Source organism: Aspergillus heteromorphus (assembly GCF_003184545.1).
Source record: "Aspergillus heteromorphus CBS 117.55 chromosome Unknown BO70scaffold_8, whole genome shotgun sequence".
In the NCBI taxonomy this organism is placed as follows: domain Eukaryota; kingdom Fungi; phylum Ascomycota; class Eurotiomycetes; order Eurotiales; family Aspergillaceae; genus Aspergillus; species Aspergillus heteromorphus.
The window spans coordinates 1-922,722 of NW_020290413.1; the positions used below are offsets into that span (position 1 = coordinate 1).

Here is a 922,722-nt window from a genome sequence, read left to right on the forward strand (position 1 = left end):
AATAATAATCTGAAAAAAAAGATGGTCCTCGGCATCGCCATGATGGCCGCCATGCTGCCAACCATGGTCGGACTCAACGAAGCCACCCAACACACGCGCGACCATGAAACAAACCGCCAGCAATCCTCCCGGAAGCAGCGCTGCCATCTAGTAGCCAGCTGCTCCCTCACCCAGGGGACGACTGCGCAACGCGAGCAGATCCAGAATGCAAAGGCCTTTGTGGGTCAGGACGGTCGGGTGCGTATTACCCTCCATCGATCCTTGTCTGTTTTCCTATTTAGGGGCTCCGCGAGATCTCCGGGCAAGGCATCATGCTACCATCATACGACAGGCGCAGTAGCCAAATGCTAATCGGACATGAGACATGCAGATATACCTCACGAAGTCTCCGACGGAAGGGATGACCCTGTTCAACGGGGGCTTCTTTGCCCATCCGGACTTCCCTCCGGAGAACACGTCCGGGCTGGTGACGATTACGGGGGAGCAGCCGCCCACGCTGCGGTGGGTGTTTCTGGACAAGGAGACGAACGAGCTGCGGTGGGGAGGCCGTCCGGACAGCGAGGGCCAGGTGTGTGGCCCGTTCGACTGGACGAAGGATGAGCAGCGGGTGACGCTGGAGGGGTGGGAGGGGTGGCTGGCGGTGCGGCTGCCGGACGGGCGGGAGGAGCAGCAGAATGAGGGCATTTGGCGCGTGTATTTCGATCGGAACGATGACGGGGCGGATCTGCCGGTGGGGGCCCAGGGGTTGGAGATTGTGTTGAAGCGGGTTGCGGCCGAGAGTTGATGATAGATACTTGATTAATATTATTTTCTTGTTTCGGGTGTAGTCGAGCACCCCGATTGATTCTTTGGCACTGACACTGGACCGGGATGACGAACGGTGGAGCCCTAAGTTGCCCGCTCCACGGCGGATCGGGACGCACGCGCGAACCAGAGACACGGACGGCTGGACTGGGATCGCGACGGCCTCCACGCTCGGCCGAATGCTCCTATCAGCGTGGCATGACGGAGCCGAGCTGAACGGAGCTGAAAAAAGCTGAGGCGGGAGCTTGCTCCACTGCGGTCCTGAAGAGTGATGAGGTCGGTTTGGGGGGGAGCGAGGCTGGAGTCTTGACAGATCGCAATGGAGTCCCATATCAGCCATTGAATTGGCTCAACAGGAGCTCAACAGTATACCGGGTGCTGAAATGGATGCCCTCGTCACGGACGTCATCCTCCCATCGCCGGAGATATCTCGCTGGGCGGATCGAGCGCAGCATCCGAGTCCCTCCGTAGCCGAATCTTAGACCGTCGATCGTCCCGCCCCATCCCTGTCAAGGTGGAGATATTAATCTCTCTCGATCAGACCCAGAATCATACCATTGGTCCTGCCCATGTTTTGCTATGCGCATAATCGTACCCATTATTAATCCAACATCATGCATCCTCAGCCTTTTCTCTGCACCGGTCCAGCCCCTCCTACGGAGTACGAACATTGATAACCTTGACTGAAACAAACTCGATTTCAAAGAGGGGTGCCTTGCTGATGTGCATTAGATGCGGAGATCGCGCATATCTGACGTGCATGCCAGAGGACGGATTTCTAATCTCCACCTGTCAGCATCTCGAGCAGAGGCGTAGGTCGTCATCGTATAGAATCTGTCTTCGGCTTCCTCTGCAAAGACGAGCAGCGTGCAAATGTGATATATCTAACTCCCCCGATATTATCGCCACTATCGGTGTGGGTAGACTATCGAGATCTATACTATGTTTAAGGTAGAACGCACTACCAGCGTCATTCCCACACAGACCCGTTGGGAACAGACTCCGACCCCCACTTCCGTTCATCATGTCCGAGAAACTAACGATTGGCTTCATCTGGCTCGGCCGAATCTCGTACCGCTGCTGCACATTATTGAATAGCCGCCGCCAGCGAGGCACGTATGGATTCCTTTCTTCCGGACTGGAGATGTAGCATGAGACGCAGGATGCAGGGATCTGGGTTTGCATCTCGGGCCCGAACAGCAGTCCTAGAGCCTGGGGGGCTGGGAGCCGAGGAACGCGGTATATTTTGCGTTGACTATGGAATATCTAGACATTGGAGGCAAGGAAGAGTTCCGACGCTTCGGTGGGGCTCATGCTGTGGAGGATCCAGTAGTGGATAGGAATGATGGTCTTCTCTTCGGGCTTCGGACACGAGTCCACCACGGAAATCTATGACACGCATTAGTTCGGTTGGGGAAGAGTGAGGGGAAGGGATTGACCCATTCGTGCGAAGCACCAGGACAGAGCCTGTTCTTCTTTGTCCAAAAAGCTGTTGATCTCGACCGGCTGGATGCGATAGGAAGAGCCGTCGAGGTAGTGACCCCATCGGTTAGAGCTGTCTGTGGCCGGTGTTGGTAAAGTCATGCAGGAGCTCAGGAGGGGTACGGGGCATGTATTGCTTAACGTTTCGAGAGCACGTAAAATCACGCATGACGCGACGGCAGGCGTAGTCTTGCTTTCCAATTCTGGCAGCAGGAGGTGGATGACCTCCTGGTAAATCCAGGGACTCTCCGAATACGACGTTGCATTCCGCTTCCCCTCTGCCTTCCGGGCTGACAAGGCAGGGATTGAGAGGCATAGCTTTTGGTCATCCGAGGGAAGGTCGAAGCGAAGTGTTGGGGGTTGCCAAACATGTCAAGCTATGGGTCGGTATGAGTTTTCCGAGTGTGAAGACAGATGTTCACTCGTAGACGATATAACCGAGGAAGCTCTGCGACAGAGGATTTCCACGATATGGAAAAGTTCTAAGCTCCTGTGTTGGAGTGAATGAATCTACTTGTCATTCGCGTTCATAGGTCATTGTGACGGGGTAGATCACCATATAACAATGCATCAGATGCTGGCATACTGCCCCGACGGAGAACATTAGTCAAGCAGAGGCTGGGAGTAAGAGGCCGCTAGTGAGCGGCAAGGTCATGGACTGGCAGGCTTTACCTCTTTGCCTGTATGAATGTAGCCGGACAGGTTGGGCTGTTTCCGAGGAAATTAGATAAGTGCTCACAATCTAGACGTTGTTGATTGCCATTGCCATAACCCGTGTAGTAGATGCGAATGCGTTTACACAGGAGGATCGGAAGTTTATCGCGGTTTATATCAGAATGCGGAGTCCCTACAGTGATCTGATCACAGCCGGAGAGAGATGAAGAGGGGAGAAATGGGGAAGGAACCGCCAGTGGAGAAAAACCGGGGAAAGAGCCAGAAATGCCCTCATCGTGCCATTCACTTGGTGACTCGTGATCTCCTCCACTCTTCTTGGTCTTCTCGCCCATCCGCTCCCTGACATCCCCAACCACGCCCGTTGACGCGTGCCAGTGAAGCTGAACCTTTTCTCCCATCAAAATCCGATTCGCCCGAGCAATAGGGGAAAGCTGAAATTGACATTGACGGGGGCAGGTCGTTTCGTGAACAGCTCGTACTGCGCGATGCCCTGCTCCAAGAGGACTTCCAGCCCGTCGACGACCACCCAGCCCTTGCATGCGCGACTATACATGGACTCTCTCAGCGGAGTGTGTGGTGTTCCATATGCGACCTGGAGATGTCAGAGAAAACCTTGACCATATCGCATGAGTCACGTACATCGGTCAGTTCCTGCGTGCGGTTGAAGAAATCCAAGTTTGTATTGCCGCAACAGTTGGGGTTCCTCGGTGGTGGAGGGGAGTGGGTGAGAGGCCGACATGGAGAAGTATCTCACACCTCGGGACATCCGGTTGTCGCTCTCTGCAGGATGCAGCTAGTCAGCCCATGAAATGACTTCATCCAGGCTCTCGGCCCCCATCCGTCGCGTAAATTCCTACCCGCTCACCTGATCCGGGCCTGAATTCACACCCGCCCAGCAACCCTCGGTTTATCCCAGCCAGAACAGACGCCCCTCTGGTATAGGCGATAGACCGACTATCATCAGCACGGTCGGTATCATGCCCGGAGCTCCCGCCGCGAAGCGACGACGCATCACTCGCGCGTGCGACCAGTGTCGGCGCCGCAAGTCCAAATGTGACGGGGAACAGCCTGCCTGCTCCATTTGCCGATCGATCGATCGGACCTGTACCTACGACATCGCCATTCGGCATCGCGGATTGCAGCAGGGTTATGTTCGAAGCTTGGAGATGTCCATGGGTCTGTTTTTGGATCAGATCCCGGATAGTGAGAACACGCTGCGGCGCGTGCTGCGGGCTCATCGCGACAAGGCCCGGTCTGCGGCCGGCCAACTGGCAGATCTGTGGCGAAATTCGAAGCTGGCGAAGGATGTTGCAAGACTGTTGAATCCTGAGGCCGATGAGGAGGAGACGGCGAGTGAGCTGGAGCCGGTGCCAGAACCGGTGCCAGTGCCAGAGTCAATACCAGAGCCAGAGTCAATGCCAGAGTCAATGCCAGTGTCAATTCCAGAGCCAGCCCAGGTGCCAGGGCCAGCCCTAGAGCCAGAGCCAGAGCCAGTGTCAGTGCCGGAGCCAGTGTCAGAGCCCTTGCGGCAGCCCGAACAAGAGATCACAGAAGAGAAAGAAGTGATGGTTGTAGAAGACGACGACAACGACGTTGTTTTTGTTGCAGAATATCAAGATGATGAGGACAGCTCCGACCAGCCAGAAACCCCCTGATTCTGAGATTGATGAGTCGGGGAATCCAATAGCCGGGAGGTATACCCATTATCTCGCACTGCCTTTTCCCGAAAACACAGATAAATTGCCGGAGTATTATTTCGCACACATACACAGCTGGCTCCCCATGGTGGAACGCCGGGAGGTCCTCCGCATCAGGCATACTCCTCCAGATGCGATAACCAGGAAGGATGCCACGCCCTTTCTGGCCGGCGATCTTTCCGGTGCATGTCGACTCTCCGGGGAGCTGACCAGGAAGCTGAAGTTGGTGGAGGAAAACGCCATGGTTGGGCGCTATCAGCACACGTTGAACGCGTGTATTCTTCTGGAAAATCTAATAGCGGGTGCTTTCGACATGACACCCCAGGTCACAATCGCTGATCGGAACTACTGCCGCCAGGTGGACGAGAATGACGTGGATGAGTGGGAGAAGTGGTTGATATCGCGCCGACGTGGGCAGACATCTGTCTCGAAGGACGCGTTGCGATCCCTGAGTGCCCTCAATCTCATCCACGACCTTATGACTCGGCTCACTCGAATCCTGCATCCTTGCTCGACGCGAGCTCCGTTCCCGGCGCATGATCTTCTGATCGAACTGAAAGGGATACTGGCGCTGATTGGCGAGCGCTACCCCTATAAGGGCCTCGAGTTCGCCACCCCTACCGTCCTGACGCTGCATCTCACGGCGTCATTCGCCATCTTTGCCCTGGTAAAAAGGTGCGGACTGTTCGAGCCCAGCGTCAAGGATCTCGTCTTCAAGAGCTTTCGCTCCACGCTCGATATGCTGGATGCATATCGCGAATTAACCGGCACGCTCCAGCCCCCGCTGCTCTGCTGCTTTGTTCATCAGATCCATGGGTGTCTGCGTACCACTCTCCTCGACGTGGAAAGCCCAGACAAGGAATTGTTAATATCTCGACTAACGCGGCGTGCTGAAGAGTCGAGGTTCTACGTTGCCACTACCGATCGCCATCTGCAGAAGTCTCCCCACCCCCCTTATATCGTCGGCCCCGAGACTCATCGCCATATGCACGGCCAGTCAGCCAATCGGCCACTCAAGATTCGCGCGTGGATCAGACTCGAGCTACTGATGTACAAGGCGCCACTTCAACGACTACGTTGGCGGAAATCGACCAGCAAGCAATACCCCCGGACCTGTCCATACCCGCTCTGATCGACGCTGCAGGTGGGCGCGACCAACCTGGAAGGCAGACAGAAGGCTTCGGATGCCCTTTTCAAGGAAATGATAGCCTCTTTACCCCAAGCCCGGTACGTGGCACGGCGCATCCTTGCCTGAACGACTCACAACTAACGCGCGAACAGCCATGAGCCGACATTCGCGGAGAATCTAGGGCTCTACGCCGGGAATCTGGACACCGACTTTCTTGCTCAGCTACCAAACATGCAGGATATTGATGGAGCAGGCTCATAAGATATAGTCCTAAAACAGTCAGTAACAGCATTTGACTACAGATCCAGCTCCTTCGCCAGCTGCTCCCACGCCCTGATCGCCCGCTGGGAATGCGAGCGCGGCACCGTCGGATCGGGATCCGCCATTGTCCTGGAGAACAGCTCCATCGACACCCATCCCTCGTATTTCAGCCCCTTCAAGATCACCCGCGCAACTTCCACCACGGGCATATACGCGCCTCGATCCGTCTCATACAGGAACGTCCTGGCATTGCGGCTCCAGCTCATGCGCGGAGGCTGCCCATCGACATGAAACGGGTGACCGGGCAGAAGCGGCTGCTCCATCTTCTCCGCATCAACGACCTGGACATAGAACACCTTCTTCACATCGACTGTCCGGACCAGACGTTCCAACGACTCCGCCAAAGCCATATCCGCATCGGGGGTCCTTCCGTCCCCGCTCGCCGGATCCGCCCAAACCCTGCCCGCGATATTGAACGTATCCAGACAAACACCAAAATTCGGCCGATCGACACGCCGAACGACCTCCCACATCGCGTCCCACGTATCGATATACGTCCCCCAGGCCAACGCCTCGAACGCGAACCGAACCACCGGCTCCTCCTTCAACCCCATACTGCACAACTGCCTGTCTCACCAACACCTCCAACCCATCCTGCACCTCCCACCCCAACCGCCCCGTAACCCTCATCAGCGGCGTAACCTTCGGCGTATCCGCCATCTCCACACAAAGCCCCCTGCGCTTCCCAAACAGCCCCCCCCCCCCCCCGAAATCCTCTTCCGTGGTAACCGTCCCCGGCCCGGAATCGTGCCAATCCCCACATCCACCTCTGCCCCAAATCCACTCTCTTTGAGTCCCCCCAGCCCCTGCACCGCAGGATTCAAGTCCGCGAAATCGTCCACGATGCGCTGCGCCTTGGCGAGTGTCCGGTTGCAGACCATGATCTTGGTGATGGATTTCTCTTGGAAAAGGGCGTAGACGGCTGCGCGGGCGGCGCCGAGGACTAGTCCGGTTGCGTTTGGGGGGGCAGGGAGGGCGCGTAGGAGGTGACGAGGTGCAGTGCGCGAAGGCGGTTAGTTTGTGCGTCATGGTGACGCTGGCGCCGCCGAAGGAGGGGGCGTGGATTAAAGGTAGTTAGGGCGTCGGTTAGGGAGACGCATTTGTGGATGGTGTAGTTGTAGTTGTGGGGGAGGTGGTGGTGCGCGAAGGCGGCGTTGTGGATTATCGGCGAGAGCGATTTGCTGATGTTCGAGCCGAAGATGTGGAAGGTTGGTTTGGGGGGGTGGTCATTTTGAGGGTTGCAATTCACCAGCTCTATGCTACATGGGTTCCCTGATTCCATTCCTCTGGTTTAGTCACTTAACTAGTCTAATCGAGCAGGTTATATTGAGAGTGCAAAGCTCGGCACCTCGACACCAGGCGGCTGTCTTGTCTCTGGTGCCCTGTCTCTCAGCCCTAACGGGTGTCTCTCGGCCCTGCATAGTACAGTACCCTGGCCTCGGCAATGGTCGCCCAGTCGCATGGGTCACCCCTAATGAATAAGTGAGATGCAACGGGCCATATGCAGGCAATAAAGCTCTTCTTCGTTTGGGGGATAAGATGGGGGACGAGCTGAGCTGTGCACTAATTTAGGATGCCACTAGCCCGTGCACTAACTGACTGGCACCGTCACATCACATCTCAACTCCCGAGCATCCTGACAGACCAAACAGAACACTCGACTAAAAAGGTGTCCAAACGCCTAAGTAGGCATGATACTGAATGATACTAGGTTTGACACATCCCCTACTAGTCAGTCCGCCGGGTCTCCGCGGATGACACTCTGATTTCCTAGCTGGCCCAAAACGAACCGGCTTTCGGGAGTCCGGCACTTGAAATCTGGAGCTTGATCGTTCCATCGGCCGAAGCGGGAGGTTTGGCCTCTGACAGGCCCCCGGTTGCTGGCACCCCAGCCCCTGGCCGGGAGCGCGGACCGCTCGCTCACAGACTCTATAATATGCCTATTAAGCAGCGCCGCAAGTTGTCATCGACGCCAATTGGCGCTGTTTGCCAGGTGGACTGGGGCTGGTGGGCTGGACATTCGGTGATCGGCAACGGATTATTTGTGATACAGATGGCAAGCTATGCCCTCGGTCAGGATGCCGAATCTTATGGATTTCTTTATTTCTTTTCGTTCGGTTTCATTCAGTGATGTGATAGTGATATAGCGACTCAGACCATCAGGGTATGCAGACTTGGGTAAGACTGATATAATTTCATACTTCCTGAACTATCATACTGAAGTTTTGCTAATGTGATGATTTGGATTTCGCGTTTTGCCCAGGATAGTAGCACTTTTATGAAAGAAACTTAATTTGAAAAGCCACCCAAGCCCTCAGGCAAATGTCGCCCCTATTCCCCCGCGGATATATGTGCCCTCTTTACATTGGAATGGGCCCATATCTGGACCGGGGGCCTTTTTGTCGACTACATTGTCCCTTCGGAGCATGTCTCCCATGAACGTCCAGACAAGACAATCTGATCAACCGCCGCTGTCCCACTATGGCTACCATTGATACAGATGTGGACTTCAGCGAGAGTCGAGCGACCGAAATCAATGTTCTTGGGTGGGTGTTCACGGGCACTGCGACTGCGACCGTCTTCCTCAAGCTCCTTGCCCGTGGCCATGTCGCCAAAGACCTCGGCTGGGATGACTTCTTCATTCTATTCTCCTTGGTAGGCAAGGTAACCATGTGAAAGTAGACGAGCACTAATGTCTCCATTAGACCCTTAGTGTCATTGCCGCTGGGATCGTGTCCCACTCGGTCTTCCTGGGCCTGGGACGACACACAGCCGCAGTGATTGCAGAACATGGCATGGAGGGATTCGAGATGGCATCCAAATGGCATGTATTGGCATTCCGTATGTACCGATACCCTCACAATAAGTGCCACCCCGGCTTCGCAGCGACTAAGCTAATATTGTCAGCCTTCAACATCGGTCCGTCCAGCCATACAGGTTAACAGATTGGAGCCCAAAAGCTAACCTGGATCATTCAGCTTCCTTCAGCTTCCCCAACATCGCCATCGCCATTCTCGTGAGCCGCCTCCTTGACCCGAATCCTCTCCGCACCCGATGCCTTTACGCCATGGTCGCCCTGCAAGTTGTCTTTGCCATGGTCTCCATCATCCTGCTTTTCCTACAATGCAAGCCAACACAAATGCTCTGGAAACCCTCCATTGAAGGCAAATGCTGGGACGAGTCCGTCTTCAATGCATACCTTTACTGGGTCAGCGCGTACACAACAGTCACGGACATCGTGCTGGCCGTTGTGCCCATCAGCGCGTTTTGGAATCTGCAGATGCGAGCGTCAACCAAGTGGGCGGTATGCGTCATGATGGGACTGACCTTTCTCTCGGCGCTTGTCACCATCGTCAAGGCAACATACATACACCTGTTCTCGAACCGTACGGATCCTCGTCAGTAGACCCACCTCCTTGTCGAATCTGGTAGACAGATCGCTAAATCAAGCAGTATACAAGATCGTTCCGTTGGTTCTTTGGGGCCTGTACGCGCCGCTTCCTTCCCTCCCCCTGTCTTGTCTGCAACTTCTAATCGTCCCAGTGTCGAACAAAACGTGGTCATCGTCGCTGCCTGCATCCCCACCCTCCGCCCATTATTCCGCAAGGCCTTCGAGTCCAGGAACTCCCGCTCGGGCACCAACTCACGCCCGCGTTTGGGATTCACCTTCACGCTGCCATCGACCCCCGGCCCCGAGCGTCTTCATTCCGAGCCCGAGTCAACCATCCCTCTCGGGTCCCGAAAAACCGGCTTCGACGCAAAGAGCGACAACAGCCAGCACGGTATCCTGCGCACGGTAGACGTGGACGTGGATAGCGACGAGGGGAATGATCTGGAGGGAAACGTGGACGGGACATACATTCAGCATCCGAGTGCCGCAGGGAGATGACGATACAATATTCTGTACACTATTAATAGTATTATAAAAAAGCGCCAGCCACTATGTACTTACTGAGCGCTTCCAACGAATCTCCTGCCCGAATAGGCAGATAATGAACACGAGCGACACACACTGTCGGGCACCGCGTGGGGTTTAGCGTGCGTCAGCAGCATCCACTTTCCCACCCCGCGAGACGGCAGTTTTGTCCGCATATATAAAGTGCTGTCTACCCCCCTTGCTTCTACAAATCTTCTTGGTACTGATATCTTTGGTCATAATCGGACTAGGCCGACCCTCTTCCACGGTTCATCACCCCAGACTGCCCTTATCTGCCCCCAATCTTCGCCACGCGACTGCATATCTCCGGCTTCCTTCCCGGTTAGTTCGCCTTTAGGGCCGGGACCACGCCAATCACCGAACCCCCCCTTCCCCCCGCGTCCAGAAGTGACTCACGGGGTGATCCTTTCGAGTCACTCTACAGACGGACATTTAACACTCATTAAAGAGGTGTACATAACCCTACCAAACACCCCTCAATTCCTCCTCAACCACTCCCCCCCCAAACCCCTCAAAATGCCCTTCACCATCCGCTACGCGACAGAGCAAGACGCTCCCAACCTCGCCATAATCAACATCGTCAGTTTCCGGCACCAACCCATGTGGGACAACCTCTTCCCGAGCGTCAACATCGACGGCGTCCTCCCCCTCAAGACCGCCCGGTGCCTCGACAAGCTCGTCTCGCCCCAGGTCCACGTCGTGGCCGCGGTCGACGACGAAACGGGCCAGATCATCGGGTACGCGCGGTGGGTGATCCCCGGCGAGCCGACAAGCGTGGTGGAGTTATCTCCCGTGGGGGCCGAGACCCTCGCGGGGCATGCCAACGGGAAGGCCTACCCCGAGAACATGAGGAAGGATGTCCACGCCCGGTTTTGGGACATGTTGAAGGGCAAGCAGGAGAGTTATGTCCAGGAGGATGATTTTGGTATGGCTAACCCAACCCCTTCCTTCCCTCTCTCGCTTTTTCTTTTTTTGGTATTCCATCTCGAACCCGATTTCCCTACAGGAGAGTTTGTGGTTAATATAATGGCTGCTGACTCGTTCCAGTCCTTGAATTCCTAGCCACCATCCCCGAGGCACAAGGGAAGGGTGTCGGGACGGCGCTTCTCCGGTGGGGCCTGGAGCGCGCGGACGCCAGGAACGCCAGGGTGTATCTTGAAGCCACCACGGATGGATACTCGCTGTATCGCAAGTTTGGGTGGGAGGATCTGGAGGAGATGAGGATGGATTTCACGGAGCTTGGGGGGAGGGGGGCGCAGTCTTGGTTTGCGATGCGGAGGGAGAGGAGGGTCGTGGCTTAGACTTTATGTATACTATACATAAAGTCTATATATAGTATAGAGAGTGATACATGTACGGCTGTCTATCAAGTACTGGGCGAGGGTTCGTGTATATATTTTTGATGTGATGAATGATGGCTATGATAAATAGATTGATTGCATACCTGCTGACAGATAAATTCGCACACCGGTGCCTGCTTTTGCATAATCAATTATTTTTACCTCCTCGTCGAGGCTGTCTAGATATCTGGAGTCAGAAGGCAATAGGTCTGTTCGTGGTGACTGTTCGTGGTGGGTCCGAAGCAACGGTAAGTTATACCTGAGATCGATGGTTTGGGTCCTTCTTAGGTCGCGTGGGAGGGTTTTGTGGACGGACTATCGGTAGATTATGGTTTTCCTTGAGGGTAGAATAGTAATGAAGTAGTAGGGCCTGGTGAATAACTTTTAATAAAATGTATGGTGGTTTAGGGTTGGCGCGCGATCAACTTCAGGTGATACAATTTCTACGTCTGAATGATGTAATCAAAAAAATACATCACTTCAACAAGAATCCGATATGGTGTAGTGGCTAACATCGCCGTCTCTCACACGGCAGCCGGGGGTTCGATTCCCCCTATCGGAGAGCGATTCTTCTTTTTGTCTTGTTTTTTTTTTTTTTTTTTTTTTTTCGGTTGTACTCCGTACAGATGTAGCCGTGGCTCGGTAGCGCCGCAATGCCGTGTGCCCAGCCACCGCTTTTGTCTCCGGCCGTCTGGCTCCCTCCCTCCCTCCTCCAACCAACCCTTACTATATCCCAGTGAGCTACGCCGAAGGCTGACTTACCATCAAATAACACATGTGGAGAGAAAGAAGCTGTGACGAACCCTCAGGGTTATCAAGATATAAACGCCATGGAATTCTCTTTCTTATCCTGCGTTAACAGAATACAGATGCCCATCTGACGAGCGCCACTGCGGCAAAAGGAGTATTCCTGCGCATGGCGCTGCGGAAGAGGGACACCTGCGGTCCTGACACCATCTCCATCAAAACCGTCTGCAGATTCATTGATGGCATATCTTGGGCGAAGGGTCACAATATGGCGGGAAATGCGACCAAGGGCCAGTGACCCCATCTCCCCGGGGGCAATGATGCCAAATCGAACCTCCGAGTCGCCTAAAGAGCAATAATTCGTCAACACCAGCATGGGATTATTCTCCAGGCCAACAAATGTGATGATGTCACTAAGGTCTCTCAGGCACACACATATATACAGCCATAGGATTTTGGCCAAGGCCGAGCTGGAAGAATCATTCAAAGCCAACGACTGAGAGGGTTGCGAAAGAAGTATTGGGATGCTTTCCCTTCTGACAGAACTTCTTTATTGTTTTATACATAGAACATTGCTAAGTAGACATGATACCAGCAGTAAACATTATACAGAATAGTGAAAGGCGGCCTCTATTTAAGTAGACAAAAGGTAATGGACATGACGAAAGGATATGAATGCAGTCGCAGTGAAAGGCCTTGCCAGGCGCCTATAAAAAAAATGTGCCTCTCACTTCAAACCCTCAAAAACTTAGACTCTTCACCATCCATCAATCTATACATATTGCTAGGCAACAAGCGCTACTGGCTCAAGATGTCATCCATCTTCCAATTTCAACCTCTTGCTTGGTTTATATCTCCAACATAATGTCCCGGTCGGATATGGTGGACCCATTGTACAGTCAATTTATAAAAGACAGCCGGGCTCTTATGTAGTCTCCCAGGGAGTATCAGGGGCCTCAAAGAAAAGAGACAGGTATGGGTTAAGGGACGTTGTTATCGCACCAGGTAATATCCCCTGGATCTTGGCAGCGAGAAACTAGGGTTCTGTGACAACATTTTCCCTTGGTGTCTGGTAACTCACATGAGAAACGCTAGTGAGATATATTATCGCTTTACATGTTATATTATATATCCTCGACGCTGGAACCCCGAAATCGTTGGTCGCTCAAAGAGTGAGTGTATATTCAATGCCATACGGCCGAATTCGGCATGTTGCAGAAACGTGCATCTATAGAATGCCTTGGCCTGACTGTAAACGGAAGCCTGCCAGTGGGAACAGCAAAAGATGAAAGACGTTCTCTAGAATATTAAACAAGGCGATGTTATTTTCGACAAGGCCAGCTTCTATCGGACGCCGAGGTCCTACGAGCTAGGTCAGAGCAGCGATGCAATACCAACGCTATGTATACAGGATGTTGGAAAGACGAATATCAAAAAGATCTTTTCGAGAAGGACGAGCAAATCCTCAACATTGCGTGCAAAATTATTCGAAACGGAAGCTGGGTTGGGAAATCGGCATGCGAGATCGCCATATCGATATGTCGAGGGGTTTGATAACGCCAGAATTTTTCCGGGTGGTGTGTGACGAAGGCCACTGTGCAAAAAGCGATAGTCTGGACACGTTACCTACTGAGTACTCACGATATCCCAACTTTGAAAGGCAGGGATCGTGATGCAATATGTGCCATCACATCAACCCCGGCTGAACATGTTGGTGTTTTTTATATTTATCCTTTTTCAATTAGGACCCGGAACAGCCCTGAAGTTGTTGACCTTTAGGTAATATTCAAAGACTTTTGGTCTAAGGAAAAGGTTGAGAAATGGTAAGATGCTCTCTTTGGGGACAGCAAGACAGAAAATATCGAGAAGTTACTCTATATAAACCATGGCAAGAGATTCTTTGCTCCATAGTTACTGGGTGTGAACACTGAAAAATATATTTCTCCAAGAGGTTTTAGTGGCCAAGCCAGGATAATACTAAAAGCGATCACCCGGAATTCCCGGATGACGAAGATCCACAAAATACGGTGTGGGGGTCTGGAATATGGTGTCGAAGAAGAGAATTGCCAGTAGCGATGATAACTATCCCTACCCGATACACGTCTTTTGAGCCTTCAATTTGAGCCTTCAGTGGCCCATTGTCTATTTCTATTCTGCACATATTAAAAAGCAGCCCAGACCGCACGTTCAGATAGAAAAGTTCTTCAAATGGGGGGGGGGGGGTTGTGGAAAAGACCATTAAATAGATTTTGGCAATAGGATCAGGGATAATGTATCGGTTCATAAGCATGTCTATCTGGTTGCTTCTCGGTCTGCCCATCTGTGGCAATGATTACTCCGGATCATATAGTCCGGCTTTGGCGTGTGAAAACCATTTTGGCCAAGCGGTCATCCCGGTGCTAGCTTTGTCCCTGCTCCTACGGCACGATTCACATATTCCCGGCATCCTGTGTTGGTGACGGTGAGTGTGACGAAATAGTTCGTCCTTCTCAGCACCATGATAGCCAGCCCTCTTAGGACCAAATTTATTTGTTAGCACTTGTTGATAGCCAAGCAAGCTGACGTCAAGATATCTGCCACCCTGTACCGTTTTTAGCTGAGCCAACTTACCCCGAATTTTAGGAGGGGGCCGGTCAATCGCCTCTGACCCTAACTTGGTCCAAAGCAGTGTTTCACTTTGACTGAGACCCTTTCTCCACTGCGGCAGATGCCATCTCTAACGGGAGAGATAAAAAGAAAAAGCAAAAAGTAATGGAGCTGCGGGGAATCGAACCCCGGACCTCTCCCATGCTAAGGGAATATTATACCACTAAACCACAGCCCCATTTGTTGAGGTGAGAGGCTTAAAGTATAATATAATAATGACAGCATAGTGATGGTTGTTTCTTTTGTCATGTGATCAGGTTGATATACACTGCGCAGAGCTGATGATGTATGTTTTTTCGTTTGTGGAAATATAATTGCATAGTATTGTGCATATAAAAGTATGTCTGTAAAAAAAGATAAGAAGTAAAAGCTGAAAATGGTCTGGAATTCTTCAGTTCCCTACCAACGATCCTCCACCGTCCCAAAAGATATAAATTGTCAACCCTAAAACACAGAATGTCCCAACCACATCCAAATACCCACGCTTAATCAAACCGCAATAACCCCCTTCCTCCTTTAAATCTGAACCAATACCCTTCCCAGAAAAAAAAACCTTCATCTCATTCTTTTCTTACTTCTACCCCGGACTAGAGAATTGTATCTTAGCACGCATTTTTAATACAGATTTATGGGCATATTCAGTCTACATATCAAGACATCACGTCCACTATTACCTGTCGCCTCTATGACCTTCCCCTTATTAGTCGACGTGATACTGCTAAACCGGGAGATCCTCACTGAGCATGTCCTAAGATGGTAGCTCCCAGCAAGATGGCCCCGAACAGGCGGTGTCCGATGACAGATAGCCCTGCGGACCCTCATCCCTTGCATCGGCACGAGATGGTACTGGTAGAGGGTGTTCTGCGGGGAAAGCTTATACTGGATACAACTCCACCTATGGTGATGATGCTAGCTACATCGGCCATGTTTGCATGTACATCTTCAAACGCCGTTTAGGACCATTTACGGAGAAGTCACCCTCGAGATATCTCCCCCATTTCCCGATTTAATTCGAGGAAGTGCGGTTCCATAATAAAGAGGATAACGGGGTAATTAATCGGCAACAGTTCAGACATCCGTATTTATATGACAGACGGTTTGGGCATTTAGGTTGTGCCCGACCAATCTTGTTTAGACTATGTTTTTAGATGAGTGAGGTGCCTTTGACAGTCACGCGGACGCGGCGTAGGTTCTTATCTGTAGGTGTAACCCTAACTTTAACCTTAATGTTAATTCCTCCCGTGGAGTGGTATGTGAGGGGGGATGGAGTCGGGTCGGTGAGGAGATGGGTCATGGATGGGCGAAGCGATGAGGATAGGGCGGTGGATGTGGATGCGGATGTGGAGGTGGAGGTGGATGTGGATGGGGATGCGGGTGGATGCGGGTGTGGAGGTAAGGGGAGGCAGGCGGTGTGGATTGACTGACTACTGAGACGAGAGATTGTTGGTGGCTGGTGGGGATGTTGGTGGTTATGCAGGTGGGGGAGGGGGGATAATTATTGGCCCGTCGTGGGGATGGAGGGGGTTTAAGGATTGAGGGTTGAGGGTTGGGGGTGGTAGTGCTACCTAGGTCTGCATGGATGGATGGACGTGTAGGATAGAAGAGAAGGGAGGGGTTGAATGCTGATGGTTGTTGCAGGGTTGTCAGGAGCAAACCTGGATTGCTGGATCAGGCTTGGATCGGGCATGGCATCTACTGCGTCAGTAGCTATTCCGGCCATATACTGGTATGTATGGAGGGGTAGGTAATAGTAGTAGTAGCGCGTCAGTGGAAGATCGCGATCCCCGTAAGGAATGTGTATGTGGCAGAAAATATGTATACCCTCCAACCCGCTCCAGGAATGAACATCACATCACATCACCATGACCATCAGCATGAACATGAACATGAAGTGTAGAAAAAAAAAACCTATATACCAACAAAACCGGGATATGATGAGAGATGAAGATGAAATATACAACGCCGGGTCCAACACCATAAGTCACAGTCGCAAGTGTGGGGTCCCATGATAATCAATGATAAAAAAAAAAAACCTAACCAGTCGGTCGGGTCCGGTCGTGGACCGTGTAATCGTGAATCGTACATGCAGTGTGTGTTTTTAGAAGAGATTCTCTTTTGGTTGTCAAGAATATCGGAAGTGCCGTAGACACGAGGGGTCTAATAATGTGAGGATTCATTTTCGGAGTCTGATTGAAGAGTTATTATTAGTATCTGGGTTTCACGTGGGGTTGGAGATTTTTTGCCCCCATCGCGATAGATAAGGGTAGGTAGGGTATCACAAGGGGAGGGCATGGGAGGGAAACATACACCCTGACTCGACATCTCGTACAACCGGCGCCGGAGGCTTGCCCGTCATGCCCATGGACTCGCGCTGGAAGAAGCCGAGGTTCTTTAGACGCACAGAGCGCATGTACTGCTCCTGCTCGCGGGGGAAGTGGAAGCGGTGTTCAGGCTCGTCGTTCCAGAATTGCTTGGTGAGGGCGGCGCCCAGACAGACGATGGCCAGACAGACCACGATGACGATGACGATGATGGCGGAATCGCTGAGCTTGGCCATGATGGATGGTGGGAGTAGTGCCGATGGGATCGATGGGATGGATAGATCGAGAATCGATGGCGTTCACTAGAGATATTACCCGTGGTCTGTGCTGGGTGCTAGTTGTGTGGAAGTATAGTGGATGCGATGGGTGTGGTAGTGGTGAGCCCGCGAGCGAGATAGAGATAAGGTAGTAGATGCGTCAACGCATAATCCGGGGATGGAAGGAGGAAAGAGGAGGATCGAGGTCGGGGGTCGAGATATAGGGCCGGTGGTTGTCAGACGGAGTTTGACTGGCAGCGACCGACGCAGGCAGGCAGGTAGGCAATGGAATAAGAACGATAAGCCGCGACACACTGAAAAATTCGCGGTGGGCGGTGTTGGGCCCACTGTTTATTTATAAGTGGAGAGTGAGACACTCACGCTGCTGGTTGCCCACGCGGCCAGTCGTGCCCGTCCCAGCCAGTTCCAAGGCTGGACAGGGTGGACCCCGCGCCGTCATTGGCGAGTCCGAGCCTGGAGGGGCCGTGATTGGGTGGGGGACCCGCAGTGGGCGATGATGAAAGCTGTGCGGATGTGCGTATTTGCGTACGGCGTGGATACCAGACGCCCTCCTCAGCTCCGTAGTGCCGCCGGTGTGCATGGCATCCGTGCTGAGGCTGCGATGTACGGTGGTACACAATACACACAGCACAGGACAGTAAGTAGTAGTACTCCGTACGCCGTATTGATCGCCCGGCGGATGATGCAATCAATCAGTCCCTCTCGGCTCTTCTCTCTCCTCCTCCTCTTCTTCTCTTCCCTCTTCCTCTCCCCTCCTCACCTCTCCTCTCCTCATCACTCTCCTCCCTCACTCCTCATTCACCTCCACTCCCACCATCTCCAGTCGCTCCATCATCGATGCATTCTATCCTGTCTCCTCTGCTTGTGTTCCCCTCGCTACCGGGTTTGCAGCAGCCTGGCCCGGTGGATGTCGCGGGGCTCCTCGGGCCCGACCAAGCTGGCAACGCGGTTCCGCCCCTCCCGAAAGCTTGACCTCCGATCGGTGCCTGGCCGCCTGTGGCCACTGGCCACCCCTCGTCATTGGAGGATTTACGCTGACCTGCAAGCAACTGACAGTCGGCCCACCTCACCAGGCAGCAAGCAGACCCTGTTGAGTTGACTCGTTGAGTAGATGGATAGTTTTGTCTTGACTGACTTCTTCTTGCTTTGCCGACGATCGTTCACAGCCTAGTGCTTACTTATGGCTGAGAGGTGGGAATTTTCGGATCCCTGACGCTATCTATTCTCTAGTCTGTGCCCTCCTTCCGCTTTGCGATTGCAGCCTGAAACACGGGTCGACCGTGAAACACGCTTGATCGTTCATCCCAATGACAACCGACGTAATTCGTCCCTCGATCGTCCCCTTCATCCCCGTGGCCGGAAGATCATCTCCAGGGCCCCTAAGTACAACACAAACATATCCCGCGACCGCTGGTCAAAGCTCTCCGCCACAAACCCCGGCGCGTACTGCACGTCGAAGCTCATCACCAATCGCGCCACCGTCGTCCGCAGATTCATCAGCGCCAAGGGCTTGCCAATGCAGTTGTAAGCACCTAAATACTGCTGTCAGTGGCTGCCCCCGACCGGAGGCTAGAGCAGACACTTACCAATCGTGAACGGCGCGAATGCCGACTTGTCGCGGACGAGCTCGGGCTGTTGGTACCACCGCTCAGGGATAAACTCTAGCGGCTTCTGATAGCTCAGTTCCGCTGTTCCGTCGTTAGCCAGTCCCCCATCGTCATCCCCGGGATTGACTTACACCGCCCCATGACATACAGCGGGCAAATCACTGTGGTGTTGCCTGGGATGTATACTCCATCCACATGGATGCCCTCGGGCGGAGTCTCCCGCGGGAGGGCCGAGGGAATACCCGGGTAAAGACGCAGCCCTTCGTTGATGACCCCATTCAAATGCTCCAGGTGACTGATCTTGGCGTCCAGGAACTCCCCCGCGGGTTCGTTTGCATCCACATACGGGGCGAGCTCGGCGCGGAGCTTGCGGACTTCGTCCGGGTGCCTAGCGAGCTGATAGAAAATGCCCGCCAGGGTGGTCGCGGTGGTATCGCTAGGCGGGTGAGCTGACTTCAGGCAACAATAGGCGTAAGCTTACCTTCTTGCAACGATGATCAAGCGGGAATCTCCCCCCAGCCACTGTCGTTCTTCTACAGTGGGTGCTCGGCCCTTCAGCGGTGCCAGTAGCGATGCACTGATGTCGGGGATATCCGGTTCAATCTCTTCGGTCAGCACCGTAGTAGGACGAGAGGGACCAACTCACCTTCATCCTCTCCACTAGTCTCGCCTCGCTGTATTCCAAGAACTTCCAGAATCCGCTTTTCAGCCCTGGGATTGCTGCCACCAGCCGAAAGGACCAAATGGGCAGTCCGGACCCGGCAAACACCATCGTGTCGATCAACAGTCGGATGGCCCAATGCTCCTCACCCCGCTCCAGACTCTCAAACCCTTTACCGAAGGTCAGATCCCCCATCACGTCGAAAGTGTACAGATTGAACCATTTGGTCACGTTCACTGGGTGGCCGTCCTTGCTGGCCAACCGATCTACAAGTTTCTGGCGGTACTTGCGGACGCGCTGCTCGTAGCCCCGCAGCTGTTGGCTCCCGAATGCGGTGCTCCAGACACGCCGTCGCTGTTGATGCTCTGCCGCATCCCTGATTGCCTGCAGGGACTTGCTTGGTTGTGAGTGGTCATACCATGTGGACTTGGCGCATTGACCCTGGATGGCATCAATGGCCTTGGGATCGATGACGGACAGGTCGGACGATCCGATGCGCACATAGGGACCGTATTTCTTGTGCAGTTCGACCAACCTGTGATGGCGGTTGTTGTTCTGCATATGGAAGGGCAGCCACAGGCTGGAGATCCGAGCGAGCAGCGGACCAGGGAATCGGCCCAGGGGGTGCAACAGGAGGCGGTACACGAGCAGACTGCTGAAGAGGCCGACCAGATAGGATGCGGCATGCTGTGCGACGGTGGCCAGGGCCTCCATCCATGCGGTCTCCCGACCGGCATGCAAGGCAGCGGCTGCAGCTGTGAACAGGGCACTGAAAGCCTGTGCATACGCGGTCCCGTAGAAATGGTGTTCGCCTCGATGGAAATAGACAATGTGCGAGAGCCCGCCGGCAAGAGCGGCCATCTGCATGGTGTAAACCATTGTACGATCGATTAGACGTGCGACTGGGACAGCATCAATTACCCCGACGACCGAAGGTAGGAGCTCAACCGTCGTCCGTTTTATATTTACCCAGCAGGAAGGGTTGTGACTCCTCTTTCGAAAAGGAGCGATCCGATCGCCATAATGCCTTCCCCTCTTCCTCCACCCATAGGAATTACTCATGCAGGATGCATGGTGGTAATTTCGAACAGGTCACCGGACGGGATTTAGTCGAATAAATTGACATGGTCTCCGAGTGTCCTGCCCACAGACGCCGCCCACAAGTCCAGCTGGTCGGGACTGCCGAGGTTGGACTGTCAGTGTCGCGCGGGGAATTACCTATAATCGGAACTCCTCATTGGGCTGGCTGCGATCCTCGGTCTCACTGCCAGATGCGCTGCATCTGTCTAAACAAGTTTCGGTCCGTTCCCACTGCGGAAACTCTCCTCCGTCATGTCCAGAGGTCAGATTAAGCCATACCCGGCGCATATCACCCATCTATATGACTCGTACGACGCCAAGGACAGGTGATAGCGATCATGATCCACTCTAACCTGTCAATCGGACCTGATCGATTGGCGCTGTCATATTGCGACGGAGAAACACCCCCGAATATGGTCTAGAAGAGTCGATACTGTCAAATAGTCGGCCTAAACTTTCTTCCTCTCTGATGAGTTTAGCTCCGGTTTGCTGCCAGATGAGGGTTCTCAGATGCGACCTCAGAGATTTATTATTCCCACTCTGGATCATCCGTATCGGCATGCCACTCGATCAAAGTAAATAATGATACCTTCAATTTTGAGCCCACATCGTTCGCTTATGCCATCGCCACCGTCATCATCATTTTGCTCAGTGTCATTGAGCCATACTGACATGGTCCGTGCACCGACTACATGAGGCAGTGATCGTCCACGAAGACCAAAGCACTATCGTCATGAACCTGCAGCTGCATTTGAATTCTTGCTTTTGTGACCTTTGCACAGAACGGTGTTTGGCAGTCTCACTGGCTTAAAATCCCGCTCTGTTGATTTGAAGGTACTCGAGCAATCCAACCACTGATATTGTCGCCATGGCGACCGATGCTGGTTCCAGGCAGCTTCAAGTCCTCGTGCTTCTCCATCGCGATGTTTTGTAAATCTTCTTCTAGACATCGCGTCGTGTCGACCTCGTGGGATTTGCATTGGAATGTGTTAATACTGCCACCGAACCAACGCGAGAAGACCGCATGACCGATGATGCTCTAAGGCCTTGTCCCGGTGATGCGGTGTTACTTGCGACAAACCACTTCCCATTGTATCCAACCAGAAAAACAGGGTCTTTGTGGCTACAAGGTTGTCAAGATACCTTTTCAGTCTGGGGGTATCTTTCGTTTTGTGACACCTTGTGAGGCGTCACCACCCCCTTAACTTTTGATAGGGTGAGGGGAGGCACCAATTGGTGAAGAGTCGGATAGAACTAGGACATGGACCAGTTCTGTGGGACTGACTGACCGACCTTGTTACTCTGCCAAGGGATCTCAGTTGGTTTTCACGGCACGACTCGTCCGTCACTCACACGATACAATTTTCTACCGCCACGGACCATCAGCACATTTGGGCCTCATTTCTTCACCCGGATTGTGCATTCGAAAGCTGGACTGACCACTCAGGGTCAACGAATAGCCTAGATGGCCAAAACTACGGAATACTGCCAGCTGAGCGAAGTTAAACTAATAGAACTTGGATCCAATTTAAATTATGGTTATATCAACAAGGCCTTTCCCATTCTTGACAGCTTTTATCGCAACCAGAGCTGATATCGATTAATAGAGCACAGGCATTCATAAATCACATTACACATCGATCATTCATCGTCTGAGTACCATCCAGCCTTCACATTCGTGTCACGACGCGGGGAAAACCTACTAGGTAGGGAAAAAACCCACGCCAAGGCCCAACGCCATGGAATATTATCACGTATAGAGAGTGAAAATTGGTCGGGCTTTATTTGTGAAGGAGCGGACCAGACGGGCTTGAGAATCCCCCAATTGGCGTCTGGGTATATGGAGCATCGTTTCATCGGCAGTCTCCTTATTGATCTGGTTTCGAGGGTGGCGTTGAGCAGCTGATGACAGTTGAGGACTGTGTACCAGCACATTCGACGTAGCTCATCGTATTAGTTACAGTCACCTCGGGACGGACGGCTTCCGAGTATTGGTAGTAGGTGCTGCAAGCTTGGCAGGTTGGGACGGACGTGCAAGAATCACAGGTTGCGGTTGTCATGGAGTCTACAGAAAACGGCTGGAATTCCGCGGCTCCGTCGTCCTCCTCCTCATCATAGTACTCCGGGATATAATCTTTGATTCTTCTGCCGCCCTGCGTTCCCTTTCCTGCGGCAAGGGCAAGACCGAGGAAGACGAACAAAGCGAAGAGGATCTGGGATAGCTTGATGCCCTGCGCAAAAAGAGGTGTTAGCAAGACCAGCGGGCTGAGTGTGGATGACCGAGCCCAGAATAACGTGCCTGCATTGTGGCTCTGGTTGTGGTATGGCTGCCTTGTAGCTGACTTGAGACCTTGTGTTGTCGTTAATGGATTTCAGTAACGTCTCTGATGGGAGCAGGCATCTTATAGTGTCTTTTGGATATATTGTCAAGTCTGAATGAGCTTGTGTCTTTCTGAGTTTGACCCGACTCTCCATGACATATGAGACGCACTTCGAATAGTCATGGTGACTTATTGGTTCTAGACGTAGAGGATCATAGACATGGGAATGTCCATGCAGTTGTTCCATGGGCCAAGGAGAAAGAGGAGAAAGAGATGTGGTATCGAGGGAGTCAGGATCAATCTCATGCGAGTCACACCGGCCCGGATGCGTGATACCACCTCACACTCGTCCGCCACTTCTGCCGACACAGCCGATCTTGCTCCACGATGACCACTTCTCACGTGAGAAGAAAGCGTCGCTCGTCTAGACTAACCCCCTGCTGGCCTGAGAAAGCCCTTCCCCACATGGAATGCGCGGGAAAAATCCCCGAAAGCAGGGAAGCTACGTCCTGCACATTCCGGAGGACGGTACGGGAGCTCCTTTGGGATGTTTGCTCAAGCCCACATATGCCTCGCCGTTAAAGACGACGATATAATTGGAGGGATCTTTCTCCCTGTTCCACTTTTAGCATCATAGATGTCTACCACAGTCATACTTGTCTGGCTACGGGAGCGTTGACCATTGTTCATCGGTGGTTAAGCAGGCTGAACAACTGTGGAGCCTGTATGAGACCAGCTAGTCCTGTCGGGGCTTTATCCATGAAAGAATTAGGCTTGACACCTAGAAGCAGTCTATACCAGAGACCAATGAACTTTCAAAGGAAACACTTAACCTTGAGGTCATGACCCGTCACTACTGACAGGGTATTCGGCAAGGCTATCATCTGGCCCATCCCCGCACAGTTGTCCATTCTTGAAAAATGTCCGCGGAATCGAATTCTTGAAACATTACCGGGCTTCACGAAACCAGAGCGACAGCTTTCGTGGGAACGAATGGTCCCCGTTCGGAATGCTAGCTTAAGTGGGTACGGGACATGCCGGGCTTTCAACGGCGTCTTCATTCCAATGCTCTCGCTCCGGTGGGTAGTTATTGCTTCCGAAGTGGGGCGGAGGTAAAGCCCCAGTCAAGAATAACAAGACGCGGGGGTTTCTTTCTTGGGGTCTAGTATGGTCATAATCACTTTACTGACTTGGACTTGAGTTGTGACTCGTATATTGGGAGCGGATGCTTCCAATCAAGCAGCTTCCGACAGGTACAGTGTCCTGGTACAGCGGAGGAAGAAAGACATATGATATTATCATGCAGATTAACTTCTCTGTGGTCGTGACGCAGTGTCTCTTTGCCGCGAGAGGCAAAAGGAAGACAAAATGCAGGCTTTCAGGTCAATTTGGCTCGTTGTCTTGAAATGATAGAACATCTCCCTATCAGAAGACAGATTTTGAGTGGGAAGATTGAACGTGTAATTGGTTACATTCGACATTAGCAAACGGTGAACAACCACCGCCGTAAACTGGAGTCTCTGCCTGCACCATGGCTAAGGGACTTGCATTAGCCGGTAGCTAATCAAGCACTAGAAATCCAGTACTGCTGTAGATGATAGTCAATATGCCACTTACCACGACCGCGTGGGGCACATAGACCACTTCTAATTGCGGCAGGTAAGTAGCTAGACCTGCAAGCAGCGAAACATGATATCCAACGGTAGGAGATTACATGACGTCTCGATAGCCGAACTACAGTGAGTGGAGCTTTGACAGCAAGTTTAAAACCTAAGTCTCAATTGGCGCGGATCAAGAGGTCTTTCTGGCCAGAGCAATGGGCAAGTCAAAGCTCCTCCCGTTTACGGATATCGAGGGTGTGTGGGACTGACGCCTCGCGTCTCCTTTGGTCGAACCCTTGGGAGAAAAGAGAGATTTGACTTCCAACCTACCACATCATATCCCTCAAGCCAAACTGTGATACAGAAGGCCGCACCAGAAGCCCATAGATCTCAATAAATAGTTATACCCTAAACCCACCAACACCTTCCTTCCACACAACAATGTTCTATTCCAAATAGCCCCTCCCATCAGCAAGATCAACAATGCACATAATCCCCTCCGTCCTCCTAAGTCTCCTCGTCTTCACGGATCTCGGCCAGTTGGCAAAGGGAGCCCGGAAAGTGGTCAAAAACACCTGCCCCGCTCTCTCGGGATTACCCCTACCCAGCAAAATACTCCCCAGGAGCTCGAGTGCCATAGCGGAATCCTGCTGTCCAGACCAGACCATCTATGACGGGAAGAACTGTGTGCCGCTGATTTGTCCTGCCAGCCAGGCTTGGGATGGGTTAAATTGCGTCCCCGACGCTGATCCGCCGTGCGCGCCGAGACCCGTGTATAACCCCGCTACGAGGCAGTGCGAGGCGACTCCGGTTTATGATTGTCCGATGGGGCGGTATTAGGGATATGTTGTGCCCTGCCAACAGGGGGATACGTGACTTGTGGTCCTGGGTGTAAACGTGGCCAGTTCGTCGGACGTTGAAGCTTCTCCGGATAATTGTCCAGTTGATTAGTACTAGGACGGTGAGCCCAGACCAAGCAAGTGTTACCTGCGAGCGTATGCAAGTATTACAGGGGGCGCTGGGTTGGGATCATTCAACTAATCTAGTGGACAGCATTGTGCCCCTAGACCATTCTTCATCATACACATCTGCCACCACGCTCTGAAGTATGATTCTTGAGCTAGCGGAAACAACCCTGAATTCATGGAAATGAATCTCACCCTACAATTGATAACTTGGGGAAGTATTGAATACACGGACAGATGGTTCGTAGAATTACCTAGACCAAGTCATCCAGCTCTCCCTTGCCCAGTGGGTACGTGAGTTCCGGGATGTTCGGGAGATCAGCCGGATATGACGGACAACCGCCCGCTGCTACCCGCGCATTCCTGCACTCTTGATTGAGGCCGTGGAGTGGAGGATATCATACCCCGGGACTTGAACAGCATTTGTCGGATGCGTAGCAGACCTAAGTTGGTATGTTTCAAAAGTACAGCGTACCGTCTGGATACTGCGGGTATTTTACCTGTTCGTAAACTATCCTGCTGTCTTGGGACTATCTGGCCCCGTTTATACATCTTGTGCATGATGAGTGGAATGTTCCGGATATAACTTACGAGAGGGCGAGGGCGAGGGAAGTCAAGTTATCCCCACAAGGATGTAGGTTGCATCCGATGGTCGAGGGGAAGAGGCCCACAGTGGAAGGGAAAATGTCCGAGACGACATTTAATGTGCACATGCCTGGGAAGAGGATCAGCTATGGTGCTTGGAGTGAATAACCCCAGCCAAAATTTCTGTAATGGAGATAATTGAGCTCAGTGAATACCGCTAAATCTGACTTGAACATGTTCTGTGGGACTTGCCCCCCCCCCCCCCCCCCCCAAGCTTTTTCCTTGAGAATTGCCAATCTACCAACCGCTGATTGCAGCATTAAGGTGTTCGTCCTTGTCAACATTCAAAAGTATCCTGAAAATATCATCATCCGACATAGCATTCACACGCTAACTCACCTGCTTCTACTTAGACCGTTTTAATGCCCAGGGTCGTGCGTACTGTCTCGCTTGTCGATCCATTCTGGACAATTTCGCACTGTTGATCTCACTACACACTGTATCGTTATTGCTCCAGCCGATACCAATAGTGTTCGAGGCATACGAGGCCAGGACTCTTGCATCCAGTCTAGAAAGTGTTACCTGGCAGATTCACCACTACCAGTGACACTTCCGACTCAGTTCTTTTTGTCCGACACTGTCAGATAGACAGACATATAGGGGAAAGCTACCTACAACTGTTGATATTGTCTTGGACCTACATCGTACGATCACCTACACAATGGACTGCGAAAACCCCGTAGAGTGGTTGGAAAAGGGAGACAGTACTTGGATCAAAAGATACGAAACCTAAGACCAACCATCTGCCCGGGACTGTCTTTTGGAAGTACTTTACAAGCTTACAGCCTCCTGAAACTGGTTCTAATCTTGTTGAAAATGGTGTTTAGCATTGTGAGATGCTGCATGTTAAGGATTGGTGCCAAGGTCGCCTAAACATCGTCAGCAGTTCAGTCGGCATTTGAAAAGTACCCCGAATGTGTTCCGCCCATAATAAGAAGCCGTTCTACGCATTGCCACAGATGTTCGATACAACGAAATGTATGATACTCTTGAAAGCTGTCTAAGCTTACTATATTTCTCATCTACTGACAACTATCATCCATTCAGAGCCGATAAAAAACCCTCGATATCCCGACCCATATCAAAGTCTTGTCGGAGCAGGCTACACTGCGCGTGGGAGATGCTTTCGTCCTCTGTCTATGGACTATAAGTACAACTGATCACAGACACGTTACATCACTGAGTGCCGGAGTCCACAGGAACCTCATCATCTGTCCCATGATCATTCACCGGTCCTAGCCAAGATATCCATCACCGGTCTAGAAAGCCTACACAGCGCAATCCAATCAACCTCATCCAAGCCCATTACAGCCGTATCCACGTTATGGCCATCTCACTCACCTCAACCTCGAGCGCACCCTACACCACAGGGCTCACAGATGAGCTCATCAACTACAAACATTCGAACACAGTCCCTAATCCATCATCTTACCAGCGAGATCCAACGGACTCGCTAATTAATTACCCTTACCTTCCACTCCAGGCCACCTCACCACCACCGCCTACACCCTACACTACCCTCTCAATGCAAACGCCTCATTCCTATCCCATCTGCCGTCCCACATGCATATCCGCCCAAACAGCAATGTTCAACCGGACCACCGCCGTGCGAAACAACAATCATCTTGCCTCGGGCCCATCGACGTGGTCAGCGACACGAACACCTCTTTAACGACAAAACAAAGAAATCCAAGCCGGTCACCGACGCTGCCGTCCGGTCCTGTCTCCAGGCACAGATACCCAAGGGATACACGAAATAGTGCATGGCCCTTGCGGGGGTGCAGAAGATCTCGATGAAAGGGTTACACCTGCCTTGTTCGGTGATCACGGGGGATGGGGATCGGGTCTGCCCCGTGGACGCGACCCACCGGCGGGTTCCAAACTCCAACTAAACGTGGAGATTCTACCCGGCACGGGTTATTGGCAATGGCATGTCTCGGCGATCTGGATACGATGGATGTGGGTATGATTGGATAGGTTTGGCTGGCTGGCTGGGGTTTGTTGGCTGAAAGTGCGGTGTGGGGGAGTTTGTGGCTGATTGTTGTCGGTGTTGACTGTTGAGTCGGAGGTGAACGAGATGAACGAGATGAATGATAGCAAAGCATGAGTTGCAGCCTCGGAGCCAGGTGGCTGAGGACAACCCCCAATCTTGACCTTTAGGGCAGGGAGATGCGCTGGCCGACCTCAAGATCTCCGAAATCGAGTCTCCAGCGGAGATCTCCTCCGAATCCGAATTATCCCACATACGGATCCGTTCACCGCACTCAATTCCGCTCGTGGACGGCTGCGTCTGTCTGATTTGTTGCTGCTTTGGTCCAATCAAAAATGGGAGGTCTGGTCCATACTAGTACCGTGCAGCTGCCGCATCTCGGCCGCAACTGCAGGGTGGCAGATACGACGATGATGACGCGACTAGTGCTCTTCCAGAGATCGCGATGTTGATGGAAGCGATGTCATCGTACATCTGAGAATGTTCAGTCCAGAGGCCTTGGAACAGCAATTGCTCGTCATTCCTGTCATCAATTGGGGGTGCCAAGCTTTTCCCCAGCACACGCAACCCAAACCCCCATACAACATCATCCATGGCTTATCTATCATCAGTCCTCCACTGCGTTTACACTAGTGCTGGAACCGAGATTCGGCAGCCGTGGCCCAGCCCCACTCTGAACACCCCCACTTCAGATAGCAGCAAATAGATATATAACTAGTATCTAGTATCTAGATAGATAGACTAATAATAATAGCATCTTCTGCACGGCTGGCCTGCTTATCCCCCGTGACCTGATAAGCTAGCCCCGGCACCACCTGCCGGATGACGCCTAGCGCCTTGGCGATCTGCGATACAGGGCGATCGGAGGCCCCTGATTGGACAGGGAGGGGCCGGAGCGGGGCCGTGAGAGTCCGCGTCGAACTACCCGACCGGGCTAGCGCGGGCTGTCACGGGGTCGGTGTAGGACTTGCCGCATTGGGAGGGCAGGAGATAAAGGCTCCGGGCTTATAACCATCCAGCCAGGCATCGTGTCACTTCCTTCTTCCTCCGTCTGCCTCCCTCCTTACTTCATTCCTGCCTGTCCGTCCCACCGCTGCCACCCCCGACTGACCGTCCCTCCATCCCCCGCCAAGTCTCGCGCTCTGCCTCCGCCCTCCTCCTCTTCATCATCCCGCCAGTCCGTCCGGCAATCAATAGATGGCGCTCTCGCTCTATCCTCTCCGCCGTCATTCTCACGCATACACCATTGCCCTCTCACAACCCATCCGCAGGGCCAGTAGGAATTAAACCTGCCATTATACGTTTTACTACCCACCTACCTACCTACCTACCTACCTATCTATCTATCTACCTGTCAATCCACCACCAATATGGCCATCGAGATCCTCCCCTTGACAAAAGCGGACATCCCCGCGGCCGTAGAATGCATCCAGAAAGCATTTGCCGATGATCCGTACTTCCACTGGGTCTTTAACGATCCGTCCGGAGTGAGTATTTACTTTCCATTCGGACCATCTATCCCCCTCCCCAGGTCGGATCCGAATGATGTACTTGTACCTTAGAACGTACATGTAGAAGAGCCCCAGCTCTCCTCTCCCTCCTCTTTTCCCATCATTTTCTCCATCATCACCATCATCATCCTCTCCCCCCCCCAATCATCCAACCAAACCAGTTCCTAAAATCTCCTCAAATCCCCACAGTTCAACATCGACCGCAACGCCGCCTCCCTCGCCGCGCACTTCCTCTACGGCCTCTCCTGCCAGGACCCCATCTACGTCGCCAAATACACCACCCCGCCCACCAGCGACAAATACACGGCCCCCGCCACCACCACGGGCTCCGTCGTCGGCGTCTGCTGGTGGTTCAACCCGCACCCCCCGACCACGCCCGTCCCCTGGACCACCTGGGCCCAGGACTGGCTCCTCTCCTTCCGCCAGCTCTTCAACAACATCCGCTTCGGCGGCCGCGGCGGCCTCAACGTCCGGCGCTACTGGCTGTGGAAGGAGCTGCAGCAGCAGACCCACGAGAAGGTGTGGACGGACCCCCGGGGATATTACTTCTGTAATGTGCTCGCGGTGGATTCGTCGATGCGGGGCATGGGGGTGGGCCGGAAGTTGGTCGAGGTGGTGACGCAGCAGGCGGATGAGGATGCCGTGCCGTGCTATCTGGAGAGCTCCAAGGGGGTTCCCAATCTGGTCATCTATGAGAAATTGGGCTTTGGGCTCGTTAGTGAGATTGATTGTGTTGATGGGGGGGATGAGTGTAAGGTATGTTTTTTTTTTTTTTTTTTTTTTTTTTTTTTTTTTTTTGCAGCTGGCTGTCGTGGTTATAGTTTTATAGTTGGATGGGAGAGGCTAATATCCATCCAGCTATACTGCATGATCCGCCAGCCGACAGTGAAGGCGTAACGGGATCCTCCAGTTCTCTTGAAATAGACTGGAGTTCATACTACATGGTGAGGCTATTTTGGGTCGGCTTATGCAGAAGCGCGTTTGGGAATGGAATGGAATGGTGCGGCTTATCTATCTTGCTTGGCATTTGCGCTCTGGCATACTTCTCTCCTACTATCGATCTATCATCGCCTCTTCCGGTCGGCTGTTTCTACTTCACAAGCGTCTCTCAATCTCTCTCAATCAATCTGAACTACTACGATATCTATACTGTCTTTGAGCGTCTTCGAGATGTCTCAGATTGAGCTATCTTAATTGCAGTCAGATATTACTTACTTATCCAAGTTGAATTGAAGGATACCAGGGCTTCTATCCCTCGCCTGTTGACGAATACTATTTCTTTTATCTATCATATTCCTGGCACTAAAATCGACACTTTTTATGACGTCAATAGCTATATCTTTTGGGGTTTACTATTGTCGTTTATCATCTGTACAGCAATACTGCTATACAAAACACAGAACAAGGGTAAAAGACGAAAATAAGAAAAAAAAAAAAAGAAATAATCAAGAGAATGGAATTAACAAAAAAGAAATAAGAGTGGAAGAAAGGAAAAGAAGAAAACAAAAAAAAAAAAAAAAAAGCTCTCTGGCATCACACACCTATCACTTCTATTTCCTATGTACCGATAACACCATCAACGTCTTTTCCAAACTGCATCTATGAACATGAACATCAGACCACCCGATCCCAAACAACCAAGCATTATGAAAGACTAGGCAAAATTAATTATCGCACTCCCTGATACGTTCCTGTGATGCTATTCACATTCACATTGCATCGAGTCATTGGCCAGCAATATCTGGAGTGTGCACACCTCCCATCTTGACCAGTGGTCAGAAATACTCTGTTTACTTTTGGTGCGGGGGAGTATCCTTCATCCAGCCTAATGAATCAAACAAACAGTTAAAAAGAATGGAGGATCAGCGAGCGTTATCTATATCTTGGTTTCGGTACCACAGGGTCCCCGCTGGGGAATGCTGGTGACATACCCGATGATATGATATAAAAAAGGGTTGTTGACTGGGCGAGTGTTGTGGTCACAGGAATATAGATTACAGACAGATCTATGTATGCCTATATATGGAGAACTCTCCTTTGTTTTATTATTTTCAATCTTGCCGGGGAGCTGAAAACATGGCAATTACTGTCATGCTAGGCAAGAGTGATGTTGTTTCTCCCTCAACAGTGTAAAAAACTGGTGCTATAATCTGATGGCAATTGGAAAAGACAGTAAAAGTAGATGATATATGCCTATACTGTGTCTTCTATTCCAATATATTATCAAATGATTTATTTTGTTTAATACCATTACACCGAGTCTCTCACCAACCCTAGGTATATACCTAGGTACCTAACCATAACCACGGCCTCCTGACATCAACATTGCTACATCGTCAGATATCCATCCATCCATCCATACCCACAGCCCCATCCACAAAGTACACTCTGGACCTACCTACCTACTTTACCTACCCATCGACCCACCTGCCTTACACTTCCACTTGCAACAATGCACAAAACCCCATCCATCCAGTTACATAAAACAGCACATCTTGTTGATCTCAAAAAAAAATAAAAATAAATTTAGTCTTATTAGAAAAAGGTAATTTTTATACGCCGTATTCCGTTCCAGATCCAACAAAGACCTTCGAACAAGTATAGAATCGAAGAAACATCATCCAGACACCAGCTGAGCGGGACTGGACTGTTTATAGGACAGAGCCAAGGGCAATGCAGGGAAGGGCGATGGTGCTCTGCATATACTCCATTAGCACCGTCAAAAGCAACAGACGGGGAAGAACTAGGCCAAGGGGGTAGTGGTGGTGGAGATGAAGACAAACTTACCGAGTCGCTCCCGCTCTTCTGGCAACACGCCACGTTCTGCTTACATTGCTGGTTGAGGAAGTCCTGGGCGCCGACGGCGATGATGGGGACTGTTCATTCGGGTGTTAGTATTTGTTTATTTGTTTATTTTATTGGTGTCCATGTTCCCGGGGACCGGGGTATAGGGATAGACAGAGACGGGCAAGACGTGTAGTGTAGTGTGGAGTGGAGTGTGGGAAAGGCTGGCTGAGGAGGGAACATACTGTTGACATCAATCTTGGAGCAGTCGTTGGCGACACCCACACCCTGGGAGCCAGAACCTCCGGCAACGAGGTTGCTCAGCAGACCGGCCAGGATGCCGTCGTCGACGTTGGTCGAGTCGCCCGCGTAGGTGGCCTGGTTGCAGCACGACAGCTCCGCCTGGTCACCGCACTTGGCGGCGCCATCGTCGACGGTCCAGTCGTCGGGGATGGGGTACGTGGGCTTGCCGCCGTCCGTCTGGTCCTTCAACGCGGTGGTGCCTGTCGAGGGGCGCGCGACGGCCAGGGTGGCCAGGGCGAGGGCGATGGCAGTGAACTTCATTGTGACCGGGGGTTTGGTGTGGTTGGGAGGGTTGAGGAGTGAGGGTTGGAGAGTTGGTGGTGGCGAGGAGATGGGAACGGGGGGGAGAGGAGGGCTATTTACGTGCTTGGGCGCTCGTTAGGGTTTGTCTCTGGTATGGTTCCTGAAGGGGTGGCATTCCGTAGGCTCTGGCTGTTTGCATCGGCGGCGTTGCATTGGAAACAGGTACGGAGCGTTAGATTGGCGCCTGGTCGGGTCGCATTGGATTGTTTGGCTGGAATTAAGTTTATTTTTTTTTTCTCGTAGTTGCTGCGTTGGGATAGTTGGATGTTGGATCCGGCCATATGGTTGATGGCGGAGGGCGGAACGGCGGGTGATGCTGGTGCAGGTTGCATCCCTTGCTTCTTTCTTGGGGGGTTAGTTATCTGATCCCACCGACAGGGCTAGTCAGATGCCGGCCGATAAGAGCGAGGGAAACGGCACGATGACTCGGTCGGTTTGGGAGAAACATCTAGGGTGGCATTCCGGATCCAGCCAAGCCGACAATGATGCGCAGAGTCAAATTTCGCAGTCTGTTCCTGAACATTGCGCCGAAGAAGCCCGTGCCGCATGTCACACATCCACCCATTCATCTTCCTCGTCGGTATGCTCCTCCGGGCTTCCCCCCCAACGCACTGCACCACGAATTCCACCGCTGCCCTGGTTGTTTCCGGCTGCCTCGGGACGTGGTGTGTCGCGAAGGAGGTCCGCACCTGGGCCTTGCTGCACCGCGCCGCAAGCCGCCTGGTCATCCTGGCCGGGATCATGATGTCCAGTTCCGCAATGTGGTGGAGCACGGGCGTGCGGATCCTCGGGTAGTACAGATCCCTATACTCACGATGGCCCAGCATGAAGCCGCTGTAGCTGAGGACGAACTTGAGTGGGGGGTGGGACGTCTGCAGATCATGTCAATCTCATCGTGCCCTGGTAGGTACCGGAGCGAGATAGTACCCACGGTGAGTCCAAAAAGCCCACACCTCTCTTTCTTCTCCAACAACGCCGCGATCACCATCGCCAGCGTTGCTCCGGTCGAGAATCCTACAATGCCGACGACCGGGTTTATCCGCTCCAGTTGCCGTAGCACCAGCTCGACACTCCGCTGCAGGCCTTGGATCGGCTGGGTGTCAAACATCCCGAAGCCCCACGCCCTGGACCCCAGTTCCGGGCTGACCTCGAACGGTGCTTCGCAGTAGTAGAAGGTGAATCGCGGCAGGACTCGGTCCGGGCACGGCGATGCAGCCGCATTTAGGGCGTCTTGCAGGAAGCCGGTTTTGGGGTGGAAGATCCCTACGGATTGGCCATGGCCTGAGACATCAGTGCTCGGAATACGTTAGACAGTTGCAAGTGCCAGACCGTGGAGCATTAAGATGTTTGCTCGATTGTCGGTTTCCTGTGAGCCGGGGCCATCATCAGCATCCTGCTGCGTTTGCAGTTGATCCAATGAGATAGGCGGGGCGTCTGCCATTTCGACCTTGCTTGCGTTGTTTCTGGAAGAGGTCCCGGGACGCCATCGGTTGGACACGACTACCGTTGCGTACCGATTACGTGGGTTGACGGAATTGCTTTCCTCATGACAGGTCTGGGCCGTGGTCAGCCCAGCGGCCATCAATCTTCGGCTTTCTTTCCCGTGGGGCAAGTAGGTTCAGCCACATACATTCCTTCTGGAGCGTAGTAGTCCTGATGCTGCTGAAGTGTAAAAGGATCGATCGTCATCCAAGACAGCGATTCCCGGGTTATTCCACCTTTCAAATTGGAGCCATTCTGGCCTGATAGACCTTATACCCATCATCCAGTCCAGATACGGATATATATAGAGAAGGGTGGCCTTGAAGCAGCGGGTAAAGGTTTATTATCCCTACCGAGCATTTTTCATCAGGGACCGACTGCAATTCCTGGCCATTTCCCAAGAGAGTGTTGAGGAGGGCCCGGTGTGGGACAGTGGGATAGACACAGTGAAGATATGAAAGACGAGCCAGAAACGAGAACAAAGCGCGGCAGCCCCAGGCAGACCCAGGCAGACCCAGGCAGGAAGGCATCCTGAGGCACCAAGGCGGTGAGGGGGCCCTGGCTTGAAGCCCGGCCAGGTTGCGGGGAGGCGCCCAACGACGTCAGACTCTCCATCTCTCCATCTCTCCATCCCCCTTAATCGCCCATCATGAAGCTCCTCTATCTCGGTGTCAGTACCTCCCGCAGCCCTCTCGCCCCTCCCTCCCTCGTCTCTCCGCTGCTAACCCCGTCCCCCCCTCCCCTCTTCAGATCCTCCAAAATGCCCAAGCCCCCGCCGTGGAGCTGTGCGCCGAGCGCGAGCTCAGCACCTACTCGCGCTTCACCAGGGGCAACATCAGCGAGTTCATGACCATGTTCAGCAAGACGGTGGCGGAGCGGACGAAACAGGGCCAGAGACAGGATATCCAAGAGCAAGGCAAGTGCCACCCGCAGCCCCTGACCCGACCCGATCTCGATCTGACCGCCGGTCGGCCAACAGACTTCACATTCCACGTCTACGCGCGCACCCAAGGCATCGCCGGCGTCATCATCAGCGACAATGAGTACCCCTCCCTGGCGGCCCATCAGGTGCTCTCCAAGATGCTCGACGAGTTCCTCTCCCTCAACCCCAACGCCGGCTCTTCGCGCGACCCTATCCCCTTCCCTTCCCTCAAGACCTACATCCAGTCCTACCAGGACCCCCACCAGGTGGATAGCATCCTGAAGATCCAGAAGGAGCTGGACGAGACCAAGATCGTTCTCCACAAGACCATCGAGAGTGTACGTGCGCGCAGATCGACAGACAGACCACCCTAGAAAGACAGGGAGCCACAGCTGACCCAGACAGGTCCTCGAGCGCGGGGAGAAGATCGACGACCTCGTGTCCAAGTCGGAAGGCCTCAGCGCCCAGTCGAAGATGTTCTACACCTCTGCGAAGAAGCAGAATTCGTGCTGCGTGATTATGTGAGTGTCCCGCGGACACGGCGATGAACGACGACGACAACACCACCACCACCAACAACAACGACAACAACGACAACAGCGACAACATCAACAACAACCACAACCGGGGTGGCTGGGGAACGGGCACATCATCTTCTGCGGGGCTTTATTTGGAAGCGTTCTGTTGCTACAGGCATTCGTTTGTGGTTCTTGACCTTTTGTGTGACTTGCTTCGATTTACGGTAGATTATAACACCTTAGCCCGAGCAATGAAGTGGCTTTGCGATCACGTGATGCGGTCCGGTGGCTGGGGTGGCGCGGGTGAGGCAGTGTCGGGACATGCTGTGTCACGTGTGTATGTGTGCTAAGAAAAGGACGGCCTCGTCACGGCGGTGGATCCAGAGGGGCCATCTGCGGCCCTGCGGCCCTGCGATCCTTATCTCTGGGATGCTCGGGGTGATTGGCCCGCCCGGCTGTAAGTATCTAAGTGTTAGACTTGGTTATTGCAAATCATGGGGAGATTAACTAGCTCATCCGCCTCAGCCTGAGTAAGCTGCCTTGCTGCCTGATGCTGTGTTGGCGGCAGTGTATTCTTCTCTGCAGGACATCCATCCACTGATGTCCTCGGCCCTAACCTTGGTTCCGTTGCAGCAAGATTACATTTACCGCACGGTTGGTTAAGGTTATTTTTTTAAACAGTAAACCCTGCAAATCAACCGATCCAGATTCTCGGCCACCTGTATTTTAACTGACGACTTAGGGCTGGCTGCCCCTCACCCTCGCCCAGTGTGAGACGCAGTGGACCGCCAACGCACCCCTCCGGCCCTCGCCTTCCAATCTTCCAGAACCCAGGGCACTCCACCCACAGCCAAGCCTCCGTTTCCATTAGGTACGGCGATCCAGCTTCGGCAGGGCGCTGCCTATCGAAACCACCGAGGGTACCCGGTCCCGGCCCGGTCGCCTGCCATTGGCTGGGCCCGCCGAGTGCGTTGCCCCCGAATGAGGAGTGTGCAGTGAGTGCATACGGCTGCTTCTCTTATATCGCTTGCTGACCGTCCCTCATTATTCTTCTTCCACTCCTTTGCCCGGTTCAGCGTTGCCTTCAGCGATACATCCCTCCCTCCCTCTCCAGGTGAGTTCCCTGCCTCGCCACGGGACCGATTGACCCTGCTAACCCTGCGTATAGACCCCCCCCTCCCCAACTCCTTACTCCGCTCCTTTGCCTCGAATTTCCTTTGTCCCGATCCGATAGACCGCTCCTGTGCGTCCCGGGCCCAGGGTGACCCGGTGCAAGTCAAGATGGAACAGCTGGAAGACCTCCGTCTCCAACAGGCCCTGCCCTTCCGCATGCACCACAACACGCTGAGCGGGTTCCTGACGGCCGATCTCATGGTTGCTGCGGGTTCAGCAGCCCTGGTCACTCCGGCAGTGATGATTCTGGACAGGTAGCCAGCCCCTCGTCCACCGTCAGGACCTCCCCCCCCGTCCACGATCAGATCACTGACCGACCGGCCCTCAGACTGGTCGTGGAGAAGTCCTCGCACAACCAACCGTTCTTCCCGGCCTTCCGCCGCCATCTCTGGCTGTCCATCACCCAGCCCGCCACCTTCCTGACCTCCCGCCCCAGTCTCCTCGTCTGGTCGCTATACACCGCCACCTTCGCGGCCGCCAATGCCACCGACACCGTGCTGGACCAGGTCTACCCGCACGTCGACCACGCCATCGCCGGCGCGGCCACCTTCCTGAGCACCTTCCTGGTGAACTCCTCCGTCGGCGTGTGGAAGGACGTGCGCTTCGCCCAGCTCTTCGGACAGAGCCACGGCCACAGCCACAACCACAACCACAACCACAACCAGACCCCGGCCCCCAAGCCCGTCCCCGCGGCCCCGGCCCCCCAGCGCAAGATCCTCCGCTTCAGCCGCAGCATCCCGTTCGCAACCTACTCGGCCTTCCTCGTCCGCGACGCCCTGACCATCTTCGGCTCGTTCACCCTCCCCGGGATGGTCTCGGGGTCGATCCCGGACTCGCTCGCCTCGACGGAGCCCCAGAAGATGCTGTTCGCGCAGCTGGCCATCCCCGCAGCCATCCAGCTGGTCAGCACCCCGATCCACCTGCTCGGGCTGGACCTGTATAACCGCCGCGCGGCCCTGCCCAGCTCCGACCGCTTCTCGCGCGTCAGCCGCGACTGGGTGGGCGCGTCCCTGATGCGCATGTGTCGGATCATTCCCGCGTTCGGCATCGGCGGGTTCGCCAACACCGAGGGCCGGGCCTTCCTCCACCGGCAGTTGCGTCGTGAGGACGACTGAGTCAGTCAACACCCACTCACCACCCCCTTTCACCCCAACCCAACCCACAAACCGAAACCGCCGCAATCGGCATATCCTCGGCGGCCGAGCCAAACCTGGACAGTCGGCTGCCCGATCGGGTAGCGGGTCCGCTTCCCCTTCCTTCCCGCCAATCACCGCTGCCCGCGTGACGGAACAGGCCCTAGCCCTAGCCCGGAGCCCGAAAGGGGCCATCCGTCTGCCCAATCACCATGTGCCGTAGACCGGGCCGGTGCGGACGGACCGGACGGGCTTCTCAACCCTCCTCAGCGGGATGTGACTCGCCCTCGCATGATTGTCGGTCAGACACGTCACAGACTCGTGTCTGAGAACCGATAGGAAAGAAAGCACGGCTGGGACTGCCCTCCGAGTCCGGAGTCGGATGAGATTGAGGCGAGTGGACGGAGAATCACAACCGACCGTGCCCGCGGATAACTCAACCATCACACTAACAGCAACACATCCACATCCCACTTAGATGGGCGGAAAGGGATCCGGGACCCACGCTTCACTGCCAGAGCCTTGCGATGGATGGATGGGTGGATGGTTGGCTTGTTATGTGTCTCCCTGCAGTGGTGCATCTCATCGCAGTCTCGTTCAGTCTACCGTCTACCTTGCCCTGTATATACAGCTTCAATGCTACGGCCGTACATGTTTCTCATGTGAAATAAAGCCTGACGGCTGTCTCGATCAACTTATCTTGTAGTGTTGCAGTGTATGCTTGGTTGTAGGATACAGTGGATAGTTGTGTAGGTTACGGTGCTCAGCTGTGTGTTCCTAGTATCTGTGAATTGAGATTACTGGTGTGAAGAGGTGTCCGCCTTCCGAGATAGATGGTGGCAATGATACATCGTCAGTCTGGAAGCATAAATCCCTGGGGGAAGAGAGACTGAAGTATACCAAGATATACTATACACCTGGATCAGATATGGTGTGCTGTTGTACTATATACTTTTGCCAGAGACCGGTAAGTGCGCACCGTTGGAAAAAAAAAAGAAAAAAGCCACACATTATACGACTTAAAGGAGACGAGGTCCAACTATCTGTCACCGGTCTGGGATATTTGGAAAACAAGATCATGACAGGGAATAAAAATGCGCCCTCTCTCTCCTGCCCTTATTCTCAAGGGGCTCAGCACCCCGCACCCCCACCCCCACCCAAGTGAATGGCAATCCCCTGAACTCAAGTCTCTGCAGTGACAGCATGATCATGTTCATTTACCGCCTGGATGAATGGATCCATAGTCTTCTAGATACCATTGATCTTTCACCTGTGTTTGGGCGACGCTCGCGATCTCCGTCGGCTTTAACTGGAAGGTCCCTGGATATCTCCCCTCTCTAAGCTTTTCTGTAGACTCATGTCCAAGATATCAATGGATTTTCAAATGTGAGGACTAGAAAAGAAGTAGATACTGAGATATTGCTCATTCACTTGTCCTGCTTCAGCTATTCTGTTCTGGGACAGAAAACCGCGCACTGAACCGAGATAACACCAGCGTATCTGCCAGAAGCACTTCTACGGCGGAATAGTAATAGAAATCGCTTTATAGCGCCTTTGAGAAATCCCGTCTAGCAGAATATTCTATAAACCTCGAGGATGGAAGGACTATTTACACAAGCATTCAATCCAGGTAGCAGAGCACCCTCCTACTCCTCAACATCAAAGTCCCTATATCAACTGCGAAAGCCCCCTTCACCGAAACAACAAACCCTCCCACACCAGCTCACACATTCCGCCGACGCATCCGCCCGAGATCACGCCGCCTCGGCGCAGCCGAAATGGTCAACGTCTCTGAGATACCAGCCGTGCATACCGTCCCGTCGGCCACGCTCTGAGACGCATCCCACTCGCCGTTGACGCACCGCTGGAAGGCCGTGCCGCCGTTGCAGTACCAGTAGTCCTCCTCACTGCAGGAGCCGCTGAGGACACCGGAGGTGGTGGAGGCCGTGATACTAGAGGTGTTGGAGGTGGGGATGGAGTCGGACACGCTGCTGGTGCTTTCACTGGGGGTGCTGGGTCCAACCATGCCGGGTCGATTCTGGCCGGGCTGGTCGTTGCTTCCGGTAGGCTGGGGGCGGGAGGAGGTAGAGAGAGTTGTCTGGGCGGACAGTGGAGATGGTGTCTCAGTTGTTGAAGCCACAGCCGTGGTAAAAGCGCTGGTGGTCGCTGCAGAAGCAGTAGCAGCAGCAGCGGCAGCAGCAGTAGCCGTCGCCGTGCTACCAGCCGTGTAGAGCGTCGGACCAGGGATGATATAAGTACTCAGCGTCTGCCAGATATCGACATAGATACCGGGATCGGTATCCTTATACAGATGAGTCCCGAGGGTTCCGCTCGGCGTGGCAGTGCCACTGCCCGTGACATTCAGATTAATGCACTGGGGGTAGTTCTGCGCACCATCCAGATCCTCTGCGCCATGGAGGGCAATGATCTCGTGGCGGAGGACGTAATTCCCAGCTTCGATATCGGTCGGAATGGTGATGTTCCGACTATAGCTATCCTCGATCAGCTCGTCCGTGGCCCAGGTCCCGGGCACGTCAGCGTCACTGATCAGCCCGCCGGCGTCGATTTTGAAGAACTGCAGTGCGGTCTTGTCGACGTCCGAGCAGGATCCGTTGCAGTTCGCCAGGTACGTGATCACTGGCCCGTGGTGGTCCGTGGGCCAGGTGTTCCAGGTCATTCGGACGCTTCCACCGGGGACGACCGGGGCGGAGAGCGCGCCTGGCGCTGAGCCCCGGTGGCAGACGATGTTGGAGTTGTCGTACTGCGTGGGCGAGATGTAGCCGTCGTCGGTGGCGTTGGTCGACCAGGCGATTAGCTCTGGGGGGTCCGATTCGAAGTAGTACGTGTCCACGAGGTAGCCGCCGTAGGTGGTCCCGTCGACCTCGATGCTGGAGACGTAGCCGTGTCCGGCGACGAGGGTGACGGACGCTAGGAGGATACTGGATATTTTGGAAAGAGACATGTTTTTTGGTTTCACGCACAGCGGAATGAGTAACTGGGTGGGAAAAGAATGGACGGACTCCAGTCAATGGAGTCTGGAAGCGAAAGAAGGAAAGACGGGGTTCGAAGAGAAGCTGCTGGAGAGGTCGGTTTAGGCTGGACCGATGGCTCTATTTAATATCCCTCGGAAAAGACCTCTTGATGGCCTGAGATCATGCGTCGAGATGAGGCGGATAAGCGAAGGACCGAGTGGTTCCAGCTTGAATCGATTTGATGAAGGATTCTATGGAATTCTCAGCTGCCCAGGATGATGTTGCCCTCTTGTCGAACTAGTTTGTTTCACATTCTCGGTTGTGTATCCGTGGCATCGCATCGAGGCGCTTAGCCAGTGGCTGTCAGATGCCTATACTCTATACTATATGCATGACTGAGACCATGAAGCACTCGAACTGTCGCCTTTGGGAATATGACTAGCGTTTCAGCCTGGCTCATTCATTCCATTATCCACAGAAGATCGGTGCTGTAAAGCAGTTCTTCAGTAAAAACCAGCCTATTCGCCGGGAACAATCCTCGAAGTCTGCTGAACAAACATTCCAGTGCCATCCGGTGGAGAATGCAGACTGTCATCGTCCATCCAACCACGCGGATCGATCGGAATGCGGGATGTCTGAGATTAATTAGGGCCCGGCTAAGCGAGATGGCAGGATCCCCATTCCTCGGGTAGAACGGTAGCGCGGGCTTGGGTCTGTCTCCACCGGCTGCGGAATTCAATCGTAGATTGGCTTTGATGCGGCATTGGCTGGGGAAGGATTTGTTGAACGTGACTGGTAATTGTTGTCAGGTTTGTTAGTAGGCTTGGCACAACTATGAGCAGAGGAGGTAGGTTTCTCGTGGTTGGGAAACATGGCAACATCAAAGTAGGTGTCATAGAGCTCTATATGATTGAGATATCACAGTTGGAGGATGTGGTCAGGTTGAAGGAGGAAACACGATAGTTATGGAGCTGAGGAACTTGGAATTTTGCTGACTAAATATTCACTGATCTGGAGACTGACCCACCCGTGGAGCTCCGATTCCATACATCTGAAGGGACAAACCACCATATCTCCAGCTCTTCCCCACCCCCGCAGTAACACAACTCTCCAGCGTCTGCACAAACCTCGGCCATCGAACAGTGTCCTGGATTGCCTGTTCAATCTCTCGTTGAAGGACAGTACTTCCCACAACCACGCGTCCCATATCCTCGCTTCGACCGCCAAGCCTACCTCGAAACCTATCATAAACCCGTTCCCGAAAAGCACCGGGGAAGTCTTTCGACCAGACCCGCTCGGACACTCGGATCCATAACTATCCTGCTGGATCCTGGCGTTTCCCTCCGTATCAGACAGATCCAATCCCAGAAGCGAAACGCCGCTGGATCCTCGCAGAAAGCCCGAATACGGATCCCGAAAGTGCACCAACTGGTCTCGAACAATATTCTCCACCTTGTGGGGATTGTCGCCCCCGACATCCATTCGCGGGTCTCCTTTGTAAGAGAGCCCCGTGATGGTGGTATACAGCGCCCGCTCCGTGAATGTCTCAGGGAGTAACAGCATCGCCACACGGATAGCGGATCGGAGATTGGATTCATTCGCTTCCTTGACAGCGGGATTATCCGTGAGGACTAGAACTGGCTTTTGCAGTGGGCCGGCCAGATATAATGTTTCCCATCTTGACAGATCCCGATGGGGAGTATATGTGTTTACGACACCGTATTTGATTAGCCGGCTATTGATGTTGATGAACGGGTGAAAGGAGATTCCGGCCCCAAGTTTGTCTTGCAATGCGGAAACGAATCCTGGTCCGAGAGATGCAACTCCTGAGTAGTGGTGTCGGTGCTGTTTGATGATGTTTAATTTGTGGAATTGGTATGTGTCGGGGACTCCGAAGATGAATATCTATCATCTTGGTACTTGATGCCTCGGACTTTGTGCCCTGGGGAAAGACGTTAGAGCCGTAGGCAACAACGTTTTCCAACACCCCTACTTGTCTCAGGGAAGATCTTATGCGGGGAATCAACATGATGGGACTTCTAGAAATGAAGAGACTCAAGGGTGAACTATCTTGACGAGAGAAGGTTCAGCTTCTTCTAGGAAAAATATTTTCCCATTCAAAAGATGCGCTATGCAGGGGTCGAGATGAGCCTAGTCAGTTAGCCCACGACATCCTTGATTAGCGTCCGGTTTAGTCCGGAACTCTTTTTGTTTAAGAAGGAAAAGTCTCTGCATGACAGGAAGACTGAGTGGTAAGCTGCAGATACCTGAAGCTGACCTCTATTTAACGACTATCGGTGTTTGAGCGCAAATGCCGAGGAGATGGAAACGGCTTCTAAGGAAATAGGGTCAACCAGATAGTCCTTTTTGATATCTCTGGCTACCAAATATAATTGAGGAATTTATCGGTAAAATACCTAAATTCATGAGTAAATACTGAGAAAACGCCCGAACGCCAATTCAGCTAGGAGGCCTCTCCCTTTGCCACCTTTTACTCTGGTCTTCTCTTTTCTTTTTTCGTTTTGCAATTTTCCTGGTATAGTTTCTCTTGGCTAGATCTCTTTGTTGTTCACTTCCTCTGTCCGGTGGTCAACGCAGAAATGACCATTCAATATTATAAAAAGCTCAAAGCTCAAAGGATAAGAAAAGGTAAACGTGCATCCCCGTCCCAGTTTTGGCGAAGGACCACTGCATTCCAGTATCCTATCAAAACTGGCTTTCCCAAACTCCCGTTGCCCTGTGAGCTTTTTGAATTTTCACTAATATACTCTAGGGACAATCAACCCATTTTCGCCCAACTCTACGCGTATACCGGTCATCTCATCGTCGTTAAAGAGTTCGGACCCTTCGGAAGAGTCGATACCGTTCCATAAACTCAGAATATCGCGTCTCATGGCACCGATATGCTGGGAGCCGGGGACTGACGACGAAGGTATATTGTAACTTTCAGCAACACGCTCATAGACAATGCAGCTCAGACGTCTTGCCACTTTGAACCAGTCACTTTCATATTCAGCCAGTGAGCTGAAAAGGAAAGCGAAAGGTCTGCTCCCCTCTTTATCCTGGAGCATCTCCAGTGGTCCCTTCCCCCAGATATCTTCCACCCTCGTCCAGATCAAACGTTCTTCCACTTGCGAAGCTTTATCCCGAGAGGCCTTCAGAAACAATCTCTCTTGAGTGACAGACTCCTCCCAATCCGACTCCTCATAGATATCACGATGAAAAAGCAATGGAAGATTGTCGATCTTCTCCGCGAGCGTCACCGCAAGTGCGTAACTCTGCAAATAGAATTCATAGCCCCTCTTGTCAGGCTTCAGATCCGCTTTTTCAACATCCCAGACTTTAACCAGATCCTCGATTTCGGCACTACTTCCATCCAACGAGGAAGCTAGCTCTATTGACTTCATCAAGAAGAAACAACCTCCGGTCTGAGACTGTATCAGCATATTATTCAGACAAGAACGCACGGCTATTTGTGCGAACCCAAGCAAAGTGGAGCCGGTGGAGCCCCGAATAAGCATGAACGTTGATATCCGAATCAGGAGACGTCCCACCATGTTGCCCCTGGTGCTGGCTTTCTGTCTCGCGGGTCTTTCTTGCCGATGGGGCAGAATCATGCCCTCATACAAAACATACATCGTTGAGTTCACTTCTTATCCACGCAGGGGGACAATATCATCACATTTACGGAAATTGCAGGGTTGGATACAGTCTGTCAGCATTCCGCAGCATAGAAGGCGTTGCTACACGAATTACAAACTCCCCAAAGCCAAATTGGAACCAGTCCATGAAATCGAACCAAAAGATTATATAGTATACACCAACCCAAACTCCTCCTCCCGATGAATACCTCTCCCTCCTCACTCAACCACCTCAAACCTCACATCCCTCTCCACGCCAAACGTATCCCTCCACTCCTCCCACAACTCGCCCAACGCCTGGACATACTCGGCATGGACCTGATCGATATATTTCTCATCGGGCTCCCACCTCTGCTGCTGCACCTCGATGGGCCTCCCCACGACGACATTCAGCGGCCGTCTCCACGGGCAGAAGATGCCCCATCTGCCCCTGGAAAACGCAACCCTATGGCCCACGACCCCCTCCCACACCCTCGCCACCAGACCCCCGACACTACTCGACCGCGGATCAACGACATCAAACAGCTCGTTCTCCCCAAACGCCACCACAGGCACCAGATCCGCGCCCGTCTCCACCGCAATCCGCACAAACCCCTTGCGAATCTTGACCACCACGCCCATCGTCCCCGGCCGCGCGACGTTATACTCGCGGCTTCCGCCCACGGTGATCGTGATCGAGCGGCCCATGCCCCGCTCGTCGTGTCCGCCCCGCGTCAGATGCTTCAGGCACGACGAGCGGGACACGCCGCTCGCGCCCAGCGAGAGGAGATACTCCCGCTGCAGCGGCTGATAGAAGAACGTATCCTTCATGAGCAGGGTATTCGTGATCCCGGGGAAAAGCGCGGAGAAATTGACCGAATCGGCCGCGAAGGCGCCCACCGCGCCCCGCAGCGCGATGCCGTGCGGATGGTAGCCGAAGATGTATTTCCGGCGAGGCGAGAGGGGAGCGCTCCGGTAGAGGGCGAGGGGGAAGTACGCGGCGAAGGATTTCCAGATCCAGCTTGTCCGGAACGCGTCGTTGCGGAGCGGCAGCGTCCCCGACTTATGTGCCGTCGAGACGTACCTGATGTACAGGATGTAGAGCAGTGCGAGCAGCCGGAGTCGAGGGACCAGAAGCAGCGAGTATCCCATCACCGGAAGCAGGAACCACGTGTTGCAGAGGAGGGTCATCAGCGTCGTTTGCGCGATGTCGGTCAGGAGGGAGATTCGTCGTGCGGCTTTCCCCTCTGTCCGGGGCTGCTGGGCCGTGGTGAGTTCTTGCCCGGCGCGGTTCGTCAGGGTGTAGAGAGGGGGCAGGTCTTCTTTCAAGACGGTGGGGATGTGGATCGCCGTCGCTTTTTCGGGGTTGCGTGCCAATTCGGCGATTTTCTCGGCCGCCGTGATGCGCCCTTCTTTGCGGCAGAGCTTGGCGATCTCCGTGGCTTTGGCCTTGTAGGACGGGTTGTTCATCACCGTCAGCAGGGCTTTGCTGAGTTCGCGCGAGCTGATGTTTGGCGCTCGGCTCTTGTTGCCGTACACGCCGATTCCTAGCCATTCGGCCCGTGCGGAGTTCTCGTAGCAGTCTTGCCAGGCGGGGAGGACGACATGGGGGACGCCGTTTCTAAGGGGGATTGTTAGTTTTGGGGGGAGAAGGGGATGAGGAGGAGGAGGAGGAGATGGAGAGAAAGAGGGAGAGAATGAGGAAGAGGGGGAGGGGCCCACATACTGGATAGCCTCATACCACGAGTTAGCACCGCCGTGGTGGACGGAGCAGACGATATTCCCCGTCTGCAGCATAGCCATGGGCTCGACTTCAAACCAGGGACGGATGATGACGCTCCCCTCGTCGGTCTCCTGCTTGAGCGGCTTGATGGCGTGGGCGTAGATATCGCCCTCGTCGTGCGGATGCAGGGGCAGCTTCCAGAGGATCTGGATCTTGACGCCCCTCCACCCGTCGAGGAAGCCCTTCAGGCCCGTGGCAATCTCCTCGGCCACCCTGGGGTCGGGCGCGTACAGCGTGCCCAGGTTGACCAGAATGGTGGGCGCGCGGCCCAGCCAGCGCGCCATCTCGGGGTCTTGCTTCTCGACGGACGCTGTGGGTAGCAGGATGGGCCCCGCCGGCAGGATGTTGTCGGGCACGTTGCTGAACGGCCAATCCAGCTCCTTCAGCCCCGGCGAGATGTGGAACCGGTCCGGTCGCCAGGCGTCTGCGAAGGGGAACCGCCCGTGGATCTTGTGCTTGATGCGCCATTCGCGGATCTCCCGACGACGGCCGCTGCCATGGTACATCTTGGCCGTCTTGAGGACGGCGAGGGTGTTGAAGGGGATGAGATGCAGGGGGATCGGGTAGGGGAACCCGGTGCCCGGTCTGTGGGGGGGATTAGCCGGGGAGATGATGATATGGGGGGGGGAGGTTGAATGATATGGGAGTTGGGCAAGACTTACAGTGGGTATTTCCACAGGGCGGCGGAGTAGGGCTGCATACCCAGGACGATGTGGCTCAGGGAGGTGGTGTTGATGAGGATGGCCGTGTGGCCGGTGTTGTAGGCAGCATCGCGGCCCTGCAGGAAGAAGAAGTCGATGGCGATGGCCGACGGCTTCACCTCGTGGATGATGTCGACACAACTCTCGTAGATGTCGACGTACTCGTCCTCGGTCCAGCCCCAGATGTCCTCGCACAGGGACTGGAAGCCCAGGACGGCGCCATGGTAGCCCGGGGGGTGAAACGCCCCGCGCTTGCCGGTGCGGATGAAGACGTCCGTGTTGGATGGGCCCCTCACAGGGTGGAAGTGAATGCGCGACCGGAAGGCGTCGTCATAAGCAGATGCATTGTCTGCCAGAAGCTTCTCCACCCGTCGCTCGAGGACGGGAAACGAGCCGATATGGACCTCGACGTCGCCCTGGACGAGGAGCTCATGCGTGATGGCCAGGATAATGTTCGTTTGGCCATGTTCGCTGTTGGCCAAGAAGAGCACACGGGTCGGATGCTGGGTCATAGTCAGAGGAAACGAATGAATGAATGAATGCTCAATGGCCAGAGTTGCCGTGTCGGGTGGGAACTCGCAGAGAATTTAACCAGAAACCCAATGCGTGTATTCGAAGAATGGAATAAAAGAAAGGGGGGGGAGCCAGTGACCACGCAGAAGTCACGCAGAAGCCACGCAGAAGCCCCGGAGATGTGTCGAAACTAGGGTGAAACAGCTGAGCCCAGCGGATGGATGTGTGTCAGTGCAGGGAGGAGGAAGGGCCGCGGCCGGACCCTTTTTAAACATCCGAACCTGCGACACCTGCGAGTAACGAGGCGGTTTCTGGTAGATGAGATGGAAGCAAGTGCCGCCGGGGGGAAAAGGAGTGGGTCGTGGGTCGTCGGAAACGGAGATCTCCCAAAAATGGGCAGGGGAAACCACTCAACCCTGAATCCGGGGTTCCATTTAACTCTATCCACCACCACACCATGCTTAGCAGATAGGGGGTTTGGGCCGAGGATTTGCCCGATGGGTTTAGGGACCGACGGCTGAAATGAGATTGAAGCAGGGGAAAAAAAAATACATCGCATGACCGGTCTTGCTCTGGCTCTGGCTCCATACCGTTGGGGAATCTAGGTTAGCAACCCCAACCCGGCCCTTGTAGGGTTGTAACATCGCCAAGCCTGGCCAGTAGTTCCTGGCTAGATAAATAGATCAAGAAACAGCGCTGGAGTTCTCCTTCCACAGACTCGGTCTCTGTCGTGTTCATTCATTCTTTGCTGCCCTCGTTATCACAATCGTTTCGTTACTATGGTGTTCGCTATGGCCTTGCCCTCGGGCCAGATGCCCGAATTCCACCCGACCATAATGTCCCTGCCGGTCATGGCCATTGTGTTGGTATGTTCCGCTGAAGAAGCAACCTCGTGTGGCCGGGTGAAGGCTAATTGTCAGGTGCCTTGGATTCTCATCATCCTCATCAAGACCCTCCCTAAGGGCCCGACCATCAAGGGCGTCCCCGGGTCGTTCTTCGACCTGTTCTGCTGCGGTGTATGTCCCATGCGGTCGATGGGCCAGAGACTTTGCCAGCTAATTGTCCTCCAGGCCGGCACCAAGTACCACTTTGTCTTCGGCAAGAGTGCCCACTACTTCCACTCGCTGCACCAGTCGTACGGCAACATTGCTCGCTTTGCCCCGGGCCAGGCCACGACCAACACCCTCAAGGGCCTGCGCAACATCTATGGCGCGGGCACCGGCAAGGGCTCGGCCTTCCTCAAGACGAGCTTCTACAAGGGCATCTCGCGCCGCAACATCTTCACGGCCAGCGACCCGGTCTACCACGCCACGGTCCGCAAGCTCTTCGGCCCTTCGATGACGCCCGGGGCGATGCAGGCGCACGGCAATGTGATCCTTGAATGCACGCAGCGCCTGCACGGCGTCATCAACGCCACGCTGGAGAAGACCCGCACCATCAGCCTCAACCGCCTGCTGTACTGCCACTCGGTCGACACGGTGTCGGAGGTGCTGCTGGGCAAGTCGCTGGGGTGCCTGAAGCGCGGCAAGCCCTACTTCTGGACGGAGCAGCTCAGCCGCATCTTCTTCTGGGCCACCATCCGCGAGCAATTCGCCGGCTCGGGCGTGCCCACCCTGATCAAGCTGATGCTGCGCTACCTGATCCGCAAGGGCGTGCGATCCCGCGCCGAGCAGGCCCGAATGCGTCTCATCAACGAGTAAGTCGGATCCCTCCATCGGGACGAAGACAGGCCACCGGCACTGACTCCGACCCAGACAGCTGATCGCGCCACACAACCGCCGCGACATCATGGTCGAGGTGATGGAACGCGCCAACACCAGCGAGCTGGACGTTCCAGAGATCGCCGAGAACTTCTCGGCCATCATGCTGGCCGGGTTCCACACGACGCAAAACGCCCTCTGCGCCACCATCTACTTCGTCCTGACGCACCCGGAGGCCAACGCCAGGCTGGTGGCCGAGCTGCAGGCCGCCTTCGCCTCCCCGGACGATGTTTCAGGGCACGTCGCCGAGGGCCTGCCCTACCTGAATGCCGTGATCACCGAGTCGCTGCGCCTGTACCCGCCCGTGCCACTGGGTGGACCTCGCGTTTCACCCGGAGCCTATGTCGACGGGACGTACATTCCCGCGGGGGTGAGTGTTCTCCATCCATACTATCTGAATCTGACGTGTTTCGGACCCGGACAGCCCCAACTGACTCGTGACCTGTCGCAGACGGAGATTTGCACCTCGCTGTTCGCGCTGCATCACAACCCGGAGTACTTCAATGAGCCGTACGAGTTCATCCCCGAGCGCTGGACGGAGCCCGGCTCGACCGACAAGAAGGAGGCCGTCCAGCCGTTCCTGGTCGGTAGTCGGTCCTGCGTCGCCAAGTACTTCGCCAAGCAGATGATGCAGCTCACCCTGGCTTCCTTCTTCATGGAGTACGAGGCCGAGTACGTCGGCCCCGTCAAGGACTGGCAGCGCGAGAGTCGCTGCTATGCCTTCTGGGAGGTGCCCGACCTGAAGCTGAAGCTGCAGCGGAGGCAGTATTAACACTCCTTGTGTCTTTACCCATTGCACCCATTCCATGCATTCATTCCATGCATTCATTCCCTGGGGGGTTTATCTTTTTTTTCTTCTTTCGCTGGATATTCGAAAGCCACTTTCCTTCATTGTGATTTTTTTTTTCACTCACACACACGAATCGTCTGTCGTCTCTCATTCATTCCTGGTGGATTTCTGTCCTGGTGGACCGTTTGGATATGTCATTTTTTCATTTTTTATTTTTTATTTTTTTTTTTACCTTTCTACCTATCTCATGTTATACCCACGTCAAAGGTTTCAGTGCAACACCATAGTTTCTAGTATGCAAAATGGCAAAACGTCAATACGAGTATTAGGATTATCCCACACCTGCGTAGACTTAGACTTGGCACAGGGCCGAGTCAAACACGGCGTTGGATGGTGTCATCTGCCAAACCCACGGCTCGACCTCAAAAATGAGTCCCCGCGAAGCGAGTCAATCGCCCGAACCCGCGGGTTTCACCACCACCGTTAGTCAACGGCCAGTGCGGCCAGTGCAATTCCATGCGGGCTGTAATATCCGACAAACCCGATCTACGGCTGAAACGGGAGGCTTGTTCCGGTGGATCATTGCGAGAAACGATAGATCTCAGGGAGTGGCGGAGTGGTGGTGGTGGTGGTGGTGGCCCCCGGCTAGCCCTAATATTGGGGTTTATTGGATCCGTGCCTGGCGATCGGATCAGTGGCGGGCACAGTTGAAACGCCCGGTTCCACCACACGGGCCACTTGCCGGATGACCCAATTTTTCGGTCTTGAGCGATAATAAAGTTGCGACGAGAACGGTTTGCAAGAGTTGCCGCATCGCTGCACCGCTGAGACTCTGGTGGACACTGGAGAATAAGGAGGGTCGCGATCTGCTGACGTTCCGTGGGATTGGAGGGCGTTTCCCAGGACCCTTCATCTCGGTTTCAGGTATAGGTTGGTCGGTCCGTTGGTCCATGTGACTGTTGATACGGATGAAGGGATACCTCCATCCAACTGGGTTGGACTCTCTCTGACTTTCGTCTCCGGGAACCTTTTGGGGCCGTGGTGTTTCGCTTTTTACCTTTTTACCCCGGTCGCAGAGGTCAAATACTATACCGGTACTTCTTTTTCTCAGAGGAATGCTCCAGGCTGGCCGGTGACAGTCAGTGACAGGGACCGCGACAGCTGTAGACATCCTCGCGGCACCATGAAGTGGAATGAGGACATTTCGCTGAAGGAGCTTCCCAAGGTGGGTGATTCTTGGACACATCGACACATCGTGAATGAGACTGATGGATCGATGCAGTCTCCCTCCACCGAGAGCACGGCCATCTCGCTGTCCGACCTGGAGAAGGACATCCTCGACAAGCAACTGCGAGCCCTACCTTCCACCCCGGGCTTCTTCGGCATCTATCGCTATGCCACCGGCTGGGACATTGCCATCATCATCGTCAGCTCTCTCGCCTCCATCGCAGGCGGGGCAGCCCTGCCGTTATTCACTGTGAGAAACCCCCCCCTTTCGGAACAATTCACATTCTGGATCCCACGGCTCATCCTCCCATCCTCCAGGTCCTCTTCGGCAACCTCACCTCGACCTTCCAGGACATCGTCGTCGGCACCATCACGTACGAGCACTTCCACAGCGAGCTCAACCGCTACGTGGTCTACTTCATCTACCTGGCCATCGCCGAGTTCCTGACCATCTACATCGCCACCGCCGGCTTCATCTACACGGGCGACCACGTCGTGCAGCGCATCCGCATCGAGTACCTGCGCGCCATCCTGCGCCAGAACATCGCCTTCTTCGACAACCTCGGGGCCGGCGAGATCACGACGCGCATCACCGCCGACACCAACCTGATCCAGGATGGCATCTCCGAGAAGGTGGGCCTGGCGCTGACGGGGCTGTCGACCTTCGTGACGGCCTTCCTCATCGCGTACATCAAGTACTGGAAGCTGGCGCTGATCTGCAGCGCCACGCTGATCGCCCTGCTGGTCATCATGGGCGGCGGGTCCATGGTGACGACCGTCCACAGCAAGCGAGCGCTGGAGTGCCAGGGGCAGAGCGGCAGCTTCGCCGAGGACATCCTCGACTCGGTGCGCACGGTGGTGGCCTTCGACGCGCAGGAGGTGCTGGCGAGGAAGTACGACGGGCACCTGCAGGCGTCCGAGGGGCCGGCGCGCAGGGCCCAGATCACCTTCGCCATCATGGTGGGCGCGATGCTGTCGTGCATCCATCTGAACTACAGCCTGGGCTTCTGGCGGGGGAGCATCTTCCTGGTGCACGGCGACGACGGCGTGCAGGCGGGCGACATCCTGACCATCCTGATGGCCATCATGCTGGGCTCCTACCACCTGGGCAACGTCGCCCCCAACTCGCAGGCCATCTCCACCGCCGTGGCCGCGGCGTCGAAGCTGTACGGCACCATCGACCGGCCGTCGCCGTTGGATGCCTCGTCCGAGCTGGGCCTGACCCTCCAGCAGGTCAAGGGCAACATCGTGCTGCAGAACATCCGCCACGTCTATCCCTCGCGGCCCGAGGTCATCGTCACCAACGACCTCAGCGTCTACATCCCCGCCGGCAAGACCACGGCCTTCGTGGGCCCCTCGGGGTCGGGCAAGAGCACCGTCATCGGCCTGATCGAGCGCTTCTACAACCCCGTGGCCGGCCGCATCACCCTCGACGGCCACGACCTGCAGCACCTGAACCTGCGCTGGCTGCGCCAGCAGGTGGCCCTGGTGTCGCAGGAGCCCCGGCTGTTCGCCGCCACCATCTACGAGAACATCCGGTTCGGCCTCATCGGGTCGGGCTACGAGCACGAGCCCGAGGCGCGCATGACCCAGCGCATCCACGACGCCGCGCGCATGGCCAACGCCCACGACTTCATCATGGCGCTGCCGGCCCGCTACGAGACCAACATCGGCTCGTGCTCGCTGTCGGGGGGGCAGAAGCAGCGCATCGCCATCGCGCGGGCCGTCGTGAAGGACCCCCGGCTGCTGCTGCTCGACGAGGCCACCTCGGCCCTGGACGCCAAATCCGAGGAGATCGTGCAGGCGGCCCTCGACAAGGCCTCCCAGGGCCGCACCACCATCGTCATCGCGCACCGTCTCGCCACCATCCAGGAGGCCCACAACATCGTCGTCCTCGTCAATGGACACATCGTCGAGCAGGGGCCCCACGGGGAGCTGATGGGCCGGCAAGGCGTCTACCGCGACATGGTCGAGGCGCAGCAGATCAAGCAGCGCGACGCCGCCAAACGCCACGAGTCCATGACCTTCCTCTTCGACGACGACCACCTCCCCCCCACCGAAGACCTCCTGGACGACGACGCCTCGGACATCGGCCTGAAGAGCGGCGCCAGGCGCCGCCACCGCATGACGCGCATGTCGCTCTTCCTGCCCCAGCTGCCCTCCAAGAAGAAGCAGACCTTCTCCCTCTGGGCCCTCTTCGCCTTCCTCGCCTCCTTCAACCGGCCCGAATGGCCCATCATGATCCTGGGCCTCGCCGCCTCCATCGTGGCCGGCGGCATCCAGCCCTCGCAGGCCGTGCTGTTCGCCAAAGCCGTCAACACCCTCAGCCTGCCCCCGACCGAGTACCCCCGACTGCGCCACGAGGCCACCTTCTGGTCGCTCATGTTCCTGATGATGGGCTGCGTGACGCTCTGCGTCTACAGCTTCCAGGGCACCCTCTTCGCCTACAGCTCCGAGCGGATGATCTTCCGGGCCCGCAGCCAGGCCTTCCGCGCCATGCTCCAGCAGGACATCTCCTTCTTCGACAGGGAGGAAAACACCACCGGCGCCCTGACGTCGACGCTCTCGGCGGAGACGAAGCAACTGGCCGGCATCAGCGGCGTCACGCTCGGCACCATCCTGATCGTGACGGTCAACCTGGCCGCCTCGCTGGTCGTGGCGCTGGTCATGGGCTGGAAGCTGGCGCTGGTCTGCATGTCCGCCGTGCCCGTGCTCCTGATGTGCGGCTTCATCCGGGTCTGGATGCTGGACAAGATCCAGCGGCGCGCCAAATCGGCGTACCAGAGATCGGCCAGCTCAGCCTGCGAGGCGGCCTCGGCCATCCGCACCGTCGCCTCCCTCACGATGGAACGCGAGGTCATCGCCTCCTACGAGTCGCAACTGACCCGGCAGCTCCGCGGCGACATCCTCCCCATCCTCAAATCCTCCGCCCTGTACGCCTCCTCCCAAGCGCTCCCCTTCCTCTGCATGGCCCTCGGCTTCTGGTACGGCGGCAGCCTGCTCGGCAGGCACGAATACACCGTCTTCCAGTTCTACGTCTGCTTCAGCGAGGTGATCTTCGGCTCCCAGGCCGCGGGCACCATCTTCTCCCACGCGCCCGACATGGGCAAGGCGAAGAACGCCGCCGTCGAGTTCAAGAAGCTCTTCGCCAGCCGCTCCCTGCACGCCTACCGCGACGGCGGCGTGCACGTCTCCTCCATGCAGGGCGAGGTCGAGTTCCGCGACGTCTCCTTCCGCTATCCGACGCGTCTCGAGCAGCCCGTCCTCCGCCATCTCAACATCACCGTCAAGCCCGGGCAGTACGTGGCGCTGGTCGGGTCCAGCGGCAGCGGGAAGAGCACCACCATCGCGCTGCTGGAGCGGTTCTACGATCCCCAGGTCGGGGAGGTCTACGTCGACGGACGCAACATCACCACCCTGGAGAAGAAGTCCTATCGCAGTCATCTGGCGCTGGTCAGCCAGGAACCCTCCCTTTTCCATGGGACCATCCGCGAGAATATCCTGTTGGGCTGTACGGAGAGGGAGAATGTTCCCGAGAGTGTTCTGGTGCAGGCTTGCAAGGATGCTAATATTTATGATTTTATCATGTCGTTGCCGTATGTTTTTTTTTTTTTTTTTTTTTTTTTTTTTTCCCTTTCTTCTTTCCTTTTCCCCTGACCCTTACTTACCCTAACCCTTACTTACCCTGACCTTTACTTACCCTGACCCTTAAACCCTAACCCCCCCCCCCCCCAAACAAAAAGTTAAAAAAAAACCCATAATGCTAAGATGGATAATCCTCCAGACAAGGCTTCCACACCCTCGTCGGCAACAAAGGCGGCATGCTCTCGGGCGGCCAGAAACAGCGCATCGCCATCGCGCGCGCCCTCATCCGCAACCCGCGCATCCTGCTCCTCGACGAGGCCACCTCTGCCCTGGACTCGGAGTCCGAGAAGGTCGTCCAGGCCGCGCTGGACAAGGCCGCCAAGGGGCGCACGACCATCGCCGTCGCCCATCGCCTGAGTACCATCCAGCGCGCCGATATGATCTATTTCCTCGAGCAGGGGGAGGTCGTCGAGGCGGGCTCACATAAAGAGTTGTTGCGGAAGAGGGGGCGGTATTATGAGATGGTGAATTTGCAGAATTTGAAGTGATTTTTCTTTTTCTGTTGCGGAAGTATATATATATATATATATGTGTGTATAGATAGATAGATACAGGGTTTGAGTAAAGGGGTGTGGGCGTGGAATGTCATCTAGTGAGTGGGTTTCGTTTGGGTTTAGGCATGGTGTTGGGGATATTTTATTTCATGTGGATATAATTGATTGATTGATTGATTTTGTTCTTGCTTAAAAGGGTGCCTTAACAAGTCCTTCCAGAAGGGTCTGGGATAACTATAAGTTAGGGCAGTGAATATCTATACAAGGCGGGGAAGACAGCCCTGCTCTGCCACAAGACTGTATACTTAGATAGGAACACACCATCAAATCAACAAGTAAGCCAGAAACTCTTCCTAATCACCTTCCTACCATCATCCTAAACCCTCCAACACCCACCCAGTTAATTATATCCTGCATCTCCTGTAGTGGAACTGCCTCAGGCACCAACCCCACTATAAGAACTGGCCCGTGCCCACCCCATCCTCATCCAGCCTAGCCCCATCCCCATCCGGCTAGTGCGGGGGCTGACTCAGCCAGGGTGAAGCTGTTTTTTCTGCCCGGGCCATAATTCCTCAAACTCCCCCGCAATCTCTCCTCTCCTCTCCTCTCCTCCCCAATACAACAAACACACACACACATCATGACCCTCCCCGCCTACAAGACCGACTTCCTCGAGTCGTGCCTCTCGGCCAACGTCCTCACCTTCGGCACCTTCACCCTGAAGTCGGGTCGTCGTACGTACATCCATCCATCTCAGGAGGTCCGAGGAGTGTGAGGGTCGGGTCGACTGATCTGATAATAACGATCCTGCAGACTCCCCCTACTTCTTCAACGCCGGCACCTTCCACACCGCCACCCTGCTGTCTTCCCTCTCCACTGCCTACGCCCACACCATCATCCGCTTCTTGAGGGAGAACCCCGCCATCCCGAAGCCGGATGTCATTTTCGGGTGAGATTCGATTATCCCCCCATCCACATCCCAATCCCACCCCTCAATGCACTAACCCCCCTCTTCCCCCAATGGTAGTCCCGCCTACAAAGGCATCCCCCTCGCGTGCGCCACCCTCCTCGAACTCAACCGCCTCGACCCCGCCACCTGGGGCCCCGTGTCCTACAGCTACAACCGCAAAGAGGCCAAAGACCACGGCGAAGGCGGCAACATCGTGGGCGCGGGCCTGAAGGACAAGACCGTGCTGGTGATTGACGACGTGATCACGGCGGGCACGGCCATGCGCGAGACCCTGGATCTGGTGGCCAAGCAGGGCGGCCGGGTCGTCGGGTTCGCGGTCGCGCTGGACCGGCTGGAGAAGATGCCCGGCCCCAAGGATGCGCATGGTGTGGAGGACGATGCGCCGCGCATGAGTGCCATGGGCCAGATCAGGAAGGAGTATGGCGTGCCGACCACGAGTATTGTCACGCTGGATGATTTGATCGTGTTGATGCGGGAGAAGGGCGAGGAGGGCGATATGGCGCGGTTGGAGGGGTATCGGGCCAAGTATCAGGCTTCGGATTAGATGGTAGATTGGAAGAAAGGGGGGGGTGGGGGGTTAAGGGTCTGTTTGGGAATCATGACATGTGAAAAAAATCCATTTGCATTGCATATATAGCAGAGGCTGTATTCATGGTGGGGGGGGTGGTGGGCCTGTCTGTTGTCTGTCTGCATGCCCTCGGGCAGATGTCTGCCGTGTCGGATGACGTTCTCTGTCTGTCGTTCTCGGAAATATGAGCCGCAACGGACCAGTCAGTCAGTCAGTCAGTCTGGAACAGTCTCCTGCAGCTAGGATTTGCGCTCGGGATTTTCTCGAACGAGCTAATAATGCTGCAAATCGCTCGGCCAGCTCGGCCAGCTCGGCATTCCCTCGGTGCCGATCCATCGCCGAGAGATGGCCTGCCCTGCCCTATCCTATCGGCCTCTTCGGCCACTAGATCCTCCCTCACTCACCCAGCTCGACCCTGCCGTTTTGACGTGTCATCGCAGACGGACTCTTCACAGTTCAGTCCGAACTTGGTCCGGTCTGAGCAGAGTTTTTGCAAAACCTTCCAGCAAATCCCGCATGATGAGCGATCTTCCCTGGCGTGGCGGGTTGAGTCCGACTGATTGTTCGGACTGGATGATGTGGATGACGGTGATGGGACCAGATACTGAAGATGAAGGTGCAGTGTAGAGAGATGTTGTGCGACAGATCTGGTGCTACATACCACGTAGCACAGAGATGCCATCTATCGAGCGTGTGACCATGGTGTACACACTCACGAAGAGGTCCACGCGGCAGACCCTGAGTGACCATAACAGTTTTAAGTTTCGGTGTCCCAGGAACAGGACCGTCCACATGCCAGATTGACAAGGGAGAGATCTGATCTGATGTAATGATCCGGCTCGGGATGTTCCACGACGGTGGTGGTGGTGGTGGTGCAGTCGGCATGCACACCTGCCGGCCCTAACTCGGTCGGTCGGCGATGCGTCGGCCAGTTCGGCGATTGCCCGCATCGATGGATGAAGTTATCATCGCACACTCCAGTATATAAGTTGCTGTGTCCTGACTCTCTTAACATCAGCATCAGCATCATATTCTTCTGCTTCAGCTTGGCTTTGAGCTATCATTCAAGGAAAACTCTGCCAACCTCAGGCTATCCGACATCATCGACGCATACTGGATCTATCTGCAACCCATCCTACCGATCGCTTCCCAAGATATCATCCAAATATACTTGATCTATCTACCGCGACTGCCATGTCTCAATCCACACCCCATCCCCCCGAGGACCCCCATCCGGGCATCCTGCGGACCGAAACCCGCGCGAGCCTGCAAAACCAGGGCATCACGCAGACCCCCCCCCCTCTGGACTACAACTATCCCGACGTGGGCCGTCAAGACAACCCCATCTTCCCCGAAGAGTACACCGTCGAGACCAGCACGGGTCTCGTCCCCGAGCAAACCCTCGAACGGATCCGCACCCGCCAGTCCCACCCCGACAACTCCTCCTCGGAAGAAGAAGAAGACCGCGAGAAATCCCGCGACACGGTCGAGTTCGTGACCTTCACCCTCCACGACCCCGAGAACCCCTTCAACTGGTCGCGCACCTACCGGTGGTACGTGACGATGATTGCCTCGCTCCTGGTGGTGTGCATCGCGTACGGCTCGTCCATCGTCACCGGCGGCCTGGGGCTGATCGAGGACAAATACCACGTCTCGCTGGAGGTGGCCATCCTGACCTGCTCCATCATGGTATGCGGCTTCGCCGTGGGCCCGCTGCTGTGGTCGCCTCTCTCCGAGATCATCGGCCGGCGGCCCGTCTACATCATCTCGCTGACGCTCTACCTCCTGTTCAACATCCCGTGCGCGCTCGCCCCCAACATCGGCGGCCTGCTGGTCTCGCGCTTCCTGTGCGGCGTGTTCTCCAGCTCGGGCCTCTCGCTGGCAGGCGGCACCATCGCCGACATCTGGCCGCTGGAAGACCGTGGCATGGCCATCGCCTTCTTCGCGGCGGCGCCCTACTGCGGGCCCGTCATCGGGCCCATCGTGTGCGGCTGGATCAGCGTCGGCACGCACCGTCTGGACCTGTTCTTCTGGACCAACCTGGCCTTCGTCGGCGCCGTCCTCCTGCTGGTCGGCTCCATCCCCGAGACCTACGCGCCCGTGATCCTCAAACGCCGCGCCGCCTCGCTCCGCAAGTCCACCAACAACCCGCTCATCATCACCGAGCAGGAGAAAACCAAGCCCTCGTTCCGCGACATCCTCCGCACCAGCCTGATCCGCCCCATCACCATGATCCTCACCGAGCCCGTCCTCGACCTGATGTGCATGTACATCGTGCTGATCTACGCCATGCTCTACGCCTTCTTCTTCGCCTACCCCGTCATCTTCGGCCAGCTGTACGGCTACAACGACGGCCAGATCGGCCTGATGTTCATCCCCATCCTCATCGGCGCCGCCTTCTCCCTCATCGCCACCCCCTACATCGAGAAACACTTCCGCCGCATCTGTCTCTCCCGTGCCCCCACCCCCGAAGACCGTCTCATCGGCGCCTTGATCGGTGCCCCCTTCGTCCCCATCTCGCTCTTCATCCTCGGCGCCACCTCCTACAAGCATATCATCTGGGTCGGCCCCGCCTCGTCCGGCATCGCCTTCGGCTTCGGCATGGTCCTGTGCTACTACGCCGTCAATAACTATATCATCGATAGTTATCAGAAGTATGCGGCGTCCGCGCTGGCCGCCAAGGTTTTCTTGAGATCGGGCGGTGGTGCGGCCTTTCCGCTGTTTATTACCCAGATGTATGATCGCCTGGGGCTCCAGTGGGCGTCTTGGTTGTTGGCTTTCTTGGGCGTCGGGATGGTGTTTATCCCGTATGGGTTTTATGTGTTTGGGGGGAGGGTGAGGGAGAGGTTTAACGGGGGAAAATAGAGAATGGGGGGATGTGAGGAAAGGAGAAGGGCGAAGGGAGATGATGGATGATCTAAAAGAGGAAATGAAATTACGGACGATGGATAGAAGAAGAGAGGGTAATGGTTTACGTCCAGATTGATTAATAGTAGTGATAGACTCCTACCTTAGTACATAGATATTTAATTAGATTTCGATATTTTAACACGCCTTAATATCCACATAGTCTCCTTGCTCAAATCACTCGAAAAACAATATCAGCCGAAATTTGAATTAAACCACGGCAGCTATCTTCCTTCTACCCTGTTTCGACTTTAAGGATTATATCATATAACTTGTATTCATATACCTTACGCTGAATTGTTTGTTAATCATATCGAAAGCTCACAGACCGCGATCTGTCACTCATGTAATGTCATCGAGATTGACAGGCTTGGTAACAGAGAGACCCGAGTAGAGAAAAGGTGCCCTTATCCACCGTCCGACTACTTTGTCGCCCGGGTTAAACCCTGAGTATTCGGTGACATTCTCTATCAACAGACCGTAATCGAGATCATCTGTACAGATTGTCTCAAGAGCCCCTCTTCTGTACCCCACGGTGCCGTGCTTGCGGAACCCCGCCAGCCAGATAGTTCGCTTGATCGAACCTCTACTGTTGTCGGTATGGATGATGGAAACAGCCTGTGCGGCGATCGTCGTGCGGCGAATTCGATAGAGTACTTTGACCAGTTGCCAAATTTCCGTAGTTCAGGGTCAAGCTGCGACTAAACGTTCGAAGATACCAATTCCACGACCAGCATACCTCAGACCTTTCGCCGCGATGCAAATGCGGTTTCAGGTTAGATGTCTGATTCCCATCAAACACGCCATATCCCATCTTTTCCTATGATAGTTTTTACTTGGAGCAGTAATGCATGTTGACTCGCGTATTGGTTTGCGGCTGGAAAGTGGGAGAATTCGCCGTTATCATTCTGTTCAAGGATATCTGCGCGTTGAGCCAGAGTAAAAATCTTTGGCGTCATTGGCTTGCCGTCTGTTTTTTCCTGGCTTGCGTCAAAGGCAGTCTAATTCTCGCACTTTCCCTTCGCGAGAATCATGAACCCCAAGGTATTTATTATCCGACCATCATTACCTCCGGCTGACAGAGGAAAAAGGTGGTATGCATGATTCCTGATCACGACACGCCTGGACAATGGAAAAGACATTCTGTCTCATGGACTTGAGGTAGAAACAGCTTCAAGAACCGGATGCATCCCAGATAACAACTCTTGCAGGATATTCCGAAGATACCATGATCTGTGCTTCGAAACCGATAGAGCTGGGGGCGCCAGCGGCGCGGCTTCGCGGGTGGTGGGGGTGGCATTTCTCGATCTCTGATACCAGCCAAGCTGGATGATACAAGAGTCGTGTAATCAGCAACACATCATCATTCTGCAAATCTAGGCGACGCTTGCATTTGCTTTAGCCATTAGAGCGCCGTGCAGGTGAGGCAATACCTGTTTAATATAGCACTTATGAGGGATTAAGTCCACACGAATATGTACCAAAACCCCACCCAGCATCTCAGAGCTGGAGGTACATTGGAAGAAGCGGGTATTATGACAATCAGAGTATGCTTGCCAGGTAGCAGTTCTTCGAAGTCTGTTATTGAGAAACTTCAACTGAAACGCATTACGGCTCAAGCGGTGGAGGAACCTTCAAGCCTGGCCGATGTTTGGAAATTTACCAGAAAGACAACCTCATCTGATTCGGCGAATAATCTGCGGCTCGAATCTCCGTGGATTTCGGTTTTGAGTGCATGGCATCTTATAGATATACTTTCACGGTTCCACGGCTTTTAATTCGGGTGTTTGGCGTTGCAATTCTCAGCGCATGTACCAATGTGAATGTACACTTCCATCTAGGTTTGCGGTGCAGTGCGTTGGAGGCCAGTGGTGTATTCCTCTAAGACCTTGCCACTAACTGCACCTGTCCAGTTTGTTGCTTGATGTGGTCGATGATGTAAATTCCAAAATGAGGAATATATACAAATCATGATCGGACCTAGATGATAGAAAGTTCGACACTGTGATATGATAGCGTGTCATTCCCAGCGAAAGAGAAGTACCAGCCAGCCGTGTCACTGCTAAGACCGTCGTTAATTGACCACTTTTGGCGACCTGGAAAGAGCCCGAAGCTCGCGAACCGGTTTCCATCACTGAGGATACTACTTTCATGTGTAGACCTCTCCACATCCACGATGTAGGCAGCTTGAATGCATGCCATATAAGATCTCAAACTTTACCATATCTTACCCATTTCCGGCATCGTATGACCAGACATGCGTTCTAGAAAACACCCACCATCACTAGTGGCGCTGCCAATGTGTATGTCACCTTTATCCTTGTTGTCATTCTCAAGGGACCCTCAGTTGCGTACGGGTGGCGAAGACGGAAGTACAATCCATTCTTGTTGCTTTTTATCTTTCCCAATTTTCTCACTCCAATTTGGCCAAGAAGCCACCAATGAGACTGTTCTAGGGGTACACCCTAGGTGACGTGGATGTTTCGGTCTAAATCGCTAGATATAGATCTTGATTTGATCATCCCAGTCCTTCCTCCAGGATTCAAAATCCTTCCAGACATCATCAATTAAGATTTCCATTTCATCGAGTTTATTGCGTATCTCAACAGTACGCATTCATTATTCCATGAGATATCAACTTTCTGGATTTGAGGGGTGCATGCCGCCCCCATGCTCTGCTCTTTTTTCTCTATCATACAGCAGCTGTATACCCTTTATACCGGTTAGCATTGCGACATAGACTAAGGCTAGTCCCTTGCTTACTAGTTCCTGTAGAGCCAGGGCCGTCCCCCGAAGTTACAGCGGAAGCTATCCCTTATAGTCATGGGTGGTGGCGGGGGCAGGCAGTCCATTCAACACTCCTTAATACTTAGACCTATAGACGACGCCAGAACCTCGTTTTTTGTTGTGGCGCGTGATATTGGCCGCAAATATCTGGAACAGTGGTCGGATTAAAACACTGTGTTGGTGTCAGAGCTATGTGGTGGGCACATCGTTGTCTCGGCATGATGCTCATGATGGACAAGAGCTTTATAGACTTTCTGCGCAGCTTTGGTATTTACCGGCGACGGCTTATCAAAATTAGAAAAGCTTTTTGCCACAATCATCATAACTGTCTCCATTAAGATAATCATCCAGAGCGAACCAGGCCCCTTGGGTATTGTGGACCCTCATCCAGGGGACTTTCAGCTCCTCAGCAATCTTGGACCACAATTGCTAGAGACATCCATTGCGTCTAGTTATATCTCAAGTAATCCTTCTAGATTATGCAACTAGATACCGGATAATGATATTGAATCTCTCGCAGAATATTGCTGCTGTTGCTGCAAGGTCAGCCCGAGATGATCCTTCATACGCCCTTCAAGAGCTTAATCATTTGAGCTAAGCCTTTAAATGCTCAACAGAGTGGCATCGTACCACTTGTTCTGCCAGGACCGAATATTGACAAAGATTGCATACTGGACGGTAAAACTGAAAGATAGTTGCCTTGTCTCCGCTTCGATGTTTGTAAAAGTTCTTCTAATCGAGAGTCGATTCCCTTGCGTGCTCATCTATTCCGCTTGGTCTGTCACAACAACGTGCAGTGCGGGTCCTGATCCCAAAATGTGCTTCTAGATCAAGAGCTTTAGCGCAATCATTGGACTTGGTGTATTCGCAGGCTTCTTGGGCCCTCTTATAATTGTCCCGGCACCGGTGTACAATATTTGCAATGGATAATACGGAAAAAGAGTGATTAAAGCGCTTGCTTGGGTCGAGAGCAACACCATCGAACTTCAGATACCCTCGGGGGCGCAGAAGCATCCGGGGTAGTAGATATAAGCATTTATCGCGTGCTCCAGACAGATTATTCAGCTGCATACATGAAATTGTCTTCTTTGACTCATGAGACACATTTTGATCGACGACGCATCGCCATCGGCGGGCGCGGAGGGGAGGGTGCGTCAGGGGCGTGGACGGGATGCAAAAACAGCCAATGTACCATTAGTGTGGTCTGTCTAGACCTGATGGAATGCGTCCATTGTTTCTAGGCCAGGGTTCTGAGAATGCGCTTGATTTGCTCCACCAAGAGAACTTTCTAACAGTAACTCGATGTGCAAGAATACTGCAGCATAGATTAATTCGTGGGTTTCGAAAGAATCCGAGACAGCCACTCGGACGTGTTGCGGATGAAACGCACATTATTGCTTAATGATAGTGTGACTGGGTGGAACATTTGAGAAAACAATCCTGGAGAGCCAGAGCACACATAAATCTCTCGCTGACTACTGACAGCTCCCCGTTTTCGTTCGGGTGGGGCTTGTCTTAGATTCGATTATGATGGAAGTAGTTATATGGTCATGGCGAGATTCTCGTCAAAAATAGGTTGAGAAACAGTAAGCACGTAATATAAAGCCACACTCGTTTCATCGCCATAACATCTGATCGTTGGAATTGCTATCCAGTTTTATTCCACGCAGAGGTTTACGCAGATCTGGATCTAGCCACTGGCTGATAGACGCCAGCTCAGTAGAAGTATCATCACGAGCGGTCATTGTAGAATCTTGGGCGGGTTGACAGAATTGGTCCGTATCATTGGTGGATGTCAGCCATAGATCGACCAAGGTGCCCTTTTCGAGGACCTCCGGGTGGCTTTGGCAAAGATATGGCATGCATGTGTCAATGAAGTTCTGCATATCCAGCGTAGAGAAAGAGAAGAGATTCCGATTCGAATTCCAATGGTCGGCAAAGGAATACTGTAGAATATTGGCCGTGTTCAAACCACCAGTGGAAACGCATTCCATCCTTATGAGACGGATAATGTCGGGCGAGATGCAAGATAGAACCCATCCCGATACTTGTCGAAGATATATTCGAATGAATTCATGGTGCCAAAAAGGTTCAAAGAGGTTTAGGATGGAAGAGCAGCGCCAAGCTAGGCATAGACTCTTGAAGACCATTATTTTCACCCAGTATTGATGCCATCTCCGCCCAGCTCTCATGTCAGGATTCATCTCCTTCATCAACAGACCCGTTCGGAGGGTCCAGGACATTGAACCCACTGCCTAAACCCGAAATGATGGCGACCAGGGAGTGTCCTTTATACATCCACAGGACATCCCTCTATCCTGGAGCAAAACAGGTCAACAAAGTCCATGACGATCCTCAATGACTTTAATGGTCTTCGAATCATTGGACATGAAACCGAATAGGCACGCAGCGGCAGAAGTCGAAACCATACTTCTGCAACGTACTGAGGTTGACCGGAAGATATCCTTGAGAGATTTTGTGGGGCCAGAAGCGGACTGGCAAAAGACTGAGAAAGCAAAGGCTCTCTTCGAGCAGATAAAAGCGCAAAAGACTTCGAAGAACATGTGTGAAAGGCGTAAAAAGGAGCTGGATCCCGTGTGGTCTCTTGCAGACCCTTGATGGCAGAGCTCGAGTGCGTCAAGCCAGTCGCGGGTCACTTACCTCTTGCGTACAGATGGGCCCGAACTCTGACGTACGGCTTTGTGGTCCGCGACTAGTCATGTCCAAGACGGACAAACGGTGGCTGTTGATCTTTCCGAAGGATGGAAATGTATTTAATTCTGGACATTTTCCAGCGTGTATGGGTTCTCACGCGCCCTTCCCATATGACCTCTGCTTTATTTCCTTGAATGAGACCCATCCCCATCCGAGATGGTTTCGGCGCTTATTGGCTTGACACCGTCCGCCAGAGGCTGATATTAGCGAAGCCAACGGTCTTAGTCTGCAACATATTTGCCACGTATTTTTCTGCCCCTTTACTCGTATTGACCAGGCATTTGAGTCCTCCATCCAATAGGGACTTTGAAATAGGGTCATGTCCCTGCTTCGGAATGAGAGTTTGTAATCGGGGCATCGACTCTTCTGTCAGCGGGAGAGTCAAAAACCAGTATGTACAGAAACACCAGTTGCATAGTAGAGTGCTTCATGGAAGCTATGACAACTCAGAATGCTTGATGTAGTTACCACCTTGAGAAGATGGTACGCCAGAATGTCAGGATTGAGGGAGGTAAGATGATTGTTGAGGAAGGACGGAGAGGATGGGGTCTTGGAGGTCAATATATAGCCGGGAATGGGATGGTGTGAATTGCTGTCTGAAAGAAATTGCCGTCGCTGGAATGAACTGGAATGTGGGTGAATTTGGGGGTGTGGCAAAGCATTCATTTGAGATACTCAAAGGAGAATCCGATTCACCAGTGTGATGACTGTTCCAGGGAGGTAATTATTGTACAAGCTCCTTTCGAAAGAAGATACTGGAACGTGAAACTCATGTACATTATCTTTTTTACTAAGATGACCGCCATGTGCATGTAATGTTCCCTGGATTCGATCGATAGAATTCCAATTCCCGTCGAATATAGCCAGCCTTCTGAAACCATGACAGCGATGGGATAATATGGGAATAGAATGGGAAATGACGTGCCTGTACAATCGACTGGCGCATGTATTTTGCCATTCCGCAATCTGATCATTCAGGGAATATTTGGATATCAATGGCCATCCTAATCAAATTACGACGGGGTCAAACAAGGGATAGGCCGGGAACAAGGGATCCCAATAATTAGGGCTCCCGGACTCGTCCTCATCCTCATCCTCATCCGGCAGTCCGACAACCGCCACATCCCTCGCCTTACGCCCACGCACACCTGCCCCCACCAGCACCAATCGCCGCCCTCCCATCAGCCGACCCACCCGTGTATGCACAAATTATGCGCCATCCGGCTGCATTGGTAGAAGATACATAGATAGATGTCTGACCGCGTCTGGGCGTACAACCCACGTGGAGCTGCCAGCACCAGCACCATCAACCCTGAACCATCATCACGCCCACCCACCATGTCAGAATCCCGATCCCTCTCCTCGGTGGAGAAGAAGCGGCTGCGCGACCGTCGCGCCCAGCAGGCCCTGCGCGATAAGAAGCTGCAGTATACGTCCCAGCTGGAGGACAAGGTGGCGCACTGCGAGCGGTATCACGATGACTCGGCGGCACAGCATCTGCTGCAGGTGATTGAGGGGCTTCAGAGGCAGAATGAGGTTCTCCAGAGGAGACAGGAGGGGCTGAAGGCTCTTGTGCAGGGTTGGGAAGAGGGCACAGATACAGTCCACGATGACCACAGCCACAACCACGACCACAGCCGTCTCGACTCAACCAGCACCCCATATCGCCAGCCAACACTCCCTCCACAGCCACCAATACCTCATAGTCCCATCCATACTGCTCTCCCCGAACTCCCCCTCCCCCTCCCTGTCACCACCACAGGAGACTCCCCTATCCCAAACACCCACACCCACACAGACTCTTCAAAGCCACCCCCACCCCCTCACCCTCACCCTCACCCTCACCCTCAACCCCTCTCCACCCTCCTCCCCCTACACTCCGACCACGGCACGCTGCTCTACCTCTCCAACCGCAGCATGATAATCGCCTCCCCGCCCTCCCCCTCCCCGCTGGACCTATTATACGGCACCAAATCCAACCCCCTCGCCAACGCAATCTACACCTTCTCCCTGCACCGACCCCTCCGGGATCCCGAACGGCTCGCCTTCGGCTGGCTGAGCTACCACTACGCTAAATGGCTGACCAGCCCCTCGCCCACCACATTCATCAAACTCGCGCCCTTCATGCGTCCCACCCCGGAGCAGCTCACCATCCCGCACCCCGCCAGTCTCGATCTGATCATCTGGCCTGCGCTGCGCGGGAACTTGATCAGGGAGTGGGGCGCGTACGCAAGGCAGAAGGATGACTTGTTTGGCATCCTGGCGTGCTGTATTCGGGTCAGATGGCCGTGGGGGCGCAGCGTGTTGGAACGGGATGAGAGGAATGAGTTGGTTATCAGGGGGGAGTTTTTGGAGACCTTTATGAGGTTGGATGGGTGGGGGATTACGAGGGAGTTTGTCAGGTGTTATCCGACTGTGTTGAAGGGGATTGATGTGGGGGGGATTTTGCATGAGGTTTTATGATCATGGATTGTCTTTCTTTCTTTCTCTTTCTCTCTCTCTCTCTCTCTTGGGTTTCTTGATTTTTGCGGAAGTGGATTGGTGGGGTTACTGTTGTTTTTGTGGTGGATGGGGTATGGAGTTGAAAAGTAAATAAAATGTAATATGATATCATAAAATAATCTAATAAGAAATAACCCGTCTATGGAACGCCCTATGTGCATGCATGCATAATCTGTACACCCCCCATCCCAGCCCATCCCATCCCTAACCCTTACCCTTACCCCTCTCCCCCACCCCTACTCTAAACATAACATCCAAAAAAAAATAAATAAATAAAAAATAACCCCCTACTTCTCTAACTCAACCGGATATCTCTCCCTAATCCTCCTCCCATACTTATTAAACAGAATCGGCACCGGCACAAACGCCAACGCAATAAACCCGAGCAACGAATTCCCCCACCCCAGGCCAAGTGAATCAAACATCTTGGGCCCGGCCAACGGCAACAGCGCTCCCACCAGCGACCTTTCCGCCGTGAGCGCGGCATTCGCACTCGCCGCATACGCCGGATAACAGTCGATCACGTACGTCTGGATAGGCATATAGACGCCCATCATGCCGATGCCGAAGGGCGCCATGCCGATGATGGGCACGATCCACTGGACATGATACTTGGCGGACCAGCCGTACCAGAAGAAGCTGACGGGGAGGAGACAGCTGAAGAAGATCATGGTGGGGAGACGCATCTCGGGCTCGAAGACGCCGGCGTTGCGGGCGGTGAGCTTGAGGACGATCTTGTCGGAGGTGAGTGCGATGCAGAGCAGGCCGGTCATGAAGCCGATTCCGATGCCGAGGTAGGCGAGGCCGGAGAGGCCGGTGGAGAAGCCGTAGGTTTCCTCGAAGACGGAGGTGATGGTGGTGAAGAAGAGGTAGAGGAGGCCATAGATGACGGACATGTAGGTTGAGAGGAGGAGGACGATGGGCGATCTGATCAGCAGGAGGAGAGGGCGTTTGAGGCCCTTTTTCAGGGCTTGGGTGACGGTGGGGGGTGTCGTGCCGGTGGAGAGGTCGAAGACGCTGCGGAGGTCGTTCCGGTTCAGGGACTTGGAGAGTTGCGCCGTTTTCCACCGGATGAGCACGGGGGCGTAGGTCTCCCGGTTGAGGATCTCGATTCCGATGGAGATCGTCGCGCCCGCGATGAGAAGAATCCAGAATACCCACCGCCACCCGATCTCTTCGCCCACGAACCCGCCGCAGATGGGCCCGACCACGGGGCCGATCAGCGGGCCCAGGGCCCAGATGGAGGTCGCCATGCCGCGCTTTTCAATCGGGAATAGGTCCGCGATGACCCCCGCGCCGAGCGTGATGGAGCCGACGCCCCCGATGCCCGCGAAGAACCGGAAGATGACGAGCGCGGTGATGTTGGGGGCGAGTGCGCAGCCGATTTGCCAGGCCACGAAGAACCAGTTCGCGCAGCTGAGGATGATCCGTCGGCCGTAGATCTCGCTGAGGGGGGCGAGGAAGAGCGGGCCGAACTGGGAGAAGGTTGGTTGGGGGTGGGTTAGGGTTGCGGGGATAGGGGAGACATACGGTATAGCCGAGGAGGTAGATGGTCACGCTGAAGGAGAGCAGGGTCTCATTGAACACGCCGAACTCTTCGCCCATGTAGCCCACGGCCGGGGAGAACATGCTGGAGGCGAGCGGCGAGATGAAGGTGATGGAGCTGATCAGCACCAGCAACGTCAATTTCTTGCTGTCGGCGAAGTTCTGCGGGTTGGCGGGGTCGTCCTGGCTGTCCCAGCCCACGATGCCTCGAGACAGGTCAGTCTCGGGGAAGAGGGCTTTGGCGGGGGTGGCTGTGGCTGTCGGCGGGGGAGAGCCCTTTTCCGTGTCTTGGTCTTCGAAGTCGGTCATGGTGAGAAGTCTGCAGGGGGGGGGACGGTGTAGACAGGTAGGCAGGTGGTGTGGTGTGTGAGGCAGGGGGGATGCCCGGGAAGCCCTAAGAGAGACCGAGGGGGTGGGAGATGCTGTTGGACACAGGACACAGGACAAGAAAACACGCAGGAAAATAAACAGGGCGATACAATGCGACAGGCATGATATTTAAGGATCCCAGCGCCGACATAAGCAGCTGCATAATCATCAAGGGCGTCAACATCATCCCAACTGCGGTGAGTGGGCATAACAGGCTGGCCATCTGCACGGACGAGTCAGCGGGGGAGTCTGGCAGGGAGTCCAGCCAATGCGCGACCTCTGTCGGGCCCGGAAGGAAGGCGCTGAATCAGTGGCTCCATCGCGAAGGAATGGGGCCCGGGAAGAGGAGTGGAGCCGGGAATACACGATCCAGTCAATTATGGGGCGTCCGTGTCAGTGTTTTTTTCTTTACCGTGTAGATAGATACTGCTTGAGGGATGCATCGCACCCCAGCCTGAATAATGTTCATGATAGGTAAGCAGCCGACACGTGGGGAGGTTTACACCCGAGCAAAACACAGGCTTTGTTATTAGCCGACTGACGATCAGCTGTTGGCCTGGAAATTGCAAATTGCTTGCTGACCAACGATCAAACGCTAGCCAAAAAGTATTCTCCTCAGCCACTCAAGGCCCGCAAGGCTGGCTGGCAATTCCACCCGACGCGAAGACCTTTAATCAGCCGCTGAATCGCCCTCCTGCCCTCCATTTCCCCCCAATCTCGGTCCATTTTGCCGCGCTCTCGTTCGGATGGCGTTCCTGAAAACCTTGTGCTCCCGAACTGCCGGCATCGCCGATGCGATAATAATGCAGAAGAGAACGATTGTCGACGAGCCTCCGACTTGACCCTCGACTCTGACACTCCCTTCGGGCGGAACAGACGAGCAAAGTCGCAACACATCACCTCACCCCCCCCCCATATCGCATCCTTCGAAGCTCCACCTTCACATGCCAACCACCACACAGCCCACCCCCCCTATCTATCTAGATCCTCACTGTCCTCCCATTTCACCTCCAACTCCATAGTAAATGCCCATCCACCAACACAGCCCACCAAACAAAAAAAGCCTCGCCCACTCAAATCCCTTCAAAAAACGCCCTTATCTCCCACACCACCAGCTCATTCCTCTCCAAATGCACCGCATGATTCGCCCCAGCCACAACCACCAGCTTTGCCTCGGGCACTCCACGCGCAATGGTCTCCGACTGCGCCGGCGGACAGATCCAATCCTGCTCGCCCACTCTCACGAGACTCCGGGCCGTGATGCTGCCCAGCTGGGCTCGGTAATCGAACCGTTTCTCGGGTTCGGCGTACAGCGCGTCTGTTTTTCCCCGTTCTGACGGACGAGTTAGTCGGTGTTTTGTTCGGGCCGGGATGCGAGGCTTGAGATGCAGGATGGAAGATGCAGAATGCAAGAGGAACTGGAACTGAAACTGGGACTCTGGAACTTCACTGACTGTGAGCTTCTTCTGCATGGAACACCGTCCCCAGACCATTCCTGAGCGCGACATCCGCGTCGAATGTCTCGCTGAACGGCGACGCAGCGGCGTGCATGACGAGCTGGCATTCGATGTCGCTGGAAAACGAGCCGAAGATTTTGTCGCGGAGCATGGACACGCTCAGGCTGGGGGCGCGGTGGAGGCGCGTTTGCAGGGTTGAGAGGGCTTCGGCTTCGTCTGGTCATGGTTATCTCAGCATCAACTTTGCTAATGACAACGAAGTAAGTCTAGGTATAGGTATAAGTATAAGTATAAGTATAGGATAAGGTTCCTCACGATGATGCGACGCCGCCGTCCCCCGCAGGATCAAGTGCGACACCTTCCCTGCGTGCTGGATCGCGTATTGCAGCGCCAGGAAGCCCCCGAAACTACCCCCGCAGATGATGGCTGGTGGGTCGGGGCCCAGGAAGTGGTGGCGCAGTGCCTCGATGTCGTCGACCAGTTGCTGGAAGGCGTAGGGTGCTGTGCGCAAGCTCTGGCCGTGCCCGCGGTAGTCGAAGGAGAGGAGGCGGTGGGTGGAGGTTAGGGGGGTGTAGGCCCTGAAGTCGGAGGTGTGGTCGCCTGTGGTCTGGTGGTTCGATGGGCTGAATGAACAGAGCAGGGGGATGTGATGGAAGACCGCTGTTGCAAAATGGGGACTCCCCGAAACCGCGGTCGTCGTGGAGGGTGATGATTAAGGGGGCATCGGGGGGGCCGATTAGGATGAAGTCGATCATTTTGATGATTCCGGAGGGGAGGGGGAATGGGAAATGGGGAATGGTGGAGGGAGGGTCTTGTATTGACAGATCGGAGGACGTCCCAGGAATCTCTGATTATTGGAGACATAAGTTTCGCATCGCACGTCAACTGTGGTTTCACCGTGTCATTTTGATTCTTGTTAGACTAGTATCTTTGGTGTTTCATCGCCAAGTAGTGCGACTGGCATCCTCTATGCCAGTCTGACCCTATATCGACCCACCCACGCCATCACATCCAATTCACTCCTCCTCGTCACCATGACATTCACTTCCAATTCCTATCCCATCATTACCCACGCAAGACACACCTTCCCTCCCCCCTTCCCAGCCAAATCTTCCCTCCCCCCTTCCCAGCCAAATCTTCCCTCCCCCCTTCCCAGCCAAATCTCTCGTCCATGTGATAAAGACTGACTGCCCCAGACACATCGGCGGCTCAATCTCTGCTCCATCGCATACCCGCGCCGTCCAGGATGAACATTCTACTGGTGTCGAGGATCGTCTGGTTAGTTGGCGGTGTTATAGGGTGTAACTTGCAATGAGGTCGACATCATGTTCGCAGTCGGGAGTAATTGGTGCGAATGTTCGCGAAATGCGTCATGTCGATGAGGGATACTCTCTGGATATGTGGTGGGAGTTGGATTCTGTCCCCTCCCATCTGAACATCCCCCTCTGCCCTAAATCAGCCAGGAAGCGAGTGCTCCCCACCAAGATACCAGCATCTGGGAGCAGGATAGAAGAATGCCATTCAGTCCATCTCTTCAGCTTCCGACCGCGTCTTCAAGCTACTATCCGAGGATCCAGCCAACTACCGCGACGCCCCGACCGAGGCCATCCGCCGCGCGTTAGAAGCGATCGAAGGGCGCGCGATCCCCCGATCCGAGAACCTCGACGGCTCGCGCATCGCCTCGTGCCGCATTGGCACCACCATCGCCACCAATGCCCTGCTGCAAGGCAAAGGCGAGCGCTTCGCCTTCGTCACCACGCAGGGCTTCAAGGACGTCTGCGTGATCGGCGACCAGACCCCGACCGGAGCTGTTCGATCTGAAGGTCCGCAAGGCGAGGCCCCTGCACGACACGGCGGTGGAGGTCAACAAACGCGTCACCGTCGAGGACTACGATCTCAACCCGTTTCCCATGGATAAGACCGCCGAGCTGACCGATCCGGCACTGGTCCGGACGACCAGCGGTGAGATCATCCGCATCCTGCAGGAGTTGGACCTCGAGGCGGTGCGCGAGACGCTTCTTGGGCTGCAGGCAGAGGCATACACGTCGCTCGCGATCGCGTTCATGCATTCCTACCTCTTCCCCGACCATGAGACTCAGGTTGCGGCGCTGGCTCGCGAGCTTGGGTTCCGATATGTCACCACGTCTGCGGAGGTCAGCCCCGTCGTGAAGTATCTCCGGCGCAGCAATTCGGTCTGCTCGGAGGCGTTCCTGTACCCGATACTTCGAGGATGGGTTCTCTGTCCCCCCACACCGAGTCGACTTCATGTGCTCCGACGGAGGTCTCCGATCGTCTACGAAGTTCAGGGGCAATGAAGCCCTCCTCAGTGGTCCGGCGGGGGGTGTTGTCGGGGTGGCGAAGACCTGCTTCGATCCGAACGAGGGCACGCCGGTCATCGGCTTCGACATGGGAGGCACCAGCACGGACGTCTCGCGGTACGATGGCACATACGACTACCTGAGCGAGACAACGATCGCAGGACGCATCATCACCACTCCGATGCTGAATATTGCCACGGTTGCCGCAGGCGGCGGCTCGATCCTGTTTGCCCGCAATGGGCTCTTCGTCGTCGGGCCGGACAGTGCTGGCGCGCATCCGGGCCCTGCTTGCGATCGAAAAGGAGGGCCTCTCACGGTCACGGACGCGAATCTCTTCCTGGGCAGACTGGTTTTGTCCTCGTTTCCCTCGATATTTGGGCCAAATGCGGACCAGCCTCTGGGTTATGCGGCGACGGTGAGGAAGTTCCAGGAGATCACGCAGGAGATCAACACCCAGACAGGCCAGAATCTCACCCCTGAAGAGGCGGCCCTAGGCTTCATCAACATCGCCAACGAGACCATGAGCCGTCCGATCCGCAACGCTACCGAGGCGCGTGGCTTCCATCCCGAGCGCCATAACCTGGTCAGCTTCGGGGGAGCGGGTGGCCAGCATGCCTGTTCCATTGCGAACCGACTCGGAATCAAGCGCATTCTCATCCACAAGTACTCGTCCATCCTGTCGGCAGTCGGGATCTCCGGGACAGACTTGCAGTCAATGCCCGTTTCAACGCCCTCCGCGCTCGCGTCCAAGATGCCCTAACTGCCCAGGGTGCATCCCCCGAGTCCATCCACTTCGAAAAACGAGTCCTTGAGCCTGCGCTATCAAGGAACGGATACCAACCTGGTCATCCCCAAGCCCGCCGGCGAGGACTACGGCGCTGCATTCCGAGACACGCACACGCGCGAGTTTGCCTTTGCACTGGACCGGCCGGTGATCGTGGATTCCATCCAAGTGCGAGGCAGTGGCAGCAGCGGATCAGATGTGTCCTCCTCCCCATTCACATTCCTCGACCATGTCAAAGCCAAAGCAGTGCATGCCGTTCCCCAATCCTCCCAGTCCGTCTTCGTCGAGACCTCGTGGCAGGACATCCCCGTCTACCACCTCGCCTGGATCCCCCAGTCCATCGTCCACGGCCCCTCCCTCATCATCGACGCCACGCAGACCATCTTCGTCGAACCCTCCTGGCAGGCCATCATCCTGCCCGAACATATCATCCTCGAACGCACCCAGCCCACTCTCCCCCCCCCTCCCTCTCCCCATCCTCCCCCATCAGCCCCATCAGCCCCATCAGCCCCATCCAGCTCTCCATCGTCGCCCACCGCTTCATGGCCATCGCCGAGCCAATGGGCAACATGCTGCAACGCACCTCTATCTCCACCAGCATCAAAGAGCGCCTGGACGTCTCCTGCGCCATCTTCTCTCCCGACGGCAAACTGGTGGCCAACGCCCCGCACATCCCCATCCACCTAGGCAGCATGCAATTCGCCATCCAACACCAGCACCGTCCATGGCACTCGATCCTCGAGCCCGGCGACGTGTTGCTCACCAGCCACCCCTCCTGCGGCGGCACCCACCTCCCAGACCTCACCGTCATCACCCCCGTCTTCACACCCTCCCAGCCCCCAACCCAAATCCTCCCTCTCCTTCTACGTCGCCGCCCGCGACCACCACACCGACATTGGCGGCAAAGGCATCACGGCAATGATTCCCGACTCCACCCACCTCTGGGAAGAAGGCCTTAGCATCACATCCCTCACAATCGTCTCCCGGGGGATCTTCCTCGAAGGCACCATCCGATCCGCCTTCCTATCCGTGGAAAGGGGGGGGTGGGGCGGTCATGGCGGTGGAGGGCAGGGTGAGGTTGAGGTTTAGTATTTTGAGTGATAGGAGGGTTGTTGAGCCGTATGGGGCGGACGGAGGGGAGGGGGGGAAGAGTGGGGAGGAATTGGGTGTATAGGTGGGTGGATGGGGGGAGGGGAGGGGAGGAAGCTGGTGAGGGGGAAGGACGGGGGGAATGGATGGAGGTGGTTAGTCCGGGGGGTGGAGGGTGGGGGGTTGATGATGAGTGATATGTCTGAGATGGATGATGATGGATCTGTGTTTTGACGGCTTTTGGAGTTATTGAGGTGATGTAGGAGTTGAAGTGGATGAATTTAAAGCCAGAAGTCGTCGGCAGATTGATGCTGGGACCTGGATTAGGGCTACGGATCAGGCATCCCCGAGGCCGGATCCGACCAGCCGCTATAATACAAATATTATTACTGAACAGCTAATAAATCAACGAAAGCAATTTCAAGTGGGCCTCAATTCATATCTAGACAGATCTTCCAAAAAGTGATCATTATATCATGCCTACCAAGAACCTTCTCAAATAAAGACCCCAAAGCATATAAACACCCTCAGATGCCTCCCATCACACGCCCCTGTCCCTCTTGATCCGAGTATCAGATCCACTTCCCTTGCTCCATCACCTGCAATCAAACCTTCTATGTTGTCTCTTACTTGTCTCCGCGTCCGCAGTCTGTTGGGCTGATGGGGGTGTAGATGCTGTTTAGTCTGGGTTTGGGGTTGTGGTTTGGGTTGTCGCTGGTGAGCATAGAAGTCAGGGGGTGATTGTTGAGGGTTGATGATCTATGGGTTAGTGTAACCAGAAGTCTGTGAGGTCTCGAGATTACTCCTCTGTGTAGGGGCCACGACGCAATACAAAGTCTGATATATGACTTATCAGATATTCTGGTTGCTTTGGGCATGTACAAAGTCAACACTTACTCTAAACCTAGTTTGACTTAATGCCTTTTGCATCTCGCATAAAGAGCATAAGTCCCTACTACAGACCTGGATATACAACTCTGTGTACTCCGTACCTATCTTACCTAAATAAGATGTTATCCGCGGAGTATATAGTTCAAACCCAGCTAAGTGATCTACTTGAGCATCTAAGCAGTGACATTCATAGCTCTGACATAGACACTCCTTATTTTAAATCATTATAACATCCTCCTCCTACACACAATTAGAACATGAAACCCTTTCTTCCAGTATATCCTGATAGCTGACACCTAAATATATATTCACAACACCTGCCCCCCCCCAACACACCCCCTTTATTGAGTGACAACTTAATAATCCTATACTAAAAATCCATACCACCCGCCATGCCCAATATATATCTCCCACATCCCTATCAACCGGCATGCCATCCGCCGACACAATCTCCTCCGATTCGACCAGCACCCAGCTTATCTTCCAAGTTATGTGCAACCACCCCGTAAGCCGCATACACAGTGTACTGTGTACTGTCACAGGACTCTGCATGGCTGGCTAAGTGGTAACTATGTTGTGTATACTCCGTACTCCGTATGGCAACCGGTAGTATGCGCCGCCGTACTCCGTACCGCCTGCAACATTCCTCACCCGAGGTCCGGCGCGCTCCCGCTGACCCGACCGGGTGCCTGACTGCCTCAGGCATCGAGTACTGATGTATCACCGATACTGTAAGCTTACATTTAGTACCAGGGCGATACATGTATGATACACCAGCACCGTCCCTTCTTCAGTGGGCGGCACCCCCAATCAATTACCCTGGATTCGATTTCCCATGATTATGCTACGCTCCTGCAGATATACATACTTCGTTGTGATCCATGTGTTTAACAGAGAGCATCGCCATTGCGTCCAGCAGCAACAGCAACAGCACCGCAGAAGCAGGAACCGGGTGTTTCAACGGGGGCCCGAGGCCGGCATCCCTGCCCCAGCTGCATGCTTAAATGAGCAGGCGGTTGGCGGTCGCCGTTCAACCGGGACACTGGCCGGTTACGTAATGCTGCTGGAGGATATCTCGATCAATCATGGATCATCTACCTAAGCACAGAGGGGGTTGAGGGAAAGGAGGGGAGAGGGAAAGGGGGGGGGAGGGAGAAATTAAAACCAGTAGTCATAATTTAGGTCGCAGAATTTGCCCCCCTCTTGGGTAGGAGGAACCAACCCTCCTCCCTCCAGATCCAGGTATAAGTATCTAGAGGATGCCTTCATGGGATGGAGTCGAAAAAAAAAAAAAATAGGGGACGGACGGGTGCGGAAGGGAACAGACAGACGAGACAGACAAGACAAACAGCAACACAGCACAGCACCCGGACGATAACAACCAGTGCATTCCCTCGCTAGCGCTGATGGGGGTGGGAAATTTTTGTCCAGTCCGGTTTCGAGCCCGCGGAAGGTTTTCGTGGTGGTGGTGGTGTGTGGCCGCCACCCACACCCACACCCACACCCGCACACACACCACAAACCCCCAACCCCCCCCTCTCCTCTCAAGTGAGCCAATTTCTCTGATCTATCCAAAAGATATATAACCCGCGCACCACCCTCGGACGGAAGACAGATCTGGCAGACAGGAATGGAAGGGGGGGGGGAAGTACGGACAGCTACGGCGAGCTACCCTGCTAGCTTGAGAGAGCTTCGGAAGACTCACGCCGGACGAGCCGGGTTGTCCCAAAACGGGGGGATACCCAAAACGATGAGTCGGTGAGGCATTTCCCGAGGCAAGAGCGACGCTTCGCAGCAGCCAGCAGCCAGCAGCAAGCAGCAAGCAGCAGTAGCAGCAGCAGCAGCCAGCCAGCTCCTTCCAGCCGACGAGGACAGGACCAAACCTGCTTGCGTCTCAGTTTCCCTCCCTGTCCGGGTGAAGTGGAGCCACATGCCCGATTCGGCCCGGTTTAATTGCGACCGAGAAGCTGGCCTGAATTCGAGCTTCCAATTGAGCCCGCTGATAGGCTGTTACCCCGACACCGAGTGGGTCGGGCCCCACTTGCGCGGATCCAGTTGGATGCAGCGATCCACTGAGCCGGCCGGCCTGGTTTTTTGTGCGCCCTCGCCAGCTTCGTCTCATATTTTTTTTTTTTTTGTTTTGTTTTACATACCGTAGACTGTCCCCGGCGAGAAGAAAGGGAGGGAGAGCCAGCCCTTCCGTAGCCCGGGAGGCCGTGGGAGGAGAGCCAATTTATATGTAAGGAAGAATGAAGGGCGTGGGAGGGGGAATGCGGTTGGCCTGCACCAAAGGAAGGGAGGATGGATCGGATCCACCGTGTAAAAAATTACAGAATACCAAACGACCCCATCAGCGAGTACCTCCAGCTCCATCGCGGACCAGCGCGGCCAGGCAGGACCCTGAGACCATTGGCTGGACCAGCAGCAGCGGCCCTTGGCCCCATCCCGAGGGAACCCGACTGAGGGCATGCGGCGTACGAGCTGGGTAACAGGCTGGGTAAAGGGCAGGTAAGAGGCAGGTAAGATAGGGATGGCCAGCAATACGGCGGTACAGGACGATACCAGGCGTCAGGGCCAGGTAGGGCTTTTTGTGTGTCCCAACAAAGCGCACTAACACCCGACGGGGGGGCTGGGTGGGAAAAGGGCAAAAAACCGCGAAAATTTAGCGGGAGAGTATTTATGTGCCGGGCGGCCGTCTGTTGTCACTTTTCCTCCAGCTTTTTCCCTCCAGATAAAAGTTCTCCTCCTCCTTCCTTCCCACCCCCCATCCCATCTCACGAAGAATCCTTTCTCTTCACCACCACCACCACCACCCATCACAATGGCCTCCACTCGTGTCTTCGCCTCTCGCCTGGCCTCCACCATGGCCGCGTCCTCCAAGGTCGCCCGCCCTGCTGCCCGTCTGCAGTTCGCCCCCAAGCGCACCTTCACCACCCAGCGCCAGGCCGTCCCCATGACCCCCTTCCAGACCGTCAAGCGTCAGTCTCCCTCCGGCCTCCTCCAGGCCAACGCCCGCCAGGTCTTCGCTGCCCAGCAGGCCCGCCGCCAGTACTCCTCCGAGATCGCCGACGCCATGGTCCAGGTCTCCCAGAACCTGGGCATGGGTTCCGCCGCCATCGGTCTCGGTGGTGCCGGTATCGGTATCGGTCTCGTCTTCGGTGCCCTCCTCCTCTCCGTCTCCCGCAACCCCGCCCTCCGTGGTCAGCTCTTCTCCTACGCCATTCTGGGCTTTGCCTTCGTTGAGGCCATCGGTCTGTTCGACCTGATGGTTGCCATGATGTGCAAGTACGTTTAAATTATGAACACCCGCGCGGAACAACACATGAATATCGCGGTGTGAGGACCGAATTTTACAACAATCCCGGTCTTTTTTTTTCTTTCATCAACAACCACCCTCCCAGCTTGAGACGACGGAATGCTTTTTTTCTCTCTTGATTTCTGGAAGGAAGTTTGCATCGTTTGCAAGCTGCGAAGACCGAAGAAAAGATCGATATTCTTGGGAAACGAGGGATTCATGCCGTGATAGGAGGTAATTCAAATTTGTGGTGGTCTTTTTATATATCATGTACTACTTTTCCCGTCATCATCTACCAACATCAAATACACTGTACATATAGAGTTTAAAATGGCCACTAAACTCCACGGAGAACCCCCATTCCATGTGCTTTGCCATTTGTCACCAGTTCTTCTGCTGGCATTTCTCTCTCTTTCTACTTTCTTATCATCATCATTTTCAGCCGGAGTCAGCGTTGTACTTTCTTGGTTGGTCGTTTTTCTCACGCGTCGGAATTCCACAACCAAAACAAAACCTGGGGTAGTAAGAGATTCTAGTCGGTGCTCGGTCCAGCTCGAGAACAGATGTGGCCTTTGAGCATCGAATTCTAAGCCAATGATCGTATGATCACGGAGGACGAGCTTGATTGAGCTTGATTGAGCTGAGCTGAACTGAGCTGGCCAAAGCAAGCAGGCAGAGCTATCGACCTACAGACCATACTACGGAACACCCTCCAGTGTGTGAGACTTGAGAAGAAAGTGAGTGAGTGTCCGGCAGAGCTTGATGCCAGCTGTCGAAAACGAAACCTCCGGACCCTCCGGGGAGAGCTCACCAGCTCACCAGCTCGCTCCTTCTCCCTTCCCATGCCCACTCTTCCTTCCGCGTCCCGGGCGTCAAGCGTCAAGGGGCGGGCAGAAGAAACCCCAACCCTCAAGTGCAATTGCAATTGCAGGACCCCAGACCGACTCAATGGATTCATCCAAATTCCTGACGACAAGCTCACGCACCCCCCCAACACGCGACCTGGCTGGCCGTTGCCCTGGCAAAACCAAATTCTTCTCTGGTTGTCTCGTCTCAAGGGCAACCGACCGCCAGCCCAAAACCATTGGGTGGGTGGATAGTGTGTACGGTAGGTAATGTTGTTGTAACAGTTCGATTCCAGTGTAAACGTCACCGCGGATGTGACCGATCGGGTTTGCCTGAGGTGTGTCTGTGCAGACGGCAAGGTTTACTACCAGATAGTCTACTCTGTCGAAGAAATTCTTTTCTCTCGAGGTCGGGATGCTATCAACAGGGTTGAGCTGCTGCAGTAAGTATGATTGATGCATTGGTACTCCGTACTATTGACTATTGCTTGGGGATATCATGAATGTTGTTGAGCTGCCGACGCCGGCGGACTAACGCTGCGCCAAGCCGATGGTGTCGGTGGCGATCTGGATCGTCTCTGTGTTTCTCTCTCTCTCTCTCTCTCTCTCTCTCACAGTCTTTTCCAGGGGAAAGGAAATCGACTGGGAGAGGGATGGAACGTTCAGCATGTGTGGAATTGGTGATAAACAGAGGAGCCATCGATTTGAGTTGTCGAGATGATTCATGACTGTTGACGATGATGGTCCGTCCGGCGGGACCTGACCTGGGAACGAGTCCGGTACGGCGTGTACGGTATGGTGGTAAGGTATGCGTTCCGTATGGTACTCGGTACACTGGTTACGCGGACAACATGTGACCTGTATGTATGTACGGCTGGGCATGTGACCTCGGGGGAGTTGCCGCGTCGGGTTGAGTCGGTTGGGTGGCTGATTAAGGAGTAGAATGGAATTAACTATTCTATCTTTCTTTGTTTGGCAGTTCTGCTGTCGGTGTTCTTAATGTGATGTTTGATCTCATGTCTTTCATCAAGGAATATATCAAGTAGGAGATAGCTTCATCGTAGCAATCCCCATCAATCAAGATGACAACTACTACCACCACCACCTAACTATCCCGACACCACACCCGGAATATATCCTCTCTTCCGCTTCCCGATCCCACCCGATCCGCGCCGACATCCTCATGGCGAGAATAATTCCCGGACCAGTACCGTACATCATAACTCCCCCATTCACTAGTTACAATCTATCTACGTACAGAGTACTCGATACAGTGAATAGCACCAGATCCATCCCATCAACCACACCACTAAAAAAAAAAAAAGAAAAAAGAAAATGTCCCCCGAACCAAAATACTCCCCCCAAGACGTCCCCTTCATCAAGAAAGGCCGGAACCGCCTCGCCGGCACCCGCATGAAGCAGCTCCTGCGGGCCGCGGAGCGCGCGCACGATGACCCCCCTCCGCAGTCTGGGGAGTGCTGTGGGAGCGCGTGCGATCCGTGCGTGACGACCCTGTGGGCGGAGGAGCTGGCCGTTTGGAGGGAGAGGTGGGGGGAGGGGGCGGTGGAGGATGCAGCCGCAGCTGTAGCTGATTCTGGGTCTGGGGTTGATAAGAAGTCTGAGGGGGAGGGGGGTTGTGCAGTGAAGATGAAGATGCCGGGGGGGTGGGAGTGGTGATTCTGCCACATGCTTGGCCTCCTTACCTTCCTGCGTCTTTTAGCTTAAAGAGGAGGGGGGTTCAAGCCATGAGAGGCAATAATTAAGGCGACCAGGGCATGGTAAGTTAGTCCTTAGTGAATCACTGTGGTCTTGGAAGACCTTGACTGATGCTAATATTTCTGTAGGTGGATGATGTCGTCGTGGCTTGACGGCTTAGGGCTGCCGTGAGCCCCGTCCTGTCTTTGGCACGGAGGGTATTTTACTCACCTCGGGGCACTCCAGCTCTTCATCGAAAGAGATTCGAGCTGGCCGTGGGCAGATGATCTGCTGTTCATGGCCTCGACTGTCGGTGGTCTGTGCAAAGATAGCAGTTCTGAAGAGTCTACGACGAACTCAGAAGACGACATACGAGCACAGCTGATACACTGGACTATTAATGGGGAGATGACCATGATATGCAATTGACATGTTACAAAATCATACCCAAACGACAATCCCCCGGCAACCATACAGTCCAGTCTGACATCTTGAAACGATCTTCCTCCGCTTCTAGTTCACATCCATGCGCAGTCAAGCCACACTGACCTCCGTCCCAACGGGCACCTTAGCCCCATACTCCAGCACCAAGCGGACATCCTTGCCCGGCTGCAGACGAACCATCCACTTGACCTCGCCATTCTGCCCCAACCGCGCCGTCCCGTCCACCGGCTTCTCCGGCGTCAATTTCACCTCATCGCCCTCCTTCTCCAGCCCCTTCGGCTCCACAATCTGCACCTTCAGCCTCTCGTCATCACTCACAGGCACCTGATCCAGCACCGTCACATCCACCGCATTCGCCTTGGTATTCTTCACCCAGCACACGCGCCGAAACACTGCCGCATCCTCCTTATTGAAGAACCCGCCGCTCACCCGCCGCACTGTCGGCTTGCCATACGTCACCTGGATGGCTGGATCCACGCCCAGCGACAGCGTGAACGAGTCCTTGGGCGCGCAGCTCGGCACCTGCGCCGCCCCCAGGAACGTCCCGTCGATCGTCATCCCCACCTTTCCGCGCAGGATGCTCACGCTCGAGGTGTTCTTGATCTCCGCCCGCAGGAACGCTGCGGCTCGGTGCTTGGGGACGATCACGTATGCGAGCGTCATGGATTGAAGGTCTAGTTCGGCTAGAACGTGGCGACGGGCAACGCTGGAGGGTGCGAGGGTCCGACGGCCTGGGAGCTCGTATGTCGTTGTCAGGCCGTAGTCCTGTTTGACGGAGTCTTGAACTTCCAGGCTCGGTGCGGCGAGTCCTTCATCTGCACCGTCGTCGGCGTCGTCCTCCTCGTCGTCGTCTTCGGATTCGGGCGCGTCTCTGTTCGGGGTTGGAAGTTGTCTTGCCATCGCCATCATCACTGGTTGAGAATGGACTTGAACTGCTGCTGTCTGTTGCACCGGCTGCGCATTACTGAAAGGATTCACGCTCTGTGGTGGTGCTCCTCCAAACAGACTTGGTCTCGCCTGTCCATTCGGGGGTTGACTCGCCGCCGCTCCAAACAGACTCCCAGACGGGGCTGCCTGTCCAAATGCCGGGGAACTCCCCGGTGCAGCCGGCTGAGCAAACTGAGCAGATCCCGTGGCCTGGCCAAAGAGAGGCTTCGAAGCCGCTGTTCTGCGCCGTGTCGTCGCCTGCTGAATCGCCTGGACTGGTGCAGGCTTGACCTCCGCTCCACTCTTCAGGATATTCTCCCACGACGTCTGCTCCCTGCCCCCCTTGTCCATCGTGTCCACGACCACACTCCACGCCTGCAGCGAGGGGATCTTCTCCCCCAGCCCGGCAAACGACGCCTGCGACGTCGACAGCGTCACCTTGGCGTCCCTCCACGTCTCCGAACTGACATTATAGAACTCCGCCCGATACACCATCTTCGCGGCCGCCGCCGGCGTGTTGATACTCAGGTCATACCGCGGCGACCACGACGACCCCGGAACCACATAACTGAGGCGCAACACCACCTCTCCTGCATCCTCCTCTTTCCTCTCGACAACAACAGCAGCAGCAGCAGCAGAAGGACTGACCACCGAGCTCCGCCGACTCGACCCAGGCGTCATCCCCATCCCCATCCCCTCCAAATGAACAACCACCTGCCCCACAACCGGCAACCGAAACTTCTCCCTCTCCCTCTTCTCCCTTGTCCTCCTCTCCTCCCTCTCCCTCCTCTCCCTGGCCTTTCTCTCTCGCTCCTTCCTCACCCCCTTCAACCTCCGGTTCTTCTCCCTCTCCACCCTGCCTTCCAACCGCTCCACCCGTCCCCTCAACTTCTCCCCCTCCTTCTCCCTCTCCCGCACCTCCACACTCGCCAGGTGATACTTCTCGCCCTCGATCACCCGCTGCGCACTGTACATCTCCATGAACTCGCGCAGAGTTGCCACATCCACCGCTCCACTTCCCATTCCTGTTCCTGCTCCTGTACATGTGACGCCTCTGCCAGTCATATCCTGACTCTGCCGATCCAAAAACCCAATCACCTCCGCCGCAGTATCCCGTCTATCCCTAGCAAGCATATACGCCGCCTCCGCGCGCGCGAAATCCGCTTTTGCGGTTTTCAGCGCCATCCGCGCTTCATTCCCACCGTTCTCATCGTCAGTATCATCTGCATCGGAGAAGGTATCCGAGTCGGAAGAAGAAGAGGACGACGACGACGACGACCACCCATCTTCGCCGTCCGAGTCTGATACTGTGGAACGCGGAAGAAACTCCGTTTGGATGTCGGTGATGGTTGCGGGCCCGGAGCCTTCGATGCGGATGGAGTCTGTGTCCACGTGTCGGTTTAGGCCGTGGATGGTGATTTGGTTGGGGCCCGGCTGTGGGAGGGGGGTTAATGATGTTTGCTTCTCTGTATCTAGGTGGGTGGGTAGGCTATTTGGGGTTTTGGTTTGGGGGGGGATTACCTGGATGGAAATGGGGATCTCGCGGGTGATGGTTGCGCGGGAGGGGTGGAGGGTGACGGATTTGGTGGGGAGGGAGGACAGGGAGATGGTTTTGCGGGTGAGGTCGGTCATTTTCTTGGTTTTCTGTTTCTTTTTTGGGTCTTTGGGTTGGGGGGTGGTGGTAGATCCCACTATGCAGTAACTTGATGAAATAGATGAATAGAATAGATCTATGGATGAATGAATGAATGAAACCGATGGTAAGGGTTGTTTAAATAGCATTTCTTAGGCCGCGATGAGGCCGTAGCCTGTGCCACTGTGCCACTGCGTATCCCCCCCCCCTTCGTTCACAGCCTTGTGGTCTTGGGATACTGATTGGTCCGCTGTGAGACATTCTGATCGGGCGGGTTTCGCGCCCAGACCCTGCGCCACACCAGCAAAAGCCCTGATTGGTCTGTGGGGAGTGCGCGGGGGGTGTGAGTCAGGCTGGGGATATCGGACTTAGGGCTGCGGATGCCTGAGGCTGTCATTCCGGGATTGGTTTGGTGGAGAATGTATGAGTTCTGGTTGTTCTGTTGGGTGGTTTGTTTGTATATTTGAGTGTTGATGGGTAGGTCGAGCGGCAGATTATGTTGTATTTACGTTGAGTTATTGTGGCTCTGGGTGTTGGGTGTGAGTTGTACTGGACTGGATATATATATTGTTAGAACAACATGGCATGGGATATAGTGACGGGTTAATGGTGGCGCTTGGGGATTGCATTACCCAGAGACGATCTTCCCCTTACTACAGATGCTGGGGGGAATGGGGGCAAGAACAGAGACCTACTTCGACAAGGCCGTGACATGGTCAAGTGTGTTGAAGTCAGGGAAGGAGAAAGCAGGATATAGTATATCCAGATATCTTCAACTACTAGTGTACCATCTGAGAGATAAATGACTGTATCTTACGAGGGGAATATGTAATATGTGCTATTTGAGATTGCGGAAAAAGAGAAATATTTATGGTTGTAGATTTGGAACCTTGTAATTAAGGATGGAGAGATGATGAGGAAGAGGTAGAAGTGTGTTGTTACAAAGGGCCATACCTACATAGAATGCTAGTGTCACAATACAACCATTGAAATCTACAGGATAGATTGCAATAAATATGATCAATTGATGATTAGGGCTATATGACAAAGAATGACGCTGAAGCTATAGACAAGTCCAGGGAAGCCGCAGAAAAGACCAGGATCAAGATCAATCAACAGCACGGGCACCAAGGTAACTAACCAGGTCAGACAAGACCCTCACTGCCCAGATCATCAGCATGAGCGACTGAAGACCAGATAGAATGTGTGAGATACATACCGTTTAGTGAGTGTGCTCGCTGTCCGAAGCCTGGCCGTTCTTGAACTCCTCGTCGCCACCGCTCTTCTGGCTGGAGCCGCTCTGCCACTCCTTGACGTCGTGGTCGTACTTGGTGTCATCCTCCTTGCCGGAAGAGTAGTTCTGGGACTCCTGGCCACCGGCCTTGTGGCCCTCCGCTCCGGAGTTCTGGTGCTCCTTGTCGGAACCGCCCCAGGAGTTCGAGCTCTCGTGGGGCTTCTCGGAGCTGCCCCAGGATTGTCCGGTGGTGGTCTCGATCACGTTGTTTCCGACGCCCCAGCCACGACGCTCGATGTTCTGGGTCTGGGCGTAGTGGTCGCCGGAGACTTCGATGGTGGGGGCTACATGGATTAGACATGTGTGGATGGGGATGTGATGGGTTAGTCGCTTACCGTTCTTGGCACCACCGTGTCTGCCAGAGCCCTCGCGGCCCTCACCGCGGGAGGGGTACTCGCCCTGAGGGTATCCGCCCTGAGGGTAGCCACCCTGGGGGTATTCGCCCTGGGGGTAGGCGGGAGCCTCGTCACCGTAGCTGCGAGCGATCTTGCGGTCCCCTGCGAGGGATTAGCATGTCATGACCATGAGGGGTGACAGAAAGGGGAAGAAGTACCAGTGGCGGGGGCAGCAGCAACGAGGCCAGCGACGGCGAGGAGGGAGAAAACAGCGGAGACCTTCATCTTGATGGTTGGTTGATTGAAGATTGGAAGCGACGAGGCTTGGGCTTGAAAGTGAAGGGCTGAGAGGGCTGAGGAGTGCTGAAGAGAGAAGCTTGATGGTGATGAAGAAAGGACTCTGAGGGCGAGGATGGAAGGCCTCTTTATACATTTCCCTTACGCCATCTCAGACACAACGACGCAATGGATGCTCTGCCCTATTTCGCCAGGAGATCTGACATGTGGCCTGTCGGGCAGTGCCATTGATCGACCGAGACGAATCCGGCCAGACCGCTGCGATTGCCCCCCGGCCAGAACGTCGTGGATCTGACTAATATTGGTTGGCTGCGCAGCCGATGACAATAATTGCTGCTGAATCTGTGGTTCTATCACCAATAGTCGAGGGATATCTATGCATGATGCTCCACGGTTGTGCCGAACGGGTGAGTATTGTGTCGATAGAGTCGGATTTGTTTACCGAAGAATGAACGGGTACCTGACGTCTCAATCTGACACAGACGATGCGTTCCGTCTCTGGCCAGGATCTCCAGTTCATCGCGAAACCTGAACCCTAATTAGTCTGCCGCTGCAGCCAAGATGCTCGACCCCGGATTCCGCCCTCATGCAAGGGATCCGCCACATTCAATGTTACGCGGTCTCCCGCCCTCGATGGATGAATCGATCGAGATATCTCGCGGTGGCTGCTGCGGCAAAAGGGGTTTGCCCCGGATTGGGCTGACCCCGGGGTCTCTGTCATGGCGATGGACGTTGCCCCCCTGTCTATCCCAGTTGCCACCGTCTACCCCTGGATATGGACTCCGATCTGTCATGCGGTTTGTTCTGATCTAGGCCATACTCTTCTGCTGATTTGGACTTGATGACTACCCACCGAGGCAAAAGGCTATCCAGAGTCGTGTCGCTCGGACCTGGCAAATCTAGAAAAGCAACCCCCTACTCGATCTCTCAGAGTTTGTACAAAGAAGAAAGAAGAAGATCTCAGAACCAGGAAATCTATTTCCCGAATTACAAATTATACATTCACATCTAGCTTCTAGTTATACAATCGCCTTGCTTCCAAGTACCGGCCTGCAAGTCATCGATATTCTTGACCACCCGAAACCATCGCCAGTCATCCTGCATCCCCGAAATTCAGCTAGACTCCACGGTGTTGGTATACCAGCCATCCAGCCTCGATGCTGACATGAGCAGCATTTAGAGAACACTAGCAACAGCAACCATTAGCACATGCTCAGTCTGAGTATTGACGATCGTAGAAAACTCACTCCTCGTTCAAGTCCTCAGCCAAGGCCACCGCCCGAGTTGCCCGAGCCTCTTGCAGATTAGTTGCGCTTGATGTTCTGGACCTGCTCGTTGACGTGGTCCAGAGTGGCTCCGTTCTCGGTGCCCTTGTTCTCTCCGTAGCGGCTGGGCTCCTCGCGGCCGGAACCGGAACCAGGAAGCACCTTGCCGACGACTCCGTCGAGAGGACCGCCGCGCTTCAGGTGGAGCTTCTCGAGCTGCGCGTTGACATCGATGAGGTGGACATCGTTGAGAAGACCGTCGTTCTTGCCGACCTGGTTGGCGTTGTTGTTGCCGCTGTGGTCATCGTGCTCCTCGGTGGGCCTACCCCAAGGGGCATCATCTCCACCGCGCTTCACGTGGATGTCCTGGACCTGGGCGTTGACGTCGGCCAAGTGAGCGTCGTTAAGGACACCGTCGTTCTTGCCGACCTGGTTGGCGTTGTTGTTGCCGCTGTGGTCATCGTGCTTTTCGGTGGGCTTGTCCCAAGGGTTTCCACCGCGCTTCAGGTGGAGCTTCTCGACCTGAGCGTTGACATCGATCAGGTGGACGTCGTTGAGGAGGCCGTTGTTCTCGCCGACGCGGTTGGCATCGTTGGAGCCGCTGTGGTCGTCGTGGCTCTCAGACTTCCTGGGCTCATCGTCCCACGGGTTTCCGCCGCGCTTCAGGTGGAGCTTCTCGACCTGAGCGTTGACATCGACCAGGTGGACGTCGTTGAGAATGCCGTCGTTCTTGCCGACGCGGTTGGCATCGTTGGAGCCGCTGTGGTCGTCGAACTTCTTGTCGGACTCATCGTCCCAGGGGTTTCCGCCGCGCTTCGCGTGGATGTTCTGGACCTGGGCGTTGACATCGGCCAGGTGGGCGTCGTTGAGAATGCCATCGTTCTTGCCGGTGCGGTTGGCCTCGTCCGAGTCGCTGTGGTCGTCGTGACGGGTGGGCTTGTCAGAGCCGTCGTTCCAAGGGGATCCGGCACCGCGGCGATTGATGGTCTGGATCTGCTCGTTGACATGGTCCTGCTTGGAGCCGTTGAGCACGCCGCTGTTCTTGGGCTGACCGTCGTGGCTGGGAGCCACGCTGGCGGCGGCGCGGTCAGAAGAATCCACTCCCATGCCATCGCCGCGGGGGACTGTCATCAAACGCTGTCAGTATCGACCAGCTGTGTTCGCCGAGTCTGGCCAGATACGTACCAAGGATGGGGGACGCGGCAGCCATGCCAGCGGCGAAGAGGCACAAGACAGGAGAGAACTTCATCTTGATCGGTTCGGTGCGGAGCGAGAACTGGAGACTGAGACTCGGGGAGAGCGAGAGCAGGATTGTTCTGAGCGAGGCGGTTGATGGTAGAGAAAAAGATCCTTGAACAGCGAGACTCAAAGCCCCTTATATACCCATCTCCAGGCAACTTGCACAGCATCCCATTTCCGTATCCTGAGCATCCCATGTCTCAATCCCGACAGAATATCTGACACTGACATCCATGCCTCCCCGATCCAACCCTCCAGGTTACACGACACGCCAATATATTCCCCCCAAAGACTGGTACAACGAGATGTACGACCCCAATAATCGAACCGATCCTGCCAAGGACCGTCCTACTTACGGTAGCATCAGATTCCAAATCCACGAACCATCAATCGGACATGTGCCATCAGCCCCTGAAACAGAAGCCACGCCCCCGCCACGTGCGCCGCCCGGAATCAATATACCGAGTGCGAAGCAGGGCGGGAAACAAATGAATAAAGACGCAGGCACCCCTTGCATGCTGCCCCACTGGGTCTGCCCATCGCATCTTGGAATATCTAAGATCTACGGAGGCAGAGAATCGTCTACCGCGATGCTTTCAGTAAGAAGTCGGCCTCCACAATGATAGACTCCTCCCCACTGGGCATTCGCTCGGTATAGGATCCTCGGTTCGGTCTTCCAGGTCACATATAGTAAGTACCCCATCCGTTCGTACCACGGCACAACGCATACCTGACCCTTGCCGAGCAGCGTGTCCAGAATGGCTATCTTGTTCATCTCGATGTAGTATTGCTTGCTGATTGCGTTCACCGCCACCTATTTGCGTTCTGCGCTGCCGTACGGTTCTGATCTCGCTAATTGCTTCACTTGCTCTATGGTCTGGCGACCGACTCCGCTGGTGGTACTCCGTATTCGGAGAGGATGAAGAACGTCTGGATGGTCACGATGGATCGGTCGGGTTTGGGTGAGCCCCGCGTCAGGGGGATCGGCGTACAAGTCGAATGAGATGTGACCTGCGCGGATGGGGCTGTTGGTGGCGTTCGGGTTGGGGATGGCGATCCAGAATAGGGATTTCAGGTTCGCGGCTTGCTTGGCTCCCCAGGATAGGAGGTGCGGGTCGGAGAAGTGCCAGCCGCTGATTTGGCGTTGGCGTTGGAGTTCGTTGTAGTCGTGTGCGTGGAAGAGGTTGACTGGGGTGAGGGTGAAGGTCATCGTGGTGGTGTTGGAGGTGTGAGGTGGAAATGCAGGTTGGCTGGGGATGGGTATTCACTGGGATTGAGCAGCCCTTAGTGGGAATACCACATGTCTGGTGATTATACTGTCGACTGGACGGAAAGAAATGGCATTTGGTCACTGTTAATACCCTCATCTCGGCCGTACCTAGAGCCCTCTTACTTTCTAGGGTTCTGATGATTTTGTCCCTAACTACATCCCTGGTCCAGGGCAGCGCTAGCCTCGTATGAGATAAAATTCCCAATCAGATGCGATTGCGGAAACGAATGGAGGCCTCCATACTCAACTGATCGTTGGATCGCTCGGAATCCTTCATCCTCTCGCCACAGTACAGTACTCGTGTAAATCTTTATCCCATGACTGGATGGAACGAGGTCCTAGAGCCTCAAAGCCATGGATCCATCCCGTTATTTTGCTACCCGGAGACATGATGTAAATAGACTTGATAATTAGCAAGCGTGGCGTGCTCCATTCATCCAAATATGCCCACATCGAACTGAAGCTGTCAGATCACAGTCATGAGGTTGTCTCAGTTCTGCTCCACTTGTGTCATGTTCATGGAGACTTCCGAGGGAGGCGAGGATACAGAAAGAAGACCTTCTCTGAATCTTGATCGTAAAGTGTAAGCTTAATTAAGGGTCTTCGCGAAGGGGAGGGGGGGGGGCACGGATTTTATATCCGTCGGCTCGTCCACAGTTTATATTCCACTGCCAAATAGCACGAGGCAATCTTTGGCAACTCCCGTCAGTCCATCATCTCTCAAACAAGCCATGTCCTCTGTCCGGTCCAACGGAGTTCTCAGCTCCTGCGAACCATGCTGGAGGTCCAAGGTGCGATGTGACCACGCCGTCCCCTGCAGTCGATGTCGGTGCAGGCGCAAACCAGCCCTCTGCGTGTTTCTCTCCGCTCCGATGACCCGGAGGATCGGAGGGGGGAGGAGGGCACAGAAGCATGAGCAGCAGCAGCACCAGCGAGCAAGGAAATGCAACAACATTCACTGACGATCCCACCGCCACCCCGACAGAATACTTCACCTCCCTCCCCAGCCGGTGGGAGACCATCGGGCTGATATTCTCCGTCCTCTGCATCGGCGCACGTCTTCTCCCCCGACACGACTTGCCACGCCATCCCAGCACGACGATCCACCCTTTCTTTCGATCTGAGCACCGAAAGCGTCCCCTCGTCGCGGTGTATTGTATGGATAAAGGTCTATGTACCTTCCTCGGTCGGCCGCCGCGGATTGTAAAGCGTTTCATTAACACCGATCCGCCGGTGGATGTCCCGTTGGAGACTGTCATGGGTGGTGATTCTGATGCGGTGGTGGTCGGGGTGGCTTCGACGGGATGGAACAAGCGTGGCGTTTTCACGAGGGGATCGTATACGCGGGTTGTGGAGGTTTCGCTGACGGATTATCTCCAGGGTGAGGAGTTGGTGCGGAGTGTTGAGTATGGACATCCATCCATCCATATACCTATCTGTTTATTATCATGTCCTTGGTTTGGAGTTTAACATCTTCGTGAAGGGAAATATGCTCCCAGCAGCGCAAATCCGCAATTCCCTTCCAGCAGGGCTATGCCGCATCAGCAGCACAGAGGACTTCGAGCGCGACCCAGAGACGAGTAAAGTCTCGCTGTGTCTGCATATGGGATCTGTCAGCAGGCGAGAAGGGTCTGTCATTCGACATATCCTTGATCGGGTCTCGGAGGGGCCGCTTCTGAGGGGGACTGACTAAAACCGAATGCAGGCAGGCAGGCACTGACCGTCCCCCCCGCGGGCATCCCCGACGATCCCAGGGGCTGCTGCGAACAGGGCAGACCCCATTGGCCTGGTTTGAGGCTGGTGGGCCTCGAGTGGAGCATTGCATCATGAGTGAGAATGACTCATGCCGGCTTGTCGTCGGCCGGGCGCTTGGCGGGGAGCGGTTTAGTGGCCTTTCCACCCTGTCTCATACCGTATCATTTCGACTCAGGATGGGATGGGGGGATGGGGTTGTGAGTCGAGATGATGGGTGTGATGTGTGATATATATCCATCTGTGTAGCAGCAATGGCAATATTAAGAGATACCTTCACCAGACAGAAATGACTTGGCTCAGAATCAGAGCTGGATGGTGTCAGTGTCCCTCCACTTCCCCATCCCCCAATGATACACCATCTGACCGTCCTGCTGGATGCATGATAAGTTATCTGAGCTGGGTAATGAGGTTGGCTAACAGACATCAACCAGGAATCCCTCGAAAGATAAGGTGTCTAGCGTAGTCATGTAATTTAATTCATGTCCAATGCCTGTACTGTACATCCATCCATTCATAAAAGCCAGCAGCCCTAAACCACCGCCCCCCGCCCAGACCCCACACCCGTCCGGACTCCGCCTCCCCATCCGAGGCCTTATAAGCCCTCACTATTCCCCCTCTCCCTGCGCTCTTCCCTCCCACACCCCATCGCCTCGGCGAACGCACTCCTTCCCTCTCTCATTGTTCCGGCTCCCCCGGGTCCCAGGACCCGGCCTTAAGTATACAAGAATGGACGTCGCGGGAATTACCACCATGCACGCCGTCAGGCAGACCGTCAACTTCATCTACCAGGAGCGGCAGGTCCCAGCCGTCGCCATTTGAACACCATCACTCTCATCACTCGCAATACCCTCAATACCCCTACCCCTCCGACCCCTTCTTCCCCCCCCAGACCTCCTTCAACCTTCCAATCCGCCCCTCGACCTCTCCCCCTCCGACTTTGATTTCGACCTCGACCTCGCCCTCGCCTCGTCAGCGTCCTTCCCCCCCGTTGACCCCACCCTTTTCTATGACTCCCCCGCCGACTCCCTCACGGGCTCCGCCTTGTCCAGTCTGAGTGACACCTGTTACGACCAAGATCAGATCCTCGGCTACCCGGACTTGTCCTGCGCCAACCTCATCCCCGTCCCTGGAGCCGATTCGGATGCGATTGCCTCTCTGCTCAGTTCCCCGGATTTGAGCGAGTCGCTGAATCTCTTCCCGTCGCCCGGTGTGCAATCAGTACCAGGTGAGCCTACCCCCCACTGGACACTCCTATCCCTTTTCCGAGAATAGGGACGGGAAAAGAAGAATTGAAAGCTAACTTGACTTTCTACAGACCCCTCTCACCACCCCTCCACCCAATCCCAACCAAACCCCCAAACCCAGATGCCATCGATCAGCTCATCGACATCTCCCTTCGTGACCACCTCCCGAGCCGAGCCCGCTCCGAAAGAACCTCCCAACCGCGTCAAGAAACGGGAGCTGAACACCCTCGCCGCTCGTCGCTACCGCCAGCGTCGACTGGACCGGATGAGCGAGCTGGAGGCGGAGCTCGAGGCCGTGAAGCGGGAGCGCGATGAGCTGAAGATGCGGGTTTCCAAGTTAGAGGGTGAGACGGATGCGCTGCGAAGTATGGTGAAGGTGCAGGATAAGCAGTAATTCTCTCTCTTTTCCTTTTTTTAAATCTTATTTCAATATTGTTCTGCTATTTTGAGTTTTGAGTTGTAGATTGTAGTTTAAGCTCCGTGTATACCTGTCGCCAGGACAGAGGCGGATACATTCAATTCTATGCTCTAGTCTCCCAGCCCCGAGGGCTTGTTTAGTTCAGTCTATCTCTACTCAAACCTCATTCTTATATACACATCCCCCCTGCCAGGGAATGGATACCAAATCCACTCCCCCACCAACGTCACCTGCGACCCACTCCGCACCACCGCCCCCCCCAATCCTCCTCTCCATGACCATCCCCATGTCTCCTCTGATCCCATGTTCCCATCTCCGTCTCCATTTTCACTTCCTTCCCCCCTCGACTTCTCCCCCAACCCTCTCCCCCCCCTTTGAAGCCCCCACAACCAACGCCCTCCCATCCAAATCATCAAACCCGGGTAGAGCCCTCCACAGCCCCGTCCTCACCGCCTCAGCCCCCACCACCACGGTGACCACAAACACAGCGACGATGTACACCGGCGAGCCGAGCCGCCACGCCTCGACGCGTACTTCGGCCGTCACGGGGTGGTGGGATCCGCCGACGACGAGTACGAGGAGAGGATGTCGTCGACTAGGGAGATGATGGCGTTGCGGATGCCGATGAGGTGGATTTCGGAGGGTGGTGGAGTTGAGTGAGGTAGAGGTAGATCTCAATGTAGTAAGGGAGGTATCATAGTCCGAGATACTGGTATTGAAGGCATCGCCAAGAGTCGAGCGATAGAAGGAGGTGTGGATGTGGGGGGCCGCATCGTTGGATCGGGGAGACATCAGGCCATCGATCAAGTGAGTAGAAGGCAGGAGATGCAGGTGCTAGCGATGCTAGGGCCTGGTTGCCGGATCGCGTCGGGGCCACTCGTCGATAGCCTGCAGCCTGCAGCCTGCAGCTTGCATTATTAATCCGCAGCTGATTAATTGCCTCATGGCGCTCTCTCTCTGTCAGCATCTTTGTGCTTACATGCGCAATTCTTTAGATGCCCACGCAAACTAGCCCAATTCTTGGATAACAGCTGACCAGGACCGGGGGGAGGGGGTACAAGTACCACCATAACCCCCCTGCCCTATCTTACCCTGTAATCCCCTCCATCACCACCACCCAAACAACAACACCAACTCCCCCCACCATGCCCAAAGCAATCGTCCTCACCACCCCCCCCACCCCCTCCCTCGTCCTCGACCACCCCTTTCCTCCCCTCCGGGACGGCTGCATCCGCGTCCAAGTCATCAGCGTGGCCCTCAACCCCACCGACTGGAAAGCCGGCCACCGCAGCCCCGCCGGCGTCGCGGTGGGCTGCGACTACGCGGGGATCGTCGAGGAAGTCGGTCCGGGGGTCACCAAGCCCTTCCGCGTGGGCGACCGCGTCTGCGGATCGGTTTTCGGCTGCAACCCCAAGTACCCAGCCGAGGGCGCCTTCGCCGAATACGGCGTGGCGATTGCAGACACCCAGATGGCCATCCCGGATCGACTTGGCTTCCAGGAGGCCGCGACTCTGGGCGTGGGCATCATCACCGTTGGACAGGCCCTGTATCAGAGTCTGAAGATGGCGCCGCCCGAGGCGCCGCTGACCCAGCCCCAGCCCATCCTGATCTACGGTGGCTCGTCGGCGACGGGCACCCTCGCCATCCAGTATGCCAAGCTGTCCGGGTATACGGTGCTGACGACGTGTTCGCCGGGGAACTTCGAGCTGGTGAAGGGGCTGGGTGCGGATCGGGTCTACGACTATAAGGATCCCGGCGCGGCGGAGGCGATTCGCGAGGATACGGCCGATGGGTTGGTTTTGGTCCTGGATACCATCTCGCTGGAGTCGAGCGCGGAGTTCTGCGGACGTGCGATCTCCTCTCGCGGGGGTGACTACTCGGCTCTCAATAATGTGAACGTTCCCCGCGAGGATGTGCGCAGTCGCTTTACTCTGGGGTATACCGTTTCGGGCGAGGAGTATAACTTCCGCGGAATGGTTATTCCGCCCAAGCCCGAGGATAGGATCTTTGCGAGCGAGTTTGTGGATAGGGCGAGTGGGTTGTTGGCGGAGGGCAAGGTCAGGCCGCATCCGTTGGATGTGAGGGCTGGTGGGCTGCGCGGGGTCTTGGAGGGCTTGAAGGAAATGCAGGAGGGGAGGGTCAGTGGGAGGAAGTTGGTGTATAATGTGGCGGATACGGAGTGAGCTGCTCAAGGTGGATAATGTGGATGTGAAGGGTTGGACCAGGATGTACAGAGCTAACATGTATTCGTTCTATGTGGCAGCGTTCGCTAGTGGAATTTCATGCCCCAGATGACTGGCTCTCGAGTATTGAGAGTGTCGCAGATATCATGATCGGAAACTCCATCGAGAGGCCCGTTGGTCGACTGGTGGTTTGCCACGGGAGATGGCGATGGTTGTTTTGCATCTGCGGATAGGGCTGCGTCATAGCGGAACTTGCCCATCAGACTTGGTCTGGCGAGCACTGTCTTGAGAGAAGATTCCCTCAGCTCGGTGATGTAACCAGGCAACAGAAGAACAAAGAAGGCGTATACTACCTACAAGGAAAATAGGCACAATCCCTGGTTGAACACTCCCACGGCCCGAGCCTTTCATCAACCAGGCCATGGATGATGGAATACTCCTCCAAGGTCGACGACAAGCCATAAACTCTCCATGTTTGACACTGTCGCAATAAACCACAGCCAATGCCCATGTTTCTTTGTTCATCCACGGGGGTATCCACCCCCGAAAGAAGGCCATCTCAAATCCTGGACAGGAAACCTCCGACGAGTCTCCGCCTCACCACCAAACAACGGCGCCCTCAAAACAGGAAGATACCCTTTTCGTTTGACTATAAATGCACCCTCCCCTGCCCGAAGGCATCCGCACCCCATCGCCCACCCACCTACCGGCCCCGTAGCTGCCCACCCACATCCGGAGTAGCACCGCGTCCATCTCTCACTCTAGGCCATCTCCAGACCTCCTCTAGATCACCTCTAGACACCCATCCATCTGGTAACTTATCTCGTAACCTACAACCCACCCAGCCCGCCCATCTCGTACATTTCGTACGTCCTCAACTCCACCCTCCCACGCCCAGCATCGCCATCGCCATCGCCATCGCCATCGCCCTCCCCCTCCCCATACAACAACCACCCACCATGGACTCCGCCATCCAAACCCTACGCAACACCTTCCCACCCCCCCAGGTCCTCGTCCCCACACACTCCCTCTACACCCTCCTCAACAAATCCTACCACGCAGGCCAACAAGCCGACCACCGCCCCGCGGCCATCTTCCTCCCGCGTGGCCGCCAGGACGTCGTGCGCTTCATGCGCCTGATGAAGCCCTTCTTCGTGCAAGGCGACATCACCCTCGCCATCCGCAACGCCGGCCAACAGCTCACCGCCAACTGCGCCAACATCCACAACGGCATCACCATGGACCTGTGTCTGCTCACGGGCATCCGGTTCCGGGCTCATGATAACATCGTAATGATTGGAGCGGGGGAGAGATGGGGACTGGTCTATGAGGTTCTGGCCGGTTTGGGACGGGGGGTGGTGGGGTCGAGGAGGGCGGGCGATGGGGTTGGGGGGGTGGTTTTGGGGGGTAGGTTCTTTCTTTCTTTCTTTCTTTCTTTCTTTTTCCGTCTCCATTGTGATGTTATGGCTACGGGATGCTGACAAATGACCTTTATAAACAGGCGGCCTCTCCCTCCTCTCCCCCCGTGAAGGCTTCGCCTGCGACAATGTCGTCAACTTCGAAATCGTGCTCCCCTGCGGCACCACCGTCCACGCCAACGCGAATCACCGCCGCGACCTCTTCCTTGCGCTCCGCGGCGGCGGGAACAACTTCGGCGTCGTCACCCGCTTCGACATGCGCACGTTCCCGCAGGGTCCCCTGTACGGTGGCTGTCTGTACTATGATCTGGGTGAGATGCCGGGGCAGGTCGAGAAGCTGGTGCGGTTTCTGAAGGATCCGGTGGCCGGTAATGCTGGCGATGTGGATGTGGATGTGAGGATGGGGTTGACGTACGCGAAGAAATGGGACGGCGTGTTGGGGAGGAATGAGGTCTGGTATACGAAGCATGTGGAGGAGGGGGAGGAGGATGTGGTGGAGAGAGGGCTGGAGGGGTGTCCGTTTGTCGAGGTGAAGAGTAGAATGAGCGTTTTGAAGATGGTGAGTCTTTCGGAGGCGGCGCAGGTGAAGGTGGATGATGTGGAGGGGCAGAGGAGGTGTGTTGATCTTTTTTTTTTTCCATCTTTCTTGTTCTTATCCAGAGGGTATATAATATAGTATATGGACTGACACAATCACAGATGCACCACCATGAACACAACCGTCAAAGCACACGCCCCGACTCTCCTCGCTGCCTGCACCACCTTCCTCAACTCCAGCAACACAATGGATCACATCCCCGGCCTGTACTTCTCCCTCACCCTGCAACCCTACCCCGTCGGCATGCTGCACAAGTCCTCCCTCCTGGGCGGCAACTCGCTCGGCCTGAAACCCGCCGACGGCCCGCTCGTCGGCATCATCCTCGTCGCCTACTGGGACGACGCCAACCACGACGAGGAGGTCCTCCGCGCCATGAAGTGGGTGCTCGGCAAGGTCGAGGATGAGGCCGCCGACCGCCGCACCGGCTTCCCCCTCAAGCTGATGAACTATGCGGGCGAGTTTCAGGATCCGATCGCCTCGTATGGACCCCATAATCGGTGGAAGTTGGGGGAGGTCAGTCGGAAATGGGATGCTGAGGGGGTGTTTCAGAAACTCGTGCCGGGGGGGTTTAAGTTGTTGACTTAGTTGCCTTTTCTTGCTCTTGTCTTTTTTGTCTGTCTGTCCTTTTTTTTTTTCGCCTTTTGCTGTTCTTTGAGGTGTGTAGTTAGAGAGACCTTGAATATAGTTTCTTTGTCTGCATGATATTGTACGTGCATTCTGTTCGTAGTGTGTAGTCGTCATCCTTGGGGGTGCGTGTACTACACCCCCACTTCCCAGAATCGTCGTATAGCCCCCAGGAAGACGTTCATTCTAGCACGTGACCCGGTCGAGAATCTCCCAACCGAAAAAGAATGGCTGGTGTCTCAGCACGTCGGCAAAGTATCCGGGATCTTCGCGTAGACACCCCAGATGTGATCCTCTGCGGCGGCACATTTGGCTGCCACGATGCCCCCAGGAGACGGGAGAGATCGAGACTGGCGGGTACACGGTAGGGGGCCTCGGCTGTCATGACGCTGAACAGGTTCATGGCTGACTCTGAGGGGGACAATGCCGGCGGTTCAGGCTGGATGGGCAGATCCGTCTTCGGGATGTCCTCGCGGGCGTACTCGCACAGCAGCTGCATGCAGCACTCGACGAGGAAGCTGTACAGTCGCTCCTGAACCTCCAGACACAGGCCTATTGGTCCCCCTGAATGAGTCAGCGGCTGAGTCAGAACTCGGTCAGCAGAAGATTTAGTCATTTATTCGTCAGGTACCACTAGACCCGAAAGGGAAGTAGGAGCAGTGCTTTTTACAAAGGAAGCGTCCAACTGGGTTGGGGGTGTCGGACATGTTTACTCAGGACAACTACGATATTGCACATGGCGAGGTGATGAATAATCAATTCAGGATGTAATGAAAAGCTATATGAAAAGCTCAGGGAAGCGCCTGAGTGTGGGTGGGTCTCCCACGAACAAAGGAACGAACAAAGGCCAATAGCCTACTCCTCGGACTCGAAACGAGTCTTCAGAACCTCGTCCTTGATCTCGTACAGGAACCCCTCGATCTTATCCCAGTCATCCTTCTGGTGCAGGCCCTGTGGATGATGGATGCTGCTGCGCTCCATCGTCTCCATGTCTCCGTTCCAGCATTCCTTGGCGTAGAACCACACCTTGTCTGCCACCATGTACCCCCCATAAGTCTTGACTTCGAGAGGCACAGTGTCACTGGCCTTCTGCCACCGGCGCAGCAAACGTTCCGCGTTGGCCTTCCTCGGGTCCTCCTCGGCCTCATCCCCAATGACGAAGGAGAAAAAGAGCCCGTGGGCGTAGGTGAAGACGGTCAGGAATTGCCAATGAGGGTCCAAGTATGAGATGTTGTTGCTGACCGTGAAGCCTTCTTCCTCGGGGAAGATGTTGAGCAGGGCTTCATACCACTTCCAGCCCTTCTTTTCCATCGCCGGGGTCGGGGTGTCTAGAATTGGGGTTGTCGGAAGTGGGGTTCCTGGACGGAATGGACGGGTTCGACGGCATCCCTGTTCGTTATCAGACAGTCCGGTGTCTGGATTAGAGTCTTCTTCGAGGTCAGACAAGGTGACTTCGAAGAAGGATGTCTCTCCAATATCAGACATGGTTGTGGTTGAACACGAAACTGCCTTTTTGGGTGATAAGTTCGAATGGGGGGAGCAGTGGCTAGGTACCCAACTGTGACCTGGAGACAGAGGATAGTAGGACCATACTCTGGGAGTTGGACCTCTTTATATACCCCTGAACCGTGGTCAGTCGATGCAGCATGCCATGGCGTCTCAATTCATATGGTGTGTTCCTATAACACCATCAGAAGGTAATATCCACCGCAATCCGAGGAAATCAGGGTACAGGAAGACGCAATATTTGGAATGAAGCTAACTCCCACGTGCCCGCCTCGCGCCTGGGGCCGTAAAACTCCACATATAATATGGTGAGCCAGTATAGTCTGGTCAGACAAGGGAGATTGCCACTATAAGCCATGGAAGGAAACGCAACAATCCGGTTGTTCCATTGACCATTGTGTGATTTTGGATTTCAATGGACAAAGCCGTAGTGTCAGCCGTCTCTCCGTTCAAGTACAAAGAATTCATAATACGCTCCTAGCTAGGAGACTGTCGGCTGTGTCCGAGGTTATCGCCTTTTTCCTCTCTTGCTTCTTCTTCGGGTAGACTAGCACCGCTCCAATGGCCATCATGAGTCCTCCCATTCGCAGTTTACCTTGGTCCGATAGAGATTCGCCCTCCATGTCAATGCACCAGCTTCTGCCCTTAGTGCGGAGGGCAACTTCCCCCTTTGATCGGGACCTTTCACTGGCACACTCTCATCGACATGATACAAGGTGCCTTGGGATGGAAAACCCCCGCGGCAAAAGGAGAATTCCCCCTCCGCGTCTTCCAGGAAGGTGGCCAACATCTTGACAGGCAATTTCCTATTTCAGTAAGCCAGCACTTCATTGATCCAAGGGATAATCGGGACTTTCCCTTTTTGAGAGAGATATTGAGCCCAAAGAAGAACGGAAACCTTCTTAAATGTATGTGCCACCAACGGCAATCCCCGATGGGCCATAGGAACTTCTCGTCGTCTACTCGCATTTCCTAGACAGTATAAAGTCCCCGTAAACATTCACGGTCTATTTCTTCGTTTCAACCGACTTAGCCTTTGTTACGGATACGATAATCCCCCTTCGATCTTGCAATGGCTACACCGTTTGATATCAGGGAAGACTCTTCTGACTCGATGGAAGAGCCTACTCACAGAATGAACGCGGTAGCGGAAGATCCAAGCGAAGACGAAGAAGATGAAGATGAGGAGGAGGAAGAAGACGAAGAAGAAGAAGACGACGAGGAAGAAGGAGAAAAGGAGGAGGAAGAAGAAGAAGAAGAAGAAGAAGAAGAGGAAGAAACCGACTGGCCGAAAGTGTGGAAATCGTTCCTTAGAATTATATTCCCACCGAGGGAAAGTTTCCTGATCCTCGGATCCACTCACCAAGACGGAGACTTCTCCTATGAGGTCATCACAGTCAGTCATGGCTTTGAGAACCCGTTCTTTACTCTGGTCACCGGCTCACTCATATATTTGATGCGTTCCTGGGATGATCTTGACCCTGATCTCCCTGAAGGGTTTCGCTCGTATGGCGCTGTGGTACAGGCCGACCACATTCGGTTCTACCAGCACATGATGGATTGGACCGACGACAAGGAGAACTTGCATCCCGGAGAGATGATTGAAGGGGGCACACCTGGCAGTGCAAACTCATGGCAGTACTTCACTCTCAGAGGAGACAACCTTGGGGGCCAGAACTTCTATCATCTCTTCTTGGACGGAACCCCATCGCGATATTGGACAATTGCTGCTCGGTTCTTTACCGAGATCAAGTATCAGGCCACAGGCTTAGGGGTTGTCGGTAGACCCCTTTGTGCACCGCGTTCTTAGATGCCATGTCTTCTTTTTCGCATCACGTATGAGCCCTGCTATCCAATATTAAATGCCATTGATGTTAAAGCTGAAGACCTACTTGTGCTTTCCTTCTTAGCTCCATGTAGTCGCCGTTCAACGGCCTTTGCGTAGCCAGCACTAATAGTCGACCCTCGCTCCTTCGCTCTATGTAGTTCCAGTACCTGACTGTGAGACACTTTGACACCAACATTGGCACAGTACTCCTATAGCGACAGTCCGATGTGAGAGTCTGAGAGGTAAATGTAATCACTCAGAGGTTGTAAGTCGGGCCCTTTCAAAGTATAATCTTATGAGCTTGGTATTAGCATTCATAACTTTGAAGAAATACCTGATAGTTGTATGATGACCCAGAGGTGCCGGTATCCTCTGCTCCAATAGATCAAGGCCCCCGTGGCTAGACCGCCGCAGCTGTCAAACCCAGTATCATTCAGTATCAAGACTACTTAGGTGTCTGGACATCTTTTTAGCCGAGTGGTCTTTTTGGTCTGTCAGCAGCTCTTTTCCCGGTGATTTTAGTGCCAAGGTGGGTCGATCATTGGTGGGATCGTCTAGTAGCAGATCCAATCCTCCCCCAAGCTGGTCATTTGCTCCATGTCCCCGCCTGATATAATATCCGGGAGCCTTGTGGCCTGCATAGATCAGAGTGGTGTCACTGTAGTGGTGATCCATATTTCGTGTTTTGGTTTTAACATTGCAGGGGAGGGTTTCGTGCTGGGGTGTGGATTGTACAGCCCACACATCCTGTATTCCCGCAATGGGCTTAAGTAAACGGACGGCGTGGGAGGCTGCGACGACAGCCACTCCCCGGTACAATTTGACGCGTTGAGATCAGTAGCTCACAACGCGTTGAATGCCCTTGTAGGCAGTCTCATCTTTGTATTTTTGGCGACTGACGCGTCGCAGCCGGCTGGCAGGGTATCTGATTCCCCTCTGTAGGGGGGCGAGTACGTCGAACTGACTGGGTGTTCCAGGTTGTGGATTTGATATTCCTTGGATGTCTCATAAGAAGCACACGCAGGAGCCACAGATAATGCAGCCAGTCCAAATAATAAGCTGGAAGGATGATATCCAAGACACTGACGGGATGAGTTGCAGATTCAGGGGTGTGGCTGCCAGTGAATAATCCGACAGGAATGGGTCTGTGGCGCAGTCACATGAAACATCCCCAGACTTTAGGAGATTCTATAATTACAATCTTTTTACCTCGCAGAAGCAATACACTGCGCTTTTTGTGTCCAGCTTACTATTCGTGGCTGATGTTCGGATTCGTGTTTTATTCCCGTTGGATCCTTTGCCGCCTTGACTGTTCTCCTTTATATATATTCATCCTGAGCCGTCGGGCAAAAAATGGGAATTGTTCTACTGCACGGAATCAGGCTCTGTCTTGATGTATTTTCTTATTCATTAAACAGTTGCAGCTAAAGTTTCGATATACAGATGACTAGTGAATGGTAGATCCGGCAGACACAAGTCCCGTGGCTCTTTAATTCCAAGGTTCTCGCACGAAAACCAGCTATTCAATTATATATCTGGAGTGGAAATGTGTGTGTTAGGTAAGAAGAATACGAAGATTTCTGTGTTGAGGAGTGGAAAGGATAGATAAATTATACTAAATATAGCAGTGTCCTAGCTACAGAGCTATTACCGCAGCTCAGACGTCCACACATCCCTCTGAGCAACTCAATTGTCACATAAACACATTATAGCAACATTTAGGTCAGGTAATCATAGCACAGGTAGCCACCCATGGGGTTCATCACGGTCTCAACAGTGACGTTGGGGAGGATACCGTACGAGCTCAGCACGTAGTCGAGGGTAGTGTTCTTCCAGCCGGTAGCAGGCTCCACGTTGGCCGACTCGTTGACGGAGGGTCCGCTGATCTGGTACAGACGGGACTCGGGGTCAGCTCTCTGCCAGTCAAACCAGACCTTGTCGATGTAAGTGTGGTGCATGAAGAAAGTCGGGTCACCCGGGGAGGACTTGATATCGGCCATCTGTTGGAGTTGACTCAGCGTTAGCAAGGTACAAGGGCAGCTAGATAGAAAGATGAGTTTAGATTAAGGGGACATACCACTCCACCAACAGCCGTGTGCACACCCTTGTGGGGCAGCTCGGCAATGCAGTACCACCAGGGCGAGTACGTGTTGTACACACCACAGATATCGTAGATGACCGTGCTGTTAGCCATCTCCAGAGCCCAGGCGTTGTCCCAGTCGCGGTTCAGGCAGTAGGTGGTGTCCTCGTTCTGGGGTCCGATGTGCTCGGTGTAGTTGGCGAACGCGCCGTCCACCACACACCCGTCAGCTCCAGAACCGTTGCCACCGAAGGCCTCGGCGTCCCACATGGCGGAATTGAACATATCGCCTGTATCGGCGTCGAGACGCTCGTCCCAGTAGCTATCTTTGTGTTAGTATTGACCGATATCGCTGGGCTTGGAGAGCATACGTAAGGGGACCGGTGTAGTTGCATTCCTCCCTGAGGAGGGTCTCATGCACGTGCATGTAGTACCGGTGCCAAGGGAGGAATTGACCCTGGGGGTGGGGATGTTAGTCTCAGGTCCTCCTAGGGTAAGTAAAAAGGGGGTATACCCACCACATCGTGGATGATATCTCCAACAGCGGTGTTGGTCATGTAGCGATGCAGGGCCTGGAGGTCGCTGAAGCGGTTGGTCGTGGCCGTCAAGCCCGACTTGGCAGGAAGGCTGATGAGGCAGTTCTCCGCATCGAGATAAGCCTTCTGCTGCGTGGTGGTCAGATCCCGCCACTCCTTGCGGATGGACACCTTGTCGGCGGTGCAGGTGCCGTTGTAGTAGTCGAAGGTCGAGGCTGTCTCGGCGGTGCGGGCAGAAGCCTTGGGGATGGATGCCGCGTAGGTGGTCGAGGCCAAAGCCAGGGCACCGTAAACGAGAGGGGAGATGGACTTCATCTTGAAAGACAAGAAAAGGAAAGAACCTTGGAGGGGAGATTGGTCTGATGGATACACAGCAGTGAATGGCTCCGAGAGGCGGTGGTACTCGCACTTTTATAACTCACTGTCCAGCATCACGCCTCAGGCTGCTTTCCTGACCGATTCCTCTCTATCGCTGCAACCCGCGTGCTCGATGCCATGTGGCTTGGCATGAAGCTGCCATACTCCCGATTCATCCTACGGAGTTTGAAGAAATGCCTCGCTGTCGTGGACAAATGGGTCTTGGTAGGGCTGTCAGTCCAATCGGAACTACTTCGGCGAGGGGAATTTGCCCTCCCTCCATTGAAGTCCGAGCGAGGTTTTTCGTTCTGGCCAGGGTCCAGGACCTGAAGGAGTGCCGGAAATTGAATCCATGATACTAGCCTTTCCATCTTCCAAATAGATCAGCGGATATGCTACTCGAACAAGACAGGTAGGGTTTGTCATGCTTACAGCACCCCACGGCAAATGACTCGAGACCCAGGTGGACCCTACTCCAAATAATTGAGGCTAACTGGGGATCGTGTGAAGAAATACGCTCAAGCATTATTGACGGGTCTTAGCTCACTCGGTGATTAACTAGTCGAGAAGGACTTCGTCAGCAGGGGGTAGATTCGGGAATCCCCCGAGACGCTCGGCAAATGATAAGATCTTTTTAGCTGCCGGATATGCAGCGGCAGCAGGGCGCGAGGAGTTGTGTACTCTAGGCATGAGTATCACTGCCCAATTGGCTCCTGACATGATGATTCTCCGGAGGATTTTGGCTTTCGGGATTGTCAGTAGCGATCGTCACAGAATCGGAGGGAGTTCTAGGCTTTTTGTCCGAGCAAACATCCTCAAGGTAAGAAAAACTCTTTCCTACCCGTCCCCCTTGACTCCGACGGCGGGGGCAGAAAACCCTGTCTTTGGCACGCGGACATGGACGAATTTACTTCATTCGTTATCTCCGACCCAACAGGCCCATGCACAGGGTTCGGAGACTCGATCTAGTCTGACGGGCTATCCTCAGGATTAGATAGTTAACCGGAGACAACGCAGTACTAGTCTTCACTAGCCTCGCGGTCGTTGGCCGATACCACCATTCTGTGGGTTCCTCCAGACTTTAGGGGCTTGGGATTGATAGAAGTTGCCAGAAGTATACAACAATCAAGCGTTTGCCGAGGCCACACCTGCCGAGGACCGAGACTAACCCCCGGCGGCCGTCGAGGGAGTTGAAGAGACAATCCCCCGGAAAGGCTATCTACAGAGCTGCATCTCGTCGTCTGGATTGCCTTTTTACTGCAGATTCCCCACCTTATCCCTCCCGAACCAACAGTCCTGGCGCAGGGCAGTAATAGTGGAACCGCCATGCTGCTTGGCCATTCACCCGGCATGCTCTTGGGGATTAGTCGGAGACTAGACTAGATCGGTTGTTGGATTCTTCAAGCTTTCATCTTTAGCAATTTTGTCTCCAGTGTGGTCCCCGCAGCCGCCCCGTCCGTTACGTATGTCTAATCTCTCCCGGGTGGGCCGGCACGCCTTTCAGATTAGGTGCCCTAACCTTGTGCTGAGCGAGACCCCGACTGCCGATCAATTACTGCATCAATCTTAGCCGTCCATTGTCTGCCACGGGGGAAGACAAAAAGAATCTGATAAGATGGACCACCAGCTCGCGACTGAGTCAGGCTCGGTGGGATGGATGGAATGGGCTTATCTTGAGAGTGCAAACAGCGTTTCGCATGAGCACACCGACAATAATAAGCGACGTTATAGCACTGAGTCCATGCTTGGAATGCCCAAACACCACGGAGGACTCCGGATCTAATTAACCGATAAACCTAGACCCTGGCGGCTTTTGTTTCCCCTTATCGCCTCTCTTCCCCCATGCCTCTTGAGGATTAGTTGGGCGCTCCAGCCGAGAATAATAGGCTCGACGCGAATCCCTAGTTCAACGTGTGCTCCACCCGGAACGTGTCAGGACAGGGCGTTAAACCCTGAAAAGTACTTTGTTCCGACCCTACTATATTTAGTCCCACGGGTTAATCAGATGAAAATTATGCTAACGCGCTTGGCCCGGGATCGATAGCGCAGTATGTTAATCAATATAGAGTTTTTGAGCCCTGCGCCGACTCACAGGGGGCTTATGCTGTGTCCTCGTGCTGACATCTGTCAATTCTGCCTTCTTGACTCGGACGAAGTTTACGTACTGTGATACGCTTACTTCCGATTTGTAAATTTACCATGCGTGATCCAAAAGGTATGCTGACTTACTAACTGCTTCTGTGAGACAGAGTGCGTGGGCGTTGCGTATACATTCCCCAGGCACCGGCATTTATTGTCTGGGCACGGGGACTATGGACTAGAGTCCGCCTAGCACCACAAGGCTGCTTCATCTAGTCCGAACTAGATGGCCCACAGCCTGACATTAGATAATAATTTGCTCTAGCGGATTGAGCTGATGTTACTAAGATTTTGCCATGCATACTACTGCAGCTGAAGAAGGGCTAGTCACACGTGGGATCTATTTCCCAGGGATGAATATGCCTGAACTGTTATTGACAACAGATAAGGATTCCAGGGTGGCAAAGCTAGATTTTCCGCCGTCGGGGAATTTTCGATCCTTCTGCCTTGAATACGAACTATCCAAACACTAATTAAGCATAATCGCCGGTCTACGGCGGACTTCCGTGGACCGTGGTGATATAGATGGATTAGAGCCGAGGTTCGCCCTTATCTTGGGAAATTGAATGGTGGCACTTGTTGCATTTCGCGCATTCGCTGGAAATCCCCATTTTGCTGCTGTGTTTCTTATTTTGAAAGTTAACTTGACCAGGTGCTGAAGCTTTTTTTGCGGCTGATGTATCTACACATGGACTATCTCTCATGGAGATCGTCTGGAACTGTGCTGACATGGAGAAAAAAGTTACCAAGGTACTGGCCATCCTGACTGCATGTCATTTCAACAGTGTGTAGGCCAGGGGCTTCTGACACTACACATTGACCGCTCAGTTGGTGGGCAACGGCCGCACACAGCACCCTCCAGCTACTGACAATTTGTGCGCTGTTGAAGGAACATGTTCAAACTGGGTGAATGGTTGATGAGCGACAATGGGAGCCTACAGTAGAGACACGAGGTTGTAAGACCTTGGGATTGATACAAATGATCGGCTACTTGGAGAAAAAGGAGAGAGGAAGAGGAGGCCGCGGAGGAAGTCTCTGGCAGGCGCTAGTCGCAGGAAGCAACCTGTTGACAATGTGTCCCGCGAAGGTTATTGCAAAGTCCTCCATAATCACAACACATACCCGGTAAGGATCGTCCAAAAGAATCCCTGCCGAAATCGATGATCAGGCCTGACAGGGGCTACGGTGGCCACCTGGAAGGTCTGGCTATTCTTTTTTCATTTTGACTCAATCTCCCCTGGGAATCAGCGTTTTCCGTGGCCTATGTGTTTACTCGATCATTACATGCCCCTGGTGCGGGAATGGAAATAAATGCCGGACAGGCCTAGTGATATACTATAACTTTACGAATTCAGGAGATCCGGAGACTAATATGGAAGACTTAGTTGGCTATCACTCTTTATTTCTTGCCCCAAAGTATCCCCGATAACATGACATCTTGGTAGGAGCGGTAAGCATGGGTTCAATCCTCTATTGTGATGCCCCAGCGGGCAACTCAACTCCTCCCTAGTGGAGCGTTATATATAGATGTGTACCGAAATCAAGAACAATCAAACAGTGACATTGTCGTCATCTCGGCTATATCGGATGAGTGTAGGTATGTCTGATGATAAGGCACTATAGCAAAAGGAGAAATCCCGACTTGAGCCTTCCCAAGTTTGGCCTACATGGCGAAGCTGCCCCCGCAGGCTGTCAAAGAGATGGCCTCAACAGTTTCAAAACCAGGTCTCACTGTGTGCTTCCTGAGTGGTCTAACAGGTACAGGAAAGGCTGATACAAGGTTGTATTGTACATTGCACTAGAATTTCTGGGGACTGGGATGGACCGTTGAATGCAAGGATTTGATGATGAAGCTATCCTGGTTGAGTTATTGAAGTAGACACTTTGCATACATGAGGGCTGGTTGGTTGGGATACAGGAAGGTGAGGTGGTGGTGTATCACAAAGAGGAAAACATCGGGGTGCCTGATTATACAATGCACCTGCCAACAATGTCCAGGGATATCTGGTCTTGGTCTGGGGGGAGCGAGCTCCTTTGCGTCTGTGCTCATCATTGCTACTAGTAGCCAGATATATGATATAATGGTGAAGATACTGAAGAGCAGTTTAGAAGGTATCATATTCCATCAATGAAAAGTCTACATGCGTACAGTAGACAAGAGGAATACCCGAGATCAAAACCCCAAGCATCCCTCCAGCAGACACGATACATATATACCCTAACCAAGACAACCACCACACTAGTACTTCAACCAAGCCCTCGCGACCGCCCAAGCCTGCAGCGCAGCGCCGAACCCAACCACCCAGCCATTCTCCTTGATGCCGTGCCGGAAGTACCAGGCAGAACTCGCCCACAGCAATCCGTTCATGATGACCGCGATGGCCTTGTTAGTGGGCTCCTGCAGAAGGCGGGGGTTGGAAGCCCATTGATAGTGGAGGAGACCTATGATTCGGTGAGTTAGGGGGTCTTGACGGTCGCCGGGCTTTTTCCGGGTATCTCCGGGTATCTGGTGTACTACAGGGGAGGTTGGAAATAACTACATACCGGTCATCATGAAGAACGCACTTCCCTGGAGAGGGTGTTAGCATGTATCTAAGATTTGCTTTTTTTGGCGGTAGTGGCGTCTGGAGATACATACCTGAAACCAGCCGACGATGCCGCAGGCCCACGGCTTGGTGCCCGTGATGACGCCAAATGCAGGGTCAGAGGTCCATTGGCGGCCGCCGATCTGGAGACATAAACGGATTGTGTTAGCAACTATCTTTCCCTAGGTCAATTGATTGGGTGGGTGGTTCAGGAATCGCAATTATGGCTGGGATGATGATCATCCGGGTAGTCGCGGATAGCCGCATACCGTGTGTCCGATGGAGAGGCAGGCCATTGATAGGGCCGAGGCCTGCAGGGAGCGAGATGGAGATGCCATTGTTGATTGTGATGGGGTTGAAAGTGTTCGGGAATCGTGTCTATCGCGATGGACGAGGTTATATGGGGGGGGGGCAGCGTGGAGGTGACGTGATGATGGTGTAGCTGGGGTGGAGAGGGAGAACGAGGGAGGGAGAAGGAGAGAGTGAGGGTCATACCACGTCACGGGACCCACCCGCTCCGTTTCAGGCTGGGACCCTGGCTGGGATGAGGGACCGCCTGCCGTTCCCGTTTATTTTGCCGGTTAAAACATGGATTTTCGACGTAAGATGTGAGTCAACCTCGAAAGGGAAGCGGTGGGGTAAAAGACCATATCTCATTGGTCAGCCACTGCACAGTCCAATATACTGTGAATCATAGGGCCTTGGGAATAAGATATATAGATAGAAGTGCACTTTCTTGACAGGTGAACTAAAAACAGTCTTCAATTTACAGTGTTTCAACCCCGTAGCACTGTAAAAACTAAAAAGACTGAATGACCAAAGAGGCTTTGATGAAACATTTTGGGCTAGTAAATTAGCGAACCCTAATAACCGGGCAGGGATTTGATTCCTTCGCCCACAGATGATGCAGATTTCACCAATCGGGTAATATCGACGAAAGATGTCTGATCTAGGTTGTGCATTCACCATAGAACCTTTGCTTAGCTGTTCCCGGGTTCGACTCCACAGACATATCCCGAAACATTCCATTCCGATCCTTTGATCATACATCAATTTCAGACAATAACAGCCCGCACCCCCAGACTCCCCGACCAAGGGACCGGACTAAACAGATCATGGTCATATTTGGCATCTCTCTCGGTGGTCTCATACAGCCGCATATGCGGAAACACCCGGATAACGAGCGTTGTTAACACCAGATAGATTTCGCAAAGCGCCAAACTAACCACCCTCGTTAGCTCTTATTCCTGCGATTAAAAGAAAACCAGAAAGAGTTAATGCACATACTTCACACCAATACAAGCCCTCGAATCTTTCGAAAACGAGAGCAAGCACCGCTCGAGCTCCAGATTCCGCTCCATCTGGTCATCGAGCCACCGCTCAGGACGGAATTCGTGCGAGTCTGGGAATATGTCCTCGTTGTGGTGCGTAATCACCGGCGACATGCCCACTGCGAAGCCGCGCGGGATCGCGTATTCGCCGTTCTCGCCCCGGTATACGAGGTCTTCGTCTGGGACGATTCGGGCCATGCGGATAGATACCCCGTAGGATAGGCGGAGGCCCTCGTGGACGACGGCCCACAGGTAGGGCAGCCTTTCGAGATTCGTCCAGGCTGGAAGAGTGCCGTCGGATGGGAGGATTGTGTTTAGCTCATCGCGCAGATGGGTCAGGTGGTCAGGCTTGGTTAGCAGGTGGAAGGTCATCACGCTCAGGGCCCAGCTGGCGGTTTCAGTGCCGGCGCCGAGCAGTCCCGTTGCTTCGTCGGTTAGTCGTTCCATTGTCTTCTCGGGGGCTGGGAGGTCGGACTCGAGGACGAAGCCGAACACCGTCTGTTCTTTGGCGGTGATGCCGCTGGTGAGGTCGGTTTCGGCTTTGCGGATTCGGTTCGGCACAAGGATCTATTGACATGAGATTTCTTTATTCAAGGGAGCGAGGGAGATCCGCACAGTGAGGGTGTTGATGTTGCTGCTTCCGGAGCTTGAAGGCTCGGATCAATGCAGATGCCATTGATGTGAATGAGACGGATAGAGCTGTTGTTGGTGAAAGAATCCACGATCCGATCAGAGTTTAAACTAGGTGGCTGGACTGTCCGCAGGATGGCTTAGCCATGGGGGTGATGGATTATGAGGGTTCAATAATGAGTTGAGGGGCTGGGTTTTAACCCCCAGTGGAAGAGTGGGGTTGTTAGTGCTTACTTGGGTTGATATCCAGAGCAAGCACCCGACTGTCTTGGATCCCTCGCCTGGGCAGATTGTATGAGCAATTCAGGAGCCTGACTGTGGATTGATGTTGGCGGGAACGCATCAAAAAAAAAGTTTCTTCATCGATGGATTGGAACAAGTGAAAGAAATCCCATGACAGCTGGATGTGCAGGACATCCTCTGTCACCAGTCCCGCGACCACCTAATACTCAAAGTCCTGACCAACCAACCTCTCACTCAACTCCCACAGCCTATCTGCACTCTTCTCGTCGCACGCATGCTCCGCCGGCTCAGTAATTGCACTATTCTGCAAGAAGGCAGGCGCTTTAATCTCCACCTCCGGATCCAACGCCGCGATCAACGGCGTCGCCGCAATTTGCGTGTACGTCTTGAACCTCGGTTCCTCAAACACAAACTCCTTCCCCATGTTGCGCTTAGACGCCGGGAAGATACCAGCATAGTCGTCCCAGGTGAGATGACTTCCCAGTCTGGTATCGCCATTATAGCCGGGATGGGCCGCAGCGGCAACGATGCCCCGGCTGCGGAGTCTCTTTGTCAAGCCCCATGCAAATAGAATGTTGGCAAGCTTGGCCTGCCCATATCCGGTCCAGAGGTCATATACTGCTCCGTCAGAGAAATTATAGTCGTCGAAGCGGAATGGCGTGATTAGATAGCCTGAGCTGGTGAGGTTTACCACGCGGCCAGGTGTCGCTTCCAGCGCGGGAACGAGGAGGTTTGTTAGGAGGAAGTGGCCCATGTGGTTGGCGGATAGTTGGAGCTCGATTCCTTGCTTGTCCAGGGTGTAGTCTTTGACGGCCATGATGCCGGCGCTGTTGATCAGGACGTCGATCGTGGGGGTTGCGCCTAGGATCTCGTTTGCTGCGCGTCGGACGGACGCGTGGTCGGTTAATTCGACCTGAATGGCGGTCGTCTTTATGGTGCTGTCGATGCGAATGATCTCGTCTAGAACTGGCTGTACTCGGCTGAGCGTGCGAGACGCAATCAGGATATGTGCCGGTCCGGCTTTGGCTAGTGAAGTGGCCATTTGACTGCCGATAATAAAGGGCCCCATATAATCACTGCTCAACTGTTGGGAAACCGTCCTCTTATTTCCAACATGAGACTCTTTCTTCTCCGTTGACAAAATATACTCAGGCAAATATGACGAAACGATATCAAGCAAGCGATTCCCCAGAGAAGTCTTCGCAAGCTTTAAATTGGAGCCACTGAATCCTGCCACAACCCCGAGCGGCTATCTTCCCATTTTGGAAGCTGCCATATCTTGAAAAAGCGCGGTACTCGGTTGCCAATGTTTTCCCGGCCCTCTTTTTTTCTCGCTCTGGGCAGAGAACGCGCAGGCTTCCAGGGTTAGCATAGTGGGTTGAAATCATACAGACGAGCCCAAAGGCCATCAGCCATAGTGGTGAAGTCCTGACACCGAACCCATCCGTCGTTTCCCAGTATTTTGAGGTCGTAAAAAGCAATATTTGACCCGAGTGTTGATCGCTGGTAGGGGGCAGAATATTGAACGCACGTAAGTTCTTCATTATAGTAAGTCTGCCAAAGTACGCATAAGAGGCCGCAGCGCATCAAAGCGAAAGAAAAAAATGACCTTGTGCGGTTTGCAGAAAGGTGAATGAATCGTGGACTATCTGTCTCGGTGCCCTCGCTTAACGGTGCAGCGTTGCAGGGTTTCCCAGCTAGGCGGGGTTTTCGTCTGCCCTAATATCCCCAGCGGAAATCAATCCGGGTTTCCCCCTTCCTCAGTTGGACCACCGGTGAAAACATCGGAATAGTTAGAACTCGATGGCAGAAAGGCAGGGTGATTGGAGCCAGAGTGTAGGGTTGCTACTCTAGGAATGGGGTGTCGCCTGAGCAAAAAATATCGGCAAAGGGGATGTGGCGCTACGCTGCTTTGGGATATGTGGGGTGGCAGAATGGGGTGTTTATTTGACGGTGACCGGATATGGGTTCGCATCTGGGAATGGCAGGATGTGCCCCCAGCGGCACCCCCTTCAACCCTGATCAGACATTATCACGTTCGATATAATAAACATCCCCCGTTGATACAAAAGCAGGTATCCCGATCAGCAAACCCCCTTACCCTGGATCATGATCGGGTGGTGGAACCAAGACACATCTACCAGTAACTACCAGCCAGATAAGACGCACCCCGACCCTTTAACCCTGTCTATTATTATATAATGAAATAGCTTGATGTCTCTCAAGAAAGCTCCATGAAAACTGTAAAGCCACCCACAGAGTAGCCTAAGTCCGCCCGAGTGGATCCCCACAAGACAACCCCCGCTCCACGAGCCGAAGGAAGACGAAGGATCGATCGGCAGCCAATGATCTTCGCACGTCATATTGCACAGGGTTTTCGGACCCCTTATCAGGCCATGAGATCGAACACGAGGGAAGGAAGGTCTCACTTGTGAATGCTAAGGATTGGAAGGATGGGGTGGGTGATAAGGGATTTGGGTTTACATTACATCGTTCGTATACGAGGGGATGGGTGGTGATCGGCGGGTGGTCCATTCACCATGAGATGGGGAATGACTCTTTCAGCTGGGGTCATCATGAGGGTGTGACTCCCAGTTGCAGCTCATTCGAGAGAGCGTCTAGTTTGGAGTTGGACACCATGATTGGATTTCTATATTGGTCGCCACAGGACGCGTATCTCTCGAATTGCATCTTCATGGAGAATCATGTTTCAACCCACGAACTTCAACTACATGCCTAACCCAGTAGAACGAAGCAAGCGACACCGGAGTTTCATCGGTAAAACAATACCTACCCTAGCAACACAAGGTGAACTTATTCAAAGTGACACCCACCATATATAGTAAGATCATCAGGATCTTAATCAACTAGGACGATCCTGATCGATCCTCCCCTCCACGCGATCACCAAACCTCCCGCCGACTCCGTCAAGATTACTGCTTCAGGAAACATGCCACTACATCCTCGATAGAGTATACTCATTCTCAAGGTGTCAAAGGGGAAAGAGATAGAGAGTGTCGGTGTGGAAATGGCATCAGGATAGATAACTATGCTTCAGGCTAAGGTATAAAAGAATGGGATTCACCCTGCTTATGGTCCCATCAAGCAACAACCATTCCTCGAGTTTCAAGTCAAGCACTTTTCCAATTTATAACCCTCGTCTTACCTCAACTCATAAAGATGGTCCGCCTTCTGACTCTCGGCCTGTTCCTCATCAGCGCCCTTACTGCGCAGGCCTGCACCTACTGCCAATGCGAGTTCAGCGACGGCAGTCATTGCTGTGTTTATTCGGTGAGCACTATGCCGGGCGTTGTTGCGAGATAGATAAAAAGAAAGTACTAATGAATAGTAGGATGCAAGCGTTGGAGAACTGGATTGCACGACCTACTGTGCCAGTGCGCATCGTGCGGACGGTGTCAGCAACGCTGATGGAACTGCCGGGACTGCCTGCAATGCGGGAGGCGCGTACAAGTGTGCCAGTGCGCTCGAGGCTCAGGACCGGACCTCGTGCTATGCGGAGTGATTGATGGTGTGATTGATGGCGTGATTGATAGTGGTGGATGTCTGATCATGTGTGGATGTATCTGAGGAGGCTCGAGGCCATCCATGTCCGTTCGGAAGTCCTGTTACGTCCATGTAACCATCTTAATTGAGCCATCGCGATAGTCACCTGTATGTAGTCTCAAGACCCATACTCTGGGTTTCAAACCCAACTATTCACCCCCCACTAAGCTCCGAACCCGTGTCGCTTGTAAGTGTCAGCCCGTCCCAATGGGCTAAGATCCGATCCATATCGACCTCCTCCGAGGCACCCTTGTCTTGCCGAATGGCTATGGAGAAGTTTGGATACGCGCTGCTGAAGCTGTTCCAGTCTTCCGGGCGCCAGAAGCCCTGTTCGAAGGTCCTAAAGATCTCAACGATGTCAGGTGGTTGATAAGCGCGGAGCTGCGTCATTGCAATCTGGATCAGGCGGAACATTCCCCTCGCCATCTTCCAGCGTGGAATGTGAACCATCATCGCCTTGGCCAGGTTACGGAACGCGGCGTGGCTTTTCTCGTCGCGCAGATCGTCAAGGAGGTTATATAGCGCCACAGATATAAATTGGATGTCGAATAGTGCCACGCGCTCGATGCCCCATTGGTTTCTGTGGATATTGACAAGGTCGCTGACGATGTGCGCGGATGAGATGCATTTCTCTCGGGCGGATTCTATCGATTTCTCTGTGGTTTCGTCGTCTTGAGGGGCGCGGGTCCGTAGAAAGGCAAATGATACCATGATTATGGAGTGGTAGTATTGACTGGAGTTGTCAGTGTCGAGTGATTTCACCAGGACTGCTAACTCACTGTAAGCTCAGGATCTCTGGAACGGAGTGATCATCGCAATGCAGGCACCCGGGTAGATCGTGCATCCAAATGGTAAGTTGTGAATACGCTCGGGTGACGACCTCCTCCAAGTCAGGCCGTGGGGGCTTCCTCCCGTTTGAGAAAAGCGCCTCGCAGACATCCGTAGCGATTTCGGCGAGCCTTGCTCTGTAGTTCAAGGCGCAGTGCCTGTGGGCCGCGGGAACCGGGTCCATCTGACGAGGGTATGGGGACCATGTTCCGTCATCACCCTGGTGGATGGGAAGTTGGAGACCCTTTGGGGGCTTCATGATCGGCTCTTTCTGTAGGCAGAGGGTACATGCCCTAAGTGAACCATCAGCACCCTGCGTCCATGTCCAAGGAAGGATAGGGTGTACACTGTTGCCCCGAACAGGCCAATCTCCAGGTAATCCAAAGCCCCAGCCATGACATCTCTCGGGACATCAGCAGTGCGGAAGAGTTCATCGGATGTCGATCGTAGATACTCGACCGCGTGAACTGCGCGGGACAAGTACGTCCACCCTTGTCGGTCTTTGCCCATCGCCGACAAACTGGTATAGAGTCAACAGGGTCCGGGTGCTCTACCGTCGGAATAGATCAGTCTCACCAGGTGTACAGCACTGCAATACCCTGGGCAGTCGCGAAGGTGATCTTCCCCTCCTCCGCATCGATGAGTCGCTCGGCCTCGGTGAAAAAGTGTTGCCCCAGGCTGTCGGTATTCCCTGGTTCTGCCCATGCTTCAGGGTAGTCGGAGTAGAGCTGTACCCATGAGAGATGATCGTCAGCAGCTAGGTCTGAGCGGTAAGTAGGGTGACTGACACACGCCACTGCCAGGATGGCATTCACGAGGATGGGTGAGCAAAACGTGCAGTTTACATTCCCAGCGTTCATGTCCCTGAAAAACAGGTCCTGATCGATCCAGTTGCAGAACGCTTGCTGCCAGGTGAAAAACAGGGAGATGAGGTGTGAGACGAAGCCGTTGTCATCGGTGAGCGTGGTCCAGGGGCGCGCCATCCCGAGGAAAGGGGGGTAGTCGCAGAGCTGCGCAATATTCAGGGCCTGATTGCCGCGCTTCGGTATGGGGTCCTGGAATCGCTCGACATCCTGGTAGATCCGGAGGAGCTCTGGGGTTTTTCGGAACTCGTGCGGGGGGAGGTGCTGATCCATGTAGCGTCGAATCGTCGCGAGGTCCGGTTTCTCCTTCTTGATGTAGTCCAGCAGGCCATCGACAACGTGGCTGCGATGGCGGAGGGTGCGGAGGATTCGCAGGAACAGACGCTGCTCTTCCTCGAGTTCGTCGATTCTCCGCCGCAACGGGATTCTCCTCCGCTGGTCATCTTCCGGGTTGAAGACACAGTCTCGGGCTTTGCGGACGCAGGCGGTGCAGGGCTGCTCCCCACTACACTGGAAGGAGATGGTGGTCAGCACGGTGGTGAGGGTCAGAGCCCAATCGAGAGATTGATCATGACCTCGATCACCTTTTCCTTGGCGTTCTTACAGGCCACGCAAGCATTGGTCAGCTTGCGTTTCTTGGGTAGCGAGTCCTCGTGGTCGGAAGGGGGCTCGGGGGGCTCGGGGGCTTGACGGGGCGGATGGACCCCGGGGCTGGGGCTAAGGTGGGCAAGTGAGACATGGCAGGATACCAGAGGCAGTGGAGGTAAGTATTTTGGAATGATGGGAGTAGTAGTTGTAGGGGTTGTAGGGGTTGTAAAAGTTGCCGAGGCAGGAACATGGGCATACTTAGTTATCTGGTGGTGTATATTTTGTCATCATGACATCCATGAGGGCGAAAACGGAGAAATCAGCTGGATATCATTGGCCTCACTGCCGGATCAAGCACTGCAGCCCACCGGCCCACATTAGGGCAGACGGTGGTTGGCCGGTTAATATATCCAACACCCATGTGCCTGGTCTGAATTATTTCCGCCCGGGCCGTCTCGGTTGTGTTTCCCCCATAGATAGTTACTGTACTATCATTCTTCTGTATTCTTTCCTGGGTTTCGGCACCATCGCCGCTTTCTCTGTCTTCGCCTGTCCCACACCTGTCCTACACTGTCTGTCCCTTGTGCGCTGATCGATTCTTACAGCCGTCGGGATCATTCTATAACATATAATCTATAATATATGAAATTGCCTCCGCCAGGATTTCGCATCCCCATGATTTCGCATCCCCGAGGCCCACCGCCGCGACCGCCGCCACTGACTCGCCCCAAGAAAGTCTCGGTGGCCTGCGCAGAGTGCCGTAAACGTAAGACTAAAGTAGGTGCTTTTTTAGTTCCGTTCTTCGGTTCTCATCAGGGGGAGGCGGAGATAATTCTTCACTAACAATCCCTCAGTGCGTCGGGGGCGTCCCGTGCGCGATCTGTCGCCGACACAATGTCGATTGCGTCCTTGACGAAGACACCGATCGTCGTCGGAAAGGTACTCTGGAGCGCCGATTGGAGGCGTTGGAGCAAGATCAAAGCCTTCTTCGGCACCTGCTGGGTACCATTCACGATGATGATCCGACACGGTTTGATCGGATTCTGGAGTTCATTCGCACCGATGCCTCGTTGGATCAAGTGCGCCTGTTTATCACCAACACCTGTTCGCAGCCAGCTGATGGGGAGCAAATTCGGGTGAGAATGGGACAATTTCTTCAAGTTTCACTACCCGGATCTGATGTTGGTCGCTCAACAGCTATTCGACCATCCGGTGTACCTGGTACCCGCCCAGCCGTGGACCTCGTTGACTGAGGATGACGACTATGTGTCGCGTCTTATATCGCTCTATTTCACCTGGAACCACCCCACGCAGATCTGGATCGATCGCGATCTCTTCATCCAAGATATGCAAAGCGGCGACCCGAACGCGTTATTCTGCTCTCCCCTGCTTGTCAATGCCCTCCTGGCGGTCGCCTGCGTAAGGATGTCCTTTCTTCGTCCAAAGCTAGTCCTCACGCGCTCTGATACTCGTTCTTTAGTGTTACCTGGACGTGCCAGACCCAGTCGCCGTGGCAGGTGCACCTCCTGGCCGCCTGAGGTTCTTTAGTGAGGCGAAAGGACTCTTGGGTAAGGAGGAAGGGAAACTTTCCCTCCCCAGCTATCAAGCTTGTTGCGCCCTATATCTCAGGTGCGACACCCCTTTCCCTGCTCCCCGCTGTCCTATCTCGTCTTAACTGCCAATAGTGCGTCCGTCCTGGGGAAATGTATGCTCGCGTGGCAATACTTAGTGGACATTGCCAGGTACGCCCGAGAGCTTATGGAAAAGCACAATATGCTTGTTGCAAGAGCCGGTGAAAGGGTTTCGGAGATGGCTCGAGGCCTGGACACGGCGATCCTTGGCTCGTTTAGCCTCCTGCCGTAAGTGACCTTTGCCCCATGCCGTGGACTGTCTAACCCGGCCAGAGTCGCGGTGCCGAGCTTCCATCAACCATCCAAGATGAAAAAGCCCGCGTGTGGATTTCCGCCGCAAGAACATGACTTGGAGGACACTTGGCACTCCTACCCTATAAAAGGCTCATCCACCCCAGCGCACGCGAATTGTCTAGCCGAAGCATCCTTCGGCCTACAGTTGATCGTGTGGGATATCTCCAACAACTCGTTCGGGAGGGGCCAGGGACATGAGACATCGGGTCATGATTATTATGACCGCCTGAAACAATGGGCATCACAGCTTCCTGAATGCGTGAAATTCAAAGATACAAAAACCCCCGCAACCCTCGACTTACAGTAAGTAGACCCGTCCTGTAAACTGTTCCAATCACTGACATCCCCCCCCCCCCCCAAGAATGCGATATTACAGTGCTGTAATATCTGCCTTTGAGTTCTCGGAAGACACCAATGCTCCCGATGTGCGTATTTTCTCCGCCCACACCATCTGCTCCCTGCTCGGCGAGTTCATGGCTCGTTGGCCCGCTACATACACGCCCGTGAATTATATTCGATACATCAGCGTTGTGCTCTCAACATTACTTCCCCATCTCGGCAAAGAAGAAAACAAGTCCTTATTTATATCGTGTTTCTTCACGCTTCACTCTATGGAGAAGCGACTTCCCATGGCGGCAAAGGTCCTCCAGCACATCCGGGACAAAGCACGACAGTTGCATATCGGTCTTCCCCGGCAGGTCATCTCGCTGGGCTAGAATTTCGAATCGGACGTCGTATCGCCTAATAACGCCACTGTATAATCCCAGCTTTATGTGATCGGAATGATGCCTCTTGTATACACACCGCTTGCCAATGCGGACAGGGGTGTGGCGGGCGGGATCATCAACGTACTCTGCGTCGGCACCCACTATAGAATTATCAATGGAGAATAGCTGTTAGTTACATCACACTAGAAGCTGAATTGGACACGAAATGGGATGCTATGCATACTGACTGAATGAATACGAAGGCAGTGAATGGAGCACATGACACGCGGTAGAAGCTGCAGTCATGCATCGCAGAAATCCTTCTCGGGAATATGGGGCTGCGAGTGTCCGTTTAGTGACTGTAACTTCAACTTTGCCCGCGAAAAGCAGCAACGATTGTTCCACGGCTGTCTGCTGTCCGGAGCTATCCATCTGGTCCAGCCAGTCCAACGGCGGTGGCGTCCCATGGAACGGCGTATCCCGGCTTGGCCCACGTCCCTGACGTGATGGTGAGCTAACGGGCCTGTTGACCTCGGGCAATGTCTTCTGGCGGGGGAAAGGCATTCTTTGCCTATCCACTTTCTTTGCCGTAAAGGCCCTTGCCGGCTTCATATAACCTCCCTTACAGAACCTCTGGACAGGCATCCGCAAAGATGAAAATCCTCCTAACTGGCACGTCGCCGCGCATTATCAACGAACCGTCCATCGCTAACCACCTCCAGGAGCCAGCGGATGCGTGGGCAGTCACGTCCTTCACGAGCTCGGCCGTCGGGGGTACGTCGCGACACTTGAACTCAGCCAAGATTCAAAGCCGACTAACAGATGGACTCTAGCCACGAGGTAGTCGTGACAGCCGACTCCGCCACCAAAGGCGAAGACATTCTTCGGCTGTACACGAAGCTCGGCACCAAGGACACCAGGCTAAGCTACGTGGTGATAGACACCAACATAGCCCAAAAAGGGGCCTTCGACGCGGCGGTTCAATCCAACCCCCCCTTCGACGCCGTCATCCACACCCACGGCCATTTCCCGCCGGATCTCAAGGACCTCGAACAGGACGTGCTACGTCCGATCGTCGACGGAACCACCTCGCTACTGCAGTCCATCAAGGCCCACGCTCCACAGGTGAGGCGGGTGATTCTCATGTCCTCGACCGCGGCGATCATCCGCAGTGACTCGCATCCGGCCATGTACGACGAGTCGGTATGGAACAACACCTCGTATCAGCCTGGGCTGGACCTTGAATCGGTGTACGCTGTTAGCACGACGATGGCCGAGAAAACCGCGTTTATGTTCCTGCGGAAGAAGGGTCCCAATTTCTCCGTCACGACGATCTGTGGATCGGCGCATTTTGGCCCCGTCGTGAATAGGGACAGGGCAGACAAAGCGACTGTCGATCCCTGCGATCGTCCGATTTGGGAGCTCATCGAGGGTAATTACGAAGCGGCTTTGCCCCCTCCTGGTTCCCACTTGTGGACCGATGTCCGGGATGTGGCTCTTGCACACGTCCAAGCACTCGAGGCCCCCGAGGCTCCCAATCAGAGATTCTTGGTGGCCGCGAAGCACTATGATAATAAGAAGGTGGTGCAGATTATGCGTGATGAGCGTCTTCAGCTGGATTCGGCACCACCTCCCACCGACCATCCTATCGATAGTCCGGCAGACTTGTTTAAATTTGATAACACCAAGTCGGTGCGCATTCTTGGGTTGAATTATCGCTCTTTACAGGACTCTGTGAAAGATACAGTTCAAAGCATTCACCAGCTTCGGGGATAGGGGGTATTCATCTGAAAGCAGGCTGTCGTCGAACACAGAAATGTGTAAAGCACGTGAGACTGTGATTACTTATCATGCCAGTGTCAACCCTCCGCGGTAGCCATCATTTGGGAATGACTGCGCATGGCTCTTTTGAACTCCTCTGCGTGACTTCTCTCCCATGGCGCATTTGCTCCCGCAGTCCGGATGAGCCTTTCATGCGCCGGGGACCGAGGTGTAATCTTAACATCAAAGGGCTTGGGGTGGCTCAGGATAGCAGGGATAAAAGCATTCTCGAGATCCACCGTTGCATGACCGGTCTTCGGGGTGATGTTAAACCCCACCAGGATGCGTACAATTGTAAGATAGACCTTGAAGTCCGTCATCACCTGTCCCGGACAAGCGCGCCTTCCAAATCCAAAAACAAATGTGGATGGATCCGTCTCCGGCGTAGAGCCGTCAATGGATAGGAAGCGCTCGGGCCTGAATTCCATTGGGTTGGGGTATACGTCAGGGTCGTGTGCGTATGCCCTAGGCGTGGAGTGTGAGCATGGTAGTTATTCAGCGCTGGGTTGGGGAACGCACCAGATATTAGGCAGGAATACCGATCCTTTCGGGAAGTAGTAGCCTTTATACGTGTCATCCTTGATGAGCATGTGCGGCGATGCGGTGGGGAGGGCTGGATGCCAACGCAGCGCTTCCTTCACGAGTGCGTTTATGTATGGCAGGCTATCGCGATCCTCGTGTCCAGGGAGACGGGATGTTCCGACGACGCGATCGATCTCATCTTGTGCCTTTCTTTGCACTTCTGGGTTCAGGCTCATTGCGAGGAAGAAGCTCAGGATTGTCGACACTGTCTGTGGTTGTGTTAGGGCAAGCAATGGATGCCGAGCAGACAACGTACGGTATCTGACCCCCCGAGGTAAAACTCAACGCCAGACCATTTCAAAACCGTCTCCTCTTCTGACCCCGGCTCCGGCTTGGATTCCCGCAGTTGATTCGACATGTATGATGAGGTGCAGTCCCCCTGGGCCATTCTCTGCCTCACAAACATGTAGGGGATGTCCAGGAAGGCCGCTGCGTGCTTGCGGTATTCTTTGGCGATGCGAACGAATCCAGCACCTGGAAACCAGGGCGGGAGGTATCTCACTGTTCGCTCTTAGCCATCTCCGCTCCTATGATAGTCGACGATCCCAACGTACGAATTGGCACATAATCAACCAGCCAAGTCCCCGGAAGCATCGCCTGACAGATCTGGTCGACGCCCTTCTCCGCCAGGTCCACGAAGGGATCACTTCCCTCCGGCTCGACATTATATCCGTAGGTCATCTTGAGAATGAAAGAGAAAGATTCCCTAGCACCAACTCATTAATTAGTGGAACTCCCTCCGCTCACCATACACCTACCTCTTCAGATGCCCCCGGAACTCTTCCGGGCTTTCCAGCAGCCTCAGCAGGAACCGACTAATCTCCACCTCCATCATGCGATCGAAGCGGGAGAAGGCTCTTTTGGTCCCGATTTCCTGATGCAATGCCTTGCGCATTTTTGCGTAGTGGTGTGTATTCTCCACGGTCGCCATGGTTTTATCCCACCCCGTCCTGCATTCGTTAGCCCGGCTCAGCGCACATCGCATCATGGTCCATTGGCTGTTCACATTGCCATGAAAGGCTGCTCGGGGCGGGCCGAGTAAATTGCAGATCTCTTATCCAGGATCTCGGTGGCGAGACGCGCTTCGTTGAGAATGATGATCGGTTGGCCGAAGACTGTGATGGAACTGATTGGACCTGAGAATGATAGCCATGGGCGTCAGTGTAGTGTGACGTCTGTAGTGGGTAAATTAGAAGGATGTACCGTATAGCTCCTTATGTCTGAGCCAGTGTCGCCATTGTGGCACGCCCTGCGCGGGCATTTCATCCAGGTTTCCGACAAACGGCTTGGGTTTGGGGCCTGGCGGGAGAGGCAGGTTGGATTTCTTTCTGGCTAGGAATATTCTGACCAGGTATAGGCCGACAAGGCCGAGAAGGAGTTGGAACAGCATCCCGTTGCCGCTCTGCTATGTGGTTGTTCGTGTGAGTGAAAGATGCCCGGGGGCAAAACAGCGGGAAAGTAGAAGCGAATTCACCAGTTGCCGATGAAGGTTGGGGAATAGGTGTGAAACATCAAAAGAAGTGGGCAACATGCTGTATATCGGAAAGCCTACAGGAGCCATTCTCATACCCTCCCCTCTAAGCCCCGACTCCACCATTGTGGTATTGGGTCTTCCACTCGGAGATTGCCGCTGAGACGCCTCGCACGGCCAAAGCAAGGAATGTCAGGAATGTACGTTCCCACGTCAAATGTTTCAAAAATTGCCGTATGACTGACAAGCTGAAAGGCGGACTTATTTCCCCGCAGTGGCTTGCAACTGCAAGGCAACCCGTCTGACAAGGCGGTCCTCGGGAATCAGAGTCCCTTGCTCGTGACATACCACGATGACCGATCAGCTTCGGCACGAGCACAGGTGACATGAGATCGCCACTCTCAACAGTGCTGTTCTCAGGATGGCTTCCCCTGAGTAGTCTAGCAGCACTGGCTGATTTAACAGTGAGATCCACCGCACAGAGACAATGTCTCATGTCAGCCCATTACAGTATCCTTTCACCGACTCCTTTCGTGCTGTATATGTCGACTGCTGTCCCCTGGCATCTGACATGGGCAGCAAGGGGTGGCAGTGTGTCCACATATCTTGTTCTTATAGGTGCGAAGCTCGGAAATAAATCTCATATCTTCAGCGACGAGACATACTCTGCATGATGCATGAGATGGACAGCCGTGGCACATTGTAGGTGGTGCCTGGTGGTATTTTACCATCCCAAACTTACTGGCGCAAGGTCGAACACTGACAATGACGGATTGACATGTCAATCTAATAGATAATTTTAATGTCTGGCAGATGTTGTGACTTTGGTCAAGTGAGTCACTCAATGACACAATAGGCTGGGCCAATGAAGGGGTTGTGTTACATGTTCCGAGTCCGTCATTTGAGCTGACATCGGCCTCGGTGCTAGGGCACAATGGCTTTCAGCTGCGCCGCATCGGCTGCAGAATGCGCTAGTTCCGGACTGAGAGAAGGTCCGATTGAACCAATAGACCCAGCTATACAGTTGTGAGATGCCTTGCCTCCAGCTGATGTGGGGGACGCCATCATGTATAGTGTCCCAGAAAGGTAAATGGCAGCTTCAATCAGCTATCTCGCAACAGCAGCGATCGTGATGAACACTCAATCCGATCTTCCTATATATTTGCTTTAGGAAGAGACAGAAGCTTTCAATGACTTATCTGTATGAACTATATCCTGCAAAATATTAGAAAGATTCGAACGTGAACCATTCTTCTTCCATTCCGAAGGCATATCATGACGCTCGCATCTTCCCTCGTCACCCAGTCCTCCCAGGCTACCAAGACCGTAGCCGCCAAACATGAGGAGCCGTGGAAAGTGCTGGATCGGCTACTGCCTTTCCTCAACTCCAGCTGCAGACTCTGGTGGGACGAGATGGCCCCAGTGATCGGGCGGTCGATGCTGCGCACCGGGTACAGCATTGAATCGCAGTACAAATATCTTCTTCTCGTGCAATCGACCCTGATCCCGTTCCTGGGACCGTTTCCCAACCAAGGCCGCTCGAACATCACCTGGCCGTCGTGCATTGCGGGCGACAAAGGTCCTCTGGACATCAGTGTCAATTACCAGGGGAACTCGAAGCCCACCTTCCGAATCACGATCGAGCCCATCGGTCCCTACGCCGGCACAGACACAGACCTGATGAATGAAATTGCCCCGAGACAGCTACTGCACCAACTGAGCCATATCCAACCGGGAGTCGATCTCACCTGGTACGACCAGCTCGAGAAGGTCATCACCATCAGGAACCACGAGGCGCGCCAGAAACAGGATGCCCTGGCCCATTACTCGACCAAGACCCAGACCCTCATCGGTCTCGATTTCCACGAGGGCTCATTCACCGTCAAAGCCTACTTCTTCCCACACCTCAGAGCATCCGTCACAGGCGAAGACTGGGCTCGGATCCTGTTCGACGGCATCAGAACGGTCTGCAACACAGACGCTTTCAACCGCGAGTTGACCAAGATTGAGCAATACATCGGCTCTATCCGCCACAAAGTGCTCGCAGAAAAGCCCAATGTGGCATTCGATTGCAAGGACCCCGCCAAGTCCCGCATCAAGGTCTACGCCGCGGTGGACATGTCGTCTCTGGATGACGTGTACGATTTCTGGACGATTGGAGGCCATCTTCACGGCCCGCATATCGAGAACGGGTTTGAAATCGTCCGCAAAATGTGGAACATGATCTACACGAAGAGTCTTCCCAATGGTAAGCCCAGGGAGTCGATGACGGTTCACTGTAACTGGGAGTTGTCGATTAGCGATCCTACGCCCGCGCCAAAGGCGTATTTCCTGGTTGCGGATGACACGGATCAGCACGTTTCAAGTGCTATTACCAATCTTTTCCGGGATCTCGGATGGGATGAACATGCGAAAACGCACAATATGCTGGAAAAGGAGGCCTAGTAAGTAGTATTCTCGGCTTCACAGTCTGACGTTTCTATCGTCCAGGCGCTGACAGATCTTAGCCCTGCCTTTGACATGAAAACGAGCACCGATGTCTATACTTGGCTTTCATTTGCCCACTCCAAGAAGACTGGTCCGTATATCACGGTTTATACCAAGCCGCTTGGTGGTACAGATGAGCTTTGATTGCATGATTTCATGACGCAGTGATTTGGCATTCAGTTTCCTTCCCTGGGCCAGGCCAATGAAGGCTCGTCGATCCGAGGCAATTCTTGGTTTATGTTGTCAATAGCAATCCGTAGCAAATCGTAGCAGAAAGGAATAGTCTGATCTGTGATTACCGGAATAGTTAATGTTCTCTACCCTGTCTGGTTAATTGCATAGTGCGTCAACCAGCACTGGGAGGACCCATGCGGAGATTTCCACTTCGCTGTAGTTATATTCTACCATCATGTGCTCAATATTTCAAGGGACAGACAATCTGGAATGTGAATTTCCGCCGACAAGGCTACGTCTGACCAGTGGTCCGGCCCGATCCATCGTACTACATGCCAGAGCATGGCGACGTAGGATTCTGAGTGCCTGGGTCTCAATCAAGGGTGAACAAGCCCTTACTTTGTTTGAGGATCTAGATCCACCTGGCATTAGTAAACTCGCCATCGATCCCTGGGGCGCAGCTGGTGATCAACGTCCTGCTGCTACTTTAGTCCTCACCGACCTGCATTTCTTCGTATGACTGATCCGGTCAGCTGCGATGGCACATTCTGGGCAATCCCCCCTGCGTCAAGTACAGGTCGATACGTAGATACAGACATGACGTGGCGACGCAAAGTCGCGCATGCAAGAGTTTGCCCACATACCCTTTCGGGGAAGACGGGGAAGACCGGAACGCTCGCTGATGTGTTGACCGATGAGCATTAATAGTTAACTCTCTGGACCTCTTGAATCGACTGTACGCCTACCTTGCAAATCCAGTCCTGTCACTTTCCGAAGTCAGATCGGTTTCTATCCTTACAATGACACTCTCCTCAACTGTCATATACGATGACCCAGCAGTCTATAAACAATACGAAGAGCTCGTCTTCAGCCAACAAGGCCTCGCCCTGCACCCCGAATGGACCCTCATGAGAGAGATGATAGGCGACGTTCTCGGCCAAAACATCGTCGACCTCGGCTGCGGCTTCGGATGGTTCTGCAAGTGGGCCAGCGACCACGGTGCGACCCTCGTCCACGGCATCGACAACTCGAGCAAGATCCTCGAAAAGGCCCAAGTCGTGAACAGCGGACCCGGGATCACGTACGAGCGGGCGGATCTCGACGAGGTCGTGCTCGCCAAGGAGAAATTCGACCTAGCCTTCAGCTCTCTCACCTTCCACTACGTGAAAGACTTTGATCTGCTTGTTGAGAAGATCCACGGCAGCTTGAAAAGCGGTGGTCGCTTCGTCTTCTCAATCCAGCATCCGATCTGGACGGCCCCGGATGGCGTCTCGTGGCAGGAGACTGCCGACGGACAGCATTACTGGCCGCTCAGCACGTACTGTCAAGAAGGTCCACGGATCAGCAAGTGGATTGCAAATGGGGTGACGGTTTACCATCGCACGGTGCACACCCATTTTGCGGTTTTGCGCAAGCATGGGTTCGAGGTGTTGGATGTCGCCGAGTGGATGATGCAGCCTGGCGAACTCCCGTTGGGTCACCCGGATCATGGGAAGGAGCTGCATCGGCCGTTTTGGCTCATCATGAGTGCGAGGAAGAAGTGATCTGTCCGTTTGTCATTTGAAAATAGAACACTGCAACATTGATTCTGTTGCATCCTTCGAGTGTACCGAGATCAAATCAGAAAGATACAGGCCCAGTGTATGGTACGGCGTCGGAAATGAAACAGTCGTTCGGGTAAAAAAAGAAAAGGGGACAAGGTTTGCCCCGGACTTTCCCCAGAAACGGTCATGTCAACCGAGAGCATTGAGAACTGTGGGGATCGTGTAGACCATCCAGGATGGCAGGGGGCCAAGATGACGACTGCTGCAGCTCCAGAAGGGAGAATCCTCCCCCCCCCCCACCAAATCATCAATAGATACAAACACTAACTATGCCATCCCGTGCGTTAGATTAAGTGGCTGCCAGGATCCGTGCCGGATGGAAGATTTCTTACCCGCCCGGCCAGTGAATCGCATTGTTTTTAGGGCTCCCCCCGCATTCCCATTCTTCCATCCTGCCATTTGTCTCCACTCCACATCCCCCTTCCTCCTCATTTCCCCCACCCTGAGACCCTGATCCCTGCGCTGGCCTACATTATCAATTAATCAGTCGTCATCGATATCGGCCCTGATAATAACGGCTCGGCAGGTTGCTGTCCGGCTGTCAGTATCCCTCATTCGTGCAAAATTCACTCCCTGGCCCAGTTCCGCATATCGCCTCACCATGGTTGGGTTTCCAAAATCGAGTAACAAAAAGACACCCAAGACCAGGATGCCCCGGTCGGACCATGGATTCGGAGTTTAGCAGAAAGTGTGGGGAGGAGACTTTCCGTGATGGACATCCCCACAAAACCACCTCGGGTACGGACTGCGAGGGAATAATGACCCTCTCCTGTGGCGTCTCGCATTAGGCGTTGGGTCCCTCTCGTGGCCATCAGGTCCGACATTTCCCCATGGGGCTTGGAAGCTGTGCGCGGGGGAAAAGTGGGGAGCTCATCAGTCGGCAATAACACGCGGTGCGGTCCGAGCTTCTGGCTGGGTCGAGGCCAAAATGCTCCAATGGAGTCCAACATCCTCGTGTTCTACCCCACAAAGTCAATTCGATGCCGGAGAGTGGGCAGGACCCCGGATGACGAGGCCTGCGAGCAGGGAGTGGGGAAGATGGCTCCCCCGGCTGCCGAAACCTGATATAAAACCTCCCTTGCTTGCCCATTTCCTCTCCAGTGAATCGAGCAGACAGCATCCCCTCTCCTGCCCGTCCACCATCTCCTCTCACCATGCGTTCCTTCATCTGGCTCCCTGCCACTGCGGTCCTCGCGGCTTTGGCCGAGGCCACAACCCTCTCTACTCTCGAAGAACTGTGCACCGAGTCCATTGCTCAGGCAGCCCTGCCGCCCTCCGAATTCATTCAGGGCCTCACGATTGACGCAAGCTCGGTGACGACCAACATCGTCACCAACGACAGCGTCTCCGGCAATGACTACCCTAATGCCGTGATCAGCTACTGCAACGTCACCCTGGCCTACTCCCATGATGGCATCGAGGGTGACCAGGTGCTCCTGGAGATCTGGCTGCCTGCACCCTCCGACTTCCAAAACCGCTGGCTCTCCACCGGTGGAGGCGGATACGCCATCAACTCTGGAGACACCTCCCTCCCCGGCGGCATCATCTACGGCGCCGCCTCGGGCATGACAGACGGCGGGTTTGGGGGCTTCTCAGACCAGGCGGACACCGCGTTGCTGCTTGCCAACGGCACCCTCAACTACGAGGCCCTGTACATGTTTGCCTTCAAAGCCCACCACGAGCTCAGCGCCATTGGCAAAGCCTTCACCCGCAACATCTACGGCCTCGCCGATTCCACCAAGCTCTACTCCTACTACCAGGGATGCTCCGAGGGCGGCCGTGAGGGATGGAGTCAAGTGCAACGGTACGGGGACGAATGGGATGGCGCCGTTATTGGGGCCCCTGCCTTCCGGTGGTCCTTTCAGCAAACCCAGCACCTGTATTCGAACATTGTAGAACAGACGCTGAATCACTATCCCTCACCCTGCGAGTTTGACTTCATCGTGAACGCGACCATCACGGCCTGCGACCCGCTGGACGGCAAAACTGACGGCGTTGTCGCCCGCACCGATCTCTGCCTCCTCGACTACAACATCACCACGCTCATCGGCGAGACCTACTCCTGCGCGGCCTCTCGCGGCTCCCCAGCCGTGAACGGCACCCTGACCGCCGAGACCATCGAAGTCGCTCAAACCATCCTGGACGGCTTGCACGACTCCGAAGGCCGTCGGGTGTACTTCTCCTACCAGCCCAGCGCGGCCTTCGACGACGCTGAAACCCAGTACAACAGCACCACCGGCGAGTGGGAGCTCAACATCGATCAGCTGGGTGGCGAGTACATCGCGCTCCTGGTCAACAAGAACGGCACAACGCTCTCTAGCCTAGAAGGAGTCACCTACGACACACTGAAGGACTGGATGATCTCCGGCTTGCTCGAATACTGGAGCACCCTGCAGACCACCTGGCCCGATCTGACGCCGTACCACAACGCAGGCGGAAAGATCATCCACTACCACGGCGATGCGGACTACAGTATCCCGACTGCCTCGTCGGTGCGGTTCTGGGAGTCCGTGCGGACCACTATGTACCCCGGCCAGGATTACAACACCAGTTCTGACGCTTTGAAGGACTGGTATCGCCTGTACACGGTTCCCGGGGCGGGCCACTGCGCGCCGAATGATGCCATGCCGAACGGGCCCTGGCCGCAGACGAACCTGGGAGTGATGATCGATTGGGTTGAGAAGGGGGTCGTGCCGACGACCCTGAATGCCACGGTCCTGCAGGGCGAGAATCAGGGCCAGAATCAGCAGCTTTGTGCCTGGCCGTTGAGGCCCCTGTGGGTTGATGGCGGGGAGACTCAGGAGTGTGTCTATGATCAGAGATCGATCGACTCGTGGCATTATGATCTGGATGCCGTGCCGGTGGTGGTGTATTAGGCTTGATTTTGAGGGGTTGAGAGGTTCGAGATGCGATGCCGCGGAGGGGAGGAAAGCGGATATTTATTATTATTGTGATGTTAAACAGATGTCTGGGCAAACATGCTCCACGAGTACCCCAATGCCGAAAGCATATTCACATCCACACTCCCATCATTGCAATCTGGACTTGTGTAATGCATACCTCTCCGTCTCACACACTATATCCGGTGCCACATTTCCCACCTTTGTATTCAGGCAGCGATCTTGTTCCCAAAACTCTCTTGATAAAATCAACAAGCCTTAAGTAGCCTAACCGGTGCATCAGAGGATACTCCATCTACTCGGAGTGTCCCTGATTCATCACGCTGAGGGGCGGCGGTGGCACTATTTTCCGTCCTCTCCAGAGGGGAGCTGGCCGTCACTGGCGGGGGGAGGAGGCACCTGGCCGCCGGCGGCCGGGGCAGGGGAGCTTGGTGGAGGGCGGGGGCAGCGGGCTCCTGGTCGGTGGGCGGGGAGGCGGCACCTGGTCTGGGGGGGAGGGAGGGGGCGCTTCGCCGGCGGAGGGGGCGGCACCTGCTGGTGGTGGTGCTGGTGCTGGTGCTGGTGCTGGTGCTGGTGCTGGTGCTGGGCGGGGGGGCGTGGTGGCCACCACTACCACCACGCCCACCACCACGCCCACCTCTTCCTCCTCGCCCTCCTCGCCCTCTTCTCCCTCCTCTTCCTCCACCAATTGCTCCTCTTCCTCCTCCTCCTCCTCCTCCTCCTCCTCTTCCTCCTCCTCGTCCTCCTCCTCCTCCTCCTCGTCCTCGTCCTCGTCCTCGTGCCTCTCGGTCACGCATAATCTCACGCCCCTTCATACTCATTAGCATTGAGACATATCCTATGGCCAGCCCTTTGCTTACCCATGCGCGTAGGCCCAAATAGATGGCATGGCTGGGGCATTCATGGGGCATATGCCCCCCCATTTGGCAATGGAAGCACGTGGGCTACATTACAGAGTGTTAGTCAATGTACAGTCCTTCCAGCCCCAAGGGCACAAAGCAATGAGATATAAGTGGATCACTTACTGTCATGGCTGGGCGGTGGGGTGGCGGGCGGGCGGGGAGTCTTCCTAAAACTTATTAAGATTTCGAACCATACACGACTCGCAAGTCTTCACGGCAATCAGACGATACTCACCCAGGGAAAATAGCAGCAGAAGGAGCAGCAGAAGCAGCAGTAGCAGAAGCGGGGGCAGGAGAAGCTAAGTCAGACATGGTACAGTCAGACTCATGCCTTATTCTCAAGTCTTCACAGTAATCGGACAAGACTCACGCGAATCTCAGCAGCAGCAGCAGCAGCGGACGCAGAAGAAGCTAAGCCGGACATGGTACAGTCAGACTCATGCCTCATTCTCAACTCTTGACAGTAACCAGACAAGACTCACACAAAGCTCAGCAGCAGAAGTAGCAGCAGACGACGTAGAAATCTCTTTCTAAGCCGGACAAGGTACAGTTAGACTTGTACAGCACTCTCAACTCTCACAATGCTCCCACAAGACTCACAACGATTGACGGGGGAACGGGGGGCAGCGCAGGGGCAAAAAGAACGAGGTGGCCAAGGGGAGAAAGGAGAAGAAGAAGAAGAGGGAGAGAAGGAACGAGAAGAAAGGAAATCCGGTGGGAAGAGGGCTAGGGCGAGGGGGTCATGTGTTGTTGAGGGTGTTGGGGGGGGGGGGGTGAATCTACATAGATTGAGCACGGCCAATCATGACCGGGGCGCCAGGCACCGGGTTACACAAGGAGTATACGACCCAGGTGAGGTCAACACCCAAAGTTCTATCCCTTTCATCGAGAATTACAGAGCATTGCATCGACAGATTGGATCAGATGTCCGCAGGTGGATGCAGCTGATCTTTCCGCATCAATTGATACCCATATTGTCTAGTATCAAGCACGGCGCGGGGGACTGATGGCCAAGAGACTGTTCCGATTATCTCACTCGGTACGTAACCCGGATCGGGCGAGGTCCCACGCCGGCGATGGCGCAATCGGTCGCTGGCCTGGTAGCCTGAGGCTGTTGAGCGGGGAAGAGGCAGTTCTGCAATCCAGCCGATAGCACCATGGTTTTGGCAGCGAACCTAGTAGTACTATCAAGTTTCCAACCATTTCTCATGCTCGTTCTCCCCACGCTGGGCTACAGCAAAGTCCATGCAAGATATATAGCCAAATTGAACGCTCATGCAGCTCCCAATCTTCCTGCGAGGATTCCATCTGTTTGACAGGTTGTGAAATGATACGATCCTCAGCCTTAAAACTGGTCCGTGCACCCGGGTCACCGATGTTGCAGAATCCCTCGAGGCCAGGAGTTCAAAAAGGTCAAGGCCCAAGGGTGGAACATACGATGTTATGTTTACATGGTGACACTGCTCGAGATTTCTAGGAATGACATTCGTTCCGATAGTGCGGTTGCGAAAAAAAAAAAAAAAGAAAGAAAACAAAAACAAAAACGGGGACGCCAACCGCAATTTCCGACTACCAGACTTCTGACTGACAATTGCCTTTCCTATTTGACCTCCGCGTACTCCTGCAACGCATCATACAACCGCCCAAAGGCACCGTTGTGCCAGCCCCGGGCCTCTTCCCACTCCGCCTCGGGCATCGTCACGCCCATCATCCGCAGCCAGCCGCCCACGATCAGATCGGCGTAGCTGGCCTGTTGTCCGAGGAGGAACGGCCCGCTCCTATCCCTCGAAAACAGCTTAGCGAGCTCCCCCAGGGCATCGTGGAAGGAAGTCTTGATGTTCTCTCTCATCTCGCTCGTGATCGCAAAATCATCCCAGGAGGAGACGCCCGCCCGCCGGACGAATTCGGCCTTGGTCTGCTCGGCGGTTTCCGGATCCAGCGGCATATTTTGCATGAGCGCCACGTGCGAGGTAAAGAGGGCATCGATGCTGGTGTTGAATCGGGCGTAATCGCCAAACTCGATATCGTTCCGCTCGGAGAGCGGCACCATCAGCGGCCCATCGGTGGTGAAGGTGTAGTCGAGCGATTGTTCGGGGAACAGGTTGCCTGCGCCGGAGTCGGGGTACGTCTTCTGCAGGTAGACGGCGATGTCGAAGGAATCCCCGATCAGGGAGCCGGTGGTGGGATCGGAGACGATGGGGAGCGTGCAGAAGTCCGTCCCGTCGGCAAACTTGCGACCGGCGGGCAGGCCGAGCCCGCGGCGGACGGGGGCCACTTCGGGCAGCTTCACCCACGAGGTCGTGTACGCCACGCCCTTGAAGTTCAGCGCCAGCCGGGCTTTCCACGGGTTCGGGCTGCAGCAGGTCTTGGTCACCGGGGGGCGCATGGCAATGTCGTAGAATGTGAGGGCGGTCATGGTTCCGAGATCTTGATGAGGGAAAGGAGGGAGTAGTGGCAGGGGTTGTATGGTTTTGTGTATAATGGTGTAATGATGAAGAGGAAAGGGAGCTTTTAAGATCTGAAGATCCACATGGACGAACTGCAAACAAGCTAGATACTCATCAGTCAGTCACCTCCAGTCAGATTGACTCATTTCGACTCATCGTCACCGAGTGGGGCTGCCCGCCCCACCTTCCGCGTGCGGTATAGTCGTGCTGGAATGGGCCAAATTGATCAACAGGAGGGTCATGTAGATATTGGTATCTGTAATAATGTCAAAGGCTGTCGCATGAGAAAATGCCTCGCGAGGGGGAATGAATTTGCCTGCCGCGCAAGGCAGCACAGGGCAGTCTCTGGCAGGCACGAACCTCAGGCATCCCCTACACTTTCCTCCTTCCTTTCACCTCCTCCCTCCTAACCTCAACTTCTCAACCGCCTCATCTCTCAGCCATGTCTTACCTCGCAGTCACGTCTTACCCCCAAGCATATTATTCCTGACAAGCAATCTCTGGCCGGGGCTTTATTCCTCTTTTATCCCCTTCCGATGCCCCCGTCACCAGTCCGCAGGTCTCCACGTACTATGTTGACACCATTCTAGCAGAGAATGATGCTGTTGCGCACCTGCACAGTCCGAGTGAGTATTCCAGCGGGTGGGTGGAAGCCAAGAGTCTGACGTCTGCTTATGAAAATGTTTTACCTGCGAGGCAATACGCTGATTGTTACTGTCCAGTGTTCAGTCCTCCTCGGATGCCATCGCACGTCTAACATCACTCCAGCAGTAATAGTGGCCACCACCACCACGCTCCCCCATGGAGCAGATGTTCGATCTTTTGCTGTCGACCGATTGGCTAGACACACCACACTCGTCGCGCCGCTCAAATCCTACCTTTTGGTTTAATTCTGTAATAAATTCCGCCATACCTTCTGCTGGCCGTGCATTCAACAACATCTCAACACAAAGAGCAAATATCCCACACCTCGCATTTTAGATCAAGGGGTGGACCCCATGTTACGGGGCGAAATATATATTTACATCATAGCGAGAAAAGCCTCGTCTCTGGAATCGAGGGGGCGCTTGCACAGCAGGCTGTAGTAGGCCGGATACGTCAGGCTAATGAATCCTACTACTCCTGCTGCTGCTGCTGCTACTGCTGCTATTACCATTATTCCTATGTAAATGGTAAGATAAAAAACGTTTGGTAACAGTCTTACTGTGATGATCAGTAATAATAAGCCTGGAGGTGGGAGGTGACAGCGAGGTCAGAGACAGTGGACAGGTGGTGAGTCATAGATGTGAGAGGTGAGGGGTGTAAGAAGAAGGTGTAATGTCTCGCGATGCGTCAGTAGTACCTGAGATTCACGCCTAAAACTATCAATCGCGGACTATTTCTCTATATTTCTCTTCCCTCGCGACATTGTTGGATACATAAGATACTCATTAGCTGCGTGATATTTCTCTGCAAAGAAGAGGACGATTATTATTAATATAATTACAAGTATTGTATCCTCAGAAGTAATTCTATAGGCATATAATCCACTCCCTCGAACCGATTCATGACCCTTCTTCGACATCAGTTTACTCAATTGCGTCAAAGACAGCGATGATACTATCCGGCAAAAACACACCAACAACGATATTCTTAAAGATGGGCTACGCTAGTTCCACCATTCAAGTATTTTATATCCTCAATCTGCAGTCAACAAACAACAAGTTCAACAGTGGCATCACCAATTATCTGAGTCACTCACTAAATACCAGACGGGCCGACGCATCAGACTATGGCCCCAGTTCTCCCGCGCCGGGGAGAAATCTATCCCCGCCGTGGCCTGAGCAATGGCGGGATCATCGCGATGGGCAATTAGTGATTATTTTTACAGCGAGATCGGCCGTACGGTCCACCCGCGCCGCGCGGGCCGGAGATGTATGACTTTCCCTTCCCCCGGTTTAGTCCTATTCCGAAGTTGGGGTGCGATGCGCGTTCCTTGCTTCTGTCCCGCTAAGATAGCGATCGCATTATGGGTTGTTTTGGTTTTCGAGTCACTACTGCGTCGATACCACATCTCAGGTCCCCGACAGCGGGCGACCAGTGTGCATCCACAGCAGCAGAAGTGTGATGAAGAGGACACAAATGCGGGAGTGAAAATTGTGTCGTTTCACTGCCTACAGTGGATGATGAGGAGTCCAGGGGAAATCTGACCAGGAGTAAAGCAGTCGATTAAGTTGCAATGAAAGGAACTATGGCAGAGATGTCGGAATGGCGAGGCAGGAGCGGAGGAGGACTGAGGCATCCAACGCGGCGTGGTGAGCATCGGCGTTATCTGATCGATCGATAACCTTAAAACGAACGTCGCGCTTCTCCGAGTGCTGGTATGCGGTTTTTTTTCAACCACCCTGCAGAGCTCTGGCTGGCTCATGGAATGTCAATGATATTGTAGAAGAGAAAGCAAGTCTAGCAGAAGAGAAAGAGGTACGGATGACTGAGATACGATCGCTACTGGAGAAGATTGTAAATGTCCAAAGAATGTATATTAAAGTTGAACTTGTCTAGGTAAATATGTTAATGTACAAGTATCAGTAACACTCCACCCTGGCTGTTACATCCCAGGTCGACTGGTCACTCCCGATTCAACCGCTTAAAAGACGGGGGTCTTGAAGGCGGGGAAGTTGTAGTAGAAGGTCTCGGCACCCTCAGCATCGGTCTCACACTCCCACGCGCCGTTCTTCCAGAGGGGACGCTTGGGGAACTGGCAGAGCTGCTGGACCTCACCGTCGTACTGGCCGGCATCGACGGTAGCGTTGAGCCAGGCGGGCTGGACACCGTTCTCGATCCACTGGATCATGGTCTCCATGTTGTCCTCGGGGAAGGGACCGTCGGGCTGGAGGGTGTTGCGGCCACAGTGAGCAGCACCGGGGACGAGGTACAGCTGGTACCAGGTCTTGAGCTTCTCAAGGGCGTCGGCGGTGGACAGAGAGGGGTACATGGTACGGGCAACGGACTGCCAGTAGTGGACGGAAGAAGCGGTGGGGACAGAGGGGTCAGACTCTCCGTGGTAGTGGATGATCTTTCCGCCGGTGGACTCGAAGGTGGTCAGGTCGGGGAGAGTGGTCTGGAGGGTGTCCATGTAGAGAACCATGGCCTCGTTCATCCACTCAATCAGGGTGTCGTAGGTGACTCCCTCGAGGGTGGACAGGTTGTCAACGTCCTGGAGCTCGATGAAACGGCCCACGAACTCCCCGCCGGTTGACGGAATGTCGCTAATTGATCAATTAGCATCGATATAAATGACTGGGAAAGGTTTGGGAAAGGTTTGAGCACTTACACGCCCCAGGTGCCGGTGGTGTTGTCGTAGGCGGTCTCACCATCGGTGAACTCGGCACCGATACGGTAAGAGAGGTACGCACGCTCTCCAGCAGAGGAGAACAGACCGTCGTAGATCTTCTGGGCAACCTCAACACCCTTGGCAGTAACGTTACCGCGCTGGGCGGGGGTGGTGGAGACGGAAGAGCCGTCGTTACGCTTGTTGAAGTTGAAGCCGAGGGAGGCGGAGGTCTCAGCGGCGCAGTAGTAGGACTCGCCGATGATGGAGGTCAGGTTGAACTCCAGCTGGCACAGGTCGGAACGGGAGATGACACCGTCAACACGGCCGTCAAGGGCGTCACAGCCAGCGATGGTGGCGTTGACGATCTTCTCCATCTCGCAGGTGGGGGGGTAGTAGTCCAGGGTCTGCTCGACCACGCTGGAGAACAGGTGGTTCACCTGCTGCTGGCCGTAGCGGAAGGCAGGGGCACCGATGATGGCACCATCGTACTCGGCTCCGTAGCGCTGGATCTGGGACATTCCCTGGCGACCGCCATCGGAGCAACCCTCGTAGTAGGTGTAGATCTTGGCGTCGCTGTCGAGGCCGTAGAAGGCACGGGTGAGGGGCTTTCCGACGGTGGTGAGCTCTCCAAGAGCCTGGTAGGCGAACATGAAGATGGGGTCCCAGTTGATGGTACCGTTACCCTTGATGTTGACCTCATCGACGGTAGTACCGGTCAGAGCGCCGTATCCAGCGTCAGTGGCACCACCGACAGCGCCGTACTCGAGACCACCGGTGCTGGAGGTACCCAGGGAGTAACCGAAGCCACCGGCAACGTAGAAGCGGTTGCTGAAGTCGGCGGGGCTGGGGAAGCCGTAGTTGAGGACGATCTCATCGGTGGTACCGGTGTGAACGTAGGAGACGCTGACGGCACAGTAGTCAGAGCCGGACTGCTGGTCGGAGGAGGTCTCGGCGGTGACGGTGGAGGGGAGCAGGTCGATTCCGAGGAGGGTTCCGTTGGCGGGGAGAGCAGCCTGGACGTTGGCGACGGTGCAGAGAGAGCTCAGGGAGGCAGTGTTGGTGGCCTTCGCGGTGGCAGCCAGTGCCACGGCGGCGGCGGCGGCACGCGAGTACTGACGCATGCTGACGGTTGAAGGGGGGTTGAAGATTAAGAAATCAAGAAAGATTGGAAATCGCAGGAGGAGTGCGAGAGAAAGAATGAATGGGTGGAGAGAAAGAATGTGAATTGCTGGATGGGAAAGTTAGGTTTGGGCCGGGGAAACGAGGTTATTTAAACTGCTGGCCAGCGAGAGAGAGGGGGAGAGAGAGAGAGAGAGCCGGTGATGGCTGTGACGCGGCCTCGGTCACACCATGCATGGCCTTGTTTCTTTTTCCGGGGCGTTCTGGCATCGCTGGCCGGAAAGCTAATCTCTGGCGTCGAGATGTGAGGGTGAGTTGCAGCCATGGCTAGAATGGCTGGAAGGCTTCGGTGGGGGAGCCCCTTAATGATCCTCCACTTCCCGTGCTGAAAGCGTAATCAAGTTAAACACACCGGGTTTCAGTCGGGGTCCCACCCACGGATCAGAGCCTTGATCCGGCCGACTCTAATTTGTTCTGGCTACGGAGGACTTGCTTTCGACTTGCCAGTGGTGGGTGAGTGGCTTGTCCTGAGACGAGGTGAGGTGTTTGGATGAGGAATCTTCATCAGCTACTCTCCTGGCCAGGAGGAGTGAATCAACATGCGTGAATAGTACCGCGTGTCTCTTTTTTCTTTTTTCTTTTTTTTTTTTTTCTTTTCCCCTTCCCTTCCTGCAGGAAGCCGGTTCCTGACCAGTCTGCCGATCTTCGCCCCATACGGTGCATCTGCGGCTCAATTAGAGTAGGGCTACTTCGTCAGATTATTGTGGGACGAGCAACTTGCAACGCGAGTGGTTTGCTGGGAGATAGGGACGTCATCCGGGTCGCTGATTGGGGTTGTTGGTGGGCAGCCCGGATGGGGATGCGTACGTCAGGAAATATGGAAGAAGAATTACCAGAATTGCGGACGCGTAGGCTTGCAGGCGTCGCACTACCGGGGTGGACCGGGTGGAAACGGTGGAAACGTTCTAGGGGTTTCAGGGCCGCGCCAAGAGGGCTGCAGAATCGAACCCCCCGGCACTTAGGCCACCCTTGGCAGGCAGGGTTTGGCAGTCGTGGATGCGTCCAGAAGGCGTTGCCCCTGGTTCGGATAGAGTGCGATCGAAAGCTTGAACCACCGCCCTGATGTGACCATCATTTCTTCCGAAGTATGTGAGGGCCTGCGATCAGCGTAAACCAACCACCACCATCGGCATCGGTATCACCACCTACTTCTCACTCCCCCTCCATCTGTCAGCTCCTGTCAGGTGGATATTCCCTTCGCATCCCAAGAACACCTTCACCCTCCCTCCCTCCCTCCCTCCCTCCCTCATTCCCGCACATCCCGCGCGCTAGAGTCAAAATGCCTCAATCTCACGCTAAGGGGTAAAACCTTTGCAGGAGATCCACAATTCGGTTATCTTCATTCCACTTTTCAAGGCCACCGGACCCACCCGCGAGAGGCACAGCCAGTGCGAATGGCGAACGGTGTGCAATGAATGGACCCCCCCCCCCCCCCCAAAAACCGCTTAGTAGGGTACGAGTACAATCTTTCGTGCCTCTGCCGGGAGGGGCCTTTCTTTGCTGCCTGGATATCTATCTCTCTCCCAGATATCTCGATACGGAGTAGTCTATCTCTCTATCGGAGGTCGTGAACACTCTGCAGACCTGCAGCAGAGGTGCCAAGGGTTCTAGTCTACTCCCTCCGTAGCGCTCCCTTCCTCCCCTATCTGCATGCTGCCGGGGGCTGTGAAGGCTGGTACGCGCACGTTCCCGGCATGGAAATTTGGTTGGGTGGGGGGTCCGGCAGGGTTTAGCGTCTGTAACTGCCCTGCTCAGGGCCCTTGCCATTGTTGCAGGCTGCAGCCCTGCCAACGGTTGATGAAGCATGCCTTGCTTCATGTTCTGTGCCCCGTGACGCGTTGCTTGGATGACATGACAGGAGGAAACTGGCAGGCCCTGGGCCCTAGACCCATTGGGACCAGGGGTTCAACCCGGTTCAACCTTCGAGATCTATCAAGAAACATCAACCCTCGTCATACTGTCTGTCTTGGAGGTAACTTGCTTCCCCTCATAACAGTGTTAGTAGAAGTAGAAGGAAAGAATTGTAGAAGATGAAATTTACATGCGTAACCAAGTAGCTTGATGATGTTTTGTGCCTACCAGTCTCAGGAAATATATATCTGTGGTTGGGGTTCCCCAGAGGGGAATATATACCCGCACCGCAGACATCGATATATATATATATATATATACATAGTATCTATAGTTTCAGTATATCCAAACATCCAGTCACAATTATATCAACCAAGAGATCATGTAGACCGGGAAAAACTACCATACAGATTGAATCTACAACGCCTGTTACCCTACACGTCCACAGCATTCCCCCACAGGCAACATTCCCTCCAAACCACCATCACCATCACCATCACCATATCCAGCCGCCATAGCTGAAGCCTCAGACATCGCCATCGCCCTACAGGTCATGTGATTGCCCGTGGCAGGAGCAAGACTTGTTCCGGCTGCTTCGTTTCCCCATCTAGGGTTCTAGCGCGCGGCGGCGGAGATTAACCGGCGGATGTCGTCCCCAAAGCGTCTCCGGCCCCCTTCGCTCCGTAGAACTCCGTCGGTCATGATATCCGACCATGCAGGTGGCGTAATTTAGCGGCATATCTTCTGATCCCAGCTGACGTTTATCTCGTGCGGTTGCAGGATCACACCCCTGAAGCTGGAAGTATTGCAGTCGGAGATGCTGCGTAATCAATTTCCACCAATTTCATGCATGTAAGAATATAGCATCTCGACCTATATTAGCCAGCCTTACGAGCTATGAAGCGAAATTTGTCACAATAACACCGTCCTTAGTCCGGGACCCTACCCAGACAGACTACTCGAACAGCCCAACTCCCCAACCACGCCACGCACAACCGTGTAGAGAAGAGGCTTGGACGCTGCAAATTACGATTAGTCACCCTACCCATCCAAGATAGTTAACTAGACAGAGGGGTGGAAGTGGGCCAAATCCCGGGGTGTCGAATGTCAACCATTTAGACTTCATGGGTGTGACGCTGCACCTAGATAGGCGCTTGCCTTCTAGCCTGTCCGGTATTCCGTATGGCGTCCGGGTATGAGACGGTCTCGGTCAGACCATTTTGGCGTCTGGGCATGGCTTGCGGTGGCTGATTCACATTTTACCGTTCAAACCCCTGTCTTGGCGATGCAGCAGTGGTTGTGCATTATTTACTAGTGCTCGATGGACTTCTTGCAGAATTTGACAAGTGCTTACTTGCTTGCTCCATGACCAACTGGAACTTTCCCGCCGGAAACCCCCGAGCACTCCGTCGCACTCCGCCGAATCTTCGTATCTGCCGCGTGGAAACTGTAGATAGTTGGTATATTGCCCTTGCCACTAATTCATATGCTACGGAGTTCAGGAGAGGAGATGAAGACATGCAGCCAGTCAGCTAGCTAGCTAGATAGCTAGATAGCTAGATAGATAGATAGATAGCCATCACACCGACTTTGCAGCACTCGGTAGACGAGTGGTGGAAATTGGGTCCACGGGTAGGACCCACGATGCTTCTTCACCCACAGCGGTCAAGTAGATAGGGGGAGAAAAAGGTTAGTTGCATAGGGCAACGGGACGACTCTAATTCCAATGAGGAAGTAGAATGGAAAAGGCAAGGACTTTCAGATTAGTCAGGCGGAGTCCGCCAGGATAGGGGGATTTTCGATTTTCCCACACGTTCCACATCCGCTGGCTGAAACGGCCTGTTCGACCTTCTGGCACACGAATCGCCCATCTGGACGGACACGATCCCCACAATCATACGAATCGGCAGCATGATTGTCCTCTGAAGTAATCCCGCCAGCGCCTCCCGCCGCTCATTCATGCTCGCCAGTTCCAAGGACAGTATCCCATCCAACACCTTGTAGCTCTACATACGCGCGCGGGGCTTCCGTACTCCCCCCCATCAGGCAAGACGATTCCGGTCACCGCCACATCGCTGACGGGCGGGTGCAGCAGCAGGACGGCTTCGATCTCGGTTGGACAGACTTGAGACCTAGATAGTTAGTTAGTTAGTAGATAGTAGATTCGTCAGCGCCTCGCAAGATCCCCATCCGCGAAGCTAAAAACAGCACTAGAAAGAACGACGCGAGGAGGTTATGGGGACATGGCGGGAGGGGGGAAGGATCTTACCCGCGCACTTTAATCAACGCCTTCGACCGGCCCACAATGAAGTATTGCCCGTTCTTCTCGTACGCAACGTCTCCGGTGCGGAACCATCCTTCAGCATCCACGTCCTCCTGCTCCCCGTGGCCGATATGTCCTTTAAACAGTCCCGGCCCGCGGATATACAACTCCCCAGACCTGGCCCGCGCAGGATTGCTCGTGCATGGAATCCTGGAATTTCTCCGTCGAGGAACGTCTACGTATCGCAGTGAAGATATTGATCTGGTTACGTCCAGTGTCTTGGGGGCTTGGTTGATCAAGTGCACCATGGTGGGGACGAGGTAAGTTTCTGTGATTTCGTACTGCCGGATAGCGTCCAGGAAGAGGTGAGGTTTTGAAGCCCCGCTGGATGTAGAGCGGGGGTGGCCGTAGCGGAGAGGAAAGAGGTGCGTCCAGAGGGAGCTGAACAGGTGGAACATAGGGAGGGAGATGAGACGGGACTGGGAGGGGAGGCGAGGTGCCGTGGTGAAGGAGGGTGAGGATGGTGTTTGTTCTGGGGGTCGAGGTCGGGGAGTCTGGGGTTGAGATTGGGCCCCGGGCCTGAGGGAGTTAAGAGTAGATGTCAGGGATACGTCATCCAGGAGGAGAATGTTTTCAGCAGAGATGCTGTTTTTGGCCGAGACGGGAAGAACGGTTGGAAGGGCATCGTCCTCGGCGATGATCCACTGAGGGTTGGTGAGACGGACGAGATGATCAAGTTCATCCCGCTGGCTGTGCGGGCTCGAGCCCATGCAGACGCCTCCTGCCCCGATGATGGAGAGGAATAGGGCCGGGTAGAGGACCTGAAAAGGTGAGATTATGTCGGAAGGGGAAGCGGTGGGACTTAGATGATTTGCCAGGTGGAGGAGGACACAATCTCTTCGCACAGGGGATTGGGCCTTGAACCCGGCGATTAAGGTATGCACGAGCAGTCGGAACTGCGTGGAGTTGAGTGTCCGGGTTGGGTCGTGGGCATCGACGATGAGAGGCTTGGACGCGTCATACTCATGCTGGGCCTTGAGGGCGAAGGACACGAAGTCCTGGGAGGCAGAGGTATGCATGACGATGGCAGCAGGTCAAGAAGGTGCAGACAGGAAGGCATGTAAGGCATGAGGCGAGGACTGACCCGAGATCTATAGAAAGATCAAATCCGCCAACCCAGGGAAACATAAACCGATACCCTAAGTGGATGCCGTGCACGGAAAGTCCGCGGACACCAGACTCTCGACGACATCTGTTGGTAGGATCGACATGTAACCTGTAGCCTGATAAGCTAAACAATCAATGTAACCACTCGGTAAAGGACCACGGGTTGGGAAGACTCCGCGGAACCACAGAAGCCTTGCTTTCAAGAACCATGTTTCGGCTATCAAATCAAATTGGGCTATTATGGCAGTACAAACTTAGCGATACTGGCTAGCCCTTTCATCACCTCCACATTTATAGACACTTCAGGCCGCGGCCAATGCCGTCTGAATCAAAGGAACCAACCCCGGATCGAGGCGATCAGCCGCACCTCCAGCCAGGACATCGATGGATGATCCCCCCAGGAGCTGCAACACCGGCACATCAACCCCCAACTCCTTCACGAACCACATGCGTAGATCGACCGCGACGAGCGAGTCGACTCCAACCTCCGTTAGTAAGGTCGTGCCTGCAAGAGCGGAATCGCCCGGGAGATGCAGCTTGTGGCGCAATTTCCCCCGAAACCCATCGGCGATGATCTCCGCCACATGCGACGAGTTGGCCGCGCCAGCAACTGTGTTTTAATAGGCGCTTGCTCCGAGCCGGCGGTATGCACTTCAGACTGCCGGTAATACTCCACCAATGGCCACATCTTGGGGTTGCGGTACCAGAGCACATTGGGGAACCGAGCCGGGTCTCTCATGTCCAGACCCCCCCATAATCTTCGATAGCTCGTCGTAGAAATGGTCCGAGTCTACAGGCCGCATTCCCGACACGGTTGAGCCCTTGGGAGGCAGAAGTGTGGATTTCTGGGCCCCAAGCGTAACGTCTATGCGTCCCGATGCACAGCAGCGCAGGATACCATCCATAGTAGCCTGACAGGTAAAGGCCGGGCTATCTGTTCCCCATCCGCTCTACCAAGCTGCGAAAGAGTAAAGAGCATTTCCACACCGAGAGTATCATCGGGGATGGTCATCGTGCGATCAATTGCCAGACCATGGATGTCCATGGGTCGAATTGACCGTCGCCCAGTCATGGCCTGGGATGCCTCGAGCGCCATGGTAATATAGCCGGTAGCTGGAAACACGGTCTGGGACTGCACTCGGTATGCGTCCAGGCATTCAAGATCATGCGGCCGCAGGCAGTTCCGCCATCGCCACTCGCCCTCTCCGGTCTCCGGACTGGTCGCTCCCAGCAGAGGGTGGACGGGCAAGGGAAGGTGGATGTAGGCGTCGCTCAGCCGCGGAACGGCAGAGTAATCTGTGTCAATGATCACAAGGGCATGTAGGTAGACCCGGAAGATATATTAGATCCCGCGCCGGGGAGAATAGCCGGACATAGGATGAAATATCAAGAACTCTGCCTCCGAGATACGCGCAGAACGAGCCCACCGCCAGAGCAAGGGCTTCGACGCCGCCATATTTGCGATTAGCTAGGGAAATATAAGGCATATCGGCATGTTCAGGTTGGATCGTGGAGAGAGTCTGTAACGTGGGTCCCTGGAGGGCAGCATGAGGTCCGACTTCCACGATGGCATCGACACCCGAAACATGTTCCATGGCGGCTATTAACGCCTGCGAAAAGCGCACGGGGCGAAGCATATTATTGCACCGGTATTAAGGCTCGACATCCTCCATAACCTGGCCGTCAAAAAAAATGGAGAACCATTTTACGCCAGATGGGGTCTTGCTAGTCTCCATCGGGAACGCCTTCATCGCCTACAGGTAAGGATCGGCGCAGGGAGCCATGTGGTGAGAGTGATAGGCCGTGTCGACTCGCAGACGGCGTGGGGATTGCTCCAGGCTTTCGAAGAGCCATTCCAACTCGGACAACATGTCGCTGTCCCCCGAGAGCCTCACGCTAGTGGGGGAGTTGGAGGCCGCGACAACGACCCACCCAGAGTAGGGAGCTTCGCTGCAGATAGCCTGGGCTTGGTCCCACGAGATACCAAATGCCAGCATGGCACCCGATTGCCCCTGGCATCCCGCATGCGACGCGGGAACTTCACGGAGATACGCAATTCGGATGGCATCCAATGCGGTCAATTGTCCTGCTCCGTACGCTGCGCCAATCTCCCCGGACGAGTGTCCAACAACGGCCGCGAATTCGATCCCGAGAGAACGCAGAATTCGAATTTGGATTATCTGTAGGGCTGTGCGAATAGGAAGCGAGAAAGCTGCGGAGTGGAGCCGGGAGATGACCTCTGGGGCTGACAGCTCATCGAGCAGTGTGAACTTGGGCCAGTCTTGGGCTGGGAGGGTCTCGAAGGAGTCCAGGAGCTCCTGCAACCACGAGGCTGCGTGAGTGCATGTGGATATCACATCCAGGCCCATCTGCGGCCACTGCGCACCCTGACCCGGAAAGACAGCCAAGACACTCTGAGCACCAATCTGGCGCCGCCGTGTAATGGTTGAGGGTTGCTTCGCGGCGCGTTGTCATAACTGCTGCTTGATCTTCTCCTGTGCATCTTAAAACGAGTCAGCCGTGAGAACAAGGCGGTGGCTGAGCACCGATCGTCTGGTCAAGAGTGAGCCGGCCAGATCCAGTAAGTCGATCGTGGGATGCTACGCGAGGAAGCTCTCATACTGCCGCAGAACTGCCTCAAGGGATTCTTCCGATGCAGCGGAGAATGCCAATGGGAGTATCCCCGAACTTAGGGTTTGAACGCCCGAGTCGGCCGCACCCGATCCAGCTTGACTGAAACACTCCAACACGGCATGCGCATTCGCACCATCAAAGCCAAACAAGTTGATTGACACGCGCCGGGGGGTGTTGGATGGGAGATCCGGCCAGGGCAGGGCCTGAGTGGGAACTCGGAGATGAGAGGCATGCTGAGCAACACCAGGGCTGAATTGCTGGAACAGGAGGTTAGGAGGGATGATACCATGCTGAATGGCCAACGAGGCCTTGACGACGCCAGCTAGGCCTGCCGTGGCTTCGGTGTGTCCGGTCAGCATCTTTATCGAACCTGCGCATATGACATCCTCCGCCGGAGACTCCGGGGAGAAGAAGGCGCTCGCAATAGCAGAAGCCTCCGGTGGATCTCCTACTGGTGTGCCCGTGCCATGAGCATCAAAGTATTGACAGCGGTCTTCCACGCGGGTCGGATCCAGTCCTGCACGAGCGTAGGTGGAACGTATCAGCTCGCGTTGGGAATCGTCAGGGACTGATTACGGCCATCGGCATGAAGCCCGGTCGAACGGATGACGCATTCAACCGGGTCGCCAGCTGCCATCGCATCGTTCAGGAGCTTTAGCACCACCGATGCCGTCCCTTCGCCCCGGGCGCATCCATCTACCCGCGCGTCCCACATGTGGCTGCGGCCCTGTGGTGACAGTATCTGCATGTGCGAGCCCTAGATGAAGGAGCCCGGGGTAAGCATCAAACTAGCCCCAGCCGCCACAGCTAGCGTGCACTCTCTGTTGCGCAAAGCCTCCACGGCCAGATACAATGCGGTTAAACCCGAGGAGCACGCCGTGTCGACGGTAAACGAGGGCCCACGCCAGTCAAAGAAGTAGCAGATGCGGTTGGCTACCACGGTCGTCGTGTCTCGGAGAGGAGAAAGGGACGGTGTAGGGCATTGGTGTCCGCCATGAGCAACTTTGCATAGTCACAGGGCATGACTCCACAATAGACTCCCGTCGATGAACCCTCTAGCTGCTCCACTCGCCGTCCGGCTCTTTCGATGGACTCGTGCACGGTTTCCAGGAGCAATCGCTGTTGAGGATCCATGGCTGCCGCCTCGGCCGGTGAGATGTGAAAGGATGAGGCATTAAAGACCCAGACATCCTGGTCGAGGAAGTAGGCCTCCGGGGAGTTCGTCATGCCAGGACGGGCTTGTAGAAAACGTCACTATTGAAGCGATCATGTGGCGGCTTTGACGCGACATTGCGCGGGTTTTGGAGAAAGTCCCATTAATCGAGAAGGCGACGCGGCTGAGCCTGAGAGTTGGCAGCCTGTACCTATGATGGCAATGGATTACGCCGATGTCATGGTGTCTGTCGGGTCTCAACCCAGCACAAACAAGTGGGAGGATGAAGTACTCCTTCAGAGAAATTGCGAGGGAAGTGGAAAAGTAACGGGGTTAACGGTCAGCCTTAACTTCAAAGTTATAGGATCATAGCAGGGTGATAAGGCAGGTTATCAGTCTGAGGCCTTATAGAGACTTCTCTTCCTCTCTTCTCTCCGCGCCTCTGATTTATCTGCTCCCCCCCCTCTGTGGCCATCTAGCCAGTCCGCGGAGCATTCCGCCTATCATCACCTCGAGGTCCCCAGATTCAGCATGTCTTAGTGGTAGAATGAAACGAACGCCGAATTACCACGGTGACAATGGCAACACGGGAGTAGTCGAAGTCAATGATGTAAGAGCTAACCAATAGAAAGGTGGTCCTGTCGTGCAAAAGCAAGCTTCGGGATGCCGACATGACGTCTCCACGTGGGAAACCCTAATACATAGCCGTAGTACTATCCTGTCAACACTGTGTCAATTTCCTGGAAATTTCTCAACGAGATATGGAAGAACCTTCCATGTCCAACGACTGCAGAGGTCTCGCCTCGGCCATGGACTTCGATGATCAGGAACCCCCCCCTTCCCTTCGTCCCCGGATAGTGAGCACACTCCACCGTCCCATTCCTGCCCGTTTCCCGCTGTTTCTTCGCTATCTTCTGTCCTTCAAGTACTCCGCGGTTGCTTGACGTACTATCGACTGCAAATAACTCCGCCGACTCACTGGTGCAATAAAGACACGCGGCTATGATTGGTACTCGGGCTTTTGGCTCCGAGTTTACGATGTCCTCGTGCACTGGTTCAACGACCGCTTTGTCTGGAGATGCCCCCCTTTGTCCTCCACGCGTTCTTTGTGGCCAACACCGGGTCCCGGCATATGGATATTGGCGTCGGAACCGGCCTTTTCCCTGCTGTCTACCGCGACGAGATGCAGCACGAAGGTAAACAATGGCCTCAGCAGTTGACTCTCGTTGACATGAATACCGCATGTTTGGACAAGGCAGCCGCCCGCATGAACTGCCCCGAAAAAACCACCGTCCTCCAAGCGGACATTTTTGAACCCATCCCTGTTCCCGCCGAGACCAAGTTCGATTCCATCACGCTGATGTACCTGCTACACTGTCTTCCCCCTCCTTCGGAGCGCAAATCCACCGTCTTTGCCCATCTGAAGGACAATCTGACCCCCGAGAGGACTTTGTTCGGGGCGACTGTCCTGGGACAGGAAGTCCACCACAATTGGATCGGAAGACTGTGGATCATGCTCTACAACTGGAAGGGGATATTCCACAACGTCGATGATACTGCGCAAGCGTTCGTGAAGTCCTTGGAGCTGGAGCTTGAGGAGGTGGACGCAAACGTCGTGGGGGTGGTGCTGCTATTCCGGGCGAGAAACTCCCGTCTCCCTTGATCCATTGTCAGCACAGATGCCTGGATATGTGCAAAATATGATGCCGTGTCGTGTCCTGCTGTGACATCGAATCTATAATCTTCGAGACGAATTCGGTATTCATGGTAGCCGCTCGCTAACCGCTGAGCTTCATGGTTGCCTGGCCGGTGGAGATGAACCCCACTGGCGGGTGTAACACTCCTTATCGCCATTTCGCCATGGACCAAAGCCCGTCCTTGATCCAGTCAGATTCCCAACTAGATGGGACCGCCACCTCGTTGGTCCTCTTCCACAATGCTTTCTGCCTCGGGAGCTCGGATAGACCGGTTTACGGCATCAGTAATCCTAAGTTTGACAGTGGAGGAGACTGGAGCCATGGCCTGCGCCAAATGAGCGTAGTCTACACGCATCTGGTGAGAACCGGTTGATCATCTCAGTCACATCATGAGGCGTGATGCCTGACCAACTTACCTATCCAGGAGGGTCACTGGGCGGCTGTCTAGCATTAGAAGTTGCCTCCCGACTCATGCAACTCCCCCAAACACCGTGCAAGGTATCATCATGATCGACAGCATCTTTCCCACACCCGAAGTTACCGCCCATTACCCTCAGACGCTCCCCGATGTGATATCCAGCTTCCAGCTGCCAGTCCAGCAGTCGAAGAAACGCAGGGTTCAAACAGTTTCCGGAATCCGTGCTTCCTCCCACGGTGTTCATCCGGGCAGATGACTCCCCTGAAGACACACGCTAGATCGACATTGCGCGCAGCTGCAAGTACCTCGGATGGGATGAATATGGCACCGGCTTCATCCGGGCTTGTTGGGACACTCCGGGGAATCACTTCGCCCTTTTCGATGACCCTCATGTCTGTCTCCCCTCCCCTCCACTGCAGTCCTTTTGGCTGGGATAAACCTGCGTAGGGCGCTGACACCCCCTGCAGGTCGAACAAACCTCGAATCGACTCCGAGACGCATGTGCCTTGTTAGCTTTACGAACTAGAAACCGATAGCTCTTGGTGCAGAGTTTCAAACAGAAGTAAAAGCGCTATTTTAAATTTTTGGGCACGGCACTCCGGCTCTTCATATATCCGTCCTCGGTTGTAGTTATTACCATGCTGTAAGATTCAAAACTGGCCAGTCCTGGCGTGGGAGAGACGCCTGAATGGGAGGTTGAAGTGGGCCGTTGGGGAAAGGATGCGAGGTACTATCATAGATGAAGGGTTAGCCGGATAATCACTGGCAACAGAGGAGTAACCGAAGTTATTCGCATAATTCGACGCGAAGAAGCAAGTCCAAGCCATATATTCGTAGCTAGACGCGTAGCTGGGATTGTCGGTTGGTTGAAGCGAGATCCAGGATGTGGAAGAGGAATAAAAACTTCTGAAGTGGGCATTCACTTGCCCAGCAACCATGGCCTGACGTGCAGTGAATTGAGACCCTGCCTCTGCTGTCCTTCAAAGCCGCACGACGCCACTCCGCTGATCAAGACCCGGTTGCCAAAGGAACCCGCCTGTGCTCGAGGTGCCTGATTTATCTTTAGTCGCTCGAGTATGTCGTGGGACAATGTAAATGGCACCATTTACTGTTTGCTAATACAACCGGCATTGCACCTCTGAAAAAAGAAATTTCGAGTTGTTAAACCATTCCAGCGAGTTCCTTTTGGAAAGGCGATGCTGATCGAAATCATGTATGGCTTCTTGCCTATATTAATATCCGCAAGTCGCAGCATGGGTTTAATTTCAAACAGCGCCTGAGCGTGGACAACGACTTCAAAGTTTGCTATCACTGAGATTGGCGCAGCGTGATGCTTCTCCATGGCTGTATATCTAATAAATTATCGAATTTCAAGCTTTGATTCGAGAAAGCTTATTCTGTTAATACAACAGTAAGTCGAACATTCCCTCCTGTCTCTCGGCACCACGAAGCTGTAGTTCCGACTTAATCGCCTGCACTGGATTATTCACCTTATCCATTTTGCCTCGCAGTTTGAAGCTATATTTGGACTGTTTGAACAACACGTCAGCCTGCAACCATCTCCCACGACCCGAAAACGGTAGCAGACAGGAATAACCCTCACGATATACCCGGGAACGTCCAAACGGCCACATACAGCTCCGCCGCCAGAGCATGCATATCGTTTGTCTTTTGCGCCTTGACAGCCCTCCCAGTTCTCTGGATCAACTTCGGAATCTTCTCGAGAGCATCACACACATCTGACCGCAGGTTCATTATATTCGCAGCCGCCTACTCAATGCCAAACAGCTCGTATGAGCGACAGCCCACACCCAGCAACATAAATTCGAGAACATACATACCCCAGCCATCAGCTTAATCCCCCCACACACCACCGACCCATGCTCCGATTTCGACGGAAGCAAGCCCAACCACCCATCCAGAACCGGGGCAGTCGAGCCAGCTGCCTTGCCAATCGCCAGGAGGCATTTGTGTAGCGACCCCAGCTTCCCCGTGAACTCTTCATATCGCTTCTTCGCCAGCCCGACTGCCTCGATCACCTCGTCCCAGGTGTGTCCGATCCGGATGTCGACGTATGTCTTGTGCTGAGGACCAACTTTGGTCTTCCATTCTACTAACGCTTTGACAAAGCGAGCTTTCTCCTCGTCGGCTTCCTCGAAGAGATAGGAGCTGAAGGCTCGGCTGTTATTCGGGTTTCCTCCGATGAACGAGCAAGAGGCATACTGCGGATCAAGTTTCTTCTCACTAGAGAAAGTCGCAGCACCGCACTTCTCCCCCTCATATCCCGTCATCGCACGTCCATTCAAGCTGCTGCGAATATACAAAGCCAAGATGAAAGACAGTCTCCTGGATCGAGAAAGCCAGGCCGGTGGGGTCTCCGTCACGCCCTCATCCACCGAAACTGTCGAGGCGGAGAACGACCAATTCAGATGCCTGGTGGAGCTGTTGGATAGTCATTACTTGGAGCTGAAACTTTCGTCCTCTATTGCATGCCCGGACCCTTGGCATCTATTCTCCCCCGGGGATCTCATCTCGTCCGCACGGCAGCTGGAGAGCAGACCTTCCGAGTCACCGGAACGAGCATGAATCTGTGTTTGTTCAAAGCGAAGGAGAGGCATACCATCGGGCCTTCCGTGCGGCTAGGCCAGCGAGTCAAGCGCGGGAAGAAATTAGCAGTTTTATAAGTCCGCTGCTATTCCTACGGATGACGGCCGCCAACTAGTTCCGGTCGAGAAAGTCTTCACCATCCCCAGCTATGAAGGACCGTGGCCGGTTCAAAGTTTACCGGGTTATCCGCTAGCGAAATTCTGTGTTGGGGTAGAAGATATCAGATATAAACAGCGTGGTCGGAATAAGGTTCTTTGTACATTAGGGCTTTTGTCTTCCCCGTTGACGAAAGGAAAAGGCGCAGCATTGGTACACCACCGCGCCAGAGCCAACATCAACCAATGAAAAGAAATGACAGCATTCCATCAGGAAAAGAACAAGCCGCGCACTAGCGTCCCCATCCACACCCAAGCCCTGCCCCCCTATCTAGCTCCCGGACTCCCGAGCCTCAGCCCTAAGCCTCTGATTCTCCTGCAGCAGCCCGATAACGCCATCCATCACCAACCCCAGCCCCTGAACCAGCTGCTCCCCCACCAGATCCCCACCCCCTTCCCCCTCCCCCTCCCCACGACTACTCAGATACCCCTCCAACAACGGCCTCAAAACATCCAACCGCTCCCCCAACCTCCTCGCCCCCTCTCCACCACCGGCGTCTCCTCCCTTCCCCCATTCCCCGCACCCCCCTCCCCAAAATCAACCGACACACTCCCAATGAACTGCTCCGAAACCCTCACCACCTTCGGATACAACGGCTTGAGGATCGGATTCCGCCGCATAAGCTTCCGCACCCACTGCTCGCCCACCGGCGGAGCAGGCTCCCCGGTCCCCCGCCGCCCAATAATCTCCCTTGCCATCTCGCGGATGCGTCCGTGCGAGGGCGCCTTCTCCTCGTCCCGCGCGACCTGCAGCACCCACTGCACCAGGCCGTCCTCCTCCTCCTGGGTTAATTTGTAGTTGGCTGTGCGCGCCTGCGGCCCGCGTGGGGAACGGCCCAGGAGGCGCGCGCGGAGGGTCGAGATGGGCACGTTGTGCTGCCGCGCGGCTTCGCGGATGGAGGTCAGTCGGCCTTGTTTGAGGATTGTTATGGCGGTTTGGATGCGGGGTTCTTGGTTGGGGTCTTTGGCCTTTTTGGGGATGGGTGTGTCTGTGGGGGTTGGGGTTGGGGTTGGGGTTGGGGTTGGGTTGGTCATGCTGGGGGTGGTTTTGCGGGGCGCCCGGGGCCGCGTTTGCGGGTACGTTTGGGGGCATCCTGGAGGGTGGTTGTGGTGATGATGTATCTGGTTGATGTTGACGAGACGCGTGATGGTCGGCCGCGGAGCTCGGGTCTCGGCCCGAGGAGCGCGTCTGCATCGCTACGGCATGCGGGAGCGGCCAGAGTGGCAGACAGGCATGACAAAATGCGCATTTCGTCGAGTTCTGAGGATGGTTTTGCTGCCGGTACAGTGTGCTCTGGGTGTATACATATAGCGCCACTCCTATCCTCACACCTGTGTATATGCTGCCACATTAACCCCACCCTTTGCCCAAAGCACCCATATGATATGTACTACGTACAAAGCACCCGATCGATGCCTTGCAGCCTGAGCCATATAGGGCTGGGAACGGACCAGGTTATAAATTCAGAATCCTCCACAGACGCCCATGCCACGTATGATTTGCTAAAACGCGGCTTCAAGCCTGGTAATCCTCGATGATTGATTCCTGATGACACAAACCCCGGTACACCCACGAGCCGTGCCGCTCAAACAGCACTACGGAGTAATTTGTATGCCATCCATGACTCGCCAGCACAAGCAGTGGCTATTGCTATCTAGCGCAACTGTAGCCGGCTTCGATCATTTAGAGTAGCTCAGTAACTGGTGGAATCCGACATCGGGTCCACCCGTAGGCTAGGGAACTAACTCAGCCGGGGAAGATTGATGAGGGGGTTTGTTCGCCTGCGGCGCTAATACTAAGTAAATAGTGCTGGGATGGCGTCGAGCTAATGCACTATTCATGCATCTGCTGTCCGAAGTAGGCGAGGTGATTTGGCAATCGGCTGGTTAGACTAGCTACGGAGTAGTATGGATAGTAGTAGAAGATAGGTAGGTGATTTTCCTGATTGTCAGCTGCAGGCGGATCAATCCTTCGCCTTTGCAATTCGAATGTAACCTAACATCCCGCTTGGATTCTCGATCAGCCGATTGATTGATTTACTTTCGGTTTGTTCTCCGTAGAGTTTTGGTTCTCAAGCCATTTTTCCTACCAGGAGCGTATTCTTTGGAAAACAAACATAGATACATAAATAACCCGATACCACAAAGCAAAACAAAAAGACATCGCTGCATCGCATACGTCATTATCCGTGGACCATTCAAAAGACTCCCCGACCCTTCGACAGAGTATGAGACTCGGCCTGCGCGGTCCCCATATCGGAAAAGGCATGGGCGGTGGTGGTGAACCTCTCCGGGCCATAAAGGGGGGCGATGCGGCCCTGATCATCACTACCATCATCATCTATGGTCTCGAAGACCCTCGTGATCTGCGTCTCCTTCTTGATCCCCTTTCCCCACCCGACCTTTCCGAACTCGAGGTTGGTGGAGCCAGTGGTCGCAAGAGAAGATCGGTGAGCCGAGGTTCGGAGCTGGACGAACGTGCGTAGCGAGGGCAGCGACCCGGTCATGAGCCCGAGGTTGAATTCGATGACCATCCACACGAGGGACTTGGCGGCTGAGTCTGGGGTCGGGGTGAGTAATGAGAGAGGATAGAATAGAGATGGGTGGGTGGGCGTCGTGTCACATACAGGTATAGTCCGTTTCATCGGTGGCGTAGGTCAACGTGCTGAATCGGACGAGGGCGGCGATGCATGCGGCAAAGCCTGGTTTTCGAGGTGGTTAGTGGTTGGTTCTGGATATTGGATGGAAGGTCTGGTACGCGTACCAAGCAAAAGCAGGCCCAGGACTAGGATCCGTTGTCGGAGGGGCATGTTGAGGTTCCAGATACAACGGACGGGGAGGGTCAGAATGACCACGTCCATCACGAACATGATCACTCCCTGGAGGATGAGGATAGCAAAGGATGACTCCACCGTGTAGCACTGGGAATCGGTGATGGACTTGTCATAGACGGCGCGGAATGGTCGACACTGGAAGGCGAGGGCCAGAGTGCCCGAGAGGGTGAAGGCCGCAAGAAACCCTAACATGCATCTGCCGATGGCTTCGATCCGAGGGGTGGGGAAAAGACGCATGACGAAGATGGTCAGGCTGGCCTTGACCGCGAACGCCACTATGAGGTAGCTGCACTGGGCTGCATAGTAGATCTGGAATCCGTCTTTAGCGGTTGTGTCGGGTTATGCTGGGCGGTTGTTCTACTTACTTTGAGCCATATTACCAGATGCGACTCCGAGACGTAGCGGGTCCTCTGCCCCAGTCCGTAGTAGGTGATGGTATAGCCAAGAGCGGAGAACCCATTAACCATTATCTATCCCAGCTCATCAGCATGGAGGGAACTGTCTGATAGATTGCCGGGACACCTACCAGAGCGAACACCACCATCCAGTCGTCCAGCCCAAAGGATCTCAGGATAAACTTGCGCACGTACAGCTGTAACGACAGACATTAGAGGAACCGAGCCTTTTTCTTCATCGACACGCCAGACAGCCTTGCCAACCAACCAGGGCATACCCGTAGACAGCAGACCATCGTGGTCGGGATGGCGAGGACAAGCACAACCGTGCGGACAATAATAGCCATCGGAGGCACACCCCCCGGGTGTTGCAATGTAACCGATCCGTCCACGTTGAGCTCCATGGTGATTCGCAATGGTATAATGGTAGCACAAGAAAGATGTCCGGCCCTGGAAGTGTCATGACAGGAAACCTCCGGGGTTAAAAGCAGACGACTTATTCGCGGGCCCGACGGGAGATCCATAACATCCAGCCGTGGACGCCCAATGTGATTGGAGACAGGCGCCTAATGGGCGCGATCCATTTGGCAATGGGTTAGTCTAGCAGCTAGCAGAGCAGCTAGGGCGAGTCGCGCGGCCGCTAACCATCACATCGTCAATATTGCTTGCGCCAGGCCCGGGTCATCCGTTCGTCTTCCCCTCTTTGGGGGATCCCTGTCATCCCAGCCTCGCGCACGCACGACCTGTCACCATCACCCGCGGCGCAAATTCTGCCCTGCTAGGCGTGGGCGCCGTTGGCCCGAGTAAGGGCAAAAGTCGAATCAGATCCGGCTTTGTGCGCCTGGCGGGGTCTGTTGGCGATGTTGGCTATCTAGCCGTCTCGCCGTGGCCCAAACTTGCATAAATCACGCAATGGAGGAGATGGCAATGCTGCTCTCGAGGGTAATCAACGGGTTTTCGCATGCTGTCATCCCGCATTCATGCAGCGGTGGCTGTGGCTTGCAAAACACACACCACAAGGGACAAAGGAATTGTTTTTCATCGGGTGTTGGTTTGTCGCCGGGAGCCAACTGTCCAACGGCACTAGCAATAGCAGGGGTCGCTAGTCAATCCTAAGCAATATTAATAATCCCTTCTGCTCTGGTACAAAAGGGTCAGGTCGGAACCGGAATAACTCTTCGTGAGAATGAGATAATACATTATTCTGATTCTTATGTAAATTTTCAATAAACTATATTTTATAATTGATTGCTTTTTGTTATAATCTTTACATATATCTTGAATTTCTTTTATGTATATATATATATAATTTCAAACTTTGTCATGATTAATGGACTTCTGACGATACCATTGCCTCGGGAAAAACATCCCACAATCAAAAGGAATCTCCAGGGAAAAAAAAGAATGGAACCCAAAATCATGGCATCTGGTTTCAAAACACTATACTATACTCTCACGCACGATAGATCCCCCTATCCCAACCAATCCGTCTGATCCCGAAGCTCAATGGTTTCACTAGTGACCGAGATCTGCACATCCTTGACGATCTGCAGATCCGAGCGGGAGTGCCGCAAGATGGGATCTTCCATATGATCCAACTGCCGGGAAAGGGTGAGTGTCCTGCGTGATCTGGACCGGGGCTGGCTTTTCCCGCGCGACGACTCGTCCATGTACGCCAGTCCGTCGTCGTCCTCATAGGCAGCGAGGAACAGCTTCGCGGAGGAGAGCGTCAGCAGGAGGATGCTGGTGGAGAGATGCAGCTCTTCGATGACGGTGGCGTATGCGCCTGCCAGCGTGGGATTGCTGGAGGTGATCTGCTCTCGGATGGAGGTATAATGCAGTATGGCGAGGGGGATGAGGCTTCGGGTGGTTAGCCGGTTGTCCCGGTGTCCGTGGGGGACAGGCATCGTCGCATCGAGACTCACATTCCGCGGCAACCCAAGATGGCCAGGACAGTCAGCTTACGGGAGCGCTTGAGGTGCAGGCGGTAGATGAGCTTCACCGGATATAGCAGCAGCATGGCTTCGACGGCAATATCGAGCACGGTGATCACGGTCCAGTGCGTGAGCTGCTGTGAGTTAGTCGGTGCGGACAATGCTCAATCAATTTCCCTCGGAAAGCGGGTATGGTACCAGAGAATCACAGTCATGATTGATATCTTTCCAGGGATCACGGCTACACCGGATGGCGAGAAGGAAAGTCGAGAGAATGGTCCAGGCGACCGACAGTCCGAGCAATCCACGAGTGACCCGGCGGGTGGTGAATGGGGATAGGTGCTGGTAGAAGAGACTGGTGCAGCACTTGGACAGCCCGAGGATGATGATGTAGAGCAGGTCTGACGCATAGACGCTCTATACCAGAGATTAACAAGAAGTGGGGATGGAAACACAAAGGCATCGGGGGAGCACCTTGTCCATAGCCCCGGTGTCCGACGGATTGAGTAGCTCGCCACTCTTGCCCCATCCCACGTGGGCTTCGAAAAGCACCACACTAATTTGCGCCACAGCCACAGCCTATGGAGAAACCAGACAGTGGAGGTTCAGCTTGAATCGTGATGTATGAGAAAACGGGGGGGGGACATACGACTGCAAGGGTGAGGACATAATCGTCGTTCATGACCATCGACCGCTGCGAGACGGCATAGATTCGCATTCCGAGTGAGCTGAGGATCAGAAACAGACAGATGCTGGCAAAAATAATCACCAGCCCGGTATGGTTGTGGGCATTGACCTCCGCTAACGGCGGCGATACCCCCGTTGGCAAGCTGGTATATGTCATGGAAACACTCGGAAGCAGAATTGAGAGATTTTCGCAATAGGGGGGGATGCCACGAAGAGGCAGCCACGGGGTTATAATAACCTCAGATCACTGAGGACTGGTGATGGCGCATGCTAGTCAACCGTAATCGATGCGGGTTTTTTTTTTCCCCATTTCACCCCCCCCCCGGTTGGGACTATGGAGTACATGTGACAGCCTTTTCCTCGAGCTCGCTTTTCCTTGGGGGACATGATACAGCTGAGACGAGATAGGACGATAAGATCCCTGACATGATCCACCCGACCGGCCGTTACTAAGCGGCTAGGGAAGGTTCGCCGTGCATATCCCCGAACTTCGTGGACTGCTGTTTCACTGTTGCCTTGGTGAGCTGATGGATCTGTGGAGATCAGGCCTGGTCAAATCAGCGAGAAGGAAGGGATGGATTGCGTCGCAATTCGGTGGGGCCAACCCGGTCGGCTGGGACGAGTTGACGCTTTGTAATTTTCCATCACTACCTCACCGTCCGTATGTCCTGAGCCAAATATGCCCGCCTGCAGGGATGTAAATTGAGGACTCGGGCCGGAGGACAAGCCATGGCCGCGCCGTCCCGCAGCCACCGATTTAGAGTGCCGCTTAGTCCCGTCCGGGCCCACAATTCCTTATCAGAGTAAGACAATCTAGTCTGTTAGTAGTACTAGTAGATAGTAGTATTGCTGTGCCGCATGCATACCACTAGCCGGGATCTTCGTCTCCCTCCCCTCTCCCTTCCTCGAAAACTCTTCTTCCCTGCCACCTTGTCCCCCCCCCACCCCTCCCTCCCCCCTTTGTGTCTCTCCAGCTCAATTCTACTCCGGTCGGAAGAGCCAGGACTTCGAAAACCATGACCTTCACCCAGGAGATGCAGCCCCCCGTCAAAGAGGCCGTTATCACTGACCTGCAGAGCCACGAGCTCGACGGATCCAACGCGGACGAAGATGGCACGCGATACGACGTCACGGACATGGATCGCATGGGGAAGGCCCAGCAGTTCAAGGTGAGTACTCTGTACCAGGGTGCAATTGGACATTCCCGTGCTCAGACGCTTTCTCGCAGCGAAACATCCGGCCCCTGGCAGCTCTGAGCTTTTCCGCCGTACTGCAGGCCACCTGGGAGTACATCATGCTGTAAGTGCCGCACATCACCAGACAACGACCAACCCTCACCAAGACAACCAGGTCCGACTATGAGGGACTGCAAGACGGCGGACTGGCAGGGATGCTATGGAGTTATGTATGGAGTTCGATCGGATTCGGATTCATCATCGTCTCCCTGGCCGAGATGGCTTCCATGTACGCGAACCGACCCCCCCCCCCGAACGATCCATGACCCGCTAATCCATCCGCCGTCAGAGCCCCCACGTCTGGCGGCCAGTACCATTGGGTCTCGGAATTCGCATCGCCCCGATACCAGAAATTCCTCAGCTACGTGACCGGCTGGATGTCCGTTCTGGCCTGGCAGGCGGGCACCGCGTCCGGCAACTTCCTGGTGGGGACCATCATCCAAGGCCTGATCAGCGTGCGGGACCCCAGCTACGACCCCAAAGGCTGGCAGGGCACCCTGTTCGTCTTCGCCATGATCCTGATCACCTACCTCTTCAACGTGTACGCGGCAGGCCTCATGGCCCGCATGCAGAACCTCCTGCTTGCCACGCATATCTTCTGCTGGGTGGTGGTGGTGGTGGTCCTGTGGGTGCTGGCTCCTCTGCGCTCCGCCGAGGATGTCTTTACCGACTTCCAGAACTTCGGAGGCTGGTCATCCATGGGCTTGACCGTGATGGTCGGCCAGCTGGCGGCCATCTATGGCTGTCTGAGTACGTACACACATACACATACACGCACAAGCAAAACTCACCCCTCCCACTCCCAGGCTCCGATGCATGCGCGCACATGTCCGAGGAGATCAAAGACGCCGGACGCTACGTCCCCATCGCAATCACCTGGTCCTACTTCGCGAACGCGATCATGGGCCTGGTCGCACTGATCGCGATGCTCTTCGCGACGCCGTCCGTGGCAGACGCACTGAACGACGACACCGGCTTCCCCTTCATCTACAGCTTCAAGCAAGCCACCAACACCGCGGGCGTCAACGGCCTGACAGCCATCATCCTGATCCCCGTCATCCTCAGCAACATCCTCTTCAACGCCTCCACAGCGCGCCAGACCTTCTCCTTTGCGCGGGACCGCGGCCTCCCCTTCGCCCGCTGGATGGCCCAAGTCGACCCGAAGCGCAAGCTCCCCGTCAACTCCATCATCGTGACCTGCATCATCAGCTCCCTCCTGTCGCTGATCAACATCGGGTCCGAAACCGCCTTCAACGCCATCGTCTCCCTCAACGTCGCCGCCCTGATGTTTTCCTACAGCATCTCCATGAGCTGTCTGATCTGGCGCAAGATCTTCCACCCGCACACCCTGCCCCCCGCCCGATGGGGCCTCGGCCGCTGGGGTCTCGCCGTCAACATCATCGGCTGGCTGTATGTCCTTTTCGCCCTGTTCTGGTCCTTCTGGCCCGAGTCGACCCCCGTCACCACGGAAACCTTCAACTGGAGCGTGGTCATCTTCGTGGCGGTGTTTCTGGTCAGTCTGGTCGTGTATGTCTTCCAGGGTAGACATGTCTATGATGGTCCGGTCACGGAGGTTAAAACCCATGGTTTGTGAGGTTCGTGTCAGCCAGCTTAGCTCCTTTTCAATCACGGCATGCCACGGTGTGTATCAGCATAATATCTCCCCCGTAGTATATCCCGCTTTTTTTTTAAAAAAAAAAAGAAGAGAGGGAGGGAGGGAGAGAAATGGGGTTGCGCGAGCAAATCACTCTAGACGAGCTGGTTGATCGGCATCTGCTTATGTATCTCTGGCCGTAGTCACATATAGAGCCGTGGGAGGGTACTACCGCCTCGTAACATGAAGTTTCTCTCCCCCGATAGGGCGTGTGGCTCGCGGGAGGGCCGAGAGCAGACCCACCTGTCAGATTCTTATTTCACTTCCGTTTTCAGGCGGACCCACTCCACAAGTGGTAACAATGGCAAGCCCTCTACATGTTCGATCCATGTCACAGCCTAGACATGCGATTCTATCCATCTGGCACCCGTCAGATTACCCTCAAGAATCAAAATCACGATCACAGTTTTCAACATCCAAGTACGGTACAGTAGAGATATCATACAAACTCACAACACAGACAGTACACACATAACATAATCCATCATTTTCGATCCAAATCCCAATCCATCCAAAACGCCAACCCAACTCCCACATTTCCCATAAAGACACCCTCCCAAAGAACCATAAAAGGGAATTGCACCCCCCCCCCAGCTAGACAAGCCCCCCCATCAACGAAACCACCCCCCCAAGCAACGGCCAGACAGCCCTCCCGGCATTCAACCACCCCCACCGAGCCAACAACCCCCTCACCCTCTCCTCCTCCTCCTCCTTGTCGTCTTTCTCAACCCCCTTCCCCTTCTCCTCCCTAACCCCATCCCCACCTCTCTCCGCCCACGCCATCAACTCCCCATTCGTCCCCCCCATGACCACCGCCGTCCACGGCACAATCCCCAGCGTGAGCAGCGCCGACCCCACATACACCGCCATGCTATGCTTCGACGCGAGGGCCTCGACGGGGGTGTTGTGCCGCACGCGCCACGCCAGGTACAGGAAGGTGGAGGCGGTGAGCAGGGCGAGGGGCGGGACGCGGCGTTTTCCGGTCTCGTAGAGCGTGCGCCATTGCTTGGTGATGGGCTGGAGGGGGATGGCGTGGTCGTGGTGTGATTGGAGCAGGACGGGGATGGTGATGTAGGAGAGCGAGAAGATTGTTCCTGGTTGGGTTGGGGTTAGAATATTGGTGGGAGTTGGTTTGGGGGAGGGGTGGGGGAGGGTTTACCGGAGAGCCACGCAGCGCTCGTGAGGCCCACGGCCTGAGCTATGCGGAAGCTCGTTGGGAAGGCGCTCATTTTGGTGATGGGGTGACTTGATTGCTGGATGTGGTCGGCTGATGATGGTGGTAGTGGTAGTGGCGGATGATGGGGTTGGGGGAGAGAGGTGCGGGGGTTTTATAGTTCGGTGCGGCGGGTGGTGACGACATCAGGGAGCTTATTTCATTGTCGGGATTGGGCTGGAATTATTGGTGGTTATGTGCGAAATCAGGCCATGGGTGTTTATTGCTCCACTACTGAGATAGCAAGGGGGGGGGCTAGCCACGATACATGGTGGACAAATGCATGGCTCGGTTTTTGCCGGCTTTTGTCGGCTTTTGGGCCCGGTCGGGGTTTGGCCGCGTGCAAAGTGCGAGGTTGGCTAAAGCTACTATATAAGAGGGGTTCGGACCCTTGGGATATTTTGCAATATTGTATAGGATGGTCTGCCTTGAATGTTTCCGGAATGGAGATTCTATGACTCTTCTTTCGAGAACGTGCGGCATCTACTATCATTCAACTCAACTCTACTCAACCTCGACAACCACCAGCCCAGCCCAAGACCACCACGACAAGCAGACATCGCAACATTCACTGTATCCATCAGATCAGACATCATGTCGACGCGTTCCAGCCCGCCAAGTGGAATTTCGCGATTCCTTGACAACTCGCCCAAGCATGGCCGCTGATTGGTCAGTGTGTTTGCACCGTTTGCACCGTGGCAGATTATCGTTTATCTGATCTCCATCCAATTGCAACAATTATTATATTATCCCTGTAGTCTGCAAGCCAGGACTGCTAATATCTATCTAGGGCTTAGTTAGCTATAGGAATGGTATCATACCCAGAGAAATCCCCAACAACATCGCTTTGACCCCCGCGACGAACAACACCCAAGACCAACTATATAGTTCGCAAGCTCGCATTGACTGCCGTATGGAGTATCTTTTGCGACCTGCAGGACCCAAACCCCACCTCCCATTCCCGACCATCCATCCTATCAGACCGCACGCGCTTAACGCGAATACTGCTGTTATGTCCTACCCCACCCCATGCACCATCCATGGTAAACACCCGACAATAATACTAATAATACTAATAATACTAATAATACTAATAATACTAATAATACTCATAATACTCATAATACTCATAATACTCATAATACTCATAATACTCATAATACTCATAATACTCATAATACTCATAATACTCGTAATACTCATAATACTCATGATACTAATAATACTCATAATACTAATAATGTATCGGCGTTACTGTCTGACTGCAGACGCTAGCCCCCGCATATAGCCTAGGTACAGTCGGTATCGTCTAGTAGTAAGGAACCCGACAAGGCTGAGCTGACAGGAGGTCCACACTGCGCATTTACGGCGACTGAGCTGAGGAATCTCGGAGTAATCACGTCAGGTGTCTTACATCAGCCAATTCCTTATTCCTCATCATCATCATCTTTTTTTTTTTTTTTTTTTTGTTTTCTTTTTCAGGGGGTGTCAGAGATCTGAGGTCTTGTCCGCGTGGCAGGCTGAGGGTTCCATGGAACGACGACGCGCCCGTCGGCGTCGGCGAGGCGGCAAGAAACGCTGCGGCCTCGGCTGTCAACCATGTTTATTCTATCAAACAATCAACAAGAAACATTGGACTATTCCAGAAATCCGGGAAACGAAGACGCAGCGGAGCGGAGCAGAGTCAGAGTCAGAGGCAGTGTCGGAGAAATGACCGACACCGTGACTGAACTCTGAAACGGGCAAACTGGACGGAGACGGGAGAACTGATGGCAGCCCGGCCGGTCGGGGTTCCGGAGAGAAGATAGATGATACTAGGGAGAAAGACGACTCACGCTCGGCGGCCATCGTATCCGTATGCCGATGTCCTGCCCGGTCCAAGTCTAGTGCTATCGGACTATACACTAGGGATAGGGACATCTCCACACCCCCTGAACCCCTCGGCAAATCGCATCCAACCGCACTAAACCCACATCCTCTCGTACCAATCTCCTGCTTCGGTCAAGCCCGACCCCAAAAAAAGAATAAGCATGAAACGGACTTTATTTGCCATGGCTGGCTATCTAATTAATTACCTAGGGAATTCCGACTGCTGCACGGTAAGCGGATCGTCGCTGGGCCGAGCGAGCGCCCGTGCGAGAGGGACGAATACGATGGGGTAGACTAGACTAGGGGTTGTCAGGGCAGATGGGATGTTGGGTTGGATATTTAAGGATGGTGGTACCTGGCTGTCTGTCTTGTCTTACTGTCTTACTTTTGTGTAGCTGTCACCAGCCGAAAACTTGAGAAAAAAGAAAGAAGAAAGAAAGAGAGAAGATGATGATGTCGTCGTCGTCGTCGCAGGATAGCAGTGATGCGGATAGCGCTGTCTCGCCGAGTGTGGTTCAGTGAGTTTAACCCTACTTTCCTCCCTTCCTCCCTTCCTTTCTACCCATCCTCCCAATTCCCAATACAATCATCCCATCCCAAACACCACCCCAACAACAACCATACCACAAACTTATAATAATACCATAACCTAATCATCATCATAATAATAATCATAGAAAACCCCCCAAACTCACCTTCCCCCTCGCCCATCCCCCCCCAAACCCACCCCCTGCATGCGCCTCACCCCGCGCCTGCTGCTACAGATCCAACAACTCTCCTCCTCCAACCGCGCCCTCCCCATCCTGGAGATCTACCAACCCCCAACCCTGGGGAAACATCTCCCCCACTGTCCCCGGAAACTGCACTCGCGCGATCTGTACGTCCTGCAGAGTGACGCGTACACGAATCTGCCGTCCGCAGGCACAGCATCACACCAAGAAGGAGGGAAAAAACAGGACCCATCGTCCTCTGTCGCAGTCGCAGGGGTCATCTACACAAATCCATCATCGGCGGACAAATTAGTCGAGATATTTATCCCGTCTACCTCGCAGACTTGGTCTATTACCCGCACACCAGCGAATGCTACTGCTGCTCCTGCCTCAAACTACAAATTCACCCTCACACCACCCAAAAATACCACCGACTCACCCACACCCACACCCACAACCGCAAACCCGCTTACGTTGGAATGGAAAAAACGCACCCGCTCCCGCACCCGCTCCTCGACCGCTCGATCGAGCCTCAAGTCCGCGTCCGGATCCACATCCACATCCACATCCACATCCACCGACGTCTCCGACGCCAACCAGAATCAGCACGCGGGCGAATCCGAGGAGCGGTTCGTGTTGAGCGTGAGCGGGGCGGCCATGGGTAGTGGTAGTGGTGGTGTTTCGTCGCGACCGACGACGACGACGGTGTTGGCGGGGTTGGAGAGGAAAGGGGTCAGGGTGGGCGGGTGGGATGCGAGACAGGTGAGGGTGTTGGAGGAGGTGCTGGGAGGGGGGGCATGGAAGGGGTGCATAATTTGATTTTGACTCTGGGGGTGTATGTTTGTAGGGCGGAGGGGTGGGTGTGATTTTTTTTATTTTTTATTTTTTTTTATTTTTTTGGTGCTGAAGTTTCAGCCTTTCAGGGCTTGTTGGGATCGGAGTTCTTGGCTGGGCTGGTCGGCGTTTGAAAGGAGAAAGAGAAAGACTTCCCTTCCGCTCCGAAAGCCGTCCGGAGGGTTTCATTATTGGTTGGCGTGCATATTTCGGGATTCCGGTGTAGATCTTGGATTTTTTTTCTTTGTGATACCTATGTAGACTAGTAGTAGGAGCTAGACCATCTCACCAATCAAGGTTGCATCCCTTCTCCTTTCGCGACATAGTGCGAGGTCCTGAACTGGAACTAGCACACGGACGAACCGCTCCGACGAACCGCGCCGACCATTGCATCGCACCGTATTCAACAGACCGAAGCCCCGACCAGCCGCGCCTTAATCTGCAGCGCCAACAGCCGCGAGTAATACCGACACAGCGCCAGATTCCCCCCCATGAACCACAGCCCTGGATGCCCGGATCGCCGCCACATCGTCCGCATTTCCCCTGACGGGTCGAAGCCCCACACGTCGTTGACCCGCTCACCATCCTCGGGCCTGAAGATGCTGCGCGCCGTCGTCGCCATGTTCTGGTACCCCGTGGCCAGCACGATCTCGTCGGCCTCCAGCTGCGTGCCGTCGGAGAACCGCATCCCCCGCGGCAGGATCTCGGTGATCTGCTGGCCATGCTTCACCTTGACCTTGCCGTCGACGATGAGCTGGCTGGCGCCCACGTCGATGTAGTACCCCCCGCCCCGTTGGAGGTACTTGATCAGCAGGCCCGCCTCGTCCGGCCCCCGGTCTACCTTGAACCCGGCCCGCTCCAGCCCGTCCAGCGTCGCCCGGTCGTTCTGGTTCTGCAGCGCGGTGACCTTGACCTGCTGCGCCTTGAATATCTCCGACGGCAGGCTCCACAAGTACAGGTCCGCGTCCTCGGTCGGGGGGGCGTTCTCGTCGTACAGACCCTTCAGACCGATGTCGGTGATCGACTTGGAGGAGACCACGCAGGTCGAACTGCGCTGCACCATCGTCACATCGTACCCCTTCTCGTAGTAGTCCTGCGCGATGTCGTGGCCGGAATTGCAGGCCCCGACCACGATGGCCCTCTTGCCTCGCGACTCGGGGTTGGCGCCGGGGAACTCGCTGCTATGGCAGATGCGATCGCCCTGGAAGGCGTCCAGCCCGGGGATGTCGGGCATGTTCTTCTTCCCGGAATGGCCGGTCGCCTGGACGATGAAGCGCGGCTGGAGGGTGCGAGTCTCGACGGTGCCATCTTCGTTGTGCCGTTCCAGTTGGACATCCCATCGTTCCTCCTCCTCGACCCACCGGGTTCTGTGATGGAGAGTTGTGCCCGTCCACACGTTCAGCTCCAGCAGTTTGACATAGCACTCGAAAAACTCGGCAAGCTTGTCCTTGGGGGTGAAGATGGGCCAGTTGGGCGGAAAGGGGATGTAAGGCAGGTGGTCGAACCAGACGGGGTCGTGCAGCACCAGCTGGTGGTACCGTCTGCGCCAGTTGTCTCCGATGCGTTTCTCTTCGTCGATGATCAGAGAGTCGACGTTGAGCATCTTCAGCCGGGCCGCGATGGTGAGACCCGCCTGCCCGGCGCCTGCTCGCGTTAGCACCTTGGGTCCGCCTCGTCGGGGGGCGGGGGAACATACCTATGATCAAGACGGCCGGGGTGTTACCCTCGCCCTTGATCTCAGCCGTCCGGCGATCCTGCCAGTTCTTGCGACCCTGGTTCGCGCCATGCTGCACGCCTGCCGGTCGGTTGTGGGTGACGGCTTCCGGGTGGCCGACCAGGCCGACCAGCGACGTGAAGAAGGTGAAGATCTTCCACTCGCCATCCGTTTCGGCCAGCCGCACTACCCCTCGTCCCTCGAGGATGGCGCTCGAGAGGGTGACGAAGAACTCGATGCCGGAGACATCGCCGAAGGCATCGATCGGACCCACATGGGGAGCCCTCAAGGGCGACGATCGATCGACCTCGATTTTGGACGGGGAGCGGCCCGCTCGGAGGAGCTGGGCGATGTTGTCGCGGCCTTTGACGGTCTGGAAGTCCCAGGTCAGGCACAGGTGGTCCCGCCAGAAGCCCTCCTCCAGGAACAGGGCAGCGATGTCCTCGGGGCCTCCTCCCTGGGTGAATGCGGTGTTGATCTGGTCCACCAGCTGGGAGGCGACCTGGTCGGCATTCACGTCGGTCGAAGTGCATGTCGGCGGGAAGGTTCCGACGGGGACGTTGACGGAGCCGTTCTCGACCTGGACGATGGGGGGAGGCATGGTGGGGTGGTTGGGAGCGAGAGGATGGAGGAGGGATGGAGGAGGGAGGCAGCGGGGGGGAGGGGTTGTTGTTTAAATGCAGCAGCAGCAGCAGCAGGCAGCCCACCCCGCTTCTCGACAATAAAGCCGGTCGTACAAGAGGGAGGGGCCCGCAGCAGCCATGTCAGCAGTGCAGCAAGGCAGGCTGTCAGTGGCTGGGGGGGATAATAATGGAGCAACAGGGTTGGATGATTCTTGCCTCGGTTGCTGAGGAGGAAGAGGAGGAAGAGGAGGAAGAGTGGGTCCGGGGAGGGGGGGATCGACATGGTTGAGGGAATAACTATTGGAGTAGTAGTGAGGGGACAGTCATGGAGGAAGTGGGCGCAAGTGGATTATGTACCCTAGAATTGACGCTTTACATGTCAACAGCATCATTGGTCTAGTGGTAGAATTCATCGTTGCCATCGATGAGGCCCGTGTTCGATTCACGGATGATGCATCGCATTTCAATTCTTCTTCTTTTTTTTTCCTGTTGGCTATTTATTATCGATTCTGATCAGTTTCCTCTCCGCTCTCTTTTCTTCTTACCAGTTCATCGCGTTTCGTTTCTTTGGTTGATGAAATAGAATAATAATTATTGACATTCCACAGGTGGGGTATGTATATATGTAGCCCTAGCCCATCCAAGTCCAACATATCCACCCAGGATCGTATCGAGGTATCGTAAAATATATACAGCCGAAGAGAAACCACCTCCCGCCCATTATGTACCGCGTCAAAATGCCAGATAGACATATCCCATCCCACCCCTACCAAAGACAGAATAAAATCTCACCCCTCCAACGAAATAACCGGCACAATCTCCCGTCTCCTCCTCCTCGCCGCGCCCGCATACCGACTCTCGACGCCGAGTCTCCCCAACGCCAACGTCTCCAGGGTCTCCGTCTTCCCGCCCCAGAACTGTCCCCTTCCGGTCCCGTCCCGTTTGCGCTGAATCGGCGGGATCCAGTGCGACACCGCGCCGCCCAGGAGCATGCACACGGCAAACACGATCATCATGTACCCGTGGCGCTTGACGGGCTCGTTGCCGAACCCCCCGCCGAAGTTGTAGTACGCCGAGAAGAGCTGCACGGCGACGGAGCCGATTTTACCCGCGCCGGCGCTGAGGCCGTGGCACGTGGCGCGGTAGCGTGTGGGGAAGATTTCGGCGGGGATGATGTAGGTCGTTGCGTTGGGGCCTGAAAGTTCAGCTCTTAGTTGGTTGGGGGACGGGATAAGGAGGGGAGGGGGGCAGTACCAAAGTTGAAGAGGGCCTGTCCGATGACGTAGAGGACGACCGCGACAGGACCCTCCTTTTGGATGCTGATGAGGATGCTTCCCAGGGCGACGAAGAGGGCCGCGAGGGCGAGGAAGGAGTATTTCTGGAGAGCGACTCGGTCGAGTTTGTGGATGAAGAGGATGAGGAGGATGCCGCCGATGAAACTGCCCACGTTGAGGATGACCAGCGCGTGCGTGCAGCTCGCCCAGAACATGTCGTAGACGTTCGCGGTGGCAGTGTCGTTGATTTGCCAGTAGGGGGCGGGCTTCAACAGGTGCAGCGACCCCCAGGTCTTGGCCAAGAACTGCGGGCTGGACAGACTGATGCCGTAGAAGCCGAAGTCGAGGAAGAACCAGGAGATGCTGGTGGCCGCGAGCGTCCGCCAGTTGCCCTCGGTCCAGAAGAACTGGATGATGTCGGAGCGGGTGAGGTGCCAGTGGGAGTTGAGGGTGACGGGTTGCAGGATGCCGGTCTCCGAGGAGGAACAGTCTTCTCCGTTGACGGAGCGGGTGGTGAGCGAGATGGCCGGCTGCGACAGGTTGTTCCAGCTCTCCACATCGAGCGTTGGGGACGAAGAGGCGGCATTGAAGTCGGCGAAGAGCGCCGTGGCGTCGAACTCGGCCTTGACCGGGTCATCGTCAATCTCCAGAACGAAGCGAGGAGACTCAGGGACAAAGAACCGAAAGCAGGTGGCGATGGCGGCTGGAATCACACCGATGCCGACGACGTACCGCCACATCTTGTCCACCGACTGAACCAAGTCACCGCTACTCCTGCGACAGGCGGCAATCACGATGAGCGACACCAGATTGGCCCAAATCTGGCCCAGGGGTTGCATGAAAAACACGGACGCCATCATCCGCGCACGGTGTTTGGTGGGGGCAAATCTATCCTCGTTAGCAAGGCCCAAGCACAGTTTTCGTGAGGCATACTCCGACGTGATAACGGCACTCAGGGGGTAGTCGGCTCCGACACCAATTCCCACCACGATGCGCCACCAAATGAACCAGGCGTAGATGCTCATACTCCCGCTCTCGCCCCTGGACGCCATGACAACCCCCAGTGTCGACGTGATCATGAGAATCAGTTCCAGCCCGTACATCTTCTTGCGCCCATTTCGGTCCGCCAGGTATCCAAACAAAACCTGTCCCAGCAATGTGCCGCAGAGGGTGGCGATGTTGAACAGGGTGATCCTTAATGAGGACATATCCTCTCGCCAGTACACGTAGGAAATCATCGGAAGGGCCATGTTGCTTGCGAATAGCTGTCGTGTCTGTCAGTAGCTGGACCCCCAATCTTGCCACAGGATCCATTCGACTGACCGTGTATCCATCGAGGAAGAAGCCCACTCCCGCCACGAAAACGATCAGGTACTGGAACCCCTGCCTGTCGATTGTGTCGTAAACCTGCCGTGCCCTCACATCTCGATCCTGCTCATGTTCGAAGTCTCCAGCTCGATCAGTCTTGTACCATTTGGTGCGTCCCATGGCAGCCGACGCGGTGATGCTGATGCTGACGTGGATGCCGATGCGCTGTGTAGATGTAGATGCAGTGCGAATCGATAGAAGTCGTGCGATATACCAGATGACATCATGAGAGCCACTGCTATCGCGGTATGCAAAGAACGAAGGAAGAATCCTGCGGCCCCGAGGGGTGGAATTGGGGCGAAGAAAAGGGCCAGGGAGGAGGCAAGATAGGAGAGGGGAAGAGGAGCCCCGTTCACCCGTTCGGAGCCGGTGCAACGGGGGGGGGGGGAAACAATGGGGATGGGGACATTGGGAAGGTTTCACTACGGCGGGAGAGAGGCGGGGATTGGCCAGGGGCAGTGACGGGCGTGCAGTAGCTGCCGGGGCGGGTCCACGTTCTGCGATGGGTCTTCCGGCGCATGGGCCAATTCCTCCCCCCACGTGCCGCACGTGTGGCCTGCGCGGGGATTCATTGGGGGCCGATGCTGGTGGGCCCCCCGGGGGTTCGATCAGACGAGTTTGGTGTACTCGTACTAGTCTTCCGTAAAGTAGCGTGCAGTAGCCCGGAGTGCTCCGTACAGAATGGATAGATAGATAGCATGATCCCGAACCATCGGTAGCCTGGCCACTGCTGAAGGCGCCACTCCCCCTTCCCCCCAGACACGAGACGCAACAATCTCCTTTGAGTTCGCCGAGTCGAGTCCGTGCCTCCGACTGGCCGGCCAGGCCACGTGCGCCTTTGCGACATGGCATGTTGGATCTCTCTCGGACGGTCGGCACGAAAACATAGGGGTATATCATTAACTTTGATGCGAAACCTGACTCGTAACACAATGCAATGCCAACTGCCGGGTACGAACGCCTCCGAACTCCTTGCTCCTAGCTTGTGAAAGCCCGGTGCTAATGGGGTGACGATTGCCTACCCACGTGCCGTGAAAATTCTAGCAATCACGGTCGTCTTATTTGATGCGCTCGGCCAAGAACTCGCAGAACGCTTGCCGGTCTAGACGAGTCAGTGACCAGGCAATAGATCAGTAGAAACACGGGCACGACATACCCAAGTCGTCCAGAAAGAGAATGTTCAAGGTTCTCATCTGCGTCAGAAGATCGAAGTTGGGCTGCAGCTGTAGAACGACTGGCTTTCCGGCCTTCTTGCCGGGCTTGAAGCTGTCAATGCAGTTGACTGGGCCGTCAGCATCCCCATCCCAAAGACATGGCGGTGATCCTTACCCGGTATATGCACGTAGCGCTTCAGGTCCTTCCGCTGCGAGTTGGCGAAGAATAGCAGCACCTCTTTCCCGTTATGCCCACGTAGCACGCGCAGGTTCTGGCTCATGCACTCTTCCCCTCGCCCCTTGGATTTGGCCTCCGCTATCCCCGCAATGAAGACCAATTTCGACCGCAGTATCAACTCCTGGAATTGCACGCAATCTGATCAGAGTGTCAGCGCGAGAGCAATCCTTGGGAACCCGGGAACCTACCCTTCCACTCATCAAAGGTATAGGATATCTGTGTGGTGAACACCGTCTGTGCCGATTGCACGGTTTGCTCGTCCATGAAGGAAATGCGAAGCGAGGGCTCGTTGGGTAGTTTCGGGTGTTCGAGATGAGGAACAGGGAGCTTCGTGCCGTTGACTAGAAGACAGGGACATGAGATGACGGGGCCATGGCTCTGCTCCCCGGGGTTCACTCACAGGTATGGATTAGAGGGGTCTGCTGGCCAACCCCCCCGCCTAGCTCGAAGCACTTGAGGCTTCCCGAAGCATCCTTGCGGATGTCGATGTAGGTGTAACGTAACTTGAAGAGCTTGCCGCTTCGGACAAAGGCGCTGTGAAGAGTCCATCAGCACACGTTACGCAGACACGGCAGGGCGGACGAACATGGTCACGGAGTCGTTCAGCGGGAGGCGGCACACGTCGTCGTACAGGGAAAAGCACGACGCCTGCCTCGACTGGGATCCGATCGAGGAGGCCGTGCGGCTGAGGGCTGGAGGGAGGGTCGGGGAGGTGCTATAGCCGATGGCGCTGGAGGAGCTGGTCGACGAGGAGATGGTGCTGGCGCGCCCGGACAGCGCGATCGGCCAATCCTCCACATCGCAGTGCGAGCCTGGGTGGCTCATTGCAGAAGCAAGGGGTCCAGCAACGGCCCGGACGGATGGTGGGCGCTCTGCAGGGCGACGGGTAGGTCAGGCGACTGACAGGCGACGATCGTGCGGATCCCCAGGAGCTGATCAACGTGCAGGGTCGAGGGCAATTTCATCATCCTCAGAGATGTCTGATGCTCACCGCTCCAACGGCAGCGTCGAGCGACCGGGCTGGCTGATCGAGGGCGAGATATAAGAGGAGTGCTAGGATAGACAGGTGATTTAGATCGGCTGGTGCGGGCGCCATGGAGACGAGCGGCCAGCCCCCGGCGGGGAGAGGGCTGCGAGGGCGGACAACGTGCTCGAAAGGGGGCTTTCTATTCGAAGCCTCAGGCGAGTGGAGCCGCACCCCTGCCGTCGGGTCCCCTCATGGTGATGTGGTTCGAGGGTCGAGATGCCCTTTTCGAGACGAAGTCAGTGCTCCGCACCACCAGCAGCGATCCGGCCAGAAGGTCCGGAGTGTAGATATCTACCCACCCACACGTGTAGTATCGTAAGCGTTGGCGGAAGTCTGGAAGTTCGTGGATACCCCGTCTAGCTGGCCCGGTTAGTGTCGTTTGGCGTTCACGGCGGGTGGGGACGCGAATCATGGGGGAGGAAAAGGGCTGTCTGCGGGCAATGCAATCGGCCGGAATGGATCCAGGATTTGAGGTGCATATCGGACGGCATGGCCATGCTGCTGATCCTGGCAATGGTGGGCAACAATGAGGAAGAGAAGTCAAGTGCCGAAGTCGACGTGACGGTCGGTCTGTCTGCCTGGCGCATCGCGTTGTGGGCCTGAATGCACGTGGTAGGCTTACATAACCTACGCGTGCTGGTGCCTGAGGAAACCACAGCCTTGTCCGCCGCCGTCCACCGCCATCCCTGGCCAGAACTGGCACTGACCGACACACCTCCGCGACTGCTAGATTCACCAGGAGTGCCCGCATTGCCACAAAGAAAAGAGTGCGTAGTATTAGTCTATGTACTTCTATATGGACCACCCCCTCTACTCGGGGTATCCACAACCGGAAGAGAAAAACAACAAACCATATGCAAGACACCAAAACACCGGCCCAGCTTTGCAAGCTCAACAAGTCACAGTCCATGGCCACTCCGAGCGCCAGGGGTGGAAACAGCATGGGATGGGCGGTGCTTCGCCTGGGCCGGGGGGATGGGCATAATTCAAAACAGCGCCCGAAATCAGGGTATATAGATGCGATCGAGAGAAAAGAAAACAACGAAGATCTTCACAACCAGGCCTGAGGGAATTGTGCCGTCGCGGGTGGTGTATGCCTGCGCAGGAGACCAGCGCGGGAGGCACTCACGTTGGGTACAAAATCAGGATGCTGGGGGGGGGGTGACGCGGGGGGGACGGCGGCAGTCGAGTGAGGCGTCCATCCGGTCGGCATGCAGCGTGACGATGCAGTCGTCGCGTCCTCGTCCGGCCAGAGAGCAACGCATGCGATCGCGTGGGCGCTTCACTCCTCTCCTCACCGACCGCGCCCGCGAGGTAGGTGGGTGGACGTGGCCGGGGTGCCCCTTGTTCCGCCCTCCCATCCAGGTACTCCCCCCGCGACCGCGGGGGGAGAGGGGGGGAGGGGGGGCGTCTATTGTAGGGGCTTCTGGGCAATGATGCGGTAGCTGGTGGTGACCAGACGCATAGTATCCATCTTGATGAAGGCCTCGCCGTCGAGGCACAGACGGTTGATCAGGGTCTTGAAGTGGCGGGGGAGGACGTGGGTCTTGACGAGGCCCAGGATGAGCTGGCGCATGGAGCGGAAGTAGAAGTCGACCTTGTCGATGAGGGGGGCCTGCAGGCCGCCGACGCTGGCGTTGTCGGAGCGCAGGACGGTGAAGCCGGCGTGGGTGAGGGCGTCCTCGAGGGAGTCGGGGGTGGGGGTGCCCACGGCGCCGATGAGCGGCTTGACGCGACTCATCAGCTCGGCGTGCTCGGGGTTGCTCGGGTCGTAGGCGGGCAGGCTAGCCCAATCCAGCAGCGACACCTTGGCGCCCGGCTTGAGCACGCGGAACACCTCGCGGAACAGCGCGGGCAGGTCCTTGCACAGGCTGAGGGCCTGGATCTGGTAGAAGGCGTCGAAGCTGGCGTCGGCGAAGGGCAGCGGCAGGGTATTGAAGTCCTGGACGACGAAAGCGTTGGCGTCGAAGCCCAGCTGGCGGTGGAAGGCGCGGGCCTGGGCGATCTGGTTGGGGTCGATGTTGAGGCCGGTGACGTGCGCGCCCGCGTATTGCGTCATGTGGGCGGCGACGCGGCCGCGGCCACACCCGAGATCCAGCACGTGATCGCCGGCGGTGAGCCCGAGGGCCTGCGCGATCGACTCCTCGTACAGCAGCTGGTTCTCCCGCACCGTCGCCTTCTGGCTCATGAACGGCGGGATGTACATCTTCTCCACGTCCCCCAGCGCGCACAGGTGGTTGAGCACCCCATAGTACGCCTTGAGGCAGTCGCCCACCTGCGTCGCGTAGTCGGCCCCCAGCGTCTCGACCATCTGCTTCTCGTCCGACCAGTCGAGGTTGTAGATGACGTAGGACGCCATGAAGTCATCGACCTGCTTGGGCGTCAGGTTGCGCAGATACCGGAACGCCTTCCAGAACGTCGTCCAGCGCTTGGGCGACGCCGAGTTGTGCAGGTCCGGCCGGCTGGATGGGAGCTGCTTGTTGTTGTTGTTCTTGTTGCTGTCCTTGTTGGCCAGCTTCTGCTTCTCGACCACGTCCAGCGAGCTCTCGGAGCTGCGCCCGGACTGGCGCGACGCCAAGACGGGGGGGGTTTCCATTCTATACAACGGCGCAACTGCGGAAATGACAGCAGCAGGGATGAGGAAGAAGACAGCGACAACAGCGCCGGGCTCAAGAGGGATAAGGGGGAAAGAAAGGATGAGGGGGAAGAGGGGAAGAGGGGAAGTGGTTTAGACACGGCGATGGTTGCGCGGTCCAGAAATGGTCATGCCAGAGTCGTCTTTCGTCCCTTTTCCTTCTGTCTTGTCTTGTCTTTTTTTTTTTTTTTCTCTCGATCAGAAAAAAAAGGCGGGGCTGAAGTCCAATTTATAAGCGGTGCACCGGGGGAAGAGGGGACTGTTTTCTGACTCCTCTTTTTTTTTTTTTCTGACGCCGTGACGCTTCTTTGCAACGGCGCAGGGCGGCGCCTCGGGGAGGGGGATTCTTAATAATATTGATTGATTTGCCGTATGACCTGCCATGGCCACAGTGGGTTTATTGTCACCGGATATGGCAAGCATCGGAAGAGTCGGATGTGGCAGGCAGGTCGAAGGGCAGCGCGGGAAGGCACGGCAGCGACGATGATGGTTCTGTGGTTGGCGGTCAGCCTCCTGCTATCTCCTGCTCACTACAGTACTCCGTACAGGGTGAGTCAAGGGTCTCCTGCATCCACCACGGACGGGCCTCTTTCCCCCCTCTGATCACCGGGGGTCTACGTCGTCTCCTCGTCCCTGCCGCTACAGGTCTGCAGGTTCAAACCTGCACTGTTACGGGGACAGCTGCCCTGCTGTCCTTGACTGTGACTTCTTATTATTCCCCTTTGTATCTACACTACCGAGTACTCGTGGATATCACGGAGCTGGAGCTAGCTAGGAGAGCTGGGACTAGGCCCACTTTCGCAGGGTGACTGGCGCCATCGAGGATTCCAGGGTGTTGCTGACGAACCGACTTGGCCACTTGTTCCTGGAGCGCCAAGGCCCTGCCACGGATGAGCTGAGCAATGGGCGTCCGCCATGCCAAATGAGCACGGCCTTGGCGGCCAATGCTTGACTGGCTTGACTGGCTTGACTGGCCATAGATATCAGTCGGGCTCCGGTGTTTCCAGTCCAGAGTTATGACCCCCCGTCCAGACACACGCCGTTTTATGAGGCGCCAGCCTTGTCTGGAATGTCCAAAAAGCAGACTATTATTACCATTACCCAACAGGATCCAATAATGGTTCCCAAGGTTCCCGAGACGCAGAAATTTCATCTTCTGGTGGCTCTCACGGATTGAATTCACCGCGTCTCCGGTCGGACTTGGGTCCCGAGCACCCGCCCCACCCACCCTGCGCCCTGCGTCGCCCGTATTTCCGTTCTTCTCTCTCGCTCTGCGTTCTCGTGCCGCAAGCCGTTCCGCGTCTCGGGTTTTAGCTTTCGGCTGCTCGGACTTTGCGGCCCTCGCCATGGAAACCCCGGGCGCGTGTTTGTCGCGATGATTTGGGGACTCAAGATCGATCATCACGAGGTCCTTCGCTTCGATGCGGAGAGGTTGGGTCGCGCTGGGTCACCTCGCAGATTGCCCACCGTCAACCGTCCGGGGTTCTCGTTGTATTTACCTCATCCAGCATGGATTGACGGGCTCTCGGACTCCGGATCCCACCTCGCCCTCATCTACGGTGTCCGGGTGTGCTCCTGCTCGAGGGACGCCCTCAAATGACGTGGCGGGTCTGGCCATGACATATCCCGGCTCGTGCAGGTGCAGCCAGTGGTCCGACGCCCAGGATGGTCCAGCGCTGGAGACCCATGATCGTCGCGTGCTGGGATACGAGTCAGTCCAACGGGCGGAGTCCACCAACTCATACTATTAATTATTAATTATCATGCGTCTTTTTTTTTTTCTCTCTTTCTCGGCTGTTCCATATTGACAAGTCCCCACTCCGTCCCATCATTCGTCCGATTCTATCCCCCTTCTATCCCCCATCCATCCATCCATCCCAGCAATCCTTCCCAAATTTAATCACACAGCACCACCAATGACCCCTCATCCGATTCATTTTCTTCCCACCACCCTTTCTTTCTAACCCCGACCTCTGCACCAGAACAAGCAAGCCCTACCCAGGCCCCAACCCTTAAAACCGACCCAGCACGTGACCTCCACCGCGACCAACCCCATCCGCACCATCCCGTAACCCTCATCACCACCCCAGACCACCCTCACACCCTCGCACCCCATCCAAAACACTACATGAACGAAGCGGACGTCCAAATAAGCTTATATTTAAACTCCAGTCCCCTACAGCTCCTCGTCCTCCAAACGGAGCGTCCAGCGAGTTCCCCCCGGATCCACTCAGATTAGGCAGCCAGATATCGCAACACGAGACGACGCGATACACGAGCGACCCCGGACTGACTAGGGGGGCGGACGCCTCGCAGCGGGGCGGGAGAGAGATGCGATGCGATGCGATCATCTGTCTGTCGGTGTCCACCTATCGATCGATCAGCTGCCTGCGTGCCTGTCCAGACGGTCTGCCCCTGCCGTGCGAATCGGGTCGGTGGCGATACCGTGCGTAAGGTAGGGTAGCCAGTGATCAGTGCTCAGTGATCTCCGTAGACTGGTAGGGTAGACCGGATGTCTCGGTATCCCACGAGGCGGCGACTAGGGAGGGTTTAAGGGCGAGTGACCAACGTAGTACATGATTAGGGAACTGGCTGCCGCCTCGTGGCGTGTACCCCGTCTGTAGACTGTACTTAGAGGTGGGCATCCATCCCGTCCGCGTGGCTCTGGGTCTGGGTTGGTCAGGTCAGGTCAGGCTCTTGTCCTACAGGACACAGTCCCAGTCCCGGGTCCGGGTCCGGGTCCTTCTCCCATGAGTTCCCATTCGTGCCCGGCCCTCCTTGATGAATAAGTCTTGTCGCCCCGTCGTATGGTGTCTGTCTTGTCTTATCTAAGATTGTTCTTTGTGCTGCCGGGTCGGGTCGTGTATGTAGACTTGTCCACGCGACGGGGTCTGGCTACTTCCGAGTCGCCGGGGGTGTTTCGTTTGCGTTGGAGGTGAGTGGCTTATAGAGGGGTATACTACCGTAGGAGTATACCGAATCTATCAACCGAGGAGAAAGGTATTTCTCCTGCTGGGACTGGGAAACAGCCTGAGGGCGTTGAGTGAGTACTTCTGTCTGTATATATCGGTCCCGCGTGGAGGATAGTCTGCGTGGCATGATATCATAATTATATTATATTTAAGCAGTTACATGCAGCCATGCCGGCGGGAAGGGCATTCAGATGCTTTTGGGGTTGCGGTGAGTTGAGTAGAGTTGTAACGTTGAAGTACTACTCCGTACTGGTACTGGTCCTTCGGGGCTTGGTTGCGGGTTGTAGAATGTACCTTGGTATGTATGTATGTATCTTTTCTGTTAGGGTTTGTTCGCAATCGCGTCCACTAGAGCTGGACTAGACACGTCCCTAATTATTTACTTGTATATACAGCGGGCGAGGTACATGCTATACTATACTATATTATAAAACCGAAGGATATGATCGATGGTCGTTCTGTGATCGGTTGATGCATCTCTGGTGAATGAATTTATATACCAGGCTCTGTTACTATGCATGTGTACAATGGCCGATGGCGAAGATCTGTCGGTTTCCAGTGATAATCTCGAAGACGATAGATAGAAAAAGGAGTTGCTGGTGATACTTTATAGTACGGAGATAATCGTTCCTGTCGCCCTGATGGTTCTGCATGGTTTGTAGAGGCAGAAGAATATATGGTTGGAGGGCGATTACTAATCTGGATATATATGATTCTACTATTTTATTGAGTTTGAAAGACTTGTATCAAACCATGATCATGTCCACAATCATCCTGCCCTCTTTAGCGTCAAACCGGCGGTCCAATTCCAAAACACATCATCAACCACATTTCCCTCTCTCATACCCAGATCATACGTCCACAGTACATACATCAACTGACTCGCGCCGGCTGGTCATGCCTGGATCTGACTGACTTCTGTCCGCACGGTTGGTTCCCTGGTTCCATCTCGTCGATCCCCACCCTCCTTCCCTCGGGAAGGGCCGACCAAGACCCACTCCAACTCTTTTGCTACGATGCGATGCGTTGGTCTTACTATAAGACTACTAGCTTCGATAAAAATCTTGAATTAACTACTAAAATCACTAGGGAATTTCTCAGGACGACGACCCTCTTCCAGAGAGCATCTAGACAGGGAGTTCTCCTTTTGCCAATACCCCCCGGCAAAGCGATATAAACACGCTCGCTATCTGTCGTAAGTATGAATAAGCATTTGGACTGGAATTCAACCACTGGACCAGAAAGCTGTCCAGACATCCGGATATGCTGCATATGTCCTGACAATGTATAATGCTGTGCATAGTTGTGCGTGTCTGTGTATGCTTATGTCATTACCATACTTCCGTATTGCCGTCACGCGCAGTACGGCGTGCTGCTCTTTCTGGCCGATCCCCCATCTTCCCGTTCCACCTCCTTCCATCCACAGGTTGACAAGAAAGACTTGGTCCCAAGAAGGAGATTCAACCATCCTCTCCGGTTCCCATCTGCTGGAAATGGAATAGCCGCACTGCAGAGATCGAGCCATGAATCACTGACTGCCAAGCGACTCCAGTGGGACGGGGACAGCTCATGAAGATGCCACTCGACCCGGAGTCATGAAAAATACGAGGCCAAGTCAGGGTGCCCTGAGCGGCGCGTAGCAGCACGGGCCATGGCCAGTGCGCCCGAAGTGGGGTGGAATGCGAGTGTCCGTCAGCCTTGCTTATCTGCACCCTGCAGCCTTTTAAGGGTCTTTCTGCAGCCACAAGTCTTTCCGTGATGTGTGAGACCCTTGCCATATCGCCATGGAAGACAACCCAGACGGCAAAAAGCCCGATAGGGCTGAAGATGCTCCTGGTTCGTCTTGGATTGGGTTGTCCGATAAGAAACACATGACAATCGCTGACCATCCCCTAGGAGAGTTCCCAATGCCTCTCTCTCACGATGAGATTGTTGAAAAGCTCACGCAAGCGATCAGAGATGGGCGCGTTGATGACCTCGCCGAGCTCGTCGACCTCCACGGCACCGAATTCACATTCGACTACAAATTCCCCAAAGAGTCGGCCACAAAACGACTCACCCCATTCCTCTTTGCGTGTGTATACGGTCATGTCGAGTGCATCGCAGTGCTGCAGAAGAAAAACGCCAACCAGGCCGCAAAGGCGGGAAATGGACTGACGGCGTTCCACATAGCCGCGCTCAACAAGCGAGAAGCTCTGCTTGAAAAGTTCTTGGACGAGGGGTTTGATGTCAACGAGCCGAGGGGCGATAGTGGGACGCCTCTTCACACGGTCGCGCAGCATGGACGCGATGCGATGATCAAGTTCCTCTTGCGCAAGGGTGCGTATATCGGGGCTCTGGATGTCGATGGTTGGACGCCTTTGCATTATGCCTGCGCGAGAGGGCATAAGGCTGCAGCGGAGACTCTGATGAATCGGGGACATAGCTTGATCGATCAGGGGGACTTTGAAGGGAAGACGCCTTTGTTTTGGAGCTGTGCTAAGGGGAGAGCGGAGACTGTGACTGTGTTGTTGGCCGCGAATGCGAATATCGAAACAGCTAGTCATCGTGGAGATACGCCTTTGATTATGGCGAGCAATAATGGGCACGCGGAGACAGTCAGGCTGCTCCTGAACGCAGGGGTCAAAGCGAATCAGAGAGGCCCGGAAGGGAAAACCGCTTTCTTCTTTGCCTGCGCGCACGGGCACCTCGACGTGGTTAGGTTGCTCTTGGAATTTGAGGGCCGACAGGGCGTCGATCGCTGTATGGTGGACAACCGGGGCCTCACTGCCCTTCATTGCGCGGCACGGAACGAGAAGGAGGACATCGTTCGAGAACTCTGCGGGGATGACCAGACCGATATCACGATCCAAGACCCCCAGGGCGGGACTCCATTGAACGAAGCAGCTGAAAAGGGAAATCTGGGAATCATGTTGCAATTTTTGGGGCATCAAGCCCGCTACCCCAAGGATCCCATCAAGAACCCAACCAACCTCTCGACACGGTATGAAGTGGACAAAGTGGAGAAAGCGCTCTTGAACTGCATGGAGGCGCTCTCATCTTCAACCGCAGTCGAACAGGCCATGTATTGGGCCATCTGCAACGGCCGAGAAGAACTAATGGCCTCGTGTATGAAAGCCCCAGGAGCGATGTCATGGAGAAGAGCAGGAGCAACCTGGCTGCACATCGCTGTCAAATACGAGCAATCCGCTTTGTTGACGAGACTACTCCCTCCGGAGAGCGATCTTCCCGGAAGAATCCGGGTGATCTGCCAGGACAGCGATTCAGAGGAATCACCGTTCTCGTTGGCAGCTCAAGGAGGCAACCAGACAATCGAACAGCTATTCTGGTCCACATTCCGCAATTTCAAGTTGAGCTGCAATCGATTCCCAGAGGAGGCTGCTCGCGTGCTGGAGCTGGCTGCGCAATTTGAGAAGCCCGAAGGGACCATACTCCACGAACTTCTCCAAAAGCGAGGCATTGGCCATCCAGATGCAGCCGAGTCTGCCAAATGGAGCGAGCTGGAGTGGGCGATTTTCCGCTGCGAGCCTATGGTGGTATGGTGGCTCTTATCGAGAGGGCGTCATCGCGGCGATTCGAACGCCCTCCAGCTGGCCAAGCAGCAGCTTGTAAAAGTCGACCATGATCGCCCATCTGAGGTCAAAAGACTAAACATCATCATTAGCCTGCTCGAAAAGAACCCCCCGATTATAGGGAACCCGATCAGCCAAGACCGTCCACTTACTATACCCCAACCCCCAGAGGACGACATTCTTCGCTTGGAAGGGCGAGTGGTGGAGTTCTATGCGAAGGATGCGCAGATCCAGTATGATAACGTGGCAAGAAGCCTGCTAGATATAATCTATACCTCAGGCCCCGCAAGCATTATAGCGAATGTCAGAAGCCAGGATATGCGCGACCGACAAGCCATGAGAAATGCCCTTGATGATATCGATCGCGCGGAGGGGTTGTTGCAGAAGGAAGAATCAGAAGAGGAAGAGAAGGAATCGGCCGGGGATAAAACCTCGGAGGGAGATACAGAGATTGGGAATTCATCCGATCATTCACAGGGTCATTCACCTGGGAAAACCCAACTTCGATGGATTCATATGCCAGTGAACTCGGTATGATTCCCTGTCTGCTTATTGCTATAGTTACTGATTCACTCTAGTTGCTGCTTCTGAGGGTAAGTTGACCTGATCGGGCTTCACTCAGGGAATCTTAGTGACTGATTTCCTGTCTTAGCATCTAACTACACGGCTGTGTCGGGATTCAAATGTGATGGAAAGGGGACATGGGCGAATGATGGACTTTTTCGAACAGAGTGCGAACGAGCTGACCGCGGCTGGTAAAAGAATTTATATGAAGGCACAGGGCCTAGTATGCTAATCCCCTACCGGATTATGTCAGGTTTCTAAGGAGGCTAATAAAACTTCTAGCATAAGGAAAGCACGTCCCAAGAGCAGACCAACTCGTCTGCTCACAGAACACACACCGCACTCTATGTAGGTCTTGATATCTCGACATCATCATAAGCAGAATTAATGAGTAGCAGCTTCCGTACCTATGTGTGGCAGACAAACCGGACAGAACAACCAAAAACGAGCCAGCTTCCAGCCTATCCACACACGAACCGGTGACACTGGACCAATTCTACTACACCGCACTCGGAGACACCAGCGCCAGAGACGACGACCAAGTGCTATCCAAATATCTGAAGAAACAGAGCGAGGACAACCCCGGGAACCCCTACGTGCAGCAGAGCAAGTCGGACAAGAAACAGATTTTGATGATCAATCAACTATGGGTGTGGGTTCTCGATGAGAGTACGTCAAACATGCTATAAAATGTCACTCTTATCTGATATTCTACAGAAACGATAATCTCAACAACATCAAACTCTCTGAACCAGTCAGAGAACCTTATCTTCGACAGACTCTCCAGAATCGTGCAGTCCTCGACAATACATCGTCCGGAATCAGCCGAGTCCATGCTCAGCATGCTCATGGGAGTCACAGCGGGGCTGTTCGTGGAGAGAAACGTGCTCGAGCAATTCCCTAGCAAGACAATCCTCGATGTTTTCCGGGAGTCTATCCAAGACAAGGTACACTACCACCGTCACTCTTCCGGGATCTTCAGTCCTAACATTGACAGGCCAACGAAGAAACCAAAGAACTAAAGAAATTCCGCCTGTCCCTCAACAAATCCAGCAAAGGTAGCAAGAACCTCGGATCCGCAAACCCCTACGAGGACATCGGCGCACAGGCAGACCTTCTACACGAGATCAAGGATATATGCGACGAGCTGAACATCCTCAAAGCATTGACTGAAGTGCAAGAGACTGTCTGGAGACAGGTCTTCCAAACGGAGAATCTGGACCGCTTTGCGCTGAATCACGCCCAGTTGCAGCATACACCTACGGCGCGAAGACAGGAGATCGAGGAGATGCTTGTTGAAGCTAAGATGACTCTTGACTCGGTGAGCTATCATTCAAATCTTCTTCTTGGTCATTGCTGATACTTTCCCCCAAAGGTACAAAACCTTCTGGACCTCAGGCAGAAACAGGCTAGTATCCTCGAGGCCGAGTATGCGCGGATACAGGCCGAGGATACGGGGAAGCAGGCGAATACGGTGATGGTTTTTACTATCATTACTATTATATTTGTGAGTATCGAATATACGTATGACTGGCAGTTACTGACGACACTTGGAAAATAGGCCCCGTTATCATTCCTGACCTCCCTGTTTGCGCTGAACGTCACCAACTTCCCACACGACTCCGGCAACGTTGAATATCAGGGATGGTGGCTGTTTCCGGTTCTCTGTACGTCACTCACTCTATTATGCTTTGTCCTATTTCCAGACTCATGTCATCATAGTTGGCTCTTCAATTGCATTCATCATACCAGCATGCTACATCGCCCTCAACATCAACAACATCAGCGAGTCGACAGACGGAGCCAAAGACCGGTGGAAGGGCTGGTGGACACGGCGCAGGAAACCAGCGCCAACATCCACAATCTCCTCTGAGAAGATTGCGAGCTCGCCGCGGATTGAAATTGGACGGCGCCCGCGTTCCGGCTCGAGGGATACTAAGACTGAGATGAGTCAGTATATACTACCGAAATGAGACGCAGGATGTTGATTAGATGTGTTGATGTTCATGCTGTGTTGGGTATGGGGTACGATCGTATAGGTTATGAATCTGTAGAGCGTGCGCGAGCGGGCTCTATATAATTATATTAGTAGATATAAATAGAGAATTATTCAAAATCTCGTGCTTTTTTCAATTAAGTCTATCTGTAGCAGTGTGTGATAATAGAATCAGTGGCTTCTCTTTTTCTTGTTGATGCCTCGAGAATGAGATTTGTCTCCCCGGAGCCAGCCCCAGACGTGCTAAGCACGGTTGGTTCCCTGGTCTCGTTCTGTCGATCCCCATCATTCGGGAAGGGCCGCACCTCCACTATTCTAGTACTCTAACGCCTTTTGTTTGGTCTTATCTTACTGTGAGACTGGCTTCGAGTAAAACCCATGAATTAAATTGACTAATTAAACTGCCACATCACTTTTCCTTCACTAATAGCTATTATTATTATTATTATTGTTATCATTCTTCTTCCTTTTTTTCTTCTTCGCCTTGTTCCTCAAGGGCAGCTTCGTGGATAGGCACAGACATTTCGTCCCAAGGAAGCCGGGTATCTGTCATAGAGATGAGGGAGAACTGGGAGAGGGAAAGTATACTTGATGTGTCCTGTCACTTCTCTTCACTCCTCCTGCTCTTCTTCTTCTTCTTCTTCCTCCTCAAGGGTAACTTCGTGGGTAGACACGGCCCTTTCATCCCCCGGACGACAGGTATCCGTCACTGAGGTAAAGGAGGACTGGGAGGGAAGGAGCAAACTCGATGTATCCATTTCATAGGGTCGTGCAAAGTAATCCAGGCCGTCATCATCGTCATCATCGTCGGAGTAGTCGTCCGGGTCCTGGGGCTCGGCAGCTGCGGCCATGGCAGCGACTCTGTTCATATGCCACTGTAGGCTCATGATACGGGTGTCTGGGAGAGGGAGATTGACGGGATCGGGGGTCTTGAGAGTGAAGGTATCACCACTGATGATTCGTCGATGCGAGATCATATCCCACAAGTTGACGCCGTACTTTGTCGGATCTTCGTTATCGGGGAAGTCCGGTATTTCTCCAATAGAGACATCTTTTGGCGCCTGCTGTTGTTTCAGCCACCAGAACCGGAGAGTCAACCATTTGCCATTAGGATCCCTATCTAAGGGTTCAAAGGCAAAAAAGCTTTTTCCGTGAAGGCGGTGGGCAAATGAATTCATGCAAATCATATTCTCAATCTTTTCCGTATCAGCCCCATCGCCGAAGATCGCATTGTACCAGCTATCCACTTTCTCTTTTGTCCAGAAGAGGCGAATAGTTCTCCAGAATCCAATCACTCCGGGACTATCACGGTTACCCATCAAGGCTGGATACAGATGACACACGTCGATAAGCTCGGCCGGTGTTGAGGTGATAATACACATGCCATCACGGTCCTTGCACTTCAAGTCCAAGATATCATTAGTACTCAATAACAGAAAGCTTTCAGGGATTATCATACTTGCTGGGTCACGGCTGTGCTTCGCCTCCTCTTAGTGCCAGGAGTGACGGGAGAGCTGAGAGGATGCTTTTTTGATAACCGCTCTATTGTCGGAGAAGAAGGAATGTCCAGACGAAGTCGGACGGGGGCCGGTGTTGGTGTCGCGCTTTTAGTGACGGGCAATGATGCCACGGGAGCCGAACCCATTCCAGGCAGAGGGCTTGAGAGAGGAACCGGGGAAGATTCCAGCCTGGGGGACTCCTTGCCCGGAACACGAGACAGAGGTGATGGGGTCGGGGTGCCACGTACTGCCACGGGAGATGCCACCTGGGAGTTAATCTTTTTGTCCAACTGAGACCCTAGACATTATAAAAGAATGTTAACAACAGGATGTCCACCAGTAAGTAATCAGCCTATAACTAACATTTCCCAACAATATTAGTGCTCTCTTTCATGCAAAGACGGTCAAGAAGCACATCTATCGAGCCGTCGAGGAGGGCATGCAGGGCACGCAGGTTCTCGATATCCGACAGCCAGAGACATGCACGCACCATTGGGAGTTGCGTGGGAAGAGGGTCATGGGCCAGGGCATCTGAAATTTCGCTGATCAGGCGGCGTCGCTCTTCTTCTTCAAAGATGGCATTGAGATACACCATTGTGAGACGAAGGGGTCAAACGAGGACAGAGAGAGATAGATTGCTAAGTTGTGGAACGGATGCAGGACGCGGAGAAGTAGAAGGAGAAGTAGAAGCAGAAGTAGAAGCAGAAGCAGAAGCAGAAGGAGAAGGAGAAGCAAAAGCAGAAGCAGAAGCAGAAGCAGAAGCAGAAGCAGAAGTAGAAGGAGAAGTAGAAGCAGAAGCCGAAGCAGAAGCAGAAGGAGAAGGAGAAGCCAAAGCAGAAGCAGAAGCAGAAGTAGAAGGAGAAGTAGAAGCAGAAGTAGAAGGAGAAGTAGAAGTAGAAGGAACAGTAGAAGGAGAAGGAGAAGGAGAAGTAGAAGGAGGGAAATATAGGGAGGATATTCGTGCGATTACGTCATACTCGGAGCATGCGTGATGCGATTATTACCGTATTTCCGCCATACCTGGGTACCTTGCCTGCTACATAATTAGGTATGCCGGGGGAGGTACCTTAGGGTACTGCCCTGTAGGCTATGACAGGACCAGACCGTCAGTGCCTGGAGAACAAATCCCGAGAACAACTAGGCTGCTCGGGCAATTTGGAGTGGTTGGTGAGGATCTAAATCAGGCCTTGACTAGAAGATGATCTGGTTCTGGGGGCTGGATGGCGGACCTGAGAGATTTGAATGTTCGTATAATAATGTCTCTTATTTCGGGGCAGCATGATTACATTGTATAATCACATAAAGGTAAATTAGGATAGGAGTTCTGTACTACTTTTAGGATAACTTCCGGGGTACCCCCGACCCCAGCATAACAGCCCGGGCATACTCCCCCTCCTCCGGAACTCTCCCCGGGAAGCATTCGCAGAGGTAGGTCATAGCGACAGGGAAGATGAACAGGTAGCTGAGGGCGAGGATCGGCCAGGGGATGGTGGTGGTGTACAGGCGGTCGCTCGTGAAGTGGCCGTAGAGCTCGGCGAGGAGGACGCCCACGGTTTGGGTGAATGTGCTCGTGGGGGTTTATTCTCCTCGCCCATGGTGGTTGGGGGGTAAGGATTCTGCACGGCGACGGCGAGGTCCACGAACTGGTATAGAAGGGCCCGCCGCCCCTTGCATCAGCCAGATCGACAGCCAGAAAAAAGCAAGCAGCGATAGCGCATGGATCTGCAACCCGATTCGGCATGCAGGTTCCCTTCTGCAGAGGTGCTGCAACGATACCCGACGACCCGATTACCCCCCCTCCTTGGTCCTGGGATACTTTTACCACCTTCGTGCGACACTCTCTTCCTTCAGCATCGGAATCATGACTGTCACGGAGACGCCCTTTACCATCGACAACCTCCCCTACGGGGTGGTTTCCACCGCCGACAATCCGACTCCCCGCTGTGCCACGGCCCTGGAAGACGATGCCATTGATTTGAGCGCGCTCGAAAGGGTTGGATACTTCAAATCCATCCCGGGGTTCAAGGGCCGGGTATTCTCCAGTGTATGTGCGTGCATTCCCACGGCGCTGTTCACAGTCTGACCTCGCAGCCAACCCTGAACACGTTCGCCTCTCTGCCCAAAGAAACACACGTCTATACGCGAGCGGCCTTGACAGATCTGCTCTCCGACGACGAGATCCGAAAGACCTACGCTATCCCCCTGTCCAGAGTGCAGAACCATCTTCCGATGGAAACGAAGAACTTCAGCGACTTCTATTGCTCGTACGAGCACACCAGGAACGTACGCAACCCTTGATCCTGGTCGAGCCTCAAAGCGGCACTGACAACAGCAGTACTCGGAGCTGTACTCCCTCACCATCCCCCGTTCGTGGTGGTGTATCCCCTCCGTGTACAACGGCCGCCAATCCAGCCTCCGCATCTCGGGCACCCCGATCCGTCGACCCTGGGGCGTGGTAGCCGACTCGCAGAATCCGGAGGGTCTGCCCGTCTTCAAGCCCAGCGCGCGCTTCGACTTCGAGCTGGAGATGGGCGTCTATCTCTCCCGCCCGTATCCCCCGGGCGAGATCCTCGACATAGCCGACGCGAAGGATTATATATTTGGGCTGGTGATATTGAATGATTGGTCCGCGAGGGACATCCAGACCTTCGAGATGACGCCGTTGGGGCCGTTCCATGGCAAGGGGTCGGGGACGAGCATCTCGCCGTGGATCGTCACGATGGAGGCGTTGGAGGGATCGCGGTGTGAGGCCAAGCCACAGAGCCCTGCGCCTTTGAGGCATCTGGCGTGGAAGGGAGAGGCTGGGGAGGCGACGTTTGATATCGAGCTGAAGGCGAGGGTTATTCGTATGTTGCCCATGTCTTCTTCTGTTCTCTTCTGTCCATTTCATTTGTATTACTGACGTGCTTCAGGGAATAAAAAGTCCTACACCGTCACCGAAACCAATCTAAAAGAGCTCTACTGGACCCCCATCCAACAGCTCACTCACCTCTGCAGCGCAGGCGAGGGCCTCTCCGCCGGCGACATCTTCGGAACGGGCACTGTGACCAGCGATGTACGCACCCCATATATAAACATATATAAACATACCCTTGGATAACTGAGAACCCTGCTAACAGAAGCAGCGCATCAACGAGCAAGGAGAGGAGATCGGGGTTGCCTGTCTGATCGAACGGGGGCTAGAGAGGAACGTCCTCTCCGAAGCTCGCAAAGACGGCCTGGTGTTTCTCGACGACGGAGACGAGGTGGTCATGGAGGGCTGGTGCGTCAATCGGCTCACTGGGGGGAGGTTCGGCTTTGGGGAATGTCGCGGCGTTGTGATTCCAGCTTTGATGGAGGGCGAATGGGAGGGGGAGTGAGCTTCTTCTTCTTCTGCTTTGGGGAGTTCCGAATCCGAGAAATAAATGCGAGAAAGAAGTCAGCTGTCTGGTTGATTCAGGCAGTAGTCAGTCAAACAAGTCCAGCGTCGCAGTTCAAGTAGCTACAAGAGTAAGATAGATACCCACGCCAGGCGGTAGAAGAATCCGGTGCCACAAAAGCAAGCATGGCGTGTTGCAGAGCGAGGGATTTAAACGGGGGAATGGGAGTGGCAGGGAGGAGAAAAGAGGGGGAAGAGCGGGGACTATGCAACTATTTGCATAGTCAGTGCTGCTACCACCACTGCTACGACTACGAAAATCTCTCTCGCCCCCTCAACTACAACATTACACCAAAATCCATCTGGTCGGTTGGGAATCTTCTGCATGGGAATTTTCCTAGGGTCATCACGCATAATACAATCATGAATTATCGTCCCGTCGCTTCAACCGTGCGATCGAATACGGCATCTCGCTGCGCCGGGGGTCCGGCGACACGCGACCGGATCCTCCTGCGTGCGCTGGAGCCTTCCACGACGGACGATGGCGTACCAATGTCGGTCTCATACTGTTGAACAGTGACGAGCCACCGTCCTGGTCGGGTGCGTCCGCGCGATGCTGACGAGATCAGACATTGTCGCGGTCGCGTCAATGTGCTGGGTTTGTCCCGATGTCTCCATCGGGACCCGTCCTGCCCTCGGTCGGGGCTTAGTTCTCAAGGCTGACCTTGACCTTCTTCTCCGGCGGGGGGATGATCTGGTCCTCCACGGCACCGGTGAGCGTGGGCAGCTCCGTCACCGCGGCCTTGATAATCTCCAGGGACTTCTGGACCTCCTCGTCGGTGATCACCAGGGGCGGCGCCAGACGGATGATGTTCTCGTGGGTGGGCTTGGCCTGCGGGGGTCAGTGGGTGGTCGCACGGACAACGGTGGGAGTCAACTTACCAGCAATCCCTTCGACTTCAGCAGCATGCACAGATCCCACGCGGAGTGGCCGTTGGTCTTGGACTCGTCGATGACGACGGCGTTGAGCAGACCCTTTCCGCGCACCGTCTCGATCACGGGGCTGCCGATGGCGCGCAGCCCGTCGCGGAAGACGTGGCCCAGCTTCTCGGCACGCTCGACCAGCTGCTCCTCCTGGACGACCTCGAGGGCGCGGATGGCGACGGCACAGGCCAGGGGGTTGCCGCCGTAGGTGGAGCCGTGGGTGCCGGGCTCGATGGTGAGCATGACGTCCTTGCGGCCCAGGACGGCAGAGACGGGGTACATGCCGCCGGAGATGGCCTTGCCCAGCAGCACCATGTCGGGCTTGATGCCGCTCCACTCGTGGCAGAGCAGCTTGCCGGTGCGGGCGATGCCGGTCTGGATCTCGTCGCAGATCAGCAGCACGTTGTGCTTGTCGCACAGGGCGCGGGCCTCCTGGAGGTAGTCGTCGTCGGGGACGACGATGCCGGCCTCGCCCTGGATGGGCTCCACCAGGAAGGCGGCCAGGTTGGGGCCGGCCGTCTCGAAGGCTTCCCGCAGGGCGGCCTTATCGTTGTAGGTGATGGGCTTGTCCGTTCCGGGAATGGCGCAGCCGATACCGGGCAGATACGGGCCATAGTTCTCACGCGACTCGGGGTCGGACGACAGCGAGATGGCCGCAAACTACGCGGGGATCGTCAGTATGGAGAGTGGAATTGCGCTGACGGGGGATCACAGTGCCTACCGTGCGTCCGTGGAAGTTGTTCTCCGCACTCAGAACGAGCGCCTGGTTCTCCGGAATCCCCTTGACCTTGTACCCCCACTTGCGGGCGATCTTGATTCCCGTCTCCACCGCCTCCGCACCGGTGTTCATGGGCAGGACCATGTCGAACCCGAAGTACTGGGTGACGAACTCGGCAAAGCGGGGGAACACATCGTTGTAGAAGGCGCGGGAGCTGAGGGTCAGGCGGGAGGCCTGGTCGACCAGGGCGGCGACCAGCTTGGGGTGGCAGTGGCCCTGGTTGACGGCGGAGTAGGCGGACAGGAAGTCCAGGTACTCGCGGCCCTCGGGGTCCCAGACAGTGGTTCCCTGGGCGCGGGCAAAGACGATGGGCAGGGGGTGGTAGTTGTGAGCGGCGAATTCCTTTTCGGCCTGGATGGCGGCGTGGGTGGAGGGGGCGTGGTAGGAGGTGGCGCCGTTCGCACCGTTCACGCCGTTGGTGCCGTTGGAAGTCATGGTGGGGGAGAGAGGAGAGGGAGAAAGAAGGGAGAAGAGGAGAGGAGATCAAGGATAGATAGATATGTGGAGAGATATAGAGAGAGAGAGAGAGAGAGAGAGGCGTCGCGGACAGAGGAGGGAAGTGGGAGAAGAACAGAGAACAGAGACAGACGGAGGAGGGGGGGGGAAGAGACGGTTTAAAAGGGCAGGAGACCGGAATGAATTGGGGAGTGCAGCGTAGGGAGGAAATGCAAAGATTGAGGCAGAACTAACCCCTAAGTGCAAGTATACGCGGATGACCTCTAAGTGCAGGTGTACCCGGCGAGACGGAGGCTGACTAAGGCGGTTAGTCACCCTCGCCGCCCGCAAGCCACTCACAGCCGCACCATTTGCACTCTTCCTCTTCCACTCTCCACGCGTGGAGCCTCAGTTTAGACTACAGCTCCACTCGCCCCCTAATCCAGGCTAGTCAGTCTGCTGGCCGGAATCTTCGACACGCTGTTCTTGGTTCTGTTGCCATCCTACTGATCGCTCCAGGGGACAGGAATAGTCAGGGTGGAGTAAGTACTGCAGCTGCATCTGTTACATCACCACAACAATAAGAACAACAACACATGTGAGTAGCCATGGCTTGGCCCGGATTCACCCCGGACATGTTCCCCCCCCCACGGCCCCGAGCATCCTCCGTGGGCAGCAACTTCGACTCCGACGACAGCGACTCGCCGTTATTCCTGCCGCGCCCGTTGCGCCCGCCATCGCCCGCGAGCGTGCTGGCCGCCGCCTCCGCCTTCCTGTCCTCCCCGCCGCCCGACGCCGCCCGCCTCTTCCTCTCCCTCCTCGCCTTCCGCCTCCTCAACGCCCTCACCATCCGCACCTTCTTCCAGCCCGATGAGTACTTCCAGTCCCTCGAGCCCGCCTGGGCCACCGCGTTCGGTCACCATCAGGCCCCGTGGATCACCTGGGTAAGTTGATTGTCCCCCCTCCCTGCGCCAGCATCCTCCTGCATCGTCCACAACATCCCCCGTCGCCAATCCCCGACCACCCAGTGACTAATCGGTCACCCCGTGCGGTGTCATCGTACAGGAATGGCGTCACCAACTGAGATCCTCCCTGCATCCCCTGTTCTTTACCGCCGTTTACTCCCTCGCCAGCTGGCTCGCCCAGCTGCTGCGGCTTCCCCCCGTCTGGCGGGCCGACCTGCTCATCGCCGCCCCTAAGGCCGCCCAGGCCGTCATCGCCGCCGTCGGCGACCTGTATACCTGGAGGCTGGCCTGTGGCGTCTACGGCAATGCCTCCCACGCCGCCTGGGCCGCGGTACGTATCGCCTGGCCCGTCCCTGTGTGTCATCCCTGACTGACAACCCCCCCACCCCCCGCAGCTAGCCGTGTCCATCCTAAGTCCATGGCAGTGGTTCTGCTCCACTCGCACCCTGTCCAATTGCCTCGAAACCACCCTCACCGTGGTCGCCCTGTATCACTGGCCGTGGGAGTGGTCTGTGGCGGACGAGGAGTGGGAATTCCCCCAACCCCGTCTGGTGCACGCCCTCCGCGGCCGTGCCAAGCGGGACATGGAGCGGTACATCGCGCGCCACACTCAGCCGGACGTGACCGCGGAGCAGTTTCACGCTGCTGTCCTGGCCAGGTCGGTCTGACCTCCTCCATAGAAACGCCCCGGGCTAATGGATGATAGGTACCGGCGATGCGTCCCACTCGCCGCGCTGGCATGTCTCCTGCGGCCCACCAACATCCTGATCTGGATCCCCATGGCCTGGGTGGCCTTCTACCCGGCCACTCCGCAGCGACGGATGGTCCTCCTGCGGGAGGCATTGGTTGGGGGGTGAGTAGATGCCCGTTGACTGTCCTAAAGAACGGCTGCTAACCCTGCCCAGCTCGGTCGTCCTCGCCGTGTCGCTGCTCGCAGATCGGTATTTCTACGGCTTCTGGACCTTTCCGCCCTTCCATTTTCTATACTTCAATGTCGTGCAGTCCCTCTCCCTCTTCTACGGCAGTAACGATATCCATTACTATGTCTCCCAGGGCTTCCCGCTCCTTCTCACCACCGTCCTGCCGTTCGCCGTCGTGGCCTGGTACAAGAGCTTTTTCGGCCTCTACTGGCAAACGGAGCCGCCGGCCAACCGGCTGCGCGCGCCGGTGCGATTCCAGCTGGCCGTGGCGTGTCTCCTCATGCCGTTGGTCCTCTCCGTCATCTCGCACAAGGAGGTCCGGTTCATCTACCCCTTGCTGCCCGCGCTCCACGTCCTCCTGGGTCCGACGCTGGTGGCCTTCGTTCGCCCCGCCCTGCTCGGGACCGGCGAGTTTCACATCCCCAAGCGGCTCGTGTTGATATTTTTGCTGCTGGTCAACGCCGTCATGGCCGTCTATACGACCACCTACCATGCCTCCGGCCCGATGGCCGTGCTGTCCTACCTCCGCGAGCAACGACAGGCCCACGGCAGCCCGGATCTGAATGACATCACCCAGCCCGGCATCACCGCGGGCTTCCTCATGCCCTGCCACAGCACCCCCTGGCGCTCCCACCTGGTGTACCCCACCATCGGCGCCTGGGCCCTGTCCTGCGAGCCGCCGGTCGGCCTGGACGACCACGAGAAGGCGACCTACCTCGACGAGGCGGACCAGTTCTACGCCCACCCCGGCGATTTCCTGCGCACGCACATGGCCGGCGGTCTGCGCAACTTTCGGCGCCGACCCTCCTACCATGAGAACCCCCCGGCCCATATCTTCCCCGCGCGGTACCAGACCCAGACGCCGCACGACTGGCCCGACTACCTGATCTTCTTCGCTCAGATGGAGCCCACTCTCCGCAGCCAGCTACGCTTCTCCGCGTACGACGAGTGCTTCCGCACGTGGAACTCCCACTGGCACGACGACTGGCGCCGCCAGGGCGACATCGTCGTCTGGTGCGTCGACCCCGACGAGCAGGCCGCCTGGCAGGCCCAGCGATGGGATCGCCAGCGCGCGGAGCGTCGCCAGGTCCAGCAGCCCCGCGACACCCACTTCGACCGCATTATTCAGACCATCAAGGTCCATGCGACCGGTTCGAAGCCGGCCCCCAGCCGATGGACCGCCCTCTTCTCCCGGCCAAACTGGTCGCGGTCGAGGTCGGAGTCCTGGTCAGGGTCCTGGTCCTGGCCATGGCAGCGTCGCCAACGCCCCACCTTCCTGGGGTATGAGCTGCCGGAATGGATGGTCCGGTCTAAGCGTAGGGAGGAGGACTCATGGGCATTGCCCTCCCGGGAGGAATGGAACCGCCGGCTGAATGACCGGCGGAACTGGGCTTAGGGGTTTTTTCGTACTGTCATTTTTGCTATATTTGTATATCTTGTAACTTCTGGGCTTGGGTGACAGTATCGGTTGTCTTTCATTGGTTTCCCGGGGATAGGATTGTGAATATGTGAGATACCATCTATCTATCTATCTATATATCTATCTTTATGTTTCGAACTCCTTCAAACAGCCAACACAACAGCTCTCGGCCAATAACCTATTTACCTACTACATCTACGAAGAAGAAGCTCCCTGAAATACGGAAACTAAGTTAGGATACGGCTAATTTAACCACGATGTCAATTAAATTGGATTGAATTGAATTGATTCGAATTTTCCATAGTATTCCTAAACTCCATCCTTCCGCTCCATACACGACAAATTTATCTCAAGTAACTCTTTATCCATGTCATGCCATAGTAGATAGATAGATATATATATATATGATATATAGTAGCACGATCTTCTCTCTTCTTTTCCCTCTTCTTTCCCTTCTTCAGTTCTTCTCCAACGAAAAACCACCCACTCACTCCCACTCCCACTCCCAGAACAAGATGATATATAGTAGTAAGGTCTCTCTATATGCGAAATCAGCATGCATACTGTTTTTATTGCATGCATGTAACGCCCTCGAATTCAATTTGTAACGTAACACCTGCAACGCCACGCCACGCCACCACTACTATCTATGATCTAAGTATATATCATGAGATCTAACCCAACCCAATCCAATCCAATCCAACTAACTAACTAACCAAACCGGACCGGAGCAGACCGAGATACCACCAAGCAACAACAACAACAACAACCACGGCAACAACCACAGCAACAAGGACTAGCTAGCTAGCTAGCTGGCTACAACATGAATCTGCATGTATGCGCAATGGAGCAAAACTTTTTGAAAGGGAGATATATGCAGACATGATGCACTATCCATCCCATGCATGCGTTCTGATGTATCAGACATGCTAGGCTAGAAGAAAAGGAGCCCTAATTCAAGATGGATGGATGGGTGGATGGATGGATGGATCAGACCAGACTAGATGCATGTACATCAAATTGAGTAAGTATCCTAGATGCTACATCCTATATTCTAGGTAGATGGAGGAGCACAGGAAGTACACAGATAGATAGATGGATGGATGGATAGATGGATCGATCATATCATACCACACCACATCGCACCAACGAACCAACAAACCAACACCAACCCATACATAGATCAGACGTGATCAGATCACACCAGAAGCAGAGAAGGATAATCATCTACCCCACCCAATCCAGTCCAGCCTGACAAATCCACCCACAACCACAAGCACACTTCCGGTCCAAATAGGAGCAAGACGAGAAGAGAAGAAAAACGGTAGAGAGAAATTTACCCATACCGCGCACTCAAACTCGCAAACGCATCCGGACTGTGCCGTCCACTCTGGAACCCATTGACATCGACGCTCTGCTGGCTCATGTGGCCCCGCGGGAAGTTTCCTCCAGGGGCGGCTGGTTTGGGAGCCATTCCCATTCCCATTCCCATGTTCATGTTCATTCCCATACCTGGGTTCTGGGTCGGGCTCGGGTTCATGGTGAAGGGACTGGGAGCTGCGGCTGGTTGTTGTTGCTGTTGTTGGAAGGGTTGAGGCTGAGGCTGGGCTTGACCTTGCGGAGCGGACATGTAGGGCATTCCGGCTCCGGCACCTGCATCCACTCCGGGTCCGACTCCCGGGGCGGCGAGAGGGGCGGTGGTGCGGGGAGCGGGGGTGAAGAAGGGGTTTCTGGTCCCGGTGGGATCGAGGGTGGGTTGTTGGTAGGGCTGCTGCTGCTGCTGCTGTGGTTGTTGCTGCTGCAACTGTTGCGGGGGTTGTTGCTGAGTCTGTGCGTAAGGGTTGAAAGGTTGGGTTTGGGCTGAAGGCTGGAATTGCGGGTTTTCGGGGATCGAAGGAGTCTGCTGCGACAGCTGGTAGAGGGAGAGGATGCTGTTCTTGTCCACGTTTCGGCCGGTGGGCTGCGAGACCAGTCGCTGGGCGGTCGCTTGGTACCCGTACTGAGGGGGGGCGGGGTATCCCGCGCTCTGGGGCGTGGCCGGGGCGGTCATGGACTGGTAGGGGTTGAGGGAGCCTTGGGGTTGCTGGAATTGCACCTGGAATTGCGGTTGCGGGGGCTGCGGTTGGAACTGCGGTTGCTGCTGCTGTTGGAATTGCGCCTGGGGCTGGGGCTGAGATTGAAACTGCGGTTGGGGTTGCTGTTGGGGTTGGGCCTGTGGCTGCGTCTGGAAAGGAGACGTCTGGCCGAATGGCGATGATGAGGACATGATCGGCATGGTGTTTGCGTGTCGGGGCGGTCCGAACGGCGAGGCAGATGCAGCGGCGGGCATCTGGCTCGGGGGCGGCTGCATCTGCGTCTGCGGCGAAACTTGCCCGAAGAAGGGGTTGTTCTGGGCGACTGGAGCGGTCAAGCTGGCCTGCGGCTGGGCTCCGGTCTGGAAGAAAGGGTTGTGACCCCCATCCAGCGGCTGCGGCGAGGAGACGTATGCGCTCTGGGCATAGTTCGCGGGGACGGGGGGAGTGGCCGTCTGCTGGTAGAGGGGCTGAGGAAGCGAAGCCTGCCGCATCGGATAGCCGCCCGTGGAGTGCGGGAACAAGGGCTGGGCGACCTGCAGGTTCTGGAAAGACTGCTCGAGCGATTGCACGGGGGCTTGGGGCTCTGGCGGGGGCGCATCGAAGGGGTTGAAGGAGCTGTTGCCGGGTTGAGTCGGAGGCCGGGCGTCCAGCATGTCGAACGGGTTGGCCGATTTGGCCGCGTCCGCCGCCGACGGAGTCGCTGGGGTCTTCGCCCGCGGCAGAGTCACCGTCCCATTGCCTTCTCCAAGCCGGATCAACGTCTCAATCGTCTTCTCCAGGTTGCCACTCAGCTCTCGCAGCGCAATCGCATTCCGACGCTCGTTCGCAAATCCCATGTCCCGCAGTGTCGCCAACTTAGCATCCAACGAGGCATCCCCGGACCCTTTCCGGACCGAGATGCCCGCCCCAAAGGTATCCGACTGAGGGGAGGTGGCGGAGCCCCGATTCGACATGCGGTTGAGGTTCGTCGCCGATGACGCCGACCTCAGCCCGAACCCAAACGGCCTCGCCGGCTTCGGAGGCAGCGGGGGAGGCGAGCCCTCGGGCGATCCAGGACCACCACCTCGACCACTACCACCTCCCTCCAGCGACCGATCATATCCGGAATCATGGCGACTAGGGGGCTTCTGCTTGTTCTCGTCCAGCGACCGGTACTGATACTTCTGGCGGATAAAGCGCTCCATGCAGGCATCGGACTCATCGACGTCGGACGGGACGGGCGGCTTCACATTCCTCGAGTTGTAGATCTTGTTCATGATGTTGTTGCCGTGCGATTTCATATTCTAAGACAACCCCGCCGTCAGCGATTGCCCTTTCTCTAGTATATAGCAGGGAAATGATTGTCTCGGTCCAACTCACATCAACCTGGTCGTCCGTCCAGGTGTCCATGCTCAGGGACTTGACCTTGGAGATATGCGTGCCCAGCTTCCGGTGTAACGCGGCGCATCGCATGCAGAGGAAGATGCCGATCTAGATTGCGGTCCATCAGTATATACCTTGCCTTTGTTTTCCTATTGTGAGATGTAATCTGCAGGTGCATGCACGGGTCGATCGGACGGAGGGGGGGGAGGGAGGGATGAGACATACGTTCCAACTAGCCCAGCCTGAGGGAGCACACGTTATCGATTAGCCTTCAGGGTCATTCACGAGAATAAAGAAAGACAGTGGTAACTCACCTGGGTTCAGGGCCTGACAATCAGCACAGCGGTCATTGCCGGGCACGGAGCGGATGAGGTCCTGCAGCGCCCGCTCATTGCGGAACTGCTGGCGTTTGCTGATGCCAGCTACCATGATCACGGGAATGAATATTTGGGGACGCGAATTGGGGACGCGAGGCGTGGGATGTTAGGGGGAGTGTGGGGGGGGGGGGGGATAGAGGGGGAGACGGAGTCAAAAGTTCTCAGCGGCCGCAGCAGCCGAGCTTCCGGAAGGGGATTTCGGAGAATGGTTCAGGCTGACAGGCCAAGCATGGTTTGACGTGGGGGATGTAGGTAGGAAGAAGATTGGGGAGAGAGGAGAGAGGAGGAGGAGGAGGAGGAGGAGTAAAAGGAGGGAGGGATGGAAGTGGAAGGGGAAGGGGAAGGGGAAGTGTGGATAGAAAGGAAGAGGAAGAGTGGGTGGAGAGTATTAATCAGGCACTCATGGCGTCTCCGGATATAGTTTTACACCAGATAGATAATTAAATGGAAGATTGAAAGATCAAGATCAATCAATAGCATGAAGAATAAGCATTTAGGGAACAAGAAGAAGACAACGGAGACCACGTTTCTGCAGTCAGCCATGATCTGGAGCCAGTCTGCAAGCGTCAGGGGCAGCCCCCATCACTAGTGACTAGAGAGCTATTTCGAGAAGAACACCAAGATATCTCTCTCTGGAAGACACACGGCCCTCTCGGCCCCTCGTGACAGTTTCTCCGGCGGGCGGAGCAGCAGCCAGCCATGAACCCTGGCCTGCCACTCATGAGACCTGTTCAGCATGTCTTGCATGTCCACATGTGTACAACCCACCAACTGGCCAGACACACACCAATACTGCACGGCCTGTAAACACTCATCACTAAGTACTAACTAGCCTGTCCTCGTAACAGCCGATTTTACCCAAAATTTACAGCGTACACCAAATCTACATCCACAGAAAAAAAACACACAGTGTTTCTAAATAGTAATGTCAGGGCAACCATGACTCCATCCACCATCGCACTCCAGGCCACCCCCCCCAACGAAAGGAAGAAGAAACCCGGTACGGTAGGGGAGTCTAAAGCCGCCCGATGTTGTGAAACGTCATTCTGGACCGCCAATATGACCTGCCATCCTATGGCTCCGACGGAGAGGGAAGTGGAGGTTGATTATGCGTTCGTGAGGTATGATAAGTGTGAAGAAGAAAAGAGGGGGGAAGAAGTTTTTCGCCTTTTATGTGTGCGGGAAGGAGGGGCACGTGATGGGTGGATGGGGCTGACTGCCCCAGGCATCGCTACAGTATCACGTGACTCTTGGGTGGCTGCCGCTCCTCCGCCCGGCGAGCTTCAATCCCATCTCTCGCCCTCTCGCCCTCTCGCCCTCACTCGCTCATCACTGACGCCATCATGGATGGTATCATCGCAAACGGCTCGTCGGAGGCGCCTCCTCATATGCCCCCGCCGGAGCCCGTCGAACGCCCTCCCACCCCCCCTCCACCCCCTCCAGAAGACTCCGCCGCCCCTCCTCCGCCCCCCGACACGTCCGCGCCTCCACCGCCGCCCGAAGACCATCCTCCAGCACCACCCCCCGAGACAGCGCCCAAGAAGCAGAAAGTCGGATGGGCCACAAAACGGCCAACCTCCACACCTCTGAGTGTCGAGGAGCTCGTACGGAAAAAGCGAGAGGCTGATGCCGCCGCAGCCAAGGTACGCCCGCATCACCCACCACCTTCGCGGAGTAGTGAACCCCAAAAGACAAAGAAAGCTAACGGACCCTACTTGCGTGCTTTTTCACAGCCCAAATTCCTATCGAAGAAGGAACGAGAGAAGATCGCGTTGGAAAAGCGCACCAAGGAAGTCGAAGCTGCCCGCAGGATTAAGGAGCAGGCCTCTAATGGCGCTGATCGAAGTGCGACGCATTCGCCCTCTGTCGGCTCGGATGCACGCAATGGTGGTGGTGATTCGCGATTCGTCCCGACGGGTCCGAGAGCTATGCGCGGTCCGGATGCCCATGCCCCGACCGGTCCCGCGGCCATGCGCCATAACCAGTCCCGTGGCAGGCACCACGATATGTCGCCGCCGCCGCCGAAATCTAGGGCTCATGGTGGACGGGGGGATAGGGATAACCGGGACGGTCGCGATGGCCGTGGTGTGAACGATGATGAGGCGACGGCGCAGGCCGCCCTGGTGAAGCAGAAGTACATGGGAGCGGATCAGACGTCGAATTTCTCGGCCAAGAAGAAGCGCAAGAGGACGACGGACCGGAAGTTCAACTTCGAGTGGAACGTCGAGGAGGACACCAGCGGCGATTATAACCCGCTATATCAACACCGGCACGAGGCCAACTTCTACGGGCGTGGTCGTCTGGCGGGCTTCAGCGACGACGTGGCCGACAGCGTGGCGAAGAACTATGCCCGGGCCCTGGAGGACCGCGATCGCGAAGCGGGAGGCATCCGTGCCCGCGAGATCCTGGAGATGGAGCGCCGACGCCGCGAGGAGAGCACGCGCAACCAGCTCGACAAGCACTGGAGCGAGAAGAAGCTCGAGCACATGCGCGAGCGCGACTGGCGTATCTTCAAGGAAGACTTCAACATCGCCACCAAGGGCGGCAGCGTCCCCAACCCCATGCGCTCCTGGGACGAGTCCGGCCTCCCCAAGCGTCTCATGGAGCTCATCAGCCGCGTCGGCTACAAGGAACCCACGCCCATCCAACGCGCCGCCATCCCCATCGCCATGCAGTCCCGCGACCTCATCGGTGTCGCCGTCACCGGTTCCGGTAAAACGGCAGCCTTCCTCCTCCCGCTCCTCTGCTACATCGCAGAGCTCCCTCGCATCGACGAATTCGAATGGCGCAAAAACGACGGACCCTACGCAATCGTCCTCGCACCCACCCGTGAACTGGCACAGCAGATCGAGATTGAGGCCAAGAAATTCACGCAACCCCTTGGCTTCAACGTAGTCAGTATCGTGGGAGGCCACTCCTTCGAAGAACAAGCATACAGCATCCGAGACGGCGCGGAAATCATCATCGCCACCCCGGGCCGTCTAGTCGACTGCATCGAGCGGCGCATGCTCGTGCTCAGCCAATGCTGCTACGTGATCATGGACGAAGCCGACCGAATGATCGACCTGGGCTTCGAGGAACCCGTCAACAAGATCCTCGACGCCCTCCCCGTGACCAACGAGAAGCCCGACTCCGAAGAAGCCGAGAACTCCCTCGCCATGAGCCAGCACATCAACGGCAAAGACCACCGCTACCGCCAAACAATGATGTACACGGCCACCATGCCCACGGCCGTCGAGCGCATCGCGCGCAAGTACCTGCGCCGCCCCGCCATCGTCACCATCGGCTCCGCCGGCGAAGCCGTCGACACCGTCGAGCAGCGCGTCGAGATGGTCGCCGGCGAAGACAAGCGCAAGAAGCGTCTCGGCGACATCCTCTCGTCCGGCGAATTCCGCGCCCCCATCATCGTCTTTGTCAACATCAAGCGCAACTGCGACGCCATCGCCCGCGAGATCAAACACTGGGGCTTTTCCTCCGTCACGCTGCACGGTAGCAAGACCCAGGACCAGCGTGAAGCCGCCCTCGCTTCCGTCCGGAACGGCTCAACCGATGTCCTCGTCGCCACGGATCTGGCCGGTCGTGGTATCGATGTTCCCGACGTCAGTCTCGTCGTGAACTTCAACATGGCCAATTCCATCGAGAGCTATACCCACCGTATCGGTCGTACCGGTCGTGCCGGGAAGAGTGGTGTCGCGATTACCTTTTTGGGTAGTGAGGATGCTGATGTTATGTATGATGTCCCCTTGGCCCCTCCTCCTCCCCCTCCTCCTCCTCCTCCTCTTCTTCTGATCCCCCCCCTTTTTGCTGTCGTTCAAAACCCTATTTACTAATAGTTCATGGATGGATGGATAGGTACGACCTCAAACAAATGCTCATGAAATCGCCCATCTCGCGCGTCCCCGAAGAACTCCGAAAACACGAGGCCGCACAATCGAAACCCACGCGCGGCGGCGCCAGGAAGCCCGTCGAGGAGAGCACCGGGTTTGCGGGCAAGGGGGGCGGGGCGGGCTGGTAACATAGACAGCAGATAGCAGACAGCAGACATGGAATTCTAGCCTAACTGGCCCTAATCCTACCTACTTCTATCCGATTCCTATTCCTATTCCTATTCCTATTCCTATTCCTATTCCTATTCCTATCGAAATCTCAATCTCAATCTCAATCTCATTCTATTGATAATACCTTATGGGTTTCGTCTCGTTTCATCTTCTTTATCGGGACTGGGCTGTCATTTCTGTTTGTCCTATCGTTTATGTGCTGGGTGGGTGTGATCTGAGGGATCAGTGAGTGGACTGGGGGAAGGGGGATGGATGGGGTGGAAGGGTTGGAAGGGTTGATATCTGGATGGATGGATGGATGGATGGATGGATGGATGGTTATATGGTTATATGGATGTATGGATGAATGGATGGATGGTTATATGAATATATAGATGTATGGATATATGGATATATGAATGTATGAATGGATGGGTGAATAGATATATGAATATATGTATGGATACAGGGATGGATGGATGAAAGGGTTGATATCTGGATGAATGGATGGATATATGGAATTATGGATATAGGGATGAATGGATGAATGGATGAACAGCTAATGCTCGATAAATCAGGGAGCTATCCGAAAGTGCGCCATCTATTGACTACCAACTACCCACCAGCTATATCAAGAAATGATTAAATATCCATTAGCGAGCATGCATACCCGATTGATTGATTGATTAATAGGCAGATATGAGATCGTTTTTTTTGCATGGTGCCTGCAATGGAAGAAATGAACTGTATTATACTTTATCATATCATGTTCACTCAGCGGGGATACTACTACTAGTACTAGCATACAAGGATACCTATATATAAAAGACTCACTACAGAAGTATGTATCCCTTACTACTGCCTATGTTATCAATCTACCTAGGTCATGGTACCCCACAACTCAGTATCTACATCTACATCTACATCTACATCTACATCTACATCTACATCTACATCTACATCTACATCTACATCTACATACCCAGCAAGTCACCAACCCAACCACAAACAAAAACCATTTTATTCCATTCCAATCCCGAATAACCCCAAAATACAAACACATACACACGACACAGAGAAGTGAATAGAAAAGTAGATGAGTGGATAGATCAATAAATATATAAGTAGTAGAGAACTAAGTAGGTAGGTAGGAGGTATGTAACTAGGACACCCAATGAAACCACATTGGAGCCAAAACCCGGTTCGGGATGGTGGGTGGTTGATGGATGATGGATGGTTGTATATACGTCAATCGTAAGGTCGCGGCCCGCTGCCGCTGTCCAACATGCACTAGCAGTAGCACTAGAACAAGCACTATTGTGCAGCTTACAGCTTCCCGTCGCGAGTGTATCCGTTGGACTTGAGCCAGGATTCGACGTCGGAGTGGTCACGCTTGACCCAGTTGACCTTGGCGCGGATGGCGTCCAGACTCTGCTCGACGGCGCGGTCGTAGCCCTAAAATGATCATTCACGTTAGAGAGATGACACTAAAAACGAAAGAGAGTGAAGTGAGGGAGAAGGGAAAAAGGGCATACCTTAGTGTCCTTGCTCTCGAAGAACTCCTGCACCTCCTTGAGCTGCTGCTCGGTGGTGAAGCTGGAGATGCTGAGCTGGATGACGGTACCCAGCATGCCCAGGGAGGGAGGCAGACGCTTGTAGACGGCGTCCCAGTTGGTCTTGAGCCAGGCCCAGCGGGCCTCGATACCGCCGACGTGGTTGCGGAGCGCGCCGAGGGGCATGTAGATGTCCTGGTTCTTGACCTCGTCGCCGCTGGCGAGCTCGAGGGTGCGGTGGATCAGGGCGGGGTCTTCGGCGGAGCCGAGGCAGCGGAGGGCGGTGGTCTTCTCGTCGTTGGTGGCGGCGTTGTGGAACTGGTTCAGCACGACGTCGTACTCCTTCTCGCCACCGCGCTTGAGGACGATGCTGAACACGCTGCCGCGGATGTTGGGGTGGATGGCGCTGGCGTCGCCGGCGGCGAACCGCTCGAACATGTCGTGCGCGGCCTTGACGACGATCGGGTCCTCGGCGCTGCCGGCGCTGGCGAACATCAGAGCCTTGAACTGCTGCAGGATGTGGCCGTCGTTCTCGGAGAACTCCCATCCGAGTTCGTGCGCCTTGTTGCTAACCAGCGAGCGCTGGAAGGCCTTCAGGGCGTCCTTGGTCGGGGCATCCTCGAACAGCCAGGCCGCACGCAGGGTGCCGATACGGGCCAGGATCTCGTTCCACACGATGAATTCGGCCTCGCCGTCGAATCCCTTCAGGAGGGACAGCAGTCCGGAGGTGCTCTGGAAGCCGGACGCAGCCAGGGCACCGGCGTCGGCAATCATACCGGCGCGGTCCTCGACGGTCAGCAGACCGGTGCGAGCCGCCTCACCCAGCTTGGTCAGGCGTTCGGGGGTGTACGAGGTGCGGTAGAGAGCGGAGTGGTCGGCGTTCAGCTTGAAGAAGTCCAGGTCGGGCACCTTGAACTCGCCCTCACGGGTCGTCAGCATGGTGTCCTCGTCGATGCCGTTCTTGGTACGCAGACCCAGCATAACCGGGAACAGAGTCTTGTCCTCCTCGGGGCGAACATCACCGGTGCGCAGGAACCGGTTCTGCTTCACCTTGATGGAGGAGGTATCGGGGTTCTCCGAGACGGTGACCACGGGGAAACCGATACTCTTGGTCCAGATGTCCATGACCTCCTCGACGGGCTTGCCGCTGGCATTGGCCAGAGCCGCCCACAGGTCACCGGTCTGGGTGTTTCCATAGGCGTGCTTCTTGATGTAGTCGCGGACACCCTGAATGAAGACCTCCTCACCCAGGTACTTGGAGATCATGCGCAGGACGGATGAACCCTTGGAGTACGAGATGGCGTCGAAGATCTGGTTGATCTCGTCGGCCCGCTTCACCGGCACCTCGATGGGGTGACTGCTGCGCAGCGAGTCGAGGGACAAGGCACCCTGCAGGGTGTCGATAACGTACGTCTGCCAGACCTTCCACTCGGGGAAGAAGCTGTTGCAGGAATACCAGGACATCCAGGTGGCGAAACCCTCGTTGAGCCACAGACCATCCCAGAAGTCCATGGTGACCAGGTTACCGAACCACTGGTGGGCCAGCTCGTGCTGGACGGTCTCGGCGATGCGCTCCTTGCGGGAAGCTCCGGCGGTCTTCTCGTCCAGCAGCACGTCGACGACACGGTAGGTGATCAGACCCCAGTTCTCCATGGCACCGGCGGAGAAATCGGGGATGGCCACCATGTCCATCTTGGGCAGGGGGAAGGTGTTGTCGAACGCCTTCTCGTAGAACTCGAGGGTGCGGGCAGCCAGGTCCAGGGAGAAGCGACCATGCTCGATGTCCTGATCCGGGGTGGCGTAGACGCGGATGGGGACGCGGAACGCGTTGGTCTCGATGTGCTTGAGGTGGCCGACGATGAAGGCGAGCAGGTAGGTGGACATGAGAGGGGAGGTGTTGAACTTGACGGCCTTCTTGCCGCCCTGGACCTCGGTCTCGCTGGCGACGTCCATGTTGCTCAGGCACGTCTGGTCCTTGTCCGCGACCAGGGTGACGGTGAACTTGGCCTTGAGGGCAGGCTCATCGAAGCAGGGGAAGGCGCGGCGGGCGTCGGTGGGCTCCATCTGCGTGGTGGCAATGTACTTGGTCTGACCGTCGGCGGTCTTGTAGGAGGAGCGGTAGAAACCAGCCATGTTGTCATTGAGCTCTCCGGTGAAGGTCAGCTTCAGCTGGGCCGAGGCACCGGCGGGGATGGTGTCGGCGAACTTGACGGTTGCCACCTGGTTGTCTGGGTTGAGGGAGATCTCGGGCTTGGAGGCGACAACGGCGCCCTGGGAGGAGACGACGGCATCGTGGATCTTGATCTCGTTGGAGTTGAGGGAGATGGAGGTGGTATCTTCGGCAACGTCGAGGCTGGAGAGACAGAACGGTCAGCTTGATACACTAGCATGGCGGGGCAGCAGACGTACTCAATGACGACGGTACCATCGTATTTGAAGGTCTCGAAGTTGGGCTCGAGGGTCAGGTCGTAGTGGAGGGGCTTGACATTGGTGGGGAGGACCTCACGGCCACCGGGGACGTTGGTCGAGCCGGAGAGCTCTCCGCGTCTGGCACCACACATCCTGCGGTAAGAGCACGAACGTTTCGAGATGTGGGAGAGGGGGGAGCGGCGAAGGATAGAGCGATGAGTGGCGGGGGAGGGGGAGAGGGAGAGAGAGGAGCGGAGAGAGGAGGAAGAGGAAGAGGAAGAGAAAGATGAAGAAGAAGAGGAGGAGGAGGAGGAAAGGGTAGATAAAGCAGCGAGCGAGGAGGGGCAGTTGGAGAGGGCCGGCGGCAGCGGCAGAAGGCGCCTGGCGCTGACTGAGCGGGCAACCCGACGCATCATCATCGTGGTCGTGGTCGGTGTTCGTGTTTCTGGCTTCAGGTTCTGACTGGGTGGGGAAGGGCGATTGCGCTGCGAAAAAAACAAAAAACCACGGAAAATACGAGCCGGAACAAATGAAGCACGGCAAAAGAAGGGATCACGACCACCTCAACCAGCGTTTGGAGCGTCAATGCGATTGCCAAACAAAGAGAAATGAGTCAACAAAGGGGAGGAAAAGTTGTCTGCGGTTCCTTGCCCCGACGGTCTCCGGCTGTATCCGGCAGGCGGTGAGGGTCCCCGGTGCCTCCCCGGTCCGGACTCCGACCCCGTGACCCGTCTTGTCCCCATCCGGCAATCTGCTTCTCTGCGCCTCCCGCCGCCGCTGGATAGCCCCGATCGGGGCGCTTCTGGCTCTTTTGTCAGGGCTGGCGGGCCAGGGTTCTGCCGGATCACCTGACGCTTGATATTTTCCCGGTTTTCTCGGCGGCCGCCGCCCTTGTTTTCCCTTCCCTCTTCTTCTTCTTCTTCATTCATTCTTACACGCAAGCAATCTCACTGCAACCGGTGCCACATCCACATGGCACCGGCTGTTGGGCTGCCCCCTCCCGGGCAGTGCTTGCCAGACGGTACTCCAGCCAGTTTGAGGGGTCCATGACTGAGCAATGCTCTCCCCGTGGATGGGCTTCCATAGAGGTCTGGGACACGAATGCAGATAGGATAGCACCTACATGTATACATACATCATACAAGCAATGAGGTGGAGGTGTATGCACTTTTTACTCATTCCACATAGACTCGGGATATATATATCCCGGTTGCGCGGGATGCCCTACATTCTATAGAATCATCATACAGCCCAACCCCCAACTACCGTGACACTACCCTCTCCACCCTACACACCCATTGAACGAAAAAGCAACAAGGCAATCAGCAATATGCGGTCTCTGTTGAAAGTACGTCTCTAACTGGGCTGGGTATCTCCTATATAAAAAAAAAAAGAAAAGACAAATCCACCCGCAATCCAGACAAGACAGTATGATGATGCCACCACCACCATCATCGTCCTCATCGTCATAAATAACACAACAAAAACAACCATAGAGTACCTAACCATGGCACTGAAATCCAGCGCAATCTCCCGCAGCACACCCCTCCCTGCCTCCCAAACTCCGCATAAATGCTTCAATCGCCGTGAAAAATGATAATGTAAAGGTAAACATTATAATTATGCCACAATAGGGGCAGTGATGTTGAATCGTGTCGTCGTGACGGTGCTGGTAAACAGACCAGAAAAAAAGGAGTGAAATGTAATGAGGTCAGATCCGAAGATCCGAAGATCAGATCAGATCAGACCAGAGAAAGAGAAAAAAAAAAACCAAAAACAAAAACAAAGCAGACAAGCCTGTCTTGTTCTCTGGCTCAGGACCGATACTGATCCGCATTCTCCAGGGGCATCCGGGTGAAGACGCTTCTGGACCAGCCATCAGCGTCGACCACGGTTTCCTTGACCAGGATGTAGCGGCCCCAGCGCGGCATCAGCACCGCCCACACCAGGTAATACAGGGCGCCCAGGGCGAAGATGCCCAGCGCCACGACGCAGTGCAGGTAGTAGGGCAGGTTGTTGTAGACGCTCTGGCCGGCGCTGGGGGGCACGTAGGGGGCCACGACCAGGTAGATGTTGGACAGGCAGAAGAAGATGGTGACGGGGAGGGTGGCGCGGATGCCGGGGGCCCAGTCGGGGAAGTCGCGGGCCTTGGTGACGTAGATGTAGATGAGCCCGGCGGACACGAAGACGTTGACGATGGACAGCGGGTAGGTGATCAGGTTGACCAGGAAGTTGTAGGCATCGCCGGGGGGAGGCGCCAGCATGATGATGACCGAGACGACCCAGTGCTCGAAGAGGCCCGCGGCGGGCGAGTTGAACGGCCGGTTGCTGGCCCAGATCTTCGAGTACGGCAGGACGCCTTCACGGCCCAGGGCTTGCACGATTCGGCCCTGGGAGAAGATCACCGACAGGACGTTGCCAAAGGCCGACAGGGCCACGAAGACCGACATGACCTTCTCGGCGCGCGCGCCGAACATGTTGCCGAAGAAGGCGGCGGCGACGGTCTGGCCGGAGGACAGCATCTGCTCCTTGGGGACGGCGGCAAAGTAGGCGATGTTGCACAGCATGTACAGGATGCCCACGGAGCAGATGGCGATGGGGGCGGCGATCTTGAGGGTGCGGGTGGGGTTCTTGGTCTCGCTCAGGGCGTAGTTGGCATTGGAGTAGCCGATGAACGACCAGATGACGTTGTACAGGGCCATGACGATGCCGTAGCCCGTGTCGGTCGTGCCCTCGAACGCGTTGGTGAAGTTGTGCGGCGGCTCGATCTTCATGTGGCCCCCCAGAGCCACCCAGCCGCAGACGACGACGAAGACGATGATGGCCAGCTTGACGACGCCCAGGAAGTTCTGCAGCATGAGACCCCACTTGACGGCGAAGGAGTGGATCAGGAAGGCGGCCGTGATGCAGGCCAGCCCGATGCCACGCTGGTTCCAGCGGCCCACCTCGATGTCGGCCGCGTTGAGGATATATTCGCCGAAGACCACACTGTTGCTGGCTGCCCATCCCAGGAGCACGGCATAGGCGGCGTACATGGCCGTCACCAGGAACCGGGGCTTCTTGTAGACGTATTCGAGGTAGTTCTTCTCACCACCGTTCCTAGACGTCATGAGCTCCATCCACACCCCAACCCCTGACAGGAAGACACCTACTTGGGAATCGCCGTACCCCATTCCAGGTAGACGGCAGTACCAGCCATGGCGATCAACGTGCCAACCACCCACATGATCAGGGACAGACCAACACTGCCAGACAGGGACAGGATGGTACTGGGGGTGGCGAAGATACCGGTTCCGATGACACGGTTGAAGATCAGGAAAGACGCACTGACGACACCGATCTGACGGCGGTCGTCGGGGGTGGCTTCGAAGACATTGCCCTCATCTGTGCGGCCGTTAGCACCTGCTCTGCACCTCCCACACCCCAAGCAAACATACAGAGACCCGACACGCCATCGGTACGGCGAGGGCCTTCCTCGACGGCCTTGGTATCCGGAAGGATACTCTTCTGGGAGGTATTCTCAACGGGTTCGCCCATTTTGCTGACACTTGACACTGACACTGATGCTGTAAGATGCGAAAAGACACTTGACACTTCCTTCCGTCAAGTCAATGACCTAACAAGATACTGGGCACCAGGCGGGACTATAAATTCCAAAGCCCCCCGAACCAAGGCAGACCGCGGTTACCAGCGGAATAGCAAACCGTAAGATGCGATGATGTGCTGCGACTAAATCTGATGCAATCAGAGACCACCAGGTCAAGGCACGAAATCCGAGAGGACAGGATCTGGGAATGCCTGCAGAGCCACAGACACAGACAAACACACACACAGACACCTAGTCCAAAGGAACGTGGGGGGGAAGGGATGTTTAAAATAAAAAAAAAAAAAAAAAGAGAGGGTTCTAGGGCAAGTGTGTCATGAGTCGGATCACGGAAAGCGTCAAGTAGATAGATAGCAGCTCCAACTCCCAGACGAACGAACGAATCTCCACCGGGATCAGACTCGTCGAGGCGGAACCCACAAAGAATGTTTCTAGAAAGAAAGACAGGAAAGAGGGAAAAGAATGACGCTCGACCCGGTTTGAGCAGGCGCAGGCGCAGTGAAGCATTTAGCATATAGCATCAAGCCAGCGCCATGTGGTGGCCTGGCCCGACAGCTCCCAAGAGTCCCAAGCGAAAAAAAAACTCCTTCGCCCGAGCCAGTCGCTGGCGGCGATGACACATGGAAATCAATCACGCAATCCAGCGCCGCGAAATGCTCTGCGCGCAGAGGTTGCAGTTAGGTAAAGTTAAGGACGGCCCTGGGCCCCATCGGATCTTCCGCCGTGGGTCGCCCTGCCACTGGGTGGTGCTGCCCCGTCAGTCCCCACTATCTCGATCAAATCATGAATAATAATTATCATATGCCTCTCTCTCTTCTTCTATGTACACAGTTACAACAATGCGTCTGACGGGCAATCAGTATCTGCATCGGCGTCCTCAGTATGTGTGGTTACCTTAGGTTAGTGATTTCAGTCCAGCCAGTGCGTCAATCCACCAGAAACTCCCGCGCAATCGCACAATCCACAATCATCCCAGGGCTTCGTCTGATCATCGTCAAGTTCGTCCGTATCCAAGTTCGGTGGCAATCTGGGGCCCGTGTCTTAAAACGCCAATCAAAAAGCACAACGCCTCCCCTCCCTCCCAAAAAGAAAAGAAAAACACGAAAAAAAAGTTGGAGAAGAAAAAGAAAGAGAGAGAAAAAAAGAAAAAAGAAGCTCCGTATAAATACCGAATGACTCGCGCATCAATGCGTATATCGAAGTCCAGAAACTGCAGCACACTAGGAAAAAATAAATGGAAGAAAAGAGATAAAGAAAAGAGAAGAAAGGACAAGTAGGATGGTAAAGGTAAGAGTCAGGTACCCGGACACGCCGAGGCGCCAGGACCATAGAAGTGAATCGGAATAGAAGAAGAAGAAGACGAAGAAAAAGAAGACGCATGTTCCTGCATGCGTGTATAATGAATCATCAATGTCTTATTTCTCGGGGCGGAGTCGCGCCCATGGCCGGAGACACAGGCACCAGGTTCGAGGGGGCCATTTTGCCCGGCCCGCTGGAAGGGGGCGTGTGGGCGTTTCGTTTCGAGATCAGCGCCAGTTTCTTCTTCAGCGACGCCAGGCGGTTTCGGATGCTGGCCACCACTGTCCGTCGCGTTAGCATCGGTCCTGTCCGGCATCCTGCATAGACATCCCCATGAGAAAAAAAAAGGGGGGGGGGACTTACGTTTCATCACCACCTGACGGTCTTCCGCCTGCACGGCGTCCAGCATGATCTTGTCGTGGTCCTTCCGGCCGGTGCTGCCCTTGTCGATCTGCCCCGGACGCGACACCTCGTCGTCCTCCAGCACCGCTTCGAGCATCCGGATGGCCGTGATGTACGCGATCTCGCACCCGGCGAGGTCCTCGCTCGTGAGCTCGTTGATCGCCGCCGCCCGACTCATCTCCAGGGCCCGGTCGTACATCAGCTTCTCCGCCGTCACCCCAGAGCTGACCACGACGTCACCCGACGACCCGGAGCCCACGGAGGACCCGATCGAATGATGGCTGGGGTAGTTGGGATGGTCCGGCGGCAAACGCTTCTGCCCTTCCACCAGCTTGAGGCGGACAAACTCGGCCTTTTCCAGCACCTCGTTGAACCGATTCCGGACCCACTGCACCACGTTGTTGATCCGGGCGCCCGACGTGGCATCCCCCTTGCCGACGGCCATCTCGCCGAACGCCTCGCCGCGGTTTTTGCGCGTCCACCAGGCCCCCGCGATGTCCATCGACTTCGCCAGCAGAGCCAGCGCCTTGACGTAGAGAACCAGAGCTTCCTCGGACAGTGTCACGACCGCGTCGACCGTGAGCCCTCCATCGGCCAGCTCGGAGTCCGGCTCGCCGGTGGGAATCGGCTTGCCGGGAGGGTCGGTCTGGACGGATGGTGCCAGCGGGATCAGCTGCTTGTATTTCACCTCCGCAAACCCGTACACGACGTCGCTGCGAGTCGCACACTCCTCCAGCTCGTTGATGATTTTGGTGTCTTCGTCCAGACTAGGGCTGGGCTTCGACCCATCTCCGAGGACAATCAAACTACCTTGGGCACTGGGATAGGCCGGGAAGGGGTTGTACGCCAGCGGGGGGGAACGCCCGCCTTTGGTGATGGTCATGGGTGGAGAAAAGCCCATCCCAAACAGACGCCCGCTGGCCATATTTAGAGCCTTCGAGATCGCCGATGTGGCCGACGTCGGGCTCTGTCCGTACCGGCGCTCGTAGGAATTCTGACGGATGTGTGCCGAATCCGCCCGCGACCGTCCGGAGACGATTTGCATGGCTTTGCCAGGGGAGGCCTGGGGTGACGTGGCCGTGGCCGGCGGGGTGCCCTGTATCGTCGAGCGACGAGATGTCCCAGCTTGACCGGTTCGCATCCGAGGATCGTATGCCAACTCGTCGGCGAAGGCATTGACCTCCACCGCGCGCTTCTCCACCAGCACGTAGTCTCGTTCGAACGCAACTTCCTGGGCGGCACGCTCTCTCTCGTTCTTGACCACGGACTTCTCGGCCTGAGGGACCCCGGAAGAAGCCGTACGACTCCGTTGTCGCTCGGCGGCTGCCGTGGAACCGCGCTCGGGCAGATCCTGCCGGGCAGGAGCAGTCGCGTGCGAGACCGGACCAGGCCGCGTCGGGTAGGAGACCGGGGGTGTAGACGCCCGGGCAATCGACAGAGGCCTGTCCGCACTCCCTGTTCTACGCATCGGCGTGGGGGGAGTCTCCGGTCTGGGGCTCTGCGTCACGGTGCGCTGGGCCACGGGATACGTGACCGGCTCCTCCCGGGCCCCCGCAGATACCGTCTCCTTCTCCCGTCTAGCTGACGTCGGGGTATTCAGCCCAGTCCGAGAATCGGGCCGAGCAGATGGCTCCGCGGCCACTAGAACGGGGGAGGGACGCCGGCGGGAAGGCGTATCATCAGATATTATCCCTGGGATTGGCTCTATTATGATGCCGCTCTCGAAGAAGTCCGCGAAGTTCATCCGTTCCACCGGGTTCCGCTTCAGCAGGGCTCTGATCAGCGCCTTGACCGCGTCCGAGGCAGGGTTCTCTTCCGGAAACCTTATCCGATCCTCGCCCTTTTCGATCTTCCGGAGCAGCTCAACGTGGTTGGTCGCGCGGAACGGCGGCTTGCCCACCACCATCTCGTAGAGGACTGTGCCCACGGACCAGAGGTCTGCCTTGGCATCGTACTTCTCGTAGCGGAGAATCTCGGGGGCCATGTACAACGGCGACCCACACAGGGTTTCGGCCAGAGAGGTGGCGGGGAGAGACCGGGCGAAGCCGAAGTCGGCAATCTTGAGCATGGGTAGCGACTCCAGTCCCGTCGTCGGGCTAAAGGAGTCCTCGCTGCCCTTGAAGGGGACCACCTGAGCCATGCCGGACCGGTAAGACGAGGGGGACGGGCACAGCAGCAGGTTCTGGGGTTTGATATCGCGATGGATAAGGTTTCGATCCCGAAGGAACTTGAGGGCGCTGGAAAGTTGCTTCAGGAAGTGGCGGACGACGACTTCGTTGAGGGCACCGCCACGCGGGTTGGGGTATTTGGAGATCATCTCCCTGGTGTAGCGGTGATCCGCGAGGGTGTCGCGGCGTTTGATAAACAGGGACAAGTCCCCCAGGGCACAGTACTCCATCACCAGATGGATGTGCGATGTAGTCTCGTGACAGTCGATGAGAGCCACGATATGCGGATGGTAGAGGCCCTTGAGGATGTGGATTTCGGAGGAGAGGTTCTCCTTGAGCTTCTTGTTCAGCTTGGACATGTTGACCGACTTGATAGCCACATAGGTGCGTGTTTTCTAGGAGACGGCCGGTCATCAGTATGAGGCCTAATCACCGGACGGCCGGGAGGATCGGCTGATAACAGCCATCCTGCTCCGAGACGCGCCAAGAAGGGGGGGGGCTTCTGTAGCACTCACCGTATGGACACCTTGGTAGACCGTAGCAAAGCTCCCTCGGCCGATCTCATCCAGCCTGGTGTATGAACCGATGGGCATCTCGGTTTGCGAGGCCTCACGGGACCTCCTGGAGTGGTGTGTAGCAGCCATGACGGCGGCGGGTGAAACAGACGTCGTTGAAGACCGGACACGCCCCGTCAACCTCACACTACCTCAACAGCAGCAGCAACGACGAAGGATGATGGAGGAGGCCCATCAGGGGAGCGGCAGACAGGACGAGAGTGGCCGACGGCGATGGCGGCGTGGAGGGATGGATGGATGGAGCGGAAGGGTGAAGGTAGACGGAGGTAGGGAAGAGGGAAGGAGTGGAAGAAGACGTGTAGAAGAAGGCGAGGCGGCGGCGCAGGAGGTAAGGAGGACCAGGCGTGCGTGGCAGAGGACGACAGACGGCGGATGGGCAAGTAGCAGCAGCAGCAGCAGCAGGAGGTAGGAGAAGGACTTTGTCCAAGCGTAGGGTAGATAACCTACAGAGACGGGCGTCAGTCGCAGGCCGGAGAGCGGTGAGGCGGAAACGGGGGCTTGTGTGATAGGAGGAAGGGAGGCGGCGACAGGGATTAGGATTACCAGGATAGGATGATGATGACGAACACAGCGTTGGAGTTGTAGTTTGGTTTGATTGATCGTAGATAAGGTGGGAGGGGGGGAGTGGGATGAGGTTGAGACACAAGGGATAGATGGAGGGATGAAGAAAGAAGATAATGGGGGAGAGATGGTAATGGTAGATGGAGCAAGAGAGAGAGAGAGAGAGAGAGAGAGAGAGAGAGAGGGAGGGAGGGAGGGAGAGAGGGAGGAAGAGATGGGGAAAGGATGATGTGATGGGCAGGCCGAAAGGCGGGCAGCAGCTGGACCCAAGGAACAGACACTCCCGAGCGAAAGAAGAGGGCGTGACGGGGCGCCGATAACGATCGATCGGCGGCGGATGATGGATGGGCTTCCAGGGCGGTCAGGAGGAGATGTACTTACTATGACAATAGTGATGGTTGATTCACAAGAACAAGAATTATAAATAGAATAATCACAGCTCGCAGCTCATAGTATCCTAGCAGACTACTTATCTACAGACGACGACTATTGAGGAAACCGTGAATGACAGCAGGGACAGGGATATCCCCAGAAAGGGGAAGATCCAAAAGATCCATGCAGCCATCGCCTCGCTCGATAACAGCCCAGCCAGCCTGAGGCCCCGTCCCCCGTCCCCCGTCCTCCTCATCGGGCTGGACCTCCTGACCATACCAATACGGGACGGGTCACGATACACCCGCCAGATCGACATGGCCAGGGGGATGGATACGGTCTGGTCAGGAAACCGGGAGGGATCCTGTGACTCGGTGACACATCCAGTAGTTACGTAGTCACAAACAGTCCTGCTGCTGCTTGCATCCCATCCATCCATCCATCCAACGCTCTCAGTATCTAACTCAACTCAATCAACTCAACTAGTATATCTAACTAGTACTCTGTTCCACTCGGGAATCTGCAGTTTCCTGCTTGTTTGTCTATCCCGGTCACTTGACACCAGCCACCCAGTCCATCCGACCTTGCCACTCCTATATACTAAATTAAGTACCGTACGGACTCCCGACTGAAGAACCAGATCGCCCTGATAAGCGGGCGTCCGATGGAGTTCCCCCTTCCTCGTTCTTCCAGACTCCCCCCCCCCAAACCTTAGCTGCTGCCTATCGAACATCCGTCGCAGCCTAAGCAAGCACTTAAGCAGGACTCCGCTAGGCGACGATCCTCTGCCAGCATCCATCCATCCATCCGGCATCCAGACGGCACGGTTGAGTCGCGTCTGTGGCGGGTGACGAGTTACGTACTACCTACTTACTTACATACTATACTTACTACTTGCTACTTAACTAGTAGGGAGTATATAGGGAGGAAGTAACTAACAAGGTACCTACATATCTACATACTGCTCATGTACTTATCGGCATGCCCTGTTGGATGATTGATTGTCCCGAGTGACCACACCATCACTCGGAATGCTGCCTGATCGTGCAGGGCGGTCATTCGGAGCAGACGCACGCACCCACCCAAAGTACGATCTCTATCCCTACCTACCTAGCAGGATGTATGGATGGATGTATGTATGTATGTATATGTGTCTTGTATCTTGTATCTGGTAGAGTAGATCGATAGTATTTACAGAGGGGGATCCCCCCCTTCCCCCTTCCCCCCCAACTCACCCAAGGACTCGGCCGCCGAACGTTCAGAGCAGCAAAAGCCCTCCACGTCATCCATTCTCCATCCCCCACACTCCACCCTCAACCCTCAAAAGGCCCTCCGGACACCCGTCTAATGTCTGTTCTGCACATTATATAATCACAAGAATGGTGGGGAAGAGCGAAGAAGAAGAAAAAAAGAAAGAAGAATAATGACATAATGATAAAAGCAAAAAAAAAAAATAATAAAAATGATAAAAATAATCAGACATGGAACCGGGACTCATCATCCCGCTCTACGACCCGTGGGCGCGGCCTTAAAAATCGGTTTGGTATTCAAACAACGAGCCACCACCACCACCACCATCATCATCATCGCTCTATCTTCGTCACCACATACCCTGACAGTTGTGTTGTGTGTGCAAGCGATATTGGCATTTCGCCCGGCTCACAGTCCGAGACCTCGCACCAGTAGCCACAGCACCACCGGCACGACGACGTTGTCGTTACATCCCGTCAGGATCGCCTCGGTCGCGCTGGTGCCCCCGGCCGCCAGGAGCGCCTTGAGCATCACCCGCAGCCAGGGGAAGGTGGGCTCGGTGCCAGGGCCAGGGCCAGTGCCGCTCATGGGCCATTCTCCCAGGACGAGCCAGCCTCGCGCGAAGAGCAGCCCGCAGGTCACGGCCACCGCGAAGGCCACGCTGCCCTCCAGCGACTTGCCGCCGCCCCAGAACCACTTGCGCCGCCCGAACCGCCGCCCGACCAGCGACGCCGCCGCATCGCCCATCCCCACGCAGATGATCCCGCTCACCATGCTGACGTCCCGGGTCGGCGCGCTCCAGCCCGCCCACGGCGCATCCCCCGTCCGGGGCACGTCCGCCAGCGAGAGCCAGAGAGGGATCGAGCATCCGATCAGGAGGAAGATGTGCGAGACGATGACGGGGCCCCGGTGGTCCCGGCCGTCCACGTAGGGGGCCAGGAAGTAGGTCAGGGGTCGCGAAATCGGCGGCAGCTGGGACGCCCGGAAGAGGTCGAGCAGCAGGAAGATGGACAGCACCAGGCCGAGGGCGAGCGCACAGAACGGGGGGTCGACGTAGACGGTCGGGAGGAACATCAGCACCATCATGCCGTGGAAGACCTTGCGCCTCGTATCGACTTCCGCGACGGCGCTCAGCTGTAACACAACAGCCAGCCCCGTCACCAGCACCACCACGCAGTAGGCCACCAGCAGGAGGCGCGAGTTGGCCTCCCCAAACGTATCCTGGCGGAGATGCTCAACCCACCCAAAGCTGCAGGACAGATCCGGGTCCAGGCGAGCGGGGAGGGGAATCCAGTGGTCCAGGTTCCACATGAGCACCCAGAATCGGAACCACGACACATTGCCCAGTAGATAGCCCAACGCCCACCCGAACGGGTCGGCGCCCTGGAGAGCTCGCTCGCCAATGTATTTCCGAACGGGCCCGACGATGATGAGCAGCACAGTCGCGTAGACATACCCGGCGTACAGCCACTTGCGAACTTGGGCTTGCGGCACCGTCATGGACAGGAACGACGCCATGCCGGGGGCCATCAATCGCTTTCTCCGGCCACTGGGAGTCGTCCGGATCTTTCCCGTGCGTTCCACTTCGTTCACGCTCGAGATCGTGTGTCGTCGCCGGTGCTTGACTTGGGGTTGCCGTTGGACCTCGACCGTGGCGGTCTCGGCACTCAGGGTGGCATCGCCGGCCTTGAACTTCTCGCGCGACTCGTACATGGTTTTCCGCGAGACCAGCAGGAACTGGCCCTCGGGCGAGTCACTGTCGGAAAGGTTGTCCTCGGAGGAGCCCGTCCGGCTCAGTTTCTGACAGAGCTTGTGATCGAGCACATTGAAAATGCTGCGAGGCGAACCCCCAGGCGATCGGCGAAACTTCCAGCCGGGGATCCTGGCCAGAGTCACCTCCCAACGCAGCACATCCCGGCAGGAGATGAAGATACACAGGCCCCCAAGCCACAGCAACGCCTTGAGGATTTCCGCCTGCGGGGAGGTTGCGAACAAGAATAGATTGATCAGCGCGCTTGTCAAAAGCTGCCGTTCTGCAGGAAGGACGCTGGTAGTCAACAAAAAATCTAAAGTGGGTATCAACGCTTGATGCAAAGGGAAAACAAGAGTCAGAGATTCCGAACTGAGTCCGAGGAGGGAGAGCGATTTGGCGGGCGCGATCCCCGCCGACAGGTGCTCCGCGACGACGATCGGGAGCACCGTGATCATCCAGTGGACGATGCTGCAGCCGTGGGCCCATTCCCCCAGGGGGATGACGGGGGTCGGGAGGGAGGAGAGGCTGAGGAGGATATTAGGGAGTATTAGGGTAGGACTATGCTGCGCTAAGGATAAAGAAACGTAAAGGGGTATCAAGATCGGATAAAGAAGCGGCGCAGGCTCGAAACTCGTAGGAATGACGAAGGAGGACAGTCCCGAGAGCCGTAGACGTCCATCGCGATGTAACGGATATGCGGCGTAGAGCCCTGTGACCAGCAGCGAGTGGGCGAGGAGCTCTAACAAGAAGTTAGCCATAAGAAATCGAGACAGGCTACCAACCACCACAGATACATCTGTATCCCACACATACCTTTTCTCCAAGCCCAGGCAACGGACCTCGCATCCTTCTGCACCAGAACGACAGCGCCGACGGAGAGGAGCAACGCGGTCTCCAGCAGCCTTTGCAGAACCTCAATGCGTCGTTTTCGCCTGGCTTGCTCGCGCAACCCGGACGCCTTGGCCTCCGCCTCCTCGCCCGAGCTCCGTCGCGAGCTCCGGGAAGTGGAACGTGTTATTGACGGCCACGGGCGCAGCACGGGGAACCACTGGTCGGTTTCGGCGACGAGCTGACGGGGATGGGCGGCACGCAGTCCCTTTCGCGGTCGGAGCGGGGGCGCGGGCAGACCCTTCAGCACGCCGGTGCTCTCATCGTCAGCCTCGGTGCCACTGTCGCTGGAGGTCCGTGGCCAGTGGAGCCCGGGCAGCGAGGAAGAATGCGAGCCCTTCCGGCGATACGGATGGGGAGATCGGGAGAATTGTCGGGGGCAATCGGGCGCCTCTGCTTCGGACGTGAGGCCCTTGCTAGGGAGGGATCCTTCCTCCTCCTGGCTCAGCGAAACGGCCATGGCCTCATGGATGTTGGTGACGGGATGGTGGGTGCGGTTGGTTCTTATAGCGAGTACGTCATATCGACTGCGATGGGTCGGTGGGGGGGGGGGGGGGGAGGCACTGCGGTGGAGAGGGAGATGGATTAGCAAGGACAGTGAATGGGAGAGGGGGAGGAGAAGGGGAGAGCATACGGGGAGAATTGACCCAGGAAGGGAGTGGTAGTGGTGGTGGTGGTGGGAGGAGGGGGGGAAGACGTGATGAAGAGGAAGAGGAAGAAGAGGAAGTCAGGATGTTATCGATCTGATGGAATCGCGGCGGAAGGCGGCTTTTTGTCTTCGCTTATCACATGCCATGCCATGCCGCCCTGCAACTTCGCAACAACGTCAGCGCCGCATCAGGAGATCTTCTCTTCTCTTCCTTTCTTTCTCTACTGCCTATTTTTACCCCGTTTCTCCCTCCATCGTTCCACCGGGTCTCTCCACCCGCACAGTCCCTGGCCCTGGTCTGGGCTTACTACAGGCGCCTGGAGCCAGGCCAATGACCAGAATATCTCGCTTATCTCTGATCTGTGCTCAACTCAATCACGATAACTCTGTCCTCCGTACCTGGAGGGGCGATGCGTCAGTGAACCCTTGAACATAATCATACATCCTATCAACAGGTGCATCTACGCGGCACCAGCGTGTGTCTGTACAATAACCCCCGCGGCCAATTTCCGCCCCCCAGGCCCCCAGACCGACTTGCAGGGCACGATTTGGGCCGGCAATGATGACGCCCCGGACAGTGGCTGGCTGGTATAGATGACGGCGTGAGAACTCTCCGATTGCTCGGGAAGCGACTGCAGGGCTAGCTGCAGACACGATTCCAATCCGGACCCAGCCCGTCCCGCGTCTATTTCCATGCCGACATAGCGGAGGTTCTGCTCGGTCGTAACCCTGGTCTGGCGGCCGTATTCCGTCTCATCTGCCGCCATCGTCAGGCCACCGCAGCGGTAGCCCAGACCCTGCCATTCGATGTCGCTGCCCCGAGGCAGCTCTTCGATCTGGACCGCAAAGAACGCCGGGACCAGGGCGTCGTCCGACTGCACCACCTCGAACTTGGGTAGCTGGGGCGTTGGGGCGCTCGTTACTTGTTCGTGTGCGCGACCTCCATACTTGATATCCCACGCATCCAGGCCTGTGTCTTCCTCATCCTCCTCTTCCTGCGTCTGACGAGCATGCATCCTCACCCAGAGCTCCCACGCGATCCGGGCTTGCATCTCAATGTGCTCGTCTCCCGTCAGGAAAGCCACCGTCCCCAGCCACCAGTCCACCTGCATGGCGATACCAATCCTCCAGAGATGCTGAAGCGACAGCACAGCCCGTAGGGCATAGTTCTCGACCCACGGCCGCGTCAAAGCCTCCGTCGAATGGCCGATGACCTCCATGGACGCCGGCTCCAGCGGGATCTGGCCAGCGATGTACACAATCTGCTCCCCACCCGGTAGAGGAACCGACATGGCCTGCGAATAGGGCCCGATATTGGCCGGCGCCCAGTAGGAGCGCGACTGGACATGAAGACCCTGCCGTTGGTCTCTCGGACCTAAGTCCACCACCGCCGACACCATGACCTTCACGCCCTCCGGGAGACTCTCACCGCAGGCCACCGTCGCTCTCGCCGGCGGGTTCGGCTTCTTGAACAGCGACACATAGATGCCATTCATCAGCAGGAAATCCGCCATTGAGCGAAGCAGCACCGTTGTGAAGACGATATCCCCCGTCGTCCGGCCACCATGCTGTCCCGTAGACGCCAGAATCGACTTGATCTCCTCGGCAATCGCCTCCATCTGCTCCGCAGCGCCAGGCCCAGCCTCCGGCGCGGTGATATTAGCGATCACCCACGTCCCCCCATTCGTAGTATGCTGCGCCTGCAGCTCTCCCCACGGTTTCAACCCCTCCCCCGTATCTTCGACCGTCCCCAGCTCTCCGTCCCTCCGCACCACCACCCCCTCCAACGCCTTCTCAAACCCCTCATCCAACAACGCGGGCCTCCTCACATCCTCAACCCTCACCCCATCATCCCCCTCCTTATCCACACACCTGGCCCCATCCAACCTCACAAACGCCACTCCGCCATCAGCCCCCCTCACCTCCCTCCCAGGAACCTCAATCCTCCTCTTCCACAGAAAACCCGGCCCATCCAGGGCCAAACTCTCATACTCGCCCCCCTCACCCAACACCGCGCCCTTCAAATCCCCGGCCTCCACAAACCGCCTCATCCCCTTGACAATCCTCCCCCGACACCTTCCATCCCTCCCCGAGACATCCCCCCACAAGAACCCCTCATCCAGCCCCCCCGACGCAACCTTGATAATCCGCGCCTCGCATCCCGCGCCAGCCATATCCTCCAACAACCCCGCCTCCGCGTCCCCATCCCTAGGAAGAGTAGGATACTGCCACAACCAAGCCAACGGCGTCAATCCCAACCGCCCAGCAACACTCTCAATACGGGTGCGCTGATACGTGGAGAGGATGGCGCCCGCGCAGACGGCGTTCGCAGTAGGATGCGCGCGCTTGATCCGCTCAAGCAGTGGGATTAGGGACTCGGTTTCGTCCTCGTCGTCTTCACCCCCTTCACTCCCCGCCCCTTCTACTTGCGCTTTTCGCCCATCTCCATCTCCATCCCCATAAACCCTCGCCGTATCGACCGCCCCCCCGCGAATCGCCTGCCGGTAAAGCGGCAGGCCCAGTGCCTCCGCGTAGAGCGGGATGATCCCGTGTCCGATGGTTTGGTACATGAAGCTGTCGATGTCTTCTTCCAGGGTGTCCGTGTTGTTGTTGCTGCTGTCGTTGTTGTGTTGGGCGCCATTTTCAGGCCGGTCCTTGGTGGTGGCAGCGGTGGCAGCGGTGGTGGTGGTGGTGGTGGTAGGAGCGGGGTGCAGATTAGCGAGCGCAATCACATTGTGACCGTTGCGGAGGCAGTGGAGGATGGTGTACAGGGAGTCTTTCCCGCCGGAGATCAGGGCGATGACGTTTAGGGGGGTGGGGGAGGTTGGGAGGGGATGTGTTTGTGTTGGTGGTTGTGGGTGGGAGGACATGGTGATGGTGAGTGAGTGAGTGAGTGAGTGTGTTGAATTGATTTCGAGTGGGAGGTAGGTGGTGTGATGATGGTTGCTCCCTGCACCTGGGCGCTGCTTCTCCTGCGCTGCGGTGAGTGTCGGTATGAAAGTGAGAGTGAGAGTGAGAGTGAGAGTGAGTGTAATAGAGGGGGCCGCGAGGAAGTGAGGATATTGTTTGTTGTTGAAGTAAGTTAGTGTGGGAGGGGGTGGATTGGCACGTGGGGTTTGGCTTGGTGACGTCGAGTCTGCGGCCCACAACCCCAAACCCCAATGACTCTCTCTCTCTCTCTCTCTCTCTCTCTCTCTCTCTCTCTATCACTTCCAACCACCACCCTCACTTATCCTCCTAAGTATGTACTAACTAGATACAAGAATCTTAAAACAAGAATGAATGGATAACCACCTAGTACTAGCGCTTACTCCCTCCCTCCATCGCCCAATTACCACTACATTACATGCCCCAAAAGCTCACTCATGGTCTGATTGATTGATTGATTCATTGATTGATTGATCGATGGATAGATACACTAAGTAACCACACTAGCTACGAACATTACAGAACAAGCCATACCAGCGATCTAATAATAGGTAATGATAAATAATGATGATGATAATATTATGCACACAACTAAATGCGACACACACAATAATAAAAAGACACAGAGATAATAAAAAAAAAGGAAAAGAGGTTGGTTATGCGCACAGGGGTATGAGGCAACGATTGGTATTAAATGGTACAAATAGTGGCCCAGCCACTGCGGATAAATGCGATTTCTGACTGCGGATTCAGCAGTAGATAGATGGTTGTTGGGGGGGAAGGCGGGGGATAGAGCAAAAATATTACATCGAATAGGATAGGCACAGTGAATGCAACTTTGAACGAGAAGTATATAGAAAGAAAGAAAAAGATGAAGAGAGAGAGGGAAAAAGAAAAAGAAATTAAGATAAGGAAAAAAGGGAAGAGGGAGGTGGGATACATGAAGATCGAGGACGAGATCATTCTTATCATCGTCCGTCGAGGATGAGTTGAGTCGGAGAGAGAGTCCACCGCAATAATAAAGATTGATAGCGGAGAGAGATGATGATGATGATGATGAGAAAGTAAGAAGAAAGGGGGGGGGGGGGGGGATTCGCAAGAAAATATCAACCCAAGTAAGTCACCAATGCCTCGAAAATGAAGTCATACGCACGCTCTCTCTATTAGTTTTGGTCCAACCGTGGACTCCAAAGTGCGCCCAAGTTCCGTTTGCCGCCGGTCTAATGCTTCGCCAATATGTATAGGTCCTGAAATATGATGATGCTGCCACTTTGCCCATGTGTTCTTTTTTTGTTTTTTTTTTTTTGTATTTGTTTTCTTTCCTTTTGCTCCGTGGCTATATGCTTTGAATGAGGCTTCAAGGACCTGTCAATAACCCGTACACCTGGATTTCCCTTTCTTTGTCACCGCCAGAAACAAAGCCCGGACGCCAAACCGCAAGACCAAGTCAGACCAGCCAGTGGAGTTCGATGGTTATGTATATGATGTTATTAAGTGATATATGGGAGCTCCTGGTCACATATCATCATGAGTGCTGCAAGGAAAGGGGGATCGCCTTTCTAGGCGTCGCCCTCACGCTTGCGCTTCTTCGGCGCCCGTCGGTCGACGGCGGGCGCGTCCGAGGCACTCTCCTCCGAGGACTCGCTGGTCGTGGACTTGGTCGCGGCCGCGTTGGCAGCCTCGTACAGAACCGCGCCCAGCGCGTTGGGGTCGCGGTCGTCGTACGGCGTGGGCGGGGACCCTGTGCTGGTGTCGAGGACACCCATCACGACAGATCCGCCGGCGTGCGTCCGGGCATGCTGGGCGAGGTTGTCACTGCGTGAGAACTTCTTGCCGCACTCGTTGCACTCGAAGGGTTTGTCCTGAGTGTGCAGAGACCGGTAGTGACGCTTGAGGTGCTCCTGGCGACGGAAGCGACGCGAGCAGAGCGTGCACACGAAGGTCTTCGACGGGTCGTCCGTCAGGGACTGCTTACGACCGCGGCGGTTGACGGAGACCGGTGCCGAGGGAGTCTCGGAGCAGCTGGACGCATCCGAGTTGTGACGGTGCTGGGCAGGGACCTGGGTGGCCGAGCTGCTCTCGCTGATGCTGGCCCGGTTGACCGAGATGTGTGCCTTGGTGTCGAGCTCCTCGAAGTCGCTCTCGGAACCAGCCCGGTTGAGCGACTTGCGGGCGTTGCTCCGCTTCTTGCTTCTCATCTCCTCCGCGGCTTCATTGAGGTTGCCCTGAAGACCCGTGAAATCGGGCCCTCCCAGGAAGGGAAGACCGGACTGCGACAGATCCTGGTCGTCCGAATCGTCAAAGCTCTGCTCGCTGAAGAACTCCTCCTCGTCGAACGAGTAGGTGGAGACGCGCTGCCGCTTCTCACCCGGATAAAAGGCGTTGCCGCTGGGGTGGAAGTCGACCAGGCGGTTGACAAACTCGTCCTCCGAGTCGAGGTCGGAGAAGCTGTCGAAGGTGGGCAGGCTGCTGAGGGGGTCCTCGCTGGAGCAGCTGAAGGCAGGGGAGGTGCTGTCATGAACTGGCAGGGTCACGGCCTCACTGCCCAAAACGACCTTAGGCTCCTCGTCATCGCACGACAGAGTGGGCAATGGCGGGAGGTCGGCAGGGGCGGCGTGGATGGAAGACTCCACAGTGAGCTGGCGCGGGTCGCAGAAGTCGGAGCTGGACTGCTCCAGGGGAAGAGCGGCGTGGGACGGGGCGATCAGGGTGGACGAGACAGGGGATGGCGACGGAGAAAGGGATGAGCAGGAGCTATGGGCAGACAGGAGCTCCGAGGTCTGGCTGGCGGTGAGAGAGGGCGGGTGGATGAACACTAGAACCCGTTCCAGTTAGCCCGCTGAAGCAACCCTAGAAGATCCGCACCGGCGGAGACCTGCGACTTCGGCCATGTCGCATTGACACAAAACAAAATTCTTGGGAACTTACCTGGTGTCAGAGGCGGCGAATCGGACCGAGTCCAGTCGGCGTTGGCCAGGATCTCTGCATGCACGTCACCCTCGCATCCCTCCTTGACCCCCTCCACCTTTTCAAATGCGAAGAAGCTGTCATGGAGCGGAGTGTGAAGGCTGCCGCTGGTCGACGGCGGGCTGCTGATGGAGCTTCCGGCGGTGGAGAGCGGTGGGGTGGAGGGGAAGGAGTAGTAGTCGTTACCAACAAACCGCGTGTCCAGCGGCATCAGGGCGGGCGAGCCCTGCTGCACCACGATGGTGGGCTTGAGATGTGACGGTTGGGGAGAGGCAATGGGAGTCATGTTCATGGCACCGCGGAAGGCATTGGTGGTGGCCATCTGGTGCATGTTCATGAGCGGCTGCCCGTAGAGGGCCTGCTGCTCGGGCATGCAGTGCTGTGGTTGCGGTTGGAACGCCTGCATCTGGCCGTAGTATGACTGCATCTCCGAGGGGTGACTGGTGAAATGTTGTCTTTGTTGCGAATCCGCATAGTATGCAAACGATGGTTGGCCGGTTTGGGCCATTGTGTAGGTGGCGTCCATTGTGACTAGTGATTCAGGGAGAGAGAGATGGTCAGTGTCTTGCTCGTCCGACGCCGATGAAGCTGGCACGGATTGTTCCCAAGAGTCGCAAGCACTCACAGTAGTGGGACGTGGTGGTTGCAAGAGTAGTAGAGGCTGCTCTACTCGCTCCCGGGGTATTATTAGTAGTATAGGAGGTGGTGGTGGTGGTGGTGGTGTATATCCGTCCACAGCGCAGAGCTGGGTTGAATGAGTGTGTGCAGAATGATGTCGCTTGCACTCGAGTGAGAGAATGACTGGGGATGGGGTGAGGGGGGAGAGACAGAGGGTAAATGCCACGGGGGATAGCTGTGAGAAGCGATCGGTTGGTGTGGGATTATAAGCGGGTGTGGTATGATATGATATGATGATAGTGGTGATGATGGACGAATGGATGAGGTGACGACTGGCTGCAAGTCAAGTCTATGAAGGAAGGACAGGCACCTATTGTTTCGATACGACCAAACCACAAGACGAATGGTTCAGAACGCTCTCGATCAAGGAGGAGCCGAAGACTGATGGAGTAGTGGTCGCGAAGTAGTGAAGGAGAGAGAAAGAGGGAAGGGAATTAAGATTAAGAGGTAAAAAGGAAGGAAGGAAAGGAAAAGAGACCAGATGAGGATCGAGACAAGTCTAAAAAGGGCAAAAAGGGAAAAAGAAAAAAAAAAGACAGAAGAAATAATAAAGAAAGAAAGAAGATTAATTCGAAGGGCGAGGAGAGTCGCGGGGAAAATGAGAGACAGGGCCGATATGGAAAGAGGAAAGCCGGCGCATGGATGGATGAATGGATGGATGGATGGGATGGGATGGATGGGCAGTGGATAAAAGAGCGACTGATCTGCCTGTGCTACTGCTGCGACTGGCGCTGGGTAGCGCCGCGAGGCCGTACTTTTTTGGGCGTTAGCCTGGGAAGCCTGTTTGGGCTGCATGGAACTTTACTTTACTCGACTGACTGACTTCTTGGTGTAGTTTGTTCGTTGAAGGTGGTGCCAGGCCAGTCAGAGAACAATCCCCAAAAATCACTCCACTAATACATAGGAAGGATAGTTCCGCGGTAATAGCAAGTAATATAGGGTAGTAAGAGTAATAATCCAACTAATAAATCTGCCGGAATGGTATGGTGTCATATATTCTGGCGTGCTTTTTTTTTTGGTTGCGCTCTTTTTTTTTTTTTTTTGCTGGTAATTTTTAAATTTATGATTATTACCTTTTGGGTTCTTGATCTTTTTTTCTTATCCTCTCTCTTTCTCTCTCTCTCTCTATATCTTGCATCCTCTCTTTCTCTCTCTGCTCTTCCCCACACATCCCGATTTTCCTCACTCTCCGTCCTGACTCCAACTCCCAGTTGGAGGGGAGGGGAACGAGAATCATTTCCCAAGGACGGTCATTGTCCACACTGACTGGTGTATTACTGTGTTAGACTTTCTGGTAGTCTGGGGCGGCAAAGAAAGCAGATTGGCGCCGGTGCACATCGCAGCACCAAGCCAGTTAGAAACCTGGGAAGCGGAGACAAGACCAACGGGAGGTGGGCCTACTACTTACTCGGCGCGGGCTTCTTTCTTCATCATCATCGCCGTCAGCACAGCAGCAGCAGCATCAGCAGTCAACACCAGCCAGATTCACCCTAACAGATGGAAGGTGGAAGATGGGGCGGTGGAGGTGGAGGTGGAGGGGCAAAGTCACTAACTAACTAAGTACTTACTCTAACCAAAGATGGCGCCGAACTTAAGAGACAGCCAGCAGGGCCGGCGGGCGAATCCCAGGGGCCAGACAAGGCAGACGGCGTCCCCACCACCTCGGCCGGGGAACCCAAAAAGGCGTAAGTGTGTGGAGCACATGAGCACGAGTGGGAACACTGGCCCTCCAAAGCCCCCCCATTTCAATGGTGTAGCTCCGCCCATTATTACGGGCCACCGTCCGGACGGTAATGGCCTGGTAAAATGCGGAGATGGGCCTGTTCCAATGGGAGCGCTGCAAAGCCATGGGCGTGGGAGCAGCGCGAAAGATAGGATACCGAGAGAGACCAGAAAGGCGCAGAGAGAGGTACGACGCCTATTATCTATACGATACCCGATATAGTAGTAGTCCCTTATAGTACCTAGGTCGTACCAGTGCGACTTGTCCTAGACACACCTTACCCTTTTGGAAATTCCCACTCGTGGTCCAAATAGCCACCACTCCTTCAAACTCTTAGAGGCCAGACAGCGACAGCGTCTACCACGACTATTTAGGTAGGTAAGTACAGCTGGTATCTACTTACCTAGTGAGAGGATTAGGTCAGGCGCAATCCATTAGCTAGCTACCTGATAATAATATTCCTGGGGGGATAATTCTTCCATCCTCTTACTATCGTCGTCCCTGACCCAAAATTTCGAGTCTCACGTAATTTTTCCCGTACCGGTGGTCAGGTAATTCTGGGAACACCACCAGAGCGGCGCATGCTCACCTCACCATGGCTGAGAGTTGCCACACCCCAATCCGAGACGTGGGTGTAATATTGGCTTTCCCAAAATAGCACCCAACTTTTGATTGCCCATCACTCACTCACTCACTCACACTCACCCCCCCCATCTGTATTTCTCTCTCCCCTTGTGTGCCAGTCATGCTGGTTTCGGCCCCTGCCAGTCGGAGGCCAACACGCAGCGCGCTTACTGATGAGGCCACCTGCTCATCGAATGACATCCGCGATGCTTCGCCCTGGGGGGGAGGGGGGGGGAGATGTTCGCGGGTGGGTGTGGGTGTGGTAAGACGGACGGTCGACGGAGACAGCTGTTGGATGGGCTTTGTTAGACTGTTACCATTAGGACCTGCGCCATCGCTTGGCCTATCTCGGTATTTGGCTTATCAGCGGATTGTCTGGTCTTGGTCCTCTCTGTCCCCATGTCCTACCGTATCGTACCGACGGAGTGACCACTACCCAGCAATCGGGCCAGTCAGCATGTCCAGGCCGAGTGGGGTGGGGGGCGGCGCTGCTGGGGAGGGGAGTGTGTACATACTTCTTACGGAGTATACACCCGGTACCTCACTACTAGGTAGATAGATACACAGTCTCACTAGGTTTAGTACTATCTGGTAGTATCAAAAAGCAGCCCATCATTCGACTGTACCTAAGTCAGTAGGTAGGTACTGTGACTCGTGAGGTGGTGGCCACTGATAGTAAGAGTAGTAGCCAGTCTGGCCGCTTGACATTCAACCGAAGTTGGCTGCATGAGAAGCCAATAGACTCCAACCGTGAAGGGGAAGGATTGACTCGCCGGCTAAGCTAGTCGGCCCCACTGCGCATCCCGTCCGCCATTTGGGGGTTTCCATCCATCTTTAGATAGTCCCCCGAAAAGTCAAATGCGAGAGAAAAAAGAATAAAAATATAAATAAAAATATAAATATAAATAAAAATAAAAATGAGGAACGGGACATGCGCCATGGATGATGATGGGATGGGATGGCCCATGTTCCCTTTCTTTTTCCAACCGCTGGCCTACCGTATCTACCGTCCGGGCCACATTTCCAGTAGGTAAGATCAGCAGGCACGGTGGACTGTGGACAATGGGATGTGCGGCGGCCCTGCGGGCAGTCAATCAGTCAATCAATCAATCAATCAGTCAATCAGTCAATCAGTGTCAAAAGAAAAAAAAAATCGAATTTTGTGGTCAGTGCCCGTCGTCATCGCCGCCCCTCTTGGGCTTGCCAAGTTGCTATGTCGTCCGTCGTCGTTGGATAGATACCCTCAAGATGCCTCATTACTATGGATCCAACGGCATGCAGGTAATTACACTCCCGAGGCCATCGGCATGCGTGATAACGAGGCCGACGAACGAAAAAAACGTTCCGTATTACTACTATAAGGATCTGGCAGTAGTGGCAACGACTAGCAATTTCGAGAACACCGACTGGAATAGATTGTCGACGCCAATGGTGAAACGGTCCTGAGTCGGGCCCAGCCTCTGTGGCATGGTACGAGAGACTGAGAGTTATCTATCTACTAGATACTAGATAGATAGATAGATACTACTACTATGGAATACCCGACCTGTTGGATCATGAACGGTACTTACTACCGCAAAGTACCAGCCAGGTACTTCCGGCGGGCAACCTTTGAACCTAGGCCCATCCCAATCCCGGTAGGAGGATGCCGGTCCCAGCCAGTAGATCCCCAGGTATAGGCCAGGTACCGATGTCCCGCCCTGACTTCATATGATTGTCGTCGTCGCCGGAAGACCGAAGGAGCTGAGCAAAGCCATGCCATGCCATGCCATGCCATGCCATGCAAGTGCCAATCAATGCCAATGCGCGCGCTCTTTATCCGGTCGCATGTCATATGCCAACTGCGTATGTACCTACCTACATACCTACTTGCCTACTCCGTACCGTAAGTAGGTACGGAGTCGTGCGTGCAGAATTATTGAACCTAGTAGGTAAGAGACTAGGTACTCCGTACCTTCTTGGATGTCAGGGCTGGGTGCTAGGCTACTACCGATTTTACCGTTCATGCATCTGCCCTATCATTCTGGGGTAGACGGTAAGGCGATGTCAAATCCAAGGTACTGGGATACTCCGAACCCAACCCAACCCCAAAGGTCGGGCGGGCTAAGACCAAGTTTGGAGGACCCAAAATTGGGAGGGGGGAGGGGGGAGTCACACGCCGGTAGTAGTACGGTAGATAGGAGATAGTATACGTCGCTCACATTTTGAGATTTGATTTGATTTGAGATTGTCAGATTGTCAGATTGTCAGATTGGAGATTCTGACCTGTTCAACGGCGGCTGGATCGATCAGGTTTGGCCGGCCTACTGCAGGAACAAATGCGGAGGGAGGGGAAGGGACTGGTCGGAAACGTCTGGCGGGCGGCCGACCCTTGCGTTGAATCGTCCCGACAGGCGGTGACACCGTGACACAGCAGTCAGTCAGTCGGTTAGACTGTTAGGACTGGACAGATGAACGCCGCTGTCAGACCTTGACATTAGCAAGGTCCAGTTTTTGCCTGTTGATTTCTGCCGGGGACAAGACATGGGGGGGGGAAGGGAAAAGTGACTGCCTGGCATTGGCAGATGGCCCCGCTTCCAATAAAAGAGCTTTTGATTGCTATTTTTCTGCAAGCCTCCCAATCTTTGATTTCGATAGTCCACAGTCTGGAGCAGGTACGCTGCGGTGTTCTGTGCCCAATCAACATACATACATAGATGCAAACTACAGACATACGTATCTCTGTGTCCATCCAAGGGACTCCGTATCTTCACGGCAGATGTTGTTTGCTCGCGGATGGTAAAATTGGAGAATGCACCGCAACCACAAACATAACAGGGCGGATCCAAATGACGACCTCCGCAGACTGGGGAGGAGAGGGGTCGGTTGGTTTGCTGTCTGTCCAGTACGGCGAAGAGAAGATACACTGACAGGCCGCGTCCCGGCAAGCAAGGGGACGCAGGCAGAGCTGTCAGAAGTCAGACACGGACCCCCCGGGGCATCAATTTCCGCTTCCAGCCTCGGCCCATAAGCATCGCAATAGCAAATCAAACCCTACCCACGCCACCACAGTGCCGTGCAGCGCGACTGTGCGACCCTGCGACGGTGCGACAAACAGATCCTAAAGGTTGAGGGTTGAAACGTTCCTCCGCCCTGACCCCTGCGCCCATACATGACTCGTCAGGCCTCTGGAGTCATCACAATGTTTTACCTCTTGCAGAGTGAGTGCAGTGCAGTGCAGAGCAGAGCGATACATACATGCATGCATGCATGCATACATATATTACAGGTAATCAATACCGCGGAGACGGTCGGGTCGGTAACGTGTTGTACACGAATTACGGAGTAGTATTATTATTATTGCTCAGGGCCGTCGCGGTGGCTCTAAAGATAGAACCATCCCTTTCGGGCCAGCCGCCTTGCCCTTTTCTGAGCGAAGCTTCCGGCTGTCGGGTCGGTCCCCGGGGTGAGGTAATTTGGGCCAGCCAGTGTAAGTATCTATCCAGTACTATCAGGGCCAGAAACAACCACAACACCACCAACAACAACAACAACAACAACAACAACAACAACAACAACAACAACAACAACAACAACAAGCGCGGTCTCGCTAAATCGCGCTCCCTTCCGGGTGGTACGGAGTCCCTATCTACTTAGTAGATAGTGGTACGTAGTCTCCGCGACTAGAACAAAGTTCCATGCCTTTAGAAGCGAGCTATAATATTCTTCGCCACGCCCGGAAAGCTGTGGAAAGATTAGCAATACGAGAAGACCAGGGCCCATGCGAACTGGCCCGACTTGCCCTCTTCGGGCTAGATGTTCTCCCCTCCCCTGGGATTTAATCTATGCATGGAAGGCCGACGAGCTTCGAGAAAACTCGCCAAAGCTCCAGGTAGACAATCCGGCGACGGTCTAGTCGAGGACTAGAGTCCTAGGTAGACATAGACAGTAGACAGGCCTCCACAGTCCACTTCGTCGTGCTCCATCCGGATGGCGTATCGAGGTGGCATCCTTCCTTCCTTCCTCTACTAGATAGATAGATAGATAATCTAGATAGGTACCTAGACTCCTGCTACTCCGTACTTACTTAGGTACTACTACTTTAGCTCCCACGGAGGGAGTGCTCCGGACGACTATCTCGCGCGAGAGAACCCCATTGCCTTGCCGTCCGATTCACCCACCACCAGACCAGGGAAGAATACAAACACCGAAAGGAAGCAGGGCGATTCATCGGCCAGGTCTAGGTCTAGGTCTAGGTCCTGTGCCTACTGCATACTGCCTACTGCCTGCCTTTCTACCTACCGGTATGTACGTACGGAACTCCGTCGAGATGGCCGCCGGACTTTCGCCTGGTTTAAAGGTACCTGGTAGGTACCTACATACATCCTATACATACGTAAGTAGTAAGCAGCCCGCCGCAGAATAGTTAGTCAGTCAGTCACCAGGGATGTCGTAAGTAGCTACACCTCCGGACATGCGCAGTAACCACACCCAGTCCTTGTTCCTAACTACCTACACCGTACTTAGCTCCGTCGCAGTAGCAGTACGGAGTACGGAGCACCTAAGTCGTACTAGTAGTAGTAATCAACGCCGTCTCGGCCCTCCGCGGGCATGCAGCTGCAGCAAGACCCCTGTCGTCTTCCTCGTCGTCGTCGTCGTCGCCACCACGAAACCGTTGCAACCGACAGACAACAAAGGAAAAGCCGGAGCGGGTCCACCGTCTGGGATTCGGATCGCCTTAGGTAGTAGTTAGGTAGGTACAGTAGTTACTAGATACTTAGTTGGGGTCAGGAAAAAGAAACGATAGGACCAGACCGGCACAGGCTAACGGAGGCGATAAATGAATGAAAATGCTGTTGTCGTCATCCACCGCCCATGGTTGACAAATTGGTAGGGTGCAGGGCTGGTCTTCTCGCAGTTCACAGGTCGCAAGTTCGCAAGTTCGCACTGCTAAGGCTGTGCGACCTCCGGAAGGTCATCATGCATTATGCGCATGTATGTATGTATGTAGTACTTAGGTAGTATATACCGCAGGTCCTGGTCTCTAGACTCTGTTACTCTATATTATTATTATTATTATTATTATTATTATTATTATTATTATTATTATTATTATTGACGAAATTGACGGCCAGACAGCCATGATCCTCGGTCTCGGTCCCTCTCCCCCGTCCGTCAGTTTACCCACACACAACTCTATCAGTCGCGACCTTCCCTGACTCCGTACACCGGTGATAGGTCCAGCCGGAATTCCCGACCCCACCTTAAAGAGTCTCTGTTATATTTCCCTAGTTCTTTACAGTTGGAAGCACACCATTCAAAACTACTCCATCCGGCGAGCTAAACGGGAGATGGACCCAGCCGCTGTCTCGCATTACGATGGCGCCTTTCGGTCTCTGGCCGACCGACCGGAGGGACGACGACCCGCGCGCCACTTGGGAGACAGACTGGAGACTGGAGACTGAAGAGGCAGATACCAGATGGAGCAGAGAGCAGCAGCGCATCTTACCTGTTGGGTCACGGGTGTTGGTTTTCGAAATGGGGATGGGCGCGCATCGTATCCGCCGTGACAGCCGGGCGGCGGTACGTAGGGAGTAGGGACCTTTTTTCGTCCCGTCATGTCCGGGCAGGCTAGGCTGGGCACGCCACGCAGGTCCCCCGACCGACCAGAAAGAAAGAAAGAAAGAAAAGAGAGGAATTAAAATTTGTATTTTGAAATTGTACAAAGACCGTGCGAGGACTTGTCATTTCAAATTGATTTGGGGGGAGGGAGGTCTCGGATGGAGGTGGTTCGGACCCGACGAATCAGATGTCACTTTGGTCATTGTTGATTGCGCTGGGACAACGCAGCGAGTGGGAAGGATGTGTGGGATGTGGGATGCGCTGCACGTAGCCGGTGGTACAGGGACGGGGATACCAGATCCATGCCGCCTGTATCCGGGATTGCTGTGCGCCCACAGGCGAATCAGATTGGGCCGGCCACGGCCCTGGACCAAATGTGCTGCTCCAATAGGTCACCCGGAGATCGGACGCAACGGTTATCGTTCGATTGTGCAGTAGCATAGATTACTATGACACAGATGGATAGATACTTGCTCCGTACATAGATCTGAGAGGAGCCAGAGTCAACCGTGGATGGTGCTTATCGCTCGCTAACTACCACCGGCAATGGGCTCGTCTCTTCGCTCGCTCTCGCTCATGACACCTTACGATGCTTGCTGCCTTGGGGCTGGAGGGCGGCGATGCGTGCGTGCCTAGCGAGTAGCGACAACCATTGCGGATCCCCCCAATTTAATTACCCATTCGGTACGGAGTACGGGTTCGACACTGCAGCACATCATGCAACGGTTTCCGCGGTGGACCTGAACAATCACTACTGCGCAGGCGGGAAAGGGATTGTATATCATTACTCTTGTCAGTATGTGGCTTCCCCGGCGGGAATGGCATCATGATCGACTGCTATTGGGATGATTGACGGGTGATCATGGGCAACATATGCCGATATACGTACTGATATACCGGGGAAGTGCTACTGCCTATGATTATCAGCCAGGCAAGCACAGTATAGTAGATCCGATGGCGTAGTTATCGGCCTATCGATATCACCGTATCAGACACCCAAAACATGGGCGCGGTACCGTTTAAGCTTCCTTTGCGATCACGCTGCGCCTTGGCCGTGGACCTGGGCTGTCTGTTGTCAACTTGTCTGATACGATAAAGTTCAGGCGAGCCAATAGTGCCGCGCCTAGTGTGTGTGTGTGTCGGTGGGCGAGGGTTTGTTTATTTGAGTGCTCGTCGTCGAATCAGTAGTAAATTACATACCTGCCATACCAGCCTGCCTGCTCACCGTAACCGTCTCGGTAACCGCGTTAGTCAGTCGACTTCCATCCTCTCCGTCTCGAGGACTCTCCAGAGTACGGCAGTGTAGACGTTTAGTGTGTTTGTCTATCTAGCCAAGGATAAGTGTCCATCATCAACTGGGTCGCCGGCGAAAAGGGCAGAGTGGAAATCAGCAGATCTCCCACCCACTCCGTACTGAAATCCGCGACTCTGGCTGGAGACTGGAGAAAGCCAAGGCGAGGAAAACCAGGGAAGTGGATAAGTGGGACACCCGACTAGGCCCGGAGGCGGTTAGAGCAACCCGTCAGTTACGGTAGGGTAGATAACTGGACTAGGGCAGCCCGGCAAACCCCCGGCAAACCCCCACTAAGGCAGGCCCGCGGTCACGCTTAGTCGAGCGTTGGTAAGCTCGACTTCTGAAACAGCCTACGCGTTCGGGGTCTCCTCCAATCACACCCCGTGCTGGCCGGGCGTGTCTCGGAGTGTCCTTAGTCAGCGGTGCTCCTCGGTAAGTTAACTAACTAACTAACTAACTAACTAGTTAACTATCTACTGTGTACTGTGGTACTCCGGACTATCTACTAGGGAGTAGTGACCGGCTAGCATCACGCTATCTACTAGCATCGTACTATCTCGCAGTATCCATCTCCCTACGGAGTATCGACCTGCTCCATATCTGCGTACCTGGCAGGAAAGGGGCTCCATTTCCGACTCGACCCACTAGCCCGTATAGTAGTCCCCTCACTAAAGTCTGTTCCTAGTCCTAGTCCTACTCCATCCCGACGACGACAGCGCGCGATAAACCTCTTCAAATGGCCACCGGTGCGGTCTTTAAGCTTCTGGCTTCGAATACGGAGTAGCAAATCCAAATAAGCTCCTTCCGCACACCAAAGCGGATAATGCAGTGAGTTGCGCGACGTCATCTCCCGGCAGTGGACTCGCCTCCATCGCCATCGCCGTCAGCAGTTTAATTAACTTCGAACAGAGTGTCTCGCTGCCCATGGTCTAACGCACCCCGAGGAATTCTTCGAGTCTTCTTCGGAGCTTCGACCTGGACAGTCGATAGTCAAACGAATCCGCTGCCACTACTGTGGCAGAATAACAATGCATGACCTGACCTGACCTGACCTTCCCATAAAGGAACTCGGGTTCCCGGCAGACTTCCCGAGTTGCTCTCCCTGTGGCTGACCTTCCACCCACGGCGGAGTTATACTCCCGACAGCAGTTGCTTGATTTGATTTATTCCAGACCCTGGGTGGTTCGGAATACCGGAGCCCCTCATCCAGCAGCATCCACATCCACCCTCATTATACCATACCATGCCATGCCATGCCATCCTGCTACCTTACTACACAGTAGTTCTCGCCTAGACGCACTCCCACACACACACACACACACACAACGGTGTCCATAATAATCCTGTGTGCGAAATTACCCCATCCCCCAAGTCCGTTGGGTTGGGTAATGAGAATGCAGAACCGTTAGCTAGTTACGTGCCCTCGTATCTCCCCGACGGTCCTCTGTCATTTCCCTGGTACGACGGTATCTAAGGTACCTCACTGTGTATCCATCTATCTACCTTACCACCTGGGGGTCCTGCCCAGAGTCAGACAAGCGCTCCGATTGCCGGCATGAAGCCACCGCGCTTTTGCGGGGACGAGCCCACTGCCCACCACTCACTATCTACCTCACTCCCTACTGACTAAGACACGGTAGGATAACTAACTAGGATAACTAGAGTATGTGCACCCGTCCAGACGTGCGATACATCCAATAATCCAGTGTGATAGTGACCAGCCAACATGCAGGGTTTCTAGTTTCCCTTTGTTTCCCCGTGGAGGGACAGGAGATTAACCCGCCACTAGACCATCTATCGACTGGCTGCCACTGGCCACTGAGCTTAAAAACAACCTGCCAATCCGGACACGCGAGTTGCGAGTTTCTACGACGCCAATCATCCACTGAGTCCATGTGGACATGCCTATTGGGGCAGGAGCTGCGTTAATTCCCTCGAGCCGGTGCCAATCGCAGCCCACCCCCCAAGTTATGGTTACAGCGCCAGGTGGCGCGGCAGCACCTGTCTGACGGTGACGGTGACGGTGACGGGGGGGAGGGGCCCGGGGAGCAGGATGAACGCCATCGCACCAAAGAAACTGTCCGTGGACGTGACGGCACGGGAGAAGGTTTTGAGTTCTGTTCCTGGATTCGTGCAGGGGAGGCAACCACGGGCCCAGCTGGCCGATCGCAGCCAGCTGAAAATCAAAACCGAGGTTCGGTTGGGTTGGTTGACTCGCTTGCCCTGATAAGCCACAATAGCCTTGCACGTGCGTGTTGACTCGAATGACGCCGGTCTGCTCAGTTGTTCGCTGCCCCGGTGACTGCCAGTGCCAGTACCAGATTCTCCCACGGCCAGTGGGCGCACGCATCGTGGAGCGCCGCCCCCCCCCATGGTCGCAGATAGCGGATACATCGCACCATTGGGGTACCGTGAATGACGGAAGATAGACAGATATCTCTTACCCAACTCGACCCCATTGATTGTCTCGCTACTCCATCGCACAGTGGCTGTGGATTATCTATCGTGGAAGCTGGGACTCGGCGAGCCATTTGCGGCGTGCGCACGGGACGGGCAAAGCATATTGGCTCAAACACCCGAGGCTATTCCAAGTCAGGCGATGGGCCAACTCGATTGGTATTTGATAACTTCCCGGCCCGCGGTTCGAGCGATATTTTTTTGGGACTGGGGAGAGCTCCAGTCGGGATCTTGGTTTGAGGCTTGAGTATCTACCCGTAAGCTCTCCCAGTTCCAGTTCCAGTTCCAGTTCCAGTCCCAGTCCCAGTCCCAGTCCCATGGATCAGATTGTTTCTCTTGCGCATGGCGTCATTGGATCGGGACCCAGATGGGAACCCCGAGGGGAGAAAGAAAGACAGAGCGCGCGCGGCGCCAACGACAACCATCCGGAAGCAGAAACCCTCGCCGTTCTCTCCGAGTCAGTTTCGCTGGATCAACCTTGCGCGAGAATGCGCAATAGCGCGAACCCTGTCTGGACTTCCAAGGAAGTGCGCCACACCTTGGCTGCTGGGCTTCCTTTTCGAAAATGCGGAGAAGCGACCGGATGCGCGCTTAACCTGGCCCTAATGGGCTAATGGATCGTCTACTAGCCTCGTGTCGACGGTCCTAAGTTATGTACTCACTACGCTTAGGTCGACATCAGGGACCCCCGCCCCATGGGCCAGATTACGTCTGCGGCCGATTTATTCCGAGAAGCGACCATCCATTCGAACAATGGCAGCAGAGGGATTGGGGCACGTGCGGTCGCGGCGCAGCGCAGCGCAGCGCAGCCGAAGCTGAGAGCCTGTACCTACGTACGCGTGGAGACCTTTTCCAGCGTCTCCCACAGGTGATTCTCCTGGATAGGCATCGGCAAGGCATCGGCTTCGAGACGCGACGAGACGAGACCACACTACACGAGACGAGACGATAACGCGCGTGACCAATCCCCGACAGGCAGGTGGGCATACGTTTTCCATATCTTCGGGTCTTCCGATATCGCTTGGCAGATCAGGATGATAACAGACTTCCTCGTGCAGATAAAATAAATAATAATGGATTGAGATGAGCCTGGAAATCTGGGTCGCAGGCAAAATAATACCCGCGGGAAAAAGAAAAAATAGTGCGCGACCAAAATACCTGTGGTTGAACCTTATCTGAGTCGCAAAACGCAATGGCTATTCTTTTTTTTTTTTTTTTTGATTTTTTTTTTTTATTTTGGCTGGCGCACTAGATACTCCACACTCTGTCTAGCCTGCCTGCCAGTATTTAGGTAAGTCTCACGGTGAGACTACCTTTCGGCGGCGATCCAATCGACAGCAGAGCCCTCGTGGGTCGAAAAGTGTGACTATGCACGGGATGGTGAGAAGTCCAGGCGGAATGATGCCACCTCACGACTCGCGGTCGACCTGTCTGACTCTTGAACCTCGCCCATGATCGACGGGTGCCCCGGGGCCCTGGGGCCCTGGGGGGAGGGGGGGGGCCGGAAGATGGTCTTGGATTACCGTCCGGTCTCTGCAGCCTGGCCCCGGGGCCTGCACAGTGCAGCAACCTGGCAGTGGGGAGGTGGGCAAGCGGGCGCATGGACGGAAGACCGCTATCACCATCCGTCAATCACGGTGACGATAGTTACGTGAGTCGATTCGTATCAGATAAGGTCGGAGGGCGGTTCCTTGGGTCGGAGTGGACATCTCGGTCAGACCAAGCGGAACGAAAAGCACTGAACATCCCGAAACGAACAATGCTCAGCTCCTCTCCTGTGTTTCCTTGTCCGCGGTCTGCACGGTCCTTGGAGACTTGCGGTCCGAAGGGACCTTACCATAGATTGGAATGGGCAAGCTGAATTGCGCGCATGGGTACGATGATGCCCCGGTATCAGCCCCCAAGGTGGATGGATGTGTGTGTGTGTGCAGGTCTGTATTCTGCAGGTCTGCAGCTGCCCTTCAACCATGGGTCTGCAAAGCCTCGCAATCGCATGAGGATCTAAAAATGGGCTAAAACGCCCATTGCATCAGACGATCGGCAGGATGCTGATAGCGATGCAGAAAGACAGCCCCCCCAGGTCCAGGATGCGAGCTGCAGTCCACGGCCCACACACACACACACACACACACACACACACACAGAACCATAATCCGATCCTCCTGCTACTACTGCTAGTATGCATCTGCTCAGCCCGGAGTATTTTGCTGTCGTACTAGCGGTGGCAGTGGCAGGCAGGCAGTGACAGCAGCAGCAGCAGCAGCAGCAACAGAATCTGACTTGACGGCCCGGACGGAGCACACGCTATCTATGTATGTCCTAGGGCTTACGACGGCAGTTGCGCCCGACATAAGCAAACTGCCAGTCCAGTCCAGTGCCGTCGGGGCTGTCTGCCTTTGTCCTTGTCTATCTCTTCCAAGACATCTACGGAGTATCTAACAGGACAGATGGACTTATGTACGGGGCGTACCGCAGACCGCTGCGCCGCTATCTCAAGCTTCCATTGGCTTCGACGGTCGAAACAAGTCTGGGGCCGGGGCGCGACGGATGCGAATCCTTGTCTCCCCGTGGAAAGAAGCAATCAATCAATCAGGCTGTTTTACTCGTCCGCCTCCGCCTCCGCCTCCGGACTCCGAGAGATAGAGAGGGCTGGACGGAAAAGTACCAGTAAAAGACAAGCCACGCACACGGATATAGAATGGAAGTGGAAAATGGAAATGGATGTAAGAAATTGTAGTGGAAAAATGATGAAATTAAAGTACGCGGTGGCGGTAAGGTAGTAGTCGAGCGCGAAACACGCCGACAGACAGCATCAGCTGACACCTCACCTCACCTCACCTCACACGCGCGCAAACACAAAAAAAAATATGAATCTAAATATAAAATAAGTACGAAAGAAAGAAAGAAAGAAAGAAAGAAAGAAAGAAAGAAATAATAAACAAAAACCCAAAGGCCTCAGTGGATGGTAAGTTAAGATCAAGCTCCTGATCAAGGGAGTCAGTCTCTTCCTATCATGTATAAACATCCAATTATCTCATCATCGGCCATCAAGATTGTAATAAGAAAAAGAAGAAGAAAAGAAGAAGAAGAAGAAGAAAACTCCCTCCTCCCTCAGAGATTTTTTTCCCGCTCCCCTCCGCCCTCCGCCCTGAGGAAAGTCATCCAGTCTAAACCCAATCGGGCGCCACACTAAATTAGGTAATGCAAACTCGGCTAACCCGGCGAAACATTTCCCCCCCCACCTCCCACCCACAGGTATAAATTCATCTCACGGGAAGCCCGATCTTTTGGTAACTTTTTTTTTTCTTTTCTTTCTTCGTGCGGCGACGCAACTATCAACCCGTGTTGCCTGGACATCATCTTTCTCCCGTGATGTATATCCCCAGGTGTCAGTTGCGTCACAGAAGGAACATATTGCATACCGGTTCGTACTTTATTGGTCTTTTCTGATCTATTATAAGGATGAGACCATTTGGTTTGGGATCGGACATACCAATTTCTTTTGATTGTTGATCTTTTTTGGGATCTTTTTTGTTTCTGTTTTGTGTGGCAGATTTAAGTGAGAAGAAGGTTTAATTGGGTTTTTGATTATCTATCTATCTATCTATCTGCAGTGTGCGCGGATGGGTTTTGTAGATGATGATGATGGTTCTTGTTGGGAGTTTATTTTATATGAATATGAATATGAACAATGTGAATTGTTCTAGTGCATCGAGTTTCTGTTCGTAAGTCTACTAGTAGTCAGAGTAATAGAATCTTGTCTGTCTGTGACCGCGTCTCTTCCTGGCTTGTTGCGTCTTCTGTGCAGGCGTGCATGTCCTCGTTACTAAGTATCCATTTGTGATGTCATGTCATGCCTGTCGCAAAAAGACACCCAACTACAATGCAAGCAGCAACAGCAGCAACAACAACTACTTACTCGCCCGGCTCATCACCGACCTTCTCCAACTTGCCCATTTCCCTCTTCTCGCCCGCCTCACCAAAGATGCGAACGCGATCAACCCGCAGCTTCTCGCTCTCCCCATCGCCATCGACAAAGAAGACCACCAACGAAAAGACACTCTGGAACTTGACAAACCGCAGATCCACCTTCGCGGTGCCCGTCTTGGGGTCCCAATCGCCCGGCTGAATCGTCACCGTCTGCACGGCAGGGATATCATCCGCCTCATCGAACCCCAGCACATGCGACCGGTTGGTATACAGCTGCAGCGTCTTGGGGCGCATGGGCTTCTCGTCCTCATCCCGCTCATCATCCTCCGCCAGCAGAGACGTCACCTGCAAAGAGTGCACCTTCAACGTAGACTGGAACGGCACGTACAGCATCAACTGCTCGTCCGTGTCGCTCTCCACCCAATCCGGTGCCCCAGACCCAGACCCAGTCGCCTTGCTCTTGCCGCTGAGTGCGGTCGGCTTCGCCCCGTCCAGCAGCGTCCGCGCCGTCCCGTACTCGCTATCCCGGTTCAGCAGCTCCAGGCCCTTCGGATCGTACTGGTCCGTGATATCGCTGTATCCCTTCGGCGCCGGGGCTCCGATCCATCCCACTCCGCCGCTGAAGTCCCCCGAGGAGGAGCCTTCGCCGCCGGCGTCCGGCTTGTTGGCTTCCGCGGCGAGCTTGCGCACCATTTCGGAGAGTTTTTGGCGGTCGGCGCCGCGCACGGTCGAGGTTTGGCGCCCGCGTTCGAAGAGCATGAATGTGGGCATTCTGGTAGGTGGCAGATGGATTAGTTGGGTTTGATGGGGGAGCTTGAGGGGGGGGGATATGTGTGTGTGTGTAGGTGCAGGTATAGGTGAGGTAGACGTACGCAGTAACTCCATATGCCTTCGAGATATCTTGCTGGTGGTCAACGTTGATCTTGGTGAAGGTGATGCGGTTGGGGCGCGAGAGCTGCGAGGCGAGCTGCTCGTACACCGGGGCGATGGCTTTGCATGGTCCGCACCAATCCGCGTAGACTAGAAAGAATGTGTCAGTTCGTTTGTGGTTTGTGGTTTGTGGTTTGTGCAACAGGTGGAAGGGATGGAGAGGGGAAAAGAAAGGCGGGGTTGGACGGCTCACAGTCGGCGACGACGAAGGTCGAGGAGGTGAGGAGGGAGCTGAATTGCTCTTTCGAGGTGATGTGCACGAGTCCCGACATGGTGGGAAGTGTGGGGGGGGGGGGGGGAATGTCGGATGGTTGAGTTGGGAGGGGAGGTGGAATGGAGGGAGAAGTGGAGGTGGTGGTGGTGGTTGACGGAGATGTCGCTGCGGCGGTGGTTGGCTTACTCCGGATATATGTCATCAACCCTTCCACCGCAACAATCGAGGGGTCGTGAAGATTTTGTCGGCTACGTCAGTGGAGGGTTGGATTATTCCGGAAGATGAGGTTTGTCTTCTAGTGAATATATCGCGCTTTCTATTTGTTCTTGAATGGCTGGCTTGGTTTATCCCGAGGGAGGGAATGCCTTTAATGCGGTGTCTGTCGTGCCAGGAAGCAGGTAGCGCTTCTGCTTCTGCTTCGGGGAGGACTCGAGGGAGTCCATCTGGCCATGTGTGCCCGCGCTGAGCGAGCCTGGAGATGTCTGCAGTGATACCTGGAGGGCTGGATATGATCAAAGTGCGCTCTCAACCGCAGGGTCTAGCTGTGATCCATCCATTCGCACTCCTGCCTCACGTTGCCATCCATCCAGCTGGATGAGTCGAGTAGACTAACCTCCAGAACCACTGTAGTATTCTCCAGCGTATCGACACGCCTAGACAATAAGTCCAAGCGCAGATCGATCTCCTCGTCAGAGCCATCCATCCATCCTCCATCCACCATCCAAAAGTCGAACCCATTAAACCCCCCCCCCCCCCCAAATTCACCTCAAGTATCCATCAAGTATCCTCCTCCTCAACAGCAAACAACACCTTCATCCACAAACTACACCCCCTACAACCCACAACCACCTCCCCATGCTCCGCCTCCCTCTCTAGATCCTCTTCCGTGACCAAAAACCCCTTCTCATCCCCACACCGACACCCCCTGTACCAATAATCCCCATCCCCATCTGCTTGTGCCCCTCCCCCCTCCTCAAACTCCAAATCCTCCAAGTCCACAACCTCCAGTCCCGTGTGAAACACCGTCCCGGTCTTCTCCCGCTCCGCGACCCGCGCGCGGTCGAGACGCAGCGATCGGTCGTATTCGGTGCGGAGGGACGGGTCGGAGAGGGTTTTGTAGGCCGTGGTGATTTCGTCGATCGTGTAGGGTCTTTGGCTGCTGGGGAAGGAGGAGGAGGAGGAGGTGGTGGTGGTAGTGGTGGATGAGGGGACAGGCTGGGTGGGAGGTCTGGGTCGTTGGGGGTTGCGCTGGGGGTTTTGTCTGGGTGGTGTTTGAGGAGGGCTTTGTGGTAGGCGGCTTTGAGCTGTTGTTTCGAGAGGCTTGTGGCGATTGATGTTGAGGAGGTGAAGGGGAGACTGAGGATGGTGTAGAAGTCGTCGCGGGGGTGGTGGTGGTGGTGGGTGGGCGCGTCATGGTTTCGGTTCTGCTTTGCTCTGCTGGGTTTGCGCCGAGGGGTGGGAGAGATGTAGGAGGGGTGGTTGGGAGGGGTTTTGCTGGAGGGATGGCCTCAGATTATTGATTTATTTGTCGGGGTGAAAGAGAGGAGAGATGCGGAAGTGACTCGAGGACTTTCTTCTTTCCTTTCGGCGGCTCCCGCATTTGCTCTCCGGCCGCCGCCACTTCGGGCATCCGGCCATGGAGCTGTGGGTGGACAATCAACAGGCAGACAAAGACAAGAATAAATACATCCTACGGGATTGATACAACCGTGGATATTTCGTGCTACGTTGGTCAGTCAAAAGACAATATATATATATATATATATATCACGGTGGACGGTCTTGCATTTCTAACATCTTCATGTTCATGTTCCATCTTCTTATACTCCCACCAGCCCGTCTGTATAATCTAATACCTCGAGCAAGAAAGACATGACGGTCTAGACGTCACGCACCGAAGCCACGCAGGGCCAGATCACCGCAAGTGATCTCGGATATCAAAATGTGGACAAGAGAAAAAAAAATCAACAACAACAATAATGCTCCGCAGCTAAATCCCAAACCAAACCGAAACCAAATATTCACATCGCCAAACAGAAGTTGTTTACGCGGAGGTCTTGAAGATATAGCGGTCCTCAGCCTTGCTGGTGAAGGGGACACCCAGCTCCAGGAGCTTGACGTACACGTCAGTGAACTCCTTGAAGAAGACGTCGTTGTCCTTGGCGTAGCGCTCGACGTGCTTCCGGAACTCCTTGTCCTTGGTCATGGCGATGTCGGTGGGCAGCATCATCAGGGTGCCGGTGGACTTGTCGGTGAACTGCTTGGGGCCGTTCCACTTCTTCTGCTGCCACTTCTCGTCGAGGAGCAGCTTGAAGAAGTCGTTGGTGAAGACGGTCGGGCTGAAGTCCCAGGGGCCGTCGAAGCCGGAGCGGTCGCTGTGCGCGCGGCCCAGGGCGTGGGCGCCCACCAGGGCAACGATCTCCTGGTCATTGAATCCCATGCGGTAGAAGATGTCGCGGATGTGTCTGTGGTCCTTGCTGGCGTCGGGGAGACGTCCGTCGGGGGTGCAGGCGGCCACATCGCGGTCCGCGCGGCCGGGTCTCCAGGGGATGGCAGGGCCGCCCAGCTCCTGGATGGCGGCGGATCCGGCCAGAGTCCACAGGTCGGAGTACGAGATCCAGGGGAACTTGGCCTTGATCGGCTCCAGGAAGTCACGGGCGTGCTTGAGACCCGCGTTGGCGCCGTGGTCGGACTCGGGGGCGAATCTCATCGTGGCACCGTTGCTTCCACCCGTGCCGGTCTCCTTGTCATAGGTACCGCTTGCGTGCCATGCCAGGCGAACCAGGACCTATGCAACGAGCGAGTCAGCTTCTGTACACTCTGCTTTTGGGGGACGACGAGCTTACGGGTCCATAGCTGCCATCGTCATAGTCGGTCTCGTTGGCGAGACGCTCAGCAATCGCATCGTACACCTTCTGGTAGTCCTCCTTGCCGGGGACGAATTCCTTGGAGGCGACGGCATCGCCGCCCTGGAGGTAGAAGTACGCACCACCACCGGCGGCAACGGCGAGACCAGCCCACAGGAAGCCGTTGGAGGACTTGCCCGAGCCAGCCTCAGAGGCATAGCCGCGACGGGGAGCGGCACGGAACCCCTGAGAGGGAAGGGCGAACCGAGCACTGCGAGCAGCGGGCCTGACGGAGGGGGTGGAGCGAAGGAAGGCCCGAGAGGCCGATCTAGCAGCGGAGGCCATTGTGAAGAAGATGTTGTGGAAGGGAAACAAGCGACAGAAGGTGTGACAAGAGGGGGGATCGAACACAGAGAGGATGAAACCCGAAGATGGATGGATGGATGGGCTTTCTCCGGGGGTGGGACGAGAGAGGAGAGGAGAGGAGAGGAATGTCAGATCGAACGGAAAGGAGGAGACAGAGACAGGGATACTAATAGTCTGCGAATCATCTCAGTCCTCCGTCTCCTCCTCTCCTCTTCTCCTCCAGGGCTGCCCTAATATGCCGAAGTCCGTCCACCAGCTGCGGCACACCAATCGCAGGCCCCAGATTGGGGGAAGCTCTGGGCCGAATCCTTTGACTCAGCAGTCTCTCCGCATTTCTTGCTGTTTCGCCAGCTCGGACGTGGAACTTGCAGGGGTTCGGAGAGCGCATCGATAATGCCCGTGGCAAGTTCGAGGCCCCGATCCATGGCTCCTGCTTGGACCCTCGAAGTCTACGGATCCTCGACTCTACCCAAACAGCCATTGTGTTGGAATGGATCTCTGGCTCGCTCTCTTCGCAGCACAGCATCCACCGGACAGATGGCCGACCTGACGAGGGGCAACCGTGTCGATGAGGCCAGCAATGCCCGTCGCCCGCCGTCCGCCGTGATTGATTGATTGATCATAGCCGATGCCCGCTGATGGATCCGCGGGCGGGTCCGTCGCCGTATTAGTATTATTAACCGCGACATTCTCGTTGGCAGAGCTGCTGCCCTGGGCGTCTGTCGAGCCGCGGTAGATTCCGGATCCACAGGTCAACTATCCATTACTAGATAACAGTCGTAATCCGTCCAGCACCGTTGGCATTACTTAGTTAACTAACTAGTTAGTTATCTAGTTAACTACCATTATTCATTACTCATCCCCCAGCAGACGTCTGTAATCAGCGCGGTTCTGGACGTCGGAATGCCCATTCCGTGACTCAGCGACGGATGGCGAGATTCGATGCATGCTTTGCGTTGATCGATACGTCCATGGGACGGCCGGCCGGACCAGTCCTCACAAGCTCACTTTGGCGACGACAAAGAGACGCATAGGTAGGCAGCAGTCTGACCACCAATCTCAGGCTGCAGCAACGGTAACCCCGGACGGATATGGAGAGGAGAGGGATCTACGGAGTAGTTACGGAGTAGATACTGTGTCTGTCTACACAGTCGTGTCTGCTGTTGGCTGCAAGGGGTGCCGTCTCGAGCACCCCGTGACTGACACTGAAGACACTTTCCCCTCCCCCCTGCCAAGGGCAAAAAGTGAAAGGAAAGGAAAGGAAAGAAGAGAGAAGAAAGGTCTACAGACTTTCCTCTCCTTCCCCCTCCCTTCCCGTTTCCCCTCCGTCTACATCGATCCCAACGATAACAATAATGCATGGGTATCAACTCAGTATGTCCGTCATGAAAAAGTCCTGCCGTCCGATCGAAGCGAACACCAGGGTGGAGTAGACGCAGCTCTGCTAAAAACTGTTTGGTTTTGATCTTCCACTGAACGAACTATAAAACAAAGTATGCTTCTTCGCCATTGAAAAGGCTAGACGCGCACTGTGTGGGTTGTGTGCTACGGGGGCGTCGGTCAACCGCGAGCATTGGCAGGAGATCGATCAATCGACAGTCAATCGACAGTCAATCAACAGTCGATCGATCGATGGGGTATAATTCCATCTGTGATGACTGGGTGTTCATCAGAACAGGCGAGGATATCATGCATGAAATATCCAGACCTGTTGCTGAGGGCTGAAGGTAGTAGGTTGACAGAAGGGAAAGCAGGGGAGGGGAGGAAAAATCTCGGCGAGAGGAGAAAATATATGCGAAATCGAAGAGGTCACGTGGTGGTGGGGTTCGCTTAGCTAACGGTCATGTGATGTCTACGCTTATCCGCTTCAGGGAAGGTGTGCGGGCCAATGGCAGGCGGAGCAGCAACATCAACATCCATCGTCAATCCTGTCTCCTCTGGGACTGGTTTAGTCTTCGAGGGGATCTAGTATCTAGTCCATCAGAGTTGTGTTCAACTCACGAGGAGTTCTGCTAACCGACCCCTACGCGGCTTACCGCTCCGAGGCCGCCTGTAGAGCGATCCCAACGTCTCAACAGAGTTAATATATTATTTTTTTTCTTTAAAAAATTATTTATTTTACTAACTGTTATATCTGTAAGGGAATATTCACGGGATATACGGACTTACAAGGGTGAAGCCCACCTCCTCCCGGGTGTACTTGAGTATATATATGGGATTCTAGGGGTCCGCAGGTAACTGCGGGTAATGTTAGCCTTCTTTGGGCTCAGTGGCAACAACTCCTCCAGGTTCATGTCTAGTTACAGCGAGAATATAGTAAGATACTATCAGTGTTTAAGTTAGACTCTGTATCCGATTAAAAAGAAGAGTTTCTTGCAGTAATTGAAAATATTCTTATTAAAAGTTAAATAAAGCTCAGGATCTTGTTTTACTGTACTATATTCAATTTCTTAATAAGTAGTTTATTTCAATTCGACCAAAAATAATTATTTTAATTATAAATAGTCTCTTCAAGAAGATCAATACAGATCTGATTATTCTGATCTTATACAGACTTCACACTTGTCTTCAAGTAGTTGATCTCTCTTCCCAAGCCGTAGATCCTCCATATCCAAACGAATCAAGCATTCATTCATTGAACCGGTGCCTACCAGGATGCCCTAGGCGTCGGTGTATCAAGCGTTTCTCTGCTTTGGGCCTTTGGCTGCATCTTCGGAGACTGCCAAACGCGCGTAGTGCCTGGTTTTCTGTGGGTTGGCTATTAAGGCTGTGGGATATCTCACTGCGCTGAGATAGGTCCTTTTCCCTGTTCTCTTGCCTTTCGCAACCAATTTACCATCCTTCAAAAGCTGATAACCTTGCTTGGATCCTCGTGATTCATATCCATCCATGTGAAGTACTTCCAGAGAGAGGAGATTGTCCATCAGGCCTGGGACGTATGCAACACGTTCTAGCCTTACTCTTGAGCCATTCGGTAGCTCAAATTTAACCGTTCCGCGGCCTTCAATCGGCATCACATTGCCGTCGCCCACTGTGAGAGTTCCTCTCCATGTAGGGTCCAAGGAGTCAAAGAGATCTCTCTGCCCTGTTGTGTGGCAGGTTGCTCCACTGCTCAAACACCATTGGTCGGTAGTGACGCCAGACTTTATATCAACATTCTCTGCAAGCCTTCTTCTGACGTCGGTGTTGCTAGAGGTGGTATAGTTCTGTTCAGCATAGTGATGAGCTTGCCCAGAGCAATGACTCTTTTCGTGGGTTACTCCGATAGCCATCTCCTGGCCATCCCAATCTGATTCGTCATCAGATTGATGATTGATGGATCTCTCCTTGTGCTTGGAGGACCGTTTCTTGTTTGGGCGTTTCTTCTTCTCTTTGGCTTCATCCTCGGAGCCTTGAGAACCTTGGTCATTCTTCTTTTTGCGGCAGTCCTTCACCATATGACCTTTCTTCTCGCAGTAGAAACAGATGATCTTCTTATTATTCATCGCTCTGGATCCTTTCGCTTGATTGGCTGACTTTCTTATATTTTTAGGAACATCGCTTATCTTTTGTGCGATATCTCCTATTGTCAATGGGGTGTCCGATCCAAGTATTAAGTCTCTCACGTTGGAGTACTCTTCCGGGAGTCCTCGGAGATAATAAATAATGGCCAATTCTTCGAGACTTATCATATTGCCCTCGTTGATATAAATCAGTTCTTCAGTGACATGACGATAAGTTCCATAAATCCTTCGCGCGCACTGTGTTGAGGTTTCTTCTTCCAATTGGCTAGTTTCAGCAGGTGACGTAATCTTATAGCCCAGGATGATTTTATATATTGTTCCTTCAGATAGTTCCATATTTCTCCGGCGTATTTAAAATCTTTGACTGCCAACACCGTCTCTCGATGTAGCCCCATTTGTATTATATGTCTCGCCTTTAAATCGATCGCGTACCAGTTAATTTGTGATTCAATCATCTTCTTCCATTCCTCTTCTGAGACTTCATTGAACGTTTCAATTGCTTGCAATGCGAATTGGGCTCCCAACTGGAATGTCATCAAATGAAACCAATAACAAGCGTTTTTCTCAGTCAACTTGTTAATCTTAAACTCCTCCACCCTGATGACAGGGCCCGTAATTGGTTTTCTTATCTTTAGCTCTGGATCCATGGCTAAGGCGTTCCAACAACTTGAGATCGTTCGCTGGGAATATACTGGCCGGTAGTATTCGCAGGATTGATTCAAGGGTCGGGCGTGCAGGTAGAAGAGGCCGGACGGTCTATACAGGATGTTAAACCATTATAGATCCCTCGGGATGCAGGTTTTGAAGCGATTTAATAAACCAGTAAGCCCGGGCTCATAATTAATAGAGTGGATCTCTCAGGGGTGTAGAAGCTTCCGGACGCTTCACCTGTACACGGCCTAAGACGCAGGAGCAGGACACTAGTAAACGATAGGTACAATACTTCTTAGAGTCGTGATATTGATAGTAGAGTGCTTGAGTGCTTGATCTCTCCCAGCTAGTGGCCATCTGGCAGATCCTTTCGGTGGTTGCCAGTATGTGCGCTTACTCAGCCGGAGATGGAACAACTATATTCCAGCCGTAGTAACCAGTTGCATCATATCAATATCGATATGAAACAAAATATCATCGCAAATGGCAAAAACTCACAGTAGACCAGAAACCCGTCACTTCCGCCGATAATTAATCTCATCAAGCGCAAGCCCAACCAGCTGGGTAATAGGACCACCCCGTCTCTTCTTCCTGATGCGTTCCTTATTCTCGGGCCTGTAGGGCCCCTCCTCCGGACTCTGCGAACACTCAAGAGCGCGATCCGCCTGAGCTGCCTCACAGGCTTCATAGCCCGTCACGCGGGGACGCACCTCCAAGGTGACACCCACGCCAAGGCAGATGAGAACGATGAAAATCTCTTCCAGGACGGACATGACCAGCTCGACCGTGACGTTTCCAGACATCATGCTGAACGTGGTGCTGTGCCCGAAGGCCCCCAGAAGGGAGTAGATGAGACGCACCAGAAGCAGCGGGACGGTGAGTCCAACGGCCAGCAGCAAGCGGTGCTCGCCATCCTCGATGCTCTGACGCTTGCACGCGAGGACCACGAGGAGGACCGACAGGCCCGTCCAGGCAACGATGAACAGAACATAGCCAACCTTGGTCTTGGTGCTGATGGGCATGCTCGCTGGGAGACTGCCCATGCTTTGAACTTGGCCGACAATGCAGAGGATCAGGCCCACCAGGGTGAGGAGGCCAACAATTTTGAACAGAAGCGGGTGGATGCCTCGACTGGTCTTTCGTCGGATGGAGTCGTTACTGCAGCCCGGGGTTGGTCAGTGGTTGGGTTGCTTCCATGGGAAAGCAGGGGACGTACGCTCGAGACAAGAGCCCAACACAGGTCAAGGTCAGCGGGGACAGGCCGATTGACATGCAGACTGCCCAGGCGAGGTACAGGTCTATCGAGGAGGGGTCGTTGATAGTGGCCAGGTAGCAGCAGGAGCCGACGATACGGGCCAGGGAGAAGATGACCAGGAAGATCCAGCCGGAGTTGCGTTGGAAGCCATGGCGGAAGGCCATCCACAGCGCCATGAAGAGGGTGGGCAGGTATACGATCAGCTCCAGAATGGAGAGACCGTGTCGGTAGTTGACAGCCATGATTGCGGGGGAGGAGCAACAGCCCGATGTCGTGTCTGAGGATATAAAGAGGGGAACAGAGGGAAATGGTTGTCAAGGAGGTACGCTACATCTTGAGCGGCAGCAGGACAGGCCAGCTATTTAGATGTCTGTCTGCGTCCCACATGGTGAATTTACACCTTGCTGCCACGGGGCCACCAGCGGGAGATGCAAGGCTGTGCAGCCCTGGCATGCAGGCCCTAGAGTAAAAGCCGTTTTGATAGAGCAGAGGCGGAGGGAGGCCGTCACGACGAGAAAGCGACTAGGGTTAACGGTCCTCAACCCGGTTCCGCCAATCAACGCTCCAGATTGCTCGCGGTTCCTTCCCGATGCGGTTAGCGGCCAGGGGCCCCCCATATCGGCCTGAGGGAAACACGAGTCTCCCTCAAGGCATCACCACCATTGTGACTGTTGAGGTTCGACGCTCTCTCGGCCGCGAGCCAGTCGAGGAACTTGGAACGCTAGCCTGTTCATAGGGGCAATATCGTGCATGTGCCTTGCGGTTCCTTCCCTTGACACACCACCTTAGTCCTTAATATCCCCCCCCCCCAATCTGCTGCGCCACAAGCTGCCAGTCTGCATGTCGCCGAGCCCCCACTCGTGATGGGCAAGCCAAGTGGAGGGTGTGGTACCTGTCGTGCGAGAAGAGTCAAGGTACGTCCCATGTACCCGGCCAGAGAAGGTCCCATGCCTCGGACCCGAGACGCGCTTCTAATGCTAAGACAGTGCGACGAAGGGAGACCGATATGCAACCGTTGTAGGAAGGCGAGGCGAACCTGCTCCGGGTATCGAGACCCGCACTCGATCTGGTTTCGAGATGAAAGCAAGTCGGTAATCCAACGTCTGAAAACATCGGCGGGCTCGGATCCTGGCCTCCCCGCTGCACAAGCGTCCGCGGTGGTCAGATTGAAATGGAAGACCGCCGATGGTCCGACAGCCCGGCAACTCCCAAGCCCCATCTTGAACTTTACCCTGGACCATACCTTCCAGGCAACGTGCTTCTTCCTGAACACCTTCAAGTGGTTCAACACGTTCAGCCTGGTGGAACGGTCTACCCGCCATGCCCCGGAATCCACTGCGGCACTGGGGGAGAAAGCCATGATGGCCGGCATTGCATCCGTAGGGCTGGCCAATTTGGCGAGCCTCCAGAAGTCTCCATCCCTGCGCCTGTCTGCCCGGCGCGAGTACGCCACAGCTCTGCAGCTGACCAATGCCGCCTTGCGGGACCCTGTCATGGTCAAGGAGGACACGACGCTCACCGCCATCGTCTGCCTGTCGTTATTCGAGGTGAGCCGAGACGAGCCCAGCCCAGTCCCTGCCAACGGAGACCAATCCTCGCTGATGAGACCGAAAGATCATCGTCTGTGAACGGCAAGACAGCCTGGAATCCTGGATCAACCACTCTAAGGGGATTGCGGCCCTCCTGGAACTGCGCGGCGGGGAGCAGCTGCAGCGCGAAAGCGGGGCCTGGATGTTCCAGGTTCTAAGAAATGAAGTTGTATGTGATCAATCCCCGTCCTGACAATATATGCATGGATGTGAGTCTGACTGAGGTTCCCCCTCCAGCTCACAGGCTGCCTACAAAAAGGACTCCGATTCCCTCCTGCGCTGCTCGACATCCCAGATCGGATGGCATCCAAGTCGCAGACGTACCCTTTCTCAACGGACGGAAACCGACTAATGAAGATCGTGGCCAAGTTCTGCGACCTGCAGGCCGATATCCGAACAGGCATCATCTCAGACAGCAGCGAGATCCTCTCCATAGCGCGGGCGATCGACTCCGAGCTGGAAGACTTAACCGGCACGTTCTCCTCGGAATTCGTCTATGCGCTGTGCACCCGACCCCCCAGCCATCCGCCCCCGCCGGCAACAAATGGCTACAACTTCGCCTACTACCACGGCACTTACCACATGTACCAAACCCTCTGGGCGTGCAACGTCTGGAACAACTACCGATATGTCCGGATCCTGGTCAACACGGTGATTCTGTCCCATCTGCCACCCGTGGCCCCTGCGGCTCAATCGGGACCGGAGTACGAGAGTTTCCGGGCCCAGTGTGTCCGGCCCCGGGACCGGATGAGGCAGCTGGCCACGGACATCTGCTGCTCGGTGCCGTTCAAGTTCGGGGTTGCGGGCCACGAGGAGATGGATGGCGTGGACCCCGTGATGACGCGCGCCGGCACGGGGTTTACCCTGCTGCTACCGCTTTATGTGGCGGTGCTGGTCGACGGCGTCTCCAGCCCCATCTACACCTGGGTGATGAACTGCTTCCATGTCATCGGGCGGGTGATGGGGATTCACACGGCAGTGGCCCTGATGGAGATGTTGAAAGACCATCCTGGTGTGGTGGGATGGATAGACCGCATGGAAACCGGAGAGAAAGTTTGATGAAGACCCGGTCCGGGAACATTGAAGGTGTGACGGTGGGAGCCTACAGTGGCAAGGAAACGAGGCCGTGGGACCGTCCGCTGGATTGATGTAGGAGAAAGAGGGAGGAAGGGAAAGGAAGATAAGAGGTGGCGGCGGAGGAGGAGGCAGTCACTGCGGGTGCTAACCTCAGGCAGCAACCCCGCTGAGACCCCCAACCCAAGTATCAACCGGATGTAGGAACAACCAGCCCTACGATACAGCTTCAGCTTTAGCCTCAGCCTCAACCTCCAAGCCAACAAACCACAGTAACTGGGAATCACAAGCATCAAATGATAATGATAAGCTACCTACGCATTAGAATACAATGGAAACGGTGTCCAAACTCATAAAATTCCACCCTCCCGATCAGATCAGACCGAATCAGATCGGATAGACCATATCATGGAAGAGGCAGAGGGCAGGCAAACTGCTCGAAGTAGACTTCTCGCTTCCCACTCAACACGCCGGACTCGCTGAAAGCTGCACAAATCAAAAAAGAAGAATTATTGTTCTACACATCAACACGCCATTCGAGGGCTGGGAGCGGGAGGGAGGGAGGTGCCATTCCCGTGGCGGGGAGGGATGTGGAGGGAGGGGAGGTGGGGGGTGAGTTGGTGTGGATGCTCCCGGGCCAGCTGATCTGGTGATTTCTGGGTTCAATTGCCTATTATCAGACTCACACGCCACCGTTGACGGGTGTCTGCTGATAGTAGTCATAGGGGTTAGCTTGAGGGGGGGTGGGATCAACTTCCGCCACGGGCACCACCACGGGCGGAGGGGCTTGAAGCGCCGCCTCGCCGGCCTTGGTACGAGACACAGACGAGGGGCCGTGGACTTCACGGTCCAGAGTCATGTACTCCTTCGCGGCGTCCTTCGTTCCGCGTTCGAGCAGGTACACCATGTAGCGCTGGACAAGGTCCCTCACGACGTCGGCCGTAAGGGCGCTCTTGGTTCGGATCTCGTCAACGACGTGCTTGATGCGATCGTATTGAACGTTCTCCGTGGCGGCACTCGTGGGCTGCTCGAGCTCGAAGCTGAGGTAGCTGGTCCAGAACGCCTGGCTGTCCATGTAGTACTGCTGGTTCGTCTGGAACACCTGGCGGGCTTCCTCGGAGGAGCCCTTGATCTTCCACAGCAACCGGGCCCATTCGGCAACCAGCGCGGCCTTCGTCGCCAGGTCCGACTGTGTCGAATCCAACTGGGTCTTGTACACATCGATCGCAGCGTCGAGTCCGCCGTGGCGACGGCACATGTTCGCGAGGGACACTACCGTCTCCACGTGGTTAGGGATGTTGATCAGGATGGCGTCATGGATCTCCTTGGCCACATCCACCCGGCCGCTCATCTCCTCGAAGTATGCATACTGGAGACGAGTCGCCGGGTTGGCGATGGGCACGTACAGGTAGCTTGCACGCTGGTAGATGCATCGCACTTCTTCCTCCTTGCCGGGCTGAGCGGCCATCCACCGGGCGTAGCGCTGCCAGAACTCCTCGTAATGGGCGCACGTCACCAGACACCTCTCGTACAGGAACTGAGTGCGGGAGTACGACCCTTCGGATTCTTCGAAGTCGAGGTACTTCTTCCAGTTCGCCAGCTGGCCCTCGTCGAGCTCGGTGACGTGGAAGTACGGGCGCTTGATCTCGGACTCATATGTCCAGCGCTTCGTGGTCTCAGTCTGGGTCTTGGAGAAGATCTCAAGGTGATGGCTGTCGACGCGCAGTCGCAGGTCCCTCTCGACCTCGGCCTCTGCCTTGGCGCCGGGGGCCACGTGTGCGGAAGCAGCATCCAGCTCCGCACGGAACTGGGCCAAGGTCTCCGGGGTGTCCAGTTCCGCGACGGGGCGGGCCTGGGCCAGCTGCCTGAATCTTTCGAAGTACCGGGCATACTGGTGCATAGGGATGTGAATGACGCGGCTGAGGATGCCGAAGATCTTATCATAGGCCTCCACTCGCTCCTCATACTCGATGTACTTGTCCCAGAATGGATGCGCCAGGAAATCCAGCCCGACGCTGCTCGCACCGCGTTCGAAAAGCCTGCGCACAAGAACAGTCAGTACTGACGGGGCATACCAAGTTGGACAACGCAACGGGGAAGACGGGGGAAGACGGGGGGATAGGGAAATGACAAGGATAGCAAACATGAGCATCAGATTCCCAATGCGTGCGAGCCCAAAAAACTGAACGACTAAGATGGTCAAACGGTGGATGAAAACGTCTGATTCCCCCCTCTGCTTCGAACGCAGAATAGGTGCCACCGAGCACAGGTACTGGTCTCTAGTGTGCGGGCAGGGAAGGAGGTGCTTGACTTGAAATCAACTGTAACTTTTGTTCAAGGGGAGGATGAAACAGCCTGGAGAAGCCATGGGTGAGAAGTAAACTCCAGTTTGAGACCGGGTAAGGTGAAATCTCACCCATCATCGCGGGGACTGCTGCAAGCAAAAGCTTGCATCACGCAGGTCCGGCATCACAACAATGTCCGTGCTGCGTTGGTAACGGTTACAGGGGGGGAAAGGAAAGGAAACCAGCTCTTGTATACTTACTCTCGGATCACGTCGGCGTCGTGGGAGGTCTCTGCCTTGAAGGAGCAGTAGTTGGTCCACAGATCGACCGAAGGCGAGATGCTGGCGATACCCCGTTCGTAGACCTGCGCGACCATTAGCGACCGTCCTAGCCCAAGATTTTCTTTTTCAGCCAGAGAAGGGCCATCTGTACCATATCCGCGGCCTCGGTTCCGGTGATCGAGAACTCCAGGTCGGCGTATTTCTTCCAGTATCCGAACAGCAGGGGGAACTTGGCGAGGAAGCGATCGTAGACATTGCGCACGGTGGTGATGGCTTGGGGGTTGGAGTTACGGTTGATGCCGCCCTCGAGGGCTTCGCCGGCGCGAACCAATCTCTCCCAGGTCTCGAAGTTATCAGGATCATCGAGCTACACCACGACAGCTGCGTTAGCGACTAACAAGACCTGCATCGCCCATCAACGCGACAACAAGAACCAAGCGGGCATCCTACCAGCTCGACCTCCAGCTTCCTTAACTCCGCATTCTCCTCCTCAGAACCTCCATAGTTGTAGTCCGCCATCGTGGCCGTGGGAACGAAGAATTTATGCACAAGAGCGAGATTCGCGGGCGACAGAAGTGACAATCCCGGACGATGCAAGTGCGATGTAGAAAAGGGAGGGGGGGGGAGGAAGGACCGACAAACAAACACTGCGTGTGGGGAGGTAAAAAAGCAGGCAAGCAAGGAGGGAGAGAGAGAGGGAGAGAGGGAGGGAGAAGAAGTGAGAGGCAGAAGAGCGACGGGGAGTTTAAGCGTGGGACACCAGCACCAGCACCAGTGAGTGACCAGCCACACCACACCAACCACACACCCACCCGCCTGCTCGCCGCCTTTTCTGCCAACTTTTTTTCGCCGAGCCTCTCTTCCCTCTTCCCCCCCCCCGAAAGTGGCCTAGCGCCATATTTGCCTGTAATTCTCGAACGAGCTTCACTATCACCACCATCACCACCACTCCCCACACAACCCATCCGGACCCATCCTCCTCCAAGATGAGCGTCTCCGGCACCACCCCCAGCTTGATAAGCAAGCTTCCCGCGCGTCTCACCAACTTCTTCGCTCGCTACCCCCCGCAAATCTACTCCAGTCTCGCGCGCCCCGAAGTCCCCGAGACCGCCGCCGCCGAGGCCACCACCCCCACAGCAGCAGGAGAGGAAAGCGAAGGCCTCCCCTCCCCCTACACCCCCAACCGAGACGCGAAGGGCCACAAGCCTGCCGACCCGAAAGCGTTCTCCCCATCCCGGGCCCTGCTCTACTCCGACCCCAAACACCCCAACCCGTTCCTGCCGAAGAAGAACTTCCGCACGGGCAAATGGGTGAGTCCGCGGTTCGGGCTGCGCCAGCAGGCCGATCTGGTCAAGCTGGCTATCCGGTATAATGTTGAGGAGCTGCTGCCTCCGGGCCGCAAGTCGACGGAGTTCAAGCAGACGAGACGCGAGGAGTGCGGTCTGCGCATCAAGGGTACGGGTATCGGGCAGAAGGTCAAGGGTCACAAGTGGGAGCGCACCATGGAGGCTCGTCTGGAGGATCGTCGCAAGGCAATGATGGAGATGCCGGAGATGATCCGCGCGTGGAAGCAGGTGAGTTGGACTTTTGTTCTTTCTTCCCTGTCTTTCTTTCATTCTTTCTTTCGTGTCCTTGAAAATTGTAAACACACGCTAACTTTGCTTGTGTTTTCCTTTTACAGAGAGGTCACGGTCGTGGCTGGAAAAAGTGGCCCAAGCGGTAAAGCGTCTCACCCACTGGGCTGTGGACCATGGGGCCATCCCATGGGCCTTCATCCTTCGTTCGCCCTTGACATGTCCTTTTTTTTTTTTATCATCCGCGGGGTGTCTTGCATAACGTTGTATCCCTTTTTTTTTGATCTTCCCGGGGCCAATCGACACCGCTCGGGGAGAGTTGTTTAGTTTTGATTTTGATTGATTGATTGATTGATTGATTGATCATTCATTGCCAGGGTTTGATTCGGCACAAGGGAGTTTATTCTCATTATGTATTGTATTGTACAAATAGCTTTTTTTTTTAAACCCCATGCACATTTGAATGTCTGTATGGAAACGGGTGCTACTATACTATAGATGTTGAATGCAAGATATACAGCAACAGGAACAGTATCCGGGTGTTTACACATGTATGCCAAGGGTTGGGTCGGAAAGAAAATAGAGGCATACAATACACCCTAGGTTATAAAGGTGTTGAGACAACCTTCTAGCTATTAGGAAGGTCCGGCTTCTCCGTTTGATGGGTTGTCTACCTAGCCAGTAAGTAGTTGGGGAAGGAATGTAAATTGGTGGTTGTGGGTTCAAATTAACCGGATTCTTATGATGATATGGTATGGTACATGGATGAATTCCATCACTGCAACTCCAATCTCCAGGACGGAGCCTGTGCCTGTACCTGTGCCTGTCCCAATGCACTAACACCAACAAACACCAAACCAAAACTAGCTCAATCATATCCCATCAATCATGACCATGACCATGACCAAGACCAAGACCGAGACCATAGGACGGAGTGACAACATCCCCAACCATCACTGTCTTCAACACCGGGGGGGTGGGTGTATCAGTCTCATCACAACCACGATCCCAAGATTCCACGTCCTCAAAAACTGACAGATATCTCCCAAAGAAAATCTTATTCCCGGACTTCCTCGTCTTCGCCAGGGTCGAATACGGCTCTTCCCCCCTCACGCCAGTAAGCTGATTAACGCAGACCATCTGGCACCTTTGACAGGAGCCGAGGACATCGAAGCGGAGGTTCCGGGATCCAATGCGTAGAGATTCCCACCGGTCTTCGATGTATGGTCGCTCAGCGCGCGCCAGCTGGGAGAGGTTCTCGGCGACTACGATATTGGCACGGAAAACGTCGGCGGCGACGGCCTTGTTTCGACAGTTGCCGTTGCCGTTGCTGTTGGGGGAGCTGGCTTTGATGGTTTCGTTGAGGCGGTTGACAGAGGAGCGCGAGATGAGCAGGATGGGGCTCTCGTTGGAGAGGAGGAGTGGGCTTCGTTGGGATTCTATCATGGCCTCTGGTGGCGATGTGTCTTGGTCTTGGGGAAAGGAGCCGGGCATGGTTGATTTGAGAGGCGACCTTCTACCAGCGAAAGTGCGCTTAGGCTCGGCTAGTCTGGTCGAGGATTGCGGTGGGAATCTTGCAAGTGTGCATGGCACACCGAGGAAGTCGGAGAAGAAGGCAGACACGGCGGGAGATGTATAGGCTTGCAGGGATACCTGATCCCCGCAAACGGTGGAGGATTTCGAGCTGGTCTGGCAGAATGAAGAGGTGATGGCACGCAGATTCTCACGGCCTAGGGGTATTTCCAAGGACTTCTGAGCTGGTGAAGAGATGCCTCCACAGGTTATATGTAACACACCACGGCTGAGATCGATAAACGGCATTATTAAAGCCATGCGAGGGTATCGTTTTTGGTTCAGAGCTGCTCCTGTGCCTTGATGGACCAAGCACCACTCCCGATCCCATGCCAACCCCTCTGGTTTGATCTCCCACCGTTTGCCGTCAGGCACCTTGAACGCACCGCAACTTTTTATCGGGTATACCGAGAGACTCTCGACGTAGAACCCTGGCTGCTGAAGATTGGTTTCCATCGGCGGCACCAAGGCACACATATTCGGGCTTTTTTCGACGTAGAACTCTTCGATAAAAGCCATGAAAGCGTGTATATCATCCATATTGCTCATGGCACCGAGACTGGCTCTCAAGATGCCCGTCGGCAGCCCATCCATGATATCGTGGTCATCCCCACAACGCATTCCTTGCTCGAAATTCCGCAGCATGTCCTCCGCGGTCCTTCCAAGGCTCGCCGCCGTGCCTCCCGGATTGCAGAGCGTCCCCGATCTGATCTGAATATTCTTGACGCTGGCCAGCTTCTCCACCTCAGACTTGCCAATCCACGCGCCCTGGCTGCTGCGCAGATTAAACGCAAAGATCGGACCCTGTGTAGCCGGATCGTTATAGTCTGACCGCGACCCCATGTAAACATGGCAGACTTTCTCTCCGTTATGATGCCTCAACGCGGTCATGCGGTCATATAGCTGCTTCGCTAAGAAACGCGTGTGCGACGACACATTATCCATAGAGCCGAAGAGACGCTCATGCGTGTCGAACGCAGACTCCAACGCGATGATACTATGAAACGGAAGCGTCCCGTCCTCCAACCGGTCATGGATGGTAGACTGCTTTTTGGCATGCCACTGCGTCCCCTGCGTCAAGACCATATCCACCGTGCCCCCGCCGAAGAACCGCCGCTTGTCGAAGACATGACCAGCACTCTTGCGAACAATCAGCGCGCCAAGATCCGGGAACCCGAAAATCTTGTAGAAGCTGAGAACGGCGAAATCGGGTGCCGCGGAGGCATCGCTTAAATCGAGAGGCGATGTGGAAACAAGCGACGCAACATCAAGAAGCGAGTAGGTATTCTCAGCCGCGCCTCGTATCTTCCGACACCATTCAAGAGGAAAGCGCCGACCATTCATATTCGACTGCGCCGGGCACGCAAACAACCGAGGTCCTTGGCCTTGAGGTTCATTATGCAAGTCGGAGATCCATCGCTCGACCTCCTCATCCGTCGCAAAACACCTATTTCCAAGCCCTGCCAGCTCACGCGCCCCAACCAGACTAGTGTGCGCATCGACATGGTACCCGTACCAGAAACCTCGCGGAGATGCCTCTCGAAGAGACTCCGCAACCAACTTTATCCCGGCGGTTGCATTGGCCACGAAGACGAGATCGAATTCATCCGGATCGGCGTTGAAAAACCGAAGGGCTCGCAGCCGGATATCATCCACACGTTGCGTTGAGAGCTGTGAGGGCGCGGACATAGAATGGGGGTTCCCATAGAGGTTGGAGGTCAGGTCTCGGGAGAACGATTCAATCAGGGACTTCGCATAGAGCGTAGTACCTGCATGATCGAGATACGTGGTATCTAATTCAGATACATGGGATATTCAGCATGAATTACTCAAAAAAAAAAAAAAAAAAAGCACGTTGGCAAGTCGCGCAGCGCATAAACCTACCCTTGAGCAAGGGATACTCGCGCTCCCGTATAACGTCCACGTCCTCGGAGTATCCTCGCGCGTATGCGAGAAGGCTTTCGCCTGTTTCAGTGCCCTTTATCGTAATCATCACTCTTATGTGTAAGTGTAAGCGACATTAACGGATGTAGGGATCAGAGGATATCATTTGTAGGTAGAAGGGTCGAGGTTCGCATTGCTGCTGAAGGCCGGACTGGGGTGGCGACCGTTGAGTTCTTGGCCCGTTCAAAGCAAATCGGTCGAGTCGAGCAAGTAGCGTGATCCAGGAGTGAAATAGAGTGGTTTGAGCTAGTCGGGATTAAAGTTGCCGTTAGCCAGGTGCCGGAGGGGGGGAAGGAGGTTATAACGCTAGAGAAGAAGAATAGAATATACTTGCTAATTTGATCGGAGCTCACCGATGACGCTCGCTCGGTGCCACCCACGGCCACCCACGGTCTGCTTCCAAGGCCGTACCCTGCACGCTACAAACAGGTTTGAAGGTGAAACGATTGCCACGGAATGCGTATTGTTGCCCTTGGACGTTCAGCAGATATATACACAACAGGAGCCAGCGATCAGCTTGGCTGCAAGACCACCCGAACATGTTCAGCCCGACGCGGACGAGCCAGTTGGAGCTTCCCCACTTTTGCGCTCTTATCGGGCGGGGGAGACTCGGCCGGTGCCGAAGATCGAAGATCGGGGGGATCGCTGTTCTGTCTTTCTCCATCGCGTGCCAAAAGTGGCGGGCAGGCGTTAGCTTGAGGGGGCTAGTTATTCTGTGTGTCAGGCACGCAAGAAGGCGCATTGGTGTTGGTGTTGGCTGTGGAGTATCGTATTGAACTCCGGCGTGTCGTACATGTGTAGCAGGGCAAGATGCCAAATATGTATACTATCCGGATGAAGTCTCTTCTCCCATGACGAAGTATTTCTACCCTGAAAATTCCAACTACCTTCAGAACAGCTATCAAGGCCACAGCTACTTCGGAGTCCCATCTTATATTGCACTGAAAAGTCACATATCATCAAGCTAGCACGGTCTTCGCGTCCGGAAATACAAGCCCATTAAAGGCTTTCCTTATGGAAGATTCATTGGCCAATAGCACAAGATGGTGAAAAAAAAGAAGAAAAAGAAAAAAAAAGTCATAAGGACTTGTAAACAGCTCAAAAGGAAAACATTATCATCATGGTGGTTGCTATCATATCGTATCCCGTTAATCAAGTGCATGTGCATCGGTCACTGAGGGTTGCGCTCTCGGTTTCGTTTCGGGTTTCATTCTTTTCATCAGAGTCGGTTGTGTCGTTTTTATTACTCTCTCTCGTCGTTGCGCGTTATCCATTTCAATCATTAATCTGTATTCTCCCATCATATGTTTCTTCGTGAATTTGTTCCCATCTCATACCTCATAATGGTGCCGGCGACCGGAGCTGCTGTGGCGCCGGTGACCCCTTCGACTGCTGTGGCTCCTCCGGCGGACAGTCGTGGTCTCCTTCACAATCACGTCCGGTCTGCGGTAGATGGCGAGAGCCAGGATGGCCGTCCAGAAGAACAGGACGATCTCGATGATCCCCAGGGCAAAGGAGGCCTTCAGCATGGCGCAGGTCTTGTCGATGTGGAAGGACAGAGGGTTGCCATCCCTGTAGCCATAGTACCCAAACGGACCCAGCGAGATGTAAACGGAGCCTCCATCCCAGTGCGAGCATTTCGCCCCGGCAATAAAGCGCAGCTCATAGACACCAGCAATGAAAGCGCCGAAGAAGAGAAGATCGACACAGGCGACGAAGATAGCCGAGCGCTTGGTGGTCGAGAAGCGGATCAGGGTGTCGAGGCACCAGAAGGCAGCGATGACGCTAACGATGAAGATGACTAGAACGTAGGGGGGAGTGATCTCATTCGCATTGAGGTAGCCGTTGACGAAGTATGCCTGGATTCCTTGACGTTAGTGTGGAAAAAGCGATCGAGGGGAGCGAGTACCCGTCTGGGGTAGGAATGTGAACGGACATACCATCATTCCCACGATCGGAATCAGGAAGAGCAACTCCACAATGCGGTTGCAGATAAAGAAGAGACTGCCAATCATCTTGCCGGATTGTCACGGACTGTGACTGTGACGCGAACAAGCCCCTCAGATCTTCTGGACTGTAATAGGTGGACTGCCGGACGTGCCAGCAGAGGTGGTAGTTTGAAAGTGGGCGTGGAATCGGTACAACGAGGGGAGCTGACACGAGGAAGATCAATTGAGCTGGAGGAGAGAGAGAGGCCGGAGATTTTGGCTCGGCAGGACAAGGGCAAGGCACCAGGGCGAGGCGAAGGTCTGACGTTGCGCCGGACAACAACGTATTGGCGGCGATTGGGTAGGGGCCGATCCGATGCAGCCCAACTCAGCGAAAGCAAGGTACGGAATACGGACGATGCATCCAAAGCAGAGACAGCAACAAGGGAGAGAATGCAGCAGAAAAGATGAAAAGGTCGAGACGGTGCAGACGGCGGGGGAGGAATCTGCGAGTCGGAGAAACTAGAAAGAGAGAGCGAGGAGGCTGGGCGATTCACACTGCGGGGTGGCTGGGATAACATGTGGGCCGCCCTGCTTTTCGGCGCACCCGCCCGGGCGCAAAACCCTGGCAGTAGTAGGACAAAGTAGGACAGACGGGAGCGATGAGGCCTCGATGCCATCGATTTCGGCCGTCGTCATCTCACGTCGCCATTGTTTACTGCAGGTTTCCTTGCGGTTGCCATAGTTCGGGGGTGGTGGAGTGGGTCCGCCACGAGGGGCGAGAGCCACGGTTGATCCTGAGGTTATCTCCGAGCCAATCTGCACCCTCTGGGAACCCAGCAACGATCAGGCCATATGATTCAAGTCCATGGATACTACAAAAGCATCACATCGGCAAGATGCACCTGCTGCCGCCGAAGCCCCTGGTACAGCGCGTCCAGAGAAGGAAACGGGCTTTGCCCACCACATTTAGTGCTGGGAGGTCCGGAGCAGATCCCCCTATTCTCATCGAACGTGAGCCCCCCAAATCCCGTCACGATCAATTTCAAAGACAAAGTTGCTGCGCTTGTGGCCGCGAGAGATAGCTTTGAGTATTTCAAGCTGAAAACCTTCTTCAAGATCTCTTTAACAAGAGGTACCAAGTCCTCGGACGGCTTGGGAGACATGGTGGGGTGACGAGAGCAACGAGCTGAAACTCTATGAGCTGTGGGAGTGGGAGGATGTAATGGGGAGAAAAGACCGACGGGAGTTTCTAGGGTTTATACCGTGGATTCCTAAAAAAGGCTGCCTGGTCATTCACAACCAAGAGATAGTACTCTCCTAGGTAGGTGTGTCACACACCCCAGGCCCCCCCACATGGTCCAACTCTACTACTGTACAACCATCTTCTCCTCCCATCCCCCTTCATTTCCCCAAATTATTCTCCCAGCTATGACCCAAAAACCATCCTCGGAGAGCCGCAAAATCCCGACACATATGCCTATTTATCAGACCAAACAGACCACTCGACTAAAAAGGTGTCCAGACACCTAAGTAGGTGCGATACTGAATGATACTATACTAGGTTTGACACTATTCGAGAACCTCGTCATGGGGGGGGGCTTTCCAGGGCCCATATCATCATACACAACACGGCCCACACCACCAGTGCACTGAACCACCTGACGGAGCAGATCAATGCAGTGGTCTACACGAGCAAGGACAGCCTCCTCGAGGTCCTCAAACGCCTCATAGCCCGGATAATCCGCACGATGGACGTACTTTCTCACGAGATCCACGCAATGGAGCTGGCTGGTGAAACACTTCAACCACGGCAAGGTATCTGTCACCAAGCATGGTCGCATTCACTGTGGACTCTCCAAGAGAATGCATGGCTTTCTCGTCAATCAGGATTAAGTTTGCTGGTTGGTGGAAGGTAAAAACCTATCAGCCTGAATTCAACCGAGACCGAACATTCATCCATGTTTTTTTGCTGGGCACAACGCAACCACACTCACTCTTGGTGACATCATCATCCCAGGCGTGGTTGAGCTCTGGCCGCACCTTTCCCCGAAATGGGGAGTGAATGGCAATGTCGGCGTCGAATTGGGTCGTCTGGTATGTATATAACCACCTCCCACATTGGTGCTGAGAGGCGAGAAAACAAAGGGAGCAGATTGCGTAGAGCTTCCAGTTTTGGATTCGCGGATCTTTCCAGCTCGAATCATCCGGGGGGGCATTCATCACTGCCGTATTCTGTCTGCTGTGAGCTGAAATCCGAGTTGAGTGGAAGGGATTCTTCTCTGTCGAGGTCGTGGGCTGACATCTTGTGGTGGGGATACTGAGGGATATTTGGATTCATGCCATGTTATCATCCTGGCTTGCAATGCGCCGTCTATATTTAAGCCCTTCCAGCAACTACGGATTACCAGCTCGTTGTAGCTCAACGGTCCTGAGAAGTGACACGATGGAAGTCCTACGATATCAAAGTCGCCCTGTCTATTATATTGAACTGGGTTCATAGTTTACAGAAGGAGAAATCCTTACTGGCCTGACATAGCCTCGTCAGACAATAAGATGCCCTTTATTCCATGCACAATCAACACTGCAACCACCCACGCCCACATCCAATGTAACTAGCAGATCCCAAATTAAACAGAATTCGTAGCCCCTGATAAGTCAGGTGGTCCATTGAATTAGAAACTATATAGGTTATATTGTATTTGGCTGATCAGTCGGAGCCTTGATAAATGAGTATTGTTGTTGACTCTGGCCTACCAAGATAGTAACTTCTGGGTACTTTCCAGTAGAGCTTCAAGGTCTCATAGTATCTAGACAGAGGGCCAATAGAAACCTTTTGTTTAATGTTCTCCTATTTCCAGTGAAATGATCGTCACGGTCGTAGCCAAGATATCTATATGCAAGATATGTTTTATGAAGATGACAGCAAGAAACCGACAGATAAATACACAAAACCCACATCATAATGCTTCTCGATATGGAACGTCCGTCAAATCCCGCCCCCGATCTGAATGGGCGGTCACCGTCACCGCCGGGGCTTGTGGAGCAGAGGCGCCAGGGACCGCCTCTTGCGGTTGGGAGCGATACGCCGTGTCAATATCGTATCGCGCCATAGGTTCACCCAACGCAGGGTTCTGGGTGCGAGAATACCCCGGCTGCATTTCATAGCCAGATGCGACATCCTCGCTAGAGGACGACCAGTTCCCGTCCTGGGATCGCCGGTAGTTGTACCTGCTCGAGGTGTATGGGTTGGACTCCGCTGGGTATAACGGCTCGCCTGGAGCAACGCCCATGGCCTTCGACTGGGCGGTCTCTTCCTCGGGATTTCGCAGAGCGACCAGGCTTCCGTCGGGACCCGCCAGAGGGACGGGCGGTACTGGATCCCGGCCCCATGTCCGGATTGGGTGTGCGCGTCCCTTCTTCCAAGGCTCGCTGAGGGACGGGAAATACTGACGGTACGAGATACAGGCGCAGATAATCCCGAGGAGGGAGCCGCTGATGACGTCGAAGGGATGGTGTCTGGCGTCCATGATGCGGGTCACAGCTACCAAGGTTGCTGCAAGGCATGGAATCATGACCAAGAGTGTTTTCCAGGCCTCACCCCGATTGTCCATTATGTGCAACTTTCCGCTCATCCAGAGTGATAGATAGAATAATCCCGCAAATGATGCTGGTGAGTAATGTTAGTAATCCACTACCAAGGAATATATCAAAAGGACTTGCTCACAGCTGCTGTGACCTGTTATTTTGAATTAGCGTAAACTTCGAATTAGAGACTTTGGGTCGCACCTGAAGGCCACGAACGGAAACCGTCCTTGATAAGCGCATGCTCGCCTGTACAGATAGTAGAGTTCGACAGTCCCGGGATCGCGTCATGGCTTCCTGCGCGCGGCTGACACCGATCTATAAAATCGGGTCGTGGCTTTCCACAGGCGTTCTTGAGGACCTGGGTGATCACAAAAGCCAGCCCTTGTGAAAGCAGGAGACCCAGAATGCCACAATTGAGCTCCCACAGTCGATCCTTCCACCGGTATGGGCCCGTGAACTTTCTTTTCCCCGACACCGGATCCAGCGGTTTATGGTGCGAAAAGATTCCATCGATGAAAATAGTATAGACGGCGATGATGACCAAAGGCGCGAGACCGGAGATGCATAGGGCTTCTTGGATCGTAATATGTTCATGGACGGCATAGGGGTACTGAATGGAGATGTTACGCAACGAGAAGTGCTGGTGGAATGGTTCGATGGAGTCGAGCACATAGAAGCCTCCAATACACGCGCTATCGCATCAATTGTCAGCAGACTCGCAACGTCAGGCAGCGTAGCGGACGAACATTAGGATGACGTAGTCAAAAATGTATCTGTAATGAGCGCATTGTTGACATGTTAGCAACGGCGAGATCTTCCTCCACCGAGGGGTATTCGCGGCTCACGAGAGAATGATCCGCTGCTCCAAGCGCCGCTTGGAGAAGGGCAGTTTGTCGGGGAGACGGTCCATCGGGGCGGATCCACTGTAACCGAAATGCAACGACTGCTGTAGCCCTCCTTCTTTCTACCAAGGCATATGGGCTGAATATGGGCTGAAGTCGGTCTTTGCGGCCAAGAGCTGGAGACTTCCAATTCCTTCTGATCGGTCGATCCTCCGGGACCAAATGGGGCCGAACGGGGGACGTGAGGGGGGGGGGATGTGCGCAGCGGAGGTGTCGACGGAACGGTGAAAGCGAGGGGGTCGGTCGCATTCAATGTTGAGAGTTGAGAGAATGACAGAAAGCGAGGGCGAAACGCGGGACCGCCAGAGACTAAATATAGGAACCAGAAAGTGTGATCCGCGGAGTTGTACCACCGGTTGACATGAGGGACCAGCCAAGGCTGGTGCTGTCAACTGCCTTTTCTTCCATCGTCAATGAGAGGGAGTTTACCGCCCGGCCCCCGAAGCGCCCAGACTCTTTCTAGAAAGCGGATGCCTGGGGTGGATCCCGTAGGGCACTGCCAATCTTGAAGGGTGCCATGGGATGCGACGAGGATGCTGGTCCCTGAACTGTCAAGGATGGACTGACCCTCCCGTTGAGGCTATGCTGCGCATAGCCAGGCCCTCTGAACCCGATGATCCGATCTAAGGCCTTGTGGCTTGCCAAGCAGAATTAGGCAGCCGGGTGAAGAACGCCCAGGAATGCATGGGAGAAATGGGAGGATTTGACGACATCCAAAGGCGGATAAGGCTGAGCCTGCGCCACACGGTATGTACGTACTTTCGTCATGAGATATAGTAACTAAAGTGCAGGATGGAGTAGATTATATAATTATCTACAGTGAGGCCCCTGAGGCGACTCTTAATAACCGTCAAATCAGCGCGGTTCTCCGGCGGTCCAGGCGGCTAGTCCCAAAGCAGTTAGCACGGTCCCCAGCAGTCGATGGGCCGTGGCTCTTGCTCTCTCTTCCGGAACAATACTCTGAACCTGCTTGGACGGTTTCCTGTCTATCTACTCCGTACTAGCTATTTGACAGCCTGACCTGACACATCGATACCCCGGGCGATGGACCCCCGCGCGAGGTCGCAGAACCCTGCGCCTAAGCGCTCTCGGCTGATGGTTAGCAGGGCTCGAACAGGCTGCCTTACCTGCAAGTTCGTGCCCCCCCCAGTTTTCCCCACATCCCACTCGGTGGCCCGGTCGGGGCAATGGTGGCTAATACCGGGAATCCAGATCCAGAAGAGTCAAATGCGACGAGCAGAAACCCATCTGCAACCGATGCGTCTCGGCAAACCGCCATTGTGCGGGCTATCAGACTCCTCCGAAGACCCCACCAAAGCCTTTCCATATAACATACTATGTGCCAGATCTCGTAACCTCTGCCAGAGCCTTGCACTATCCCACGGAAGATCTCCAAGATCAGCAGGCCCTGGCGTTCTTTTACCAGTGGAGTCGGTCATGTTTCCCCAGCGAGCTGGTGGCGCCCTTTACAGACAGCACTGTGCTACAGGAGCCTGCGCTTAGGCATGCGATGATTGCCCAGGGGAAGCTATATGAAACATACCACTACGGCCTCGCTGCGTCTCCTCAATCCGAGTCAACAGTATTCGCAATGCGGCACTACGGCAAAGCACTCCGTGAGCTGATTTCTAGCGATGCCAAAGCCACGGACGACCGATCCCCCGTGTTTGTGATTGCCAGCTTTCTTTTTGGTTGTCTGGAGACCTGCCAGGGACACCACAAGAACGCCCTGCTTCACCTTCAATCCGGGTTCAAGCTATTCCAGGAACTTAGGCAGTCCGGGCAGCTTGCTGAAGGGTGCGAGATGATTTTCCGCTCCCTTTTCACTCGACTAATATGTCAGATGACCCATTTTGACCTCGCGGATTGCACGCGGTTTTTTGGGCTCGACGCAAATTGTTGTAAAGGCCCGGAAGCCTTCACAAGCATCGCAGACGCTCGTATACACTTGATTAACATATTGCAAAAGATGATCCACAGAAGGCATTCTGCAAGTCCAAATGCAGGATTTGACCAAAAGCCGATAGCACTTGAGATGGAACGCCTAGGGACCCTTTTAGCTCAAGAATTAATGGAACTAGACACCTGGATTCTTGCATTCAACCACTATCTGAGCTTTGGAATTTCAAATAACCACACCTGCGAGTCATATGTGCTCGCGATTTGCTGTTTTCTTCTGAAGTTTCGCATCATGGCGGATTATCGGAAACCCGGAGAGCATGATAGAAATGATCGCTTGGACTTCAAGCACATTCTGGACCTTGGGCATACCCTATCGACTGCTGGTCGTCTTACCAGGGACTCCTCGTCCCAGTCAGTCACGGCAAACAGTGGTCAACAAGATGATGTTTGGTGCCCCTTGCACCAAATGTTTGAGACCAACTATTTTGAGATTGCAACGCCACTACCAACGGCAAAACATATGCTTCCTCACTTCCTCTTTTTCGATATTCTATGTTCTTTATCCGTGGCGTCTGTCCATGCTCCCGACCCGATTGTTCGTCAACAGGCCCGAGATTTGGTATTGAATGCCTGCCAGTGCGCGAAGGGGTGGGACTCAAGTTTGGCTATCTACCTCGCACATTGTCTGTCGCAGTCAGGCCAGCTGGAATCCTATCATGATGATGATACTTTCTTTGGAAAGTTTACACCAGAGACTTTTCATTGTGACGGATCTGAAAGGCTCATAGCCCTGGTCGCTGATTTCGGCAAGCTCTAATGTCCCCTACTTTTCCGGGTGAACTCGACACATACCAACCCAGGCGAGGAATTTCGATTACCAACTCCAAACTCCGTGAATCAAACTTATCTCACTGGATAACTGGCCATTAGGCTTGGTCCCTTGGATTACCAAGAATCAAATGCATTGGACATGGTGACGATATCTGATTAGGCATTTAAGCAACGCAGAAGAGCGGGTTCAGGGGCAGCATGTACTAAAGCAAGATGTCCTGATCCGAACGGCGTCGATTAAAAGAACTCCTCTCGATCCTGGAAAGGCCAACCCCGCTTGATTTTCTCAAGCTCATCTGCACTTGCTCCCTCAGCAAATTCCGCTTTTAGGGATTCGTTTCGTTTGACAGCGTGGTCATACTGCTCATTTGGGACCCAACCTTCCTCTGAAAGCCCCCCTAGTTGATCACGCCAGTGGCTGACTAAAGCGTTCAAGTTATACCACATTGGCTGGTTTTCAGCTTGGTCTTCGACTTCTGGCTTTGAAAATTTAATGGGGCATTCAAAACCATCGTCCTTCCCCGGAACATGGGGCCAAATATCACGCATGCCCATTAATGCTCCTCTCAAGGTCATGAGGTTGCCCGACCATTGGCGGCCCGCAAAGTCCACCAGGTGCTGACGTGATAGAATCAAGGGATCTTGAAGGGCTTGTAAATGCACTTTGTTGAGTCCTCCATTGAAAACACGATATAGATAAAAGAGACTTTGGCGTCGGATGAGCTCATCGATTTGGGCCTTGTCCTCCGGGCTCATTGTATCGTAGCCCTCTGGATATTTTGGCGGAACTAAGCCTGTTGGGGGCTCGGGGTCGGGGTTCTCAAACAGCCTCGGATAGCCAGCAGTAAGCAGCAACGGGGTGACTACTGTGTGCTGCCAGTCAATAATGCAGGTGACATTGAAGGTGTCTGGACACACAAAGACATTTCCAGGAGTGAGGTCTTCTAAATTAGCCTCTACTAGCACGAAAGGGCTTGGCGGGGACTCACCAGGATGGCGAAGGGTAGGTCGATTCAAGATATTCCCCGTATCCTTAGGAAGAAGATAAGGCGCAATTGCTAGATACTTTCTCAGAAGTTCCAAATAATCTTGATGGGAATTGACTCCAGGGAAAACGGTATTATGGGGAAAGTCGGGCTCAAGCGGCTTCCCAAATCGCTCGATCCACGCGATTTCTTTCTTGGCAATTGCGAGAAGATATTGCTTTGGATCACTCCCTGTAAAACAACGGTTAATTAGCTTGACAAATCCATGCATGTCATGACATCTCGCTTCAGTGGAAAGGAAAGCATAGCATACAAGGTCCCCTATCCAACTCCAGCTTCGCGCGTTGTCCATACCAAAACATGTAATCGGCAATCGGCCCGATGCAGTAGGTCTCGGCATCGCAGTCCTCGTCCAGTGTACCAGGTTGATAGAGCTCGCCCTGTAACCGCGAGGGGAGATCTTTTCTGAAGTAAAGACTACCGACTGAGGCGAACGGCATGCTGAAAAGCTTTTTCTCAATGTCGACGATCCCGGTAACCAGTGCTTTCTTTTGGTACTTGCTCGTGTCGAACCAGCGAGTATCAGCCCCAACACCCGGTGCATGCTCCATGATGATATACTCCACACCGACTGGATTTTCCGCCGTGGAAGACCACCCATAGACTTCAGGCACCGGAACCCCCTTTGAGCGAAGAAATGTCATGGTTGCGACTTCGCTGGCGGTGGCATACATCTTGGGGACGGAAATCCAGAAAGGGATTTTCACAATCGCCCGGAATCCATCTTCCATGGTGGCTAGGAGCACGCGGTTGAAGCCGCCTTCGCTCAGTTTAACAATACTCCGCACGTTTCCATGGCCAACAACATGCGTCGCGATGGTGTTTTTAAGCGCGCTGACGTCAAACCTCATGTATCGTTCCTGGAGGCGTGTTTCTTCATTGTAGAGGAATCGGCCAGAGGAATATGAGAATAGAGGGTTGTCATCAGGCATCAGGCCTTGGTGCGAAGGTCAGCTCGCTGAGTGTCCGGGGAACGTGGTTTTCGAAACTGACCTTGCGACATTCGGTAGGAATTTGTAAGCTTGCGTGATCTTATATTGAGAGACGGCTGATGGGGGGTTAACGATGCAAAGGGTCGAAAGCAACAACGGGCATTTAGCAGCCGTACAGACATTGTTTCTATCTATGCTGGTGGGGAGTGTACATTGTCTGGAGTTATCACATCAAACAGACCACTCGACTAAAAAGGTGTCCAGACACCTAAGTAGGTGTGATACTGAATGATACTAGGTGTTTCTATCTATGCTGGTGGGGAGTGTACATTGTCTGGAGTGCAGGGGTTTGCTGATTTAATATTGTCATGTGTTTGTCTATATCACTCTAATACCGACACCTTTCCTGCGACGAGGAAAAGGCGAGAAAATGAATAGTTGTACAGGATCTTCTCCACGGGTGGCACCCAAAAACGGCATTCGGTTTGCAAAGATCTGATGGAGGAAAAGAAGGTCTCCTTATCGAGCAGTAGATCTGGCTGGGTTTCAACCTTCCCAAGCCAGGAGGGGGAGGGGGGAGGGCGTAGGTAAAGCACCATCCAACAATAAATCAAGGCAGATGACACTGTGAGCATCAATCATCCGGTAGCGAATAGATACTTCAAAGGCAAACCGTCATGTATACAGTGTCGACAAGGTGCATTTCAGGGTGACAACTTCGGTGTTTGGCAACACAGATTCACCGCGAATGAAAACAGTCCTCCTCTCTCATTCATTCACCAGGCCCATCCGCCAGCCGCCGGTTGACAACACCAGCCAGGGTGGCGCCACAGGATGGAACCATTTATCCAACCCATCGGTCGGTGGATCGGAATCATCCTGAGACATGATGATTCCGAAGAAGAAACTCTAAATGCCGTGCGCTTCCCTCTCCAATGGTGGTCACTACTGAGAACCGCACTAAAGGTGGGAATCGGCTCAAAGACATAGGAAGGGGGGAGGTGTGTGTTTGTGGCAGAGATGGATTGTGTTTAAGGCGCTGTAAAAGTGTGTCGTTGCCAACGTTCGTCAAAGAACCCATTACGAAACACCGTCCGATTCTTTCCCGATGATTCAGCCTGCAAAAATCTTTAACGTCCGATCCCATCCCCCTGATGCAACAACACAGCGTAACTCAACATTGCTCCCCTCACCCTCAGGTGCACTACCATCTGCGCCGGGAGCAGTCTTGGTGACTCCTGGAGCCCATCTCAGACAGGTGACGAAGCCTTCGTGAGCTTCGATCGTCTTCACGCACTTTCCTTGCTGGCTCAGGTCCCAGCATCGTAGGGTCTTGTCATCCGATACCGACAGGAGATATTTGCCCCCCGGGTGGAAGACAAGCGCCTGGACCCAGCTGTCATGGCCCACTAGCGTCATCAGACAGGTCCCGCGAGCGTCCCATACCTTGATCGTCTTGTCTCGGGACCCCGTCGCCATGAAGTCCGCGCCACTTGTGGAAGGGCGTTTCCCCAGCCCAGCCAAGGGCGCGAGGAATTGATATGAAGCAGGCGGGGCAAGAGCGCAGCAATCAATAAAGTTTTCGTGGCCAATCATCGTTCGTTTCATTTCTGTATTTGATATAGTAGAGATATCCCATAACCGAGTGACCATATCATGTCCCGTAGAGAGAAGGTGCTTTCCGTCAAACGAGAGACAGATATCCCGCACCCAGCCGGTATGGCCGGAGATGGTCTTCACACAGTACCCGGTTGTGACGTCCCAGACTCTCATGTCTGCGTCTCTGCTTGCGCTAACGAGCAAATTCCCCGAGGGCATAAAACGGACAGCGCTGACAATATGATCATGGCCTTGCAGCGTGCGAATATTCTTATAATTGTCCGTCGGCTTCCACAACTTAATAGACAGGTCGGAGCTGCAGGATGCTAGCAGAACATTATCCCGCGGGCCACCGTAGTCAATCCCCCGGACTGCTCTCGTATGGCCCTTTAGCGTCCGTTCAAGCTCTCCGAGTTCCCAATCCCATACTTTGATCGTGCAATCGTCGGAGCCGGAGGCAATGGAAGAAAAGGTGGGATGGAACGCGACGCAGTTGATTTTATCGCGGTGCGATTCTAGTGAGTAGCGAATGGTGCTGGGGAGCCACGTCGCCGGATCTTGGTTGCGTTTTAAGCGGGATGCGGGGGTTGTGTTATCGAGCTCTGTCTGGAGAGCCGCATTTTTCGACTCCAGGTCCATGATCTGCCAGCAGGAATGATGATTAGAGGTCACGTCACAGAGCATGTCCTCCGCTGCAGACATACCTTTTTCTGCAAGCGCGCGATGCTCGTCCATTTTTTCTCCAACATCCCCTGGTATTTCTTGGCCGTATTCGCGTCAAACACATCTTCCCCGAAGTTCACTTCCTTTCTCAGCGCCGCGGCGGTGTCTGGTAGCTCGTTCGCCAATAGGTACGCTATCATGGACTTGTGTCTACCAGCAGCTTTAGTCTCGCCCAGCAGCCGACTGGCATGGATAGATCGAGGATACTCACAGCTCCTCGGCTTGCCGATCGGTTAGGAGGCGAGCCATGACGATGCAGGGCTGTGTACACAACCCGGGATGCACGCCCCTTTAAAATAGTGCGGCAAGCTGGAAGGTCGTGGCAGTGCAGGATGGATGGATGAAGGTTTGCGACAATGGCGACGTGATCAGTATGGATGACCTGACAACGGTCGCAGAGGCCGCGTCTCTGGGAGAATCCAGGAAACAAACACCAGGAACACGTCCTCCAGAACCCGGACGGAGCACGGACAGGAGCACCCCGCGGCAGAGCCTCGGGCACTGATTGGCGGGCTCGGAGGCTGGTTAATCCGAGATCCGATCAGTGAGATTCACTCTTCTCGTTGTACGGAGTACAGTGTCGCTGGACTACGTTGGGTTGAAGCAATTATAAAACAGGATAAACGTAGATATTTGGTCCCACTTGAGAAGACGTATTGACATGCGGGAAATGAAAAATGAGACATGAGAATGGAGAGGAAAGAGGAAATTATCAAACTGTCACCGCCTGCCCAATCTAGAATTATACTGGCACAATTCATTACCCACCGCTCAGGTCGCGAGATGCATACCTTGTACACTTGATGCCTGCATATTCAGGCTGACAGGCTGCAAGGCGGCGGAGATATGCCGTGTGCGGCGTGCAGTATCTGTCAGACAACTCCTTCATAAGAATATGATTAATAAATGCCCATAAAACCATGCGTCTCTGAAAAAACATCCCATCTATAGATCGTATGCTTATGCGATGAGCTACAATCATTCCTCATGCGACGCCTGAGGATGTTCAGCAGCCACCCGCGTCAATGAATCATTTGGCAACATCTCTGGGTGGAACAAAACGCCCCAAAGCTGATGGAATCTCAGTTCTAGATCTGGCTGTTTTGACATTAGATCTGGTCTCATCATCACCCACACAGGATCACAGGATGAATATTATATAGAAGACACCACGTACCAACAGCTCCTGCACTCGGAGAACAAGTTCATGTTCATCAGATAGCGAATACACACCATTTCGAACCAGCCCACCACCAAGAACTGTGCCCATCCTCTTCCCCTGCCCCTCCTCTTCAAACGCCCCAAAACAAGTCCAAGACCTCTGGTCAGACCTCCAAACTCTCACCCGCCTCACCAACTCCACCAAAGCCACCAAATCCTCCCCCGTAACACAACACCCCAGCGGCACAATAGGCACATTCAGATCCAATCCCCGACCCGAACCCAGTAACCTCCTCGCAACAGCACCCAGCACGTGCCCGTCCGGCGCCACCTTCACAGAATACGGCTGCGTCGTGGCCAGAACATCCATCACGTCTTCTACCACGCCCGTCTCACCCTCTCCCTCAGCTGACCGCCCTCTCTCTTTCTCTAACCCTATCTCCCCCGATGATGAACAATCAGACACGGAGCCTGTCCGACCAATGCTCCTCAACACCCGCACTCCAACCCTCCTGCTATAATCCCCCTCATCCCGCCAGAAATAATCGTCCTCATCCTGCGTGCCTAAGAGCTCTGTTCCGCGGTGGACGAGCAGCGCTACGGCGCGTTGGAAGGCGGGTTCGTTGATTCGGCGGGAGTCTGAGTCTGAGTCTGAGTCTGTGGGGTTGGTCTCGTTGCGAGTGGGTGCAAAGGAGAAGGGGAACGGGTGGTAGGCGTGGAAGTAGAAGGTTCGCCAGAGGAGGGAGACGGTGGAGGAGGGGAATGTGGTGGATGGGTGGTTGTGTCGGATGTGCGATGTTAGGCTTTGGAGGGTCCAATCTAGGTTTTTTGTTAGCTTTGTTGGCTTTCTTAGGATTTGGGTTGGGTTGGTTTCAGTTGTGAGGTTTTTCTTATGATGGGTGACGGGTACAGGAGGGGGAGGGTAAGGGTGTTGTTGGGTATGGAGGGGGGATGAGCAGGAAGTAGAGTAGAAGTAGAGGGAAGAGGAGGTGCTAAATAAGTAAATAAGTAAATACACTTCCATCCATCAGACCCCTCAACGCAAAAAGCATCAAACACTCCCCGGGGATCCTTGATCTCATTTATCCGTCGCGATAGGGCGCGGTGGAGGTCTTCGAGGACGGACTCTAAGTTTATTTGTCGTTAGTCAGTTAGTTATTGTTGAAGTACTTCATCGGCGGGGCGTGGAATGGAATGGTGGCAAGGCTGGCTGTCTGTCTGTCTGTCCGTGGACGAACCTTGTGTCGCATTGCGGAGATACTCCGTGACTTTCCTCTTGTGGGGTCCGTATTGGATATCGAAGAGGAGGTTGCTGAGTGTTTCGAGCATAGTTCTGGAGATTTGCTTGGGTTGGGGTGGGGCTAGCTGGTGGTTGCGGTAGTAAGTTGGTTTGTGTGGATGGTGGGTATACTGGTAAAGTAGTGGATAGATAGATGGATAGATGGATAGGTAGTAAAGGATGTGGCAGAAGAAAGTATAGACGGCGGAAGGTGTAGGTTTAAAGATCACGGTAGGTGTTATAAATAGACTGGCGGATAGTACTAAGGTACTTAACGACGTGCTGTGAAGTAAAAAGTAGGGGTCCAGCTGCGCCACGCTCGGCGGAGCTAAGAGTCTGTTCGGTGGCTACTGATCGCGGTCAGAGTGAGGGTTTTTCGATTTCTCGAAGCGGAGAGAAGCAAGCAGTGTGTTTTGGGTAATCGCGCATGGCAACAATTACAGTATGGGAGATGTATTCCAGTCTAGAGTTGATCTCCGTTGGGTGGTTTGTGACGGTCGATTCGGATTAAACCTCTTCAGAAATGGTTCAAGAAATCTATCTCATGAGAGGTTAAGGAATTGCGGATACAAACTACAGTCCGATATGAGGATGCTTCGTTGAAGTGTATGTCAATTATAATATCGATTAGAATGTAATGTACAGTGCTGAACGACGTCCTCTTAGGAGCTAGAGTCAACTCAAGCTCAGTGGGAAGACCACCGCAAAGCCTCAGCGAGTCACCTATTTAGTATTTGCACTCGAAAGAGCTGGTCTCGTTCCAGTTTCCGCCAACGTACTTGGCCTCGGCGGGGTAGACACAGATACGACGCTGGGCCTGGACACCCTCGGAAACATCGTCGTCAACGAACTTGGTAGCGATGAGTTCCTCGGGGGCAATACCCTCCTCGACCCAGGCGATCAGGGCCAGGACGGCATCGTGCTTGCGGTCACGGAATCCCGGCACACTCCAGACGTTGGAGGGGGTCAGGGAGGAGGGCTGCATCGCGGAGGCGATGTACCAGGGGGCGTCGTGGACGGAGTCCTGGCAGTGCTCCATGCCGGGGATCAGGAAGAAGCGGTAGAAGTCGTCGAGCTGGATGCCCAGAGGGGCGAGGGCCTTCAGGACCTGGTTGTAGAAGTAGATGGAGGAGCCGGTGGGGATCTCGCCGTCCGCGAAACCGTGGTAGTGCATGAGCTTGCCGCCCCTGTTCTGGAAGGGACGGAGGTCAAAGTCGTCGGCCGTGGCGTTGCCGGGGTCGAGCTGGTCGGAGAGCTGGATGGTCGAGAAGTCCAGGTTCTGCCAGGGCCAGTTGGCGTCGTTGTAGACGAAGTCCCGGGGGTAGGCGATACCGCTGGGGGCGTCCTCGTCCTCGTCGGCGGTGATGATCATGCCGGAGAACTGGGTCTCCGAGCCGTAGGCGAAGCTGGGGAAGACGAAGCTGTCGTTGGTCTCAACCCAGGGGCTGTAGATCTTGTAGACGGTGTCGATCTGGTCGGCCGTGAAGCAGGTGGAGGTGTTGGCGTTGGGGGAGTCGCAAAGGAGAGCCTCGGGGCGGAAGTTGCAGGCGTATCCGTTCATGATGATCTTGTCCTCGACACCGTCGACACCATCGCACTGGCGCAGGACCTCGTCAGCCAGGACGTCGATCTGGTCCGCGGTGATGTGGTGGCTGCCGTTGTTGGGGAGGTTGTAGGTGGCGACCTTGAGATCCCAGTTCTGCAGGTGAGAGGTCCACCACGCGCAGGCACCGGCAAGGACACCGTCAAAATCGTCGGGGAACATCTGCACGGACTTCAGGCCCTGACGACCACCGGTGGAGCATCCGGAGTAGTAGGAGTAGCTGATGTCTTCGGAGTAGAAGGCCTCGGTCAGGTCCTTTCCAAGGTCGACGGAGCCGTGGAGAGCACGCCAGCCCCAGTCGGTACGGGTCTCAGGGTTGTTGAGAGCCCAGGGAGCAACGCCGGCCTCCGTCACGGAGGAGTTGTGGCCGGTGTTCGTGGAGACCGTAGCAAAGCCGTAGAACAGACCGGGAGCCATGTCGGAGAACTGCACCATACCGGTGAAGCCGCCATTTCCGTAGGCGATGTAGCGCTTGTTCCAGTTGTTGATGGGCAGCCAAAGACCGAACTCATAGGAACTGGTGGCGGACGAGCTGACGTTGACGTACACGGCACAGTACTCGGGGAGGTCGGTGTAGTTGCTCAGGGGACCAACGAAGGTGTCGTTGGGTCCGTAAGGAACGGCATAGACCAGGGAGGCGTTGGAGCTGAGGTGAGGAGTGAAGGTCTCCGGGGTACAGCGCGAGGCTGAGATGGCCTGCGTGGCGACCAGGTTAATGGCGCCCGCGAGGAGAAGAGAAAGACGCATCGTGGTGATGAGAAAAAGAGTGTTGGTTGGTTTGATCCCGGCAAGTGATCTTCTTACGGTATTTAAGCAATGGATGGAGCTTCCTTCCAGTCCCCCGACTGCTAGTATCTGTATCACTAAGCGGCATGTCAGGAACCCGAACAGGCATCCGTCATTGAAACAGTGACGCGTCGGGGGTCTACCTGAGAGGCGAGTGGAACAGTTGTATCCGTAATAGTCACAGTTCCTCCCTGTTGCTCGATACTGGATATAAAGATCATATGAGCCTGCTGAGCCCACTCAACACGCGTTTCATGATCACTAAGATGGATGGCGGGTGGAGAAGCAACGGCCGGATTGGTGAGTTTGGCCCTGTTCTAGAAGGCCTGGGTGAAGGATCGTCGTGGCTTTAATGTTATTTAGATTGGAATCGATCCATCCTTGGACAACCGGCCAATAGACAAGTGCCGAGCGCCCCATCTGTAGCTTAAATCCACCTTCTGCACGTCTCCTGATACTGCATGATTGTATCGTGGTCAGGCCCGGATGAGCAGGGGTGGCATTGATGCTGCAGCCCCGAGTCAGCCCTGGCAGTAATGATATCAATGGCGTTCACGAGAAACAAGAGAATGGGCTTGCAAGTCTGCAAGAACGCCTCACAGCCCGGCCGTTGCAGCTTGCAGCGTGCAGACGTTTGTAGCAGAACCAGAGATGGAGGATGTCTGGGAGAAGTCGGACTTGGTCTCCGCATCGGGCAGATTCCACGTCAAACCCAGAACGGTTTAGTCTCCGCAGGGTCGAGAGATCTGCATACGGCACTAGGCCGGGACGGGGCTAGCGTTGACGGCCAGGGACAACGCCCGGCCACGCCCGTTTCAAGCATAAACAGCGGCATCAAAGTTGCTGCCTATTATTCAATATCGAAGCGGCATGCCTACGAGTCAGTCAATTCGTGTCTAGATGCCACAATACTACTTAGTAGACAGTCGTTGGTATCCTACGCTGGACCTGTCGTGCCAGCTTCCATCTGCGAATTGGCAATAGTTTCCCATGCCGCTATCTATAGGGGTGATGACAGAGTTTTCAGCTAAGGATTACTATTACAGATGTGTTGTCAGATCAAATAGAATGTCTCAGTGAAGATGGCGTGGTTGTGACATGGTTGGAAGCTGTGGGCAATAGTCCTGCGCAGGAAATAAAGAACGAGTACAATGAAGGGTTGCATAAAGAGGTTGAGTTCTTTACGGACGTACATACAAAGAGTATTTCAAGGACAATGATCATTCATAAACCCAATTTAGTACTTTATAAGACTAATAAGGGAGGGAATATGCTTGACTGTGCAATGTGTATTGCGGGATTTTCCTCATGTATCACAGCAGCGGACTATGCTGTACAGCATCCCATCAGATATAACCAAGAGGCATTCCTTACAATCTGCATGTCAGACCGAGTAGTTCATTCATTAGGGCCAGTGCTTCTGAGAATTCCGTTAACAATGCCATCGAGAAAGGAAGGGGAGAAGGGGGAAATCCTGATACCTCATGCAGGTATATATAAACATCAGCTCTGCTCGTAGAGTTCTCAAATGTCAGCCTCGCACATTCCAGCCAACCACCCCAAAGCTCCCCAAAGGTAGAGACAGCGGCTACTTTGACACAATGGCCGACGAGAGCAAAATGCATCAAGCCATAAACGCCACCACAGTGATCCTCGAAGCAGCCCTGGAAACCTCTGATCTCAAAGAGTATGCGTGTGAACTCCTCGGAGCCAAGCACGTGCAGTACGAGCAAGGGCAGCTTGGATTCTGCTACCTGATCAAGCTTGGTGCATATTACACACTAACCGCTGGTACATTTATACTCCAGCAGGGTGTATGCGATGAGAATGGGAACTGCGCGTTTCTGCTGGAGGTCGCACTGAGAATGGTGGGAGGACTTGTTGGAAGGGCCCTTCCGTCGGTGTGTACGGCCGTGTTTGAGGAGCTCTGGAGCAGTTGTAATGGGAGCATTGGTGGCACTGCCCAGATCTCGATGACTGGCTCTCAGACCGGAACCTATCCGAATGATTCTGTGGTGACATGTCCGGCTTGGTCAGCCGGGACGATCGGCGAGGGAGTGGCCTGGAACTGGAGTGTCTTGCCGAGATGAGTGTATTTCAGTTCAGCGGTGTTTGGCACTGCGTGGGAGGAGAGTTATTAGCTAGATAGCGTATCTTGTTCTCTTCTCGTCTGCCATTTGAGGGGTTTCATAGACAATCCAATGCTGCTCGGACATAATCTAATGATGTACAATTCTTCCAAGCTTACCTCTGACCTCTACTTAACCTTCAGCGCGAACCATGCCTCTTTCCTCATCTCCACATCTCCCTTGGCCAGACATTTACTAGCCTCAATCATCTGAACCACATTCACGTACTGCTTGAAGGGCATGAAAGCGGATGAGACTATGAGTACAGCCCACGATCCCGAACTATCTATCTTATTGGCACTGGAGAATACATAATTCGAATATATTACATGTAGTGGAGGGAGGTAATGACGAGGAGGATCCGGGTGTGGCTGGGAGGTTTTCTGCTGTTAGGGATGTTGGGGGCATGGTGGCTGGTGGGAGGGTAGGCGTACCGACGAGGTTGGGGATGAAGAGGCAGAAGTTGTCTTCGTTGTGTTGCTTAATGGCATTTTGGGCTGGATAAGAGTCCATGGAGCTGTGTATTGAAGGTATTTGCGGAAGAGGTTTGATGTTTTGGGAACAGCTTCAACTGGAATGAACCCCTTCCCAGTCAACTGTTGGGATGGTGTTGACAGAGAATCCCTGTTGCTGTGAAACCATCTCAACGAGAGAAGTGACAAAGTAACAACAAAGTCTTTCCAAGATAACAGGAAGTAGTAGTATCATCCACTTTCACTACCCATCGAGCCGAAAATCACAGAATCTATATTCTCCAACCCGCAACCCCCATCACCCACACACTATATACTATACCCTCGCCATCCCACCCTCCATCAATGCTACCTCCCCATCCACCCCCCATCAACAACCACCACACTCCCCGAAACATACCTACTCGCCCGACTAGCCAAAAACACCGCGACGCCCTTAAAATCCTGCGGGGTCGCCCACCTGCCCGCCGGGATGCGTTCCAGAATACTCCTGGCGCGCTGCTCATCATTCAACAACGCGGTATTCATCTCCGTAGCGACATAGCCCGGGGCCACAGCATTGACATTTATACCCTGCGCGGCCCATTCGTTCGACAAGGCCTTGGTGAGCTGCGCCACGCCGCCTTTGGCGGATGCGTAGGCGGGGACGGTGAGCCCGCCTTGGAAGGAGACGAGCGAGGCGACGTTGATAATTGAGCCGCGGTGGTTGTCGTGGGGGCTGGGGGCGCGCGTGAGCATGTATCGGCCGATGTCGCGGCAGAGGGTGAATACGGTTGTTAGGTTGGTTTGGAGGACCTGGTTGGGGAGGGTGGGGGGTGTTAGTTTCGGGAATTGGGGTTGGAGAGGGGGGCTTAGAAGGGAGTTGCACCTCATCCCAGTCGGTATCGGGGAAAAGATGGCTGGGATGTCGGCGTTGGATTCCCGCGCAGTTGACAAGGATGTTGATGTCGTGGCCGTCGGAGAGGATGGTTGGGGTGAGGGCGGAGACGGATTCTCGGGAGGAGAGGTCGGCGTGGTAGATGGTTGCTTTGCGGCCGAGGGATTCGATGATGGTTTTGGTTTCGGTGTTGGTGGTGTCGCGCTGTGAGGTTGATTCTGGTTACTGCTGGGTTGCAACTTGTGGCGAGGGGAGAGAGGTTACCTGCACGAGAACCACATCGCTGCCCGCTTCGGCGAGGGCAATGGCCATTTGTTGGCCGATGCCTCGGGTGCCGCCGGTGACCATAGCGGTGGTGTTTTGGAGAGAGAAGAGATCCATTGTGATTCTGTTGGACTGTGGAGGAGGAGGAGGAGGAGGAGGAGGAGGAGGAGGAGAAGTCATGCCGGGTATAAGTACTTCAAGCAGGGAGGCAGTAGAAGATGACCCCCACGCCTCCCCCGCATTCTGGGATGTATTTGTGTAGATCAACACTAACTAGAATCTGTCGTCTACTTAAGTACCACTCTACCACTCCCGAATCCCCCCATCAGCTCCATAAAACTCCTTCGGCAACCAAGGCTCCGTCTCACGACTGATCCGCCTGACCATTTCCTCATTGATCTCAATTCCCAAACCCGCCCCTGTTGGCGCCTTCACATACCCCTCCTCAATATCAAAAACACCAGGGCTATTCAGATAGCTGGTAAGGTCAATATCCCCCGCCTCAACATTGTAATGCATTCCCAACGACATCTCCTGGATGACAAAGTTTGGCGTGGAAAGGGCTACTTGCATGGAAGCCGCGAACGCAATCGGTCCTACAATCATCATCAGTTCACATCATTCGCGCGTAAAGGACCAATAATCCTCACCTAATGGACAATGGGGAGCAATAGCCACATCATACGTCTCTGCCATGGTTGCAATGCGCTTGGTCTCGGAGATTCCGCCCGCGTGCGCGATATCCGGCTGCAGGATATCCACGGATGCGTCTTCCAGGAAGCGCTTGATATCCCATCTGGTGTACAGGCGCTCCCCAAAAGCGATAGGGATGGTGGTTTGTTGAGAGAGCTGCTTGATCGCTTCGGGGTGTTCGACGAGAAGGGGCTCCTCGATAAATAAGGGGCGGTACGGCTCAAGTGCTTTGGCGAGTTGTTTGGCCATCGGACGGTGTAGACGGCCGTGGAAATCGAGCCCAGCGTCAAGGCCAAGGGCCTTGACTTGTTTGATGCGCTCGATGCATGAGTCCAGTATGGAGGGAGAATCCAGCCAGTTCATATCCTCGGTGGCGTTCATCTTGACGCACTTCAGACCCTGTGCGAGACGGGCTTTTCTGTGGGTTTATTAATTCGACTCATCCTTTTAGCAGGATGGAAGCTAGGGACATACGCAGCCACTTCAACATCGCTAGGTCTGTCACCTCCAATCCACGCATAAACTTGAATCTTGTTGCGGACCTTGCCCCCCAGCAGCTGGTAAACGGGCACGCCTAGCCTTCGGCCCTTAAGATCCCATAGCGCGATGTCAATTCCCGAGAGAGCAGACATGAAGACCGGACCACCGCGGTAGAAGCCCAGGCGCCAGATTGTTTGCCAGATATGCTCAATGTCACTTATGTAAATGAGATAGGTACTTTTTTTAGATCAATGCCGAACTTACTCTGCTTCGTATCCAATCACCCTGGAAATGATTTCATTCAAGGCGCCCTCCACGGCCTGCGTGTGCCCTTCTAGTGTGGCCTCGCCCCATCCGAACTCGCCCTGATCATCGGTGATCTTAACGAAGAGCCAGCGAGGCTTGACGCGAAAGTATTCAATGGACTTAATTGGGGCCATTTTGCTTGATGGAAATTCAGGAATGGCGAAATGCCCTATACCCCAGAAATCAATCCTCATATATGTCTTTCTCAATACCCGGTGCCTCATTGCCGATCAGCCTTGTCTACACCCCCACGCTAACCCCCGCGTGGGGGCACGGCTAGATTCCGAGGTATTATGTGTAAGCCAGGTCAAGAAATCCCCGCCATTGGTGGATCAGTAGCATATCCGTGCATCGCATGCATTGCCCCTCATCACTGCCTTCGGCTACTTAGTACACATACCGGAAATTCAAGTTTTGCTTATCCGTGAGGTTGCTGAAAGCCGTTTGATCTCGGCCCAAGTCCGGACGATCCCCGCTTTGCAATGCATCTCGCCGACGGTTCTCCCACGCCAATACCACCCGCAGCAGAATTATGAGGGCAATCTCAATGAAATTAGATACAATCATTGACCAGATCCCCAGGGTGTAACGCGGTGCTTGGTCGGACCTGTAGAAGAACGGGCCCGCGATGTTCCCCGCACACACTCCGAGGAAGATCATTGCATTGGTGATTACTTTCTTGGTGTGACCGGCAATGTTCGCGGTCAGGATGGAGAGAATCAACACAAACGAAGCGTTGTACGAGCCTGTTAGATAATAGCAGATCAAGCGACCGACTCGACTGGCTTCGGGTAAGAAGCAAAGGCCGAAAGCGCCCGCAACATTTGGGATAAGGAACATAATAGCCACGAAGCATCGGTTGTTCGGAGGTAGGCGGTCGTTGACATAGACGCTGATCAGAATCATGGTAGAAATAAAGACCCCATACGGTATTTGCATGAGAGCTGTCACCACTGGTCCTATTAGACACGGAAAAGATGGTGGGACGGGGAGCTTACAGGTCGAGAATCCGAACCCTTGGATGATCAGTGTGCCAAAGTTCGAAATGCCTCCGTTGGGAATGTTTCCGGATAGCCCCAGAAGTAGAAATACCCACACCTTCCAATCCAGAAGGGCTTCGAGAACCTGAGCCGGTTTGAGTGTCTTGTTCTCCACTCCTGTCTGGTTGTCTCGGAGTCGCTCCACTGTCAGCTTTCTCTCTCGCGGGGAGAATGTACGTGCAGTAACAGGGGAGTCGGGCAGGAACATGACGATAAAAATGCCCCAAACGGCGCACAAGGCCCCGATTATCAGAAACTCATATTTCCATGAGGACAAGGAACCTCGAATTTGTCCGATCCCGTATCCAAGGAGACCACCGAGAGCTATTCCCGCTCCATTGGCCGTGTACCACAGTCCGATGCGGATGGGCTGTTGACGGCGAGTGTACCACATGCTCGTAACAAGCATGAATCCAGGGTCACTATAGCTTCAGTAACCATCCAAAAACGATGCGACAGGCATAACTACCTGCAGGCCTCAGCAGCGCCGGATATCACCCGGAGCACAGTCAGTTGGGTAAAGTTCTTTGCAGTTGCTGTTTGGCGTCAGGTAAGATATTAATAACTGACAGTGTGCGAAGGGAAAATGCACCTTGAAGCATCAGGAAAAAACCCCATAAGAATATATTGATTCCCAGGTATTTGCCCACGGGAAAGCGCTGGAGCAAAAGATTGGTGGGCAGAGCCCAGACGAGGAACCCGAAATAGAACACCGACGATAGCCACGAGTATTGCTCTCCGGACAAACCCAAATCCTCTTTGATGCCAAAAATTGCTGCGTATGACAGGGTTGTTTTGTCAATCTGTGTCCTGTCAGGCCGCGTTCACCCATTGAATATCATTGTGCTAACATAATAGAAGGCGTAGCAAATTGATAGAAAGGGTAGGATATTCCAGTCTATCTTCCGTACGAGTCTCTTCAACTCAGTGGGCTCGACTGATTCCAGTTCTATGCCATCAGCAAAGAGGGCAAGAGCCGTATCTCCATGACTGACTTTGGTCGGATGCTGGATATCCTCAAGATGCAAGGGGGGCCGCTTGGGGATGTGTGATTTCGGGGATTGTGCAGCCATGTTGATGGTGACGATAGCTAAAGATGGATGAAGAGAATAATCTGGAGTCCTTTATTTATGATGTACACAACTCGATGCAGGGATAATTGTTGGCGTGGGGGATCTGCGTCGTGCATCAATGGATTTTTCTCCGCATTCTGACCGCTTAATCCGAGGCCGGAAGGTTGCATGGACCCCTAAGAGACTTGTGATCTTTCAAGACCACTCTTTCCGCCTCCTGAGAGCAAGCCTGTCTCTTTCCAGAGTGCAAATTAATAAACATAACAACATGTCGTTCTTAACTCGAGAGGAGGTTGAGAAGCATTCAACACGGGAATCATGCTGGGTTGCAATTCATGGCTCTGTTTACGATGTCACAGGTTAGTTCATAACGCATCAACCATTAGTAGATCCTGCTCATGACCACAGACTTCATTGATTCACATCCTGGTGGTGCGCATGTCATCCTCCGTTGTGCGGGCAAGGATGCAACCGCCGACTTTGACTCGGTTCATGATAAGGAGCTCCTATTGCAAGCTCTCGCTCCATCCACTGTCAAAGGCATTATCCAGCCAGACACGCTGGCACAGTCGACCCGCACACATCCACAAGTTTCGGTGGAAGGATCAAAAGCCCCGCCCCCGTTGGCGAGCCTGATCAATCTGCATGATTTTGAAAAGGTAGCCCAGGAGTATCTTCCACCCCATGCATGGGCATACTATTTCTCAGGCGCCGACGACGAAATCAGCAAGCGGGAAGGTCAAAAGGCCTACCAAAAGGTCTCCCTCCGCCCCCGCATTCTGCGTAGTATCCGCAGTGTAGACACTACCACATCCATTCTGGGCAAGCCAGTCTCACTACCCGTATATATGAGTCCGACTGGGATTGCCAAGTTCGCACATCCAGATGGAGAATGTGCACTCGCCGTTGCAGCTGGCCACGAGGGACTGGCTCAAGTTCTGGCTAACTCGTCCAGTATGACCATTGAAGCCGTGCAGGCGGCACGGGCAACCCCAAATCAACCGCTCTTCCAGCAATTATATGTCAACAAGGATATAGAAAAGTCAGAAGAGTTAGTCCGACGGGCTGAAAGGGCTGGTGCTAGTGGAATTTGGGTGACGGTGGATTCTCCGGTTGTAGGAAAGCGGGAGATGGACGAGAGATTGAACCTGGAAGTGCAGGTAAGACAGGTCAACACTTGAAGAATTGCGCTAACATCCGGGACACCAAGACAAAGGACTCATCAGAAAAGGGACAGGGCGTCGCAAAGATAATGGCCAGTTCCATCTCGCCATTTATTGACTGGGATATCCTTACCTGGCTGCGAGGGATCACCAGTCTCCCGGTGGTGGTCAAGGGCATCCAATGTGTTGAGGACGCAGTATTGGCGTACCAGCATGGAGTGCAAGGAATTGTTCTTTCCAATCATGGAGGAAGATCCCAGGATACGTGAGTCCATGCTTCCCCCAGACATAGCGCCCTGCTCACTAAGAAAGCGCCCAACCCCCCCTGGTCACGCTTCTCGAGATCCGCCGATATGCACCGTTTCTCATCGGAAGCAAAATGCAAATATTCATCGATGGAGGTATTCGACGTGGAACAGACGTGCTGAAAGCCATTGCTCTCGGAGCCACCGCCGTAGGATTGGGACGCCCGTTTCTCTTCAGTCTCGTGGCGGGATATGGGGCAGAGGGAACCCGTCGGGCAATTAATATATTGCGGCAAGAGATCGAGGCGAATATGGTGTTCTTAGGTGTAACCCAGCTCTCTGAGCTGGGGCCTCACTTGGTGAATTCGATGCGGTTGGAGAGGGATGTGGTTGGATCGGTGAAGTTGTAGTAGTAGTAGCAGTAGTAGTTAAAAAGGTAGCTCCAAATTGACCAGTTGCCGGGATTGAACCTGGGGGCAGCCGTTGCCAGCCTGAGGCACGAACTCGCCAGCACTAAAATGACGCCAATTTTCAAGAGCGAACAGAATGGCTGCGTCCTTATCAGGTGCCTGTCAGTGCCTGGATGCTTGTACCCACACCAAGCCGGGTGTAGCCCCTCCTCCCCGCCGCATCTCCGGTCATCTTTTTAACTGTACCTCAACCATCCGCCCCCTCTTCCTGTCTGACATCTACCTCTAGACATCCACTCAGGATATTTTCTGTCATCCTTTCTTCTCCATTCCCTATTCCAACTGTCTTAATGGGCCACTCAAGCGAAGCCACTCCCCGCACGGCTCCTTATGGGACGTGGGAGAGCCCGATCACGGCGGAGCATCTCACATCCGCAGGGATTAACTTCACGGAGGTTGCAGCTACCGTGAGTCCACCATCGATCAATTGTCCCTCTGAAGCATCGCGCGGGAAACTAATACCAGGCCTGACATTGACTTTAGCCCGATGGTGTCACCTATGTCATCGAGGCTCGGCCCGCGGAGAGTGGGCGATGCTGTATAGTCGAGTGGCGGGAAGGACAGGCGCGGGACGTGCTGCCTGCAGAGTACAGTGCGCGCACAGCGGTGCAAGGATATGGCGGGGCAGCTTTTGTGACTGCGCCGGATGGGAACCTCATCTTTTCTGACGCGAAGACCAGAGGGGTCTACATCCTCAATCCTGCCACCGGCAGCACCGTTGCCGTGACTGAACCAGATGGGAAAATCTACTTCGCCGACTTCGACGTGCACCCAACCAAAACAGAATGGATCCTGGCAATCCGCGAAGACCACCGTTTGAAGGAAGTGGTCAATGAGCTGGTGGCAATCAATAGCACCACCAAAGAGGTGCAGGTTGTTGCCTCTGGCGCCGACTTTTATACTCACCCCCGATTCAACTCGACCGGGGACCGAGTCTGCTGGATGCAGTGGAATCACCCAGACATGCCTTGGACTGGGACAGAGGTATATACTGCATCGTGGGTCGATGGAAAGTTTGAGCAGCCAGTTCGCCTTGCTGGTCAAGCAGGCCAAGAGAGTATCACCCAGCCTCGATGGGGCCCAGATGGGACACTTTTCTTCCTGTCAGATCGGTCTGGGTATTGGCAGTTTTTTCAATGGAGTCCTGACTCGGCTAGTGCTGAGCCACGCCCTATTATCATCAAGGGCCTGGAAGATGGAGAGTTCTCCTTCCCAGAATGGTTGCTTGGAAGGTATGCAGTCCTATCCCGCTGAGACGCCTCCAAGGTACTAACACGTTGTAGTTGCACATATGTCATTCCCAAGCCCGATACGATCGTTGCTGCTTGGACGCGCAACGCAGCCGACCGTCTGGTCATCATCAACCTCTCGGACTCCACCTACGAGTTTCTCCCGTCGTCCCCTGGGACTTCTCTCAGCGGAATCACCACCGGCAGATCTATGGCTTTGACCTCAAGCACCAGCTTTGCTGTTATCGCCAGTACCCCAACGGCTCCTAGTGCCGTTTACCACATCGACTTGAACGACCCATCCTCCAGGACGACACTCAGGTCCTCCACGACTCTCACCATTCCACCCGAGTACTTCTCGCTGGCCGAACACGTTTCCTTCCCTCGCACCACGAGCGGCTACACCGACACCCTCTCCCACGCCTTCTTCCTTCCCCCAACTAACCCCGAGTACACCGCCCCCCCAGGCAGCCTCCCACCTCTGATTATCTCCATCCATGGCGGACCCACCGCCCACTCAGACTCTGGCCTCTCCCTCATGTGGCAATACTACACGACCCGCGGGTACGCTGTTGCCTTCCTCAACTATGCTGGCTCCTCCGGGTACGGCCGGAAATACCGCGAACTGCTCAACGGGGTCTGGGGTCACCTCGATGTGCTCGATGCCGGCGACTGCGCCCGATACCTCAGCTCAAGCGGCCGCGTCAACGCATCCGGCGTTGGTATCTGCGGCGGCAGTTCCGGGGGCTACGCCACGCTTGAAGCCATCTGCGTAACCCCATCCCTCTGGGCCGGCGCGATCAGCATCTCCGGGATCAGCGACGTCGAAGCCCTCGTCGCAGGAACACACAAGTTCGAAAGCCACTACGCGTTCCGCCTCCTCTTCGGCGACGATGTGCCCAAGGACGAAGAAGTTCGTCGGCAGTTGTATCGCGCACGCAGTCCCCGGTTCCATGCGGATAGCATCACGGCGATGACGCTAATTATCCAGGGAACGGATGATGAAATCGTGCCCCTGAACCAGGCCCAAGCCATGGCGGATACCATCCAGGCCAACGGAGGCAAGTCCAAACTGCTCGTTTTCGAAGGTGAAGGCCACGGTCATCCCCGGAAATCAGAGAACGCGCTCCGTGCGGTGCACGAGGAAGAGCGGTGGTGGCGGGAGAGTCTGGTGGAACAGGAGAACAAGGTCTCGAACCCAGTAAGAAGATTCCCCTTAGGGGTTTTCATTCTCGTTTGTTTGATCTGGGGATGTAGTCGATATCGGTGACAGATTACTCCCAATCTCGGCTCCAATATCCGACAAAACCTCCTTTCCTTATAGGGCATGGACAACTCCACTAACAATTTATGCACAGTGAACATTTCCCCTCCCCATTACCTCAGCACGCACAACTCGAGACATTAGTTGATCGGCTATTGATTCAACGGACGCTCGTCTCAATAAAGGAGATTTCTCCCCTCTGCCTCAAACTCAATCCACCCACCCATTTGTCAAAGAAAAATAAAATAAAATCTCCCGTAGATCATGATCATCATCCCATGACCAGTCTGATTAGGTTCTTTATTCCAAATCACGCCATCCTCTCACTACCTATGGTATACCTGCAGAAGTATCTACAGTACTGGCATTTCGTTCAATATTTATCCACGGAAATCCGACCCACCCAAGCAGTAGATAGCACTACGTCTGTAAAGTAGTACTTCGGAACATCCTTCTATAGTTGGCTGGCTAGCTAGCCATCTAATAATCCAAGGGATGGATGGCTGGATGGATGGATGGAATCATGAAACTGGATGACGAAATACATACCTACCTATCTAGTAAAGTATCTCCTCCGTATCCACTCCACTATATCTAATCCATTGGTGGATCGGTTCGGGGACCAGCCCACCCCTTCCAGTTCCCCGGTCCCAACCCATTCCCCATTCTTTACTATTCCCGATCGCCGCGCCGCGTCTTTGGGTTCGAGCCCAAGCCCGAGCCAGCCCTTCAGTTGCCAGTTCCAGCTCATCCCTTCCCTCCCTGCATTGCATTTGCATTCGACACCGACCCGCGGCAGTGGTAGGGGGACACCCGACCCACACACGCACACACACACACATATATATACTACCTAGTCTAGTACTATACTACAACCAACCAATACCCAACTACCCGCATGCATCTCCCCGACGAACAAACTGAACATCCTCCTCGAACCATAGATACTATATTAGATACATAGAGAAACCATGCCATCAGATCAGATAATCGATAATCGAGTCCTGATGCACCTAAGCACCCCCGTACTCCATCCATCCATCCATCCATCCATACCTATGTAGTACATAGAGATACCGAATAAACGAATAAGTGAATGGGTGTATCTACTCCCCTCCATGGATGAATGGATAAATCATCCAGCATCCTACCAGTCCTAGTTAGAACCCAGAACTCAGAAGACAGAAAGAACGATCGCCCCCCCCCCCCCCAAAATCTCCCGCATATGCCAGCCCTAGACTACATTCGATCAAATCAGTGATGTGTCTCGGGGATCAGAATACTCGCCGTCGCCGGGCGTCCGCCGTCCGTCGTCTAGTCGGTGGCTGTGGACCGTGGGTAGATAGGTACTAGGTAGGTACCTAGGTAGGTGGGTAGGTATCTAATTCTATGGGGGTAAAGGTATGTGTGTATGTATGTATGGATGTAGTATGTATGGTATTGGTGAGTGGTGAGTGAATGAATGCTGGCTCCCCCGGGGATAAGATGGGGCTATGGGGTGGTGGTCCCCGAAAGTGGTCTGCCCACTTCACTCCCCGGTAGGTACGTAAGTACGTGGGAGGTACGCAGTGGGCAACGCTGTTCATTTTTGCGTGTTGGCCTGGCCTGAGTGAATCTGTCCCTACTTACCTACCTGATTCCAGGATCTTTGTTCTTGTCTTTCTCTTCTCTTCCCTTCTTTCTTTCACCCAGACGGTGTGGCTGTTGTCGTGGCTATGGCTTCTTCAGAGCTGTATCATTGAATTCGTACTTTTTTCTTCTTCTCCTTTTCTTTTTAAACACTAGAGAAAGAAAAAAAAAAAAAAAAAAAACAAGTCTGCGGCTATGTTTACGCCTATCCATACTTCCTTAGGGGCATTGCTGCTTTACCAGGCCTCCTCGGGTTTACTCCTGCATAATGGCTCCGTCTTGGGGATTTCCTCGCTGCTGTCCGGCGTGGTCTTCCAACCCGGTCGGGAGAATGTCTCTCTCATCGCGGGATTGGTATCCAGCGTTGTCCCGGTTGCCGTTTTCATGCCCTCCTTGATCCCATCGTACCCGCCAGCGCCGAGCTCCTGGATTTCACTAGTATCCACTCTGGGTACCGGCTTTATGCTGGGTTGGGGAACGAAGGTAGACCCTTTCTCCTCTCTCGGAAATTATTTCCGGCCTTAACGATTCTAACATCCCGAATTTAGAACGGTCGAGGTTGCACGTCAGGCCACATGCTCTGTGGCGTTTCCCGGTTGTCGCCGCGCTCGTTTATCGCCACGGCCATCTTCTTCACAACTGCGTTACTCACGGCGAATTTTGCTTCGAATATCCCGCCTTGTGCGGATGGTGTCCCGTGCTACCAGCCCGTTTACCCCGCGACGGGGGACCTCAGGTTCATGGTCGCCACTATGGTTCTTTCGTTTGTGACAAATTGCCTGGTTGTACCTCGAGCGCTGGATCGATCTGAGCGATCACGAACGATATTTGCGTATCTGGCGGGAGTGGAATTCGGCCTGGGTCTGCTGTTCTCTGGAATGGCCGATCCGGTCAAGGTGCTGAGGTTCTTTGCTTTCCTCACCGATCCCTCGCGCTTCGATCCGTCGCTGGCGCTCGTTCTGTTCTTTGGGATCGGTCCATCCGTGGTAAGCTATGTAACGAAGAACCCGGGGCAGAAGACAAATAAAGACGTGGAACAATCCAAGCCGACCCTCGCGGACCAATGGAAACTTCCCACTGCTACTGTAGCTGACATTGACTGGCGCTTTGTAACGGGTGCAGTGACCTTTGGTCTTGCTTGGGGATTACGGGGCGTGTGCCCTGGCCCGGCGATCCTGCGCACAGTATTGCAACCAGCTTGGGGGTTGGCACATATGGCTGGCTTCATGCTTGGGAATTGGGTGTAATTTATTCTTTGGGTGTGTTCGATCAGATTTCCGTTCATAAGTATTAGAATTTCGAGAAGCGTTGTCGAGAAGCGAAACTGCTCAAGAACAAGGCTGGACCACCAAAGCCCTCGTTTAAAAGCTATGCAGACGCATCACGTATCAGCGCAGCCCGTGGCAGATACCCAGGGTACATGTATTTAGGGAGAAATGCATGGCTGCAATAGCCATGTCAAACATTGATGGTGGTTGAAGATGGCGCTTACAATTCAGTATGATCCTGATGACCATCAGAGCGCTTGCTGTTCTCATGGTCCTGATCCCCGGAGTCCCTCTGCTTGGACATGGGCATGAAGCCTTCTAGCTCCATCCACTCCGCAGCGAACGCTGTAACCAATAAGCTCCAGTCTTCCACAGTCGCCAGATCCAAATGTTCGCCGTCATCCTCCATGCGATGCCAGACATCCGGAAAGCCACGAGGGCCAGCATCGATGATGTGAAGGATCTCTACCCCACGCCTCATAAAGGGAATGTGGTCATCTTCAATGCTGCTGAACATATTCACCTCATGCTCATTTTTCGAGGCGTGTGGAAACCACAGCGGTGAATTGGCTGCAGATTTGTACTGGTTTAGACGTCGGAGACGACGCTCCAAATTCGCCATCCTCTTGTAGGCCCAGTGCGTAGTTGGGAAAAAGGACTGGATTGTTGGGTTCTTGGCCCCGAGTAGATCCAGTAAGACAAAGAGGGAAATTGAGGAAAGAGGGGTCTTGTAGACCGACATGGCGGGGTTGACATCTCCGTCCCACTGCTCTGCAAGGGAGCGAGCACCGTAGAGTGAATCTGTCTCACTCCAGGTCTTGAATGCTTCTTCACCGTCTAGTAACATGATCTGAATGCCCTTTTGCTCATCCAGAGGATTGGTCTGACCTTGTACCCGCATGTCATCCCACTTCTTTGTCAGAGCTGCATCAATGCTTCTTACGGCGTGCAGAATCATCGCGCATGGTGCTGCGCTGTCAATAGCGCCAATAAACCCCTCCGGCTCGTATTTACTATCATAATGCGCGGTAAGAGTGAGCCTTCCCACGTCACCTGTCGCCGCCCACGGAGGGTCCCGAGACGCGATCAAGTTGACAAATGGCACCTCCTTGCCTTTCGAAACGGGGGTTTTTGACGTGGAATTCTGAAACTCCAGTTTCCAGTCGGGGAGCGAATTGCGAAAGAAGTCCACGAAGTGGTTTAGAACCGCAGTCGACCCGGGGGTGCCGGGAACACGGGGCCGCAAGATCGGGGCCAGGAGGGCACCGGTATGAATATCGAAGTCATCGTTCGGGCGAGGGAGGGATTTCAGGGTCTCGTCCGAGATCGCTTGGTAGGCTGTGGCTGGAGAGAGAACGAGGAGCAGGGCAAGGTACACGGAGAGTATAGGGGCCAGAAGGCCACGGTAACCCGGATACATGGCGGTTGCAGGGCAGGGGTCAACAAGCCTGCATTGTACGCACCTCGAACCGCACGCGAGATGCCTGAGATGAAGGTGAAACCAAGACGAAGCGAGGAGCAACGGCCGACGGGTGATGATCGAAGTGAAAGGAGTGTCAAAGGACAGTCGCGAGGCCTCGACCGGGCGCAAGTTGGGCAAACCCCGACCGCCAAGCCCGGTCACGTTGCGGAGCGGAGAACCGCCGCTTCTCCGAAAAATGCAGCTTCCGTCTGCTGTTCAACTTCCAACCCCCATTCGGGCCCACTCGATCATTCAACTTGCGCAAAAGGAGTATCCTCAGTAAGGCAGAATGTCTTGCGGACCGACCATGATGAGGCCTGTGATCCTGTTGCAGGCGCAATTGCGCACCGCGCTTCCCCGGAGCGTGCGGAGAGACCTCAACAACAGGTTGTTTACTCGATTGAAGACTACCCAAAGCCCTATGCAGCAATCGAAGAGCGAAGTCCCCTTTATCAAGCGGAAAGAGCATGTTGCGCCTCGGAATCCACAGCCCTCCGCCACCGCGCATGCGAAAGCGACGTTCCGAAGAGGTATCACGGTCTGATAATCTTCTGGATTGGGATAGCAGCTAATGCGGAGTCGGAACTTGTAGGGCCACCGGAAAAGATCCTCATCTACCATGCCGGGACAGGCAGGACGGTCATATTGGGAGCATTGAAGATCACCACGGTCTTCCTCGTCGGGGCGTCTTGCCTGATTCTTGCCCCTGCTTTCGCAATCGACGAATATCCCTGGTATTGGGCTCCAGCTAGTGAGTGCCTCATCCGCGGCTCTTTTCAAGGATATCCACTTACCGATGGCACAGTCTCCGCGGCTAGCACGATCCCCATGATATTTGTGATGTACACGTCTGCTCCGTTCGTCAACTTCATTCATATCGCGCTACCGGTCTTCGCCCGCCGCTCGCGCGAAACAGCCCTCGAGTACGCCAAGAACCTGCCGCCCACGGCCACCCTATATATAAACACTATGAAGGTGACGACGGTTCCCAAGCTCACAGAAGTGCGGCTGGGTGATCTGGTCGCAAGCAAATCTCTTTTGCGGCCCGTCAGCTTTGCCAACAAAAACCCGGTTCCTCGTCCATGGTGGAAAGGACGGACTCTGAGTCAGTTTTACGCTGCTGGCAAAAGCCACCAGGGAAAACAGGCGTCAGGCTTCTTCCCTGAAGTGTGGGAGCATGTGTACAAGCAGATCCAGAGTAATGGACAATTGAAGAAACATTGAAGTGGAGCCCATTCCTCTGCAGTCTGTTGAAAGAGTACCACGGAAATCTTAACGAAAGCCTGAACTTGTGTTCTCTATTCCCTGGCGCGGTGTTACACCGCGCAGCACGCAGGTACACTGGTACCAATTTTCTTTGAACATTCACTTTTCTATCGTCCAGACAACTGCCCACAACTTCGGCTTGCTTCACTTTCCCCTCAAGTCACATTGCCTGCATTCCTTGTGCAGCCTCTCCCTGCACTCACTCCCACTGGCCATAAATTTTCATGCACACTCCTGGCTTCTCTCTCTCCTCTTAGCATCTACACCTCCTTCTACCTGGTTTCTTCTTTCTCGATCACACCCTCCCTAGGTCTTTCATCCATCTACCTATATCCTGCTTTTCCAACAGGCCAGTTACTCAAAACAACGCCAAAAGAAATGTCTGCCCCAAAAGGCAACAAGCCTGAAGGTCTTATGGGGCTTTCAGTGTCCGAGGGAAGAGTACTCCTCCTAGGCATCCTTTGCATGGATGATTCGGGGAAGGTACGTACACCAGCAGTGCTCACAGACGCGTCATTCCACTCACCGCCACTGCAGATGGACTACGATAAGCTGGCCGTGAAGGGCGGTTACAAGAATTCTGCCTCTGCGAGCACTTTGTATCGAAACGCTAAGCGCAAGTTCGTCGAAGTGACCTCTGAAAATCAGGACGGTGCTGTCTCCGGTGCTGCCTTCGGTGCTACTTCGGGCGATGCCTCGGGTGCTGCCTCGACTCCGGCCGCCACTCCCAAGAAGACCCCCACCAAGCGCAAGGGCAAGGCCGTTGCCACTGCCGAAGGTAGCACCGCGACCCCGGATGCTGCCCCTGGCACCGCTGAGGCTGAGCCCAAGCCCAAGCGTCAGCGCAAGGCCCCCACCCCTAAGAAGGCATCCAAGGCCGAAAAGGTCGAGCAGAAGTATGTGTTATACCGTTTAAATCTTTCCGAAAATGGAACCCGCACTAACTATCTCCAATCCATGTAGCAATGACACTGCTATGAAAGACGCCCCCAGCCCTCTCCAGGATAAGAATGTTGTTAAGACCGAGCTCCAGACCAAGAAGGAGGATTCTAACGACCATGGTATCAAGAAAGAGGAGGCCGTCCAAAATGAGGATGGCTCGACCCCCGACAACAATGCCGTCAAGAAGGCGGACGGCGCATCGTCTTCTGATGACGAGCTCATGAGCGTGGATCAGCTCGACGCGCAGTTCCACGCCATGGAGGACACCCAGGACGGCGACGAAATGAAGTAGATCGCTTCAATTGCATCACTTGGTCCATTTGGTGATGCTTACCTGGTGTTCTTGGGGCGTTAGGTTCATGGTTTATTTCTCTCTCACCCTGCTTTCTTTCGGTGCTATTTTGCTCTTTTTTTCCCCGTTTGGTTTTTTCCCCTTGCCATCCGAGTTGAGCAGGGTGGCGTACTCGGTCGGCCTTGGGCTTTATCTATGGAGATGGAAAACGCAGTCTATCATTGGACAGGCGAGAAATGGATCCAAGATGGGGCTTTCTTTACTGGACTTTTGCTTTTGTATTTACTCGAAAAATGCGCCGCTACATAAAGTAAAGACGTGTTTTACCGTAGACCGGGTTGAGAACTCGGTGATCGATAGAAATGAGTACTAGTAGGTTGAGGCTATTCACTCGGAAGACCAAGTGCAAAGCAAGTACAGAGTAAATATGAGCAAACAGTACACACACAAAGAAACTACCCTCATTACTCAGTCCTCAAGTTGACAACAAAGATCATATATCCCGGAAAGTGTAGAAATCTGACTTGATCTAGATACTAGTTGCCAGTGCCCGACAATAAGTCTCACTTTTCAAACAAACAACAAATCCCTCGACTCTTAACTCCGAACAGGATCCCATCGCACAGATACAGAAAGATGACAGAGAGCATGCAGACAGAGAAGCAAGCAAGTTAAGCAAGTAAGCTGGCAGGCAGGCAGACAGGCAGACAGGCAGACAGAGCCACATCTATCTAGCACGATGAACAACCACCCCAGCAGAACAGCAAGCCACCCCACCCCCACACCTCTTAGGTAAACACCGCTCACAAAGCCTCGATGGCCTTCATCAAAACATCCAAGCTCCGATCGCTCACCTCCTGATCCTCGCCCGGGGTCGCGTCCTTCAACGCCCAAGCAACATCACTCCACCACCCCATACCCACCAACCCCCCGCCACCCTTCCTGCGCTCCAGACTCTCCTTCAACCGACTCGTATGCTCCCACTGCTTGGCCGCGACCTCCGCCCTTTCAATCACCTTATCCGGGATCCCGCACATCGCCGCACAATGCATCCCGAAACTGCCCTCGGCGACGCCGTGCTCGAGCTTATACAGGAAGGTGACGCGGCGCTCCGCGTCGTCGACGTGGATGCGCATCCGCTTCGGGGCGATCTCGGGGTGGTGCTCGAATTCCGCCGCCAGGGAGTGGTAGTGCGTGGCGAAGAAGCCGAGGGCGCCGATGTGTGTGGCTACGTGGTGGAGGACGGCTTGCGCGACGGCCACGCCGTCGTACGAGCTGGTGCCGCGGCCTAGTTCGTCGAGGATGACGAGGGAGCGGGGGGTCGCTTCGGACAGGATCTTTTTGGTTTCGGAGAGTTCGACGAAGAAGGTCGATTGCGCGGCGAAGATGTTGTCGTTTGCGCCGAGGCGCGACATGATTCGGTCCACTGGGGTGAGGCGGGCGGATTGGCACGGGAGGTAGCAGCCGATTTGGGCCATGATTACGGCGACGCAGGTCTGGGAGGTGAGGTTAGTGGGGGGTAAAAGGGTGGGGGGGGGAAGGGAAGGGAAGGGAACAGGGGAGTGGCATACCATTCGGAGGACGGTGGACTTTCCGGCCGCGTTGGCTCCTGTGAGGAGGTCGATGTTGGGGCGAGAGCCTCCGAGTTGAATGTCGTTAGGGATGAAGTCGCCGACAGAGGAGACGAGGCATGGATGGCGTAGCTCCTCGAATTCGAGCACACTTCGCTCACTGTCTACGAACTCGGGGCGGCAGCTGGGTTGGCCCAGAGAGGACGAGGCCTTGGCCAGACTGATCAGACAGTCGAGCTGCGAGACAATGCGGACGGCGGCGAGCCAGATGGCGTAGTTCTCGTCAAATCGTGCATAGAATCGGCCGGCGACTTCCTTGACGATCTGGCTGTGCGTTTCCTGCGCTTCCTGCAGCTGGCGGATGAGAGTCCGCAGCTCCTTGAAGTAGTAGCGCTTGACTTGTTTGGTGGCGGACATTTGGTCCCAGTCCTTCGGGATGTTCTTAACCTTGATCGGTACCTCGAGCTGGTAGATTTCTTTGCCGTTGTCCTTGTAGATGATGGCGGATGAGCCAAGCTCGCGGCGCACGCGCTTGAGGAGGCTCTCGAGGTCTCGGTGGATCTGTTCGATGTGTTCTTGGGAGCTATCGAAGTCTTCTTCGACGCCTGGCTTCGGCACCAGGATGCCGTTGTCTCTCGCTTTCGAGCGATCGAAGGCGGTCTTCCAGTATTCGAGCTGTTCGTTCAGATCAGGCATCGCGTTGATCAACTGTCCGATAACACCTTCCCCTGAACCACTGTCCTTGAGAAGGCTCATCGTGTATTCAATCTGCTCGAAACCTTCAAGCACGCGCAAAAAGTCCTGTGCTTTGCAGTTAGCAGCGTGAATCCGCGAGATGAGACGCTCCAGGTCAGGCATCTTGATCAGCTGAGAGGAGAACTGATCCCTGACACTCGGATCAGCGTTGAGGGCATCCACAGCATCCAAGCGAGCGTTGATCTTCTTCGCATCCACAAGCGGGTGGCAGACCCATTGCTTGAACATTCGCTTGCCGAAAGGCGTGATGCAGCGGTTTAAGAGTTGGAACAACGTGCCATCGGAGCCACCGTCGAAAGAGTTCGCGAAGATTTCCATGTTGATCAGTGTTTGACCGTCCAACACCAGGCTGGAGGCCTTCTTGATAGGATCATACGCAGAGAAATTGCCAATCGTTATCAAGTCACGCTCGATCTTCAGAACTCGGAGATACTGCACCAAGGCTCCAAATGCCGACATGACCAACTCTTGGTCACGAGCTTGTCTGAGCACTTCAGGCCAGGCTTGCAAGTTGTCCCCATCCTCGCTGACGAAATACTCACTAGCGTCAAGTTCTTTGACAGTGATGTCAGCTTCCCAGAATTCCTTCCTGGGCTTGAGATAGTTCCAGATTGTGGTGGGGCCTGTGTTGTTTTTCAAGATGCGCAAAGTCTTCTGGGAGACTGCAGACTTCTCCAAGAGAAGCTCCTGCGGCCGAGTCTGCGCGACGAACGTTTCAAACTTGGTCATATCAACATCATCCACAAATTCTGACAGAAAGAATTGGCCCGTTGCCGTGTCAACAAACGCAAGACCGAAAGCAGGGTGGTCATCGATAAGAGCCTCCTTTATGGCAACGCAGAAGGTAGACATATCATCCTGGAGCATAGAGCCCTCGACGAGAGTGCCAGCAGTAAGAACGCAGGCCAGTTCTCTCCTGATGACTTTGTCTTCTTTAGCGTTCCCCTTCTTGCCCTCTCGCTCGCGCATTTCCTTCCCCAGAGCAGATTCAGCTTGGTCGACCCGGGCGATCTTGTACCCCTTTGCCACGAATTGATTGGCCCAGTGATCCAAGCTCATCTCGGGCACACCGACCATGCGCATGTTGACACGATCGGTCAGTTTCAGATCAAAGAGCTGGTGACCGATCGTGGCATCATTTTCGTAGAGTTCGTAGAACTTGCCCTTCTTGAAGAAAACAACGGTATCCCAAAACTTCTGCTTGATCTCCCAGTATTGTTTCTCGAAGGGGGAGAACTTAGACCAAGCCAAGGGGGGGATGTATAGTGTACGAGGGTCATGATCAGGATGGCCGATGGGATGTCCGTCGATGTCCCGGATATTCGCAAGCCACGCGTATCGCGCCTCTGGTTCGGTAACATGCGCCTTCTGCTTCGTGTTACTTGATCGCTTGGGGGTAACGGGCGCAGTGCGCGGTTGACGGGCGTCAGCGTTTTCTGGATCATATGTCCATTTCAGAGCTGTACCGCCCGCAGACGCGTCTGGGATGTCCATGTCCAAGTCTTCCTCTGTTGACACTGGCGGCAAAGACGACGATTTGCTCTTCGGCTTGGGTGGTGGGCGCTTGCGCTTGTTGGTTGGTTTCACATCGTCCTCCGACTCGTCCGCGACAATAAAATCGTCCATGTCTGAAAGATGTCAACACTGGACCTCTCGCGTTACTGGGTCGAACACTGACCGTAATCGGAGAATTCATCTTCTCCGCCACCATCCTTGAACTCCTCCTCACTGTCTGGAGACATCTTCCGTCGTTTATTCCTGCCGTTCCGTCCCGGACGGAAAATCTCTTCGTCGTCATCTTCGCCTTCGGAATCGGACTCGGCGTAGCTGACCTGCTTTTTGGCCTTGTGGGAAATAGACAGTCAGTATCAATTGCCTGCAAGCTCGAACGAAAAGAGTTGTGACGGATGGTCTGCGTACCCGACGCGACGGAGATGCGGTCTTCATCTCGGACTTCCCATTCGGACTCTCCTACGGTTAAATCCCATTAGACGCATGTCGCGACAAGCCTGTCCTGCAGCCAGAGCCGTACCTGTGTGTTATCGCCCTGGTCCTCCTCTTCAGGCACCACCAGGTCGCTACTGGGCACCGGTGGCAGGTCTTGCTTGAACCTGGGAACACTCTTTTTCCTTTCCGGTTTCACCGCGCCTTTGACACTTCCTCCGCGCAGCTCCGAGGCCCTCTCTGCTGGCGACGACACAGGCTCTGCTTTCCGAGCGCTGGACGGAGTCGACGGGGATGATTTCTGGAAGAACCCCAGGATCGATTTCTGGTTCTTCATGTTCTGCGCGCTGGAGGTGGAGCGTTTCAGGGCCGCGGAGGGAGGCGTCGCGGTCGTGGGCGAAGAAGCGGCGGGGGCGCCTCTCGCCATTCTGAATTATAATTGCTAAGAATAGGTGCGTGAATGCCAATTATACCATGCTTTATACGCGAATGGGAGGGGAACGGGGTGAAAGCATCGGATGACTGGGGTGAAGGGGTATAGATGGGATGGAGTGTTTGGCTGGGGGCAAACGGGTCGGACAGGTCGGCGGGCGGCACGCGTCGACGCGTTGAGTGGTTTGGCCGCCGCCCTCGAGACTCGATACATCACCCCGTGTGGTCGCCAGGCACGGTTAAGCAACCACCAAAGATTTCTTATCTTATGGATACGTTTCTATGAGGACTGCACTGTTCTAATCGTTTGTATACAGTCAAGGTATATCTACAGAGCTCTAAAATTACAATGAGTGGTATATGCACCAACGCCAAGCCGCTGCTTCGATCCGCGTAGATTGAAGGAAGAAATGCGCTCACTTCTCTTGACCCTTCAACTCCTCCCATCCGGGTGCAGTCATTCCAGCCTTCGTGAACTCTTCGTCACTGATAATCTTCACCACCTTGAACTTCCACTTGCCAACCTTCAGGAGCATCAGGTTTCCATCGACAATGAAGCTCTCGGTCTTGTCCGCCGGCCATGGCCTCACGGGCGTAAATGATAGCTCGTCAGACATGGGACCAGTATCTCCGGGGCGGCTTCCGACATGGGCACCGTTGTTTATAATCACGCGATGGCCTTCACCCTTGGAAGACACTAGTCCAGCTGACCAAAACACTTTGTTAAACGGCTGGTTCACGACCAGGGAACGGGGAAGCGTAACTTGGGGAGACGGCATGTTTTGAAAGTTGGTCTGGGGAGCATGAACGTTCCCAGACGCAGGATTCTCGAAACCTGCCAGTTGTGGTGGAATTTTGGCATTGGGCTTGGGGGTTCGGGGTAGGGGAGTTGGCTCTGCGGTCGATGACCTTGGACGGAATAACTGGCGATGTTGGACGATGACAGCATCTGCCTCCGGTTTGCCATGGATAAGCTCGACGAACTCCGCAGCAAGAGCATGCTGGGCCACCCGCTTGGACGGATCTTTGTTCTGCTCCTCCATGAGTCTCGCGATCTCGGGCAGAGGTAAGAAGGTGAACATCTTCAGGTACTTCTCAACGACGTCATCGGGGGTTCGAACGAAGAACTGCCATGCGTTAGGGCCGTGCTCTGCTTCTAAATGTCTGCTCGCATACCTGGTACAATTCGAACGTAGATGTCAAGTCCTTGTCAAGCCAGATCGCATTGCCAGCGGACTTCCCGAATTTCTCTCCAGACGGGGCAGTGAGCAACGGGGTGGTGAGCCCAATGGGCTTGTCTAGGTCGTTTTCCAATGCGTCCCGTTCCTGCTCCTGGGCGGCGTGTCTGCTAATATTCTTGACTGCGTCCATGCCGAAGAGGATATTCCCGTACTGGTCAGAGCCTCCCACCTGGACCTGGGCGCCTTTCCTGAAGAGGATCCACCAGTCCCAAGCTTGCATAAGCGGGTAGCAGAACTCGGAAAAGGACATGCCATCGCCTTTTGCCAACCGGGTTTTAACGCTGTACTTTCATGAGTAAACTCTCACGGTCTCGGGGATGGGTGGAGTCTTACGTGTCTCTGCCCAGCATGGGGCCCAGTCGCACATGAACTCCCAAATCTCGAATCACTTCCATCAACGGTGTGGTATTCCACCATGTGTTGTTGTTGACCAGCGAGCGCTTCCAGGCCCATTCTCTCTTATAACCATGCCTGTCGCCGTACTTCTGAATGCTCGCCCCCAGCTTTTTGAGTTGCATGTGCATGCTCGCCATGTTCGCTTTCCGGATGGAAGAGTGGACCTTCTCTCTGCCTTTCAGTCGTCCGGTCGGATCCCCGACTCGAGAAGTAGCACCACCAAGCTGTCCTCCATTAGCCGGGCTCTTCTATGCATGGTCCATAAGCCTACTAACCAAGAAATAGACGGGTAACCCCCAAACATAACCCCAAGCCAAAACCATGAACGGCAGCATGTGGCCGACATGCAAAGAAGGGGCGGTCGGGTCAACACCAGCATAGAGACCAGCCCTTTTCTCCGTGAAAACACGGTCCAACAACTCGCGCTCACTACAGAAAATAGATGCGATAACACATTAGCCCTCATTAATCATCCTCCGGAGAATACCGATCTGCCCGGAGCAACTCACCCAACTACATCGTGTAGTAATCCTCTCTCCTCCAGATGTTGTGCGAAGTGAGTCCTCTTCCCAGCCTTGATCTCCTGCGCCCGTTTAGCCCACTCGTCCTTGGCTTCCTTGGTTCTCTTCAAGTGGTTTTGAGAGATGTATCGCTTCTGGTCCGGCACGATTGAGCCGAGCAAAGATCTGGGCGTGGGCCGAATTCCGCTCGCTCGCGAGAGACTTGTCCGCAGCACTGCTGCCGTGCGCGCATAGGTACGGACGGCTGGTCGAGACGTAGAGAAAGCGGGGGGGTTGTGGAGGAGTGCCGTGCGAGGCAGGGCGGCGGAGTGTAGCCTCATGGTGGAATCGATCAATCGCAGGAAGCGACCGACTGACCAGGAGAATCGCGTGGAGATCTTGGATCGCCTCCAAAATAATCGCCGCCGATAAGAACTTCTTCTCCGACGGAGGATCGTTGACCCGGGCCTTATCCAGGCATGGTCACGTGTTGCCGTATACAGTGACACCCCTCCCCGCTCACCCACTCCATCATTCTTCACCCAATCTTCCCAGGTATACTCTTGGTCTGAAGTGTCCCATTCAGCCAATATCTGATGATGCCCTGGCTTATGCTAGTCAATACTACCTTGAGACATGAGGATTGTCTCACGCTTGGCTATACTCAAGATATATAGTAGTCCTCTCCGCGGGGGTTCTATGGCTTGAAAAACACTACCCAATCTGCTGATGACCAAGTTACTACTGGTCTCCTTTCAATAAATATACGCAGCCACCGTCTCAACGACAAAGACCATATCTGCAATCGGCTACGGCAATCCGGGTTTTTCGTCGACCCCGCACGATCCTCCCAAGACTAGCGGCTTCGTCCAAAAATGCGGGGAAGGTAGCTCGGCGTCAACCATCGGTGCCAATAAGACAAGCTGCTACATGCCACGTGGAATAGTATTGTGAGTGCCAAGCACTAGAGTACCGACTCGCCTGAGCTTGCCTGAGATTTTTATCTCCAAAATGCCAGGTCTCTAGAGTATCCTTGGGCACCATAGCTCTTCCGCTTCCAGTCATGCCACAACACATGCGACAGACCCAGCGAGTCCCACAAATATACATACCTTGTGCGCGGTGGAAAAGTAAATGCTCCAAGAAAATACCTTGCGAAGAATGCATACGGCGGGCGAGATACTGCGGCTTGCAAGAGGGAGGTTGTTAAGGTGCAGGGGAAGGTCACCATGTGAGACTGCCTTAACTTCGAGACCTTGTGACTGGTGCAACTTCCGCGAGTAGATAATGTAACTTGACCAAATCTGCATAGCACGATTGACGAAGACGACCCCGTTGAAAATATTGAGTCTGGACCGAGTCTTCTAAGGGAAAACATGAGTCTGAAGACTCGTATCAGGCAGCTGGAATCGGTCATCATACGACCGGAGTTGTTAAGGCTGGAGACGGACATATTCAAGCTGTCTCCATCTGTAGGGAAGTCTCAGGTCTCCGACAAAGAATTGACCGACTTCAAAAGTCTGCCATTTGGGCTTTTGGTGGAATCATCTCAAGATTCTGGAGGGCCTGGTCACCAGCGGGACGACTACTCTCTACTGATACTGCCCGCTCGAGACAGGAGCGAGACTATCATGCAGTTCTCCTTAAGCCAGTTTGAATGGGCTCATTGTGCCTTTCTAGCATGATTGCTTTTGGAATAACCTCATTTATAACCGATCGGAAAGACCAATAGATCATTCCTGGATGGTTATATATCTCAGTGTGCTGGCGTAAGTTGCTGAGTTGTTGAAAATAATCCAAACTCACGTATCGGCAGGTTGGCGTGTACTTTATGAGTGATGATGATGTCCGCCATTCCAACTTCTTTCAAGGATTCTAGCCAGGTCAGAGCTTGGTTCTGGTACTCGCTGGCGCGCTCTTTGCTGAGAACACCCTTAATGACAGTGTAGCCTTCGTGGAAGAAGTCATCCCGAAAGTCACCGTAGTGAGTCTGTTGCTTGTCGGTAGACTGGAGTTTGTCTGGTGTAGAGAAAGTAGCAGTCTTAGGGACGGCGATACGCGAGGGGGCCATGACTGGGATTCTTGAATTGATTTTTAAATTAAAATTCGTAAGTGTTTATATAGATATATCATCAATGGGAAAGTTATTTGGGGTGTGGGATCTAAAAAGACGAGTCCTTTGGGGCTAGAGACCCATCGCTCTTTTATGACTATTACTCTATCTCATGCCAGGATATCACATCCAAACCCACCCACTGGGAAAATCACGGCCGAATTCCACTCTCCCGAACAGAACAAGCCGATCCAACTCCTGAACGCTGGATCTCTGAAATGTGAAGTGATCAGCTGCTCTCATAGAATTCCCCAAACTCGCCCGAGCTTGGCCGAGGGGATGTATTGCCCACCAAAGAATTTCAAACGACGGCTGATGTCCACAAGCCGATGGTACAGTAGTCAGAAACGAGTAAAGAGCCGAGCAAAGGTGTCGTGGAAAATATCCTGTCCCGTGCGATGCATGAAGGGCAGCATCTGACAGAGTTCAAAAGAAGCCCAACAACCGCCCATTGCTGGATTCGCCAACCATACTATGCAAAATGATTCTCCTGTGCCAATTGAAACTCGCCCTATTGAAAAGCCCTCTGCGGGAAGAAACAACTATCAGCAGTTTGGATTTCGTGAGGAAGTCCTACCCAGAGGCTGGAGCAAGGATGGTTCACGTCCCTTGCTGTGCGAGATCCACGCATCGCACGATGTTCCGATCCAAGTTCGCGATGGCTGCACCCTATACTGCGACATATACCGGCCCGTGGAATTTTTCCGAGCTGTGTCTGCCATTCTGGCATGAAGCTCTTTCGGAAAGAAGTTCAATAGCATCACCATGTTGAAGGCACTTCCCTGGGATCTTGGGATTCCTGAAGGGACATTGAGCGGTCTGGAGAAATTTGGGAGAAGTCTGAAGGGCTCGATCCAGCCGAGTTCGTGCCTCGCGGGTTCGTGCCTTGCGGATTCGCCATTATTAACGTGGACGCTCGCCGGTCTGGTAATTCAGATGGCACGGTGGGCATCATGGGAACCCAGGAAGCCGAGGAGGGATATGATGTGATTGAGGCCATCGCCAAAATGCCCTGGTGCAGTGGCAATGTCGGACTTGCAGGCAACTCGCATTTGGCCTTTATTCAGTGGTTTATCGCTGCGTTATAACCACCGTCACTCAAGGCGATCGCTCCCTGGGAGGCATGCAATGATCTGTACTGGGAACAATTTGTCCGTGGACGCGTCTTTGACGCAGGCTTGTTTGACTTCATCATCGACCACAATATCCAGGGCCATGGGGGAATCGAGGACTTCCATGAGATGTATCGACGATACTCAACTGCTGATAGGCTGTACTGGAAGGATAAACGACCGGTTCTCGGCCAGATCAGCATTTCAGCCTATATCACGGCCTCTTACGCAAGTTTCGTGCACACCATGGGATCTCTGCGTGGATGGCTGCAGATTTCACCGGCCGAGAAGTGGCTGCGTCTGTGTTCCTGGCAGGAATTGCCGCTGAGCTGGCATCCTTCTTTGCCCACTACCTGAACGGTGCCAACAATGGATGGGAGCAGACCCCCAGGGTACGGACCACGATTTTGCGATTCAATCAAGACCCGCTATACAATGTCGTCGGGGAAGATTATCCAATCTCACGCACCGAGTACCGCAAGATGGGCTATGGGGGTTGAGTATCAGCCTGGGGAGAGTGTGCGGGTGGAGGTTCATGGGAACAGCCCACTACAGCGGGGGGAGTCAAGGCAGATGGCGAATTTCAGAAGTTGGCATCACATGGAACACACGTGCTCCATTTAGGGGGAGAATAACCGTCGCCTGTTGTCTTGCCGTTTGCTTGACGAGGTGACCGTGGATATAGAATATATCCGAATATCCCTGTCCATTGATAGGTAAACAATGTGCTGTAGCTAGTAGTCAAGAGCCAAAAAGAGTTACAACAATGCCAGTAGACTTGAGAAGTCGTCAAACCAAACAATGTGAATACAATATACCATCGCAAGACAACATTGCCAGGAATAGATCAAATGAGAAGAGACTCAGGTAGTGTGCAAGATGACGAGATACAAGATGCAAGGAGACATCCTACAGCGTAGTAAGGTCCAAAAGATTCCAAAAGAAATGTGATATTAACTAAATAATCCGAACAGTCGAAAAATTGGTCCTTGGCCATGTGGAGAGCTCAATCATAGGTGCCTGCACCATAAGAGTCATCCCGCACAGCTACTCCAGGGTATACACCACCAAGTAATGTGAATCAGAGATGCCGTCATCGCGTCCGTAAGTAACAAGGTGGGTGTGCCGAACGCCTTATTCATCCTCTCTCCATCCGTTGCCCAGCAGCCCTTAAGCCCCGAGGGGAGAGCCAACTGGGCTCCAGGAGGAGAGACGGGTCATATAGAACACGCTAGGCTTTCATCATCTGGGGAGAGGTTAGCAGGAGGGAACAGCCAGATCGGAAGCCAAGGTAGCACTCACTTTAAGAAAACTTGGAAGGATGAAGAGAGGAGGAGACGAGGGACCCGCCGATTTGCGTTTTATTTTCCGTGTGGACGCGCTAGACCGCGTTGGGTAGGCGGGGAGTGCCGTTTCTGCCGGTGTCTGCCGCCCGGGCAGATCGAGAGCGCATCGTTCCATTCGCGTTCAATGATCCAAGACACTGGCGATATCCACACGAGTGTCAATTCGGTGCTTGTGTGCTTATTGGCTCTGATTAGGGTCAAGATGTTCCCGGCTAGGGCGGCGCGATACACCCCTCACCTTCGCGCCAGCTTCGTCGAGATCTCCAACTACTTCCGCGGCAGACAGATCGGCCGGGCTTCGGGGTTGCAGGCTCACAGCTTTCCTGTTCGGCAATTCCATGGCTCTCGTTCCCTACACGACCTGGCGTCTGAGACGGTAACGCCCTCGCAGCATCTGGAAAGATACAAGAACTCCGGTCCGTCACCTTGATCCATCAATCGCCACAGCATTCTAACATCCAACCTCCTCTAGTGGAATTCCTTCGACCGACGCATCATGACTTCGACAGCTTCGTCGCCGAGGCCTCCAGCGGCCAACAGGTCATCCTCCAAGGGTACCTGGGTACTCGTCGAGAGCTTTCCAGCAAGCTTGCATTCGTCCGCCTGACGGAGCCGACCATGAAACGCAGCGTGCAGCTAGTCTCGACCCTCAAGGGCGGAGCGTTTTCCGAACTCAGGAATATGAGAGCAAACAGCCCGGTGGTTGTGCGCGGGACCGTCAAAGCCAAGGACGCAAGGAACGAGCAAATGCGGAAGGAGGATCCGTGGGAGATTTCTGTGGAAGAGGTTCAGCTCCTGAACGATTTCCCGAACGACATCGTCATGACCCGGGACCATGTCCACCCACCGAAGCACCGGCACCTACAACTACGATCTAGCGACGAGCTGCGCGATGCTCTTCGGTTCCGCGCCGATGTTCGCAATGCCTGTCGCGAAGAGTTGGAACGGTGCCGACCGGGCTTCGTCGAGATTGAGACACCCATTTTGTTCAAGTCCACTCCGGAAGGAGCTCGCGAATTCCTAGTACCATCTCGGAAGCAGGGCCATGCCTACGCTCTACCCCAAAGCCCGCAGCAGTACAAGCAGATTCTTATGGCCGGTGGAATAGCGAGATACTTCCAATTCGCGCGCTGCTTCCGGGACGAAGACCTCCGCGCGGACAGACAGCCGGAGTTTACTCAGGTAGGATCACATCCAAAGCATATAGGCCCACCCGCTCATCAACTCGTCTAGCTGGATCTGGAGATGTCTTTCGCCACTGGCGAGGATGTCATGGAGGCCGTTGAAGGTGTGATCCGCCGTGTTTGGTCCACCCGGCAAGAATTGCAGAGCCCCCCTTCAGACGCATTCACCAGGATGACATACGAGGACGCCATGGCCCGGTACGGATCCGACAAGCCAGACACCCGATACAGGATGGAAATCTCCCGCATCGGCCACCTTCTTCCAGTTGACCTTGTCCAAAAGATCACCCCCCTGACCGATCCAACCGTCGAAGTACTCAAACTCGAAGGCAACGACAACGACCCAGCCGCCACCTCGCAGTTCATCTCCCAATTCCTTGACTCCGCCGACGGCGCGCCCTTCAACAACAACCCCGACGGCGGCCCAGGCATCTTTGTCTACGACGTCAAGAAACCCCTCAACGGCCTGCAAGCCTTCGGCTTCGAAGCCGCCGAATACCTCGAAGAAGTCCTCAACCCTGAGCACGGCGACCTCATCGTCCTGCAAGCGCGACCCCAAGGCCCTCTAACCGGCGGCTCAACCCCACTCGGCAACCTGCGCCGCGCTCTGCACTCCGCAGCCGTGGCCTCGGGCTTCAAGCCCGCCCCAACGGGCTTCGAGTTCCTCTGGATCGTCGACTTCCCTCTATTCTCTCCCTCCACGACCTCCGAGCCCGGCCAAGGCGGTACCGCCGGCTTCGCCTCGACCCACCACCCCTTCACGGCGCCCAAGACCGCCGCGGACGTCGACCTCCTCCTCACGGACCCCACCCAAGCCATCGCCGACCACTACGACCTGGTCGTCAACGGCGTCGAGCTCGGCGGCGGCAGCCGTCGTATCCACAGCGCCGCCGTCCAGGAACTCATCTTCCGCGACGTGCTGAAGATGCCCGACGAGCGGGTCGCCGATTTCGCCCACCTCCTCGATGCCCTGCGGGCCGGCTGTCCGCCGCACGCGGGCTTCGCGTTGGGATTCGATCGTCTCGTCGCTATGTTGCTGGGCAAGGAGACCGTTCGCGACGTCATTGCGTTCCCCAAGATCGGGAAGCTGGGCGAAGATCCCATGGTGGGTGCGCCGAGTCCGATTAGTGAGGAGGCGGCGAGTTTGTATGGTATTTCGTTCAAGAAGTGATACAGGCATCGCCGCTTGAATCTTGTATATCATGACCGACCTAGGTGGGGTATGTGGGGACGAGTGACGACTCTCTTCTCTTGTAGATTCTGTGGATGAAACCTGTGCTATATTATAGATCGCTTGAAATATAGCTAGCTACCTATGCACCATCTTACTTAGAAACGATAGTTCACCTAGCAACAAACACACAAGAACGGCGATTCATTCAACTTCAACACAGACATATCTACACCAAAGATGTTACAGACACGAGAAGAAAAGAGAAGAAAGTTAAAAAGAAAAGGAAAAGAGAAGAAAAAACAAAAGATCATAGCTGCTGTTATACAAACGCCTCCCAACAACCAAACGGGAATCTAATACATCAATATAAGCTATAGATAACTTTGGGGGATCACCGCCCCGCTTATTTTTCCAGATTTTAAGATGTTTTTTTTTTTCTCTCTAGTGGCGAGGATCACGTCGCACGGGTCACTAGGGAACTAGGGGACCGCGAGGGGGTCTGTTCGTCTTCCTCGTCGTCGATATACACGTACTCGTCCTCGGGATCATCGGGCTGGCCGAAGATATTGCGCCAGACGCCGTCCCAAAGACCCTTCTTGGTGACGAGGCCACCGACTAATAGGACGGGCAGTTGCCAGATACTGGCCCAGAAGAGGCCGCGGGCGGTGCCGTTGGCGCCCTGGTGCTTCCAGAACTGGAAAGCCTCCTTGACGAGCCAGGCGTTGGCGACGGAGCTGCTAACCAGGAAGCCGTGGCCGACGACCCCGATCCACCAGAGGCCGATGGAGACGGGGAACATCAGGAAGGAGTAGCGCAGGGCGACGCGGGCGTTGAGGGCGGGGTTCTTCCAGCACAGCATCTGATAGCCGGCGCGCTTGTACTCGTCCTTGATCAGGTGGGACAGGGCATTGAAGTGGGGGAACTGCCAGGCGAAGAGGATCCCGCCCAGCAGCCACCCGCCGATGCTGTTCTCGCTGAAGAGCATGTCCCGCCAGTTGTCGTGGCCGGTGGTGGCAGTTTGGCCGGCGGCCGCGACCCAGCCCATCAGCGGCGGGATTCCGCCGACGATGGCGCCCACCCAGGTGTTGATGACGTGGATGCGCTTGAGGGGGGTGTAGACGAAGCCGTACAGGATGATGTTGGCGGCGGAGAGGGCTGTCACGGTGGGGTTCGTGCCGAAGTAGAGGAGGCTAAGGCCGGAGACGGCGGTTGCGATGGCGAAGAGGACGGCGGCGCGGCGGGAGAGGAGGCCGCGGACGAGGGGCCGGTTGCGCGTGCGCGACATGAGGGCGTCGTATTTCGGTTCCAGGATCATGTTGATCGTGTTGGCGCTGCAGCAGGAGAGGAAGGTGCCCGCGGTGAGGTACAGGAAGGTTAGGGTTGAGGTGGACAGGGTCGGCAGCGGAGTCATGGACGGGTCAAGTGTCAGGAGGGAGGAGATCGGGTACATTCCATAGGCGGAGGTCGTGCTGAGGACGATCAGGACTGAGAGACGCGGCTTGCAGAGGGCGAGGAAGGCGGCCATATTGCGGCGGAGGGAGGAGGTGGGCAGGGCGGAGGAGATGGCCGACAGCTGCGCCGAGGCATCGGGGGGAGAACATTCTCGGGGGCGGTATTCTGGGCAGCCACCTCCGCCTCTTCCTTTAGACGTTTCCTCCGGCGATGAGGGAGCTCTGGTTGCGTGGACTCTGGAGCGGCTGTGGGGGTGTTGACCTGATGGTCTGATGGCGGTTGGTGGGGAGTGTCGGATTTGGAGGAGGCATTGTTGGCTGAGAGCGAGGAGAAGAAGCCATTCTTGCGCGGAGAGACATCTTCAGTGCGATTGGCCGAGAAATAAGTCTTGTTCAGAGTGGACTGAGCCGATTGACCGTCTGCAATGCCCGAATGAGTCCGCGAGGACGAGATGAAGGTGCGGAGAGCGGCGGCGGCGGGGGGCGGGGGGGATGGCTTCGACGCAGAAGACATTGGGAGCATATCCTGCTGGGATCGCCGGGCGATCCTATCCTCCGCAACGAGGACCGGAGGAGACTCATGGTGGGAGTCGCGCGGGATGGGGAGGGGATCATGAGGCAGCTGGAGAAGCTCAGCTCGCGGGTTGGCGGAGATGAAGCCGCACGCGAAGAAAAGACGCGGCGGGCGGCAGCAACCACTTGCGCAGTCCCGGGGAAGCATTTGTTGGCAGGAATCATTCATTATTCACGCATCTTTCCAGCGTCACTGTCTTTCTGGCTCGCGCTCCCTCCCAGCCTTCCTTCTGGTCCTCTTGCTTGACCCCCACGGCTCTCCTCACCTGCCAACATGGATGCCATCCAGAAGACTATTATCGATCCCCTCCAGCCCTTGCTCCGTCCTGTGGTTTCGGCAGTCCCTGAACCGGTTCACGATGCGATCGTCTCGCTGATCGGCCCGTCCTGCCACAACGCCCTCGTGGTCGACCTGGATGTCAGCAAGGACCCCGCCTGCACCTCCCTGGCCATCTCCAAGGCCCTGGGCATTGCGATTGTCGGTGCCAGTGCCATCGTCAAGGTGCCCCAGATCCTGAAGCTCATCAGCTCTCGCTCGTCCGCCGGTGTGTCGTTTGTGTCGTACGCTCTCGAGACGGCCAGTCTTCTCATCACGCTTTCGTACAGCGTGCGCAACCGGTTCCCCTTCAGCACCTTTGGTGAAACGGCGTTGATTGCGGTGCAAGATGTGGTGGTCGGTGTGCTGGTGTTGACTTTTGCGGACCGGTCCACTGCGGCCGCGGCGTTCATTGCCGTCGTGGCTGCCAGTGTGTACGCACTGCTGTTTGACCAGACTCTGGTGGATGGACAGACCATGGCTCTGCTGCAGGCTGGAGCTGGAGCTTTGGGCGTGGCGAGCAAGGCCCCGCAGATCTACACCATCTGGCGCGAGGGCGGCACTGGTCAGCTGAGTGCTTTTGCGGTATGTGCAGACATGACAGAGGTTATGCATTTGGATACTAATTTAGCCTTGATTAGGTCTTTAACTACCTCGCCGGCTCCCTCTCCCGTATCTTCACAACCCTTCAGGAGGTGGACGACAAGCTGATTCTGTATGGATTCATCGCCGGTTTCTCTCTCAACTTGATCCTGGCCACCCAGATGCTGTACTACTGGAACAGCCCGACCAAGTCGCAGAAGTCGAAGAAGTCAGAGAAGTCTCAGAAGAAGGCGAAGCCCGTTGCGGCCGCGACCCCCGCGAAGGCACCGGCGACCGCCACCAGCTCGAGCGCGTCTCCCAAGCCATCAGGCAAGACGCCCACCACCCGGCGACGGGGCTAGGTGCTTTGTTTTCTGCCTCATTCTTCCATAGCACTTTTAATCTAGATTGTTCCGTCCAAACTCTTCTTTCCATGGTAAATCAACACACACACACACACACACACACACACACATTCATCACCTTTGACCTGGCAACACTCCCGTAGTCATGAACCTCAAGAGCTCATCCAAAGGCACCACCGGCGCAACGATCTCCGTAGCCGCCGCCCCAGCGCCCGAATGGGCCGTCCCTGTCGCCGTCGAGGCCGTAATGTCAAACTCCAGCCCAGCCCCGGCATTCGAGCGTCTCCTGACCCCCACAATCTCCATCTCATCCGCCTCCCCCTCCCCTTCCTCACTGTCGTCATCATCGTCCTCGTCATCCTCATCCTCATCATCCTCCAACACCCTCCTCAGCCCCGTCACCACATTCTGCACCCCCTTCTCCCGCTCCTCCAACGTAAAGTTTCCACCCCAGTTCCGCCGTCTCGCCTCCTGGTTGGCCTCCACGGGCGCCCAATCCCACAGCTCGGCGAGCAGATCGTCCCCCAATCCGGCCCCCAGTGCCGAGTCTGCGGTGCCTGTGCGGCGCCCCCGCGCGACCCAATCTTCCACCCGGGGATCGAGCTTGGTGCGCAGTACCTGCTCCAGCGCGACGTTGTTGGCGGGGATGCGCGACGGGTAGGAGGCGTCCGGGTAGGCGACGATGTTGGAGAGCAGGTCGCGGTTATCAGAGAGGTGGTCGGAGATGGTGAGGAGGTTGTTGGAGATGATGGTTGCTTGGGACTGGAGGGAGGTCCTGGGTAGATCTGTGGGTTAGTGGTGATTGGGACAGGGGAATTGGGTCACCAGGATTGGGTGCTGGGGAGGTACCATGAGGGAAGAGGGTCGCTTTGGTTGAGACTGGTGATGAGGGAGGCCAGGGAGTGGGTGAGTTGGATGAGGCGTTGGCGGGACTGTTCGAGGGTTTTGATCTGGTCTTGGCTGAGGGAGGTCATTTTGCTGCGTGGGGGGCGTGGGGATTGTGATTGTGGTGGAGGATGTTGTACTGTGTTGGGTTGGATTTGGTTGGAGCGTTGGAGATGTGAGGAGAAAGAGACACGGGTGCCTGAGGTGTCGTGTGGAGCCGAGCCGGTAAGGCAGACACGAGCATACGATCCGATCCTCGATCCTCTAGTTACTCTACTCTACATCTATCTACACTCCAACACTCCAACCCCCAGGGCTCTGATTTCGGCCAGACTGGGTGTGCTTTACTCCGATGTGGTGTTATATCCAGAGGACAGTTCCACTCAGATGAGAAGAATACCGCCTTTTGACTTTGTCTGTTGGACTATATACTCCAGGATGTTGAGAAAGTCGAGTCGGCATCACCATCCTCACCTTCTGCCGAACAACTAATCCTCTTAACTTACTCTATCTACAGTACTCAGCATACACCCTGTTGGTGGAATGCCCCACCCATCAGCTGAATGCGCCAATTGACCCAGATTGACGTCAAATCGTGGGGGATCGTCTCTCCACTCGGTTCCTCCACATGAGACCCTGCACCACCATGTGCAGAATTTCCCCGCAAATACGAGGATTACTGGTTGAGGGGCATCTACTTGGCAGTATCCGGCTCTTGTTATGGCTTTTGCTGGCGGATTACCCAGAACAATGCCGCATTACTATGCCGAAGGGGTGGATGAATGAGACTATATAAAGCCCATGCCCGGGGTCAATAGATGGGCTGTTGCACGGGTAAACAGGGGGCTCGAAGATGATACTCCTCAGTCGTCTAATCGTTCTGGGTCTAGCCGGTGGCCATTCTGCGTGGGCATCACCAGTAACTCACGAATCTCAAGCAACAACCACAGCTGAGGTTAGCCACTCCTACAGCTCGTTCAGCTACACCCAGGTCACCTCGACTCGGTATGCGACAGGACTCAGTGCCCCTCTGTCATTTGCGACGCCATTCGCACCGGCGTTGCGTCAAGCATCCACTCTTCTCCCCAGCAATGTGACTTACACGACATACTCTCTGCAGTCCAGCCCGACTCCAGACGGGCAGTACGGACAGAGTGCGTATGCTGCCTTGTGGGCCAATCTGTCCTGCACAGATGCCCCTCCTTTTACAACGACGATCACCCCAAGCGCAGTTCCTTCCAGCGAACTGGTTTACCCCCCGAACCTATACAACCTCGTCGACAATGCCACGCTGAAGCTCCCCCCAGACTTCATCTGGGGCGTCGCAGCCAGCGCATGGCAGATCGAAGGGGGCCTGCAGCTCGACGGCCGTGGTCCGTCTGTTCTGGACACCATCGGAGCGATCCAAAGCAACGACAATGCCTCAGATGCAAACATCGCTGACATGGGCTACTTCATGTACAAGGAAGACATTGCCCGGCTGGCCGCCATCGGGGTCCCACACCTCTCCTTCAGCATCTCCTGGCCGCGCATCGTCCCCTTCGGCGCCGCCGGCTCGCCCATCAACACCCCAGGATTACAACACTACGACGATGTCATCAACACCTGCCTCGAGTACGGAATCACCCCCATTGTGACCCTCAACCACGGTGACTTCCCAATTAACCAGGCCAGCGACACATCCACCCTCCCCGAGAACTTCCTCTACTTCGCGAAGCAAGTAATGGCCCGATACGCAGACCGGGTTCCATACTGGGTGACCTTCAACGAGGCCAACATTGGCGTAGGCGAAGTCTTCACGTCGTGGAACGACCTCACCAACGTGCTGACGGCACACGCCGCCGTCTACCGCTAGTACAAGGACGAGCTGCACGGCACCGGCAAAATAACAATGAAGTTTGCCAACAACCTCGCCGTCCCCCTCAACCCCTCCAACGCCAGCCACGTCGATGCCGCCCTGCGCTATCAGGACTTCATCCTCGGCATCATGGGCAACCCCCTCTTCCTGGGTCAACAATACCCCACCTCCGCCCTGGACACCCCCAACCTCAACCTCACCGCACTGACCGAGACCCAAATTTTCGACGTCCACGGCACGATCGACTTCTGGGCCTTCGACCCATACGTGGCCCAATTCGCGTCCCCACCTCCGGTGGGCATCTCTGCCTGCGCCGCCAACCAATCCAACCCGACGTGGCCCTACTGCGCATCCACCTCCATGATCCAAGCAGACGGGTGGCTCATGGGCGACATGTCCAACGTCTACTCGTCCATCGCCCCGCAGTACGTCCGCCAACAGCTCGGCTACGTATGGAACACGTTCCGGCCGCGCGCGATCCTGATCTGCGAGTTCGGGTTCAATCCCTTCGCCGACTCACTGGGCGCCGGCGACGCCCAGCGCCTGGATCTCGAGCGCACGCTCTACTACCAGGACTTCCTGCAGGAGGTGCTGAAGGCCATCCACGAGGACGGGGTCAATGTCATTGGTGCGCTGGCGTGGAGCTACCTCGATAACAATGAGTTTGGGAGCTACGCGAACCAGTATGGTATGCAGAGCGTGAATCGCACTGATGGGAGTTATAGGAGACGGTATAAGAGGAGTTTGTTTGAGTATGTGGGGTTTTTTCATGATCATATTCAGAATTGAGTTGATATGAGATTGGGTCTTTGGGTTGAGATTGAGGTTTGGATTTCGAATAGAGGGGGGGATAATATATGGGTGTCGAGAGGATTGTAGACTGGTTGTGGATGCTATAAATAGGATAAGATGCATACTAGTCATATAGACCTGTGATGGTCTAACAGGATGTCTACTAGTACCTAGTAGGTAGATAGTTACAGCTTCAAGTTCCCCATGATGGAATGTCCCACCCCACCTCGATGCCCTACTAACACAGACCCAGCTCAACACAGGGACACAAAGCTATAGTGATAGTAGTAACACTCACTTCAAAGAACCCATCCCACCACCCCAAACCAATCCCACAGTGTTCCATACATTTAAACAATGCCAGCGCCTACCCTATAGATACTACCAGATAGTCATCTACTATAACCGCCCCCACCCATCACAGCCACAACCACAACCCCAACCCCAACCCCAATCCTCCACCTACCCACCCACATACCCCCTCCTCTACCATCTCAAGTAAATATATAGACAGATAGATAAACACCCCCCAGCATCCATTCCCCCTTTCCCTCTCCCCAAAACGGAGCCCAACAACCAGATACATACATACATAGATAGTATACACCCCCGCCAAGACCGACCCTAACCCCTTGGCACATGTGCCCCCCCCCCCTCCCCCCTCCTCCCCCAATCCAATCCCGTCTCCCACAAGCCCTCCAACCGGGCTGCTCATCCCCGTTTCCGTGGTTATTTTTAGCGGGCACGCGCCGGGATATCCCTCCATCCATCCATCCATCTATCTCTCTCATTTATGGTAAATTGGGGAGGGGATTGGTGGGGTCTTGTTGGTGGAGGTGGACGATAACACGGGCACATACACATGGTCTTGTACAGCGGGGTATTTATTGGTTGGAGTTGGGAGTTGGTAGCTGGGAGCTGAAGAAGCTGCTGGACCCTGATCCTCACCCTGATCCTGATCCTGATCCTGATCCTGCAGACAGCTCAGTCTCGCGGCTACTATTCGTATTCGTCTCCTGTGGACCTCTTTCCCTCTTGTTCTACTATCATATATAACTAGTAGGGGGTGGGGGTGGGGGTGTAGCCGGTATAAAGCCATCAATTCGGGTCTTTTTTTTCTTTTCTTTTTTCCTCTCCCTCTCCCTCGGTCTCTTCGTTTTGGTTCGCATCTGTCGCTTCCTTTTTTTCTCTCTCCATCCCTCCTTCTCCCCCCACCCCCCTCTCTGTGTGTCTGTGTCTGTGTGTGTGTGTGTGTGTGTCTGCATCTGTTTACACAGTTTGCAATTAGACCGAGGGGCTTTTTTTTTTTTTTCTATTATACTATCATATTATCTTATGGTTATATTATCGTGTACTTTACTGACACTCGCACTTCTACTTCTACTCGAATGATGGATGATGAATGGATGGATGGATGGATGATGAATGGATGGATGATGGATGGATGGATGGATAGAAGGTATGCTGCTGCTGCTGCTGATGATGATGACCAGATAGGACTGGCCTGGCCTGGCCTGGCCTGGGCTGCACTGGACTATCCAATCCACTCCTCTTCATCAACAAAACTACAGAGACAGACTAATCAGCAAGAAGCAACGAACAAGATGCCAAGTGTGCAACAGGACGGATTCATATAAATACTATGCTATGAGTACTATGAGTATGAGTATGCTATGTGCATGCGTGGTGGGCAGGGCGGGGTATATTCCTCATTAATCACTGGATCATCAAAAACCACGAGCAAAAGAAAACCAAGGAAACAGGATGAAACAGAACAGGTCATTGACAGCATCACCATCAACATCACCATCAACATCACCCCCATCTACCACACACCAACTCCAACAGCAACAGAAGCAGCAACAGAAACACCTACACCTTCACATCCCCCGGAAAATACCCCTGCTCAGTCCCAGTCCCAGTCTCCGCGCCCTTCCCCTTCTCAACGGGCGAGATCCCCGTCGACGAGGTCACCGTCTCAGTGACCATCGTCTTCGAAAACCCCGCTTCATGGGTGCGACCATCCGGCTCTACGACCTGAAACCCAGGCCCATACTGCTGCCCCTGCATTTGCATCTGCGCCTGCTGCTGCTGCTGCTGCTGCTGCTGCTGCGTCTGCGCCTGCTGATACATGCTGGCCGGATACATCTCCTGCGGGGGATAATCCTCCCAGGTGCGCTCCGCGGCCATGGTCTTCCACTCGCGCAGTTCCTCGTCTTCGCGGGACATGCGGCGATACCAGCTGAAGCCGCACATGCAGCACATGGTGGAGAGGATGACGAGGATGACGAAGCCCATGACGGGGAGGCCGACGAGCGTGGCGAGTTTGTAGTCGAAGCCCTTTTTGGACGTGGAGAGGAGGTTAGAGGAGTAGGAGGGGAGGGCGGATTCGGAGAAGATGAGAGACGGGCTGATGGGGAAGGCGGTCCCCGTGGGGACGGGGTAATTGCAGTCGTAGCGGAGGGCTTGGATGACTGCATTTCCTCAAGTCAGCCAAGTCGGATTCAGATGATTTATAACAAGGAAGAACGCACAGTTGGCCATGTACACCTGGGTACCGGTCAGATTGTAGCAGACGCTGCAGGTGTCGATCTGGTTATTGGCGAACGAGGACGTCGCGCACCAGGCGTTGATGTTGATATCGTTGGGATCGAGCAGGTTGAACTCGATGGAGGTGTCTAATCCCAGACACGAGACCAGACACGGCGTGGACATGCTGACCACGCTCTCCGGGTAGCCGTACACGCATGAGCTGAAGGCAAAGCGGAGGTTGTCTGACAAGGGAGCGTTAGCGGGGTGGGTTACGCAGGAGGGAGGGAAGAAGGAACATACACAACCCCCAGTCGACGTCGGTCAGCCACGAGTCCGACGCGGTGTAGTTGCTCTCGAGGGCGCACGAGACGCACTTCTGGAAGTCCTGGCCGGTGGTGGTGCTGTTGTACTCGTCGTCGAGACAGACGATCTCGGACGAGGTCGTGTTGGTCGGATTATTACACACGTCCCAGCACGGCGAGCCCTCGGTCACGTACAGCGCCGTCGCGCTGGGAGCGAGGTGGCTGAGGAGCAGCAGAGGCGCCGTGGCGGCCACGGCGGCCCAGATTGTAGATCTCGGGCTGGAGCCGAACATCTTGTAGGTTTTGGTCTGGTCGCTTGGCGTAGACGGAGACGGAGACTCTGGCTCTAGCTCTAGCTCTCGCTCTGCACGACAGGTCGGAGATCTGACGCCGCACGGAGGTCGCTGGAGGCCGGGAGGTCGACAGAGCCGGCGTCGGGCTCACCGCAAAGGACGACAGGTACGGTACAGAGAGGGAGGGAGGCGATCGGAAGAAGAGCTGGTCGCACGGGGAGAGCGAGGGTAGAAATGGAGAGGGGAACCGGTGGTACCAGACCTGATCGTCGGTTGGACGGCAGGATCGGTGCCATGGCGCATTGATAAAGCAGGCGTCCGCGGGGACGAGCAGCTTTCCGTGCCGGATCACCGCTCACCAGGTGTGGCGGGCTCAGCCGGCCATGGACGAGGAGGCAGCATGGCAGGCGAGGGGAGGCAGAGGGCTGGGCGCTAAGGAGGCCTGTCAGAGCACGCAGAGGGGAGGGAGTGGGCGAGATGTGATTGTGACAGTGACGAGGACTGCAGGAGTGGTGTGCAGGCAGCGTATCGAGGGGACGAGTGGTTGGATGGAAGTTGGGAAGAACTGACAGGAAGAGGAGAAGAGGAGAAGAGGAGAAGCGGAGAAGCGGAGAGTCGGCGCTTGCTCGCGAGCCCGCATTGGCCCGCCTCCACTTGTCACATCGCCGATCGTCCAGTCCAGCCCTTCCTGCAGCCCCGCTTCATCTCACTGGCAGATACTATCTCTCTGATGGGCGCTTCGAGTCAGGACTACTGGGCGAATTGGTGCATTGATGCATTGAGGCATTGTCACTCGGCGATACGCAGTGTCACTCACATCCCAAAGTACCGAAACATCCCCAAACATCTTCCCCCAAATAAGACAATCATCATTCAAAATTGAAAAACAAAAACAAAAAAAAAAAAAAAAGACAGACAAGAAACGCCTCCCGAAAGCAATTGAGACGCCACAATGCATGCAGGTTAAATCTTTTGCCCGCGCTGGTTGGCTCCTTCACATCCCATCCTCCCAAGACAAAAAACCATGTCGGCTCAACTCGGCCCAGTCACCCAGTGACCTCTCGCCGTAGAACGAAAGCAGCCGCAAAACTGATCAATCCAAACAGACGGCCTCCCATGTAGTTGTAAGTGGTCAGGGGACTACCCATACAGCTCGTCATATGACGGCACCAGCTCGGGCTGTCGCCGTAGCGTCAGCGGCTCCGGCTTGGGGCGTCGGACGGGCTTGCGTTCCGGCTGTGTTGCCGGGCGATAGTTGTGGTGTCGACTGTCGTCTGACGGATTCGACGGCGTCGACGAGGTGTAGCTGGTGTGCCGCGAGCTGGTCGTCCCCGGTCCGCTCGTCGACGACTCGCCCATGTGGCTCTGCACGCTGAAGCGGCGCATGCGGGACGTGACGGACAAGGGCGGCGATTTGGAGGCGCGCGAGTAGATGTCCGCCTCGTCGGGATGGGCGTGATGCCGCCCACGCGAGAGATTGAGAGGCGCAGGCACCTCCGTTTCGTCCTCCTCGTCTCCCGAGTCGTCGTCGGAGCCGGAGGGCGACCACGCCCGGGGTGATTCGATGGGCAGCGGTTCGGTGGGCGGGCTGCACGACTGTGGCATCCGCCGCGAGCGATTGCCAACGCGCGCGTCGTAGTGCCCCGTGGGGATGGTCATGGCGGAATCGACTGAGGGCGCCCGCGCGTCGAGACTGCTGTGACTCCCCATGCGAGTGGAAGTGGCGGAGCGGTTGGGTTCGAGAGAGCCACGGCGCTGGCCGTGGTCAGCTATAGCAGAGGGTCCAGCACGCGACGACTGCTCCCATTGACTCCACGACCCGCCGGTGGGATAGCTGATGGCGACGTCGCCCCAGCGCGAGTGCAGTTCGGAGGACAGCTTCCTCTTGCGCCGTAATTTCTGGATGATGGCCGTCATGATCGCAAGAGGACCCTTCATGTACTGGAGGCTGGAGCATCCGGGCCGGCGTCAGCATCGCCCGCACAGGTCCCTACCAAGAGTGCGGAGGGAAACAGAGTTGAGAAGGATCGAGTCCGCAACGGTACCTTAAAACGGTTGGCCCGCCGCCGACGTCTCGCCCACCCTTTTCAGCGCCAGCACCCACGCCCCGCGTACCTGGGTCGGGTGTCTAGAACAGGAAGGACTGGCCCAGAAGCGTAATCGGGGGGGTAGGATCACCCAAGACGAGAAGACAAGTTGTACCGCACCGGCCGAAAGGCGGCTGCATGTCGCCCGACGTGATGGAGAGAGACCCTCAGGGACCGGCGATGGGTTCCTTCAGGGAAGTCCTTCAGCGCAGGGCGAGGCTGCGAGGGGCATGGGCGCGCGACTCGATCCAGAGACGGTCGTACGGGTAGACCGTGGGCGACACATCGTCGACCCGACAGAATGGTTCACCCTCCCTCACGGGGGGGGAGAGGGAGGGGGGGATTTCCTGGGTGGGGAGCGCCTCGGGGATACGCGGCCATTGAGCGAGCCGAGCCATTGAGAGGAGAGGTCTCAGGCAGCCGGAGGGGGATCGCCCTTAGTTTTGTAAGCAGGATAGCAATCGCGCACGATCACTGGCCTGGGGGAGCATGGAGAGACATGGGGGGGGGAGCCTCCGGACAGGGGAGCGAACCGGACGACGGACCTGGTGATGGGAGACAAGGCGAAAGAGGGGAGGTCAGTCGGGAAATTTGCTGCGCGGCGCAGTCAACTTGCGTGCGCCGGCTGCATCCAATCATGGCTGCAGCTGACGGCCCTCTTGGCGTGGCGTGGGCAGGAGCGCTGAGAGGACGAACAGGACAGATCCCGACCGGATCCCGGTCTGGGAGAGCGGATGGTAGTATCGGCGGCTGGAGGATGGGGACGATATCCTTGCGAGGTGGTAGCCTGTTTGCTTAGTGTCGGGAGCAGCGAGAGGGGAAAGCGAGAGCCCAAGTCGCTAAGGCAGGCGCTATGGCAGCGCGTGGGATTGATTGGCGACGGAGCTTCCAAAGCTGCCAGGGTCTGCGAGCAAAAGAGGGGAACAGCAGCAACATCCAGCAGCATCCAGCAGCATCAAGAAGCATCAAGCACCGGTTGATCGTCGCGGTTGGGCCCGAACCATCCGTAGAGCTTATCTACACGCCGCGATGGAGACGGCGCGAGTGAAACCGGAGTGTCGTCGGCCGAGTCTGGTCTGGTCACTTGTCACAGTGCAGCATCGGGTCCGAGTGATTGTCTAGCTGCAGGTGGAGTCGTGGTGATAGATTAAATGAGAGTGGTGGGCGAGTGAGAGAGAGAGCGAGAGCGAGAGAGTGAGAGAAAGAGAGAGGAAGAGGAGGAGAGAGAGAGAAAACGGCCGGGGTTGGAGTGGATCGCCCTGTGGCAGTTCGGGGTTACCCTGTCAGTCTGTCAGTCCCCTTTCGGCCCTAAACAGTCAGCCCATCAGTCCATCATTTCTGTCTCTCTGTCTGTTTCTCCTCCACCACTCCCCACCAGCCCCATCCCAGTAATTTAGACGCGGAGGGTGATGTGATCACAGTGCATGCGGGTGGGTGTTGGCCAGATGGAGTGAAATGACCTTATCCGGTCCAAATCCCGCCAGGATATAGACCCAGAGGGGGAGGAAGGTACAATAATAATGATAATAAAGGAAATAATACAACAAAAGTGAAGCATAGACCGACTCTGACTTACCTGGGAATTGATCCATCCCATCCCATCCCATCCTCCTGTCTGTCTTCTCATCATCATCATCGTCGTCGTCGTCGTCATGAGTGTCGTTCATCGTGATCGTCATCGTCGATATCATGATCATTATAGCCCAGAATCCAAACTCCAGCAACACCAACACCAACATCAACACCAAAACGAGAAGAAAAAGAAAAAGAAAACACCCTTCCATCGAGATACCTACCCTGCCCTCTACCCCCCAAAACTGGTGACCAACCTCGACAACACCGGTCTGGGCCTCTGCACCGTCTGCCCCTCCAATCTACCACCCCCCTCCCCTTCACCCTCATGCTCATGATCATCCCCAGACCCAGACCCAGACCCAGACCCAGCCAAAGGCCCTCTTGATCCACCCCCAACATCCAACCTCTCCTCCCCACCGCCTCGAAAACTAAACGCAAAGCTAAACGCACTCTCATCCCTCTCAGGCACCCTCCTCACTCCCTCGTGCTGGCCCAGACCCAGACTCTGACCCTGCCCCGCACTGATCGCATGCCCATATCCACTCCCCCCCTCCTCAAAGCGATACAAACTCGCCCTCACCCCGGGATACGGCACCGCAATGCCGACCATCTGATCCACGCCGAGATACCGGGAGGGGTTGTACGGCGGGAGGGGCGGGGCGGGGGCAGGCGTGGGATGGTACGCCGGCGGGGGGTCGTTGAGGGCTCGTTGCTCGGCGGAGGAGGTCGATTGGGCGGAGAGAGGTTCTGCGGGTTGAACGGATTCCACGGGCTGAGGCTGATGACGAGAATGAGATTGAAGTTGATAACCCTGCCCCTCACCCTGAGGATAATACTCCGGGGTAGGAAGTGGCTTCAGACCCAGACCCAGACCCAGACCCTGTCCCTGTCCCTCTGAGCCATGGGGAACGAAGCCCAAGCCGAAGCCGGGGCTGGGGAAGCCGGGACTGGGGCCGGGGTAGTACCCCATGCCCATGCTCATGGTGAGGGAGAGGTGGTGCTGTTGCTGTTGCTGTTGCTGCTGTTGCTGCAGGAGACGTTCCTCAAGGCGACGGCGACGACGGGCGACGCTTTTCTTTTTGGCGTGGATGAGGAGGAGGATGAGGAGGACTGGGGTGTTAATTTGATGGGGTTGGATTGGAAGTTAGGTGGGGAGGGGGGGAGAGTGGATAAGTGAATGGGGAAGTGGGTAAGTAAGTGGGTGGGTGAGAGTATATGGATGGATGGAAGACAATCATAACAACAGCATGAGAGAGAAGAAAGGCTCACTCAAAAGAACAACCACACTCCCCATCACCACGCCGATGATGATCTGATCCCGACTGGAGGAGGGCGACTCGACGGATGATCCATCATCACGAGGGATGATCATCGTGGCAGTGAGTGACAGTGACAGGAACCTGCTGCTGGGAGCAAGATGGATGGATGGCTCGATTGATTTGATTTGATTTGATTTGATTTGATTCCACCGCGTCAATGCAGGAACAACAACCGCAACAGGAACCAAAACAGAAACAGAAACCGACAGACAGACAGACAGACAGACAGACAGATAACCAGATGAAACAACCTCACGAAAGATCATCAACAGCAGCAGCAAACCCACTTAAAATAACACAGTCCGACCCTTCCCCGCTTCCCTTTTCCCCCCAGCTATTTTAATCGCAGCTGTGCCACTCACACCTCACCGTGGGCCGGACAGAAGGCTGGAAGGAAGGAAGGGCTCGCAGGAACAAAGCTACACCACACTCACATCACACCCAGCAGGCCATACAGCAGCAGAGGAAGGCACCAAAAATAGCAGCGATCGCGGTGATGGCACGCCAGGGCGGGATCCATTGGGTGAGAGGGACGATCATCGTGGAGTCCTGAGCGCTTGGGGAGGGCGCTTAGTTCGTGCAGGGAAATCTAGGCGAGGGGGGGGAGAGCTATTTATAGCTGGATAGATAGAGAGAGAAAGAGAGAGATGAATCCAAATGTGATCATTTCATGGTAGTAGTTAAAAAAGGTGGGATCTGGTCTGGTCTGGTCTATTCCGCGTACGGCCGATAAAGGGCGAGGCCCTTGTCGGTGCCAAAGTGCAACTTCTCGCCCGCCCCGACAAAAAAGATCCAACCCTCCCGCAACTCCATCGTCTCGGTCTCGGTCTCGGTCTCACCAGCTGCAGCAGCTGCTGCTGCTGCCACCGCTGCCCCGGCTCTCATCGTCCCGCTGCCCTTCGTGACGACCACCAAACTCGGCCCGTCCAGCGGGACATGAGTCTCCTCCTCGCCGGCGCCCAGACTCGTAGCCAGCACATTGAACTCGCTGAACGGCGGCGCATACACCTCGGTCTTCCACTGGGTGCCCTTATCGGACTTCCTGCGGGGCAGCACGGTCTCGTCGACGGAATGCGGCTGGAAGGACAAGGCGCGGGTGAACAGGTCGACGCTGTCGCGCTCGGCCTTGGGACAGAACCCGGTGTTGATGACGTTGTCGGAGCGGGCCATGCACTCCATGATATCGCCGGACAGGTAGGCGTGGATGCTGTCGGCGGGGACGCAGACGGCCTCGCCGGGCCCCACCGTCACGTAGTTCATCAGCAGCGCGGCCACGAGGCTCCCGTTGTCGGTGTCGGGGTACTGCTTGCGCAGCCGGTCGAGGAGGCCGGGGATGTAGCGTTGGGTCGGCCCGAACTGGGCTTCGGGCATGGTGAGCAGCTCGGTGAGGGTGGTGGAGACGATGGAGGGGGGCAGCGTGAGCAGGATGCGGCAGAGTTCGCGCAGGACCTCGTCGTCGAAGGCGCTGACGGCGTGCGGGGGCACGAAGTGCTGCAGGGGGGCGAGCTTCATGAGCTGTTCGATGTCGGCGAGCGGCTTGAAGCCTGCGAACAGCTCGAAGTTGGACAGCGCGATGGCGATTTCGGGCTTGTGGTTGGGGTCGCCGAATTTGTGGGGGTCGGTTTGGTGAAGCTTTTCGGAGAGCGCTTTGTCGGGGTGCACCTGCAGGGGGAGGGCTTGGTCGAAGGAGAGGATCTGGAGCAGTCAGATTTGGATGTGGATGAAGGGGAAGATGAAGATGATCTCACCTTGGGGAGGAAGGGAACTTCAGGCCCCCATTTCTTCAGCGCGGATTGCCCGACAACCTCGGGGTGTTTGTTCAGATACTCGGACAGCAGTTCGTCGGTGGCGAGCACGCGAGATGGCACGGTGGGATACGTGCCCATCCACATCTGATCAAACACCTTAGCCATCCTCATCATGATCACACCTGATGACCAGCCAGATGGATAGACAAACTCACCTCCGAATACGTCTTCGACTCATCAAGTTCCAACGCGCCAGGCGTCTGGGAACAAAGCACCCCGGCCAGGGAATCCTTCCCTTTCTTCCCCCAGGGGTCATTCTACATAGTACCGCAACATTAGCCTCATCATCTAGTCCAGATCATCAGGGTTGTCCAGAGCACTAACCTTATACCCACACTTCAACTGAAACACCTTTGCAGCCATCGTACACAATAACTAATATACAGTATACAATATACAATATACAATGGAACGAGAAACTCAAAGAACCAAGTACAAGTCTAGTATCAAATAATTTAATCGCCAGTATATATATATATATAAAATACAACCACACTCGCCCCCCCCGAAGTTCGACCAAGACAAGGAAGACATGGCGTCATGGACTGGCTGGAACTGCAAGTCGGGATAACGTCATGCCTGGATCACCGGCTGTGGGCCCTGCCAAGAGACAGACAGAGATGCCGTGTAACTGGGAATAATCTCTTTCCCTGTGCTGCTGTGAGGGAGAGAGAGAGACGGTGTTCCTGGGTGTGGGCTCGTCAGGTTGACGTCAGGTTTGTTGCTTATTCAGATTGACAACATAGTTACTTTTGCCCTCATCTAGGGCATTTATCGGAACCTGTCTGGAGGTGAAGAATCATCTTTGAAGAATAATAGGACAAAGTAGTGAATTAGTAAAACTCCATGATTAATCAGAAAATGCCCATCCAATCTAAATACAATCCAAATCCAAATCCCAATAATGCCACGCTATGCCACGCGACGCCTGCAATGCCGCTATGCAATGAATCGATCCATCCCAAGAATCATCATCATCATCATCATCAACATCAACATCAACAACAACAACAACATAAATGCATCGCTAATCCAACCCCAACCCCTAACACCAAACACCACCCCCATCCAACAAAAAAAAAATCAAAAAAAAAAAAAATCATCCATAAATATCCTCCTTATCAGGAACCATATCCCTAGTGAAATACCTCCCGACCCCTCGAACCGCGCTCGAAGACCTCGTATCGTAAACATCCACGCGCATGTGCTCCGTCAACCGACTCCTCCTCTGCCCGGACCTGTCATTCGAACTGTTCTCGGAATAATAACACCCACTATCCCTCCTTCCCTTGCCACTGCCCCCGCCCCTGCCCCTCTCCTTCACCCCATCCACATCCACATTGACATTGACATTGACATTGACACCCCCCGTGCCCAGATGTCCGTCCAACCCAGACCCAGACCCAGACCCAGATCCAGCAGGAATATACCGATACTGAAACGGACTCACGCTCTTCGCGCGGACCTCGGTCGGATAATCCTGGGAGATGGGGCGGTAGGCGAATTGGGAGACGCGACGGGAGGCTTTGAGTTGGCGGGCTTGCAGGGGGTCGTTTTCTTTGGGGTATTCGGATGTGGATGTGCATGTGGATGATGGTGCGTATGAGGGGGGGAAGGTGGAAGTAGAGTGCTTTGGACGGAGAGAGAGACGGTGCAGTTTCACATGAGAGGTCGAGGTCGAGGTCGAAGAAGGCGTAGATGTAGACGTAGACGTAGACGTAGACGTCGTAGTCGAAGAGCTAATCAGCGGCACCTCATCCCCATCACCACCCCCATCCCTATGACCCCCCTTTCTACTTCTCTGAGCATGGTACCGACTTGAGACAGGCATAGAGATGGCCGCGGAGGTGAGATGATATGTTGCTCTGTTGGAAGTGGAACCCTTGGACTTGGGTTTCGCTGTTGATGTGGTGGTAGTTGACGATGACGAGGACCGATGAGAGTACTGAGACTGAGACTGAGACTGGAACTGAGAGCCCGATCGATGAGGATTATCCAGCTGGTTCCAGGAGCCCTCAGTCGGGACGGAGATGTCGATGTCGCCCCAGCGCTCGTGGAGGGGTTTGTGGGGGACGGAGTGTTTGCGGAAGCGCGCGAGGGGGTTGGGGAGGGTGTTTGTCATTTTGCTCGATCTTTTGGTGTGGTGTAGTGGCGGTAGGTAGACAGTTAGGGCTGATGGAGTATTATATCAATTATATCATCAATTGTTTTGGTGGTGAGGATAGAAAGATGGATAGAAAGATGGATGGATGAAAGGATCATATAAACAAGCCAATCAACCGTAGACCAAAGGCCGTTAAAGAGTATAAAACACAAGACAAAAACAATCAGAAACTGCCTGCTTGCTTGCCCAGACCAGACGAAAGCCACAGCGGATACTATATATCATTCCAACATCCAACAAGGCATAAGCTTAATCCCACCACAAACGCCCTGACGATTCTTAGGATTCTATTCTCATCCTTTCCCGCTGCCGCTGCCGCTGCACAACCCCTGCAGGATGGAAACCAAGCATCTAGTTGGTGGTAGGTAGTAGGTAACAGTAGACAGTAAGTAGTACATGCATGTATTCATCCATGTCAATGTTTCCAACATTAGAAACAACTGACGCCGACACTAACGCCAACGTCAACGCTAAACAACTAGATCAGACAGGATAGTAAACAGACTAGACACCCAGACGACATGGGGACGAACAACGGACAGCGAACAGCACGGCACACATATGCAAATGCAAGTATGCATGGGACATGGGGTCACAGTGGGTTGTACTTGTACATAGATAGTACTTGGTAGATAGGTGGGGGTTTAGCCGCCGTGCGAGCGGACAGATGCATGCATGCATGGGCCAGTGAATCAGTCATATTAGCCAGATCCAGACCCAAAGCCTGACCCAAAGCCAAAGCCAAAGGGGGGGGGAGGAGGGGGGGGGGGGGTTCACCCAGCAACACAAACCCCTGATAGGCCACGCCCACCCAGGATGGAGAAAATTATCTATAATAAGGCACCTCGACAACCGCCTAATTACCCGCCTACGGGGGATGGATGGTGGTGGACGGACGGATTTGGAATGGGATTATTGCTTTTGGATGGCGGACGGACAGTCAGTCACACAGCACAGGCCACTGGCCACTCACTGGTCACTGGCTACTAGATAGATAGTCCAGTAGTAGTGGTGGTGGTGGTGATGATGGTGCTGTCACCTGCAGACTACTAGTACTACTAGATGCTAGCAGCAGCAGCGACGCGCCGGGCACCCCCTACATATCCAAGTACAGCCTGCTACACACAGTAACTAACAAGAAAAGAAGCAGCGTCACGGCCGGCGGTTTCATGTTAACCGGGGGGGCGGCGCGCAGCGAATCAGACCCCCCTATTAGTCGCCCTCTTCCGAAACGCTGCTTCGAGGTGAAGGTGCGTAGTATTTCCCGCTTATTGCCTATTCCCAGGCAGATACTAGGTAGATACTACATGATCTATTTTCGGAGCCTGCACTCAGGTCTATTGCTCTAAACCTAAAGGAGCCGAAGATGCGTATGCGCGCCGGTGTCGATATCTAATATCTACATGCACCCTCTATGGGGGAGGTGGGCGAACCGCCCGCTCGCCAAAAAAAAACAAGGCCAACGCTGTAACTACTCCGTAGCTGTAGCGTAGCTAGCTGCAGCCCTAGCCCAATGCGCCGATCCAGAATCAACAATCAACAATGGGCTGCCAAAAAATGTAACAACCCAAAACAAATCAAAACGCCGGTGAGGTCCCGGTCTAAATGCTGCCATGCCATCGACCAATAGATGGATGAATGGATGGATAACTCCCAAACGCCCGCTCGGCCACGTCATGTCAATCATGCTCGTTCGTCAAGATGTATACCAAAAGAACCAGAAAGGAAGTGATTATATACGATGTCTGCCAATCGTCATACGCGCCGTCTGGCTTCTTGCTTGTCGCTGCCTCGATATCCACTGTTATCGCAGCGGGTCCTCAGTTACGGAAGGGATGAGGTGTAGGTGATCGAGGATAGGCGGCGGGCGTCATCCGGAGGTGGCGCGATGGCGTCTCGGTCATCCCATGCACCGAGTACGGGAACCCTTCCGCCCTCGCAGACGCCTCGTGAGACGCATAGACATGTCCGCCGTTCTGCCTCTGCTTCTGCCCCTGCCCCATCCAACTGAAGTGGTCGTCGGACGACGGCTCCCAGGAAACATGCCGTCTCATCCTGCGAATTGGCGGCGCCGGGATATCGGTCTCTTCGTCGGTTCCCGACCCCGGGTCATCGCGTCCGTCGGCCGATTTGATCGACGGGCTCCGGTAGCTTTTCTTCCGTTGCTTGACGGCACCGTCTAGTTTCACCGACGCCATGGAATCGGTGCCGTGGGACTGTTCGCACAGCAACACACTGCGAGACCGTTGCAGGAACGGTCTGGTCGGGGGAGGGCGCTGGGTCGAAGGGGCCGGAGGAGTGTGCTTGACGTGCGTCAGCTGTTCGATTTCATGGTTGTACGAGCTTCTCCGGTTCAACGTGCGCCCGCGTCCCGCGCTGGTGTCGACAGATTCGAGAGCATGGCCGGCGGCGCTGTCCGATTTCGTGTTGATGCGACTGGGGTAGAACGCGACGCGGGCCCGCATCTCCTGGACGGCGGAGTCGAGGGCCAGTTCAATGGCGCAGTGGTTGTAAATCCGATGCAGTTTAGGCCATGTTGCGCGCTCGCCGCTGATGCAGGCCTCAAGCATGAAATCGGTCGTCGGGTTTGCCAACATCGCGGGGACCCTGCTCCAGCGGATTTCCGGATAGATATTGATGTCTCCAGAGTATTTCTGCGTCGCGATCGAGACGGTCTTGGTCAATGAGTTCGGGAAGATGCCCAGCTCGGACAGCAGGGTCATCCGGTAGAGGGTCTCGTCCATGGCCAGGTGCGATAAGCCGTGAAGCCAGTTAGGGAGGGCGAATGACGACTGAAACTGTTGGTCGGGCCCCTCGTCTTTCGGCAGGAAGGGAACCACGTGTGGATTCACCTGCGACACAATGAAGTGGTTGACGTTGAACATCTCCGACAGACGAGTCATGGGCAGATCACCGTCCACGGAACCGTCGATGAACTGCCGGTGGATGTCGCTCCAGGGCACTGGCTCCCCGGACAGGGGGTCTTTGGCCATGAGAGGATACGGGGAGAAGATGAGCGGGACGGAACATGAGACGGCCCTGCTCCAGTCAGTCGGTCGCAATACAAATCACAGGTCAGAGCACATACACAGCAGACCAAATCATCACGTTTGGCGCGGTAATGTAATTCAACAGCTTGGGCAACTCATACACCCCTGCACTGGAGACACAGATGTTGAGGATCCGTCGCGTGCGGTTGTACGCTTCCTGGAAGGTCATGTCGCCCAGCCAGCTCCTCATGACCTTGGCGAGATGCGAGATATCCAGGAACGACCCATACTTCAGAAACCGGGCCGTCTTTTGGAAGATGTTTTCTTGCTCGCTTTCATGCCCGAACACTTTGAAGTCGCCGTACACATAGGAGTCCAAGAGATCCGGGAGCTCCTCGTCCGTGCGGGTGCAGAACACCGCGCACACAATACTGCCTGCCGAGGCCCCCGATATGATGCGGGGGAGAGAGTTGGCCTGCCAGAGGGCCTTGAGCACGCCGATATGATTCATTCCGAAGGTCGCCCCGCCGGAGAAGAGCAGGGCGCTGCGTCCAAACGCCTGTCTCGCCGCCAGGAGTTGGTCCAGGATGTACTTCGCCTCGTGCCCGTCACAGTGATTTTTATCGGTGAGCTCAACGAGGGCGGTTATCGTGGCCAGCGCAGTCTTGATATACCGATCGATCAGGTGCTTCGTGCCGAGGTGCGCGTGTCGGTACAACGACACATTGCTCATGTTGCCCAGGTCGCGGTTCAGCGAGGTGCGGATGAGAAAGAGCATGCGACTGACGTCAAAGCCCTCCCGGGCGGCGTTTAGCTGGTGGATTCGCTCCTGTACGAGATCGGGGTCGTAGTCGGCGCATTCGAACGTCTGCTTCCACAGGTAGTTCTGTTCCAAGTCGTCCAGCTCGCGCGCGCACTCGCTCCATGTCATGAAATTCACGGCCTAGGACGGAGTCAGTGATGCGGCGCCGACCGCCGCGGGAGAATGCGACCTACCTCGCGCTTCCGGAGATACAGGACCTGCTTGCGAGCCTCGACCTCGGCCTTCTGTTTGCGCTGATCGGGAGAGAGCCCGGTCCGATGGGCCTCCCACGCGTCGCCGGCCCAAGTCCAGGAGTGTTTGACGACGTCGGAGAGAGAGGGCAGGGAGATGGATTTGAGGACGGAGCGACGGGGCTTGGTGGGGGGATCCCGGGGGGGCTTCTTGGCTTTGCTCACGCACTGCGGCCGGACGAGCGAGGTATCATTCAGGATCGACATAGCAGGCTTGACGGCACGGCCTCTGTCGACATTCGGGCGGGGAGGTGCGCAGGGGATGGGGATGGGGGATTATTAGGTTTAGATCGCGTGTCCAGCGGATCGAGAAGGCAAATCGGGGGATCAGCAAAAGAAAGCCGACCGTGGGGGGTGAGTGAGTGGAGATGAAGGGGGAGAAAGAGGGAAGAACAAAGAGTTGAGAGGCGTTGGGGAGAGTAAGAAGTAGTAGTAGTTGTTGCTGCTGTGGTGGTGATGGTAGAGACAGTAGTAGGCACAATGCAGAAAGAGGAAGGACGTCAGCCGGTAGGAAAGCAGCCAGAAAAAAGCCGGGGTGGCCACCGCAGGGCATCACGCGGGGGGGGGGGAGGGGGGGTTCCACTGGACTCATTGGCTGTGATTCTGGGGTCGGGTGCTGCCGATCGCCCTTACAACTTGGGGTAACTATACAGACAAGACATCCCTCCAGACACCTCCCGATCGGTCGGCAGCCGTCCTGCGGCTTAGCCGTCTGCAAGAACCCCGATTCCTCCTTCACTCCCCCATGGTCCACAGGCTACATCAGACTCGACAGCCGATTCCACTTGGCCACTCGGTGATCTCATTTCCCCACAAAACCCCAGCCCGGCCCCGGGTCCGGCTGATGGCTCTCCAAGTCCACACCATCAACAACCCATCTGGGTTGACTTCGGGGACCCAGATAGCATGTGCACTCACCCGGTGGGCGAGACCCCGGCGATGGTCGGCCAACCCTCGACTGACCGATCGAGGAGGCGGCTCGACCCTGGGACTGCGACCAGGGTCGCAACAGATCCAGCCGGCGCAGGGCCTATGAGGGCGGCCCGAGTGATTTTTCCTGCGCCCACGATATCATTGCCCGGCGCGTGGGAGAGTCTTGCGTCATTGGTGCTGCGATGGGGCCGATCGGCGAGTCCAGAAGTCTCTTCCCCAACCATCACTGGAAGCATACCGTACGCATACAAGCTCGTCAACATAGATAACAGGCAGCATCTCCTCGACGGGTGGGAGACAAAACAAATCCTCCCATGGGCATTCTCAGCAGGCAGCAGGGTCAGGCAGGGTCAGGCGCGCACGGCAGTTTCACATGTCTCCGCATGTGAAGGGACACCCCTCCAACAACGGCACCATTTGGTTGGCAGGACCCTCGTATCAGCTGCAGATGGATTGATTGATTCCGATATGAGAAATGAAACGGCATCCCATGCCGGATATCATATCACGACATCTGACGCAGCCAGTCCCGGATGGACTCCCGCGCCCGAGACTCGACCCCCTCTTCTCGCCAGAAATGCCCCGCGCCCGCGACCGCAACCGCCCGGAATCTACTGCCCGGGCCATGCGCCAGTTCGGCTGACCACGCCCCCAATCTACTGGCCGCCGTGAACATGTCCTGGTCGCCAAAGATAGCCAGCGTCTCATGCGCGCGCAGCTGGTCGGCGGGCGGGGGCGATAACCGGGAGAACAGCGTCAGAAACAGGTTGATCGGGGGCAGAAGCGGGGACACCAGAAGATACGACACGGCCGCTCCGGCGATGCGGTCCGCGGCGTGTCTCAGTTCCTCCCTGGTGGCCGGGCGATACGCAGGCGACGGGGTGGGAGTCAGACACAGCGACAGCTTCTCTGCAATCTGGTAGATCTCGTGGATGGGAGTCTCTGGGGAGCCGTCCCGCACCAGATCCGCCATGGCATCCAGCCGGGGGAGATGCGACGCGATCATCGAGCCGTACGAATACCCGCCCAGGATGATGCGAAGGCCAGGAACCTCAGCATCAACATCGACAGTACTGCTCCCAGAGTCATCTCCCCCCCTCGCCAGTAACCTCCCCCTCACAAAATGCAAATACAGCAGCAGAAACGCGTAGAAGGAGACATAATCCGCCAACTCGGGTCTGGCCGTCCAGCTGGTCCTTCCGTCCGAGCCACCCGCACCACTGCATGCATGCCATTCACGATCAGCCACGCCCCATCCATATAAATTAAAACACCCGTAGATAAATAACACAGACAGACAGATAGATGGGTAATAGAAGATAAACCCTACCGAAAATTAAACGTCCCCACCACACACCCCGCGCGCAGCACCTCCCCTCCCACAAACCCCACGACGGGGTCATCGTAGCACCCCCCGAGGGGCGCGTAGGGGTGCGCGACCACCGCCCCGCACACCGCTGCTGCTGAGGATGAGGATGAGGATTGTAGGTCGGGCGGGAGATACAGGCGACAGTCGAGACGGGTGCCGTCGTGGAGAGACGGGATGGAGAAGGTGTATGTGGGGGATGGGAGGTGCATGTTCTGTGTTCTTTTATGTTGTCTTTCTATCACTGGGAGGTGTGGTTGTGGGGTGGGTGGGACATGTCAGACAGAAGAGGCGGGGAAGAGAGAGTGAGGTGATAATATAGATAGAGGGAAAGGGTGTTTTGTGTCTTGTGGGTGGGTGAGTGAGTGAGAAGTGAATGGATGAGAGTATTTGGCGTTAGGGGCTACGGCCACGGAACAAAAGGAACGAACTACTTAAGTACTAGCCGTCGATCGTGAGGTGGAGTGGGTGGGTTTGGTACTCGGAACATGCCATGCCATGCCATGTCATGCCATGTCACTCACTGTCTATCTGACAGGTTGGACTTGGGTTGTTGGTCCAATTGGATAGTGGTTGGAAGAGATTTTTTTATTCTTTTAGTTCTATCTTTCTAAAAAAAAAACAAGGGGGATGGTTGATGATGGGTACTATTTTGTATGATTAAATATGATGGTCGGTGATTAGATAGAGTACTAGGGCAAGTGTTCAACTTTTATATATCAAGCGGATTCTCGACTTCTCCCGGAAGAATCACTCTATTCTAGGCCAACTCAGTATATTCCAAATTTCAACAAACCTATTTAAATATTCTAGTAGATAGCATACCATAGCTGTATTTATTCAACTCACACACCCATCCTGCCCTAACTAAGCCCCCACTCCGTCCGAATCCCCGCTATAAACGCCCCCGAGCTAACCACCACCCCATCTACAAACAACTCCCCCTCCTCCACTACCACACCCTCATCAACCCCCGGAATCTTCACCCACGAATGCTCCTTACTACAAATATTCGCCTTCAACGGCCCCTCATCCCTCACCCCCCCCAAACACCCATCACACAGATCAGCCGCGCAATCGAGACAGATGTTCGCCCCCGTCCACGTCTTCGGCTGCAGCCCACAGCGCGCTTCACACGTCCACGCCACCCCCTCCACCTGCCCGGCACCATGCAACAGGGCAATCGCGCGGGACTCATCGCTCAGGAGAAGAAGGATCTTGGCGAAGGCGTAGTAGGCGAGGTAGCTGGCGAGGCGACTGTCATCGGAGTGGGCGACGAACTGTTTCGCGAACGGGAGACAGCATGCGCGGGCGAGCCCGGGCTGGTTGGTGCGGTGGTACCAGACGCCCAGGAGGGCGGTGGCGAAGTTGTTGGCGGCCCAGGAGGAGACGTGGTCGAGGTGGAGGACACGGCGCTGGGCGATGCGTTGGAGGGTGAGGATGTAGGGGTTGGCTTCAGTAGGGGTGGGAGGGGACGGGTCACTGTGCAGGGCTTTGGCGAGGAGGTAGCTGCCGTAGCTGCGGCTGACCAGGGTTTGGAGGTAGAGCATGAAGGTGTTCCCTTGCATGAAGGTCGCGGGAAAGTCCATGACCATTTGCCAGATCGAGACGGCGAGCGCTTCTTTGTTGGTGTCGTAGCTGATGAAGAGGTCGGCGAGGGTGACTTGGAGGGCGAAGGCGAGGGCGGAGTCGCGCTGGCGTTTGGCCAGGCTGATGGCGGTGGTGTATGTGCTTTCGAGCCATTCGAGTTGATGCGTTGACCGCGCGGCCCAGGCAATGGACATGTATAGGCGGCCGGTATACGCCGCGTCAGAGCGCTGGGTGAGCCATTCGGTGAGCCGGGTATGGCCGCTTGACATGGGGCTCTTTTCGAGCCCGTGCAGGTATTGCATGATTTTCTCGTTGTCTTCCGGAGTGTCTCTCGCCCCGAGGATCTCGATGTACGTGGTCGAGCACTCGCACTGCGCGTCCAGGGCAAGGGCTTTCTCGAAGTAGACCATCGCGGTGTCGTTGTCGCCGAGAGCGACGGCTTCCTGGCCGACGTCCTTGTAGATGTCTGCAAGGTCCATGGCACTGACACTATGAGAGAGCTTGTCGCGGATTTCGACATTCTCCAGAGCAGCCTCCACCACTTCTCCGTTCTCTCTATAGAGATCTAGAGACTTCTCATGGTCTCCGCTGAGGCTATACATGTACGCCAGACCGCTCCGAGCAAGCCACATCTCGCTGTCCACCTCCAGCGCAGCTTGGAAATGAGCCTTGGCCTCTTCGAAGAAGGACAGTCGCCGAAGGCACATAGCGACTCGGCGATGCCACTCCGCCGTCTTTGGGAGCTCTGCCCATTCCGCAGAATCGAGCACATCGGAGGCAGACGGGCTTTCGTCCGTCCCTTCGCCCGTGCCATCTAAAAGGCCCCTGATGCGATTTATGATCAGCATGCAGACGCGAGGCCTCCAATCCATGTCCTGCAGCCATCTTTTTGCGAAGAGGTTCGCGGCAGGGATGAACAGCTGCTGAGGCTTTTCGATAGCAGCCAGCACCCAGTCGCGCGTCTCCACGTCTAAAGCATCCAGGAACGGTCCATCGTCCAGCAATTTAACAATGGGACGCATTGTCTCTAAGCTCCAGAAAGAATCAGCTTCCCGGAGAGAAATCCAGGCAGCCAGAATCCTTTCGTCGCGGAGTGATTGAAGTATGAGACGCCCAATTTCCAGCCGGTCCGCCGGGCTGATTCGATCAAGATGGGGAACGGCGGCTTCCACGTGGCTATACCACCAGATCAGCGCATATTTGCGAATATTTGGACCTTTCGAGGGGTTGCACATCAATTGCAGACATATCTTCAACGTCGAGATCCTGGCCTCCACGATATCCACACCAATCGGGAAACAGGCTTCCCCAGCAGAGCACTTGCTCTCGTTTTCATCTCGGAAGAAATCGCCAATCGATGCATGGCAGAACACAACCTCCGTCGTTTTCGGATTCGAATTGAAATCGCCCTCAAGCCGCAGATCATCCGCATCCTCATCGAGCGCATCATCCGATCCAACCGGAGAGCTAGCCGCCTCAGCCTCTAGATCAGAAGTCGTAAGACCATCATCCCGGACAAGGGTCAGAAACGAGGCAAACTGCAACCGGAGCATGCTTTCCAAATTGAGTATGTCGTCTGGCTCGGAGGATTCCACCACCAGGGCGGCTTCGAGTTCCTGAAGGGAAAGAGGACGCGCAGCACACGTCACCCAGGTCAAGGCCGTATTCAATTCAGTCGGGTCGTCGCCCTTCAGGTACGCACTTAGACTCTCCAGCGTGCGTCGAATGGTCTCGTACAGACCCGTTGGCGGCCGTGTCAGGCACTCCCTGATGCTGCTTGCGCGGTTGTGCCGACCGAGTTCCTGCACCATCAGGTTCACCCACATGAACATCCCCTGGGCGTTTTTCGTCAGAAACTCGACGACCTCCCTGCGCAGGCTCTGGGGGGCACGCGCGAGATTCCGCGACCGCATGACCGAGCGCTCGACATAACGCGCGATATCGTCATCGTTCTTTGAGCGGTCAATCGAGATCGATGAGACCGACTCGTGGAAAAGATCCACCACATCGCCGGACAGATGGGGCCTTCCCAGCATGACGATTTGAATCCTTGGCTTGACTAGATGCTTCTCAGCGCTTGCATCAATGAATCAGGGCCAAGCATCAAACTTACCGCTACTCTCACCCTTCACATCGAGCAGGAATTCAAGAAACATCTGTCGGTCCGCCTCCAGCGACTCGTCCAACCCATCCAGAACAACATACACCCAGGGGCCCCCCTCATCGCCGCCCACAAAATAGTCCCGAAAGAGCGTCATCCACGCACTCTGAAGCGTGCCGATATCGCCAGCGGAACTGCACTGCAGCGCCATCTCCCTCGCATACACCGGATCATTGAGACTGACCTGATAAGCGACATCCCGCAAGGCCTGATGCACGTCTCTCGTCTTGGGGCTATTATCCTTGAAAAAGAAATACCCGATCGACGTCTGCGACTCATGGTCGACGCCCTGCGGATACCGCCGTTTCAGCTCCGAAATGATATACTCAGCCAGAAAGCTCTTCCCACAGCCAGGCTGCCCAGAAATCCACAGCAGGGGCTGTTCCCTTTCCAGCCAAGCCCGGAACCCCGGTTCAGAATGAATCCATTCCCCTGTCCCGGGCAGCCGCTTTCTCGCGAAATCATAGTACATGTCAGAGGGCGCCACCGACGGCTGCAGGATGGATTTCAGATGGTCGGAGTCACTGCTGCGCCTGGCACCCGAGCCCATGAACGACCCCAACAGGCTGCTGATATCCCGATGCACCTCCTGACGAAGCTCATCTTGCCCTTCCGCGAGACGCTGCAGATCCGCTTGAGCCTGCGTCAATCTCCCGTGGCTATCGTCCAACACCAAGCTCGCCCCGTTCAGCACAGCAGCCAGGCTCTCGACCGCTTGGCTCGTCTTCTTCGACTCAACCAGGGTCTCTGCCCCGACGAGCTGGTGCTCCGTCTGACAGAGCCTATCCAGCCGGGAAATCAAGCCCTGGAGCGTCTTGTCCGACCCAAGGAGAGCATTCTTCGTAAACCGCAGCACGCGGCCACTAATGCCCCCACGGACTATCTTGGTCGCTTGCCCAAAGATCTCCAGCAGGGTGGCGAGGATATCCACCACCTTGGCCTGCAACGCCTCCGACATGCGAGTGCCGTCGTAGACAGCCAGACGGACGAGAAAATCCTAGACAAGTCAGCCATCCATCCATAGAAAAGAACCCCGGATCCGAATACCAACATTCAACGTCACAAACAACCCCACCACCGCATCGTACGACGCCGAAACATCCTTCGCCGCATCAATCAGATACGCAATAGCGCTGAAGCAAACGCAGCTGGGCGCGAACGCACTCGACGCAATGTCCGCGGCCAGCGACCCAAACCGCTCAATAGGCTCGCATAGACTGGTGAGGACGTGGAAGAGCGAATGTTTGGTTTCGCGGAATCGCGCAAAGTCGCTGTTCTGGGTGTCGAGGCGATGGAGCAGCTCCGCGATGGAGGAGGGGCGGGGCAGCGAGGCATCGTCCAGTCGTTGTTTGCCCACCGCCGCTGCGTATCGTTTCACGGCCAGTTCCCAGGTGATTGTGAACTGGGAGGGGGAGGAGGTAGTGACTGTCATCCTGAGCCCTGCAGGTGCTGGATATATATTGTGTTGCAACTTTTATTGTCGCTATACAGCTTTTGGACACAGGACTACAATGCATGCAGGATGGACAGCCCGCCTGGCTCAGCTGGAGAAATACCGCGATACGAGCTATGGACCAAAACGGATTGGATCACCGCGTGACAGGCCCTTTTCCCCCCGTAGTGCGTCTTCCGTGAGATGGTATAAACAAGCCCAGCGGGGATCCTTATTGATAGGTATAGCTACGCTACTCGACAGCCCAACCGCCAGACTTAATTCATGACTCGGGGAGCAGCCAGGCGGGATCAGGCTCATCGTCTTCGTCTTCGGAGCGAGACACGGTCCCGTGCGAGGGCTCATCTGTATCCCTCAACAAGTCAGCGGGAGGCTCCGCGTTGTCAACTCCAAGGGGGTCGGCTTGCGAGTCCGTGTCGCCATCTGCATGGCCATGGCCCCGGGCTTCAGAGCCGTTGTCGGCAGACGGCCAGAGGTCCGCCTCGGGCACGTTGAAAACACCCAGAAGCAGCCGCTGTGCCTCGTGCAGAGCCTGCAGCTCGGCGGAGATGCAGCAAACCAGCAGCTTCCAATCCTTGCTCTCCGCCAGTTCTAGCTGGTATTCTACGCGCCCTGTAGTATGCGTCAGATCTTCCAGTATCGTCCGAACAAGATCGTCTTCGGATTTGCTTCCCGAGGGACCATCGGGCCGCAGTAGCTGCGACTGGGTCTGCATGGAACGTCGCATTGCGGTCCGCAATCGCTTTTCAAAGCCAGACACCTCCCCGACCACTTGTTTCCAAACGCCGCCCCCTGCCTCGAGCGCCTCAATTTCGGCATCCACTTCTCGTTGCCTCGTTTGTAGCCCCGACTGCTCTTTCGTCCAATGCTCCTGAGCCATGCCCAGAGTCCGTCGGCTCGGGTTCAGGGTGTAGAATGTCGCATCGCCGGAAATGGTCGATTGGGGCTTCACCGGCGGGTTTTGGAGGTATTTCTGGATATTGGACTCCAGAAGCGACAGGGAGGCTTGGTAGGAGGAAAGCTTCGACTCGACGGAGTTTTCCATCTGGGACAGCTCCCGAAGAACGTGCTGATGTCTCGACCTCATCTGGGACAGCTTGGTCTCTAGCTCGTGAATATCCTCCTCCAACCTGCGCCCCTCCTCCCGCAAATCCACCGTATACTGGCTTTCCTGGCCGCACTGGATCGTCGAGATGGCATTCTCCAGACCGGTGCGACGGGTGTTGAAATTGGCAATATCGCCCAGCGCATCCTTGCGCTCGTCGACTCGATAGGCCAGGAGCTCTCGCTCCTCTTCCCGGAGCTTCAGCAAATCATAGATGGAGCTGAATATCCCCTGTCGGGCGGCGGATAGCCCAATCTTCTCCGGCGCTGGTTGCCTGATCGGTATGGTGGATGGGCGCTGGGAACTGCCGGGGTCGGAGGTCGGAGTATAGCTTCCGCTGGAGAGGGAGCCCTCGCGTTGTGGGCCCGTCAGGCCCGCGAGAAGACCTTCGCTTTGGGCATCAATGAGAACCTGCAGATTACGCTCGATGTGTTTGGCCTGGCGGTCAATGTAGACCAGAGGGTCCTGGTGGTGGGAGGTGGCTGCGATAGGAAGAGGGAGGAGGTGTTTCTTCGGGGCTTGCGGGAGAATAGCCGACATTTTGAGCGGGAGGATGGGGAATGGGGGAGGGGGGATAAAGAGGGGATTGGGGGGGGGGGGGGGGGTGTTACACCAGCATGAAGAATTGTTTCTAGCGGAGGACTCGAGAAGGGGAGCGAGCTGTAGATAAAGACGGTGAGCAGGCGCAAACAAGGAGTCTCGTGAGGCAGTCAGGCAGGCGCATGCCATCATCGGTCACGTGCGGGCTCTAGGGCCATCTGCAGGAACCACGGGAACCTTTCGAGCTTCCGTTGACGTGTGCCTCACCACCGGCTGGAGGAAGCTTCCTGATCACTCCGACCCTGTTCTTGCCCCATCATCCCCCCATCTGTCTTGTTCTTCTCTTCCATCTCCCTTTTCTTGTACATTCCCCGTCTTGCTGGCGTGCCCCCTCGTTCACCTGACCTCCCCCCCCCGTCAGCCTCACAGCTCCCAGAAGCTGTCGCCTCCCTGCTCTCCCGCGACGGCAACCCCGTTCCTCAAGTCAGCCCTTGCCCACAGCGATGGTTGGACTTGCTTCGGCCGCTGGCCTCGTCGGCTTTCTGTCTGAGCCGGATGCTGAACTCAGAGTCTTTGCCCTGAAGACTCTAGATTCACAGATCGACCTGCTCTGGACAGAAGTTGTCGATGCTGTTCCTCAAATGTTTGTCCGGCCTCGCTGACATCAGTCAAATCTTTCACGTCCTTTGCGTGGCGTGTCCCCATCTACGGCGACATGCATCGATGCTAATCATCTCCAATCTAGAGAAGCGCTTTACGAAGATGAGACCTTCCCGGAACGCGAGCTTGCCGCCCTAGTCGCCGCGAAGGTGTACTACCACCTGCAGGAATACAATGAGAGTATGGTGTTTGCCCTGGGCGCTGGGAAGCTGTTCCAGCTGGATAACGGTGGCGAGTTCGAGGAAACAATCATCGGTAAGTCCGGATCCGCGGTGGGATCGTCCGACTCGTCTCACTGGGTTATCTTGTAGCGAAATGCGTCGACACCTTCATCGCTCTCTCGGCCGCGCAACGGCCCACCGCGGGTGACCAACCAGCCAACCTGAACACCGCCTTTCCCACTTCCGGCGAAGGCGCCACAAGCACCTCCGCCAGCCTCACATCTCCGATCACGCCTTTCTCGCAGTCGGCATTGCCGTCGAAGTCGCTGCTGTCGAGGCAGGAAGTGCCCGGAGCCGATGCCGACGAGGACGTGGGTGTGAAGGATGTCGAGACCCCTCTGGTTCTGAAGCGCGGTGTCCAGGGTCAGCTACATGCCATCATCGATCGCTTATTCGAGCAGTGCTTCCTCCAGAAGCGCTATCGTCAGGTGATCGGCATTGCTATCGAAGCTAAGAGCCTGGACGTGCTGCGGAGAACCATCATTCGTGCCAGCGAGGACGAGAAGAAGCAGCACGGTGAGTCGCGACGGAGCGAAGAGCTCATGGAGTATGTCCTGGAGATTTGCATGGGTATTGTGCAGGAACGCGGATTCCGCAACGAGGTAATTGAGTCTCATCATCTCGACGTTACAAGTGGAAACTAATCATTTTCTAGATTCTCAAACTTATACTCGAACTCTTGAACGAAATCCCTGCTCCGGACTACTTCTCCATCGCCAAGTGTGTCGTATACCTCAACGAGAATGCCATGGCCACCGTCATCCTCCGCCAGCTGGTCGAGAAGGGCGATGCTCGTTCCCTCGCCGTTGCCTACCAGATTTCCTTCGACCTTTACGACAACAGCACGCAGGAGTTCCTCCAGAAGGTTCGCCGAGAGATCTCCGAACTCGTGCCGGAGAAGGGCGAGGAACATAAGGATGCGGACGGTGAGGAGGCCAAAGAGTCCGACGCCTTGCTGAACAGTCAGTCCACGTCTGTTGCAGAGAGCGACAAGGTTTCGCCCGAAGCACGCAAAGCTTTCAAGAACATCCTCGACATTCTCGAAGGCGTCAAGACCTTTGAATTGAACCTGGAATTCCTCTACCGGAACAGCAAGTCCGACATCGCCATTCTTAACAAGCTCCGTGACACCCTAGAAGCTCGCAACTCCATCTTCCACACTGCGGTCACGCTGTCAAATGCCTTCATGCACGCCGGTACGACACATGACAAGTTCTTCCGGGAGAACCTCGACTGGTTGGGCAAGGCTGTCAATTGGTCCAAGTTCACCGCCACCGCGGCTCTTGGTGTTATCCACAAGGGCAACTTGAACCAGGGAAAGCAGCTCTTGACCCCGTATCTGCCTAAGACCCAGCAGGTCGCCGGTGTCGGTGTCCCCGGCTCGGTTTACAGCCAAGGTGGATCGCTGTATGCATTCGGCTTGATCTATGCGAACCACGGTGGCATGGCCGTTGATCTCATTCGTGACCACTTCAAGAAGGCTACTGATGAGGTCATCCAGCACGGTGGTGCTTTGGGTCTTGGTGTTGCTGGCATGGCTACCGGTGACGAGGGAATCTACGACGATCTTCGCAACGTTCTCTACACCGACTCGGCTCTCAATGGTGAGGCTGTTGGCCTTGCCATGGGTCTGGTCATGCTCGGAACCGGTAATATGAAGGTCCTTGAGGATATGATCCAGTATGCCCATGACACTCAGCACGAAAAGATCGTCCGCGGTCTGGCCATGGGTATGGCTTTGATCATGTACGGCCGTCAAGAGGCGGCTGATGAGCTGATCAACGGCCTCCTTGGCGATCCTGATCCGACTCTCCGCTACGGTGGTATCATGACCATCGCCCTGGCATACTGTGGTAGCAGCAGCAACAAGGCTGTGCGCAAGCTCCTCCACGTTGCCGTCAGCGATGTCAACGATGATGTTCGGCGCGTGGCTGTTCTGAGCTTGGGTTTCATCTTGTTCCGCAAGCACCAGAGCGTTCCTCGTATGGTGGAACTCCTCTCCGAGTCCTACAACCCTCACGTACGTTACGGTGCCGCGATGGCTCTCGGTATCTCTTGTGCCGGTACTGGTCTGGATGAGGCCATCGACCTGCTCGAGCCGATGCTCAAGGACTCTACGGACTTTGTCAGACAGGGTGCCCTCATTGCGCTGGCCATGGTCCTGGTCCAGCAGAACGAGGCTATGAACCCACGTGTCAGCACTCTCCGCAAGACCATGATGAAGATGATCGGCGATAGACACGAGGATGCCATGGCCAAGTTTGGCTGCGCGGTCGCTCTCGGTATTATCGACGCCGGTGGTCGCAACTGCACCATTAGCCTCCAGACCCAGACGGGCAACCTCAACATGCCTGGTATCGTCGGTGCCGCTGTCTTCATTCAGTACTGGTACTGGTTCCCCCTCACCCACTTCCTCTCCCTCAGTTTCACCCCGACATCCGTCATTGGTGTCGACCAAAGCCTTGAGGTTCCCTTCTTCAAGTTCCACAGCAACACAAGGCCCAGTCTCTTCGACTACCCTCCGGAACAGCAGGTCAAGACCGAGGAAGCGCCCGAGAAGGTGAAGACGGCCGTTCTTTCCACCACCGCCCAGGCCAAGCGCCGTGCACAGCGCCGCGAGAAGCAACAACGACGTGAGAGCATGGATATCGATCAGACTCCGGCGACGCCCAAGGTGTCCGATCAAACACCGGACAAGATGGACACGGACGAGAGTGCCGTGAAGATCGAAGAAGACGGCAAGGAGGAGGGCAAAGAAGGAGAGAAGGAGGCTGGAGAAGGCCAGAAGAAAAAGGCCGAGCGGGAGAAGGTGGGATACGAACTCGAGAACATGTCTCGGGTCCTTCCCGCTCAGCTGAAGTACCTCACATTCCCCGATCCGCGGTACGAGCCGGTCAAACGGGTATGTTCCCCATGTTCCTCTATTGATGACTCGGAAGTGCTAAGATCTTCACAGCCTACCGGTGGAGTGGTTGTTGTACTGGACAAGACCCCCGAGGAACCCCGCGAGACCATTGAGCTGCAGGCCAGTGCCCGGGACATTCAACCTGCCACCACGCGGCCCCCGGCAGAGCGCACGCCCGGCTTCCCCGCGGGCCGTACCTTTGGCCGCGCCCCGCTGACTCCCGAGGAGATCGTGGGTGCGGGAGCTGCGGCTGCGGCGGGTGTCCTGACAGCGGTGGACGAGGACGAAGAGGGTGCGGAGGAGGCCCCTGTGCCGGACGAGTTCGAGTACGAAACCGACGGCGAGGAGGAGGAATAGAGCTGCGATGGTGAACCCTGCCAGTGCGGCGCCGGTTGTATAACTAGGTTAATTATGGATTGATGTCTTATCTTGAAAGCGGCACTCTTGCCTCTACGTTTGGAATCTCTAGTCACCTTCTCGGGATAAAATCTAAGGGGTGGTGGCCCCGACCCTTACTTCATGGACTGGTACATGGCACACGCATAACCGCTGCAGCGTCGTGTCTGATCCCGCAGCTCGCCCGTCCATGCGTGTACTGTATGTAATGTGTAGCAGGGCAGTACCTCTTTTGTTTAGTTTCGGATTCAGTTTCATCCAGAGGTTCGAATCCGGGGTAAACCGGGGTGATTCACCACCACCACCACCACCACCACCACCGTTGTCCAATTTCCCACCATAGCAAGATATGTAGTCTTCACATGCAGCCCTGCCCAAGGAACACTGCCCCATGACATAACCACCACTTGACACCCCATCCCCTGCGCCGTCACGTGCAGCCGATCTCCGTGATGGTTGCCTCGGCACCTTCCGCGTTGGGACGAGCCGTGCACGTGCCAGTCCGCGCGATGACGCCCGGGATAGTCCAGCTGGCCAATCAGCGGCGAATTATCCGCCGGCGTCCGACCGGCTGACTGGCCGAGACGTGGCTGGCCCACGTGAGCCTCCCACGGATTGCGCGCTGTGGAAGGACCCAAAGAGAGCCTGCAGATTAGCCATCCATCCATTATTCAGAGCAAGAGCATGAGTGGGAGGCGTCATGGCATGTGAAAGACATGAGGGATCATCGCCTGCTCTCATTTTTTTGTAATCACTCCGGGTCTCTGAATTGTGGACCTTTTGCTTATTGCATGGTGGCCTCCGATGCAGTACATTAACTCATACTTACATACCTCTAACCTCCGGTTATTATCTTTCTATTGAAGCTACTGTGTACCCTGTACAGAGGTGGTAGTAAGGTATCCACATTTACATACACCGTATCAGTATCAATCAAAGGTCTCAGCCCAGCCCAGCGGCCGGCCTACCTTGCCTTTCTCCCTACGTGACCACCGATCCTATTATTCCTGGGTAAGCAACGATTGTCTTCCCCGTGGAGGTGGAGGCATTACTTCTTCCGACCAGACCAACCGTCCTTATATTGGGTCAAGCACTCGCCTCCCTCCCCTTTCCTCTACTCTACTTTACTCTCTCCTTTCCATTATTATTCCCACTTCCCCCCTTTTCCCCTCTTACCCCGGATTTCTCTCCTCCCCGTATTTCTTGCCGTCTGACCCCATACTACCCCCAGCTAACCCCCTTGTGACTTGTGTCCATTCCTCAGTCCCGTGAACTATAAAAGGTCCTCCATACATAAACACATACATACATACAAACCCATCCATCCCCGTGTCGATATTCTTCGATTCTATTCTACAACTGTATACAGCATGTCGAAGACATTCACAAAAGACGACGTCGCGTCGCACGCCAAGCCCGATAACCTGTGGGTGGTTATCGATGAGGACGTCTATGATTTGACTGCGTTTCAGGATGAGCATCCAGGTGGGTTTTCATTAGTTGATGGGGGCGTGTGAGTGGTGTGGTGCGATATGGTGCTGACGTCTATTGTGTCGATTTTAGGTGGAAAGAAGAGTATGTTATGTTATCACCGCTGATCTTTGCGCGTGAGAGTGAGCAATGGCTAATTGTGGATGTGAAGTTCTCCAGCGCGTGGCGGGGAAGGATGCGTCGAAGCAGTTCTGGAAGTATCATAATGAGGGGATCTTGAAGAAGTATAAGGGGAAGCTGCAGGTTGGATCGCTGGACTCGAAGAAGCCTGCTGCTGCTGCACCTGAGCCGGCTGCTGCCTCGGCTTCGGCTAAGAAGACCCCCGCGCCGGTTGCGCCTGTTGATGTGGTGTCGGCGAAGTCGACAGAATCTCAGGATCCGTATGGTGATCTGGTTCCGTTTGCGGATCCGTCGTGGTATCAGGGTGTAAGTTTGCGATGTGAAGCGGGATGAGAGAGAAGGGTTTAGGCTGACTTGTTGGGGATGTTGAATAGTACCACTCGCCCTACTTTAACCAGACTCACTCTGCCCTTCGTGACGAGGTTCGCCAGTGGGTCGAGACTGAGCTCGAGCCGTACGTGACTGAATGGGACGAGAGCAAGAAGGTCCCCGATCATATCTACAAACAGATGGGTGAGAAGGGATACTTGGCCGGTCTGCTGGGCATGAAGAAGTATCCGGTGAATTATACGAAACACCGCGTTCAGTCCGTCGCGCCGGAGAACTGGGACCTGTTCCATGAAATGCTCCTCACTGATGAGCTGTCGCGCACTGGCAGTGGTGGGTTGGTCTGGAACCTCATCGGTGGATATGGCATTGGATGTCCGCCGCTGGTGAAGTTCGGGAAGAAGCCGCTGGTCGAGAGGATTCTGCCCGGCATCTTGGCCGGTGACAAGCGCATCTGCTTGGCTATCACCGAGCCGGATGCCGGAAGTGATGTGGCCAACTTGACCTGCGAGGCTAAGTTGACGCCAGATGGCAAGCACTACATCGTCAACGGCGAGAAGAAGTGGATCACCAACGGCGTCTGGTCCGACTACTTCACCACTGCGGTCCGTACTGGTGGCCCTGGCATGAATGGTGTCAGTGTACTTCTCATCGAGAGGGAGCAGGGCGGCGTTAGCACCCGGCGCATGGATTGCCAGGGTGTCTGGAGCAGTGGCACTACTTATATCTCTTTCGAGGATGTCAAGGTGCCTGTCGAGAACCTGATTGGAAAGGAGAACCAGGGCTTTAAAGGTGAGCCGCTCTGATACAACCCCAGATCCCCAGGCGCTAATACTCACTCCTCTAGTGATCATGACCAACTTCAACCACGAGCGAATCGGCATTATAATCCAATGCGTCCGCTTCTCCCGCGTGTGCTACGAAGAGTCCATGAAATACGCCCACAAGCGCCGCACCTTCGGCAAACGACTCATCGACCACCCGGTCATCCGCATGAAGCTCGCGCACATGGCGCGCCAGATCGAGGCGACCTACAACTGGCTGGAGAACATCATCTTCCAGTGCGAGTCGATGGACGAGACCGAAGCCATGCTCAAGCTGGGCGGCGCCATCGCCAGTCTGAAGGCGCAGTCGACCACGACCTTCGAGTTCTGTGCGCGCGAGGCCAGCCAGATCTTCGGCGGGCTCAGCTACAGCCGCGGTGGCCAGGGCGGGAAAATCGAGAGGCTGTACCGTGATGTTCGTGCCTACGCAATCCCCGGTGGAAGCGAGGAAATCATGCTGGATCTCAGCATGCGTCAGAGTCTGCGTGTGCACCAGATGTTTGGTCTGAAGCTTTGAGGGTAGAGACTTTGGGCTTTTGGGCATTGATCATGTCGTTAAATCTTTTCGCTGTTTTTTTTTTTTTTTTTTTTTTTTTTGTTGTTCTTCAAATAGGGATATGGAGTACATAGGTTCGTTCCATCCTGGCTGAGGAGGATGAGGATGAGGATGAGGATGAGGATGATGATGAGAATCTGCTGGTTTTGGATCTCCCATATTGATGTTGTCGTTGTCGCTGTCGTTGTATGATATCCATGACACTTGGCTGGAGAGTAGTAAGAAATACCTCCAGAGAATGATCATGCTGGATCTTAGATATAATACAATATAGCAGAGTAACCGCAGAGCAACACAATCCCTCCCCTCCGGCCGCGCAGATCCACCACCCGCGCAGTTCCTCCCGCCGACCGACCGACTGAATGAACGACCGAACCATCAATCTTGAACCCTTTCTTTTCCCTCCACCCTTCCATCGTCTCCAATTCACCCATTTCCCCCCTCCTCCAGGTTGGTATGTGTTAACAGCCTGTCGTGGCAAATTTCTCTTCCCCTCCTAACACCTCCCGGAAGGAAGCAGTCGGACTGGACTCGCCGACCGTTCGTTCTTCGTTCGGAACAACCGCCGCCCGAGTAGACAGGCAAGTCAAGCAAGCAGGCAGGGTAGCCACCGCCCGTGTTTCGACATCGACTTTCACCACAACCTCCTCCTAGTATCTATTTACCACCTTCGCTCCTGGATAACCCCAGCTCTCTCACACTACAGAAGCGAGCTCGCCGCATCGGTCGGTCTGTCGCTCGGTCGGCTGCACTCACTCACTCACTCACCCTCTCTCTCTCCCTCCTCCCAGCATTGCGGCGAACGAATTCCGCCCGTGACTCGATCAACACTCAATACCCTTACCTTTCTTTTCTTTCACCTTGCCCGGGCGTTGATTCTGTGTGTCCACCCACAGACTTACGTTAGCCGGGGTCGCTTAGCCTTTTCGATCTCGATCTTCACCCCGGAATCGCTGCGACAGTTGCTCGCCACCTACAAAACATGTCTCGCAACATCATGAATCAGGAGTTCGGGTCTGACGAGGAGGAAGAGGAGGATGACTTTAACCCTGGCCAGGCGGATGAGTCGGGGGATGAGGATACGAAGGTTTGTTTACCGGATAAGGTTCCCTCGGGGATGGATGGACGGATGGATGTGGTGCTGACGGGTTGCAATAGCCTGCGCGTCGTGGTCGGGACGAGGATGATGAGGACGATGACGATGATGATGAGGAGGTGAATACTGGACGCGGGTCGAGACATCGCGCTGGAAGTGAGGATGATGTGAGGGGGAGGCATGGACATGGACATGCTGATGAGGATGACGACGAGGAAGAGGAGGATGAGGAGGAGGGTGATGAGGATGGCGAGGATGCTGATGAGGCGGAGGAGGCGGAGGATGATGATGAGGATGCTAATGCTGTGAGTGCTTTTCTTTCCTTCCTGTTTCTCTCTCTGTCCGTTCACCCGCATGGTTGGTTGCTGACCGTGGTTCTGGATTAGGGACGTCCGCGCAAGCGCAGAAAGCGGCCCGGTGTGCATTCGTTCTTCGAGGAGGAGGCGGGTGTCGATGAGGAGGAGGACGAGGCCGAGGATGAGGAGGATGAGTTGGCCGAGTTTGGCGGCGAGATGCACCCGGATGATATGGATGCGCTTCCTGTTGGCGCGGAGACCGATGATCGCCGACACAGACAGCTCGATCGTCAGCGAGAACTGGCGGCCAGTATGGATGCCGAGAAGCAGGCGCAGATGCTCAAGGAGCGTTATGGTCGGAACCGCGCCGCCGCGACGGATGCAGTCGTCGTACCCAAGCGGCTGTTGCTTCCTAGTGTCGATGACCCCAGTATCTGGGGTGTTCGCTGCAAGCAAGGAAAGGAGCGCGAGGTTGTTTTCTCGATCCAGAAGCGGATTGAAGAGCGGCCGCCGGGGTCGAGAAACCCTATCAGGATTTACTCGGCTTTCGAGCGCGAAGGTGCGATGTCTGGGTACATCTACGTCGAGGCGCGCCGGCAGACCGATGTGATGGATGCGCTGCAGGACATGTCCAATGTGTATCCGAGGACGAAGATGGTTCTGGTCCCCGTCAGAGAGATGCCCGATCTGCTGCGGGTGCAAAAGTCCGAGGAGCTCAATCCTGGCGGCTGGGTTCGCATCAAGCGCGGTAAATACCAAAATGATCTGGCGCAGATCGAGGAGGTCGAGACGAATGGGCTGGCAGTGACGGTTCGCTTGGTTCCCCGGTTGGACTACGGCTTGAACGAGGATATCGGTGCTCCGACGGCGGCCGACCCCAAGAGGAAACGGCCTGGCATGAACCCGGCCGTTGCTCGTCCCCCTCAGCGTGCGTTCAGCGAGGCGGAGGCTAAGAAGAAGCATGCGAAATACCTGTCTGCTACGTCTGGGCTGGGTGGAAAGTCGTGGAGCTACCTGGGTGACACGTACGTCGATGGCTTCTTGATCAAGGACTTGAAGGTGCAGCATCTCATCACGAAGAGCGTGAACCCCCGGCTGGAAGAAGTCACCATGTTCGCTCGCGGCTCCGAGGATGGCACCTCGAACCTGGATCTCGCATCTCTGGCCGAGACGATGAGGAACTCCACTGCCGAGGAATCCTATCTGCCTGGAGACCCGGTGGAGGTGTACCGGGGTGAGCAGCAGGGCTTGATCGGTCGCACTAGCTCTACTCGCGGAGATATTGTTACTTTGTTGGTTACGCAGGGCGACCTGACTGGCCAGACGATCGACGCGCCTGTCAAGTCTCTCCGCAAGCGCTTCAGGGAGGGTGACCACGTCAAGGTCATCGGGGGTAGCAGATACCAGGATGAGCTGGGCATGGTGGTACAAGTCAAGGATGACACCGTGACGCTACTCAGCGACATGAGCATGCAGGAAATCACAGTCTTCAGCAAGGATCTTCGGCTATCTGCCGAGACCGGTGTTGACGGGAAGCTCGGCATGTTCGACGTTCATGACTTGGTACAACTAGAGTAAGTCTTTTGCTTTTTTGACATCCCTTGCCGCCATGACACTGAGGCTAATTACAATCAGTGCTGCTACCGTTGCCTGTATCGTCAAGGTGGATCGCGAGTCGCTGCGGGTTTTGGACCAGAACGGTTCTATTCGGACGATTCTGCCCACGCAAGTGGCCAACAAGATCACCCCGCGTAAGGATGCCGTGGCTACCGATCGCAATGGTGCAGAGATCCGCCACGGGGACACCGTCCGGGAAGTCTACGGTGAGCAGAGGAACGGCGTGATCCTTCATATCCACCGTTCGTTCCTGTTCCTGCACAACAAGGCCCAGGCTGAGAATTCGGGCATTGTGGTTGTCCGCACCACCAACATTGTCACCGTATCCGCCAAGGGCGGCAGATCCAACGGGCCTGATCTGACGAAGATGAACCCGGCTTTGATGCGCAATGGCATGCCTGGTAGTATGATGGCCCCTCCCCAAAAGAGCTTCGGACGCGACAGGATGATCGGCAAGACCGTCATGGTCCGCAAGGGACCTTTCAAGGGCCTCGTGGGTATTGTCAAGGATTCCACGGATGTCCAAGCGCGCGTGGAGCTGCACTCCAAGAACAAGCTGGTCTCCATCCCCAAGGATATCCTCGTCGTGAAGGACCCGGTCACTGGCCAGACGATAGACATGTCTCGCGGTCGCGGACCGCGCGTTCCCCAGGGCGGCTCTGGAGGTCCTCCCTCTTCCTGGAACGGCGGAAGTCGTACCCCGATGGCAGCTGCGGATTCCTCCCGGACGCCCGCCTGGGGCGGTTCCTCAGCCCGAAGTAAGTGCTCCGTATCTCCCCACTCTGACCTCCTACTAACCGTCTCTCCAGCTCCCGCATGGGCCGGCATGGGTGGAGGAGGCATGGGCGGTGGTCGCACGCCAGCCTGGAAGAACGACGGCTCCCGCACATCCAACCCCTACGACGGCAGCCAGACCGCGTACGGCGGCCACGGCTCACGCACACCCGCCTGGAACGCCGGCGCACGAACCCCCTACGGCGGAGGCGGCGGCGGTTCCGGAAACAGTGACTTCGACGCCTTCGCCGCCGGCTCCAGAACTCCCGGCTGGGGTGGCTCGGGCAACAGCGGCGGCCGCACTCCGGCCTGGTCGTCGTCCGGCGCCCCCAGCAACGGCTCCAAGGACCGCGGCTACGACGCCCCAACGCCCGGGGGCAACTACTCCGCCCCTACCCCCGGCGCCTACGGCGGCGCTCCCACCCCCGGTGTCTCTGCCCCCACCCCCGGAGCCTGGGGGGTCGACAGCGCCCCGACCCCTGGAGCCTTCAGCGCCCCCACCCCCAGCGACAAGCGCCCCTACGAAGCCCCGACCCCTGCCGCCTTCGACAACATGAGCAATCGTCCCTACGACGCTCCCACCCCCGCCATGAGCGGAACAGCCGCGACCCCTGGTCCGGGCGTCTACGGCGACGGGGACGACAGCGGCCCGAGATACGAAGAGGGGACACCCAGTCCTTGATTGTTGATTGTTGATTGATCGGCTGATTTATTGGTTTGATTTGATTGATGTCATCCAATACAACCCATCATCCTTTGCATTCTCACTTCTTTCACAGTATTAAGCAAATATCCGAGACGAATTTGAAAATAGACAAAATTGCGGGCGTCTTTTCCAACAACCTCACACACGCACACACAAACACACAAACACACACGCACACACATATATCATTGCTTTCCTGATGTTGTTGCTGTTGTTGTGGTTGTGGTTGTGGTTCATGTTGTGGTTGTTGTCTAATCATCAGCATGGTTTCGTTTGGACAGAATCCTCATTTTTTTTATATTATTGTATTATGTGTATTATCTATCCAATTTATTTCATTCATGACTATTCATCTTGTTGATGTGCGTAATGAGGAACATAATAAGATTCGTTCGGTATTTTTTCATAGTTTGTGATATGTCAGTAGATAGGGGGGCAGGTACTAAGGGTATCAACTATGATATCTACAGTATTTATCCAGGAAAAGACACCAAGGGGAACATAAGTGAGCGGGGGAGGCAGAGAAAACCTAGGAAGGAGCCTTATGAAGAGGAGACGGAAATAAATAAGGAGAGTCTATAACTTAAAAATTAAAGTAAGGAAGTAGTAAATCATGATGTACATTGTTAACATAAAAAATAGATCAGTTTCATTCGCCCTTGTCTTTCTTTCTTTCTTTTGCTCTCTCGCTCGCTCGCTCACTTGGGTGGGTGATTGATGGTAGATGTATTCTTTCTTCCTAGGCGATGTTCTTCTTTCGGGGTGCTTTGGAGAGTCAGTGGAGGTCAAGGAAATGAAGTAAGTAAGGAGGAGAAAGTCATCTTGATTAGGTGGTAGGTAGGTAGGTAGGTAGGTAGGTAGGTAGATACATAAGTAAAGTAAGATGGTAGGATGAGAGGTAGTAAGTAGTAAGTAGTAAGAAGGTGGGTAGTAGGAAAGAAATTCAAAAGATAGATAGATAGGAAGGATGTTAAAACACGTCATTTGAAAAGGAGTAAGAAAAGATCAGACAGAGAATCCCCCTTTTCTGAACAAAATTCCATCCGTCCATCCACCCACCCATCCACCCCGAGAAAAGTAAATAAATATAGTTAGTATATTCTATCTCGACTAATTTTGTTGCGAAGGTTTTCAAAAACCCCAGCTGGATGCATGCATGCAGCCATCCATCCATCCAACCCACTTTTCTCTATATCGCGCACGATAAGAATAAGAATGCCATATATCGCCAGACAAGAAGAGGGAAATCAAGACCAGAAGGGAAAAGAACATCTTCAGAACAATAAGATTCAGAGAAGAAGGGAAGGGAAGCAAGGAAGTAGATTGCAGCAGTTACGGCGGGACGGCACGGGCCAAAAGACGGACGTTATCCACAAACCCCTTGACGAGCTCTTCGTACTGATTCTTCGGATCACCCGTGATGGCCATCTGGCCCTGGCGACGGATTTCGGCGGCGGAGATCTCGACTTCGAGTTCGTGTTCGAATTCGCCTTTGGTTGGCGGCTGGGAGGAAGATATTTGTTAGCCTGTTGTAGTGGTGTGGGGTGTCATCAGAGACATAGTTCTGGGGCATACCTCTGATTTGGCGACCTGGGTCAAGTCGATCTGGTAGGCCAAATGTCGATAGCTCATGCGGTCCTTATTCCGATCGCCGCCGCGGCCACCCCGCCCATCGGCCAGGGTCAGGCTGCTGATGTCGCCATCGTAGCTCATTTCCAGGTTCACGCTGATGCGCCAGTCGACGCAGGTGCGCGGGCTGTGCACATCCATATCGGCGATGCGGCATTTGACAATCTTCGCGAGGACCTCACCTGTCCGCTGGTCGTGGGTGACGCGCACCTTGGGCTTGTGGCGCGGGTTGAGGTTCTGTCGGATGACAGGGGGGAGTTCGTTGGGGGACACTTCGTAGAAGGTGTCGCGCTCCTTCTTGTGGGCGTAGGAGAGCGGGATGCGCCCTTGGCCGGATTGGGGCATCGACATCTTGACGGCTTCGTTCAGGAAATTGTTCATCGCTCGGTGTTGCGCCTGTCCAGGGTTAGTTGGTTCGTCGATTACGATGCGGTCGGGTCACTTACCACTGTCATGGTGCTCTCGAACGCCGTGCGAAAACGCGGGTTGTCCTTGTTGATGACACTCTCGGTCAGGATTGGAAGGACCATTCGCTCCCCGCGATCCATGTCGATGAGCTGCCCCATCTTGGCTTCCACTTCGATGATGGGCATTTGACCTGCTGTTGCCGCTGCGCCGGCCGGAGCAGCAATGGCGTCGTTGCGGAGCACCACGTGCTGGAAGAGGAAATCACAGACGAGCTTCGTGATCTCTTCGTGTGGTATGAAGCCTGTGATGGAGGGTTCCCACGGTCCCAGGCTCCCGACCTGCACTGCTGGGGCCGTTGGGGCCGCTGGCACGGCAGCTGCAGCCGGGGCAGGCGGCGCGGCCTGCGGAGGCTCAGGTGGCCGTTGTGGCGTTGAGGGATCATTGAGCGGCGTAGATTCTCCCCTGACTTTGACAGGCGGGACAGCCGGCGCCGGTTCCGATGCGACCGCCTGTTGACGCATGAGCCAGGGGTTTGCCGTCGGCGAGTTCCGCTGGTGTTTCTTGATCGTGCCAATGGGATCCAAGATCGGGGGGCATCTCCCCTTGGTGCGAACGCTCCTCTGCGCGTAAATGGGAGGCTCGTTGAATCTCCTGCGTTTCCGCATCGGGGGTTGCGGGCTCGAGGCGACATGCGAGTCGGAGCCCACACTCGTTTTCTGCGCCCATTGGTGGGGTGGTTCCTCCATCGGCATGTCATTCACAATCGACTGACGAGGCGAGCTGTCGATGTACGAGGGATGGTGCGCGGGCGGGTGAGAGTTTGCCTCCTTCAAACCGATCCCGTTTTCGAATTGGTTTGACTGCGCCAGAGCGATTGGGTCGGGACGCCCCGCGGCGAGTTCTGGTCGGGACCCCGGCGCAAAGGTCGTTTTGGGGCTCACGCTCTCGTCCGATTCCCTCCTCTCGGACGCGGAACTGTACTGGCGGGGGGTCTGGTCCCGCACTCGGGAATCTGCTCGCGACGGACGGGGCACGGCGGTGGGTGACATGTGCATGGGAGCATCCGGGCCGACCCACGGGCTGGAAGCTCGATTTGACAAGGAATCCCGACCGGATGATTGTGGGCGAGCGGAGGATGGGGGCGACTGGTGGGTGTAGATGGCCGCCGCAGAGCCGCGTGGCGTGCCGGGGAGTGACCCCTGCGCCGGAGGGGAGAAGTGTTGCGCCGAAAAGGATTGCGGAGCACCTGCGGAGGGGGGTTCTCTGGGATGGAATGAGTTGGGGGACTGCGGATAGGGGGTCAGGACAGACTGGATGGATTGCGACCGTTGATGGGCGACGGGGGACTGCTGCTGTGGGTTGTAGGCGACAGACGCGAAGGAGTCACGCGAGGCGGAGGAGCCGTAGGGACCGGCAGGAGGGCTCGGAGCTCGTTGGGACTGTGCGCTCGACTTCACCGCCGACGAAGGATGGTATGTATAGGGCGATTCGAGAGAGCCGTAGGAGGAGGAGCGTTCCGGCGACGCGTGGGGACGTTGCTGCGGCGGCGGCGGCGGCGCGGGATAGGCAGACGGATAGGAGGATGAGGAGGAGGATGGCAGCTGGTCGCGTGGAGGAAAGACCGAGTCGGAGGATTTGCGAGGCGCCTGGGATGGCGACTGCTGCGGCGGGGGGGGCGGGTTGGCGTTGCCAGCGATGTCGCTGTTCATAATGGTGCGCAAATCCATGATGGTCAGTGTGGGATGGAAGGCCGTTGAGGAGGAAGACGAGCGAAGCTGGAGAGGAGAGCTGGGGAAGCTGGAGGACTCCCTTCCACGACACTCTCCGGCGGACGGACGAGGGGAAGAGCGTGAGTGTCGAGATGCAGACGGAGACGGCAGGGAGGGGAATCAAGGCATGGGGGGATGGCGAGTGCGTGAGCTGGCGACGGCGAAGGAGGCGAAGGGCAATGGCGAAGTCGACGAGATGGGATGGAAGCAGAGGAAAGAGAGGAAGAAAGAAGAGAAGTTCAAGCCAGTCTGGCGTTCATTGGCGGGTGTCCGGCTGGGCGTCGGAGCTCTTTTTGGTCGACCTCAACAGCGCAACAGTAGATCGAGTGAGCAGTGTGGGGGGGGGAGGAAGTGGAAGGGGAAGCAGAAGCAGAAGCAGAAGTTCAAGTATTGGAAGCGGGGAGGGGAGGAGAGGTGAAGTGAGGAAGGTGAGCAAGGTGAGGTTGCATGCAACCGTCGAGATGCGACGATGGCGATGGCGATGGCGATGGCGATGGCGATGGCGATGGGGACACGACAGCGGATCCGAGAAAAAAGACCCTGAATATCCTTATGGGGTATCTTCAGTATTAACGGTGCAGTGACTGGGGATCAATGTTGATATTAATTCTCCATGAAGCGTCTGGCTGGTAGGGCGATCGACCGCCAACGTGAAACCGGTCCAGCTGTCCTGACGAGGCCGTCTTTCTTTCTTTCTTTCTTTCTTGTGCCTCTTCTCTCTTCTCGTCTTCACACCTTCACCCTCCCACCTCTTGCAGGTTCTCCCTCCACAATTCCAGGCAAGTAGACCCTTTTGCTACTCTACTCTACTGTCTACTGTCTACTGTCTATCTCCCCTGACAATCCAGTCGCTAACCCCCGTCTTCTTCAGCATGTCCGATTGCCTTCCTGATCCCCTCACCATGCTTCGATAGACGAGGTCCCATCCCATCCCATCCCATACCATTGACCACACCCAAATCACACACCCTCCTTGCGACCAGCGCACCCTGATTGCGCCCTCTCATCGAATACCACCCCCTTCCTCCCGGATCTGCTGCATTGAGGACATTTTGGCGTCCGGGTCCCGGCCACCTTCGCCGTTGCGCGCATTACGCAATCCCCGTCCCTCGTCCCGGTGTTGCTGAGCCGTGGTATCCACACCTACTTATCTACTTTACCTACACCTCTCCCTCCCCAACCCCATCGCCAGCATGTCCTCGACCGACCATGGCCTCAGGTCGCCGCCCCCCGTGCACAATATACCCTTGAACGACCTCGAGTTTGGTCTCAATCGCCGTCCCCGCGCCGCCAGCTGGTCGGATTGGTCCGACCCCTCAATCCTCGCCCCTCACGTCAAGCACCACCTGGAATACGGCCTCGACCGTCTCGAGGCCTTCTTCACCCAAGTCACCATCTTCATCACCCCAAGCTATCTCCAACACTATGTCGGTGGGAAACCGCAACCCCCCACACGGCCCCATGCCATCGCAGCGCTGGACGGTCTGCGCGGCTGGGCCTGTCTCCTGGTCTTCAACTTCCACTTCCTCTTCACCTACACCTGGAAAGTCTCCCTCGGCTGGGGGTTCAACAACGAGAACTTCAGCATCCTCCAGCTCCCCATCATCCACCTGCTGGTCTCCGGCCATATCATGGTGGCCATCTTCTTCGTCATCTCCGGTTACGTGCTGTCCTACAAGCCACTGAAGTTGATCCGCAGTCGCTCCTGGGAGCAGACCTTCACCACCCTGGCCTCCTCCACCTTCCGCCGGGCCCTCCGCCTCTACATCCCCTCGATCGTCGGCATCCTGCTGGTCTTCATAGCCGTGCGCCTGGGCGTCTACACCTACTCCCATCACGTCCTCGTGGAAGGCCACACCATTGTGGGCACCAACGAACAACATCCTCCCGTAATGCGGTCTCTATACAAACAGTACTGGGACTGGTACCTGACCATCGTCCACCTGATGGACCCCTTCAACTGGGGCCTCTACTACAACTACTACAACCCGCACCTGTGGACCATCCCCGTCGAATTCCGCAGCTCCATTGTCCTCTTCCTCACTATCCTCGGCACCTCCCGCCTCACCACCGCGGTGCGCCTCTCCCTCGTCAGCGGGCTGGTCTGGTTCTGCATGCGCTGGGGCCGCTGGGACCTAGTCCTCTTCCTATTTGGCATGCTAATGGCCGAACTCGACCTCATCAACGGCACCTGGGAGCAGCCCGCCCACGAAGCCGAACGCACCAAGCCCAAGCCCGGCCCCCGCCGCTTCCTCCCCAAGCAGCAGAATGCCCTCCGCCAGATCTTCCCCCTCCAACTCTCCACCCACCGCCTCTGGCTCTCCCTCTTCGTTCTCGGCCTCTACTTCGGCTCCGCCCCCAACACCGGCTACAAATGGACACCCTTCTACCGCTGGACCTGGGCAATCACCCCATACACCTACCCCGAACCTCACCGCTTCCCCCAGACTCTAGGCGCCGTCCTCATCGTCGCCAGCATCAACCACTCCAAGGACCTCCAAAAGCTCTTCACCAACCCCGTCTCCCAGTACCTCGGCAAGATCTCCTTCGCCTTCTACATCGTCCACGGCCCCATCCTCCACTCCCTGGGCTACTCCCTCATGCCCAACATCTGGGCCGTCGTCGGCAAGCAGTCCAACTTCCAGTACTGCCTGGGATTCTTCATCGGCTGGCTCATCTGTCTCCCCGTCTCCCTCTGGGCCGGCGATATCTTCTGGCGTGCTGTCGACATCCCCAGCGTGAAATTCGCCCGTTGGCTCGAGGATAAACTCATCGTTAAAGCGCCGAACCCTAAATCTGAGGACCAGGCTCAGAATTCCCATCTGCATTAGTTGGTCCTACCACGGAGTACTCGTATTGGTAACACAGTTACCCCTCCACGAGTCCGTCCTCGTCACTTGTAGCAGATATCTATCTAGTCTGTTGTACGAAGAAAGACAAAGAAAAAAGAAAATTAACCCTTTTATTTGATCTTAGCGGGCGCTATAATAACCCGGTTACGACCTGGTTTGGTTCAGTTTGTTAGTTCAGTTTGGTTTTCTGGCCCTCCACCTGTCGTGTTTGGATTTTGGATGTGTGTTTTGTCGCTGTTTTGGTTGTATATATTATATCTATCTTTCTTTCATTTCTCTTCTCGTTCTTTCTTTCTTTTCTTCCTCTTCTTGTTCTTCTTTTTCTTGTCCTTTTGGTTCTAGGGCAGGGGGGTGGAGGGGAGGTGGTGCCAAGGGGCGTGCGGAACTACGTACATACTACACACATTTATCGCTCGCATGGCATCGCATCGCATCGACGCAAGTCATGGGGCGGTTTAGCTAGATAGGTAGCTAGGTGGCTATAGTATCTAGGTATATACTCTTTTTCTTCCCGCTTCTGTTCCCTTTCTGGTAGAACATACTGGGTAAGTAGCCAGTTACCATTACTACGAGGTACTGTGACTAGAAACTGTCCCTATAAACCACTTCTCCTAAGACGCTAAGTACTTACTCCTAGGCACTAGCCCTGTATATCACTACTACTCCCAACCACCAATTACAAAAAAATAAAACCCTCTATACGCTGATTTCATTTCATTCGTTCGTTCACTCATACCATGCCAGCCAGCCAGGTAACCTACCTACCTAGGTATACGTATACAATACATAACCCAAGATATTCTTTACAACGTAAACGGGATACGTCGATGGCAGCGAAGAGAAAAAAAAAAAAAGGAAACGTGGGAAAAAAAATATCATCCAAAACATTGACAAACACGTGATCAGGGGGTCGGTAGGTAGTAGGTAGTAGGTAGGTGTAGGTATAGTTTAAGTCGAGAAGGAGAGGGGGGGGAAGAAGATCGTCTAAGGATAGTTCGAAGGGGTCATGCTGCTTTTCGTCTTTTGGTGGTGTATATGTGCTGGTGTAGGTTGTTGTTTATCACAGTGCTACGCCCCATAGGCCGCGCCCGCCGCAGACGCCGAGCCAGTCGCGTGGGTGTCCGGCCAGGGTGGTGCCGCCTTGCGGCGACCAGCTGATGTTGGAGACTTCGTAGTCGCATTGCCAGACAGCGGCGGGGCCGCGCTCGCTGGTTGTGGAGGGGGCGCCGGGCGGGTGCGCGGCCGGGGGCACGGGGGCCGCGTTGTGCTGGTTGATGAGGTCCCAGAGGAGCACGCAGCAGTCGTCGGCGCCGGAGGCGAGGACCCCGCGGCGGTTCGGGGACCACTCGACGCAGTTGAGGGCGGACGAATGGCCCTTCAGCTCGAGGAGAGCCTGTCCGGGCTGGCGGACATCGAGGACGCGGACAATGTTGGAGTCTTGAGAGAAGGTGGCCAGGAGGTGAGAGTCATGGGGGGAGGCTGGTGGGATTAGTATACAGGTGCGGTGGGCCGCGAGCTATCTGTACGTACCTGCGATTCGTAATAACGGTGGGGGCCATGCGGACTGTGGCGCGGAGGGGCTTCCATTGCCCGGGGGAGGACTTATGACTAGGAGTAGTGCGTCAGTCGAGGACTTGCAATGACGGAGACAGAGGCATTACTCTTTTCGTTCTTCTCGGTGGGTTCGTAGATGATGGTGCTGTGCTCCAGGCTGCGCAGATCGAACATGCGCACGCTACCGTCGGCGCCACAGCTGACAAAGACATCGACGCTGTTCGCGCAGAACCGCACGTCGTACACCTCCTTGTCGTGTGCGATCAGCTGCGTTTTCGCAGTGAGCGTAGGGATATCCCAGATGGTGCAGGTGGTGTCGATGCTGGAGGTAATAATCAGGCTCGGGGAGATGGTGTTCCAGTCCAACGAGGTGATCGGCGCCGTATGCTCCGGCGACTTGGAGTTCGACAGCAGAGCCAGCGGGGATAGTTTGGCTGTCGGAGTGCTTTGCGTGACGGACCGCGTGATGGAGTTGGAACTCTGCAAGGGCTGCACCGCGGGCAGCGACCATAGCCGCAGGTGGTCGCCCGACGTCGCCAGAAGATCGGTGGATTGCTTCTGAGACGACGGAGGCTCCCAGAGGATCCGCGTCACCGGGTACGAGTGGGTGGCCTCGGCGGTTTTCACGTACTCCAGCTTGATCTCTCCTGTTGCTGCATCGGGTGTATCAGGATCGGGTTGTGTCCAATGGGTTTCGATGATTTGGATCTGCATGGGGTTAGCACGTCTGCGATATCGGGAGCGCGTCATGGAGTAGACAGCGCCGTACGTAATTGTGGTTATCCTCCAAGTAGCTTCCCATGGCGATCTTGCCGCCGAACGAGCTGGAGCTCCCGGTAGTGGGCCATTTACACCAGTCCACCGCATAGATTGGCCACGGGGCAATATAGTTGCTGTTGGTCGGCACCTGGTTGTCGCCATTATACGGCTGCACGCTCGGGTTGCTGGTGTTGGCAATCACCTCGCTGAGCAGATCTCCGGCCGGTCGGATGTCCGCCAGCCCTAGCGGCGAGTACTTTGTGCCCTGAGGGGTCTGAGGCGGATATGCCGCATTAGGCGAGCCGCCAGGCTGTCTGTATTTCGGCTGCTCGAACCCCGCGGGGCTGGATCGGGAATGTCCATGGGAATTGACCATGCTGGAGCGAGCGTTTGTCGACTGCTGTTGCTGTTGAAGCTGCGGTTGGGCTTGCAGTGGCCCTGACGACAGCGGAGGTTGCATTGTGGTGGTCAATTGGGGTAACGTTGGTATGGCAGAGGGTGCAGTGTTCACTGACACCGCAGGGGGGCGGTTGACGTTGCCTGACTGGAGGGCACCTGGGAGAACGCCGCCGGCGCCGGCGTTTCCACCCGAGTATTGGCTGGGTGGAGCAGCTGAGGGGTGCAGGTTGATCGAAGGGACGTGGTTGTCGTGGCTCGCAGGATATTCGTGGGACATCGACTGTCGCTGGAGGTTGGGGGCTCCGGAGGGGATATGGAGCTCCTCAGGTCGGCCGTAGGTTGTCGCCCGTCGCGAGGGTTCGAACGATTGCGCGGGGTTGGACATGGCAGCAGTGCAGCGGCGGCGAAGCGACCGGGGATGAGAAGGAGAAGAATATCCACCGCACCTCAGATGGGACTCAATGAAGCTCCCCGACAGTCAACTTGATCGATGGGCTGGGGGCGATGACGAGGGGCGGGCGAGGACTATCGGGCGGAGAGGGAGAGGATGGCGCTAGGAGCTCCGACTGCACCAGGAATGGTGGTGGTCGGGATCATATCAAGGGGGGGGAGGGGTTGTCGAGAAGTCACAGAGCCATGCTGGAGCTCGAGGAAGAGAGGAGGAGGAACGGACAGGTATCAGAGAGAAGTAACGAGGCCGAAGAGTGGGAGGGGGGGAGAAAGAGAGGGAGAGAGGGAGAAGGAGAGGGAGAGGGACTCGAGAGACGCTGAGACAGACGCTCTCGGCGCCTGATGCGGCCTGGGAAGCCTGAGGACTGAGGCGTCGGGTGCCGCTGAGTCAGCCGCCCGCATCGCGGGGAATTTCGTGCCTTCTTCGGCGGTTCTTCATACTTTCCATCCCTTCGAACTACGACTAGTTCCGGTGTATTTTCACGCTATCATTAACGCTCGGACGCTGTCACTCCAGCTCCGTCTGCTGCCTCTTTCTTTTGATATACGTTGAGACGCTGCTCCGTCCTGCCCCGCCCCGGGTTTTGTTACTGCTGAGCTCCGCCGGCGAGCTCCCCTCCGGCCCCCCCGCAATATGGCTTCAGACCCGACCTCGGCCCTGCTTCTGCTGCCACCGCCTCCGTCCGCCTCATTCGACCAGTTCAAGGCCGCATACGAGCCTATCCTGGTGGCTGTCTGCTCCAAACTGGCCCAGCAGCTGGATGGCGCCAATCGCACCGCGATCTTAGATATTGCCCTGTCGCTTCCGGGCCTTCTATCCCCATCATGTCAGCCACAGACCAGAGCCTTTGCAAGCCTCCAGTCCTTCCTGGAAAGTATCTATCGGCTGATTGGCATTGTGTGCGTCGAGCTGGGCCTCGAGCTGGATGGTCCAGGGGGCATCACTGCCCGAGTGATTTTGCTCGATTTTGATTCGGTGCAGACTGCAGCCGTTACCACGGGCCACCCCCGCGATGGCCCCATCGTGGACCTGCAGACGCTGGCCCAGTCCGAGAGGCCGTGGGAGCGCGTCTACTACCCGGATAACCAAGTAGGTCGGAATCTGGCGGCAGCCTTCAGTAGCTTTCAGTCGCAGACCAAGGATCCCAATGCCGGTTCTATGCATGCAATCCCCGACGCGCCCAACTGGTCTTTCCCGGACTCCCTGCTGGCCCTAGATGATGCCAAGGAGTTCAATGCACATTATTCGGTGGCTGTAGGGGGCACCTTTGATCATTTCCACATCGGACACAAGCTCCTGGTCACCGCTACCGCATTGGTCTTGCAGCCCGCGGAAGAGGCCGAGCCGGGCAGAGAGCGCAAGATCACCGTCGGGGTGACGGGAGAGGGTCTGCTAGCGAAGAAGAAGTACGCGGAGTTCTTGGAGAGCTGGGATGAGCGCTGTGAGACCACGGGGGCATTCCTCCTGGCCATCATGGACTTCCGCCCCCCAGACGCCAGCGCACCACGGATTGAGCGGGCCAATGGGCCTGGACCCGATGGCAAGTACATCCGGATGCACGTCCGACCCGATTTGATCTTCCAGATGGTGCAAATCACCGATCCTTTCGGACCTACCATTACCGACGAGGGCATTAGCGCCCTGGTGGTGTCCAAAGAGACTCGCGCCGGGGGAGCAGCCGTCAACGAGGAGCGCGCGCGGAAGGGGTGGGAGGGCCTGGAGGTGTTTGAGGTCGATGTACTGCATACGGGAGAGGTCCCCACCGATGATGTCGAGAATTTCGCGTCCAAGATAAGCAGCACGGATATCAGACGGCGTCGGATGGAGATGGCGATGGCGACCCGGTAATTAGCGCAGGGAACTGGCGGCGTGCGGGCAGCTGTTCTATCCAGTCGTCCGGCTCTGGCCCTGGACAGCTGTCCTGAAACGAGAGATGAGTGACGTGCAGATATGGGGATGATTGGGCACGGCAGGATCCTGTACATACATACATCGTCGGCATCACCACCAGCTTGGGCCCGCAAGGCGAAATGACGCATCCACCGTACTGATGGTCTTGTCGCGACGGTTTGAAGGTCTTGCTAGAGGACGCGCGGGCGCGCAGGGAGTTGGGGGTTTGGGATTGTGTAAATCGCGAGTCGCTGCATGTATAGAAATGTTTGGTTTGGTTTTCCTTTTTTTTTTTTTCCCTTTTCTTTCTTCCTTATTTTTTTGGGGAAATTCCTTTTTTTTTTTTCTCTTTTTCCATCCATTAATCGTGATTTCTTTTTCTCCCCTTTATTTCGACCTCTCGAAGCTGTCTTTGGAGAGCCTTTAACACCACCACGACAACAGGAGGGGGAGGAAGGAAGGAGAACAGACCACCAACCAACCATATTATCTCCCCAGTGTTTGGGATGGCGCCTCGGGCTCGGGGGCTACTGGCCCAGGGCGTTTTAGCAGCTGTTGATCCTTCCCTCGCCCCGTCACCACGCGATGCTCTGGCCGGACTCGAGCAACAGCCATTGTTGGCCATCGCGACTCGGCTCGACTCGACTCGACTCGACCGCATAGGGCATGATGAGATTAAGTGCCGGGGCCTGCTGCCCGTCAGTCGCAGCAGGGACGATCCGGGCTTGGAACTACAGGCCGCTATGATTCGCCTCCCAGGCGGGGTTCCTAAATTCCAACTGTCCAACTGTCCAACTGTCCCGGGCGTCTGCACGCATCTGACTCTCATGTCGCATCATTTCCCCTCCTGCTGCCGTGCGGTCCTCCCTGCCAATCCTCCTCCTCCTTTGCAACCGACCATGCAGGTTCGCGCTGGACCACCCGCATGCCTCTACGATCATGTGATTCCCGTGTGGCAGCTCTCGACCAATATCCCGTCGCCTGATCCTCTCGCGAGGTTCAAGGCTCCCGGGGAAGATACCACTGGTTGTCCCAGTCGGCAGGGGACTGGGTGACGAGGTGAGGGGATTGACACGGTGGGACGCTCTAAATCTTGTCAGACAGGTTGACTTGCTGCTGCAGGCCCGCTGTCAGTGGCCCGCTGTCTGCTCTGCAGGCGATAGAACGGTGCCTTGAGCGAGCGTGAGGGGATGTATCACTTTCGTCCTTCCGTTCTCCAACGCGACTTTTGTTTTTCCCCCTTACGCCTCATTTTTCCTGTCGCATGCTCGAAAAACTCTCTCTGCGGTTGTCCGTCGCTCTTTGCTTATTCGATCTGGGACCTCTGGCCTTTATAAACGGCATCAGTCCCGTCCTCGTTTTCTCTCCCCCGTCGCAATTCCTTCGATCAAGCGCATCCTTCTTCGCAACCTCTTTCGTACCTGGCCTGGTTTCCATGTTGTGGCGAGTGGCCAAAGCAGCCGACCACCCGGCTGCTTCACCGTACAAAAGTCATGGACAAGCCGCGGCACATTGAAGACTTGGCGGACGAATTGATCAGTGACATCCTGTCCTTTCTCCTGGGCTCCGATTATCCTTCTCCCGAACCCTCCCCGACGAGCCCGCACGGCGTGCCCCCCAATTCGAACGGCAGATCGGCCCAGACGTATGGCGAAAAGTCCGACCTGGACCGATTCAGACTTGTCTGCAGGAGGTTCAGGCGGATTGGCACGCCGCAGAAATTCCCTCGTTTTGTGCTCCGGTTTTCGTCGGACGGGTTTCGAAGGCTGGAGGATTTGCTGGACATGCAGCTAGCATGTCACGTCAGATATTTCACGTACATGGTGCGACCCTTCTACCAAGGAAGCGGTACCGTCTCTGAAGACCCGCCCAGCATCCCGGGAAGTACAGCTGATGATTGTCTAGGTTGGTCGCATACCCTCGATGGGATCGATGTAGATAACCTACCCGTTTCTGCGGTGCACCGGCATCGCCTCCAGGATCAGAAATCCATTGTCGACGCGGATCTGGACCTCCTGCTGCTTCGACGCGCGATAGCGGCCTTCTCCTCCCTCCAACAGATCAAACTCCTCCGACTGCAGGACGAAGCCGACGAACACCTACTGGATTGCATACACGAACGCTCGTTGGGAGGAACAGCCCGTCTGGATTGGGAACCGGCATGTACCAGAGCCGTCACAAACCTGAGCATATCCTTGCTGGAGTCAAATTGTAACTCTGTTAGGTTTGTCGGGCCGCAGATCAGCCCAAAGGCGACCGTGAAATTGTTACAGGCGCCGTCCACCAGTCTGTGCGCTCTGGGTGCACGATTGGCGAGCTTGGACGTCACCTTCCACTCAGTGGCCAACCTATCCACGCATATGGAAACGCTATCCAGCCCGTTCCGCGACTTCTTCCTGGCCGCCAAAAACCTCACGGCCCTCCACCTCGGATTCCCCGCCAATGCGCCACTGGACCTGGCCCTGGAACAGCTCTTCCACCGCCTGCAGTGGAAGCGACTCCGCACGCTGGGCATCCAGGGCTGGCGCCTCGGCTCGGAAGAAATCATCGCGCTGATCCGCCGGCATCGGCGCCAGCTGCGTGACGTCCGACTAGCCAGCATCTATCTCCGCAGTGGTCGATGGCGCGACGTCCTCTCCGTTCTCCACGACGAAATGGACCATCTAGAACACATCAACCTGCGCGAGATCGATTACACCAACCATTTCGACGCCAGCGCCATTGCCAATCCAAGCGCCAATGGGAACGCTGCCGGTGGCTCCCAAACCCCGACGCTTGCCATCGTCGTACAGCCCATCCCCGATCTACCACCTCACAAGGCCGTCCTGAATGGGGACTACCTGTCTTTCGCGCCGGCGGGGAGCACCCGCCATTCGCTTCCCGATGCGACGCTTGAGCAGCTGCGCGGCATGACGGTCGACGAGCTGGGCGACGATGGCGTGCGCGTCCGATATGAACAGCGACGGTTCTGGGAGGCGTGGGTGCTGTCTAGTCAACGAAGTAACGTCCTTCGCAGGAATTAATATCTTTATGATTGTCCTTGTTGATATTATTGCGAGTACTGTTGTTTGTTTCAGGAAGAGCAGGAAAAGAATGCATTGGCTGTGGCTGGATGCGATTTTGCTTCTTACAGATGTAGCGTAGACTGGAGAATCATTCAAATAGATATATCTGCGCATTCAGATGGTGGTGCGTGGTCTTGCATGCAGGATGCTATATTAGTATTAGTCACTATCCTGTCGCCATTTGACCGAGTTCGTATCTCCAGTTCCTATCTCCATTCCCTACTGCCCGTGACTGCCTCCACGTCCCTGCGCGCGTCTGCAGCCACCTCTCTCTTAGCAGTAATCCTCTCTTCCTCTCTTCCTCTCTTCCTCTCTCTTCTCTCTCTCTCCCAACTAGCCAACACACATAATCCAGCCCCAAGAACAAATAGACCACCTAGATTAGAGCAGAGTAAGATATCCATTCTTATACACACATATACACACATAAAATATCGTACAATCCCCAAGCATCCCATGCATCCCATCCCACACCACCAACCGCCAATCCAACAAAAAACGCAACAAATCACCCAATATCCCCCACGACTCCCCTGGCGCCCAACCTCCCCACCACCCCCTCCCTCAACCTCAACAACCTCTCAATCTCCCCCGGCGCCAAACCCTGCCTATCCCTCATCGCCAACGCCTGACGAATCGTCAACGCATCCAGGAACTCCCTGCCGGCGAACTGCGTCTTCCCCATCGCCTCGGCTTCCTGCTCCGCGGCCCGCGCCAGCTGCTGGCGCGCCGAGAAGACAAGCAGCGCGGGGTTGCTGGAGGGAGGGAAGACCGTTGGTGCGTTTGTTGCTGGACCTGTACCTGTACCTGCACCTGTACCTGGGCTTGGGCTTGGGCCTGAACCGGTGGGTGGGCCGGTGGGACGGTATGGGGATGGAGGTTGCGATTGGAATTGGAATTGGGATTGTGTTTGGGAGACGGTGCTGGAGGGAGAGAAGGTTGGGTTGGGGGTTACGGGGCCGATGGTGCGGAGGGAGGCGGCGAAGTCGGGATCGCGGCCGTCGAGGTCAATTGCTGTTTTTTTGGGGAGGGGGGGTGTTAGTTTGGTTTTGGTTTGTATGAGGTTCTTGGGTTGTTGAGGGGGAGAGGAGATGGGAGGGGGGGGGGGAGGGGAGAGTGTATGTGTATTGTGTATGTGTATGTGTATGTATGTATGTGTGTATGTGTGTATTTACCAGACGATCGCTCCGTAGAAGGCGGTTCCTTGGAGTGGTATGTTGGGCCGGCGGAGGGTGTTCTCCTGGGTATTTGTTGCTGGTGCTGGTGCTGTGGTTGCTGTGCTTGTTGCGCGGCGCGCTGTGCTGGAGGAGGAGGAGGAGGAGGTCTGGCGGCTGGGGAGGAGGTCGGTGGAGAGGTGGGTTGTTTCGGATATTGGCGCTTGGAGGCCGCCTGGACGGCGGACCTTGCGGGCTTGGAGACGGTCGAGCCCATGGTTGGGAGGTGTTGGTGGAGGAGAGGGGTGGAAGATGTTCAGTTCAGTTCAATTCAGTTGTATTGCCTTCTGCAGATGATCCGGCAGGCTAGCCTGTTTGGGGTGAGGAACTAGCCGCGCGGGTGACGTCAGCAGATGCGATTAACTAGTTAACTAACTAGTTAGTTAGAGGAAACGTAGCTGGAGCTGGAGCTGGATGGTACTAGTAGTGTACGTGTGATGTTTGTGATGAAGACTGTAGAGGGGTGTAGCTGTTGGAATTGGAATTGTTCTGTGGGAAGGCTACGTTCTAATGGCTGTGTTTTGTCCATGGGTGTTTCTAAGCGCCAGCTATGAGCTTACTTGGCATGATAGCTGTCAGCAACAGCTCTCCCAGTCATTCGAATTCTCGAGATTAGGGTATGAGATCCTCTCGAGTAAAGGCAGCAGCTCCAACAAGATCCAAAGCTAGTACTGCCCAAATACCTGAGCGCGAGCATCAAAAACAACGGGACAGGTCGCGGGAGGTAGTCCGCTACTGTTTACAAAAAAAAAGCGAAGGCCTGCTCAACAACAAGACAATCAACACCTAGGCACTTAATTCTACAATACTCTCTTATTTTTCAGTATTTGCCAGCCATACAGCAGGCTCGCAGCAGGCTTGTCGCTCCAAGCACGTCCATACAAACACTCCTCTCAGCCACGCCCGTAATCCAGCACTGGCGAGTTTACCTGAGTCCGGCAAGCCGTCTGCCCTGGACTTCGCCCAGAGCGCGGCTGCCACTGACGAACGCGACGGTGCTGGCCACCGCGACCGCCGGAAGGATCTGGAAGAGGTTCCAGGAAGTATAGTACAGGAAGAAGATGCCCTCGATCGAGAGCAGGGAGCCGAGGAACACGGCGTGGGGGACGGGCGCCGACTTGAGGGCCGTGGGCAGGTGGTTGACGTTGGCGCCGAGGAGGAGCCACTAGAAACAGAGACCATTAGCCAGGCGGGAGAGAAGTCGCGGGCAGACAAGCTTACCAGACCACCCAGAACGGGCAGAGTAGCGAGCACCAGCGCGACGAAGACCAGCGAGACCACAATGGGCGGGCTCTGGGCATCGGCCTTGAAGATGTGGTGGATCTCAGGGAGCTTTCCGTAGCGCGGCACCGCCTCGGCCTTCGGGACAGGCTCGTCGGGGTTGCGGGCCACGGCCAGCTGGAAGACCGCGCCATCGTAGGCGGCGGCGTCGCCAAAGGATCCGATCAACAGGCGGGCGTCAAGAGGCTCGGAGACGGAGAGGAATTGGACGGGAAGGTCTTTCTGGGTCTGTGTACACATCGATCACATCAGCTGTGCGCCCGGGTCCGCGACGGCATTCCGGAACCTACCAAGTCGAGTCGGGACTTGCCATTGTCCTTAACTTTGAACGGGTAGGAGATGTCCAACCCAGTCTCGGGGTCTTGGAGGAGCAGGGACACCTGGTGGGCGCGCTTTTCGGAGCTTCCCTCCTGGGCTGTCAGGGTGAACTTCAAGGTATCGGCGACTCCGAGAGCGACGGGCGAGGAGAGAGCTTTGTTATCGGGAATCCTGTCAATTGCGAGGCAGATCAGCCAGTCCGTTCGACGAGAGTCATCGCAGAGTCGGAGGGAGAAACGTACGTCTCCTTCACGCCGGAACCGACGCCAGCGCCCTTGGTGTTAACTGACACGGTGGCATCAGTAAATCCCCAGGTAGCTGCCGCGGCGGAGGGGATGGCGGCGGAGGCCAGCAGGGAGAGTTGGAGAACGGAGTGCCAGAGCTGCATGGTGGGAGAGAGAGACGGGGGGGGGACCACGCGACCGGATCGGAGGAGAGGTGTGTAGGAGAAGCGACCGAGGAGAAGGTCGGGAGGATGAAGATGGAGGGACGGACAGGACAGGACACTTACGTACGCCCGTAACGTGAAGCAGACGATGCGCTAAGATAAGCGCCCGCGGCTCCGGGGCAAGCGGCGTCCAGTGACCGCCCGCCTGCCTGCGCAAGCCCTAATTTCCCGGCGTCTCGATGGAGTTCGGGCTGCCAAACATTTCTTCCTCCTCCTGGCCCGGAGCATCGGCTTTGCCTGCCACTGTTGCGATCCCGGCGATCCTCGAACGACTCCATAGTCGCTCCTTTGCTTTCGCGCCATGCCCTTCACGCCCGTCGTCTAGTTCCGGGAGCCCCCCCCCCCCCTGCGCCTGCAGTTTGCCTCTGCGTCCCCGACTCCTCGCCTCCGCTTCACCGACGGCCACGCTGGAACCGGACCTCGACGTGGGAATCAGGACGGCCGTGGCCTGAATTACAACGGGGGACGGTGGATTTTGGTATGTCTGGCACCTCCGGGCGAGTTGTCCGCCCCGCTGGTGGCTCGTGCAAGGTGGTCGGTTTCCAGGAGGTCCCGAGGGCTCCTCCTGCGTGCCCCGTTTTCCGAGGCGTCAGTCGGCATCGTTCCATTCACTCGCTGACCTCCATCTCGACTCGCAGCCCCTACGGACCCTGATCCTCCGTCGCATAGCCCTCCAGACCAGAACCCTCGCTCGTGCAAGAACAACACCGCCTTTTGGAGCCCGCTGCCCCACCCCTCCGTTACCTCCGAAGTGTTAGTTGCGGGAGGATCGGGAAGCGGCCAGACAGACACCCGTATACTCGAGGGGCTGAAGGGAGGGTGTGTCTGAAGTGACCGAAAAGTAAGAGCACAAACCTGAGGGCGGACCTGGCAGTGTTACTCGGATTGAGAGGGTTGTTGCAGTGAATGGGGCCATTCACTGCTATGGGTGTTAACAACAAGCCAGTGTTTGGTAGGGCTTCTGTCGCGAGGGATCTTGGTTCCCCCGCGCTTCCTCTCGACTCGCCTGTATGTCCTCTTCTGCTTCATCTTCATCCCCCCCATCATTCGTCTGATTCTTACCTCCGTTCAGCGAGAAACTCGCCGTAGCTCGTCTCGTGCCTCTCGTGCCTCACTTCCCTCGCGTGCTTCGCGTAAAACGACTCGAGAACCAGAAACTCAACCTGCTCAACCTTCCAACCACTCTCACTCTTCTTACTCGTTACCCCCGACCCCACTCACCGCGTCTTTTGACGAATCTCTTCCCTCTGCAAAGCGTCGTAAGACACAGCGTGCTGTGGCTCCAGACGACCAGACTCCGCAGTCAAAAGAACCGACGGAGAACCCCGATTCAACAGACTCTGTCAGCAGTGCCAACATTGTCAACAGCGTCCCCAAGAGACGTGACCGGACTCGAAAATCCACCCTAACCAACGGCGATTCTCGGGGCCCTTCATCGATCCCCAAACCCAAAGACCAGTCTCAGTCGACTTTGCATAACTTCTTGTCCAAATCACAGGACAGACGCAGATCTGCTGTTGCCCACGTGACGAGTAGCACAGACGAGTCGAACCCAGCAGAAGGGTCCACCATGACCAACTCCATCTCCAACGACCGCAAGGCTCGCAAGTCGATGCCAGCCAAGCTCAACGGCGAGACCTCTCTGGCTGCCACCAGCGCTCCTGTCACCTCTACTCCGCAGTCTGTCAAGGGCCTCAAAAGCGCCGACCAGGCAAGTGCTAAGGCTACCAAGACACCTGCTCGCGTCAAAAAGGAGCCCATGTCTGCGAACTCGGTCGCTAGACATCCCAAAACCCAAGGCAACGGCGTCTCTAAGCCCAGTACACCGGCCCAGCCTCATCTCTCGACTCCCAACACCACCACCCGATCTCGCCGTGCCGAACGTAAGTCGGCCATGGCCAACCTCACCAATCCAGACACTCCCCAGTCGACTCCCGCGTCTGGACCCAGTACAAGCACTCGCAAGCCTATCTCTCAGGTTGCGACTCGCACCAGCACCCGTCCCCAGCGTTCCGCTAAGAAATCGGCAGCCGACTCAGCCAGTCAGAACATGAACGGCCAGTCGCTCGAGTCACCGTACGGGCGCGAAGTCGCCAACAGCATTGAATCGACCCCCGCGATTGACGACAAGACCCGCGGCTTTGAAGACACGCCTGGCTTTGACGTGGGAACCCCCGGTCGGGAGGCCTACAGAGAAAACTTTCCATTTGAGTATAACGCCGACATGTATGGAAACAACTTCGGGCTCGACGGCGCCTTCGAAGGCCCAGGGTCTCCCGCCGGCAGCTACTCCACCGCGACCTCCACCGGCGCTCGCACATCTGGCCGAGCTCGCAAGCCGACCATGAAGGCCATGGAGTCGATCGAGTCGGAGCGGCGTTTCCGCCGGACCCGCGCATCGTCGGTCAAGGCTGAATCAATCAAGGGAGCCGATGGCCCGATGGGAAAGACGCCCGGGGACCAGCAGGGCCAGCCCCAGCCCAACAACACCTCTGCAAACGCGCCGCAGACATCTCAGTCAGAGGCAGATGCTCTCGTGAACCGGCTGTTTGAGCTGGCCGCGGCGGCGGTCAATCCGAAGTTCACCCCTGAAGCAGAGGCCGAGAAGTGGCTCGAGGAACTGCGCCAGGAGTTTGAACGGAAGAAGGAGGAGATCAGCTCGCGGGAGGCGGAGGCTGAGGCGAAGCCTGAGCCTGAGCCTGAGCCTGAGCCTGAGCCTGAGGTCGAAGCCGAGGTGGAAGCTGGGGACTCGAGTGAGCCATTACCTTCTGACAACGCCCCTCAGCCACGGACTGACGGGGACGAATTTATTTACACAGGCCAAATGAACCCATTTGGCGAAGAACTGATCACTGTTGGACCCGACTACGAGTGGTACCGACCTAACAACACCTACGGAGACCAACTCCTCCCCCAGCCGCCCCTTCGCCTCAAGTCTCGGGCACAGTTCGAGCAAGACCGGATCTTCGGTTACCCCCCGCGCATGGGCGAGCGTAACCTGCCCCGCGAGACGCATATGCCGTTCATGTATGAAAATGTCGATGAGGTCCGGGCCACGATCCGGGCTCGCGAGGAGGCCAAAAGGCGCGGCATCATCATCGACCTGTGGATGGCCTCCGCCGAGATTGTGGCCCTGATCGCCCAACACGACGAGAAACATGGGAGCATCAAGCCCCGTGAGGCGAAAGAGACCAAGGAGCTCACCCGGAAACGACGCCGGGGGGAGGCTGCGGAGCCCACCCAGGTCAAACGACGTCGGAAGGGAAAGGAAGCAACGCCTCCCCCGGAGGAGGAAGAGGAGGGCCGAAAGACCCTGCGAATCAAGCTCACCCTGAAGGGCAATAACAAGCGATCTCATTCCGAAATCGAAGAGGTAGAGGAGAGCACCGATAGCAAGGAGACGGACACCAAAGCCATCGAGGACGGTCCTAGTCCATCGAAGATCCTCAAGCTGTCCGGTCTTCCCCGGAATCATCACACCTTGAAGGGAATCTCGACGCCCACTGCCTCGAAAGCCGAGCCGAAGAAGGAGCCCGTGCAGGCAGCGTCCACGGAGATACTAGCCACCGGTGCCCCCGAGGCCGGTCCCTCTGATCAGTCTTTGGGCGAGACACCCGGTGGTCGTCCTCGTCGGCGGGCTGCGGCAGCCCTGATGGCCGAGTTTGAGAATCACGCCCAGGAAAGAGCCCGTCGAGCCCACGCGCGCAAGAAAGGATCCGACAAGCCGGATGATCCGGACGATAACCATCCTCACTAGCCACCACACAACCCCCGTGGTGGCGGCGGCCGCTTTAGATGTAATTGATTTTAATTTTGTTTCTATCATCATCATCTTCTTTTTCTTCTTCTTTATCATCATCATCCTTATTATTATTATTATTGTTTTTTGTTTTTCCACGGAGTTGGGGAAACTGTCTGAGTCCTGGTCCTGGGTTGGGTACCGAAGCATAGCGATCTCGTGTCCGGCGGGCTGAGATTCCCGGCGTTAAAGAATGTGTCTGTTTCTTTTTTTTTTTTTTTTTTTTTTTTTTTTGCTTGGTTTAGGTTTCGGGGCTCTCTCTGTTGGTTCGTCCACAGACATTGCAGGTATGCATGTACTTATGTGTATTGTATTATCTTGGGGTTGTTGTCGTCCATCTATCTGCCGCAGTCTGGATGGGTGGATGGAGCGGAAATTGTATTCTATTTTCATCCCATTCGGGTCTATTCTCCGGGTTTCGCGTGTATACTTTTTGGCCTGTTGTGTTGTTGGTGGTGTTGTTGTATGGAGACAGGACAATAACTGTATGGGCAGACAGACAGACAGACAGACACTGTATGGAGCGAATAGCACTGCGGGTTAATATACAACGTACATCTTACTACTTACTACTTACTACCTACCTACCCCAGCGACCTTGGATCTCTTTCAAAAATCCATTGTTCCTAACCCCTTCCCCGATGACATGATAGCAACCAACCCAGTAACTGTATACTTTGTATATATAATTTCTGCCTCAGGCAGAAACAAGGCATCCCCACCACCTCCACCGAACTTTTCCGCCTCCCGACCAACCCTTCCCTTCCTCTACTGCACCCATTTACCTGGTTATCCACCTCCACCCCAATACTTGCATACCACACAATAGATACTTCCACTCCCACTCCCATCACCTCCATCCTCTCTCTCTCGTTAAACTATCATATAAGCACAATGTCCTCCAACCAACAACAACAACAACAGCAGCAGCAGCAACAACCCCGTGTCATCATGGACGCGCACCTGCGTCGTCCGGGCCCCGCCGCACGTCAACAGCTGCCTCCCGCCGGTGCGGTGAGGGATATTCGGCAGACGAAGGAGTATAAAGCTGCTGCGAGACGGTGAGTTGTCTTTTTATTATCTTTTTTTTTTCAGTTACGGAGTAACTAGTTGTATTGCATTTGCGGATGTGTCTTGGTTGGGTTGGGTTGGGTTGGGTTGAGTTGAGTTGTGTTGAGTTGAGGTTAGGAAGTAAGTAAGTAAGTAAGTAGGATTGTGGGAATGGGATAGGATTGTTTTGGGTGCAGCGCTGCAATGACGCTGATGATGATGATGACGATGCTGCTGATACTGATGGTAATGACATCTAGATGGCTGTCCACGATCGTGGCGTTGCCGATCCTGATGTATACGTCTTGGATGCTTTATGAGAGGAGTATGTATTATTCCCTTCCCCTTCGTTTGCCGTCTTCCCCCCCCGTCTTTTGTGTTATTTGGATGTACCTACCTACCTACGTACCTGTGAGGTAACTTGTCGGTTGGGGATTCGGCATTCGGCTGATGTGGTGTATGTCATAGCGTATGGGGATAAAAAGCCAAAGAGGTTTGTTGGGAGGGGAGAAAGGGAGGGTGGGAATGAGAATTAACCAGATGGAGAATGTATGTATATGTACTGTTTGTATATTAGTACTTTCTTTTTACTTACTTGACCCTGTTTTGTTTACTTTATTTACTTCGCTTTACTTTATGTCTACAGTTCTACAGTTCTACAATTCCAGAATGTCTGGAAAGAAGGAAGGATAGGTAATACTCTCAGAATTTCCATTTCATCATTTGGGTCAGGATATTGAATTCATCCTGGGGCAAAAAAAAAAAAAAAAAAAAAAAAAACAAACCCGGAAAGAAATAACAGAAAGCCACCAGCCAATCAGTCTCCATCTCCAAATATATATAGTATACAGAGCCCCATTCGAAACCACCAATCTCGTCTTCGTCTTCGTCTTCGTTTTCGTCTTAGTCCTCATCAGCAGACAAGCAAAAACAGAAGGTCCCGGACCAATCCAATCATCATCATCATCTTCATCATCTTCATCATCTTCATTCATCGGTATATAAGAAAAAAAAAAACCACCAGAAAATCCTGATATCATCACCTTGTCGCAGCCACAGCCGCAGCAGCACTCAGGTTCGTCAGAAACACCCTGATAATATCCAAAAAAAAAAAAAAAAGAAAAAAGAAAAAAAAAAAAAGAATGGCGGACAGGTAAGGTGAGATGAGATGGGGTGACGAGCCCCAATTCCCGTCCTTTCTGGTGATCTCAGGAGCAGCAGCAGACTGACAAATAGGTGGCACGTCCGACCCCAGAGTAGCGAAGCGCTACGTGGATCGAGATGCGATGGGGTGACCAGCCCCAATCCCACCCCCCAACCCTGATGACCTCGTCGGTATCGGTCCTCCCACCCACCTGCAGCAGCAGCAGCAACAGCAGACCGCATGCTCGGGAGTGAAGTCCAAGAACCACTTGAACAGTACCAACATCCGCCGACCCAAGGGGTTCACCAAACTGATGATGGAAGACTTGGTGGTGGTGAACCGATGGCGATATGTATATAAAAGCAAGGAAGCAAAGCAAGCCTAGTGATGTTTTTGAGCCTAGCCCCGACGCCCAATGGCATCGAGAACTTGACTCGGCTTCTGGTGAAGTATATAAGGAAGCAGGCAAGCCTTGGTGATGCTTTTGAGCCTAGCCCCGACGCCCAATGGCATCGAGAACTTGACTCGGCTTCTGGTGAAGTATATAAGGAAGCAGGCAAGCCTTGGTGATGCTTTTGAGCCTAGCCCCGACGCCCAATGGCATCGAGAACTTGACTCCGCTTCTGGTGAAGTATATAAGCAAGCCGGAGATATGAGCGCGCCTGGTCAAGAGAGGCCAAGGCCAGCGGGGACAGGAAGAAGACAAGATGACCGGTCTTGTCGGGTAAATATAGTATAGTATAAAAAAGGTGCGGGAGGGAGAGAGGAACCCCAAATGGGGTGGAAAAGTGATGAGTAAAATGAAATGAGAAGGTCGCATCATCGTACAGGACAGCCACGGAACACCAGACCAGGTCAGGAGAGGGAAGAGAAGGTAACTGCAAGCTGGCTAGGCTTGTCGAGTATATATATCAAAAACAGGGGTGAGAAGAATGAACACTCGAGACGGCCAACCAGTGAGAAGAGACAATCACAACTTGAACGTGGAAGTCCTTGCCAGGGGACCCCTAGAAAAGAAATATGATATAAAACAAACCCAGTGCGGCCAACACCAGAAAACAACCCAGCCATAATTTCACCTCAATGTCCGAGGATCACCCCACCCACCCACCCCCAGCAGTGATTTCTTTCATGCTTAGCCCTACAACCCCCACACCTTCAATTCCCAGGTACATATATAAAGTGCATCTCAACATCGAACCGACCCCCGCACCCCAAACCTGGAAAGCAATGAAGAAAGAAAAGGAAAAAAAAAATTCCTTATATAGAGGGACTTGAAGGTAACCTTTGTTTTTGCCATTTGGCGCGGAGTATATAGAAGGGGAGAAGAATAATATAAGGGATTTGCGGAGCGGAGTGGAAGACTATTTCATTTCACAAGGCAGGCATGCTATAGCATATATCTCCTTGGAAAGAAAGAAATTAAAGGTTTAGGTGGTTTTTTTTTTGCCCTCGGTTTCGAAAGAAGAAAAAAAATTGAATATATAGGAATTGGGGGGGGGGGGGGGGGTCTTATCAGATGGATTATCACAATATAAAAAATATACCAGGAGAGAGCCGGGGGGGGGGGAAGGACTGACTGACTGACTGACAGACGGACTGACAGACAGACAGACAGTAATAAACTTATCTGGTAGGGTAGGGGTATAGGGGCCATGGGTGTGTGCAATATCGCCAGCTGGGGGAGATATTGGCAGGGCAGGTCAGGTCAGGACAGGACAGGGTTAAGCTGAGGTTGGGAGGTAGAGAGTAGAAGATACAGGAGGTAGAAGGTAAAATATATAAGAGAGGATTGGTGTGGAGGGGAGAAAAAAAAAAGTGAGAGAGTTGACGGGGGGTTGAGGGGGTATTTATACCCGCGGGGGGGTGAAGCTATTCACATGTCGGGAAAATATGGCACGGTGGTGAACAAGGAGATCTCCCTCTTGGGTCGGGAGATTTCCTCTTGTAATATTCTTCATGTATTTGCTTGGTATCTCTTTGTTACTGGCTAGAAGGTTTACTCGGATAGGAGAACTCCTCTCTGGACCAGAAAATATCCTCTATAGACCAGGAGATTTCCTCTCTGGGTCAGGAGAATCCCCCCCCAGCCCTCTAAGAGATAAGTGATATTCTCCATGTCTGTATTCTAGATCTCTTTGTTCTTCACTAGAAGGTTTACTCTGATAGGAGAGTTTCTCTCTGGATCAGGAGAATTCCCCTCTGGACCAGGAGAATTCCTCTCTAGACCAGGAGAATCCCCCCCCCCCCAGCCCTCTAAGAGATGAGTGATATTCTACATCTCTGTGATCTAGATCTCTTTGTTATTAGAAAGGAAGTCTACTGTGAACGGAGAGCTCCTTCCAGGGTTAGGAGAATCTCTTCCTGGGTCAGGAGAACTCCTCCCTGGGCCATTTTGAAATGGCGGGGCGAGAGGTCTAGAGCGGAGTGAGTGAGTGAGTGAGTGAGTGGCAGAATGTCGAAGGATACAGAACAGACTGGCTAGGTAGGTAGGTAGATACTAGAGATGATGGGATAAGGGGATTGGGGATATGAAAACGAAAAAATGAGCACTAATATACCATATCTAACACCATCTAACACCATCTAACCCTTCTCAAAACCTAAGCAGAACACTCCCCCCAATCGCCCCCCTCCCTGGCAAAACTCAGGCCATTTACAAAGTCATCCCTCGTACATCTCCCCAACCGATCAACCTGGCACCCATGCAGCGGCACCACGCGATCATTAACCAGAACCCTGACCAAGGGTTCCCTCTCCGCCTCACACTGCATCATCTCGATATACACCCTGGCGGCGAACGGCACGGTCCACGCAGCGGAATACCCGTCGGTGTCGGCAGTCGACTGCACGGCGGTGGTCGAGAGCGGGGTCGTGACATTATACAGACCCAGGGCGAACAAGATGGAGGTGATTCCGTTATCGTGGGAGAAATCCGCATACAGGGTAGCGTTGAGCGGGAAGGAGGCGGGATTGGAGTCCAGGGTGTGGTTTGAGGATGTGTCGTCGTGGACGGGGGAGTGGGTGAGACGGGCGATGAGCTCGTTGGCGTAGCCGACTCCCTGGGTGGAACCGAGGGGGTTGCCGGCACCGTGGCCGTAGTACTTGTTCAGGGACTGGAGGTAGTTGTACTGGGACCATTCGGGGTGGGTGAACAGGTAGCAGAAGGGGGAGAGTTTGGTGTCGACGGTGTCTTTGGCGATCGTGTCGAAGGAGCACATGTCCATCAGATAGATGACTTCCTTGTCGGTGAGAGTCGCGCCCTCCAGCCCGGCCTCCAGCCGCTGCCGGATCGCCGGCACAAAGGTACTCTCGAAATCGGCCTCCACGTCATCCGCCAAATCGCTGTCCTCGAACGCAGCACACGTGCTCGGATCGAGGGTGTTGTTGGCATTGCTGGCCTCGGAGATAACCACACTGATGTGCGGCGCGGCCTGGCCGGGCCGCGCGCGAGGGTCCCGGAGCTTGGTGCTCTGGAACCCCTCGATGAATTTATTGCCCGAGGCGATCACCCGATCCGACCCGGAGGAGCGGATGAACGGCACGATGTCCTTCGCGAGCGACTCGTACCGCTGGTAGAACTTCACCCCGGAGTTGACCATCTGTTGCTCTCCGAAGGGGACCAGGTCGTCGGTGCCCAGGGTGTAGTTGTACGTGTTGAGGAACGCGTACGCGCCCTCGAAGGACGTCGTCGCGTTCGCTTGGATCTTCGCGATCAGCTCGGAGTATTTCTTGCCCTTGGAGGCACTGGGATACCGGGCGCCGTGGCGCGAGAGGACCTGCGCGAAGGTGACCCGGCATCCGTCAGGGACGGCCGGTGAGATGGCCGACTCGTTCGCGACGGAGAAGTACGGCGCGTACTGGCCCCAGAGATGGGAGATCTGGGAGAAGCATTGGTAGCCCTGATCGACTGTGTCGCAGGCCGCCGACTCGGATCTCGAGGTGGGGACCGCACGTCCGGAACTGACTCTGCACGAGGGTCAGTGTTTGTCCCCGCATTTCCGATCCGAAAGGGATGGGATGGATGGTTTGATGGAATGATTGCACGTACCCGGACAGAAGGTAGAGGGGAAGGAGAGTCGAGAGGACAACCATCGTGACGACCAGACACAGCTTCTTGCGATACACAGAGCAGCCGGGGTCTCTGCGGACGGGACGGTCTTCATATAGCCCCTTCATTTTGCACTGACATGTTGTGGTTTCCTCAGCCAAACCCAGCTAGCACGGCGAAGTCGTCGTCCCACGTGCAGGGATGGTAGGGATGTGGTTTAAGAGAGCAGTGGGTAGGAGTGGGCTGTTAGAGTGGGAAGCTGTGGATAGCGGGGGAGCGATCCAGAAAGCGGAGGAGACACGGAGTGTCTCCCCAAGGAGAAAAAGCTCCTGACCGACTTGAAGAAGGCGACGACGACGCATGCTAGCGGACCTGCTCTGCTGGCTGGCTGTGAACCGGGCCCTGATAGGCTGTCGGCCACCACGTGGACCGCCGGCGAGATCGGTGCCTGACGGCCTCGACGCCTCAACGCCTCGACGCCTCGACGCCTGGGCTTGCCGCTTGGCAGCCTGAGGCGATCGTGACTGGACTGCAGACCGACCGAGTCACTAGGTAACTCAACACTAAACCCACTAAACCGACTAAACAAACTAGACAGACTAGACCCTCACTAGATCCTTCGCCCATCTCGGACAGCCTCGAAACAGTAACCAGTTCCCTAGCTCGCTGGCTGCTCCCGCACCTGCAGCAGATACTATCCTAGATAGTATTCTCTACCGTGCTGTAGATCGCCGTCGGACCTGTCCGACACCGCCACTCGCAGTTTGGTTTGTTTCTGGTGTCGTCGTTCTTGTTGTACGGGGAAGGATAGATACATACGGTCTAGTACCGGACAGCCACAAGCATAAACCGGAAGGAAGGAAGGAAGGAAGATGCTGCTCTCAATTGTCTCGCTGAATAAACTGAACACACCACCCGACTCGCGGTGGTAGGTAGGTATCTTGGGGTCTGAATGAATCGACAATACAACACAACTAAATCAGAGCCTGCCCAGCAGCCCAGCAAGACCGGTCTCACATGCAGCAAACAGGTACCTGGTAGACCGGTAGTACCGTAGTATCTCCAGATGCCAACTGCGTGGCGTGGATCCTTCATTCCCAATGCAAAGAAGAGACAACGCCGCCCACGCACCCATCCATCCAAACAACTCATCGTGATCCCCGATATCGAGTAACAAAAAAAAAAAAAAAAAAAAAAAAGAGACACAGATATAAGTAAAGAAAAGAGAAGTAATGTTCGTGAAAAGAGCATATGTGCAGTGCAACTGTAAACCTCTCAACCCAAAAGGAAACAAAAAAAAACATACCAAATCAACATGAAGGGAAAACCCCTGGAGTCCAGAGAAGGAAGAGAACACGGAATCCTCCCCCTGTATGAGAAAATGTAAAACGAAAGAAAAGAAAAAAAAAAAAGAGAAAGCCACGATCCGGACACCCAATCTCCCAAAATCCAAATCATGCAGATCACACCACTCCTGCACGGAGAGACCTTGCTCCGACAATGCTTAAGACGACGTCGCCTCCCAGATAACATGACATGATATGAGATGAGATGAGATGAGATGATGATGATGATATTAAGAAAACATGCTTTTTTTTCTCAAGAAAGGAACTTTTATGGCTCTTCGACTCCCGATGATACATCACTCGAGGATGATGGTGCTCGAGGGAATGGCGAAAGAAGAAAAAAACAATATTAAATAAAAGACATCCTGACCAAGAGTGTTGTTTCCCTGGTACTTACCAGTAGCTCTACCCGCGAGCTGCTGGAAGAATATTGGGTCTGGGTGTTGCGGTGGATTCTGCGGATGGATGGATATGCAGGAATCTAGTACCATACCGTCCCGGTGGTGTTGGTGTTGGCGTTTACGAGTTCCGTGGCCATGTGGCCGGGAACTGCGGCAAGGACCTCGCCTGCTGCTCATCGGGATGCATAGGAGTGACCGCCGCGTACGAAGACGCCGGAGTGGACGACCAAGTCACGGGCGGCCTGCTGGACGAGCGAGCGATCGTCGAGGGCGCGGGAATCAATGGTCCACTCGGGCCTGACGTGGTCTCGGTCGATTTCCGGGGAGCTTCCGACGCATGCCAGGCTGTCTCACGCTCACGCTCACGCTCCGAAGCCGCCAGCTCGAAAGATGGCCTCAGGGCGCGCGGCGAGGCTGGTCGGGTGGGCAGTTGGCCGGCCGGGACCAGACGAGCAACATGGTCCCGGAAGAAGTCCCTCTCCGCACGATAGAAGTCCCGCTCCTGCATCAACGACCGGATCTCCTGGGCCTGTCTCTGGACCGTTTCGGTGTGCTTCCGGATCTCGTCCTGCTGCCCGGTGATCTTCTGTTCCAGCTGCAGCTCGTTTCGCTTGCGGTTCCGGAATCGCCGTGATGCGTCGCTGTTGGCCTTGCGCTTCTCCGCCTGGCTGGACGAGCCTGATTTCATGTCGATGATGCATGGGATCATGCCGTAGGGCAGATGCTCTGCTTGTGACCCCCCGCGGCAGTCGATTCCTCGCTCGCGTGCCTGTTCCTTCCCATGACGGAGGGCAGTCGGGGGACTGCGTCGCCGGCTCCATACGGGGTGGCGTTGAGGAACGAGGGCGTAGTCTGGGACATCGGGGCGGTGGTGAGCGCCGGAGACGACCGGCCCAGCTGGCTGTAGGCCGAGACCGGCGTCGTGGGGCTCGTCTCCTGGGAGCTGGGGTTTGGGGTCGGGTTGGCGCTGGTCCGCCGGCTGTGGAAAGTCGGGGTCGAGTGGACGGAGATGGGGGCGGGATGATGATGCGTGGATGCGGCCTCCATGGGCAGCGGAGAGCCCGGGGCAGTGGAATAGGACCCTAGCCGTGATGGGTGAGCCAGAGGAGACTGCGAGATGCCGACTTTCGGGCCATACACGCCCCCTGCGGCGACGAAGCGGGCTGAGGGCGAGGCCGGGGCGAGTGTCTGATGGGCTCTCATGCTGGGAGACGAGGACAGGCGCTTGGCGGGGTGCAATGACGGGGAAGGGAGATGCACGGTGGGAGACGAAGGCAGTCGGGCTCGCGAAGGCGATGCAGTCGCCAGCTGTGGTCCCGATGCCTCCCGACCGTTCTCTGCAACGGGGCCAGCTTTGGAGGGCGGGTTCAGAATGGATTCCACGCCGATGGAGCGAGAGGGTTGAGGATAGGACAGCGGCCGCGGACGCACCGCGTCGGGCCCTTCGATGGAGGCGGAGTCATCGTCGGAGCGCGGCCTCTTCCTCTCGAACGTACGAGCTTCATCGGCAGGGCCAGCAACCGCGGGCGACATATGCTCCGTTGGTCTGTCGAAGGATAGCTGGAGCGGCCGAGGGCATTGCGAGGCCCCCTCTCTCTCCCGAAGAGCGGGCGACTCGTGAAGAGCAGCCGGAGAGAGGGAGCCGGCGGGTTGGGCAAGATGGTAGCCAGGCAGCGGGTGATGATAGGGCTGCGAGGAATGCACCGCGTGCGAGTATGGGAGGTTCGCCAGCACACTGATCCCGAGGGTAGCCACGGTGAGGGAAGCTCACGGACGACCGTGAGAAGAATGGAGGGGAGACGGACGGAGGGAGGGGGTCTGGGGGAAGGACAGGAAAGGGTACCGTCGAGATTATACAACGGTGGTCTTCTCTCGATCTGATTGATGGTTGATGTGTTCGCGGACCGGAAGTGCGAATACTACAACGATAGTGACCAGCAGTATGATGTATCCGGATTAAACAGTAGAAAGGCGCAGGTTGTTTTTCTTAGATGGCCCAGAACGAGAACGGAAGCAAAGGATACAAATTTATCTAGACGGTCGACGAATAAATACGGGAGAGAGGGGGGGGGAACGAGCAGAAGAACAGGATGATGATCAGGATGATGATGAGGATGTGGATGGATTGCCGGAAGAGACAGGGACGCTGAAGCTGGCAGTTGGGGAGGAATGCAGAAGGGAAGAAGAACCCAAGCCAGAGCCAGGTCCAGGAACGATGCTGGTTATTATTATTTCCTAGGCATTATTTATTGCTGGCGAGGAGCAAAGAGACGATCGTACGTCGAACCGTTGGTGGACTTGACAGCAGATCCGGCGGTGTGAAACGAAAACCAGACTGGAGTCAAATAAAAATAAAATAATCATCATCATCATCATCATGACCAAAAGGAGAAAATATCCATAATTAAAAAAAAAAAAGAAAGAAGGTAAAATAAAAATGGTGGGGGGCGGACACATAATTGAAAAAAAAAAAATAAGAAAATAAGGAAATAAGAAAATACTAACAAGCATGAAATAAAATAAAGAATTATTGTGAGATTAAGAATTACAAAAAAGAAAAATAAAAAAAAAAAACCCCAAAATAAAATCAAAACCCGATACTGGGATGGGATGGGATGGGATGAACGGATAGATGGATGGATTGGGGGGGGGGGCAAAGAAACAAGAGTGGGTGGGGACGCATGGGAGAGAACCAGAGGCGTGGGAAGAAGAGGAGACAACTAAGACAACTAGAGGACCCAGAACCGACATGCATTGGGGATCGCGCACGCAAGAGTGTTACTCCCACTTAGTTTTCTGACTAGATAGATACTTGCCTGCCTTACTAACTCTAGAGGAGAAAAAGCGACTGGCAAGTAGGCAAGCAGGAAGCGTTCGAGTGCTTACTTATTGTACCTAACTACTTTACTTGTACTAAGGTAACTTGGTAGTAGATTATCCAGCTGAGCCGTGAATCCGTAATTACGGGTACCGCATACATACATACATACATACATACATACATACAGCCAGATCAGACACGCATAGTACGACCTCGTACCTGCCTCGAGTCATACATACATACATAAAGTACACACATACAGCCAGCCAGCCAGCCAGCCAGCCATACTCCATAGTTAGGTGTCCTACGTGGATACCTACTACTAGATACTAAGGTACTACACTACTACCCACCGCCGACCACCACCGGCAGGATGGATACAATTTACATTTACATTTAGGTACATATTTGGGGGCACACACACTCACCCACACGGCCTCTCACATACCTACCTACATACATACACACCCACATACATACATACATACATACATGCATCCCCGGGCAGTCCACACCATCCACCACATCGAGGCACCTAATCTCAGTCCATAGGCCCTGTCTCCCCCCAAGATACCTACCTACTACCTACCTACTTACCCTTCCCAATGTACGTATTTAATATAGTACCTCCTACATGCGACATGCATACCTGACTCGTACTTTTGTACGTGATACGGAGTACGGACAGCACCTACAGCTGCATCCTGCGTCCTGCGTCCTGCATCCTGCATAGATCAGGTAGCCCTGGTCGTGGTACCCGGTGGTGGGCCAAAAGTACCAAAGAGGGGAGAGTCCAAGAGGAAGAGAGGAAAGAGGTGGGGATGGGGGGGTGGAGGAAAGAAGTGGAGGAAAGAAGTGGAGGAGAGGAGAGGAGAAGAGAGGAGACAGAACAGAACGCCGCCATCGATGATGGGCCCGGGGAAAACGGAAAGCCAGAAAGAAGCTGTTCCCAATCCAGATGTAGTTGTGGTGAGGAGAAAGGGTCTGCTTGTGTGTGTGTGTGTGTGTGTGGCTCTGCTCTGCCCTGTATCTATCTCTCTAGGCTGTAGCGGGCTCCGCGCCGCACCGCGCAGCCCAGCCCAGCCCAGCCCTGTACGCCATCGTGAGGATCCCTCCATCGTAGCAGTAGTACTATCTATCCAGTATCTATCTAGTCTGGGCTGTGTGTGTCTATCTACACATGTATCTGGTAGTGTTTACTCCGTACAGAGCTCCTACCTGCCTTACTTATTACAGTCGAAATACTACTTAAATTAGTTAGTCAGTGTCACTTCCTGACTGACACCATAACAAGCTGATGAACATGAATATATTGTATATAAGTCCTCTGTAATAGTATTCCAATCTTCTCGAACAAATAATAATAAGCGGGAATCATCTACCTAGGTAGCACCCGTACCAAGAGTCTAGTGTGTTGTTCATCGGATTGTGACCTGCCGACGCAGGACGGACGGAGCGGCGTTTCGGGAACCATCAGTCCTGTCATGGCTGGGATTCCACGGGATCCTGCCAGCTTCCACAGCCTGCTCCATAGTCCATCCTGCTGGTCATGGAGTAGAGTAACTAGTATCTCCTCTGCCAGTGAGTGATAGTCTTCCTCGGGGAGAGGGGGGGGGGGGGGCTCCAAGCCTCCAAGGTAGGGAAGTAAGTGACGACCCGGGCAACAACGTAATCCGCTAAGTGGGCTAGTGAGAACTAACAGTGGGCTTGGGGCTGGGGAAGATGCAGGTGAACCGGAGCGCTTAGCACTTATCTAGCAGGGCGCCGTCCCCATGCCCATGGATCGGGCAGTGGAGGTCCTGCTGGCTGGAGCTCCAAACAATATTCAATACCTCCCTGGTACTTTACCGATACGCCCGGCCCCGCGGTCCCATACGGTATGCGGAGGTATCCGCGAGGTAATCTCGAGGTACTCCGTACCGCCCTGTACATCTTCTGTCCTCCAATTGATATCAATGTCCTTACCGCCTTTGTTTATCAAAGCCCACGAGGTGCACCACTGCACTGCACTGCACTGCACTGCACTGCATTGCTCAGTAGACCCTACAGGGACCGTGACGAGTGACGGCCTGCTCTGTATAGCTAGCAGTGATCAAGGGCTAGATAGCTACGCCGTACAACAGTAGCTAGCTGTTAGCTAGTGACCAGCCACTATCTGCTCCATACTCGAAAATCCTCAATCGTTGGATCAGGCCACTCGATCCTCAAATCCGGATTACTAAAATCCCCCCAGTCGCCCTCGGAAGGATTCTACCTCTCTGCCTGGCTTACGAGTTACGACGATCTCAAACCAATATTCTGGCTATCGCGCTCCTCGACACGGTGGCTACTTGTCCAGCCCACCCCCAGAGACCCGGTTCGATGGTGAGTAGTACTGATGTTGAGATTCGAGACTAGGTACGGATTACTCCCTCGCCTCACCCAAGACTTCAATCATGTCGCGCTAGTTGATTCCTCCGGTGGTGGACCTGCAAAGTTCCCCTGTTATGACAAGGATCTCAGCATGAGCCGCGTGGGCAATCTAAGCAAATGGACTCGTCACTGATCAGAAGGCTCACACGCTCCCCCCTACTTATGTAGAAGAGGCACAGCCAAAAAAAAAAAAAGGCAAAGAGGGGCAAAAAAGAAAAAGATCAGCCAAGCCAGAGCACATACCTCCCTCTAACTCACGGAACGAAAATCATGAAATCACGCCGTGGCTTTGGCTTTGTGCTGCCGGTGGTTTTAGACCCTCGTTCAACTCCAGGCGACGCTTATCCCGACGGGGTCCTCCTGCCTATCTACCTCAGACTAAATGCTCTAGTTCCAAGATAGGTGCCGTGCCAATTCCTCTTGGGAAGCTAAAACAAGGCCCTCGTCTAGTTCGCGTCGGCAGATGGGGCAGATGGCTTCCCTCCCATTCAGGAAGCCTGAATCACGATGTCTTGCATACATGCGGGCAACATGCTTTCGCCTTCTTCCCCCAAAGTGGGTGACAGACGGGTGACCGTCGTTACCACCCGGGTTACCATGTCATCTGCTGATCACCGTTGCTTCTCGCCCTCGTCCACGGAGTAACTCTTCCCTCCTCCTCTTCCTCCCTCCGGCTTCGCCATTTTGGGGTGTCTCATGGCGACGAGGTGCATGTCATGGTCTGTGTACCTGATGCCCGCTCCTGTGCCACGGCTGGGAGAATTCATTGGTGGCTTAGCCAGGCTCTTCGGAACGGGCAATAGTCTGGGGTGATAAGTGTGTCCCCTCGGTTGTACGCAGGCAACAGAGCAGACAGGTCATCAGAGGGACTGGCTTGTCGTCATGCTGCTGTCATCTAAGTGGTCCACGAACGATGTCTTGTGTTTCCATTCGGACTTTGTTGTTCAGTCAGATCGGGCCAAAGCCAAAGGGAGGCAGAAGTGTTTCAGCTACGTCATTGGGCATCAATCGCCGTGTAAACAACTCAGAGGCCCTCAGCGCAAGGCAGGCCGGGCTATATATCCCGCAACTGTACTGCGATGCTATTCTGGGGCCCCCGATATACCAGCGTTGTCCTCGCAGGTTGGGAACGCTGCATTACGGCCATTTTGTCGCACGGCTTCCCCTGGTCCGAGGGAGAGGTCTAGGACTGCAATTGAAGATAAAGTCACTGGGTCCATAGATACAGCCACCCGCAGGCTGCAACACAGCCCAAACCCATGCATCAAGTGCAGATAAGCTCTCCGTCACGGTGGATAAACCCCACGGGAGAGGGTAACCCGGCGTTTTCACTTAAGACATTTGGGGTGACGCCGCCGCCTATTGCTGAGCGCAGGAGGGACTTCAGGCCAGAACTGGCGGTGCACAAGAGATCCACGAGCCTGGCACCCTGTAGACTGCTGAATTGAATTTCTATAGACCATTGGTGGTTGGGCCAAGCCGGAGTGCCGGGTTCTTTGCCCTGTCCACACTGCCTCTTTTTTTCAGCACTGATCTCTGGGCCGTAGTGCTGCTTATTGTTTGGCTACATCTCCTCTTGGCATGAGGTTAATGGCGACATGGTTGTGGAGAACATCAACTGCAAGTGCAAAGTTAACACTGCGTACTTTTGAGTTTGGACGAATGAAGCGCAATAAAGATGAGGCAAAAGGCAAAAACGAACATCAAAACCGCAATAGAGTAAACCTAAAAAGAGGAAGAGGCGCAAAAGAAATGTAGATCTGTCGAGTAAGGATCGGTGAGCTCCATGCTTCTGCAGAAAGTAGCGAATTACCTGCAGTGAGCTTGGGAAAATTCTCTGCGATCTAGTCGATCCAGGGGTTTCCATTGGCTAGAAAAGGGAAAATTGTGGCCCTTCCTTCGTTTCCTCTTTATGTGTGGCTCCTCTGTGTTACCCCAAAGGCACTGCTGCTTCGTTTAGCTGGCGCAGCCAGCTGGAGTGGGGGTTTCCCTGCCATCGGCACAGATAGACGGCTGTTCCGGTCGAGATTGCCTCATTACCGCATCTTAAGGTTGAGTAACTTGAGTGATGGGAATGATTCGCTCTGAAACCCCACAGAGACGCTATCCTCACCAGCAAAAAGAGAATCTTTTAGACTTGGACGGCATCTCTATCTCCTGACCAGCTGTCGGATAAATCATAGCCGCTGCCAATCACGGTTCTCGTCGCAGCGAGTTACTGATGCCGTCCCGTTCATGCTCTTGTAGATCCCTGGTTGGGACGGGCCGAATGGGAGGCACGTTGGTTCTGGAAGCCTCTTCTAGCTGGGCTGCGGGTCATGCCAGCTCGGTCTTCATGATGGCTAGCTAATTTATGCCAAATTGGCCACTGGAGCAAGTTAGATGAGCGGGAAGTCTGAATCTAGTAGTGACCTCCCGGGGGGACTGCTGTGTAGCTGTGGACGGTCGGCGGTAGTGCCAGCAGCTAGCCATGTACTCCGTAGCCCAAAGATATCTACACATTACCTGTTCAATATATGCGGGAAGTGGAGTACAGGCGTTCCGTCCTCATTTGATTCATCCATCGTGGCGGTTTGATGGGCCCAGACATGGATACCACTCAAGCGAGTGGTCGGCACCACCGGAATCATTATCCGCCTGGGATGTTTTGTTTTGGTTTCTTTCTTTTTTTTCTTTTTTTTTCGCCTTCCATCTGGGACAAATGCGATGCATCCAATTGACCTAAGCCCCAGATGTCCCTCTCGCTTGTGCGTCCCCTTGAATGGAGAGCCTAATTCCTGCGGTGGCTCCATGTTTTCCCGTCATTCTCGATCGAGGGCCGCTGTGCGCTGCCGCTCGATGCTTGGCCGGGGAAGCCACGGGGCCGCAGGCGAAAATGTGGGAAATGGGGACGGAGTGTGCGAATGGTTGCGTTAGTCCATGCGTTAGCCCATGCCTTAGTCGGAGACGGCAAGAGGGGGCGTTTCCCAGAGGGGCGGTTCCTGGTTGCGTGCTGTGGTCGGGTCGGTTATCAACCCATGAGGCGGGGGGGGGGGAATGAAGCAGTCCAAGTCCGAGATAGGATAGATGGATTTGGGCCGAAGGAGATCCTGGCTTCCGTCTGGGTTCTCGAAGTCGAAGAGAGTGAAAGGATGGGACGAAGGAAGAAGTGGTGGGAAGTTGGAGGAAGGAGGAAGAAGGAAACGGGAAGGTGACCGACGGCTTTCCTTCCTTTCTTCCTTCCTGCAATAATACCGTATTTCTGGAAGTTATCAATCGAACGCCATCCGATCCTACGGGATTCCTGGATCGCCCACGAACGCTCCCCATTGTCCCTTTTCCTGGTCCTGCGACTTGCTTTTCCCTGTCTCCTTTGTTTTCATTCTTGCTCTTGTTCTTTTTCGTGGAGACTCCCCCCAACACCTCCTCCGATGCCGCTGTAACCGCCCGTCGCCGAGTATCCAGAATCCAGAATCCAAAATGCCAGGTCGATCTACAATTGGTGGCAAATGATCCCGGCTAATTTCCCTGTCCAGATCGTATTGATTCCGAGCTGGATATCACTTGGGCTCTAGATAATCAATCCGACTCCATTATTATGTCCTTCCTGAGTGCAGCTAATCGGTGCGAATCATGGAACACGCAGGCCTGTCCAGAATCCAGACAACTCCTCCACTTCGTACAGTGCATCGGAAGGTATCCACTCCAGGTGCTTCGCAGTTCGTAGTACTTTCGAATCCTTGCCCTGCATCGCTTAGACCGTATCCTCATGTATGTAAGAATGCATGTGCCTACCTAGGTAGGTACTACTAAGGTATGTAGGTACTAGTAGTACTCCGTACCTAGGTATAATGTGCGTACAGCAAGTGTACAGTCAGTGCTCAGCACCAGCCAATTGCCCTACCGACCAAGAGCAACCCCCCCCCCCCCCCCAAATCGTGCCTCCACGAGTCTCCCCAACACGGCGTCTGCAGTAGCGCAGTAATATTCAGGCTCTAGAGAGAGGTTCGTCCGCAGGCGAGGCCTAGTTTGGCCGGATCCCAAGGTAGCATTGCCGTAGCGTCCAGGCTGCACATGCATGCAACAGCATTCACACTGACTGCCTGCCCACTTTCCTGAGAACCGGCATACAGGATCCTCGAATTAGACTTCAGGGATGACAGGAACACTGCATGCGATCGGGAGATCCTGGAGATGGACGCATCATTGTACTGTAGTGGCGGTATTCTTTCGCCTGTTTATTGCGCATAGGGAAAGCTCTAGATAGAGCGTTTGCAACCCTTGTACTAAATGATAGCCGATCTGACTCGATCCTCTGGCCCGTAATTCACCAGGTGGGTAACCAATAGTAGTTAATGGCTGGTTTGCTCTGCTTAGTGACCGGGATGCCCTGGTGCCTTCAGGCATCATTTTTGTGCACTCGACTACGCGCACAGTATGCGCGTGCATGAGTGCATGAATGCATGCTATCATTACTTATGCATGCATCGGCCTTCCGTACAACTTCTTAATACGCGTACAGTATTTTGGTCTTCGGCCTTCCCGGCACCTCCAAGCTTCCAGGCAATATCTATACAGGTAATGAATGGAGTATGATCCCAGGCAAATGGACCCGACTTTAGGTTCTTTTCCAAGCATGTTCTTGCTCGGTCCTTCTTGGTATTTTACCTACTTGATCTTGTCCTCTTCCCCGGGTTTTCTCCGTCCACAATGGCGGTAAGACCCAAGTGACACCATACCGACTGCTGATGCAGCTCTTTGTCACCGACCCTCCATGGCGTTCCAGGCGGAAAGGCAACAACAACAGCAACAAAAACAACAAAAACAAAACAAACAGGAAAGTCGCCGCGGTCTCGGTCTGCTGACTCGCGCAACCTCTGCTGGGCCTCCACCAGTTCGTTCGTTTGTTGATCCACCACCTCGATCCAACTTATCCTCCGCGTCGGAGATATCTCTTTCCTCCTTCCCCATCGGAAGGAATCACCGCCCTGTTGCTGCAAGGATACGGTACGTTCTTGTTGCTATCACCGAGATTCCTCTGGTCGAGACCCCAATTTGTACGGATGTGGTGGTGCGTTCCACTGCATACCGATGCCAGAGGCAGAAGTACCTGAGTGCTCCACACTGGGCTGGACGGGACCTGTGGCTATCCGACTCATCACTTCATCTTTGCACCTCAGCCCAACAGCGTCTGTGCGGGTGTCTCATTTTCATGCTTTTCGCGACCTCTACCGACGGATATACGCCATGCACTATGCCACTCGGGGCCCCGAGTAGCCGATTGTGTCTTTCTTTCTTTCTTTCTTTCTTTCTCTCTTTCTCTCTTTCTGTCGTTCTTTTACCAGTCCACGGTCTATTAATTTCATTGTCAAGCTAATAATCGGCTTATACTAGACTAGCAATGCAACCGAAACGTGTTCTTGGGCGTGCCCCTGACGCCGACGTCTACTCTATAGAGTCGCCCTCCGTACCGGACGGATTCCGGAAACTGGTCATTGTTCACATCGTCCTTGGCAGTCGTGATGAAGAGCTCCGTCCCCACAAAAGCCGGACAGGTGATGTTTCGGGTGGGCAGCGAGATTTCACCAATGACCTTTCCCTCCGGCGAGATACGGATCACCTTCCCACCACCGTAAATAGCACTCCAGATACACCCCTCCTCGTCGATGGCAAAGCCATCGGGCTCCTTGGGATCCCCCAGGTCAAAGTGAACCCGACGGTTGCTGATGTTGCCGGTCTCTGCATCAAAATCAAAGGCGTAGATCTTCCCGGTGGGCGAGTCGGTCAGGTACATAGTGTCATTCGCGGGATTCCAGCCAATCCCGTTGGGAATCGTCAGCTGTTCAACCATGCGGTGCAGTTGCAAGTCCGGGTCTAGCCTGAATAGCACGCCTTCGGCGACTGGGCTCTTTACCTTGGGGTCGTTCATGGTCCCGGCCCAGAATCGCCCGTGGCTGTCGACTGCCCCGTCGTTGAAACGCATGCTGTTTTGGTAACGTTCCAGATGAGTCAGGTCCTACGAAACCAAACAGCGCAGATCCCGATCGTTGACATACCTGTGGTCCTTGGCCGGGTCGTTCCATACCTTCCGGATATACGACATCGAACCGGTGTTGCGATCGACCAGGGCGAACCCATGTTTTGCGGCCACGGCGATATCATCCTTGCGGGCATCGTTGCCCGCAATATTGGCGGTCACTCTATATTAGTCGAGCGGCAGATTAGCCCAGGAGCCACTCTCGGAGTAACTACCCTGTAGGGATCCTAGCTAGGAGGCGCATACCCTACTGATACAGACGTATCCACGACCTTCAAGGAGTCTGGGCCCTTCGCAAGGTCCAGAGCGTATAGTTTATGCTCCCAGATATCGACGAAACGGAACTCATTTCTGGCCTCGTCGTGGAACGGACCTTCGAGCAAGGTTCCCGGTACGTCGACATACGGCTGTGTACAGACACCAGGAAAGGATCAGCTTGCTAAACTTCTACCCCACATGGGACGATCTCCATCGGCGATCCCAAATACCGTGGTCCGTACCTCGGAGATCGACCATTTCTGGATGGCAGACATGGTTGATGATTGATGAGTGGTGATGACAGGCTGACGTGAGGGCCTGAGAAGTGAGAACGGGTGGTTCAGGTTTCGGGATCTGATCGGGAGCACCCGTCGTCTGAGCTGGGTCGGGAAAACCTAGTCTGTTTGGGGAATATGCAGGGCGGCTAAGGCAAGACGAGAGCTGGACGATGGAGCAACGATGACGACCGTTGTGTGAGCGTCGAGAAAGAATTCGGTAGTCGGGGGGAGTCTGATGGGAAGCGGGCAGCGGGCAGCGGGCACCGGCGAGGATGCCCTCGGCTGCCAAGCGTCCCCCCCACACGAACCTCATCGAACACTTTTCTGGCTCTTCCCCTTAGCGTTAGACAGACCTTAGGAGCTCATGGCCAGTGGGTCGAGCTGGCTGAACTCTGCTAACTTGGTCGGTACTTTCCTCCCTCCTCCCCGGTGTGGGTAACCCAGCTCAGGCTCTCAGGTTCTCGGGTTCTCAGGTGCTACATGATCACTGACTCTGAGACTCTGCTCTGCGTCTAAGTGCTTCTCCGGACGGACGACGAGTCTGGGCCCCAGCAGCCTCGGTTTCAGCTCCGGGTCGACCCTGCCTGTCGGGCCAATAAATAGAAATAGTTCCTCATCGGATCCCAAATGGACGTCCGTGTTCCTAACGGCCCAGGAAAGTATCTCAAACACCCGGTCCAATAGTGCTCCCAGTAACTATTGAGGCCTCGCCGCCTCGGGTCTTCGGTGGATACGATTATTGAAACCCACCGTCAGGCTCAACTCCACCGAATGGAGCTATCACCTGTCATGTGAATCATTAGCTATCGGTGCCAACAGCCTCGCCACCCGCAAACGTGGTCGACTCATTCAAGGAGGGCTCAGCAAAAGCAAAGATGAGAGGAAGAGGCAGGCCAGGTATCCACCGCCGCATCCGCTTGAATCAATTTAAACCAAATTGATTGAGTCTCACCATGCGCCGGCCAGCCCTGCTTGTCGCTGTCAGTGACAGGGTGCGGCAGACTTCCCGTGTTCCGCCTCATTTGTTCCAGACAAGGGCCGCGGTGGAGCAAAATCGCATACGGGGCGATAGGACGAACAAATAGGAAATGCTCCCGGGAATCCTCCCTGGGGCCTTGTGGCAGTCTGGAAAATATGGCGGCGGCCGGTAGCTGGCTAGGGCTTTAAGCAAGCTGCGCGACAGAGAAGGATCGAGCAAATGCGAGTCCCGATCAAGAGCGTTCTTGGATGCAGACACGGCATATCCGCCCAGGGTCCCAAACTCCGGGACGATGTGGAAGATTTCCCTACCAGTTGGAGGCCAGGCTTCTGACTTACAGCCGTTACCGCGACGCATTCTCTGTTTCTGCACTGACCACCAATGTTTCCTGCACCTAAGAGTAGGTAAGGTCTGTGTGCCACTGGCTGGCCGGGGCTGTCCACGATCGCGGCCGACCTGATACACCGTCTGAATTGCTTAGGCGTTGTGAGATCAGAGGAGAGACAAGACGGATAGGAAAACAAGGGAAAGGACCGAAAAGACAGGGGGAAAAAAAGCAAATACGCAAAAACGCAAGAAAAAAAGAAAAAGCAAAGAAAAGACACCGAAGGATGCTTCCAAATCCCAATTCCTTCGGGACGAGGTCTACGCTAGGCAGGATCCTCGCCTATGGTTTGGCAGAATTACGTTTCTTTTGCTGGCTAGGCCGGGTTACGCCAGCAGTGCTAGGGTAGCTAGCGAGTGAATCGCAGCACAGACTAAGACTTTGTGACTGTCTCATCCAGGCGGTCAAGCAGCATGGGTAGATAAATACGGAGTACGGATATTGAGGACCAAGATTCCTGGCGGCTAAGAAGCCTAAGATACTCAGACGATGGGAACTACTGCGCCTGATCTCCAACTCTCTGGGGGTGATCGACGGCGAGATGACGCTCATCATACACGAAAGTGGCAAAAGAGGATATTTAAGGTCGCGGTGGATGGGCGATGGATGGGGCGTTTGGAGGGGACAGGATGGTGCGGCGGGCCCCCCGGGGGGCTGCTGCACTTGCATTGATGGACGGTCGGACAGCCGGCGAGCCCAACATTGGGTCTTGGGTCGGCGGCGGCGCAGACATACGAACGTCCGGAGAAGGGCAAGACAGACAGACAGACAAGACAACCTTAATGGGCAGGGCGATACGGCGTACGGCGTACGGCGTCGTAGTATGGGAAAGGTGAAGTGAGGTCGGCCAGCTCAACGGCGATGATGCATCAGTTGGGCGGGCAGACAGTACCTGCAGGAGGCAAACACGACCGGGTTCGATATTCGAGCCCAGGTCGGTGGAGCGCTCGATCCAGCAAGGTGTCCGTGGAAAATGCGGTGTGCTGCTTTACTTGGGATGCGGCGTGTCATGTTGGTCATTGCGGGAGCTGGACACGACTTTTTGGGTTGGGGGGATTTCCCCGACCGTTGAAAAATGAGTGATCACATTGATTGGGGGGGGGGGGGGGGGGGGAGTTGCGATGCGATGAGGATGGGATAGGATGGGATAGGATAGGGGATGGGGTTAAATATGCAAGCATGTCCAGATTTAGTTCTCTCCGGTGGCCGTCGCGACATGCAGGCGGGTTGAGCAGCGGCGATGCGACGCGCCTGAGAGGCCCAGGCAGCCTCACATGATCGATTCTTCATGCACGACAACGTAACTTACATGGGGGGTGCAGGTACCGTCCGTCCCTGTTGTAAGCCCTCTCGGTAACAATCTTGTATTGGTATTGTTTGGTTTGGTTTGGTTTGGTTTGGTCCCGTCCGGTCCGGTTTGGTCAGGTCAGGTTAGGTATTATTACATACCGCCATACACTCAGTATTACCTTACTACCTTACCCACGCTTTTACCTTCCACCTTCCATCCAGCTGCTCACTGTCCGATATCAAAGCAGGTTGATCCTCTCCAGCATCATCATCATCATCATCGACACGCATCCCTCCCCATCCCCCATCCACCAACCAGCCAACCCACTGGACAGAAAATCCCTCCTCCTCCTTCTCCTCCGATAAGCCAACCCAGTCCAGCAAACCAAACCAAACCAAACCAAACCTACCTACCTACCCCGATCCCCGATCCCCGTCCCAACCTAACCTGCCCTGCCCTGCCCTACCCTGCCCTACCCTACCCTACCTACCACACCACAGCCAACTCAACACATGGCTCTCTGAACCGCATTCATTCCATTCCATCCCATTCCACCTAGACAAATCCTCCGCGGCCTGTTTAGCATAGTCCGCGTATAATGACGAGTAAGCCGTACCCTACCCTACCTACCTGCTACCTACCTACCTACCTACCTAGGTATGTATGTACCTAAGATTCCCCATACCTAAGGTACCCAAATAGATACTATGTAACTACGTAGTAGTAGGTACCACGATAGGGAGACAAGAGAATAAGGGAAGGAAAGAAATATGTACCCAACTGAACAGCCCTGCTGGCCGCCGTAACACCCCCCCCCCCCCCCCCAAATTTCTACCAATCTACCAATGACAGTCTTCGGGGCCGAGAAAAAGACAAATAATCGACGCTTGGCTGGTCGTCATTGGTGGCCCGCGGGGGGGGAAGGCTCATGTATGTGGCTTTTTTGGGGATTTCTTGCATTAGGGTATGGGTGGGTGGGTAGTTAAGGTAGATGCGATGTGATGCGATGGGATGATGGGATGGGATGGGATGTTGAGGCTGGGGTTGTTCGGATTGGAATTGGAATTGGGATTGGGATTGGGTGGTAAGTAGTAGTGTGTTTGTTACCTACTGTACAGTAGGACTGCATGGTAGGGCAGCTGAGGGTGGATTATGGATTGTAGATTACATGTGGATGAATTATGGAGTGTTGGTGGGGTATAGGTAACTATAGCTACAGGTGTAGGTATAGGTATAACTAACTAGACAGCTGACAGGGAGGGGGAAATTGGAGAATGTAAGGCTGGGTACATATATACATGGTACTTACGTATGTATCTATCTCCCTGTGTCTGTCTCAGGTTGGGTACTGAGAGTGGGTGGAGTTGAAAATGTGGATAGATATAGTGGATGGATGGATGGATGGATGGATGGATGGATGGATCATATATAGCAACGGTGTTATACATAGGTTATACCCAGAAAGTGAGTCATTCATTCATATTGACCCTCTACTATGACTCTATGTCAGTCAGGTATTTAGTCGGTCGTTTAGCTATGTTATACAATCAGGTAACGAGTTATTCCTTCTTTTTTAATATCTAACTATCATCGAACATGGATATGTTGAACAAGGTAGGAACCAAGCACTTTTTAGTGGGAAGGGAAGGGCTGACAGGGAAAGAGACAGAGGGGGGGGAGGCGGGAGGGTTGGTTAGTAACTTAGTAACTTACTTACTTAGTACATACTATAATTTACTCCCTAAGGCTGGCTAGCCCCATCCATCCCGATGTTTGTGTTTTGTCTGTTTGTCTGCCTGCTCTGCTTGCTTGCTTGTTTGTCGGTTTCGTTTGTCGGCTTGTTTGTGTCTGTCTGTCTGTCTGTCTGTCTGTGCGTTGTATGGGAAAGCAAACATCTCAAGTACATAAGCATGTACAAGTTTGTACTTGGGTATTTTCTTAATTCTTTCTATTATTATCCGATAGAAGCAGGGTCTTCCCGTGTTTATTATACCCTGCTTTCCCAGCCCTGTTTACTTTGGTGGTTTGCTTTCTCGAAAACTGGATTTCTCTATGTATATCTATCGCCTGCATGTTATTTGTTCTTGTACATAGAGACTAGGTAGTCATCCTCCAGTTCCGGAGATGAATGGTGGCGGTGATACCTATCAGTTGGGATGATTCGTGTGGCGGTTTGGCTAGATCCTGACAGATCCTTAAGGATTGAGGATTTTGCTAGTCGACCACTTGCTTTCTTGTTTTGTGCTTGTCTATCTGGTCTGGCCATGGCTGTATTAACTCGATACGTGAATCTGCAGTATCCGTTGATAGATAGGTAGGAAGGCAATAAGGAGGAAGGAAGCAAGGAAGGGAGAAGCTGTTGCTTTTGAGGCAGTAGTAGTCTCTTATAGGTTCTGTATATAACTATCTGCCATCTATTATCTATATAGTGTCTATATATCAGGTCGATATACACCGGGGGGAGGGGTACAGTGTACGTACTTAAACTATAAAGATCCTGAAGTCTAAGATGTAGTATAGGATAGATATCTGGTAAATACCGTCATCATTATTATTTTGCAGATCTATTCACTGCTTACACTTACACTTACACTTGTCTTATACAGATCTCAAGGAGATAGACGTACCTACTCCTACTACCTCCTTATCTACACACAATATACATATACGTAGGTACTAATATTATCCTCTCTCCTATCGCTATCCAAGTCGGAAAATACCTCTTATAACCCCAACCCAACCCACCCTAGTCCAAACATATATCCCATGCCACCCTCCTTCTCCTTCATTCTCATCACCATCGCACAAACCATATACCCCAAGTCAAGTCAGCCCAAGAAAAGCAATCCGTCAAATCCGAGACCTGAACAATTGCAGTCCACAAGCCAGCCAGCTCAACAAGGAAATCAGTCAATCATCCTGAGACCCGAGTAAATTAATGACAAACCCAATCCAATTCACCAGCAGGACAAGTCATGTTTGCATCTACCGAGTCTATATTATAATACTACCCGCCTGCCTGTCGATAACATAACATCCTGTATGTCATATCTTTATCGCATTGTATCCTGCATATGTACTCCGTGCATCACCCACACATCCTAGGTAGGTATGCTTTGCAGATACGCATGTATGCATGCATGAAGAGACGCCACACCACACCACACCACACCACACCACACCACACCACACCACACCACACTACACTACTGTATACTCCAGTATATGCATATGTACAGCACAGCCCAACCTACCGGGACTGCTAGTAGTTGGTTAGTTGGCTAGTCTACTGTACTGTACTGTACTGTACTGCGTCTGTACTCTGTCCATCTGATTCTGATTCAAACCCATAAGACTGGACCAGACCAGACCAGACTAGATCAGACTAGATGAGATCGGGGGAACCAGATGTAGGTATACATGAGTACGCGCGGGAAATATATATATATGAGGAAGATATGTAGATAGATATATAGGTACATGCTTTTATACATACTTTTACTTATATACCTCAGGTGATACTTTACCGATGAGTTGTCACTTTACTATAACAAGGTACTTCGATACATATATATCTACATACTGATATACATGTATCATATAAGTATATATATATGTGTGTGTGTGTGCATGTGTGCATGTGTGGTGTATAAGTATGCAGCGCATGCATCATGCATCATGCATCAAACTAGCCAGCCAGCAGGCAGGCAGGCAGGCAAGCAAGCAAGCAAGCAAGCAAATAAGCAAGCAATCAATTAATCCACCAACTTAGTTATAGGTGGTATCCCACCCAACCCAACCCAGCCCATCATCCCTTACTTCAGATCCCGATCTATTGCCTGCAAAACCCAGAAACAAGGTAACACACACACACACTGCAGAATCCAACAAACAAACCACACCCACCATCATCCTTGAAATGACATATGTATAACTATCCCACCAACCAAATTCCATTCCTGCTTACCCACACTCCCCTCCTCCCCTCTTCCTTCATCAAACAACAAGATAATAGAATAAATCAGGTACCCATGCTGTTACTTTCCTTGGCAGCACAGCATAGCGCGACTGGCTATCGCTGTGCTGTGCTGTGCTGTGCTGTGCTGTGCTGTGCTGTGATCGCGATCCGAATACCAGAATCCAGAATCCAGATTGTGGATTATATGCATGCATGCATGCATGTATATACTTATACATACCTGCATGAATATTCAGTGTGTATGTATGTATGGATGGATGGATGGGTACTAAGATGGGTGGGTAGACCCTGCATTCCCTGTGTCCCTGTCTTCACATACGTAGGTAGTCTCAATCCTGGTCTTGTACTCCGTACAGGAGTTACGGTATATGCATGGCTGCAGTGGAACACATCATGGGTAGGATTACCAGCAGGTCCGGGGTAAGATCTCTACTCGATTCCATCCTATCAGGGGTTTTGGAATGGCAGGGGGTCGGATCGGGTCGGGTCGGGTCGGGTCTTGTTGGCGGGTTCTACATCCATCCATCCATAGTCCATACATCCATACATGTTTGCGGGGTTTCGGTTGGGTTCGAAGAAGAAGAAGAAGAAGAAGATGATGATGATGAAAAAGATGATGATTATGATCTTAGGTAGATACTACCCAGGTAGGTAGAGTAACTTAGGTGAGCCATTTTGTGAAAATCGGGTATAAGTACTCCAGCCTGGCCGATCTGCTACCACCGCTGCCTTATTATATACAATCAAATCATCGGATCAGGTGCAGAACCCGACTCAATCGCTACAACGCACCAACTTGATGCCTGTCATCCGGGTACACAACATGCAGCCAATGTCGCGGGGCCACATTGCCATCTCCCGCCGGCAGTTCATCAGAGGTCTTCGTCCTACCACGACACGTCTCACGGCCCACGGTTGCAATCCATTCGCTCGCACCGCAAACTCTGTCGCCTACAGCTTGGTCCCCATGTTGACATGGATCGCCTTGACCTGCGAGTACGCCTCCAAGCCGGCCTCGCCCAGTTCGCGCCCAATCCCACTCTGCTTCACGCCGCCGAAGGGCACCCGGAAATCGCTGTCGTTGCTGCTGTTGATCCAGACCATGCCCGCCTCGATGTTGGACGCGACCCGGTGCGCGCGCTCGATGTCGCGCGTGAACAGCGCCGCGCCCAGCCCGTACGTCGTGTCGTTGGCCCGCGTCACGGCCTCCTCTTCCGTCGAGAAGCTGGCAATCACCACGAAGGGGCCGAACACCTCCTCCCGGTAGATGCGCATGTTGTCCTTGACGTTCGTGAAGATCGTGGGCGCGATGAAGAATCCCTTGCCGTCGCCCACATTCTTGAACGGCTCGCCACCCGCCGCCAGCGTCGCGCCCTCGGACTTGCCGGCCTCGATATAGGAGAGGACGCGCTCGTACTGCGCCTTGGTGACCTGGGGTCCCTGGAAGGTGTCGTCCGCGAATGGGTCGCCCACCTTGCTGGTGGAAGCCACCACCTCCTTGAAGAGAGCCACAAACCGGTCATAGACGGACTCGTGGACCAGGATCCGCGACGTGGCGGTGCACACCTGTCCTTGGTTGTACATGATGCCCACGTGCGCCCACTTGGCCGCCTGCTCAAGATCGGCATCCTGGAAGACCACCAGAGGGGACTTGCCGCCGGTCTCCAGCGTGATGTTCTTCAGCGTGCCCGCCGCCATCTTCATGATCTCCCGGCCCGTCATGGTGGATCCGGTGAACGCCACCTTGTCCACGCCCGGGTGGGTCACCAGCGCCCGTCCGGCGACCCGTCCGTGGCCGTTCAGAATGTTGATCACACCGGGCGGGAAGCCCGCCTCCTTGATGAGGGAGGCCAGGACGAGGATGCTGAGCGGGGTCTGCTCTGCGGGCTTCATGACAATGGTGTTGCCGCACGCCAGGGCCGGGCCCAGCTTCCAGGCCGCCATGTCCAGCGGGAAGTTCCACGGGATGATCTGGCCCACCACGCCAATGGGCTGGCGGAGGGTGTAGGCGAACTTGGCCGGTGTGGTGCTGATGGTCTGGCCGTGGACCTTGTCGGCCCATCCGGCATAGTACCGGAGGCAGTTGACCACCTCGCCCAGGTCATCGCTCAACGAGACCGAGTACGGCTTGCCTAGACGCGGTCAGTGGACATGAAACGACCGAGATCGGCTTGCGACCACCCACCATTGTCCCAGGTCTCCACGGTGGCCAGGGTTTCCTTGTGCTGCTCGACCAGATCGGCCAGCTTCAGCATCAGCTGGCCCCGCTCCGTGGGGGGGAGCAGCTTCCATGAGGGGTCGTTCAGGGCCTTGCGAGCGGCCTTGACGGCAATGTCGACATCCTCCTCGCCGGCGGCATAGACGGAGGTGATCTCCGACTCGTCCCTGGGGTGGTCAGCGGGGTTCCTGGCGGCGATGACCGGGCGACTTACGAAGGGTTGATGGTGGCGAACTTCTCGCCGGATTTCGAGGGGACAAACTCGTTGTTGATGAACAGACCAATGGGCTGGGTGTACTGGCGGCCGTTGGGGGCCGTCAGCTGCACGGACACGTTGGAGGACATTGTGGTGGGGGAGGTGTGGAAGAGACGGTGGGGGTATAGAGGGGAGAGGGTGAAAGAGGAAGAGGGAGGGAGAAAGAAGGAGAAGAAGAAAGGGAGAAAAGAGGGGAGAGGCGAAGACGACTACACCGGAGGACAGGGGGGGGAAGGCGCAGGGAGGTGCGGAGGGGAGAGAGCATGGAGGTGAGGCCGGTGGAAAAGAGAAGAGGAAGAGGAAGAGGAAGAGGAAGTTGAGGCGAGAATCCGCACCGAAATTAGTTCCCGATTGAGTTGAAGCTTCCCCGCCGCCGATAACCAGGCGGCGAATGAACAGGCGGCCCACCTTTGCTCTCGCATACACCTGCTCTTTTGCTCGCGGCATTTCTTTCCCCCATTTGGCCCGTGCAGCTGCCCTCCTCCTGGCTTCATCTTCATCCCAATCATCGCCCTTCCGACTGTCCCAGACCGTCACTTCTCGGCGGACTGCCTCACAGCCATGCCTCCTGCGACGGCCAATCACGGTCTGAGGGGAGGTGACAGGTCTTTCGACATCTACACACTTGAACAACAGCCGGTGATGGCAAAGTTTGTGCGGGTCCATCGGACCACGGTGCGAGCCGTTCTATATCTACTTAGTCGTACGTAGGACCGTGGTTGATCGCCTACATAAAACGGATACCTTAAACGCACGAGCACGTACGGTCGCCGAAAGAACTCCCTAGATTGTACAGAAACTAGCTATGCCCATGTCGAGTATCCCCCAGTTTCAACTTGTCCCATAAACACTACAGCAAAGATCGCCTCAGATCGTCTCAGATCGTCTCAGATCGCCTCAGATCGCCTGATTCTCCCTTCCTTGTCTCCCTCTCCCTCTCGCTCTACTCGCTCGACGCCTGTTGGCCGTCCGCACTCTCCTCCGTCGACGGGTTGGCCGCCTCCGCCTGGAGTTCTTTGCCTTCCGCCAGCCCTATGATGAACGCCCAGTCCTCCACGCTGACCGGGGTCACACTGAGTCGGGACTGCTTCAGCACCTGCAGGTTATCCAGGGGCCCCCCGTTGGAATGGCTCTTGAGCTCGTTCAGGGTGACTAGGTCGCGGAACTTGCGCTGGAACTGCACGTGTACCACCTGCCACTTGGGGTTCTCGCGGTCCGACTTCTCGTCGTAGTAAGGGTGGGTCGGATCGAATGCCGATTCTAGGGCCGCCCGTCGCGTCAGCAAAGGTGGGTGTCGTACGCGCGGAAAGATCAGATGCACTCACCATCCGGGGTGTGCTCCTGCACAATCTCCATCACGCCCGCAATTCCGGGAACCTTGCAGTTCGAGTGGTAGAAGAAGGCGTAGTCGCCCTTCTTCATCTCGCGCATGTGTTTCTGTGCTGCTCGGTTGTAAGCTAGGGCGCTGGGGTATCACCGCCGAGTTCACTTACCAACAGGGTTGCGCACACCTAGGAGGACGTTAGTACACGGCCAGTCATATAGTTTGCGGGCGACACCACGTACCGTCCCATGGCTCGGGCTCCTGGCGGGATTGCAAGTCATCGATGGAAAACTTCACATCCACGCCCTTCTCCATCCGCGACTCAGGCTCGGCCTTCATCAACCAGTAGGAGCGCCCATCGGTGGATTTGGCCGCGACCGTCTCTGCTTTGACATCTACCTTCGTCTCCGATTTGGTCTCTGCCTTGGCCTGTGCGGGTGTAGAGTTTGTTCCGTTCTGAACCGGCGTCTTCTTGGGCCTGCCTCGTCCGAGGCCAGATTTGGGGGTGGCGGGCTTTGGGGTGCCTGGGATATGTTAATAGCAGATCAAATAGAGGCCGCCTATGAGGGCACCCGGAGGGACACGCGAGGACAGGTCGACGAGGAAAGAGGACTGACCATCGCTGGCAAGTTTACGGGGACGGCCACGGCCGCGCTTGGGGCCATCAGGACGCTTGGGCTCGCTTCCCACGGGGTATTTTCTGGGACGACCTCGCTTCTTCGTCTCCGTGCTGGCGGGAGTCTCGGGGTTGGGGGCGACCTGTTCGCAAAAGTGGGTTAGCTCGGAACGAGAAGAAAAGCAGAATAATGCATCTCTTTATTCTGGATGAAAAGGCCCTCTTCCCGGGACCATGGGAAAAGAAACGCGTGTGTAGCGACGAACGAGGATTGATTGACAATGGACAGGAATAGCATATCGGAGTGCCAGCGGATCTCCCAACAGGGTGCGCTTTCTCACGGAAATCAAAACTGGTGCAAGCAAAACACGGTATACGTACCTTCTTTGCGGGTGGAGAACCAGCATCAACATTGGAGGCGCTCTCCGACTTGCGTCTCTTTTGGGGAGGCATGTTTGTATGGGTTGATGAAGGGAATGGATATACGCGCGATAAGATTCACGGAAGTTGGGGGAGGAGACGGAAGCAGGAATCGAATCGAGGGCAAAAAAGGGAAAAGAGGAGTGGCGACTCGACAGGAAACAACCGGCCAGTCAGGAGGCAGGGAGCGGGGAAAAGATGGGGTCGAGACACGACCTAGGACCCAGACGCGTCTGGAAGAAGGGGATCAGTTCAGAGGTCCAGCCGAGTTATAAAAAGAATACTTAGAGCTGAGGAGTGGGGAGGTCGATGGGCAGTACCATGCCAAGTGCAGGCAGACGAACCTGAGAAAGAAACACCTTAGCCGTGGCTGTCACTGTTGAAGAAGACGGAGCACAGCACGACTCGACGGAACAGACCACGGTACTGGAATGATGTGGGTGGGCGCACTGGCGAGGACGAGGACCAGAAGGATGAAGCTTTGTTTGCGCCCGGGGACGGGTCGAGAGCTCGTCACGACGCGCGGTGGAGCCCGCAGGCCGATCGGCGCGGTCACGTGGTCGGGGACGTGTCGCGCCAGGGCCCGTCCGTACGTGATTCTCGACAACCGACTCAATCCGGATTCTTATGGGCAGGATCCTGTTCAGCTGCTGTTTGTACGACCTGTGGCACCACTATTAGGCACTATGCCAATACCAGATACCCCCTCCAGTCGCGATCTGGCCCATATCCGCATCACGCCCCAATGATTGGCTCTCGTGGTCCGGAGCAGATTTCCGGTCCAACAAGGATGGCCACCCCCAACGCAGTTGGTCCTTGGTCGACGATGATGAATCATGAACGATCCAGGGCATCGGGATAGTTATCAGTACAAAGCTGACAGAGCATATCTCTGTGAGCTTCTACTCCCACAGTCAGGGGTTCATGCAAGGAGCCGGCGGCCAAGTGAAACCCCCATGCAGCTCGGGCATCACTCTCATGGGTCTGGCTTCCGTGCGAGGCATTAGTTGGTGACAGCTGGTCTGTGCTTCCGTCGATAATTGTGCGAGGTGCATGTATCTTTCTCCTTGATGCCGCCGCCTGTAGGATGATCCTGAGGCCCAAGTCATGAGGTGGCTTCCCGGAGCTTGTCTCCAGGATTTGTCTAGCCTCTGTACTTGTTTTTTGACGGGGAGGTAAGGAAGATTGCCACGAGGCATGACAGAGCTCCTAGCAGATTCAGGATGAGATTTCGGTTTCACATGGGCATTGTGGATTCCAACGCCAAATGGTTCCTATGGGTTGGATGGACATCGTCTCCAGATCGTGGATTGCATCAAGCGGATGCGGAGTGGTCGGGTTTATTTACCATTAAGCGTCTTCCTTCCCTGGCCACGCAGATAGTACGTTGGCATGCGAGAGATCCATCCGTAGAAATTCCCAGACCCGGATTGTACAAGTACCGCGAGCCTGACAGATACAGGCAGGCGGGAGCTACATGTTTGGTCGCGATGGCTAGCCCTATACAAACCAACCGCAGCAACATTGGACTTTCGGGTGTTGAAATAGTAGACTGATATGGCACAAAAGCATCTTGTTGACATCGCGTTGGCGGAAATCCGCTTCGAGTTTCAGGCATATACATTGAACAAGCCGCATGCACATGTAAATATCGAAAGCCAATTGTGACGAACAAACCTAGTTTCAGATGTAGAAGAGGTTGGACCACTCCTCAGGAAGGTAGACTCATACTGCAGTGACAAATGGTAGCCTTGACAGCCTGCATCTCGATGTTTAACCGCTATTCTTGGCCATCTGCCTCAGTTCGAAGAATATTCTAGTCCATGTACCCCAGAGGGAAGTAATGTGTTGCATGGTGGTAATTCACCTTCGAACAACCCGCGAGTTGAGAGTTGTCATGGACAGAGTCCAGTATCTGGTATCTACCTCCCATCCCAGTCGAATCCTCGCCCTGGTGGGTTGCCTGATCAGATGTAAGTGTTGAAACCACCGGAAACGGGTTCTCGGGGGCCTCCTGGGAATATGAAATGTGAGCAGTGAAGGTCGAACCCCTTTCCGGAGAAGTGAAGTCCCCCTAGTTTCTTTTTTCCCAGATGTGATAACGAAACCACCAGGGACGAAGGGGAAAGTCGTGTATAATTGCGCCATCACGTCCGGTCACCATTGGCTCCAGCGCATAGGACTGTCGGCCGAGCCATGTTTTTTGGCCAGGCAATCGGCCGACAGCCTCGGGTGAGAACATCTCGCAAACGCTTGAAACCAATGATGATGAAGAGAACGACAACTCGAACATACTATACCCGTCATCCTTGCATGGCGGATTCCATTTGGTGAAGATGGGATGAATATGGAGTGAGAGAGTGACGGGGAGGCAGGAGTAGATAGATATGCTTGGAAACCCCTCAACAACCATCCATCGTACGGTACCCTTGTCTTAGCCCGAGCGCAATGCCGGGACTGGAGAACGGGGCCAGGGTGTCCACCATCCACCATGGCAGGAGACAAGGAAGGTACCAGCCGACAGGAACGCGAGGGAACAAGAGATGGAGGGCCAGAACGGGGGAGGGGCTGTTCCCAATCCGGACGACGCTAAACATCCCACCCTGAATGAGCTCATGCCCCACCAATCACCGCCGTTCTGCCCGTCGGGCGGTGGAATATTGCGTGATCAGGATCGCCCTGTCCTGGGCGGCGATTGGCTCGTGGCCGGCCAGGAGGGGCATGAGCTGCCCGCGGTGGTGAAGGCAGCTCGTAACTCCGCGTCCATTCATTGCGCCCATTGCGACCTCGGGGTTCGTTCAGCTGGCTATTTAGTACTTCGAGCTTCCTCCTCCTCCGCATCCTCTTCTCTTGCTCCTTCTCAGTCCATCCCCATCACTTCCCCCCTCCCACATTCACAATGGCTCAGGAACGCGCTCCGTAAGTATCATGCTCACTGCTTGGAGGACTCGTCCCATTCTAACATCTGGCTTGCTTCCTCGCAGTCTCCGCCTCGGCTCCGTTGCCCCCGATTTCCAGACCGACACCTCCAACGGTCCTATCTCTTTCCATGAATACATTGGCAATAGCTGGGCTATTCTCTTCTCCCACCCTGTAAGCCCGCCGGGCAGTCAGTCAGTCTCTACCGCGCGAAGCAGGACTAACTCACATCACTTGGTATAGGATGACTTCACCCCTATCTGCACCACCGAGCTCGGTGCCTTTGCCAAGCTCGAGCCCGAGTTCACTGCTCGCGGTGTCAAGCTTATCGGTCTGAGTGCCAACGGCACCGAGTCCCACCACGCCTGGATCAAGGATATCGATGAGGTCAACGGCTCCAATCTCAAGTTCCCCATCATCTCCGACCCCGAGCGCAAGATCGCCTATCTCTACGACATGGTCGACTACCAGGATACCACCAACATCGACTCTAAGGGTATGTCCGGCCTAGAGAGGAATACCGAATAATTCCAGCTGATATCATCTAGGACTTGCTCTTACCATCCGCTCTGTCTTCATCATCGACCCCAGCAAGAAGATCCGTCTGATCATGTCCTACCCCGCCTCCACCGGTCGTAACACCGCCGAGGTTCTCCGTGTCGTTGATGCTCTGCAGACCACCGACAAGCACGGTGTTACCTGCCCTATCAACTGGCTCCCTGGTGATGACGTTGTTATCCCTCCTCCCGTCTCCACCGAGGATGCCCAGAAGAAGTTCGGCGATGTCCGCATTGTCAAGCCGTGAGTCCTGCCCCGCGAGATGCAGCGAGGAGATTACTGACTAGGTGCATTAGTTACCTCCGCTTCACCAGTCTCAAGAAGGAGTAAAGAGGGACAGTAAACCGCAGCCACGAAATGAAGTTGGCAAGGTAGAGGGAATATGGTATGAAAGTTATGGCTTTGATGTGAAATGTAAGGACTACGTGGAGTCAAGGAGCAATGAATTAAGATCGTCAGTAGTTGAGGTAGAAAATAATACTTTCACCCTGCGAAGGCATTTCAAAGTATCTATGGCTTTTTCTTTTGCGATTGTATTGACTTGTTGATCATGATACTATCACTAAAGAATTTATTGCATTTTGAATATCGTTCTCGATGCGGATGAAACACATGTGCCGGGAATATAGTATATACTTCGGCGCATCAGATGGCCACCAACCCATAAAACATCGATGACATCCATAATAACCCACCACCCGCCTGATCATTAATCCCCACAAGGGCCAACTGTCAAAAACAAATCTAGGAACATGAACAAAAAAAGAACCCATTCCTTCTCCATTTTACGCGATATGTAAAAATCAAAGATTAAAAAAGAAACCTCCCTGACTGGGAGTCGAACCCAGGTCTCCCGCGCTTGTTCTCGTATGAGTGACAAGCGGAAATCATGACCGTTAGACCATCAAGGATATTTGATGAAAAGGGATCAAATTAGCGCTTTATTAGCCGGTGTTGACAAAACGTGTTGCGATGAATATTTATATAACATCGATTCTTCGAATTCTGGATGCCATAAAAGGCATGTGATGTTGAATTCTTGAGATACAAACCATCCGAATGTGGTAATACCGTTGAGCCTATCCTTTTATGCTGCCATGATATCTATGATCGACCAATGCTACCAATGATCGCATATTTTAACGCAAGGCTAATATAGTATTAGAGCTACGTGTATAGGCGTTTGCGCCCTGTCGGGCGAGTGATTCTGTGAGATGTCGCGGCGAGAATGACTCGACCTGCCTGGCCATGATCTCATAGGCAAGACACGGGCCGATCTCCAGCCTTGTGCTGAAACGAAGCCAATGCGCATGCGCAGTGGACAGTCGGTAACCCTGCTGACACTGTGTAGTACATCAAGTTACAGACATGCCATGCCTAGTACTTACCAAAAAGAATCAACCGGGGAAGACACGCCAAGGCGCGAAGTAAGCAGACCCTCTAGCCTCTAGTCTCTAGCCCCCGGGATCTCCGTTTATAGATCAGATCATGTATCCATCCATACCAGAGAAGAAACCCGACACAAACCGAGCCTCTCATGTACCTGGCCAGACAAGACAACACAAGACAACACAACACAACACAACACAATCAAAGGCAGACAGATGATATCAGAGCCATGCAAGTCATTAGATCCAACACGCACTTTCGTCAGCCCACGTGAACACATCTCAAACACAAACCCGTCCGCCGGATCCGAGCCGCATCCTCCTGCACGAATCTATCCCCTTGCATCGGAATCGGAACCGTCTGGAAACGGGTTCATCGTCCACTGGTAGAACTCGAGAGGAAGGTGGGAGATCAGGTTAGGCATCGATTTGGGTGGCTTGGCGAGGTAAGGCAAAACAGAAATACAGATGATAAAATAGAAATAAAACGCCAAACTGGACACTATATCTTGAGTCTCAATCAGCAATCAACCAAGAAGATCCAAGTTCCCGTGATACTTAAGAAGTGCCCACGACTAAGTAGGCCGGCTATAAACCCTCCCTGTAGAACACCCCCAATCCGGGTACCAGCCACACCACAGAGGATCGTTCGGGGGCGACCCCGGATTTTCGCCCCCCCTAGTTAGCAGTTAGGCTCAGTCCAGTCCAGTCCAATCCAGTCCAGTCCCTCTCGTCTAGATAGTCTAGACACATATAGTTCCTCTAGTCCGATCGACAGACAGGAAGCAGGACGAGACGACAACTCGTGTCGTCAATCACGAACATGACCACGAACAGGAGAAATGATGAGGTAGTCGCAACATGAACACCCTACCTACTAACCCTCTAACTAAACTTCCCCCCTCCCCCTCCCTCCCGACCCAAGTTCCAAAAAACTTCCAGCCGTACAGTCTATCGCCCTCCCTCCCTCCCTCCCTCCCTCCAACCAACCACCCCCAACCAAGAAACATGTTCGCATTCGCAAATGACGCGTATCCACACGAGGCAAACCACAACTTCCCTCCCCCCCCCCCAATATCCACCTAGTAACCACCGACCAGATAAGGTATGAAAATCGCAGTCCACCTGATGCCACACCCTCCTCCTCACCCACGGTTCGGGGTTGGTACGTGCGACGTGCGACGTGCGGGTGCGTGCGGGGTCTCCACCCACCCTCCACCTCCCACACCACCTGAGTTTATTTCCGCGGAGGCGTCAGTAAGTAGGGGGGTTTTTTATTTTTGGGTTCGCTATTTTTACCTATTCGTGATAGGAGGGTTCCGCGGTACGGAGCTCGGGATTGCAAAAAATGAACGCCGTTGCGTTGCGTTATGTTGCGTTGTGTAGATGGATGGATCAGGGATGGTTGGTTGGGTGGGGTAGGAGGTGGAGGAGAGGAGAGGTAGCCACGGATTTGTTCTGTAGTGGGCATGCCATGCCATGTCAGGTGTGATGGGGAAGTTAACTTTCTGTTTTTGTTTTTGGTTTGGGTGTTTGCCATGCCATGCCATTCGTGCTTGTGGGGGCGGTTACTTGCTTGGTTTGGTTTGGTTTGGTTGGATACGGACTTGAGTGATGAGTTGTGTGTTTTATGTGGGGGATTTATTCTTGATGTAGAATGATAATAATAGTAGTAGTAGAGGAAAAGGGAACCATGTCTTATGTATTAGATTAGATTGAGCCACCGGACTGTAAAGTAAACGATACTAGATACAACTCCCTCACTGATGCGGCAAGTGGATGAGTAGGGATGGGTATGGGGTCTAGATATTGGAACCATCCCGTCCAGACACCGGAAACGCTGAATGGAATCCCGAAGCAGAAGGGAATCGCCGCGGACAAAGACATCATGGAACCGAAGCAGAAGAGTAGATGGACGGATGCGCATTGCTTCGCTGCCGGAACGCCATGCAATAGAAGGTGCAAGTGCAATGTGAACGAAGAACAGAAGCAGAAGAAGGACCGGGTTGATGGATAGATGATGGCATCTACCACGCGGCATGCCCGCCGTCCATGCGAAGATCACTGCCCGTCATGAAGCTGCTGGCGTCACTGAGGAGGAAGACGGCTGCGCCGCGGTACTCGTTGGGGGCGGACAGCCGGCCGAGCATGTTCTGCTTGGGCCATTCGTCGCGGCGCTCGGGGAACTGCACAAAGAGCTTCTCGACCATGGCCGTCACGATGTAGCCCGGGGAGATGGTGTTGACGCGGATTTTGTACTGTCCCCACTCCATGGCGAGGTTGCGGCCGAGCTGGAGGACGGCGGCCTTGCTGGCGTTGTAGGCTGGGCAGATTAGACCCTGTTGTGATGAGTTAGTGGCTGCATAGATAGAAGACGGACAGGAGGTGAAGCCAAGTGGGGAGGACAATGGGGCTGGGAAGAGATAAACATGGAACATACCCGATTGGCAACAGTGCCGCTCATGCTAGCAATCAGTGCGATACTGCCCCCGTTCCCGAAGCGGATCATCTGCTTGGCGACAGCCTGAGCAGTCATGAACACGCCGGTGACGTTGACTTCGAACATGGTGTTGGAATCCTGGGCCGAGTACTCCAGCGCCGGAGTCTCCTGCTGGATGCCGGCTGCCGCCACCAGACCGTCCAGTCGGCCCTCCGCGTTGGCAATGGCTTCGACGGTGGTGTTGAGAAGTTCCGTGTCGCGCACATCGATGCGACGGTAGTAGAACTCCGTGCCTAGCTCCTCATGGGCGCGCTTCTGGACCTTGAAGAATTCGGGGGACTGGACGAAGGTGGGTTAGAATCAGGTTGGGATATCGCGTGGCTGGAGTAACTCACAGGCTCTTCGAGCCGATCTAGAGCGTAAACCGTGGCTCCGGCCTCCAAGAGAGCTTCAGCTTGGGTCAGACCGAGCCCGCGAGCAGCCCCAGAGACCAGGACAACCTTTCCAGCCAGGCTGAACTCGGGCATCCGAGACTTGGAGCCGAGACATGGGCCATCCTGCTTAACGAGGGTAGGGGCGGGGGAAACGTCGGTGCTCTCGAAGGAAACAGACATTGTGGCATGTATGGAGGAAGATAAGGTTGGAGGACGGGAGGAGAAAAGTGTTAGAGGGAGTGTAAACAAGAAGTAAAGTGATGTCTCGTCTCAAGTATGAGCACAGGTCACTGGGGATAGGTGTCGGAGAGAGAAGATGAAGACTCAATTGATGATGGCAGAAGAGCTCCAGGGCTCGAGCAGCTCTTAAATAGTTCACGATGGTCCACGGGTGGCCTCCTCAGGGGTTACTGGCATTGGTGCTGGAGTCATGAGGGCTCATGTGAGCATCAGAGACTGGAACCGACGCCCAAGAAAGAATAGCTGCGAGGGAGAGGTGGGTGCGGTCCAGACCCGGGGAATGGGGAGGGTAGGGTAGGGTAAGGTGGAAGTGAATACACCCCACGTTCCACCAGCTGGTCATTCGGCCCCTCGTTCGTGGCAAGACTGCAGGCGTCGGCCTGTACTATGTTGTATGCCATCGTACGGCATCCCCTCCGGCCATACATCGCGCTGATTTCGATCACCTACAGCTCTGCGAAACAACCCAACACCGCTTTGCTATGCGATTCTTTGCCAGTTTCCCCACCAGAAGCTCGGCATGAGGGGATTTCACGCGGGCAAGAACACAGGACCAATAGGGGCTCGTGTCCGCGGGGACGGGTTGAATCATCATGAAGTAACAGAGTCCAGGTAGTATGCCTTGGGGCCATTGTGAGTCTCAACCCACAGAAACGCCTCCCGTACGCATCGGCCCCGGCAAAGTTACGTCTTATCGACCAAAACAGTATACCCATCGAGGTGGGTGGCCGCAAGTTGGCCCCGAGCGAGATGTCCAGGCTCGGGTTGCCCAAAGCGGCAATCCGGGCGATGGGGCAAAAGCGGGCTAAGCGGGCTCGGCGGGCGGAAAAGGACTGAGGTTCCCCAGAGCGGATGGGAGAAGCACCAGAGAAGCACCGCCATCTGCAACTGACAGGCCGTCGATCACGGGGCCTGCCTGGGCGGTTCTGGAAGCCACAAATCCAGCAGTCGAACATTCGACGGGAGTCACGGGGTCACGCGGTGCTCGGAGATCATCCCGGCCCCAGTCGCAATTCTTGGGGTGTATGCATCCGGTACCTTGGGGGTTGACATGGTCCTTGCCTTGTACCTGGGATGTTGCTGCTGCAATGTATTTCAATCACCCCAATTGCAGCTGCCGTCTCAAACCCGTCCGGCAAGCTTATCACGGACATCCACCCTTATTGGCCTCATCCCTGTCTCCTGAACCGGGTACCTCAGTCCGTCCGAGGGATTGATCCTTTGTGAAATTCTATCTCAACTTCGGGCGTCAACATTTCCCATCCCTTGATTCCGATAGATGCAATGTATAGTAGCAACTATCAACTATTCCGCTGGTCCACTGTAGAGGAGCGCATGGATAGGCTCCCGACATAATAACCACTCCAGCTAGAAGTCAGACCGCAATCTAAAATTAGATGTCCCATACAATGAGAAAAGCATACCTTGCTTTCTATGTAGCTAGACAGGAAATGGGAGAACCATGAACCCTCGTATGCCAGAGTCCTGTGGGCATCAAATCCCCCGCCTTGGCCCCTGCTCCCAACCATATCGAGCCCCGGATTCAAAGGGAGCACCCTGATCAGCCATCCAGCGCATCCGTGGCATTGCCGTGTGACCGTCATATTTTTCGAGTTGAAGGGGTCTCCCCTCTCCTCCTTCCGGGGGAGGACGGTGGAAACGGGGATGAGGTGTCACGACCGAGCCGGGGCCACTTCTCTCTTACCCTTCTGGGCACTCCCGGGACCTGGGCGGCTTTCCAGCCTGAAATTAGGAAACGTTCGGCCCCGCTCTCTACCCCGACGTCTCCATCCCCATCGGCGGGTGCATCTGGTCCCGTGAGCATTCCATTTTTCGATTATTGATGTACTGGAGCTTAAGCTTAGGGCTGGCGGCCAATAACGTCGGTTCCGGGCGATGCGAGTAGGACACGCGGTTGAACTCCATCCCATGCTGGTCTACCTGGGCAACCGAGTCTTATTTGCCCGCCCTGGACAATGGTTTTGGTCTCCCCTATCTTCAGGGGCCGAAGCATAAAATTAGGTTAAATAAGCAGCGGTTCCAGATGCGTCCATCGGATGTGTGGCCTTATTGTGCGAGTCTGGAGGTCCGGGAGTAGAATCCGTCGGAGAGGTCTATTACACGGAAAATGTACGGTGTGCGAGTACTCCTGAATGAGACCCTGTGCGAGGTAAGAGTGTACACTGTCGAAGGATGAAAGACTTCCCTGCCTCGTATCATGGTACATGGATTCCCGGGTAACCCGGCTCCTCTGGGCTCATTCCAGACCGACTCTGGCAAGGAACGAAGTCCGACAGCCGGAAACAACAATATCAGCATCGGCATGATCGACTCCGGGTGGCAGGGTGTGCAGCCTTCGAGATCCCCAGGCCCGAGACGCGGCGGAACAGTGGGTGCTGGTCAGTGCGGGAACCCCTAGCCTGGCGCTGGCGAGACCGTCCGCGGGGCGTGTGACCAGCAAAAAATTGCGGCCTCCCTCCATTGCAGGTGGTTTATTTCCAACGGCCCCTTCTCACTTCCCAGCTCCCAGTGCCTTCCTTCCCTTCCGTCCAAACTCCGGCCTGACCTGGATGACGTGTCCTCCATTGCACAATTGCTGTCCCTGCAGTGACCGGCTCCTCCCTCATCTCTCACCCATACTAATGTCTGCATAGCACTGTTCGCTCCCCGTGCAGCGCGAGGGAGAGAGATCACATCGACCCCGCTCAAACATTCAAGTAGGCCAGCCGAGACCCGTCGGTGTCACTCCGATCGCCAGGTACGCGATGCTTTCCTGCCCGAACCTTCAGGTACTGCTGGCCCAGGTGCCTTCACATGTTGACGATACGACATTGCTGACAACTGGCATCCTGTGGGCTGGAGGTCTTTATCTCATCCCGGGGACTTGTCATATCTGCGCGAGGCCCATGCTATCGGTCGAGACCTGCGGGGGTTCTGGCGAGTTATCGACTCGAAGGCTTGCATTGTCGGCTTCGCTTTTTCGGGAGCTCCCGTCCCGCGGAGGATTGATGCATGTCTATCTGCGGGTGTACCGAGTCATCGGTACAAATCATGTCTGGCAATATCCTTGCAAAGTGGAAAATATCAATAGGGCCATTGGATCGTGATTTCATGCGCAGTTCATTAAGGACAGATAGGGTGAGCGAGTATAGCTCAAAGCCAGTAGAGCTGTCCAGGATTGGCGATTTTCGGTGAGTCGTGCGACTAGGCTTCGTTGATGTTCCTTATCTTCCTGCGATTCGCGCTGTGAAAAAAACGGACAATAAACTATCTTAAATGACATACACCCCCTCCCCCGCCCGCCGTGAGTTGACACTATTGGCGTCTTTGTGGAAGGCACCGATCTTGCAGGTGGGAATGCTGTCGAACAAAACCACTCGACTAAGAAGATGTCCAGACACCACAATGGGGGAATGTTGATGGTCGTATGTACGCATGTCTTCTTTCTGATAAATGGACGTGTAGATCCTCATGGTGGAAGATTGAGAAGAAGGTTCTTTCCCTATGAAGGGAGAAGATGATGCTTGATGTGGGGAGCAGTTAGGAAGAAGACAGGCTACCAAGCCAGGCAGTCAGGCAGTCACTCTCTACAAGTGCCTGGACCCGGTCACGGGGCTGCTGGATTCCCAGTTTGAAATGCAGCTTGGATAACTTCACCTAAATCAACAACGGCCCGGAGCCTTCCGCCCTTGAGATTCACCTTTCTCAGAGACTCTTCGTAGTCTCTTCGAGTTTGGTCTGGCGCTGCATCCTCCTATCATATCGTTGGTGTCAAGGACCGTGTTTTGATCAAATTAACTACTTATGACTTGACGTTTATTTGACGCGTGTTGACGCGTGAGACTATGGATACCAAGTCCTGAATGACTTTCAGCCCTATTTCACTAACTCAAGTCCTTGAGAGTGCGCGTGATAGACTAACGATCTCTGTCTCTACGCAGGGATTCGAACAACTCCCACAGTTCCTCTCGTGCAGTCTTTCTCGGCTTGTCAATGATCTCCAATGCTGCGAAGATCTGGACGAATTTCTTGAAAGGGGCCCACCTCGTGGTTATCACTTTAACCTACGGTTAAAAAAAAGAGGAATGAGGGGTGGAACACTGGGCAGAGAGAAGAGTCTCGACAACGTGGTGGATCAAACAGGTTCAATAACCTTGATTTGATGATCTTAATCAGCTAGAGTCCGCGCCTGTGCCAGAGCTAGTACAGCCAGTGCCGCATCCATAATCTCAACTTCACTGCCTGCTATCACGCAGCCGCGTACTCGAAAGAGACGCTCATTCAATCAGAAACGAAAAATGTTAATCCCACAAATACGCAGCCAGGTAGCGCTCCCAGCTATCGAAGACTGGTAGGCGCTTTTACTACAACAGAGCTTTCCATGGCCACCCAGTCTGCCTTTCATCAAATCCTAGCTCTTCCAGGATGCAAATTCAGGTGACATCATTAAATGCCTTGAGCCAGTGGATACCCGGGATCAGGGAAGTAGGCTTCGACTTCCGGCACTTCTATAATAGTGACGATAGCCCGTCTACGATGACGGTGTAATTAACAAATCAGTCACTGCTATGTTATATTAAGGTAAGCAATCCCACAATCTCTTCCAAATTTCAATTCCCTACATCGAACACGCAATCATAGTCTACGACTCCGACTCCAAAAACAGAATACCTTTCTGGTCCAGCATGGCTAAAAAGACAATGCCTTCCTGGCTTCGCATGGCACTGTCTACAGTTCGATTCCTTCGTCCCAAGAGGACAGCGAACGGAACCGGGAGCAACGACCTAGCTCGAAGAAGCTCCCAAACCATCCACGCCCCGGCAGTGGAGGCAGACCGGCGCGAGAGTGCCACCGACTCAGAAATTACTCATTTACAGTCAAAGGAGCCCCATGCTACCTCACAGGATCGTCGTTCCAGCCTCATGGATGCTCCAGTTGATATCGTTTCGATGATATTTGATCTATTACCGCTCCCGTCGCAAGCCTGTCTCGCACTTAGTTGCAAACCGCTATACGGACTCTTCGGCTACATACTTGAGGACGAAGATCTAGCCTGGCCAACGCTGGATACTAAACACTATAAGGCTCCACTAGTTGCACCGAGACCTCCGCGAGACGAGCTTCTGCTCCAGCTCGAGGATGATCGCTGGCGATACTGCTCAGGGTGTCTGAAGCTTCACCCACATGGTCTATTCTTTCCAGATCGCACTTCTAAATGCTGCATGTATGAGGCGGGAGTGATCGACCTGTGTTCCTGCCTTTCATTGACCTTCTTCGACAGAATGCATATAGAAGGGTGGTTACGCGCGGGGACTACCGATACTCTCTCGCCCCGACTCCGGCAGGCATTCCAGCTGACGGTCATCAAAGGACGACGACATCTTCTACACAAGTGCTCGACGGCAGATGGTATATACGCCTCCTATGACCTCGAGATAATGGCAACCATCGGAGAAAGTAAACATCTGGAAGTGCAGACACGCTACCATGTGCATGTGGCAGATCTTAAGCCAATCCATCTTTTTGCAATTGACTGGCGCCAGTTGTCGTGGGAAAAGTTAGACCCACCCCTTCTATGCCCACACAATTGTATGGTTGCATTCGTATGCGGCTCTGACCGCGAGCGAAGAGAGCACTGCGGCCTATGCAACACGACTGCCCGCATCCTTGCCTGCAGCGAAAGCAGATTAAGTATGGTCGTCGAGGTTGTGCGGGATCTGGGGGGAGTCTCGCCCATGGATCGCCAATTGTGGAACAGGAGCATACGACCGGCACTGGTTGCAATAAGTCAGTCATGGTATGAAAAATATAGGGGGCCGGGCATGAGTAGACACACTTTGAAAGCATAGGGGTTGGGTTCAATGGAGTATGCTGTCTTGACGCAAGCGCTGCATGGGCGGCTGGGATGACTTTTGGGCGTGGTTCATGAATGAGGATAGTTTGACTTGTCGTTATTTTTGTGGAATTTGGCCCTTCAGATGATAATGGGATTATGAGCTGTTAGGCATTGGATACTACTATTGGATGGACTCGGCGTATGCCGACTTTCAATTTGAGGAAACATTACCGGGTTCCTCTTGGGTTCCTTCCCTGCCGATCGTGATGCCTTGGGTTAGCATTCATGGTACTTACCAGTTCGATGAACCTCCGCTGCTATATCTCCCATCGCCAGCCCCGGAGCCATTCTTCTCCTTTTTCTCTGGCTAGTAGCCTCCGGGCGAAGGCAAGATGAGTTCAAGATTCCCTCCTACCCCGCGATGATGTCGAATGTGGTCGATACAACACAAGTTCACAACCGGGCTGGCCGATCGTCGAGTGGTACGCGGACAGAGTGTGGGTAGATGGCGGGTTGATCTTGGGTTTGACACATGGGGCATTGGTTTCTCTTCTGCTTTTTGTGTCGCACGTCTGCTATGATCTGCGTCGGAGTTGAAGGTCGAATGCAACGAGGGGTGGACTGGTTCTCTAACACGAGGAATCTTGGGGTTGCACGGCCATGACTTCTAGCCAGTTGACAGTGATTATCACGAACACAATCAGCTTTCAGGGCTGGGTTGGAGATCCGGAGTATCATCAGTTGCTAAGAAAGTAATCAGCAGATGTACTTTCCCCGTGTTTCTCACAAAATCTCCTGGCCCCTACCAAGATTCAGGTTGTTGTCGAGGTTGAGACAATACGAGGTGGCCTGACGACCGTCTTCAGCCTCGCCCTCCATGGTGGGAGGCGCAGCAAGTGACTCATGCCTCGAGCAGGAGCCTCAATTCCTCGTATAAATCCCACCTGCTGCTCGACTCAGTTGCACACCCCAGCACAGCTGCAACCCTGTCATATCCAGCCCAAGCATGGCCCAGCCCCAGCCCCAGCCCCAACCCGCGGAAGACTTCCTCACGGGCCCGCCACCCCCGGACGCCCACTGCCGCCGCATCGACTTCGAAAACACCACTCCCCCCATCCCCGAATACAAGAAACTCTGCGCAGCCATCATCGACAATGCCCTCACACCCGCCGAATGCGAGGAACTCCTCCGCCTCGCCGAATCCAGCACCGCTCCCCCAGGCAAGCCCCCAGTCTGGGACCGCGCGATGATCAACATCGGCGGCGGCCGCCAAATCATCGCCACCGACTCGCGCAACTGCGGCCGCATCATCTTCGACACGCCGCTCCTCGCCTCGCGCCTCCTCGCCCGCCTCATGCCCTTCCTCCACGATCTCGGCATCGACCGCGTCGACGACCAACCCCTCGTCACGGGCCTCGCCGGCCGATACAAATCTTACCGTCTCACGCGCCTCAACGAGCGTCTCCGCTTCCTCCGTTACGAGGGCGGGGAGTACTTCCGTCCGCACTGGGACGCGTGCTACTCCACTCCGGATCGGACGGAGAAGTCGTTTTATACGGTGCATTTGTATTTGAATGGGAGTGGGGAGCAGGATTTGAGGGAGTTGGAGAGGGAGGGGAGGAGAGCAGAGAGAGAGGAGAGAGAGGGAGCAGGATATGCAGAAGGGGGATGGACGGGGAATTTGGATAAGGAGGGGGAGCTGTTGGGTGGTGCGACGTCGTTTTTGCCCAGGTATGAGGAGAAGGATCGTCTTTTGAGGGTGTTTCCGAAGATGGGGTCTGTGTTGGTCTTTCAGCAGAGGGATTTGTTGCATGGGGGGGATCCGGTGTTCAGGGGGAGGAAGTTTACGGTGAGGACGGATGTGATGTATGAGTTGGTGTGATTGTGATGGTGATGTTGATTGGGATTGTTTGCTTGACATAACTACTACATACTCGGGAGGTATCCACAGCAGGGCTGAAGGGAAGGCAATCCACATCCATTCCTCCGAGACTCGGTCTGTCATCTGTTTCAGCGAGTCACACAGGTCATACTCGGTAGGTCCGTTTGTCGTTTGTTGCCCACCAGAATTCGGTCTGGAATACGAAGCTGGTTCAACGCCAATAGTTCCGAGTAGCTGCAGTAGTCTTCTTTTAGCCCTTCAACCACGATCGAACCTCCCCGCTGCGTCCCGGACCCACCGACCGATCGGACAGGATCTCTCAATCGACAAACCGGATGCGGAGGTCTGACCGAATGACTGGAGGGGGGGATTTCCAGACAATGAGCATCGACCTGGAACCACGGACAGCATCCGGACTGCCAACCTTAACCCCCCCTCCTCCCTCCCTCCCCCCCAAAAGCTGATCAGCCACCAGCATGCATTCAGCCTGCGACACGACCAGCCCAAATCAGCCTCGCTGCATCGAATCCCCCACTCGGCCAATCATCTCCCTCGACCCACGGTGGTTCTTCAGGCAGCCAGCGACAAGGGCACCCATGATCAGCCCTCGAGCTGCTACTTGGCTGTTTCGGTCCTTACGAACAACCAAGACCAAGGACCTTGGCCAGCCTGCAGCCCCTGCCAGGTTTAAAATCATGAGGGCACGGCCGTGTAGGTTCTGATGGCTCTCGGGTGTCTCACCCTCTCTGCTACTCGTTGACCTCTTCTAAGTATCATAGTCACCGGCAGCAGTGCGGCACCCTCAACATGCAATCCGTAATCATCATACTGGCATTGGCGGGCCTACTATCAGGTGAGTGAATGACAGCCACCCTCCCTCTAGCCTCTTCTATCCCGATTGAAATCTGACAACCCGATCCCCCATAGGCGTCAGCATGTACGGAGACACCTGGGGTACGAAGCGCGCCTTACCCAACGCGCCAGACGGATACACCCCATCCAAAGTGAACTGTCCCTCGAGTCGCCCTGCACTGCGCAGCGCGTCGAAACTCTCGCCGAACGAGACATCATGGCTGAAGATGCGACAAAACAAGACCATACCCGCCATGAAGGACTTCTTCAGCCATGTCACGATCAAGGACTTCGATGCGGCGGGCTACATCGACCGCGTCTCCAGCAACAGCTCCAACGTGCCCAATATCGCCATTGCTGTGTCCGGGGGAGGCTATCGCGCCCTGATGAACGGCGCGGGGGCGATCAAGGCGTTCGATAGCCGGACGGCTAATTCGACCAGTGATGGTCAGCTCGGTGGCCTGCTGCAGTCCGCGACGTATCTGGCGGGTCTGAGTGGCGGGGGGTGGCTTGTTGGGTCTATCTACATCAATAACTTCTCGACTATTTCGAACTTGCAGACGACCCAGGAGGGGGCGATCTGGCAGTTTCAGAATTCGATCTTTGAGGGTCCTGATGACGGGGGCATTCAGATTGTGGATTCGGCAACGTATTACAAGGATATATATGATGCCGTGTCGGGGAAATCGGATGCTGGATTTCAGACGTCTATCACTGATTATTGGTACGTCTGTGTTGACGTTGACGCATTTACTCCGGCAATGCTGATCGGACAGGGGTCGTGCTCTTTCGTACCAGCTGATTAACGCCTCCAACGGAGGCATCGACTACACTTGGTCGTCTATCGCCCTGACCGACTCGTTCAAGCAGGCGGACATGCCCATGCCTGTGGTAGTCGCAAACGGTCGATACCCAGACGAGCTGCTAGTCAGCAGCAACGCCACGGTCTACGAATTCACCCCCTGGGAATTCGGCAGCTTCGACCCGACCATATACGGATTCGCTCCTCTCCAATACCTGGGCTCGCGGTTCGTGGGCGGGACTCTGCCCAGCAACGAGAGCTGCGTCCGGGGCTTCGACAACGCCGGATACGTGATGGGCACCTCGTCCACCTTATTCAACCAGTTCCTCTTACAGATCAACTCCACCAGTCTCCCCGACTTCCTCAAGAACGCATTCACCCACGTGCTCGAAGAAATCGGCCAAGACAGCGAGGACATCGCCGTGTACGCGCCGAACCCGTTCTACCTGTGGGCCAACGAGTCCTCGCCAGCCGCCCACCAGACCGAGCTCGATGTCGTGGACGGAGGCGAAGACGGCCAGAATATCCCTCTTCACCCTCTGATCCAGCCCGAGCGCCACGTGGATGTCATCTTCGCCGTGGACTCCTCCGCCGATACCGACTACAACTGGCCCAACGGCACCTCATTAGTAGCCACCTACGAGCGCAGCTTGAATTCCTCGGGCATCGGCAACGGGACCGCGTTCCCGGCCATCCCGGACCAGAACACCTTCGTCAACGAAGGATATAACACCCGACCTACGTTTTTCGGCTGCGACTCGTCCAACCTCACCGGCCCGGCGCCCTTGGTCGTGTATATCCCTAACTTCCCCTACACGGCGTACTCGAACGTGTCGACGTTCGATCCCAGCTATGAGCAGTCTCAGCGGGATAGTATCATCCTCAACGGATATGACGTCGCGACCATGGCGAATAGCAGTCGCGACGCGGACTGGTCGGCTTGTGTTGCGTGCGCGGTTCTCAGTCGCTCCTTTGAACGCACCAATACCTCCGTCCCGGAGCTCTGTACCCAGTGCTTCCAGAGATATTGCTGGAACGGGACGACCAACAGCACTGCGCCGGCCAAGTATGCGCCGATCACGGTCTTCGAGAGCGCGGCTTATGCGGCGTCCCCGACGGTGGTTCTGTCTGCTCTTGCTGCCAGCACCGCGCTTTTTGCCCTCTTGTAGGATGGTGTTGTAGTAGTTGAGACGAGGATAAATGTACTGGTAGTATGTATGTATGTATGTATGTGTGTGTGAGTGTGTGTTTGATTGGATATACGAAGAAACGAATTGGAATGGAATATGAATATCTACGGAGTACTCCGTACGGTACACAGAGTGTTGTGAACTTGTTGTGTCCGTCCCACTGACTGACTGACTGACTGACACGGCCGGCCCTCACGTGCGCGTTGCCAGGCCAACGCACCACCACGCTTACCCAAACAAGCAAAGCGAACGGCAACACGCTAACTATGCTCGAACTCCACGATCGGCTGGCTGTGAACTGACTGACTGCATTTCCACCACATCCACACCCAAACCAACCAACCATCCGACCACCGCACCCAACTAACCCCCCTGCATATGAGCTTCGGGACCACCACCACAGACCGTTCACTTATCGCCAGTGAACGCGCCATGAGCACTGCCATCGGCATCACCCACTAACTAGTAATCCCCTCCTCCCCACCGCATCGCCAACAACAAACACAACAGATCCGACATCCACGCCCAACGCCACGCCACACATATCTCCCTCCTTCCTCCCTCCCCCACAACAACATTCAACAAACACAATGGCGCGCGCCGCAATCATCCCCCAGTCCCCGCCCAAGCGGGCGACGCGTACGCGAACAAAAGCCACGAGCACAACATCCACATCCACATCCTCCAAAGCCGCGCCCAAGACCACAAAGGCCAAGGCACCGACGTCCGCCACGGAGGCCAGGAAGCGCGGCGCGCGAAATATCTCGGTAGCGAGCAGCAGATACGCGGTCGATGCGGAGAGCGACGAGTCGACGGACGACGAGATCGGGATCGTGGATAGCAAGAGTAATGGCAAGGGGAAGGCGAAGGCGAAGGCGACGACGACGACGACGAAGACTAGGGGGAGACAGACGACGGCAAAGTCTACGACGACGGGGACGGGACGCGGCAGGAAGGCTACGACTACGGCTACGGCTACGGCAGCCGTGGAGCGGGAGGGACGTGATAATGAGGATGGGGATGAGGATGAGGATGAACTTGCTCAGTCGGACGCGCCGAGGAAGCGCGCAGGGAGACCAAAGGCGGCTGCGACACCTGCGAAGACGCGAGGGAGGCCGAAGGGGTCTGTGGCTGGAGCTTCGGGGAAGGGTTCAACCACGAAAGAGCTCGATCCGGTGAAGGAGAATACGAGGTTGAATGCGAAGGGGTTCACGGATATGGATTTCTCGGTGTCGTCGTCGTCGTCGTCGTCGCAGGAGGCGCCGCGGCAGGTGTTTATCGCGACGAACTCGTCGACGACGCGGTCGAATCTGCTGAGGGGTCCGGCAAAGAAGAAGAAGACCGTCACGTTCAAGGATCCGGGCGAGTCGGATGATGATCTGAGTGAGCCGTCGCCTCCGATCGCTGGTCGCAGGCGGGGGACGATCGTGCCGGGACGACAGGCGGGTCTTGCGTCGAAGCCGGTTCGGAAGCCTGCGGCGACTTCGGGGAGGGGCCGCAAGCCTGCTGCTGCTGCTGCTGCGGCGGCGGCGGCCAAGAAGGATGCGACCAAGCCGAAGCCGCTGTCGCCGAAGAAGGCGACGCAGGTTGCTAAGGCGTTGTCTTCGTACACCAGTTCCGATGGCGAGGATGATGAGCTGAGCGGCGACAAGGACCAGATCAGGTTTCTGGTCGACTCTCCCAACAAACACGGATCAGAGAACACGACCATCGGCTTTAGTTCCCCGGTCAAGAAGATCAACATCACTGGAAAGACCGGGAAGTTCCGCAAGTCTCTCGATGAGAATGGCGAACCGCTGCCGGGCCCTCGACGATCGATCGACTTCAACGACACGCTTCTCATGTCCAGTCCCGCTCGCCGACCACCTCCGTCACCCTTCAATTTCAGCATGCGAGAAACCCCGAAGCGGGGCGGGTTTACGTTACGAGAGGACGCGAAGTCGCTCTCTCAGCCGCATCTCTCCCCGTCGCACAATTCGCCCTTGAAGCTGTCGCCCCGGAAGGCACACCTGGAGACTCCCAAGCGCGGTAGCGTCTACATGGACAATGGCAAGCCGATGATGTCCCAGCCGAATTTCACCCCGGGCCACAACTCCCCCCTCAAGACCTCGCCTCGAAAAGGCCTGTTCGGGACATCCTTCACCTCTCATCAGGCTCACGCTGAGTCGACCTCAACCCATATGAGGCATAGTCGTTCTTTTCTCCATAGCCCCGCGAAGAAGATCGCCTCTCCGTTCAAGAGCTCGTTGTTGGCCAGCAGGAGCTCTGTGAGGGAAGAGCCTGAGACGCATGCCACTGAGGACTTCGGTACACCTGCCACTCCGAGTGTCAATGAATCGCCGCTTAGGACGGCGGATATTGCGGAAGATATGGAGGTCGAGAGCGAAGAGGAACAAGATCAGTTGCTGGATGAGGAAGGTGATGAGGAGGATGTGACGAGGGAAGTTCACGCGAAATCTCCGCCCGCTGCCGATGAGCAGGAAGATGATACTCTACATGGGGATGTCAACGAGTATGATTCGGAGGAGACACTGGAGTATGACCAGGAGGATGATATGCCCAAGGGTGTTGACCAACAAGCCCAACACGCCGAGGATGCCGACGAAGAAGCCCCCGAGGATGTTGATGAGCTTACCGATGAAGCTGCTGACGAGCCAGTGGAAGAGGACATCGAGGATCTGCCTGAACAGCCTCTCGAGGAGCTCGTCGCGGATGATGTCGCGGAGCTGGAAGAACAGACTCAAGCACCCGTTGAAGACTCTGGTGATGAAACAGTTTCCGAGCCAGAGGAAGAGCTGGAAGAGCCTGCGGAGCCTACTGGGCTGGTTTCATCTGGCTTTGAAGAGAACCTCTCTGAGGATGGCGAGCACGAGGCCGATGAGCACACCGAAAACGGTGTGGAGACAGCTGATCCCTCACTGGAAGACGCCGACGACCTGGATGACAGCCCTGTTGACTTGACTGAGGATCATCAAGAAGCAGATGCCGAGGAATCGGCACCTCAAACTGCTCAGACCCAAGAAGAGCTCGACCAAGAGGAACAGCTCAAGCACCTTGAATTGGAAGTGGAACGGGAATTCCGAGAGAGCCTTAAGAACCCATCCAACCCGGGACTCACGAACAGCCTAGTCGAAGGCCTGGAAGACGTCTTTGTCGAACCCCCTGTTTCCGAATTCGACGAGATCCGCGACGGTTCAGAAACCGAGGACGACCTAGAAATGCAAGAAGCCGGCGAACACGAAGAGGCAGACTTTGACGACCAGTTCGATGAGCAGGACATGGACGACCAATCTTTCGACGAAGGCGAACCCACCCTCGTGCCGGCCGACACCACCATTCAGCTCTCGCCAAACAAACAGCCAATCCAGGCTTATGAGGTCGAAGAACCCGAGGACTCCACGACCTTCAGTCCTACCCGCCAAGTATACTACAGATTCAGACGCGTGCTGTCTCCCGTGCGTGTTCTCGACGGATCCCCCGAGCAGCGCCGTCATATGAGCCCTATTGGTGTGCACCTTGACGAGACAGTCACTGCAGACAATCAGATCGGAGACGAGGAGATCAACGAGGATCCGTTTGTTGAGCCTAAACAGGCGACTCCTCGTCGTCGGCTATCAACTCGGAGAGCGCTATTCGATAATGCCCCGCGTTTTACTCCTCTGGCGCAGCAGTTCAGTCAGTGGAAGGCGAGTAGCCCTGAAAAGCTCCAGCCGAGGCGTTCCAGGCGCGGTGTCTTCTCTTTGGGTGGAGGGTTGGGGAGGTCTACGGAGGTTGAGAGTACTCCTGAGCTGGAGGAGGTCGCGTATCCGGATGTTTCTGGGCAGGTGCAGGCTGAGGATGTGGTTGAAGTGTCTGATGATGTCGCTGAGGAGCCTGAGGAAGTCGCTGAGGAGCCTGAGGAAGTCGCTGACGAGCCTGAGGAAGTCGCTGACGAGCCTGAGGAAGTCGCTGACGAGCCTGAGGAAGTCGCTGACGAGCCTGAGGAAGTGCCTGTGTCTGGAGTGCCTGAGGCCCAGTCTGAGGTACCCGATGAAGCACCCGAAGTGCCTCAGGAAGCAGAGTCTGGACTACATGATGAAGCATCCGAAGTGCTCGAGGAAGCGCAGTTCGAAGTGCCCCACGAAACTACTCAGCCAACCGAGGAGCCTCAGATTTACGAAGACTCCGAGTCGCAGTCAACCTTGGAACTGGAGCCCGAGGAGTCGAGGCAGCCGATGGCGGAAATGGCCCACCCGGAACCCAGTCTGGTTGAGGTCGAGAATGACCTCAACCAGACATCAGTGGCCAACAGCCCTACGCATGAATCTCAGCCCGTGGATGTCAGCGATGACCGGGAGACTGATTTCAATGAGGAATTAGTTTCCAGTCCTGCACATGACACGCAAGGGGAGAACAAGGAGAACACGCACATTCCAGTCCTCACTCCTTTCACACCGATGAAGCTCAACCCCTTTCAAATGCAAACCGTCCACACAGTGTCCAAAGTTCCGCTGAAGCCTGAAGGTTTCGTATCACCGTTGAAGGTCTCCCGCAAGCGAGGCCTTTCGCTCTCCGGTGCTTCGCCAGGTCGGTCTTCAAGACCTCGCATCTCGAGTTACGCTCCCGCCCAGGGACCCGCCCCGTCTCTCTCGCCCCGCAAGTCACCGAGGATCCAACGCGCCGCGGAACGGCGGTCTGTCAGTCAGCCAGCAGAAACACAGGCAATGATGGAGCAAAGACCGGGATCGGCCAAACGGGCTCACACCCCAAGCCCGACCAAGAAGGCTAAAACCCCTCGCAAGAGCCTCACTGCACCCAAACTGCCTCTCCAGGGCGCTGTGGTGTACGTGGATGTCCACACCACCGAGGGAGAAGACGCCAGCGGCATCTTCATCGAGCTCCTGCAGCAGATGGGGGCGCGGTGCGTGATGAAATGGTCCTGGAACCCCCGTGCAAGCCAGTCCCCAGAGGAGAACAGAGTGGGTATCACTCATGTCGTCTTCAAGGATGGAGGCGTCCGGACGTTGGAAAAGGTCCGCCAGGCGCGCGGACTCGTCAAGTGTGTCGGTGTTGGCTGGGTTCTCGAGTAAGTCGCATCCACCACATCGTCTCGATGGCCGACTTTCAGATGAGACAAATACTAACCATTTCCAGCTGCGAGCGTGAAAACAAATGGCTCGACGAATCGCACTACCAAGTCGACAGCTCCATCATTCCGCGCGGCGGCGCCAAGCGGCGGAAGAGCATGGAGCCCCGCGCCCTCAGCAACATCAACGGCACGCTCGTCAAGACCGACGCCTCCCTCTCCGCCGCCCACCGCCGCCGCTCCGGCATCGACGCCGCCAAAGAAGCCTTCGTCCGCGACACCACGGACTCCTCCGCTTCTTCTTCTTCTTCTTCCACCACCACCACCCCCACCCTCCACCACCACAACCACAACCATCCCCAGGAATCCTCCTCCTCCACCACCCCCGACTCCACCGCCGGCCACACCGAAGCCGACCAGACATACTGCCACACCCCCAAAACCCCGGCTACACCTTCGACATGGACGCCATCGGCATGTCCCCCGCCACGCCGTTCTATCTGTCCCAGCGCAACAAACTCGTCCAGCAGACTTGTCCGCCCAAGCAGATCCGACAGGGCCTGTTCTCGACGACCCCTGCTCGGGAGAAGGAGCCGAGTCAGAAGCTCCGGGCCAAGCTCGAGGCCGCCAGACGGAAGAGTATGGCGTATAAGCCGAGAGTGGGGAGTCCGCTTGTTGAGTAGGAAGTGAGTGAGTGAGTGGTTGATTGAGTGATGGATTATATTTGTAGTTAGTCCGATGTGGATTTTGTATCTGTTTGTGTATCGCATTTATGGAGTACTGGGTTGGGTACATACCCCTTTTGTTGTGGTTGGTTGGTTGGTTGGTTGGTTGGGTGGGATATATATATTCCTTGTATATTTTCTTGGGTTGAGATTCGGTATAATGGCCTGGGATATATTTATCTTCTACTGTTCAGCTCATGTTCATCTTCATCTTTGAATCTTGCTTTGCGTAGACATCAGTGATAGTTTCTCTGTAGTTGAAGTAAATATGAGAAACCACTCTTGACTATTTTCAGATTTTCACCGGGTACACAGGCATCCTACCTACTAGTAGGTAATAAAGAACTCGGTATAGCATGCATGATCGACCCGAAAATCAACCCGAACTGAACCAACCCGACTGCCAGGACGGTCCCCCCTTCCTTCTTTAAAAACCCCCCCAATTGAACAAATACTAAACACACTACCCACAGAAGAAACAGGAAGATGATAAAATCAAATCAAACGACCTCATCATCCACCTCCCTATAAAACCCCGCGACCAAAAACGCCAACTCCAACGCCTGCTTCTCATTCAACCTCGGATCACAAAACGTGGTATACCTCTCGCTGAGCCCCTCCTCCGTCAACCCGGCCGCACCACCCACACACTCCGTAACGGCCTCCCCGGTCAACTCCAGATGCATGCCGCCCAGGAAACTGCCGCAGGAGCGATGGATCTCCAGCGCCTGCTTCAGCTCGGACAAGATGTCGCTGAAGTGCCGCGTCTTGATGCCCGACGGCGTGGTCTGCGTGTTGCCGTGCATCGGGTCGCATTGCCACACCGGGATGTGGCCGGAGGATTGCACGGCCGCGATGTGCGCGGGGAGATAGGTGGAGATTTTGGACGCGCCGTACCGGGAGATCAGGGTGACTTTGCCGATCTCGCGGGACGGGTTGACGGTGTCGAGGAGGGTGATGAGTTCGGTGGGGGTGATGCTGGGGCCGATTTTGATGCCGATCGGGTTGGCGAGGCCGCGGAAGAATTCGAGGTGCGCGCCGTTGAGTTGTCGTGTGCGGTCGCCGATCCAGAGGAAGTGGGAGGAGGTGGCGTAGTAGGATTTGAGGGGCAGGGTCGTGGCGGGCTGGGGTTGGGGAGGGGGAGGGGTGGTGGCCGAGAAGGGGTTGTTGGTGATGGTGTATGGGGACGGCGATGGAAGGGGGTTCTTGAGAAGTCGGACGAGACTCTGTTCGTATTCGAGGAGGAGGCCCTCGTGGCTGGTGTAGACGTCGACGGTCTCGACGCCGCGGTCGGTGTCGATGCCGACGGTCTGCATGAATCGCAGGGCGTCTTTGACTCGGTTGACGATCTTGGTGTATTTCTCGCGGATGGAGGGCGTGATGACGTGCCCCAGGCCCCAGTCTAGCGGGGAGTGCAGGTCGGCGAGGCCCGAGGAGAGCGACGCGCGCAGGTAGTTGAGGGTTGCGGCGGAGTGGAAGTATGCGGACACCAGCCGCGATGGGTCCGGGCGTCGCGATTCGGGCGTCGCGTCGAACCCGTTGATGTTGTCGCCGCGGAAGGAGGGCATTTCGACCCCGTTGACGGTTTCCATGGGGCTGGAGCGGGGTCTGTGGTGACATTAGTGTAGGTGCTAGGGTTGATGTAGAGCAGAGGGACGGGGGTCTCACTTGGCGAATTGGCCAGCAATTCGGGCGATGCGGACGACGGGCTTGTTGGCGCCTGGGGCTGTTAGCTGGGTAGTTTACGCTGTTCAGGTGGGAGACGAACCCCAAATCAGGACCAGACTCATCTGCAGGAGCAGCTTGACTTTCGCTTCGATCATGTCCTGGTTGCAGTAGTCGAATAGCTCGGCGCAGTCGCCTGGGAGGATTAGTATCATGCCATCATCATTATACATGCCTCTCAACCCAGAAAAGAGAAACATGGGGAGGAAACCTACCACCCTGCAGAACAAACGCCTTCCCCAGGGCGACATTCTTCAAGCTCTTCTTCAAATTATTGACCTACTCCCATTAGCCATCAGCAACAAACATATCAGCCGGACACTACCAAACAACAGATTCAATCTCACCTCCTGGGTAGTCACCAACGGAGGCAACTTTTGCAATTTCTCCAGCGCAGCCTGCACGCCTTCTGCATCATCATAGACGACATCTTGCTTGATGGGTTTGGAGGTCCAGGCTGGAATTGGATTATCGGTGTGTTAGCAGTACAATTGACGGAGGGCAGACAAGACAAGAGGGAAAGGAAATGAAAGTAACGCACAGCTCGGGGACCAAGCGTCCGCACTAGCACCAGCACCAGCACTAGTACCATCCATAGCTGTGCTCGTGGTTGTCGACATTGGAATTGGAATTGAAATCGGAACCTGATTGAATGTACGGTACGAAGTGATGATATGAGATGGTAGATCGACGCCAAGCACGTCAACCGTCAACCGTCAACCGTCAACCGTCAACCGTCAACCGGACAAGTGGATGTGGATATGGATGTGGATGTGGATGTGGATGTGGATTTCCCCACTGCAGACCGAAAGTCGGGGTAGTACGGAGTATGACTATCAACAGATACTCAACTCCAATGGATGGCAGAACGAAGACAGAAGATGAGAACAGGAAGAAAGGAGAAAGAGACAGCAATTAAGTTACACACACACAATAAACCAAGACCATTCGAGCACAAAACCGGCCGGTTATTCGCGGATTCCGGGTTGAGTCATCTCGCCACTAGTCTGTTTCGGGCTAGACGTGGTGTGAAAGGGGGGATAACGTATGACGTATTAACCTAGTTAACTACTACTACTACTGTCTACATACCCTCAATCGATTATTCAATCAACACTCCAATCAACAGCCAAGAATATCTCCATATCAACATCAACATGTCCGACTCCATCCCCTCCGCCCACGCCCACACCGACCCCTCCCCCTCCTCCGGCCATCCCCATCCCCACGCCCAACCCCCCACCAACGCCGAAGACCGCAAAGCCGCGGCCGCGCTGTCTTCCCTACACACGACCCAAATCGCCACAGACTCCCGCTCCGACTCCACGCCGAAACCGCCCTCCGCGGCGGACCAGGAAGCCCTCGGGAAGGCGATGAGTCGGTTGGAGATTGCGGCTGGGCAGAAGCCGACGGCGACAGCAGCGGCAACAGTGGAAATGGCACACGCGCAGGCGCAGGCACATAGGAAGGGGGATGGCGAGGCGGATGGCGAGGGAGGGAAGAGGAGGGGTGCTAGTGGTGCGAAGATTGCGGTGGAGGATGTGAATCTTTTGGTATGTTATGTTTTAGCCTTTCTTGATTCTTGGGGGTGTGCTGGTTATGGAGGACTATGGTTGGGACTGGGAGGACTTGGTTTCCGAGGACCATGCTAATATAATGGTTGGTTTTTGTGTTCGACAGGTCAACGAGCTGGATCTGAGCAAGGTGCGCGCGACGGAGCTGTTAAGGAGACACGATGGGGATGCGGTGTTGGCCATTCGGGCGTTTGTGGCTGCTGGATGGGGATGAGTGAGATGTTCTTTCATCATCCTACTTGCATTTGGCGTGGTGGCGAAGGTGGGGCTGGTTGGATCTTGAGCTGGTCTTCAAGGTATGCTTGCATCTATTTCTTACTACGTCACGTTACGTTCCCGAATCACGACAACAAAACAATGATAGCGCATGCTATATCAAATTGAAGTTAATGGGTAACGTAATAATCATCTATCGTATCCGGACATGGCTTCGTATATATCATATCATATCATGACAGTCCGCCTCACAAGTAAATAAGATGCCCAGCATTCGTGTATAGTATATACAAATTGATTCTTTCGTTCATTCGGCCGTCCGAATTTCAACGGCGCTCGTCCGGCTCCTCGATCTCCTCCGTGCGTTTCCGCTTCTCGATGCCCTTGCCTTCGAAGATGAAGAAGAGCACGAGCCAGCCCACCAGCGACTCCAGGGCCAGGGCCCACCAGATTCCCCCGACGAAGTTATACTCCAATCCGAGTCCGAGCCCCCAGCCACCGAGGAACGGGCCCAGCGTGCGTGCGCCGCTGGAGACGCTCTGCGCTATCCCGTTGATCGTGCCGAGAACGGACGGGTCGGAGACGGAGTTGCTGACCAGGATGACCGCGGCGGGGAGGGCGAAGGTGCGGGAGACGACCTGCAGGCCCACGACGAACGTGAATGCAGGCCAGACCAGCCAGGCCACGCGCGGGATCACCAGGAGGAAGGGCATCAGGGCGTACGCTAGCGGCGAGAAGGGCAGGAACCACCGGAAAGATCGCAGCGTGCCTAGGTGTCCTTGGACCCGGGGGTAGACGAAGATCTGCAGGGGGAGGCCGATGATTCCGATGATGGCCGTCGCCATGCCGACCCGGGACGACGGCAAGCCCAGCCCACCGCCGAACCGGAACCATCCGTCGCGGCTGCCCTCCGGGGCTCGGGGGGTCGGCAGGAAGGTGAAGGTAAGGGAGTTGAAGGCGCTGGTGTGGAACGCCAGGAGGAATTGGGCCAGTAGCGTGAGAAGGACATTGGGCGTCCAGATCTGTCCGAAGCTGGCTCGCTTGTGAGGGGGGCGAGCGCGCGAGCGAAGCGGACTGGAGGGGTTCGACCTGCTCGCCACGCTGCCGTCGATGTACATGGATTCGTCGTCCGGATGCTCGGTCAGACGGCGATAATACGGGCCCCGACGCGAGAACGACCGCGCGATTCTCCGTCCCAGCTTGCGACCCCAGTCGCTCCGATAGCGCGCAACCTCGTGCGTCTACACATACACAGGTTAGCAGCGCACCTCCAGGAGTCACAAGAAACATCAAACATACCTCATCCAGACCAAAGAAGACAGCCAAAACGGAGATGAAGATAAAGATAGCACTGAGCACATTCGGCAGCGCGAAGGGCCACTTCCGCATCCAGCCCACCCCATCCTCGCCGCCGAACAGCGTCCCCGGACCAAACAAATGCGGATAGCTCTTCAGGGGATCCGCCAGAGCACCTCCAATAACCGGGCCAATGATTACTCCGATATTGAAGCACATGGGAAGCAAGAGGAACGCTCGAGATTGGTACCTGAGGTGGTCAGCACAAGGCACACACGCGACAAGAAAGCCCGCCCGGAGAGCAGGCAGACAGACAACTCACTTCTTCTCCTCGATAATCTCCGCAATCATCGTCCTCATAACCCCGACATTACTATTCAACACGCCACCCAACGTGCGAAACACCGCGGCGGTGACAAACGACTTGGAGAACCCGAACCCCAAACATGAGATACTAGTCCCAAACAACCCAATCAGCAGCACGCGCTTCCTCCCCATCCACTCTGCGTCGGCCAGTCGCCCCCACCAAACGGACATCAGAAACTGCGCGGCGGTGAAGCTGCCCTGCAGGATGCCCGCCTGCGTGGAGATGGTAGAGTCCGGCAGCGAGGGATCGAACGACTTGAGCTGGTAGAACATGTAAGCCTGGAGGGAGGTCTGGGTGAGCGGCTCCGAGAGTCGAGCGATGGTCAGGATGGCCAATTGGCTCTTGTGCGGCAGCGAAAACCAGGAGACGGTCTTTTCGTCAGCGGAAGAGTCATTGGAACTGGGACCGTCATCGTCGTCGTCGTCGTCGCTGTCCTCGTCGCTGCTGTTGGCGATATCAACTGATAAGCGTCGCGAGGTGAAATCGGGGGCGGGGGCGAGTATGCGAGTCTGAGCGGAGCTACCGTCGTGGATGGCCGTGTTGAAGCTCTCCTCGTCGTCTTCGTTGTCAGTGTAGTGGTCGAGGGAGATGGTCGGGGACAGGAATTGGGTTTCCGGCTGCGACGGGTCTTTGCGGAGATGAGAGGCGCTGGCCGCGGTGGCGACGGTCGCGTGCGGATCTACATGGTCGGTGTGCCGGGTGGGAGGGTCATGGTGGAGTGGGGAGGGCATGTAGAGATGACAGAGATGATCTCTCGGGGGGAACCAAAGTCAAACGGGGGCAGAATGTCTGGAAAATAGGCAGATCCAGTGGTCCGGGGCAGGAGAGGAGAGAGATATGGAAAAAGAAAAGTGGAGGAGAACCGACCGAGCCGAAGAAGGCTGGCCGATGACCCAAAAACCCACCCGAAGCTTGTCATCGCCCCTACGCCCCTTCCGGTCTAGCCCAGCCACCACCACCATCCCTCCCTTACCTCCCAGCATCCAGGAATCGGAGGAGTCTTATGTACGACATCACAGAGTAATGGGCCAATCATACTATTACAACGCAAAGCCTATCCAATCCTACCATGCAACCGACTCAGACAAGCGCCATATCCAACACTATAAGGACAAAGAGAAGAAGGGAAGGTGAGGTAAGGTGAGGGGGGGTACAGTTGCGTGTCGCAAGGTCAAAGTCATGACGGAGAGGTACAGTCCGTCAATGTCAAACCAACTCAGGCAATAGACACAGTAAGCCCAAGGACTCTCAGGGACACTCAAACGCCAGACATGGCGGACATACACCCAAGTATCGCTCGAAGGCTTGCAGTATCAGCAGATCCCAAGCAACAGACACGAACCAGAGGACTCGAAGAAACACCGAGTTACTGGCAGACACTCCCAAGCATCAACTCACAGGCGTGCGCATCAACAAGCTCTCAAAAATGGACACAGTAAGCCAAAGGACTCTCGGGGACACTCAAACGCCATAGACTGGCGGACATACACCCAAGTATCGCTAAGGCTCGGAGTATCAGCAGATTCTCAAGCAAGAGACACAAAAGCTGGAGGACGCTCAAGGAAACGCCAGACGACTGGTAGACATCTCAAGTATCAACTCGAAGGTAAACGCGTCAACAGGCTCTCAAGAACCAGGGACATACACCGAAATCAGTCTGCAACCTGATCCGAAAACACCACGTCTGCATCAGATGGAAAAGCGGAAGAGAAAAAGGAAGATAAGAGTTATAGAAGAAAAGTAACACAAGTAGGAAATTAATGGCACAAAAGCACAAACTCAATAGGGGAAATCAAGAAAAAAGAGAAAAAAAAGAAAGCTAAGCACAACTCAAACACGAAAACACAGCACCGATATCCAGACTAGTGTCGGCGGCTTCCAACACTCCTCCCAGTGATCTCCAGCGTACTCTCAAATCCTTCCCAGGGAAGCTCGTCGTCTTCATCATAGTCCGGCTCAAGTCCTTTGCGTGTGGATCTATCCGTGGTACCAGTAACATCTGCTGCCCGTCCCACACCCGCATCGATTCCGATCGATTGAAGAGTCACCTCCATCTCCTGCTCAGTCATCTCACGACCGTCCTGCTTCTGTCCCTCCAGGACATCGTAAAGCGCGTAGATCTGGTCGGCCTTCATATCAATGTCCTGCAACACCTTCTCGATCTTCTCGCCCAGTGTCTTCCTCTGGCGTTTACTCAACGACGCGTCCATCTTGTTGTATGCGGCCTGGTATGTCACCAGTTGCATCTTCAAATGGGCGAGCTCATCCTCCAAGGCCTTCAGCACCGTGGCAAGGGCAAGCTCGGGCGCTTGAGCGGGCCGCATAGTCGGCTCCTCGTTATAAGGAGAAGGCTCAGGCATACGCTCGGACACAGGAATGGGCTTGGGGATCTTCACTGCCTCCTCGGTATGGTCGCAGGCATCACCGGGAATGCTGCGTTTGCAGACCGTGCAGTTCTTGCCCTTGTGCTGGGTGGCATTGTCGAGTGCCCGTTGCGTGGCTTCAGGAAGCTTTGCCAAATTCTCGATGGCCAAACCGGCAGGGTTGAAAGTGAGGTCGGGCAGGAGGTACGCAGATGTCATGTCCTCAGCGACCCGGCGGCGACGCCGCTGGGAAGTAGCCGCCGCAGAATGATCTGAATGCCGTCTTGGGCGCTCAGCAGGTACCGACAGATTGCTATCCCCTTCAACCACACTAGCCTTGGACGTGGCGGTCAAGTCGCCCATTGCTGAGGCGGGTCTGTTCGGCACCCCCTTGCTTTCTTTCAGTGAGGACTTCCTGGGAACCGTCGACTTGGGCAGACTCTGGCGGGTGGTATTTCCCGTTTCGTTCGCCGCCGGCTCCTTAGTTGTGTTTGACTGCCGGCGCTTGCGAGCCAGTCGTTCCTCTTCCAGCGTCTTTCGCAGCTGAGCAATTTCGCGTTCCTGGGCACCAGTAAGTAACGGAATATAGTGAAACCCAGGAGGATAACTCACATCAACAAAGCTGAGCAGGGTCAAGTCCTCTTCGGTTGTGCTGGATTTCTTCGTATTTCCAGTGACCTCTCCAGTGGACTCGACAGGCTCAGTCACGTCGACCTCCTCTAGAACCACGCGCTTGACGCGCTGCTTGCCAGTGTTCGGCTGCTTCTTCGTGTTCACATCGTTGGCCTGCGATCGGCTCTTGGACTTTTCTGCTTTTGCCCTCAGCTTTTCTCTGTACTGGGGGACGTCGATGGAGAACAAGGCCTCGTCCGCACGTTCTTGCTCGAGTCGAGAGATCTCCTTGTCGACCTGCGTCGAGACCTTGGCGCGCGAATCCTCCTGGCGTGCAGACTTGGATCGCGAGCGCGAGCTCTTCGAAGTAACTTCCTTGGTGCTCCGGCCGGTGTTCCTGCTTCGTTGCGTGTCGAGCTGGCTGTCTGAGTCGCTTGCGTCGGTCAAAGAAGATTGCTCCGAGTCAACAGTGTCGTCACGATTCTTGGAGCCAGATGATAAGATCTTGGTCAACTGTGCCTTGAGTCCTGCATTCTCCTGGCGAAGATTTTCATTCTCACTCTTGAGTTCCTGGGTTTCAAGATAAGCCACCCCCAGCTGGGAGACGGCCATATCGCGCTCGCGGTTCAGCCGTTTCAGGCTCGACTCTTGAATCTGGGCCTTCCTTTCGATGATATCCAGCTTGTTCTGCAAAGCGAGGTTGGCTGCGTCCAGCTCTGGCATAGAGTTAGTATGGCGATGAAGCTCTTACCCAGAGCACTTACTTTGATTATCACTCGCAAGTCTATCCCTCCTATACTCATCCTCCTCGGATTCGTATGCTCGGCTACGACCGTGCTTATCCTTATGGCGAGACTTGTTTGCCTTCAAAGTTTCGTTCTCCCGTCTCATATCATCCATTCGCCGTTCAGTTTCAGCTTTGGTCCTCTCCAGCTCCGAAACCTTGTCCTGAAGCAGTCTCAATGAGACAAACAAGGCCTTTTCATCCTCTGGAATGGGGACCGCGTCGAGCGGCATATGTTCGCGAGTAAATGACACGTCCGTGACATCGGGGGGTGACACAAATCGCGTAGTGCGATTCTTATGCTGACGTGTATAGACCGGGGTGCCGTCTTCATACACGCCCGAGACCAGCTCGGACAGATTAGGAAGGTCCGGCAGAAGGAACGACTGCTGGGTGCCAGTATCACCCGCGTTGTTAGGCACATTGCGCGTGCTGTTGGCGGTCTTTCCGCGACGAAGCTCTCGGGCATAAGCCTCCTGGGAAGCCTTCTCCACGGCGTCGGCAATCTGATGAGAGAGGTTGGGGTTTCCAAAGCGTGTCGGACGCGCACTGTTCGTGGCAAACGGGGGTCTTTCATCCTCAATCAAGGACCCTTCATAAGAATCACGCACCTTCGCGTGCATTTCCGACAAGGTCCGTCGCTGGTCCCTGCGGGCCGACTTCGCCGCCTGGGGATCAACGTTCTCTTTGTGGGCCATACTAGCGCGTCTAATCTGGGCATCCTTGCGCAGATTTTCGCTAACCGCTCGTCTCGTCGTGTTGCGGAGGGCGGACTTTTGGGGGGTATTCGAGGTAGGGTAGTCGAGTCTCACGGCGGGTGAGGACGAGCGGACGCTGTTTTCCATGCTCATGTACGAGTTTCTGGAGTCGTCCAGACGACGGGGAGGTTTCGAAGGGCCTCGTCCGGCCTCGATGGAGATACTGTCGTCGTCGTGATCCTCCTCCTCGGACGTGCCGATCGGGGAGAACTCGGGGAGGTATTGTTCGAAGGTGGATGTGTTGAAAGCGTAGTCGGGTTCTTCCTCCTCGATGGTGGAGTATTTTCTCGCGGTGCCGTTCATGGCTGGAAGACGGGGGCTACCGCCGATCTCTTTCGTGGAGGCGAGGGCCTCGTGTTCAGGGTCGAAGTCTGAGCCAAAAGACGCGAAGCTGTTCGTCGTAGCTTCGCGCGACATGTTAGGGGCTGGGGACGCGCGCTGGCTCTAGGACTCGGTCGAGCGGGAAAAAGTAAACAAACACAGAACAAAGATTTTGGTGTCTTCTGGGGTTGCGTCGAGGGGGGTTCGTTGCTCCAGTTTGGTGAGCGGTCTGGTGCGAGTTGCGCGGAGGAACGTGGGAGTTGTTTGGACGGCAGCTGGCAGCGAGCGCGTCGGGCCAGCGCGAGTCTTTCTAGTGTCGCCGAACTCTGACGGGAAGCAGCAACGGACAACACAGCACAACACACCTCGAGTCGGGTCGAGTGCAATTGCCAGGCAATGAAGAGGTCTGCGGCTTCCTTGTCCCAGAAGCAACGCAATCTACCAGCAGGCACCCCGGACGACTAACGCAGAGGCGCGGGTGGATGTTGCGACGGGAATAAATGAGGAGGTTGGGTTGCCTTCCTGCCGCAGTTAGTGGAACTGCATTGGTTTGTTTACTTTCCGGTGGAGCTGCTGACCGCCTTGGATTCCACGGCCACGAGCGGTCGGGCCGGCAAACCAAACCAAACCTGCATTCTTGTCTTACTCAGAGTATAGTTAGTTAATTACTGTTACTGAACTTAATATAGCTGGATACTGAACACAATTTCATTCTCCAACACGGAATCATATGTGCAAACACGATCAGACAGACAAGCTCCTCCCGATTCTAAATATACACACTCGGTGGGCTGAAAACAGGCCGCCCATACGCTCTCCTTCACGAACGCCTTGCTGGCTAATATAAATCCAGGAAATATGAACTATTAACAGAGGATGGGGGTGGGGTGATTAGGAACAGAAGATGCTAGTATCGAGGGGTCATAAACGCTCATGCTCGTAACGGGGTATTGTGATGCAAGATCCGAGGCAGCAGGACGCCGCCGCCTGGGTATCGACCGATTGTCATTCTGCCGGGGATGAAACCCCCCGGGGAATGGAGTAATCATGACGACGGTTGATGAGCATGAGATTCACTCTCCACGGAGTGTGCTTCAGATGAGGGCTCGACCAGAGAATGTTCCTCGGTAGAGTGGTCCTCCGCAGACTGTTGCTCGGTGGGGTGGGGTGCGGGAAAGTGCTCCTCCTGCTCATCGCGCAGGGGATTTCTGGGCGTGGCAGGATCGTTGCTGATGGGGCTGGCCATGTCGATATGGATCGTAGGAAGAGGAGTCAGTTCCCGCAGCTGGGGGGGCGCATTTTCGCCTCTCTCGGCCACTGGACTTTCATAGGGTGGGGCGTCTCCCCAGTCCAGGTAGTCGTAGTCTGGAGGCGGAATATGCAGGGCGCCCACATCGCCTTCATCGGTCCCTGGCAAAGGGTGGTCCGCCGAGTGGGCGGAGGTTGCATGCGACTGCACCTGGGTCAAGGTGTCTGCGTCGGAGCCGGTGGTGGCCCCCGACTGATACGACGAGTAGGACTCGCCGCGGGAATGCATGCTGGTGAGAATCGACCCGGAAGATCGATCCGGCGTGTCCGTACTGACCCCGGAGGGGTCGGTCAGGAGAGGACGACGATCGGAATCAGGCGAACTGGCCCTGATACGCGACCCGTCGTGCCGGACATGACCCAACTCCGCGTAGGAAACAGCGGAGATGCGCCTATCGCGCCCACGATTCCGACTCTCTGCCAACGCCGCACTAAGATTCGAGCCACTACCGTTGACGGAGTTGCGGCCACGATTCCGATCTTGCATCCGAAGTTGTTCGACGCGGACATAGTCTCCGCGAGCACGAGCCTCACGACGCTCCTGTCGCCGCCACTCGCGCTCGGCCAATTCCTCTCGTCGTTGTAAGCGGATCTGGTACAGGGACTCCATCAAGCCTTCTCTGCGCGCTTCCTCCTCGTCTGCCGTTTCGGGGAATTCCATGACCATATCCATGCCTCCTCGCTCCCCTTCCCGAGCAATGACCTGTTCCGACGGTTTGGGACTGAGGGAATAGGCCGGGAGCGTGATGACGGAGCGAACGGACGTGTCGCGCCGGACATTACTGTTGTTGGTAGTGTTGGCAGGAGTGCTGGTCTGCATCTCCGCTCCACTTTGAGGGGGTGCATCGGTGGTGGCGTTCCCATCGCGGTTGTTCGCTGTCGATCCACCCGCGACCTGGCCGTAAGTGACGCCGACATTCCACCTGGTCCACTTATCTTTCAAGAATTTGCCGGGCAGGTATTTCGGACGACAGTCCATTCGACGGAGGGTTCGCAAGACGAAGAAGATCATGAGGGCGGATGCCAGGACGAAGATGATGCAGGCGGCACACTGCGGTTCGAACGTTATGTCAGCTTACGGAAGGGAACCAAGGTAGAATGCGAGTCCACCGGGATAAGGTTTTTTTTTCTCACTATTATGAAGATGTTGTTCTTGTCGGAGGAGCTGCTCTTATGGGCCGCATTGCTGTCGCTGTCGCTGTCGTTATGGAAGGTGTTGTTGGGGCCCTGATCACCCTGACGGATGTCAAACTGGCGGAAGTGGTACGGAATGTGCATGCTGGGAATTCTGGGCGATCAGGAATGTGCCCAGATCGAGAGCCCGAAACATGCAACGCAGCAGGAAAGAGGACGACAATCGGCTGACGCCGGTGGGCGAGGTGGCAAGCTGGATCGGAAAAGAGAAAGAAGGAAATGGGAGCCTAGACAGGGAACGGTGCGGAACTGGCGGATGAAGTATTATGTGTTCTGAAGCGGACTGACAGGCGGCGGCTGCGGGAAAGACCTCGAGGACCAGGGTCGATTGCTGGTAGCGAATAAGATATTACGAATCCGACCAGGCGATGAGGCGCAGGCGGTGGCGTAGAAGTAGCGAGAGTGATGGTGATTGTTGTTGTAGTTGTTGTAGAGAAGGGACAAGACGAGTGATCGCCGGATCCATGGCCTTCACGGGAGGATGGGAGGAGGGGGGAGGTGAGGGGGGGGGGAGAGAGAGGGAAGAAAAGAAAAGAAAAGAGAAAAGAGAAAAGAGACAGAGAGAGAGAGAGAGACAGAGACAGAAGAATACGAGATCAGCGGCTAGCTGGTGTCAAAGAGTGACGATAATAAACCTCCCCAGACAGGCTGCAGTTGGTCGTCGAATGAAGAGGGGAGGAGGCGAATCAATCCATGCCAAAGCAAGATTGGCGACTAAGCCGTGCATGAAGCAGTAGCCGGAGTAGTAAGTAGTACGGAGTGAGGAGGAGGAGGAGGAGGAGTGGAAAAAAGAGAAAAGTGGCTGGGCCCCTCCACCAGGGTAAAAAATGGCTGGTGAGATCGTCTATCTGCTCTACTCTGCCCTGCCCTTTCCACCTCCTGAACAGCCAGCTGAACTGTGTTGCATCAATTATTATTATCATCATTTAGACTCGACGCCAATTAAAGACGACCCCATCGCAGCCTCCCGACTAATTAAATCGATCTCAGCATGAAACGACAGGTGGGAATCGGGGGTTTCCTTAGCTCATCCACCGCGTGCCATTTTTAGAACACGTCACTTCTGGCCGGTTGTTCCAGTTGCCGCGCCCGAGCCTCTACCAGACTGTAAGTAAGTAGAGAGTATCGATGTCAAGGTTCTCTTATCAGCACCAGACAGAGTTTCGACTTCAACCCCCCAACCATGGACCGGGGGTCCAGAACAGCCGGACTTACGAACCCTCGTAATTTTCAGGACGACGGCAGAGGAATGGAATACTAATATCTATGCTGACCATACAGAGTACGACACACTAACCACAAACTCCAACCCGCCAAACTCGGGGGGGGGAGGACAAACAAACACACCACTCCCATCTAAGCTTTCCCTCCACGTGAATCGTAAGGCCCCCCATACAATCGGAGTTAACGAATGACCCCCGAGCCCAACCAGCCATGGATCGATCATACATAAGGCAGGCAGCCTAAAGCCTGCGAGTGCCCTACCTTCTCTTCCCCTCTTTCCTTTTCTCAAGAAAGGATCGGTTCAGATCGTCCTTTTTATTATCAACTACCACTCTAGTGGTCTGTTCCGCAAATTCCGTCGGTCGTCTATCCCACCACCTCCTACCTACGAGAGAAAAGAAACATGTCTTGTCCCGACTGCTTCAGCGGCAACGTCCACGCCGGCTCACCCCGGGGCGAGGTGATCAAGCTGCACGGACTGGACGCCTACGTCACGGAGCCGGAGGGCGAAGCCAAGGGGATTATCGTCATCATCCCGGATGCGTTCGGGTGGGAGTTCGTCAATAATCGTATCCTGGCGGATCATTATGCCGCGAAGGGGGGATATCGGGTTTACTTGCCGGATTTTATGAAGGGTATGCGGGTTCTCCTCAGGTTCTTGATTTTGATGATGAAGAGGGGAAGAGAAAAAAAGATACTGAGTGAACTACGTATCTATAGGAAATGCTGCACCCGTCTGGTCGATTGCAACCCTCGGGGCGGTGATGAAGACGGGGTCGCTGATGGATTGGGTGGTTAAGCCGTGAGTATCATACAATACTTGTGCTATATCATGTCTGGGGTATGTGTGTACAGCTGACGAGGTATGTCCGGGTAGCTATCATGTTCTCCGCGCCGTGTACGCGATGGTCCCGTTTATGTACCGCAATCGGCCCGTCAAGTCGTGGCCGATTGTGAAGGGCTTCTTCGCCGCGCTCCGCAAGAACGAAGGCGCTGCGCTTCCGGTCGGCGCGGCGGGGTTCTGCTGGGGTGGGAAGCATACTGTCTTTCTGGCGCAGGGGGTCGAGGTGGATGGGAAACCCTTGATCAATGCCGGCTTCACGGGCCATCCCAGCATGTTGGAGATCCCCGGGGATATCGAGAAGATCACGATCCCCGTCAGCTTTGCGATGGGAGAGCTGGACAGCGCGGTGAAGTTGCCGCAGATCAAGCAGATTGAGAGCGTGTTGGCGCAGAAGGAGGGTGCGGGGGAGGTGAAGATATATTATGGGGCTGGGCATGGATTCTGCGTGCGGGCCGATGTCATGGTGAAGGATGTGGAAAGACAGGCACTGGAGGCGGAGGACCAGGCGATCGAGTGGTTCAAGCGTCACTTTGCCGAGGTGTCGTCTTGAGAGTTGAGATGGGATGAACTCATGTGCTTGTTTCACCCTCCTCTGGGTCCGGATTGTCTATTAGCGCCCTTAATTTCCCCTCTGGCAGACGCGCAAGCTCCCTGTACGACCCCTCCTCCACCACGCGGCCCTGCTCGAGCACTATAATATTATCTGCAATCTCCATCATATCCCTTGCGTGCGTAATGATAAGAACGGTGAGCCCTCGCCGCGCCGCGGCCAGTCGCTGCACGGTCTGCCGGATGATCGTCGCGTTGCTGGGATCGAGGCTGGAGGTGGCCTCGTCGAGGATCAGGATCTGTGGCTGCCGCACGAGCGCCCGCGCAATTACCAGCCGCTGGGCTTGTCCTCCTGACAGTCCGGCCCCGCCGTCCCCAATCAAGGTGAGATATCCGTCCGGAAGTGATGTAACGAATTCGTCGATCCCGGCCGCCTGGGCTGCGGCCCGCACGCTGGACATGGAGTGCACCGCGGAACCGTCTTCCAGCCCGTAGGTGATGTTGGCGGTGATGGTTCCCGGGAAGATAGATGGCTGTTGTGAGACTATGGTTATCAACGAGCGCAGGGTTGGGGTGTGCACCCGCTGAATATCAATGCCTCGTAGGGAAATGGTCGGCGTTATGCCTCTGGACGACGCAGGTGTCTCGTAGAGACCTAGCAGCAAGGACGCTATGGTCGACTTTCCTGAACCAGACCGTCCAACGATGGCCGTGCATTTGTTCTTCGGGATTCGGAGGAACACGTCTCGCAGGACAAGTGCTTCTGGACGGGAGGGATATCGAAAGTTCAACCGGTTGATTTCCACAGGGGCCGCTTTGGTGATTTGAAGCGTTCCGCGGTGTTCATGAGAAGCGCCGTCTGGGAGATTTGCGAGACGTAGCAGCTGGTTTGCCATTTCTTGCGAAGTACCAATCTGGGGAACTATGAGAACGTCAGTGAGACGAAGAAGGGACGTAGATCGAGACGACTGACTCCATGACAGCACCGTGCCTGCGTATCCGATGCTGAACAACAGTATCGAGAACACAGTCATCAAATTCTGAACTGTGAACTCGAGTGACGACACCAAGACCGCACCATAGTAAAATATCAGTGCTATGCAAATGTTAGTTTCCCGGAGATTCAACACGACGACCATGCCACTTACTACTGACGAAAAGAATCATCGACTCCACAAGCCCAAAGAGCGAGCCGGTGTAAAGCGCCTTTTTCAACCCCAGAGTCATACACTTCGCCGCAGCCTTCATGTGCTTCTTATGAAAGTACGGCTCGAGAGTCAACGTCCGGACGGTGCGGATCTCCGCGAACGTCTCGACGAACACGTCCGACGCCGCCGTTCTGACCCCAATACATCGTCGTTCCCACAGCCCGTTAGTCCGTTCGAATCCTCGAGTGATGGCGTAGATCACAGGACCGCATGCTACTGCAACAAGCGTCAATTTCCAACAAACAACCAAACTCCACAGGATAGCAACCACGGTAACAGTGGTAGCCACGAGAACATAGCCACCGAAACGACCGATCAGGTTCCGCATCTCCTCCGCGCTTTGGTTGAGACATGCGGTGAGTTGGGAAGATTCGTTCCCTGCCTCTTCGAACCATTTGCGAGGTTGGTCGAGGATGCGTTGGAAGCTTTTTTTTCGGAGACAATCCACCCAGGCCTGGCCGCACAGCTCCAAGAGGTAGTGCATGGAAAAGGACACGACCCCATCGCCTATTGAGACGCCTAGTACGGCTAATGCCCATCTTGAAGCGCTAGTCTTTCTGTCATAGAATGTCTCGAGGAGTTCCGATAGGCAGTATGAGAAAATCGGAGTGGCCATTGAGTGACCTAGTGTGCTGAGACACCCTATTACCAGAAGCAGCCGCTGTCTTGGGGTCAGGTTCGGCAATATTGTCAGCATAATCTGTAGCAAGGTCATCCGTTCTTGTGGTTCGAGTTGTGTTGTTTGTCTGGATGGCTGCGAGGTATGCTGGTCTGACTGGACAGCTTTCATCTCAGTGATGGCACCATTCACAGGGATGAAGTTCATACTGGACCGTCGGGAGTGTCCTTTTGTTCCGTTCACTGGAAGATAATTAAGTTCGTACATTTGCATCCCGGAAGAATCAACTGGGTGCGGATGGGCCCTGTTCCATTCCCACTGAGATATAACAGAGGTGCGATTGCTTTGCCGGTTTGTCTGGTTATCAAAGGTCGCAACCGAATCCTCCCCGAACGGCTTGTCCCTGGACCAAAACCCCGAGTCGAGGTAACTTGTTCTCCTGCTCGAGAATCCCGAGGGAATATCGGAACGTCGATGAACAACATCGCTGGCATCAGTCACATCGTGGTTGAAGGCCTGCGAGTGGCGATATGGCGGGTCCGGGATATCTGGAGTGGGGAAAAACTTCGGATTCTGTTCCAATTCATATCTATATCCGGCTTGGACAACCGAGCCTTGGTCCAGGACGTAGGCAAAGTCGTTATCCAGAATCTGGGACAAGTCGTGGGTGATGATGATCGTTGTCTTCCCTCGACGCCACTCGCGAATAGATCTCATTATTTCAACACGATTCGTGCCATCCAGGGCACTGGTGGGCTCGTCCATGATCAGAATTGGTGTATCCCGCAACCGCGCCCGCGCAATCGCCACCCTCTGTCTCTGGCCACCGCTCAGAAAACCGCCTCCGTGACCGACACAGGTGTCTATGCCCCTGGGCAAATCCTCGATCATGCCTTGGAGCATTGCAAGATCGACACATTCCTGAACGTCGGCCTTTCGAACGTGGTCATGATCACGGCTGCCAAACGCGATGTTCATGAAGATAGATTCATTGAAGAGTACACTCCGCTGCTCGATAACGGTGATGTTATTCCGAACCCAGTCGATACTCAACGATTGTATGTTATGGCCGTCAATCAAGATCTCCCCGGACGCCGGTAAATAGAAGCGCGTGAGCAGCTGTCCAAGGGTACTCTTCCCAGACCCGCTTTTGCCAATAACAAAGGTTGTCTCTCCCGCCGGGAAAAAGAAGCTTGTCGAGTCCAAGACAAATCTACTCGGTTGGGATGGATACGCAAAGACCACCTAGAGTAGGAAATCAGTTAGACAACAACACCAACAAACGAATTCCGGCGCACTTACATCGCAGACTTCGATGCCCCCCTCACAGACGTCCGGATATGAAGACCCTCCCATCGCCCCCTGGGCCTCATCATCTGCCCGATCACTCAAAATGTGGACCAGAGCCAGAGATGCAACCGTCCCTTTCGACAACACGGCGACCTGCGGCATGAGGAATTCCATCGACTGCGCAGCCAACAAGCATCCCCAAAAGGTTCTCAGTGTGTTTCCCGCTGAAAGAGTCCCTGCCGTCACCAGAGAGCTGCCGTACCAGAACCCTTGCACGAACATGCCAAACGTCATCAGCCGTAACGCCGAGATTTGAAGGGAAGTAAAAAACGCCTTTCCGAGATACTGCACGGCCGCTCTGTCGATACTAGCCACGAAGTTTCTGTTTTCCGTAGTTTGCCCATTGAAGCATTTCACAGCATCTATCGAAGTCGTCGCATTGCTGACAATCTTAGAAGAATGCAGCAGCTCATCCTTCTGTGCCTCCAATCTCAGGTGCGTCTTCGCGGAAAGAACCGAGATTATAGCGGAAAGGATTGGGATTCCGGCCAGAGTGACGAGGGTGAGTTTCCAGGAGGTGACCAACGCCATGGTCAGCGAGAAGGTCGCTCGAAAGACATACTGCAATCCAAGTCCTAGAGCCAGCGATGTTGCTTTCTGCAGATCATCGATTTGTCTGCATGTCAGGTCAGCGACAGGCGAAGGTCAGATCTATATCTAAGGAAGTCACGAACCCTTGGAGTGAAGACAGGAAGACCCTCGTGCCATCCTGCTGCGTCTCGAACCATTCTTGGTTCTTCCTCAGAAGCCCCCGGAATAGCTTCGTGCGAGCATTTGGGACCTGCAGCTCCCCAAATGTCACGAAGAGCATGTAGTATATACTATTGCACACCCAGGCAGCTGCTCCCACCACGGCCAGCCTGGCGCAATGTTTATTGACCTGTCGTGTGAGATCTTGTTCCGAGATTTTACCACCGCCGAACGATGTGAAAGAGTTGAAGATTTGACCCAGAATTATCGCGAATATGGGAGTCGCGAGGCTGGATAGAATGGCGAAGAATACCCCCCCGGCTAAGGGGACAAGGTGCTTGGTGGTTGTGAAACTGAACAGTGGCAGCCACCCCGATTTCCGGTTCATGGAAAAGAGCGCCATCATGGAATTTTACTGGTAGGCCCAGGTCGAGGATGTCTTGGATGGGCGAATTTGATGGTTCGGCAACAAGTGCGCCAACATCGTGATGATGGTAAAAGGGCGCTGGAAGAGAACAAGAGAGAGAGAGAGAGATAGAAGAAGGATAAGCAGGCGAGAAACACACAAGCCAAGCGACAGAACAATCGTAACAAAGAGATATGCGACATTTCATTTGATCTTAGCTGGCCTATTCCCCGATCCTTTCCAGATGCGGGCATATTAGAGGGGGCAGAGATCAATGGACCGGCGTTGCCATTGTTCTCCCGCGGCTTCACCAGAGGGAGGGTCAACCACATGTCTTTCTATTCATCACTGCATTCCAACTGCACGAATTCCGCCCACTGTATGTACATGGTATTCCGATCCCGAGGGAAATATTCTAGAGTGCGTGTTGGGAGGACCACACTCTTTCACAGGGCTATATAGGCGATGCCGGAACCACCCAGTTGAGATCCATGGGACAAGATGCTAAAGGTCTGCCGTCTAGACCCGTGGGCTCGAGTCATCGCAAAGTCGTTGGGACAATAGCAATGCAAGGATGGTCGGACCCGGACAAATCATTGCCGCCAGTCATCGTTCCTGCGTAGCCCGGAGAAGGGGAAAGCTGCTGCCACGCGCTTAAGAGCTGGCCTTCTGCGCCTTTTCATAAACCCAGTCGTTCAAGCCGGCACGGTTTCTTATCGAAACGTCAGCGAATGATTGTCTGTTGGATCTAGTGAAGGGCTTACCTGGCGATCTCGACGGCGTAGAATTGCATACGCATAGCTGTACTACCGTTAGCCGGTCACCCAACCGCGCACCACCGCATCCTCTAACAACTGAAACTCACCGAAGATTGTAGTCTCCTGGTCGTATTCGAACTTGGGGTTGGAGCGCAGCATGGTTCCGAAGTTGAAGTCGTGGACGGTCTTCTCGAACTGGTTCATCCAGTTACGCCACTTCTCCTTGCCCTCCTTGCTCTTCATCTGGTCCTCGTCGATCGTCGCGGCCGGATCGAAGTCCGGGAATTCCTTCTGGAAAGACTCCAGGATCTCGTCGTCCATCCTCGTCAGGCGCAGCTTCGAGCCCGGAACCTTCTCCAGGATCGACCAGTATGTCATCAAGTGTTCCACGGCTGTGAAATCGTGAGCGGGGGAAAATCATGCGAGTCTTCGGATATCGGACGAACCCTTAACAGCGAACTGCTTCTCCATCTACACTGGGTGTCAGCTTTCGCACTTCGCGACATTCGAGGGGAGGGGCTAGGCGCAAGAGCGACATACATCGTCGAGGTTCTCCGCCTCCTCGGGGTTGAATGGCTTGGACATTTTGGCGTATGTGTCGGTGTCTGACTACCGGGAAGGAATGGTGTAGTATGATGACAAGAATTCAGGAATGGATGGTCTATTGGGTCGTTGGAGGGAGATCGAAAGAGTTCACAGTTGCCCCGCGACTGACTGGCTGGTCTTTTTTTTGCCGCGGGCGGAGATTTTTGCGCCGCCTTCAACCCCGCCGCTCGATCGGGCCGTACGTCATCAACAACGCCCAATTTGACTATCTGCACAGAGTCGCTACGCCCCTAATCTTGAGGATTACAAACAAACCACTATCGGGGCCTCTGATTACAGATCCTGTGGAGACCCAGTTTCCTCTCACAAACCAATAACTCCTCCGTACTGCCTGTTTGCTCACTGTGAGAGCTGCCACCGCCATCCACCGCTTATTAATAGAATGGAAGATGCTAGATCGCGCAGGATGATAGGAGGAATAGGGGGAGATGCTTGGAGGATAATGCTTAAAATTGCCTCGGTAGTGCTCTTCCAACTTGAGCGTCCTCAGCTAGATTGCAGAAAAATGTACATAGATGAGGCAGTTGACCAAAGGCCTGAGGACGCACATTGCCTGCCCATGTTAGAAAGCCATGTTAGATTATGATACAGGGAAAATAAGACTGCTGAAGCCTATCAGCTCAGTCACTATCATTATCGGAGTCGGGCAACTCTTCAAATCTTCCTTCATGGAATGCTTTTGTGACGGGGTTCTCGACCGAGAGAACACCGTTCGCTCGAGCACTGGATATAGAAATTAGTAGCCGAACGTTCAAAAGACCGGGGACGAGACAAACCGTTCAAAGAGCACAAACAATCTCTCCGCTTCTCTTTCCTTCTCCTCTCGTGTCATAGGGGGGCCCTCGTCCTTCGGTTCCGCAGTCCACTTCTGGCCAGTAATCGGGTTGATTTCGGAGTCGGTCCCATTCGGGTTGGTTGCAAATGCCTCGCCTGCGGTCTGGGGAATCTCTATTCCACGAGAGGCCAACAGACCTGCGGCAAATCCATAGCCAATGTTTTTGGTCAGGTTTTCGGCGTTCTTCCCGGAAAGCACAAACATAAGCTCGGAGATGGCAACCTTCAGGTTGGGATAGGGTGTAGTCGAGAGATTCAAGAGCTTGGATGAAAGCGTGTCAGACTGCCCAATCGGACGACTTCTGTCGCTGTCCTCCGGCAAGAGAAGCCATTGCATGTATTTACGGGGACCCTCCGGTGCCATCTCATGGATGGTGACAAGCGAGTGGAAGAGGGGTATAGACTTGGTTTCAAGCTCGAGAGGGCCGTATGCCGATACAGCTTGGTCCAAGATATTGATCAATTTGTCCACGTTGCAGTTCTGATTGAAAGTCGGGAAAAGGGGGCTACTCTCGAAAACTTTGCCCTTCTTGTTTTCCAGATCGAGAGTAGACAGGGCGTTGAGAAGATAGCTGAGCAGGCCTTCCAGAGGCTTTGCAGGAATGTCGATGCGGCTGATGATTTTTAAGATGTTGGGAATGGAACAAGAAAATGTCGCAGACAGATCAGGATAGACCTTTGCGACGTTGAAAATGAGCTTTAGCGTATCGGTGAGCGCCAATTCATCCATCTGTGATAGAGACTTCTTGCCAGACTTGGGGAATTGTTTGGCATGTCGGACGATTTGCTATGTACCCAGTCAGCAAATGACAATACTGTAGACAGATGTTGACTCACGTAGTTGACATTGTCACCCAGGGAGTGGTGTTTGATCAGTGTCTCGAAGTCCATAGTAGTGTCGTATGTAGACAAAAACAGGATTCGGCTGATAACCATCTCATCCTCCGAGGAGTCACACTTGCTAAGGTCAGTTTCCGACCCAGGCTGGCCCTTTGAGATGGCATCCATACCTTCAGCCTTTCTGCCAATTTACCTCCGTAGCCAGTATCCACGAAAAGCTGGCGCATCGATGGATCTAACAGAAGAGCGTTTGCGACACAGCGCAGCGCGGCCCGACGCACATCCGCAGTGTCTGCATCCGCGCCATATTTCGCCAGCATTTCCATTCCCTATAGACATGTTAGATCGCAGCTATTTGAGGTGCAATGACAGCACTCACCTCTTTCGAATAGATGGGCCCGGCATTGTCAGGGTTTGTTCCATGTTGCCTCAGCTCCAGAAGTGTTTGGACCCGTTCTATGCAGGTAAGTGAGGTCAGATAGATACTTGGTGTAGCCCACAATAACTTACCCTGTGAATTCAGGGACTTGTCATTGAGATCTGTCCTGAGAGTACCCATCAACTGGGTGACTCGCTGCAGTTTGTCTAGTATGCCGTTAGATGGAACTAAGCCGGGATGCTATTGGTTTCCGCATACCTGCGCCCTGGAGCGGTCGGAACTCCATGGTTAAGTTTGAATGAACGCAGCCCTTAAGCAAGTGTCAGCCTGCAGCGATAGTCTTATTGGATTCAATGTACCCTTATTGGTTAGCTTGGTGAGTCCCACTTGGAATGATCCCGTAAAAGTTTGGAACAATAAGAAGCAGATGTCAGGGGGGAATAGATTGGAGACAACGATTAAGGATAAAAGCTAAGTGGGGAAAACGATGGTCCAGAAGTGGTGATTTCGGAGGTCATATGCAATGGGTATGGCCAGGGGCAAACGAACGGACTGATGAATAAAGGCGCAATAAAGCACAACCCCACCAGCTCACGGCTAATACTAAGCCGGGGGGATAATCACGGAGAAGAAGGCAGCGGAGATGAAGTTGCTAAGGCGGAGAGAAGCTCAAGGACCGTGAATAGGCTGCGATAAGTGATGGACCCCTGTTGCTGAGGATCGAGGAACCGTTCCGATAGTAATGATTTGGGGGGGAATCCGTCGCGGCTGCTGGCTGCCTGAGTGCCTGGATGACGGATGCCTTTGTGCCTTTGTGCCTAAGCCTTACTGCTCCCCCGACTCCTTACCATCTCACCGCCTACGGAGTACCGCCCTAGTACTGCTGGCTGGCTCATTGCCTCAGGCATAAAACGCGGCGCTGCCACTTAACGCGTGCCTTGCCTCAGCCACAGGCGCGTCGTCTTTTTAAGTTGCGTGGCTTGGCGCGGTCTCCGGAGGATCGAGCAAATGCCCGTACGGCACCGCTGTCCTGCTTCATCCAGGGCTTCCCATTCTTGCTCCTGCTTGTCAACGGCCGTGATCTGGGTTATGGACAGCGCACTTTCTAGCTAGGCTGTATCGCGATGTTCCTGTCCCCTCTTCCGCTTTCATCCCGGTATCTTTTATCGTCCGATCTTTTGAAATATGGTGGAGGTTCTCGGTCCTCTGTCTGCTCGTCCGCCTACTCCACCTAGGACGTCTCGTATACTGGAAAAGGAACGACCTGAAGATTCTCCGGTTGTGGTGCACACGCCTCGCGACTCTCCTTTCTCCGTTAATGGGTCCACCGGTGCGCCCTCGAGTCGACAATCTAAGCGCGTCAATTTCTCACCATGGACGAAATACATCAAGCCTCCTTCCTTCGCCAATTCCGCCGCAAAGTCCAAGCTGGACCTTAAGTCGCTGCCCCCCTCGAACGAATGCAAGCCCGCGAAGTCGATCCTCAAGCCAACCGCCCCCTACGCTCCTGTCGATGCGCCGTCTACTGGGCCTCACACTCCCGATTCCTTCGCCATGCTTCTTGAGTCGATATTGCAACAACTAGCCGGGGAGGCCATTAGCTCAAGGCTTGACGCCTATATGCAGTTTTTTGGGGCATTGAGGGCATACGAGGATCTTCCTGGGGAACAAGAGATTGTGGCGAGGCTTGGTTTGATCACTCAGTTCATCCATCGGGATGTCAGCGGTGATCTTACCACCGGCGGACCTTTGCATACCAACCTCGTCATTCAGGCCCTCAAGTTGGCTGTCGCGCTGGTCTGGCATAACGAGGTCGCCGTGCGACTACCCGACGACTTTAAAATATTTCTTGTCGATCATTCTATCAACTGTCTTCAAGATGCGAAAATGCCCAAGTCCGTCGTTACCCACTACTTGTCAGTCTTGTCGACCCAAAATTTCCACTCGAAGATTATGACAAATGCGAGAGTATTACGCATCTTGACCGTGCTTCACGAACTAACCAACCGAGTCACCGGGAGTGCGATTGTGTCCCAGCGGCTAAGTATCTATTCGCGCGTTCTCAGCCAGTCCAAGTCGGTATTCGTCTCAAACGCCATGTTATGGATGGACCATCTTATTACTGGCTTGCTCCACCATGTCAAAGACATTAGGATAAAGGCTATCTCTGTCGGCTTTCAGACCTCGATAACGTGCGGACCGAACCCAACATTGTCAAAGTCTGTCCGGGAGATATTTGGCAGACCTCTCGACGGTGGAAGGAAGCTGGTAACCGAGATATGTGAGCGAATGACGCGCATGATGGCAAATACGGACTGTGGAATCCATGTGCCTCAAATCTGGAGCGTGATCATTCTGCTCCTGAGAAACAAAAAGTTCGACATCGGTCAATGGGAGCATTTCAAGGAATGGGTTCTTGTGCTGCAAAGATGCTTCAACTGCAGCGATTCCTCAATCAAGGCACAGGCTATTGTCGGGTGGAATCGATTTGTTCTTGTCATAGGCCCCAGCGATACGACAAGCCCTTCTTTATTGAGAATGTTGAGCAAACCCATCATATCACAGTTCGACCGGAAGAAGCAGGACAAGCAGCCCAGTCAACTGGCATTGTGCAGCTATTACAATCTTCTTTATTACGCATTCCGTCCATCGGCGTCTTTCCAACATCTTGATGTTGTCTGGGAAGAATACATCGCTTCTCCCGCCTCAAGCATATTCTCATTGGTGCCCAACCTCAGCGACAGGCTTGCTCACGTGCTTTCCAATATGCTTTGGACCCCCCAGGCAAGAATCTGGGTCGAAAACAAGGTCAATGAGAGCAACAAACTGGACCCGGAAGAGTTACCGTCGATTGATAGCAAGTGGATACGGTCGAGGATCACGTCAGTCCTGGGTGTTTTCGAAGAGATCTTCAAGTCATCTGTCTGGGCTCCTGATATTGAGCAGTCGCACATTGCTGCAGCATGGCTGAGCCTTTCCAGGGCTTTGTCATATGCTTCGAGCAAAGAAATCACCCCAACGCCAGAGTCTATGCAAGCCGTGGCCCACGTACTTGGGCTTCTCCAGCGCCTATGGAATGCAGGACCGTCTTCGCTCAATGCTGCCGTGGAGAACGATTCTCTGGCCGTCTTTCATGAACGGTTCCGCTTTCTATCTACCACCGTGATATATTCTCTCGGCAGTGCCCGCTTTACTGAGAAGCTCCTCCTAAAGACGGCGGATGAGACTTTCCAGGCTGCTACAACACCTACACACCGACATCCAAGAGCAAATACCACCCTTGACAGCCCTATCCTACATTTCCTCCGGTTTATCAGTGAGCCTAGCAGTTCAGGGCCGACCCCATCCTACTTGCGTCTAGTCAACGGTGTTCTTGAAGCAACATGCAACGACAAACTGTCAAGAAGCTCGCGCCTTGAACTTCTTCGACAATGCTCCGAAGCCCAGCCGTACGACATGGCTTCCCATATCGACAATGGTAGTTTGGCGGAAGCTGTATGGACGTCCACGGCACAGCTATCTGCAGCCTCTCTAGCCTCATTTCCTATGGAAACAGCTCGTGAGCGCGATGGCTCAGTTTCTCGTGATTATGAGAACATCGTCAAAATCCTGTCCGCAGGCTTGAAGTTTGCCGATGTTTTCCAGGTGTGGAGTCAACTTGTTGATTCGCTAATCCGCGTTGTGAGAACCGAAAAGAGCGACCAAGCAATTGCAGCAATGGCTGTGGAGCCTCTTGCTGAGGCTATCATAACCCATGGTGCACGAAATACTTGCCCCCCATCAGCGTCGCTTCTGAAGCACTCCCTCTCGATTTCTTACTGCCATGAGTCTGGCCTAGGGAACAGTCAGGAACTGTTCTTCCCTCAAAAATTGGTGGCATTGGTGAATAAAACACTTCTGGGGTCCTATGAGAGCTTTGACCCCTTGGAAACAAGCGGCATTGCGGATTTTATTGAATGCCTGACGTCTCTTCTGGGCTCGGGTGTCACGACTTTCCGAACCACAGTTCTTGCCCACATTCAACAACCCCTTACTAGCTATCTCAGGGACGGAGCACGCAAACTAAACGTTGAGAGCGGCGTGGAAAGTAGAATCCTTACTGCTGTAAGTGTGCCACGCAAGGGGCTTCGGATATGTTCTAACCCAAGATCAGTGCCGTGCGCTGTCGTCAGCTGTCTTGAGCATTTTACAAGCATCTTCTCCACATGACTCTTTGTGTTTGCAAAGGTTCGAGCCTGTCATCTGTGCTGGTCTTGAATCTTCCCACGGTTCTGTGACGAGGAGATTTCTTGACTTCTGGAATTCTACGTTTGGGCTGCAAGAATCCTTGCCCTGCCCTGAGACGGTATCTCGTGCGCTGCATAGCCTAGAAGCTCAGATCAAACTTCAGCAACCGAGTACACTCGTGCAAACCGCGCAGGTAGGTTCTTTAAAACATGATTTTCTGGCTATAATACTAAGGCATTACAGTCTGAGGCACAATCTGGTCCCCTTGACGCACAGGCGGCGAAGAGCGTCCCCATCGATATGTCGGTCAAGTCTCGCATCGCTTTCATTCTGGATAACCCGGAAGATCCAACCCTGCGCTCGTCGCCTGTCACTGGAGGGTCTGAAAATATGTCCATGTGTCTGGACAAGCAAATAGAACCCCATCCACTTCCAAAACTTGAACCTGTGGATGAGTCCGTTCATACTACTGACATGGCTCTCCCCACGGGGCCGGGAGACCCGAGAAAACGCAGCGAGATGTTCTCGCTCTTTGAGAGCCTCCATTCATCGTCACCGCCGACGAATACCCCGAGAGACATCGGCTTCATGACGCCCCCACACTTACGTGATCTGCGCAACCCAACTGCCAACTCTGCCACCCCCCAAACACCCACCCTACCCCCTGTACTTGCCGACAATGAGTATGGATTTCTAGGGTCGTCTCCTACGCCAGGAACACGAGGCAGATCGCAGCTGAGCGAGTCTGAAATCACACAATCGCTGTCTCCCCCGCCAGCAGACAGCCCCCCCATGGAAAACGAGCTTCTATCCTCCCCCCCAAAGCTCAAACCGCTCAGCCCGGAGGCTCACAGTAGCATTGGAACTCCCACCACGCCTGGCTCAGTAAGTACGCCTGCGAGCAAGAAGAAAAAGTCGAAGAGACGGTCTAGGCGCTCTTCTAAGGCGAAGAAAGCGTCGAGCTCCCAGTCTAAACAGCCTAATCCAGCTGGAGAGCAATCTACGATTGGAGCAGAAGAGCCCGTTACAAAGCGCCTACGTTCATCTACAAATAAAGTGCCGGAGGATGAAGAGCCTCCTACGAATGAGCGGCCGGCGGAATCACCGGATAATGCTCCTCAAGATTCTGGCCATTCCCCTGAGAAGACCGCCGACTTGGGATCCGCCGAAGAAATCGCATCCACCCCCACACCGAAGCGCAACCAGATCTCGGATGAGCCAAGTAAAGACAAGGAAACGTCACAGGTTGAAGGCTCTGACTTGATTGCGGACGAATCCAGTGACGACATGGAGACCCAAGTCGCGTCTCAGCTAGAGCAAGATCTGGAGCTTGCTGTAGACTTGGACGAAACACCAAAAGCTACAAATGATGCTGCGAACGACGCAGCGAACCCTTCGGAACAGGCCCCGGCGACAAAAAAGAGGAAACGGGAAACGGAAGAGGTTACACCTTCAGGCAAAGACAACGAACGCCGCCGCTCTCAAAGACTCACCAAGACACCTTCGGCTGCAGACGTTGAAGGCAGCCGTGCGACTCGCTCCAAGGGACCGCTGACTGCATCGCAAGCTGTGGAATTATCACCAATCGAGTCAGCGCCGAAACGACGGAAGCATGACTCAAAGAGTGATGCAACCGATACTGCCCAGATCACCGATCAACCGTCTGGTCATGACAGCGGCAAGGGCAAGGTCTCGGATAGTCAAGAGGGTTCTCAGAAGCGCCGGTCTTCTCGTCTTAGTGGCCAGGCAGCACCCGCCATCCCTGAGGACGTTCCGCCGCTTCCCAAGAGGTCGCCTCGACCCAATCGCCCACGCAAGCAGGACAAAGCCAAGGACAAGGACAGTATAGAGGAGGAGCCCCAATCCACAACGGAAGGGACAGGAGCTGAATCCAAAAAGCTGCCCACGGACGATGTGCCTGACCACAGTGTCGACAATGAGGAGCAAGCCGAGGCCACCGCCGAAAGCAAGGAGACTTTGGAGGAGTCGGAGATCCCAAGCTCATTGCAACCCGTATCCGACACCCCGGTCGACACCCAAATGAGCGAACCTGTACCTGAAATCGAACCATCGGGTACCGGCGACATCCAGATGACGGACGTATTTGCCGTACCTAAACAGTCACCTTCCAAGAAGTCCCGACGATCCAAGTCTCGGAGTCCAGAGAAGAAGAAAAAGAAGACACGGGGAGTGTCCATCGCCACGCAAACCGACACGCCCCCGAGCCGGCCAACCCCCAGGCCGACATTGCGACCTCCCTTCGCAAAGTGTTGGACGTCGCCAAGCTGGCCAAGTTGGACCGGGGCTCGCTCAAAGAAATTGACGATTTATTATTTGATATCAAGCTGGAAACGCACGAGGCATTGAGGAGAAACACGGGTTGAATTGGTTTTGCATAGCGATGGCGTTTCAAAGTCTTGTCTATATCCTATTTCTTAGACTTTATACTCTTTTTTTTGTGTGTGTGTTTCTTGCCTCTTGATGGGTTTTGTCTTTTGACTTTTGATCATGTCCCATCCAAAAGAAGTTTGTCTCTCTCTCTCTCTCTCTCTCTCTCTCTCTCTCTCTCTCTCTCTCTCTCTCTCTCTCTGGCTTTCTTTCGGTCCATTTCTTTACATACATACATAGGTACATGCAAGGTGGGTGGGTGGATGGATGGAAGGGGCTGTATGGCATTGATGCTTATCAAACTACTACGTATCTGTCACACGAGCTATTCCTACATCAGTACAAATTCGATCAAATATAGTAAGTAGTATCTAAGTCATCCCACAGCGGAATCTCGGCACCCCCCCTTATCTCCGTCGTACAGCGCAGTCATCCTCCCGGGACTCCAATGCCGACTTCCCCTTCCACTTCCCCATCCCCTCCATCTCCTCCATCCAGCAACCTCGCCTTACTCTCCTTCTCCGCCGCCAATCTCGCAAAACAAAGCGTCAACAGGGGACCTTCGTTGACTCTGGTAGGTGCCACACCCCGACCCCAGAAATGACGGCATGTGGCTGCATCGCTCGAGGACCTCAGGCTTAATTTACTGAACCAAAGTGAAGTCGGTCAGACTGTCGTCATGGTGGAGGAAAACACCGCCGATAGGGAACTACTCAGGCGAGCTGCCACACAACAACAACAACTACTACTCCTACTACAGCCGAACGATTGTTTATTCACTTGCGGTTGACGAGGCATTGCCCAGGCAGGCGTTGTCTTTCCTTCTCCTTTCCCTTCTTCTTCTTCTTCCCCTTCTACTACCTTACGTATATCATTCGAGTCTAAATCCCATTCAAGATCCTTCCTCAAACGCGTTCTTCCACATTTGTGATATCACAGCTCCTTGGACCTCATCTCGCAAGTAAGTACGCTCATCCCCATCTAACCCTCTGATGTGACTCTATTCGTCTAATTCGTCCATCTAACGCCACCCCCCCCAGCCCCAACTCCAACGAAAATGGTCGAAGTCTCCTCTGCCGCCCTCCTGGGCTACCTCGCCCCCGTCTGCGTGGCATTCGTCTTCTTCGGCGCGTGGTATGTTTATCCACTCACGTACCCAGCTCCCCCCCCCCCCCCCCCCCCCCACTGCAATATAATATCCATGGTCAACTAATTATGCATACCCAAATAAGCAGGGTCTTTGTCAGCGCGCGCCGACGCCGTCGCTTCTTCCGCTACCAGTATGATGATGTGGAGGCCGCGCGTCATCCTGTGATTCTTCAGCGTGTGGTCGAGGAGAGGTTCCCGACGGTGAAGTATAAGGTTTGGTTGGAGGGGAGGGGGAGTAAGGGGGTGGTAAAGATGAAGTGGAGAGAGGATATGAGGTGGAGGTTGTCGTGGAGAGTAAGGAGGGAGAGGAGGATGGTAGAGGTAGGCTGGATCAGGATCAGGATCAGGATAATCTGGCTGTTGCTTCGAGGGAGGTATCGGCTATTGGGCCGAGGATTGGCACGCCTGTTAGTGCTGGTGCTGGTGCTGGTGCTGGTGCTGGGCCGTCTCATGGTGTGCCAACTTCAACTGCAGCTGCTGAGTCGACTACTCCTCCATCCCCCAACCAAAACAACAGCACCAACCACGCCCAAAACCCCCCTTCACCCAAACCAACCACATCCCCCTCACCCTCCCCCTCCCCCGAGACGAACACAAACACAGACACAGACACAGACACAGAAAACATCTGCTCCATATGCATCGACCCATTCTCCGCCGAGGACGACATCCGCGAACTAACCTGCGGGCATATCTTCCACGCCTCGTGTCTGGACCCCTGGCTCACGCGGCGCCGCGCCTGCTGTCCGATGTGCAAGATGGGGGTTTCCGGCGCCAGGGTTATCAGATGTCAGTTTGCCAGGTTGAGTGTGCCCGAGGCGGTCCTGATTCGGGGGGATCTTTATTCGAGGGCGGCGTTTTGAGATGAGATGAGATGAGATGCCATGCCATACCATACCATATCATACCATATCATACCATACCAGATACTGGATGTTAGGTGCCGGATGTCAGATGCCGGATACTATGGTTTGTTTGGTTGTGGTTGTGGATGTGGATGTGGATGGTTTCATGGGTAAGTATGTGTTTGGCAATATTAGTTGTGAGATACGCGAGGTGCTAATGTCTGTTTTTTTTTTTTTTTTGTGTAGGAAGGGCCGGGGGAGTGGGATGACGATGCCTGCGGAAGGCTGCCCGGCTCTTTTGGCGTTGTGCGTTGTCGAGGCCGGGGTCTGATTCTTTGTCTTCTGGGAAAGAATGGGAGTCTTGGAGCAGTCGGATAAGATTTGCCTATCCCATGATATCCATTGTCCATGGGCAGTGGATCATCTACCGGTGGCCTGTCTCGATGGTATTGGCATCTACACACACACACACACACACACATACATACATACATACATACATACACACGCAAAGGTCGAAGGTATGCGGTGTGGGCATGCGTCACGGAGGAAGTGAAGGATCTTGCTGGCTGGGGCTCTTGCTTAGAGTCAGATGAGATGACTGTACTGGGGATCAATCGGGGGAGACTAAATGTTGTTTTGAGGATTCCAAACGGTAATGGGCCCATATTTAAGGAGAGAGAGAAAGGACAGGATCTGGAACCTCCAAGGACTCTAAGTACACAGCCACCAACATATAGTATCTACACATATTTAATTCAATTCACTATTTGTCAGTTATTCTATCCCTCCTTCTTCTCGAGCTTAAGCATCAGTAATCATCAATGCATCAATCATCACATAACGACCAGATCAGACCAGACCAGACCAGATCGGATTCAATTCACAGTCTTGGCCGAATAGTCTGCCCACCCTCCCAGAAATCGCCGGCCTCCAGCGTCTGCCATCCGGCAACAGAGCCCGCCTCAACGCAAAGCATGTTCTTGTACGCCTCGTCCGGCCCAAAGTCCGCCATTCCCTTGGCCTTCTCAACCCACGGATTCCACACCACCACGTCGGTCAGTGCCTCCCGAGTGATTGAAAACAGGGGCTTCTCGTCCGCGGCGGTGATAACCTCGATGGGCACCTTGGGATCCAGCGCGCGATACACCCGATCCGTCTCCTTGTCGATCACCACGGCGGCAGACCCCTCCGTCACGATGGCCCCGTCCTGTGTCTTATCTGCGTACACCTTCGTCTGGAGGCCCTTCACCCGGACCTGCGAGATATCCTGTATATTCATTAGCCCAGTCCCAGCCAAACCCCAATCAAATCCCATCCCCATAATCAAAACCAACCCCCCATAAGAAAGAAAGAATAACAATCTTACCTCCACACTCAAATACGTATGCATCAAGACCTGGAAATCGAAATTCACATCTCCCTGATTCTGCACCTGCAGGGACGTAGCCAAGCTCCCGCGCGTCAACGTCACGCTGTACACCAGTCCAAATTGATACGGCCACGCCTTCTGGAACTCCGCGCTGAGCATCGGGTGCGAGAGCCCGAAATCCAGCTTCACGGCATAGCCCCCGGATTCGGAGGACGATTTGCCGAGGAATTCCCACGTCGAGTTGCGCGCGAAGCCATGTTGTGGGAGGGAGGTGGTTGCGTGGTTTGGGGGCGGGGGACCGAAGACCTGTGGTTTTGAGGGGGGTGTTAGTGGGGGTTGGACTTGTGGGGGGAGTGTGGAGTGTGGATTGGGTGGGTTTTAGGGAGGGGAGGGGGGTTAGGGGAGATGGGAGGGCGGATGGTGGATTGGTGAATATTGTGTTGTGTTGTGTTGTGTTTTGTCTTGGGTTGGGCTTCGGCTGGAGTGAGCTCGACTGGACTGGCTGGACGTACCGGGAAAACAACGGGAATGCCCCCGCGGATGGGCTTGGACCCATCCAGGGTGGCCTTCTCGCTCACGAACAATTGCTCCTTGCCGTCGGCAAGCTTCCAGGATGTAACGGTCGCGCCGTAGAGGTGGACAGTGACGGATTCGCCGGAGGGGAGGGTGGCTTCGACGGTGTTGTTTTCGCGGAAGGAGATGGTGGGCTGGGGGATGGAGGCGCCCACCCCGATGGCGGAGGGTTTGTTGGAACGGTCCATTTCAGTGGTTCGTAGTTTGGGGGGGAGGAGGGGGGGGAGAAGTTAACTGGAAGGAAGCAGGAGTAGGAGTAGTGACAGTAGGAGTAGGTATAGGGAAAAACTGAAGGGACGATCGGTGGGAACAACTGGGAAGTTATGGGATGCGGGGAGCCGGCGGCGGTTGAACCGGCGGGGCCAATCGTCACTCACCGTGGGGCTGGCCCGCTGACCTAAGCAGAACTACACTCGTTTATTGATTGTTATGTATATTCCGCTTTTTGATTGTATAGTAGCTTTCAAAACATATACGATCTGGGAACATCATGGTGGCATTGCCACGCATCGCAATGATATCGTCGCCTTTTTGTATCAAACCGTTCGAAGCTGGTCTTCATCGAGTGATTGCGTTCCGCCCGGTTGCGTCTGCCTCTTGACATCTTGCAGCTGCGTCAGTATTATTTTTAACTCGTCGTTCAGGCAATAGTTTGATTAGATTCGGCGATGCAGTAGCGAGCCCCAATCTGGCTCATGGATCAATTGCCACTCGGATCACAAACATCCCATTCAGACCGGTCAGAGCCCCGTTTCAAGAATTGCGGAACCTTCTGCCATCTTCTTCCATCCGACCCATCCGATGTTCCGCGCAAACGTGTACCTACCTCGGCCTGAAACTCGGCGACACTCAAGATACTTATTGAGGAGTCTGAGTATGAGAAGGTGCATGATAGGCTGGGAATCCATAATCTTCAAGGTTACATGGAAAATCAGGATCTCATTCGGCTTCTCCCCGGCGTGTCGTGCCATGCATGTTACGCTCTGCGAAATCGAAAATGGGGGTAAGACTTCAGCATATATCTTCTAGATCAGCTACTGACTGTCGTGTGGGTATCATTGTTTAACGGCCGGAGGCCGTCTTGGGGACGGACCTATCAAGATATTCCCTATTGGGACAAAGGCCGCCAGGGGGGAGGTAATAGCAGAGTAATATAGAAAGACTGGCACAGGCCTCGGCAAGGCTTTGAATTCGTCAGGAAAGTAATAGTTTCCAGTGAAAAGAAGAGATATAAAACATCATCATCATCATCATGATCATCATGCTGTAATACTGCCGGAAAGTCAAATGTCAAACTTGGAATCGTGGTCATGTCATCCTAACAAACCTTCTAAAGTTCTCAATATGTCAACCCTTTCTTCCCTGGGATACTGGACAAAGACTAATGTGTGTGTAGACGGCAATTTTCACGCCGAACTGACAGGTGATGATGTACAACAGCGAAATATCAAACCAGAACTGCACACAAATTGATCGAGTCCTGTACTGACTCCCTTGTATTATCGGACATCTATCCATGGCTATAGAACATGATCGCAAAATTCAAATATATCATCACATCTTGGGCTAAATTTGATCACAGATTAAACCACCATCAAGAGAATCATTCCCACCACGGCTAGAGTAGATCCTACACCCGCACTCAGCGAAGTACCCATGCTAGAAGCAGTCGATGATGAAGTCGCCTGGGCCTGGGCCGACTCAACGGCGCTCAAAGAAGCTGTCGGCAGGTAAGCCGACGGAGTCTGGTCATCGGTGGTCCCATTCCAACAATAACGTTGGAAGCACTTCGTGCAGGCCTCTGGGGCGGTAGTGCCAGTGCGGTTGAACGAGCGACTGAGAACCGCACAGCCCACGCAAGTCGACCACTCCTCATCCAGAGTGCCGTTCGCCTGTGTCGCAACATTGTAACCATTGGCGATAATCGCGTCACGCTGGGCATCGCTAAATTGACCCTGAATGAGCGAGAAGTTGGAGCTATAGGTAATAGGATGGTTAGGCAGGTAAACGACCAAGGGTGTCGGCGTATTCAGACGAGAGGCATTGCAGCCGAAGAAGGTCGGACGAGCATTCAGGCCGAGATTGAGGAACGTGTCGAGGTCGGGGATCTCGGGGAAAGAGGTGTCGTTTGCGACGTTGAGGAGGGTGCGGTTGTAGGTTGCAATCAGTGATGAGCCTGTCGGCCAGTAGTCGTAAGACTCGGAGCCGAGGGAGTCGACGGCGAAGATCACGTCTACACTGCGCTTTTGTTGGATGAGAGGGTACAGTGGGATGTTCTGGCTGGTTTCACCTCCGTCCTGCACGATCAGATCGGTGGTTTGTGCGAATGGGGAGGTGGCGGTGTTGTATTGGTAGAAGGGGTTCGGGTCGTAGGCTGCTGGCCCGTTGATGCTTGAGTTTGTGGAGCTGGAGGCGTTATAGAAGTCCTTGATGGCGATTTCCAAAAACGTCACTAGGGTGGAGTTTGGCGTGGTGGATTCGTAGTATTCTAGAGCTTCCTCTAAATAGAAAAGGATATCCTGTCCCTTCTCGTTCCAGATATCGCTTGACGAGCCGGTGATGAAGCCCGCATTGTCGAAGCCACGGACGCAGGTGTCGTTGTCTGGCACTACACCGTCGACGAATCGAGTACCAAGATATTCCAAGGGTGCGAAGCCGTAGATATCGTCATCGTAGGTACCCCACTCCCAAGGCGTAGTCTCGTAGATTGGATAGGTTGCCGGGGAGCTTGACAAGCTTTCGGTGTTTTTATGATTGCCAGTCATCACCACCAGAGGCATCGGCATATCACCACTCTGGAAGGACTGGGTCTTTGCGATCGAGGACCAGGTGTAGTCAACCCCACCATGGCTAGCATTGAAGAAGTTGTATCCCTGGATACGGCCCCTATGAACATATGTCAATCTTATTCTCCTCGGCTCAGGGCAGCAGGCCAACAAACCAGAAATCTGCGTCACCGGTCTTAAATCCAGCATCCCGCTTGCTCCTTACTTCAGCAGAGATGTTTCCCCAGAATTCGACATGCGACATCTTGGCAGGACCATATATCAGTTCAGGAGAGGTGAAATCCCAAAGGTTCTCCTGTAAATTAGAGACCGTCGTGAAGTTATTGATGTAGATAGAACCGAGAGCCCACGAGCCACCGCTGAGGGCAGCAAAGTAAGTGGCTGACTGCAGCAGACCACCGAGCTGACCTTGAGCCGTTGATCCTTCGGTGCGTTCATCAAAGGCCTTAATAGCACCTCCTCCATTCAGACACGCGACAAGACCACCACCCGAGATGCCAATCGCGACATTCGGTAAGTCGCTGCCAGAGTGGTTCCCGATGTAGCTCACAGCATCGAAGTCTTCAATCTCGATATGCCCAAAGAAGTCTTTCAGCGCGGACTCGGTCTTCTGGCGGCGAGTTTTGAGCCATGCTGTCTCATCGGAGGACAGTGCGGAGCCAGGCCGAATTGTAGGTCGGCTCGATGGACAGGTAACATGGACCGGAGCATAGCCGTCCGGTGCATCTGGGAGACCACGAGGCTTGACATTCACAGTTCGTGAAGCGAGGTCCTTTTTGACGGAGACAGCTCCAGCATTGGTAACTGAGATTCAACATCGTGAGCTTTTTGTGTTTACCCAGTAGAAAAAAAAAAGGGAGACATATTGAGGCATCCGATTCCTCTCAGCCACTTACAGTCTATGATGTTCAGGGACATCAAGCCCAGAAGTATGGAGATCTTCATGGCACGCCGCGGATTCAATCAACTGGAATTGAAGAGAGAGAGAGAGAGAGATGCGCTGAGAATCCTACCTGAATCTTGGGGAAGGTGGAGCTATTTATCCTCCCAACCCAGCCCGAGGACCAAGCAGGTCCAAGCTAAGTAAATGATCAGACAACGGCCAACAGTTGCGGTGTTGAAGGAGGGCTCCACGCCGACCATCTTCTTAGAGATACGATAGAGGAGTCTAAGGTCAACAGGGCGCAATCAGCCCCAGCCCAAGTGCACGGTTCCATCCCCACATCGTGTCGGAGCTCACCCCGATCTGGTATGTGACTCGGGGGATCGTCAGGCTGAGGTGGATCTTTGGGACCAAAAGTGGCGTTGGCGTTGGCACACTAGGCTAGATGAAGCAAGCAATGCGAACAGCCTCATATTTCCCCCCAACCATCGTCAAGGAGATATGACGTCGGGAGTGAAGTGAGGTGTGGGAAATAATGAGGTCTATCTACGGGGTCCTGGCTGTGCACTTCCCCACCATCTGCCGAGGATATGCATGGACCCACAGCACATACTATAGCTAGGTTGGTTCCCATGCGAGCAAGCTACTTTAATTTTGTTTTCCCGCGCTACGTTTTGTATGTATCTGGAGTTCGCTGACTATGGCTGTTCTTCATATTGATTACCCATCATGAGCGTATTATAACTAAGTTCGTTGGTTAGATTTTAGACCGGTTTACTAGTCACTACCGAGACAGCCTGGCTGCCCGGTTAAAGAGTGACTCGGTAATCAGGTCCCCTCCGGGAATCACACTGGCTGGTCTTCTCTGCTTGAGTAGCTGTGACAGGTCAATCGCCTGCTGAATCCCGGTAAGGTTCCCAATGAGGTCGAGAATTTGCATAGCCCATTCTTTGACCCGAGACCCTGAAGCTGCGCATCGGCCTGCAATAAATAGAGGCCACACCACCCGGTATATGCTTCCAAGACCTACTTCACCGGATATAAGATAGTATGGAATGCTATCGCAAATATCACCTGCCATGTGATCAATAATGCCAGCAGACCGAGATATGATCTGCTGGTATTGCGGAACGGATTGTAACCTCAACCGGCGCAGAGCCATCATCCTAATCATCTCATTGAGGACGATGCGCATTTGGCGATAATTATTCCACATTGCAGCAATGGAGACACCGTGGTAAATGTGGTATCTATCATCATAAATGGGAGGATAGGTAAATCTTGGCAAATGGGAACGCGGGTCATCGATGACGGTATAAGACCACGCGGGACTCAGCGATGTAGTCCACGCCTGGAGACTGGCATCAAGAAAAACGCATCTCTCAATCAAAAACTGTTGCTTCCCGAGGTCACTTTGGAGGTGCGCTTCATCAACTTCGATAGCTAGATTGTTCAGCTCGATGAGCATATCGTACAGGCTTTCAATTGGCCGCGTATGTTCATTTCGTTTGGACCTTGCGATTTCAGACAATGCCGCAATCGTTGGTGAATTGTGGACCTGGCACCCCAGTCTGAAGAAGACACTGCTGATTACCTGAAGATAATATATCAGGCAAAAAGTGAAAAAAAAACCCCCCCTCCCTTCCATAGAGGGAATGTCTTACATTCTGAAAGCGCACAACCGTAAATAACTCTAGCCCTACAGGCGAGTTTAACTGCTCTTCACCTCGCAGTTCAAGGAGCTTGGCTGCCCCGTGAGCATGATTCTTCCAGCCACCGCTCATTTCCACGATTTGTGATGTTATCAGCTGGAAAGGATCGATCAGTGTATGTTACTTGGACAAGAATATTGCAGCTTGTAATGAGGGTATTACCTCATGCAAGCTCAGCAATAACACGGCCCCCAAGGTGGAATCCGATGTAGCTGTTTTTGGATTTCTTAACGCGCTATTTGTAGCACACAAGGCAATACCATATTCTTCCCTGGCCAGCCTTTTCAAGTGAGGCCTGCTCTTCCTCCCCAACAGCCCTATGGCCTTGGCTGAGGCTTGTAACGCAGGAGAGGGGTCATTCATCAATAGGCTTGGCAAAAAAGAAAGTAAGCCCTGATTTTGGTCAGTGCCAATATAGTAGGGGATGACATAAGACATGGCTCGCTGGTCGTCTGAGATGGGCGAATAGATCAAGGGTGGTGTAGAAGGCAACTCTTCAGCAGGCGACGTTTTGGTGGGACCACACCTGCGGCCGGCACTATGGCGGGCTTGAGCTTTGGACACAACTTCCGCGCTCTGATCGTAGACCCTCAGGGTATTAGGATCTCGATATCCGGAGCACTCTTGACCCACTCTCAAGCACTGTGAACAAGATGGCTGGCCTCGGTTGCACTGCATACCATACTGTTAGCCGACCGTTGTTTAAAATCTTGACAAGTTTGCTTACTCGTAGCCGTCGCTTCCGGCACAACGCACACCCCATGCTGATTTTTCCTCTGTATACCATGACAAGGTAATTCCTAAAAAGGTAACAAGTTCGGAGAAGTTGCTTTTTGATGCGTTGCGGGGGGGCTGTGCCTGTGAAATAAGAGGGGCCTATCTAGTCTGGTGGAAATAAGAACAATCAGCCCCACAGGCCCCGGCAAAAACAAAGACCCACTGTTTAGGATTCATAAGTGCCAGGCTCTGTTTTTTTCTGACCAATAAGTTACACCAGTGTCGTTTTCCCGGGGATCGGCGTGGGGGCCAAAACTCAGGGCAACCGGCACAGCCGCTGTGGACAAGTAACCCTTTGGACATGGTATGTATTAAGTACTCCGTACTTGGGCATTGTAAAAATTTCATGATCTGTGGGTGTGTGCAAACGGTCGGCAAGGATTGTGCATTAGCATGTCTACCCCAGGTATCCAGCTCAGAACAACCGGAATCCACATTCAAAATCGGACAAGTGATGCAAGGTGGGTCGGATTAATGGGTCCGTAGGATTATATAGAGTGTTGTCCTTTGTATGTTTTTTTTACTATTTTCATTTTTATCTCTTCAATTAGGAATGGTGATACTAGCAACACTCCTTTTGATCCATGGACACTGTAGTGGGGTAGTAAAAAATTAGACTACTTTTTACAGAGAGGGGCTTGTGTTTATAATCCCTGCCCGAATTACAAGGCTGGCTAACATGCGCCTGTCTGTCTAGATTGCTAGTAGATTCAATCTGCTTGTGCGTGTATTATACAGGGTCAGAATCGCCCGAGGGCGGCTAAAACAACACAACTATCCTGCTCTGCCCTGGCAGTACTTATTCATTGCATAGCGTGAGTCCACGTGGATGGTGCATGGCTACTTTCACGTCTCTCTTCCCGCCTCGGAGCCGAACTTTCGAGTATATTCATCACCGCACAAATCTCGTATTATTGGCTCAGTTCCATCGTCTCATCTCTCTAAAATGATGAGCCAGAATTTCAACTGTTTCAGGGTCAACATCCATATTCATAACTAGCCATGTGCCGTCCCTACAGGAGTACTGTTTCTGGAAGCAACCAGTGCATCAAGATGAGCTTCCTCTCTATTGGAAGACTTCATCTGGCGGGGCGGAGAATAGCCAGTCTCTACTGCGTCTAGAATCCCACATACTTCTCTCTTCTACATCATACTCCCGTATACTAATTTATATTTGTCTGAGTGACTGTGAGACTGCCGGCGATCTTCGGGATGAATGTCATCGATGTCAAGCTTCACAAAAGACGCAAGAGCTTCACAATCTATCAGTACTCGGAATATCAAAATTCACAAAGCCTCTTTCTCGGAATACTTAAGCCCCAAGTTTCCCCTCCAAGAGCACAGTTAACTCTTTTCCTAGCCACCCCTTCTTTGCATTCGTTTTTATCAGTCTGGTCGACAGCCAACTTTCTTGATCATTCAATCCAACGCCGCCAAGATGAAGGTCAACCAGATCAACCTCCTGGCCATCCTGGTCTTCTTTGCGGTTGCCGGCCACACCATCCCCCAGCCGGAGGGCCTTTCTACTACCTTTGATGCCCCTGCCCCTGATCCTACTTATGATGGCCCCTACCCCACCTACGAGGATCCTGCTCCCACCCATCATCAGTCTGGCACTAAGGGAGCGACAACTACCCACATTCATCATACCCATACCCATACCTTCCATGGTCCTTCTCCTATCTTCAGTGATCCGGATCCCACGTTCAGCGGTTCTTTTCCTACCGACAATGCTCCTGCACCCACCGATGATGGACCTTCTCATATCTATGGTGCCGTTGCTTCTCCTTCCGATGTCTCTGGCTTTGAGCCTACCCCCGATGACTCTGACTCCGACGAGCCTTTCCCTGATGACTCTGACTGCGATGAGCCTATCCTCGAGGAGCCTGACTTGGACGAGCACGACCTCAAAATCCCGGAGGATGCAAACCAGAACCCGACCATCGCTGGGGAGAATGTCAAGCATTGCGAAGGAGTAAGTCCACCCTTCCCTAATACAAGATATATGATACCACTTCTTCTCCACACTAACCATCATCGATCACTAGCACTGCATCAGAAGCAGTTAGCAGTGCTATGGATACTGCGGCATCAGTCATGGAACTCGTAGAAGAAAGTGCCGCACTCTGGTAAGCTTCCCCCTCTCGTCTTAAACCTCCCTTGGCTGTTGTGTCAATGCCTGACTGACTGACCTGTCATGCAGTGTGCCCATCAGACCTGCCACTTCAAGTTTACACGATAAGTATGCTCACTGCAAGTAAATTGAGTTCTGTGTTGAAAAAAAAAATACGGACTATCAGAATCGTGGGTTCAGGTACACATGTCTGGCATTGGAATGATGTGATGAAGATTGGTTAGCCAAGGCAGTATCTGTACATTAATTAGCGAGATTCAGCAGGTTCTGGATCAGAGCTTTTTTTTTTCTTTATTTTTTCTTTTAAATACTCAATCAAATTTTCTCTTACTGTTCATTTTTACTCCCCTCCATCCTGTCCTGTTGAAAGCGATGTTCGCCACCATGCCTACCCAGTAGTGCAGTAGTGCAGTAGTGCAGTAACTATGCCACTTCCCTCCGTCCCTCCAGTAAACTGCCCTTCCCTTCATATCCTCCAAGCGAATTATCCCACCAAGTGAAACAAATCCTCCTCCAGAAAGTACCCAGAGGCAACATAAACAATTCTTAAGAAGTCCATACCAAAAAGTCCCCGATTCCATGGTTCGTGGCCCCATAAATGGACCAAAACGCGTGAAAGTGGGGCCCGATAAGAGGCAAAAGCTCGGCGTGTCTTCCAACAACCAGCGCCGATGGTCGAAGCGCCAATCGTCTAGTGGTTAGGATGCAACCTTCCCAATCCTCATTGGAGTCAGGTTGCGACGCGAGTTCGAATCTCGCTTGGCGCAATCTTTTTCTTTTTCTTTTTTTTGCTTTTGGGTGTTTTTTTGTTGTTTGGTTTACTTTTTTGAACACCACTTCTGTATGTCCTTGTTTATTGTCTATCAAATCAATTGCTCTACATTGTTGGATGCTCGACGGCGTCAATTTGACACTATTGTCCGAGTTTCTATGACTGTAGTAAGGGGCGCCTGCCCAATCCAGCCATCCCCTAAGCGAGAACATCACCATCTGGATCAATTCATCTTGCCACGACCCCCAATCCTGTCTCATTCCACATCCTATTCCCTGAGCGGCTATCCGGGTCGGAAACCTGGAAGGCTTCCCTGCAACAACTGCTCATGGCGTCAGCATCATCCGCAGCCTGTGGTTGGTATATACTATAGTATACTATATCTCTGGGTTATCAGGATGATGGCTCTCTGTGCGGAACAGTGTTCTTAGCAAGGCAGCCACTCTGAAAAGCACCATGATTTCCCCCCCTAATGAAGAGAGAGCCGACGATACCTCCGTGCCAAAGATGGATGAGAAGTATTTGGGAGTGGTGGTGGATGCATATAATCTTGCTGTCAAGTGAACATTTCTTTTGTGGCGGTTGCGTTGGCCGGGGGGTGCGGTTTTGGCGGCCGCGGCCATTAAGAGGAATCCGTTTGTGATGGGGAATGTGTTGGAGAGGAGGGGCTAGATTTCGTGCAGGAAGTGAGTGAGCCAAACTAGCTAGTGACTATTTGGTAAATACCTGGACAATAATTAAACAAATAAATGGTAGGTAGTCAGTTCATCATCTTGCGTAATGTGTACATTCATCCTTGGATAATAAATATCAAGCCCGAAAAAAAAAAGATCAGCTAGAGTAGATAGATACAGAAATAAACCGAAATGCATGCCATGCCATGCCATGCTTGAAAGAAAGAAAAGAAGAAGAAGAAGAAAGGAAACGCTCGCTTTTGACCACAAGACTCCAATGTACACCTGCCTGCACCAAAGCCAAGGAAATAAAAACAAACAGAACAATTTTGCTACCGGGCAAACATCATAGCACCCCTCGAACCATGCCAACACAACGCATCCATCCTCAAACACAGACTAACGACGACCAGATGCAGAAAAAGAGCGACGATCTGGGTCAGAAAGTTCTTTGTGGGGAAGTAGACCGCCGCGAGGAGAAGCAACGTATACGCGACCCAGGGGTTGACGGCGAGGGGGCTGCAGGGTTGGAAGATGGAGACGATTTTGACCAGGAAGCAGGACAGTTGGGTTGCGGTGAGAGGGATTTGCCAGTGGGAGAATTCGAATGCGGGGGCGTAGGGGAGGAGTCTTGACAGAGAGAAGCGGCTGGGGGGTGGTGGGGGGAGGAGTTGTTGGATGGGGGGAGGGTCGGGATGTTTGTGGTCCTGAGGCTCGACTTGGGTGGGTGAGTGGGAGGGTGTGGAGGGATATCGAGGTCTCACGATAAGGTCCGGGGTTAATTCCGTCTCGGTGCCGTCTGCACTGTAGGCTGGGGTTCGGCGTACGGCTACTGGGCTTCGGGCGATGGTTCTGTTTGGAGATAGGGGCTGTCGGGCGAAAGAGGGGAGTGTGGTGCTTTCGACGGGCTGGATTCTCGACCCAGAGCGGATGTCGGGACTTGTTGGACTGGCTCGTCGCGATCGAAAGCTCTCGTTGACGTTGGCGCCGGCTTGGAGGCCGCCCAGGACTTCGTCTGCGGATGGTCGTCGGTCGGGATCTACTGAGAGGAGACGCTCCAGGAAGGTGTAGAGTTGCTCGGGCAATTCGGGCCTCATGCGCCGCGCGTAGTCGAATCCAGACCACTGGCTGATCTCTTCGCGGAGCCGGTCCAGGTCCTCTTTCTCTTCGTGGATGAGGTCGGCGTTGCTGTAGGGTAACTGCGCAAAGCATAGGAAATAGAGAATCATTCCCAGAGAGAAGATGTCGGACTTGAAAGTGAAGTTCCCGAATGGGCCGCCTGGATATTCCTGTCGTAGCACTTCCGGGGCGCAGTATGAGACGGTCCCCGTCGCGCCGGTAGATCTCCGGATGGAATCCTGGGCTTGGACCTCGCCGAAGTCGCTGACCAGAACGCGGATTCCATCGCTTGTTTTGTGCAGCAAGCAGTTGTTTGGCTTCAGGTCACGATGGATGTATCCGTTGGCGTGCAGGTATCGCAGCCCCGAGGTGATGTCTTTGAAGAAGGAATAGATTTCGTCGAAGCTGAGCGTACGGAGCTTTCCAAGATTACTCTCAGGCTCGGGTCCGCCTCGGGACTTTCTGCGGAGGCGCTCCTTCAGCTGCTCAGTGGTCGTAGGTGTATCTACGGAGCCGCAGATATAGTTGTGCAGATCCCCGGCGTTGCAATATTGCTGGAGGATAAAAGCACATGGTACACTGGGCCCGAATGTGCTGATCTTGGCGTTCTCGAGCCAGACGTGCCGATAGGACACGAGGTTTTGATGTGTGAGATGTTGCAGTAACTGCACCTCTCCCAGCACCTTCTCAAGCCACTCGTGATCGTCTCCGACAGGTACTCGTTTGCAGGCGTACTGGCCGAGTGAAACGCCATCCAGTACATGTTTCACCAGCAGGACCACTCCCTTTCCACCCTTGCCCAGTACTGTCTCTTCCACGAAGAATTTCTTGAAGTAGTCCGGTGTGAATGCAGCTGATGAGATTCCTTGACTGGGGGGTACGCTGCTACTCGAGTAGCTAGGGCCACTGGTTGGGCCGTCCGCAAGAGCCGGGGGAACCAGACGCCGACGAGGAGACGGAGGGCTTGATGAGTTCACGGAGCTGGGGAGGCTATTGTGGAGCATGCGGAAATAGTTCGGGTTGATGAATTCAGGCTGCGCTCCGGGGGTGGCATGGTGGTCGTCCGGGGCCGAGCCGTCGTCGCGGAGAGGGCGATGGCAGTAAGGACAGTCGGCAAGCTCGAGGTTGGCATCGTTGTTCTCTGTTGTATTTCGGAGAACAAGTTGGCGGGAGTCCCGATCGAAGACCACTACCGAGTCATTATGGCGGCTAATCCAGTACGTTATTAGAATCAGTTCGCTCCGTTGACATGCTGCTGGTGGGGGGGAACGTGTGAGGGGGAGCTTACAGCACAACATCAAGATTGCCCGACCCGTAGGGAACAATGGACATTCCCTCGTCGGCCATTGTAGCAGGCAGAGGCAGAGACAGAGCGGCACATGCTTGGACGAGGCCAAAACATAGGCGAGTCAGTCGAGCCAGGCCGGATCTTAAGAAGTGGCAGGCATGTTCTGTTCTGTTCTGGCTGCGGCTGCGGAGACGCGCATGACGAGGGCGAGGCTGGGGACGCCCCACGTGAGTGGCCGTGGCGGCGAGGCGGTGAGAGTCTCCTGTTTACGGGGTACGGAGTAGGACACTCGACACATGCAGTCTACAGTCTACATTCTACCGTCATATCGTCATATCCTCAGGTTTACTCAAAAAACTCTATCATATTTCAATTCTTCTCAACACTAGGTGGGTATCTTAGTGACGAGCAGTGGGGCAAGGCATGATGAGCTCACTTGACTCCCACGCTCTGGCTGGATTACATGCACTGGCAGGAGTCCAGGTGGCATGCCAGCAAAGGCCGTGTGAAACCACGGCAAACCGGAACCGCGCGGTGGCGGTCTCGACCTCCGATCGACCTGCATCCAAGGACGCTGGTGGGCCATGCAGCTGTCTGTCAGCGGCCCGATGGTAGGGCATGGCATGACCGTCGGAGATGCTCCACCGGTGGAGCGGTGGCATCCGAGGGGGTTGGTGACGGTCGGATCATCAATCCGTGAGTTGTTGAAATGAGTCCCGGCAGGTCTACCGCTTAATCGTTCTCCTCCCCACTCTCCTCGTCGCTGACCTCGAGATTCGCGATCGAATCATCGTCATCCTCATCACTGCCGAAGCCCTCGAACTCCTCGTTCTCGGACTTCTGCTTGTCAGAGGCCTCTTCAGCATCAGCGGCGGCCTCCGAAGTCGTTTCCTCAAGCTTCCGCTTGCGAGGCATCTCTCCGAGGCGGCCCGTACGACCTTCGATCTTGGCCTCTCCCTCACCCTCCTCACCCTCACCAGCGGTCTTGGGGGGAGGAGTGTACCACGGGATCTTTCCGCGGAGGAAATCATTGATCACCATCTTGGCGACACCGTCCAGGTCAGGCTCTCCTCCGCGGAGCAGACGACCACCCTTGCGGGCGAGGATGCTGAGGAACTCAATGGGGTCTTCTGCACCAACCTTGATGCCGTAGGTGCGCTCAAGATGCCTGGGCTGAACCCGGCTGAGGACAGCCGGAATGTACTGCTCGGGGTTCTCGACGTTCTCCACACGGACCACACCGCGCAGAAGAATGTCCTGGGGGCTGTCGTTCGGGTTGGGGGGAACCACACCGGGACAATCGATGAGGTAGATTCTCTTCATCAAGGTAACGTACTGCCACACCTTGGTCTCACCCGGGATAGGTGCCACAGTACACACCTTCTTCTTGCGCAGTGTGTTGATGACAGAGGACTTTCCGGTGTTGGGGTATCCAATGAAACCCACGGAAATCTGCTTGCGGTCCGTGTGCAGAGCCGAGAACTGTCTCAGCAGCTGGATCAGAGAACCTTTACCGAACGAGTTGTTGATCGAGGCATGGAAAGCCAAGGTGGGGTAATCCTTCGAGAGACGACGCACCCAAGCAGCCTGGTGTTACGTTAGCAACTGAACACCAGCATATGACGGCTGTCAAGCAGCAAAAGTCAAAGCAAAGATAACAAGCAAAAACAAAACAATGATGACAGGATGTGTGAAATGTTACTAAGAGACCTGCTATGATGCCACTTAAAAAAGCGGAGGCAGGACTCAACTCAAAAACAGAACACAGCTCGGTCCTTACGATCGGCCTCCAAAACGGAAACCAATCAGCCTTGCTTCAGAAAGAAGGTCGGCGCGGACCAGCGTCAATCTGCCATAGCTGTAACAGACCATCTCCCATAGTGAATAACACAGCATGAAGCCGTAGGAGCAGCCTTGACTTAGCGATGGCATTGGCGCAGTGGCCATGAAAAATAGTGCAAGCGGGGGAGAACAGAAACAAGAAGAATAGAATAGAAAGATATAGACGTACCGCCACACCCGTAGGGACAAGATCACACTTGTTCAGGATGAAGATCAAGTGCTTGTGAGGAGCCTCCTCGCGAATGTACTTCTCAACACTCCTGCAGCGTGTGCCTTCTGGATCACGCGCGTCAAGCAGATGGATGACGACATCAGACGAGTCGATGACCTTGTAGAGCTCGTTCCAGATACGCTTACTCTGACCCTTCAAGAAGACAGACTCCTTCGCGGTAGGGAGGGTACTGTTGTCATCGAATTCGGTAACATCGTCACCGTTGACCTGCATAGTGCCGTCGTCATGCGTGGCATGATCCGACTTCTCGATGTAGGCATTTTGCATCCTGGCAGTCTCGCCCGCCAGATCCTCCAGCGACGCAACACCCAGCTTCACACGTTTTCGCTGAGCCTTGGGTCCGAAAGTGTCACTGTATGGGGAGGTCTCGATGGCCATCTTGGCCTCGTGCTGCTTCAGTCCGTTCACAGTGCCCTTATCATCTCTGATCAGGCTCATCGGAAGCTTGTTGGTCTTGAGTAGCACTTGGTACGGATCCGAGGCACGCTCGGCGACCGCCTCACGGAAGGACGTCAACGCCTCCTGCGAGATGACTCTGGTGTTTCCAAACCATTTACGGTTGGGCTCAATGCGAGCCACGGGGGCGTCGCGGGACTGGTACGAAGCAGCCTTCGTGATGGTTCCCTCAGCGTTGCGTTGGGCTTTGCCATCCTTCAGCATGTTCAGGGTCCTCAACTTCTTCGCATCTCTTCCACCAATCAGCATACAGACAGACACTCTGGCATCCAAGCGATATCGCTCACCTGTAAAAGTTTTCACCCTTCACCCGGACATTCCCCATGCCATCCCCAACCTTCCCCTGCCGCTCTTTACGATTGGCTTCCTTCTTGAAGGTACCCATTGTGCAAGGAGCCCTGAAAGGTACCTGGAAGAAGAGGAAGAAAAGTGGATGAGAGTTGTGAAGAAAAGGAGGTGTCACAAAATCAAAATGGCGAAGCGCAAAGAGAGAAGAGAAAAGGAAGGAGAAAAAAAGTTTCGCAGCGGCGGGAAATTATTTTTTCTCGACGGGCGGCGGGCGCCAAGCTAAGCGGTGCACGGGCCACGCGCAAGAAAATCGCTTCGTTTGTCTTCCGACTCCCGCAAGCTGAACCCGCGCTGCGAAGAGGCCATCTCGCTCCCCTTTGCTGCCCGTGGGTCACCAGGTCAACCAGTTCCCCCGGTCTTGTCAACCCTCGCCGTTAATTCCTTCGTATCCCATCCCATTGTCCCCCCGACTCTCACCGGTGAGAGCACCAATCACCCATCATGGCTCTCTTCCGCAATTGCAGGACTGTCACCGTGCAGCTCCGCGGTTTCGCCTCATCCTCCTCTCGACGGGTCGGACCCGAGTCTCCCAACTTCATCGATGTCCCTGGAACCATTCAGCCCGATTTCCCTTCCAAGCCCCGTGTCAAGGGTACCCTCCCCGTCCCCAAGGAAATCTTCTCCGTCCGCCGCAAGGACAAGCCGAGCCCGGAATACATCGATGCTGCGGCACGTCTCCCCTCGAAAGAGCCCGAAATCGACCCCCAAGACCCCCATGCCGAATACATCCAGCGGAAGAGGGACATGGCGGAGATGCGGAGACAGAACCTCCACCAGGGTCTCACGGAATTGCACGCCCGGAAGCAGTGGACGGACAAGAGAATGAAAGAGCGGAGTTTGGAGAAGCAGGAGCGCCGGGAGCGTATCTTTCGCCAGCCGGAGAGAGAAGATGAGCGGTTGACCCGTCCTTCGGTGACCCAGGACCTGTTGAACCACACTGTGCTGCCGGACTCGGGGCGCGAAGCCCGTCTGGCCCAGTCCCAGGCAAACTATGCCGACCAACAGAACCGGAAGGAACACGAGCGTCAAGATATGCTGCAGGAGCTTTACATGAACGCGCGTAATTTCATCATCACGGAGGAGCAACTCGCAGAGGAGATCGCGAGGGTCTTCCCCGATGGCGAGAACGAGGCATGGCGCAGTGACGGCCAGAACGGCGAGAACATCTGGAACCTGGGTAACCCCCAGACTGTCCAGTCGATTGTCAACGACTCCAAGAAGAATGAGACATCTCGCTGGGATCTTTACCAGGAAAGAGTCAAGAAGCTCGGAGAGAATATCACCGGCGGCAAGCTGTGAGAGCTGTGCCTATCGGGAGGGTTGTATATTACATGTTTCTCATAGTTCGATATTTCCTACTGTCGTACAATTGATTTGGTTTGTACTAGCTTTGCTTGTTTGTATACCTAAGATCGTTATAAGAATATGAACAATTTTATTTGCATGGCTCTTGCTACGCTAATCCTTGTCCAAAACGCCATCGCTATGCACCACATACCCAAACGCCACAGGTGTATTTCCGAATGATACCCAATTTTCAGGGCCTAAGTGCCTCCATTTGTTATAAACCACCCTCGCGTTCTCGGGGTCACGAGCTCGCGTCTGGAGTGCCTGCACTTGACACTGCCGCCAACGCAGCTCCTTTGGTGGCGACAGGTTCGGAAATATCCGAAGTACTTATAACATCTCGTTTGGAGACCTCTTCATCGATGAAACAACCCAGACCCGCAAAGGCTTCCATCAATGTGCGTGAGTAGTACTCCTGAAGATCGTACCCGCCTGCCAGCATACGGGTGTCCTGTCGAACAGGATCGAGATAGCTGTTCGGGTAATAGTCGTGCAAAGTGTAATAGTCCCGTTTGTTGGGGACCAACCCCATGAAAGGATCGTAGGGCTTCTCCGGTTCGGGGGTCTTGATCTTCTTAAGACCCTTGATGAGGCTCGAAGCACCACTGTCGTCGGCCCTGTCCGCCGCGCCGAACGCACCCTGTCCGGATTTCTTGACATCGGAATTGCGCAGTGCGGCCTGTTTCTGGCGGATACGATCCTCCTCACTGCGGCGAGCAGAAGATTTCTTGAGCAAGACCTTCTGGCCCTCGCGAGCAATCGCCGCGGCGTCGCCAGGTCGGCCGGCAGCGAGACGGCTCAGCACGTCTTCTCGGCCTGCCAATATCTCCCTCCGCTCATTCTCATATTCCTGCCTGACCGCTTCCCGACGAAGCCGCGCCAGCTCTTGCTCGTGTGTTTGCTGTTCCCGGAAGGACGAGGCTTCCTGCGCCTCGAGGGCCTGGTTGGCGCGGATCGAGCGCATATTCTCCGATGCGTATCTTTGCAGGTCGCTCTCGGTCTTCGCAACATCGGTGCCATGGACAAGGTTGGCTATTATCTCTTCACGTTGCTCAAGGAAATCATCGTAGTTTCGTTTGGAGTCAAACTCCTCTTCACGCCGGTTCAAGCTGGAAAAGAATTAGTGTCCCCATCATATACAAAAAGTTGGCTGAAATGACCTACATATGCATCACCCTGCGCCGGATATCGACCTCTCTTTCCACATTGATATCTTCGAATGTCTGCTTTCGAAACTTGGCTTTGCGCAGGGTCTTGTGGCAGCCCGCCACAGGGCAATTTGCAGGGCCAGAGGAGAATATCCGGTCGACACAGGACTCACACATCTTGTGATAGCATTCTGGGTTGATGAGGAATCGCATGTCCGGGTTCAAGTAGCGCGACGACTTGCAGACGGGGCACACCTCTGCAGTTCAATCAGTCAGTCAAGGTTACGCAGAATAAAGAGCACAGCTGGACCTACCATCATCGTCTCCCCGGTGAGCCATAGCATCGCGTGCAGGAGGCATATTGAGCGACGCCAATGAAGATCAAAGTGAGCGCAGCACAAAAGACTGGCGAGGAGCGAGGAGGGAAAAGAACAGCCAGGCGTGAGGCTCCATTAAGTGTCAGGGAAGCTTGATAATCCAGCGCCGCGCACGGGCCAATCAGGTTCTCCGCCCGAGTTCCGCGCGGCGGAACTTTTTCTTTGCCGCCGCTTTCAAAGCACTTGGCCTCCTCCTCTTCACCCCCAGACCTCTTCCCACTCTCTCGGTCTGGCTTGCACCGTGCTCGAGTACCATTCAATAAGGGTTCCGTGTGTCGATTTTGCAAATGGTCGTCCCCAATAACAGCCTTCACGAGCTGGAACGCCAGCGTCTCGAGCTTGAGGGAAACATCTCGAAGCTGCAGGATTCCCTATACCACTGGCGGACATGGGAGGCCGAGTACGACGGTCTGAAAGAGGATATCGATGAACTCGACGATGACGCGACGACGGACGACTTCCTCCGAGTGGGCCACGACTTTGGTGGCTCCCTGGTCAACGAAGATGAAGCCAAAGAGATTTTCGGCCAGAAACAGGGCGTGACGCGATCGAAACAACAGGTGGTCGATCTGATAACGAGGCGGATCGACTACGTGAAGCAGAATGCTTCCACGATGGAAAAACGACTACGCACGGCCGAGAACCAGCTCTTTGCACTGGACGCCCAAGAACAACTACCAGCAGAATCTACGGCGGACTTTCCGATGACGGAGATCTTCGAGGAACTTGATGAGAATGGGGACGTGATTTCGAGCAAAACTTCGACCCCTGGTGGACAAGCGACGGATCTCTTGGAGGTATTGAAGAAGGCTGGCGTGAAGGATATACCGGATGTAGCCAAGGCCGATCCAGCAGCTTCAAGCTCGTCACAACCTACAACCCAGACGACAGAAGAGACCTCCAGCGCAGATAACGATGATCGTCTCCAATCCCTCACCAAGGAGGAGCCTTCAAATTCAGCTACTCCTGAAGGACACGCCAACGACAACAAGCCCGCTGCATTTGACCCATCTCGTGAAGTCCACGGCGAGCGCCCCGTTACCGAAGTGGACGAATCGCCAGAAGATGCCAAGCTTCGCCAGGAGATGCTGCAGTACAGTCTCAACGAGGTTGGCTCCGTTGTGGCCGAACTGGAGCTGGACGAGGAAGGAAGTGATTTCTCGGTTGACGACGACTATGACTTTGATGACGAAGACGAGGAAGAGGATGAACATGGACGGAGCACCGGGCAAATCTTGAGCGAAGACTACCACCGCCAGATGCGCGAGCTAGAAGCAAAGCTCAACGCCCGAGGAATGTGGAATGCCGGTAAAGACGCCGAATCGCTCCCGAGTGATGTCCAGCAGGAACTCGAACAGCTCGCAACTGTTCACGTTGAGCAAGTCCCGGACACAACCAACCAACCTGTCAAGGAGAAGAAGCAGAAGAAAAAGGTGGCTTTCGCCGACCATCTCGACATTGCCCCGGCCCCGAAGCCCCCGACTGAGGAAAACAAGCCCGTTCCAGTCCGGGAGTCAACCGTCACCGTTCTTGCAGACTCCGTCGTTGAACGCACAGAGCCTGTCGAAAAACATGTCCCCACAGCGGCTCCGAAGAAGGTCTCCCGCTTCAAGAGCGCGCGGAAGACAGCCCCAGCCGAGGAGCCTTCTTCTGCACCAACACCCCAGCCTCGCGGCACCTCTCAACCCGCCGAACCCCGTTCGGCTCTTCGCAAGACCGGCGCACCCTCCGCGCCCTCATCGTTACCATTATTCCCCGCCAGACCAGCGGAGCCCAAGCCCTTCTCCCAGCCCATCTCCGACATCATCGAGAAGGACTCCCCTCCCCAAGGCCCCGAAGGACAGATCCTCGCCGACAAGCTCGTCGAACGGGACGTCTCCCAGGGCCCATCCGCAGCCCCGGAGCCCGACGAGCTCGACGCCGAGCTGCACAAGAAGGAGATCGCCACCGAGTTCTACAGGGTCCGGAATCGCATGATCCAGCAAAACGGCGGGTTTGTGGGCGGCGAGGAACCCGAAATAGTTCCCATCGAAACCGAGGACGCTCCTAGACGAGTGAGCAAATTCAAGGCTGCCCGTATGAGGTAGCCCACCCAGTACATAGGTACTGCCAGTAGTCAACGAAAGCAACAGAAACCGATCCAGATACCCAAAACTTAGTATAGATGCACATTTGAGACATTTCAAATCCCGAGTTTCGCTGTGTAGTTGTGCTATGCTGTATATTGTCGGACTGAAAAACAGGGGAGATTGATTTTTATTTCTTTCTTCTACCTTGATATGGCTATACCTCCTCTCCATGGTATACTCAGAAAACTCAGAATCCAAGATAAATGATGACCTTAGGGCTCTCTGACTGTACTTCCGTTGCTGGGTATTGGGCTCTTCTCGATTCTCGAGACGAGTACTTACTTCCAGTAGGAGGTGGATGTATGGTTGCGTTTCACCCTCGACATGAAATAATCACTATTCCCCCCCTACAGAAAACCCCCAAGGCTTGAAAACTACCTACTACTATACCTAGTAGACTACGTAGACCACAGGGTGTGAGTGGGAAACCAGAAAGACCCCTCCCGATTCCCCCAGCACGCCGTGTTGTTTATTGTTTACGTCTACACAATAAAACTCTTTCCCAAACCTATTGACAATGCTATTGAATCGGGAAGTATCAACAAACTCACCAGTCCGATCTATGACTGCTACAACGCCCACCCACCCATCATCCACCGGATCTCCCACCCTCCCAAAACAAGAAACAAGATTCCTCCACCCCAGAGTCCAGGATCTTACTTTTTCCATTGCAACCACAACTCACACGGACCCGTCATTGCTAAAGTGCCCATCGACCTACCTATGACTCCAACGACTCCATCATCCCTCCCTCCTCCCCCAGATAAAGAACTGGCTACCCCTGCTAATACTCCTACTCTCCGCGTCATAGTGCTATTTTCATCTCGGTGCCCGGAAAGTAACGCTCGGCACCACACGGATCCTGGCAGGAGATCTGCGGGTTTAATTTTACTGTACGTCAGCTCCAACCAGGGAAGTTTACTTTCCTGGCAGGACTGAGATCGATGGGGGAGGGTGGGTGCGATCGGGTGGCTTGGTCCAATCGTGAATCGATGAAGTCAAGACTGCTGTGATCGAGGCGGCGAGCCCCGACGCGGATGGGCTGGGGTGGGCTTGTAATGATCGGCATCGGTGATGTGTTGTTTTAAGTAGCTATCCTTGATTTCTGACAGGATGACCGGAAAAGTCGAGTGAGATATCGGGGAACGTGCGGGCATTAAGATTTCGTTAGTCAAGGGAATTGCTAACATTCCCGGGACACATGGCAGCTGGCAGGCGGACAGGACCCCAGGTTTGTGAGCTCTAAAGGATGAGGGTGGATATTTGACTCCTGCAGGTTAGGTGGGTATCAGGGTGTCGGTGTCAGGGACCAGTTGGTGATGGGGTGCGTTTGCATGGCATGGCATATGAAATACTCCGTCTGTTCGTCTGTCGGATTCTAGTCGAGAGGGGGAGGAGTCGAGACTTTGAGAGGGTGCACATATCATATTCCATCCATTCCCCCGTCCGTTCCTCTGAAGCGTGGTGTGCTGGTGTGGTGTGGTGCGAAAGTCTGGAATCGACAAGTCGAAGGATAATCCATCTGCCTACCCAACCCAGACACATGAACGACGAACCGACAATTGGCTTGGACGGTGAACGGGTAGGACGAGATCAGAGTTTGCATCGACCCTTGCCAGCTGTCTAGACCGCAGTGATTGACCTTAGCTAGCGAGAGAGGAGTGAGGAGTACGTAACGCTCTACAGGGTGCGTGCGGGGGAAAGATGTACAAAAGTACATAATCTTCCACGAGGAATTTGATGGAATTGTTGCCTTGGGGAAGGTTGGATCGGTGAAGGAGGAGTGCTAGGGGTATGCTGGACACCCAATGGCCCTGCTTTGACTGAGAATTCCTGTTTCAGGCTGTGGATTTTGGGTGGTGGTTGGAACCAGAGTTGGGGGTTCACAAGACTGATAATCTCGGTGGGGAGGAGGGAAGGATGGAGTCCGATGGGGCGGGTGGGGTATACGACGCACTGCAGCGACCAGGGGTACTAGAGGCAGCTACATCCTACTATTGTTATTATTATTATTATTATTATGATTATAGTCCAGGGTCATCAAAATCATGCAAGTACGGGGTAAAAGAAAAGGGATGCCTGGGGAAAGCTTATAGAGCCGAGAACGCCAGGCCACCACCGTGGCTAGGATTGCGTTATCCCCCCCGCCGGTGTTGCTATATATTGCTCAAAGACTGTCAGCAGTGCACCTCCATCGAGGGAGCAGCACTTTGTACCTGATCATCTGGGAAGACACCCAGGCAACCATGGCCGGGGACAAGCCATGGTGGTTCGTGTTGTTGCCTGGATGAGCATGAACTGCCGCGGACATGAGTTCGTGGCTCTCTTTTTTTCTTTTTCTTTTTTTTTTTTCTCTCCTGTTCGGTGCTCGGATCGAAAGGCAGTCCGGACGAAGGACGGAGTGGTACTATATATGGTAATACTCTCATGACGCGGCGGAGTCGATCGGCGTTGTTCTCTGCCCTGCCCGGGCATGGAAGAGGAGGGAAGGAGCGATGGGCATCCGGCCGTGTCGTCATCCTCACACGGCGGGGCCGGGGAAACCATTGATCCTGCCCCATCTTTTTGGCGTGTTTGACTGTTTGTGTCTCACAAGTCTTTTCATCCTCCGGTTTCTCCCCGATATCCACTGCGCCGCTAAGTCGTGATTTGAATTCCTGGACGCTCGGCTGTTTTTCATGTGTTTCCATTGTTATTGTCCCCATCGAATAATCAATTATCTCATGATTCCATAATGACATGCAGGGCACTTCAGCCACTAGCCGCCGCCCAACGCGGGTACTAAGGTACTAACCCGCTAGCCGTGTCGCGGAGCCGACACACCCAAGGCAAAGTCAACGTTCAATCGATGCCTTAGATTCAGGCTCGAGCTCTACACCCGCGTATGCACCATGCAAGGCACCCTTGCTGTCCCCAGGAATCACATCCTTTCCCGTTGTCTACCCATGTCTTGTTGGCGATGCGTCCGACTAAAGTCTCCCCCACGGCTCCCGCACTTGCGCGTACATACTGGACTCGGTACCTTGAGCCAAGATCTTTCACCCATTGCGACTGGGCTCTTTCACTTCCATTGCCTTCCCGGCCACCCACCGGGTGAGTGATTATGAACAGTAGTGTGGCCCATGGATGTCTCACCTATGTGCCTTGAACAACCGCGACTGTGCTTGCTACGTGTGGCTGGATGGCGGGCAGAACCGTGGATGAAACACCACATTGCCACCAACATCGCCATAGACCGCCTCACACCCATGAGTCGGGAAGTTGTAGACCAGGGCAGGGCTTTCCGGCCGATCCAAAGGCTCCCTGATGGGGCAGGCCCACCCTTGGCTTATGCCCTGCGGCGCCTTAGCCACTGACATGAACGCTATCCCACAGCCCGCACCCCGAACTAGTGCCTCTCTCATGGACTTTCCCTCTCCACCAAGCCAAGGGCTCATGACGTTTGCTCTCATTGCTTCTTCGATCCCGAAGCTTCCAGGCCCGGCCCTGTCGGAGAACTTTCAGCTTGCTCATTATTCGCTCTCCGGTGATGGCTAACTGGGTCAGCTGTGGTGTGGCCCTCCATGTTCTTTCCACGGTCAACTGGAACCCATCAAACGCGCAACTGGCTGCTGTCTGTTTCTATTTTCCGATTCTTCTGTGTACGCGTGGAGGTGCGAGATTCTGTTGACTTGCTTGGTCTTGTTTACTGGCCGACACCCATGACGTTTCCTGCAGTCCCCACTGCCCTTTATAAATACTGAGCGCACCCTGGCTGTCCCTTCTTGGTCCTGAATAAATCTACCCCGGTCAACAAACCGAATCAAAACAATCTTTATCACGCCGGAAACACTCAGTCCGTTCGCTTTGTATCCGTCGTCGACATTCGCTTGACCGAGAATGAAGACCTTCACAACCCTCGCAGCTTTTGCTGCTGGGACAAATGCCCTTGTTGGCCGGGGCAACACCTGTTGCTTTCATCTGACGGCTTCCGGTGGTGCTTCCGGCACCATTGGCCAGCTTGGTGATGGCCAGAACCGCATCGGTGGTGGACTACCGGAAACACAGTTTTGCATCGACTCCAACGGTAGCATCGCCGATAGCAGTGGACGCGGCTGTGTTGTGACCAGTAAGCTATCCTGATTCGACAAGCAGTGAATTCGTCTTTTCTGACCAACTATGCCCAACAGGCTCGACCACTCAGTTCCAGTGTGACTTGGGGGTGCCCGGTACTTCGGGCTTCTCTATCAGCTCTTCCGGAGAGCTCGAATACAAGGGCGATGCCGACTTCGTTGCCTGCCAGACTGGTGACGGCGGTGAACTGAACCTTTACACTACAGAGAGCTCTTCCGTGACCGGCTGCGAAAATATCAAGTTGACCGCCGATTCTTGCTCTGGCACCGGTGCCGGCTCTGGCGCTGGCTCCAGCTCAGTGCCCGCTGTTTCCTCAACCCCTGCTCCTGGCGCTGGCGCTGGCGCTGGCGGCTCTTCCAGTGTCCCTGCTGGTGCTGGTGCCATTGGCTCTTCCACTGCACCTGGTGGTGCCCCTTCTAGCGCCCCTGCTGGCCCTGGTGCTGGTGCTGGCGGCTCTACTGCCCCTGGAGCTGGAGCTGGTGCTGGCGGCTCTACTGCCCCTGGTGCTGGAGCTGGTGCCGGTGGCTCTACTGCCCCTGCCGGTGCTGGTGCTGGCGGCTCTGCCACAGCTCCTGGTGGTGTCCTGTCTACCGCCCCTGCCGGCGCCGGTGCTGGCGCCGGTGCAGGTGGCTCTACTCCCCCTGCCGGTGCCGGTGCTGGCGGCTCTACTGCCCCTGGTGCTGGTGCTGGTGCTGGTGCTGGTGGCTCTACTGCCCCTGCCGGTGCTGGTGCCGGCGCCGGTGCAGGTGGCTCTACTCCCCCTGCCGGTGCCGGTGCTGGCGGCTCTACTGCCCCTGGTGCTGGTGCTGGTGCTGGTGCCGGTGGCTCTACTGCCCCTGCCGGTGCTGGTGCCGGCGCCGGTGGCGGCGTCTCTTGTTCCCAGTGCAGCAGCCCTGCTCAAGTGACTGTTTACCAAACCGTGACCGCAACCCAATGCGCCGCTGAGACACCCGGCGGTGCTGGTGCTAGTGCTGGATCTTCCGGAGCCCCCGCTCCTGGCGGTGGCGGTGTCCAGCCTTCTGGAACTGCCCCTGGTGGTGCTGGTGCCGGTGCTGGGTCTTCTGGAGCTCCCGCTCCTGGCGGTGGCGGTGTCCAGCCTTCTGGAACTGCTCCTGGTGGTGTTGGTGCCGGTGCTGGGTCCTCTGGAGCTCCCGCTCCTGGTGGCGGCGGTGCCCAGTCTTCTGGAACTGCCCCTGGTGGTGTTGGTGCCGGTGCTGGGTCCTCTGGGGCTCCCGCTCCTGGTGGCGGCGGTGCCCAGCCTTCTGGAACTGCTCCTGCTGGTGCCGGTGCTGGATCCTCTGGGGCTCCCGCTCCTGGTGGCGGTGGTGCTCAGCCTTCTGGAACTGCTCCTGCTGGTGCCGGTGCTGGATCTTCTGGGGCTCCCGCTCCTGGTGGCGGTGGTGCTCAGCCTTCTGGAACTGCTCCTGGTGGTGCCGGTGCTGGATCTTCTGGGGCTCCCGCTCCTGGTGGCGGCGGTGTCCAGCCTTCTGGAACTGCTCCTGGTGGTGCCGGTGCTGGATCTTCTGGGGCTCCCACGCCTGGCGGCGGCGGTGCTCAGCCTTCCGGAACTGCTCCTGGTGGTGCTGGTGCTGGATCTTCTGGGGCTCCCACGCCTGGCGGCGGCGGTGCTCAGCCTTCCGGAACTGCTCCTGGTGGTGCTGGTGCTGGATCTTCTGGGGCTCCCACGCCTGGCGGCGGCGGTGCTCAGCCTTCCGGAACTGCTCCTGGTGGTGCTGGTGCTGGATCTTCTGGGGCTCCCACGCCTGGCGGCGGCGGTGCTCAGCCTTCCGAGACTTCTCCTGCTGGTGCTGGTGCTGGATCTTCTGGAGCCCCCTCTCCTGGTGGTGGCGGTGCTCAGCCTTCTGGAACTGCCCCCGGTGGTGCCGGTGCCGGATCTTCCCCAGCCCCCTCTGCTCCTGGCTCTGCTAGCGCCCAGCCTTCTGAGACCTCTCCCGGAGGTGCGGGTGCTCAGACTTCTGGAACCTCGACTCCTGAAACCTCTGCGGCTCCCAGCGGCGCTCAGGCATCTAGCACTGCTACCCAGTCGTCTGCTGCCAGCTGCCCCACCGACCTTTCTGGCGACTACGAGTACCCTCACTTGATCGTCCCGATCAACTCTTCTACCCCTGACACTGCCTTCGGTTCTCAGTTCTTCGGCACTGTCTCCTCTACCGTCTCGACCATCTTCAACTTCGACATTCCCTCCTCGGATGCCGGAAAGACATGCAGCCTCATCTTCCTGCTCCCCAACAAGCAGGACCTCGAGACCTCATCCTACACCTTCAGTGGTGACGGCAAGGTTGACTTCTCCCTGCTCTCGTCTGCTGCCAGCCTGAAGACTAGCTATAGCAACGCCCCCTCGGTGCAGCAAGACTACGGTGATTTCACCCTGTCGCCCGGCAACTCCTACCTCATCTCCTCTTTCTCCTGCCCCGCTGGCGAGACCGTCAGCTACGAGATGAAGGAGGCCGGTAGCACCTACCTCAACTTCTTCGAGGACTACAACCCCTCTCCGTGAGTATTCCCGTATTCTGTTACATCTGAACAATCGCTAATCCATCCCCAGTCTCGGTCTGTACATCACCGTCTGCTAAGCCACCAGACGGGATAATATATCCGGCATCACGCGAACATGAGTTAATGGACCGGTCCCGTTTTTAATTACCTATTCCTTTTTGTTATTTATTTCTTTTTCTTTTCCATTCCGATTTTCGACACATGACCATTCCTTCTTTTGCGACTTACATGGGCGCCGGATGCGGACGGTCTTCGACCGACAAAGCTACTGCTATTATTATTGGGTGGAAAAGTAACAATATGGGTAATCCAAGTAGTATCAGTGTATTATAGTTACACAAATGTTACTCGAGTCTTGATCACATCTTTCCTCTTTTTTTTTTTTTTTTTTTTTTTCGTAATAACTTCCGCTCCTGAGTAGTATCTGACGCCATTTCCGAGTAGCAGACTGATTTCACACCAAATCCTTTCCCCATTCCATTCCCCACTTTCCAGGCCTACCGCACTCACTCACCTTTATCCTTCCCCCCTCCCTCCAATTACTCCCACCCCAATGGTACATATTGTTCACTCGAGAAAAAAAAAAAAAAAAAAGCAAAGTACCTAGATTCAACCCCAATCTAGTATTTCATGTCACTAAAGTCACTGCACCGACAGGGTCTATCTCAATCAAATAGTAGTCCTAGTACTATCTAAATAACCGGATGATGTTAGTAATCGACATTTCCCTGAAATATATAAGCAATAGTTACTACTATAGTATTTGCCGCCCTTTCCGCAATTTCTTTTCCTCTTGAAAGCAAGTCTGTCGATCAAGTCCAGTTCGTTCCTTATTGGCTAGTACCATTAGAGAAAAAAAGGAGGAAAGATTAGTTGGGAATACCTTGAATTTATTTTATAGGGTGATATACGGGGTGAGTGAAGTAGCCAAGCAACCACAAATACCGTGACGGAAATGTAAATGGCAGTGAGATATTTTAATTAACTAGATACATGAGAGAGGTCTGTAATCATGAGATCTAGCACACACACACACACAAAATGGTATCAACAACCCAAACACTTATAGCTTCCCAAGACTATCACCCAGCTCCGCGGCCCGGTTGGTAGCAGCCTTGACAGCCTTATCGACCGTATCCGCGAAGCCCAAGGCCTCGAACGTCTGAAGAGCAGCATAGGTCGTTCCATTAGGACTGGTGACGTTCTTGCGCAGCTGGGTGGGGTCATCGGACGACTCGACGAGCATCTTGCCGGCACCAAGACATGTCTGCGCGGCCAGCCGAGTCGCCTGTTCCTTGGACAGACCGAGGGCGGTGGCACTGGCGACGAGGTGCTCGACCATGGCGAAGAAGTAAGCGGGACCGGATCCTGATCAATTGTCAGAATTGAACTCCTTTCCCCGTCTGGGCGATGTGTACTGAATGAATACGTACCAGACAACCCCGTCACCACATTCAACAACCCCTCCTTATCCACCCACTCGGTCGTCTTACTCACGCTGCTCAGCAGCTCATTGACCAGCTCCTTCTCCTCACCCGTGACATCCGCACTGGCATACGCACCGGACGCGCCCTCCGTCACAAGCGCGGGGGTGTTGGGCATGACGCGAACCACATGCGCGACGCGCCCATCGGCAGTCTGCACCCACTTCTGTAAGCTCTCGAGGGTGATTCCCGCCGCGATGCTGACGATAATCGGCAGGGTCGTGCGCTTCGCCCACGCGGCCGACAGCTCCTCGCATACCCCCTTCGTGACCTGGGGCTTGACGGCGATTATGACGATGTCGGCGTCGCCGGCGGCTTCGACGTTCGAGGTGGTGGTCCGCACGCCGATCGCGGCCATCTTCTCCCGGTTGACTTCCCAGGGCTCCGAGACGTAGACGTTCTGGTTCGGGACGCCGTGGCTCACCAGGCCCTTGATGATGGCCGAGGCCATGTTACCGCCGCCTAGGAAGGCGAGCTTGCTCGAGTGCAGGGAAGGCATTTTGGCGGGTGGTGAGGATGGGGTGGAAGGGGGATTGATGTGAGAGAGGAGGAAGAGGAGGAGGAGGGGCTTGAGAGGCAGTGAAGTTGTCCTTCTTTTGAATGGTGCGCGAATTCGTAATTCGCGTGACAACCAGATTGAGAGTCCCCGATAAGCCGCTGCCCCGCTACCGGACGGTCACGTGTTGATTGCAGACGCGGGGTATCAGCACACCTGACTCAGCGGGTCACGTGCAGGGATAAAATAGTTGCATCGGTGCATCAACTCTAATCATATTATTCTCCCGAATCATATTATCCCCCCCCCCAAAATCAACTCAAGCAATCTACCACCTCCCCAAATCCAAAATGCCACGCGTCCCCACGACCCGAGAAGTCGTGCGTGGCGCCCTCGTCAACATCATTCTCAAAGCAGACCAACCTACCGGCCGCACCGTCTCGGGATCCATTGCCGATGTGCTCACGCGCGGAAACCATCCCCGGGGCATCAAAGTGCGGCTTACCGATGGTCGTGTGGGACGAGTGCAATCCATGCGGACGGGGGCCGTGAGTCCTACTTCGAATGAGCCGGAAACGGGTTTTGTGCCGCCGATGAGGAGGACCGCGGAGAGATCAGAATCCCAACCCCCTTCGCAGGTTGTTGGTCTCGATGCTTATATTACTAATGGAAGGCCACGGGGTAATTGGAAGGGTGCGAAGTGGAAGGGTGCGCGTCAGCGGGATGCAGAACCTGCGCCTGAGCCCGAGGTTCATCTGGAACAGCCCGCACAGATGATGGGCGTGGTGACTTGTCCCGTCTGTGGCACGTTTAAGGGAGATGAGGCGGCTGTTGCGCATCATGTGGGGAGCCATTTTTCTGAGTGATCGGGGGGTTTTCTCAGGCGGAGGGTCTCGGTCATTTTGAGATTCGGATATCTTTTGGTGATGTTGTAATTGGGGATGTCAACCCCGAGACCTGGGACGGGGGGACACTTCTTGAATATCCCGCAGACTCTGGGATGGTTCAACGTGGCAGATATCAGGAAATATTTTACCATGTCGATTGCTGGGGATCGAAGCCGTGGAATCCCGCTGTGACCACAGGGGTCACTAATTTCAGCAAAACAGAGCAGAGCGCCTCTGAAGACTAGTCAAAGATGCTCGGAAATGGTCTGGCCATTCCTCAAACCACCGACACGGGCAATCCCCACATCCGCAGTAAACATCGGATCACGGAGATGTACTCCTATTTTCTAAGAAGGAAGCACTGGTGAAGTGCATTTCTTCATCGGGGCTCGCCCACTGGAACAAGATTTCAATAGATCGAATGAATGGGATGTTATCTACTATCTCAGCAAGGCATATTACATTCTGTGCATGTGGATTTGAGCTCCGAGGCATGTCATATCTACAGGCAGCGTTCAGCTCAAATGCGGGCAAGGGATTAATAAATGAGTTACTCCTCATGAATCCCTTCGGCTAAAACTATACCCTTTTTGATATTTAGTTGGTCATATTATCCGAAATTTAGTACACAACAGAGCGTTACGTCGATTCTTGACGCTATACTAGTTAAAAGGGCATTGTACTCCAAGCAACCTAGCAGGGACAGAATTGCGTCCGTACTATCCATGTGAACCGAACGGATTTCCTGGACTCTGAAGGTCTCACATATCCTGTATGTCTGAACAGCTTTACCAATTTCAGCATTCCCTTCCTTGAACCTGACTTGTGAGACTTGATCTCGAGACTCAGTGGTTATAGCTTGCTGTGGCAGGGTGGTGCGCATACTCTCCGGCGTGTTTTCAATGAATCACAGATTCAATGTAGACATTTTCGTGGGAGGGTGTATGTTTCCTGCAATGGGCACCAGTTACTATTAGTCAACACTTCCAAAGCACTGAGTAGGGCAAACTGCTCACCTGCTCCAGTATTGTTCATGTCACCGATGAACCGACAATGAACGTTCCAACCACCCACTACCACAAACAATGCCCAACACACAAAAAGCCCAGCCTAACCCTCAACAATCGGCCAAATCGGCATGCCAACATCCACCCACTCGCGCACCTCCGCCCCCTCCCTCGCCGCCCTCTTCGCCAAACAATCCGCCTTGACATTCCACTCCCTCCTAATCCACCAAAAACACACCCCCTTACCATCGGCATCCCACCGCCCGACCTCCTTCAACAGCGCCTGCCACAGATCCTGATTCTTGATGGGCGTCCCATTCACCGACCGCCACCCATTGCTCCCCCACCGTTGGATCCAGTCCGTCGCGCCGTGGACCACGTACTTGGAGTCCGTGGCGACGACGACGCTATCGAAGACGTTGTCGTTGTAGTAGATGAAGCGCAATGCGGCGATCACGGCGCGGAGTTCGGCGCGGTTGCTGGTCTGGGGGTATGTTTCGCCCTCCGGGCCGCGAGTTTCGAGGCGTGCGGAGAAGTATCCGTTCTTGGTTGTGCTGTGGGGCGGTTTGAAGATGAAGGACCAGCCGGCTTTGGGGGGTTTGGTGTTGTTCTTGTCTCGGTGGTGGTGGATGCAGGCGCCGTCGGTGAAGACGAGGCATTGCGAGGGATCGGTGCGGTTGACGAAGCGGCGGATGGGGGGCAGGTCGCGCAGGAAGAAGTGCCGGGGTTCGAAGAGGGTCGTTGGGGTGGCTTGGGGGTTTGGGGGGGTGAAGTTGGTGGGGAGAAGTGTTTGAGGGCTTGGGGGGCTGAATGTCGCGGGGAGAAAGGGTTGAGTGCTTCGGGTGGTGGCTCTGGATTCGATATGGGCGCGGAAGAGGTCGTAGTCGGCTATCCGTTTGGTTCGGAGGTAGCGTGGGATCCGCTGCATCGTAGTGCTAGTACCCATGCTCGGGATGGGGGTGGGAGAGACGATATTGGGCTGGTTGGTGATGGTAAAGCTGGGGCCATTATGATCTCGCTTGTTGTTGTAGCGCGACATGTTGGGATCTTTGTTGTAACCATGCTCCATGATGCTTAATTGTACAGGGATTGTGGTGATTGTATAGACGGGTGTCACAAGGAGCGCGGTCGCTAGGATGGCTTATGTATGACAAGCGATAGACACAACAAGGAGAAGCGTCCAGGAGCACATAGGAGTAACCTGCTAGAATCGTACAAAGTCGCGTCGGGACTGCCAATATCAGTCTCACGTCAATATAAGCTGCGCGATCTGCAGCCTGGAATGACACGATCTGCCAACCTGGGATGCGAGAAGGATGAGGTCGATAGGAATCAGGACACAGGAATAACTGATCATGATATACAAGCTTACTGGGATTGCAAGATGTTCTTTGGTCTGAATAAAGAGGATCATTTGCAGGGAGCATGAAGAAAGAGTAAACAAGTATGAAGAATATAGAGAGGATATCAATTAGGACTAGCGCGGAGGCCGATGGATGTCGGGGCTGTCACTTGTCACCCAAGCAGCACTACGGAGACCCCGAAACAAAGTAGGTAGTGGCTACTAGTTCATCATTGGGTATATGGATTGCTGATCCCGGCTAGTAGATCGCATATAAGATCTAGGGTCTTGGATCTGATATAACAGAGGTTGAAGCGCATAGCATGCAAATGACAGTTGTTTAGGATTGCACTCTGATAGACGGTCCCGGCCAGGGCTAGTGGCATGTACACTGCATCATTGTCCCTAAGCACAAGTTAGATTCATGTGTTCTGCGAAGATTGTACAGATAACACGAGGAAAAAGTGGGACAAATAAGCAACGTATTAGACACAATAAAAAAGGAAGAACAGTTGGAATTTGGACTTCCCACAGATCTTAAGAACGTGGCTGCAGAAAGCCCAACTGCACGCCACAAAAGATCGCATGATGCAGCACCTCCTTCCAGGTGGATTTGACTCTACCAATGTCTTGGCTGTCGGGATTCTTGGCCTTGTGGACAGTCGGCCGCGTTGTTGGCTCTGGGTCAGGCCATTTCACCTGGCCAAGCAAACGTTACGTGTGCATCCTCGGACATGGTCTTCCACGATTCCATAGTACTTCTATGCTCCATCTTCCGAATTCCGTCCGGTGTGTGCACCTGGCACCACGTGTTGTTGGTGGGGAGCACTTAATCTTTTAGCCTTAAATTCACTTCAGAGGGGAGTGGATACCGCTGGGCAATGCTCATTCCGAAAAGTGTTCGGAACACTCATTTCCGGACGGAAATCCATTCTGGAAGAAAGGCTGGCGTGCTGGAATTTGGACTGCATAAACTTTCGAAAGGTAAATTTAGTATGAACAGAGCCCTTGATAGTTCCATGAAAAATGGGATGGCCCTGTGGACGTATAGCGGCAATAAACCATAACTGATCTCGCTCTCAACGGCTGGATCGAGGGAATCTGACCCTCAGCAGAAGGGAGCAGAAAATGCGCAGACCCTGCATAGACCCAGCGAATCCACTGGTACCAGCGGATCCCATGACGAACCGTTAGAGGCAGTTGGCTTGGCGAAGTGTCCAAGATGGCGTCCCTGGCCGTTTTCCCTTACGGAAACTGTCCGCATCGTGGAGCCAAGCCAGCGCTAATCTTATCAATCACCAATCATGGTACCCTCCCGACCAATGGCACAACACCAGGGCCCCAAGCTTAATTTTTATTAGACGATTAGCATCATGGCATGCTCCAGCAGGATGAGATTCGTGCAGCTGCCAAGAGAATATCTCATCCTGATGAGCAAATTTTTCCTTGATAGGGGCGCCCTTGCGAGAGTCGGAGGATTGCGGGCATCTTATCTGATGATGTTTCTTGGCCACATTGGGTCCTGATCAGAGAAAACACAGCAGCTTAGTTTTGGGGTAAGCTTGGCTTCTGTCGTGTCTTGCCATATATAAGCTTTGAGGCCCGTTATGTTTCTTCTGGTTTCTTCGGCCTGCGCGACATCCTTCGGAAAGAAAATCTTGGAAGTGTCCAGATAACTGGAACACACTGGAAAATGGCGACCGAAAAGGACACTCCAAATGTCACAGCTGAAGAGCCTGTCGAGTCTTCTTCCTTCAACTCAGCGGACAGCGCCGTTGTCAACAATGCTGATGGCAAACGCCCACCCCCCCTGGTTGCCAAACTGATGGCAGTTGTGCTCATTTCTTGCATCAGTTTTGGCTCTCACTGGAGCAGTGGAGTCACTGGAGCGATGAAGAGCACCTTGAAAAAGGTAAAGTTATGCTGCGGGCGAGGTTAGGGCAATCAACTGATATTCTGATTATAAGAAAATGCACATCACAAATACTCAGTTTTCTCTCCTGGAAGCCAGTGAGGACTTTATGGCCACCGCCCTTCTCCTGGTTGGCGGTATTGTCACCGACAGAGTAGGAGGCGCTCGTACGTCTGATCCGACCCTTTCCCGTGCGAAGTCGAGTCTAATCAGTCCCAGAAATGATCGTTTATGGAAATATCGTCTACACGATTGGATCCATCCTAGTAGCTGCTGCAACCACAGTTCGATCGTTCAAGTTCATGGTTGGGGGAAGGATTATTCTCTCGCTCGGTGATATTGCCACCCAAACAGCGCAGTACAAGATGTTCTCTTCGTGGTTTGCACCCAGCAACGGGTTCGCTTCGACCCTGGGCTTTGAGCTGGCTATTGGAAAGGTGTGTTGACCCCAAGCTAACGTGACTCGGATGAAGCTGACTGGCATAGATTGGAGGCTTCGTTGGGAAGTCGACAGCAAATATCATCGCTACGGTAAGATATCGCGCGTACATGGCAAAACTCAATCTAATAAATTCGTACAGAACACCGGCAACTTCGCCTGGTCCTTCTGGATGTCAGTTTTCATGAACTTGTTCACGAACGCAGCGACTTGCGTCTTCTGGTTTTTCAACCGTTACTGTGACAAGCACTTCCGGGGTCGCGAGGATAAGGCCACCGAGGAGGTCCTCACCGAGAAGAACAAAAGGTTCGAGCTTCGCAAGATGTTCCAGCTGCCATGGATGTTTTGGGCCATTCTGGCCTTTTCCATGTTCCAGACCAGCACCGCTAGTGTCTTCAGCTCGAACGCCACCGAGTTGGCTGAAAAGAGGTTTAATGTGGATGCAATCACTGCGGGATGGTATAGTGCATTGGCTCAGTATGCTGGTAGGTCGAGAACGTACTATCCCACAAAGCCTTCACTAACAAAAGCCAGGCTTCTTCCTTGTTCCCTGCCTGGGCGTCTTCATCGATGTCCTTGGTCATCGGGCCTCTGTGTGTAAGTACCCCCTCTGCTATTGAAGTCAACCTATTCAGGTCAACGGTTACTTATTGCATGTGCAGTGTGTGTGTGTGGACTTGGGATCTTCATCAGTATGGTGTTGGTAAACTTCGCCACGTCAAAGGAGGGAACCGCCGCGGCATTCGGAATATACGCTGTTGCAGTGTCCCTCGGCCCGACATCGATCATCGATGGCATTCGCACAACCCTCTGGCATCAATCCGTCTTTGGGTCTGCATACGCCATCAAGGTCACCATGAACAACGCGTACGACCCCCAAATGTCCAATGATTGAAGACAAGCGCTGACCATGGTTTCCAGGATGACGATTATCATTGGCATCATCACCGGTGCTCTGCAAGACGCCGACGACGATTCCTATCGACGAGCCGTGCGGGTGTTTCTGTTCCTGGCCATCTGTTGCTCGATCGTATCGATCGTTCTTTTGATCGGCTCGATAGTCGGCAGAGATCTGGCACCTTTGCAGTGGACTCGCAAGAAGCGCCTGACGTCGGGGCCCGCATTCATTAGTGAGCTTCGGGAGGACCACTTGGTGACACACTACCAGCGGAGCAGGGTGATATCGATCTGCTGTTTCACGGGTCTGGTGTTACTTGTGTTGGGCAGCTGGGCCGCGTATATCTGGGGGGCAGTCACGGGGAACAACCCCTGAGGGTGAATGGGCGATATGACATAGATAATTGGTTAGAAGGAAGGCAAAGCAGGCGAATGATTCTTGCAGTAGTTGCATCGTGTTGGAGGGGAGAGCAATGTCGAGTGTGTAGGCGCCAGGCGCGGGCCTGATGGGGAAGCACTAGGCTGCATCGGGCATAGCAGGCAGTCACCTGGCCCGCAGCCACTAAAGATCGGCCTCGACGTCCAGAGCTCACTTGAGTTGTCTCACGATCAAGCAGGTTCCTGTCACAGGGCCAGGATCCCATGCCTGTCGCTTACTGCTCAACCATGCTCGTTGCCGGGATCCCGATAACCCCCCATTGACCAAGACAACCTCCTGTTTCCATGTTTGTTGACGTGAGTGTTGGGCTGTGAGCCGGGTAGACAAACACTACGTTATATCCAGGTCTACATCTCCAGCTTGCTGGAGAGAGTCACAACAGTGTCAATGCATCTTCCACCGGAGATCATCCAGCTCATAATCGAGTATACCATCCCCCCCAATCCACCTGTGGCTTTCCCTATGTTTTCCGGCGAGGTCGACACCCTGGTCAGCTTGACGTTTGTTTCCCGGTTTACTCGTCAGATAGCGAGGCGTCTCTTGACCAACCACTGCCTCTTGATTGACGAAGAGCGTCTGCTACAAGAGGTGCTCGACTGTCAGCCCCCAGATCTGGTTAGTTCAAATTCTGCAGAGCGCGGGGTGCATATCCAGAAGAACATGGCCGCTGGACTGGTGCTGGCGCTGGTGGATGCGGAGAAGCCCACAGTTGCGAAACAGATAGACCAGTTGTCCTTCTACCTGTGCCGGCGTCTGACCCGCCTGGTGATTGATTTGCCGTTGCGGTTCTACCACCCCCAACTAGATGACAAGGTCCGTTCGACACTCCGTGAAGCATTTCTACGCTTGACACAGTTGGAGGAGTTCTGCTCGGCTACGGATGATCTCTGCCTGGATACAAAACGCCTGCCTCTCGTCTGGGAAGTGCCGTCGGCCCAACTGGAGGAAGACGACTATGAGCCAGCGGTATGGTCGCTGTGGCCTCGTTTGCGCCGTCTAGCGCTGTGTGAAGTCGATGTCACGTCCATGCAGTTCCTCGGGGGTCTTCGTCGGTGTTCCAACTTAACTCACTTAGTTCTGGTGGCGCCTTCAAACTTGGATCGAGCCACACGATCTGGTTGGCAAGGGCCCGGATTTTTACCGTCTCTCGAACGTCTTCTGGTTGTAGATTCGGCGGATGAATTCGAGATGGTTGGAGGAAAGGACAATCTGGGGTGGGAGACAGGCTTTGTGCAGCAGTTATTCCAATGCCACCAGTCCCGACAGCAGGCTGACCAGGGTGATCCGAGCAAAGATGAAAAGGACATGAGCTTTGAATCGCTGGTGACTAAGATCGCCTTTCCGGTGCCTGCTCACAGGAAGGGTGACGATGACATTATTTGTCACGGCTGGCTTCTGGATGCCAGTATAGATGGGACGATCTGGAATGAGCCGTACGGGATTGGTAGACGATACCTCACCTCCCACGAGGGGATTTACTAGCTGATTTGCTGGGGGTCCCTCACAAATAGCGGTCGGCCTCGGCTATGCGGGGGAATCCCGTCGGGGTTTCACCTCCCATCGTCTCCTCTTCCCGTCCTCCGTCTTCCTGTGACATGTTGGCTCTCCCTCGGGTTCCTGCGGGACTCCTTCACTGCTGGCAAGCGGGGGTTTACCCCCCGCCTCAGCCTCAGCCCTTGATCTTCTTCTTCTCCCCGCTCTGTCCCATCAGTCTCCCATCCGCTGGTAGGTGGCTTCCGGCTCGAGGATAACACCAGTAAACACGCCAGTGTGTGGCTTGAGTTGCTGCCTAGTTTCCCGGACACAGTGTTAGGGGTCTCATTTGTCGATTGCCCCAACCCGATTCCCTTGACTATATCACCCAACCATGGACGTTACTTGGACGTGCCAGTCCTGCGCTGCCATCTTTCACCGGTTGGACCATTACAGACGGCATGCAGCTACCCGTATGACCGAAGAATAATACCACTGGAGCCATATGACCGGACTGATTGAGCATTCAGATAGCTCCGAGAAGCCGTTCAAATGTGGATTCTGCGGCTCGCAATACAAACGCGGGTATGTATGCCGTGTGAAGGACGGCTTCTAAGCTGACGCCTAACCTGCAAGGGATGTCCTCCGTCGCCATTGGAAATCCTGCTCTGCTCGCATTCACACCGGTCAGGCTGTTCCAGACCCGCGAATAGGAGGCAAAGAGCGCCACGCATGTGATGCCTGCGCAAGACTGAAAAAATGCTGTGATGGAGGGCAGCCGTGCCTGGAGTGCTCCAGTCGGAAGAAGCAGTGCTCGTATACTCGGCTCCGGCATGGTGGAGGAATCCCGCAGGTCGAGGGGAGCGATTCCGCCCCGAACCATGGCACGTCTCCTCCACATTCAATATCTGATCCGGAATCGTCAACATGGAGTCTCGGTCCGCAAACCTTTTACCCCCCAGCTCACACTCGCTGGAAGGTCACTGGATTGGAGTCGGTGGATTGAAACTGAGTAATGCACTTAGGTGTGAAGGGAAAACGTTCAACTAAGAGGCGGTCTCTGTCCTGAAGTCAACAACATTAATATTAGCTTGTTGGACAGATCTGGCTGGACAGGGCTGTTTCACCAACAGAGGCAGTTGATGCCATGAATTGACAGTACATATAAGGTATGGGAATATGTGCCACGGCTGTCACTGTACATACCTATCCAATCTCAATGTACATATCAAGGCCTACATTTCACTATCCATTTACGCAACCATATCATTTAATGTGGTCAATAATCCTCCCTAAAGGAAGGAAGAGCAATCCCAGGTAAGAGGTTAAATCCAACGACTGACTCGGCTCGGCTTCACCAATAACAAAGAGTCACTCGATGGCATTCCTCCACTTGGGACGCGAGAACAAAGCCTCAGCTTCCCGTCGGGGTCCCCCACACGGCCTGATCTTCATCCATACCAGTCACCATTGACTGCTCCAGGCAACCTTTTTTCTGGTTATAAATACAGCCATCTTGCATCTTGATCTCGTCCCAGCATCCTTCTCCCTGAAGCATCAACATTGACAGACCATTCAAGTTTCCCCATCAAAGATCAGTCCATACTACGTTCCTACTGTCAAGGATGGCTACCATGCAAGAAGCAAAGACCAACACCTTGCAAGACACTACCAGGGAAGACCACTACAACAACTGGCCCAACGTCCGAGGAGTAAGTCTCTGTCTCTCAAGCAAGGCTCATCTCGGGCAGCGCAGCTAACAGGATCCCACCTAGTTTGACGCCAACTACGAGCAAAAAGCCCCCGTCGAGCTCACTGTCAAAGGGCAAATCCCCGCATACGCAGCTGGAATTCTCTACCGCACCGGACCAGGAAGATATAAGGTCGATGCTGAGAACGGCGAGACACTTTCCCTCACGCACTGGTTCGATGGGTTTAGCGAAACGCACCGATTCCAACTGGTGGCGCCAGACGAGAATGAGACACACCCACACGCCTCGATGCGCGTCTTCTACAACTCTCGCTTCTCGACCGACGACATGATCGAAAACGCGAGACAGACCGGCAAGGTGAAAGGAACAGGCTTCGGACAGAAACGAGACCCCTGCCAGACGGTGTATCACAAAGTCCAAACCGACTTCGAGCCCGTGGCACCTCCGACCCCTTCGTCGGTCAACGTTGGTGTCACCCTGAGCATCAACATGCCAGGACTCGCTACCGATCGACCCAATTGTATTAGTAGGAGTCGTTGGGATACTTCCGCCGGCATCAAGACGTTGACCGCAAAGACCGACCACAACGTCTACAAACACCTCGACCCCGAGACCCTGGAGCCGATCAGCCTTTCGAGACAACAGGACCTCCATCCAGGCCTGACTGGCACGATGACGGCCTCGCACGCCCGCTCCGACCCTAATACCGGCGACGTGTTCAACTACAACCTCACCGTCGGCAGTTCCACCTCTACCTATCGCGTCTTCCGTGTTTCGGCCTCGACCGGTGCAACCTCCATCCTGGCCTCCTTCCCAGGAACTCCCGCCTACCTGCACTCGCTCTTCCTGACAGGGGACTTCGTCGTGCTGTGCGTCTGGAACGCCCACGTCGCCCACCGCGACTACTTGGCAACCACCAGCCTCCTCGACTCCATCCAGCCCTTTGACGCCTCCAAGCCCGCCACCTGGTACATCGTAGACCGCAAGTCCGACAGGGGTCTCATCGCCACCTACGAAAGCCCGGCCTTCTTCTCCTTCCACGCCATCAACGCATGGCAGGAGACCACCGCCGACGGCAAGACAGATATCGTCGCCGACCTGATCATGTTCGACAGCCTCGACTTCATCCACTCCCTGTACTACAACACTCTTCTCTCCGATTCCCCCGCCGCAAAGGCCGTCCGGACCGGGAGAACAGACTCCACGCGCTCCACCATCGCCCGGTTCCGTCTCCCTGCTGTGCCTACCACCTCCACCCCAACACCAACTTCAACTTCCGAACCCCTGACCGCAACACTCGAATCATCTCTCTGCAAGTCCCTCTCGCCGGAACTCCCAACCCTGAACCCGAAATACGTCACCCGCAAGCACCGCTACGTGTACACCGTGTCAGACCGCGGCGAGTCGACGTTCTTTGACGGTATCATGAAATTCGACACCGAGACCCAGGAGGCTCTTCTTTGGGCTCATCATGCCCAGTCCCCCGGGGAGCCAATCTTCGTCGCGGACCCCGATGCCACCAGTGAGGATGATGGCGTGCTGCTGAGTGTTGTCCTGGATGGACTGACCGGGAAGAGCTATCTCCTCTGCCTGTATGCCCGTAATCTGGTTGAGTTGGGCAGAGCGAGTGTCGATGGGCCTGTTGCGTTCGGGTTTCATGGTCAGCATGTTCCTGTTCGTGGGACTCCTACTGGTGATTATTAGGTGGTCTTTGGAGTATCGTCTGCAATGTGGGGATTTGTTTTGCAGTCCGTGCTGATTTTGTGTTTCTTGCTTCCTTTGGTGATTCTGTTCCACTGTATCTATTGCTTTCTGTTCCGGTTATTCTTTTTTGAATGTGTTTTTTTTTTTTTTTTTTTTTTTTTTTTTTTTTTTTTCTTTGAAACATGGAAAAAAACAGGGATTACGTCCAAAAGCCCTGCTCCCTTTCGAGACCCATCAGACTACTTCATTTCCTTCACTGACTGGCTGCATGGCGATGTCACTCTTGCTGAACGTTTGTCCTTATTCTTGGATTGATGGTTACTTTTTGCTATTTAGCTGCGAATCGACTCATTTGAGTAGTGTCTGTTCGACAGGCTTCAAACTAAACCACAGGAAAACAGCCCTTTAGCACCGAATATCTTGCAAACCAACATGGAAACAAGTATTGAATATTGAATCCCTGGCTTTTCTACCAAGTCTCAATGAAATCAAGATGATGACATGGCGACGGACAACGGTAGCAGTCTCCATCGTTTACCACATCATTTCTCAAGACGATCGATAACAGCAGCAGTCTCAATCGGGTGGATGGATAGTCGAGTTCATGGTCCAGGTTCGCCATGGGAGAAGCCGTACGAGTCCGGATTGATCCCCACTGGATTGATTCTGGGCGGGCGTGACTCTCTCGCACGGGTGATCTTGGGCTTTGCCAACGATAAACTCGGTATGCGCCATGTGCCATCCTCCCTCCCTCAACCCCCATCTTCCCTGGTAAAGTAGATAAGTGGACATTAACCATAACTAACACACCAAAAGACGAACCCCACGCCATCGCAATCTACCTCATCATCATCTCCAGAATCCTGCAACTCCTCTTCTGGCTCGGTCCCAAATTCATAATCTCCGCCGTCGCAGTCTCCTTCAATACTCGGCTTTTTTCACCGGCCCTTTATTCCCCGGCGCCCCTTATATGTATATCTCTATGCCGTCAGTTCCCTACTGTTAGCATTTTACTAGATGTAGTATTTTTTGTAACAGATCAAAAAGACCCACTCAGCTAAAACGGTGTCCAGACCCTGGATAGGTGTGATACTGGATGATGATACCGGGTTTGACAGTTTGCCATGGCTGTATTCTGCCTTCAGAAACACTAGCAGCTGCAGCTCTCCCGGTCCCAGGGTAACTGGAAAAATAACTATAAACGCCATCCCCCCACTCCTGTAAATATATATATCTCAGCCCACAAAAACCTCCACCAGAACCTCATTGCTCCACCCAGCCTTCAGCCCCATCTTCTCCCACGCGGCCAGGACATCAACCGCCAGAACCCTACTCGAATCCCCTCCCTCCTTCCACACCGTTCCGCGAGGCACGGGCTTCCCAAGGATCATAACCATGAAGTTATCTCCGATATCCCACTCCGGAAGATCCGAAAAGTAGATCCCCAGTGTCCCGAGCGCCTTCAGACTGAGATCAATCCTAAGACGACCGTTATCTTCGACATAGATGTCAGAACTTCTCAGTCCAGCGGCGCCGGTCATCTTGCCCATCAGACCGAGCACCGCGACTTTCGTGGGGCCGGTTTCTCGCTTCGACTTCAGGGTGTGAGAATACGTCGGGTATGTTGTGAGGATTTCCCAGCCTTTCTGCGGCAGGGTGACCGAGACAAGCGAGGTAGGGTCTGTGACTTTCAGGTTCTCCGCGATTTTGCCGGTGGTATGTGCGCGGACGATGTACTCGCTGTGGGAATCTTGGTGAATGCCGGGGAAATCTAACAGGTGGCTTATGGTGGATTTGTCGGTGGTTGAGATGTTGAAAAGACCGATGATTCCACTTCCTGTGCCAGCCCATCCTGTATAGGTGCCAACGCGGACTATATGGCCTTCGTTGTAGTCGTGGTAGATGTCCATGGTTCGGCCAACGAGACTGGGTCGAAGGATCACTGTCGCCCCCTGGACTGTCGGGGCGGTCATTTGCTCGATGACTGAGATGTCATGCTGGCCTGGCTCGTCGGTGATATATACCGGACCTCCGGAGACGCATCGTGCGGCGGCGTGGAATCCGGCATAGGGGTGGCTTGTTTGAAACATGTCCCAGTCTGGCACAACGTTCAGGTAGCGGGTTAGTAATGCATTGTGAGCATTGCAGAAAATATGCCATGGATGAGACGCCTCGATGTCAGGGAAGAAATCGTCGGAGTTGCGCAGCGGAATGGCGGGTTTGTTGGTCGGAAGCTGAGAGTGGAAGATGGCTTGTGGGAACATCGACATGCAGGAGATTGCCCTCGTACTGAAGTGTCTCAGAGTGGATATGGACCAGGCATCTTGGTAGGACGTTATGAACCTTCTCCGATCTTCGGGGTCTTTGATGAGGTCCAGGAAAAACTGGGCGTCTGCTTTGACCGAATCAACTCCGACGGACGCGAGGTAGCGATAGAAGTCATCGTAGAAGCGCTGAACATCATCTGGGTCAATCGCTAGCACTGACCCTCTGTCGAAGGCGTGCGAGATCGGGCCCCCTACGGCTGGCTCTTTGATTTCCACCCTTTTCGTCTTGTACTTCTTAGCAAGCTCTCCTTGCTCTGAGATCCCTCCCCAGTACCCAAGTATGGCATGCCAGACTGCAATGTGTTCGATGTTTGGGTGACTCTGACGGATAGACTTTATGGTCTGCTTAAAGCCCTTGGGGAAAGCATCCGGATTCCCTTCGAACTGCTTCCAACCTCTCCTGAACTGCGAATCAGCCTCATCTAGTGTCTGCCAGTTGTCGTCGATGATCAGATTAGCGATCTTGATTCCGTGCGACTTGAGCGAATCGAGACCGCGAAGGATCTTCTCTTCGGTTAAGTCCTGACCTAGCCCATTCCAAGTACAGTATGTTAAGCCGTCATACCACTCCGCAAGCCACTGGGCTTTAACTTCCTTTTCAACCAGCACAGTATCGTCTGGTGGCGGCGAAACTGGGGGGGAGATCTTTTCAGTTGCTTCCTGTTGTGCATACGGCCGTGAGAGCTTGCGCGCCTCGTAGACGACAGCACTCAGAGCAACTTCAAAGTCCTCCGCAGCAGATGCGAGTACCTGGAACCTAGACTTCTTGGTGTTGTCATTCAGCGCTTTTACCACCAACTCCCCATTTTCACTAGACCCAAACACCGTCAAGACATTGTCTATTCCAGAAACCCCGAGGAGAACAAGATGCACGCCATCCGTTCTGAGGAACGAGCACACAACAGCATCCTCTGTTAACGCGAACTTTCCCTTCCCATGTCTAGGCCCAAGCCAGGGGCTCCAAATCCGGACTAAGGAAAAGTATCGCACAACCGATGCCGGCACCCCAAGAGCCAGTTCTTTGTACTCCGACGCACCGTCACGGGCGGAATCAATTTCCCCAGCGAGATGCCATAAGTCGGACCCGGGAGCTTCGCTCTTCTTCGGTTGGATCTCAATTTCCGAGGAAAGTTCCTCGAAATACTTCTTAAACCCCGAAGCGGTTGACTCAAGAGAGTGGAATTCCGGGCTCTGCGACGCAAAAACCAGCACCCCATCGCTCGCATTCTGCTGTTGGTTCACCCACTGCCACTCAGCCTCAGGGTTGACTCGATACCGCACAGTAAACTGCGCATTCTCCGGGCTCGAAGGAACGACGACCTTCCCTGAGAACGCATGACGGTAGTATTTATATTCCTCGTCCTTGCCGCTCATAAGTGGTGCCACTGAAGGCCCACAGTTGTCCAGTGGAGTTGCACTCCATTCCGGGCTCGTGATGTTGTGCCAGATTTGGACATCCCAGGGTTGTACAGGGAATGCGGTGCTGGATTCGAGCACTACCGTGAAATGGAGCTGTTGGGGGTTAGATGCGGGGAAGCCGGACTGTGGTGGGGATAGCGTCTGCATACCGCATCGGATTCTGACGCCTTTGTAGTCCTTGGGTGACAGGTTACTTGACCCAGGGGAGGATAGCACGTTATCTTTGCGAGCAAACTCATCTGGGCCGGACGAGTGAATCGGATCTGGGATTTCTTGATGTATTTGCGATCGGGGCCGCAGATCGGCAGCGTGGATCTATGCCCTGAGGTGGTTGGCATCTGGACCGATTGCGCTGGAACTATGGATTGGGGTTGGGGTTAAGGTGATGTGGTGGATTAGGTTGAGGAGATTAAGCATAACACGATGGGAAATCCATTCAAGCTCCACGCTGGGGTTGGAGAGGGAATTCGGGGGGAAGATGAAGGTGAAGGTGGGGGGGATGGTGGATGAGGTGGCGACGCGGTGAGGGGAAGGAACCGGGGCCCCCAGCCTTGCTTGATTGGCGTTTGTGACGTGTTGGGCGTGTCTTGCTGCTGACAACAAACAGTTGTCTGTTCGGCAACTCTTCCCATGCCTACTACTTTATTGACTGCATAAGCCACGCGACTGAACCGCGAGGCCTGGATACAAGAGAGTCTACAGCACGATCGGACGCAAGGTTTAAAATGTCAAATCTTGACTATGGCATTGTACAGTGTCACTTGAATCATTATAATCGTATCAAGAAGGCCAGATACCCAACGTCTTCGCTACCCCATTTACTCGATTTTGATGGCCAGCTTTCCGAAATGTTTCCGGGCCCACTGCTCAATTTATTAGCATCAATCCTATCAGCATTGACACATGTTTACTCACCATGTACTCGTAGGCCTCCAGGGTCTGCTCGAGGGTGAAGACCTTCTCATCCACAACCGGGTGGATGTTGTTGGCCTCAATCGCGTTGACCATGTCGTTCATCATGGATCTGCTTCCAACATAGATACCCCTGACGGTGCAGATGTGGCCCAGAGTGTCGAGGACGTTAGGCATGGCCTTGGGGTCAACTCCTCCAACAAATCCGATGATGCTGATCACACCCTCAAACTTGATACACTTGAAACTCTGGTTGAGAGTGCCGCTGCCTCCAACCTCAACAATATGATCGACACCCACGTTGTCCGGAGTGAGGCTGCGGGCCACATCGCCCCAGTTGGGCTCAGTCGTGTAGTTTATGATGTGGTCAGCGCCCAGCTCCTTCAGCTTCTTCGCCTTCTCTTTGGAAGAGGTGGTAGCAATAACTCTTGCACCAGCGGCTTTGGCAAACTACAGCCACACATTGTCAGGCTACTTGCGGACTTCCCACGGACCTGGAGACGACTTACCTGCAGAGCAAAAATGCTAACACCACCAGTTCCCTGCACCAGCACCGTTTGTCCGGGCTGCAAGGGCTTCAATCCGTACAGAGCATTCCAACTTGTGAGCGCCGCGCACGAAAGGGTACTGGACTCCAGGTAGTTCAGGTTCTGGGGGCACTTCACCAAGCCGTTCTCGTTGAACACTCCATATTGACGAAGAGTGCCGTCAATGACGCCACCAAGGCCGGAACTGGCAGCTCGTGCATCAATGGGACCATACTGATGATGCTGATTGAACAGAGTGACGACCCTGTCCCCCTTCTTGAACTGTGAGGCTTTCGATCCGGTTTCAATCACCTCACCAGCACCATCGGAGCCAGGGACGACGGGAAGGTTAAGAGCAAAAGGATACTTTCCCTGCAACAATTGAAAAGATCAGCTGTTAGTCGGTACCAAGGCTAAACCATTCAAATGCGAGAACAGAAAGCGCACCTTGGGGATGATCAAGTCACGGAAGTTCAGGGACGCGGCATGGAACTTGACCAAAACCTCGTTTTCACCGACTTTCGGGACAGGCGCGTCGCCGAAGGTGAGGCCGGCGAAGTCGTTGTCCTTGTTCAGGACCGTCCACTGCTTCTGAGAGGTGGGTGCCATGGTGCTGTGTTTGCAATGGTGTAGAGAGGGCCGATGCGGTCAAGGGCAGACGTTTGTAGCAGCGGGAATTGGGGAAGCAGCTGGATTCCTCGGTGGGGGTATATATGGCTGATCATAGTCGAAGCTCTTAAATTATTGACGTAAGTGGGCAAGCTCCACCACATTGCCCGAACGCTGAATGAATCAGTCTCATAGGCTCCAACGGCATGCCGAGAACTTCTGGGATGGAGACTGCCCGATACCCACGAATCACCACAGCGGATGGGCAGAAGGTTTGCTCCATGGAGTTCCCCTGCTGATAAATCCAGTCTATTCTTCGGTGGAAGTGGAGAATTGAAGTGGTGAAACCGTGAAAGCCGTGAAAGCCGTGAAGAAAGGAAGAGCCTGGCTGGAATAACCGCGGCCCCACCCGGTCAGAAACCGGCCTTTGCTTCCCCAATCTGTCTCATCTCGCCGAAAGCACCTGGATTTGCAGGTCAGTGGAATCAGTGAAATGCTCTCTTTCCCTTTACCGGATCACTGGCAAAAGGTTTCTTGATGCAAAAGCTTCAAAGTGAATCTGCAATTACCGGAGAATCGGAGACATGCCGGGCAGCTCACTATCGGAGGGGCAACCGCTTCTCAAGTATCTTGCTGGAAGAGTGCCTGTCTGCCTCATTTTAGGATGCACGGCACTGCGATGCAAGATAGATACCATCAACAGTAACAGCCGGTTGACCCTGGCACATTTCATCCACTTCCATAGGGCTTATGCGCCTCCCCTGTCTAGTCCCAGCTGCCTTCTTCACGATCGGGGTTTATGCCCCACCACGAGCTAAGTCCGACCTCATTTTCAGTCATCTGCACTTGTGAGGAGTTTCTTCCTGCTCCTGCAAATAAGGCAAAAATCGCGTCACTGGGCGGTTTCAAGTCAATGCGCGACACGGTGCAACTGGCATTGCAAGATCGAGTCCATGACCAATGCGCCCGCGCGAAATTTGCCCATGCTTCGCATCTTATTCCGCGATGCTATTATTTACTGCTCAGCCAAGCAGGTCCTTCTTTAAGCTGTTCTCCAGTGCTATTGTCCGATGGACACTCAGTATCTGGCCGATGGAAGACCAGTGTGACCGTGGTTCTCCAGTTTGGGTTGTTATTCTGTTGTTGTCAAACCTAGTATCATTCAGTATCACGCCTACTTAGGTGTCTGGACACCTTTTTAGTCGAGTGGTCTGTTTGATCTGTCAGTTGTAGAGTCGACAAAACCGCAGTGGGGGGTCTGCACCGTTGGTCCAACAATGACATGACCAAGCAAGTACATTGCGACTGTCATGACGGTCACTGATAACTTCATGCCCTCTTAAATCATCGGCGAATGCGTGGCTACTTTTCAGGCTCAGAAACAGTCTATCCTCGGTTGTTAGCCCTCCGCTTTTAGGCCAGATTGATAACTACTAACAAGCAACCGGACGGGCTCCGAAAGACAGCCAGGAATCCAGTGGTCGGACAAAAATCCGGACGAACGCTTAGGCTTTTCCGTCTTGTTGGAGACTCTTCTTTTCCCAGAGATACTTTGCCATGATCAAGCAATAATAACTCCCAATGCCGCCATGGCAGGGAAGTATAGAGCCGCGGCGATGCTATTTATTCTGCGAGCCAAAGTGGGGACCCTGGAGCATCGCGCAATCGTCCAAGCCGATGAGTTGACGACGAGACGCGGCTAGAGGCTGTTGGCCACCAATCGTCCGTGAAGGTGATTCGGCATCGCAATGACGCGGACGGGATCTTCCCCGATGAGGGGTAATCCGCGATCCCCTCACTCTCCTTCAAGTAGACTCGACTCCCCATTATTGTCTTCTCAACTTCATACTCTTGCGATTTAGAGATTTAGAAATCCACCACACCAAGTTCAACTCTAACATGTCTTTGGGACGCACCTACAAGCTCAACTCGGGATACGAGATCCCCGCCGTTGGTCTGGGCACATGGGTACGCGAACAATTCCTCGAGACAAAGGCCACCTAATAACAACAATCCTAGCTCTCCCAGCCCCATGAGGTCGAGGATGCCGTCGAAGCCGCCCTGCGCGGGGGATATCGCCACATCGATGCCGCCGCCATCTACCGCAACGAATCCGAGGTTGGAAACGGCTGGAAGAAGTCGGGAGTTCCGCGTAGTGAGATCTTTGTTAGTTGCTCCTATTGTCCACGGAAATAGGCACCTACCGGACTAGGAGCTTGTGGAGAAACCTTTTGAGTCAAGCGGTCCAATTTCTGGCCTACCAAACACTCTGGTACCTTGACACGCGACTGACACCTTTTCTCTTTGTTAGATCACCAGCAAGCTATGGAACACCCACCACCATCCCGAGAACGTGGAAGAGGCCGTCAACAAGACTCTCAAAGAACTGCAGACGGACTACCTCGATCTGTACTTGGTACGTCGGTCTGTACAAGTCTTTGTATCCCATACTGACGAATCAGATCCACTGGCCCGTCGCGTTTGAGTACAGGAACACCTTCGAGCCACCCCTAGACCCGGTCACCAAGCGCTTCCAGCTCGCGGATGTGCCCGTTTCCGAGACGTGGAAAGCCTTGGAAAAGCTCGTCGATGCCGGCAAGGTTCGGAGCATTGGTGTGAGCAACTTCACCGTCGAGAAGATCAACGAGCTGCTCAAGACCGCGAGGATCCCTCCCGCGGCGAACCAGATCGAGGCGCATCCCTACTTGCTACAGCCGAAGCTTACTCAATACCTGAAGGACAAGGTCCGTGTTCTCTTTGTTGGATCCATACGGCGGTAATCGCTAACTGTCATATAGAACATTCTCCCTGTCGCGTACAGCCCCCTCGGCAACAACATCTACGAACTCCCACGGTACGCACCCCCCCCAAATATTTGACATCCACAATTACCCACTAACCAATACACAGTGTCGTCGACGACCCGAAGATCCAGGAAATCGCCCAGAAGTTGAACAAGGACCCCGCCCAGGTCCTGATCTCATGGGCCGTCCAACGTGGCACGGCCGTCCTGCCAAAGAGTGTCACCCCCTCGCGCATCCAGAGCAACTTCCAAGGTACGCCCATGCCCTCTTTAAGTACCATTACCCTTTGACTAGATAGAAAATCTCACACAAATGCAGACTTCATCCTCTCCGACGCCGATATCGAAGCCATCGACAGTCTGGATCGCAACACGCGCTACAACTATCCCTTCCGCTGGGGTATTGATATCTTCGGGGATCTGGGAGCCGAAGAGGCCGAGCGACGGGCCGAAGAGTTTGCTGTCAAGCTGAGAGAAAGCTCGTAGATACTAGATAGTTGCTTTTACGGCTTTCGATTATATATAGTTGGGGGTTATATATTGAGGGGTCATTTATTATTCATCATGGCGGTGCCTCCTGTGCGTAATTTGGATACAAACTCTTAAGCAAGATTGAGAGACGGACAAGGAGGAGGATGAAGACAAGAAGGGAGACCCCTGTCGTAATCTGGCTACCCACATCTGTCGTGGACGAGCAATGGATACATACTGTGGGCTTTGAGATAGCATGGTGGTTCTGGTGGTTCTGGTTGTCCTACTGGTCCAAGGGTCTCTGGCACTAGAATTACAACTTTGGAAACGACAGACATGAAACGACAGACAATGGGGTTTGTTACAGTGCCTCAAAGAATGCTCTCGGAGGATTGAAGAGGTAGTCAAGGCCTATGGTCCCTTTGTATTGGAGGATATTCCCGCCTTTCAGGGCTAAGGGAGTGTACCTACTTGTCACTACATTTGCCTTGCCATCAAGTTACTATTGCAATGATTGACGTTCTCCTCTTGACTGGTTCCGATGACAACAGATCCATTTGAGTCTGTCTCAAGGCTCAAGGGATTTATCGACCCCGAAGACAGAAGCGCCTTACGTCTCCGGTTCCTGCCTTCTCTACTTCGGCTGGTCGTGTTTGTTTCCTTCAGACACTCCTACTCTTTGTCTCCTTGATCCAGACTCCCTGAGCCTGTTTCGCACACTATGGAGTCTTTCCTGCAGGTCTATACCATCCCAATCTCAACGGGCCATTCTCCCACCATTTCACCAGACAAAGTCCTTCATACTCGGCCAGGCTGCGACTCCAATACTTTCTGACAATCCCCTCCCTTCGTCAAAATGAACTTCTATAAATACAGCCCAACCTGCCCCCATCTCTCACAACATCTGCACGCTCAACTGCCTCGCCAGCCCCAGCTCCGAGAAGTAGTTACGACGCAAGCCGCAGCCACTTTTCATTAACATCACAGACAACTCCAAAGTCTACTAACAATACAATGCCTTCCTCGACCCAAGAAAAGCGCCTAGCGGCAGCGGAGAAAATGCCGAAATTCCTTCGATTCGCGTCCGGAGTCGACTACAAGGGTTCTTCGGGCTCCAAGAAGAAGGTCGGTAGCGATAGCGCCGCCGGACAACTGCCAGGCATAATCAAATACGCCGCCGGGGTCGAGACCGTTCGCGAAGGGCACGGGTCTGGTTCCCACCGGCATCGCCAGAAGTACCACCGGACCCACAGCTCTTCACACCGGCGCTCATCCCACCGGCATTCCCACGGATCTTCCAACGGGTCTTCTTCTTCCCACACGGTCTCCTGCGAGGTGTGTCGGACCCGGATGCTCTGCACGTTGTGGGAGCTCGGCCCCTCCGAGTGTCCTCGCCTGGCCCATTGCTATGCGTGTCGTGGCAGAGCGGGCAACAACCTACCCCCCCTGGATGCCCAGTGCCAGCATTGCCGTAAGTTCTTCCACCTGGCATGCGCAGATGGAATCTTGCATGCGGCCGAAGGGGAGGGGAAGCCCCCCAGTTGTCCGCACTGTGATTGGAAGTGGGAGAAGCAGATCTGCGAAATCGCCCATGTCGCAGGCGATGCTTGCCCGGAAGGTACTAGGTGTGCGATCTGTAAAGGGAAAGCTGGCCCTAACCTGCCCCCGTTGGATGCGCAGTGTCAGAGCTGCGAGGCTTTCTTTCATTACAAGTGCGTAGGGCTATATCTCCAGGCGGAGGCGAGGGACGGGTTCAAGCCGGAGTGCCGCCATTGCGGTTGGCAGTTGAGTAACGTCCCGGAAGAGGGTGCACCAGCACCAGGGTCGTTGCGCATCGTTTGACCGGGGAGATTGGGGTCTGGACTTTCTGTGTACTTTTCGTCTGCGGGTTTCGTTGCTTGTTTTCGGGTTAGACTGCTAAGGTTTTACATGCTTTTCGTTGGTGGATTTAGTCGGTCGTTTTCATCGTGAATAGTATGTTTAGATCAATTGAGTGGGGGTTTTTCCTTACACACTTGCATTCTATTTCCATTGCAGAGAGCATTAGAGAGAAGGCATCGACAGTGCTGTAGCATATAACCTACAGCCATTACGGACTCCAGTCTTATGAAGGGATAGATATAGTAACAACCACCTCATAGAATACTATGCTGTAGACCGCCTAGTCCGTCCCCTTTCGGCCTAGCACGACGGACCGCCGTTGACAGCCCCCACCCGGCCCTTTCTCTCAACCAATCCCCTGCTTCCCACAACTTTCCACTGCCTGTCTGTCTATCTCTATCTATTATTCTACAGTGACAGACAGTAACTATATATAGGTCGCTCCTCACTATCCATATTCCATAATCCCTCTAAAGACTAGGGAATCCCCATACAACCTCTATCTACCACGCGCGTTGAAACCCAGTCTCAATCACAACTACAACATGTCATCCTCCGTCCAAGAAGGCCGGATATCCAAGACCACGCGCCGGAAACGCGATCCCAACCGCCAAGCCCAGGTCTCGCGAGCGCACACCAGGAGTCAGGACAAGCATGATGAGGAGGATTGTAAGTTATGTTATGTTATGTTTCTTTATCCAGTCAACCAATCAATCATCTCCAACAAAGAAGATATTAAAATAAACTCCCTACACCATCCTTCTCCTCCCACCCCCTAGTTAACTCATCCCCACCCAACCCAACCCAACCCAGTCCTTCCATCCAGAAAATAACACTAACAAACACAGACACCCATCTCCTCCCCCTGGTCGAACGCACCAACGCCCTCCCAATCGACCAATTCGTCAATGCTTATGTCCCGGCGCATCTTCTCTCCTTCACCGGAAAGACCGGAACTGGCACCAGCAGCAGCACGAGTACAAGCACAAGTACTAACACCAACAACCCCCCTCCAAACCCCTCCCACCACCCCCCAACCCACCCCACCACCCACCGCACCAACCCTAACTCCTACATACAATATCTCCATCTCCTCCGCATCCACCCTCCCCCCGCACGACCTAACCCAATGCTTCGACCTCATCTCCCTCACCTCCGCGGACGCCTACCGCGACTCCTCGGTCGGGTGGTCCCCGACCAAGAAGCGGAGGGAGATGAAGTTGCCGGATATGAAGTATTTGGTTGTGCGGCGTGTTCAGACGCAGGATCGTGCTGACGGCGATGCTGGTTCTGACCGTGCCACTACTGAGAAAGAAAAACAAAAAGGAGGAGAAGGCGAAAAAGAGAAAAAAGAAGGAGGGAGAAAAGAGGAAGAAGAAGAAGAGGAGGAGGAGGGAGATATCCTCGGATTCCTCTCATTCATGATCACCTACGAAGATGGTCTGGAGGTGATCTACTGCTACGAGGTGCACGTCACGCCGTCGATGCGGGGACAGGGAATCGGCCGACGGCTTCTCGCGTCCATGATGGAGATTGGGCGACGGATCGGGATGGAGAAGGCTATGTTGACGGTGTTTAAGGCGAATGTGTCGGCGCAGAGACTGTATGAGGCGCTGGGGCTGGTGACGGACGAGAGTAGTCCGCGGCCGAGACGGTTGAGGAATGGGATGGTTAAGGAGGCGGATTATAGGATTATGTCTGTGCGGTTGGATGGGGGGCCGTATGTTTGAAATTTATTTGTTTGGGGTGGAGATAGGATGGACAGAACAGGTCGGTTGGGTTTCGTATCTTTATCTTGATATTTTATTTTATATATTGGATTGAGTTGAGGGGGGGGAACTAGATAAATTACACTTGTCTGGCTTCCTTGCCTCGCAATTCAGGATTATCGTGCTCCCATTCGTCGCGGAGAGCGGCGAAGATGGTGTCGGCTAGGAGGATGGAGAGGCCGAGACTCCATACGAGGGTGATGGCGTAGAAGAAGTTCGCGTTGCCGGACCCCGCGTAGATCCAGAGGTGGTAGAAGGCGGGTCCTAGAAGAGTGGCGTAGAGGAGGGCGGAGATGGCAAAGAAGGTGTATCGCATCACTTGGGAGATGTTAGTTGGACCTAGGATCGGGATGGCGGGGTACTCACGGGGGAAGAGGTGGCGGTAAAGGGGGAGGAGGGCGAAGTACAAGGACGCATCGGAGATGCTGGGGTAAGGCTTGAAGATGGCGAAAATCCCCAGGAGTGAGGTGAGCACGAACAAAGGCTGTCGACGCAGGCGCACGGTCAGGCCGCCCATGTAGGCGGCTAGATGGAGCCAGAAGACCCCGAGGAAGAATTCCCGGAATGAGTCGAAGATCTCGATGAAGAAGTACCACCACAGGCCCACGTTGGGGGTCAGGTCAGGGACGAGCAATTGGAACCCGTACGTCGCAGACATGAAGGTGTAAATGTCGCCGATTAGCAAGGCGGAGATCCCGAGGAGGCCGGCGATGCTGGTCGCAAAAACTGCGAAATGTCGAACAGCGTATAATGCAGCCCCCGAGGGTGCCTTGGTCGTTTGAACTTGCTGGTCGTGGCAGAGGAGAACAAGAGGGGGGAAGAGAAGCGCTGGGTATATGGACAGGTAAGACGCCAGCCCCAGAGCAAGCATCGCGTTCAAGCTGTTCCCAGTGGCGGCGTTTGCAAAGGCGTACAAGATCCCAGTAGTGGTAAACACTCCGGTTGACCGGCCGAGACATGTTGCGACGGTGAAGGGGTTGAACAGGAACCTGACTGCGTTAGCGACGCAATGCACCAAATATGATTGATACATCACCCCGTACCATGCTGCTATTGACACACCATCCCATCTGATGTGCTTCCGCAACGCCGAGTAGAATCGCCCCGAGACCGCCTGCCCAGAGTCCGATATCGTGACCAACGCGTTCGCATTCACAAGGTCGATCAAGGCGTAGAATACTGCTGTCGGTAGAGGAAAGGATTGAGAGTTCGGTAGGAGCGAAAAGAGGGGGAGGAGTAGCGGTGCCTTAGCTCGTCAGATAGAGGGAACGGTTGAGGGGCCAGTGGTCCGGCCATACCTGGTGGAAGACGCCTCCGTCATAGGGAGAGACATTGCGCGTGTATAGAAAAAGGCCTTCTTGCACTAGACAGCATTGCATTAGTTCGATACCCACCAGTCCATCCCGAGGCTGAACTCACGTCTTTTGAAGCTGGTGACTGGCGTTGAAACCTCGACCCTGCCCGTCAGCAGGTCGGGGAGGGAGGGGAACAGCACCAAGAGAAGCAGTCGCAGGGCTAGAGCGCCGCCAAAGACGGCTGCCTTCCTGCGATCGACCCCCATGCTGGTGTGGACACGGTCAAGATTCAAAGCATGCCCGTCCGAGGAGGGATGCTGGGGGAGGGGAGGAGATGCTGCGGTGCTGCGGTGCTGCGGCGCTGCGGCCTCCAGCTGTCCGGTTGGCCGCACGTGCCAAGACTCCGCGCCCTTTCCTTTTCCGCCGTGCACAGACCACGCCGAGCTGCTGTTCCGGAAAATCAAAAGAAAAAAAAAACTTATCGAGATTTTTCCTGGTTATCGGGACTTTCTCCAGTCTTCAATCCAACCCGCAAATCCTGCATCAACCCACAACCCCGTCGCAAAGATGGCTAAGATCAAGAAGAAGGGTATATACTGCCTTCTGTTCATGGCGATCATTCCAGGCTGACAATTTTTCGCTTTGCAGGAACCTCTGGCCAGGCCAAAAACTACATCACCAGAACCCAGGCGGTGCGCAAACTTCAGATTTCCCTCCCGGATTTCCGTCGACTATGTATCTTCAAGGGTATGTCTATGTCTCTCGCATCGTCTGGAGCGACTGCATCTGTGTTGTCGCTCCTGCTCTGAGATCCTTTCATAATGCTAATGAAATCTCGTATCGCAAACAGGAATCTATCCCCGTGAGCCTCGGAACAAGAAGAAGGCCTCGAAAACTTCGACGCCCAACACCACTTTCTACTACACGAAAGATATCCAGTTCCTCCTGCACGAACCCCTTCTCAGAAAATTCCGCGACCAGAAGTCCGTCGCCAAGAAGATTGCCCGTTCCCTCGGACGTGGAGATGTTGGCGATGCGTCCCGTTTCGAGAAGAACCATGCGCCGCAACTCACTCTGGACCACATCATCAAGGAGCGTTACCCGACGTTCGTTGATGCTCTGAGAGACCTTGACGATGCCTTGTCTCTCCTTTTCCTCTTTGCCAGCCTCCCCTCCTCGGCCCACGTTCCTCCCAAGACCATCGCTCTCTGCCAGCGGGTCACCCACGAGTTCCTGCACTACCTGATCACCACCAACTCCCTCCGCAAATCTTTCCTGTCGATCAAGGGTATCTACTACCAGGCGACCATCCAGGGTCAGGACATCATGTGGCTTGTTCCCTACCGCTTCGTGCAGCGCGTCAACGGCGACGTCGACTACCGTATCATGGCCACCTTCGTCGATTTCTACACGACTCTGCTGGGATTCGTCAACTACCGTCTGTACTCGACCCTCGGTCTCCGTTACCCCCCCAAGTTCGATACCCGCAGCGACGAGAACGGTGCTGAGTTGGCGGCCTTCACTCTGGAGGGTCGCACTGTCGGTGAAGCCCCCAAGGCTGTTGAAGCCAGCAAGGCCAGCAAGTCCTCCAACCAGGAAGTCTCTCGCGAGGTGCAGGCCAAGGTTGACAAAGTCATCAAGACGGCAGGCCTGGATAAGACGAAAGAGGAGCAGCCCGTGGAGACCACCGAGGAAGCCTCTGATGCCATTGATAAGTTCGAGCCCGCTGCCCCCGAGGCCGACACACTTCCCCAGCCCGACCTGAGCGGAGAACAGGCCGGATCTTTGTTCGCGCCTTTTGTCTTCTACATCTCCCGTGAGGCGCCCAAGGCACCCCTGGAGTTTATCCTCCGCGCTTTTGGCTGCTCCAGAATCGGCTGGGACGTTGTTCTTGGTGGCGGAGCGTTCACCCATGACGAGAGCGACACCCGGATCACCCACCAGATCGTCGACCGGCCTCCTTTGCCCGAGTCGGCGCTGCCCGCCATTCCTGCCGCTTCTACCGATGGAGCTGCCCAGAAGGTGAGACCTGGAACTCGCATTCCTGGTAGAACCTACGTTCAGCCCCAGTGGGTCTGGGACTGCATCAACGACGGCAAGCTCCTCCGCGCCGACCTCTACGCCCCCGGCGAGACTCTCCCTCCCCATCTGAGCCCGTGGGTCAAGCCTACCAAGAACGGCTACGACCCCCGCGCCAGCTTGGCTGAGCAGGAAGAGGATGGAGAGGCCGAGCTGGACGAGGAAGACAGCGATGAGGAGATGGAGGAGGCTTCCGACGAGAAGAAGGTCGCTGTCGAGGAAGAATCCGAGGCTGAGAGCGACGAGGACATCAACGGCGGCATGGACGTTGCTGAGACGGACGATGATGAGAGTGGAAGTGAGGAGGATGAAGAGGAAGACGCCGACCTCGACGGACTCGACGACGAGGCCGTGTCCGAATCCGAGGACGAAGAGGAATCCGCCCGCACACAGCACCAGAAGGAGCTCGAGGCCGAGGCAGCCGGTCTTCCCTTCTCGTCGGGCGGCGGCAGCGGCGAAGCCGCCAAGAAGAAGTCCTCGCAGGCCAAGAAGGTCGCTTCGAAGAAGCGCAAGGAGGAGGAGGAGCTGGAGAGACAGAAGATGATGATGAGCCGCAAGAAGCGGAAGCTGCTCGAGAAGATGATGTACTCGAACAAGAAGCAGTCCGATGAGGCCGCCAAGCTGCGGTCCAAGCGGAGAAAGCTCGAGAAGGGAGGTGGCCAGAAATAAAGTAGAGGCACATAAAAGTTGGCTTTTCTGTGACAATAGAATGATATCCTTGTTGGGATTTGGAAGCATTTTCTGTACCGGCGTCTTCTTTGAAACAAACATTGTATTTATCCATAGCATGCAGTTCTCCTAGAGTGGTCTACACGTCTACCTACTATCTGTGCGGAAAATATCGATGTAAATGCGAAAAATCAATCACGGAATTTGGGGTTCGGGGATCAACAGTACGTAGTATGAACCGGTGAAATTGAAGCACTTGAAACATATCCCATTCCCCTCCCCAAAAACACCCCATCTCTAGAGAAAAAAAAAACCCCCCCCAAGAAAATACATTCCCACGCGAATCCACCTGCCAGACCCATTTCCATCTCAAACCCACTAGGCAATTTAGCAGCCATCCAATCCCAAACACGTGCCGGCGCCGACTCGACCTGTATCGGGTCACGTGCCATCAACTTTTTCGTCTTCGATCCACCGGCATTCCAGATCTCCCCATCGCCCATTCTCTCTGGAAATCTGACGGTCTGCAAGATCACCCGGTCTGGAGGTGACTGTAAGAAGACTTAAAAATCCGACAGGCTATAATGCCCAGGTTTATGACGCGAAAGCTCCTGTCGCCAGCGCAAACTCTGATAAACACCGAGTCCACCGAACCCGTCATATAGATCGAGGTTGTTTAAACAGCACCGCTCATTCTCGACCTGGGAGGCACATATGACACTTTTAGAGCTCGCTATATGTGCTTAATATTACCAGAACAGCTTGCGCCTGTTCTGCAGATATACTGAGGCATGTCCTCGATCTCGAGCAGCCAATCGCAACACTTCAACCCCCGCCGCAGTCAGCACAGCCATATAGATCCCTCTTTGGGGGGTCTGCCAGTCAAGATGGCGGTGACGTTGATGTCGCTGATGATCTGGAACCCTATCCGGAGTCTCAGTCCGGGGCGGACTATGACCGGGATGACTTCGACCTGGACATGGAAGATGACGGGGCACTCTTCGTGAACAACGACGACGACGACTTGTCCGACCAAGACGCCACCTACATCGACAGCGATGAGGATGGATCTGGCGACAGCCTCATCTCCCAGTCCCCGGAGACGCAGGCCTTGAAGCGCAGCGCAAGAAATCTACACGCCGCGGGCAGCCCGCCTCCTTACCGTCCCAACCGGTTCCCCGGCGCGGAGTCTACGTGGCGAACGCTGACTGCCAGAGACAGACAAAACGCTCGAGCTCTGGACGATATCCGGGCCAGGGACCTGGCGGCCCATCTGTACAATGCCTACGCGCTCCGGATCCGGGCGATCGAGATGGCAAAGCGAGCGACGAAGATGAAGTCGAAAACGTCGTCTGAAACAGACGGGTTTCTCCCTCCACGCCGCTGGACCGCATGGCCTCTTCCCTCCGATGAAGTGCCCCGACCAGGCGAGGAACGTCTCAGGGGCCGTCGCGACGACCTTTGGGCTTTCAAGATGCAGCCGGATCCTCGACCAAGTGCGGAACTAGAGGAATCCGTCATGGCGGTCATGCTCAAAACCGCGAAAGAGAGGTTCATGGCCCGAGACTGGGAGCCCAGAGTCAGGAACTATGCCTCGCATCAGCGCAAAACCTCAGCATCCCAACCCGAGACCCAAGACGAAAGCACGGCGGGGGAAAGCGAGCGAGAACTCGCCAACGACACCCCATTACGCCCCGTCGTCCAAGCCGACGACGAGAAATCCTATCGCCAGCTCCGCCCATTAACCCGCAATGTCCTCAACCAGCTCGACGACCTTCTTATGGGCCTTCACCGTGCCCGCAAGGGCGGCGCCATGGCAGATGACAGCGACGCAGACGAGTGGCTAAGTGACTCCACCGGGAGCACCGGCTCAGGCTCATCGCCCAAGAAGAGGAAGGTCGACCGCAGACGAGAAAGAAGCCAATCGCGAGGACGAAAGCGCACGCGACTTGCCTCCGTGTTGCTGGGAAGCAGCTCAAGCGGCACCCGCTCCCCCAGCGCACATACCACGAGCGATGCCCCCTCGAGAAGTGAACGGTCCGACTCCTCCTCCCGCTCGCGAAGCGCCTCAGTCAACAGCGACGAACGTCGATCCGACAGTCGACTCCGTCTTGGAATCCGCGACTGGAGCGAGGTGCTAGGCGTCGCTGCGATGACAGGCTGGCCACCCGCCGTGGTAATGCGGACCGCGCAACGATGCGCCAATCTCTTCGGCGAGGACATGGCCTTCCATATCCTCAAAGAAGGCAACCTCCAACAGACGCACGACGATGATACCAAAATCTGGAAATACGCCGAAAGCGAATCCGAGCCTGATGCAGCACCTGCCCCCGAACCTAACTCCGAACATGATCATGAACATGAAGATGAATCCGAATCCGCGTCCGAATCCAAGCCAGTCCAGCCTCAGCCTCAGCCTGAGTCCAAACCCTCACCTCCACCTCAACCTGAACTACCACCACCACCACCACCACCCCCCTCCTCCCGTTCCCGGCCCTCAAGCCAAAAGCCACGCTCCCGCCCCACCTCCAGCAAACGAGGCTCGACCTCGCGGGCGAACAGCACCGCACCAGAAGACGGCGAGGATCCGTCCCAACCCAAAGGCAAAGGCGAGCATCGAAAGAACGACATCGTGTGTCCGATCCAGACATGCTCGCGTCACGGAAAGGGCTTCTCACGCACGTGGAATCTTAATCTGCATATGAAGCGCATGCATCCGAATTATCGGGCCAAGAGCGCGGAGAGGAGGTCGGAGACGGGGACGCCGCCTCCACCTCTGCCTCTGCCTTCGCATCAGCCTCCGCATCGGCATCATCAGGTTATTGTTATTGATGATGATGATGATGATGATGATGATGATTAGGAATCAATGAATGAATGGGTGGGTTCATTGGTTGCTTGCTTGTTTGTAGACTTGAGTTGATATGGGGCTGGTTGTGGTTTGCTATCTGAAGTGTTTGGATGTGGAGGGATGATAGTGATGGTGGGTGTGGGGATGCTATAGTAAGTTCTCTATGTGATACTACTATGTGAAGTGTACTATAGTATCATCTAGTGTATAAGGCAGAGAGGTGCTTGAATCTATATTCTAGATAGTTCCTACTATCAGCGTGAAAATATAATCCACAACACAAACTGACATATCCCCAGCCCCAATCCCCCCACCCCCCTACACATAGACACATTTACATCACAGTCATAACAGATAAAACCAGTCCCTCACAACCCAGTAAACACAAGCAGCACAAGAGCAAATACCTCCCCCCCCCCTCCCCCATCAAGCCAACCCATGACACCTACTCCCCCTCACATGATTCTTCTCATTCGAGGTCGTATAATTCCACCAGAAACCCAAATACTGCGGCTCCGACTTGGGCACCTCACACTCCGCTACGAAACTCGGCAACCCGTTCACAAACGAAGTATAGTTATCCAGCGGACACGAATACCCCGGTCCGTTTTGACAGCCCTGCAGGGGCACAACGGCCTCATTCAGAACTAACCGGACGAATGTGCCTGCGGGCGCGAGTGCAGAGTCTGTGCAGTTCAGTCGTTCGATGGTGAGACGCCCGCCCATGGGAACGATGTCTTGGATGTTCCAGCGGGTGCCGAAGGCGATTTGGTCGGTGGTGAGGGTTTCGGAGGGAGTGGCGATGCCGAGGGCGGTGATTATGGGGGTTATGTTGCTGTCGTGTGCGCTGTGAAGGGGGAGGGAGTTAGTTCGTAGGGAGGGGAGGGGAGGGGAGGGGGTTGGGTTTGAGGGGTGTCATACAAGTTGAAGAAGAGAGACCCGGATGACGGGCCCTCGCGGAGGAGGGATAGGGTGGCGTTCACGTAGAGGGAGCCGACGGCGCGCATGTATTCGTTTCCGGGGCTGCGTGGGAGGTGTTGTTAGGATTCTGGGGTAGGGGTAGAGGGACCCGATCTATAAATGTGTGGCTTACCCGGAACAGTAGTAGAAGTTTGTGTTCCAGATATGTGCGAAGCTGACCCATTCGTCGGTGGTGAACACGTCGATCCAGTCTGAGGTTGGGCGGGTGTTCAGTTCGTATGCAGTCATTACTGTTGCTGGTTAGTTGATAAAGCCGTATTGCGGATGAGGAGGGTGTTTTACGTACACATCAGGTTGTAAACGTCCGTCCAATTGACATTAAGCCCGTGGTACTGCGCATTCAACCGGTCTGCAGCCACATCAAGCTGAGGGAGATGATACGGCAGACCATCACAGATCTTCTGCGCATTGTCGTCTTGTTTACGACAAGTGGGCGTCAGGCTATCCGCGCCCTGAGAGGAGGATTCCGAGATGATATTGAGCGCCGCTTTGGTCGAGTAGGTGTCATTGCCGAAGAACCCCTCTCCGAATCTCTGAGCGGTCTCGATGACTCGCTGGAAATCGGACGTGAAGAGCGGGACGATGGAATTCCCATCCCACAGGTGTCCGTACCGACTGCGATACTCCTTGCCATGATTATATGCATCTGTCAAGCCTGCGTACGGACCCGTCCAGGTCTCCGCCTCGTAGCAGTCGGAGGGGACAAAATAGGTCCAGTTCTTGAGAAAGGCGAGATCCCCGGTGTAGTTGTCGCTGCCTACGAGGGTGCTGTTGACTTTGTTCAGGGCCTGTTCGATGGAGGGCCCTTCGCCTGATGCGGGATACCGTTCCCCATGGCGTTTGATCATGATGACCTGGTCGACGGAGCATTGCGCAGGGGGCTCGCGATTGACGCCGTAAGATACCCGGTCGACATATGGACCCCGCACGCCGTCGTATTTGAGGAAGTTCTCGCCGTCGAAGACTTGCTGCGAGATGAGCGACTGGGAGAAAACGGAAGAGCTGGCTATCGCGGTGGCTGCTGGGAGGAGACAGAAGCAGATGAGTCCTGCGCATGTCCGCTCCATGATGATTCTAGTCAGTCATGTAGTACCTTGCGACAATTGTAAGGGGTATTTGGAGGAGCAGACGATCAGGCGAAATGACGTCTTTCACAATATTCCCAAATGGGCGAGCACGGGACGCATCCCTTGCTTCCCGGCCCCGGATGAGTCGCGCCAATCCGACTGAATCAGTTGAGCAACTTGGGGAGTTCTCTGTACCATGGCCTTGAAGAGCAGATGCTAGAGCCAGCATATGACCTGAATGCTGGGATGCGACATTGGGAGGGAGGGAGGGAGAGAGAGAGAGAGAGAGAGGAAGACCAGATCAGCCCTCGTGTCGCGTGAGATACCCCGCCCGGGTTGTCCCTCACATATATATATACCTACAGCACTCCTCACGCAGCAGGTCCTAGCCAGAAAGATGAAGAAAAGGAATTCCAATGTATAGACACAATTAATGTACAGACAATGCAACGAAGCGCCTAACCAACCAGTTGGTCGTATCCCATAGCAAATGCGCGCGGTTTTCCCCAATGTCGAGACCCAGTAGCCGTATATCCACATATCTATCTATGCGCTCAATATCCCCGCCGCGATATCATGCAGTGTGTGGTAAATGCTCTCGTGGGCTTCTGCTTGCTCTGCGATGCGATGCAAGCAGATCCCGTCGTCCGTCCGAAGATACGCTCATTTCTCTCATGCTCTTGCGATCAATCCTTCCCGCGTCTATTTCCCTTGACGTTGCTTGTGCTTCGGGTTCTTGGAGCTAAGGCGCGGAGGATATATATTAGTTCTTGTTCCTTCAATTGACCCGCGTGCGGATGGTGTTGTGATCTCACCAGATGATATAAACTCGGTTCTTTCTCCGCACAGGCTGCATTTCCCGCATGGTTAGCTTCGGGCTCCCCCGCAAATTAGACGAAAAGTCCCTGCACGCAAGAACTCCCCAGATCCTGAAAACGAAAAAGAGGACTGGTCCGGTGTATCGCATACCTTGCACCCGTCACACAGCCGCTTAACCGATGAGCGCGTCTTCATTCCCCGGATCTGCTCGACTTGTCTCAACGTTGTTCCCACGCTAGCAACCCCCACACTGTCGGTCTGCTTTCCGGAGCGCAGAAGACGAAGACCATTGCCCCAGGACAGGCGCGCGATTTGCGAGAAGGGCCGCGAAACGAGACCGGCGGACTTGCGGGAGAGGGAGGGGAGAAATTGGCGGAGGGCTCCGGTGGAGGCACCCAGGACGGAACGGATGGAGACCATTGTGTCGGATGGCGGATAGAGAATATCTCTACGGCCGCGAGAAGGGTTCGAGGGGATCGGAAAACGGTCGACAACGGTGGGCAGACTGGAGACCGACGAGATGCACCTCTGGTGATCGATTGTTCGGGACTCCTTCGGAGCAAATGCTGGCCGGACTTTCTGTACCGCCGGCGTCCCGATGTCACTGGCCTGCGCGACTCTGATTGGGTGGCCGATGAGCCAATCATACCACAGTCACGTCGGCCAGGATCGCGCGGTGTTACTTAGTTTAAAGGCCACTCACTGGACCTCGTAGATCGGCTTCAGCCTAGCAGTAAAAAAATTGGTGTCTCATTCCAAAACAATTCTTCTGATGGTATCATGCTGCATTAAATATATACGAAAAGCTTCTTAACATAACTAGGTACACGATCTATAACTCTTATGCCCAATAAGAACGCCCGAACAACTTGAGACAACCACGAGTTTTCTAAAACTTTGCCACGAAAAGCAGGCACAGAAAAAAAACCAGGATCTCGCTACGAACGGAGGAAAGTGTTGTAAGTCGGGGAGTCGGTATGTTCGCTGAAGGGATAGCCCAGATCGGCGAGGAAAGCCTCCAGGTCGTCCTTCTCGCCCTCGGGGCACTGGATTCCAGCAAGCACCTTTCCGACATCACCGCCATAGTTCCGGTAGTGGAATAGGGAGATGTTCTGGTTGGGACGGAGGGTAGTCAAGAACCTGGCGAGAGCACCGGGGCGCTCTGGGAACTCGAACATGAATAACCGCTCATCCGTCACATTGCTGCGACCGCCGACCAAGAAGCGCAAGTGCCGCTTAGCAAGTTCGTCGTCACTGAGGTCCTTCGCTTCCATGCCACCTCTGGCCAATTGGTTGATAATCTTGATCAAATCGTCGCGACCAGTCGAAGCGGACAAGGAGATGCCCATCAGAACGTCGGCCGAAGAGTCCTGAGCATAACGGTAGCTGAAGGCAGTTACTCCGTGAGGAAGAACCACCTCGACGAGCTTGGCAAAAGCGCCCGGCTTCTCTGGGATCTTAACGCTCAGGAGCGCTTCTTTCCGCTCTCCTAGAGCAGCCCGCTCCGCGACAAAACGAAGACGGTCAAAGTCCATGTTGGCGCCAGAAGCAATGGCGCACAACTCTCTGTTGATGTCGGGGCTGGGATACATCTGAGCGTACTTCTTCAGACCCGCCAGGGCCAGGGCGCCAGCCGGTTCAATGATGGACCGCGTGTCCTCGAACGCATCCTTGATGGCGGCGCAGGTCTCGTCGGTGGTGACCTGAATAACCTCGTCAATGACTTCGCGAGCCAACCGGTAGTTTTCTTCTCCAACGGACTTGACGGCAGCGCCATCGGCGAAGAGTCCCACTTCCTTGAGGTTGACGCGTGAGCCATAGTCGAGCGACTGGGCCATGGCGTTGGCGTCGCGAGCCTCCACACCGATGATCTTCACATGCGGCGCGATGCGCTTCATATAGACACCAATGCCGGCAATCAAGCCTCCTCCGCCAACAGCACAGAAGATAGCCTCGAGCTTCTGCAGATTGGCCTGACGCAGTATCTCCATGCCGATGGTTCCCTGGCCGGCAATAACATACGGGTCGTCGAAAGGAGGGATGCTCGTAAGTCCATGCTGCAGCTGCAGGCGATGCGCCTCTTCCTTGGCGGCATCAAAGTCGTCACCGTGGAGGACCACGCTTCCGCCCAGGCGCGCAACGTTCAAGTGTTTGATGGCGGGGGTGCCCGATGGCATAACAATGGTGGCCGGGATCTTCAGTTTACGAGCGGAGTAAGCGACACCTTGGGCATGGTTTCCTTTTGCCAAGTATCAGCAATGATTGTTACACCATCCATACAAGGATGCACCCACCTGCGGAGCATGCAATGACCCCTTTCCACCGCTGCTCATGAGTCAGATGCGCCATCTTGTTATAGGCTCCACGGAGCTTGAAGCTGAACACGGGAAGCAGGTCCTCTCTCTTCAGCAGCACCCGACATTCCAGGCGGTTGCTGAGGTTGACTGCATGATGGAGGGGGGTCTCGTCGATGATGTCGTAGACACGGGACGTCAAGATCAATCGAAGGTACTAAACACAAGCATCGCATGAGCACTTAAAACTCCAACGAGTTGGAAGAAATCGCGGATGACCCACGTCTGGTGTTCCATTGGGAAGTAGAAAATCATCAGGGATGCCCCAGTCGTATGCCGGAGTCTCCGTGGGGTCGTCCTTTTCCGAAGTGGGAGTAGGGATGGACGTTGACTCAGTCAGGGTCAGATTGTTCAACTTCGTAGAGACGGGGCTCGAAACGCCATTCTCAGACACTTCGCCGGGCATTGTGGCGTGCTCCTGTATGGGGGTTGGGGAATTGAGAGCGATGAAAACAATGGCAGAGTCCAGATTTGGGCGGCGGCCTTGCAACCAAGAAAAAAGGGCCGGTGGCACTGAGACCGAATGATTCAGCGTATCCCGCGGGGAGAAAATTCCGTGATCGGAGCGGGAAAGTTTATGTCATCAACCCTGGATCTGAGCCCTAAGCATCTGCATTGGATCAATGAATAGCACCTCTCGGTCGGAGAAAAAAAAAGTCTAGGAATAAGGGAAATGCAAGGACACAGACCAAGTCTTGCAACTTCCACTCCTGAGGGGGATGTCTATTTCGCTGACTTTGTGAGCTCCTTCCGCGGGCGGGAACATGTTGCCTTTATCCTCAGTCAGTCAACTTTACTTACCCCATAATTCGCCATGCGTGTCCGGTGTGGGCCCGATGGATTCCAAGCCTGCGAGCTTGTCTACATTCAAGTTTCCTACCAATAAGCATCGATATTATCACCATCATTGGGCGGTTTTCAACTTCTTCCAATTACATCTCTACAGATAGCAGTAGCAAGTGATACTCTGAGCATCGGTTACTCAATTTGAAGGTATATGTCTCTAGGTATCAACTTAAGCAGCACCCCGCTGAGACTCGGCATTACCTGCCGTTGTGGCACCTCAACAATGGGGTGCTCCTCCATATTTCCATCATAATTGAAACAAATTTGGGAGGTTCAATGCCTCTTTATACACCACGTGCACCCTTCTTCTTGTAGTAATCTTAATAACAATCTCATCAAGTAAGGCATTGGAAGCCGGTCCTTCCCGTATGACAGGTAGTATGGCATGACATGGAGATTACAGACCTATACCGTATCGTCTTGTACGACGTGGTACGAAAATTATCATGGCTCCTCCCGACGTCATGTCTCCTCGAGTTCGCATACCTTAGCATTTGCCTCTCAAGCCACATCGCGGGCAAATATTAAACATCCAGGCAAAGTCAGTGTCCTTCGCAAACTTGTATCTTTATATCATCGCAATGCGTCTTGGCTAACAGCGTGTAGGAGACCTGATTGAATCTGACCCTGCTGTCCTTAGTCGACCACGCGTCTCCGTTCTCTTCCACATCTATCACTTTTGTCCGCACCCCCCTTCCGACGACAGTCGCATCAAAATGGCCGAACCCCTCCCCTCCTCCTTCGAGGATCACCCGTACGTACCTGGTTTCCCGCTCACAGGCAGCAAAGCAGCAGTCCTGGATCTAACCGGTTTCCGTGCCTCCAGTCAGTTCCAAGAGGAAACTTCGCTCCAAAAGTTTCGCAGACATCTCAAGGAAGAGCCTCTGATCCCGCTAGGTGAAGCTTGGATCCCCCACCCTTTGCCTTGCTCTGGCTAACTTTAATCGAATCCCAGGATGTGCCGCCACCTGCTACGCACTCTACCGGGCCTACCGATCGATGAAGGCCGGTGACTCCGTTGAGCTGAACCGGATGTTCCGCGCTCGTATCTACGCCCAATTCTTCACCCTCGTCGCCGTCGTTGCCGGAGGCATGTACTACAAGACTGAGCGTCAGCAACGGAAGGAGTTCGAGCAGGCGGTGGAGATCCGCAAGGGCCAGGAGAAGCGCGACGCATGGCTGCGTGAGCTGGAGATTCGGGACAGGGAGGACAAGGACTGGCGGGAGCGTCACGCGGCTGTGGAGGCCGCCGCAAACGAGGCTGCGGCGAAGACTTCCAAGAAAGCCGCCCCCGAGCAGGATGCTGCGCGGTCCGCTATCGAGCCTTCTGAGGAGAGGTCCATTGGCGTATTAAGTGCCGTGAAGGAGTTGTTGTCGAGGCAGAAGTAAGGCGGACTATTGAAAAAAAGAAGAAAAAAAAAACAGAAAAGAAGAACGTGTCGTGATGTTCGCTCTTATATTTCTCAGTTGATTCTCATGTTGTCTGGTCTGGGTATCATATTGTACATATATACATTCCACATTTGCTAGGAATATGCACTCTCCATCTCTTAACTCTTTATGCTTGTATCTTCGTACATTTCGAGTTATCCTCTCGCCTGAGGGTCGCGGTTTCTGTTTACAGGGTCTTTCCCTGTCTGTTGATGACGCTATCTATATCAGCCGACGATTTGCTCATCAATATAGCGTCTCATCGTCTCGAATTCAGCCTTTCCAGTCTATCAAGAGTTAGAAATAGCTGCCTGATATAATAAATAATACATGACTTACTGAGATGAGATACCGTATATGTTGCTGTCAAGAGTCATTAGCGCGATTGGAACTTAAAGGGCATCCACGTGAAGCTTACCAAGTCCGTCACATTTCTATTACGCTCGAACTCCTTGCGAGCATAGTTGTGCAACTCATCCCGGGTCGAGGAATTGGGAATCTCTTCAAGTTTATTAGCAATTGAAGCATCTGACGGATAGACCACGACTGACTGTTCAATGCGCGGGAAATCTCACGCCATAGTGCAATAACACGTTGCCGTTGGATAAACTGTGTCTTCCATCAGCGGCTGGCACGGGGATTTAGACAATTGAGGATAGAGTTATGTACATGATCTAGGCCGATGGCTGGTTTCTTGAGCTTCGACGATTGGCCGCGAGAGATGGAAGCCAGCAGGGTCAGAGAAGGTCGCATCGGGCTAGAATTTTGTGATATGATCCGCCGACTGCCAACAAACAGATAGCAAGGTGCTCGAAGATCCGCAACTTTCAATGTAGCACTAGTAAGGGAATATGGCTTGTAGGCTCCTGGCTGGAAGGGCAAGCATGGTTTGGATCATTGGCGGCGGCGGCGGGCGGGAGGGCGGTCAGGGAATCTGCCGTGTAGTACTGCCATGGAAATATTTCACGTCCGGTGGTAATTACAATACGTGGAGTATGTGCCTGAGGGTCTAGAGCCTGGCCTGGGATGGCTCCGATCCCGGCGTAAACAACGCCCTTCAGTTGACATGATTCGGTGTCATGGGTAATTGCAGAAAGCAAAAACGCATGTCGCTGTGAGAACCTCATGCAGAAGACTCCACTCGCACCATCCAGCATCAAAGCATGGAGATGACAAACAAGCGGTGGTGCATTGGCTGGAATGGCGGCCGAGCCAAAGGCGGAGGAACCATCGACCCATCGACGGGATCCACGTGACCGGGTGCCTGGCTTCCCCGAACTTTTTTTCGGAGCCGCAAAAAGATCGCGACGCTTGGGGTCCCAAAGGAGCATCAGCACTCGATTGGTACTCGGTGTGCACGGAGATCATCATGAGGTGTCCTTCTATCGCCCGGCTGCAAAGCCGCACTGTCTCCGGCCTGATCAGGTCTCCCGTCCGTCTCCAGTCCCAGAACTTCCTGGCCCGGCGATGTGCCTCCACGGCTGTTCTCCGTCAACCGACTGCTGCTCCGGCTTATCAGTCGCTTCTGAGCAAGCACGCCGAGCAGAGGAGAAACGCCTCGGGCGCTGCGGCTGCTGTGTAGGTGTCCTCTCTACCCCCTTCCAAGGATCCATCCCAATTGTTGTTTCGTCATTCATCGTCTTCGTTCGATGCTGGTTGCTGATCTCCGCGTCTAAATAAACATAGACTTGAGGCTGCCGCTGCCACTCCCGACGCTCTCTCCCAGGACGCCATCATTGAAAACCTCGACCCCGTCGAAGCCGAACGTTTGTCCAGAGTTAGAAACATTGGTATTGCTGTAAGGCACATCGTGGATTTGGCGTTATTGTGCGGCATGAATCTAATCGCCCCTCTAGGCACACATCGACAGTGGTAAGACGACATGTACCGAGCGTGTTCTTTTCTACACCGGACGTATCAAGGCGATTCACGAAGTCCGAGGTCGCGACAATGTCGGTGCGAAGATGGACTCCATGGACCTGGAGCGTGAGAAGGGTATCACCATTCAGTCCGCGGCCACTTTCTGCGACTGGGTGAAGAAGGACGACAGCGGCAAGGACCAGAAATATCACCTCAACTTGATTGATACCCCGGGTCACATTGACTTCACCATTGAAGTCGAGAGAGCGCTGCGCGTTCTTGACGGAGCTGTCATGATCCTGTGTGCTGTTTCCGGTGTTCAGTCGCAGACGATCACCGTCGACCGTCAGATGAGACGTTACAACGTTCCTAGAATCTCTTTCGTCAACAAGATGGACCGTATGGGTGCCAATCCCTTCAAGGCTGTCGATCAGATCAACAACAAGCTCAAGATTCCGGCTGCTGCCGTCCAGGTGCCCATTGGTGCGGAGGACGAATTCGAGGGTGTGGTTGATTTGCTCCGGATGAAGGCCCTGTACAATGTTGGATCTAGTGGTGAGGAAATTCTCGTGAAGGATGAGATCCCTGAGAAGGTCAAGGACATTGTGGAAGAGAGAAGACAGATGCTTATTGAGACTCTCGCCGATGTTGACGACGAGATTGCTGAACTCTTCTTGAGTGAGATTGAACCTACCCCGGAGCAGCTGAAGCAGGCTATTCGCCGGGCTACCATTAGCCTGAAGTTCACCCCTGTTTTCATGGGATCCGCACTGGCCAACAAGTCCGTGCAGCCCATGCTTGACGGTGTCATTGACTACCTTCCCAACCCGTCCGAGGTCCAGAACCTTGCTCTTGATAAGAAGCGTAACGAGGCTCCCGTGAAGCTTGTCTCCTACAACTCGCTTCCTTTTGTCGGACTTGCTTTCAAGTTGGAAGAGAGTAACTTTGGCCAATTGACCTACATTCGTGTCTACCAAGGTACTCTCCGCAAGGGTGCTAATGTCTTCAATGCACGCAATGACAAGAAGGTCAAGATCCCTCGCATTGTTCGGATGCACTCCAACGATATGGAGGAAGTTAGTGAAATTGGAGCGGGTGAGATTTGCGCCGTCTTCGGCGTTGACTGTGCTTCCGGTGACACCTTCACTGATGGACAGCTTGGATACACCATGTCATCCATGTTCGTTCCCGAACCCGTCATCTCGCTTTCTATCAAGCCCAAGAACGCCAAGGATGCTGCGAACTTTTCCAAGGCTATGGCTCGTTTCCAGCGTGAGGACCCGACCTTCAGGGTTACCTTTGATGCGGAGAGTGAACAGACCATTATCTCTGGAATGGGTGAACTGCATCTTGACATTTATGTCGAGCGCATGCGTCGTGAATACCGTGTTGACTGTGAAACCGGTAAGCCTCAGGTCGCATACCGTGAGACTATTGGCGGCCGTGTTGAGTTCGATCATTTGCTCAAGAAGCAATCGGGTGGTCCTGGTGACTTCGCCCGTGTCGTGGGCTGGATGGAACCCACTGGAAGTCTTACGGAGAACAAGTTCGAGCAGCAGGTTGTTGGTGGAAGTATCTCCGAAAAGTTCCTCTTCGCTTGTGAGAAGGGTTTCCACCTTTCTTGCGACAAGGGTCCTCTCATTGGACACAAGGTCCTTGGTACCAAGATGGTTATCAACGACGGTGCTACTCATATGACCGATTCGTCTGAAATGGCCTTCAAGAACGCCACCCAGCAGGCTTTCCGCAATGCTTTCAAGGAGAGCGGCCCTTCTATCCTCGAGCCTATGATGAAGACTGTCGTGACGGCCCCGGCTGAGTTCCAGGGTGACGTTATTGCCCTCCTCAACAAGCGTGGTGCTACCATTAACGACTCCGAGGTCGGTGTCGATGAGTTCACCGTGTTTGCCGACTGCAGTCTGAATAGCATGTTCGGCATCAGTTCCCATCTGCGTGCGGCCACCCAGGGTAAGGGTGAATACACCATGGAGTTCAGCCACTACGAGAAGGCTCCCCCTCACATGCAGTATGTTCCCTCCCCTACCGATCTTCGTACCTCGACAACTCATGCTAACTCATACCCCCTTAAAGGAAGGAACTCATCGCCCAGCACTTGAAGGCTCAGGCCGACAGGCACAAGAAATAAGCCCATCGCAACCTTGCCTCGCAGCTCACGGTGTGAGCTCATATAGTAGCTCCCGAGTCCTCGGACCTGCTTCATGGCAGTTAATGAGCTAAACAGTTACCTCACTATCTAGCCCCTGGGCCAGGGACTTTGAACATACCATACCCCCTTTCACCCGCGCCTATTCCCCCCGCCTCCCTTCTTCTCTTCTTGGCGTGTATTTCAATACGAAGACAATGTTCTCATTTATGTTTAGATAATTTGGCGCCATGTATTATTTTCTCATCCAATATAGGCCGGGCCTGTGGGCGTTGGGTAGGTTTCTTCCTTATCACTGTGGAGGGCTGGATGTGTGCGCGCGGTCGTCGTATGACTGGTTAAAAGCCCCAGGTCGACAGGCTGCACTGCACATATCTGACCCTTCCGGTGGTTGTCATCTCCTCTCAGATATTTCATATAAAATAGATATCAATGCTTGAAAATGAATTTGTCATGGTTGGGTATAATTAAGTATTTCCCATAACTGTGTGATGGCAAGTACACATAAAACAGATGATATATAGCTACTACTAGGTTGTAGAGAAAATGTATATGACAAGACTACATGTAGTCCATACAAGGAGGTTCAGAAACCCTTCATCTAGCTTTTTGTGGAAGTCATCGGCTGTATACCCTCCGGACCTAAACAAATCTAATAGAAATTGTACATAAAAGACGTCATACCGTCCACCATCCATAGACAACCCCTCTAATCTAATCTACCTGTCTCGCATCATCCAACCCAAACAGAAGGCTTCCAGAAAGATTCTACGTCACCATGATTCTGCACGACACGTCGACGCGTCTCCTCGCACCCTCATGATTGGCCTGCCCTACAAGTGGATTTTCGCGATTCCTTTGACATCTCCTGTTTTCTAGTGTTTCTATTGGTTGGGCATGATGGGACAGTGAATCATTGCTTCGCTGATCCCTGGGCCCGGGTCAGGGAAGGTTGGCACTAGGTGGTAGGCGAGGATCATGCTGAGGTCATTTATTCACTTCTCAAAGGCCCTCAGGACGGAAAGAGCGGCGACGGAGAAGGTCGCGACGCGATTGTGCCCTAAGAAAGGATTTTAGGATTGGTTAGTGCTGTTTCTCTGTCTGCGAGGGTGGTGACTCGGTTGTTCCTTCTTGTTTTGACGTACCGCCGTAAGCAACGCGTTCCCATCGAACACGTTTGACAACCGCAGAGTCCTTGATTGATCTGTTCTCCCAGATCTGGACCTCGTTGGAACCGTTGAGGTCTTTCTTGGAGTGGATTATAGCGCCGGGGGCATCTTGGAGGGTTTCACCTGTGGCGGCGGTCCAGACGCGACGGCCTTCGCGCCAGGGGATTTCGACGTCGTTTGCGGCGTGTATGATGAAGAGGTCCAGGCCTTTGTGCGCGTATGCCGGGTTAGGGGCGTCGTTGCCTGTGGTGTTCACACCCACCCCTGTTAGGCGTGCGACTCGAGCGGCGGTATCCCAGCGGTCGATGATGTTGTTTTTCGCCCAGCTTTGCAGACTCGGGTATGCGGCTAGAGGGGAGAGCATTGGTGGGGTGATGCCTTTCATGCTGTAGGCGTCGATGAGATTGGGGACGTTGCTGAAGGATGCCAGCAGGATCACGCCGGCGAAGGGCTCTGGGTCCTTGAGGGTGGGTTGAATGGCGGTGGGATCTGAGGAGCCTAATGCGAAGCGCTCAGCCACCGCGGCGCTGACGGCTGTTCCTAGACTTTGGCCCATGATTACAATGCGAGATGGGGAGATATGCAGGGGTCCCGAGGTGAGGTAGTTGATTAGAGAGACGCCGTCGGTGATTAGACCTTCTTCTGTGGGTGAGCCGGTCGAGAGACCGAAGCCGCGGTAGTCGATGGCGAATACATGCACGGGGTTTTGGCGCGTTGATAGACCGAGGACTTGTCGGTAGATGTCTGGTCGCTGGGCGGAGGCGAGATGGGCTGCGTTGCCGTGGACTGGTGTTCAGAGGAGGTATCAGTTATGCCAGGTCCTGCTCGTGGTATATATCGGCTTCTTACAGCTAACTACGACCCGGGCATTCGGGTCGTTTGCGAGAAGCTTGAACGCGGTGGTCTCGGTGTAGTCTTTTGCCGGACCATACTGCTCATTCGCATTGAGCTCTTCCTCGTGCTCCCGACATAGTTGTAGGGGCAGCAGGTGCCATCCGTAAAGCGTCTCGTTATCTGGAGTTTTCAGATAGAAGGGCTGTACTTGTGTCTCTGTGTCCAGAGTCAATAGGGTCATTGCTGAGACAGGCTTTGGGTTCTCCCGCTGAGATCGTCTAACGTACTCAGAAATCCGAATGACTCGACTTGATTGAGGTCCTGCCACAGGGTGGGATTGACCTTGTTCACATAGAGGACACTGAAACGATGTTAGAAGGAGCACTCTTATAGATACATAACCCGAATGGTTCTGGATAGGGTGGTATACAATCTTTGGACCATGGGATACGTCATAGCACAGACGAAAATGACATAGAAGATCCCGCCGGCGGCCAGGGTCCAATAGGCCTTCTTGAAGATGGGTTGTAGAGAGGCCATTATTGCTGGGGATTTGACAATGAGGGAGGCAAATGTACCGAACAACTGGATGTCCTTGAGGCAGCTGTCAGTCGAGATGCCCTAGAAGTTGCTTACTTCAAGGACCCGCTGAGTGGTAGTTGCAAGTGCGCAGGTTCAGCTTGCAGGCGTTCAACAAAGCATTATCTAGACGATTCGAGAGCGAGCGCATTGACTCGAGGGGACCTGAAGGTGACACATCCAGTGCGGCAGGGGGGAATGGTGAAGAAGCAGGAAAGCTGAGCTGGAGAAATCACCCGGACGCGATGCGGAGGCTTGGCGATGGATTTGGCCGAACTTCCTTCGATTCGACTTCCTTTCGCTCCCGCCGCTTTTCCTTCCTCTCCGCAACAACACAACCCATCCCTTCCCTTCCCTCCTCCCTTTTCCGCCCCAGGGGCTGCGAGATGCTCGTCATCTTCCTCCGTGGGCTCTTTGATCGGCGCCTCCCTTCTCTCCGATAAGTGAATCCCAGGCATGGCCGAGAAACGCAAACTCCCCGCGCGCGACCGTCGCGAATCTGCGGCGAAGCGACGGGCCTCCGAAGCCGCGTCTCGACCTTCACCTCAACCTCAACTCCTATCCTCAAGGAGAAAGGCATCCACCCCGATTGTTGCCCCTTCACCTCCGCCGCCGCCCTCGGAACCTGTCGAGCCCCCTTTGCCTACAAAGGTTAAGGATGGAGAGCCTCTCCCCACCACGGCCGCGCCGCAGCCGGCGACTCTCTCGGAGAAGGAGTATCAGTCATTCGCGGAAAGGTACAATCCACTGTTCATTGGGGGTTGGCAGAGGATAAACACCTGCTATTAATGAAAAGGCTCAAGTAGCTAACGGGTAACAGCGCGATACTTTTAGTTTCCCTGGAACGATCGAAGAAGAAATGGCTCAGCGATGGCATTCTGGTACGATACTGGACGAAGCCCAAGAAAACCAAAAGAGAACAAATCGAAGGGAAAAACCCACCCAAGGAGACGATGTCAAAGGTTGGAGCTTGCAATATCGTGGTCGGGCCTCATCTCTTTGACGCTATGCTATACACCGTCAAAGATCCCAACGCGCCGCCTCCCATCCAATACACACAGCCGCAACGCCCAATGGTCCATTACGGCCACCCGAACAACTTCCAACAATACCATCCTTATCCTAATTCCCCAGCTCCGCCTCAGAATCAAAGACAACATCCGCCACAGGGCTCACCGGCCACCCCGGGAACGCCTCAGCCTGGTTACCCTGCTGGCAGCCATCCGCCTCCGCATCCTGCGCGAACCCCTAATCAGCCACCCCATCGTCCTCCTGGGCCGCAGTCTGCACCACGGCCGTCGCCTTCGCAGCAGCCTCCAGCTCCACAGCCGGCAAAACCGAGTCCGGATCCCGTCATTCAGATGCTTGCAACCCGAGCCGCGTCCGACCCCGAACTTAAAGCCCTGATGAGAGTGGTGGCATCCAGCAAAGCGTCTCAAGAGCAGCTCCGGGCTTTCCAGGCCCATATTGACGAGCTCAATGCAATTATCCGCGCAAGGGAGCAGCAGCAGCAACGACAGCAGCAACAACAGCAGCAGCAGCAACGACAGTCTCAGCCCTCCACTCCTGCCCATCCACAGGCTTCTCGGCCATCCCAGCCTCCACAGCAAAACCCCCAACAGCAGATGCCGCAGCAGCCGTCTTCACAAAAGCCACCCCAGCAGTCAGGCCAACGGAAAGATCAAGGACAAACGCCGTCGCAACCAATGCCGCGTGTTGAAGTACACATTCCCAAACCCCAATCCTCCGTTCACGGCTCATCAAAATCTATCTCCTTACAGCAGCCACCAACCCCCGCTCCCCAAACGCCTAACCCGGCACCCCAGGTTGTGATCAAACAAGAATCTGGTGCCGTGGTACCGGCTCAGTCGACCACTCAACCGGCGCCGAGTCCCAGTGTCACCCCAGCTCCAATCGCTACCCCGGATCCGCAGAAACAGTCCAGTCCGGCAGTACGTCCTATGCCACCTCCTCAACAGCAGCAGGCAGGACCGCGACCAGGTCCTCCACCCCCGCAACATCAGCAATCTCCATATCAAGGCGGTCACCCACCCACCATCCAGTCTCGTCCTCCGCAATATGGCTCTCCAGCGCCGTATTATCGCCAAGCGCCTCCGCCTCCGCCTCCCAGGCAGAACTACAAGTCTGTCGTCTTCGAATTTACATCGCCTTTGACCCCATATGGAAGTAGTACTTCTGGACATGCAGGATCCGGCGACCGCTATCTATTCCCCGAGTACACCATTTTGGAATGGCTTCCCGGGGGAACCACCGTTCTCGCATCATTTCTTCTCGTGCGAAAGGTCGATCCAAACACACCTTTCCCCATTGAGGTACCCTCAGAAACAACCACTTCACGAGCCAAGGGAAAGACTGCCAAGGCCAAGTCCAAAAAGGCAGATAAGAAAAAGGACCAAGCCACCGCCGCGGAAGAAAACAAGGACAAGGAGAGCGAGAAAGAGAAATCCAAGGAGAAGGGGAAAGATGAACCCGAGACCTCCACCTCCACCTCCGACACCAAACCCCCTCCCAAAGACGGCGACAAAGAAGCAGAACCCGACCAAAAAGCCCTCCCAACCGCAACGCCCAACAAACCATCTACCGAGAAAAAAGAAGACCCAAAAGCCAAAGATGACGCAAAGTCCGACTCCCACCTCAAAGAATACTACCAACCCGTCACATTCCGCATCTTCAGCAACAACCCCAAAGTCCTCGAGCCACTCAGTCGCGTCGTCAAACCCCCAGAGGAAGTGCGCAAGCACATGAACGAGATCATGGATCGCGCGGAACGCGCCCCCGAAGGCTTTCTGGCCTACCGTCTGCCCCGCGAGGAGCACGATGAGAACCAGGCTCGCGAGCCAGACGAGCCCAAGAAAAGCGCTACCCCTGTCCCTGTCCATGTGTCTCGGGGTCGGTTCCGCTCGCGCAGTAAACCGGTTGATGAGGAGTCCGATGTTGAGAGGAATAGCAAGGTTGGGTTTGACGAGGAGGAAGAGGAGGAGTTGAGGGACTTTTATGGTCCGCCGACGGGATTGCCCCCTTTGAGGCCTTGAAATACTAGAAATAAATAGATCTATCTCTACCTATCCTATCCTATCCTATCCTATCTAACTTCTTCTATATGAGATGAGCTTTATAGAATAGAATGAGGTGTTAGATTTTGGTGAATGAATACTATTTTCCGACTATGGAGTTTATCTCCAATCTCATACAATCACATGTGCTGTTGGTGGTAAGTAACTAACTAACTACCTAGAGGTGTCTGGTATGGCCGTATTGGTTTTAATCGGAATTACATACACATACTACATAGTCCGAGCCAAGTAATCAGTGACAGTGAAAGTTTACTAGGTAGGTACTTGTCACTTACGCATAAAATTAGGTACGAGATAACTATACATATTCCTCTTCTCCATTGCTAGACCACAACCGTACATTCACAACCCACCAGATAACACAGACTGGAAAGGCAAATCAGTAAATTACGAGCACCAAAACACCCAAGCCTATACATATTTTATTTACTGATAGACAGAGATCCGTGAGTCCCAAACACCATCCCTGAGAAATAGACCATATTTCCTTCAAAAAAAAAAAAAAAAAAAAAAAAAACGGAAAGGATAGGTAAAAAATGAAGATCACGCCAAGCATACGATAGCATAACAGATTTCACTCAATGAGCACATTTGCTATCCCTGCCGCGCGACCAAACAACCAATCAACCGATCAACATCAAACACTCCCCCCAGACCGTCCAGCATCCCCAACAACACCAGCAGCTTCCAACAACCAGCGGGCACTTTCCCTCGCGGAATCACCAGCCCCAGCCTTCATATTGACGTTGCGTCTTCGTTCCGCCTCGCGGGCCTCGAAATCCCATTTCGCTTGTTGGAGCTCAACGGCTGATTTCTCGCCGTCGGCGGAGGTGATAGTCGGGTCGGGGACGAGACCCCAGACTTCTAGGCTGTAAATTTCAATGCGCGTTTTGGATGGGGATTCGGGGATGGTGCCTGGGGCGGGGGGGAGGAACACGCCATTGTGGCCGAATGGGGAGGCGTGAAAGTCTGCTGTTTCGAGACTGGCGTCGATGGTGAGACTTCCTGCTCCGATAGGCGTGGGGGGTTTGTGATGGCTTCGTGAGGAAGGCGGGATCTGGCAGCCGATGGAGATTCCGGAGTGTGTTGAGAAGTAGGCTGTCGGGGTGTTGGGTTGGTTGAGGGATGAGGAGGGGTTTCCGGGGAGGAGGATGTGTTTGGGTGAGAGTTGGAAGAAGGAGGGGAGGATGGCGTTGGGGAATTTGGAGCTTGTCTGGGTTGAAGATGGGGATTTCCATGGCTGGGGTAGGTAGGCGCCGACTGTTACTGTGTTGTTGGTCGAGGTGGCGCCCTCGAGGATCAGGAGTGTGCCTGAGGACCAGGTGAGGACGTGGTGGGAGAATGAGGTGACGGAGGAGCCGTGCGCGGCTGTCGAGAAGACCGGGTGAAGGCGCACGTTGCCACGGAGGAAGTTCAGGCTTTCGGAGGATGAGGGTAGGAAGAATGAGAGGTGTGAGATGACGCTTGGGTTCAATATCACGGATTCAAACCCGCCTGGGAGGAGGACCGTTGGAGGTGAAGGGAGAGGCTCCGGTGATTCTTCGATGGGTTCCGATGCGGTAGATTCAGCCCTGTCGCGTCGCTGGGACAGGTCTAGGTTTTTGCTGAAGAGAAGGTGTTCGAACAGTGGCGTGAGGGGATCGAAAAGGAACGGGAAAGAAGATGTCACGGTCTGCGCGAATGCTTTATAGCTTATTCCGCCGGAGGATTCTTGGTCGAATGCGGCCATGATGCTGTCCGCCTCTTTCCGAACTGTTTCCATGCGCTTTTCGTTCAGATCGGACGTGTACATCCTTACCGGCTCGAGGAACTTCAACGGCGAAACGACGATTAGTAGCATTAACAGGCGACGGAGTGTGCTGGCGGAAATCCGAGCTTCGTAAACCGCCTTGTCAATGCGGGAGTCGTGCTTGAATACTTCAATGGCGTCCAGAGCCTCCAATGCAGCCAGCGCTAGGTCGTCGTCCTCATCATCATCGTAGTCGTCGTTGGCAGGCTCATCAATAGCAAAGCCAGGAGCATGAGACATGGCGACAACGGACTCAGTTGTACCCTCTTCAGTCGTGTCCTGGCTGGGTTGGCCCAGGTCAATATCTTTCCTCCCAACATCAGCAAGACTCCCAAAGAGCAGTCGTATCCTATCTCTGCGCGCTCGCCTCAGAACCTTGCCGTACCGCTCAGTCAACAGCACAACCACTTTCACCATGGCATCAAACGTCAAAACGCTCGGGGCCAGCGTGTTTTGGAAAGGAAATGCGCCCAGGTAGGAGACCATGCGAAAGATGACGGGACCAGCATCCAATGGGCATTGAGAATCACTGCTGTCCGGGATCCCCAGAAAGTCGGACAAGATCTTCTCATTCCAGTACTTCCAGCCGCCTTGGTCGATTGCGCGCGAGTAAAAGTTGTCTTTGAAGTGGGTTAGCTCCAAAGGAGTGAAGCATTTGGTTGCGAAGCGTTCAGCAAGCATATAGCTCAGCTCCTCTGTTCACATGTTAGAAAGCTTGAGTTGAGGTTATTCGCGAGTGGATGAGGCTGATAGTACGAAAGAGTTCTATGGTTACGGTTTCGAGAAATACCAAGAATAGCGAACCACTGACCTGGAGAGGACGCCCGACCCCCATTTTCAGTCGACTGGCCTACTCCCATGTTCTTAGACAGACAAGGTTGAATGGACGGTTAACAGGTCTTGAGTGGCTGGAGGTGTCTTGTTAAAATAGTGCCACGGGCAGTGTGCTGTGCGGCATATCAATCAACGCAGCCTCGTGGTCAGTAGTAAGTGGACAGTTGCTAACTAGATGTTAAGTAATGGTCTTAGTCCGGGATGCCCCGTGGTGATGACGAAGTGAAACCCACTCTGAGTACAGTAATTTATTGGAGACGGACTCGGCATGCGATGAATCTTCATGGGATGGAGGGTCATGAAAGAGTCCGTGATCCATCAGATGCAGCAGGAACGCAGCCTTGTCGATGCGGAGACGGAGAGAGAGAGTCAAGAGTGATGGCGAGGCCCGCATGCGGAACCCCGTCCTGACAGTGACAGCTCGGCCTTGTGGCCTTGGCACCTGAGGCACCTGAGGCACCCAAGGCACCCAAGGCAACCCACCGCGGTTTAGTACGATTTGCGGCCCGGACCCAGGCAGGCATTTACGGAACAATAATAAATGTCAACGATCTGGGGAATCTTATGTGCTCCGTATTCAGGACGAATTATTCATGAGTGCAGCAGTGCTTCCTCATAACCCGCCACATCTTAACAGATACAGGAGAATAGAAACTCATATGTGAACAATGTGATGGAAGAGTGCCAGACTCTACAACATGACAATACCAACGCCACCCATCTTTCCTTCATCCGGGAGGTTCTTCTCATTGACACCACCGGGGATGGGCGCCGTGCGGTAATTGTATAGATAGAAGTGAAGCTGACCATCGCCTGCGCCGAACTTGAGCTGCTCCAAGAACAGGGGGTTATCATGAAGAGTGAGGGCGTTGAAAACGTCGAATTTGGCCTAGAGAGCAATCGTGTTAGGAATGATAAGGTCCACAGATGAAGTATTCCCTAACGTACCTTCTTGGCCATGATCAAAGCGTCGTTGATCAGCTGCAGCAGTTTCGCCTTCAGAGCCTTGGTATCCTCGGTGAAAGCGGTTTCCGTAGCATAGTAGTACAGGTAGGCCGCGCGCACATTGTCATGCTTGGGGTGCTGGATCACAGTAGACTCAAGGTTGTAGAAAGAGACAAAGTCGTTGATCTTGTGGGTTTCGGGATCCTCCGCCACGTAAGACCAAACCACCTGCTCCTTTCCTTCCTCATCCTTGTGTACCAACCAATGCTCGATTTCCTCGCGGGTAAAGGCCTGGTTCAAGGAAAACCGCCTCGAATAACGCTCCAACAAGTCATGAACAGCATCGATGTCTTTGGATTCCATGAGACGGAGGCCGGTAGTAGATGTGGTGCTGGGAAGGTGGTTCTTGGTGATCTGGCGGGCTTTCGTGGAGCCATAAGGAAGGTGCGAGAAGCCAATCTCGTAGAGCTTCAGCCAGTCCAATGGACGGTGATAGTACCGGCAAGAGCTGACGGGAGTGGGCAAGACTACACCCGCAGTATAGATGGCCTGGTAGATACCGCTGAGATAGCAACGACGGGTGATCTCCTTGATGAGGACGGGAGTCAAGCGCTTGGAGCGCAGCTTCTTGTGAATGCAGAGGAAGTTGATCTCCGTGACCTTGATTTTCTGGTCACGCACGCGAAGCTCTGTCGGGACACCGCAGATCGAAGCCACCAGTTTCTTGGACTTGGTAGCTCGGACACCAACGTGCCATTCCTTTTTCCAACCTGGAGACATGAGAGCCCTGCGGAATGATAGCCGTCAGCGCCTGTAGGCGTGTTTAGGAGAGTGTTAAGTGCAGTGAACTCACCAATGTAAGAAGGATTTCGAGTATCTGAACCGGAACATGGCATTGTCATCCTCGACATAGTGGTAGGTCAACAGGTCCCACAGTTCCTGAAGCTCGTCATCGTTGGTCAGGTCAAGCGTAGTCCACTCGAAGCCTTCGACCAGCGCATCGGGAGTCTTGGACACCTTCTCAGGGTCGATAATCTTGATGGGACCGCTATCATCTTTGGCCGCTTCATTGAAGCGGGGCACCGGTTGTGTCTGCCAGAACTTGTACGACGCCATATCCTTCTGGTTTTTTCCACCCACGGCAAGACCAGTCAACAATTCGGCGACGTCCATCTTGCTCAAAGCCTCCGCTGCCTTCTCCTTATCCATGCCGGCCAATTCGTTCTTGAGCGCGGGGTTGTTCTCCAACAGCGCCTCCGCCACCTTGGGAGTGATCTTTCGACCGGCCGCATCCTAGAGCTGTCCGTCAGATTATCGGTATGCATTTATGGGGGGAGTTGACCCCTCTGGGGGGTCGGAGATACTGACAGCGGAGTTGGGCGCCTCGCCCTTCTTATCCTTGGGGTCAGACATCACAGCGCGCGGGGTGGGAATGAGTGGAAGTTGGAGGCTCGGAGCAAGTGGACGCGGGAAGGTTTTCTAAGCAGCCCCACGTTGCCGCCGTGCCTTGCGCGGGGAGGGAAGCTTACGCTCTTACTCGGTACCGTGGCAGTAATATCCACCATCGTCATTCTATGCAAAAGAACATCGATATGGCAACTATCTTGAACTACACTGTGCTTACTTGATCATGGAGTGTATGTTATATGCCTCACTGGAGGCTTGGTTAGAGCTACAGGGGCATCTATATTAACAAATGGCCAGATTTCAATAGTGGGGGCCATGTAGTATATCCGATCTCCGTGTAGGCACGTGAGACAGGAGACAAAGACAGTAATTATTGTTGAAAGAAACGAAATGGCCCTTTCTTCCATTTTGATAGCATCAAACATGAGCAGGCAGGAAATCAGCCTTGGCTTGCGGGTATCACCAGATATGTTGTTGAAACCTCGTGGTGAGGCAGAGAGAATTCATGATTCCATTATGAGCAGCAACCAGAAGAGATACAGGGAGACCCGGGTCTTCATTGCGGACCGGGCTTGGTCTCGATCACATCCAGGAACCCACCGACAAGATGCAGACTGCCAGTGACGAAGGTCATGACAGGAGCCTCATCTTCGCCAACAAGGTCTCTCTCCTTTGTCGCGAGCTCACGAGCAAAGTCGACAGCTTCCTCAATGGTACCATACACCTTGACTTCGGTGCGTGGATCAATCGACTGCCACTTCTCCGCAAGGCTTCTCTGGACCTGCAATCTTTCCACGTCATCTGCATTGGTGTTCATGCTTACAAGATCGGGCCGGTAGCCTGCATCTTTGTAGGTCACGTTCGTGCAGAAGATAGCATGAGTGAAAGGTTGCTCGGAGCCTAAAGCCGCAGCCAGGGTCTCGTAAAGAGCTTGGGCAAGAGCAGTGCTATCTCGGGTCTGCTGGTTGAAGATCAACACACGCATTTTCTTGTTCGCAGCTGCAGTTGATGAGGAGTTGGCGTGTATCTGAGAAGTGAACCACTGTCCAGCCAACTTGATACTTTCCAGTGTATGTCCCCCGTCGATGTACCAGGTGACACGTTTCTCATTCCGCGTTTCGCAACGGCCTCCTAGCCGAGCGGACTCGAGTCCCTTCCGGAACGTCTGTGGTAAAGGCTTCTCAAGGAAGTCCGAGGGGAGGTTTTCGATTCCAACCTTCTTGAGGAATTCGGCAGCTGTTGCGACGGCTACCGCTGCATTTGCATATTGGAAATCACCAGCCAGGCCAAGCTTCACATCACCGTCGGAGGTTAGCTCGGGGTGGCCCCTCACGATCTCCAACTGAGTCCCCTTCTCAGCTGCACGATCAAGCAACACTTTCTCTGCAGTTGGGGGCTGTGGTGCACTGAAAGCTTTGGTCCCAGGTTTTATGATCCCAGCTTTATGCCAAGCTATCTGTTCAATCGTGTTTCCAAGCATGGCAGTGTGGTCGATGCCAAGGCTCGTGATCGCAGTCGCGGCTGGCTTTTCAATCACGTTTGTGCAATCATACTCTCCACCGATACCACACTCGATCACCGCAGCATCGACTCCCTCACTGATGTAGGCATGGAATGCCATCAAGGTCAGATACCGGAAGTACTGGGGCTTCGTTCGCAGGCTTGTGGGATCCTCGCCCGCCACTTGAGCGGCCTCTTCCAGCCGATCCCATACTTCGAAGAAGTATTTCGTGAACTTTTCCTCGGAGAGTGGCGTGTTGTCAATCTGGATACGTTCCCGAGCAAATCGCAGGTGAGGCGAGGTGTAAAGCCCAACCTTGTTGAGTCTGCGCAATGAAGTGTTCGACTGGCCGGGGTTCGACGCGGTGAACTGAGAGAGAATCGAGGAGATGAAGGAGGAAGTTGAGCCTTTACCCTTGGTTCCGGCGACATGAACAGGGTTGATTTGGTTCAGGTCGGAAGGCTGTAAATGACAAAGGTCTTGGGTTAGTAATAATGACTATTCACTTCTGGACTACAGGGAGCACAAACCTGGTAGCCGATGCGTCGAAGCCACTCTACAGTCTCTGGGAGAGACCGCAGATTCATGTCCTGCCGGGAGACTGACTTTCTCAATTCTTCAACCACCGCAAAGTTGGTTTGCAGCGAATTGAGAGCTGCAATTGCAGCCTGCACTTCTCATTAGAGCAGTTCTTCATGTCCGCTGGCATGTGCGCATACCTCGTAATTGCGAGACATTTCGGTGGAACGGAATGAGAGTCGACGCAGCTGACCAGACCTACAGAAAGAAGAGAATGTTTGAACGCCCCTCATTGGGGTCGACTTAAAGCCCGCTCACGTGCAGCGGCTCTATGGAGGTTGAGGGGTTGCCCTTCGATCCCCGCGGACGGCTGGAGGTCCTCCCGCCCACATCACGTGCTCCGTGTCTGATATGCAAGCCGGTGGCTGGATGAACTACTACGGTTACATCATCACAACAAGGACGAGATGGAAAGAACCCGACGGGGTATCTATCCATCCACGAAGGCAATCATATTAAGAGTCAAGGGGCTTCTAAAAGGAAATCAAAACGAAGGGAAGATCAAGGGGTGGAACGGTAAGAAGAAAAGAAAAACGGGGAACCCGGGGTTGAGTCAATCACACAATCAAGCGACATCAAATGTACAGAAACACGGAGGTGGTGAACATGCCCGGGCAATTATTCTATGAGAAGGAAGCGATGGCCATTGAGAGAACCAATGGCAGAATAGATTACTCGATCCTTGTCTTGCCCTCCTCCAAGAAAACCAGTCGAGCATTACTATAACCCCTCTGGTGTCGTCTGGCAGGAAGCCACTGACCGATGACCGGGTCTGACCGAGCGTGAATGAGCGCGTCTTGATACCCTTCAGAACCTGCTGTAGGTGTGTTCAATTTCGGCCAATTTACCTATTTCATACATGTTAGCATCGTCAATAAACGGATGCATGCATGGCACTTCTTGAGAAACTTACGTAGAGCATGCCATGAGCGAAGATGAAGCGCGCACACCAGGCGCTGACAATCAACCAGAAGATAACAAACAAACGCAAGGGCCACACAGTGGAGTCTGGCAGGCGCCTTGTGAATGCAGCCACCAGGATCATGAAAACTCCAGCGGCAAGGATATAGGGAACCGAGCGGATGATTAGAGGACGACGGTCGAGGAAGAGCTGGAGGTTGCCCAGGGTCGAATCCGGGGGAAGGTATGTGCCAAGGAATACATCAAATCCATCTTGTCGGGGGCCATCCATAAAGTTGTTTCGCACATATCGGGTGATGGAATTGTTCAGATCCTGCAGCATACCGGCCCGAGTGCGCTCTCCGGTCCGCGTGAAGTCGGTCTTCAGCGCCCCAGTACCGGAGTAAGATTTAGACACGACATCAGCATTGTCCGCCCAGATATTACGGAACAGACTCTCGAACTCGCGGTCGTCGTTGGCTGCCTCCCCCTGCCGTAAAACTCCTGCATCAATGAGTTGGCGCGTTATGGCCCACCTTCCTAGCATACTCTGAACCACATTTGTACGATCCAGACAGTCCATGCAATTTGTCCGGACAACACTGGTTTGTGACGACCGTGTATCCAGTTGTCCGCCAGGAACACCAGGGTCTTCAACCCCACGGAAATAGCCACCTCGTTGAAGACCTTCTGTCAAACGTTCCAAAAGCAGCTCTGCGCGGTGCCATTTGAGACCCTTGGTCTCATTGTGGAAGTCGAAATATACATAGTGAAGGCGGTCCATCTCCTTCTGTCTCAGGCCAGGCTCTACCGCGTGTATCTTCTCCGAGCTCGCATCACCAGCTTCAGTGCTTTCAGTTGATGAGGACACAAGGGCGCGAACCAGCTGCTCGTAGGCACTTTTGACTCGGTCCTCCCTGCCCTTTTGATTCACCAGGTTGACCAAGTAATTCTCGCCGTACACACGAATTTGTTCCGCAAAATGCTTACGGGCAGCATCGACGGCGGTTTCAACTCCACGAACCTCAAGCTTCGGCGTGTACTTGAGATTGTTGACCTCGGCCCAGTACACTGGGACGCTGCCTCTTGTCTGCACAAACGCCATGACCTGAAGGTCTTGTCCCGAGCCGCCGGATTTCTCCTTCGCTAACGACTGGCCTCCGGAGAACCCAGAAAGACCCCCAGTCGCATCGTTCAAGATGACAATCTGCTCCGTCTCGTTGTAGTTGGCCACGTGGCCTTGTTCGTCTATACCACGTGAAAAATACCTGGTCCCGGCACGATGTCTGGACCGTCTTGTGATGAGACCAAATGTGAAAGAGGTTGATTTCACTTTCGCGGGCGTAATCCGTAGCATACCAAACATCACAGGCAAGATATATGGGTCAACACCAGGTTGAGGTCCATAGCGTACACCTGTAGTGTCATGCTCCCCGAGGCTGAAATCGATTAGGTCGGACTGAATGAAGCGATTCCAGAAGAACCGATCATCAGCTCGCCTCCACATGGGAAGGGTGGGGTCGCTTTGTGACTGTCGCTGGAAGCTGTTGGTAATGTCCAAGGCGTATGAAAAATACATAGGGCCAGTGCGAAGCCCTTCTTTCAACAGTGCCAGGTAGGTATCCTCGTCGTGGTCGTGTAAAGGACGTTCACGCAGGGGCAAGAACTCGGTTCCAGCAACCTTGTAGACCATGTGGCCGCGTAGCCGCCCCATGGGCTGGGCTTTGGTGATGACTATGATGTATTTATCTAAAACAGTCAGCACAGATCTCATGCCAGACCCTGTACATGCGGCGACATACCCAGCTTCAGCTTGATGATACCCAGAATGCCTGCGATACTGGAGATGCGTTTAGCACCAGAAAGGGTGCCATTGTTGAGCCGCAAGTCACCTGTCGGGCGCTCAATGACAAGGGTTGGGGCATTGGGGGACGACGGGGAGGTGAAGGCATAATGAGAGGACGAGGCATGCAAGTTGATGTCGCGAAACGGGAGAACGGAGGCAGCCATTGTCAGTGTTACCCACTAATTGGGAATGAGGAAGCTAGCTCGGACGAAGAAGGGAGAGAGACTATGAAAGTAAAGGGGGATTGTGATAAAGAATGTAGAGAAATTCAACGCATGGTGCGCAGAGGTCGGGACAAGTGAAAGAAGCGTCAAACGCAGGGTGGGCAGAGACGTAATCTCAGGAGCCCGGGGGTGTGGGTGGTGTGGATGACGATCTCCAAGGAAAGGCTGGCTCAGGTGGAAAGAACGGCCTGTACGGAGAGTGCCAGCATGTGCTGATGGGCTGGTGGTGATAAGCCCGGCTGGCCAGACGGAACAGGCCAGGGCGCCACACCGCCCCGCAGAAAGCGGCCAGTCGGCTTGGGCCAGGTGTGGCTGAATCCCTTCGTCATCTACCACCGACAGGCCGCCATCAAACCTCCCAGCATCCCGAATCCGCCTTTGGTGCCTTCACTGTCCCTCCATCTCGCGCTACCCACCTCCTTTGACTCCTTCTGCCTGTTCTTCTGTGTGCAGCACTTGTGACCCAACATATTCTCTTCGAAATCGCCCCCTAGACCATCTTCGTTATGGCCTCCAGAGCCGCAGCAGGCGCCCGTCCTGGTGCCAGGTTCGCTCAGTTCAAGCTTGTATTGCTGGGTTAGTCTCCCCTGCCCCTGGCCCCACTGTACCCTGAGACAGAAAGGGAAAACTGACATCTTTTTTTTCGCTTGCTGTAGGAGAATCTGCGGTCGGAAAGGTTGTAATCTCATTACCTTGGTTGTTCTGAACAGCGGTCGCTGACTTTCTTGTTATTCGACAGAGTTCGCTAGTGTTGAGATTCGTTAAGGTGCGATAATTAACCAACGTTTACGGATACTGGGAGATTGTGGATCGATCTTCCAAGCGGCGTCTTCTCACTTACACCGAACAGGACCAATTTGATGACTATCGGGAGTCGACCATTGGCGCTGCCTTCCTCACACAGACCATCTCCTTAGACGAAAGCACGACGGTTAAGTTCGAGATATGGGATACCGCTGGCCAGGAGAGATACAAGTCTCTGGCCCCCATGTACTACAGAAACGCAAACTGCGCCGTCGTGGTTTACGATATCACTCAAGCTGTATGGCTCCAGGTCTATGCCACCATTTCCTCGCAGACGAATGCTAATTGCGTGAAACTCCAAACAGTCGTCGCTCGATAAGGCCAAATCATGGGTGAAAGAGCTACAGCGCCAAGCAAACGAGAACATTGTCATTGCCCTCGCTGGAAATAAGCTTGATCTCGTAACGGAAAGCCCGGACAAGAGAGCCATTCCGGCCGCCGATGCCGAAGCCTACGCACGTGAAGCCGGGCTCCTATTTTTCGAAACGTCCGCCAAGACTTCCTCGAACGTGAAGGAACTGTTTACAGCAATTGCGAAGAAGCTCCCTCTTGATCAAGCGGGCCCGCGAAACTTGAGGACAACTCCCCGTCCCGGTGTTGACCTGCGGCCAGAGGCACCCGGTACTCAGGGCGCCGGCGCCTGCAATTGCTAGGTTCCTAATCTGCATCTTCTAGCTGTTGCCCGCCAATGTTCAATATACTACATTCCCATTTGCTTCCCCTTTTTTTCATTTCTTTTCTTTCATGTCGCTTGTCGTTAGATGCGGGAGATGCACGTCTTCTGGCTTGAACGAGAATTGGTATGCCGGGCAAACAGCGTTTGAGACCCTCAGCAACTCCGAACAAGACTGCTTTATGTTTTTTAATAGTGCCGTGGTGACTGCAACTCTGGCCGATCGGGAATTTTACTTGTTCTTGGGTCAGAACAAGCGTTATTCCGGTCTTCTGCCACCCTGTTAGCTATCGGCCTTGAGTTGAGCAAGACCTTCGGTTCTTAATGTCAGATGCGAGGGATGGAGGAGCTCGGATACCATATGAGGGCATGGTTGGATTTGGCTGTCTAGACATTATGCGACAGGGATGACCTATGATTTCTTTGCTCCGCCTTGTTCTATCTGTCTCTGTTTCCTTGTTTCCGGCGTCTGTATCCTTTCCGTTGGGTTGAATTCATGTTACTTTCTTACCCTTTCTTGTTAACCTTTCTGAGATCCTCACTATGCTATGCCTATATAATACTTCACCTTCCATCCTCCGTTTTGACCAGCTATCTAGCCAGCACAGTAGGGGTTGATACCCATCGGCTTAATCCAGGTGCAAGGGTGGGGACGCCCCTTCCTAGGTTCCAGTGTACTTATCATTTCTGCCGACTATACGGTCAAAATGTTCTGTTAAGGGGTAGTGGACATTAATTTGGTCGCTGTACCTGGAAAGTGCACCATAGTATGGCGGTAACTAATCCTGTCGGTTTCGTCATCAATCATTCCGGGCGGCCGGCGTAGGCGGTGCGAGGTGACCCGAACTGAGCCACTTGTTGGCGGTGCAGGATCGGAGCGGATCGTAAAAGCACCTATCCCAATTCCGGTCCGCGTTTTCTCTCTCGTCAACACCAACCCCTCAACCAAACCCGCTCTCAGCGCTCACCTCCACAGTAGTGCGGCCCATGATGCTGCGCTCTTCTGTTGCACCGGGACGGCAGTTGCTGCTCTCCTCCGCTCGCCAGCGGACAGCCCCCCAATGGCTGTCCAGAGCCGGAGCAAGCAGCCGGCTCGCAGGTCAGGTACGATGACGGCACCCTTGATCGATTTCAATGCATGACAGCTAATTTCCTCTAATTCTATCTAGCGATTCTTCGCTGACTCTAAGCCTATTCCCCCCGCTGCTCCTACCCCCGCTACCCCATCCCCCGGGTCGGTTGTGCCCCCAGAGACCGTTCCGAAGCCATCGCAAGGTACCGTTGCTCTTATCAATTGAGTTGTGAGGTTCTCCTGTGCTGATGTGTTGGCAGGCTCCGAGATACCTCCTCCCCCTCCCTCTGCCCCAGCTCCCAAGAAGGGTGGACGGTTCCGCAGATTCCTTCTCTACTTGCTTCTCACCTCCGGGTTCGCATACGGTGGCAGCATTTTCTTGGCTCTCAAGTTCGATAACTTCCACGATTTCTTCACGGAGTACATCCCCTACGGTGAAGAGAGTGTTCTCTACTTCGAAGAGCGCGACTTCTACCGCCGCTTCCCTAACACTTTGAGGAACCAAAACCGCCTTCCCTCCACCACAAGGGATGAGGGCAACAAGATCACCATCGGAAGCAAGAGCGGACTTACCTCCAAGGTCGCCCAGGAGGAACAATCTGGAAGCGATGTTTCCCAGAAGGGCCCCCACAACAGTGCCGTCCAGGCGCAGAAGAGCACCGATGCTCAGGTCAAGGCGGACAGTGCCAAGCCCGAGGATAAGACCACCGCTGTGTTGAAGGCTAAGGAGGACAAGGCAGCCAAGGAGGAGGCTCCCAGGCCTGCTGTGAAGGAGGAGCCCAGACAACCCGCTCTTCCCCCGGTCGCCCCTCTGGAATTCTCCAAGGTCAACGAGGGAGATGAGGCAATTGTGCAGGAGCTGGTGAAGACCTTCAACGACATTATCACCGTCCTCAGCGCCGATGAAAACGCCGGCAGATTCTCGAAGCCCGTGGAAAAGGCCAAGGAGGAGCTTCAGAAGGTTGGAGAGAAGATCATAGCTGTCCGGGAAGAAGCACGTCGTGCTGCTCAGGAGGAGATCAAGCAGGCCCATGAGACTTTTGACGAGTCTGCTCGGGAACTCATCCGTCGCTTCGATTCTATGCGCGCCGCTGACGTTAACCAGTTCCGTGAGGAATTCGAGACCGAACGTGAGAAGCTGGCTCATGCTTACCAGCAGAAGATCAACACAGAATTGCGGAGAGCTCAGGAGGTGGCTGAGCAGCGCCTCAAGAATGAACTCGTTGAGCAAGCCATTGAACTCAACCGCAAGTACCTGCATGAAGTGAGAGATCTGGTTGAGCGGGAGCGGGAAGGTCGCCTCAGCAAGCTGGGCGAGCTGTCCGCCGACGTCAGCGAACTGGAAAAGCTTACCTCGGGCTGGAGGGAAGTCATTGACACCAACCTCAGAACTCAGCAGCTTCAAGTGGCTGTTGATGCTGTTCGTTCGGTCCTCGAGCGTTCTGCTGTCCCTCGGCCATTTGTGCGGGAGCTTGTCGCCGTGAAGGAATTGGCCGCCGAAGACCCGGTAGTTGAGGCGGCTATTGCATCCATCAACCCCACTGCGTACCAGCGTGGAATCCCTTCGACGTCCCAGATTATTGAGCGCTTCCGTCGGGTCGCCGATGAGGTCCGCAAGGCTAGCCTTTTGCCCGAAGATGCGGGTATTGCCAGTCACGCAGCGAGCTTGGTCCTGAGCAAGGTCATGTTCAAGAAGGATGCTGTTGCCGGTAGCGACGATGTCGAGAGTGTGCTCTGCCGTACCGAGAGCCTTTTGGAAGAAGGAAACATCGACGCTGCTGCTCGTGAGATGAACAGTCTCAACGGATGGGCTAAAATCCTGAGCAAGGACTGGCTGGGAGACGTTCGCCGGGTACTGGAAGTCAAGCAAGCTCTAGAGGTAAGCACCCTGTTCGTACCCTACTTTCACTGATTTAAGCTCACACACCTTCCCTCCACAGGTTATCGAGACCGAAGCGCGTTTACAATGCTTGCGGGTTGAGTAGACAACTACCTGCAATATTTATTCCGCTTTCTTGTACCTCATGCCTCCTATCTACAGGACTTGTACCTCTAGTTGTCCTCCTGCGTTGTTAGAGTCAATGCTAGATATTTCTCCTTTGTATGTACATTGTATGGTGGCTGGGCACACGAAGCCTCCAAATTGTCCCCTACGGCGCAGTGTAGGTGTGTACCACCACTTTTCACCCCCGAGAACGAGACTACATATTTGATACCTCAGTACTCCGTAGCTGTAGCAGTAAACAGGTATCTAGATGGTATCCACCGAGTAGCTTTCTAAACATAGGTCATGGATCCACCATTTTCTGTGAGGTGTTTGCCATGTTTGCAGCTCCACGTGCGCCCGGCGCATCATCATCATGCATGGGTTGCCTGTTGGTCGCGTAGCGATCGTCAGAGCATCCCTCGCCAACGAAGACGGGAGGAGGTCCATATCTGTCGCCTCTAGGTCCTTGGTCGCCCTTTCAGAGCTATGGCGAATTTCTAGCACTCTCCTCACGGACCCTCATGTCTCCCTTCATTTGCAAACGATACCCCTTTCCTTTCCCGCGGGCCGGACCACCATCTTGTCGCCTTGGCTTTCATGTCGCTGGAGATCGATGAATCCCACCCACCGTCACATCCCATGCCTAGAGCCGATGAGAGGCAGTCAGAACCTCACACCAGCCCCAATAATTCTCATGACGCTTCCGACCGACGAAAGGGCCTACAGATGAACGAGGGACGAGCGAGCGGGGAGCTAGAGGGCAGCACTCTCGGCAGCAGCTCCCGGGATGGAGATAAAGGAGGCCGGCCCCAGCGCCGAACACCCAGCTCCGGCGGCTTTCTCGTCGATTCGTCGTTCTTACCCCGATCGACGAGCCTCAGGACGAGCCATTACCTCCCCCGTCGATCAGACCCCGATCGTAAAGAAAAACGTGAAGCGCCCGAGCCCGACCTAGTGCTTCCGAAAAAGCGATCGCGATTCCCTTGGAGTCGGCATAAGGATTCCAAAGCTCCCCAGGCAGATACCAGAAAGCCCACAACGGCGGAAGAGGTGCCTGCTCCGTCACATGTCGAACAAGATGCAGTCTCCCAGGAGTCTCACACCAGGGCGGCAGAGGGCCAGGCGCCCGTGGGCCTTGATAGAGATTCTCTCCAGATCGTGAATCTGGCCTTGAATCTGAGTGAGTCGAGGAAACAAAACAGCCTTGGTCGCTCTGCCTCGACGCGCCTTTCCGGGGGAAGATGGGCGATGTCGTCTGGTCAATCTTCTGTTCCTTACACTGATAACCCTGTTGCGCCTGTCCCAGTGGGCGGTCTTGGACATAGCGGCCCACAGTATGGCCGTGATGTCCCGCAGGCGTTGGGTGATGAGCGCAATAAACCTCTCGGCTTACAACGTGTGGATTTATCGCCGATGCCTGCTCCGTCTTCAGTTGCCAATTTGCTTCCACAGTCTGCTGGCTCAGAAACTTTGCCGCAAGGGTTCTCAGAAAGTACACTGGCACGAGCGGAAAGGGCCCGTCGTCACTTCGAGTTATTCTCGGAATATCTGCGACTGCTTCCTTCCCTACCTCCTCTTGCGCGGCTCGACGGCCATACTGCCGACTCGGCATCTGTCTCCAGTAACAGCTTTCCCTCACACCGTGCCTACAACCCCATTCAGTGTATTCGCAATCGCAAAGTGAGGTTTCGAGAACGATGTGCAATTGACACACAGGCAGAAGGGTGGTATGATACTGACAAAGTACATCAATGGGTTGACTCGGTCGAAGCTCAGTACAGTCAGCAGAGTCACAGCCCCCTCGAATGTCTGTCGCTGCCATCATTTCATCACTGCACCAAGGAGAGGCTGCGTGAAGAACCAGGCGAAGTTGACCATCTTGCTGTCTCTCCCCCTTCGAGTTTGAGACGTGCCAGCCGTGCTAGCAGTGTCAAGGCGCGCAGACCACGATCAGACTGGATTATAGATCCGGCAGAACTTCTTTCAGATGCGGCATGGGTTGAAGAAGGACAGAACAAGACTAAGATTGTTGATAGAGACGGGAACAATCTGTATCCGGATCCCTCCACTTTAATAACTTTCCATCTGGATCAAGCTACTCCTGATCTTGAGGAACAGCCACATTATACACGACAATCTGTGGACTCGGAGCATCCCACTTCTCGTACCTCTTTATCAGATGCTCGCCCCGGTTTGACCACTGAGTTCAAGAGAGTTGGGCGTGGAAGGCGACGACACAGATTTCGGAGCTCTGGCCGCAGTGGGCATGGAAGCGAAGCCTCGAGAAAAGGCACGAGCTCCAGAAGGCACAAACTTGGACTACTGTCAAGTAGCTCTTCAAGCATATCGAGTGCTGATCAGCAGTTGTACCGGGATCATTCCATGGACAATGGGTTGTCCATGGGGAGACAATCTTCGCCGCCGGGGGCAGCGAGGCTTCGAGGATCCCAAGCAATCTCCGAAGATGAGAGTGCAATAGATACCAGACTTACACCGACGCACAGTACCTTTCCGTATTACAAGTCCGGGAAATCCCCTACGTGGGCGCGGTCGGAGGGAAAGAGAAGCTCCATGTCCTCTGTTCCGAGCGTCGATGATCGCTATGACCTTTTGACAAATTTAGCGACGGCGGAAAGCCGGTCTCCCGATGTACATTCGCACATTGGCATCTTTCCGAGTATTGCAGCTAACTTGTCCCCGCCTTCGAGCCGTTCTCCGTCCCCTTCAAAGGGTCGTTTTTCGCGGGCTCTTGGGTCTCGACATGAACGTGAACGAAGCAAGAGTAACATCCGAACGAAAGAAGTATCAGACAATACCTCTCTGGAACCTACTGGCTTGCGAAATAGCTTTTCTGGGTACCCTGAGGATGGCACTCACGGCATGAAGTCGGAACCAAGCCCGGTACCTGACCGGGTCCCTTCAGTATATCTGGAGGACCAACCGAGGGCACAATTGCAACCTCGTAAAGAGGCACTTCCGCCCGAATCCAAGCTGCGTGGAATCTTCAAAGGCCCAGGGAAGATCGCAGAGAAAGTTGGTAACGAGATGTCCAAAGTAGGGGATTTGATAATGAAGAAGGATAATTTGGCACACTCGCGGAAATCCTCACTTTCCAGTATTGACAGTTTGGACTCTAACCCTCTCGATGATCTTGATGAATCGAAAGGCGACAAGATGTCTGGTGCCAAGTCGCTTTTGCGCCGTTTCCCTACATTCTCCGATGATTCCAGTCGAACTTCGCGCAGAAACCTAGAGAAATTAACTTCAAAGACCAGTGCTCCCTCGCCATTACCCTTCGCATCTTCTGCTGGGCAGGATCGATTGGAAGAGCATCCAACATCAGAACAGACCAGCCCTCCCAGGCACGGTCCGGATTCTGGCACTTATACCGACGCGGCAGAGCCGCACAGAGACATTGGTGGTTTCTCTCCGACTCTTCATACGCCACTAGCGCGTCCTGAAAAATTGAGATTTGGTCCTGAGCTGCATACGGTTCGAGAGCAGATTAAAAAGGGCGACATCAAAGACCCAGGCGTTCCGATTAGCATGACAAGGCCCCCTATCACGGGTCTCGCACAAGCAAGAGCGGACACATCTTCACCCTCTCAAGTAAAGCGCCCAAAGCTGGCCGATCAGTCCAGAAGCTGGAGTATTTCCAATCGCAGCATCTCTAATGCTCTTGTCGTCGGTGTCCCTGGAAAGCGGGAAGTTGAACGGACCCGAGCCCTTCTGCTTTCTTCGGGCATCAAAGCCCGCGAGATCACCCGCAGAGCAGACTGCGTACGCAATCCACCGCCTGATTTCCTTCGACGCTCATTTGGCGCGGGGGCACTCATACCAGAGGTCACCCGACTTTATGAGTACGAGGTCGCAGCGGAAGGACTGCTCAACAATTTCGAGAAAACACAGCATCAGTTTCAACAATCCATAGACAACTTCCCCGGCTCGGTTTCGTCGCCCCTAAAATCGCAGCTGAGCAAGCTTGAGGACATCGTGAACGGGACCATCTCCCCACGTATCCAGGCAGCTACGCAAGACGCGGAGGACCTGAGCATCCAGCTCAACACAACTAGCACCCTTGCAGTTAAGCAGTTAAGCGACACCCTGGACAAAGGTGTTCGACGGCGTCATCGCCGGCTACGTTGGGTACGGCGCACTGGGTTCGTGATGCTCGAATGGGCGCTAGTCGGCATGTTGTGGTGGGTTTGGCTTATTGTCATGGCCTTTAAAATCCTACGGGGTATTTCCCGGGGATTGCTTTCCGGTGTCAGATGGGTCTTATGGCTGTAAACGCCAAGGGCCGTCCCGTCGCAGAGGACCATGCGTTTGATATTACTATAATACCCCTTTTTTCCAGGATCTGTTGTACTCTTAGCGTTAATCCTTCTGATTCTTTTCTTCTGTCTAGTACTTTCTTTCCTGTACTATATCATCCATTCATACATAGGTAGTCTTTTAATCACAACTCATATGAGCCGGTGTGATGCTAGACCATAAACTGAAATTCCGCCGGGGACATCGTATAGGCGCATTCCTTGTCATCCTAAGTCCTCTGTCGCTCAGGCTCCAATAGGATCTCTGGAGACGCCAGGCAGAAATTCAAAGAAAGAGCTTGATTGTGTTGAACTTTCCCTCGAACAAAGAAACTATTTTCACAGGAGATAGCCGTTGTTCACATAGGAGATATCCGGCCTGTATTGTCTTTGTGTGTCAACTTTTCAGTATAAAAGCAAGGCCCCACCCGCCCATCAGGATTCTTCCCTTTATCCATGAATTGTCTCCAGATGCCTACTATCAAGATCACTGCCAATCTCCCTCTCCACCGGCCATTCCCAGCCCTTCTCGACGCTGGACGTCTAACCTTTTCGGGAAACCCCAACTACAACAACAAACCCCCTCCCCTCCCCCCCTCCACGTATCCACCTACTACTGATCCAAGTATATCGGTATGGGCCAGTGTGGACACGGCGCGACTCGAGGCAATCCTGGCGAAGGATCCAGCTCTCAGGTAAACCCCCCCGCACGCAAACTCAGACGATCTAACGCAAAGATCTATCGGGACGAAAACAATCGGGTGATGGTGATGGAATGGCCCGAGCCTCTTTCCAGTTCGACTTCGACATTCGCTTCTGACTCGGGCTCAAGCTTTGGAGATGGTCACCATCCGATCCAGCGTGTTAGCAGGCACAAGGTGACGATCGTGGAACCCGGCGAGTCCACCTATTCGGATACGGCTACCGTGCATTCTGACGTGGCTGTTCTAGACAGCTACCATCCAGTCCAGCACGTGAACAAAAAGAAGGTGGTTATTGTGCATCCGGAAGAGAGCATCCATTCGCAGGCAGCTTCTGAGGATTACTGTTCTTCAAACTCGGAGTCACGTGGGGTTAGGCATGATCGGAAGGAGGTTAAGCAGACCTTTCTTTTCGATGCGAGCTCTGATGACGACTCCGAGAACTTGTGTGAACTTAATCATCAGAGTCGCCGGGTTAAGGGAAAGCGCCCTGGCAAGGGTAAGCAGCCGGTCAGGGGTGAGCAGCCTGAGAATTTGTCGATGAGGCAGTGGACGGGTGCTAGTAAGACCCCGGGTTCGTCCCGTACGCGGGGGGGGTCTGGAGCTAATCCCAACCTTCGCTGGCCTTTCATGGGCGGGTTCTGATGGACCATTCAGTTATTCTGGTCTTGCTTGTGATCTGTGGACTAGATTGGATTTGCTACGTAGAACGTAGAGCCTTTCTTGTGCTTTGGCTTCCAAGCCTTGGAATGCCGGACTCCTGCTTTGGTCTCTCTTTATCATGGGTTTCTTTTGCTTTTCGGATCATGACCTTTTGAATGACCTAATGAATACATTCGGTTTGCAAAATATTCAGACTCACTTCATGATCCATATCGTCAGTTAACGTAGGGTTGTAAATATTCCAAGTAATAGTCGGGCTCTGTTGTAGGACGAATATGATCGACCCACTTCAGCTGAAATATGCATAATCCGTAGACAGAAAAAATTTCTTACGATTCCTGACTGGCATGATGCCGCACCAAAAAGGCCCCAGCTAGTCCGGTCACTGTATATTGAAAGTAATCAATCCGAAAGTTTGCTTTCCCAAACATCCAGTGTAGTTGTGGGGGAATTGACCGTATTGCTTGTTGCGATGTAGTGGAAAGTAGATTGGATGTCACGTGCGCCTCGACCTGCCGATCAGGGTCTCTCACCGCCCCTCGTGGAGTCGGAACATTGCCGGCCGAATTGCCACAGCGGTCAAGATCGAGTGGCCAATGGGCGGCCGGAGAATAAGGCATCTTGGCGGCGCGCGTCATAGTACCTTGCCTACTCCGTACCGCAGCTTCCAAGGAACAGGCGCCAGTGGCGTGGCAACCCAGGTACAATCAATCATAATACGCAATGTTTTTTACCGGTTCATAATAATAGTATCCATTGTTCTAGTCGGGTTTTCAAGGCGGAGCATAAAGGGGGGGATTGGGCAGACCTAGTGGTCTGCCGACCCTCTCACGTTGAGCGGAGTATCTCGTACGAATGATGCCTCATCTTGGGGGGTGGCTGAGAAGGAGTTAACCTTTCCGATAAGCAGGTGTCTCAGGCAGCAAAAGTCGCTCATTGACCCAAATGTCAGGTTCGACAGACTGCCTGAAGGTCCGAGATCCCGGCGACGGATCTTCAGGGACTGATCTATTGGAAGTGAGGGAAAAAATGGCGGGCGTCCAGTCGAATCACGGGCCGGGGGAGACGCCAGATTTCCACGGAACGCAGACAGGCAGCAGAATTGAGACCACGTCAACCATGACCTGCGTGAACGGAGGCAGCTGCGGGCAAGGATGATCCAGGAGTAACCATACTGTGCGGAGGGGGCGAGAGCGAGCTGGGGTACGTTGGAGAGGAGGCGACGGGCGGTGGGAGGCGAAAGTAGACGGCGAGGTAAGGATACAAAATACCGTGACGGGGAGGGGCAGCCGATCGGGAGATGCCGTAAGTCCCCCACGAGAACCACTCGTGCCCACCCGCGATTCTCCCTCCTCTGCTTTTTCCCCTCGATCGCATCCTTTGCATCCTGACCTCCTCTCTCTGTGTGCCAGCCCATCCACCCCGGCCATTGCGGTAAGCCTCCTCTTCCTCCGTTCCTTGCTTGGTTCCCATGTGCATCCCTGTCACCCTCTTGTTCTCGAGTCGTCCAGATCGCCCTTCCAGCCTACCCCCCTGGGTGTCTGCCTGACGCTGTGCCCTTTGCCCTAACCTCCGCCGTCCACCGTTAAAACTCTGCACGCACCTCTACTCCCACCCTATCCCACCCCCCCCCGACCAGGAATTAAATCTCGCATTCCTCTTTTCTCGTTGGATCTGTCATAACTGCAAGCTTACTGACGGCTCTCTGGTTGCGTCAGATTTCTTTTTTATTGGGAAAAACCTTGTTTTCTCCCCCCCCCCCCCCCCCCCCCCTCTTTTACGCATCGCATTTTCTAGGCCTTTGGAATCCACCAGTTCCAAGGCCTCCAGCCCATCACGGCTTCCTTAGCCTCGTGTGTTCTCCGTCAAATTGTCTCTCCGCGACGTCTCCGCGATACTCTTAACAACATTCCCCCTCCTGCTACTGTCGATTCCCGTGTCTTCGTCTGGTGCGCCATTTTTTGACTACCACCTGACGCCCTCGAAAATTATTCCCTCACCTTTTGAGCTGCCGCATAGGACTACTCTGAAGGTTCTTCCTCTGAAGGAGGAAGGGTCTAGGAGGCTTGGTCCAGTCAACTTCGGTTGCGAAACTTTTCGCCCTCCTTAACACGCAGTCGCGTACCTCGATTTTTTCTATTTATATTCTTCTTTCCCCCGAGTCCTATCCCGTGCACCGTCGCAGCGCGCATGGTTATGGCACCGACTGCTTGTATGCCTGCTGAAGTATGCACCCTCAAGCTCTGTCATTCGACAGACGATTATAATCTCAATTGGGATCATGGTCAATTCAGCACTCATGGAGGGGACGATTTGTTGCAATCCAGGTTGGCTGCCAAGAAACTGGTCTTGGACATCCTGAAGAAGCGTGCAGCGGAAGTGAATGTGGACTGCTGCGCGCCTGGAGATGAAGATGCGTTCTATGTGGCAGACATGGGCGAGATCTACCGCCAGCACCTTCGCTGGAAAATGAACTTGAGCCGCGTCCGGCCCTTCTACGGTAAGCAGTCCCAGTTATTCGCCTGATACCATTCCGAGCACCGACTGACGCTGGATACAACAGCGGTCAAGTGTAACCCGGACCCGGAGATCCTTCGCCTCATGGCTAAACTCGGAAATGGTTTTGACTGTGCGTCCAAGGCGGAGATCGACATGGCCCTCCAGACGGGCATCGATCCGAGCCGCATCATCTACGCCCAGCCCTGCAAGACCAAGTCTTACCTGCGCTATGCTGCCCAGGTAGGCGTCAAGCAGATGACCTTTGACAATGCCGACGAGCTGTACAAGATCAAGGCCTGCTACCCTAATGCAGAGCTCTACTTGCGTATCCTCACGGATGATTCGAACAGTTTGTGCCAATTCAGCATGAAATTCGGAGCCTCCTTGGATATGGCTCGTCAGCTCCTCGAACTAGCTCACGAGCTCGAGTTGAAGGTCGTTGGCGTGAGTTTCCACGTCGGGTCCGGCGCTGAGGACCCCAAGGCTTTCCTGAAAGCCGTGCAGGACGCCCGCCTAGTGTTTGACCAAGCCGAAGAGATTGGTCACGAGCTGCACACCTTGGATGTTGGTGGAGGCTTCTCCCATGAGACCTTCGAGAAATTCTCGGGTGTCCTTAGCGAGGCTTTGGATACATACTTCCCGCCAAACGTCCGTGTTATTGCGGAGCCTGGACGCTACTACGTTGCCAATTCGTTCACTCTGGCGGCAAATATCATCGCTCGTCGGGAAGTACGAGACCCGGAAGACCCGGTCAATGACGCGTACATGTTGTACCTCAATGACGGAGTGTATGGAAACTTTTCCAACATCATATTCGACCACCAACATCCTGTGGCCCAAGTCCTGTCCTGCGCGTCGTCCGCCAACTCCCCTTATGCTGCGACTTCGGGGGGTATCACGTACTCCATCTGGGGCCCGACCTGTGATGGCATTGATGTCATCTCCAAGCGCACCTCCCTTCCGGCCCTGTTGGAGGTTGGCGACTGGCTTTACTTCGAGGAGATGGGAGCCTACACCAAGTGTAGCGCTACTCGCTTCAACGGCTTCTCGGACAGCCACGAGGTGATTTACATTTCCAGCGAAGCCGGGGCTTCCGCCCTTCTCGAATACTAAATATTGTTTTGTTTATTTTGGTTTTGTTTTGGCACATTCACGTACACCCATCAAAAGCCAGCCCGCATTTGCCCGCTGAATTAATCATTGCTGTTTGCTGTCTCCGTTCCATGTTTTCATTAGAGTAGAACCCGGGGACGGATTCAAGCATGGACGTTCTAGACCTGCTCTGTATTTATTGGACTTGTTATTTGCTGGTTGTCTATATTACTCCATCAATACTTTGCTTCTATGTCATACGTTAGCCTTCTCTAGATGCCCGTCACCCTTGGGATAACAATCTCTTTCATCTATTTCTAATCTAACTAGCCTGTCTAGTTACTACTGACATCTATCGTATCCCCGTCACTATCATCATCATCATCATCATCGTCGTCAAAAAAAGCATGTACAATGTATAACCCAACCAGCATCCAGCAGGTATTGTCAGATGCAGAGCCAGCTCCAATGCATCGAATCTCAAAGCAAAAGAACCCACCCTCTACACCAGTCTCTCAACCACCAACTCCGCACCCTCACTCCCTTCCCCACCCTGGACAAGCCCACCGGCCTCCAACTTCTTCTTCCACTTTCCGGACTCATACCGCGCCAAGATGAGCGTGATTCTAGCCAGGACCACCGGATCCGCGCCCTGAGCCACAGCATCCGAGGGTGTAAACGTCCACCGTCCAAAGGCCCAGTTCAGAATATAATGGCGCGTTGACTGACCATCCACCGCCGACTCCACGGATCTTTCTCCGTCCAGATCATCCGACGACTCAGCAGGGGGAGACTTGGTCGAGCACCGCATAATGCCCTTGATCCGGTAAACCTCATCCTTGGGCGCAGCAAGCAGCAACTTCTCCAAAGCCTGCACATCGACCACCCCTCCCTCCTCCTTCGCCTTCAGGGTGACCGAAAGCACCTCCACCTCCGACTGATGTCCATGCTCCCCGTGGTCGTGGTCATGCGCATGATCATGATCATGACCATGACCATGACCATTTCCATCCCCCTCCTTATCGAACAACGCCCCATCGATCCCCAACAAAACATCCTTCTCCACCCTGCCCCTCACACTCTTCACCCACGGCGTCTGCACCTCCAAATCACCCACCCGATCCAAACAAACCTCAAACCGCATCTCGTCCACCCCCTCCCACTTATTAAAGATGATCAAATCCGTATACCTCGCCTGCAACTTCGCCGTATAGCTCGTATCCTCATACCCCTCCCAATTCTCCACATCAATCACGCTAATCACGCCATCCAGCGCAAAACTTCCCGGATTCTCGCGCGCAAGCCGGTTGACCTCCATCGCGAGGGTGGCGGGGAACGCGGACCCGGAGGTTTCGATCACGATGCGGTCGGGGCACACTTCATCGCGGAGTTGGAAGAGCGCGTCGCTGAGTTGCCCGACCAGGTTGCAGCAGATGCAGCCGTTGAGGAGCTCGCGCACCCCCGAGATGGATTGCGTGGTCGCGAGTTGGCTGTCGATGGCGACGTCGCCGAATTCGTTTTTGAGGAGCGCCAGTCGGTAGTGAGTCGGTAGTTGGGGGATCAGATTTAGGAGGAGGGTCGTTTTGCCGGAGCCCAGGAAGCCGGTTAGGATTGTTATCGGGATGGGGGGCATTTTTGTTGTTTTTTTTTTTTTTTGTTTGGGTTGGGGAGGGAAGGGCGGTTTTGGTTTTGTCTATGTGAGGTAACAAGCAAGTCTATTGTCTATAAATGAAGAAGAAGAAAAAAAAAGGAAGAGGGAAGAGGGATGAAAGATAGAAAGGTGGGGTGGGTTGGGTGTGGGTGGTGGGTGAAGTTGAGTTGGAGGAGTCACTGAAGATTCGGCGGCGGCGGAGGGCAAAAGGGGAGCGGAGGGGCGGACATCCATCCCTCTTTCCTCCCCCCCCCCCCCCCCCCCCCTTCCCCGGCTAGGCCCGATCGGTGTGAGCCCTAAGATCCCGGCGTGGGGTCGGAGTCGGTCAGATAAATGCATGTCGGTGGATACTCACTTTCTTATTCTTGAAAACTTCAGACTTTGTTTTCTCTTTCCCTTCTGTTTTTTCCCCATCTGCATGACGGCCATCGAGTGGACTTTTTGGTGGACTTTTTGTGTATAGTTTTGTTGGGTGTTTGCTTATAGTATCTATCCTATCCTCTTACCGCAAATGATCCCTAAATTTAAACCGATATGATGATGGGGGAATTAATCCAAAGTACGGAGTACGTCTATGGTAATTGATTGTCACTAGTACCGCAGAATGAAATACAAATAAAAAAAAAACTAGTCCCTAGATTCCTAGATGACCGGAATAAATGCCAATCCAATAGCAATAAATGGACGCTGACTAGAAAGGCTATGGTGATCAATTAACTCGCACCTTTTGATAGTTGTCACATCTTCTCTTCTGGATGCTGCGGATATTATGCGGATTGAGTTGTATTAATTAATAATTAATGATGATGATGATGCAATTGATCCCTCGATCTGCGTAGAAGCCAAGGTGCGGGGAAGCCTGATACATTCCCTACCGAGATAGTATCAACGAAGACTCTAACTAAATGATGTGGGGGGGAGGGGGGGGGTTTATTACTGAGTTTGATTCTACTGTAGGTTACACAGTAAGATGTGAAAGATTCAAGTTACGCTCACATATACCGATAAAAATAACAATAACCGGCAACAAAAGTAGTCTTAAGGTAGCCATCCATCCCTTGCTATCCGTACCAAAACCCAAGAAGACAGAGGCAAACTTGCTGCAAGCAAGGATCAATGAATTCCATTTATCAAGGAAACCGCCGATATCTTCCCCAGAGGGATTTAAATACGTGGTGAATGCTTAATCTCCTAAAATAGAAAGCCGCAGACCAGACCAGACCAGACAGGGAACAGATGGTCGATCCCCGCCATCCCAAACAAGCCAAAGGAAGAAACCAACAAAGTACCACCAGCACAAGGCACGATCGCCCAGTAAGGCTGAAAAGGCCGCACTAAAATATGCGACACTCCTGTTGAACGAGGTCGACATACTGTACTTTGTAACTATTGGGATCCACAAGGCTGACGACGATGATATCATCCGATCCGCCCGCTTGATGTCATCGGCCCAATAACCGCGGTCAACACATCCATTTAAACCCCCCGTGCGAAACGTTTCGACTGATGGCCCCCCTCAATCAACCAGACAGAAGAATACATGGATACGGAGCTGCTGGCTGGCTGGCTGGCTAGGTACTTTGTTCATGACTATGAAGACCATCGAAGATACCACCCGCGAGACCGCACGGGAAATGGGCTACGGGGATGAGGACACGCCCCGGACCGAGGAATCGGACAACAACTCCATCTCCGTCTCCATGACGGATGCGAATGCGAATGCGAATGGGGAGACGTCGTTGAGCGATATGGCGCAGAACTCGGTGAACGAGATCAAGTCCATGCTTGATAATGTGTACTCGAGCGATTTTGTGAGCAGTACGTGGAGTCAGGTCCGGTCGATGGCTGCGGGTGGCTCTCAGGAGAAGAATGCGCGGGAATCTACGGAAGGTCTGTCTGTCTGTCTGTTCTCGGATACGACCTGTTCTGTTTCTGTTTTTTGTGATTAGATTCTACGTTCCAGGCTGTGATTGTACTGATACGATATGTACAGAAATCGAACCTGCCGACCCCGAGGAACTTCGTCGGATCGAGACTCTGGAGAAGGAGAAGATCGTTCAGTTTCTCCAGGAGAGACATAGAAGTAATGCTGGCCATTCTGGGAGGAGGCAATAGTTTTCAAAAGAAGCGGTGGGCGCTTGATATGTGTATGCGTTAAGGTAATGGGAGTCGGGAGTCCACAGGAGGGTAAATAGATAGTGAATCGTCATCTGGCATGAGATAAAATATGGAAATCAATTCTCACCACCCCTTGGCTCACAGAACGGCCTTGAACCCCTTCTCCAGCTTGATATCCAACTCTAAGAAGTCAGCCACCTGGCCTAAATGATCGACACCCCAGAACCCCTCGGTTTGGCCCTTGCTGTTGGTGCACTCGAACCAGGGAATGCCGAACGCGCCCGACTTGAATGCTCGATCGGTGTTCGTGGTCAACCGTTCCTTAATCTCTGGGTGATTCATCTGCCATGTTTCGTCAATATCAGTAAGGGAAAAAAATAGATATATACCATCCTAGAAAAGACCAACATACATGCTCCAGGACCACCTGTGCCTCGTCCTTCCCTAGTACTTTCTCCAGAACCGGACCGAAGCATTCCGGCTGCGCAATGTTCGGATTCCCCTCCACCCAGAACAGTTGATAGAGCGCCGCGATCGCGGGCGCAAGCTTGTCGGGGAACTTCTGCTCAACGGCACAGAGAGCCCGCTGCGTGCTCAGAGTCCGGGGCGGGAACCCTTCCGGGGTCGTTTCGACGATCGGAACAGAGAAGTAGCGGGCCCAACGTAAACGTTCCCGGTTAATCCACCTGTCTTTGTCTGTGGAGGGCGTCAGCTGCACCAGGTACCTACTCTCGAATTCATTGACGATGGGGTCTTCGCTCACTCTTGATCCGGATGGGTGCGGTATTCCCACATGCGCTCATGAGAGCGCCCAAAAAGATGGGGACATAGGTGATGTCGCACTTGGAGAAGGCGGGGGAGTTCTTCAGGGGTGTCAGTTTCTAGTATAAGTCGATCTACTGGGTAGATCTGTAATGGAATCTGGTTTAGATGGAATGGAACTCACTCTTAGCACATGGAAGGCGATGCAGCCGAACGGGCTAACGATGTCCAAGTATACATTCATGCGAGGTGCGGCCATGGCTGCAAATAATTCTCCAGTAAGCTAAAGACAACGATCTTTTTCAAATCTAAGGTCAACCGACAGAATAACCACAGGAAATAGAAAGGGGGGGCATCCAAGTTTCCCGAATGACTCTCTGTAGATCAACCCCATTGCCGCATGAGTCAGCATCGCGAGCCGAGGCTCGTTCATCTTGATTTCTCATACTCCCGATCCTCAACAATCCCCGGAAGAATAAGCTCTCAACGTGCAAGTCCATATGTGAAAGCTTATACTTCATGTGGTTGAACTTTGTCGATCAAGGATGCGGGCAAATGTGTCTTCCTCCGCGCCTTCCTCAACAGTCTTCGCACTGTTGGGAAGCCACGATGGTCTTCAGGGTAATACGTAGTCTGAATTCCAAAATCTCAACCAGGTCCACTCAATCATCATATTCCACTTCAGCCTGATAGTGTCTACATACTTAAACGAAACAAGTCGCTATTTGACATGCTTAGCCTGGACCTTTCCCGCGGAGAACTACCTCATGGAGCTAGAGGAAGCGTCTTCATGGTGCCATTTTCGGATTTCGAAAGCTTTGAGTCCACCAGTGGCTTTGAAAGCTCCGATTCAGAGTTCTTCCAAGACTCAGTAACTAAAAGGCGCCGTCATGCTGTATATTACCACCGGCCCCCGGTTTGGTACCCTGCGCATCAGACAGGAAGTCCGTCGAGTGCATCTGGAGGCTGCAGCAGCGGTTGCTCAGGGCAAATGTGCGGTGAATGTGTGGCCGCTCATGCTGGCAATATGCAAGAAGACACATACTCCTGCATAGTGGATTGCTGTGATGCCACGGCCGCCTTAGCAATGACCCTGGCTGGTACGGAGACCGAAGCTTCGTCGCAGTCTGACCAACAGACCGGTCTGCCTGTAAGCACTCTGCATTCCTGATGAAAAGGATAAGACGCTGACCACTCAAGAAGCAGGATAAATGCATGCCCCATGATCAGTCGAAGACGTACCGTAGCTTGGGTTCGGCCGATAAGCACACTTCGTCTGATCGGAGAGTCCCCTCGGAGAAACCCCGTCCGAGTCGAGTGCTATTGCAGAGTTCTGTCCGTCAGAAAGGAATGGGATTGTACACAGGCCTACAATCCTACAAGGACACACGACTAGGACTGGGTGAGAAGTGGGAGATACACGAAGGGTCCTTGGTCATCTGCCTTGATCCTGTGTACACCATTTTAGATCATGATAAGCCACGTCTGGACGAGTTTGAACTTGTAAGTGGGGATATCTTTGTTATCTGCCGCCTCTATGCCGATTTGTGGGCTCTCTGTGCCAAAGCCTCGTCAGTACGGCCTGAGAGCGGTCCCATCTCGCCCATGAGACTTGCTTTCATACCCCTCTGTGCGGTGACGCTAGCAGCAAACTTCAGCGCATTCACCTCAAGGTGTACCGGCTATACAGGCTGTGAGCCTGATGAGCTTAGGTATCCTGGTAATGGGTTACCAGTTATGCCGCCCCCACGGTCTTATAGTCTCAGCGATAGCAAGCAGGTGTACCGCGGGAATCGACGTCACATTGCATTTCCGGAAGTGGTATATGATACCTTCAACCGAGTATCTTTGGATTGCATGGATGTTGAATTTGTACCGACAGACCCTCTTCCTCTGGAGACAGTATTTTCCAACCTGACTGACCGAGGAAGCCGGCGACTACATCGTCTAGGCAATCGCATGTCACTCCAAAAGCTTTGGAACGGCCCCAAACCACTTGCAATAAGGGATACCGAGAATCGATCATTTCTTTCCACTCGTCGAAAACAAAGCGAGCGTAATTCACACGAGGAACAGCGAAGCTTCTCTAGAACTCAGAGACTGAGAAACCTCGTCCGAGTTGTCCGATAGGCTATGGCCGCATTTTCGTGATATCCTCAGCCTTGGTATGGAATTTGCTTCATACTTTCAGATTCGTATTACCAGTAATGCGGATAGTCATTCGTGATCGAACTTTTAGACAGCAAGTATTGGTCGCTTGGCTCTTTTTTGTTGATCTTCACCTGCATAAGGTATGAAGCGAGTCAAATGCGGGAACTTCATAAGAAGAGCATAGTACAGATAGGCAGCCGTGTTTCCCACTTTCACCGGCGCTCGCTGTATACCGGATCAGTAATTAAATTCCAATGGAATAATACTGAATGTATCAGCTCAACTCCTTTTAAACAAAACTCAATCCTCGCTTGTCACTGGACTGCCCAGAGAGGCATCTTTTACATGAACTATCACCCATAACAACACGCGTAATGACGAAATGATAGTCGGATTGTTGGTTGTGCTGCGGAATAAGTTAGGGCGACGAAAGAGGCCTTGTAATTTGTGAAGAAGGCAGATGATGTGCTTGAGAAGGTCGAGGTTGAAAGACAGACGGAAGTAATAGATCATCTTGCTATAAGACAGTATATGGTGTAGAAACCCCGATATACGTGCTATCTTCGGCGTCTATTAAATGCCATCGTCCTCGAACAGCCATGAATTCAAATATTTGGACCGCTAGTCACATCAGGGCAACTTTTGAGCATAACTTCTTCATAAGCGGAGAAGACGGTCACCCTGACTTATAGTCTCTGCACCGCTGCCCCTAGTTGGCGGGGACTGCCAAAGTTACTTAGCTTGAAGCTAACGCATGAAGATATAGGTCGTCGGAAAAGCTCGGGTAAAGCACCTTAACAGGGTGTTGAGGTCAGGGACAGTCAAAAAGGCCTTGGACTCGAGATAGGGAGTTGGGGTTTAGCTTATTCCCCAGATGAGCCCAAATCACGAGAATAACACAAAAGCCAGAATTTGTGGGCTCCTGGATACATGCATGAGAATGCACGAGAAGCAGTCGGAGAAGGATAGTCCCGTCCGCTGGTATTGCTTTATACACCAACATAGTCTATTCTGTGTGCAGGAAGGGACTCAAAACATTCTGCTGGCGCCAAGTTGTATGGGCTGAATCCCAGGGTACCACGGTTGTCTCAGTGAGTAACTGGTGAGCGTCAATTGGAAATGTATCTTTCACGGCCATAGCAATGCAACTCAATCTGATCCAGCTGGTCATGTTGAGATGGAAGCTGCATTTGATCTAAATGCAGACTGAAGAGCCCGGCGGACTGCATGAGATCAAAGAAGATAGACTCGCTCTCATGCCTTCTCTTCAGTGCGACCAAGATGATAGCCTCGGGAGACATCTGTACTAAGCGTTTCAGCACTGAAACGAGAGCAGGCAAACTATCTGCATTGTAAGTACAGTCTGAAACAAGAACCAGATCGACTGAGCCTCCACACAGATCGCTCGGAAGTTCCTCGTCCCAGTCAAGTGTACGAAATTCGATCCCGGAGGAATCAGTCGGTCTCGCAACGTCTATGTTCTGAGTTACAATTTCCTCTACTTCAGGTAGATCAGTGAGAACCACGGAACATTGAGGGAGTAGCTCTGCAAGAGCAATTCCAACAATGCCACAGCCAGATCCCAGTTCGAGAACATGGAGAGGAGAAGTGCGTTGGCCTTGTAGAAGGCCTTGCAGTAACGGTGCAGAGACCGCAGGGTCTCCAGCGATTATCCGCTGGAGATATATGACCGAAGCAATTGCTGCATCCCTGGGTGAAAATGAGCTTTAGTAACAAAGAACATATCTGCAAGGATGTCTCACCAGATATGCCGGGCGATGCTGTTTCCCGTCTCTTCCCAGATTCGGAGGCCTAGTCGATCCTTCGGCCCAAACCGTCTTTCAACAAGCTTTTCAGACACAAGAGAGTGCGGTCCACCAAAGGGTGCACTCCAGGCCGAAATTACCAAAGGAAGATTAGAGGTATCTAGAAGTCGATCGGGTGAGGATGAGCGAGGCTTTTTAAGCCCAGCAGCAGTCACGCTTAGGACGATTGCCTGTTGGGCAAGATTGGCAGAGAATGGTCCAAGCGTTATGGGAAGCTCGCGCTTGCCCGCCTTCCAATTTAAAGGTTCTTGATACAGGACTTTCCCCGAGTCATTGAGACCCAGTGTTAGGAGCAAATCCACATCTTGTGCGAGAAATGCATCGCCCAGATCGGTGGTGATGCAGATCAGCGCGGAGACGGATACAGACCCGGGCTTCTGCTTCAGCAACCGAGGGGTCTTGAGGAAACGAATGTAGTAAACCATGGGTCAGACGAGCAACTGCTCAGACGTAGTCACTGAGCACCGCAGCAATCAATTGAGTTACTTGGGAAAGTCAATGGGGTGGATGGCACTCGGGACTGAAGAAGGTTCCCTCGCGATCGGCACGTGTCGGCTGACTAAGGACGGCCCGATGACATCGTGGACAAGGCGTTTATTCCTCAGGCCCCCCCCATCTGCCTCCCCTCGTTATCTCCGTCTTTCCAATGCCGTCTCGATCGGATCATCCCACAGCTCTCCCTCGCGATACCATATCTCCACGACCTTCGCGGCAGACCCATGGGGCTACTTGAGTCGGCGTTGAAGTGATCCGCACCCCTCCTTCGGCCGCGGCGTGGCTTTAGTCAACGTCGTCGCATCCCTACCGCCATTCGAGTTCGAGATGATGCGATCAAGAGACCCTCGGGTCCGCCAGAGGATCAATCAAATCTCTCACAACCTCGAATCCGCGAATGAGACGGCTCAGGAGGGTCTTTATACCTTCTCCCATAATTACCTGGTCCCGTGTTTTGCAGCGATTGGAAACTGCGTCTACGCGTGCACTGCGCCTTGTCTACCCAGCCGCGAAGACCAGCTTCGACGTCGCCGACGCGGTCGTGCAGAGGCGAATTTCGACTTCTACGATGACTGGGATAATGATGAATCGAATGATGGGCTTCTCGGATGGGGAACAGACGAGCTTGATCGCTTGTTGGCAGGGAGTGGTTTGGCTCGTGGTAGCTCAGAACAGCCTCGAAGGCAACGAAAAATGAGTTATGGCGCTCGACGCACCAGGAAAAAGAGCACTGCTATAGTTAATGACGATCGAAATGACCCAACTGTTATTCCAAGCTCCTCATTTTTGGGCTTCCTGGAGCGGCTCCCGTGGAGATTCGGCGCACGGGGCCTCAAATACCGCCCGTCGGCGGCAGACCTTCAAGAACACCCTGCAGGACTGCTGCGACGGCATGACCACGAGAATGAACCTCTCATAGAAGAAACTGAAGAAAGTGAGGGTCAATGTTCTGGAAGAAATGGGAGATACAGGAGTTCGACACAATCTTCCCGGGACACGATCAATTCCTTGAGCTCACGGGGAGATTTGATCCCCAGCGACGAGGAAGAGGACGCAGTTCCCTTGAGTGACGAATTTGCTCTTGCTCTTGCAAGTCGTCGAGGAACGGGGTTGGATTCGATTGACCTTATAGGTGACAAGCCTTCAAGTATGAGGTCAGTGTCTGGAACATTTAGTCTAAGGACAACTGCCTCTTCCAAGGAGTTGAAGCAGAAAAAGAAAAAGAGAAGTAGCCGGCTGCGATCTCCGCAAGGGTCATACGTAGAGGTCACTCAAGAAGTCAGCACACCTACCTTGGCCGACCTCAAAAAGGAAGAGGACCAAGCTGAGCTCCGAGAAGAATCAGAAGTTGCGAGGAGAAGGCTTATCGCGCAACAACTGGCCTCTTCTCGTGGCCTAGATCAAACCAAAGACGAGGTAGGGAGTTCTATGAACGACTGTTCTGCTGCCGGAATCAGTGCAGGCTAATAAGAAAATTGCGTAGGTGTCACATTCACAACCTCTGTCGCCACAACCGCAGACTGTTTCTTCAGACACTACTCACCATGAGTCCCCTGACACCCCTCTAGACTCAGCTGTAAAAGACGGCACTACTCAGAGTCAAGTCACTCAACCCTTGCGGAACCCACGTTCTCCCGGAGATGATTCACAAACAGAACCATTTCCGCCATTTCCTTCCACTCCTGACTTCCACGAAGTCGGTTTTCCATACCAGCACGGCTATTTTCAAAACCGGAGCAATGATCCGAGTTCATCTGGACCGGCGGACCCATCAAGAACCCACGAAGATAGGGCCTCTGAAGGCACCGGTGGAGATTAGCCTTGTTAAAGAGAGAGCTGCTGTTGCGATTTTAGGTTTGCGGGTCAAACCTCAACCATCTAGTTCATATTTCCCTGGGAGTTTCTAAGATATGGGGACACACGGCTGTTTCCTATCTTTCCCGGTGACTTCTGGACTGTATATTATTATGATATGACTCACGAAACTTGAATATATACCCTATTTTGAGAATGGGAGCAATCATCTGTGCTCTATATAGCGTGGTTTATAATCAAATCCCTCCATAAAAACGAAACACCTATGGGGCAGCAAAGCACTGTAGCTTGGTCGTAGCTCTCAGCAGAGTTAGCTCATAGGCCAGGAAAGGTGGGCCAGCGAAGGACGCCTTCGACGACATTTGGTAGTGGATTACACTCAGCCTACATGGATTGGAGCCAATCATTCAACGACATTGGCCTCTGATAAGACAAGAATAAGGTCAGCAGGCTATGAACTTGTTTTAATTCTAGGAGGGTCATCTGAAGTATCGTTCTAGACCCCTATAGGAACTAAGCTAATTTGGACTTTGTGTAACGTGAACTATGAGTCTCCAACTTCCGCATAACAATATAAAGAGGGCCATTTTCCATCAGACAGTTGTTTCCACGTTTTTAGTCCGCCCTGCGTAGGCTTAAAGGTATATAGTCCAGGGCGGGTCTGAAAAACGGAAATAAGAAGTGTACCTCTACGGTTCACATTCCTGTTGATCTTGCGCTTGCTCCTGGGATAGGAGGACCAACCATCTGCCGATCATGGTATAGACTGGAGACAGGGTTTGACTGTTCTTGAGACGCGCGTGTGCTAGACAGTACGCTGAGATGTGAGGACACACAAGAGCTGACAAGTCTGAAAAGGAAGGGTCTTGTGCAGAGCCTAGAGGTATCTATATACATCATCTTGTTATGAGACACCGTCACTGCACTGGAGATACATGGCTAATATGGTAGACACGCATGCCACCTGGAGAGAGACAGATCCAGTGGACTGGTCATGTATCTGCGAGCTTTGAAACAGTCCAAGGACGTCAGCAAAAGCAAAGGGCCCCAAGTAGGGGGCGGCGAGATGAATGGTTTATTCGCAGTTCATGACACGAATAGTTGCTTAGGGGGGTCTATCCAGACAGCCGACGAAGCAGCCCTCTGCGCCCGTGGTCGATGGCTTGATCAGCCTGACCCAGAAGAACGGATGGAAGGGATGGGAAGATGGGAAGATGGATGGGAGGAAAGGAAACAACATTATTAAGTTCCCAAGGCCGCCGGCAGTGAATTGGCATTAATCTTAATGGCGCCAAGAAAAGTTTTCGAAAGAGGCTAGCGCAGGTCAAGTGCGCATCCCCCCTCTTACCACTATTCAATCCTCCCCGGCAAGATCCTCGAACCGTCCGCCATTCCCTTACTCGCCTCTGTCGCCAACCTGCGTTTCGTCTCCAGATTCACCGTCTACTTTGCTCAAGGTCGTGAGCGTTTGGTCGGCTTTGCAGAACTAGGTCAGTAGAGGGTCTTGGGGATCCATTACCTGCCGGGTTCTGCAAGTCTGGCAAAGGCCACCCAGGTTCTCCGCTACTTGGGAGTGTGAGGTCACTCATTGAGTCACCGTCGATCACAGCACCTCGCCTGATTGTCGATAGCTCGTTCTATATTCGATCCGGATACCTTTCCTTCCAACCGGTTGCCACCGATCCGTGGCAGCGGAACGAATCCATTCCCTTCCAATCCCGGCCAACCGTTCCGTTCCGTCTTCGCAATTTTCATTTCCGTGGATTGACCACGCGACCACCACCAACATAATCGCCCAGCTATAAGCCGACGCGGCGAGCCACAGGGAACGATGTCGTCTGCAGCAATGTCGAAAAAGAACAAGGGGAAGAAGGTCGCAGACCCCAATGAGACGTCAAAGCTTTTGGCTGCGAAAATATCCCAGTTGGAGCAGGATGCTGCTGGGGAGAAGGATCAGGAGGCAGAAATCGGTGCGTGCTATTCATGTGCGATGGGATAGAGGGGACCTTTGTTCATGGCTTTTGGGGGGATTTCATGGGCGAGGACTAATTGCTGTCTGCCTACAGAGCGCGAAGTCAAGAAGGCGACGCGAGACCTGAACCAACTTCTTAGCAACATCGAATCTCCGATGACGCGGCTCGAGACTGTCCATAAGAAGTATACCGAGCTCCTGGCCGATATGAAGAAGCTGGACCGCGACTACTCCAAAAGCAAGAAGCGGGCCGATCAGCTACAGAAGGACCAGGACAAGGGCAAATCGGAGCTGAGCAAGACCGTCACCATGAAGGATAAACTTGAGAAACTGTGCAGGGAGCTTACGAAGGAAAACAAGAAAGTCAAGGTGTGTTGGTCCGAGCTTGCGAATACCGCTTTGGTGTTATACAGGACAGAAGGAATACTAAACGAAAATCTTTGAATTGACAGGACGAGAATAAAAAGCTTGAGGAAACGGAGAAGAAAGCGCGGCTCATTGTCAACGAACGTCTTGACTCCCTTTTGTACGATATCCAAGACGTCATGGCTGCCAAGGGAAATCCCCGCAGCGACAAAGCGGACATTGATTTGGACGAAGCGTGAGTCGCCATCCCCCACCGAGAATACGCCTTCATTGCTGAGATACTTTACATTAGTCTACGTGCGAAGATAAAGACAATTGGCGAGAAGTTCGAGATGCGGGAATTACATTACAAGGCACTTCTTCGCAGCAAGGATGCGGAGATACAATGCCTTACCGCCAAGTACGAAGAGCAGCGCCGTTCGGCAGAAAATGAAGGGCAGCGTTGTCGGGCTCTGAGCTCCCAGGTCTCTACGTTTTCGCATACGGAAGCCGAACTGCGCAGCCAACTCAACATCTACGTGGAAAAGTTCAAGCAGGTATGGACCGATATTGATGGCTTGCTTGGCCTCGGACTCGCTTTGACCGCTGGTAATAACGATATTGCAGGTGGAGGATACGTTGAATAACAGCAACGAACTCTTTCTTACGTTCCGGAAAGAAATGGAGGAAATGTCCAAGAAAACCAAACGGCTAGAGAAAGAAAACCTCACCCTCACACGGAAGCACGATCAAACGAATCGCAACATACTTGAAATGGCCGAGGAGCGCACACGGAATCACGAGGAGCTGGAAAAGTGGCGAAAGAAAAGCCATCATCTTGAAGCACTCTGTCGCCGAATGCAAGCTCAGGGTCGTGGCCAAGGACTTGCTGCCGATTTGGACGGCGACGATGAGGGAACAGAAAGCGAATATGATGAAGACTATGAGGACGAGGAGGATGACGAAGGAATCAGCGACGATGACTACGAGCTCGAAGGCCCCGAAGGCGACATGAACGGCGACCGCGGCGTTCCCCAACAACCCGAAAAGCCGGTGTTTGGGCCACCCCCGCCACCCAACCTGCTGGAAGCGCGAGCCAACGGGAATAAGGCGATGATCAATGGGTGCCATTAGCGCCCATGCCGTCGATATTATGTTTTCGTTTCTTATGCTTCCTTGAGCTTGTCGCCAATAGTGACTGCGAATGGCCTTCCGTCTGCGATACGTATGCCGCAGTCGGGCCAGGTGGTTTTCACCCTTTTTGTTCATCTGTGCGGCAGTTGACTTTGATGAGTTGAAAATATACTTCCCCCAAGGCGTGCACTGGCGACAGCACAGTGTATAATTCGCATGACTCGGGGACTTTCCTCCTGTATACTGATCTAGTATTGGTTCAGCCATATGCAAGAGGATAGATGGCAACGCTCATCTAGGTCAATGCCGGCCATGAGCTACAATAGGCACTATAGCAATTGTGGGATTACAGGCCGTGGCCCTGAATTTTGTTCGCTTTCTTATTTCGTGTACTTGTACATGCTAGATCACAAACATCTAAACGTACTTATTACGTTATCATGAAAATTACTGCAATACAATCCATATCATATATGTCAGAGGGAAAATACTTGGTGGAGACATCGTTGGTAATCAATCAGAGCTTAGTCGCCGGGCCTTCGATATAAGAGCGTCCCCTTTTCAGCATATCCACAGCCTGTTCGACCATTTCCCGGACAATCAGTCCCGCCGGCTTCACATCTTCAACAATGGCAGAAACATCACCCATCAGAAACGGCACATCGACATCCCTGTCATTCTTGAAGTCATACTCAATCGGAACGATGCCTTGAGCCGTCAACCTGGCAATCTCCTCAGGGCGCTTTTCCCACTCCTTGATATAATCATTAGGAAGCATACGCAGCGGTCTTCCAGAGATCACGAGCGTCCGCTTTGTCTCTCCGTATTGCGCCCCAACAACAGCCTCCTTATGCAAGCGACTCGCACCACTTTCCTCCGAGGCGACAAACCGCGTACCCACCCAGACACCCGCAGCGCCCAGCATCAACGACGCCGCCAAGCTGCGACCATCATTGACACCACCAGCCGCAACAACCAACGCCGGCTGACCGGTCAACGGACTCCTGTACATCCTAGCCACATCCACCACCGCGGGGACGAGCACCGAAAACGGGATTTCGCCCGTATGCCCCCCTCCCTCGCCACCCTGGGCGCACACAATATCAACCCCCAGCTTCAACGCCTTCTCGGCGTGTTTGGGCGCCCCGACCATATTCATAATGAGGATTCCCGCATCGTGGAGACGCTTGATGACCCGTTCGGGCGGAACACCGACAGCGGACACGAACAGCTTGGCCCCGTGCGAAATCACAACGTCGATGAGCTGGTCCAGCTGCCCGTGCGTATAGTCGTGGTTCGTGGCCCGTGCTCCTCTCCCGACCTGCGGTAGGGCCAAGTCAACCCCGAAGGGTAGAGAGGGGTCTTTCAAGAGGGATTTGAGCTCCGTTAACATTTCTGATAGCTGTTTGGGGGTGTAGCCTAATCCGCCGATGGTTCCTAGACCGCCGGCGTTGGAGACCGCTGCGGCAAGTGGTGCTCCGGATGCGCGGGCCATTCCTGCCAGCAGGATGGGGTGTTGGATGTTGAGCATTGAACAGAGGGGTGTGTGGATGGACATTGTGGGCTTTGGAGTTGGTCTTGACAAAGGGGGAGGGTGGGAGGTTATAGTATATTTGAGAAAGTGGTAGTTTGACGAATGATTTATGTGGATTCTGGAAACAAATAATTGCGGTCAGCGAGGAATATTCCCCATCCCTGCCAGACGTACATACCTAGAGTCTTGTGCTGGAGGAAATCTGAAATGGGAGAACAAAAGAGTGAGTAGGGGCTACCTGTATAAATACGCCCAATTTTATGGCTGGATGATCGCTCACAAGAACCCGCTTAATACCAAGCAGATGATCCGCATCACTGTTGTGAAAGCGAAGATCCGTCATGGGGAGTAGCTTGTCTGTCCGAGCCTCTGAGGGGACGAAATGCGGGGAAGCGGAGCCCCCCAGTCTTTAAGGCCCGGCCGGACCGAGGCATTGGCCAACTTCCCCGTACTATCGCCCAACCACAGCAGGTTACGGGCAACTGCTGATCAGGTTTGCGGTGACGCCAATTTATGCGGTTTGCTTATGATGAGGGTACAATTTATGAGTGACGTACAGTCTCTTGTTTATGAGGTTCCTAAAATGACAACAATTGTTATTCACGTATATATTCGATAACCATTCTTTGGGTAATGTGCTCAAGTTCATCGAATTTATCAATAAGGTAATTCATGATCTGTACAGATTATTTGGAGTTGAAGGAAAAGCAGGAAGCCAGCGTATAAGACTCGGCCACGATGATGACAGAAAATCAACTCAGAAATTGAGAATAAATCATGGCGTTCATCAAAATTGAAGCATACACAGAAGGAAGGAGAGCACAAGGCCACTGGAGCTCAAGATAATGTCCTTATTACCCGTTGCTGTATGTGTTGCTTCCAAGACTACATGAGTACCGGTGATGATAGCAACATTATTCCGAGGTCTATCCAGAAAGCTGTCAGCTAAACAATGCTATTACCCGGCCAAACTATATGGTGATGGTGAACCCACCCATTGTCACCACCAACTTTATCATCAGATGATTCTTCCATCATCAACTCCGGCATAACTGTGCCTGTTGTCCTCGTTGCTGCCGTATCTCGACCTGCCGGAGCAGAGGTTACTTCAGGTAGATAGGGGTTCGTGACAGGGCCCGGAGGAGGCTGATAATAGCCCACTGCCCCTTGAGGTGCTGTCGCGAGAGATGCCGGTAGGCTCTTTTTGAACATATTCGATTGCAAGTCCCGCCAGATCGTATTGAGATGCGCTGATGCGAGGACGCCTGCTAGTAGACCGATGACTAGGACTTTGCGCGCCAGGCGACTGAAAGAATGCGAGAACATCATCTTGGGAGTATTCACCGGTTGTATAGAGAATCTTGGTGCGATATGGACTTGGAGCATATGATATTGAGCTGAGCTAGCAATGTCAGGGAAGACCGAGGAAGCAGGCCCATATTATTTGTCCTGTGAGTATAGGACGCAGGGAGCATTCCTATCCTTGCTCGGCATGCTACCTACTCCTCAACATACTCTCCCTCAACTACTAAGAGTTATCTCAGGGGTCTTCACCCGGCATCCCAAAGGAGTCCCTTCATTATCCAGCGATATCTTCCTGATTGGTGGCGTCTCTTCTAAGCTTCGGGATCAGAGTTCTCCCGATTCTTCAGAATGAAGGAAGACGTATGCAGATGGTTTAGTGAAGGGATGGTTCTGGATTGTGACAAAATGTGTCAGTAGGTCTTATAACTGAGACGGAATGTCTTTCAATCATTTGCCATGATGTTTGTCTGAAACAATGCTGCGAGACCTGCGTGTTTGTTGATTCCAGGTAGGGATAGCCGTCCGCAAAGAAGTAAACCCCTTCATACGGTCAAGAATCTTAAAACACGTCGGATGACTAACATGACAAAGGACAGCCTTAAGCCAAAGTCAAACAACCATGCCTTGATAAGCGGAAATATATTCAGTGCTTGTGTTGGAGTTTGACAGGCATTGCAAGTAGCAGTGTGGTTCTAAACATTGGTTACGGGCCAACAATCACAATATTTCGTTTCAAACGGCTTTTTCATGACTGAAAGCTGGTTGTATAATAGCTTCATATATACTTGCTACCTGCTAGCAGCAGTAACTTTCTTACAGCCATTCAAATCCCTGGAATTGTGCTGAAATAGCGGGGTGATGCTATTGTCCATCCCAGCTCGGGTGGAGAATCCCCAAAGCGGTACTGTAATTACAGAACGCCAAAAGACGCGTGATTCGCGTTCGGCGGGAGACAAGAAGAACGAGGCCGGAGCTCCCCAGCACCACCACCAGCTGGATCCAACAACACCTGTCAGTTACAGTTTGGGCTGTGATCTATATGCAACTACACTTAAATAAGTCTATTAGTGTAGTTGTATAAACCTCTGCCAAAATGACCGGCAGTGCTACAGAGAACGAGTTTTTGCGCCCTCCCAGGTAGGTCCGCCCGCATACTAGCTTACCTGCCTGCTTTGAATTTCTAGATATCCTGACTGACAAGTGGGGGTTCTACCATTATAGTGAGCAAGAATTCGATTCGGTCTATCGCGCGCCCTCTCAATACAACCCCCTAGACACCTTCCGACTACCAAGCGGTCAGGACAGACACTACCAACAACAATATGGCGACATGTACTTCTTACGACTGGCAAAACTCAAGCCTGCAGTTGAAGAGATTGCGGTGGAAGCGTGGGAAGGATTCAGTGTAAGGAATTTGGCCCCGACCTTCGCGACGATTCCGAATGAAACGTACAGACACTTTCACATTGGGACCTGAAAAGTGCGCTGACATTCACAATCGGTGGTTAGATCGCGGGAGAACATGCACGTCGCGTGGAGAGAGTGCTGGATGTCAGACAAGGAGAGCTCTGCTGGGTTGCAGGCACGATATACATGGATATGCCGTTAAAGCCGAATATCCTGGAGGACCTTACGAAGGAGGTAAATTGCTCCTCGGTCGTTTTGGGTACGGATTCTGGGTTTCTGATTCTCGATTGCAGAACTATACATTAGCGCCTCCACCTCGCCCGACCTACCAAGATCCATCTAATCCCGACCTAACGCAGATTATGCTGGAAGACGAGTCTGGACGATTGCGGTTAACGGGGAGCATGCTCCGCACCGCGCAGCTGTGTACGGGGGCTATCATTGCTGTCTTGGGAACGGAGAACTCAAACGGAGACTTCGAGGTCATTGATACCAAGGTCCCGGATTTGGCTCGTCAGCCTCGTCGGTGGGAACGAGATGGGGTGGATGCGGCACAAAAGGAGCCTAGCAAAGGTAAGATTGCTTTTGTGAGTGGTCTAGGTGTCACCGGGACGTCGAGTGATACTCTCGCTTTGGAGCTGTTGACGGATTACCTTCTTGGCTATTCTGGGTCCACATCTGCTGGCAACAGTGGTGACGCACCGCCGGATGCCTCTACCATCACGAGGCTGGTCATTGCGGGGAACTCGCTGGGCGCCAGCATGACCGTTGACGCCAATGCTGATAATGGAGCGGGGAAGAAGAAGGCCGGTCCAAAGAAGTACGGGTACGATGCTTCTGCGTATAACGCTTCGCCTATCACGCGCCTGGACTCTTTCCTGGCCGAGATTCTGCCCAGTATACCCATCACGCTTATGGCTGGTCAATCCGACCCGGCCAACTTCTCCCTCCCCCAACAAGGAATCCATCGCGCTATGTTCCCGCAGGCTAGGGCATACTGTGCTCCGCCCCCGGCGGGCGAGGAAAAGCAGGAGCCTGGTTGGTTCGACAGCGTCACGAACCCGTGGGAGGGGGACGTGGAGGGTTGGCGTTTATGGGGTAGCAGTGGCCAGAATGTAGATGATGCCCTTCGCTACTTGAATCTTGCGGATGAAGAAGGCAACGTTGGCGACGGTGCTGGAGATATGGAGGCGAGGATCAGGGTCATGGAGGCCATGCTACGCTGGAGATGTGGGGTTCCCACTGCACCGGATACGCTATGTAAGCTCTTTCCCAATCCCTCATTTACTTTGACGCCCAGACTAACCCATCCTCAAACAGGGTCTTATCCATTCCAAACCCACGACCCATTCGTCATGGAGAGCTGCCCGCATATCTTCTTTGCCGGCAACCAGCCACGGTTCAAGACGGCCGTTATAGAGGGCGACTCTCCGCTCAAACTGAATGGCGCAGACACGGAGATGACCGGTACAGATGATGATAACACCTCTGGTTCTCGTGTGCGTCTTATTTCTATACCAAAGTTTGAGGAAACCGGTGAATTGGTACTTGTTGACACCGAGACACTGGAGGTGGAGGTTGTCAGATTCGGAGCGTTTGCGGGACAACAAGAAAAACAATAGATAGGTGGTGATACCAATGACTTAGATTAATGAACTATATAAGACTCATGGAGGAGACTCATTCTATCGCATGTTGATCTCGAAGTTAGAGAGTCCATTCATAGAAACAACCCGGCCGATGCCAAGACTTGCGGGAAAAGTCACGGCTTCCCACTTAGTGAATGCTCGGAAGGCAGGCTTTTTGGACCAACTATATACTATCCGGGACCGTCCTTTAAAGATACCCACTGGAAGTCTAGACGTCTCAACATGCTATTAAACGCCAAGACAGGTACGTTAAGCCATCGAATGTACACATCATCCAGCCAGGCTAATCTACTGAATAGCCATCTCAACCTCCACGGTCCTTCTAGTTCCGTATTCCAGATGGCATGTTCCCCGGTATCATGAATGGATGAAAGATGAGGTAGCGTCTACGCCCCTTTATCTTCTTACAACTAGAACAAACCCCCCATATCTAAACCCCACAACCAGGAAATCCAAGAAGCAACCGCTTCCGAACCCCTCTCCATAGAGGAAGAATACGCCATGCAAGAAAGCTGGCGCCAGGACCCCGACAAACTAACCTTCATCGTCTGCCTCCCAGCCCCCGGAGCCTCATCCAGCACCGGAAACACCATCCACCAGCTCACCGACGCAGACGACACCCCCGACCGAATGGTCGGCGACATCAACCTCTTTCTCCGCATAGATGACGGCGAAGAAGGCGACTCTGAGCCTCAGATCATCGGGGAGATCGAACTGATGATCGCCGAGAAAGCAAACCAGCGCAGAGGGTTCGGGAAGGCCGCGCTGTACACCTTTCTTCGGTATATCGTTGACCGGGAAACGGAGATCTTGGAGGAGTTCGTTGGCGGGGATGGCTCTGCGTCGCAGGCGATGGCAGAGAAGGGCATGGCTCGGCCGTGGAGGTTTTCGTGTCTGAGTGTGAAGATTGGGCAGGCGAATGAGCGCAGTTTGGCGCTGTTTGAAGGGGCGCTGTTTGGGAAGGTTACGGAGGAGCCGAGTTACTTTGGGGAGTTTGAGTTGAGGCGGCATCGGGATGCTCTTGCAAGGGAGGTAATTGATGAGAGTCTGAGCAGGGCGGCCGTGAAGGGGTATTCTGAATTGCCTTATGGGAGGGAGGATTGAATTATTTGAATGGGTGTTGGCGACCTTGGTATGTTGTCTTACTGGTTGCTGCGTCTTGTCTGCTTCGATATGACAATATCTCCGGATAGTGACCTCCCAGTGCCGATGGTTGGAACGTCGTGCCCGATCTTGTCCGCAGACTTAGGTGTCGGTCTACCGGACCCATTGTTTTGTTATAGAGGGAATCTTTTTCGAGGCCAGATAGACTATCGTGTGAAGACAAAATTTTTCATAGACCCAGGTCGAGGTTCATTGACATGATACCGTCCCTGGGGACCTTCCCGAATCTAGGACATCATAAACCAGGCACCTGAGTGTGCCAACAGAGTGCTGCAGCAACGAATGTAGAGTTGCGGCGGACTCGAGATGGCTCATGTTCGACGACCTACAGAATAATCGCTGGCCTTCAATACCACTACCACTATATACAGACCAACACTACGGATCTACATTCCGCGACCTTGTGTGATGCAAGAATAGCTGTCAAAGGCCTACCAAGCACAAGCCGACCCACGAGCAGGCTTTATACCACATCATAGGGTGGGTGGGGGTGGGAGTCGAGGTGTCATGGAATTTTCAACTGTTTTTCTTCATTTAAGTTGTATAGTCCCGGGGCGCTCCGACAAAGCAACCCCGGAAGAAGGTCCAGTCATGCAGGTCGTCTGGTCGGTGATGTGCCCTGGCATAGTATATGACAGCAACCGGTGCCAGACGCGGAGACAACCAACCCGATCAGAGATCAGTCAGTCACTCCGTGTCGGCCCACAGAAGCAACCGTGTCCATGCCGACGGGTAATCGACAATGGTATCATGCTTTGACAAATTCCATGCGTGCCCACTTCACCCTAACTTAGTGTGTATGTGTGAGAGAGGAAGGTATTTACAGAGCCTTCTTCTTGTCACCCTTGGACACGTCGACGACCTTGAGAGCTGTATGAGACAGATGACGTCAGTATCGAGTCCGTAAATCCGGGGTTGATGGAACGTGTCGTTTTCATCCAGGTTGAATGTCCTCATTCACATGTATTCCAATATGATAGATATGCTTGCTTCCCAGATCACAGTCGATCAGATGACGGGGTCAAACGCACCAGGGGGGAGGCTCTGCTTGAGCTTGTCGGCCTTGTCGGAGTCCTTCAGGACGAGGGTGTAGACGAAGCGAGAGCAGCGGACCTTGAACTTGATCTGCTGGGTGGAGCGGTTGCGCTTGATGCGGGCAGCTGTAGATGTTGATCATGTTGTTAGCCTCCCACTCGGCACCATCCATCCCACTTGGCCGTATCTATCTATCCGTCGAGCTTCCCCGGCTGGGGCTGCTCCGCGGGAGCTTCCTTCCACCCCCATTCCATCATCACTAAGCGGCTAAAGGTCGGGTAAACGTACAGGACGCATCCTTGCGGCGGCAGATCTCAATGAACTGCTTGATGTCGGAAACTTCACGAGGCATGGTGGCGGAGGGGTTGAAACGTAATCGGATTGATCGTGTATCTAGAACGGCGGGACGAAAGACAGATGATGACAGTCGCGGTCTGGAAGCTCGACGGCGGGCTGACGCAGCAGCTTCTGTGGGCTGTAGGGTTGCCCCCCGGAAGCCCTTAGTGTCCGTGCCACCCCGTGGCTGAGAGGCTTCTAGCAGCAGCCCCGTGTGGCTGTGTACTGATACGGCGGCAGCCTACTTTCCTACATGATACGTAGATCGACATCCTATTATTTGGCCACTCGCAAGCATATCTACCGGCCTATCTGGCAACAATCTTGCTGTCTATTCACCAGACCACCACCACCACCACCACCCGCTCCCTGCCACTGTGACTCATACAGGTGGATACGGCTGCGTGTACATACTCCCCTGTTATTCACTCATAAAGCAAGATGCCGACCGCTTTAGATCGCGCTTTAAACTCCAAGGTATACTAGAAACCCAGTGCGGTGTCCGCAACCATCAGCTGACGATGATGATTCAGAATCTTTTCCTGGGTATTCCACCCCAAGTTGCGAGTTAGCGATGGATGTTCCAATCTAAACTTCTTCAGGGTTTGCCGGAATGGTCACGGCTGCAGCCGCTTGGGCCATCTGGGGTAACGACATGTTTCCCGCAGAAGCCGACCCAACCGGAGGTATGCATCGATACTCTGGATTATGGATTGTCCAAGCTGATGATTTAAAGATCCGGAGAACTGGACTGCAGATGAAATGCAGAGATGGCTTCGTGCTGTAAGTCTTCTTTTCCCCCGTAAACAAAACAATCAATGCCGCCAAAAATGAGCAATGGATCCTAACTGTCACCCAAAGAGGGGTCTTTTGCCCAGCGCAAGAGCATCACGCGAGGAGTTGCTCGAGCGCATCAAAGCAAACCTGCGCGTGCCACGAAGGGGCGCGGCATAAGCAGTACAATGGTGGTGGTGCAAGGTAGCAATTGGTCGGTTTCGGTTTTTTCTCGTCCACTTGGCGTAACACGGAGTGTCTTGATGAGGGTTTCTTTCATTGTCCTTTTTCTTTTACCCCAGAATTTGTGCGGTCGCATCGTTGAGTAATAGCGCATCATATCGTGGTTATGCCATCATACCCCACCAGTGGAATCGTTATAAGCAGGAAATTGGCGCCGGAAGAAACAGTGTTTTTTTTGTGTAGACTCGGCAATCATAGCTCAAACCACCAGTCGGAAATTCTGGGTCTGGATAAGCCACTCCTTCCTGCGCCTCCCTTTGGGCAGGTCGGTGGTCGGGTTCGGCACCAGTAGGATGGTTTCGCTGAACCCCCGCTGCGGAAGATCTCTAGACTCGCCAAAGCGCACGTAGCCGCTGACCAGAACCAGAATCGACATATCCTTGAGCGTAGTCTCCGTGGGAAGCTTCGTACCAGTCGAAGTGGGGGTGGGGTATCCTTGATTGATGATTTGACAGTCGAACGACTGCACCTCGTAGTGCGTGGGGGACATCTGATTAACGAAGATTTCCTGGACAGCCGCTCCATCCGTAACGGCATTTCCGTTGAAAAGGATCATTGCCGTGGGTTGGTTGTAGAACGACGCGATCGAGGAACGGTTGTTTTCAAGCGCAGGGTAGAAGGATTGGACAAATTCGGTTGCCGCTGAAGGAAACATGGGGTTAGGAAGGGCAAATGAAAATAATGACTGACTGCAAACCAACATACCATCCGTAGAGACTTTCGTCAGATTATCTTCCGTAGGGGGAGCCATTCTGCAGATTCGAGTTTGCCAGAGGTAGAACTCTGTCTTAGTAGATACACAACACAGGCACGACGGGTGGATGCAGGAAACCAAAATCTGTGGTTTCCAAAAAGCCGAAGAATGAATAATAGAGAGTGCGAGGGGTAAGAAACAAGCCGGTGCGAACGGCAGAAAAAAGGCATGGGGGAGCTTGGACCACCCGGAGATGATGATCGCGCTCCGACGAAAACGCCGCCTTGAATCAAACCATCTTCGTTCCTCCCCGCAATCCCGCCCCAATGGCTATCTCCCGGGCAGGTTTTCGCTCGGTTTCCTGGGCCGGTCAATTCTTGGCCTCCAGCCGAGCGTCTTGGAGATGCGCTCCCTGCAGAACTACTACACGCCCAGCGACGACAATCCGGCCCCGTCGGTTCGCAACGGCGGCCGCCGACAGCACTTCTAAGAAGCCCTACTATGTCACGACGCCTATATTCTATGTCAATGCCGGTATGATACCACTGGTCTCTGGGTCATCCTCTCCTCGCAAATGCTAATGCGATTTCTTACTGCAGCACCTCATGTCGGTCACTTGTATACTATGGTCCTTGCCGACGTGATCAAGAGATGGCGGACTCTCATCGGAGACAATGACGCCCAACTACTGACGGGAACGGATGAGCATGGCATGAAGGTACGGTGTGATATTAGATACTGGGAGTTTGGAGTATATTGACGGGATGGTGAAGATCCAGCAGGCCGCCCTTGCTGCGGAGATGGATACACAGGCCTTCTGCGACCAAAACTATAAGACGTTCGAGGTCAGTTTACGAGCATATCCCGCCCGTCGACTCATATGCCTTGAAGCTAAACTTTTCTGTAGGCTCTCGCAAACGCTGCCAACATGGACTACAACTACTTTATACGAACCACGGAGCCTGCGCATAAGGAAGCTGTTCAGTACTTTTGGGTATTTGGCCCCGACATTCGCTCGCGAACGTGCGATTGACGATGATACAGGAGATGCTCAGTCACCGGGGCTACATCTACACCGCGAAACATGAAGGATGGTACTCTGTTAGCGATGAGACATTCTACCCTCAGACGCAAGTGCAGAAGTCGTTGGACCCAGAGACAGGGCACACAAAAATGGTAGGTCCTACCCCCTTTCTCAGCAGGGGACATGGCTTATGCAAATAGGTCTCCATCGAGACTGGAAAAGAGGTAGAATGGTCCTCGGAAACCAACTATCACTTCCGTTTGTCTGCCTTCCAAGAACGTCTGCTCGATCTGTACAAAACAGGGTTCATTACACCTTCAATCTATGGGACAAATGTTTTCAATTCTGTCTCCGAGGGTCTTTCAGATCTGTCGATCTCCAGGCCCACAGAAAGGCTCAGCTGGGGCATCCCCGTTCCCGGCGACAACACGCAGACTGTCTACGTTTGGCTAGATGCCCTGGTCAACTACTTGACCAAGGCAGGCTACCCGTTCGCTCCCGGTCAGGGATCCAGCCTGGGATGGCCGGCAGATGTACACGTTGTGGGTAAAGATATTGTTCGGTATGTGCTTACCTTCATACTTAGCCAACGAGCTAGCCCTGGACTAATTGAACCCCAGCTTCCACTCCGTATACTGGCCCGCCTTTCTCATGGCTCTTGACCTTCCCGTTCCTCGTAATGTTCTTGTTCATGGACACTGGACTATTAATCGTGAGAAGATGTCCAAGTCTACGGGGAATGTGGTCAACCCGTTCTTTGCCATCAATCGTTTCGGAGTCGACTCGATGCGCTTCTTCCTCATTTATCAAGGCGCTTTGGTGGGAGATGCCGACTACGACAACGCTTACATCATCCGCGATTACCAGAAATTGCTGCAGAAGGGACTAGGAAACCTGGCTCATCGGGCGATCGGTTGTGCCAAGGGTAATCTTCGGTCGTATATCGAGAACGGCACAAGCGGCAGGCTCCCAGCAGCGACATTGGCTGATGAGGAGTACGAAGCGATGCTGAAGGAGGTGCCCAACAAGGTTGCAGAGCTGATGGATAATCTGAACCCTCGTGCTGCTCTGCAAGAAATCACCTCACTGGTAGATCAGGTAAGAATGGATCCACCCTGGGCCGGAAAATGTTCCAGAAGTGTTCTAACGTGCTCCAGACCAACAAGTATTTCCATCACGCGGAGCCTTGGAAGAATCCGATCGACCGTCAGCGATCCCTCTACAACGTTGCCGAGTCGCTCCGGATTGCCAGCATTCTCCTGCAGCCGGTCATGCCCACCAAGGCTAACGAGCTTCTGGACATGTTGCAGGTAGACAAAACCGATCCGGCCAAAAGGAAGTTCGCGGCGGCGAGGTATGGGTCTGATTTAGACTACGGAGCGAATGCTAAAAAGAGCGTCCTGTTCCCCCCTCTTATCGTGGAAAGTTAATATAGCCGCCTTTCGATTTGATAACAGGAAAGGGCCGGAATCCAATCATGGAAGCCAGATTGGCCGTTCGGTCAGGCAGGCGATGGGCACGGTCTCCGCACGGAGAGGGTCGGTGGAATCCAGCGGGTGCGTTCCATTGCTGGCTGATGGGACTGGGCCTGCAATGGCGGGTAGGTCAGGTCATTCCCACGCACACCAGGCGTTTATATTATGTCATGGCACACGGGGGGGGGGGATGGAGCAGAAGCACCCGCCAGGTTTATCAGCGGAAAAAGGTTGCCGGCAGGACGAGGTTTGGTCTTACCTGATGGTTATCGGGGCGGGAAACTGGCGGGTTTCCCGCGGCAAACTGGGGGGCGGACTATATCGGGAAGCGTCCGTTGTATATCACAGAACTATGATATGGGTTTCAGGGCTAAAGCATGGGAAGTATATGAGGTTTGTATCATACTCTAGGGCTTGCGGTGTTCTTAATTCTTTATCTTCAGCGCATACCTCGTCTCCTCTCTTGGCCTTTCTACCATACCCACACATACACATATTCATTCAATACCATCATCATCTTCCTCCCAATTCACTACAACTCTTATCAACCCATCTGCCCACAGTCTCCAACCTCATAATCATCTCCCTCAACCGCCAACCACCAAGCCAACGCGCCCAAGCGACCAGAAAGCATGGGCAGCATCCTCCCAGACCACACACCATCACCCCTCCCAACCTACAAAACACCATGGAACCCCACCCCCCTGGTCGAATCCGCCATCCTCTCCCGCGCCGCAGGATGTAGAATCTTCCTCAAGCTCGAAAACATCCAACCCAGCGGCTCCTTCAAGTCCCGCGCCATGGGCAACCAGATCCTCTCCCACCTCCGCAAGCCCGAAAACGCCCACCGTCCCGTCCACTTCTACGCCTCCTCCGGCGGCAACGCCGGTCTCGCCGCCGTCTGCGCAGCCCGCACCCTGGGATTCCCCTGCACCGTCGTCGTCCCGGTCTCCACGAAGCCACTGATGGTGCAGAAGCTCCGGGCCGCTGGCGCCGCGGACGTGATCCAGCACGGGGAGACGTTTTCCGAGGCGGGCCAATACATGAAGGATGTTGTGATGAACAATGGCTCCAGCGACGGCGATGACAAAGATGGCAAAGAAAGTGAGGATGTCGTGAAGATTGCCCTGCATCCGTTTGATAATGAGACGATCTGGGAGGGAAACAGCACTATTGTTGATGAGTTGGTGGAGCAGATTCCTCCGGCTGAGGGGGAGGAGGAGGAGGCTGTTCACGCTGGACGTGCGTTGCCGGTCGATGCCATTGTTTGCAGTGTTGGGGGTGGGGGGTTGTTGAATGGCTTGGTTATGGGCATTGAGAGGCATCGGTTGGAGAGGTCGAAGCTTGCTTCATCGTCGTCGTCTTCTTCTTCTTCTTCTTCTTCTTCTTCTTCTTCTTCTTCTTCTTCTTCTTCTTCTTCTTCTTCTTCTTCTTCTTCTTCTTCTGTTACCACGGGAAAGCCCGTCCATCTGCTTGCGGTGGAAACCCTCGGCACGGATTCCCTCGCTGCGGCGATCGAGAAGAAGTCGCTCGTTTCCTTGCCCAAGATCACTTCTCAGGCTACTTCGTTGGGAGCGATCCGGGTGTCTGAGCGGACGTTCAACTATGCTGTGTCTCCGCCGCCCGGGGTCCAGGTGCATAGTACTGTTCTTTCGGACGCGGAGGCCGCGAAGGGCGTGCTCCGGCTTGTGGATGATGAGCGGTTCCTGGTTGAATTGGCTTGTGGTGTTTGTGTGGAGGCTGCGGTGGGGACTCCGAGCTCGTCGTCGTCATCATCTTCTTGTTCGACGACTGGGTCTGTGGCTGTGGGACAGAAGAGGAAGAGGGGCGTTGAGGACGAGAAGGATGAGGGGTATGGGGATGATCGGTTGTCTGCTGGAGAAAATTCTCGCTCGCCGTCGCCGTCATCCCGTGGGGGGCTGCAGTCTAGGCTCAAACAATTGGTGCCGGACTTGAATGCTGACAGTCGGGTGGTGATCATTGTGTGTGGTGGAAGTAATGTCACCATCGATATGGCGGCGGAGTGGAGGAAGATGCTGGCGGAGGGATGGGAGACGTCCAATTGACCCATATGTTTAATTTATGATGTATATCTGGGAGGAGTTTCTTTTTTGTTTGTATCGGGTTACTATATAGCTTAATGATGATCATGACACAGCGTGCGCGTTGACTATAATGGGTGTTAGTTGGTACTATTGAAGACCTTTCGTGATATTTTTGGACACTACCACAGATCATATTCAAAGCGATAGTGTACAATATGTATCCCGCGCTATTAACAGAACGTAGGCCAATTAAAAAAAAAAAAAAAAAGCTTTCACGCGAATCAGGTACCTAATGGCCTGCGATGGCTCGAATCCGATAATCCCAGTAGTTCGCTCGGATCGGGTCATACTTCTCCTTCAACAAGGTAAGCATGCGAGTTGCCTGCTGTGCATTCTCTTCCGCAAGCACATCAGCCAGCCACTCCACAGCGTGGCTGCTCTTGACTTCGACATCTCCCTCCGATTCTCTTACAAACTTGCCCGCAAACTCCTTCCACTCCGAAAGAGGTCGACCCGCGGCACGCAGCACGCCTCGTGCATACGACCATGGGCTGCGGTTCTCAGGAGCCCGCACAATCTTCGATTGGGCGTACTGTAGCTCAGCATCGACGACGTCCTCGTCAACGACAGCCAGGCGGCCCTTCTCCGAGCCCTCCCCCGAGCAATTGGGCATTCCGGCATCTGGCTCGTCGTCACGCGGTCCGAAACGGAGCATGAAGCGGTGGTTCCAGGCAGAATTGTTGCGGACATCCGCGGCAAGCAGGGCTTGCACATCCTTGATCTCTCGCGGAGCGTCCCAGAGCTTGAAGTGGCGGACGTACCAGTGGCGGTACGTCCAGACATGGTAGTTTTTGCAGTCTTGAGCGAACATCTCCATGAGAAAGTCTGGCTCTTCGGATGGAGGACTTGGGAAGAAGTCCTTGCGAGACATCAGCACTTGGCGATGGTGCCTGGTGGTAATTGTTAGAGGCATCGATTTCGAGTGGATGAATGGAGCCGTTGATTGTACCATATTTGATAGTTCTTCAGATACTTCAGAGACACGCCGTTCAACCATTCCAGCTCCTCGTTCAGGTCTTTCTCCAGAGTGAACAAGATCTTAGCTCGATAAATCCTGGTGGGCTTGGTGAGTTGCGCGCGCCAATGTCACAGTCATCGGTGTCGTGGAGTAAACTTACCATACGGTGTAGTGAGCCGGGTTCATCGAAATGATATCTTCAGTCAACTTCAACGCCCTCTCTGACATCTCGTTGGCGGCCATGACCGCTCGTAGATATGATGTGGCCTCAAGGTACCCGGCACCATACGCAATGGTGGCCAGGGGCTCTGCTCCGGACTCGGCTCCATCATTGAGGGGGATGGGCTTGATGGAAGCCCACTCGGGATCTGAAGCGTATTTGCCCTCCATCGTCAAAGATGTGGTGGGGTATCGGGGTATAAAATGAAGAAAACAATAGCCGATCAAGCTGCGAAGGTAAATATTTGGTTAATCACACTGCACACATCCAATAAGACCTCTACTTTCGCACTGGAGGCTCTCAAGGGTCCACAGGTCTTCAAGGCCCGTCCTCATAAATGACTCAGAGAAGCCGAAAGCCGCCCTGTCAATTGAGAAGCGTATGTCGATGATGTCGGAAAACCAATGTTAGAGCATATGTACCTGGATGTGGTGCCAAGGGAGCAAAGTGCTGTGTGCAACAGCTGTAGTCCACCCTATCAGTGAGTCGGAGTTCCTGCCGGATCCTCGGAAGGGCCTGCAAGCGAGGTGGTCGTCAGCGTTGAGGATGTTGTTGGTGATTTGATATTAATGCATGCGCCAAAACGCACCGCCGGGGAGTGGGGTACGCGTGCCTGAGGCAGGGACACAACAATACCAAGGCATCCATTCATTGTCCTGCGTCTTCCTTTCCTTGCCATTCCATCCAGAGCCCAGACTTTGGGTTTCTTTGTGCTCGATAAATTACCGCCACTACGCTTGACACCATAAGCCTTGACAGCCTGGACCCAGCCAGCTCGCATTTCCCGAAGAGGAGAAAAAGTCCCCTGACGGCCATCATTATTGGTTCACGATAAGCCGGCAATTCGAGGCCCCCCCCCCCCAACCAGCTTTCTCCCCGCATTTCCGTGTCGAGCTCGCCGACACCGCAGCTGCGCATCGCCGTCTCCTCCGTCCTCCACCATGTTGCCTCAATCGCCTTCCTTATCCCCGGTCTACCATGAGCCCATCGCGGATCGATAATGCGTCGCGTCAAAAAGTCTCGTAATGGCTGTGCTCGGTGCAAGAGCAAACGCGTGAGTTCTTCGCCAGTCTACTCGTCTAGTCTGGACGAATCCCGCCTCTTCGGATGGATCAAGATTTTAATGTCCCGCTTATCAACAGGTCAAATGCGGGGAAGAGAGGCCTCACTGTAGTCGATGCATCCGCCTGGGCGTCATATGCCCCGGATACGTCCAGTCTCTACGCTGGGTGACCAAGTACCCACCGTCGGTCCCCGGAGAGTCTAACCAGCTTGCCGTTGGCGATACTCCCGATGAGTCTCGCTCGATACCTTATCAACAGTCCGCTTCCAGAGATCCAGAAACTCCCAACACGCCCGGCTTCGTTGACCCACTGACGCAGTCCTTGGCCGTGGATGATAACGGCTTGGGCCTCACGACCCCTGACGATCCGGTCAACCCCAGGGGCCTGGAGCTGGATGGGCCGAATGGCATATGTGATAACTTATGGGGCCTACAACAGACAGACTCCCTCCCGGAGCTGGCAGATCTTTGCCCTCAATCCCCAATATCGGCATCGGCATCGGTGTCCGGCTCAGCATCCCAAAACAATCCGGACATCAATTTTGAATCCCCTGCGAGCCACATAGAAGATCCCTTCGGGCTGTTCTCTCTAGCCGCACCAGCTCTACAAGATGAACCTCACATGTATTCTGGATTTTCGCCATCTACCATCGTACGTCAGTACCCTCCGCCTGGCATGAAGCCCCCACAACGAGACTTCGCAGCAATCCCTCAACCTCTGAACAATCCTTCCTGGACCCTCATCGAGTACTATTTCAAGGAGGTAGCGGCTTTATTCTCAAGCTATGACAGCCAGATGAACCCCTTCCGGTCCACTGTGTCTCGGTTGTGGGGCTCATCTTTGGCCATGTGTCGGACCATGCAGAGCATGGCGGCCGCAACGCTCGTGCATGACTTTCCTCAGTTCGGGCCGTTAGGGCGGAAAATGCGCGATGAAGCGGTGGACATCATCACGAAAGAGTCGACCTTGGATGATAAATCCTTGCTGGCATTACTCATGTTGGGCCAGACTGCCAGTTGGCATGATCCCAAGGATCTCGGCATTTCCTTCTTCAACCTGCTACGAAACCACCTTGATATCCAACAGGCCGCAACTGCCATGCCAGGTCGTGGCAACAACCATCAATTCTTCGAAGAGGCTCTGGTCTACTGGGAGATGCTTCTGTCCTTCGTAGCGGATGACTCCACCGTCTTGTCAGGGTCAGCAGCTGCAGCAACCGGCGAATCATTGGTTCTACAACGCGTCCCTCACCCATGGACGGGCATTGCGCGCGACACGCAGTTCACCGTGCAGGAAGTGGGCAGGCTCGTACGTCGGGAGCGGGCACGAATCCGCTCTCGCACTTTCACGTCCCACGCAGACATTACACAAGCGCAGCAAGCCATGGAGAAAGCACAGGTCCTAGAAGAGCAACTTCTTGCCCTCGCCCACCCCGCTGAGGCCGAAATTGTCAGTCCAGGAGACGACGAAACGCCCGTCTGGCATCTCCTCACCATGGCCGAGGTGTACCGCTGCACCGGCCTCATGCAATTATACCGGGTCTTCCCCGACCTCCTCCGCCGTCGACTCCCCTCACGACGCCCCTCCAACCACCCCCGCCCTCAACATCCGCCCACAACCATCCGTGACCCCTTCATCTCTCCCCCCACGGGCAGCAATACTCCCTGGTTCTGCGAACCCTCATACCCACACTCACACCCACACCCACATCCAACATCCCCCGACCAAACCCCCGGTTCAGCAACAACCCACCCAGACTCCTACTACGACACCTGGCTGACCGAATTCGCCCTCACCACTCTCTCCCGCCTGAAAACCATCCCACTCGAATCCCGCACCCGCTGCCTGCAGCCCTTCCTCCTCGTCGCCTCGAGCAGCGAGCTCCGTCTCCCCCGTCTCGCTCCCCTCGAAACCAACCTCGACAGCACCGGCCCCAGTATCTCGTCATATGCCATCGACGTCTCCCGAACCCGTCGATTCATCCTCGGCCGACTCACCTCCTATCTGCACGTACTGCCTCCCAAGCCGATCAGCGTGTGTCTCCGGCTCGTGCGCGAGGTCTGGCGGCACATCGATGCAGGCGAACAGGGGGTTTACTGGATTGATGTGATGGTGGAAAATGGGTGGGAAACCACGATGGGATAGGCACTGGTTCTCTATCCCTCTCTATCTTTTGGGTGGTGATTGTGTTTTGGTGGTGTGATGACTGGATGTGGATTGGTTACTTGCATCTAAGAAAATCGGTCTAGATGGTAGTTGTGTATATATGCTCGTTTTTGGGATGTAAAGGATTAGGTAGCGTTTACCCTTGCGTTACAAAGGGATATTATACTTGGGAGAATGAAGATATTGACTGTGTGTGGCAAAGACAATATTACATACATTGCACTGTTACTTTCTAATACAACAGACGTACGGAGAATTCGACATTCAGGATTCTTCCACGATTGCCACTTGTATCTTACCTTACCTAGTATATTCCACCTTATACACATACATACTACTACAATCACCAACACCCCGGGAAACACCTCCATCGATTGATACACATCACATTACTTGCATTCAAGCACTACCTACTTACTTTGATTATCTAGGTAAGGTACCTACCAATATAGCCTAGACTAGATACACCCACAAACGAAGCAAACAAAGTCAATCCCTCATGCCCAGTACATACATCCCGTATAGCATGTCAAGAGTATGATAAAAGCCGAATGAAGAGCCCCAGAATAAAAAGCAAGAGCCAAAAAGAATAATGTTATGAGACAAATGGAAGACAAGAAGGGGGAGTTTGCGTAGAGGGGATATTGAAGAGGATTTGGAGGGGCGTTGGAGAGTTGAAGAGTCGGATATAAATTATTGTACATAGAAAGAAAGAAAGATGGAAGGAAAGAGAAAGAAAAATAGAAGGGGGCCGTAAAGGTGATGGACGAAACAAGGAGATAGGTAGTAGGTAGTAGTGGTAGTAGGAAGATTGAGGTGGGGGGTCAATTAGTAGTAAACATGTAAGATGCAATCATGCAATGCCATAACACCGAGCTCGGGAAATGATCATAAGAAGGGCGGAGGGAAGGGGTGGGTTGGGTTGGGAGGTAATAATGAGTGTGTGTGACTGTGACTGTGACTGTGACTGTGACTGGCGAGTTGGACTGTGGAAGGTTCATGTAGTCGGTTTTCAAACGGCACGTTTCCAGAACTTCCAGCCTTCCCGCTTCTCTGGTCCTCCAACGCCGACGAGACGCTCGATGCCTTCGGGGCCGTCAGCGTTCTCGAATTTCTGCAGGTCGATCTCCTCGCCGCCTTCTTCGTCCGAGCCGTTGCGCAGCACCGCCGGCCAGAGCACCCCCACGCCGTCTCCGCCGAGGGTCGTCTCGTATTTTTGGAAGTTCTCGTCAGCCAGGTTAGTTTCTAGCTTGCGGAGCGCATCCTCGCTGGCATCCGGGCGCAGCAGGGTGATCGCACAGCCACCACCGCCCGCACCGGTCAGCTTTGTCCAACCGATATCGGCAAAATCAACTAGTTCTCGAATCCGCTCCAGTCGAGGGTGGGACACTCCTAAAGACACGAGGAAGCCGTGGTTGATGCGGACCAGTGTTCCGAGATGTTCGAGGGTCTCCTTATCGATGGTCTGTCCATCGGCATGCGCGATGGCCTCCTGCGCGGACACGGTCACCTTGTCGATCGCATCGAGAATAGATTTGGTGACAAGCGGGTGTTCCTTCCGGAGCTTCCCTACTTTGGCGACTTCCACTGCTGTCGAGCGGCTCTGTCGTGTGTCAACCAGCAGGAGAGGTAATTCGGGGAAGTTGGGCAGCGGTGTGACAGTGGGCGGTTTGGAGTAGTCTTCTCTTTTGAATATCACGGCCTTGCCGCCGGTAGAAACCGTGTTGTCTACGCCGCTTGGGTTCCCGTGGATACATAATTCCCCGACGAAAGCCCACCGGTTGATGCGCTCAATCTGCAACTCCGCCTCGTCCGGAGGCTGGTCATCATGAGGGCCAGCCAGCGTGCGGATCTGGAGCAGCATCGCAGCACTCAAACAGGTGCAGACACTGGCACTGCTACCCAAACCCGCAGCCATGGGAATGGTTGAACGCAAAGTGTATATGGCGCCCGGATTTTGGGGCGAGCCCAGAGAGCAGAATAGGTATAGGAAGGCCAACGCCGACCGTTCGTGCTTGCTCCGCAGCTCTTCCGGAGCGTCTGGCGACACGTTCTTGACACAAGGGAGTAGCGAATCAAACAATTCCATATCGAGTGTCGTGACCAGATCGTAGTAGTACTTCTTCTTGGACGGTTGCTTGAAGAGGTCCCAGGGCAGATCGTCAATGTTCCATGTGTGCTTGAAATCCATGTCTAGGTAGTTCAATGTGATTGTGCGCTGCGACTTGGACAAGGTGGTAACGAGGAAATAGGAGCGAAGGGAGATAGCGGCGGCCATGGCGGCCTTGCCGTGAACGACGGCATGTTCACCGAAGACGATGACCTTTCCCGGCGCGGAGACCATGAAAGGGGGCGCCATCGGCGAAGAGGCCTTCCGGGCCATGGCTTTCTTCACAGAATCGACGCCGTTTGTGGGGGAGGTCGCAGGCAGGCTGGAGGGGTTGGTGGTGACTGTGGTGGCCGACGTGTTCGAGGCGGCGTCGGAGGTATCAGGACTGTCGTCGCAGAGGGTCACGGTTTTCGGACGGACTGCCGGGGCACTTTCGGGGATGAGGTGGGACATGTTGCTGCGACGTTGGGCAGCTTTCGAAGCTCTGAGACTGCCGTTCTTGCGACGTGCGCGGCCGCTGGGCATTCCTGGGGTCGAAGGGGAGGGGAGCGAGGGGAGCGTAAGGGGGTCGACTGGCGGCGGCTGAAAGTTGGGGGGGTGGGGGGGGTTGCTAGGCGTGGGAGAGTCGCTCAATGGTCATGACGGGGAACGAGTGAGATGGATAGGGTCGCGAAGGATGGGATTAAAGAGGGGAAAACCGCAGCAGAGGCGGAGGAGGATATAAAGACTCGAATGGAGCGCAACAAGAGAGAAGACACGAGTCGCCGGGGGGAGGCCAGGATCCATGGAAGGCCGCTGGAAGGGGAAGCCGAGGACGGGCAGCCAATCGTGCGGCGGGGATTGTGCGTTAGTCACCGTTAGGTTGGCGGCCGTCTGACAACATCCGGGGCCCTTTCACAGTTTCACAGTTTCACCACCACCATCAAGGTCTGCATTATACACCGTAGCCCTGAGTCTGATTGCTTTGGCACACTGCCATTGGCACGCCCGGCAGTCATCCTGCATCCTGCATCCTGCATCCAGATATTCAGCCCGCCATGAGCAACCACATCCCCAAAGCCTTGGGCCTCCTTGGGTGGGTAGTGTGATCGCAGCCGTGTCTTCTGCCTGGACGCTACGGAGCACTACGCCCAGTTCTGCTAGTACCAACACGGAGTAGAGACTCTTGGGGGCCAGCACCGTGCATGTTCAAATCACATCGAGAAGTATCAGTCGGCGGAGTCTGAACCACGCGTCCTATCGTCAGATCCATGAGACGCTCGACTGACGAGAGCGGGCAACTGAACGGAGACAGCATCCAGAATACATCAACAAAATTGTTTCTCTCTCAGACTGGTGTGGAGACGGATGTATCAACAGCCTACCACATCATTCTTAGAGTTAACAGAGCATGAATAATCTCTTTTTCGCACTGCTTCGGGGGATTCACCCTGGACTTCTTCCGATTGGATTCCGGGTGGTGGATGCCAGGATGGTCAAGGCTTTTTTTACCCACCCACCCGCAGACAAACTCTCTATATGCCTCATAGGACAGGGAGCGACGGTCCCGAGTCTGCCGATTCTCGTGATTGTTAAGTCAAGGTCATTGGTGCCAAGCAATGGCTGCTGGAGAAGAACATGAGCTGCAGGTCTAATCGTTCGGCGTATTTAGAGATCAGCCAATGCGCGCAGAGTCGGTTGCTTTCTCAACCCTGCTGTGTGTCTGTCTATAGTCCACTGGAAAATGCAGTTGCAGTCCAGACTCACTCCCGGATCTATTTTCATAAACAACAGTGCCCTTGAGCGACATCATCATTGGACAAACTCAATGTCGAATCTAAACTTTCCAATGACCTCAACAGGCAAGGCCATACCCAGTCAATCCAGACCATGTCTGACGGAAGATGGAAGTAAACGGCTATGATATTCAAGTTGACAGTGGCAACGTGCCAGGTCAATTGCTCTAATCAGATCAGAGTCGGCGACAATGTCAGTGGCAGCGGCAAGTTAGAGTTTCCTCCTTCCTAGATCTATTTACACAGGGGATCATCTGTTGATCGATGTTTGTCATGTCACGGATAGAACTTCCGTAACCTTGCCGGTCGACAAACCCTGGGATCCGAACGGGCTATACAAGAAAAAGCCAGGTTCAAGCCTGCTATAGCAACCCACGAACCAGTGGTTCAGCCATGTATACAGCCGTGCTGCACAGTGTGATTGGTAGATTGTTTGAGCTCAAACATCTAGTTCTCAATTGGGAAATGAGAAAATCTGGGGAAGATCTACAATGGACGTGTACTTATATCTTGCAGAACTTGTCTATCGGAAGCCTCTTTCTTCTCTTTCAGCAAACGAATACCAGAATCAACATCAATATGACAAGATTAGCGAACGCCGTTACTCTCCTCGGCGCGGGCACTCAAGGCTCGCGCCTCGCCTACATGGTATGTTCGAATCTATCTCCATCCATCGCTCCATTCGCAGGATGATTTTTAACAGCTTGCCTAGTGGTCACGCCTTGGGAAACCAGTCTATCTCGTCGACAAGAGCTCAAGCCAACTTACGCAGGCATCGTCTGCCGTCCACGATATGCGAGAAAGAAACCCACCCGAGCGGGAAGGAAAGTTGATTCGGCTTGATACGGATAACATGGAAAAGGCCCTCCGCAACTCTTGGTTGACGATCGAGGTAGGTACGGTCCCAGCTATACATGCGCAGTATCTGATAAAGTCTACCAGTGTATCCCAGAGGACCTCCAACGCAAACGGGCCGTAATTAAAGAGCTCGATACCAGAACTGACCCGGAGACAATCATTGCGACCAATTCCAGCAGTTACCCGATCTCAGATATCGTTAAGGGGTTGTCTTTGAAGGCGGATGATCGGCTTGTCAACTTGCATGCTTGTTTGTCTACTTATCCCCGTCTCTTTTAGAATATATATGCTAACAACCTCCCAGTCTGGCCACCAGAAACACAAGGTTAGCGGAAACAAGACCATCCCTCTTCTCGAAGATCGTAACTAATCCCCCCCTCAGCCCTCGAGATCATGGGCACCGAAAAAACCCGACCTGACATAATCCCTCTTCTCATGAAAGAGACCCAAAGACACGGGTTCATGCCCTTCCACGTCAAGAAACACTCCACGGGATACATGTTCAATCGGTACCAAGCACACCATATGACGTGGGACACCGGCGTTCAAACTAATAATCTATAGCATCTGGGCTGCAATCAAGCGGGAGACCCTCTTGGTCCTAGAGGAGGGTATCGCGACCCCGAAAGAAGTAGACCAGATCTGCAAGGCCGTGCTGAAAACACCCCTGGGGCCCTGCGAGCAGATGGACATTGCCGGCCTGGACGTCATCCTCGACATCGAGAAGCATTACGCGCAGGAAAGAAGTGGGATCCCCGAAGGACCCCGGCGGCTGCTGAAGGAAATGGTCGGGCAGGGAAACTTGGGAGTGAAGTCTGGATCTGGATTCTTCAAGTACAACAACTCCGTCAAAACCTAAAGTGTATACATATAGACACTCATATACATACATACCTTTACATGCAATTGATAGTATATTCCCATCATCAGTTCACCAAACCCCCTACTCTCCTCTACTCAAAAACCTCCTTCTCGGCCATCAACGCCCTCGCGACCTGCATATCATGCCCAAACACCAACCTAGCCCCAAACAAGGTCTGCAACCTCCTCACGAGCCCCAAACTACGATACCAAGCATTATGATCCCTCGCCAACCCGCCCTGCGGATGCCCCAGCTCATAATTCTCTCTGACATGAAACTGATCCGTCGTCCAAATAAACGTCTCATCGCGGTGCAGATTCACCTGCATCACGCACAGCCCCGGTGTATGGCCCGGGCAATGATGCAGCGTGATCCCCTGGTACAGATCCAGTCGCTCGTCCGGGAACGTCACCCAGTTGAGCCTTTCCAGAAGCATGTAGTGGCCCAGGTACACGCCTAGATCGGCGCCCGTGGCGACGGCCCAGCAGGCGTGCTTGAATTCGTCTTCGTGTACGTAGATCGGGATGTTCGTGTCGATGAAGTGTTCGAGCCCGCCCGCGTGGTCGAGGTGGAGGTGGCCCAGGATGATGGCTTTGATGTCTTTGATGTTGTGTCCGGTTGCGGCGATGGCGGCGGGGAGTTTGTTTTGCTCGGTGTATACGGTGCGTGGGAAGATGTCGGTTATGGGGGCGCCCCATTTCTGGGGGCTGGGTTAGTTGGGGGGCTGGGTTGGATGTGGATGTGGATGTGGATGAGTAAACGCACCACGTCCAGATCCTCCGCACAACCGGTTTCGAAGAGAATGGGACCGACGCCTGGGTAATCGATCAACGCGGAGATGAGGATCATGTCCCGACGTTGGTGGACGGGGCTGGGGTTGCTAAGGGTGCTGGCGTTGGCGCCTCGGAGGATCCTGGTTTCGACTCGGTTGGGTCAGTGATGGGTTGTCTTCCCTCTGGATTGGGCTGATGTTGACAGACCAGGACTCGTCGATTTGGAGGGTCCCCAGATCGAGAATGTACATCTTTGTGCCTGGAGGACATTTGAAGGCTGGGATGGCCGCGGATACGAGCATGGAGGCTGGGTCGACGGTGGCCATGATGGGTGGATGTGGGTTATGGGGTTGTTGGGCAATTGGGAAAGGGTTGTTTACGGTGGAATAGTGGAAGACGAAGGGTCTTGCGCCAGTAGGACCAGGTTGATTCACGCATGCAACGTCAGCTCCAACCCCGGCTTTCTTAGTGGAACAAACACTCCATGCGCGAGATCTCAAGCACATTGCGCAGCCCCGCACTTTCATTGTCATCATCGTATGATTACATCGTCGAGTACAATGTGAATAGCATAATATATGCAGGTCGTGAGCGACATGTGCAAGCTGCGACGCCATCGTACATATGTCTAAGTGTATATGCTCTAGCTTTCTATTGCTACAGGTTCATCGTCACCGTCATGCTGTTGCTGTGAACCAGTAGACATGGTGGCAATCCCTGCCAGAAGATCTCCAGGTCACTCAAGTAAGATGCACTGGCTGCCTCACTCTGCGCGGTGCCTTCGGATGGCGACGGCAGTGTTGTGAAGAGCACTGCAGTATCGCTGCTGTGCTGGTTCATCAATTCGTTCAGAATCAGGTGTTGTGCCCGACTAGGGAGATCGTTGAACGACACGGGAACCGACGCCTGCCGCGGGTACCCAGATGCCGACTGCGCGGTAGACGGACCTGGAGACGAGCGGTGTGTATAGATGGAATCTAGTCTGTTTGAAGTGCGTGGGGGAGATGCACTGGGGGCGAACATGATCGAAGGACCGGCGCTTTCGTCCGTATTGACGCGAGCTTCGGGGATTGGCGACGAGCTGAACCGGCTGCTGGACGGTGAGCGAGAGACCTTCGGCCGAGCGACATCCGGCTTGCTCTTCGGCGACCCGTCGTCGCCAGTCATGATGATAGATGGGATCAATTGCTCATGGGCAGCTTCCTCTGAAGGCCTCTGCTTCGCCTTCGAGGGACCGGCTGGATCCGGCTGAAGACTCGGGGTTTTGTGCCCGGCATCCTTGTCAATGTCTTCATCTCCCTCCTCATCTTGATAAGGTGGGAATTCTTCATCACTGGTTTCGCTCGTGCTCATGCTAGTATCACTGTCGTAGTCGACAAAAGCATCAAGCAGACGGTGGGTTTGCATACCAAGGCTCACGCTCCCAAGTCCCTTGAAGCTAGAGATCGATCGCCGTCGCTTGGAAGATTCTATGAACTTCTTCAGTCCGCCAGCCAACTGATTCGGCGCCTTCTGCACGCTTTCGGAGGGCCAACTGGACACTCTTTCTTTGGGCGCCCCCCATTCAGCTTGGTATTCGGCTTCATGCGCACTCCGCGCTTTTTGAATTTCCTGCCACCATTCCTCATCCTGTAAAGCTTGGCGAACTCGAGCTTCATAGTCCTGAGTCTCTGGGGATCTATCACCATTGACGATGATGCGGTACGCTTTGAGGTCGCCGCAGGCGAGCCAGAACACCAACACCTCCGCCTCAATCCTTAGCTTCTCAAGTAGCGCCTCGACTCTCCCCCTCTCATCCTCAATGTCGGTTTCATATTCGACAAAGACAGCCACTCGGAGCTTGTACGTCTTTTTCCATGACGGGACTGTGTTGAGAATGCACCCTAGCTGCAGAATGAGAGTATACGTATCGAAGTTGGTAGTCAGAACATTCTTCTTGCTCTCGTTGTCGGCACCCAGCTCGGCGCTCATTTGGATAGGCCACAAGTCGATGTATTTCTTCCGATGCTGCCCGTGCGGGCCAGGCAGCTCAAGGTTTTCAAATCCCTTTGCCACAGCGACATTGCTCCGAAGTTTGAAAAGAAGATCCTCCAGAATTGTCACGTAGCTTTGATGCCTCATAGGCGGTTCTTGCGGTCCATCTTCGGGGATCGCAGGTATCAACTCACGGGAGATGCGCCGGCCCCCCGAGTCCTTCCGGCTCGGAGGCTGAAATTTCTCAACCAACGACTGGCCTTTGCGGAATTGATCGATGATGACTATGTTGGGTCTCATTCCTCCCAGCCCTGCGCTCAAAGCGACATTTCGGACGCCCCATTCAGCAGTAGGGGAGACTGTGATGTTTACAAATGCCTTGACTCTGGAGCTTTCAACAAACTTGGTCCATGCAGTTTGCTTGCGTCGAGCTTCTGGCACTGCAGCAGAAAAGTCATCTGTTACAAGAACATGACCAAGCACAAACAGCCCTCCTTTCTTCAGGGAGTTACAGAATGAGACCATCTTAGACTGCTCGTCGAGGTCGTTTACAAACAGTAAGATCTGAGGCCGCCAGAACTTTACGTGCTCCTGACGAAGCCGAAGCAGATACTTGCGAACCTGGTGGTAAATCAAGCTTTGGCTCACATCACCCCAGGGTTTGGGTGGCGAAGTATAGTGAATCAGCAGGAATAGCATCATCAGTATCACAACACAGCCTGTGGCGTATATCCCGTCCACAAAGAACATGCTTGCCCCACAGACCAGGGCACCTGTCGCTGCTGTTTTCCAGTTGAAGTAGTGAAACGACGGTCGGAAATTGGGTGCTGATCCGATCTTCAGGAGAAAGCAGGCGAGGTTTGTTACCAAAAATGTCATCAAATAGGTCATAGTGACAAAGGAAGCAATCTGATTGATGTCAAACAACATTGTGAGCTGTGCCACCACATATGTGACGATGATTGCGTTGACTGGCTCATCATTCTTCTTCGTGCCTTTGGCGAAGAAACTCAGGCCAGGAAGCAAACTGTCTCGCGCAATCGCCTGGAGTAGCTTGGCAGAGCCAATAACACCCATCAATGCAGAGAAGAAACTGGTTGCAAACTCTCCCATGAGGATGACAACTCCAGAGAGATTGGCCTGTGGTCGGGTCAGCAAAGTACATTGTTCATGCCAGTAGTGGAAACGTACAACTTGAACGACATTGGCATTTTTGTAGAATGAGTCCCGAGTTATCGAAGCAGCCATGGCAACAATCACGAGGGTATAAGTGATAAACGTCAGAACCAACCCATATAGCGTCCCCTTGGGAATCGACTGGCTGGGGTTCTTCAAGTCACCGGACATGCTGGCGCCACTGCTGATGTATAAGTTTTGTATTCCTGAAGTCCGTAAACGTACCTACGCAAATATTCCACCTGTGGCAGGAAATAGAATCCCAAACAGATCCTGAAAATTCTCCCGTCCTTGAATTTGGCTGCCAGCAGCACCCTTCGTGAGCTTTGGTTTAAGATTTTCCAGCAACGTTTGAAGCCGAAATCCCGTGAATTCTACCCCAATCTTAGGGATACTGAATGGCTTCATAAAAATCGCAGATATTGGTATGCTGAAAGTCGCGACGAGTAATATAACCAGCAGTCCGTTGCTGGCTCTAGAAAATATAGAGCTTCCCGCCAAGCATATCCCAGTGCACAGAAGCAGGATGACAGTTCCCCAGAGGTATTGCCACCAGAAGCCTTCTTCCAGAAAATTGGCCCAAGTACCAGACTCGGTCCCGAAATTCTGCGAGAAGCAGTCAACAAGACCGACGGCGTTCATACCAGTATTCAACACGTAGCCCAGATAGAACACGATCCCGATAGAGCCGCCGAATTCTGCACCTAGCGATCGGGATATCAAATAGTAGGCACCCCCGCCCCGTACCGTTCCATTTGTTGCGATGGCGGAAAGAGACATAGTGGTTACCAGATTGATCGTGTACGAGATGACCAGGAGACCTTGATTGCGTTAGCCTCCACTTGAGTCGAGTTCATTATGGTAAGAGAGGAACTTACCTAGCATGCCTAGCAGACCGGCCTGTCCGAGAATAAACCCAAAGCGAAGGAACATGAGGATGCTAAGAACGTTCAAGGTGGTTGGCACAAAGACACCAGAGAACGTTCCAAGCTTGTTCAAATTCTCAGAGGCGCGATCCTTCTGGTCTCTCTCTTTCTGAGCTAGTGCAGATTCTCGGAATGGTCCTGCTGAAAGAGGAGGGATTCTCTCCCTTGGGAGCTCGTGCCTCCCATCCTCGCCATGTCCATCCCACCAGCGCGAAACATTGTTTAGGAGGTTCGAGGGCAGCGAGTGACGCTTGCTGTCGGGAGAATGACGGGACGAGTTCGGCTGTTCATGCGGACTGAATGAGAAAGCAGCCCTCCAGTTCGAGAACTTGTTTCCTTCCTGGGGAGATGCATGGGCAGAGTCGCTGGGAGCCAATCTGGAGACGTCTTCTTCGGCCGTTCGCGCGGAGAAATTGGGCCTTCTCCTAGACAAAGACTCCGAGGCACCATCAGCCCGTGTGCCAGTCATCGATTATAAGGCCTCCACTCCTGTGGTAGGAGCGCTTCTCTTCCCTTCATACAGCGGTGCTGCGAGTCTGCGGTTGGCTGGGGGAGGGGGGGGCGAAGAGAGTCGACGGGACAGCCGTGAGGAGGACCGGGACAACCGGGTGGGCAATTCGTCGTCTGCAGGCACAGTAAGGACCTCCGCGACACGAGCTGCACGTTGACTGGCGCGTGAAACCGAGCAGTGGTGAAGTTGTTGCCAACGGGGAGTCGCCAACTTTATCTCCATTCTCCATATCGGCCGCGATGACCTCATGTGGCCGTGCCCCCAAAACAAACAGTGCAAAACAGGTCACGGACTCGGTCGGCCTCATCTGATCCTCCTTCTCTCCTCGCTCGCCCTCGATCACTCATTCCATCTCGGCCTCTTGCTCGAGACTGACATGGTTGAGACGGCGTGGAGTATCTTCTGGAGTGCGTGGAAACAATAGCAAGCGGTCTAGTCCATTGCGGTGAACGCCCTGCGCCTCCTCCTCCCTAGCTCTCATTATTATTATCGAACCCCCCCCCCCAACTCTCCGCTCTTATCAACCCTTCCAGCCAGCCATCCATCCCAGAACGCCAGAACGCTGGCTCTCACCTCCGGAAAGTCAAATACTTAGGACGAATTGCTTTCGGAATCAACAAGGTTTTCAACGCCGAGAAAAAGCCCATTCCTGTCCTTTGTCAGGATGTCGTCCCCCCGGGTGTACGACAATGGTGAGGGATCCTCGTTCCAGCGTCACCGTTCATCCTCGCCGATTTCCACGTCCCCAATGCGCTCCGGGTCTCCTGCTGCAGATATGAGGCACGCTTCTATCGCGCGTCTAGCATCGCCAATTCCCTCTCCCTCGAATTCTTATTCGTCTAGGCAATTACCGCTGCCCGTTCAGGTCCAGGTGACAGCAGACACCGACAGAGACCTCCGGAGAGTCGACAATCCATCCTCCTTGCCGGGTCCAGGACAATCCATGATTGCGTCTGCTCTCCAGGATAACCTGGGCCGGTCGCCGCCTCCCCGGGTAGGAACCCCTCCGAGACGAACCGCGTCCCCTGCGCTCTTCAACCAGTCTGTGAGGTCGAATTACGGCTCCTTCGATAACAACCCTGGAAGAGAGGGTTCCGAATATTCGGCCGGCCCGTTCGAGGACCCCGAAGTTGTGAAAAGGCACCTGGTACAACCTCAAATTGGCATCGAGAATCGCGATATCCATTCTTCAGGGGGCGCTACCAGCAATACCGAGGACGAGTTCTCCAGCTTGCAACTCCAGGGTGGTGATATAACCCGACAAGTCTACAGATGGGCGGAGGACGCAGAATCGGGAAACTCATTGCGCAAACCGCACCGCAGCAGGAGCTTCAGCTATGCTCGTCCTGCGCCTGAAGATGACACGATGAATATAAACAGCATCCGCGTGCCAGGAGGGTTTCGGAGGGACTACCTGCGAAGGGCTGTCGATGTGGATGGCTCGGGATCGCAGGTGCCTGTTGCTCAGCAGTTTCCGACCACCAGCTTTCTCGAATTTCTTACACTTTACGGTCACTTCGCTGGTGAAGAGCTTGAGGAGGATGACGAGGTCCTGGGCCCTGATGAGTACTTTTCTTCTGATACCTATGATGAGGTTGAGGGTAGAGAACCAGGTGAGGACTCAGCCCTACTGCGTCCGGACGCTGCTGGCAGAAGAAAGCGCAAGCCACGCGGTGGAACCGGAAATACCACGAGAACTGGAGCGGCTCTACTGTTACTCAAGTCTTTCGTTGGCACTGGGGTCTTGTTTCTGCCAAGGGCTTTCCTGAACGGCGGAATGCTGTTCAGCAGTATGGTCCTGCTCGGCGTGTCACTTCTCAGTTACTACTGTTTTATCCTTTTGGTTAACACCCGGTTGAAGGTTGACGGCTCTTTTGGTGACATTGGTGGTGCACTGTATGGAAAGCATATGAGACGCATTATCCTTGGATCTATCGTGCTCAGTCAACTTGGCTTCGTGTCGGCATACATTGTTTTCACAGCCGAGAATCTGCAAGCGTTTGTCTTGGCTGTCAGCGATTGCAAGTCCTTCATTGACATCAAGTTCATGGTGTTGATGCAGCTGATCATCTTCCTTCCTCTCTCGTTGGTTCGCGATATTAGCAAACTCGGTTTCACTGCCCTCATCGCGGACGTGTTCATTCTTCTGGGGTTGATCTATCTCTTCTACTACGACTTCCTGACCATCTCGACCCAAGGTGGTATCTCCGACATTATATCCTTCAACCCCTCCACATGGACACTTTTCATCGGAACGGCGATTTTCACATACGAGGGCATCGGTCTTATCATCCCGATTCAAGAATCAATGAAGCGCCCCCAACAGTTCCCCGGCGTTCTGGCAGGCGTGATGGTCATTATCACGATCATCTTCCTCGGTGCTGGCGCTTTCAGCTATGCAGCATATGGATCCGCAACCAAGACGGTGGTCATCCTCAATATGCCTCAAGATGACAAGTTCGTAAACGCGGTCCAATTCCTCTACTCATTGGCAATTCTTCTGAGCACACCGCTGCAACTCTTCCCCGCCATTCGTATTATGGAGAACGAGCTCTTCACTCGCAGCGGAAAGTACAACCCCACGATCAAGTGGAAGAAGAACTGCTTCCGTTTCTTCCTTGTCATGATCTGCTCGTTTATCGCCTGGGGTGGCGCAGAAGATCTCGACAAATTCGTCTCGCTTGTTGGAAGCTTTGCCTGCGTCCCATTGATCTACGTGTACCCGGTAAGTTACCCTGTCAAAAGAAACTGTCAAAAAAAATGTCATATTTCCCATGCTAACTATGTCCCTATAGCCTCTGCTGCACCTCAAAGCCTGCGCTCAGTCCCGCCGCCAGCAAATCGCCGATATCGCACTCTCCATCTTCGGAGTTCTTAGCTGTCTGTATACAACCACCCTTACACTCAACAACTGGGTCAATGGAGGAGACGTCAAGGCTCCCGGATACTGTGACTCCTAATTACCAAACTCTCAAACGCCATATAAATTGTTACCCTCCTCCTTTGGAATCGGCGCCTGGATATGAATGACGGATTCTACGATGCGACACCATCGTTGTTACGATGACCTACCTACCCTGTACGTTGCTTGTTTGGTTACATGCTACCCAGTAACCTTTGTTTGACTACTGAGCTGGCTTTTTGAACTGTATTGGGTTCTTGGTTAGTATAGTAGATTTGGTATAGACTAGAGATGAGATGAGATTGCCACAATATATATATCTCCTGTTACGATTATTTCCTTCTGCCGTTAACGTTCTTTTTGGGCGTTGTTTTGGTAGTTAAAGATTATTAAGGTACTTGCATCAAGACGTGTAAAATGATAGGATGAGGTCTAAACCTATTGATTCGCAGAAAAAGCTATATACAGATAGAACCGCCATGCAGAGCTGCTAGATACATATATGCCTCATATATTCAATGACAGCCCCAGCCCAGCCCAGATGGGCCCACCAATGCCAACGGCAGCCATAACACAAGCAGTCAGAGTTCACTGACCGTGAAAAGGAAAAGCACAATCGCCACCATCTTTGTATCTAATTCAAATCGAATCGGAGACGCGTACTTCGCAACTGTTTTCCCGTTGGCCATGACCACTTGTTTCATGACATTATAGTATCTGTCTATGTAGGGTAGATAGGTAGGCAGGTAGATACTGCGGATGATATATGAGGTATTGATAAGCTGCGCAGCAAGCGAAATGAGGAGGAATGTAAGGGGGAGAAGCGGGAACGGATAGCAGTGATGTCGGCTACCCTTAAGCGCCAGCTTCAGTGGCCGCCTTGCCCTCCTGGGCGGCGGCGGCGAGCTTGGCTTCACGGCCTCCCCAGCTGTTAGTGCAGGTGTTAGCTTGCTTGTTCTTGTCGTTGTTTAGGGATGGATCGATGGTGCTTTGACGTACTTCCAGTAGTTCAGGTAGCGGTATCCTTGGGTAAGCTGGGCGGAGAAGTTGATGGCGTGGCAAGCGAACAGGAGGTAGTTCGCGGGGGAGACGGCGAGAGCGTAGCGCATGAAGGTACCCGAGTAGATGACGAGAGCACCAGTCATTTTGCCGGAGATGCTGTATGGGAGTCAGTATTCATTTACATATTCCACATGATGTCTGTTGCTCTCGGGCGCATGCTCTCCTGCGGAGCTTCGGGGTGTTGGGAACAGTGTAGAATCGACTGTACAAAGGTGTGTGTTCGAAAGAGAGGGCAGTCGTGGCGACGTAACGTACATTTCAGGATCCTTCTGGGTGTCCATCACAGCCGCAACGGGGATACCGAAGTTGGAGGCAGGGCCCCAGAAGTCTAGTAGGAATCATGAGTTAGCATCTGGGTTGTCAATTTTGTCGCGAGTCGACGTGAAGTGATGCAGATTATGTGGCCCTCCGTGTGTCATGCCCCAAGGCGACTCGACACGGTTGCTCAGCCCCTTCAGAGCTCATCCCAACAGTAGGCATCTTTGCCGGCCGATCTCGGTCAAGAACACGGGGAAGGGAGACGGTGAGATTTCACGTACGGGTGGAGCAGAAGTAATCCAGGGCCTTGTTAGACCGGATCTTCGCATTGATTGCCTTGATTGCAGCAGCCATCTTGACGACGAGAAGGCAGGACCTGGGACGAGGAGTGGAGAGGATGTGAACAGGGACAAGGATGCAGATGCAGACCGGGCGGTTTGCTTTCCTCGCTCCGTCACCGCGCCGGGCGGACTTACCCGGAGATGGTCACGTGAGACCGTGCCTGCTGCTTACGAACCATCAAGGTGCTACTGGTAGTAAATAGTAGTTCGCCTACAAGCAAAGGACGGGAAATGACTACAAAACCACATTAGGATTCACTAGTACAACGGGTGCTCAGAATACACCCGGCATTACTTCTGTCGGTCCTGGCCGTTTTCGGTCGACCTTTTCTTTTGTCGGGGCATTCCCTGCATCCGCACACGCCGCAACGCCTTTGCCTGGTAAAACTCGAGGTACTGTGCCTATTCTTTTGAGCTTCGTCACATAGGCGATGAATAGGGAGTGAGAATTGGTTGCTAAATTTGGAACTCGAAGACTCCGCCATGCTCGTATGATGGCCAACTTGCAAGCCATCATGCCGCACCACATGATATGTAATCACCGTCCGCCAAAGCCGGGAGGGGGGTAACCGCGTCCCTGGCCAGGAGGCTGGAAGCCCGGAGGGGGTTGGAAGGCACCCGCTGCAACAAGCATTCAAGTTAGTCCAACACTTCGGCGCACCTGATATCAAAAAGAACTTACGAGGAGCACCCTGGGGCGCGAAGCCGGGGGGAGGAGCAAAGCCAGCTGGGAAACGGTCAGTAGACTGGATGTAGTATCAAGATTGAGTGTGTAAACTTACGAGGTCCTCCTGGAGCACCTCCGCGACCAGCGAATCCCGGAGGCGGCGCGCCTGGGAAACCACCCGGAGGGAAGCCGGGGAAACCGCCGGGCGGAGGAGGGGGTCCTCCAACACCTGCAGCAGGGCCTCCGAGACCGACCGGCAGACCACGTCCAGCGGGTTTGCTAATTCCAGGGCCAGCAGCGAGAGTGGCCGCGGCGGCAGCAGCGCCGGGAGCGCTGGCGCCAAGTCGGGCAGAGGGATCGGCGGGGGGAGGTCCATCGACGGAGCAAGAGACGACATGGGTACCGCGAACGATGGTGAGGCCGAGGGTTCTCTTTTCTTCCGCCTCAACGAGAGGGGCGGTGGTCGAGCCGGCGGCGGGCTTGGACTTGCGCTTGACGCGACGGAATTCTTCTGTATCGGCGAGAACAAGGTTCATGTGCTATATGTCGTTATATTAGCGATGACGACAAAGTACGCATCGAACAGCCTGTGCATGATTCCGGGATGTCTACCTTATCGAAAGCCAGCATCTGTCCCGTCATCTGTCGGCCATCGTTCAAAGTAACTCTCATCCGGTAGTTGATCTGCGAAAACGTTAAGACGTGATATCGGGGTAGGAACGGGACAGTCCATTGCTTACGAGGTTTTGCTAATAATAAGAAAAAGAGTTAGCAACGCGTACTGAGTAGTAGAGGCTGATACTGAGAGGGGGAACTTGGTATCAACAGCAATGGGAAGGATTAGATCAACTCACCATCTTGCCCTGCTTGTTGGCCGCCATTCTGGGCTATGATTTGCGCACGAATGCGACTTGGGGGGAATCAAAGAATATTGCGTGAGACCGTAGAAGAAAGATAATCTCCTACTTAATCGTCACTTTTCCTTCTTGAGCAGTTGCGCCCGCGGTGAAGGTCGGTCAAGGTACTACTCCGTAGGACTTCTCCAAGCGGCGGCAGCTCGACTGGCTCTGGATCGGAGGTCCATGAGGCGCGGCTCTGCGGCTTAGCGCCAAACGACGGCGCCAAGCCACTAGGGCTCTCGCTTCCCACATCCAACCCACACACTTCCCTTTTACACACACTTTTCGATCCCGACTTTCTTCTATTCAACCAGTCGACCAGTTCACGCCAAACGCAGCCATGGTATGTTGCCCATCGCCATATTATCTCCAGCCTTGAAATAGACTCGACTTTGAGTCCTCGAAAATCACATAAAAAAATCATTTTTTTTCTAACATATTTTTCGCCATGCAGTCGGACGGAAAGGACAAGAGCGCCAACCCCATGCGCGAGCTGCGCATCCAGAAGCTCGTGCTCAACATCTCGGTCGGCGAGTCTGGTGATAGACTCACTCGTGCTGCTAAGGTGCTCGAGCAGCTGAGCGGTCAGACCCCGGTCTACAGTAAGAACGCCCGACTCCGATGGATCTTGTGAATTTTTTTTTCGACAACGAATGAAGCGCCGGGAGGATATACAAAATGGTTATGTGGGACGGTTTGGCTGATGGGATTTTTTTTTTCAACGTATAGGCAAGGCCCGTTACACCGTCCGTACCTTCGGTATCCGTCGTAACGAAAAGATCTCCGTTCACGTTACCGTCCGTGGCCCCAAGGCCGAGGAGATCCTCGAGCGTGGCCTCAAGGTCAAGGAGTACGAGCTCCGCAAGCGCAACTTCTCCGAGACCGGTAACTTCGGTTTCGGTATCTCCGAGCACATCGATCTGGGTATCAAGTACGACCCCGGTATCGGTATCTACGGCATGGACTTCTACTGCTGCATGTGAGTGCTCCCGTGCTCTGCAACTTCTTGGATGGTCCGATCCATCGGATTGGATCAAGTCAAGCAGGCCAAGACAAGAATCAGAAACTGACAGGAGATAATAGGACCCGCCCCGGTGAGCGTGTCGCCAAGCGTCGCCGCTGCAAGGCCCGTGTCGGCTCCCAGCACCGCATCAACCAGGGTGAGACTGTCAAGTGGTTCAAGAACCGCTTCGACGGTATCGTCCGGTAAATGTCTTCCTCTCATGAGGGGTCTTCTGGAGGGAAAGCTCCGGGGTTGTGTTTATGACGAATCAAAAATGGTCAGAAAAGAGGCAGGCGTTTTTGAAATTCATTGTCGCTCTGCTCTGAAATATGGCTTTTCTACCACGGCATGAGGCTAGGCGTGCTACAGATATCAAATTCCCAAATTTTTCATACGCATCCACTTTTCTCAATGAAGGCTTCACTAAGGGTGATGATTTCCGCATAACCATTGATGAAAAGTATTGCATGATGCTATTGCCGCATGCACCACTGTGATGGTGGTGTCATGGCGTGCGCTTGGCCTGAGGCTCGTCTCTTTTTCAAGAGTTCGAGTCTGTCTCTCTTTCATCTGGGATAAACCGCTGGCATTCGCCGTGGGCTTGTCTTGCAGAGCTGAGCTAGAGGCATGGGTGCTACACCCAGTTCTACACTCAATCTGCATATGTAGAGATATCAGTAGAAAGGCCAGCCTCTCGTAACCATACCATCCGTAGACCTACCTTCCAGCCCAGTACCCCGGATCTTCCCAGTCTTACCATCTGGGGACTGGACCACGGGCACGTGTGGATTGCAATCGTCTGCAGGGTGCAGAGTGCAGTCTGACAGGTAACATTATCTGCCGTTGACAAACCCGCCTGCGCCCATCCAGCCCTACCCCATATAGTAACTCCGCTATATGAGGGGCCTTATCCTTGGAACCCTGTAGTCTGGGGTTTCATATAGAGCACCTGTGCAATCTGCGACGGTAACTCGCTCGTGATGAAACACGGCGTTCCTTAACACCTGACATACCATACAGCGGTCACAGACAACTTCGCATTTATTCATAAATACATGCAACTAAATATGCTTTTTGGTTGAATGAGCATCATCATTTGCATGCCTTATTCCAAATCACACAATCGGAGCCACTTCATTTCACTCCAGGATTTCAAGTCATGGCAACGATAAAAAGTAACACGCCTACTTCAAGCTATTTACCACCACCTCTCGTGTATCCGTCCCACCACTTGGAAAAGAAGCCGCCCTGCTGTGACTGCTCATTCCAGCTCTCTCGGCGGGTGTTGTAACCCTGATCTGAGGAGTTGCGTTTCTGGCTCGTCAGGCTCTCGAACAGAGTAGAGGGGCCATGGCCACTGGAGCGCCGCCGATCTCCGATGCTTGAAGGGGGGCTGTTGCCCATGTTGTTCGAGTTGGTTGACATGTCAGATGAATTGGATCCCTTTTCAATTAAGTCGCTGGTCAGCACTAATCAAGTATCATCATGTGCTTCATGCTTGGATCAAATAACGGTAACAGTGACAACGACGACAAAACTTCTCAGACATACACGTCTGTCAGTAACGTCAGGTCCAGTGGCAGTGGCTGCCGTGGTGGTGGGCATTGAGGGCCGACGGAAGGGCTGAGGAGGACCACCGAGCACCCAGACATTGTGGTGCTCATAGCGGTCACCAAAGGTACCGTGCCAGTGGCGGGGAGATTGGGGCTGGTCCTTGTCCATTTTTTTCTTCTTCTGTTTCTCTGTTGAGAATCGAAGGTGCAGTGCTAACTGCTTTCTTCGTGAGCTGACTTGAGGATCAGGATATGGAAGGTAGGATTGAAGCGAGGAACCACCAGGGAGCGTGTAACAGACGGTACAGTGCTCATGAGATTGGGAGGAACGCTCCAGGGTGGTGGTTACATGTCGCTTTCATCATGGATCCGACGGCTCCGGTGCCATTTGGATGGTGAGGTGAAGGGCACACAGGGTGATACAGAGACACTCGGGGAAAATCAAGACTTGTGCTTACCAGATATCTTGTTTTGTTATTTGATTCGTGAAGTTTGTAGTTTCATCAACCGTTAGAGATCTGGGTCATCCTTTGGGACAACGGCTGCTCATTATATGGGAAGCCAAGTCCACGAGCAAAGAGGGGTAATTCGACCACCATAAGCGCTGTGAAACACCCTGGGTATCATGATGCATTGAAAGATGATCCCATAGGTCCGAGGGGGCAAAAGTCCAACCAGGAGCCAATGGTGGCCGGCAATGGCTTGAGATCCCTCTGGGAAAGGCGATGATTCATCATCTCTGCGGTCTCGATCCACGGATGGCGACGCAGCGCGTCACAGGACGATGGGATTAATCAGCTCCTTTGGCCAAAAGAAACCCAATACTGCTGGTGAAACCTTGTCGGTGCCATTTGGTCGTGTGCTGATGCATTATCACCGTGGCGGCTGACGTCATTTGCTTTGGCCCTTGCGGGGGGCGGCAGAGTGTACATGTACACAGGAGAAGTGGCAGTCACCGAAAGGCAATCGCAGCACATAGTAGACAATTAGTTGAACAGTCAATGCCCTCAAGAACACTGGGGAATGGGATACCTAACTCGCTAACTCCTCGCGACGGTCTGTCATTTGGAGTCGACCAGATGGCGGACGTGTGCGCTCTGGTATGGACCACGTCCAGGCGTGGCTAAAATGCCTGCTAGAAAGGCTAAATTTAATGCTCTGGGGCAGCGACGCTGCCACCACATAGTAGTAGTTATGCTTGTGGTTTCTAATGCAGCACTGCCTCAGGCACTGCCCGGCATCCAGATCTGAGCCCGACGCGGAACGGTCTCCGGTTTCCCCGCAAGCCGCTGCCTCCTCATCCCACTGTTTTGTTTTCTCTCCTCGTCTGCCTTTATCTCATTCCCCCCCATAGACCATCCCCATAGGCTATCTTTGCCGACGGACTGACTTCCGTGCCAATCGCCGTGCGATTTGACTACTATCCGTGTTTTTCTCCACTGTCTGCTATCGTCTTGGCTATCGAGAAGACCCTTATCTGTATATCCCGTATCAGGAGGGGATTGATTCCGTGCGGAGACACGCTCGCTCAGCACTGACTACCGACCCTCTCTAACCTATATCAATCAATTGGACTCCCATACTCATTGGTCTCTGTGGCACTGACAGCACGGAGACTATAGTCACTTAACTACAGATTCGCCAAGCCAATAACCTCAGCAAACAAATAAATATGGAGACTTCTCGACATCCCTATCTCAAGTCCTTGGCCCAACATGGGTACATTCAGGGCGTCACGCTGCACACGAAAGCGACAAATACGCCGCTTTGTCACTACTTCGGGGGTGTTCGCTATGCTCTCGCTCCATCTGAGAGATGGCGCAGGGCTCAGAAGCTTCCCCAATCCTATTCCTATGGCACCAAGGACCAACCTGGGTCCTGCGGCGGCAATACCGGTGTCTGCCCACAGCCCGGTTTCATGGATCTTTCTGGACAGGACGACTGGACTGAGGATTGCTTCCAATGCAATCTGTGGGTCCCGCTGGGTGAACCTCCCAGGGAAGGTAATTAATTGAATAACAATTTACTATCCCACGAGAAATCCCCGACTAACAAATCATCTCTCTCTCTCTCTCTCTAGGGTGGCCGGTCCTCTTCTTCATCCGTACGTTCTTCCCTCAAGACATCACATACCCTCTTCAATGCGCCAGACTAATCGTTCCACGACGTTTCACGATCCAGACGGTGGTTTCCTCCAGTTTGGCGACCCAAACACATTCTCGGCCGCGGCCCTCCTCGGCGACGCTGCGCTCAACGCCATCGTCGTCGTGCCAGCCTACCGTCTGAACGTGTTCGGGTTCCTATACTCCTCAGAGCTCGAGCAAGACGCCACCTCCACCGGTGAAACAGTAGGCAATCACGGCTTCTGGGACCAGCGTCAAGCCCTAGAATGGACGCGAGACCACATCGCCCTCTTCGGGGGCAATGCTTCCCAAATCACCATCTCCGGATACTCAGCGGGTGAGTCTTCCAAACTACCCCCAACCAACAAACCCCCTAACCACTCCAACCCAGGCGCATACTCCGCCTTCTACCAATTAGCCTACGACCTCCAAATCCCGGACGGCCAATCCATCATCAAACGCGCATGCCTCTGGTCCAACTCCCCCGTCGCGCAACCCAAACCCCCATCGTCCGCCCAGATCCAATTCAACCAACTCCTCTCCGTCCTCGACATCCCGGCCTCCCTCCCCTGGAATGAGAAACTCTCGGCGCTGCGCGCAGTCCCATCCAAGACCCTCCTCACCAGCGCCATGAGCATCGACATCAACCAATTCCGCCCCACCTCCGACTCCGTCTTCATCCAACCCACCCTCTTCCACTCGTTCGACACCGGCGCCTTCGCCCGCAAGCTCTCCGCACGGAACGTCCGCATCCTGCTCGGTGAATGTCGCGACGAACGCAACCTCTACGCCACCTGGTTCCCTCCTACCCAGAACAGCCTGCAATCCCTCCATCAACGACTCCTAGCAGACTACCCCAGTCCCGTCGTCGACGCCCTCATCAACCTCTACTACCCGGACGGCCGTCTCCCTGCCGACTGCGAGAACTGGGAAACCGATGCCTTCGGCCGCGTGTATGCCGACATGCAGGTCCACAAGATGCAACGCGGCCTGATCCATTCCCTTGCCGCCGGCGGCGCGGAGCACCTGCTCTATCGGTATCGCGTCGAGTATCGGCTCAAGTGTGCGGATAAGACCCTTCCGCCGAGCTGGGGTGTTACCCACGCCACGGACCAGTATATCTGGTTCTGGGGCAATGGGGAGGTCATTGATCCTGAGGAGAAACCTATTGTGCGGCGCGCTCTGATCGATCCCTTTGTTAAGTTTGTTCATGGTGAAGATGACATCCAATGGGGCACGGCCAATCACCAGGAAATAAGAACTCTCAAGCCAGATGGCTCTGTTCAGATCATACAGGATCCTTTCTGGGATGAGGCAATGCGCGTCTGGAAGGCACTGCGAGAGGTGGGCGAGCCGGATCATGTTTCGGCGGCGAAGCTTTAAACAGGGAAACACGGATAAAACGTACATCGGTGAACATCTACCTCATACACTACCTACTACTATAGTACTTGTATGCATATCGTTCCAGTATAGAAAACTTGCAAGTATATCTATGCAGTATACACATACATTTATGAACAACAAATAAATTTCAGAATGGAATGTTAACAGAATCACTCGGTTCATTCAATGGCTGAAAGAATTTATCTTGAGCAACCATAACTTGTGTAAATGAGATATAAAACTAGCAAACATGGACGTGACCCAAACCCGACCCAAAACAATTCATACGCATAGCAAACGCTCTAATCTAAACAGCACAAACACGTAGTCCTAACATATTCGACGTTACGCCTGTTGCAAGGACATGGACCTCGACATAAGCTTTTTTCAATTCGTTAGATCCCGGCTCCAATTGGTACGCTTAGGCCTTCACGATCTTGCAGATGAGATCCTGGCCATCCACGGAGTCACCTTCCTTGACCAGCAAGCTGGAGACTTTGCCGCTGTGGGGAGCAGAGATAACCATTTCCTATTACACGTTAGCATCCAAATAAGGTTTCGTATGGATTTTCATATAACGTACCATCTTCATGGCACTCAGGACCGCAAGCGGGTCACCCTTCTTGACTTCCAAACCGTCATGGACACGGATCTCAACCACCACACCGCTCATAGGAGCACCGACCTGGCTGCTGTCACCCAGCTCGGCCTTGGGGCGGGCGGTGTTCTCGACGGAGGCCTTGTTGTCATCGACACTGACCTGACGCACTTCACCGTTGACTTCGTAGAAGACCTCACGCTGTCCAGTCTGCTCGGAGAGAGGACCAATAGCCAACAACTTCAGGATCAGAACCTTACCCTTCTCCAGCTCGACGTGGAACTCCTCGCCAATCTCGGGCTTAGCCAAGAAGTAACGAGTGGGCAGGACGGACAGATCACCGAACTTCTGGACGAACTTCTTGTAGTCCTCAAAGACCTTGGGGTACATGGCATAACTGGCCACATCATACTCGGTAGCAGCGCCGAACTTCTCCCGGAGCTGGCTCTTGATCTTCACCAGGTCCAGGGGCTCCAGGTAGAGACCGGGGCGCTTGTCCAGCTTGCGACGGTCGCGCAGCGCGCGCGAGCGGAGGGGCTCAGGGAACCCACCGAAGGGCTGACCCATGAGACCTTCAAGGAACTCCAGCACGGAAGCGGGGAAGTCGAGCTCCCCAGCGCGGGCAACCACATCCTCGGCATTCAGTTTGTTTGAGACCATGAACTGGGCCAAGTCACCGACCACCTTCGAAGTGGGGGTGACCTTGACGATATCGCCAAGCAGGTCGTTCGCAGACTCGTAGGCCTTCTTGGTCTCAGCCCATTGCTGGCCCAAGCCAAGCTGGCTGGCCTGGAAGATCAGGTTGGTCAGCTGACCACCGGGGATCTCGTGCTCGTAGACCTCGGGGTCGGGACCGGTCAGGCCCGCCTCAAAAGGCGAGTAAAGCAGGCGTAGCTGCGCCCAGTAGGTGTCCAGAGCGCGCACATGGGCCGAGTTGAGGCCAGGGTCATTCTCGGTACCCTCGAGCGAAGCGAGGATAGCACCAATGCTGGGCTGGGAGGTCATACCAGAAAGGCTGTCCGTGGCAGCATCCACGGCGTCAGCACCAGCCTGGGCGCAAGCAATCATGGACGCAACACCAGTTCCGGCGGAATCGTGGGTGTGGACGTGGATAGGCAGGTCAGGGTAGCGTTCACGGATGGCTCCGATCAGCAGGCGAGCAGCCTGGGGCTTGAGCACACCAGCCATATCCTTGATACCCAGGACATGGGGCTTGAACGAAACCACCTTTTCAACGAGGTCCAAGTAGTAGGTGAGGTTGTACTTCTTGTGGGGGTTCAGCATGTCACCACTGTAGCAGATGGTGGCCTCGACAACACCCTCAGCAGCGTGGACAGCCTTGATACCGACCTCGAGCTGGTCAACATCGTTGAGAGCATCGAAGACACGGAAGATGTCAACACCACACTTCTTGGCCTGCTTACAGAAGTGGTAGATGGCATTGTCGGGGAGGGAAGAATAGGCGACTCCGTTGGCACCACGGAGCAGCATCTGGAAGGGGATGTTGGGAACAGCCTTGCGCATCTTGCGCAGGCGGTCCCAGGGGTCCTCATACAGGAAACGCATGGCGACGTCGAAGGTGGCACCACCCCAGCATTCCAGACTGTAGGCGTTGGAGAGGGCGTGGCTTGTCTCGTGGGCGATGTTGAGAAGGTCAATGGTACGCACACGGGTAGCCAACAACGACTGGTGGGCATCACGCCAGGTGGTGTCCATGATCAGACAGCCCTTGTTAGCACGCACCGCGCGGGCAAAGGCCACGGGACCCTCCTGGTCCAAGATCTGCTTCCAACCCTTGGTGGCGGGGGCAGAGACATCGATGGGCTTGCCTGCCTCGTTGTACAAGGTAGGCTTGATGATGCTTTCCTTGAGCTTGGGCTCTCCGATCTGGCCCTTGATGCTGCTGCCATTGACAGCCACATCACCCAGGTAAGCCAGCAGCTTCTGGGCACGGTTCTGGCTACCGACGAGGGCGAACAGCTCGGGGGTGTCGTCAATGAAAGTGGTCCAGCAGGTACCGTCCACGAACGTCGGGTGGCTCAGCAGGGAGGTCAAGAAAGGAATGTTGGTCTTCACACCACGGATACGGAACTCAACCAAGGCACGGACGACCTTGCGGCGAGCGATTTCGTAGGTGGAACCACGGCAGGTACACTTGACCAGCATGGAGTCGTAGTGAGGGGTAATGATAGCGCCAGCAAATCCGTTGCCACCATCCAAACGGACACCGTTACCACCGGCAGAGCGGTACACCTCGATCTTACCGGTGTCGGGGGAGAAGCCCTTGGAAGGATCCTCAGTAGTGATACGGCACTGGATAGCAAACCCACGGGTGGAGATGCGGTCCTGGGTCAAACCCAGCTGTTCCAGCGTAGCACCGGCGGCAATCTGGATCTGAGCGGCAACGATATCGATGCCCGTGATCTCCTCCGTGATGGTGTGCTCGACCTGGATACGGGGGTTGATCTCAATGAAGTAGTAGCGGTTCTGCTGGTCGACCAGGAACTCCGCAGTACCGGCGTTGCGGTAGTTGACGGACTTGGCCAACTTCACGGCATCAGCCAGAATCTGGTCGCGAGTCTCAGCCGGCAGGTCCTTGGCCGGGGCAATCTCGACGACCTTCTGGTGACGACGCTGGACGGAGCAGTCACGCTCGAACAGGTGGACGACATTGCCGTGGTTGTCACCCAGGAGCTGAACTTCAATGTGCTTGGGGCGGTCGAGGAAGCGCTCGACGAAGACGGTGCCGTTGCCAAAGGCAGAGCGAGCCTCGGAGGTGGCACGCTCGAAGGAATCACGCAGCTCGGCCTGGTCGCGGACAACACGCATACCACGACCACCACCACCGAAGGCGGCCTTGATGATGATGGGGAACCCGTAGGTGTCGGTGAAGGCCTTGACCTCCTCGTAGTGCTCCACGGGGCCGGGAGTACCGGGGACGACAGGCACGTTGCAGCGCATGGCCAGCTGACGGGCCGAGACCTTGTCGCCCAGGCTGTCGATGGTGTGGGGGGTGGGGCCAACGAAGACCATGCCGGCCTCTTCAACCTTGCGGGCGAACTCGGCGTTCTCGGACAAGAACCCATATCCGGGGTGGATCAGGTGCACGCCATGCTCGAGGGCGATCTTGACAATCTCGTCAATGGCCAGGTAGGCACCGACCGGGGTATATTGGCCGCGGTGGCCGATCATGTAGGCCTCATCGGCCTTCTGACGGTGCATGGAGAGGCGATCCTCGTGGGAGTAGACGGCGACGGTCTGTAGGGACAGCTCGTGGGCCGTCCGGAAGATACGGATGGGGATCTCGCCACGGTTGGCAACGAGGATCTTCTGGAACTGCATGATGGCCGAGTTGGCGCGCAGACGTGTGTGGACGGAATCCCGGTGGTGGTCATGGTGGTCATCGACGAACTCGGTGTCGTCGACTGCCTCCTCGGGCTGACGGGGAGCAGCCATGGCGAGCGGGTTGGGAAAGTGTGATGAAGGCGGAGTAAATGGATGGAGGGGGGAAGGAGGTGGGGAGAGGGGAGGAGGGGATGGAGGAGGAAAGCGATTCTAGAGGTTCTAGAAGGGAAAGGCACAGAGCTGGGTATTTAATCACGCTCGAGTTAGCCGGAAAGACCAATGAGGGTCGGGACAAAAGCAAGCCAACAATGCTTGCAATGGAGCTGCCCGTGAGTCACCTAGGGAGGTGCTTCCGGGGAAGGAAGAAAAAGGCCCGGTTTCGGAACGGGAAGGGAAGGGAAAGCGCGGGGAAAAGAGGGAGGGTAGCTGGGAGGGTCTAGTACTCACCCGAGGGAGGAGAGAGATGGAGAGATGGTCTTTGGATTGAGAGAAAGAGAGAGAGAGAGAGAGAGAGAGAGAGGAGGAGGAGAAGAAGGAAGTTCCAGAGGAGAAGAGGACATGAGCCCATAGAAGTAGATCCAGCACCGCACCATTGCCTCCTCCCCCCCCCCCTCCTCTCCCTCCAGTAGAGGAGCGGAGGGGCAGGGCGTGCCAGGCGGAGGAGGGGTTCCCGGACGGCGATGACGCTGCCGTATGATTGGCAGGCGGTAATCAGATTACAACTCCGGCCCAGCCGCGGTAAGCTATCGCCATACTGCAGGGGCGGGAGTCCACCCGGGACTCGGTAATACGCTTACGCCACTAGTAAGCGCCCCCGGGGAGCTCGACTCTCACCGGCACACCGGGCTGCAGCAAGTGGGATGGTGACCCATGGGTGTCAGGTCTTGTCCTCTTTTCTTGTGCTATTCTCTGCCTTCTCTCTGGGACAAGACAGGCCGTCTCCGTTCGTCCGGATCATTGGCTCTGGCAAGGATATCACTGACGAGTGGGGATGATTCCAGCCAACCTCCCGTACCGCCCCAGCACCACGATACCTATCCAATACCACTACGACGACCAGAAAGTACTGTAGTCTCATCGCCCTCTTCGCATAACCGAGTGCGCATTCTGCATCGGGTGGTTCAGGTTTCGCGTTCTCTTGCTACCTCGGGTGCTCGGGTTAAGGTCCCTGAGCGTCTTGTCTAGCTCACGACGTCTGGGTTAGGTTACCCAGCAACTCCAGCCTGCCCTGAGATCATCAGCCGTCAGTCAGTACACGAACCGGCCACCCAGACAGACCTTCCCCACCGCATCTCCGACGATAGGCGACGACGGCGATCTTCATCCAGAAGCTGGACAGAATCATCCGAGGGTGCCATCCCGGTATCCGGACTGAGCAACGCAAGCGCAACCCAGCTGCATTATGCCCTCTTTGCACCGACTCCAGATCCATCTATGCGCTTGGCGGGTTCTGCGATCGACGCGCAAGCCCCGGACAAGGCCTGCCGTTGGCCCAGGGCCACTCCTCCGGGCTAATAGATACTGTGTCCCGAGTCGATAGATACTCTATAGTACTGTCCAGTACATGGTGAGGATCAACCTCGGCCCCTCACACAAACTATTGTATCGAGCTGTCGACGACAGAGCTAGTAATGCACCAGGTCAATGCACTTCCATGCCCAGCGCAGTCGCCCCATCCACTAGGAATCGTTACCCATCAGCTCATAAATCATATAAGGCGATGGTTTGGTTTCCACCGGTTCCCATGACCTGGCTGCAGAAAATCCCACCCGCCCGGGACAAGACCTGCCTTCCCTAAACCTCACACCGGGCCTCGCATCTCCGGTTCTAGATCTTCTTGGTATTTGCCCTGTAGCACCAGCCTCCAAGCTAGTCCAATTACTATCGGATAATAGTGATTATGAAACCGCATGTGATAACTAAGCTCCTGCTTGGTGGGAACCGGAAAGAAGCCACTACGGTTATCCGGATGCCCTGGGAGCGACTATCGAGATTCGTCACGGGAATTTATATCGCCAGAGCTGGGGACCGCCCAACTCTTCTCCTCCAGGCTCCTGCACCCTGCATGGTTCCCCTCACTCCTAGTACTGTCTCCTCCTCCTCCTCCATCCGTCCGTTACCCCGGGATAAATCCTTATCGCTGTCCCCGAGTCCCCCCCTTCCACGCAAATCCTCCGCCGAAACGTCACTGCTGCCCGTCAACTCGGCTCCTCCCTCCAATCCTCCTTCGCCGGGCTAAATACTTTCCCTGCCACCGTCGCGTCCAGGCCTTTCCCTTCAGCCGAAAGCATTCAAGTAGTGAGATTCCAGATCCGAGATCACCACCTAAGCCTACTAGTAGCAGCACGGACAGCCTATCTACTGGCATTACTATCACGGTACTATTCATAGGGTCCGTGGTGATGGCTTTTCCCCATTGCGGCGCCATCTGCCGAGATCGCCTCGTAGATCATTGGCTCTCCCTAACCGAACCCATTCGCACGGGACTGGCGATTATTGTCTGCGGTTGACTACGTTCATCCAGGCTCTCAACTTGAAATTCAAATGCGATTAACGAAGTCCGACTAAGCCCGCGACCGTCTAGAGTCCCGGAGAATCAACCGACAGACTTTTAGGGCCTATGAAATACATCGTGAGGGGGAAGGTAATAAGTGCAGTAAACAGGCATTCATAGAGAAGAGAAATAGAAACAGTCCGTAAATGGATGGGAACATCAAGTAGAAGAAGAACGCCCGACCCGGTGGAACAGCGAACCCGTCAGCCGACTGAGCTCATCCATCCATTATTTTCCCATAATGAGGTATCTGTCCCACCCAAGCCCGGCGACATATCATCCATCGCTCATGCTATACATACACTGGGCCAATTGGGGGTGCGTCGGAACAACAACTAAAGGGGGCGTGACAATCGTTTAACTAGAAGGGGCGGAACCCGGTCGCCTGCGGCGTGATTCCATTCGCCTGCCCATATGCCATGGGACTTGGCGCCGGCGCCGCCGGGCCCTGGGTCAACATCAGTCGCGAGCCTCCCAGAATGGGTGTGTTGTCCTCGTCCGTCTTCTGAGTGACTTCCCGCGCCTTGCGTTCCTCATTGTCCTTCTTGAGCATCTCGAGTGTGCGTGTCTGCTCGCACAGGAAGTTGATCATGAAAGGCATGGTGAAGTCGTGGAGTCCGTGGCGCCATGAAATCTCCATGATCACGTCAGGCCGGATCAGGTCGTAGCAGGCATACAGCATGCCGACGTAGCACTCCCGGCTGCCAATGTCCACGAACTAAACGCATAGTCAGTAAAACACCCAACAAAGAAATTATGAGGGGAAAATAACGTACATAGCGAAGAAGCTCCTCGACAACCTCCGGCTTTCCGGAAATAGCAGAGGTCTCGATGGCATCCTTGTAGAGCTTGTCCTGTTTTGACAAGGCGATCGACTTCTCCCAACGCTTGTTGTTGCGGTAGATGTTAGCGGCAATCTGACGGAAGAAGATCAGATCGTGCTTTTCCAGTCGTTGAGCAAGCGCCACCGCATCAAAGTTGTCGTAGTTATCCACCGAGTCACGGAGAGTCTTGTAATCCTCCTCCTCAATCAACAAGTCGTTAATGGCATCGTTCACTGCCCTCTTGTTTTGAGTTTGAACGTTAAGCATGAAGGGCTTGATCAGAGGGATGTTATCCGAAGTCTGGAAAATGCGCACAACGCGGTTGACATCAATCCGAGAAGTGAGAGACTGCAGGAGGTCGGTAAGGAGGAGAGGCTGCTCCTGCAGGTAGAAGTTAAGCGCCCGGTAGTAGATTTCCAGGTTAGCCACCTTGACAATGATGTCCTTGAACGAGTGGTGCTCCCAGGCATCAGCGGCACGCTCCATCATTGCCAGCGCAGCATTGTCCCACTCATCGTAGTGGCAGTACAAGAACACCAGCTCCGGCCACAGACTCGCATCTTCACAGGCCCGGATCATCTTCGGGATGTTGATACGAGACCAGAAGAGCTTGAGGTGCTCCATCACGCGGTCGGGGTGGTACTTGGAGAGGGCAATGCCCAACTCGGTGAACATGCCCATGTGCGCCCGTTCTAAGCCCAGTCCAGCCTCCAAGACCGAGATAAGTTCATCGAAGTATCCATTGCGCTCGTATTGACGCACAAGGTCTTGCAGCTCTTCGGCGTGAACGATCAGGTTGAGACCGCAGATCTGGGCAAGGCGGAATTCCTTCTTGTTAACACAAGCCTCATTGACCTGCTTCCAGACCTTGACGCTGTTGGCTTTGCGTGCACACTCCACAGCCGCCTGGTACTCTTCCAAGTGCACCAAGGTCGTCGCCAACTTGGCCCAGTTCGAGATACTGGTGTAGAAGATCTTGGCCGCCTGGTGGTAACCTTCTTCGTAAGCCTTGTCTCCGGAAGCTTCGATATCTGCAACGTTCGTGGTGCGCAGGAAGTCCTCGAGTTCGGAAAGCTGATCGAGGCGGGCGTAGCAGAAAGCGAGACCAGTGTCAATGGCAGGCTCTCGCAAGGTCTTACGGGCCATCTTCAAATACTTGACAAGGTCTTCGTCCTTGCCAGCATGAATCGCTGTTTCAATGACCTCGTTGTAGTTCGAAGGATCGCCGGCGCGGATATATGACTCGATGGAGTCAGACACACGAAGCCCATCCAGCTGAGCCTTGGCAACCTTGCTCCAGACCTCGGACAATTCAACGCGCTCCGCGAATTCCTGTGCGCGGTCAATGCTGACAATGTTCTCAACCAAGACATTGACAGCGGCAAGGAAGTTGTTGACCTTCTTGTAGATCTCAAATGCCTCCTCGTACAGACCAACCGAAATGCACATTTCAGAAATCTCGTCGGGGCTGAATTCGTTGAGCTTATGAATGTAGTCCATCAAGCGTCCCTTATCAGCCTTAGCAGCAGTGAGCATGAGCAGATTCTGCAGGCTGCCGTTGTCACTGAAAGGCGAGGGCTCAAGGATAATCTTCTCAAGCAACTCAATCAGCTCGCCAGGTAGATCTGCCTCGAGGAAAGCCTTGACAGCAATGGACACCTTGTCAGGCTCTGTCGATTCGGGCACGGCAGTTGCAATGACCTGGTCGACCAGTGACCGACGGTGCAAGTTGTTTTCACTGAGAACAAACGTCCAGATCTCAGTGTCGGCCCGCTCGACAAGGTAGCGTGCCTGAGCACGGTACATCGAGTTCTCGTTGGTAATGTTGATGAGCTCGAGATCGTTCTGTCCCTTGCGGTAGGAGATGTATGCCAAGTTCGGGTCACGCTTCTCGCAGTACTTTCCAACGGTAAGCGTGTCGTACAGGTCATTCTCCTTGAGAAACTTCTCAGGGTTGTTGTTGCTATCAATGTAGATCTTGGCAAGGGCGTTGTAAACGGCCTGCTGCTGGTTACCTGTGGCGAGAGTGGCCTCGAGGAAAGGCAAAAGCAACTTCAGTCTGTTTCTGCTCTCCACCTCAGAAACAAGTTCATCGATAGGGATCACGGCTGGGTCAACAGTGGAAAGGAGGTTCTTGATAATGCTTTCCTCGCAATCAACGTCCAACAGGCCACCGACAACAGCGGGAGCACGGGATGGGTTGACACGCTGCACGTAAACCTCGATAGACTTGTACTGCTGGTTCTGGTAGAGATAAAGAACCAGGTCATGGATGAAGTTGAAACGATCGCACACAATGATTAGAGGCAGCTGTTCCGTCAACTTGGCTTCCTTCAGGAAGTTCTTGACCTTTTCGGCATTGTAGTAGTTGCTCTCACGGCAGATCCGCTCAACTTCGGTGACCTGGCCCATGGCAGTAGCAGCCTCAATGTACTTGAAGTGAACCTCAGGGTCCTCGCTGAGGTTGACAATACTACCGAGGTAGTAGTAAAGACCTTCAGCCGTACGGTACTTCTCAAGCAGGCTAATAAGTTGAGCGGGGCCCAACAGATCGGAGAACTTGGTAGAGATCTGAACAACTGCCTGCAGATTCTGGCGAATGTTGACCTGCAACATGGTATCCATGCAGTCCAAGGTCTGCTCGACTGAGAGACGACCGAAATATTCCATCAACCATTCAGTGCTGAGCTTGTCGGTACGAACGATGTTACGCTTGATAGCAGCTGGGTCCTCGGTGTTTTCAAGCGCACGCTGAATGAGCCCGGCATTCTCACAGAGCTGGGAGATCCGAGGACGGTCGTAGTGGGTGAAGATTTCGTTGCCAAGGATGGCGTCGGCGACTTGAGGAGCGTTAACAAGGTTCATCTCAAGTAGACGGGTCTGCAGGTGGCCATGCTCGGGCTTGTTGTCCTTCAAAGCATCCAGAAGGAACGAAGTGGCTTGCTGGATCATGTTCTGAGACAAGAAAACGTCCACAACACGGTCCAGATCAATGAGAGCACCAGATTCCTCATTAGCAAGCTGGGAGGCAAACTCGGCACCCTTCTCGGGGTTGACGCGGACAATGTGCTGCAAGAGCTGGGTGTAGTCCGGCTGGTAACCAACCTGCTTCGAGTAGGCGAGAATCTTGTCAAACTGACCCGTCTCGGCGAATCCGGCGATGACTTTGTGGGACACGTTGGCCTGGAGATAGATAGTCAAGGCTAGGTTCATGTCGTAAGGTCGAACGATATCACCCAGTTCCTCGGAACCTTCCAATTTGTTCTCGCGCATCCATTTTTCGAGAAGATGCTTCCTGTTCTGCTGCAGGACGGGGCGGACGAGCTCAACACTCTCGTATTTGTTCAGGGAACCCTTATCCAGAAGCATACCAAAGTATTGAAGGATGACAGACATCTGCTGTCCACCCTGAGGAGCATTCTTGAATCGGTTGATGGTCTCCGGAGTACGGAGGAAACCACGGGGCGAGTTCGCAGCAATCTTGGCGGCTTCGGCGTAGTTACCCTGTGCGACAAGGTTGTCGAACTGCTGCTGGTACAGGTGGTCCGCTCCAGGAAGTCCTGCCTTGGAGGCAAGCTTCACTGCAAGACCGGACATGGCCGGGTTCTCCATCAAGTACTGAATAACATTGTTCTCGTCAACGCTAACCGACAAGACTTGACCCTTGCGATTCACGCCGACCAGACCAGCGGAGTCGGAGTCAGGAGCAGTGGTAAAGATCGTCTCGCTAGAGATGCGGTTCATGAAGATGCAAGTACCAGTCTCGAGATCATAGAGGTGGATGAAGCCATATTTGGTAACCAGATAAACAATGTCGTACTTCTTGGATACCTGCATGGCAACCGGGAAATCGTTGACTGCCTCCGTGGGGAAGTAAACCTCCACAGCCTTCTTCTGGAATCGCGGGTTCGGGTCCTGGTGGTCGATTTCGGCGATCTGCAATTTGGCGCCCGTCTGCGTCCGAACAGCGAAGGTAAAGAGCTTGTGTTCAAGAGGAGAGCCTTCAACGCGGATCGAGGCAAAGGCGGCTGCGTGACCTTCAATAAACTGGGAGATGCCGCGTTCCTTGGAGTAAAGCTGCATTGAGCCCACCACACGACCCTGCTGCTGGCTGATTCCGACCACCACCATCCACTTTTCCTCGTCGTTGACACGGTAGTTGATGATTTGGCAGCCCTGAAGACAAGATAAACAAGTCAGTATATGTGCGAGAATGTCATAACCAATCGCGATCGCATGTACATACACTCAGGTTGGGAAGTCGATCAAAGACCTTGATGGGCTGAGACTGGGTAGGGTCAAAGACATCCCAGTGGAAGACAGAGGTCTCCGTCACCAGGCCTAGGCACTTCTCATTGAACCACTTCCAGTAGACAACATCCTCATTCATAACCGCCGACTTCAGCTTCTGCTTCGCCGTCAGGTCGAAGATCTGGATTGTGCGACCCTGGGCCTTCAGCGCGATGATGTTGCGGTCATAGTGCATAATAGCACTGTCGGCATTAATTGGTCGCTTGATGACCTCATTGTTATTCTTTAGGTTGACAATGATAACCTGAGGTTTATCATCCTCGTCACGCTTTTGCCGAATGCACACGAAGTGGTCTGATTCTAAGGTCTGTCCAGCGGGGATGTCGTCATTAGCACTGCTGCGTCCAGGATTGACGGCGGATAGGAGAGAAATCCAGGGGGGCTACTCACACATGAATTGAAGCCAATCGACGCCGGCTAGAGGCAGGAGAAAGTAAGTAAAACGGTTGACTGCAGTCAGGAGGGACCAGCGGGCGCGTTCGCGGGTTGGGCGAGAACGACCGTGGCCTTATGGAGCATCGACACATACCACAATATCAGCAGACGTCAACTGGAGGAGAGAAAAGCGATGATTAGCCCATTGATCACACGCGAAATCATGGTCGAGGGATGAGGAGACTCACATTAAGAAGCTCCGTAAACTTGATAGGTAGAGGAGCCATATTTACTTAGGGCCGCAGGACGACCACATCCACCCAACAAAACGCCGCGCAAAAGGATCCTCCGGATAGCAAAGGAAAGGAGAGGGAGGGAAGAAGGAGGAATTGAGGGTATTAAAGGGCGAAGAGAAGGTGAGGGAGAGGGGGAGAAGGTAAGGTGAATAGGGATTGGGGGAATAGGAAGGCGAGACTGGGGAAGCGGAAGTGACCTCAGGAGGCCGGCGCGGGCGACGTTGCTGAGGTGTCGCTTATGGGGGTCCCGTCACGTGCAGCCAGGGGGGGGACGGCCGGATGTCTGGGTCCAACGGCCTGGGTAGCAGTAGGTGATACGGGAATGAGTCTGGGCAAGGATAAGTTAAAGTAATGGGCAGTTTCTTCTAGGCCGGTGGATGCTTGCTTTTTTTTTTCTCCGAAGCTACACGTGGGGGCTTCACATCCATCTTATACAGGTCTCTTCTCTGATGGGTAATATGCTGTGAATCAGAGTGGATTCACTTGGATATACCAACAAACAGCCAGTACCTTCACCTGCACCTTGAAGACTGCCAGTGATTGTAAGCGTACTTACCCTAGGTGACCAACTTACTTTAAATCATTAGTTTGGGCTGCCCCAGCATTATACATCTAGTGTCAATTAACAGTGCTATCTACTAGCCAGATGACGTTCCAAAAAATATAGGTAACTATTGTAGTGCTAGCGCAACCCTCTAAACAACTGCAATTGTATCATACTGTGTTTGTATATTCCCAGCCAGAGTTGAATGTGTTGCTGACTTGGGCGATGAGTATGTAGTAGCTACTTTCGCCTCCACTTAAACTCTAGCCTTACCTGGAGGGGGTGTCGCACCCAGGCCTCAGAATAGCTTTGGATCCAGACCTGTCTATCGCCAGAAAATTGTCTTACACACCTCAGTCTCGTCTCATTGACTACCCCTACCTATTTGAATTCTTACTTTACTGGTAGCACAGTAGCATCTAGATGACACTCAATAGCCTGGTTCTATAAATGCCATTGACCGCATATTTAGCCCAATACAAGCTAGAAGATTCCACTTTGGGCAGACAATCCGGGACATCTCAACAATATGCATTATCCCACTGAGTGGAAATTACTAGATCAGTATTAGCCTCTTAGTAATCTACAATCCGATGACCTGATGGCTCTTTCCCACCCACAAGCGATCTCTCCGGTAGGCTGGGCCCAAATACGATGGCATTACAGCTAGCTAGAGTACCTTATGATACCACAACCCAATACTCGAATGCGTAGAAACACGATATACCTATGTATCCCTACGGTATACAGCTGCTATCCTCCGTACCAAGCAGAGAATGCCATTCCGCAACGGAGCCACAGCCGTTGGTACTCCGTACTACTTTGTAGGTAGTTGTGGTTCGGTTCCACGTCTTCCAACACCTCCGAGATCCCCGAAATAAACACTATGACGTCAAGTAAGGCCACACATGGTTATCTGCATGACAACAGCGAACGGGACCCTTGCCTGGCCACTTTATTTCCCAGGTGAGTGGAGAGTTGCCTTATAGACATTGGCGAAAGTGGATAAATATTCTTAATAGTATTTTTTTGGCCTTCATCATGATTTTTCTGCTTCGTTACTCAACTAATCTTTCCCTTGATTGCATCTGTTCTAGCATGTAGAGGCCACCGACCGACCGACAAACGGCTCAGAAATATGCATCTGCCGAGTCCCGACAAAATAGACATACTACTGATAGATCCACCCCACGTTTGGCAATTGACCACGCATGTACCCAGTATACGTAACATATAAGCTATACAGCGACCCTGTACAGCTCCCTCCCCCAAAGTCGTCGCACCACAGCTCCAAAAAAAAAAACAAACAACCTGCCAAACGTCCGATGAAGCAAGGAAGGAAGTCGACTCACCGGGTACCTACATCAACATTGCATCCGCCCAACAAGCAGGGGGGGCAACAAACAAAACCGCGACCATTAGATGGATATATCCAGGCAGTTTAATGACATGGAAATGGTATTTATCCTGCGTTTGCGATTCTGTCACTTGGGTATGGTATGGAATGGAATGGCCCATTCCGGGCTGTTACCGTGGCCGCGCCGGCTGGACCACTGGGTCGAGATCGGTGTGTCCCAGACGGGGCTTTGCTAGACTGCCACGCCAATGGAACCGAAAATAGACAGAAAGCCACCACATTAAAAAAAAAACAGAATAGACTACGATTACAAACATGGAAATTGATAACTAAATAAATTGTGCCCGCGCGAATTCAACCCGCGAACCACAAAAGACTGACTGGCTACGAGATTTAGATGCTAAGAGATAAGTGACAATAGGCGTTAAGAAAGGCTTTGTTTAATATTGGGAAACAAAGACCGTAAATGCTTAGTGGTCTGTTCCACCCATGTCGATTATCCGATCAAACATGTATGTTGGTCTCTACGTTGCAAATTGGAGCTTCACGATTCATAGTAGCATGAGGTTACTTCAAGGAAGGCACTTTTGATTCGGGATATCGCTACTACAGGCCTGTCTCCTTTCGTTAAAGATGGAGGTATTAAGGTCGTGACAAAGACGCAAGCATCATCATATGAAGGGCCCTAAGATAAACCCTGACTACAGTAAAGGAAAACAATACCGCGCTTAGTGGTGGAACAGACGAGTGCCCTGCTCGACAAAAGTAATGCCGAGCTTCTCGGAGGTCTCGAAGACAGCTCCGTCGTTCTGGCTGCCGCTGGGGGCGGCAATGTACTTGACACCGGAGCGGGCGGCACGGAAAACGTTGTCGATGAAGGGGAACTGTTTGGTTTCGGTCAGTAGTTGTGACAAACGCAAGGGACATGGTACTCACGAAAGCATCGGAGGAGACGACGACATCGGTCAGCTTCTCGAGCCAGGCGTCCCGCTCTTCCTGGGTGAACGGAGCAGGGACTTCCTCGAAGACACGCTCGTATTCGGCCTTCTCGGCATCACTGCGAGGGGTCTGGCCGGAGCAGAGCAGGTCAATAGCGTTGCTCTTGTCGGGGCGCTTGGTACCCTGCTTCCACTTAATGCTGAGCACGCGGTCGTGGAAGCGCATCCACCAGTTGTCTGCCTTGTCACCAGCCAGACGAGTGCAGTGGATACGGCTCTGCTGGCCGGCACCCAGGCCAACGATCTGACCATTCAGAGCGTAACACACAGAGTTGGACTGAGTGTACTTCAGGGCAATGGTCGCCACGGTAAGATCCCGCAGAGCAGACTCGGGCAGGCTCTTCAGCTCCTTGGGAGTGATGACCGTGTTGAAGGTCTTCTGAGGAGAGATCACAACATCGTTGCGGTGCTGAGTGAGCTGGACACCGTACAGAGTGCGGGTCTCCTCAGCGGCAGGAGTGTAGTTCTCGTCCATCTGCAGCACAAGGTACTTGCCTCCCTTCTTCTTGGAAAGAATCTGCAGGGCCTCGGGGGTGTAGCCGGCGGCGATGACACCGTCGGAGACCTCACGAGAGACGATCTTTGCGGTGGGGACGTCGACAACGTCACTGAGGGCGAGGATGTCACCGAAGCTGGACATACGGTCGGCACCACGGGCACGAGCATAGGCCTGAGCCAGACCGGACGACTCGATACCCGCAATGTCATCGACCATGTAGACCTTGCGCTCCTTCTCGCTCAGGGGCACACCCACGGCAGCACCGGCGGGGGACACGTGCTTGAAGCTGGCCGCAGCCGGGAGGCCGAGAGCCTGCTTGAGTTCCTTGACAAGAGCCCAGGCGTTGAGAGCATCAAGCAGGTTGACATAGCCAGGGGAACCGTTCAGGGCCTTGAAAGGCAGCTTACCCTGGGCCATGAAGGCAGAAGCCGGCTTCTGGTGGGGGTTGGTGCCGTAGCGGAGAGCGATGTGCTGCTCACCGTTGCCAGCATACTGCTTGCGGAAGAAGCCAGAGATAGCGGTATCATAGTCGGCAGTGTGCTCGAAAGCCTTGAGGGCGTAGGCTTTCCGGCTGGCGTCGGTGATCTCACCGGCTTCCAATTCCTTGAGGAACTCGGGGTAGTCCTGGGGGTCCGAGAGGATGGTAACGCGGGAGTGGTTCTTGGCCGCAGCGCGGAGGAGAGTCACTCCACCGATGTCAATCTCCTCAACAGCCTCTTCGATGGTAACGTTGACCTTCTTGACGGTTTCCACGAAGGGGTACAGGTTGCAGACAACGTAGTCAACCTTTGCGATCTTCTGCTCGGCCAGATCCTTGTTGTCGGACTCGATGTCACGAGCAAGGATACCACCGTGGACGGCGGGGTGAAGGGTCTTGACACGGCCACCGAGCATCTCCGGGGCGTGGGTGATGGCGGAGACATCTCTGATCGACCATCAGTTCGAAGGCCTTGAGAGACAATGGGAATCAAATTCCCAGTCATGGCCATAACAATCTGGTGACTCACTCAACGGGGAATCCCGCCTCCCGAATCAACTTCGCAGTACCACCAGAGGCAAGCAGACGGACATTCTGCTTGACGAGGCCCTTGGCCAGGTCGAGCAGTCCGGTCTTATCGTAGACGGAGAGGATGGCTATAAATTGCAAAGAGGGCATGCAAGTCAGCCGCGGATCCTTGATATTCTCACAAGTAACAGAAATGCCAAAATGTGGGGACAGGCACCGGGCCAAGTCCACTACTTGGAAGGCCCTTGAAGCTCCCAGCCTAAAAGCAAACGAAAGAATAAAAAGGATGGGACGTCAATTGACTTACCAGACTTATGTTGAGACATCCTGAGATACAGACGGCGAGGAGGACACTAGATCAGAGAGAAGCAAGAAGTCAGGAGTGATGACGAGGGAAAAATTGTTCAGGTTAAATAAAAGCCCCCACAACCCCTCCGGACGATCAATTGGGAGCTCCGCACACAGAGAGCAACAGACATCAGTGCTGTAGGGGAGGGGCACGTACCCACCTTGGAAGTTGAAAAGGAAAGTTAAGAAGTAAAAGTCGTAGGATTATTATTAACGACCTCCAAGATCGCGGTATCACTGCCTAGAGGGAAGGCGAAACAATTATTCTGGATGGCAGGCCAATCCTATCGATGATAATCTCGCGCAAACAGGCGAACCTCTTCTGTTCTCGTTTCTCTCTAGTCCCGCCGCGGGGTCCTTCGCCGCTTTCGGACCAGGCGGGTGACCAGCATGCTATCGATTACTAACCGCCTTCTGTAACTAGCACGACTGGCTAGCGGGAACCCGTGCTTTGGCCCAGACGGGCATAGCGCTCTGCATACGGCAGATGTACCTGTCGGATGAGTCATCAGCACACGAAAGAAGATGTGCACCACGTGCCGTCAGTCACCTGATGGAGCGCACAGGCCACCCGCGACGACTATAAAATTTTCGCGCGGCCGCCGCCATTCCAAACTCTTTTCTTTTCTTCTTCATGAACAACGCAAAAAACAACGTTCTTCAAAAAGCGTTCCTGCGAGGATATCTTTCCCTACGGGGTTTGCATAGCCTATGAAGCACGGAAATCGTCATACAGAATGGAGAAGAACTGCTCATAGCAGAGTGTCGATCTTGGGTGCAGTACCTGACTTAAACTCTCGAGTTTGGTGGAAGGAACTGCAATGATTGACTCTACAACCCCTACATTAAAAGTTTTCCCTTTTTTCTTTCACTGTGCAAGTGATTGAAAACTTCGTAGTCGATTTTCGTTACCTCGTCACCATGACCTTCATCCCAAGAATCATCTATCTAGTAGTGCACTTTCGTGTCTCAAGGGGCAAATTTGAAAGTACATGAAAGTAATGATGGATTAAAAAAAAAAAAAAAAAGAGGGGAGGGTTTTTTGGGTATACAAAAGTTTCCGATGCTATTAAATTAGTTGTTGGGTAAGGGAGTTTCCTCGTGGCCACATTATTTCTTTAGCGAATCCTGGTGTGTGCCTCCGATCGCAAGCTGCCGACCAATGTTTCCAAAGCAAACGCATGCGCAGAAAAGGACACTGGCAACCCAGGTCCGTACTGCAATGCTCTCCTGGGTCATTCCAATGTCGAGCCCGTATTCCTTTCCAGTGAAGTTCGAGACAATCGCAGCGGGGACGGAAGTCTCTGCAGATGGCACGAGGTCTGGCTTGAGTCCCAAGACAACACCCATGCCGGCCAAACCGACGACAGTCGACAGAACAAATCCAGTCCGCGTACGGTCAATGAGGTACCAGAGCACGGGGTTGACGAGAGCGAGGGTCACCGACGCTTGAGTCGTGGATTCCCAAGGAAGGCGGCGCTGTGGAAACACAAATTAGACTCGTCAAATGGGCGTCTTGAAGGCCAGCAGTAAAGCACTTACCATGGCAAAGGCGATCCCCACAAAGGCACCGACACTACGAACCACCGCTACCCACGAAAGAGTACGGTCCGCTGATTCTTCATCGCTAGACCGTTTTGCTTGCCTGGAGTTTTCGAGCACTTCGTCCGAGAACTGGTCGAACCAGGGGAGCACATTCCCCAGGGCGACACCGGCCACACCCCAGAACGCCAAGTATTGCCATGAACCGTAATAGTGTGTATTTTCCAACTTGACCGGGGTAATCCAATGGTTTTCGTGAAGATGAATCGTGATGATACCGTAAACAAGGCCAAAGCCAAACAAGAAAGCGCTCTTCAACGCTTGCGGAAGGATGAGTCCCCGAAACAGGCCGTGACTGAGGCGCGTCCGCGTCCGCTGAAGCTTGCCCGGGGCAGGCAATTCAGGCTGGATCCTTGGACTTCCCGGCTCAGGTGTGTGGGCTTCTGTCCCCCAGGGGCTGGTCTCGTCCCGGGTACTTTCAAACGCCGTGGGGGAGTAGATTCCATACAGGGTCGAAGACGTCAAGTTCATAATTGAAGCATTGCGGCTCACGGTGGTGGACGAGCTCCCGTCCTTGGGGTTCAGCAGGTCCGGGTTGGCAGGCTCAGCAGGGGTGGAGGGCTCTTCCGGCGTAAGGTCGAACACGCGTCGCGGACGCGGGCGAAGAATCGTAGGCTCGTCAGACATGACAGATAGGATGCTGTGATCCAATTGCAACAGTGGGGATGGGAGAGGAAACGAGAGATGGGAAGTAGACGGTGACCAATGTTTGACCTAAATGCGAAAACCTTCTTTCCAACACTGTAATGAGGAATTGTATTCCACTGGCTCCGATACGGTCAGCGTCAGCCCACCGGCGTTTAAATACTGCTATGTCGGATTGTCCTTGGGAACAGTTGTCCCGTCGGCGTGAACCCTGAACAGAGTCCGAAGTGGGGAAAGACGAAAGGAGACAGGAACAGTCGGAGCGTGCCAACACTGCAAGCACACAGACGGCCAAATAAGAATAACGAAGAGGCTGGAGGCAGATCTGTTTCGTGCCAGCAGCCTAGTGGAGCACTCCTGTACCGTATTAGCAGCACCTCGGGGGGGGGTGGTGGTGCGAGATTTGCGGGATCGGCGATGGAGGAGGCGCCCTGAGGGAGGGGGAGGGAGGAGTTGCTGGGCACAGTGGACTGTGGACTATGGAGAGGAGGAGGATGATGATGATGGTGATGGATGGCGAGTCGACTGGTTGTCAGTAATAGGGGATAGAAGGCAGTAATGAAGCGACAATGAGGTCCCAATGGATGCTAAGAGATGCTAGGAAATGCTGGGACTGAAGCACGGGAAGAGAGAAGAATGTTGGGGGAAGCCGTCACGGGCCTCTTCTGGCTGTCCGCCCGAAAGGCGGCGGCGATCACATGCAAAAGGTCTGACCACCACGGAGAGGATCAGCTTCCCTTCTTTGCCTTCGGCGTCCCAACCAATCTGGTTGTCAATAGACCACCAACAAAAACAACAATTGAGCCATGCAGCACACTATGCTTCCTTGTACCTCATACCGTCTGTGCATTGAATTCCCGACGGGGCCCTTGCTTCTCCGACGCACCGAATATATATACATTTGTATCCTCGGTGCTATCTATTCCTTCCATCCTTCGTATCCTCGAGCAGATCGCGTCGGAGAAAAAGAAACGTCATCGGGGACGTAAGAGCCCGTATCATTGACACCAAGGCACCACCTACTTACTTCGGCTCTCTCCATGCGCCACCCTGCACCTCCATCCTGACGGCAGCCGCCAGGAACGCAACGGTCCCCGCTTCGGGTTCGGTGTACGTACGGTAGGCGATATGCGTCACCCGTATTGCTGGGATTCCAAGCTCGACCACCTGCGACATCCACGTAGGCAAACATGTACTACTCCCCGCAGTATGTTGTGCTGACGAACCAATTGGGGTGAACGTGACTGGCAACCGCCGTTATGCCCATGAAACCGTGATTGAACCGGCCTGTTTCAAAAAAAAAATTCAATATCGAGGTAGGGGGAGGGGGAGGGGGGGAAAGCCATTGCAGTATCGGCAGAAGTTTTAGAATAAGCCCCTGGTCACCAATTTGAGGTCCTGGTGGAACTGGACTTTTTTGCGGACTGATGTTGATGCTCGATCTAGTCTATTTATTGATTACTTACTGACTTGATGGGCGGAAAGGACAAAACCAACTCGGGTATAAATGAAAACTGATCGCCATTCTTGTTTCAACATAAATCAAATTCAAGCTACTTGATCAATCTGCATTCCTTATCAATTATCTGGAGGCATTTTGGCAATTCTACGCGTCAGTTTGCTTGGGGGCCTGTGACGTACTATTATGGTGACTATGTTGAACCCCTCAGATGACTACAGTATTCAACCATTTAGAGAGAGCTATGAAGGTTATACCGGGGCTCATGTTCGGCCTCTCACACTCTGATATATGTTGCTATCAGTTGAATTTGGTATTTAGACTAACATAGAACCGAGACTGAAACATTGTCTGTAACTGCAGTAATAGGACAAGTGTAACTAAGGACAAGCTGATATGAACATGCTTGAAGGGAATAGTGGTAAAAAAGGCAAAGAAGAAAGAGGAAAGGAACGAAAAAGACCATCAGTAAGGTGGAACATGGCAGACACAATTTAGGCAAATAAAAGGTAGACATAAGAAATGAATACAGCCGAAGAAGTAACCGGACCAGCCCCCGGGTTGACTACCAGGGTGCCTAGTGGTCTTCCATGACCTCATCTTTCAGCTCCGCTGGTCGTGCAACCTCATCGTCTTCAGCTTCTGCGGCAGGCTCAGCGGCATCTCCGGCAACTGACGAGATGTCACTGGCAGCATATCCGTTTCCGCCCTCCAAGACAGAGGAGTTGTCGTCTCCATCAACGTCGCCTTCTCCTTCATCTAGCTCATCATCGTCGGCCTCTTCGTCATTTTCATCGGAGGAAAGCGCTTCGGCTTCGTCATCGGGATCGCCGCCCTCACCGATAAAGCTGTCCTCGTAGCCGAGTTCGGCTGGGTGTGATGTACGAACTTTTCGTGCCGGACCCACGTCTTCATCGCCACTTCCCTCACCAAGGAGTTCTCGATCAATATCATCGAGGCCTTCCTCACCTTCAAGGTCTCCGTCTTCGTCGCCCAGCTGAGCTGAGCCAGGCATCGGCGAGAGCTCTTGATCCCGGGAGGGCACATCCAGGCCATCTTCAGTGGCATCAGGGTTGTCCGTCTTGGCACCTTCAGCATCTTGTTGGGCACGGCCCCGGCTGGCTTTAGCACGAGAAGATTTCGTGATACCCCGCGCCTTCATCTCACCTTTTGCTTTCATCTCAGCGTCCGTGGCGTCAATAAGTGCTTCCATTGTACGCCTGCGCTTAGCATTGCGTACAGCCCGGGCTCTGCTACGAGCCGAGGATGGGGCGCGCCCAGTGAGATCGGCGGAGTGTTCCATGGCCAATCTGCTCTGTCTTGCCTTCTGGCGCTGTTCCCGTTCCTTTTTGCGATCTCGTTTCGGGCCATTGGCATCGTCAAAGTCCCACCGGTCCAAGCGTCTAGAAGCCTTGCGAATAACGGACAGGAAGTAGCTAGCACTTTCACCGAAATCTTCCTCTTCCTCCGGTTTTGGGATGAGACCACCTTTACCCCATGAGTTTTCCTCATCGTCAGTGTCGTAACCCTCAGGAAGATTCGAAAGCAAGCGGCCGTGGCGGACGATTGGGATTTCACTCTCGCGTTTCGCACGCAGAATACGATATGCCTCGTTCTTCCGCTTGGCTAGAAGGTATTCAATACGCTGTCGTCGATTTTGCTCCACAGCCAGCTGGTGCTGGGTAAGGGGCCGGGGTCGGCGAGCGGAGGACTGCTGAGGTAAGGAAGGTTCCGCGACGAACCGGTTCAGGATGGGATGGCCAGAGCCTGGAGGAGCTGGAGAAGCAGCGTCAGGTGTGTTTTCCATCTTGGTTTTTAAGATGAGACGCTGCTGACCAACAGAACGGTTAAGAGAAGATTCCCGCTTGGGTCTCTTGTAACGAGACCGGGCAGATTGTCCCGGGGTTTGATAGTCATCCTCTTCATCTTGCGGATAGCGCTTCGACGAGGGATGCAATGGAGTGGACATAGTGGACCCACGGCCATCACCTCGACCTAGATAAAATCTATTAGTTTATCTGGGAGTTCTTTCTCATGGGGGTGAACTTACCCGAGATATCTCCCGAACCGTCTTCATCGAAGCCAAAGTCTGGCAGGCCTATCAGAGAAACAGTCAGCAAGGGAAATCGATATAACAGACTGAGAGGAATATTTACCTTTCTTGGACCGTTTGGTTACTCTGGGCAGAGGCTCATCTTCTTCCAAAATGCCTGTAGATCCATGTCAACGATTGCTCACGTACAGCCCAAAAAAACTGATGGAAAAACTCACGTTTACGTTCCAGGCGCTTAGCTTCTCCGTATTCAATTTCGGACTGGGTGTCGACATTCTCTTCATTTGCCTGTTCTTCAGTGAGACTTTCAAACTGGGGGACCTTGATAGGCAAGCCGCCGGTCCCTTCACCGTCTAGACCTGGGCCGAACGGGTTATTGAGTGCGGCTTCAGCGCTGAAGTCGCTCTCCAGATACCACCACATTAGCCAGAGGAAACCCTTCGCACGGCTTCGACTGCTGAGTGTGCCTCGCATAACCAGGTCGAAAAAGTCGCGAGGAGGGAAGAAGTGCATCTCGGACACCCTCGGGGCAAATTGTGCCAGGACGAAGATCAGGTTTACCGGGTTTGTGCGAGGGATTGCATGGCGCTTGATTCTATCGAGAGTATTGGGCTGGTCAACATCCTCCGATGCACCCTTGAGGATGGACTTGAGACGAGGAGCATCTTGTAGTTGCTTGTAGGCATTGGGATCTTGGTGGGCTTGTAGGGAGGGGATGGAGTGATAAGTTCGCAGCTGGGCACGCATCTCGGGGAAGACTAAAGACTATCAGTTAGTAGTGCGCGAGACAGAAGGTGCCAGCAAGTTAAAGATCTAAGGAAGGACATACAATTGAGCGTGGTATTCATCCGTCCGAAGTTGACGAGCAAACAAACCATAGCCATGCTAATGGCCGCCTGTTTGTCATTTTGAAGCTTGTCCTTCAGGATCTTACTTGTCTTGCTGCTCCTGGCCATCGCGTCGATATAGATATCTGCAAAATCCATGTTTTTCTCTCCATCTGGCCACCTTGTGAAGACCTTGGTTTGGTCCTCAAAGACGAGCTTGAGGAACTGATACTGTATGTCTTTGCGCCACAGGGGAATCCCATCTTCTTTCTTCAGGTGCCGTATTTTGTTTCCTGAATAGACCGAGCCGATCGTGCCGTTCGCCTGGCGCCGAATGCCGACCGTCATGTTGTGAGTTTGCTGCTCATCCTGAGGCTCTGACTGCGCAAAGGACTCGTCTGCGGCATTGCTTTCAACTTCGGCCATCTCGGGCGTCGGATAATCCCAGAGCTCAATGCCACTCTGGAGTTGTCAGGTAGTGCGGAGCGTCCCAGATCTCCAACGTGGGAGTTCCTCGTCCGCGTGCCCTGAAAGCGGAAGTCGCGCAAGGGGAAAGAGGTGAGGGTGATGAAATCGGCTGGATCAAGGACCGATTGGATGGCTGGATGGGAGAAAGAGTCGTGGTCGGATGGATGAGGACGACAAGGTAAAGATGGGAAAATGAAGCCAGGTGAGATTGGCGCGGAAGGGAAGTGAAGAGGAAAGGAAGAGCCTGGGAGGCGGGCAAAGGAACGTGATCCTGGACGATCCGTGACTTTGTTCTGGCTCCCTTGGCTGATCTCCGATCGTAGGCGGCGGGTGTGACTAAGTTAACCTTGTAAATAACGGTGGTTACACTGGGAACCCATGTCACTAAGCCATGACCGCGGATACTCTGAACACAATTAAAAGCTCTGTACTCTCATGTGCTAGCTGCTGTCATAGTACTTTTATGACTTGCAGTCGCTCACATATTGCTTGTTGTGTGGTTACATTGGAATCCCCGGGTCGTGTGCACGGCTCCAATTTGAACCAACGGGGATTGGCCCATCCATAGAGGAAAGAAAGGCTGTGGACTTCACCAACATCAGTGATAATCCACCTTGACAGCACCCTGATGAGCCAGACCAAAGAAATGCAGCTACAGTGCCAAGTCATCCGTTGGAGCATTCCTGCTATGTACCAGTCCTTTGCTTCTGTACGGATCCTCTTCAGATGATCCCTCTTATAACGCAATCCAGGCTACTACTATTTCCCTTCCAGGAGTACGGATTAGATCGTACGGAGTACATTCGAACTTTTTTAATAACAGAGAATAACTAGCTCCCTTCTCTTTGAGACACGTAGTCTCCATAAGCAGGGCGTCTTCGGCAGTTCCGTTGAGCCCAACCTGCTAACTGACAAGAGACGATGATACATACACTTAGCGCCAGCAAAGCAGCATCCCATCCTCCAAGGATCCGAGAAATGAACCACATAAAGAAGACCCCATTGAATGTTAGATTCCACGGACCCCGGTGCAGAGAATATTTTTGTGGACACCGCAGCTCAAGCCAACGCCATACACAATGCAAAGAAGAATCCCATCTCTATCATTCGCATGCCCATTTTTGTGCACCACCGTTCATTGATGCCGTGCATAGAAACCGATGCTCATCAAACAAAGCTCATGGCCGTAGAGAGAAATTTCCCGAGACCCTGGCGTTTCTTTTCGTCGAATGTCGACATGCAGCTCAGGAGGGGGGAAAACATCCCGAGCAGAAGCAGTGACACAGCCAGAGAAAAAAGCATGGATGGACGAAATAAACGGAATAAGAAGAAAACCCGCCATGAGAAACCGAAACTGTAAGAAATCTATTCGCGAGACACGGTCGATGCAGCTGCCTAGCACCAAGCAGGGACAAATCATAAAAAGCACTTTTCTGAACACGAAAAGCCGGCACTCTCGCTCGGCACGCGTCGTTCAAGCGGATCTCCACATGGCCGCCAGAGAACAAAAAGGGTATCTGATGGAGCGGTCGCAGGAGAAAGACAACGCATTCTATGATATCCATGCAATGCCGACCCGGATGCTCACGATTATTAGCGTGTATAACCTGGAGCAACGAGATGGGGACATCGGACCGCATCGAAAACCCATGTCTAAAACAGAGCAATAAATAGACGACATTGGCAAAATGCTCAGCAGCAGAAACACCAGCACATAGAATAACAGAAAAAAGGAAAATAAAAAGAAAATCCTTAGAGCGTATCTAAGATGATGTCGTGGCGGTCATGACAAAGCCGGTCCTGAGAGAAAATAGGAAAAGAGGAAATAGAAAACTCAGGGCTCGTTCTGATCGTATCCGTTAAAGGAAAGGCAAAGGAGGAAGAAGGAGCCAATCAGACCCGACGGCCTCGTCAGAGACCACAACCTTTCGTAGGCGAGTAAATAGTTTACCACCAGGAAGAGGGTCCAGTAGGGCCGGACGGGTTGCCGTAGCTACCACCACCACCGTAGCCACCGCCGCCACCACCGCCGCCGTAGCCACCACCACCACCGCCTCCATAAGAGGGGGGACCGCCAAAGCTACCACCGCCGCCGTAGCTGCCACCGCCTCCACCGTAGCTGCCACCGCCGCCGCCGAAGGAGGGAGGGCCGCCCATGCCGCCGCCCATACGACGCACGTCGCGGGTAGCATTCGAGGAGCCACGGCCACGGCCACCACGACCACCACGACCGCCATATCCGCTGCCCTCGCGAGCAATGCTCTCAAGGAACGAGGGAACCTCCTGGTGAGCCTCCTTCAGAAGGTCAATCAGGTCGCGGACAACACCACGGTTGCCACGGTTGAAGAAGGCAGTAGCGATACCGGTGTTACCCGCACGACCGGTACGACCGATACGGTGGACGTAGTCGTCGATGTCGGTGGGCAGATCGTAGTTGATGACGTGGGTGACATTGGGGATATCGAGACCACGAGCAGCGACAGCAGTGGCAACAAGGATGGGGCAGCGACCGGAGCGGAACATTTCCAAGGCACGCTCACGCTCACGCTGGGTGCGGTCACCGTGGATAGCGGTGGCGGGGAAGCGCTGGTTGAGAAGGAAGTCGGACAGAGAGTCGGCCATACGCTTGGTCTCAACGAAGATGAGGGTCAGACCGGTTGTGCCATGAGTGTGGAGGATATCCAGAAGAACGGAGCGCTTGTCGTGATCCTCAACGTACTCGACCTTCTGGGTGATGTTCTCCGAGGTAGAACCCACACGACCGACCGAGAGGAAAACGTAGTCCTTCAGGAAATCACGGGCCAGCATCTGGATGTCACGGGGGAAAGTGGCGGAAAACATGAGAGTCTGGCGATCAGTGACAGAGGGCATATCCTCGCCTTCAACAATGCGACGAATCTGGGGCTCGAAACCCATGTCCAACATGCGATCGGCCTCGTCCAGAATCAGGTACTTGATGTTGACGAGGGAGATGCGGCCACGCTCGATAAGATCGACAAGACGACCGGGAGTAGCAACCAGCAGATCACAGCCGCGCTCGATCTGACGGAGCTGGGAACCGATGTCGGCACCACCGTACACAACGCAGGGGCGCACCCAGGAGCGGTAGGCGAACTTGCGGGCTTCGTCGAAGATCTGAGAGACAAGTTCACGAGTCGGAGCCAAGATGAGGGAAGTCGGGTAAGCCTTGCGCTGACGGCCATAGCCGAACTGACCACCGGCCTGAGCGGGGGCCTGGGAAGGTCCATTCTGGAAAGCCTGGGACAAAATGGGGAACAGGAAACCACCAGTCTTTCCGGAACCAGTCTGAGCGCAAGCCATCAAATCACGACCGTTCATGACAATGGGAATGGAGTACTTCTGCACGGGAGTGGGGGTCTGGTAGTGAGCAAGGGTAATGTTCGCGATAAGGTGGTCATCCAAGGGGGGGTTGGTGAATGCGTTGACGGGCTCCGGAACATCTTGACCGGAAGCCTCCACGGGGATGTCGTCGTAGTTGGCGAAGTTGATACCGGTGTTCTGCTTGGTGGGGTCGTTGGGGACACCGAACAATTCGCGCTCGACACGGGCGTTGGCAGGGCCGGGGATGTGCTTGCCGTCACGCCACTGGCCATCTCCAGAGCCTCGGGCAGAACCACCACCACCTCCTCCTCCGTAGGAGCCGCCTCCGTGACCTGGGTTTCCGTAAGCATTTGGGTTAAAGGGCCGGCGTTGAGCTTCTTGAGGGCTCCAGCTAGTGTTACCGTTGGTGGGGGCGCGAGGGCTAAAATCAGGGGCGTTAGCGTTAGCCCAGTTGCCGCCGCGAGGACCGCCTCTGCAGGATCAAGCAAGTCAGTCATTGAAGACGACTGAATTACTGATGGAGAGACGGGACAGGGAAGGATGAAGATCACATACCTAGAAGCCCAGGAGTTGGCAGGACCGGCAGGGCCAGTAGGGGCAACGGGGGCAGGGCCAGCAGGAGCAGGGGCAGGGGCACCGTCCATGTTTCCACCCATCTGGCGTTGGCGGAGATGGGGAGGGATGTAGGCGGCGCGACCCGTTTGGGGGGCAGGAGCGTGTTGAGACTCGTTAAGGGAGAGGTTTCCCATCTTCAAGCCGTCGGCCATATTTGCGGTATTTCGGACTGCGAACACGGGACAGATAAGTAGCTGTTTTTTGTGGCGTAGCACGAGTCGGCCAGAGGACGTACTGTGTTGAGATTCAAGCGGAGCACTTTTCAGATGTATTTGGGAAGCGAAGACGTTGTTCGCTGTCGTTTAACACTGAAAATTTCTTTTCTTCTGTACAAAGCTGGACAAAAGGAAAGAAACCGTGAGAAGAAAAATCCCCGTGTCTCTATCGAGTGGCAATACAGGGAATCAAATAAGAGAAGAGTAACACAGTGCGAACGAGGCACAGGTAAAGAAAGACCTTGGGGAGAAATACAAAAAGAAGAACAAGACGATCTCCCAGATCTAATCCTCTATTACAGCGTAGAAAGAAAGAAGAAAAAAGGGGGGGGGGAAGGGAAGAGAATGGGATACGATGTGGAGATATTGGAGAAAAAAATCGAAACCAGTCTGGATTAGGAGGGGAGGGAGGGGGGGGTTTAGAGGATGGTAGAAGAAAAGAAGTAGGAAGAGGAGGAAGGTTTGTGGGACGGAGAACGGGGAGGAGAGGCAAAGAAGGATGACTACGAAACTAAGGGAGTTATGCACTGGTAGTGGTTGGCAGGCCTGGCGCACTGGCAAGGTTTTGCTTGCTTATTGGCAGCCCGGCGATGGATTTATTGGGGACACCCGGGCCAAAAACGGTTCAGCGTGTAAAAAGAAGCGAAGCAGCAGGAGGGCAAGCCGGCAGAGGGGGGAAGGGGAGAGGGAAGGTGGAAGGCGTGAAAAAAAATGAAAAATCAAAACTGAAAAAACCTAAACTAAAACAGAGTGGTGGCGCGGACTGGCGGTGCGCTGCCAGATGGTGATGGGCTGGGCCCTGTCTATTTTGCCCTCTTCTTTTTTACCGTGGGTTATCATAATACTACTGCAGTCGTGAATGGCACTGTCAAGGCTGGTTAATTCTGAAAGGCTTGATTACATCGCACCTTATGTCTTCTCAGATGAATCTATCTCTTCATACTATATTATTGAGTACCAACACTCTTGACATCCCAGGATTGATGGGCCAAGATCCCACGCACCAAGAACCGTGTATTTACGGAGTACTACCGGTAGATCTTATTAGCAGTAGTACAACCAGGTCGGTCGGGGCGCGCTTCACCAGTTGATCCTGTTTTGGACCAATCTGACGCGGTCAAATAAAATCTCTTGTCATTGCCTGAGGCAAACGATCTACCATACCGTATGGACGGTATTATTTACGGTCACGTGGTGTATGATCTCTTCAGGCCAAGCGCCTCCTTGCCGCATCATTTACATTGGCATCGTTTGCTGGACCTCGGCTTCTACAGTACAAACCAAGTACCTACATGGGTGCTCCGTACTTTATCGCAGCACCCAGCACTTTGACCTCGATTTTTTCTGTAGGTTCATTTGCTTGCAGTCAGAGCGAATGCATATGCCCGAGTGTAATCTCGTATTCTCACCCAATGTCGACACGATGGAGTGTTTTCTATAAATACTGACGTGACTCTGGCATCATTCTGCATGCCCAACTGGTTACTTACACAGTACAATCGAATGCGCGATCACTGCCTAGTGCAAGTACCTGTTGTATGCGGTCAATATGTACTGTGTACTTATCTGCTATTAGCAAGCAAAGGCGTCTTGGAAAGCCCTGCTTTGGCTTGCTCGGTACAATGCAATTCGCATCTGATATGGCTTCGATGTCATGAAGGAAATTCGGTATCTTGGTGATATTACCTTGGCTTTCATACAATACTCGATAATCTACAGGGTAGTCTTATCCCGGGCCACTACTCAAGTTGATCCATCCAGTGTCCTATGTAATCTCATGCAAACAACACTCCACAAGGCTATATAGTTACAACATACGAAGCACCTCCTGCCCCATTTTCAAGTAGCCTAGTATCCCAGAAAGCTTCCCAGCGGAAGTTATAGCTATAAGTTGTGACCGAGTCAGTAAATTGGAATACGCAGGAAACGGGGCGCAAGGTCGTAGTGCATGTACCCGCCAGCGTACTTTGCGCGTCTTCAAAGCCGGTGAAAAAAGCTCATCCAATAAAACGAACATCATAGACAAGTGGCATACCCCGAATCATAGAGAGAATGGAAGGAAAGAAGCCGATGAAATAGGTCTTATAGCGAAGATCATTTTGAATCAATCAAGCAGGGTGAAATGATTTCAAACCCATATCTTGCGGATTGTTTTTTTTCCTTTTATCCACCGGTTCTCCGCAACTGGGGTGGCCTCCACACACACCGTCCTTATCGGCCTCGGTTTGCATCTGCTATCTAAGTAGTAGTACGCAGTAAAGTCGTGATCAAGCCACTGACAATCGATGAAGAAAACGCGCAACAGGTATTGTAAAAATGGAGGAGCTTTGTGAGCATGTACTAGTGATTATCGCAACATATTTACTAAGGAACATCCGAAATATCATGAAATGTCAAAATCGAGGGGTTTCGTTGCCTGCGTTCGATTGCCGTTGTACCTGCACAGTACATTTTTTGAGCGAGCACTTTGTAGGTAAGAGGTAGTAGGCGCACCTACTAAGTACTAAGGTAGGGATGTCGTACTCGTCCCACATCGACGATATGGGTGGACTTTTGCCGCTGTCTGCCAGTGGAGATTACCAAAGTGCTATGATTGGGGCCAAGCCGCTTCACACCTTGCCACCCGTCGAAAGATGATCTCATTGCTAACCCGAAGTTCTGTACAAAGTATTATTGACAGCATTCGCCACGGCTGATCTGGAATGAGCTGTAAGGGCAATTTATACCAACTACATGTACCTTTACGAGGTTAAGCATAATGAATTCATGATACACATTGCAAGACGATATCGGTGTTTTGACTGCTTGTATTTGGTATATCTCTTTGACGAAGTATTGATACTAATGTACCTCAAACAATGCTTCGCTCAGCCTTCTCTTCCTGCCCCTTGAGGGATCGGACCAAAAAGAACACGAGACCAACGACAACGGCGAGCCCTGCGAACTTCGGGAAAATGTAGGGAGTGTTGTCAGACGTCATTGGCATGGGAGTTGGAGAGGGAATAACTGGCATTGCTGAAGGTTGTGCCAATTCTTCAGAGCTCGATTCTTTACAAGCAATCAGCACATCATGGTTTCATCCAGTAGCACGCTGAGACCCGAGGGAAGAGGTCTACAGCTCCTCGTGGCTGCTACCTTTCTCCTCAGGCTTGTCTTCCGACTCCAGTTCTCCACTCTTGACGATCTTGACAGTCTCCACAGGCTTGTCACCACGGCCCTTGGGGACGTTCTCGATCTGCGCGACAATTTCGTAGCCCTCGAGCACCTCACCGAAGACGACGTGGCGGCCATCGAGCCATCTGTTAATGGAGCAAATCAGCCGGCTGTTCTTTCTGAAACAAAAGTGGGGTAGGCTTACGGGGTAGGGACAGTAGTGATGAAGAACTGGGATCCGTTGGTGTCCTTGCCGGCGTTGGCCATGCTAAGAAGTCCCTTGCGGGTGTGTCTAAGCTTGAAGCTCTCATCCTCAAACTTCTCGCCGTAAATCGACTTTCCGCCAGTGCCTTGTTGTATGAAGGGTCAGCATGTTACAGCAGACTTATTGTCAATGTGATATCGGAAAGTGTACTAACCATCACCACGAGTGAAATCACCACCCTGGATCATGAAGTCCTTGATGACACGGTGGAAGGTTGACCCCTCGTAGCCAAAGCCCTTCTCGCCAGTAGCCAGAGCGCTGAAAACGATTGATGTCAGCATGGAACAAAGCTCCTGAAACCCGACTGCGGAAGCCATACCGGAAGTTCTCAGCGGTCTAAATAGGGCAGATTGATCAGTATGAGTCCCTGAAACTATAAGGGTATGATGATGTTTACCTTGGGGACGGAGCCGCCGTACAGTCCAAGCACGACTCTTCCCAGGGGCTTGTCTCCATGTTCGATGTCAAAGTACACCTGTGTGTAAACTCAATTAGAACATTGACAGCAAGCGCCCAAGATGTTAGCTATACGACGTACCTTACTGGTGATCTTTGGGCCCCGGGGCTTGTCTTCTTCGGCGTGGACAAGAGCGAATCCGACCGCCAGGACCAAGAAGAAGGACAGGAAAAGGTTTCTGAAATTCATGGTTGCTGAGGATGTCTTCGACGTAGAAGACTTCTTCCAATTGCTTCGAAGCGCAGGAGATTCAAGGAGCAATCGTTTGGGAGATCAAGGCCAGCTTGCATTACTGCGGAGGTGCCAAGGCCGCCAGAGCTGATCGGGTATAGCTCGAGCGTAATTTGGCGTTCCGACGGTGAACGTTCCCACCCACTTTGGCGCAAATTGTATTGAAAACCAGGCAGCCGTTGTAATCTTGGATACAAATTACGCTCCTTCTCGCGGAGAAACGTTGTTACTGGCTGATTTCTTCCGGGCTCGATTGAGCCAACTGCGGCGTTTGATAGAGGTGAGTGTAGCGCAGTGCATCATCAACCGAAGCCACCCCCGTCCTTCTCTCCAAGGATCAAACGCATTGAACCGGTCAAAATGGTATTTTTACCATCCGAGATTACTGATATCAGGACTACCGCTAACAAGCAATCAGGTTTTCATCCTGGGCGTCAACTTCCCCGAGCGAAACCTCGTCAAGGCAAGCACCTCCGAACTTCTATCAATCCCACGAAATCCCGTCTGACTGAGTTCAGAAATCGCTCGAGACCTTCTTCGGTGTCGGTAAAATCCACTCGACGCGTCTCCTAGCCCGATTCCACGTCCACCCGACATGTAAGATCGGAGAATTGGCGAACAAGCAGGTTCTCGATATCCAGGCCGCGTTGTCCGAAATGAAAATCGAGAATGATCTCCGGAGACAGGTCCTCGATAACATCAAGCGCCTGAAGGAGACGGGAACATACCGTGGTCGGCGTCATGCGCTCGGTCTGCCTGTCCGGGGACAGAGGACGAGAACTCAGGTTGGTTTTTGTCTCTTCTTGTTAACCGGCATATTTCCCCATGGAGGGCGCTGGACCTGTTCCCCCCTGGCGGCGATGGTTGGAGTAAGATTCAAGATTGAACAATATACTAACGTGATGGTTAGACCAAAACTGCCGTCAAGCTCAACCGCATGGAGAGAAGGCTTTGAGCTGGATACGATGTTATATTATCTACCCATTGGGTCTCGCGTCCGATCTCTTTCTCGTCAGGGCATGGAATGGCGTTATATTTTTGTTCTCTGTAATTTAGTGTATTGGCTTCATTTCCTCTTTCTTCAAAATTTATTGTACGTAGACAATGAAACACCTAGGTAAAGACATAATCATGTGGCACTGCCGTATTTACGTGTTTTTGAAGCAATTGATGATATATTGCGGGTAAAAGGTAACACCGGCTTATACAAAGCTTGTTCAACCATAGCCAGAACCAAACTTTTCATCCTAGAAGCAGAACGCCAAAACCATATGTGCATTTTTCTCTTATGCGGAAGACAACACTCCTTCTCCCCTGTTGATTTGGATCCTCTTGTCCTCACCCGCACTGACAATTCCAACTGAACGGTCCCAGCACACACCGAAGACCTTGACTCCCTCTCCACCCACTCGTTTGACGTCCACTTTGCCTTGCTCCTCCAGGCTTCTCCGGGTGATCGAGTATACACTTTCACCAACGACACCATCCTTGTCGGTCTTGGTAGACCGAATATCCCAAATCCGACAGGTACCATCGTGACTTCCGCTAATAAGACCGTAGCTGCTGTGAGGATCACGGGACAATGAAACCACAGCGTTAGTGTGGCCTCTTAGGGTCATAGTGGAGATGGTCGTAGCTGATGTGCGGGGATCAATGAGGGTGATGTGACGGGCGGAAGTTCCGGTCGCAAGAAGGTGGTGTTCGGGGAGATGCTCGAGAGAAAGCAGCGAGTGAGATGTTGTTCTGGTGTCAACCAAGGCAGCAGTAACCAAGTCCCACGTACGCAGGGAGTGATCCCAAGAAGTAGAATAGCCGACTGTAGAGTCTTTGGCATCAAAGATCGCAGCCGACACCGGTGCAGTGTGGGATGACAGCAGTGCCAGCGGACCACGCTGAGGGGTGCTGACAGAAGACGTCACCTTTCTGCGCTTGGAGCTTCGCGATGCAGCAGAAGGAACCAGGTTCTCGGGCGCAGCAGGGGCATCCGACTTCTTTGTCGACCAGAAGCCAACGGTATGGTCCGATGAGGCGGATAGAATGCGGTTCGAAGGCGCATGCACGGCCAACGAGTTGACACCAGACTTATGGCCGTAGAGATCAATCTGAGGAGAAATCTTTCCGGAAAAGCCATCCTCGCTCTCTGCATACTTCCACAGCCGCACGGTGCGATCAAGACCGGCCGAGACGATCGAAGTTGGCGAAACGAACTTGGCAGCTTTGATCGAAGCGGTGTGTCCTCCATCGGCGGGAGATGGGGAGGTTGCGACTATTTGAGAAGACATGTTCCACACGCGAAGAAGACCGTCGTAGCTTCCAGACAGGATCCTTTCCTGGCCTTGCGAAATGGCCGCAGAGGCCCAAGAAGCGGCGGGCGAGGTCGCAGAGAGCACATCCACCGAGCCAACCCAGTCATCGTGCTCGAATGAGGCAATATGCAGCGGGGGAATTAGTGCTCTAATGTATTCGATCTCCAGGGTCGTTTCCGCAGAGATGCCATTGGCGGTCAAATATTCATCAATCGAAGTTCGAAGGAATGCGCCGTTGATCAAAAACTCAAACGGGATCGGCTTTTCGTTGCTCAAGAGGTTGTTCACCAAAGTGGAAAGCGCATATCTCCGCAGGCCTATATGAGATTACAGAAATAAACGAGTCAAATTGCGAACCAAGAGCAGAGACATGGGAACCGGTCGCAATATCTTCTCACCTGTGGGAACCAAAATGGGGCCGGTATTCTCAGGCAGCGCAATATCTTCTTGCTTGCTAACAAGCTGCACTCGCACCTGTCTTTGCGCCGACTGGGACGAGGCCGCAACAGAGGCCGAATCCTGAGCCCCGTTCATAGTGAAATTGCGTGAATTCAAAGGGGATATGAGCAGTGTGATCTCAAGCGCATCAAGTCGCACTCGAGAAAACTCCGCCGAGTGAGGAAAAAAAATACGGCGGCCGACGCGGCCACATGTGCAAAGTGCGGAGATCCCCCGCGGCAACAACACTACAGTGGCACCATTATGAATCTATGAGTAAGAATGATAATGGCTAGCTATCTCCAAGTTTTATATACATATATGAAATTGAAAACTTCATTGACCTCGGGATGCCCTTCGGATATCCGCAATTGCCTTTCGTCGGTAGTCGGATTCGGCAAAAAGAGCTTCAATCAGATCTACCACTTCTTCTGGCGAAAATTCGAGGCGCAACTCTCCTTCCACCCAAAGGAACTTGATATCAGCTAAAGAGCTTTCCAGAATATTGACGAGATATTGGAACTTCAGCCAATTTCTTACGTAGACGGCCGTCATGGGCAAACGTTCGGTGTTGTCCAAGGCCTCTGGTATGAACAGATCCTCTAACTGGGTCACTTGGTTGCAGAATGACACAAGCCGCTGGGATTGGGGTTCTGAGATGTCACCTAGATCCTCAATCTCGATGATTATCTTGCTGATCATCGTTGATACCAGGGAGCCAATCGACTGCAGAAGCGCAGAATGTGATAGAATCGGCTGCCATTCTCTAAAAACGTCACGGATTCTGTCCACAGTTGCGCCAATTGCGTTCTCACATTCACCAAGGAATGGCTGCTCCGAACATTGACTGAAACCCTGTGCACCATCGAGCAGGTCAGTGACAATCGTGCGTTGAGTCTGCATCTCCTTGCTGTAGGCAAATTTGCCGAATTTCTCAAGTGCGTCGATATCCGTCTGAAGTCTTGTGAGTTGGTGCTCCTCCATGATATTACGCACTTGGTCAGCGAGGTACAAGCTGTCGTTATACAAGTACATCTGCCCAGAGCTCAATTTGAGGCCGTAGAAAGTCGACGCAGTGGCTTTGAACATTGCGAGTATCAGGGTTGGAAGGGCAAGAAGTCCCGTTCCAGAGGAGATGATACGTGAATGGCTGTGTCTGTGACATGTAAGTGATCAAGACTGAAACAGACAATGTTGTCAAGAGATACTTACACAGGTTGAGATATAACCTCAGAGTCTTTCACTTGCTGCCTGACAACCCCCAGTATAGAGTTGGGAATGTCTGTTATGGTGTACTTTTCTCTCAAGATGACCTCTCGCGGAGAGGCATGCTGAGCTGCTCCCTTACCATTAACAGTTTTAGTTGCAACCGACGCCTTGGGCTGTGAATTATCAGTAGGTTGTTCTTCATCATCGTCCCCCCAGCCCCAAGCATCGCCTTCATCGTCATCGTCCGTAGTTTGTTTGACTTGTGTGTTGTGTTCTTCGGTATCATCGTCGAGTCCCCATGCGCTCACATCTTCTTCATCTTCTTTGATACCAGCCTGCTTCTCTTTGGAGCCGTCGTCATTGTCATCATCCCAGCCAGCATCCCAGTCATCAGATGTAGCGTTCTCCAGTAAGGCTCCATCGCTTTCGGAGACTTTCTCAACTTCAACCCTCTCAACTTGTTCTGTAATACCTTGGGAAGCAGCAAGAATTTTGCGAACCTGGTCTAATGAATCCACCCGCCGTCTAGCCAACCAGAGGCGAGGGGCATGATTAATCCAAGAGACCAGTTCTTCTTGGCCATGCCAGCCGTAATTCTCTACGGTTTTCGTAAACTCGAGGACGTGATCGAGGTTTTCCTCGAATTGTTTCAGGCCTTCCAGTTCGGTTGGGATCGCAGGTGACAACCAGAATTCGATTATTTTTGAGGACAGATTTGGGATGAAAATATCCGAGAATGAGTCCGCAATTGATGGTGGCAGGGACTGTCGCATAAAGCCTAGAACGTTGACTATGCGGTCAAGAAGCTCCGAAACCGAGGCAGTTGATGGCTGCGGTTCAAGGTGAATTGAAGATCCCGAAATGCGGAGTCCGTGACTGTATTCAGGCACAGCAGGCAGCAAGATAGGGTCAACTATACTGGACATCGCGTCCTTTTGAAACAAATCTCTTGTCGCAGAGAACATCTGTAGCCTAGTCAAAGCCACAATAGTCTCTTCCAAAGAATCGCCTAGATACGTTTTAGCCAGAGTGAAACAGAAGTGGTAGGTAATACGCGACAACATACCGTCGTTGTCCGATACAACCATCTTTCCCTCCGTTTTGTCAATGTTAAGTTGTTTATTCCAACGATTACGAACAGCCTCCATAACATCTTTCCGCAGCCCAGCAACACTTTCCAGCAAGATATGGAGGACATTCGTGTTTGAAAAGTGACTGCTTTGGGTGATAGCCTGCTCAGTAGCTTCCAATATCTCAATAGCTGGCATGATGCGGCCCTCATCAAGAGCTGTCCGACCCTCATCGAGTTGTCCACAGAGACTTTGTACCTCCTTTAAAGCACTAGCCACGGCCTGGTTGAACGCAATTTCGGTCTCGATCAAGTCAACTTTGGCGGAGGCGTCCTCCACCCTCAATTGGAGCGGATTCGTTTTCTCATGTTGCTCGACAATCTCCCGGGCAGTGACTCTGGACCGTTCGATGTCCGCGTGGAGCTGTTTCGCTTGCGAGATCCAACCGTCAGCGTCGAAGTTATTCTCGCGACTAAGAAAGCTGATTTCGGCCTGTTGCATATCGTGATTTAGTATACACTATGATAGAAGATGGTAGGTGCGGGGTCTTCCTGCTCACTTCAACTTGTTCCCTAGCTTTGGATATGAGCTCCAATTCCTTCGATAGGATAGATATAGGAAAGCCAGAGGCGACTATGAGCTCCGAGTCCGGATAGGCACCATCTTTCACGAAATCCAGCACGGACTGGCTGATTTCCTGCTCCGATGCCTTGCCCGACATGGCGAAGCGAGTAGCGACCCACGCAAAAGCTCTCGACTTGCGGGGAGAATAGAGGTGCGGGGAGGAGGACAAAAACAGTGTAGATTGAGAGCGAATACCCGACTTCTCCCCGAAAGGCCTCCCTGGTATGACTCCAGATAATCTAGCCTGCGGAGGTAGACTATAGTATAGTTAAGTCAGCCACCACCACCGGCGGCGGAAAGGGAAGGCGAGCTGTCAACACCGCCATGTGACCTCACCGCTCACCGCCTTGGCCGCGACAGGCAAGGACTCGAACGAGGCTCTCCTTATCCCCCGGACAAAGTGGTCGCTGGTCGGTGTGTGCGATCGACTGCTAATATTCCTAGCTAAGTGTCCTATGAAGACATTCAGGGACCATTTTTGCGCTGTTTTTCCTTGAAGATTTGTTGGCATGGTGAGCTCTATCAAGACGGGAACCCAAACTCCACTCCGAAACCGTCACAGCTGGAGGAAACCTTCGTCCAGCGGCCGACTGTGCCCACGAACTTCTTGAAACAATTTCCAGTGTCAAGCAGAGTCCACCGTGTTGTCTCTATTTTCCTTGAGAGGCCTGACTTGGGCACACGCTTCTCGATCCATGTGAGTCCATGTTGCTAGCCCTCTGCTTCAAGAATTGAAAAGCAAATGAGAAAAAGAAAAAAAAAAAAAAGGAAAGCTGCCCCTCCGCCACTGTCTCAGTCGAACAGCCAGTTCCTCCAGGCGGCCCTGTATTGGCTCCCATAGGATTTGGGAGCCATGCACCATGCTTCGTGGCCCTCGTTATGTCATATTATTGCAGTTTTTAATACCCCTCATCTTGCTACTGGTAGTTCAGTCATGGAATGAGTGCATTCCCCGTCTCAAGTTTTGATTTTCTGGCCCCTCAACCCCCCCCATTGCTAGCTCCCTTAGTTCCAATACTATTATACTCGCACCCATAAACAAGTGGTTTCTTTGTCCATGAAGTGCTGACGATTATCTAGATCATTGCTGCGGGGAGTGACCACCGGGTTTGGTTTTCAAGCGCATCTCCCAAGGTTCGCAAGGTCATTCAGCAAGATGTCACCCAGTCAAAACAGCCATTTCAAGCTGCTTCAAAGGTTCAAGCCGGACTACTCGCCTAGCGAGTTTGTTCAGTATGAATCCGAGAGAACAGGCATGAGGGTAGTGGTCATTGACCAGAAAGGTCCCAAAGTTACAGGTTATTTTGTTCTGGCCACCGAGATCCTGGATGACTCCGGCGCACCTCACACGCTGGAGCATTTGTGCTTTATGGGATCGCGGAACTACAGATACAAGGGATTTCTTGACAAGCTTGCGACCCGCGTTTACTCCAGCACTAACGCCTGGACGGCCACAGACCACACAGCCTACACGCTGGATACCGCAGGTTGGGAGGGATTTGCCCAGATTCTGCCTGTATACCTAGAGCATGTCATTGCACCTACTCTGACCGATGAGGGGTGCTACACCGAAGTGCATCACATTGACGCCACTGGAAACGATGCTGGTGTTGTCTACTCCGAGATGCAGGGTGTGCAGAACAATTCTGCCGAATTGATCGATCTGACTGCTCGTCGGTTGACTTACCCACATGGGGTAGGTTTTCGCTACGAGACAGGTGGTATGATGGAGCAACTGCGTGTCCTCACGGCAGAACGGATCCGGGCATTCCACCGTGAAATGTACCAGCCCAAGAACCTGTGTCTGATCATCACAGGCGAGGTGGATCACGAGAATATGCTGGAGACATTGGATAAATTCGAAGATACTATTCTAGATGTCATTCCCAGTCCCGATTCGCCCTTTAAGCGACCATGGGTAGATTCAAAGCAGGCGCCGCCGCTGGAGAAGTCGATTGTGCAGACTGTGGAGTTCCCAGAAGAAGATGAATCTTTTGGTGAGATAGAGATCAGATTCCTTGGCCCGGACTGCTCCGATCCCGTTCAGAGTAAGTTGTCTTAATCCCTTCCGTTTCCGGACTGATACTCACAATATAATAGCCGGGGCTGTTAATGTCGCTCTTTTGTACCTGGCTGGGTCATCTGCTTCCCTGCTTGATAATATACTTGTGGAGAAGGAGCAACTCGCCAGTGCCGTCTACTATGCCACAGAAGATCACCCTAGCATCGAGATTCGCTTCACTTTGACCAGTGTCGAGACCGAGAAACTTGCGAAGGTGGAGAAGCGATTCTTTGAAGTGCTCAAGGATGCGATGGAGAAAGAGCTTGACATGGGATACCTCAAAGAGTGTATCGATAGGCAAAGACGGACATGGAAGTTCTCTACAGAAAGTTCTGCATCCTCCTTTGCGGAATACGTTATCTCGGACTTCCTTTTCGGCAAGCGGGACGGATCGACTATGCTCGATGTTGCGTCCTTGAAAGAGTACGATGTGCTGGAAAAGTGGAACGAGGGAGAATGGCGCAGCTTCATCAAGAGATGGATCTCTGACGCCCACCATATTACTATCCTAGGAGTTCCATCTCTGAAAATGTCCGAGGCAGTCAAAAAGGAGGAAGAAGCTCGAGTCGCAGAGCAGAAAAAGCGACTGGGTGAGGAAGGCCTGAAGAAGTTGGCCGACAAGCTTGAAAAGGCAAAAGCTGCGAATGACAAGGAGATCCCCAAGGAGATGTTGGAGAAATTCGAGATCCCCGGGATTGAATCCATTCATTTTGTGGATACTACCACGGCGAGGTCCGGTGCTGCTCTGGACTTGGGACGCCCAGCCCACAAGGCACAGAAGCTAGTGGACGCTGATGGCTCCGACCTGCCCTTGTTCATTCACTTTGAGCATATTCCTAGCAGCTTCGTTCAGCTCTCTCTCCTCATCTCTGCGCAAGCTGTGCCTGTAGAGCTCCGTCCCCTTCTGTCTGTGTATACGGAGGCCTTTTTCAACCTGCCTGTTGACCGCGACGGAAAGACAATCAAGTTTGAGCAAGTTGTTGTTGAGCTCGAGAGAGACACGGTTGGCTATTCGATGGAAGGGGCCAGGAGCGTGGGCAACTCAGAGATGCTGCGTATTTCATTCCAAGTGGAACTGGAAAAATATAGCACGGCGATTGCCTGGCTCCAGGAGCTTTCGTGGAACTCAGTCTTCGATGTCGAGAGACTGCGAGCAATCACCAGCCGACTGCTCTCCGACGTGCCCGACTCCAAGCGCAGTGGCGATGACATGCTCGCGGCTGTGCATGTAATGGTGCACTATGCGGCGGAATCTATTGTCCGGGCTCGCAGTACGTTGGTGAAGGCACGCTATCTGAAACGGATCAAGAAGCAGCTGGCGGAGGAGCCAGACTCTGTTGTCGCGCGCATGGAGGAGATTAGAAAGGCGCTTTTCCGTTTCGAGAACATGCGCGTTCTGGTCATTGCTGACCTCGAAAAACTTCAAAACCCTGTCTCGGCATGGAAGCCCTTCGCCGAACGCTTAGGCGCCAGCGCCCCTCTTCAACCCATCACCGCCAGGAGACCGTTGCTTAGTGAGACCGGTCAGAAGTTGGGTGGCAAGGCCTACGTGGTGCCCATGCCGACCATTGATTCATCGTTTGCGTACGCCACGGCGCGCGGTCTTGATTCGTACGATGACCCGAGACTTCCGGCCTTGATGGTTGCCATCGCATATATGAATGCGGTTGAAGGACCTCTTTGGGTTGCGGTCCGTGGTAAGGGCCTGGCTTACGGCACTAACTTTGCCTACAACGTCGACACCGGATTGATCAACTTCGATGTATACCGCTCTCCTAATGCCCACAAGGCATTCGACTCGAGCAAGACGATCGTTGAGCAACACCTGTCTGGCGCGATCCCCTTCGATCCTTTGATGCTGGAGGGTTCTATCAGCAGCATTGTTGTCAGTTTTGCCAATGAACAGTCGACAATTGCCAGCGCGGCCTCAGGCAGCTTCATTCGACAGGTGGTGCGGCGCCTGCCCAGCGACTACAAGGAGAGGGTGCTCAAGCAGGTGCGGGATACTAGCATCGACGACGTCAAGGGTGCACTGCAGCACATCATTCTACCTCTGTTCAACCCGGCTACAGCAAATATCGTTGTCACGTGCGCCACTGTGCTTGAAGAGGTACGTCACTCCCATGGTTCATGATGAGAAAATGTGAAGTTTACTGACTGGCCGGTCTAGACAATCAAGGGAGGCCTCGAGGCATCAGGCTTCACCCCGAAGGTCCAAGCGCTCAAGGAATTCGAAGATGACTATGGACTCAAGGCCGGTGACGACGAGGATGAAGAGTCTGATGACGATGACGACGAATACGAAACTGGATCCGAAGACGAGGATGAGGACGACGAGGATGACGACGAGGACGATGAAGATGATGAGTGATTTATTTAACGAAACAATTATAGGTCAAAGCGACTGCATATCTTGACCTGTTATGATACATTTAGATCTCAAGACCAATTACCATCACGAGTCGAGGCTGTTATGACGAGAAAATATGCACATCTATAATCTGTGTTGAAGACAGCTTTATTGCTACCTAGATCTAATGGACTGGATGTTGTGTGGCCGTATGATGATACCTAATATGCTCAATACTCTGTAAGACTTTGTCAATGGTGGCTAGTTATAAAAAAAAGTGGTGCCCCCCTATTTTAAGGAAACCAAACTCCTCAATGCTAGCTTATAGTATCATATCTGAGACAAGGGCAAAGGCGCTCTTTCAAGCCTGGGTGCCACCATCAATTCGGCTGCAGGGCATGTCTCTACAACCGGGGATAATCAGTAGTGCTATGATCTCTGAGAGCTTGCTACCACGTAAATAGCATGTTAGGGACACAAAGATAGCCCATCTACATCGCTATAAATAAATTGGCAGACTATCTGTAGTAGCCCTGGAAGAAACACAGATAAATGGACCCCGACCGCATAACAACCGCATGATATCTATGTATGTATGTATATGGTACACTTAGGACAGAGTCCTATCAAAAGGTGACTCAAAGGGTAGCAGTGAGAGAGAGTGTGTGTATCATTTGACCTCACCTCACATACAACAAAAGCACCTGCACCTGCACCTGCACCTGCACCACCACCCACACCCCCAACCAGGCAAATCCGAAGCCCAATCGATCATCGACGAAATCCCCCGCAAACCCCAACCCACACCCCCCTCCTAGATAGTAGGCAGGTACCCCCTCAAACCCAAAGCTATCCTATCCCAATCACAGCAGAAAATTCATGGTCCACAGCACATGCGAAAGTGAAAGTAAACAGACACAACAAGGAAACCCAAACAAACGAGACCCAAACCAAACGCTCCGGGGCAATTCTACCAGCTGAGGTTCTTCCGGCCCTTCTGTCTTCTCCGCATCAGAATATTGCGTCCTCCTCGTGTGCGCAACCGGGACAGGAATCCATGACGGCGCTTCTGCACCCGCCGCGAGGGGTTGTAGGTGTTGCGCTTTCCGCCCAGGGAGGCACTGGCGGAGAAAGAGCGGGTCTGTTGCGCTGTGAAGGGGCTGGTCGTGAGGAGGGGGCGGAGGGAGGAGAAGGTGGTGGAGGAAGAGGAGAGGGTTTGCGAGGGGATGTGTTGACGGAGGGAGGAGAGAGTCGTGGAGGAGAGGGTTCGGAGGGGCGTTGATAGGGAGGTTGCGATGGGTGTGATGGGCGCGGATGAGAGTCTGGTGGTGATGATGAAGGTCAGTGATGCATTCTTCGAGCAATTGACAACAAGTCACGCTCGTCTTCGATCCGATCTGGAGTCTGGAGTAGTGGAGAGGCCGAATTGGAGGTAGCTGGGTGTCCTTCAATCGGGATGCATCATGCAATATGGCTGGAACGTACCTGGCCGTCGGGGCCGCGTATGCCCGAATAGCGGCGGGGAGAGCCCTGCTCCGGAAGCAGAACATTGTGTCGAGGGGATTGCGAGACCGAGGCCGAGACCGAGACTGACGGGGGGGGGGGTTGGAGATGGAGATAGCAGGAGTTGCAAGTGGTGGTGAGTGACGGAGGACTTGAAAATTGAACTCCGGCGCGCCGCAGTGCACGGACCACCTCACGACTTTTTCTATCCGCCGGCGATTCTATCGCATCTGCAATTTCTCCATCATCGGCTCCATTGGCGCATTTTTTACCTTACAGAACGGCGCAGAAGGAACCTGTTCTGCACTGGCTGATTGGTACATTTCTACATATTCTTTTTGGGAGTTTTGCTTTCGACACCTGCCACGAAGCTCCTACCTCGCAGTCATCGACCTCAGATACGAGTCTCGGTCCGACATCTACATATAACTATATCACCTCGACTTACCCACGAACGGTATAGCCACCATGGCCGCCCAGGGTCCCTCCGTACTCCCTCCCACGACTATCCACTCGTCAAAGTCCATCTCTCAAGCCGCAGCGCATGACTTCCTCGCCGCTTATCTCGATCGCGCCGCCACAGACCCTTCTCTCCAACCCAATGCCGGCATCACTGAATATGGGCCCCAGTCACGCACCACAGTCTCGGCCCCCAATTTGGTCCTGCATAACCTGAAGCGCGTCCAGGCCGGGCTAACAGGCGAGGTTCTTGGTCGGGATCTGACCTTGGCGAAGCTCAGTGCCGGGGACGAGGACAAGGCAGATGAGGGGTGGGAGGACCCGAAGAAGGTCGCAGAAGAGGCCAATGCTGAGGAGGACGATCAAGTTCAGATGGAATGGGATGCTGGGGTGCCAGAGCAAAATACCGAGGCGACTGGAGGTGCCCTCGATAAAGAGGAACGGAAGCGCAAGAAGAAGGAACGGAGACTGGCGGAGAAAAAGGCGAAAGCCAAGTTGGATGCTTGAGATGAAGAAGAAAAAAAAAAAAAAAACACGGAAAAAGTACTTTTTGCCGAACGGTTTTGCGATGGGTTACAGCGGTTCTGCTATGGAATCTGTTTTTTTATTTTTTGCTGTTTTTGTTTTGGGTTATAGAAGTGCATACTGCATTGGAGTATCAGGGCGAAGCTATGTTACTGGAAGCCGATCATGGGTTGCTTTTTTCACTTGATGATAGAATATCGAAATGTCATCTACGAATTATTGCCTTCCCAAACCAATATCCAACTGTGACCTCAACCGCCTCCCGAACACCATACCAGTCCAGTACAACGAAACGATAAATTCACATCTTCACAGCTCGCGGTCAGAAGCCTTGACCGGCTTCTCGCTGTCCTCTTCCTTGAGGTCGGTAACCTTTCCACCCTTCCAGTCGAGTGCCTTGAGGCGCTCCGAAAGGATGGGGTGGGAGTAGTGGTAGCTAGCGTACATCCAGTCGGCATCCATGGTGCTCAGGTTCTGGATCTGGAGCTTAAGCAGAGACTGCGCCAACTGCTCAGAATAGCCAAGACCGACAGCAAATGCATCTTAGGGGATTGGTTAGCTTTGTGTGAAGGGAAAAACGACTCAAGGATTTTAACACATACCAGCTTCGAATTCAAACTTGCGGCTCAGGATGTTCATCAGCAGCTTGACAACGGCGTCCATCGGGGCAAGCGCGTCAGAGAACAAGAGAAATCCGATCATGATGGGCTGCTGATTGTAAAAGCCAAAGGACTGATACAGCGACTTGTTGTTCACAAAGGCAGAGAAGAGCGCGAAAATATAGAACATGTGGAACTGCAATCCAGTGATCAGCTATTGGTTCTTCGCCGAAGCTTGTTCGGCATTTCCTGCAAGCTTACCTGAGCAATTCCAAAGAGCTTCGTGGTGTGGCTAAGACTCCAGTGACCAAGTTCGTGACTCAAGACCGCAACGACTTCCTCAGGCTCGCTCTTCTCAATCAGGGTATCGTAAATGACAATGTGCTTCTTCCAAGGAAGTCCGTAGAAGTAGGCGTTGCTGTGAGCGCTCCGCTTGCTACCGTCGATGACATGCAGCTCTTGCAGGGGGAACTTCAGCTTCTTAGCCAGATTCTCGACGCCGGTCTTGATCTCGCCTGGTTCAAGAGGGGATAGCTTGTTGAACAAAGGCAGGATCACAATCGGGTAGATGGTGATAGCGAAGACCTGGATAAAGATGCCAAAGAGCCACAAGTAGTAGAAGAAGGAGTTACCGGTCGTCTGGACGATCTTAAGCAACGCACTGATGATGGGAGCTCCCAGCACAACGCCTAGCATCTGGCCCTTGAGCATGTCCGTAACCCAAAGCTTAACGGTCTGCTTGTTGAACCCGAATTTCTCCTCAAGGACGAATGTGTTGTAGTAAGAAACAGGCAGCGACAGAACCGTGCTAATCAGATTGAACCCAAAGACAAATAGTAGTGTTTGCGTGATTTCACCCTGGAACCGAGAAGGGAGATACCGTGCCAACAGGAGACCACTGACCCCCCAGAGCTTAGGGAGAACATCGCCGTAGATGAACGCAAGGTTTTGAATTTGACCGTAGAGACCTGCAACGAGACCGAACTTGGCTTTGGCACGACCGTAGGACTAGCGAGGCAAAATGACGCTCATCAGTATGGTGTGGCGGACGGAGTCAGCGGGGATGCTTACCTGGCTCTGATCGTAGACCTTCTGTGACACTTCACCCTCGAGAACTTTCGGGGGCTTGGTTTGCTGCAATACTTTGTACTGACGAAGAGACAAAAGCCCTTCTAGGATGAACTGGCCCAAGGAGAAGCCCACAAGAACATTCTTCCAGGGGATAAACGGGCGGTCCAGAAGACGCGCCAGTTGCTGTAACGGCCACGGTAGTCCCAGTCAGCTAAAGCTCCTCTATAGCTAACAAAGACCACATCGCCTTCGTTTCGGTTAAAGAAAGGTCGATTGGGGGAACTTACCTCGAGGATATACATTGCGACAACCGCAGCACAACGACAGCCTGTGAGTCTGTGTTGTGGTCTGTTGGTTGCAGACAGCAAGGAGAGTAAGAAAGTGCAGGTATGGATCGTTACTACGGGGTAAGGTGAACTAAGAGCCGGGCCCGCGCAGTTCCTTAGTCAACCGCGGCTGTGGTGCCCCAGGCCCGCAGCAGGACAAACAACAAAGAGCCTTGGATATCAAAAAATTCTCACTTTTATTTCGTTGCGTTCATCATTCCCCTATACAGCATCTACATGGGCAGCCATGCAAGCCGGACCGAATAATAAAAATGAAAAGAAAATAAGAAATTTTTCCACGGAAATAGCGTCATAACACACGTCAAAGAAGTGGTCTTCCAAACCCCAGCTATGCCAGCCCATTCTCCAACTTGCCCATCCATCTTACTGTATGCTTGGCCTCCTCCTTTCCGCGAACCTCGAACAGGCTGTCGTGGAGAAATCCACAAGTCCTGCTCTTCGCTCTCCCCCGTAGGTGGACTAGGCGACGATTAGACTTCCTGTGGTCTCTAATCAGGGAGTAAACCCGACGCCCCCCGTTCGCTACCGTAAACCTATCTATTTAATTCGCGACTCGCCTCACCAAGGTGTGGTGTCAGAGACCCCTCAACGTCTGTGCCAGCCAGGACCTGGTGAAATCAAGCCGGAACAGTCAAGCAAACAATAGCTTGTTTAGTTAAGAATAGGTTCAAGAGTGTTACCACTGTTGCAAAGTTAGAGACGGGACAAATTTCTCCAAAGGGGGGCGGGGACATGGAGATTAAAGAATTCTGCATAGACTTACGCGACAATGTTGGCCCAACCAATCAAACGCCAGTGCTTCTCGATTCTCCGACTGATCGCGATCTTCTCTCCAACCTCGGTACAGGCAGGGCTGGTCAAGCTGAGCTTGGCAGCATCGGCCTTCACGCCCACAACCTTGGCACCAGTAGCCGTAGAGCCAATGTTGACCATGAGGACTTCGTTCTTAGTCAACTTGGCAACCTTGGCCTGCTTACCATCGGCGGTCTTGACACCGAGCAGACGGCGCAGCAAGAAGTAGTTGACCTCGAGTTCGGTGTAGATGGCAGGAAGACGTCCACGGTGACCAAGGACGAATCCAACAAGACGATCAGCACGGCACAGAGTAGGGTCCACGCGAGTACCAACACCGATCAAGCCTCCAGGGACGGCAAACTTCAGATCATTGTGCTCGGCGAAGAGAGACATGACACGAGAGAAGATGGGGCGGCACTGGATCTTGCCGTTCTCGTCCTTGGTGACGAGACCGGGGCGAATCTCAATTTCGTCGTTCAGCTTCAGCACACCAGTCAGGATGGAACCACCAGCAACACCACCCTTCAGCTCCTCGATCTCCGCACCGGGCTTGTTCACATCGAAGGACCGAATGACAATCATGTGGGGAGAAGCGGTGAAATCACGGACGGGAACGGGGATGTGCGAAACCAGGTATTCGTTGACAGCATCGATGTTGTACTTCAGCTGAGCAGAGATGGGGATAATGGGCGAGCCATCGGCGACCGTACCGCGGATGAACTTCAGGATCGACTGGTAATGTTGAAGGGCTCCATCCTCCCTCATCAAATCCACCTTATTTTGCAGGATGATGATGTGGCTGAGCTTCATGATCTCGATGGCGGCCAAATGCTCCGACGTCTGGGGCTGAGGGCAGGTTTCGTTTCCGGCAATAAGGAGGAGGGCAGCGTCCATGACGGCGGCACCTGACAACATGGTACTCATGAGAATATCGTGACCGGGGCAGTCAACGAAACTGAGTTAGGTCACTGTGTTAGCCAGGATGCACTCGTCCCACACAGTTATTCGGGGAACAAACGTACGAGACATGTCTCAACAGCCTGTACCGACCACCACAGCCATCTCTCTCACAAGGCGGGTCGACCTCCTTCTCACTCTTGAAACTCTTGAAGCACGTCGGCCGAGGGCACTCGGTGTTGTCGCACTTGTAGATCTTGGCGTTAGCATAACCCAGCTTGATCGTGATGTTCCGCTCCAGCTCGTTCTTGAATCGGACTGTCTGGACCTCGGAGATAGCTTTGACGACAGTCGACTTTCCGTGAGCGACGTGACCGATGGTACCAATGTTGATCGTGGCCTGGCGCGCAATAATTTCGGGGGTCAAAGGAGTCAGTGTCGACAGGTCAAGGGTCTCCGGGTTTGGCTGCTCGGGCAGCTCAGGGCGCTTGGGCGGGGGAGCAGGAGCGGATTTCTTCATCGCCGACTTCAAAGACTTCTCCTCCTGGTCGAGGGGCTCTTGATCTTCGATGTCATCGTGACCGTTCGCATCGATGATGGGGGATCCAGGCTGAGACTCGTCGTCAGAGAAATCGCCGTTGGCAGCCATGATTGCGAGCGAAATCGAGAGACAACAGCGGTTCGGGGGGGGGGGAGGGGTGTATGGGGGTGGAGGGGGTGAGGGTCGAGGGTCGTGTTGTCAGATGAAAATTGCTGCTTGAGGACGGAGGAGGCGATATGATACGGTTCGGCCAGTGGGGTTCTGATTTGTGCAGTGGAGAGCGAGTAAGCGGTGGGCGGCGGCAGGATTTATACCGTCTGCAGGCCTGACTCACCCCTCTTCCGTCAGTCAACAAGGAACCAGCAATTAACCGTACCTCTTTCACTTTCAAGATTTACCTGGTCTACAGGTAATCAAGGATATGCGTCGGATTGTCCATGCTGTATGGAGCGGAGTGATCTAAGGCCAATTGGTCATACATACGAATCAAGGCCGTTTGTAAGCCTATCTACCCACCAAGTCGACAAGTATGAGATCTCGCAAGATAGAGGAATAGGAAACTCTGGAGAAGTAACATGAAGATACTGCAATACAGAATTATATACAACATAAGGCATGATTTTGAGCGTGCATCTGTCATCTCAACAAGTCTAGCATCATGATTTTACACATCCTTTTTGTCTGACAACAATGGCTGGGTATATAAGACAACAATCATCAAATAGGTACTAGCAACCTATTCTGCGTCGCTCTCTTCACTGGCAGATTCTTCTTCACTCATCTCGTCCTCGTCCTCCTCTTCAGAATAATCTTCCGAGTCCTCTAGCGTTGAGGGATTATCAGTGGGCAACATCACGAATGCTTTGAGGCAAGTGATCCGGTTCCCGGTTGCATAATCGTTCAAGAGCTTTCCAACTTGTTTGGTTTTCTCTTTCTTCTCAGGGGACTTCTTCTTCGTAACCTTCTCGGTCAAATCCCCACCGTGGAGCAGCCAAACACGTACCAAACCCTCACTGTTCGCTGTTACCACCAGAAGATCATCGTCGTTGGTAGCCTGACCCTCCAAGCTAAGGATTTCAAAGTCCTTCACTCGACCAGGGAAGCCTGCTTCTCTACCACCTAGTTGAGCGACAGCTTCCGCATAAGGAATGGGCGAGTCATCTCCCTCAGGAGCTTTTTGCACCTTCTTGGTAGAGTAGAAAATGACTCTACCATCCTCTGTCGAAACAGCGAGCAGCTCATCGCTATCCTCCGATGAAGGATTCGGATTCATATACTTCAGCTGGTGAGGCTTGCTCCGAGGGCTTGGGAATACTCTACAGATAGGGGTGGAGTCCTGTAGAACCTGGTCAGTTTTGGCCAACACAGCAGCGACCGGCAATATATGACTTACTATTCCAAAGACGACCGCGCCCCATTCGAACGCAACAGCAAACTCATCACCCTTGGCATTCCACACAATCCTCCGTCCTTCCCCAGTACTCCACTTGCCCTCCTTGACACTCTGGAGGATTTCTCTGTTGAAGTTCAACACACCAGCTTTCTTGCCAGTGACCAGGTTCCATAGTCTCATGCATTTCTCGCCCTTTCCTACACTCAACATCAACTTCATACTGGGGTGAACGGCGAAGTCGTTAACGCCGGAAGGAGAGCCTCCAGGAGGTGCCGTGTCCCCACTGGGCCTGCCCATAACTTTCGGGTGGGGAGCCTTGATGGTGGAAACAACAGAGAAATCACGAGTCTTGGTGACGGAGATGGTATTGTCCTCGGAGCCGACAAGGATCTTCGAACGGGACGGGAATTCGATGGCTGTAATCGGGGCCGAATGATGCATCAATGTACCCAACTCGCGGTTCTTGGGGTTTTCGAGGATTTTGTTGCCAGCCAGAGTCGGGATGGTCGGGAAATGCTCATTTACCGCAACGGGCGCAGCGGACAGAGAGTAAAGGTTGACGCGCTCATCCGTAGCACCAGTAGCCAGGATAACTTGGGGAGCTTCTGTTGAATCCGCCTTCGGCATGGGGGACAAGGCCAGGCACCGAATGGCAGACATATGAGCCTCGAAAAGGAAGTTGTCCACGAACTGCACTAGGCTGGAGCTGCTTCCAGCCTCCTCAGCATCCTTTGATGCAAAAGAGTCAGGCGAAACCGCGGCAGTGAAGCCATGTAGGACTCTCTCGTAGGATCCAGTGACGATTTGCAGTGTAATGGACGGGCTGTCGGCAGTTGAGGTCGAGGGAGTTGGCTTGGCCAGCTTTGATGGCTCCTGTGCGGTCTGGCGGCCCTTGGCCATCTCCTCTCTCTTGCGCTTTACCATGGCTGTGAGTTGGCTAAGAAATGATGGCTCCTGGCGATGTTTTTGTTGGATTGACCATCACACAGCATGCTATCTGAGCGGGCAACTTTTTTTTTCTGCCGGGTGTTATCACGCTCCGGGGGCGGTGAAGAAATCGGGTATCCTGCCTGGGGTGTCAAGATACCGCATGCGGCAGTCGCCCGGGCAGCGGATGGGGTTGGAAGGAGCACAAGAAAGCGAACACCAGGAAGGCGAACTATTTCTGCCTCAGGCCGACTAACACATTTCACTGGTTTGGTTGAATGGCTCACCTCCTGCCTAAGCCTGGCAGTGGTCCTCCGTACCTTCCCTAACAGTAGATAAGTAGGTTCGTAACATGCTTGGAATGGCGCCCCTAGTAAGGAAGGATCCGGTGGTAGCTAGGGACTCCTACCCGTCCGCTACCTCGCATCGCCGTACCAAACCAACGACACCCACCCATACCTGCCCCCCTACCACCGCCCATACTACCCATACCTGGCGCTGTGCTGCTGCTCCCGGCACTCACCCAGATCCTCCAACCAACCAACCAAAGTTCCTCCCATACTACCCGTCCAGCAAGTCTCATCACCACTAACACCAACCCCCCCCCAAAAATCCCTTCACAGCGAAATCTTCGCGTCGTGTCTTCTGCATCCCATAACCACACCACCCCATCCTTTCCATCATTTCTGAGCGATTTTTTCCATCTGGATGACTTCGCTCAATCCACTCCCCTTAATTTTAGCGCGTTAATCGGATGCTGTGTTCCCCGAAATAGACTCCATGCTCCGTGACGAGCTTCTCCGGTCTAAGAACGATGAGATCGCGTACGTATTTAATTTTTCCCACCGATTCATTCTACTCCTTTGGCTTTTGCGATTCCGAATTATCGCTTACTTTGAATTTTAGACGTTGTTTGTCGTCGCGGAAGCGCAAACTGAGCGAGCTCTACTTTGCGACCGTAGGCTTCGCGGACGCGACCGAGAACGCCCCGGCGGACTCGCTATATCGCCAGAAGGAACAGGCCTTCCTTGACGCCAACGACCTCTCGAAGTAAGTCGCTCCAACCAACCTCATGCTTTCTCATGACACTTTTTATTCATCTGCGTTTTTCACTTTCCAATTTCCCACTTTTCACTATTTGGCCTAACTTCTCGTGCTTCGAATTATCCTAATCGCTCAATGTATACTGATTGTCCCCAGAGGCCGCTACTTCAATGAAGCTACTCTCCCACCATTGCCTGACTATGCATCGATCCTGTCGCGTAGGAGCAGGGAGGCGGCGGCAGCTGCAGCGCCGTCATCACCGGTGCCAGCGGAATCTGTACCCAAAGCCCATGATGCTGCTGTTGCCCGTTCACCAGTAAGACCAGAGAGTACTACTGTTCAGGTCGTTGCGAATGGCGCGGAGCAACAGCCCAAGCACATCCAGCTTCCGGAACTGAAACCCTCTGACTCTTTACCTGAGCCGTCAACATTGGGGACTTCTAACCAGACTGCGCCTGTCACCGCCCCCCATGCCTCTCAAAGGCCTGATGTGTCGATTCCGGAAGTTGCGCAACCCGTTCAACCCTCGGTTGTTAAGAACAAGGTGTCTTATCCCACGCTAGAGACACAAAAAGGCATTCGCAACAATGATATCATTGATGCCAGTACATCTCCAGCCCTGACGCAGCCATCACCCACTGGAAGTGTTCCCCCGCCGGACGTGACGTCTTCCCAGAAGACGGATGATGCACGTCCATCCATCCCTCTTGGTCGAACCCCCCAGGTGCCTGAACAACCTCTCTCACCCGTCTCCTCAGCCGGCCCATATTCCAACAATACACCGGCACCAGTCACTGTGTCACCAGCTACCAGCCCTGCAGAGGAGATTATCGATAAGGCCCCAACTCCTAAGGACGAAGAGACTGCCAAGGCACCGACTAACCTGGTACCCTCGACACCCGACGAGCAACTTCGCTTGGAGGAAGCTCAGTCACTTCAACAAAGTACACTATCAGCGACCAAACCAGTTGGGGACGAATCTACCACGAATCAAGTAATCCAGGAAGACGTTGGCTCGACGCCGGTTGCCATCAAAGAGCCCCCAAGTGAGCTCCCCGAGGTGATACCTAGTCGTTCGCTGCTGGAGACTAAGACAGCCGATGGAGTACTTGGAGCCGTGAACCTACACGAAACCCCTGCAAAACGTCAACCCGCCCCTGCTGCTCAAGTTGAGGCTGATGCAAAGGTTGTGACCGAAGCGACCCCGGTGGTCAAGAAACCCACGCCGCCAACTCATCCAGCTCTTCCTACTACAGAAAGGATGACAACCAGAGTATCCTCTGGAGCCATTAGACATAAATCCGTTTCTGAAATATTGGGCGAGCCCCCCAAAGCAGCCTCTTCCCCATCTGACAAAGGAAGTTCTTCAGAGAAGCCAGAAACCCCACGAGTTGCCGCTGGTGCGGCCCCTGACTCTGCAGCACGCATGCGATTCAAAGACCGGAAAGCGCGAGAGAAAGAAAGGACCAAGATGTCTACAGTCGTATTTCCTAAACAGCAGCAACAGCAACAGCCGCAGGAGAAGAGCGAGTCCATGGAATTGGTCCGTCAGCACGCGGGTGACCTTGCTAAGCTCAATGAAGAGCAAGACTATCTTTTTACCTTGTTCCAGAACAGAGCGTATGCCCCTCCACGAGGCCAACATCTCAGTACACTCATCGCGTCCTCTCACAAAACCCTTAATACCGCCAACCACTTCCTTGATTATCAGGAACAAATGGATTGCCGTACTCTGCGTCGAATCTACTCCTTGCAGAATGCGAATAGGTGGCCTTTGCGCCAACTGAAGCGTTCGGTCGAGCCACCCCGGGAGGGGTCCCACTGGGATGTTCTTCTGGACCATATGAAGTGGATGCGCACTGATTTTCGCGAAGAGCGGAAATGGAAGATTGCAGCTGCAAAAAGCTGCGCTGATTGGTGTGCGGAGTACGTCAACAGTGACCCAGAGCATCGATCACTGCTTCGTGTGCAAGTGAGGGCACCGGCATCGAAGTCAGATAGCGGAGTTCAAGCAAAAGCAAGCTTGATATCGCCACCTGAAGAGGCGGTTGATGAGATGATGGCAGTTTCCCATCCTACGCCAGACCTGGTACCTTCAACCGAAGAAGATTCTGTCAGCGAAGGATTCAATGACGAGCTACGTCATGATATACATGACACAGTTGCACCGGCTGCTATCTTTTCGCTGGGTACCGATGAGTTCACATTTTCACTAGATATGACACCGGCAGCCCAGAAAATTCTTGACGAGCTGCCAATCTATACACCAGTCACCGTTTCTCCAGATACGAACATGGCCGAATTCAAAGAGCCTCCAGACTCTGTGTGGAAGACCGAGATTCTCCCCGTTTCGAAGTATGCGTCAGGCAAAATCACGTTCCACGACGATGAACCCCCTCGAAAACGTAGTCGCTACGATTACTCGCAATACAACTCTGACCCCGAGCAAGGCGTGCTGGACCTACCACCTGAACAGACTAACGTTGCACTTTTCCGACCCGAGAACCGACATATACGCGATAGAATCCACCCGGGACACTCATTCAGGCCTCCAACTGAGCATCCTATGCCATCGGTTGGCTTTTTCGAGTCCCGACAGTCGTCTCAATGGACCTATGCCGAGGATGACGAGCTACGCCGTCTTGTGAAGGAGTACTCATACAATTGGTCTCTGATTTCTAACTGTCTGACCCCATCATCGCAATTTACCTCCGGGGCTGAAAGACGGACACCCTGGGAATGTTTTGAGCGTTGGGTTGGCTTGGAAGGGTTGCCTGCCGACATGTCTAAGACGCAGTACTTCCGTGCTTACCACCAAAGGCTTGAGACTGCACAGCGCACTGTCTTGGCACAGCAACAAGCTGCACAGCAACAGCAGCAGCAGCAGCAACAACAACAGCAGCAGCAGCAGCAGCAGCAAGGCAGCAGCAGCAGCAACAACAACAACAACAATACCCAGTCAATGCCTCCTGTTCGGAGGAGAACCACGCAACCTCTCAGGGTTGACCGGAGAAGGTCTTCGAAACACCTTGCACTTCTTGACGCTATGCGAAAATTAGCTAAGAAGCGGGAGACGTTGCTTCAGAAGCAGCAACACGGTAAGAGGCGAAGCAGCAAACTTCCATTGAGCGACACTGACTCGTTACGTCTTTTTTAGCCTCCCATCTAGCGTCATTAAGAAAGGTCAACGAAGCGAACCAGCCAAAACCCCCAATCTCATCCCCTGCTGAATTCAGTCGGCTCAAGTATGAGCGTGAGCTGAAGCTCCAGGAGCGGCAAGAGCAATATAGGCAGCAAATGATTGCCCAGCAAAGAGTAAGGCCGCGTGTTCCGGTTACTGAATACTGAATCTCTAACTGACATTTCGCGTCAAGGCAAACCTGGCGGCTCAGCGTGCTGGTCAAATGCCTAATCAGCAGCCGATAATAAATGCACCCGGGCGGACGCCTGGTGCAATGCCCCATAACCCTGGAACTGCAGCTATGGCTGGCAATACCGCCAATGGCCTACCCAACGGGTTGCCTAACGGGTTGCCCAATGGAGTGCCACCTGGTGTCGGTCCCAACCAAGCCCGTCCTCATATCCAAGGCCTGCCCAGTGGCACACCGGTCAACGGATCTATGCCCTCGAACCCCATGGCTATGAAGATGATGCCACAGTCAGGAATGCAGCAAAACAACGGTCCTCGTCCTGGAATGCCCATGCAGACACCGCCAGACAATACGCGCGTCATGCGAGAGGCGAACCGGCTCCAAGAGCAACAGCAACGACTCCTGCAGTCCAGACAGCAACCGCCACAGCAGCACCCACATCAGCAGCAGGCCCAAGCTCAACAAGCACAGCAGCAATTCCACAGTCAACAGCAGTTTGTGCCTCAAGGATCTCACTCTCCGAACATGAACATGCCCAACGTTAACGGCACTCCAAACAACCCTGCCATGATGGCGGCGCTCCAGGCCGGAGGGGGTATGCAAAGCCCGTCTTTCCACAACACCACCCCTCAGGGTGTCTCGACGCCCTCACCCCGTATGGGTCAACCAAATCTTCTATCTGGCGGGGTCGTACCGACCATCAGTAGCATACAAAGCCAGATTCAGAGGACCAACCCCAACATGACTCCGGAACAAGTGAATAAACTGGCAACTGATCGGTTGCACCAATACCAGCAGCAGCGCATGTCCCAGGTCGCCATGAATGCAGCTGCTGGCAACATTGGCAGTGTGCAGGCCAACTACCAGGTCCCGCATGACAGCAGTTTCCAGTCCCCTCCACAAGGGTTGAACGGTGGACCGGGCATGCAAGTACCTCAAACACAGGGCTACTCGCCCATGATGCGTGTGCCTCAGCCCTCGCAGCAAAGTCGAGTCGGCGTGGGGAGCTCTCCAGCCATGAATGGAGCGGTGGCTCAGCCAAGCCGAAGCGTGACGCCGCAGACCCAGCGCAGCGGCAGCGCCCAGGCTGGCGCCGTGCCCGGTACGAGCAAGAGCCCCAATCCTCCCCAGGCCCAGACCGCGAGTAGCTGAATGCTCGAGACCACCCTCTTTTCTTCTTCGAATGTAAATATTCTTCCACCCATTCTATAACCTTTTATTCACCCCGCTGCGAGGCTCCATCCTTTTGACCGATGGCATGAACTTTGCTGCTTGACGCTTTGCCCCCTGATATCCCGATTTCTTTCTCCGCCTCTTACCTTCTCCCCCCTGCTCCGTTTTCACATCCCCAATCGTGTCATCTTCCTTATTGTGCCATCTCCTGGCGATGGCGATCATCCTGTGCCTGGAATGCATGGTACGCTTCCAGTCCCCTTTTTCCCGGGGTTCTTTTTCATTTCATCATTTGCAATTTTGTACTACATGTATTGATAGGACGGATACAAAAAGGTCGGGGGATTCTTTGGACGTCAGTTGGAATGGATGACTTAGAGAGCAAGAGACAAACTAATGGCTACGACTGTACGATTACAACTGGTTCAATCATTCTTCGAGAAATTTAAGATTTTTTAAGATACTTTGACAGAGACCGTAGATATCCGACCTATGCAGTAAGTATGGGACGGGGCTAGGCGCGCGTCAAAGCCCGCGCCTTTTGCCACCGCCTTCTTTTATTATCCCGCCGATCTCAAGCTCTCCGGCAGCTTCCCTCCTCACATTCCCTGGCAGGTCTTGCCATATACCCCGCAGGTACTCATCTCGCACACATGGGTTGACATTGAACTTGAATCCCGTTTCCTCTTCTACACTCACACCAGGCGCCCTGCAGGCGAGAGACCAACACAATGTCCTCATCCCAGCCTCCGCAGAACGGCAACGCCGAACCGCAAGGGAAGTCCTCAGCCAAGCCCTTCTCTCTCTCACTTGGAGGCGGCACCCCCACCCCAGCAAACGGACAGTCCAAAAAGACCTCCTTCAATCTCCAGAAAACCTCCACCCGATCTACAGACCCCCCCAGCCGGACAACCCTCACGCGCCGCCCCCATCATAATCTCCACGATGACGAAGATTCCGACACTGAAGAAGCGGCAGCGCCCGCCCACGAAGCCGTCATGGGCTTCGACACCCTCACCGGAACCGCCATCTCGGCCAACCAGGCCGACCAGAAACGCGAGCTGGTCATCCCCGTTGCCGGAAACAACAACTGGCGCAACCGGCCCGGCGTCAATGTGCGAAACCCCAAGGGCAAGAATCTTCTCCCCAGGGAGGTGCAGGCCATGCAGGAGGCGCAGAAACGGGGCGAAGTCCCCGGGGAGAATACCGATACTGAACGGCCGAGTATGGCCTTTGGGTTGACCTTTGCGCAGCCGGGCGCGGAGACCGAGGCCGCGGATAAGGAGCAGGATCACAATATGACGGACGCCGAACCGGCTGTTGCTGAGCAACGGAAACCGCTTACCCAGGATGAGATTGCCTTGCAGGCGCTAATTCGGGATAGTAAGGGCGAGACGGAAGGGAGGTCTGATCTTGTGATTGAGTCGGCGAATCGGGAGGGGGGCAGATATGATGAGTCGACCTCGTTCCGTGCGGATGTCGCCTTGCGCCCGGAATCGGCCACCCTTGATCAGTATAATGCTATTCCTGTGGAGGAGTTCGGTGCGGCCCTGCTGCGTGGTATGGGCTGGAAGGAAGGCGAGGCGGTTGGGAGAGGGAAATACGGCGGTGCTGCTGGCAACCAGGCGGCCAAGCCGCGGGTTCCGGAGCGGAGGCCTGGTTTCTTGGGAATTGGAGCGAAGGATGCATCGGGAGGTAAAGGTGCTGAGACAGAGTTCGGCGCGTGGGGGAAAGCGGCCATGCGCAAAGGGTCCCGAAAGACAGGGAAGGAAGGCGAGAACAATACGGAGGGGGTGTACATGCCTATTATGATGAGGAATTCGAAGACGGGCGAGTTCATAACTGAAGAGGAGCTCGCGATCCAACGAAAGGAGGCGAAGAAACGGGGGGACGAGGATGAATGGAAAGAGAGAAGAGACCGCAACTTAGAGAAGAGTGGACGCGATAAAGATCGTGATCAGGACTCTCGACGCCGTGACTACGATGATGATGATAGCGATCGCTATGAGAGACGCAGGACCACTGGGTCTTCCAGGAGAGACCGGAGTCGGTCATCCGGCGATCGACGATCGAGAAGCCGCAAATATGGAGAAGAAGATAGCGACAGTCGCGATGATCGATACTACAGGGACAGAGACCGTGACCGTGACCGTGATCGTGACCGTGACTACCGTCGGGATCGAGATCGGAATGGGGATCGGGAACGGGAGCGCGAGAAAGACAAGGATAGAGACCGAGACCGAAGCAGACGGTATCGCGATGATGATCGCCATAGCTCGAGGCACTCGTCATCACATACCTCAAGCAGGCATCGGGATCGGGATCGGGATCGGGATCGGGATCGGGATCGGGACACTGACCAGGACCGGGACCGTGACCGTGGCTCCCACCGGAGAAGGAGAGATGATGATAGATAAGTCCTAAAATGAAAGCTCGTGCTCTTTTTGCACTGGCTAAGTCTATAGAACCATATAACAAAAATTCCCACGCGATGATTTGATCGCATCTTGGGACAAACCCAGTGCTTCGGTAAAGGTACGTAGATAGAGATATCCGGCTACAAAACAGAGCGGCCTTGCCTTGCCTTGCCATGAACTTCAAAATGACAATGTCCAACAATATCTTACCGGTTCGCGCATAAGCAAAAGAATCTATGTAAAACAATGGTCTAAACAGCTTCCTTCCTATTCAAAGCGGGTATTACCATACACACCCAAAACAAAACTTTTGTATACTGATTTTCCTCTCCCAGAAAAAGAGAACAATGGCAACAATAACAACAGCAACAACACACAGCAGTAAGTACTCCGTTGAAAAAGCGCCAGTATACCGTAGTAAATCGCAAACGTGCAGATTAACTTGATCTATTTGTACATAGTCTCATTCATTTCACAAGTAATTTTCCCTTTTTGTTTTTATAATGTTTTGCAATCATGGTATGGTGCACATGCCATCTATACCCCCAGCATGACCACGTCTTTCTCCGGTTCGGGGGCAGTCTCATCTGAGGAGGGGTTGCTGAATGGATCGTAGGCGTTGGAGACACCCAACCCTCCCAGTCCGACTCCACCATCCATCTCCGCGAGGACCCACTCTACGAGGTAGCTCTCGTCAGAGAGCTCCTCGATTCGACGATAATGGCGGTCGGTGTATGATGCCAGGGCTTGCATGATATCTTTCATACCGGCGGTGGAACCGCCATCACTGCGCCGCTTTTTCATGCTTGAGGTTGCAAGGTCGATGAACGTCGAGGCAGGGTAGGAGCGGAATAGAGCGAACAAGATACGCTGTGCAACTCTGGAGTGGCGAGCGTTGGTGTTCCAGTCACGGATTCTGAGGAGCAGGGTACGCAGGTTTTCGGGGTCAAGGGTTTGGAGAACCTCATCGATGGAAGGGTCGCCCGTTAGGCTGTTTGCACGGGCGATGTCTTGGGATTCGGTTGAATACGGGTCATCTGAGGCATCGATGGCAGCATTGAACAGAGAGAGGAGTCTTCCTGGGTGGTTGAGCTGGAGGGCAAGAGTGATGGCCTCACGATAAGCTCCGGCACGGATGTAGTTTTGGAGCTGTTGGTCTTGCTCGATACGAGCGGAATTGGCATTGACGGTAGCCGTGTAGGTAGCGGAGGTGGTGTCGGTCCAGAAGGTAACGGTGGAATCGGCAGAGCCAGAGGCCAGTCCGTAAGGGGAGGAAGTTTTATGAGTCGGGTAAGACAGAACATCATCGCGGTTGCCGGATGGCGTAGGGCTGGCCAAAGCCCAGACACGATCCGTGTGGTTGTCGAGGGTCGTCTCGAGTTCGCCTGTGTATGGGGACCAGAGCTTCACCAAACCATCTGCAGCCGCTGACGCCACCAGAGGCCGCATCTCTGTAGCTGCATTGTGCACTGCTGCTTCATCTTCTTCCTCGTCTTCTTTGCCGGACAAATCCGGAGGTGGAAGCCATATCACCTTAAGCACACTGTTGGTGTGGCCTTCGAAGGTGAGCAGGCAGCTGTAATCCGCGAGACTCCAGATCTTGATAGTCTTGTCACCTGACGCCGTAGCAATCATGCCTCTGTTTGTGCTCGTGCCGGAGTCAGAACTGAGAATAGGAGTGCCTCGGGGAGCGAAGCGTGTTGACCAGACTCCTCTCTTGTGCCCACGGAGAACACCCAAGACAGAACCATCCTCTACGGACCAGATCTTCACAGTACGATCCTGTGAGGCCGATGCAAAAAGAGTTGATGAGGGGTTGATATCAAGAGCGTTGATATCTTTCTCGTGGGCTTTCCGAGTGAAGATTGCCTTCGGGTTGTGCGGTTTCGAGGAGCTAAGCGGGGCTAACTTGCCCGTTTCCCATCGCTTGATGGTGCGGTCTTGGGAGCCAGTAAGTAGGAAGGAGGGAGGGTGGTTCAAGGGGTCATTGTGCGCAGGGGTGTTGGCTGGCGGCGGAACTCGAGGGAAACTGATGGCACCCAGTGACTCGGCATGACCAGTGAGGACTGCAAAGCATGTGTAAGAGGAAGTCGCCGGGTCAAGACGCCAAAGGCGAGCTGTGTTGTCCTTTGCGCCGGTGGCCAGCCAGTGGCCCGACCAGTCCACATCCAAACAGATAATGATGTCGTCGTGGCCTTCCAGATGCGTGACATCAGCCCCAAAGTACTCTTCTCCTTCAGCAGCAGGTCTGTCCGCAGACGGGCCTACTGTGACCACCCTGATGCTTTCTGTGTTCGTGGCCAGGGCAAGCATCGACCGATCAGGGCCGACATATGCAAGGTCGATTATGTCGTCATCGTGGCCCGATATGCGTCTAATGACTGGCAATGGCTCGATTGTAGTCCCGGCCTTGTAGTCGGTCAAAGGCTCAAGAGAGTGAAGCCGAATGGTTTGGTCGGCATGCACGGTCATCGCGAACGGCATGCCCGCGGAGTACTGGATTGCTACCACAGCCTCAAACTCCTGCGCAGCTTCTTGCTCGAGAGTCACCTCCCCACCCCGGTTGCAATCCCATACACGCAGTCGGCCATTCTCTCCTCCCACCAGGCACAGCGCGCTATCAGCGACAAAGGATGCTGCTTCAACACTCTCAAGGACGGGGATGACCCTGCGTGTCTTGAAAGTCCGTACATCCCACACAATGACGGTCTTGTCGCGGCTGGCAGACAGCAGCGCATTTTCTGTTACTGAGTACGAGAGGCTTCGCACAACAGAGACGTGAGACTCAAGAGATGCGATGGGTTTCCTCTTATTCAAATCCCACACGCGCACCAGACCCTCCTCGTCTCCCGAGGCCAGCCTGAAAGCACCGATCGAGTCGACAACCTCATCCATTTCCTCGTCAGAGTCATCCGACTTGCCCTTGCCCTTCTTCTTCTTCTTCTTGGATGATGATTTGTTGTCGCCATCCTGGAAGGGTGTTTGGAAGAAGCACAAAGCCGAGATAACACCACCATGGCCATGGAAAGTATGTGTGATATATCCGCCCCGGATGTCCCAGATCTTGATTGAGCCGTCGGCGGCGCCAGTTGCCAAAAGGGTGCCAGTGGGGTCAATTGCAGTCGTTACGACAGGTGCCGTGTGAGGCTTGACGGTCCTGGTCAATGTCGCGTCGACGGATCGTGTGGACTCGTCCAAAGGCGTCAGGGAATAAATGCGCATGGACATGGATCGCGAGCAAAGAACGACATGGGAAGCCGAGGGAGAAACTAGGAATGGTTAGAGGGACTGCCGTGGTGAAGTAGAAAAGGGAAGCGAAAGGAAGAGAGCGTTGCGTACTGGCTAGGCTAGTGATGATTTCGCCATCCTAGAACATTCGAATTAGCAACGGGCATTAGATTTGGTGATGACCGGGGTAAGCTCACTCCTTCAAGACTGGCGACCTGATCGCCAGTCTCCAGGTCAACCACGAGGGCATCCTCGCCGATACAAGTCGCCAATAGACGGCCACTGGCATCGAGCGCGGTGCTTCCTCCGGTGTAGATGGGACGAAGGGTTCGAGACGCCTCGAAGGTCGTCTTGACTACGACTTTAGACATGATTTGCGGGAATTCTCAACGGCCAGGTGTCAAGAGGTCTATCGCGCCATCATACGCCCGATCCGAGCTGTCGATGCAAAAGAGACTGGCAGTTGCTTAATTCCGGCCGCATCGCCGTCGCGCCGAATCTTTTTTCGAGATGTTTGCTTTGTTTGTCTGGTCGCAAAGGCGGGACCCCGCCAGCCCGTGATCGTAGCCGCTCCAGGCGCCTCAGCCGCCCATATGATGCCGGCCTGCCATGGAGAACATGATCAACCAACCACTTTCCCTTCGCGAGCTCCGGTTACTCCCCTTCAACGAAGGAAGGCCTCGACAGCCTCTCGTCAATGCACCCTGAATAGAATTCATGCTCACGCGATGGGGCGTCGAGCGTATCTGAATCGGCTGGCTTTGGTAGGCTCATCCTCCATTCTTTTCCTGTATATGGTGGTGCATCTGGCGTAGCTTGTCTTTCGCGTGGCTGTCCTTTCTTGAAGTAATGCCCAAATACCCAGAGGCTCCATCTGTGCAAAATCTAAATATGACCTCTACCTGTGTACGATGTGTGTCTCTACCAGCCTGTCCATCATGTTGATATCGACTATTGCCTCTCATCACTCACTTGTTTATGCCTTACACTTCACGCCCCGCTAGAAAGGAATGAAAATTGACTCTGATCAAGGGCCGGTCTCCATACGAAGCTCCAGAGCGCCCTTCAATCTCAGTGGCGCCGTCAGAAAATGTCACGCAGCGGACGGTATCAGGCTTACATGCGGATGGATACGTCCAGAATTACGATGAGAGAGGCCACCCAGTCAACCCAGAGTCCAAGACATTTGGGCGGGAGCTTCGAAGAGCCAAAAATGACATTCTTTCCACCATGGGGATCGTCGTTAGCGAAGATGGCAACGTGGGTGGTCCTATCGAGCAACAGAAAATCGATAATATAGCCGCGGAGAATGACTATGGTTTGATCATGGCCACTCTGGACCAAGTTTCGGTATTTCTTGGCTCATGGTGGACCACATCACTTCTGGGCCGAATACAAGTAAGAATCCTCTGATACTATCATTGGGCTTCTCTAGGGCTTGAGTTGAACTGAACCGTTTGTCAGACCTTTAGGAGCTATACGGATCTCCCCTTGCTAAGCATAGTAAGACACGAACGCGCGGCTTATGGGATTCTGGGTTTCTACTTTGCTGGGATTCCAGCATGGGCGGTGTCCACCTGTATATCTTTCTGTCGACACCATCCCCTGGAACGCTTGATTGCTTCTATCCAGAATCACTTCTCGAACGATGATTTCGGATCAAAGCTTGTGCGGGCAATGTTGAACGTTCTACACTCTGCGTAAGTGGTCCGGACACACTCCACCCTTACCCCTGGCTAATAGCATGTTGTAGGACAAGAGGAACATTGCTGGTCCTAGGTATACAGACATACATGTACTCCCTCTTACAGTCTCTCCACCTTGTTCATTCCTATTCCATGCCTGGGCTCAAATTCTTTCTACCCTTTGGAGAATTGGCCGCTATGCAACTACCAAAGTTGCCCGCACAGCTCTCGGTTCAATCTCTGAGTGGATTCGTCTGGAATTTTTTGAAGACCCCATCTCTATTGGTCTACATCTATGTCTACCTCCGCCCAGTATTCGAAATCAGACTTTATCGCTTCATTCGCCGCAGATTGCCAAAGCCTATCTATGCTGATGAGCTTTCCGTCAAAGTGGCGTATGAGAATGACCTTGTCGATTGGATGATGCCAGCTCTTGGGCGTCGATCCGAGGAAGAAAACCGTCGCAGTAATATGTCCTTCACGGAAGACTTGGTTTACGAGATCAACTTTCTCCGTGCCTGGGTGCTATCGTGGTTCGGCTTTAAATCTCTACGAACGGCGCGAGCATCGGAGCAAGCAGCAGACGCCCGTCGCAGGCCAGAGTGGCTCGAGGCTCTACCTCAAAGCATCGAGCAATTACAGCATGAACGTCTATCTCGGACCCGGCGACCACGGAGACGGTCATCCGAGCCTCCACTCATTGAGGGTCAAAGGAATCATAACCGCCCTCGCTCTAGTTCCCCAAGTCGACGATCCACCGGTCAAGAACTGGGGCCGGGTATAGACTTCGGCGGTAACCAAGTTCTTACGAATGAAGAGAACCGTATGTCTCAGTCGCCGACAGAAATGAGTAGTGGGGATTTTGCGGAGATGGCCCCTTTACGACGCGCCAGAACTATGCCTCCACCTGACGACTCATCGACTTTGGCGAACGCAGAGTCGCAGCGCGGTGAGGCCAGTGAAACCCAGCGCAATTCGCGATCAAATACCCTTTTCTCTCGCCCATCATCACCTGAGACCTCTTCTCCAGGTTCGCCCCGCGTCCGGGCATCGCTGATCCATCAAAATTCCGATGTTATTACCATGCAGCTGGAGTTGCTGGGGACCCGTCTCTCGCAGAACCAGGGACAGGCAAACCCTAGGGCAGCAAACAATGAATCTGATCAAGTACCTTCAAATGGACAAACGGTAGTAGATGGACAGACAATCTCAGAGTTTCTGGATAACCTTATGTCGAACCAGGGCCGGAATCTGACGACTGTTGTTAGCTCGGATGCCATGGACAGTGATGGGCTTTCTAACATGACCACAAGCGTGTCACCTAGGCCTGGAGACGACATACTTGATTCTGATACTCAGGGACACCTACAAAGCCCGGAAGCAGAAGTGCCAACTGTTGGAGCACCCACATCAGAACCAGTCAACATCTTACCGGAAAGTATAGAAGAGCCGACCCAAACAGACGCACTCCAATCTACCGAGGTAGATCGCACCCAAGAAAACGACTTTGACTCCGAAATATTCCCTCATATCTCCGACCCCAATATTCGCCAAAACATGCCTGCAAATACCTCCGCAACTGCACATCGAGTCACAATTCTTTCCTCTCACCCCGTTGATTCCTTGGCCTCTCACCTTGCAGCCATAATCACTAATGTGATGTTCATACCTCTCGAATCTTTCTTTCTCCGATCCCTTGCTGCGTCATATCTTGCGGCTAAAGGTGCCCCTGCTGTTCTCCGTTCTGAAGTCCGAGGAATTGGGTTTTGGACCTGGGGCTCCCGATCGGATATCATTCCCTACATGGGCAAAATTGTTCTTATGGTTGGATTACAGGCCGCCGTGAATGCCAGTGTATGGGGTATATTCTCTGGCGCTGCCATCAAGATCGGGAGAAAATTCTGTGGTTGGGGAGCTCTGTGAGCTTGCTTTCCAGATCACCTCCTGCCTTACTATCTATCATCCATGAAACCCCCTATTGGTCATGCTTTAATTTCCCACTCAACTTCAAAAGTGACGGGCTGGTTTTTTTCGAAATAACAGTATTCAACAGCTTCAAATAGGTTCCACAATAAATTTTTACTGCCACAATGGCACCGTTCATATCACATAAAAGGCTAGGTCATCATGTGCCTTGATACGAGCTTGGGACATAAACCCCTAGGCTTCTGAACAGAACTACGAGTGAGAAAAAAGTAAGAAACAGATCTTCTATCATCATCGTAAATTCTTAATTATACAGCAGTCCCTTTGTTATAAGAGCCTTCATTGGGATATTTAGACACAAGACAAACCAAAATATTTCACACCCATGCGACATTTCACAATCACTTGGCGGATGCCTTCCCCTTGCGATTGGGCATACCAGGGACCTTGCGACGCTCCCAGACCATCAGGTAACCCTCGCGGGTGAACAACGTCTCGCTTTCCGCCCGCTTCACGAACAAATCCTGGACCTCGAGCCACTCGGGTCCGCGCTGTTCTCCGGCATGTTCCTTTTGCAGCCGGCTGTTTTCGGCCGACATGGCCTTGTCGTGCAGCTGGACAAGCCAAGAAACCTTTTCACTGCCGGCACCGGCACCGGCACCGGCTCCTGACGAGGACCCGCCACCGGCTGCGTTGACCCCCTTGTCTGCTGCGGCTTCTTCGTGCGCGCCTGGAGCGGCAACATTGGGGTCGAGGATGATGTTGGCGACGAGATCGTAAAGGATCGGCTCGCCTGGTGGCCAGATGTCCGGGTTGGGCTCGACATAGGGTGACATGTCCAGAGAGCGCGGGGATGGGAAGGTGACGATTGTGGGGTTTCTTTCGGAAACGAAGCGGTTCTTGCTGAATCGTTTGATGTGGAACAGGAGATAGGGGGGCAAGGGGTGAAGTAAGCGGTGTCGAACTCTGTGGGCCAGCTTTTCGGACGCGGTGATCCCGTTGTACTTGTTCAGGAGGGTGGTTAGAGGGATCTGTGGGATGATGGATTCTCGGTTGGCGGACTGGAAGAGGGGTGTAGGTGGTAGATCTAAGGTGAGGATGAGGAAGGGAGTCGTTTGGCTGTTGATTGTGCCGGATTCAGTGAACACCAGTCGCGCGTTTTGGGTATCTGAATGGGCTGTGATAGCCTGGCTTTCAATCCTCAGATGGCCTTGGAAGGAAGCATGAACGATACTTGTAGGGTTCTTCGACGGCTTCTTGGAGCCTCCAAGCGAGAGGTGGAGGTTGTTTAGGAACCAGGAAAGAAAGTCCACCGGGTCGGACTGCTGGGTAAGGGTGAAACGCTTGGATGAGCGCATGGCAATTTCCTGTAACAGCTCGTGCGGCGACACATGGGAGCGGAAAGCCTTGGGATTCCACAATTTCCGGACGAGGGTACTAAAGCGGAGGGCTAGCTGAGGTGTACCTGGTTGAGGAAATTCATGTAGCAGGAAGTAATTGCGGATGGGGAAAACGTGGGCTAAAAGCTGGACCACCACGTTCAGATAATCGTTGGCCTTGATATTGTTCATTCCCACGAAGCCTAGGTGAAGTCAGCATATTGAACAAGTGATAACATGCGCGGGGTCCCTACCAGGTCTATAGCGACTCCCAGCGAGGTCGAATGCGTCATGGACCTCCTTATCTAGCTTCGCGACTTCTTCTTTGGAGTAGGACGGGTCCACAACGTACTTGATATCGTCCAAGCTCTTATTCTTGACCTCATATCCTTCCGGGAGAACCCAAACTTTCTTTGTTCCCATATTGACGAAGACATGGTGTCCGACTTCAAGCGCATGGTAGTAGGCATGCGACTTGGGGCCTCTACCCTGGAAGTATTTGCCGCACACTAGACAGGCATAGACATTGATGTTTGACAAGCTCACTGAGCATAGCTTTTCGAAGTCGAAGTCGAGAATTCCGCGATTGATCGTATCGAGATACAGGTCGCCGTATCCCTCCATGGGTGCGCTCTGACGTTTCGGGGCTGCGATAACCGGTGCATCACCGTCAACATCGGAGGAGTCAAATTCATCGTCCTGTGCTGCTTCCTCTAGCTCCTCGCGCTCTTGGTCAGCAGCTGCAAGTATATCTTGTCCTTTGTGTTCGTGCTCCTCCGACTCTCGTCCACTTCCCGGGCGAATCGGCAAAGCTTCACGGCGCAGATCGTCTTCCGGTAGGTCTTCATCCTCCACGCGCGGCTTTTTCGAGGCAGGAGAGCCTGCGGCCAGCTCATCCTCGAGCGACAGCTCAGCTTGTCTCTTAGACATCATGACGGGGGGAACGGGGGTGTTGAAACGGGGAGCAAAGCTGCTGGTATTGCGGGATGCGAAATACGAAGACGGACGCGATGCAGACCGCGGGATGCAAACAGTACAAACATCCGCGCACAGCGTCATAGGGCGGTGGAGACAGCAACCACTGCTGCCCGTACTCCGTATGGTTTTTGGATTTTATATTTGCCTACGACAGCACAGAAGGGGGGTGGGAGGAGGGGGTAAAAAGAAGGAATCTCAAGTGGTCATTGCTATCAGACTCTACCTAAAGTGGATGATAGGCAAGTCTACGTTTCGGTCAAAGTCATGGAAATACCCTGCATGCAAACCGATCTTCTCTGAAACCCAAGGCCCGTAAAACCGAAAACATAAGAATCATTGGTATGATACAACACATTAGGCACTCTTGACGATCCTGTTATTATCAAATTCTACCTCTTGCACGCCGTCCTTGGTCACCACCTTCACCAGCACCTGGAAATTGTCAGCTAACCTATGCCACATTGCGAGAGCAAGGAATCCTGGCAACATACACCCTTGTAATCGATCGGTAGTCTGCGCTTCAACTCGTCCGTGCACATTTCCAAGAGCTTCATTCCTTCTTCGAGCGAAATGTCGGGGTGGTGGTGTTTGTCGAGGGTGGAAAGGCAGTAGTATCTAGATCGTCTTAGTATAGGTTTCCACGACGCCGGGCGCCTGCACGTCGGCGATCACACTTACTGCGCATAGCCGTGAGCAGCGTATGGCAGAGGGGCCAAAGAGGCCAGGTAGTCAATCCAGTATAGATGGGGCTTCTCCGTGATGGGGTCGAAGCCGCCCAGCAGAAGGTTGACAGTGTAGGGATTCCGGGACCGCAGACTCCGTGCCATTTCCGCCCGGACAAAGTTGGCAACTGCATTCGGACCTAGCTCGGTATCATTCCGCATCGTGTATAACTGGATGTTGGCTTGGATGTACTCCGCGAATTGTACTATCCGACCTTCGGGTTAGCAAGGTGGTTGCTGGAAGCTCTGCGACGCTATGGTTGAGCAGGCTGTACGAACCGGTATCTCCGGACTCTCCAGAGAATGCCATGAGGCTGTGCTTGTTCAACTGTTTCGTCTTATCATCTTCCGCCTTGAGGATGGTGGGGCCTCGCATGGCAGCTTTGGAAGCCGCCAGAATGACGAAGTCCTTGCCAGTGATACCCAATAGAACCTCCCTGTGCGCGATTATCAGTGAGCGGGGTTTTCATCGATTTATCGAGCGAGGGACATACATGTCTGCGGTAGATTATTGTGAGCTTGAATTGAGAAAAATCAAAAGGGGAGGTGATAATGGAAGAGGAGATGGGAGGATGACAACCAAGACCTCATCACACGCCGCGCGGAGCTTTGACTGCCTGGAGCTGCGGCTACCACGGCCTGAATGCCTGAGGCGGAAGCTCCCTGCTGAGTCATCATTTAGGCGTAATATTGATGCGCCTTCCGCCTGCACAGACCACCGGCAGAAAAAAGTGAGAAATCGAGTATCTCCATCGGGTCGGTCAGTTTGTCTGCGTCTTCCCCTCTTGAACCCTCTTTTTTACCCCGCCCTTATTGCCCGGAGCTTTGCTCAACAACATTGGGTGATGTCGTCTTTTTTTACCGTTCCGGCCTCGCAGCGGAAGCGAAAGAGAGAAGACCGCGCCGGAGCCCCCGCGACGAAAAAAAGAGGAGTCGATTCAGACGGAGGCGCGAAGGCGAGGGGTGGCAGCAAGAAGAAGGATAGAGATCAATCGGACTCAGGGAGCGATATTGATGAAGATGAGCTGAGCGCTGCCTCTGGACTTTCGGATGACGAGAGTGGCTCAGAATCCGACGATGGAGAAACGGCCGCAGACCGGAGATTGAAGCTTGCGGAGAGATACTTGGAAAATGTCCGGGATGAGGTGGATGACTTTGGCTTCGATGCCGCCGAGATTGATCGAGACTTGATCGCCGAGAGACTAAAAGAGGATGTGGTATGTACTGCACTCTCCCTTTGGCTTTTGCGCTCGCCGAGAGCTGACACAGTTCCCAGGACGAATTCAAAGGACGCACTTATCGCCACATTGCTTCCGAATTGGCTTTCTCGACGGCTCCTCATACCTTTTTCCGGGCAGACACACAAACGACTACGTCAATTGCGGTCCATGCGCCCTACGTTTACACAGTGTCGAAGGACAGGACCTTGATCAAATGGGAGCTCGCTACACCCGGTTCCACAACCCCTACAACAAATGGAGAGACATCCAAGCGCCCCCCGCGGCCACAACGGAGGAAGCCGAAGCAAGTGAGATTCGTGAGGGGTATGAGAAAGGTCGCCGAGACTGGCGAGGAACACGGCCATACCAAGAATATCTTGTCTGTTGCCGTGTCGCCGTCCGGCAAGTTTGTGGTGACGGGAGGAGAGGACCACAAACTTATCATCTGGGATACGGAAACTTTGACCCCCTTGAAAACATTCACTCAACATCGTGACGCTGTTTGTGGCCTTGCCTTTGCTCGCCAGATCTCCACCATGAGTTCCGGAGAGCAGCTATTCTCTGGTTCGTATGATCGGACGATCAAAACCTGGTCTCTCAGCACTTCCGGCCATGCTTATGTTGAGACGCTATTCGGACATCAGGACCATGTACCGGCGGTTGCTGCCATGGCTCTTGACGAGTGTGTCAGTGCGGGAGCGCGCGATCGCACGGCCAGATTATGGAAGGTTGTGGAGGAGTCACAGTTGATCTTCCGTGGTGGCTCTAAGAGCGCTTCTTACCAAGAAAACAACATCGACTGCATCGCACCTTTACCTCCCAACCACTTCATCACTGGATCGGACTCGGGGGCTCTCTCTCTGTGGTCCGTTCACAAGAAAAAGCCTGTATATACCATTCAACTCGCGCACGGCCTCGACCCTCTACCTCCACTCGACGAACTCTCCTCCGAGGTCGACCAGACCGTCGCGGCCGCCAACTCACGCCACCTCCGCCGCACACCGCGCTGGATCACTGCCCTGGCTACTGTTCCTGGAACGGATATTGTGCTCAGCGGCAGCTGGGATGGCTTCATCCGGGCATGGAAGATCTCGGAGGATAAGAAGGCGATCATCCCACTGGGACCTGTTGGAGGAGGTTCCACCATCCCGCTTACCCCCGATACCCCATCGGCCCAACTGAAGCAAACCCTCGAATTCGATACGCCAACGAGCCCGGATCGCATGGCTGTCGACGGGGCTCCCGACGGCACCAGCGAAGACGCCGAACCCGTCGTCAAGGGCGTCATTAACGGCATTGCCGTCTTCGAGCGTCGCGCAGATACCGCCAAACCCAACCAGATCCCATCAGAATCCAAACCCAAATCCAAATCCCAACCCTCCGGCCCCGAACCACGTGGTCTATGCATCGTAGCCGCCGTGGGCAAAGAACACCGCACGGGTCGCTTCAAATGCTTCGCCAACAACTTCCACGAGGGAACCTCATCCGACGGCCGAAACGGCGCCGTTGTCTTTGAGGTGCCATACATCTCCGATAAGCCCAACTGATTTCCCGAATCCCCCGCGGCGCTGGCGGTACGAAATGTTGTTAAATGGCGTCTTGTATCGATATCCATCCATCCATCCATCCATCCATCTATCTATCTATCTATCTATCTATCATGCATGTATCTTATTCCCGGGCCGGTGCGGCGGTCTTTGCATCCTGCTTCTTTTTATTGTGAAAAAGTTCGCCCCTCGCCGCCCCCTTAGAAGGTTTGTTTCTTTTTTTTTTCATCTTCCTTCCATCCTTGATGCCGTGGTTCAGCCGGTTTAGTATATACTTTCTACCTACGAGATTTTGAATGGATGTCCCAATTGAGCTCTACACCATGCCAGTGATGTAGAATTGTAGAATTAAGTTCAAGTTGTAGCATGCTTCCGGGCATTATAAAAATAGCTCACATTATCTCAGCCACCCGCATCGCTGAGCACGCGCAAAGCAGGGAAGTGAGGGAGCCAACACCGCCCCCAATCTAGTCCTACAGTAGTGTAGTCTATCTATCTATCTATCTATCTAGGGGCCAAAAACCCCACCCGCCAGGGATTAATTTCTATCTTCTATCTAGATACTAGATAACTACGCGCCGGACATGAATCCTGCAGCGGCTCATTAAGCCGGGCGCTAAGTCGGCGACTAAGCTGAAGGCGGATTGGAACAGCCGGGTGCCGAACTCCATTGTGGCGGGGAATTAAGCCAGATATCTAATTCTAGATATCTAGTACGGAGTACGGAGTGTCTCGTACTAGTGTCTCTTGGGAACTCAGCCTGGTGTTGGAAGGCAGGGTATGTAGTATGTACAGAGTACTCCGTACATATGTCGGTCATTTGACATGGATGCCGCGATGTAAGTAATACTATGTAAATGCATGTGATCTGTTGTTGGCGCTGGCGGATATCCGATTAGCTAGCTAGCTAGCTAGCTGGATTTGGCTTTGGGAGTGTTCTAATTTTATGCAGATACGATATGGGGCTGGGGCTGGGGCTGGGGTTGGCACTTGAAGGGAGGAAGGGGGGGGGATATAGGTAAGTTACTATCTACGACGGTACCTAGATAGTTGGCTGAGGTGGTCACGACTCCTTCCGGTAGACAACTTGGGCGTTGGCATCAATCAGTCCAGTCAATCAGACACCGCGTGTTCACACAATCTAGAATAGAAGAAGAAGAAGAAGAAACAAAAGCCCTGAGATGCCTGATAATACATGCCGATAGCACTCAAACGGAACCGAACTTCGCTATAAACCCACCTCTACCCAAGGCGCAGGTAGAATATGCAGTATAAGTAGATATCAACAGAACAAACAAAACAAGGGGGGGTATTTTGAGATGGCTTGTAGGAAAAGCTAGAATCTCGCCGTTGAATGATACAAAGGATTCCTAACACCCGCAAGATAAAATATGATTGATCCCTTAATTCTTTTCCATGACGATCCGACAAAAGCACCAGCGCAGATTGCCGAAATGAAGATGACACCCCAGTTGTAAAGGGCAAAGTCCACTTTTCAAGTGTGGCACCGAAGCACCAAAGAGAAAGGATAACAACTAAGGACTCGTTGCTATCAGTCGTCATTAAAGTCGTAGATGAAAGTTGATTTAGCGGGCTGAGTATCGGCAATGGCCCCTGCCCCTTGCCCTCCTCGTCGGTCGTACAGGTTCCTCCTCCGACTCGTCGTCCACACTGATTGCATTCGCAGAGGATGATCCGACAGACGGCTGCTGGGCACTTCTGTAGTCTCCACGAGAGGGAGCTTGAGTATTAGAACCGGAGGGTCTCGCAGACCTACTCAAAGACCTAGTAGACGGCTCATTCTCGCGATCTGAGGAGCTTGAAGGCACACGATATACAGGAGGTCGATGGCGTCGCATGGCATTTACAGGCGGCCGGACCGGTTCATCATCCTCGTCGTCGTCGTCGTCATCCTCATCATCATCATGGCTCTCATCATCATGAATTTCGCTGTCGTCGGTCATCTCGTCAAATGACTCGCTTCCGAAAATTGTCGTGTGAGTGATAGAGAATTCATGAGGCCCGATTACCGTAGAACTGTCTGACTCGGAGTAGTCGTCGCGCTCCACATCGTCATCAATAAATGAATCCATATCCTCATCATCCTCATCATCCATTTCGCTATCTTCTTCATGAGCTGAAGAGACGCCGGAGGGCCAGTGATAGTAGTCCTGCCGGCGAGGGGGTCCCTGTACGCGCGGCGGGGGGAGATCGCCCGGCGCAAGGCCGTACCATTGACGGTAAAGTTGGTCGAGTTCGGCAGTTCGCAGGTCAAGGCGAGGGCCATCACGATACTCATCCCAGCCATAATCGTCAGCGTCCCCGAATCCATCTTCAAGCTCATCCGCATCCACGTAGTCCGTCATTTCAGAATTCTCCTCTGAATCACTCCAATCAGAGCCGTCCGTCACAGCGGAATCATCGTCCTGTCTGTATCCACATTGCGCACAGTTTGCATCCTCCTCAAGCTCCCACGAACATCGCGGGCAACGGACAACGTTGTCCTCAAGGTCCACGATAGGTTGCGCAGGTGGAAGTCTCGACTTATTAAACGTGCCCCGAAATAGACCTCCCTCCCTCGGGTGTGTACTCTGCTTGTCCTTCTCCAACCGCTCCGCTTCATCGCATTGGTGTCGTCGGTGTTCGTCTGTAGTCTCGCCCTTATCAAGCAGCTCGGGACGGCTCGTAAACATTTGGACAATGGTGCGGACCTTCGGAGAATCAGTCAGTATTCATTCACTGTCCGTTCAGACTGATCAGTTGTCCAGAACTGACCAGATAAGCGGGCGCGGGCTGCGCTTTCACCGGGGCCCGGCAGTCTGGACAGGTCTTGTTTTGCCTCCCACCGACGAACCACGAGGTGAGGCACTAGAAAGTAAAGTCAGATCTCGCCCGTGTTGTATCCCTAGACACCCGGTTCACTAACGCTGTAACAAAAGGTATGCCCGCAGGCAAGGGTGTACGGTTCGTAGAGAGGTCGGATACAGACGCCACATTGTATGAGAGAACGAATATCGTCGACATGGCCCTGCAACGTTTGGAAGAGCTAGCGGGGAGAGATCGTGTCAGCATCTCAAAGCCCAGTCTGCGCGTGGGACAGCTTACTCCGGATGAGTTGTCGCCAGTGTTCAGTTTTGGCGCGTTTGTCTTATCGGAGCCGTTGCTCAAGGCAGCCCCAGCGGGAGTAGATCTGGACATTGCGTAGAATGGCCGGATCGGATGAAAGGTCGCAAACGTGACCGCGTATATGGCGCGATCGACTGCCGTCTTGAGGATAGAAGGTAAACGGTTCGCGGCGGGTTAGGAAGGGGCGGTAGTAGGTAAGGTATGTATGGAATTCAGGTACACGAGGGAATTGCCGGCATAGCTGGGGCCCGAGTAGCACTAGAAGGAACCAACCCCCCGCGAAGCGCTGGGAGGAGCAAGGCGAGTGCCGGAAGGAGTTGGCTCGCGGGCTTGAAAAGAGTCAGACACCAGAGGCAAAGACGGAATTAAAGGTCTGGACAGGGCAGCCGGACGAGGAGTCGTGAGCATGATTTTCTCGTCGGGGAATCCATCCGCGCGCAAACCGAGCAAACACGATCCATCGAATTGTCGATTCTGGATTCTGGGTCGTGGATGCCTCCGAGTCCACTCCGTTCCCCACTCACTACCCTGGATGTATCCAACAATCGCCTACTTACACTGACTAGAGAGATAGATATTGGTACTTCTTCATCGGGAGCGCGTTCGACCGGCGGGCAGTGTACGGTACCACATAACTACTGTACTTACTTACCTCCCTCAGGTACCAGATAGCATGCACCAGTCAAATTTCCCAGCTAGTATCGTGGATTTCACCGACCGGACTCACGATCTACTGTGTAGGTAGATACTGAATGACCACCGCACTCGATCATGTTGGCCAATATTTGTTTCCCTTTCCAGACCAGTGCATCCACATGGCTGGCTCTTCCTGGGGCTTTGAGAGGCTGCTCGAAGCTGACTGTGTGAGATGCTTCTTGGTGTCCTGGTCAGATTGCAAAATATGACGGATCCAACTGCATGGACGTCGGGCGCTTCTACCGTGGCAATAGCCATGCCTGCGTGTGTTCCCAGCATCCAGCCTGGTCAGGAAAATGATGTGACAAAATCAGGGCACCACTAATCAACCACCAACCACGCTTAAGAATAAGAAAGCCCTCCGTGCCCAAGCACTGCTATTCCGTACTGTTCTCTTACTTATCCCCCTCTTTCGCCCACTCTGTCCTTCCACTCTCTCTCTCTCTCTCTCTCTCTCACTGTGACAATAGCTGAGAGTATGTGCCGAGTACTCGCGATGCTGATAAGATCTCCCACCTTCTGAAGCATCGCTGGGCAACAAGGTGAGTCTCGCACCTATCGTACATCCAACTAGAGACTACTTCCTCCGGGTCTCATTCGCTTACCTCCCACAGGGCTCGACCCGTCGCTTCATGGCCAGCTTTTGGTAGTTCACCAGGCCCGGACATGATTCTGGCCCATCGCTCCTTCCTTTGGTCGCATATGTTGCATCAAGGCGCTTAGCAGGCGCCCGGAAATGTACAATGGCACTATCTAGCATCACCCCGACCTTGTCGGGCTCTTTTGACACGTTCAAATTAGAATCCGGCTATTCGGTGGCTGCCTCCAGTGAGGGGGTTTTTGTTGCACAGGGGGATCGGCCATGCTGGTTGAGAAGAAGAGAGTTAGACTTACTTACTTCGTCTACTAAACAATGTTAAGGGAATAAAGCGATCTGCCAGCACTGCATCACTGAATTATTCCTTCTCAGTAAAGACATGAATTCAAATATCCCATGCAACACATACGCCATCATGACTGCATAACAACAAAAAGAAACCGAAAATTCTCGTGGCCCAATTGCGACCTTGTCACACGCTAGTCCGATAGCACCCAGCGCGAAATAGAAGACATGAAAGAAAATACATCAAGGCGACATGTCGAGAGCTGCCACAAATTTTCCTACAAGAAAGAAAGAAACAAAACAAAACAAAACAAAACAAAAAGCATCGCACAAGCCTCGGATGTAGCACCAGCCGGCCGGTTTAGTCCACAGCGACAAAAGCGCGTTTGCGGGATCGCTGCAGCTTGAGGTCCTCCGAGACCAAGTGGCTATCATCAATGACACCCTTGATGACTTTGTCATCCTCAACAACCTCTTTGTCCATATGCTCCAAGAAATCAATCTGATCACGGATGAACGACTTCAAGGCTTTCGTGTTAAAGGCCCGGTTAGCCCGCTTCTGGTCCCGCATGAACCGGGTGGCTTCACGGAGCCGGTCCTCGAGAATCTCGAAGCGGTACTCCGCGAACTGATGGTACAGCTCGCCGAGATCCGAAATGGGGCGGACTGTGGTAAGAACCGTGTCGTCCTTGATGGCCGAAGCACGAGGTCGGAACGAGGTCACCATCGAGATTCGCTCAGTCGTTCCCAGAGCGCGGAGAGCCTTGTGTTCGATGTACCTTCCCTGGAGAATCACGGCCGATCCCTGGATTGTCTTATAAGCCTTGTTCGTGTATGAAGTAGTGGTCTTTGGCTTACCATCTGCGGACCTCTAACCTTCACAATCTCACCATCTGCCTTTCGAAGTGCTGTCTCGCCTCCGACCATGTCCTGACAGTCAGAGAGCATGGTCACGCAGACAAAGGGGTAGCTGTCGGTATGCCAGTCCACAATCGGGTCATCATCCTCCCAAGCGCATCCCGCGACTCCTTCGTCGGATTGACGTCTGGCCTTCTCCATGGCTGCCGTGAGGGCTTTGTTCTTCTCCTCCTCGCTGTTGACGGAGACATTCACATGGCCGATCTCGAAATCCATGGCCGGCACCAGATCAACACCCGCAATCTTCGAGATGATAGCCAGGGTCTCGGGGCTCTTCCAGGCATCATAGACAAATGGTGCACAGCTGTTCCAAAGTGTCAGGACCATCGCCAGATAGTGGAAGTCTGAGGCTACTCACTCTGCTGCATATCCCCGCAACTGGCACTGAGCAAGGTCACTGGAGTATTTGTGCTTTGCGAACACTTTGTCACTCAGGACCTCCTCACGCATGCGCATGATGGCCTCAGTCGAGAACAGCGGGAAGGGCTCAGAGACACCAATCGGGGAAACACCACGAGTGTCAGAGTATCCAAGCTCTTTCATGGCATACACTTTCGAAGGATGGGTATGGGCGAGATGCTTGGAAGGGTCGAAAGAGACCTCAAGTGGCACTGTGATTGCCTTGTTCATCTGGTCAACCTCCTTTCCGTTCAGCTGCACAGGCTGGGAGAGGACGGGGGCTTCAGTGGCCGTGTAAGTTCCCACAGGTGCCATGGTTCTGTATTTTGAGAAGATATCTTGTCAGCAATGTGGCTCATACACACGACAGTATCCGAAGATGAGGCTTACTCTTCAGTTGTGTCTCAAACCTTCTTATGAGATATCAAGGGATGGTATAAACCCAATAAGTGTTGAGTGTTGGACACACTTGAGAAGATGGATGGGAAAGGGGAAGGAAGAACGCAGGCGTGATAAGGTCTTTATACCCTGAATGGAGGGGCCAAGCTCCTGTGAATTTGCTAAGTTAATTGCAGATGGCAACAGTACCTAGCAAATGAACCACCGAGCGGCTATCAACAGTGAATGTACAGGTGGTTGCCTCTGGCCTCATTCACAGGTACCTACTGTTATGGATACATCAATATGACGGGGTGACGGTTACGATGGAGGTAGATGGAGGTACGTACACTCTTGCTCAATGAGTGGGTTTCCTGTTATCTGCCTGCTTCTGTTCCTTCACCCTCCATACTGCAGTCCCTGAGGATTGGCCGGGCCCCACTGGACCTCCCCGAGTTACATTGGGACATTGTGACATCGGCACAGCGATGTGAATACATCCCTAGCCACTGTGGGTCAAAAGAGGGAGCCGTGGTGATAGCCCATGGAAACTGTTCCTATGTTCGGTTTGGCACCAGGAGTTGATGCTCCACCAAGACAACCTTGCTGTGAAGATCGCTGGCCACTTGATTGGCTCGAGAGTTCACATCGCTGAGAAGGCCTCGGTGGAAACCTGTCCAGGTGGTTGCTACGGGCGCTGTCCCTTGGGCCGATAGCGCCACGGCAGTATAGCACGTCTGCTATCTTCTCCTGAAACTCTCCCCAAGCAACCTTCGAGTCGGCACGGTCGCGGCCACCGCGCAAGGATGTTCTTCCGCCAAATCGAGCCTGGGACATGCGACTCCATTACCCGTTTGGGATATGAGCCACGGGTGATTCGATAGGTGATGCCCATGGTCGGTCGGGCACCAGTTGACGCTCGGCTTGGCTAGATCCCCAAGTGTGGGCGCCATGAGGGAGGGATGTCAGCGACCTGCGTGCTAGGCTCCGCTGGCCTGCTGCTGGATGGGACTTTTTGACTCGATTTGGGATTAGGATCGGGCGGGATCCATTTGTCGAGCTCGGTAGGTTATCAGCAAGTCGGTGCGGTGCGGCTATCAGATACCGCAAGGCCCCCTCCTCCTTAGGCCCGGTTTGCGCGGGCGCTCTTTGGCTCCTTTGCCCTTGTGCGCATAGACCGAAGTCATTTGATGTCTGCCCCCGGCTCAAGGCATGAGGAGTGACTAGTGTACCTCGTATCCCAAGACAAGTCGGATGTAGAGGGAATATGGGTTTGTTCACTCCCCGGCATTAGCGGCAGGAGTCCCGACGCCCGCGGAGGTAGCAGCAGCATCAGCAGCAGCATCAGCATCATCAACAACACTCCTTCACTGTAAAACCTCCACCCCTCCTCACCCCTCCTCACCCCTCTCCATGGTAGAGTATCTCTAGGTCATGTGTTGGCAGAACCCTTCGCTCTTCATTGCAAGACGGGTGTGATGGAGAACCAAATTTAGAGGTGGAATCCTAATATGGATCTAGATTATGGGTCTTGACATCATCTGATAGGCAATGGCTGGTTCTTTATCGGTCTTCTTCACGGCTGCTACTACCTACTGACTGACTCTATCCCGTCCGCACATGTGAAGAAAGGCCGGGGCAGGCAGTATGCTGCCAAGCGGGGTTTGCCTCTCACAGCCAAAGGCCACGCACCACCGCAGACCAGCCAGCCAGTTGCCCTCAAGCATTCCCTCTATTATCTATAGGTATTTCCATCTTTCTTCAATTCGGTTTGTCTTCACCTCATCAAGTCAGTGTCAGTCAGCCTGGTTGGTATCACATCACAAGAAGAGCGATATTGTGAGGCTTTCGTAACAGGACATCGACGGGATTCACACCCGTCTACTGTGGCTGCCATGGTCCTGGTTGTCCGGGGTTTTCCCTACGGTACGAGGGGGGGAGAGAGAAGAAGAAGATGTAATGCGTCCAGGAAACGCCATCCCAGAGAGGGGTAAACACTCTGGCGGCGGGTGGAAGGTTGATGGTTGATACAGCCGGCGGGATTGAGATTGGATACTGGTGACGGAGAGCTCCTTTGTTTCTGGAACAACAAGCAGATGGGGTGGAACCCCCCCCCCCCAAAAGTCTAGACGGCAGGGTGCGCACGGCCGAAGACCGGAGTAGTTACACTGTTACAGCGTACTGTACGATGTCCATCTTTCCAGAATACTATTGATGAGACTCGGCTGCGAAATTCAAATTCAAGAAGAACTGGCTTTGCAGGAACCATAGGCCAGCTTGATCTGAAACGACCCCAGACAGGCACCATCATATCTCATAAATTATCTCACAGCCAACTAGGTTACTCACTGCTTGGTTAAGCTACAACTGCTAAGGCCGGCAGGATCTCCACGCCAAGACTGGCGGGTCCGGATTTTCCTCCGGCCTCCTCCGTCCAGTCCAGTCCATGTACTTTATCCTCATCATCAGCACCAACACCATCAATAACAACACCTACAACATCGTCCGCTGTCTGTCCCGCTCTTCCGGTCGGCTCCAGTCAATCCCGTATATCCGGCCTAATTCCTGAAGGGTTCTACTTTCCCGCTTACTTACTTGTACCTGACTTATCACGGACGATGTCCTCCCAATCAAATCAACAGCCACCCTCGGCGGATCAAACCCATCCCAATGCCTGGGGGCAAGTGGAGCAGAAATTCACCCAGTATGTTTAGGTTTTCTATTGTCCCTTTTCTTGCTCACCGTCTTTTCACTATCTGTGCGTTCGATCCTGGGGTGCAGCCGGTTTTTGAATCCTTTGTTTGCTTCACGGATGCCCTCGCCTCCTTCGAATCCATGGAGAGTAGGATACCTAACATGGCCACTGTCCCTGATCAAGTTTTCCGTCTGTGGCATGTGACTTTCTGTAACTGATCGTTTTTCCTGTTTTCAGCAAGAGTGCAAGTGAATACTATGATCCCTGTCAGGATTTCGCGGACCGCAGCCTTAGGTGTATGAAGCGTAATGCCTTCGAAAAGGAGATGTGCCATGATTACTTTCAGTAAGTGCTCGGATCTGTCCCGCTGTTTATCGGGTCACTATGGCCAGACCCCTCCCGACTCTTTTTATCTTTGATATGATACATTTGATGTCGTTCCATGCCTATCTGGCAACTAATGTAGCGTCCTGATCTATCTGCCTCGCTGCTATAGATTCTTCGTGACAGTTACTGACTAGCATCCGCGTAGGGCCTATCGGGATTGTAAGAAGCAATGGGTGAGTGAGACTTATTAACCTACCGTTTGATTCCAGCAACCCACCTGTAGCCTGTTGACGCAGGCATGGGAGGCGAATTGCCCGAATCAAGACTGGCCCTGCATTCGTTTTGGGTATGATAAGTTGACCATGGTACAGTTGACGCAAAAGAAACAAGCCTAGGGATCTATCCTAAAGTAGTGAAATTATTGCGAGGAATTTCTCGGGTCCCATGTACTGCACCAAGTCTCGAAACTAATCGGCACCGCCAAAGTCCTTGCGTTATCGGCCTGTTTTTGCAGGTCGTTCCCCCATGCTAAGACCAAAACTCATGCTCCTACTAATTCTGTACTCCCCTTGATGAGGTATCTGGTTTCGTTCGGGGCTAGAGAACCGGGATAGACACGGATTGCCGGCGATCCCAGTCACGGTTCAAGAGACAAGACCTCCGATGTTTTGGTCCCTTGATAAGCAAAAGTTTAATGACGATGGCACTGGCACTGGTTATCATCCGACGACTAACTGCTACTTCCAGCATTAAGTCTTGATCTTTGCTGATCCAGTGCCTGGTCTGTTAGAAAAATCCGTCTCGTTTGGGTGTGTTTCCCTGGCGTTTCTATGCCTCGGGTTCTGCTTTCGAGCTGGTGGTTGATGCTTGTATATTATCAGTCTTTGTATTCTATGTGTCCTTCCTCTATTCTTCGGGTTGTAGGCTTGTCCGTCTCTGTATATTAGTGTGTAGTATTGGATAGTAGTACTGGATACTTAGGTTTTGTGCAATGCATTGCATCCCCGTTTGTCAAGGCGGCATGGTAAGTACTAGGCAGAGTGCCGGAAATATATAGCCGGCATCTATGACACAAGACGTCCATCGAACAACTTTCCGTTACGCTACATACTAATCAAGATCTGACTATCATGTTCAAAACCCGAAAATATCATATCTATTCCTGCAATCTAGCATCCCAGCATCCAGCACCCCGTTGCCAACGGTCGACGATGCGATGGGGATCGCGTCTCCAGGCCGTGACCGCCTTCCAGATGAGCTTCCCCGCCCACCAAACTCAGCAGAAAGCCGATAAAGGATGGCGAGCCACCTTAATTTCTCCCCTCATCCTCGCCCTATTACTATCTTCCCCGCACACCGTGTGCTGTGCCTGACCGCGCAGCATACGCCTCGATCATCCCCCCCCCCCGGACGCACATCAATCGACACTGACCGATCCGCTCCGCCTGGACTTCCACCCACCATGTCCACCAATGACGCCGTGTTCCAGCGCCGGAACAAGCAGATCCAAGATGCCATTGACGGCCAGAATCTCAAGCAGGCTCTTCAACTGATTGAAAAGCGGATCAAGAAGGGCGAAGACACGCGGTTTCTCAAGGTAGGTGACGTCGTCAGCTCCATTTCCTGTCCCCGAGCTCTAGAGGCGCAGCATCCAGACTACCGCAAATTTGTAAACATACACCAATACACCTGCTGACTTCAGTACTATTGCTCAACAGGCATGGAAGGCGAACGTCCTATTCAGTCACGCCGATGAAGTGCACCGCACTCGTGGTGTCGCGGAGACCCTCGAACTATGCAAGGCCGAGCCGGCCACCACGGACCTCGACACGCTGGATATCCTCCACGAGACGCTGCAGAAGATGCCCGGCCATGAGGCGACACTGCGGAGCATCTGGGAGAAGGCCTCGAAGGCCAGCTCGAAGGACCTGGATATTCAGATGCGGTGGTTCGAGAATGCCTTCGATGATGACGACTGGAAGTCGGCGCAAAAGGTCGGTGGTGTTCTATACATGTGTATATCCGGGTTTATGAGGGCTGATTTATCGCGTTGTCGTTGGGTTGCATAGGCTTCCATGGCGCTCCAGAGCAACTTCCCTAAGACAAGGAAGTACCATCTTTGGGCTATCTTCCTGAGTTACCTCATTTCGGTCGATGCGGCTAGCTCGGACGCGGACCGTAAACTTTTCGGAATGCTGGCCTACCGGATGGTGTCCAAGGCTGCGGAGAGTGTTCCTTCCGATCCGGTATGTTTTGTCCCGGCTTCCCCAACTTCTTGTCGCTTGTTCTGCGGGGCAACTATAACCTTTTCGTGGCATGATGGTGATGTTTGAAACTTCCGAAACAGAAAGAATTGCTGAGCCCTCCTAGAGCTATACAAACGGCTGAGGAGTTGCTGTTGCTGATCAAGATCTTCGAATCCCAAGGGCGTAATGCTGAGATTGTGAAGATTCTCGACAGCGAGAATCTCGGTATCAGCTCACGCGTCATTCAGAATGACTGGGCCTTTGTCGGAGATAAGCTTTCTGCCCTGGAGAAGGCCGAGATGTGGACCGAGGGCCTGGAATACACGAAGGGCTTGCTTGCAATTCCTACTAATGAAGCTGAACAAAAAGCGCTTCAAGAGCGCGATGATTGGGCCGTTTGGCACCTGCTGATCGTTGCAACCCAGAAGATCAACACTCCTGAGTAGGTCCCTGACTGGATCATATGACGAAGTACATGTACCCGCTAACGACTTCCCAAGCACTACGGCCGAGACACGGAAGTTCCTCGATAACTTCATTGCGTCGATCCCGAAGTCTCGTAATGCACGATTGGCTCGACTTGACATGACCCACTGGTCTTTCCAGTCGGGTGACCTGAAGGCCGAGGACTTGGTCTCTGCCTGCCAGGATTATTTCGACCATGGCAAGCACAAGCTTTATTGCTTTGGAGATTTGCGAAGCTATGCACCAGCGCTAGACAAGACTTCTCTTTTGAAGCTTGTGGAGTATCTATCCAAGGCCCAAGAGGAGACCGATGTAAGCCACAAGCACTTGTATGATGCGACTGCAAGCTGATCTGCTAATTCAGGGAAAGAACCCGTCTAACAACGTTGCAACGATCAATGCTCTCAAGTGCGAATACTGCTTTCTGCTTTCGGCGGACGAAGCCAACGCTTCTAAGCAGAAGGTTGAGGACTATGTTTCCCGCTGCTTGAAGGTCTATCGTGAAGTTGAGCGCCCCGACAAGACCGAGGCTCCCTCGACAATCGAGAGCCAGCCTAGCGATGACTTGTGTCTACTCGCGGCCATGAGCTTGATTCGCTTTAGTGGCGCATGGGCTTCTGGAAGCAGTGAAAATGTCCAGGATACTGCCCTGATTCGCGCGGCAGCCATCCTGGAACGTCTTTTAGTCGATTCCCCTCACAACTACCAGGCATTATTACTACTTGTGCGGATCTACCTTCGTCTTGGTGCCGCATCTCTTGCTTTGAAAACATTCAGCAAACTCTCAGTCAAGCAAATACAGTACGAGACCGTGGCCCACAACCTTTTCACACGCCTTGCAACTATCCACCCACACTCTGCCCCGCCAATTGAAGGCGCAGAGTACAAAGACTTCAGCCCACAGACTGCGTTTGTTCAGGCTCTCAATTTCTATCGGACTGCGGATGTCACAACTGGTAGGAACCGGTCTAAGGGGCTGGATTATGGAAGCTACGTAAACATACAAGGAACCATTGATTTGCAGAAGCGTCTTAAGAATAGTATCTGCCGCAGAATGTGGGCTCTGGATGTGAGACGCATGCAGAGACTGGCTGGGGGAGACCCCATGGGTCGCTACGAAGAGATGGGTAAGTCTCAAACAATCCCAGCTGCTCAACATAAGCTTACTTGGCTGCAACCAACAGCGAGAGACACGGCGCCGCTAGTGGACCAGCGTATCTTCGATGCATTCATGAACTGCGAAGCCCCTGGTCAGGCCACATTCGAGGAGCGGATGCGCCTGGGACCCCTGCCTCGTGTGAGTTATCCTTCCGTCCCGCGCTGCGGATGCGGCTGACCAGTCTAGGATCAATGGATCAAATCGTCCAGAGTGACCGACCACCTCTTTGGTCTCCTGAAATCTATGGCGGCTCAAAAGCCCGTGTCTGCTGAACCTGAATTGCCAAGTCTTGAGGATATTGTGGGACCCGAGGCGGAAGCTGAAATGACCCCGGCGGAGATCGAAAGTGCCAAGATACATCTGAGCATCCTGACATTGACTTTGTTCGTGAACGGGTCTAAATCGGTTACCTCCGAGCAGGTGGATAGCTGTCTCACCGTAGTAGAAGGATGGCTGGACTCCAAGCTCAAGGATGTGACTGTTAACGACGCTAGCGTTTCTCCCGTCATGTCCAACACGGCACTCTTCTTGGGAGGTGATGTCCCCACTGCTCCGACCTGGAGGTACCTTCACGACCTCTTCATCGCCCTCGACTCTCTCAAGGCAGTGTCCCTTCTCTCCGCCATTGCTGTGCGGAAGGGCACCAAGGGCAAGCTCCCGAAAGAGCGGATCGAGAAGCTGGCCGACTCGATGCGCCAGGTCCATCAGAGTATCCGGACCAACATTCGCGCGCTCAAATCCCACATCTCTGCCCCCGGCGTGCTGGGCTCCCTGACCGACTTGGTCGTGGCCGGTTCTGTCAGCGAGGACGGTTCTCAGCTTCGTGCTGAGTTAGACAAGACGTTGGAGATGTCTACCCTGGAAGTGTTCTGTGGTGAGTTGATGGAGAGTTGGGAAGAAGGCCTTGACGGGCTGTTTGCCGTCACCCTGTAAAAAGCGAATGCAGTACACCATGAAGCCATACATGTGAAATATACCGTTACCAGAGAGAGACGTTGATTGGCGTCTGAGCATTATATACCTAGAAACGGCGATCGAGCCCCCGTCTTACTCGCATCAGTGATGTTTGCTATATGTGCCGTGGGAACCCCCATGCAATCGACCAGAGAGTATCACCGCCTCGGTTCAACTTTCGGAAGATTCTGCTGCAGGTTGCACCGTTAGAGGCCGGCAGCCAGCATGGGCAGCAGCCGGCACGTAGGACAGATGCGACCATGGAGTTCAACCCAGGCTCACCAGGCCGGGAGAGTGGGAATGCCGATCCTCTTCTGCAAGGGCGTATTGGGGGCCATCCTATCCCTTGATTCTGAGATTGGGTCTCGGTCCTGATTCAAATCCGATGCGCGGGGCATCTCATGTTCCTTGGCCCTGTCGCTTGACTGCAGATAAGGCTGGCGCGCAGGGGAAGAGAAAGAAAGAAAGAAAGAAAGAAAGAAAGAAAGAAAGAAAGGGAGGGGTCACACTGCCGCTGCAGACTGAGAAGCAAACCGCCTCCAACGGCATCTCATCTCCCAGTTTCATGCTCGTGCCACGCAGCCATTCTCCATCAGGCGGATGCTGCCTTGCGTCCAGGGTACCGCCATGCCAGCGTCATGTCGGCCCCTCGTGTGTTTGATCCTCATGGCCCCGTCCTGTCAGCAAGAAACCAAGCAAGCATGGCAGGGCCAGAACCGTGCAGTTACGCCAGCCCGCTGTTCAACCTGCGAAAGGAAAGGAAAGGGAAGGGAATGTGTCACTTCTGCCCCCCCGTCGCCCACTGCTAAAAAGATGCTCTTAAGCCCAGCTTCTCAGATCCGACCGTCTTCTTGACCAGCTAGCTTATCCATTCCCACCTTCCGGTGACGGGCAGTGTCATGGACGACTCCTCAATATCTCCTCCCTACAGCTACCGACACTCACTACAGCCGTGGGATGTAGCCACCCAGACGGTGTGTCTCGCCGTGAGCACTCTCTGCATCGCCATGCGCCTCTATTCCAAACTCCATATCACAAAGGCCCCGGGGTGGGAAGACTGTATGTGAGATCTGAAATCTGAAACCTTTCGTCTCCAAGGTTTGGATGCGAGGTTGGACAAAAGCCACCAAGCTAAACTTTCCTCTGTGTCTCACTAGTGACTTGCTGTCTGGCTTGGGTATGGAGTTCACGTTCACATGTCGTCCGTCCTCGCCTGCTGGTCCATGCACTTATAAGCACATCCTTAGCTCGGCTTGATAGGATACGCCATCCTCGCCTTCGAGGCGGACAGACATGGAAGTGGCGTCCATCAGTGGGAAGTAGACGCCTCTGACCTGCGCCAGTTCTCCAAAGTACGTCCGGCTATCGGTACACTCGGACTACTCACCCACTGTCGCTAATGACCACGTACAGCTGGCAAACGCATCGCAGATCCTCTACGGCCCCTTGATCTTCGTGACCAAGCTGTCCATCTTCCTTCTCTACGTGCGGGTCTTCGCCCCATCCCCCAAATGCAACCCGTTCTGGTTCATCCAGCTCATCATCGCGTTGAACCTTCTGTTCTACTTCGCCGACACTGTCGTGAAGATCTGCGAATGCACCCCCCGCGCCAGGATCTGGGATAAAGATGTCCCCGGCCATTGCATCAACATTAATATCCCGATCTTGGTGACCTCCATCGTGAACGTCGTATCCGATATCATCATGCTCCTGATGCCTATCTTGTGTGTATGGCGTCTGCAGATAACGGTGCGCAGGAAGCTAGGCATCTCGGCGATATTCGCAGCGGGCATCTTGTAAGCCGATTACTCTCCCTTTAGCCGGGATTTCCCATGACCAAAGAGAATGGTGCTAATTGCCCTGGGATATAGCGGGTGCATTTCCAGCGTGATGCGACTCGCAGTCAGTATAGGAAACAGATACTCAACCGACAAGACATATGACTGGTTTCCCGAGTTCCTGTGGACGTAAGCACCACTCCCAAGCCCCAAGCTCTCCTACTTGCGAACCAATTCCCCCCCCAGCCATTCGCCCAGGTAACTAACACAACCCCCCGTATTCAACCCAAGATAGTACAGCGGAAATCACATCCGGAATCCTCGCAAGCAGCCTTCCCGCCCTCCCCACCTTCTACAAGCACACCTCCCAAAAAGCGAAAACGCTCGTGAGGAGCATCAGCACGGGGAGCTTCTCGACCTTCATGAAGAAATCGGTCAGCACCGGCAATAGATCCGGATCCGAAGCCGTCCATCAGCCTGCGGTGCGCCGCCCGTGGCAGGGGGACCCCAGCAGGACTAATTTGGTGGCCGGGAGTGACTGGGAGATGGCGGAGATCGGGCCTTTCCAGGGGACGTGCTATACGACTGCCGAAGCTACTGCGGAGAGAGATGGGGAGCGAGGGTTCCACTCGAATGTAGATAGTCTCCGAGGCCGGGACGGCGAGAGATGCGAGCCGCGGGATGGCATTCTCAAGATCGTGGAAGTCGATGTGGAATCGGGACCTGGGGGGAGGACATGAGCGCAGGAGCAACTTGACAATACTGGTAGCGGTAGTAGTAATAAGTAAATAGCATAGCTTTAGATACGTGACACGAACAGACCCAAATTGACTCCACAATTCCATTGTCCCCATCCCATCCAAACCCCATACTATTTCCCGACGCCTCAGGCACCAAGGCAGGGGGCTACGGGTGACAAAGCAAAGCCGCGCCGCGCCCCGAAAACCCTAAGCCCTACCCTCGCTACGCACGACCGCAACGGCCAACCAAAACCTAGCAAACTCCATCGCGATCCCATCCGCACCGCCGACCTCGAACTCGACAACCTCCCAGCAACCACCGTCGTCGCCAACCCGCAGTCGTCCCAACCGTCGAGATGGCACAGGAACGTTCCGGAATCATCGTCGGGCTGAACAAGGGCCACGTACGTTGTCCCCTGTCTTGATTTGAGATTTGCAGTTTTTTTTTTTTTTTTTTTTTGCGCATGGAAAATTTGGTCCGGTCGAGTCGAATCGAGTCGATGAAATTGGGTATCTGGATAGCAATGGGAGGAAATACATGATGCAAAGGGCTGGGGGGATATCATGTCCGGCAAAGTTCTGCAAGAAGAAACCTTTTATGATCAAGAGGAGGAATTGAGAAGTACGAAGAAAAGACAATTTGCCCGACTCGACTGGATCTTATCGGACATGGACATACACATGCACTTTTCCCCCCCCCCCATGACGGAATCGCGAACACCCAGACAGACAGACAGACAGACAGACTGGAGACAGACTAACATCTCTTGTTTCCAATCTTATAGAAGACCACCGCCCTTAACACCCCCAAGACCCGGGTCAGCCGTACCAAGGGACAGTCTTCCCGCCGCACGGCTTTCGTTCGTGAGATCGCCCGCGAGGTTGTCGGTCTTGCCCCCTATGAGCGTCGTATCATCGAACTCCTGAGAAACACTCAGGACAAGCGCGCTCGTAAGCTCGCGAAGAAGAGGGTACGTTTTTTTTTCACTCCGGACGGAGGGAGAGAGGGAGGCTGGATTGAAGGCTTGGTTGGTCGGTTGGATGTTCGCTCGCTCGTCTTGTCTGGTTACGGTCTCGATATCGATGATTTCTTCCACGATGTACTCAACATTTTCGACGATGGGATTTGATGCTCGCCCTTTTACTTACCACGACACGACTTTTTTTTTCATACGAACTTGACGCCTGAGACACAATGGATCAAGTCAATTAATCAATCAATCACCAACCTACCGACAAATCATACGTGACAATCGACCGAACGAGCAAGACAAGACAAGACAAGACAAGACCAAGCCAGCCAGTTAGCCAGCAACGAGCAACGAGCACCCAACCCGAACCAACCAACCACTCAACCAACCCAGTCCCAACCCCCTCCCTCATCCGCATCCCCCAAGAAACCCCATGCTAACAAATCTCCACAGCTCGGAACCTTCTCCCGTGGAAAGGCCAAGGTCGAGGACATGCAGCGTGTCATCGCCGAGGCCCGCCGTCTCGGTCACTAAACTTTCTCTCTTCATTTCCTGTTCTCAGTTTTCTCTCCTATTAGCCAAAAAATGAGATAACGAAAACTATCCAACCCCCACCAACAAAAATGAAATGAAAGTTTTGCAATGGCTGAGAAAACAAAATAATACCTCTTTTTCTCTTCCATGCGGTACAAACAAATTTTTTTTTATAAAAAAAAAATAGAATCTTTCTTTTTTATGAGTAGATGGGTGGTTGTGCTGGGCGTGTGGGGTGCTGGAAGTGCATAGGCTGGCTGGCTGGCTGGCTGGGATAATGGGATATGGTGATGATGGGTGGTGATGATTGATGATGGCGTGTGCTCTGGTCTGGTCTGGTCTGGTCTGGTCTGATCTGGTCTGGCCTTGTGTTGTATTGTCCCCCATCCATTAACTATACATGGGATGCTCGGGACTTGCAATGATATGCTATGAATGACTGACTCACTAGTTAGGCTGACTGGGCTGGACGGGCTGTAATCGCCTGGTGATTTTGACTCTGGTTGAAATCGTTGGGCCGGGGGTCTATCTTGTCCGTCTGCTTTGCTTTTTGATCTACCCCCGAGTTGGCTGGTCTGTCAGTGTCCTCGTGGTGGTGGGTCATGGCTGGCGGCGGGGTTATCAAAAGAAAGAAACTGAAATTTATGGAATCTACTACTATACCCCTGGTTTCAGGTCGGGGTGGGTGGTTGGGTTCTTGAGATTGTCTTGTTCGTTGGAGGGTAGTGGTGATAATTTCGTAGGGATGGATGTATGTCTTTGTTTGTTAAGGGTAGTAATTTGTATGTCCTACCTACATAGTGCTTCACGCTTCTACGGTCCATACTTGGACCTCACACATACTCAAGACATTATGAATTGACATGAATCATGGTGGCCGTTCACTACCTCTGCATCTATCGTCAGATTTATTTCTTGCCAGGCAACTTCAACCACTTCGGCATGCTTCCAGGCTTCCGCTTCTCTCCTCTCCCGGCCCCCCCATCCCCCGCGCCTCCGGGCTTCGGTCCGCTAACGTCCTCAGAGGTATCAATCACCTCGGGGGGCTGTTCGACCTTGAGTTCCTGGGCACGTGTCCGCAACTCCGGTTTCAAAAGCTCACGGCTCTGTCTCGCGGTCGCCGACGCAGTCTCATCCCAGGTGAAGTTGACCAGGACACGGCCGATCATAGCCAGATCCTTGATTAACAGAGACTGGGTGGAGTCCGGGACGACATTCTGGATTCGTTTTCCGGGTGCAGGGGTGCCGGAGGGGAAGTGCGTGATGGTGAACTTCTCGTTGGCGAATGACGGGGAGAGGCAGGTTCGGACGAAGTCGTAGAGCGATTTCCCTGTGTCTTCTTGGCCGAACTTTGCGACGACTTGGCTTTGGTCCGGCAGACGGACTTTGACGTCGACTTCGGAGACGGCGGCGAGGCGTTCCGATTCTGCGGCCGCTTTGGCGGCGATTTCGGCGTCCGTGGGGAGTCGTTGGGGGCGGGAGGTGGCGTTGAGACGACGTTGGTGGGCTTGGGCGTGTTCCAGTGAAGGGATGTAATCAGTTTCGTTGTAGGTGGTTTGGGCGGACTGGGGCGTGGCGTTGGATGGTGGGGAGAATACTGTTACAGGTCGAGATAGGCCTGTTGGCACTTCGGTGGGTTCTGCGGCGGGGGCAGGAGATGTAGAGTCGGTTGAAGGGGTTGGCTCCGAGGTTGAGGGAGTATCTGGTTCAGAGGTGGGTGCTTGTTGTGGCTCGTCTTGCTTGTTGGAGGTATCGACCTCTGACAGTTGCTCCGTAGAGGCGGGTGTTTCTTCGGTCTTGGGCACTGCGTCGTCGAAAGGTTTGAAGTAGTCTTGGATCTTGACCATCGCCTCCTCCAACGGTTCCTCTGTCCGGCGGAAACTCAGCCGTAACAGGACATTGCCACTGTTGAAGCCCAGCTGTGCTAATGATTTCTGTAGATCGGTGAAGGAGGAGAGCTCGCGCTCCAGAATCTGAACGACCGGGGTCTCGTAGTATAGTCTTCCGGCCCCCTCAGTGCCACTGGGCACGCCTCGCCCAGTCAGATTGCAAGTCGGCGCGCCCCCGGCGACTCCAGCCTCGAACTTGCGCAGCAGCAGCCATATCGTTGTCGTGCTGGGGAATTTATCCAGAAGCCGCTTGTTGCTTGGTGCCCCTCGTGCCTCGGATTCGGGCAGCTGTAGCGCGACGGTGACGACGGACGGCGATCGGGATTGCTGAACCAACTCCAGCTTTGCTCCAGAAGCGAGTCCCGAGAGACGGAATACCAGTGAAAGGTCGAGTTGTTTACCTTTGTACCTTGACAAATCGTCGTCAGTGCTGGTGAGCTTGGAGAGGTCAGGGTAGCTGAGCCTTACTTTAATCCATGTTGATCGGCATCGACACCCAGTTTTGTGCAGGCCTCCTGGAGGATATCGGTGAGGTGTTTTCCCGGGGCTGTCTTCACCGTAGCCCTTCGAGCTGTCGAGTCGAGGACCACGACATGGGAGCTCATGGTTTGAGAGCCGATAGTTGTTGCGGGGCGGGGAGGGGAGGTTTGACGATGAGACGAAACGGGAACGGCGGGTTTCGCTGTCTATTGTTTGATGGCGTTCGCTTATCTTGTAGGCACGTAGATCAGACTCCCATCTAATAAAAATACCAGAAGAAGGGGGTGGGATGTGTAGGCGGAGGAAGGATGTTGATGGTGGTGTTGGGGTTCTGCTGGGCGGAGTGGCTGTTCGCTGTAGGCAGCGGGCGCAAGCGTCATCGGCAGAAGCTCGGCGGCTCCACGCGTTGCTGGCAGAGCTTCATTCACTCATCCATCCATCCATCCTCCGCCCATCCCCCATCTCCCATCGCCTCCCCCTCCCTCCCTCCAGCTCACAACCTCCGCCCCTCCCCTAATTCGGAGCCAACAAGTCATACCAAATCCCGGACTAAGCTTCTAGTTTTGCAATCTCTGCTCACCATGGTATGTGTGCTGCGTGACCCTTCTTCTGACCCGAAAGCAACCCAGCTGACCTCCCTCCTCCGCAGAGTTCCCCCTTCGATATCAGTACGTATCTGCTCTAGCACGCTCTAGCACGCCCTAGATTTCCCCCGCATATTGACTCCCCGATGTATAGATGGCGGTGCCTGCGTCGCCATGGTGGGCAAGGACTGCGTCGCAATCGCCTGTGATCTCCGGCTGGGTATGCAGGCCCTGACCGTCTCCAACAACTTCCCCAAGATCTTCAACTACGGCCCCTCCACCTTCCTCGGCTTGACCGGTCTAGCCACCGACGTGTCGACCGTGTCGGACCTTTTCCGCTACAAGGTGAACATGTACCGCCTCCGCGAGGAGCGGAACATCGCCCCCCAGACCCTCGCCAACCTGGTCAGTTCGTCGCTATACGAGAAGCGGTTCGGGCCTTTCTTCGTCAGCCCTGTCATCGCCGGAATCAACAGCACGACGGGGAAGCCCTTCATCTGCGGTTTCGACAGTATCGGGTGTATCGACTTCGCGAAGGACTTCATTGTTAGCGGGACGGCTAGCGAGCAGCTATTTGGTACTTGCGAGGGCCTGTGGGAGCCGGACTTGGTAGGTCCCCTGGCGAACGGCTGGCTTTACGGTTGTGCTAACTCGTCATACAGTCTGCGGAGGATCTGTTCGAGACCATCTCGCAAGCCCTGCTCAGCGCCGTCGATCGAGACGCCCTGTCGGGTTGGGGTGCACAGGTGTATATCATAGAGAAAGACAAGGTCACCAAGCGGCTACTGAAGGGACGTCAAGATTAGATAGCATCGTCCGGAGTATTTCTGTTTTCTAATGTCACGCTGTTCGTCTGTTCTAATGCTACGTCTCTCGACCGGGTCTCGGGAGCCGGAGGTCTCGACTCAATAATAAGTGCGGTCGATAGAGACGGGGTAACCCGAAATTGAGGATGGACTACGAATTTAAACCCTTGAATCCATGCATGCATGGGCCTAGACGTCTGGCCTGAATTTTAAGCCGGGCCCATCGCGGGCCTCCATGCCTACCTAACCTTGTTCCATGGAGGGCAGCGTAACCCAGACAAGCCTAACGGTGGGAACTGGAGGCGTCTGCTCGATGCGTTGTTCGTTTCCAGGTTGGATACATAATAATACATGGACATGGTTAGTCAGTAGAAGCCCGACACCCTCGCATGCCGCACGTAAATCCCACCACCGCTAGATAGCTACCCTGATTCTGTATGCCACCCTCCGGTCAGGTAAGTAAGGGTAGGCGACTGGCGTCGTGGCCATGCACAGTTACGAAATCCGATGCGGTGGGTTCCCAGAGGTGTAGTAGACTGATCGATCACTCGTTAATTTTATTATTACGATTATTATGATTATTATTACCCAGTAGATGGTAGATACCCAGTACGCAATACCCAGGCATCCATTCCGGTGGGGACAGTCGGCCGCAGGACTCCGTCCAGTATGTCCGGATGGCACAGTTGCAGAGAGTGGCAGATGGCCGCCCTGGTCGAGACCCCCGTCCGTGCATGCGTGGAGGGCAGCACCACCATGAGCGAGGGAACGAGGGCGCGAGGGAATTTTATAGGTGGGATGTACCACGACCAGCTGGTGCTGGATATTGCAGGAGGCAGAGATGAAGCACAAGTGGTAGGAGATGCTCGGGTACGATGGTCGGAGTCTGGGTCGGGGGGCCGCCGGTCCATGGGATTTGCGCCAGTGAGACGGGCGGGTTGACAAAGGGCCTTCCATCCATCGATCCATACCGCGAATCCTGTTGATATGCTTGGTTGGTCGCTGGCCGGAGACGGGTTCCTGGTCATGGGTGTGGGTGTGGGTGTGTACCTGGCACACTAGATAGATGCCTGGGCCACATTACTTGGAACACGGTGTGCGACCAGAATGATGCTCAAATGGGGCAATCCGTCCCGTGGAGTGGTGGTCATGATGATGGTGGTGGTAGTGGATGGGTGGATGGATGGATTAGCCGGTTAGCAGTTTAGCAGTAGCAGTCTAGCATATAGGCAGGCAGTCATGCAGCAAGAAGAATCACCACTTGACCACTGGGACCAAGACGCTCCCAACCTTAATTAATCCCTCTCTCCCGTCCTTCTCTGCCCTGTGAGTCCTTTTGCAGCCCGATTGACTCGGTGGTTCTGTCTGTTCTGTCTGTTCTCTCAGTCTCTCTCGCTCCGTTTCAGCCTCCCCGCGTCTAGACCTGGCGATCGGCCCAAACTGGCCCCATCGATTTCTCGCTTCTTCCCTCCTCCTCGTCCCATTCATTCCTGTCGGTCTGTCCAGCCCGGCCGTCCGCTCGTCATTCCCTTCATTCTCCTCTCCTCCCATCCCATCCCATCCCATCCGCCCCAGCCCACTCCCCTCCCCCCTCGACCTCGACCCCGGGTGTTTCTTCCCCCTTTGCTGCTGTCCGACTGGCCGTTGCGCTCTGGCATGCTGGCATCCGCTGTATTCTTCCCACCTTGCCCACATCCGCCCGTCTCTCCGGGGGTCTGTGTCATTCATCTCTGCCCCGGCAATTGACCGACTTTCACCCCTCGACACCACGCGGATCCGAAGAAGCGCTCCCAACCCTGGATAATCAACAGAACCCCTAGCGATCGTTCAATCGGGAGAAGAAAAGGACCCTCGACGCCTAATTCCGGGGCTTCCTGCGCATCACCTACAGAATCTTCAAAGCGGAGAGAGAACTGGGGGAAAGCCGGGAAAAAAATACTCCCCAACGAACAGGACGCCCTCACACCCCCCCCCCTCCCTTTTTTACAAATCGTCTGCAGATCGGTGACCTTGGCTCTGTCTGCGGACACCTTTCGCCCCGACGGTGCCTGCTCTTTGCAGAGCATCCCCCGCGGTGTAGCTCGGCGAGGGCTTCATCTTTCCGATCGATCCCAAAGTGATGTATGTATCCGCGAAACCAGAGCCATCTAGGACGGGCAATGCTTGGTAGCCTCCTTCTATCCACTGTTCGTGGTATCATCCTCCCGCATTGCTAACGATCGTCCGGTGACTGATGCAGATCGAAAGCCATGCGTTGTGTCCCCTTGAAAGATCTGGGTCTTGATTCATTGATCTCTTACCAATCCCCCTCGGTGACCTGGCGCCCTCCTATATCATAATCGATCGCTCTATCCCCTCTCGAGACTTGATCTTCAACAGCAAATCAAGGCTACAAAGGGGCGTTAATTGTCCGGCACACCATGCCCGATTCAGCGGACTCGGAATGGTCTCAGTCTTTTGCATCCGGCCCTACAATGTCGTTGCTTTCGTGCAACTCCCAGCGCTTTCCTGGCGATGCGCCCGCTACCACTCTACGCGATGACGATGCGCAGGCCGACTCGTCCGGGCGCAGGTATATCGGCGCGCCCCAGAATGCCGCAATCGAACGACTGGTGAAACTCAAGCAGGAACTTCGAATGCTAGGATCGGAAAACTTCTGGAACCAACTCATGGAGCATATCAGCTCCATTTGCGACGCCCAGTATGTTTTTGTTGCTCGCAAGGCGCGCGATGACGAGGCGGCGAATGAGATAGGAGGCCATAAGCCCTACCTGTTCGGCACGGCGTTCTATTACAACGACGGATATCACACTGCGGGTATGCATCGACACCGATATTTTGCGGGCGGCAATCCCCTGTCTCACATGGATCACGAGAAGCCGTGCTTAATTCCGGAGAAGCTGGGCTCTTTCATCTCGTTCGATCGGGACCAGCTTCCCTTTGCCGCAGAGGGCTATCTGGCCGTCCCCCTCTTTTCGGAAAACAAATGCCTGGCGTACCTGGGTCTGATGTGGTCGGAGCCCGGCTTGAAGAAGCGGGATCTGTCCTGGTCGTTTCTCGAAATGATTCTGTATTCATTGGAAGATCTGGTCGTTCAGCGGATCCGTGACGACGTGGACACTGCAAAGACGCCGCAATCCAGCGGCAAAATCAGGAACGTCGCCCCCAGCTACACGAGCATCGAGGATGCACACATCAGCCTTGCTCAAGGACCAGCGGACTTTGCATCCCACCCTCTCAAACCATATGCGAGGAGTTTATCTCACGAGCTCCGGACGCCAATGCAGGGCGTCGTCGGAATGCTCGATGTCATGCATGCTACAGTCCGTGATGCCATCCAAGATAAACCCTCTCCGAAGGCGGGGTGCGTTTTTCGGACTCTGAAAGAGAGCATCGAAATGGTGCAGGGTTAGTGCTGTCCCAATCTCCATAGATACTTGGTGCTGACATGTTTCCATCCATACAGATAGTGCAAGACGGGCGGTTGAAGCCGCAGATAACGTGGTCCATGCCTACGACCTGAACATGCAGGTTCCCAAGACTCCACAGTTCGAGCGGGATGATTGCTTTGGCGGTCCCGTCCAGTCCCCGGTAAATGCATGCGACCATCGACCGAACATTTTCGTCGAGGGGAGCAGCATTCCAGTCAATCCGTACAAACGACGACGAAGCAACCCGCCAGACTGGAGCGCTAGCGCGGCACCGAAACCAAAGGTGCCACGGGTGTTTTCACCCAAGGGGCTCTCACCACGCAGTGAGGAGGTCAAAAATGCCGTCCACGAGAGCGAAAAGCTCATCAAAGCCACCCCTCCGCACGAAATCGAAGCCGTAATGGCGAATATGGTCAACCCTCGCCCGTCACTGGCGGTGCGGCGCTCAGCACCGCATCTTCTGTTGGAAGGCATCAATGTCAATGTCGCCCCAGCGCTGAGGTACACCAAGCTTCGCGACCTCCTTCGGCTGGTCATCAATGAATCCTTGCATGTTGGGGGTCGACCCGACTTTGCAGTGAGCAACGGGACCGAGTTCGGCGAGAAAATCGAAATACGATCGCGGTCGTCCAATGGCGAAGTGTTCTCGAAGACGATTAACTGGTCCGTCGATCCCGCGCTACCAGACACTCTGTTTGTGGATGACCGGGATCTGGCCAAGTTGATATCGTGCGTTTTCCTGAACGCGGTCAAGTTCACCAACAGCGGTGTGATTACTGTGTGTGCCACCGCTGGCCGTAAAGCCAACGATGTCTTGGTAGCCATCAAAGATACCGGCCCAGGCATCCCCGAGGCCTTCTTGCCGAGTCTGTTTAAAGCGTTTGCTCGAGAAGACACGTCAACCACCCGGAGTAAAGATGGGCTGGGACTGGGCCTTCTGGTCGCAAAGGGCCTGGCTAGGAAGATGGGCGGTGATCTCATCTGTGTTCGCTCTTCCACCACAGGCCCTGATCGTGGCTCGGAGTTTGAGATCAGGATCCCCGCCAACCAGCCAGACCCTTCTGGGCCAGTGGCCCCTCCTGCCAGGTTGCTGACCCCGCCTCAGCTTACCGATCCTTCGCGGTTGAGCAGTGGGATCGCTTCGAGTCTGGAATCCTCGTTTCTATCACCCGCCCTCCGGACCCCTAGCCAGCCGATCCAACAGCCATCACCCAGTCTTAGCGATGAATCGACGTCTGCGACATCGACCCCTGCACGCTCAGTGCCCAACAACAAGTCAGTACCGCGTCACATCAACGGCGACACTCACGATAGCAAGCTGGGGGAAAAGCATCCGCTCACATTCCTCGTCGCCGAGGACAACAAAATCAACCGACGGGTCTTGGTGCACATGTTGAAGAGACTAGGCTATACGGACGTCTACGAAGCCTGCAATGGAAAAGAGGCCGTACGCATCATGCAGGACGTGCTGGAATCCCAACGCTCCGACCCGAGCCCTCCTCCCAGATGCCAGAACAGTCCGGACGGTTTCCCCATCCCCAACCCGCCCGAGCAACGCAAGAAGCCAGTGGACGTGGTGCTGATGGACCTCTGGATGCCCGAAATGGACGGATACGAGGCGACATCCAAAATCCTCCAACTGGTAGACGAGCACCACGGTCGAATACCCCCTAATTCTCGACCCAACCAGCCCGTTGCAGCGGATCCAACCGGAACCGGGACCGGGGCATCACCCACGCACCGGCCCGTGGCTCCTACGGTCCTGGCCGTGAGCGCCGATGTCACCGACGAGGCACTCAGCCGTGCCTCCAAGGTCGGCATGAAGGGCTACATGACCAAGCCGTACAAGCTCTCGGATCTCGAGCGTTTGATCCTGGGGTTTTGCAGTGACCCGGCCCGGCCTTCCGATGACTCGACGAATACATGACATAGACTCTCCATCTCCAGTCCTTTGAGCTCTTGATTGATTTTGCCCCCACCCGCTTTATACCTCTTTGTCCTTCTTTACTCTCCTTGCATCTGAGTCCGATACGGACGGACTCCCGACAACGCCGTCCTTCTGCCTGCACCTGCAGCGCGGCTGTCGGCATAATATTTAGTCTGATGTATATGTATTTATGAGCGATCTTCAGCATCCTTAATGATCTATTATGACTGGGGCGCAAAGATGGATCGCACACGTTCGTCCACCTTGAGATAATGCAATATGCAACATACCACATGCAATGCAACCTTTGGACGGTCCTGATCCACCAACCAGACCTTCCAACACAGCTAACTCTACTTGACTTCTGGGGTGATTGATATCTCCCAATTGGTAACCAGTCCATTCTGGCCAATCCTAATTGTTATCTTAGTGAAGTACAGATTATAATCAATGAATAAATGTTGCCTAGGGTTGTGGTTGTGACTAACTATAGTTTTATTACTTAAAGCCTAGTATTCCCAAAATAAACTACCAAGTACTACTATCCCCCCTCTACTTCCTTACTCACTCACTCACTCACTCAATTCATTCCTTCCCTCTTTCTTCTCCCCCTCATCAATCCCAATTTCCGTTTCCCATTCCCTCCCCCCGGGTAGATAGATATTTGTATAGACCCATATCAAACTCAGCTGTAGATAGCATAGCATGACCAGGCTTATACAACACCCTGAACAGGCTATAGACGTTCTGGATATTATTGTCTGTGTTAGAGAGGGATGGCCAGCTGGCCAGATGGCGATGGTTGGAGCAGAGGGGGGGGAAATCCGGATAAGATTTTCTCTTTGGATTTCTGTTTTCTCGCAGAACCCATTTCAGGTCCTGTTTGGTGGTAGTTTGGTGTATGTTACCTCGAGAGGCATCATCACAGCATGTGAGGAGTTGAAATGCCTCCAAACCGGCGAGCTGTAACAACAGAGCCCCAGCTCCTAACAGGCCTGAACCAGTAGGCGCAAGATCCATACATCAGCATGCCCAAGGAACGCAGCGAAGAAGCAGTGATCGTATCATATATCCGACATTGACACAATACAATAGACAATACACATGCACTCAAAGAAAGCAACGTCGCTAAACAACCGATCATATAGATAGCTATCTGTCCTGAAAAGTGAAACTAGGTACCTGCCCGCACCCCCTTTTATCCTTTTCCCTCTACCTGCAACCACCGCCCAGAAGTCCCCGTTTATGTCAACTTCTGCTTGATGAAGAACGAGCGCAGATGCGAGAGCTGCCAGGCGCAGGCCGCGGACAGGACCGCAAGCTGCATCAGAGTCCACCGCACAACACGCGAGTTCGTGGCCTCGGACTGGTCACGGAATTCGGCCTCACGTTCCTGCAATGGGTTAGTTTATCGGGTTAGGCTGGGGAAAAGAGACCGCAGTAGCTGTTGTAGTTGGAGCAACGTACCCGCTGGAAAACCTGCTCCCTCCGGATATCCTGCAACCGACCGTTGAGGTCCTTGACCTTCTGGACGATATCCTGCATCTTGTCCTTGTCTTCGGTCTCGATCTTGCTGGTCTCGCCAATGGCCATGTCCAGGGTGACTTGGACGGCGCCGGTCTGGGCGCCGGACAGCCAGCCGGCCGTCGCGGCATTGGTCTCGGGGGTAACGCAGATCTTGTGCACACCGGCGTCGGCAGCGGAGAAGGTGAAGCGGCCGTTGTTGCTGTCGCGCTTGGACACGACGCGGTGGTCGTTGTCGAAGATCTCGTCGACGGTGATGAGCATCTTCAGGTTGGGGTCGACGGTGTACGTGTTCGATTGTTGGTTGATGACGGCAGTGGAGTAGGTGCCTGTGGTTTCAGGGATGATTAGTGGGTGTTCGTATAGGTCGAAATACGTCGTATGGCCATGTTGAGGGCGATGGGGCTGTCATACCGACAACCAGGGTATCCTTAGGGAGCTCCTCGAAGAAGCACTTTGTTTGGCGGCCGTCCATGTAGAAGTAGAGGGCGTTGGCGGGCACGGAGAGGCACAGGATGGCACAGACGGCCAGGGCCGAGGACAGCCATGAGGCTGAAGATCGGGACGGAGCCATGGTTGCAGACCTGTCTAAGGGGGGGGGGGGGGGGTAATTGAGATAGCGACGGAGAGAGGGGGGAGGAAGTTGAAGACAGCAGTTGGAGTGGAGGGAGAAGATGAAACGGCCAGCTGGGATCGATCTGGCCGAACCGCCGGCCGGGGCTTGGCGCGAATTCTCAAGATTCCCTTTCTGCCTCTCTCTCTCTTCCCCGCCTTCTTCTCTCTCCTCCTTTCATCTGCGCATCAATTATCCATATCCCCCCCCCATCTCAACTACACGGCCAATATCCACAACTCATAACCCCCCACCCCACCGCCAACAGGCTCCGCCATCATGGCCGCCGCCGATGTTCGCGACATGCTGGATCTGCCCGCGGAGGGCCAACCCCGGCCTCACAAGAAGCAGAAGGTCGTCGAGAAGCGACCAGGTGCGTTCACCCCCATCCTGTCCCCCTCATTCACCAGTCTAATTCGTTTCCGACCGACAGAGGGTATCACCCGGGAGCTGTTCGCCCTGCTGGGCGAGCGAGCGCCTCCCATCGCCATCAACGAGAACCGATACAAGGGTCGTCCCAAATGGATGAGCAAGCTGCGTGTTCGTCCCTGGTACACCCTCCCCCAATGTCCCAAAGCCCCCCCCCATCATCAAACCAACTAATCTCTGTCCAGGCAAATGGCCCCCTTCGTCAACAGCGCTCGATCAGACGGCCTCGTCCTTCGCCACTGGCAACGCAAGCACGAACCCGGCAAGCTCCCTGCGCTAGAGGGATCCGAAATGGAAGTGGACGAGAACAATGCCGACGAGACCAACCCATCCTCTACCCCAGTCGAGGAATCCTCCTTCTCCAAATACAACGTCAAAGCGCGCGTCCCCAACCGCTACACCGACGAAGAATACAACCGCCACCTGCAGAGCGACAAATGGTCGCGCCAGGAAACCGACTACCTCATGGATCTAGTCGAGGAATACGACCTCCGCTGGGTAGTCATCGCGGACCGCTACGACTACCAAGCGCACCCCATCGACACCGAAACCAACGCGAACGCCCTCGTCCCCGCCAAACAATACCGCACCATGGAACAAATGAAAGACCGATACTACGTGATCGCCTCCGCGATGCTTGCGCTCGAGCATCCACCCTCGGAGATGTCAGAAGCCGAATTCGAACTGCACGAAAAGATGAAGAACTTCGACCCGGAGCGCGAACGTTCCCGCAAGGAACTCGCCGCCCTGCAACTCAACCGCTCCGCCGACGACGTCCGCGAGGAAAGCATCCTCCTCGAGGAACTCAAACGCATCACCGCCAACGAACAGGACTTCATCACCGAGCGCCGCGAACTCTACTCCCGTCTCGAAGTCCCCATCAGCGTCGGCAACACAACCATGTACCAGTCCAGCCAAGGCCTCTCCCAGCTCCTACAAACCCTCCTCCAAGCCGACAAAACCAAGAAACGCCGCTCCATCATGGGCCCCGAAGGCGCCGCCGCCCCCAGCCCAGCCGGCCAAACCCCCGCCCCCAACGCCCCAGGCAGCGCCCGCGACAGCGCAGCCGATACCCCGACCGCCGCGGCGCCCGCCCCGCCTCCATCCAACAAGAAAGCTGCGGCCGCCGCCGCTGCAGCCGCCGCCGCCGCAGCCACAAAGGAGGCCCAGCAGTCCGTGCGGACGCTCACGCCCGCCGAGGAAGCCAAGTACGGGGTACAGCATCATGACCGGCTCGCGCCGGGCGTGCAATTCCGCAGCGACCGCGCCCAGAAGATGACCCAGGCAAAATCCAACGTGCAGACCCAGAAACTGGCCGCCGCGCTGGCGGAGCTGGAGATCCCGCTGCGTCTCGTCATGCCGACGGAACGCGTGTGCAAGGATTTCGAGAAGCTGATCCACTCGGTTAATTTGCTGCTGGAGGCCCGCAAGGTGGCTGAGAAGGTGGAGGGAGAGATCCGCGTTCTGGAAGCGGCGAAGGAGGAGAGGGAGCGCAAGAATAAGGAGAAGGAGGAGAAGGAGAAGCCCGAGGTTAAGTCGGAGCAGGAGGATCGGCCGCTGTCGGCTGCGGATGCGGCCATTGAGGCTGCTGCGGCTCCGGATCCGCCTTCGACCGCGGAGACGGGCGATAAAGCTACGGGGGACGGCGGAGCTGCCGGCCCCGATCAGGGGACCTCGCATAAGCGCTCCGCTAGTGTTCTGAGCGGGACGAGCGACAAGAGCTCCAAGCGGCAGAGGAAGTAAGATGATAGATACTACGGGCGTTGGCGGGTCTGGCGTTTTGTGCTTCAATATACCTATGTACGACTACATGAGCCTTTGCTGTTCTGAAATGCAGCTAATGCATATAATTCTGCTAATGCCAATACATCCAATATTGGCCGGCAACCTTGCAACACTTCCTAGCAACAGTGGTGTTAATGGACATGAAGGCTTGGTTTTCTCTGTCTGGCCAAGAATAATGCTGCCTTGACATTTTGCCAGCCATTGCGCTAAAACAAATTCCTCACCCTTTCGTTTTCATATAAAAAGTACTGTGCACTGCTAACCGACACTGCAGGCAGGCCAATTCCTAATTAGTGATGGAGGCCATTTCCTGGCAGTCTTCCCACTCGTCTGCATTCACGCCCTGGCCACTATTGTCCGAGGGATTGGGCTGATCCTTCTCTGTTGCATGATTGTCTGCGTGGGTGATCTGTTCTTCGTCAACCTGTTCTTCATCCTGAGACCTAGGTGAGCTGGGGCTTTCATCCGAATGCTCAACGGGAACGAAGGGGACAGCGTCATCAGCACTATGGGCCCTATGGTTACGATCTAGGACCCTGAATTTCATGACCTGCCTATCTTTTCTCCGTGCCACGGGGTATCTTCCACCTGGCGCTGCGGATTTGGCGTGTGCCTTTGCTTCGATTCCACGCGCAATCGCTGACACGCTGTGACCCTTAGTCCATAGGCTCCCGGTACGCCGCAATGTCTCCCACCTGCTCAAAGTGCGACCTTGTGTGCTTTTGGTGGAGACTGAAGGGCTCTTTTGTGGGCTTTGTTGTTCGCTCAATGACCTGTTGGGATCAACCCAGGAGCAGAAGTCCCAGGGGTTTTTGGTGTCAGCATTTGTATCACTCTGGTCCTTCTTCCGCTTTGAGATCTTCTCGAGTAGCGAGCCCTTTCGAAAGTCACCGCTGGTGACCTCACTGAGAGCGCTAGACAGACTTCGAAGGTGCATGCGGTTCATGATGCTTGAGATGTCCAATCCCGGTTCCCCTGTTTTGTCCGACGCCTTTCTGTTGTGCCCCTTGGCTTCCTTGTCAGCGTTCATTGGCATCTCCGGGCGCCCCTTCTCAGCCGGTGCCGCTTGACAGGAATCTGTCTGGAGAGAATCCTGAATTCCCTGAGATGGGTGATCCGCTCCATCGTTTGCAGGAACCATGGTGTACCCGTAACCAAGACGCCGTCCGCCAGACATCCATCCTACGCTTACGTTTCGAGGGGAGGCAGGGCTCATGCCTGTGCCGCCTTGCTGACCATGTGAGGCAAGTGACCGGTCTGATTCGAACCGCTCTGTAAAGTTGCTCTTCTGCATCTCAGGTTTACCAGAACCATGGCTGTCTGCAACACCAGGACGATGATAATTCGCCAGAGGTGGTTCCTGCGCTTGGGATGAGTAGCTGAAAGATGGGCTTGGTTCCCTAGCAAATGGCTGGGATGTAAATTGACTTTGGAACCGTGAGTCTACAGAGTGGTTGGGCCCGCTGGCGGATGAAAAGCCGGTCTTTTGGGAATAGCACGAGGACGCCTGGTTCATAGGGGGCCCTCTGAATCTTGGTCCTGTCGCATTGAGATGCGCTCTTCCTGTCGGGGAGCCGGAGGAGTCATAGAAGTTCTGAGATGCACCCCATGTTCCCGCATTGGGAGCCCATCGGTTCTCATCAAGTGATGGTTTGGGAGATAAAACTTGAGGCGACGGCGAATGAGACCCCAACACCGTCGGGATATTCATATCCGCAAGGTGAACCGAGCAACCGTCTGATGCTGGGCCCACCGGGGGCTGCTGCCGCCGTCTCTTCTTGATTGAGATCTGCGATACAGGTCCAGTCATAGATTCTGCGGACGTGGTGTAAGAGAACGGCACAGGAGACAGGTGAGTCGCATGTTCCGGGCTGTGCGCGGGGCTTACAAGGACCGGACAGTGAGTCGTGCTGTTCTGAGAGAAGCGACCTGGCGTACAGGAGTCCGGAGTTGGCCTTCGAAGTGGACGATATCCTTGTTGCTGTGGATACATTGGTCCATTCCTTACTCTACTTTGAACGGGACTGCCCCCGGGGCCTCTGGGAGGTCTTGTAACTCTGGCTCGATGCCAACCATCCTCTGCACCATGACAGACAGACGAGCTATGGGACGACAGCGTGGCCCAGGATGTCTGATTTGGCGAACGCATGGCCGTGGGTGATCCCCCCTTCACGGTATAGTCCATCAGCGCATCATCTCCTTGCTCGTATGGGCTTTCCTGCTCCATTTCCCACAGGGGTTGCCTCAGAGGGGAGGTGGCCTCCTGAGCGAAGCGTGAGTTGCCCAGATGCTCTCTGGCGTAGCTGGCGGGCTGTGGGGTGCTGATGAATTGCGCATCGCTGTCATACCCACGTTCGCTCATCAAGCTGCTTCCCAGGCCGTCTGGAGTTACCACACCCTTGCCATTGGCTGGTCTCGACGAGAACAGAAACCCTGAGGCCCCCGACTTCTTCTGCGTTCTCCTCGGTCTTCCACGCGGGTCTTTGGCTTCTCGGGAGAAGCGCTTGCGTAGTTTGTCGGACAGGCCGGAGGAGCCACGGTGGTGTCCTGGGCGAAAGGCATCGTCCCTAGACGAGGAATGGCCTGCCAGGATTAGCCCATCACCGTCCACGATGTATTTAGGGCCATCTAGTGATCACCTTCCGGGTCCCCGTCTGGAGGGGGGTTGGCCGCCCTCAGCTGGTAGGCGTGATCAGGGTCCGGGGAGTCCGAGGATCTCCAGTATCTTCTGAACCGGGGACAGATGAAAAAGAAGGCCATTGGCGCTGTCGGATCAACCGGGAGCCAAAAATATGGTCTTCCTTGACAAGATGATAGCGTCGCTAGTTCGATGCATGGTGAAGACCGACAGAGTCTTCTGGCAGCGGCTGGTGAAAGACGGCGGGCGATGCGACATCCTGAAAGGAAGGCGCGAGGCGTGCTCAAGAAGCAGGAGCGACTGCTGTGGTTGTATGTAGCTGCTGCTCTTTCCACAATTGGCCCCGTGGTCGTTGCGTTGCTTCGATCGGCCTCTGCTCCGTACGGAGTACAGTCGGTGACATTGAGTCGTTGACACCTCCCTTGTCGGCGACATTGGCGGCCTGTCGGTGAGGACGTTTCCCCAGACGTGCGCCAAAGATACTCCGCATCCCGAAATGGACCCGAATGTTATCTTCGGAAGCCGACAGCTTCCAGCGAGGACCGTCGGGTTGCACGCAACATCTGGGGTTGTTGGGACCTACAGTCAGGGTCGGTGTCAACGGACAGCCAGACGTGGAAAGGAGACCCCGGATGTCTACGATGATATATATGCCCGTCTGAACGAGCATCCCGCCCGCGAACGACGAACTCCACGCATCTAAGTATCTAAGTAAGTATCTACGGGACTACGGAGTATCTTTCTGACGTTGGATTCGACCCCGTTCAACTAGAAGCGACTAGAAGCAACGATGCATCCTTGTCCACCTGAAGCTCCTAGCGGCGTAAGGGGCGGATCTCACCTCAGATGGAGTGCGTACTGCCTATGACCGGCGCCAAATGTCACACCGGGTGGTTCCATTATTGTGGTCAGCAGAATAATCATCACCGTACTCGGTATCTATCTAGCTGCAAAACATGTACATTGTATCTCTCTAGTCACAGTGGCTACTCCGTACTCCGTACTCCGGCTGGCCTTCCTCGGGAAAGGGTAGCCAGTAGGTAATCGGCGTGGCTAACCAGCCATCCCACCAGGCCGTATCAGGCTATCAGGCAGAGTCGCCGCCGAACTAGTGGCCGATCCCGGCCTTCCCTGAGTGGCCGCGCCGGGGGAGGCCCGCGCTAACTCTCCAAAATTACGGGGCTTTTTTTTCGCAATCACGCCATTTGGCGCTACGCTCTGGAGGGGGTTCTGGCAGCCAGATTTTTCCCAGCGTGGCCCGGCCGTCCATACGCTGGCCGTATCGTATCAAGAGTCATCGGCAGTCTAGACACTGCGCTGCGGTATGTAGGTATACCTAAGGCTCGAGTGGGAGCATTGAGCTGGCCTGGTTCCTCCCAATCGTTGAATGCGGAGGGGGACATTGGGTAATGGCAATGGGTGTTTTCCTGGGAATTTCAAACCTTGCTTCCAGCCATCCATATCTTACCTGACCGAACCGGAGCCCGTGAACCGTTCCCCGGGGCCGTCAAAAGGGAAAACCCAGGTACACTCCGTACTCTCCGTACCGTCAGTACCGTCCGGTACCAGGCTAGCACGAGCCTGTAAGAACGCAGGAATCCGGTCGGCGACCCACCATCGGAGGGGTCGAGCTGACCTGGCCGCCCTCCCCTCCGCCCTCCCCTCCATTTTATAACTCCCCCTCCATCCCCTCCCCTGCTTCTTCTCTTCTCTTCCTCTCTCCATCTCACCCGTGCTTTTTCTCCCCCTCATCCCTCCCCTCCCCTGTGCATCTTTCGAGCAAGAGACTCTTCCATAGTCCTTGTCTCTCTTCTGTCTTGATTGTCTGGTGTGACCCTGCCGATCAATCTCAAATCTTCCTTCTATCACATTCTTCACACACACATCCATCAAGATGGTTCAATCGTGAGTTTGCCGATTCCTGTGAATTCAATTTCCCGGGAATCAAACACTGACCCCATCTCTAGCTCCGTCTTGGGTTTCCCCCGCATGGGAAGACTCCGTGACCTCAAGAAGGCCACCGAGGCTTACTGGGGTGACAAGATCTCTCGCGATGAGCTCCTGAGCGAGGGAAAGAGACTCCGTCTCGAGCACTGGAAGCTCCAGAAGGCTGCTGGCGTTGACATCATCCCCAGCAACGACTTTGCCTTCTACGACCAGGTCCTCGACCACATCCAGATGTTCGGTGTATGTTTACCTTTTCCCTCATCTGATACCATCAGACGCTAATGTCCCTCTTCCGATAGGTCATCCCCGAGCGTTACAGCAAGTACAACCTCCACCCCGTTGACGAGTACTTCGCCATGGGCCGTGGTCTCCAGAAGCCCGGTGTTGATGTCCCCGCCCTTGAGATGGTCAAGTGGTTTGACTCCAACTACCACTACGTCAAGCCTACCCTCCAGGACAACCAGACCTTCAAGCTCACTGAGCAGCCCAAGCCCGTGGTCCAGTTCCTCGAGGCCAAGGAGGCTGGCATCGTCACCCGCCCCGTCATCCTGGGTCCCGTCTCTTTCCTGACCCTCGCCAAGGCTGACCGTGGTCAGTCCATTGATCCCATCACCAAGATCGACGAGCTCCTCGCTGTCTACGTCGAGCTGCTCACCAAGCTCAAGGAGGCTGGTGCTGAGGAGGTCCAGATTGACGAGCCCGTCCTCGTCTTCGACCTGCCCGCCAAGTCCAAGGCTGCCTTCAAGCCCGCCTACGAGAAGCTCGGTGCCCTCGGTGCCCAGGCTCCCCGTCTGGTCCTTGCCACCTACTTCGGTGACATCGTCCACAACATCGACGTCCTTCCTGCCCTCCACAGCCTGTACGGTATTCACATTGACCTGGTCCGCAACCCCGAGCAGCTCGAGGCTGTCGTTGCTGCCCTCGGACCCAAGCAGGTCCTGTCCGCTGGTGTTGTTGACGGACGTAACATCTGGAAGACCAACTACAAGACCGCCATCGAGAAGGTTGAGCTGGCCGTCCAGAAGCTCGGCAAGGAGCGCGTCATCGTCGCCACCTCCAGCTCTCTCCTCCACGTCCCCCACACTCTCGAGAGCGAGAAGTCCCTCGACGCCGAGGTCCGTGACTGGTTCAGCTTCGCTGTCCAGAAGCTCGACGAAGTTGTTGTGATCGCCAAGGCTGTCACTGAGGGCCCTGCCGCCGTCCGCGAGCAGCTCGAGGCCAACGCCAAGTCTGTCCAGTCTCGTGCCTCCTCCAAGCGCACCAACGACCCCCAGGTCAAGGAGCGCCAGGCCGCCGTCACTGAGGAGCAGCACAACCGCAAGTCTCCCTTCGCCACCCGTCTGGCTGAGCAGAGCAAGACCATCAACCTCCCTCTCTTCCCCACCACCACCATCGGATCTTTCCCCCAGACCAAGGAGATCCGTATCCAGCGCAACAAGTTCACCAAGGGTGAGATCACCGCTGCTGAGTACGAGCGCTTCATCGAGAAGGAGATCGAGGAGGTCGTCAAGATCCAGGAGGAGCTCGACCTGGACGTCCTCGTCCACGGTGAGCCCGAGCGTAACGACATGGTCCAGTACTTCGGTGAGCGCCTTACCGGTTACGTCTTCACCACCCACGCCTGGGTTCAGTCTTACGGATCCCGCTGCGTGCGTCCTCCCATCATTGTCGGTGACATCTCCCGTCCCGCTCCCATGACCGTCAAGGAGTCCAAGTACGCCGTGTCGATCTCCAAGAAGCCCATGAAGGGTATGCTCACTGGACCCATCACCTGCCTCCGCTGGTCTTTCCCCCGTGACGACGTCCACCAGTCCGTCCAGGCCCAGCAGCTTGCTCTTGCCCTCCGCGACGAGGTCGTCGACCTCGAGGCTGCCGGCATCAAGGTCATCCAGGTCGATGAGCCCGCCCTCCGTGAAGGTCTCCCTCTCCGTGCTGGCAAGGAGCGTGAGGAGTACCTCAAGTGGGCCGTCCGTGCTTTCCGCCTGGCCACCACCGGTGTCTCGGATGGCACTCAGATCCACTCTCACTTCTGCTACTCTGAGTTCCAGGACTTCTTCCACGCCATCGCTGCGCTGGATGCCGATGTTCTGAGCATTGAGAACAGCAAGTCCGACGCCAAGCTGCTCAAGGTCTTCATCGACGAGGCCTACCCCCGCCACATCGGACCCGGTGTGTACGACATCCACTCTCCCCGTGTTCCCTCGGAGCAGGAGATCAAGGACCGCGTCGAGGAGATGCTCGCGTACCTCCGCCCCGACCAGCTTTGGATCAACCCTGACTGTGGTCTCAAGACCCGCCAGTGGCCCGAGACCAAGGCTGCCCTGGCCAACATGGTCAGCGCTGCCAAGCACTTCCGCCAGAAGCACGGCAACTAAATTTTATTACGTTTTTAATAAACCCATGATGGGGCGACATTCTCAACCTGTCGTCTCAGGGAGCAGACATTTTTCTGCGTTCCCAGTTTCTTTGTGATGAGTTACGATGATGATACCAAAAGTTCAACATATGGGTGCAGGGTTTCATTAGATGGGGTCAACGGAGTTCAACATATCATGACGATTTCAACATCGGCGATCGCATAAACATCGACGCCAAGTTTTCTTGCATTTGCGAGTTTGGGGAGAGGGGGCATGCAGGAACGTCGGTGACGTCTGCTTCGCCGATGAATTTATAATATTTCAACAATGTGTTGTGTTACACAACATGGGGTCGCTACTGTCACTACCCCTTAATCGATCGAGTTTCTCGTGCTGTCTTCACGTAGCTGTGGCGTGGCCTCTTCAATGCTGCAGTTGTAGTCTTGTAGCCTCCTGATCAGTTTAGCATCTCTGCTATCCTTCTATCCCTCTTCCCTCTTATTCCCTCTTCTGTCCCTGTCTCTATTTCAACATTCTCCATCTCCCTCTGTATAACTGTATATAGTCTTTCCTTCCCATCTCAGCCATCTCCTTCCACCATTTATCTCTATTCCTCCCGCTCCTTGTCGTGTGAATGCTCTTTGCGAATTCTCCTACGGCTGAAGCATCTGCGTTCATCCTCAACCGTTCATTCCCGAAGCTCCAATATCAACCAATACCTGAACAGACAGACGGGACAGAGCCCAGTAAGAATTAAGCCTATTATAGACAGACAACCTATCATACATTCCACCTACTCCCCCACCTAACCAATCAACCCAACCCAATTTCATCTCAATATCGATCCCCATATCATACATAGACATAGACATAGACATATATATAGTGTCATCTGCATCCACCCAACACCCAACCACATAGATATAGACATTCATCAACTCAACCCCCCCCCCTTCTAATCCAAGCCATAACCCCTCCCACCCCCCACTAATCCAAGCCATAACCCCTCCCACCCCTTCCCTCCCCTAAGCCCAAACCCAAGATAACGATAGAAATTAGAAAGAAATAAAGAAAGAAAGAGTAAAAAAATCCTAACACCCCCCCCAAAACGGCACCACGGCCCCCCTCCGCCCGACCCTCTCCTCCCCAAACCTCCGCACATACCACTTCCGCCCCCACCTGGCATGCGGGAGCATATTTGTGACGGCATTCACCAGAAACACCAGCGCGGGGAGCGGCAGCGGGAGATTGAGACGGCGGGCGAGACGCGCGGCGGGGAGGAGCCACGGAGCGAGATGCAGTGGGAGGGAGGAGATGGTGGAGGCAGTGGTGAGGGTTACTGTTATGGGGGAGAGGGGGGCGCTTGCTCCTGGTCCTGGTCCTGGTCCTGCGGAGGAGGAGAAGGAGGAGGGGGATAGAATAGCGGAGGAAGCAGAGGTGAATGCGGTTGGGATGACAGCCGTGCCGAGGAGAGCGAAGCCGGTCCATTCGATCCATTCGGCGACGTAGTGCGGGTATAGGATGGAGTAGAAGGGGCCGGTGGCGGGGGGGATGATGTATATTTTTGAGTATTTGTTGGGGGGTCTCTTGGTATTGGTATTAACATTAGTGTTAGTATTAGCATCAGCATTAGTATTAAAATCGACACTCGCGGTGATTGAATCAGAACCCGAGTCGAATCCCTTCTCCCTCTTCTCACGCCTCTCCCCTTCCTCCCTCCTCAACCGAAATAAGATCCTTTCGGAGTAGATATTACACGCCATGCCCGCAAAGAAGAGGACGAGACCAATCGGCGGGACAACAGCGCTATAATAGCCGGGGCTTGTTGGGATTTTAGTCGGAGCAGCCGCACCCTGATCCTGACCCTGATCCTGACCCTGAGAAATCAAAACATGAAACCCCAACAGCCACCCCCCCAAACACACCGAATTCAACCAATTGAAGACCATCGCCGAAACAACAATCGACAAATGAATGGGCGACATGCTCGGTGCGCTGAACAGCGGGGAGATGATCGCGCGGTTGATATAATGGAGGACGTAGAGGGATGCGAGCAGCTTATTTTGGAGGGGGAGGGGGAGGGGGAGATAAGGGGATGAGGAGCCAGCCCATAGGATGTACATGAGGTTCACCGGGCCGATGATCTCCATGGCGAACCAGGCCCAGCGTCCCGGCAGGTTTAGGCGGGAGGTTCGCAGGGAGGTTTTGCCTGCTGGGTGGAAGGAGGTGAGCCATTGGATTAGGGAGATCTGGTATCGGGTGTTAGTTTTTTTTTTTTTTTTTTTTTTTTTTTTTTTGTTTTTTTGAAAAGGTGGGATATGGGGGAAAGGGGGGGGGGAGGGGAGGGTTACGGTAGGGAAGTATTGGAAGATGTTGATCAGGATGGTGTAGGTTTCTGGCGTGGGGAGGATGAAGTCGGATAGAGGAGGGAGGGTCTCCCAGGAGGACATGAGGGTACCCATTGAAGGAGCTGAAGAATGACAGATGAGGTGCTTTATATTGGGTATAGAGGCAGCACAATGGCCGGTTACATAGTTTAAATGTTGAATGAAGAATGAAGAGAGAGAGAGAGAGAGAAAGAGAGAGAGACATCATTGTGATGCGATCATGGGATGAGTCAGCAGACAGGATCCTGAGGCCAACCGCAGGACTATTTAAAGCATTGCACTCGAGCCCGACCAGGGAGTTGCAGCCACTGCCAATATCCACTACAGTATAAATCTATACCCTGCTTGCTTTACTTCCATCTGGCACTTCTTTGCATGCAATACGCAATATGCAATATGCAATATGCACAATGCTGATCTGATTGATTGATTGACTGATGGCAATTCTAACCCCCTGCCCAAAGGTTCGCGTTCGCCTGAAATGTGAGACATACCGCCAGTAAAAACCCAATGCGGAGAGGATGGAACCTTTAATCCAAGCCCGTAACACATGAAGAGAAAGGAACTTCAGAAAAGAAAGAGAGAGAGAGAGAGAGAGAGAGAGAGAGAAAGGAAATCTGTAACAGTGACAGACAGGATTACTCGGGGTGATTGTCAAGATACATCATTTTCGCATTCGCTTTCGCTCCTCCAGGTATCTGTATCTGTAGTCTCTGCCCTGCCCGTCCATCCCTCAGGGACTGGCTGTGTCCATTCTATCCGAGGCCGAAGCCCGCGCTTGTCTCCGCTCGGCAAGTCTCTCCGATTTGAACGCCTCGATCTTCGCCTTGAGATCCGTGTCTGTGTAGCAGCTTAGTATTAGTATCGACTCATTGGATGACAGATAAGAAACGTACCGGGTATGACATCCTCCATTTTCAGCGGAACTCGGTTGAACGGGTCGTGCGGATCACTCAACAGGTGAGACCGGATCGTGGCACGGTCGATGGATACCCTCGAGCCAGGCAGGATGACCGGGTCTTCCATCAGCGTGTACATCAGAGGATCTGGCAGGACGGTTAGCGATTGATTAGGAAGAAGTAGAAGCGGCGTGGTCAAGCCTACCTAAGAAATCGTCGGGGACTTCTCCAAGATCCTCCTCGGCTTGTTCATCGGCCTCCTTGGCCTCCTTCACCTTATGCTGCAGCTGCTCCCAACGCCTAAACTCCTCGGGCGACTTGAGCGACCATTTCCGCAGGATCTCGGCCGCCTTCTCGAAGTTCGCCGGCTTGTAGGACCGCCCATCCCGAGCCACGGCGACAATGAAGTTCTCCTTGCCCATCAAGTTCAAGTACACGTCGACGATCTCGCTCAACAGTGCCCGCGGGTTGAAGCCGTACTCCTGCAGGTTGTCGACGCGCAGACTGGCACTCTTGGGGCCGACCATGGCGTCCAGGTTGTAATCCAGCATGTCCGCCAGTCGCTGCACGATTTCAGGCATGGTGAACGAGTCCGCCAGGGCATCGGTGAAGAGCTTGAGCATGGCCACGGTCTCATTCGTCAGCTGCATGTATGACTTGGCGTTGCGCTGCGCCGACGCAAGATGCTCCTCCTTCTGCTGGCGCACGGTGGGGTCCATCCCGGCCGCGTTGCGCAGTTCCGTCTGCGTCTTGTGGATAGTGATAAAGGCACCAAAAGACTCGTCAAGCACGAACGTCACATCGTTGAGAAGCATGTTGACGAAGCGCACGAAGAAGTCCAGGTTCTGCTTGGACTGGTTGTACAGCTTGTTGCGGTACAGCGTATTCGGCCAGATGCACTTGATGATCTGGAAGATTTCAAACCGGATGTTGAACTTGTCAAAGAACTGGGTGTGGGTGCCCGTGTGTTCGGCTTCGATGTAGAACTTCATCATCGCATGCAGCAGGTACTCGTTCGCGAACGGCATCGAGTTGAGGAGATCCACCAGGACACCGCGAGCGCCACCAGGGCGTGGCCAGGTTCCCCGGAACAAGATCGAGACGAGGCCTGCTTTGAGATACGGGTTCTTGATGTAGTTCGTGCTCTCCAGGAAGACGATGCAGAGCATGACGAGCTCGTCGCCTTGCGTCGCTGTGATGATCTGCGGCATGCACCACATGATGAACTTGAAGTTGCTCACAATGTCGTCCAAGAAATACTCGGGCAGACATTTGAAAACCTCGGGCTGCTGCTCCGGGAGCGGAAGCTGGATTTCGGCTCTGGGGAAGTTCGTGCCCGAGACGACCCTCAGAAGCCAGACGATCACATACCGCATGAACAACATGGACCGGGCCTGCCACTGGTCATCGAACAGGACGCCCTGAAGACTGTACTTCAGAGCAATACCCAGGTCAAGCTTATCCTTGTACTTCTTCAAAGCATCCTCAAAGACTCGGAGCTGCGCCGGGTTGTTCACCCACCGATGACGCTCCAGCTCGAACTTGTTGATAGTCGACTCCATGTGCCGGAGGTCCTTCTCGAGCTGCTCCAGCTTGGAGGTCAAGGATTCACTGCCGTAGTGGTGCGCAGCTACAGTTAGGAAGAATATCTCCGTGATAAAGTTCGACGTTCCCTCGTCCGTCTTCTTGTAAAAATCATCCGAAGCATGTTGATCGGCGTTGATCTTGGTTTCATCCTTCATGTCCACCCGAGGGTTGCGATGCAGGTAGTTCGCATCGATTCTGTCAATCTGAAGACACGACCATTAGATCAAATCAAGGTCTATTGTAAGAACGGCCTACCTTGGTAAAGCTTGCATCCATGAATGGCTCACAGAGCTGGTCCAGGCAAGTGGTGAGATTGAACATGAAACCGTCCGATGACACAGTATTCGGGTCCACCTGCATTGCTCGTCGCTTGTGGTTGATGTTCAGGGAGGCTGCGAACCAGTCCAGGACCCTGTCCCTGGCATCTTTGGATGCTCGAATCATGTGGTTGATGACATCAAGGAGATCGGAGCTGATCATGTGCTGCATCATGCGGATCGACCGCTGTGCATTAAGGATGTAGGACTGATCCCTCGTCTTGGGGCTGGAGAAGTACGTCATGGTCACACTGCTCTGCAGCGGCGACAGGCGGAACCAAGGCCCAAGGAGGGTGCTCTTCTCGAATGCTGCAGGATCCCGCGATTCGTTGAAGATGGACGACTCCGTAATGGCAGCCGCGATGACCGCATGGCGGACGATGTTCCGTAGGGCCTGCATATTAGGTTGGCGAGACGCTCCCAAGGGAAGAGACAGGGCCTGAACGTACTGTCATGTATGGCTTGTAGTCATCATTGATGGTCATAGCCGCAAGCTCCTGGCTCATCTCCTCCACGGCCGCGATGAAGGCGGGCTTGATGCTCTCGTCCTCGTCGAATCGCTTCACGGCCTCGCCAATGAACTCGAAGTCCACGCCCTTGTCATCCTCGGGATCCAAGAGGAGATACGGCTTGAGGGCGGATTTGTCCGAGGGCTCGAGTCTGTATCACGAGTCAGCCTAGATCCTTGCGCACGACGACTGTCTCCAAACGCACCCGAACATCTCCGGCATCGTAATGGCGAATATGCAGTAGCTCAAGCACAGGCGGCGCGACTCGCATATGATGTTGAATTTGGGATCATCCTCGCGATTGCGGCGAAACCCCTTGTGCAGCCTGGATATCCTCCGCCAGCACGGGAGCAGATAGTCCAGGGGCTTCTGCTGCGGGGCATTGGAGGCCGCTTCCAGAAGGGCTTGATCCAAAAGAGAGACGTCCACGCGAATCTCGCGACCTTGTTCCTCCAGCTCACTCCGCACACCGGGCAAATATGTCAACCGCTGTCCGTGGATATCCTTCTGTCGGGCCTCGTTCAAGGTCAGCTTGAACACGGCGCTCAATGTACGATCCTGGAAGGCCTCGATGGTCTCCTCCGCTCGCGAGGGTGGTGGTGTGCCGGACACTGGCGTCACGGTCTGTGAGCGGTCGGGGCCCGAGACGGCAGAGGCTGCCGGGGTGATCTTGATTCGCTTCCATTCGGACTGTTGCGAGGGTTGTTGTGGTGAAGGGGCCGACGAGCCTGGCGCGCTGTTGGGGTTCGACGGGAATTGTGTCTGGAGTTTCTCTGGGATGCGAGATGAAGGAGTGGACGGCGCTGGCGATGCGGGCCGACTCGATGCTGATTCTGCGGCGCCTTCGTTCTGCGCAGGCGGTGTTGGATTTCCCAGTTTCGCCAAGCGCTTGTTGCGGATCTGCCACAGTCAGGAACAGGCCGTAGGGATGTGGCCTGACACACGGTCGGATGCAGAGAACAGACTCACCTTATCCGCTTCAGACTGGCTCTCCGACATCTTGGGGATGTGCGATGTGCTGATGGGGGCAGCCCGAAGCAGCAGGGCTTCCGAGTGCCAGCGGGGCTCGAGACGGGCGTGCTGTTGGTTGTCTGGAACCGGACCAGAAGAGGGAAGAACGGGGGGAAAGAAGGATCTGGGGAGAGGACAGGGCCGAGACAGGGAGAGGCCCGTGGGATGTCGGAGGAGGAGGGCGAGGCAGGAGGATGGAGGTGATCGAGTACCTGGTCGGAGCCCACGTTCTGTTCTGGTCGCTGAGGTTCGCCCGCATTAACTAAGCTGGCCGGCCGGCGGTTGTTCGCCGCTCAGGCTCAGGCTCAGGGCTGCCGTCGCTTTCTCCACTCCCCGCTTATTCTTTCTTCTACAACAACGGGTCCCGATGGCACACAACTATACATTTCTTTCGCGGAACTCGCGCGGAACACTAATACAACTCATGCTCGTACCAAAAACGAAGCTACTTTCAAGCTCTGGTCATCAGTCCATGAAAAAAAAAAAAAAAAAAACGCCGTACAATCCTGCTCACGTCGTGACATCTAATGCAGGGACAGAAGAGGTTGAGGTCGTGGGAGGAAGAAAGAAAGGAAAGGAAAGGGAACAGGAGATTATGTGTAAATAAGGATGCTGGAGGGTAATCATGCGTCGAGCAGTCATGCGTCTCTTTCTTCTTGTTTTAGTATTTGCCCTTCAGCGATTGTAGACGCCGGCAGCTCTTGAGCTCCATCGCCCTCGCCTCCTTCATCTTCTCTACGTCCGGGAAGAACCAGCCCTGGGCTTCCTGCATCATGCGATCGCGGTGGTGCGATTCGTTGTCACATTCGTACCGGAGTTTCGCCACGTAGTCCACCTCCACTCGTTGGTCCAGTTGGCGGAATTTCCGTGAGCTGTAGTCGTCCACGTCGCCCGGGTTGATATAGTAGTCTATGTTCAGCTTCGGCGTCGTCCGGTGCATCGTGTGCGGGGGGACGGCGGCGTCAAATCTGTACGAAGGGCCAGCAGGAGTCGAGGAACCGGAGAAGAGTGACGAGAGCCAAGGGAGCACGAAGAGGAGGATAAGGGGGAGAAGCTGCTGGAAAGTCGCCCACGTAGACGGCGCAGGTTCCGACTGGGCGTTGGCTTCGCGTGGCCTTCTCCGAGGGCGAGCGCCTCCGAACTGATGAACTCGGAATCCGGGGCCTCCTCCCATGTTGAACATAAATTGGGGACCGCCTAAGCGCCACTCGTTAGCCAGAACTCCCCCGACTTGCCTCTAAATGGACACAGGAGCAAGAGTAACCATACCGAAAGGACTGAATCCACCACCCATATTGCCCATGCCACCGCCGAAGAACCGCTGGAACAGCTCCTCTGGCGATATCTCCTCCTCGAACATCGGACCCCCAGCACCCGCCGAGCGCGGGAACCCGCCGCCGAATCCGCTGAAGGGCGAAGCACCGCCGCCCGAAGGACCAGCGCTGGGCGTGAACCTACTGTCCGGATCGCCACCAAACCGGTCATACTTGGCCTTCTTGTCGGAATCCGACAAGACCTGGAAGGCGCGAGCGACCACTAGAACCCACGACTGTCAGAGCGTGAAAGAGAAAAGAAAGTCGATGCGCGATTTCCCATCACTCACACTTGAAAGCCTCATCCGCTCCTTCGTAGCCGTTCTTATCGGGGTGCGTCAACAAACTCAATTTGCGATACGCCTTCTTGATCTCGCCATCCGAAGCGCTCTTCTCCAACGACAGGATCTCGTAGAACGCCGTCGTGGAGCATTTCCGTATTCTCAGCACCGCGGCCTTCTGCTCCGGCGTGTATTTCCGATCCTGGTTTCCCTGGTTATGCTCGCGGGACTTCGCTGAGCCTCCAGTGTCTGCCCCGGACGCGGTGGCGGACGGCATGGTGGCAGGACTCTGGTGATGGATGTGTTCTGTTCGACCGACTTCCCCTTAGGTCCGGTTGCTGGGTTTTCTCACTCCTAGTGTGGTTTCGTTTCACCCGAGTCGAGGCTGATGGGCTCGTGACTTTGGCCGTCGGGAGACCGAGGGCGGATGAGCGAGAGGCGACAGATAAAAGATAATAGACGAGCGACGGTCGCGACTGGGTCGGATGGGGGGGGGGCAGCGACGAGGGGACCGCAAAGGCGAAAGGATTGGTGGGGGTTGGCGGCGGCGTACCAACCTCAAGCTGGGGAAGGATAGACAGATTGTTTGACTGATAAACGTGGTGAGTTCTGGAGGTTCGTTGTTGACGCTAAGCCAGTGAGAGAGTGGCTGTCACGGTTAGTCAGGCAAGGTACGGCCGGATACGGGCTTCGACTACTCCAGAGGTGCGGAGTACTCAAGTGCTCTTCTTCCCTGCCCACTCACCCCATCGCCTCCCCATTGTAGGTCCGCCTCGACATGCCTTTTGTCCTTCAGTGGTGCATCGCTAACATATCACCATCTTTTCGCCCTCCAGGCTTGGAATCATCGCAGTCATGGCTGGTTCGGACTCCCCGATAGAACAGACGGAAAAGTCTCTAGTGCAGAAAGCTAGAGCATGGGGTGGTAAGTCATTGGCCAACTTCAGTTGACCTCGGGCCTATAGCCCTTGGGTTTCTCAACAGTCCATCTGGGAGCCTGTCGCTAATAAGCACACCCTTGGTCTACAACAGAGAGCTCGTTTCCGCCCACCCTCCTCGCGTCCCTCATCACCGGGCTGCATGGGCGCCCATTCCAGGCGCTTCCGATGCTGTTCCCTCCGATCCTGCTATTCACAAGTTATGCAAATCTCCAGGGGTTCAAGACCGAGACTGCCGGTATCAGCGCAGCGTGGTCGGGGCTGTATCTGTTGCTCGCGAACCGGCGCAAACAGGTGTTTAAGAATAAATGGGGCCCGGGGGGCATTGTCCGCGGCGCGGCCATGGGTCTTTCCTTCGTCAACCTGGTCTGTGGCGGTCTAGCTTACACGCTGGGGAAGAGAGATGAGGAGGAAGACTAAACGTAAAATGCATGCCCTGGTTCGGGCAGTACGATTATGCAGGGTCTTCCGGGTTCATGTACATCATGTACGATATTAGCTAAAAGTGGGATAGGCGTTGTTTTGGGTATGGTGTTTTGGTTCCCTTGAAACGGCGATATCCGTCGAGTAAGACTCGACGGATGCGCTCTTAAATAAGTCATCTATTTGTGTACACTCTATATCAAATCCTGGGCAGCTGGTTGTTGAGTCCTGGCGGATCGTCACACAGTTGCTGAACATGTCTTAACTTTCGTTGTCATCATGAGTCAATCACTCCGTGTATAGCCGCTCAGCTAGAATCATCTCCCGGACACTGGGAGGGACCAGCCATTCGAGATCCTGCGGCTTCTTTACGGCGGCTTCCCGGGCCCGGGTTGAGCTTACTGAAGGCGCTCCCGGCTTCTTGCCTTCGACAAGCTGGATGCGCTGAGCCCATTCCCTTTTTCCACCCACGCTGTCTTGACTTCCCTGCGCCAAGCCCTGAAGGAAGGCCTCTTGCTCATCTCTGGTGCCCCAGTCACTATCCGGGCGCATGGTGACCCTCAACCGATGCTGGGAGAGAAAGGGCCCCAGGGGCTGGAGGGTCAGCTCCGGCGGGTAGTACTTCGGGTTGAAGATACGAATCAACGTATCGTAGCCCGTCAGATGTACCTGTTCAACGGAGCCTGGGTATATACCGGCGCGTTCGATCTCCGCGGCCTTGTCCACAAAGTACGGTTTCTTTGTGACGCCTATGTCGATCACGGGAAGGGTTGAGGGATCTGGTGCAGACACGCTAGTCCGCAAAGACGAGAGGAAATCCCGAGCAAACATCTCCATCATCGCCAGGCGGTCCTCAAACGAGGCCGGCTTGGACGGCTTGTCCGCATTCTGCGTTGCAAGCAGTAGCAGCAGGCGTGCGGGCTTACTGGAATCTTCTAGGATAGCGGAGGTCGCAATCCTGTTGTGGGCCAGAGTCGGCGGGTTGAAAGACGAGTCGAGAACGTACAGCACATCGGTAGTTGGAGGGGGCTCGCGACGATCGGAAGGGACGGAGGCCAGAACCTCGAGAGTCCGGGTCGAGGCAATGAAGCGTTTCAATGCCGAAGCGTACTTCTCCCGCAGCGAGTGGAAGGCGGGGCTCGCCATGATCTCGCTTGGAAATGATGTGTCAACACAGCGCAGTCGGACAACTCACAGAAATGGAATTGATAGATAGATAGATAGATAGATAGATAGAGTGAAGTGTACGACGGACGTTGCTGGACTCAGCCCAGTCACGTCAGAGGCAGCAAGCCGAGGTGGGGTTGCGGGCGGGAAGGCTGGAAGCATCCATGGATGTCGCTCTATTGGAAGGTCGGCGGAGGGACGAAGACCCTTTGGCGCGGGTGGCTGCAGGGCCCGGATTTCAACGCCCTTTCTCGGCGTATTACCAGAAAGTACTCGACTCGTACTGACTGACTGACCTCCCACACGGCAGAGATTTCCCGCCGATATTAATGCTTTATCGCCTCGAGACTGAGAGACATGTGGCGGTCTGTGAGCTTCCTTCGATATGATTGTAGCAATTAGATTAAACCCGGGATGATCACAATCAGGGACCCGACCATCTGCCGGGGCACCGTTGGCCGGAAAGTACGGAGTACTCAAAATTTGCCTGGTCAATCGAGCCATCGCCATGATCAGGGCCTCCTTGGAAAGCTCCAGGTGAAAACTCGAAAAATGGAATGTGCCCGCGGTGTTCTCGGTACGAGCCGCTTACTCCGTTGGTGCTGCTGTGCAATCCCGAATGCTGACGGTGGAGTTATGTATCGATAGGGTTACTGTCTTGGCTAATCTGGTAGCCAGAGGTCCAGACTGATGCAAGATGCACGATGCACCCTGCCATCCACGGTGCGACGGTATGAGATATCAGCCGTCGATATATCGGTTCTCCCCAAGAATAGATACACGCGGGATGAAGTTGTCGCATCTAACCCTCCTCGAGCTTCTCTGGATCCGGAGCAAGCTGGAGCGAATAGCGATGCTACTAACCAGAACCACGTACCAAGAACCGAAGACGATCATCTCCTAGTGTGAACTGTGAAAGGGTCGGCGGTGCTCAGAACCAGGCAGCCGAATATCTTAGCCCTCATCTGCGTGAAACGCTGGCGGCAGTCAGTCCCGGGATTCAATCAGGGTCGCGACAGGTTCGTCGGGCTCGGCCAATCTCGCGCGCCAAACAAATATCGCATTGCCAGCCGCGTCGACATTGGTTTGCTGCCAGCGCCAGCCTGCCAGCAATCAGTCGGCCTGGTACGATGTGCTCTGGACGAAAATCGCCGTTGTCTAGACCCGAGTGTCTGGTCTCGGGTCTCCACTTGGGGAGCACCAAGCATCGAGGCCTCACGATCATCGTCGTGTTGATTTCCTAGATCAACAGTGTCAGTGCTTCCGGCGGCGCCTTTCACAGGAGGGAGCCTCTTCTCGGAGATCTCCCCCTATTGCTGTTCGCTTAGAGGCTGTTGCTGTTGGAGATGTGAGGTGATCTCGGTTACACGAGGTCTCAAACTATAACCACCGTGAGGGCTAGGCCAAAGCTAGATGGCTGCACGTTCCAAGCCCATGCATGCATCAGACTCAACGTGGGAAGAATGACTGAATGAGCTCCCCGACTGAGGTGATCCGATTGTGATCCGATTCGGCGCGTCTAACCGCCCTGGCCAGGATGAGGATAGAGCTTCGATCCTTCGAGACTCGAGGAGAAGGGCTAGGAAGGCTAGGAATTCCCCCCTTTTCCCTGCGCTACGGCATAGCACCTACGTAGGCTGGGATACGTGGATGAGAATGTCATCTCCGCACGATTCAATATTGAATCCACCGTGGATTGTTGATTAACGAACCCACAGTAAATTACGGTATTGTGGTAATTGCACCATCGGCCCATTTCTGAGGTTGAGTTGAGGGAACATATGATATACCCGTTCCATGGATGTGCGGGTTTGAGGCAGGATGGATCTTCCGGATCAGGGGGGGGGGATTGTTTACTCGTAGATAGCTCTTTGAGTCCTGTAACTGTACTCGCCATCTATCCAGCAGGAGCAGGAGCAGGAGCAGGAGCAGAAGGGGGCGGTTACTGTGGCAAGTCAACTCGCTGGAAAATCCTGCTGGAGGAGTCGAGTTGGGGACGGTGTTCTATTGTGTACTAGCAAACGGCGAGGGCTGCTAACAAGTAGTAACAAAGAAAAAACCACCCACCAACACCGTGCGGTGACTGCGGTCAGGCACGATGAGATTAAGCCGGGGGAGGGGGGCCAATCAGGGGAAGCGATGACAGGATGAAACGGGGCCTCATCTCTGGGACAGCTAATCCGCGTGCGGTTCCTGCGCCGGGCCCCACCTGGACCTGAGGAAATTAAAATTAAGATCAATATCAGGAGGAGGGCGGCCAGCGCTGATTTGATGGCGGCTATCAGAGCGTGCACGCCCGACACCACCTCGTTCGGGGAGATGAGACAGCTAGTCTGCTAGTCACCGAATCACAACGGCCCATCGGAGCATTAGCGTGCGAGAATCCTGGATGCAGGCCTGTATGTATGCCTGGATACCACCTGTATGCCACCTGTACGCCGCCCGTATGCGCTATCCACCGTTGGAGGCGGTATGGTGCCTGGTAAGTGCCTGGTAAGCCGCGTTCCCGCTGTACTACTATAGGTATCCAGATTTAATCAAAACATATTAGCGGCGGCCTCTCCTTTCCCACCCCCCCCGAGCCCCCAGGCCGCTTGACTCTTTAAACTCCTTCGTTCTCTTCCCGGACTGCGTCCGTCAGACTGCTACATTCTCTTCTCAACTTCTCTCTGTGCCAGAGACGTTGTTGCTGCCTTCCTTCTTACATCCAGTCGCTCTTTAAACCCGCAGCTTTAAGCTTGCACGCTCTTGCGAATCGATTTCGCATCACTCTCTTTGAGTCTCTCCCCCCGCAGTCTCTACCCTCACCACCACTACCACCACCACCACCAAAATCGTCAGCTTCCGCTCCTCCATCCCCCACAATGCAGCTCACCACCAAGGTCTCCGTTGCCCTCCTGGGTGCCTTCGCCGCTGTCGGCGAGGCCAACAACCACGGCTTCCACGCGCGTAACCTCAACTTCCACCCCAATGGCTACAGCAACGAGACCGTGTCGACCTCCTACGTGTCTGTGTACCCGACTCCCCTGAAGTCCAGCCCGGCCGTGGCCCCCGTTGCTGCCAGCTCCGTCCCCCACATCCAGCCTGCTGGCTCCTCGTCCGCTGCTGTCTTCCCCTCGTCCGCTGCCGTGTCGTCCGCTGCTCCCTTCGCCTCGTCCGCGGTCACCTCGGCCCCCGTGCCCCTCAGCACCGGCGTGTACAGCAGTGCCTCCGCCCCCATCTCCGCCGCCGCCTCTGCGGCTGGCACCGGTGGCGAGTCGGTCTCCACTGAGTACGAGACTGTCACCTCCACCAAGGATGTCACTCTCACCTACACCCTGGGTACTGGTGCCTCCAAGACCGTTGTCACCACCACTATCCACCGGACCGTGACTGACGTTGAGACCGTCTACGTGGTATGTGATACCGGAAGCCTCTGGACACGCGAATGAAAGACTGACCTGATCGAACAGACCCCCTCGGCCTCTGCGTCCTCCACTGCCCAGGACACCACGGTCACCTCGACCTCCACGGCCTACGCGACCTACACCCTGTTCGCCGTCCCGTCCTCCTCTGGCGCCGCTAGCTCCGGCTCTGTTGTTTCCGCCAGCGCCAGCCACGGCGACAGCTGCGCTCCCGTGACCGTCACTGTCCACGACACCGTCACTGTGGTATGTTTCCGCTGCACATTCCTGACTATAGACCCCCGTCACTGACACATTCCAGACCGCCACCCCCACCGCTGCCTCCACCCCTGACAGCATCGTCAAGATCGCCGAAGTCAGCTCCGAGTCCAGCGCCGCGGCTGAGGCCACCACCCAGGCCGAGACCACCACCCAGGCCGAGACCACCACCGTGGCCCAGTCCACCCAGAGCAAGCCCACCCTGGTGCCCTCTGCCCCTTCGGCCACAGCAACGGCACCTTCCCTCACGCCAGCGGCATCGCTCGTCCCACTGGCTTCCAGACCAGCAGCAAGGCCCCCGCGTTCCCCTCTCACTTCCGTCGTGTCTAGAGCAGTGACGGCACCCGGGTCTCGCGCTTGACGCCACGCCTGTATTGAGATTCCCTTTCGTGGCGGAAAGCACGCTGGCATTGTACCTATGAGAGGATTATCCTGTTTTTGCTTCTGGTACAAACTTGACATTTAACTTGGACACTTCTTTCCACCTAGACATTTATCTTCACTTCACACACGCTCGAGCAAGGGGTTTCCCTTCCCCCCCCTCTCTGTCAGAGTTCTTCTTTCTTCACTTCTTTCGGGACCCTTCAGGGTCCTGCCGCTTAACGAACAAAGCTTTTTTTCCCTTTTTATCACTTTTTTTTTTTTTTTTTCACGAATCTTCCTTTCCTCATCGGACATGGATCTCAGTGTTCTGGCCGGCGCGAGCGGGAGACCTCTGGCAGAACCAGTGTGATAGCGAGGGCGTTCCCCGGATTCCATCGGCAATACTGTACATTTGATTTGTTAATTTGTTATATTTGAAGTAGATAGTGGTTTCATGTCAGAAGTTGATGACCTTGATACGAGAGCGAATTTATTATCGTTATCATCAGCAATCCTCTTTCTCGACATTGTAGTGGGTCGACATTATCTTGTAGCCTCCCACTAATACTTTATCTGTCTGTCCATGTGCAATAGTAATATTAATATACTCCGTACCTCCCCGCCACAATATATAGTACTACATATATATCATCATTATATTACTATATTACCACCTAGGCCCTCCATGCCATGAACTAGACCTCAGTCTAGTAGTAGTCTAGACAAGCCCGCTGCTCCCTGCAAACCCTCTCCCGCATGGCCTGCCACTCCACCCAAGTGACCCCCTGCAGTAGACAATCCGCCAGATCATCCAGCTTCCCGATATCAAGTTCTCCCGCTCTCTCCCTCTCTCCCTGCTCTTCATCCAGCTGCAGCTCCATCTCCGTCTTTGTCTTTGTCTTTTTCTTTTTCTTGCCTTTCTCTTTCTCCTTCCCTTCCTTATTATTCCCTGGAGTAGTCACTCCCACAGCCCCAGACATACTTTTCCCCTCCCACTTCCCCAGAAACGCATCCACCCAGCACTTGAGATCCGCATCTTCTCCAATCGACACCCTTCCTCCAACACCATCACCACCATCACCACCACCTGCATCCCGATTCCGATCCCTCGACCGACTCAGCCACTCCCCTACCAGCCCAGTCTTCATCTTCTTCCCGTCTCTCGCTGTCTTTCTCCTCGCCTTGTCCTTGCCCTTACCCTTCTCCTTCTCCTTCTCATTCTCATTCACATTCACACTCCCCTCAACCCCCTCCTCCCCTCCACGTCCAGTTTCTCTTTCCTTTTCCTCAAGCCAAAACCGACTAACCCTCCCCGGCTCCACCCCCCAAACCCTCGGCCCCAGCTGCCCCTGCCCCTGCCTCAAACCACCAGCGCCACCCGCACCAGCAGAAACAGAAACAGACCCAACCCCCGATCCCGATCCCGATCCCGATCCCAATCCCAAAATAGAAGCACGTTCTCTCTCCCTCCCCACCGCATACAAAACAGCATACAACATCCCCTCGAACACCCCGACGCGGATCGTCCACTCCTGCACGGCCGTGGCCCCGCCCGTCCGGAACCGCTGCCGCTCGATCAGCACGTGCGTGGGGCGGTAGGTGGCTAGGAGGGTGGTGATGAGGGTGTAGGCGTGGCGGGCGTAGATGGGGGGGGAGAAGTCGAATTTTTCTTTTTCTTTCGTGGGGGTCTCTTTCGATTTCGCTTTAGCTTTCGATTTGGCTTTCGTGAGTGTGGTGGGAGTGATATTCAGGAATTCATCCTCCATGTCAGGAATGGCGATTCGACGCCAGGCGTTGAGGGTGATTTTTGGTTGGGTGGGAGGGGCAGCAGTATAAGCAGCAGTAGCAGTAGCAGTGTCCTCGACTTCACATGTTGTTTCTCCTTTCTCTCCCTTTCTACCCTTGGAGGTAGATCCAGATGGAGCAGGAGATCTAGATCTAGATCTAGATCCAGACATAGTAGCAGAAGAAGAAGAAGAAGAAGAAGAAGAAGAAGAAAAAGCGGAAGAAGAAGAAGAAGAAGAAGTAGGAGGAGAAGAAGAAACAAGCAAATGCGCAAACGCCAAATTGCGAATCCCCATATCGATACTCAGAATACTCATCTCTTCTTCTTCTTTTCCTTCCTTCTTCAGACTCTTCCTATCCCCATTTCCATTGGGATTGCCATCCCCATTAGCAACACCACCATCCCTCACAAAAACACACTCGGGAAGTTCTCTCTCCAACCGCGCAATCAGCACCGGCTTGGTCCCGGAGATCTGGATCCCGGTTCTCTGGGCGAGATGGTGCAATTGTTTGGATTTGAGGGTGTGGAGGAAGGGGTATTGGCTGTTACTGCTGTTACCACTGCTACTGTTGCCGTCGCTACCACTGCTGCTGGTGGTAGTGGTAGTGCTAGTGGTGATGCGGTTAATTGATTTGGCAGTTCCGATTGACTTGGGAGCTTTGACAGTTTTCAGTGTCTTGAGTGGTCTGATGGTTTTGGTTTTGGTTATGGTTTGGATCCCTTTGAGGGGCGGGGTGAGGCGCATTCTTTCTTTCTTTCTTTCTTTCTTTCCTTCCTTCTTTCTTTCCTTCTTTCTTAGTTCCCCTTTGCGCTGTTCTTATTCTTGCTATAATTATTGTTCCTGTTATTTTGAGGTATGATCCTGATCTTGATCCTGATCTTGATAGTAGTATTATCGTTATAAAAAGGATAACACTGACTACCCAGAGGTAATCCCCATTCCCATTCCCAACTGAACCACAGAATGACGACTTAGTAGGTTGGTTGCCTTGCCAGTTTAATCCAGATGATAGATGTTGTTATTGCAAAGACATAATAATATGGTGCAGTGGGTGGTGGTGGTGGTGGTGGTAGAGTGGGTGGTACTCCAGAATGAGGTTGGAGTTACACAACTTCCAACTGGGGTTGAGTTATATCATATATCCGGTAAGTAACTTAAGTACTACTTACTTAGTCCGTATCCATCCGTTGTGAAGTGATCTATCTGCCTTGGTGAGTGGAGTGGAGTGGATGGTTAAGTTGCTGATGGGTGGTTAGTTAACTAACTAATTGGCTTACATAAGTCTCTCCCTCCCTTCCTTGGCCTGTCCACGTCCAGAACTATCTACTATAGTAGTTACTATGTATACTATAACCATCAATAATAAACATTTCCAAAAATATATTGTCTATCATAGAACATCCCCATACTCCTAATACAATAATGAATCAGACACAACCAAGTAAAGTCCTTATCCCATACTCATTAATTAAATTATAATTAATCATCGCATTGAAGTTGGAAGTTTGAACATCGCCAGCGCAGTGCCGCACAGTAAGCTCTCAGTAAGCTGCAAGTAGGCAGTACAACCTCCAGCATCAGTAGCAGTCACATCGCTCTCTATCCTGCACTGCTCCCCAATCCCAACACCAATTCAATTGCCATTAAGCAAGTCAAGTCAAGTATATATGATATGCCCATTCCCACCATGTGGACGCCGTGACCTGTCTGTGATCGACCCATTATGCAACACGCTGAACTGCAATCAGAACGTAAAAAAAAAAAAGACAGAAAGAAAAAACTCCACCCAGCGCCATCCTTCCCCCCTGCCAGTCAGATGGTTCCCCGTCACAAATACACGGACATGGACGGACGGTTCGAAGCCATTTTCCAGAATCGCAACAAAAAAAAGCAAGCAAGCATTCTAAAAAGTCGACGAGCGTGCCACGTCATGATGGGCTACAGCCCGCGGCGGCGGCGGACTGAGGATCGCCACGTCACTCGGTGACACGCTCTCGCGCACGTATAGAATCGGCGCCCAAACCTTCCAGTGTAGCACGCCCATGTGCGCCAGGCGCATGGAGATCCGCTCGACGTCATAGTGCTGTTGCGACATGGGCGCCTGCGGATAGTTTCGCTGCGACTCGCAGATCGCCAGCGGCGACATGTTCAGGTACCGTTTGGCCGTCGCGCACGTCGCCGCAAGCAGCTTCTCGCGCAGCGAACTCTGGAAGTACTGGAACAGCCCCGACTCGTTCGACAGGTGCCACTCCAGCGCCGTCTCGATCGGCGCGATCACCTCGTCCGACACCGTCGCCTCCCGGCAGCACGCGGCACACGCGAACCGCGCGATCTCCAGCGCAATGCACCGCACGTTCTTCAGCCACACGGGCGACCCACGCGCGCACTCGTCGCTCTCCTCCATCAGGGACCCGATCCGCGTGCGGAAGGTCGCGTACGTTTGCGCGGGCGCCGACAGGTATCGTTTCTGCGCGTTGATGTACGACTCGAAGATGAACCAGCATATGTCGAGGTTGATCAGGTTCTGCAGACACGACCGCAGCTGCCACAACCGGTCGGAGTCGAACACAAAGGTCTCGGGGAAGGCGTCGGGGGTGTGGAATTGCAGCAGGAAGTCGGACACTCCGCGGAACAGGAGCGAGATGGGCCAGAAGCCCTCCGTCGGCGTGGGCTTCTCCAGGCGGCGCAGTTCTCGCTCGCGCACCTCCAGATACCACCGGCGCGACGACTCGACGCGGAAGTTGTCCCGGTCGATCTTGCCGCGGAAATACTCCTGGAGAAAGGGCACCGTGTCTTCGATCAGCAGCACGCGGAATGCGCGGATTTGGTGGTTGGCAACGTCCTACATGGTGCGGTTAGTTTTTTCCCCTTTCCAAATGCGAATCCGATGAGGCTGTCCCCCAATCCAATTCCTTACCAGTTTCATCGCTTCGAGAATGGAGAATAGCGTTTGAAGCCCGCCCACAATCTCGATGGGATTCTGTAGTTCCGACCCCGATCGGATCTGCTCGACCATCTGATCCGCCCATTCGTCGCGCATGGGCGCGCAATGCGTCTTCAGCAGCGTCGCCAGCCAGGTCGCCACCCCCACCATGTCCAGCACCCCCTTCTGGATCTGCTGCATCAGGAGCGTCACTTCGAGGTTCTGCACCACGCCCGGGTGATCGCGCTCCGGCACCAACGTTTTCAGGACGTCTTGCAGGGTCTCGAACATGGCGGGAAGGCGAGGCTCGAATGACTGCTGTGGGACACTGGGGGCACTCTCCCCGAGATGGCTCCTTTCGTGTTTTGCGCCGACCGCGTAGATGGCGATTTCAACCGCCATGGCCTCCCAGTAGTCCGCCGCCTCCTTGCGTTTCCGCCGGCCCTTTTCGCCGTCCAGGTCGGGCTTGAAATGCAGGTCGCGATCGAAGTTGGCATCCATCCGAAGATTGATGTTGCTCATGATGCAGGGCAGGTCCAGTTCGCTGAGCGTGCTCTTCGTGACCGGCGGGTACCGTTTGGCCGCCAGTAGCAGCCGGTGCTCTCTCGGGCTGAGGTCCAAGGCCTCGGGGACGTTCATCGCCTGCGGGGAGGGCACAAGAGGCCGGGCTGCGGCGTGGATGGACGGCGACACCGTCGGGGGAGCGTCTTCCTGGTAGGGAAAGTGCGCCGGCGGACGTCGCTGGCGCGCATGCGCATGGGTGGGATCTTGGCTGGGGTTCGCATCGCGGCGGTGGTCCAGGGAATCGTTCTTCGGGGAGTCCTTCGCATGGCCGCCGGCTCCGTAGGCCTCCAGGGGGCATTCCGGGCTGTCGTCCTGCTTGCCCGGCGTGTCCCGCCGGGCCTCCTTCGTCTTTTGAAGGTCCATCTCCATCCGATCGTGCTGATGCCCGGCAGGGTGATTCAGAGGAAGAGACGGAAGGCGAGAGGAGCTGGGGGTGAATCAGAGGGAGTCTGGGGTAGGCTGGGTGGAAATGGTGGTGGTGACTGCGACTAGATCGTGGGGGGTCACGGGCATTTCCTGGGTGATGGACGCAAGGCACCGCAGCCCTATACGGAGTACCAGACGGCGGGTCGAGTTGGGATCCCTTCCCAGCAGCCCTTCTATCAGTCCTTGCCTGCGGTCGACAGGATCCAAGGCGAGGGAGCGAGAAATAGTACGCACCTGATGTTAGTCAACGCCGGCGATCGCCTGTGTCGATCATAAAACGGGCAATCGTGGGCGCCGGACTTGTCAAAATAGTGTTTCGATAGTAGTAATGCCCTAGGGGGACTTTTGCTTTTTTTGGGGGGGAGGGGGGGATGTCCCTTGTGTGTAGATTCCCTGTTTTTCTCTGCCTTTCTTTCTCCACCACGACAGGTATGCCAGCACGAAGGGGACCGACAGGGCTCAGATGAAACAGGGTCTGTGTGGTGAGTGTGGTGACGGAGGAGGGAAAGGGAGAAGGTCCAATCCAATGGCTACGCGACAGCAAGAAGGGGCAATGGGCAGGAGCGAGCAAACAAAAGTCGTGGGCAAGAGAGATAGTAGATAGATGGGTTCAATGCCGACAGCAACAAATCGGCGAAATCAGGTTGACAAAGAGACCGGGATGTCAGAGAGTTGGTTGATATAAACCAATGAAGTGGACCAGGTCATGCGGGTTTCAGTATAACGGGCGTTCGGGGACTCAGGAGGATGGATGGACGCAATGACTAAAGCAGGGACACGAGCCAGCAGACCAGACCAGACAGACAGACAGACAGACATACAGCTAGGTAGATGGCCTGACTGACTGATTGACAAAAGACCGACCGACGAACGAACAGAGGATCGGAAGGGAACGAGTTGGAAAAAAAGGAAAAGAGAGGGCCGCGGCATCGCAAAGAAGAGGACCGGTGGACTAGTCAGAGAGGCACAGTCGGACTGCCTTTTGCAGGGGCGCAGGGAAAAGTGAGGCTGATCTAATCTAGACGCTTGCAGCAGCTACGAACTTTCCGGGTTGCTGTTTCGCAGCTGGGAACGGGCTCCGACGAAAGGGAATTTCGAAAACGTTTGGGGGGTTTCGCATGATAGATGATGATGACGTGGGATGCTTGGAGAGAGACGGGCACTGTTTCGGTAGCGTGGGATATTCTGCCTTTCTGCCTTTCTGCCTTCCTTCCTTCCTTCCTTTCTTCTTCTTTCTTCTTCCTGGACCCTCATAGTAACATTCCTTCCTTGGGAAACTGCTGCTGTGTGGGCAGGCAGGCGGATTGCTCGGCCGCGCCCCCAGCAGCATTCCTCAGGTACTTACCGTGTGCGATCTCAAGCCCGGGCGTGTACCGGCTTTCAATGCTGCTACCCGGCATTAGACCCAGCCAGTCTGTCTGTCTGTCTTTAGCTTTCGCCTTCCATCATCCATCCCGTCAATTCTCCTTGGTCAGGTTGTTCTTCCCCCCGGGAACCCGGTGGACAGGATGGCAGATCATCGAAAAAGAAAGGAAATAATTTAGGTGGGTGTGCATCAGGGCAGACCCGGACGGAGTATATACTACTATACATGCAAGACAGGGCATTCGGTGTATTCACTACTACAGTATTCACTCTGAATAATGTGCAGCAGCAGATGATGATGATGATGCAGCCTGCCGTCCCCGGTGTTCAGATCAGTTTGGGTCACGGATCCATCTTGTTCCGGCCTGGCCCAGGGAGGACCTAGATAGGTACCCAGTACCCCTAGGTATCATATTTGCTTTTTCCCCTGGCCCAAATAAAAGGAGAACAGGGCAAAGCAGGGGGGGTTCAATAGGCATTCCAAGTTCGCAATGCGGACTCCCTCCTCCGTACACGGTGCTGCTGCTGCTGCTGCACTCCGGACGGGAGGTTGCAATGATCCTGGCTGGCCCTTCCAACCGTTTTCCGAACTGCGTCATTCGCATCGTCGTGTTTTCGTAAAGTTGGCCCCCTCTCCGACAGCTCCGGGATATAACTCTGTCTAGACTTTAGATAGACTCTCGAGCCCAGACATCCATTTCCCGCTTCGATTATCTAACAGTATTTCTTTCCCTTCCTTTCCAGCTTCCCCGAATCTGGCAACGGCGCCAGGCCATTGTCATGCCATCGAAAGATCAAGGCTGGCCTCGTGTACGGAGGAGATACAGGTAGATAGTAGATAGTTAGATGGTAAGCGGTGGTTAGCCTGTCCCCTGTCCGTCGTCCCCTGTCAGGTACAAAGCGGATTGTCCGTCCCTTGAGGCGGCGCCCGCAATTGCTCCCCGTCGGCTTGTTTGCGCTCGATACTTCTGGATAATCCTCCCTCCCTCCCTCCCTCCCTCCAAACTTAATGCTAGCCATAGGACTCATCATTTATGTACTTCGTGTTATCATGTATAGGATTGCCGGCGATAGTCCCCCGGCTAGATTCCGCTTTTGTCCACCGACAGGTCAGGATGGATGCGATCGAGGGAGTGAGTTCCTTTGCTCGGTGACCGCCGACGGAAAGGTTGCGCGACAGACGGACCCCCCCCCCCCCTTTTCGCGACGACCGCGGCCCTCCTTCCATACAGTATCTAGTCATGATGGTAGTGGTGGCAACAGGAAGGACAGGTGACCGCGACCTTTTTTTTTCTTTTTTTTTTTTCGTCCTTTCGGGGGTGGGCCATGGGGATGGAAGTCTCCCGATCCACCCGCCCTAGCAGATTGATAGATAAAAACCCCATCAGGAGTCTCGGTCGAAGTGGATCACACGCGTGGTGGCATCGGTAGGCCAGCCCGAGTCAGCGACAGCAATTGGATCCCCCAGCCTTAACGGAGGTCGTATAAAATAATATCAGAATGCGGCCGGGATCCCCCTGCGAGTGGACTCACGCGCGGGATGCGGACTTGACTTGACTAGATACTATCTATCTATTGACCTGGGGCCCTCCGACCGCTCCGTCAGAGTCAAAACTATCGATCGGCATCGCACGATAATTATTTAAGCTCGGCGTCTCCTGGAGAGTGGAATCTTAACCGGTGCCAGGGGTGGATCCCATGTAGATACCGACCGATACACAGGCAGTAGATAGATAGATAGGAGGAAGAAAAATACTTTGTGTCGTCAGTCATGATGTGGCTGCGAAGAAAGGGGCTTGCTTGGAATCAGGAATACACTGGCGAGGGTTTGCGTGCGCTTGGCGCCTCACTTTTAGCAGTGCACTGATCCCAAACGATTAGATGCTACTCCACGCGTGGTCGCCTCATTATTCCGGACCTGGTCGGAGAGGCGGCAATTGGGAAGCCAAGGCGGTTTGCAAGCAATCTGGTATAAAGAGCGGTGTTAGTTCAGACCCATAACTATCCTCATCCCATCCCATCGTCATGCAGGAAGACGCCAGAGGTCTCTCGACCCCCCCGCCACCATTGGCTCCGTCCGGCCCTGGTCCCGGCGGGGCGGGAGGCGAGACAGACCTTCGCCGTGACTCCGTCCGGCTCCCATCAGCCTGCCTTGGGGGACGGCCGGGGACTGGATGAAGCCCGTCAGGGCGGGAGGAATGAGTGGTGGTGATGCCGTGGTGGCTTGAACGACACCGACTTTTCGGTGGGGTTTGGCAGCCGTAGTTGTCATTGAGCCACTGCATTGATCGGTTCCAGGCTAGACCTCGCCCTACCGACTGACAGGCAGCCGTGAAGGCGATGCTGATCCCGGAGGCGACTCGATGATGGATTGAAAGCGAGATGAGTGTCGTGTCTGCTGTTGGGATCGCTATCGTGAGCGATCCCGTGACAGCAGGCCTGCCCGGCCCTAGCCCTGTGCCCTGTGCCCTATGCAGCACCAGGTGTTATGCACCCCTCGATCGAGGTCTCGAGGCATCGATCGTGGGGGGGAGAAGAGGAGATGGCCATTCGCAATCGGCACGGATACTTCTGGTCTCAGATCCGCAATATATCGTGAATTCCAGGAATACAGTCCCTCCAAGATGCAGGAACCGTCGGGGAAAGACCTATACAACGAACGAACGGACCATCACTAGTGCGCTGCTGCTACTAGATAGTAGATACCTACTCCGTACCATGGATGGATGTCAGAACTGACAGGAGATATTGGATCTTGTCCAATCGACGGGGGGGCGATTATCAGCAGCATCAACCCTGGGACTGAATAAGATTTGCTTGCGGGCCGCGTCCAGAGAGCTGCCGATGGAGCATGATTGAACCAGGACTGGTTGGTTACCTTCTGGGACACTATATTGGCTGCTCAGTTTGTGTATAGTATCGATACTCCCCTGATCTTATAGATTCCCATCCGATGGACTTCGCAATCTGCATTTTACACCTCCTCGAAGCGCCATCCATCATCTTCCCCTTCAAGGTATATACATTACCTAACAAGCACGTCTTCATTACCAGGCAGCATCAGCTGCAATCCAACTTTCTCATCTCCAGAACAAACACCTTCATCCGATCGGCGAATTCCATTCTATGCAGCCATAATCCCCCCCTACTTGGTCTCCGCTATAGTCACGATCGGGTCTCCCTCCTTCCATTACCTCTGTTCCATATCCCAGAGTGCTAACATACTAGACCTTCGGAGACCATCCCCGCAAACACCTACAGTAGTATGTACATACATACATACAACAATTTCCTCATCCCCATCCTACCCTCGACCAAACCCCCAACTTCAACCACATCCCCCTTCCTCCCCTTCCCCCGCAGCAGACAATCACAAATCCCATCACATCCCATCCCAATCATCCCAACCTCAACCCCTGCTCACCGACGCAGGACCCAACGGAACCTGCAGCACCACCACGCAGCCAAGCCCAGCCCACGACCACCAACGAAACGAAACCGAGACTCCTATCTACAGCACTCTGTAGTAGATAGTCTGATCCTCGCCCCCCTCCCCTCCTGCATCGGATCTTGTGCAACCTCCACCACGGCAAAAGCCCCCACCTCCCCCTCCCTCCCACCTCATCCAGCCCGCCAGCCGGCCTGCCTGCCTGCCTGCCTGCCTGCTTACCTGCTATCTATCTATCTATCTATCCATCCATCTATCCAGCAGCAAGAAGCAAGACCAGTTTCGATGTGTACGACACCAACCCAACAACGACCGACTGTGTAACCATGCTACCCGCCGCTTCGACCCCCCCCCCCCCCCCTGTTGGTCTAGCTGGCCTGGCTGGCTGGCTCTGTATTTTGGCTGTATTGAGGGGACGTTTACCTTACATACTGCCTATGTATGTTATATTGATTCTGGCCGGCTGGTTAGCTAGTTAGCTGGTTGGTTGGCTGGCCGATTCCATCCCCGGGTGGCAGTGGTCGGAATTGTAATCGCTGCATGGCATGGCATGGCATGGCAGGAGCAGCAGCAGCAGGACATGGCATAGATAACGGGGCGTAGCAAAACCCGAGGAGCTGGGATTTTATTTCTGACTTCTGATGATCCTGTCATGGCTGACTGACTGATTGACTGACTGCCTACTGGTGCTGGTGTTGATGTTGATGTTGATGACTCCGTCCCGCCCTGCCCTGCTAGTTATCCAATCCTTCTTCCTACTAGTAGTACTGACACCCCTTGTATTAATGTATAAATGACTGCATGTCCACACCACCTCCCCTCTTGGAACTACCTACCTACCTACCTACCTACCTACATAGGTAAGAAACAGTACAGAAAAATTCATCATCATCCTATACACGCATGCATGCATGCATGCATCCATCCATCCATCAAGAAGCACTGCAGCCACCACTTACTGTATGCATATTCATATCCAACCCAACATACAATTAACACAGCAGATAATCGAGAGTAATCCTTTTTTTCTCCGCCCAGACTATCAGGTCCAGATCCAGATTGAAATTCAATTATGTATGAACCAGACAGGTAGACAGACAGACGGACGGTAATATATTACCTATTTGCTAAACGTGTGTTTGCAAAGTCACTGCGCGAGGTATCGTGTTTGCTTCATATGCGGGATACGGGATACAATGCCGTACGTGCTTACTAGGTAGTAGGTACTTGAACATGGTATGTCTGTATGTATGTACACGGTCCGGTCTAAAACGTTTGCTTTTTTTTTTCTTTCTTTCTTTCTTTCTTTCCTTCTTTCTTTCTTTCCTTCTTTCCTTCTTTCTTTCTTCCTCCCGGTGGATGAATGTATGTATAGATAAATAAATAATGGATGGTCTTGGCTTTTGCTTTTAATGCAGTCAGTCAAAGGAGATACTACTAGATATTGGCTTGGTATTTATTGAGCATTTTTCCGGTACTTACTATGACTTACATAGGCTACTACTTGGTACAGCATATTGGTTACTAATGATAATACATGGATCAAAAATTTAGAATATCCTATCTATAACAAAGCACACTGAATGATCTTTCAAATTCGCTATTGTCATCATCCATGAGAGAATAGACACGCTATGCAAGATTCCTGAGATGATGAATGAGCGCTGCGCTGCAGCCGTACGCCGTCCCTTCTCAAACCAAACCCAAACGGAGGAAGTCCTTTTTATTCCCTGACTCCCGGTAATCCCGAGTGCAAAAGAAAAGAGAGCGCGATGATGATGATGATGATGATGATGGAAGGAAACCAACAAGATGGGCTGCGTATCTAAATCAAAGGAAAGAAAACCAAATGCCAAGAACAAGAACGTAGATCAGAACGTCATGCGAATATGCATATATCATGGGATCTCGGCCCAGCCACGGCGGGGACACGGCGATGGATGCGAGGCCTACTGCAATCGGGGCCTATCGAGGTTAGTCGTGACTGGGCTCTGGTATCCGTGCGCAAACTGACGGGGGTGCGCGTTGTATTTCCAAGTAGATGTAGGTGAGCCTCAGGTCCAGCGGAAGTCCACACTATCCAGTTCCGGAGTAGGAAGCACCCTTGGTAAAAGGGCGGTAGAAGAAGGTGAAGAGACCAGGCGGCACCAGCTTCAGGACGAAGGCTAGTGTTGTCTTTGTGGATGCGTAAGAAAACTTGTGAGTGGTGCAATCACCGACGACTAAAGAAAGGTGCCTGGTTAGGCATTGAGAGCAGCGAGTCAGCTCTCTGGAAAACGTCTCCTTCGAAAAACTTGTCACTGTACGCACTTGCGGGGGTAGACGGCACCGTCGCCTGCGCAGCAGGTCCAAGGGCTGCACTCAGTGGCGTTGCAGGGAGATGGATAGACTGTGGGGATAAGCTAGAGCTGATGTGAAAGGTGTTCGGATTAGACATCGAGGTCTGATGCTGCGAGTGCTGCGTCTGCAACGGAGGCCCGTAGATGTTTGACGAAGTATTGCTTGGGGCCATGTCCGCAAGATAAGACCACGGTGAAGCATCAATCAGCCGGCCTGCTTCCCTGCTTGCCCTCTGAACTGGTCGAAGTATGATGATAATATCGCTAGGAAGAAGCTGCATACTTCGAACCTCTCTCATGTCGGTAACCAGGTCGACAAAGGACTGCATGAACGCCTTACACAGTTGCCAGAACTCGCGCTGGTTCCGCATCCCGCCACCGGGCTCTTTTACCTTCATGTTGGAAAGACGAAGCCCGAGTGCTTCCGACACCTCCAAGCAAACCCGACACCGCCGAATGAGATTGTTCCAGAGCATTAAAATGCCCTCGGATTCGCGTCCTTGCTCTGCTGCTTCATGGCATCGCACGAGTTGACGCCGCGCCAAAGGCAGTGCCTGTAGAGCAGCCGTGTAGGCTGACGTAAGCTGATAGAAGATCCTCTCGAAGATGCGCTCCTCTTCAATTTCATCTAGGCCAGTTAAGGGGTTGATCCGGGGTACAACAGAGCTGGGCATGGGAGGGAATGACTCGCCCGAGCGAGGGGTCGCGAGTGAAGATGGCACGGACGTATTGATAAGGTTGGATCTGCTGCTCGACCGACTCCGGGCTCCAAAGCTGAAGGGGGTTGGGGCAAACCCAGGAGAGCTAACTGCAGATTGGTAGTATTGAGCGGCCTGGAAGGGTCCAATCGTCGTGATCTGAGGGTGCTGAATCGTTGTGTCGCTTCGGAACCGACGCGTCGAGAATGATGGTTCCCTTCCTCTTGTTGGAGTCACTGCTGGGCCAAGGAATCGGTCCGAACCCGCGGACTCTTTTATTTCCGGCACAATAGGTTTCGTTGGAGAAGCCCGTTTGCGAGACTGGAGTGGAACGCCCAAGCTCACACACGCGTTGCGCAGCTCGACCACACTGCCGAATATCATAAGCATCAACGAACGTAGGTAGCGCGGGTCGCCATTTGCGACTATTTTCTCGATACTGTTGCGCAGTTGTGTTCCAACATGGGTATACGCAATGATGCAAGTTTCGCATTCTCTTTTGACGGCCTCGTTCGCCAACCGCACCACGTCCGTTTCATCGGACCGGGATTGTTCGGCATTCTCGATGGCCTCGTTCAGCCGCTCAACATGAGTCGAGGCATTGTAAAAGACGATCTCGAGACTGTTTCGCCGAGTTTCGTCGCGTTTGATCACATTGATCAGCGAAGAAACATTCGATTGGATCTGGAAAAGGGCGAAGAGAATTCCCTTGGCACACTCAATGATAGGTTCTGTGGTTTCTTTTTCGCCCTTATGTTCTGGCAGGCTTGACATTCGATTCACGAACCCGTCCTTTAAGCGTCTGCGCTCCCTCGGGCTGCTCGGGCTGGAGGAATTGCTGTTGGACACGCCCGCAATCGGTCTGGTCCGAAGGATGGAGCCATAACTAAGACCTCGCAGGTGGCTGTTTCGATACGGTCGCGTCTCGTCCAATGTCCCTAGATCTGTGTTCTTCCGAATTACTCCCATGCGCTTGCTGCGCGCGGCCAAAGACGCTTGAATAATGCCTTCGCTGTTGCTTCGGTTGCGCTCATTGGCAGCGAAAGGCCTGGCCCCGGGACGTTGTAGGACGCCGCTGGAAAAGAGGGTGTGTTGCCCCGAGGCAATGCGATAGTGAGACTTGAGAGGAATCGGCGGAGGTCGAGACAGCGACGGCGACTTGGGGTCGGAGGCATTGTCACCCGTGCTCGGGATCACGGGGAAACGACTGCTCACTCCGCGTTTGAGGGGCTTGGGGGTGTCTAACATGCCCTCGCTGGAAACCCAGGGTTAACTAGTTACCACTAGACGATGATCAAGACCATACCTGAAATCGTTTCTCTCCACCTCGAGTGTCGTGATGGGCTGCTTTGTTTTGAGAAACCTCTTCAGTTCCGCAGTGACCGCGACTTCCTTCTCATTGTCCGGCATCGTGGAGGGGGCAAATTCTGTCTCGGAATTCTCAATAAGCCTTCGCAGGGGGTACCGCAAGGGGTTCCCGGCAACTTTCAAAATTTGAAGTTTGTTCATATCAGAGATCCCAAGGGGCAAATCATCGAGACGATTCTGCATTACCGACAAGACCCGGAGAGAAGTCAATTTCTTGATCTCTTCCGGGAGATGGCTGATCTTATTGCGGCTGATGTCTAATATCTCAAGAAGTGGCAACTTGTATACCTATGGTTACAGTCAGAATTCTGAAACTCGCCATGTAGACTTGCCGGGTACATGAAACCCACCCCCTTAGGAAATTCTCGGAAATTATTTGCCCTGATATTGAGGTAGCGAAGATGAGAACATTCTGCGAATCGATAAGGGATATGGAAGATATGGTTGTTCGATAGAGAGAGGCTGTGAGCTGTCAGTTATCTTTGGAGCCTTCCGTATGATTTTATCCAGGGCCGGGGTACCACTTACCGTTCAACTTCATCCTTGATGGTATCCACTACTGGCTCAGGTATGCGGACGATGTTTGAGTGGCCCAAATCAATAGTCAATTTTGGCTTCACGACATCGCTAACAGCTTCACTGCCTGCCAGAGAGCGCTTGGTCTCCTGGATCCCGTTTTCGACGGCACGCCGAGCCAGCTCAACCGTTTCATCTGGCGTCAAAAGGCGGGGCCCGGTTTGATGTTTGCCTGAGTTGTTGCTGTTACCTTCACCCGTGGACCCGTTCACTAGTGTAACCTCGTCCTCACTTTTGATCGGCCCCTCAGTGTTGGACGAAGACGAAGATGAAGAAGTGGGATGCGGTTCTGGCGTTCGTCTGTTTAAATCCTCCTCGTCGATGTCGCCACGATACGCACGAGGCATTCTGATGGCATCCTCCGGGCGGACCATTGTGGAAAGCATGGCTGGGGTTTGTGGAAAGGAGCTAGTTCTATCCGGATGTCTCACACTGGATGACTTCTCGCGTTTCGAAATCCGAGCAACCGATCAGATAATCAGAGTGCCTCCAAGATGTGCATTGAGACCGGAACAAAGCATGATCAACAGGCGCTGCGATAGCGACGTAACCGGTACGGCTGGATGTGATTGAAGTTACATAAACAAGGCGAAGAGCGTGCTGTGTTGACTTCAGATTCGACTGAGGCGCGAAGACAGGCTCAAATGGTGTTTGCGTTGGGCTTCGAACGAGCGAGCGAGGACGGGTTCGGGTGCGAGAGGGGGGCACGGAGGGAGCGAGGGAGCGAGGGAGCGAGGGAGGGAGGGAGGGAGAGAGAGAGAGAGAGGGAGCGTTGGATGGAAACCCGAACGACAGGGAGCTGAGCTATCGATTTGACAGGTGGGATGAGAAGGCTCAATCGCAGGGTCGGGATTGTCTTCGGGAGGGGAGGAAGGCCAAAGAATGAGGTCAGGGCGAGGCGGATGGGCGAGCAGCGAAACGCGGAGAAAAAGCGCCGCTGTCAGATGGAAGCCACCACCACCAGATCACCACCACACAAGTCGTGAAAGGACGGATACCAACAGAGGTGCTTCCCGGCTGCGAAGAGGCAGAGAACCGAGGTCAAGTCAATTGACGAGGGGTGTCAAGCAGTACCGGCCGTGTCTTGCAGGGCCAGCAATTCGACTGGGATGACTGAGCAGGAAGAAGTTCGGCGGATGAACGACGAAAGCGCCCGGCGATACTAACTTTCTGGGGGTTCCAGACGCGATAAGTCCGCCCCCGTGATTGGCCCAGGGGCTTGCCCGGCAGACGCACTTGAAACACCACTATTGTTTGAGGTTCGCTCGGTTCATTGAACAGCCCCGGTACTTTCTATGTCTTTATGTCGCTATGTCGCTATGTTTGGGTGTCTACCACAGCTACCTATCCTACCACTTTAAATCCCGTTAACCCCGGCTAACACAGCTGAGGTTGCCCGAGACTTCTATCCTCCCAAAGGCTCTGATACATGCTAGGGAAACGAAACGATCCAGGAGAGCGAAAACAAGTCCAAGAAGGAAAAATATCAACATCTAGTAGTGTACATAAGCCATTAGAGAATCCAGCAGAAACCCGCCTATAGGGTTGAATATACAAAGCTCCAGATAAAACGACAACTTCTCATTCTGTTAAGGCCTGAGTGACATCATCCGTGCTCTGCTCCTCAGGCTTGTCGCCCTGGGATTCCGCCCCGGTGAAGGCCGCCGTCCTCTGGTCCGACACGAGGGCTTCCCTCTTGGCCCACGTCTTCCAACGCTCATACTCCTTGCTCTCAAGTTCCATACCGATTTCGTGGCGCGACGGTCCGAACGTAGCACCGGTAGCTTCGGCCTCCTCGGCGGCGACCCGTCGCTCAATGTCTTCCTGGAGACGGAGGCGGTAGAACTCACGGCGTGCCGTGTCATACGCGAAACTCTTGGTCATATCGGGCACATTGTTCAGAAGCCAGAGCTGTCTCTGGACCACACTGTTTCCGACGAACCGATGAGCGTTAGCTGATTTGGTCTCGTGGATGCGGAGCCCTCCTGCTGCGAGTCACGAGTTTATAAAAAAAAAAGATATCGGACATACCTCTCGCCATCCAATCCCTTGCCCCGCTGTTGTATCCGGCTCCAGTCGTGTCCTTCGGCATCCTTGCCGGTCGTTTCGACGACGATTCGGGGCCTGGCAAGCTCCCAGGGATGATCGCGGAAGAATTCCTTTCGCAACAGATCCTCCTCATATTTGAGCTCGACGGGTTGGAACATGCGGCTGGCCTTCTTCGGCTTGATGGGTTTCTCCTGGACCTCGAAGACGACCTGCGGCTTCGATGCGCCGGGAATAGATTTCACGCGCTGGCGGACCAGCTGGTGTTGTTGGGCCGGGGTCCGCACGATGGCCTGAGCTGGGGGGATATCCGCAATGGCGTCGACCCATTTGGGAAGTTTATCGAACTTGCCGACGGCCTTCTGTCGGATGGCGGTTTGGCGGACCCGGAGGGCCGTCAAGTTTAGTTTGCCCATGGTGATTCAATCGGCGGCGGCCAAGAGGCCGTGCAGGATCTGCGTGGGAGGGGAAGGGCGGGCGGGAAGCAGCGCCGACGGAGGAAGACGAAGGCCCCCGGCGATGCCAATTGGGGGGTAGATGAAGCCGAGAGAAGTGGCCAGGGGAGTAGGGAGTCGGGGGGGAGTGGGTTGGGGGGAGTTGGCAGGGGAGTTCGGCGTGGAGTTGAGGTGGTCGTGAAGGCGACGGGCGACGGGATGGAGCGCGCAGGTGCGAAAAAGAGCGATTGGCAATGCCGCCCTCCGATTGGCCCGCTGGTGGCTCCGCTCCCGGTGCAAAGCCAGAGAACAACCCAAAAGGCTTTTGGCATAATAATAATTTGACGCGGAGCTTCAACCTCACTGTCAACTCACGGCCCTTCCCTCCTCCCCTCCCCTCCCCCCCCCTCTCCTTCTTACCTCCCCTCTCCTCTGTCTTGCTTTCTCGCGCGATTCTTCTATTCCGGCCTGCCACGCGTGAAGAGCAGCCGGCTCGACTCGGGACATGCAGGGCTGATCCAATGCCATGATGTCTGCCATCCCATGCCTCACCCCAATAGGTTCCAAAGCTCGCCCGGCCTGCGATTGTCTTCCTCGCAGCTGTTGGATACGAGCTCCCTCCCCCGTCACATTTCGATGCCGAACCCCGACTCTTTCTCCTACAATTCCTCTATCAGACGGCTCCGCTCTAGACGTGCTCGCCCTTCCGCCGCGTCTGTAGCAGATCTCTTCGTGGGCTCCTTGGTCCTGGCAAGCTACTGCTGCGATCATGCCCCTCGCACCAGGGGGCTGTCGACAATGCCTGCGAAGGCAACAGGTAACCGCATGGGGGGCTGGCAGGATCGGGGGTTGGCACACAGCCGGCAATTGTCGTCGCAGCACCAACTTGCTTATCTAGGGTCACCCGCATCCCTACATCATTCAAGTGCGCCGCGAATGATCAATTCTGGTGTTGCAATGGGAGTCGAGGAGGAGGTTGCCGCAGACAATTACCCACCGAATAAACCGGCAGGGGTTCCTGCGTCCGAAAAGCACCGCGAAGATACGAGGGTACAAGTGAGACTACGTTCACATAAAGGGTTAAAAACAGCATCGCCCCAGAAGTTGAATCAAATTACAACGAAAACTAAAGGGTTACAAACAGCTTCACCTCAAAAGTCGAATCATGTTACAACGAAAACCGTTCATCCAACTCGCGGACCCGGCCGCAGCGCCCCCCCAAAAGCCACGGATGACCCCCAATCGGCCTCACCAAGCAAATCAGAGAGATTTCGGTACCATGGGTGGAGGAGCCCAGCGACGGAGATAAGGTCATCGACTACGCATGTATACCAAGCTGCTTTCGAGCCCCCTCTCTCCTGGGAGGAAGCAATGAGTCTCGTCGCGAAGGATATGCCGCTGCCCCGCTATCGTCCAACCCTTCCCACAAAAGAGGACGCCACACGGGACGCTTTGGAATACCAGTCCGTTCAAGTGTTTTTGGATGCTTTATGGGACGAACAGATATCAAATCACTATGTGTTCCGGCTTTACCGAGATCTCCCCGAACCCGGAATTTCTCACCTGTCGAAAAAATCACGAGGGGCCCTTCTACGCCGATTCGCCCAACCCACAGATCGCCGCCCAGTCGATGCACGCCGATATCTTGCGCTGGTGGACGATATGATTGCTGCAAACCTGCCTCTATCCCGCTCGCTGTGGAGCTCTGCTATATCTCTCGCGGGGCGGGGGTCAGGAAAGGTGCGCAAAAGAGACTTGATATCAGCGATTGGTATATGGCAAAAAATGGAGCATCTGGGAGGTGTCAAGTCGGACGAAGTAGTCTTCAGCATCCTATTTGATGTTGCCATTAAATCCAGTCAATTCACCGTTGCGGAACGACTACTCGAAGAAATGAAGAAGCGGGGTCTCGAATTCAAGCGCTTTGGGAAAGTCTCCAAAATTCAGTATTACGGCATGCAAGAAGACGCTGTTGGTGTCCAACGATCATTCGATGAATTCGTGTCAAGTGGTGAGATTGTCGATACGGTTGTAATGAATTGCGTTATGACAGCCTTCATTCGTGCGGGAGAGGTGGAAACAGCTAAACAGCTATATGCAAAAATGATGGAAGCCGAGGCAGCGTCGCAAGCAGCAACTGGGCCCAGTATGGATCCCAAACGCCGAAGGGAGTCCAATCTGAGATCAGAGATGGGCCTATACCGAAACGACGCTAAAAAGCTGGGTCGCGTTTTGCAGGGCTCTGCTGCCCTCAAAGGTACCCTGCCGGATTACCATCGCGCCCTGCAAGACTCATTCCGGGCAGTCCCCGACACGCGGACATTCCATATCTTTCTTTCATTGCATGCCAACACCACCGCTGATATAAATGGCTTCAAGTCTATTCTCGCGGATATGGAGAAAGCATATGTCGTACCTCCCCGTGGTATGATCTTTCTCTTGTACTTTAGTGGGTTCGCCCGCAACGGACGTTACAACAAGGGCTGGACAGCCGAGCAGTTGCAAGAGACGTGGAAAAGCTATCTTCGTGCGCTCCATGAGTCCAGCACAAGGCTCACCGAGCTGTATCGGAATCAACAGAAGTCTGGATTGACGACCCCGTTCCTTGGTGGCACCTCTGCCTTCGAGGTAGCTTATCCGTCTGTCACACGTGAGCCGAGTGACTTTAACACTACACTGCCTACGTCTGGCTCCGCTTCCAAGGGGAAGTCTCATGAAGTCGGAAATCCAAAAGCCAGGACGATGACCCAAGCAGACGGCAAGCCGGGTGCGGACAATGCCTTTCGCGACATGGAAGGCGCGGATGAGGAAATCGAAGAGCATGCCCAACATCGACAACATTCATCGGAGGAGATTGAAACCCGTATCGAGAATGGCGTGTTCCTGGGTCGGCGAATGATCGTCACCATCCTCCGGGCATTCGGAGCTTGCTGTGGGCCGGACGAGATCATGAAGGTCTGGCTGCAGATGGAACGCATCTGGCAGCCCAGGAAGCGCAAGGCGCTGGACGTCATGATTACCAGGGAGGAACTGGAAAAGCAGATGAACCGAACACAGCGGCGTTCATAACCGGGAGGGGGTCCTTGGAAGGCGATGGCCGTTGACGCATGTACATTATATAGACCTGTTATATATACCCTCAGGTGATAGATAGCCTGATTGCGGTGTTTTCGGTGGCACTGGCTGGCGTTGCCTTGCCCCTTTTGTTATCCTGTACAGTGAACAAGCAATATTCTCATTTTTAGCTCTACATATAGTCATCAATAATGGAACAGATGAATCAAGTTGTTGAAACAGGAGTGTTAGATATGTCAGTAGACTACTATTGAACTGGATTCCTGCGAAAATCGAGCCACTTTCCCTTTCCGCTTTGGGTCCAACTTGGCGCCCTACAGTCGCCACGCTGTCTCCGTCCAGTTGCCTACCTGAGTGGCCCTTGGGGAGCCGCGGGTGAAGAAGGCCCAGAAGATTGGCTACCCCTGGTCTTTCATTCAAAGCGATGTCAAAAGGGGGAGCAGGTTAAAGCTTTCCCACCGCGAGCCATTTCTTTGACGCGCTGGATGTCCATAATGGACCGTCTCTGGGGGGCAATCTCACCCTCGCCCAGCCCAGCCGTACGCTCAAACGGTTTTCTATCAGGAAAAGCAACGGGCGGCTTCCTACGGGCTCTAGGGGTCGATTGTTGTGAATGACCTGCGGAAGGCATTCGAGCATGCCATTGACATGGCCAGCCGCTTGCTGTAGTCGAACTCTCATACGTATCATGGCGTTAGTCAATCACACACATGGACAGTCTGCCCTAGCCCAGTCAGAGGATACCCTGTTAGGAATCCCATGCAAGTCATCGGAAAAGGTTATTGTCCCCTCTGTTGTTCTGCCGAAACCAATCATCCCACCATGACGGATCCTCCCTGAGCTGCGCCAGATCTGCGGTGTCGCTCTGGATGACTGCACAGCTGACTCTTCGGTACTCGTTACGCCCTGAAACATCACTCACAAGCACCCCCATCCCATCCCAATCGATCCAGTCGAATGTGTTCAGCAGCTCCAAATGCGGTTAATCCGGGAATCCATTCTCCAGGAAAGGTACAATAGGCTGCGATTGCCCAATTCCCGGCGGATCAAGAATTCGCTCCAGGAATCGACTCAGAATCTTCTGGATTAGAGACGCCATGTTCCCGCCGGAAGCCTCGGTCTGGATCCATTCAAGGTACGCCACCAATATACTAAGGTTTTGAATGATCTCTGACCGTGGAAGGCGTAAATAATATCTTTGAGGGTTGGCGGCTTGTCGCAGAAGCTCCAGACAGAGGATGCCGCTGGAGGGGACGGCATACGACATGGCCTTGCCATTGCGTTAGGGATAACCTCGCTGTTATATGCGACGCACACAGAGAGGGCTAGGGGACATACCAGCCACTCAAAATCACTGTAGAGGTCGTATCCGAGAATGTCAGTGCTGCCGACCCTCGACTTCGAGAATCGGATTGGCTCGGGCAATTGTATATATGTATCATGGGTGGGTCCGTTGTTTCAATGTATGTAAGCAACTCACCAAATTGACATTTAGTTAGCTACAATCAACCAACATTACGTGTTGCATCCTAAACATATGATATTACTTTGTAGATGCTGGAGGTGCAGGAGGCCCGGTAGCCCGACTGCCCCATCCGCCTTCCCGATTGGGATAAATGGGCATCACGTGGCACCGTGTCAGTCCCCGGCCTTCCCCGCCGCGTCGCGTTCTCCAAGCATCCGATCTCTCCAGAAGATCTCTCCAGAGCCACAGAACGTTCGCAGTCTCGTCAAACAGCACCCCCTAGGATGCTGCAGAGATGGGATACGGGTGTTTGAAGCCTCGTAAAGTGGATCTAGACTTCTATCTCCGCCGCGTCTTCCAGAAGAAATCATTTCGGTCAGTCCCAGCCTCAACCCCTCCTCCACTCCTCCACCCACCACTCGAACTAACCGACACCATAGCCCTCTTCAACGAGAAGTGGTTGCGGCAGCGATTGAAGGACATGATGTGTTTCTGCAAGCGAATACCTCGTTCGGGAAGAGCCTGTGTTTCCAACTCCCTGCAGTGATCAGCCATGGAGGTTGGACCACCTGCCTCAGGCCGCTCATTTTTATAATCCTCTGACCTGTCTCTAGTAACCGTCGTGATCTGCCCTCTCCTCGCATTGATGGTCAGTCAGAGAAACACCGCCTCGCGAGTTGTGCTAAAAAGGTTACGCAGACAGACCAGGTAAAAGCACTCCAAGCTTTAGGGATCGCGGTAGCAACCATCAATTCGACGACCCCAATTGCCGAAAGACGGACAATCTTGGATGATCTACTGTCGGGCCATCCACGAACGCGTCTTCTCTATGTAACGCCGGAACTCTGCCAGACGGAGACCTTCCGACGTAACCTCCAAACCATCCACCGGCAGGGAGAACTCATCCGCATCGCGATCGACGAAGCCCATTGTATCAGCGAATGGGGCCACGATTTCCGCCCTGCATACAAGGAACTCGGTTGGTTCAGACGGACTCTGGCACACCCCCCGGTCCCGATCACAGCCCTCACAGCCACTGCAACGCCCCGTGTCCGGGAAGACATCATCAAACTTCTCGGATTAGACGCTACCCAGCTAAAGATCTTCAACACGCCTTCTGCACGTCCAAACCTCCACTACGAGATCAGGTACCTCGATGACTTCGCGAGTGATCCCACAGAACCGGAGGGGTTCCAAATCAACGACCTTGTCTCCTGGCTGCAAGCTGTCCAGACCCGGCGAGAGGCCGGAATAGGCGATGAGTCTGCCACTCTTCCCCCAATATCTGGGATCATCTACGTCCCACTCAGAACCGTCTGCGACAAGCTCGCCACCTCTCTCTCAGCAGCATGGGGCGACCGCGTCCACGCAGTGGCCTACCATGCCGGCTTATCCTCCGAAGACCGAACCCGCATACAAACCGAATGGACATCATCCAAGTTCGTCCCCCAAACCACCACCACCACCACCACCACCAACAACAGCACCGAGTCACCCAAAACCCCAGCATTCTACATAATCGTCGCAACCACCGCCTTCGGCATGGGAATCGACAGCCCCCACGTCCGCTTCGTCATCCACTGGAGCCCCCCGCGCAGCTTCGAAGGATTCGTCCAAGAATCCGGTCGTGCCGGTCGTGACGGCTGCGCCGCCGCCTCAATCGTATACTACAACACTCAAGAACGAGACCGGATTCTCGACCGCCTGCAACGAGACATCGAAAACGCCCGCAACCGCGCCGGCGGCCAAATAAACAACCAAAACAACAGGTCGCAAACCACCCTCCAGAACCAACTTGCCCGACTATCAAGCTTCGAAAAAGTAGTCAGCTACTGCGAAAACACCTCCCGATGCAGACATGATCTGATCAAGGATTTCTTTGGTGATCTCGAGCTTGAAAGGATGGGCTCGCAAGTTCCTACTACTACGTCCGGGGTGAACCCCAGTGGTGGTGGTAATGGTGCAGATTCGTCTCCCTGTGATTTCGCGTGCGACTTCTGCAAGGAAGGCAGACAGAGCCTCGCTAGACGAAAGGCCAAAATGGCCCCTGAGAGCCGCATGGACGATTTCGTCGATATGAATGTCCCCTGGTATATGCAGAAACTGTATCCGGGGCTGTTTCCCTGCGGTTGATCCCGGGGATTTTAATTTCAATTCAAGAAGTCATGTATATCTTTTTCTTTTTCTTTTTCCCATTAATTCCCCGAAGATTGCTTTTCGAAACCATACGAAATCAGGATAGATATAGATACTGTCTGGTTGGTTACATTGTCCCCATTATTACATCCCTGCCTGCCTACCGACCTACCGACCTAAGTAATGACAATAGACACCCGTTCCTGTTCGATCAGAAATATTATTGCAAAAATGGCAATTAATGATTTTTTCCATTTCCTACCTGGGATAGATAGATAGATAGCATTATCCATTGCATGCACCCTCCTTTCCGTCCCAGACAGGTCCGGTAGATAGGCGCAGAGAACCATCCTACCAGGACCAACCAACAAACACACTTGATGAAGCTAGGGACTGAGTGAGTGAGTGATTGAGTGAGTGAGCGAGTGAGTGGGTGGGCGATTGACTAAGTAAGTAAGTAGCAAAAAAGAAAACCATTCGCTTGAGGGCAAAAACACAACAACAAACAAAAAGATTTTTTTGTCCGCACCAAATGATAAGCGCAGAATTGCATTCCGAACTTTGCTCTACAGGGTTTAAGCAAGCAAGTAACACAGACCCAAATCCTGGTTATATGAGGAAAATAGAAAGAGAGATCCACCAGGAGCGGTTGACGGGAACGGACGGAATAAAGATACAGGGGCAGCCAAAGGGTGAGTTCGGTGTTGTGTTGTGTGATGTGGTGTAGTAGGGTAGGGTAAGGTAGGGTAGTAGATGATCGATCGGTGGCATTGCCGGCTCAGCAGGCAGGGGTGGATCTGGATTTGGCATGTCGTAGAGCTAGCTAGTTACCAGCCTTGAATGGACTTTGTTTGTTTTGGGTTCGTGGATAACAAGAAGCTGCATTTTCTCATTGGATCTAGATTAGATAATGTTGTGGGGGGTTGTTGGGACAACAGTATCCGTATCACAGTCCGGGAGGGGGAGGGACCTAGATCGCAATTTGAGTTAGTGCTGATCGATGCTAGTAGTACGGAGGTAGGTGTCATGCGAGAAGAAGCTTACAGCACTGTAGCTACCGCCAGAAGGAGGCGGAGGAGGCGGAGAGCCCGAACCCGGAGGCGGGGGCGGGGGAGCCTCGCTGGCTGGCGGAGGCGGCGGAGGAGCAGGGCTTTGGGACTGCTGTTGCTGTTGGGCAGCAGCCTGCTGGTAGTACTGGTAGTAGGCAACGTAGTTCTGGTAGCCTCCGTAGGCGGCGTACGGGTCGGCTCCGTAGTACTGGGCATACTGGGCGCTGTAGTCTGGAGTTCCGGTTCCCGAGCCAGCCCCCGGAGCTTGTGTCGACGGGCTCGCGGACGTCGAGGGCGAGTTCTGGTGCTGGCGGTTTCCGTATCCACCGCCGCCACCACCACCCCCTCCGCCGTAGCCTCCACCGTAGTTGTTGTTGTACCGGTCTCCACGCTGACCACCATAGCCGCCGCCGCCACCACCGCCGTAGTTGTGCTGGGGTGGGTTCTCCTTGAAGCGCTGGTACTGTTCCTTCACATTGGCCAGCAGATCCTCACATAGGGACTTGGCGTTCTGCACTTCGTTCGGGTCGGGGCCACTAGATATCGTTAATAGAGTTGTAGTTGAAGACCTGGAAGCAGAGGACACTTACGCAACGTGCAGGAACATCGTCTCGTCGCTTTCTCTGCCGGTACTGGGCTCCATGAAACCAGAGCCGCGGCCCTTGATTTGGACTTTGCAGCGGGTCTTCTGCTGGATGTGCTTCACGTAGGCACCGCCCTGTCCGACAACCTGGGCACGGAGGTTGAAGCCCGGGATCGGTTCGAGGTCGACGGGGATCCGCTCCTCGGGCCATTTGCGCTGTATATGATTAGTTCATATGAGACGCAGCATCGCTTGCTACGGCGGGTACGTACACGGCCATACTCATCACGCTCCACTTGTTCGGGCTCCCGACGACGGAATCGGCGCTCGTCGACCAGATTGGGGAGTTCCTTCTTCATGAGATCGTCGATCAGGGCAACGGCTTGTTCGAGACCTTCTTTGTTCGTGCTCGTTACGTGGAGATAGAGCGGGGGGTTCTGCAGGGAGACCTCAAGTCAGACCATCATGTTCGGGTCATGCGAGAGAACGATCACACATACCGCCGCGGTGGCCATGCTCTTGTCGGGGTAGTAATTTCCTCGTGTAGTGACATCTTGTAGAACAAATCATGAGCTTCTTCCTTGAGTCAAACGTTGATAAAATATAATATGGAATGAAGGCGTACCGGCGCCAGTTTCTTCTTTGATCTAGATGTCACGCAGCGGAGGTCAGCAGATGCAAATGAGGGGAAGTGGGATGCTATGCATGTTTTTGACTTGGGTAAGCTTTAGCCATAACCACAAACGAAAGCAAGAACAAAAAGACAGAGAACAAATCAAGACAAGGCGCAGGGCCGAGGCGGAAGCCAGCTTGCGACAAGTGTGCCTGGAGGATCAGCGGATGTAACAGGAATAATTACCATCTTTTGAGTAGAGCCCTTGGTCAGCGTGTAGCGGTTGCGCAAGTCATTGATTTCGATATCCTTGATGTAGTCCCCATCAGCAACGTAGATCTCCGCGTTCAACTTTCCAGAGGCGTCGGCGCCGGACGGCGAGCCAGATCGTGGCGCAGGGCTTGCGGTCTAAGCAGTAGAGCAAGAATGTCAGTCTCTTACGTCGTTGACGGACAACCAGAGCCAGTGAAAAGCCATGCTTACCGAGCGGATTGGAGGAACATCGACATGCTGGATCCCTTTCTTTGCCTGCAACTGAGCGTTGATCTTGGCCGCGGCGGCCGCTGTGTGAAACTCCCCGTCAGTTCCGCCCTTGACGCCACCCATTTTCCTCCCTCAAAACCAGTGTGACTGAACATACCAGCTGCGGCGGCAGGATCGGCTTTCTTTGCGGTGTCTGCGCTGGGGCTGCGAGGCTCACGACTGAAGGGGCTGCGGGCTCGAGTCGATTCGGACTGTCGCGACGACGGGGATCGAGAACGGCGGTCGAAGCGCGATGGGCGTCGCACTTCAGGCTCGGTCTGGTCGAAGCGGGAGCGTTTCGAGCGGCGGTCGTCCATGGTATGGGGATTTAGGATGCGAGGGCGCGGCGGCGAGGAGGAAGAGGGCGAAGAGGAAGTTGGGAAGGGCACAGTGAGGACCGTAGGCAAGGCAGCAAGTAGGCCGGAAAAGGCCAAGATAATCTTGCAAAGGACTTTCGCAGGCGGTGGAGTCCAGACAATCCGCCCGGTGGACGCTAGCGTAACGACCAGCAGCGGCGGCGCAGAAAAGCAGCAGCAAAAGCACGGGGGGGGAACTGGACTGACTCCGAGCTGGACTCCGGAGAAGTTAGCGGCTGGAGCCAATGACAGTCCAGTGGTAAGTAAAAAACAGGGCGGGTCCGTTCAGTACATACTATCACTGCTCCTCACTGGGACGAAAACTGGTTGCCGATAAATCCAACTTCCAACCAGAGTAGTTGAAGATCTGTGCACTGAGAATCGCTGAGAACCCCAACGATCAACGATAATCGTGCAGCGCCAGATGAAAGAAGAATAACGCGAGACTAATGTGAGAATGAGATGCAGCGCCGGATCATGTGAGCCTCAACCAACGCGCATCTGCGCTAACCCGGATCCAGCCAAGCTGGGTACTGTGGTACTGTCACCCGCCGGTAATCATAATACGCAGACCCCCGAAAAGCCTGAGTCAGCGGTGGCCCCCGAGGTCGGAAGGCCCGCCGGTATAAAATGCGCTCGATGACTGCGGACTTCATTCTCCGACTTGCCCTGACCGGTTTTGCTGCATCACGATCCCCGCCTGCCCCTTCTCGCAGGCCCATCCGCGCGGCGATCATGGCTTTCCGGCGTCCTGTGATGCTGTCGTCGTCGACAGCATCAGCGCCTTTCCTCTCCGTGGCGAGCAGAACCTCGCGACTGGCCGCTACTCTCCCTCGGTTCAGCAACACCACCATCCGGGCCTCCTCCAGCTCGACCTCAGCCCTGGCCTACAAGGCACTGCATCGCCGGTCTCCCCTCCCGCTGCCCGTCTCCGATGCCTCCCCGCAATGGGACGCCCCCACGGCCGTTTCGTCCATCCTGTACGAAACGCCCACCACGCCCACCAACCCGCCCAAGCGCCACATCCTGAACTGTCTGGTGCAGAACGAGCCCGGTGTGCTGTCCCGCGTGTCGGGCATTCTCGCCGCCCGCGGCTTCAACATCGACAGTCTGGTCGTCTGTAACACCGAGGTGGAGGATTTGTCTCGCATGACCATCGTCTTGCAGGGTCAGGACGGTGTCGTCGAGCAGGCCCGTCGTCAGCTGGATGATCTGGTCCCCGTCTGGGCCGTCCTCGATTACACCGAGTCCGCTCTCGTCCAGCGCGAGCTGCTCCTTGCCAAGGTCAGCATCTTGGGCCCCGAGTTCTTCGAGGAGCTGCTTCAGCACCACCGTGAGATTACCACCCCCGGTGAGCTCGCCGATGGCCAGAAGGACAAGCCCGCCCAGGGTAAGGTTGCGAAGCCCGAATACCACCCCCGCAACCTGCCCCAGAGTCAGGCCCTGAGACACAAGCACGAGCACCTCGACGCCATTACGCGTTTGACTCATCAGTTCGGCGGAAAGGTTTTGGATATCAGCACCAACAACTGCATTGTGGAAGTGTAAGTTTTTTTTTTTCTTTTTTTTTTCCTCTCTATACCTGTCGAGAAATCAATACTAACTACAACCCCCCACCACCCAGCTCCGCCAAGCCCTCCCGTATCGACTCCTTCATGAAGCTGATCGGTCCCTTCGGTGTCCTTGAGTCCACCCGTACCGGTCTGATGGCCCTTCCCCGCTCTCCCCTCTTCGAGCCCAGCGAGGAAATCGAGAAGGATGCCGCGGACGTCGTCGACGCCAGCACCCTGCCCCCTGGTTAAATTCCAGGAACTGTTCCCTGCCATCAAAAAAGCCAACAAATGTATTCAAACTCTCTTGAAACTCTTAAATTTTAATCCTTGTAAATTGGGCAAGCCTATTGAGCTAGGCATTTTTCGAATTAATAAATGTGTTTTTTTCACACGTCTTTCTTAATTCACTTGTTTCTGTTTTCGATGTGATAGGGAGGGTTTAGAGTATTGGTGGATGGGGATATGGAGGTGTTTTTGCCCTAATATAATAATAGACGGGCAAGTGTTGGCCGGTGGTTCGGCTTGATAGAATAGATGGGATGATGCTCATTCACCAGGACGGAACAAACATATGTGTGCTATGCTGTGAACCCGGAGGATCATTTCGTCTGTACTTCAGCTTCAAGATACTTTGGATTCAAGAATGCAACTAACTGCGTTGTAGTCAATTGATCTAGTAGACTCTCAAGCTCAAGCAAGAAGAACCGCGCAAGACGTCGTTTCAAACGCCATTTCTATACCTATACGCCCCTTCGCACCCAATAGAGCAAAGCACCCCATGACCGTCCGAAACGAAGCTAGTACCTAGTCACAGTAGCCCGCTTTCAAAATACCAAACTGTATAAAAAGCAAAAGAAAAAAAAAAAGAAAAAAAGAAGCCCAACAGAAGGCCTTTACCACTTAACTCGCGCCGTGATCCCCTTGCCATGATACGTCACCGTTTCCCTGTAGTGCTCAATCTGAACGCCCACCTTGGCCACAGCACTCAAATCGAGGGTGCCTCCGATGGCCTTTCTTAGGGCATCACCGCCAATTCCTCCCATGTTCAAGGCAACAGGCAGCCGCGGGGTCACTGAGATCCCGGGGGGCACGGAAAACGGAATCTGGTAGTCGATGGTGCCAACCTCCTCCTCTTCCTCGTAATATGCCTGTGCGTGTATCGACGTAATGTCAATCGTTGTATTAGGGAATGGTGAGGATAAAGTGAACTCGGCCCGCGATGTAATGACGTGCATCTAGCAGCGCTCACGCAAGTTAGTCACCCTCTTGAACGGAGCGCTCTCTCCTTGAACACATGTCTGGAGGAGAAGGGGCACATGGCCCACAAATTATATGTATGAACTTAGATCGGATGTTCATGGAGAGAGATGAGATCCATGAGAGTAGATAATACCGTGGCGCCTTGGATGAACCCCGAGCCTTTGTCGGGGTCGTTCCCGTTACCAGGAGCGCGAGGAACGGGCACACGAGGAATCTGAACCTCGACCCCTAGTTTAGATAGGGCTTTTCCGAGTTTAGGTAGCGCTGGGATCGTCCCTTCGTGGGTCTTGATTGTGACTGTTGTGTTTTGTCCTGAGGGGGTGGTAAGAAAAACAAAGCATTGATACAAGAAGTTCGTCTCCCTCACCTGAGATATACTGTGAGAGCAGCTCACGACCAGCATCGGCACCAGCTGGCCCGTCTAAAATGAGCGGGCTCCATAGAAGATCCACAGGAATGCCGTCATTGACGCCAGGAACAACTGTGATATCTTTCGCCAGGATATGAGCCACTTTAGTATCGTTAAATAGGAGCTGCAAGTCAATCAAAGGCATCGACGCCGAGTATGGCGACGGATTGGTGACATTGATTTTGGTCTTCACGAGGAGGGACGAGGCGGTAGTCGTTCCTAGCGCCATGGACTCAATCTGCGGAGCCAGTTGGTCCAGAGAGCCGCCATATGGGGCTACAAAAACGTCAGTTGGCAGTTTTCTCCGACGGAACATTATCTCGACACAACTTACACTGGACGACCACCTCTCCCTCCGCCGGTATCTCACGAACCGCAAAAGTTCCGAGTCCCGTGGAAACCTCCGCATCTACATTAGCGGCAACTTTGAGCTTGACCGTCTTCCCTTGGAAAATCAACGCCTGAAGAACGTCGGTTAGAACATCTTCATCTGTCACATGAAGCGGCGCCTTTTCAATGTCAAACTCTACGAGCAACGCCGGGGCGCCCTCCACGTCGTCAAACAAGGTCGAATTCGCAGGCCGCCACTTATCCAGATCCAAGACTCCGAGTTTACTGCCCTCGTAGTAGACATCAGCCAGAGCTCGAACTCGGGGAACATCCAATTGGAGGCCCAGTTCTTTCGGCAGCCCAATCAGTACCTTGACCAAAGCGGACACGGTCGGTTGCGATTCGGGAGAATCAGGTTCCGCAAAGGGATCGGGAAGCGTAAAATGTACGTCCGACATGGTGAAGTTCTTGATGAGATTATCAAGGGCATGTCCAGTGAAACTCAACGGCACAGTCACACTTTTGAGGATGTCTACAACCCAATCCGGTGTGCCCAAGGACGGGTCATTTGCTCCACGGACATAGACCGTGGTTCCAAGTCCATTAATGTAGCTTTTGACCAAAAAGTCGAGGGGAGAGCTCTTCTCCCCAGGACAAGTTCTAGTAAGGTCATCAGAGAGGCCCCGGATAATGCCAGAAACGTCAACCGATGTTGGGAGACCAGGAACGATTGGAAACTCTTGGGTGGTAGCACCCGCGACCCTAATATAAGGATCTCCAGGAGAACAGTTGGGAACCAGTACCTCGAATCCGAGAGGAGGAATCCTCAGGGTAACGGGTGAGTCGATCTGGGCGGCGATAGAGGCATCGACCGCCATTTCACCTTGGCCCTCTGCGTCGTACACATTGAGGTTGGTGACGTTGACCGCCGGTAATGCGGGAAAGTCACCTTCTATATATGGCATCAGTAACATCAGTCAAACATGTAAAGGGTTGGAGCTGACCTTTAAAAGTGATACTATCCGTGAGTATCTGTTGGCCCAGGTTTAATAAGCCCGACTTCAGCTGGACTTCTGCCGTTCCCCTAACTATGAGGTGCCGAAGTCTTCCGTCCAACCAGTCCAGTGCAACAGAGCGAATTCCTTGGATATCATCCGCTATCAACTTGGCCATGAAATCAACATGGTTCACGTGGCCGTTTTGAATGTTGACCTTGATAGAGGGCAGCAGCACCGTGCCGACCTGGACGTTTCCATACTCCGGAAGATACAGATCCACTTCCGACTCGCCAGTTTCGACCTCTCTTGCTATCCAGGTGACGAAGCGACCGATGTTTCGCACTGGTCTCTTCCGGATGCGCCGGGCATCGAGTATCACGTCTCCTTGTATCCGGGCTTGAAGACCGTCCGCCATGGCTGACTCAATGGAGACGTTTGTAGGCCTGAACACGGTCGCCTCCTTCGCATACTCCTTCACGGCAGCTGGGGCGATAAAGGCGAAGATAAGGATCGCAACGACCGCAGCCAGCGTAGTGAGGGCGCAGAACATCGGCCATCGTATACTTCCCCGCCGTTTCTTCAGCGATGTGTCTGGGGAAGGATCTCGAGGGTGATCGGACGACTGTCTTCGGGGATCGGTCCCGCCGTATGCCAGAAGATCATCGTCCCGATGGACGAGAAGAGGAGTAGACTCGGATGACAGCTCGTACGGATGGGGGCCCTGGTCAGCGCGATACGAAGACTTGCCAATAGATGTTGACGATCGACGAGTTGAGGAAGGACGGGGTTCCTCGTCCAGCAAAGGCCGGCTTGCCTCGTCAGCCATGGTGGCCGGAGCTAGGGAGCGGGGAGAACAGTGAAGGTTGGGGGGGGCGACAAAATGATGGTCTGGGGGAGAGAAGTATGCGTTGATGAGAGGGTTGAATAGTAGCTAGCCAGCTAGCGGGGTTGGCATGAGTATTCGGAGGAGGAGGGGGGGGGGGTGAAATCAGCGGTTAGGAGGTCAAGCAACAATCATGGGTTGAGCTGGTGTCACCGCGAGGCAGCGGTACGTGGAGAGCATCCCGGCCAGTCCAGCCTGCTGATCGCCCACGTAAGGCTGGCTCGGGCGGTGTGGGGATCAACTGCCCCCGTCATGAATCATCATGATATCCTCATCCCTCGGAGTCTGGCAAGTGGTCTGCCTGCTTCACTCTCATCTGCATAGATCACTGGCTAATCCAGTAGGTGCAATGGGTTGAGATGTTGAGCTTCCAGCCCGGCCACCATCACTTCCTCTCCAGCGGCTATGGATATACTATACTACTAGCTTAGGGCACCGTCTACGAACCAGACAGACATCATGAAGTCATCTGCAAGTGGTCAAGTCCTACCTACTATTTATAGACATGGAAGATAACGATATAGACGCAACGGTTAACAGATTGGGTGCCTCAAATACAGTATCACCATCAAGTACCGTACTGTACACCAAGTAGTAAGGTAAGGTAGGAGGATAAGGTACTGCAGGTGGTAAAGCCAATCCAGCTTATTTCATTCCCACCCAATCAGCCCCTATCGCCGTTAAGGTTATCATGCTATCATTAGTTCACTCCGGGGCAAATTATTGCAAGTATGAAGCTTCCCATTCCAACATATGCTGGGTGAAGCCATTGCTCCCCTTGATTGCCCGCATTTTCACATGCCACCCGCGCACGGGCGGATGAGGAGAAGACTGGCGAGGAGAGAAAGGGTGGTGCGATCGCCATCCATCCCGACAGAGCTTAAGAGCCCATCATTGCACCCTCGTATCACTGACAACCTCTCTTCTTTCGGCCGCTTGGATCTCCTAGTCTCTGCTCCAATACACCATTCTACACTGCCAGTCACCCAGTCCATCCCCCATGGAGGTGAGCACCAGATCCCCTGTTCTTCCCCAGTTCCACCCATCTACCTACCTAGTACCTACTAACCACCATCAACAACACCAGTCGTCGCAATCCCAAGGCGGCTTCCGATCACGCCGTTCGTATCCATCCCTCAACCAGGTCTCTCTATCCCCGCTGAACCCTCGATTCCCCATCGACGACGATTACGACGACAATGATACCGATCCCGCCGACTACTTCACCCCTCGACGCGAAGTCCCCGACACCCCCACCGGCAGGACCTCTTATCTCTCTAGCTTCTCCGTCCCCGGAACCCCAGGCGTCCTTTCCCACTCCCACTCCCGCAGCGGGTCCCGCGCGCGTCTCGATTCCCGGAGCAAGAGTTCCACTCGCATCCATTCCAGCGACACCAACCTGCAAACCCAGGGCCTGGCCAGCCTCCCCCCTCACCACCACCATCACCATCGCCACCATCACCATGAGGCCTCAGAAAACCACAACACATTATCACCTCCATCCTCCCGCCGCCACCCGCCCGACGTCCATCGCCACTCAGACACAGAATGGATGCTCCGCGCCGGCATTGCCCTCGCCTCGTCGACCCGCGAGGAAAAAGGCCAAAGCTGGCTCGTGAAACGGCAAAGCTCAACGAGTCTCGTCACAGAAGACCTACTAGAAAATAACAACCCCAACAGCAGCAGCAGCAACCCATCGTCCCGGAACCCCGCCACTCTCGATCCGGCCATTCCACCCCGGCTGCCTACTCCCGCCGAGGCTCCCGCCCCTCGAGCAGAAGACCCAGCCGCCCCGATCTCCTCATGACTAGCCTCGGCAGCACAGGAACAGCCAAACCACAAGATCCCACGGTCACCACCACCGCCCCCAGCAGCGGAATCGGCACCCCTAGCGAAGCCGACCACGCCGCCACGCGCCACTTAGTCCCGGACTTCGTCGACGAGCGAATCCGCGCGGAGATGGAAATCATCCAACAGGACGAAGACGAAGACAACCTCTCCTCGGCCTCGGATTCCTTGTTCGCCTCCGAAGACGAAATAGACGAGCAGGAGCTGCAGCGTCTCACCCGGGAACGGGGCTTCGGGCTAGGTAGTTGGATCGATCGGATGGTCGAATGGACTCTCTTCGGGGTCGACGACTGGCCGCTTTCTGCTTCTGCTACTACCGCCCCAGCCCCAGCCTCAGCCCGCCCGGCCGACTACTACCATCCAAGGCACGAGCTCGACATCGACAACATCCGCGAAGAAGAAGCCGATAACATCTCCCTCCCTGATCCGGACTCCGATACCGCCTCCGTGGCTGAGAAACCCGGAGACCACGGCGGCTGGGAAGACGCCGGGTGGTTGTTCCGGATCGTCAAACGGGCATTACCATGACCTTCCTTCCTTGCATGATGTCTCTTCTATCCTCTTCTCCCCTCCTCTCTCATCTCCTTCTTATCCCAAATAGCTCTGTAGTAATTATCCAGAGTCCTACTCTGTACCAAAGCAAGTACCTAGTTACGGTACGGTAGGCAGCCAAGGTACTTATGTACTTACTTACGGTGTCGGTGCGGTGCACGAACACGTAACCGCACACGTACACCCAAGCTATCAATCATCCGACCGTCCCCTTTGACTGGCTGCTGCGAATCGACCAGGGGGCGCGGGCAGCGGTTAAGTTGCATAACCTATCATGGATTTGGGATTCAGGATTTAGGCGGGGAGTGCAAGAGGATGGATTACTTTGTTCAGTCTGCTGCATGATCTTTCTTTCTTTCTTTCTTTTTTTCTCTCTCATTAATGATATGGATGACATGGCGATTCCTTCATGGTCATGATAACCGGATAATACTACTAAAAGTTCCCTATATCGGTTTTGAGAAAGTTGCTGCTAGTTATTTATCATGTGCCATGGGATTGGGGTTTAATCAATCAAAGACATACTAGTTACATACTGCATACTACATAGTACTACCGCTGTGCTGGAGTTACGGCACATAATTATGCAAACCCCCGACAACTTCATAAGTATAATTATCCCACTACGGAGTACAATCTCCATATCTTCCTAGTTTCATATATCTATCTATCTATCCATCTACCTACCTATCTAGTCCATATAGGCCCTAGCTTTTTCTTGTGGAACAGTCCCCGTCCAATGGGACACAGGTCTCGATATTGCTTTACTCCATGTACGGAGTACGGGAGGGGAGCACTTTACTAGTTAACTAGATGGATAGTGGGTGGAACTCGGGTATGGTGCTCCGTATCTACATAGGGGCCCGGAGGCGTGCGTAGAGAGGGTCACAGCATAGTTCAGTAAAAGTTAAAGATAATAGCTTACTATTATTTATATATATTTAATAGTTTACTACACTTATTAATTATTTTATAATAATTATTAAACTATTATTTACAGTAATAGTTAGATTATAATTAGATTATATTATAATTATTTATAATTATAAAATAATTATTTATTATTATTTATATATAATAATAATTACTAATAATATAATCTTATCTAAATCGGATAATTATATATAAATATTATTAAAATTAAATATAATTTAAAAATTATTATATAATTATAATTTAATAAGAATAGTTCTATAATAAAATAGATTAGATATAGAAAATATTTATTATTTATAAATAAAAACTATATTTTATAGATATATAATAAATATTAATTATAATTTCTAGATATTATCTAATATTTTATAGATATATAATAAATATTAATTATAATTTTTAGATATTATCTAATATTTTATAAATATATAATAAATATTAATTATAATTTCTAGAGATTATCTAATTATATTTTTTAAATAATAATAAAATTCTTATATAAAATATTCTTAGAAGTAATATATAATTATATAAAAGTAATAAAAAATTAGAATATAATAATTTATTATTTATATAAAATTAATATTTTATAAATAATATACTAGATCTTATCTAGTATTAATATTAATTAATATCTATTTATAAATATTATCTATATTAATTATAAATATTAGTTTAATTTTATTTTATAATTCTAATAATATCTATCTTTTAGAAAAATAATAAAAAAAAAATTATTATCTTATTTCTATTTTTATTTTATATTTAAGATTATAATAAAAGAAAAAAAAAGTATTCTGATTATATATAATATTTTATATTATAATTTATATATATTATTAAAGATTAATATTTAATAAAATTTCTAATAATAATTATCTATAAATAACTAAAGAATAAAATATAATTAATATTTTAAAATAAAAAATATATAAAAATTAGTTACAAAAGTCTTTTATAGTTATTTTTTTAAAAATAAAGAAATTATATTAAGAATAGAATTTAATCTAATAATAATAAGATAATTATATTTTATTATATTAGTAAAAAAGTAAGATTAAATATTTTTTTAATATATTAAAAATAATATATCTAGTATATTTTATTTAAAAAATAAAAAATAAAATTATTTAATTAAATATATTATTATAATTTATAAATTAGTAATAAATTTATCTGCAAGAATATATTTCTAAATTAGATATAAATAAAATATATATAGATTTTAGATAATCTCTAGTAAAATTAAATAATTATTCTACTAAAAATTTATAAGACTTAAATATAAAAAATAATAAAATCAATCTAATTAAAAAAGATAAATTATTAGCTAAGATAATAAAATATAATTTATTTATTTTTTAAATATTTTATATAATATAATATTATCAGCAGCTGATTATAATTTAGAATAGATATTTATTTATATTTTAATTTATTAATTAGAATATTATAATTTATAAGCAGATTATACTTAATAATAAATATATAAAAATAAAAATTAGTATAAATAATTAATATCTTAAGATATTTAAATTATTTATTTTTATTATATTTCTTATTATAATTATATAATAGTTTTTCTATTTTATATTAGTTAGATAACTGATTAATAAATATTATAAATATAAAAAATAAATATTAAATATCTATAGCTTTAAATTAGTTATAATTAAAGCTATAATTATTAAATATTAAAAAATTTAGTAATTATAAATTATTCTTATATTTATTAATATAGAAGATAATATATAGCTGATTAAAATAAAAATAATTATTAATATAATCTTTATATAAGCACAGATCAGTTATATTTATAATAAAAATATATTTTTAATAATTAAAAAAAAATATAATATAATATTTTTAATCTATAGCAGAAATCTCAGATAAAATTAATTAAAATAGATATATATTTAAAGAATAATAAATAAAAAAATAATCTCTTAATTAAGATCTGATAATATCTAGATTTTTAAATATTTTAAAAAAGAAAAATAAGATTATTAAACTAGTTAAATAATTTTTTATAAGATTATAATAAAGTTAAAAATTTTTAAAAATATAAAAATTTTCTAAATATATTTTAATAAATAATAACTAATTTTTTTTAATCAGAGTATAATATATTATATAGATAATCTAAAATAATATTAAGAGTTAATATAATCTATTTAATTAATAAAAATATAGACTATATTTTTATAGTATTAAAATATTTTTATTATTCTAGAATAATAATCTTATAATTACTTTTAATTTAATAATACTAATACTAAAAATAATATCAGCTATAAAAAATAATATTATATAATTATTAATATTATTTACTATATAAATAATAGTATATTTAATATTTAATATTAATATTATAACTAAGTATATTATTATTTTTAGTTTATTATAATATATTTTTAGTAAGAGCTATAATAGATATAGTAATAAGTATTTATTTTTTATAAATTATATTATAAAAGTCTTTTATTATAATCTTAAGATTAATATAGATATTAATAAGAATATTCTAAAAAAAGACTTTATAAGAATCTAATATTATAGTAAATAAATTTATTAAATATTTTTATTTAATATAGAATAAGTTAGCAGATATAAAATAAATTTTTTTTAATATTTTAAATATATTATAATAAGTTTTAAAATTATTAATAAAAAAAAAAAAGTAGTAATATAACTTATAATTAATAAGATAATTAAATAAAATAATTATATTTAAAAATCTTAAGCTTAAGTTCTATTTATAAAGAATATATTAAAATATATAATTAAGTCTGATTATTATATAAATTTAGAATATAATAAATAAAGATAATATTCTTAGATAATATAACAGAGAGATAATAAATATAAATAAACTAGAAATTAATATAATTATTAATTAATAATATAGAGATCTTAAATATTATATTCTTAATTAATTAATAATTATTATTAATATAAGAATTTATTAGCTTAAGAAATCTACTATTTTCTTTTTTAATTTTAATTAGTTAATATAGTTTAAGAATAGACTAAATAATATAAATAATCTGATTTTATATCTATAAGTTAGATTATATATTTTTATTAATAAATATTATTCTGCTATACTGAAATAATATACTTAAATATTAGAATTATAATTAAAAAATAAATTAAATAAATTTATTTAAAAAAAAGATATTCTTAGTATTCAGAGAAAAAATATATTAATTAAATATAATAATCAGAAATAAATTTTATATATATTAATATTACAGCTTAATAGAATAATTAGAATACTCTACTATTTTAAAATATAGTTTAATTAATTCTAAATCAGATAAGAGAATAAAATAAAATAGATATAATAAATTATAAATATATTATAAAGATATTATTTATATTAATAAATCTTTTTTATCAGATAATACTGAACTTTAAGTATTAAAATTAATTAATATAATATATATTTTTATTAATAGTATAAATAAAAAATTATATATATATTTTTTTAGAGTATTTATTTTTATAAAAATAGACTGTAGCTCTTTAAATAAAATTATTAAATATAATATCTTTATTAATATTATATAATTAGTCTATAAGATTTTAATATTAAAAGCTTATAACTTAAGAGTTATAATAAATTTAGAGAAAGAATCTAAAAGATATTAATATTAGACTAGAATATTTTATAAAAAATTTTTATAGAATATTATTATTTTAATAATAGAAAAGATTTTAAGAAAATAAAATTAAAAAATTCTTCAGTTTATTAAAAAAAAAGAAAATATTTTTATTATATATATTAAGAAAAAGTATATTATTATTATATATAAATATATTAATATTACTATAATTATTATTATTATTAAAATTACTAATATTATTAATATTTATTTTAATATTAATATTACTGAGAAAATTAGTATTACTGTTAATATCTATATTAATATTAATATAATTATAAAAGTTAATATTACTGCTTATATTTATTCTAGTATTATTATCTGAATTAATATTATAAATATATTTATAGTAATTAGCAGTTATCTTTGATTTAGTATTATTATTAATAGTTAGTTCTTAAATAAAAAATTAAATATATTTTTTAAAAGATATAAAAATATATTATCTAATTATATAATCAAAATCAGACTTATATTATATTTTAATCTTTAATAACCGGTCTTCTAAGAATAAAGTATAATAAATAATATAATATTATTCTAGAAAGTATTTAGAAATAATAATATTTTAAAATAAAGAAGAAATAGCTATTAAAAAAAAATAGAAAATAGAAAATATACTTAAATATATTTTATAAATATTAATAAAACTCTAAATAACTATTAGAAAGAAGTAGAAAATAGAAAACATATTTAAATATATCTTATAAATATTAATAAAACTTTAAATAGTCTATAGTACTATAAGATAATAAAGACTATAAATAATATTATTTATAATATTTTAATAAGTTTAATATATAGATAATATTTATTTATAATAATAAATATATTAAATATAGAATAATAAATATTATATTTATTAACAGATTAAATCTTAGTATTATAGCTATATTTTTAAATATATTTAATTAATTATAATATTACTATAAGTATATATAATAATACTAGTATAACTAAAAGTATCTAAGTAATTTTATAATATATATATTTGACTAATATAATTAAATTATAAAAATATATAATAATATTATTATAAGCTTAGTTTAATTATTATTAATACTAGTACTACTACTTAGTACTATAGTACTCTTAAGTACTTTATTACTAGAAATATTTATTTATTATTAATACTAGTAATAGTCAGTACTAGTAAGTACTTATTAATAATAATATTAAAAAAAATTAAATATTAAGAGATTAGATAATACTATTATTTAGTATTATTAAAAAAATTTTATAAATATTTTTTATAGAACTCTTTATTATAGTTATATTATTAAATAATAGTAGTAATATAGCTTTAATAATTATAATAAAAAAAATTAATTTTTTTTTATTATTAATTTAAAAATTATTATTCTGCTACTCTATCTTACTATTTATATAAAATATATTTTTAAAGTAACTATCTAAATAGCTTCTTTCTTATATTATTATTAATATTATTTATTATAATTTTCTGAATAATTTTATTCTTATATTATTACTAGTATTATTTACTACAGTCCCGCAGGGTTTTATTAAAAAAAAGATTATTTAAAATTATATAAAAATTATTTTATTTTTTTTTTTTTTTTATTTTTTTTATCTTTTTTCTTTTCTTAATCTTACTTTTTTTTATAAAGATTTATTAATATTATTATACTTTTAATTAGTCTCTCTGCTATTATTATCTTAATTAATTATTATATTTATTATTATATCTGCTGTTATATTTACTAATTTTATAATTATTATTATTATTATAACTATTCTTATTTTAATTAATATAATTTTTTATAAAAAAAAGCCTGCTCTCTTTATTATAGAAAATATTCTAAAATTTTTAGATTTCTTAATTAAAATACTAAAAAAAGTTTTTATAATTCTAAAAATAATTAAAAAGATTACTGATATTACAGTAAAAATTCTAAAAATATATAATAAAATAAAAAAAATATAAAAAATAATTTAAGTCTAATAAAAATTTTAAATAAGTTTATATCTCTCTGAATATATAATTAATATATAATTAATATATAATTAATACTATCTTATTATTAATATACTAGAATATTTTAAAAAAATTATTACTATTAAAAATACAGAATAAATTAGATTAGAAGAATATAATTTAATAAATTATTTAGATAATAATATTATTAAAATCTAAATTTTTATAAAATTATTAATTATAAAATAACTAGATATATTTTATTATCTAGTATATTCTTAAATATTATATTATATATATATTTTAGTTTTAAACTAATTATTTTTTTTTATTCTATAGCTATCTTACAGCTTTAATTTAATATTATTATCTTTATTTTTTCTATTTTATATATATAGAGTACTATAATTCTTATTTTTATTTTTATTTTTATTTTTATTCTTATATTTATTCTTATTTATATTCTTACTTCTATTATTATTATTATTTATATTCTTCTTTTAATACTATTATCTCTGACTATTAATAATAGATAATACTACAGCTATTTTATTTAGATTCTGATTTATTTAATATTATTCTAATAAATAGAATATAGTAATATATATTTTATTATTATTTAAATCTAATATATTAGAATTATTTAAAAAAAAGTATTTTTTTTAATATACTATAATAGAATTATCTTCTGAAAGCTTATTAATATTAATTTTTTATTAATTATAATATATTCTAAACACAGGCTTTAATTACTGAAAAAAGTCTTTAATACTAAGCTTATCTTAAAATTATTTATATATATATAAATTATTAAATATATACAGTATAATATAATAGTTTTATTTATTATATATTCTAAGTTTTAAGTAATATATAAAGTTCTGTTTAATAAAATTAATAAAATAGATTATAATTATTAGCTAGATTATAATATCTAATTTTAATTAATATTATTTATAAAAGTCTTTTATTAACTTCTCTATTTATATTTGAATTAATTTTAATTTATAATAGAATAGTTATTAATAAATATTATTTATTAAGCTTAAAAAAAATATTAAATATTTAGTTAAGTTTAAATTAGCTAGCTATAATCTAATTTATAAAAATAAAATTTATTAAGATATAAATCTTATATATCTGCTGAGATATAAGTATTAGAATCTAATTATTAAATCTTTTTAGTATTAGATTTAGAGATTTATTTTTTTAGATTTTATATAAATTTTAAATATAAATTATTATATTTTTATATATATCTCAGATAATAGAGAGATCTGAAAATATCTATTTAATTAATTAAGTTATTTTTTTATTATTTAATATAATAATAAACTGCTGCTGTATATAAAGAATTAACTGTTTAAATATTTTATTATCTAACTATAAGATTTTAATTTAATTAGATAAAAGAATAAAAATAGCTGATATTAATTAATTAAATAGTATACTTTTATTAGTCTTATTATTATTAATATATATTACTTTTTATAAAGATTATTAATATAAATAAGAATTTTTATTTCTATTATTAATAATATTTTAACTAACAGAATTAGACTTCTATTTATTAAAAAAGAAAATTAATATAAAGATTTTTTATAATCTTATTAATAGCTATAATATATTATTTAATATAATTATTAAAATAACAGAATCTTTAAACTAAAATAAGCTATCTAAATCTTAGCTCTAAAAGAATAAGAAATTTTATATATTTATATTCTAATCTAATATCTACTGTAGAGAAGACTAATTCTAAAATAATAAATTTATTATAATCTTTATTTTAATAATTTTTACTATCTGCTTAAAATTAATCTCTGAGAGTAATATTTTTTTTAAAAGCTATAATAATTAGTAATATAATCTAGAGATATTCTAGAGATATTATTTATTCTAAAAGAATAAATATTTTTAATATTTTTTATATAATTTTCAGTACAGAAGAGATTTAAGTAAACTAAAAATAAAATAAATATTAAATAAATATTAACTAATATAATATATCTAAAATAATTATATATCTATTAATCTCTATTATTAAGAATTTATAATATTATATATCTGATATAATTATAATAATAATATTATAAAAATAAAACTATCTAGCAGATATTTTTATATAATAAAAATAAAAAAAGAATAAGAAATATATTAGAATATTTTATATTATAAATAAACAGCTGTTATCAGAATCTACAATTTTATATTATAATATATCTATTTATATAGATATATATTTATATTACTCTCTTACTATACTATATATTTTCTTAATAAGTTTTTATATTATTATTAATCTTTTTTTTATTAATTATATTTTCTCTAATATCTGCTAGTCTCTTATATCTTTTATTTAGTTTATTTTATAATTATTAATTAATTATCTGTGAAAGTCTTTTATAATAATAATAATAATTTTATCTTTTATAGAAAAAATAGCTATTATAAGAATTATATCTAGTTTTTTTAAAAAAATAAGCTTAAGCAGAATAATATTATAATATATATTCTATATTAATATATAATTTTAATTAGAAATATATAATATAATATCTAAATAATTAATAATATAAGATTATTTTTATACTTAGAATAAATATATTCTACAAAAATCTTTTATTAAATACTTTATATTATTATTAGTAGAATTAAGATAATTAATAATTAAAAGCTATAAAAAGTTTAGTTATTTTTTATAAAATTATATAAAATCTTATATATTATTTATTCTATTATTAATTTAATATTTATAATATTACTCTTCTGAGGCTTTTTATTATTATTTAATATTATTAATTCTTTATTTTATATAATTTATTTTTTTATTAAAAATCCAGCTTCAGAATTATCAAGCACAGAAATTAGTCTGATATATATTATTATAATAAAATCTAATAATACTTTCTGTATACTTCTCTTTATTAGATAAATATTAAATATTTTAAATATATAATATTTATATATAAAAATTATATAAGTTTAGTCTATATATAATATCTATTTTATAAATTAATTTTTTATAATTTTTAAAATAGCTAAAAAAAATAAATAAAAATTATAATAAAGATTCTATAAGTTTAGACTAGCTGAATTAATTAAGTAACTTATTATTAATATTATATATTTATTAAGATCTTAAGTAAATAACTTTATAATAATTAATCTCTTTCTAATAGTTAATCCAGTATAAATAATAATATAATTAATATTAATCTTTATTAAAATAATAAAAATATATATTTTTTTATTAAAAAAATAAATCTAGATAAAAGATTTCTTCTGCTTTAAAAATATCTAATCTTAATTAATAATATAGTTTATATTTTAAAAATATTCCGCAGTAATTATTTAAGATTTTTAATATTAAATTATATTATATTTTTATTACTATTATTAAATAAGATCTTAATATAATAATACTCTCTAATTTATATATAAAAGTCTTTTATAATATTCTTTTTTATTAAAATCTTTATCTTCAGACTTAGATATATACAGATTATTTATTTATATTATTTAATTATATTAAAAAATTTTATAATAATAAAAGCAGACAGGCTGCTTTTTATATTAATAAAGTCTAATTATAATAATTTTATAATTAATTTATAGAGCTGGTCTATATATTAATATATATAATTTAGTTTTTTTTATTTATAATAAAAATATTTTATTAATTTATAATTTTATAAATCTAATATACTGTAAACTCTTCCGGCTTAAAACTTAAGATTAGTACTTTTTTAAAAATAGAGAGAATATCAGCTCTAATTTTATTAATAGACTTAATTAATAAAATAAAGCTCTGTATTTAATAGATTATAAATTATTATAATATTTTTTTTAAATAATAAGAAATAATATTTATATTTTATATTTTTTTATTAAGAATATATTTAATAATAAACTTCTGGCTGCAGAGTAATTACTTATTCTCTATTTTAAGAGAGATCTTAATAATCTGATATATATAATTATTAATAAATACTATTTTTATAGCAGGATTTAAGTATAAGAAAAGTCTGATATATAATTATTCTAGAAAATCATATATATTATTATAAAAAAATATAGTAATTAATAAAATATAGAATCTAATATATAATTATATATAAATAAATAAGATATCTAATAACTAATTCTCTGTTCTAAAATATATATATTTTATTAAATATAGCAACTCTAAAATATCTATTTAAATTATTAGAAAAGTCTAGAGATATATATAGATTAATAGAATTATATAGCTTTTTTTTATTATTATATTAAGTTTTTATTATTTAAAGATTATAATATATCTTCTATATTTAATATAAGATTATTATAATAATATATATATTCTTAAGTCTGTCTTTAAAGATCTTATATTTTTTTATCAGCTTATTTTTAATATAGCTTCTTATCTAATAATAGATATTACTATAATAGAGTAATATCTAAAATTTTTTAGTTATTAATATTATTTTATCTATTTACTAATTAATAAAATAAAATAAAATAATAATAATTATAAAATAATTTTCTAAAGACTCTGTTTTATCTTATTTAGCTATAATATATTTATATTTAAATTTATTTAATTATTATATTATATTAGCTATAAAAGTCTTTTATTAATTTTTAAAAAAATATTTATATATAAAAAAAATATAACAGTCTTTTAAATCTTATTAATATTAATAATATTAGTAATAATAATATTATATAATAAATTAAGTTTTATAATTTTAGCTATATAATTAATATAGATCAGCTATTAAAATTTCAGCTTTTATTTATATTATATATTTTTTATTTAAAGATTTATTTTATTAATAATATTTAGATTTCTGTAAATTTTTTTATAATTATTAAATTAATACTTCTGAATATTTAATTATTTTTTATATATTAAAATTCTTTTATAATTCTCTAATATTAATTAGATAAGCAGATTATTTATATCTATATTAATATTAAATAATTATTAAAGATTCTCTGCAGTCTAATATATATTTAATTTAAAAATATAATTATTTAATATTTTTCTTATATCTACTACTTTCTTAATATACTTAAGTTTTTTTAATATAATATTATTAATATTATTAGTTTCTATATTTTCAGTACTCTTAATATTCTTAATAATTATAATTATCTTTTTTATTTATATTATAATTTAAGAATCTGATAACTGCAGGGCGGCTTTTATATAAATATAGATCTAAAATAGATCTTTAAGATTAAAGATCTTTGACTATTATTTAAGAATTAGTTTTTATTAATTATTTAATAGCTTATATTCTCAGACTTAGATTTATAATTATTATATCTTTAATAAATTTAAAAACTTATTTTTAATTATATCTATAAATAATAATAATAATAATTCTTTATCTAATTCTGATTTTTATATCTTTTTTAGATTTATCTTATTTTTAATTATAAAATTAATCTTTATTTTAGCTGCTTGCTGTACTCTAATATTATATATTTTAATAAATTTATATTTTATTATTTTTTTAATTATTAAAATTAACTATTAGAGTGGCTAACGGCCAGGTCAGGTCAGGTTAATTAGAATTTTTATATCTAACCGCCAGGTTATGATTAGATTAAGAAAATTTTTATATCTGACCGCGATATAGCTAAAAACTAGATAATTAATTATCTTAATTATTCTTAATATTAAGATCTACTTGCTATATCTTTTTAAGCTCTAGCATAGTTAAGATATATTTAAATTAAATAATTATTAATCTGGCTATTTTTATTATCGCCTAAAAATATATAAAAAGAAGCTTTTTAAATTAAAAAAATATAATTAAAAAAAAAATTAATATCTTCTTTATTATTATTTATTAGAAATAATAAGAAAATTCTAGTTATATTAATAAAATTCAGCTTTTTATAAAATTATTATTCTTATAGTAAAAAATATATATAAAAATATATAATTATTACTCTATTTTAGCTGTATATCTTAATTATATTATAGAATACTAGAAAAATTATATATTAACTATTAATTAAAATATTAAAAATAAATATATTATTTCTATTCTACTATTTCTTCTAGATCAGGCTATTCTTAGATTTATAAATAAAATATAGCTCAAAGAGCTATTAATAGAATTAAAAACTAATAAATAATTAAAAAAATTATAAATAATTAGATTATTAAAATAAAGCAGATCAAATAGATTAAACAGATTAAATAAATTAAATAGATTAAATAAATAAAATAAATAAATAAAATATACTAGATCTATACTGTAATACTATAACTCTTATAAAAGATTCTATAAAAATTTTTTATAGATTTTTTTTATAAATATCTACTTTTTATTCTAGTTTATTATATTTTAAGCAGCTCTGTTTAAAAGAAGAGATTATTTTATAATTTTAGATTTTAAATATAAATTTCTATTTATTAAATTTATTAAAATAAATAAAATACAGCAGGCGCCTCAGCTGTATATTAAAATATAATAAATTATATTTATATAAAATTATATTTTAAAATAAAATAAACTATCTTTATAGAGTTTTCTATTTTTATTTTTTTATATTTATTATTTATAAAACAGCTTTAAAATTATAAATTAATTATAATTATCTAATTTATTTTTAAAAAATATTATTAAATCTTCTTCTTTTATTTCTTAGATTTTTATAAATTATAATAATATCTAAACTAAAATAAATTTCTTAAATTAGATCTTTTCTTCTCTTCTAAATCTTAAGATTATATATATTATAAGAAATCAGAAGATTATCTTATATCTAGTTTTTTAAAAATTTTTTTTTATTTTTTAGAATTAATAACAGAAAATAATCTTTTCTAAAGATTATATATAAACTAAAAAACTATTATTTTATTTTAATTAAAAAAAATTATTAATAATATAAAACAGCTTTTAGAAAAATATATTATTTTTTAATAAAATTTCTTATATTTATTATATTATATATTTTTATATTTTATAATATTTAGAAATTAAAAACTCAGAAACTAGTTCTATAAGCTATTATTTTTATAAAGATTATAAGAAGAAATTATTATTAGTTATATCTAAGTAAATAATTAGTCAGATATTAAGTAAAAAGCTATTATAAATATTTATCTATTTTTTTAAGATAAATCTTTTCTAATTATTATCTTTCTCTAGACTTTTATAATTTATAATAAATAAAATTTTTAGAATTAAATTCTATATTTTATAATTATTTATTATTTATTATTTTGAACTATTAAATATATTTAATTTAAATAGATAATTAATCTTGCTATTTTATCTTCTTATTAAAAATCAAGTTTTTCTAATTAAATATAGATTAAAGAATATCTTATAAAACTATCTAAAGAGATATATATATAATTATTATTAAAATTCTTGAATATTAAATAAATATTAATTATAGTAAACTATTAAATCAGCTTTAATTAGAAAGTATTTCTTAATTTAACTAAATATTTTTTAATAAAAAATATAGATTATTATAAAATTTTATTAGACTTTTAATTAATATTTAAATCTTATATTAATAAGAATCTAGCTATAATTATTTTATTAGTCTTATATAAATATAATCTTGTCTATTAGTTATTAGATATAATAATTAATAATACTAGTAATAATAATATAATATTTAGTATAATCTTAGCTGAATTTTAAACTTAACTTAGTTAAAATACTTAGCTTTATAATATTCTAGTTAATTTTAATTTTTTAAAAATTATTTAAAATCAGTATTATATTTTTTATCTTATTTATATAATTTAGTTTATAATTAATACTCTTCTGTAAAAACTTCAGATTAAGATCTTAAATAATATTATTAAATATATATAAAAAAATAATAATAAAAGTCTTAAAGTCTTTTTTAATATTTTAAGAATTCTTAAAAAAATATATTTTAAGAGCTGTTTATAAAAAATTAATATAAAATCTTTTTTTATAAAAAGCTTCTAGAAGTCTTTTATTAGCTAGTTTATTATATTAATTCTTAATTATAAATTTAAAAAATTATATAATTTATAAATATAAATTTTTAATACTGTGAGAAGTTCTTACTTATTTAATAATTTAAATCTAACTTAATTTATTATCTTCTTCTTAATTATAAAACCTGCTAAAACTTAATTTATCTTATAATTTATTAAATATTTAAACTCTATTAAGTAATTAAAAATTTTATTTAATATTATAAATATAATAATATTAATTATTTTTATTTTATTATAATTAAATAAAAATAGATAGAATATCTTCTTAAATTTTTATATTTTTTTTTTTTTTTATTTTCTATCTCTCTAAGAACAGTGAATCTACTGTTTATAAAATTTATAATATTTATAATAATTTTTTTAATTATCTAGATTACTTAATTAACAGACTGAAAAGAAAATAAGTATTCTAAAAAAAAAAGATTCTTAAGAATTTATATAATATATATTAAAAGCTCTAAAAGTATTATTATTATATTTATTAGATAAAAGACTATATCTATATAATTATAATTATTCTAAATCTGATATTAAAGCTTGAAAAATTTAAAAAAAATATATAGCTAAATAAGAATATTAACTAATATTATAAATATTAAACTATTTTTAAAAAAATATTCTTTTTTTATTTTAATTAATATTTAATAATTAATATATTATTAATAATCTTTGAATTATTATTAGATCTGAATAAGATTTTTTATAATATCTCTAAATATCAGAGATTCTCACCCGCAGTTAAGATATATAAAGAACTTAAGATATATCTAGATATTAAAAATATATAGCTTCTTAAAATATCTTTAATTAAACTAATATAATTTTAGATATTATAAAATATATTAATATTCTTATTTACTAGAAGTCCTGCTATAATTAGTTTTTTATTCTTTATTAGATAACTAGAGATTTTCTCTTAATTATAATTAATAATATTAGTATTAAATATCTTTTTAATAATTCTTAAGATATCTACTATTATCGCCGAAGCTGTTTTAATTCTAATATAATTAAAGCAGTTATATTTTAAATATATATTAATTATTTTATTATAAATAAGAAATATTAGAATATACTTGATAATCTTAATTTAGATTTAATTATTTTTATACTTAAAAAATAAGAAAAAAATAAGATAATTACTATTTTCTATATTAATAAAAATAAAAATATAAATAATCTTAAAGATAATTCAGAGAATAAATTATTATCAGAATTAAAAAAACTAGTCTTATCTAAGTCTTTAACTATTATATATATTTAAATAAAAATAGAAACCCGATTTTTATAATTTCTATATTATTATAATTATTATTCTAAATAATATAAAAATAAATATTTTATATTTTTTCTTATTTTTTTTATATTAGATTCTATAAAAATCTTTTTCAGAGTATAATATATCTCTTAATATAATTAATTAAGCAGATCAAGCAATAGACTATATCTAAAAAATATTATTATTTTTATATTATAATTAAATATATATTATACTTTATATATTATCTATATAAGAAGAATATATATATTATAAATTAATCTATAATTATTAATCTATCTGCTATATCTGATCTTTCTAATCAGCAGATATAAATAATTATAATAATAATTATATCTTAATCTAATCTTAACTATACAGTTAAAAATTTTTTATATCTTAATCTAATTATCAGATTATAATCAGATTAAGATTAAGATATAACAGTCAGGTTAAGCCACTCTATTAACTATAAAATTTTTTTTTAGAATATTTCTGAATTTTTATTTAATAGAATCTTTTTAAAAATTTTTTTTTATTATTTAATTTATTTATTTATAATAAATTATATATCTATATAAAAATATTTTTTAAAATCTATATTATTATATCTATAATATTCTTAGAAAGATTCTTCTAAAAAAATACTTTCTTTTATTTATATATATTTTTTAATCTTATATTATAGATAAAATATATAAAATATTTATTAAGATTTTATCTAATTTTTTTAATATAATAATAACTATATTTTATAATATTTTATATTTTTTTTTTAATTATTAATTTTTAAATCTAGATTAGTCCGGCTCTATATTTTTATTTAATAATTAGATTTTTTATTAAATAATCTTAAAATTCTAATTAATATAGTTTAATTAAATCTAATATTAATTATTCTCTTTAATTATTTTTAGAATTAAGTTTTAGTAACTTTAATAATTTTTTTTTATTTTTTTAATTAATTTTTATACTGCTATTATCTCTATTATATTATTATTTATAAAAAAAAATTCTAAACTATATTTATTATTTATTTTTTTTATATTAATATTATTTTCTTATATTATCTGCAAAAATATTTTAGCTTATTTTTTAATTAATAAATAATTATTTTTTTAGATATTTTAGATATTTTTATTATTTTAATACTAATAGTCTTCTTTATAATAGTCTAGTTATAAAAAAGAAATATAAAAAAAAAATAATAAAAAATTAAAAAAAAAATAATAGAAATAATTTAAAAGAGTAATATAAAGAAAAAAAAGAGTAAAAGAATAAAAAAAAATATAATATATATTATATATAAAAAAAATAAAATAATAGTAAATTAATAATAAATTAATAATAAATTAATAATAAATTAATAATAAGATAATAGTAATTTAGTAAATAATTTATAAAAAATTTATTTATTATAAAAAAAAAAATAATAATATAATTTTTTATAAATAGATTAAAAATAGAAAAATAATAAGCTTTTAATAATAATAAATAATTATAAAATAAGCTTTAAATAATTATTTTCTTGTTATTTTCTTAAATATAGTTTTAAAATAATATAATAATTATTATATATAATATAACAGAAATACTTACTATTTATTTTAGTTAGTAATTATTAGAAACTATTATATAACTGGTCATAACTAGCTATAACTGGCCACAACTGGCCACAACCTCGCGGTAACTTGCGCCAGCGGCCTACTATGTACTACCGTGTACCTAATCTAGCAGGGACAGGGTCCTCCGTGGTGGTGACAGGAATTTGCTTGTTGGCTCCGTTCTGCTCTCAATCTGGAATTTGTGACTTGGACCTGGATCCCAATTTAGGTGATACTCTTTTTTTATCTTATGCTACCTAAGCTAGGCTTACTTGAACCTGACCCACCGATACGGCACTATATAAGACGAAAGCCTCCAAAAGAAGAAAGAAAGGGGGGGGGGGGGGGGGGGGAAACCGAACAATAATCCTGACACCAGTAGTAGTAGTATTAAGGGGGAATGATAAAAAGGGTATACAAGACAGGGAGAAGATAAAAAGGAAATGAAATGCAGCTGGTCCGAGGCAGAAGAGAGGGTAGAAGGTGTGTTTCACGGGACTTCTGAGGTCTGATGATATGTGTCGTGGACATGGAATGGGACAATATTGAAGTGGGAAAGGAAAATGCAAAGGGAAGGTGGACGAAACGAAAGAAAGAAAGAAGAACCATGCTGGGACTGTAACAATGTATGTGGTGACATGATTGGGTGGGTGGGAAGAAAGAAAGAAAGAGAAATAGAAATGAGCAACCTGGGCCTTAACCTGGCAATCTAGTAAAATGATGGCATTGGCTTCCAGAAGTAAGAAAGAAAAGCAGAGAAAAAGAAAAAAAAATAAATGTTTGCTTGCACACTGTAAACGCCAAGCTGACCCTCAGCTCTAGTTCATGCAGTAGGTATTCGTGATCGTATCATACGTGGACGTGCACGGTTGAGGATTCGGACAGTAGCTCTGGAGATTTAAGGGCGGGTGGAAAGTGTTTCGAGAGTGTTGGTTTGCTTGGAAGGTCGGAAACGGGGGACAAAGACGGGGGGGAAGGGGCGGTCGGTTGCTGACGGCTTCACCATGGCCCAACTTTGACGGGGGTACCGAGCCCGTATGTGCCCGACAGGAGCTGTTCCCGAATGGATCCAAGATCGTTGCCTCCCGGGCTTCCATAGCCTTGGGCATCCGGTCTGTGCATCCAACCCAAGCTGGACCCAAGCTCATTGACGGCTGCCTGCATTTTACCGCCGGAGTTCTGGTTGTGCTTGGCCAACTTCTGGTCCCAACCACCATACTGTAACTGAATCCCACCGCCACGTTTAGCGGCCTCCCGGATCACTAGAATCCAGGCCTTGCAAATCTCATCGTATGCGGAGTCCCGCTCCAGGTTGTTTTGTGGTGTGCTCCACCGCGGCAATGCGTGGATTATATCAGTCGCCCCGTCCAGATAGCTCAGCGAAACGGACGCCTGTGACTCATGGGGAGGTAGGAAATGTGGCGTGAAGTCACTCAGGGCATCTAGAAGATTCCCCAGCGGTTGTCGGACTCGATTATAGGCGTAATCAGACTCGGAGTTGCCACCCAGTGGGAACGACGAGTGAAGGGCAGATTCGTAGTTTCGAAGCACTTGCAAGGCAGATGCCACGCTTGGCCGGGGAGCCGTATGGACCACCTCGTCCACCAAGGCCGGATGACGTTCACACATGGTCCGAAGGATACCCCGGAGGGCATCCGTATCCAAGGTCTCCAGCAGCCGGGGCAGAGCGAGAGGCCGCCCACTGACGTTCGGACGGGCACGCTTGATGTGCCGGCTGGTTGGGAGGGTTCTAGGGGTCAAGGCGGGAGAGTTGGTCGGCGAGGCTGACATTCGACCATCGTGATCATTATCTTCATCGGCTTTCCGTTTTCGGTTGGTGGGAGTGTGAGTTGGGGTAGACACTGGAGATATGAGTCAGTTATCGACAACCACAAGCGACGAGCAACCACTGTCCGAGGCAGCCTGGGGAGTCGGGGGGGGAGGGGATTCTTACTTGGACGAGAGGGAGAGGGACGGGAGTACTCGTAGAAGTGATGAGGAGGCACGGGTGGTGTAGCCACCAAGCTGTTCATGATGACCACAAACAGCTGGATGGCAAAGGGGGAAAGAGAGGAAGCCGAAGCGGACTGGGAGAGACAGAGATGAGGGACAGGAAACCAGCCAGGAGCACGAGGAGGTGTCCAGGGGGGCTAAAGAGAGAGATCACGCAAGGGAAAGACGGAGTGCAGGATGAAAGATGAAGGGGAGACTTTCTGAGGTGGTGGGGAAAGAGAAAGGCGAGCGAGAAGCGGTGGACGGGCGGGTTGCGGGAGGCAACGCGGGCCTGTGATGCATTTATTTCCCTTCCTTTCCCTTCCTTTCATGGTCGATGATTCCTCTTTCTCTTCGCCCTCCACTTTTCGCCTTCCCTTCTCCAGTCGGTCCAAGGTACATTCCCTGATTCGTGGCAACCGTCCGATTCCTCCAGGGTGTGCAGCAGCAAAGCAAAGCAAGCACTTCAACCACTTACAGATCCCCAAGGCCCGCATGACCACAACTCATCAAGCGTCAACTCTAAAACTGTCCGATAAACGGACTTGCGAGTGCCTGGCTGAGACACTCAAACCGGCCTGTTCCACTGCGTGGCCGTCCAGAGATCGACCTGGGGATTGCAGCCCTCTGTCTTCTGCCCTATGCAAGCCCGCAATAGTTTCAATTCCAAGCATATCTTTTCTTAAGGACCTCTCTAATTCCGCTTCCTGACGGGCGACGCCATCCCGATCCTGCCCGCATCGTCAAGCGTCGGCATCTAGACTGACAATAACCCACCCATGCAACCCCAGACCAGGAATGACTCCACAACCTGTAACCTTGACGGCCTTGCAGGGAATCAGAAATGAGGTCTTATCCTAGTGGAACGCTGCGTCGAAGAATTCCAGCTACCCAGGTTTCTGGGTACTCTGGTTTATGTTTTATCAGAATATATGCCTACCCCCCCCCTCCCCTTCCTCCTCAATCGTTGTGCTTTCGCCTAGCATAGCCATCGGTATTCAAGAGGCTGAACGGTACATATATTGGGATATACCTGCGCTCGGAGCCCCCAAAGCGGGCAAATTTCCAGACTCCAACCACATCCCTGCCTTACTACTTTATTGGAATTCGTTATCATCGGTTTTCCACTGGCTTGTCCACTCAGTACTACTGACTTTCGCCAATACTACAGAACCTTATCACACTGGCAAAGTTCCAATGACGATCCAGTGCGCTCCAGGATACTCCCTTCAACTAACCCCAACTCTAGATATTTCCCAAACATGCCATTTGGTCTACTGTTTCTCTCACGCGACAATATAATCTGGTGATATTTAGGGCTACTCCCTAAGCAATCCAAACCTACAACGGCTCCGTTGCTCCTGAATACAAAAGAATAAAAGAAGAGCAAATGATGAACATGATTATAAAAGTACCAAAATACATATCCACAGCAGGGCTTAAATGTAACCCGACATCAGGGCACCTTTCCGTGGCTGGACCCGTTATTCATAATACTGTTACCTATACTATCTAATGCCGATAGCGTTCCCCATATTATCCCGAAAAAAAAAGACAGTAACAGCGACCAAAATGACCTATCTATATTGCAACAATACCGTTGACACGGTTCTACACGGTACGATACCTACCTACAGTATAGAAAGAAATACAAAACCACCAACTTAATTCCAATGTAAGCCAAAAGCTACAGGTACTGGTGCTCTGCCCTAGGTACTTACCACCTACTTACTACCAGTACTACTTACCTATGGAATGATGGATGCATGCATGCATGCTGGACTTGGCTGCTGTCTCACGCCCCCTCCTCCACCCTCACCCTCCTCAACTATCCGAGACTGCTCGAGAGTTTACGACCCCCAGCAGGCAATAGACAGAAAGTGAGTGGTTGCCACAACCGGCTATGACGGAAACGGTTTCAGCCATTGTCGTGAATACGACCTATGAAGTGCGTAGTTGGAAATCCATAAGAGAGGAAGTAAGATTACCGTTGGCTTTGAAACCGGCTTGCTTGTCCGTTCCCCCAAGCAAGTCCCTGCCCTGCCTAAGCGCACATGCAACTCCTCGCGTATGTACGCAGGTCGCATCGCAAACCAGAGAATCGGGGAAATGGTACGGATAGAGGAGACGTGTTCTAAACAGGAGGTCACACCTCGTGTCACTTGGGGGACTTGTGTAATAATAAATGCCCCAAGAAGTCGTTCCGAGGGTGAGATGGGATAGGGCAGAACGATGACCAGCCATCATAAAAGCAATAAACAGGAAAGGACTGTGGCTGAAATAGGTAGTGGGTAGGAAGAGTTGGTCAAAGCTATGTCTCTAGAAATAAGTGTTGGTGGTGTCACACAAAAAAGCACCCTCATTTACAAGATAAAAGTGGAAAGAAAAAGAAGAGCCAAATCCTTTTAGAACCCTGACGCCAGGAAATGCGACCACCAAGAAGACATCCGCGCAATCACCCTACACATAAAGATGGGGAATACCGAGCCAAGGAGATACAGGAAACCAATGACGGCAGAGTACCTTACAGGTACAGAGACTGGGCGGCGACGATGTCTCTGCGCACCTTCGTCAGGGCCGTCTCGAATTTACTCTCAAGATCTTCGCTGCCCATAACCTTGGAGGCCTGCGCCATCTGGCGGAGACACTCTTCTAGTCGGCGGAAGACTCGAATCAGACTGCCTTCGTAGACGTCGGTCATTTTGCTATACATGAAAAAAAAGACCAATTAGCAAGCCGATACCGAAAGAACATCACCGACCGTGAAAAAGAGACAGCAGGACTTACCAAATATCAGCAAAGGATTTGCCGTTCGACCATTCATAGATGACCTCCATCAGTTCCCAGTGGAAGCTCTGCACGTATTCATCTTCGTTGACCGCCAGCTTGGACTCCTGCGAGACCTTGGCAACGATCCGAGCCTGCGCTTGGATCTCTCTGAGGGGCTTCGCCAGGTCTTCCCGTGTCAGAGCAGGGGTCTCCTTGGTCTTCTCCTCGAAGACGAAGACGCTCAGGGCGGCTGCCACTTGTTCCGGCGTCAGATTATTGAAGAAACCGTTAAAGAGGAGCTCGCCGAGCATCAGTTCGTCACCCGTGCTGATTTCACACGCCACTCGCGCCTTCAACTGTACCACTTCGGCCTCGTTGATAAAGCCGAAGCGACGAAGCACTCGCTTGCGGCATTTCAGCTCATCGAGCTGCATGATCGCCATGGCATCTGTGATCTTTTTCTTCGTCTCCTTAATCTTGGTGCCCAGATCCACCTTTTCAGAGTATTGATCGTATAGTTCCGGCAACCGCGGCGAATTGTGCAGGGGGTTGGAGAGAAGACGGGACTCAAGAACTTCGATTTTCTGCAATACTAATTAGTTGCCCGTGTTCCTCGCCGCCAATGCTAGGAAATTAGGTGCTTACCCTGAGTGTTTTCTTGAATTCCTCGTCCTTGATGCCCATGTTCTCGATGGGATCTAGAGGAGGAACACCATCTGGGAAACGACGTTGCACTTCAACCAGCGTATTCTTCAAACCATTCCGAGCATCCTTGGAGTTCAAATCTTTGGTAATGCGGAGGCAGATGTGTGAAATGCTTTGGATGCAGCTGAGGACAAGCGGCACAACCTCCATGCGGGTTTCGTCACCCTCCTGGGGTGGCCGGACACCGGCAGGCATATCTTCAAATGACTTAGTGCCAACAGCAGGGCCTTCAGCAATGTTAAGCAGGACGTCGGCGACGTGTTTCTGGTGATCATTCAATTCCTCCGTCGAGTTCTTGGGCAGTCTGCGTGGTTTGCAGTTGACAACGATACCCCAACCAAAATCGTGATCCTTGTGCTTGACTGAAACCACGCGACCGGGCGTGAGGTATTGCAGAGAATAGTTAGGGTGGCTCATGACAGTTTGCACATCCTCGTTGAATCTGCGAAGTTGCTTTCGCAGGTCATAGTATTCACGGATAGTTCCTTCATCGGGAATGTTCAAATTGGCACGCCTCTCTTCCATGTCGAGAAGTTCTGTAGCCGAGTTAGTAGACAGCGCAAGGATATTGGGTTGGCACAAACTGACCTTTCTCTAGTTCAGCGACGCCGGCGGTGTTTTGGAATTGGTAGAAGCACTTCTCGAGCATGAACTCGGGCGAGATGCCTTCCACGCGCATGAGGTTGAGGATCATGTTGTAGCCCAGGTGGAAGGCCGAATTTAGTCGATCCTGCTCACCGCGGACGATTTCCTTGGCCACAGCAGGATCCATCTCTTCTCCAACCATCATGATAACGATACCACGGTCATCGAGACCTCTTCGACCGGCACGACCAGACATCTGAATGAACTCCGAGGGCGTAACCCACCGTTGGCTGAAGCCGTCAAACTTCCGCACACTGGTGAAAACCACAGTCCTTGCAGGCATGTTGAGACCAATGGAGAAAGTTTCAGTCGCAAAGAGCACCTTAATCAAACCCTCCTGGAAAAGAATCTCGATAGTTTCCTTGAGAATGGGCAAAAGTCCAGAGTGATGGACACCGATACCTCTGCGAAGAAGAGGTAGGATATTCTGGATCTGCGGCAATTGTCTGTCTTCCTCGGACAGCATCTCAATTGCACTGTCGAAGACCTTCTGAACCATCTCCTTCTCGGAATCGTCGTTGAAGGACAAGTTCTTCATCTGCAGAGCACAGTTCTCGCATTCGCGCTTGCTGAAACTGAAGACGATGACAGGGTTCAAGTTCTTGAGCATGACCATTTTCACAATCTTGAAGATGTCGCTCTTGTCTTGGGTACCGCCCTTGTTCAATCTCTTGTCCTTGCCTTTTCCTTTCCTCTTAGCCATCGCATCCGCGGGGTCGTCTCCCTTCTTGTCCGCAATGCTGCTCATGGCCTTCTGGAAGTTCTCCTCTCGGAACAGACCCTTCTCATCCACAACCAAGTGCATTCCCTCGGACCCGGCAGGGAAGAAGTAATGTTGCAGTGGAGTCGGCCGGAAATCGGTGTACACAACGTGGCAGGGTTGATGGTGCATTTTCGTTACCCAATTGGCGAATTGCATAGCATTGGGGATAGTCGCGGACAAGAAGACGTAGCGAACCTTATCAGGCAACAAGATGATGGTTTCTTCCCAAACAACACCTCTGACTATAAAATATGTCAGTGATTGGTAATCAATATTTGAATTCCTAAGACTTACTCGCATCGCGCATGTAGTGAATTTCGTCGAAAACGACCCACGCAACTTCGCGCATGATCTCAGAGCCGCGGTACAGCATGGATCGCAGAATCTAGCGGTAGAAAAAAGATCGTAAGTTTGACTGGAATAGAATCACGACTCTCATTGCAAGCGCCTACCTCAGTTGTCATGACCAAGCAGGTGGCGGTTGGGTTGATAGTAACATCTCCAGTCATCAAACCCGCATCTCCAAACTCTTCAGCAAACTCTCGGTACTTCTGGTTACTCAGGGCCTTGATCGGACTCGTATAGATGACTCTCTGATTGTTCTTCAAGCACTGCGCAATGGCGTACTCGGCGACCACCGTTTTTCCTGCACTGGTATGGGCCGAAACAAGGACACTTTCTTCTCTTTGGATCGATGCGATCGCAACCTGCTGGAACGGATCCAGAGTGAACGGCCATGTTCTTGCGGGCGTCTCCGGCGGCTTGTGTTCGGATATGGGCACGTATTTGTAGTTCGGTGGTAAGGCGACCTGGTGGCGGACTTGATGGGACAGCTTGACAGACGTGGAGTCATTGGCCCCCTGAAGGCCAGCAGACCCCGCGATTTCACGCAACTGCTCCGTCTCAAACGAGTCTGCTACCACCGGCTCTTCTTCCTTCTCCAGACGGGGGCGTTTCGTATCCGGTTGTTCGCTGCTGTCTGCGACGGGGCTTCCCTCGTCCTTCTTGATCTCAGGCTCAATGGCGGGCGCATCAGGAAGGTCGACATCCTCGTTCGTATCCGGCGCGGTGCCGTTTTCCTTCATGTCGCGATTTCCCTTCACATCGCCATTGACCTGCCGCTTCTTGCTCTTGTCTTTCTTAGCCTTTTTGGGAGCTCCCTCAGAGGGCCGGGGCGCCTGGGGCTGGTCCTCAAAGACATCGAAAAGCTCATCCATTGTCGACAATCGGCGACAGAGGAAGCGGAAACGGACAGTGGCCTCGACGGTTGGTGACGCAGTCCTGCGTCTCACAGATGGATGATTGCACCGAGAAATTTCAATGATCCCGTTGGGGAAGGCGGCGTGTGATTGGATCAGCAGCCCCGGCGGTGTCGCGCCGGCGAAACTTGCCGTTCGCGACACCGCATCACGTGAGCGGAGTTCCGGGGAGCCGCCGAGAGTGTCGTTCCACTCGTCCTGCTGTGTCTCCTCCGCCCGTTGATATCAGTAGGATTGTCTCGACCGTCGTGCTTTGCTTTGCTCAAAGTAGGTGTCCCGTTGCCAATCCCTCCCCCGATATCCCCCCCAATCGCCTCTGACACGATCCAAGATGTACGCCTCCACCGCTCTCCGCGCCAGAATGGCCACCTCCCTCGTTGCCCGTCGTGGCTTTTCCACCACCCGCGCCCAGCTCGGCAGCCCCTACCACTACGCTGAGGGTCCTCGCACCAACATCCCCTTCAACCCTCTGACCAAGCACTTCTTCTGGAGATACTGGGCTTTCATGTGTTTGTGAACCCCAATTGATTCGTACACGTCGGGGATCGGTCGTGTAGCTGACTTCAAGCTTACTCCAGTCACCGGTTTCTTCGCTCCCTTCGGCATTGCCGGTACGTTGCCCATTGTCCCGCTGCGGTGCACCTCCACCCTTCTAACAATCTCGTTTCTACAGTCTGGCAGACCTACAAGACCCGCTAAATGCTCTTTCGTCCTGCGTTTCCTCCGCGCGCACTGGCTTTGTGGGGCATTGGCAATTGGTCGAAACTGTATCCTACGTCGGGAGTGCTCGGAAATTGTGTATAAAGCTAGAGAATTTATTGAGCTCTGATTCAGCATGCTGCGGGGCTGTTTGGGCCCAAACATAAAATGTGTAGTCTGGGGGTGAAGTGCGGTGTGGTGTTGGTTGTCTGATGCCGTATTAGAATATGGATGAAGTCATTGGTCGAATTTGTCCGTAGGAAAATTAAAATCTTTGGCTCGGCATCTGATATGCTATTGTGACCAATCCCGCCGGCAACGCGCCTTAAACCAGAAGAAAGACATTCGACTCTCCATAATTAAGATTGTAATTTATGGGAGCGAAAGTGTCCTAGATTTTATTTCATTTTTGGTTCAATTTTCATCACCTCCGTTCCTTTGTCATCTTCTCCCCGTGCAGTTTCCGTCGATTCATGGCGGCGGGGTAGACCACCACCACTACTATTACCCAGAAGATGCGCAACTTAAAAACCGTGCGCCTCGCCGAGGTGCAGCTCCAGAACGAGCTTCCTTTGACAGCTACAGCTTGGGATACAGCTTCAGATGCCGTCGTTTGTACATTTGGACCGACCGCATCCAACCCAGTCATTGAGCTTCGCAGAAAGCGCCATGACGCCTACTTTTCAGACCCCGTAGGCGCAGATGCATTCGAGTGCATCGCATCCTGGGACGCGCCATGCCCGCTGCCGGACCTAGAATGCGACCGAGTTCTCTCTCTGCACTACTTCGCAGACAACCTGACTGCGTACCTGGTGCTGGAGGGAGGTGATATTGTGCTTGTCCGCGAGGAGCCCCTTCCCGGCGAGGACAAGATCGAGATTGTGGGTTCGGTCGATGTTGGCATCACGGCTGCTGCGTGGTCTCCGGATGAGGAGCTGTTGGCTTTGACCACCAGAGCCAATACGTTCCTTTACATGACTCGGGAGTTTGAAAATGTTGCAGAAATTACTTTCACCCCCGAGGACCTCAAGGCCTCTCAGCATGTCTCTGTGGGATGGGGAAAGCGCGAGACCCAGTTCCAAGGGAAGCGGGCAAAGGCCCTTCGCGATCCTACAGTCCCAGAGAAGGTGGATGAGGGCAAGTTGAGCAGCAGTGATGACGGAAATACGACTATCAGCTGGCGTGGTGACGGTGCATATGTCGCTGTGAACAGCGTCGAGGCCGGCGTCAGACGTGCCGTCAGAGTCTATTCAAGAGAAGGAACTTTGGACAGCATCAGCGAGCCTGTTGACGGGCTGGAGGGGGCTCTCAGCTGGAGGCCTTCTGGCAACCTTATTGCGAGCATCCAGCGCCTTGATGATAAGGTCGATGTGGTGTTCTTTGAAAGGAACGGCTTGCGCCATGGAGAATTCACCCTCCGTCTCACTGAGGAAGAGCAGTCGAGATTGGGCTCGAACATCCAACTCAGCTGGAACGTTGACTCGACGGTACTCGCAGTACAATTCCTGGACAGGGTTCAATTCTGGACAACGGGAAACTATCACTACTATCTTAAGCAGGAAATCCCAGTGGGAGTGAACGCTGAATACCCGCACCCTTTCTCTTTCAAGTGGCATCAGGAGAAGGCGTTGCGATTCATTGCCGGCGCTTCGGGTAATATTTTCCTTAGAATCTTTCTGGTCAGTATCTCACTAACGTATCTTCAGAATCGATGTTGGACGTGGACTTTGTTTTCGAAGTTGCTCAGGGTTCGACTACTAGCCCAGACGATGTTGGTGCAGTTGCTGTTGTTGATGGAAGTAAGTTTCTATGCTCACAACATCATCAAATATCTTGCTAATTTACCCAAGAAACCCTGAAGTTGACTCCTTTGAGATTGGCGGGAGTTCCGCCCCCTATGGCTCACAACGAGTTGGCTCTAGATTCAAATGTGATTGATGTGGCATTCAGCAAGTCGGGATCGCGTATTGCGGTGCTCATGAAGGACTGCTTTTCTGTCTTTGTCTGGTCTCTGAAGACGAGGCCTGTTCCCGTGCCGATACTTGAGTCGAGTTATCCGTTGTCGGACGCACCAGACAGCCGGCCTCGACAGATTGCTTTTGCAAACGAACATGAAGTCTACATTCTGAAGCATAATGGCCCAAGCAGCACTTGTATTGAGCGCACCGCCTTGGAGACTCGGACGACGCAGATCGCCTACCAAGCAGCGGACTCGGAGCAGCTTGGGTCGATTTTCACGTCCCTCGGACACGAGTCACTATGGTTTTCTCATGTCAAACAGCCCAACCAACCAACTTCGTACTCCTATATCTCAATGCCCTCTTCAGAGGAATTTCATGTCCAGAGCTGCCTCGAAAGCCCTACTGTCGACACTCACTGGGCGAAGGCCGCTCGGATCTCCGAGGATGAGGTAACTTGATCCCCACCGTCATGGCATGCCAACTACTTACTAATCTTCTAAAGGATGTTTTGGTATCCATGACACGGTCAGGAGCTCTTTATGCCAACAAGAGGCTTCTCGCGAAGAACTGCACTTCTTTCCTCGTAACTGAGGCCCATATCCTGTTTACGACTTCTCTACACCTGATTAAGTTCGTGCACCTGACTAGAGTAGAAGGTAAGCAATGTCTCGACACCCACCGGTATAGTTTGTGTCAACTAATTTGATCGCAGATATGGATGTGCCTCCGGACACGCCCGAGACCGACGAACGGTGCAGAAGTATCGAACGCGGCGGACGCCTGGTGACGGTGATGCCCACGACGTTTTCTGTCATCCTGCAAATGCCTCGTGGTAACATCGAGACCATCTACCCTAGAGCCCTTGTCTTGGCAGGCATCAGATCTTTCATTGACCGCAAGAACTACCGGGCTGCGTATTTGAGTTGTCGCAGTCAAATGGTGGATATGAACATTATTCATGACTATGCTCCAGAGCAATTCATGGAGAATATCCCACTGTTTGTCGATCAATTGAAGAAGGTCGATTTTATCGATGAGTTTATCTCCCGCCTCAGGTATGTAACTCGCCGATCCACTGAAGAACAGCCGGCTAAGAGCTTTTAGCGAGGAGGATGTGTCTCAGACACTCTACAAAGATACTCTGAAAGTGCCTCAAGCAGGTGCCGCGCAACCTGGACTTGTTCCTGCACCTAACAAGGGCAGCAAGGTCAACCGAATCTGCGACGCCTTTTTGGCTACCTTTGAAAAGCGCATGGATACCAACCTGCACAATCTGATCACCGCGCACGTCTGCAAGTCCCCGCCGGATCTTGAGGCCGGTCTACGGCTGGTTGCACGTCTCAGAGGTCCGTATATCCCTCCCATCCCCTTTCTCGAACAAGTACTCACGGTACACCAGAGCAAACATCCGAACAGGCGGACGATGCTATCGAGCACATGTGCTTCTTGACAGATGCAAACCGGCTGTACGATAACGCGCTGGGTCTCTACGACCTCGAGCTCACCTTGCTCGTGGCCCAGCAAGCCCAAAGAGTGAGCTTACCCGTCCTGGCTCTTCCAAGTGCCTCCACTCACAATACCAGGATCCTCGCGAATATCTTCCTTTCCTACGCAAGCTACAGCAACTGGCAGAGCTCCGCCGGCACTTTGAGATCGACAACTACCTCGGACGGACATCAAAGGCCATCAAGCATCTCCACGCGCTCAACGCCCATGACGAGCTGCGGGCATACGTTATCAAGCACGTTCTCTACAAAGATGCCATTGCTCTCTACAAATACCAGCCCGAGCAACTACGCGACCTGACGCACCTCCACGCCGACTACCTCTACGACCGGAACCAGTACAAGGACGCAGGAATCGGTACGCCCGCTCCCTCTCTCCCTTCCCCCACCCCGAACACTAACCAACCCATCCAGCCTACGAATCCCTCGAACTCTACACCGATGCCTACAAATCCTACCACCTCGCCCACCTCTGGCGCGAATCGATCTACTGCGCCATGATGGTGCCCCTCTCCGAGACCGAATTGGCCGGCCACGCCACCGCGCTCGCCGCAACCCTCACCGAAGAAAACAAGGACTACATATCGGCAGCCCAAATCCACGCCGACCACCTACGCGACATCCCCGCCGCCGCACGTCTCCTCTGCCGCGGCGCCCGCTTCGCCGACGCAACCCGCCTCCTTGCGCTGAACAACCAAGCCGCCCTGGTCCCGGAGATCGTCGACTCCGGCCTCGCCGACGCAATGGGCACCATGACGGACCTCCTCGCCGACTTCCGCTCGCAACTCAACGCCCAAGTGCCGCGGATCCGCGAACTGCGCGTCCGTCGCATCACCGACCCCCTCGCCTACTTCGGCGGCGACCCGACTACCGGCGACGCCGGCGTCGACATCCCCGATAACGTGTCCCTCGCGCCCACGGACGCCTCCACCCTCGCCGGCCGCAGTATGTTTACCAGATATACCGGGCAGACCGGGAAGTCGGGGAAGACCTCGTCGTCGCGGCATACGTCGAAGACGCGGCGCAAGGAAGAGCGCAAGCGTGCCCGCGGTAAGAAGGGGACCGTGTACGAGGAGGAGTATCTGGTGAATAGTGTGCGCAGACTGCTGGAGCGGGCGAATTCGTCCGTCAGCGAGGTCCAGGTTCTCGTGGATGCGCTGTTGCGTCGTGGAATGCGGGAGCGGGCGGCGGCGATCGAGAAGGCGATGCAGGAGGTCCTGAAGTTGTGTGTTGAGAGCCGGGAGGAGGTGTTTGGGGCTTTGGTGGCTGAGGCTGCCAAGGAGGAGTCGGCCGCCCCGGATGTTGTCGATGTTGAGAATGTGGGGGCCGGTGAGGAGTATGTTAAGCAAGGGGCGGGTCAGAGTGTCTTCTGGGACAGTGTTACGGCGACGGCGAATGTTGGGAAGGGACGGGAGGTTCCGGCTGTCAAGGAGATGAAGGTGTCGGCTCTGCTGAACTGAGTGTTGGGAGGACCGTACAGTACAAGTACAGTACAGGCTTAGGAAAGGGTGGATGGCGTTGGTATTTACAGTTTCCCGCGACAAGGTTATAAAAAGTCATTAGATTTGAATTCATGGAATCAGTGGTTTATGTGATGGGTTGCAATTAAATGTCCAATTCGTAGCGTGTATGATAAGGGATGGTTAGCCCGAAAGGAAGTATATACATCATGAGGCTCCTAGACCGTTGGGGGAGCTAGAAGATTATTATGACCTGGGAAGTATGCAACAGATGCAAAGGCATGGGTATATTAGCTCAGGATGGTCCGTTGTTGAAGGACTCGTGACTCGTTAGTTGCCGATGTTTCGAACCCCCAGATGAGATGCTGTCTGTTTAGTTGGAGAGAACATCGCCCTTCTCACTGACAAGGTGGTCCTCCACACTGATGGGGCCCTCGCCGACACCGGTTAGGATCACACGGCTAACTCCATCCTTGAGAGACTCCACAGTCCGGGGGTCGACCTGGTCCAGGGCCACACCCGGGGCGGTGAGGTCCTTCAGAGGCTCGTAGAAGGGTCCCTCCCAGCCCTCGCTCTTCTCGCCAAGGATGGCCTTGATGGTACCGGCGACGAGCTCGGTGTCCTTCTCAAGGTAGTAGATGACAGAGTTCGGGCCAGCATCGTAAGTGTAAGCGCAGACAGTCCGGCCAACCGCGCGGTTGATGTCATGCACAAGCCTGACAGCGGCGCGGGAGACGTCATTCATGTAGAAGATCGGAGGCCAGGAGTCCAGGCAGGTAGCGTGGAAGCTGTTCGAGTCGCGCATCGTGATCTCCGCGAAGGCAGGGAAATCGCGGTTCTGAATGGCAGTCTCAATGGCAGTCATCCGTTCCGGGACAACAGTGCTCGCACGGGTAGCGAAGAGGTTCGACGTGGCAACGGTCGTCTGCATACCCTCCGTGCTGGGGACGTCCTTCTTCTCAGCGCTGACCACCAGGACGATGGCGCGCATCTCAGGCCAGTGGGACTGGGGCGCAACCTCCTCTGCCAGACTGTCGCTACCATCCTCGAGGCTTCCAGCGCGCCATGCGACATAGCCGCCCATGAGAGAACGGCAGGCAGAGCCAGAACCCTGGCGGGCAATGCGGCTCAGGTCACGGGGTGACTGAGGAAGCTGGTAAAGGTCTGCGACGGCACGGACGAGAGCTGCGAACCCGGCAGCGGAGCTAGCGAGACCGGCGGCGGTGGGGAAGTTGTTCTCGGAAACGATGCGGAGAGGGAAGGCGGACAATTTGGGCAGCGAAGAATCGGAATCTTCTAGCTCGCGACGAAGCGAGCGCAGGCTGGCCAGGCAGGCAAGCGTGCGCTTGGAGGACTGGATGTCCTGGGGTTTCCCGTTGAGGATCAGCTCATCCTTGGCGGGGTAGAAGGGTGCGCAGGAGGCAGTCGTGAGGGTACGGAGGGAGCGCTGCGAGAGAGTAACGGAGAGCGAGGAGTTCGTAGGCAGGTTGAGGACGGCATCGCGTTTGCCCCAGTACCTAGCAGGGCACAGTCCAGTCAGTATCCACCATGCGTGCTGAGTGTGCACGATAACTGGGGGTCGGCATACTTGATAACAGCGATGTTGACGGGGGCAGTAGTGGTGGCCCGGAAGACCTTGGAGTCAGGAGAGGCGGCCATTGTGAGAGTTGAGGGTTCGATTGAAGAGGCGGGGGGAGTCAGATAGAGAAAAGGGGCCGCAAGTGAGGGAGGGGAAGAAAGAGAGGCAACAGGCGGAGAATCAATGGAGGGGCAATAGTGGCAGTAGTGGCAGTGGCAGTGGCTTTCCCAACACGGAAAGTTGGGGGCCGCTTTTGTTTGTCGGCCTCCAAGGCGGTGAGCGGCCAAAATTTCTCCGCCTTGTCCGGTCGATCCAATGGTTGATTTGCAATCAATCAATCATCATCCCATTCCACCAGGTGTCGACCACAACGCTCCATTTCTGTTTGCCGGACAGTCCGATACCCCCCCAGTTGGACACATCATGGGCGCCGGTGCGAGCACTCCATCACCCGACCCTGCGGCGGCCGGAACGTGCCCTGTGGACCACAAAACCCGTGAGGCATGGCTACAACAACACAAAGCATCCGGCGGCGGTGCGCCTCCTCATCCTGCCCCTGCAGAAGAGGGCCAATCGAAAGGGAAATCTCAACGCCCTCTCTCTAGCGACCGCGAAGTGAGCAGCATACCGCGAGCCATCGACCCTCAGTCCCACCCATCTTCCGAGTCCCCGAACGCGACCCCGTCACCATACTCTTCGTCCGCCGCATCGCATGGCACTCCGTCAAACGCTGAGGCTGAAACGGGCCATGACCCAAATACCGGAAACTGGATCTACCCGTCAGAACGGCAATTCTTCGAGGCGCTTGTGCGCAAGGGCAACACCCCCGAGTCGACGCACTCCGCATCGGAACTGGCAACAACCGTCGCATCCATCATACCCATCCACAACGCTGTCAATGAGCGCGCCTGGCAACAGATCCTGCGGTGGGAAAGCAAAGCGCCTAGTTCCGATCCGGGTAGCAAGAAATGCGGAGGGCCCAAACTGTATGCTTTCCGGGGTCTGGGCGTGGACCCGCAGTTCCTGAGCCCGCGCGCCCGTATGAACAACTGGATGGGCTACCAGCTCCCCTTCGATCGTCACGACTGGGTTGTAGAAAGATGCGGCGGGGAGCGCATTGAGTACGTGATCGATTTTTACCAAGGGAAAACATCGGGAGGAGATAGCGCACCCGGCCTGGCTGCCAACACAGGCCCCGGAAAGCTGAGTTTCTACCTGGACGTACGACCCAAGCTGAACACGGTGGAAGGCTGTCGGATGAGATTCGGCCGCTTCATGGGGCTGTAAGAGCCCCAATCTCATTCTTGCGGTGCATGTATAGAGGCGAAAAAAGGAGTTTGGGTACGGTCTTGGGTAATCAACGCAGTGTACAGTTCATGTATAACAAGCTATGTATGATATAGGGCATAGAACGATAGAAGGACAAATGTAAATAGCACATCCTCTGCTCCATATGCGCCTGCGAATCCATGAAGAGAGGTATGGCAGAAGACAACAAGCCGCCTGTAGTAGTTGAAAAGCACGAAGCATGCGCATAAAGGTACATCGAGAGGATATCATCAAAAGAGGGGACGGTCATGCTGAACGATATAGATCATTGTAGCAGCAGCGCGAAAGGAAGACGGAAACAGACGATCGGCTTTATCCCAAGACCGCCGCGAGAACAATGATCAGGAGGATAACGGCCAACATAACAAGCAAGCAGCAAGCCTTGTTCCGAGCGTTCTTCTGGTACCTGCTTGCACTGCGGAGTTCCACATTTGCTCCTCGAGTGTCATCGCCAACCCGCTCGACATTCTCGCTGATGATGTCGAGCTGCCCACCTTGCTCGTGGACAATGTGAGCCACGTCCCGAAACAGCTCGTTCAGTTCGCCAACGCTCTGCTCGATGTTGCGGATTTCCGCCTCGCGCTCGATGATAAGAGACTCCTGGAAGTCCACCTCATCTTGGTTCGCAAGCCGGGGCTGCTCCTCCAGTAGTTGTTCCTGCTGTTGCAGCTGGTGGCCCTCTTCGGACGTGGGCTCGGCCTCGTCCGCGGCAGTCCGCGCCGCCACAGCGGATGCTCGTTGCTTCTCTAGGGCACGACGTTGGACGGTCTGGAACTCCTCGAGGGTGGCTTTGAACTCAGAAGACAGCTTCTGCTGCGTCCACTTTTGGGAAGGCTGGCGCAAGGCATGTTAGTATTGCTTGGCAGGGTCGCAGCGCACGGACGGGGGCGGATGAGCGCAACATACATTCACATCTTCCCAAGTCTGCACTTTCTTGATTCCCTCGCCGACATCTTTGAATCCCAAGCGGGTCTGTTCGAGGAGAGTGTGGACTCGTTCGCGCACACGCTCCGTGTCTCGCCGTGTTCCCAGGAGCGCAATCTGATCCGACAAGCGGGTGATGTTGGAGGTCAGGGTGAACAGGCGGTTGGAGAGACCCTCGGTCAAACGGTGGAATTCGGGATCATCGCGGTACTGGGGGTCATCGGACCGGCGCGTATTTGTAGGCTGCGCCTCTAACGAGTTCAAGCGATCGAAAGACATGGTTGGAGTGGGTTGAGACACAAGGGAGGGGGGGGGTAGTTGGAGGTTGGAGTTGGATCACCCGGCCGATGCAACCGGAGGCGGCCTTAAACCGCTAGGCTACTCCGTAGTTAGTCCGCAGTAGTGAGATGATGCGGTGGCTGCCTGGCCCGGATGCCTGGAGCCGCAGGCATGCACTGGTCATGTGACCCGTCACCGTGGCGGGTGTTTTGGTTCTCCAAGTCCGAAAAGCTTCTCTTTATTATTGTCGGGAAGTTGTCGCTCTTTCATCCAAGCTCCCTTTGCGCCCTCGAAGCTCTCCGCGAACAGGGCGACTCCTCAATCCTCCTCCGTCGCGCCCCGATCATGCGGTGAACCTGCTATAAACCTTCTCTCCCCAGAGATCTTCCAGTCCCTCCCCTCACCCCAACCTGCATCATGGCCGCCGCAGCACCGCCTCGCCCATACCGGCGCATCTTGACCTCTGCGCTGCACAGAAGGTTTGTTCACGCTTCTGCGCTGGCGCTGCTGGTCTGCTATATCGTGGCATTTTCCATTGGGGACAAGTCATCCTGTAAGTACACCACCGGTGGTCTCGCTGTGTTCGACTCACCGCGAATGCTAACGTAGCTGCGATATCCCGACAGTCTTATGGGCTTGGTTTCCAATTGGAGGATGTGGCATTCGCACCGTCCTTCTCTTCCTTTGCAGTCTTGTCGTGTTCGTTCTCCGTGTTGGTCAGATGCACATCGGCTCGAGGACGACTGCTTCACCGACCGGCACCCTCAAGTATCTCGTTCCCCTCGACATCATCCAAACTTTCGGCTGGTACATTTTCTCCGCGTGGTGGTTCAATGAAATCTACAGGTGGTCTTCTCCTGCTAGTGCTCACCTGGAGTGGGTGAACAGAGCTAAGTACGTGTTCCATCAAGCCGAATTCGGGTAAATTCTGGACGTGGGCTAACAAGAAGCTCCAGGCCACACGAGCGAGCGAGCCTGAACGAACGAGCGATCTACCTGTATACCTACAACTTTCTCCTAGCCGCTGCGCAGTCGGTCGTCCACCTTTACTACGACTATGACCGTGTCCCTCTCCCCGTTGCCAACCGGATCCCTGGTCAAGAGACTCAGCACGTGCAGTCGATCTCGAAGCGCATCCAAACGACCCTGCCACAAACCATCAAAGATGGCGTGAGACAAAGTACCCTGGTCGCCCTGATCTGCCCGGTAGCCTACACCTTCTTCCTTCGTCGCCCGGCCTGGAGCATCACCCTCTATTTCGCAAAGCTGTTCTGGGATTTCCCTCGGTCTGCCGCCGACCCCCCAGGCCTTATCCCACCAATTGGTCCCGGAATCTTCACTCGTACCGTGGTTTCGGGAGGACTGCTAGTCATCTGCTGGCAGACGGCCAACCTGTTCTTCTCCGTCTTCCTCAGCAAAGAGCCCCTCAAGCGAGGCCAGCCATTGACGGCCGAGGCCAAGGACCCCAACGGCAGCCTGTTGAACGGCCTGAAGGCGAAGAAGGAAACCGTGCGCGCATTTGCGTTCTGGGAGCTATGCTTCATCAGCCAGCAATTCCCTGACCGGCGGAAGGCCATCTTCAACGACATCGATCGCGAAGAAGGACCGGCTTGGTCGCAGATCCTCCAAGCCGCCACCGAGGTGATCACCGGCATCACCACCCGAATCAGCGAGGCAAAGAACCCATCATCAGGCCCGAAGCCCGCGCCTGTCGAACAATCCCAGCCCGTCCTTCACACCCTGCCCCGGCTGGCGGATCCCCTCAAGCAAGACAACATCTTCGCGCCATCCCCCCAGGCCAGCTCCCGGCAGGAGAAATTCGGCGAGGCCTTCAGCACCACCGCCAGATCCTATGGAAACTCCGCCGACTGGACCCCGACCGCGCGCGCCAAGGCCCGCGATGTCTTCGACCGCGCATCCTCCGCCATGCTGAGCCCCGAGCGCAAGCAGAGACTCCTCAGTTCCTCGCAGGAGCTGAAGATGCTCACCGCCCCCTCCACCAGCAAGCCCGAGAACCTCCACCCCTTCCTCGTCCAGATCCTCCGCTCGCCCCTCGGCCGCCTCGTCCGCCAAACCTACGCCCGTCGCCTCTCCGGCATCGTCCTGGGCACTCCCCACGCCAATATCTGTTCCGTCGTCAGCGCCATCGAGGCCCTCACCTGCCTTCTCGTCAGGAGTCTCGACGAAGACCAGTTCGGCAAAGTCCAGGCCGACGTCCCCGCCGTCGTCCGTCTCCTGACCGATACCATCATGACCCTCGAACCCTTCATCCACGGCGGCCTCGACGCCCACTGGACAGACGTCAACTTCCCCCCCTCCTCCAACCCCGAAGCCCAGGCCCTCGCCCGTCGTGTCCCCGACGTCGACCTCGTCTTGCATACCCTGAAGTCCTCTCTCAAGGACCTTCTTTCTTCTTTCAACCCCTACCTCAAGAACATTGGTCTGGTCGGCAAGGACCTCCGATTGGCCAAGGAAGCCGCCGGCATAACAGACGATGATCAGATTTAAATGAACGGGTATCATGAAGTTACTAGTCACTCACCATCCAATTCTACCTTGTGTATTTTGACCTCTTCTTGCATCTTCCATGCGTTCTTTAATGGGTAGGATAGGATAGGGTAGGGTAGGGTAGCTAGCACCTTTACCACTTCTTTCTATCCCCCCCCTTTTCTTATTCCCTTTCATTTCCCTTTCCCTTTCTGTTTTTTCCATGGCTCTTTTTCATGCCATGCGTTCCCAATTTTTCGTATCGCCCGCCCTGTGGGAGAAAAGAAGAAGAAAAGTTACGATCGGACTCGGTTTTGGCTATGCATTGCTCAGGCGTTGGTGGGTAGTGGTGTGGTGTGGTGTGGTGTGGTGTGGTGTGTGGATGTAGCGGTCTACGTACCCGGTGGAATGAAATGAGGGTTGTTCCTCTCACTTTTTCTCTCTTGTTTAGATTAGATCGATTTCAGGGTTCAGTTTACTGTGCTTTCTTTCTTTCTTTCTTTCTTTTTTCCTTCTCCTATATGGAATTGCGTTCACTCACTATTCACTCTCTAATGGTAATCAACTGTACTATACTATATTGTAATGTAGGCAGGGAGTAATAATAATAATAGTAGTAGTAGTAGTAGTAGTAGTAGTAGTAGTAGTAGTAGTAGTCATCTCTATATGAATTTACACACATGAAAGATTTATCTAGGTATATACATATACCCAGCCAGCACTAGCTAGGTTCAAAGGGTGTTCTAACATGGACATAGACATGGACAGGATATTCCAAGAGCAGAAGCTAAGCCCGGAGCTCCTCGAAAGAAAAGAAAAGCAGGTCAGGTCTGCTCGAGTCGAGTCGAGTCAAGTCGATGCTCATGAAAGATCAACAAGTGGTGAAGAAAGAAAAAGAGAAAAAAGAAAGAAAGAAAGAAAGAAAGAGGACCGGAGGCAGTAGAAATCCAAGCCTAAGGCAACCAAAAGAGGCCATGGCCATTGCCATGAAGTGCGCAAACCCCAAAACACACAATAATAATCGATCAATCGATCGATCGATCAACCGCCCTGCCAGAAAAAAAAAACAAACCCGCCCCATGACTCCGAGTTTTGTATCGCCAAAGAAACAAATATGAAAAGGGTAGTAGATAAGAGGATAAAAAAGAAGAGCAAAAAAAAGATGCTTCGGTCATGTCACATCAATACCACCCGATTCCCCCCCACCCACACCCTGGTCCTTTTTGAAATCCCTTTTTTTCCCGATAACTTTGATATAACCCGAATACCTCACTGTATGTATGCTAAACGCGCGTTGATGATTCCGAATGATGAATGTGAATGACAGTCCCAATGGTTTGAACGCCAAGAACTTCTAGTAAAGTGTGTCTGCCACAGCCTATGCCTGAACGTTGCTCTGAGATGCAGGGCTGTGATGGCAGTGGGAGTATGAACAGTACATACCATCGAAGGTGTGAGAGTTGGAATGCAGGCGCGGTAATAATATAAAGGTGGAGAGAAGAAATGTATAGGTGAATATGTGTTGTATGCTCAGTTTGAGCAGCCAATACTTCACACACGAGCATTGAAACCGTCAAGCTTGCTGACAAGGAAACAATGTATCTTTCGTATAGCACAGTGATTGTCAGCAGCCGCTCAGGACCTCGTTGATATTATTCGACGTGAGTGTCCCAGGCGACGTTGACATCATCCCGCTTCCACTGGAGTTTTTCGGCTCCGGGGGTGCTTCTTCTTTCATGCAGGCATTCTCCAATATGTTGGTCCACTTTCCACTGGTGCCGGCATGACTATGTTTCAGATGCTGTCGGAAGTGATCTGCCCTGAAGAACTTCTTCGCATTGTTGCATTCCCCGAACTTATGTACCGTAGTGAGATGCTCGAATCTGCGGTCCCAGTCCGGCTGAGGAAAGTTGGAAAACTCTTCACCACAGTAGCCACATATGTCGTGAGAAGAACCTGAGCTTGTTTGTGCCGATGAAGACGAAGGATGAAACGCAGCCTGGTAGCTTGATAGTGCCGCACATGACCATGAGTGGCGCCGCAGATGGAGAGAGTTCTGATGGCGCTCAGCCTCGTTTTTATTCTTAAACCGGTTATTGCAGTACAAACACGAATATTGTTTCTCCATCTCATGTGCACTAATCAGAAGCGGGTACGCGTTAGAGATGTCCACATACTGTAAGCTCACGAGTCAGATCCGACTTACCGAAGCTCCTCTGGGCTGTCAAACTTCTTAGGCTTCTTGGGACAGCAATCGCAAATGTACAGCCCGCCAACCTTAGGCCCCGATGGCTTTGGCACGCTTAGGGTTGGTTGCATGGGGACTTTCCGAGTAGTATCTGCGCTCGACGGTTCTAATGTTCCCGGAGCCTGGACATTCCGTGTGATCGATTGTCCGCTCAGGTTCACTGGGGAGCTAGGGTTGAGGATGGATTTGTCATGGAAGGTATCGAGGTCAGAATTAGGCGAGAGTCCCCCGGGGGAGCGATCATAGCTCGTCAAGCTGCTTCCCCCCATAGAGAGGCCCGCCGATGAGTAGGATCCAGAGGTTCGTAGGCTCACTGATGAGGCAGCCGACAGACTTCCATGACTGGGGGCATAGTTAACGTTGACTGATAGAGTGTTCGGGAATGGATGGCCGCTAGTTCGTCGCTGAGATAGATCACCGTTACTAGTGGCAACGTGAAGTGAATGTCTGCCATTGCTGATCGGTTCACGGGGAGGCGAGGATGCTCTGCGCTTCATGCCTGGTTTGGAGGCTTCCAGATAAGGCGGTGTTGCCGCCCGAAGATTGAATATCCGAGGCGGCAGCGATTCATCTGTTGAAAAATCACCTTCAATATCTGAGAAGACGCCATGATCGTAGCTTCCTCGGTTCGAACGGCTAGGAAGGCTGGTGTTATCGTCAAACAAGGGTGTCGTTCCGCCCCCACGACGGCCACGCAGATAGGCCGGTTGGTCGTAGTCGACAGCGGACGACGGGGCGCTGCTCTCCACGCTTGGGCTTCGATGGCCGACATAATCCCTCCATCCAGTCTTCGTGCCAGGTGAAACCCCACCCGACTGATAGCTACTAGGCCACCGGACATCGAGACCAGACCCATCGGAGCCTCCAGGGGAAGGCAGACCTCCAAAGTTCCTCGAGGGGATAGTAAGTGTGGATAGCATGGCTTTGTTTTCGCTACCGGCGCTAATAGATTGCCGCGGGGAAAGCGGTTTCCCTATTTTGGATAGAAGATGTTTATCGTACGCATCCGAAGAGACTTTCACGCTCAGTCGAGAGAAATCTCGCTCTCCCTTCAAGACCGGACCAGAACTGTTGACTGATATAGCATTTCTAAAGCCTTCGTCCATCGGTGGCGGGGGCTCGATTCTGATATGAGCTTCGGGACTCCTGGACAGGGGTAACCCACTTTGTCGGCCATCCAACTCGTCGATAGCCATTCGATCACTCTGCGGTACTATTTCCGGGCGACGGTGACTGCCAAATAGACTTGAGCTGGGGTTGATAGGGGCGAGCTTATGAGCTCCTCTAACATTCGCATGCAACCAGCCTGCGTCATAGCCGTCTTCCAAATCACTAATGCGCGGGGGTGGTGGTAACGGTGGCGGGGCGAGGTTCGTCATTGAATGTGTTGGGATAGGCATAGGTCCTCGTGATGAGAATGATTGCCCGGACATGTTATAGGAGGACCTTGTGGTGGAACTTTGACGGTCAAAGCTGTTGTTGAAATCATGCACGTTAGTGGAAGGAGGCGCGATTCGCGGAATGTCCATCGTACACAGAAGGCGACAAATGATTGCTCATCGACGAGAGGGAAGAATGATCGTAAGACAAGTCAGTCGAGAAATCCTGCACCAGCATAAGCTATTCAAACTAGTAAAGGCGCGGTCGTCGTTCCGATGCGGGCCCGATGGAACTGGGCTTCTTGACAGCGAATTCTGCGTCTGCGTCTTGGGTCTTTTTTTCAAGTGTTTTCGTTAAATGAGCGGACAAAGCAGAAGATTCTTCTGTAGCGGGATAAGTGGTGGCAATTTGGAAGAGTTGAAATTTACGGGCTGTGTAATGTCAGGTGAGTCGGGCCACATACAAGTCGGATGAGGGCCTCCTACCTCGCCTCGAAGTGCCTCGGGTGGACTCTTGCTAAAAGTAAAGGATGGATGTGCCAGCGATTAGCTATGCCAATGGCTCACTGTAACCGTCGCGCATAGGCTTGCGAAACCGTCTGTGTGCCATGAAATCACCGGATAGCGGCAACTTAACAACGGACAACGGCGCAAGGACCATAGGACATGCTGAATGTTGACTGAAGAACTGGCTCAATATGAATGCAAGGATATAAGGCTGGAAGAGAATATGCAGCAGAAAACGGGTCGGATATATGCAATGTCCTCAACGGAGGGGGGGAATGTTGGTGGTCAATACCGCAAGTTGCACCCTTGGAACCACTGACTCGTAAGACCGCCTGTCGGCGCAAGAAGCAACAGACACGGGGGGGGTAGAGAATAAGGATGTTAAAAAAAAAAGGGACAGCTGGATGTTGGCAAGCTGAGGACAAGAAGAAGAACAGCAGTCACATGCACCGGGTTTCAGCGACGAGCGACGAGCTGAGGCGCAATCAATGCGAACGGCGGAACGAGCAGAGCAGCTGAGGTGGTGGACGGCGGGCGGCGGCGGCGTTCCTGAGGCAAAAGCGAGACGTCAGGCTCCGGGCTGCACTGCAGTAACCGCAGGAGGTCGGTTTGGAGTCGGAGGCGGAAGAGAGCGAGCTGTGGATGCGGATGTGTATAGAAGGGCAAAAGTGGAATGCGAACGCTGCTTGCGAGGCAGACGGTGGTGCAGAGACGGGCGTTATTGGTGGTCCCTACAAGGCTCGGAGGAAGAAACGGCTATGACTTGTATTTCCCAAGGTCGAATTCCCTGTTTTCCCGGGGCGTGTCTCACACGCTGGTTGTCGGGTCTGGTCCCTCTTGGTAGCGCCCTGTGGATGGAGAGGATTTTCAGCCGGAAGGGGAAGAGGAGAGTGAGGGGCGATAGAAGTCGTGGTTGTTTGACGGAGGAGAGCGAGGAGAGCGAGGAGAGCGAGAGGGCAGGAAACCCAGACAATATTAAGGTCTGCGATGATGATACAACATTGGTATTTGAATATCCGTTTCAAACTGCAGTTTGGGCCGAGTGGACCACCGCTGGAGTCTGGCTGGCCAACGGGAAGAGCGTGCCTTTCCTTCGATGTCACGGCGGTAATGCACGGAGACGCAGAGGCAAATGAAATTTGCAAGGCCAGGGAAGCGATATAACTTACAACTTACACAAGTAATAGGTGCAGTGGTCGAGAGGAACTCGGGGGGGGGGGGGGAGGATGAAAGATGAGACCACCACTGAATAATTAATTATACTCGAGTCTCGACAGCAAACGATCGCAATAATAATCTGCTCATCCACTGGCTTTTTTTCTCTTTTTGCAAGCCTCCGTTCCCCTTTCCCCTCGTTTTTTACCCCCTCCTTTGCCCTTGCCTTGTCTGAACATTGGACGGCGAGAAATGATTGCCGCCGGTCAGATTACATGGGCGCGTTATTGCATTACCTCGCCGTAAATTACCAGATACATCCATGACAGGAAGGTCCCGGTCCCTTTCACGGGACAACCCTTCTCCTAGCACTCCGTAGCTTCTCCTACTCCTACTTCTACACAATAATAATGTGCGGAGTATCTATCTAGAGGGCAATTCAAGGCAACTACAATTGTCTGCCGACACTACTAACTACTAGTAAGACTAACAATAGTCTCACTGTTGCTAATCTCGAACTCGAACTATTCCTTCATGGTGATGGTTACACTGCTAGATAGATACTATGGGGGTATTCATCAAGACCATTTAGCAAATCACCCTGATCGCTGGGCTCGAGAACCACGCCGTTGCAGCAGCCCGCACGGGATGACAGGGCTAGACGATGGTGGCCGGTTAGAATATTAATTAAATTGGGGTGGTCGGGGGGGGGGGGGGGGTGGAGGAGAGGGGGGAAGGCTTTAAAGTATCCAGTAGACACAGTGGTATGTGGTGTAAGAAATAGCAATTGCATGGATCCTCCGACTCTCCGAGGCCAATATCAAGTCTCGGGCTCTCTGACTCTATCAAATCTTAAGTTTAGGGAAGTCCAAGCAAACCCGCATGGACGTCACTGACTTACTCACTACTGGCTGGGTCTTCCCCCGGTTGATATATAGTAACCTTCCTTTTTGGGCCTCCTGTACTTGCGATAGCTCTGGCTAGGAAAGTTTAATCTGCCTTATGCCCTCAGGGAATCAGTCCATGCGTGGTGGTAGTGTGGTACTACCTTACTACTCCTACTACTAAGTAAAGTATGTAGGCTTTCCACACCTTGCATGCTGCCGTGCAGGACGGGCTTCTAGTTCTGTCCCCTAAGGCAAGTGCTTCAGGAGGGAAATAATTCGCCAGCCTAAAAGGGGGGTTATGTGGAGGGTCGGCCATACCCCGTGTTTATCCAGCATGTCCATCTTCTCCCAGATTAATTAAAGGGTAGAGCCGATCGGTCCCTCATCGTGATGAAGGTTGACGGCAGAAGGGGGGAGGGGAGGGGAGGGGGAGGGGCGGTTGATATCGCAGGTGGACTCGCCAGGAATTCCACGTGTCTGGATGTTCCTCCCCCCCCCTCCCCTTCCGTAGGGCGACAAGATACAAATACGTCGTAGGAGTATCTAGATGGTTGAGATGGTTGCACCCAAGCGAACATCAGAATGGTAGTACGGAGTGGTGGTATCGGAGATGCAGAGCGATAGTACTTGGTTAGTTAGAGCTTAGGTGCTACTGTACAGCATGGGTGAGGAAGCTTGGATCCCAGCGACAGAACCGAGTCAGGGAACTAACTAGTTAAGGCCAGGGCATCGTCCAGATCCAGAGCGGTGAGCGACGGGCTAACCGGATTGGTCCTGACAGTAGATTGGAATGAGGCAGTGCTGGTAGTTTATGACTTAGTGTGCCCTGATGATTCCTCGGATTTCGGAAGGGTGGTTGATTGTCCCACTGGATTGGAGAGTACACAAGTATTATATTATTATTATTATTATTTTCCGGTTTACCACTGGCTGGACCTTTCTCCATTCGTCTCCGTTGCGCGATTGGGATGTAATGGATAGATAGAAGCAATGCAATTAAATAATAAACGAACAAATAAAATGTAGGGTCCTGCCGTCATTCACTGGGGATGTCTATTACTCCTGTAACAATTGACGAGCCCGGGGGCAGACAGTTATAGATGAGGGTGGCTTGCAGGATTACTCGAAGGCGCCTGTTCTCCGCGGAACCGTTATTATTGGAAGGGGGTTCGACCAGACAACAGTATCTAACTGTCTAGTGAATCTACTAATTAATGTAGGCAACTGTTCTCCAGGCGATAGATAGTTCAGCAGCATATATCATCAGCCCTAATTAGATAGGGAGCGGTTATCCACCGCAGCAGAATGGTCAGGGCGAGAATGCTGCCAAGGCCCGAGGATTTCAATCTATCTAGGTCAAACTGCTTTGTGTCTTTGTGAATGCCTAGCGCTCACTCAAAGTCCGGATCCTGCGTTGAACTGCGGGTCATTGGGGGGAGTGGACAGCGGTAGACTTGGATGGATGGCCTTGATTATTCTGAAGGAATGAACGTTTTGGGTTGTGAGGAGTCTTGAGGAGTCTGCCTGGACAGAAGGCCGAATAATAAATACTACTCTGTATTAATTGGGTTGGGCTACTCCGTACTGGATATCTAGTGGTTTGATCTCAAGTAGATGGATTATTATGGGTATGGTATGCCTGCTCGATGGAGAAGGTCGTTAAAAGCAGTGGTTGAAAGTTGCTGTCTATTTCTCCGTCGCCTTACCCGCGCGACCTACCGGTTTGAAAATACAGGGGCAGCTGGAAGGTGGCAGTATTCTGTATTGTTTATTACCAAAATACCATACATAGTACAAGGACGCCATCAATATCATCAGCAGCAGCAGCAGCATCATCACCCCATTATTCAAGATTCCAGAAGGGAACAAATCCACTTTTCCAGGGATGATTCCACGGCCTAGGTAAGCTGGGCACCTAAACCCGACCTCCGGAGTAGGGTACCGAGTTGAGTCGAAACGAGTCGAGACAAGAAGAGGCAGTCTTTCAACAGCTCTTTGTCTTTTCACAACCGACCTCGGGCCCCACCGTGAGTTGTGCGGAATACACAGTAGCGACACACGATTATGAGTGGCCCTGTTGGGCTCGACCCACTGCCAATGGGGGCCTAGCGGGCTCCACTCGGTCCTTTAGATACATGCACTGCCACATTGCTGTCATTTGGCATTTCCCGTCGCACCTTGCGATCCGAGGAACTCCCTGGAAACCACCGGATAACCCAGGTGTTTGAATTCAAATAGGGCAGAGAAAGGGGGGGGGCGGGAACTCGAAAGGCTGAATGTAAGCCATCGAGTTGGCGTTCCAAGGTTTCTCATCGCATTGGCGCTTTGTCGGGGGAAACAGTACCACCTCCAGCAATGGGTAAAAAGTTGGGAATAATATAGAGAATTGCCTCCTACTATTTTATCTAAAATCAAGGAGAGGAGAGGAAACCCAGAAAATTCTGAAGAAAACTGCGGAGTATCATTGATCTTGTTTTTTGCTCCCCGGTGGATCTAAGACAGGACACAGTAGATACCTAGTGTCTGGTACTAATTGCCTGCCTGCCTTTTTTTTTAATTTCCATTTCATTTTCCATTTTTCATTTTTGTGGTTTTGATCCTGATTTCGCTTGACTTGATTTGTCTTGCGCGCCTTCGTGTAGTTATGGCGTAAATAGTAATCCATAATCCCTGGGGGGAGACTGGAGAGGGGGCTCGTGTCTGTCGCCATCATCCGGCTTTATCGGATCGGATGTAACAAGCGAACAAGTGAATCCTCTCCCAAGGCGATTATTGGCGAGTACCAAAGAGGGATTAGGAGAAAAGGGAGGGGGGACGAATATGGATCTACAAAGCACCTTTTAGAACTTCCTTACAACCCGACTACGTACTGCTGTGTACTTTGTACGCTGTATGTCTCCTAATCACCAGTTCTATCGTCAGATGCCTTTCCCCTTTTTTTTCCGCCACAATCCGCCTGAGTTCCTTGCAAGACGACGGGAAGGCGTAGGACGTACGTACAGTATGCGGTAACAGTAGGCTTGCCATCATCCAGTCCACCACTCGATATCCGCGGCCAAGAACGAGGCTGGGATCAATAATCAAACTCATCCCTATACAATTTCGAATCTTACGCACCCGCCGACAACCATCTCACAGACTGAACACGCATACATGCATCCACAGCTACCCGGTGAGGTGGTGGTGGTGGTGGCAATTCCGAGAAAAAAATAGACCGCCAGTGATCTTGCCCTCTCTCGATCCTCATCCCAGGAAGTCATCAAAGTTTTGGAACTGGTCTTGACTTGTCCGACTTCATTGGCCACTAATTGCAGGGCAGCAACAGGATGGACACTTGGTTTTGGCTCCCGGCCAATGAAACCCCGGTCGGCCGTCCCATCGGCTCGACTTCATGAGCGCTAAACTGCCAGATAAAATCAGATAACCCCCATGGCTTGTAGTATATTACCGTGTATCTACTGTGCTTAGTGCTAGTCGGACAGCTGATCGATATCACGGGCTGACGACAACCCTGCGCGTGTCAGACACTATAGGCAAAATGCTCACCAGGAGTAGTGGTCTACTCCGTATGTACAAGGCAACCTACACAAGCAAGGGAAAAACTGGAGCAATCACCCGAGAAAGGTCGGGTTAGGCTTCGTATCTCGTACAAAAGCGCCGTCAGCCTTAAGCCTTAAGGGGCTGCAGACTAAGTCTCGTGCACAGGCCGTGTCTCGAATTAGCGGTTGATGGGTGATAGGTATCGTGGTAGCGGTTTCTGCAGAGCCACCGTCGTTCATGACCGTAGCAACCGCTGCGTATCCCCTTGCTGCATGGGTTCCAGGGTAAAAGGAAGCACCCAGATGTCATGCAGACCGTGCTAGTCTTCCAAATATGTACGCACCATGCATGTTTCTGTTTTCTCGACTCCGTACGGAGTACCGTATATCCAGGCGCGAACGGTTACACTGTAAATGATAAGATGGCCCTTTTGCCAGCTGGACATCTGCAGAATATCTTACCCAGTATTCCAAGCAGAATAGTTTCAAAGTCGGTCCTACTTGTTTCTTTTGTTCATTTCTTGATTGGTCGCAGCTGACGGGATCAAGCATTATTTACCTAGAAATTGCCTTCAGATGCGCATAGACCAAGAGGCTTGATTGCATCTTGGCCTGCCAGCGTCCGATGCTTGCCCGGGTCTTATCACCCCAGCGGTATTCTATGCGAGAGGAGCCAGGTAGTCATGTATGTATGTATGAAAATAGCAAACTTCTGCTTGGTAGATTAGAAGCATGGGATCAGTACGAGAAGGCAGAACCCTGCACTGTCGGACAGTCCCATTCTTGCAGAACCGAGCGCGCAAGATTGCATCTGCAGAAAAGAAAAAAATCATACTTGTGACCGATTGACACCACTGGCATCCAAAACGGGCGGAATTCAAAGCGGTCCTTATTCCTTATTTGAGACCGGTTTCCAAATCCTTGGCGTAAACGAGGACCAGCCGGGGAAGGCGATTCGTGTACGCATCGGGCAATCGATTCGGTTTCTTTGGCCGATATAGCAGCACGAAGCATGCTTGAGTCCGGTCTACTTACCGTACGTCTAGCGATGACTCCGGTGAATACGGACTCAAACAAGAATGGGAATGCTTCTGCCTCCCTGGCTATCGATGTGACGAATCAGACGACTACTATTTTGGTTGCGTTTATCTCGACCGGGGTCGTCGTACGAGAAGACGATATCGGAGTTCCTATCAAAAGTTGTTGCTTCAAATAACTAGGCTGATACGCCGATGGATTCAGGCCAAGATGGCTCTGAACCTGCCGTCTTGGCCATCGCGTCGGTACCACCACTTAAGCGAGGATCACGCCGGTGACAGAAGGGCTGAGAGGACCCTGGAGCCTGATGCGTTGGCTAGACCAGGTCAAGTGGATGTCACACACCTTGAATCAAGAAAAGGAGGGGTAGTGAAGGTGGAAGGGATTCAATCCTAAGCTAGAAGGGGCTGTGTCGAGATGTGATCTTGGCTTTGGGTCGAGTCCGTGCTTGCGTGCTAAGGCCTTAGGCCTTACTTAGGCCAGAGCAAGGATTGGCGTGGATTGGCGTGGATTGGATTGGCCGTTAGTTATGCGGGGTTGTCCGGTTAGTCATTCATCATGCCTCAGGTGTTTAGGCTTGCAGTTATCCGTGCCCTTGCCCTACACCCTAAGCTCTCCCTCCCGGGCCGCCTTGCTGGCAGCCAATCACGTCGTCTCCGAAATCCTTGGCGCTGTATCGCGGAAACGTTCTGTCTGACTCTGCATCTCGCGGCCATACCTGCTTCATCATAAATCGCATCTGAGACTACTGTCACCCTTATCATTTTTATTTAGCTTGTTGTTGTTTGTATAGTCCGTCATCATGGCTATGAATCAAATCCCCGGGCTGAACATCTATATTGGAGGGTTGGTTGCTCCTTCCCCGTCCTGTACCAAACCGTCCCCCTCCCCTGGGCACGTCATATGCCTGATGCGGCGGACGGCTTAGGATTCCCTCTCTTCGCGGGGTCTATACTGACCAGGGCTTACGTCTAGTATAATGGCACTCAAGAACAAAGCTGCCTTGACTAGAGCAAACATTACACATGTTGTTTCTGTGTTGCGACTCAGTGACGCCGATGAGGCATTAGATCCCTTTCAACAGCTCTGCATAGAGATCGATGACATCGAGAATGAAGACTTGCTCGAACATATTCCAGTTGCCCTTGAGTTCATCCAGTCCGGTCTGGATGCTGGTGGAAGTGTGCTTGTGCATTGGTAAGTCTGAAGCTTTTGCCACCCCGCCTGTTTGTTTAGCTTCACCTTCCCCGATCTGGGTCACTAGAAAGTACATCCCTCATCGATTCCTAGTCGTTCTCTTTCTAGAAAAGGACTATGGTTTTTTTTTTTTTTTTTTTTTTTTTGCTTCCCCCCAAGACACTCCTATCATGATCTATCCCAATAATTACCAAGTCACGTGTTCCCATCGCCGGTCGCCTGAACGGGTGTAACACCCACGTTGGACTGCTTCTTTCTATATGATCTGCGATACTGACTGTGTATAGTGCTATGGGGAAATCCCGTTCGGCTGCCATTTGTATCGCGTACATGCTTCACCGTCAGCCTACCGCGTTGACGCCAGAGTCCGCGCTTGATATCATCAGACAGAACCGCCCGCTCTGTGAGCCCAATAGCGGGTTTATGGAACAGCTCTCGGTGTATCATCAGATGGGATGTCCAGCTGAGGTCCTCACCCACCCTGTCTACGGTCGGTGGCTCTACCGCCGGGAGGTTGAGGACAGCGTCGCATGTGGGCAAGCGCCGAAGATGGGGTCCGTGCTGTTTGAAGATGAGCAGTCACACCACCCAAACGAAACTGTGGGTCGACAGACAGAGATCAAATGTCGGAAATGCAGGTCCGTGATACTTATCTGTGCAGGGCGCTTTTGTCCAGTGCTTGCCTCGCTTGAGTCTACGAGCCTTTTCTAACCCAGCCACTAGACGCAAGTTGGCGACAACGCCGTTCATCATACCCCATACTCCCAAAAAGGACGTCAGGGCTCCCACAACCGAGTGCGCTCATGTGTTCCTCCATCCGCTGACGTGGATGCGTCCGTCCCTCTTTCCCAATGTTAACTCCAGCTCTTCCAAGTCGCCGTACGGTACGCCGCCGGAGGAGGCCCCGTTATCTGGCCGCCTGACCTGCCCCAATACAGGATGTGGGGCTAATATCGGTAAGTTCGCGTGGCAGGGCATGCAATGTAGCTGTACCGAGTGGATAGTCCCGGCCATTGGTCTTGCGAAGGCCAGGGTGGACATCTCCAATTCAGTCAACATTAGTCGTGGGCCTGGGAACTTGGCCGCTGCGACGGGGATTCGCCTACCCCCTGGAATGAAACCTAATCCCGTAGATGGAGGCAATGGACGAGGGAATCTCTGAGCGATAACAAAGGTATCGAAGCGACTTGGTCAGGGGTAGCGTATGGCGTAGCTACGCCCCGCCTGAAGCCTGAGCATGTACCTTGGTAGGCTTTCCAGCCACATACGTTCACCCATGAGAGGGCGGGTCTCACAACCACCTACGTCACGTGGAATTGGGAGCGGCGCGAAGGAATTTGTGAATGTCGAGGCCGAAAAGGACAGTGATCTGAAACATGAAGGCAGCCAGGCAGGACACGAGAAGAGATCTTAGAACGTGGCGTCAAGGCTTTGTTTATTGCTACTTTGGCATCACGGGGCGCTTAAGCGGAATACTAGCCTGCAATCCATGCCCCTGGGAGCAAACAAAGGGAATATACGGAGTACGCAATATCGCGCGGGTTAGACTCAGATCTAGATATGTTTTGGGGATGGGCTGCGCTCCTGCGGTTTCAGAAGACCCTGATGCCGATCATCCCACGGCAAATCGAACAGTCAACGGTGGTGAGCTGAGCTTGCGGTGGCAGGTTCAGTTGATGCAGCCAATGAGAGGATGCAATATACTCGCTTCATTTATCCAGCCGCCTTCGCTGTCGAATAATAATAATGTGGATATGTATGTCCAACTACAGACCCACATCAGCGCCTACACAGTAGATACATTTAATATCTATAAGATAAGTACACACCGATCTTATCAAGTCACCACGCACCGCACCCGCACCGATCAACGGGCGCAGATCGGTTTCAAGCTCGTGTCCGGCCAGTTCAGCCGACATTAGTGGCAGGAGTAGCAGAGTACAATTGTGCTGCTGCAAAATATGGCCTGTAAGGCGTAAGGTACTTAGAGACAGTAGCACTGACTACCACTACTACTACTGCTGCTGATATTCACTACCGACCAGCCAACGCTAGGACCTGTCAGGATTTCAGATCCAGGGCATAACCCCACAAACCCCACGAGGCTGTTTTAAGGCAGCCCCACGGGCCCCAGCGGCGGCGAGACCCAATCACGCTGTGACGTAAGTCCCGGGGATCTGCGCCAGAAACGGACTACGGAGATCGGGGAGAACAAAGTTCCCGGGGCCTTTGCACTTGCACAGTTAGTACGGAGTAGATATCTAGATAGGTATCTAGGATCTAGATAGTTAGTTCCTGGGCCAGATTAGTAATATTGGGCTGGACTAACTATGCGGACACAACTGTACTAGAGAGCCACTAGCACTCACTGGCATATCTACTCCGTACGGAGGAGCGGAGGGCACTAGATACTCTAACTGCCAAGACCTTACCGGGCTTGGGCGGTTGCCCTTCGACTGGGGCTAGCAAGGTCTAGGCTGGATTGCTAGCGCCGGCACGGGGGCTGTGCAAACTGCTCTTACGCAACTGGGGCACGCTAGCCATGGGTGAGCTGATCCCGGGCGGTACGGTATCGGTAATGGATTTGGGGGAGTTTTTGCTGGCCTTCGTTCAGTTGAGTTGGGTGGTAAGGTATGTACGGGTACTACCTTTACCTACCTGTAAGGTGTAAGGTAAGTACGACTGCCGGTAAGGCTGGGTGTCGTATTGCGTTTTTTTCATTTCGTGGTGTTTGTTGCTTGTCTCCCGACTGCTGCCCAGGTGGCGAGTCATATTACTACTACTTAGATACTAAGGTATCTATCTATACCTAGAGTCACTGTTGGAGGAGTTGGTGCTACGAAGATACGTAGGTTCTGTCCTGTCTGTCAGACCTCAAGGAATCATAGACATACAAGAACGATCCCACAAGACCAAAATTCCAACATTCAGTCCCAATGCACCATCATCACCTCCTATCCAACAATCCAGGCCTAACTTGGCTCCCCGGGTAATACTTTTCACACTCCCCTCCATCTATCCAAGGAAGAACTGGCCTAAACTAAATAGTAGTAAATACTGTCCATGCATACACGCATCCTCGGTACATTAGCACCTCACTCAAAACCAACCAGCCCTTACCAGTCAGTCATACTACTACCCACCTAGGTAAATATGTAGGTAAGGTAACTTACTTGTTTACAATCCAACCACCTACCTACCTACCCTCCAGTCCCATCCACCACAATCATGATAAAATAGGGTATTACGGAGTATCAATATACAATACCCAGGGAATTTGGACTTGGAGCAAACAGCACAAGGACGAGTCTGGGTAATCCAATCCAACCCAATCCAATCCAATCAATCTGACCCTCTAAAACAACCAAATTAGTTACATACGGTGTAGATAGATATCTAGCCATCACTACTATGTAGGTACTCAAAGCGTTCTAAGTAATCTCCACGGTATGCATACATACTACATACACACATACATTCATAGGTACTAGGTATGTTATTCCCCAAATGACGTCAATTGGATAGATGGGTGGGTGTCCTTATTAGGTATACTCCGTATGTCAGACTGTAAACTACGGAGGTGCACTGCGGAGTATAAAGCGCAAATAGCTTCTTTGTTTGTCTGTCTGTCTCAATTGGTTTGGAGTACCGAGGTTACAGGTTAGAAGAACAGGTCATGTTGAGTCAGGAACGCAGCATAGCTCATATGTACTATCTATATACTAAGTACGAACCCGCCCTACAAGGCCAGATTGGATATCCATCCATCCATCCTTTCATCCCTACAAGGCGAGGTATTCTTCCCTACAGGGCGCCAGACACTGCCACTGCCACTGCCACTGCCACTGCCCTACCTGCCCTAGCGGACTCCAACTCCAACATTCTAGATTCTACGGTCGATAGATGCGACATCCCCCCCCCATAGAACGGGGCATGTGGCGTGGTGGTGTGGCGTGGTGTAAATGGAGCAGCTGGAACCGGTGGAATCCAATTATCCATCCACCCATTTTCATCCACCTACCCATGCTTCCAAGGCTCCATCCAGGGCTCCATCTTCCAAGGCGGTTGGTGTAGTGTGTACTCCGTACCGCACCCACCCGCCCGCCGCATTGACGTCGACTCCCCAGTCACCACACTGGCGCACGCCGCACACAGGGCCCGGGTTAGATAGATAGATAGTCCAAGGCCACCAGACTAACCAAGACCAATCTCAGGGGGAAGCAACTGCAAGAGTCATTGTTTGAGGAATGAAGCCGTTCTAGTTGGATGGTTGGATGGTTGGTTGGGGACTGCCTAGATGGGGTTAGCAGGAGGGGAGGCGCACACTAGCAGCACTGCCTCGTTGGGATCCACTGCTCTGCATGATGGGGGGCTTTCCTGCGAGTCTGCGACGTGGGTTGTCTGAGTGGGTGGTAAATTGCGATGATGTCTTAAGGCCTAAGGTCGAAGGGGATGATCAGGGATAAGTAGGGTAATCTATCTGCCTGGTGTGCTGTTTTTTTTTGTACTACCTTTGTACTGCGTAGGTAGGTGGATTGGGGTGGATGCTTGAGCTCGAGCTTGATACTCCGTATATACTTTGTAGTTGAGCATTTTGTGGATTGTGATGGGTCGGTTTCTAGGTTTGCAGGAGCGTATCAGTGCTTGTCCGTCGCTGATGTTTGATGCATGTGACGATGAGCGAGCGCTAGGCCAGACGATGTATCTAATTTTTGGGCCGGGTAAATGTATTCCTGGTCATTTGCTGACTGTAGGGCCGAAGTCACTTGGTAAACAAACTAGTTCTCCGTGCCTACTGAACTCGTATACTGTTGCATCCCTCGCTTCGGGGTCATCTGGTCGGATCACTGGCACTAGATAGGTTGCAGGCCCTGTAGCCTAGTCTAGGGACTAGTATCGAGGGTTCCGCGTAAGGCTGTATGGCGCAGCCCTTCTCCGCGGGCAGGCAGCCCGATGGGCGGTTCTGCCTTCTAGAAGCGATTCTACTTCCAGAAATTGTCCAAGACCGAGACATGTCCGTGATGCTTTCGCCTCCTGCCGGCTCGGGCAGGGTTGCCCGCACATATGTAATCTGCTTCCGAGTGTGCCGTATACACCGGATGGCTAGCCGTTCGTGTGGCGATTCCTTCAATTGGGGCTGAATCACACGAAGTCTGAGACAGATGGGTCGGGGAAACTGTCCGCGAGACTCTTTCCGACAGATGGTGTAGAAGAGGCCCCAGGACTGGGAAACAAAAGGTGGATCTGCCCAAAATAGCACCCTTCCAACGCTTCAGACACCCTCCTGAGATCCCAGGTATGTCGAAAGTGCGTGGCCTTGTCAAAGTGCGATGGCAGTGATACCACAATAGACAAGGCGACGCGTAGAACTGTAACCAGCCTAGCAGCTACAGACACCCGATAATAGCCGAACTGATCAACCGCAATTTATCGGATCCAAGCGAGCATCACCCTGCCATGCAAAAGGCAATCACCAATCCAGGCCGTGTAGTCAGCCCAAGCCACCTAGGCATCCCGACAACAACACTAGACGATCCAGCGAAGCATTCACCGTCTGACACGGACGCGCTGATTGCAGGCATACTGATCGTAGGCATCCAGTACACGCATCAACCGCCAAGCTACCAGCCCCAAAGCAACGATATGACATCTTGCAAGTCGCACGCCTAAAGCCCCCCCGTCGGAACAGACGGAAACAGCGAAGGATCTTGTAATCGCTGACGATTCCGTCTCGCGATCTCCGCGTTACGCATTCTATCGATGCGCATTTGATAGAAGTTCCTGTATCCGGCGTTAGCCCCTTCATTCTCCCAGACAGACAAACAACAGCAACCCCCCTCCCACACCCTATCCCCTCCAAAGATCCACAAGAACAGGAGCAAGAGCAAAACAAGAACAAGGAAACAGTACTTATGCAAAGCAAAAACCCGTGGCGAGTCATCCGCCGCGGACCCTGATTTCTTGAGCTCCTCAATCTACCCCCCCAAAAAGTCAGTCCAGCCAACTCACCACTCGAAAGGCAAAAAAAAAAGAGGAAATTAGAAAAGTGGGGGAGGGGAGGGGAGTAGAAGGGAAGGGAAAAGACCAACCTTCTCATCCCGTTCCTTCTCAATGGCCTTATCCTTATCCTCACCCTCACCATCCTTCTTCTTCTCATCATCTTTCTTCGCCTTCTCCTTCTCACTATTCTTCTTCCGCTGCTGCTTCTCCTCATACTCCCTCTTGACCTTCTCAATCTCCCGAGCCAGAGCCTCCTCCTTCGCCTTCGCCGCCACGGCCTCGGTATCGACAATGGGCGAGCAGAAGTGTCGGTCTTTGAGGTGGGAAGGGCAGACGTAAAAGAAATCCTGGATTGGAGGGTTATGTTAGTGAGTGTATGCTTATGGAACATGGTATTATCAAGTAGCAGAGGGAGGGGGGGGACGGACCCGGTTATCAGGCGTGATCAAAACACTGCTTGATGGCTTGTAGCAGATGTAGCAGGCCTTTGAGGCCGTGTCTGCCACCCGGCGGAGGTGCCAGATATTCTGGAGGGTGATGGACATGGTGTGTGTGTCTACACTATATACTGTATACTGGATGGGTGGTGTGGTTGTGTGAGTGAGCGAACTTGAAGGAGGGGAAGGAGGAGTTGGAGTTGGAGAAATGATAAGATTAGGCGGGGAAGTTGTTTGGGTGGTTTGTTTGGGTGCGGAGAATGCGGATTGACTAAATATCCGACATGCTAGGTAGATAGTTAGTTAATGGTGGAAGTGGGGATCTCAGGGGTGTAGGGGCTTCCGGACGCTTCACCTGTACACGGCCTAAGACGCAGGAGCAGGGCGCTAGTAAACAATAGGTACGATACCTATTAAAGTCATGGGATTGATATTATAAGTGCTTAATCTCTTCTAGCTAGGGGTCATCTGGCAGATCCTTCAGCGGTTGCCAGTGGGCTTGCTTACTAACCAGAGATGGAATAACTAACTAACTAGTTAACTAACTACATCCCACCAGTAGTAGCCGGTTGGATTATATCAAAAAGCTTCATCTAGCCGGGAGGTCAGCGGTGAGCGTACTTCTTGCCCGATGGCCGCTGTTGCCCGCCGTAACCGACTTCCTGTGATACCGCAAGATGAGGGCGAGAGAGGCGAAAAGCGCCTTGGCCCTCTCTCCGGCTTTCAATCGTTACTTTAGGCTCCCTTCCGACCTCCCAGCATCACGGAGCACCCTCTAAACTGCGTCGCTCTCTCATGCCTCTCGGCGCTATGCCTGGAGCAATGAAGCGCGATGCTGGGCCTATAAATATGGGGGTTAAACCTTCCCCCTCCAATCCCTACACTCTCTTCTCCCACCAACCCATGGCTCTTGAAGGGCCAACAACGGATGTATATCAGAAAGAACTTTGTTGATCTCCAAGGTTGACGGTTTGGTCGCCTATGGTTGCAGTTCGTTGTATGTAATAAACAGTATTAAATTAAGTAAATGATCTGGCATAAGCTAAGCATTAAGCGTAAGAGAAGAGAGTGAGGAGGACTTGCCAGCAAGTCCATAAAGGGGTAAATGCGCGGTGAACTGATGTATAAGATACCCGGAGGATTGATGTGAATTAGATATCCTTGCCCTTCAAAGCAGAATAGTAATATCACTCCGATCAGCGATTAAAAAGGGCCCATTTCCTACCCTATCATTATAGCCCATTAATCATCCGCCTTTTCTCCCGCTCAAAACAGTCCATATGTTTGTTAGGACTCTTCTCCAAGGGCCCGGCCTCCTGTTTATGCTCTTGATTACAAATAAGACCCAGTGGCATTCGGCGTTGAGGTTGCAGGACTGAGCGCTCAAAGTCGATAAACATCACACAGCGGTCCTGCTCGTTCCAGGTCATATTCCCCGGTATGGGATCGCTATGAAGCACACCAAAACTATGAATCTTTCGCAGTGAGATCTCTGCTCGTTGAATCATCTGATGGCGATTAAGCGCATGCTGACGGGCAAGAGTCCTTCCGGCGAAGCCCATACACATCAGTTGAACAATCTCCACGATACCATCATAAGAAAACGGGCGGTGAAGCTGCAGACTGCCAAGGAAAACTGGCACAAACATCCCTTGAACTGAGGCAAGACGTGAATATACAAGCTTCTCATGCTTCAAGCCGTTCACAAATTCTATCGGCACGCCTTTTCCTACAAATGTATAACCGTGAGACCAGAGAGTGATTTTAAAAAGTGCCCCACGTGTCCCGTGCACATGCAGCGATTCGCATCCTGATTTTGTGTTCGGCCTTGAATTAGAATAAGAGAGCTGCTGCTTGAGCCGTCGCATAAGAGTTATCCGGTTTAGTTGATGTTGTTCAATCCCATGATCAGACACGTTGGGGCAATTTCGATCTAACTTCCGCTCTTTGATCAGGCCTAAAAGGCACTCTTGGGTGCAATACTGCCGTGACTTGCCTTGGGAGCGTGATCCGTGCGATTTCGGACCCGTCGATAAAGACGAGGAACCCGATGGGTGAGAAAGGCGGGACTCTGGAGGTCGTCGACTCGGAGTATTAGGATCAAAACCATCTTCAGAGTCATCATGACTGGATGATCTTGAGCCCCGCGAAGGGTTACAGATCGCGGCAATGGCAGATCTGGATCTAGTCTTAACAGGAGATACTCGGGAGTATTCCAAGCGACTTCGAGACAATGGTTTAAAGTCAGAAGCAGGGATGTCCTTCTCCGCAATCTCCTCTAAAAGATCGTCATATATCATCTCCCAAGTCTTTAATATGTCGGCCGCCCAGTTTGTCCAAGCGATGTCTCGTACCGGTTCTCGCAACGCGCGAAGAGTGAATGCCACCATCTGGCCGACTGCAGTCAGATGCAGTTGATTATCACTATTAAGATCGCCTGCCCATCCGGTGGTTGAGCCGATATCCTCCTTCGGCACAGACAGGTAGTAGTACACTGTAGAAGGATCGTGGTCCAGGACGCGAAGATATATATACGCCTCACCGGTGCAGGCCAAGCCGAACTCTACCCCACAAAGGATCATATAAGAGAATGTTTGGGTAATAATTGCGGCCATAACACGACGACATATATCCTCCGGTGATTCTTCTCTCTGCACATGGAGGACCTCGTCCAGATCCATATCTTGAAGTCCAGCCCTGATGTGAGCTAGAGAGACCTTATGAGGTGCCTTGTACTCAACAATAAAAGCCGGAATCTTCTCTTCTGGGCCTTTGTTGTAAACACAGAACTGGTCTGCTCGAGGCCGAGAAGTCCGTGTTTGTATATTTTTCTGACCTCTCTGCGGCGGTTGTGCTGAACGGTCAACTTTGGATTTTGCGGCTAAGCGGTCCGAGCGACGGGGCTGTCTTTGGGACAGGCTCAGAGAGCCCATGTCTGCGTATATATTCGACTCATCTGTTAAGCTATTGGCGTGGTTTTCGAAAGCGATATCGCCCTTCAAACAGAAAGTTTGTCGAAGTTGAGGATTTGCATATAGCTGTGTCACGACGGAAGCGACACGCGACTCCACAGTCTGTCTTTGAAAGTATCCCAAATCTAGCTCAGAGCCTATTGTTCTTTGCCGGACCTCCTTCCCGTATTCTTTTAAAACTAAAAGAGGTGTGAAATGACGCTCTGTTATAAACTTAATGTCCATCAAGTCCTTCCATATGGAAGCCTGTTCGGTCGGAAAACTGGTCCATTCACGAATTTTATCCGGGCGGAGCTTACGGTCGGCGTTTGCCGGATCGCCCTTGGTTGATGAGTTTTTATCTTGTTGTACGGAAAGCTCGAGAAATAAATGCACATGGCAGCCATCAAGAAATTCGGGGAGTGTCGTTTCTTGGATTTGAACCCTTTGATCTCTCAGTTCTGCCTCAACCTGGTCTCGTCGTCGCCGTTCTTCTTCTCGTTCTTCTTCTCGTCGTCGTCGTTCTTCTTCTCGTAGTCGTTGCTCCTCTATCTGTGACCGTTCGGCTCGTTCTCGTCGTTGTTGCTCCTCTCCAAGGCGCCGGAGTAGATCCTGTAGCTCTTGCTGGGACATTTTGGATGTTATTGTATCCTAGTTATTGTCAAACTGCGTTGGTTTTGGGCAGGTCCCCATGATTCATCACTGCCGTCACAGAAGGTGAGTGATAAGACTCTAGGGGTGGTGTTGTTGCCTGACGCGTTATGCGGAGTTCTCGGCCCTCGGATTTACTTATGTGCCGCCCCAGCCACGAAGCCCCTTGGTAGTTCGGACATTTTATTCTTTTTATCTGCCAGAAGTGACCTGCCACTAAATACAATGCTCAGATTGTCCGGCGGAACCGCCACAGCTTCATTCTTTTAAGGTACGGACGGTACTGCCGCCGACTTTCTAGGCTTAATCCATACCCAAGGTCTTCTATCAATCTTTTGGTGGCGGCTTTTTGGGTGGGTTTAATTAAAATCTATTATCGGGTCCTTTTGCTCTTGGCAAAGTAGCCAGATCACTGCCGGCAGTTAACTAGTTAGTTAACTATAGTCAGTGATCACTAACATGCGCTAGAGGCCATTAGTTAACTAACTCGCGTGTCGGACATTTAGTCAATCCCCGGAGAATGCGGTGATTGTCATGTGACAGCAAAGTATCGTGTCTACATTTATGAATTAGGGGGGTAGTGATTCTACTTCGTAAAGGCTTGGATATTTGATTGCATTGGTGGATTGCATTATGGGAATATGTCTTTAATTTGCCAAAGAAAGATAGTCTTTCGTGGTAGGACAACAGTATGTTACATCGAATCAGACCAGGTATCGCGCATATACAAACGACATAGAACAGATCAAGAATAGAAAAATACCACAGCCCATCTACTCAGTCACACTATCCTTCAATCCTCTGAGTGCGCTTGGCTCTCTCGACCCCGGCGCCATGGCAGCCGCATTCTCCGACCGTCTGCGCGCATCTGTCCACACCATGAACTCGCTATACGTCTTCGGCATCACCTGCACATCCTTCTCCACCAAGAACGTGTAGCTGAACATGCCTGTAGGCTTCTTCGTCCCGTGCTCCACATCCCGGACCTTCGTGTCCACGCGCACCCGCACCTTGGTGTACTTGCTCTCCAGTCCCTCGCGCTCCAGTGGCTCTGTGTACGCGACTGTCGCACGCAGATACAGTACGCTCCCGACGGGCACAGAGTTCTCGAACGTGCTCGGGTCCAGGGAGACGAAATTGGGTCGGGCGTGGGCAAAGGATGCGGCGCAGCAGAATGCTAGCTCGAAGGTTTGCTTGAGTAGGAAGCCACCGAATATCATGAAGTTATGGCGGTTGCGGTCTTGCGGTTGCATGATCATGGCGGATTTGAGGACAGTGTCGGTCATGAAGATGTCGTTGGCGGGTCGTTGGGCGAGGGATGAGGGGTCTGTGGGATATATTGTTAAATTTTCGTCCTCATTGAAATATGGGAGTGGTAAGTCTTGCTTACTGAGGTAGGACATTTCCTTTGTCCACATGGCGTGGATTAGGTTACTCTCTTCGGCATCGGGAGCCTTTTCCAGGAGGCTCTTGGACCGTAGAGACTTCTTGGCTTGGTAGTTTTCTTCGCCTTTTTTGAAGAGAAGACGTTCCTCGGGAGTGTCGACCACGAGAGGAGCGATGGGGACGGGCCTGGATGAACGGGTGAGCTAGTTTTCGTAGAGAGAAGATCACATGAAAGACATACTTCTTGGTCGTCGGGTCCAGCGACACCATCGTGAAAGCACAGGTAATCAGAACATCCTCAGGCTCGACATTCTGTCCTGGAGCAGGAGCCTTGGCCACCTGGATGGAAATCTCCATACTTGAGCGCCCCGTAGCATACGTAACCTGGCCGCTAAGTTCGAGATCGCAGATCTCCATTAGCGGGTTCTCGATAGTGATCCGATCCACGGCAGCCGTGACATTTGCGACAGCATCTCCGGCGTGTCTGTGGGCAATGACACCGGCCAGCGCATCGAGGTCCATCAACAACGATCCCAGTCTGCGGTCATCAGTCAGTCATTGCTCCAGAAATCAGCAGAGGGGGGTCGTACCTGATATGCCCGGAGGCATTGAGATATGAATCCAGAAGCCATTTATCCTGAGCTAAGGGTAGGACCTATGCTTGGGGGTCAGTTCGCGACAGAACAACAGCAAAAAAAAAAAAAAAAAAAAAAAAAAAAGGCATGGTGAGCAACGCACGGCACAATAATAGCTGTCCGACATCTTCTTCGGCGTCAAGTCGGGTTTCGCCGACGGGGCCGGCGCAGTTTGGCTGGACTGCGCAGTCTCGCGGCTCTTGGTCAGCGCATCGACCCAGGGCGTCTTCACACGCATGGGCATCCACGTCGGTCGGACTGCGGCATGAGACTGGCTGGAGTGGAAGTCTCTGGTCGAGAGCAGGGAATGCGATTGTGCTGGACGTTGTGCTGATGTGCGGGTGGTCTTGGTGGCCTTGGAAAGGCACCTGGAGTGCGTCACCGCGGACCGTCTGGTACTTAATCCGAACATGGCGACAAGAGCTGTACTTGGTGACTATTTTCAGGGGGGGTTCGGGAGGGGGGCGTTGTTGTTGTTGTTGTTGGAGTCGAGCAGGGATGACGGAGGGATGGGGATGGAGCAGATAAGTATGACTCGGCTTCGGCTGTTGGTGTTCGTCTCCCGACGCGACGGGCATTTCGGCTCCCGCGTGGGATTGCCGGGGCAAGTCGGCAAGGAAACTCTCGCTCTTTCCGCATATGACACATCGCGACGGTGTCTGCCTACTACTCAGTACTTCTAGTTGGCGACAGCCTCTAGGGGAGTCTCCTACTAACCAAGATACAGAATGGATCCTGTGCTGTTACTTGTTACTACTAGATACAACTACTGGGCACTCCACCGTTCGTCGATCCCGACTGCTGTACAATGACGTCATCATCGCTGCTCGCCTTCGCCATGTGCTTTCTGCCCCTGCAAAGTAAGAGTGAAGTACTTTTAGACCAGCTTAACTCATCACTCTGCCGAGTCAACGACCATCTCTTGTCCGCTCTCGGACGAGAGCGCGTCAAGGTGAAGTCATCCAGACTATAAATTGCCCCTGTAGAACGCCCTGTCCGATGAGATTATAAGCTGAATTGTGTTCTATGATCAATTGGTTCTCATTAAGATATCTAGACTGAAACATCGTCACCATTTGTCTTTCTTTTCCATAGTATTGCAAGACATTGCTCCCGTCTCATATACAATGAGTGACCCAACAAACCCCAACATCGAGAAGCGAACGACACCCCAATGGGGTCTCTACCAGCGAGAGAACTTCTGGAAGGTAAACGATGACAAGACGGTTCCATTCAACACCGGTAGGTGCCATTCCCCTGGTCTAACAACTGACTCGTCCGAGTGATCAATCAGTTGACAGCCTATCCCAGATCCCAAGAAGCTGGAGGAGGAAGCACATAAGCGGCTCAGCCAAGGAGGCTGGTAAGCTTCCCCAACCGATGTCTCATTTCCAATATCGAGTCAGCCATATTAACCTCCCCAGGCTCTACGCATCCTCCAATGCGGGCATGTCCAACACCCATCTGGCCAATCGACAGGCGTTCTTCCGCCATCGCATTATCCCCCGCCAGCTGGTGGACACCAACTTGCGCGACACCACCACCGAGATCTTCGGGCACCGTGTTTCCGCTCCGATCGGGTTCGCGCCCATCGGGATCAACAAGATCTACCATCCCTCGGGCGAGATTGCAGTGGCCAAGGTCGCTGGTGAACTCAACCTTCCTTACTGTCTCTCCACAGCGGGGAGCTCGCCGATCGAGAAGGTCGGCAAGGCCAACGGGAAGGGCCCTCGCTTCTACCAGTTATACATGCCCCACGATGATGAATTGACCTTGTCCTTGCTCAACCGTGCCTGGGACTCCGGGTTTGACGCGCTTATCCTCACGACCGATACCTGGCAGCTAGGCTGGCGGCACGACGACGTCGCCAATTCCAACTATGCCTTCTACCGCGGTATCGGGGCTGATCTGGGATTGACGGATCCAGTGTTCCAGAAACGCTGCCGGGAGGCCGGCATTGACGTGGAGAAAGATAAGGTGGCTGCTTCGACCAAATGGATCGACTCCGTCTGGCATGGGCGCGCATGGTCGTGGGAGAAAATCCCCTGGCTGATTGAGCAATGGAAGAAGATCTCGGGTGGTCGGCCCTTCGTGATCAAGGGCATCCAGTCAGTGGCGGATGCAAAGAAATGCGTCGAGTACGGGGTGGACGGTATCGTCGTGAGTAACCACGCCGGTCGACAGGTGGATGGAGCGATTGCCAGTCTCGATGCTCTAGAGAATATTGCGAGCGCCGTCGGGGATAAGATTTACATCATGTTCGATTCGGGAGTCCGTGGAGGCAGTGATGTCGCCAAGGCGCTTTCCCTGGGAGCACGTTTTGTTTTTGTCGGTCGGCTCTGGATCTGGGGCCTCAGTATCATGGGCGAAGAAGAAGTCCGTCATGTGATGAAGTCGTTGCTGGCCGATTTCGATATCTTGATGGCTGTTGGTGGAATCAACAAGGTCGACGAGTTCGACAAATCCGTACTAGGTAAGGCTTTCAAGGTGGAAGTGTCGAAAGCGAAAGCTGACTGTCGAATTAGAATCCTATCCAAAGTCATACTCGATGATTCCAGAGAAGGTTCTTTAATTTTTGAATGCGAAGAAAACCTCCATAACACAGGGTTAGACTGGCTATAGACCGAGGGGATACACGAAGTAACGACAATATGAATGATATGTTAGATGGTTAATAGGTACTTTGAATGTAAGTAGCTTTCGCGGAACAGCACGCTGCTTCTATTTAAGAACATATGTGCAGGTACAAAGCAGCAATAAATATAACGAATGTATGGTTGTCGAATTCAAAAGTGGGATGGATATGTAACGGTTTCAAGCAGCGACTTATAGCCAGAGCATGCATGAAGCAATGACCAACGCGGATAAGAAGTACTCGGGGGCGTTGATGGTCATGGCACTACCGGACTTGGACGAGCTGGTGGAGCTAGCAGAGCCCTTTGATGAAGTCGAGCTAGCCGTGCCAGTAGAGCCCGAGGCGCTGGTCGTTCCATTCGAGCTCGAGGTGTCCGTCGAGTTGCTAGAGCTCGTGGAACGCTCTGCGAAACCGACGCGCTCCTCATCGTAGTCAAACACAGCGTAGACGTTCTTGAGGAAAACGTCGCCCAGGAGCCAAATATCATCGCCAAACAGGTCATAGCTCACAATGTTAGAAACGCATCCCGAACCGTAGGTTTCTCCAACATAGTCCTTGTAGGAAATAGTATAATTAACCCCAGAAAAGGTCACCTGTACATTCGCAGTCGTATTGCATGGGATGATGAAATAGTCTCCAGAAGATGAGGATCCGGGGATGAGCGCGTGCAGCGCCTTCGCATCACTGGAAGGAAGCATGGCATAGGACGTGCCGGTATCGATAATGGCCGACTTGTTGGAGAAATCACAGGACGTGCCGTCAACGCTGGCATCATCCACCGGAATCCGCCAATAGCTTCCCGATCCAGTAACGGTATCCGTATAGGTGATGTCGCCAGTGTACTTGTCCTGGTCAGCACTGCCGAATGTGACCGTGCCGTCCTTCTCGGGGCTGCGCGACAGGGCAAAGCCGACAATGTTGGACTTGAAAAGGTTCAGGGTCGCAACGGCATCCATGAAGGTTGGGTTGCTATACGAGCTCTCGTTTGTTCGGCCCATGCCGAGAATACCGTCCATTGGGTACGACTCGAAGTTATCCGATGCGTTGGAAGCCAGGCCAAACGTCATGCGCACGTCCACGCCTCCAATCGTGAGATTATCCGTCCCCAGCACACCACTGACGGTTCCGGTCCCATAGCCAACGCTCCACTCTTCGGTAGTCATGTCGAGAGTCGAGGAAGAAGAATTCAACTGGTTGTGCATCGTGCAGGACTTTGCCGTACAGTTCGAACTGAAAACCCATGTGTCCGATCCTCCGGTGTCCAGCATCATGTACAGAGCCTGTTCTTCGGAGCCAATGTTAACGACCGAGAAGTAAGAGATATCGTCTCCATCTTGGTCGAGAGCGGCTGTATTTTTCCAAGTGGGGGTCTCTGCCAGTACGATGCTGAAATCATTGTCGCGGCGAGCGGGAACCCTCTTGATATCTAGAGTCAAAGATTCATCGCTGGAGGACGATGCTGCCAATGCGTCGCTGGGTTTCGACAAGGGCAGGAAACGACGAGTAAACGCGCCATGACCAGCGGACTTTTCAACTGGAGCATCAAGCTTGATGGTGTAAGGGATGAAAGCTGTGGCACTGGCACAGAGACATGCTGCGGTAAAAAGACGCTGGGAAAGATGCATAACTAGGAGTCGCTCAAGAACCTCATCACAGTGCAAGTGCAAAGCCGAGAATGGAGTTGCTCAACTCTCCTTTTCCAGGGAGACCAAGCGATACGAATGGAATGGCAATGGCACCACCAGTGGGTCGCAAGAACTGAAGATGGCTTCAGGAAACACTCAATGGCACGAACAGGAGGACAGTGCTTGCTTGAGACGGGTCAATTATAGACGGTTCGTAAGCTGACAGCCAACGAAAAAGGGAGGGTCAGACAAGGCGGTGCACGGAAAGAGTGGCTTGAAACAAAGTCAGAAAAGAGTGTAGCTAAAAAAAGAAGCACCAAAAGGATAGACGAAGAAGTTGGTGATTGCAGTCGGATGAAGAAGCAGCAATGACGAGAGAAGAGAAAGGGAAGGACTGGAGATGATAACAATAATAAGAATGGATGGCCAGTGCTGGTCCATGCAGTCGAGTCGTTGTGTTTGCTCAGGAACATTTATTTAATTATGCTTACATCGTGGGGAGGCCCAAAAGCAACGGCCCACTCGGCAGGTTTGCGGAAATGCGACTGGCTGCTGGCCAAGCGATCCAGGCCCGGATCTGCAGCTCTTTGGCTTTTGGGCACCGCCGGTGGAGCGCCGTTCCCTCCGATCCCATTTTCCCCTGAGAACGGTCATGATTCTGAGTCTCTCTCTCTCTCTCTCTCTTCTCCTGCCTTGGAATTGCGCCAAATGGGGGAAGTCATCATCACCTGCCAAGTTCTTTTCTTAGCAACCACTCTTTCACTATGAGGTCCTAGTAGTCATAGCAGATGGCCGGTGGACTTGGCAGAGAAGGCCCGATAAGCTGTCGCCTAATCCCGAAAAGGAGGACCTTCGGACCTCCTTAATGTCTGGAATCAATATGATGACAGCAAAAGGCCCGTTCATTTCACATCTTACCTAAGATGGGCTTGCTCTGCTGTTCGAAATTGCCCCATTCTTCTCACCACGCTGACGACTACCACGCCACAGAGGGGTTTGGGGTTGTTTTCTCCCCATCAGCGACCGGTTGCAGCGTGGCGGCTTAGTGGACCCCGTAGGGCATTGTTGCGCAGCTGAAGAGAACCAACAGCCCACTGCACAATCGGCTCGTGAGTTGTCTTTGGGGGCACAACCCAACTCTGATCGGTCGGCGAAAGAGCATCATAGGTAGGTAAATCTAGGTGGGATAAGCCTCGAGCGGCCCCAAAGCTTCTCAGCTGACTGTTTTTCTTAAGGACCGTTGATGGCGCATCATGGCCTCCAGGCTTCCATATATTCAGTTATTCAGAAAGCACACTCTGTACGAAGTACGGAGTAGATACTCTGCAACCCCTGTCGAGACTCAACGGGCCGTTGACCAGAGCTGTCATGGAGTTCGTGGACCAGCACATCTGAAACATCACCCTGATAAGGAGGGTCATAATATATTAAATGTGTCCACACTGGATATATCTAGTGCCAGGGTTCTGCAATAATGCCGGGGTTCCGTGCTTTGCTTATCCGGCTTCCAGATTGACAGCCATGGTTGTGAACTTGTGCCGCTTTTCGAAGGTCGGAAGAACAAACAACCCCGCATACAACAACACAGATTTATCTTATGAACCTGATGCGCGAGTAGCGATGTCTATCCTTCACGGCAGACGACCACGAAGGGCAACGTAAAGAGAGAGAGAAGAAAAGTGAGGGGTGCGAAGAAAAGCAAAGAGAGATTCCCAATCTCCTGAGGAACTAAACATGAAACATCTCAGCATAACCGAGGCAAGCCACACCACCACTATCTGGACCCTGTCATTTACCCAGGTGAGAAGAGGATGATTCACAGCCACAGACTTTCTGCTCGATATTCTCCTCCAAATTGGAACAACAACACCAAACTCCTTACATAATTACATAGTTACGCTTCGACCATTAGTTAATAACTGTAAAGTTAAGCACCCACGGAGTAGGTAGACACCTACTTCCGGAGGGACCCTCATCTCATCTACAGTCTACACCCGCCACATCCGATAAGCCCAGGAACCGAGCAGGCTCACGATAATGATACGATGGATAAAAAACGCGATAAGTCAATCAGTCAAGTAAACATATCCATTATCCACAGTAATAAATGCAAAATGACTTCATACCCCCATCCCCCTCCTCCTCATCATAATCCCGATCATCCCCAACAATCAACAAAACAACCCTCCCCCCTCCCCTCCCCTCTCTCTCACCGATTATGTCACAAACAAGAACCCCCTAGGGAAAATACCTCGGGACATACCGGAGGATAAACAAACAAGTCCACAACAACCCCACGGGGGGACCGGGTACTGTCACTGTCACTGGTAATTGACTTTACCCATATCCGCATCCCCGCGGCTGTCGGGATTTACAATACCTAGGTTAGATCGGAACTGATAATAATGATAGTGATAATGTAATGGTATTCTCCGGTTTCGATCTGATAAGACTGACGGGGTTGTTTTTTCCGGGGTGATGATGACAAAGTGCGCGCACTGCCATGTGGGGGAAAAGTGCCGAATTGTCAGGCAGTCTCGGTAGAAGGGTGGATTGGTTAGGATTTACCCGACGGTGTGCCTGATTAATCACCCGGGCGTCGGGTGTTGCGTCGGTGCTATTATCGTGGCGTGTAGAAGAGTAGGCTAAGGAGTAGAGATACTCCTGGATACTGCCTGAGTGCAGTAGTACTACTTGTACTGTTGGACTATGCGGGTCAAAGATAGTAACTACAGGTGTAAATAATGTATGGTCTGTGAGAAATGAAACGTATTCATTTGATAATCCTAATTCATCAAGAGCAGGATTGTGTCGCAGTGCTAAGCCTTAAGCTGAACGAATGTAAAAAGCCCACTGGAGGGTCACCATCAACCATCGCTGGAAACGAGACAAGAAGACATATAATAAACATGAGACAGACAACTAGTGTTTCACGGCATGCTTGGGGCCTAAGATATCATCCAAGAGACCGGACCATAGTTCCCGGACCACACCGGGCTTGCCGTTCTGCTGCTTCTCGAGCTCCTCGCCGAGTCTGGATTTACCAACAGCCTCAGTCAGGGAGTATGGGTCGATGTCCACGGAGAGGTTGTCGACAACCTCGGTCATGGGACTAGCCGAGACATCACCCGCACCCCCGGACACAGTGTAAACCTGGGGCTTCATAGGCGAGTCCTGGGTCTGTGTCGAGTCATAGGTGGTGAAGATGTCGGAAAGGATCGGAATCTGGGTCTCCGGGCGAGCAGACGCCCCATCGATCTCCGCCATGGAGGGCATGTAGGCGAAGTCAACGGTGGATGAGTCATTGACGGCCTTGTTGGAGCGGGAAGTGTTGAATTGCCGGCCGTGGGTTTTCCTAATGGGGAAAGACTGTTAGTTCCGCGGTCGTGCTTTGCCGAGGTATCGGGTGTGACGTGACGATCGCCAGGATAACTTACTCCGCGTTAGAGCTGCCGTTGATCCTCCTCATGGCAATGCTGAAGGCGCGGGACTGGAGGAAGTCATGGTTGGAGAGACGTTCGACCAGCTGAGTGAAGCAGGTGGTTAGTTTCATGGAGCCCATGTGTATTGTATAGTGATGGGGAGATGCGACATACCTCGGACTGGGTGCCACTGGACCTCAGGGCCCGCTTCTGGCACTCGCCCTTGAGATCGTTCAGGGTACGAGTGGCATACAAGGATGCCCTCTCCGAGGCATTGGCGGTTTGCGCCGAGTTGGCGCCAGTGATGTGCAACCCCCGACGGACAGAGGGGGTAGTACGGGTGTGCTGCGAGAGCACGCGGAGGGCACGTAAAGAACTTGAACGAGGAGCAGCCATTATGAATATGATGAGATATGTGAGGAGAAAGATGGACAGGTGAATTTGGTCCGTTCTGGGCTGAGATGTTATAGGTGGGTGGGTGGGTGGGTGGTAAATAGTTGAGGACAGGAATGTAGAGCTATGCGGTAGGGCAAGGCCAACAAATCCGAGGAAGTACAGTGGATGGGAGATCAATAGATATATACAAGAGGACGAAGAGACTTTAGGCAGCCACGATAAGAAAGAGTTGGAATGTGAGAGTGTGAGCGAGTAGGGGAAGAGAAGAGGAAAAGATTGAGTTGACTGGGAGGGGGAAGCTCAAGTACTTGAGGACCGGCCGTTGCTTGCAGGAACCCGTTGGGGAGGGGAGGAGCAGCTCCCGCCTTGCCTTATCCACACCTCCCTACGTGGGTGGAACACCGGGGCTGGCGGTCTGGCCAAGTCTGCCGGATGCTAATAGTAGTATGGGACCACTTAGTCCCGACCGAATAGATCGATCGATATGATCCTCTGAGCGGTCCAAATAGGTAAACAAAGCCTCTTGATCGTCTTTTTCTGTTATTTGTTTTTATTTCTTACCAGCTGTTCCCCTTCCTTTTGTACATACTAGTAACTACGGAGTAGCACCCCATTACAAATCGAGTTTCTGGTATGACGACTACTGCCGTCCAGAAAACGGGAGTGATAGATCATGAGGGGTAAAACGGGGGCGAGTCAACCATGGTAAAGACACACGAATTCCCGGCCCCGGCCTCTCCAGATCATGATATCCATCCATCCATCCTTCCTTCCTTCCTTCCCATCTGCATCTCTTTCGTTTCAATACAGATACTCCTCCCTCTGCCCCGGCCTGCATAAACCCCGGCGCTACTACTCTGCAGAGGTGTGGATGGATGGCCAATCACCTGGGCAGTGCGGACATTTCCACAACCACTTGGTACACCGGGGTCAGTGATCACTCGATGATCATGGGCATTGGAAACACGCATTGGCCTGGCGCTGCCTGGGATGTGCTGGGTTCCTCAGGCAGATAGATTGGCTGCCCCTCTTGCATCTCCTCTCCTCTCCCCTCCCCTCCTTGGCCCATGGATGATGTGCTCACTGCTCCGTAGCACTACTCTGTATATCTATCCGCTCGATCATCATTCTTAGTGCGACGTGGACGAGAAGGGGGACAGATGATCCCTTCTTTTCTCGACGATTTCCACAGTAGTTTTGCTCATGGCCTTTCCCATCTCCTCCCCCGTGAGTGTCCCGCTTCTCACTGACACCCGGGGCTGGTGAAACATTCCGATTGCTTTTTCGTATTACATCAACCACTTTGAGTTCTGAGCTTCGGACTAGCTTGCCAGGTTCTCAACTGCAGATGGCCCGTCCCATCTGACGTGGATCAGAAACCTGAGCGAGACCGTAAATACGACTGACTACCTACCTAGTTGTATACACAGCTTCTACGGAGTACTCTTGTCCAGGTCCCCTACCAAGATAGTCGAGTAAGTAGGCACTGCATGTCCGGGACCTTCCCCCAAGTCCCCAAGAGCAGGTGCAGGAGGCCATGCGACTCCGACGCTTTGTCTGTAAGTACTCCGTATCCGTAGCACCGACTGGGACGACTCGGGAGCCGTGACGCAATGGGGAAGCGACCAACGACATTCGAGAAGCCCACTAGCGCCAACGGGATTAATCCATCCAATACCGTACCGTACTATTGCCTGCCCATGACCATTTATCGAGGGGGATTCGTGGACAAAGTTACAGCCCGGACGGACTTGGACCTGGCTGATCATCATCCATCGGATGATTCTCAGCTGGGCGATGATTGGCAAATTCGATGGCACCACAACCGATGCCGATAGCACGATTTTCTATCTACGTCTTTATCTATCTAGTTGATGATAATGATCACAGTATGATGATATGATGATCCAGCCCATGTTCGACCCTCAATTGTTGAGACTCGAGAGGCGGTGAGTGGGGACGAGATGGGGCACGTGAAGGCGATCTCTGGCTTGTCCGGCTGCTTCCCCGTGGATCCTTCCCCCGACTAAAATTAAGGTACTCTGATATACGCTGTACTGCCCATACTCTACGGGGGTTCCCTCCCCCAACTCCTGCCCATCCGCCCCAAGATACTCTGATTTACGCCGTAGTCCGTATACCCTACGGGCCTATGGGGTCCCCCTTGATCCTACTCGCATTCAACAGACGTGGCGTCAATCAGCATGCCCTGTTGGTGCTTGGTGCTTGCTTCGGCAAAACTAACGGGGCTGAGATCCCATCATCTCATGCCATCCGCAGGATTCCGGGTCTTCAGCGCAGCCCCCTTTGCTTCTGCCAGTGCCATCTAGGTGTCTGTCATCGACCTCTTTTGGGCCTGGCTCGTGATCTATCAATCAACAGAGTGCTTTACCTTCCGTTTTGGGTTTCCGGAGAGCGGAGTCCATGCCCTGGCAAGGCCGCAAGATACGCGCTTTAACCGAGCCGTGATGGTGTCAACAAGACACTAGCAATGTATATCGATGGTTGCTTATCTGGTCGGCCCCGTTGCTAATCGTCTTCTAACCGGTTATCAGGGTGGAACGTGTAGCTAATCGAGGCCGGATTCGACCCCTCGACCATGACCTGGCGCTTGTACTTTGTACTATGCGTGGTTATGGGAGGCCATGGGTTCGGGCCCGCATTAGCTTCCTCCCCGGTGCGTCCGCATTTGATACCTCCAAAAGCATGTGAATTGCTTGACCAATGTTTATCACAACCGCCGCGATGGAAGCGCGGATATTGCTACTCCTACTCCTTCAACGTACTGCCTTGAGCGCCTTGACAGCCTCCCTTCCCCTTCCCCTTCCCCTCGTCTAGGCACATGTCCATTATGACTACCTGCCGACAGTATATAGCTCCCTTGCATATGCATAACATAGCATAGACGTGATCGGCAAATAGGATGCTTTTTCTTCCATCATTCTTCTCTGCCGATGGCTGGAGAGGCGCTGTAACGGCTGGATCCACGCGGGGGTCGCCCTTTGGCTGCCTTGCGCGCGCATACAAACGACCATCCGACTAAGATAGGTACGATCAATATCTTCCGTGTTGACCAGCAGATCGACGTCGCCGTCATCCACAGTGGCAATCCCACTACAGTAGGCACTTCGCCTTGCTATCCAGAGCTCGCCTCACGCACGGAGAATAAGTCACAGCACAGAATACCAGCCATGGGTGGAGTATGTGACTCTGCAGGTATATCAAATGCGCAACCCCCTCTTGCGCACAGCCGGTCCTGCATTTGCATTTACCTGCGCATGTACCATGTAGCATGTAGATAGATGGCTGAGCATTTCTGGTCCCGAGCCGATCCTTCCATATTTATATATCTGCTCCGTGCCGCGCATACATACCTAGTAACTATCTCCATCAAATCAAACGTCATTATTGGAGGTTGCGCTTGCAGAGGCTGGAAAAAGCAGCAGTAGCACTAATCGATGAAATGGCCAGCATGAGTATTTTGTAATACCGATGTAGTAGCATGTAGCGTGCCGTCTCCGTGGCTTGGCTGTACTCCAGCCAACTCAACTGTCGTTGCAGAAATCAGCATTCCATTCGTATCGCAGCTTTCAGGCATCGACATAACGGCACAGAGTATGCACATCCGGTAGATGCGCATTCTTTAGCATCCAATGTCACTGATCGCATTTCAGCCTAAGATAGGAAACTCCGACCGAAAGTCTCCAGGCGTCCTTCATGCAGTCTGAATCTGAACTTTGTTATGTGGACCGTGCATATCTTCAAGGATTCGGCTGTACAATCACTTCTCGCAAGCCCAGGGCCCCAGACAGCCTGGGAGAATGACCAACATTGCGCTCACCGTGTTGAGTGTTGACAGGTTGACAGTCCAAGTCAAGTCAAAGGCTGGCTGGCTGGCTGGCTCCTTGCGGCCGGGGAACTCGGCGGCTTCTCCGACAGACCAGATAACATGACGTAATCACTTATCACCGCCACAACTACCTCTGTACTATGGCTGTGCTTCCTCTGTGGCTGGGTAGTAGGCGGGATTCCACGCGCCGCACTCTTTCTTCAGTCAAGTCTTCCAGTTCCGCCCCCCTCGTATTATTCCCCAAGCAGGTATAAAGCCAGCCAGCCAGAGACAGATTATAACAATCCCCTTCCCCTTCTGATGCAGGCGGTTTCGGGTGTAGGCAATCTCCTAAGGACATCTGGGACTACTAGTAATATCTTGAGCCGAATTGCCATCGGAAGCAGCACTGCTTCTTCTTCTTCTTCGTCGTCATTTCACACTTGTTATCCTCTCCAGCAGCGGAATAATAATAACAATAAAAATACTGCACTAGGTATGTTGTGAAACCCCGGTCGGTGTGTACATGTACAGACAGGCTCCGCAGGCTTGGAAGTCTACATACATCTCTATCTACCCAGGGGAGAAGGTCGTGGTAGGGGTCGGCGTTGACACTCACATCGGTTATCTATGTCTAGTACTATCACTATCTTGCAGCAGTAGATTGTCTGTGTCTCGACGGTATTTCTTATCGTCTGTCTTAGAGGAGAAACAAAGGTTTTTTGCAAATCATTCGCGGAGACACTATTCTGCGTCATCGGTCAATATGAGCGAGTCAAGTAAGCCTATAAGATACGTTGATGTGGGTTGTCTGTTTTGTTGTTTGTGAAAGCTGGTGTTCGTTCGGTGGCTGATGGAAGACTTAGATTGGAATCAACCTCAGCGACCCCGTCTTTTCGGGGAGCTACCATGGCAGGCAGGTGCATGATAGCGATCTGGATGACATTGTGCAGCGCGCAAAAGATATCGGTTGTCAGAAGTTCATGGTGACAGGCTCGGATTTGGGAGAGTCTCGTCGTGCTATAGAACTTGCAGAGCAGTACCGTATGTTTGCTTTTGCTTCATGCTTTATCTGTGTAGAGTTGTGATTCCTGACTTTCTCTGCAGCGGGATTTTGCTACGCTACCGTCGGGGTGCATCCTTGCCAGGCTAAGCTATTCGATGAGTTCCCTGGCGGTCCTGACAAGATGCTGGACGAGCTGAGGACCCTGGCGCTCCAGTCAAAAGAAGGCGGACAGGCTGTTGCGTTTGGAGAAATAGGCCTGGACTACGACCGATTGTTCCTGAGCCCCAAGGAGCCTCAGCTCAAATACTTCGAGGCCCAGTTGGATCTTGCGGTGGAAATTCAACTCCCTCTTTTCCTCCACTCACGGGCTGCTAGCGAGGACTTCGAGAAGCTGCTGGCGCCGCGGCTGGCCAAACTCTCCAAGAGGGGTCTTGTGCACAGCTTCACAGGAACCCTCGAGGAGATGAATCGGATGGTGGCCCTCGGTCTCGATATCGGCGTGAATGGGTGCAGTCTGAAGACGGAGGAAAATCTCGAAGTCGTCAAGGCTCTTCCGTTGGAAAGACTCCAGATTGAGACAGATGGGCCTTGGGTATGAGCTCCCTAGGACGTTGAACAGATCCAGCGGCTGACTGCCAAATTCCAGTGTGAAATCCGTCCTTCCCACGCATCTGCGAAATACCTCAAAGGAGCCCCTGAACTGCCCAAGGCAGTCAAGAAGGAGAGATGGCAGAAGGGAATGATGGTGAAGGGCCGAAATGAGCCTGCGGCGATCGCCCATGTTGCCTATGTGATTGCCCAGATCAAGGGAATCAGTGTTGAAGAGGTTTGCGAAGCGTAAGCACCTCCTGATAATTCGAGGAGATGACCTGAAACTGTAGCTAACGTATGTTTTGTTAGTGCCTGGAATAATTCGATTCGGATGTTTGGGCTTGGGGAGGATGCGCCATGATTCTGCATGCCGAAATTTATACTAGACGCTGACGGATAATCTCTTCTAGCCCTCCAGCGAGATCATGCCGTTTTGTTAGATGTGAGGCTGCCTTTTTATTTTTTTTCTCCATGATCATGATAGATAGAATATGAAGACTCTCCTGTTTGTTTGTTTTGTCCCCTGGCGTCCTGACAGATATTCCCTTTCGGGTCGTTTAGAGTTGAGTCACGTCAGGGCCAACCATGGATCCGGGGAGCGGCCAGGCCCTACGACTATGCCAATGTTGCTGTGGGCCAAGAAATTGGCTGGCCAGAAAGTCTGTACTTACTGCATCATCGTCTTCCTTTTCTTTGTGTTCATCCTGTGATGCAGAGCGGCAAGCGAAGCTGCTGCCAGCCTTTGTGGGACGAGCTCTCAGGAACAGCGTCACTGGGCACACTGAGGACGGTCCTTCTTGCTTCACCAAAGTGCACGTAGTGACGCGCTCTGCACGTGTTTGGGCCTGCTCCTGCACTGGGTTCGCGTGGGTTCACTTCTGGCGGCCGAAGCCAGTCCAGCTCTTTCGACCTTCCTTTTTGCATCAGCTCACCGCCCATGCGCCTGTAACAACTTCCCCCATACTCCCATCTCTTTCCTCGCTTACACCTCGATCTGCGCGTCGGCCTTGTGTCGTTGACAACATCCCCCTCGTGTGTCAGCTTTACATCTACCGTCTGCTGATCTCGTCATCATGGATCGTTGTCGTGCCTGCTCTGCTTGAGGCCCGCATGGGCTTCTCAACTCCGCATCCCAAATTCCCTTCCACATCTTCGTCCTTTTCCAAGGCCATCTTCTAGCTGCTGAGCTGGAACCTGGCTCTTCCTCTCCCCTGCGTGTCTGCATTTCCCCCTTCTATTTCCACCCCGCCTTTTTCAAGATCAGCTCGACCTTCGTGTTCACCACCCCCATCCCCCCTTCCCCGTGGGTTTTCCCGGTTCGGACAGTCGCTGTGGGTCCAAAAAACAACTTTGCGATGGCTGTTCCTTTGACCGCGAATACCTCAAACGGTTCCCTCAACAGTCTGAACGGTGAGTCGAACTCCGACTGCATCCGGGAGATGACGCGCCTGGGTTGTGTTGATCACTGACCGGTGGCTCGTCTGTTCTATAGACATAGCGCGGTTCCGGACATCTTCTATGGAGTCCGAGCTCGCACAGTCAGACCTGCCCGTGAATTTCGGAGAGGTTGCGAAAGGGATATATCGTTCTGCCTTCCCAAACCCTTGGAATCTCGCAGCGCTGAAGAGGTTGGGGCTGAAAACCATTATGTATGTATGTCGCTACTGATCTGGATGGCTTCCGCTCACGCGTCGTTAGCACCCTGGTCGATGAGCCCTTTACACCAAACCACGTGAGCTTTATGAAGGAGAATGGAATCATCCATCATCGCATCGTCGTTCAGGCGAACAAGGACCCTGATATCAAGGTCCCGGATTCTGTGATGTGTCGAATCCTTGAACTCCTGACCGATGAGTCAAATCACCCTGTTCTTGTCCACTGCAACAAGGGAAAGGTAGGAGCTCCCTGATATCTCTACCTGGGGTCTGGCTAATCGTCTCCGTTCAGCATCGTACTGGCTGTGTCGTTGCCTGTTTCCGGAAGCTCCAGGGCTGGTCGACGCCCGAAGCTATCGATGAGTATCTGCGGTATTCAAATCCAAAGCCTCGCATGCTTGACCAGTTATTCATCAGTGGGTTCGACACCTCTCAAGTGACGCGTCTTCCCCCAGTATCTGCTGTACGGACATGGCAGCCACTCAAGATTTCATCGGAGATGAACAGCAGGGATAAAATCTCCACTACACTCCATATTCCTCTTTGACATCTCTGTGTGACTGGCGATCTTGACAACATTATCCACCCAAGTTATAACTCTCCATCCCTCTGTCGGCCGATCTGGCTTTCGTTCGGAAGAAGTCGAAGTCGACAGTCCTAAATCGCATGAAGCTATGCGAATCTCGCCCTCATCAGTTCTCTGGATGGGACATTGCCGATCGGTCTCTATAGAGATCACCCACAAAATCCCCCTGCGCGCAAATTCCTTTTCTAATACCACGTTCCATCGACATGGAACGAACGACAACACCAACCCATATCATCATCAACAACAACAGGAGTGTCTGACAAACAGCTTGAGGCCATATTGAAGGATGGGGTTTTCTCCTCCCACTGACGGTCTCGCGAATAGATTGGCGCTTAACACTTAGCTACCACCGTGTCTGCTTGGTTAATCTTTAATGTAGAGGAGGGTGGCCGATTTGCTGTTTTCGGGTGTGACAGGACTGATCATTTGTCAAGGGTAGGTAGGGTACAAGCGCCAGGGCGCGTCCGAGGTACTCAAAAGAGGTTGTTGTATCAGATACAAGAACAATGTATAATAGAAGCTACCAATATTTGCTAAATCAGAGAAAGAGACACCCCAGACCCACTTTCTTGCTTGTGATTGATACTTAACACAACACAAGTTCTTGATTTGTCTGTTTGTCTGGGATAGGCCTACCCCAGCACTATACCTATTTGAACTTACTTCTATCTATATAACAGACTAATTACTAGATGATCAACCGGCAGACACAGAAGTCTCAGATATAGTCGCATAGCATGTCATCATCGCTATCAACTCTGTCGTAATATGATAAATTACTCGAAAACGGAATGCAATCCGACACATCGTCCCCGAATCGTTCTACTAGGAGACTCTCGTCCTCACTCGGTTCAAATCGCAATGTCTCCACCGAGGAATCGTCATGAAGTGACATGATAGAGCTTTGTCTTTCCGATGTTTGCGGCCCGGGGTCCTCACTGTTGGTGTGTAGCAGAGAGCCGGAGTCACTGTCAATCAGAATATCATCATTATTATAATCATTATCAAGCATATGGTCTTCTGTCTCTGCAAGTTGTGAGTTCGTAATCAGGGTATTTCCCCGATCTTGGTACTTGGTGCGAAGATCGGATAGGGGTTCTAGAAGACTCAGTTTCTGCGAGGCTTGGGGTTTGTAGAGTTGTTTTTGGGCGATGCGCCAGAGGGATGCTCCTAGGATGTTTTTAATGTCGAGGGTATTTGTTGTAGAGGATTGGGATCTGTTAGAGGCTTTTAATCGGTTGATCTTGTGCTGAAGGGAATGATTCATGGGGAGGTTGAGCAGGGATGCGATTGACTTGTTGATTGTTGGGATTAGTTGCGATCGCTGGGTCATGGCCTGGTGGAAGGATTTATTTAGCGGGAACTTTTGTTTGTAGTTGATAGAGAGGACTTACTCTGTGATATCCGGGGCTGAATACTGAAGGAGCGATGTTCGAAAGACATTGTAGGTTTCCGGTTCCAGGGTCATTGTAATTGCTGTGTCTTCCGAATAACAGCGATTCCAGGCTCATGGTGAATATGTTATATAGGTCTTCATGTTGGATTTCTGGCTGACTGATTCCTGGAAAGGAGTCCTGAGATATGGAGATAGAGGAGTTTTGTTCACTCCAGCTTAGATCACTGAGCTCTTCCATGAAGCTTAAGACCTCGGAGTTTGAATCGGGTTCTGCCATCTTTGGCTGATCTTCTAACAAGATCACGTCCTCTTCATACTCATACTCATGCTCGTATTCATCGAGGTTAGGCAATGGTGTCTGGGATTCAAGTTGTTCTTCTGATGGGCACGGTTTCGTGTTCAAGACGGGTGGTATATATATTGGTGTGGGTCTATCGAAACCTAAAGATATGTTGATTGTAGACAACTGAATTGTTGAGATGTGGATCGGGGGAGAAACGTCGCCATGCTGATCGAATAGAGCCTCTTTTCTCGCTCTTCTCATCCGCAAAGGTTGTTTGTCGTCCCTCTGTATTCCAAAAGCGAGACGGAAGGTCAGAGAAATGTCTTGGTGGAGATTGTCGCAACTCTTGAATAGTACGTCGAGACCTAGATCTGACCATAACTGTACAGACACAATATAATCAGCTTTGTCTCGCCCGGAAGACCACCGACATGGGTGAAATATACCTTGGAGCTACACAGTATCTCCCCTATCCGCGACACAAAAGCCGAGACCGGAAGGGCCATTGCAGTGCTGGTGGTGATCGTGAGGTAAAGTTTGAGCTCTGGGGTGGGGGAAACCCACACATTGCTGTGCTTGAGCAACCTCTGAAAGCGCACTGCATCCATCCAGCTGGCCTCTCTCTCGGAAAGCAGCATTTGCACTGAAGCGTGTAGTGTCAGAGTCAAGACTGAAGTCGGAGAGGTGAAGTGAGCTTCTCCAAGATCAACCGGGAGTGACATTCTCTATGCCTCTTGAGAGTGCCATTATGTGACAGCAAGGAAAAGTCTGGAGGGGTGAGATCACCCAATACTACTATACTACTACCTTACCTACACAATGGCCGTACTTTCCCAAATCGGCATGTGAGCATGAGCTCAGTTGCCTCCCCCAATCTATAGCGCTAGATGAAACACGGAACTATCCCGACAGCTGGGACTCAATTCCTAGCCGAGCGCCTAGCGGGAAAGGGCACTTTGCATGTGCAAAGCACTTCATACAAGAGGGAGACTAAAGCTTCCATGAAGCTTCCAGCCCGGAACTAGTAGGATGTTATTGAAGATCTATTGACGCATATTTTTAGTATGACGAGCGTTTTTAGCGTTTTTAGCGCGGGCGGCCTATCGATAAGGGGTCACGTGCCCGGGGATGATTACCTGGCCCCTAGGCATCCTCCGCATTGGGGATTCCTAGTTTCAGGAGCTTCACAATCAGCGATGCCCAGGGATGAAGGACAGCTCTTTCTCTTGGCTGACCAGAATGGCCCTGGTGGCCTGGAATCCCAATCCCTCCTTTCCGAGTCCCCCCCTCCAGACCACGAGCCTGTGAACCATGCCGCTCCGGCCAGCTCGTCCCCTAGCGGACGCCCGCACCAGTCCTCTATATCCCAACCGGCTCCCGACGGACAACGCCGCACTCCCCGTACCATGAATCGCGTTCGATTCGATCTGGAGGAAGAAACCGAGGACGAACGCCGCTCGAATGGTCGCCCCCGTGACTCAGAAGACTCGTTGTGGCTCGAGGAGGAGGACTACGGCCGCGCGGACGGCAGTCGGTCAGCACGGCAAATGGTGCCTCTGCTCACAGACATCGAGGCCCCGAGCGTGACCCTTGCCACTTCCGACGAATTCTTCCCTGAGGATCATCTCGAGAGCGCGAGACCGAGGAGCGGAATGCGCATGGCGTTCATGAACATGGCCAATAGTATAATAGGAGCGGGTATAATCGGGCAGCCCTACGCACTTCGGCAAGCTGGCATGATGATGGGCATTGTGCTCCTGGTTGTGCTTACTGTTGCGGTGGACTGGACCATTCGCCTCATAGTCATCAACTCGAAGCTAAGCGGCGCGGACTCGTTCCAGGCGACAATGCAGCACTGTTTTGGCAAGAGTGGTCTCATCGCCATCTCGGTCGCTCAATGGGCATTTGCGTTCGGCGGGATGATTGCATTCTGTATTATCGTTGGGGATACCATACCGCATGTGTTGAGCGCTTTAGTCCCTTCTCTCCAAGATATGCCGTTCCTCTGGCTCTTGACCGACAGACGGGCCATTATCGTCCTTCTTGTTCTGGCAATCTCGTATCCGCTGTCTTTATACCGGGACATTGCAAAGGTACAGTGTCGACCACTCGTGCAGCTGGGCTATGCAAGGCTGACAGTCTAGTGTAGTTGGCAAAAGCATCCGCCTTGGCGTTGATCAGTATGGTAGTTATTGTGGTAGCTGTGATGACCCAGGGATTCCGTGTACCTGCAGAATCGCGGGGTGATGTCAAGAGCCTCCTGTTGGTTAATAATGGTTTCTTTCAGGCAGTTGGGGTCATTTCATTTGGTACGTGTTGGCCACCACTACATGGACTCCGAGGTCTGGAATCATGCTAATTGTATACAGCATTCGTATGCCGTATGTAGCACTATCCCCTTGCATGGCAAGAGGCTACTGACAGCTTCATAGACCACAATAGCCTTCTGATCTATGGCTCACTGAAAAAGCCGACAATGGATCGATTTGCGAGAGTGACCCATTACTCGACCGGAGTTTCGCTCATTGTGTGCTTAGCCATGGGCATTTCTGGCTTCCTTTTCTTTGGATCACAGACTCAAGGCAATGTACTCAATAATTTTCCGTCGGATAATATCCTGGTCAACATAGCACGACTGTAAGATCCAAATGCATTTCCCCGGAGAGATTGACCAAGCTGACTCGAATAGATGCTTCGGCCTGAACATGCTTACCACCTTACCACTCGAGGCGTTTGTGTGTCGGTCAGTGATGACGACCTACTACTTTCCAGACGAGCCTTTCAACCTTAATCGACACCTGGTCTTCACATCCGCGCTGGTCGTGTCGGCCATGGCCATGGCCCTGATAACCTGCGACTTGGGTGCAGTATTCGAGTTGATTGGCGCGACTAGCGCTGCTGCACTGGCTTACATCTTCCCCCCTCTTTGCTATATCAAGCTGAGCAATGCCTCGCACAAAGCCAAGATTCCCGCATACTTGTGCATTGTGTTCGGAGTGACTGTAATGGGGGTCAGTCTGATGCAAGCCGTGGCGAAAATGATAAGCAGTAAGTCCACAATCACCCCATATCCAAATTTCAGATCTTGGAAGGACATAGCTAACTTCCATGCCTGCTGTCATAGACCAAGGTGGTGCAAGTTCTTGCAGTGCGTAACGAGAAAATCCGGTTCACGGCATGCAGATATATGCATGCATGGTTTCCGAATCACTATAGACTTCTCTTCTCTCGGGCCATCTCGATACAGATGTACATATAAATGTGCTACCAGCACAAGATCTTTTGAATCAATCTATCTACCAATTATTCCTACCAATGCCACTAGAATAGAGGTTATTCTCTTTGGTATAGAGTTGATCGCTGACGTCTTGCGTTGCCGTCTGTAGAGTCGGTCACTGCATGCAACTTTCACTCGAACCACAGAGATTGGGCGACTACTTCGATCAAACTCTTTCAGGTAGAAGTATTTGCACGGACTTGACTTGACCACGGCCAAGTGACCTGTGAGCGTAACGTTGAGTGGCTGCGACGCTGTGTTTGCGGTGCGTTTGCGTCCTGGGGCCGCAACAACACACACCTCATCCAATGTCTCACCTCGTTTCTTCTTCTGTCCTCACCTCTCACTTCCTTCCCTTCCTCTTCTCCGCTACCCCTCCTTGACCTCTATAACTAACCCTTCCTTACTGTTTGTCCTGTACTGAGCATGCTACCCTTGGTTGATTGCTTCTACTGTCTCTACTGTTTCTGATGTCAAGCCATCTCATCTCACTGGGTACCTCAAAATTCTGTGTATCATTGCCTCTTCACTTCTCTTGGAGCCTGCCATTCACTCATTTCTCTGAAGTCTGACCGGGTGGCCTCTTGCCTCTCGTTCAAAAAACCCCCAGCGGTCTTCACCTCCCCATCACCATCCTGTTGTCATCTTCCTCACCAGAACCAAGCATCTTTCATCACCCCACCTTGCATTCTGTTCTTCCTTCCCTGCGCCTTCTTTTACTTCCTCTTTCCGCCCTGTATTTTCTTCTGCTCATAAATCATGGATCCCGAGGTTGCAGACCGCCTTAGGAGGCTTCAGATGGTACGTTCTTCGCGAAAGAAACGCGTCCCTTGACCTCACTGTTTTGCAAAAGATCGCGTGGCTAACATGGACTTCAATCCTAATAGGAGGACCTTGGCAGTGCCAGACGAGAATACATCTCCACCGCGGATGGTAGAAATGATATGAGAGTCCGGATGGAAGACATTGAGGCATCCCGCGAGGTCAACATCCCCGGATCAGATGCTCATCGTAGGGCAAGGGTCAACCAGACACAGCTCGCGGATTGGGCGAGTAAGTCATCATAACAAATCCTTTCGCCGAGCCTGTTTCATATTTGCTGACCTTTTCCAAAGACGTTGGCAACACACTAGATGATACCGAAGACCTAGAGCAATTGGATAGTCTCCTGAATGGTCAGAGTCACCGTCTCAATCTACGCGCTGCCATACGTGAAAACCGAGGGCAATTCAACCCACAGCTTCCAAGAGCGGTCGTCAGACTTCCTGGAGCCGCTTTGCCTCGCTCGTCCTCGCTGTCGTTGGGTCGTGGCGGTGGCGTGGCGGGCACGCGAGGACGGGATACTAGACACAGCTCGTTAAAGTGAGTATCCGTATTCCTTGTACTTTCGCTAAATAGTCGGCTGATATTCAGCGGCCTTTCTTCATCTCTGTCACGCAGAGAAGGTATTTCGAAACCAGGACACCGTGGTGCTCCTGCTCCTGCTCCTCCTCGTCGAGATCCAGCAGCGGATAGATCGAATTACTACACAAGCCATCGCGATGGCAATGCCTCGAAAAGGGAAGAGAGCGTCAGAATACAAAGAGGTCAGATGCGTAAGACTTTTATGCCAGTGAAGCCGGGAGCAAGTTCTGACATGGTCATCTAGATACAAGAAAGCCAACTTCCAGACCTCAAAGGCCCACGTATGTTACTGTTTTATTTCCTTCGATGGCGAAGTTTCTTACAATACCCCCTAGGAGAACTTTCACACCTGAGCTTTGTACCCCTGAAGTGTTTATGGCTTTTTTGCGCGGAAAAAATGACAAGAAGACCATGGAGGCCACCCCTGTCGGTGACCAAACCATTTCTGACGATGACAGATCCTTGATCAAGCAAAAGCCATCAGTGGCAGTAGGTGCTGGAGAGCGTCAGACATCTTCTAACGAGGAAGTCGTTCCTCAAGCTCAAGCACCTAAGAAGGATAAGAACTTGACATTGACGATGCAAGCCCCATCTCAAACCGACAAATCTATTTCTGAGTTGACTCCTACACAAGTCCAGAAGAAGGAGCTGCCCAAGTCCAGCCTGCCTATGGCAATTGCTCCTCCCGAGCTAAAGCTGGAAGAAGCTTCTGTGTCTATGAGTGAAATTGGAAGATCAACAGCAGTTAAGGATGCTACAGATGTACTGGTTGACTTTACCCTAACACCACCCCAACGTCCTACAGCAACACCGATAATGAGCCCGTCATTTGAGGATCTCAGAGGCCTAGAATTTCGACAGGATTTTGACGAGGCACGCACTCGACAGCCATCACCTGAGGTTTTGCTGCCCTATAAAATGAGGCGTGAGTCTAGTGCGTCTTTGAAAACAAATACCACTAGCACTGTTGAACATGGTTCGGTGCCCAGTGTCCAGTCTGATTTGCCAAAGTCTCCGAGTGTAGAAAGCGTGAAGCGCGAATTGGACATGGTGTGCCAGTTAATCGAATCATTCTCTCTGTCGGAAGATCGGCGTGAAGTTTTAAGATCATGTAAGATCGAGCTTGAAGAGAAGCTTCGAAAGATCAAGAAGCTCACGGCGGAAACTCAAGGGAAATGGGAAAGCCAGACCCAAGTAGTACGCACTCAAAGTGAAGAAGGCTCCAAGGCTGTTCTACAGGATACCCCCAAGCAGAAGGCGGATACGTATATCACCCAGGCTATCGAGGGCCCAGGCTCACAAAGTCGACTTAACGTTGAAGCGCCACCTTTTTTTCCACAGACGCATAGATCACCAGCCGAGAGCATTTCAAGCGACTCGACACCTATGCAGACGCCTTCTCGTCGGCCCAGTCAGTCGTGTTTGCCTGATCCCCAGGAAAAGCATATCTTCGGCGATCATTTGCTTCCAGGCCGGCCATCTAACCCGCCTGAGAGACATATCTTTGGTGATCATTTACTGCCAGGTCGACGCAAGGATATCGCAGAACCCGGAACTGGCGTCCCCGAGACAAAGCAGCCGCCTCCAAAAGGTAAGTATCTCTCCTGTTCAATGCTATATTCCTCAAATCTCAACGCTAATGAAGACCCTAGAGCCTAGTGAAACCCATGTTAAGTTCTCTATGCCACGAAATTCCTCTGTCGTTGTAACGAAAGCTGTCTGCAAAGAATTTGGAGAGAGTGATACGGCAGAAATGGAAGCAAATCCCGTGGCGGCCGAGAATCGACGAACGGCTTCAATGCCAGCTCCACCAAGTGTGCTGCAGCAGTCGATCCATGCGCCAAAGCCCAGAGTGAGCCAGCCGAGCTCGGGCAAGCCCTCGGGGAGCTTGGGGGGTTTGGAGAGCTCGAGATATGCGACACCATCCAGCGGCAAGCCACTTCGTTAAGCTGGCTGGTGAAAACAAACCACCGGCAGGAATTGCGGTTGGGTCCTTTCGTGCTTGTTATTTCATCGAACTAATGAATGCTATCTGAATGTACTTCTGTGTCTGAGGCAAGCTTATCCAATGTTTACGTTCTATCCCATTACATGAAAATCAACAGACAACTAGTAATCTAGCCTCAATGATTTCTATCAATGTGTTTATGACACTCACTCTACATGAATATTTACTTCTAGGGGAGCCCGTATGTATACAAACGCTTACAGCTTGGCCTTGACCTTCAGCATCGCTTCAGCGACCTTGCGCCGTTGGATCTTGCCCGTAGCCGTCTTAGGGATCTGCGAGACTATCCACACCTACTCAACATATCAGCCACTGCCTACCTCTCTAAATCATCGAACAACGAGACAACATACCTGTCTAGGCGTCTTGAACTTCGCCAACTTCGACTCCACCCACGCCTTCAGCTCAGCCTCCGAGGCGCCCCCACGGCTCTTCAAGACGACCGCTGCGCCAATATCCTCGCCATAGTGTCCCTCATCAGGAATAGCGAAGCACACCGCTTCCGCCACCTTCGGATGGTGCAGAAGCGTATTATCCAGCTCGATGGGACTGATCTTCTCCCCGCCCTTGTTAATCAACTCCTTGATACGGCCCGTGATGATCACGTATCCGTCCGCATCTTTCTTTCCCTGGTCGCCCGTGCGGAAGAACCCGTCCTTGGTGAAGGACGACTTGTTCGCGGACGGGTTGTTCAGGTACCCCTTCGTGACGTTCTCGCCGCGCACGCAGATCTCGCCCTCCTTGCCCTGCGCGACCTCCTTGCCGGCGTCGTCTAGGATCCGGACTTCCATGCCCTGTCCGAGACCTACGCTGCCGGGTTGGCGTTTTGCGGGGGGGAGCGGGTTGCTGGTCATTTGGTGGGCGGCTTCGGTCATGGCGTAGGCTTCTAGGACGGGGGCGTTGAAGGTTTTCTCCAGTTCCTGGAAGGTTTTGGGGGAGAGGGGCGAGGAGCAGGAGCGGATGAACCGGATTTGGGGGACCGGGTTGGGGACGGCGGTCTTGAGGAGGATTTGGTGGATTGTAGGGACGGCTGTGTACCAGTTTGCTTTGTGGGTGATGAAGTCGGGCCAGAATTCCGAGGCGGAGAATTTCGTCGGCACGATTACCGAGCCTCCTGATGAGAGGGGGGCGAGGAACCCGGCCAGGAGGCCGTGGACGTGGAATAAGGGCATCACTAGGTATGTTCGGTCTGCTGGGGTGAGGTTGTATGTGGCTTGGATGTTTCCTGGGGTGGGGGTTGTTAGAAAGTGGTGCGTTCTTGTTGGGGTGGATGCGATGGGATGGGATAGGATGGTTCAATGGCTTACTCGTTGTTGTTGTGAGGTTCTTGTGGGTGAGGGGAACCTGGGGATGCCTGTTAGTGATATCTATGGGAGACACAGATGTAACGAGAAGTACAACGTACAGCTTTGGGCCGGCCAGTCGTTCCGCTGGTGTGTAGGACAAGAGCAACATCATCCGGCTGGGCTTCCTGGATACCCACGCCTCCATTGCCCTGAAGCTTTCCTTGTTCCTTGACATCCAGGACGATTTCCGAGCCGTTCCAATAGCACTCCGCGATGGCGGCCTGGTATTTCCTGCCTGCGCGAACGGCCGGACCATCCTTGATGTAGGATCCTCTGGGGATCAGGACGAGAGTGGAGCTCAGATCATCGATGTAGAATTCGAATTCTTCCTGCTTATAGGCCGGATTCAGCGGGGCGGCGATGGCTCGTTGCCACGAGGCGGCCAGGAAGGCCACTATGAACTCGTACGAGTTCACCAGAGCCAGTGACACGGCGGCCCCATGGCCTACCCCGAGTCTAGCGAGCTTAGCTTGGAACTGAGCGATATGGTTGTGCAGCTGCTGATAGGAGATCGATAGTGGATTGGATTTGTTAGGGACTAGGACAGCGATGTCCGCGCTATCGGAGGAGAATGACCGCGCCAATGTCGCCATTGTGTTTTAGTATGCTGCAGGGTGGTAGCGCTTCGGTCTTGGCTGACAGGGATTCCGGGGGGGGATTGGAAACAATGTAGTTGACGAAGACGAGGCTCTGTGTAGATAGTTCTTTTGTTTTTGTTGAGGATGATGGAAGGAGGAAAATCGGCTTTGTAGCAACAGCAAGGTCTCCTGTCTAGTGTTTGGCATGGCACGGTTTACTGGAGCCTGGCGACGTACGGCCTCGGGATTTCCCGTTTGGGGTTCCCTTTTGCCCGGGCTTCTGGCGTCATCCTCGCCCGTTTTTGGGCCGCGGCACATGGCGGCAGCACTTGGGTTGCCTTAGTCAGCACTCGAGCTGGTGTATCTGCAAACATGCCAAACAGTGTAAACTAGACAAACTGGCCTTTCGCTCCCCCATCGGCGCTCATCGAGATGCTCCGCAATTGCTCATTGCTTGTTGCTTGCTCGACTGAGAGCTCATTTCATTTCCCCGCTCTTGGATCAAATGGATCGGGTTTACGACCATTAGACCGTTATTCTCTCCCAACCAACTTCGCGATGGCCTCCGAATCAACCCCCTCCAAACCCGGGGGCACATTGTCGCTCTACGCCAACCTGCTCGATCCGTCCGCCGACAACTCTCCCGGAACGATTGCTCGCGCCCCCGTCGTCTTCAAACAGGGCACCGAAGGTAGCCCCGAGCCGGAGGAATCCGCTGCCAAGAAGCAGCAACTGAATGCTGGTAGTCTAATACCCTCCTTTTCTGACTGAACGCTTGTCATCTGCGCTGTTTGAACGATCTCGTTGCTCACTTGTCCGGCTGTTCCTGTTCGTGGTATTCAGCTTCCCTCAGATTCCAACCTACCAGGAGACCCCAGTTAGCGTCACAGAAACCGAAGCCCAAACCAACATTACCCAAGGCTGCTCCACCTGTCCCATCTGCAGCCGCCCCAGTCAAGACCACTCTTGCTGATTGGACAGCTACCGAGGACGATGTCAATGGGTTCTATGCCGGTCCGAAGAGGCAGCGAGGTGGTCGCAAGAAGCGCAAGAAGAACCGCGATGCGCAGGAGTTTCTGCAGAATTGGGACGATATCTACGACCCTTCGCGACCGAACAACTACGAGGAGTACAAGCATAGCGACGAACAAATAGCCGAAGTCCGGGAGTGGAAGGATCGTCTTTACGCACATCGTATGGTGAGATCCCCCAGTAGGGACTCGTACAGCGATGATGACTATGCACGGCCCATGAACCGTAGGTCTACATATCTCAAACCGACTGAACACCGCTTGCTCAAACATGCCACAGGCCAGTTTGCTCCTCCGAGCAGCTTCGCACCGCCTCCCAACCTCAATGATATGCCGCCTAAGCCACCAGTGGAATCACCGCCTCCAGAAGGAGCAAGTAGGACTCCGGATGATATTCCTATGTCCGATATTCCTCCGCCACCCCCGCCGCTTGATGAACCCCCGGCGCAGGCTCCCGACGATCCTACAGGCGAAGATGCCTACTTACGACGTTTCCAAATGTCGGCGGGTGCCCAACCCGCGGCGAGCCCTGCCGCTCCGCCACCACCTCGGCCTTTGGAGGCATTGCAGCCAGCTTCCGCAACCATATCCCGCGCGCCAGTTCGGTATACGCTGCCTCCTCCGCCGGCGGATATCCCTGCATCCGAAGCGGAACTCGAAGAGGCATTCGCAAACGAGCAGCCAGTGGAGGAAGAACCGGAAGAAGGTGGCCAGCGCTCGCTGCGACCAGGGCAGAAGGGATTCGCCGAACGACTCATGTCAAAGTACGGCTGGACCAAGGGGTCCGGGCTGGGCGCAACAGGATCCGGTATCGTCAAGCCCCTGCAGGTCAAAGTGGAGAAGCAAAAGAAACGGCCAGACTCGGAAGGGGGTGGTTTTGCTACTCCCGCTGGTCGGGGCAAGATTATCGGTGGCGCAAGGAAGGCCGAAGAGGAGAGCAAATTTGGTCCCATGAGCGAGGTCATCATCCTCAAGGGCATGCTTGATGGGATGGATGTGGATGCTGAGTTGGCGGGGGATGGAGAGGGTGGGGGTCTGATGCAGGAGATTGGAGAAGAGTGCGGCGAAAAGGTAAGCGGCTATTCTCTACTTGCTGCATGGTGAAGCTAATATGGCGCAGTACGGCCGTGTTGAACGTGTTTTCGTACCAAGAGACTCGGTGCCCCCAGTCCCAGTGTTCGTCAAATTTACCAATCAACTATCAGCCCTACGTGTGAGTTCTATATCTGTCTCTCTATTTGGATGTCACTGATCGGATATAGGCTGTTAATGCCCTTGAGGGACGTATATTCAATGGAAATGCCATCACCGCCCGGTTCTTCGACGTGCAAAAGTTTGAAGAAGGGAATTATGATAGTTGATCACAAGCAATCTTGTGCCTAATCCTCTTGCATGTCTTCGATTTCAGAAGACTAGTGACGAAATACTAAATAAATGAATACCGACGGCCATGTTATCTCCTTCAATAGCACGAAGGATACTATATCTCTGATCAGACGGCAGACTTGCCTGGGGCGATCGTGATGGCGTTCTGTTGGTGCTCAGTGCTCAGTGCTGGACAAGTAAATTGAGTTTGAATTAAAATCGAAATCTGAGTCAACAAAGAGACAGATGTGAGGACAAAGTGATTGTCGGGATTGTCCGATCATAAAGTAGAGCAAGGTGCTCTTCATATAAGCGCAAAGAGCGCGGGGCACCCCGGCTGTCTAGTAAGGGCGCATCCCTCTACCAGCGTTGCTCTTCCCCTCTGCTATTTATTCTTCCTCTCTAGTAGTTCACTGGACCCGGTTGTTTGCCTGTTAGATCCAGCTGCAGGCGCCCAAGGAGCTTAGCGCTAGTCACATGAAACCGATCCAGATAGCGCATGAGAAGTCTGTATTGCCTCTCTAAAGCCCCTACTACGGGGTACAGAGTGAAGGCCGACATACTACATGTTTCTATAGTACTTGGAATGCCTTGTGTTATTTGGACACCATGGTTGCCTCACAATCTCTTTCAACCGCTAGAAAAAGCGTGTTTTGAAAGAAACAGCCAAGACATGCACCGAACTTCGCAGCGGTTCTGTTACCCAAACCGCGGGTAGCAAACAAGATGACGGCCAGGATCGGGGCGGATCTATACGGGTCATGTGATGGGAATGACCTGCAGCGCCGGCGGCGGGTGATTGGCTGTGGGGCATCAAACCCGGCGATGAGCTGCTGCGAGCCCCGAGACACTACTAGCAGCAGTGTTACCTCTTCTGCGCCTTCACTGCCAGCCTTTCTTAATCACCGCCGGGTCTTTATATACCTTGTCTTCTTTTTCATTCACCCCACTTTCTTTTTTTCTACTCCTCACCTTTCCCACAGACCTGCTGCTCTGTATATTCAGCCCGACCTTCCTCAACCCAACCCACCCACCTACGTAATACGCGCAACACCCATCCGCAATGTCGCTTTGCCAGAACCGCCTGACAGAGGAGAGGTACGTAATGAAGCCTGTCGCATACACCTCCTGCTCCGGGGTCGCTTTTATGATCTCCTCTCCTTCAAAAACGGAGGCTGACGGCGAATGCGCCCGTGTACAGAAAGCAGTGGCGTAGAGACCATCCTTTCGGCTTCTACGCAAAGCCTTATCGAACCCCTCAGGGCGCGCTCGACCTCAAGAGATGGGAGTGCGGTATCCCCGGAAAGGCGCAAACACTGTGGGAGGGAGGTCTTTTTAAACTCGACGTCACTTTCCCCGATGGTGAGTGAGGTTCCTATACCAGCCGGTACGCTATGCGACAGGCTCGCTAACTTGTTCGACTGCAGAATACCCGACCAAGCCGCCTAAGTGTATGTTCTTGCCCTCCTTCCCAGATCTCATACCGGAGCCAACAAGCCGTGACCTCGCATTTCCTTGGTCTTTCTATCCACCCTTTGCGCAACAAATACTGACCAGACCGTCTAACAGGCAAGTTTGTGCCTCCTCTTTTCCACCCGAACGTGTATCCCTCCGGAACCGTCTGTCTCTCGATCTTGAACGAAGAAGAAGCCTGGAAGCCCGCCATCACCATCAAGCAAATCCTCCTTGGCATTCAGGATCTGCTCAATGACCCGAACCCTGAGTCTCCAGCTCAGGCCGAAGCCTACAACCTGTTCAAGAAAGACAAACCAGCGTACGAGAAGCGGGTCAGGCAGGTCGTGAGAGAGAACCCGGTTCTATAGGTGATATCGTGCACAAAAGCAACAGCTCCTCACATGAATCTACGTCTAATATGCTAGTTATGTTTCTACTCCCTCTTACTCTCGCCCGTTGGATGCGGTTTCATTCATTCGGCGGATGTGGCGGGCTGTACGAACTGTCCTGAGCCATGTGTTCTGGGGGTGGAAATGGCGAAAAGAAAAAGAAAAAACGCCACAAGGAAACTGGGCGCGGATACCGGTAAAATCACCTCGCTCATAAGTGGGATGGGTTTACAGCGACGATCCCCTGCCCTCCCTCCCTCCCTTCAACAAACAGGTTGGGATGGCCACGTCACGGCATCTTTTTTTTTTCTCTCTCTTTTCCTTTTCTTTCCTTCCTGCCTTTCCCTTCGTGGGTTGATATGTTCTGCTCTGTTGAACACGAACAACCCCGTCTCGGATCCCTGTCCTCTGCCCGTTTTTCTCCTTCATCTTAGCGACCAGCGTGGCGTATTTTAGATTTGACAAAACTGGGCGGCTATGGATGGCGTTTACTCCGTACAGCAAGCTCATCTCTGCTTTGATTTAGTCTTGCCTTTTCGGTTACTAGGGTTCTTTGTTTTCCGGTATTCCGATGGGCCATGTCATAGAATGAGAGAATTGAAGCAAGAAAGAAAGGGTTGATTGACTTCCGTCACTATCTATTTAACGCCTCCTACTTTAGAAGAAGATTAGATGTGGGGGAATGCGAACGAAAAGCAAGCACGGCAAGATGGGCAGATGGGCAGGCAGATTGGCGGATACTACTGTACTACGTACCACTCCGGTAAGTGCCGATTTCAGTGGTGGGTTTTATCTTATCGGGAGTGAGTCAGCGCAGTGTGTGGCCGAAATCGCCCTTCTTGGAATTCCGCCCCGCCGGGAACGGTGTCGCTTTTCATCCATATTTAAGATTTCCCGCTTCTTCCTCCTCTCCCGCACGGCTTCTCCAACGCTTAGTCAATTCATCTCTCTCCTGCTCGGGCTCCTTGCCATCTGCTTTTCTTGGGTTCAGTGGTTTCTCAATTGCCTGTAGCCAGCATGTGTGGAATCTTCGCCTGCCATCAGTATGTCTATGGAATCCTTTTTTCCTCTCGCTCTTTTGATTCTTCCGCCCCGCCACAGTCGGCTGCTGTTGAGTCAACCTTCTAACCATCGTGCGATAGTCACCCTGATGTGCAAAAGTTCAAGCCTACCGCTTTGCGCATGGCCAAGGCGTAAGTATTTCCCACCATCCTGCTGGTTGTATGAAGGAAGAGTTGATGCTAATTGCCCTGCTCAGTTTGCGCCACCGCGGACCCGATTGGAGTGAGTCATAGAGCTGTTGGGATTTGCCGCGGGTAGCATTCTTCTGACACAAATCCAGGTGGAAGCTTCATCTCTGAGAAGACCAGTAAGTTCAGGCAGGTTTGCGCTGTCCGATATGCGAAGCTAATTGGGTATAGTCCTCGCGCACGAGCGTCTGAGTATCGTCGGTGTCGGTATGTGAACGAATATCGTCTCGACTCCTCCAGGTCCTCCTGCTAACATCTTGTGTCAAGACACCGGTGCCCAGCCCCTCGTCAACCATGATGGCTCCCTCGCCCTCGCCGTCAACGGCGAGATCTATAACCACCGCATCTTGAGAAAGGGACTGAAGGCCGACTATAAGTTCAAGACGCATTCGGACTGTGAAGTTGTCATTCCGTTGGTATGTTGGAAAAGGTTTTGGGGTATACCTTGTAGTAAAGAGGCTGATGACTTTGCAGTACATGGAGCACGGTCTCGATGCCCCGAAGTACCTGGACGGCATGTTCTCCTGGGTCCTCTTCGACAAGAACCAGGACAGAGTTGTCGCTGCCCGTGACCCCATCGGTGTCACCAGCTTCTACATTGGCTGGTCCTCCGAGACTCCTGGTGCTGTTTACTTCGCCTCTGAGCTGAAGTCTCTGCACCCCGTTTGCGACAAGATCCAGGCCTTCCCTCCTGGCCACGTCTTCGACTCCAAGACTGGCAACTTCACTCGCTACTTCCAGCCCAAGTGGTGGGACGCTGCCCAGATCCCCTCCACCCCTGTCGACTACAAGGTCATCCGCACTTCTCTGGAGAAGGCTGTCCGCAAGCGTCTGATGGCCGAGGTCCCCTACGGTGTCCTGCTGTCGGGTGGTCTTGATTCCAGTTTGGTCGCCGCCATCGCCCAGCGGGAGACTCTGCGTATGCAGCAGGCTGCCCTGACTGCCAAGTCGCAGGGTGTTGATGTGTCTGAGTTGGTCGGTATCGATGATTCCAACGATCTCTCCACCGTCACGACATTCCAGCAGCTGCACTCTTTCTCCATTGGTCTGCCCGGTGCTCCCGACACGGCGGCTGCCCTTGATGTCGCCAAGTTCCTTGGAACCAAGCACCATGCCTTCACCTTCACCGTCGAGGACGGTCTCAATGCTCTCTCCGATGTCATCTACCACCTCGAGACCTATGATGTCACCACCATCCGTGCCTCTACGCCCATGTACCTGCTCAGCCGCAAGATCAAGGCTATGGGTGTCAAGATGGTCCTTAGTGGAGAGGGAAGTGACGAGATCTTCGGTGGATATCTGTACTTCCACGCTGCTCCTAACAGGGAGGAGTTCCACAAGGAGACCGTTCGCCGTGTCAAGAACCTGCACTTGGCGGATTGCCTGAGAGCGAACAAGTCTACTTCCGCCTGGGGTCTGGAAGCCCGTGTGCCCTTCCTGGACAAGGAGTTCCTTGAGACCTGCATGGGCGTTGACCCCGTCGACAAGATGATCAACAAGGAGCGCATTGAGAAGCACATGCTCCGTAAGGCGTTTGACACTAGCGACGAGCCGGATGCCAAGCCGTACCTGCCCGACAACATCCTCTGGCGCCAGAAGGAGCAGTTCAGCGATGGTGTGGGCTACAGCTGGATTGATGGCCTCAAGGACCAGGCCGAGCTGGAGGTTACCGACGAGATGATGAAGAACCCCAAGCCCGAGTGGGGTAGCGACATTCCCGACACGAAGGAAGCGTACGTCTTGTCACTGTATATTTATTCGTGGTGGAATATAGCAACTGACGCACAATAGGTACTGGTACCGCACGATGTTCGACGAGCACTTCCCGGTCACCTGCGCCGGCACCGTCGAGCGCTGGGTGCCGACGTGGTCGAAGCAGAGCGACCCGAGTGGAAGGTAAGCATATGACGCATCAAACCCCTCAAAGCAAAGAAAGCAGACGCTGACATGCCATGATAGAGCTATTTCGACTCACAACGCCAAGTACGACGAGGCTGTTTAAATGTCTGGGGTTTGGGTATAGAAGCATGTATAGATGATTTAACAGGGATACTCATTGGGACGCAAAAAGCGAATTTCAGCCAGATGCGCCGGGACGACCGCGTATTTGCTTTACCTTCTTCATGTCGTACTCTCTTGTTTGTTTTCTTCCCTTCGAGGGACAAGAACTGTAGGAACGCGATTGGCTTTCGGCGTCTGAGGTTACACCGGAAGTGCAATGATAATAATATGTTGGACTCCCCAGTGTGAGCGAGCCGGATGACGGAAGAAAACCTGGATGTGTTGTCATAGTAATGTGAGCCCGTATGGTTGGTCGGGAACCATGGGAAGACCATGCATGTTCTCCCAATGGGGGTGTGGGACATGTCATTCATGTTCGCTTGTGGAGCGGTGAAGTAGGAAGAATAGGAGGAGCACTAGGAAGAGTCTAATCTCGGTAAACCACCCAAGCAAACAAGCAAGAAGAAACAAACAAGTAGGCAGAAGCAGCCGAGGATGGAGAAGTAACTCCGCGCGCTGAACTCAGCCGGACTGCCAGGCTGAGCGGAGGCACACGGCCCCAGGCATCGACGTCACGGGACTTAGCGGCTTTTACCGGGACCCGAGCACTGGCCAATCACGGCGGGGCATTTCTCCCGTGGCTTCCCCATTGTTTGGCGACCGAACTTCAACCACTTCCAAGTTCCCCATCGTTCCCTTCCTTTCTCCCCCCCTCATCATCACCACCACCACCACCTTCTATTACCTACCTTCTTTGACATTCCGTCATCTCCACACATCCTTCTCTCACAATGTCTGCTCCTGCTGCTTTCTCCGATGTCGCCAAGGCGGCCAACGATGTATGCTGACCTCCCCAATTCCTCTGAAATTTGTTGGCTTGGGAAACAGCTTGCCGGGAAGGGATTTTCGTGCTAATACCCAGCGCAATAGCTCCTGAACAAGGACTTCTACCACAACTCTGCCGGTGAGTCTCTTGCCATCTCCCACGCCTGCGAATTGGGAGCTTTGCTTTGTCGCGCGCAGTCTAGCTGACTCATTTTGCTCTAGCCAACCTTGAGGTCAAGTCCAAGGCCCCCAATGGCGTCACCTTCAACGTGAAGGGCAAGTCCGCCCACGAGGGTCCCATTGCTGGCTCTGTAAGTTTGACAGCTCCGTCCATATTTTTTGAAGGATGCTAATAACCCTCCGCCCATAGCTCGAGGCCAAGTACGTCGACCAGCCCACTGGTAAAGGCCCCCGAAAGCGCAAAAAACCATGCGAACATCCCTTGCGCACTCCTCCCGCCCTTCAGCCCCCCAAAGTGCTTGAGAACAGGCTCACGTCTATGTTTGCGTGTAGCCATGTCTTGTCCCCGCACGTCCACTTTCAGGTCATATCTAGGATTGTCCAACATGCAGTGATGCTAATAATTCGTCCCCGCCCAGGCCTTACCCTTACCCAGGCTTGGACCACTGCCAACGCCCTCGACACCAAGCTCGAGCTCGACAACAACATCGCCAAGGGTCTCAAGGCTGAGATCCTAACTCAGTACCTCCCTTCCAAGCAGTCCAAGGGTGCTAAGCTCAACCTCTACTTCAAGCAGCCCAACCTGCACGCCCGTGCCTTCTTCGACCTCCTGAACGGCCCCTCCGCCAACTTCGACGCTGTTCTCGGCCACGAGGGCTTCCTCGTCGGTGCTGAGGGTGGCTACGACGTCCAGAAGGCCGCCATCACCAAGTACTCCGCTGCCGTCGGCTACAGCGTTCCCCAGTACTCCGCCGCCATCACCGCCGGCAACAACCTGTCCGTCTTCTCTGCCAGCTACTACCACCGCGTCAACGCTCAGGTTGAGGCCGGTGCCAAGGCTACCTGGGACTCCAAGGCCGGTAACTCCGTCGGCCTCGAGGTTGCCAGCAAGTACAGACTCGACCCCTCTTCCTTCGCCAAGGTACGTGATTAAGTTTCCCAGGACTTGGAACGAGAGGGCCGATCATTAACCTGCTTTACTCTTATAGGCCAAGATCAACGACCGTGGTATTGCCGCTCTGGCTTACAACGTTCTCCTCCGCCCTGGTGTTACCCTCGGCCTCGGTGCTTCCTTCGATACCCAGAACCTGAACCAGGCTGCCCACAAGGTTGGCGCCAGCTTCACCTTCGAGGCTTAGATGAGTTTTGTTTCTCAGCACCCGCCCATGTCTAGTCCCTGTGTTCCATGTGACCGAGTAGAGTGATTTTGGACGCCAATACCGTTTACCCGGATTGGTTCCATCTCTGAGCGACCTGCTGGCATATACGGGATGGGAGTTGGGAGTGGGCGCGGGGTTGTTATATGGATGTCTAGTTAATAATCATGTATCACACCCACCAACGATAGTGTATATCAATCAAGCCTACATTTCCCTGTTAGATCAAGCCAGTCTATTGTATGTACTGTGGACTCCAAGCAGAATCGCGGGTATAGAGGCATTGCCGGATGCACGCTGAACCCACCCTTCGAAACCATGCGAAACGAAACATCTATCTATATATACCAAACGGCCAGCTACCTAGACGCAAACACATCTCAAGAATCTATACACCCGTGATCGATCAACTCTCCTTCCGCCGAGTCGACGCACTCACTTTCTTCCCACTCCCCAGATCATTCTGAGCCATCCCCGTCAAAGCCCCAGCACCCAACAGAATCCCACAGACCACCACAACCCGCAACACATAAGACACCGACGTCCCAATATACTGCTCGTTAATCGACGAGCCCATGGCCCTGGACCTCCTCTCATACCGCCGCTCATCCTCCCTCGTCTGCGTCCTATAATGCCCCTTCGCATTAAAATGCCACACATTATTCCGCTCAATAAACGCCGTCGGATCCTCCTCCTGATTCACCTTCTTCGCCCTTCCTCCCTCTCCCCCTGCAGCAGCACCCCCACCAGCAGTCGCGCCCGGCTGTCTCCGCCCCGTACTCCCATACCCGCCATGCGCATAAAAACTCGGTGGGGGCCCCTTAAACGTGCCCCGCCGTTTACTCAAGCCGCTCGCGGGTCGCGACCCCGCATACGACGCCCCCTGGGTATGCAGGTTGGCGCTCGCGCTGCTGTAGCTCCCCATGGGGTGCTGGCCGGGATTGGCGGTGCTGTGCGTGGAGGATCCGTGCGCGCGGATGTTGTGGTCGTGGTCGTAGATTGAGCGTTTCGTGGCGTTGCTGAGGATGTTGTATGCGGAGGAGATTCGGGCGAAGCGCGTGGAGGCGCTCGGGTCGTTGCGGTTGCGGTCCGGGTGGTGTTTTAGGGATAGGGCGTAGAATTGTCTGGTTGGGTTGGGGGTTGTTAGTAGGGGGGATGCGATGGGAGGGAGGTGGCTTGGCTTGCTTTTTAATCTCGGATTGGGAGGCGCTGGGCGGCACGTCGAGGATCTCGTAGTAAGTTGGTTCTCCCCGGGCGGAGGCGCGCGGGGTGGAGGTTGTTGAGAAGGCGGTTCGTTGGGTGAGGGTGTGGAGATGGGGATGGGGATGGGTGTAGGGACGGTGGTTGTTGTTGGGTCTGGGGGGCTGGGTGTAGCTGCAGGTGTAGGTATGGATTGGGAGGCGTGGTGAGGCTGTCGGTGTCGATGATGTGGTGTAGGGGTGGTGGTAGTGGTAGTGGTGGGTGCTGCGTCGGAGGCGAGCGGTGTTGGCGGTAGTCCGCAGACGAGGGAGAGACATTTCTCGTGGTATAGATGGGGGAATCACATCTATGTTTGGGGCAATTGAGGAGAGATCGAAATGTGGTGGTCTGTCTGTACGACTGAAGGAGTAGTGCGATGGCTGATGGATGGGTTGGCAGGAGAAATCCGCCGTTTCTCGGAGATGCTGCGTCATCGGTCCAGGTTAGTTAGTTATCTGATCAGATACGGAAAGCATTCACCCGACGATCAATTCATACGCTGTTGGTCTGGGCTTATGGTGTGTGCTTGTGCTGCTTACTCACTAGGCAGGTCATCAGGTATCGGTAATTATGAAGTTAAGGTCTAGATGATCTTGTCCTGCTCTTGTTTACTAGCTTGGTGTTTTTTTAGGTGTGCTCTGTATGTATGCCCATTAACTGCATCCGGGTCGAATAAGGTGCCCCTTCTGTAGAACCAGATGCGATAGCCATGCGATATTTGAATTGATGATTTTAGTTCATAATTCAACTACAGACGTATATTCCATAGTGTCGATGCGCAGCGTTGTAGATAATCCGTCTGTAGCCCTATGGAATAGGGATGCACACGACCATCTTCTACCACTAGTAGGTGTCTTGATATATGCGTAGAAAGGCTCTCTCCCCTCGATCATATAGCACGGGCAATTTAACTTACTAAACCGTCCCAAATTGACCAGAACTATATCCTGGGAACCATATTCTGTGAGCTTCTGCCACACCACCGACGGCAGCATCCACCAGTTGGCCATGTGTAGATCCGGATTGGCAGCCTTGCAACCTCAGGCTTGGCGCGGCCGTCTTTTGCCCGACGGAAGCCGGAGATGGCATTCCCCTCTTTTTTTTCTCCTTCTTCCCTTCAGCCCACCACCAATTCACCCGGTTCATTCAGCTTTTCAACATGGCTGCCCAGGCTAGCGAAAAGCTGCAGAAGCTCGACCGTAAGTGTCCGACTGCCCTCTCGTCGCTGATCTCTCCGCCATCCGCAGCCAAACTGATAAGATTTCCCCGCCCCCTCTAGTCAACGGTCAAAGTGGCGACGCAAAGGCGGACGCCCCGGCCGCCGGTCAGGCGGACGCCGGAGAGGCGGAGGACGATTCCGACGACGATGAAGTAGAGGAAGGAAACGCTGGCGCCGAGGGTGCTGCCAGCGGAGGTGCGTCTTGCCCCCGCCGCATACCCTCGGGCAATTCTGGAATCCCCCGCACTGACTTGTGGAAAAACTCGGGTCTACAGCCGCCAAGAAGAAGAAGAAGCGGAAGTCCAAGAAGAAGAAGAAGGGAGGCGCCAAGGTCCAGAGCGAACCCCCGCGGGTTCCGCTGTCCACCCTGTTCGCCAACAAGAAGTTCCCCGAGGGTGAGATCGTCGAGTACCAGAATGAAAATTCGTACCGCACCACCAACGAGGAGAAGCGCTACCTGGACCGCATGAAGAACGACTTCCTGGAGGAGTATCGTCATGGTGCCGAAGTGCACCGTCAGGTCCGTCAGTATGCGCAGAAGACCATCAGGCCCGGCCAGACCCTCACGGAGATCGCGGAGGGCATCGAGGAATCGGTCCGTGCCTTGACTGGTCACCAGGGCCTGGAGGAAGGTGACAACCTCAAGGGTGGTATGGGTTTCCCCTGTGGTCTGAGCATCAACTCCTGCGCCGCCCACTACACCCCGAACGCGGGCAACAAGATGGTGTTGCAGCAGGGGGATGTCATGAAGGTCGATTTCGGAGCCCAGATCAACGGCCGCATTGTCGACAGTGCGTTCACCTTGGCTTTCGACCCCGTCTATGACCCCCTTCTGGCGGCCGTGAAAGATGCCACCAACACTGGTATCCGCGTATGTTGATTGCACCTCCCCGACCAATGTATTTACGACGGCTTACTGACAGTCCGGATCGTAGGAAGCGGGTATCGACGTTCGCATGAGCGACATCGGCGCTGCCATCCAGGAGGCCATGGAGAGTTACGAAGTTGAACTCAACGGGACCATGTATCCCGTCAAGTGTATCCGGAACCTTAACGGTCACAACATTGAACAGCACATTATCCACGGTGGAAAGAGTGTTCCCATTGTCAAGGGTGGTGACCAGACCAAGATGGAGGAAGGCGAAGTGTTTGCCATCGAGACCTTCGGCAGTACTGGAAAGGGCTACGTGCGAGAGGACGTGAGTGCAATTGACATTTACTGAGATGGGGTTGCGCACTAACATTTTCTACGCAGATGGAAACCTCCCACTACGCCCTGATCCCGGATCACAACCAGGTGTCCCTGCGCCTTTCCTCGGCGAAGAACCTGTTGAACGTCATCAACAAGAACTTCGGCACCCTCCCCTTCTGCCGTCGTTACCTCGACCGGTTGGGTCAGGACAAGTACCTCCTCGGAGTGAGCACAGGACCATTTCGGTGATGGTTATGAGAATCCATGCTAATTTCTATGTAGTTGAACAACCTGGTTTCTTCGGGAATTGTCCAGGACTACCCTCCTCTTTGCGATATCAAGGGCTCATACACTGCCCAATATGAACATGTATGCCCCCTACTGAACACGGAGGACTCGGATCTTCCAGCTAACTCAATGATAGACGATTGTTCTTCGACCCAATGTAAAGGAAGTTATCAGTCGTGGAGACGATTACTGAGCCGGTCTCTATTTTTTTTTTTTTTTTTTTTTTTTGAGGAGAGTTGGGGGTATCCAACCCCAACAGGGGCATTACGAAACGATCTTAGCATATGAAATCCAACCAATACAAAACGAACGAACCCAGTAAAGATTGGCCGATCGGGGCCCTCTCACCGTCTCATCATCTTATGATTTGATTGAGAGAGTTGTAATCGGACCATCCCTCTTCCCGGGTAGCCCCACGTGGAAGGCGTCCGCTCCGAGACGCTCATGTTGTTGCCTCTTCTTCTTCCTCCTCCCCCATTTTCTCTCTCCCTCCCCAGACTTCTCACCCATGGCGTAGACTGCCTCCCAGTCCCCCTGAATTTCACCCCCCCTCCCCCCTCCGGCCATGTCTTCGTCCGTCGTCGAAACCCCCACGGATGCCTCACCGCATCTCCGAGTGTCCGCAGCGAAGAGCCAGGGCCCGCAAGCTCCCGCCAGTCAGGAACAACAGCCCGCCGCCAGAATTCCGCCCCCAGAGAAGTCCGCGGTTGACGACCATTTCTTCTGGACGTATACCGAAGAACCGCACCGGTCCAGACGGCAGGCCATCATCAAAGCCCATCCGGAGGTACCTCCGCCCTGTTTCCCCGTCGCGTCGTGGCCTCTTCTCCCGGACAATCGCTAATGCTTCACTTTCTCTTCAGGTCACCAAGCTCTGCGGACCAGAGCCCCTGACAAAATGGGTGGTACTGGGCGTCGTCTCCCTTCAGGTATGCTGCGCGTACCTGCTCCGCGATACCTCCATGTTCTCCTGGAAGTTCCTCGTTACGGCGTACGTGATCGGAGCAACCGCAAACCAGAACCTCTTCCTCGCCATCCACGAAATCTCGCATAACCTCGCCTTCCGGTCCCCAATGGCAAACCGACTGCTGGCCATCTTCGCCAATATCCCAATCGGAGTGCCCTATAGTGCTGCTTTCCGGGTACGTGGACACCGTCCCAGAAACTAAGCCCCGAAAACAAGAGACACCATAGTGGCTGACTTGAACCGTTCCACACAGCCCTACCACCTCACCCATCACAAATCTCTAGGTGTGACCGGCCTGGATACCGACCTGCCCACCGCGGTCGAAGCCTTTTTTCTCGATTCGCTCCTGGGCAAGGCCTTTTTCTGCACCTTCCAGATCTTCTTCTACGCCGTCCGCCCCATGTTCATCTACAGCCCGCCCTTCACCTACATCCACCTCCTGAACCTGGTCTTCGAGCTCTCCTTCGACTACGCCCTGACCAAGTTCTGCGGCGGCTCCCTCCAGCCCGTCCTCTACTTCCTCATGAGCTCCTTCCTCGCCGGCTCCCTCCACCCCTGCGCCGGCCACTTCATCGCCGAACACTACTTCTTTTCCCGGATCGGCCACGGCACGGAATCCCTCCTGGAGCGGAAGGCCCGCAAGCCCACCGACAAGCCCCATCCTCTCGACTCCCTCCCCCCTCCGGAGACGTACTCCTACTATGGCCCCCTCAACTTCTTCACCTACAACGTGGGCCTGCACAACGAACACCACGACTTCCCCGCCATCCCCTGGACAAAGCTCCACGAGGTCCACCGCATTGCCAGCGAGTTCTACGAGCCCCTCCCCTGCCACCGCAGCTGGGTGTGGGTGATCTGGACCTTCATCCTGGACAAAAACGTCGGCATGTGGTGTCGGGTCAAGAGAGCGCAGGGCGGTCGTCTTGTCGGCGGCGGGGGCGGTGGGGGCAATGGTCGCGCCGGCGAGGGGATTTCGGCTGCGTCGGCTGGTCCGGAAGAGTCTGGCAGTGGGTGGACAGAAAGCGAGATCCAGAATTGATTTCTCCTTCCTCTCTTCCTTCCATTCTTTCCTTACCTGCCCAATTTATTACTCTCGCTAGCTGCGCCCTAGATCCACCACCATATATACGGTGCGAGTTGTATTGTCTGATTGATTGATTGATTGATGACCTGTGAAATATACTAGAGATGAGATTCCCCCCTCCCTGTCTTCTAGGGTTTATCGTTTGTATTTGTCGGACTGGTGCCGATAACCCAAGTCTGACCTGTTGGGACGGGGTATAATTGTGAAACATAAAGTTAGATACATGTAACTGCATTTATTTTATTGTTTGTTTGTTTGTTTGTTTGTTTCTTTGTTTGTTTACATATTCATTGATTCGTCTAGGTAATTATCCAGACTGGGATTGTACGATAAAAATTGAAATAATATTACCATGTCATACATATCTGCTAGGTAAGGCGAAAAAAAAAACAATCTCAAGGCACAAGACGTGTTTGTGTGTGTAGTATAAACATTTCAGTGGGCATCATCATGATTAGCTTTACTGCCTGACTATGGACGCGTGCATTCGTCTAAACCGATATTCGCTGGCAACAGTAAAATAAAACAGGCAAGGGAAAAGAAGAACAGGGGAGAGGAGGTAATAAAAATGAAAGAAGGAAATGAAAACACTCGGATCGAGAGTCTGAGATCAACAGACCGACCAGACATTTCAATTGCAGGTTGCGAGAAGCAAGCAAGCAACAATATTTGAGAAAGCCCACAGAACACGTGAGCATTGGGTAGGACCCTGTCTCCATCTACATCATATCATAAAAGTTGGGGTGGGGGGAAGGGAGCAATTTCAACAGATTGGGAGGGGTGAGGGGAAGGATAGGAATAGAAGAAAGAAAAGAAGTGCAAAGTAAGGCCGGACCGAACTGAACCGAGGCACCAGATAAGCTGGCTTGGCTGTGGACGGGGTAAGCGTAAAAGTAAGGTAGTAAGTTGTAGTAAGTAGTCGAAAGGAGAAAAGACACGGACACGGACACCATGGACTGCCGATGTCGACGAAGCTGTTCAAAAGTGCAAAGGAAATCGGTGACTTCAGAAGAAGAGAATACAGTTGGTTTGGGGAGAAGAAGAAGAAAGCGCATGGGACGGACATGCTAAGAAACGACGTAGCAGTCAATGACTAGAAGAAGAAGTATGCGATCAGGAAGCTTAGCAGGCACAGCCCAGCGGCCATCTGCAGCGGCACGCCTGCCTCGGTAGACTGTGGCTGTTGCTGCGCCAGTGGCGCCGGCGCCTTCTCGGCCTCGCCTCCGATCTTCCTCTGCCTCAGGCCCTGGTCTGCCAGCTTTTCCTTGAGCGCCAGGATCTGCGCCTGGGCTTCCGACAGTTGGAATTTCAGGTCGTCGCTCAAGCTAGGGGCTTGTCTGGCTACTGTGGGCGACTTTGTAGACGTGGCTGGGCCCTCATTCGTCTGTGGGGTGGACACTTCCCGCTTGGGCTTATCGCTGAAATCTGGCGGTGGGATCGGTGACGTGTCGTTGGCACTGGAGGAAACGGCGGCTGCAGGAGTCTGGAAGTGTGCGCTGGGAGAGGTGTAGGCTGGGGCTTCTTCTTCCGGCACGGTCTGGAGAGGACAGTTAGTTAGTTGACCGTCACTGTCACTCGACCCTCGAAAGGGGGTCGGTGAGGGGTAACCTACACCGTTCGTTTCGGCGCTCTGCTCAGGAACCGGGGTATCATCGGGGGCCAACCAATTCACACGGATCTTGCGTTCCTGAAGGGCATTTTTGGAGGCTTTCTCGAACTATGGGGCTGCGTTAGATTGTGTCACTCGGATTAACTCGGGGGCGGGGAGGCGGGCATACAATAGAAGTCACATTGGCAAACTCCATATCACGAGTCACCGAGACGGTCTGGACGAGGAACTTATCCTTGCACTTGGCATCGAGGGTGGGCTCCTCCTTCATGGCCTGGAGGAGAACTATCCGGGGTTGTCAGCCATTGCGCCAGGGGTCAACTGCCGAACCGATCCCGGGGAAACCAACCTTGAACGTCCACATGCTTTCCGGGTTCTATGCGGCCTGAGTTCGGGCGAACGCAGTAGCTGAATTCACGGTCAGTCGTCATCCCACCTCGAGAAGGGGAGTGGCCACGTACTGTTTAGGGGCAGTCGTTTTGACCTGGTGCGAGGTGAATGTTAGTATGCGATCGACGGTGCTGACACGAGTGAAAGACATCAGGACTGTACATACCTTGAAGACCACCGCCTCTTCATTCTCGTTCTTCAAGTGCAAGATCTGGCACACCTCGCGGTCGAAGGGGCCTGGTATTTAGTCAGCGCGGTTAGTTAGTTACCGGCAGTGTATACAAGTCAATCGGGGGAAGTGCTTACGCTTGAAGCCCAGCTCGGGGGGGTCGAGAACAATAGACATAGTGGGTAGACAGCGACGGTTATCAACAGAAGCGAAACAGAGGGGATGCGCAAGCAGTTAATGTACAGCAGATAGACACGGGAGGATCCGGTCCTTGGAAGAGAGCGCGCTGAGGAGGGATGAATGGTGATCAGCCAGAAGGATCAGAATGACAGGGCCCAAGGGACAGGCAGGGACGGGGGAGGTAGGTACCTGACACAGGCTGAGTGAATAATAAGGAGGGAAATGGGGTCGGGATGCGTCTCCGACGTAAGAGGTAGTGGTAGTGGTCGTCGAAGTGGATGCCAACCACGAGATAGATTAACTGTTCAGGCGCAACTCCGTTCGGGGGGGATTCCGTTGCGTTGCGACTGCTGGTTGGGCCGGGGGGCGCTGACTCAGCCCGCCACGGGGCGGCTGGTCAGGTGATGTCATCACGGGGGCCTCGATGCCTGAGACTGGAACTTGAGACTGGCTTAAGACTGGCTTAAACTTGGGATTCATCCGTTCCTGCGTCTGCATCTTTCGCTATACTACTACTCTCTCGCTGGCGAGCCAATTGGCCAGTTCCCATCTACATACTTTTAGCTCACCGTACCACTACCACGTACTACTCTATTTACATTTTACTCCTATCGAGTCTGGGTCCTGGGTCCTGGGTCCTGGGTCCTGGGATCCACTGCTTGTCACCGTCTAAAAATAATCGACCAAATGGCTCGAGCTAGGTGTCCACTGGCCCAAGGGGTGCTACCTAGTGCGAGAGTGTCGTGCATACAGTTGTCTTCGCGCGACTTCCATTTACTCCGGGGAATTCCACAGCTGTCTTGATGCGATAGGGCCATGCCTTGTTTCCCAAACACCGTGCCAACTGTTCGGCCTGGAATTACAACCCCGGTTGGTGACTGGTCGGTGGTACAGGGCTGTCTGGACGGTCCCTCACGCGCTATTTAGCCAAACACCTATCACACCGAGTTTCTGAGTTTCTGACACCCAGCAGCCTCATCAGTACTACATGAGGGTTGTGAGGGGAATGTCGGGCCAACAATGTCCGCCAGTTGAGCGGCGACTACTCAGGATCAGCCTTGCTGTCCGCTGTCCGCTGTCCATCAGACATGTTCTGAAACACGAGCCATGAGTACCCGATCTCCCAAGTCCAGCCAGTGTCAGAAAGATATCTGGTATAGCTCCATTGTGGTCTACTCTGGGCCCGACAGAAGCCTCAACAAGTGCCAAAGCCTTGCCACGGCATTAATGGGCCGATCTTGAAGTTACTGGTCGGCCATGCTGTAGAGTCAGCTTGCCTAGGCCAGATGTAGTTCATAGATTGCTAATCAACTCCTACGGCATCTGGAGAAGGATTTGTGATAGAAGCATTCACGTAGGATCAACGCTATGAAGAGATCATAACCTCATATCCTTCTCTGGCCTGCCGGGAATGTCGGAAACATTACTTGCAATGTCATCCTGGACAAATCGATTGGAATGCAGCTCTCAGACCCCGATCAAATCGGCACCCACCACATCGTGTCAGGGTCACCGCGAACATCAGGCATCGGGGAGAACGGCTGGAAAGGTCCAGAACATCGGCGTGGGCGTGCCTGGGGATATCGCGAAGGGCTTGTCTTAGTCGGCGGGCCCTCCCGCCACAAGCAATCTATCGCTCCCTCCGCTCAGCCCAAGCTAACGATACGTCACCCGCAAGCTCAACTTAGCATCCATCTCCCACCAGTGTTCTGAACTTCTGTGGTTTGTCACTACTCACTACACCCGTTCATACCTCTCTTTCCACCTAGCTCGGGCATCCGCTGCTGCATACCCGGCTGCCTACTGAGCCACAAGCAACCACTCCCCTACCTACTACCCCACTTTCGAGGCTCTATCGCTGCGCCTACCCGGTCGCCTCGTTTCACACCAAGCCATGGCTTCCGACCTAGACCAGCTCATTGAAATGGGCTTCGAGAAGGAGAGAGCTCAGGTGGCTGTCACAAAGGGTGGTGGCCGTACGTATCACATCCTTCAACGGGCGGATGACTGCTGACATTTCTGGTGTAACCTGCTACAGTCCAAGGTGCCCTGGAATGGCTCGAGCAAAACCAAGACAAGTCCTTGGAGGAGATCCAAGAGGCTGAAAGCGAGGAGGGCCCTGCGCTCCAACCGGGCGAGGAGGCCCGCAGCCTGGTCTGCAACGAGTGCGGAAAGAAGTTCCGGAGCCACGCGCAGGCCGAGTTCCACGCCTCCAAATCGCAGCATGTCGATTTCTCGGAATCCACGGAAGATATCGCGCCCTTGACGGAGGAAGAGAAGAAGAACCGACTGGAAGAGCTCCGGCAGAAACTAGCGGCTAAGCGCGCGGGGCAGTCGGAACAGGACAAGGTTGACAAGAAGAGAAATGAGGTATGCTGGCTTCTGTCTACAGCTGACGCTACCGCGTCATCTGCTGATGTGTTTTACGTCAGGAAATCCGGAGAAAGAGCACCAAGGAGTCCCAGGACATGAAGGAGGAGCTGCAGCGGAAGCAAATGTTGAAGGAGGCGGAAAAGAAGAAGCAGGAGAAACTGGCAGACATCGAGGCCAAGAAACGCGTGAAGGCGAGGATCGAGGCGGATAAGGAAGAGCGCCGCTTGAGGGCGGAGCGGGAGAAGGCCGAGCGTGCTGGCCTCGCTGCCCCCGCGCAACCAGCCCCTGCCTCAGCGCCCACCACCTCCGGCCCCGTGGCCTCCAAGCCCGCCTCGGCCTACACGGAAACCCGCTTGCGATTCCAGACATCCAAGGGGAATGTCTTGAAGACACTCCCGGTGACCACCACGCTGTTCGAGGTCGCTGCGGCTCTGAAACAGGAGGACGGGGTAGATGCGAATAGCTTCGTGCAGAACTTCCCCCGGAAGGTGTTTGACGCTGAGTACTTTGGAGAGTCACTGAAGGACTTGGGCTTGATCCCCAGTGCAAGTCTTATTGTTCAGTGATTGCTTTTACACATCCCGCATTTAATGTTGACGGGTCAGAAGCCCCCGATTAATGAGATCGATTTATCATACCAGAAATTTGTTAGTGACAAGAATGATCAGTTTCATGAGAGGAAACAGAGTGCCCAAGGCAAGCCCAATAATCCGTAGTATAGACTAAGCCCATTATTAGGCACACTACAGAGGAGCAGGCAGCCGCTGGCATCACGTGATATCGCGATCCGGCGTGTCGGCATCCATCACGCGTCAACACGCCGGGCCAACAACGGCCTCTTTGTGCACCACCACTCCCCCCTCTGTTGACTGGTGCTCTGGTGCTTTTTCAATGATCCGCCAGCCTCGCCCCCTCTTATTCTTACTAAAATAATGCCCGCGTACGTGACCGTACCTATCAACCCTGAACCCCAACCTCACCCAAACCCAGAAGCTAACCGCGTCTCCAGTGTTGGCGACCAGCACCGAGGCAGCCCAGCGACCATTATGATGCAAACTTCCGCTGCAGCAATGTCCGCGAACCCATTTGACGAGCCCCAAAAACGCATCAGTAGTTTTACCGCCCAGGAAATCGCAACGCTCCAAGCGCGCCTCGACAAGAAACTCGGCCCGGAATACATCTCCTCCAGACCCGGCGCTGCGGGACAGAGGGTGCATTATCTGCCGGCGGATAAGTGCATCAACCTCGCGAACGAAGTCTTCGGCTTCAATGGCTGGTCCAGCTCAATCCAGAATATCACGGTGGATTTTGTATGCGCTGTCGCTCCCCATCATCTAGTGGACTTCGGGTTCTGATGCGCGGGGTTAGCTAACTGGTATCTGTTAGGTCGAGGAGAACCCAAACACGGGCAAGGTTAACTTGGGGCTCTCGGTTGTCGTGAGAGTAACCTTGAAAGACGGGACATATCATGAGGTGCGCGCTGTCACTACAACGAGTCTGTCCAGCGGTGATGCTAATGCTCGAGCCATGTCAGGATATCGGTTACGGTCATATGGAGAACGCCAAAGGAAAGGCTGCTGCTTTCGAAAAGGCTAAGAAGGAAGGGACCACGGATGGCCTCAAGCGAGCGTTGAGGAACTTTGGCAATGTCCTGGGTAACTGTGTCTACGACAAAGATTACGTCGCCAAAGTCACCAAAGTCAAGGCCATGCCGGTAAGTGGCTGCGTCTGGACACGATGTAATCAACCACTGATATACGCAGGCTAAATGGGACGTCGACGAACTTCATCGCCACCAGGATTATGCGCCCATCAAGAAAGAGCCCGTTAAGCCGAAGCCAAGCCCAGAAGACGACAACCTCCCACCCCGTCCGGCAGAGATTGGAAGGAGCAGCAACGGCGATGATCCGATGGCATTTGACGGCGATGGAGAGTTCGGGAGTAAGCGAGTCCCAGACTAGTCGCTGACAGCATCGCTAACCTATACAAGGTGACCTTTTTGACGAAGCCGACTTCGGTGACGGCGGAGCAGGCAATCCAGACGAGATCGTCCTGGGACCGGAAACACACCGAATGCAGCAACCTCCCACGCCTCTGAACGGGGCGAATGCTCATCGACGGCCCTTCGACCACAACGCCCGACCCAATCCCGCCATGGTAACGCCATCCAAGCCCGAACGACCCTTCAATGCCGCCCCTGCAGCCAGACACATCCCCGCGCCTCAGGCTTTCCACAACCGCCCCGCCGCTCCAGACCAATACGCACCTCAACGACAGTCCGCCCCCCCTCAGAGCCTCCAACCCAACAACCGGATGATTCCCCCAGCCCAACAAAACACATTCGGGGCCCAGGTCCCCATCAAGCGCGAGCAAGGAGCACCCCCCACCACCATGAACATCGACCCCAAACCCCAAGATACCCTCCCCTCCGGCACGCCCTCCGCATCATTCTTCTCCGCCCGCGCCGTCGACCTCCTCCGCGACAACCCCAACGGCATGCCAACCAACGCTCCGGCCTTCGACCCACACGCCGAAAGCCCTTCGATCCGCAAAACCGCCGGCATCGACCACAACAAGAGCGTCCCGATCTCCAGACCCATGCTCACCGGCACCGGCGCCTCTCCGGCCCCGAACAACACCCGCGACTACATCAACCCGTCGCAGGACATGCACCGGAAGATCGGAGCCCCGGGGGGCGCTGGCGTCGGCAGTCCCATGACCAGAGGCCCGTCAACTTCATCTTATCGTCCCCTGACACGTCCCAACATTGATCCTCGAGCCGGAGCCGGAGCCGCAGCCGCAGGTGCAGCCGCAGGTGCAGCCGTCCCCGGTGCTGCGCATCGCGCACCGCAAGCCATGCCGCAGAACATCAACGGGAAACGGCCCCCCTTGTCGGATGTCACGAATGCTTCGAACCCCGGTGGCAGCGGGCCTGCTCCGGTGGGTGTGGTGAATGATCCGAAACGACCCAGAATGAACCAGGGTATCCCTGGACCGCCGCAGCAACCGCCGCTATAGTGGCTATGATACACGCGGTATTCTGCATTGCTGAGAACCTCATGATGTTTATTATTATCGGTATATTCATTCACTCATTCATTGATACTCTGGCGTTCAGGAATCCACGGAATGGAACGGAACGGATGGGATGGGATGGGATGGGATGGGATGCTAGCCATGGATGTTGTCTGTTATTTCTTTTTTTTTTTTTTTTTTTTTTTTTTACAGTGATCCCCTGTGAGCAATTGCATGGTATATGACATGATTTATTATTTTAAGTCACGCTGTGAGATATAGCAGAGTTACCACATATCTTACAATAAAATCACAAGACTCATTCATCTGATTGATCCTTATGATCGTAATTAGAACTAAGAGAGATGAAATAGATCAAGATGCATGTATTGCAGTACCCTTATATATTATACATGTACTATCCATCATAAATAGACATGAACATACGTCACCCCTCCCAACCTCCCTCCCCTTCCATCTCCATCTCCATATCCCCACCCACCCTCCGACATCCACCTCGCACCAAACCCTCCTCGACGAGGATGTTGGGTTGCTCGAGCTGGGCGTGGCGGAGAGGCGGGTAGATGGCACAGTGAGGAAGGTTACGCCTCGGGCTGTGAGGTGGGATATGGTGGTCAGAAAGGAGGAGAGGGGGTGAGGAGGGCGATGTGTTGTGTTCCGGGGGCGGAGGTGTAGATTCTTTTATGAATCTGATTTTTTTTTTTTTTTTCGGTTTTAGAATGGGGTTAGAGTAAGAGGGGGAAGGGGGGTATAGTGGGTTAGATGGTAGTGTTAGTAATAGTAATAATAATGATGATGATGGTGATGGTATTTAGGGCCAATTGCTATTGCTAGCACCGGCTGACGCATGCCTGGCTTTATATTTAACTACCTACCATAGCCGTTAGTATGAGGCAGGTCGAGGTTCTTGTGCAACATACAAAAGATAACATCCCAGCTGGCAATCACACTATCACACCAGATTGGCTTTGGGGTACTTTTGTGTACTCCATACAATCACACTGACAATTATACACACACTCACACTCACACTCACACTCACACTCACACTCACACTCACATAAGCCTGTCTCAGCCTCGACCTCAGCCTCGGCCTACCTAGCCTCAGGCGGCGCAGCCCGTGTGGCCGTGTCCTATTTTACTTCCCTCAGACTTTCTCTTTCTGTTCCCCATCCTCCTGGGCCTGGGTCACCATCACCATGGTTGCTTCTTCCCTACCGTACCGCTAGACTCTGCAGTCTGGAGTCCGTGGAGTTACCGTACCGTGGACAATATTATTCTTCTCATCTTGCCTCCACCCCATCTCCCTCTTACTTACATTAGGTAGGTAGGTATGTACCTAGGTAGATACCTAGGTAGGTATGTGGCCACCGGCCACCCAGCGATGCAGGATCTGGATAGATCACATCCAGATTCAGCCCGAGGGATCCGAACATCGTGTCCATCTGACAAGTACCGTAGACACTAGACCCATCCGGTCAGCTTGGGACCTCGAGGCGCAGAGGCGCAGAGTGAGTGAGTGGCAAACCAAACGTAATCCGGTACTTGACTTCGTGCACCAAGATCCGAAAGAAATCAGGAGGGGGGAGGGAGGGGAGACGATCATCTGGATGTATGTGCTAGGTATGTAGGTAAGTAGTGCGGCCAATCTCAGCCGTAGCATCGAGTCGAAACGCACGCTGGCCTCGGATTTGACGCGATGCACGCCCAAGTGTGGTGCGGTGCAGTGCAGTGCAGCGCGGTGCAGTGTGCATGTGGGCTCGAGATGGTGGAGAAAGATGGAATGGGGTGGGATGGGATGGGATCATTGGGATGGGATGGGATGCAGCGCCATAACGTGGAGCAGGAAGCATGGTCTGACTAGCTGTCTGCCAGATTAGTCGACACGCCAATGGTACCAATGTGACACCACCACCACCATCATCATCATCACCAGTAGCAAGAGCAGCAGCAGCAGCAGCAGAATCCACTCCCACTCCCACTCCTGCAGAATACTGCACATGCCGATCCAGCCCTCTTCCTCCCTCCCTCCTGATTCTGAAACCATCTGAAGGAAACCCAAAGGTGATATGTCATTAATGACCGCGTTCGGACGGAATAGACCCGCCACCAAGTGCCTAGTCCTGTCCATAGACTGCACTCTGCAGCTAAGTAGGTACCTAGCCTGGTAGTCTAGTCTCATCTCGTCATCGTCATCGTCATCGACACGGGGGAAAAGAGTAGGATGGGGAAAGAAATCCCGCTCGCCTACCTACCTACCTACATACTTAGGTACCTACCGGTAGGTGCTTCAATTAATATCCAATATCCAATATTCAATAATCATACCTGAAACCATAGGTAGTGCTGGTATACTATCAGTTTGGTTATGCAATAAATGCCTGCCCCTGGCCCAAATCATCTATGAAGGTGGGTATATGTAGGTATGTATGTAAGTAGGTACCATCGTTTCACTACCGTTATATCATCGATTGATATGGCACGAGCAATAATAGTGGCGCGTAGTATATACACCGAAGAGATGACAAAAAAGGAGCTTGATATGTAGGTAGGTATGAAGTCAGTAAGTCTACAATCCCACCCGAACAGCAGACTTGAACTATACACGACGTCAGCATACATCCAACCCATCCCAAGCGCGCACAAAGAAAAACACAAACAATGACAATAACGAGAAATAAATAAATAATGAAAAGAAAAAGAAGCCAAACCGGAATAATCTGCGCCTTCTCCAGATCCCACACCCCACTCTTCGTATAGATGTCATTCTGGATGACCTTCTCCGCCTCCTCCTTGCTCTCCGCCACGACTATGAGCATGCTTCCCTGGAAGGAAAGGGATTCGCCCTCCTTCGGGTGACTGTTTAGCATGGCGCCTTCATCCCCAAGAAATGCGGTACCGTAGTTAGTTTATTTGTTTTGTGTTTGGGGAGGGGAAGGAAGGGACGTGACGTACCGCCCGCAACCAGGGTTCCGGCCTCGACTAAGGGCTTGACGCCTTCGAGGTGCTGGCTGTAGGTTGCATGAGACGTGAGGTTAGTCTTGTCTAGCCTAGCCTAGGTTTTCATTTTCTTTGCGGTCTCTTTTTTTCCTTTTCTTTCTGGACTTGGTAGTGGGGGGAGGGGGAGGGGCAGGCAGGCAGGCAGGCAGGTAGGCAGGTAGGCAGGTAGGCAGAGCTTACGAGCGCACTTCGACTCGCTTGGCCTGTACGCCCGGCTTGTCGGGAAGGATGCAAAGGAATTCGTTCTTGGCGGACATGTTGGCTTCTTTACTTGAGGTGGTGAGGAGGGGAGTTTGTTGGTGGAAGGAAGAGAAAGAAGGAGAAGGAAGAAGAAGAAGAAGAAGAAGGAGAAAGTCGGCAGTTGACGGGAAGCGGGGAAGAGCAGCCAAGTGGGGAGGAGCTCTTTAGCCGGATCCCACCCCCAGTCTATAGTACTATCACTATATTACTATAGAGTACACGGGGCTGCTTTTGAGGTATGGATATGTCATTACTCGACTCCGAGGTTATACAATCACAACAAGCCCGCCAGATTGTAGCCTATATATGTATGTACATGGACGCCAGGCACCGTGGCCCCCGTTCATCGGCCTCTTGCCTCGTTCCCCCACAGCCTGCCAGCAACCATCCCACATTGGATACGGCCACTGGGCATGGCTCCCGAGTCCCTCCTGCAAGCCAGACGGGCGAGCAAGAGCATCGCCGGAAGAACAAGTCAAGCTCCAACCAGAGCCCATTCACGCTCGCTCCCTATGAGCTTCCAATACCGCTGAACACTGTCCCCGTAGCGCCAACAAAAGCAGACATGACCCTAACGCGAAATACGAAGAAGAAAAAGAAAAAGAAGAAGAAGAAGAAGAAGAAGAAGAAAATAAAGAAGAAAAAGAAGACTAATTACCGGCGTCGTGAGATATCCGTCCCAGCGTCCGAGTGCGATCGGGAAAAACGAACAAAGAAAAGACAATAAAAGCGTAAGAGGAAAGCCTCCATGCAAAGAACCGCTGCAAGGGCTCGGATGTACACGGGAAACGGGGGTATTCAGGTTTCAAGGAGAAATGGAACGGGTCGCTCCACTCGGATGGCGCGGAAATGCGGTTCGAAAGACCGGCTCAGGATACCACCTTAGTATGCTTTGCGATCCCCGAGGTTGCCGGGCTTCTCGTCCGTGTCGATGTGCCACACCACGTAGTTCGGCAGTCCGTACACCTGGTAGCCCGCGCGTTTGGCCATGCGCGCGAATCCCTCCGTCTCGGCCTGGTTCTCGAAAGCGTACGCCGGGAAGTTGATGCCCGTGCGGTGGACGTCGGCCTTCACGAGAATGTTGACGCCGCCAATGCCGTCCAGCTCAACCTCCTCGTCCTTGTTCTTTCTCCAGTCACCCATGCCGACGAGGTAGGTCCGGCCAGTGTCATACTCCTTGTAGCCTTCAGCCAGCACGGTGTTGGGGTCGAGAGTCTCCCGGAGCCTGCGTCCCTTGTCGGATTCGATCCAGGAGTTGTAGTCAACTGCAAAAGTTAGCAAACTGCGCATTACGAAGGTGTCTCTCGTTACATACAGCGACCCTCAACGTCCACACCATCCCGGTAGCGGTGGAACCAAATGTCTGCGATACAATTAGCACTTTGCATGGAACAGCCAGCCATCGCATCAACGTACTCGGAACGAGAACATCCCGGTCATGGGCGATGAAGTCCTCGAGGATGCTCGCGGGGCTGTCGAAGATATCAACATCCCTCCAGTAGACCCAGGAATGGTCGGGCTTGAGCGCGGAGTAGAGCAGGTAGTTGCGGGCTCTGCCGATGGCCTTGCGGCGCGGGCCTTGAGCCGCAAAGGAGTGCCGGTCCTCCACGTTCATCTCCGTGTCGGCCCCAAAGTCCTTCTGCACGATTGTGGCACTGCGGAACGCGATCTTCTCGTCCACCTGATCCTGGATGCGGGCCAGCTCCGCGGTGAGCACGGCGATGGTGTCATCGCTGGAGTCGCCAACGAGGAAAGCGAGGTCGATCAGGTCGTGCGGGTACGTCAGCTTGTAGAGGAGGTTGAAGTAGTTGACCAGATGTTCCGACGCATCTCTCAGCGGCGTCAGGATGAGCACCCGCTCAGAGTTCGAGACCGCCTGGGTGGTGGATTTGATGGGGTTGAGGTCGACGGTCTTGATGCTGGAGGAGTTCACTTCGTAGGGGTCGTGGTGGTTGAAGAGCACCGGGGTCTGCGTGTGGGCGCTCCATTCAACCATCTCGTTGATGCTCATCTCCATCGGCGATTTCGAGGGACCATAGCAGTAGAAACTAGGGGGCAGCGGTTAGTGCCTGCTGGTCGCGTGTCTGGTGCTTGCCAGGGGCCGTGTCGCAGGCAACCCGCCGATGCCGAGCCATGTACTCACCTCTGCATCTCGGACGCCGACTTGCTGATGCCACGCCATAGGAGGACCACCAGACCGGTGATGGCCAATGATACCAGAAACCTGGTCCGTGTCACCAGGAACAGAACCGCCCGCCATGGGGGTAGTCTCGCCTTGGCCGACTTCCACGTTACACCACCCTTGGGGAGCAACATCTTCGCGACGGAGAAAGGGGGAGGGCTGGAACGCCGATTACAACAGAGGAAATATCACGCTTTTATGTAGTCAGAACCGCAGACGCCCAGAGCAGGCGACGAGGTCGGTGGGATGATATATCGCTGGGACACCGGGGTGTCCAGGGAGATGATCAATCTGTCTGGGACCGAACGACACGCGGCGAGACGGGCGGCGGAACAGACGGACCGTTCGGGGGAGGGACGAGGAATGGACGTCGACGCGGCGTTGGCAGGGACGATCACTCGGGGGGCGAGAGGGCAATCGGACGGGGGGATCGAGGATGTCGACAGAGAAGAGGAGTCGGGGATGCAATCTGGCGAAGAGGGAGCCAGCGATCGGCCCGGGGTTGCAGAAAAAGGGTAGGGAAAAGGCTGGCTGCGGGAGGAGGAAGAAGTGGTGGTGGTGGTGGTGCGGCACCGGATCCCCAGAGGTAGGAGAAGGGTTGGTTTCAAACGAATGTAAGAAGGCGGAGAGTGGAGAGACAACCGATCCAATCCAACCGAATCTGAAGCAGAGTCAATCAATCGATCAATCAAGCGATCAGCCAACCAGCCAGACAGACAGACAGACAGTTGGGCAGTCAGACAAGGTGACAGACAAGTCAGTCGGTCGGTCGGTAGTCAGGCGAAGGGGGGATTGGAATGGAAGGGTCGACGACCGCAAGAAGAGTCCAGGAAGAGTTCCAGCCAAAGTCCAGTTGGCCGCTTCGGGATTGGCCCGCTGCTTTTTTTAGCCGTCCTGACTAAGGGTCCCTGACTCAGCCGCACATCTCGGCGCACTACGGGCTTATACACGTTATGAGGATGTGACTAATCAGGAACATCATTTCGCTCTATGCTGCTAGTTACAACCAACGCCCATGACCGAACCAAAACAACCAAAAGAACAAGACCCCGAAATCCGTCGTGTATATGTATAGTGAGAGCCGGGTGACAAGATCAATAAACCCCAAAAGACCCCCCCCCCCCCCCAAGTTACTCATCCTGCTCCAGATCCTGGCCAGTGAGTGGTGATAATTATAGCCGTTCCCAATATGAACAAGGAAGAAAGAGTGTACAGACTCCAAACGAAACCCCCTCATGCTTCCCCCGGAAACTTTTTTTCTCGGTTGATGTACAGCGCGCTTTATCCGTGTTCGCCGGGATGCAGTAGAGACAACTTGGCGTGTCCCAAGTATATGTCGCTGATAACGCTCTTGCTATGCCAGTGTGAAATGAAGAAGAAAAAAAAAAGAAAACGAAAAACAAACAGCTGCTTGACAGTTGACTCCAGGCGAGTCATGCAAGAAGTCAAATGATTCTCCCACTCAGGGCGACTGGTTGAAGGACGGGCGCCGGGATACGGGCACCGAGTACGATGCGTGCGCAAACGCCGGCGACGAGGGCCCCGTGATGGGAGGAGAGCGGGAGATATATGGATGCCCGAAGGAGTGGGAGTGTGCCATGGGAATGGACTGCTCCGGGCGGGAGGATTCATGGCCGCTGGCGCCAATCTCATCGCAGAAGACGCGCATCCCAGGCAGCATGTTGCGAGGCTTCGCCTCAGCGAGGTGGGTGAGAGGCTGGGATGTCGGGTGTTCGTTCTTGGGCGACCGGAACATGTGCTCGTATGATTTCACCTGAAGCTCCAGCGCCTGGATGCGCTCCTGATACACCTGGCTTTCCTGCTTCGCGGCCTTGAGCTGCTGCTGGGCCGTTTGGTTCTGTTGATGAAGGCTGGACACCGTCTGCTGCAGCTGCATGAAGTGGAACTCAGAGTGCAGCTTCTCCGCCAGATGCGGGGGAACCTCGTTCTCCATGCGCAACAGGTAGATGATGATGATGAGCATGAAGTCGATGAGAAAGATCGCCGCCTGGACGATGTGCTCCTTGGATTCCGTCAGACTCTTCGAAGGGTTCCAGCCGGCCCGTTCAAGAAAGAAGTCATGAATCCGGCCATCCATCTCGCGGTGCAGCTGGCTGAGGTTTTTGCGTCGGTTGCCCTCCGCAATCCGATGCTTTTCCCGCTGATCATCCGGGTCTGCGGAGATCATGTTTCCCTTGCGCTTCCGCCCACAGAGCTGCTGCAACGGCGGCTTGCGGCTGATGTGCTTCGGGGCGATCAGGTTCAGGAGCTCCACGGGTGTGAGCTCCTGAGGCCACTCGATGAGTTTCTGGGACTGTGAGGCAGGCTCGGGCCAGGAACTGTCGGCGGAGTTGGCGGGAGACGGCGGGGTCATAATGGGCTCTGATGTGGCTGACCAAGGAGATCTGACAGGGAACGCATCCTGCGAGCCGGGGGAGGGACTGGCGGCAAAGATTTTGGAAGTGAAAGGATTAAAGGGGCCCCGGGGCAAGGGCTCCACGGGGGGAAGTGGCGGCAGCCGGCGGTCTTCGCTCATGTCGACGGCACTGGAAGCACTGGAGATGGAACGGACGGCCCTGTGCCTGGAGTCATGTCACGTCAGTCTCTGCACCTGCATCTGCATCCGTATCCGTCGTCTGCCAGTGTGGCGGTAAGGACAAAAGGGACCAAACTTACGGGATAGAGCAGCGGCGGGAGATGTCGTCAGACATGATGTTGTGTCTGGGGAATGGAAGAGGGGGAAGGGAGGGACCTGCAGCGGGAGAGCTGTATGTCTGAGGTTGGTTGGGCTGGGGATGTCTCTGATATGTAGGTCGAATGTATGTCTGACAGTGATCTGGACCAAGACCGAGAGGGGGATGGAGGTAGTATATAAGCTTCAAGGGGGAGCAGCCAGAAGAGGCAGAAGAGCAAGAGCAGCAATAATAAAGCCCAGAGAGGCGAGGATGACGACAATGATACAATCAAGGGGGCTCGGGCTGGGCTGGGCTGGGCTGGAGTTGAAACCAAGCAGACGATCGGGGAAATCCACGAGAGGGCGAGGGGATGATGCTTTCCCAGGGATACGGGAGGATCCCGCTGCATGATTTATATGCTGGAAGCCGCAGGTGAACGAGGAGAGGGGGCGATGATGGATCGAAGAGGGAAGAGGAAACGAAGTGGGGACGAAGTGAACCGAAGAGAACGAACGCCATGATCATGGTGGTGGTGGTGGCGCTCAGACGTGCAGGCGATGAAGGTGAAGGGAAGGAGGGAGAGAGTGAGAGAATGAATGTATCACCATCCCCGGCGAAACGGATTAGCTCGATCTGCGACTGCCTCAACAAGGAAATGGAGCATCGTCGATGACTTACAGATGCTGCCTCGGTGGGGAACCTCTTGCCTTTCCTTTTTCGCTTTTTTCACTTTTTCACTTTTTCGATTTTTCGATTTTTCACTTTCTCTTTTTCTTTTTCTGTTTTTCCCAGTCCTCAATGCTTATTGTCTAGATGGTGCTTCCCTGCTTCCCCTACAGATTATCTGCAGCCTGCATCTCAATCGGGTCTCTTCTCCTTCTAGATACTCCTCTTCCTCCACTCCTCCACTCTTCCTTCATCTGTCTCCACTCTCCACTCTCCACTCTCCACTCTCCTCCTCCTCCTCCTCCTCCTCCTCCTCCCTCCTCTCCATGAGAACACACGGGGATGCAAGAGAAACATCCCGGCAGAGTTCGATCCTCGATACCTACAACCACTGGTACTTTCGAAAGTCCAACCCTGGCCTAATGCTCATCTCTCTCTATCACAAAAGGGCACAGACGTGAGCCAACACCGGATCGACGAATCAACGTGCCATGATCCCGATGAGCAAGAAGACTCGGACGAGAATCGCAGACCCTTGATTTGTCACCGCCGTAGCGGTTTTCGATCTACACGGGGCAAAAGGTATCGACTCCCCTTGCATTCAGGCCATCAATAGTCTGTTCGGGCCAATGGCCATGTCCACTCGGATTCTGGTCCCAGGCGGCGATGCATCCGCGAAACCCATACTTAGATAGTGTCGAGGCAGAAAACGTTCCCATCGTCTGGACAAGCGCGGCCTGGTGGCTGCGACGGGGGTGGCATCCGGGTCCCCGGCGCTTATCCGGCTGGCTAGTTCGAACAATCGCCCTATTCCGGTGCGGGTAATGCAGTCAAAGCCATGCCTTTCACCCACAACAGATCCCGAGAGACCGAATTAAACGCCATAGAGACCCTCACGCCCAGATCGGACCCAACCATCCGGACCACCTACCTGGAAAGTATCGCAGGCCAGTCGACCTCGATCACACTGATCAGCCCAGATGCGACTCCCCCAATCGAACCACTCCGGATGTACTATGTATAGCACATGCTCTGCACGGAAGATGGGGAGGGGGGGGGGGGGGGGGGGTGGCACAGGGAAGGCCACGGGACCGGCCTGGGCCCCGACCCTCTCTAGACTCTAGAGACGGAAGACGCCTCCCCTCGACCTGCGGCCCAGTTGAGGATACTTGGCCTTGGATGACAAAAGTACCAATAAAGGGTCATGGGAGCCCAGAGCAATAATGTACTATACATAAACATCCGACGCTCAGGCAGGCATCGGCTCCTCCCCAAAAGCAGATCGCCTCAGCAGGAGGGGGAGCAAAACCTAATAGCACGAAGCAAGGACGCCGCAGAAGAATTCTCCCAGACCTATGTACCTGGGACGAGCCCTGCGAGGAGACAATAGCCTCAACTTCTTCAGAAGTCCTCCGCACCAGACGGACCGCAGCATCTGTCACGAGTTATGATCCGGGGCTATTTTGGCCGGGTACGAATGAGGCGACTGCCCGAGGTACTTTGTACATGGGACAAGGCCCTTGTCTCCATCGACGCCCATCGTCAGTAGTATCACAAAGTGGTCATGTCTACAATGGCACAGTTTAGGACCGAATGGGCCCGAACTAAGGGGTCAAAACTCGGACAGAGTTGGGATCGTCGACACCCGAGGGAGGGCCCATACACCTGGGTCACCGGGAGATCCCAGCGACCAGGATGTGACGGCTGTCAGGCCTAGTTCTGGACTGCTTCTTTTCTTGGTACAGGTCGCGGATGGTCCGTCGCGATACCCTGGCTTCCCTGGCTTGGACCTGCGCAGTGAATTTGGAATCCCGTCGGACGTCTCCAACGGACAGGCGATATGGGAGGGGGGGGGGGTGTTTCGGAGGACTCCACCGGACTATGGCGATAGAATTAGTAGGGGGGAAGGGAGCTATTCCAGGGCTATGCCGATGACCGTTCGTGCGAACGGTGGTGGTGCGGGTGACGGTGCCACCAGTGGACGCAACATACGCAGTAGGTACTCTGCACTCCCTGGACGGGGGATCGCGCTTTGGCAAAGGACGTCAGTGGAGAGGCGAGAGGCGAGTAAGAGGCAAGCCAGAGGCGAGGCTAGAGGCGAGGGCCATCTAAGGACGACACCAAACAGGACAAGCGCAGAAGGCGTTGCTGATGGATGGAGACCAAAGTGGCAGGCCGATCAGATCTGTCAGATTTGCGTGCCCCGGATCTGAGGATACGGCATGATTGAAGAAACAATGGGTCTTCTAGCACCAGCCAGTGCAGCCACGCCCAGTCCGCCCCACGTTGAGAGGAGTTGGGGGGGGGAAGAATGGGCAATCATGATGGTCTTCTTCACCCTCTCCTGGCCAGCCTGCCAGCCTCCCATATGGTGATGTTCCGGGGAGGCTACTCCGTCTTGGGCGGACTAACGTGGTTAGGGCAGACTCGAGTCATTCCCAAACGGGCAAGTCTTTTACCCTAGTAGCCGAGAGTGAAGATGGCACCCTCCAACGCCATCGATCTGCCCGGTCGTCGTCCTTGAGAAATCAGAATGCGATGGATCGTGAGTCCTGTCGCGTCTTGGCCACCTCGCCAGGTCGCCGGGCATCCACGAGTATGTCCGAACAATTTGCCCCCAGGACCACCGATAGCACCATAGTGGAGGCTCGAAAGTACCACTGCTCCATAGTGGTGAGTTGGCAGTACATACATCCACCGGAGGGCGTCATGAAACACTGGACGCCAGTTGAGAGAGCCGGCCACCCCTGCTGGACCCGAGATCGCTCGCACGCAGTGGACGCCAGGCACGAACCTAGTCGTAAACTCTGGGAGCGTCCGCGCCCATCGATTATTGCAGGCCGACTCCCTCTCCTTCCCACAGGGGCCTCCAGCAGCTCACGGGCCCATGGACGAACCTTAAGAAAATTGTCCGAGGGGCTTCTAGGATGACGAGTTTCGCATATTTTCCGGACTATCAGGGCCTCGAAGCGTCGATGGGTGCCAATCTATTGATTGAACCAGGGAACCCAGCAGCGCGGCCAGGGTCACGGTCGTGGAGAGCGAGGGGAGCGGCTGAAGTGAACCTTAATGGGCCCGTGAAGGTTGATAGCACGATTTCCGAGTGTACGAGGAACTGGTTCATTGGGAATTGGGTTTGTGGTTAGTGGTCGGTGGTCATGGCTGCCAGACTGGGTTTCTCAGATTAAGGTGGTCGTGAGTGGCAGGAAAGGGACAGGCCGAGGAGCGATTTAGGTTTGGTGTAGATTTGGAATGGTTACACGGCAGCAGTAGCGGGTCCCAACAGTCAGAGAGGCTGACGGATTGACTGACACTGACACTGACAGATAACCACTATAGTACTCCTATCGTACTAGTGACGGCCAGTCTGCCAGATACCGACCGATGCAACAAATGGACAATCTCCTCCGAATGGGCTCAAGAATCAACATTCCTTTGAAGATAAGCCCATTCGTCCACCATCCACCCACGGTCTTCTCCGTCTCTCTTTCTAGCATGATCGCAGGGGCAATACCACCTCTCTCCTCGAGTGATGCATCATAAAAGCAATCACACCCCCGCCTAGACCCCTTCGCCCCCCCCCCTCCCCCAATGCGTTGTCCAAACCTGGTAGTCGGCGGCTCGCCAGCTACCCGGTTAGTCTACCTGTCGACTTGCTTACAGCAACTTCCCTGCCTCTACCGGCTTCCCCAACGCACATACAGACCATAGCCCCAGTCGGCTACAGTAGTACGTACGCACCTCATCAGATGCACGTACAACGCCCATCAAATAGCGACACACTTATGCATGTCCACACTTCAGCCATGCCCGTCATGGCATGGATCTCAGCAGCGACTGGGATGGCCCTGCGTGCGGCGATGCAAGATCGCCTCATGTATCAGATTCTCCTCGACTCCTCCATGATGCGATCCTTCGCCACTCGGTTCTGGCCGGCCCAAGCTAGTCTGTTAGCTGCTGGCTGCTGCTGCGGGCACGAAGTCCGTTGCCTTCCGGATTCGAGCAATGCCCATCCACGGAATATTGCTGGACGAGGAGCAGGCAGGCCGAGTGCGAACCTCGCGCCAGCAAGGCTCGAGCAACTCGTGCCACTGTTTCAGATTCCCAAAGGCCGCAGCTAGCCATTTGTTCTCCCGAAATTCCATGATTCGATCCCATCTGTCCTGTCGGCACGGAACGCTGTGTGTAGCTACCGAGCCCTCCCCCTTCGTCATATCGTATCTATTATTATTATTGTTGTTGTTGTCCCCGTCGTGGGTTCTGCGGGCGTCCTAGTGCCACCACCTTGCCTTAGCAATATCCATCCATCCATCCATCCCTACGGCGAAAGTACTGACTCTGTGCGAATCCTCCCTTCTTGCCACGGGATCTGGTTTCCAAATCTGCTTGCGGTCGCATTATTTTCAGCTTGTGGATTTCGGATGAGGAGAGCGGGATCGAATTCCAATATTCCAATTCCTCGGGCGTATCTACCTACTTCCGATGTATGGATGCTATTCTTATCCCGCCTAGCCCTAAGCCGGGGCGACTGGAGAGGGGGCCAGGCAGGCAACCTGAGGCATCCCCCCACATGCAAGGCATCGACTATCGTCCATCTATCATATTGACAGACAGCATCATTCTCCTCCAGGCAGAATGTCTATTCCGGTCCAGACCAGACCGGGGGGACCGACCGGAGCACTCTATTCATCCTGGTGGCTACCCTCCGTCCAAAAGCAACATCAACAAAGGTACGACGACAGACATACCATACCTACCTGGGTACTGCTGCCATCCATCCCCATAATCGTATTTAAGGTTAAGATCACCACCGAGTCAGCACCTCTGCGGCATGCATACTGCCATCCAAACTCTACTCGTCGCATTCAGACCTCACAGTCCGCCTAAACAAGGAAGTACGTACCTTTGGTTTGGTACGGAGTCCATAGGTAGGGAAGTAGGTAAGTAGGTGGTACACGCCTCGATAGTAGTAGTAATCCGCCATCCACCCACGATACTTTTACCTACTCCCTACTTACCCACCTACCCAACTAGGCCCCATCCATGCCAGCATCCCAGCTAAACTACGTAGTAGATATAGTACTACCCACCAAACCAAAGCTAAAACAAAACCTCTAGGGAGTACTCATATCCCGATAACCCCAGCGACCTCAAGAAGCAGAAGCCACCTAGCTCGGACGCATCGTGGATACTCTACTACACATCCATCCTACATACTACTAATGGCAGTAGTCGATCCACCCGGGAAAATGATCCGACCAGCCAGGGTTGCAGAACACGCCGGGTTTGTTTATTGCCATACTACTTATTTGGCTGGATGGTGAGTTGTTAAATGCATAATCCATCCACTTCTAGTAGTTAGTATAAGTATGTCTGGTATGGAAGATGAAGTACTAACCACGTAAGTAACTAGGTGGTAAATATACCTACTTCGTAGGCAGTTAGTTCTCTGAGGGATGGTTAGTTAGGTGGATGGGTGGGGTGGGATTCGCCGGGATCACCACAGTTTTAGAGTAGTATTTTCTTCATGCATGTCGAGTGTCGACCTATCTACTTTCTGCCTAGCCATCCATCCATCCATCCATCCACCCGTCAGGACAACAACAACAATAACAACAACAACAATGGCAGGAATAAACAAAACTTCATCCTTCATCCTACGTACTTAATTACTTACCTACCTACATGCACAGTCATACCTAAGTAGGTAGACACAGATACCTCCACCCGGCGCCTCCCCATTCCCTAGTATTCCCCATTCACCCCCCCCCCCAATCCAAGAATAAATAACTCGCCTGAGCAAAAGAAAACATCCCCTTCCCTTTCTTTCGTCTTTCATCCAATCAATTCCTCCGCACGGAGGAAGGGGGACACTTCAATCCTCGTAGATAGTAGGTAGGAAGGAAGTAAAGCAAGACCTTAGCAACCAACAACACCATAAACAACACCACTACTACCACTACAATCTACCACTCAATACTATTAATATCCAACCCCATCACATCCCCAAATCCCAAATCCCAAATCCATTGGCAGCCAACCCCAACCCCAATTCACACCCCCCCCCCCCCCCCCAAAATGACACATCATCTCAACCTCACCTAATGGGTAAGTAAGTAGGTGGTTACGGAGGCAATAACCAACCTTCCCCTCCCCCCCGAATCGAATCGAAATGAAATTCTCTTCTTTCCCTTCTTTCGCTCTCTAGCCTCTAGTCTCCTCCCCTCTCCTCCCCGTAAATCTACCGATCTTCTCTGCGTGGTGCGTATGTATGTACGTATGTACGTATGTAGGCATGTATGTATGTAGGTACGTAAGTAAGTAAGTAAATATGTATGTATGTATGTATGTACGTATGTATCCCTCATCCGAAAGGGTACCTACAGTTCCGACGGTCTCGATGCATCGATCTCATTCATCCATTCATTCATTCATTCATTCATTGCCTATTCCGTACATGCGTACCTATATACCTACCTACCTCACCTACCCTACTCCGTACAGAAAGAAGGAAGAAGGAAGAAAGAAAGTTTCACAAACCGAATCCCACCTAGTACATACCTACCTTAGGAAGTATATCATACCCTATACCCAAGTACTTCCCTACTTCTTGGGGATTGACCAATGTATCTATCTAGTTATCTAGTTAGTTCTATGTAGCTGGCTGCTATTTACCTGCTTACTTACTTACTCACCTACCTACCTATCTGTACTCATTTTGCCGACTGGATACTGCCTACTGGATACTACCCACTGGATACTAAACATGTATGTAATTCTCCCATCACGGACATTCACACATTCACACAACTTCCTTCCTTCCCAGATCCCTACATCCCTAGTCCCTATTCCCTGTTCCCTACCAAGAGGAAACTTTCTTCTACATACATACATACATACATACATACATACATACATAAATAAGCAGATCGACGAGTTTCCGGAATAGGTGTCGTGCGTGCGAGGGGGAGAGGGGAAGGGGGCCGAAGTCTGTTTTCTTTGTTGTTTTCTGCGTTGCTGGTGATGATCCGAGTTCCCCGGCTGAGGGTACATCCCTTCCTACCGGGGTATACCGGGGTGCTAGGAACTAACGAGTTGGACGGACTGACTAACAAGGGTGGTAGGGCAGGGGCATCAGTGAGGGGGGCATGGGGGATACCGAGATAGGTAACATAGTCAAGTACATAAGGAGGTAGGAAAGCAAAGTACGTAGTCAGCTTAGCGGAAGTCTACTCCAGGCCAAAAAAGTACCGTACAGGTGAGCCAGCACACATTGCACATCACTTCGCGAGGCTACGACCTACCAGATGGTGCACAGACTGCAGGACCGACCGGACGACTGGTCCGACCAGGTCCAACCAGGTCCAACCCGGCATGAAGAATGCAGCTGGCGGCTGTGCCTATCCGTCGCACGGTCTACGGGACGCATCGCCAGCACGAGACGGGACGCTCCGACAAGGTCACTCCCGAAGGCATACGGACCGCATGGGATGGTGGTGGATTAGAGAGATTAGAGAGACTAAAGAGGCAACGGACTATCATGTAACCAGCGCACACGTAAACTGCAAAAAAAGGAACGTCTATAAAACAGGGCACAATAAGACAGATCACAGACCCGGGCATGGCCGCAGCCCAGCCACCTCGCGCCAGGCGTCCGGGCGGTGCTGGACCTGATGCCGCGAACAAACCCGTCCTTCTGCCGAGGGCCACCCCCGCGTGTGCGAAATTTTGCGCGCAAACAACCGATCGATATTCAATTATTATCATAAGAACACCACAGTACTGGAATTAAGGAACCAATTTGCTGATTAGGCAACTTTACACGACCATGTTAAGGGTTCAAAAAAAAAAAGCGTACACACAAATGTTTGGTATCAAAGGTCCTTTACAGAGCGTACTGGAGCAGAGCACCGAGGACGGCAGCCAGACCAAGAGCGGGCATGCTGGCCACGTTCATGACCGACGCGCTGTCGCTGGAGGTGGAAGAGGAGGTGCTGCTGGTGCTGGTGGAGGTACCGGTGCCAGAGGAGCCGTCCTTGGTGGTGGGGTCGGTGGTGTTGGCCTTGCAGGTGTAGGTACCGCGGATGACGTTGTTCTCACGCAGGGTCTTGAAGGCGCTGCAGCTGAAGTTGCCGGTGCTCTGCATGTTGAATCCACCCTTGACCTCGGTGAGAGCGGAGAGGGAGACACTGCGTAGGTGGATTAGCAACTAGGTCAGGCGTGGGGGGAGACGCGCAACTTACGAGTCAAAGTCACCGCTGAAGTCAATGGCACCAGTCACCTCCTCGAGGTCGGGGAAGGTGATCTCCTTGAGCTTGTCGTTACGGGCGATCTGGAAACCACCGTTGACGGTCTTCAGGACGGGCATGCTGATGTTGGAGAGGTCGGTGTTGTCATCGAAGACCAGGTCACCAGTGGTGGTCAGGTTGGCAGCGCTGAAGTTGCCGAAGGTGTTGCCCCAGAAGCCGAGCTGACCGGAGAGGGTCTCGAGGGAGGGGATGGAGACACCAGAGACGTTACGGAAGGTCATGTTGGTACCAGTGCCAAGGTTGGGCAGGATAATCTGCAGGGAGTCCATGTTACCGGCGAAGTTGATCAGACCGGTAGCGTTGGTGAGCTCGTTGACGTTGACGGTCTTGAGGTTGGTGTTCTCGGTGATGTCGAACTTGCCAACGGTGGTCAGGGAGATACCGTCCAAGCTGGTCAGACCAGTGTTGGTGATCAGGACATCGCCGGCCTCGGAGACACCCTTGGTGAAGTCGAGAGACTGCAGCTCGGGGAGAGCGGTCCAGGAGATGGAACCAACGCTGCTCAGGTTGGTGAAGCTCAGGGTGGTGAGGGTGGTCAGACCGTCCAGAGTGAAAGCCGAGCCGATGGAGGACAGGGCGGAGGCAGTGAGCGAGGTGACGTTGCTGGCGCCAGTGCAGCTCAGGGAGCCGGTGATGGAGGTAACACCGCTCAGGGTGAGATCACCAGAGGCGCTGGAGCTGATCTCGACATCACCCTTAAGGGTGGTGCAGGTGGCGTAGGTGTCCAGGTCGGTCTGGCTGGCGATGGTGATGGTGCTGTCGGTGGAACCGCAGCCTACAGAATTGATTAGTTCCTGCCATCCATCTTCTTCTCATCCATCGCGGGGCGGGGGGGGGGGGGGAGGTTCACTCACTAGCAGCCATGGCGGTCTGGGCCGCAACGAGGGCGGGGACGGCGTACTTGATGAAAGACATTGCTTAGGATATGTTGGGACTGTGTAGTCAAGAGCGTCAGTTCTGTTTATCTTCCACGACTGCGTTGCCATCAAAGGCGACTGCGACGTCTCGAGCGTAGAGGGCAGGGAGAGGGGGTCCGAAGCGACTTACGGATGACCGCTGTAGAATTAAAAGGATGCAGTCGGGGGCAAGGCGAGGCCCTTTGTTGACACGGATAGCAGCGTAAGAGCTGAGGGGGTGGTGAGACAATAAATAAGCGAGTGGAAGAAGAGCTTCAACGAAGGAGAAGCTGTTTAAGCGATGGACTCTCGATGAGAGATGCGCGGGTGAGGCAGGCACGGATTGACGGGAGAAAGAAGGGAAGGGAAGGAAAGAAGGACAGAGAGGGAAGGGAAGGACACGAGAGAAAAGGGAAGGAAGGACTGGATTATTGCTGGAAAAGAAAATCGGCAGGAAAGTGGGAAGGAAGACTTTCAGGGAGGACAAGACAAGAAAGGAGTCGTGGCCCCGAGGCTGGTGTGGTTGGTGGACCTGAGACCGGGGGGGGAAAGTCTCCTTACCTGTTCTGTTCCGTCACATACCATACATACGGTACACGTTTGATTAGGCCACTTCGGGGGCGAGGGACGGAATCCTGATCCTGATCTTGGGCCGGGAAACGAGTCCGTCTGTAACACCTCGCCAATGACTAGCCCCTCCCTCCGCCGCTGATTCGCTCGCCCCTCCCCCCTTCCCCCTCGGCTCTGACCATTCATTCCAAACATTGGCTTTGCGGGTGCTGGTTGCTGGTTGCTGGTTGCTGGTTGTTTGGTTGCTCCAGCCGATGCAAGCAAGCAGGTTGGATATCTAGCCCAGCAAATTCATGCCCGGTATCAGTGGATTTGTATCAACGTCCAGCCCCGTTTTTCATTGAATGGGATAGTGGGAAGCCACCATTGAATAGACGTCATGGATCTGGAAACAATTCTACGACACAGGCCTCCAGTACACAGGATGGCCACAGTATACAGACATGTACCAAGACCACAGCTGAAACACACAGAAATTGACAATAAGACACAGCATCCTTCTGGATCCCGATGCACTGACGGATGATTTCCTCGATGGAATGCAGCGCGATGCATCACGGAGATTCGTGGTGGCAGGTATCTAATGATACAAACATACATACAAATTTAGCATCCTGCCGCTAGGAGGGGCCAGACCCCAATCGCACATTGGTAGTTAAGGGGGGGACTGACTAATATTAGCACCTACCTAACTACCTATACCAGCAGGACATATGACTCTGCCATCCCTTCTTCGGTACGGAGTAGTATCTCTTTTTCCTACCAAATACTAAGGTAATAGACACTGTCTACCCAGGTATTATTACTAGGTAATTATTACTTCTATATTGACGGGAATAACTGCTAAGGTAAGAATGTCGGCAGGTATTGGTCTCGAGCAATACCCCGTATGAGTACGTCTGTATCGGGCGTAATGAATTCTGGGCGACGCGGAGTGGTCGATCTGAATTTATTGGAATCTGAAAGGGGACCCGCTGGCTCGCCTTCCACGGCGTGTTGTACCTGGCACAGTGGCACTCCCTCTGTGGGTGTCCGGACCAGTCCACCTTTCTTGGCCTGCCTTACATCGGTATGCGACGCCCAGGTCGCGTTGGAATCCGGTCGCCTTGAGCTTAGCTATCTATCTACATAGCACATACTGCCCCGGGCGGACGGGTTGACTTCTGCGGCATGGCTGGGACTCAGACTCATTCTTCTGCCTTCTGAGTCTGATGTCGTGATGTTTCCCCAGTCGTGCTTGACCTTCCAGGACGGGCCTCATGCCTGAAAACTCAATTCTCGTCTTGGCTTCAGGTACCAGTGGATCGTACGGAGTAATAACAAACAACCTTCCCAAGGCAGCTAATAATAAAGTGGCGAATCCGTGCATCAAGGCGATGCACGTCACGTGCCCCATACCGTCGCCTGTACCGCGGCGGTCACGTCCATACCAACCTCGGTGGGGCCCCACTTGGCTTCGGTCACAACGTACTTCCGGGCTGGCTAGTGCTGGTAATGCCGCGCCAAGGTATTTGACTTACCATACACGATCGAAACTGGCCGGCGGGATAAGACCATTTATTTGATAGGAGCACAGCAGGCTCTCTTCTCTGTCTGTCTAGTGGCGATTACTCGAAACATCCATGATATGACACGATCACAGGCTGTTGGCGGTGGCTCAGTGACAACGGTTCATCCCTCTACTCCGGGGTTCGCTGTCCTTCACGGTGGCAGTTCCCTCAGCGCAGTAAGGGAGTCGAGTTCGTCCCTGGTGATGAAAGAAATAATCAGGATGGATGGGCCGGCCTGTGAGGAGATCCCGCACGCAATATCAAACCGGGAAATTCGATCGCCGTGGTTGCTGCCACTATTGCTTGTCCTTTCTCGATCCGTTTAGAGTTCTTCAGCTATCAGACCCATCGCAACTCCACAGCTATCCGTCGCAATATTCGGGCTGGCCTGAGCGATAATCTCCTCCTTTATTGTGGCACGACGCGCCCTTGCGACGAGGGCGATGACGATGAGTCGATGACTGATTGATTACTACCTACGGCCAGGCCGTTATGGCTACCTCTACCCTCGGGTCATGGCTATGACCACTAACTGAGCAACTAAAACCACCGTCTGCAAAGTGCATCGTTGATGGTCGGGGTTTCATGCGTGCGTGTGTGTGTGTGTTTTGCGCCGTAATAAAACGGCATGTATAGGAGATAATATTACCACCGAGCACGTTCTCCCTAACGCCACTAGACGCGGGTGGCTGGAACAGGCTAGCAGGATTATGCCTGATAAGAATGGATATGAATATATATGGATTGCCGGTCGGATGCATCCAGTAGCATGACAAGTCGATGATGTAGAGGGGCTGGGGCATGAGCAGTACCCTTCGCCCTTTATCGATCTCGCCGTTGATCTTCCAGAACCGATGGATTGCGATCAAGGAATTAATATTCGGGACAAACCTACGGAGCCAGGGATGGAGGCGAACGAGCATAGTGGTAGTAGTAAGTTAATACCGTTTAGATATGCACCGTCCGCATGGGGAAGCTCATTTCGCATTAGATTGAGCTCAATCTAACCCCCCTGTCATGTCCGCCTAGCATAGATGCATACTCCGAGCTTCTAACACTAAGAGAGGAATTAGGAAAAGAATCTGTCGCGCGTCGACAGGAGACGGAGACAACGACGACAACTCACCCCCCCATTCCATCGCCATAGTAACAACATGTCCAACACCAACAACTCCTGGCCAGCTAACCCCTTTCAGACCATCGCAGTCTCAATCAGCGGGGCAGCCAACGTATGCCTCGCGGGTTCGGGATGGCGAAGCTTTTTTCTGAAGATGTTTTCAATGCTTGACAGTATCCAAAGTACGGGGTAAAATACCCATTGGGGCAAAAATTCGTGGGAAATGGATCCCATCCACCATCCATGGGCAGACCCTCTCCGTACTCGGTATCTATCTAGGCTCCATTCCATATCCACGATGAGCGAACGAACAACGAAGGCATTCACCCTTATTCCTTTCAGCCCCCTAAACCAGCCATCGCTTATTACCCCTACTGTTATTCCCGAGGACTAGGTAGTTATCTAGACTGCCTTACCGGGCACCGACTCCGGAAGGCCTATCATCCCATGGATCCGGCCTTCAAGTAGCCCACTAGGCGCATCTCTACCTTGGTCAGTCCTCACTAGTCACGACCACGCCGCTCAGTATACAGTAGCACCCGATAGTGGCTGGGCATCGACGTGGATGGCCGATGGATGAACGGCGTGACCTGGGTCGACTTGGAAAAGATGACGCAAGCTCGCACTGCTGTACTCTGTACGGAGGACAGGTCGTGCTTGTATGACTCTACCTTGTCGCTTGCACCCGCCCAGTCAGGTTGTGATTTCGGCGACATTCCGCATCTTATCATGAGCGCAATTCGTCGCTTTTTATTTTATTTTTTTTGCCCCCCTTCATCGTCGTCGAAACGTATCTACGTACGTTCGGATGGAATCATGGCAGCCTGGGAGGACAACAGGATAAAAGTGGAACATGGCCAATCGGACTCTTTCCTTTCCTTGGTAGAAGAAGAGTAAATGTCGGGTGGGTGGCTCTCTCATCGAAGCTTTATTCTTTTTTTTTTTTTTCAACTTTCGAATGAGGTGGATGCCTGCCCACGGGAATACGGGTTACGGAGACGCATCGCATCGCATCGCAGGATCATCCTTAAAAAACTCCTTTCAGATCTTTCACGGTACGGGAGGGAGGGATGGATCCGGAAAAAGGACTCTTCCAGAAACTCGGTCGAAGAGCACGGCAGATGAGATGGATGGGGCCACCCCTTTAAGGATGGATAAACTATGGAGATACTACCCGTGGTATCTAGTAGTAAGTAGCAACTAGTAGCAAGAATATATTTTTACTTTTAATATCTAGATACTCGAT

General features: G+C 53.3%; 344 protein-coding genes and 5 non-coding genes across 349 annotated transcripts; 155 read left to right on the top strand and 194 right to left on the bottom strand.

Annotated features, from left to right (window-relative positions):
- On the top strand, positions 1–784 carry BO70DRAFT_378619 (uncharacterized protein; the record flags this gene model as incomplete). Its single annotated transcript, XM_025545276.1, has 2 exons — positions 1–237; positions 371–784. Exons 1-2 carry the CDS (start codon positions 22–24, stop codon positions 782–784), a joined length of 630 nt encoding a protein of 209 aa, XP_025400441.1. The 5' UTR covers positions 1–21.
- Positions 785–1,136: 352 nt separating this feature from the next.
- Positions 1,137–3,652, bottom strand: BO70DRAFT_428006 (uncharacterized protein; the record flags this gene model as incomplete). The annotated part of the gene is made up of 7 exons (XM_025547930.1): positions 3,601–3,652; positions 3,404–3,553; positions 2,077–2,193; positions 1,767–2,016; positions 1,594–1,654; positions 1,474–1,522; positions 1,137–1,310 (listed from the first exon to the last, which is right to left on the bottom strand). Exons 2-7 carry the CDS (start codon positions 3,512–3,514, stop codon positions 1,137–1,139), a joined length of 762 nt encoding a protein of 253 aa, XP_025400442.1. The 5' UTR covers positions 3,515–3,553; positions 3,601–3,652.
- Positions 3,653–3,793: 141 nt separating this feature from the next.
- BO70DRAFT_422979 (uncharacterized protein) lies at positions 3,794–5,790 on the top strand (the record flags this gene model as incomplete). The annotated part of the gene is made up of 2 exons (XM_025547575.1): positions 3,794–4,456; positions 4,656–5,790. The coding sequence occupies exons 1-2, from the start codon at positions 3,939–3,941 to the stop codon at positions 5,788–5,790; spliced, it is 1,653 nt and encodes a 550-aa protein (XP_025400443.1). The 5' UTR covers positions 3,794–3,938.
- Positions 5,791–6,083: 293 nt separating this feature from the next.
- On the bottom strand, positions 6,084–6,674 carry BO70DRAFT_289350 (xylose isomerase-like protein; the record flags this gene model as incomplete). Its single annotated transcript, XM_025539311.1, has 1 exon — positions 6,084–6,674. A coding segment is annotated over one exon (591 nt), but the record flags the coding sequence as incomplete, so codon positions are not given.
- Positions 6,675–8,501: 1,827 nt separating this feature from the next.
- Positions 8,502–10,126, top strand: BO70DRAFT_360754 (uncharacterized protein). The gene is made up of 6 exons (XM_025542862.1): positions 8,502–8,763; positions 8,814–8,949; positions 9,016–9,027; positions 9,087–9,506; positions 9,562–9,595; positions 9,652–10,126. The coding sequence occupies exons 1-6, from the start codon at positions 8,590–8,592 to the stop codon at positions 9,995–9,997; spliced, it is 1,122 nt and encodes a 373-aa protein (XP_025400445.1). The 5' UTR covers positions 8,502–8,589; the 3' UTR covers positions 9,998–10,126.
- A 128-nt stretch (positions 10,127–10,254) lies between these two features.
- BO70DRAFT_378622 (GNAT family N-acetyltransferase) lies at positions 10,255–11,481 on the top strand (the record flags this gene model as incomplete). Its single annotated transcript, XM_025545277.1, has 4 exons — positions 10,255–10,970; positions 11,093–11,309; positions 11,382–11,428; positions 11,477–11,481. Exons 1-4 carry the CDS (start codon positions 10,562–10,564, stop codon positions 11,479–11,481), a joined length of 678 nt encoding a protein of 225 aa, XP_025400446.1. The 5' UTR covers positions 10,255–10,561.
- Positions 11,482–11,875: 394 nt separating this feature from the next.
- BO70DRAFT_t118 lies at positions 11,876–11,947 on the top strand. The gene has a single exon. It is a non-coding gene; the product is annotated as a tRNA-Glu (tRNA).
- A 2,937-nt stretch (positions 11,948–14,884) lies between these two features.
- Positions 14,885–14,956, bottom strand: BO70DRAFT_t122. The gene has a single exon. It is a non-coding gene; the product is annotated as a tRNA-Ala (tRNA).
- Positions 14,957–15,725: 769 nt separating this feature from the next.
- Positions 15,726–16,270, top strand: BO70DRAFT_217655 (uncharacterized protein). Its single transcript, XM_025538699.1, has one exon. The coding sequence runs from the start codon at positions 15,927–15,929 to the stop codon at positions 16,200–16,202; it is 276 nt and encodes a 91-aa protein (XP_025400447.1). The 5' UTR covers positions 15,726–15,926; the 3' UTR covers positions 16,203–16,270.
- A 408-nt stretch (positions 16,271–16,678) lies between these two features.
- Positions 16,679–17,665, bottom strand: BO70DRAFT_360756 (uncharacterized protein). Its single transcript, XM_025542863.1, has 2 exons — positions 17,086–17,665; positions 16,679–16,964 (listed from the first exon to the last, which is right to left on the bottom strand). Exons 1-2 carry the CDS (start codon positions 17,333–17,335, stop codon positions 16,936–16,938), a joined length of 279 nt encoding a protein of 92 aa, XP_025400448.1. The 5' UTR covers positions 17,336–17,665; the 3' UTR covers positions 16,679–16,935.
- An 870-nt stretch (positions 17,666–18,535) lies between these two features.
- On the bottom strand, positions 18,536–20,524 carry BO70DRAFT_422991 (cytochrome P450; the record flags this gene model as incomplete). The annotated part of the gene is made up of 5 exons (XM_025547576.1): positions 18,536–18,909; positions 18,964–19,065; positions 19,116–19,420; positions 19,466–19,587; positions 19,631–20,524. The coding sequence occupies 5 exons, from the start codon at positions 20,522–20,524 to the stop codon at positions 18,722–18,724; spliced, it is 1,611 nt and encodes a 536-aa protein (XP_025400449.1). The 3' UTR covers positions 18,536–18,721.
- Positions 20,525–22,593: 2,069 nt separating this feature from the next.
- Positions 22,594–23,229, bottom strand: BO70DRAFT_395036 (uncharacterized protein; the record flags this gene model as incomplete). The annotated part of the gene is made up of 3 exons (XM_025546500.1): positions 22,594–22,956; positions 23,021–23,109; positions 23,217–23,229. The coding sequence occupies 3 exons, from the start codon at positions 23,227–23,229 to the stop codon at positions 22,594–22,596; spliced, it is 465 nt and encodes a 154-aa protein (XP_025400450.1).
- Positions 23,230–25,130: 1,901 nt separating this feature from the next.
- On the top strand, positions 25,131–25,487 carry BO70DRAFT_395037 (uncharacterized protein; the record flags this gene model as incomplete). The annotated part of the gene is made up of 1 exon (XM_025546501.1): positions 25,131–25,487. The coding sequence occupies one exon, from the start codon at positions 25,131–25,133 to the stop codon at positions 25,485–25,487; it is 357 nt and encodes a 118-aa protein (XP_025400451.1).
- Positions 25,488–29,329: 3,842 nt separating this feature from the next.
- On the top strand, positions 29,330–30,973 carry BO70DRAFT_378624 (uncharacterized protein). The gene is made up of 3 exons (XM_025545278.1): positions 29,330–29,734; positions 29,948–30,514; positions 30,617–30,973. Exons 1-3 carry the CDS (start codon positions 29,618–29,620, stop codon positions 30,653–30,655), a joined length of 723 nt encoding a protein of 240 aa, XP_025400452.1. The 5' UTR covers positions 29,330–29,617; the 3' UTR covers positions 30,656–30,973.
- Positions 30,974–32,307: 1,334 nt separating this feature from the next.
- Positions 32,308–33,227, bottom strand: BO70DRAFT_378625 (hydrophobin family protein). The gene is made up of 3 exons (XM_025545279.1): positions 32,788–33,227; positions 32,546–32,634; positions 32,308–32,454 (listed from the first exon to the last, which is right to left on the bottom strand). Exons 1-3 carry the CDS (start codon positions 33,104–33,106, stop codon positions 32,410–32,412), a joined length of 453 nt encoding a protein of 150 aa, XP_025400453.1. The 5' UTR covers positions 33,107–33,227; the 3' UTR covers positions 32,308–32,409.
- Positions 33,228–33,596: 369 nt separating this feature from the next.
- Positions 33,597–34,589, bottom strand: BO70DRAFT_428016 (uncharacterized protein; the record flags this gene model as incomplete). The annotated part of the gene is made up of 4 exons (XM_025547931.1): positions 33,597–33,657; positions 33,761–34,020; positions 34,080–34,429; positions 34,478–34,589. 4 exons carry the CDS (start codon positions 34,587–34,589, stop codon positions 33,597–33,599), a joined length of 783 nt encoding a protein of 260 aa, XP_025400454.1.
- Positions 34,590–35,238: 649 nt separating this feature from the next.
- BO70DRAFT_360761 (palmitoyltransferase YKT6) lies at positions 35,239–36,572 on the top strand. The gene is made up of 4 exons (XM_025542864.1): positions 35,239–35,300; positions 35,381–35,546; positions 35,610–35,890; positions 35,958–36,572. The coding sequence occupies exons 1-4, from the start codon at positions 35,280–35,282 to the stop codon at positions 36,075–36,077; spliced, it is 588 nt and encodes a 195-aa protein (XP_025400455.1). The 5' UTR covers positions 35,239–35,279; the 3' UTR covers positions 36,078–36,572.
- Positions 36,573–37,143: 571 nt separating this feature from the next.
- BO70DRAFT_217736 (uncharacterized protein) lies at positions 37,144–38,471 on the top strand. The gene is made up of 3 exons (XM_025538700.1): positions 37,144–37,184; positions 37,239–37,497; positions 37,572–38,471. Exons 2-3 carry the CDS (start codon positions 37,352–37,354, stop codon positions 38,356–38,358), a joined length of 933 nt encoding a protein of 310 aa, XP_025400456.1. The 5' UTR covers positions 37,144–37,184; positions 37,239–37,351; the 3' UTR covers positions 38,359–38,471.
- A 1,579-nt stretch (positions 38,472–40,050) lies between these two features.
- BO70DRAFT_423005 (lytic polysaccharide monooxygenase auxiliary activity family 9 protein) lies at positions 40,051–41,372 on the bottom strand. Its single transcript, XM_025547577.1, has one exon. The coding sequence runs from the start codon at positions 41,336–41,338 to the stop codon at positions 40,100–40,102; it is 1,239 nt and encodes a 412-aa protein (XP_025400457.1). The 5' UTR covers positions 41,339–41,372; the 3' UTR covers positions 40,051–40,099.
- Positions 41,373–42,713: 1,341 nt separating this feature from the next.
- On the bottom strand, positions 42,714–43,250 carry BO70DRAFT_254129 (phosphatidate cytidylyltransferase; the record flags this gene model as incomplete). The annotated part of the gene is made up of 1 exon (XM_025538830.1): positions 42,714–43,250. A coding segment is annotated over one exon (537 nt), but the record flags the coding sequence as incomplete, so codon positions are not given.
- Positions 43,251–45,208: 1,958 nt separating this feature from the next.
- BO70DRAFT_428018 (Diacylglycerol acyltransferase family) lies at positions 45,209–47,964 on the bottom strand (the record flags this gene model as incomplete). Its single annotated transcript, XM_025547932.1, has 3 exons — positions 45,209–46,589; positions 46,695–47,336; positions 47,414–47,964. The coding sequence occupies 3 exons, from the start codon at positions 47,962–47,964 to the stop codon at positions 45,209–45,211; spliced, it is 2,574 nt and encodes an 857-aa protein (XP_025400459.1).
- Positions 47,965–48,734: 770 nt separating this feature from the next.
- Positions 48,735–50,776, top strand: BO70DRAFT_423017 (benzoate 4-monooxygenase cytochrome P450). Its single transcript, XM_025547578.1, has 5 exons — positions 48,735–48,831; positions 48,886–48,981; positions 49,036–49,661; positions 49,720–50,095; positions 50,177–50,776. Exons 1-5 carry the CDS (start codon positions 48,745–48,747, stop codon positions 50,495–50,497), a joined length of 1,506 nt encoding a protein of 501 aa, XP_025400460.1. The 5' UTR covers positions 48,735–48,744; the 3' UTR covers positions 50,498–50,776.
- A 922-nt stretch (positions 50,777–51,698) lies between these two features.
- On the top strand, positions 51,699–55,982 carry BO70DRAFT_312110 (putative ABC multidrug transporter; the record flags this gene model as incomplete). Its single annotated transcript, XM_025540205.1, has 4 exons — positions 51,699–51,740; positions 51,798–51,992; positions 52,061–55,338; positions 55,527–55,982. The coding sequence occupies 4 exons, from the start codon at positions 51,699–51,701 to the stop codon at positions 55,873–55,875; spliced, it is 3,864 nt and encodes a 1,287-aa protein (XP_025400461.1). The 3' UTR covers positions 55,876–55,982.
- An 80-nt stretch (positions 55,983–56,062) lies between these two features.
- On the top strand, positions 56,063–57,395 carry BO70DRAFT_386279 (orotate phosphoribosyltransferase; the record flags this gene model as incomplete). Its single annotated transcript, XM_025545810.1, has 3 exons — positions 56,063–56,615; positions 56,695–56,830; positions 56,909–57,395. The coding sequence occupies exons 1-3, from the start codon at positions 56,522–56,524 to the stop codon at positions 57,393–57,395; spliced, it is 717 nt and encodes a 238-aa protein (XP_025400462.1). The 5' UTR covers positions 56,063–56,521.
- A 1,036-nt stretch (positions 57,396–58,431) lies between these two features.
- On the top strand, positions 58,432–60,473 carry BO70DRAFT_360763 (MFS transporter). The gene has a single exon (XM_025542865.1). It carries the CDS (start codon positions 58,614–58,616, stop codon positions 60,282–60,284), a length of 1,671 nt encoding a protein of 556 aa, XP_025400463.1. The 5' UTR covers positions 58,432–58,613; the 3' UTR covers positions 60,285–60,473.
- Positions 60,474–65,294: 4,821 nt separating this feature from the next.
- On the top strand, positions 65,295–65,804 carry BO70DRAFT_217890 (uncharacterized protein). Its single transcript, XM_025538701.1, has one exon. The coding sequence runs from the start codon at positions 65,472–65,474 to the stop codon at positions 65,730–65,732; it is 261 nt and encodes an 86-aa protein (XP_025400464.1). The 5' UTR covers positions 65,295–65,471; the 3' UTR covers positions 65,733–65,804.
- A 1,318-nt stretch (positions 65,805–67,122) lies between these two features.
- BO70DRAFT_217892 (bZIP transcription factor) lies at positions 67,123–68,297 on the top strand. Its single transcript, XM_025538702.1, has one exon. The coding sequence runs from the start codon at positions 67,167–67,169 to the stop codon at positions 68,289–68,291; it is 1,125 nt and encodes a 374-aa protein (XP_025400465.1). The 5' UTR covers positions 67,123–67,166; the 3' UTR covers positions 68,292–68,297.
- Positions 68,298–68,586: 289 nt separating this feature from the next.
- Positions 68,587–70,184, bottom strand: BO70DRAFT_378632 (MFS transporter; the record flags this gene model as incomplete). Its single annotated transcript, XM_025545280.1, has 2 exons — positions 68,587–69,805; positions 69,861–70,184. 2 exons carry the CDS (start codon positions 70,182–70,184, stop codon positions 68,618–68,620), a joined length of 1,512 nt encoding a protein of 503 aa, XP_025400466.1. The 3' UTR covers positions 68,587–68,617.
- Positions 70,185–71,270: 1,086 nt separating this feature from the next.
- BO70DRAFT_428024 (alpha/beta fold hydrolase) lies at positions 71,271–72,456 on the bottom strand (the record flags this gene model as incomplete). The annotated part of the gene is made up of 4 exons (XM_025547933.1): positions 71,271–71,577; positions 71,699–71,917; positions 72,017–72,301; positions 72,360–72,456. The coding sequence occupies 4 exons, from the start codon at positions 72,454–72,456 to the stop codon at positions 71,318–71,320; spliced, it is 861 nt and encodes a 286-aa protein (XP_025400467.1). The 3' UTR covers positions 71,271–71,317.
- A 610-nt stretch (positions 72,457–73,066) lies between these two features.
- BO70DRAFT_395052 (uncharacterized protein) lies at positions 73,067–75,892 on the top strand (the record flags this gene model as incomplete). Its single annotated transcript, XM_025546502.1, has 7 exons — positions 73,067–73,171; positions 73,227–73,481; positions 73,534–73,913; positions 74,008–74,730; positions 74,788–75,190; positions 75,322–75,557; positions 75,640–75,892. 7 exons carry the CDS (start codon positions 73,067–73,069, stop codon positions 75,890–75,892), a joined length of 2,355 nt encoding a protein of 784 aa, XP_025400468.1.
- A 2,192-nt stretch (positions 75,893–78,084) lies between these two features.
- Positions 78,085–78,920, bottom strand: BO70DRAFT_360765 (uncharacterized protein). Its single transcript, XM_025542866.1, has one exon. It carries the CDS (start codon positions 78,713–78,715, stop codon positions 78,485–78,487), a length of 231 nt encoding a protein of 76 aa, XP_025400469.1. The 5' UTR covers positions 78,716–78,920; the 3' UTR covers positions 78,085–78,484.
- Positions 78,921–79,543: 623 nt separating this feature from the next.
- BO70DRAFT_360766 (ATP synthase subunit C family protein) lies at positions 79,544–80,161 on the top strand. The gene has a single exon (XM_025542867.1). The coding sequence runs from the start codon at positions 79,605–79,607 to the stop codon at positions 80,076–80,078; it is 474 nt and encodes a 157-aa protein (XP_025400470.1). The 5' UTR covers positions 79,544–79,604; the 3' UTR covers positions 80,079–80,161.
- A 2,097-nt stretch (positions 80,162–82,258) lies between these two features.
- BO70DRAFT_395054 (uncharacterized protein) lies at positions 82,259–83,047 on the top strand (the record flags this gene model as incomplete). Its single annotated transcript, XM_025546503.1, has 2 exons — positions 82,259–82,507; positions 82,865–83,047. 2 exons carry the CDS (start codon positions 82,259–82,261, stop codon positions 83,045–83,047), a joined length of 432 nt encoding a protein of 143 aa, XP_025400471.1.
- An 11-nt stretch (positions 83,048–83,058) lies between these two features.
- BO70DRAFT_360768 (uncharacterized protein) lies at positions 83,059–84,736 on the bottom strand. The gene has a single exon (XM_025542868.1). It carries the CDS (start codon positions 84,482–84,484, stop codon positions 83,153–83,155), a length of 1,332 nt encoding a protein of 443 aa, XP_025400472.1. The 5' UTR covers positions 84,485–84,736; the 3' UTR covers positions 83,059–83,152.
- Positions 84,737–86,647: 1,911 nt separating this feature from the next.
- On the bottom strand, positions 86,648–87,627 carry BO70DRAFT_428028 (uncharacterized protein). Its single transcript, XM_025547934.1, has 4 exons — positions 87,470–87,627; positions 87,252–87,413; positions 86,842–87,200; positions 86,648–86,783 (listed from the first exon to the last, which is right to left on the bottom strand). The coding sequence occupies exons 1-3, from the start codon at positions 87,534–87,536 to the stop codon at positions 86,845–86,847; spliced, it is 585 nt and encodes a 194-aa protein (XP_025400473.1). The 5' UTR covers positions 87,537–87,627; the 3' UTR covers positions 86,648–86,783; positions 86,842–86,844.
- A 939-nt stretch (positions 87,628–88,566) lies between these two features.
- Positions 88,567–89,937, bottom strand: BO70DRAFT_378637 (uncharacterized protein). The gene is made up of 2 exons (XM_025545281.1): positions 88,796–89,937; positions 88,567–88,734 (listed from the first exon to the last, which is right to left on the bottom strand). Exon 1 carries the CDS (start codon positions 89,918–89,920, stop codon positions 88,853–88,855), a length of 1,068 nt encoding a protein of 355 aa, XP_025400474.1. The 5' UTR covers positions 89,921–89,937; the 3' UTR covers positions 88,567–88,734; positions 88,796–88,852.
- Positions 89,938–90,176: 239 nt separating this feature from the next.
- On the top strand, positions 90,177–90,770 carry BO70DRAFT_218013 (uncharacterized protein). Its single transcript, XM_025538703.1, has one exon. It carries the CDS (start codon positions 90,286–90,288, stop codon positions 90,673–90,675), a length of 390 nt encoding a protein of 129 aa, XP_025400475.1. The 5' UTR covers positions 90,177–90,285; the 3' UTR covers positions 90,676–90,770.
- A 96-nt stretch (positions 90,771–90,866) lies between these two features.
- On the bottom strand, positions 90,867–91,264 carry BO70DRAFT_378638 (uncharacterized protein; the record flags this gene model as incomplete). Its single annotated transcript, XM_025545282.1, has 1 exon — positions 90,867–91,264. A coding segment is annotated over one exon (398 nt), but the record flags the coding sequence as incomplete, so codon positions are not given.
- A 970-nt stretch (positions 91,265–92,234) lies between these two features.
- On the top strand, positions 92,235–94,715 carry BO70DRAFT_395058 (uncharacterized protein; the record flags this gene model as incomplete). The annotated part of the gene is made up of 4 exons (XM_025546504.1): positions 92,235–92,728; positions 92,806–92,951; positions 93,967–94,302; positions 94,393–94,715. The coding sequence occupies 4 exons, from the start codon at positions 92,235–92,237 to the stop codon at positions 94,713–94,715; spliced, it is 1,299 nt and encodes a 432-aa protein (XP_025400477.1).
- Positions 94,716–95,884: 1,169 nt separating this feature from the next.
- BO70DRAFT_333828 (zinc-binding alcohol dehydrogenase family protein) lies at positions 95,885–97,392 on the top strand (the record flags this gene model as incomplete). Its single annotated transcript, XM_025540989.1, has 1 exon — positions 95,885–97,392. One exon carries the CDS (start codon positions 95,885–95,887, stop codon positions 96,920–96,922), a length of 1,038 nt encoding a protein of 345 aa, XP_025400478.1. The 3' UTR covers positions 96,923–97,392.
- Positions 97,393–97,881: 489 nt separating this feature from the next.
- Positions 97,882–99,523, top strand: BO70DRAFT_428032 (FAD-binding oxidoreductase; the record flags this gene model as incomplete). Its single annotated transcript, XM_025547935.1, has 3 exons — positions 97,882–98,263; positions 98,424–98,955; positions 99,040–99,523. 3 exons carry the CDS (start codon positions 97,882–97,884, stop codon positions 99,521–99,523), a joined length of 1,398 nt encoding a protein of 465 aa, XP_025400479.1.
- A 220-nt stretch (positions 99,524–99,743) lies between these two features.
- On the bottom strand, positions 99,744–100,269 carry BO70DRAFT_395061 (uncharacterized protein; the record flags this gene model as incomplete). Its single annotated transcript, XM_025546505.1, has 2 exons — positions 99,744–100,126; positions 100,194–100,269. The coding sequence occupies 2 exons, from the start codon at positions 100,267–100,269 to the stop codon at positions 99,744–99,746; spliced, it is 459 nt and encodes a 152-aa protein (XP_025400480.1).
- A 148-nt stretch (positions 100,270–100,417) lies between these two features.
- Positions 100,418–101,091, bottom strand: BO70DRAFT_423046 (uncharacterized protein; the record flags this gene model as incomplete). The annotated part of the gene is made up of 1 exon (XM_025547579.1): positions 100,418–101,091. The coding sequence occupies exon 1, from the start codon at positions 101,045–101,047 to the stop codon at positions 100,418–100,420; it is 630 nt and encodes a 209-aa protein (XP_025400481.1). The 5' UTR covers positions 101,048–101,091.
- Positions 101,092–102,140: 1,049 nt separating this feature from the next.
- Positions 102,141–102,878, top strand: BO70DRAFT_351590 (uncharacterized protein; the record flags this gene model as incomplete). Its single annotated transcript, XM_025541747.1, has 1 exon — positions 102,141–102,878. One exon carries the CDS (start codon positions 102,141–102,143, stop codon positions 102,876–102,878), a length of 738 nt encoding a protein of 245 aa, XP_025400482.1.
- Positions 102,879–104,614: 1,736 nt separating this feature from the next.
- On the bottom strand, positions 104,615–105,827 carry BO70DRAFT_288975 (tyrosinase family protein; the record flags this gene model as incomplete). Its single annotated transcript, XM_025539303.1, has 4 exons — positions 104,615–104,896; positions 104,974–105,298; positions 105,348–105,433; positions 105,495–105,827. The coding sequence occupies 4 exons, from the start codon at positions 105,825–105,827 to the stop codon at positions 104,615–104,617; spliced, it is 1,026 nt and encodes a 341-aa protein (XP_025400483.1).
- A 4,281-nt stretch (positions 105,828–110,108) lies between these two features.
- Positions 110,109–110,962, bottom strand: BO70DRAFT_378642 (uncharacterized protein). Its single transcript, XM_025545283.1, has 4 exons — positions 110,863–110,962; positions 110,647–110,736; positions 110,553–110,577; positions 110,109–110,450 (listed from the first exon to the last, which is right to left on the bottom strand). The coding sequence occupies exons 1-4, from the start codon at positions 110,929–110,931 to the stop codon at positions 110,248–110,250; spliced, it is 387 nt and encodes a 128-aa protein (XP_025400484.1). The 5' UTR covers positions 110,932–110,962; the 3' UTR covers positions 110,109–110,247.
- Positions 110,963–111,648: 686 nt separating this feature from the next.
- On the bottom strand, positions 111,649–112,635 carry BO70DRAFT_423048 (cytochrome P450; the record flags this gene model as incomplete). The annotated part of the gene is made up of 2 exons (XM_025547580.1): positions 111,881–112,635; positions 111,649–111,814 (listed from the first exon to the last, which is right to left on the bottom strand). Exons 1-2 carry the CDS (start codon positions 112,369–112,371, stop codon positions 111,649–111,651), a joined length of 657 nt encoding a protein of 218 aa, XP_025400485.1. The 5' UTR covers positions 112,372–112,635.
- A 361-nt stretch (positions 112,636–112,996) lies between these two features.
- BO70DRAFT_423051 (short-chain dehydrogenase) lies at positions 112,997–113,866 on the bottom strand (the record flags this gene model as incomplete). The annotated part of the gene is made up of 1 exon (XM_025547581.1): positions 112,997–113,866. One exon carries the CDS (start codon positions 113,864–113,866, stop codon positions 112,997–112,999), a length of 870 nt encoding a protein of 289 aa, XP_025400486.1.
- A 2,053-nt stretch (positions 113,867–115,919) lies between these two features.
- Positions 115,920–116,370, top strand: BO70DRAFT_360772 (uncharacterized protein). The gene is made up of 2 exons (XM_025542869.1): positions 115,920–116,088; positions 116,150–116,370. The coding sequence occupies exons 1-2, from the start codon at positions 115,978–115,980 to the stop codon at positions 116,318–116,320; spliced, it is 282 nt and encodes a 93-aa protein (XP_025400487.1). The 5' UTR covers positions 115,920–115,977; the 3' UTR covers positions 116,321–116,370.
- Positions 116,371–116,514: 144 nt separating this feature from the next.
- On the bottom strand, positions 116,515–119,018 carry BO70DRAFT_395068 (uncharacterized protein; the record flags this gene model as incomplete). The annotated part of the gene is made up of 7 exons (XM_025546506.1): positions 116,515–117,094; positions 117,141–117,482; positions 117,536–117,709; positions 117,766–117,917; positions 117,978–118,562; positions 118,637–118,769; positions 118,984–119,018. The coding sequence occupies 7 exons, from the start codon at positions 119,016–119,018 to the stop codon at positions 116,515–116,517; spliced, it is 2,001 nt and encodes a 666-aa protein (XP_025400488.1).
- A 297-nt stretch (positions 119,019–119,315) lies between these two features.
- On the top strand, positions 119,316–121,281 carry BO70DRAFT_423052 (uncharacterized protein; the record flags this gene model as incomplete). The annotated part of the gene is made up of 7 exons (XM_025547582.1): positions 119,316–119,417; positions 119,495–119,776; positions 119,838–120,059; positions 120,121–120,269; positions 120,326–120,499; positions 120,545–120,868; positions 120,927–121,281. The coding sequence occupies 7 exons, from the start codon at positions 119,316–119,318 to the stop codon at positions 121,279–121,281; spliced, it is 1,608 nt and encodes a 535-aa protein (XP_025400489.1).
- Positions 121,282–121,866: 585 nt separating this feature from the next.
- BO70DRAFT_386287 (NAD(P)-binding protein) lies at positions 121,867–123,048 on the top strand (the record flags this gene model as incomplete). Its single annotated transcript, XM_025545811.1, has 3 exons — positions 121,867–121,944; positions 121,995–122,046; positions 122,106–123,048. The coding sequence occupies exons 1-3, from the start codon at positions 121,926–121,928 to the stop codon at positions 123,046–123,048; spliced, it is 1,014 nt and encodes a 337-aa protein (XP_025400490.1). The 5' UTR covers positions 121,867–121,925.
- Positions 123,049–123,131: 83 nt separating this feature from the next.
- On the bottom strand, positions 123,132–125,065 carry BO70DRAFT_288803 (cytochrome P450; the record flags this gene model as incomplete). Its single annotated transcript, XM_025539294.1, has 7 exons — positions 123,132–123,558; positions 123,613–123,880; positions 123,925–124,176; positions 124,230–124,381; positions 124,434–124,625; positions 124,682–124,811; positions 124,879–125,065. 7 exons carry the CDS (start codon positions 125,063–125,065, stop codon positions 123,132–123,134), a joined length of 1,608 nt encoding a protein of 535 aa, XP_025400491.1.
- Positions 125,066–126,421: 1,356 nt separating this feature from the next.
- fgaPT1 (fumigaclavine A dimethylallyltransferase easL) lies at positions 126,422–127,777 on the top strand (the record flags this gene model as incomplete). Its single annotated transcript, XM_025547583.1, has 2 exons — positions 126,422–127,590; positions 127,654–127,777. The coding sequence occupies 2 exons, from the start codon at positions 126,422–126,424 to the stop codon at positions 127,775–127,777; spliced, it is 1,293 nt and encodes a 430-aa protein (XP_025400492.1).
- An 830-nt stretch (positions 127,778–128,607) lies between these two features.
- Positions 128,608–129,351, top strand: BO70DRAFT_395073 (class I SAM-dependent methyltransferase; the record flags this gene model as incomplete). Its single annotated transcript, XM_025546507.1, has 1 exon — positions 128,608–129,351. One exon carries the CDS (start codon positions 128,608–128,610, stop codon positions 129,349–129,351), a length of 744 nt encoding a protein of 247 aa, XP_025400493.1.
- Positions 129,352–130,565: 1,214 nt separating this feature from the next.
- On the top strand, positions 130,566–132,399 carry BO70DRAFT_423056 (putative tannase; the record flags this gene model as incomplete). Its single annotated transcript, XM_025547584.1, has 1 exon — positions 130,566–132,399. One exon carries the CDS (start codon positions 130,566–130,568, stop codon positions 132,285–132,287), a length of 1,722 nt encoding a protein of 573 aa, XP_025400494.1. The 3' UTR covers positions 132,288–132,399.
- A 288-nt stretch (positions 132,400–132,687) lies between these two features.
- Positions 132,688–133,525, bottom strand: BO70DRAFT_423058 (uncharacterized protein; the record flags this gene model as incomplete). The annotated part of the gene is made up of 4 exons (XM_025547585.1): positions 132,688–133,120; positions 133,172–133,202; positions 133,337–133,380; positions 133,449–133,525. 4 exons carry the CDS (start codon positions 133,523–133,525, stop codon positions 132,688–132,690), a joined length of 585 nt encoding a protein of 194 aa, XP_025400495.1.
- Positions 133,526–134,721: 1,196 nt separating this feature from the next.
- On the bottom strand, positions 134,722–135,669 carry BO70DRAFT_360776 (uncharacterized protein). Its single transcript, XM_025542870.1, has one exon. It carries the CDS (start codon positions 135,627–135,629, stop codon positions 134,814–134,816), a length of 816 nt encoding a protein of 271 aa, XP_025400496.1. The 5' UTR covers positions 135,630–135,669; the 3' UTR covers positions 134,722–134,813.
- A 2,617-nt stretch (positions 135,670–138,286) lies between these two features.
- On the bottom strand, positions 138,287–140,094 carry BO70DRAFT_428039 (tannase and feruloyl esterase; the record flags this gene model as incomplete). Its single annotated transcript, XM_025547936.1, has 2 exons — positions 138,287–138,908; positions 138,974–140,094. The coding sequence occupies 2 exons, from the start codon at positions 140,092–140,094 to the stop codon at positions 138,287–138,289; spliced, it is 1,743 nt and encodes a 580-aa protein (XP_025400497.1).
- Positions 140,095–143,766: 3,672 nt separating this feature from the next.
- Positions 143,767–145,345, bottom strand: BO70DRAFT_395078 (acetyl-CoA synthetase-like protein; the record flags this gene model as incomplete). Its single annotated transcript, XM_025546508.1, has 3 exons — positions 143,767–144,009; positions 144,069–144,135; positions 144,273–145,345. The coding sequence occupies 3 exons, from the start codon at positions 145,343–145,345 to the stop codon at positions 143,767–143,769; spliced, it is 1,383 nt and encodes a 460-aa protein (XP_025400498.1).
- A 390-nt stretch (positions 145,346–145,735) lies between these two features.
- Positions 145,736–147,028, bottom strand: BO70DRAFT_395079 (uncharacterized protein; the record flags this gene model as incomplete). The annotated part of the gene is made up of 4 exons (XM_025546509.1): positions 145,736–146,043; positions 146,110–146,298; positions 146,388–146,729; positions 146,764–147,028. The coding sequence occupies 4 exons, from the start codon at positions 147,026–147,028 to the stop codon at positions 145,736–145,738; spliced, it is 1,104 nt and encodes a 367-aa protein (XP_025400499.1).
- A 159-nt stretch (positions 147,029–147,187) lies between these two features.
- BO70DRAFT_370062 (thiolase-like protein) lies at positions 147,188–149,294 on the bottom strand (the record flags this gene model as incomplete). The annotated part of the gene is made up of 6 exons (XM_025544717.1): positions 147,188–147,292; positions 147,329–147,889; positions 148,067–148,635; positions 148,671–148,824; positions 148,873–149,069; positions 149,099–149,294. The coding sequence occupies 6 exons, from the start codon at positions 149,292–149,294 to the stop codon at positions 147,188–147,190; spliced, it is 1,782 nt and encodes a 593-aa protein (XP_025400500.1).
- An 865-nt stretch (positions 149,295–150,159) lies between these two features.
- BO70DRAFT_423065 (uncharacterized protein) lies at positions 150,160–150,883 on the top strand (the record flags this gene model as incomplete). The annotated part of the gene is made up of 1 exon (XM_025547586.1): positions 150,160–150,883. Exon 1 carries the CDS (start codon positions 150,299–150,301, stop codon positions 150,881–150,883), a length of 585 nt encoding a protein of 194 aa, XP_025400501.1. The 5' UTR covers positions 150,160–150,298.
- A 197-nt stretch (positions 150,884–151,080) lies between these two features.
- Positions 151,081–151,772, top strand: BO70DRAFT_395082 (uncharacterized protein; the record flags this gene model as incomplete). The annotated part of the gene is made up of 2 exons (XM_025546510.1): positions 151,081–151,275; positions 151,614–151,772. 2 exons carry the CDS (start codon positions 151,081–151,083, stop codon positions 151,770–151,772), a joined length of 354 nt encoding a protein of 117 aa, XP_025400502.1.
- A 4,523-nt stretch (positions 151,773–156,295) lies between these two features.
- BO70DRAFT_370063 (uncharacterized protein) lies at positions 156,296–157,673 on the bottom strand (the record flags this gene model as incomplete). Its single annotated transcript, XM_025544718.1, has 6 exons — positions 156,296–156,657; positions 156,725–156,799; positions 156,862–157,240; positions 157,297–157,401; positions 157,458–157,523; positions 157,605–157,673. 6 exons carry the CDS (start codon positions 157,671–157,673, stop codon positions 156,296–156,298), a joined length of 1,056 nt encoding a protein of 351 aa, XP_025400503.1.
- A 1,125-nt stretch (positions 157,674–158,798) lies between these two features.
- On the bottom strand, positions 158,799–160,104 carry BO70DRAFT_423068 (uncharacterized protein; the record flags this gene model as incomplete). The annotated part of the gene is made up of 5 exons (XM_025547587.1): positions 158,799–159,186; positions 159,252–159,394; positions 159,459–159,677; positions 159,735–159,839; positions 159,910–160,104. The coding sequence occupies 5 exons, from the start codon at positions 160,102–160,104 to the stop codon at positions 158,799–158,801; spliced, it is 1,050 nt and encodes a 349-aa protein (XP_025400504.1).
- Positions 160,105–160,981: 877 nt separating this feature from the next.
- On the top strand, positions 160,982–162,776 carry BO70DRAFT_289064 (amino acid transporter; the record flags this gene model as incomplete). Its single annotated transcript, XM_025539304.1, has 5 exons — positions 160,982–161,116; positions 161,176–161,246; positions 161,298–161,411; positions 161,472–161,932; positions 161,989–162,776. 5 exons carry the CDS (start codon positions 160,982–160,984, stop codon positions 162,774–162,776), a joined length of 1,569 nt encoding a protein of 522 aa, XP_025400505.1.
- Positions 162,777–163,430: 654 nt separating this feature from the next.
- BO70DRAFT_378649 (DUF1772 domain-containing protein) lies at positions 163,431–164,128 on the bottom strand (the record flags this gene model as incomplete). The annotated part of the gene is made up of 2 exons (XM_025545284.1): positions 163,996–164,128; positions 163,431–163,930 (listed from the first exon to the last, which is right to left on the bottom strand). Exons 1-2 carry the CDS (start codon positions 164,063–164,065, stop codon positions 163,431–163,433), a joined length of 570 nt encoding a protein of 189 aa, XP_025400506.1. The 5' UTR covers positions 164,066–164,128.
- Positions 164,129–166,652: 2,524 nt separating this feature from the next.
- On the top strand, positions 166,653–167,447 carry BO70DRAFT_428041 (uncharacterized protein; the record flags this gene model as incomplete). Its single annotated transcript, XM_025547937.1, has 1 exon — positions 166,653–167,447. One exon carries the CDS (start codon positions 166,653–166,655, stop codon positions 167,445–167,447), a length of 795 nt encoding a protein of 264 aa, XP_025400507.1.
- A 237-nt stretch (positions 167,448–167,684) lies between these two features.
- BO70DRAFT_386291 (flavin-containing monooxygenase) lies at positions 167,685–169,985 on the bottom strand. The gene is made up of 2 exons (XM_025545812.1): positions 169,159–169,985; positions 167,685–169,106 (listed from the first exon to the last, which is right to left on the bottom strand). Exons 1-2 carry the CDS (start codon positions 169,775–169,777, stop codon positions 167,866–167,868), a joined length of 1,860 nt encoding a protein of 619 aa, XP_025400508.1. The 5' UTR covers positions 169,778–169,985; the 3' UTR covers positions 167,685–167,865.
- Positions 169,986–170,184: 199 nt separating this feature from the next.
- BO70DRAFT_t119 lies at positions 170,185–170,255 on the top strand. Its single transcript has one exon. It is a non-coding gene; the product is annotated as a tRNA-Gly (tRNA).
- A 332-nt stretch (positions 170,256–170,587) lies between these two features.
- On the bottom strand, positions 170,588–173,013 carry BO70DRAFT_395090 (phosphate transporter; the record flags this gene model as incomplete). The annotated part of the gene is made up of 5 exons (XM_025546511.1): positions 170,588–170,994; positions 171,054–171,961; positions 172,007–172,338; positions 172,397–172,712; positions 172,868–173,013. 5 exons carry the CDS (start codon positions 173,011–173,013, stop codon positions 170,588–170,590), a joined length of 2,109 nt encoding a protein of 702 aa, XP_025400509.1.
- A 407-nt stretch (positions 173,014–173,420) lies between these two features.
- BO70DRAFT_218166 (uncharacterized protein) lies at positions 173,421–174,834 on the bottom strand. Its single transcript, XM_025538705.1, has 6 exons — positions 174,420–174,834; positions 174,234–174,367; positions 174,022–174,174; positions 173,771–173,971; positions 173,598–173,723; positions 173,421–173,543 (listed from the first exon to the last, which is right to left on the bottom strand). Exons 1-6 carry the CDS (start codon positions 174,656–174,658, stop codon positions 173,500–173,502), a joined length of 897 nt encoding a protein of 298 aa, XP_025400510.1. The 5' UTR covers positions 174,659–174,834; the 3' UTR covers positions 173,421–173,499.
- Positions 174,835–174,945: 111 nt separating this feature from the next.
- BO70DRAFT_218213 (uncharacterized protein) lies at positions 174,946–176,037 on the bottom strand. Its single transcript, XM_025538706.1, has one exon. The coding sequence runs from the start codon at positions 175,801–175,803 to the stop codon at positions 175,012–175,014; it is 792 nt and encodes a 263-aa protein (XP_025400511.1). The 5' UTR covers positions 175,804–176,037; the 3' UTR covers positions 174,946–175,011.
- Positions 176,038–176,244: 207 nt separating this feature from the next.
- BO70DRAFT_360782 (class I SAM-dependent methyltransferase) lies at positions 176,245–177,830 on the bottom strand. The gene has a single exon (XM_025542871.1). The coding sequence runs from the start codon at positions 177,454–177,456 to the stop codon at positions 176,272–176,274; it is 1,185 nt and encodes a 394-aa protein (XP_025400512.1). The 5' UTR covers positions 177,457–177,830; the 3' UTR covers positions 176,245–176,271.
- Positions 177,831–178,163: 333 nt separating this feature from the next.
- Positions 178,164–179,312, bottom strand: BO70DRAFT_218162 (uncharacterized protein). The gene has a single exon (XM_025538704.1). It carries the CDS (start codon positions 178,895–178,897, stop codon positions 178,229–178,231), a length of 669 nt encoding a protein of 222 aa, XP_025400513.1. The 5' UTR covers positions 178,898–179,312; the 3' UTR covers positions 178,164–178,228.
- Positions 179,313–182,674: 3,362 nt separating this feature from the next.
- On the top strand, positions 182,675–183,127 carry BO70DRAFT_255166 (ankyrin repeat protein; the record flags this gene model as incomplete). The annotated part of the gene is made up of 1 exon (XM_025538838.1): positions 182,675–183,127. A coding segment is annotated over one exon (453 nt), but the record flags the coding sequence as incomplete, so codon positions are not given.
- Positions 183,128–185,725: 2,598 nt separating this feature from the next.
- BO70DRAFT_360783 (uncharacterized protein) lies at positions 185,726–186,584 on the top strand. The gene is made up of 4 exons (XM_025542872.1): positions 185,726–185,924; positions 185,979–186,110; positions 186,165–186,270; positions 186,326–186,584. Exons 1-4 carry the CDS (start codon positions 185,910–185,912, stop codon positions 186,574–186,576), a joined length of 504 nt encoding a protein of 167 aa, XP_025400515.1. The 5' UTR covers positions 185,726–185,909; the 3' UTR covers positions 186,577–186,584.
- A 392-nt stretch (positions 186,585–186,976) lies between these two features.
- BO70DRAFT_360784 (uncharacterized protein) lies at positions 186,977–188,973 on the bottom strand. The gene is made up of 3 exons (XM_025542873.1): positions 188,462–188,973; positions 188,059–188,396; positions 186,977–187,999 (listed from the first exon to the last, which is right to left on the bottom strand). The coding sequence occupies exons 1-3, from the start codon at positions 188,589–188,591 to the stop codon at positions 187,211–187,213; spliced, it is 1,257 nt and encodes a 418-aa protein (XP_025400516.1). The 5' UTR covers positions 188,592–188,973; the 3' UTR covers positions 186,977–187,210.
- A 986-nt stretch (positions 188,974–189,959) lies between these two features.
- BO70DRAFT_289139 (2-hydroxyhepta-2,4-diene-1,7-dioate isomerase) lies at positions 189,960–191,457 on the top strand (the record flags this gene model as incomplete). The annotated part of the gene is made up of 5 exons (XM_025539306.1): positions 189,960–190,142; positions 190,190–190,381; positions 190,434–190,944; positions 191,011–191,153; positions 191,224–191,457. 5 exons carry the CDS (start codon positions 189,960–189,962, stop codon positions 191,455–191,457), a joined length of 1,263 nt encoding a protein of 420 aa, XP_025400517.1.
- A 366-nt stretch (positions 191,458–191,823) lies between these two features.
- car2 (ornithine-oxo-acid transaminase) lies at positions 191,824–193,653 on the bottom strand (the record flags this gene model as incomplete). The annotated part of the gene is made up of 3 exons (XM_025540991.1): positions 191,824–192,348; positions 192,399–193,100; positions 193,162–193,653. 3 exons carry the CDS (start codon positions 193,651–193,653, stop codon positions 192,163–192,165), a joined length of 1,380 nt encoding a protein of 459 aa, XP_025400518.1. The 3' UTR covers positions 191,824–192,162.
- A 608-nt stretch (positions 193,654–194,261) lies between these two features.
- Positions 194,262–196,934, top strand: gpi10 (putative glycosylphosphatidylinositol-alpha 1,2 mannosyltransferase; the record flags this gene model as incomplete). The annotated part of the gene is made up of 5 exons (XM_025546512.1): positions 194,262–194,597; positions 194,719–194,949; positions 195,014–195,276; positions 195,325–195,471; positions 195,524–196,934. 5 exons carry the CDS (start codon positions 194,262–194,264, stop codon positions 196,932–196,934), a joined length of 2,388 nt encoding a protein of 795 aa, XP_025400519.1.
- Positions 196,935–197,920: 986 nt separating this feature from the next.
- BO70DRAFT_360788 (putative GTPase activating protein for Arf) lies at positions 197,921–200,527 on the bottom strand. Its single transcript, XM_025542874.1, has 2 exons — positions 200,393–200,527; positions 197,921–200,316 (listed from the first exon to the last, which is right to left on the bottom strand). Exons 1-2 carry the CDS (start codon positions 200,483–200,485, stop codon positions 198,295–198,297), a joined length of 2,115 nt encoding a protein of 704 aa, XP_025400520.1. The 5' UTR covers positions 200,486–200,527; the 3' UTR covers positions 197,921–198,294.
- Positions 200,528–202,115: 1,588 nt separating this feature from the next.
- On the top strand, positions 202,116–205,853 carry prp28 (mRNA splicing protein PRP28; the record flags this gene model as incomplete). The annotated part of the gene is made up of 4 exons (XM_025547938.1): positions 202,116–202,415; positions 202,506–204,502; positions 204,625–204,783; positions 205,715–205,853. 4 exons carry the CDS (start codon positions 202,116–202,118, stop codon positions 205,851–205,853), a joined length of 2,595 nt encoding a protein of 864 aa, XP_025400521.1.
- A 282-nt stretch (positions 205,854–206,135) lies between these two features.
- BO70DRAFT_288774 (M1 family metallopeptidase) lies at positions 206,136–208,923 on the bottom strand (the record flags this gene model as incomplete). Its single annotated transcript, XM_025539292.1, has 3 exons — positions 206,136–206,264; positions 206,345–208,715; positions 208,772–208,923. 3 exons carry the CDS (start codon positions 208,921–208,923, stop codon positions 206,136–206,138), a joined length of 2,652 nt encoding a protein of 883 aa, XP_025400522.1.
- A 1,430-nt stretch (positions 208,924–210,353) lies between these two features.
- On the bottom strand, positions 210,354–212,492 carry BO70DRAFT_378663 (high affinity methionine permease). Its single transcript, XM_025545285.1, has 3 exons — positions 212,209–212,492; positions 211,924–212,155; positions 210,354–211,870 (listed from the first exon to the last, which is right to left on the bottom strand). Exons 1-3 carry the CDS (start codon positions 212,306–212,308, stop codon positions 210,586–210,588), a joined length of 1,617 nt encoding a protein of 538 aa, XP_025400523.1. The 5' UTR covers positions 212,309–212,492; the 3' UTR covers positions 210,354–210,585.
- A 581-nt stretch (positions 212,493–213,073) lies between these two features.
- On the top strand, positions 213,074–213,610 carry BO70DRAFT_218434 (uncharacterized protein). Its single transcript, XM_025538707.1, has one exon. It carries the CDS (start codon positions 213,258–213,260, stop codon positions 213,549–213,551), a length of 294 nt encoding a protein of 97 aa, XP_025400524.1. The 5' UTR covers positions 213,074–213,257; the 3' UTR covers positions 213,552–213,610.
- Positions 213,611–213,669: 59 nt separating this feature from the next.
- atg1 (serine/threonine protein kinase ATG1) lies at positions 213,670–216,888 on the bottom strand (the record flags this gene model as incomplete). Its single annotated transcript, XM_025539318.1, has 2 exons — positions 213,670–216,639; positions 216,760–216,888. 2 exons carry the CDS (start codon positions 216,886–216,888, stop codon positions 213,670–213,672), a joined length of 3,099 nt encoding a protein of 1,032 aa, XP_025400525.1.
- Positions 216,889–218,913: 2,025 nt separating this feature from the next.
- BO70DRAFT_386303 (putative phosphatidate cytidylyltransferase) lies at positions 218,914–225,467 on the bottom strand. Its single transcript, XM_025545813.1, has 3 exons — positions 222,788–225,467; positions 221,570–222,107; positions 218,914–221,495 (listed from the first exon to the last, which is right to left on the bottom strand). Exons 1-3 carry the CDS (start codon positions 225,161–225,163, stop codon positions 219,412–219,414), a joined length of 4,998 nt encoding a protein of 1,665 aa, XP_025400526.1. The 5' UTR covers positions 225,164–225,467; the 3' UTR covers positions 218,914–219,411.
- A 299-nt stretch (positions 225,468–225,766) lies between these two features.
- On the bottom strand, positions 225,767–226,199 carry BO70DRAFT_360793 (uncharacterized protein). Its single transcript, XM_025542875.1, has one exon. The coding sequence runs from the start codon at positions 226,161–226,163 to the stop codon at positions 225,912–225,914; it is 252 nt and encodes an 83-aa protein (XP_025400527.1). The 5' UTR covers positions 226,164–226,199; the 3' UTR covers positions 225,767–225,911.
- A 581-nt stretch (positions 226,200–226,780) lies between these two features.
- sebA (putative C2H2 transcription factor (Seb1)) lies at positions 226,781–228,714 on the bottom strand (the record flags this gene model as incomplete). The annotated part of the gene is made up of 2 exons (XM_025541748.1): positions 226,781–228,036; positions 228,150–228,714. 2 exons carry the CDS (start codon positions 228,712–228,714, stop codon positions 226,781–226,783), a joined length of 1,821 nt encoding a protein of 606 aa, XP_025400528.1.
- Positions 228,715–244,206: 15,492 nt separating this feature from the next.
- Positions 244,207–245,724, bottom strand: BO70DRAFT_360798 (thioredoxin-like protein 1). Its single transcript, XM_025542876.1, has 3 exons — positions 245,619–245,724; positions 245,368–245,515; positions 244,207–245,267 (listed from the first exon to the last, which is right to left on the bottom strand). The coding sequence occupies exons 1-3, from the start codon at positions 245,695–245,697 to the stop codon at positions 244,481–244,483; spliced, it is 1,014 nt and encodes a 337-aa protein (XP_025400529.1). The 5' UTR covers positions 245,698–245,724; the 3' UTR covers positions 244,207–244,480.
- Positions 245,725–246,425: 701 nt separating this feature from the next.
- On the bottom strand, positions 246,426–247,012 carry BO70DRAFT_254086 (uncharacterized protein; the record flags this gene model as incomplete). The annotated part of the gene is made up of 2 exons (XM_025538828.1): positions 246,426–246,795; positions 246,852–247,012. Coding segments are annotated over 2 exons (531 nt in total), but the record flags the coding sequence as incomplete, so codon positions are not given.
- A 671-nt stretch (positions 247,013–247,683) lies between these two features.
- On the bottom strand, positions 247,684–248,830 carry BO70DRAFT_288734 (peroxidase; the record flags this gene model as incomplete). The annotated part of the gene is made up of 2 exons (XM_025539289.1): positions 247,684–248,427; positions 248,486–248,830. The coding sequence occupies 2 exons, from the start codon at positions 248,828–248,830 to the stop codon at positions 247,684–247,686; spliced, it is 1,089 nt and encodes a 362-aa protein (XP_025400531.1).
- An 870-nt stretch (positions 248,831–249,700) lies between these two features.
- On the top strand, positions 249,701–250,590 carry BO70DRAFT_360801 (uncharacterized protein). Its single transcript, XM_025542877.1, has one exon. It carries the CDS (start codon positions 249,798–249,800, stop codon positions 250,314–250,316), a length of 519 nt encoding a protein of 172 aa, XP_025400532.1. The 5' UTR covers positions 249,701–249,797; the 3' UTR covers positions 250,317–250,590.
- A 2,930-nt stretch (positions 250,591–253,520) lies between these two features.
- BO70DRAFT_289418 (uncharacterized protein) lies at positions 253,521–254,502 on the bottom strand (the record flags this gene model as incomplete). Its single annotated transcript, XM_025539315.1, has 2 exons — positions 253,521–254,163; positions 254,222–254,502. 2 exons carry the CDS (start codon positions 254,500–254,502, stop codon positions 253,521–253,523), a joined length of 924 nt encoding a protein of 307 aa, XP_025400533.1.
- Positions 254,503–255,123: 621 nt separating this feature from the next.
- On the top strand, positions 255,124–257,253 carry BO70DRAFT_312204 (Zn(II)2Cys6 transcription factor; the record flags this gene model as incomplete). Its single annotated transcript, XM_025540206.1, has 4 exons — positions 255,124–255,174; positions 255,247–255,807; positions 255,875–256,018; positions 256,087–257,253. The coding sequence occupies 4 exons, from the start codon at positions 255,124–255,126 to the stop codon at positions 256,906–256,908; spliced, it is 1,578 nt and encodes a 525-aa protein (XP_025400534.1). The 3' UTR covers positions 256,909–257,253.
- Positions 257,254–257,328: 75 nt separating this feature from the next.
- BO70DRAFT_360804 (putative mRNA splicing protein (Prp39)) lies at positions 257,329–260,185 on the bottom strand. The gene is made up of 4 exons (XM_025542878.1): positions 259,940–260,185; positions 259,641–259,856; positions 259,469–259,572; positions 257,329–258,962 (listed from the first exon to the last, which is right to left on the bottom strand). Exons 1-4 carry the CDS (start codon positions 260,006–260,008, stop codon positions 257,606–257,608), a joined length of 1,746 nt encoding a protein of 581 aa, XP_025400535.1. The 5' UTR covers positions 260,009–260,185; the 3' UTR covers positions 257,329–257,605.
- A 196-nt stretch (positions 260,186–260,381) lies between these two features.
- Positions 260,382–261,303, top strand: BO70DRAFT_360805 (mitochondrial 54S ribosomal protein mL59). Its single transcript, XM_025542879.1, has 2 exons — positions 260,382–261,063; positions 261,171–261,303. The coding sequence occupies exons 1-2, from the start codon at positions 260,476–260,478 to the stop codon at positions 261,210–261,212; spliced, it is 630 nt and encodes a 209-aa protein (XP_025400536.1). The 5' UTR covers positions 260,382–260,475; the 3' UTR covers positions 261,213–261,303.
- A 423-nt stretch (positions 261,304–261,726) lies between these two features.
- On the bottom strand, positions 261,727–264,852 carry hxB (putative molybdenum cofactor sulfurase protein (HxB)). The gene is made up of 2 exons (XM_025540992.1): positions 264,520–264,852; positions 261,727–264,428 (listed from the first exon to the last, which is right to left on the bottom strand). The coding sequence occupies exons 1-2, from the start codon at positions 264,626–264,628 to the stop codon at positions 261,946–261,948; spliced, it is 2,592 nt and encodes an 863-aa protein (XP_025400537.1). The 5' UTR covers positions 264,629–264,852; the 3' UTR covers positions 261,727–261,945.
- A 687-nt stretch (positions 264,853–265,539) lies between these two features.
- BO70DRAFT_333913 (uncharacterized protein) lies at positions 265,540–267,014 on the bottom strand. Its single transcript, XM_025540993.1, has 2 exons — positions 266,520–267,014; positions 265,540–266,438 (listed from the first exon to the last, which is right to left on the bottom strand). Exons 1-2 carry the CDS (start codon positions 266,592–266,594, stop codon positions 265,911–265,913), a joined length of 603 nt encoding a protein of 200 aa, XP_025400538.1. The 5' UTR covers positions 266,595–267,014; the 3' UTR covers positions 265,540–265,910.
- A 424-nt stretch (positions 267,015–267,438) lies between these two features.
- On the bottom strand, positions 267,439–268,605 carry BO70DRAFT_360809 (uncharacterized protein; the record flags this gene model as incomplete). The annotated part of the gene is made up of 3 exons (XM_025542880.1): positions 268,072–268,605; positions 267,627–267,831; positions 267,439–267,521 (listed from the first exon to the last, which is right to left on the bottom strand). Coding segments are annotated over exons 1-2 (308 nt in total), but the record flags the coding sequence as incomplete, so codon positions are not given.
- Positions 268,606–269,467: 862 nt separating this feature from the next.
- BO70DRAFT_370088 (phosphatase PAP2 family protein) lies at positions 269,468–271,005 on the bottom strand (the record flags this gene model as incomplete). The annotated part of the gene is made up of 4 exons (XM_025544719.1): positions 269,468–270,177; positions 270,297–270,787; positions 270,842–270,868; positions 270,941–271,005. The coding sequence occupies 4 exons, from the start codon at positions 271,003–271,005 to the stop codon at positions 269,468–269,470; spliced, it is 1,293 nt and encodes a 430-aa protein (XP_025400540.1).
- A 1,036-nt stretch (positions 271,006–272,041) lies between these two features.
- BO70DRAFT_395119 (Zn(II)2Cys6 transcription factor domain-containing protein) lies at positions 272,042–273,716 on the top strand (the record flags this gene model as incomplete). The annotated part of the gene is made up of 2 exons (XM_025546513.1): positions 272,042–272,130; positions 272,210–273,716. The coding sequence occupies 2 exons, from the start codon at positions 272,042–272,044 to the stop codon at positions 273,714–273,716; spliced, it is 1,596 nt and encodes a 531-aa protein (XP_025400541.1).
- A 126-nt stretch (positions 273,717–273,842) lies between these two features.
- On the bottom strand, positions 273,843–275,745 carry BO70DRAFT_423131 (serine/threonine protein kinase). The gene is made up of 2 exons (XM_025547588.1): positions 275,030–275,745; positions 273,843–274,947 (listed from the first exon to the last, which is right to left on the bottom strand). Exons 1-2 carry the CDS (start codon positions 275,706–275,708, stop codon positions 273,968–273,970), a joined length of 1,659 nt encoding a protein of 552 aa, XP_025400542.1. The 5' UTR covers positions 275,709–275,745; the 3' UTR covers positions 273,843–273,967.
- A 1,076-nt stretch (positions 275,746–276,821) lies between these two features.
- On the bottom strand, positions 276,822–278,279 carry BO70DRAFT_351638 (WD40 repeat domain-containing protein; the record flags this gene model as incomplete). The annotated part of the gene is made up of 3 exons (XM_025541749.1): positions 276,822–277,949; positions 278,012–278,180; positions 278,242–278,279. The coding sequence occupies 3 exons, from the start codon at positions 278,277–278,279 to the stop codon at positions 276,822–276,824; spliced, it is 1,335 nt and encodes a 444-aa protein (XP_025400543.1).
- A 729-nt stretch (positions 278,280–279,008) lies between these two features.
- Positions 279,009–280,520, bottom strand: BO70DRAFT_395121 (uncharacterized protein; the record flags this gene model as incomplete). Its single annotated transcript, XM_025546514.1, has 4 exons — positions 279,009–279,128; positions 279,208–280,010; positions 280,208–280,318; positions 280,430–280,520. The coding sequence occupies 4 exons, from the start codon at positions 280,518–280,520 to the stop codon at positions 279,009–279,011; spliced, it is 1,125 nt and encodes a 374-aa protein (XP_025400544.1).
- A 622-nt stretch (positions 280,521–281,142) lies between these two features.
- BO70DRAFT_386315 (feruloyl esterase B precursor) lies at positions 281,143–282,820 on the bottom strand (the record flags this gene model as incomplete). The annotated part of the gene is made up of 1 exon (XM_025545814.1): positions 281,143–282,820. The coding sequence occupies one exon, from the start codon at positions 282,818–282,820 to the stop codon at positions 281,198–281,200; it is 1,623 nt and encodes a 540-aa protein (XP_025400545.1). The 3' UTR covers positions 281,143–281,197.
- Positions 282,821–284,460: 1,640 nt separating this feature from the next.
- BO70DRAFT_395123 (uncharacterized protein) lies at positions 284,461–284,949 on the top strand (the record flags this gene model as incomplete). Its single annotated transcript, XM_025546515.1, has 1 exon — positions 284,461–284,949. One exon carries the CDS (start codon positions 284,461–284,463, stop codon positions 284,947–284,949), a length of 489 nt encoding a protein of 162 aa, XP_025400546.1.
- Positions 284,950–285,809: 860 nt separating this feature from the next.
- Positions 285,810–286,721, bottom strand: BO70DRAFT_386316 (2-deoxy-D-gluconate 3-dehydrogenase; the record flags this gene model as incomplete). Its single annotated transcript, XM_025545815.1, has 3 exons — positions 285,810–286,256; positions 286,330–286,542; positions 286,603–286,721. Coding segments are annotated over 3 exons (779 nt in total), but the record flags the coding sequence as incomplete, so codon positions are not given.
- A 184-nt stretch (positions 286,722–286,905) lies between these two features.
- BO70DRAFT_428075 (D-galactonate dehydratase) lies at positions 286,906–288,215 on the bottom strand (the record flags this gene model as incomplete). The annotated part of the gene is made up of 4 exons (XM_025547939.1): positions 286,906–287,198; positions 287,253–287,713; positions 287,770–287,991; positions 288,040–288,215. The coding sequence occupies 4 exons, from the start codon at positions 288,213–288,215 to the stop codon at positions 286,906–286,908; spliced, it is 1,152 nt and encodes a 383-aa protein (XP_025400548.1).
- Positions 288,216–288,468: 253 nt separating this feature from the next.
- Positions 288,469–290,194, bottom strand: BO70DRAFT_423135 (MFS allantoate transporter; the record flags this gene model as incomplete). The annotated part of the gene is made up of 5 exons (XM_025547589.1): positions 288,469–289,034; positions 289,080–289,543; positions 289,591–289,657; positions 289,714–289,924; positions 289,973–290,194. The coding sequence occupies 5 exons, from the start codon at positions 290,192–290,194 to the stop codon at positions 288,469–288,471; spliced, it is 1,530 nt and encodes a 509-aa protein (XP_025400549.1).
- Positions 290,195–290,462: 268 nt separating this feature from the next.
- Positions 290,463–292,063, top strand: BO70DRAFT_333933 (uncharacterized protein; the record flags this gene model as incomplete). Its single annotated transcript, XM_025540994.1, has 4 exons — positions 290,463–290,553; positions 290,603–291,354; positions 291,405–291,622; positions 291,670–292,063. The coding sequence occupies 4 exons, from the start codon at positions 290,463–290,465 to the stop codon at positions 292,010–292,012; spliced, it is 1,404 nt and encodes a 467-aa protein (XP_025400550.1). The 3' UTR covers positions 292,013–292,063.
- Positions 292,064–292,362: 299 nt separating this feature from the next.
- On the top strand, positions 292,363–295,079 carry BO70DRAFT_333936 (alpha/beta-hydrolase; the record flags this gene model as incomplete). The annotated part of the gene is made up of 4 exons (XM_025540995.1): positions 292,363–292,479; positions 292,556–293,304; positions 293,356–294,502; positions 294,660–295,079. The coding sequence occupies 4 exons, from the start codon at positions 292,363–292,365 to the stop codon at positions 294,660–294,662; spliced, it is 2,016 nt and encodes a 671-aa protein (XP_025400551.1). The 3' UTR covers positions 294,663–295,079.
- A 1,466-nt stretch (positions 295,080–296,545) lies between these two features.
- Positions 296,546–297,680, top strand: BO70DRAFT_360815 (YeeE/YedE family protein). Its single transcript, XM_025542881.1, has 2 exons — positions 296,546–296,677; positions 296,743–297,680. The coding sequence occupies exons 1-2, from the start codon at positions 296,579–296,581 to the stop codon at positions 297,439–297,441; spliced, it is 798 nt and encodes a 265-aa protein (XP_025400552.1). The 5' UTR covers positions 296,546–296,578; the 3' UTR covers positions 297,442–297,680.
- BO70DRAFT_218942 (glutaminyl-peptide cyclotransferase family protein) lies at positions 297,502–299,007 on the bottom strand. The gene has a single exon (XM_025538709.1). The coding sequence runs from the start codon at positions 298,880–298,882 to the stop codon at positions 297,683–297,685; it is 1,200 nt and encodes a 399-aa protein (XP_025400553.1). The 5' UTR covers positions 298,883–299,007; the 3' UTR covers positions 297,502–297,682.
- A 227-nt stretch (positions 299,008–299,234) lies between these two features.
- On the top strand, positions 299,235–300,148 carry BO70DRAFT_288846 (uncharacterized protein; the record flags this gene model as incomplete). Its single annotated transcript, XM_025539297.1, has 3 exons — positions 299,235–299,454; positions 299,517–299,675; positions 299,730–300,148. The coding sequence occupies 3 exons, from the start codon at positions 299,235–299,237 to the stop codon at positions 300,146–300,148; spliced, it is 798 nt and encodes a 265-aa protein (XP_025400554.1).
- Positions 300,149–300,568: 420 nt separating this feature from the next.
- BO70DRAFT_351645 (putative histone h1.3.) lies at positions 300,569–301,424 on the top strand (the record flags this gene model as incomplete). Its single annotated transcript, XM_025541750.1, has 3 exons — positions 300,569–300,673; positions 300,728–301,086; positions 301,154–301,424. The coding sequence occupies 3 exons, from the start codon at positions 300,569–300,571 to the stop codon at positions 301,422–301,424; spliced, it is 735 nt and encodes a 244-aa protein (XP_025400555.1).
- Positions 301,425–301,927: 503 nt separating this feature from the next.
- On the bottom strand, positions 301,928–306,144 carry BO70DRAFT_428081 (mismatch repair ATPase MSH6). The gene is made up of 5 exons (XM_025547940.1): positions 305,784–306,144; positions 305,672–305,722; positions 305,430–305,595; positions 302,996–305,379; positions 301,928–302,920 (listed from the first exon to the last, which is right to left on the bottom strand). Exons 1-5 carry the CDS (start codon positions 306,120–306,122, stop codon positions 302,228–302,230), a joined length of 3,633 nt encoding a protein of 1,210 aa, XP_025400556.1. The 5' UTR covers positions 306,123–306,144; the 3' UTR covers positions 301,928–302,227.
- A 307-nt stretch (positions 306,145–306,451) lies between these two features.
- Positions 306,452–310,335, bottom strand: BO70DRAFT_428082 (tyrosine--tRNA ligase MSY1; the record flags this gene model as incomplete). Its single annotated transcript, XM_025547941.1, has 6 exons — positions 306,452–307,254; positions 307,304–307,649; positions 307,702–307,988; positions 308,040–308,193; positions 308,274–308,529; positions 310,071–310,335. The coding sequence occupies 6 exons, from the start codon at positions 310,333–310,335 to the stop codon at positions 306,544–306,546; spliced, it is 2,019 nt and encodes a 672-aa protein (XP_025400557.1). The 3' UTR covers positions 306,452–306,543.
- Positions 310,336–311,142: 807 nt separating this feature from the next.
- BO70DRAFT_395135 (uncharacterized protein) lies at positions 311,143–311,989 on the top strand (the record flags this gene model as incomplete). Its single annotated transcript, XM_025546516.1, has 4 exons — positions 311,143–311,239; positions 311,314–311,405; positions 311,481–311,748; positions 311,805–311,989. 4 exons carry the CDS (start codon positions 311,143–311,145, stop codon positions 311,987–311,989), a joined length of 642 nt encoding a protein of 213 aa, XP_025400558.1.
- A 993-nt stretch (positions 311,990–312,982) lies between these two features.
- Positions 312,983–315,434, top strand: BO70DRAFT_333950 (aspartate--tRNA ligase MSD1). The gene is made up of 3 exons (XM_025540996.1): positions 312,983–313,251; positions 313,308–314,017; positions 314,069–315,434. The coding sequence occupies exons 1-3, from the start codon at positions 313,038–313,040 to the stop codon at positions 315,188–315,190; spliced, it is 2,046 nt and encodes a 681-aa protein (XP_025400559.1). The 5' UTR covers positions 312,983–313,037; the 3' UTR covers positions 315,191–315,434.
- Positions 315,387–317,226, bottom strand: cox10 (protoheme IX farnesyltransferase; the record flags this gene model as incomplete). Its single annotated transcript, XM_025545816.1, has 3 exons — positions 315,387–316,810; positions 316,843–317,064; positions 317,094–317,226. The coding sequence occupies 3 exons, from the start codon at positions 317,224–317,226 to the stop codon at positions 315,648–315,650; spliced, it is 1,518 nt and encodes a 505-aa protein (XP_025400560.1). The 3' UTR covers positions 315,387–315,647.
- Positions 317,227–317,412: 186 nt separating this feature from the next.
- Positions 317,413–318,528, top strand: BO70DRAFT_360821 (putative monosaccharide-P-dolichol utilization protein). Its single transcript, XM_025542882.1, has 2 exons — positions 317,413–318,118; positions 318,175–318,528. The coding sequence occupies exons 1-2, from the start codon at positions 317,492–317,494 to the stop codon at positions 318,475–318,477; spliced, it is 930 nt and encodes a 309-aa protein (XP_025400561.1). The 5' UTR covers positions 317,413–317,491; the 3' UTR covers positions 318,478–318,528.
- med8 (RNA polymerase II mediator complex subunit MED8) lies at positions 318,181–319,609 on the bottom strand. Its single transcript, XM_025540997.1, has 2 exons — positions 319,330–319,609; positions 318,181–319,255 (listed from the first exon to the last, which is right to left on the bottom strand). The coding sequence occupies exons 1-2, from the start codon at positions 319,452–319,454 to the stop codon at positions 318,595–318,597; spliced, it is 786 nt and encodes a 261-aa protein (XP_025400562.1). The 5' UTR covers positions 319,455–319,609; the 3' UTR covers positions 318,181–318,594.
- A 609-nt stretch (positions 319,610–320,218) lies between these two features.
- BO70DRAFT_423149 (beta-glucosidase) lies at positions 320,219–322,012 on the top strand (the record flags this gene model as incomplete). Its single annotated transcript, XM_025547590.1, has 3 exons — positions 320,219–321,208; positions 321,263–321,906; positions 321,943–322,012. 3 exons carry the CDS (start codon positions 320,219–320,221, stop codon positions 322,010–322,012), a joined length of 1,704 nt encoding a protein of 567 aa, XP_025400563.1.
- Positions 322,013–323,623: 1,611 nt separating this feature from the next.
- Positions 323,624–325,581, bottom strand: BO70DRAFT_360823 (uncharacterized protein). Its single transcript, XM_025542883.1, has 3 exons — positions 324,848–325,581; positions 324,550–324,789; positions 323,624–324,489 (listed from the first exon to the last, which is right to left on the bottom strand). Exons 1-3 carry the CDS (start codon positions 325,140–325,142, stop codon positions 323,888–323,890), a joined length of 1,137 nt encoding a protein of 378 aa, XP_025400564.1. The 5' UTR covers positions 325,143–325,581; the 3' UTR covers positions 323,624–323,887.
- Positions 325,582–326,282: 701 nt separating this feature from the next.
- BO70DRAFT_351653 (uncharacterized protein) lies at positions 326,283–327,059 on the bottom strand (the record flags this gene model as incomplete). Its single annotated transcript, XM_025541751.1, has 1 exon — positions 326,283–327,059. The coding sequence occupies one exon, from the start codon at positions 327,057–327,059 to the stop codon at positions 326,283–326,285; it is 777 nt and encodes a 258-aa protein (XP_025400565.1).
- Positions 327,060–327,432: 373 nt separating this feature from the next.
- BO70DRAFT_395143 (uncharacterized protein) lies at positions 327,433–330,176 on the bottom strand (the record flags this gene model as incomplete). Its single annotated transcript, XM_025546517.1, has 3 exons — positions 327,433–327,665; positions 329,255–329,914; positions 330,074–330,176. 3 exons carry the CDS (start codon positions 330,174–330,176, stop codon positions 327,433–327,435), a joined length of 996 nt encoding a protein of 331 aa, XP_025400566.1.
- Positions 330,177–330,796: 620 nt separating this feature from the next.
- On the bottom strand, positions 330,797–332,294 carry BO70DRAFT_333960 (mannose-6-phosphate isomerase; the record flags this gene model as incomplete). Its single annotated transcript, XM_025540998.1, has 5 exons — positions 330,797–330,951; positions 330,991–331,818; positions 331,872–332,015; positions 332,087–332,188; positions 332,256–332,294. 5 exons carry the CDS (start codon positions 332,292–332,294, stop codon positions 330,835–330,837), a joined length of 1,230 nt encoding a protein of 409 aa, XP_025400567.1. The 3' UTR covers positions 330,797–330,834.
- A 713-nt stretch (positions 332,295–333,007) lies between these two features.
- On the bottom strand, positions 333,008–334,326 carry BO70DRAFT_423169 (uncharacterized protein). Its single transcript, XM_025547591.1, has one exon. The coding sequence runs from the start codon at positions 334,051–334,053 to the stop codon at positions 333,031–333,033; it is 1,023 nt and encodes a 340-aa protein (XP_025400568.1). The 5' UTR covers positions 334,054–334,326; the 3' UTR covers positions 333,008–333,030.
- A 1,420-nt stretch (positions 334,327–335,746) lies between these two features.
- BO70DRAFT_219183 (putative Patatin family phospholipase) lies at positions 335,747–338,172 on the bottom strand. Its single transcript, XM_025538710.1, has 2 exons — positions 337,184–338,172; positions 335,747–337,134 (listed from the first exon to the last, which is right to left on the bottom strand). Exons 1-2 carry the CDS (start codon positions 338,014–338,016, stop codon positions 335,916–335,918), a joined length of 2,052 nt encoding a protein of 683 aa, XP_025400569.1. The 5' UTR covers positions 338,017–338,172; the 3' UTR covers positions 335,747–335,915.
- Positions 338,173–339,576: 1,404 nt separating this feature from the next.
- On the bottom strand, positions 339,577–340,649 carry BO70DRAFT_289187 (uncharacterized protein; the record flags this gene model as incomplete). Its single annotated transcript, XM_025539307.1, has 2 exons — positions 339,577–340,291; positions 340,402–340,649. 2 exons carry the CDS (start codon positions 340,647–340,649, stop codon positions 339,577–339,579), a joined length of 963 nt encoding a protein of 320 aa, XP_025400570.1.
- Positions 340,650–341,300: 651 nt separating this feature from the next.
- On the bottom strand, positions 341,301–345,761 carry BO70DRAFT_423185 (NACHT and TPR domain protein; the record flags this gene model as incomplete). Its single annotated transcript, XM_025547592.1, has 3 exons — positions 345,240–345,761; positions 344,141–345,185; positions 341,301–344,086 (listed from the first exon to the last, which is right to left on the bottom strand). The coding sequence occupies exons 1-3, from the start codon at positions 345,618–345,620 to the stop codon at positions 341,301–341,303; spliced, it is 4,212 nt and encodes a 1,403-aa protein (XP_025400571.1). The 5' UTR covers positions 345,621–345,761.
- Positions 345,762–345,845: 84 nt separating this feature from the next.
- BO70DRAFT_219220 (uncharacterized protein) lies at positions 345,846–347,338 on the bottom strand. The gene has a single exon (XM_025538711.1). The coding sequence runs from the start codon at positions 347,284–347,286 to the stop codon at positions 345,904–345,906; it is 1,383 nt and encodes a 460-aa protein (XP_025400572.1). The 5' UTR covers positions 347,287–347,338; the 3' UTR covers positions 345,846–345,903.
- Positions 347,339–348,128: 790 nt separating this feature from the next.
- On the top strand, positions 348,129–351,589 carry BO70DRAFT_378698 (proteasome regulatory particle base subunit RPN2; the record flags this gene model as incomplete). The annotated part of the gene is made up of 4 exons (XM_025545286.1): positions 348,129–348,201; positions 348,258–348,769; positions 348,823–351,069; positions 351,124–351,589. The coding sequence occupies 4 exons, from the start codon at positions 348,129–348,131 to the stop codon at positions 351,427–351,429; spliced, it is 3,138 nt and encodes a 1,045-aa protein (XP_025400573.1). The 3' UTR covers positions 351,430–351,589.
- Positions 351,590–352,838: 1,249 nt separating this feature from the next.
- Positions 352,839–354,747, top strand: BO70DRAFT_351662 (putative acyl-CoA dehydrogenase; the record flags this gene model as incomplete). Its single annotated transcript, XM_025541752.1, has 5 exons — positions 352,839–352,953; positions 353,032–353,043; positions 353,111–353,385; positions 353,454–354,198; positions 354,254–354,747. The coding sequence occupies 5 exons, from the start codon at positions 352,839–352,841 to the stop codon at positions 354,745–354,747; spliced, it is 1,641 nt and encodes a 546-aa protein (XP_025400574.1).
- A 1,021-nt stretch (positions 354,748–355,768) lies between these two features.
- Positions 355,769–359,251, top strand: spt5 (transcription elongation factor spt5; the record flags this gene model as incomplete). Its single annotated transcript, XM_025539287.1, has 5 exons — positions 355,769–355,873; positions 355,945–356,187; positions 356,269–357,752; positions 357,814–358,553; positions 358,605–359,251. 5 exons carry the CDS (start codon positions 355,769–355,771, stop codon positions 359,249–359,251), a joined length of 3,219 nt encoding a protein of 1,072 aa, XP_025400575.1.
- Positions 359,252–360,377: 1,126 nt separating this feature from the next.
- triA (putative mRNA capping nucleoside-triphosphatase) lies at positions 360,378–363,291 on the bottom strand. The gene is made up of 4 exons (XM_025542884.1): positions 362,624–363,291; positions 361,351–362,575; positions 360,851–361,300; positions 360,378–360,778 (listed from the first exon to the last, which is right to left on the bottom strand). Exons 1-4 carry the CDS (start codon positions 363,037–363,039, stop codon positions 360,608–360,610), a joined length of 2,262 nt encoding a protein of 753 aa, XP_025400576.1. The 5' UTR covers positions 363,040–363,291; the 3' UTR covers positions 360,378–360,607.
- A 548-nt stretch (positions 363,292–363,839) lies between these two features.
- BO70DRAFT_333987 (acyltransferase family protein) lies at positions 363,840–366,262 on the top strand. Its single transcript, XM_025540999.1, has 2 exons — positions 363,840–363,860; positions 363,953–366,262. The coding sequence occupies exon 2, from the start codon at positions 364,275–364,277 to the stop codon at positions 365,910–365,912; it is 1,638 nt and encodes a 545-aa protein (XP_025400577.1). The 5' UTR covers positions 363,840–363,860; positions 363,953–364,274; the 3' UTR covers positions 365,913–366,262.
- A 372-nt stretch (positions 366,263–366,634) lies between these two features.
- BO70DRAFT_333991 (WD repeat protein) lies at positions 366,635–369,030 on the bottom strand (the record flags this gene model as incomplete). Its single annotated transcript, XM_025541000.1, has 4 exons — positions 366,635–367,412; positions 367,464–367,541; positions 367,595–368,195; positions 368,257–369,030. 4 exons carry the CDS (start codon positions 369,028–369,030, stop codon positions 366,994–366,996), a joined length of 1,872 nt encoding a protein of 623 aa, XP_025400578.1. The 3' UTR covers positions 366,635–366,993.
- Positions 369,031–369,567: 537 nt separating this feature from the next.
- BO70DRAFT_360836 (putative pantetheine-phosphate adenylyltransferase) lies at positions 369,568–371,256 on the top strand. The gene has a single exon (XM_025542885.1). It carries the CDS (start codon positions 369,730–369,732, stop codon positions 370,942–370,944), a length of 1,215 nt encoding a protein of 404 aa, XP_025400579.1. The 5' UTR covers positions 369,568–369,729; the 3' UTR covers positions 370,945–371,256.
- A 201-nt stretch (positions 371,257–371,457) lies between these two features.
- BO70DRAFT_219369 (uncharacterized protein) lies at positions 371,458–372,260 on the top strand. The gene has a single exon (XM_025538712.1). It carries the CDS (start codon positions 371,493–371,495, stop codon positions 372,039–372,041), a length of 549 nt encoding a protein of 182 aa, XP_025400580.1. The 5' UTR covers positions 371,458–371,492; the 3' UTR covers positions 372,042–372,260.
- On the top strand, positions 372,261–374,099 carry BO70DRAFT_219387 (F-box domain protein). Its single transcript, XM_025538713.1, has 2 exons — positions 372,261–372,834; positions 372,892–374,099. Exons 1-2 carry the CDS (start codon positions 372,480–372,482, stop codon positions 374,007–374,009), a joined length of 1,473 nt encoding a protein of 490 aa, XP_025400581.1. The 5' UTR covers positions 372,261–372,479; the 3' UTR covers positions 374,010–374,099.
- Positions 374,100–374,559: 460 nt separating this feature from the next.
- Positions 374,560–375,527, bottom strand: BO70DRAFT_428105 (uncharacterized protein; the record flags this gene model as incomplete). Its single annotated transcript, XM_025547942.1, has 2 exons — positions 375,227–375,527; positions 374,560–375,065 (listed from the first exon to the last, which is right to left on the bottom strand). The coding sequence occupies exons 1-2, from the start codon at positions 375,480–375,482 to the stop codon at positions 374,560–374,562; spliced, it is 762 nt and encodes a 253-aa protein (XP_025400582.1). The 5' UTR covers positions 375,483–375,527.
- Positions 375,528–376,044: 517 nt separating this feature from the next.
- On the bottom strand, positions 376,045–377,345 carry BO70DRAFT_360837 (putative oligosaccharyltransferase subunit ribophorin II). The gene is made up of 4 exons (XM_025542886.1): positions 377,107–377,345; positions 376,837–377,035; positions 376,487–376,774; positions 376,045–376,430 (listed from the first exon to the last, which is right to left on the bottom strand). The coding sequence occupies exons 1-4, from the start codon at positions 377,250–377,252 to the stop codon at positions 376,191–376,193; spliced, it is 873 nt and encodes a 290-aa protein (XP_025400583.1). The 5' UTR covers positions 377,253–377,345; the 3' UTR covers positions 376,045–376,190.
- Positions 377,346–380,087: 2,742 nt separating this feature from the next.
- Positions 380,088–381,185, top strand: BO70DRAFT_360838 (putative GPI-anchored cell surface glycoprotein). The gene has a single exon (XM_025542887.1). The coding sequence runs from the start codon at positions 380,137–380,139 to the stop codon at positions 381,067–381,069; it is 933 nt and encodes a 310-aa protein (XP_025400584.1). The 5' UTR covers positions 380,088–380,136; the 3' UTR covers positions 381,070–381,185.
- Positions 381,186–382,005: 820 nt separating this feature from the next.
- BO70DRAFT_428108 (uncharacterized protein) lies at positions 382,006–382,852 on the top strand (the record flags this gene model as incomplete). The annotated part of the gene is made up of 3 exons (XM_025547943.1): positions 382,006–382,172; positions 382,422–382,486; positions 382,630–382,852. The coding sequence occupies 3 exons, from the start codon at positions 382,006–382,008 to the stop codon at positions 382,695–382,697; spliced, it is 300 nt and encodes a 99-aa protein (XP_025400585.1). The 3' UTR covers positions 382,698–382,852.
- Positions 382,853–385,855: 3,003 nt separating this feature from the next.
- BO70DRAFT_360839 (histidine phosphatase family protein) lies at positions 385,856–387,689 on the bottom strand. Its single transcript, XM_025542888.1, has 2 exons — positions 387,357–387,689; positions 385,856–387,274 (listed from the first exon to the last, which is right to left on the bottom strand). The coding sequence occupies exons 1-2, from the start codon at positions 387,482–387,484 to the stop codon at positions 385,909–385,911; spliced, it is 1,494 nt and encodes a 497-aa protein (XP_025400586.1). The 5' UTR covers positions 387,485–387,689; the 3' UTR covers positions 385,856–385,908.
- Positions 387,690–389,192: 1,503 nt separating this feature from the next.
- BO70DRAFT_423207 (uncharacterized protein) lies at positions 389,193–390,636 on the bottom strand (the record flags this gene model as incomplete). The annotated part of the gene is made up of 2 exons (XM_025547593.1): positions 389,193–389,918; positions 389,963–390,636. 2 exons carry the CDS (start codon positions 390,634–390,636, stop codon positions 389,222–389,224), a joined length of 1,371 nt encoding a protein of 456 aa, XP_025400587.1. The 3' UTR covers positions 389,193–389,221.
- Positions 390,637–391,267: 631 nt separating this feature from the next.
- On the bottom strand, positions 391,268–391,723 carry BO70DRAFT_219442 (uncharacterized protein). The gene has a single exon (XM_025538714.1). It carries the CDS (start codon positions 391,612–391,614, stop codon positions 391,339–391,341), a length of 276 nt encoding a protein of 91 aa, XP_025400588.1. The 5' UTR covers positions 391,615–391,723; the 3' UTR covers positions 391,268–391,338.
- Positions 391,724–398,916: 7,193 nt separating this feature from the next.
- BO70DRAFT_360843 (uncharacterized protein) lies at positions 398,917–399,736 on the top strand. The gene has a single exon (XM_025542889.1). The coding sequence runs from the start codon at positions 399,090–399,092 to the stop codon at positions 399,690–399,692; it is 603 nt and encodes a 200-aa protein (XP_025400589.1). The 5' UTR covers positions 398,917–399,089; the 3' UTR covers positions 399,693–399,736.
- On the bottom strand, positions 399,671–401,190 carry BO70DRAFT_360845 (SMP-30/gluconolactonase/LRE family protein). Its single transcript, XM_025542890.1, has 4 exons — positions 400,853–401,190; positions 400,599–400,759; positions 400,372–400,515; positions 399,671–400,299 (listed from the first exon to the last, which is right to left on the bottom strand). The coding sequence occupies exons 1-4, from the start codon at positions 400,883–400,885 to the stop codon at positions 399,711–399,713; spliced, it is 927 nt and encodes a 308-aa protein (XP_025400590.1). The 5' UTR covers positions 400,886–401,190; the 3' UTR covers positions 399,671–399,710.
- A 6,001-nt stretch (positions 401,191–407,191) lies between these two features.
- BO70DRAFT_360848 (uncharacterized protein) lies at positions 407,192–407,683 on the bottom strand. The gene is made up of 2 exons (XM_025542891.1): positions 407,316–407,683; positions 407,192–407,258 (listed from the first exon to the last, which is right to left on the bottom strand). The coding sequence occupies exons 1-2, from the start codon at positions 407,453–407,455 to the stop codon at positions 407,213–407,215; spliced, it is 186 nt and encodes a 61-aa protein (XP_025400591.1). The 5' UTR covers positions 407,456–407,683; the 3' UTR covers positions 407,192–407,212.
- Positions 407,364–407,783, bottom strand: BO70DRAFT_360849 (uncharacterized protein). The gene has a single exon (XM_025542892.1). The coding sequence runs from the start codon at positions 407,714–407,716 to the stop codon at positions 407,540–407,542; it is 177 nt and encodes a 58-aa protein (XP_025400592.1). The 5' UTR covers positions 407,717–407,783; the 3' UTR covers positions 407,364–407,539.
- A 375-nt stretch (positions 407,784–408,158) lies between these two features.
- On the bottom strand, positions 408,159–410,268 carry BO70DRAFT_312314 (aldehyde dehydrogenase family protein). The gene is made up of 3 exons (XM_025540207.1): positions 409,955–410,268; positions 409,708–409,907; positions 408,159–409,654 (listed from the first exon to the last, which is right to left on the bottom strand). The coding sequence occupies exons 1-3, from the start codon at positions 410,083–410,085 to the stop codon at positions 408,474–408,476; spliced, it is 1,512 nt and encodes a 503-aa protein (XP_025400593.1). The 5' UTR covers positions 410,086–410,268; the 3' UTR covers positions 408,159–408,473.
- A 671-nt stretch (positions 410,269–410,939) lies between these two features.
- Positions 410,940–412,389, bottom strand: BO70DRAFT_351676 (EVE domain-containing protein; the record flags this gene model as incomplete). Its single annotated transcript, XM_025541753.1, has 6 exons — positions 410,940–411,256; positions 411,322–411,453; positions 411,490–411,507; positions 411,563–411,844; positions 411,938–412,079; positions 412,318–412,389. 6 exons carry the CDS (start codon positions 412,387–412,389, stop codon positions 410,940–410,942), a joined length of 963 nt encoding a protein of 320 aa, XP_025400594.1.
- Positions 412,390–415,255: 2,866 nt separating this feature from the next.
- On the top strand, positions 415,256–416,211 carry BO70DRAFT_386350 (peroxiredoxin; the record flags this gene model as incomplete). The annotated part of the gene is made up of 5 exons (XM_025545817.1): positions 415,256–415,275; positions 415,341–415,449; positions 415,519–415,771; positions 415,824–416,076; positions 416,130–416,211. The coding sequence occupies 5 exons, from the start codon at positions 415,256–415,258 to the stop codon at positions 416,161–416,163; spliced, it is 669 nt and encodes a 222-aa protein (XP_025400595.1). The 3' UTR covers positions 416,164–416,211.
- Positions 416,212–416,656: 445 nt separating this feature from the next.
- On the bottom strand, positions 416,657–416,744 carry BO70DRAFT_t121. The gene has a single exon. It is a non-coding gene; the product is annotated as a tRNA-Asp (tRNA).
- Positions 416,745–418,913: 2,169 nt separating this feature from the next.
- On the bottom strand, positions 418,914–420,585 carry BO70DRAFT_360856 (putative short chain dehydrogenase). Its single transcript, XM_025542893.1, has 3 exons — positions 420,057–420,585; positions 419,662–420,000; positions 418,914–419,560 (listed from the first exon to the last, which is right to left on the bottom strand). The coding sequence occupies exons 1-3, from the start codon at positions 420,273–420,275 to the stop codon at positions 419,249–419,251; spliced, it is 870 nt and encodes a 289-aa protein (XP_025400596.1). The 5' UTR covers positions 420,276–420,585; the 3' UTR covers positions 418,914–419,248.
- A 4,144-nt stretch (positions 420,586–424,729) lies between these two features.
- Positions 424,730–426,272, top strand: BO70DRAFT_220121 (uncharacterized protein). Its single transcript, XM_025538715.1, has 2 exons — positions 424,730–424,916; positions 424,977–426,272. The coding sequence occupies exon 2, from the start codon at positions 425,021–425,023 to the stop codon at positions 426,182–426,184; it is 1,164 nt and encodes a 387-aa protein (XP_025400597.1). The 5' UTR covers positions 424,730–424,916; positions 424,977–425,020; the 3' UTR covers positions 426,185–426,272.
- Positions 426,273–427,132: 860 nt separating this feature from the next.
- Positions 427,133–428,416, top strand: BO70DRAFT_360859 (uncharacterized protein). The gene has a single exon (XM_025542894.1). It carries the CDS (start codon positions 427,178–427,180, stop codon positions 428,051–428,053), a length of 876 nt encoding a protein of 291 aa, XP_025400598.1. The 5' UTR covers positions 427,133–427,177; the 3' UTR covers positions 428,054–428,416.
- Positions 428,417–428,788: 372 nt separating this feature from the next.
- Positions 428,789–431,012, top strand: BO70DRAFT_360860 (lysophospholipase family protein). The gene is made up of 3 exons (XM_025542895.1): positions 428,789–428,906; positions 428,981–429,629; positions 429,682–431,012. Exons 2-3 carry the CDS (start codon positions 428,989–428,991, stop codon positions 430,874–430,876), a joined length of 1,836 nt encoding a protein of 611 aa, XP_025400599.1. The 5' UTR covers positions 428,789–428,906; positions 428,981–428,988; the 3' UTR covers positions 430,877–431,012.
- Positions 431,013–433,114: 2,102 nt separating this feature from the next.
- BO70DRAFT_360861 (uncharacterized protein) lies at positions 433,115–436,800 on the top strand (the record flags this gene model as incomplete). Its single annotated transcript, XM_025542896.1, has 2 exons — positions 433,115–435,962; positions 436,031–436,800. Coding segments are annotated over exons 1-2 (3,311 nt in total), but the record flags the coding sequence as incomplete, so codon positions are not given.
- Positions 436,801–436,924: 124 nt separating this feature from the next.
- On the bottom strand, positions 436,925–439,269 carry BO70DRAFT_334028 (3-deoxy-7-phosphoheptulonate synthase class II). Its single transcript, XM_025541001.1, has 6 exons — positions 438,954–439,269; positions 438,760–438,869; positions 438,628–438,691; positions 438,456–438,548; positions 438,356–438,407; positions 436,925–438,295 (listed from the first exon to the last, which is right to left on the bottom strand). Exons 1-6 carry the CDS (start codon positions 439,030–439,032, stop codon positions 437,188–437,190), a joined length of 1,506 nt encoding a protein of 501 aa, XP_025400601.1. The 5' UTR covers positions 439,033–439,269; the 3' UTR covers positions 436,925–437,187.
- A 246-nt stretch (positions 439,270–439,515) lies between these two features.
- Positions 439,516–440,210, top strand: BO70DRAFT_360863 (huntingtin-interacting protein K). Its single transcript, XM_025542897.1, has 2 exons — positions 439,516–439,965; positions 440,093–440,210. Exons 1-2 carry the CDS (start codon positions 439,570–439,572, stop codon positions 440,198–440,200), a joined length of 504 nt encoding a protein of 167 aa, XP_025400602.1. The 5' UTR covers positions 439,516–439,569; the 3' UTR covers positions 440,201–440,210.
- Positions 440,211–440,528: 318 nt separating this feature from the next.
- On the bottom strand, positions 440,529–449,289 carry BO70DRAFT_370135 (uncharacterized protein; the record flags this gene model as incomplete). Its single annotated transcript, XM_025544720.1, has 8 exons — positions 440,529–441,443; positions 441,502–441,748; positions 441,821–442,544; positions 443,775–444,789; positions 444,841–445,556; positions 445,605–446,826; positions 447,788–449,062; positions 449,146–449,289. 8 exons carry the CDS (start codon positions 449,287–449,289, stop codon positions 440,529–440,531), a joined length of 6,258 nt encoding a protein of 2,085 aa, XP_025400603.1.
- Positions 449,290–450,742: 1,453 nt separating this feature from the next.
- BO70DRAFT_220224 (dienelactone hydrolase family protein) lies at positions 450,743–451,833 on the top strand. The gene is made up of 3 exons (XM_025538717.1): positions 450,743–451,064; positions 451,150–451,231; positions 451,307–451,833. The coding sequence occupies exons 1-3, from the start codon at positions 450,833–450,835 to the stop codon at positions 451,821–451,823; spliced, it is 831 nt and encodes a 276-aa protein (XP_025400604.1). The 5' UTR covers positions 450,743–450,832; the 3' UTR covers positions 451,824–451,833.
- Positions 451,834–451,842: 9 nt separating this feature from the next.
- Positions 451,843–456,077, bottom strand: BO70DRAFT_288726 (ABC transporter ATP-binding protein; the record flags this gene model as incomplete). Its single annotated transcript, XM_025539288.1, has 5 exons — positions 451,843–452,744; positions 452,796–452,918; positions 452,971–454,894; positions 454,952–455,615; positions 455,674–456,077. 5 exons carry the CDS (start codon positions 456,075–456,077, stop codon positions 451,843–451,845), a joined length of 4,017 nt encoding a protein of 1,338 aa, XP_025400605.1.
- Positions 456,078–456,291: 214 nt separating this feature from the next.
- BO70DRAFT_360869 (polysaccharide biosynthesis domain-containing protein) lies at positions 456,292–457,324 on the bottom strand. The gene is made up of 3 exons (XM_025542898.1): positions 456,961–457,324; positions 456,860–456,896; positions 456,292–456,807 (listed from the first exon to the last, which is right to left on the bottom strand). Exons 1-3 carry the CDS (start codon positions 457,229–457,231, stop codon positions 456,750–456,752), a joined length of 366 nt encoding a protein of 121 aa, XP_025400606.1. The 5' UTR covers positions 457,232–457,324; the 3' UTR covers positions 456,292–456,749.
- Positions 457,325–457,927: 603 nt separating this feature from the next.
- BO70DRAFT_220255 (synembryn) lies at positions 457,928–460,026 on the bottom strand. Its single transcript, XM_025538718.1, has 7 exons — positions 459,771–460,026; positions 459,644–459,718; positions 459,513–459,589; positions 459,304–459,462; positions 459,131–459,250; positions 458,236–459,080; positions 457,928–458,182 (listed from the first exon to the last, which is right to left on the bottom strand). The coding sequence occupies exons 1-7, from the start codon at positions 459,796–459,798 to the stop codon at positions 458,080–458,082; spliced, it is 1,407 nt and encodes a 468-aa protein (XP_025400607.1). The 5' UTR covers positions 459,799–460,026; the 3' UTR covers positions 457,928–458,079.
- Positions 460,027–460,697: 671 nt separating this feature from the next.
- Positions 460,698–466,360, top strand: BO70DRAFT_378728 (putative telomere length regulator protein (Rif1); the record flags this gene model as incomplete). Its single annotated transcript, XM_025545287.1, has 4 exons — positions 460,698–463,616; positions 463,983–464,624; positions 464,718–465,813; positions 465,861–466,360. The coding sequence occupies 4 exons, from the start codon at positions 460,698–460,700 to the stop codon at positions 466,121–466,123; spliced, it is 4,920 nt and encodes a 1,639-aa protein (XP_025400608.1). The 3' UTR covers positions 466,124–466,360.
- Positions 466,361–467,184: 824 nt separating this feature from the next.
- BO70DRAFT_378729 (putative RING finger protein) lies at positions 467,185–468,334 on the top strand (the record flags this gene model as incomplete). The annotated part of the gene is made up of 3 exons (XM_025545288.1): positions 467,185–467,261; positions 467,363–467,597; positions 467,651–468,334. The coding sequence occupies 3 exons, from the start codon at positions 467,185–467,187 to the stop codon at positions 468,137–468,139; spliced, it is 801 nt and encodes a 266-aa protein (XP_025400609.1). The 3' UTR covers positions 468,140–468,334.
- Positions 468,135–468,896, bottom strand: BO70DRAFT_220391 (uncharacterized protein). Its single transcript, XM_025538719.1, has one exon. The coding sequence runs from the start codon at positions 468,787–468,789 to the stop codon at positions 468,313–468,315; it is 477 nt and encodes a 158-aa protein (XP_025400610.1). The 5' UTR covers positions 468,790–468,896; the 3' UTR covers positions 468,135–468,312.
- Positions 468,851–470,372, bottom strand: BO70DRAFT_386361 (D-hexose-6-phosphate mutarotase). The gene is made up of 3 exons (XM_025545818.1): positions 470,006–470,372; positions 469,491–469,799; positions 468,851–469,391 (listed from the first exon to the last, which is right to left on the bottom strand). Exons 1-3 carry the CDS (start codon positions 470,252–470,254, stop codon positions 469,005–469,007), a joined length of 945 nt encoding a protein of 314 aa, XP_025400611.1. The 5' UTR covers positions 470,255–470,372; the 3' UTR covers positions 468,851–469,004.
- Positions 470,373–471,545: 1,173 nt separating this feature from the next.
- BO70DRAFT_360872 (uncharacterized protein) lies at positions 471,546–473,833 on the bottom strand. The gene is made up of 3 exons (XM_025542899.1): positions 473,749–473,833; positions 473,008–473,656; positions 471,546–472,952 (listed from the first exon to the last, which is right to left on the bottom strand). The coding sequence occupies exons 1-3, from the start codon at positions 473,768–473,770 to the stop codon at positions 471,650–471,652; spliced, it is 1,974 nt and encodes a 657-aa protein (XP_025400612.1). The 5' UTR covers positions 473,771–473,833; the 3' UTR covers positions 471,546–471,649.
- Positions 473,834–474,435: 602 nt separating this feature from the next.
- Positions 474,436–476,278, bottom strand: BO70DRAFT_220422 (Zn(II)2Cys6 transcription factor). The gene is made up of 4 exons (XM_025538720.1): positions 476,175–476,278; positions 475,610–476,119; positions 475,400–475,543; positions 474,436–475,329 (listed from the first exon to the last, which is right to left on the bottom strand). Exons 1-4 carry the CDS (start codon positions 476,232–476,234, stop codon positions 474,520–474,522), a joined length of 1,524 nt encoding a protein of 507 aa, XP_025400613.1. The 5' UTR covers positions 476,235–476,278; the 3' UTR covers positions 474,436–474,519.
- A 1,384-nt stretch (positions 476,279–477,662) lies between these two features.
- On the top strand, positions 477,663–478,466 carry BO70DRAFT_378732 (uncharacterized protein; the record flags this gene model as incomplete). Its single annotated transcript, XM_025545289.1, has 2 exons — positions 477,663–478,199; positions 478,428–478,466. The coding sequence occupies 2 exons, from the start codon at positions 477,663–477,665 to the stop codon at positions 478,464–478,466; spliced, it is 576 nt and encodes a 191-aa protein (XP_025400614.1).
- Positions 478,467–479,038: 572 nt separating this feature from the next.
- Positions 479,039–479,125, top strand: BO70DRAFT_t120. The gene has a single exon. It is a non-coding gene; the product is annotated as a tRNA-Gly (tRNA).
- Positions 479,126–479,826: 701 nt separating this feature from the next.
- On the bottom strand, positions 479,827–482,358 carry BO70DRAFT_428134 (protein kinase IKS1). Its single transcript, XM_025547944.1, has 2 exons — positions 482,212–482,358; positions 479,827–482,132 (listed from the first exon to the last, which is right to left on the bottom strand). Exons 1-2 carry the CDS (start codon positions 482,268–482,270, stop codon positions 480,137–480,139), a joined length of 2,055 nt encoding a protein of 684 aa, XP_025400615.1. The 5' UTR covers positions 482,271–482,358; the 3' UTR covers positions 479,827–480,136.
- Positions 482,359–482,538: 180 nt separating this feature from the next.
- BO70DRAFT_312356 (putative GTPase NOG2) lies at positions 482,539–485,218 on the bottom strand. Its single transcript, XM_025540208.1, has 3 exons — positions 485,029–485,218; positions 484,223–484,973; positions 482,539–483,798 (listed from the first exon to the last, which is right to left on the bottom strand). Exons 1-3 carry the CDS (start codon positions 485,124–485,126, stop codon positions 482,944–482,946), a joined length of 1,704 nt encoding a protein of 567 aa, XP_025400616.1. The 5' UTR covers positions 485,127–485,218; the 3' UTR covers positions 482,539–482,943.
- Positions 485,219–485,382: 164 nt separating this feature from the next.
- Positions 485,383–486,533, top strand: BO70DRAFT_360877 (uncharacterized protein). The gene has a single exon (XM_025542900.1). It carries the CDS (start codon positions 485,531–485,533, stop codon positions 486,386–486,388), a length of 858 nt encoding a protein of 285 aa, XP_025400617.1. The 5' UTR covers positions 485,383–485,530; the 3' UTR covers positions 486,389–486,533.
- BO70DRAFT_312364 (TFIIH/NER complex subunit TFB3) lies at positions 486,532–488,122 on the bottom strand. The gene is made up of 3 exons (XM_025540209.1): positions 487,899–488,122; positions 487,601–487,841; positions 486,532–487,545 (listed from the first exon to the last, which is right to left on the bottom strand). Exons 1-3 carry the CDS (start codon positions 487,942–487,944, stop codon positions 486,678–486,680), a joined length of 1,155 nt encoding a protein of 384 aa, XP_025400618.1. The 5' UTR covers positions 487,945–488,122; the 3' UTR covers positions 486,532–486,677.
- Positions 488,123–488,176: 54 nt separating this feature from the next.
- On the top strand, positions 488,177–490,540 carry BO70DRAFT_360879 (prefoldin-like protein). The gene has a single exon (XM_025542901.1). It carries the CDS (start codon positions 488,249–488,251, stop codon positions 490,046–490,048), a length of 1,800 nt encoding a protein of 599 aa, XP_025400619.1. The 5' UTR covers positions 488,177–488,248; the 3' UTR covers positions 490,049–490,540.
- Positions 490,541–492,039: 1,499 nt separating this feature from the next.
- BO70DRAFT_220496 (uncharacterized protein) lies at positions 492,040–493,044 on the bottom strand. The gene is made up of 2 exons (XM_025538721.1): positions 492,307–493,044; positions 492,040–492,246 (listed from the first exon to the last, which is right to left on the bottom strand). Exons 1-2 carry the CDS (start codon positions 492,829–492,831, stop codon positions 492,226–492,228), a joined length of 546 nt encoding a protein of 181 aa, XP_025400620.1. The 5' UTR covers positions 492,832–493,044; the 3' UTR covers positions 492,040–492,225.
- Positions 493,045–493,969: 925 nt separating this feature from the next.
- BO70DRAFT_289373 (putative GPI anchored cell wall protein) lies at positions 493,970–496,797 on the top strand (the record flags this gene model as incomplete). The annotated part of the gene is made up of 4 exons (XM_025539313.1): positions 493,970–494,198; positions 494,260–494,640; positions 496,033–496,717; positions 496,770–496,797. 4 exons carry the CDS (start codon positions 493,970–493,972, stop codon positions 496,795–496,797), a joined length of 1,323 nt encoding a protein of 440 aa, XP_025400621.1.
- An 873-nt stretch (positions 496,798–497,670) lies between these two features.
- BO70DRAFT_428140 (pyrroline-5-carboxylate reductase family protein) lies at positions 497,671–498,818 on the bottom strand. Its single transcript, XM_025547945.1, has 2 exons — positions 498,154–498,818; positions 497,671–498,088 (listed from the first exon to the last, which is right to left on the bottom strand). Exons 1-2 carry the CDS (start codon positions 498,701–498,703, stop codon positions 497,784–497,786), a joined length of 855 nt encoding a protein of 284 aa, XP_025400622.1. The 5' UTR covers positions 498,704–498,818; the 3' UTR covers positions 497,671–497,783.
- Positions 498,819–499,000: 182 nt separating this feature from the next.
- On the top strand, positions 499,001–499,787 carry BO70DRAFT_220537 (YwbE family protein). The gene has a single exon (XM_025538722.1). It carries the CDS (start codon positions 499,051–499,053, stop codon positions 499,564–499,566), a length of 516 nt encoding a protein of 171 aa, XP_025400623.1. The 5' UTR covers positions 499,001–499,050; the 3' UTR covers positions 499,567–499,787.
- A 910-nt stretch (positions 499,788–500,697) lies between these two features.
- BO70DRAFT_288862 (putative ribonuclease H1) lies at positions 500,698–501,522 on the bottom strand (the record flags this gene model as incomplete). Its single annotated transcript, XM_025539299.1, has 1 exon — positions 500,698–501,522. One exon carries the CDS (start codon positions 501,520–501,522, stop codon positions 500,698–500,700), a length of 825 nt encoding a protein of 274 aa, XP_025400624.1.
- A 2,107-nt stretch (positions 501,523–503,629) lies between these two features.
- BO70DRAFT_289356 (putative MFS transporter) lies at positions 503,630–507,105 on the top strand (the record flags this gene model as incomplete). The annotated part of the gene is given in 9 exon segments (XM_025539312.1): positions 503,630–503,848; positions 503,904–504,015; positions 504,068–504,285; positions 504,335–504,379; positions 504,430–504,772; positions 504,822–504,884; positions 504,950–505,169; positions 505,185–505,464; positions 505,969–507,105. 9 exon segments carry the CDS (start codon positions 503,630–503,632, stop codon positions 507,103–507,105), a joined length of 2,637 nt encoding a protein of 878 aa, XP_025400625.1.
- A 364-nt stretch (positions 507,106–507,469) lies between these two features.
- Positions 507,470–508,364, top strand: BO70DRAFT_334076 (uncharacterized protein). Its single transcript, XM_025541002.1, has 3 exons — positions 507,470–507,569; positions 507,627–507,681; positions 507,733–508,364. The coding sequence occupies exons 1-3, from the start codon at positions 507,491–507,493 to the stop codon at positions 508,100–508,102; spliced, it is 504 nt and encodes a 167-aa protein (XP_025400626.1). The 5' UTR covers positions 507,470–507,490; the 3' UTR covers positions 508,103–508,364.
- Positions 508,365–508,730: 366 nt separating this feature from the next.
- Positions 508,731–510,629, top strand: BO70DRAFT_334078 (carotenoid oxygenase family protein; the record flags this gene model as incomplete). Its single annotated transcript, XM_025541003.1, has 2 exons — positions 508,731–508,808; positions 508,872–510,629. The coding sequence occupies 2 exons, from the start codon at positions 508,731–508,733 to the stop codon at positions 510,510–510,512; spliced, it is 1,719 nt and encodes a 572-aa protein (XP_025400627.1). The 3' UTR covers positions 510,513–510,629.
- Positions 510,630–511,747: 1,118 nt separating this feature from the next.
- Positions 511,748–514,596, bottom strand: BO70DRAFT_395202 (putative raffinose synthase protein Sip1; the record flags this gene model as incomplete). Its single annotated transcript, XM_025546518.1, has 2 exons — positions 511,748–514,351; positions 514,408–514,596. 2 exons carry the CDS (start codon positions 514,594–514,596, stop codon positions 511,748–511,750), a joined length of 2,793 nt encoding a protein of 930 aa, XP_025400628.1.
- A 404-nt stretch (positions 514,597–515,000) lies between these two features.
- Positions 515,001–516,584, bottom strand: BO70DRAFT_360887 (zinc-dependent alcohol dehydrogenase family protein). The gene is made up of 4 exons (XM_025542902.1): positions 516,145–516,584; positions 515,680–516,069; positions 515,174–515,620; positions 515,001–515,121 (listed from the first exon to the last, which is right to left on the bottom strand). Exons 1-4 carry the CDS (start codon positions 516,304–516,306, stop codon positions 515,077–515,079), a joined length of 1,044 nt encoding a protein of 347 aa, XP_025400629.1. The 5' UTR covers positions 516,307–516,584; the 3' UTR covers positions 515,001–515,076.
- A 1,515-nt stretch (positions 516,585–518,099) lies between these two features.
- BO70DRAFT_428149 (aldo/keto reductase) lies at positions 518,100–520,083 on the top strand. The gene is made up of 7 exons (XM_025547946.1): positions 518,100–518,274; positions 518,326–518,472; positions 518,618–518,722; positions 518,769–519,050; positions 519,105–519,160; positions 519,217–519,362; positions 519,429–520,083. The coding sequence occupies exons 1-7, from the start codon at positions 518,206–518,208 to the stop codon at positions 519,593–519,595; spliced, it is 972 nt and encodes a 323-aa protein (XP_025400630.1). The 5' UTR covers positions 518,100–518,205; the 3' UTR covers positions 519,596–520,083.
- Positions 520,084–520,594: 511 nt separating this feature from the next.
- BO70DRAFT_395205 (uncharacterized protein) lies at positions 520,595–521,422 on the top strand (the record flags this gene model as incomplete). The annotated part of the gene is made up of 1 exon (XM_025546519.1): positions 520,595–521,422. The coding sequence occupies one exon, from the start codon at positions 520,595–520,597 to the stop codon at positions 521,420–521,422; it is 828 nt and encodes a 275-aa protein (XP_025400631.1).
- A 439-nt stretch (positions 521,423–521,861) lies between these two features.
- On the top strand, positions 521,862–523,315 carry BO70DRAFT_378747 (N-terminal L-serine N(alpha)-acetyltransferase NAT4). Its single transcript, XM_025545290.1, has 2 exons — positions 521,862–522,130; positions 522,310–523,315. The coding sequence occupies exons 1-2, from the start codon at positions 522,116–522,118 to the stop codon at positions 523,189–523,191; spliced, it is 897 nt and encodes a 298-aa protein (XP_025400632.1). The 5' UTR covers positions 521,862–522,115; the 3' UTR covers positions 523,192–523,315.
- On the bottom strand, positions 523,307–524,842 carry BO70DRAFT_312394 (GPI-anchor transamidase subunit GAB1; the record flags this gene model as incomplete). Its single annotated transcript, XM_025540210.1, has 5 exons — positions 524,650–524,842; positions 524,529–524,593; positions 524,274–524,476; positions 523,597–524,219; positions 523,307–523,548 (listed from the first exon to the last, which is right to left on the bottom strand). Exons 1-5 carry the CDS (start codon positions 524,789–524,791, stop codon positions 523,310–523,312), a joined length of 1,272 nt encoding a protein of 423 aa, XP_025400633.1. The 5' UTR covers positions 524,792–524,842.
- Positions 524,843–525,049: 207 nt separating this feature from the next.
- nop7 (mRNA-binding ribosome synthesis protein NOP7) lies at positions 525,050–527,459 on the top strand. The gene is made up of 3 exons (XM_025541004.1): positions 525,050–525,114; positions 525,174–525,272; positions 525,376–527,459. Exons 1-3 carry the CDS (start codon positions 525,093–525,095, stop codon positions 527,271–527,273), a joined length of 2,019 nt encoding a protein of 672 aa, XP_025400634.1. The 5' UTR covers positions 525,050–525,092; the 3' UTR covers positions 527,274–527,459.
- Positions 527,460–528,252: 793 nt separating this feature from the next.
- Positions 528,253–530,296, top strand: BO70DRAFT_378750 (uncharacterized protein; the record flags this gene model as incomplete). The annotated part of the gene is made up of 1 exon (XM_025545291.1): positions 528,253–530,296. The coding sequence occupies one exon, from the start codon at positions 528,253–528,255 to the stop codon at positions 530,134–530,136; it is 1,884 nt and encodes a 627-aa protein (XP_025400635.1). The 3' UTR covers positions 530,137–530,296.
- A 254-nt stretch (positions 530,297–530,550) lies between these two features.
- On the bottom strand, positions 530,551–532,431 carry BO70DRAFT_386378 (histidine phosphatase family protein; the record flags this gene model as incomplete). The annotated part of the gene is made up of 4 exons (XM_025545819.1): positions 531,392–532,431; positions 531,218–531,335; positions 531,046–531,147; positions 530,551–530,971 (listed from the first exon to the last, which is right to left on the bottom strand). Exons 1-4 carry the CDS (start codon positions 532,170–532,172, stop codon positions 530,551–530,553), a joined length of 1,422 nt encoding a protein of 473 aa, XP_025400636.1. The 5' UTR covers positions 532,173–532,431.
- Positions 532,281–532,875, bottom strand: BO70DRAFT_220761 (uncharacterized protein). The gene has a single exon (XM_025538723.1). The coding sequence runs from the start codon at positions 532,710–532,712 to the stop codon at positions 532,389–532,391; it is 324 nt and encodes a 107-aa protein (XP_025400637.1). The 5' UTR covers positions 532,713–532,875; the 3' UTR covers positions 532,281–532,388.
- Positions 532,813–533,516, bottom strand: BO70DRAFT_360894 (50S ribosomal protein L36). The gene is made up of 3 exons (XM_025542903.1): positions 533,142–533,516; positions 532,988–533,022; positions 532,813–532,914 (listed from the first exon to the last, which is right to left on the bottom strand). Exons 1-3 carry the CDS (start codon positions 533,409–533,411, stop codon positions 532,875–532,877), a joined length of 345 nt encoding a protein of 114 aa, XP_025400638.1. The 5' UTR covers positions 533,412–533,516; the 3' UTR covers positions 532,813–532,874.
- Positions 533,517–533,768: 252 nt separating this feature from the next.
- Positions 533,769–535,829, bottom strand: BO70DRAFT_360895 (threonine dehydratase, biosynthetic). Its single transcript, XM_025542904.1, has 3 exons — positions 535,569–535,829; positions 535,286–535,502; positions 533,769–535,230 (listed from the first exon to the last, which is right to left on the bottom strand). Exons 1-3 carry the CDS (start codon positions 535,749–535,751, stop codon positions 533,930–533,932), a joined length of 1,701 nt encoding a protein of 566 aa, XP_025400639.1. The 5' UTR covers positions 535,752–535,829; the 3' UTR covers positions 533,769–533,929.
- Positions 535,830–536,659: 830 nt separating this feature from the next.
- On the top strand, positions 536,660–537,685 carry rcf1 (respiratory supercomplex assembly factor RCF1). Its single transcript, XM_025542905.1, has 4 exons — positions 536,660–536,732; positions 536,798–536,945; positions 537,018–537,088; positions 537,147–537,685. The coding sequence occupies exons 2-4, from the start codon at positions 536,908–536,910 to the stop codon at positions 537,578–537,580; spliced, it is 543 nt and encodes a 180-aa protein (XP_025400640.1). The 5' UTR covers positions 536,660–536,732; positions 536,798–536,907; the 3' UTR covers positions 537,581–537,685.
- A 164-nt stretch (positions 537,686–537,849) lies between these two features.
- Positions 537,850–538,375, bottom strand: BO70DRAFT_395213 (LYR motif-containing protein 2; the record flags this gene model as incomplete). The annotated part of the gene is made up of 5 exons (XM_025546520.1): positions 537,850–537,909; positions 537,962–537,985; positions 538,041–538,123; positions 538,174–538,231; positions 538,292–538,375. The coding sequence occupies 5 exons, from the start codon at positions 538,373–538,375 to the stop codon at positions 537,850–537,852; spliced, it is 309 nt and encodes a 102-aa protein (XP_025400641.1).
- A 569-nt stretch (positions 538,376–538,944) lies between these two features.
- BO70DRAFT_312413 (elongation factor G) lies at positions 538,945–542,047 on the top strand. The gene is made up of 4 exons (XM_025540211.1): positions 538,945–539,200; positions 539,309–539,420; positions 539,479–541,508; positions 541,574–542,047. The coding sequence occupies exons 1-4, from the start codon at positions 538,992–538,994 to the stop codon at positions 541,626–541,628; spliced, it is 2,406 nt and encodes an 801-aa protein (XP_025400642.1). The 5' UTR covers positions 538,945–538,991; the 3' UTR covers positions 541,629–542,047.
- Positions 542,048–542,247: 200 nt separating this feature from the next.
- On the bottom strand, positions 542,248–544,429 carry BO70DRAFT_360901 (alpha/beta hydrolase). The gene is made up of 4 exons (XM_025542906.1): positions 544,080–544,429; positions 543,937–544,010; positions 543,665–543,865; positions 542,248–543,601 (listed from the first exon to the last, which is right to left on the bottom strand). The coding sequence occupies exons 1-4, from the start codon at positions 544,187–544,189 to the stop codon at positions 542,730–542,732; spliced, it is 1,257 nt and encodes a 418-aa protein (XP_025400643.1). The 5' UTR covers positions 544,190–544,429; the 3' UTR covers positions 542,248–542,729.
- A 144-nt stretch (positions 544,430–544,573) lies between these two features.
- On the top strand, positions 544,574–547,281 carry BO70DRAFT_428160 (uncharacterized protein; the record flags this gene model as incomplete). The annotated part of the gene is made up of 2 exons (XM_025547947.1): positions 544,574–544,965; positions 545,049–547,281. The coding sequence occupies exons 1-2, from the start codon at positions 544,685–544,687 to the stop codon at positions 547,279–547,281; spliced, it is 2,514 nt and encodes an 837-aa protein (XP_025400644.1). The 5' UTR covers positions 544,574–544,684.
- A 573-nt stretch (positions 547,282–547,854) lies between these two features.
- Positions 547,855–550,281, bottom strand: BO70DRAFT_312421 (TLD domain-containing protein). Its single transcript, XM_025540212.1, has 2 exons — positions 550,180–550,281; positions 547,855–550,117 (listed from the first exon to the last, which is right to left on the bottom strand). The coding sequence occupies exon 2, from the start codon at positions 549,791–549,793 to the stop codon at positions 547,961–547,963; it is 1,833 nt and encodes a 610-aa protein (XP_025400645.1). The 5' UTR covers positions 549,794–550,117; positions 550,180–550,281; the 3' UTR covers positions 547,855–547,960.
- A 219-nt stretch (positions 550,282–550,500) lies between these two features.
- BO70DRAFT_360903 (glycylpeptide N-tetradecanoyltransferase swoF) lies at positions 550,501–552,334 on the bottom strand. The gene is made up of 4 exons (XM_025542907.1): positions 552,260–552,334; positions 551,745–552,184; positions 550,895–551,678; positions 550,501–550,835 (listed from the first exon to the last, which is right to left on the bottom strand). The coding sequence occupies exons 1-4, from the start codon at positions 552,302–552,304 to the stop codon at positions 550,638–550,640; spliced, it is 1,467 nt and encodes a 488-aa protein (XP_025400646.1). The 5' UTR covers positions 552,305–552,334; the 3' UTR covers positions 550,501–550,637.
- A 217-nt stretch (positions 552,335–552,551) lies between these two features.
- Positions 552,552–554,632, bottom strand: BO70DRAFT_312425 (tetrahydrofolate synthase). The gene is made up of 3 exons (XM_025540213.1): positions 554,519–554,632; positions 554,330–554,467; positions 552,552–554,261 (listed from the first exon to the last, which is right to left on the bottom strand). Exons 1-3 carry the CDS (start codon positions 554,609–554,611, stop codon positions 552,855–552,857), a joined length of 1,638 nt encoding a protein of 545 aa, XP_025400647.1. The 5' UTR covers positions 554,612–554,632; the 3' UTR covers positions 552,552–552,854.
- Positions 554,633–554,769: 137 nt separating this feature from the next.
- Positions 554,770–557,503, bottom strand: BO70DRAFT_360905 (putative phosphoinositide phosphatase (Sac1)). Its single transcript, XM_025542908.1, has 3 exons — positions 557,081–557,503; positions 555,292–557,027; positions 554,770–555,226 (listed from the first exon to the last, which is right to left on the bottom strand). The coding sequence occupies exons 1-3, from the start codon at positions 557,286–557,288 to the stop codon at positions 555,050–555,052; spliced, it is 2,121 nt and encodes a 706-aa protein (XP_025400648.1). The 5' UTR covers positions 557,289–557,503; the 3' UTR covers positions 554,770–555,049.
- Positions 557,504–557,854: 351 nt separating this feature from the next.
- Positions 557,855–558,805, top strand: BO70DRAFT_288807 (Rab family GTPase; the record flags this gene model as incomplete). The annotated part of the gene is made up of 5 exons (XM_025539295.1): positions 557,855–557,924; positions 558,005–558,024; positions 558,088–558,114; positions 558,199–558,390; positions 558,458–558,805. 5 exons carry the CDS (start codon positions 557,855–557,857, stop codon positions 558,803–558,805), a joined length of 657 nt encoding a protein of 218 aa, XP_025400649.1.
- Positions 558,806–559,815: 1,010 nt separating this feature from the next.
- BO70DRAFT_289320 (MICOS complex subunit MIC60) lies at positions 559,816–566,174 on the top strand (the record flags this gene model as incomplete). The annotated part of the gene is made up of 5 exons (XM_025539310.1): positions 559,816–559,929; positions 559,995–560,100; positions 560,158–561,776; positions 562,386–563,142; positions 563,191–566,174. 5 exons carry the CDS (start codon positions 559,816–559,818, stop codon positions 566,172–566,174), a joined length of 5,580 nt encoding a protein of 1,859 aa, XP_025400650.1.
- Positions 566,175–566,811: 637 nt separating this feature from the next.
- Positions 566,812–568,017, top strand: BO70DRAFT_360908 (uncharacterized protein). Its single transcript, XM_025542909.1, has one exon. It carries the CDS (start codon positions 566,833–566,835, stop codon positions 567,541–567,543), a length of 711 nt encoding a protein of 236 aa, XP_025400651.1. The 5' UTR covers positions 566,812–566,832; the 3' UTR covers positions 567,544–568,017.
- Positions 568,018–569,332: 1,315 nt separating this feature from the next.
- On the top strand, positions 569,333–571,445 carry BO70DRAFT_334137 (type III PLP-dependent enzyme). Its single transcript, XM_025541005.1, has 2 exons — positions 569,333–570,061; positions 570,125–571,445. Exons 1-2 carry the CDS (start codon positions 569,752–569,754, stop codon positions 571,171–571,173), a joined length of 1,359 nt encoding a protein of 452 aa, XP_025400652.1. The 5' UTR covers positions 569,333–569,751; the 3' UTR covers positions 571,174–571,445.
- Positions 571,446–571,451: 6 nt separating this feature from the next.
- Positions 571,452–572,988, bottom strand: BO70DRAFT_221001 (GTP-binding protein). The gene has a single exon (XM_025538724.1). The coding sequence runs from the start codon at positions 572,783–572,785 to the stop codon at positions 571,655–571,657; it is 1,131 nt and encodes a 376-aa protein (XP_025400653.1). The 5' UTR covers positions 572,786–572,988; the 3' UTR covers positions 571,452–571,654.
- Positions 572,989–574,093: 1,105 nt separating this feature from the next.
- BO70DRAFT_360913 (uncharacterized protein) lies at positions 574,094–575,072 on the top strand. The gene is made up of 2 exons (XM_025542910.1): positions 574,094–574,693; positions 574,797–575,072. The coding sequence occupies exons 1-2, from the start codon at positions 574,390–574,392 to the stop codon at positions 574,916–574,918; spliced, it is 426 nt and encodes a 141-aa protein (XP_025400654.1). The 5' UTR covers positions 574,094–574,389; the 3' UTR covers positions 574,919–575,072.
- BO70DRAFT_221057 (putative 2-hydroxychromene-2-carboxylate isomerase) lies at positions 574,906–575,806 on the bottom strand. Its single transcript, XM_025538725.1, has 3 exons — positions 575,685–575,806; positions 575,334–575,617; positions 574,906–575,263 (listed from the first exon to the last, which is right to left on the bottom strand). The coding sequence occupies exons 1-3, from the start codon at positions 575,722–575,724 to the stop codon at positions 575,060–575,062; spliced, it is 528 nt and encodes a 175-aa protein (XP_025400655.1). The 5' UTR covers positions 575,725–575,806; the 3' UTR covers positions 574,906–575,059.
- Positions 575,807–575,907: 101 nt separating this feature from the next.
- On the top strand, positions 575,908–577,813 carry BO70DRAFT_370172 (uncharacterized protein; the record flags this gene model as incomplete). Its single annotated transcript, XM_025544721.1, has 3 exons — positions 575,908–575,915; positions 576,422–576,833; positions 576,914–577,813. The coding sequence occupies 3 exons, from the start codon at positions 575,908–575,910 to the stop codon at positions 577,811–577,813; spliced, it is 1,320 nt and encodes a 439-aa protein (XP_025400656.1).
- An 832-nt stretch (positions 577,814–578,645) lies between these two features.
- BO70DRAFT_221075 (protein N-lysine methyltransferase family protein) lies at positions 578,646–580,142 on the bottom strand. Its single transcript, XM_025538726.1, has 2 exons — positions 579,598–580,142; positions 578,646–579,544 (listed from the first exon to the last, which is right to left on the bottom strand). The coding sequence occupies exons 1-2, from the start codon at positions 580,083–580,085 to the stop codon at positions 578,944–578,946; spliced, it is 1,089 nt and encodes a 362-aa protein (XP_025400657.1). The 5' UTR covers positions 580,086–580,142; the 3' UTR covers positions 578,646–578,943.
- Positions 580,143–580,288: 146 nt separating this feature from the next.
- Positions 580,289–582,168, top strand: BO70DRAFT_312451 (uncharacterized protein). The gene is made up of 2 exons (XM_025540214.1): positions 580,289–581,571; positions 581,639–582,168. Exons 1-2 carry the CDS (start codon positions 580,483–580,485, stop codon positions 581,972–581,974), a joined length of 1,425 nt encoding a protein of 474 aa, XP_025400658.1. The 5' UTR covers positions 580,289–580,482; the 3' UTR covers positions 581,975–582,168.
- A 1,608-nt stretch (positions 582,169–583,776) lies between these two features.
- BO70DRAFT_360919 (taxilin) lies at positions 583,777–585,870 on the top strand. The gene is made up of 5 exons (XM_025542911.1): positions 583,777–583,940; positions 584,037–584,311; positions 584,395–584,543; positions 584,601–584,844; positions 584,915–585,870. Exons 1-5 carry the CDS (start codon positions 583,817–583,819, stop codon positions 585,419–585,421), a joined length of 1,299 nt encoding a protein of 432 aa, XP_025400659.1. The 5' UTR covers positions 583,777–583,816; the 3' UTR covers positions 585,422–585,870.
- A 34-nt stretch (positions 585,871–585,904) lies between these two features.
- BO70DRAFT_312457 (NAD(P)H-dependent flavin oxidoreductase) lies at positions 585,905–587,294 on the bottom strand. The gene is made up of 2 exons (XM_025540215.1): positions 587,134–587,294; positions 585,905–587,073 (listed from the first exon to the last, which is right to left on the bottom strand). Exon 2 carries the CDS (start codon positions 586,977–586,979, stop codon positions 585,939–585,941), a length of 1,041 nt encoding a protein of 346 aa, XP_025400660.1. The 5' UTR covers positions 586,980–587,073; positions 587,134–587,294; the 3' UTR covers positions 585,905–585,938.
- A 1,970-nt stretch (positions 587,295–589,264) lies between these two features.
- BO70DRAFT_360921 (DNA-directed DNA polymerase delta subunit POL31) lies at positions 589,265–591,334 on the top strand. The gene is made up of 5 exons (XM_025542912.1): positions 589,265–589,397; positions 589,482–589,665; positions 589,770–589,901; positions 589,961–590,927; positions 590,988–591,334. Exons 1-5 carry the CDS (start codon positions 589,354–589,356, stop codon positions 591,287–591,289), a joined length of 1,629 nt encoding a protein of 542 aa, XP_025400661.1. The 5' UTR covers positions 589,265–589,353; the 3' UTR covers positions 591,290–591,334.
- Positions 591,335–591,476: 142 nt separating this feature from the next.
- On the top strand, positions 591,477–592,634 carry BO70DRAFT_360922 (uncharacterized protein). Its single transcript, XM_025542913.1, has 3 exons — positions 591,477–591,560; positions 591,616–591,695; positions 591,764–592,634. Exons 1-3 carry the CDS (start codon positions 591,539–591,541, stop codon positions 592,418–592,420), a joined length of 759 nt encoding a protein of 252 aa, XP_025400662.1. The 5' UTR covers positions 591,477–591,538; the 3' UTR covers positions 592,421–592,634.
- An 854-nt stretch (positions 592,635–593,488) lies between these two features.
- BO70DRAFT_289513 (60S ribosomal protein eL38) lies at positions 593,489–593,867 on the bottom strand (the record flags this gene model as incomplete). The annotated part of the gene is made up of 2 exons (XM_025539317.1): positions 593,489–593,640; positions 593,804–593,867. 2 exons carry the CDS (start codon positions 593,865–593,867, stop codon positions 593,489–593,491), a joined length of 216 nt encoding a protein of 71 aa, XP_025400663.1.
- A 425-nt stretch (positions 593,868–594,292) lies between these two features.
- Positions 594,293–595,090, top strand: BO70DRAFT_428180 (Ish1 domain-containing protein; the record flags this gene model as incomplete). Its single annotated transcript, XM_025547948.1, has 5 exons — positions 594,293–594,328; positions 594,385–594,397; positions 594,454–594,537; positions 594,588–594,634; positions 594,713–595,090. The coding sequence occupies 5 exons, from the start codon at positions 594,293–594,295 to the stop codon at positions 594,803–594,805; spliced, it is 273 nt and encodes a 90-aa protein (XP_025400664.1). The 3' UTR covers positions 594,806–595,090.
- Positions 595,068–595,619, bottom strand: BO70DRAFT_289236 (putative nuclear transport factor 2 domain protein; the record flags this gene model as incomplete). Its single annotated transcript, XM_025539308.1, has 2 exons — positions 595,068–595,510; positions 595,574–595,619. 2 exons carry the CDS (start codon positions 595,617–595,619, stop codon positions 595,068–595,070), a joined length of 489 nt encoding a protein of 162 aa, XP_025400665.1.
- Positions 595,620–595,880: 261 nt separating this feature from the next.
- On the top strand, positions 595,881–598,121 carry BO70DRAFT_221233 (methionine--tRNA ligase MSM1). Its single transcript, XM_025538727.1, has 8 exons — positions 595,881–596,096; positions 596,162–596,280; positions 596,336–596,407; positions 596,470–596,556; positions 596,607–596,738; positions 596,787–597,148; positions 597,207–597,684; positions 597,744–598,121. Exons 1-8 carry the CDS (start codon positions 595,889–595,891, stop codon positions 598,014–598,016), a joined length of 1,731 nt encoding a protein of 576 aa, XP_025400666.1. The 5' UTR covers positions 595,881–595,888; the 3' UTR covers positions 598,017–598,121.
- A 388-nt stretch (positions 598,122–598,509) lies between these two features.
- Positions 598,510–600,272, top strand: BO70DRAFT_221249 (putative L-serine dehydratase). The gene has a single exon (XM_025538728.1). The coding sequence runs from the start codon at positions 598,694–598,696 to the stop codon at positions 600,125–600,127; it is 1,434 nt and encodes a 477-aa protein (XP_025400667.1). The 5' UTR covers positions 598,510–598,693; the 3' UTR covers positions 600,128–600,272.
- Positions 600,273–600,323: 51 nt separating this feature from the next.
- ramB (bifunctional protein farnesyltransferase/protein geranylgeranyltransferase) lies at positions 600,324–601,887 on the bottom strand. The gene is made up of 3 exons (XM_025541006.1): positions 601,285–601,887; positions 601,116–601,220; positions 600,324–601,056 (listed from the first exon to the last, which is right to left on the bottom strand). The coding sequence occupies exons 1-3, from the start codon at positions 601,512–601,514 to the stop codon at positions 600,396–600,398; spliced, it is 996 nt and encodes a 331-aa protein (XP_025400668.1). The 5' UTR covers positions 601,515–601,887; the 3' UTR covers positions 600,324–600,395.
- On the bottom strand, positions 601,613–602,061 carry BO70DRAFT_221276 (uncharacterized protein). The gene is made up of 2 exons (XM_025538729.1): positions 601,958–602,061; positions 601,613–601,860 (listed from the first exon to the last, which is right to left on the bottom strand). Exons 1-2 carry the CDS (start codon positions 602,021–602,023, stop codon positions 601,711–601,713), a joined length of 216 nt encoding a protein of 71 aa, XP_025400669.1. The 5' UTR covers positions 602,024–602,061; the 3' UTR covers positions 601,613–601,710.
- A 283-nt stretch (positions 602,062–602,344) lies between these two features.
- On the top strand, positions 602,345–604,744 carry BO70DRAFT_386401 (uncharacterized protein; the record flags this gene model as incomplete). The annotated part of the gene is made up of 2 exons (XM_025545820.1): positions 602,345–602,398; positions 602,487–604,744. The coding sequence occupies 2 exons, from the start codon at positions 602,345–602,347 to the stop codon at positions 604,551–604,553; spliced, it is 2,121 nt and encodes a 706-aa protein (XP_025400670.1). The 3' UTR covers positions 604,554–604,744.
- Positions 604,745–605,432: 688 nt separating this feature from the next.
- erg12 (mevalonate kinase) lies at positions 605,433–607,381 on the bottom strand. The gene has a single exon (XM_025538730.1). It carries the CDS (start codon positions 607,207–607,209, stop codon positions 605,587–605,589), a length of 1,623 nt encoding a protein of 540 aa, XP_025400671.1. The 5' UTR covers positions 607,210–607,381; the 3' UTR covers positions 605,433–605,586.
- Positions 607,382–609,038: 1,657 nt separating this feature from the next.
- On the top strand, positions 609,039–610,176 carry BO70DRAFT_288911 (3-hydroxyacyl-CoA dehydrogenase family protein; the record flags this gene model as incomplete). Its single annotated transcript, XM_025539302.1, has 6 exons — positions 609,039–609,107; positions 609,172–609,351; positions 609,402–609,567; positions 609,622–609,642; positions 609,700–609,826; positions 609,882–610,176. 6 exons carry the CDS (start codon positions 609,039–609,041, stop codon positions 610,174–610,176), a joined length of 858 nt encoding a protein of 285 aa, XP_025400672.1.
- A 43-nt stretch (positions 610,177–610,219) lies between these two features.
- On the bottom strand, positions 610,220–611,411 carry BO70DRAFT_334184 (N-acyl homoserine lactonase family protein). The gene is made up of 3 exons (XM_025541007.1): positions 611,160–611,411; positions 610,945–611,092; positions 610,220–610,879 (listed from the first exon to the last, which is right to left on the bottom strand). Exons 1-3 carry the CDS (start codon positions 611,276–611,278, stop codon positions 610,271–610,273), a joined length of 876 nt encoding a protein of 291 aa, XP_025400673.1. The 5' UTR covers positions 611,279–611,411; the 3' UTR covers positions 610,220–610,270.
- A 57-nt stretch (positions 611,412–611,468) lies between these two features.
- BO70DRAFT_386405 (putative cation chloride cotransporter) lies at positions 611,469–615,933 on the bottom strand. Its single transcript, XM_025545821.1, has 4 exons — positions 614,981–615,933; positions 614,332–614,923; positions 614,118–614,283; positions 611,469–614,066 (listed from the first exon to the last, which is right to left on the bottom strand). Exons 1-4 carry the CDS (start codon positions 615,495–615,497, stop codon positions 611,610–611,612), a joined length of 3,732 nt encoding a protein of 1,243 aa, XP_025400674.1. The 5' UTR covers positions 615,498–615,933; the 3' UTR covers positions 611,469–611,609.
- A 97-nt stretch (positions 615,934–616,030) lies between these two features.
- Positions 616,031–618,772, top strand: BO70DRAFT_360935 (putative amino acid transporter). The gene is made up of 2 exons (XM_025542914.1): positions 616,031–618,264; positions 618,335–618,772. The coding sequence occupies exons 1-2, from the start codon at positions 616,483–616,485 to the stop codon at positions 618,497–618,499; spliced, it is 1,947 nt and encodes a 648-aa protein (XP_025400675.1). The 5' UTR covers positions 616,031–616,482; the 3' UTR covers positions 618,500–618,772.
- A 94-nt stretch (positions 618,773–618,866) lies between these two features.
- BO70DRAFT_360936 (pyruvate transporter MPC1) lies at positions 618,867–620,190 on the bottom strand. The gene is made up of 4 exons (XM_025542915.1): positions 620,043–620,190; positions 619,759–619,831; positions 619,441–619,599; positions 618,867–619,369 (listed from the first exon to the last, which is right to left on the bottom strand). Exons 1-4 carry the CDS (start codon positions 620,113–620,115, stop codon positions 619,297–619,299), a joined length of 378 nt encoding a protein of 125 aa, XP_025400676.1. The 5' UTR covers positions 620,116–620,190; the 3' UTR covers positions 618,867–619,296.
- Positions 620,191–620,387: 197 nt separating this feature from the next.
- On the bottom strand, positions 620,388–621,816 carry BO70DRAFT_360939 (small nuclear ribonucleoprotein-associated protein). Its single transcript, XM_025542916.1, has 6 exons — positions 621,624–621,816; positions 621,510–621,518; positions 621,382–621,453; positions 620,885–621,308; positions 620,785–620,829; positions 620,388–620,723 (listed from the first exon to the last, which is right to left on the bottom strand). Exons 1-6 carry the CDS (start codon positions 621,648–621,650, stop codon positions 620,641–620,643), a joined length of 660 nt encoding a protein of 219 aa, XP_025400677.1. The 5' UTR covers positions 621,651–621,816; the 3' UTR covers positions 620,388–620,640.
- Positions 621,817–622,131: 315 nt separating this feature from the next.
- On the top strand, positions 622,132–623,114 carry BO70DRAFT_360940 (60S ribosomal protein uL5). The gene is made up of 3 exons (XM_025542917.1): positions 622,132–622,270; positions 622,398–622,647; positions 622,752–623,114. Exons 1-3 carry the CDS (start codon positions 622,153–622,155, stop codon positions 622,876–622,878), a joined length of 495 nt encoding a protein of 164 aa, XP_025400678.1. The 5' UTR covers positions 622,132–622,152; the 3' UTR covers positions 622,879–623,114.
- A 485-nt stretch (positions 623,115–623,599) lies between these two features.
- Positions 623,600–624,393, bottom strand: BO70DRAFT_428194 (uncharacterized protein; the record flags this gene model as incomplete). Its single annotated transcript, XM_025547949.1, has 2 exons — positions 623,600–624,114; positions 624,223–624,393. The coding sequence occupies 2 exons, from the start codon at positions 624,391–624,393 to the stop codon at positions 623,866–623,868; spliced, it is 420 nt and encodes a 139-aa protein (XP_025400679.1). The 3' UTR covers positions 623,600–623,865.
- Positions 624,394–625,585: 1,192 nt separating this feature from the next.
- On the top strand, positions 625,586–627,863 carry BO70DRAFT_378781 (putative carboxylesterase). The gene is made up of 4 exons (XM_025545292.1): positions 625,586–626,227; positions 626,305–626,328; positions 626,406–626,684; positions 626,739–627,863. The coding sequence occupies exons 1-4, from the start codon at positions 625,897–625,899 to the stop codon at positions 627,728–627,730; spliced, it is 1,626 nt and encodes a 541-aa protein (XP_025400680.1). The 5' UTR covers positions 625,586–625,896; the 3' UTR covers positions 627,731–627,863.
- Positions 627,864–627,905: 42 nt separating this feature from the next.
- Positions 627,906–632,164, bottom strand: BO70DRAFT_360944 (pyruvate carboxylase). Its single transcript, XM_025542918.1, has 2 exons — positions 628,317–632,164; positions 627,906–628,262 (listed from the first exon to the last, which is right to left on the bottom strand). The coding sequence occupies exons 1-2, from the start codon at positions 631,785–631,787 to the stop codon at positions 628,155–628,157; spliced, it is 3,579 nt and encodes a 1,192-aa protein (XP_025400681.1). The 5' UTR covers positions 631,788–632,164; the 3' UTR covers positions 627,906–628,154.
- A 1,573-nt stretch (positions 632,165–633,737) lies between these two features.
- On the top strand, positions 633,738–634,387 carry BO70DRAFT_360945 (uncharacterized protein). Its single transcript, XM_025542919.1, has one exon. The coding sequence runs from the start codon at positions 633,742–633,744 to the stop codon at positions 633,913–633,915; it is 174 nt and encodes a 57-aa protein (XP_025400682.1). The 5' UTR covers positions 633,738–633,741; the 3' UTR covers positions 633,916–634,387.
- BO70DRAFT_360946 (clathrin heavy chain) lies at positions 634,198–640,213 on the bottom strand. Its single transcript, XM_025542920.1, has 6 exons — positions 639,989–640,213; positions 639,895–639,915; positions 639,756–639,782; positions 639,301–639,672; positions 635,007–639,230; positions 634,198–634,948 (listed from the first exon to the last, which is right to left on the bottom strand). Exons 1-6 carry the CDS (start codon positions 640,025–640,027, stop codon positions 634,592–634,594), a joined length of 5,040 nt encoding a protein of 1,679 aa, XP_025400683.1. The 5' UTR covers positions 640,028–640,213; the 3' UTR covers positions 634,198–634,591.
- Positions 640,214–642,504: 2,291 nt separating this feature from the next.
- BO70DRAFT_360948 (phosphoribosylaminoimidazolecarboxamide formyltransferase/IMP cyclohydrolase) lies at positions 642,505–644,894 on the bottom strand. The gene is made up of 4 exons (XM_025542921.1): positions 644,748–644,894; positions 644,442–644,568; positions 642,874–644,359; positions 642,505–642,821 (listed from the first exon to the last, which is right to left on the bottom strand). Exons 1-4 carry the CDS (start codon positions 644,764–644,766, stop codon positions 642,666–642,668), a joined length of 1,788 nt encoding a protein of 595 aa, XP_025400684.1. The 5' UTR covers positions 644,767–644,894; the 3' UTR covers positions 642,505–642,665.
- A 327-nt stretch (positions 644,895–645,221) lies between these two features.
- On the bottom strand, positions 645,222–647,017 carry BO70DRAFT_395256 (INSIG family protein; the record flags this gene model as incomplete). The annotated part of the gene is made up of 3 exons (XM_025546521.1): positions 645,222–645,281; positions 646,007–646,267; positions 646,331–647,017. The coding sequence occupies 3 exons, from the start codon at positions 647,015–647,017 to the stop codon at positions 645,222–645,224; spliced, it is 1,008 nt and encodes a 335-aa protein (XP_025400685.1).
- Positions 647,018–649,071: 2,054 nt separating this feature from the next.
- On the bottom strand, positions 649,072–651,800 carry BO70DRAFT_370195 (putative INO80 chromatin remodeling complex (Ies1); the record flags this gene model as incomplete). The annotated part of the gene is made up of 5 exons (XM_025544722.1): positions 649,072–650,489; positions 650,545–650,592; positions 650,651–650,704; positions 650,766–651,305; positions 651,377–651,800. The coding sequence occupies 5 exons, from the start codon at positions 651,798–651,800 to the stop codon at positions 649,072–649,074; spliced, it is 2,484 nt and encodes an 827-aa protein (XP_025400686.1).
- A 421-nt stretch (positions 651,801–652,221) lies between these two features.
- On the bottom strand, positions 652,222–652,610 carry BO70DRAFT_221752 (uncharacterized protein). The gene has a single exon (XM_025538731.1). The coding sequence runs from the start codon at positions 652,521–652,523 to the stop codon at positions 652,293–652,295; it is 231 nt and encodes a 76-aa protein (XP_025400687.1). The 5' UTR covers positions 652,524–652,610; the 3' UTR covers positions 652,222–652,292.
- A 1,179-nt stretch (positions 652,611–653,789) lies between these two features.
- On the bottom strand, positions 653,790–656,415 carry BO70DRAFT_428200 (DEAD/DEAH box helicase; the record flags this gene model as incomplete). Its single annotated transcript, XM_025547950.1, has 3 exons — positions 656,035–656,415; positions 655,740–655,968; positions 653,790–655,656 (listed from the first exon to the last, which is right to left on the bottom strand). The coding sequence occupies exons 2-3, from the start codon at positions 655,949–655,951 to the stop codon at positions 653,790–653,792; spliced, it is 2,079 nt and encodes a 692-aa protein (XP_025400688.1). The 5' UTR covers positions 655,952–655,968; positions 656,035–656,415.
- Positions 656,416–658,934: 2,519 nt separating this feature from the next.
- On the bottom strand, positions 658,935–660,134 carry BO70DRAFT_360952 (peptidylprolyl isomerase). Its single transcript, XM_025542922.1, has 6 exons — positions 659,971–660,134; positions 659,830–659,907; positions 659,752–659,768; positions 659,587–659,690; positions 659,373–659,517; positions 658,935–659,313 (listed from the first exon to the last, which is right to left on the bottom strand). The coding sequence occupies exons 1-6, from the start codon at positions 660,076–660,078 to the stop codon at positions 659,127–659,129; spliced, it is 639 nt and encodes a 212-aa protein (XP_025400689.1). The 5' UTR covers positions 660,079–660,134; the 3' UTR covers positions 658,935–659,126.
- Positions 660,135–660,399: 265 nt separating this feature from the next.
- On the top strand, positions 660,400–661,258 carry BO70DRAFT_360953 (mitochondrial 37S ribosomal protein uS13m). Its single transcript, XM_025542923.1, has 4 exons — positions 660,400–660,483; positions 660,539–660,583; positions 660,639–660,905; positions 661,031–661,258. The coding sequence occupies exons 1-4, from the start codon at positions 660,481–660,483 to the stop codon at positions 661,073–661,075; spliced, it is 360 nt and encodes a 119-aa protein (XP_025400690.1). The 5' UTR covers positions 660,400–660,480; the 3' UTR covers positions 661,076–661,258.
- Positions 661,259–661,300: 42 nt separating this feature from the next.
- On the bottom strand, positions 661,301–662,998 carry BO70DRAFT_312525 (WD repeat WDR12/YTM1 family ribosome biogenesis protein). Its single transcript, XM_025540216.1, has 2 exons — positions 662,825–662,998; positions 661,301–662,743 (listed from the first exon to the last, which is right to left on the bottom strand). The coding sequence occupies exons 1-2, from the start codon at positions 662,958–662,960 to the stop codon at positions 661,407–661,409; spliced, it is 1,473 nt and encodes a 490-aa protein (XP_025400691.1). The 5' UTR covers positions 662,961–662,998; the 3' UTR covers positions 661,301–661,406.
- A 151-nt stretch (positions 662,999–663,149) lies between these two features.
- BO70DRAFT_360955 (uncharacterized protein) lies at positions 663,150–666,024 on the bottom strand. The gene is made up of 4 exons (XM_025542924.1): positions 665,703–666,024; positions 665,140–665,635; positions 664,077–665,082; positions 663,150–664,020 (listed from the first exon to the last, which is right to left on the bottom strand). Exons 1-4 carry the CDS (start codon positions 665,862–665,864, stop codon positions 663,201–663,203), a joined length of 2,484 nt encoding a protein of 827 aa, XP_025400692.1. The 5' UTR covers positions 665,865–666,024; the 3' UTR covers positions 663,150–663,200.
- Positions 666,025–666,923: 899 nt separating this feature from the next.
- BO70DRAFT_351755 (putative zinc metalloprotease) lies at positions 666,924–670,200 on the top strand (the record flags this gene model as incomplete). Its single annotated transcript, XM_025541754.1, has 3 exons — positions 666,924–667,815; positions 667,868–669,939; positions 670,000–670,200. 3 exons carry the CDS (start codon positions 666,924–666,926, stop codon positions 670,198–670,200), a joined length of 3,165 nt encoding a protein of 1,054 aa, XP_025400693.1.
- A 473-nt stretch (positions 670,201–670,673) lies between these two features.
- BO70DRAFT_360957 (mitochondrial 54S ribosomal protein bL34m) lies at positions 670,674–671,778 on the bottom strand. The gene is made up of 2 exons (XM_025542925.1): positions 671,665–671,778; positions 670,674–671,501 (listed from the first exon to the last, which is right to left on the bottom strand). Exons 1-2 carry the CDS (start codon positions 671,727–671,729, stop codon positions 671,150–671,152), a joined length of 417 nt encoding a protein of 138 aa, XP_025400694.1. The 5' UTR covers positions 671,730–671,778; the 3' UTR covers positions 670,674–671,149.
- A 155-nt stretch (positions 671,779–671,933) lies between these two features.
- BO70DRAFT_360958 (uncharacterized protein) lies at positions 671,934–672,654 on the top strand. Its single transcript, XM_025542926.1, has one exon. The coding sequence runs from the start codon at positions 672,151–672,153 to the stop codon at positions 672,646–672,648; it is 498 nt and encodes a 165-aa protein (XP_025400695.1). The 5' UTR covers positions 671,934–672,150; the 3' UTR covers positions 672,649–672,654.
- Positions 672,655–672,782: 128 nt separating this feature from the next.
- Positions 672,783–674,715, bottom strand: BO70DRAFT_360959 (zinc metalloprotease). Its single transcript, XM_025542927.1, has 5 exons — positions 674,624–674,715; positions 674,337–674,519; positions 673,527–674,273; positions 673,269–673,461; positions 672,783–673,208 (listed from the first exon to the last, which is right to left on the bottom strand). The coding sequence occupies exons 1-5, from the start codon at positions 674,636–674,638 to the stop codon at positions 672,976–672,978; spliced, it is 1,371 nt and encodes a 456-aa protein (XP_025400696.1). The 5' UTR covers positions 674,639–674,715; the 3' UTR covers positions 672,783–672,975.
- A 150-nt stretch (positions 674,716–674,865) lies between these two features.
- Positions 674,866–677,067, bottom strand: BO70DRAFT_386422 (translation initiation factor eIF2 subunit gamma). The gene is made up of 3 exons (XM_025545822.1): positions 676,501–677,067; positions 675,447–676,433; positions 674,866–675,365 (listed from the first exon to the last, which is right to left on the bottom strand). Exons 1-3 carry the CDS (start codon positions 677,022–677,024, stop codon positions 675,335–675,337), a joined length of 1,542 nt encoding a protein of 513 aa, XP_025400697.1. The 5' UTR covers positions 677,025–677,067; the 3' UTR covers positions 674,866–675,334.
- Positions 677,068–677,525: 458 nt separating this feature from the next.
- Positions 677,526–679,289, bottom strand: BO70DRAFT_360961 (putative 60S ribosome biogenesis protein Mak11). Its single transcript, XM_025542928.1, has 2 exons — positions 678,310–679,289; positions 677,526–678,252 (listed from the first exon to the last, which is right to left on the bottom strand). Exons 1-2 carry the CDS (start codon positions 679,231–679,233, stop codon positions 677,653–677,655), a joined length of 1,524 nt encoding a protein of 507 aa, XP_025400698.1. The 5' UTR covers positions 679,234–679,289; the 3' UTR covers positions 677,526–677,652.
- A 412-nt stretch (positions 679,290–679,701) lies between these two features.
- Positions 679,702–685,242, top strand: eaf1 (MYB and HSA domain protein). Its single transcript, XM_025540217.1, has 5 exons — positions 679,702–680,060; positions 680,143–680,286; positions 680,437–683,378; positions 683,438–683,595; positions 683,655–685,242. Exons 1-5 carry the CDS (start codon positions 680,017–680,019, stop codon positions 684,801–684,803), a joined length of 4,437 nt encoding a protein of 1,478 aa, XP_025400699.1. The 5' UTR covers positions 679,702–680,016; the 3' UTR covers positions 684,804–685,242.
- Positions 685,243–685,439: 197 nt separating this feature from the next.
- On the top strand, positions 685,440–687,307 carry spp2 (spliceosome ATPase-activating subunit SPP2). Its single transcript, XM_025542929.1, has one exon. The coding sequence runs from the start codon at positions 685,556–685,558 to the stop codon at positions 687,239–687,241; it is 1,686 nt and encodes a 561-aa protein (XP_025400700.1). The 5' UTR covers positions 685,440–685,555; the 3' UTR covers positions 687,242–687,307.
- On the bottom strand, positions 687,302–690,840 carry BO70DRAFT_334249 (U3 snoRNA-associated protein UTP13; the record flags this gene model as incomplete). The annotated part of the gene is made up of 3 exons (XM_025541008.1): positions 687,302–690,510; positions 690,581–690,608; positions 690,667–690,840. 3 exons carry the CDS (start codon positions 690,838–690,840, stop codon positions 687,779–687,781), a joined length of 2,934 nt encoding a protein of 977 aa, XP_025400701.1. The 3' UTR covers positions 687,302–687,778.
- Positions 690,841–691,699: 859 nt separating this feature from the next.
- BO70DRAFT_395273 (uncharacterized protein) lies at positions 691,700–694,077 on the top strand (the record flags this gene model as incomplete). Its single annotated transcript, XM_025546522.1, has 3 exons — positions 691,700–691,867; positions 691,934–692,169; positions 692,223–694,077. The coding sequence occupies 3 exons, from the start codon at positions 691,700–691,702 to the stop codon at positions 694,075–694,077; spliced, it is 2,259 nt and encodes a 752-aa protein (XP_025400702.1).
- Positions 694,078–694,326: 249 nt separating this feature from the next.
- Positions 694,327–696,407, bottom strand: BO70DRAFT_334254 (ubiquitin carboxyl-terminal hydrolase family protein). Its single transcript, XM_025541009.1, has 2 exons — positions 695,714–696,407; positions 694,327–695,662 (listed from the first exon to the last, which is right to left on the bottom strand). Exons 1-2 carry the CDS (start codon positions 696,390–696,392, stop codon positions 694,482–694,484), a joined length of 1,860 nt encoding a protein of 619 aa, XP_025400703.1. The 5' UTR covers positions 696,393–696,407; the 3' UTR covers positions 694,327–694,481.
- Positions 696,408–696,791: 384 nt separating this feature from the next.
- Positions 696,792–697,535, bottom strand: pre1 (proteasome core particle subunit beta 4; the record flags this gene model as incomplete). Its single annotated transcript, XM_025547951.1, has 4 exons — positions 696,792–696,869; positions 696,929–697,052; positions 697,116–697,365; positions 697,439–697,535. 4 exons carry the CDS (start codon positions 697,533–697,535, stop codon positions 696,792–696,794), a joined length of 549 nt encoding a protein of 182 aa, XP_025400704.1.
- Positions 697,536–697,931: 396 nt separating this feature from the next.
- BO70DRAFT_360966 (ribosomal RNA-processing protein RRP9) lies at positions 697,932–700,241 on the top strand. Its single transcript, XM_025542930.1, has 2 exons — positions 697,932–698,376; positions 698,436–700,241. The coding sequence occupies exons 1-2, from the start codon at positions 698,005–698,007 to the stop codon at positions 699,924–699,926; spliced, it is 1,863 nt and encodes a 620-aa protein (XP_025400705.1). The 5' UTR covers positions 697,932–698,004; the 3' UTR covers positions 699,927–700,241.
- Positions 700,242–701,101: 860 nt separating this feature from the next.
- Positions 701,102–703,202, bottom strand: BO70DRAFT_360968 (uncharacterized protein). The gene is made up of 4 exons (XM_025542931.1): positions 703,032–703,202; positions 702,853–702,972; positions 702,702–702,794; positions 701,102–702,637 (listed from the first exon to the last, which is right to left on the bottom strand). Exons 1-4 carry the CDS (start codon positions 703,122–703,124, stop codon positions 701,513–701,515), a joined length of 1,431 nt encoding a protein of 476 aa, XP_025400706.1. The 5' UTR covers positions 703,125–703,202; the 3' UTR covers positions 701,102–701,512.
- A 1,542-nt stretch (positions 703,203–704,744) lies between these two features.
- Positions 704,745–706,216, bottom strand: BO70DRAFT_386432 (uncharacterized protein). Its single transcript, XM_025545823.1, has 3 exons — positions 705,908–706,216; positions 705,490–705,853; positions 704,745–705,436 (listed from the first exon to the last, which is right to left on the bottom strand). The coding sequence occupies exons 1-3, from the start codon at positions 706,177–706,179 to the stop codon at positions 704,993–704,995; spliced, it is 1,080 nt and encodes a 359-aa protein (XP_025400707.1). The 5' UTR covers positions 706,180–706,216; the 3' UTR covers positions 704,745–704,992.
- Positions 706,217–710,759: 4,543 nt separating this feature from the next.
- On the top strand, positions 710,760–714,265 carry BO70DRAFT_334269 (MDM20/NAA25 family protein). The gene is made up of 8 exons (XM_025541010.1): positions 710,760–710,945; positions 711,067–711,342; positions 711,418–711,594; positions 711,696–712,036; positions 712,095–712,371; positions 712,424–713,186; positions 713,244–713,356; positions 713,405–714,265. Exons 1-8 carry the CDS (start codon positions 710,811–710,813, stop codon positions 714,149–714,151), a joined length of 2,829 nt encoding a protein of 942 aa, XP_025400708.1. The 5' UTR covers positions 710,760–710,810; the 3' UTR covers positions 714,152–714,265.
- An 806-nt stretch (positions 714,266–715,071) lies between these two features.
- Positions 715,072–716,690, top strand: BO70DRAFT_386434 (uncharacterized protein; the record flags this gene model as incomplete). Its single annotated transcript, XM_025545824.1, has 6 exons — positions 715,072–715,231; positions 715,330–715,349; positions 715,420–715,524; positions 715,586–715,968; positions 716,044–716,139; positions 716,246–716,690. 6 exons carry the CDS (start codon positions 715,072–715,074, stop codon positions 716,688–716,690), a joined length of 1,209 nt encoding a protein of 402 aa, XP_025400709.1.
- Positions 716,691–717,046: 356 nt separating this feature from the next.
- BO70DRAFT_395281 (60S ribosomal protein eL36) lies at positions 717,047–718,195 on the top strand (the record flags this gene model as incomplete). The annotated part of the gene is made up of 3 exons (XM_025546523.1): positions 717,047–717,094; positions 717,476–717,661; positions 718,115–718,195. 3 exons carry the CDS (start codon positions 717,047–717,049, stop codon positions 718,193–718,195), a joined length of 315 nt encoding a protein of 104 aa, XP_025400710.1.
- A 768-nt stretch (positions 718,196–718,963) lies between these two features.
- Positions 718,964–720,869, bottom strand: BO70DRAFT_312577 (putative UBX domain protein). Its single transcript, XM_025540218.1, has 2 exons — positions 720,553–720,869; positions 718,964–720,493 (listed from the first exon to the last, which is right to left on the bottom strand). The coding sequence occupies exons 1-2, from the start codon at positions 720,687–720,689 to the stop codon at positions 719,104–719,106; spliced, it is 1,527 nt and encodes a 508-aa protein (XP_025400711.1). The 5' UTR covers positions 720,690–720,869; the 3' UTR covers positions 718,964–719,103.
- A 140-nt stretch (positions 720,870–721,009) lies between these two features.
- On the top strand, positions 721,010–722,227 carry pup3 (proteasome core particle subunit beta 3). Its single transcript, XM_025542932.1, has 4 exons — positions 721,010–721,148; positions 721,214–721,232; positions 721,303–721,757; positions 721,811–722,227. Exons 3-4 carry the CDS (start codon positions 721,323–721,325, stop codon positions 721,952–721,954), a joined length of 579 nt encoding a protein of 192 aa, XP_025400712.1. The 5' UTR covers positions 721,010–721,148; positions 721,214–721,232; positions 721,303–721,322; the 3' UTR covers positions 721,955–722,227.
- A 1,801-nt stretch (positions 722,228–724,028) lies between these two features.
- On the top strand, positions 724,029–727,489 carry BO70DRAFT_222214 (sensor histidine kinase/response regulator). The gene is made up of 2 exons (XM_025538732.1): positions 724,029–725,362; positions 725,421–727,489. Exons 1-2 carry the CDS (start codon positions 724,375–724,377, stop codon positions 727,310–727,312), a joined length of 2,880 nt encoding a protein of 959 aa, XP_025400713.1. The 5' UTR covers positions 724,029–724,374; the 3' UTR covers positions 727,313–727,489.
- Positions 727,490–727,830: 341 nt separating this feature from the next.
- Positions 727,831–728,530, bottom strand: BO70DRAFT_222251 (uncharacterized protein). The gene has a single exon (XM_025538733.1). It carries the CDS (start codon positions 728,330–728,332, stop codon positions 727,928–727,930), a length of 405 nt encoding a protein of 134 aa, XP_025400714.1. The 5' UTR covers positions 728,333–728,530; the 3' UTR covers positions 727,831–727,927.
- Positions 728,531–728,555: 25 nt separating this feature from the next.
- BO70DRAFT_351773 (emp24/gp25L/p24 family protein) lies at positions 728,556–729,410 on the bottom strand (the record flags this gene model as incomplete). The annotated part of the gene is made up of 3 exons (XM_025541755.1): positions 728,556–728,705; positions 728,780–729,165; positions 729,251–729,410. The coding sequence occupies 3 exons, from the start codon at positions 729,408–729,410 to the stop codon at positions 728,556–728,558; spliced, it is 696 nt and encodes a 231-aa protein (XP_025400715.1).
- A 236-nt stretch (positions 729,411–729,646) lies between these two features.
- BO70DRAFT_360981 (SANT/Myb-like DNA-binding domain-containing protein) lies at positions 729,647–731,880 on the top strand. Its single transcript, XM_025542933.1, has 3 exons — positions 729,647–729,822; positions 729,883–730,000; positions 730,064–731,880. Exons 1-3 carry the CDS (start codon positions 729,729–729,731, stop codon positions 731,619–731,621), a joined length of 1,770 nt encoding a protein of 589 aa, XP_025400716.1. The 5' UTR covers positions 729,647–729,728; the 3' UTR covers positions 731,622–731,880.
- BO70DRAFT_222261 (uncharacterized protein) lies at positions 731,786–734,503 on the bottom strand. Its single transcript, XM_025538734.1, has 2 exons — positions 734,303–734,503; positions 731,786–734,246 (listed from the first exon to the last, which is right to left on the bottom strand). Exons 1-2 carry the CDS (start codon positions 734,421–734,423, stop codon positions 731,950–731,952), a joined length of 2,418 nt encoding a protein of 805 aa, XP_025400717.1. The 5' UTR covers positions 734,424–734,503; the 3' UTR covers positions 731,786–731,949.
- BO70DRAFT_360983 (uncharacterized protein) lies at positions 734,196–735,024 on the top strand. Its single transcript, XM_025542934.1, has 2 exons — positions 734,196–734,246; positions 734,303–735,024. The coding sequence occupies exon 2, from the start codon at positions 734,494–734,496 to the stop codon at positions 734,713–734,715; it is 222 nt and encodes a 73-aa protein (XP_025400718.1). The 5' UTR covers positions 734,196–734,246; positions 734,303–734,493; the 3' UTR covers positions 734,716–735,024.
- A 1,171-nt stretch (positions 735,025–736,195) lies between these two features.
- Positions 736,196–738,623, top strand: BO70DRAFT_351775 (5-methyltetrahydropteroyltriglutamate--homocysteine S-methyltransferase; the record flags this gene model as incomplete). The annotated part of the gene is made up of 3 exons (XM_025541756.1): positions 736,196–736,206; positions 736,269–736,488; positions 736,548–738,623. The coding sequence occupies 3 exons, from the start codon at positions 736,196–736,198 to the stop codon at positions 738,621–738,623; spliced, it is 2,307 nt and encodes a 768-aa protein (XP_025400719.1).
- A 1,073-nt stretch (positions 738,624–739,696) lies between these two features.
- Positions 739,697–741,143, bottom strand: BO70DRAFT_378811 (3-oxo-5-alpha-steroid 4-dehydrogenase family protein; the record flags this gene model as incomplete). Its single annotated transcript, XM_025545293.1, has 2 exons — positions 740,957–741,143; positions 739,697–740,854 (listed from the first exon to the last, which is right to left on the bottom strand). Exons 1-2 carry the CDS (start codon positions 741,065–741,067, stop codon positions 739,697–739,699), a joined length of 1,269 nt encoding a protein of 422 aa, XP_025400720.1. The 5' UTR covers positions 741,068–741,143.
- A 582-nt stretch (positions 741,144–741,725) lies between these two features.
- On the bottom strand, positions 741,726–745,303 carry BO70DRAFT_351777 (ubiquitin-ubiquitin ligase UFD2; the record flags this gene model as incomplete). Its single annotated transcript, XM_025541757.1, has 7 exons — positions 741,726–741,832; positions 741,889–742,038; positions 742,097–743,681; positions 743,734–744,189; positions 744,230–744,455; positions 744,510–745,204; positions 745,274–745,303. The coding sequence occupies 7 exons, from the start codon at positions 745,301–745,303 to the stop codon at positions 741,726–741,728; spliced, it is 3,249 nt and encodes a 1,082-aa protein (XP_025400721.1).
- Positions 745,304–745,686: 383 nt separating this feature from the next.
- BO70DRAFT_360987 (DUF1977-domain-containing protein) lies at positions 745,687–747,495 on the bottom strand. Its single transcript, XM_025542935.1, has 3 exons — positions 746,919–747,495; positions 746,585–746,851; positions 745,687–746,512 (listed from the first exon to the last, which is right to left on the bottom strand). The coding sequence occupies exons 1-3, from the start codon at positions 747,184–747,186 to the stop codon at positions 745,977–745,979; spliced, it is 1,071 nt and encodes a 356-aa protein (XP_025400722.1). The 5' UTR covers positions 747,187–747,495; the 3' UTR covers positions 745,687–745,976.
- BO70DRAFT_360989 (uncharacterized protein) lies at positions 747,446–748,496 on the top strand. Its single transcript, XM_025542936.1, has 3 exons — positions 747,446–747,671; positions 747,746–747,834; positions 747,942–748,496. The coding sequence occupies exons 2-3, from the start codon at positions 747,765–747,767 to the stop codon at positions 748,265–748,267; spliced, it is 396 nt and encodes a 131-aa protein (XP_025400723.1). The 5' UTR covers positions 747,446–747,671; positions 747,746–747,764; the 3' UTR covers positions 748,268–748,496.
- On the bottom strand, positions 748,417–749,544 carry BO70DRAFT_360992 (nicotinate-nicotinamide nucleotide adenylyltransferase). The gene has a single exon (XM_025542937.1). The coding sequence runs from the start codon at positions 749,414–749,416 to the stop codon at positions 748,559–748,561; it is 858 nt and encodes a 285-aa protein (XP_025400724.1). The 5' UTR covers positions 749,417–749,544; the 3' UTR covers positions 748,417–748,558.
- Positions 749,545–752,001: 2,457 nt separating this feature from the next.
- Positions 752,002–753,429, top strand: BO70DRAFT_428235 (uncharacterized protein; the record flags this gene model as incomplete). The annotated part of the gene is made up of 4 exons (XM_025547952.1): positions 752,002–752,832; positions 752,890–753,087; positions 753,143–753,279; positions 753,330–753,429. Exons 1-4 carry the CDS (start codon positions 752,302–752,304, stop codon positions 753,427–753,429), a joined length of 966 nt encoding a protein of 321 aa, XP_025400725.1. The 5' UTR covers positions 752,002–752,301.
- A 668-nt stretch (positions 753,430–754,097) lies between these two features.
- BO70DRAFT_360994 (uncharacterized protein) lies at positions 754,098–754,447 on the bottom strand. The gene has a single exon (XM_025542938.1). It carries the CDS (start codon positions 754,440–754,442, stop codon positions 754,170–754,172), a length of 273 nt encoding a protein of 90 aa, XP_025400726.1. The 5' UTR covers positions 754,443–754,447; the 3' UTR covers positions 754,098–754,169.
- Positions 754,448–756,734: 2,287 nt separating this feature from the next.
- Positions 756,735–759,488, bottom strand: BO70DRAFT_360995 (TCP11 family protein). The gene is made up of 3 exons (XM_025542939.1): positions 759,397–759,488; positions 758,167–759,319; positions 756,735–758,091 (listed from the first exon to the last, which is right to left on the bottom strand). The coding sequence occupies exons 2-3, from the start codon at positions 759,097–759,099 to the stop codon at positions 757,153–757,155; spliced, it is 1,872 nt and encodes a 623-aa protein (XP_025400727.1). The 5' UTR covers positions 759,100–759,319; positions 759,397–759,488; the 3' UTR covers positions 756,735–757,152.
- Positions 759,489–760,189: 701 nt separating this feature from the next.
- Positions 760,190–760,971, top strand: BO70DRAFT_222416 (uncharacterized protein). Its single transcript, XM_025538736.1, has one exon. The coding sequence runs from the start codon at positions 760,288–760,290 to the stop codon at positions 760,699–760,701; it is 414 nt and encodes a 137-aa protein (XP_025400728.1). The 5' UTR covers positions 760,190–760,287; the 3' UTR covers positions 760,702–760,971.
- A 5,216-nt stretch (positions 760,972–766,187) lies between these two features.
- BO70DRAFT_370231 (putative cell morphogenesis protein Sog2) lies at positions 766,188–769,342 on the bottom strand (the record flags this gene model as incomplete). Its single annotated transcript, XM_025544724.1, has 4 exons — positions 766,188–768,267; positions 768,319–768,668; positions 768,731–768,842; positions 768,909–769,342. 4 exons carry the CDS (start codon positions 769,340–769,342, stop codon positions 766,188–766,190), a joined length of 2,976 nt encoding a protein of 991 aa, XP_025400729.1.
- A 925-nt stretch (positions 769,343–770,267) lies between these two features.
- Positions 770,268–771,614, bottom strand: rsm25 (mitochondrial 37S ribosomal protein mS23). Its single transcript, XM_025541011.1, has 2 exons — positions 770,988–771,614; positions 770,268–770,883 (listed from the first exon to the last, which is right to left on the bottom strand). The coding sequence occupies exons 1-2, from the start codon at positions 771,416–771,418 to the stop codon at positions 770,538–770,540; spliced, it is 777 nt and encodes a 258-aa protein (XP_025400730.1). The 5' UTR covers positions 771,419–771,614; the 3' UTR covers positions 770,268–770,537.
- Positions 771,615–773,169: 1,555 nt separating this feature from the next.
- BO70DRAFT_361000 (pentatricopeptide repeat protein) lies at positions 773,170–774,680 on the top strand. The gene has a single exon (XM_025542940.1). It carries the CDS (start codon positions 773,222–773,224, stop codon positions 774,503–774,505), a length of 1,284 nt encoding a protein of 427 aa, XP_025400731.1. The 5' UTR covers positions 773,170–773,221; the 3' UTR covers positions 774,506–774,680.
- Positions 774,681–775,424: 744 nt separating this feature from the next.
- Positions 775,425–775,962, bottom strand: BO70DRAFT_361001 (uncharacterized protein). Its single transcript, XM_025542941.1, has 2 exons — positions 775,695–775,962; positions 775,425–775,646 (listed from the first exon to the last, which is right to left on the bottom strand). Exons 1-2 carry the CDS (start codon positions 775,776–775,778, stop codon positions 775,494–775,496), a joined length of 237 nt encoding a protein of 78 aa, XP_025400732.1. The 5' UTR covers positions 775,779–775,962; the 3' UTR covers positions 775,425–775,493.
- Positions 775,963–776,228: 266 nt separating this feature from the next.
- On the top strand, positions 776,229–778,262 carry BO70DRAFT_334320 (putative RecQ family helicase RecQ). The gene is made up of 4 exons (XM_025541012.1): positions 776,229–776,351; positions 776,417–776,535; positions 776,591–776,625; positions 776,676–778,262. Exons 1-4 carry the CDS (start codon positions 776,272–776,274, stop codon positions 778,107–778,109), a joined length of 1,668 nt encoding a protein of 555 aa, XP_025400733.1. The 5' UTR covers positions 776,229–776,271; the 3' UTR covers positions 778,110–778,262.
- A 796-nt stretch (positions 778,263–779,058) lies between these two features.
- Positions 779,059–781,196, bottom strand: BO70DRAFT_395302 (KH domain-containing protein; the record flags this gene model as incomplete). Its single annotated transcript, XM_025546524.1, has 9 exons — positions 779,059–779,082; positions 779,157–779,697; positions 779,752–779,960; positions 780,017–780,181; positions 780,245–780,297; positions 780,370–780,391; positions 780,604–780,765; positions 780,841–780,920; positions 780,998–781,196. 9 exons carry the CDS (start codon positions 781,194–781,196, stop codon positions 779,059–779,061), a joined length of 1,455 nt encoding a protein of 484 aa, XP_025400734.1.
- Positions 781,197–781,907: 711 nt separating this feature from the next.
- On the top strand, positions 781,908–783,393 carry BO70DRAFT_386453 (acetolactate synthase regulatory subunit). Its single transcript, XM_025545825.1, has 2 exons — positions 781,908–782,779; positions 782,860–783,393. The coding sequence occupies exons 1-2, from the start codon at positions 781,971–781,973 to the stop codon at positions 783,035–783,037; spliced, it is 987 nt and encodes a 328-aa protein (XP_025400735.1). The 5' UTR covers positions 781,908–781,970; the 3' UTR covers positions 783,038–783,393.
- Positions 783,394–783,644: 251 nt separating this feature from the next.
- On the bottom strand, positions 783,645–784,023 carry BO70DRAFT_361005 (uncharacterized protein; the record flags this gene model as incomplete). The annotated part of the gene is made up of 1 exon (XM_025542942.1): positions 783,645–784,023. The coding sequence occupies one exon, from the start codon at positions 784,021–784,023 to the stop codon at positions 783,682–783,684; it is 342 nt and encodes a 113-aa protein (XP_025400736.1). The 3' UTR covers positions 783,645–783,681.
- BO70DRAFT_361006 (uncharacterized protein) lies at positions 783,885–786,750 on the bottom strand. The gene is made up of 4 exons (XM_025542943.1): positions 785,792–786,750; positions 784,792–785,739; positions 784,416–784,733; positions 783,885–784,360 (listed from the first exon to the last, which is right to left on the bottom strand). The coding sequence occupies exons 1-4, from the start codon at positions 786,609–786,611 to the stop codon at positions 784,131–784,133; spliced, it is 2,316 nt and encodes a 771-aa protein (XP_025400737.1). The 5' UTR covers positions 786,612–786,750; the 3' UTR covers positions 783,885–784,130.
- Positions 786,751–787,668: 918 nt separating this feature from the next.
- BO70DRAFT_428246 (DUF3984 domain-containing protein) lies at positions 787,669–789,044 on the top strand (the record flags this gene model as incomplete). The annotated part of the gene is made up of 3 exons (XM_025547953.1): positions 787,669–787,692; positions 787,756–788,283; positions 788,349–789,044. The coding sequence occupies 3 exons, from the start codon at positions 787,669–787,671 to the stop codon at positions 789,042–789,044; spliced, it is 1,248 nt and encodes a 415-aa protein (XP_025400738.1).
- Positions 789,045–807,270: 18,226 nt separating this feature from the next.
- BO70DRAFT_222631 (Cut8-domain-containing protein) lies at positions 807,271–808,627 on the bottom strand. Its single transcript, XM_025538737.1, has 2 exons — positions 808,421–808,627; positions 807,271–808,328 (listed from the first exon to the last, which is right to left on the bottom strand). Exons 1-2 carry the CDS (start codon positions 808,497–808,499, stop codon positions 807,466–807,468), a joined length of 942 nt encoding a protein of 313 aa, XP_025400739.1. The 5' UTR covers positions 808,500–808,627; the 3' UTR covers positions 807,271–807,465.
- A 1,718-nt stretch (positions 808,628–810,345) lies between these two features.
- BO70DRAFT_222637 (uncharacterized protein) lies at positions 810,346–810,843 on the bottom strand. The gene has a single exon (XM_025538738.1). The coding sequence runs from the start codon at positions 810,703–810,705 to the stop codon at positions 810,400–810,402; it is 306 nt and encodes a 101-aa protein (XP_025400740.1). The 5' UTR covers positions 810,706–810,843; the 3' UTR covers positions 810,346–810,399.
- On the bottom strand, positions 810,757–814,600 carry BO70DRAFT_428248 (ATP-dependent RNA helicase MTR4). The gene is made up of 6 exons (XM_025547954.1): positions 813,793–814,600; positions 813,635–813,725; positions 812,521–813,582; positions 811,873–812,468; positions 811,246–811,811; positions 810,757–811,163 (listed from the first exon to the last, which is right to left on the bottom strand). Exons 1-6 carry the CDS (start codon positions 814,555–814,557, stop codon positions 810,983–810,985), a joined length of 3,261 nt encoding a protein of 1,086 aa, XP_025400741.1. The 5' UTR covers positions 814,558–814,600; the 3' UTR covers positions 810,757–810,982.
- Positions 814,601–814,930: 330 nt separating this feature from the next.
- On the top strand, positions 814,931–815,541 carry BO70DRAFT_312640 (cytochrome c oxidase VIIc family protein; the record flags this gene model as incomplete). Its single annotated transcript, XM_025540219.1, has 3 exons — positions 814,931–815,108; positions 815,178–815,210; positions 815,273–815,541. 3 exons carry the CDS (start codon positions 814,931–814,933, stop codon positions 815,296–815,298), a joined length of 237 nt encoding a protein of 78 aa, XP_025400742.1. The 3' UTR covers positions 815,299–815,541.
- Positions 815,542–815,644: 103 nt separating this feature from the next.
- BO70DRAFT_428250 (Elongator subunit IKI3) lies at positions 815,645–820,306 on the top strand. The gene is made up of 9 exons (XM_025547955.1): positions 815,645–816,951; positions 817,005–817,097; positions 817,149–817,708; positions 817,762–817,915; positions 817,972–818,314; positions 818,364–818,605; positions 818,659–818,792; positions 818,843–819,122; positions 819,179–820,306. The coding sequence occupies exons 1-9, from the start codon at positions 815,814–815,816 to the stop codon at positions 820,222–820,224; spliced, it is 3,990 nt and encodes a 1,329-aa protein (XP_025400743.1). The 5' UTR covers positions 815,645–815,813; the 3' UTR covers positions 820,225–820,306.
- Positions 820,307–820,357: 51 nt separating this feature from the next.
- On the bottom strand, positions 820,358–822,251 carry mvd1 (diphosphomevalonate decarboxylase MVD1). The gene is made up of 2 exons (XM_025545294.1): positions 821,813–822,251; positions 820,358–821,741 (listed from the first exon to the last, which is right to left on the bottom strand). Exons 1-2 carry the CDS (start codon positions 821,881–821,883, stop codon positions 820,598–820,600), a joined length of 1,215 nt encoding a protein of 404 aa, XP_025400744.1. The 5' UTR covers positions 821,884–822,251; the 3' UTR covers positions 820,358–820,597.
- Positions 822,227–823,090, top strand: BO70DRAFT_288798 (cytochrome c1 heme lyase CYT2; the record flags this gene model as incomplete). Its single annotated transcript, XM_025539293.1, has 1 exon — positions 822,227–823,090. One exon carries the CDS (start codon positions 822,227–822,229, stop codon positions 823,088–823,090), a length of 864 nt encoding a protein of 287 aa, XP_025400745.1.
- Positions 823,062–824,382, bottom strand: BO70DRAFT_361012 (SNAP receptor PEP12). Its single transcript, XM_025542944.1, has 2 exons — positions 824,039–824,382; positions 823,062–823,966 (listed from the first exon to the last, which is right to left on the bottom strand). The coding sequence occupies exons 1-2, from the start codon at positions 824,333–824,335 to the stop codon at positions 823,445–823,447; spliced, it is 819 nt and encodes a 272-aa protein (XP_025400746.1). The 5' UTR covers positions 824,336–824,382; the 3' UTR covers positions 823,062–823,444.
- On the bottom strand, positions 823,126–823,536 carry BO70DRAFT_222672 (uncharacterized protein). The gene has a single exon (XM_025538739.1). The coding sequence runs from the start codon at positions 823,380–823,382 to the stop codon at positions 823,161–823,163; it is 222 nt and encodes a 73-aa protein (XP_025400747.1). The 5' UTR covers positions 823,383–823,536; the 3' UTR covers positions 823,126–823,160.
- A 370-nt stretch (positions 824,383–824,752) lies between the features above and the next one.
- Positions 824,753–826,843, top strand: BO70DRAFT_395313 (nucleoporin NDC1; the record flags this gene model as incomplete). Its single annotated transcript, XM_025546525.1, has 3 exons — positions 824,753–824,888; positions 824,962–825,229; positions 825,292–826,843. 3 exons carry the CDS (start codon positions 824,753–824,755, stop codon positions 826,841–826,843), a joined length of 1,956 nt encoding a protein of 651 aa, XP_025400748.1.
- Positions 826,844–827,198: 355 nt separating this feature from the next.
- BO70DRAFT_222690 (uncharacterized protein) lies at positions 827,199–827,552 on the top strand. Its single transcript, XM_025538740.1, has one exon. It carries the CDS (start codon positions 827,236–827,238, stop codon positions 827,422–827,424), a length of 189 nt encoding a protein of 62 aa, XP_025400749.1. The 5' UTR covers positions 827,199–827,235; the 3' UTR covers positions 827,425–827,552.
- Positions 827,552–828,030, top strand: BO70DRAFT_222699 (uncharacterized protein). Its single transcript, XM_025538741.1, has one exon. It carries the CDS (start codon positions 827,680–827,682, stop codon positions 827,938–827,940), a length of 261 nt encoding a protein of 86 aa, XP_025400750.1. The 5' UTR covers positions 827,552–827,679; the 3' UTR covers positions 827,941–828,030.
- Positions 828,031–828,446: 416 nt separating this feature from the next.
- Positions 828,447–830,599, bottom strand: znfA (putative C2H2 finger domain protein; the record flags this gene model as incomplete). Its single annotated transcript, XM_025544725.1, has 2 exons — positions 828,447–828,960; positions 829,029–830,599. 2 exons carry the CDS (start codon positions 830,597–830,599, stop codon positions 828,447–828,449), a joined length of 2,085 nt encoding a protein of 694 aa, XP_025400751.1.
- Positions 830,600–831,321: 722 nt separating this feature from the next.
- On the top strand, positions 831,322–832,147 carry BO70DRAFT_361015 (uncharacterized protein). The gene is made up of 4 exons (XM_025542945.1): positions 831,322–831,523; positions 831,557–831,608; positions 831,654–831,936; positions 831,989–832,147. The coding sequence occupies exons 1-4, from the start codon at positions 831,445–831,447 to the stop codon at positions 832,118–832,120; spliced, it is 546 nt and encodes a 181-aa protein (XP_025400752.1). The 5' UTR covers positions 831,322–831,444; the 3' UTR covers positions 832,121–832,147.
- A 6,230-nt stretch (positions 832,148–838,377) lies between these two features.
- dspC (dual specificity phosphatase YVH1) lies at positions 838,378–839,934 on the top strand (the record flags this gene model as incomplete). The annotated part of the gene is given in 5 exon segments (XM_025539309.1): positions 838,378–838,473; positions 838,504–838,522; positions 838,538–838,772; positions 839,060–839,410; positions 839,496–839,934. 5 exon segments carry the CDS (start codon positions 838,378–838,380, stop codon positions 839,932–839,934), a joined length of 1,140 nt encoding a protein of 379 aa, XP_025400753.1.
- Positions 839,935–844,438: 4,504 nt separating this feature from the next.
- Positions 844,439–845,317, bottom strand: BO70DRAFT_288857 (AAA-ATPase Vps4-associated 1 family protein; the record flags this gene model as incomplete). Its single annotated transcript, XM_025539298.1, has 4 exons — positions 844,439–844,553; positions 844,683–844,747; positions 844,862–845,119; positions 845,201–845,317. The coding sequence occupies 4 exons, from the start codon at positions 845,315–845,317 to the stop codon at positions 844,439–844,441; spliced, it is 555 nt and encodes a 184-aa protein (XP_025400754.1).
- Positions 845,318–846,302: 985 nt separating this feature from the next.
- On the bottom strand, positions 846,303–849,188 carry BO70DRAFT_222881 (uncharacterized protein). The gene has a single exon (XM_025538742.1). It carries the CDS (start codon positions 848,791–848,793, stop codon positions 846,442–846,444), a length of 2,352 nt encoding a protein of 783 aa, XP_025400755.1. The 5' UTR covers positions 848,794–849,188; the 3' UTR covers positions 846,303–846,441.
- Positions 849,189–849,439: 251 nt separating this feature from the next.
- Positions 849,440–851,325, bottom strand: BO70DRAFT_428258 (putative acyl-CoA thioester hydrolase). The gene is made up of 5 exons (XM_025547956.1): positions 850,936–851,325; positions 850,788–850,852; positions 850,439–850,735; positions 850,202–850,383; positions 849,440–850,138 (listed from the first exon to the last, which is right to left on the bottom strand). The coding sequence occupies exons 1-5, from the start codon at positions 851,242–851,244 to the stop codon at positions 849,585–849,587; spliced, it is 1,407 nt and encodes a 468-aa protein (XP_025400756.1). The 5' UTR covers positions 851,245–851,325; the 3' UTR covers positions 849,440–849,584.
- A 201-nt stretch (positions 851,326–851,526) lies between these two features.
- On the top strand, positions 851,527–852,196 carry BO70DRAFT_361026 (uncharacterized protein). The gene has a single exon (XM_025542946.1). It carries the CDS (start codon positions 851,960–851,962, stop codon positions 852,116–852,118), a length of 159 nt encoding a protein of 52 aa, XP_025400757.1. The 5' UTR covers positions 851,527–851,959; the 3' UTR covers positions 852,119–852,196.
- Positions 852,143–853,494, top strand: BO70DRAFT_361027 (glycolate oxidase). Its single transcript, XM_025542947.1, has 2 exons — positions 852,143–853,305; positions 853,358–853,494. Exons 1-2 carry the CDS (start codon positions 852,213–852,215, stop codon positions 853,402–853,404), a joined length of 1,140 nt encoding a protein of 379 aa, XP_025400758.1. The 5' UTR covers positions 852,143–852,212; the 3' UTR covers positions 853,405–853,494.
- On the bottom strand, positions 853,419–855,528 carry BO70DRAFT_361028 (pepsin-like aspartic protease). The gene has a single exon (XM_025542948.1). The coding sequence runs from the start codon at positions 855,090–855,092 to the stop codon at positions 853,659–853,661; it is 1,434 nt and encodes a 477-aa protein (XP_025400759.1). The 5' UTR covers positions 855,093–855,528; the 3' UTR covers positions 853,419–853,658.
- BO70DRAFT_222927 (uncharacterized protein) lies at positions 855,192–855,702 on the bottom strand. Its single transcript, XM_025538743.1, has one exon. The coding sequence runs from the start codon at positions 855,563–855,565 to the stop codon at positions 855,290–855,292; it is 276 nt and encodes a 91-aa protein (XP_025400760.1). The 5' UTR covers positions 855,566–855,702; the 3' UTR covers positions 855,192–855,289.
- A 2,143-nt stretch (positions 855,703–857,845) lies between these two features.
- BO70DRAFT_378841 (uncharacterized protein) lies at positions 857,846–858,910 on the bottom strand (the record flags this gene model as incomplete). The annotated part of the gene is made up of 3 exons (XM_025545295.1): positions 857,846–858,447; positions 858,530–858,618; positions 858,689–858,910. The coding sequence occupies 3 exons, from the start codon at positions 858,908–858,910 to the stop codon at positions 858,015–858,017; spliced, it is 744 nt and encodes a 247-aa protein (XP_025400761.1). The 3' UTR covers positions 857,846–858,014.
- A 2,458-nt stretch (positions 858,911–861,368) lies between these two features.
- On the top strand, positions 861,369–861,776 carry BO70DRAFT_223119 (uncharacterized protein). Its single transcript, XM_025538744.1, has 2 exons — positions 861,369–861,414; positions 861,466–861,776. Exon 2 carries the CDS (start codon positions 861,510–861,512, stop codon positions 861,702–861,704), a length of 195 nt encoding a protein of 64 aa, XP_025400762.1. The 5' UTR covers positions 861,369–861,414; positions 861,466–861,509; the 3' UTR covers positions 861,705–861,776.
- Positions 861,777–863,119: 1,343 nt separating this feature from the next.
- BO70DRAFT_361032 (3'-5'-exodeoxyribonuclease) lies at positions 863,120–865,081 on the top strand. Its single transcript, XM_025542949.1, has 5 exons — positions 863,120–863,541; positions 863,606–863,783; positions 863,847–864,337; positions 864,392–864,582; positions 864,646–865,081. The coding sequence occupies exons 1-5, from the start codon at positions 863,506–863,508 to the stop codon at positions 864,695–864,697; spliced, it is 948 nt and encodes a 315-aa protein (XP_025400763.1). The 5' UTR covers positions 863,120–863,505; the 3' UTR covers positions 864,698–865,081.
- Positions 865,082–865,603: 522 nt separating this feature from the next.
- On the top strand, positions 865,604–866,774 carry yphA (tyrosine phosphatase family protein). Its single transcript, XM_025538745.1, has 4 exons — positions 865,604–865,746; positions 865,829–865,985; positions 866,035–866,230; positions 866,284–866,774. The coding sequence occupies exons 1-4, from the start codon at positions 865,692–865,694 to the stop codon at positions 866,536–866,538; spliced, it is 663 nt and encodes a 220-aa protein (XP_025400764.1). The 5' UTR covers positions 865,604–865,691; the 3' UTR covers positions 866,539–866,774.
- Positions 866,775–867,298: 524 nt separating this feature from the next.
- Positions 867,299–869,016, bottom strand: BO70DRAFT_423472 (uncharacterized protein; the record flags this gene model as incomplete). Its single annotated transcript, XM_025547594.1, has 3 exons — positions 868,691–869,016; positions 867,975–868,604; positions 867,299–867,916 (listed from the first exon to the last, which is right to left on the bottom strand). Exons 1-3 carry the CDS (start codon positions 868,979–868,981, stop codon positions 867,299–867,301), a joined length of 1,539 nt encoding a protein of 512 aa, XP_025400765.1. The 5' UTR covers positions 868,982–869,016.
- A 434-nt stretch (positions 869,017–869,450) lies between these two features.
- BO70DRAFT_361035 (putative amino acid transporter) lies at positions 869,451–871,562 on the top strand. The gene is made up of 6 exons (XM_025542950.1): positions 869,451–870,352; positions 870,409–870,568; positions 870,629–870,640; positions 870,692–870,896; positions 870,949–871,307; positions 871,384–871,562. Exons 1-6 carry the CDS (start codon positions 869,456–869,458, stop codon positions 871,413–871,415), a joined length of 1,665 nt encoding a protein of 554 aa, XP_025400766.1. The 5' UTR covers positions 869,451–869,455; the 3' UTR covers positions 871,416–871,562.
- Positions 871,563–872,295: 733 nt separating this feature from the next.
- On the top strand, positions 872,296–874,888 carry BO70DRAFT_428265 (uncharacterized protein; the record flags this gene model as incomplete). Its single annotated transcript, XM_025547957.1, has 7 exons — positions 872,296–872,337; positions 872,424–872,589; positions 872,652–872,898; positions 872,977–873,131; positions 873,185–873,221; positions 873,276–874,531; positions 874,593–874,888. The coding sequence occupies 7 exons, from the start codon at positions 872,296–872,298 to the stop codon at positions 874,886–874,888; spliced, it is 2,199 nt and encodes a 732-aa protein (XP_025400767.1).
- Positions 874,889–875,054: 166 nt separating this feature from the next.
- On the bottom strand, positions 875,055–877,037 carry BO70DRAFT_361036 (acyl--CoA ligase). The gene is made up of 4 exons (XM_025542951.1): positions 876,354–877,037; positions 876,256–876,292; positions 875,302–876,173; positions 875,055–875,241 (listed from the first exon to the last, which is right to left on the bottom strand). The coding sequence occupies exons 1-4, from the start codon at positions 876,885–876,887 to the stop codon at positions 875,146–875,148; spliced, it is 1,539 nt and encodes a 512-aa protein (XP_025400768.1). The 5' UTR covers positions 876,888–877,037; the 3' UTR covers positions 875,055–875,145.
- A 393-nt stretch (positions 877,038–877,430) lies between these two features.
- Positions 877,431–879,606, top strand: BO70DRAFT_334384 (putative G-patch DNA repair protein (Drt111); the record flags this gene model as incomplete). Its single annotated transcript, XM_025541013.1, has 5 exons — positions 877,431–877,614; positions 877,716–878,129; positions 878,184–878,974; positions 879,024–879,116; positions 879,166–879,606. 5 exons carry the CDS (start codon positions 877,431–877,433, stop codon positions 879,262–879,264), a joined length of 1,581 nt encoding a protein of 526 aa, XP_025400769.1. The 3' UTR covers positions 879,265–879,606.
- A 553-nt stretch (positions 879,607–880,159) lies between these two features.
- On the top strand, positions 880,160–881,174 carry BO70DRAFT_223197 (E2 SUMO-conjugating protein UBC9). The gene is made up of 4 exons (XM_025538746.1): positions 880,160–880,366; positions 880,470–880,630; positions 880,696–880,719; positions 880,838–881,174. The coding sequence occupies exons 1-4, from the start codon at positions 880,332–880,334 to the stop codon at positions 881,089–881,091; spliced, it is 474 nt and encodes a 157-aa protein (XP_025400770.1). The 5' UTR covers positions 880,160–880,331; the 3' UTR covers positions 881,092–881,174.
- An 867-nt stretch (positions 881,175–882,041) lies between these two features.
- Positions 882,042–884,764, top strand: BO70DRAFT_361041 (asparagine synthetase B). Its single transcript, XM_025542952.1, has 9 exons — positions 882,042–882,155; positions 882,255–882,305; positions 882,371–882,396; positions 882,455–882,481; positions 882,534–882,569; positions 882,630–882,778; positions 882,837–884,095; positions 884,154–884,258; positions 884,322–884,764. The coding sequence occupies exons 1-9, from the start codon at positions 882,130–882,132 to the stop codon at positions 884,362–884,364; spliced, it is 1,722 nt and encodes a 573-aa protein (XP_025400771.1). The 5' UTR covers positions 882,042–882,129; the 3' UTR covers positions 884,365–884,764.
- Positions 884,765–885,308: 544 nt separating this feature from the next.
- Positions 885,309–886,853, top strand: BO70DRAFT_361043 (porin). Its single transcript, XM_025542953.1, has 4 exons — positions 885,309–885,327; positions 885,411–885,499; positions 885,559–886,290; positions 886,358–886,853. Exons 3-4 carry the CDS (start codon positions 885,763–885,765, stop codon positions 886,505–886,507), a joined length of 678 nt encoding a protein of 225 aa, XP_025400772.1. The 5' UTR covers positions 885,309–885,327; positions 885,411–885,499; positions 885,559–885,762; the 3' UTR covers positions 886,508–886,853.
- Positions 886,617–888,308, bottom strand: BO70DRAFT_223378 (DnaJ domain protein). Its single transcript, XM_025538747.1, has 3 exons — positions 888,263–888,308; positions 887,711–888,189; positions 886,617–887,649 (listed from the first exon to the last, which is right to left on the bottom strand). Exons 2-3 carry the CDS (start codon positions 888,040–888,042, stop codon positions 886,932–886,934), a joined length of 1,050 nt encoding a protein of 349 aa, XP_025400773.1. The 5' UTR covers positions 888,043–888,189; positions 888,263–888,308; the 3' UTR covers positions 886,617–886,931.
- Positions 888,309–888,923: 615 nt separating this feature from the next.
- On the top strand, positions 888,924–892,469 carry BO70DRAFT_370261 (methionine aminopeptidase; the record flags this gene model as incomplete). Its single annotated transcript, XM_025544726.1, has 9 exons — positions 888,924–888,963; positions 889,044–889,178; positions 889,259–889,854; positions 889,919–890,182; positions 890,239–890,400; positions 890,458–890,544; positions 891,095–891,250; positions 891,327–891,605; positions 891,684–892,469. 9 exons carry the CDS (start codon positions 888,924–888,926, stop codon positions 892,467–892,469), a joined length of 2,505 nt encoding a protein of 834 aa, XP_025400774.1.
- A 951-nt stretch (positions 892,470–893,420) lies between these two features.
- On the bottom strand, positions 893,421–895,163 carry BO70DRAFT_223409 (putative integral ER membrane protein Scs2). Its single transcript, XM_025538748.1, has 8 exons — positions 895,052–895,163; positions 894,820–894,968; positions 894,680–894,750; positions 894,585–894,607; positions 894,473–894,531; positions 894,293–894,408; positions 894,127–894,231; positions 893,421–894,051 (listed from the first exon to the last, which is right to left on the bottom strand). The coding sequence occupies exons 2-8, from the start codon at positions 894,857–894,859 to the stop codon at positions 893,608–893,610; spliced, it is 858 nt and encodes a 285-aa protein (XP_025400775.1). The 5' UTR covers positions 894,860–894,968; positions 895,052–895,163; the 3' UTR covers positions 893,421–893,607.
- Positions 895,164–896,512: 1,349 nt separating this feature from the next.
- On the top strand, positions 896,513–897,918 carry BO70DRAFT_361049 (uncharacterized protein). The gene is made up of 3 exons (XM_025542954.1): positions 896,513–896,838; positions 896,901–897,232; positions 897,295–897,918. Exons 1-3 carry the CDS (start codon positions 896,757–896,759, stop codon positions 897,799–897,801), a joined length of 921 nt encoding a protein of 306 aa, XP_025400776.1. The 5' UTR covers positions 896,513–896,756; the 3' UTR covers positions 897,802–897,918.
- A 219-nt stretch (positions 897,919–898,137) lies between these two features.
- On the top strand, positions 898,138–900,388 carry BO70DRAFT_334406 (RAD52 DNA repair protein RADC). Its single transcript, XM_025541014.1, has 6 exons — positions 898,138–898,175; positions 898,245–898,545; positions 898,622–898,708; positions 898,770–898,949; positions 898,999–899,176; positions 899,226–900,388. Exons 1-6 carry the CDS (start codon positions 898,168–898,170, stop codon positions 900,251–900,253), a joined length of 1,782 nt encoding a protein of 593 aa, XP_025400777.1. The 5' UTR covers positions 898,138–898,167; the 3' UTR covers positions 900,254–900,388.
- Positions 900,389–901,759: 1,371 nt separating this feature from the next.
- On the bottom strand, positions 901,760–902,188 carry BO70DRAFT_361051 (uncharacterized protein). The gene has a single exon (XM_025542955.1). It carries the CDS (start codon positions 902,122–902,124, stop codon positions 901,891–901,893), a length of 234 nt encoding a protein of 77 aa, XP_025400778.1. The 5' UTR covers positions 902,125–902,188; the 3' UTR covers positions 901,760–901,890.
- On the bottom strand, positions 902,025–902,591 carry BO70DRAFT_223546 (uncharacterized protein). Its single transcript, XM_025538749.1, has one exon. It carries the CDS (start codon positions 902,451–902,453, stop codon positions 902,148–902,150), a length of 306 nt encoding a protein of 101 aa, XP_025400779.1. The 5' UTR covers positions 902,454–902,591; the 3' UTR covers positions 902,025–902,147.
- A 163-nt stretch (positions 902,592–902,754) lies between these two features.
- Positions 902,755–903,528, bottom strand: BO70DRAFT_334409 (uncharacterized protein; the record flags this gene model as incomplete). The annotated part of the gene is made up of 4 exons (XM_025541015.1): positions 902,755–902,870; positions 902,983–903,146; positions 903,227–903,282; positions 903,452–903,528. The coding sequence occupies 4 exons, from the start codon at positions 903,526–903,528 to the stop codon at positions 902,841–902,843; spliced, it is 327 nt and encodes a 108-aa protein (XP_025400780.1). The 3' UTR covers positions 902,755–902,840.
- Positions 903,529–904,315: 787 nt separating this feature from the next.
- On the bottom strand, positions 904,316–905,978 carry BO70DRAFT_223623 (ANP1/MMN9/VAN1 family protein). Its single transcript, XM_025538750.1, has 4 exons — positions 905,655–905,978; positions 904,928–905,559; positions 904,827–904,874; positions 904,316–904,776 (listed from the first exon to the last, which is right to left on the bottom strand). Exons 1-4 carry the CDS (start codon positions 905,825–905,827, stop codon positions 904,394–904,396), a joined length of 1,236 nt encoding a protein of 411 aa, XP_025400781.1. The 5' UTR covers positions 905,828–905,978; the 3' UTR covers positions 904,316–904,393.
- A 1,064-nt stretch (positions 905,979–907,042) lies between these two features.
- BO70DRAFT_223659 (putative HLH DNA binding domain protein) lies at positions 907,043–908,644 on the bottom strand. Its single transcript, XM_025538751.1, has 2 exons — positions 908,370–908,644; positions 907,043–908,269 (listed from the first exon to the last, which is right to left on the bottom strand). The coding sequence occupies exons 1-2, from the start codon at positions 908,402–908,404 to the stop codon at positions 907,156–907,158; spliced, it is 1,149 nt and encodes a 382-aa protein (XP_025400782.1). The 5' UTR covers positions 908,405–908,644; the 3' UTR covers positions 907,043–907,155.
- Positions 908,645–912,609: 3,965 nt separating this feature from the next.
- On the top strand, positions 912,610–913,624 carry BO70DRAFT_361055 (uncharacterized protein). Its single transcript, XM_025542956.1, has one exon. It carries the CDS (start codon positions 912,841–912,843, stop codon positions 913,153–913,155), a length of 315 nt encoding a protein of 104 aa, XP_025400783.1. The 5' UTR covers positions 912,610–912,840; the 3' UTR covers positions 913,156–913,624.
- Positions 913,625–916,777: 3,153 nt separating this feature from the next.
- Positions 916,778–918,703, bottom strand: ecm33 (GPI-anchored protein Ecm33). The gene is made up of 4 exons (XM_025542957.1): positions 918,391–918,703; positions 918,198–918,277; positions 917,278–918,118; positions 916,778–917,223 (listed from the first exon to the last, which is right to left on the bottom strand). The coding sequence occupies exons 2-4, from the start codon at positions 918,256–918,258 to the stop codon at positions 916,920–916,922; spliced, it is 1,206 nt and encodes a 401-aa protein (XP_025400784.1). The 5' UTR covers positions 918,259–918,277; positions 918,391–918,703; the 3' UTR covers positions 916,778–916,919.
- Between the last annotated feature and the right edge of the window lie 4,019 nt (positions 918,704–922,722).

Coding starts and splice junctions, on each gene's coding strand:
- BO70DRAFT_360953 (XM_025542923.1), top strand. Junction 660,584..660,638: donor CCGAGCGAAACCTCGTCAAG/GCAAGCACCTCC, acceptor GACTGAGTTCAG/AAATCGCTCGAGACCTTCTT. Junction 660,906..661,030: donor GACAGAGGACGAGAACTCAG/GTTGGTTTTTGT, acceptor CGTGATGGTTAG/ACCAAAACTGCCGTCAAGCT.
- BO70DRAFT_361015 (XM_025542945.1), top strand. CDS start 831,445: ATGCGAACGGCGGAACGAGCAGAGCAGCTGAGGTGGTGGACGGCGGGC. Junction 831,609..831,653: donor CGAGCTGTGGATGCGGATGT/GTATAGAAGGGC, acceptor CTTGCGAGGCAG/ACGGTGGTGCAGAGACGGGC. Junction 831,937..831,988: donor GAAACCCAGACAATATTAAG/GTCTGCGATGAT, acceptor TTCAAACTGCAG/TTTGGGCCGAGTGGACCACC.
- yphA (XM_025538745.1), top strand. CDS start 865,692: ATGGCTGTTCCTTTGACCGCGAATACCTCAAACGGTTCCCTCAACAGT. Junction 865,747..865,828: donor TTCCCTCAACAGTCTGAACG/GTGAGTCGAACT, acceptor TCTGTTCTATAG/ACATAGCGCGGTTCCGGACA. Junction 865,986..866,034: donor TTGGGGCTGAAAACCATTAT/GTATGTATGTCG, acceptor ACGCGTCGTTAG/CACCCTGGTCGATGAGCCCT.
- BO70DRAFT_223197 (XM_025538746.1), top strand. CDS start 880,332: ATGTCGCTTTGCCAGAACCGCCTGACAGAGGAGAG. Junction 880,367..880,469: donor AACCGCCTGACAGAGGAGAG/GTACGTAATGAA, acceptor GCCCGTGTACAG/AAAGCAGTGGCGTAGAGACC. Junction 880,720..880,837: donor CCCGACCAAGCCGCCTAAGT/GTATGTTCTTGC, acceptor ACCGTCTAACAG/GCAAGTTTGTGCCTCCTCTT.
- BO70DRAFT_360903 (XM_025542907.1), bottom strand. CDS start 552,304: ATGTCTGACCCCAAGGATAAGAAGGGCGAGGCGCCCAACTCCGCT. Junction 552,185..552,259: donor GCGAGGCGCCCAACTCCGCT/GTCAGTATCTCC, acceptor GGACAGCTCTAG/GATGCGGCCGGTCGAAAGAT. Junction 550,836..550,894: donor CTTTGATCATGGCCAAGAAG/GTACGTTAGGGA, acceptor ATTGCTCTCTAG/GCCAAATTCGACGTTTTCAA.
- BO70DRAFT_386361 (XM_025545818.1), bottom strand. CDS start 470,254: ATGGACCGTTCCAACAAACCCTCCGCCATCGGGGTGGGCGCCTCCATC. Junction 469,800..470,005: donor GCATTCCCGTTGTTTTCCCG/GTACGTCCAGCC, acceptor TCAAAACCACAG/GTCTTCGGTCCCCCGCCCCC. Junction 469,392..469,490: donor ATACGTATTTGAGTGTGGAG/GTAAGATTGTTA, acceptor ATGAATATACAG/GATATCTCGCAGGTCCGGGT.
- BO70DRAFT_360952 (XM_025542922.1), bottom strand. CDS start 660,078: ATGAATTTCAGAAACCTTTTCCTGTCCTTCTTCTTGGTCCTGGCGGTC. Junction 659,908..659,970: donor GCCCAAAGATCACCAGTAAG/GTACGTCGTATA, acceptor GTTTACACACAG/GTGTACTTTGACATCGAACA. Junction 659,518..659,586: donor TGATTTCACTCGTGGTGATG/GTTAGTACACTT, acceptor TCATACAACAAG/GCACTGGCGGAAAGTCGATT.
- BO70DRAFT_221276 (XM_025538729.1), bottom strand. CDS start 602,023: ATGGCAAGGAAAGGAAGACGCAGGACAATGAATGGATGCCTTGGTATT. Junction 601,861..601,957: donor TTGTTGTGTCCCTGCCTCAG/GCACGCGTACCC, acceptor CCTCGCTTGCAG/GCCCTTCCGAGGATCCGGCA.
- BO70DRAFT_360908 (XM_025542909.1), top strand. CDS start 566,833: ATGGGCCAGTGTGGACACGGCGCGACTCGAGGCAATCCTGGCGAAGGA.
- BO70DRAFT_360940 (XM_025542917.1), top strand. CDS start 622,153: ATGCGCGAGCTGCGCATCCAGAAGCTCGTGCTCAACATCTCGGTCGGC. Junction 622,271..622,397: donor CGGTCAGACCCCGGTCTACA/GTAAGAACGCCC, acceptor TTCAACGTATAG/GCAAGGCCCGTTACACCGTC. Junction 622,648..622,751: donor ATGGACTTCTACTGCTGCAT/GTGAGTGCTCCC, acceptor AGGAGATAATAG/GACCCGCCCCGGTGAGCGTG.
- BO70DRAFT_222261 (XM_025538734.1), bottom strand. CDS start 734,423: ATGGCCTTCTTTTTCATCTGTCCCCGGTTCAGAAGATACTGGAGATCC. Junction 734,247..734,302: donor TCCAGACGGGGACCCGGAAG/GTGATCACTAGA, acceptor TAATCCTGGCAG/GCCATTCCTCGTCTAGGGAC.
- BO70DRAFT_312364 (XM_025540209.1), bottom strand. CDS start 487,944: ATGCCTCCTGCACGCGATGCTATGGCTCACCGGGGAGACGATGATG. Junction 487,842..487,898: donor TCACCGGGGAGACGATGATG/GTAGGTCCAGCT, acceptor ATTGAACTGCAG/AGGTGTGCCCCGTCTGCAAG. Junction 487,546..487,600: donor CGGCGCAGGGTGATGCATAT/GTAGGTCATTTC, acceptor ATTCTTTTCCAG/CTTGAACCGGCGTGAAGAGG.
- BO70DRAFT_218213 (XM_025538706.1), bottom strand. CDS start 175,803: ATGCTGTTTCCACCCCTGGCGCTCGGAGTGGCCATGGACTGTGACTTG.
- BO70DRAFT_334254 (XM_025541009.1), bottom strand. CDS start 696,392: ATGATGTCTAAGAGACAAGCTGAGCTGTCGCTCGAGGATGAGCTGGCC. Junction 695,663..695,713: donor TGGGAGTCGCTATAGACCTG/GTAGGGACCCCG, acceptor GACTTCACCTAG/GCTTCGTGGGAATGAACAAT.
- BO70DRAFT_360836 (XM_025542885.1), top strand. CDS start 369,730: ATGGCTTCAGACCCGACCTCGGCCCTGCTTCTGCTGCCACCGCCTCCG.
- BO70DRAFT_360839 (XM_025542888.1), bottom strand. CDS start 387,484: ATGAAGGGGCTATATGAAGACCGTCCCGTCCGCAGAGACCCCGGCTGC. Junction 387,275..387,356: donor CCCCTCTACCTTCTGTCCGG/GTACGTGCAATC, acceptor ACCCTCGTGCAG/AGTCAGTTCCGGACGTGCGG.
- BO70DRAFT_360843 (XM_025542889.1), top strand. CDS start 399,090: ATGGCGTTCCAGGCGGAAAGGCAACAACAACAGCAACAAAAACAACAA.
- BO70DRAFT_221752 (XM_025538731.1), bottom strand. CDS start 652,523: ATGCTCCAACGGATGACTTGGCACTGTAGCTGCATTTCTTTGGTCTGG.
- BO70DRAFT_360782 (XM_025542871.1), bottom strand. CDS start 177,456: ATGGAAACCCCCCCCGTCTTGGCGTCGCGCCAGTCCGGGCGCAGCTCC.
- BO70DRAFT_222699 (XM_025538741.1), top strand. CDS start 827,680: ATGCTCATGAAAGATCAACAAGTGGTGAAGAAAGAAAAAGAGAAAAAA.
- BO70DRAFT_220761 (XM_025538723.1), bottom strand. CDS start 532,712: ATGTGGATATACGGCTACTGGGTCTCGACATTGGGGAAAACCGCGCGC.
- BO70DRAFT_220496 (XM_025538721.1), bottom strand. CDS start 492,831: ATGTCATTATGGAATCATGAGATAATTGATTATTCGATGGGGACAATA. Junction 492,247..492,306: donor GTGTCTTCCCAGATGATCAG/GTACAAAGTGCT, acceptor AGCAATATATAG/CAACACCGGCGGGGGGGATA.
- rcf1 (XM_025542905.1), top strand. CDS start 536,908: ATGGCCGAACCCCTCCCCTCCTCCTTCGAGGATCACCC. Junction 536,946..537,017: donor TCCTCCTTCGAGGATCACCC/GTACGTACCTGG, acceptor CCGTGCCTCCAG/TCAGTTCCAAGAGGAAACTT. Junction 537,089..537,146: donor AGAGCCTCTGATCCCGCTAG/GTGAAGCTTGGA, acceptor ATCGAATCCCAG/GATGTGCCGCCACCTGCTAC.
- BO70DRAFT_312577 (XM_025540218.1), bottom strand. CDS start 720,689: ATGAGCTCCCATGTCGTGGTCCTCGACTCGACAGCTCGAAGGGCTACG. Junction 720,494..720,552: donor GCCGATCAACATGGATTAAA/GTAAGGCTCAGC, acceptor CGATTTGTCAAG/GTACAAAGGTAAACAACTCG.
- BO70DRAFT_360860 (XM_025542895.1), top strand. CDS start 428,989: ATGTACGGAGACACCTGGGGTACGAAGCGCGCCTTACCCAACGCGCCA. Junction 429,630..429,681: donor ACGTCTATCACTGATTATTG/GTACGTCTGTGT, acceptor CTGATCGGACAG/GGGTCGTGCTCTTTCGTACC.
- BO70DRAFT_360936 (XM_025542915.1), bottom strand. CDS start 620,115: ATGGCTGCTGCAATCAAGGCAATCAATGCGAAGATCCGGTCTAACAAG. Junction 619,832..620,042: donor GGATTACTTCTGCTCCACCC/GTACGTGAAATC, acceptor GATTCCTACTAG/ACTTCTGGGGCCCTGCCTCC. Junction 619,370..619,440: donor CGCTACCTGAACTACTGGAA/GTACGTCAAAGC, acceptor CTGCACTAACAG/CTGGGGAGGCCGTGAAGCCA.
- BO70DRAFT_223659 (XM_025538751.1), bottom strand. CDS start 908,404: ATGTCTGACGACATCTCCCGCCGCTGCTCTATCCC. Junction 908,270..908,369: donor TCCCGCCGCTGCTCTATCCC/GTAAGTTTGGTC, acceptor CTCCAGGCACAG/GGCCGTCCGTTCCATCTCCA.
- BO70DRAFT_360905 (XM_025542908.1), bottom strand. CDS start 557,288: ATGGCTGCCTCCGTTCTCCCGTTTCGCGACATCAACTTGCATGCCTCG. Junction 557,028..557,080: donor TATCATCAAGCTGAAGCTGG/GTATGTCGCCGC, acceptor TGACTGTTTTAG/ATAAATACATCATAGTCATC. Junction 555,227..555,291: donor TCGCTCATGGCATGCTCTAC/GTAAGTTTCTCA, acceptor TGTATGAAATAG/GTAAATTGGCCGAAATTGAA.
- BO70DRAFT_361027 (XM_025542947.1), top strand. CDS start 852,213: ATGTCTCATTTCCAATATCGAGTCAGCCATATTAACCTCCCCAGGCTC. Junction 853,306..853,357: donor GTTCGACAAATCCGTACTAG/GTAAGGCTTTCA, acceptor CTGTCGAATTAG/AATCCTATCCAAAGTCATAC.
- BO70DRAFT_361043 (XM_025542953.1), top strand. CDS start 885,763: ATGCTAATAATTCGTCCCCGCCCAGGCCTTACCCTTACCCAGGCTTGG. Junction 886,291..886,357: donor ACCCCTCTTCCTTCGCCAAG/GTACGTGATTAA, acceptor TTACTCTTATAG/GCCAAGATCAACGACCGTGG.
- BO70DRAFT_386422 (XM_025545822.1), bottom strand. CDS start 677,024: ATGGCTGCCAACGGCGATTTCTCTGACGACGAGTCTCAGCCTGGATCC. Junction 676,434..676,500: donor AGGCTGTTGAGACATGTCTC/GTACGTTTGTTC, acceptor GACCTAACTCAG/TTTCGTTGACTGCCCCGGTC. Junction 675,366..675,446: donor GGTTGGGCCAACATTGTCGC/GTAAGTCTATGC, acceptor ACTTTGCAACAG/TGGTAACACTCTTGAACCTA.
- BO70DRAFT_423017 (XM_025547578.1), top strand. CDS start 48,745: ATGGTGTTCGCTATGGCCTTGCCCTCGGGCCAGATGCCCGAATTCCAC. Junction 49,662..49,719: donor CGAATGCGTCTCATCAACGA/GTAAGTCGGATC, acceptor ACTCCGACCCAG/ACAGCTGATCGCGCCACACA. Junction 50,096..50,176: donor GGACGTACATTCCCGCGGGG/GTGAGTGTTCTC, acceptor GACCTGTCGCAG/ACGGAGATTTGCACCTCGCT.
- BO70DRAFT_334406 (XM_025541014.1), top strand. Junction 898,546..898,621: donor AGAATATCACGGTGGATTTT/GTATGCGCTGTC, acceptor GGTATCTGTTAG/GTCGAGGAGAACCCAAACAC. Junction 899,177..899,225: donor CGGCGATGGAGAGTTCGGGA/GTAAGCGAGTCC, acceptor AACCTATACAAG/GTGACCTTTTTGACGAAGCC.
- BO70DRAFT_360959 (XM_025542927.1), bottom strand. Junction 674,274..674,336: donor AGGTCTACGATCAGAGCCAG/GTAAGCATCCCC, acceptor TTGCCTCGCTAG/TCCTACGGTCGTGCCAAAGC. Junction 673,209..673,268: donor CAAGTTTGAATTCGAAGCTG/GTATGTGTTAAA, acceptor CAATCCCCTAAG/ATGCATTTGCTGTCGGTCTT.
- BO70DRAFT_360989 (XM_025542936.1), top strand. CDS start 747,765: ATGGCTGGTTCGGACTCCCCGATAGAACAGACGGAAAAGTCTCTAGTG. Junction 747,835..747,941: donor GAAAGCTAGAGCATGGGGTG/GTAAGTCATTGG, acceptor GGTCTACAACAG/AGAGCTCGTTTCCGCCCACC.
- BO70DRAFT_428250 (XM_025547955.1), top strand. CDS start 815,814: ATGCGCAACTTAAAAACCGTGCGCCTCGCCGAGGTGCAGCTCCAGAAC. Junction 817,916..817,971: donor GCACCTGACTAGAGTAGAAG/GTAAGCAATGTC, acceptor ATTTGATCGCAG/ATATGGATGTGCCTCCGGAC. Junction 818,793..818,842: donor TGGCCCAGCAAGCCCAAAGA/GTGAGCTTACCC, acceptor TCACAATACCAG/GATCCTCGCGAATATCTTCC.
- BO70DRAFT_223546 (XM_025538749.1), bottom strand. CDS start 902,453: ATGAGACTAGACTACCAGGCTAGGTACCTACTTAGCTGCAGAGTGCAG.
- BO70DRAFT_360981 (XM_025542933.1), top strand. CDS start 729,729: ATGGCCGCCGCCGATGTTCGCGACATGCTGGATCTGCCCGCGGAGGGC. Junction 729,823..729,882: donor GGTCGTCGAGAAGCGACCAG/GTGCGTTCACCC, acceptor TCCGACCGACAG/AGGGTATCACCCGGGAGCTG. Junction 730,001..730,063: donor AAGCTGCGTGTTCGTCCCTG/GTACACCCTCCC, acceptor ATCTCTGTCCAG/GCAAATGGCCCCCTTCGTCA.
- BO70DRAFT_222927 (XM_025538743.1), bottom strand. CDS start 855,565: ATGTTCCTGAGCAAACACAACGACTCGACTGCATGGACCAGCACTGGC.
- BO70DRAFT_220224 (XM_025538717.1), top strand. CDS start 450,833: ATGTCTTGTCCCGACTGCTTCAGCGGCAACGTCCACGCCGGCTCACCC. Junction 451,065..451,149: donor CTTGCCGGATTTTATGAAGG/GTATGCGGGTTC, acceptor ACGTATCTATAG/GAAATGCTGCACCCGTCTGG. Junction 451,232..451,306: donor ATGGATTGGGTGGTTAAGCC/GTGAGTATCATA, acceptor ATGTCCGGGTAG/CTATCATGTTCTCCGCGCCG.
- BO70DRAFT_222690 (XM_025538740.1), top strand. CDS start 827,236: ATGAGGGTTGTTCCTCTCACTTTTTCTCTCTTGTTTAGATTAGATCGA.
- BO70DRAFT_221075 (XM_025538726.1), bottom strand. CDS start 580,085: ATGGTTTACTACATTCGTTTCCTCAAGACCCCTCGGTTGCTGAAGCAG. Junction 579,545..579,597: donor AGCATCGCCCGGCATATCTG/GTGAGACATCCT, acceptor ATTTTCACCCAG/GGATGCAGCAATTGCTTCGG.
- BO70DRAFT_220537 (XM_025538722.1), top strand. CDS start 499,051: ATGCCACGCGTCCCCACGACCCGAGAAGTCGTGCGTGGCGCCCTCGTC.
- BO70DRAFT_360805 (XM_025542879.1), top strand. CDS start 260,476: ATGAGCGTCTCCGGCACCACCCCCAGCTTGATAAGCAAGCTTCCCGCG. Junction 261,064..261,170: donor TGATCCGCGCGTGGAAGCAG/GTGAGTTGGACT, acceptor TTCCTTTTACAG/AGAGGTCACGGTCGTGGCTG.
- BO70DRAFT_360801 (XM_025542877.1), top strand. CDS start 249,798: ATGCTTTGCGTTGATCGATACGTCCATGGGACGGCCGGCCGGACCAGT.
- BO70DRAFT_218166 (XM_025538705.1), bottom strand. CDS start 174,658: ATGAGCCACCCAGGCTCGCACTGCGATGTGGAGGATTGGCCGATCGCG. Junction 173,724..173,770: donor GCGCTACGTGCATATACCGG/GTAAGGATCACC, acceptor CTGACGGCCCAG/TCAACTGCATTGACAGCTTC. Junction 173,544..173,597: donor TCTCTTTCTGGACGACTTGG/GTATGTCGTGCC, acceptor TGACTCGTCTAG/ACCGGCAAGCGTTCTGCGAG.
- BO70DRAFT_378663 (XM_025545285.1), bottom strand. CDS start 212,308: ATGGGCGAACCCGTTGAGAATACCTCCCAGAAGAGTATCCTTCCGGAT. Junction 212,156..212,208: donor CGATGGCGTGTCGGGTCTCT/GTATGTTTGCTT, acceptor ACGGCCGCACAG/ATGAGGGCAATGTCTTCGAA. Junction 211,871..211,923: donor TGGGGTACGGCGATTCCCAA/GTAGGTGTCTTC, acceptor CATGACGTCTAG/GAACGGTGGTGAGAAGAACT.
- BO70DRAFT_360763 (XM_025542865.1), top strand. CDS start 58,614: ATGTCTCAATCCACACCCCATCCCCCCGAGGACCCCCATCCGGGCATC.
- BO70DRAFT_219369 (XM_025538712.1), top strand. CDS start 371,493: ATGGCGCCTCGGGCTCGGGGGCTACTGGCCCAGGGCGTTTTAGCAGCT.
- BO70DRAFT_360804 (XM_025542878.1), bottom strand. CDS start 260,008: ATGGCGGACTACAACTATGGAGGTTCTGAGGAGGAGAATGCGGAGTTA. Junction 259,573..259,640: donor GAACCGAGGCCGCGGATATG/GTACAGATGGCC, acceptor ATGGTCGCGCAG/GTCTACGAACGGGGTATCGC. Junction 258,963..259,468: donor GACGCCGACGTGATCCGAGA/GTAAGTATACAA, acceptor TCTTGTGCGCAG/GCTTTTCGAACGCGGTGCGA.
- BO70DRAFT_361051 (XM_025542955.1), bottom strand. CDS start 902,124: ATGCTTCCTGCTCCACGTTATGGCGCTGCATCCCATCCCATCCCAATG.
- BO70DRAFT_360838 (XM_025542887.1), top strand. CDS start 380,137: ATGAACCCATTTGGCGAAGAACTGATCACTGTTGGACCCGACTACGAG.
- BO70DRAFT_360946 (XM_025542920.1), bottom strand. CDS start 640,027: ATGGCTCCTCTACCTATCAAGTTTACGGAGCTTCTTAAT. Junction 639,783..639,894: donor TGACGTCTGCTGATATTGTG/GTATGTGTCGAT, acceptor TCCTGCCTCTAG/CCGGCGTCGATTGGCTTCAA. Junction 639,231..639,300: donor ATCGACTTCCCAACCTGAGT/GTATGTACATGC, acceptor TCTTGTCTTCAG/GGCTGCCAAATCATCAACTA.
- BO70DRAFT_378642 (XM_025545283.1), bottom strand. CDS start 110,931: ATGGCATCTCCATCTCGCTCCCTGCAGGCCTCGGCCCTATCAATGGCC. Junction 110,578..110,646: donor GCATCGTCGGCTGGTTTCAG/GTATGTATCTCC, acceptor CACCCTCTCCAG/GGAAGTGCGTTCTTCATGAT. Junction 110,451..110,552: donor TGCGTTCTTCATGATGACCG/GTATGTAGTTAT, acceptor ACCGAATCATAG/GTCTCCTCCACTATCAATGG.
- BO70DRAFT_360859 (XM_025542894.1), top strand. CDS start 427,178: ATGGCCCAGCCCCAGCCCCAGCCCCAACCCGCGGAAGACTTCCTCACG.
- BO70DRAFT_218942 (XM_025538709.1), bottom strand. CDS start 298,882: ATGTATCCGGGTTACCGTGGCCTTCTGGCCCCTATACTCTCCGTGTAC.
- BO70DRAFT_360887 (XM_025542902.1), bottom strand. CDS start 516,306: ATGGCACCCACCTCTCAGAAGCAGTGGACGGTCCTGAACAAGGACAAC. Junction 516,070..516,144: donor GTGACTTGATCATCCCCAAG/GTGCGCTTTCTG, acceptor CAATTGTTGCAG/GGAAAGTATCCTTTTGCTCT. Junction 515,122..515,173: donor TGGAGGCCTACGAGTACATG/GTGAGTAAACAT, acceptor TAAATTGAGCAG/TGGGCCCGGAAACATTTCGG.
- BO70DRAFT_360877 (XM_025542900.1), top strand. CDS start 485,531: ATGGCTCTCTTCCGCAATTGCAGGACTGTCACCGTGCAGCTCCGCGGT.
- BO70DRAFT_360766 (XM_025542867.1), top strand. CDS start 79,605: ATGGCCTCCACTCGTGTCTTCGCCTCTCGCCTGGCCTCCACCATGGCC.
- BO70DRAFT_360968 (XM_025542931.1), bottom strand. CDS start 703,124: ATGTCCAGATCTACTCCCGCTGGGGCTGCCTTGAGCAACGGCTCCGAT. Junction 702,973..703,031: donor CTGGCGACAACTCATCCGGA/GTAAGCTGTCCC, acceptor TCTCCCCGCTAG/CTCTTCCAAACGTTGCAGGG. Junction 702,638..702,701: donor AGCCCGCGCCCGCTTATCTG/GTCAGTTCTGGA, acceptor GATTCTCCGAAG/GTCCGCACCATTGTCCAAAT.
- erg12 (XM_025538730.1), bottom strand. CDS start 607,209: ATGCCCAGCGGCCGCGCACGTCGCAAGAACGGCAGTCTCAGAGCTTCG.
- BO70DRAFT_428149 (XM_025547946.1), top strand. CDS start 518,206: ATGTCTTTGGGACGCACCTACAAGCTCAACTCGGGATACGAGATCCCC. Junction 518,723..518,768: donor ACTACCTCGATCTGTACTTG/GTACGTCGGTCT, acceptor CTGACGAATCAG/ATCCACTGGCCCGTCGCGTT. Junction 519,051..519,104: donor CTCAATACCTGAAGGACAAG/GTCCGTGTTCTC, acceptor ACTGTCATATAG/AACATTCTCCCTGTCGCGTA.
- hxB (XM_025540992.1), bottom strand. CDS start 264,628: ATGATTACGATAAAGGGCACTGAAACAGGCGAAAGCCTTCTCGCATAC. Junction 264,429..264,519: donor CGAGTATCCCTTGCTCAAGG/GTAGGTTTATGC, acceptor TATCTGAATTAG/ATACCACGTATCTCGATCAT.
- BO70DRAFT_312421 (XM_025540212.1), bottom strand. CDS start 549,793: ATGCTTGCTGAACGCTTCGCAACCAAATGCTTCACTCCTTTGGAGCTA.
- BO70DRAFT_223409 (XM_025538748.1), bottom strand. CDS start 894,859: ATGTCTATTGTTCTCGACCCCCCCGAGCTGGGCTTCAAGC. Junction 894,751..894,819: donor CCCCGAGCTGGGCTTCAAGC/GTAAGCACTTCC, acceptor ACTAAATACCAG/GCCCCTTCGACCGCGAGGTG. Junction 894,532..894,584: donor AAAACGACTGCCCCTAAACA/GTACGTGGCCAC, acceptor CCGTGAATTCAG/CTACTGCGTTCGCCCGAACT.
- ecm33 (XM_025542957.1), bottom strand. CDS start 918,258: ATGTCTTTCATCAAGTACGCCGTCCCCGCCCTCGTTGCGGCCCAGACC. Junction 918,119..918,197: donor CCAGACCGCCATGGCTGCTA/GTGAGTGAACCT, acceptor TCAATTCTGTAG/GCTGCGGTTCCACCGACAGC. Junction 917,224..917,277: donor TTCAGCGGTGACTTTGACTC/GTAAGTTGCGCG, acceptor CCACCTACGCAG/TGTCTCCCTCTCCGCTCTCA.
- rsm25 (XM_025541011.1), bottom strand. CDS start 771,418: ATGGGCAAACTAAACTTGACGGCCCTCCGGGTCCGCCAAACCGCCATC. Junction 770,884..770,987: donor AAGGGATTGGATGGCGAGAG/GTATGTCCGATA, acceptor CGTCGGAAACAG/TGTGGTCCAGAGACAGCTCT.
- BO70DRAFT_312451 (XM_025540214.1), top strand. CDS start 580,483: ATGATGCGATCAAGAGACCCTCGGGTCCGCCAGAGGATCAATCAAATC. Junction 581,572..581,638: donor TAGATCAAACCAAAGACGAG/GTAGGGAGTTCT, acceptor AAAATTGCGTAG/GTGTCACATTCACAACCTCT.
- BO70DRAFT_223623 (XM_025538750.1), bottom strand. CDS start 905,827: ATGTTGCTCCCCAAGGGTGGTGTAACGTGGAAGTCGGCCAAGGCGAGA. Junction 904,875..904,927: donor CCGGGATGTTCTCGTTCCGA/GTACGTTGATGC, acceptor ATTGTATCGCAG/ACATTTGGTTCCACCGCTAC. Junction 904,777..904,826: donor TGTGGACGTTGAGGGTCGCT/GTATGTAACGAG, acceptor TAACTTTTGCAG/TTGACTACAACTCCTGGATC.
- BO70DRAFT_386453 (XM_025545825.1), top strand. CDS start 781,971: ATGGCTTTCCGGCGTCCTGTGATGCTGTCGTCGTCGACAGCATCAGCG. Junction 782,780..782,859: donor AACAACTGCATTGTGGAAGT/GTAAGTTTTTTT, acceptor CCCACCACCCAG/CTCCGCCAAGCCCTCCCGTA.
- BO70DRAFT_360957 (XM_025542925.1), bottom strand. CDS start 671,729: ATGTTCTGCTTCCGGAGCAGGGCTCTCCCCGCCGCTATTCGGGCATAC. Junction 671,502..671,664: donor TACGCGGCCCCGACGGCCAG/GTACGTTCCAGC, acceptor CATCACCACCAG/ACTCTCATCCGCGCCCATCA.
- BO70DRAFT_361041 (XM_025542952.1), top strand. CDS start 882,130: ATGTGTGGAATCTTCGCCTGCCATCA. Junction 882,397..882,454: donor CCACCGCGGACCCGATTGGA/GTGAGTCATAGA, acceptor ACACAAATCCAG/GTGGAAGCTTCATCTCTGAG. Junction 884,259..884,321: donor CAGAGCGACCCGAGTGGAAG/GTAAGCATATGA, acceptor ATGCCATGATAG/AGCTATTTCGACTCACAACG.
- BO70DRAFT_360765 (XM_025542866.1), bottom strand. CDS start 78,715: ATGTGGCTCCACTTCACCCGGACAGGGAGGGAAACTGAGACGCAAGCA.
- BO70DRAFT_360776 (XM_025542870.1), bottom strand. CDS start 135,629: ATGACCGCCCTCACATTCTACGACATTGCCATGCGCCCCCCGGTGACC.
- BO70DRAFT_361001 (XM_025542941.1), bottom strand. CDS start 775,778: ATGTCGTATGCCGTCCCCTCCAGCGGCATCCTCTGTCTGGAGCTTCTG. Junction 775,647..775,694: donor CTCAAAGATATTATTTACGC/CTTCCACGGTCA, acceptor TTGGTGGCGTAC/CTTGAATGGATCCAGACCGA.
- BO70DRAFT_423005 (XM_025547577.1), bottom strand. CDS start 41,338: ATGTCTCTTTCCAAAATATCCAGTATCCTCCTAGCGTCCGTCACCCTC.
- BO70DRAFT_218013 (XM_025538703.1), top strand. CDS start 90,286: ATGCCTCCCCGATCCAACCCTCCAGGTTACACGACACGCCAATATATT.
- BO70DRAFT_334269 (XM_025541010.1), top strand. CDS start 710,811: ATGTCCACCAATGACGCCGTGTTCCAGCGCCGGAACAAGCAGATCCAA. Junction 711,343..711,417: donor ACTGGAAGTCGGCGCAAAAG/GTCGGTGGTGTT, acceptor TGGGTTGCATAG/GCTTCCATGGCGCTCCAGAG. Junction 712,037..712,094: donor CAGAAGATCAACACTCCTGA/GTAGGTCCCTGA, acceptor CGACTTCCCAAG/CACTACGGCCGAGACACGGA.
- BO70DRAFT_360992 (XM_025542937.1), bottom strand. CDS start 749,416: ATGGCGAGCCCCGCCTTCCACTCGCTGCGGGAGAAGTACGCTTCGGCA.
- spp2 (XM_025542929.1), top strand. CDS start 685,556: ATGTCCTCATCCCAGCCTCCGCAGAACGGCAACGCCGAACCGCAAGGG.
- BO70DRAFT_220391 (XM_025538719.1), bottom strand. CDS start 468,789: ATGGGCCCATTACCGTTTGGAATCCTCAAAACAACATTTAGTCTCCCC.
- BO70DRAFT_361035 (XM_025542950.1), top strand. CDS start 869,456: ATGCCCAGGGATGAAGGACAGCTCTTTCTCTTGGCTGACCAGAATGGC. Junction 870,353..870,408: donor TATACCGGGACATTGCAAAG/GTACAGTGTCGA, acceptor AGTCTAGTGTAG/TTGGCAAAAGCATCCGCCTT. Junction 870,897..870,948: donor CTGGTCAACATAGCACGACT/GTAAGATCCAAA, acceptor TGACTCGAATAG/ATGCTTCGGCCTGAACATGC.
- BO70DRAFT_360945 (XM_025542919.1), top strand. CDS start 633,742: ATGGTTCCCCTCACTCCTAGTACTGTCTCCTCCTCCTCCTCCATCCGT.
- BO70DRAFT_334184 (XM_025541007.1), bottom strand. CDS start 611,278: ATGGCCACCGTCGACCCAGCCTCCATGCTCGTATCCGCGGCCATCCCA. Junction 611,093..611,159: donor CTCCAAATCGACGAGTCCTG/GTCTGTCAACAT, acceptor AGTCGAAACCAG/GATCCTCCGAGGCGCCAACG. Junction 610,880..610,944: donor GTGCGGAGGATCTGGACGTG/GTGCGTTTACTC, acceptor CCCAGCCCCCAG/AAATGGGGCGCCCCCATAAC.
- BO70DRAFT_360849 (XM_025542892.1), bottom strand. CDS start 407,716: ATGCATGCATATAATCCACAATCTGGATTCTGGATTCTGGTATTCGGA.
- BO70DRAFT_361032 (XM_025542949.1), top strand. CDS start 863,506: ATGAGCGAGTCAAGTAAGCCTATAAGATACGTTGAT. Junction 863,542..863,605: donor AGCCTATAAGATACGTTGAT/GTGGGTTGTCTG, acceptor TGGAAGACTTAG/ATTGGAATCAACCTCAGCGA. Junction 864,338..864,391: donor TTGAGACAGATGGGCCTTGG/GTATGAGCTCCC, acceptor GCCAAATTCCAG/TGTGAAATCCGTCCTTCCCA.
- BO70DRAFT_428134 (XM_025547944.1), bottom strand. CDS start 482,270: ATGGCCGACGAGGGAATGTCCATTGTTCCCTACGGGTCGGGCAATCTT. Junction 482,133..482,211: donor GGCAATCTTGATGTTGTGCT/GTAAGCTCCCCC, acceptor GTACTGGATTAG/CCGCCATAATGACTCGGTAG.
- BO70DRAFT_333987 (XM_025540999.1), top strand. CDS start 364,275: ATGTCCTCGACCGACCATGGCCTCAGGTCGCCGCCCCCCGTGCACAAT.
- BO70DRAFT_386405 (XM_025545821.1), bottom strand. CDS start 615,497: ATGACTGGCACACGGGCTGATGGTGCCTCGGAGTCTTTGTCTAGGAGA. Junction 614,284..614,331: donor GCCACAGGTGGAATATTTGC/GTAGGTACGTTT, acceptor ATACATCAGCAG/TGGCGCCAGCATGTCCGGTG. Junction 614,067..614,117: donor ATGCCAATGTCGTTCAAGTT/GTACGTTTCCAC, acceptor ACCCGACCACAG/GCCAATCTCTCTGGAGTTGT.
- BO70DRAFT_360994 (XM_025542938.1), bottom strand. CDS start 754,442: ATGTCTGGGGCTGTGGGAGTGACTACTCCAGGGAATAATAAGGAAGGG.
- BO70DRAFT_378637 (XM_025545281.1), bottom strand. CDS start 89,920: ATGGGAGTGGATTCTTCTGACCGCGCCGCCGCCAGCGTGGCTCCCAGC.
- BO70DRAFT_360955 (XM_025542924.1), bottom strand. CDS start 665,864: ATGTCGGGCAAGGCATCGGAGCAGGAAATCAGCCAGTCCGTGCTGGAT. Junction 665,636..665,702: donor AAGCTAGGGAACAAGTTGAA/GTGAGCAGGAAG, acceptor GATATGCAACAG/GCCGAAATCAGCTTTCTTAG. Junction 664,021..664,076: donor GAGGTTATATCTCAACCTGT/GTAAGTATCTCT, acceptor TACATGTCACAG/ACACAGCCATTCACGTATCA.
- BO70DRAFT_222881 (XM_025538742.1), bottom strand. CDS start 848,793: ATGTCCCAGCAAGAGCTACAGGATCTACTCCGGCGCCTTGGAGAGGAG.
- BO70DRAFT_360848 (XM_025542891.1), bottom strand. CDS start 407,455: ATGATGGTGGGTGTGGTTTGTTTGTTGGATTCTGCAGTGTGTGTGTGT. Junction 407,259..407,315: donor GGGTGGGATACCACCTATAA/CTAAGTTGGTGG, acceptor TTGCTTGCTTGC/CTGCCTGCCTGCCTGCTGGC.
- BO70DRAFT_360935 (XM_025542914.1), top strand. CDS start 616,483: ATGATTGCGTCTGCTCTCCAGGATAACCTGGGCCGGTCGCCGCCTCCC. Junction 618,265..618,334: donor CATTGATCTACGTGTACCCG/GTAAGTTACCCT, acceptor ATGTCCCTATAG/CCTCTGCTGCACCTCAAAGC.
- BO70DRAFT_222251 (XM_025538733.1), bottom strand. CDS start 728,332: ATGGATCTTGCGCCTACTGGTTCAGGCCTGTTAGGAGCTGGGGCTCTG.
- BO70DRAFT_221233 (XM_025538727.1), top strand. CDS start 595,889: ATGGCTATCTCCCGGGCAGGTTTTCGCTCGGTTTCCTGGGCCGGTCAA. Junction 596,557..596,606: donor AAGCTGTTCAGTACTTTTGG/GTATTTGGCCCC, acceptor ACGATGATACAG/GAGATGCTCAGTCACCGGGG. Junction 597,149..597,206: donor GTGGGTAAAGATATTGTTCG/GTATGTGCTTAC, acceptor ATTGAACCCCAG/CTTCCACTCCGTATACTGGC.
- BO70DRAFT_223378 (XM_025538747.1), bottom strand. CDS start 888,042: ATGTCTCTCCCTCGTCTGCGGACTACCGCCAACACCGCTCGCCTCCGA. Junction 887,650..887,710: donor TCCCAATCCGAGATTAAAAA/GCAAGCCAAGCC, acceptor CAACCCAACCAG/ACAATTCTACGCCCTATCCC.
- BO70DRAFT_312314 (XM_025540207.1), bottom strand. CDS start 410,085: ATGTCCTCCAACGTGTCCGTGCAGCTGACGGCCCCCAACGGCCGCCAG. Junction 409,908..409,954: donor TTCGCCACCATCAACCCTTC/GTAAGTCGCCCG, acceptor TGACCACCCCAG/GGACGAGTCGGAGATCACCT. Junction 409,655..409,707: donor CGTGGAGACCTGGGACAATG/GTGGGTGGTCGC, acceptor GACCGCGTCTAG/GCAAGCCGTACTCGGTCTCG.
- BO70DRAFT_361000 (XM_025542940.1), top strand. CDS start 773,222: ATGGAGCATCTGGGAGGTGTCAAGTCGGACGAAGTAGTCTTCAGCATC.
- BO70DRAFT_360983 (XM_025542934.1), top strand. CDS start 734,494: ATGCATGGTGAAGACCGACAGAGTCTTCTGGCAGCGGCTGGTGAAAGA.
- BO70DRAFT_360793 (XM_025542875.1), bottom strand. CDS start 226,163: ATGTATCCCACCTCCCTCTTCCCTTTTTTCCTTATCTTAATTTCTTTT.
- BO70DRAFT_361026 (XM_025542946.1), top strand. CDS start 851,960: ATGAGTGACCCAACAAACCCCAACATCGAGAAGCGAACGACACCCCAA.
- BO70DRAFT_217736 (XM_025538700.1), top strand. CDS start 37,352: ATGGAACAGCTGGAAGACCTCCGTCTCCAACAGGCCCTGCCCTTCCGC. Junction 37,498..37,571: donor GCAGTGATGATTCTGGACAG/GTAGCCAGCCCC, acceptor ACCGGCCCTCAG/ACTGGTCGTGGAGAAGTCCT.
- BO70DRAFT_312457 (XM_025540215.1), bottom strand. CDS start 586,979: ATGTCCATCCACACACCCCTCTGTTCAATGCTCAACATCCAACACCCC.
- pup3 (XM_025542932.1), top strand. CDS start 721,323: ATGGTGGGCAAGGACTGCGTCGCAATCGCCTGTGATCTCCGGCTGGGT. Junction 721,758..721,810: donor GCCTGTGGGAGCCGGACTTG/GTAGGTCCCCTG, acceptor CTCGTCATACAG/TCTGCGGAGGATCTGTTCGA.
- BO70DRAFT_360944 (XM_025542918.1), bottom strand. CDS start 631,787: ATGGCTGCTCCCCGTCAGCCCGAGGAGGCAGTCGACGACACCGAGTTC. Junction 628,263..628,316: donor TCCTGAGTGCCATGAAGATG/GTACGTTATATG, acceptor AACGTGTAATAG/GAAATGGTTATCTCTGCTCC.
- triA (XM_025542884.1), bottom strand. CDS start 363,039: ATGGATTTGCGCACCATTATGAACAGCGACATCGCTGGCAACGCCAAC. Junction 362,576..362,623: donor CAACGGTCGCAATCCATCCA/GTCTGTCCTGAC, acceptor ATTCCATCCCAG/AGAACCCCCCTCCGCAGGTG. Junction 360,779..360,850: donor CCCAGGTCGCCAAATCAGAG/GTATGCCCCAGA, acceptor TCTTCCTCCCAG/CCGCCAACCAAAGGCGAATT.
- BO70DRAFT_360948 (XM_025542921.1), bottom strand. Junction 644,360..644,441: donor GAGGCGGGATTCCCCGTTGA/GTGAGTCACCAG, acceptor ATGGTCGATCAG/AGATGTCTCCGCCATCACCC. Junction 642,822..642,873: donor TCGTCTCCTCCGATGCTTTC/GTGAGTACCATG, acceptor GAAACCAAACAG/TTCCCCTTCATCGACAACGT.
- BO70DRAFT_219183 (XM_025538710.1), bottom strand. CDS start 338,016: ATGACATGGAGCGAGTGCGCGCGCGAGCTGGACGACTTGGAACAGAAC. Junction 337,135..337,183: donor GTGATGATTTGGTCTGCTGT/GTATGTGCTCTG, acceptor TGACTGGAGCAG/GGCCGTCTCATGTTCCGTCC.
- BO70DRAFT_428081 (XM_025547940.1), bottom strand. CDS start 306,122: ATGGCGAGAGGCGCCCCCGCCGCTTCTTCGCCCACGACCGCGACGCCT. Junction 305,380..305,429: donor AGATGAATTCTCCGATTACG/GTCAGTGTTCGA, acceptor GACATCTTTCAG/ACATGGACGATTTTATTGTC. Junction 302,921..302,995: donor AGTCCACCGTCCTCCGAATG/GTATGCCACTCC, acceptor CTCACCTCCCAG/ACCTGCGTCGCCGTAATCAT.
- BO70DRAFT_217890 (XM_025538701.1), top strand. CDS start 65,472: ATGACTTTAATGGTCTTCGAATCATTGGACATGAAACCGAATAGGCAC.
- BO70DRAFT_386291 (XM_025545812.1), bottom strand. CDS start 169,777: ATGCCTCCCCCCATCGTCCAGGTCGAGAACGGCTCCGTCAACGTCCCC. Junction 169,107..169,158: donor CCCGGCCGTCTTGATCATAG/GTATGTTCCCCC, acceptor TAACGCGAGCAG/GCGCCGGGCAGGCGGGTCTC.
- BO70DRAFT_360901 (XM_025542906.1), bottom strand. CDS start 544,189: ATGGCCTCTCTACAACCCATCTTCAAGAAGGCCTATTGGACCCTGGCC. Junction 544,011..544,079: donor TATCCCATGGTCCAAAGATT/GTATACCACCCT, acceptor ACATCGTTTCAG/TGTCCTCTATGTGAACAAGG. Junction 543,602..543,664: donor TGCCCGGGTCGTAGTTAGCT/GTAAGAAGCCGA, acceptor TCTGAACACCAG/TCCACGGCAACGCAGCCCAT.
- BO70DRAFT_360939 (XM_025542916.1), bottom strand. CDS start 621,650: ATGGCGGCCAACAAGCAGGGCAAGATG. Junction 620,830..620,884: donor AGGTGCTCCAGGAGGACCTC/GTAAGTTTACAC, acceptor ACCGTTTCCCAG/CTGGCTTTGCTCCTCCCCCC. Junction 620,724..620,784: donor CGCGCCCCAGGGTGCTCCTC/GTAAGTTCTTTT, acceptor TGCTTGTTGCAG/CGGGTGCCTTCCAACCCCCT.
- BO70DRAFT_221057 (XM_025538725.1), bottom strand. CDS start 575,724: ATGAGCGCATGTGGGAATACCGCACCCATCCGGATCAAGA. Junction 575,618..575,684: donor CGCACCCATCCGGATCAAGA/GTGAGCGAAGAC, acceptor CGCCCTCCACAG/ACAAAGACAGGTGGATTAAC. Junction 575,264..575,333: donor CACAGGTGGTCCTGGAGCAT/GTATGTTGGTCT, acceptor GAAACATGGCAG/ATGAATCACCCAGAGATTAA.
- BO70DRAFT_222214 (XM_025538732.1), top strand. CDS start 724,375: ATGCCCGATTCAGCGGACTCGGAATGGTCTCAGTCTTTTGCATCCGGC. Junction 725,363..725,420: donor GAGCATCGAAATGGTGCAGG/GTTAGTGCTGTC, acceptor CCATCCATACAG/ATAGTGCAAGACGGGCGGTT.
- BO70DRAFT_360784 (XM_025542873.1), bottom strand. CDS start 188,591: ATGGTGCGTGCATGTCTCTGGCTGTCGGATATCGAGAACCTGCGTGCC. Junction 188,397..188,461: donor CACTAATATTGTTGGGAAAT/GTTAGTTATAGG, acceptor TATAATGTCTAG/GGTCTCAGTTGGACAAAAAG. Junction 188,000..188,058: donor GCACAGCCGTGACCCAGCAA/GTATGATAATCC, acceptor TTGGACTTGAAG/TGCAAGGACCGTGATGGCAT.
- BO70DRAFT_360756 (XM_025542863.1), bottom strand. CDS start 17,335: ATGGCCAAGCTCAGCGATTCCGCCATCATCGTCATCGTCATCGTGGTC. Junction 16,965..17,085: donor ACGAGATGTCGAGTCAGGGT/GTATGTTTCCCT, acceptor CTCTTCAATCAG/ACTCCGAAAATGAATCCTCA.
- BO70DRAFT_361036 (XM_025542951.1), bottom strand. CDS start 876,887: ATGGCGACATTGGCGCGGTCATTCTCCTCCGATAGCGCGGACATCGCT. Junction 876,293..876,353: donor CGACTGGCCGGCCCAAAGCT/GTACGTTGTACT, acceptor AGGCATCCCCAG/GTTCCCCTCACCCACAAGAA. Junction 875,242..875,301: donor AGTTCAAGACGCCTAGACAG/GTATGTTGTCTC, acceptor TATGTTGAGTAG/GTGTGGATAGTCTCGCAGAT.
- BO70DRAFT_386432 (XM_025545823.1), bottom strand. CDS start 706,179: ATGAACAAGGCAATCACAGTGCCACTTGAGGTCTCTTTCGACCCTTCC. Junction 705,854..705,907: donor TTGCGGGGATATGCAGCAGA/GTGAGTAGCCTC, acceptor ACTTTGGAACAG/CTGTGCACCATTTGTCTATG. Junction 705,437..705,489: donor AGGTTAGAGGTCCGCAGATG/GTAAGCCAAAGA, acceptor AAGACAATCCAG/GGATCGGCCGTGATTCTCCA.
- BO70DRAFT_360966 (XM_025542930.1), top strand. CDS start 698,005: ATGTCGTCTTTTTTTACCGTTCCGGCCTCGCAGCGGAAGCGAAAGAGA. Junction 698,377..698,435: donor AGAGACTAAAAGAGGATGTG/GTATGTACTGCA, acceptor CACAGTTCCCAG/GACGAATTCAAAGGACGCAC.
- med8 (XM_025540997.1), bottom strand. CDS start 319,454: ATGACCTCCCTCAGCCAAGACCAGATCAAAACCCTCGAACAGTCCCGC. Junction 319,256..319,329: donor AGCGACCCTCTTCCCTCATG/GTACCTCCCCAG, acceptor AGATCTACCCAG/GACCTCCCTCCAGTCCCAAG.
- BO70DRAFT_221249 (XM_025538728.1), top strand. CDS start 598,694: ATGGGCAGCATCCTCCCAGACCACACACCATCACCCCTCCCAACCTAC.
- BO70DRAFT_220422 (XM_025538720.1), bottom strand. CDS start 476,234: ATGGTATACAGAGGAAAAATCAGCATGGGGTGTGCGTTGTGCCGGAAG. Junction 476,120..476,174: donor GCCGGAAGCGACGGCTACGA/GTAAGCAAACTT, acceptor TATGGTATGCAG/TGCAACCGAGGCCAGCCATC. Junction 475,330..475,399: donor CGGTTGTGCGCTTTCAGAAT/GTAAGACATTCC, acceptor TATTATCTTCAG/GTAATCAGCAGTGTCTTCTT.
- mvd1 (XM_025545294.1), bottom strand. CDS start 821,883: ATGGCCGCCTCTCCTGACTCCAAGGTCTTCCGGGCCACCACTACTGCC. Junction 821,742..821,812: donor GTCAACATCGCTGTTATCAA/GTATGCCGACCC, acceptor GTGCCCTGCTAG/GTACTGGGGCAAACGCGATG.
- BO70DRAFT_312525 (XM_025540216.1), bottom strand. CDS start 662,960: ATGAACGGGGCTCAGGATTCGGCCTCTGTTGCGGCCTCGTCCCAGTCG. Junction 662,744..662,824: donor CCCCATTTTGGTTCCCACAG/GTGAGAAGATAT, acceptor AATCTCATATAG/GCCTGCGGAGATATGCGCTT.
- BO70DRAFT_360815 (XM_025542881.1), top strand. CDS start 296,579: ATGCCCTCCTTGATCCCATCGTACCCGCCAGCGCCGAGCTCCTGGATT. Junction 296,678..296,742: donor TGCTGGGTTGGGGAACGAAG/GTAGACCCTTTC, acceptor TCCCGAATTTAG/AACGGTCGAGGTTGCACGTC.
- BO70DRAFT_220121 (XM_025538715.1), top strand. CDS start 425,021: ATGGCTAAAAAGACAATGCCTTCCTGGCTTCGCATGGCACTGTCTACA.
- BO70DRAFT_360798 (XM_025542876.1), bottom strand. CDS start 245,697: ATGTCGGGACTCGTGCACATCACCTCGAAAGAGCAATTCAGCTCCCTC. Junction 245,516..245,618: donor GACCTTCGTCGTCGCCGACT/GTGAGCCGTCCA, acceptor CATTCTTTCTAG/TCTACGCGGATTGGTGCGGA. Junction 245,268..245,367: donor AAGGCATATGGAGTTACTGC/GTACGTCTACCT, acceptor GCCACCTACCAG/AATGCCCACATTCATGCTCT.
- BO70DRAFT_222637 (XM_025538738.1), bottom strand. CDS start 810,705: ATGATGGCTGGTCATCGTTCTGCCCTATCCCATCTCACCCTCGGAACG.
- BO70DRAFT_312413 (XM_025540211.1), top strand. CDS start 538,992: ATGAGGTGTCCTTCTATCGCCCGGCTGCAAAGCCGCACTGTCTCCGGC. Junction 539,201..539,308: donor TCGGGCGCTGCGGCTGCTGT/GTAGGTGTCCTC, acceptor AAATAAACATAG/ACTTGAGGCTGCCGCTGCCA. Junction 539,421..539,478: donor TTAGAAACATTGGTATTGCT/GTAAGGCACATC, acceptor TCGCCCCTCTAG/GCACACATCGACAGTGGTAA.
- BO70DRAFT_360895 (XM_025542904.1), bottom strand. CDS start 535,751: ATGCCCGGCGAAGTGTCTGAGAATGGCGTTTCGAGCCCCGTCTCTACG. Junction 535,503..535,568: donor TTCCCAATGGAACACCAGAC/GTGGGTCATCCG, acceptor GCTTGTGTTTAG/TACCTTCGATTGATCTTGAC. Junction 535,231..535,285: donor GGTCATTGCATGCTCCGCAG/GTGGGTGCATCC, acceptor ACTTGGCAAAAG/GAAACCATGCCCAAGGTGTC.
- BO70DRAFT_378624 (XM_025545278.1), top strand. CDS start 29,618: ATGGCCATCGAGATCCTCCCCTTGACAAAAGCGGACATCCCCGCGGCC. Junction 29,735..29,947: donor TCTTTAACGATCCGTCCGGA/GTGAGTATTTAC, acceptor AAATCCCCACAG/TTCAACATCGACCGCAACGC. Junction 30,515..30,616: donor ATGGGGGGGATGAGTGTAAG/GTATGTTTTTTT, acceptor ATATCCATCCAG/CTATACTGCATGATCCGCCA.
- BO70DRAFT_333913 (XM_025540993.1), bottom strand. CDS start 266,594: ATGATTGGCAGTCTCTTCTTTATCTGCAACCGCATTGTGGAGTTGCTC. Junction 266,439..266,519: donor TTCCGATCGTGGGAATGATG/GTATGTCCGTTC, acceptor CAAGGAATCCAG/GCATACTTCGTCAACGGCTA.
- BO70DRAFT_217892 (XM_025538702.1), top strand. CDS start 67,167: ATGTCAGAATCCCGATCCCTCTCCTCGGTGGAGAAGAAGCGGCTGCGC.
- BO70DRAFT_222672 (XM_025538739.1), bottom strand. CDS start 823,382: ATGACCGTCCCCTCTTTTGATGATATCCTCTCGATGTACCTTTATGCG.
- BO70DRAFT_360772 (XM_025542869.1), top strand. CDS start 115,978: ATGGTCCGCCTTCTGACTCTCGGCCTGTTCCTCATCAGCGCCCTTACT. Junction 116,089..116,149: donor GTCATTGCTGTGTTTATTCG/GTGAGCACTATG, acceptor AATGAATAGTAG/GATGCAAGCGTTGGAGAACT.
- BO70DRAFT_361006 (XM_025542943.1), bottom strand. CDS start 786,611: ATGGCTGACGAGGCAAGCCGGCCTTTGCTGGACGAGGAACCCCGTCCT. Junction 784,734..784,791: donor GGGAGAGGTGGTCGTCCAGT/GTAAGTTGTGTC, acceptor ACGTTTTTGTAG/CCCCATATGGCGGCTCTCTG. Junction 784,361..784,415: donor GCTCTCACAGTATATCTCAG/GTGAGGGAGACG, acceptor CCACCCCCTCAG/GACAAAACACAACAGTCACA.
- BO70DRAFT_360987 (XM_025542935.1), bottom strand. CDS start 747,186: ATGCCGTCCGCCACCGCGTCCGGGGCAGACACTGGAGGCTCAGCGAAG. Junction 746,852..746,918: donor AGCGGATGAGGCTTTCAAGT/GTGAGTGATGGG, acceptor CGTGGGTTCTAG/TGGTCGCTCGCGCCTTCCAG. Junction 746,513..746,584: donor TGGTGGATTCAGTCCTTTCG/GTATGGTTACTC, acceptor AGTGGCGCTTAG/GCGGTCCCCAATTTATGTTC.
- BO70DRAFT_219220 (XM_025538711.1), bottom strand. CDS start 347,286: ATGTCGGCTATTCTCCCGCAAGCCCCGAAGAAACACCTCCTCCCTCTT.
- BO70DRAFT_223119 (XM_025538744.1), top strand. CDS start 861,510: ATGACCTGGCGCTTGTACTTTGTACTATGCGTGGTTATGGGAGGCCAT.
- BO70DRAFT_360823 (XM_025542883.1), bottom strand. CDS start 325,142: ATGTTCGGCTCCAGCCCGAGATCTACAATCTGGGCCGCCGTGGCCGCC. Junction 324,790..324,847: donor CGACGTCGACTGGGGGTTGT/GTATGTTCCTTC, acceptor CTCCCTTGTCAG/ACAACCTCCGCTTTGCCTTC. Junction 324,490..324,549: donor CCAGGTGTACATGGCCAACT/GTGCGTTCTTCC, acceptor GAGGAAATGCAG/TCATCCAAGCCCTCCGCTAC.
- BO70DRAFT_378625 (XM_025545279.1), bottom strand. CDS start 33,106: ATGAAGTTCACTGCCATCGCCCTCGCCCTGGCCACCCTGGCCGTCGCG. Junction 32,635..32,787: donor CTCCAAGATTGATGTCAACA/GTATGTTCCCTC, acceptor CCGAATGAACAG/TCCCCATCATCGCCGTCGGC. Junction 32,455..32,545: donor AGAAGAGCGGGAGCGACTCG/GTAAGTTTGTCT, acceptor GAGTATATGCAG/AGCACCATCGCCCTTCCCTG.
- BO70DRAFT_386303 (XM_025545813.1), bottom strand. CDS start 225,163: ATGTCCTCCCACCCACAACCACCAACACAAACACATCCCCTCCCAACC. Junction 222,108..222,787: donor GGCGGAAATTGGCCGCGGGG/GTTATTGTACAG, acceptor AACATCCATGAG/GCCATGGCCGTTTCGCTGAG. Junction 221,496..221,569: donor TGCCTGGGCTTGGAGAAAAG/GTATGTGTGGGA, acceptor ACTTCTTGTTAG/AGCTCCTCGCCCACTCGCTG.
- BO70DRAFT_360894 (XM_025542903.1), bottom strand. CDS start 533,411: ATGGTCTCCATCCGTTCCGTCCTGGGTGCCTCCACCGGAGCCCTCCGC. Junction 533,023..533,141: donor GGCTGTGTGACGGGTGCAAG/GTATGCGATACA, acceptor CGGGAAATGCAG/CCTGTGCGGAGAAAGAACCG. Junction 532,915..532,987: donor AACCGAGTTTATATCATCTG/GTGAGATCACAA, acceptor TCCGCGCCTTAG/CTCCAAGAACCCGAAGCACA.
- ramB (XM_025541006.1), bottom strand. CDS start 601,514: ATGGAGGGCAAATACGCTTCAGATCCCGAGTGGGCTTCCATCAAGCCC. Junction 601,221..601,284: donor CCGGCTCACTACACCGTATG/GTAAGTTTACTC, acceptor CAAGCCCACCAG/GATTTATCGAGCTAAGATCT. Junction 601,057..601,115: donor CTGAAGAACTATCAAATATG/GTACAATCAACG, acceptor AATTACCACCAG/GCACCATCGCCAAGTGCTGA.
- BO70DRAFT_222416 (XM_025538736.1), top strand. CDS start 760,288: ATGATGATGACGTGGGATGCTTGGAGAGAGACGGGCACTGTTTCGGTA.
- BO70DRAFT_312425 (XM_025540213.1), bottom strand. CDS start 554,611: ATGAGGGGCGTTCAAACATTCTCTTCTTTCTGTAGGTCTGGTCAGCTG. Junction 554,468..554,518: donor AAATGTCTCGCAATTACGAG/GTATGCGCACAT, acceptor TGAGAAGTGCAG/GCTGCAATTGCAGCTCTCAA. Junction 554,262..554,329: donor TTCGACGCATCGGCTACCAG/GTTTGTGCTCCC, acceptor TGTCATTTACAG/CCTTCCGACCTGAACCAAAT.
- BO70DRAFT_360879 (XM_025542901.1), top strand. CDS start 488,249: ATGGTCGTCCCCAATAACAGCCTTCACGAGCTGGAACGCCAGCGTCTC.
- BO70DRAFT_428248 (XM_025547954.1), bottom strand. CDS start 814,557: ATGGATGAGCTTTTCGATGTCTTTGAGGACCAGCCCCAGGCGCCCCGG. Junction 813,726..813,792: donor GCTTGGTCATGACAACTGAG/GTAGGCGCTTGC, acceptor TTCTACCGCTAG/ATTCTGCGATCCATGCTGTA. Junction 812,469..812,520: donor CGTCGCTGAACTAGAGAAAG/GTCAGTTTGTGC, acceptor ACTCGGCTACAG/AACTTCTCGACATGGAAGAG.
- nop7 (XM_025541004.1), top strand. CDS start 525,093: ATGGCTAAGATCAAGAAGAAGG. Junction 525,115..525,173: donor GGCTAAGATCAAGAAGAAGG/GTATATACTGCC, acceptor TTCGCTTTGCAG/GAACCTCTGGCCAGGCCAAA. Junction 525,273..525,375: donor TCGACTATGTATCTTCAAGG/GTATGTCTATGT, acceptor TATCGCAAACAG/GAATCTATCCCCGTGAGCCT.
- BO70DRAFT_219442 (XM_025538714.1), bottom strand. CDS start 391,614: ATGCTTGTTAGTATTTTCTTATTTCCTTATTTTCTTATTTTTTTTTTT.
- BO70DRAFT_360788 (XM_025542874.1), bottom strand. CDS start 200,485: ATGCGATGCGCCGCGTTACACCGGAAGCTGGGCACGCATATCTCCAAG. Junction 200,317..200,392: donor GGACGGACGACCAGGTTGAT/GTGAGTTGGACC, acceptor GGGTTGTCTTAG/AATATGAAATCGCACGGCAA.
- BO70DRAFT_378781 (XM_025545292.1), top strand. CDS start 625,897: ATGGAGACTTCTCGACATCCCTATCTCAAGTCCTTGGCCCAACATGGG. Junction 626,228..626,304: donor GGGTGAACCTCCCAGGGAAG/GTAATTAATTGA, acceptor CTCTCTCTCTAG/GGTGGCCGGTCCTCTTCTTC. Junction 626,329..626,405: donor GCCGGTCCTCTTCTTCATCC/GTACGTTCTTCC, acceptor TTCACGATCCAG/ACGGTGGTTTCCTCCAGTTT.
- BO70DRAFT_220255 (XM_025538718.1), bottom strand. CDS start 459,798: ATGGAGTTCCGACCGCTCCAGGGCGCAG. Junction 459,590..459,643: donor CAAGTCCCTGAATTCACAGG/GTAAGTTATTGT, acceptor TTACCTGCATAG/AACGGGTCCAAACACTTCTG. Junction 459,251..459,303: donor AATTGGCAGAAAGGCTGAAG/GTATGGATGCCA, acceptor GACCTTAGCAAG/TGTGACTCCTCGGAGGATGA.
- BO70DRAFT_312356 (XM_025540208.1), bottom strand. CDS start 485,126: ATGGGTACCTTCAAGAAGGAAGCCAATCGTAAAGAGCGGCAGGGGAAG. Junction 484,974..485,028: donor AAGGGTGAAAACTTTTACAG/GTGAGCGATATC, acceptor GATTGGTGGAAG/AGATGCGAAGAAGTTGAGGA. Junction 483,799..484,222: donor TTGTCCCTACGGGTGTGGCG/GTACGTCTATAT, acceptor ACGTAACACCAG/GCTGCTTGGGTGCGTCGTCT.
- BO70DRAFT_334137 (XM_025541005.1), top strand. CDS start 569,752: ATGGTTATGGCACCGACTGCTTGTATGCCTGCTGAAGTATGCACCCTC. Junction 570,062..570,124: donor CCGCGTCCGGCCCTTCTACG/GTAAGCAGTCCC, acceptor TGGATACAACAG/CGGTCAAGTGTAACCCGGAC.
- BO70DRAFT_360783 (XM_025542872.1), top strand. Junction 186,111..186,164: donor CTATCATTACTATTATATTT/GTGAGTATCGAA, acceptor CTTGGAAAATAG/GCCCCGTTATCATTCCTGAC. Junction 186,271..186,325: donor GTGGCTGTTTCCGGTTCTCT/GTACGTCACTCA, acceptor ATGTCATCATAG/TTGGCTCTTCAATTGCATTC.
- BO70DRAFT_218434 (XM_025538707.1), top strand. CDS start 213,258: ATGTGTGGTTACCTTAGGTTAGTGATTTCAGTCCAGCCAGTGCGTCAA.
- BO70DRAFT_360768 (XM_025542868.1), bottom strand. CDS start 84,484: ATGGTGTATCGGGCGGAGTTCTATAATGTCAGTTCGGAGACGTGGAGG.
- BO70DRAFT_360961 (XM_025542928.1), bottom strand. CDS start 679,233: ATGGTAAAGCGCAAGAGAGAGGAGATGGCCAAGGGCCGCCAGACCGCA. Junction 678,253..678,309: donor GCGCGGTCGTCTTTGGAATA/GTAAGTCATATA, acceptor CAGGTTCTACAG/GACTCCACCCCTATCTGTAG.
- BO70DRAFT_360958 (XM_025542926.1), top strand. CDS start 672,151: ATGGCCGCCCAGGGTCCCTCCGTACTCCCTCCCACGACTATCCACTCG.
- eaf1 (XM_025540217.1), top strand. CDS start 680,017: ATGCTCCGTGACGAGCTTCTCCGGTCTAAGAACGATGAGATCGC. Junction 680,061..680,142: donor TCTAAGAACGATGAGATCGC/GTACGTATTTAA, acceptor TTTGAATTTTAG/ACGTTGTTTGTCGTCGCGGA. Junction 680,287..680,436: donor GACGCCAACGACCTCTCGAA/GTAAGTCGCTCC, acceptor GATTGTCCCCAG/AGGCCGCTACTTCAATGAAG.
- BO70DRAFT_360995 (XM_025542939.1), bottom strand. CDS start 759,099: ATGGACCTTCAAAAGACGAAGGAGGCCCGGCGGGACACGCCGGGCAAG. Junction 758,092..758,166: donor TTCTCGAAGCGATGAAACTG/GTAAGGAATTGG, acceptor CGCACCATGTAG/GACGTTGCCAACCACCAAAT.
- BO70DRAFT_361028 (XM_025542948.1), bottom strand. CDS start 855,092: ATGCATCTTTCCCAGCGTCTTTTTACCGCAGCATGTCTCTGTGCCAGT.
- BO70DRAFT_360863 (XM_025542897.1), top strand. CDS start 439,570: ATGTCCGACTCCATCCCCTCCGCCCACGCCCACACCGACCCCTCCCCC. Junction 439,966..440,092: donor TGGAGGATGTGAATCTTTTG/GTATGTTATGTT, acceptor TGTGTTCGACAG/GTCAACGAGCTGGATCTGAG.
- BO70DRAFT_360913 (XM_025542910.1), top strand. CDS start 574,390: ATGACTATGAAGACCATCGAAGATACCACCCGCGAGACCGCACGGGAA. Junction 574,694..574,796: donor TGCGCGGGAATCTACGGAAG/GTCTGTCTGTCT, acceptor CGATATGTACAG/AAATCGAACCTGCCGACCCC.
- BO70DRAFT_428028 (XM_025547934.1), bottom strand. CDS start 87,536: ATGAAGGTCTCCGCTGTTTTCTCCCTCCTCGCCGTCGCTGGCCTCGTT. Junction 87,414..87,469: donor TGCTGCTGCCCCCGCCACTG/GTACTTCTTCCC, acceptor AATCCCTCGCAG/GGGACCGCAAGATCGCTCGC. Junction 87,201..87,251: donor ACACGGTGGTGCCAAGAACG/GTAAGCGACTAA, acceptor TAATCCATGTAG/CCCCCACCATCGAAGTCTCC.
- BO70DRAFT_423131 (XM_025547588.1), bottom strand. CDS start 275,708: ATGCCTGATGACAACCCTCTATTCTCATATTCCTCTGGCCGATTCCTC. Junction 274,948..275,029: donor GGAGTTGGATAGGGGACCTT/GTATGCTATGCT, acceptor GTTGTTTTACAG/GGAGTGATCCAAAGCAATAT.
- BO70DRAFT_334076 (XM_025541002.1), top strand. CDS start 507,491: ATGGACGTTACTTGGACGTGCCAGTCCTGCGCTGCCATCTTTCACCGG. Junction 507,570..507,626: donor CAGACGGCATGCAGCTACCC/GTATGACCGAAG, acceptor TTGAGCATTCAG/ATAGCTCCGAGAAGCCGTTC. Junction 507,682..507,732: donor GGCTCGCAATACAAACGCGG/GTATGTATGCCG, acceptor CTAACCTGCAAG/GGATGTCCTCCGTCGCCATT.
- BO70DRAFT_360856 (XM_025542893.1), bottom strand. CDS start 420,275: ATGTCTGTTTCCTTCGAGAGCACCGACGTTTCCCCCGCCCCTACCCTC. Junction 420,001..420,056: donor TAGATCGGCTCGAAGAGCCT/GTGAGTTACTCC, acceptor ACCTTCGTCCAG/TCCCCCGAATTCTTCAAGGT. Junction 419,561..419,661: donor GCGGCACTGTTGCCAATCGG/GTATGTTCCATG, acceptor TCATCACAACAG/GGTCTAATCTGCCCAGCCTA.
- BO70DRAFT_428140 (XM_025547945.1), bottom strand. CDS start 498,703: ATGCCTTCCCTGCACTCGAGCAAGCTCGCCTTCCTAGGCGGCGGTAAC. Junction 498,089..498,153: donor TGTGGTGACGGGGTTGTCTG/GTACGTATTCAT, acceptor ACAATTGATCAG/GATCCGGTCCCGCTTACTTC.
- BO70DRAFT_218162 (XM_025538704.1), bottom strand. CDS start 178,897: ATGATCGATCTTGAGTCCCCAAATCATCGCGACAAACACGCGCCCGGG.
- BO70DRAFT_221001 (XM_025538724.1), bottom strand. CDS start 572,785: ATGCCCCCCATCCCGATAACAATCCTAACCGGCTTCCTGGGCTCCGGC.
- BO70DRAFT_334028 (XM_025541001.1), bottom strand. CDS start 439,032: ATGTCGACAACCACGAGCACAGCTATGGATGGTACTAGTGCTGGTGCT. Junction 438,549..438,627: donor GGCGTTTGTTCTGCAGGGTG/GTAGGTTTCCTC, acceptor TAATCCTCCCAG/GCGACTGCGCCGAGCTATTC. Junction 438,408..438,455: donor GAGTCTGGTCCTGATTTGGG/GTTCGTCTCCCA, acceptor TAACAGCCCCAG/GCGCCAACAAGCCCGTCGTC.
- BO70DRAFT_333950 (XM_025540996.1), top strand. CDS start 313,038: ATGTTCCCGGCTAGGGCGGCGCGATACACCCCTCACCTTCGCGCCAGC. Junction 313,252..313,307: donor GGAAAGATACAAGAACTCCG/GTCCGTCACCTT, acceptor AACCTCCTCTAG/TGGAATTCCTTCGACCGACG. Junction 314,018..314,068: donor GACAGCCGGAGTTTACTCAG/GTAGGATCACAT, acceptor CAACTCGTCTAG/CTGGATCTGGAGATGTCTTT.
- BO70DRAFT_360919 (XM_025542911.1), top strand. CDS start 583,817: ATGTCGAAAAAGAACAAGGGGAAGAAGGTCGCAGACCCCAATGAGACG. Junction 583,941..584,036: donor GGATCAGGAGGCAGAAATCG/GTGCGTGCTATT, acceptor GTCTGCCTACAG/AGCGCGAAGTCAAGAAGGCG. Junction 584,544..584,600: donor GACATTGATTTGGACGAAGC/GTGAGTCGCCAT, acceptor ACTTTACATTAG/TCTACGTGCGAAGATAAAGA.
- BO70DRAFT_428258 (XM_025547956.1), bottom strand. CDS start 851,244: ATGTTCGGATTAAGTACCAGACGGTCCGCGGTGACGCACTCCAGGTGC. Junction 850,384..850,438: donor CTGGACCCGACGACCAAGAA/GTATGTCTTTCA, acceptor CCGTTCATCCAG/GCCCGTCCCCATCGCTCCTC. Junction 850,139..850,201: donor AAAGGAAATGTCCTACCTCA/GTAAGCAAGACT, acceptor TATATCCCACAG/ACCCCTCATCCCTCGCCCAA.
- BO70DRAFT_360922 (XM_025542913.1), top strand. CDS start 591,539: ATGCTATTAAACGCCAAGACAG. Junction 591,561..591,615: donor GCTATTAAACGCCAAGACAG/GTACGTTAAGCC, acceptor TCTACTGAATAG/CCATCTCAACCTCCACGGTC. Junction 591,696..591,763: donor ATGAATGGATGAAAGATGAG/GTAGCGTCTACG, acceptor CCCCACAACCAG/GAAATCCAAGAAGCAACCGC.
- BO70DRAFT_217655 (XM_025538699.1), top strand. CDS start 15,927: ATGAGTGAGGTGCCTTTGACAGTCACGCGGACGCGGCGTAGGTTCTTA.
- BO70DRAFT_360869 (XM_025542898.1), bottom strand. CDS start 457,231: ATGACATACTGGTCGATCCTGGAGAAGGTTCCGGGCTCGAAGCTGCGC. Junction 456,897..456,960: donor CCAGGAGACTACAATCTTCG/GTGAGTTTCAGT, acceptor ACGGTAGTACAG/CTATGCGTATGCAATTCTAC. Junction 456,808..456,859: donor TACGCCGTCGAGATCGCCAG/GTAAGCCCTTCA, acceptor CGTTTCGATAAG/AAACCGTGCCGGCTTGAACG.
- BO70DRAFT_361055 (XM_025542956.1), top strand. CDS start 912,841: ATGCCCGTCATGGCATGGATCTCAGCAGCGACTGGGATGGCCCTGCGT.
- BO70DRAFT_360921 (XM_025542912.1), top strand. CDS start 589,354: ATGACCGGCAGTGCTACAGAGAACGAGTTTTTGCGCCCTCCCAG. Junction 589,902..589,960: donor TGGAGGACCTTACGAAGGAG/GTAAATTGCTCC, acceptor TCTCGATTGCAG/AACTATACATTAGCGCCTCC. Junction 590,928..590,987: donor CACTGCACCGGATACGCTAT/GTAAGCTCTTTC, acceptor ATCCTCAAACAG/GGTCTTATCCATTCCAAACC.
- BO70DRAFT_360754 (XM_025542862.1), top strand. CDS start 8,590: ATGGCTACCATTGATACAGATGTGGACTTCAGCGAGAGTCGAGCGACC. Junction 8,764..8,813: donor TCTTCATTCTATTCTCCTTG/GTAGGCAAGGTA, acceptor TGTCTCCATTAG/ACCCTTAGTGTCATTGCCGC. Junction 9,507..9,561: donor CTCGAACCGTACGGATCCTC/GTCAGTAGACCC, acceptor TAAATCAAGCAG/TATACAAGATCGTTCCGTTG.
- BO70DRAFT_361049 (XM_025542954.1), top strand. CDS start 896,757: ATGGCTTCCGACCTAGACCAGCTCATTGAAATGGGCTTCGAGAAGGAG. Junction 896,839..896,900: donor TGTCACAAAGGGTGGTGGCC/GTACGTATCACA, acceptor AACCTGCTACAG/TCCAAGGTGCCCTGGAATGG. Junction 897,233..897,294: donor TTGACAAGAAGAGAAATGAG/GTATGCTGGCTT, acceptor GTTTTACGTCAG/GAAATCCGGAGAAAGAGCAC.
- BO70DRAFT_219387 (XM_025538713.1), top strand. CDS start 372,480: ATGGACAAGCCGCGGCACATTGAAGACTTGGCGGACGAATTGATCAGT. Junction 372,835..372,891: donor ACCCTTCTACCAAGGAAGCG/GTACCGTCTCTG, acceptor ATGATTGTCTAG/GTTGGTCGCATACCCTCGAT.
- BO70DRAFT_360872 (XM_025542899.1), bottom strand. CDS start 473,770: ATGTCCCTGAACATCATAGACT. Junction 473,657..473,748: donor GTCCCTGAACATCATAGACT/GTAAGTGGCTGA, acceptor GTTGAATCTCAG/TTACCAATGCTGGAGCTGTC. Junction 472,953..473,007: donor ACCGGTGACGCAGATTTCTG/GTTTGTTGGCCT, acceptor ATATGTTCATAG/GGGCCGTATCCAGGGATACA.
- BO70DRAFT_360845 (XM_025542890.1), bottom strand. CDS start 400,885: ATGTCTGCCATCCAGAAATGGTCGATCTCCGAG. Junction 400,760..400,852: donor AGAAATGGTCGATCTCCGAG/GTACGGACCACG, acceptor GTCTGTACACAG/CCGTATGTCGACGTACCGGG. Junction 400,300..400,371: donor GACCCGGCCAAGGACCACAG/GTATGTCAACGA, acceptor TTACCAAAACAG/CATGCGTTTCAACGACGGGG.
- BO70DRAFT_361012 (XM_025542944.1), bottom strand. CDS start 824,335: ATGTCTTTCGATCGCTTGAACTCGTTAGAGGCGCAGCCTACAAATACG. Junction 823,967..824,038: donor AGACTTGGGAAGATGTGAAT/GTATGTTGCGCT, acceptor GCCTTGCGCCAG/CCTTCCCAAAAGTGGACGCA.
- BO70DRAFT_360821 (XM_025542882.1), top strand. CDS start 317,492: ATGGATGCCATCCAGAAGACTATTATCGATCCCCTCCAGCCCTTGCTC. Junction 318,119..318,174: donor GTCAGCTGAGTGCTTTTGCG/GTATGTGCAGAC, acceptor AGCCTTGATTAG/GTCTTTAACTACCTCGCCGG.
- BO70DRAFT_360837 (XM_025542886.1), bottom strand. CDS start 377,252: ATGCAGCTCTGGCACTCCGTTCTCCAACTCTCCCTGCTGGCCTCCGCC. Junction 377,036..377,106: donor GGTTCCGGCGTGAAGGAGAC/GTACGTTTCTCC, acceptor CGCAATTGACAG/GATTCCCGATAACAAAGCTC. Junction 376,431..376,486: donor TGCCCGTTCTGGGTGGTCTG/GTAAGCTTGTCT, acceptor CTCTGTTTCTAG/TGGCTCCTCCTCGGCGCCAA.
- BO70DRAFT_360761 (XM_025542864.1), top strand. CDS start 35,280: ATGAAGCTCCTCTATCTCGGT. Junction 35,301..35,380: donor TGAAGCTCCTCTATCTCGGT/GTCAGTACCTCC, acceptor TCCCCTCTTCAG/ATCCTCCAAAATGCCCAAGC. Junction 35,547..35,609: donor ACAGGATATCCAAGAGCAAG/GCAAGTGCCACC, acceptor GTCGGCCAACAG/ACTTCACATTCCACGTCTAC.
- BO70DRAFT_334320 (XM_025541012.1), top strand. CDS start 776,272: ATGGGATACGGGTGTTTGAAGCCTCGTAAAGTGGATCTAGACTTCTAT. Junction 776,536..776,590: donor TGCAGTGATCAGCCATGGAG/GTTGGACCACCT, acceptor ACCTGTCTCTAG/TAACCGTCGTGATCTGCCCT. Junction 776,626..776,675: donor GCCCTCTCCTCGCATTGATG/GTCAGTCAGAGA, acceptor AAGGTTACGCAG/ACAGACCAGGTAAAAGCACT.
- BO70DRAFT_222631 (XM_025538737.1), bottom strand. CDS start 808,499: ATGAACAGCTTGGTGGCTACACCACCCGTGCCTCCTCATCACTTCTAC. Junction 808,329..808,420: donor TCCCTCTCCCTCTCGTCCAA/GTAAGAATCCCC, acceptor TCATATCTCCAG/TGTCTACCCCAACTCACACT.
- BO70DRAFT_423169 (XM_025547591.1), bottom strand. CDS start 334,053: ATGACAAACACCCTCCCCAACCCCCTCGCGCGCTTCCGCAAACACTCC.